The sequence below is a fragment of the Hippichthys cyanospilos genome, chromosome 9 (assembly GCF_059441005.1).
Source record: "Hippichthys cyanospilos isolate Australia breed blue-spotted pipefish chromosome 9, RoL_Hcya_1.0, whole genome shotgun sequence".
NCBI lineage: Eukaryota > Metazoa > Chordata > Actinopteri > Syngnathiformes > Syngnathidae > Hippichthys > Hippichthys cyanospilos.
The window spans coordinates 16,819,896-17,767,334 of NC_142377.1; the positions used below are offsets into that span (position 1 = coordinate 16,819,896).

The window sequence follows — 947,439 nt, forward strand, 5'->3', positions numbered from 1 at the left end:
TCTGTCCTTGTCTAAGACAAATCATAACGACTAATGATAACCTAATAACCTATGGTGGCTGGCCAATAAAGTTCAGCGCCAACTTAACTAATTATTCATTCCTGCCCCCTGTCTAGATGTTGAACATTCCGAAGCTGATTGGCTGTTGCCGCGCGACGAAAGTTAATTTTTTTTTAACTTGTCACGTCAGGCGTTAACTACGTGCCGCGCAGCATTTCTTGTCGCTCCATCGCGGCCTGTCGCGTGAACTTCTGACAATACAAAACTGTCGGCTTTTACGCCTCGATGTCGTTTGGTGTGAACACAGCATTACACTGGCGCATCGTTCGCTGACTACTCACAATGTCGGAAATCTGAAACGCACTTAACCTGCAACAAATAACCTACTGATATGAACACGGTAAACAGTGGGACAGTGTATATGCGACTATGATCCGAAACTGGCTGTACCGAAAACTGGGTTTAAATACATACACACACACACACACACACACACACACACACACACACACACACACTAATTGACGATGTGCAACAGCTGGGAAAGAAAATAGGCAGGAGAAGCGGACTGCTGGCAGATAAACGCAGACAGGTGGACCAAATCAAAACTAACGCGGGGTGACATTAGATGAACAGAAACAGGAAGTATGCAAACCGAAAGGAACATAACCCAATACGCAAACCAACACTAACAGCATGACAGCTGTAGTTTTCACATTGTTGCTAAACTGTAGGTGGAAAAATTTGACCTTAAAATGAAGGTTGCGTCCTATAAACAGGTGCATCGTAGATTTAGGCAATTACGGTAATTGGAAAAATACGCTTGTTGTGAGAAGGCCAGTCTGCTTCAATATAAACGGTACCATAACAAGTAATGTATATATGACACAAAAGCTTTTATTTTGAAGTTCCTCAAGGAAGCACGGTATATTGACAACGGTCAACTTGATGATATTTTCCAAAACAACGCAATGTGATGTGGGTAACCAGTTGACTGCAGTTGAGGCATTGCGCATCCCTGATTTACTATTTCTGATCAATCCAGTGGAAAAGCAATTCATTTTTGAGTGCTCACCTGCTCCCTGCTTTTCCGAATTTTTTATCAGACAAAACCTACTGTTAACGGAGAAAATCGCAGTCATCATGTGAGAACATCGACCTCACCATACTTTTCACGTCAGCTGCCTTTGATCATCATAATGCCGGCGATGTTATTGAGGCTGTCGTTGTCATTAATAAAAACTAATGTTGTTTTGGGTGCAGGTCCACAACCTGTGCCGTCATTTAATATGCGCAGTCTGAAGACTAATTACATTCATTTATTCTCACTGTCGTGAACGACTCATTGATGGAGTTCAATTTCATCCTTCATTATGGTTACCACTGGAATTGCAACTCCTGCGGGAAATAACTTTACTCGCGCAGTCCTTTAGCAGCCCTAAACACTGGCAGGAAATTAAAGAAAAAGTGACCTTGGACCCGATTTCCTCAGAGAGTTTTTGGTTAAAAATATCCCCACGAAATCGGGGTTGAGATACACAGCTCTTTATTCAGATGTTGAAAAAAAAAGTTTGTTAATAGAAGTGGAGAAAAACCACACTTTTGGAGAGCTCTATGCTTACTAAGGCGCCATCTGGCAAAATTGTTATAATAGGTGAACATCTGGGTTGAGTGTCTTATTAGCTAAAACGATGTCTGATGATGATAAAGTTTGTCCGTTGCTATAAATTACTTTGCATCCAAGGGTATAAAATGTAATCGCATATTCATTTTGGTCCTGTGTATTCATCACAATTGTCAAATGTCCGTAATGCCTCCTTTGACAAAATTGTCACAGCAAGAATTTTTTTTAAACTTTGTTTTAAATTTATCATATGATTATTTTAATTCATTATATTTTTTAGTAGGTCCTGCGTCACTAGAAGCGATGACTCATTATTTTCACCCCAACTTTGCCGTCGTCATTTGTGTTTCAACGTCACGTTTGACCTTTTCCCTGAAGTCAATACACATCCTGCAAGGTTAATAATTTAATGGTGGGCCATAAGTGTCCACAGAGATTCTTCACCATTCAATCATTTGGAAGTGGTTAGTTCATTTTGAAGTTTAAGGAATCAGCACCCCTGACGACAAGATTAGTTTAGTCAACAATGAGTCACAGCGTCAAATAAAAGATATGAAAATTAATCCTTTCAGTATATGTGGCCGGCTCTGACAAAAGTGTTCTCGTGTGTCAAAAATATTCATATTGAGTTGTTCATATTTTCAAATTCTGCACTAAATTAACTTTAAAATGAAATGTAATACGCAGAGGTGTCAAAGTTTTGACAGCAATTTGAATGTTTCTCTGTTGAAATCCCCACTTTTGAGAAAAACACATTTAAAGTCTGGCCACATCTTTCAAAGTTCTGTCGCAATCAGTACCTTATGAAAAAGATATTGACCTCAACTTTTCAGAAAATGTTGAAAGCACACCACAAAGTCAAGTTTAATCGAAAATACGGACACTTGAGAATTTAAGGATTAGTTTGACCTCTAAATAGGTGAAATTGGGCATGAAATTAAGATTTGGCCTCAACTTCTAAACAACTTTTACTCTCCCAAAGTTAGCTTGTTTTATTATTGCTTTGCTTGTGTGTGTGTGCTTGTTTTTTATTAGTCATATTACCCATATGGCTCAACGTAATACAAAATAAACACCTTAAGTCACTTCGGATGCCAACCAAATCTCACTGAACTTTTCATCTTCAAGGTTAATATATTAACATTAGATTTCATTTTCATGCCATTTTAAGACAGCGTAAAGTGGACTTGTCACTGACATGCATGGTTGCGTAAACATTATTTGCATGATATCACATGTAAGACATTTCAAAACCTTTCCAATAATGCCATGATAGAATAGATTAGAGCTTAACTATATTTGTGAGGATCAGCCAGCGGTTCTCAAAGTGGGGTCCGCGGACCCCGGGGCCCCGTGGCGTGACTGCAGGGAGTCCATGAAATAGTTTGGGTGTTTTGGAACTGATTGGCTTAGTCTTTGCTTTATGTCGCCGCCTATGGTCGATATTGTGCGTTTTGTGGTGGGGAAGGACGCTTGGGAGCGGTTGCTGTCGGTGCGCATGCGTTGTTCTTTGTCTTTGTGAGATCTGGCCCACAAGTGCCCGAGTTGTGTTTTCTTTGTGGGGGTGTTGTCATTTATGCTAGTATGCCCCAAATTAGTCATTTGTTGGTCCAATTTGTGACTGTACTGTTGATAAGATGCTAGCTAATGTTGGTTTTTATTTTCAACATGTCATATAGTGTTGGCTTGTGTGTTTTTAGCTCGTTAGCATTTTCCTTTGGGCAAAGGTAGCGTAGGCCAGTGCATCTCAATTATATTATGTTTTATTTTTTTTGCGTTGTTTTGTGTCCGTAACATTTGCACTTGGAAAATTTGCTTTCTAAAAGGCGTCCCTGATGCCAAAATAATTGAGAACCCCTGGAATAAGCGGTTCAAATGATGGATTACATTCGCCTGTGTCCTGATCCTTTGACAACAACATTTTAAACAATATGTAGGTCAGGCTTCTGTTTAATTGTGTGCTAGAGGGGAACATTGGTATCTTTTTTACTTTTATTACTTGCTGTGTGCATATACATCTATATAAAGAAATGTCATTGGAGGTAAAAATCTCCATCTTTTTGGGAGATACTGGAAAGCACTAGTTAGCTTGCGAACAAAGCACATTACCCTTTTCTACTAATCCCTTATTTCCATAAACTTTGACAAGTTTCACTTTTTTGACCAGGAGAGGAAAATAGAGACCTAAAACAAGGCAGTTGGGGAGAAATCTCAATTGTTATTTTGTCCACGCAATCGATGCGACCAGCAAATGTCCTTCCTCACTATAAAAGAACTCAAGGTGCGATCTCGTTTTTGCTATGTGCAACACAAAAACACAACAAAGTGTGAATTTTAATTTTTCGCTGGCGGATTTCAAGGAGTATAATAACTCCATTTGAACAGAAATAATGGTAGGACATCAATCTGTCCATTAGGAGCACTTTAAGGGGAACCTTTATGATTAGTGTGGCACGCTGTTTCTTTCACACTTGACACTGCTTTGATGGCACTGTAATAAAGCTGTCCCATGTTAAAATGAGCAACATTGCTATGGCAGCTTAAATTTCATTATATAACATAAAGATTTTTTTACACTTTGAGCGCCATTGATGTGAAAAGACCAAAGGAAACGTTTTTAAAAAAATGAATAAATAAAACACTATAGTCAGAATGCTTGAAATGGCTTGCAGAATCTCATTAAAAATGCTGTTACTTAAAGAGTCAACAAGCAGCACAAAGCAAATATTAATCACATATAAAACATATTTAACTTATGATGAGTTTCAGAAATAGCCTAAAAAAAAAAAGATTTCACCTACGTATCTGTTGAATCCACTGGCGTGCTCTCCTAATTGAATATTAATAAATGACTCCATCATGCTTCACCTTGTTCTCTCAAGGTCTTTCTTGTTATTATTCCGCTCTAATTTTCTCATCACTTGGCAAATACCCATGTTTATTCCCCTCATCTAGCAATAGACCCACAGCCTCGAAATGCAGAGACCTCGCGTGGAGCTGCCAGTCACCATTTTGACCTTGATCGTGATATTGCACCAACAGCCTTTTCGAACAATTCATGATAATTTGCTCGGGTGTCAAAATGAGATGACCTAAATTTGGATTTAGATGCTGGAATCCCAACAAGCATAGTATATTATTTGGATAATAATGAGTTTAGCATATATTAACGCAAATGAATCTGCTCTTCAATAGCCATTCATATTATAATCACAGCCTAGTGTCACATGTTGCCGGGATTTGGTTTGTCGACACGCGTTGATCCCGAGTAATTACTGAAAGAGGCGCCGGTCAGATGGCGCCGAAGCACAGCACTAATGTCAAACGACACAAATACATGTCTCGCAAACGCGCGTGCACACCTTCGCTTTAATGTGCAGGCAACGTTTGTTGATTGGCTATTCTTCAAATGATAGTCTTTTGCGACAAGAAAAAAAATAAAAAATTAAAAAAGCCGGCCCGCAGACAAAAGCATCATCAGTGGGTGCGAGCGAGCATCGGTCTATTTGTGGAGCGGCAAGGAATAATGTGGCCCACTTCCACATTAACCTTCTGTTTTGTAGCTTGGCATAATCAGCCGCAATACAGATGGTGCGCTGGGCACACTGTCATTTGAAACTTTTTCAAGAGATGAGCCCAAAACAGAGGCATGCCGTGACCTACATGCACTTGTCTCACTCGGAATTAACAGATGCTGTAGGTATAAGCATAGCGTTTTAAAAAAAAAAAAATAAAAGACTCTGAAAATACAATGTAATGATAAGTAGAGAAATTGCATGTAATGGCCGAATGAAGGGGAAAAAAAAAACAATCATGTGGAGTGATGTGGAATAATGAACATGAAGAGCTGAATATGTTTGAATTGGTCAATAGTTGTAGAAAGAGATGAATATGTAACTATAAATGTGTTTGTTTGTTTTTTGCCTTGAGACCATTTTATGAGTTTTTCAAACTGAATATTACATGAAATGGCATGAATCATCCGAACATGGTGAAGTTGGAAAAGTTTGGATCAGTTAAGTAATGTTTAGGAAGGAGTGAATAATGTAGCATATCCCAATGTCCTCCTAAATCCAACCCTATATATTTTTGTCCGCTGTTGTGTCCATTTCCTCAGCAAGACTGCACCCAAGATATCGTCAAAAAGAGCAGGGTGTCCTCTATTGAACACATCAGGACTGAGTAGGGAAGTTTAAATGAGTTGAAAGATAAAAATCAACAACAAATGTCCACGCCAATGGACGCAAATTAATAGACTGTGTCTCAGGAGATTAATAAGGCTGATATTGTATCATACCATCGATAATAGCTTTAACGTTAGCGGCGAGCAGCTAGCAACATCAAATAAGTTAAAAGTCATAGGCCGTAAACAAATGTCCACTATATTGGACACAAATGAATACGCTGGTTCTTTGGAGTTTAACCCTTGTGCATTTTCTGCACACTGCACACTCCTGGTTGTGTTACCCGGGTGAAATTTCAGCTCCCTTGTGTCTTCTCTCAATGCTTTCCTTTTGATGTGAAATGACTTTGGTAGAAAAAAATAACTCCACAAGGTTCAAATATAATGGCATTGTATTTCACAACACCCATTGCCATCGATTAGCAAGTGCTTCAATGTTAGCAGCTAGCACCAGCGAGCACTTCTAGATGCTAACAGCATTAGCGGCTAGCAGCATTCAATGAGTCAAAAAAAAATAATAGACCAAAAACAAGTGTCTACAATTGAACACAAATGATTAGGATGGGTCTTAGACTGATTTAGGCCTTGTCTACATGTAACCGGCTAATTTAAATTAGCATAGACTCCCTCTCGTCGTCATTGTTTGTTTATTTAAAAAAAGTCGCGTTGATATGAAACCGCATAGTGCGGGCTCAAATTCGTGTACAAGCATGCCAAGATTCGAGGAAGCAGTAATGTCGCAAATTCCGTCCGATCAGAAAGAACGACGGATTTTGCAGCATAATAATCCGCTCTCTTTTGTAGTGGTGTGTAAAGTGATCCCCTCCTATTTGCCAGTACCCATAATATTGCCTTCAAATTGGATAGAGGACTTTCCAGATCTCCATTTGTTCCATTTGGACTCAAATACAGCTGCTTGGTTGACTGACAGGTTGATTGTGAACTTCTCAGCTGTCGTTCCCTTTTACCTCAACTCAGCCGCGTTGCCGCACGACGCGCCGACATGTGACGATTGCCTCATGTCCCAATTCATGATGCGGAAACGCGTGCTCTATAAATTTATTGTAGCCATTTGATAAAATGAACATGAACAGGAAGTGAGACATCCTATTTTGGATCTCACATTTTGACCCATTTTTGAACATTTATAGTTCAAACACGGACTGTACAAACTCAAGTTCTGGAATAACGAGCGTGAAGAAGATCTTTCAAAATACATGGTGGAGCGTCAAAATTTGTGTTTCATATTTCCTTTGCGTCATTGTGTGAAATGCTGAATAACTTAATTCATGTGAATTAATAGTCATGACATGAAGACTATGATAATATTCTGTAATACATGTATATATCCAGCACCTAGTGGTGATAAAAAACATTTTGATGTTTTTATGTATTGCGCCAAGTCCATTGAAGTGATATTATTGAAAATTAGAAAATCATCAAGACATTGATCATGCGCTAGTTCAAATATTCTGACTTTTTGATAAAGGGAAAGGCCCACAAGGCATTGCAAAATCCGACGATTCGCCGTGACAATTTGAAATACATTATTTCACATTCCAATTAATTTGCTCTTAATTGGACAGAAAATTGTTCTGTTCCTGTCACTGCATTAGCAGGCGTTAAATTAGATTTGAGGATACCTGCAGAGACACCGAAGTGCCTTCACTCACTTCCATTTAAGAACCGCTGCTCTGAAGCCGCACTTGTCGCGTACTCTGCCCTCAAAAATGTTTTTAACCAGAATTCTGACAGAATGTATGCCAAGAATTTTCGACAGCCATTATAAATGTTCACATCATTTAATCCAATTGCATCCCATAATTGCAACACAACAGCAGCCAATAGGAGCTTCCAGAAGCTTTTGAGCAACAAACAAGCGTTATTATCAATAAAATGGATGTCAATACATGAATTAGTATTTAAGGGAAGCTGCGTATAAAATTCACTGTGGGCAGCGATGGCGGTGTCTGGTTATCTCATTTTGACACGCATATCCCAGTGCTTTTCCCTTGAGCTGATTTGGAGTTGAGGGAAACCTCAGCTTGAAGCGGTTTCAACCTTTTCCAATAAATGAGTGAGACGATTAGACGATTCGGTCTTCTACGTCGGAGATACTGAAATGGAGGTAGACGTTCCCCTTGGGGTACGTAAAGGCACTACTGGGAGTATGTGAATTTTTAACAGGGTTTTCGTAGGCATCATCAAATCTAATGTATGCTTTCTAAAGGAAGAGTAAAGGTGTTTTCTTTCTGACTAATCTGTAAAATTTTCACAATTATCGTGCATCAGAAAAAAAACATGACAAAATAAAGGTGTATTTTTTTTTCCAAATAAGTTATTAGAACACAATTTAGCAAGAAGCCATTTAATGGTCCAATTAATTTGCTCTTAATTTGAAAAGAAATGTACTCTTGCAGTCCTGGCATTAAAAAGCAATACATTAGATATGCTAATACCTTCAGAAACCCTATTAAAATCTCCTGTACCCCCTGAAGTGCCTTCACGTACCCCCAGGGGTACCACTGCTCGGTTTCAAGGACTCAGCCGTCGTTTGGAAGTGGAAGTGAATTCATCGCTTTTTTTTTTTTTTTTTATTTTGCCGTATCATACAATTGCATTCCTACATCAGGGGACCAAACCACATATAAGTCAAACATACTAAACCTACCTAAGCTTGGGGACTATTAAATGCTATGATCTGTTGATTCCATCCAATTTAGTCGAAGTACTTCAACTCAGTTATTGCCACTGACGACTAAAGACGTCAGAGAGTATTTTTTACTGGGCCATTCACTGCCATCGAAAGCTATAAAAGTCAAAATTGCAATTTAACTAGTCTGGCGGTGAATGAGTTAAAAGGCTGTTCATGCTTGAAAACCTTCCAGGGTTGTGAATTAAAGCAATTCTGCAAAGAAGAGTGGGCCAAAATATCTCCACGGAGATGTCAAAGAGTCATTGCCAACTTCATTTTAGTCGTTGCCGTTGAAGGTGGCGAGTATCATGTAAATCTGTCATCTTTGAATCACTTGCCGTGCGGCATTTCTATTGGAGAATCAAGATTGAAATAAGCGGTGCTAAAACATGTGCTAAAATGATAAAAATGGGAATATTTCGGAGGAAGGTTGATTTTTTTTCAATCCTTTGCCATTTATGGCTTTATATGGTAGTTTGAGTATGAGTGACTTGCATTATGGTTATGGAGGGGGAGATTTCTCCCCCGTTAACGTTGAGAACACCACCATAGGTCCACGAGGAAAAAAAAAACGTTACAGTCAGGTAGAATTATCCGATAAGCGGATGATTGATGCGTGGTGCTCCCAGCAGGCGGATGCAAGCAATAGACACATTGGTGGAAGGCTGGGCCAGCTGGATTCAATTCATAGGTGCACCACAAACACTTTTATTATTAATGCCTCTGTTGTTGCTAAGAGTGAAGCAATCTGCTTGATGCTCCTCTTCTTATCCATGCACTGAATACCACATGCGCGCCGGTCCAATAAGCTAAGCACCAATTGTCATTTTCTCTACAAAGCAACAGTAAAAGCGCAATTCCTTCCAAGTAAAAGAACGTGGAAAAAAAAAAAGGATCAAACAATGGTGGCAACGCGAAGGTCAGGTTGTAACGGGAGATAAACTCAGCAAAGATGTACCGTCAAAGACTTTTTGGCAGAGCTACACACAAGCGCTGGATGACTTTGAGGGCACGAGGTGAGGTTAATGATGTGACTGCACAGCAAGAGGCAGAAGCATTAGCAACCATGAAAACAACTGCCCAAATTGGCCTGTGATAGCTTGCGCCGTATCCTCACCCGAGTTGCGGTAATAATTGGCAATAATCACATGTGATTTAAGGTCATTTGAGTGTATTTATTTCAGATATGTTCAGAGATGTTTTCTGCTCCAAGCCTTTCAGTGTGAGGTATGCAATTCCTCCTTTATTTTTTAGTTATTTTCAAGATTGGCGTGTTCAAATATTTTCCTCTGAGGGCCATATTCAGGAAAATGTAAAGGCGCGAGGGCCCATTTCATATTTTGGGACTTTTATTGAACATGTTAAGCAGTGTTGTACCTATACTGCTACAACTAGTATGGTATAATCTACGGCATTAAGATGGTGGTATTATCTGCATGGACAAACAAGATTTGCAATGGGAAAGTTGAGGGAGGCCTTAAGACACAGAACAACTTTAATGGTTGCACCAACTAATTGATTTGTCGCTCTTTCATCTTAGCTTAATTACCCCTGGGTGTCCGAGGATTTTTCACTAGCCTGGCCTTATTATAACCCTACTTGGACTGACTTTGAATGGGTCATAGCATCGTCAAATATAAATATGTATTTACTTTCAACCCCTCAAAATGTTCAGTGGCATCAGCCCTATTCATACAAATTTCATATATATATATATATATATATATATATATGGGGGGGCTGCAAAAAAATGTTAAAATGTGACATTAGTAAAAGTAACTACACAATATCTTTATATATTTATGAAATTGAAATAGGAATATTTATTATGTCATAGTAGGAGTCCAGGCTAAGCTAATCATCGAAGTCATTGAAAGACTTGCAAATGTCATAAGTTGGCCAATCGCGCCATAAGATGGTTTTGGGGTGTCAACACAGAAATTTCAATTGCGCCCCATTTGCATTGAAAGGCTTAATGCAAAATTCGGGGGAAATGCATGATAAAACATCAGTTTTTCAATATGTCCAAAATTGACAATATTTCCAATTTTGGATGGCAGTAAATGAGCCCGACATAGGTTAAATTTGACACCTATAAGGTAAAGCTCTCGACCTTCCATTTGCAAGCATTTAGAAGGCACGGCAGAGTGGCATTTTGAAAGTCTTCATGTTTTGACAATTTATGGAATATTATACCTCCTAGTCTTTTTTTTTTTTTTTTTTGGATGCTTTTCCTTTTCAACGACATCAAAAAGCCCCCCCCCAGGAGTTAAGGACACTTTGGAGGCAGATGTGAAAGTAGAAAAGGTCATTTAGAAATTGACTTACAACAACGTCATTGGTTACCTGTGCTACTCTCAAGTCGCATCTTGGCCACCCCTGTATTATTCCGTGATAAATTCATCTTCCTCCGGCTCTTGATGAACCCAAAGTTATTAATACCAACCAAAAGTAAAAGTAGGACAACTTCTGAGCGATGTCCATTGTGTTCCGGCGATAATAGAGCGCAGTCATTTGGCTTGTTCACAGTTAGGTACTGAGTCACTTATATTTTATGACTGTTCTGGGACACTTGAATTGTACTTTTGTCGTTTGGGAGCTTGCTGGAGTGAAACTATTCACATTAAGACTCAGTCCATTGTGTAATATTGTATTTCACACAACATGAAATAATGTCGCTGAATTCAACATTTTGTACGTAGTGAAACCAAATCATATCCTCAGCTTCCCTTTAGTGCCACTTAAAACAGATGTCTTGGAAATTGAAGCCAGGAAACAGAGGAGGCACAGCTCGCAGACAACCCGGCCGTGTGTGTCAAATCAATACAGTATCAAGTGCTTAATCCATCGGAGGAACAAACTGAATGTCACCATCCACGACAGGAACGTGCAGCGGAGCCGAGCTGCTGATGTGCCGCCGATTTCATGCTACATTAACACCGGCGCAATTAGATGCTCTGCGATCAACTAATATGATTTACGGTCAATGTTTTGTAATCACCATTGGTTAAAATAGCTCTATAATCAGGAACTAAACAAAAGCCACTACAATGGTAACAATATTGTTCTAGCTTTTTATTTTTACCAATGGTAACTGCAGTTTTAGAGTGGAGTGCTGTCCTGCCTGTAATTTATTTTACTTGAAAAGGCATGATTGAAAAAACTCAAAATGGGAGCTGTTTTTTAACGGTGATTTTGATACATTCAAGCCGCTCTCTTGAGGGACCTACCATTTCACTACCTATTATTCAGGCTCAAAATATTACTTTGCCATCTTCGTGTTGACATGGCAGCCTTTGTGGAACATGGTGGCCATGCGGTAACAATCCACAATTTCATCCAATGTTGCATGGCATTCATTGGTGACCAAATCTGTCCTTAATTAGCATTGGCAACATGCTAATAATTGTCGAATGAGTGAAGTAGATGCCAAAATTTTCTTCTTTCTATGCACTCCTAAAAGTTTTAACAAATCATTTTGATGAACGAATTCGATCCCAAAGGCATGTTTTTTTTATATATATTTTTTTCAAGAATCCAGACATTCACTCCCAGGTACTTCTTCCTATTTTTTTCATTTATTTAAGTGTTTTACTAAAGCAGTGCTTCTGAATTATTTTTTGCTTTCCCGTAGGAAAGAGAAAATGTTTGGTCTCATCTCTTGAATGTATATGCAGCCTAAAAACATATTCCTTGTGTAAAGTGCCATTTTATATACCTGATATAAAAATAATTTCTTCATATAATAGTGCTACTGTTAGCAAGTAGCATCATAAAATGGATGGATGGATGGTATTGGCAGGAAATCGAACAGCACAAGCCATTTTTTTGTGTTGCACCTTGTTTTTTTTTGTGCCATTTTTATCAAAGTAATCAATATTAATCACTTGACTAATACATTACTTTCACAATTATTATTAATGAATTATTTTGGAAAATGAGTTATCAAAATCAATTACTTTAGGTACTAAAGTAACCATGTTGCTGTGGTTGCAATAAATGTATTTATTTAAAAAAACGTACTGAAAAGTGTAGCAGTGATCTGTAAGCTGTACAAATGAAGCCTGTGTTAGTTAATTGCCTACTACTGATGATTTTTTTTTTATTTTGGACTGAAAATGACATCCTAGTTGCTCGGTGCTCAACTGCGATGTCAATTTATTTGACAGCAAAAGGAAAAACTGCCACCTCAGTGATTCTATTTTCTTTTACCAATCACAGCCAACCCGTTAGGTGAGGTAATGGTGTCAAGCTGAGAAGTGATATGCTGTTACCTGAACCCCGAGCAATCGTGATGTCATTTTCAGTTCACAGCAAGTGGCAAAATGGCCGCCACCAGACAAACATAAAAATAGGTGGATTTTGCAGCTTATGTCTTATTCCAATGAAAGATTTATTAATCGCAGATGCGTGTTTAGACAAGTAGGGCTGCATAGAATATTTTATCGTGGGGGAAATAAACATTTTGGGTTGCCTTCCCATTTGAGGGTTGCCACAATTCACGACTGCAAGCCTTTGGGGAAGCCTTTATCAGACAGCTTTAATTACTTGCAACTCATCAGTGGTTTCTTAACAGCTGGTGTCTCATTACCAAGCATTTGTTTGACAGAAATTGTCATTATTATGCCTGCATTAATACAAGCCCATTTGTTGCCTGCGTCATACGCAATTATTTCAAAAGTGTGATCTTTTTTGAGTTGACGTTTTAAATGTTTTATTCCTCTCACAAGGCATCAAACTATTTTACACTTTCTTTCTTTAATGCCATCATGTGGCAAAACCTGCCCAAGAACGTGAAACAAAGCCCTTCAACCGTATGGTTTTCTTACACCTCAAGTAACTCGGGGTAAAAGAAAAGGGGTGGGTGTTGAACTTTTTCACTGAAAAAAGCTGAAACAAACATATCCCCCCGTGGGTGTGATGCCCCGGTTTGTGTGCTTGGAACAAGCCGCTAGCGGAAGATTATGAAAGGCTCTGCCTTCCCCTTACAGCAAATCAAAAAACTAACTAGCCTCAAGCATTCCAAGGAGCTGTCAGATTGATGCACTAGTCCGAGAGAATAAAAATGATCAGAGTGGATTATTTTCTGACCACTGCAAGTTCCCAAAAAAACAAAAAGAAGCCTCCTTTTTTTTTACCCCATAATATTACAGGCTGGGAGAAAGTGCCCCAGAAGTATCAGATGCAGCACCCTTTGTGCTTGTGTGTGTGTGTGTGTGTGTAGGTGGGCGTGCGTGTGTGTGTGTGCTCGCATCTCTGACAGATTATAAAGCAAGGATTTAGGCCACGTTTGTTTTCTGGGTTGTACCTTAAAGCCACCTGTTTGTCTAAAACACAATCTGGTGATTAAAGTCAACTTTTTGAAGCTTTTAACCATGCTAGAGTGGTGATTTTTTTCCCCTCACCCCAAAAACCCCCAAAGTGTTATTTTCCTTCTGTCATGCATTCCATTCTTATTCTCACACCGACCCCGCCCGAGCAGGAAAACGCGATTTCCGAATCTTCCATAGGAGCTACTGTTGCTATCCCAAAAACGCGTGATGCAAATACAGCTCGGCACCACAATATAATAAAAAAATAAATATTCCCTATTTTACAGCGATATTACCAAAAATGTTTAGTGCAATCACAATTTAGTAAAGGCCATACGATCCAAAATGCATATCTGGACTGTGTTGCGTTTGTAGATTCGTGTGGCTGCAGTCAGAGACAGTCACTCGCTCAGCTTACTTTGGCTTGCGGTACTCATCGCTTCTTTCAGGCAGGAAAGAGTAAAATGTCCCAGGCAGTATCAATGTATTTTTTTTTTTTTTTATTTAAGCTTGTTGGCCCATAAGTGCAATGAGACATGCAGAGATGCACTGCCTGCCAAGCCAATGTATTATCATAAAACATCCAAACATTATGAAAAAGACAGCCCATCCATTTTCTATTGTCACTTAATCTCACAAGGGTCGCAGGCTTGCTGGTGTTTATCCCAGCTGACTTCGGCTCTAGGTGGGAGACACCCTGAATTGGTTGCCAGCCAATTGCAGGGCATACAGAAACGAATAACCATCCGCACAACTGAGGACAATTTGGTATGTCCGATACATCTTCCATCATAGTATTTGGAAAAATATACATAATGGCACTTATTACGAGATGTTCGGTTGTTTTGTATTTGAGTAATTTAGCCGTACATAATGGCCCGTCTGTCTTTTTTGTGAGCTTGGCATTTACTTCCATTAACCGCTCATTTTAGTTAAAGAAGCCCGTTTTGCACTTTGATCCTGTCATAATTTCCACCGCATCTATTTTCATCCACTTACCATATTGAAATGTAAATGACTGAATGGCCAGTATTCCGTTCCCAGCAATTTACATCTTTTCAACCGACAATTCACAAAACTGTGGCAATAGAGAAAATATCCCAAATCATCATTCAGGCCATTCACAATGTTTTCCCAACCTCTCCGCCTCGGTCAAATGAGGTGGAAGGGTTTGATTACGCTTCCTGTTTTGCCTCTTTGGTGATGTCATGATGAAACGCTATTATCAGTCTGTTATTATTTCTGTAATTATTGGTGTTTTTTTCTGGGTTGGAAACCCGGCGCATGATTTTTAAAAGTAAGACAGAGTATTTGGTGCTAATTATAATATACTCCGAGCAGAATGTCTGCAGCCTAGTTGCCTTGCTGTTGGAGTGTTTTTCAGTCATATGCATTTGTTCATCTATTTTTGGAGCATCTCTTACCTCTGAAGCACAAGTATCAGTCCATGGTCTGTCTTATCAAATGGGCAGATGTGTTCCACTGAGAGAGAGCACTTCACCAACTCCATTCTCAAACGGGGACTTAGAAAAAAAAATAAAATAAAAAAATTAATTTAAAAATCAGAACGTGAAATTGTCTCGCAGCTCCAGATGACATATTTGATAGTCGAAAGTGAAAGATTTAATTTGGCGTAATTTCATATTATCTGTCAGGCACAGACAACAAATTTGGCGTGGCGTGTTGATCGTCTCACGCGGCAAGATTGAAAGTGACTTTATCTTCAGTGTGAAAGGGATTAAATGACAATTACGCTACATGGAGTACAACAATTAAATCAATTTGTATGCATGGGGGACTTTTGACATGATGAGTCCTTCAAATCCCAATCGTCACTTGACATCTTGATGTCTTTTTGCGATATAATTTACATGAATGTCACATTTGCTCTGAAGCCAATTTATTCAACTACACCACTCTCAGCTATGCCCACAAAATAGGTACCCTATTTTCAGACTGTAAACTGCATCGGTACAAAAGCTAGAAAAATTGAGCAAAAAAAATAAATATACTATTTGTCAGGGATAAACTGCACTGGACTATAAGATGCAGGTCATGACATCAGATATTTCGTTTTAATAGTTTATTTCGTTGTAATTTTATATCTTTTTTTTTTCATTGTATTTTTTTTTTTTTAATTGCCCGCTTACAGCAAAAGTGTCAACATATAAACACATTGCACATTCATATATACAATCAGACATATTTTGTATAAATATACTGTGTGTAATATAATTAATAATAGGGTCACATAAGGGTCCCCAAACCTTTTTGCCCCATGAGCTACTTTTCCAGCAGCCATTTTATTAAAGATCTGATACTGGATGTGATTTGAAAGCAAACATAAATAATTATTTATTTTATAATAGGGACCGTATACATGTGACAATAATTCTCTACAATCTACAGTCAACCGTAATCGACCCCTGTCTTATGGGTACGGTATACAAACTTACTGTATGAGCACAAGTATTCTTGTGGTGCCAAAGACTGAAATTCCATTAGTCTGCAGAGAGGATTTCCACCAAGGAGCAGCATAATTACATACTTAGGGGCGCTCTTAGCTTTGTTTTTCAATGCAAAAATTAAGAAGCGGAATAGGCATGATCATGCATAATGATCGCAAATAAGAGACTCCTGCTACACTGTCATCGAGCTGAATAAGTGTGCCGCATGACAAAAGGTTACTTCAACCTCAACTCAATATTTAATGGTAACCTTTTTTTTATGAACTTTGATTTACTCCTCCAAAGACCATTAGTTCACTGTTTGTTAAATCAGATAAATGTCTACTATGAATCATACAATCCTGCCATAAATAACATCTAAACCGACAGTCATTTTGCCTATACAGTGTATAAATGTTGTCATATTCTATAAAACATTATCATGACCTTTCTGACAGGAGAATTATTTACAAAAGAGTGGCAAATATAGAGATGAATACCGGCTTCCTGGATGTAACTTAACCAATCACGAACTTGTAATTAGCCATCATTATGGGGACATGTCTGAATAACCAAGGCAGCTTCATTTCCTGCCGAGTCACAATCAGTCATCACGGCCTGACTGATGATAGGGAGGAACTCCCGAGTCATCAACTAAACCCTCTCAAGGTGATGGATTTACTTCCCGCACAGGTGTGTTGCTGCTGGTTTTGACCTTCGGCTATTTCTGCTCACGGATTCTCATACGCGCCGAAATTTCATCATTTTTCCGCCATCAGTCAGCGAAGGGGCATTTGGTGTGAAAACAGAGCTGGAGGGCTTATGCGCTACGGGGTGGTGAGAAACTTCCCGCGGTCACTCTTGATCTGTTCGGAAAGCGAGCCGGGCCTGCTTCTGCTGAAAGTAGGGCTTCATTCAATAAGACCTCATGCGGCCGTAAACTCGAAGATGTCAATCGCCACACACGACCTTCTCCTCTGACAGGTGAGGGGAAATAAAGAAGCAAGACATCGATTGTTCACGTGTAGGAGAAGGCATTGGATTTGTGGACAAAGACACCCCGGGGCATGCCGAGGAAAGATGTTGAGAGAAGGTCTCTTGAATGCTTCTATGACTTTTGAAAGTGTGCACGTGGACTTGCGTATGTATGTATGTGTTGTGCATGTACTGTATGTGCAGTTATTTTGATGAATGTGAACTGATGGATGGTGTAGCCCCCAAAGCTAGCCCCCGCTTCCTCTCGAGTACGCCTGTCATGGCTGAATCTCTGTTAAGCCACCTTTCAGTTTTTTTTCCTGCGAGGACACAGAACATATACTGTGCGTTTTTAGACTGTGCGTTTATGTGCAAATGCTGTATATATCAAATCAAATCGTCGCTGATGCCGATACCAAGCACCGATACCGTTAATACTTTTAATACATTAAATGCCAAGCCCCCCCCCAAAAAAGACAGCTATATAATCCATTTTCATAGAGAAAATTCAAGAGGTTCTCAATTTTATCTATCTATCTATCTATCTATCTATCTATCTATCTCTCTATCTATCTCTCTATCTCTCTATCTCTATCTCTATCTCTATTTCTATCTCTATTTCTATCTCTATCTATCTATCTATCTATCTATCACACGTCAAACTTTTATCCTAGATCTTATTCATAATATACGTTTTTTTAATATATTTAATACTTTATTGTTAAAAGTCTTTTTGAATACAGCCATTGAGTCACATCATTTCAACTCTATTTCATTGCTGTTCTGCAAAATGATAGATACACATATTTTTTACTGGTGGACTGTCTCCTGGTGGCTAGAAAAAAAGGCACTTGAACCGCTTGAACTTGAACTATCAAATCATGAGAAAAAAGTTGTGGCTTCTAGTCCGAAAAATACTAATATATATATATATATATATATATATATATATATATATACACATATATATACACATATAACTTGTGCAGTTTCACCATTCAAAAAAGGCACACACGCTACGTCCAAGTATGTCATACAAATGGATTGTATCTGTGTCTGCTCCGTGACCATAATCAGACTCATGCGACTTGCAGCCAGGTCGTCGTTTACATTTCAGCTCTGATAGACGCCACTAATCTCTCAGTTGCTTGCCACATTTCCCAGGGGACCAGTGACAAGGTGGAGGTGGGAGGTGTACAGGGCCGCAGCGCCTTTGAATTGAATTGAACAAGCTTTCGGCATGGCTTCATTTAATCAAATTGTCGTGGCAGCAACTTCAATTCTCCTATGAAGGGAAATAACCGGTTGTGTTAATTTGTGGAAAATGTGCAGAGTGAAAAGTCATCATGGAACAGCAGTGGCATTCACAGTTATGGCCCATGTGTCTCCCTCTATGCAAATTACTGTACATACATTTACATGTCACTCCAGCGTAATGGTGATTACAATTCAAGCACCACAAGTGGTAAAGCCAACTCTATTCATAACTCTAATGTGGCACATGACTTCTACAGGAAATGCTGTCATGGTGAATTCCACCCCTCTAATTGGACAGAAGCCCAGGTATGAGGTCAAGTTAGATCATAAATTAGAGGTGTCTGATCAACAGATTACTGTAATTTTGGATTAATTAATTACATAAAGCATTACCTTTTTTAATCATGTTAATCTCTAAATTTGTTCTCTCTGTATACTGATGAGAACAGTTTTTATTAAACAGGTTCCTTGTGCTTGTTAGCAGTTGCAAACTAAAGGTCTATTGTGTTCAGCATAACCTGGTAGTAGTGATGAAAAAATAAAGTTTCATCAAGCACTTCATCATTTTAATTTTTTTTTTTTACTCCTCTAGATGGTGCTCATGATAAAGGCTTGTGCAGTGGAAATGTATTAAATTTCCACATTTTTAAGTCAAGGGTGCCATCTACTGGTTTAAAAAATGACCACAAGTGCTTCATGAAGCTTCATCTATCCATCACTACCTGATAGGCTCTTATTGTGAGTGAGAAGGCAAGTTCAGGAACAGGTGGTGAGAAAATAGAAGCATGTTAGAGTTGATGGTCGGATGAAAGGTAAATTTACCTTAAAAAAAAAAAAAAAAAAAAAAGAAATCCCAAAGGCACCTTTCAACAAAACTACTGTGATATGTATTTTTTGTGACAGGGATCTTGCTTACCACAGAAGTGGCTGAAGTTCAGCCTACTTCATCAATGCAAAGCACCCAACTGCAACTGTAGCCACAGCTAATGATAGCAACAAAGACGCTAACGTTGAAAGCCGTAGCAAAGATCTTTGCCAAACTAAACTGGAGTCTGAGACAAAAAGAAAGGACAATACTTTAATTCATGTTATCTTATTAAATGAAAAAAGTAAACACAGCTGAAAGTAAAAGGTAGACTGCACATGTAAAATAAATGCCTGACGCCACATTTTTTATGTTGGATACGAATCATTTCATCTGCCTCAATAACACATTATATCTCAATTTGGAAAATTTCTGGTTGAGTTTTTACCTCAGAAACTTTTGTTGGAATAAAATGAAATAATTAGATGAATGGACGGTACCACTCAGTACTTTCAGCGTGATAGCATTTTATTAAGCAAACAATGACACAGTTCACTGTTTGAAATACATTCGGGTCACTTATACAAAACAATGATGGACAAGTGCAATCATCTTATGTCATCCATTTGTCAACAAGCCACTTCAAGTCTGTTTAGCTCATTGTACATATTAGCGCTTTAATCGGAATCTTTGGTCAGTTGATCAGTTCAATTTAACATCTGAATGGAACTGGTTTGACACCATCACATTAGCTAATATGTTCAATAGCTTACGTGACAACGACGCCTGATTTTGACCTTTTTTATGCTAATCTAAATGGAAACGCTTGTTGACTTTGTGCAAACGGATAAGACGTTTCCCCATCAATGCTTGCAAACTGCAATCAAATCCCTGTCGTGACCTACGGAAGTCACACGCCGAGTGGGTACAGGTAAACATTTGAATACTGCATTTGGCATCATGGAAGTCCATGCAACACATTTCGTTCTTTGAATGAGCTATAAGGCGCTGAGATGACTGCAACAGGTTCACTTGTCTGCTTTGCATTTTCTGTAAGGCTGTCCTCAGTATTCACACTCAAGGCTCTATGTTATTTCAGTTTTTATTAAGTCTGGCACGGTAAAAAAAAAAAAAAAAAATGCGCCGTTGTGGGTGTGAGCACAGCTGACTGAGTTTAAAAAAAATACTATTATATATTTAGTAAATTCATTTCTAGCGTAATTCCCAGTATTCGATGTACAGAAATGTCATGTTTTTGGTTATTGAATTATGATTTGCCCTACCAGACATGTCTGTGGACCGCGGAATTTGGTTGCCTGAACCATGATCAAATCTACCAAACTTGTCTTTGTGAGATTATACTATATTATATTATATACTAGATTATATTATATTATAAGTGTAAGGTTTAGTTGATTTTCTGCCACCAAATTGCCAAATCCATTGGACGTATGGCTATGAAAACACCATTGGTATGCAAAAATGACCACAATGGCAAAAATAAGCTTGCACCTGCATGAAAATCAAACAGTGCCCATTTTTCATCTATGATTATAGAGCCTTAAGTGTAAAGACAGGTTTAGGCTACATAAGAATAATAAGCAGCAAAAGAATAGGAAATATCTGAGATGGAAAAATATTAGATTATTATTTTTAGAAATACTGAGTTAAAAAGTCATAACCCTGTGATTTTCCTTTTTTTTTACTTTTAATTTGTATTCTGTTATATATGTATATAATATATAATTTATTTTCAAATAACAATTTCTTCTTTCTGAGAAACAAACCTTGCAGAAATGCTCAGTTACAACGATACCGCACTTCCGAACAAAGAACACAGATTTAACTGGTCATGGAAATTAACACCAACATGTCTTGTTTTTTTTTTTTTTTGGTTTTCAACAACAATATTACATCACACATGAGGCAAAGCTTCAATTGGCTGGCTTAATGGATGCAGATACATCCACCCAGCCCCTCGTGTCCATGAGCAAGTGACAGAAGTAATACACTCAGGAAAAAAAGTGTACCAGCTCAAGTGGTTAAATGGAATGACGTCCTATAAAAAGCTTTAGAAAGTAACCTATTGGGTTGTGAAGGGTTGCATTGAATGAAATAATAGCCGGATGGGACATATTGTACCTCTAAGGCAGTGGTTCTCAAACTTTTTTCAATGTTATTTTCCTTTTTTTTTCTGCCAGATAACCCCCAACTGTTAGATTTTTGCGACAAACGAAATGTTTCTATAAAACTAAAGGCTTACATATTACAAAGGAGTTTACACAATTTGGCAATGAGTTCCTTCATGTTCCAATTAATTTGCTCTTAATTTGACAAAAAAAAAATGCTGCTGTCAAGGAATGAAAAATGATTAAATTCGATCCTGTTATAGCTGTTAAAATTTCATGTATCCCCATTTGAGAACCTCTGCTTCATCTCTTGTGCAGTATTTTGGGCAATCCTTGGATCTTCAAATCAAAGGCAATTTACATCTAACAGAAAGCATTGAAAGAAGACACGAGGAAGATAAAATTTCACCCACATGGTGACATATCAAGTTTGAAATGGCACAACTTAGTTATCACGCTTGCAGGAAAATGACATTCCTGGGCTCAAATACTGCGAGTGGAATTTGGATGAATCTGTCCCAAAAATGGACACAATACAGCACGTGGTTAAATGACACAAATGGACTCCAAATTTTTTGATACGCAATGAAGAGAACGGACTGACGAAGTGGCAACCAGTACATCCAGTAACGCATGGTGGGGGTCAGGGGGTTGAGGGTCAGGGAGCCCGGTGTTATTAATGTAATCCGTTAGGTGTGAATGGAGACATCCTGTCCAGGCTGATAACAGCCTCGCAATCCTCCAAGTCACACACCGAGTCGGTGGCGTTGTCGTTGTTGACGGTAAGCTGTGAGATCCTGTCAAAAGTGTCCTCACATTCCACCACGTTTGGGATCATGTTGACATAAGCGTTGGCGATCTCCTTGTGGAACATGGTGTCCTGGTTGTAGGACACCAGTTCGTTGCTGATGTTAACCGTTTCCACGGGCGTGCTGGAGCAAAAGTAGCGACAGCCCAGTAAGCTGGCGAAGGCTTTCCTGAACTCTGCGTTGAATGCGTAAATGATGGGGTTCAAAGACGAGTTGGTCCAGCCGAACCAGACGAACACGTCGAAGGTGGTCTCGCTGACGCAAGGCAGGCCCGCGTCCGCGTCTGTGGGCGGCTTTTCGCAGAAGGGGACCATGCAGTTGAGGACGAAGAAGGGCATCCAGCAACACACAAAAACGCCCATAATCACCGAGAGGGTCTTGAACACTTTGGTTTCCCTCTTGATGGAGGTCTTTAAAGTATTGTGGTGTTGGCACTCGAATCTGTTGCTTCTGCAACTTTGCGCGTGCTCCGCCGCTCTCTCCAGTGAAGCTATCCTCCTAATTTGGATTTGCGCGATCCGGTAAATTCGAGTGTAAGTCACAATCATAATCGCCACGGGGATGTAGAAACTAATCAAAGAGGAGGAGATGGCGTATTCTCGGCTCAGGCTGGAGTCACAGTTGTCCTCCATGTGGCGAGCCAGGGAGGCGTTGCTTGTCCCGGCCGCGTCGTCCCCGCCGGCTTTGTGCCAGTTGAGCTGGACCGGTATGAATGAAATGAGCACCGACAGCGTCCAAGTGATGCTTATCATGACGAACGCCACCCTCTGGGTCATTTTCCTCTCGTAGCGGAAGGGACTGGAGATGGCCCAGTATCTGTCCACGCTGATAATGCAAAGGTTGAGAATAGAGGCGGTGGAGCACATAATGTCAAAAGCCACCCAGATGTTACAGAAAGCACCAAACGGCCAGTAGCCCGCCACCTCCGCCACAGCCTTCCACGGCATCACCAGCACGGCCACGAACAGATCCGACAGCGCCAGGGAGACTATGAAGATGTTGGTCACTTTGCTCCGCAGGTGCCGCGAGCGCAGCACCGCGGAGCACACCAAAATGTTCCCCAAGAGGGTCCACAAGATGAGGAGGAAGAGCAAACATCCCGTCACCGCGCGTAAAACCACGCCGTCCCTCTCGCCGTCGCCGGTCGCCTCGGACTCGGTGCCGTTGCGCATGAGCTCCTTTAGCGGCACGGGCGCGGTGTCGGTCCCCTGCACCGACGACAGATACTTAGCTGGCTTCTCCATGCGCCTCTTCAAGCGGCGCCGCAGCGTGCGCTCTCACCGCATCGTGGCGAATGGGACCGGCGTTCAAAGTGTGCGCCGGGCGCGCGGCTGAGCGCCTGCAACTCTGCACGCACCATGTGGCGGCGGCTCGCCGCAACACACTGCGCGAGAGGTGAGAGGAGGGACTCCCACAGTCAGTGCGTCCAACTCCCCACTGTCAGGTGCATCACGCCTCTTTTGGGCGTTGTGATACGCACTGCGTTAGAGAAAGGCTGTGAGGGGAATGAAGCCTGCGACGTTTCCAAGGGATTCCTCGGAAAATGCCTTGGTCCTATAAATAACAAAAGAACTGTCCGTGGTGTCGAATTTGACATTGCTCTTGCGTTTCATTTTGATGTGCATCCTCAGAGGCTCATTAGTTGGAGTTGGAGGTGGAGTCCTTTCGTATATTCAGCATTAATTGCTGCCTTTCGCACTACGGGGGTCAGCGAGCCAAAATGTTCAAAGAGCCATATTGAACCGAAAAAACAGATCTCGCAAATGTTTTTAAAGCCTTATAATGAAATTAATACATACTGTAAGTTTCTATAATAGCTATATTAGCCTGCTATCAAACTAAGTATAGGCTACAATAACCCTCGTGCAGGATTTTGACCGTTTTTTTGGTCATTTTCTACCACGATATTCTCACAGTGTGGAAGGAATGGCACACTCCTGTTAGTGCGATAATAAGTAATCATGCCATGTTGAACTCTGACATGTTGTCACCATCTGGGTCAATTTCAGCTCCCTGCTGTCTTCTTTCAATTTGTTCCCTTTATTGTGAAATGCCTTTGTCAATATCAGAAGATTGGACAAAATACCAAACAAGAGTCCACGAGTCTTCATTATTGAATATTTATTTATTTTACCAAGCGCATAGAGATAATGACACAACATGTGACTATTCTGCTGTGCAATGCTGCTTTAACTTTTATTTCAATATTAATATATTATGTTTCATTGCATTGATAAAATTATAGAAATACATTGAAGTGATCAGATTTTTTGTCATTGTTTTGTGCATTCGAAAAAACATAAAATGGAATGTCATCCCTCTCGCCCGACAAACAAAACACAATAACGTATGATATACCTTGTGTCATTCCAAATACACGCTGACAAAAAACTGAAATTGCTGCTTTTTTTAAAAAAAATATTAATTTATTTTGCAACGGCCACCTGCTGTCGAAATTTTATATTTATCTCACAAGTTTTTATAGCATTGGAAAACTTTAAGAATGTTTTTGTCATGCTAAACCATATTAAAACAAAGAAATATACATTTCAGCCCATCATTATGCTATAATGTTAAGTTTTTGGTAAGAGCTCCAGGGAGCCACTAGGGCGGCGCTAAATAGCCACAGGCAAAGCCATCGGCCTACTAGGTGTGAGCAATATTCAACATATTTTCGCCTAATGCAATGTTTACATTCGTTCAGAGGGCGTCTCATATTTTGGAATCCAAATAGGAAAAAAAATCAAGGCGGTGTTTTGCTCTAGCATTTTAAAAACTATAAATCAATGCATACGTCACAGCCAAAAAGGCACTCTCCAAAGTACTTTGTAGGAAAAGTTTCCAAAAGTTATAAGGTGACCTTGAGGTACTTTTATATCCACCTTGGAGGAGGGAGGTGTGAGCCATGGGCCTAGGAGCAATCAATTTACTTTTTGCCAATATTTTATTGAAACACAGACCTTGGTGCTAGTTGGTTCTCTAACGCAGAGGTTGTCAAATGGGGATACGTGACAATTTAACAGATTTTCTGTAGTTACAACTGATTTCGTGCTTTTTAATGCGTAGCAGGAACTGTCCATTTTCCATGTCAAATTGAGAGCAAATGAAGTGACTTCATATGATATCACTTTTTTTTATGCGCAGAAATAAGCGGCTCTAGAAAATGGATGGATGGACTATTATAAAAGACTTTTTACAAACATAACTTTCTTTTCAAACTGATAGCAAATGAACTGGAACGTGAACCAACTTTTTGCTCAATTCTGTTACGGTGATGACTTTTCTACGACATGCTGAGAACCAAATCGATGATGTTACGTGATCTGTCTCATGAAATTACTGATTTAAATACACTATAAGATAACACTCATCCAAAAATCCCTTTGCGCTGATTAAGGTGTGCTAAAAACATATTTCCCAGTGCGTACAGCATTTTAAAAATGGCTGCTACAGCTGTGTACCACTGCACGGTTCATTAAATACAGAATGTTAAACCCCCCCACAGTTCACACACACAAAAAAAATGATTTTGAAGCCCAATAGCAGCCTATTTTTCCAGGCATTCTTGATGGCAGGTAAACATCTCATTACAGGGGTGCACAAAAGATGGCCATCCACAGCACCACCAGCTAAAACATTTTGTATTTTTAGAATATGCTCAGACATGTTTGGCGCCTAAATAAAATTCCCTAAAAGATCCCCTCCTTGCAAATATTTCCAGTCAGTCCACCCCACTTAGCTGTGCCATCAGCACCACCCGTCCTTTGTGTGAAGTGTTACGCACTGCGTTAGAGCGAGGACGCCTGCAACATTTCCAGGGTGTCTCACACTCCAACCACTTCATTTTATTGCCAGAGGCTTTTTTTTCCACTTGTGGTGACTGTCTAACCCCTTCAGCATGTATCACCTTTTGCACACAGCCCTGCAGTGACAGCAGCGGTAGTAGAGAGCAGGGTTGCCAAAGGTAAATAATAAATAACAAACAATAGAATGGGGTGGATAGGATACATTCGGCAATGGTGAGAACATTCAGGAAAAGAGCACACGTCAGTGATTCCTAATCGTTAATGTGGCGTGTAAGAATATTAGGTGTGTCACAGGAAATTATTCGGTTTAATTTATTTGGTATGCATTAATGCTCTTGACGGGAACGGTTCAAGTACGTAGCTGTGAACACTGAGTTAAATCTCAGTCATTGTCATTAGTTTAAGACTAGAACTGAATTAGTATTTTCATAAAATATAAGATTAATTGGAAGGGATTTATTACATCATTTCTTTAGTATCGGTATATGTTGTTCAAGAGGTGTCTTGGGTTGTAAGCAAAATCAAAAATGTATAATGGACCTAGCAAATGGCTAGGCTTCAGTAGAGGTTTCATTTTTCATTTTAAATCGTTACAGTAATATTGTTTTTGTAACATTTCTTTTGCATTACTATTTTGACACTTTCAGTACTTCCCCTTCTCACAAAAAGATGGTTGAATATTTTTATTTTTTTAAACGCAAATTGTGAAATGGCCCAATTCGTTGGCGTTGACGGAAACGAGTAGGCCACTGGACGCGAGGTGCATTCACAAGCATTTGGATATTTCAAAGTCGGGCATAAATTACTTATTTGTAATATGATCTCATGAAGATGTGTTTGATAATTTATTCATATTATAACTAGATATTACTCACTTGCGAATTTCCCTGGCAGTAGTCGAAAAAGGGTGGTTTTTCCACTTAAAGCGCTGCCCGTAAGGATTGGGTAATAGAAAGCAAGAGACCTCGAGAACTGTCCATGGTGTTGAAAATGACTTTGACCTTATACTGTGCTATGAAAGCCACACGTGAGAGAGGTTTTATTTATTTATTTTTGCTTGCGCCATACCTGCAAGTGAGTCACACGTTGACTCTCACAGTACAGCGATGACGCCATCATAGTATGCGTGCGTCTGCGCCACCTTACTGGCTCGGTCAAGTCACTGCTATTTTTAGACCCGTCCGCGTGCTTGTCAAATCGGTCTGACACTCCGTCATAATAATCCCCCGAACGCCCAATGCCGAATTCTCTGGAGTAACCTAATCTCGGTTGTCAGTCAAGAGGCAGCTGGTACAACACATTCGTGTGAAACGTTTAAAACCTGCTGTTTGGGTTTTCAAGTAGCTTCTAAGTCATTTAGTTTATATTCTTTTCCGTTTTTATTGTATACTGTAAACGTTGTAAAGTCTTGTGTTTAAAATGTCCGATTTTTTTTTAATTGCGGTTGAGCGTATTTGATGGCGCTTCGTACAATCGTGAGTAAGTGGCGACATCGTGTGGCGACTTTAACTACAAAGTGAGAAATGTGTGCAAATTTTATGCGACCCCTTTTATTTTTAACCGGCAAAACTGATTGAAAAAAATGGAGCATTGGAATGGTTGGTGATCAGTTAAAAAAAAAAAAAAAACGTTAAAAAAAAACGTATTACGGCCTATACAAAACTATTATTTCGCCCCTGTGGCCCGATCACGGTCGCAGGTTACAACAAAATTGTACTGTATTGTATTTTCTTCAGCATCGTACAAATTAGTAAATAAAACCTAAACTCGCTTTTAACATTTTTGAGGGCGGGTAAATATGATTTATTCCTTCTTGTCTGTGATAAATATGGAAATATTTCATTCAAAGCAAAAAAAGTAAAATGGGACATCAGAAGTGTACATTTTGTACATTCCATTGTACATTTATTTTTTTTGTAAATATGTATGCGGATCACTTATTTTTGACCAGCTACTGTGCGTTTATCTTCTGATTAGAGCAAACAGTCATGTCACATGAAAATGGCGTCCAAAATATGGCGGAAACGAGTCACACGACACTTGTTGACACACACACAAATGGAACACTTGAGAAGCGTTGTAGGAACAAACACTATTATTTATTTTGTTACTACTGTACAAAAAAATTCATTTGAGCACCAGTTTGTGTGATTTTTACAAAAAAAGAATCTGCCTCAATGTTGAAATGATGATTTTGATGATGTTTATAATGTTTATGTTGGCACTTGATGATATCAGAGGAGATGAAATGAGATGATAGCACCTGAGTGAGAACTCTGACTGGACATCAATTAATTAATTACTTAATTAATTAATCTACTGCTGTATACACATTCCGAATCCCTGTCTATTAAGGCACTGAACATCATCAGTGAGTAAATAAACAGGTGATCACCATATGCAAAAAAAATGAACACAATTGTAATTGGAACCGCCGACTGCTTTGAAGACAAATTATGCAATATAAATGCAGACATTCAGCTACTGCCCTTCAAAAGAAAAGTAAATGAACATTTGTTGTGACACTTTGTGTTCCAGCAGCATGCTGCATAGTCATTTTAAACGTATTAAAATTTTGGACTAGGAAAACAGTCACAAGGATTCTATAATATTTCACCTGGCAAGCAGTGGTGAGGACATGAATTGTTTCATTCGATTTGCTTTATATTAGTTAGAAATTTCACCCTTGATACATTTGAATGCAACTTACAGAATTTAAAGGAAAAAAAAAGAATGAAAATAGTGTTATGATGGAACATTTTGAAAACTATAGTTTCTGTTGTAGTTCTGTTAAGTTTTCTCTCATCAGGTGTCTCTGTTTCAATATATGCAGGGCGTTAAAAACATGACAATTTGGTAAGCCAATGAAATAACAAATTCATGCACAGTTGAAAACATTAGTGTACAGCATACATTTTTGATGAAAATCAGGTGACAACAACAAGCTGGAAAGCAGATTTGGACTTGCCACAAAAAAAAAAAATCAAGGAGAAAACAAACTGTTTTGTCATGGGTAAAGTGCATATGGAACACATCTTGAACACGTTTTAAGGACTCATGAAATGTCAAACGTTTTGGAACAACCTGCATATGGTACTGAGTTGATTTCGTCTTAGTTCCACAAATATATGGAACTTGAACCATAATGAGAACATCATCCATAAATAATATGCCTATTTCAAATGCATCTCAACTACGGGTCAAAGCATGAACATTTGCACATGTGTGTAGAAAATAAGACCATCTCGAGAATACAATCAGGCGCACCTACTGCATTGTGACAAGAGAACAAAACACGAGCCCACTTGTAAATTATTTAAAACTATTTAAAAACTGCACATTATGCAAAGTCATTCTACAAGTGGCACAGGTTAATATGGTGGAATTGTTCATCCTTAGGAATATATATTTTGTTTGTCGCCACGACTTACTTTCAAGTCTGGTGAATGTGTCAAGCATGCAGGAAAACACGCTCAGCATCGAAGAGTGGCGAGTATTATTGTGCATTGTCAAACTTCTGCTTCGTCAGACGCGGCGGAAGACCTCGAACAGAGAAGCGACCGAGTGCATGCGGTAGAAAAGGTTCAAAGGAACCGCAAAATTGAGAATTGTAGTCCATATGCTGAAACCAAAGGCCTCCTGTTCCAACCCGTTTTCGTACTGTGGCCTACAGCCAAAGGCGGGAAGGATCCATAACTGGGAAAAAACAACAACAATTTCTTTAGTGTTCATCTCACATAATCACACAAATAATCAAGACGTTTTTTGGGAGTGGGGTCAGCCCATGTTCTTTATTGAGCATATTTGTGTCCACTGTGGACGTTTGTTTTCGGTCTATATCTTTTGACTTTTGTGAGTGCTACTATCTGCTAACTGCTAGCATTTAGTGTTGCTAGCCGCTGCTAATCGCGTCGAAGGCGCCGCTAATCACTGGCAGCAGGTGTCTTATAATACAATGCCAGTATATTTACCTCCTGAGACCAAGCTTAATCATTTGCGTCCACTATAGTGGACATTTGTTTTTGGTCTTTAGTTTTTGACTCATTGAGTTCTGCTAGCTGCTAAAGCTGCAAGCATCTACTGTTGCTAGCCGGTGCTAGCACTGCTAGCCACTAACATTGAAGTCGGCGTTAATCGCCGGCAACAGGAGATGTATTATACAGTGTCAGAATATTTAACTTCCTAAAACCCAGCGTAATCATTTGTGTCAACTATAGCGGACATATGTTTCTGTTCCACTGCCGTGGACATTAGATACCCTACTAAGGCCTAGCATGTTCAGAAGAGGACATTCTAGCTTTTCCAAGGATGTCTCATATGTTTAAGTGCATATGCGTTAACTTTTCTCTCTTGCTGAGACTAAATAGACACAAGAAAATAGGTTCTGTCTCAGGAGGATGTACCTCACCAAATTTAGAACAATCAAGATTGTTTGTGTTAAACCTAAAACAGCATACAGTGTAAACACTGACTGGTAAAAAGTAAAAGAACTGCACACACAAAAATTGTCCTTTTGTTAAACTCAAGGGCTGGTTTAACCCTGTGGTATTAGATTACTAATTATGGACTTTTCTTTGATTATTTTTATCTTTTTTAATGAAATCATAAAAGAATCAATGGGGAAAAACACTAGGGAGCTGAAATTTAAAGCAAATGATTAAAACACAAAATTTCAAAACGCAACGATTCTGACATTTCTTTGTGATTGCTGCTGGACGTGCGAGATTTTGTGTACATAAATAATCATTGTCCAAATTTTGAACCATATAAAACCATTATAATTATAATTTTTGAGGTGCATTTTAATAGGATTCATGACTGATTTGACTGCGATTTTTACAACTTCATTACGTGTCGATAAAACTATATCAGCAAACAGAAAATTCTTTGACTTGTGTTTCACCTCAGGACAGTAGGTGGCGGTAGAGACCAGTTAATGGCTATGTCTTAGTGTCATCATCACGTCGCAGACTACACTGACAGATCATACAATTGTTCTTTTTTTTGGATTAATAAATTCAACCAACATGTATGGATAGAACTGATGCCAGTGAACAACTTGAGTGGTATTCATAAGTAACTAGTTATTACGCCTTAAAAAGCATTCACAAAATTAGGGGAAAAAATGCAATGTGTATAGTTTGCAAAGTGTGTGCACAAGGGTTAAAGGAACAGTAAGGCATATCTATAGTTTACCACTGAGCTGGGTAACAAAGAAACCCTTTCACTGAGAGACATGCTAGATAGGGAAACTGATATCTTGGCTCTAACAGATACCATCAAAATTCACCATAAGCGTGCTGACTCATTTATTCTTCCAGAACGTGATTCACTTTGTAGAGTAAAAAATGTCGGTTCATATGGACCAATTGCTTACAGTGGAGATATTTGTTACTATTTGGCAGAGTGAGCTGGTTGCCCTCACATTTTTGTACGTGTAGTGAACGCCTGCATTTTTGTTGGTAGATATTGCCAAATTCGCATATTTCCTAGAAGAAAAGAAAACCTGATTTTGCTGTTGTGTAATGAGATCACGACACTAAACGTATTCATTTTTCGCAAATGTTTGATTTGAGAAACAGTTGGGTTAAAGGCAAGCCAAATTGGTTGAACAATGGACCGATCTACATCTCGGATCAATTTGGCCCAATTTTATGGGTTGTTTTGTGCAAAGTAACGCAGAAAGTTGGATCAAATTTACCTTTGTAGTGGATTTTTTTTTTTTAATTCCCTACTTTATTATTTGCTCGATTATGGAACGGCGTATGCTCAGGGAAGTGAACAGAATAAGAATTTCATTGTGTAGTATTACAATGCATATGACAATAAAACTCTTGAAACTTGATCGATAATTTTTGCCCCAAATTAGGTTATTTTTTTACCCAAGAGTTTCATTGTTATTTTCTTTGATATCTAACACCCAACGTTTCCATCTTATATTTTGATGCTATTGGAACAAACCAGAAAGTTGGCTCAAATTGACCCATGTTCAAATTGAATCTTGTATTAGATTCTTCCACTACTTTTCCATAAATGAGTCTAACCAAAATATACAGTCATTTTATTTGTCTTATTATTACTATTTTTTTATTTTTTATTTTTACCTTCCTTAAATTGGGTTATTTTGGACCTAGTTTTTAGAGTGTAGTGTTTAAGCCAAACCTTTTGTGAAGGAACCAGTCATTTTTTTCCATTGAGAAGAAAATTGTTTCATGGTCAAAGTGACATCGAACTGCTGGCAGGTCTGAAATACTTACCGAGATGTTGCACATAATCAAGAAGACGGCGATATTCTTCAGGATCTGCCTCTTGATATTTGGAGCGTGTCCCGCTTGGTTTCCAAAAGGCTTTGGCACATCCGACAATTTGTAGACCTTGGCGCTCTCTTCCTGCTCGTTCTCCATGGCGACACAAGCCCTGTCGGGTGTGTCATAGGCTCGATTGAAGATCCCGTTATAAGGCGGAGCCAAAGAGGAAGTCACTGAGAAAATTTCAGGCGATGACACCAATTCGGGGTCACCTCGCCCCGCGTCGTCTTGCCGACGGTAGAGCGATTCTACGATGAAGAGGTTCTGGATGCACTTCTCTAATACAACAAGCAGAGAATAGACCAAATTGGTCCAACGATATGGAGGACTGCCATTGGCTCCCAGCACGGCTACTATACTGCACCAGGACATGAACCAGGAGCCAATAGATGATCCAAAAAGTAGCTCGGTGTCCAGCTGTCTTGAAGGGTTCTTTGAGGTGTCCGGTGCCAAGTGATCTGCTCGGTATATGAGCAAACCTGAAGCGCAGGCCGAGCACATAAACACCAGCATGATGATGCCATAGATGTAGAACATGGAAATGGCGGACCGCCGCGTTTGAACCGAACCCTCCATGTGCGTTATGTAAACCACCAGAATCCCGATGGTACTGGCGAAGGCGACTAGACCCAGAACGGGGCCCAGGGTCAAACTTCTCGTTTTAGTGGCTAGCCGTTTCTGATTTGAAGAGAGGTCAATGGTCCGTCCGATGTTCTTCCACATGACGAAGAGCATGGCGGAGACGAAGATGTGGTATTCGATGTTGAAGGGATAGAGATAGTATAGGCTGCTGGAGAACATGGAGCAAGTGCTGGTGGTGCAGTTACACAGAGGCTCCGTGTGAACTAAAAAGTCAAATACATAGAATGCGTCAAAAAAAACAATAATAAATAACTAATTACCGATATTTATCACTCCCGCAGTTATTTAGGATCGTCACACTTCTGGTAGTGTAATAACTAGGTGTTCATGCCATGTTGAAATTGAATATGCCATCACCATCTGGGTGAAATTTCAGCTACTTAGTTACCTAGAGTAGCCAACATTAACATTTGGATTCGAGCTACTTAGTAGCTCACCGAGGACAGCATCGGTTTAAAATCTCTCCTCAACGTCTGTGTGATAGCAGTCGATTTTTATCCTAGACTGTCCTTTTATCTGTGTAAATAAATAAATAAAAATGTTTTCCAGACTTTTACTGATCTCTATTATCCTATAATTAAAAAAAATCCACAACAGTAACTTTTTACCTTTAATTCACTAATTACTATTTTTTTCCTTTGGAGCTTCTTCCAGTGGCAATAATATTGATATAATAATGCAGTAATTCCCCTTAAATGTTTGAGTTGACTGCTATCTTTGAAACAAACGGAGAACGAGTAAAGCGAGGCACTCCGAATAGAATCATTGTATTTGTAGTTTTTTTGTGTGGCACAGCCTTCTGAAGTTTAGTGTCAGTAAAAGCGACTGATGTCCTCGCATTACGACAAACCTACCATTCTACTAGCTGTAAATCGATGTTTCATCTGAAAAGTTTTTTGGAAGTTTGAAAAGTTCCGTAGTCTCGCTTTAACATCAACGCTACCCTCTCAAGATCCTCTTCCCAAACTCAGCCATGTGTCCCCACCTACCCGGGACCCCCCTCCCCTTCCCCCTCCCCCTCCGAGGGTCACCACTACAGCCCCGCGCCCTTTAATTAAAAAGCGAACAACAGTCAGCCGGATATGAAGAGGAGTAGCTAAACCCTACAACCTTCGGCTTAGATGTATCAGTTACTGTAATTGCAGCACCCTTGGGAGCGAGCGGCCTGGGATAAAGCCGTGTGAGGTCAAGCGGGGGGGGTTGACAAGGAGGGTGGCGGTAGCCGAAGTGTGCAGAGGGAGCTAGCAAGGCAGCGCGTCTCCTGAAACTTAATCAAGAGACTTTGGACATGGGCTGGCCAGCTCACCTCACCTGCCTCACCTGACATCCATCGAGGCGCGCTCTCAATTGAACTATTGTACTGTTCATCCACGCAGAGGCCCAAAAAATCCAGCCTTACCTATGGTGAGGTTTCCATAGCCCAGAGCAGAGAGTCTTCTCTTATAATTGTTCAGGAAGTGCTCGGCTTCTGACATGACACCATTGGACCACAGGAGGAGGTTGGTGAAGACCGCGTGGATTACGCCGAATCTGAGGAATGAAAGCGACGAAAACAAAGTTGGAGGATAAGACGATTTTGTATTTGAGTTAGATCGTTTTAACTAACATACGCTATAATTCACACACCTCTCTAATGTTTCAAAACTCTTGATGACATCCTTGATGTGAAACCAGAGAAAGTGCACCTAATAAGAACAACGTAAAGACGTCTCAGGTGGGGGGGCTGACAAAATATTAAAACTATTCAAGTCATTTTTAGCGCAGTTACAGAACACCAAAAAAAACGCTCTTATTCAAGCGTCACACAAATTCACGTGGATTAATGAGAACCGTTTGGTTAAGTGACAAAATTATCCTCAGAAGACCCAGCCTTTTCATTCGTGTCCACTGCTGTGTCCACTTTGTCTCAGCAAAGACAGTAACTGTAACTGAATCCCGCCCAAACATATGAGACATCATTCGAAATGTCCACCACAGAGCACACCAGGATTTAGAGTCTAACTCCAATCGGTCAAAATATATAGAACAAAATCAAATGTCCATTACAGTGGACACAAATGAACAGGCTGGGTCTCGAGGATTTCACCTCAAAAATAAAAGTGTCCTTCCAACTCACCTGTGCTATGGTGTGACTTGCATGGATGACAGGATACACACCAAGAATAGCTGACACACAAGATTGATAGCCAACAAAATATCCAATTCGGAACACATCCATTATCATTGAGAGGAGTGCAAGAAGAGTCAAACCACCTGTGGGAGACATCAAGTCAGTTTCTCATTACATATACAATCAGATTTAGATTAAGCTGTAACCCGTATAACGCTGTAAAAAAGCATTTGCAGTTTTTTGAAAGTTGTCCGTTATTCTTTAAAGGTATACAGGTTTAGGTATAACGTACCTATACAATTTAAATAGATAATAATCTCTTTTATAGACAGCACGTAGAGTGGGGGACGCAAAACCTTTTCCCTTTGATAGGGTGGGGGGGTTTGGCAAAATATAATTGAGAAGCACTGGATTAGATTGAGACTCTTTGAACATTCATATGCATATATTTAAAGATATGCTAGTGCAGTGGGAAATTATTACATTTCCCCTGCCAGTTTGAACCAGGACTACCATCCAGAGAAGGAAAAAAATATAAGTGCTTCATGAAGCTTCATTTATCCATCACATGACTGTACCCCTGAAGGTACTGGAAGGCACTTCAGTAGGTATGTGACATTTTAACAGGGTTTTTGCAGGGATTTGCACATTAATTTTAATGTGTTTTTAATGCCATGGCAGGTCATGATGCCATAATGTCATACATTACGGCTGACTGTTTTCCTATTTGTTTTTTTTCTTTTTTTAGAGTAAATGTGTTATCAAATTTAGGGACCAAAAAAAAAAAAACATTTGAGAAGATTTCAAACACCTGACCTTGCTGAGGATAATCCCTTTCAGTAGTGTAAGTAAATGAAGCTTCGTGAAGCACTTGTAATTTATTTAACTTCTCTTGATGGCAATTTTGGTTAAAAGAGGCAGTGGAAATGTAATACTTGCCACTGCACTGGCATATATTTTTAAACCAGGAGCACCATCAAGAGGAGTAAAAAATAATCACAAGTGCTTCATGAAGCTTCATTTGCCCATCATTACTTTCCAGCGTAGGCATTTCCTGTTGCCAAACTCACCTCTTATCCAGCATGTGGTGGCATGGACGTCCTTCTCAGTGCGCATATTCTTGTGCCTGCTCCTCACCAGCATGTACCAAAGCATCCAGACGAGCTGGAGGATCATGAGACAGGTGACGAAGGACAACAGGTGCTCTTCCTTGACAGAGGGGCTGTGGTGGGCCAGGGCCAGCATGAGCGCCGCTCCAATCAGCAGCATATTGGTGCCGTATTGTCCACTCATGACCTCCGCGTTCTTCCTCGGGTAATCTTCGGCCAAATTCAGTTTCAGCTTGGTCCAAATCTTTTTTTCGTTGTCCGAGCTGGACGATGACGAGGAGCTGTTGCAGTATTTGTTCAGACACATGACATCCAAGCTGTTGTGCTCCACCATGGTGGGAGACATGGCTCTATATAATCTAGCAATATAATTGAATACAAATACTTTGTTATAAGAATTTTCAGGTATTTTTACTTCATTGTTTATATCCCTGGCAACTTTCACTTTGACTCCAATACATTTTCAAAGTGAAATGTATACTTGAATATGAACGTAATCTTTACACCTTGTTACAAAATCCGAAGAAATTGGTTGGTTTAATTAATACTTTTAAGCAAGCAGAAGAATAATCCCATCTGTCCTGAGTGAGACATACAATATAAAGGGATGGAATTTGAGATGGAAGAACTTAATGCCTGTTTTGTTGCTCACACGATATTTCCAACAGATGAGGACTAAGAAAAATAGTTAAAATTGGCTTGTTTAGGTCCTAAGTTAAATTAAGGGCTAACTTAGCTTATTAACCTACAGCTAAGATACATAAGCAAATTGTAATTAAAATTGTCTTTTTTTTGTACTTTAACATCCACTTAGAATGCAAAAGTATTTTTGTGATCAGAAAATGTCAGCTGATAATATTTTTACGACAGTGAATTCCTACAAAACGACCTAAACTTTTACAAAAAAGATTTCCTGCTGAAATGCGAGTACTTTTAACTAGAGTATCAGTTTCAGATACTTTATACAGGACAGCCGGTACCATTTCAAAAATGCTCGTTCAGCCATTTCAGAAAAGTAGATTATCTCCTCGCGTGGCACAAAAAGTCTTTAGATTGTCCTGTTGTCCAACCCTGGTCGCAAACACGTAATTATCCACAACGGAGAATGTGATGTGACGCGATGTCCACATCCAGATATTCATAGCATTGCTCCTCCCGAATGCGCTGCACTCTTCCCATGGGGCGATCGGGTATTAGACGGTGGCATCAGAACGAGATCCAGAAACGTCGTCGAGCTTCGGTTGCGCACGAGTCTGTGATGGATGGTGGTGGTGGTAGGTAGCGAGGATTTCAAGATGGGGGGGGAGGAGGGGTCTAAGGATCATATAGACTGATTCAAAGTGGGTTAGACTAGTTCTAGTGGATGTCCGAGGGGAAAAGGTATGGGAGTGGTGGGGGGGTGAATTGATTGAACAAAAGGGGGTGTCGCTGAGAAGTGATTAGTGGTTGTGTTTTGATGTTTGTGTGGTTTACTAAAACACAGGAGACATAAAACATGAGCTGTGTTAATAGGCCATTGCGCATAAAGCCAAGAGCCATTTTTTAACCTTGGCGTGACCCCCAATTAAAAAGAGCATAACCAGGTAATAAAAAGATTGATTACTTAATCATTAACAATTGTCAACCTCAAAGGGAAAGACTCCATCCTATTATTGTCAGCTAACTTTAATGAGCCACTGTGTCTGAACATGATGACATTTTCAAATGATTAGATTAACTCGTTTGTACTCAAGCTTTCAAGTACATCTCGCAGGATTTAATAGAAAACAAAGATTGTGCGATACCAAAAAAGGTAGTTAAAGCTGATGGCAAAAAACAATGGTCAGGGCTCTATCTATCTATCTATCTATATATATATATAATGTTTTTTTCTTCCTCAAGATGGCAGTCTTGGTTCAAAGAGACAGGAAATTTTGATTCATTTTCATTTCACGAGCACTGTCAAACCAAAAGCACACTTTTTAGGAGTGAAAAAAATGATACCACAAGTGCTTCATGAAGCTTCATTTTTCCTGCACTGGTATGTAACGTGTATGTGCGTTTGGTCATTTTCAGTACTCCACAAATTGTAATTGTAATAGCCAAATTTTCACTCATCGTTTCTGTGGTCTCACAGGAAATAAAAAAGTTGATTATGATGTGTGTACTCTTCGACATATCGTAGCACAGATAAATTCATCACAATAATAATACAACAATATTCACAATTTTGAGCGAATTGTAACTTACTGAATGAGGAACGGTAGTTCCTATTTTGATGGTGGCATTATTTATTAATTTTTTTACAAATACCAAAAATAGAACAGGTTTATGAAAGGAACCAAAACAATGGAGTATTCACGATTATTAAAACCAACGTCATGTTTATTAAACAATGTTGGTGATACTCAGACACATCTTGAAACACGTGTTTGCTCCTCTATTCAGTGTATAGTATACAGTATAGCTTCAACATTTAAAAAAAAAAAAAGTATTCAAAACATCATGGTCACGTGGAATGGAACGAATCAAAAATGGAATCCATCAAGTTGAAAAGTCCATCTTTTCTTCACCAAGGTGCATTGCTGGGATGCAAAAAACAGTTATCGATGAAAAACATAATTATTATTGAATACACTGGCATTATATATGAGTATTATAATCACACTAAGATGTCAAATCTGAACACAACCTCGGTTAAAATAGAAAAAATGGAAATCCATAGCAATAAAATGTCAACCGATGAGTCAAGAAGGTTAGAAACAAACAATTCATACCTGTCATGTTCATCCAAGCATAGAAATGAGCATGACCACACCCATAAATTGCAGGAAGAGGATGAGTGGAGTGAAGAAGGACCACACTGGCCATAGAGCGATGTTAAAACTGCAAGAGAAAGTTCAACACGTTGCAAGATAAAAGACAAATTGCTGTCTATTTGGCTTATTTTGTAAAATAAATAAATAGAACAAATGGACAGGGGAGCACATAATTTTTCTGTCTTTCTCAATGTCCTTCACATACACAGCGCTAGCACATTGTCTCTTGTACCACATTTAAGTGTGCTTTAAGCCACGGCCTATTTTGGAGCCGCTTTTCAGGGGAAAAAAAACGCTCAGCTCAGACTCGGTTGTTGTCATGGGTAAAAGTTGGGTAGGGTGTGCAAAATGCACTTAGTGAAGCATGCATCCCTGCAAATGGAGACTGAACGAATGTGGACTTACACAGAACTTTTTCTCTATCGCTTTTAGACAGTTTGAAATAAGATGCAATCTAGGTTGACAAAATTCCTATCATGAAGGCAATGCGTTTCATGTCACTGTTTTGAGAGAAATACCTGCATGATGCAGCAATAAATGCAGCAGTGGTGATGGGAGGGATTGCAGGGTACTCCTGGTCATAGTGCACAATTCCTTTGAACCACTCTAGGTACACAATACAAAACATGGCCAGGCAAAGGCAAATCCCAAGGAGGAGAAGGCCCACATTAAACCACCAACTGAAAACACAGTTAAAAAAAAAAAAAAAAAGAAAGAATTTCAGCCTTGATGGATTCCTCGCTGACATTTTAGTAGTTCATTCACCTCTTGATGTCATCATTCGCAGTGATGTTGTGAAAGAAATCCACGTAATAGGTGACACCGATAGCTGTCACAACCCAGAAAATGGAGTGCTTGTTAATTCGAGGGAGAGGCTTAATATCATCTCCTGAACCTGAAATACAAAAAAAATATATTGTTTGTAAAGAGTGTACACGTCTCAAGATTTTTCTTCTTCAGAAATGTTGCATTTCTTGACCCCAGCCCTAATCCACCACAAAAGCTTTTCCATGAAGACCCTTTAAAAAATCCACACATTTTCAGTGAACACTTTCTTCCAGTTTTTTTTTTACTGCTGGGGAAGTACTTATCTCCAGCTTGACACTGATTGACTGAGTTAAACATATCATGGGCAGCTGCTGACTGCTAAAGACCTGAGGAGGCTGATCCACTCTGCACAAAAAGAACTCAGTGACCTTGAAAGGAAGCCGGGCTCCAGATTTAGGGAAAGTGATTCCTTTTGGCTCGTCTCCTGTACAAGTCTTGCATACTATGCTCGTGCGTTTTGTGAGAAGAACCACTTGATAGGTGAAGACTGTTATAAAAGATGATATTGGGACTGATCAAATCTACATGTTTACATCAGGGCGTTTGAAATTGGGCCACTAAATTTCCCATTAAATTACTTGCAGGGATGGAAATGATTTACTAGTGTACAAGGTAACTAATGCCAATTCCGTGTATGCTGGCCTGATAAAAAAATAAATAAAAATTGAGCATCTCCACGCTTTCATTGAAAGGCAGAATAGAAAGTGATGTCGTTGGTATGGTTACAGAGTTGATAGTGATCGCAACTTCGCGCAATCGAAACAATGAAGAATTGCTGGACTTCAGCCAGTGATGGTCTCTCAAAGGCAATTGTTGTTCATATATTGTGGTTTTGTGAGATGTCTCATGTGCTGTGGCAAAGTTGGTTAAAAACTGTGTGCAAAGGTACAACACACCAGGCTTAACACGTACGTAGCCTTTTACTATACACAGATAATTACACTTCGATCATGGCACACTTTAGGAACCAAATAACGCATAAACAGTACACAGTTAGCTGCAAAGACGCACACAAAAATGAGACAGATGTAGCGAGAATCTTTACCTAAATTAAATGTTTTCACTTACACTTCTCGTCTTCGTCGAGCGACGAGGGTCTTGTCTGCATGAGTAACTCAGCATTTTTTTGGAATCTGTTTCTCAAAGTCGCAAATTCACTGTCATTCAACATTATGAAAAGCTTTCTTTCAAAGGGGAAGGGGAAACTAACTTCCGGTAGCTTGCGTCGCGTATTATGACGTCATTTAAATCGACCGTTGTAGTTTTTAGTGAGGAAGTTATTTCATCGTGGAAACGAGCAAACAAGCTAAAATGTGTTTTAAAATGTTTTATTGTCAACACCGCGGTTAAAAGAAAGTGTCCGGTAAATGTGCAAAACAACACAAAAGCATGTTATCCATCAACAATTTAAAATACTTTAGATTGTAAAATCATTTGAACAGTACACTTTCAAAATTCGTAGCATCCCTCAATGTTGCAGAACTGTGCTTCGTATTTAGTTCAGTTCTATAAAGCTTGAATAAATGTCGTTTCATGTTGCTGGGACAAAGCTGACTCTTCTCTTGGGTTTGGCCTATCTCATTTTAAGTTCTGTATGGGGATAAGTTATTTGAATTCCCAGCTTGGGTGAAAACCAAATACTGTATAGAAAAGAAAACCTTCATTGTCATTGTTTAGCTGATATCTAAATATGAAAAATTGATTAAAGAAACATTGTGGAGTATGCACGAATCATTATCTAGTCATGGGTGTGGAAATCATGGACTTGAAGGTCGACCCGTGGAAAATGTCAGAGAAACATAAAAATCATATCAGATTCAAGCTTTGTTTTGAAACACTAAGGTACGGCCAACATTAAGTGATACTCTAACCCATGTACCACTCAACAGCAGGACAGAAAATACTACTGGCAAACTTTAGTAACAACTCCCCTAATACCCTAAGTAAGCAATATACAATTTCAGATAAGCAGAACAATGAATGAGTGTTAGACCTAGTGGGATTAGCAAAGCTTCATAAAGCGTATTTCCTGTGTGTGTTTCTGTACAAGCGTGTGCACGCAAGTGTGAAGGCTGCTCATTCAAGCAGTGGAAAATCAGACCGCATCAAAAAATTCACCTAAGGCTTCCACCATCTTCTATGGAGCTTCTGTGTCGCCGGCCAAGTGAACCTCGTTGCGGATGCCGAGGAATGTGCATTAACTTCGTCCCGTGAGAGTCAAATTTACCTCAGGTGCACCTCTCTCATTTCCCTTCCCCCACAGCAACATCCAATCCTACAGATAAGGTGCCAGTTCCCAGCCCCAGCCTTGGAATGTTGAGCAAAACAGCCAACATTTGTCATTTTTGTATAAACGACATGTGTTGACACTGGCCTTTGGAATCAGTACAAAACTACTAAAAATGGCAAATAGATTTATTGTCATGATCTTATATGTAGGAAAAATGGAAGAGGGAAAAATGGCGGCAATCTTGACACAAAATCTGAGTGCCATAAAGGTGGAATGTGCAAGTTTAATGTATTAGTCTAACTCTTTCTTTCAGAACTTTAAACTTGGGATTGTGATTGATCTTCTTATTGAAAATTGCGAGAAGCTCCTCCTTTGCCTTGAAATTCTCATCACCAGTGACTGAGAGGTAGGCAGCCAGAACCTGCAAAAAGGGAATCACTTCTTTTATTTGATGCCAAACAGTTTTCTCAAAAAATAAGAACAAATTGTAGCCAAAAGTTATATCAAGATCAATAGTTTACCTTCTTCCTGAGTTTCTTCACTGGCAATTCCTGGTCAGGTGAGTTTTTCAATACTGCTTTGATAGTTTCTTTCCATTTGAAATTGCCTATGAGGTGTTCAAAAATATTCATCAACCACTTAGCGTTACAGTTGTGCAAGCAATACAGAACTTAAATTACAAACGGTGTAGTTCTAGCAGCATTTGCAATAGTTGAAAACCTTTGACAGGTGTTACATGATCTGCACCAAAATACACCAAGAAATACCACTTCAAATGCAGTTCAAAAGTTCCTTAGATTAGAAACGAATGGCATAGCAGGGACAACCTCTGATATACTGTAGGCGCAATTATTCCTTCAACTAAATAACTTGTAACTATGTAGCATGTTAATGTCAGTATTGACCAACCTTTGGCAACCGATAGATCCTCACTCTGCTCAGATGCAGCAATCTCTGCTGTTTTTTCAGCTGGAAGAAATCAGACGAGCACTTAGATTAAATTTTTAAGTAATGACTAAAATGTGCAATTACTGCACCCAACATGTTTCTCTTTATCCATGTCCACAAATATCAAATGTTCATTGGACTTGTGGATGACTTACTTTTGAGTTTCTTTTTGGAGATTTGTTCACAAACCCCATTTTGATCTTTGCTTCCATCTTCTTCACAATCCCGTAATCTTTTTCTGTCCTTTTTTTTCTTTTTGTCTACCCGCTCTTCCTCGACAACTGCCATTTCTGTCTTTTTCGATTTCCTTTTGGCTACCTGCTCGTCCTCGACGACTGCCGCTTCTCTCTTTTTGGATTTTCTTTTAATTTTCCCATTTTCCTGTTGATGCGCTTCTTTGCCCTCTTGTTCTTTTTGCTTCTTTTTCTTCTTCCCCGTGTCCACATGGCCATTCTGTTTTCCTTTGGTATTACCATCCACTTTTACTTCAGTTGGCGTCTGTTTTGCTTCTTTTTTCGCCCGGGGTACATCAGGGGGCTGTCAGATTATAATAAAGTCATTCTTTTTTATTAGAAATAGGTTCAAAATAAATTGCACTGGATTACATGTAAGAAACCCGAGCAAGTAACACATGCCTTCATTGCATCTTGTTTCTCAAATAAAACAAATGTGTGTACTTATAGTTGTTCACATTAAATGAGAATGTATCAGGGTAGCGACCAAACATTTACTGTTACTTACAACGTCTGATGTGGAACTTATGATGCTCCATACATCGTCAAGCACACTTGAGTTGGTCACCTTGAGGCTGTTTTTCATCCAATTCTAAATGGAACATTTTATTGGTCATGGACAAAACACTCAAAAGGAAATAACAATTTAAATTTAAGCACCCACTTCAAACTTGAGTTTCTTTCTTGGAACGTTTTCACATGCGCTGAGTTTTTGGAGGACAGATTTCACATTTGCACTCATTCCAGGTTTGTTCAGGGCCTGATTGATTTGCTTCAGGAATAAAATGATCATATTCGAATAAAATTATTCTCTTCAAATGTCACAATGTAATAGTTTGATTGACTTTTACCTCAATCCATTGTTGCTGTTTCACGTCCCCTTTGTTCGCTTTGGCCTCGTAACCTTTACCACCATACTTCTGGTCTTCGCTGATGCATTTGGTGTGTTTTTTGTAGTCGTCGCCGCTTTAAAACAAGATTTTTTTTTATAAGAGAGTGCATGTTTGGAATAGAGAAAAAGGGGTTACGAAAGTTTTACCAGAAATCTTTTCCGCAGTCAATACAAGACAGAACCTGGCAACCTCGGCACATGGTTACGTGCTTATCCACTTGATTTTTTTTTAGGGATTCGCCACAAGCGTTGCATGTGAAGAACACCATGCTGAATGAATGCTCTGTCCACTTAAACGTGGATTATACGGAGTACGGCGTTGCCTCTGCCTCGCCGGAGAAGCCTGTTGAGAAGCTGGAGCTTCTTTTCCAGCACAGGTAAGAACCGATAGAAAATGTTATCCAAAAACAAACTATAGCAATCCACTTGATTAAAAACAAATGTCAAGTTACACAAAAACCAGGTGGGGCGATTTAAAAAGAATTATAGGCAACGATATCCTCGCCCCGTTCAATCAAAGTAGATGTCTACAGTTAACTTCAATAAGGGGTTTGAAAACACGTTCCAGCACTAGAATTTAAGATTGCGCCGCTTTAAATCTTCCGAAAGTGTACGCGTAATGCCAAAGAAAGTTCCGGGATGTCGGACCCCCCCCCCCCTTTTTTTTTTTCTCTTAACTTTAAGGCATTGCCGGTGTCGTCTATAAAAAATACATTGTAATGTGGACAATTATATCGCTGTCCACCAAAATGATAAATTTGATCTTTATCAAAAACGGCGAAATGAAAACTACCAGGAAGTGAGGCGACAGCGCGTCGGGGCAATACATCATACCTAAAAATAATCAAATTTACAGTTTGTTGATCCGAGTACAGCGGTAGCGAGCTAGCATCACCTTGTATTTTCATTATTGACAGATAACATTGCAAGTGTGTTAAAATTTGCAGGTTTGTTAGCAAAGCTCCTAGTTAGCATGCTAGCTATCCGTCGATTTATTTATGCGTAATTGCAAGGCGACGAAGCGAAGCGCCGTTTGTGTCGGATGTCAACGCAACAGGCCAATGCATTGAGGTTTGTATTCGAATTTCACAAATCACAAACATATTTATTGCCTGTCGTTGACTTAATGTATGCTCTCTTCACTTCCACTAGCTTTATGTCTGACTGCTGCTACGGTTGAGTGAGCAATGGACACACTATCCAGCCACAGCTCTTACCTGCTGCAGCAGCTCCAGGAGCAGAGGATTCAGGGAATGCTCTGTGACTGCATGTTGGTGGTCAAAGGGGTCTGCTTCAAAGCCCACAAAAATGTACTGGCTGCGTTCAGCTCGTATTTCAGGTATGTGTGCCTATGTAATGACATAGGCATCAACAAATTATTTGGGCAAGGAATTTGTATGTTAGTCATGCCAATGTATCCAAGTGTAAAGTTTGCAAAAGAGCAGTAGTATCGAAGTTCACTTTTTCACTCGTCTGTGTGTGTTCAATCGCACTTACACCGCATAGAATTTGCTGTAACGAAGACCGTTACTGCAGAGCAAAAAATGAGAGCCAGGGGCAACGTCTGTGATCATTGTGCAACGGATTATTTGAAGAATATGCAGATTTTTAGCAGAAAAAAACCCAAAGATTTATTGAACTGTTAATAAAAAAAAACTTAAAAAATAAAACAGCATTTGTTTCCTCCCACTGTATTTCAAGAGGTGTCAGTTATACGCGGATTTTCACCATTAACTTGTTCAGTTTGGTACATATCCCCTGCAAATGGCAAGGATCAACAGTAAATTTATTATAAGCAAGGGAAGAAGTGAATTTAATTTCACAGAATGTATTGCATCGTGCACTGTATTGTTAACTCGTTTCCAGTGCCTCAAATTGGCAATTGAATGTGATTGTTGTGTTGTTTATGTCGGGAGCAACGGTCTCAGCAGCAAGACTAATCACGCTATTATGAAGCAACACGCTGCCAGGAACAACTTCAAAATAAATGTACCAAGCTATTTGTGTCAATATATTATTTGTTAAACTAAGGTTTATTTTGAAGTTGTCCTTCTCATTGTGTTTGTGGTTGTTGTGTCTTACTGTAACGGAGTGCATTAGCTTTACCTATGTTTTTCTGATATGTACACTAATAAGCGGGTATCTAGGGCAAGAAAAAAATCCTCAAGTCTTTTTTTTTTTTTTTAACCAATGTACTCAAATTACTCAAGCACGTTTCAGCCTTAGCCTGAGCTTTTTGCTTATTCAGGTGAGCTTTTGGTCTATTGTTATTTTTGTAAATGTGAAAAATTTAGGTGGAAAATTTCTAAAATCCTTTGCATGCTTGATCTCTACAGAACTTTGTTCCAGAATTCTCCCAGTCAAAAAAATGAAGTGTTCAACCTGGTTATCCAAGATGTCAGTGGCATTGGTCAAGTATTAGACTACATGTACACCTCCCATCTTGACATCAACCAAGATAATGTGCAAGCGCTCCTCGACATTGCTCAATATTTGCAAGTTCCCAACGTCCTAAGCATGTGCAATACCTTCCTGAAGCCTTGCCCCCCGGCGGTGGAAATCCCGGCGTTTTCTCTCCCAGGCATGCTGACTTCAGAGCACGACTGTCTCTTAGGAAGCAGCCTGCCAAGTGATGTTGACCTCCACTGTCCCGCTGAAGTCCCCAGACCAGGCTTTATGGAGCAAAGCAAAAGAATGCCTATGTCTAACAGCGGCTCAAGTGACTCAGGGAGCAACACTCAGGCACATGGAGAAAAACAGTTAGTCCATGGTTACAAGCTCCGTAATTTCTACAGTAAGCAGTACTTCAAACAAAGTGCAATTCAGGCCTCGAATCAGGGTTCAGGACCTTCAGTTTTGGTGGAGGACTCACAACAGTGTCAGCTCGGGCTCAGCCAGGCAAGCAACCCCTCACATTTATGCTCAGGAAACGCAGTTCAGCCCGGTTCTTTGGCGGCTGACAAGAGCCAGGTGTCTGCACTGACACCCTCGGATAGTTTAAACGCCCCAATCTCTGACCATGCAGACGCCATGCTCAGTGCGCCCGTGCGTCCAAAGAAGACAGTCTACCTAAAGAAGTACAACTACCTACGTTCTCGAAAGGCGTTAGAGAAGATGTTTGCTGAATCTGTCAGCGAGCCCATCCTAGCCTGTCCCAAAGACGCTCACCAAGAAGATCCTGCTGTCCGGATTGGGGCTCAGGAAACTCCGGTTGAAAATCTTGTGACTGTCAGAGAAGATGCGCCTAAAACGCCATCGGATCCCGAAATTCCCAGAACCTTACCCACAAACCAAGCGGCGCAAGAACTTCAGACTGCGCCGGAACCACCACAGCAAACAGTGCACAAATATTCCTGCGATCTATGCGGGAAAATCTTCAAGAGCCCCAGCAACTTGGAAATGCACAAACGCTCACATACAGGTTCGTCATTTTCTCCAATCAATCGGCTTTACCATGTTGTAATATCAGTTTTAGTCTTACCGTGACTCTGTTTTTGGATGCTACAGGTGAGAAGCCTTTTGAGTGCAACATTTGTGGGAAGAAATTCTCCCAGGTATGATCAATCATCGGAAGGGCAAATTGCATTGGGATTTTTTTTCATTGTTTTGCTGTTTGTTCCCAGGCTGGAAATTTACAGACACACTTGCGACGGCATTCTGGAGAGAAACCCTACATCTGTGAGTTATGTGGTAAAAGGTAAATACCTCACCCCAAAGTATTTTTTGCCATATCTTGTTTTGCATATATATTTTTGCTGATGAAATACACTATTGAACAATAGTAGTAGTTGTTCGCTTTTGCGTCAGGGTGAGCGATAGTTGCTGTTGCTTCTATCTCTGTTTCCGTAACCATTTGGGGTTTAAGGCGATTGGGTGGTTGGCCCAATGCGCCTGAAGCCTGGTCGCTGCAGACCGAAGTCCTAAGAGGTCTAAGGTTGGCTCCACCTAAACACTTACAGCACCTAGTGCTCCCAACTACTAACCAGCCCCGACCATGCTTTGCTTCCAAGATTAGAACATTCTCAGGGTAGTATGGCTTTACGTGCCCACTATTAAACACTAGTAAGCTGGATTTCAGTATTAAAATTAGAGCTGCAATGATTAAACAAGTATGAAAGTATTAACCATTTTGGATAATCGATGCATCTTTTGCAGATCCATTTTCATTTAAACTTGTCCAAACTCCAGCAATGTCAGTATTGTGATGTGCAGGGTTTATTTTTCTGGTACGGTTTATTTGCTTGCATAATATGACTCAAACAGTCATATCAAATAACTAGGACAATGTACTATACCTCCCCCCTAGCTTCACTGCATCCGGAGATGTCCACCGTCACAAAGTGGTGCACACAGGAGAAAAGCCACACCTGTGCGATATATGCGGTCGTGGTAGGTTACGTCTTCAAACGTTACCAATTGTACACTAGCAATATTGTCGGATTTTGCTTCTGATTTCTTCACGTATACATTTGTCTTCATTGAAGTTTGCCGTTCATGTTTTAAAGGATTCAACAATTTGAGCAATCTCAAAGAACACAAGAGGACACACGTGACAGACAAGACGTTTACTTGTGACCAGTGTGGAAAATCCTTCAACACACACAGGAAACTTTTGAAGCATAAAGCCTTCCATGGTGACAAAAAACCTCACAGCTGTGACACTTGTGGTAAGTTTGAAAGCGTTATTGCGGAACAAGGATAGTCTGCAAATGGACCCAAAGCTCATGAAAATGAAAATGAAGCGTCATGAAGCACTTGTGATATGTTTTACTCCCCTATTTGGTGCTCTTAGTTTATTCCTTACTTATTCAGCGCACTCAGCCCCGCTCAAGCATGTAATGAGGGACTTCCAGAGTTAAAGACAAGATATTTTGCACCTTGTCAGCTCAATAAACTACAGCTTTTCAGTCACGAGTTAGATATTTTACATTAGAAAATGTTTCATGGACAATTCCTACAATTGACTTCTGATCAACGTCATGAAGGTGCCGTGGCTGCCACACGGTTAGAGGCGGGGTTTCAGTGAACAATCACACACATTTCCTGGTTAGAAATCAAGCCACCATAAAAACTTGTATTTCGTTTAAAAAAAAAAAAAAGTTTCCAATGCGACAGAGGTATGATTCCATCATTTATATCTATATACTGTATTTAATTATGGAAAGGTTAGAATTAAAATTCATTGCAGTAGTTGATTATTAAATTTCATGTGTCTCTTTGAACCTTGCGCGCCATCTGGAGCAGTATTTTTTTTTTTTTTTTTTCAAAATCACAACTGCTTCATGAAACTTAATTTGTCCATCAATACCTAAAGCCAAATATCAAATAAATGCTCAGATTTCAATACTGTCATGGATCTGTATCATAAATGTGTTCCACCTCCACAGGGAAATGCTTCATTGGCTCAGGGGACTTGCAGCGTCACATTCGTTCTCACACTGGAGAAAAACCCTACCTCTGCAACACCTGTGGAAAAAGCTTCACCCGCTCAGCCATGTTGAGGAAACACAGTAATATGCACTGCAAGGGTGCACCAACTGATGGCGCCATTGCAGACAACCCTGACCGGTCGGGCAGCTCAGATGCAGACAAAAATGTCTGCCAAAATAATGCCGCAAGTGAGCAGGCTTTTTCTGCTATGATGCCTCACGCAGGACCTGAAAAGCCTTCGCCGCCTAACCCTTCAGCACCAACGCCCCAGCCTGATACTGCACCTCTGAGTATCCATCTTAGCCCAGCATCTACTCCAACCTCGCTTCCAGAACTCCGCTCCCTTGTGCCGCATCAACTCCTCACTTCTTCCCACCAGGACAGGAGCATGGCGCTACCTGGCACGGGTCACATGAAGCTGTTCAAACCGCATGTCTCTCAAGAGGTTGAATATGGGCCCTATGTGGCAAATGGACCTATGGGAGGTGAGATGGGTAGAGGTCTGTTAGACAAGCCTTACCTGCCTGGTCAAGACAATTACTGCCCATCTCGGTCCAATAGTAGCTTATACAGGTCCAGTGAAGGCAATTTTATCTTAAGTGTAACCCTTTGAGGCCTATCAATGAAAACTTTCCAGAATGAGAATGAAATGGATCAATACATAACTCTTCAAAAACAAAAGGCACTCTTCTTGTGAAGTGTGGCCAAAGATCTTCAGGTGGTATCCTTAATTGTTTAGTCATATAGTTAAAAAAAAAAAAAAAAACGTTCATTTCCTATGTTGTTGTTTTTTTTCTTTAATCAATATTAACTATACATACAACTTATTTACTCACAGAGGAGATAGGAAGTTTCAATGTATTCACCTGCTGTTATTATTTATTTACATCTAAATGATTCTTCTTTAGTTGTCATACCTACAGTATCTTTGAAATTATCAAAGTTTCTACAAAGGCAGAATCGATGTTTGTACTGTGTGTGCCCTGTGATTGACTGGTGAGTCCCAGTTTCTAAGCGGTACCTGCCTTTTGCCTGATCAACTTAAGTTATGACAACCCAAATGAGGACTAGCTCTATAACATGGATATTGGTGTATTCATTAATGTGATTAATGCTTATTCAATAGAGCGGTCTTATTTAGCTACAGAATAAATGTTTTGATGGCAATATTTCAAAGCTACCTGGATGTCTTACTAGTGTTTTTTTATTTGTGAAAAATTAAAATGAAAAAAGGCACGGGGAATGTAACAAACGATAATATTTCTGTGGTTGGTGGTTTATTTTTTGCTAAACATCTGATTCATTGTAAATCATAATACCAAACCAACTACAATTGACTCATCTATACATCATAAAAAAAGATATATATATATATATATATATATATATATATATATATATATATATATATATATATATATATATATATATATATATATATATATATATATAAGAAATTAAGATTGTCACACAACATAAAAACACTGGTATTTTTAATTATATGCTAAAAGCAACGTCACTTTACACGACGTCCATACGAGGACATTTTCGGCACTTGCTTGCATTTTTGCGTTAATATTATTGTTTTCACTTTAACGTCACATTCTTTCGGGTCGGGTGACTGAAAGTAAACTGAAAAACGAAGCGTTTTTGTTTGAGGTTATGTCGACAGAGCAAGCTACCGCGCATGCTCAGTGCCATAGGAAACCGGAAGTTGAAAGCTGAAAACAAATGTATTTCGTGCATCATTTTTGAGGGTAAGTAATGTTTTTTTGTAAGATGCAACTTGACGCAGCACTTTTACATAAACTAAAGTTGATATTTCTGAGCCGCGAGCACATATTAATGTTAATACACTTCATTTACCTAATTTACAGTTCGTTTTAAATCTTCTGTTTTATATCTTCTGTTGAGGGCTTTCGGTTTTCATGTCAAACCCACTTGATAAGATTACTGGTAGCTGTTAATTATTATGAAGACACTATAGACTAATATCGTCCTTGCAATATCACTCATTTATCCAATGGTGCAAGCACTACCTTGTTTGTTATATTCTGGGCTCTTAATATTGAATCTCTGACTTGATTGTGACATCCCTGTTAATATTGATTGTCTGATTTTTTTTTCCATCATCAGCCCATTGATTGCAGAATAACACGTCTTTGTATTCAGATGTGCTCATCTCGTCCAATTTATATGGTAACGTTTACATTCATTTTCAAATAATTATTACAAATGCATGTAGCATTGTAATGTTCTAATGATGAACGATTCTGGATTTCATCTTTTCTTCCAGTGACACATCATCAAAACACTAAATAACAGTGTTGGGTTTGGCTCCCTGCCCCAATTGGATCAACTTTTCAAATATTGCATCTTGCATTTCATCCATCATCGGTGTGGACAAAATGAGTCAAACTAAAGAGCTCTCCGAATTTCAGCGTGGTTCTGTAATAGGATGCCACCTTTGCAACAAGACAGTTGATGAAATTGCTTCCCTCCTGAATATTCCCGAATCAACTGTAAATGAAGTTATTGCAAAGTGGAAGCTTTCAGGACCGTCAACAACTCAGCCAAGAAGTGGTAAACGAACTAAAGTTGCACAGACTCAGTAGTGTCATGTGTAAGGGTTGGCATGCCTTGCTTTTGTAAACCATTAAAGGGTCCCAGACCTCTATTGTAAACCGTTAAAGGGTCCCAGACATCTTCTGGCATCAGTAGAAAAAAAAAAAAAAAACTACATTGAGACTTTAATTTCATGTTTTCATTCATGAGCAGCCTTATGTAACACAGCAAAGCACATTTGCTTCTCAACACAAATGAGCACTTCGATTCCAAAAGAGATTTGTTGAAAATGTAGAATCTAATCATTTTCAATGGCACTTTGTCTGCTTAAAAGCAGTCCCATAAATGCTGGCCAATCAATGCAAATGCATCCATATTTGTCTGTTTGTACACAAAATCTTGCGATTTTCATGTGTTGCAAAAAAATCGAACAGTTTTTTTTCAAATAAAACAGTTTTTGTGCTGCCAAAAAGGCCAAGGGGGGTGAGTACACATTTGTGTTGAGCAAATCGCCTATGACCTTAAATATTGCTTGCTTGAGTGTATTAGCCGCCTGTGAGCTGTGTGCCATCACATCGTGTATCTTAATTTGATTTGTATTCGTGAAGTCTTAATATCTGTTAGCGGTAGTGGCTATGAAAAAAAATAAAGGCACAATCAATTTAAGTACATGACTTTGTGTTTTGTCATTGGAAACCATGGTTCTCTTTTTTGTTTTTTATTAATGCACTACTTCCTGGGAAATGTTTTCTTTCACCTAAGTACTAGAGATATCCAGATTGTTTTTTTGTTTTGTTTAGGGTTTTTTTGGCATTCAAATCTGAGTTACCTGATTTTGAGGGTCTGCCGATACCGGTCCGGATTCAATATCTCGGCGATGTATTAAGTACAGACAAAAGTATTTTCCAAATTGTTTTATAACTTAAAAAAAAATGTTTGTGAAACAATGGTTTAACCCAAGTAGCCTAAACATTTAAATATCCCATACTGATTGTGTTTAAATCTGCCGTTTACTGCATGTAAATAGATATTTGACGGGAAGAAGCAGAATCTTTAAAAAATGGAGTGAATTTTGTCTCCTTGTCACTTCCTCCTTCCCTCTGTTGCGCTCTGTCGTCGCCTCATTCTCTCTTTTCGCATCAGGCTACAGTTAATCCCGATTATGTACGCCGTCTAACTGGTGCAGGGCGAGACCAGCGCCAGTGGCTCTTTTACCCAGAAACATTTTCAAAGTGCATCTTTTGTTTCCGGATCTTATCATATTTCGTTGCTATCACGGCCGCATGCGGAAAGATTTCATTAACAGTTGAGTGTGACATATGCTCACGAATCATTTTTCCATGTGATTATTGTGTTTTTACTCCTTTTAAATGTGTATTATTGCAGCGTTTTTACTCTTGATTGGCTTCGCTCTAAATGGTCAACATCAGAGGGTATGGACAAGATTTGGCAGCAGTTCCAGCTGAGCCGTAATTGCTGCGGGGTTGTGGAGTGTTGCGTTGTTGGATGAGATGGATAAGTGGCTGACCCAGTCCCTCTACTATAATTCCTCAGCGAGTCTCGATATAAAATAGGCTTAGGCAGAAGAGAATAATGGCGATTGTTTTGGATACTGCTGCTCTACTGTGTTACTCAGCTCTCATTGTTTCTGTTCAGCGATCAACACATTGAGCTCCAGTTGAGCCTTATTGATGGAAAACGCAGATGGATTGTTGTTATTGTAACAGAGATACACACATTTTCGTAAACGTTGTGCAATTTCATCAATGATTAGGATTATGGCACATTGGTGTGTCAATTTTGCATTTTGCACATATGTTCTCTGCAGATGGTAAATAAATAAACATGAGGCACATCTGTTATAACAGCCTCTGCAATTCTTGTTTAGGGTAGTTAGACTGATATTATTGTCCTGTTTTATTATGTATCCTATTTTAGGACCGACAAGAGGCTTTTTAACACTTCGCAATTTTTGCTGTTACTCGCAATTTGAACAACTAGTTAGCCAACATCCTTTAATGGATTGATTTCAATCTTAGATATTTTTTCCAGTTTTGCTTAAAAACCTTGACTTTTTAATTTAACAGCACAATAAAATTTTTGTAAATATAAATCTATTCTATCGATTGCAGGTGTGCTTTTTTTCACCCAACTACACTCAAATCTATGCAAAACATTTTTGGATGGGGAAAAAAAAGACTTAAAACAACATTTGTAGTGGTATTTCCAGGCATATTTTAGTCAGCAACTCCCGAACATGAATTGCGTTATGAAGGACAATACGCAGACATCTAAGCAATTAGAGGTATACAATGTTTTGTAAAAAAAAAAAAAAGTCACTAACGCAATTGAACAATTCATTGCTTCAAATTCCAATCAATTTGTTCTTAATTTGAAAAGAAAATGACCTGTAAAAAGGATTATATTTTATATTTTTGATACTCGCAAAAACCCTGTTACACTCTCATGTATCCACTCTATCTTTTCAATTTGCTTATTTAAATTGTATTGAAATTTTGAATCAGTCTACGTTTATTTTTTTTCAGTCATTCCGTACAATTATAATTATAATTGATTTTAATTGAAGCAAAAAAAAATATTGATTGAATTGAAGAAGGTTTGATCTATTAAGGACATTTATAAATGTTGGCAAACTTGAAATTCATAGTGTGAGCAAAAAATAGCTATTGATAGCTTGTGCATAGCTTGCATAAGTGCCACAACTAAGTAGTTAGTAACCATTGTAAAACATGCCTTGTGCAAAACCCCGATTTCGCGATTTAGCTAATTTCCTAATTGTCTGTTGCTAAAATGATGAATAAATCTAATTAATCCAGATTATTCCACAGTCTTAGTCTTCGGTATTGAGAGCACAAAAATAGTGTTTGTACATATCAAATATGTTAATTTTGCTGGATTACATTTCTATAGATCCACAGGAATTGTTTTCACGTGTGTTTATATCTCAAGCACATTCTAAGCAAAAGGATGCCATATAGTCTTCTTCATTGGTCCCTGTGCACATTCATTTAATGGTGAATGCAGGAGCCAATCAGATGTAATGACTCTCTGATGCTTAGACAGTCCCCCAGGCAGTGTTTGTGTGTATGTGTGCATGAGTGTGTGCACAAGATAGAGAAGGCAAGCGAGAGAATGGAGTGATGAACAGAAATGAAACTAGAACGATGGTGGATATGTGGTCAAATTAGCAGTGCTGTCAGAATGCTTTGTACTCGGCGTCGTAGAACTGGATCGGACGCTGCGTTTTCCCCACTTTGGTTTTACTCGCACATGCACATTTAAGAACAAAAATATGTTTTTGAAATTCAGTATTTTGAATTTATTATTTTTTATTACCACCTTCCAGACTCAAAAGATTCCCAAAAGAGTGTACGATTAAAAAGCAAGAAAGTACTGAATGTTTATTCATAGCTTCAAATTATTCCACACTATATTTACTGTGTTTATTGTTTATATCACATGTAGCCTATTTTAGCCTCTATTTTATTGTTACTTCAGTTTACAGAGGTTCTCAACCTTTTTTTGGTGATGTGCCCCCTGTAAAATATGTTTTCAGCCTAGTACCCCTTAACAGGTGCAAAGGATTTTGGGGTTAAAAAAACAAACAAAAAAAATTAAAACATGCCATCTGTGTCAGATTTATTAAACCTAAGACTCTTGCATTTGTATTGGTCCACAAAAAAAAATCAACCTTAAGTGTCCTTGTTAGGATCATGGAAAAAAAATCTGTTATCAAAAATAAATAACTTAATAATTAATCAATATTTTTCCTAAAAAATAATCCGCATAAAGTGCCAAACCTATTCCCAAAAAGAAATAATTATAAATCAATATTTGTCCACAGAAAAACATGAAACAAAAAGCATCTTATTTGGGGATTACAGTAGACATGTTCACACAAAAAAAATGTTTGACTCAATTTTTAATATATATTCGTACACATAATAAATATTCAACTGAACGTGTCCTCTTTTGAGATCATAGTAGAGATCTGTTCACAAAAATAAATCATTAACTTGACCAATAACGAGGTGGCATGTGACAAATTGGGTGAAACCATTCTAGTATCTGGCTTTTTAAAATACATAATGATATTGAATTCCTTTGTTTATGAACCTATATTTTCCCGAAATATTCAATTGATTCAATAATTATTTTGAAAAGGTTTTTGCAATTTTATATCTGTTTTTGTACTTTTGTAATGTAATCAAATTATTCTGTATAGTGGCTATCACCGGTGATTATATTTGGTGGTGAAAATAATTTACTATTAAAATACTTCCAATACATCAATATATTCTCATACAATTTTCAATTTTTGAAAACATACCTATTGTGTATAGTTCTGTCATTTAATCGAGATGATCGTCTCAAGAACACGACAATAAGCCAAAGAGGGAGACTCGGTTTCTTTCGGCTGGACTCGGAATCCGAGCCGAAAGTCCCCCCGCCCCAACCGATTGAACCCTCCTATCATTTATTGCTTTGAGTCTCCGTTTTCTGTTTGTTTACATCCAATCAAGCGAGTAGGACGAGGAAGTGCTGCCAGAATGGACACTGCAAATCAGGTCAGTAAATAGCAGCATGCCTGGGACGCGCACATTTTGGAGCGTAATTGCCTGCTGAATTAAACATGGTAATGAAACCCAAAAGACCCATATAGCCTACTTCTTTTGTGTATTTTTGCAGCTTGCATCTTTGGGGAGCTTCCAGGTGCTTAAATTACCTCTGGGATTTATCCGTGTTTTGGAATGGGTGAGTTGGAATATTTAGTTTTGTCTCCGTGTGCTAACTTAATTAAACATGGTTGAGTTACATCATTTGGATTAAATGCGACGCGAGGACGTTTAATTACGTCTCGTCGCATTTTTCAGTCGAACCTTAATTTTTCAATCGCTAATGAGCGCAACATTAATTGGCGATATCGATTAAATTAGCCATACAATACACTGCGGTCGTGAAGCGTGGCTCGATTTTTTGTTTTTCCAAGCAAGAATTGATACCTTGGGGGGCGGGGGTTACCATTCAATTTCGGGCTCCATTCGTGCGTAATTTGGATGCGCCACGCCAGCGCGTTGCACTGGGCCACAAAACATGCAGCATGACGTGAAGGAAGCAATGACATGAAAGTGATGAAAACACAAATATCGGAGTATGTTGCTTGGTTTTACAGTGATGTGAAGCGAACCTCTTTGTGTGCAAGTCTGTTTTTATTTTAAGCTTTCGGATTTATAGATACACACTATCTTCCAAAGGTCTATTCCTGTTTGCAATGTTCTCCATCATGCAACAGTCAGTTTTATTCATAATGAATTTTGCATTAATCACATTTTTTTTACTTCTCTAGATTGTGCTCCTGGGTTAAAGATAAAGGCGAGTGCAATGGAAATGTATTGAATTGCAGCATCTTTTAAGCAATAATTTTATATAGGACACAGGTGTCAAATTCAAGGCCAGGTAGCCAAATTTGGCCCGCCACATCATTTTATGTGGCCCGCAAAATGCTAATTGTGATTTCAGGATTCTGACTAAATCCTCCGCTAAAGTTTATATAGATGCGCATTGTCATTAGTGTCAAAAATTTCTAGCAGATGAGCCAGAAATAAAACGGATGTTACATTATCTATAGTTTAATAACTCAGACATGGATAGCACAGCACTGTTTTATTTATTTATTTATTCAATTGAAAATTGCTTTGCCACGGTTAGGGTGTACATGATTGAGAAAAGGTCAAAAGGCCACTGCTCTCGAACGCCAGTCATTTCTCATTGCACTTTGTTTTTGAATAGGCCATGTAAACAAAGTAAATGTCACAAAGCAGAAGCACACGTTTGTGAGTTAGATAGTTTACGTGACTTCAGGCAAGAAGATCTTTTATTTCCTGGGTGACTGACCGCTATCTCGCTTGGCTAATAATGTGCAACCTTTAATTGTACATCTGATGGACTATCCGGACACTGAAAGTATGTTCCAGAAAGTTTGTTGCATCTTCATTTAAAATTGGAGGTCATTAGCTGTCATATCTGCAAAGAATGCTGATGATGTGTGTGCATGTTGTGTGTGTTTGGCACACAATCTCTGCCTGGCATATTCTGTTCCAAACAGCTGTAAGGTCCGCTTCTCTCCACCATAGACTAACTCATGCAGAAGCTGTCCTTTGAGATGTGCCCAAGCACTTCACTGCATGTGTGTGTGTCACTGTGTGTGTGCGCGCAAGAGTGATGGAATGAGAAAAGCTGCAAAATCGTACAGTTGAATGAACACATGATGCTAATGATATACATTTGCTTATGCATTGAAGCGTCATCATAGCTGCAACATCTCACACACATTTGCAGGAAGTGTATCTTGCGTGACAACGGGGCAACTTGTACCGAAGCAAAATTCAAGTGAATAAAGTCGCAAACAATGAGTTTATCCTTAATTATTTATATATCATTTCTCAAGTGTAAAACGGAGCTGACACAGAATCACAATAATATCATAGTTTGGACCTACCGTCTTTGTCTTAATATGGCATTCTAGGGGCACTGTTATCCTCCCAAGACCCGGCCTGTTCATTTGTGTCCAATGTTGTGTCCATTTTGTCTGAGCAAGACTACAAAGTGAATTCAGAATGTCCTCTACTCAACACACTAGAACTTAGTAGAGTAGCTCCAATGTGTCAAAAGATAGAGACGTAAAACAATGGAACAATGGAACAAATTAAGGGGTTGGGTATCAGGGGAAGTTCAAATGTCAAATATGTTGGTACCAAAAAACCTCATACTGTATAATAAGAAATCAAATCGCCATTGGTAACATTTCATCATTTATATGCATACATTTAACTGTGGAAAGTTTAAAATCTCATGATATGGGCTAGCACTGTCATTGCTTTTAAAAAAAAAAAAATAGAATGACTGGTCCTCACCGGAAAAACCGTTCTGCTTAATCTTGATAAAATGTCCTGTTGTAATTAAGACTAAGCAAAAACATATCAGGCGCCTCAAAGTCCAGGTGATGGAGACGGACCCCTGCCGAATTCGCCACGAGAAGCTACGGACATTAGAAGGCCATCAAAGAAGACGAGTGAAACAAAATCTTAATGGAGATTTTTATGCTTGTGGGCAGCGGAGCCATGCAGAGAGAGAGACTGAAATGAGTTAGTAGGCTAGATGAATCTGGGCTATGCAGGACAAAAAGCACTCCCCGTGCTTGAAGGGATTAGCTTCCACTAAATGAATCCTGAATTTGTTTTTTGACGCTGCTGCTGGGAAAAGATAAGACAAGCGTTTGCCTGTGTGCTGCCGTTAATAAATTGGTTAGAATTTAGGACTTTGTGTCATTTTAATTGGAAAGTTGTATGTCAAATGATCTATCACATACATTCAAACTGCAAGACAATACGGTAGCTCCAACATGGTCCATGTCATGGAAGTCAGGAAAAAGGGGAGATGTTTGTTTTTCATTTCTGTACTTTTTCCGGCTGTTCCAGTGCTCTTTTTTTTTTCTCGCTACGGTTTGCTCCCCGAGGAGCCCAACTGGGAGAGGCAGATAAACAGGCACGGTGCAAGGCTTAGCAGCCACCCTCCCGCTACAATGCCACACTCCCCTGTTCAAAGGCCCCTGCCTGAAATGAGAGGCGCTAAACCCGACTGATAAATCACGGCAAGATGAGACAGCTGCAGGAGGGTGGAGGTGGCTGCTTTACAGAGGGAAAGAGATAATCATCAGGGCTTGTTTGTAACACTTAGAGCGTTTCTTCTTCTCCTCCTCTGGCCACTTGGCTTTTCCCAGCTGGTAATTTGAATCTGGCGTGTCATAGCTGGAAATACAATATGTAGTAGCAGTGTGTGAGTCAATTTAAAACACTGGTTCTCAAATGAGTTTTTTGAAAACACTGCCATTGCTCCAAAAATGAAAGTGCATCAAAACCAGTGATTTCATGATTTTTCGGCATAACGAAGGTCCTAAGTAATCATGTAAATTATTCCACTTTTAAAAGTTTTGGGGAAAAAAAATCCCAATTTTGTCTTCGTTTCTTGATAGAAAAACAATATTTTTTTCTGATGAAAACAGCATGAAACAGCAAAAAATGACAAACATTGTTTGTATTGTAATTGTAAAATCTGATGATTGAAAAGTTTTGATGTGTTGATAGCACAATAACAAGTTTGTTATTATGCCTTCTAAAAAGGTGTGTGTACGTGTGTCCATATTGAAATTATTATCAGTGAACTACAACTATATTTGGTCCGCCAATAAAGCTCAGAAACTACTAAGCCATTATTTTGTTGTGTACAATTGTGAGACAATATAACATGAACTTGGTTTCCTCATCATAAAATAGCTCGCGACAAAAAATATTCTGGCACCGCTGTTCTAGGTCTTTAAAAAAACATGTCCTCCACTTAGAAAAATGAGTGGGATTGGCGCAGTACCATTTTTTTCCAGCAGAGGACGCGCACTCTACTATATTTCCACACCACTACAAATTCATATGCGTGAGAAGTGAATCTACAATTTCAGGACAAATTTACAGCATACACATAAAACATGAGGCTAAATTATCCACCAGGATTGCAAAAACAATCTATTTAAGGTTTTATTCTGATATTGGCTCTTTGGGAAATAACACATTTAGCAAGCAACCACAGACCACACTAAATATCCCCCTCTCTCTCTTAGCTATTTGCCATATTTGCCCTTGCAACATGTGGTGGCTACTCTGGGCAGCTGCGGGTTAGTGTGGACTGTATGGAGAAGGCCAGCAGCAACCTCAGCATTCCCATCGACTTTGCTTATCCTTTCAGGTGAGACACGTTCATCTTCATCTTTGACTTATTAGGTGCCAATCATTGTCAGCCCATTTTTTTCTCCCGAAAATCTGAAAAAAAAAGAAAAAAAAGTCAAGGAAAAAATATAAATACGTACCCAGGATTAAATGCCTCGATTCTTTGGGAACAAAAGTGCGTCCTTGGTATTGAATGAGTTAAAATGCATTTTTGACTTGTATAGCTGTCCAGTTTAAATGAATCTTTGAGGTCTGTAGTCATCAATGGGAGTGAATAATTTTAACATCTTTATTCAGTTTATAATTAATTTACAAAGTTAATTATTTCTCTTTTACAATAAATACCTTTAAAAACATTTTTCCACTTGCTGCCAACTGAAAACGACGTGCTGAGGATTGATTGGTTGTTCTGAGCACTTTGTGCATATGTTGTCATTTTCATTCAAATGCAAGTGGCAAAATATGATTCTTAATCGAACATGATAATTTTGTAACTGAGTTAATTAGGGACAAAATATTGAGATTTACTGGTGAAAATGGCTAAATACTTTTAGTATTAGTTTAAATCCAAATCGTACATTGCTTTCTAAAGCAGTGATTGTTAAAGTGGACTACAACTCCCTCTGGTGGCACATGACAGAACAGCAAAAAGTACGGTTCACTTGTATTTCACATTTTTAAACAAATATGTTGGCAATTTTTTTCTATTTAACTTATATGTGCAAAACATTTTAATGCAGTAATTGTTTGAATACAGTTTTCTTTTTTTATATTTAAATGTGTTAATTTGCAAATGTTGTTTGAATATGATGATTGCGTCTATTTCGCATTAGGTTGAACCAGATATCGTTTGAAGCCCCAATGTGTGCGGGCATGAGGAGGGAGCGCCTCTTTCTTATCGGCGACTTTTCATCCTCCGCCGAATTCTTCGTCACAATTGCAGTCTTTGCCTTCCTCTACTCCCTTGTTGCCACCGTTGTCTACATCTTCTTCTATAACAAATATCACGAAAATAACCGAGGACCACTGATTGTAAGTATCATTAGTTGTGTAAATGTAAAGGTACCATTTGATTGGTTGTTTTTCCAGTTGTTATTATTATTGTTTTGTTTACATTAAGCTTGCTTCCTAAAAATGTTTATGTCTTTTGTGTTTGGGCGTCCTTCAGGATTTTATTGTGACCGTTGTGTTCTCCTTCATGTGGCTGGTCAGCTCCTCTGCTTGGGCCAAAGCTCTGTCTGATGTCAAACTAGCTACTGATCCAGATGAGGTTCAGCTCCTGATAGCTGCCTGTAAGGATCAGACAAATAAATGTGGATCTGTGCAGGATCCACGCTGGTCTGGACTCAACACTTCAGTGGTAAGTAATAAACTTAGCGGAAATGACCAAAAACTGCTGATGGGAAAATGAAGCTTCATGAAACACATGTGGTATTTTTTTTTACTCCTTTAGATGGTGCTCTTTGTTTACAGATAAATGCTAGGGCTGTGGGAATGTATTAAACTTCCCTTGCCTCTTTGAACCAAGACTGCCATCTAGAGGAGATAAAAATATCTCAACTGCTTTATGAAGCTTCATTTGTGTATCGGTACCAAAAGGTCTACCAAATAAATAAATACTGTAAATCTCATTCCCTCCAGGTTTTTGGGTTCCTCAACTTCGTTCTGTGGGCGGGAAACATCTGGTTTGTCTTCAAGGAGACTGGTTGGCACAAGGGTGCTGCCAGGTTTGTGGGCGGGGCTTCTGAGAAGCAAAGCGGTACCTTTACTCAGCAGCCTTATAACCAGGGTAGCTTTGATCAATCAGGAGGCTACAGCACTCAGGGAGACTTGGGCCAGCCGTCTGAGTATAGTCAAGTTGGAGGACCCTCCTCTTACACCAATCAAATGTAATTTGTAGTGATGCACAAATGAAGCTTCCAAAGCACTAGTGATTTTTTTTTTACTCTTCTAGATGACACTTTGGGTTCAAGAGGCAGGGAAATATAATGCGTTTGCACTTCACTCCCATTTATCATTAAACCAAGAGTACCACCAAGAGGACTAAAAAAAATGTCATAAGTGCAATATAAAGCTTCATTTTCCCATCACTAGTAATTTGCCTTTTTATACCTCGAGTGGTACTTCAATATGGCAACGGTGAGTGGCAGAAGAAAAAAATCAGAGAAGACTTTGATGAGTTTGCACCCAATCAAGCCGAGTTTTGTCAGGTATGTTTTTTTTTGTTGTTGTTGTCCTTCTTGGTTCTTTTTGTGTTTTGTTTATGTTGGGTGGGGATTCGGGGTGAATGCAATATGTCATTTGGATGTTGTGTATTTGTTTGGTAATGTTTTTTTTTAACATGTGGATGTTTTGTGTATTTGTATACTGTTTTCCAAAATTTGCAAATGATGTTGACTTTGCGCACGATACTGTATTTCTATGGAGTTTACCAATGTATATTTTATTTATTTATTTTTAACTTAAGCCAGACAGCATGACATGGTATCTCGACTTTATGTTAAAGTATGTCTACAGTTTTTAACCTAACTAAATACATTTTAAAGAGAAAGTCAACTCCGAAATCCAAACATGAAATTCTGGTGTTTGTGAAATTTAAATTAAGCAACAAAAATGCTCTTTTTATGCATTTTAGGGGGTGGCCATTTTCCCATTTGCAGCTTGGTTTACAAGCATCACATGACTAAGCGTGAGTTGTGATTGGTCATTAAGCTCTTAGCAACTATAATGCAATTCACGGGGGGTTCACGTTCCACAAACTAAATCTTAATCTGAATGCTGCATTTTGACTAGTAGGGATACATAGGACATACTATTGTAAATAAAACGTTGTCGGACTTACTCTTTAATAACGCGTCTATGGTTATGTGACTCCATTAAAAAGCTGAGGCGATGTAGGTCATTTTGTTTTGAGCATGTCGAGGATCGTTTCCCTTATTTGTTCATAAGTGGGTGCTCTTGCAACAATTACTGTGAATGTTGTCTATGCTTGTCAGACTTGTTAAAAGAAATACTCAGTAGGGTTTAGCTCTTAGGTATTAAAGCCCAGCCAAAAAAAAAAAAAAGCATTGGTTTCATCACATTGACAAAAAGTTGCTAACTTTTTATTCTAAACAGACAATCAATGAAATGTTTTATATTTTTAAAAAGTGATCATTGAAGTGACTTCATTTGATGCTTGGTGCAAGGATTATGACAAGTGCAACTCTATTGTTGACCCAACTGTACATGCATGTGGTAATAAAATGATTAGTAATGCCCATCTGTGTACTCCAGTTTTGTTGTTGCCATTTCCCAAAAATTTATGCAGAAGTCATGATGTTCCTCTCAGTTCTGATCAGTGAAAGCTGGGATGTGAAGCCAACTGTAAGCATGTCCACTCAATTTCATCGTGCTATTTTGTGTTGACCGATTGTATGTTCAAGCAGGAAGGCCTTAAATGCCCCTCTGCCACATTCAGGTACTTCTTCAAGTCTTCTTAGAAAATGTAACTTTACACAATTAAAAATAACATATGGTACTTTTCACATTTATTCAAAAACACCCCCGCCCTAAAAAGAATACAAAATTGGTTCATTTTCAAAATGAAACTGAGTCTTCATTCGGCGCTCTCAGAAGGACTCTGTTGATTGTTTTCATCTGTGTCTAATTTCTCATCATCTAGGGAGTGAGATCAAAATTATTAGAAAAAACTCAAAACAGGTTGACAGATAATGATGAAATTCTTTGATTAATTAATGTTCTAAATGACTTACTTTCAAGGGTCTGCTGTAGTTCCTGTATGGTACTAAGTAGAACATGAAACTGTTTCTTCCGTAACTCCAACTGAAATCAGACGACATACATTTATTTCCATGACATTCAAATAACACAGAAAAATTAAAAAATATATAGAAAATTAGAGGAGCATATTACTTTTGCATCCACGTTCTCCTTGATGTTAGACAACTGCTGGAGTTCTTTGTCAAGTGCCTCCAACTGCCTACAAGCAAACAATATACAATTTGGAAATATAACATTGAAGAAAATGGTGAGTAATAAAGTAAAACAAAGAGGAACCTTGAGACCTCAGCCTAATAAGGCTCAAATTAAGTGTTGTCATTAGTACAGTAAATACAAGGCGTGATGAACTCACTTGAGTGTTTCGTGACGATTTGGGTGATTCTGTATAACCTTTGCAAGCGCATCATATTCTGTAAGAAGAACATACCACAAAAATGTTATATAGCACCAAACATTTTTATATAATAAAAACCTAATCTGTTTAAATAAATAACAGATTTTTAACAATCAGTTTTTTTAACCAATTTTGAGAACAAGTATGTCAATATTCTTACCTTGACGGTTCTTCCTTACTCTCTTTGCTCTCTGGATTTCCTTTTTGCATTCTGCTATTTTCTCGTGTGCAGAAGTTATATTTTGCTCTGTCAAGAGGAGACAAAAGGGATGCTTGGACTATTGTCTTTCTGTTTTGACACCCAAAGTACGGATAGTGAAAATGGCCTTCAGACATACTCAAAGGAAATAACATGAAAAAACTAATCACCTATATTAGAGTAGATTTTGCCATAATTCTCCATTTCCCTCAGATTCATATCATAGACCATCAGAGTCTTTCCCAAGGAGAATTCACATTGGGCCAATGTCCCAAGCATCCTCTGGTACTGTGTGAAGCTGAAAAATTGTAAAACACACGTCTTCCTTACATTGAAAGCTTGAGATTAACAGATGTTTCGATGCATGCCTGCGCAACAGCATTTATTCGAGCAGGCCATGCATGAAATCCAACAGATAAACACTAAGAGTCAAAACATCAATCTGGCGGGTTTACTTGCCTTTCTTCAGGGGTCCCAGGTGAGTTGCACCACTTGGTGAAGGTTTTAAGCAACAAATTGATTCTCCGATCATCGCCAGCTCCATCGCCGTCGATCAGCAGTCGCTTTCGAATGACTTCGTCTGGAAAACAACCAGAAGACGGTTACGTAGCTCGCAGCTAACACTGCTAAAAGAAAGGGACTGCAGCCTTTTGCGTGTGGAATATCTGTGACTCCGTAAGCGTTATTGGGTGAAAACATATTTTTCTTTCAGAGGTTCGACACAACCCGATTGGATTTTAGCAGACGAACTTAAAAATAATCAGATAAAAACAGTAGCTACCATCTGTGACGGACCCCATGCCTTCGTCAGTATTCTTCTTCTACCGCTTGACCAGGAGCGGAGTGAGCAGGCCAAATGTTGTGGGTTTACTGCCCTCTACTGGACAATAAGCAGATAAAAGTCATTTATGAACTGTATTTAAACAACGCAATACTAACACACACACAAAAAAATAAATTACTGTACTGTATTGCATGCGAGCCCATTACAAACTGTATGTGAATTTTCTAGGTACAGCCCATAGAATTTAGTCAGGTAATCTTTACACTAAATTAGAAATACAAATACCCGTATGAGGTAAAAGTATTTATCAGCACTTGCACTTAAGTGTAAAAATGATTATCGAATTGAAATGCATTTGAAAAAGTATTTGGTAAAACTTATATTCAATTTTAATTGAAACATTAAGTGGACTTTTTCCTCCTGCATTTTAGACTAGTGGTAATATTACAACTGTGTAGATTGGAAATATTTTTAAAATGTAATACATTTCTACCGGAAAAAAACGGCTTCGTTTTTGATCAGCACTTGGGCCTACTACGATTTTGATGGCACATGAGTAATGTATTTTTTTGGGTACTTGTCAAATATTGGAGAACCTATCCATCTCTCCCTCTCTCGCCTTATCTATCTATATATTGAAGTATATTTTCAAAATGATCCTGCTCTATTTGTGTGAATTGTGAATATTGCAACATTAGAATGAATTGATGAATATATGTCGTAATTCCTGCTTTTCGCCGGACAATTGTTTCTCAGCATTTGTGTTTTTTTTTCTTTTTGTTTTGAACTGCGCAATACATCTGGTGTCATTCATATAAGTATTTAGGTAAACTTTTACATCTTAAATGAATCGTTAACTACATCTTTTCTTCTTGTATATTGGAATACTGGTAGTGTTCAAGCTGTGGAGGATATAAAAATGTCTTTAAAGGTTCAAATTTTTAACATTTATAGCAAAAAAACGCTTCTTTTATTGAACACTACTTTGGCATAGTATTGTTTTTATGATCATGACGGTGGCACTATTTGTTGCTTTAAATGGTACTTGTAAAAGAGTGAAGAGTGCGACTATCTGTGTTTACAAGTGGAGGGAGTAAAAGTACGAAATATATAGTCAGAAAAATCAGGTAAACAACTGGTACTTGTATTTTATACCACATTACCTCTGGAAATTATTGTCTGAACTTTTTGGTGTCAATTTCTGTTTGCACAGAGCCCTAATGAGCCTTTTGCGTCCTCAACACCGTATTTCCCAAAAACTTGCTCAAAACAAAGAAACGCAGAACAAACTGTGCGTGAGCTTTTTGCAGGGGCGCGCTCCCCCTCGGGCGTCCAGGCGGGGGACCCACCCAGCCAGCGGAACCGACCCACGGCCGCTGCTGCTGCTTTTGCCCGAGTGTCGCTGTGCTCTCGGTGCTCTGCGGAGGACACAGTTGATAGATGGAAGATGGCGACCGTTTGGAGGCTGCTCAGGACACGCCGGAGCTGATACCCGGGGACGAACGGACCTTTAAAACACAGTCACGGAAGAGCACGTCTTAAACGGCGGTACTGTCGACGCTTTCGCGGTAGAAAGGGCTGAAAGTGACAGCGTCATCCGCAAGAAAGCCCGACTAGAAGACGAGAAGCTAATTAGCGCATAGATTCTGTTGATGCTAACGTTAGCGCAGATTATCAGCGGTACACAAGGAAGTCAGCATCGGTTTACTCGTGTCACTCAGACTGTTGAAGTGTCGGAACGTTGCACCATGAAGCGATTTGAAGGTTTATATGAATTTGGTGGTTGTGTCTCGAATGAAAACGCTGTCTTAGTCATCGCTATCCAAACAGGGTTAGCCAAGATGCTAGTGTTAGCCAGCACTAGTTAGCATAACACTCAGCGGTACGAGCGTTAAAACACATGATTGGAAAGACATTGTCAAAATGCTGCTTTTCTAACGTCCACAGCAGTCGCAGATCGCGTTAGCCTCATTTGCCAACACCAACGAGGTGTTCCGTTATGATGCGATGGCAAAGGTGGTGTGTTGTTGCTAACGAAATAGTGGGATAGAAGTGAGTGGGAAGAAGGGTGAGTGGGCAGCTTGGTCAAGGGTATCACTGTCTCAAACAACGAGAACAATTAAAATCTGCACATGTCCAAAGGTAGCTCAGAAAAGTGTTACAAAGTTTGATTTAGTTCCTGTCATTGGGTTTATTTGAATATACTGTTAGTCTTTACATCTTGGTTGCGGTAAAGAGGTTAATATAGGAGACCTGATTGATTACCAGTACTCACCTTAATAATGGTACTGCAAAATGCAGCATATATACTGCACGGACCGTAAAGAATTAACGTGGACACAATCCAACGCAACAATTTGGAGATGAAACACACAAATTGCTTTAATTGACACTTTTTAAGAGACCAAATCGCATGAGGCACAAGTCATAAATCAAATTTTCAGCTTTTAACGCTCAATTAAAGGTTGAGTCTGGAACAGGTACACAACAGCAGATGTCGGATTTAAACCCTGGTGATGCTCACTTTTGACTTCAAATGAAATGCGTGTTCATTCTGATTCAAACTGAATGTTCTCTGATGGGTTTGTTTGGATTTTTCAGCCTAACTATAGCTCGCTTCACTGACAGTGACACCTCTTCGGATTTTACTTTGAGGGTTGAACCATTGCAAATGGAACAGCACACTTGAAATGAACTTATCCTTTTTTTATCTGCTCCTTGTAGATCTCAATGAGGGTAAATAATACATTACTGACAATGGAACAGCTGAGCAGCCAATTGTCCAATTACTTTTGGTGTCCCGCACAAACATGCTAATTGCTTTAAAGTCTACTGTGTTCACCTAATGTTGATGTTATCATTCAAATTAAATCTCAACATCTCCAATTGTTTAATTTCAAATCTAGTGTAGTGGTGTTTAGAGTGAGACAGTTGAAACATTGATGTCCTGAACCCTAATTTTATGTACCTGATTTTACATTACACCTTATACCTTTTGAATCCCTGTGGGTACTAAGTATTTCTCTTTTATTGAACATCACGCTCATATATCCCCATCTTGTCTCCCCTTACCAACAGACCATAATGTCCCAAACGACCAACCATGATGATGGATACTTTGTTGCCATGGACACAGAGGACAACGGCGCCGACCCTGCTGGAATAAGAGAGGCCCTTGAAGCAAAGATGAGGTCTTATCAGGAAGAAGGGAACATGGATGCTTGTGCCAAAGGTGGAGGGAGAACCATGATGGAGCTGCCAGAGGAAGTCCTTGAATATATTCTGTCCTTTCTGTCACCATACCAGGAGCACAAAACAGCTGCACTTGTATGCAAGCAATGGTATCGCCTCATTAAAGGTAAGTGTTTTTTTTTTTATTTGAATAATGCAGCCTACAAGGAAGGCTACTTAAATGTTAAGAGGTCTCCTGTTGCCAATTTTTTTTCAACTTAGGTGTCGCTTATCAGTGCTATCATGGTTTCATGAGAGCTATCCAGGAGGGAAACATTCAGTGGGAAAGCCGGACATACCCTTATCCAGGAACTCCAATCACTCAGCGCTTTTCACACAGTCAGTATACTTACAGCTGTGCTTTCATGGCAGATTAATGGATCAAATATTCTGTGTTAAATGAAACTAATAAAACTCCTAAACTACTATTTGTAATATATGGCATTTTAAACTTACTGCATCTAAAATTTGCTATACAGTGCTACAATTGATAAGGAAAAAAATCTGCTCCAGAATAGGATTTGTCTGGATTTTAATTTGGAATTAGTGGATATTGAATGTGTTCCATGTATTTACTGCTGTACAAGAGCAAAGAGTTTCATTATAAATCTTAAAATAGTAAACGCTTGGCACAGGACTAGAAAATATTGAAACTCCACATTGATTTTTGAATGTGAGTCACTGAGTTCTCTGAATTACTGTAACTTGTATTTTATTTATCAGAAATTGTCCAAATACTTGGAATTTCATTTCCTCATCAATAAATATTCTCAATTTTCTTTCGTCCTCCGTGGGAACAGCTTTGTGTTGAATCAAAGTAAAACATTTGCATTTACTTTGAAAACAATGACCAACATTGTTTCTATTCCTTGACATGTTATAGAACAAATCTGTAACTGAATGGTACTTCATCTGTTTTCTCCACTGTTAATTTGAAGAAAAAGTTGAATGAAGAAATAGAAACAAAAGCATTTTGAAAATCTAATCTAAATCATTGACAGATTAATCGATTACTAACCCTTTACTGGGCACAGGAACCGCTTTCGGTAGTCTAAAAAGGCAAAATGTCCGAAAGCATCCGTAACACTCATTGCTTAAATTGTAACGTACCCATAAGTGTTGTTTAGGACTTAAAAATTAAAAAAGAAAAACTTGTGCCCAATAAAGGCTGTTGTTGCCTATTTAGACTATCGGCCCAAAGTGGCCGCTCTGCCCAGTAAAGGGTTAAGTAATTCAATGCCGATATTTTCACACATTCCTCTAACCCAATATTGAAAAAATACTGTAAATACCTGGGATTGTATGAATACATATTTGGAATTGATTGAGTTAAATCACTTTTTTCATAGCTCTCCTTGTTGAGTTTTCACGTTTGAGTTTTGATTAAAAGAAATATAGTGGGCATTATGTGACATTTTCTCTGTTGTCAAATACAAAGTTCAAATGATAAAATGTTAAAACACATTTCAGGTCTTCTTTGCTTCTATTTCTCTTTCAACTTTTCTTCAATATCCGCTTTTCTTGCAGGTGCGTGTTATTATGACTCAAACCAGTCCATGTATGTGTTTGGGGGTTGCACTCAGAGTAGCTGTAATGCTGCCTTTAATGATTTATGGAGACTGGACCTCAACAGCAAGGAGTGGATTCGACCTCTCGCTTCAGGTAGTACTTCCTATGGATTTAAAAAAAAAAAAAAAAAGTTCCTTGAAAGGCGAGGCCTATAGCAGTGTCAAAATAAAACAGGGCACTTGAGAGAAATGCTGTTTTCTATTACCATGAACACATTTGATCACATGCTTAACCAAGAGTGTTCGGTTTAGGATTCAGGACATACTGTATTTTTCTTCTGCTGAGTGGAAACAAAACAAGTGATGCTGCCGTTTTTGCAATGGTATTCATTCACACACATGAAGCAATTGGTCACCATCACAGATAGTCTTTGTGACAAACATCAGCGTTTGCCTGCCCATTTTTGCCTGTGGCTCATAAGGGTGACTAAAGTATTACTTTGAGCTATGTAAACAGCAAGGAAAAGAAAATGGTTTCATGCGTTTTTTTTCTTCCCTAAGTATTTATACATGATTATAATTGCTGAACACCCATTCTGAATAACTTGTTGTGCTGCCCTTTTTGGTAAACTGTTAACTTCATGTGGATCCACAAACCAAATTGGAATAGAAGTTTATTCAAAGTTCTTTTCTCCAGGCTCCTATCCATCTCCTAAAGCTGGAGCAACTCTGGTGATGCATAAAGATCTCTTAGTATTGTTTGGAGGCTGGACCAGACCTAGTCCTTATCCACTGCACCAACCAGAGCGATTTTTCGATGAAATCCATACCTACTCACCTTCAAAGAACTGGTGAGCTGGAAGAAATGGACTGCTTGAAAAGTGTTGCATTTGTCCTATTTACAGCGCAATGAAATGTTTTTGTCCTAGGTGGAACTGCATCGTGACGACACAAGGACCGCCACCCATGGCTGGCCACTCTTCATCTGTTATTGGAAATATCATGGTGGTTTTTGGAGGCTCATTAGGAGCACGGCAAATGTACGTTTCTGTTCTTGGATTTGTTTTCGCATTGTACAATACAGAGCATATATTATACATGTTTCCACCTCATTGAAGGCCTAACATTTGTTTGTTGTCATCAGGAGTAATGAGGTGTGGGTTTTGGATCTGGAACAGTGGTCCTGGTCCAAACCAGCCATATCTGGCCCGTGTCCACACCCGCGTGGTGGCCAGTCACAGGTAGCTATCTCAATAGTTTTTTTTTTTTTTTTAAGGCAGTACTTTATTGATTTATTGAAATTAATATTGTTGGCAATGCTAATTATTTTTGAATTCCTGTTTTCCTGACAGATTGTGATTGATGGTCACACGCTGCTCATCTTGGGAGGTTGTGGAGGCCCAAATGCTGTAAGTGTATTTGAGTTGCAGTTTGGCCACCTGTCAACATTTCCATCCACAAACTATCCGCACAAGTACAAGAAAATTGTTAATTCAATAGCTCAATTTACTGTACAATACTGATGAAAAAAATGGCATGCGGGTTACATTGTGGTTGTTTGCAACCTTTTACGGACTGTGTGCTACCTTTTGTGTTAAAGCTCCTCAAGGATGCCTGGCTGCTTCATATAGAGGCACCCACGTGGAGGTGGCAGCAGCTGCAGGTGGAAAATGAGGACCACGGTGCCCCAGAGCTTTGGTGCCACCCAGCTTGCAGAGTAATCCTTGCTAATCAACTTTTAAATTTATACAACGTTACGCTGCTATGCCACGATTCATTGACTACCTTCCTTGACTACCTGTCCCAACATTAATATTCAAGAATCCACCCCTAAACATTCATCTAATGAGTTTTTACAGTATGCGGTAACTTCTGTAATGCCCTAATGTGAGAAATGTGCAATTATCCACCTTGTAGAATATTAGGCGGGCGGGGTCACAGAAATGCTAAATAAACCATTTGTAATGTGTCCTGTTCATCTCTCCCAAGGTGGGCCAGTGTGTGGTGGTCTTCTCACAGGCTCCTTCTGGCCGCGCGCCACTCAGCCCAAGTCTTAACTCTCGGCCCTCCCCCATAAGTGCCATACCCGCCCCTCTGGGCCCAGAACCGCCTTCCTTGCGCTCTCAGTCTCCCGTGCGGAGCGGGGCGGCCGGCGTCGTTCTGGGCGCAGTTGAAGAGGCTCCATGCGTCAATGGCCGTTGGGGCACACTTAGGCCCCGACCTTCAGGCCGAGGAAGTGCCAGAGACGGCAGCCCATCATCTTCCCAGCAGCCGTCTCCTTTACAATGTCCCGACAGCCCACCTCTGGCTCCGCATCCGCCGTTACTGAACGGTTCCTCTCCTTCGCCGCGGACAAGTCCAGCACAAGCTTCATCCCCGCCCCTACGCGCACATCCGCCTGCCTCTACAGACTACAACTGGGAGGCGGCACACCATCCGGAAGTGCCCAGTACTAACGGCCTGCACACCCCACCTGCCGGTTCTCCGCGCACTCCACCAGGAGCGGTTTCCCCAGCTGCCTTACGGCGAGGCCTGGAGGCAGTTAAAAACACATCTTCCTCATCTTTACCGTCTTCGTTATCATCGCCTACCCTTCAAACGCAAGGAGTATCTTCTGGAGGAGGAAGCAGTGGGGCTGGAGCGGCTCCCGCTGGAACTCCTCCGTCTTCCTCCTCTAGCCCCCCACAGGCTGCGGGAGCAGACGGACACGCTATCCCCCCGATTGCGCGGCGCCTCGGCCATCATCCTCCCCAGAGTCTGAACGTAGGTAAACCTTTGTATCAGTCGGTCTGTATCAATTGCAAGCCAATGCAGATGTACGTTTTGGATGTGTCCCGCGCCAAAACTGCGGGCATCGTGGCCTGGAGAGTTTATGGAAACGGGACCCCCCCTGCAGTTACGGGACCCCCGGAGACCAGCCTCCACACTGTGGTGCAGGGCAGGGGGGAGCTTATTATCTTTGGAGGCCTCATGGACAAGAAACAGAATGTGAAGTACTACCCTAAGACAAACGCCTTGTACTTTGTTCGTGCAAAGAGGTAATAATGGAACTCAATGCCAGGGTTGGGATTGGGATTGACCACACAAGGGAACTGACACGTAAGGCCTTTTTCTGTAGGAAGTATTATTGGGCAATCTATTAGATGTTCTACTTCAAATTTCTCCCTCCTGGCTCCTGCAAAATGAATTGTCTTAGCCGCCCTTTGATTAAAAACGTGTCTGTAGAGGCGTCGTTTTTGACCATTGATCCCACATAACATTAGCACCTATTAGGCTCATCTGCCAGGCCATAACATTTCCGCTCCTGTCTTCAGAACTCTTATTGAGGGATGCCGTTGACAGACATGTGACTACCTTGCTTTTGGTATCGTTCTTTAAGCCTGCAATGTTTACATTGAAAACTGTATGTATGTACAGTATGTACGTATGTGTGTGTATGTATGCGCGTGTTTATGCACGGTGGTGGTTAAAGATTATGAGAGATGTGGCACTATACTATAAATATAGTAAATCAATAAAGGCCTCCACGTCTCCTCTCGTGTGCTTGATGTACATACAGTCCCATCTAAACATTTTGATCTTTCACTAAATCCTATAGCCTCAGTTATATTGTATGGTTTTTACTTTCTTTTTTTTTTTTTAAGAGGTGAAAAAGCCGTCTTCACTTTTTAGGACACATCAGCTGACTGGGTAAGAGGCAAGGTACAGCCATGATTGGTTGCCAACCAATTATGGCATTTTTAACAGTTTGATTTTAATCAATTAAAAATGAGTGCTTAATATTGATTGTTTTCATACATCTGATTTTCTTTTTTAAAAAAGCGTGACAGCTTTTTTTTATATTACAAATTTCATACACAAGGCAACTCAATGTTCAAAATAGTACAACAAACTACGCATTACAGTCCCTTGATCAGGCGTTCAGGTTATGTTGTCATGAGCAGTGTGCAAATACTGCATCAGCATGTCTGGTGAATTTGTATCTATGTGAAAATACGTCCTTTAGCGAGTCTGGAAAATACATACTGCTAAGCAAACATAGCTGTATGTAGTGGTTATGGAGTACTGTATTTTACTTTTTTCTGTGTTTTTGCAGAGAAAAATGCAAAAGGAAAATAAAAAGTTCCCATAGTTTTGATTTCTGAATTTTATCCCAGAAAATAATTTCGACCCTTGATAAGATTGTTTACCCAATGACCTTGAGTCAGCACCAATGCCGCCCTCATTCCCCCGAGCCCCTCTCGGTACTCCCCCCTCTTTGACCGGTAACCTTTTACCCACAGAGCTCCCACTGGGGAGACCGTGCGAGACGCTTGATTGGTGGAAATTCGTAGACTGGTGAGGTGGCAGAGTGGGCAGCGTTCCTATTGGCTGTAGCTGGAGCGATGGGCGGTGTCACTGACAATGAACGCGTTCCAGACACATGTTTACTTTGAGAGAGGAGAAGAATGGAAGTGGACAAAATTCTGCAACGCTCTGCCAAGTGATACTGAAGGCAGCGTTGCGAAGAGGAGCGCTTTGTCATGTGAGTGTCATCCATTCATTTGTTTGTTTGCCAGTTTGAATGACTTTGCGTGCATCATCACTGTTTTGTTTGCCTGATGTTTAGTGTCATTTCGTGCTTAAAACGGACTCAAAAAAGTTGTCGAGCAGATTACCTCGTATGACTTTCCAATTCAAACATTACAACTTTCTATGTAATATGCAACAATGAAGAATTTAGTGAATTCAGAGGCGTTTGTTTGCTTATTTGAATGACTGACCACATCAGCAAAATTATCGCCAGTTTGTTTTATTCAATGCTCAAATGGACTAGAAATTACTTTGGACTCATTTTTTAAAACAATACGGTTAAATATGCATGCATGCAACTAATGCACGACTTTCCATTCTGAATAAGAAAAAAAAACAAGCTGCGTTGAATCATTTAATCCACAAGTGTCGTATTCAGGAAACTATTTAAATTCACATTCAAACTTCAGGTTTCTAGATCCTCTATAGAAAATCGTGTCTGTGTTGCATGTTTAAATATGACATAAATATTACAAAAATTACAAATTGTCTTCGACTGTGATAATAATGAATTCATGTTAGCATTTTAGTCACCAAACTCCGAAGAACAATGAATGGAATCGTTGGGCAAGCCCTTTTATTTTCAGTAACGTTAGATGTTTCCGTCGATTTATTGTGCGTATGTAATAACAGGTTGACGTAAATATGCCTTTGTACCAAATCTCAGATATAACTTCCCTCTGAAGAAAACTGCAAGCTTTAAATTTGACATTAAATGCAAAGTTTGTTTTCTTTTGTTGCAGATGATGCCTCCAGAGATCGAAGATGTTTGCACAGCATATTGGTATGTGACATCCAGACATGCAAAACATGTTGATCTTCCTGACTTCCACGTTCCACTCAAGCGGCTTCCTGACGAAGACTGATATCTCAAAGTGCAAAGTTTGATAGTCTCCTCTGAGACATGACAAGTGCCCTCTTGCTGATTTCCTAATAAAAACATAGTAGCGTTTCCACATTATGGCGTCCACGGTGTCACCTGTGCCTCATGCCATTTTCGCCCCCTCGCCGCCCCCTTCACTGGACTTCGCCATGGGTGCCCTGGCCTGTTGCGCAGCCTGTGTCTTCACCAACCCTTTAGAAGTGGTGAAAACCCGACTTCAGCTTCAGGGAGAGTTGCGTGCACGGGGCACCTACCAGAGGCACTACCGCGGGGTCCTTCAGGCCCTGTGGGTGGTGGGCCGCACAGACGGGCTGCGGGGTCTTCAGAAGGGACTTTCCGTCGGCTTGATCTATCAAGGGGTGATGAACGGCGTGAGGCTGGGCTGCTATTCCTACTGCGAAGCTCTGGGTATTACATCATACCATGGAGGAAGTATCGTATCAGGGGCGGCAGCCGGGGCGCTTGGAGCATTCATTGCCTCTCCTGCCTATCTGGTGAGTTTAGAAACTTTCTTTCCCCTTTGGACTACTGTACAAGATGTTGGTCACTGTGTTGCTGTGCTGCCGTGTTGTAATGTGACCCCAAGAGGTAACCAAATCCTAACCTGATGGGATTATACTGTATACTCGTCTTCAGACGTTTCACAGACGCAACAGCAGCAACAACATGTTAATTAACAGCCAAAGGTCATGTTAGTTAGATGAAAAAAAAAAGTTTATTAGACAAATAACTACATAGCTCACTAATAATGAGTCATCATCATTAAATTGGCCCCAAAGGAGTTATTTTTTTTTACCCTGAAATAATATTTTAATAAAAACACACTATAAACAAACAAAAGAAAAACAAAAGACATCCAAGTACTGACTCTTAGGGGATCCCATGGCCATTTGCCCATATTTAACAAAATTTTGCATTTCCTCCAAGTAGAACTTGATTTATTTTTTAGTGAACATAGCTGATCTTCATGCAGCTACAGTCCTAACTGAATTGGCTAGAATCCGTCTTGATCCTCAAAAGGATAAGCCATTTAAAAAAACTGCATGGATGGGTGGAGAAAACACTTCTCAGTACAATTGTGTCAAGATTCCAAACTTGTAAGATGATTTGTCTTCAAAGGCAAAGAGGATGGATGTATGATGCTGCGGGCTTCAGGGTACTCTCCGTTCAAACTAATCGTACTTCCTTCACAGATTATGTCATACTGTTTATTAAGGAACAGAAAAGAGAAGCTCATCCACAGTAGCGAATAAATATGATAGACCAAAATAGGTCAAACCCTCTGAATGAAGATTATGTGTGACAGAAGCAAAGGCCGACAAAAAAAAGTAATTAAAGGAAGTGAATACTCTTAATCAGCATAACTGTTGAGACATGAATACATTCTATTGTCCTACATCTATGTTTTTCCAACAACATGAACATTTTCAGCAAATGAATGTGCATGTTACAAAAACACATTTATGGAATTACAGAGCATGTTGTTTACATGCCCGACTTGCCGGCCATCAGGCACTGTATTTGCCCTGTCATGGAAAGACAATACTCTGATGACATGTTGCAATATCCAGGTTGCTACACATATATACAGTATGTAGGCTACTTTATATATAGCCTGCACGTTGCTTAACCCTCCCACTGACCCGGTATACATTACGAGATTTCTCGAGCATATGTAATGTAAACCAAACAGAATTTGTCTCTGACATTATCCATACTGTGACTGTCAAAGTCTACTCACCCCTGCTCGAATGGTAATTATTTTTGTGATACAAAAAATAAACGACAAGATCAATCATTTAAAAAAAATGTTCAAGATTCAAGATTTTTATTGTCATGCATAGTAATACAACACAATGAAATTCTTATTCTGCTCACTTACCTGAGCAGACTACATTCCACATTCGAGCATATAATAAATTAGTAGATGGAGTGAAAGAAACTGTGAATGAGGATAAATATGAGGATAATAGTGCAAAATACTACGACATAGTGCAAAATATTATGGATTTAGCAGCTTTCCTGCACTGTGCAGGATTTGTAAGGTGCGTGTGTGCATGCAATAAAGTGACTGGTGATGAGGCAAATTAGTGAAAAGCCATTGGACTTCATTTTCATTTTTTAATTGATTAGGGGCACTTTATACTGTGTGTTAACACCCTTTCAACATGAGTTTCATTGTTTAGCGTCAATTCAGAACATAACCATAAAGGTTTTAAGGAGGGTACTATACAATCGTGCAACTGGATTATAAATAAAGATTTAGTTGAATTGTACACATTGTAAGGAAAACATTTCAAGATGATTTTAAGTGGAACTTAAAATTGATCAACAAGTGTGACCAGCCCCAAAATTCGTGATCATGCAAAGTCTTTATTTTGAAATTTGCAAAATATGACGATGCAATTTTCATTTGAATTTGTTTATGAAAGTGATTTTTAAGGCTGATATTTTCTGTTTCTTTTATAGGTCAAGACGCATCTGCAGGCTCAAACGGTGGAAGCGATAGCAGTGGGCCATCAGCATAACCATCTGGTACGACCAACATAAACAAGCATCTGCTTCCACTGTTTCAATAAACAGGTTTACATGGAGCCTCCGTCAGTTGCTCGCTGTATGGGATTTGCATGTCCTTTCACCCACATCCCAAAATATGATTCTTATTCCAACTGGACTCGAAATTGACCATTGGTGTAACTGTGAGAATTAGAGGCTGATATGTGCATCTTTATCACCTATTGTGATTTTTTTCTTCTTCTTTCGTGCCAGGGAGTATCTGATGCCTTTGTTACCATCTTTAGAAAAGAGGGTTTAATTGGACTGTGGAGGGGTGTGAACGGGGCCGTGCCTCGCGTCATGGTTGGTTCAGCTGCCCAACTGGCAACCTTCACCTCGGCCAAGGAGGGGGTGTTGCATTCCCAGGTACAGATATTCATAAACAGCTGCCGTTTTTGGATGCACATGATTGTGCAGCGGCTGCAGACCTTTTGCATTTTGCCCTCGCAGTGGTTTAGTCCGGGAGCCAACTGGCTTGTGGCGTTGATCGCGGCCAGCATCAGCGGGGTTGCTGTGGCGATAACCATGACACCCTTTGATGTCATTAGTACGCGGCTCTACAACCAGCCAGTGGATGACTGTCACAGGGTGCGTTTAAGGTTTGACATTTGCAGTGGAACCTCTCAAGTTTGAATACAAGCCAATTTCAGATGGCGGCGTTCCTCCATTTTTTGAATTATTTGATTTCTGTTGCTATTTTTTTCTGTAGAAAGTCAATTCCAGTTCTCATTATCATGTATTTACTTCACAATCAGAATGTTGAGTTCAATTTGTAACATGAATTGCACACGTGTTAACCCCTATACCGTATGATTAAACTAACATAGAACTAACATTAATGCTAACAAATGTTAGCTGGAAGCTTGCGATCGTTCTTAAATCAAAGCGCAAGTCATCCCAAACATTTTTGCGACAATTGGTTCTATGCACCCCCTCTTGTCTAAACATGGCATTCTGATCAATAGTGATTTAAGTATCAGAGTCCACTCATTTTTATTCATCTTTGGGGGCGGCCATTTTGCCATTTGCTCGCAACATCCCAGTTGCTCAGGGCTCAGGTCACCAGCCTGGCCGTGAATGGTCATGACAACAGGAAGCAAGAGGCAAAATGGCCGTTTCCTGAGATGGGAATAGAGCTTCATTTCCCTTCTACGGCCATTGTTCATTTTTCTTTTACATTGCTGGTGTCCTTGTGGCGACATCACAAAATATCTAAAGAATTAGTCAAATTCATAGATAGCAAGGGAGGTTCCACCTAATGCACATAGATTCTGTTTAAGCATAATCCTGAATGTTGTTTTTTTTTTCCTCTCAATCCTCCTCTTAGGGACGCCTCTACAGTGGGTTTTTAGATTGTATGCTGAAGGTGTGCCAAGCCGAAGGCCTGCTCGGTCTGTACAAAGGCATGGGCCCTGTGTTTCTGCGCTTGGCTCCGCACACAGTTCTCAGCATGCTATTCTGGGATCTGATGAGGCAACAAGCTGTAAAAAACAGGCAGGGCTGAATTCACCCAAACTGCAATTATTACGATATTGTCCAAACTACTGTAAAGGAGAACAACTGTAGGAAGGATTAACAAAAGACTGCTTGACCAACGAGGAACAAATGCTGCTCAGAGAGGAACCTCTTATCAAATGTTTGAAGTGGGTTTGTGGCCATTGTAAATGTTAATAGTATCCCGGAATCAACACAAGAAAGTAGATGATTTAAAACCCCTGTCAATTGAAATCAGAAAGGTGTTTCTAAGTGACTACATGTTTGAAGATTGTTTCAAGACTCGTTTCATTATTTATTACACATTAATCTATAACAATGTTTCCTAAAATATATATCATTAAATCTGTTGATAAACATATTCTGTGAACCTGTCATTCAAACTATTTTTTTTTTTACCAAAAGTCACAATTTGTTAAAAAAAATATATAGTGTAACAAAATAAACAAATGTGTTTAATACAACACTCGTCCAAATGGTAGTAGCACAAACACATATGACAAAAAATAATATCCTCATAACTTTACTTGCTGCATGAAATGTAATCTGTAAACTAAAATGGAAACGTTTTTTTTGTTTTGTTTAATTTAAAGTTGTTCACTCCTTCTATGCACAGGTATTATGTATCAGGCTGTCATGTGACGAGTGAATATCTGCATATACTGTAATGGACAACTATTGACATGCATTGCGAGGAAAATTTTGATTTTATTCGAATTTTTAAATTTATTCAGCCAATTAATTGGTGATCGTATGGGTTTTTTTTCTGCCAAAATTTGGTATAGGGCTAAAAACAATCCATAACGCTAGGGCCATTGTAAAAATGTGTCTTTACCACAAAATCTGGACAGATTGGAAATATCTTTGGGTTCAAGTAGTTTTTTTTTTGTTTTTTTTCCAAAAGCACATTCAAAATCCAAAGGGCTTAAGGACATTTTATCTTGTTTATTCTCAAAATAAAAATGATTTCCCTATTAACTGATGTTTTACTTGAACTGCACAAGTTTGCAATGTAGTTTGATGATATTTTCAATAGATAATGTAATATTATTTGTGGAGGCCTTGTAACAACTGTATATAGTACATAAATTAATAACATTTCTCAAATCATGTTTCTTTGTTGATAATTGTTTGCACATTCTATAATAAAAACATTTAATGTGACAAAGTCCGGGTCTGCCTGACTGCTCACTCACTATTCAGGGGATTTATTTGAGGGGATTTTCAGCCTCTTTCCTCAACCAGTGATTACATTGACAATCACAGTTAAATCACTTTTGACCTTTGGAACTCAGTGTCAGTAGTATTCATACAAATCAGCAACCACCGGGGATATCCACTTAATCTTTAGCCAGAGGCTTGGCTTACAGGAATCTACCATAAACAGCGCTAGAATTTGTCATGCTAATGTACTTGTTGCAGTAATACGGAAACACACCCAAAAAAAAATGTTTTTTCCTTTTTTTTGGATCCTGGAGATCCTTCCTATTGAATCGAATCCACTTGACTGCTTTTTCCAAGGTGAGTTGATACTATGGACTTGTGGGTAAATTATTACACTCAAAGTTGCATTTGTAATGTATACTGTTGTTGCTGTGTGTGTTTTAAGGCGTCGTCGCAGCATGTGGAATATCAGTGCTATGCAGCCTGATGAGAGTCTACTATTTCACTCAAATGTGCTGGTGAGGTTTTGCAATGGAAAAAAAGTCATTATGGTCCAGCAGGGATGTCCAAACTACTGACTTGGGTCGTCTGTCTTTAGCAGCCTGCGGCATATGTTTAATTCAAGAATCAACTGCCACGTGCGGCCCAAATCACAGCCTGCATTGTACTACTTACTTTCTACACTGGGTGGCAAGGTAGGAGAACGGATGAGGGAATATGTTTCATCTTCACGTCCTTTGCAGCATTAGTCATTCTATAATTAATTAAACGCGATGATTCACGTCTTGAGTGATAACGGAAAGGAAAGATAAAAAAAAATAGGGACGCGTACAGTGACTTTCAGCACGTGACCTCATCACAAGTCAAACGTTTCGAAACATCCTATAATTGTTTTAATCCTGCATTGTAAATCGGCATTATATAGATAAATGTTCGTTGGCTTATTCTGGAGAAGGAAATATTAACAAAAACAGAATTGGTTTTATAATTTAGATTCTGCAAAATAGGCACGTTCCGCTCACACTTTAAGAACAGGTGGGTTAAAAAATGGACCCAACTTTCTGTTTTTTGTTTTTTCAATACAAAACAACTTTTTTGTGCCAAACAAACTATGAATTTTGGTTAAATTGACCCAAATATTGAGTTGGTCCTTTTTTTTTTTTTTTTTAACCCAATTGAGTTATTGTTAAACACGACAGTTTTAGACTGTAAATAACAGCTTTACATATTTCTGTTTTGTTTTAAATAATGCTTCAGGACATGAAATGACTTTCACTTTATAGCTGCACATTTTCAAGATCTTAACCTATTAAACAGTTTGAGATTTGATTTTAAGGTGTCTCCAAATTTTGACAGAAAGTGTAAATGAATACATATTAAGGAAAACGCCCAAGTGGCCCTTGGAGAAAAAAAAGGTTTGGGCACCCCTGCTGTACGTGGTCTGGTGCAACAAAGTTATATTCTTCCACATCTTTCTGAGCAGTGATTCAGAAACAAAGAGCAAAGAGAAGACACTGTCATCACAAAGTCCACATAATTGGAAATCATTAGTCCACTTCTGGGTCTTGACTTTCATCCTGTCTTTGGTTGGCCCGCGCGTTTCTTCTCTGATCGTTCTGGAATTTTCCCTGCGAGCCATTTTTGCCTGGATATCAGCACGAATGGTGAGTTGAGTCAGAAAAAAACACAAACTGTATACCCAATTTAGCCTGATCTCTACCACGCTTAATTTATTTCGTTTTCAGGATGCTGGTGGCAGAGGCCAAGGACTGATCCTCATCCAGAGCCACTTCTCTCTGGGTTGCAGTATCACCTGTACCCTGTACTTTCTCCATCAGGGAGCGCCGCACAGCTCTCTCAGCTTGTTCCTGGCAGCCTCCTTCAGTTGGGCCCTGGCAGGCTTTTGCACTTCTCTGTGGAGTCACGTGGCCCGACTCTATACATTACACAGTACAGAGCGCTACTGTGGGAGGTGCATCACCCTCCTGTCCTCGGGACACAGCCTGCTGGGCTTTCTGCAAAGACTAGTTGTCTTGATCTTTGCTGTGGCAGTGGTAGCCTCCTTTGCCACAGTTTATGATCACTTCCTGTCCCAGAAAGAGGCGCTCAAGTTTTGGACTCCCCTCACGCTTTGTTACACAATGCTTGTGGTTTATAATCAAGGTGGGCATTGATTGAAGAAGGGGTTTTACTTTTAGAACAGTGTTTTCAAAGTTATGGGGTCCAGAGAAGATTTGATTATTGATTTATTTTTGCATGGAGACCCTCAAATTAAATAATGACTTGCTAACATAATCTGTTACTGTTATTGATTACATACTTCAGTATATTATGTAATTGATTACTTTAGTCCCCAATTAATTTAGTACCAGACATTTTCAAACACTTCTCCATGCTGTATTTCAGACTGTTTTAATAGATAGCAACTTTCCTTCATTAACTTTCAAATACCCGACAATTTGCGAAAGCCTAAAGTCGCATATCATTTCACCCAGAGGATCAACAACGTCAGATGAGCGCTGAGGCCCTGTTGCACACTGTCATCTTGCGTCTGGGTGCCCTGCTGGTGCTGATGCTGACAATGGGAAACTGGTCTGACGTCCTACACGTCCTCGTCAGTTTCCTGGGAGAAGCCGTTTGCCTTCTGTTTTCTCAAGATCTGCTGCAGCTTGTGCTGAAGGTTGGTGCGAAAACGCTTTCATTCGTGTGCTACCAACTACTGTAATTTATGCTAAGTGTGGGTAAAGCCGAAATTATGACGTACACAAAGATGTGGACAAAGGGCTGAATGTAATAGTCAATTTATTGATAAATGGATCATTATGAATTGCGTAGAATTGATTTTGGAAGTGATCAAGGAATTAGGTGCTGTTGATCGCCAAAGAAAACCAATACTGTGATGTTTTCCCATTGAATTCAAGAAAATGTAGCCGAATCCATGATATGGACATCTATTTATTTTATAGGATGAAGAGGACACCAACATGATCAAATATGGACAAAGTTCCAGTTACAGAAAAAAAGACTTTACAAGTAACACATCGTCAAAAAACAGCTGATAAATGAAGTCCATTTCCAAAATAACTCATTAATGTTTGATATAAATTAAAAGACTTTGTGACAATATTAGTGGTAGTTTCTGATTTATATGTGATTCTTTTTTTTAACAAAAAGTAGACTTACTATTTCAGTGTTGTTGTTGTTGTTTTTTTTGTCGTTTACATCAAAGGATATTCAAAACAACCCTCCATTTTGTTACGTGTGTATCCTCATCGGGATAATGTGTGAGCCCAACTGACTTTTTGCAACAAATCGTTTACATCTTGAATTACTCTCAAGGCAATGGCAGGGTATATATAGACAAAAACTCACAGCTGGAAAATTTAGTGTTTGTGTGAAAGTGTGTGAAACCCAGAGAAAAAGAAAGTTACACTGTATTTGCTTCAACGTCAGTACATTTGTCCAAAAGCTTTTCACAATTTTAGCCAAGTGTACTGGGACAGTGTGTGTATTATTCCCTATTATCTATTCTAAATGTATTTAATAATTAATTAACTAAACGATCTGCTGTAACGGACTGCCTCATTTCCCTGGCAACAGTCACATAAGATGACTCCCAGCACTTATTTTTCTTCACGGAGCTGCTGGATCAAAATACCTAACCCAGCCTTGGATAATAGGAACCCAATCCACTCAAACTCCATAAAGCTACCCAGAAAGTGAGTTTGGAAAATAACTTAGCATTTTTTAGTGTGTAGATGATCAAATTATCAAATTGAAAAAATACAGTGTAATGGAGAAGAGCAGAAAAATGATGTAAGTAAATACTATAAAGATGCTGGAAAATCCCAGTGGATGTGCCAAAAGGCAGCATAAGGATGTGTCTCTATAGTGTAAATAATTTCACATACTTTATAACACTACTGTTCATAAAAAAGTGGAGGTGTGGTTTGCACAAGAATTGCCTTTTTTTTAACAGTATGTCCATATGAGATAGCTTTGCTCAAAATAGTGAACCTTTATTTTTTTTTCCTTCAGTGGCATTGTAAGATAGCATCAGTGAGCAAAATTGAAAAATACTTTAAAAAGAGATCAATCCAACAATAAATATGAATCCATGTTTTCATGGTGGATGCTTGATTGCCTCTATCTGGCATAGCTTTTAACTTCCGCGTGTCCCTGGATGAGATAAGTTATAAAAATTGATGGACAGACAAGTACGTCATATTTTCCCGAAGACCGTCGGTTTACCTTTTACGGTTAGAAGGGAAGTGATGTTGCCAGCAAAAGAGAGAAAGAGGCGTGCATGGACAAGAGTACAGGTAGGAAGTAGACAAGGAGTGGCCCTCTGTGGATATAGCCACCCTATTCAGAGTAAAGTCCAAGAAAAATAGAGAAGAAACGCAGACGAAAGAAGCGAACAGAAACCGACATCACTTCACCATTTAGGTAATGAGCGCCGACTTTTTTTTTTTTTTAAATAACTCAAGTACAGTGTGTCTGAAATGACATTGTTTACTAGTGGCAGCCCTTGGTAACTATAGATCCAAAAAGCAAGATTTAGCTCAGTATTATCAGTATACCGGTATAACTATACCTTATTATCTACGGTAACACAGAACAATGATTAAATTGTGAAAGTATTATTGTGTATGTTTTTTATTCAAGCAACTGAGTGAACATGACTGATTGACTGGTCAGAAGTAACAAAGTACAAATACTTTATTACTGTACTGAAGTGGTATCTGTCTAAATGAGTGCTTGTTTAGTCAACCCCTCTTAGATAATTGGAAAAATGAAATGGTCAAAAATAGCATTATGATATATTGCCACAATTGGCTGCGACTCGGGTCTCACTTTACCAATGTTTATATGATTCTCTTTAAATACATATTAGTCATTTAGAAACAAATCCCTGAATTTTATAAAAGGGGATTTTTTTTTGTTTTGTTTTCAGGAAAAAAAAATTGTGCAACTTCATCAAAATCAGTGCTATAAATAAGTGAGAGTGAAAATTCATTTTCACAGTGCATATCTGCTTTCAGTCTTTACATTTTTAATTTTGCTTACAGCATATGCGTCTTTATTGCTATGTAAATGCAAGGGTGAGTTCATTTGACACCTATGTACAATTATTAAAATTTGAACTGAAATAATAAAAAAACATAAAATCAAAGCAAGAGTCAAAAACTCCTCACCCTCACTAATAACATGTCTAATCTGTTATGCTTGTTTTTTTTTTTTTAAACAAACATGTTCATGCATTAGAGTGACCACTCTGACATTCAATAATCAAGAAATGCAGTGCAATTAAAAGAATGGAAATGGAAAAAAAAGAGGCCAAAAGATGAAGTTTAATCAATTTGAATAATTCTAGATTTCCCTAATAGGTCAATTTGACCTGAATTATAATCATTTGTGTTTTAATAGGGTTTATTCAGAATGACATTTCCTTCAGTAATTTGAACTCCAGTTGCTAAATAACTAAGCTGACCATGAATGACTTTTTCCATAGCCATGGCGTCGAAAGATTCAAGCAGAAAAGTGTCCTCTGTTTTCATCACCTTGGCAACTCCTCAGCAAAGCAAGGCCAAGCAACAAAGTGTGAGCAAAAAAGGCTGGGTGCACGCAGGGCCTTCCCGAAGGAGCTCAGGATCTCATAGCTCAGCAACGGAGGAGCTTTCCCAGGGGTCCTCAAAGTCTGAAATCCGAGCGTCGGTCCAGTCGGAAAAGAACGTGGAAATGCTGTCGGAAAAATACAACAGGGGTAATCGATGACTGCTTATTTCTGGACTTGCTGTTACTTACTAAACACTTGGACTTGCAGATTAGGATTCACTAAAGCAAATAACAAATACATAAATAAACTTGTTGTGTTCTGATGGTGACACTGGTCACATGTTTGAATAGTAAAAGGCCCTCCCCAAACTGTTCCCATTAAGTCTGAAGCAAGAAATAGGTGAAAATGATTAAATGAAGAAACTGGGGTGTCTAATTGATTAATTTATTGTTGGAAAAACGATTGTATTTTACCTTTCAGATTCAACAGATGTCTTTTCACATCCTCCTCTTCCTTCTCCTCCTCCTTCACCTCCTCTTCCTCCTCCTCCTTCTGAGGTGCATTCATACAGTCCAGATCCTCTTCCTATGCCGACACCTCCTCCTACCCAGAAACTTATCTCGCGCCCTCCAAATTCATCACAACAGCCACCGTATAACAATAAGGTAAAAATGAATAAAATGTCAGTATGCATAGAGTTCAAGTAATTTCCCAACATTTATAAACATTGAATTTGGTTCAGAAAGCCTTTTCTCCAAGACAATTAATGTAAACAGTTGATTATTTTGCAAAAAAAAAAACAACATTCCATGTCATTCATAATCACATTACATGAGAAATTACCTGTTCTATCAAAACAGCTATAACATGTTGCAACACGGGTTGACACTGACATACAATTAAAAAAAATGCGTATATATAAAATGCAGTTTAATGTTGACATGTGTTTCCTATGCAAGGTGGTAAAACAAGCTCCATCTTGTGGGACAGAAGCAAACAAAAAAACAAACGGGATCCAGCAAGACAATCCAAGTGAAAACCGAGGTAACGTTTTCCTGACCAGAGTTAACATCTCAGGCATTGATGATGCATACATTGTAACCTCTCCTTAATTTGCATGCAACTCAGGCTTGTGTGGATTCTGCCGGAAGCCCGTGCTTCTTTCTGAAGCAGCGGTTAGTGCTTTGAAGAGGATTTACCATCAAGGGTGCTTCACGTGCAGCACTTGTAGTTGCTCTCTGGCTGGAAAAACATTCTATGACAAAGATGAAGTCCTTGAATGTGAAAACTGCTATGAGGTAATAAGGTGCAAAATAAAAATTGATTTTTTTTTATATAACTATAACAACATATGAAAATCTAATGTGTTACAGGGTAATATTTAATCAATTGTTTGATAACTAATCGAATTTCTAATTTTCTAGATTTACTTTTTATAGTCAATGAATCATTGATATACCATTTTACAATGTGTATTCTTCAAACGCCCAGAAATTCAGCTTCTCAATAGTAAATATGATCCATTCTTTGGAGTTCTCGATGAAAGCAGACTGATCATCTTTAAAATGACTTAAACTAAATCGTTTGCTTTTACTTTGGTCAACAATGATCCACATTTTTGACTACTTTCTAACATGTAACAGACCAAACCAGTTGCTGAATCACAATTAATTTGTGTCTATTTGAAATAATGACATGTTTAAAAAAAAACATGTAAATTTAAACACATGCTTTAATCACATTAATTGATTAATGGATAAAACGATCAACAAATTATTCATTTATCAAACGTAACCCTTGAATGCAGACCTCCGTTGCTTGGCCTCCATAATTTCAAATGTCTCTCTTTTGTAAACTTTTCAACACAAATTCATTTTATTATGCTTTGCATAAGAAGTACATTGTTGTGAGAAGTGTTTGGGAATAGCTGCTTTCAAACCGAAGAGGCCAAATTCGAAAGTGAAAATCATAACTTTGGAGATGAATTTAAATAATATACATGAACTTGTAAAAGTAACCCAGTTCTATTCACTTCCCGTGGCAGTGTTGCATTACAGAGAGGAATCACCAGCACAGAGACTGTCAAAAATGGACGTTTGTAGAATTTTACTTGAAAAAGGTGGCTCAGAAAAACAAACTTGCTCAAGTCAATGTCTATGACAAGCTTCGTAGATAGTAAAATAGTTGTTAAAAATTGGATTAATGGTCATTAATTGTGTAAAATGTTGTGACTAAATAGTTTTAAAAATATACTCTTATTTTACAGAACAGCCTGCAACGTTGCTGGTCATGCGGCGAAAAGATAAGAGAGCGACTCGTTCGGGCACTTCAGAGAACGTATCATCCGACTTGTTTCATCTGCGAAACATGCAAAGAGCCCCTCCAAGATTTCATCCAGGCAGACTCTGGAGAGGTCTACTGTCATCTTGACTACTGCAGGTATGAGTCATGACAATTACGGACAGAGACTGTAGGTTTGCGATACTCTGTTCAGGTTTCCTTTTGATTTCTGTGTATGAAGGAAGTTTGCCAAGACATGCAGTGCCTGCCACAAACTAATTATGGCCAGTGACGGGAGTTTTCCAGGACACATTGAAAGTGAGGGACGCATCTTCCACACAGAGTGCTACAGATGTGAGGTATGGGCATGGTCATATTATAAAGTTCATATAAACACATGTTTCATGCTGGAATTAATTCTGATTTTTCCTACAGAATTGTAACTTTCGGTTCTCACTGGAGAAAGAGGTGCTTGGCTGCTATTCTGTGAATGGCAAAAGGCTTTGCCTCACTTGCAGTCAACAACATCAAGGAACGACAGGATAATAGCTCTTTTCTCTAAATTATGACACATGCGACATACATTTGAATGTAATGATTTAAATGTTTACGTTGTTTAGTACCCAGCCTCTGTTTGTGAGTGAATGTGAGTCATAGAGTAACGATGGATACAATATTTTGCCTTGAAAAAAAATAATCAAAATACAGCGATTGGGTTTTAATTTACTTGTTTATTTGTTGTTTATTGTTTGAACAGGAAGTATGTAATTACTATGTAATAAAACATGTATTCACTTGTCATTTAATTAACCAGACAGGAAACTACTGTGACTCACATCCGATTGCAAAAACAATAATAATGTACTTGGACATTTAACAGCTATATACAGTATGTTAAACATTTCAAATAATTTGACATTGTAAAGTTTCTGTATGAGTGCAGGGTAATCATGTAGAATCATGTCTGAATTTGTTGTCTTGGTGTCCAGATGAGTTGTATTTGAAATCATATATAATCTAATCAAGTCGGTACTGACTGTGGCGAATTTTGTTTACAAATATAAATATCATTCACATGTGGTAGTTGTGTGAGTCTGATTTTTTTTTTTTTGGTGGATTCCATGCTTGTGTATAGAACAGTTTTCAGTGCATCTTCAAAGATCAGTAAAAATCGTCTAAAATGGCTGATAGAGATGGGAGTCTTTTTTAAGAGAAATGTTCGCTGGATAATTTGAATTGCGTACCAAAGTTAAATTGAGAACAAACGTGTGTGGAGTTATGGTTGGGGGGCGGAGGGGTACTAGCAGAGCCCGAGCAAGGACCACCACTGACGAGTCAATAGCAACAGTTGGCGGAATCCCTCGGTCCCTCCCTAGAGGCGCGCGCAGCCCGTGCACGCGCAGCTCGCACCCCGACGCGCGCTCCCGTGCCTGACTCGAGGAAGCGTCGGCTAACCACCAGAGCGGCGGGCGAGCAGGCCCGCGTCTCCTCGGCATTAAAACGTCGTCGTTCATTTTGTTCTGACGGACCTTTTGGCCGGCTGGATTTTCACACGCTAAAACACGATCATATGTGTGTGAAGGGGGAAAGCAACGCGCAAGATGGTTCGGGAAACCAGACACCTTTGGGTGGGAAATTTACCCGAACACGTCCGAGAGGAAAAGATTGTGGAGCATTTTAAACGGTAGGTTACGCAAGAGGGGATTCTGTGGTGGCGGGGCAGCGCGCCATGTACAACACTTAGCCGTCGCTGGCTAGCCCACCGTCGATGCTAACGCTGCTAACGTGTTAATTTGAAGCGGAGTCCCTTTTTAAAGTACTATTCGCGTTGTACTCCACAACGACGAGATTTCTAAGGGGATCTCGTATGAAACGGACGCATTCTAGCGCCGTTGCTGACGATATTTGCCCAACTAGCTAACTTTTGCTAACATCGAGAAGCAAGTCGCTAGCTACCAAGCTACCACCCAGCCAACCATTTTGTGGAAAGTCAATACGTTTTAATGATCGTTAAAAGATTCGTAGTTGCACACGTTTAACGGACACATACATATCAAATCGCATTAGACTTGTATGTAACAAATACAGGTTTTATGCGGGTGCGGTTTTGCCGTGCAAATTTACAAAACTCTCCAGCACGAAATTGTGAAGAAAAAAAAAAACAGGCAGGCGACCGGGCCCGTCTTCAAATATTAGCTAGTTGTTGGCTCGCTGAAGCGCACTTCATCAACGTCACGGTGTAGCTCTTACTTATCGTTTATGCAGCCGGCCTAAAACGAGAACTATTCGATTTTAATTGTTATGCTTGAGAGGTAGGAAGAGGGTAAAGCAACATGTCGTTATAGTGTGGAGAGAAGGGCCACTCGAGGAACTCTTATAAAACGCGTCTGCAAGAAAACAAACATGCCTGTCTTAGGAGCAGCCACTGCAACTAATTTGTTATAGTGTTAATGATTGCATTACACCCCATATGGTTGCAATGCATATTCTGCTTCCGATTATGCTTGAATACTTTGTGTATCAGATGGTTTGCTTTTCCCCCAGTTTTGGTAATATTTACATTGTTGCGTTTGCAAAAAAAAAAAAAAAAAAAAAAGAGTAGGTCTCTTATCTTGAGTTAATCCATCTCATTTGATTTCATCCATTTTCTCAGGTATGGACGTGTGGAGAGTGTTAAGGTCCTTCGGAAGCGGGGGTCAGAGGGTGGTGTTGCAGCCTTTGTGGATTTTGTGGATATCAAAAGTGCTCAAAAGGCTCACAATGCTGTCAACAAAATGGGAGACAGGGACCTTCGGACTGACTACAATGAACCGGGGTCAGTCCCAAGTGCCGTGCGGGGCCTTGATGACAGCTCCCCCTCGAGCAGTCGAGACGTTGCAGGATTCTCTAGGGGAACAGTTGGACCTGTGTTTGGACCCCCAGTGTCCCTTCACACCAGAGAGGGACGTTATGAACGGAGAATAGATGGGTAAGTGGACATGGTCACCAATCTGTGGAAATCTCGGTATGAGATAGGTGTAACGCCTAATCGCATAGTTGGGTTTATTTTAAAGGGATGTTTGCCTCGTGAGGGTTTCACAAAGGTAATCTAGGAATCGTTCCACTTTTCATCATAATTGACTTGCCATGCCCATGGGATTAAGTAAATTAACTACATGTTATGATTTCTTAAGGTAACATTAATACAAGGTCTTTTTATGGATATTACACCCGAAAGGAATATCCTGGCGAGTTTTGGATTTATTTCATGGAAATAACCCCTTCCTGGGAGCTTTGGATGATCTAAAGCCATTTTCTCCAGGACATGGATCTAAGTTTTTGTTTTGATTCAAAATGGAAAACTGGAAATTAATCGGTGCCATGGTGGATTCACAGGTATTGTGTATTTTATCATAACCTTTTTCGGGACTACCTCCATCTGGTTATCCTTTTGTCTATCTTGGCAACTGCTGATAGCTGGATTACAATTTTTTCCTCCCCAACCATTTTTGAATTCGCGGATACAGCCTCCTCTGAGCCTGGACCTTAATCATTACACAATACAAGGCCAATGTTTTTGTGATTTTTTTTTTTTTTTCCCCTTTTTCTTTTTTCTTCCCAAGCCAATTTTAGCCCAAGCTGAATTAGTGTAGCTACATTTCCCATGAAAGATGGAAGCTATACCAAGAAGACTTCACAAACATGCAGTGGATCCCATCTGCTATCCAGGAGAGTTTCTGGAGAAATTTCTGAAGATGCCAGAAGACCGCACCATTGGACATACACTCCTGGACGTATGCATTGGATGTACTCACTTGAATCCTAGAATGGATTGGTGTAGCTGCCATTCAGTTGGATTACTTATGTGTGGATGTAGCTGTGCGAGATTGCCTGATCTGCACTTAAAAGAAATCCAAAGACAACATAAGACAGCCAGCAGGCACATCGGATGCCAACCATGGAGTCTGGAATTATGCGATATCCGACAAGTGGGATTATATAGCTAATTATTACGGAGTAGAATTTTCCACAAAGTAGATTCCCTTTTACTTATGTAACGCTCACAAAATCCAAGGAATACGTTTTTGACTCCTTTAAAGAAGAAGTGTTGGAAAATACTTTTTGGTTAGATGATCCCTTTGGATGTTTTGTTAAGGCGACATTGGACCTGGCTGATTTGCCCTGAATTCATCATCTTTATTTATTTTTTTATTTTTTTTTTGAAGAGATTTATGTTCCCATGTCTTTTTTTTTCCTGCGCCACATACTCAGAAATCCTTTAATTTTGTTGTTTAATTTTTCCTTTTTCCTCCCCTCATCCTGTGAAGGAAATTCGATTGCCTAACGGTGGATTATCTGCTGGCCTCATGCTCCACAGTAATTGAAGAGTACTTGCAGTCTGATCGAAGTGAGCCGTTTCAGGCACATTAAAATAACAGATTTTTTTTTCTGTTGATTTTTCGTTCCGGCTCTCACGTTCTGCCCAACTAGGTTTTATTTGGATTAGTTACAGTAACATCTTTCCAAAAAGGTTGGTATTTCTATGTACTTTGTGTCAAATTCCCATGTTTGTTATCACTGCATCACTTTTGGATTAACATTCGTTGCACCTTACAAGAAAAATTATTCTGTAAATGAAATAAACTATGTTTATGTATTGTTATTTTAAACATTCACTACGCTGATAGCCCACTCGCCTTACATTTGAGCGTTTCAAATTCATGCTTAGGCCCGCCTATGTGAAACATGCATGTTCTCACGCTGCGTGTGTTGGTTTTGTACAGCTTCTTCCCCACATTCCAAAAATATGCTGCGATTGACCGTCAGCCAGTCCAGGCCTTATCCTACTTTCTCACCCAAAGTATCTGGGAAAGACTCTTTTTCTCACCCACTTTAACTAATTTGCAGGTTTCGCACATAACTGATTAGCTGCATCATCAATAGCTCACTGAAAGACTTTTAAAATTTTGAATCTGAGGGTTAGCCCCATACCATTCATTTCTGTGTCATGCAACGTGATAGTGTTGAACTAGGTCAAACGTTACACTGTCCCTGAAAATAGTTTGTGTGACACCGACATTGAATGACTTATATTTTCAAGACATTACTTATCCAGATTCAAGGCATTGTAATATTGGCATCTATCTGTTTCATATATTGCCTGTGGTCATTACGGCCATTGGGGAGCTGTAGTCTCATCCAGATTTTGGGCTGTTTGTTATATAGTCACAAAAAAAAAACCTATCCATTACATGCTCACAATTAAACCTTTCAACAATCTAGAGTCTTTAAGAGAGGCCTGCGTATGCCGAAAAACCAACACAAGCACAGTTAGCACATGACCCTCCACACAGGCAGGCTAGAGACTGAATTTCAACCCATTTACCTCAGACTGAATGAGATTGACAAACTGCTTGGGCACAGTCCTTCTCTGTTGCAGTACAATAAAAAGCACAACTGGAGATTTTATTATGACATGATACCATCTAGAAGAATTATTTAGTATTATCAGGTTAAGTATGTACAATTTGGACAAAAATGTCTTTGGCTGCCGACAGTATGCATAATAGAACGAAAAGCTGCCCATTAGGAATGGTATTGACCCATTTATCTTCTTTGTCCGTTTGTCATTTTGCAGTAGCTCAGAAACTCGCGACCGTGCGTATGACCACAGCCCATATGGACACCATGAGCGCAGTGGAACTTTTGACAGACAGCGGCACTACAATGCGGACTATTACAGGGACCGCTCTTTGTTTGCTGCTGCCGGTCCAGGGAGCAGCGCCATCACCGGAACCTTTGAGACATCGGACGCTCATTTTGACTCTAGAATTCGAGACCCTTTCTCCCTTGCGGCTGCAACGCGTCGCGACCTCTACAGAGATGACAGAGGACGGCGTGTTGATAGAACGTACCATCACCGCCGGAGCCGATCATCCCATTCCTCACAGTCTCGACACCCTTCCCCGCAGCGGACGACTGGACAGACGTCCAAAACTGCTCATTCCCCGAAACGAACTCTCCTCTCACCTGGAAGAGGTCCACGATCTCAATCCCGCAGTAGATCTTCAAGCTCTGATTCCGTGAGCAGCACCAGCAGTACAGGCAGTGGCAGGTGGGACCATTTTTGGGGAGGGAATGATGCTATGTTAATAAATTATCTGTAAATAATGCCATAATATAGCAGCCAGACTAGCGTATGTCTCATAATGTACTGTTTTGATTACAGCGACTCCAACAGCAGCTCAAGTGATGGCTCACGAGCGCGTTCTGTTCAGTCGTCAGCTGCACATGCACCACCTCAGTCATCAATGGTCCTTGACACGGATGAGCCACGTAGAAGCTTTGGGATTAAAGTGCAAAACCTACCAGTGCGGTCGACAGGTGAGCAACGTCCCTGAATTTGAAATTTCATAAAATTGAATGAGCTTAAACTACACTTTTATATGATATATATAAATTATATTTTTATGCATACTTACAAAATGTAATTATTTCCTCTGCAGATACAAGCTTAAAAGACGGACTATTCCATGAGTTCAAGAAACATGGTAAAGTGACCTCCGTGCAGATCCATGGGGCATCAGAAGACCGCTACGGTCTGGTGTTCTTTAGACAGCAAGAGGATCAAGAGAAAGCTCTTAGTGTTCCTAAAGGAAAACTATTTTTTGGCATGCTGATTGAAGTTACAGCGTGGAATGGTCCAGGTAAGTGATAATGCCTAAAATCTTAACGCTTTTTGTTTAAATGAATAATTGTATATTTTTGCAATTTGTTGACTTTGCATTTCATAAACTATTTTGAAACAAACACTAAAGCAAAATTGTTTTATGTTTAAAGGACCCCAGAATTTTTGGAAATAATTGACTCTCACCTTAAAATGATTAGAATTATATTTTTTATAGTTTAATATGCCTATTACATGATATTTTATTTTTTCCACTGTGTAATATGTGCATATACATTATTTTTGGCACATTGGCGATTTAATTTCTGATTAAATATGAGTTTTATAGTCCCGATATTTCTTACCAGGAATTAAAGCGCCTTGTTTGCAGAGATAGTGCCTCTTTCTGTGTGGCTGCCTTTCCCCCTTCATGATGTAGCACAATGCCGGCGGGCCACGCAACATGCATTCATCCATCATCTAGACTGCTCATCCTCACGAGGCTCGCGACTGATGGAGTATTCCAACAGCATGAATACGGGGCCAAACAGGCATTTTACTGACATTAAAAATCAAAACAGCTCACCGCTCTCACGAACATGCATTCCCCCTATCAAATCAATCCCCTTGGGAACCCAGTACTCATCGCAATAGTTATGCCCACGGGTGAATTATTTACTACTGATGCTAAATGTCCAGCTGTGTGCTCCCAAACACACCTGTTGTCGACTCAAGCATTTCTACAGTAAAACGCTGTAGCTAATAAATGAAACATTGCCATTGACTTGGCTGACTGTGCAAAATCTCTCCTCCTCAGCTCCCGAACCAAAACAAAACTAAAAGGCACGGATAAGTTTGGCTTGTATTTTCTCTTGCACAGGCGGTGCGAGGTGGTGTAGGAGAGTTACGAATTGCTCTGCAATTTTCTTCTGCATTGGTGTGGCCAGTACAAGAACACGGAATAGGCAAACACTTAGAAATGCATAAATGAAGAAAAGTAATACTTTGGGATTGTTTAGGGTGAGAAATCGACATAGCAACATTGTCAAATGTTATGTCCCCTTTAAATGCAAACTATGATCTCAAATCATGCAAATATCCAGCACTGAGTATACGGCGTACATTTAAGCATGCCCAGTTAAGCATGCCTCGACAGTGTTTTGTAGTACCTTTGTACTATATTTTTGTATGCTAACATTTTTTTTATTAGGACTGATTCAAATGTCAATGGGCTCAGCTTCTACTTTAAAGGGACAGTGTGTCAGATTTAGTGTTTTTCATTGAAAAGGAATAAATTAAATGATTGTAAATTTCAAAAACTTTCAAATGAATGTGTTCTTAATAACCAAGAATATGTTTTAAATATAATCATAGGTCTAGTTATCATTAAATCATATTACATGAGGAGTGGCACTTCTCCGGAAGCAGCCATGTTTGTTATAGCTAAGGACAATGGTAAATGCAGCACCTGCAGCACTTTCTGCTGGCTGTAGTGAAAAACGGTCTAAATCTTACACACGATCCCTTTAAGGTATTAATTATTATTTTGCAGTTAAGAGACAAGCTTGGTCACTTGCGGTGCTCCTGACTGTTCATGCCTGCTTAACATCAAACCAAACTTAAGGAAATTGTGATTGGATAAAATTGCAAGACTTTGCATTCTTTATGGACAAAATTGCAAGACTTTTATTTATTTATTTGCAATCACTGCAATGCAAATTCCTGGAGGGCCTGTGTAATGTAAAAATGTAACCATGGGGGGAAATGCTCAATCGCAAGAAACAGGCATATGGCAGCTAGTCAGTCTGTGGTTAGTGCGGCTAGCCAAGGTAGCAGTCAACAGTGAAACTGCACAAACAGATGGGACTCAAATGGACACCACCAAAATAAGAAAATTCAATAGAGGGGTTTGCATAATCTGAACATAGCCTATCCACCATTGGTTTTTCTAAAGTAATAAAATATGTAATGCTCGGGGAATTTTGGCTTCATCATCCACAACAAATGTTGAAAACCTGTTGTTGTTCATTACGGAATACATCCGTAAATTCTTCATCACAAAGGCTTCTACTCCCTGTGTTATTTTCTTTGTCTTGAGTTTGGCTGGATTGTTGATTGACTCATGCATGCAATTCTGGCTGTATTTTTCCTTGGCTGGCATGGTTATCAGTTACGGGTTCAAACAACTAAGAGATTTCCAGCGGTCTAGAAGACGTCTGCTCCATTGTGTTTCTGCCTCGACATTGTGCATGCGCCTACTGCCTTGACAATGTGTGTGTCTTTGCTGTGGGTGCGTTTGATGACTAAAACAGCACGTCCCTGTGGGTGTAAAAGCGGCAGTTGGAGCTGGAGGAGATTGCAACGTCACATGTAACTCATTAAACGCACCCCAGCACACGTTGTTGTCAACAGGCAGAGAGCAGCAAAAATGAACTGCTCATTTACTGTACAGTGTATAAGATTTAATCATTTAAGACTTAAGTAAATATGTGTACTACAGTAGTTTCACGCCCGAGGAGGGCCCGTGGCAAGTGCATTTGTAGTTACCTACTCTGTCTGGCATGCAAGAAACTCTCACAGCGTGTCACCGCAATAAAGTATAGCTTTTTTCCCCACCTAAAAAATCAGCGAAAGACCAAGGGCGAGAAAATCGAAGCGCAAAGTAGCGAGGGATCTCTGTATATAGTTTAAATATAATTAATGTTCAAAAATGCTTCTAACAGCACCTGTTTAGTGCAAGACATTTGTCCATAGGTTAGAATTCTGTTCTGATGCTAAAAAGTCATACCATGATTTGCCATAACAACAGCACATTTCTTTTTTTAGAAACAGAGAGTGAGAATGAATTCAGACCCCTGGATGGTAGGATAGATGAATTCCACCCAAAAGCCACCAGGACATTATTTATTGGTAACCTTGAGAAGACAACCAGCCGTGAACAACTTTTTGAAATTTTTCAACGCTTTGGAGAAATTGTTGTAAGATACCATCGAACTGTGAACATTTGTCCTAACCGTTATTTATTGGCCATTAAAATGTGTTTTTGTTCCCCACAAGGACATTGACATCAAGAAAATAAATGGAGTTCCTCAATATGCATTTGTACAGTATTCTGATATTGCCAGTGTTTGCAAAGCCATTAAAAAGATGGACGGCGAGTATCTTGGCAGTAACAGACTAAAGGTAATATACAACGACTTTTATTTTTGTTTGTCAATCAAATGTTTACTTCTTTGTAATAAGCTATATCTTTTTTTTTTTATATAAGCTTGGTTTTGGGAAAAGTATGCCCACAGCATGTGTCTGGCTTGATGGGTTGACATCCAATATCACAGAGCAATACCTCACACGTCATTTTTGTCGCTATGGACATGTTGTCAAGGTAAGACTATGCGTGTTTCTCTTTTTTTTTTTTTCTTCCACATCTAAATAGCTGAGGCATTTTTTCCTGCTGTGTTTTTTAGGTTTTATTTGACAGAATGAAAGGCATGGCCCTAATCTTCTACAACAATACGGATTTTGCTCAAACCGCTGTGAGAGAGACCAAGGGTTGGAAGATTAGCGGTAGCAAAATAAAGGTGACTTTAGTTGTTGAATGTCGCGCTTTTAAATCATAAAATAGATCTAAATGTAAAATGATCTGATCATCTGTTTATAATAGGTGGACTTTGCAAGCCAAGAGAGTCAGCTGGCATTCTTTAGAGCTATGCAGACATCTGGTCAAGACATTCGAGAGCTTTATGAAATTCCTCCTGAACGACGGTAAATTTGTCTATGTTGTTAATTGCATACCTTGTAATATTTAATGTACTTCATCTGAGTTCAGTTATTAACAACAAATTAATATACCGCTATATTGAATGTATCTGGTTTAGGTCCTCTGTTAATGTGACTTCCTTTTATTCCCTATTCATGCAACAGGGAGGATCGGAGGCCATTGTACCATGAATTTACAACAGAGAGGGCTTACTATGAAACTCTACGGACATCTGGCCTTTATACAGACGATGCCCGCAGAGAGTATGCAGCTCGCAGTAGGGAGCGTTTCCCTGAATTGGAACATTTTCAGGGAGAACATTATGACCCACGTTACCATGAAGATCCACGAGACTACAGGGACTATAGAGACCCCTTTGAGCAAGATATTAGAAAATACACATATATTCAAAGAGAACGAGAACGTTTTGAGGCTGATCGAAACAGATGGAGCCCCTCACATCATCGAAGGCCTATTACCCCTGCCGTGTCACCATCACCGTCTGAGCGAGTGCCTAGAGAATCAGAGCGAAGAATTTATAGCCAGTCTTCAGAAAGAAGTGGTAGCGTAAGCTCACTCTCACCCCCGCACTTTGACAAAAATGAAAAGTCTTTGCTAGAACATCCCTCAAAGAGTGACAAGGGCGAAAAGAGCAGCCAACCTGATAGAGTGGTAGCATCAGAGAAAACCAAGCGCACCAAACGGAAAGAAAAAGGTGATAAAGCAGAGAGAGTGAAATCAAGAAAAATGGGACAATCTCCATCCAATACACTCCCAGACACAGACCTTGATACCACTGTGGCAGTGGGCCCTGGAAAAGGAAAAGGAGGTGAACAAGATGCCCAGGATAGACAGAAATATAAGGGAGATAATGACTCTAATACTGGAAATCAATTTTCAACTGCTCACCACGATCCAGTGAAAAGCGAAAGGTCTGAAGTGGGAAAAGTTGATAATTCAGATATGGATGGAAAAAATCGACTCATTAAGCATATTAAAGCAGAGACCGGAAATGATGTTAAAGACTCATCAGTCGATTCAGACCGCCTTGTTGCAAGAAAAAGGCGCTTTGCTGATTCAAGTGGAAGGGCTAGTCATCAAAAGCGAAGCAGGCTCGAGGAAGAGAATTGTAATCAATCGCAAGACACTAATGCAAATACCCAATATGGGAAAGAGCTAGACTCTGATAAACACAAAGATGCCCAACGCAGAGATTCAAGGTTTAAAAGTGGAACTCCGAAGGATGCTCAAGGGGACATTAAACTACTACGAGTAAAATCTGAGACATCGGACCCTTCTGAATCGAAACGGCCCCAAGCCCACACTCCGGCCCGAAGATTTTCACATGAGGCAAATGCAGACCAAGGCTCTTCAAGAGAACAGGAACATGGTGCAAATTTCAGATTTTGTGGTCAGGCACCTGAAACGGCCAAAAGCATGAAAATTAAGGAAGAACATGTTGATATTGACCTGTCTCAGAGTTACCGCAAACAAATGGAGCAGAATAGACGGTTGCATCAGCAGCAACATCGAGAGTCTGACAAACCGGGCAAACCTGACAAGCCAGGAAGTCCACAAGAAAGTGAAAGTGATGATTTGGAACACCGCAGTCTTGTGCACGAAGTCGGAAAACCACCTGAGGATGTCACAGATAATTTCCCCTCTCACAAACAAAAGAAACTTGACCATTTTGACACTGATGGAATTAAGAGAGAGCGTGTCTATAGGAGTTTCAGACATAAAAGTGAAGATCCTGAATGGAACAACACATCCTCTCCAGGACACCAGTTTTCCCACCACACAGAAGAAGACTTTGATCATCCTCACAAAGATGTCAAAAATGAAAAAGTTAACCCCGATTTGGAATTGCTTGTCAAAAGGACTCAAAATACACCTATAAACAAATCCAACACACTTAATACTGAAGAGGATCAGCAAAAGCGATGGGAGGGCAGAGTAAAGCGAAACATGCTACCTGACGTGAACCTTTCGAGAAATCTGAACAAAAATGTTCACAACCGCAAACGTATGGAATATGGTGTTTGGCATGATATAGAGCCAGGGGAGGTAAGATCAGACTCTGAAGAGGATCGAGAAGCTAAACCCCGTTCTCCAGTGGCATCTACTTCAAAGTCTTTTTCAGAGAGGCCAAGGGGTGAGAGATTTTCAGACCCCAAAACAGCACACCTTGAAAGAAATAAATTCTACTCTTTCGCACTTGACCAGACAATCACACCAGATACCAAGGCTCTCCTTGAGCGGGCAAAATCCCTCTCATCCTCCAGAGAAGATAACTGGTCCTTCTTAGATTATGATTCTCACTTTGCAAATTTCCGTAACCGGAAAGATACTGAAAAGATAGAATCAACGCCACGGCCTACGCCCTCTTGGTACATGAAAAAGAAAAAGATCAGAAGTGGATCAGAAGATAAACTTGATGATCGAAAAGAGGAGCCAAAGCCAGAAGAACAAGAACGAAGAGAGTTGTTTGCCTCCCGCTTCCTTCACAGCCCTGTTTTTGAATTGGACTCTAGACGACTTCAGCATCTAGAACGAAAACATGAAGAAGCGGAGCAAGCTCAAAATCTGCAAAGTAATCAGCAGGGAACTGTAGATGGTGAATTTGACTCAGGTCCAGTGGTTCTTTTCCATAGTCGTTTTTTGGAACTTACAAGACTGCAACAACAAAAGATTAAAACGGAACCGCAAGAAATTATAGCTGAGATAAAAGTTGAACAAGCATTAACGGAGGAACCACAAATGTTGCAATCGCCTGAAACTAAAGAAACTGTCACTGAGCCAGAAATAAAGCCCATCAGTCCTGCTGAAGCAGTAGTGCCTGAACCCAGGGTCACACCACCTATCTCAGTGTTAAAAGACCTTCCTCTTGTGGAACAGACATTCGAATTACCTATTGAGACATCTCCTCCTCTGGTTCTCATGAAACAAGAAAAAGAAATTGAACATGCGCCCGTACAGCATACGCCAACCGAGACCATCATCAAGCCACAGGAGTTATCTTTCAAACAAGAACCTGATTATTCAGAGGTCAACTATAAACTTTCTCCTTCTGAAGTTAAAATGGAAGATGTTCCAGAACATGCCAAACCTGGTGTTGAAGAGCCAAGTAGCTGCAACTTGCATGAGTCTGTCAATAGTTCAGAACCCGTCGTTGATTTTGTGGCAACACAGACTGAAGTCCCCCAAGCCATTAATTCCTCACTCCCTGCTCATGAAGAGTGTATCGTGAAGAAAGAGCTATACTGTGCAGTTTCAGAACCCGAGGAAGAAAAACCACCAAAAATTAGTAAAGAGTCTAGCGATGACACCAACACTGAGGGGCATATCGCCAGTAAGGATTGCAAAACAAAAGAACTGAAAACTAAAAAGAGCAAACCATCCCTGGCTGAAGTTGTCTCAACTGTTGTGCCTCCATCAGCCCCTGAAAAACCAGCCACGAGAAAGAGTGAGCGCATTGACAAAGAAAAACTGAAACGTGGATCCTCTCCAAGAGCTGAATTTAAGGCTACAGGCAAGTCTCCCCTTCATGGCTCAGATGCTGATATTTCCGAGCAGAGCATATCATCAGGCAGAGCAAGACGTAGAAATGTAAAATCTGTCTATGCAACTCCAGTTGAAGATGAAGTGCCTTGTCGTACAGCAAAGGATATTCAAGAGTCCCCACGTTCTGCAAGAAAACGTGTCACGGATAAGGATCCTGCTCAGGCACAGAGCGCTGAGCAAGATTTACCCCCTCCCACTCCTCCAGCTAAACGTGGCCGACCACCTAAAAATCGCAAGCAGGGCGAAGACCCTTCAGCGGTTAAAATGGAAAAAATAAAAGTGGACATCAAAGATGCTGTTCCAAATGAACCTGAAAGTTGTGAAAGAATTCAGAGAAATTTGAAGGGAAAATCCTCCCCTACTGCCACAAAAGCTTCAACAAGTCAGTTGTCTACAGGTCAACCATGTGGAGCAACAAAGAAATTGGAAAAATCAGAGTTGACTGAGGGCAATAATCAGGAAATAAACTGTGCTGATGAAAGTGCCTTGACTGTGCTCGACACATGTAAAAAAGCGCCATCGCCTCAAGTTGACCAAAAGAAAGAGGAAAAAGACAGACCCAAAAGAGAAATTGTCAAAGACAACGATGCTGGAAACGAAAAGATTAATGAAGGTAAACCAAATGGCAAAGAGGAAGAGCCCCCTGTGTTGGAAGAGAAAAGCACCACAGAAAAAGAAAAGCCTGTTAAAGGAAAAAACAAGTCACCAAGGACTCCTAAGTCTCCTGTGCTCAAGAACCTAAAGATCAGGCTTAATGTCAAAGAGGTGAAAGATCATGTCTCAAAGTGCACCAGCAGAGGTAACAATGAAGACAGTGAATCTTCTTCAGAAAAAAAGGAGCCTCTTGAAATTTCTAAAAGTTTAAGCTCACACGAGATGGAATTAGAGCAGGCAGTGGAGAACATCGCCAAACTCACAGATCCGGCTTTTCCAAGAGAACCTCAAGTTTCAACTGGCCCAATCACAGACTTGAAAAGTTTCTCCGATGAAGAAAAACCTAACCCAGCTAGTGAAACAGAACTCATTGCCGCTATCGACTCCATTACTGCTGAGGATGGACCCATCTCTCTATCCCAAGCACACACTATTGGGGTTGATATTAGTTCAGAACCAGAAATGCAAGACTCAGTTCAGCCCGCCAAGGAAGAGGAACCTGAAATGAATACTGTTAATGTCCAAGAGCAGCCTGTCATTCCTGCAACACCAAGAAAGGGCAACAAGGGAAGACCTAAGACCCCTAAACATCTGAAAGGCCAAAAGCAAGCTAGGAAAGATTCAAAAGATCCTTCACCAAGTGAAGAAACATCAGCTCTTGTAGTTCAGAACACAGGCGCCGATGTAAAAATTGTCTCAGACATTGTTCCATCAGCGGCTACGGCTGCCGTTATCACCCCTACGACATGGAAGCCAGAACCCGAGCCTTCGGCTATTACGGCACCTGATGTGAAAGAGTCAGAATCACCTCCTGAAGAGCAGATTCAACATATAAAAACAGTTTACCCCCAGTCCAAAAGTCCTGTGGGCCCAAAGCCGCAATCACCTTCCCTGTCACCACTAGCATGCAGACCAAACATTAAACCCGTTCAAAACAGTAGAGTGCCCGTCTCTCCACCTGATTGGCTTCGTCATTCTGTAGATACAGCGGCTCCTTCTTTACCAGCCTTGTCGTCGGCACCCAAAGAAAACCAACCTTCACCTGACTCTGAAAATATGGATGCTGACCGTGGCTCAAGTGATCTGAGACAGATTCTCTTGAAACACAAAACCATTTCTCTGCCTGGGAGCAGTTATGTACCTACTAATCTCCCCACAGTCCAAGATCAAATACTTGCTGAGCGTAACACCACTTTAGCAGTTGTGCCAAATAAAGCACCACTGCCAGACTGCAGGGTGACATCTCAGTCTATTCGAACACCAGCTACTCAACCATCTCCTGAGACCAAGTCTGTCATCTCTGTCATCGCATCCACTGCATTGCACTCCTCTGTTATTAGTCGTGTGTGCATCCCTCCTGAGCATGATGATAAAGTAAGCCTAAGTATCAGTAATCAGGGTGCGGACATGACTCTACCTAAACACAGCTACAGGCCCAGCAAAGACGATACTGGGCCCTACCATGGAGCGCCCATTGGTGATGAAGGGGGAAGTGCTACACGCTTCATTGTTGAAAGTTCAACTCTTGGTACAGGATCTTGCCCAGGTCTGAGGGTAAATACATCTGAAGGAGTGGTGGTACTCAGCCACTCTGGCCAAAAAACAGAGGGACCCCAGCGGATAAGTGCGAAAATAAGTCAAATTCCACAAGCGACAGCAGGTGACATGGAATCTCAGCAACTGGTATCCATGCCTCAAATGAAACAAGAACTGTACAGTCATCCACAGTCAGGCCTTCAAAAAGGGTCTTTCCAGACAGATCATGGTCATTCTGGTAAAACTCAATCAGCTTTTTCTTCTAATAAACAAGAAGGCACAGTTTTGGAGAAAATGGATCCTGCTTACCACTCTGGCTCGCAAGGAGTAGTTAAGCGTCTTGCGCAGGGAGTTGGCAATCAAAGTATGAGCTCAATGTACCATCAGGAGTACCTTCCGTCAAAACATCAGAAGAAATTAGACAGTGCGGAGTCACATAGTACAGATGGTTCTAAGGCACAATGGGCCTCTGCCATAAGTCCCGCGATAAGTCCACATTTGCCATCTCCTCCCGGAAATCACGTAGGCTTCGTCACGACAGCTGGTGACAGAACTCCTTCGCATCTCAGCGGCAACAAACAAGAACCACGATCCCCACGCAAGTCAAATCATCCACATTCTCCGTTTACGAAGGTGTCCTCGCCCATTGGGTCGTCATCACCTAAAGGCATACCGGTGATGCTACCAACTGGCCTCCCTGCCATGCAACAATTTATAACTGGCGTGCATCATCCAGAGCAGTCCGTTATCATGCCGCCTCACAGTGTGCCTGGAGGTTTGGGCCGAATGTCACCGCACCCTGCTACCCAGTCGATTCCAGTGGGACATCTCGTCCAGGGAGACGTTCGCGTCAATACACCTCCACTCTCCGTGATGAGCTATGGGATGCATAGTGAGTCTCTTACGTCTCCCTGGTCTGGTCCCATGCAGCAACGGCCGACTTCACCCCAGACTGTTGCCAGGGACAAGGTTCTCAAGGTGAACCCAAGTGCTCTGAGGAGTCATGACATAGACCAAGAAGATTCGAGACGCTTCCACCAGCAAGGACGACAACCTGCCGCCCAGTTGAAAGCAGAAGCCATGCAGTCAGATCCCCGGGGCGGTTACAGAAGCGGTGTGCCAATCGAAGCGTATATGGCGCCGCGGGATATGCGTGCTGCGCTCCTACACCAACAAGGAGAGCGGTCGTCGGCAGACCCTCATTCAGGGCACCTTCAAGAGACTCATCCGCCCACCTCTGCCGCTTCCAGTTTACCGATGTCTTTGTCTCCAAGGGCACACATTCTGCCTAAAGGTGTTTCAGAGAAAGATATAGCAAAGCCCTTGGAAGCTAAAAGGCCCCACTCCCCTCTTTCTAAAGATGGATTAATGGGGATACGGCAGTCGGGACCCACAATATCATCTCCTCAGAGAGCTCCGCTCATGCCGCCGGGATTAAGCGGCACCTTCCCAGAGTACTCTCAGATGTACTCAAACCCAAGAGGTGTCCATTCCCAGATGCCAGACACAACGCATATCGTGCCCGATGGGAAGATTGCACAGCCTATTAATATGGTGCAGTTGCTCACGGTAAGAGAAATCACATCACAAAAAGTCGTTTTGAAACCACCGAGTTATTGTTAAACACGTTTTGTCTTTCTCCCAACCCCATGCCTTAAAACCTTTACAGAAATATCCGATCGTTTGGCAAGGTCTACTTGCACTAAAAAACGACACGGCTGCGGTCCAGTTGCATTTTGTGTGCGGCAACAAGGCTCTGGCTCATCGATCGCTGCCCCTCCAGGAAGGCGGCGCCTTCCTCAGAATCGTCCAGAGGATGCGACTGGAGGCATCTCAGTTGGAGAGCGTAGCCCGAAGAATGACAGTACGTGCTCACGTCCTTCGTGCCATTTGACTGGCTTATCATTTCCTTATGCTCCTGTTTGTGTTGTTACAGGGGGAGTGTGACTTCTGTCTTCTGCTTGCTTTGCCTTGTGGACGAGATCAAGATGACGTTCTAAACCAGACACAAGCGCTTAAGTCCGCCTTTATAAACTATTTGCAGACAAAGTTGGCGGCTGGTATTATTAATATCCCAAATCCTGGTTCCAATCAGGTAATTTATTTACTTACTTGTCTGATTACTTAGTAAATTATTTATAACTGTTATTGTGTGTTGTTAACTGAATGTGTTGTTGGTTTCATTTGTATTGGCTTCATTGGGAACACATGTTTTTAAACTTTGTTTTAAAAACAACAAGAGTTGCTGTAAGCAAGGTTGCCTGTCCCTCCTTTAACCAGTTCAGATTGTTTTCTGCATACACTCTATACCATATATATAGTTTGTGTCAGTGTACGCAGGGGCAGATTTTTTCTATTCTTAGTTGTCATTTATGATTATTTTCATTTGAGTAACCAGTTTGTGTCTTTGGTTATTTCCCCCAGCCGGCCTACGTGCTGCAGATTTTCCCACCATGTGAATTTTCCGAGAGCCACTTATCTCAGCTGGCCCCCGACCTTCTCAACAGGATCTCCAGTATCTCTCCTCACCTCATGATTGTCATCACCTCTGTGTGACCTTCACTGCCCGAAGGACTCTGTTTCATGAGGGGATGGAAGCGACACAGACGAGCCTCAGGAAACCAGAGGAATTACTTTTTTTTTTTTTTTTTTCTCGTCACTTTTAACCTCCAACCCTTTTGTCATTCTATGTCTGGTCTTTTTGTCCTTCTCAATAGAACTCAGGGATGGACCAAACCAGAATCATGTCTCTCGCTCTATTTGTTTTTTTTTTCCTGAACCATTTCTGCTGTATCTCTATTTATTGGAGTTTGACTTTTCTGTGAAGAAACAAAAATCAGGATGCTTGATGGACAAGAATGAATGACTGACCAGATGGCCTTTGTTTTTGACACCCCCACCTTCACCCACAGCAAGTTTCATGGATGTCTAAAAAAAAATACGACATTTCATTGTGTAATTTTAAATATGTATAGACTGCCTCTACTGTTCTATCTTGAAGAGGAGGACTAATAAAACAGACACCCCTGCAGAGGACCACAGATTTTAATTCCACAAGTTTGGTTCATCCCTCCCCCACTACTGAAACAGTTTACACCTCTGGCACCTACATTTGCATTGATCAAGCAACAGTTTTCTTTGGACGTTTTGGAATATGGGACATTGTAAATATTTTAAATATTTAAAATACTTTGACAATGGAACTTGGAAAACCTGGCAGAGACTTGAACTCTGGGATTGTACCAGAACACAGTATGGAAATAGATGGGTATTCTTGATTTCTTTTTTTTTTTCTCTTGGGTGTAAATACTTGTAACACAAGAAGGTTGGCAGACTCTACTGTGGAGTCTGCTGATGGCACTTCATATTTTGTAATTCAAATTAAAAAAAAAAAAATACAGAAATCTTGGAATTTTAAAGGATATTCCTTTCATTTTTATGGTAATTGGATGATTATTGTTTTGAAAGGAGATAAGCCAAAAACATCTATTTCTGGCTCATGTTTAAATCTTTGCTGAATCTATATATATATAATCAGATGTATAATTCGTTGGTCCCATTTTAGGTTAAATTAATTTAAATTTGGTTCTACAGCATGCTGAATAATGATGGTTAACCTTTTTTTTTTTTTTTTTTTTTTACTAAATAACAAAATGTTCATGTTCAATTTTTTTCACATGCTTTCTTCATTTGTAATTTATGACTTTGGCAAAATACCACTAAAAAAAAGGTAATTATGTTCAGTAAGCTATTCAATTTCATAATCCAAAAACCATCTTCCCCAATATCAGAATCGTTCAATCCTAACCAAGCATCACCAGCCAGTCATCTATACACTTTGTATAAAAAAATGATTTCTTACGAGAGAAATTATTTACTTAACACATCATAACTTGGTAATAATTCTTATGAGCACAAATCTTTCTAATAGAGATAAATAATCTTTTTTTCTACAGTATTTATTTCCAAAATGTTCGAAAGAAACCAGCACACAAATGGAGTTGCAAAGTTTAATAAGTCAGATAATGTTGGCACAGCGCTCTGTCTGAAGTCTTCTTTTATAGGATCAACAAAACTAACCAAAATGAAAAGAGGGTTAACATAAGTTGGGGCTATTATTTGCATGAGTGCAGGCACATTGTACACAGTGAGGCCATTGTGTGGAAAACACAAAATGAGGTGTGTCTCCAGTCACCCCAATACAATTGCCTTCCTATCTTAAAACCTCTGAAGCGAAACTGATACAGTATGTATGACATCCACCGAGTTTCTTCACAATATCCCCAAGTTTTTGTCAATAGTGCGAATATTACATGCTAGTGTTTTAAATCCACGCTAGAGCCAAACAACGCCACAAGCTGGTCTTCATACTGGGAGATGTTCCTCTTCATGATCTCCTTACAAGGGCCCAACAAACGCTCAAACGCCTGGATGTCAATCACTGCAACAGACGGTGAATTCATGTGAGTGCATTTTGATCCATGTGTGTGTCAATTCCACATTTGTCATAGCGATGCATACGATAAACAAATCAAAACCTAATTTGACTGTTTAATTTCACTTAAATGATGTTCCCGCTAGCGTAATACCGGAACTAAGACTCAGATATGGTAGGACATGTAATTCTACCAGTCTAATGTTGCATTTCCAATGTGACAATGTAGGACAGTAAGGTAAAAGACAACAATAGCTGCAGGGACATAGCAAAAAATTTTGGATAATAGTGAGTACATTGACTTTTTTTGCACTGTCAATCAAGGTAGCATTTAGCATGCGCTTAAGTAGTGGCGCCACCACTGGTCACCAGATTGATGAGTGATTCAAGTTGTTCTAAATAGTTCCTGGTGAGGATTAATTGTATTTTAGATCTTCAGTAAAATTGCAGTGTTTTGGTCTTTAATTTTGGAAAATCTGCTCACTCCCAGGTACATAACATGAAAACAGCAAATCTGTGATTTTTGCCTGACGTTACCAAGGTTAGTTGTTTTGTTGAATTACCAGCTGTGAAAAAGGTAGTGAACGTCACTGGGTAAACGTTACAAAATAACGTAAAGAGGTCACTTTTTGGGTGAAAAAAAAAAAAATTACCTAAACACTTGGTTTCTCCAACAGCGTAAACAGATGCCGCGCGAGGTTTGTTGGTGACGAGCGCCAGCTCCCCAAAGTATTGACCTCGAGAGCAACGAGCGACCTCGACCTCTGCATCGTCCTGCTGGCCTGCCTTGGTCTGTTACCAAACAAGTTGTGACAAACACAGACTGTGTCATACTTAAATGACTATTAACGCTAGAAGACGAGGTGCTAATTCATTTCCTTTTTTTAAAGGGAGTAAACCCAAAGGTTTTCTCTCCAAAAATGTGCTCTATGTCCCACTAGTCAACATGATATTCTGATCAATATTGTGTTCATGGAATATTTATTAAGCAGCATTCCCTCTTCATGTCGACTGAAAATGATATCACAGTTGTTTAGAGCTTTAGTAACAACCAATCATGGCTCAGCTTGTAACTATCACTTGACCTATGAAGAAAACAAGTGAGGGACGATTGGTGGTTATTTGATTGGTGGAGCCCTGAGCAATTGGTTGATTTTGATTTTGCTGCTTTATTTAAAATTCCATAAACACAATATGATCTGAGAGCGGTTTTGACACTTTTGGGAGCACATGGCGCAATTGAACAGAGAACTTGGGGTTGACGTCCTTTTTAACCCTTGTGGCATTGTTACAAACTATGGAAATTCCTTGGATTTATTTTTTTTTGATGATATAAAAGAATAAATGGAAGTGTTTTACTAGGGAGCTGACATTTCTAGTAAATGATTAAAACATGTAAAATTTCCAAATCGGACACTTCTATGTGATTGCAGCTGGACGTGCATGATTGTGTGTACAAAAATAATCATTGTCCAAATTTTGGACCATATAAAACCATTATAATTACAATTTTTGAAATGCATTTGAATAGGATTTATGACATTGATTTTACTGCGATTTTTGCAACATCCCGTTGATCGGCGGTCAAACTATGTCAGCAAACATAAAATTCTTTGTTGACTCGTGTTTCACCTCAAGACAGTAGGTGGCGATAGAGACCAGTTAACCTACATATGTATGGTTAGAACTGATGCCACTGAACAATGAGTGGTTGAAGGAAAAAAATGTCCGTAAATAACTCTAATTATTTCGCCTTTGAAAGCATTTGCAAAATTAGGAGAAGAAAACATGAAAAATAGAAAATTTTGAGTGCAGTAACAACAGTATGCCTCTCATACGGTATCATCAGCCTTACTTTGCTTTTGATCATGATCCTCACTTGTCCGGATTCCACGATGTAGAAACAGTCAGCCGAGTCTCCCTGCAGCCATGTAAACGGCGCTATTTTTTTACTTCATGCAAATTGACTGCCATTCACATCATAAGCGTATGTTACCTGCGCTATAATACGTTCACCGTCTCTGAAGCATCGCGCTCCTACAACATCCACAATCTTCATCCTCTCCGAGAGCTGTTGGAAAAGAAAAACATCAGCACCCGAAATCGTGCAAGTCATTGTTCAATCCAAATTTCCAAAAAAATGTCGGCAAAGTAAAACTTTATCGTGAATTATGTCATTGGATTAAATCAACCATATGAGTGAGGGCAGCTTTTCAATGACCACTCACACAGTAGGACAGCTCAAACATCTATAGAAATATTCAACGCACCAAACTGCAATTCATGAGCATATTCTAGGCTATTTGGAAGCTTTTTATCATTCATTTGATGAACCGAAATCAGAATAGCCGCATGTCAACACAGGCGACACACATTTTACCAAAAAATGAAACCAAAAAGAGAAGGTTGTATAGACTTGTTTTTCAAGATCAAATTTAGCATAATCTAAATTAATAACGCAATAACCAGTCACCAGACTCACTCGTGAATTTGTTAGAGATAGTTCCGGGTGAAAACTAATTGCATGTTTCACTTTCAGAGAAAGGATGATGTCCGTTTTTTATTTTGAATACTTAGTCACCAGGGGAAAGTTTAAACCCTTAAAGGGACAGTGTGTAAGATTTAGACCATTTTTCATTACGGACAACAGGAGGTGCTGCAGGTGCTGTATTGACCATTGTCCTTAGCTATAACAAACATGGCCGCCTGGAGAAATGCCACCCCCCGTGTAATATCGTTTAATGATAACTAGAGCTATGATTATATTTAAAACATTCTCTTGGCCATTAAGAACACACGTTTTTGAAATTTACAATCATTTAATTTATTCCTTGTGAATTTATTCCTTTAATTTATTCCTAACGAATCTGACACACTGTCCCTTTAAGGACCATAAATGTATTCCATTATAAATTATACATACATTATAAATTATAATGAAAGTATTTATGAGGATTACTTTCAACACATTTCAATAACTTACTGTCTAATTCAATCAAGTTTTTTTTAAAAATATTTTTATGCTGTTATGTGCCCTAGTGAGGATTAGCAGATATAGAAAATGGATGGATGGATGCTGTTATGTATTATTTCCCCCAAAACGTTTCTAAGTTGAATAATTGAGACGGTTACGTTAGATTTTAATGCATTTTTCATTTTTTTGAGCAGTTACGGTGTTTTTAAACAATGCACCCTATAGCCCCTGGTTCCTATTATTGGACTGGAATTATCGAAAATATATCCACAAACAAACCTCCAGAGACTTTAGAAGAGGAACGGATTCAACGAAGGCCTCATACATCCTCCTTTTCTTGGCGTTATTTTTCACAATCAGCCTGTGGAAGGTGGCTCGGTCCTGCAAGAGCACCAATCGCGGCGTTTGAGTCTTCCTTCCGCTCGATCAAATCAGCGCGCCCATGCTGTAAAAGCTCACCAGGCCCCATAGGGCGCCTTCCTGCGTTGCCACGATGGTGGCGGCTCGCGGCGTGTTGTACATGAGAGCCAGCTCGCCAAAACTGCCCTTGTTGTCGTACTTTCCCACACGCACGCTCACCCCGTCCTTCGCCACCAGAATATCATAAGCGCCCCTGAGAGGGGACAAAACTTTGTTGGGGACCTCTTTTTGCCAGCTCCTCAGCGTACGCAAAGCACTCACCTCTCTATGACGTAGAAATTATCTCCATCATCTCCTTGGTCTATGATGTGCTCCTGAGGTTTGACCCGCACCTCGAACATGCCATCCAAAACCTCGGAGAACTGATCCTACAAGGACGGGACATCTGTTAGCAAGCTGGCCGCTTTCCCTAATAATCACTTGTATTTTTTTTAGCATATTAAGTCATTTTTGCACCTTCATCATTTTGTTGAAAGGATTTGGGAGGCCATAAGAGCGGAAGCGGGGCACAATTTTTGTTCTAACTAGGGCCCTCGGATCACTATTTTTTTTTTCTTTAAGACTGGTGCTATTTTATTTTTTTTTTGGGGGGGGGGTGCAAAAAAGATGCCCACCAATTAATTGGCCAATTAAAAAAAAAAAAAAAACTACACTGAATACAAAAACATTTTTTAGGGCAGGCTTGGTTAAGTGTAAATTAATTTATCATTAAAAAAAATACAGTTCCCAGAATGCATTGCAATGCATTTCATTAATGAAGGTAAAAGGTAATGAATATTTGTTATATGTGTTTGTATTACCAGTAAAGAATGTGCGCCATACACTGACTAACACATTTGTTTGTTGCGTTATATTTCTATTTTCATATTTTATTTTGACTTTAGGTTAAGTGTACAGTGACATCCAGGTGAAATCCTTGAACGTGAATTAAAAATTATGATTTTTCTTTGCTTTGAATGACAGGTTCACAGAATGTGCTAATCAAATCAGGATATTTATTTCGTGATACAAGGTGTATAATAAATAATGGCAACAGTGTTGTTTGTGCACCACTGTTGCAAGGGCTCATGTAAAGGTAAAAAAAATTAAATCTGCAAATATCATCCGGTTATTGAAAGGCCATAATGGGAGTAGTTTCAAAACAGCTGATAACCTCTGATGCGCTCTATATAAAGGTCAAACATGTCTTATCACACGCGTGTGCACCTGCTCCAGTGTTTTAAAGAGCAAAATATCCTTGCAGGCGTCCTGAAGCCTCCGGCGCTGCTCATCCGTCTTGGGGTGCACGACTCGAGGCTCGGCGTCGTCGTCGTCGTCGTCGTCGGGGTTGTAGGCCTCTGCACAAACTGCATCGGCTCACGTGTCAAACTCACCAAAAATGACCGTTGTGAAAATGACATGTACCGGGAAGTAATGCTTCAAAAGAGGATTGCATGCAAGAAAGGCCGGAATTGAATCCTGACCTCAGAATTGTGGGCTTGAAACCAGAGGTGTTCAAATTTAGAAAAATCGAAGCCTGCAAGGCAAGGGCCACTAAGAATTGTTTTTGTTTGTTTTTTCTTCATTTATCAAGCAATCCTCTCATTTGCATATTGTTTTTTTTTAATACTGCATATTACTGTGTTATTGGAAAACTGTGGAGTGTATTTTGGGATGTGACCATTGAACCTTCATTTACTTTTGATTAATTTCTTTAGCACTTAGCTAAAGTCTCATTGTAGTAGTTTTGCCAGTGCAACTTCCAAGTCAACAGTTTAACCAATGGTCGGATGCCACATTTGGCAGAGGTGGACTAAGACATTTAATCTGAGTAGGATACGAGGAGACACATTTTAGAGGGCTTTTAAAGAAGAAAACAAGGAGCCATGTTGCACACTTGTCATCTTGACCTCAAAATCGAAATCAATACTTCCATAGTATCTTTTTTGTCTCCCTTTGTTTGATAGTTTATTTTAGTGAACATAACACATTCTACATAATTCATATACAATCATAAATACGTAAATAAAATTGCAGATACTGGGTACTGTACGTAAAATTTACACCCCAAATTTACCCCAAATTTTGTACATTGTTATTAAATTTAGACATATATATTTTTTAATAATATATTGTTTTAACTCTTTTTGAGCACAGCCATTGATGAACATCTTTTCAGTTCTATTTCATAGTTTTTCCACTTCTTCACACATTAGCTTTCTGGTGTCGAGCAAAAACAAAACAAAAACAACCCACAGATAAGCCGCACCGGACTACAAGCCGCAGGGCTCAAATCCTGAGGAAAAAGTTGCGGTTTATAGTCCGAAAAATACAGTAATTTGGTTTGCTTATTTGCATTTTCGCAAAAGCTTTACAACATTTAAAACAAATTTAGTAGGAGCAAATATTTTCGCGGGCCTTGTAATAATGAACAGAGGGCTGCCAATGGTCCCCATGTCATAGTTTGTACACCCCTGTCCTAAAAACTATACACTATGCTGCACAGGCTTACAGTATATCAAATAAATTCAAAATTGTTACAGACCTGACACTCTGCGGTTGTATTTTCCAGTGGTGGATTCTGTAGACATAATTGCACATTTACTAGCATATCTTGACAAGACACACAAATTTATCGCAACTACACTAAGTAGTTTTATACTCACTAACGGGCTTCTCCTCCTCCTGTTCTTCTCTGTCATTGCGCTCACTCTCATTAGAGTTTGTTGCAAAAGTGACCCCTTTGCGCTCCGCTCTGCCACCCCGCTCCTTAGCTGGCACGTCATTCCTTCGGTTCTCCAAAATTTGCGTAAAATACCGCACGGCAAATGCCACCAAATCTGGCGGCCTGTTGCGAAGAACTTGCACCGTGTACCCCTGGAGCAGCTCCTTCAAACCGGCAGGGATCTCAGAATTGCTCATCTTTAAATCAGGCTTTCTCACAAGGTTCCGGTGCGTAGTAGATCCCTTTTTTACCGTTCATGTGAACACATTTTGAAACACAAGCAGACTCCACCCTGTTGCATCCGTCACATTCGCTTTATTGATTTCTTTATTGAACCCAGTCCGTTGGAAAGTATCGACCTAAACTTTTCCCTATTACGTGTAATGAAAGCCTGTCCATTGAACACATCACAGTGAAACCAATGAAAGGACACGGGAAAAGGACTTTTCATACTGCAAGTAAACTATACATGCTGGAAGTCCCTTTCAAGGTATATTTTATTATTTGCACATTCTACACGGGCACATTCATGTACATGTCACTCAATCTCAGTGGAAGTCCTTTCTGAAGCAACGAGTATTGCTGAAACTGATGCAAACGTGTCAACTCACAGTATAAAAACAAATGTACCTTTTCCCTGATATGTTCACATAAGGCAGAGGTAAGGCACAAAATGTCCAGCTCACTCCATTACTGCCTCTTATTACACACAACAAAAGAGAATAAACTTTTAAAAACAGGAGCGAGAATCTTTGAGAACTGTATTTCCTCATATAGTGGCAAGACGCAGTTATTTACTCAACTGCAGAGAGGACCAGGCATCCATTAACGAGTAAGGCATTTATTTAATATTCTTAAATACATTTTCCTGATCAACAATGGATAATGTTAATAAGTCTTTTTTTTTTTAAATGGTGGGGGAAATCTTTTTTGGAGCGTTCCGAACTCCTGTTTGAATGACAGTGTTGTATTTAAGCGCATAATGCTACCGACGGGGAGCTGTGGCATAGTGTGTGTGTGTGTGTGTGTGTGTGTGTGTGGGTGTTAGCAAGCTGTTTTACATTCAACAGCTACAGGATTGTAATTCAATTTTGTCTTGCCAAAAACAAGATTTCTGATATCGCAACTAGATTTCCTCCTATCAACAATTGCCTTTTCTATGTACAATTGTTTTCCCCGTATTATCAAATGCAATTTAAAGTTTTTGAATGCGTTACAGGAAGAGTTTTTTTTCCCAAAGTAAGAGCACATTGATTGGAACATGAAGATGATTGAAAACTACAGTTATAGATAACAACTGGATTTATAACCAGTGAAATTGGTGTTGTAAATTAACAAAAGTGATTCACTAGATTCTGACACTTGAATTGTAGCCGTAAGTAAAGACAACCGCCATACACATTAATGTATTTACAAATACTGGTCTCGTTTCTTGAAACAGCCTCTGCTGGTTACAGTCAAGTTGTGTTACCACAATGCTTCAAAGGCGTGATTTGCCACAAAAAATATATTTTTAAGCGTTACAACTATTTCATGATATCTTTAAATAATGTTCATTAAAATATGATATTTTTATATTCTGTATATAAATCAAATCACATTGGATCTTAACACAAAATAAAATAACTTTGCCAATCCGGACGCACCCAAGAATGTGACGCAAAGACAGAAAAAAAAAAACAAAACTCAATATAACATCTGATGGTCTAGGGTACAATACAGTGACCTCATTGACAATCACATAGCGGCAGCAAGGAGGTTTACTGTATGTTCTTTGGTAGGTGTTAGTGTTTTTTTTTTAGCGACTTTTTTTGTGCTCGTGTCTCAGATCCAAATGAATTACAGCTGCAACTCCTTTTCCCAAAAAGGAAAAACTGACATTAATTGAAACACTATTTGAGGAAATACAATTTGCACCAAATCCTACCGCCACACATTTTCATACACAATCAAGTAGAGAATTGGAAATCAGTTAAATGATAAAGTCCGAGTGTGTGTTATTTGATAGTACAATTCCGTCACAGGTTGGGAGCGAGCCAGTTCAGGAATTTCATGGCAAGTTCGAATCCCAAGAAGCAAGCCTGAGGACACAAACAAACATTAAGCTCCATTAGGATGACCCAGATTCTCCGTCACGCTAAGTATGCTGTTGTTGTGGAATACTTGTCAGTTGTATGCCTCCATTTGCATACTTGGTAATATAATAAATAAAGCTGCTTTGCCTTAAGCTAAAAGCTAAAACTATTAGTCATATTAAAAGTGATACTAGTAATCTATCCCTTTCAGGAGCTAAATGAGTCAAAAAATTGTGTGTTTGTTAACAAATCAAGCAGCGAAATCCATCCATAATAAATGACCAATCGCGTGTCGGCTTGCGGATGTCTCATTACCGAACTAGGGAAAGAGGTGAGCTGTGTCATTATTTGAGCCCCGAGCAACTGCGATCTCATTTTCAGTTGACAGCGAGTGACAAAATGGCTGCCCCGAGATGGATAAAAACTGGAGAATTTTGACGCTTAAATAATATTCCACAAACACAATATTAATGAAAATGCTGTGTTTAGACTAGTGGAGGAGGTGCATAGAACATACCATTCTCAAGAAAAAATGGGAATTGCCTTCCCCTTTAAAACAAATCTTTTAAATGCACATGTTTTTAACACAAAAAGTTACAATGCAAATACTTAGGTAAATCATAGTATAATACTAATGAATATGCAAAAACTATACATATACTCACAGCGTTTGCGGGAAAAGCTCGCAGCATGACAGCGGTGAATCCTTTATATAAAGAGGCAATGCCTTCCTCTCTGATTAGCTCACGCAGAACATCTCGAAAGCCATTGGGATATGTTCCCTCAGGAGCTACGGTGATTAAAACAATCAGATGATTAGTCTATTTTTTGCATCGAAAGTAGATTATTTATTGAGTAAAGAAGAAAATGGGCAATATCGAATGAATGGCAAATTCAAAGTGGAAAAAAAAACAGAAGCATGTCAAATTTAACCTACCACATAAATGCGAAGCACCCAGTTGCGACTACAGCCACAGCTAACGAAAGCAACAAAGCTGCTAATGTTTGCCAAAACTAAGTTTAAAACATCCAGTGTCTAAGCAAGTCTACGATGAACAAGATGGATGATGTTTTTTTTTTTTTTTTTTTTTCTAGTTATTTTGAAATTCACAAAAACAGCTTCATCCTTCCTGATGTTTGGAAACTAAATGTTGCGGCCAGCACTTGGGGCGAGTCTCAAATACAGCGCAAAGCAAATAGTTATAACTGCATCCGTTACAATAAAATAATTTAAGAAAAAAAGACTGAATTCACTTTTTTGTTATCATTTTTATCTTTTGCTCTGCCACAATAATAAAACGAAACTGACAATCAACCTCTGATGTTTTTTTCCATAATTTTTAGATCAAAATGAGATTAATTAATCCCGGCACGATTAAATCTCATTTTTCAAAATATCTTGACCGCAATAATCTAACATCACAATTCCAATATAAAACACAAATAGACATTTTTCTAGGCTAGTTAGAGACGTTTACTTGTTTAAAAAAAAAGCTGGCCACGTTTGCGTCAGTTTAGTCCCATATCTTGCATTCATTTATTTTATTACTTGACTTGAAGCCAATTTTTGCCGACCCATTCGAAGCCATCTCTTTTCAACGGTTAAGTAGGTAGAAAGACACCTGTTTGGAAGCGGGACTTGAGCACGTCAGGCGGAATGGCCACGGCCCAGTTAAATATTCCCGCCATCCCTCCGGCGAACAGCACGCTGGGAACGCTGAGCTCGTCGTGACTGGGCGGGCGGAAGGGAAAGCAGGTTTGGCTCCCGTCTTATTTATATCAAAGAGCGTACGTTCAGGCCGTCCGGAGTTCCCACCTCTTTCCCGCCGGCGTGAGGAGATTCTTCAACCACTCGTACGACATGAAGTACATGCCGCTTGCGGGAACGTCTGAATCCCAGCGCACATAAGGAACCCGAACGGTGAGGCGCCGGTAGCGGGTAATCGCCGGGCAAAATGGAAGCGGTACCTCGCATGAGAGTGAGCATGGTGCCCTTGTAGATTCCCCTGATGCCCGACTCCTTATAGAGCTGTTTGACGCAGTCCATCGGCCCGGCGTACTTCACGGTCCCGGATGAAGCCTGGATCTACACACACGTGCACGCATGATCATATTCGCCGACTTGGTTTTAGTCTTCATTCGAACCTGTCGTTCCATTTGAGGCCGAATGATTTTGGGAAATCTACCTTGTGATAAGTGATTGCAATTTAATATGGGATTATTTAAGACCATTTGACAGAATTTGGGTTAAGATTACATTCATTGTTAATTTTTTATTTTTTTTTTTAATTTATATAGTGTCGTTTTTCTGTCGTTTTTTGACTGACTATGGTCAGTCAAAATCTGTGAATTTGGCTGTCAGGTTCTCTTTTTTTGAAAATGGCTAGCATTAAGAGTTAACAGCTTTTCTATTTAATTTTAAATATTATTTTTTATTGCATTAAAAACAAATCAGCAAAATCACTTTGTGACAATATGTAAGATTTAGACCGTTTTTCATTAAAAATTAATAAATTATAAATTTCAAAAACGTGCATATAAATGTGTTCTTAACGACCAAGTGTTTGTTTTAAGTATAATCGTAGGTCTAGTTATCATTAAATTATATTTCATGGGGGGTGGCACTCCTCCAGAGGTTGCCATGTCTGTTATAGCTACGGACAGCCAGAGGAGGAGTGTGTATTGCTGTATTTACCGTAATGCCCCTAAAGCTCAAACGAGTGCATGCGAATAACTACAACTACTCCCTTTACAAACTAGAAATTGTTTAACATCACTTTAATTCAGTTAACTCTTTCACAAAATTACCTTCAGTTATATATTAATGTGTAATATAGTGCTTGTCAATGATTTCCCATTATAATCAACAATAATTTAACATGGTAAGAAACGTAAATATCAATATGATACACTACATTTCTACACACTCCTTGTAAACAATTTGAAACAGACACTTTACTGCTAAACTGTTTTGCGAACAGGCACATTGGTGACCCCTGATCCGAAAGTGGATTTTCACCTAACTATGGTTTACTGAACAATAAGGGAGAACAAAAGACATTAGCTAACCTGCAGTAGACATTTGATTCGCTCTCCAGGAGTCATGATGGCTGTGGTGAAGACGCCGGACAACATGCCTGCAGCAAACAGCTGTGGATACCTGGAAGGCGGAGGCAAAAATGATCGCCTTCATTCTTGGCAACTAGGAACTTGAGGTACAGCGACGACCTACGTGAGGATATCAGTGGGGCTCTTCTGCTGCAGTTTCTTGCCCAAACCAAAGCCGAAAAAACAGACGGCAAACATGGGTGTGACTCCAATAATGGGGGCTGCCATACCTTTGTACAGCCCCTTTACGCCCTGCAAAGATAAAGTGGTGTTATCATTATGCAGCAACTTACGGTGGATGATGTTTCCTATAACAGTGGGCCCAATTGTAATAGATGCTAGGCACATTATAATACATGCACAACCTTCTTCAACATTTGGCAAAATGTTTCCAAGCAACCTCCACCTGAGTCGTTGAACGTCAATTACGGTATTTGACCTCAGGACAAAATTGCATGACCTCACCTCTTTAGCTAAGGTCTTTTTGAAGCAATCAATAGTCCCCGCATACAAGAGGCTCTCTCCTGGTTTGGGCTTTGGCTGAGTCTGCAGACGCACCTGAGGAGAACATTTTGGACCAAAACAAGAAAAATCTTGCCTTAAAGGGGGAATTCCACTTGCATTTTGAGTGACAGGGCATGTACAAAATATTGGAGGATGGACGGTGCCACGCAGAGATGAGCACACGTGAATGTGGGTCAAAGTACTGTGTGTACTGGACTGTAATGCAGTACACTCGCCACAATTTCTTAGCAGCGTGGACATCTGCAGCAAAATAAAAGCGTTGTTTCGAACCCCGCAGCTGCCTTTGAATGGGAACCAAGGAATTAATGTTTTGTCACAATAACAGATGGCTTACTTTAATAGTGTCGAGGGGGTGACCCGCAAAAACGAGGCAGACGCCACCGAAACCTCCAGCGAAGAAGTTCTTCGTTGGGCTGATTGGCTGCGGCTGTTTTGACATTGTGACTTTCCGCTTTGGAAGGAAAAAAATAATCAAGGACTGTTATAATGTATTGCTACGGATACATGCATTGAAACAAAAGATAATAAATCCACTCACCTGGTCTGCCGCAGCTACGAGAGGAATTATTGCAAGTGAGCCGTGTAACCGCTGGACCTTTCACCTACATATAGACCCGGTAGGATTTGACTGCAACACACGGAAAGTGAGGTACGTTGTCATTTGTTGTCCGACTTTTTTTTCCCCTTGAGATCGTAAATTTGACTCAAATATTATAATATCGTATTACAATGGTTACAATTAATTTCATGCAGATGTATTACTCTAAAATTATTTAATAGATTTTATGTGGCGTTTTTCAAAGCTAATATGTTTATGGTCTAAGTCAATGGTTCTCAATATTTTTTCAGTAATGCACCCCTTGTGAAATATCATTACAGCCAAGTACCCCTTAACTAGTGCAAAGCATTTTTGGGTCTGGTTTATTAAAATGCGGACCCTTTCAAACTTCATTTGTATTGGTCCACAAAATAAATAAATGTATAAAAACAACAATTTTGTCCTTTGGAGCATAGAAGAAATCTGTTATCAAATATAAAAATTATTAATTATGAAATATTTGTCCACAAAAATCTAAATATAAAGTGTCGGACCTAAATAATTATAAATACATTTTTGTCCACAGGAAACTATTAAACAGAAAGCGACCTATTTGGGGGTTACAGAAGAGATCTGTTCACAAAAATAAATCATGTACTTAATTATTAATAAATATTTGTCCATAAAAATAAGATAAAATGTCAGACCTAATCTAAAAAATAAATCATTTTAAATATATCTTTGTCCACAGAAAAATATTCAACTTAAATGTCCTCTTTTGGGATCATAGTAGAGATGTGTTCACAAAAAAATATATAACTTGACAGGTAACGAGAGGTGGCACACGAAAAGTTGGGTCCAACCATTCTAGTGTGGGACAGAATCTGCCTTTTTACAATAATGAAATTGAATAACCTACTGATCATAAGTTTGTTTCAAAATCTCGAGTACCCCCTGAAGTTCCTTCAAATACCCCCAGGGGTACTAGTACCCCCATTTGAGAACCACTGGTCTAAGTCAGTGGTTCTCAACCTATTTTCAACTATACCACCCGCTGTGAAAGATATTTTTTCATTAAAGTACAACCCTAACCAGCTTAAAAAAAAAAAAAAATCTTAAAACATAATCCTGCGTCAACCTTGTTTGATTTATTAAACTTTCAAACTACATTTGTTGTGGTATCAGAACGTAGCATCATCTGTTTTATTTCTGGTTCATTCGCTGGAAAATTGCATCTCTGATGCCAATGCACATAAGTATACAACTTCACAAGAAAAAGAATTAAATTGCTATTAATTTGTAAAGAAAAACAAAACTACATGAGAATTCTTCAGGACATGTACTTTCAATACCTTCAAAGTATTACTATGTAGATTCATTAAACACAAAGTTACTGTTCAGACTTTACATCTAATTTCCAAAAATAATTGTTTTATTTAATTCTGTAATACCTTGAGATGATGAAAGTTATCTTTCTTTTGCTGTAAACTACAATCGTTAAAGATTTAACAAAAAATCATTATGTATGTCACTGCTGTCATTCAATTTAATTTATGATATTCACTTTTTGAATTGAACTGCCAAAATACTTTTATCACACCTTGTGTTGATATATGTTCAAGAAACATGACTATCCCAGCAAATTCCCTTTTAAAAATAACTTTATTAAAGTCTCTTAGCATGTCATTTTAGTTAAGGGGGAGATGTTCATCTCTCTCAACCTGGCTGTAAACAAACACACAACTGATGAAAAGATATTAGAACACAATACAAAAATATCAGATATTACTTCAGGATTTTAACTTTTTTTTTTTAACCGATATGTTTCCAAAGAAACCATGTCACAAACTGATATATTAACTTGTAATGAGAGAGGACGTCACAATGACAACACAATGTGAATAAATCAAGGACATTTGTTAAATTATTAATAAGATGAATTTCAGTAGATAGTAAATGGACACAGCAGCGTTTGCTCACCACAACAACTGCAGAACATCAGCTAAAGCTACAAAGCGCTATTGTGGATTAAAATGCTCAATTTTGATAAGATATGAAGTCACTGTCCCTAATGCTTAAGGAGCTTTGTATGGGTCAGCGCATAAGACGTTATTTTGCTCAAAGCTTATGTGTCGGGAACAGTCAACCCTGTTTATCTTGTTCTACTTTACGTGTTTGATTAAGTAATGAAGTGCCTGGGGGATGGGTGGAGTAAAGTATGTCAAGTTGGTTTTACTAGAACAATTTCTCTCTCTTTTTTTTTTATAAGGAAAATACAGCTCTGCGCACAAACACTATACTTACATGGCACTATTGCAGTTGATTGAGTGCATTTGCATTAGCGTATGTTCTACACCCTTCCTGTTCCTTGAATAGAAGAAAACTATGCGTTTAATGAGGCTCATTATTGCTTAGGATTCAAACAGCATGCTGTTTTGGCCTTTACGTTTTAGGTTATGCCCTCGCTGGTTTTGTGCAATTGTCATGTTTTACCCTCATTCAATCATCAAAACACATCATTCTCAAATGAAAGTTATGAATTCTACCACACCCCATGCATGCTGCAGCAGTGGACAACAAGTCCAAGGAAACACTGGCATATAAGTGATTGCATCCCTCAGAATTCAGAGATTCACCTTTCCCAACCGCACCTCCCTGTAGTGGCCTACAGTGTGTGTGTGATGCGCATGATATGGATGGGGGCCCGAGAAAGCAGTATTTTCAATTTGCGGCATGCTAGGACAATGTGAATTTTTTTTCCCCTGGTGGCACCCCTTGTGATTCTGCTATGGTGGGTTAGTATTGACTAGTTGATCTGCGGGAACTCCTTGTAGATCTGCTGCACGATAAGCTTATCCATCTGTTTGGCTGTGGCGCTCCCTTCATCTTCCCCGGGGTCTTCCTCCTCCCTGAGAATCCTCTGCAGCGCCCCCTGGAGGTCAGAGAGGCGGTGCTGGTGCTCCAGGTAATCCGTCGAGCGCATGATGGAGTGCATGAGGGAGAGGTACTCCATGCGGAGCTTTGGGTGGAGATAGTGAGGAAGAAGAAAAGTAGGGGAAAGTATTTAGGCGACAATTTTCACAGAAAACTCTTTCTTGGATGCAGAAAATGAACAAATGCTACCAGGCTTTTCTGATGCAAAAATGAAGCCATTATTTATTTATTTATTTAGTATACATTTTGAATCCTAATAAAGTCCAGTGAAATATATAGTATGGATTGACTCTCACATGATCACCAAACATGGAAAATATGTAACCAATTACATTTTTTTATGTGGCAATTTACGCTAAATAATGAGTAAAGTGTTTTATCATTGAAAAGATATCTATAAAATTATTATAAAATAAATAAAATAAAATGTATGATGTATAATATATATTATCATTTATATATATATATATATATATATATATATATATATATATATATATTATTTATATAATGTTTTATTATTTTATCTACTTATAAATTATTTTAATCAGGAACTTATTGTTATTTATTTTAAAAGTCTGAGTATGTAACATTTTGATAGTGAGGGTTCGTGGAGCCATCAGTGCTTATATATAATCATTAGGACTGTGATTAAGATCAGAGTGAAACATACAGTGTCTATTTTGATGAAAATTGATACCAAATTAAATAATAAGTAACCACACTGACAAACAGGACCCGTCCCCTCAAAATTGTATCTATTCATATAACATGAAAATTGTCTAAAATATGATGAGTTTATGGCACAAACAGGCCAGTAACTATCAGTGTTATTAAGCATCTCTCCCAGCTCACCTTGTCTCCGGGTGAAAGGTCAGAGATTTGCCGCACCGCGATGTCAATCATCACCATCATGTCGGTGCGGTAAAAAATGTCAGCGGTCTCTCGATTGGCGAAGACATCCTGCAGGAACTTGAGCACGGCGTGAGGCGCGGGCGGCATGTGCTTGAACATACACACGGGGTCGTCTGCGGAGGAGCGAACATACAATGGTGGTTTTGCTTAAATCAGGAGTACAGATGCCAGTGCAAGAATAAGTCACCTCCTCGATTGAGGAGAAGCAGCACTTTTTCGGTCAGGATCTTGACGTTCTTCTTCCTCAGCTGCTGCATGATGACGTTGTTGCTCGGCGCTGCGCGATAACCGAGAATTGAGTCGGCGTGAGCGCGATTTCGCTGCTCGGTTCATATATTGATCAGAAAGCCGTATTTGGGTGGGAAATTTTTGAACTCGTTTAGAACTGTCGACCTCAGGGGTATGCGATTTCACTTTAATGACTAGCATTTGCAGGGCCGTAGAAATGCAGAACCTCATCGGCAAATATGCACAATGTCGGTGGTTGACCTGTGTGATGCAAGTTGAAGGCCAGCAGTAGGTTAAGGAAGAGGTCAGGCAGCTGCTCCGTAGGGTCAGAGGGGTGTCCGTCCTCCACCACATCCAGCAGGAAGCGAACAAAGTCGCCATTCAAGTGTTCTGAATGCGGGGAGGGAGGGAGGTCAAAATGAGAGTCAGTATTTTGCATATTGCAAGACTGTCACACATCAGCAGTGGCCGGATGCCCCTGAGACAATCGTAAAGTACTTTGGCACACGTGGTTGGATTTGCGTCAACGTTTCGGGATTAGCAAAAATATTTGGAACTGGGTGTTGCCTGGACTATTATGAGTGAAAACTAGGGCGCAATAAAACAGGATTTAGTTATTGTTAGGATTATATTTATTTCATTTTCTGGAAGGAAGCTGTAAAATGTGTACGTATAAGGCGCAGTCAAAAGTTGTCATATGAACATAGTAAAACAGCAAATAGAAGGAAAATGTTAGCTATATCATTCCATTCATATCTTAAAGAAGTAGGAATCTGAAACTCCATATTTGAAATTACATGAACATTAACATTTTTTTTTGTTGCAATTTTTGGGCCATAATTCCAAAAGGCTCATCAGTTACCACTGTACTCACTAGTTTACAATTCATTGTTTATTATTCATGGCTTGATCCTAGAAAATTATTTCGCAACCCTTAACCAGCGCAAAACATTTTTGAATGGAGAAAAACAAAAAAACTTTGAAAAAACATTGTTGGTAGTGTTTTAGGTGTATTTTAGTCAGCAACTCGAAAGAATAGCTCTCAGCTGCTGCTGCTGTACGTCCGTATAAAACTTGACAAAATAAAGGCGTACAACATTTTTGCAATCAGTCACATAACACAATTGAGCAATAAGTTTATGTTCTAATTGATTTTCTCTTCATTTGAAAAGAAAATCACAATATTCTTGTTACTGCAGGATCATTGTCACTAACGATAATGCATATCCATACAAAACAAAATAAATACATTCAATCTTTTGCAATTTAAAAGCTGACAAACTGTCAGAAGAGGACGCCAATATACAGTATGTTAAAAGGAACAGAGATTTAAAACTGTATATATGATTCTGGACCAAATTAAAGGGTTTGATTCCACCTTTTGTCAATTTCGTTGTTGTGTGGCATTAACTGAACAGACAAAATTCAAAATTGTGAACATTAGCTGGGTAGTGTGTAGTAATATTTGACTGTTTTTTTTTTTGTGATTTAGTATTGTTGCTGTGGTTATTTATGTTTTTTTAATACCTTCTTGGAAAAGACTTGTCTTCTCACTGCTCTATTTTATTCTGACTTGGCCAACACTTGAATTTGTACTTATTTCTTTTGATTATTGAATGCAATAAATACATTTAATGGCCCCACCATTTGAAAACCACCGGACTACAGAAAAGTAGGTTGCATACTTACAGCGTCACACTTCTCATTAACAAAAGTCTTACCGTAGTGATGATATGGCACCTGTTCCCCCATTGAGAAAATCATAGTAAGTACCAACGCTGTATAACACATCTTCTGGTGCTCTGAGCAATGCAAAACAAACAGACGACACATTAGTAAAAAAATAAAAATAAAATGTGTATACATCAGCTGACTAGAGGAATAATCCTCCACCCACCTTGTGTGTCAGTCTGTAAGTCCCTGGCCAGCTCCATGGGAAGGATGGAGTTGAGGAGGGTGGAGATGAGAGAAGCATCTAGGCTGCACATGGCACCAAACACTTTGAGCAGCAGTAACCGCAAAGACACGCGAAGCTCCTGCATGGTCACGTAACAGCAACAATGAACCAAGAGTGTATTTATAGCTTTACCGCGAAGAATGATTTTTGACTCGTTTTGAAGACGTTACTCTTACCATCTGATAATAAGATACAAGGGAGAGCACATTCTCATAGTCGCTGACCTTGCACATCCTCTTACACACCTCAGGATCTGCATCAGTCTGAACAACAACAAAAAAAAATATTTGATTTGTACAAGCAATAATTCACATCGCTTCTCTCCCTTCCCTCTGTAATCGGTTCACTGGATGAGTTCCCTGAACGCACCAGATGATCTTTGGGCGCTTTCAAAAATCGTCTGAGCATCCCAGCTTGATTGTGGGTTTTAGTCAGCAGCAAAATGCCAACCAAAAAGATTTGGCAGGCCGTCAAGTTGATTGAGTCACTCTTTAATAACACAGTGGGATCTGTAAACTGGCCTGTCTGATCCCATCAGACATGTCTGGTATTTCAAGCAGGATCTGGATGCGTGTCCTGTGTGTGGATTATACATTCATCTGACTGAATCGCTTTCATTACACCGGACAGGGAATAATAGTTGTATCAAAACTGCAGTTTGCCAGGAGAGCACCGGATCCACATGGAAACTTAGTTAAGAAAAAATCCAGGAAAGATTAAAAAAAAACACTAGAAGACCATTTTAGCTTGTTCAAAATTGCCTATTTGAATTTTAATTATTCAAATGTATCTGGATGTGGTTTTGAACCAGATATATTTTTTTTAGTTACACATGATAAAATGTCAATTGCCTCTGACGTTCGAAGTTCACTACAAAACTAAATATAAAACAAAGAATTGCACAAAATGGTTTTAAATGATACACAAACGTATTGCTCTGCAATTAGGCTCACCTATTGCTAACACACATTACAAACCGCCATAGACGGATTCACTGTCTAGCCACAATGTCACAAAAATTATAACCCATTAGTCAAGTTATTTTCTTAAAGAGACAGTGTGAAAGTTTAAGTGGGATGTTTCTCCGCCATCTTTGGACTACGGATACCCTAAAGAAAAAACTTTGAGAACATTATCATGCTTTAAAATACAAGTAGTTGCATTATCATAGTTCATCATTAGATGGCACTAAATTCCACACATGGTCTCTTTAACAAAAGCAGCGTAAACGTATGCAAACAGGGTATACAATAATATTCATAGTTTTATCCTCTGAAACGCTGTCTATTTATTTGTGCACACTGGTACAGTGGACATTTGTTTTTGGTCTGTGTCTTTTGACCCATTAAAAAGTGATGGAAGTTCATTTGTGAAGAGTAAACTGTGAACAGTCATATATAATGGCATTCATGTGTCTTACCAGTATCTTGAGGAGCTCTTCAAGGTAGCATGCAATGAGGGCGTGGTCTTCGTGGAGTGCCCAGCTGCGCTGCTGGGAGTCATCACAGTGGCGAGCCAGATCACCAAAAATGACTTCAAGCCGCTGCTCGTCGTGACACAGTTGACCACGCGGCAGCGCGGCACCCAAATCCTGCAAAGATATCACGGGGAGTCATATTGTTTGTCGCTGTGTTGTAACCCTTGAAGCAACATAGTTGAACACAAACATTGGAGCAACACATGTAGACAGATTATATGACAATACTCAAAGGCGTGTATTCTTTATCATCTGCAAAGAACGACTAATAGTTCTGTTATTTGCTGTGCAATAGTGACACTCTCTTTTACGTATATGGACACGTATTATTCAAAGCCGCAAAAAAGTGTGTTTAATTATGTCATGACTGTATGATTTTTTTCTTGCAAAATAAATGAGACAAATACATCATTTTAAATAATGTCTTTCAAAGTAAATATCATCTTAATGAATTTAGATGCTGTCAGATGTCACTTGATCCCGTTGTAATGTGTTGTGCTTATGCTTACATTTTGTTCCCTTGGAACCGCAAGTGACAAATTCTCGAGCCTTGGTGGAGGTCAAAAGGCTCATGTATCAAGTTTGACACAGCAAAGCTTGCAGGAAACAAGTTACTGACATGATAAATGCCATCCCACGTACACACACACATACTTTCTCACAGCTAAAAGCAGCTTGAGCTGAAATTCTAAACGGCCGCCGAGTTCTCTTTTGAGTGTACGAGGCGCCGTGGCACGGAGCGCACGTGACGCAAAGAAAACAAGTCTAACCTTGCTCTCCACCAGGGACAGGAGGACCCGCTCCAGGGCGGAGGAAGAATGAGGCAGGCTGGTCTGGAGGTGGCCCACCACCACTCCGACGGCGACCCGCGACAGCTCGTAACTTAAGCCCGTGTTCTTCCGCACCAGCTCGATCAGTTCGGCTCCGACGGTCGGGGAAACCGGTTCAGTGGAAGCGGGGCTCTCGGGTCGGCTGTCGGCGACGGACGGCGGGGCGACTGGCCACTCGCTGTCCGGATGCTCCTCTTCTTGGGCGGGGGGCTGCGGGGCCGGGCTCTTCTTGGGTGGTGCCGACTGAGCGGGGGACTCTGAAGATGCCGCGGCGGGCCTGACGCGTGACGGTACGGGTGGAGGTGGGGTGCTGGAAACGCTTGGCAGGCTGACGTCCGAGGACACCGCGGACTCTAGCGAGGTGCTGCTGATTGTGAGGGAGGGGACGGGGGACGGAGGGAGGGAGGACAATCTGGAAGGGATGTCCGGCTCTGCAAAAAAGGAGAGCGGGAGCTACAGTTAGACAAATGAACCCACCTAAAAAAAAAAAAAAATCAAGATCATTATTGGGGGTGTGCCAAAAATTCGATGCCCAAAAGAATCAATAATCTCATTGACTGATGCACAATACACTAAAAATGTAACAAAATCCATTTTAGATTAAAAAAAAAAAATTCTAATCAGCTTCCATTTAAATACATCAGACATGCAATGACAAGGAAGAAACAACATCATGATGTGCTGCAGAGCCCAACTTCAACACAAAATACATGAACCCCAATGCAATAGTATGCTTTTATTTTGAAGTTTGCTTAATGGTTGCACCTCTATAAACACTAAAGCATTCAAATAAAACTAATGAAAGCTAACTATTTAAAATGACATTAACAAAAACAAATGCCAAAATAAAATAAAAACTAATCATTACAGTAATAATATCCTAAATGATTATAAACATAATTTTTGTCTTTTATTTATTTAATTTTTTTAGCAGAGCCTTGTATGATTATCAGGGTCACAGAGGTTTTATACCAACATCCACTGACCTGGACGCCGGCTGTTACGTTGTTTTTCTGGTGGGGGCGGTGTGATTGGAGCCGCACGGCGAGGCTGCGGGGGCACCTGGATGAAGGGATGCAAAGCCATGGGGGATCAACGCCGAGTAACGTCAGAAGTGAAATTTAAAAAAAAAATTGAAAACACTAGTTTAGGTGTAAAAACATGGCTTTGTGCCATAAAACAAGACAAAACGGCAACAGCACCTGATAAAAGCCCGGCTCCCCATGCATGTTGTCCATGCTTCCTGATAATGGGACGCCTCCCTGTCGTCCGTAGTCTCGATTAAGGCCATTGGGCAGCGGAGGAGTTTGGCTGAGAGAAATTTCGCTGTTGGATGCCGGGAGGCCTTGTGAGTGTCCTGATATGCTCCGCCGTGCAAGCGTCTCCTTTCTGTGATGGATCAGCTTTCTAGAACAGAAGAATCAAGTCCTCATTCACCGTTTAGAAAATATTGCAAATAGATAGTTAGGACATATTGCAATAACATATTTGTCGGATTTTTATTTTTTAATTTTATTATGTAATAATAAAAATATAATGTAATACCTTAATGACGTTATTAATTACATTATTATTATATTTTTATTTTTATGTTCTTTTTTTACAGCATTTATACGGATTACAGCTTAGTCTAAAACAGAAAAAAGTAACCAAGCGCATCAAAGTGTCCGAAGTTAAACAAAATGATGAAAATTCTAATTTTATTGCAATTACACATTTTTTATGGGAAAGGGTATAGAAAGGTAAAAAAACTATGCTTCTTTTGTTTCATGAAAAAGGGTAGATAAGGAAAGTAAAAAACAAACAAACAAAAAAAAGTTTTTTCAGAATGTTTGAAATTAGCTGGCAGTTTCTCATTTTTAAATGGCTGGTATTAAATAACTGCTTTTCTTGGGTCTCTTTTTTTAATCATTATCACCTTGCATTGGACAGGGGTGTGTAGACTTTTTAAAGCCAGATTTACTCATTTGATTTACTCATTTAACAGTTAAATATGTTAAACGGTGCCTGCGTGGAGGACTTAAGGGTCAACCTTGGAATGAACTACTGTATTTCAATTCACATTATTACATATTAGACAATTACTTTTGGAATAAGCAAATTGACAGGACAAGCACTATTTGCTTTTAAGTCTTCCAAAAGTATACATTTTTTTATGTGATGTCAAGGCATTGTCATCATTAGGCATAGCTATTATTGAAGTTCTCAATGAGCATTTCTCCTCACTGGAGGACATCCCGCTGTTCCAGATTGTATTTGCCTCCATTCTTTAAGGCAACATTGTGGATGCCTTCGATGGCTCTGTCGATGGACTGCAACACTTCGTCCTGCTCTGGGGCCTGGCGGACAGAAGGAAAAATGAAAAAAAAGAGAAAATGAGGATCTGTAGGAATGAAATATTTACTCATGCTTGCATAAAACTTTCAAGACAACCGAGCAAATTTCTCCCCTATGGCTGTGTACTGTGTGTGCGTGTGTTTGAGATGTGAGGAAGAAGAAACTGGGTCAGTTAGCTAACAAAAAGCAGCCTTTCAGCCAGTGTCACACATGCTCAGCAAGACTCCAAATTGGAGCTCAGTGAAGCTCCGCAACCAATGTGGAGGGAGCATTCATTCCTGAGTGGCGCAGGTCACATGCCGGGACAAGTTCACTGATGAGTGCATCCCTGGAAGAACGCGCTTGTGAGAGGGACTCACTGTATGGAAAACATGCCATTTCCAAGAAAGAGGCTAGTCAGATGTGATCTACAGATGAATTGAGAAATTAAAAAATATGACAGTCAGACATTTTAGTCATTGTCCTCGTTAGATTTTCAAGTGACTTGGGGTGCCAGTTAATTATAGGGTACAGAGAGGCCAATAACTATTCACACTCGTTCCAAGCAAAAATTTAAAGGCTTCAAAAAAATCGAATATGCTTGTTTCTGGAATTCCGGCCATTTCCTATAGTCACATGCTAATCCAGTGCTGTACATTTCTTAAAGGGATAGTCAAATTATTTAGCCATTTTCTGTAGAAAAGATTTTTTTTTGCCATTAATTAATTTGATAATCAAAATATTTTTCATGCATAGCTCAAACCTTTAAAAATACATTTCTTATAATTGCTGTCAATTGGAAATGACCACCTGTGCTCAAAGCTCAGGTAATGGCCCAATTGCAATGTGCCTGTTGGTCTTGTGACAGTCAACAAGTGGTGAAAATCATTTCTTCATCAAAATAATGATATGTAAAAGAATAACTTTTTGCTGCCAAAATGAGTAGTCTTAGAAGTTAATGAATGGACCATCCCAATTATTAAACTTATGTGCAGAAAACATTTGCATTGAATCTCTTTATAAACTTTTAGGGGTTTATTTACATACGCTTTTACTGCATTTTTAAAAAGGATATTTTTAGTTTCCTATATTAAGGTGAAGTATTCAAAAGATGTCAGGAATGCACAAAATTCTAAGCATCAACTACACATCAATTTGTTTGGCCAAAAATCAAAACTATAGAACTGATCTAACTTCACGGTATTTTTATTTGATGTCTACTCCTGAGAAGAAACTGCTTAATAATTCATTTTTGTATATCTTTGTTTGACTTTTCTAATTCATAATCATCGTTGTAGGACATACATCCTTAATTCTAATATGCAGTATATTCATGCAGTATTTTCCCCTTCTACCATAGATTACCTTTAGAGTACATATTAACCACTGGAATCTATACGACAAATGCCTATGACACAGTTTTGCAGTGGAGTTTATTAATAGAGATTTATAATAATCGTGATTTTCCTGCGCATATGTGACGACAAACGCTTTGAAACTAGTCCTGATGCATTACCGCCCCTCCCATGAGCGATCCATCGGCATCTGTCTCTCATTCACCTCATTTCTCCAGGGTGGGACGTGGTGTTTACCTGAATCTTTTCAATGTATGAGGAGGGAATGTAGCCGGTCTCCCCCGAGCTGCTGCGTGAGCCCAGCCACCAGTGTTTGTTGCTCCTTTCCAGGATTAGGAAGCTCTCTCCGGCCGCGAAGTGCAGTGAGTTGGGCTCCGCCGATCGGAAGGCATACAAGGACCGGTACATGTTGTCGATCAGCACTTGGATGCAACAAAAGGAACCCGATCAGTATTGAAAAATGTCGCGGGGTGATAAAGAGTCCCTGCACAGGGGAAAAGTGACCTTTTGGGGGTGTTTTTAAAGGGGCTTCGAAGGAGGCATGGCCCCGGCGGATCCCTGCTGTCTGTCTATTTACAATGCAGCTCAGATCTGATCACCTGACAAGGCGGTTATAGTTCAACGTCGCTAGGGGCGCTCTAGAGAACAGTAACGCCCCTAGTCTTATTAATCAAATGCAGAGCCATTCGTCTTTTTGGTTGTTTAAATTCTGGGCATGAGAAGTGGTACGGCATATATCTGTCAATGCGTATCTTTATAAGTTTATAAAATAAAAGTATTTATATATTTTTTACTTGAATAACCTTTATTTTTAAAACGCGTGATCGATGAAAGGGATGTGGGCGATTTGTTCGTCTTACGGTGATACCGGAAAAGACCTGCGGTGTCGCACTGATTGTCGTCCCCCCCATTGTTATCAACATGGCCGGTGCGGTCTGTGCCAAAATCTTCCTTCAGAGATCATCACCAAGGTTAATCTTGTCCACCAGAAAAACGCCGACTTTCCTCAGGTACGTCTTCCAGTCTATTTATTTAAACGATTTCGTTCATATTTTAAGGTACACGCGAAGTGGTATTATTTTACACGGGGTCATTTTGTAATCCTCCGCGGGAACTGGTCAAGTTATGAAACTCGTCGACTTTATTTTTTTTTTCCCCTCACATGATTTATTACTGGCGATTAAAGGATACCATTTTTTTAAATTGTAGTAATTAAATTACATACATAACTGAGGTCCATTTATTTTATTGTTTTGGGTATGCCGTATCTGATATTAATTAATTTTGCTGTGTTAAATTAATGCATGTATAAGTTACGTGTAGTAAGATTGATGATAATTCACTTATTCCAGAACGGAGTATGTCTGGACTGTAGTCTGTTAAATTAATTTGTCTCTGGATCCATCTAATGGACATCAAAGTAATGACAGTCCGTGAGCACTTAATTTAAGGTCTGCACTCTGGCAATGGTTTCTTTAAGAAGTCAGAATAGTAACCTGATTTTTATCATGCTAGTACAATTGATAAGTGCATTCAACAAGACATGACCACGTTTGTCACCGCGTTTCTTGCAGTCCGTGTCTGTCCCGGGCGCACCGTTTGGGCCCAGGCGATGATGAGTTATATCAGCGTACCACAGTGTCAGTTATGAAGAAGGATCCAGGAAGTGGCGTCATGATCCTCAGCTACAGCTCCCAAGGATTCAACATCAATGGCAACAAAGTGTTTGGTCCCTGCGCAGTGCTCCCTCCTTCCATCCTGCAGTGGAAGGTGGATAAAAATCACATGATTCTTCATTGAGGACACGTTCTTAACAGTTTTGAAAATATTGAATACTTTGCAGGTTGGGAGTTCTAAAGATATCACAGAAGAAAGTGTTTCACTTTTCCATATGATTGTACCACAAATAGGTAACAATTCAAGTTGATCAGGTAACATTAAGTGCTCCAATGATGCTGTACATCATGTGTCCTATTTTACTTTTGTAGAAATTCTCGTCCTTGGCACGGGGGCGCGACTCGAACGTATTCATCCTTCAGTTCTGGCTCTTCTAAGGAGCAAAGGCATTGCTGTAGAGGTGCAAGACACGGTAAAGCCCACCCACCACAGCAGTGTTAGTGTTGTAGGTTAGGGGTGCACAATATTGAACAAACACGCTACATGGTTGATTAATATTAGTGTCGCTGTTAACATTGATTCCAAATTACTATATTCCTATCTAATTCAATCAATATTTGTTGTTCGTGTGGCAAAATAAGCAGGTTCAATGTATTCTGAGCTTACATAGACAATGTAGCATTCATTATCGCATAGAAACCTATATCATATATTTAAGTGGATTAAAAAAAAGCACTTCTATTTTAGTTTGTAAAGAGGATAATCAGTTTAAGGAATGGATGTGCTGTTGTACTGTCGAATTTACTTTTTCATTTGTAGAATCTTACTCTATTCTTTCACTGAACACAAAAACATGTTAAATAAAATAATCACACAGTTCCTGTGATTGTCACAATAAATGGGCCACAATTTGCATTTAAGCCTGTTAAGTTTATTCACCTAACATATTTTTTTTTACCAAAACACTTTACATGAAGTTGCTTGTCATAAATAAATCTAGTTTGTCTAATCTAGTTAATTCCTTTTAAATCTCAGAATGTCCACAGAACTCTAATCGTGCTTTACTTTTAACATTGTTGTGCTGTTGTTGTTGTTTTTTGTAATTTAGATATCTTTTTTGTTTTCTTCAGCCAAATGCATGTGCTACCTTCAACTTCCTGATAAGTGAAAACAGGGTAGCAGCTGCTGGTCTGATCCCTCCGTCCCCCAGCACAGCATTGGAGGTGCAGCAGGAGTAGCTTACCTCGTGCGAAGCACATTTCAAGACTCTTTCCAGATGATGCCGATTCATGAATAATCTTCGGCATGTGTCGTACTTCAGCAACAATGCTCTCAAAGGAAAACTCATCCCAGACGAAACTTGATGAACTGACCTGTCGCTGCTTGAAAAATTCACTTGAAATCGGTTGAACATTTGCAAGACACCACTAATGGCATTTTGTGTGACTTTCTGCCTTTTATGTATCTAAATTAAATATTTAAACATTTTATGTGTGTGGAAAATGACCTAGTGGGTTGTTTATGGCTTTATAATGACTTACAAATAACAGACACACACAAAGTTGGCTTTATTTGTACTTCAAAGGTTATTCCAATCAATCCTTTAGTCATTCTGCACTCCACTATATTTCTCTATATACTAAAACATCCAGTTTCTGTCCAGACATAAACTAAGTACTGTATTTGCTTGTTTTGGTGTTTCCTCTGTCTTTGCACATTTTGTGTTGTGCTACAATGATGACCAAGTGTGCATTTTTATTTATTTATTTTTATTTTTTTTAAATCCTAGGTTTAGTACATATTTCAAGACCTGGCTGCAAACCCTTTAAAGACTCTTTATTTGGACTTGGTAGCTGGTTGGCAGCTAATCATCTGTTGTTGGACTTATTACAATTAAGTGAACTTGGTGTCATGTTTTAGTTCAACATCTTTTTAGTTTAACACTGTTTATGCTAAACGTCTAATCATTAAAAGGATACTAAATTTATTCAGGCATTTTCAGAAGTAAACTATTAATGGTTGATGATGAAATTCACAAGCAATGTAAAGAACATTTCTGATAACGTTTTCTATTTAGTATTGATAGATACATTGAAAATTGTAGGGGGTGGCAACCGCGGTCCATAATTAGTAGTTTAGTAGGGGTGGCACTTACACACCTGTAAAATCCCCTATGGGACAGCAAGTGGTATATTTTTTTAAAGATATGTATATGGAAAATAGTAATCAAATTATTCTGAGGCCAATTATTAATTTCTTCTGAAAAGTATTCCTTGAAATTGAATAGTGAGAATTTATCATTCCTGCTGGCCAAATAGTGAGTGTAGTAGCCCTTGGAAATAGTACCAGAAACCCCTGAATTCTGCTTGGTCAAAGGCCTTAACCTAAAAAAAAAAAAAAAGATAAAAAGTGCATAGAACATTCCACCTCAGTCCATAGTGTAGACTGTCCTTGACTTGTTTAAGCCTCTTACAGGTTGCAGAGCAGCGCCACTGAGTGTGTGAAGCACATGACATAATTCAAAGGCTTTGTCCTCGTCACACATAAGCTGTGGCACAATCTATTAATCCTCTGCATTCATCTCATATCATTGCCAGTCAGCGTGCTGGGCCCAAGTCATCATGGAGGCCTGTTAAATCCCTTTTTGTGCCCCCTTGGCTGTAGAAGTGAATGCTTACATGGTGCTGCAAGCCAAGTCCGAATCTAGCGTTACGGCTTTACGGCTTCTCATCTCCCGCCCAGGCAAATAGATTTAGCCATTTTGTACATTTTATACAGTAATTTTCCGTCTCTGACCACATGAAACCTTTCCTACCAAGAGAAAATAATAATAATAAAAAGGATATCTCCTCTCATACTGTCTCAGTACAGTCTCAATACTGCCCTGGATATTTTTGCAAACTCTGTTCTTGTCTTATCGCTATAGCTTCAATACAAGTCCAAGTATTTATTTAGTATTTTTATTTTTTCAAGATATTATAAATCCTGTCAACGTTTACATTATAAATTGGCAATTTCAAACTTTCTAAAGGTTCGGATGAAGCTTTTTTTGCTGCATTTCATAAAACTGGAAAGTAGGTGTAACGCGATTGTGATCTTGTAGCCAATAACCGATGATCAATCTGTTCAGTGGTGAATCAATGCTTTTAATTTAAAAATGTGTTTATTTACAGTACTGTCAATTTCCACTATTCCCATGGGACAGGCTAGCCATACATAGTTCAAATTTGCCCAATTAAATACATTGATGCCCATTGACATGCACTGTGGAAAAATAATAACAAGCGTATCTTAGAAAATCCTTTAAATACATATGTATGATGATAAACATCCAGTACATGAAAAATGGGGCAAAAAATAAAAAACATCTTTCTCTAAGTATGCCTATCTATCTATCTATCTATCTATGAAGGTCCTAGTCTTCATCCGAGCTGCGTGACTGATGCCTGTGTGAGGTGAAGCAGAGGTTGGTGCCCATGATGCGACGGTACATGTCCTTAATGTCCTCACACTCGCTCTCAAAGTGGTTGGTTTCGTCGTACGAGCGGGAAACAAAAATCTGGGCGAGGTAAAAAAAAAATGGTCATCACGTGCTCTCTTCTTTTACCAAGAGGATGCTTTTTGTACCTGACTCTTGTTTCCGTCATCATTTGGAACAAGCAGGCTCTTGACTGAAACAAACCTGGAGTTAAATCAAATATATTGAGACTGTAATTCACATCAATGACTTTTATCTCATTGACTAACATTGAGGGCTATAGACGTCATACATCAATTTTCACTGGGCTTGCAGTGTAAGTTTACATATTTAAGATTCCAAATTTTCCCAAACCATGGAGAGCCGCAACATAAGCATGAAAGAGCGGCATTTGGGTCCGGAGCCGATCATTTGGTGGACATTTTGCATATCAGTGACATGAATTGTGACCCACTTTTGCATGATGGGCTCCAGGAGGTCCAGGCCTGGCTGCACTTCTTTCTCCGGTTGCCTGCTTTCTGCAGCTGTGCTCACCGTGGCAACGTAAAACCCATCCGAGGCTACGTTGTGCGCGCATGACACCACAGATATGAAGATGTCTGTATAAACGAACACACATACGCAGGCAACGATGAGGTACAATGGCTAACTGAAGCACATGTCATTTTAGGAAGCCAACACACCGGACTTCCTGCCGAGTTGTGTTTGTGGGATAATAATCTGGCACGATTTAGCTTCTTGTGTGTTTTTAATGGGATGATTTAATAGACAGATGACCCTGATGACTCGCCCCACTTTCCTCACTCGATTGGGAACGTAGCTGGGGTCACAGATGAGCTGTTTACACTGGAACGACTGGAGAACAAGAAGTCAAGAAATCACAGCGCGCCCCACTGGGCAATTCCAAACCGAGGCACGCTTGCCTTTCCTTCAGATTTCACGGCTGTCACTTTGCCGTTGTCTACCACGATTTCATCCACCATTCGGTGAAGCAGGAATGTTCCTCCGTACTCTGCACTCAATCTGAAGCGTATTTTCATACATGCATTTGTGTCACCCGAAGGTCATGTATGGACAAAAGTATGAGGACAATACCTACTCATCATGCCTGTATCTGAGGAATTTGTGTGTCCTCTGTTCAGTAGAACAGTTGGCATTGGTTCACAATTCCTTTTCCAGGCTATTCCAAAGATGTTGTTAATGTGTCCCAATAGTTTTGTCCATGCCATGAAAGCTCATTTCAAAGTGTTACCTTGCAAATCCTTGCGGTAGTTCTGCCAGTCCAAACACGGGGTAAAGGTACGGGCTGGATTTGTGGCGAGCCAGCGACTCAGCATACAATCTGATCCGCTCGATAGTCTCCACACAAGGCTGGTCTAAATAGCTACACAAGGAGAGATTTGATTTGAAGAAAATCTTTGATTCGCCACCTGTGACCAAACCTTTTGTTGCTGTGCAAAGCGATGGCGTGGCCTATGAATTCTACAGCATCCAGTCCCAGGTCAAAGTGAGAGAAGAGATCCCGGGTTGTGGTTAGATCAGGGTCCACATCCTGATGTGTGCGAGGTTTTCTTACGTCGAAGTTCTGGGCGAAAAGCAACAACTTCCTGAACCGCCTCTTGTCAAACATGCCCATCAAATCTGAAAAAATATTTTGAAGGCATTTTATGCCAATTGCACATACTGTAGTTACCACAAGCTATTGTAACAAACCCCCCAGTCTTAAAAATGCATTAAAGAATTGTTAAGAATGTTAGAAATACATGTTTACACCTAATAAGTTCTCAAGCAATGCCTCGATGAGTAGTCGGGAAGTCGGGGTCCTTTTATTCCGACTTTGCAACTTGTTTGTGTCCGCTTTTCTTATTCGGAAGTCAAAGGACTCGACTTTCCATTTTTCAGGATTGCAGCATATGACAAGAGCAAACTCTCTGCTCTCAGTTTGAAAACAGATCCAATAAATGGCATCTCTTTTACTTAAAACATAGAAGAAGAAGAAATATACATGATTAATAAAACCCATCAGTAGCTATCGAGGACAAAATTGGATTTCCTTGATACGGGCCCTTTAAAATACAAAACAGTGTCAAGAGATAGCATTCACTCCCATCAAATCGATCCCTTTGGGAAACCAGTATTCTTGACAACAGTTCTGCTTGCGGGTAAATTGTTTACTACAAATGTTGATTGTTCAGCCGTGTGGTTCCGAACACACATCGCCGTGATGTCACTTGAGCATTTTCTCCAGTAAAACGTTGTAACTAATAAATGGAGTGTTTTTACTCTTCTACGGGTGATACAAGGCTTGGTATCATCATTAAGTCTCTCACATTTCATGTTTACCTGCTCAAGCGGGGCTGGTGCGGAGATAGCAGGATAGGCAAGGAATGTTTTGAAATGCATCAATGAAGGGAAATAAAAGTTTCCTGACCTGAAGTGTGCGTGTCTTCCTCAGTGGCGGGGACCTTGTGCAGTTTTCCCGCTTTGTAAACATAGTTCCCTTCTACCACTCTGAAGTCCAGGTAGCGAGTCACGTTTGTAAGCACCAACATTTTCACCAAGTCACCTAATGCAACCACACATACAGCATGAAATGATGACACGAAACAGAAACAGCCAAAAATTATTTTCTCTATTACGACAACCCCTGACTATTGGCAAGGAAGAACTTGGGAATAAGATCAACGTTCCATTCTTTTCCACGATCACAGGATGTGACAGGAACAGGAACTTGGAACCTCCTGTACAGCTGAAAAGAGAATTTGACAGATAACATAAATAATGTAACAAATACATGTGCTCGTGTTTGGATGAGCACACCTCCTCTAGGGGAGAGATGGACGCACTCTCTCCTCCGCAGTGGGAGTTCCTATCAATGTGAAGGACCTTTTTGCCATTTAGTGTCATCAAACCCGAAAGGACACATTCCTGCAGGGGACAGATAGGGACAGATGAATGACAAAAATTCGTCAAAATAACAAATTCCTTGACTTCACCTCTTCTTACTTGCAGCTCAAGACGTATACGCTGATCCACATTATATACCTATACTGACCTCATATGTTTTTATATTTAACAAAAAAAAGTCCTTACCTTAAGCCCAGTTCCAAGCACTATAACGTCATACTCCTGCATCTCAACAGTCCCTCGCTTTTCTAAATGAATGTTGCGAGGATGATCAGTGTCAGTAATTGCTTTGCAGTAATCCTCTTATAATTGGCACATCGGTGTGAATTTCTAAGTGTGTGTTTAGATATGCTTCATAATTATTCATCAACATTTTTACGTTATGTTATGTTATGTTATGTTATGTTATGTTATGTTATGTTATGTTATGTTATGTTATGTTATGTTATGTTATGTTATGTTATGTTATAGGCTTGATGCTTGTCCCCAGTTGTAAAATTCTGCAAAATCTGCTGTGCTCTCCTGATCATTAGTGATGTAATACCTGCACAAACTGACATCGGTACGTACCAAGGAAAAAAAGGCGTATTTTTTAATGTCGAGAATCTTCACAAGGTTTACATCACGGTACTTTACTCCATTATTTCTGTGAGCTCTGACCGCTAGATGGCGATAATGCATTTGATTGGTCCTTTATAACTGCCGTCAATAAAACAAGAAGAAGTAGGGAAATGATGTCATTGGTAGTTAAAGTTTGTTACATTCGGTTGTTTTCTTCGTGATCGTAATTTTCTATTAGTCTTCAAAATGTCTTCGTCGGCGGCGGTAAGTTGTTCTCATATAAATTGTGATTATCTTTATTTATTGATTGTGGTCGATCAACATGCAAGACAAATCATTGTATGACGCAAACAAGTGTAATAATAAATATTGCTGGCGTTGGGACAAAACATCATAAGTCGCACAATTTAGGAAATTGATTATATTTTGATTGATTATATTTCCTATGCTATTGGATCAGTTTTCATATTTACAAATCAATGATCTAAATAGCTTGCTGTTTTTGATGATTCAACGTTAGTGATTGAACAAATATGCTGATTTTGGAATTGCCTATGAAGTGACTATTTTAAAGGTACAATACAGCGCCAGTTTTGTCTCATGCCGTTTTCATTGTAGCTGTCCTTAGAAGCGTGGGAGCTTATTCAACAGCCCAGCTTTGGTTTAGTTAGTCAGGAAAATCAGCTATGAGTCATCGCTTTTGAAAAAGTATTTAACATTTAATAGCTTTGTAACACCTTCTACATATGGGACAACACTAATGACTGGATGAAGCAGGGGCAGTTAAGTTAGAGGACTAAATGTTGCAGAGGGCACACATTTGTCCTCACAAAAATTTAGCTATAATGTTTATAACATGAAAAATACTCGAATTGCAGCAAATATTTAGTTCCGTCTTACAAATTCCTATGTGTATGTTAGACAAACATTTGTTTTCTGTGAAAAGGCTTTTTGGGTCATCTTTTTGAGATGGTTAGATGGATATTTGAGCGGTGTTGACGTTTTTTTTTCTTTTTCAGTTCACAGGTAAAGACTCACACAAGCGCGTAAGGAGTGAGACCAAACCCGGGTTCCTGCAGCGATTAAGTGACACTGCGGGAGGAACGCTTGTTGGCGTTGGACTATTCTTCCTCTCCATATATATTCTCTTCACTAATGAGGTATTTGTGTTTGTTGTTTGTTTTGTGTTTGTTTGTTTGTACATTTGTGTAAAAATTCAAATGATCACGCTCAGGATGTAACCCAAAGTCAGTTGGGCTCATCTGCAATCCTGATGAAGACAAGAAAGAGGAAATATATGGATGTGTTAATTGTAATAAACAAAATGTTGTTTCTCCCTCAGGGACGGGCTGTGCAGACTGCAGCTTCCCTGGATGAAGGACTGGCTCAGGTGGTGTCACTCGATGCTTTGGCCAGCCTGGACCCACAAAATGAAAACAGCTTGGTTCATCTGTCTGCGCCGCTGCGTACCGCTAAGGTAAAGTTGACTTTGTCACTCTTTTATGCCAATGATTCAAATACAAGACACGTACCTCTCGTGTGCAAACCCTGTCCTCGAGGGCCGCTATCCTGAATGTTTTTGATAGTTCTGTCCTCCAAGACACCTGATTCAAATGATCAGGATCATTATCAGGTCTCTGCTGAGCTTGCTCTTGTGGTAAGTGGAAAAATATAAATAACCCGACACAGTTTTGCTTAAATTCAGTACATTTGTCTTTAATCCCTTTAAGCGGTTTGAAAATATTTTTTAGGTAAACTATGCTTAAATTGCATTTAACATGTAGGCTTAAGGGCATAACTTTTGTTTTCATTTTCTTATTTTACATGACACTTGTAATTGTGTCTTCAAAGTCACTTACAGACGACGCTTTAACAAAAGAGTAAATCCGAGAGTGGAGCTTCCTGTTAGCTTCCAAATGTGTATTTATGTTTGCATGCACAGAGTTTACATGACCCCAACTACAGAGTAGAAGTACAAGCTGTAAAGTTGAAAAGGCAAGTGGAGATGTATCAGTGGGTGGAGTACCGGGAGAGCAAGTGAGTCTTCCGATGTCAACGTCTTTGGCATACATGAGACCTCGACGTTGATTGTCTGAGTTATCTAAGTAAATGTTCTTGCATTATGCATTTCAGGGATAACACAGTGGACGGCAATACGGTAACCGAGACCACGTACACCTACAGTAAGTAGCTGGAAATGCGGTTAAGTGACGTTACAGAATGAGCTCATCAACAAATTTCATGGTCTATATTTAAGGATACAGTGTTATGGTACGGAGGTATACGACAGTAATAATAACGACACCAATTGTATATAACTGCTATAAAGGGTTAGAATACATAGAGGTAAAATAATTGGCTAATATCTGCTGTTTGGCATCTTATTTCTGGCCCTTATAGACAAAATATGAACTTATTACTGCTGAAAATGACTTCATAAGTTTAGTAAGTCAGAATTGATTCTGCCAGAAAACACATAAGAAGTCGACAAACTTAATGAATACAGATAACAGATGGATATTAAAAAATCTGCCATATTCTGTGATTTTATTTATTTATTTACTCACAAGCTCGCTGTGGTGCTGCAAAAAAAGAAACACTCTCCATGTACTTTTGCACCTTTCCTTTCCTTAGACACTGAGTGGAAAGCAGAGGTGGTCAGCAGTCGCCATTTTGATCGAGAAATTGGTCATCAGAACCCAAGGTGCTTGATTCTTCTCATATAATCCATATCAGAAGAGATGTTTCATCTAATCTTTGCTTTTCAGTGCCATGCCCGTTGAAAGTGTTACAGTCGTAACTCCTCAAGTCCAAGTTGGCCCATTCACTCTGTCTCGTGGTAATCACTCAAAACCGAGTGGCATCGACACACTTCTGAAAAAAAAAAAAATGCTCACATGGTTTAATGACCCATTCCCATGTGTTCTTCCCCAGGACTGGTGGAAAAGATTAATAACTTCCGGACACTGAGCCTTGGACATATGACTGTTTCTGAGTCGGACCCTTTCCTCGCCATCAAGGACGATTATTTCTATCACACTCTGAAGCCAAATAGGCCAGAGGTGAGTGCTCCGGTGACATCATCTTGAAAATGCTGCTCACGTACTCATTAATTCCATTTTTACTTCACGAGGTCGGAGATATCCGAGTCCGATTCTCCTTCGCGGGACTCAGCGGTGAAACTGTGAGTTCTGAACACGAGGAATGAGATTTTAGGGTCATTTCTTTTGATTATTCCTATGTGCTCTGACCGAACTCCAAATAAGGACTGCACAATTAATAGAATTTTAATCGCGATCACGATATCGGCTGCCACGATTAGTTAAGATGATCCTCTGCGATATTACCATTTAAAAAGCCTGCTACCTTACATGTCAAATCAAGCACTTTGTCATCCAACCAGGGAGAAATGTTTCACAGATGTTTGCATGACAAATGCCTCTGCAATTCTCACCCTAATATATTATTTACCCGTCTGAAATGGCATTGTTTCTCACCTAATTCCTAATACAGTGCTAGCTGTCAATTGAAACCCATTTTGAAAAATACAATAAAAAAAGGAATGAATTCAGTCTGAAATGACCGAAAATGACATTTTGACTGCTAATTGATTAAAATTTGCTTGAAAGTAAATAATGTGCTTGGTTCTACGTAGCCATTTCCATCGGTTTGCCCTCAGCAAGTAAGTTAGCAGTGTTGCCCTTTGTGCCAAGTTTTTGCCATGTCTCGAGTGAATTTGTTTAAATTATTTACTTTATTTATTTTAGTTTATTATTATTATTTGTAAGTATCAAGCCTTGTTTATATACTGCTTGTTTATAAAAAGGGCAATAAAAATTGTCATGTTTGACCAAACATGATGAACGTATATACGGGTATATTTATTTGTCTGTGTGTGTTTTTCAGGTCAGCATTGTGGCCAAGCAGAGTGGAGAGCTTCTGTTGCCCTTCAAAACCAAGTCAGGAGATGTTCTAGAGATCTTGTACCTGGAGGAGCTCTCAGCTGAGGTTTGTTGATTTTTTTTTTTTTTTTAAAGCATGTCAAAGGTAATGTCTGACTTTTACCCATTATGTGATCTACAGGAAGTGTTTGAGAGGGAGCACAAATATAATAGCATGAAGACGTGGGGAATCCGAGCTGCGGGTTGGGCCCTCATGTTTCTCGCCATTCAGCTGGCCACGCGCATCGTCTACACACTGGGTAAACTCTCGCTCACGTGATACCCCACGATCCCTTCAAATGCAAACGTGAATACAATTTGGATTTTTCACAATCATAAAAGAAAGAAAAATGATTAATGTACCAACACACAGCTTAAAAGATTTATCACACGTTGCGTATTTAAATACAAGCCATACTACGTTTTAAAAACATTGCTAATGCTAGCGATACAGTACTATACAAGGCCATTGATATGCTAACAAGAAATTAGCATTGAGTCTGGATGTGCTAAATCAAAACCGATCATTAATTTGATAATCAGTTGTCGATTTATCCATTGCAAGCCTAAAAATGATCGTATTTAGTCCTAATCTAGCCCTATAATACTTATCCACATCTCATAAACCAGTGCTTCTCAACCAGTATTAAAAAAAAAAAAGTGTGTATTTTAATAACATATATGCTGTTCTGGGTAAGATTTTCCTGCGAATATTTCCTGTGGTTATGACTTTACTGTCTTTAGCATATATTAGTGGTAAGACCTTAGTGTGTCATGATTTAAGGACAAATGTGTTTCTGTGTTTTCAAAGGCTATTTTAAATAATTTTTTGTTCTGTCTTCAGAAAAGTTGGTCACTGATTATAGCGTAGCCCTTTCTTTGTATGGTTGATGTATTTCTTCATTTGTGTGCCCTCAGTGGACTGGGTTCCTATCTTGCGAGACCTGGTTTCTGTGGGGCTGAAGATCTTCGCCCTGTGCGTGTCCTCCTCGCTCTCACTCCTCACCATCGCAGCCGGGTGGTTCTTTAACAGACCCCTGATGGCGGTCGCTCTGGGAGCCTTGGCCGTCCTTCCCGTGCTCCTAGCACGCTCCCAACTCCCAGCCAAAAAGCGTTTGTGACCAAGAAACTGGATGTGATGTTTATCGGAGCAGCAAGGTATGCAGGTGTTTGAAAAATGAGACTCCAAAAGCATGCTGAAATCTGCAATTTAGCCAAACATTGACATGTGCAGTATGTAAGAACATTGATCGATTTGCACTGTTACTGTTGCTAATGTAGCCCACCATCGGGAAATTCACTGTTGTGGGGACTCTTTTATTTTTAAATGCTCTTTTTCATTTTTCCATACAGCACTGATGTTTAAATGTTTCTGCAAATGTTGTCTTTCTTTAGACCAAAAGGGTTGGTACATACACGTGCTTTTTTTCCACTATGCTGTGTTGGGTTCTACTTGAAGCTTAATAAATCAACCTTAACACTTCAAATCAATGGCCTGATGCAAGATTCTTACAAAGTAATTTATTACACAAAACACTAAGTTGCCATTTGCATGTTAACAAAATTGAGTTTCCAGTCTTATATGGCGCACGTCGTCACGATGCACACAGGGATTCGTCAATGGAGCGCACCCAACGTAGGCTGACTTTGCATGTGCATTCGCTTGTTGAAGTCACAGTGATCAGGTACTTTTAACCCTAGTTGACTGTGGAAACATTCGTGGCGTCAGCAGGCAGTTGACTGGTTGGCAGGTTTGCTGACTTCTCATGACACTGCATGCTGATACCGGAGCTTTCATTATGGCCGATAGATGTTTTAGTACAAGAAAAATATCCAATAGTGACAGAAACTACTTCAGCTTAAAACAAACAAAAATAAACAAATAAAAGTGTTGCACCTTTTGTAAAATCTGGTGAGAACAGTCTTTTGCGTGGATGTTTTGGGGGGAGGGGAAGGGGATTTTGACCCTCTGCTTCTTATTTCCCGCCAAAGAGGAAGCAGTCCCATGCCGCCTGTTTTTACAGGAGGGTGCATTTATTTCTCTTCTTTCCCCGCCGGGCCTGTAGCGCCGCCCTTGTGGCCATCTCAAATACTTCCCTCACGCCATCCTTTGTTTTGGCTGAGCACTCCATGTATCCAAAGGCACTGATCCTGTTGGCCATGTCTCGTCCATCTTCCTGCTTCACAGGTTCCTGGAGAGAGGGGACACGTGGGTTGTCTTAGATTAATCACGGAGAACAGAATTTTCCACTAGCTTGCAAAATCAACCCCGTTGGAAGTATTTTGCATGCGTTCACCTGCTTCATTTTGGCAAGCTCCCTGCGGGTGTGCTCATCATTGCGCAGGTCCTTTTTGTTTCCCACCAGGATAATGGGGACGTTGGGGCAGAAGTGTTTCACCTCTGGAGTCCACTTCTCCGGAATGTTCTCTGAAAATGACAAGATGCGATCACAGGGCAAGACGGAGGAGCTCAACCGGCGGTTCTTGGACTCCCGAGAGGCTTACCGAGACTGTCGGGACTGTCGATGGAGAAGCACATAAGTATGACATCGGTGTCTGGATAGGAGAGCGGGCGCAGTCGGTCGTAGTCTTCTTGACCTGCTGTGTCCCACAGTGCTAACTCCACCTGCCAAAACAATCCCGAGTTTACCGTGCATTTTGGGCGTTTTTGAACTCCCGGTGATGGTACGAGAAGATAAAATAAAAAATATCGGAAACCTTGAAGGCAGAGGAGAGAAAATGGCACCATACCTGTTTGCAATCTACTTCGATGTCCGCCACGTAGTTTTCAAACACAGTGGGCACGTAGACCTCGGGAAACTGGTCCTTGCTGAACACAATCAGCAGGCAGGTCTTACCACATGCGCCATCTCCCACTATAACCAGCTTTTTCCTGATTGCCGCCATAGCTGCAGGTCAGAGGAAGGGGAACAGATTAAGAAAAAGTAATGTGAATGTCTTGTGCATTCTTGATGAGAAACTTTTCCAGGGATTGGAAATCAGGTTCGGTAACATTTTTAACTTAAATGGGAAAAAAACACTATAATTTTCATTTTTACAAGCTAGAAAAAATATGCACATATAGTATTGCCAAAACAAGGTGCTGCCAAAATATAGAAAAATATTTTGGGTACTACTGTATACAGTACACAACATGGCAACATAGCCTGAAACAGAGTTAAGTAAACATAGATGTTTGAATCGGGGGTGTCGAATCCAGCCCGCAAGGAGATTGAATCCGGCTCACAATAAGATTTTGTGAAGTGTTTAAAAAACAAATAAAGAATAGGACCGAACCTTTTAGTTGGCTGTCTATAATCAATGCAAAAATTCTTACTTTCTCAAGCAATGCCCCAATGTGCACTGCAACTTACAAGCGGAAGTAACCAGTTGCCACCCTAGTGCAAAATAGCTTACCGATCGCTTGAGTGACAGAAGGTTAACATTAGGATCTAGCTTTGTCATGCTACTGCTCGTGCAGATAAAATCCTTCAATTGCACTGAAGAGTTTCACAATGGGCGGGGGTGGCCATCTGGGCCATAACCGGATATTTGGTTTTGATCCGTATTTGATCCCCTTTACGTGATATTTTGCACTATATTATTAGCCCCATTGTTTTTGTTGTTTTATTGCTATCTATTTATTTGCTCATGGAGTGTAGTCTGCTGCTCGGGAAGTGAACATATTAAGAATTTCATTGTGTGGTATAATAATACTATTCATATGACAATAAAACTCTTGAATCTAGAAGTCTTGTATACATTCCAATCATTCTTGTATTATTTACAGCTCTTAGTTGTATTTACAGCTCAGCAATTAGCACACTGGCGCATCCAAATTTGGCGTGATACCAGGAGTTCAACTTTTGCTGTCATGTATGTCATTACGTGGGTGCCACCCAGTGTCCAAAATGAGATACTACAGCACCGGTTTAATTCCGTTTAATTGTCTTTGCACTTCACTGAACACCTTGATAGTTAGTTGTACAATCACATTCTTTGATTGGAGCATTTTTCTTTCACTGCATATTTGTTTCACCCATCCATCCCCCCAGACTTGCTGGTGCCTATCCCAGCTCACTTTGGGCAGTAGGTGGGGTGATAACTGGTTGCCAGCCAATCGCGGGGCACAAAGAGACAAACGACCATTAATGCAGCCAATTACACCTAAGGACAATTTAGTATGTCCAATACATCTGCCATGCATGTTTTTGGAGTGTGAGAGGAAGCCCACGCGGGCTCAGGGAGAACATACAACTCCATAAGGGAAGGCCGGAGCGAGGTGGATTATTTTACTTATTATTTTTCAACAACATTTACAGTCGACTACAACGAAATATGATTGTAGATGTGCACATGAATAAGCGGCGAGGAGTTCTTTGCAACCTCAACTGACAACCCCACTTATATTTTGCTACTCATCACTATCCAAAGCTCGCAGTCTCTCTGTGCTGATGTGACATCCATGACACAAATTACTACTTTCCTATCAGTTTAAGCTTTGACTGCAAAAGAGCACAAAAAATGTCGCAAATTGGTGATTTTTTTCAGCTAAAGCTGTATATTGGTGATGATGACAGGATCTGACTTTAGTTCCCACGTGCATTTTGGATTGTGAAAGAACATGTGACACGATCTGTCATTTTTATTGGCCATAAAGTGTTACGCAATGCCATACTGAATTGTTCAGTGATGTTGGAATGGTTTTAGGAAGAACTTGGGTTCACTGGAACATGATGATGATACCAAGAATCTTCAAGATACACTGAGAGACGAATCTAAAACCCCAATCGGCAGGTTTAACTAGGTACTATCGGCAAGATCCAACACCGCTACTTTTTTAATTACACTGTAATAAACGCATTTTCCGTTTGTGTTAAATCGGACTGAAATCACCTTATATCCTCATTTCCGTTACTTCGCCTCCCCGGTATCGTATATTGAGAAACTGAAGCAGGTATTCGTCCCTAAACCACATTTTCTGGCAATACCGATGTCATGTAAGGGAATGATTTAAAGGATTTAGATTGCGTTGAGCTGCTATTCGGGATTCGGGCAGGCCCGACTAGATTTAAGGAGGAAGTTGTTGTTATGTTTACTAAAAGATCGAAGCCAGCGCCTGAAGAGTTAGCCAGATTTAAAACACATAGACTTACAATACATTGTTAAAAACGCGAGACGAGGAGCAAAGTTAAAAAAAAATAATGTTCCCGCAAAAGTTTGCCAAAAACGGAAAAGTCAAAACTACTTTGTCCGGTACACGAGCGGCTAGCTGGCTAGTTAGCTCGCCGCTTGGCTTAGCGTAACGGAAGCCAATGCGAAATAACGGGTCCGTTAGCTTTCCGGCTAGCATTAGCCGAGTAACGGATAGAAAACGTAACTTTTCCAAACATCGCCGAACGAAGGCCTGGTATTACGTCAATCTGAAAAGGAAAAAAAAACCAACGTCGACTGTTTTGCAGCCGGGACGTGCTTACCTGGTGACTGAATTCAAATGAATTCCAAGTTGTGCTTTGTTGGCCTCTATCGCCGAGTGCGCTGCTGGAGGATGAAGAGAAGGGGAAGTGAGGTGAGGCGGCGGGGAGGAGAGGGCACACGACACTACGGTCAGCCAACACAAAATCGGGATTCCAGAAATTTCAACTTGCTCTCACAATATTTGTCAAGTGGCCTTTTGCTTTGCGTTGAATTAATTAGTTTTTTTTTTTCGTCTTGTGTTTTTAAAACGCTTAAAAATGATTGGAAAGAAATGACAATTGGTTAATGAGATCATCCTTTCTATGTTTTAAACGGGAAGTCAAATTTTAAAAAAATCTTGACAAAAAACGTGTTCAATCTTTCCCGCTTGTCTAATAATTAATAGTCTATTGCGTTTTTGGAAAATGCATCCAAAAATTACAGTAGTGACGTCACAGTTGCTCAGATAACGACCATTCACGGCTCACCTTTCAACTGTCGCACGACCAAGCTCAGACGAGTGAACTATTTGCATTTTTTATTTTTATTTTTTGCAATGGTACTTCAAACCAAAAAAAATGTCAACCACTGGTTTAACTATTGCATGCCAGGATTAATTCATTGTATGAGTGAGAAGCCTTAAGGAAGTTTTATTTTCATATGAAGTGTAATTTCACAGCTACCACTTTTATACAGTAGTGAGGTGCGCTCACAGTGTCAGTGCATGAAGTACGGAACCCCGGAAGTCTAGTGACTGTTCCCCTGGCCCTGGGTGTTATGTAGTCATCTTGGTAGGATATTTGCAGGTAAACAAGGATTACGGGCAAAAATGAATTCACCTGAATCACTTTAATGAAAAGCACACAATAAAACACGTGCAAACTGGACGTGTTGGATATTATCAATCAATGTTTATAGTTTGAATAAGGGTTTAATATTTGATAGAATTTCAGGCAAATTGATGCACTTTATATGTTTTGTTGCTTATTCTTTGCTGTAAACTGTGTACATTTCTACATTTTTATTTTATTCTTAAGGATACAGTATTATGCAGAGCTCCACTTATAACAATATTACAGACTGATGAAATCATATTGTAGTAGTCAGAGGAGAGTTGGGGGTGATTATTTTTACTTGATTGAGCAATTTTTCACTGATTTTTATCTACGGTGTCTGTTTACTTTATTTCATACAGAAGCGATGCATTTAAGTGAAAAAGGCTTGTGGAAATTGCATTGTTGTGCAATTATGTAGTTGGACCTACATATTTTTGGTTCCTGACATTAACACTTCACAATTGTAATTTTTAGTGTTTTGTAGTTTTTCCTGTGTGAGGTGAGAACTAATCTTGTTGAAATGCGCTGACACCAACATTGGTTAGGCTGCCAGCCAGCTGGTGACGCTCCAAAAACTTGTCTTGTGATTCAAGAGCGACTTCGCCTCTGTCAATTCCCTCCTGGCACAGAAACATTTTTGTCACTTGGCGATAGGGTTAGTGATGTGATTGCTTTGCCAAAAGACGTTTTGAATAGTGTGGAATGGTTTGTTTATTTTTTTCCCTTTAGAGTGGCATATGATTTAAAATAGCATAGTCTATCATTTTCAACCATTGAGCCTTACTTGTACGCTTGGACTTGTTTTCCTTCTATTTTTAGATCCTGCTTTTAGTGCTGACCTCTGTGCTATATTAGCTGACACAATGATTGCAATGTTTTGCAAGATGATTATTTAGTTGTGCCGTGTGAGGTGATTTAAATGGTCTGAGCTGACACAGGTCATGAGCTTGTTCACAGCTGGTGAAGCAGTGTGCTCAATCATAACTAATCCTGATAAGAGGCTTTCTCAGAACTGCTCAGTTTTACCACTTGGAAAGCTAACACAAACACGGCAGCAGCGGTTTCCTCACACTTAGCTGCAGTGCAACAGCGGGGGTGGAAAAAAAAAGTATGTGCATCATGGATGCTCACTTCCAGGAAATCCCAAGGCATGTGAGCCTCATTTTGTATGAAGTGATGCCCACATGATGACTTTGTTATTTGTTTGCTAAAAATTTCAGGAATTGGAACGGCAGTTTCAAGAAACTATTTTAAGTCACGTTTCACTTTTTAGATAGTTGGGAGTCCCAAATATTCTTCCCGACATATATTAGATTAATTTCATTATTCATTTATTAGACTAGTTTCTATTTTTTTGTCGAAGACTATCAGGCATCACGAAGAGTTTCAAAATTTGGTGATTCGACATAGGAAAGCAAACGTCATATGGTTGCGTTAAACTAGTAACTAACAAGGATTTTGGTGTCATTGTTAATTTTGGGTAGTTTTGGACTAGAATGTGTATCAGGTGGTGGAATATGTTTGTTAAACTCCCACTGTATCGATTGCAAAAGCATCACAATTAAATTGTGACCTGTTATAAATCTCAGCCCTCAATGAAGTATACCCTGGTAGCGCATTTCTATTAATGATAGATCGATTATCGGCTCGACTGATTATCAACGCCGATATTTGGAATTTTGAAGTGTTGGCATCAACCGATGAGGGATAACTTTAAAATTAGGACCCTATTTGGCTAATGGCTACTAATAATTGTTTAAAAAAAAAACATTAATTGGGCCATCCCTAATTTCCATGTACTGAATATTCTTTTTTTTTTTTTTTTACATTTTGACAAAAATCCTGGTGTTGTATTTAGAAAGAGCTAGAATTTCCAGGGTCCAATGTCAAAACTATACATAGTTGAGATATGTGTTAACTTCAAAATGTAAAGGAAAAAAAGCTCTGAGCAAGAAAAGCCTTTTGTGTGAGCAATCTATTTTTAAGGTGAACTACGTTTTTCTCAAGACTGCTTACACAAGGAATGCGGTACCTCCTTTATTTCCTTGTCAAAAAAAGCAAAAGACAAACATCATAAAGTATATTGTATTTTAGACTCATTCCAGTCACAGAACTCCACAGGTAAGCGAACCAAAGAGTTCTACAGTGTTTCACGTAGTGTAATCTTTTTGCCATTGGCGGCCAGAACATTAATCTTGACAAACGAAATAAGATTGCCGATGATGAAAACAGAAGCCATGAATGTCGTACTGAAACAAGATCATCAACAGTAGTATGACACGTTTTCTACAATTTACAATAGTCTCTCAAGTGCTGCTGCTAAGGTTTTCAGATGAAGTGACCTCACCCACATCCCAGTCCCAGCACGGTGGGACCCTCATATGTGGAAAGGGTAATCGTGCAAGTATTCCAGGAGAGGCTTCGGGAGGGGAAGCTGGTCTGGGCAGTTTGTATGTCTGTTGATGGTGAGGCGTGCCAGGTGCTGCAAGCGAGGGAAGGTTTCCGGCCTGTGAAGGGGGCGGAGCAGCTTCAGAATCACGCCACTGTCCTTGCCGTGGTGGGACTGCACGTGATTGGCTTTAATTGCGGCGAGGCCATTGTCCTCGGTGGATGTCGCCGCATGTCCTGAGCCAATGTAGCGCTGGATGAGACTGACGACGTCGGGGAAGGACTGCAAGTGAGGCAGGTCCGGACTGAGGGTATCCAGCCAGAAAGAACCTTTCTTGTACTGTATTCGGACGCTCGTCGGTCCACAGTGGGTCATGACGGACAGCGCCACCATGTACTGAGGGTGACTGCTGTCCCGCACCAGGAACGTGCCTTCAGACTTTGCCAGGAGTTTGTCCCGAGCCTGACTCGCTGAGATGGAACCCCAGTACCAGCCTGCCATGACAAGACAGCATTTAAAAGTAGGCACCTGACCAAGATCACAACATGATTTAAAAAAAAAAAAAACACAGCATTGGCTCTCAGAATCGTTTTAAAAAACCCTTTAAAGCTATTTCAGAGAGATAATGACTCAACTATCATACTAATAGATTTTAGATAATTGATTAAATGTTCCAAGACTTAAATTGTCCAAATCTTCACAATTTCAGCACCTCACCAATATTCTTTTATTTCTGTAAACCTCCATATAAGCAGACTTATTATCTTTGAATTGAATCAAAATAAAACATTTGTTTTTACTTTGGAGAAACACATCAACATTTAGCCCAAATTAATTAGTTAAACTCGTATTTCAAATCATCCCTCCTCAATGAAATGCCATCAACCTATTCCTCTTCCTCAAAAAACAAACCTTAAACAAAACAACTCTAGTTTTACATATATCGGAAAAAAAGGTTGTTGTTTTTTTGGTTCACATTTTAAGTGAAAGGAAAATATGTGTAATTGTTCTGAACGCCTCTTCCAGGAAGTAGTTGAACTTGATTTGAGGTGACAGCCACAAAAAATGAAGACAAAAATTATTGTGTCACGGGAAAGTACGTGTCCCTCTCCTACAGTAATTTTACATCAACTTAAGAAGGAATAAACAAGAACTGACTGTACATTACAAGTACGATGTATGTAAGATACAGAAAGTCACCCCCCCAATTCACTTCTAAACAGTGAGTAAATGTTCTATTGTTTTTTGTTTCTATTGTTTTATTCTTTTGTTTTAATTCTTAAAGGAGAAACAACACCTTCACTTTAGTCAATCAAGTTAGTCCACATTTACTTTTCTCCCCACAGCAATTCATTAGCCTTGCAAGGCATGTTACTTAAAATATTAGCTGTACACTAAATGAATGTTTTATAAATCCAAGCTGCAAAGGCTTAAGGTACCTGAGGTTTGTAAATACTGGAAGGTGGTGGCGATGCAGGACAGATCCTCATCTTGATCGCAGGGGGGCTGGGGTGAATGCGGGGACCAAGGACCAGGGTCCACATGATGAGTCGTTGTCACAGCCGGGGCAACCATGACTGACACCTACCTACATATTATCAATTAAAGTGCCTTGAGAGATCATTGATTCAAAAAAACATTTTTTTTTTTAATCTCGGCCAATTAGCGGTAACAGGAGCGATTAAAAGCTCTTTTCTAATGCAATTAACTTGTACATTCTGTTTTTTTTCATATATTTTTGTGGTCCCGTTCATTTTCACTGACGTAAAATATGCGCGTTCGCTCAACACAGTTAAAAAACAATTCCGTGTTAATAACAATAACTGTACGTGAAGATATTGATATATTAAATTCACCTTTCGAATGACACACAATGTAACACAGACGGCACACAAAGATGATAACCACATAAGAATATAATCACAAACACCCACGTCTCTCAATAATAACATCGCTTAACCATCACTATTTTGTTGAAGACGAATAGTAAACAGCTTCAAAATATGTTCGTAGGTAAAATCTCACCTTTGATCGCGAATAATCATAAAGACTGAAGACAAAAATCAAGTGAAACAGCTCGTAAACTCGGATCCAGAGAACAAGTGAGTTCGCGTTCGACTGGCGGAGGTTCCCGGAATCTTGTTTGCCAGAAAGGTTTTGTATTTCAGTACAGCTGACAGGAGCCTTACCGTAACGCTGCTCTATATACACTTCCTGCGCGCTTCAAAATAAAATGTTAGGTTATTCCAATTGTGCCATCGGACTGGCCACGGCGCCGGATCGGAAAGGAAATGCTCATTCAGCACATTTCTTTGAAATGATTACTTCATCAGCAAGCTCTGTAGAAATTCATAGAAAAGAAGGAATAAACACGCGCACCATTAGAAACTTTATTAGGAAAAAAAAAACCCTACTATGTATAGGGATTTTATTGGAAAATAAACATGCATGGTAGGTAGAGAGGACATTATGAAGTCGGTGTGTCAAACTCATTTTAGCTCTCGGAGGACAAGCTACAGTATTTTCATTTGGGCTAAACTGGTAAAATCATGGTATATAACTTAAAAACTAGTCCTGTATTAATGTCAATTTTATGAAGATTTTTTTCTATGTGCGCCTGCCTAGTCCCAATTCCTATGAAATAGTTGCTGTTGACTTCAAATTTATTGTTGAGAAAAACACAAAGAGGAAGAAAGTAAAATAAATTCTGTTTTGGTCTCCTCTATATACACCAATCTAACATTATTCCTTGAATTGCATGAAATGAATGGACACGTTCTATTATGTTTTTTGTTTTCCATTTTTTCATAAAAGAAATATTTAAAAGTGGAAGGAAAATGCCCCAAACAAAATGCGTGGTTGCACAAGTTATTTTCAAGGAGTTCAGTGAAGTACTAAAAAAATTAAACAGATTAAATTTTGTTTTGTATCTAGTAAGGCATTGTAACACCAGATTGAATAAGATTTTTTTTTATATGTAAACAAATCACATGTAGTATGACATTTGATCAGAAATAAACCATGGCATTTTTCTTTTTAAAAGGTGCTTTTTCAAAAAAAAAAGAAAATTAAAAAGATCATTATAGGAAGTGTAAGGCATGTATTATGTGTATTATTTTCAGTAGGTCATAAATCGGCTGGTTGCCACTAATCCAGTGAACGCTTCAATCAGTTCCCAACCATGGTGCCATTATAGTTTCTGGGTAGAGTCTTCCTGGAATGTATACACACACACACACACACACACACACACACACACACACACGGAACGACCTAAAAAACCTTGGGGCAAATTAGTCGTAAAATCTCAATTTACTCATTCCACTTTAAGTAGTTAGATGCAAAATAGGATAAGGAACATACTTTATTGTAGAGAATGTCCGTGTAACTGAAACAAATGCATACACTGTGTTCGACCATGGACACCTGATTAAAATAATATAAAAATCGGTCATACAACAACCAGCTCAAAGCTTGAACATCGCATACTCGGAATCGGCGATGAAGACAGCCAAGAGTGCCTGCCCTCTTCAAGTGTGAAATAAAATGATCAGGTTTCAAGTCACCGGAAATCTGCTCTACCCCCCATTAGAAAATTGTTCCAATTGTGTATATTAATGAGGAAATAAAGCAGTCCATAATATTGTGCTTTCTGAAAACAAAGTTATGACATAACTCAAATGAATTTAAAATGATTTAATTTTGAGTCTCTCTGGGGTGCACACCATCATGTAGAGGCAGCATTACACATACAGCTCATCTCAAATCATCAGTACAGCACTCATATTAGTCATTCTTTGCCGATGATTAAAAATATACAGGTGTAATTCTCTTTGTTTTATGCTTTTGAATTACAGTGAACTTCAAGTGGGAGTGCTTGGCTGTTTTACATTCAGAAAATGTGACTTTTTTTTTAACTAAAACAGAGCGTTCATTACAAGGTTATGCTTTGCTCTGTATCAGTATTTTATCTGGGGTAAAAAATTAAGTAAGTACAATCTCAATTTAACTCAATTGAGGAATATCCCATTTGTGCGGTCGTGTTGTGTTTTTAAATTTCCTCGCCATTCTCTCCTGCGCCTTTGAGAAGGCGTTTGTTGCCCCGCTTGCCGCCTGGTCCGCGTGGCTTTGCGAACGCTTGCTTCAAGGCGTGTTCCATCGGGTGGACCTCTTCGTACAGGAAGTCTTCTGTCAGGCTGTCGCCGCTATCTATTTCCATCTGTACACACACAATAACATCAGCCGTTTCTCATTCATTTGATATATTTTGACCTCACGTAATAAAATCAAACAGCATATGGAAATAAGGAAATAATGAAACGCTGTACCTTTTTGGTCACTTCAAGCTGATAATCTTTTTCCACCTCCTCCAAGAGTCTGTTCTTGCAGCTGGAGTACAACATCCGCTCCTTGATACTACAAGTGTACCCAGGCATGGAATATATAAACACTGGAAGAGATATCAATTTGAAGCATACATTACAATATGTTGTTAAATGCCCAATCTTTCGTTGCAATAACATGATTTTGAGATGTATGTATTTAATACATTTTTTCCCCCAAGTTTCTTAAATATATTTTCATGGCATGCATCAAAACTACTTGTTCGAGTTTGATCAAAATGTATTATGATGAAGATCTGTTGAATTCTCACTGACATGCTAACGATTTTGAGAAAGAAAATGGCTTTTGCAGGGAAACTATGATGGTAAGCGATTTATTTGAATTGTTCGGAGAAATGACGCTGCTTGGCAAATTTCGATCCCGGAAATGTACCAAAGAAAATAATAAAATCTTTGCATCATGCTGGGAGAAGTGTCAAATATTTGTCGCTGTTTTGTAGCCGAATAAAGTATGCCAAAATTGAGCGTCAACATTATTTTGGACGCAGAATGTGTCTCTTGGGTTAAAATATTACACTGCAACAGTCTTGATCCCATGAACCCTGCACAATAGGTTCTATAATATTTAGTTCATGTCCATTCAACAAAGGAATTTCAAGTACTGGGCTTTTCACATATAGTCCAGCAGCAAACAATATGAATCTATCAGAAAAAAATATCCATTACGGTTCTATGAAATGAAGGCATATTCCAAATATTGTTCACATATTATCAGAATTCCTCAGCTGTAGATTTTCTTCTAGTTTACTAACATGGTGTACATAATTTTGTGTTCGTTAAATGATATTTTACAAGTTTGCAGATTTAAAAAAAATGCAGTATGACGCAATAAATAATAAGGACTCTTATTAGCTAAGTCACTAAAAAGACCTTCTCGGCATTTCTTGTGTAAAAGTGAGGTAAAAAAAAAGCGAGAGCTACGTACTGACCCAGTGCCTCCTGAGTGCGGCCCTGGTGCGAATGTTTGTAGATGAAGAAGTGGTATCTGGGCGAATCCGTGGGGATTCTGTGCGGAAGCTCCCGCGTCTCTGTCGGTTTGGTGTGAACCAGCTCGATGGTCTCTTTCTCCACATCCAACCTCTACAAGGTGACACAAGCGAGCTTTGCTCAGTGGTAAAAGCCAGGCACACGGCAGGCACTTTTTCTGCATATTTTAGCTGACCAGCTGTATGTAGTTGATGCGTTTCTGTTTCAGCTGCTGCAGAGCTCGCTTGGCCTCTTCTTGCAAAGGGAACGCGAGACCCTGGGAGACTCTTTTGTCGATACCGAATTCCACAGGAACCTAACCCCAAGGCAACCATATAACAACTCATGTCAGCTCACCACTGGATAACATGATTTTTAAGAGAATGTAGAGAACAATCAAATAGGTTTTGTACTTCCTTCTACGTACTCTTGAACATATAAATTGTACTAAATTATTATGTATATATTTCTTCGGATTTTTAACAGATCCATTTTTAATTATAGTGTCAAACTGCTGGGACGTATTTCTCTTAATTAAATACAACAAGTACGACGTATGAACTCTTACGCACCCTTGCACGTGGAATCCCAATTCGTCTACGCTCATCCTGTGGACAGTAAAAAAGAAAAGAAAAAAAAATGCGAGTGTAGCTCAAAATTCAAAACGCGCACAACATAAAAAAATGCAAACTTACCCATACAACTTTATCCTGCTGAGAAAACATACATACTGATTTATTTGCATTCCCTCTTCCAATTCAAAGCAACGCCACCCCTTTCCAACTTCACCTCCGTGACTCGAATTCGTTGTAGTTCCTGTTCTGCTGCTGTGAGAGGTGCTGGAGAACAGCAGGAGGTCATGTGACGCAGGTACCCTTGGAAGCATACGTCATCCTGCCGATGCATAAGTTACTTGAGCGAGGGGCCGTCAGCTAACTTTTTTTTTTTTTAAATGAGCCAACCTCAACTGTGCCGAACAGCTCATCTTTGATGTGACCTCCTCCGAATTCTTTCTTCAATGTGGCACGCGTGGCAGCGTACACCATCTTCTGTCTGACCTGCACAGCAAATCAAGTATTTGTTAAAGAATTTATGTTGAGCTCAATGTGAGTAGTTCATTCTTAATGCAGTCATTATCGCCAGTTTATTTGGCTTTTTTTATGAGCTTTAATATTGTGAGTTTTTATACAGTATAGATTTTTAAAAATTATAACACACCGTACCTACAATATCGTTAGAATTTTTTGCTATGATGATATCGTGACGTTTTTTACATTATATCCATATTTGGTAGTGATGGAAAATTGACGCTTCAAGATGTTGAACAGAGTGCGCCATCTATTGGAGTAAAAAAAGTACAATTCCTCCATTCAGCATCTTGAAGCTTCATTCTCTGTTTATATTGAGTTACTTGAATACTCTCCTAATAAACTAATTAGACAGTTGTTTTGTATTTCAGTGATAAAAAAAAAGCCTGTGTCCACTGTTCAAGAAGCGACGGCCCCCTGTGTCAACTTTCTTTTTGTTTTTGCTACAGTCTCCATTTTAGAAATGGGCCTTAAAGGTTTGCTGACAAGAACAGCAAATCCCGGTGAAATATGTATAGCTTATGCTTAGGCATTCATTCCCTGTCACCGTTCCCGTGCCTGTTTGTTCAATGTCATACGCTGTACAAATATTTTCTACTGTGGCCAACAGTATTGATGGGCGGGCGTAAATTTTAACACGGGCAGAACTTTGGATATGCCTACTTTAAGGAATGTTAAATGGTGACAATTTGTATTTACAGCAATGGAGGGCCAAATAGGTACTACTTTTCAAAACAGGAACAAAATTATCTTCTCAGATTGATGTTTATGATATTTGTAAGTCAACAAAATGAGGCCTGAGGCAACAAACGTGACACGGCTTCGCCGCACAAGCTTGTTTTGGTTAAAGAGTTGCTGGACTGTAGTAAGAATTACAGGGGGCTAGAAGGTCCAACAGACATGATACTGGACAGATGGACTTCCAGACTACACTGACATTTGAAATTATCCGCAAAAAAATTCTGTGCTGATTTCAAATGTCACAGCAGAACGTTATGAAACAATTAAGGCAGGAAGCATCTGTTGCAGCATTGTCATTATATCCTCCATTGTGCTGATTTGTGACTGAGTTCCCCAAGCAAAACAATTTTGCACGTGTGAGTCATATGTCAATTCTATTTGGTAATTGTCTTCATCTTATGGTTTCTTTCTGCCCACTGTACTTGGACCCGAGAGATAGGGTATTCGCGATGCATCCTCGGGACGCACCGGTGACTGGTCGGGTGACCAGGCGATGAAGATCCACTCGTATCCCAAAGCATTCTGGGAATCCAGGCGGTAAAGGATATAGCACGGTTCCTGTGGCGTGAGCAGAGGTAACAGGAAGTGATCGTAGTCCTTGTCCCAGCTTTGCGCTGGCTGCCCGCACGACTCCAGCACCAACTCTTCTGCCGACAAAAATCAAATATCAATTCGTTCACTTCCGTCCACGTTGCCAAATGGAATCCAACTGACATACTGTATATATTCGTCATGTATGGTTTTAGGCATGATGACAACAGATCAACGTGGATGACGGTTGCCACCGAGTCACTCTTCTACTTGTTTCTTTTCACAAGCTGCTTGTTTTATTTGTTCGCGATGCTAAAAATGGCTAATAATATGAAGAACTCTGCTTTGAAAACATTTGGTAGTGAATTAGTTCACGCTAACATATGATGGAAAACAACAATGGCCGCAAAGGAAATTGGTGTTGACATTATAAATGTTTAACTTCACTGCCAGCCCAGTCAGTGGCAGTCAATGAGTTATAGGGGATGCCAAGTAAAAAGTGTCTTAACTGTAATACTTCTATATGTTCTATGCACTCCATTAATTCAAAATTGGCATCTCTGATTAATATTGCATTGTGGGTTATGAATCACTGCGATTGGCTGGCAACCAGTTCGTGGTGTCCCCCATTTACTGCCTGATGACAGCGGGGATGGGCACCAGCAAGCCTGTGACCCTAGTGAGGATAATTAGCGATAGAAAATGGCTGGATGGACTATGAATCAAGCAGCAAAATCCAACAGTTTTGATCAGTCTTAATTATGGGTCATTTTGCCACTTGCAGCCAACAAAACAAAATTACGGTTGCTAAGGAATCAGGAACCAACCAATCAAATCCAAGCACGGCCTGTTTTTTCGAATTTGGTCATGTGATATCAAGAAATTGCTCATTACTTGAGCAACTAACAAGTCATTTTCACTGGACAGCATGAGTGGCAAAATGGTTGACGCCTGAGAGAGAAAAATATAGGTAGATTCCACTTTTAAAATTCATCAGAATTGCATTTTTATACAAGTGGGGGGAACTAAGAAATAATTTGACTTAACGTCCCTTTTAACTCATCTAATGTGTCGAAATCCCAAGATGTCTCTTCTAAATAAACACGGCTTGCTTACCATTTTGGATGACAATCTTCATTATTCTGATGGCGCCTCCCCTTGCTTGGGCCAGGAAGTCTTTAAGCTCCGTTGTTGCTAAAGTCATGTTAAAAAAAATAAATATCAATGTAGCAAATTGTCCAATATTTATTCACAATATGTTATGCTTTTTGCTTTGACTTGCAAGTAATGACAAATTATGAGTGAGTCTCAGGTTTTCTGCTGCGCCAATGAAGTTAAAACACAAATAAAAGTGGAATGTTTTAGTGGAAATGCAACAAATTGGTTTCCATTTATAACATTGCTGTATCCAATTGCTGGTTCATATTATCTTTGGGAAGTTTTAGATTTAATCTGCAAGACTCATAAAAGCAAAAGGCACAAAGAGAGAGTTTAAAACATAAAAATGTATCTATTTAGCATTAGTTTGGGCAAAGCTGGTGACAGACACCACGTGAACCTGAAACGCCACAGCCACAACATTTGATCTAGGTCAAAGTCACACTGCCCTTCATGAAACCTCTCAAAAAAATTATGTAATTTAACGAGGAAAAAAAAAAGATCAAATCAACAACAGCCACTGCAATCCCTAAATTTCAAATCAATGACTTTGGTTCAGAAAACTAGATGTGTAGATGTGTTATGTGTCACCATAGTGACGAAAACACAACACTCCCATAAATAATGAATAATCAGGTGAGAAAGGTGAGAGAGGTGTGCTTCAGGCCAACCAACCTTCTGCGCTCCTGTTACCAAATCCCATAACATTTATTCTGTGTATACACAAAACCCTAAACATTATTTTTTAAACGCTTGTTAAATTAATCCAATCTATTCTATCCAAAACAGGTAGACAATCACACTTCTAGGTGATCTTAATAATTTAAGAAAATGATCATGAAAGCATCTCCTAAAATAGGGCTGTTCATTGCTTCCCCATTTAATGAGTACACCATAGAATAAATCACTTTGTTGGAAACAAATGTAATAAAGCATACATACCATTAATCCCAGTTTGGTGTGACATGTTTTGGCAGTCAATTTCATGGAAGGAGCAACTCCAGATCCGTCTCGTCCCGTTCGGCTCTGCAGGAAGTCGACACGTCCGCTGATGGCAGAAAGACGGACCCACGCGCACGGAGTGACACCAACTCAGGAAGGGGACGCTGGAGATTCTTCACACCTGAAATGCAATCTGCGGAACTGGGCGGAGGAGTAATAATGTGCCTGTCAGTGGATATGGCAGCCTGAACACTGATCTAAAACACCCCCGGTGGATCACTGACCACAATTTTGAAGATCTACTGACCTGGCTTGGAGATCCACAGGTGTGCCCAGGTGTTGTTCTAGTGAAGCTGGCCTGTCAGGATATTTTAGTGCTCCTCCATAAGCGGTGTCATCTCAAATTCCAACTCACGGAAATGTGACTCCGGGCAAGAATCTGACCATTTCAGCATTGTTCCCTGGACCAAGGAAAGTGGCTTGAGGGTGGGGGGGGGGGGGGGGGGGGGGGGGTGCATTTAGTGTAGATTATGTAATTTCCCAAATCAACACACTGTATACACAAACATAGGTACAGCCTTCGAAGAAAGAGTGCAAAGAGGTACTGCAACCCAAGCAGGTTTTAGCATTTTAGCATTTTCATTCAAGAATTCTATATGAATTAGCGCAATGAGCTAGTTCACATCTTTGGGTGCACACACACACAAACGTGTGGAGTAGTGAGGATACCAGTGACAGGATCGTGTATTATTCATTTAGGGGTGAGTACATAACCCAAGCATTCATACATTTTTTATATGAACAACCTACCACCCCGACTCACACGCACACACATACATACTACACTAACATAAAAAGATAAAAGCTAATCAGATATGCTTAAACCTTTCACTACTGATTAAATTTATGGCGTACGTTACTCGTTTATAAAGTCTATGATACTTGAAAAATTTGTTTAAAAAATTCCCACTTCTATTTCCACCAAGAAGTACCACTGGGACTGTATATTCCCAGAGACGAAAAAATGTGTCAGAGAAGGAAAAAATGATCACAAAACACCTACAATACATAGTAATCTGTGTCATTTAAAGTAACACACATATCAATACATTTCCATAGAATATGATTGTTAATTCACAAGGAAATGTACAACACAACCTACCTTATTTACAGTCGGCCCAGTACTGGCTTGTTGTGTATGAAAAAGTTGCTAAATGCCACTCGAATCTGTAGATAAGTGTGTAACGAACCACTGGGTTACCATTTCATGTTATTGCTACCATTCCTATACTCAGTGCAATTTTTTTTTTTTTTAAAAAGCTGTGGGACGCATTGTCCCAAAGGGAGTTAAAAGGTTAAACCTCCTATCCCACGAAGAGCGAACATTTTTGACCGTGGCGAAGATAGCATATCTAAAGCAATCAAGAGATTAAAAACAAAAACAAAACAACAAACTGCAATTAAAATCTGTAATTAATTAAGGTATTTATTTTCCCAAAAACACATCAATTTTTCATGTGATTTACTCTATTATTTCCATATATTTACCGATTTGAGTTAAATGAAATAAAATTCTTGTCTTTCTTTGGGAAATTTTAAATGAAGCACTAATGATTATTTCAGTATTTTAACCGTTGTCTGAGGGAGAATTAATACAGTCTTCAAATAATACCACAAGATTATCACAAAGTAAAAAGGAAACATTTATTTTTTACAATAAAAATTCAAGTATTGAAATGAGTAAGCACTGGTAAAAGTGTAAATACCATGTTTTAAGAGAATACAAAAATAACAACAAACAGATGTTGACGTTTCAACGAAAATAAAAAATACTTCTTTTGTAAAACATCATATAACACTGTGTACAAAATTTTGGCCAACAATGGTCTGAGGTTAAATGGTTAAGAGGAAGACTTACTAAATTAAATCTATAGGTTGATGTAAAATACAAATGAAATCTTTACTGCTCGTCAATACCCGGGAGCCAAAATACCTGTAGAGGGGCGAGAAAAAAAGGCTAGTATTAGTAGGAATCTGAATCACAATACAGGTACAGTGTATAGACAAATGTAGATTGCTATGGATAATAGGAGTTGAATAAACTTGTCGAATTTACCACTGTCAAATGAGGCTTCAATCCTGAACTCAGTAAATTTCCTACTCACATATTTTGCCATTAAAAGGTCAACCCCAAATGTTTAATTTTACAACTCAGTTTCCGAAAGTCACATGCCGAAACCCAGAAAACAGGCGAGCCATGATTGGTGGTACCCCAAGCAACCGTGACGTCATTTTCAGTCGACAGCAAGTCGCAAAATGTCCACCCGACATTGAAAAAAACCAGTGGGATTTTGCTGCCAAATTGATATTGCGCAACCACAACATTTATCCCAATGCCATATTAAGACGAATGTACGGCCGTACAGAAAGACATTTTGAGAGCCGACTTTTCCATATGTCAAGTTAGCACGTGTGCATTAGGTCTAATAATGCATTATGTATCATCTTACCATGTTGGTGCATGCAGTGGCAAACGTCATGTATCTCGGGTTAAACTGTACGGTATTGATGGGGCCTGGATGTTTCCCGTCCAGCACAGCAACCTTCATCGCGTTCTCCGTGCACCAAACGTGGACATTCCCGTCCTCTGAGCCTGAAAGGGGAATTGAAGATGTTTTGAATCACATGGAAAATCTTGAAGAAGAAAAAAAAAAAGATATACAATTTAAAAAAATAAATAAAAATAAAAGTGTTTACCAATCATGACAAACTGAGAGTCAGGTGTGAAACATGCTTCCAAGTTTAAGCCGCTGCTGTTGTTGTAGCCCTTGAAATGGATAATGTTACGCAAGTTCAACTGGAATACAGTGATTTATAGGTACTGGCAAGATTCTTAGCAGGTGTTGGACGCGCTTACAGAAAACCTATGCATCATGTTGCCAGTGAAAGCGTTGAGGATGCAGATGGTCCCTCCATTGGTTGAGATGAGAATTTGTTTGCCATCATTACTGAACTTCAGTCCCGTCCAATCACATATGCGATTCAGCCTCATTTCAAAGGATTTGAATGGACCCTTTTCACAAAAACAAGTCAAACAAAATCAGCTGTATATTTTTGATGATGTCATGAGCTTTGGATGAAATCCACACGTGTTGAATGAAAGCATCTTTAACACAAATTTCTTCATATTCACTTTCCTGAATGCTTTCCTCATTCCTGTTTTGTGCTGGTAAATGATATAATATTTATGTAAAACAAAGGTTGGTTTATTCTTTATTTTGATATTTTGGTATACTGATCACTAGAATTGAAGACAGAAGACTAGTTATTACATTAGGTAGTTTAAACATGTGTGATAAGGTGGACCATTAATTTCAATTGACAAAAACATTTCACACCCATCATTCTTCTTCATGTATGTCAGCTTTTATAGATTGAAGGCCCGGCAGTTATTCACATTTAATGCATCGACTGACTTTATTTCTGACTGAGTTTGAAATTTCCGACTACATTTGAGTGCACAACATAATTAGCGGCTAGCACTTAACACTGTGGTCTTGTGCTGTATCATAGTTCATTTACAGCACAATTGATTAGTGGTTTCTTAGCGTTATTAATCAGCGGTTGAATGTAAATTCTTTAAGGACATTTTAGAAATTTTGTATTAATAGTGGTATTTGCTCATGGTTGTCATATTGTCACAATATAACAGCAAAGCAAACAAAACAATCTTGGCCATGCTAAAGCCATCAGATACATGTACAGTTAAAGTTAACGGTACAACAGGCAATACTTGCTAACAGAATTTAGGACATGCTATACACACCCGTATTGAACGTACCTTGGTAAAAGCGCGGACATCATACAGTTTAATGGACTGTGAATCCACCCCTGCAGCAAAGATGAGCCCTTCTGGGTCAAAGGAACAAATAGGTCTTTCGAGGGGCTCAGTCTGACCCTGGAACACAAAAACAAAGTTTTGCAATATATAGTCTGAAAGTTGACACCATAATTTATTCCCTTGGATAATTGTATAAATAAATCAATTTTCTACAGCATTACTTTCTCAGTCACGTGAGCTGAAACTCATTCCTGGCAACTTTGGGTGAGAAGTAGGATACACACTGGACACGGTATGGTTCAAAGCATTTTCAACTGGAGTCTGCTTTCTTACGACTCACCTGAACGTTTTCAGTGCGCAGATCCCAGATGCGAATTGTCTTATCCAGTGAACTGGAGATGAACATTTTCTCCACTGGCGACATTGAGAGAGCAGTAACTCTATGAAGCAATTACAGAAGACGAAAGCAAGACAAAGAACACTCAAATACTGAAATGAGAACACTTGGGACAAATGTGACATTAAATCAGCATCAGACTTCTATTTATGTGTGGGGCATTCATTTACCTAGCAGTGTGACCGGAGAAGTATTTGATGAACTTGCCATCAACCAGTGACAGATACCGTATTGAATCTACAAGTAAAAACAAAAAAACGTTTACTAGACATGTGCAGTTTTCCACAAAAGATCATTTAATATTGGTCTTAATATCGGTTTAATTTGAGAGTGGAATGATGCGGTGTGACAGTGGGATTACAATTCGAGTCTGTTAGAGAGGGTATGATGCTTTTTTGTCATTTTACACACATTTGAATCAACCTGTTAGTACTATAAATGTGCCAATTCCTTCTGCAATAAAATATCATTACATGTGTATAGACATAGTGGTTCAGTGGGGAGAGTTGATCCAAAATACGTGTGATTTAAATTACAAAAGGCGCCAGAGTGAATTTCTAAATCAATGTGTCAATGTATTGGGTTCCACAATCTAGTGCAGTCAGTCATAGTTAAATCGATCCACATTTCTTTATGAAGAGTGCTGATTTATTTACCATCCACCTTGTTGGAACTGTAGATGACGTTTTGGCAATCTCCATTTGTGTAACGGATCAAGTCTGCTCCATACTTCTTGCTGTACACCGTATTAACAGGCCTGAGAGGAGATCATTGCAAAGTTAAACATTTACAAAAATGCACATGGATAAATATGACATTAATTGTGTCTACTTGCTCAGTCTAACGAGCAATCGAATGTTTTATCTTTTTATTGGCTGCTAAATTGACGAGAGAAATAACATTCCAATGCATACTTACTTTCCTTGGGTGATATCGTACAAAACAATGGTGTCGTCGTTGCTGCTTGATATTGCACTCTCACCATTCAAACTGTAGACTAAACAATTGACTTTATCCGAATTTTCTCGGTATGTTCTCGCAACCTGGAAACTCCTTAACAACCTATCCGTGATTTTCATGTTTGCGCACACGCTAAGCAAACCCTATTACACATACAGGACACAAACCTAAAATGTACAGCATAAAACCAAAATGTTGTCTAATCCCCTAAAAATATTATACCATCAATGGATGTCGCATATCATGCTGCGGTGGAATAAAAACATTTGGTTTTACTACGACCAACCAAGCACCCCCCCCCCCCCCCCCCCCCCACTTTATTTGGATTAAAACGTCACTCAGTCAAGCGGGTTCTGTCGGTGACAAAAAAAAAATGTAGTGAACGATAAACAGACTGCTACTACATAGTCCTAAAACGAGCGCGTCTCTATAGACGGAAATTACATCACCTACCGGAAACTAAATCCTTTCTAAATGTTTTGAGGATTTAAAAAACAACACTTTTTTTTTCAAGTGGAACCGTATTCATGAGATAGTATGCTGTAACGGAGGAAATTTGTAGTAATGTGATGAATACCAAGCATTAAATAATTTTTGTGGCGGTATTTTAGTTATTTTTATTACTTTTTTTTTTTAACCTGGAACAACTGCGTTTCCACAAGCACACCGGAAGTATTTAGGTGAGACACTCACATGGGTCACATCTTCTCTACAAGTTAAATTGATCATTTTAACTCAGTACTACGATGAACCGCTGTACGAGAAATGTGGTCACCTGTGACTGGAACTTCTTTCTCCGAGCTCTCAAAAAACCACAGACAAAGTGCCACCAGTGTTCGGAAGCGACTCTTCCTCGCCCGAGACGGGGTCATACCACGGCCGCCAAAGAATCCCCAGATACTGGGAAAGGCGAGAAACCTCCGCTCCGAGCTATTGACTTGGCTCGAGAGCTCCGATTAGAGAACTCCAGTACCCGGGCTGCGGAGCCTCCTTTGTCCGCTCAACAGAAGAGGATTAGGAATTTAAAAAGTTGCAGCCTGCAGCTTCAAAATGTTCATCCCAACGTGCTGGCCAAGCACCTGAGCCGTAGCGTGCTGTACCAGGACCAGCATGTGGTCGTCATCAACAAACCGTATGGAATTCCCGTCAGAGGTAAAACGAACCCTGCTTTGAGATACGAGCCACGTTTTAGCTTATACTAGAGCAATGTCTTGATTTACGAATGAGCACTCCATAAGCACTCCATAAACGTCAATTCGCCAACGAATAGGTTTACAAAAACTACAACAACAACAAAAACACAAATATGGTTCGGACGTTTAATGAATTGCCGACGTTCTGTCCATTTGTCTTTTCAAGAGTCCCCCGGGGAGACGTCCATCTCCTCTGTGCTTCCTGTCCTCTCCAAAATAATGGATGGTATGAAGGTTAGGTCCAAAAATCAGTTGTTTCCTTGTCTGGGCCTGGAGAAGGAAATGACAGGTGCTCTCCTCCTGGCAAGGACCGAAGAAGCAACGGAGCATGTACTGGAACTCAACGGAAATAATCAAGTACAGAAAAAATACTGGTGAGTTTTCCTATTCTGGTTAAATGTGCTTTGACAATAATACCTTAGTTCAAATTGTAATTGAACTCTGATTTGTCCCATTTATTTACTCTCTTCTTATTGGTCGCAATAATGTAATCACTGAGAGGTTTTGGTGTATGGAATAGGGAGGGGAATGGCACAAATGAACCAAATTGTGTCCTTAGGGCTGTCACAGTGGGTGTGCCGGTGCCATCTGAAGGCATGATTGACATTCCCATCATAGAAAGAGAAATCACCGGTCCTCAGCCTCACTACAAGGTATACCTCTTGACTTCCTGTTTTAATGTTATTTAAAGCTTACCCGTGGTGCTGAGAAGAGCAGAGAAGAAAATTAAATACATTTTATAAAAGAAAAAAAACTTAATCCAAACACGTGTTTCACTATTTGTATTAAAGCAAAGTCAGAATAGCTGGGAGAACCTATTTGTTTAGGTGATGTGCACAGCCATATCAGCCAAAAGGGGGGCGGAGTTATGACACCATGCCAGTGCCTTGCTCTCTATCCTATAATCTTTACATCAAAGGCATTTCACATCGAAAAAGGGAGCTGAAATTTCACCCAGATGTTGACAACGTCAACATAAAAGTACAATATGATACAACCTCATAAGTTATAACACTACCAGGAGTCTTCCTTCCCTATGCTAAAATTGTGTGACAAAGATCTGGAAGAAAATGACCCAAAAATGGTCAAAATACTGCACAAGGCTTAATCTAGCACTTTTTTTTTAAACATTGCAGATGGCTTTAAGCCCCGTTTACAGAATGAACGACACCGGCAGTGGACTAACTAAAGTTCGAGCCAATCGCCAATCCCATCCAGCCGTCACAAGGTACAAAGTACTTGACAGCAGATCCGGATGTAGCCTTGTGGAACTGCAGCCTCTAACTGGTGAGGAGGATTGGATCAAACTACATGATGTTTTTAATACATTTGCTGCTGTAGACATGAAAAATCTGTTTAAACAGGACTGGCAGTGAATGACTATTGGGATCCCTAGGGGGTAAAATAAATAACGTGTCTGTTTCCACAGGAGTGAAGCACCAAATAAGGGTCCATATGGCATTTGCCTTGGCCTGCCTAATTTTAGGTGACCACAAATATTCTCACTGGAACAAACTGGCACCACAGGTACCATTTGTAAAAATGATTCTTATCAGGGTATCCCAAACATTTTTGTTGCCTTATCAAAATACCACCTTGAAAAAGAAGAAGCTAAATCAGGTCGTATTTGTACACTCACTTGTAAACGCTAACATTTTGACCTGCAGAAATTACCAGAGCGGGTACTGGGAAAGCTCGGCCTCGAACAGAGCAAGAGCCGACATCTTCCGCTTCACTTGCACTCCCGCCAGCTGATGCTGCCCAAAGTCGGTCAAGGCACCATCAGCGTACGCTGCCCCATGCCGAAGTTCTTCACGCAAACACTGAATCGACTGAATTTAACTTTTCCTCAGGAAAAAGATTAAACGGCTATTTTGTGAATGTTAGCATGACAATTTAGATACTTTGTACATACACTGTGATTGAATAAACTTGTAAATTTGTGTGGTTGGTTTTAGTAAGCAGAATAATGAAACAACAAATGCAGCGGCCGACTCCCAAAGCAAGGACTGTCCTCGTATTTATTCCTCTGTACAGCAAGATCTCAAACGACCGAGTCTCTCAATCAATCACGACCTTTGACCTGAGAAAGTTTCTCGTCTCTTGAAAGACCTCCGCATAGCACTTTAACTCGCGACAACTTCGATCAAACACTTTGAAAACAGGCACAAGGTCATCTTTGTACATATCAAAACAATACAAAAAAAAAGGTGAGCAGTGGTCCCTGCAAGGAGGTTGGCATGGTAAAAAAAAAAGTATGAGGCTAAACAAGAATAAACGGTTAAATACCCTCATCTTGAAAATACTTGAAACCAGAAGTTTCCATTTCCCCCATTGTACAGTCTTACATTCCTGACAGACCGTGGATTAAAGTCTGAAAACTTTAAAAAGGATCATTTCTCTTGTTGAGGGTTTCAACGACTCTATCATTGGGATCCCCATTTGATTGTTGAGATTTATTGAGCCAAGCGGAGGGCAGCGGAGTCAACAATCAGAGACGGAATCGTACAATCTTCTTCTGGCTCCACGTCTTTTCAACTCTCGGAAGCGGCGCCGATCATTTCCTGGATTTCTCGGACCACCAGGATGCGCTCCAGCGTTTGCTCCACCTGCTTACTGGAGAGGGGCTGAGACGAGTACCACATGGGACTGTTCGGGGCCACGACGGTCTCCGGGGTCATGTAGTACGCGTCGTTACGACCTTTCACGCTTTGAGGGCTGGAAATGGGTAAAAGGGAGTCGGTATAAAATAAGAAATATTATTCAGGTCCAACTCACCATTTGAAAAGATAAAAGTCGTAAAGTTTGATCGGACAGCGAAGTGGATTCTCTGGATCCTCTATCTGCTCGTCGTGTAAGTCATCATGTCCTGTAAAAACAGTAAAGTCACAAAAACATTGAAAATCAACGTCCTGTTTTTCCAATTAAGGGGCAAACCGAGCACCTTTTAGTGAACTTTGCCCCTTGAGAAGGCGGATAGTAGTTGCTTTGTCCTTCGTATTGGTGGGGTTCTTCCTGGTGTGCCTTAAGACCTTCGAGAAGGCCACCTTTAGGTGTTGCTCAGGTGTTAGCAGACGAAAACACCTGTGACGAAAATTTCAAGATATTAAGACTCGACACTCAGCAGATTGGAGCCTTGTCGTCAACAGCACGAACCTGAGTGATAGATTCTCCCATATATAAAATTATGAAGCATATGTTCGCAAAAACATTTGTGAGCAGGTTGGGGAATGCTACTGTATTTCATCTATCCATCAGGATAAAGCAGTTATATGGGGGTGGTGTTTGTTCCCTTTATTCATGTAATATTGAATAACTGTAGACATATGTTGATAATTTTGTATAATTTCATTTTATTTTATTATTTTAACAAGTCAAGTTTGTCACCTTTGTAAAGTTAAATACAAAAAAAAAACGTCAAATGTTCTGCCTGCATTTATTTTTAATGCCGTAAAAGTTCAGGCACCAGAAAATATTGAAGATTTTTTTTTTTTTAACTAAATGGGCTGATTACAAAGTTACCTGAATTTTATTTTTCTAGGACACGGCTCATGACGGTAAGACAATAATGACAGTTACTGTCAAAATTAGTAACACCACCAATAAAGGCAACTATTAGAGATGCACTGCTAATTTATTGAAGCGGATGACTCAGCTAGAGCCTCTAAACGCAGAGGCCACAATATGAGGAAATGTGCAAAGAAAAAAACAACTCACTTTGTGTTAAAGTACATCAGAGTTGTCAACAAAGTCCAAGGCGAGTGTGCACCAAGTTGTTTACATTCCCACAGCATCTCCTCTGTCACATGACTCGGGATGACGTAACCTTGCAAGAAAACACAAAAAATAATTCCCAGAGTCCTAAATAAACAAATAAAGACGCTGAGATTGTGGATGATGGGATGTGCTTTTTTTTTTTTTTACCTAGAGGATGGACACTGGGCTTCCAACCAGTCAGGATTTTCTGTAAACTCTCACAGAATCGAGTGTAGTATGGGTCAGAGAAAATATCATCCACACGCCCATTTTCAAAGAGATACTGTGCAAAATAAAAAAGATTAAGAGACAATCTCATACAGTATTTTATCACCACGACGGAGCACAAGGATAACCAACCTTTTGTATACATAAGAAGACATAATAAAGAACATCTGGAGCGAATTGTTCCTCGTCGGTTCCTCGGGCCTCCTGCGTCATCAGGGAAAGACCAAGATTCAGCTCCGCTACAGCGCTGGAGATCAAGTCTTCTTGAAAACGTAGCGGCTGGCGACCTGCAAACAAAGAGTTGAGCAATTGTTCTTGCCCAATTTCTTTTTCCAAGATCTACCAACTCACTAGCTGGAGCTTTCTCTGTTTTGACTTACGTCCAATGGGTGCAAGCTTTGTATTGTCCTGCTTGCTCAGCTCGGCATTTTTCCTCTTCACCCAAAGGCGCCACACCTCCAGACCTTCTTCTGGCTTCAGAGAGACAGGAACTAAAATTTCTGTAGAGGGTTGAGCATTGCCCTCATTTTCTCCTTGTTCCTGGACAAAACAAAACAATGATTTTGATTTTGTTGGTAATAATTACAAAGAATAACTTTCATTCACTAATTATTAAGCTTGATACTAAACATACTTGGCAGTAACACAGAAAAGACCAAAACACTGCACAATAAATGTCAACCTATATTAAGTTAAGAGCATTACTTTTTCATAGTTGATGTTAAGCTGACTGATTAACCAATACATTAACTTTTTTTTTCCAACTGTCAAAAAGCAGTGTGCTCCTTCAAAAAAGTGAAGTGCAGGCAGTGGAAGGAAGCGGAGGACTATAAGCAAGTTTTTTTTTGGGTGACATTAAAAGTTCACTTTGTGAAAAAAAATGTACAGTATATTATTGCTAGACTACTGCAAGAGTATTTGCTGAATGCATTTAACAAAATCAAATCATAGCACATTTTAAGCAACGCTTAAAAAAGAATAATTTGAAGCACCACTGCTAGTTTTCTCTTATTTGAGTATGGCATCCATGTTGTTAATGCCAAAACATGCAATGGCTAATTAACTGAATTCAAGCTGAACGGTCATTGCAGATACACAGTCTCATTTTTAAGGCATTGGTCCTCGCGGAGGCTGACGATACCAGTCAATAATACTTGAGGTAAAAAAATTTTTTAAAAAAAGACATTGAGCAAGTCCTCTTCTGCAGTAGTTGGCCATATGTGATAGTCCATCACATCGGTAAGTCAGAAAAAAAAAACACCTTTGTTCAAATGTTTTACCACTATACATTCTGAAAATGTATACAGCAAAAGTACCAGTTATTGATACCTTGCATTGGTGGCCACAAAAAAATAACCTTAATACTGTACTTTAACTGGTATGGATCTGACAGAAAGTGCTAATGAACATCCCTAGAAAACTTTACGAATTGACTTGTTGGTTCAATCACTAAAGACCACTCAAGTAGTGGGTCCTACATATGGTTCCAATATTATCTGCCTTCAATGTTTGATGGAGTTTTAACATTCAAGTAATGTCAAATATTCTTGACACACCATCAATAGTCTGCGGGGAGGCATTTTCACGCAGCTAAAAATTCCAATCACAGCTGAGTAGAAAGTACGTATTTTACAGTGCACAAACTACTATCATGATACTAAACATCTTTCCCTCTATTCAATTTTTATACTTGCTACCTCATTCAATCATAGGGCACATAAAGAGATAGGCATAAATTCACATTCACACAGTCACTGAGTGGGAATTATAATTAACACTGCTATATGAAAGGTTCTCAAACATTATCAGTTAGACATCATGTAAAAGCAATAATAGTGAATTTGCTTTGCTATTAGATCTCAACAGATTGTGCAGCTATACATAATAAAGTAAATTTAACGCCTATGTTGGGAATAAGAAGTACAGAAACAGCTCTAACCTGAAGATGGAGTTGTTCATTTCCACTATCTTGGCTCTGTTGCTGAGCGGGGTCCCATATGTGCACCGACTGCGTTGTATTGTAAGTCCCCCCGACAGTTTGGACAGCAACCGGGATGTGAATGTTTCCATTCATGAACTGGGCGGGAAACAGCGTCTGTACTATTTCTTCCGGCGTTCCGCTCGACACAGTCTGTACTTCTGCAGACCTTGCCGACGAAGCGGCCTTGCCATTGGTGGCGGCGAGCTGCACCGTGTTGTACGTCTCCTGGGGTATAGCGATGTGGGTCACACCCTGCTGCTGAGCGGTGGAGTACACGGGGATGGTCCAGGTTTCTCCCGTGGGCCCTGTAATGGTCCCTGTGGCACTGTACAGCTGAGTGCTGTCAACTGTGAGCAAATCTGGCCTTAGGGAAACGTAGTTTTGCTGCTGCCCTTGAGGAATGGCGATGACGGTGGCCACTTGCTGCCCCTGAGGGACGGCGTAGGACACTGTCAAGGGGGCGTCAACCTTGCGCTTCTTGGCTGGTGGTAGAACAGATGAGACGGTACCGGGCCGCCTCTCAGTCTCCCTGGGAGAGTTCTGTTGCTGCGGAGGCGATATGGCTTCGATGGTCTGGATGTGGATCTGCTGTCCGTCTGGTAATTGTATCTGTTGTCCATCTTGTATCTGGATGTGCTGCCCTCCCATGAGTTGAATCTGTTGTCCGCCCGGGAGCTGGATGTGTTGGCCACTCGGTAGCTGGATTTGCTGCCCATCCGGCAGCTGAATCTGCTGTCCGCTCTGCAGTTGAATCTGCTGTCCATCTTGCAGTTGGATCTGCTGTCCATCCTGCAGTTGGATCTGCTGTCCGTCCTGCAGTTGGATCTGCTGTCCGTCCTGTATCTGAATCTGTTGCCCACCTTGGAGTTGAATGTGCTGACCGCCCGGCAGCTGAATCTGCTGTCCACCTTGGAGCTGAATCTGTTGGCCGGCCTCCAGTTGAATATGCTGGCCGTCCGCTAGTTGTATCTGCTGTGCTCCTTGCAGCTGGATTTGGTGACCACTTGCCAACTGAATCTGTTGCTCTCCACTTACAGCTGCAACAAGCTGTGCTTGAATCTGTTGACATTGAACATTTTTAACAATAAATCAGAATGTCATCATGTAAGCTGTACAGTGGAACTTAAAAAAAAAAGAGCAGCTAAGGCTAAACGTGCTATGTTGTTTATATATGGCTTTTGGTGTGAAGCCATCACATGAGACAATGATGAAACTGAGCTTTATTCTGTTGCAGGAAAGTTGTCATTGTTGCAACATCAGTAACCAGAACTGAATGTAAATGCAATGTCAGCTATATTTAATCTTAATGTGAAAAGATTTGCTGTCCTGGCCACAAACTTCAATCACTTTGCACATTTGTCACAATGTCAAGTGTTCATGACGAGTCGACAATATATTGCGAATTTTTCATCACTTATCTTATCATTTATCACAGGTATAGCAGATAACGATTATGGCAATTTGCAAGACGTTAACTCCTATCATCAAGCCTCTCTCTGCACTTAATCGCATTTGTCCTTCATGCATCATCAAATGATGAGTAAATCTGTTTTCATTAGCATTTATTATTAAATTGGTAACATCTTTCTACACTTGTTCGGCAATGGATAACAAAAACATTCCTCAAAATTTGGCTATGAAATTAGTAAATGTTTTAACATTAAGATTTGCATTATAGTCAATGGGATTTTTTTCCAAACAGATTAACACTTTGAGCTCTAAGATTCCACAGCACTTGATTTTACTATGGTACCTGCTGCTGCTGCTCCTCTGTGAGTTCTTCCTGCGGTACTAGTTGCGAAGTTGAAATTCCTTGTAGGTCCTGTTGAGTGGACGTCGCCATCTGCAGGACCGGCTGTTCCTGGATCTGGACCTGGCACGGTTGAAGAAAATAAAAGGTCAACAAGCCAGACGGTCACAAAACACTGCTACAAATTACACATGCACGAAATAAACAAACTTTTCATTTTCACTTCACATTCATTTTTCTTTGTGTCTGTTGTATCATTTTTATAATGTAAAATTTGTGCCTGGCCTAAATAAAGTTTGTGAAACACTGCTATATGGGATTATTCAAGAGAACTCTGCTTTTTACCCAGCTCCAAGAAATACAAACCTTAATAATTGCTGGAAAAACAAGACTCTATATGTTGTTCGGTGCTAATTTATTGTCCTTTGAACAAAAAATGCCAAACTTGTATTATTGTGAGCAACTATGCACTTTTCTCTGCAATTTCTGTTTGAGGTACTTTTTGAGTCACAAAGTAAATTCACTTTATTTATAGTATACAATGAATAATAACAGAAGCGTAAAGACCTGCACTTGAAGCTGCTGCTCCGGTTCTGAATGCATGGAAAGCTGAGGTGAAATCTCTGCTGAGGTCAGTTGTACCTATCATGAGCAGTGGAAAATGTAAATAGAAGACGCTGGATTCAATTCCACTAATGATCGAAGTCAAAAAAGACTTTTCTTACTGGACAAGCCAGCTCAAGGAGGGATCCGGCAACCTCTGTGCTGTCAGTATAGATGCAGTTGTTGGTCTGCTCCTGAAAGACCATAGCTGCTGTGGTGGTGGTAGTTGTGGTGGTCTCCTCACCCTGCTGACTGAACTCCCCCTTGGAGAGGGACTCCAGGAACTCCTTCATCCTGTGCTGGGGTACAGTTCGAGCCTTCTGCCGCACGTATTCATCAAATGATACAACACCAGCCTCCTGCTCGTTCATTGTCCCTTGACCTGGAAAACAATCAGAGGAGGGGATCTTTTTAGCATCAAGCATTACAATGAAAGAGCAAGAGTGCAGATGTATTTAGAGGTGTTGATGCTTGCAATTTGCATCAAACACAGGTAAAATAGGAATGTAACTATTCCCTGTGATGTCACTCTGAACATCCATGATATCTTACATCTTTTGTCACTTCCAACATGTATTTCATGAATTCTGTCAACTACAAATGTCTCAACTGTGTGATGTTTTACACATTTATATTGTTTGATCAGTCACAAAAAGCTTTTTTAGAGGACCAAATTAAACTACTCATTACGTGACTATCATTTGCATCTTTGGCTCTTGACCATCATTTTATATAAATCTGGACAGTTTGTCAGTTTAGAATTCTTCCTGAAGAGACCAGCTGTTTAGAAAAACAGATCTTGATTTAAAAAACTTAAGAACGTTTGAAATTCGATTTCGAAAGAAAAGTCACAACGCAAATATAGACGTTTCTGCTTCAAGACGATGGACAAATATTGGTACAGTTTCACTGCTATTAGTCATAACTTTTAAGACATTTGTCACAAAAAAATGAACTTGTATAGCTTGAATAGTCTCTTTAAAACCGGACTGATAATGCTGACTTTGTGTAAATAAGTTTACTTTGTCAATTTTACGCACATAAAATGCCAAATAATTCTATAATTGAATGGCAACATACAGTGCAAATGTATTGTATGTCGTGGTTGTCGTCTTTGAACACATATTGATTTGCCAAATTTATACAAAACACCCGCAACCAGTTTGTACGTATTTTTAATTGACTATTAACTGTTAAAAAATGCATAAAATGGCACCAAGTACATGCTAATTTGAGCTCATGTACCAAACCAAATGTACATAAGCTAAGCTAACTGTTAGCAAGATAGCATCGTACAGCTAGCCGAACTACATATCCTCAGCCCGTATCCTTACCTCGGGTGATAAGTATGTTTGATATCACCAAACATAGTCGCGTAGGGTGAAAATTCGAAAACTAAACCACACGGGTCGTCACTTTGTAACGCAACGAACCTCCAATTTTACATCAGACAACACGACGCTAGCTAATGCTAACATTCGGATCCTGTCATGCTACCTTAAATAAAACCAAATCGTCTCCTTTCCGCCAAGGCACGCTTTTTAAAACTAAAAAGCCGATAATCGTTGAGCAGCTACCATCAGCATGCCATCCACTCCGTCGCACCGTCCATGCAGCGGCAGGCGGCTGCAATTTCGCCAACAACGCTACGATTACTTTGCAACAACTTCCCAGCAGCTGCGGCGAGAAAGCAGGCAGGCGAGGTCTCTGACGTCTGCCTCTTGTTTTGCAAGAAGAAATTTAGGCGGCTTTGTCGATAAACGAGGGAACCGGGTTCCAGAAGGGGGGGGAAAAAAACGTATTGATCCACAAGCATAAATAAAGACTGTTTACGACAAAACATGCAACATTGTTGTTTATCCAAATGCGATTACATATTCGACAGAAATAAAGGCCCCGATGTTTAAATTATGTCCCGAAAGTCATAAGCAGCATTAAAGAATCCAAAATAATGAAGCATATATTATTACAAGCATGTCTGTTATCAGTATAACTGCTTTGGTTTAATGTTGACGTTTTTATATTTCCGTAAAGCAACAGGATCAATTACAATGCAGCTATATTGATGGGGAACTGCACAGCATCATACAGACCTGTTTCTAAAATTTGTCAGAAGACACTTAAAAAAAATACAACCCTACCACGCAAGTCGGCAATATTTTGTTTGTAACGAGTCAAATATTCATAAAGCTGTTATATCGTGTGTCCTGAAACTGTGAACATCTAAATAAATTATGGTAATACATAATAAATCAGACACGTTACAGTGCAAATACGGAACGTATAAAACACGGAATTATGAACCAAAACATGAAGTGTAACACAATATAGAGTATTTTTTAATAGAGTATTTACAAAAATGTTGTACATCTAAATCAAAGGTATCAATTGGAAATGCAAAAAAAAAAAAAAAACTCAAGTGCACCGATTGTTGACTGAAGATGTATAATAAACTTATTTCTAGACTGTTTGACAAAGTGGAAGGCATGTCTCTTTAACAGCATGTAACCTAGCCAGTCCCCCTTAAAGAGCCCAACGTGTGCTGCGGAGGGCGTCCCCTTGATAGCGCCTCTTCATGCTGCCTCTCCGCTCCTCTTAAGGTGGACCGAGATAGATGCGCCTTCTGCATTGACCCTTTGCATCCAGACTGGGCAGCAAATAGTTAATTCTTGTCCCAGTGCTTTTCTGATAGCTTCTCTGCAAATGCTGGTGGTGTTTTGACACTGGGTCTCCATACACAATTTATATGTTATTTCAACAGTGCAATAGTTCTTCAAAAAACATGAATGGTTTTATGTATTTTATCATTTAATTCTACTCTAAAGCAGTAGTTTTATGTACAAGCCAACTATATAAAAACACTATGTATGGTGTCATTTTTAGAGTTGCTGCATTTCTCCTCGTATGTTTGTGTGGTTGCCTGTGCACTTTACTTCATGTGACTCTGTGCTTCCGTAAGAATCTTAATCTAATCCTTTTGGGAAGGATTTACCTGACCATAACTGTTGTAGACAGTGGCAGGTGGGGCATGCAGGACCTCTTTAAAAATTTGATTAACTTTCAAAAGTTTTCTTTTTTAAAATCTTTATCTGAATTCATGAGCTTCAGGAAGGCACCCATGCATTTGTGCCACGAAAGTTTTGTATTTATTGTTGGGTTTTCTTAGCAGCTGACCCATTATGGGACATTGCCAAGTAAGCAGCCGGTGCCGTAATAAGAATAGGATGCCAGCTTGAAGGCATGATGTTATGGTCCAAAGTGTTGAAAGCTCACTGGGCTGCTTCACTTCATCGGGCACCTATGGACCAGATGTATTTGATGCATTAAGAGAAGACATAAAGATTCACAGGTATTTTATTGAAAGAGTAAAAGTGCAAGTAGATTGTTTTAGTCATGTTTGGTCACGTAAATAGATTCAAATATTTTAGTGTGCTTGCATGCAGAGTTTTAAAACTATTGTAGCCGATAATTAAAAATAGCCTGTGGTAGTACAGTAATTCAGTGTTGCGCTTAAGAGCAGTACATGGTTTAAAGGTACAAGGAACAAAAAATTGTACGGTACCTTTTTAAATATGAATTACAAATTGTATTGGAATAACTAAAGCAGCTTTTGTAGAGCAGAAAGCCATGAAAAAATATCATGATTTGTCTGTGCAGTGTTGAATTTGTAAAAATCAAGTGGATTAGAAGAATGGGTCTTCTGTACTGACCAGTACGAAAGGTTCTGTTTTTGGAGACTTATTTTTGTCTGCTTAATGATTGTGGTTTTAAATGCTGTAAAAATGTATCTTGAACACGTTAGAATTATCTTCATAACAGATGTATTGCATAAAATGTTGCAATTTTGTTGATATGCATTACTCAAAATGTTTGTCATCTTTCTTCATTCTATAGGTTTGGGATTCAACTGGAGAAAAATATGGAGTGTTCCTATCTGCTCCTTCTTATTCTGGCATTGTGTCACCCTTCACTTGGAAGCTTTTCAGATTCACACAGCGATTCAGTTGGAAGGACTCAAAGCACAGAGATCACCATCCATCCAGTCAGTGAAGTCATCAGACGGAACGGCAGCGTCCAGGGTGCTGTAAATAGATTGGAGAGTGCAATCCACCCTATTACAGAGAAAACCAGAGGGCAAAAAGTCTTGACATCAACTGGAGCCTCAACTATTACGCTTCCTCACTCACTGACTGGAGCAGCAAATACAAATTTTTCAGTTACAATACTCAATCATTCTAGCGTAAAGTCACAGGACACTCTCTTGGATGGTAGACGAGCAAGAGTTGATAATCACGCTCAAACAGGTAACTGATCATTGGGTCGAAATCTCTACTAGGTGCTTTGGAGATTTCCCCCCAAAGTTTATATTTTTCCATTGAACTTCTTTGTATCAGTGGTACAACGCTGTTAGAAATGAATGATGTGTAAGCTCCCACTCATTTGTTTTGCATAAATTAACTGCTATGTCTATGGAAAGATAGCTTGTTATCTGTTAGCTGGGCTTTGCGAATGGCAACGTAAGATGGCTGCCAGTGGCTTTACTTCTCTATTCCATTCATGTAAAAGTCTGTGCCTGAAATGGTTCAAAAACGGGTGCATTTTGCTGCTTGATTAATATTCGAAAAACGCAACAGTAATGAGATTGTCGTGTGGGTCAAAAAGGGGAAAAAAAGGAAATGTTTTTACTTGATTTACCCTTTAATAAACAAATAAAATAAGTAAGACTTATCCTTTCTCCCTCACAGGTGTGAACCACCTTGCCGAAACTCACATGTTTCCCTCGGTGACCAATTTGTCAGGATCTGGACGAGCCTGCATTCAAAGTCCTTGTGTTGTTTTTACCAATTCTAATGGCACCAACCTGCTGTGGGACGACATGAGGCGCACACTGGCGTTCGCCTGGGAAATCCATGTCTTCGGCTCGGCCAGTCTCTTCATTTTGATGGCGTCCGTGGCCATTTTAGGAATAGCCGGTGCTTCCACGCTCCCTTATCCCCACTGTGGTGCTCTGATGCTAGCGAACAGCGCCCTGATTGCAAGTGGGATTCTGCGGGCCCTCCACCTGCTACTGGATCCTTACGGCACTCGCCAGATCGTGTCGCACACAACGCTGGCAGCGCTGCAGAACATTCCCATGCAGCTGTTCCTATGGGCTCAGGTCACTCTCACACTTGTCACTCCCAGGAGGTTCAAATTATTCCTCTTCCCAGTCGTGTTACAACAGCCTCAGGTTGTCATGGGGCTGGTCGTATCACACAGCACTGTTTTGCTGGCAGCAGACTTATTTTTCATTGCTTTTTTTCCACTCTTTCCTCTTTTGCTACAGACTATGTCACTCTGTTGGGGGCTTCCCTTTTGCCTTGAAATACTCATGAAGTCACTTTGCCATTCAAATATGTTCCTAAGGTCATCGCGTTCTCCTGGGGTTCACTTGCAAAGGATTGAGAGGTGTGCCAAGCGAATCACGGCGGTGTGTGCCTGCCTTGGCATTATGTGCTGCAACCTTCAGATTTGTAGCCTCCTCTGGCTCTATGGCCTGATGGGCAACTGGAGGCGCTTTGGATGGTTCTGGTGGCTCAGCCAATTTTGGGCCAGAATTCTCGAGTTAGCTTGGGGTTCCTCATTGCTGGTCTTGGGATCCTGGATCTTCTGGATGCCTGCCAAGAGGCGGAGCAAGCGTGAGGTGTCTAAAAGAAGGGACAAGACCACAAGTTTGTGGGACAAGGTCTTGGCTTGTGTCCGACAGGAGCAACTCAAAAGAACTGAGAAGAAATGGAGGAGGCTGATGCCAAATAACCTGGCAAAGGGAAACTTCTCACCAGCAAGTTTCAGCAATAACGTGATGTCTCCATATGACGATCAACCATCTGTCATTGTATCAGAATACAAGCACGATCCTTCTGGCAATAACAGCTATGACTCGCAGGCCACACTCATGTGGCAAAGAGTTGGTGAGCGAGAATGCATTCTTTCACTTATAGAATTTGACACGAGGCCCCCATCGCCCATTAACCTGAGGCGCGGCGCTGATGGCGCTCTTCATCACGGACAGCTTTTGGCCGGGAGCCTGTTCACACCTCCTCCTCCCTCCTGGACGCATTCCGATGGAGAGAATGGCACGGCAACATTCCCCCCAGCTTATGTTGGCTACGGCTGGATGATGGATACCGAATCCATCCCTGCATCCCTCGACCACTTTCAAGCTAAAGAATCAACGGAGTCAAACAATGTAGCCAACGATCACTTTTATAACGTGGAGTCACCAAAAAGTTATCAGGAGGAACTTAGTTCAAAGCTGTCATCATCGCCACATCAGAACGAGTGGTCTGATGAAGATGTCACAGACCTTTAACTTTTTTGTGTGTAAAATATGCAATATTTCCGAGTACATTTTGCACACTCAGAAGATTTTGTTTATTAATCAAATATTATGGACTTGCATTCCCTTGAGTTCATTGTCAATTTAAATTATTTGCTGATCTGAACAAGACAATTGCGTTTGTCTACTGTACAGGAAATGACACAACTGAATTATATAGGGTCAAATATGTGAGTGAAATATATTAGTCATCCAAATTTAAAAAACATCAACCTGCTGTATGTTGGAAGTTCTATGAAAGAAGCCTCACTGGGAAAAAAATGTTGTGAGTACAAATTGCATTTCATTTTGTAAATGAAACTGTAGTCCAGTTTGTTTTGACAAAGACATTTGCAGTAATTAGATGTGATATTTGTATTTATTAATTACCATAGTCAAAATGAATATGAATCCTACTCAATGTGATGCTGTAAATAGAATGCGTTGTAAACGATTTCAAAAACACGTGAAATTTACACATATATTTTCATTCATCTTCATAATATTTTAAATTTTGCAACGTGTTTAAAATGTACTGCCAAATGGAACGATGACTTACAACTTATGAGTCATTGCAACAGCTGTAATTTAGCGTATGTAAAGGTGTTTTATTTTGTTTTTTGATTTTTTACTGAATTGAATACTTTCAATAAAATGCATTATAAGAACTCTCTTTTGACTTGAGAACCATTTTAAATTTACAGAATTATATTATTAAGAAAGTAAAATAAAACTCATGATCAATTTTCTTCCGTGATAATCCTCATTTGGGTTTTAAGCAACGTTGGTGTGAAATGGTGGCTAGGGTCGCCATGACAATGCGTTGTCCCATTCTGGCCACACCCACATCGAGGGGCAGATTTTGGTACCTGCAACTCCTTTTTTTTTTTTTTTTTTAATCATTTTTACATGGATGCAGTGTTCTCAAACCTCAGGATAATCTGCCACTAATAAGAATAATCTTAGTTTATCCATCCATCAATCCATTTTGTAGAGCTGCTTATACCCTGCTAACCATTCGTGCAATTTGGTCTGTCCAATACACCTGCCAGGCTTGTTTTTGGAGTGTGGGAGGACAACAGAGTACCTGGAGTGAGCCCACACAGGCTTGGGGACAACATGCAAACTCCGAACAGGAAGGCCGGAGTTTAAGTGCTTATTAAAGTTTTTATCACACTGCATTTGTGTGTATATAAGGGACATTACTGACCTTAAGCAAAGGATTACTGATGCCATTGCCACAATTGATGAGGCTATGCTACAGTGAACATGGCAAAAAATCCAGTACCGTCTTGATGTGCTTTATGCAACTAATGGTGCATTAGTTAAGTGTATTAAAAGAGGTAAAAAAAAAAAAAAAGACTCTAATAAACGCTGAATACAATAGAACAAATCTGAATAAAATATCTAATCAATTGCATTTTGAATACATTTTTGAAATGGTAAAGATACTTTATGGACACCCTGTATATCATTTTCAGTTAATCTGTGGCTCATCCAGCCTTACTCCAGCCATATTATGGATTTCGTTATGCTCCACAATTCCTTTTGGAATTACCATTCATCACCTACTACAAAACCTCCATCAACCACCACTACCACCATAGAGGCAGTGTTGACCACAGAAGTCCCCACTCATCATGAAAAGATGCCTATTTCCTCCTCAAAGCCACAAATTCATAATCTTCAATCACAATCTCTCCAGTCATTCCCACTGAGGCTGCCAGATGGACAAATTCAAAATGATTCCGAACACACCCTTTACCCCGGTGCTGATCAGATTCCCTTTTTGAATTCCTCTGGGAAATCTTTCTATCATCATCAAAAGCCGTTTTACTACCCACACACTCTTATCTGCCGGTATACGATGCCTTTGCACAGAATTTCAGATCCTTTCGTCAATCATCCTTCATACTCTGTCCTTGTCAAGCAGGAGCATTAGCCCAACTGCCACGCCATGCGTGTCCTTTGTCATCCAAGGTCACACCTAAGGGAAGCTGAGGACTAATGGTTATCCAGGAGCGCAGCTAGGAGTGGGGAATTTACTATCTGTCAATGTTTAATAACAAAACAACAATTTCCATGACTTGGAATTAAGGGGTGGTTGTTACATCTACTGTCTGAATCTATCCTACTTTTTGTGGTCCTGTATGTCCGCAATCGTGAGTTTGTGTCCTCTTAGTTAATGTGATAGCCAGGTTATTTTCGCTCATTAGCAATTAGGATAAGCACAAATGTTTTCATGAGCATACATGAGTTATTTTTCCTCCAACAAGTTAAACTTTGTTCAAGTTACATTTTTTATTGAACTGCCTCGAAATTGTATTATTATTATAGCCTACAACTCAATTTTTTGAAAATAGGACTTGGCATGGCAGACATGTCATAAATGCAAATTTTAAACTTAGATTTATTTATTTTGCAAACGTCTTAGGCGTTAGTTTTTTCTGTTAAATGTTTTTACTTTTACCCACGTATTATTATTTTCGGGTGGTATTCGAATGCAAGACTGAAAACATGTAGTGCGTTGCGCGTTTCAAGCGTTGTGTGTTTTGACTGCGAGCACGCTATATGACGTCATCGTGGGAGTGTTCCTCCATCGGGAGAGATGAACGGTCACCAACACAATCCTCTCAGCGCCCATGTAAGTTGACGCCGACATAACCGCCGACTTTGTGAATTACTTTCTATGTGAAATCCGATTCCGTGTACCGCCGGTCAACCGGTGCGAGGGACGAAGCCGCCTATGCTTGTTTGGGCTGTTGTCGATGGGTCCGTTTGCCCGGAGCTAGTTAGCTGCAGTAGTAGCTAGCTGGGGAGCTAGCCAGCATGCTAAGCGACGGGCTGATTGGCCAACCAGGCGCACAGTGGGCGCCTGTTTTAGTGGCCCAGCTAGTCGGGGTGGGGCGAGGTTTGTTTACTTTTGGGTCAAAACGGAAACCGAATCCTCTCTCAAGTGTGCCCTAACAAGTAAATGCAGTATTTAAGTTGATAACAGTGATTGTCCGCTGTATTGAGTGCCAAGGCCAATGTCTGCAACACATCCGGAATATAATTGGACATGCCGGTAAGTTTGACACGTAACAATTTAAACTTGTAGTTTGTTTAGCACATTATGCTGCACCGCGTACAAAACTTCAAATAGCGTCGACAAAAAAAGAACCAACCACGTTAATACACCTTTATTATCCAGATCAGAAAACTCTGTACTTGTGAACCTACTGTCGGTAGAATGAATGCGTGCACTGACATTGTCTCACAGCAATGACAATGACTATCCTGGAGTGAAATTTCTCCACGTGATGATTAAACGAGCGTAATGCACGTTCGGGGAGATCAAATTATGCTAAAAGGTCCATTTGCTGCTTCGTGAAAGTACCACACGCCGAATGACCCCGATGTGTCTTGACGTGAAGTAATGGAACGCTGCTGCATCGGTGCGCGCCGTGCAATAAAATCAACACCCTCCGGCGAAGCAAGTTAGCCTGCCTTGCTAAAGTGTCTCGAGAGAAGATGATCCGACCAAAAACAGGCACAGCAATGCACACATCGTTTAACTGCCACAATGGTTGACTGCACAGTCACGTGCATTAACTACTTATGTGTTCTCTTTTAAACAGGTATTGTTAACAATGGAAAAGGGAGGCAGGCCTACGAGGTCTAGCTAACAAGCAGCTTGTTTCATCCTCTTCTTAACTCTAACCCCTTGAGCCCAGGCGATTTGCGGTCAAACAGTCGTTTGTTTGTATCGGGCTTATTTGTCAGGTAGGCACCATATGTGTTTATGACGACATCTTCCCATTTTCAAGACTGGATATGCCTGTAACTTATTAATGAGCTCCTATTTACCCACAATGTCTTCTAGGAATGCATTTGCAAGAATTGAATTGCATTAAACATTTAACTGTATTGACATCTTGGCCTATAGACTGCTGTAATTTAATATTAGGCAAGCCTGCAGTGCTCCCAAAAGGGGTCATCCCTTCATTAATTAACGTGTGTGTAATTACTAGGGAAGGGCTTTGGGTGTCAGTGCTGTGAGAATTTAAACCGTCCTTCTATTTTGCCAAAACAGTACAGTTTATTTTTGTTTGCTCGGCTGCTGGCTCACGTGTAAGGGAGTGCTGTCCTTTGTGTGTCCTTGTCATCATGCACCTGATGAGTACACGTCAAACGTTTGCTTTACCTTTCTGTTCTGGTTTAAATAAACAACCTTTGTACGAAAGTTCAACTTTGACAAGAGCCTTTCACTTTGTCATTAGCATCCTATATTTCCTGGAAATGGCTTTGAGCACAAAATTCATACCCTAATGAGTGTTTTCTGAGGGTTTTTCTTTTCCTTTCAAAATCTTGCAGCATGTCATCTTTCTAAACATTAATGGAGACAGCTGACTAAAAAGAAGGCGCCATTCTGTCAGATTTTCATTTGGAGGATTCCACCCAGAGGAGGTGGTGCTGGACATTTGCTTGGAATTTTAATCCTTGTACCCTGTCTGGTGATCCACATATTACTTGCTGATGACAAAATCTGAAGGTATGTTCATTTTGGTTTTCTCTACTTAGGTTCTAATTGCTTAATGGACGGTTACTGTTTGTACTTTCAGAAGAGCTCCATTATCCACCCGAACACAATTTATACAAATATTTCACTCTAATGGATTGGCTCCAAATTTCTGCAACAATTACACAAGAATACAAATTGTCTCTCGCCTGCTTAATGGGTCTGAATTCTAAGTAAAAGCTTAAATGCTCCACAACACGCACAACACCCTGATGGTGTGACCTTGGAGCGTTGCAATGTGCAAAGAGAGATAGGCGAATGTTGGCTGACCCATTTCAGCAAGATCACTTTGCCCTGAGCTTAAGAGACGGACGCTGCTGTAATTTCATTGCCCTTGGCGGTTATTTGCTCCAAGCATACGAGGAATGTTTGCTTCCAATGTGTTTTTTTTTTTTTTCATTGTGCACAAACACACCATAGCAGGCGCATTGATGAAATGACTCCTTATAACTTCGGTTTTCAGTATTTATCTCCTTAGAATAGTTGAAAAAAAATTGTCTGTAGGTGTGAATCTTGTTTTCAAAGGACTCACAAAAACTTGACATTTAACCAGGGGTGTTTAGACTTTTCGCGTGTGTGTGTGTGCATCAGTGGCGGTCCGTGCATTTTACACTTAGGCCTTCAGTGATGTCCTACCTTATGGAATTATATTTGTGCCACAATTGCGAGCGAGCCATGATAAGAGTTTGAGCGAGCAGCGATGGATTTTGAGCGCAGAAAAACTTTTCGCTCGCTCAAAATCTCTCCTTGCTCGCTCACGATAGCCCTCCCTTGCTCAAAATCTCGCTCTCCGCTCGCTCGAGTTGTGTACTCTGCGCGCTCAGTGTTGCACACACAATACAAATGTGCCACAAATCCAGTCAATCAGAGCTTGTAAAAGTACATCGATTGACTGCTTGGTCTCTAGTTAGATTGCTTGTTGTGTTCATCCGGAAAGCGCAAACGAGATCGCGTCACACTTATATCAGGTGGACTTATAGACTTACAGTATATCATTAAAGTACAAAGACTATCAAGGTAGTTCTATCAAATAAAGATGCAAGAAGTGTGTCGAGCTAATCTTTTGATGCTTGTTAAACCGAGCTCTTGGTCACGTGAAGTCATCCGTGATGGCAATCTATCTTTTTGAATAGGTGTTCCAAAAAGCCACAAAGCAATTTTAGAATAAGCACTTGATCACGCTACTGACTCATGGAATCATTTTGATCGTGCATGTAATAAAGCATACTGTAGGTTCTGGACTCAGATAGGGCTGTTTCCCTTCGTGGCAAGGAGACGTCATGCTTTCAATTGTAATTTTCTAAATGCTGCTCAAAATGGGAACATAAAAACGTGAACACCTGCTGTCTAATCTTTTCAAGTGAATGTTGTGCTGCTGAATGCACAATGAAACAGGGTCATGTCCTACATGAGCAACACGGTATGCATGCGTTGTGCGTGTTATTATTATATGAAAAAGAAAAACAAGTCATGCTAGTGCTGTTTCAAACAAAAGGACATAGCTGCAAATGAAGGCTTGTGTGCATCTTTACTGGCCTTACAGCAGTGATATTTGACAGCCCCCCCCCTCCCACACATACACACACACACACACACACACACACACACACAAACACTTGGATGTCACTAGTTGCACACTGGCACTTCCTTCAAGCGTTTTTTTTCCAGCTTGCATTCGTGCCCCTATTTGTTGTCATGACATATTAGAAGTGTGACGGGTAATGCAAGCTACATAAATGCTGTGCATCCGTTTCATTTTCTAATGACTGTGATTCATAAGGCGGTACAATTCCAGGATCATAATGCACATCCTTAAATAATGGCCATCGGTAATAGATGGTGCAATTACACAATTAATTGCTGGGTGTGTTTTCCACAGTTGACGCCTCCTTTTCAGTGAGTATCGGGTAGACGTCATTACTGTAATACACACAGCATGCGTCACAGAGATGGCATCTGTAAAGCTTAAGATGACACTGTTGCATACTTTTGTATAACACGCAGATCGTTAAATGGTGCAAGTGTTACTAAAGTTGTACTCGTGAGTGTGCTAGTTATTTTTTTTTCTTTTTTTGTCCTTAGCCAGTCCTGTTTTGTGAGTTAGAAGACAAGAGGTTGGGCTGATGGTAAGTGATTGGGTCCTTATTACTCTTTTGTTGCAGGAATCCCAATTATTTATTCGCAAAAAAATTTGATTGGCCCTTTGACTACAACTCATTGCAGATTTTGAGCTAGAAATGAGGTGAAGGGGGAAGAGGCCGGTAGCAATCCATGGTTATTGAATCAGCTTCTCATTTTCAATTTAGGATTTATTTGACATCTTTTCACAATTTTTGTTTTCTATTTGTTTATGTCATCCACATAAATCACTTGAATAATTTCTGAAATGGAAGCTTTCCTCTCTGACAGAAAATATTTAAGAGTTGGGGCGAACCTGGTCATATGCCAGATTTCCACATTTCAGAAACTGTTCTCAACTTATATATTTTATTTTAAGTACTTTTTGTTGGTTTTAGCCAGTTGGTGTCACCAGTCATGCCACATATATTTCATGACTATTGACATTGTCAAAACAAGAGTCACAGTCTTTTATATAATCGCTATAGTTTCAAGAAACAAAACGGATGTCTGTGCACCAACAGTTTATGTTGCTCACTGCTTTAAATTCTGCTTCTTCTGTTAAACACTCACTTCTGCATGTTATAATTCATTTTTTTCTTATCATTGTTTTTGTGGTAGACAAGCATGTCATTGAGCCACGCCACAGATGCATGCCCACTCAGAAAGTTCAACTGAGCGCCGTCCAACCGACCTCACACAGGGGAGGGGTGGGGGGCCTCAAAGCCATCTAGCTAGCCCTGTGCACCCCCCCTCCCCTCCCGAGTAGACCTGGAGGCCTCAGATGGATCAGGGTTGTGGTGAGCTGTGTCCAGAGGAAGCGGATTCAGGAGGCCGGGTGGAGCTGGAGGGCGGTCGCAGGGCATCGGAGTCGGAGCATGGTTTATCCAAAATAACCCATAACGCCCTGGAGAACATGGGAGCACTGGGTCACGGCCTGAAGCAGCTTTTCCAGCCACAGCGCAGACGCTCGTCCGTGTCACCGCATGACACCGCTGCTTCCTGCGCAAGCGCCACCGTTTCGGAGCCCGCCGACGCCGTCCCGGAAGGCGGGGACGCTCGAGTGTCCTCGGCCCTCTCCTTGGATTCTGACGGCCCCGCCGCTTCCGCCCCTCCCGCAGCTCTGAGCCGCGTCCTGCAGCAGATCCGCGGGGCGCCGCCAATGATGAAGCGAGGCACCAGCCTGCAGAGCCGCCGGAGCAAGGGCGGGGCCACCGGGGAAGCCCCGCAGAAAGGCAGCCCCCAGATTCACCGGCGCAGCACCCACGAGGCCCTGCTGCAGGCTGGGCGCCCTCGCTCCTCCTCCACCACCGACACGCCCAGCAGCCCCGCCCTGCAGGACATGCTGCTTACATCCGGCTACCATTCCACCGAGGAACCCGACAAGGTTAGTGGCCACAATTCCAATCAAGGCAATAAACGGCGGAATTTGGTTGAATCTGGGAGGCGCTGTAATTGAAGGCCGAAACGATCAAACATTCTGAAATTTGAATAATGTAGAAATAAACAGGTAAAAAAAAGTCGAGTATGACAGATGTTCTTAAATTTTGGAACATTTTCCACTTAAAAAGAAGATACTCATCCAAAATGGCACTTCTATGATCACAAATGCAATGTATCAATGTCAATGCAAGGACTTCACCTAACAATTTAATTGTTATATTAATTTTTTATTAATATTATATTAATTTTTGTTATATATATTTTTCAAATTGACTACAAAAGAAGTTGTGATTTGTAACAAGTTAGAAAATCAGCAAAAAGAAAAGCGTTTTACTCATTGTTACTCATTCATTGCCTTTGACTACTTTTACTGGGGTCTGCAGTGAAGGGCATAGGTTACCACTGCTATTTATAGTCAAACAAGCACTAGCAGTGCACTTTCAATCCCTGTAATTAACACAAACGGTATCAAAACAAGCACATTCATTCACAAGCTGCCATAACTGATGGCCAGGCATTTACCAGCTAGCGCTACATTTTAATTGGCAGATTCCCTTGTTAATCATCAGGCCGGGCCCCATCATGTTTGGGTGAGAGATGTGTCTCTTTGCAGTTATTTGAACGGAATAGCAGAAACACAAAAAGCCACAAAAAGGCCGACAGAGAGTTTGCCAGCAGTAATGCGTCATGCATTACTCTACCACATTCCTCTTCTTTTGTTGTTTTATTCAATAGTGTGTTCATACTGTGTTACTATTTACATAGCTGACAGAGCTATCATGCTTGCGCACCTGTGCTAGAAACAAAAAGCTAAATCAGGCTTACTGTTCCAGTAAGTCACATTTATTGTTGTACAGGCTTCCCGTGCCCTCATTTTTACTTACTAGAAAGAGGCCTTTCAATTAAACTTATGTGTGAGAAATTGCCCATCAACACAAGAATTATTGTGTACTAATCTGGAGCATTTTCTCCATCCTCTCTCTACAGCCGGATCGCTACGATGGATCGGCTCCCGCCGCCTCACCCAACGCCGTCTCCTACGGCGCGGATGGTTACGACGCGGTCGACAGCACGCCGGACCCTCAGCGCACCAAGCAGGCCATTGCACAGCTCCAGCAGAAGATCCTCAAACTCACCGAACAAATCAAAATCGAGCAGACGGCGCGCGACGACAATGTGGCCGAGTACCTAAAGCTGGCCAACAACGCCGACAAGCTGCAGAGCGTGCGAATCAAACAGGTGTTTGAGAAGAAGAACCAGAAGTCCTCTCAGACAATCCAACATCTGCAGAAGAAGCTGGAGAACTACCACCGCAAGCTTCGCGAGGTGGAGCACAACGGCATCCCGCGTCAGCCCAAAGACGTCCTGCGAGACATGCACCAGGGCCTCAAAGATGTCGGTGCCAAGGTGCGTGGAAGTCAAATATTGAAGGGGCCATCACATGATATTTAAATACTTTAAATACCACAGTGTAATATGTGTATATGAATTCTGTTTGGCACATCGGCAAATTAAATTATTATTAAATGTGCGCTTTATGGTACCGAGCTTTCTAACCAGGAAGTAAAATGCCTCGTTTGCTCTTAGCCGTAGCTCGTAGCTGCCGCGTTCTCTTGCCGCTCAATGACCGCTCGTCCTCGCGAGGCTCACGGCTGATAAAGACTACTCTCAACAGCGTGAAAAACAGGGCCAAAACGGGCGTTTTCCTGACATTAAAATTCAAAGCTCCTGGTTTGACCATTTTGTGAAATGTTCTGGAAACGGCCTCAACTATTTGTTATTGTTTGTATGAGATTATGTTTGCATTTGCTGAAATAGACAACTGCCTTTGCCCACTAAGAAAAACTATTACTCAATTGTAGAGCCTGTAGTTCAGTTGCTAACCAATATAGAAAATGGATAAAAAAGTAAAATTGTAGCGTTGGACTAACTTTCCACCCTCACAGGTGACGGGCGGCCTCTCCAGCATTTCCCAAGCCACTCACTCGGCGGCCGGAGCCGTGGTGTCCAAGCCGAGAGAATTTGCTTTTCTCATCCGCAACAAGTTCGGAAGCGCCGACAACATCGCCGCCCTCAAAGATTCACTGGACGAGACGCCGGGCGACGAGGGGGTCGGCCCCGGGGGCGTGAGAACCCTCGCCGCTGGCCACCTGCAGTCAAGTCCGAAGTACGGCAGCGAGGACGACTGTTCCAGCGCCACGTCGGGCTCCGCCGGGGCCAACAGTAACACCGGAGGCCCCGGGGGGCCCCCTAGCTCCAGGGGGAACACACTCGATCCTTCACAGGCGTCGGGATTGGACGCTATACTCCACGAGATCCAAGAGCTGCGGGACAACCAAGGTCGCCTGGAAGAGTCCTTTGACAATTTAAAGTCGCACTATCAACGCGACTACACTATGATCATGGAAGCCCTACAAGAGGAGCGATTCAGGTAACAACACCGCCGCAATCTCACGCTGAGCGCGAGGCAAAATGTTGCGCTGCAAATTCCGCTCTCTCCTTAACTGCCATTGATGGCTATGGCCGTCAGATACACCTTTCCTGGGCTGGTGGTTAAAGGGCCCGTATTGTGGAAATTAACCACGTCATGTTAATTTCTCAACCTAAACACCCCTGAAGTGTTATTTCCCGTCTGAGGCATTTTGAAGGATTCCTTGCTTACTCTGCGCTCTCAGCACCGCTCCCGCCCGAGCAGATAAAAATAACTTGCGAGACGCGTCATGACAATAGAAGGCCTTTGTACAGCCCGGCCAAGAGTAAATACATGCTTGTTTTTCCTCCAGGGTTGGCTAGCAGAGATTTTTGCTCCGAGTTGGCCAAGTAAACGGCAACATTTCGTTTATAAGTTACAGTTTTAGTGTAGAAAATATCCAAGTGGCGAAAATGTGCGTTTGGGAGCAAATGGACGGACAATCCACGTTTGTATGTCGTAAATACTTCACGGAACCGTTGTTACGAGGTGTGGTTACGAGGAGACTGATACAATAGGAGGAACGGGTCTTACTTTGTGTGCTCACTTGACACGTCTTTTGCTTTGTTGACGGCAGTTCGTGTCAAAAGTCAGTAGAAGGCCTGATTTTGCCTTCTTCATCGATTCCAAAATTTAGATTAGAATTACGTTGGCAGTCAATGAGCTAATAGAAACACTGGTGCCCGTGCTACCGTACAGGTGCGAGCGCTTGGAGGAGCAGCTCAACGATCTAACTGAGCTGCACCAGAATGAAATCCTCAACTTGAAACAAGAACTGGCCAGCATGGAGGAGAAGATCGCCTACCAATCCAACGAACGTGCCAGAGACATTCAGGTAAGCGATACTGGCCGCACCCTTGATAAACACACGGCGGGCGTGACGTACTCTTATTGTGTTAGTTGACCAACAATGAGTGGGAGGGTTGATGCCGAGACTCTGAGGTCATCTACCGGAAAAGCGCGACGCATCAAATGATGTCACAATAACTTGGAATTCACATCAGTTCTTAAAGGGGAAATCAACCCAAAATGTTTTATGCGCCCCCACTATTCTTAACAGGGCATTCTGTCGACGAAATTCTGACTTTGGTCCTGGGATATTTGCAAGCTGAGCTGTGATTGGTTGTTACCTGAGCCCTGAGCAGCCGTGATGTCATTTCAGTCGATAGCAAGTAGCAAAACGGCCGCCCCTCTGACAGAAAAAAACGGGTGGCTTTTGCTACTTAACTTATGTTCCATGGACACAATATTAATCATAATACTGTGTTTGAATCAGTGGGATTGGCGTGAACATAGTGTAAAGTCATTTTTTTTACAATATCAAATGTTTCCCAACCTTATGAGCCAAGACATATAATTATAATCAGAAAAAAAAAATCGAATAAATATAATTTTAAAAAACTAAATCTCACATGAACCGCAGTGAAACCAAGCCCTGCTTTTTAAACATGCAGGCGCCAATGCGACAGTTGAGAGTGAGGATAGAGACTCAAAGTTGACAAAAATAATACCTGGCCTTTACATGCGTGTTATTTTAATTTGGGCTACAACTAGGCATCAGCCAATGTTAGATTTTAATGGTATGACACCCATGAGCAAAGATATCACGCTATCAGAATTACAGCTTTTTTTTTTCCATTGAACACTTTTTTAAAAAAAAAGGAATATTTGGTACGTTAAAATGTGTACCATATTTAGTACAAACGAGTAAATACATACATTAACATTCATGTATTTAATTGTGCTTAGCAAGTCACAGTACCCTCATCACTGATATTTTTAAGACAATTTTTATTATATTCAGAGGCGACTTTGTTGAGTCAACTCTTCAAGCACTAGTGATACCTCACCCAACTACGTTTCCGTGAATATCCACTGTGGGGCACACTTGAAAAAAATGCTTTTAGCATTCACACAATCAATTTGGTAATATCGTTGCTCCCCTAGTTGTAATTGGTGTCCCATGCAGCCGTTTTCAATGTAACATAATCCAGGAGGCGCTGGAGGCCTGCCAGACGCGCATCTCCAAGATGGAGCTTCAGCTGCAGCAACAGCAGCAGCAGGTGGTTCAGCTGGAGGGTCTGGAGAACGCCACGGCGCGGACGCTCCTGGGCAAGCTGATCAATGTGCTGCTGGCCGTCATGGCCGTGCTGCTGGTTTTTGTGTCCACGGTGGCCAACTGCGTGGTGCCGCTGATGAAGACGCGCGGGCGCACCATCTCCACGCTCCTGCTGGTGGTCCTGGCGGCCTTCCTTTGGAGGCACTGGTACGCTTTCTCCGAATACCTGCACCGCTTCCTGCTGCACCCCAGATGACGCGACGGCACGCCGGGCTCCGAGCTCTCCCGCTTTCCGCTCGTGGCTTCATCGCCCGAGAGGGACCCCCGGGCTCGCCGTCTTTGGTGCAATCGTGGCTTTGAGAGAACCGCACACTTTATTTCTCTCTCCTGAGTCACTTTGTTTACACGTGGAACACTCGACACCGTCGCCCCACACCAGACATCCTCTTTATTTCTTTTAACGGGATTTCCCCAGATCATTGAAGGGATATTTATTTGTTTTTAAAAGTCATCTGTGACACCGTGATTAATTTTTAACCCCTTTTACCCTATCCGCCTGCTTTCTTTCTTTGGTTGAAAAAAAAAAAAAAAGCTTTTGTGACCAACTCTTCCTCACTGAAAAACTGAGCGTTTGCACAGCAGCACTGGCTCAAAACGATCATCATGGCTTCGTATGACGTGTGCAAGTCAGATGGAAGTTTCACTGCTGAAGATGATCGATGAACTCAACTAACATACTTGAAGAGCACACCACGTGTTCAAAGACTCAGTGCTTCCGTACTGTTCCCATTAGTGACAATGAAATAGCCCAGACTTTTTTTTTTTTTTAAAAGATCAATAAATTCCCTCTTTTAAAAGGCGTAATTCAAAATCGTGTCGTTCACAATTATTTTGCAGCGGCGTAGATGTACAAAACAACTTCAAGTGCTCAAAACAAGTTTTTCCTGCTGTAATTGTACACTTGATTGCTGGAGCAACCAAACACATACCTACCGGTAAGTCCAAAAACCTGGTCAAGTTGTGGAAGATTTCTCAAGTCGCGATCAAGAATGGCACCGATGATCTTCTGGATCACAGAACAATGGAAGGATGCAGAAGCGTCTAAAATCTAATTTCAGGACAGTTTAGTATTTTTCTCAATATTTCTAGGTATATCCTGAAATTTAAAAAAATGTCCAATGCTACAAGTACAACCAAATTGCAATCTGACAATTTTAAACATTGTGTCCAATTGTGCAGATAACACAAACAGAAGTGTAAACTTTTTGCTTCTAATGAAACATTCACCGTTGCTATGAAGAAAAAAAATGTACTTGGTTTTGCTTTGACTGTCTGAGGCTTGACAAATCATTTGCCACCCGTTTTTTGGAACCCTTAACTTTTTAGACTAGCTTTCAGCCAGGCTGACTCATATCGCATCCTCTACAGCAGTGGTCCCCAATCTTTTTAAATCACCATTTATATTGCGGTGCTGGCTGATCGAAAAACCACATCGTCCTTATCACTATGAATGTAATATAAACGGCGGCCAGAGGCGGCGCCAAAAAAACATTAAGCACAAAGATATGAACTGTTAAAACTAAATCATCTCCAAAACATTATTTCAGGTGCAGCCCACGCGGAACGGTACCAGTTGATCCATGGACCGGTACCGGACCGCGGACACTGATCTACAGGGTACTCTTGGTTTAAAAAAAAAAAAAGTGCAGCAAATGTATCAAATTTCCAGATTTAAACCAGGAGTGCCATCTAAGTCAAAAAGGTCAAGTGCTTCATTTGTCGACTTTCCAAAGCACATATAAAACAAATCAACTCCGGAATCATGAATTAAGAGAGGGTAAAAAAAAAAAAAAAAAAAAAATAGCCGCCATGTGCCCTTTGGGTTATTTAAGATAAAGACCTTTGAAGAGGTCCAGTGATTACACAGTGGTCAAGAGGTACAAAAAGTTAGGCATTTTTATTGACAAATAAAATTGTAGAAAAATAATTTCACTCTGTATTCTTCTTCCTTCTCGCAGCAGTTTTTGGCAACGCTTTGTCTGCTTTACCCTTCGCCTCTTTGGGTTTCGCGTTCATCTTTTCGGTTTCCTTGGGTTTTGCTTTGGTTCTTACACTTGCTTCCTTGCTGTTCTCATTTGCTGCTTTTTTTGCTTGGGGTTTCTTTGCTTTCGGCATGGGGGGAGATTCCGCTTTCTTGGGCTTCTTGGGAGGCTTTGTAGCCTTAGTAGAGGCAAAAAAAAGATTATTGCAAGTATATTCTACTTCTCATATGGCATATAGCTAAAAGAATAACAAATAATGACTATGAAAATGAGCAAAGCTTGCCAATTTGACATCAATTTCTTTGGGCCACAAGATGACTGTACAGCCCTTATTTGCAATCAGGAGGCATGTTATTATTTCTACACTTGTAGGGCAGGACGTTTAACCCTTTCACTACTGAAACGTTTTTTTCCTCGAAAAAAAATAACTTTTCTTCTTACCCACTGCCATTTTCTGAAAAGCGGTGGGAAGCATTGTCCCAATGGGAGTGAAAGAGTTAAGCTCTGCAGCTTCTTTAATGTTTTAACCCTTGCGCAGTATTTTATTTTCTTCCACATAATTCTTGCAGTATAGCCAAGGGACGGCGTATTTCCGGTCATGCCATGTTGAACTGATGTGACCATCTGGGTGAAATTTCAGCTCCTAGCGTTCTTTCAAATGCTTTTTCTGATGTGAAATGCATTTGATATAAAGGGATCAAAGGACTGGACAAAATGCTGCACGATGGTTAAAACGCCGATGTATTAATTGTGTTTACATGGCAACTTTGGGGAGAATACAAACAAAAATACTTAATCGAGATTTATGTAGACATGTAGCAATAATTGTAAACTTAATTTACTTCTCACCTCTTTCTTGGGTGGTTTTTCTTGTTTATCTGCAGTAGTTCCCTTTGTGCCACCTTACAAGATAGATAAATTAATTCGATATTGCAACCGTTCCATCGCTGATTAGTATGACTTACCAGCTTTCTTTGGTGGTTTTACTTCATCTGCAGTTTTTGTTCTGGCACCTTAAAGCAAAACAAGAAAAGTCCTACATAGGTTCCTGAGATATTATGCTTGACTTACCAGCTTTCTTTGGTGGTTTTACTTGTTCGTCTGAAGCGGTTCTCTTTTTGCCACCTTACAACAAAAACAAAAAGGTTATTTTTCATGGTAACAGTTTCAAGAGAGCTGACGAGTTTGACTCTTACCAGCTTTACTCTTCTTTGGCGCTTCCTTTGCGGTGGTTTTTTGCACATTGGGCTCCTCGTTCTCAGTCTTCGCTTTGGGTTCTTTACGCTTTGGTGCAAGCTTGACACAAAATGTTACCTAATTTCACTTGATGTCCAAAATTATTCATGACACCTCTTAGTTCAACTCTGCCAGGAACATAGGGCGAGCCTGAAATTTCACATTTGGCCACTAGATGGCAGAAAATACAAGCCTGTGCTCAACTAAAGTTCTGTATTCCGTTATTTGCGGTAGAGTATTTCAACATTTGGATCATTTTGTCAACTGTGTGCAATGAGCTATTTAGACCGTAAAATTCGTGCTTAGGCGCAATTAAAAAGTTGAGAAAGACCGCTCGTGACCGTACCCGAAATTTGCCAAGCATGCCCGTAGTAACGACGGAGTTGGCAGGCCGAACCAAAGTGCCGTCCTCCAGGCCTTTCTTGAGGGCTCTGCGGATGTAGTACTTAAGACGGATGCCGTCCACGGAGGGGTACTTGCGCTTGATGAAGTTCTGGATGGCCTGCTTGGACACTCCTTGTCTGGAGTCAAGTTCTTTGAGAGCCTGTACCACCATGATGCTCGTGCCCGGATGCGGGGTTATTTTACGCAGACTCACCGAGACTAGTCAAGAAAAAGGAAACGTTAGCATCAATCCTCGACTGCCGACGAACCCACCCAAGAAACTCTTTTTTTTTTTTTTTTTTTTACCGGACTTCCTCTCCACTTTTCTGGGGATTGGCACGTCGCTGTTGGGTTCCACTTTATTAAGATCAAATGTTCGCCTTGTAGGAAGCATAGTTGTACAAGTCAAAAAGAAATAAAAGACGACCTATTTAAAGCAGCCATTCGTTCAAACGGTGAGCAGCTCTGACTTTTGACCCGAGAGGCAACAGGTGAATCGTCATCTCACAAGCTGCAGACAATTAACAATCAGGATTAAAAAAAAAAAAAAAAAAAATCACAAATCTGGTCTCTCCGTGCCAACCGGCCCCAACGAAAAGCTAATGAATATTGTATCAAATCCTGTACGGGTTTACCCTAAAAAAAGGGGGTTCCTTTCTCTCACCTACTTTTTTGTTGCAAGAATTTAACATTAGGCATATTTCAGGCCCACGTGATCCCAAAATCACGAACTCAAAATGAAAATATGTAAGCGTTCTCAGCTCTCTAGTGTGAACGTAGCTGTTCACGTATCCTATTCAACTGTTGAGGTAAATATGCAATGCAAAAGCTATAACAGAGCCAATGTTTTAACCATATTTTATCTTCTGCATGATAGAAAATTAATATATTAACCAACCGTTGTCATTTCTATCTGATTCAGAATGTTGCTAATTGTTTAGTCACAACAAACTAACAAACACAACCATTGTGTTGTTGAGGAAAATGTCTTTTTATTGATGTGACATAAAGATATTTGACATTCTTTGAACACGCTGTTAAACCATGCATCAGCAGTGTGTTTGACAATGACAAATGGCAGAATAAAGCGAGTTAAAGTGCTCTTATTTCTCTTATTTTACATGTTCCACATGGATAAATCTAAAATATACAGTATGAAGAAAAATAGATTTGAACAGTGTTTTCGCAATCTGTTGCTCAAACTACCTTCTGACCTGTTCTGCATTCTTTGTATATGTCCTCGCAGCAAACACAAATTTGTCCATGGCACAAATCTGACATGGCATAATCTGCAAAAACTTGCGGGGAAAAAAAAACAAAAAAAACGCCAACAATTTCTCTGCATGGACGGATGTGTTTCAAGTGTTAGAACGTTGTTCTCACCAAAGCGCTTCCTGCAGAAATGCAAAGAAACTATTTGTAAGTGGCCTTGTTTCCTACGTGTTTATTGTTTTTATGCCTTTTGTTAAATCCTGTATCGGTTGCTGCAAACGTCCGCCGCCGACGGTCACCTGCTGACACTGGCTGCTATTAAGGGGAGCAAAGCTGCGGGCAGACGACTGCAGAGTCGCGAAGCCGAACCGCACTCCATCGCATTTTCCTGCGGAGCGCATCGAACATGACGTCAGCGTTATTAGACCTAACGTGAGGGCCGCGTGGACCATGCGTTCGAGTCCTACCTCGGGGTGGAAAGGGTGACACGATTCCGGCTTCTTTCGGTCCTTCTGAAACTTCAGTCTATCGCACTTGAGGGATTCGTTATGTTCAGCGCGGTCAAGGTGACGATGCGTTGGAGTTGTGAAATGAATCAAATGACATGAAATCAAATGGGAAAGGATATACATGATCTCAATGGGATCCATGGTTACTGGCGGAGCGTTGCCGCAGTCGCACTTGTTGTCCACGACAACCATGAAAAGATTGCTGCTGGGAATCTGCTGGATGACAAAGGATCTGCAACATGCCGAGACATGACATCACTCAGCAAATACTGTAAAAGCAACCGCAGAGGTACGGTGGTGTATCATCTCCGCTCTTTTTTATGACGGTGAAGACATTTGGTACCTGACACAGCCATCACATTCAATGTTTCCGGTGGTTTCTTTAATAGTGCGCTCTGAGACAAAGGCGGGGTATTCTGTGTCACATGGCACCATTGTAGTCTTACCCCGGGGTCTCTGAGCTGCAAACAACCCAACATCAGAGGAATTCAATTGTAATGTAAGCATTTAAGCGATTCCTATTTGAACACAATTCAAGGCCATACCGCTAACACTGGTCCGACCAACCTTTTCAGTTTGTCACACCGCACAGGGTTTGCTCACAAACTTTCTAGAGGTACAGCATGACCATATTTGACTTTATATGATGTACAGGTTGATAGTGACTCAAGATACGGTATTTGCTAAATTTTTTTAGCTATAAAAGTGCAGCTTACTGAGAAATTGTTACAGTATTCGCTTACGCTATCTCAATTTGTCAATATTATTTTTCCTGCAGTTGGCTAAGGTACACATGCCAAAAGAAGCAGCACAATGCCCATAAAGTAGACATTTGCAATAGTGTAGAAACGCCTGGCATCATACGCTTGTTCAAATATATGTATTGCCTTTTTGCCTGTAGCTGATTAAGGTAAGCAAATTAGGGGTGCCAAATTGTGGCCCGAGCGTACAGGCTTGTGACAATAAATCTCCTTTTGTTACCTTTGACTGAAAGGTCAACGTTCCACCAGCTGTACAGGTTAAATTCTAGCAGAAAACTGAAAACAACACAAATGGTACCATTAGAGTTGAACATAATTAACATACATAAAAACACAGCTATGTACATATGGTTTGGGTTACGAACGATGCATACGGCACTGAGCGTACGTTAAGCCCTACTGTATGTGGTATTTTGGTCCTTGATGATACAGAAGAGTGCCACCATACAGTATACCGCATGTGGTATTGTGTTATCTTTTCATTTCAAAGCAAGCCTGGTTCATCTTACAACATACAAATATGTTGCGGCATTACTCGGTGTTCCGGCTGTGAATCCTTTGCTAATCGAAAAAATAATAATAACTCATGCTTACATAACGAGTTCAGTCAGGAGCCACTTGACAACAGTGAAAGGCTGCAAAAGAGAAAGATGAGGATACTCGACTAGTACTGAATGCATAGCTGCTCTAAAAGCATTGTTTATTCTCCACTTACATCTGACAAAGTGCGCGCATTATCACTGCTCCCAGCGTACTCTCTGCAGACGGCCTGGTAGTCGTAAAGTGTAATCCTGCAGCAATAAATGTGAGATTACAGTGGCATCGCAGCCTTTATTATACTTGACTGAATCAAACGCATTAGCTATGACTGTGGGTCATGTTAGGTAAGGTGTGAGACCTTTTGAAGGAGCCCATTTGAAGCAGTTTGTTCATGACGGCGCCTTCCACCTCACCAAAGAAGAGCCCTGTCTGGGAGACCAGCTTCATTAAAAAACTGACACACATGAAGTAACTACTACTATTACATGTTAATAGTACAGAAATAGGGAATTTAACAGGTACTGAAGCAAGCTTCCGTACAACATAGAGCAAAACATAAAGCGTTCCCTTGTTTTTGACGGTTAATGGGAACGGAAAACCCCCACGAAACGTGAAATCCGCAAAGTCGGAGCGAAGTAGGAAGTTTTAACGCATGAGTGTGTGCGTACCAGAATTTTTAAAATATGAAAAGGACTTATACTTTCCATATTTGAGACAAAGGTCACTGCAGATAAACTAAGTCTTTAATTATTAAAGTGCAGTATTATGAAACCTTATACAGTAGCTGTACTGTTATCCTTTCCCGTTTCCATACTTTGGCCATTGTTGGAGAACACGCAAGGGCCGGAGCTGCCGGCTCTCGGATGTCAATCTAGCCTTGAGCCTGTAAGCTAACATCAACCAATGAGGGCAGGAATTGTCCTGCCCTCATCCATCGATGTCGCACCGGGAGCCAATCGCATGTCGCCCTGTGGGATGTCACATTCAAACGACTTCATTTCCAGTGCAAGCAAACATGCCTATGCTCAAATAGTACCTGCGATGGCTCCTCCGTGACAAGAATGAAGCCGTTGTTGTCAATGAGATAGCAGTTGACGTCCTGGCAACGAGACCTTTTCAGCAAACTGAAATGGCTTCAAAAATAGTATATCATAACGGTGTGATTCTACCTACCTCACTGTCACAGCTAATGCTGCATTTTCCATCCAGAGCTGTACACTGACAACACAAGAAAGATTTTCGAGTACATTCACACATAATTAGTACAGTGAGTCCCAAACGCCGTCATTGAAAATGATAATCAGTTGTGAGGCCAGAAACCGTCTATGTTACTTGAACCGGTTCAAGTAACATAGACGGTTCAGTGGCATGCCATGCGGTTTTTAAGTTGAAAATGACAGATGCTGTAGTTTCATTACCTGTCTACAGGCAGTCCAAAACTTCCTCTGAAAGAACTCGAGCTTCATCTGAAGCCCCACAGCTGAATGCAAAAATAAAATTCAAAACAATCAAACAAACAAAAACTGGCGCCACATATTGAAAAATAATAGTTCATGTGAAGTTAACGATTAGGGGGAAAACTTAAGATCACCTGCAACAATTGGTGATTTTCTGTCATCAAGGAGCTGGATTGCTGTGCTTGCCAAAACAACACTTTTATTCTCCAAAGCTGGCAGGGAAATGAGAGAGAATATATTAAAATTACTATCCTAGCCCCCACCACCGCCAAATTCAGTAAGCAAGGTTTTGTTTTATACATCCTGGCCTTTCCAATGATTGTCTCATGTGTTTGGTTAGGATGCAATTCCCTTTCCTTGACACTAGGGTACGCCAAAACCCGGGTAAAAGTTCAATATAATTACCGGTATTAATCTATTATCTTAACCGCGTATCCTCCCCCCAATTATTTCTAGTATTAACTCTAAAAAAAAAAAAAAAAAAAGTGTCGAGTTACAATTTAAACTTAATACAAACAAACTGGTAGCAGAGGAGAATGAATAAAAAATATTTTTAAAAAAAGTACTTGCCCAGGCAGAGTGACAACACTTACAATTATTAAAAAATAAATTTCTCTGGGTGTTATTTATTGTAGAGTATATGCAGTTCAAATACCAATGTACTTAATGTAACTCTTTGCAAGTGACTAATGTAAGCAATAAAAAAATCTTGATGAACTATCAAACTATGTGAAAACTAAAATAACATGAGACAACACTTGACTATTTAAAAAGTCCAGACAAAATCAACTATGGGTAAAAGAACCTCTTTCAAGTGGAAAAGTAGCACGTTTACAATAAATTCACAACAGCCAGGAATGCCAAACAGCTAACATAGGATGAATTTGAAAGCAATGCTCCTAAATAAGCGTGTGAACATATAAAAATTACTCAAACTATCTGGTTCGACAATTAAGAGAGGTGACGTTGGTCTTTAATTTGTGTGACATCCTGTTAAAGGCAATTAAAATTGAACTTCTTGTAAGCGTATGTGAAACGCCAATGGGGTGGGAAAAATAGTCTTGCCTAGGGCGCCACATTGGCTCGGATCGACCCCCGTATATATGTTGGAAAATGGTACAACAATCTATAAGCGATATGGGGAGTGTAGTGTGGCAAGCTGTAGCTTCTTTCCGTTTGCGTGGAGCCTACCTGTGCTGAAGGGGATGGAGTAAACAAATGTGCCTGGGACCTGCTCTGCCGCTCTCTTGTACCACAGAGGAAAGTGATCTGCATTAAACACGCCCTCCTTGTCCTCCGCCGTCAGGAAATCTCTGTAGATGCACACACACAACTGAGTGGAGGATGACATTTATCAAGAGCAATCAGCGCCTGGCCTCATGTTGCAAACAGTGACAAGTGTAGGACTGAGCAGTGACACTTACTGATTGGAGAGCTGATCTGCAGCCACAAACAGGTTGGTTCTTGACAGGCCGGTGCGCGTGCCCAGGAAGGCAATCTCCACTCCTTTGTCGGAGTTCCTGGTAGTATTTTTTGCAAAGGCACGGCGTCACAAACTCACAATTCATTTATCATATTACCTGCTGATTACGCATAGATTGCAGAGGCGCAGGGAGTTGAACACAAGCACACAAACTAATGAGATCCATTTAGAGAGCTAGCTTGTGTCATTGAAGATTGACATTGCATTTAAACCCATTTAGGCAAATAACAAAGTGAAAATTACCTTTGAAAATGCAGAATAATTGTACAGGCATACCTAGTGAATTGCATTTATAAAGTCTAATCAGTTTGATTAGTGAATATGTATAAAGAAGATTTTTTGTTTGATTTTATAGTCCAGTGGCTCTCTAGAAGGTGAAAAAAAGGTTTATCGTGTCTTTTGAGTTTGAAACACTATTCTAACTTTTGGACACTTTTCCTGTGATGCATCAATCTGTAATGGTTCCCGTTACAATTAATTCCTTTATGAAAGCCACAATACAGGCTGTTTTTTTTCAATATTTTCTTTCAACCAACACAATTCACAAATCAGGTTTTTGCAAACCATGCTGAAGAACTAATCATTTGAATCAGGAGTGTTGGTTGAAGGGGAACATCAAAAACAGGCTGGATTGTGGCTCTCGAGGACCGTACTTGGCCACCCTGGATTTAGAGCGTCCAACATACCTAGTATGCATGTTTTTGGAATGTGGTAAGAAACTGACATGCCCAGAGAAAGACAGGCACGAGGAGAACATGCAGACTCCATGCTGGAAGGCCGGAGCGAAAATCAAACCCACAAACTGTGAGGCAAACCTACCAACCAACCTTCCACCGTGCCATCCCCATAATGAATCTTATTTGGTCAAAAATCTGGGGAATTCTGCACAGCTTAATGAAGCCACTAATATGGAATACCTCCAGCGACATAACATAACAAAGGACAAGCACATGCACAATTGCAGTTAACCGATGCAACGTCTAACCTAAAGCATATTATAAGAAAATGTCGTAAAGTACAACTTTTATCATAAATTAAAATATTTTGGACAGGATCAGTTAAAATTGAGATTTTTATTACAATATTTTAATACCTTAGGATCATTTTTTTCCCTATGAGGATCAGCATTATAAAAAAGTATCACAAGGTTGAAAAGCACCATATCACTAAAAGTACATTCACCATTTTACTCATACTAATTGTCATATATACATAAACACAGCAGCATGTGTATGATGCAACTTGGCATCATCAAGCTGTAAAAATCTGTCATCTGTACGACAACATATGCTATTCCAAAACCTGTATGTACCTTACGGCCTTCGTGGTGCCATCACAGATGTGCAAGTTCACGTTTCCCAAAATGCCCGGGGCAAAAATATCCCTCCATCCAAGCACAGATGTAGCAACCTGGTCACAATCTGGATGGACGGCCTTTCTTTCCTTCCATTCAAGCATGCCTGTATATTTCCGACTGAACAATTCTTACTCTGACTTGTTGAGAGCCAGTCCAGTCCAGTAGGCCTCGAGTGGAGCAGTGACAACAGCGTCAAATAACACTTCCTTGATCAGCTCCCGGTCACCTGCAAAAGCAGTTTGGTATAAATGTAGCTTTAACTGACATATCAGTGGTTTATAACGCCAATCGAGTCCATTTTTTTTTACACTTGAGGTTCGGCCTGCGACCCGTCATGAAGAGTTTGATAGCTTGAATCTGAGTGAGGTGCCGATGTTCATGCTGCTCCTCAGTGTTGCAGTACGTCCTTCAGTTCAAAACGGAGATACAATGTTACATCACAGCCCTCGACATACCTCGTGAACAAAGACGCATAACCTACATAACGCATGGATGACCGCTTCCCTAAACCATGCATTACATTACCATTCATCTGCCAGGGCGACATCTGGCTGTTCCAGATCACGGAGCCCTGAAAAACAAAAGTCAGTCACGCTTCGGCTGTGTTAGTCCTGCTTAACTTAAACAATAGAAATTAATAACGCTTGGTTTGAAATGACAGCCAAACATAATTTAACAATATAACAATATGCTTACTGTTGTGGTTAAGAGTTGCATTGTATCCTGAGTATAGGAGCCAGATTAACTGTGATCAACCAGACTCTGTGATTAATTCTTTAATCGCATTTTTTAAACTCTTAACTTTATCGTTTGAGTATGCCGATTAGATCGTTTTTTTTTTTTTTTTGTCCTTAAATTTTTGGGGGTTGGAAAACAAAGGTCAATCACACCTGAAATTGACACTGATTGGCTTTCAGTGTGTTTGGCGAAATTTGATACGCTCCTATAGTGGGTGGGAAGTCAGAAGGAAGATGTGAAAATGGAGGAGTATGTGAAAATGATCTTTCCGTTGAATGGTAAATTTAACTTTTAAAAAAAAATTCTGACAGCACTTTTGATAAGAACAGAGCGATAGGCATTATTTGAAAGATGTTTAGCCTACCACATAAATGAAAACCATCCAACAGCGACTGCAGTCACAACTAATATGACAAAAAAGACATTGATGGAGCGAGCCATAGCAAAGTTCTTTGCAAAAGTAAACTCGAGAACACCTGCGTTTTCCACAAGTCTCTGATGGACAGGATGGATGAACTTTCATTTTGATGGTAATTTCTAATTACATGGCGATTGACAAAAGAAAACCGAACCAATACTCCGGATGGGCGAAACTAAAAGTTGAAGCCAGCACTTGGGAATACTGTGGTTTCAAATATAGCAGAAGATAAATGGTCTCAACTGCATCTGTTCAGTCCTATAAAACTCTAAACTATAACTAAAATAGTAAACATTATTATCTTGTCATGTAAGACATTTCTGACCTTTTTCAACTGACACGTTTCCTCTGAAGAAAAACTTGCCATGGCCTCTTGAGAGGGCTACTCCAACGCTGCCAGAAAAAAAACACACATGCATTTTTCTAAGTCCATTAAGTGAGTGAGTGACATTAGAGCTTAAATGTAGTCATTATAGATTAACCTGAATGGAGTCCCTTTGATATCAGTGTAGTAATAGTCATTGTGCATCTTCAACACACGCCTCTGGAAAAAACAATCCAAGTCAAGATTCATTCAGGAAGACCTTATATCCTCCAATGTGGAATGGCTCATAATTGATCTGCATGCTCACCCCTCTATCCACTGTCTTCTTCACCTCCATGGAGAAGGTCCCCGTCCTCCTGTTCACCATGGCGTTGCGCAGCTAAAAGATAAAGCACACAGCGCGGCACACTGAGAAACGTTTTTGGCGCAATAACCGATGGCCTTTTTTTCGTCTGTATATCCAAAAGCTCTCATACAATGTCGTCTTTGTCCTCCCATTCCACCTCAGAGAGATCCACGCTGCTGTAGTTGGGCTTTCTTCTCTTCTGACCCTCCTGATACTGCACACAGAACCACAACGAACACAATTAATAATCAAATTCTAGTACGACAATGACAGATAATTTCACAAGGTTGGAATGCATTGAGGTGTAGCATTATTGTCAAAAGCTTACATACACATGATAAAATGTTTTTCGTGAATTAGCCGGTGAATTGAAGACTGATGTCTATGTACAGTAATGAAAGTCAGATACAGGTCTTGTGCTGGGTAATTATTGAACACATCATCTGTGAAATTAACACTGTCAGGTAAATTCAAAATAATTAATACGACTGATAGGGAATTCGCGGCTAAATGACTCTATGTGAATGTGTTAAATGGTGCATGTCAAATCCTGTGACTTAACATCATCCGTCAGTACAACACAAGAAACAACCAGTCAATGACAACAATCACAGCACAGTTTGGAGCCACAAAGAGACAAGAAGAAGAGCAGGGACAAACACGTACACAAACACAAAGTTGCACAGAGAGGAATAGCACTAACACTGGCACACACAGGTCCACTAGCAAAGCCATAGCTCCTGAGGGCCCATTGGCCCATGGGGCCAGCGGCTGTGGTCTCTGCCAGTGAGTGTTAAGTTACCTCTGGAAACCTCAGGCCAGCCAGCCCTATGAGTGGCCTTTATCCCTGCATGCATACATCAAAGGAAAAGGTGGGGATTACAGATTATACATGCTCATTTAGCCTCCTGAACACATTACACATTTGTCTCTGTGCACCTTGCCTATGGTATACAAGAACAAAGAGAGTCAAATCAGGCAAACCTGCGACGTGGCTATGGAAACAACCATACTTACCAAAGGCCTCAGGTCCGGATGAGTCAGGATGTAGCCATTGTTTGTGATGGCAAATGCGTACCCGTGGATCCCTAACTGGAGCCAAGATGACATATGATTAATAATCCATTTTTGACGAGGATTTGAATCCATTCGCTTGAGTGGACCTTTGTACCATATGTTTGGGAATGAGCTTCATCAGCTCCTGTAGAGGGATGTCTGTTCCGACGACCCCCAGCAGGATACCTTGATTTTTCTGCATGAGAGCATTCAATTCATGCACATGTTTGAATTTAGCAAGGAAAGACAGATACATAAACTACAAACACTCACCGTCTCATTCTTAGTACTGAAAACAGGCATAGCCACTGTGGTCATCAGACTTGGCCCCGCTTTGTCATTTAACTGGAAAAAAACAAAACAAAAGGAGCTTGTTGACAATCAACTGAGAAGATTAAGTGAAGGGCTGCAACCAACGATTGTTTTCTTAATCGATTCATCTGATGATTATTTCCTTCATTGATTAATTTCTTTATTCAACAGGAAATCATTTCATATTGGCAGTGCAAAGTAAGGAAATTCTTACTATTTTGGTCAAAAATGTCAAAAAATGTGAAAATGTTGAAAAATGATAGTGTACTTATTGTATTACTGTGAGATTGTTTTCATCAGGTCAAATAAAATGTTTAGGATTTTTTTTTTTGAAGGTGAAATCAACCTCAAAATGTTACAACAATATGTTGTTCTATGCAACAGTATTACGAATCATACCACCACAATCAAACCCACCTGTTTTTAAACCATCTCCGGGAGCGACCTTTTCCCCACTTGCTTTTGACTGAAAATGACATCACATCTGCTTGGAAATATCATACTACCAAACTGAAAAAGCAGGTGAGCCATGATTGGTCATTACCTGAACCCTGAAAAAATGTGATGTCATTTTCAGAGGACACCAAGTGGCAAAAACGACCACCCCCTGGGATGGGTTAAAACAGGTGGATTTTGCTCCTTATTTCATATTCAACAAATACAATATTAATCAGCATGCCACGTTAAGACTAGTGGGGGCACATTGACTGCCGTTCTAACACAAATAGCAGCCGGTCAATATCCATAAAGGGGTGTGAATCCAGATCTCCAAATGTTAAGAGCTTGGCAGAGAGCTGTATCATTCTACTTGTAGTTTTTTTTCACTCTGTAAAGTACACCGCTTAAAATTTTATAGGGGTTCTCCAGAGTGCCATAGTAGCCGCAGAGCCCACAAATAAGCAGACAATACTGGCTATGAGGAGAACACATAAAATCTCACTGCACTGAGGCAAAGAAAATAGATTTAGCACAAGCTGTTTAATTGCGGGCTTCAAGAGATGTTAAGACGAATCACCACGTTCAAGACATGAGAAACAGGCAAACAACTAGGACGGAATGAAGGCTGGCAAAAAAAAACAAAAAACTTAGCATACACCAAGCAGCTTGCTTCTGAGCTGTTAGCGTGTACTGCTTATTTGTGCATGTGCATTGGCATGAAGCAAACGGGCTGTAAATTGCACTATGGACCAGCTTTTGTGACAAAATGAAGAATGGTGTGCCCAAAGATTCATCACTCCACTCACTGGAAGGGGAAACTAGGATCCTCTGGTCTACACACAACACACATGCACACACACGACTCTTCTCCAATGTCAGTTTTATTATGGGCTTTAGCAGATAAAATGCAATGGTCCACAGAATGATGAATGGTCTGTCCAAGGCAGAGATAAAGGAGCATACGTATTCCACTTTCCCAACCCCTACCTGCATGTGTGTGTGTGTGTGTGTGTGTGTGTGTGTATGTTCTCCATGCTCAAATACGGTATGTGTAAGTGGAGTAAACACTTATCTGGTGCTCTAACCGCTGATGGGAAACTTTCAAAATAATATCAAAAAACGTATGTTTACAAAGTTTGGGAACAAAAAGTTATTCCAAAGTTGTTTTGTACAATTAGTTATTTAATCTTTATCATGTCTGTTTCAGGTTTAATTCTATGGCCTTTTCCTTACTCTTTTAGTAATTTGTAGAAGTAAACAGTTAAATAAATGAACAAGAACACTTCATTTGGTTGTATCTGATGATAAGAATTTTATGTTTACCTTGTATGCTTGGGAAAGCTGTTGAAAGAGAAAGAACACAGATAGTGTTTAATGAACGAGAGTTTGCACATTTTACACTGACTGAAATGTGCATCAAACGGGAATTCTGCACAACTTGATATGGTAGAAATATGGCTAGTAATATGGAATCCCTCCAGCTACTTAACATAACAAAGCACAAACACATGCACAATCTGTTAAGCGATTTGACATCTAACCTAAAGTATATAATAAGAAATTGTTGTAAAGTACAATGATTATCATAAATTAAAATATTTTTGACAGGATCTGTTAAAATTGAGATTATTATTACAATATTATTATTATTTTCCCATAAGGATCAGCATTATAAAAAAGCATCAAAAAGTTTGAAAAGCACCATATTAGTAAAAGTCCATTTATCAGTTTATTCATATTAATTTTGAATATTTGTTTACTTGATAGCAATATCAGCACTAAAAGTGTGAGTACATTTTGCTCAATTTTTAAGTAAGCTGGTAGTAGAATTTTACCAGTAATCTGGTAGTAGAAACATATCATTTAAATGTACCGTATTACTGTGGCTGCAAATTGTTATCCTACATTTATTGGGTAGGTGAATGGAGAGATAGTTGTAAAAAAAAAAAAGCACTATACATGGGAAAGCCTTTTTTTGTGAACAATATAGTGCACACTGAGCCAAGCGAACAAAAATTTGAGAGCTGCACTTACTGCACTGTCCACGTATGCCTCAGTCCACACAGTGTCATGTTCATGATCAATAACTTTGGGCCGACTCATGACATGCAGATACCTCATCACGTTCTCTTGCACATCTGCTAATGTGGAAATCTGACTGAAGTATCCTGAAATTAAAAAAATATACAGACAACCAATTGCAAAAACCTTTCTGATATCCCTAATACATAACAATACTGGCTACAAAAGTCAGATGCACACGCGCATGCACACACACACACACACACAAAATGACTGTGGTGACCAGAGGTTGTCGAGAAGTGGGAACCATCAGCGATGCTCAGCCAGAAGGGAAACACTTGGACAGGATGAGGGATTAGAGCAGATTGACCTCTGACCCCCCCAAGTGCCCCTTCATTGCGTCTTGGCAGAACGAGTCATCAGAGCGAGAGGACGTATAAATGCGCACGCACACACACTCGCGCACGCTCCTGCGCGCACACACATGCACATTTATGGTGAAAGCTAGCAGTTATCCATCTTTTCTATACTGAATTCATCCTTCCATAAAACTGACCGAAGCTTCACATAAAACTGCAGAAGTGTCTGGTCCAACTTTTGTGGGTAAGTGTTTATTAGGAAGTCAAACCTTTGTTAGCGCACGCCATCCATTTCAAGTTATCGGCAAACGCAGACTCCCGTCCAATCAGGTAGGGGAATATACGCACCTGGGCACAAGAAACAGCGTGATCAAAAGTTTTGTAGATGAACTGATTAAAATGATGTGAAAATTGTTGTAATCCCTTTCTCATTTTAATCTTTATAACTGTACAACTACTGTACTGATTTCTATCTTTCAAAAATCATTCCTTTTTTTAAATGAAGCTGCAAATTTGTTCATTCGGCACGTTATGCAGTTGAAAGCCTTTTTTGTTCTCAGGCACTGAGCATGAGGGCACGTTCCACTCTCCTTTAAAAGCACACTGTGTGACATTGCCAATGTATGCACGGCTCATTGGTCCCAGATGCTTTGCTAAGCATAAAGCTTATAGAAAACCGAATAGTCGCAGAATAAAAAGCCCTCAGGGTGTGTAAAGGGGGGGTGGGATAGCCGGAATACACTGCCCCAAACTACACTGCATGCTGCCAAACACTGCCAACACACATATGCTCGACAGGAATGAAGAAAAGCCCTCGAGCTGCTGTTTTTATTGCTCTGTGAATCGCAGAGCAAACAATTTCATTTCATTAAAACCAATGTGGAATTCAAGCAAAACTGTTTGTAGAGAACGGTGACCTGAGCATTTGAAAATGAGCTATGCTGCCCTTGAAAGCAGTTAATTTTCCATATTTTATTCCTCAAGGGAATAACACTGCACTCTAATGCACCAGCACGTTGAAAAACACCATATTGATTTGGATTACACTTGAGAGTTATGAATGAAATTGATGTTAAAAACCAATTCCCCAGATGTCAAAAGTTGAGCTTCAGTTGGCATGTCGTATTAAAAAGTACACTCATATTTGCTGGAAGAAATTTGCCGAGCATAGGCGAGTCTAGCCCATTCTTAGGGGTGTTGAAGCACCTCGAAAGAGAATCCAAGTACACTCAAAATATTTTAGATCTTTTTTTTCTATTGTGTTAATTTTAACAAGTAAGAAAATTATAGAAAAAAAAACACACAGTACTTGGTTGAATGATAATAGTTTGACCACAAAAATACAGTGCACCCCTTTTTGCTTCCTAGGATTCCCTCTGTCCTTGATTAGTGTGTGGGAAAGAAGTTTATGCAATGCGCAAGTGATACTAAGAGAGCCGTACACACACAGGATTATGGGTCATAAATAGTTAAAACTGCTTCAGTATTCACTAACTCAATTTGCTTCTCAAAAAAGCTTTTCAAGAAATGCTGGTTGACTTCGGAAACATGCATTCTGTTAATGTGTATGTTGGGGAGAAGTTGAATCAAAATGAGTTGTCTCCAAGAAATTATAGTTATTAAATTCTTGGATTTAACAATTAACATCCTATTCTGCTTATCGTGCAAAACCCATCCCACCCGTTGTTGCACAATAAAACCTCTGAATATATGAAAAAATGGATACCACAAATCAGATTCCATGTGGGGCCGATGTGCGAATGGTTTCACCTTTCTTTCTGGCCAGTTGTACTTCTCGAAAACATCATCATACATTTCGGTTGCCCCGTCTGTGACAAGCATTATGGCCTGGTTGCACACACTTCCATGGCCAGTCTGATTGAACTGCAGTAAATTAAAAAAAAAAAAAAAACATCAGTTAGTTACACATGAAACAAACAGAGCCAGCCAACATCGCACTGTAAATGTTGTTGCGGTGGCAGCTGCGGAGACATCAGTCAATAAAATACAGCTAATGTGCTAGTTAATAGACCTGAGGCGTGTGCTGCTCTTAATTCTGAATTCTGTGGAAGACGCACTGCAGTAATTAAGTAGCTTATTGACCTGTAACTGTGGAGAGGCCACACAAGCTGAGCGCTGCAGAAATGACACTACTATACAATTGTATATGAGTCCAAATGCAATTATTGCATTGTACTAAAACGAATAAACAACATTAGTGCATGACCTGCTTGTTAGGAAAGAAGTCAAACGGGAGGAAACATTTCACGTACTAGATAAAACTTGACTGAAATGTGGTAGTCATTGTAGCAGAAAATATTATCAGTGTCAAGTCAATATAGAATAGTGATGTAAACTATACAGTATATGACGGCTGATTGTGTAATCTTCCTTGCAATCAAGTGCAAATGTATCATGAGTTATGCCTTCAGTCTACATACACATTCTACATACAATGTGCCCAATTTTTAGGAAATAAGAACATTGCATATACTGTACTGGACAAGCATTTGTCAAATCTATACCCCTGTAAAAGCTGTGTTAAGTGCTGTTTTAGTTTTTTTTTCTTTAATCAATGTTCAGTACATACAGTTAATGCGGTTACAAATGTATAAGGGCAGTAAAATAATGTAAAGCTATACAGTAAATGCTACTAACAACTAACAGTGTGATCAGTTACTGATGCAATCAATAACACGACAGTTACGGAATTGCTTTTCATCAATCCTTAAATTTACTTGCTAGAGGTCAATTCACTCACTTTGCCAACAACAATACAGTTTACAACAGTAATTTAACATCTCTCCATATGCTGCAGTGCAGATCTACACCATTGAAAACTACAACCCTAAGAATATACTGTGTATATAGCTAAACCATTACCTCTCTGACAGAGATGATCAAAATTAGCATCATTATATTTGGAGTGGAGTTTCTCCAGTATTGTATTTCATTTAATCAACTCAATTGTGAGCAGTTTAATTATATTACAATAATTTACACAGGAAAACTAGGTTTAAATGGTGGAACATTGTACCCAAAGCTTCTCTGCAAATGCCAAGTTCATGTTGCTGTTGCAATGACAGATGAACTCTACCAAACACAAATGTCCTTACTTTATGTGCTATGTTTATTATACACTCTCACTCACCTGGAGTCTGATGTTTCTACTAAAGCATCAACATTGAGCATTGCAGCCGTTGTGTGCTGCCCACCCGATTATCATATTCATTGCACAACTCTAATTAATCTGACAAATGCGGCGGTAAAGACCGCACTGCTCCAGCCTCACTAGAACAGGCCTGAAAAAGGCGAGATAATAAAGCACATGGCGTGGCTCCTGCCCTTATCTGCTTTGTCTTCCAATCAGGCTCGATATGAATCATTGCCATTAATTAGAGCCATTAATCACATTTCACAATAGATGAGTCTGTGCTTGGGGATAGGACTGGCGTGTTTCAACACACCTTGCCTGATGCACTCATACACTGGTTTGCAATAAAAAATTTACATTGTATAAACAGTTTAGGATCGCTTTCAGGGAGATCAGTCAACAACAACAAAAAGTATGGACGGCATAGAGGAAGCTATACATTATACTGCAGGCGTGGGGGACTCAATTTTCTCAATGGAAAAAGACATCATCTGAAACTAAATGTAAAATTTGAGTTGAGTTGTTTAATTACATTGCAGGCTAGATCAAATGCTCTCAGTCACAACCTATATGTTGTTTGGTTTTCAAGTAAAAACACAAAAAGATTTTGTTCACCATTTGCAATGAAATACTTTTTACATTCACCTTTTAACTTAGTAATAAGTACACTAACATGATCCTAATTAAAGTAACATTAGTAGTGGATTGATGCATCTTAGAACTCACATCACTGAGGATTGTGAACGCTTCAGTCAATGCCTGCCCCAGAAGTCCGATCCCTTTGGCAAACAGCTTGTCCAGATGCTCACGAAAATGCTGCCAGAAAATAAAAAACCAAACGGTTTAAAGCATATTTCAACTATTATATAATCATAACTTTGTGTGGAACTCACATCTTTATTGGTTCTGTCTGCCCGCACCAGAGTGCTATTCAAACAAGGCTCCACATAGTGAATGTTTTGGTTGTACTGTGAAGACACAAACTCAATCAAGCCATGTAAAAAAAAAAAAAAATACATTGTATTGTATGTGGTGTGACTTACTGCAATAATGTTAAAGAAGTCATCATCTCCAAGTGTGTCTAAAATTGAGGAGACAGTTTGTCTGGCGATAGTCAGTCTCAATCCTTTCATGCTTCCACTGACATCCACCAAGATTACAACATCTTTAGGAGACGTTGCAGCCTGGATGTACCTGTGAGGTGGGTGTGAGTTACGAAGAAAATCTGATATTTAAATAGAATCAACACGGTTGGGTTTGATGGTGAAGAAACGTGAAAACGTACCACTTCCGATTCCTGCAGTCAAAGCCTATAACTCCGTTTTCATCTGGATGCCACTTCACCCCTCAAGAAATAAAGATCATTCGTTTTGATTAAACAATTGCTATAAAGTAGGTCGCTGAGAAACACTGGTTGTTATTAAAGATTGGCATTGGCCATTATTGTATGTTTAAATACAAATGTGTTCTTCTATTAAACATTCAGAGCTGTATTCTATTTTTACTTTGTCTGTATTGTTTTGATCCAATAGTGCTGTGAAGCAACTACACGTTTCACATCATTGATGTCTGATAACTTTGGATCTGGCAGCCCACCGCCTCTCGGTGTGCCCGCAGAGCCTGAATGGCAAATGATAATTAATTACACTCAGTATGCGCACACCCTCTCTGATGGTCTGTAAAATTACAACATTACCCAAATTACCCTTTTAGCCATTTGATGTCATTTATTCTGATGCTTCTCTTGCACTGAAAGCTGATGGCTCCCTTGAGACCAACCCACACCAAACAAAACACACACAGACACACATACTCAGAACCACACACAACTCACCAGGGTACTGCCTGAAGAAACCCTTTGCGCTACCAAAGTACTGCCAAATGAGAGTGGGATCTCTTTCAAAATTGTCCACAAACACTTTGTTGAGGGCTTCGGACCAGTAGACCCCGTTCATTATGTCGGGATCTGAGGAGATGAAGGAAGTGGGAAAAGAATCGCGTAAATGAAATGGTGCTGAAACTAATCATCCTGCTCACAGAAACAAGCGCACGTTTGACCTTTGTCTTTTATTCACACCCCTTGGAGGGCAAACAAAGCCAGTGTCTAAACCATGGCCGCCCTTCCTCCTGTGGACAAGCTGGCAGTAGTCTCCCTTTGTGCAGTGAACACAAGACTTATGAGGAGTCCATTCCAACCAAACAAAAGCAGCTCAAGAATTACGCTTCTCTTTATGCCCCCGACTTGGTATCGATCCCCCTGTCGTCAACGTGAGTTAGCCTCAGCCATTTTTCACATCAACCACTTATTTCCTCCCTTTTATTTCATCAGCTCAACGTAAAACACTTATTTTTGGCTCACCTTTGTTGTACATGTTGGTGGGCACTTGCACTACGCTGAGGCTGAGGTTGACTGAAAGATTGTTGAAGTGGTCATTTGGTTCCAAGATAAATTCTCCTCCCAGCTCCACATTGTTGCCCTCGTTGTCCACTTCGTTGATCAAAACAGCGTTGAAGTACTCGTACTGACAGACAAAGTTTGGGAACGTGAGGAATGTTAACACTTATGGGTGTGACCAACTTTTGAACTCTAAGCTAAGGAGGCATAGCCATGAACATGACACTGCATCACATCTTGTTCACCTTGATAAAAGCAGGGATTCTCAAATATGGGAGTGAGAGCCCTGAGGGGCATGTAAAGGAACTACAGGGGACACATGAGATTTTACCACACTGCGTTTTTCTTTTTAAATCAAGAGCAAATTAATTGGAACATGAAGCAACTTACTGCTAGAGTGTATTAAAAGTGACTTCTTTGCTAAATGTGTTTGTTGACAAATGTTGTGAGCCTTTACAATATTGGTATAAGTTTTATACAGACACACATTTCCCACAGCCGCAAATAACAAGCACAAACAAAGCCACTAAAAACAAGAACAAACTTAAAAAAAACCTGAGAATATAAACATGATAAGAAAACAGAAAAAGACATTTGCACAATCTAATGCGGCGGTTCGCACATGGGGTTACAAGTAAACATGGGGGTATGTGATATTTCAAGAGAGTTTCTGCGGGTATCAGCAGATTGAATTTAATGCTTTTGTGACAGGAAGTGTAACTTTTCTTTTCAATTCAATAGAAAATTAGTTGGAACATGAAGAAAGGTATTCCTAGCGTGTGACTCAAACAAAACGTTGTAAGTTTTATCCAGACAAAAAATAGATGAGCCAGAACTAAAACAGATGATGTTACACAATTTATCATCTGGAGCTTCCTAGAAAGACTGTGACAGATGTAGTTCCAAAGTTTAAGAAATCAAACTTGGATTGCACCAGTTAGGGGATACTGGACTGAACAAATATTTTACAGGGTGCACATCACTAAAAAAAATTTGAGAACATGGAAAGGATTTATACTTTACATAAAGTATTTTGAGGTCAGGTCACATGATGCACTTGGGTGCGATTGATATTAAAATAAAGAAAAGAGAAAAGGAATCCCTTGTGGAGAATCTAAGAAATCTAATTCTAGTCCTAACATGGCGTTGTCATCGAAATACGACAAGCAGTGAAAGGTCTTGCTTCCCTAAAGGGAAACGGTTAGTCAGTCCTGCCCTTCAGCGGCTGCTACTTCAGAAGAAAGACGACCCCTTCTTGCCTGAATGGCCTTTTTGTGGCCTCCCGTACGATTGTGGATGGAGGGAACGGAGGAAAAGATGGCTGATGGAGTCTGAGGCTTCACACTCAGGGGAGGCGGTGCGGGCATCGCCATCAAGCAGCTCGTGACAGCTCATACCACGCCTGAGCGGCTCTCTGACGAGCTGCGGTGGGGAGGAAGGGAGAGCGGGGGGGCTTTCTGCAGAGGAATAGTGCATCCTCAGCAGAGCTGCTGTATAGAGGCCCGTTAAGTGTGAGGGTTATTACTGTATAGCAGGCCGTGGGACACTGCCGCTATGCTACGCTGACTTTTACACCACTGCAGTCAACTGTAGGCCTCACTGCGGAGAGCTTGCTCTCCAGCACAGCGTATCAGGCCCTGCTGCATTGTCTGGTTACACACCAGGTTTACAGTATCTCAGAGACATTCACATAGATCCTTAGCCTTCAAACACATGTACGTTAATAGTAATTACATTTTATATTTTATAGTAGTGTATTGTTGCCCGATAAAATGATTGAGATTTTGACACCACACAAACAAGATGAAGTTCTCATTAAAAAAATGGATTTTAGAAAACGGAACTCAAGTGAATAAGATGCTCATATTATCCTTAAATATCAGTAAAAGTAAAAAAAATATATATCCATCCATGTGATGAGACCAAAGTAGAAAGTCCTTATGATATTTTTTTTAACAATGATTTAACAAAGCGAGAAACAGATATGTAAAAAAAAAATGTAAAAAAAGCTTGCAAAGAATTGAGAAAAATCAGCCATTAATGGTCATCTGCAAATGTTGAATTGAAGCAACAGTATTTTTCTCAATCGAATAATTTTAATTTGTATTATCTTGTTTTCTGAAAACATACAAAAACAACAATTATGCTTTTAGGCATACAATTATGCAACAGTTTTTCTATATTAATAGGATTCCCTTATGTTACCAGAGTGTTCTTTTTTTTAAAACAGCAGCAGATTACTCATATAGACCTTGGGGTTATCATGGTCACCACGGGAACCTTGTTGGTGACCTCTGTTCTTACATTATGTATCATTATGCGAGCCTGTTTATATCCCAAGGTTTTTTTCTGAAGCAGTAAAGACAAAAATGATGCTAATAAACCTGCTGATGTAGCACTGAAAACAAATGATAAGCGACATCAGCCCTGATGCGTGCTCCCTTGAACTGCTGAATCCTCTTGAGGTCAATGCAAAAATCTCAAGCGTCCTGACTTGCAGCAGCTGAGATAAGAAGGCCCACTTATCTCGCTGCGGTCAGTGAAATGGGCCGTGAAAAATGTACAGTGTCAGAGAAAGCGAGGGTGTCTAAATGATGGCACAAGGACCATGTCATGACATCATATCATTAATACACATTGATATTATATTGGTTTTGTTTTTTAAGCCCTATAAAATAAATTACGCTGTCATTTACATGCTTTGCACCTGTATACAATGAGTCTATTACAATATTTTCAATTTCCACAGCCACTAAAAACAAGCACCTATTATTAAAAAAAAAAAACAAAAAACAAAAAACCAACAAGAATATAAACATGATCGGAAAACAGAATAACACACTTGCACAATCTAATGCTGCATTTCTCAAATGAGGTAGGAGTACCTGTGGGTGTACAGTAAGTGTGATTTTAATAAGGTTTCAGCAGGTATCAGCAAATCTAATTTTATGCTGTGATAGGGGGAGTGTGTTTTATTTTCAAATGTAAGAGCAAATTAATTGGAGTAAGAAGCAACATGACTAAATTGTGAACTCTTTGCAAAAAGTTGCATGCCTTTATATTTTTATTCTATTTTATTTTATTTTTTTACGGGTGCATATCATCTTAGTGATATAATTTTCTGACGGATGAGTACAAAAAAAACCCAGATATCACAATGCAGTTTCTGGAGTTGCTAAACAAAATATGCCGTGAGAAATTGCTGCAAATGTAATTCTAAAGTTAAATAAATCACACAGATCGCACTCTGGCAGAGCACTCTGTTTTAAGCTCCGTTTTTTCATCAAATAATGGTTAAGAAGTACTTAGCTGAAAACTATTTCACATGTTGAGAACTGCAGATATATTGAGATCCAAATCAAAAGCTACAGTAGGAATTCTGCCCCCTACCCACTCCAAAGTTTGATTGATTGAACAATAGGTATACCTTGTTGCTATTGCACCTAATGATGATGATTATTTATCTTTATGAAGGCAGAGTTAGTTGTTGCAAATCTTGTAGCAACATATGTTAAATATAGTTAACTGGAACATTAAATGTCAATAGACAAGTGTTCCCTACAACTCCAGCTATAAATTCCACTGTGGCAAAATGTAATTCAATGAGGGAGGTGTGAATGTGAGAGCTGCTTATCTGCGACTGTGACTGTGAGAAAAGCGCAGAAGCAGGAAGGAACAAGGCAACTGAAACGTATTCAAATCTTGTAAACGGTTCTATTAACTTTCAAGTACTGTGGTTATTTCAGTGTTTTGTTGCTCGAGTGGCTTTCCAATCTGGAGGCATGTATGTGAAACAACGCTCACGGAGAAAGAGTTTCATTTATCTTTGTCCTTTGGACAGAGAGAAAGAGATGGGGAGGGGGAGAGAGAATGAAACAGAAAGGCAGGGGGTCTAATAAACGACAAAAATACTGCATTCCCTCTGCAGAGACTAAGGAAGCTCAATGCAGCTTGAAATTCCGCAATGGGAGCCACTATAATGTCCTGGACACAATCAACTGTATAAACCCTGTGGACTAAGGAAAATTGTAAAATATCGGATTCCTCTGATTCCTCTAACCATAAATCTGAATCTACCATCAGTTTTACATCATTTTATAGACATGAAAATTGATCGTCCTTGAATTACGAAAATGTGACATCATGAAGCCGCAGCCTTCAACAAGCATACATGATGTATAAATGCCTACAACCAAGGACAACGCCAACTCAATTAACGACCTATAGCGCCTTTTACCTTGCCACCATCTCAAATCCACCTCATGGCCACATAATCATTCTCGGTCACTCAGTGCTAATAACATGTCTTTTTGTTTTATTGGTTTGCATTTTGTGCAGGGGAAAAAAAAATCATCTCACCTGCAGATCCGGATTCTCTTTGTGTTGATGATGCGCCTCTTCGGAAGCCTCCACCAGCCTCTGCACAAAAAGGGACAACTTGTGTCAAAAATAAAAATGAAAATACAGTACTTAAAAGTATGTTTGCTTATATACTGTATGTATTTTTTTTCTTGGAGCCAAAATACCAGTGACTATAATGCTGGCTAATATCTTTGTTGAATCAAACATCCTAGCTCTATAAAAGGGGAACTCACCCCCAAAGTTGTTGTTTTTCTTTTTTTTAACAATAAATGTTTATGAAGCCCAACTAATCGAAATACGAAATTCAGATGAGTAGTCGTTTGTAGCAAATTAAGTAGCAAATTTCACCCATTTTAATTAATCTCCGGAGTGGCCATTTTACCACTTGTATTGACAAAAGACATCACAGTTGTTCAGGTCATGACCAATCACAGCTCAGCTTGCGAACATCACACAACCAAACTCAGAAAGCAGGTGAGCGTCATCGGTTGTTACCCAAGCAACTGTGATGCCATTTTGAATCAACGGCAATTCGCAAAATTTTATTATTGCTAAGTTCTCAGTATCACTAAAATATTGCCTGTGCATTATCACAGTCCTGTTGTAAGAATGTTGTGTGACGAGCACCTCACATATAGCTATAAAAGACAAACCATTCTCAACCACTAGGACCCTACATAAAAATTCTTTTTTTAAACAAAACCTATTCATAAATTTATTGATTTTACTTGAAGCAAACACCTAAGCTGCTAATAAATATCACAGTGGCACAATAACAGTCGTCCTGTTAAATTGGTTTCTTCTGGACGGCCGCAGGGTTTCCCAAGAGTTGGTGTTTGCACTTCACGTTGTCACCCCGGTGTCCAGTAATATATGGGTACCAATTTCCCAAACAGTTTATCCCTTAGTGCGAAAAGTGGCCCACGGCAGCGGAGAAGCTCTGGGCAGTGATTGATGGGGGGGGAGTCGGGTGCAGGATTTCACGTGGCGCACCGAGCAGCAGTCACCTCTATAATAACTCCCCTCGACAAATGTGCTTGGCTCTGTGTTTTCAGAAAAATGCAGCGAGCAGGTAATTAACATCCATCACATGTGTCAAAATAACTGCTACATTAACACAATTCAGGCACGCATTCAATTGACCTCATTGGGAAATTTCACATTTCAGCAGTTGGTGTAAAGGCAGCCAAATTATGAAAAATTCACATTACAGGACTTAATTTTTACTATTAACATTACTTTTCTCTTTAGTTTACAAACTACACTCATTTTTTTCCCTCATTACACAAACGTTGCTTTCAAACTTTTGAAATACCTCCCATATGTTGAAACATCCCAGAAACTCATGTTCAGCAAATGAAGGCACCTGCTCAGAGTGTAATTTACAAAAAAAATTGTGGCAATGGGAGCCTGAGATAAACATTATCATGTACCGACAGCCTCTTCCGAAGCGTCTGTGCAGACAGGCTGCTGCAGCTCGGGCCTCTGATAACGTTGAACACGGGACATCAATCTCCTTTTTCAATTTTGAAATCACTCTCGTCATGTACTGAAATAAGTGACAGCAGCACCACATCCCCTCCAACAACGCCCAGAGGAGTTTACTTACACATCTGTAGACGGGGTCAGGTGTTTGCAGTATTTTGAAGGTCTTCCTGCTTGTATAAGGGAGGAGTGATACACGCTGACAACTGTTATTTCTGTGCTACATTAGGAAAGGAATGGAAGATTTAGCTCTCCAATGCAATAAGCAATTCAATGGAGGCAGTTTTATAAGGGACACGCGTTACAGTGATTTAGTCTGTTTGGTTTAGCGCTTGCTGCTCAGCAGTTTGTTTGTCAAACGTTTTATTAAAGGCACTGAGGGCTGCAGCTATCGAGAATTGTTGGTATTGGGATAGTCTACAGATTCAAGTATTTGGATAAAAATAAAACACATATTTTTTTTGTTCGATGAAAAAACAAACTAAAAGGACAAAAATAACACATTTCTGCATAAGGATGATCATTTTTTAAATACGTTTTTGATTAACATTTTTTTTTTTTTTACTTAAATTTAAACTGCTTAGCAGCACACTACTTTTTTCCTCATCCGTCTTTGAATCTCTCCCTATTAAATTTGGTCTGAGACAAATATAAACGGTCTGAAACAGCAAATTTCAGTCAGCGTGGTTTGTTAAAAACTGATCAGTAGGAACTGGAACCGTGTGAGGCTGTCACCATTAAAGTGTGCAGTCATTTACGTCTATTATGCCAGCCTATATGAGGCATGTTAGAAGAATTGTATATATGTTTTCCCATATTTGTTTTTAGTAACATGTATACTGGCGGACATGGATGTTTTCTGTCGGTTTGTAAAGAACATGTGAGGAGACAACAAGTCTCCTACAGCTGTATGAAGAAAGCAGGCACCTTAACCCGACAAAGGGCAGAACAGCATAGGGTCGGTCTTTATCTTCCTGGGAAACAAGATAGCAGCATGGACTTGTACTACAACCCCCATAATCACAAACTGTTTATGGTTTTGCCATATGTCTCCCACAACCCTTAAGGGCATCAGTGGCTTTGTAGCTAGGGCCAACCCAACATAATAAATGAAGAGGGAATGACCAGAGAACTGTACACATATCTGTCCGCTATCCTCGTGAGTAAAAAAAGTCCAAGCCCTTTGTCTTCCTTCTTGTTTGTTGCTTATAAAATGTTCTATGATGCCACTATCTTGATACACAAGTTTAATGTGACTTCTTCATTGGCCTGCTTGTCTATATAATTCATATTTATAATTATGAAATAATCATTTTAGATAGATGCATTGAAATTTTCTGATTGGCATCCAGGTTTTGGGAACCACAAGGAAGGGGATAAAGGAGACAAAAAATTGAGTATTTAAAGTCGCTCATCTTGTGACACCGCCTGTTATTTATTCCAGAGAGAAAACGGGTAGTCTATTTACAGAGCGACGCTTATCAGTTCAAGTGTTTGACACATGCAGCGACTCTACGAGGCATGGCTTTTCCATTTAAAGAAACAAACTTTTGTGTTTTCCTGGAATAACTCCACTTACCCTGGTGGCTTCTGCTTTTTTGCGGAACATTTCCTCCATTTTCACCGCCAGGTTTTTCACCAGCTTCACACCGTCGATTTCTTCCACTCTGACTGATTTCTCTGGTGGTTTGTATTTCTGGAAACAAACAGGCAGCATACTAACTTAATACTTAGCCATTTGTATCAGTAAAAAGTTTATATTTTGCCTCTAACTTATATAGGGCTGCAACTAGAGACTAATAATCACTTAATACTATAATGGAATTTTAAAAAGTTTAAATATTCAGTTGTTCATTTAGAAACAGGACATTGTTTCCAATTGAACATGCAAAAAAGTTAAACCTGCTTATGTAGCAAACTGCAGAAAAGATCATATATACTGCTGGGAGGCCAAAATTCTGAGGATTTGGGCAATTTTGAATTAAACCTTTTCTCAAAATGATTAAATGAGTATTAGGAACGATTTTTTTTTTTTTTAATGAATTTGATCATTTGCTGCCGATTGAATGGTGCATCTTGTTGATGATCACTAAATGATTTATGTACAAGTAATACATTTATTTTTATTTTTTTCAATTGCACAGTACAATGCACACAGGGCTTATGTAACTACCAATTATAGCTCAGGTTTCAAACACCACATGACTATAATATTAGTCAAAATGTGTTTTTAAATGATCGTACATGAAAAATAGTTATCAAAGTAGTTATAGACAAAATAATTTTTTACTGCTAAATAAATAAATAAATGCTAAATAAATGTTTTATCTCTTTAACGCTTCCTTTAACGCCACACAGTCCACATATTTAAACTAGTTAAAAAGATGACCAATTAGGCCAGTGAAGAAAAAAAATTAATCTGTATATGAATATTATTTATATATGTGCAGCATGGCATTTCTCTGTCACAGCAGCATCCTGGGAAATTCTTAGGCAAGGATTAAAGGCCACCATATGCTGTTAGACAAAATGCAAGAAGCTGCTCTAACATGATAAGATCCACAGAGCGACATAAGATGATTGATTCTCTTTATCTGTTTGCCGTCATTGGCTTCACAGACTGCTTCCTTTCGTTTGATTGGATGGAGACCGCCAAGTTGGGTGGCCGGGGAGGGGCAGGGCTGTGTCCGAAAGGCTATGCATGGTAAGAGTGTAGTTGAAATGAGTCAGGGAGAGGAGAAAGATAATAACGTGTCAAGCCTGGACGATTCTGGATAATGAACTACAGCCCAAATAAAGCTGATTGCGCCGGATCCACTGAACCTCCCTGCCACATCTTAGAGGAATATAACATTACATAATCCCTCACCTGACAGGCCCATATATACACACACACAGACACACACCTCCAATAATACTATCAAAAGATAAACACAGCCGCAGCTGCTTGTAGCTCATTCAAACACTGCGGATTAGGCGCACACAAAAACACACACTAGTACACGAGGCGACAAATTACCTACTGAAAGGAGGAGTGTCGGCTCGCAGTGGAGCAGAACAGTTCATTTCACGCCTGTCCTCCTCGCCTCAGCACCCAGTGTACCCCCGCCGCACACACAGCCGTGCCTCCTCCCGTCATCAAGATGAGATTAAGCGTCATCAATCAACAATCAGCGCTGATTATGATTATTGATGAAAACAACGGCAAGTGCCATCGCGAGCTCCGGCAGCTGGGAAGACCCATCACAGTGTTCCCCCTCTTTCTGAGATCTTAGTGAAAGCACACACTTCACCATAGAAGCATCTAATGATCAGCCTTAATGACCAGCGCCTAACGATCCTTTCACTTTCCTCACAGCTTGCTGCTTTGTGCTGACTGGCTCCAGACACGCCTCCATGAGCAGAGCGCAAAGTGCTTACATCCACACAAAAGAAGGGAAAAAAAATCTGCAGGGCATATATGTTCATCTAATATTCTTAAAACTGCATATTTGTTCTTCTCACCTCAGGGCAAGGTGGGCCCTGGTTCTGAGCCTGGAGTCGCTTTCTAAATGCTGTCTGTATGCTCTCGCCGTATCTACGTGGATTCACTCTAGTCGTTCCGCCATCCTCCCACATTCCGGGACAGGCAGCGGAGATTCGAGAATTAATCCTGCCACTGCCTTTGGCTGAGGAAGAGGAGGCCTCTGAGCTGGAGTTGCTCCCGGGACGTGGTACTGTGATGGCCCACAGTTCCTAAAAGAATGAAGCAAAGTGAGGATGCCTGGACATTGGACAGATGAAAAGTAAAAAAAAAACACAAAAAAAAACTGAACATCACGTCACAACTGAAGCCCATTGTTAATACTAAAGTTACACTTTTCTCGAGGACAAATATACTTACATACATGTATATCAATAACTGTATGAGACACTGTACATCACTATACAGCTAACTACAGTACTTTTTTTTCTTCGAGAAAAAATATTTTCAGGTAATGGCAAAAATATGACAGAATAAAACAAAAACGGATGAAAGCTATTAAGAACTGGGCTTTTTAAAAACAAAATATTTTCTATATTTTTTTTCGCGAAAACCCAATTAATTGAAGTACACAACTTTAATGGTCTTTTGATATGATGTCGAAAAATAATTAACATTTTTTCAATTAAAAACCAACCTACAGTACACACCTTGACAAAAGTCGCGTATTTCTTTTCTCATTTAACCATTCGACAGACATTTTCAAGTTAGCATTTAACCTAGTAACAGCGATATGTTCGCTCGGAAAAAAAGCAATAGACCAGAGGAAAAGGTAAAAAAAAAAAAGACAAATTATATTTAAACAGTATGTTTAAATTCAAGTCTATGCCACAATAGTCAATTTTATTTCACTAAATTACCTCTTAATCGTGATTCAAACGAACGATGTCATAGTCACGAAAATGCTTCTAAAAAGGGGGCGGGGAAACGTAATTCTACTATGCATTGTGGGACTTGTAGTATCAATGCGCGTGTCGTCGTCAAGCCAGGCCAGAATTAATTTTCTTCTTAAAAAAAAGAAGTGTGTCTCGAGCAGAGAGAGAAATAAGTGCCTGGAGGGAAAGTCAACTATGAATTTACTTGAAAAGTGAACATTGGATGATGTCAGACTCACACATATTGAAAAAAATAACTTTTTTTTTCAGTGCATGGTTAAAGTATTGTCACAATCAATTTAAGCTAATGCGGAAAAAAAATATAAACTCAAGGCTTCCTAAAATGCTTGCACAATGTTTTGTTTTTTTCTAACAAGTTGTGGAGCAGCTGATCTTGTATTTATTGTATTAATTTTCCACGTATAATTCTTTCAGTATCTACTCGAGCCTCTTCAACCAATTCCAACTCAAAGAGTCAAATCTGTCAGCCTCAGTTCGAGACTGGCATTCATCACAAGTTACGTAGTGCGGACAAGTGGTCATAAATCGTTATTGCATCTACCGCACGGGCCTTTGTTGAATTGCTGCTCAATTCGTCTTATCAACCTTCCACCTTGCACATTATCAGCCTCAACCCCACACATGTTGTTCAATCTGCCTCCCTGTCACATCCATATCCAAGAGGTTGAGTCTTTTGACTCCAGGGAGTTCATGGGAGGGATGAGGACAGGAGGGATGTGGAATCAGGGCCGTGGTTAATGGGCCATAGCAAGAGCACGAAATACACAGACACACTCACGCACAAACACACGCACACACACGCGTGCGCGCACTCTGAGAATATCAGGAAGCATCGGAGATGGAAATCAGCATGACAGTATTCAACTGTGCCACTGCATGCGCAGCAGACAAAAGAGAGAGAGAGAAAAAAAAAGTGATACAAATACCTTTTGCAGCAGCTGAGATCCAGAATATTTAGCAGAAATTGATTTAATTTCTCCACCAAAAGCTGATGCCCACAATTTCACACTGAGAGAAATGAAACAAAATAGAATCAAAAAGTGCTACAAAAAATTTCCCCCCTCCCACCACCGACCCATTGCACTAAATATTGTTGTACATTCCCCAGTCTTACTTCACCCATAAGGCCTATATCATATACTGGGCATGCTAAATATACTGTATTTGCTCGGTTAAATTGAGAACATTAGCTTTAACATATAACCACCTACGGATTATACCTGTGTTTGTTACCTGTGTGTTGTTTATACATTTTGTTTTTTTGTCTTAACTTAGTGCTTATTTTTGCGACATTCGTGTGGACATCAAAGTAAGAATTTCATTGTACGGGGAAATTTGCCCATGACATCAACTTTGATTTGGACTTGATTGGAATGTAATGCAGTGCGAACTATCATTTTTAACAAACCACTGCCGGTTAGAATAAATGATTCAATGATGCATGCAAGAATCTAAATCAGAATTAAAACAATATTTATAACGAATATATTTTGTCATGAATTGTAACAAATCCCTCATTTTTTTGTTAAAAAAATTATTGCGTCGTAGATTTAAAATCTTTTTACTATTATTAAACTACTGCAAGTATTACATTGACTTTTAAAAAGCGCTATTTTTTAAGTCTGCAGGAATATTGATGTTCAACTCACACCATAACGTTTTCTCTATATGACAGAAGTTAAACTGACTTCAAATAATAGAGTTCGATTAAAAAAAAAAACTCCAGAAAGAAATAATTGCCAAAATGAAATTAAACTATGGTAAACAACTGCTTTCCGTTTGGATGAAAAAAAAATCATATTAATTTTTGTGTGCGACTAATGTGAATAACCTGCGCGGGAGGAAAACAATAGTGATTCTGAATTACTAACATTATTGAAGAAAAACAATCTTTTTTTCTCTTTGCGTGATCCCCTCATGCATGCACGATTTAGTTAATTTCAACAATTTATTCGACATTAAGAGAATCCGCGTATTGAACGTTTTACTCAATAATATTTGTTTTAGTCCACCTCAAAATGCGGCCCAGTCGCTCTGTTAAAATTCTTCTCCAAGTCACGTGACCAGATGCATACTCATAAAATCCCTCCGCGATGTACTCTTGTCTATTTTTTTTTTTCTCTGATGTCAATTTCTCCCGCCAAAAACGCTTGTCACTCACACGGACAGAGGGATCCCCTGCTGGGATGCCGTCACCTCCGCTAGAAGCACGCTGAAGCCCGCCAGGATGCACAGAGGCAGGCTGAGGATGCTGCACGTGCGCTGAAGGAGCATCATGTTCGGCCCCAAAAGTGATCCCGGAACCAGCGAGGGGAGGGGTGGGGTTTGATCCTGCACCCCGGTGAGGCGTCTTCTTTTTAGGCTACCGTAGTCTTTCTGTGATAGCACACTTCCTTCTTCCAGCCATTCCTCATCGTGGATGAGAGAGCGAGCGAGAGAGCGAGAGAGAGAGAGAGAGAGAAGAGAGAGAAACAGAGAGAGAGAGACAGAGAGAGAGAGAGAGAGAGAGAGAGAGAGAGAGCGAGAGCGCATGAAGTGTATTTTTAGGATAAACGACTGGCATTTAAATGCAATGTGTAAGCCACTGTAACAATATGCACCATACTTAAATCCACCCCCCAATGTTCTGAAAAGCTAATCTATCTATCCATCTATTTTCTATAGCCGCTTATCCTCACTAGGCTTGCAGGCTTGCTGGTGTCTATCCCAGCTGATTTGGGCAGTAGGCGGGGAACACCCTCAACCAGCTAATTGCAGGGCACACAGGGACCATTCATCCACCCAATCACACCTAAGGACAATTTAGAGCGTCCAATACATCATGCATGCTTTTTTGGAATGAGGGATGAAGAACCCACACAGGCACGGGGAGAACATGCAAATCCACACAGGAAGGCCTGAGCGAGCTGAAATTGAACTCGGGACTATGTGAGGCGGACGTCCTTAGCACTGCTCCACCATGCCGCCCTATGCTAATCCTCACAAGGCAAAAAAAAAAAAAAAGTTAAGTAAAGCTGTAATTAAAATACACAGAGGTTAAATAATTATAACGTGTTTGGTTGAAGATGAAATACAAGTATTTCAAACTGAAAAGTGAAATCCAAGTAGTAATTCTTTTTTCACATACTGCACCCCTGACTTTTTGGAAACTGAGAGCTACTTGATATAACAAAAAAAATGGCTTATAGTTAATAGTTAAATTATAGTTAAAATGAATGACAATCCTACATTGGAATATGTTAATAAATATGATGTATTTGAGCGATCATGCAGGCACATCTTTTGAAGAGCAGTAAAGTGATGAAATGGAATTTTCTTTATTCCTTGAATGAGTTACCTCACCTAAATGGAGCTTTGATGTCCTTAGCCAGCAACGGCGGTGAAAAAGTCAATTGTATTAAATACGTTATTAATGCACGCTTACTCACTCACTCCCAGAATATGTCAAGTGAGCGCTTGATACAAATCGTGCATATTCCCAAGCATGAGTAACATTCAATTTTTTTGGCACATGACCAGTGACCCCAACCACCACCGGCACCAGCACCACAAGCAGCCGTGTTTCAACCTGAAGCTTTTATTAGTTTAGTAATTGCGTCGTCCATCAAAGTTGTGAGGAGCCCCGAACTGTCTGCAATGTGGCGATAAGGCGCTTGGATCGTTGTGACCTCACAATGCTGACTGCTCCGATGCTTTAATTAAGTGTCCAATAAAGCAGTTGTGTGCCATGAAACTGAAGGGAGTCCTTAACTCAAACCTGCCCAAGTGTCCTTGAGCAAGTCCCTTTTCAGTCGTACAATCCATTGTAGCGGCTCATAGAAAAAAAATGACACCCCGGGGCGATTTATTAAAACGGTGCGACAAACTGATTGAATTGCTTTTATACGCAACATATTTTATTTATTTGCGTAATGTGAATGCTGGGAAGACTGCGCTCTTTGAAATTGAAAGGTGTCGTCGGGACTTAACACTGTCCATCACTGGGACATGAACTCTCAACCTGAACGGTTGTAATCTCCGTCTTGACTTGATTGGACGTAAACCTCTTAGAAGGTTAAACATGGGACACCTCTGGTCGTGATAAATCCTGAGGGTTTAGCCTTCCCCTCTCACAATGGAGAGGAGGCGAAGGAAGGGGATTCATTCATAGTAGACCACCTCCGGAAAAGAATAGAAATCGTTGTCATCGTCATACACCAAAATAGGGCTCCGAGGTTGGAGTTGAACCCTCGAATCTGTAAGCAATAAATAAGCACCAGGGATGGAGATCATTGGCTGTCTCACAATTCGATTCGATTTTTGCTTCAATCTTTCGATTGGCGAAGAATCGTCATGATCCTCTCCAGTCTGTTTTGCAAGACAGAATGACAAATGGAGACATCAATGGCTCCTTTTTTTCAGATTCAGATCCACAAAAAAAAAAATTAGCGCATAAATGGACCTTTTTTATCCCTGATTTGGAAATGTCCAACTTCATTTGAAGGCACCAACAGATTTAGCGGCTCATGCTAACACTGGAGACTTGTGCCATATCATAAAATGACAGCATACTTAACTAGCGGTTTCTTAGCGTCCCCAACTCATTCAATGCCAGGGATGTATTTTGAAGTCTTTTTTTAAAAGTTTTTTAAAATCCCAAACACTTACTGTAAGTATTAAATCAATACATAATTACATTAAGGATATGAATTTCCAGATACTTAAGTATCTGGGATTGAATGTCTAGACTCTTAAAACAACGTGAACGTATGTCCCTGGCATTGAATGAGTTAATCAATCAGTCATTCAATATGATTTTTTTAATGGCTTGTGATGGCAATAAAAACAAGTCACAAGGAGGAGTAACGCCAGCTGCTAACAACCATTCCGATAGGCTTCAAAATAAAAACTTGCATTCAGTTGATGTCCATGTATTATTTGGTGTGTTTATTTTGAAATAAGGTTTGTTGTATTTTTTTTATATTTATAAAATTGTTTTTGAACGTTTTAAGGGTGATGAAATGTAGTAAATGAGAGTCTTCATTTTTGTGTAAATAGTTTTTTTTTGGCACACCTCTAAAAACACTATAACACAAGAAAATATGCAGAGCAAATACATGTTCATGGATTAATGCCCTTGTTTAAAGTTTTTTTCCTTTTAATTATTTTTTAAAACTATTATTTTCAAATTGTTATGTTCATTCAATTTATTTTCGAGTTGGAGTTATGCACAGACCTGTTTCACCTTAAATGTTGAGGTAATCTGTACATTAAATGTTGTGTGAAAAATATCAACTTTGTTTGACTTTTATTTTGACACTACTATTTGTTGTTCAATTCTTCACAGGCTTCAATGACTAAACAGCCTTTCGGCATTAACAGCCACAACATCTGAAACCAGTCAGCCCCCTCAACATTCGATCTTAGAATAGCCCCCGATCAATCTGACGCGATAAAAGACACAAGTTATATATTTTAAAGGTGGCCTACACAAGACTCGACATTCATTGTTGCATCGAAACGCTGCTGTCTTTTCACACCTGCTTAGTGTGGCTTCCCGTAAGGCGTTATCCAATGTGATTGCTCAATCAAGCAAAAGGTGAGGGTTCACGGATGATCATTTGGGGGGGATTAATCCTTGTTAAATCCAGTTGGCGAGGATTTACTTGGACTCCAGGCATGTAATCTTTGCACTCTCTCCCGAGCACTCCGATATTGAACATCAAGAGGACCCGGAAGCTCTGCGTCCATGCACCACTCGTTTTTCGCCCCCAATTCCTCCCTCTACTTGGGGCCGCACGGGGAGCCCCCGCTGTCACGCACAGGCTTCGTATTGCTCTCGGTGGTGATGGCCCTTTTCACCGGGCCGGCCATCGTTCTCAACGCTACAGTGATCATTGTGTCCCTCATGCACAAGCAGCTGAGGCAACCGCTCAACTACGCTCTGGTGAACATGGCTGTGGCAGACCTGGGCACAGCCATGACCGGGGGGGTTCTGTCTGTAGTCAACAACGCCCAGGGGTACTTCTCCCTGGGAAGAACAGGCTGCGTGATGGAGGGCTTTGCCGTGTCCTTGTTTGGTGAGTGAACGCGCAAACATGAGTTGCTTTTCAAACACTGCAAGTTACAGCATTTAACTTTTCCAGGCATCGCATCGATGTGCACGGTGGCCCTCATCGCCGTGGAGAGGATGTTTGTCATATGTAAACCTTTGGGGCGCATGACATTCCAAAACAAGCACGCATTGGGGGGCATCGCCCTGTCCTGGCTGTGGTCCCTCACGTGGAACGTGCCGCCCCTTCTGGGCTGGGGCAGGTACGAGCTGGAGGGCGTCGGGACGTCCTGCGCGCCCGACTGGCACAGCAGAGATCCTCGCCATGTGTCCTACATCCTGGTTTATTTCGCTGTGTGTTTTGCGCTTCCTTTCGCCGTCATCTTGATATCCTACACGAAATTAATGTGGACGTTGCATCAGGTGGGCTTTTACGCAAAAGTGTGGTAATGCCAAATAACGCAAGCCTAATATTAGGTTGCAACACTTGTCTAAACACGCCTGTATTTTTCTGGCTCTTTTGTCAATAAGATCGTTGAGGGAGTCAATAATCATCTCCATTTTGGAATACAGTCAATTACTGCATTAATCTCATGCAACAAGTCAAACAACACACACATACAATTTAGGCACTGGGTTGGAAGAAATAGAAGGGACTGGGTCGAACAAACTTTTTTTTTTAACTAGGAGAGTGTCACTTTCATATGCGGTGTTTCGAAAAAAAAAAAACCCGACTTTATATTTAATAGATTTCTCTAGCTCACTTAAAAGGACATATAACAACCCCAAATCCCTCCAAAAAAATCTCTAGAATTTGGGGGAAGTCAGGGTTCAATTTGGGAGTGCTTAAGTGCCCCCTAAATGGGCTATAACCATTCACGGACCTGAAAGTTAGAATGTTAACTTAAAATGGAATCTTTTCCTCAAGAAGTGCAGGGCTGCTGTGGTCATGTTTTTACAGTGAGAGTCGATTTTGTTAGGACATATTCACCAGTAATGTGTTTTTATTTTGTCTATAATTAATTTTATTACAGCCATTTTTTTCCACACAATTTGTTGTGACTAAATTGGTCAGTTACTATGACGTCCAGTACAACATTAAAAAAAAATCTTGCCATTTCTCTCCTCCCGACCTATGTTAGGTATCAAATTTGGCTTGCGTGGAAGGCGGTGCAGTGGCGAAGGCGGAGATGAGCGTGGCGTCCATGGTCGTCGTCATGGTCCTGACCTTCTTGTTAAGTTGGATGCCTTATGCAGGCCTGTCCATGCTGGTGGTCTACAACCCGGAGGTGGAGATTAACCCACTGGTGGCTACAGTGCCCGTTTACTTGGCCAAAAGCAGCACCGTGTACAATCCCATCATCTACATCTACTGCAACAAACAGGTGATGAAAAAGCATTTACTGGACATTTGTTTTACATTTTGGGTTCTGCGCGGAAGACAAGAAGATTTACTGTCTTCTGCCCTCTAGCGGCCAACGACTGACAAACAGACGCTTTCGTGGTAAACAAAAGTAAATCTTATGACATATTTCTTTTTGTTTGTTTTTAGTTCCGTAAGTACGCAGTGCCTTTCCTGCTGTGTGGCAAGGAGCCGTGGCAAGAAGATGAGGCGTCAGAGACGGCTACCATGGTGGAGATGGCATCCAACAAAGTGTCACCAGCCTGAAACCTCTAAACAAGCACTTACCTGTATCCATAGCTTTTTATCTGTCAAAACATGCAAAGCATCTATAAAAAAGATCTCTACAGCTGTGCACAGTAGTAGTAAGTAGAACAGTACAGTAGTAAGTCGTAGACTTATGGCGCACTTAAACACAATGATATTTAGTGTGTAATTTGAGCAATGTTTAGTATTGTTTACTATTTTTTGTAGTGTCTGGGCCGGATTGGTAAAACTTAAAAACAATTACTGTCACTTGTTTATGTATATTTTGGGAGAAAAAAAAAGATCTGTCCATAAAATAGATATCTTGTATATACGTATATAATAAATACATATTTTGTACATATATTACACAAAAGTGTAAGCAACAAATAAATGAAATAATTCATTTGTTTAAAAAAATGAATGGAATATAGCACACACACCACACCACTATCGCGTGTTAATTGGCACATTGTCACTGTGTGTGTTCCCTCCCTTGTTTTCTTTTTGTCATATCTAAAATTCCAAGAAAAAGAATCATAATTCAGCATGTTTATTCAATGATGCTCAATAGAAAATAAATAACATAATCGATTAAAATAAAGACATGGCTCAAATCAAAAGAAAAATACCCCAAAATGCATTGTTACAAAACCCAATTTGTTATATATTAAAGCATTTTGCTACGAAGAGATTGCGGCTAACCAAAAAGAAACACTTCAACAGAGCAAATATCAAGACTTTCAAGTATAGAACATTACCATGGGTCTTTTCAATGTTTTATACATATTTTACATCTTCTATTTAAATACAGCTTTAAGAACATTAATAAAAGTAATTATATTTATAACCATATGAAGAAAAGTGATAGAAACGGTACGTTTCTCTGTAAACTGGAATTTTATCAATTTTCTTGTTTTCCCAGCAGAGCAAGCACGCACCTTTGAAAATATTCTTTTGATTCTCTTTCATTCCCAGCATTGTAAGATGAGGTGTGAATGACAAATATAGATTCCACTAAACCATACACACGTTCACAAAAAAGTACAAAATTGTCTCACCTAAATACACAAATGAGTTTAGAAAAAGGAGAAACAAAAGCACAATACAATTACTTGTGCAAAGACAAACAGCTATGTGCTAATATTTAAGACTCAACCAAGTTACTATTTTACTCTTTTTCAGGAATCCCTGACTTGAGGTAAAAGTTCTTTTCATCTTTAGATTAACTCAATGCTTAAAAGTGTTTACAAAAGAATGCATATTTTCAGTTGATCAATTGCTACGAATAGTACAATGTGCCAGTTATGTGCATTCCTTTTGTCATCCGCAAAAGGACAAGAACACATTTCTCTTTTTTTTTTTTTTTGACGCACAAACATTTCAAAGAGCCCTTTCAATGTGCACAGAAAATCGAACATTTACATTGTCATGACGGTTAAATTAGCGTACAGCACGCACACGCCGACGGACCAAACATCTACAACGGATGGATCACATGAATCCTAAATGTTCCTAATTAAACTCTTCATTGTAAAGCCTATTTTAGTTAGCACGGCATCCTGGAAATCAAGTTAGCTTGTGTTCATTGGCCATCCAGTTTCAGCCTCACGTCACATTATTAGATACACGCGGATCCATTGTTAACCCTGTTTACGACTCCTCTGTGGGACACTGTGACGCACAGATACATTGAGACGATGATATGTTGTCACCTTTGTCAAACGAGGTATACTCGACGCCACACAGGCAGAATTGGGGCGGGGGGGTCTTTTAGTATTGCTCAGTCCCTCAACAGACCACTTCCCATCCACTTCGCCAAGTCGTGCCATCCGAAAGTGAATGCAGCCCTCACACACACTCAAGATGACGTTTCACAGTAAGCCTTAGAGGACCCATCTATCATCACCGGAACCCCAGCACCAGCTTTGATAGATAATCATTTAGACCTCCATTATTTTTGCCCTGCCATCCATCTTTTTGTCTTCCTTCAGCAGCAAAAAGGCATTTTAATCGGGAGCAACCCTAATAAGGTTTTGAAGAACAAAGAATAAAGCAGCATCGATTTTGTTATAAATAAAGATGCAAACAAATGCATTTATTGCACCTGTGTAGTGTGCCAGCACGGGGGGGTTCACGGGGCTTTATGAGTATCTCACTTGTGCTAAGAAATCAGAACTGTGCAGTTAAAGTTGGTCACAAAAGCAAATCCTCTTTAATTTGTGACCAAAGGCAAAATAAAAAAAAAAGATGAAATAAAGGCTATGTATAAGCACAAAACGAAGGAGGCAAATGGTACCTAATTAAATGGGTGTCTGATTCGATAGCATATTGCTGATCACTGAAATCATACACAATTACAAAATATAGAATATCTCTTTACAAAGTGTCCCGTTATTTATAATACAATTTACAGAACCTCAGCTAGGAAATATTAACCAGGCTATTCTAGAATTTGAAATAACCTGCCTACTAGTGCATTTATCACAAATGCTTTTTAGTCGCTTTGAAAGTATGAATTCCTGCATATTCTGTTTGTCGCAACTCTGCGGCACTACTACTGTTACTGTACGTACCACGGGACCAAAGGATGAAATCAGCCTAAAGGAGGGGTCGAGGTGGGTGGAGATATGCCTTTCCATGCTTGCATTGAATACTTGCATGATATGCCGAACCTTTAAAAAAGTGACTGAGGTAATGACATCGTACATCTGATTGTCATCACCCTAACACACCAGCCCACAAGGGCATGGCACGTCCTCGCCACTTATCCTGGATGGTCTCTGCCCGGACCTCCAGGTCAAGCCCTTTGACGGGAAGGTCAGTCCGGCCCTTTGGAGTTCCGCAGGGCTCCGCGCTATGTGACGTCCTTTTGTTGGCAGGGAGAGAAGTTTCCTTTCCAAAAGCACGGGACTTGAGTGTGTCTCTCTTCTCTATGCCTTTCCCTTCAGTGTGAAGGCACTTTTTTTGGTCAGAGCCTACGAATACAATTAGTCTTGTATTTTCACTGATAGTAGTCTGTCAAGGTTCCTTTTCTGCTATAAAGTTGTGATGCAAATCATCTCGTCGGCCAGGTCCTCTTCATAGGGAGCCCTGGGTTCTGCCTCGGGTTCGTCGTCACTGTAGCTGGCCGCCGGGTCGGGCAGTTCAAAGCCCCCCGTGGTCAGAATAGGGAACACGTTGAGCCCGTCCATAACCGGCGCCATGCCGCCGTTCAGTAGGTGGCTGGCCGCGCTCTCCATCTCGTCGATCGTCATCTCGCAGGCGTCCGCTATTTCGTGCTTGGTGGCGGCAACGAACTTGGGGTCCTTGGCGTACCTCCCGAGTCCCTCTGATATCAATACCTGCTCAAAAACAATGTCGGGACAAGAAAAGTTTATTTGAGATTTGGTTTTGAAAAACAAACATCTGAATGCTCAGGACTCAGCTTGCAAACGTCACATGATCGAGTGAGCCACGATGGACGTTACCTCATCTCTTAAGCTCATGTATACTCCTATACGCATCTAATACGCGTACGTCACTGCAGCACATGGTTTGCCTTTATACTCCCACAAAGCCGCGGGCTGATATTTGATTCTGTTGGTGAGTTAACTATGAGCAAAATTATCTCTGTGTTATGATATCACTGTAAATTACAGCTCTATTTTTTCCCCATTGAACACAGTCTAATTTATTTTTAAACAAAATATTGAATATTTGGTAAGAAGTGTGCACCGTGTTTAGTACAATAGTGTAACTCTAATTCACTATAAGAAGGTATAGCTCAACACAAACGCACCGCTTCAACAAGGCTGGTCGCGCTTCCTCGCTTCTGATGATACTGGCTGTGGTACTCGGGCGGCACCTGCAGGTGAATGGGCGAATACGTCCTCTGGGTGAACTCGGGGTCGTCAGAGTACCAGGAACTCTTGCGCACCGATACATGGCTGCTGGCGGTGCTATCCCTGTGTGGGTGGTCCACGCGAATGAGTGGGGTGTAATACGGCGACTGGTCTTTACTAGCCGGGGTGGCAGGGGGCGTGGCCCAGGAGCGGGTGGAGCGTGTCGGTGAAAGGCGGTGGGCTCTGCTGGAGTCCAAGCCTGCTACAGCCATGACCTGACAAGAAGCGCATCAAATGTCAATTCTTACAGCAGCGTTGGCCATGCGGAGTCAGATTGCAGTGTGACAAATTCTCAGAAAGAACTGCAACCATTACGAGGCAAGTTACCTGGTGCTGCATAAGGTGCAGTGGTAGTGCAGTACGTTGATGCGGAAGCTCATCTTGGCTACTCTGCCTGCGCAGACACTCAAAGTTGAAAGATGGCCTCCTGTGACCTGTGAAAGACGTCGGCTAGTGAGTGACCTTATGCGAGCACTTTAAACATTGTCAATACTCAATTCAAAGAAAAACAACTCTGAAATATTTTACTTAAAACATATTGTAACATAATTAAACAGCTTAAGCAATTGTGAATCTTTTAGTATGCATGACTGGGAGGGAGCATAATACAGAAACAAATGAAGACAACTAAAGGCACCAGTTTATTGGAGAAATGTACAGTATACAATATACAGTATATAATATACAGTAAGCCAACCTAGGAAGAAGGCTCAATACCATGCAAACCTTCAGGTGTGGCAGGGAGCAAACGTCTTTTTGGTGACCTCCTTGAGTCGCGGTAGAGGGGCTGCTCATCGTCGTCATAGTAACTATCAGGATGATGGTAACCTTTGGGAGTCTCATACTCAGCATCACTGTTCTGGTACCTTGCAACAAATTATACACTCAATTAATGTAAATTGTATTATGTTACAAAATGAGTGAACATAACTGGGTAATTGAGTAAGAATGCAGTGTTTGCGTTAGGTCTCATTATAATTTGTTGGCCTACCTGTCACCTGAGAGCATGCTATCATCTTCATAAAACTCCTCTCCGCTGAAATACTCGCCAGATAAACGATCGTCATCCACCTCCTCCTCTCTGCGGATGGTGGGGTGGCGTCTATCCCCACCATTGGACCTGAAGGGAAATTAGGGTGCACGCTTTAGAGTTGGTAGCAATACCAAGCTTGTGCCATGCACTGCCATGCATGCAGAAAGTTATGTTTCTAAAATCTCATTTAAGTGTGAAACTGAGCCAGCCAGCGGGAATTTGGACTTGAAGAGCTTTGGTGCATACTAAAACAATGTAAGCGAACTTACTGACAAAAAATAAATCTGATGATCTTAAAAAAGAAGCAGTGGCCACAAGTGGAGAGCATTAAACACTTCTTTGTGACAAAGTAAGCCACATGCAGAAAAAAACAGAGCTTTGGTTGGCAATATGCTGGCCACGTGTAAACATTATTCCCCCGTTACCTCACATAATTGACACTCGTGAATTTTAAAAGCTAAGCAAATGTCTGACCAGCATATCACGCTTTTGCCGTGTTTAGAGGGGATACAGCAAAAGAAATAACAGGGTAATAAACCCTTTCTTTGCTTGTTACTACTGGTGCCAAACCTGGAAACCAACATACCTAACATAGGTCTCATAGTAGCGCCTTCTGTCCAAGACGGCAGAGGTGTGGCCGAGAGAAAGCATTTTAGTTAGGGAGGAGAAAGGGAAAGAACACAGAGAGAAAAGGCAGGAAAGAGTCATATACTGTATATCATACAGTTGCTTACTGTATATCATACAGTATATGGAACGTATACAACATTCTAATTTTTACAAATGAGGAAGAAAGAGCATGATGATGGAAATTTACTCCAGAATGCTAGGCAATACCATTTTTTGTTTGCAATTCCTTATAAGAAAATCTTTTGGGACAACAGGACAGGAATTAAATTGTCCCACACACTTAACAGGTGCAAGACAAAAAAAAACGGGGCAAATTTTGGAGCAGCTGAACAAACTGAACACTGATGGTTCACAAGTGAAATGAAATGTCAGTGCCGTAGCATGTTTGTGATGTACGAGGGAATGAATGAAGGTTTGCGAAATGGAAAAAGCTTGATAAGAAGTTGGATTCTGCCCGAATGCCTGAAGACAAATACAGTACAGTCACCCGGCCTTTTTTGCTGCAGAATTCACTCCATCTCACTTGCAGTGGATCAGAATGAAGGGAAACATTTACTTTAATGACTGTACGATGAATAAAAAGCTGACTCAAAGTCTGTCGTTAATTGACTCTCTCAAGTGAAGCTATGACAGTTACTTACGGCTTACCCTCAGATAGCAACCTCTGCTCTTATATATATTGTGCCTGAACTAGTCAGGAATAATACACTTTTCTTCTTAAATAGCACTGGAAGATTTTGGTATTAAAAAAAACAACAACAAGCTTTAATAATTAAACCAATAAATACATTTAAAAAAACAGAAAAAATGTTACAAAGGCCACTCCTAAGGTCCTATTCACATACTCCCTTCAAAATTCTAGTCCCCCATCAGAATAGACATGCTCCCCACAGAGAAAAAAAAGGGATGATTTTTTTCCCCCTCCTCATAATAATTAATGACATAATGTCGACATTTGACCATCTTTGTAATGTAGTGAAAAAACTACTGCAAAACTATATATGTAACATTTCATTTGTTACTTCATCAGAAGATATGAATACGTTATTCACATTGTTTAGACATGGACAATTGGCACGTTCAAGATTTTTAAAAATAAAGAGATTAAATGATTAAGTTCTTTAATGAATAAACAATAAATAATTTATCTGATTAATCTTTTTTTTTAACTCACCTAAATATGTCTGAGATGTCCCTCAACATAATTTTGTGGCAGATGAAGAGATTGAAATACAACAGGAAAAAAGTAAAAAAGTAAAGTAAAGTAAAGTAAAATCATCCTGTCCATCGCTTACTTGCTATGTGTTCTCAGGTTTAATTTGGCAAAAAGTTTTGCTATGGCCTGATACATTAGCGTCTTTGTTGCTATTGTTAGCAGTATCTGCTTTGCATTTATGCATTTGGCTAAACTTGAACTCCTTCTGTGGTAAGCAAGTTCCCACTCACAAAGAATGCATATCATTCAACCATTACCATCAAGGCATTTTTTCAAAATTACATTTACCATTCGTTGAACCGATAACTGTTTTATGCTCTTATATTTTTACATCATCCTTCTACTCCTGAACTTGCCCTCCCACTCACAACAAGTCCACTTCAGGTTGTGATTGAACTTTGATGACTCAAGCCTAAAAAGCCCATCATAAAGAAAGCATTTAATTCGATTAAGAATTAGATTAACAAAAAACTTTAACTACAGTATGTAGTTAATTGATCAGAATTAATCTGTTAATATAACACCTCTAGTTATAACTACCCAAATTAAATCTACTATATACTAATAAGCAAAATAGCCGCATAATCTAATTATACAATCATTTTAAAAGAGTGAATCAGTGCCTTCCGGCTGTCATTAAAAAGGGGGAGTGATGCACATCTTCAAATAACCATCCGATGATAGGAACATTACAACACAACAAGTGCACAAATGGAGGCGGCAGAAAGGATGCATGTGTTGGTACCTTTGAGCTTGCGGGGTCCGGGACTTCTCATAGTCATAATAGGAGCCGCGATGACCCGGGTAGCCATTGGGAGGGGCGTGTTCATAATAGCGATGGTGCCCCCCGTTGGGTAAACTGGACTTGTTGGCATTGTTGAGGTTGATGTTGGTGGATTTCGGAGACTTGCCGTAGGAGTTGTTGTGGTGGCGGTGATGGTGATGGTGGTGGTGGTGGTGATGGTGACGGTGATTGCCGTGGGACATTGCGTTGGCGCGGGAAAGCCGGCCCACCGGTTGCTCCATGTGAGCGTAGTGCGGGGGCGGCTGCACCTGGAGAGGCCGCTGCGTGGCGTTGGTCTGGTGGCCGTTGGATCGCCGATGACCTCCGTTCATTAGGTGGTTGCCAAACAGTCCGCCGTTACGCTGTCAACAAATACGCACAATGACACTTCCAAGAATTTTATTACTTAATGCAAACAAATGAGTGTTTGATGTTAAGTCTGTTATCAGAATTGATAGGAGCAAAAGAGAAAGCTGACTTATGGATGGATGGTTCATGCTGTCAAAATGAATGTTTTGTTCTTCAATTAGAAATGGAACAAAATAAAGAACATCTAAAAAGAGAGCCAAGCATAAAATAAATGGGTACAACTACACTGGCTTTTTATAAAAGTATCATCAATCGTGGATTGATTGAGCTGTATGTTAGCATGGCAACTTCTATTCATATAGTGAAAGTGATGTGATGAGTTTGCATGCTCTTCCCGTGCCCGTGTGGGTTTTTCGGGTGCGCCGGTTTCCTCCCACATTCCCAAAAACATGGACGGTGGGAATATCGGACACTCCAAATTGCTCTTAGGCATATTTGTAAGTGTGAATGTTGTTTGTCTATGTGTGCCCAGCAATTGGCTGGAAACCAGTTCAGCAATTGGCTGGAAACCAGGTATCCCCCGCCTACTGCCCGAAGACAGCTGAGATAGGCTCCAGCAGGCCTGCAAAGCTAGTGAGGATAAACAGCTAAGAAAATGGATGGATGGATGTGATGTGCAGCGCGACAAACATCATTCCTTTCAGGTAAAATCAAATCAGTTACCCTATATATTTCCTCATCTTCCTCTGGTATAAAGTCTACGAGTTCATCATCTTGCAGGTCACATGATATCGCTCGGCGAATTTCTGGCCCAATATCATGGAGTGTGCGGAGGCCAGCCTGTAACCATGACAATAAAAGGGCTAAGCGCTGCTGCGGAGTACTTTGTCTCACAGCAAATAAATAAGAAAAAAAAAACTGACGTCTTACAGCCACAACACCTCACACGCACACACATCTGCTCAAGCTTGACACCTGACGCTGACAGTGCAGACAAACATGCACAGACAGACAGATGTCCTTAACGTGCTTCAATTGATTTGTAGTTATAAAAATTCTGGTATTCTGTCCTGTCTGACAGTGCAGTGCAATTATTTAGTCATCTAAATAAACTATGATGTTTATTTACGAATCAATGGCCTGAAAGCTTTTCTATTTACCTGATGTTGGCACATGACAGTGACAGTGAGTATAGCCATACACTTACCACCCATGTCATTAGGTACACCGGCACAATCTACTAAATGTAATTTAGGGGGGGAAACGTTAACTTATCATGCAATTGTCACTAAGTGAACGGAAGCAGTTCAAAGTATCTAAAAATATCTTTAAAAATACTGGAGCTCTTATAAATTGTATAAAATATCATTGTAAGCAACCATAACAAAAAACCCTCACAGTATAGAAATATGAAACTACAACCATAAATCACTAAGAAAATTCATTTGTCTCAATAGGCAGCCATTTTGCACAGTACAGTCGCCGGACTGTACATGGGAAAGACACGAAAAAAAATCACAACCTGCATTTCAGCATTACTATTCATCAAGGGGTTGTATGGAATGTCACTGGATTGCACAAGTGTACCTAAAGTTGTGGCTTTGGGGTGTATGCTGGGCATTTGTGTGGAACAGAAAACAAGCCTTGGAGGAGAATTTTATGAGCTGATGGGTGAATTGTGTTGCACAGAAATCACGTGAGACGATGGTACACGCTTAACATCAGGATGGGTCACGTTAAAAGAAACAGGGACACAAATTACATCTGACTGCCACGTAAGTAACAGAACATAGCCATACTGTACAGCAAGATGACATCCTGCTGGATTTCAAATCATAACATTAGCACACGACGATATCTGAATGAATGCACATAAACACATTATAAACACAACAATAAAGCACCTTGAAAATGTTTTCACACGGACACCAGTCTGGCTTTGCTCACACATTGAGTCCCAACTGGACCTGGGAGATACTCACCTGCAGTGCGATGGCCGTGCTGTTCTGGGAGGGGTGTGCACCCACCAGGCCTTCCTCTTTACGTTTCTTGAATTTCCTAAAGTAGTCCTGTATCAGGAAGGTGGCATAGAACTTCCCCACGGTTACCTCATCATCTAGGTGAACAGACCACACAAATGCTTCCTGTGTCAGCTGGTAAGCACACACAAAACCACGTGTGTATGGAGGGACGGAGACAAAAAGACTCTTCCCCTTGTTTGTTATTTGGACTTCGACCCACAGGCCTGCAGACCCATGTTTTAAGACTAATTGATTGACACCAGTCATGATGGTGCCTACATCTCCATCAAAAGAAATTTATATTGAGGGAAAAAAGAGACAATGCACTATATACAGTGTGATTAAACTTGAGCATGTTTGTGGATGTGTGCAGCTAAAGATCTGTTAAAAAGCCAAGACGTTTCTTGTACGATAGAAAAACTCACTTACTTTTTGTAAATATTATTTAGAAAAAAGAATAAAACTTGCTTTTTTGGGACAGGTGAATATCGATACAAGCTATTGATATCAGGTGTTGGATACTTGTTTAAGCTGTTGGATACTAAGGTTGCTGATACTAGCAAACAATAACTACGCTGTAAAAAATTTGTGCCGTTAAATTTACTTGAAAACAAAAGAGAGTTTATTTACAAAAAAATATAATACTAAATGTTACAAGGACTTTTTAGTAAATTAAAAAAAAATCTTTTATTAAAAAAAAACAATTACATAGAGGTGAGGAAAGAGCCCACAAACGTCAGGTAGGTTGGAAAAGTTTTTTTTGCTTAAATTAACATGTAGAAAAATGTACTCAAAATCTCTCCATGTAAAATGTACTCAGAATTTCTAAGTGAAAAAGCCTTACTATTTTTTTCAAGGGAGAAAAAATATAATAATTCCCAATTTTTTCAGTATTAAGTGAAAAAAGTAAGAGTGAAAATATCAATTCCTCATAAGCAGTAAGTAGAGCTATAATGGCGAACTACAATTTAGATGAATATAACTTTCCAAAAGGTAGTCAGAACAAAAAAATTATACTGCTATCGTAAGACATTTCACTTATTTTTGAAAGTGTTTCTAACGTTGAAAAAGTACTCCAATTAATATTTTAGTTTATATTGGCGCGCAAGAAAAAGTATGAGAATCATTGCGAAGCAGGGGTCTGGATCACTTTAAGCAAGCAGGCTGGGGACAGAGATCAGAGAGAGTGAGCGCGCGAGAGAGGCAACTCTAGTTCCATGCCACCACCCTAAAACAGAACTGCTTCAGAATATTCTGAAGTGCTTCAGAGATTTGGACACACATAGATATATACAGTAAGAGAATGAGGAGAAACAGATGAGAGAAACAGAGGGAGACACAAAAAAAGTCAGCAATCCCGATTGTCTAAGTCTGACATCAGCAGCCTCCGTCAGGATCCGAGACAGGAGAAGAGTGCTTTGAAAGTATGTGGACAGCAAACACACTGCAACCAGGAAAAGATGAGCGGCAACGACATGATACAAGAACAATTAGAGATGTGACTTTCATGAATAAACCAAGCTTTTAAATGGTTTTTCGCTGTGAATGATGGGACTCCAGTCTTTGTAGAGAGCCGTTCATCCAGCAAAGTGTACAATGTGTGTTAAGTGTTCTGTACTAAAGCAGTGATTCTCGACCTTTTTTCAGTGCTGTGAATAATCTTTTCAGCCAAGTACCCCTTAACCAGTGCAAAGCATTTTTGGCTTAAAAAAAAAAAAAACAAAAAAAAAAAACAATCTAAAGTGTCCTCTTTTGGATCATAGAAGAAATCCGTCATCAAAAAGAAATAACTTAATTATTAATACATAATTTTCCACAAAAAATAATCAATATAAAGTGTCAGATCTGTTCTCTGTATCATTAATGCAGTGCTTCTCAGTTTTTGCCAAGCCCCCCTAGGAAAGAGAAAACCTTTGATGCCCCCCCCAATTCGAGCGCTCATTAAAATTATTATCTAGAAAAAATGTACAGTGGTACCTCGGTACTCGACCGCCTCTATACTCGACCAAATCGGTGCTCGACCAAAAAATTCAAGTAGATAATGCATCGGACCTCAAACAGATTTTCGGTGCTCGACTAGCCGAGCCTAGCCGAGCCGAGCCGAGCCGAGCCGACCCGAACGCGCTCCTCGGCCCTTCTCGGCCAGCGGGTAAGCGCCAATTCAACTCAGACCGCCAGCGGAGTAAGACGTTTGTTCGAGTATTTCTTCCCGGATTTAAACTTTTTCGTGTTGCTCTAGCCCTTAATAATGGGTCCAAAGAAAGACAGTGATAAGGGGAAGGCAAAGAGGAAAACAATGAGGACCACTATTGAACCGAAGAAGGAAATTATAGCAAAATATGAACGCGGTGTACCTCGCGTCGCAGTTAGCTAGCGTCATCATGGAAGGAGTAACTCCCTCCCGTCCTCTCCACATCCATTCCTGTATGCCATCAACCACTCTCCAAAACGTAAGTAAATTATACAAAATGGTTTATAATGCTTTATTTATCTTTATCTTTATCATGTACTGCTTGTGCACATTTACTTGTGCACACATACTTTCCATTATTTCTTATGGGAAAATTGCTTTCGGTGTTCGAACAAATCGGTGCTCGACCACCACCTCAGAACGGATTATGGTCGAGTACCGAGGTACCACTGTATAAGTATACCGAAACCTGTATCCGTTTTAACATTAACAGAAGAAAAAAGCAAAGTAAATCAACTCTAACAACTGTTTATAATTTTTTACAGCATTTATACAGATTACAACTTAGTCTAAAACTGAAAAAAAAACAAAAAACAAGTGCATGAACTTGCCTGAAACATAAAAAAAAAGAACATTCTAATTTTATTGCAATTATACTACGCATGATGAAAATAAAGCCTTTTGGCTGGGGCATCTCGCGCACCCCCAGGGGGACCCACCCCACTATTTGAGAAGCACAACACAAATGCCTGTGTTTATTTTAGGAGTAAAATATTGTTGTTTCAAAACAAACAAATTAAAAAAAAACATCAAAGAGCCAGTCTTTTGAACGTCTCTTTTTTAAGTGAATGATTTGTGAATGAACGGCTCACTTTGATGCGTCAGAAGTCCCATCACTATGAACACTGTGAGAAAAGCTGTGTGCAGGCATGTGCACACATAATCATTAAATGGTGATCAAGCACCTGCTTTTATACTAATGCGATTTTAAAAAAATGATTTAATGATTTACAGTTTGTAGACTTCTTATAGTCACTCTGGCGTCCCTTTATGCCCTTTGGTAAAATTAGTATTATTGAATGATTTCATTCACAAAATGCAGTATTTAATTCCAATGCATGAACGTGTTTTGTAATGGAATAATTTGATGCTTGAGCATCTGCTCCTAAAATTGTCTGTGCACATGCTTGTACATGAAAAGTAATTAAAGAGTCGCTGCAAGCATGTAAGGTGTGTGTGACTGACCACCAGCAGGTGGCACCACTTGATCCAGCAGCTTCATGCTGGTTCTCTTCCAGATTTTCTTGATGACAGCTCGAAGCTCCTCATTGGCCTGCTCTAGATTACCTGCGGCACAATGACACCCCATTTCTTGAGACATGAGCTCAGGGTGCAAATCAACATCATCTAGTCCTTCATATTTGGCCATTTATTGATGAGGTCTTAATTTTCACCTTCAGTTTTTATCTTGAGGGCTGTTCGCACCAGTGCAAAAAGAGTAGCATTAAACATGACCGTGCCATCACTGTTGAGAGGCATATTCATAGCCACCAGTCTCTAAAATGGGAAGCAAAGGCAAGAGATTTAACGTTAAGGCTATATATTAAAATGCATCAAAATTAAACTGTCACAACATTCGGTACACCTGCTTAAGTGTATCATTTTTATGCAAAATATGAACCACAAATTATGTTTATATAAAGTAAATGACACTTTAGCTTTCATTGACACAGGAAAAAATATATTAATTTGACCAACAACACAGATGTGTTTGAAATATGTTCCCTCAATGTTCTTAAAAAAAGTTCTCAGTAACAAAATAATGAATATATCAATAAACTGGTAGTTTTCTGACAGGCATATCTTTTCTTATTCCCAACTTGGTGGACTGGTCATTATTGGCAAACAAATGGGTGGATTGAGTTATATCAGGTGTACCAACTGTTATGGCCTTTCTGAAGAGAGACACTAAAAAGAGAAGTAAAAGGAGACCTTGCAAGCCACTCGATGAGGACACAGTTTACCAAAGCCAAGTGGAGGCTGGATTCGTCGAAGAAGTGTCACCACATCAAGATGTTTAATTCTGCCCCTGGATGAACAGAAAAAACAGAATAAACCATAGAGAAAAGTAGTTGCAAACAAACACGAAGGCAATATTATGAATGGAAGTCATACTTGGCCTCGGGGTCGTACTCTGACCAAATTCTCTTAAACTCATCCAGATGGTGTGGACCGAGAATAGACCAATCTCGTGTCAAATAGTCAAAGTTGTCCATAATGACAGCCACAAACAAATTGATAATCTGGTGGACGACAAAATACGTCCAAAATGAAATGCAGAAAAGGATTCTTCAATACAAAATGAGAAGGTGCATCTAGACTGCCGTGCATTAAAATATGAAATGCGTGAACGCGGTCTTAAAAACGTATAGTACTGTATGTACCAAAAAGGCGCAGAGCATATAGAAGGTGATGAAGTAAACAATTGCAAATCCACTGCCGCATGTCATCTCCTCCCCGGGGTTGTAGTCGGATTCGGGGTCACACAGCTTTCCCGGCATGCAGGCCAACATGATCTCTTGCCACGCCTCCCCAGTGGCACATCTGGGAAATCAAAATCAACAACATGCATTTAAGATTTGAAAATATTTTGATTTTTAATGTCTAAATGTTGATCAAATCTTAAGTACCTGAACAAAAGCAGCACAGCCTGAGGGAAGGTCTGGAAGTTATTGTTTCTGTTGATGTGGGTACCATCCACCATTGCAATTTTCCCAAAGACCTTACATACACATTTTTGGGGTCCATTAGTGTGAGAAGGGAAAAAAAATGTTGGTGGTATCATCTTATGGTACCAACCTGCATCCCAATGACAGCATAGATGAAGAACAGCATAGCTATCAGAAGAGCGACATATGGCAGAGCCTAGAAAAAATAAAAGGAATAACAGAAAATAAATAAATAAAACAAGAAGGCACATAGGCATTGAAAAGCCTACAGAATAAAAAATAACTTTTTTGAACTACTGAAATGTTTGCATATGTTAATTATAGGGTTTCTGCATGAATGTGATGATTTCAATCTTTTAAAATTTCACATGGCCGCTTAAGTAGCTTCATGCACGTTCACTGATCTAATAACCATTTTATATGTGGTTGTACTTTACGACGAAAATATGCAATTCCATGCCAAATCTCCATCATCAAATCACTGAACTCTTTTTCGTGAAAAAAAAAGGAGTAAAACTCTCTAAGACCTCACCTGGAAGGATTTGATGAAGGTCCAAAGAAGAGTGCGGATGCCCTCCCCTCTGCTGAGCAGCTTGACGAGCCGCATGACTCGGAAGAGACGGAAGAAGGTGATAGAGATGCGAGCGCTGTCCTCAGTGTTCTGCGAAGATAATGTTTCAAGTCAGAGACAGGCGTAACTGCAGCAGAGGACGCGGAATCCCTGCCTGTGCAGGGCGGGATGAGAAGTTGTGACTCGGGTGCAAAAACATAAGGGCTGGAAGAGCAACACTGCATGTTGATATAATAATTAAAATAGACCTCATAGTACCCATTGGGTAATCATTGACTATGTAGCTGATGGAGCTACTGCATTTTCTGCAATATAAGGTGCACTTTCAATGAATTTTAAAACCGTTTTCATATAAAGGGCACACCGCATTATCAGGTGCACAGAATAGAAGCTACAGGAGTGGCTGGGGTTGCATTATGCATCCTCTAGAGGGGTCGGCAACCTTTAACGGTCGAAGAGCCATTTTGACCCGATCTCTAGAGACAGACAACTTCAGGAGCCGCAAACACTTTATTACAGCGGACAGAATGATGGGAGTTAGCAGGCAGAGGAGTTGCTTACGGCAGCATTAGTTTCATTAAAAGAAGCAAGCAGACCGAACCAACGTCTGAATCCATCAGTGTTCACAAATCTTTTAAAAAAATTCAAGATTGGAGCATACATATGATAATGTATACTATATACTTATAAGCAATATTGTTAGCTTTTGAGGAAATTGAAGACTTTTAAGTACGCCTTATAGTGTGGAAAACACGGTACATGGAAACAAAGACAGATAGGTTACAATATGTTTCACTTCATGAAAGTGTGGTGAAACGTATTGGTTTTGGTAGAAAACAGTGGAACTTCAGCCCATATGTTTCTGTTGGCCCGGGTCCAAAGCACTTTCTGCAGCGGTATCACTGCAGTGACCTACAAGAAGAGGAAGCAAGGAGGCAGGCATGCTAGAGAAAACCTTGCCATACTTGACAGGACTCGTCCGCACAAGCATGGCACCCTCACTCCAGAGTCACTTCATGCAGAGTCACAGTGGGACCAACCCAAAAACGGGTCGGCCAGGAGGTTGCTAGGTCAGAACTGAGTGACCTTATACCGGGGAAAAGGGGGAAGGGGGTCATCCATGAGTAACTACACCACATAAGTGCGAGGCAGAAACCATGTAAGATGTGTCAACTCTACAAACGTGAGAAGCTGATACATGAAACCAGCTGCCGCCTTACGAGGGGGTCACGCGGCGCCACGTTTGAGTAACACACGCACCTTATAGGAATAACTATTTACATTATAAAGAAATAATTCTAGGTGGTACATGAGCAAAACAAACATGAGATGAGGTCTAAATACAATAAATGAAACCTTAGAATGAAAATAGAATTAAGAAGATAAAAGCAAGAAACAAACAATGTAAAGACCCTAAGAAGAGGGGGTTGGAGTTGTAGCATCTTACCCCCAGCTCATCCACCTGAGGAGTCTCTGTTGGCTTTAAAATCAAAGACCTGTATTAATGACTTATTCGGAGCCTTAATGTCTCACACATTTACCTAATAAACACTTACACATGTACACAATAATTAAATACTGCTATGTAGGACAGAGACAGAACAGAGTCACCACTGGCCTCGCACATGGCGTGTTAACTGACAAAATTTAGCAGCTAAGGACAGACAACATTCTGCATGAACTATGAAAGTTTGGAACATCACAGGTTAAGATTTTATGTGGACTTGAACAAGAGCGAGTAACAATGACAAACGACATGGGGATCACTTAGAACCGTGAGACAGTACACAACTTTATCACCCCGCGAGAATGACTACAACTGTAGTAGGACTCCCATCAGCTGAGATGTCAAGATCCAGGACTAGTATCAACTAAACTGTGATTTTTACTGAATTCGTAGACCTATGAAGCACCGTTCACCGGCCATCACGTGAAACATATTGCAATCCGGTTGGATTCAATACAAGAGCTGTGTTAGTAATTCCACCTTTACAAAGATTATGCCGGGTTTGATTCACACTGTCTTAGATGTGTTATGTCGAAATGCAATGTTCTCCCACAAATTCATTATCTTTGTAATGGCAAATACTCCCTGAGTGGTTGTCATTATTATTTAGCAGGTGTGCCTAATGTTTTGGCCAAAGAATATGCTGTAGAACAGGACTGTATACAAATCTGTATACATCTTAAATGGAATTTGTTGTGAAGATGAAAATCTTTTGCCACATCAAAGAAAGTCTATTGTTATAGATAGTCATTATACACAGTAACACTCACAGGACAAACACACACTTGCATATGCAGTTCATGCCGTACAAAGGAAGTATTCGGCAAACGCTAGTTCACTCACTCCGGGTGCAAAATAAAAACATCAACAAAAACGGTGAGCTTGAACCGAACGAAGGCCTCGAATCAAACGGAGCAACTAAATCAATAAGTGAGCAGCAAAAACACCCTCCAGACAGACATGGCATCATTCAAATCCTGCAGTACTGGAATTCAAATCTGCGTGAGGAGCACGGAAAATTTTAATAGTTTAGCCTGAGGAGGTTCTTTAGGTAATCCTGGCCACGACATTCATTTAGCATGCATCCAGCATCACCGCATTGCACACATGCTAGGGCTGAACAATTTGAAAAAAAATATGCTATTTATATAGGAGTTAATAACTAATAGCATTAAACGAGTCATCGGTTAATTTGAGTATCTCAGTTAAAAAACAAACAAAAAAACCCCACCTTGCCTCAGATACCAATTTATCTGTGTAAACATCAGAAAAATGTGTTAAGTTAATTGCAACAATTGTTAATGCTCTGCATGTCAGTGATACATGTTGGAAATTTGATGAGAAGGCCAACTCCAAAATAAGCCCTATTTTATCTCAAATGAACACAAACACCTTGGCATGCTTTTTACTAAAATTGTTCCCAGCAGCATGTCATGGCTTGACCTGTCTCTCTACAGCAGCTGTTGTCCTACTAAGATAAAAACAACAGTACATTGTCCTCAAATCACAAATTCAGGGCGCTAACAAACAAATTCATTATGCTGACATTGACAGTGACATTGTTGCCATTGTATACTGGTGGCTTGGGCTTCATTTTAGCTACGTCTAGCATAATTTATCCGTGAGTAACCAGCGCTCAAAGTGCTACATAAAAGTTGCAGTGATACACCAGAAACAGTTGCCTTCCCTACTGATCACGTTTGAACAAACTATGAACTCAAATGTGATGTTTAAACTGGTGATTTTGTCTCATAGACCAAAATCTATGTGGAAGGGTTTGTCTAAAATGTAATGTTTCTATAAAAAAAATTGCTACTAATACAGTTTTAATTTAAGTTAAAAAAAAGTTGAACATTAAAAATTGATAAAAGCTGGTCATTCATTGTCATGTGGAAATATGTTGTTTGGTCTTTTGTGTTTATAGTTGTTTTACAAAGGCAAAAAATACATAAATAAAACATTATCCAAATACTTATTTGATTTGAACCATTCAGTAAGATATCCAAATACCAAAAATACTTGATAGCTGCAGCTCTAATATTTAATATGCAATACTCAAGTAAAGTCAAATCTATTCACCGTCCTTAATCACAGAAAAGTCACAGAATTCACAAGTTCACAATGACAGCCCCTGAACTTAGCTCAAAGAAGGGCAAAGAAAAACACTACCGGAGAAAGGTTTAAAGACACCTTCACATTCAAATGGTCTCAAACACACCAAGAAATTCAAGGTATCAACTCTTGAAAATGCACAGCTGTGACCCGAAAGTCATTCTAGGTCATACTGTATCATCCACATCATAAAGCTACCAGAGAAAACACAGATGTACAAAGAGATCATCTTGGCAAAGGGTGCCTACTTCAAAGAATCTAAAATTTAAAATACATTAGGTGGAAAAAAATGAAGGTGTTTCCAAACATTACACCTGCAATGTATACTGTATACAAAATTTAAAAAGAAAAAAAAACTACCAGCAAACCATAATTACTGCGTTACATAAATGTTGATTTTGATTCAATTAATTGTCCAGCCCTAACGCACATGCAATGAGGAGCGGTCAACTCATAGCAATGCAGCAAACTCATGCACGTGCCCTGCAGCGAGTCTACCATGAAGCTGGGGAAGAGATCTCGGGACAGGGAGGACAAACTGGATTGAATTTGGGAAAGGAAGGGCGCAGATAAAGGGTGGGCGAGTGAGAAGCTGCCGATGCGTTCATGCACCTGACTGGGGTGGGTCTACACACCTGCGCTACACATGAGTTCCATTGTGAGCTTTAAGAGCTCACTACAGGAAGACAGAACAAAACACATACAATCACTCAGAGACACAAACACAAGATCAGCAAAGAACCTCAAACTCAGCGTTTTTCCATCTCAAGTCACCCACCCCAATCTTACCTGTGAAGAAATGCTCTACAACGTTATTGGTGCATTCAGCTGTAGCTTGGCTAACTTTGGTTTAGTTTACTGTAACACCAAAACAATACCTCACCAACCACCAGTGTACATTAGGTACACATGCATCAATCTAATAAGATCCAAGACTGTGTGAACAATTCTGGAATATACATGTATATGCAAAATTTTTGATAAAGCATTGGATCCCATTACATAGTGCGGTTGCACCTAACAGATCTTAACTTTACGTAGGATAAACATTCTGCTTAATCGGGGCCATTCTGTCTGGAGGTCATATTTGAAGGATGTGGCGGGGAGAGGGAAGGAAGGAGAAAGGAAGGACAAACGACACAAAAACAAAACAAATAAAACTGACCGGAGGGGAATGGAGTGGGTGGCCAAGGGCCAGCTGGGAAAGGCAGGACATGGAAATGATGTTAGCTAATGATGTTAGCTGACGCTTCCCAGCATGCATTTGGAGAGGTCACAAACATCAAAAAGTCATGGCTAGAATGCACAGCAACAGGCAATTAGTGAATACATACAGTGGGCACTGGTAAGTCAACCAGAACATTTATTTTTTTCATTTTTTTTTCATAATTATAAATATGGCAACGCTGTGATACAGAAATGAAAATTATTTAATTAAAACTACATTAAAATTAGGGCTGGGAAAAAAGTTAACCAAATCGGGCAAGTCGACTTCAGAAAAATAGACTAAAATATCTGCCGGACCCTTGTTTGCACCAACGTGTTCTAGACGGACTTATCTTACATACAGATGTACGCAGCACAAGTTAGGGATCATATCCAATTAAAAGAGAATGGCAAAAATACAGTGATGCTGTTACAACGTGAAGAAGGCTCAGTTTTAGGTGTTTAAATTTTAACCAGTAGGACGCAGTCAAGCACAAAATGTGCTGAGTCTACTCATCAAGACGATGATGATGAAGAAGAAGAACAGGAAGTTATCCATCCATCCATTTCCTAGTCACTTATTCCTGGTACCTATCCCAACTGACTTTGGGCAGTAGGCGGAGGACACCTAGAACTGGTTGATCCAGCCAATTGCAGGGCACACAGAGACAAACAACCATTCATGCACCCGATCACATTCAACCTAAAAAAAGGGGCGGGAGGGTGATTACTTGATTATTCTTTGGAATAATTGATTTTTAAAATGGTTCAATAGTGACAGCAGAAAGTCAATAATAAATACGTAAGATAAAAAGCTACTGTAATATAAGTCATTGTTCCTCAAAGGATTAAAAAAAAAAAAGAACAAATTGTCCATCCAGCCACTAGAAGTTAAAATGTTTGATGAATGTAATATGTTTAACTACCAAGAGTCTACAGTATACATTTTGAAACCTCATTACCATTGAAATCAGCCATGACTACACGATGCAATATGATTCAGCCACACACACGCACACGCAGAACAATAACCGCATGCAATGCGAGCTACAGACAATATTCAATGGAAAATTGTCTCACAGGAACAATTAAAAAAGCCCTTGTGAAATCAAGGTCATATTTAAGCACTGGAGAAATACAACACACTTGCTTACTAAGGTACAATGGACACACAATAAACTCATTTACTATACATGCATAACTATAAGTCACCAAAACCTGAAATAATTCTTTGTACACGCATGCAAACACTCACAATGACAGAACATGACATGAAATAAATCTCTGAAAAAAAAAAAAAATAGCACTGCAGCTCAGAAAAGAGCACTCAGGGGGGGTTGGGGGTAGTGGGTTGGTGGGGTTAGGGCTAGGGTGCTCTTTCCAAACCTAAATTGACTATTGGGCCCTAAAAATCCAAACCTCTTCTGTTGGTTTTTGTTAAGTTTAAAATGCACAAAAAAGTAACAATTTGTTTATTTTCAGTGTAAGTACAAAGTCTAGAATGGGATATTGTGAAAATTGTCGAGAAATGAGACAAACATGAGCTATTATGTCAAATATGAACATTTTGTATTACCAGAAGAAATAATAGTCCTGAGAAAAAATACAAACACTAAATACATATACATTCAAAATGTAATTATAAAATATTCTCTTTACTATAATGAAATTAACTTTATTATATTATTCAGTGTATGGCAGCTTGAATATTTCTATAGTGTAAGTACAGTGTTTCTATTACATAAAGTAAAATGTAGTCTTGATATACATTCATTAAAGTTGGTTGTTAATTCTCTTAACAGGAAACATTATTTTCTCAAAAACACAAGTTTTGATATAGAAAATATTATTTTATTTGATAACAGTATGATTTTTTTTTTTTAATCATCGTGAGACTGACTTTAAGTGTGTGACCTAACAACAATAATTTTTAGGTGATATTCTACATAGCATAGTTGGCCAACAGTTAAGAACTCTTAACATTTAGACTGTTTTTTTTTGTATTTCCTAAATTAAAAACTTGCTTTAAATATATCCACCCTGTGAGGGGGTCCTGACGATAAAGTTGTCCTTAACAAAAGGGTACACACAAACAATATTGTTATTCATTGTCATACTTGCCTCTACAAGTTTCTATGGAAACAAAATGAACAAGAGTAAGAATTAGACAAGTGTGCTAAAGAAAGCATTAACCAAAACACGGGTCATAAGTTCACTGAAAAAGGCGGTATCATCACTTTAGGTCATCATTCAGCCAGCACATTTGGAGAATCAAGAGTACAGCAGCAAAAAGCAAACAAGGAATAACTTTTAAAAAAAAGGACCGTCAAACTGAAGCTTTACATAATATGCCTTTTTGAAAATCATTGAAGGTTAAATTCAGTGCAGAAAGGGGGATGAGCATGGCGTGCAACTACCTAAGTAAAGCAATTGGATTATGGATTTGCATTGGTATTTTTAATTTAATTCAATTTAATTTAGTGCACAATTCCCTGAGAAAAATCAATGGGCCTCAAAGCTTTGCGATATACAGGAAATGTGGATACACTTCTTGTAAAGCTACAGTTTGATGTGACAGACAGAATAAAATCATACTTACATTTACTTCAGTGATAGCAATATCGACGACGCTACCAACGACAATTAAGGCATCAAATGTGTTCCAAGCATCAGCGAAATAGTGCTGTAGTCAATGCACAACATGAAGATGGAAGGGAGGGAGAAATGAGTGGCGGAGAGGAACATGTCAAATGATCAGATGGTAGGAAAAGATGAGTTGAAAAAACAGAAACAGAAAAAAGAGAAGCATTAGGCAGAATCCAAAACAAGGTGGAAGCGCTGACGGACTGAGCCGCACCGGCAGATAACAGGAAGACATCAGAAGAGTCCAAAGAGCAACGGGAGCCAGGACAAATCTCCGACATTACTTACGTCAATCTCACTGAGAACAATGTCTACTATGCTGCCAATCACAACCAGGGCGTCGAACACATTCCAAGCATCTCCGAAATAGCCCTGAGTGAGGTTGAGCGAGTGGTTGCCCGGTTGGGTGTCAGGCCAAATACAACAAGTCTTCAATTGACCTCACAGTCACACATTCAAAATCATATGTATATTTAACTCATGCATAACAGCAGGGGTTGAACCATTTAGTCTTTTCTAAGCCTTATTACCGTTTAAACTAATCTAACCCGCTGGTTGAATATAAACACAATGGGGCTCTGAGGTCTGCAGACACAGGTCCATTAGGAGTGGAGCAAAGATATAAAATTATACAAGGAGAAGTGGCACTTAAAAACCGTATATTGAATAAAATAGCATTTTTTCCCTCCATTTCAATAGGTGTCAATTATATGCTGATTTTCACTTTTCACGATCCAGCCTGACATCTATTCACTGCGAATACCAGGGATCAACAGCAAATATATTGTTTATAAATGTTTCTTTTATGGTTCAAAGAAAGTTAGTAACATCAGGACATGATATCCTGTCGTACGATTACTAGTAATTGAATCAGTGTCATATTTAACACATTTATTTTACATTTATGTTGTACTATGTGTTTTATTTATTTTTTAAACCAACAGTGTCTTTAGGTTGTTTGTACAGTAGAGAGATGTAGGTCAATTCTTTGCACAACTTAGTTGCATTGCTTGGCTCATCATTGCCTGTAAATATTGGGTTTTGCTTTGTTTTGAATGATCTATGAATCTTATCAACAAATTTTATGATGAATGTTTAGGGATATACGGGTCTGGAACGGATTCATGTGCAGTAAATGATGACGCGACTGTTAATTGTATACGACTGTCGTAAATGGTTAGAGAACATAAAGGTAAAAAAGGAAAAATAATCGGCAAAAATCAGCCATTTAGCGATTATTTTTGGGTGATGTTTGAAAAGTGGCGTTCAGGCGATTAAATGGTCAGGCTCTACTGTTTTCCCGTAATACTTTTTGAAATGGTTTTTAACTTCCGACTTCATCACATTATAATGTAAAAAAACAAACAAAAAAAGTCATTCAACCCCTGCTATACAGTGAGTTGTTGTCTGGGCAAAAGTAGTATTGATATTACATGCATGCAAATACTGAGGCCACTGCACCCCACACACAACCATTTCTTACTAGCATCCTGTCCTTCTTGGCAACAAAGAGCTGATGGCCAGACAAGGTAAAAAAAACAATGTATTCATACTCATTATGAAAAAAATATGTTTATGTCTTTAGATTGTTTATGTCCTAGTTCCTTTATGATGCGAAAAGTGTGGCGTCAAGCAAAGACATTTGTGGGCTGACTCACCCTGGGTTTAAAAGCAATGAGCTTGAGAACCATTTCCACAGTGAAAACAGCTGTGAAGACCATGTTGAGGATGTCCATGACATAGTTAAACAGTGCCGACTGGCCGTAGTGCTGCGGGAGGCACAGAAAAAACGTTTTATTGGAAGGCCTGAAAATGACTTGCACATCATTAGATTTTAGACCGACTTCCAAATATTCCATGTAGTCCGAAGTTGTTAAAGTGCATATTTAAATTGTGAGCAAATTTCTCAAGAGTCCTGACTAAAACTGAATCATTTTTGTAGTCATAAAGTACATTACTGTATATGGATATATGTGATGTATTGTGTTCCTGTTTAGTCCAGTATTTTAAAATGTCTTACCTGTACAGCCAAGCAAAGTGTGTTTAGCATGATGAGCACAAACATGATGTACTCAAAGCCCGTGGAGTTGACCACATACCAGAACTTGTACTGGTATGGGTTCTTGGGGATGTACCTCCTCAGAGGACGGGCCTTCAGGGCATACTCCACACACTGACGCTGCACAAAAACCCAAAATCAACAACTTGAGTTTCAGTCATTATAATCTTGGAGTAAGAAGCACTGCTCCTCTCTGACCTGGTTCTTGTCAAGTTCACAGTTTTTGTACTCCTTCTCTCCTTGCTCTTGAAACGTGACGATCACAAAACCGACAAAGATGTTCATCATGAAGAAAGCGATGATGATGATGTAGATGATGAAGAAAATGGAAATCTCCACGCGGTAATTGTAAATGGGCCCGAGGTTCTCCCTGTTGGAGTCGATTGCCTTGTATAGCAACCTGAGATCAGAAGGCGTAAAATATTTCTTAAGTACAATTATCATAATCACAAATACATCCATCCATCCATCCATCCATTTTCTAGAGCCGCTTATCCTCATACACCCCAATCACAATTCAGTATGTCCAATACACCCGCTATGCATGTTTCTGGAGTGTGGGAGCAAGCCGGAGTCCATGAAGAGAACCTATGCGGGCTCTGTGAGGACAAGCAAACTTTTGACTGGTACCACTTTAGCAGTTAGAAGTTCAGCGACTAATCAAAAACATGGGTGTCCAAACCCGGTCCTCAAGGGCCGCTATCCTGCATGTTTTTTATATTTCCGTCTTCCGCACCACCTGATTTTAACGATCAGGATCATTATCAGGCTTCTGCTAACGTTACTGATAAGATGATCATTAGAATCAGGTGTTGTGGAAGACGGAAATATAAGAAAAATGCAGGTGTTAGAGGTTGAAAACTTCAAAAATATGCTGGGTAGTGCTGCTCGAGGACATCCCTGGTCTAAAATGACTGCTTTTGGTGGCAAGGAACTATGTTGATATATCTGGAAGAGCTTCAATCAAACATGCCATTGTCCTATCTAATAAAAAATGAATATTTTGCTACCATATTTTAGCATCTAAATATATGTCATTACATGAACCCGGCCCGTGGCTCAGAAACAGTTGGGTACTGCTGTATTGTGCTGAAAAAATAGCAATGGCATCATATCATAGTATCACTATATTTATTCCACCTAGCATTACAGAGAATCTATATTGTTTTCAGTATGTTTTCTTTCCTTCTGCTATGTGACATTTATTTCTGAATTCCAACCCTTTTGTTTGCAAGCAGTGTTCATATGGTCTAAATGTCAATCATTATCCACAACACTACCGTTTAGTCATGATGTCACCCAGTGTTTCGACAGGTCGCTCATTACGCGCGGCAGTAAAACTGTCAAAGAGTGAATGTGAAAAGTCTCACGCTGGCCAGCCTTCAAAGGTCGACACAGTGAACAGAGCCATCATGGCCATAAGAACGTTGTCAAAGTTGAAATCGCTGTTGTGCCACACTCGTTTGTGGATGGTGGGCTGGTTCACGTCGCCGTCCTTATACAGGATGTACGTGCCTCTGAAATTGCAAACAAATCACAGGGCTTCAGATGTGAACTCGATAGGATAAATCGACGCGCTGGGACAAGATGATGGGAAAACTAACTTGCACTCCTCCGGGCTCGATTTGGCTTCATCTGTACAGCGATAAAACTTTCCCTGTGAAGAAAAACAACAGATTTTGCACCCTTAAACCTCTTCCAGTTCTAACTTCCTTTCGTCAGCCCAGCGCAGACCTTGAAGAGCTGAACCCCTATACAGGCAAACATGAACTGTAGAAGAGTGGTGACAATCATGATGTTGCCGATGGTTCTGATGGCCACAAACACACACTGCACCACGTGCTGTTGGAAAAAGAAATACACATATTCAGACACACAACTGCATCCAGGGAGACAGATGAGCACTAGCATCCATTCCGTACTTTCAGGCCTTTGGCGCGATTGATGGCTCTCAAGGGTCTCAGGACACGAAGGACCCTGAGAATCTTCACCACTGAGATGGCAGACGACCTGTATTAAGAAGACACATGACCATTTCTTAGATTTTGAAAAGGTACGATGAGAGAGCTTTAAATATGTGGAAGACAGATAGATCAACAGCTAACTGTTGGATAGCTAGCTAAATAGGCAAACAGGCAAATATTTTTTTGAATTCACATTCAACACAAGAAAATACAAATTAAAAAATAACACAACATTAAAAAGGAAACATTTTTGACGTGTGGGGTTTATTTTTTCAGCAATTACTAGATTGGTAAAATTGGATTGGTAGTTGGAAGTTATGGGAACAGTCAAAAACGATTTTAATGTATTCATACTCACTGTATGCCAAAGGAGACTAAAGACACTCCCACAACTAACAAGTCGAGAAGGTTGAAGTAATTTCTGCAGAAAGCTCCTTTATGGAGAAAAGCTCCGTATGTCGTCATCTGAGGGGCAGGCACATGATATTAGGGAAGCAAGTGACGAAAGACAACACACTACAAACACAGTCAGATTTCAACATACACACCTTATACACTATCACACACACATTCTCCCTTTCAGACAGACCACCACACATTGTATCACTCATCCAGACATAAAGTACACATACTGTAGGCATGGGCCGATATTAGAATCTGAATGTGTGATAACACAATTTTAGTTTTCAACAAAATACTGAATATTGGGTACAAATTGTTACCATGTTTAGTACAAGTGACTAACTAATTCGATAATTGAATACATAAACAGTCTTCTTGTTTTTAAAATGTTTTTAGCAGTCACAATTACCCGTTACTGGTAAGCTATTTTTAAGACAAAAAAGACCTGCTCCTTATGCTTCATGCATGCCAAAAAGGCTGACTTTGAATATTAATACCTGTAAGACTTAATAATATACAGAACGTTCTTTTGACTAGCATTAGCATACATTTGTATTTTTGTTGAAAAACGAGCACTTAGGTGTGCCTATTGAAGCCTGTGAAGTGGCGTTTTGAGAGCCATCCTGTAAGATCCAGAAAAGGCATGGAGGGCGTACTAAGCGACATAACTTGATTCCGATTTGTAAAGCTTCATCCAAACATCTGCTGGAAGTTGCCAACATCATCAATATTTAGCAGATTTATTGGTTTAGAGGAGCAAATGTTTCATGTCTTTCAGCATGCTGCTAATTAAATTATTTTCAAAGATGGGGCTTGTTGGGTCAACTGTGCATGCAGTCAATCATATTCTGCTCCGTTTAAACGCCCTCTTTGTTAAAAAAAAGCAAAAAAAAAGAAAAGTGCTTTTTACCGGTAGACAGTAAACCGTCAACCCGGTTATCGACCGATGCCTAAGTATACATAGTACAAACATGTTAAATAGGAACAACATACAGTCTACTGTATTATGCTCACTTATAATAACCTACCCATTTTGCAAAACACAAACACACTTTTTCACACTCTTGTAATTCACTCTGAGGGTGGCGATCTGATAGTGGTGAAAAAAGGGGACTAAAATCTACCATCGCCACCCCCGCGGCCCCTATTGACATGAATGTAGTAGTAAGTCATTCATTTCTCAATCTCCTATGGCAATAAAACATGCATTTTGTTGCCATTGCATCAGCAATATAGTTACTCTCTACAAGAAATCCAGTCATAGAGATTGGAAAGTGAACATGAACTTACTGTCACATTCATGCGGACCGTCCCCTTAAAGCCCATTCTATCATGTTCTTTAATAACACCCAATGAAGGGAAGGCGGCTCCCAGTTTGAAAACAGGCAGAGAAGAAAAACCAGCCAAAATGACTCTATCATCAAATCATAAAAGTGAAGGATTAACTCTCAGAGTGCATGTAAACGGTGGAGTCCCCACGCAGCGAGACGCCAAGTGCTAACGGAGAGCGTTGGGGAATTTGACAAATAGCGGTGGCCTGATTTGTATCTAAACGGCTGCAGAGACGAGTCCATCTTTCAATGCACTCAGCCCGGGTAAGCATAATGAGCCATGCTGGAACATGGCTGATTTTGCCCCCTCTTTTATGCATCTGTGAAGCAGTCTATACTAGGGGTTGAACCACTTCAGAATTTTTGAAGAAGACATTCCAGATTTTTGGAAGAAGATGATTGATTAATCGATGATGTCATCCGTACATATGAGTGAGCTTTTGCTTCCAAGCACAGGCTCGCTCACTCACTTTTCAACCCTTGTTGTTCATCCAACCGAGCCTTCATGGCCTCGCGGACAGTTGGAAATTTTAAAACTGTAGCATCAGTTTATGAACACAACTGCATGGCTGCCGGTCACTACAGTGAATAATATCAGAACTGTACAAAATCTTTAAAAAATTAAAGGAGAAAATGTTTTGCCATAATGTATTGTAGCATCCTGCAATTGTGTTACATGGATTGTTGAAAGTTCCAACTCTCGGTGAGACTATGAAGGTATTTGAGTGTGGTTTGTGATTCGATGTCACTCGGGCAAATGGGAGGTGGAAGAAGATCTTGTCATGTGCCTGTGGGATGAAGGCCGGTGGAAAACACTAGTTGTAGACCACAATACATTTTTCCTTTCAACCTCTGGATCTGGTTGCCATGCAGGTGGTCTACAAATTGCTTATCATGGTACTTATTGAGTTTTTGGGATATTTGATATTAAATGTGATTTTTGCTGCAAAAATACAGGCGCAATGTTCATCGAATTGGAATCAGGGCAAGAAGATCAAATTTGTCAAGGAAAAGACAGATTGTCATTGTCATGAATCATCAGAGTTGATATCTGTGTTTGTACTGAACAATTTATAAACGGTAACCTTTTACCATTGCTAGGCAGATGTTTGAATTGTACGAATGTTTGCATGAAAGTAGGGATGGGACGAGATTTCGCACGGAGAGACCTTGCAAGATTAGAATGCAACAAGATTTCTTGTTCATACACAGCACGAGATCGAATTTTGTTTTTGGGGGGGGCAATGGAATACACAGAGAGAATGTGCTTTCAGGCAATGACAGTAAAACACACTGCCAAACGTTTTGAGAAGGCAAGTCCATGCTTCAAAATAAAGTTCAGCATACCAAACAATGTGTAGATACCAATGCCTTATTAAATGAATAAATTAGCCACAAGTTAGCAGTGCTTGAGTGCCCTCGCGGAGCAGTCGGATGCTGACATCAAAAAAATAGAAGCAATAGAAGCAGCCATACGGTAGAAATACTATAAATAATTTTCAAGTCATCCCTTACAAATATTTTAAATGACCATTTCTCATGGAGTCAATCTTGTGAGACATCACGTCTCATGCAATTTGTGTCTCGTCCCATCCCTACTAGGGATCGTAGTTGTTTATGAGCCACTCGTGCCATGTTATATCTGTTTCAGTGATTAGGGCAATAGAGAAATAGATGAAACCTGTTGATTTCAACGAGACGGCCGCGTTAATGGCAAAATGCGGTTTAAGTTAAATGACTTCAAGTCATTCAACCCCTAGTCTGTACGGGAGGCATGAAGTTAGCTTTGACTGGAGTTGACTTTGCGTTTGAGCATCCATCCCCAGCTCCTGCCAAAAAGAATACTGGTAAACACCTCTGACTCAACTTCAGCCAATGCTTCAAAAATGTCTGAGCAGCTTGTCAAGATTGGTTGCATTTCAAACATTGGACATCTGCAATCCTTTTTAACGCATCATTTTTTTCCAGCCATGATGTGACACCCATGGTAGTAAAATGTAATGTTTGATGTAATGTTTCCTTCCCCCAAGTTCTCTCTTGCGTTTGTGTTACTGATGTGAAAGTAACCAGTCCAATCTCTGCGATTTAGTTCTATCTTTAAAAGAGGTGCCATGAAGCAAAAAAGTAAATAAGAGAAAGGAAACAATCAAGCCAGGTTGTACTGAGTGGCGGGTGACACACAAGGAGAGAATGCAGCAAGGCTCTCGTTGTCACTTAAGGGGTTACCTTCAATATGATCTCAAATGTAAACATACTAGTGAAGACATAATCTGCATAGCCTAGGACCTGGAAGGCAACCACATGTGTGCAGGGTTATTGGGTGGGTGGTTAGTACAGCACAAACAGGGGACACAGGACATTTACCTTCAAAACGATCTCAACAGTAAAGATAGCCGTGAAAGCATAGTCAAAGTAACCAAGTATCTGCAAAAAGCAACGTAGATGTTTAACAAAGACAGTTCATTGTGCAGATTTACACATCATTAAAAAACAAGTTCAATTGGTTATTTTTTAAAGTTGTAAATTTGGAAGGATATTTGTATATTTTCGTTAAAAGACTAGACGGCTTCTTGTATGCAGTGTCATAACTAAAATCGACTGGAGTAGTTCTAATTACTACAGTGGAACCTCTAAAGAAAATTTGGAATATGACCAAAATTCTGAGAAAATAAAACAAACTTAGAACTCAAAACTGCTGTTGTTCATGTTTAACAAACATCAAAGAATTACATCTGAAAATGCTTTCCGTTTATTCTTTGGGGAGGGATTTTTGGCAGCACTTACCTTATTTATTTTTTTTAATATTAGTTGCTCCATAAAAGTCTCACCAGTCAAAAAATGCACCACGAAGAAGAAAAAAAAATATGAGCCACTATCGTGCATCAGCTGCATTTCTGTATTTGAACTTGATTTGAACTTAAGAGGTTCCACTGTAGATTTAATAATTACTGCAGCACAAACATAGACTATATGGGCAAAACCATTGAGACAGACCTCTAAATTAATTTGAAATGCGTGGTTATGGACAAGCATAATGTCCTTGCCAGACATCTTTGTCATGTAGTCTAAATAACCATAAATATTTCTTTACAGTCTTGTGCCACGTCCTTGTTTGGGGCATGGTCGAAAACTTTTTTTTTTTTCTCCTACCAATCCTCCTGTAACTTTCAGATTATCTATCTATCTATCTATCTATCTATCTATCTATCTATCTATCTATCTATCTATCTATCTATCTATCTATCTATCTATCTATCTATCTATCTATCTATCTATCTATCTATCTATCTATCTATCTATCTATCTATCTATCTATCTATCTATCTATCTATCTATCTATCTATCTATCTATCTATCTAGTAGTGTTAACCCCTGTTTTCAAGGCAAACATCAAATGTGGGGTAAATTAATCATATAAGGGCTTTACCCCGTAGTTCCTGCTTAATTGTAAATCTTCATTTTGTTTTTATGAGTGGGAACCATCTGGAAAGGTTCCCTTTCTGTTTCCTGCAGTGAACCTCAATCTTCATAAAGACATGTTTTTTTTCTTTTTTGAAGATCTTTTCATGCACTTAGAATAGTAGGAAAAGGGTCCCAATGCTTTTGTCCATATAGAGTCATCAACCTTGCACAGTACTTTGAATAGAACACAAAGACATTTCAGCGTATCTGCTGTTTTACCTGTAAGAATAATCTTACCTTTTAAAAAAGGATGATCCACACAACTACAGTACATATACCAATTTAATCAGAACATTAAATATACATTATTATTATTATTATTATTCATTGATTTATTTTTTTAAATTCAGATGTATTTATAATTAGCAGCAATCAGATTATTTATTCAAGTATTCTATAAATGAAGCCGGTTTAGGACCAAACCTCTTAAAAGGTTTCAAAATTTATTTCATTTCAAATCATTTTCTTTTCAAATTTTAGGTGTTCTACTAATTTTGCTACATACTGTATATTTAGTTAAATTTCCAAAAATGATTATCTCATTAAGTATGTGTTATATTTATAAATCAATGCCTTTTACACTTAGTAAAACCTCAACTACATTAAATCATAAGGGACACTTTTCAGAGGCACGGGGTCATACCACCTTTCACAGGACAGCAGTAAAATGTGATTAGGGCTGGGCAATTAATGAAAACTGAGAACTGTGATTTTACTTTGGCTTATCGTGATCATAAAAACATGATAATCAAATGAAAATGAGAACATTTATGTGTCAAACGGTGAAGTGTGTGCGTACTGTAAAAGGAACTACAACATGTACTTTGTTTTGGAAATGCTGCCAGTTTATTGCCATTGTCTAGCTAGCAAAAGTTAGCATTTGACATTACGGGAAGGATTCAATTTCAAATAAGGAATATTTACAAATGCTGTGGTAACAATGCTCACGTGGCATTTATTCAAACTAATCTGTGAAAAACGGGTCATATTCATAAAATTCATTACTGTCTTCTAATCTTTTTTTCTATGTAAGTGTATTCATGAAATTAACTCTGAGGTTACTTTAACACTCGCAGGGCTTAATGCTCAATTCCAGTATTTTTTTTTTTTTTGTGAATACCAATTTTTTTCATGAGGTCCTTCACATTTCCAAAGAAATACGACCTGTGTGCGCCCTGTTTTAAAAACTAAACAAGCCCAAACTGTCCCTCGTGCTTATTGAGGACACTGTGACGTCACACACAGTGGGCGTGCTTAAAGTTAGTGTTTTCGTAAGAACCACGATGGATAGCCAAATGGAGTAACTGGTGATTTTCTGAATATTTTCAATGTTACATTTAAGGAGGAAATTGAGGAGGGGAAGGATGCGGTTTTTGGCCGTGTGCCAGCTACATCTCGCTTGTTCGCTCGAAGCAAAGACAGAGCAAGAGAGAGAGAGGGAGATAGAGAAAGAGAATAATACACTTGTGCTCCCTCCATTAATTTGTCACAGCCTCATCTGCTATTGTTTTGGTTTTCACAACCTGCTCCCGCTTTTTTGAGCAGAGAATTGATGTTTGTCGCTTTTTTTTAAATGCGAGTTGGATAAATGTGACCTGGCTGTGAAGACTGAAGCAGCATGACAAACGATTGAATGCGAGTTGGATTCAGGACAACATACTCTAGTGACCTGTGTCGCATTAAAAGATCAGACACAGGTCGCATAGGGAAAAAAAAAAAATCTGAATCATGTCACTTCAGGCTGCAGTGTGAATGTAGCCTCGTCTTCAAAGCAGATCATTTTCTTTGCTATTATTTTAATGTCTTATGATTTAACTTGCTATTAAGTCATTTTCTTGTTCTTTTAAGTCACAGAATATTTAAAGTAGACCTTTAATAGGTGAATAAATACTAATAAATACTAAATTAAGATTAATTCTGGTTTTACTAAGCATGACTTCAGTTTGAAGCATGATGATCAATTTTCCCCAAATTGCCCAGCCCTACGTGCGATTGAATGATTTAATGTGGCGAGACTGGACTTACAATATTGCGAGCGGAGAAGTTTCGGATTGGATCCTCTGCGGCGAGCGAGACGGAGCTGAGCATGATGAACACCAGGATGAGGTTGGTGAAGATGTGGTGATTGATGAGCTTGTGGCAAAACACACGAACTCTGCAACAGATGGCCAATGCATCAACATATGTGCGATAAAAAAAAAGTGATGTTTGTGTGTAGAAGTGTCCCTTACGGGTTAGTGTTGCTGAAGATGAAAAAGGCACTTCCCTCTGGGATCGGAGTGATCTTCTCCTTCTTGACCAAGTCTGAGATGGCCGGTCGAGGTCCTGCTGGAACTTCTGGGTCATCTTCATCTGCAGCGGTGTCATCGTTGTCCTCGTCTTCATCCTAAACGTGCAAAATCTTTAGACTGTAACTTGTGCATTATAATTTTAAAGCCATAGTGTTTAAATGTCACATACCTTCTCATCTTTGTCGTCCTTTTTGTCCCTGAAACACACAGAAACGTCATGCATCCACACGTGTTATGACATAAATGAAGTAAAAAGATGAATTTATTACATTACAAAACATCTCAAATCTTCTTCCACCATTGAAACTCATTGAAATGCAAATAATCGATTCCGCTTACCCCTTAAAAACATTTTTAAAAAAATGTTACAGAGAATAATAGTGCCTTTAAAAATGGACCTGAAAAACATACAGCAGAGACTATTACGGTAATTAGAATGTAAAGAATGAAACAAGTTTTGTTATATTTTTTTCCCGTTTCAATTCAATGGACAATGAGCTGCTCCTTTTTTTTTTAGGAGTGACAATGAACAGCTTGAAACTTCTTCATTAAAGAGTTGTTGTCTCCCAATCTGATGCGTGTTGCAAATTGCGCTAAGTCAAGTTCAATGTCATACAACCATACAGGGCTCAATTGCAAGTGAATTTTGTGATTGATGACTTTTAAAAAGGAGAACACTTAGTTTAGTTTTTATTTATGCGGGCATGTTAATCCGCAGAGATTTATTTATTTATTTTAGCTTTGTATATGTTAAAATGTATTGGGTTTGAGTATGAAATTTCCAAATTTCAACTACAGGTGAAACCCTGGAATGATAAACAGAAGCACATGTTCCTTGCTTCTGATTGAAATAAAACATGTTCAAAAAGAGTGTATGATAGGATTTGATCAAAGTAGGAAGTTCAAAAACGTCTTGTACCATTATTCATTTCAAAATGCAAATAGTCCAGTTTTTACCCTTTCTTATCTCCTTCATCTGTGTTGAGAGACTCCGCATCTGCCAAGTTGTCCACAGCAATGGCCAAGAAGACATTCAGCAGGATGTCTGAGGACATTTTCAGTAAAGGACACTTAAAAGTCCAGTTCTTTGGTCATGTCCAGTAGCTAAATGTAAGTGAACATGAACAAGGATACAGTTTCCACAAATGAAAAGGATGATAAAGTAGAAGCATAAAATCATCCCAGAAGAGGAAGGGCCTCCGTACGCCATGATGCCATCATACATGACAGCATTCCAGTCTTCTCCGGTCAAGATCTGAAGGGGAAAAGTAAATTCATTTAGTCTGAATCATGTCCCAAAGTATTTTTTAAAGATGTTTTTTTTTTTTAATGATCTCTAACTACCTGAAAGACCGTGAGAAGCGCTTGTGGAAAGTTGTCAAATGTGCTCCTCTTGGTTTGGGTCTCATCAAAGTTGAACTTTCCGCCAAACACCTGCATGCCCAGCAGGGAGAAGATGATGATAAAGAGGAAGAGCAGCAGCAGCAAGGAAGCGATGGATTTCATGGAGTTGAGGAGAGAAGCCACCAAATTGCTGAGTGACTGCCAGTGGCTGGGAAAAAGAGAGAGAGAGATAAGCTAAGAAAGAGAAAGAGATAAGCTAAGAAATCAAAATCAATCTATCTAGAATAGAATGGCTTTATTGTCATTGTGCAGCAGGTATACAATCAAATCCGTTCATCCATGCTGTCTTTGTCTTTGAACAGTTCTGTTAAAAATGCACTTCCAATACAGTATTGGAAAAAATGGTTAAAGACAAAGTAATCATTAAAAGTAATGAAGAATTTTTAAATTAAGTAATTAGTAGTGAGATTTACTTTTAAAGGTAACTGTGGAAACATGGTTAGCTGGAATGCTTCCTTGACTGAACATACCATAATCACAAGAGAAAATGCATGTATAGATGTTGCCGTCTTACCGCGTGACCTTGAAAATTCTCAGGAGGCGCACGCAGCGGAACACGGAGATCCCGAGTGGGGACATGATCTCCAGCTCCACCAGGATGGTTTCGGTGATCCCACCACACACCACAAAGCAGTCAAAGCGGTTGAAGAGGGAAACAAAGTAGGCCTGTAGGCCGAGACTGTACATCTTCACCAACATCTCACAGGTGAACAGGGCTAGCAACACCTTGTTGGCCACATCTGGAAGCCACAAATGACCCAAACACAAATGTAGGACTCATTAATGCTGAAAGATTGCTATGACGTAAAGCGCAGAGTTGTGGGTACCCTGCACTTGTGTCAGCCACAAAGGTTGGTTGTAGTGCTCTGATGATATGGTGAGGGTGTTGAGGAAAACCAGGATGATGACCAGCCAATAGAAAGGCACCGATTTGACAGCTAACCGGCACTTCCTGCGGCAGAACCTGTTCCAGCGGCGCCAGCGCCGACTGGAGGAGATGGCAGCAGATGTTTACCGGGTGCTTTTCATTGCTTCAAAATATGGTCGAGTATAATGTATGTTTTGTTGACATTACTGTATAGACATAGTAATTTTCAAATTTGCATTGACAATACATTACTTTCTGGTACTGCTATCTTTGTCATACTATTCAAAATAAAAACATTTACTGTAGATAACAAAAATAACTCTGGGATTTTGCATACAAAGAAAGACACTGACCTGAACTTTGACTTTGAAATTTTTTGACTGAAAGAAAGAAGAATTAGTCAATTTGCGGTGGATGTGAAAGTTTATTATACATCTAGAAAAAAGCAGGAGTATTAACAATCAGGAAGACATTGATTTTAAAGGTCAGGGAGCGACGATTGAATAGTTTTTCTAGAGACCTCCAGAACAAAGCACAACTGCCATTACCATTCAATTCTGAATCTATCGCCTGCAATTTGAATTATGGACCTTATTGTTGTGGGGGTTTTCTGAAGCTGTGATGTAACAGAAGCCTTGTGAATAAGGCTCTTTCACAGTACGTTAGCATCTTTTGTTGGTGAAGGTTTATGGCTTCTGTGCATCAAAATCTCTTCCACAAATTCAAAATGATACTCGCCATTGACTATTCAGTTAGTGCATGGGAAGTTGTGCTGTATTTCTACGGTGTTGCTTGCCTACCAGCTAATGTCAATTCCAGTAACCCTAGTGGAGGATAGAGTAACAACACTTGCAATGCCAGAAGCATTGGTAAAATTGTAATTTTACTGAATGTGAAACTAAATCCTAGTTTTTAATGGAACTATGATTGACAAGTTCCAAGAAGTGACAGATATATACAGTATTCCAATATATATTAACAATAAAAACATGAATTTTAACAGACCAAATGAATTTTTGCTTCCTGACCTTTAATCTGCCCCATTGAAGGTGAGACAACCAATCCAAGTGTAATATGAGATTTATGCAAATGAATTTATGAAATGTGTTGCATACACTCACCACATAGGTCCGCAGCATGGTGTCTTTTCATCCTCCCCGTTTTGGTTCTCTGTGTTCACAGATTCGGTTTCGCTGGCTGGAACGCTCGCTGCAGTTCCAAAGAAAAGAAAGACTCAAATTGAGAATGGAAATGAAGGTGTCTCTGCAGCAATTTCAACACATTATCCACTCATATTCATGTTTATTCATATTGTACAAACAGCGAGGAACAACAAACAAAAAGCATTGGTGCAGATGATTTAAAGAAACCTTAACTTAAACTAAAAACAGCAATTTTGTAATAATATTAAGCACTTTAGTAGTGTAGTTATATGTGAACGCAAACTGTAATTTGCCATCAAAAACAGACCCATAAAAATTGACTGGCACTCAAGGCTTTGCCTTTTCGGGTAACACTTGGCAGTGAAAGAGTTAAATACATAATTCGTAATCTAAAATGTAGTATGTTTTTCTTATGTACAACACTTTACATATAGTAAAATATACCAGGGGCACAGTGTCCACCATTTGAGAGGTGTGATACTGATTGCAAAAAAAAAAAAAAAAAGATAAGTGAGAGAAGGTAAGTGAGAAAAAAGGTAAAAAAAAAAAAAGTAAGAGAGAATATCTAAAATGAGGGCGCTGAAATACCATATTAATAATTACACAAAGCACTATGCGATTCTGGGAAAAGTGAGTAACTAGCTGCCCATGAAGAAAAAGAGGACAGACCTAAAACTCTGAAAAGTCTCTGAAATGCTCTACTCAGAGTGCAGTCTTGATTAGGTGTGAGCCATCTCCGAAAGCATTGAGGTGTGTGTGCATGTGTGTGTGTGTGTCGCCGCTCAGCTTATGCAGACGTGTTGCCTTTGATTCCTTGAGTGGTCGCAAAGCTTTCAGCTCTGGAAATAGTGCTGATTGCTGGAGTAGTGATCTGGGTTTAACCTTGTTTCCTACATTCACATCAGGAGCCTTGAGGAAAAACGGGGCGGTGCTGCTATCAAATCATGTATTTTTATTTACTGTGTATTAGACTCCTTTCATGTAAAAATGATAACTCTTTTTATGTTTCAAAGCTAAACAAAAATTGCAGTGCAGTGCTTACACACAAGGGGTTTAGCACATTCATGATGATTAAGAAATGAGTAGGCATTACATTAGCTTGCACGCACGCACACACACAAATGCACACAAACACACACAGAGCAGTGGTTTATAATGCTCCAGTGAGAAAGCAAGTATTTATTACATAAAATACCATGACTTTTCTGCAAATTAATTGCCATTAAGATGGCAATTCACCAACGTTCCCAGTAGGTAGAGCAGCTAATTGTGTTTTTGTATGCTTGCCAGATGGAGACAAAAGGCAAAATGGCATACTCCTTCAGTCTAATTAAAATGCTTCAACACTACAAAAAAGGTGTGCTGATAAACTACAAAAAATATGGCCAGTTTGGAGATTTTTTTTATTTTACTTACCATATATTCTTTTTAAATTATTCTTTTGAAATGTACCCTCAATTGCGTTTTGCGAGTATAGTGTAGTAAAATGAAATATATACTGTATATTTTTTGCAGTAATTTTGTCTAATCCATTTCATAACTAAATAAATTGTCATTTACAATTTATGCTTTTTAAAACATATTTTTTTACACTTGCTGTAGACTGAAAATGGCATCACGTGCACAAGGCTTAGGCCAAAGTTTTGTCAGTCACAGAAAACAGGTGACCCGAATTTGTCATTACCTGAGCCTTGAGTGTGTGGAAGTGGAAAATGTAGTTTTACATGCAATAAATCATATAGAAAAACCTATTTACTTATTACATTAATTATATACAGTAAATGAAGTTTTTACTACTGAAAATGGCCAAACAGTTTTAGAAGACCTTTGGCTTTTTTGACATGGTAGCAAAGCAGGTCCTACAATTAAACAATGGGCCTCTGTTGTGCAAAAATCAACATTCTGAAGCTTTAAAATGCCAATTCCTCATCAAAAACACCTCAATCGCTCACACATCTCTGAGCATTGTCTCTCAGCACCAGGCCCGCCTCAACGGAGAAAACAACTGGACCTCCATTTTGTGATGACAATAATGGAGAACCGCCCATGCCGACTTAACATACACTCACATTCACCGACCAGTCAGCGGTGAACAGGGAAAATGTCATGAAATGGGCGCGGCAGTCACGCGATGAGAGGCGGGGTTTTACCGAGGCAGGTGTAGCCACCAAAATAACTCAGATTGAATTAAAAATTGTACCAGAGATAACATATCATCGTCTATAATTCTAAGGCTGACTGGATAGGGTAAAATAGGGCGATTCGGACCCATTAAGAAGCACGATTTGTGTGGCTACTTGTTGCCAGGTAGATTCCATTAAGTTCAGCCACAAGTGCCGAATAGACCAATGAAAAAATAGACATACAGTATGGCAGTCAGGCATTCTCTTATACTATGCAGTTCTCCAAATACAGACACACTCTCACAAATAAGCACAAAAAGGAGGGAGAGCACGGGATTTACCATGAGTGTCGGACGACTGGCTGAACCACCCAAACCTTCCTTTCTTCTTCTCAGTAAGGTCAGCCAGAGTCACCCCTTCATGTGCAATGCATGCAAGGCCATGCATTCAGACATAATGGCACAGCAGAGGAACATGGGGTGGGGGAGGTCAGGGAGGAGAATGCACTGCTATCAAAATGGGGTCAGAGCAGACAAGCAACACCGGACAACAACCGTATTCCAAATATCAATAATCCAACAGTGACAAAGAGCAGCCGGAGCCACATGGGGGCTGAGGAGAGCAAAACAAGGAAGAGGTGGTGGTGGTAGAGGTGATGGGGGCGTGCTTACTGTTGGTCACGAGAAGCGCCTGCTGGAGAGGAGATCCTACGCTAACATGCTACACTGCAGATGAATGCATTTACAAAAAACAACATGATAGTTGGGGTCCCGTTTCACTAACACTGAAGGCAAAGACGAGAAGAGTATTTTTGCTCCAAGAGGGTCAAACGCAAATATAAAGACATATATAAGCAAAAGTGGTGGGACACCAGGGCGTTAAACATAATTGAAAGGGTTGGGCTCTTTTTTTACTCTTTACTGGGAGGACATTCTAAAAAATGTTGGAGTATGTCAGAACAGCCTTCGTTGATGTTCAGTGTTGGGAGCTAGGTACTACAGGAATGCAACAACATATTTTAATCACTCAACAACACCATGAGGTATTTAAAGATCCTGTAAAGTGAATGTTATGAATGTATATTTTCAAAATTTGACACACCACAGAGATGAGTTTGGTTAACAACCGTGTTATCTCACCTAGTTAAATCTAGCAAATTTTTGTGAAATATTTAAACTGCCATATACTTGGGAGCATGGAAGTATCAACACAATCTAAAGGGGCAGCAAGTATGTATACATGCAACCAAGAATAACTAGCTGTGTCTAGACTAGCGTTAGTATGCAGCAACTACTATTAAGAAAGGCAGTGTCTGTAACACTGAGCAAACTCTTTTTTTCTTATTTAAGGTCGCTAGCATGGCTGGGAGGTCAGTGTTTCTGCAAAAAAATGGCCACGGCCTAATAAAATAAATAAATAAATCGTGTCTGTATAAAAATGCATGCAACACCACACAATTTTAGCTAAAAGACAGAAAATCTGGACAACTGCAATGATGAAAAAGAGTTTAACGCTACATTCCATCAATGAGTTCTCAAATATCTTAAAACGTACATAATGTATTTTAAAACAAATCGCTGAATTCACTTTACAGGGCCTCTAAGGACAAGCTAATGGATGTGGAACGTATGGTGCTGCCAGGTAGTGCAGCTCAATCAGAATTTAATGGTTTTGCTGAAACAACACAAGGTCAAAGTCATTGAGTGTGTGTTCAATTATGTCAGGGAGTGCAGTTTATGATTTAAAGGAGAATGAGCATAAATTTCAACCACAAGGTGAGTCAGTTGGTGTTCTATGTGTGCTGCTTATATAAAGAGGATTTGGATTAAGAGTTTTTTTTTATATTACTCAAGTACTGTGTTTTTTTTTCTCCTCTCCATTTCTCAGCTGAACCAGCAGTAGTCGCAATGTGTTCCATTTAGAATACATTGTAGGGGAAGCTGAGAAAAGACATTTTTGAAGGGTTTTCTACCTTAAAGGTGCAAATTAAATAGGAATGTGCTTACGGTTGCGTTTACACTCTTCATCTGCCTCATCTTCATTGTCAGGGTCAATATCTTCGGCCTGAGTGATCCAGTCCAGGTAACCCTTCAGGTCCTCCTCCAGCTGCTGCTTCTCACGCAGCTTTTGGAAGTCTCCACGAGCTTTGGCCTTTTCTCTCTCTTTGGAGAACTCGCTAGGTTGGGCAGAATCAGGAGTCCAAGCAAACACATACGACACAAAAGAACAAAAATTGAGTAAAATTGCATTGCATAGAAAGGACCTAACTCCACAGTCCACAAAGAACACGTTTTTTTCACACCAGCACAATGGAAACAAATGAGTCAACACTTCTCCAATGACTCATCGACAATAAGAGGATTTGTTAGTTTAACAGCAAAGCGATTCTTTGTTGCATAATCTCTATTTTGCAATCCCAACCTTTCTAAGATTTATGTGTTTTTCACATCCCAAGCCACTGGAGGGAGATGTACACCTTGGAAAGTGGGCGCAGTATTATATTTAGATCCTTCACTGGTGTATTGGATCCTGCATGCCAACAGCCTCATCATAAAGAGTCAGAAATTTAGGTAGACAGATGGTTTCAAGAGTCATGCAACTGTGGCCTTTAATCTCAATTTATAAAATGTATACTGTGGCCACCTGAGGCCAGAGGCTGCTAATGATGCACAAAAATGAACAGTGGGTAAAATGGGACATCCACTGCTAGTTTGCGAGACTGTTTCTCGAAACGGACTTACAAGATCATAGCAATAATGTCAAAGGATTTTGTTAACTTGCCTTTGCTGGCTGGTCAACATCCCTGCTGTGTTAATTCTACTTTAATAACACAGCACAACCATTTGACACAGCCGGAAAGCAAACTGGGTTTGAGCGAGCTTAGAATCCCAGAGAGGACTGAAAGGCGAGGAATACGATTAATTTGCTCTCTCGAGGGTTGGGTGCTTTTGACTGAAGTGGGAGGGGAAGGACATGCTCACTTTACAGTCCACCCCCCAACCCCCTTCCAAAAAAAAAAAAACAAAGGAATGCAAATATGTGACGCCAACATGGGGCCGAAATGCACCACATGGATAAAAGTATAGGGACACCAGCCTATTAAACAAGAGAAAACGGTATATTTAAAATTCAAATGTAATATAGCAATAGAAATACTCCCATTGATTTTAGTTTGTCAGAGACAACGGTGAGAACATATTAGTCAAATGGTGATCAAGTAGTCTGAAAAGGAGATCTGAATACAAATAGTGGAGCTGCACAAGTAAAAAATAAACACAAGAATATTTCTTAGGCCTCGGAAAAAAATGACTTCTTTTATTGAAACTGAACTTTACTGAACTTAGCTGTGATTGTGTACTGCACCCCAAGTGCCCAATGCAAAAAAGAAGAGGAGCTGCACCATAGTGAAATATACTGTATTGCACAAATTGGAATTCATTATTTAAGTTCAGTATTTAGTATTAAAATGTGTGATCATTATGATTTTCTGAAGTACAATAGTATAGAGTGCTTTTTTTCTTAATAATAGTGACAAAAATAGTTGGACAGTTAAGCATGAGCTTAGCCAAAAATCAACTGATGAGGTGAATTTGTGTACAGCAAAATGTGAATAATAACCAAATATTACATTTAATTTAGGCACATTACATTTCAGTGAAATCTCAAAGTGCTGGAATAGGTTAAAAGAAAAACTTTGTTCGTGTACAACAATGTTAATTAATTTTAAGATTTTAGCACTTAAATACAACTTATGGGTGAGTGTTTATACAATAGCATTTGTAATTGTGCACCTTTCATGCTCATTTTGAGGATAATTGGTGTTTTGCCACAAATTATAATCAAGCAAACAAAAGAACACTGCAAAGCAAATGCCACTGCACACGTTTGTCTCTTACCCACTAAGCACACCTAACACGAGGTTCAGCACAAAAAAGGAGCCGAGTATGATCAGGCTAACAAAATAAATCCAAGGGGTTTCCCATCCTATGGCGTCATTAACCTGAGGGATTCAGAAGTAGCCAGTCAACACAAACAAAGAAAAGCAGAAGGTGCTTACCCGCTCAACACACCCAAAACCAGGTTAAGAACGAAAAAGGAGCCGAAGATCACGAGACTGACAAAGTACACCCATGGAAGCTCAAAGCCCATCGCGTCATTCATCTGGAGGAGCGTGCGCAGAGGAAAGAGACGAGGGGTAAGAAGAAGGAGTGAAAAGGAAACAAGAAAACTTTCAAAAGAGGCACAGCAAAAGTTAGAGGCATTCCTCACACACATTGCGTTTCATTCTAAGACAATTTGTCGAGTGCTCTCAATCATATTGAACCAATCAATCATAAGAGTTGCCTCGGGAGATTATCAGCGCCCTCATCCTCAGGATGTCATACGAGTGATTTGAGCCGACGTTGCTGGAGCCGCGTGAGAGTCAACACGGCAGGTTCGCGAAGGCACTCACCCAGTAGAGCACGTCTGTCCAGCCCTCCATGGTGATGCACTGAAACACCGTCAGCATGGCGAATAAGAAGTTGTCAAAGTTAGTGATGCCGCCATTGGGCCCTTGCCAGCCTTCCCTGCATTCCGTTCCATTGATGGGGCATTGCCGCCCGTGACCTGAGATCGCACATGGAGCAGCATCCTCCTCCGCTATCATGTCTAAGCATAAAAAGGTCACATGAAATAGTAATGATGAAATCAAAAACTGCCTTTCATGAATACATTTTGCCGTTAAATACATAGACACTTATAGAGAGCCACTGCCTAAAGTGCTGAATTGTACAGTAAGTACAAGGCCTTCAAATTGGATGTGGCAAAGTGGAGCAATTTATAAAGATGTCTTACTTATGGGCAGCTTTTAGATGCACAAGCCAATTTTAAAAAACAAAACCTGATGAGAAAGCATTCAGAATCTATTTACAACGCTTCACTTCTACCACAACTTGTCATCTTACAGCCTCATTCCAAATTGTAACAACTTAATATTTTCAATATAATATTTTGAATATAAAATGCACAGAAAATATAAACTCACAATTTACGTCAAACTAACGGGAGCCCTCAGCCAGTTTGTTTTCACACAGCTGGGATGTCGGGAGTCTTGAAAATACTTTTGAGGCCGCCACCATTTGCAAGCTCATCTGGTTCTTCAACCAAACGGTAGAGAAGCCATTCCTTGTCACTTTTTAAAGTCCTTTTTGGACAAAGTAGGGCTTAAAGTCCTTACCGTGAGAAGTCATTATTTCAAGTAGGACTCCTGGCATTGCCTGTTAAAAGCTTTCTTTTTCTTAGGCGGTTGTAGCAGGCTCCTCACCTGTCTCCCGACTGGGCTTTCCCCCCCATCCCAAAGACATCGGTTTATTACTCATTTACCAGTATTTTTGAGTGAAGTTTTGGCTCTCCAATGACCGAAACGAATCCAGAAGAATGTGGCCAGTTTTCAAAATAAAAGGTTTTTCAAAATAAAATAGCTTTAAGACTCGGATAATACATAAGACAGAAATACTTTACATTATTTTGGGTGTGGCCCATGCGCCCTGGTACCAGACCAGAACCGGGCCACGGACCGGCGGTTGGGGACCTCTCCTTTAGTGTGTCCAATACACCTGCAATGCATGCTTTTTGAGTGTGGGAGGAAGTCGGAGTGCCCGGACAGAACCCACGCGGCCTTGGGAAGAACATGCAAGCTTCACACTAGAAGGCCGGAGCCAGCTGGAATTGAACTTGGGTCCCTTAACTGTGAAGCTGACGCATCCACCGAGCTGCCCACATGGTATATAGTTTGTGGTTAAATAGGCATTCAGTATTAGTAATAGTATTAGTACTACATGTTACATACCTGTGCCAGGAAGATAGCAGGTTGCATGCATTTTACCGATGAAAAGCTCCAGGCCAATAATAGCATAGATGATGATGACAAACAAGACCAGGAGGGCAATATGGAGGAGAGGGACCATGGCTTTAATGATGGAGTTCAACACCACTTGTAAACCTAAGAAATAAAGAACAGATTATGTATATAGATTTGAAAAATACAGAGAAAGAACTGGTAATCGCAATGTACCGTAATTATAAACATTTAAGCAACCGACATTGGAACATAAATGTTGCCCCTACACATTTTGACATACAAAAACAAATAAACACAGGCATTCATTTATATCCTTTGAAAAAACATCTACTTCAGTTTACAGATTCAGGTCTTCTTTGTCTTAAAGATTGTACTAAACTGCTCGTTGAAGGAAAAAAAATATTTATTTACAAAGACGGTATTATTGTAAAGATACCGAATACTAATACTTGGGGTTTTCGTTTGCAGCAACACAGTGTTAAGTTTTTTTCAAAAATATTGCAACATTAATTACTTCGTATAGTACTGTATTTCAGTTAATAGACGCAACAGCTCTATCATTTTAGTGCGCTATGATGTGTAAAAAAATAGTCCTCGGGATACAAAGTATGCTGACACCATCTGGACCCATCACTCGATATTTTTCCGAAGAGCTGTGACCATGTTGCAAAAGGATGAAAATCCTTGACATGGCGCATGACTTACTGGGTACCCCTGAGACCAGCCGCAGGGGACGCAGCACACGGAAGGCTCGAAGGGCTTTTACGTCAAATCCGCCAGGTTTACCGCCGTGCCCGTGCATGGATGGGTGGTTCTCCTCTCCCTCACCGTCTGCCTTCTCATCTTTGGTCAGAATCTCCAAGACAACGCTGAAGAGGCTGTCAAGTAAGCACACACAAACAATCTCACACTAAAGTACTGAAAATTTTACATTCATCTGCTGAGTTTTGTGCCAGATTTGTATGGGTTTTGTCAATTATGAGACACAACCAACATTAACACTTTGTTGCTTGCCAATTCAAACGTTTCATTTTACTACTGTTAACGCCACATATTAAGAATGGTTGAAAGTGTTGACTTTTTGTTTTGTTTTTTTTGTTTAACAACCGCCCACAAACCATACTGACATCACCGGGACACAGTTGGGCTATCACTTACCAGGAAAACTTCACATATGGTGAATTCCCTGTGAAGATGTTAATACCACTCTAAGATAAACCATTACATTTTTTAGAATTTAAAAAAGACAAGAAAAAAACAAAAAACAAACAAAAAACAAAGAAAAAAACACACTATTTTTGTGCCTACCTATCTATAAAACAAGGGTGTCAAACTAATTTTTATCGTGGGCCACGTTGTAGTTATAGTTTCTGTCAGAGGGCCGGAATACATCTAAAAATAGTCTAAAAAAGTCAGTCATTACTTAAATTTTAACATACCCCTGAATTTCTCTAAAATCCTGAAAATTTAGGACTTGAAAATAGAAAAACATGTCTAATAAACACCGTTTTCGCTTATTTACATCCTTACCTAGTTTTGAAATCAGAGGCTGGTAAAAACTGTTCAAAAACTAGATCTGGAACAGATTTTTTTTTTTTAAGACAACTTGCAAGTTTAGCTAGAAACTTGAAATCAAATCAGCTTTTGGCAGGCCACATAAAATGATGTGGGGGGCCGGTTCTGGCCCCCAGGCCTTGAGTTTGATACATGTGCTATAAAAGGTATAAACAACTAACCCGGGGTCCAATAATCACTCTATGGATTAGATTAAAGAAGACTGATTTGGAAAGGTATTCTATGTCTGGATCATCCAACAATTCTACAAGACAGAATCTGCAGCATCAGTCCTCCCATAAAAAGTAGAAAAAAAATCATTGATGTATTCAACAAAGTGGCGAACAAGTAGAGAGTGGAGCTGTCTACCAGATGCTCCTATAAGTGTTGACTGCACCTGTGTTCGAGTGAGTCACAATAGTATGATGTTTGTTTTGTTACTCACCCTACCTTTACAAATGGGTGATGAAAGAAACTTGTCAGATCTGCTTTCACAGAAATCTTCCTCCAGATTCTGTTCTTCAATTTTCAATAATATTTCTTCAGAGCAGGATCTCCGTTGAGAGATGTTGTACACCCTGAACTGATTCCCTATTACAGGACACATACTGGGAGGGACTATTCCCAGTCCCCAAGACCCAACACTGGTGCGATGGGCTTAATTCCTTTCGCTAATCAACCTCCCTATGATTTGTACAGATTCCAGGGACCTCAGGGACCACAAAAACTGAAAAACATTCTCGTTTGTGTTCCAACATGATGAAACCAATTGTCTCTGCCGCGTCTTACAGTGAAACTACGAAATATTGTGAATGTGTTTCAAGAATGTGTGCAGTTCATCAATTTGCATTATAGTAGATGAACTGCATGGAGAGGAGTGACCGCTTTGATGGTTGAATAGTTGTTTTCAAATGTTATTAGAGGCAAAGTAAAATTTTGTGATAGCTTAATATGTGAAACTGGTAGATGACTTTAACGCCATCTTCCAAATTCTTGAAATAATTCCTAAACCACTCTTTCCTATGGGCTTTCTTTGAGGCGGCCAGATCCGGTCCTAGAGAGCCACAATTCAGCCTATTTTCCATGTTTGCCTTCAACCAAAAATCAACCGCATCACATTAAAATCTGCACTGTTCAAAACATGGGACAGAGGTAGCGGCTTATAGTCTGAGGAGTCTGAGAACTTTTGTGACAGATCTTGTATACCCCCTTTCTACTACTATTCACGTACGCAGTAATTGTCCCTATTTGTATTACTTTGTGGGAAGCAAATTCACTATAATCCACACTTTGCATAGGAGTTTCACATGACCACAGACTTTGTTAGGAATTGTCACTGTGGTACATAAATCAATGGATTTGCATTTACTGAAAAAGCAATGTAAATCAATTTGAGGAATCGACTTGTTTGAGCTGAGTAATCCATCTCAGTCAAAAATCAGCCGCCGTGGAGGAGATAATTGATTTTTATCTCGACAAAGGTGGAAGAAGCCTGCAGTTGTTCTGAAAGCAACTGCTTTTTTAACCCATTAGTCCTTTAAAACATGTTTGTGCAATTTGGGCAGATGGACACTGATGTTTTGAAATGTTGACATCAAACGCAGGCCTCCTTATTTGTCCGTGTCACCGCCTCCAATGAGTGGCAACGTTTGGCGGCAGAGCGCCCGTCTTCGCTCGTGAGTGCACGGCAGATCAACCTTGCATGGCGCGCACAGACAGAGATGTGACCCAGCTATCCAGTGGACTGTGCATATCAGAGAAGAGGTTGTCACAAGACAAGAGAGCGGACAGAAGATGGAGAGCACAGAAGATTGCAAGATGAAGGATAGCAAAGTGCAAAGGGGTTGGCAAAGAGGGCAGTCTGAGCTGGGGGAAAAAAATGTACGTTTGAGGGGAAATGGAAGTGGCCGCTGATAAAGACAAAGCAATGCATGATGGCAATTTGTGAAAGACAGTAAGTGAGAAGAGAGAAAGCGGAGAAGGGAGGGTGTGTTGGAGGAGAGCTGGAGTATGGAGGGACGGTGAGTCATTCCAGTGGTGGTAAAGCACTGATTTATTCTCTCTGTCTTTTCTGGGTCATACAGTGTGGGCGTATGAGGGTCTCTATTAGCACTGGGCCACTCGGAGCAGAGGCTGAAGCATCTTTAACTTTGGCACAGTCGGCAGCCTCTCTCACTCGACAACTACCACTGTCAAAGTGCAAATCTTAACACCAAACTCGTGAGGCATTGTTGAATCAACAAACACCACTGTTGCTCTAAAGCACAGGTCTCTAACTCCAGTCCTTGAGGGCAGCAAACCTGCATGTTTTTGATGCTGCTCTCTTAAACACACCCGATTCAAACGATTAGGATCCATTTAAAGCTCATGCAGAGCTTAATGATGAGCTAATAATTTGAATCAGGTGTGTCTAAGACAGAAGCATCAAAAACATGCAGGTGTTTCGGAACGTAGATGAAGGTAAATTAAAATGGGGACTCACCCAATCACGACAATGACGAAATCCAGCATGTTCCAACCGTTTCTTACGTAGGCATTTTGATGCATCACCAAGCCGTAAGCGATAATCTTCAGAAAAGTCTCAATTGTGAAAATGATGAGGAAGGCATACTCGACTGTCTCCTGCAAACAAACAAAATAAACACATACAAATATGCCATTGTCAATGTCAACCTTAGAAGGATACTAACCATTTCAGCATGATGCCTGAAAATCTACAGGACTTGGATTTGTAGATTGTATCACACCATCGGTTATCACTTATCTATAATACTACAGTCGTAAAATCATAATGAAGGTAAATATTTGCGTGAAAACATAAATATAAGCCAGGCAAATGATAAACAGTAATAATGTATATATAACTAAACATGTCTTCTTGTGCCGTGTGACTATGTATTACGTGCAGTTTGTAAATAATCTCAAATTTCTTTCTCCTGGGGCAAAAAACCCAATCAATATCAATTACAAAACTTCGCAACTGTCATAGTTATAGCTACCTGGCAAAATGTTGGATAGCTCATTTATTACTCGAAGATTTTATTTGGCCCACACACAATGCCAAATTGGCCAATGAAAAATATCTCTTGCCAGCCAAGCCCACAATAATGTTTGTTTGCAAAACTATGGAAAGAGAATCACATTCTCTATGAAGTATCTGTGACTTGAGTATGTATGGCTGTTGGTGTGTAGAGTGACGTAGGTATCAGCAAATGAGAGTGTAGCATTGGCTTGATGCTAACTGACAAGCTACATGTTGAGTGACTTTGCACGGGTTGTGACCATCAGCAGCTTGTTTCACTTTGTAAATGAATAATAGTTTATTGTGGTTTTCAGTGTTTCAATTAAATACTGCAGTTCAAGATTAAAGCTTATCATCCATATTGCTGCATATCTAAACTATCACTCTGATTAGACTACATGTAAGCTCACCGCACAAAGGTCAAAGAATATTAGCAACATACAGTATATAACATAAAGATAACTAACATATAATGTAGTTGAATTCTGTATGTATCTCTCTGTTAGAGTACGGCTCTCATTAGACTGTACAGACGTACCTAATGAAGTGTCCCATGAGCATTGAAATGCATCTTTAATGGGAGGTAAAAACGAGCCCTCAACAACATGGTACAGCCCCTCCTCATCGTCCCATTTACTCTTCTACCTCTCCATCCGAGATGATCATATGATGAGGATTAATAGTCCATGTATTGCTACACGTTAATTGTTATATGACAGACCAAATTGATGATACGCTGCATTTTCGATAAGGGAATAACTATTCACTCATGACTAGAGTGGACAGGGAATGCATTTAAAAACATATATATATATATATATATATATATATATATATATATATATATATATATATATATATATATATATATATATATATATATATATATATATATATATATATATATATATATATACACACACACACACACACACACACACACACTGTATATATTATTATCAAAGGTTTGCAGGGTGTATTGGCTTGGCAGTCAACCTCCCCACAGAGAATACAAAACAGCCTGGGGCCTAGAATTTGAAGGTCCTACTAAACTGATCTAATTTTAGCAACAAATTGAAAACCTATGTTAATTTTTAGGTTACAAGGAAAAACTTAAAAATAACAGCACACATGTAGAGTGGCCCTGAATTGCTAATCACAAAACCAAATAACAAAGAAAATGGGTAATTGCAAAAAAAAAAAAAAAAAAATCTTCCTTGGTCTTAAAAAATAAAACAAAACGGTGTGACCCCTAGCTATTGGTGTGGATACGCCACAGGTGACTCAGCTGTTTGCCATTGTCAGGGCCTTCCCAGCTGCCACGAAACCAGAAAATGCCCTGCATGCTTTATGCATGACATTGCACACAGGCTGGTATTATTAATATCTGTCACGCTATACACTTCAACATTATTATGATGCTAAGTGACTGGAAATGTCCCTTTTGGGGCCAGAGGCAGTATGAATGCTGTGGCAACCAAACATATTAAGTCTTTAATATCTCACATGGGAAGCCAATACAAAATGCAAACAAAGCACACACACAAAACGTATATTGAAGGCATAATACCGTTTTCTTCCTAAGGGCCTTTTGAATCTGCTGTTATGTGTTCTCAGCGGACGCCACAAAATGCGAGAGCGATGAGTGCTGCGGGGCTCGTTTTCCCAACAGTTTACTGTAGATTACAAGGAGCACTTAGGCCAGAATAAGAGACACGGGCCTCTTTGTTGCTGAAGCAAAAGGTTGAGAAAAGCTTGAGGCACTCATGTCCATGACAGAGCTGTGTTGAGGCCACAAATCCAGCAGTGACGATGCAGCATGATTGGCAGACTGGCAGGGGGTGCTGATTTTTTTTTCCCTTTCCTCAGAGGACTACATACAGCTAAAATGGTGATAAGATAAGCTGTTATATACTGTATATTCTGTTTATTTTGAAAAGCTGTTATAGCAAGTAGTCCAAGTGACACTGATGGCAAAGAACTCTGTTTTAAGCCTTTTTTCATACAAACATGCTTTGTGCTGGTTAGAAATAAAAAAATATTGCACAGGAGCTTCATCACTGATAAAAGGTTGAGAACCATGATGTATGACACGAGAAAAATATAGCGGAATCCTTTTCACATGCACACCAAATGAAGAAGTACAACAAATAATTGATATCCATCCACCCATTCTTACTCTGGTCAAATATAGTGATCGGTTCATATTGGCACTGTAGAGAAGCCTACAGTAATTGTACAATAATTCCGTAGCAAGTGACTGTAAATAGAAATGTGTTAAATAAAATTGCATGTGATAGCCATAACTACTTGGTTAATGAGCAGTAATTTCTTTCATCAACACTGGGATCTGCAGAGAGAAACTGGAAACGTGGAGAGACAGCAAGGGAAAAACAGAAAGCGAGAGGAACGAGGCCTTTGGGGATGACCACAAATATCTCTGAGTCATCTTAGTTTATTTGCGCTCTAGAAAGACATACTCAGATGTGTTAGGCTTTTTAAGCATGATCAGGTATTTGTGAGCTTCACCTCAATTGGCTTATAAAGAAGCTTAAGTACCATCAAGAGAATATACTGTTTTGACATGTACGTTTACATCCTTCAGTGCAGTAAAGTGGGAGATGCTGCTGTAGATAATTTTCTATTTTGCGGCTGCTGAATACGCTCGGTGGGTCGTCGTGCCCACAGGCGCAACTCACACACTTCACACAGCGCAGCTGACCCTATGACAAAGGATGCTAATTGGCTGAACTATGCATTCTGCTACATAACTACACATATGACAGAGCCAGGCGGACAGCACTAATGCATAGCTATTAAGTACGCAGACGGTCCTGTCCGCAGGGCCTTTGAAACAGTGTAGAGGTGATAAAGCTTTAGGAACACTAACAATGGGTGACAAATAAAGAAAAGTGTGTATGTGTATGTGTGTTCTTGGAACACACCAGGGTACCTGTGATGACAAAGACCTTGGGACTGGACACAACGTGGGTAAGCAGTATACAGCACTTGGTGTCACAGGAGACATCGGCAGACCTTGTGATACTTTATTACGGTGGCCATCAAAACAATGAACCGCACAAGTCAGTATTATCTGTACTGTTTAGTAATTAGATACTGAGTCAACATTTTCTTTTTTCGTTGCTGTAGTACATAAAGAAAGCTTTCTAGTGGAAATATTTACGATTTTTTTCTTTAAAGTTTACAAGTTAACCATTATAATAAAGATAACAAAGAGACAAGAATATTATTGATGCACTGTCCAAGATTTGTATAATACATCTCCTCCAAACACATGGTGCAGGTCATCACACAACCACCCGGGTGTTACTATGAGCTCATGTTGGATGAGTACGTGTGGCAGTGAGCCCACAGAGACATGCCGTGCTTCTCACGTAAAATCTTAGTGCATTTTGATCAGAGCATTAAGCAGTCTCAGCATATGAACTAAAAAAAATACAAAATACAAAAGCAACCAATGTGAATGACTTCAGCTGCAGAACCAACAGAGCCAACATACAGAATTGCAACAGATGATGTCATTTTGAATCTGATGCTACACACAGAGAGGAGAAATGGAATCCACAGAGCTTCAATCTACTTCTCTGTATCATTCCCCTATAATCTCTATATCTTCCCGACTGTTGTCTGTCGGGGTCAGTGCTGCCCAGCCACTCCAAGAGGGGTGAAATGAAACTACTTGCTATCAATATCCTATGTGTATTTTGGAATTGAAAATTTGGTGCGGTTCGTAGTATCAAATGTGTGTTTGCAGCCGAACAGAGTGCAGCAAAGGCCCATATTTTTTCTCTTGACGCATGGGGAGTGAGAACATCTCTTATTTGTCATTTGTCAAACTGTATATGAAGAAAAAAAGTCTTTCAAAGATCTGATGACAAAACACACGACAGACTACAAAAAGTTGAGCTAATAAGATAAAAGCCCCTATCCCACTGAGATGCGAACATTTGGAAGTGCTGGCAAACTTATTGAATGTGTGTTCATGTTAGGGATGTATCAAAGTTACAATTGTTCTTAAAGGGTTCTTAAGACAGCCAAAACAAAAAAAACACATTTTGAATTGGGGTCAATGTAATTCATGCAAAATTTTTCGAACAATTTTTCGCGTTCGGTCTGAACGCAGCATTAGTTGTTCTGAAACAGCCTTGTTTTTCGCATTGCAAGAAAGTTGTCCACATTTTGTCCAAAGAAAAGAAATTGTCGTAAGAACATCTTAAGAACAATTGTGACCTTGAATGAACCGTTGGAAAAGTTCTTTGCTTTATGAGTCACAAGGAAATTTTAGCAAAATTTGAAAAAGAAGATTGTTTCGCAACTATTAAGAATATTTTAGAATGTCTTATGAATGTCTTAAAAGGATCCATTAGGCATGTTGTTTTAAACTTTCCACAATCAAATACATGTATATGCATATACATGATGAAGTCATACCTTTGATACAATGGTGAATTAATTTCTTATGAAATATGAGGTTTTTTGGTTATGACATTTCCTTTGAAATGATCGAGCCGCTATTTTCGAGTAGAGTGCATGCATAATTAATGTAATTTGATTAAATGCTGAGTGAAAATCTGTTTCCTATTCATCTTTTAAACTTCAGCTGAGAGTTGCTATAAACAGCTTGAAGGAAGCACTTGTCTTCTTTTTGAAGAACTATTTACCATCTGCCAAACTGCTGTCTTGTTGTGAAATTTGAATTTTTTGCATGCAAGTCAGGTCACCTTGTCTATCACAGTAGTAAATATGAGACACAAAATAACATTACACTAGTTTCCTGGAATCAAATTAATGAAATTATTTAGTATAAGAAAAATAAAGCTAAAGGAGCCAAACGCTTTTTATTTTACCCTTGGTGTTTACCAGTGTGTATAGTAGGACCAACAGTATATGCTTGTAAGTATACAGTATATATGGGGCTTTGTGTAGGGTGAATAAGAGCATATGTGCTACATTTGAGTATGTGAGCACCGTGCATGTGTGAGCTGAAGTGAGAGCTGAGGGGGTGGGCAGGAGTCTGCCAAAGATGTTTTCAAGAGCAGGTCAACTCCTGCATAACCACAATAGCAAGCGAGCCTTTTCCAAATACAAGGATACAAAAAACATTAATTTATTTTAAAATGGTTCAGGAGATATGTTCTAACCTCAGCAACATCCTTATAGCAAAGACTGCCAAAATAGCAAGCTTGGGCACTCATGAATACTCGTAAGGATGTGCGTCTCGTTGACGATAGTTCTCACTTGGAGAGAGTATTTTGCAAATCTAATCATTGAATTTGATAAGTAGGTGAAGAGCAGGCATGGTACAAAATCTATGCTAATACTGCTGATGAATGTTAACGTTTAAAATACCGTCTGGTGTTTTTCAAAATAAACTTTGCTCGCTGCTAGATATCTAGAGCCATTTAAGTCTGTCAAAACCGATAAACATTCGCTAGGTGTCAAAAGGAGAGTAAAAACGGCGTTCTAAACAAGTAAGCCATAAATAAAAACAAATGCAAATGAGTGTTTTATCATCTCGTCTACATCCCCAACCCCCGGTCCGCAGACCCAACTGGTACCGGGCCGCGTGGGCTGCACCCGAAATAATGTTTTGGAGATGATTTAGTTTAACAGTTCATACGTTTGTGCTTGATCTTTGTTTTTTTGGCGCCGCCTCTGGCCGCTGTTGATATTACATACATAGTGAGAAGGATGATGTGCTTTTTAGAGCAGCCAATCGATAAATCAACGGATTATTTTGTCATTTTATTGCTGAATCAGATATTTCAAAATGTTGTAAATTTCATCCCGGCTGAAATTTTGAGCATTTCGACAATATTAGGTCTCTAAAACGAATAATCATTTATCAATAACAATTATAGATTAATCTGGTAAAAGATGTATTGTCTAACAGTCCAATAATTTCCTTTTAAAATACTTCATATGGGAATGATTGTTCTTTGACAAGCGTTGCAAGGGTTACCAGGAGTTGATCCCCAAATATTTTAGTTGCAAGACTTCACAGTCAAGGATTTGTAATAAATAATTAAACACGCTGAAATATTCTTTTTGCTGTCTCTGCTAAGCTTAAGTAAGAGTTTTTTTCTGCCATTCCCTTTTAAGTCGGCCTGTTTGACGTAGTCTCTGCGCACATTAGCATGGTTCCACTGACACTCAGCATCCAAACAAAAGCTGTACAGCTTCAACTCTCGATGCACTCGCTCCTTCCTTTCCCTTCTCTCTCTATACACATGCACACACATTCAAGATAACTAGCGGGGACAGTGGTGGTGTGAGCCACAAATGAGCAGCTATGTTAAGTGACTAACCACATAGTTGAAGCATCATCTCTATGGGAGTCTGCAGACATTGCTGTTCACACCAACCATTAGGTAGCCAACCCTTTCATTTGTCAGCACACACACACACACATTTGGGTAACACGACGCCCCGCCAACACAACACCTCTTGCGGAAACACATGTCATCGACTGCCCAAACAACAAGAGACCCATAGAACGTGTAATGTTTTGAAGATAAACACAGACAAGCTAAGTCCTTGGAAACACTTATGAGAACTTCATAGTATTGTGACTGATCGCTTGTGACAAGAGCATGAGTGATGTGGACGATGTTTCTTGGTGGCCTGTTGTCATTATGAAGCACGACGAGGCTTGCTGGTATGTAGTTACATCAAAAACACTTTGCAGCAATTGCTCATTTGATATGCATGATGTACACAAGATATCTCATTTAAACACATTTAACTCATGCATTCAATTAGGGCTGAAACATATGACAATTTAGCAATACTTAAGTATCAATTCAGTATCAATACTTGCCATTGAAAATGTGTTTTATTTTAATTAAATGTGCAAAATACAAAACCTAAACATCTATTGAAGATGCAATTTTATCACTGCTTTTATTGTGCACACCTTGGCCTCCAAAAGGCAATGTGGTTCATACACGCAACTAAAACAATAAGAATATCCTTAGAGACCAGAAGAAGAAAGCAGTATTTAAACTTCACCAAAAAAAACTTGTTTCTATGAGTAGGATAAATACATACATAGAGTATTTGTGAGTTTATTTAAATCGTCTTTTTGTATACAGTATATAGAATGTCTTCTTGTGTTGAAATATTCATTATATAAAGCTATATACGGCAACATCAACCCTACTCATTTGCCTGTTTTTTAGGGTATGAGCAACACTGGTCTACCTATTAAGTACACATAATTATATACCATAGCCATTATTATTATTACCACTATATACCATAACCTTGATTCTATAAATATGTACACTATTGTTTTAATAAAAAATAAAATAACAAATCAGGTTGGTCATTTTCAGTACAGCAAATTGCACTCACTTCATTATTACACATATAGATTCAATAATGCTTTACATTGTCAAATATAGTATAAATGTGACTTTTTAATTTAAGACTAGTGGCCAAAAAACATTTTGTTACTACTCAGTTTGAAGGACGAGTCATTAAATTGAAAATGTATTGCATAAAATTAAAGTAATGTGAAGAGGAGACTAGAATAGTAACCAAAACGAAAACCACTGCGTGTGCTGGTACGCTGGCTCGAATGAGGACATCTCTGTCTCTGTATGCCTTCGTCCTTTCTGTCCCCAGTAAAAAAAAAAAAAAAAAAAAAAAATAGCTCTGCAGCTCCCTAGTTATGCAATAACAGTGATACGGGCAGAGACTACATGGAACCAGATGCAATGAGCTGGCTGCCTGCCGCTGCTTTACAAAGGATGAGACACATGAATCACATTCGGCATGAAAAGGTCATTGTTTGGCTCAGCTACCTTCGTCAAGAAATGCCTGCGGTGTTGAGTCGCAGATAGATCGGTCAGATATGACCTTATAGCAACGGCGGGAGGGTTGAAGACAATTTCTCTGTCCCCTTGTGAGAAGCAAAGTATGAAGGGGACAGAGTCACGTGAACGAGGGCTTGTGTGTATGTACTTACTGTACAGGGGCTACACTAACCAAACGAAGGAGCACGCATGTGTGTCTATCGTTGCTTAGGTACTTTTACTCACGTGTGACTACTGGTGGCCATGGGACTTCAATCTTTTGCCCTGTGTTCTGCCAGAAGAGGAAGCTACTGTCTATTTATAAAGAGCTGCTACATTTAACCAGGTCGTGCTAACAAGACACGCAGACTTGGCAATGACACTTAGCAGCAGGTCTGTAGTACCTCTATATTACTCTAAAGTACCCAGTAGAGTACATGGACATACAAATTAGGGATGGGCGATGATGATACCAAGGATGATACCAAGTGTCAGAAATGGGCCAATACCTGGCCTAATTTCAAGGCATTGGTAGGTGCGATGCAAGTATCCTCTACTCTTTTGTACCAGGTTTGCCATCACAAATTAAAAGAATAGAAAATTGCCATTAATTTCATGCAGTTTTAGGAGCATCCTTCTTTAAAATTATGTGGGATGTAAAATTATGTTATGTTGATTTTTTTATTTCTTTATTTTTTACAAAAAAAGGATCAGTAGCAGAGTTAAGTAGCTGCATACAAAAAAGGCTCGAACATTTCCAATTACAAATTAAACAATCCTGAAATGGTTTCAAGAGGGCAATTAGGAAAAAACACACCCTATGGCTGAGATGTGGCAATGTTTAAATTGAACTAAATATAAGTCAGTGCATACCTGCTATTATTGAGAGTGTCTGTGATGAACCACAAAAAACATTATATGTTCTAGTAGGATTTTCCTGACTTACTAACCCTAACTAACCCTAACCCTAACCCTACTTTCCTGACTGTTTTTTTTGCTTTTGAACAGAAGCCTGATGGTTTTGTGCAAATGCTGCTGAGTGCTATTTTAAATAGAGATAGACTGATATGTTTTTTTTCAAGTCGCATGCTAATACAGATTACTAGTAGTGAAGAAGGATAATCGATGAAAAACAAGAAAGGGAAAGTATTCCCCCCTCAAAAAAAAACCCCCTCCAACTCCCAACTTTTTGAAATGTCTAATAGAAATATATCTATTAAACAACTTTCAACTTTGCATAATGTTGTTGTTTTTCTTTTTTAGGACAATATATAGTGCGGTTGCCTGGCAACCAGTAAAGTTGGGGGTCCGGTGGCTTCGTGCGCGAGAACGCCCAGGGAAGCGCAGCATGACATTGCCCCAAACACGGTGCACGGACGTGCGATGGCACGAAAATAAAGTTAAGTCAGTTTTATGTCGAACGCACGGGCACCAGTCTACCAAAATAGGGATCAGGATTTTTAATTATAATTGACAGGTCCACAAGTCTACAATAATGAAAAGTTACAGTACACCACATTTTGTCTCAGGTTGTCATGTAATGTGATCCTAGCCTTGTTCATCAGGCCTCCCACCTGCTCCCTCCAGGTTTCATAGCATCTCTCAGTCCACCTGCGAGGCAGCAGAGCAGAACATCTAACCAAACCGCCGCTGCACCTGCTCTCACTGTTCAGCCTCTGCTGCAATATCCCTCGTTTATTATGCGGATCAGTGTTGACACTGCAGAATTAAAATAAAGTCCTGTGCAAGCAAGCCTCATAATGCTGCTGAAATGGGCAAGTCACTACTTACAGTGTGTTTAAAAAGATGCAATACAAGAACAACAAGAGAGGCAAAGTAAAAATTGCGAAAGTGACAAGGATTTGCAAATGAAAACAAAACTTAGATTAACTCTGTCTACATTTGTGAAAAGGAAACAATGAAATAATTATCACTGCCGAACCATCCATCAACTAAGACTGTTTTAATTTTGTGCAATGCTTATTTACCAAGCATTTTAAGTAAACTGAGTTTGACGCCACCTACTGTAGCACAAATTGCAAATGATTTGAACGCAACATATGCACACAAATGGCACATTCACATATTAGCACAATGTTTTGAATGTAATATAGTAAAATGAGTAGAAATCAATATGGTTGTATGTTTTCAAGTAGCATCTGTCACTCACTAAGGGCTAAGATGCTGCTTGCTCAAAGTGTCTTATCTTGTTCTCACGCGTGATGCTCTTGTCTTGGGGTGTATGTTTATCAGTGTGACATTGGTGTCAGCTGACATTCGAGGCTATCAGCCAATAAGATGTTCACAAGATGGTATTTATTCACATGCATTACATGGAAAATAAGTCGTCAGTGAGTAGTCAGTGTAAAGCACTTTGAATACCTAAGGAAGAAAAGCGCTAAATAAGCGAAAGGCAATTTACCATTTACGAGGCGGTTTGCTCAGGGGTCGGCCATTTTGCCATTTGTTGTCGATTGAAAATAAATCAGAGGTTGCTCAGGACTCAGGTGATGACCAATTACGGCTCACATAATGTGTGTTTTTGGTCAAGTGACTTTCGCAAGCTCAAACGTGATCGGTAATTACTTGAGCAACTGCGATGTCATGTTCATTGTTGCTGTTTAGGATGGCTTTTCCAAAATTTCGGCTGGTACTGTATGCATGTAATGTGTCAACAATTTCTGTTTTACATTTATCAGGAGAAAAGTCAACACTTTCATCACATCTGACATTGCTCTGCTGTCAACAACGAGGCCGCCTAACCCATCCACAACCTGACAACATACCGTACATCACGCTTTATGCATTAGGTAATGTCCTTGATGGCCCACTTTCCCCTGAAAGAAGACCAGTGTGTAAACAAACACCTTGAGGTCAACCAGTAGGAGGTCAAAAAGGAGGGAAGCAGCACACCTTGCGTCCCCTAAGTACAACAAAGCCAGTAGTCAATCTTTTTCACAGCAGGTTCGGCTACATAACAGACACAGGGACTCTCTCTCTGGTCCGCAAAGCTGGCAGGTAACCTTCATCTAAGACGCTTTTGCTTTCATTCAAACCATTCAAGAACATTCCAAATGTCTGCAGACAGACCGTATAAGCTTCTTATGCATCACTGAAGACTATAACTAAATTGCGCTGGAGTAAGGGGCGCATTATGAGTGTCGGTCTGCCTTTTGGAAGGTCCACACATGCTCAGTCGTTAAGCTTACCATTACCACACTACCACTTACTGTAGATGCGGTGCAACAAAGGAACCTCCACATTAAAAAACAAAAACACAACCAAAAAACAAAAAAAGAGATAAATGACAACACAAAATGATACAAATAATGCAGAAGTATGAAGCATGTAGTTTAGTTCAACCCTAAATGCTGTTTTAAGCCTGTCACACTATTAAAAGTGGCATTACCATGCTGCCAAAGCGTGAGTCACACGGCAGGTAGGTTGACCACCCCGTGTGAGACAAACACTTGTGTGTTTGTGCGTGTGTGTGTGTGGGTGTGGGTATGTGTGTGTGAAGAGCCTGCCCGCACTTCTCCAAAGGTGAACGTAGTGTGACAAAGTGCCATCAGTGAAGCTGACTAAGCCGCTGCAAGCTAAACCGGGCTGGGTGACTGTTCTCTTTCTCACGCTTCAGTACTCGAAACTCCCGCATTACCAAGTATACAATAACACCGAAAATGTCAACAGGAATTAGAGAAACACTCTTCCGAATGAAGAATTGCTACAACATTGTTAGACTTTTTTTTTTTTAAAGAGGATATACATTAAACACCGGTATTGAATTATCATATTAACAAACATGAGCCCATTTCACACCAATCAGTCCAGGAACTTGGAGTGGGGGGGTTCCTGGTCCGAAGTTTTTGGTCCGTGACCCACGAGTTAGCGTTCATACCGAAGGACAGTGGACAGGGTAGCTCATTCAAATTGGACTGATGGACTTCCATCGGCTATTCAGCTCAGTGTCTAAACATGCGAGTATTTGGAGGGACTAGGCCATCTAACGGTAGTTTGCTTCAAAGAGAAGTAAAAAACGGGCGAAGTCGCCGACGAACGCGTTTGCCGACGCCCGCCTTTGAAAACGAGTTCCTGCAGTGTGGAAGGGGATAAGGACTACTCACCAGGTCGTGGTTTGTGGAGTTGGAATCATCTTCAGGAAAAGGGACATAGACAGCTAAGGCCATACAGTTGGCAAATATAGCAATTAGTATAAAGATATCAAATGGCCTGAAAAAGGAAGTTAAGGAAACATCTTGAAACAAACAAAACACATCACAAGCCATATAGCACAACTGCGAAAGGTATTTTTAAAATACTGTCACAATATGAAAAAAAATACCAAAATGCTTGGTAAAAACAGTTTTTTAAATTTTGTGTCTGTCTAGATTCTCAGTCATCCATGTCATAGTAATCCATGTCATAGTAAACCAGCTTTTTGGGGTATTGGTAACAACCAGTCAATGCCCAGCTTGCGAATGTTACATGACCAAACCCAAAAAAGCTGAGCACATGTGATGTCATTTTCAGTTGACGCCTAGTGTTCCCAAAAGTCTTCATTTTATATGAAAAATAATTTACTTATCAGATTATAGATTAAATGTGTACCCTTTCCTGCTGAAAATGGCTACAAACACACGAATAAATCTGTATTAATTCCAGATACAACATAGACGTGCCTACTTTATTAATCCACACGCAAGGGGCAAACTATGAGAAACAGCTCTCAGGATGACAAAGAGCAACCCCAATTAAACACGACATTGTCCAATTAATACATATTTGTCAATGTCAAACGTAAGGAACAGTGACGTCGGCCTAAATGTACGTATCATGCAATTACTTCCAATCAAGTGTTTAATGAGATTAAAGTTACTTTTCACTCATGGTGCGCACTGTAAAACTAGTAATGAGTAATAAAATGCAAAACATCATATGGTATATAGTACTATAGTACTCACTGAAGCCTCTAAGAAATAACTACAAATTAAACAACCCTAACGTCGAATAAGAGGACCTCTAGTTTTGATCAGTGAAATGCATTATTGGAGTATTACAATTAACATTCATATCTGAGTGACATCATAACATTTTCAAGATGCAAGCGACTACAGTCGCTATTTTGTGTTTGTATCAGCTATAAACAATAATCTTAATAGTTTTTGTAGTCAACAATGTTATCTACATAGCTTTAATAACAGCCAGTTAAAAAAAAAAAAAAACCCAGACAGCAGTATACATCATAATCACACCAGATTGTGTGACTTCAGGAAGTATAAACAATGTACACTATGACTCAAATAAGACTGCCTTTATTTTAGAATTTATTAAAAGTGTATTTTGTTGATTCTAGAAAGACTGTCTTATTATTAACAAACAACAACAGGAACAAAGTTTGTCCTTTAAATCATTATTTGAAACACACCACATCAAGTGGCAAATCCTGGTCTCTATTATAATTTTAAGCAGGGTTCTTGTAACGTTAACGGTTTATATTTGATCCAAATACATTTCTAAAACAGAAAATTTGTATTTGAATATTTAATACTACAAACAAGAAGAACAAAATTAATTTGGAGTCGAGGCATCAGTGCTGGGTTTGACTCCGTTTCCTGTGAGGTGAGGAAGTCAAGCGTGATTTAATGCGTTATAAATCAGAGCAAGCCTATCCTGCCAAGGAAGCCCTGCCTATTCTAAAACTCATGTTTATTAATGAGAGCCATCAATGTTATCAACATAGCTATGTGTGTCTGTGTACGTGTATACTAGTAGGGTGTGAACGTTGCAGCATAAGAATATCCTATATAATGATAACCGAAAAATAAGAAAGTAGTCAGTAAAGGATACTTCCACTCCACCAGGCTGATGCAGGCCCTGCGTATAGGATTGTTGAGGTTGAGGCAGAACAGAGCCCTGGGCGGCCTGCTGTTGGCATTACTGCCCTGTTTCTTGCTTTTGGCATACTGCTGCCGCTTCTTCTGTGCTAACGCACCCACCGGGATGGTCGAACTTGACGGGGCAGGTGGGGCGGACGGAGCGGCCGGCGCCGCAGGAGGTACGGGGACTGGGTTCGGCGCAGGTGCCGGAGCGGGCTCCGAGGCGGGCGTGGAGGACGGAGGCGCTTCTGGGGCTGCTGGGGCCGGGTCTGGGGTAGGCCCGTTGGCGCTCATGGTGTGGGTGTGGCTCTGTGAGGGGCATCCAGCAGCATGGATCTGCCAGTATGGTCTGGGACGCTAGTTGGGGGCAGAATGGTCTGACCAGTGGGCTGGCAAGTCACCAGGGGGAGTGACTCTGGTGCTGCTGGCATAGTTTGCCTCTGAAAAACAAATGAGGAATCATTGGCATACATGATTTTGACAATAAATAACAGAGATGATAATAACAATACGTTCACTGAATTGATTTCTGCGATGATTCAGAGGGTTAAATGAACATTATTGTGATTTTTAAGGATGAAATACAATGACATCTACCACACATGTCCGCAAAGCTCAGAATGTGTCTGCTTGCAACTTGATCAAAATCACCAAAACAATTTACACTACCTGCGTAATATTAGATGCGATTTCAGCCACCAAATTGTGAGATGCACCAGGTATATGTTGAAGGAAACACTCATCGTACGCCGGAATGTCCAGCACAGCGCAGAGAAATTAATGAAATTCCAAGAAAACAAATCGTTGGCACCAAATTTTCCTACTCAAATGCAGCTGCCCTCCCTACAAATATAGCACTTGTTAATTAGCAGGCTGCCACTAAAACAACACCAAAGATTTATTTGGAATTTTCTTTTTCTATGGCCACACATTTTTGTCTTCATTGAGGGTGTTTTTTTACCTTATCATACTCGGTCCTCTTGCTGTTGTGAGGAGTGAGAAGAAGAAAATGTGTCCTGGCCATATTTTACAGTAGGCAAAGTGTTCTTTTTCATGCTAAGAGTTGCCATGACTTAGTGTACAAACTCCATTTCTGTATTATCTGTCCAAAGGACAGTCACACAACTTTCTGGCTTGTCAATAAATACTTGGACATATTTTTGGGAGTTTATTTCTCTTAGCATTATTGCTTTTTTTGCTTACATGTTCTTATAGTTCCATTCCAAAGTTAACAGTGCCTCATTGTCACACCTATTTTTTTTATTTTTCATAACATACGGTAAGTGTAAATACTACTTAACACCCCCCTTGGAACTTGGCAGAACACCAATGTAATGTATACACTTCACTTTTATTTGTATTAAACGTATTTGTAGTAACAATGCAGAAAAAAAAGTGTTGTCAAACCGCATTTTACAAGAATTTCTAATTGATATGCAGACCACAATCTTGTCAGCTGTCAGATCTCTATAAAGTACCTTTCCTCTCAGTTAGTTGCCTGTTTTAAATGCATTTTGTTCAGGTACCCTGGCTTCATCTCACATCTGAAATACATTCATGTTGAATTAATTGATGACACAATATTCTTCCTTTGGTGTGAATGCGTGTGAAACATGGTTTGTTTATAGAGTATGTCAAACGATTCCAGGGTGCCCCTCTCTGTCCCAAAGTCAGCTGAAATAGTCTTCATTCTTTCCACCCTTGACCCAGGTGGGGACAAGTACTACAGAAAATGCATGGATTGATCATTGCTGCTATTATTATCTGCCATTAACACTTTTATTCCATATAAAGTAAGAGCCAGAATTAGATTGCTATTATTCACAATGGTGGTTCCTTCATCCATTGCCATCAGTCGTGGTTCAATAAATTATTAATAGTGTGAGTAGGGTTACTTGACTGATTTAGGAACAATAAATGAAACCTTAGACCATCAGCAGTGAAATATTTGATGCCACTATGTGCACTACTATTATGTACATACTGTATGTTTCACCTTGCACAAAGGCAAATTAGAGTGGCCCCAAGTTACCGCTCACTGACCCTCACAAGTCATGTTTGAGAACCGCTGGGCTAATTAAAACAAAGGAATCAAATGTGGAAATACACAAACATCGGTAAACAGAAACAGACGACAGTGTTCCTCAATCCAAGCAGGAAAAAAATCAGTTTAAGCCACTAAAGGACCCCTCACTTGTGTTAGCAAGTCCTTGAATTGTAAACAGGGCCCAAAAAGGAGCAAGGAAGAGAAAAAGGTCACATTGGAGCGATGCTCTTCTTATTCAATCCAGATAAGCCAGTGGAGCAATCACATGTCATCCATATTGTCATGTCCAATTACACAACTCACAATGGGCATCACATCACCCTTTGTGCGCATGTTGTTTTCATGAAACATACATAAAATAGGAGGCGTCAAAAAAACATGACTTAATACCGACAGCTCGGTGGTACGTTCAAATACAACTGTTAGAATCTGATGAAGCACAGCCACGCGTTTATCCTTGGAACATGACAAGGTAGGACAAATCTTGCATAAAATAAAAATAAATAAAATCACGAAAGTAACGTCGACTAATATGTCTCGCATAAACACACGCGCACTCGAGATGATAATGTGGACTCCACATGACCACAGACAACCTAGCTGAGTGTGTGTATGTCATAAAAAGCCAAAGATATCGCGCCTGGCCACTAAAACAAGATTTATTGTTGATGACATGATGATGAAGCTCATGCACGTCCGCACATACTCGTCGAGAGAAAATTGGCTATCAATAGGAGCTGTCCTCTTTATCGTGGTTACAAAAATACACATACACACACAAACGAGAAAGCACACACACACACCACCATCCTCTGCATGCATATGATAGCAGAAAAGCGCTGCTATGCTAAAGAAGCTACATTCTGACGGGAAGAGAGCTCACCGGACCTTTATATTTTTTGCGTGGTTAAACAGGAGACTTTAGCCGCTCGGTATCGCTGCTCCAACGCTTGGGAGGGCTAGTTGTGTCCTCTTAAAAGACCCTTTGAAATTCATCGGCTCCAGTGGTAAGAAGCAGGACGCGAGAGAGATGCGTTGAGTCTGAGCACTAATGAAGCTCTCCCATGGTGCTAGTGGAGAGCGGCCAACCAAACTGAGCATCCACGTCCTCTGGCAGCCTGTGTTCGTCACAGGCGCTCAGTGCAAACACATCCTCCTCCCACTTTGTCCCGCAACAGCTAAAACGGCCATAAAACCTGACACCGACCCAATACATTAAGTCGTTAAATTAACCAGTCTATGCATGCCAGGAATATTATAGCACCGTTAACCCTGAAGTTTATCCATCTATCTATCTATCTATCTATCTATCTATCTATCTATCTATCTATCTATCTATCTATCTATCTATCTATCTATCTATCTATCTATCTATCTATCTATCCATCTATCCATCTATCCATCTATCTGCACTGTTATAGTGTATTTTCACTATCTATCTATTTGCACTGTTATTGTGTATTTTCACTGTTGGATGGAACCGCTCCTAGTGCGACGATGACTACTGTTACCACTGTTGTCGTTACCCTCCAGATTTTTGTTCTTCCTTCAGCCTACTTTTCCAGCTGTTTGTGTTCCTTTTCTCCAGATTTTGCTATCTGCTGGGATTGCTATATCTATCACAATTGCTATCTTCTGGTGTTGCTACTGTATCAGGCTTTTTGGCTATCACCGGTTTGTCAGTCTCGACCTGGAAAGGATCTTGGACTGTTTTTTCTCCATAACCTCTGGAGGTATGTACCATTGACATTCTGGGACCTTTAATCCAAATTTAGTGCAGATGTTAATTTACACTATTCCTGTTACCTGGTTATGATGTTCCATGTATGCCCTGCCTGCCAGCATCTTACACCCTACTGTGATGTGCTGTCTCGGTTGCTTCTTTGCACAGCCTCCACGTGGGATCCTGTCTCACATGGTAGACCCTGGTCTCTATTGATCTTGTGTTAAGGGCCTGTTCTTGTGCTGCCATAACTACGACCGCTGTGCTATCTTTCAGTCCAGCCTTTTACTTCCACTGGTTTATTTTCTCGGTCTGCCACTCCTTCAATCTGATGGTGGTATATGCCATGCAGGGGCATTACTTTCCATGACTGCTCATCTGGCTCCTTCTCCTTTTTGTTGTCTGAGGCATTCACTGAACAAATCATCTGTTGGAGCCAACATGGAGGACTGTTATTTCCTCCTGGATTGTGTCCCGGATGCTCACCAATCCATAGCCACCCTCTTTCCACTTTGTGTACACCCTCAGGATGCTGGATTTGGGGTGGAGCGCCCTGTGCATTGTAAGGAGTGGCTTGCATATTTTGCAGTGGTCCGGGGATTATGCCATCAGGATATCTGATTACTGGCAAGGCTTTGTTGTTGATGGCCTGGATCTTATTCTTGCCATTCAGCCTACTACTCAGTAGCCGTGGTTGCTCTCCAAGCTGCCTCCTCATAAATGCTATTTGTCTGTGGAATTACAAGGTATCCGTCACAGCACCTTGTGTTGTTTTTATAATTACTCAACTTGAGTTTTATTTAAAATTGTCCAAAATTCTCTGAATTCCAGCCTCTTTGTTTTCATTGTCCATGTCAGCAAACCTTTTAGCTTTGTATTTAATCAAAATGAGAAATTAGCAAACATTTGCTTCTACATTGTAAATAAACAACAAAAAGAACAACAATATTTTTCTCTGATGTTACAGCACAAACCAGTAACTGAATCTTGTTATCAAGACACGATTATTCATATTATCAATTTGACATAATGTCCTGTTTTTATAGTAAAGGGCTAGAAATGAAAAATCAATCAATTAAAAAATTAAACAGATAATAAATTACTGTATTCAAAGGATAACATTTACTTGCAGTCCTATTCTTTTTTAGATTCACTTTTGAATGTAATTATAAAATAAACATTTTATCCACACTTCCATCACCCTATTACAAAAAAACAGGACATGATTAAAAATTACCCAGTGTTTTTCTCTTAACAAACTGACTCACCCTTCATTCTGTGAAAGTTAAAAGAACATTGTCTACCACGGCATGTGATGCACATTGCTAGTAACTCGAATGTAACTGTGATGAAAAAAAAATGACTCAGAGAAGACCTAATGAAACTGCCGTACACAACATGAGAAGTGAAGAACTGACTTTTTGTTGTTTGGTGTCAAAAATGGAAATCAGTAATACATATATCAAAACAGAGATTAACACCACATGATATTTACAAATCTGATACAGTAAAATGTATAAATATACAGTACATTAAAGATGATCCTACCTGTTTAAGTAAAGCAGCTGAGTAGAGATTAACTGTATGTCCTGACTGACAACACGGAGCACAAAACGCACATCGTCTTCCTTTCAGGGTTAGTGAGGGACTCAAACTGAGGGAGGAGTGGAGAACGACTCCTTGACAGTCACTTGACAATCCCGACGTATCAGCTTACCTGTCTGCTCAGGATAAAGGTTTCTTCTTCTAAAATCTTCCTAAATTATTTACCTATGTGCGCAATGTGTTTTTTTTGTGGAATATAATGTGTTCGTATGTACTGCTTTTGAAAGTAGACAATTCAAATATCATAAACTATGATCAACTTAAATTCTGTTTTTCCCTTTGGAAGCACAATTGAATCACCAAACATCTAACTGCTTACAGTGAATCACCAAATATGAAGATACAAAAATTGTCAAAAAAAGACTAACTGTATGATTTATACAGGTTGACGTGAAAGGTAACAAGGTTGTGTTTAGGCCCCAGCAATAATGGATATTGTAAATTTCTCCATATGAGCAGATGATGCTACACTTTACATAAGGAAATTATTATTTGCTTTTTTTCAATGAAATTGTGCATCCACACTAATAAATTGAGAGGAAACATTATGGTTGAATAATCTGGTCCAGAACAATCATTATTTTTGAAATGACAGAAACAGAAATAGAAGAAAGCCATTTTAGAGTTACCTATCACCAATATAGACTCTCCATTAGGATAAAAGTTGGTATTTTAAAGGGTATGTCAACCCAAAAGAGCGTCTTTATAATACTATGTTCTATGTGACCCACCAGTAAAAGCACAAAATGCTGATTAGTATTGTGCTTGGTCATTACCTGAACCCTAAGCAGCTTTGATGAAATTTTCAGTTGACAACTAGTGCCAAAATATCCACTCCCTGAGATGGATAATAATCAATAGATATTGTGGTTGAATTTATTCCACACAATTACAAGATTAATAACAATAAAGTATTAACTTTACAAAGCATAAAACAAGATTCTTGTCACCTCTGTGAAAAACAAAAAGTTAAGCACTATTAATCACATACAAAAAACACAGTAAGTGAATGTTTTTGCTTGTACAGAAGTCCTATTTGCCCTAGGCTGATGACTTCACTACACCAGAAAGAATGATGAAAATTGAGCAATGTCCTAAAACAACTGCAAAACACTATCTGAGATGGTGTTTAACTCTGCACCTCCCTTCTCCTGCAGATGCTCTCAAAGCCCATCTGTAGTCCAGAGGATTACAGCGCAATGCAGTTATTTCCACTTAAAAGGGAGTAAAAACACAGACAGAGGGTTGCGGTGGCCCCCAGGGACTGAGGATGCCATTTGGCTCAGTGTAGCAGTGTCGCCCTGTACACCTCATTTCATCGGCCTCTCCATCAAAATACCAACATACATAACATAGGAAATTACTGTGATCGTAGAAGTGGTACTTCAAATAGATGAGATCAATTTCCCAGTCTTTATTGAGCCAAGGCACATATTTATTTTTTAATCACAAGAAAAAGCTCATAGCACACCGCCAAGTACAAATGTCAAATTTACTCACAAATGAACTTCATCAAAGTGAAATGTGAGCCTGTTTAGTTGATCTATTGGCCATGACTTGTTCTATTGTGACAGGCAACAGGTGGATGAGTTTATTGTACTCTCTGCCATCTTAATGGAAAACACAAATGGTTCTGCCTGTCACTATATATTCCTACATACGTTTGCTGCAAATGAATAATTATATCCAGTCTATTAAGTGAACTCTCACGTCACGATCTCTCACTACACAGTAATGTGCCTTGACACAGCATTGGGAGTCACTCCACTAGAGTAAGCTTCTTGTTTGTGTTTGTTGATCATATAAATGCATTTATTGCGAGAAAGCGTAGTAATATGTTGTTTACACATGCATTTCACAGTGAATAGCTGTTCCCTATTTCTATCACCCTATCACTTATGGCGTACAATTTGACCTTTCTGCAACATTAAACCCATATGAGGTTCTACACATGTGATCCAATTGTTTGGGTGTTTTCATCTCATGCAAATTTTTTTGAAACACTGCGCACTTTCCTGCAAATAATGCTTCTTTATACTTCCTAAAACTCCTTGTCACTGCCGTGTATAAAACCTGGCTATATCGAAGCACATTCCTGCACACTGAGGTGACAAACAGTGGTTTTGCATGTGTGTGTGTTTGTGTGGAATGAGACTGTGTATTGGTGGAGCGGCTTGAAGGAGAGCAGTAGTGATGGAGCCTGAAAGCCCTGCAGCGCAGCTGTTCTCCCAGCGCAACGTCAACTTCACTGCTGAGCTCAGAGCACGCGCTTGGCCGTCATCACTGTGCGTACTCTTCTATCGTCTCAATCTTGCTCTCCATTTGTCGGCACCTGCTTTTGCTCAAAAAGAGTCAGAATTTGTGTACCTTGGTCATTGAGGATATATTACAAACCCCCTGACGAGAACTGAATTCTGCCATTTGAAGAGACAATTAAAACGGAAATGTCTTTCAAAAATTCAGTTCGTTTTAAACTGTTTTTGAAGTGTTAGCTTTTGATTCCCCCTCATACTGTATATATACTGTACAATAATTATAAATCTTTAAACAATTTATATTTTAACACCAGCTGTAGAAACACATACAAAGCAAACAGCACTTGGGAATATACAGTAAATGGCTTATATTGCATTATTACTGAAGCTTAGTTGAGATAGTCTTTGTGTTTGATGATCAAATCTAATCTATTATATCGTGGCAGAATGCCCATTGAATAAGGAGGTGTAAACTATTTAATTATTTAAATTCTGTTAAATGATATTACTTGTAATATATTTTTATCAAGTACAATACAATACTTTGGGGTGCTGGAACTGATTCATGAGAGAGTGAAGTGTTTTGAGTCATCGGTTACAAACCTGAAACACTTCCACATTAAATTACCCCCCCCCCCCCCCCACACACACACACACACACACACACACACACACACGCATGCAAACCTCTACGCTTCCCCTCTTGTGTGTACCTCACCCTGGACCCCAATCATCCAATCAATCAGTGAATGGCTAAATGATAGATAGCGCTGACGATTATTCTGCCTTAAGTCTCCCATGCACTATCAGGAAGACTGGGCTTCTGAGAGACAGCTTTCCTATTGAAGGGCAAGTGCTAAGTCATCATGGTGACTACAGAGCGATTGAAGGGAAATTGAGTGATAAGAGCACGTGAAGTCAGCTCGGGCCTGAAGGAGCAACTGGCATTAAAGAAACACATGCGCTAGTGTGTGGGATTTTAACAGGGGAGGCAAGGCCTTCTCTGAGGCCTAAACGCTGTTAGAAGCACTGACCTACATCCACAATCCGAATTATTATATTCGTTCCATGAATCTGTCATCATTGAATTCCAAAGGTCCATTTTTTTTTAATTGGTCATAGCCATCTTACAATTTCCAGAAAAAAAGCTCGCTTCACACAACTATCCACAAATTATGATTTTGTGCACACGTTTAAGAAAAAAGTATCATGTGCCCCCTTTTCAACTTTGATCACCTACCCCTCCAAAATCTACACGCTCCTGATTACAAGTGATTTGTATATGGACACAAGTACCTGTAAATCTTTCCTTTTCAATTCTGGTATTTTGTCAAGAGTTATATTAAGACATGCTTTCAAATGTGGCTGCTCCGCTCCTCTTTTTCTGCCAGGGATTTAAAAATAGAAGCGCTCGTGCTCTCTGTATGTACTTACCCTCCAGGAAGTGTGCAGCTGCAGGGCTCTACGATTGGCTACAAGTTACCACGTGGTGTCACCTTCGCCGTCGCCTATTGGCTGGCACCTGTGGGCCACTGTGAGGGAAAGCTTTTATGACAGCAGACAGGAGCCCAGAGGAGTTGCTGGGACCTGGGAGAAGGACACAGTCGGTGGGAGCTGGAAAGATGACATAGCGGAGATTGCCCCACCGTCGAGCTCGGAGGTGGCTGCTGCGTGATGCGACCTCTCTCCATGCCACGGCCAACCGGAACATGGCCGGAAAAGAGGAGGGAAAAATGAGCCAAGAACAGGAGAGGGTTAGAAAAAAACACGTCACACATCTTTCAAATAACTCTGCAATCAAGTTATTCTCATTTGAAGATTGCCCTCATTCAAACTGCTATTCGAAATAAAATACTCCGTCGACTTTGCGTTAATATTAATAATATACCATCTATCATAATCAATGAACAGGAAGATACTCAGCTTTAGAAAATGGATGGATTTGAAACATACATACATACATACATACATACATACATACATACATACATACATACATACATACATACATACATACATACATAAAACAAATATCTGCTAGTAAAAAAAAAAAAGACTTTTTTTTTTTTTAATCTATTGACAACTACGGTCATTCTTTAAAATACAGCGCCACTTGGTGTTAAAAGCGCAGAATACATACAGTACATGTAGTCCTGTGGGTCCCAACCTGGATTGAGCCTAGAACTGGGCGGTATGACAGAAACGAATATCACGGTAATAGTATTTTATATATTGATTTCCCCCTTCTTCCCCAATTAAAGTGAAAGACCTGTTTAAAAAATAAAAGAATTTTTCTATATTTTTAACATTTCCCTCTTTCTTTCATAAAATTTTAACTCAACTACGAAAAGCGAAATTAACTGGTCAATATAGTGTGAATGTAGAAAATGAACACCTTTTTAAACACATTTTTTAACGTTGTGCGCTCTCTTTCTCTCTCTCTCTCTCTCTCTCTCGCTCTCTCTCTCTCTCTCTCTTTCTCTCTGTCTCTCTCTCACACACACACGCTCTCTCATACATATATACTGTATTTATAGTCATATGAAAAAGTTTGGGCCCCCTTGATCATTTTCAAGATTTTCCTTTATAAATCATTGGTTCTTCAGATGAGCAATTTCGGTTAAATATCATATAGCAGACAAACACAGTTTATAGGATTTACCGGAAGTGTGCAATAATTACTTAAACAAACGTAGGCAGCCGCATAAATTTGGGCACCCCAACAGAAAAGCTGTGGGATGCATTTTCCTAACGGGAGTGAAAGGGTTAAATACGCTTCATGGTTGGCTTCATCTGTGTATGTAGGTCAAGGGTCAATGAGCTTGCCAATTAATTAATTAATTTTCTCAAATACTACTATGTTTTTGCCATATATATATATATATATATATATATATATATATATATATATATATATATATATATATATATATATATATATATATATATATATATATATATATATATATATATAAATTGCAAAGAACAGCCATCATGAGGTGTTTAAAACAATATTCCACCGTGTAATCATATTTGCAAGGGTCATAATGAGTTGACTGGTCATTTTTTTAAATCACTTTTCATACCACACTCACAATGTCCCCGTCAGGTGATTTTTTTTTTTTTAATTTCAAAACTTTTAAAATGAGTTTCTTCACTCCAGTCCTACTTATTGCTTCATTGTTTTCACTCCACTCCGATTTATGGTTTCATTATGTTGCATAAACGCATATTCATCTTGACAGTCATTTCTAAAAGCTTCTGTAATGATTTACTCTACAGTAGCCTATATTCCTTCTTGCCGTAATACTAACAGCTGATGTTCTGTGCACGATCAAGGTTTATCCTCTTGATGGCACTGTTAATCTTGTGTGAATTTGCGTAACATGCGAAGATTGCACGACAACCATGCACCAGCGCTCTTGCACACATGCCAAGGGATTAGAATTTGGGTTAAGCATTTGTATTTGTCTCTCACGCGACAAAAGACAAAGCTGTTGGAGATAACGCAAATTGTGTTAGCATGGTTTTTGCATTAGTTCAATCCGAAGCACAAATTTAGGTGATTAAAATTACAATTACAATTTAGGATGCTCTCATGTTTTATAACTACTGTACAGTATTTGTACGCTCCAGTTAATAGATGTCTTTCTATGGCCTTTAAGGTGTGGCTGCAAGGAACAACTGAGGAAAGAACACGATGTTCTCATCAGTTTGGCGGGTCGAGAGCATCACTGAGCATTATCATGTTGGACGGAAGGGAAAGCAAGGGTGAGAAAGAGATTAGAACTGTAAAAATAATGTTTTCAATTTCCCTTTTTAGGAGCTTTCTAGCTGCAAATTTCCAAACACTTTGTTTTAACCCAATTTCACATTTTTGTTCACTTTGAGTGTCTCTAAAATGTGTACTTCTGAGTATATTATCCAGCAAACTATAGGTAGCCTTTAGATGCGATTGAACAACAAAAGATGATAAACCAATCTGAATTATACGTTTTGACAGAAAAGCCAAAGTGAATTAGGATCTAAATGTTCAGCCCCTCCTCATCCCCGCCTATATGCACATACACACGCACTGCAGTGACACACCTCTGTCACTCTTTTCCCCCCTATCCAATGAAAAGCGTGCAATGCAATTTTAGCAGTGTACGTCACTCTTTTGCCCCTCCTCTGCGCCTAATGATGCATGCGTGTTAGTGTGTGTGATTTTTGCTTGTGTGTATGTAGTGTGTTCTTGCACATCTATGCGTCTGCATACCTGATAGGATCAATCCAAACTCTCTATTGTCTTTCTGTCTGTCCCTAACGCCATCTCTTGCACACTTTCAGGTTGGGTCACCCTCGCCCGTCCTCATACTTTCACCCGTTTACAAACGAAGGATTGTTGGAGCTCGACATTCTGCCTTCATGGAGGATTACCACAAACCTGACCAACAGACAGTGCAGGCGTTGAGGAACATCGCCCATCGCCTTAGGATCAACTCCATCAAGGCGACGACTGCAGCAGGCACAGGGTGAGTGGACGTGTATAAAACACCTGTATTGTATAAACACAGTTAAAAAAAACTGTTTGCAAACATAATATTTCTCCACAAGCAACAGTCGTACTTATGAATGTATATGCATGCTGTGCACATTAACTGAAGGGCCTGAAAAAGACCTTTGCCTTTGTTCTGCTCCTCTGACATTTTTTCTGTGCCAAATGTGTCGTTTAAAAAAAGAGAAAAAAAAGTAGTAAAGCATTTGCAACGACCAATTTCTTTAAATTAAACATATTTGCATTTGCAGTATTTTGCACAATACATGCTTATGTATGCTTAGTTTTTAGAGCAAACACATAGAATGTTTTTTTGGTTCCATTTTATGTATTAGGCACCACATGCATTTTCATCATTTCATTATTTTTAAACATCATTCTAAGTGAGACTTGAAATGAAGAAAAAATATTTTATTCAATAATACACTCCACAATATGGTTTACATGGCATTCATTGTTAGGGATGAAGGTTAAAAATAAAATAAAAAACTCGACCTTTTATTGCACAGGACACAGAATAATACATTACAACAAAAAGAATCAAGACATAGCTTGTTTTAATTGACCAAATAAAGAATACTTACTGATACTACATATTGGACCTCCCCATCAAGTACTTGAGCAATAATGTACATTTTTTTAAATTAAAAATACTGGTATACATACATTAATTATGCATGACAGTAGTTCGCCAGCCATACGGCGTGGTACACCCCCCGAGACACCATAAGGCGAGATGGTCATCTTTGTGTCAATACAATTAATCTGTTTTAAGTGTTGATGGAACAGTAGTACAGTATTTGAATTCTTCTATCTATTTATTTATTTTTATTCCACATACTAGTCCCCTGAATCAAAATGAATAGTAGGCCTACACTGTGAAAAGATCCTTTTTTTTTTTTAATTCAGTATTAAGTAAATATGAATAGGCACTATTGTTACAGTAGCTCTTCAGCTATGTGATAAATAAGTGTATGTTTTTTTTTTCTTCATTATCATGGTTACCAGATATATATATATATTTTTTGTGAGCATCTTTGGAAGATTTGTGACGATGCCATCGCGTGCTTGTGCACTTGTGACATCTGCATAAAAGCTCCCTCTCCCCGCCTTTCTCCCCCAGACACCCTACATCATGCTGCAGTGTGGCAGAAATCATGTCTGTGCTTTTCTTCCACACTATGAAGTACCGCCCTGAGGATCCACGAAACTACCACAGCGATCGTTTCCTTATGTCCAAGGTGCGAACCTGTTCAAAGGAGGATATGTTTCAAGATAAGACACAGTACTGATTTCCTCATTTTCTCTATGGCAGGTTCAATCTGCACCAGCCTTGTACTCCATGTGGGTTGAGACAGGCTTCCTGAAAGAGAGCGAGTTGTTCAGTATGTGCCAGGTTGATTCTTCACTGGAGGGCCATCTCACCCCTGTAAGAACACACGACATGCTTGGGAAAGCACCTAACCACTCCAATATACAATAAACCCTGTAACACTGTGTTCACGCCGATGTTCAAAAAACAACTTTTTGTGGCATAGGGGAAAAAATTAACCACGCTTTTCACAAATTTTTCATATAAAATTTCATTTAGTACAAATCTGCAGAACAGAAAGTAAAAGTGAACTGAATTAATGTAGTTATTATTGGTATTTTGTTGATAGAATCAAGCGGTCGTGTTCAAATTTATGTTAAATGAGGCAGCACACACTAGTATTTTTTTTTCCATTTTGCCCAAGGAATTCTAGCTAGAAAAGAAAGCCTCATGATGCCACCTCAATGCTTCACTGTTGGTATGGTTTTCTTTTGTTTTCTTTTGATGAGCTTTTATGTTTGCTCCAAACATACTTTTTGAATTATGGCCAATAAGTTCCACATTGCTTTCATCAGACTTTATATCCCCAAATATCCCACATGCAGGAGGGAAAATGTGTCATGGTCCAATGAAAGAGTAAAACACCCCCCAAATGTCAGGGAAGGCCTACCAGAGCAGCAGAATTTTTTCTTTGGGTAAATGAGGGGTACTTTGAATGTTGACTAGTTTGTCAAGACTTCCATTTAACAAGAATTGCTCTGATTTTTTTCTTTTGAACATTTGAACAGGGGTGTGTAGACGCTTTATGTCCATTGTGTTTATGTTCCATTTCAGAAGCAGCAATTTGTGGATGTAACCACTAGCTATTTGGGACAGGGGCTCGGTGTGGCCTGTGGAATGGCGTACACTGGGAAATACTTTGACAAAGCCAGGTAATTCCTCATAATCACGAAGAGTTATTTTCACAAACGGTTTAAATCTACAGATTCAAATTTGTTCAGAAGTGCACACACTAGTTAAATGCCTTAATGAGGTCTAGCGTGTCAGTTCTTCGGAGCAATTTTTAAATTGTCCACACAGTAGATGTGCGCTGTGGCTACATGCTCTGCTCTCCTGATTTTTCTGCTCTAATAATCACAGGCCCAGTAGTTGTATCTCACGTCTCTTCAAAGCAGATTTTCTCTCTGAAAAAAACAAGACATCATGCTTTCAACCGTGGATTTATGCACTGTTAATTGTTCTGATTTGTTACAAACCAATTCCTATAAGAAAAATGATTATTCTTTTTTAACTGCATACAAAGACAATCGTCTAAAGACAATTCCTTTATATTTGACAAAAATGTAAATCAAGTTGGAGGTTGCAGGTGTGATAATTCCACAGCCACACCTTCAGAAGCCTTAGGAGGCGTCTAGCATTCCATGCTTAGCAAGCGGGCTGTCAAATCAGGAATCAATCTAACTGGAAAAGTGTCAGATAGCATTTTCATGCTTGATGCACACAAGCGCACGCACACTAATGGTGTAACTCTTCTCCACTGCAGCTACCGTGTTTACTGCCTCTTGGGGGATGGCGAAATGTCAGAGGGCTCCGTATGGGAAGCCATGTCTTTCGCGTCGTACTACCAGCTTGACAACCTAGTGGCCATTATGGACATCAACCGCCTGAGCCAAAATGACTCTGCGCCTTTGCAGCATCAGGCAGAGAAATACCAGAGACGCTGTGAAGCTTTCGGGTAATTCCATACAAGCCCGGTTAACTGTGTTAAATGGGCTGTCAACTTTAGGCATTTTTTTTTTTTTAAATAAAGCCCAGTATACATGTCAATATGGATGAAAAAAAACATTTTATGAAATGTATAGAAAATGCATGTATGTTATTCATGAGCATCATCAATAAGTTCAATTTTTCACCTCCCTAAAAAAAGTAAAAAACAAGAGGTTATAATTAAAATTTTTAAGGGCCTATGAAAGATTACGCTAATTTAATGAAGTTTCCTAAAATTTATTACATTTCTGGTCCTAACATAAATAATAAAACAACTACTGCAAACATGCACAATAAATACCTTAATTGACTCGCAGGCTAAACTAATGATTATTTTAATAATCGATTAATCTGTTGATAATTAATTTTTCTAATCAATGTTTCATATAACAAGCAAGTTTTCATTTCATCCTTGTATAAAAAAAAAAAAAAAACAGGACATTAATTCAAGTTGACAGTGCAATAAAATAAATTACCTAAGATTCAGTTACTAGCTTTTCTGTAACATCAGAAAAAAACAAAACAAAAATAATAAGCCTGCTTAACACAGCCTACAAAAACAGGAAAATATGTATCGGTAACAGGTGAGAGCTTAGAATTCCAAATATTTGGGCCATTAAAATCAAACTAGGTCTCAAAATGATTAATTGTTTATCAAAAATGGTTATCAATTAATATTAAATGATAATCAATGAGCTGTTTATGAATTTATTAATCCTTGAAGCTGTAATTGACTGTCTTTTTACGCCCCAAATCAGTGATACGTGGGTGGCTTTTGGCTAAAGTTAGATTATAAATACTTGGGTTTCCAAATCAACATTTGGGCCACAGCAGTCATATCTATCCTATGTGCATTAGCTGATGAATTCTTTTAGAACAGAGCAATCCATTTGGGATTGATTACATTTCCTGAGAATGCACTGACCTGAATGAATTAGAATATTCGCAAGCTCATTATTATACATAATTGTTAGCTCATCTGTTAGTTTGCAAAATCATGCAAACTCTATTAAACCATTCCACAGAAATTTGTCTAATAGAATGGGACATGAACCAGAGGGGGGAAAAAAAAACAGACGCGCTTTTTTTTATTGACAGATCAAAATTATGATTATTCGACTGCAATAAAGGTATATGTTTTATGTAGTTCCTGCATGTGTATGAGTCTTAGTATATTTTGGATAACCAAATTCTTCTTTTCAAGTGATATTTGTGTGTATAATGTGTATCTAGATGGCATGCCATTATTGTGGATGGACACAGTGTGGAGGAACTGTGCAAGGCTCTGAGCCACGCACGCCATCAGCCCACTGCTATCATTGCCAAAACCATCAAGGGCAAAGGCATTCCAGGTAATTGTCAGTCACTGAAAATACACTTAAATGCTTTGTCTCTCGCAGCTAATGTGATGATGTTTGGTTGTTGGTGTTTTAAGCCGCTGAAGATAAGATGGGCTGGTACTCCAAAATTCTGCCTAAAGACATGGCCGAGATGGTCATGAAAGATCTGCAGAGTCGGATTATGAGCACCAGTAAGCACCTGTACCCCCCTACTCCTGTCGAAGACTCGCCTCCAGTAAGCCTGAGGAACATCCGTATGGCCAGCGCACCCACTTACAAACCTGGAGAAAAGGTTGCTCACCCTTGCTCAACACATTCAGTGTTTACTCAAAGTTCCAGTTAATCTAACATGTCTTTCTTCCACAGATTGCCACGCGCAAGGCCTATGGGATGGCCATCACCAAATTAGCCCGCTACAACGAACGCATCGTGGCTCTTGATGGAGACACAAATAACTTCACCTACTCTGAGATTTTCAAGAATGAACATCCCAATCGCTTTGTGGAGTGCTACATTGCCCAGCAGAATATGGTAGGCTGTGTTAAGAATCCTCGCTAATAGGAATTCGGTCCTCAATAAATGCCTTTGTGTCCCATCCAGGATTATACATTTTACAGTTGGTCATATGTGATAGTAAATTATATATGAGTTGCCAGCCAATTATTTAGGGAAGGACCTAAATTATAGGATATTATGATTACTGTTCACGACTCCAATGATCACATTCTCCCCTTGAGATGGGTCATTATTATCTTACTCATAATATTATTATGAGATTGATCACTTGGAAGAAACAGCCATTTAAGTGTTGGCACTGTTGTGTCTTCAACTGCAGCTGACTCTAATCTAGGTCAGGCGTTTGTATGATGCTAAGCAGTCACGGCAAGTGAAATATTAATTAGTGGGGTGGGTGAAGCCATCTGGCTGATGGAAAGGCAAAGGTTGAAGGGCAGATTCAGTAAGATGTAGTAACCATTAAATAATCACCAATAATATTTTGTATCTGATTAATTGCGTTAGGAAAAAAAATATATGTATAAAATCTCCCAAAATGTATACATGAATACATAGTATAATATTTAAAAAAAAATGTGTTCATTTTTTATGTATATTCATACAAAGTTGACTATAAGTGGTGTGCATCGTTTTCCTTTTGTAGGTCAGTGTTGCCATGGGATGTACGGCCCGTGACAGGAACGTTGTGTTTGCCAGCACCCTGGCATCCTTTTTCACACGCGCCTACGACCAGCTCCGCTTGGCTGCCATATCAGATAGCAACATTAATCTATGTGGCTCCCACTGCGGCGTGTCCACTGGTTAGTAAGACAAGAACCCTGATCAACCTTTATTTCCCTCACGCTGAGCACCCCTCTCCTGTTTTTTTATTTTTATTTTTTTTATGAGACTTCACTTCTTGTAGTTTTCTCCTATGTCCTCTAATCCTGTCTTTTCCTCACCAATACTCCACTTGTCCTCACTTCTCCCTTCTTCTTTGCCCTGGAAGTCTACTGCAAGGAACCTTGTGTTCCTCTTTTAGCACAGGTACACCTCAAGCATGCCACGTCCAAAATGTCTCCTGCATGCATCTTCTTCAACTGCCCAGATTATGACGTGTAACCATCATCAGCCATATTGAAACTATCATACAGCTAAATGTATATATTACAGGAGAGGAGTGGCCCTCCTTGATGGGATTGGAGGACATCGCTATGTTCAGGGCACTCCCTAGAACTACCATCTTTTATCCCAGTGATGGAGTGTCTACAGAGAAGGCTGTGGAACTGGCTGCATCCACCAAGGTAAAACAAATGTGCTTCACATAAAAACGGGTGATTTTTGGAGGGAAACCTGACTGTCCTTTTGTTTCGCTTCACACAGGGTGTTTGCTATATCCGAACCAGTCGCCAAGACAATGCCATCATCTACAACAGTAATGAAGATTTCCATGTTGGACAGGCTAAGGTAGGCTTATCTCCCCTGCGGTGGATGTGCCTATTTTATAGGTTTACTCCAAAATACTGTATGTTCCTCTTTTGCTAGGTGGTGTACCAGAACAAAGATGATCAGGTTACTGTGGTGGCTGCTGGAGTGATTCTGCATGAGGCTCTGGCAGCGGCTGAACACCTAAAGAAAGGTACTGTCAAACAAGCACTTGAAGTCAATACGGGTTTCTATTTAACTTAAATTAGCATCTCTTATAAGAGATGTGCCCGATGTGTCAACCATCTAATATAGAGTGACCAAGTAGTCCAATGTTCAATTGTCAGCAATGGCCATTTTGTCTGTGCTGAAAGTGTGAATGTGAATGGTTTATTTGTCTGTGGCCAAGTCAGGATTCACAAATGCCATATTGTTGTTACCCACATTGACATACCATCACCTTGCAGCCCTATGCAATGCAATGTGACATTTAATTTGAATTTTTTGAATAACTTTGCAGTACATTCAAATAACATAGTCCTGTCAAAAAATGTTTATCCCACATTGGTTCCACTCTGAAAAGTAACTAGTTATTTAAGTGATGTTAACAAAAAAGCATTCTGACCAACTAATTTAACTAACAATATGTAAGCTAAACTTTGCATCTGGTATCTGTGACTCGAAAAAAAATCCTGCTTCTCCATTCTTGTTGTTGCAGAGAGGATATATGTGCGTGTGATTGACCCGTTCACAATCAAACCTCTTGATGCCAAGACCATCATTGATCACACGCGTGCCACCAGGGGAAGAATCCTTATTGTGGAGGACCATTACAACGAAGGTTGGAAATGTTTCTTCGCTTTTGCATATTGCATGACAGCAAGCAGGCTTTCAGCAAAAAGGCATCTCTCGGCCTGTGCAGCTGGGGCACTTTTGCTTTGCACCGCATCATCATGTGTGTTGCTGTGGCACGTTTCCATTGGCTTGGAGAAAAAGGACACAATGCCGTGGAATTTGCTTATTGGCTGGCTGTATTGCGCCCTCATTGCAGGCAAGGTATCATGGAGCTTTTGTTAAATGTGGAAGTCAACTAGGCAGTGCGCTGTCACATTACTTTAGCTGAGCATGTGCCCATGGGGTACTTTGTGACCTAGATAGCACAGGCAGCCATGCTCTCTGTCCACCAAGGCAGTGGGGATGGGGGATGTTGCAGACTTGACTGGACAATACATACTAGCTTTTCTATTCATTTCACATGTAAGCCAACTAGACCACAATTGAATATTTAGTCATTATCATTGCTGGCCAGTGAAAAGCATGCATTGCAAATGTTTGGATTTTGAATTACAACATTCTGAGATATATTTGAAACATGCAATACTTAAGATTTTTTTTTTTTCTCGATTTGAAAATCCAAATGAAAATTATGGTTCCTCTTAATATGGTGTTCCTCATGTGCATGTTCTATTGCTTGCTATATATTATTATTTTTAATTGACCGAATATTGTTACATGACAGTCAGTTGTATTTTTTTAATATTCAGTTCTAACTTTGAAACAAAAGATTTTTTTTAATTAAATTATTTGTATCCCATCCTCCATTTTAATAATAATGATGGAATACAATTAATTAAAAACAAACTTGCCATTTTTAGAGTCTCCTGAAAAGTGATTATTTTGGACATATGAGGATTCTGCCCGACACCAGCAATATAGAAATGTTTTTATTTTACTGAGATTTCTTTTTTTTATTATTATTTAGAGATTAGTTAGTTTGATAAATGTATAAGAAATAAATAACTAGATTATTTTCAAATAAACACACAAATTAATGACATTTTATAAACAGGATTTCTCATAATGTGAATGTTGCATGTGTGTTTCCATCGCTCCTCTCTGCTCTGGAGTGACAACGTGACTTTGCCTGACATTTTTTTGATGTGATATCTTGTTATGTCCCAGGTGGCCTGGGAGAGGCCGTGTGCTCTGCCGTCGTCAACGAGACCGGCTTCAACCTTCACCGTTTGGCCGTGTCCCACGCACCGCATAGTGGAAAACCACATGAGCTCCTCAAGATTTACGGCATCGACCGTGACGCAATCGCCCAGGCCGTACGCAAGATGCTCAGCACCTCCACCAATGCCAAATAAATACCCTCCCTTGCCCGACCCATTTTCTCACCAAATTGATCAACGCTCAAGTGAGTCACATGACACCCAGCTCCTTTTCTCCTTTTCTTCACTGTGAGTTCCCGTAAGTGTTTCAAGTATTGTGATGTTGTGATTTTTCAAAGTAGAATTACACTTTTGCTCATCTTTTATGCACCTATCACGTGACGTACAAACAAGTCCACACACGCAACGTATCCCTTCTTGTCCAAATGTGGCCATCGAAAACACACACTTTTTACATGTTCAACGAGAGTACATTGTGATGGTTCCATGTGGTTTTGCAATGCTTTTTCAGTCACGTCATGAAGGTGGCGATGTTTTTATATATTGTTCCAAATGTGGCTCGTACAATAGGGTGGGTGGTTACTGGTTAGTAGTAAAGTAGTTGTCATGACAACAGTGTCAGAAAGAAACTAGGTGAGTTGTTTTGTCTAGAAGTTAGTGGAGAAAAAAAACAAAAAACAAATGTAGATTGGTTTAAACGTGCACAGGTCACACACCCCTAAATGATACAAATGTTGGCGTCTTCAACTCAACGTTGTGTATTGTTGTTGTCACCTACCATTCGCTCGACAACTGTACACCTGGACCACACTAACATTATGTAGTACAAAATGAGGTGGCATCCTTTTTATGAGGTGGGGGACTCCTTTGTGCTGATGCAGAAGTTTGATTGTGACTGTGTACTGTAGTTAGTTAAGTCTGACATGTAACCTAAGAACAGTTACTTGAAGTTTTGTAAGTACACCATTATTTCATGTAATAAAGACCTCTACATTTGAATCTTGTAGTTTGTATGTGTTTGATGATCTGGAGAATACAAAAAGTAAAACTGTCATAGGAAAATAAACAATGTTCTTATAAAATAAAACCCTGAAAAAGTCGAAATGATTCGCCTTTGATTCAAAGGCTAATTTTACTTTGAATTATTTCTTCTTTTTATATCTCTGGTGAATCCCAATTCAAATGTTCTGGTTGAACGAATCCATGACCTGGACGGCAGAGAACCTTCACGAAACCTATAAATTAACAACTGTCAGTCCATAAATAGCAAGACTGCGAGTTAAATTGCGTGGCATAAAATTAAATCAAAGTTAAAATATGGATCCTAAAATATTTAATATGTCAAAAACAGAGGTTTTATAGATTAGTTTTATACACTCAATAATATTCTTGAAACGAACATCCAAATGTCCGATTGAGTCAACAAATTTATCGTGTGCGAAAGAGTAAGCTAATAACATCCTCAAAATGATTAAAGCCAAAGCCAAATACGGTTGCAGTTTTCATATTCCGCCTGTAGATAGCAGCACTGCATTTAATTCAACGCATGAGTCGGGTTCATTTTGTCAGAGCCTGCGCAATGGATTTGGTACTTGTAGTTTATTTGCCAAGTGAAGCGTACAGGCTAATGTGAGAATTAAACTACATTTCCCTCGCCACTCATTTGAATGTCGTACAGGGGCATTTTTTTCCACTACTCGATTATCTTCAACTCAAGTTTGTCTGTCAGCTTCAAAAATAGAGCAACCCAAACAAAGTCACCAAGGATGGAACTATTGTCGACTAGCGTGCGCCTTCGCAATGTGTAACGAAGCGAATAAAGCGCACGGAAGCTAAGCGAATTCCAACAATGCGCTTCAAAGAGAGAGGGCAGTGATTTCAAGTCCCGTTCTCTTTTCTTCGCTGCTCCGGCTAGCCAGGGCTGGGTCCCGTTACTGCTTGGGAACCCGCGGTTCGCCAACATTTCCATGGCTGATCAGGAATATCCCGAAGCGGTACTGGTGACCGAGGCCGGGCCGCAGTGGCTCCAAGTCGAGGTGGAGCGACTCTCCCGGGAGCTGCGAGAAACCACGCAGGAAAAGATCCAGGCGGCGGAATATGGACTGGCGGTTCTGGAGGAGAAACAACAGCTCAAACAGCGATTTGATGAGTTGGAAACCGAGTATGAAGCGGTCCGACAGGAGCTGGATCAGCTCAAAGAGGTACGATAAGGTCACCCGTCAAGCATTAAATGGCATGCCACTTAAAACATCTCATATGTGGCCAAGACGTTACGTCAAAGCTTGCTGAGAAAAGCCTGGCTTTGTCTTGAATTATTGAGGTTTTGCTTCTATTATTCATTTCACGCACGGCTAAACCTGCGGTCCCTGGAGATGAAATATAAGAGCTCAGCAGTGTAAAAACAACAGCCTTTCGAAAGATATAAAAGATGCTCTTTTTCGATGACATAAAATTATATTTATTGTTGCTGTCGTTGCAGCAATGTCAGCACACTTTAGCTTACTTACTGAGCTGATACTATTGTGCAGCTATTGGAGCTAAATAACTAAAATGAAACTAAAAACATAGACACTCTGTTACCACTTTTTCAAACTTCGTGGGTTATTTAAACTTGCCATTGTCTTACAATTGTGATTAAAACGTGTTCTGTTTGGTTTTAATCAAATATTGTTTAAAAAAAAAAATCCAAATGGTTTACATGGGTTCTATTTCACTTTCTTGGGAGTTACTTCCATACTGGTCATATCAGTATTGACATATTTAGTATCCGAGTATAAATGTTTGACACCATTTATTTAGTCCGATACCAGTATAAGTAAACACAGCCATCTATATTTCTTTTCTGGACAATTCGGAGATTTCAATGACCTTAACGTGCATGTTTTTGGAATGTGGGCGGAATTCGGATAGCCTGGAGAAAACACACCCAAGCATGGGGGGTGACATGTAAACTCCAAGCATAGTCCAGAGCCGATATTGCAATTCTGAACCTCAGAACTACCTTGTCACTTTTTGAGCATTATTTATAATGGCGAGAATGTTTTTTTTTAATCTCATAACACTCTCATTAGTATCATTTGATTCGGAAAGGGTTATGACTAATCATCATACCTGAATTACATGTTTAATATTTGCTCAAAGTATAATAGTGTGTGCCAGTGTAATTTCTTCATTATCAAATGAGAAGTGTGTCTTGTCACGTCTGGTCTTGTTCTTGGTATGCAATGCTGCCTTCTTTCATGACTGCCTATGTGGCAAACTAGAAATGTAGAGAATATCACACTATACTGAAAGACAGCCGTACAACTTGAGTGCAGACACAGTGCAAATTCCTCCTCCAATGCATTTGTACAACTCCCACATCCTGCACAAATCCAGATACCTCCCCACCCCCATCCACTTCCCTTTGCAGGGGATGCTGTATTTTCTGTTTAGGGTTATGACACAGTGTTTCGCAAACAAAATATTGAATGTGAAACAAATGCAATGCTGACCTTTTCTCAAAAGTACGTTGATGGTAGGTAATGGTCATCTGTATGAAACCTTTTGTGGAGTTAATCACAGTCAGTTGACTCAGTATTATCTAATTCTTCAGAAGGTCTCATGATGATGACCTACTTCCTTCTTGAGCAAGAATGCCATCAGAGCTGGAGCTCTGACCAGCCTGTTGCACAAATGACTGGTTAGATTTAAAAAAAAAAAAGTCTGACAGTTTTGTTCCATTTTTTGGGGGTAAAAGGTTATTCATATTAATGCTCGGTATATTTGCAATTCTGGTTTGTTGCCGTTTTAATGACTACTGCAAATAAATAATACTGCTTCATAAGGCTACTTGAAATAATGGATGCATTTGTGTGACCCTCATATTTGTTACTATTTTTATCTGTCTTTCCTTTCTACAGGCCTTTGGGCAAGCACACTCAACCCACAGGAAGGTGGCAGCAGACGGAGAAAGCAGGGAGGAATCGTTGATCTTGGAGTCAGCCAGTAAAGAAGCGCAGTACCAGCAGAAAATCCTGGAGCTGCAAAATGACCTTCGCCAGGCCAAAGTCTCAATTGCCAGTGTGCAAGCTGAGAATGAGCGCCTGTCACTCATCACTCTGGAAATGAGAGAGGTGACTGACATGAAAAGTAAAATGTGTTTAGTCAAATTTAGGATAAAATAGATTGATGGAAACATAAGTATTGCAAAAATCTTTAAATATACCTGTAGTAGCCACCCAAAGTTTATCCTTTGATGCCTACTGAATTGAGATAGGGATTATGCTGAGTTCCTGCATGATGTCATCATGTTTTGCATGAGTCATATTTTTCCATGAAAATTTGCCCATGTGAGTGCAGATCAACTGTGTTTCAATATGCTTATTGTAAATCCCTTATATTTCATCTTTTTTCTGCACTTTACCCATTGAGTAGACTTCCAACCAAGTTGAGCTGCAGCGCAGTCAACTGCGGGATGACATTCGGGAGTATAAAGTGCGTGAGGCCCGTCTACTGCAGGACTACAGTGAACTGGAAGAGGAGAACATTTCTCTGCAGAAACAAGTGTCTACACTAAGACAGAACCAGGTGCAAAAAAGTGGTTTTCAATGTGGTGAATTAAAAAAACAAACATGAAAACCTTACACATCTATTTTTATATCCTTTCAGGTGGAATTCGAAGGCCTCAAGTACGAGATCCGCCGTCTGGAGGAGGACTCCCAGTGCCTAAACAGCCAGCTGGAGGATGCCATGCGGCTGAGGGAGATAGCCGAGCGCCAGCTAACTGAGGCCTTAGAGACAATTAAAACTGAACGTGAGCAGAAAGCCACCTTACGCAAGGAGCTCTCACACTACGTGACCATCGGCGGCTCCGTGTACAACGGCTCGTTCAATATCTCCTTCGACAACCTTAAACTCCACGATGAACCCTCCGCTATCTCTGATCTGGACAACGATGATCTGATCCGTGGTTTTGAGAATGGCTTGATCAAGGCAGGTGAAGGTGACAAAGACAACGACTCAGCGGCAGGCCAGAGAGGAGATTCTTTCAAGCCAGCGCCGAGCCTGGTGGATGACCTGCTGAGCGAGCTCAACATTTCTGAGATCCAGAAACTGAAACAACAGCTTGGACAGGTAGGAGGTCCATTAAATAGTTGTGTCTTTTGTGTAGCTTGTTAAGCTTGGGCTGTCAATTTTGTTTCTAACTTTATTCTATAGATCACGTTACGCTACTGAAACAGCACATATTTGTGTCTTAGGTGGAAAGGGAAAAAATGGCCCTCATCAACACTCTGCAGGAGAACCAGAAGCAGCTTGAACAGGCCTACGGGACAGTGTCCGAGCAAAAGGAGACTGTCAACCGACTCACTGAGAACCTGAGCGCCATGAGGAAGCTTCAGGCCAGCAAGGAGCGTCAGTCCGCCCTCGACGGTGAAAAAGATCGTGACAGCCACGAAGACGGAGATTACTACGAGCTAGACATCAACGGGCCAGAGATTCTGAAGTGTAAATACACCGTGGCTGTTTCTGAAGCTGGCGAGTTGAGGCAGGAGTTAAAGACACTTAGGGCACAGTACGAGAATTGTCGAACCCAGTACGAAGAAGAACGAGCACGGCTTGAGAGTGACCTCCATGAGCTCCGATCGAAGTTAGCTTCTCTTGAGAAGATGAGCCAAGCAGATAAAATGGAGATGGCCCGCCTGGAGAAGGAGCTTCGTCTGGTTAGCGAAACTGCAGGAGAATCACTCGGCAGCCTCAATGTGGCCCAAGATGAGCTCATAGCATTTAGCGAGGAGCTGGCTAATCTCTACAACCACGTCTGCATGTGCAACAATGAGACCCCCAATCGCGTTATGTTGGACTACTACAAAGAGGGCAAAGCATTGGTGAGGCGTGGGCAAGAAGCAAAGGCACACTCCACATCCGTACTTCTCACTAATGGACTCATTCCCGAGAATGACCCCAAAAACGCGGACTCCCCCGAAACCGTCGTCGTCTCAGCCCCTGAACCCCGCCCGGAGCCCATGAACATCTACAATCTAGTCGCCATCATTCGAGACCAGATCCGCCACCTGCAGCAAGCGGTGGACCGGACCACCGAGCTGTCCCGCCAGAGGCTGGCCAACCTGGAGCTGAGCACTGTGGCAGATAAAGATAAAGAGGCTTGTATGGAGGAGATCCTCAAATTGAAGTCTCTGCTGAGCACCAAGAGAGAACAGATAGCCACGCTCAGAGCTGTGCTCAAAGCCAACAAACAGGTCAGTGGCTCACACCAAATCTATTTCAGCTCACTAGACATGTGTATGAGCGATACAGTTTAACTTTCTCATGCAGGATTTTTAAGATTTATTTCAACATTTATTCATTGAGATAAACACTTCTTATTAGCTGTCCTTGTGAACAAATTATCAAATTAATTGCAATCAAATAATTAAATACAGCTAAATTCTTGGAGACAAATGTGCTGTACTTGATTACAAAAAAGTTTAAAGGCAATACAATATTATGTTAGATTGTGTTCACTATATTGACTTGTTTAATAGTGATCTGCATAAAACATTTATTTCTAGACGGCTGAGGTTGCACTGGCCAACCTAAAAAGCAAATATGATAGTGAGAAGGCCATGGTGACTGAAACCATGATGAAGCTCCGCAATGAACTCAAGGCTTTGAAAGAAGATGCCGCCACTTTCTCCTCTCTCAGAGCCATGTTTGCTTCACGGTACAGTGACAACCTTTATTTTTAATCTGTCTGTCTTTATTGGAGCGCTAATTCTAACAAAAACAATAACAATTGAACAAAGGCACAAAGCATTGTGGGAACTGTCTGGTGCAATAGCTATCCGGCCATCTGGAAACTACATTTGGTTAATGGTAGGAGCATGAGGTTGTACTCGCTAAATGGCACCCCCTACTGTTGACTCCCGTCAGGTGCGACGAGTACGTGACCCAGCTTGACGACATGCAGAGGCAACTGGCAGCTGCCGAGGACGAGAAGAAGACGTTGAACTCTTTGTTACGCATGGCCATCCAGCAGAAACTGGCCCTCACCCAGCGTCTGGAGGACCTCGAGTTTGACCATGAGCAGGCGCGTCGCAATACTGCATCTTTGGCGGCGGGAAAGGGCAAAACTAAGGGCAAAGGATCCCCGTCCAGTCATCATGTAAGTGCTAACAATTCTACTAGGCTGGTACTTTTGTGTATGCTTTAGCTTTTGATTCCTTTGTTTTCAAAAAGTTAAGTGCATGGGGCATTCAATTAATTTTATTTTATTCTTTTTTTATCTTGTTTTATAATACATTATTAAATTCTTCCAAAAATTCTGCCTTTAAAGAAATAGTTTACATTATTTCCTTCTTCAACATTTCAACAGTTCAAACTATATCTATCTATCTATCTATCTATCTATCTATCTATCTATCTATCTATCTATCTATCTATCTATCTATCTATCTATCTATCTATCTATCTATCTATCTATCTATCTATCTATCTATCTATCTATCTATCTATCTATCTATCTATCTATCAAATCTTAGTAAAGTCTGCATTGCATCGTTGCACGCGCTGCACATATTAACTTTTCTGACTGTTGTGTCACAGACCAGCCATCAACCAGCAATGAATGAAACACAAACGTTCTCTTTGTTTTTGTCCACAGTAAATCTCTCAAGTGTCCTTGAGGAGTCTGATCAGTGTGAAGTTTCCAGACACCTGTGCCCAGCTCATACACAACAAGGGCCTTGTTTTAAAGTGCCAAAACTGTTTTGTAAAACTGTTACACGACACATCAGCAGTGTCTGCAGTCCTTTAGTTTTCCAAGCACGGACGGCCTTTTGATGAATAACATTGGAAGAACAACGTTCATTAATTCTGAAATTATTTGCTGTGTGTGTGTGTGTGTCACCCAGACTGAGCACTTTGCATTTTACATGTTGCCGCTTCATTTCTAAAAATATTTTTTTCACTTTTCTAATATTGTGAAATGTTTTTACAAAAAGTGCATTTTTAATCTACCAGACTCGTCATTTTTAAGTTACTCACCAACTTTTGTTATTTGTATTTATTTTATATCGAGGCATCACCTCACGGGAAACCTAAATTTTCAAGAAATTGCGTGAAAAATGAAACATGACAATTGCTGTTACTTCACAGGCACAAAGATAATACTGTATTTCCAGTATAATAATGAACTAGATGATTTAGAGAAAGAATATTTCTGAGGCACAGCAAATTATCCTTGTTGTCAGGAAAAAAGAGTATTAAATGCAAACTTTAAATTATTTAAAGCTGTCTAAGTTAAGGTCAGATGTTTATAGTATTCATGGCTTTTATTCACAAAAGAGAGTATATCATACATTTTTGTTATTATGTATAGGACTTTTCTTGAAAAAGCTTGTCTTCAGTGCCATTTTGTGTGATGATGTAAGTGCAATTTCTGACATTGGATTACTCCTACCCTTGGACCTACCAAGTGAAAATGTTACACAGTGTTTGTCACTTTTTCCGACTCAAGTCATTCAGTATTTCTTTATAAATACAGTTATTGTTCAATTGTGTTGAACAGAGTCGAATGGTTAAAAAAGAAAACACAAAACTTGGGGTAAAACACTTGCAAAAATCATGACTGCAGAACTGTCAGTGCTAACAGTTTTTGACTTGTAAACAAATAAAATGATCTAACTCCCATGGTTCTGGTTTTCTGTTTAGTTACATATCTATTTGGCGAATTGAAGAGGAGAATTGGTGAGGGTAAGAAATGTTCAAACATTACAAATGATAATAATACGATCCATTTATGGGATAAATTCACGCCGGTTTCAATATTAATTATAACTACGCAATCTAATAGGATTTAGAGTGAGAGTTGTATCACATTTCTAGTTCATTCTCAGAAATTTAACCTTTTTTTTTAGTGCCAAAAATTATGTACGTCTACAGTGTAGTGTAAAAGAAATAAAATGCATTGATGTTCATTCAATTCAGCATTAAAATGTTGGTAGGGCATTTTGATAGAGGTCTAGTCAAATGGATCACAGGAGATATCTAATACACAGAGGGCGCATTTATATTTTACTCAAGCTTGTTCGAGTGTAAAAAAAAAGTGAAATCTTTCATGACGAATATTTTATTTGTTTCTGTATAGTTCAATTTCGATGTACAATTTACTTTTTGCTCTTTTGGTCAAAATTTCAATCATCACAAAACGACAAAAACATTAACTTCCGTTTCCGCTGGCGGCGCAGATTCTATGACGTCAAGGGGCGTGTCTTGAGAAAGGGCAGAAGGGACTCCAACATGGGAGGTTCGTTTCTTTCGTTGACTGGAAAAATAGTCATTTATCATCTTACCTTTTCTTTTATGCTTTAATACATGAACTCTTAGTTTCTAATGTTAAGAATGTACTCAACGCGATTCACTGTTTAGTTGTTAAAGGCAGTTCTTAAGAGATAAACACTGTTTAGACGTCCCAAAAGTTTTTTTTTTTTTCAAGGATGTTGTATTTGCTGCGGACAGTAGCCAACTCATTTGGACATCTGTAATATGTCTCTTCGACTTTTAATTCCATCTTTCTTCGAATGCAACTTGGATCTTATTACAATAACATATATATGTATTTTTGAAGATGCCATTTGTTTGAATGAGACTCCCGTGTGTATGGGCAGACAGTTTCCATGACCAGCTGACAGAGGATGGCCCCTTCCTCAGAACAGAGAGGAGACTGGACACGGAGTTGGTGGACAAAATCATCCTGCAGCTCAACAGAATCTACCCGCAAATACTCACAGACAAGGAGGCCACAAAGGCAAGTGGTACATGGACACGTTACACACAAGCATTCACTAAGTCCGATGCATGGTTTTTGTCAGATCCAAGGAAACGTTGAAATACTCACACAGCTGGATGATTTTAAGATTCAAATATGGTGTGGGTGCACTTCAGCAAGTATGAGGGATTATTAGTATGATTGTTGCATTAACTTGTAAGCAGCTTAGGTTGTCATCCGGTTGTGGAACCAGAGACGGACGCTTATTTTACCAAGGAAATTGCAAAATTGTAGTCCCTTACAATTTGAGGCGATTTCATAACAAATTTTTGTCACAGCCATTATATTCATTTCTCATTGCGAGAAGTGTAATGAATGATATGGCAAAACTTATGGTTGGTAAGTACCTTGGTTGGTAAGCTCATATTTGTTTTGTTGTAAAAGGAACATTGTTAACCATATCTGAAAATATAATATAAACTGGTTAAATTTTGTCCATTCACAATCCAGTATCTTATTTTTTAGAAGCCACTAACTATTCTCGTATCAGTGTGAACTATAAAAACACTAATAATGACATCACTGCAAAAGCTCTGTTTAAAACTACTGTAGCTGCTCATCAAAAACGGGAAAGAAATTATGTTGTTTGAATGCTCTTAAATGTGGATAAAAAACTCCAATAATGATTAAGCTAAATGAATATTGCATGAATCAAAATTGTACTGAAATATTTTGTTATTTTTTCAGATGAATTGCAATTTTTTAACGACAACTGTATTGGACATACAATCGTATTGTGCCTGTGCTTCAATTAATGTAAGTGAAAAGTTAAACATCATCTGCACTTCAGAAGCAAAAACTGTCCTGCACTAAAAAATATATTGGAATGTGCTAGTAAAAATATGCAGTAAATAAAAAGCGAAAAAAAATCAGTTGTACTAATTTTTTAGGTTGGGTTAAATACGCTGCACAGCCACAAGCTTTATACTTTTGTGTCCAGTTGTATTGAATCGCTGCATTATTATTATTATTGTTAGTAGTAATAGTAGTCAATATTTCGTCATTTTGCTTTATTTTTCACCTTTTGGACAACACTTTGTTACATTTGCTGAAGTTAGAGTTTCAGTGGAGTTTTTTTCTGGAGCATTTAGAATGAATATAAAAATAATAGTTTTAGGATATTTTTGAGTTTTGTTGACTGGTTCAGTATTTACTTTATTAAGAACCTTTCCGTCACCCTCACTGGCGGAACATATTGCAAGGTACGGCGTAAATGGAGGAAGATTGTTTTTAATGAAAGAAAGGGTGCTTGCCAAATACTATGTTCTGGTACTAATGTGAGTGACCCATGAAAAAAAAAAGTGCATCCTTGACAATTACTCTTGCATTTAATTTGATTATTAGAATTTTTAGGTTGGCTAACTCATAGTTCGGCATTTGTGTTCCACTCCAGTTTCGCAACTTGGATGTGCCCACTTGCGTCCGACTAGGAGAACTCCTGATGCACCTGCAGACAAAAGGCGAAGAAGCATGCAGGGAATTTTACAGGGCTCTTCACCTGCATGTTGAGGATGTCTATTACAGCTTGCCAACACGGCTCCGCCTCCGAGGTTAGCCAGTATAATAGTTCTTCTGTCATATAGTAGCCATGCACCCTTTGTTATGCCAATTGAAGAATGCATAAATAATAACATGCATTTCAGATGGGCCTTCAAAGTCAAAACACAATCTCTTTGTTGGCGCTGACATCCACATGAGTCCAAATTGTTGACAATCAGTCACCATCATAAAACCTTTATTATTTAGCGACAATATTTCAAGAAATAAATGTGTGAAATAAATGAATGTGTTGGTTCTACAGTATTCTGCAGTATAGTAGAGTATACGTACAGTACAGTACAGTATCGTTTACGTACCCAAAATCTAAATAATCACTTTTGTTTCCAGGTTCTGTTGATCCTCTCACATATCCTCGTGCCTACAAAGAAAGACATGTAATGAATGACAAAGGTACGAGAAATACAATGTATACTGTAAATGTTGACATGTTATACATGTAAAGATTTGCATGCTATTACACTGTATATGGAATCATTGTTTGAATTCAGCAATTCCGCTCAAACGTTCCTCTTTCCAGGCCCCCTGTTTTTCTTAGGCTGCTTCAGCGTTGCTGTTGGAATGGCATTAGTCTATTACTATGGTGGTAAGGAACTGTTTTTTGTATGTCATGCTTATGAACTCAGGAGGATTCATTCGGTTTAAAAAAAATGACGCCTGAGTTTTCATGTGGGTTCAAGTGTCACCATAGAGGCTGTCCTTGTTCTGTAGAAGCCAAATTCACTGGAGGAAGCAGGGCCCTTGGGATGGCAGCTTTGGGCTTGAAAAGAAAAGCTCATGAGATTCTTGTATGGTACACAGAAGAAAGCCTCATGAAGTAAGGATCGACTGAGCCTGAGTGGTCAAGGGCTTCATCACATTTTCATTTGAACCAAAGCACAGCACCATACTTTGCCTTTCAAATAGTCACTAAGAATTTTTTTTGTTTTGTTTTTATGCATTTGTATTTATTACTCTCGAGGTCCAAACTAAGAATGATGGGGAACATTTGGCTCTACGCTACATATTGATATCTATAATTAGAGGTAAGTAATTTTTAAACAAACAGGGAAGTTCTAAATACTATTCAGCCTCTCTTTAGTGAGTTATAGCCTTTAAATTTACAAACTCTATGAATGCAATAATCACTCGTTTTCACGGACGCTGCATTTCGATTTAGGTTTCCCAAGTACAAAGTGCTGGATGAATTATTTTGACGTCAGTCAAAAAGAATTGAGTGTACTGAAGTACACGAACAAATTGGTGGTTTGTCGCCCTCGTGTGGTTCAGAGTGCAAAAGCAAAGGCAACTTTTTTTCAGGAAGAGTAAGAAAAATAAAAATGAAGAAAAATACGTCAATTTATTAATTGCTCCATCCATTAATCAGATAACGCAATATAGGCTTATTTCGATATGTTAAAATTGTATTCATGTTGCACTTTAATCCGGCGAGTAGTTGTCACGTGATTGTCCTAACCAATCACATTCCAACTTTTGTGCGCGATGCATTCTGGGTTCCAATCTTTAAATTAAATATATGAAAAAAATGCTAAAATAAAAACATTCAATGAATACCGTTTAAAAGGTACAGTATTTACATATTTATTTTGTTATCGCAATCTCGAAGCTAATAATTTTCGAATTGTTGCTACCGTAAGTGACACATCGCGAGCTTGTTTCCCAGTATAAGACGTCATGATTTTTCGTTGTTTGGTGTGTTGTATGAAAGGAGAGAAGGTTAGCACTCCCCTTGACAAGGATGGAAATGGCCCCTGTGGCCTGCAACACATATACGGTTAAGGCACTGCCACCTACTTTGTGGCATCTCTAACCAAGTTTTTTTTTTTCTTATTTTGATTGTGTTCATCGCCAAGATGCACTATAATGGTTGATTTGGGCATTTAATCAAAATTTAGGCACACTTTTAAGGTTTTCGATTTTGCCTTCATGTAAGCACAAAATCTCAATGATGGAACTATTAAGCTTGATTGTGTTGGGGATTTTTGTTAATATTTTGTCATTTTACTCGGCTACAAACATATAGTCCACTGTTTGCCTTTAAAATGTACTTAATGTTTATAAATAACCCGTCCAATTATTGGTGGACTATTTCTGACATTAACTGGACATTTCTATACTTGAGTGCCTTCCGCCAATTGTAAATTAGCCTAAAAAAAACCAGACAACCTTTAAAGATTTATTACCCAATGAAACAGAAAATATGTAATATTGATGAGGTGGAACTCAGACGACTTGTAAATAGCTAAATCAAAAAGTCAAACAAAGACTTAGCCTTTTTTGAACTGATGATGATATTGATATAATGGTGCTTTGTGAAAAGTAGTTCTATTACATCCATAATTTAGTCCTTGGCTTTTTCTGTGTGTAGTTGTTTATGTTTTTATTCTGAGTGATATTTGCGGATATCCTGAGTTTTATGTGTCTTGTCTGCTCTCATCTCTCTTTTTTTTTTTTTTTTTGGTCCTGTTCAGATGCCTTAAATGAAACATGTGCCACTTTGGGTTAAGATACTAACAATGTATATTCTGACAATAAAAAAACATGACACGATTTCTTTGTTTTGATCATACTTTTAATTTAAAATAGTCGTCACAGTGTGTATTGCGGCATGTAGTAAAATCTAAAAGAGATTTAGTCCATAGAAAGCACTATAAAACATATAGTTGAAAACAAATAAACACTTAAAAGGTTTTAACTAAGATATGCATTTTCAGCCTAAGTACACAGTAGTGGTCGCATAGCACATATTGTGTATAGTAAAATGAGCTTCATTTCTTGGTTGATGCTTAAAAGCTTGTACATGGAATACTATTTTTCACGATATTAAAGCTTTCGATTCATGTTAAGTGTAACATGTCAAGTGTAACATTCGTTCAGTTTTTCGAGTAATGCAGGAAGGCAAAACTTGTTTTAAGGAATTATGGGTACAGTAAAATGGTATCATTCTTGAAATTAAAACTTAAAAATAAAAACATCCAGTGCCAAAAAGTATTGCTAAAAATATATTTGTATGATACGGCAGTTATTTTGTCACAGTAACCTGAGCATGATATTAAAGAAAAAAAATGTCAAAATAAAAACGCCACATTCACAAAACCCAATACTGACCACAGTTTAGAAAAGTAACAAAGTCATTGCAAGGTGGATTGTGTTCACCTGACCGAGTCATTTGATCCTCGGTGCACATTTGCTCTCCTCGAGCCTGCGAGGTCAAATTCCAGGACAAAAGCATCTGTGTGTGCATTCGCCAGACAGTTTTGCAGGCAGAGTAAATAAGTTGTCCGTCAGTGTAAACGCATTTTGGAGTAATTCCACCGGGCAGATAGACCATCCTGGTCACTGTTTGAGGTCGTTGTTGGGCCGCTGGACACCGAAGGCTGTGATGAAAACGTTGACCACGACGATGATAAAAACAAAGGCTGTGGTCATGTTCTCCATGATGTTCAACCTGTAGTGCATGCGTTCATCATTCAGGTTCCACTTAACTGCAAGAGATAGGAATCGTGGCATTAATCTCAGCTGGGCTGTCTCTGTCCACTAGGGGGCAGTAGAAAGCTGCCTACCAGATAAGCAGCAGTAACGTTACATGTATTAACTCGGTGTTTCCCTTTTGATTAATAATTAGCTTGGCCTTCTTACTTTTTAGATAAGTAAATGGTGTCACTTTTAAAACTTGCTGCTTTACGCATGAGCACATTCTGACGATATACAGGCAGTTCTTTCCTGATGTGGCTCTAAAATTAGCAGCTTTGCACTATAGCATGCATGCACTGTGAGGATAAGATAAGGACACAATTTGACAGGCTAGGGAAGGAAACAACAGTCAGAAACTACACTGAGGGGCCCAACTGAGAAACTAATCACTTGGCGAGGAAAATAATTTATCGTGTGCTTCATTCATAGTGTTCATTCAATTACTTAGTTCATTTTCTTTATCAGACACTTTCAATAATATCTGTCTCGGATGGATTTGAAAGAGGCTCTTTGTGAAATCAGCCAAGTGGTGTGTCAGGTTACCTCTAGGTGAAACTATAGAAGGTTCTTTAACATGAGCCACTTGTAGTGAAAGTAAAAAAAAAAAAAAAAACACGAGAAAACAACCACAATCCTACCAATGAAAATGAGCATAACTCCCACTAAGATTTGCAGGGTGAGCGAGACGCTGATGAGAATGATGAGCGGTGTGTAGAAAGAGAAGGACGGGCCTTGCTCCAGCACGGCCTTCAGCTGTGAGGCGTTAGCCATGAGCAGCGCTACATCCAGCATGCTCTGTGCTACACTTTTCTTGTTGGCATAATGGTTCATGTTCATGGGTCTCCTTGGCCTCATCTGGTGGTCGTGCAGGGGAACCTGGAACAACAACACAAGCATAAGCACAGCTCTAGTCCCAAATACAGCAGAAGATAAATGGTTACAACAGCATCTGTTAAAGGCTGTTAAAGACCATAAATAACAGGAGCCACTTTTTGTTGTTGTATAGCAATATTTTTATATGCTGCAATAACAGTGTATAACAATTAAAAAATGGTTGAGGGGTTTTCTGAGAAACCATGGAAGAGATTACAAATTTAAGTACAGATATAATTAATTAATCACTCTTTTTTTATCTCTTAAAACACTAATATCTATCTATCTATCTATCTATCTATCTATCTATCTATCTATCTATCTATCTATCTATCTATCTATCTATCTATCTATCTATCTATCTATCTATCTATCTATCTATCTATCTATCTATCTATCTATCTATCTATCTATCTATCTATCTATCTATCTATCTATCTACCTGTCTGTCTGTCTGTCTGTCTTCTTTTCACCTCTGAAGCCCTTTGAGACTTAAAACACATACAGTAAATACTAAATCCTAACTAAGAAGTAAAGTACTTTACACTTTCACTTCTTTATAGGGGAATTTGAGGATTTGTGTTTTTTTTGCATGATGGAATTTCCCAAAAGATCCATCAGCATGTGTGTTTATTGGCACAAAGGATGAGGCTTAGTAGAAGAAACCATTTCTTAGTGCCTTACAGTTGGAACTAAATTGTTTCCTTCTGTTGGTCTTTAAAATGAAAAATGCCTCCTTACTGATAGTAAAAATAATAATAATAATAATAAAAATAAAATATAATCATACAGGTCTTGCTATAGATCGAGATTGTGTAATGGTCCCATGGCAAACTACTGTATATGAGAAATAATTAATCTCGCTATCACAGACAATATTTCTTCTCTTCAGGTATTATTGTAGGTAATTTTAACGATTTCAGAAGAAGTGGCCTAAAGATATTCCATTTCACTGGAGTAAGATCACATTGGTAATGTAGCGCACTTTGGTGCTCTTAGAGTCTAGCCCAAAGTATTCCCATTGGTCAAGAACTTGTAGAATTATTATGTTTTTTTTTGTCTTCCATTTATCTGCAGTCATGTGATCATTTCCTAGTGTGCTGAGCTTGACAGCTGTTTGTCCCTTCCGCTATCTTTGGGTCGAAATGACCTTGCACTGTATCCTAGCACATCACAAATCGGGTTGAATAGCTGAACATTGCAACAGCACACCGCCTGTAGATTAGTTAGAAAAAGTCGACACATGGCTGTAAAAATGCCAGGTCTTTTTGGAATAAACTGATAAGGCCAACATAAATGATTTAAAAAAAATCCACTGTTAATGTTAGCTATAACCTGCATAACTAAAACAAAAAAAAAGTTGAATAAGGCGTGTAAAAAAACTACAATAACTGTTAATGTAGTTTCACAAATGAACAAAGCCTCTTAACTGAATTTAGCTGTGTTTTTAAAACAAACAAACCACATTGAAAGTATTCATGTTGAAACACAACTGTTACCATTTAAAGTGCCTCTGATCAACTCCAAATAAAGTTCAGATGTTCCAGTAGGCTTTCTCTGACATTTTTGTGCCTTTCCTAGCAGATGCCTGAAGATTTAGAGCTAACACTGGCTGATATTTGGAATTGTTCTTAATAACCTTTATGTTTACTCAAGAATTTTGGAGGTACGCCCATTTCATGGTAATGCCACTCGTGTCCCATATTTTCATGAAGATGAGAAGATGGTGTAACAGTAATAGAATTCTTAATGAATAATAATAATATGCCTAACCCAAACCAAAACTTTAAGAAATGTACCTGTCACAACAGATCAACAGACATACCGAACGGCACTTTGAAAGCAGTATATTCAAGCATTGCGCAACAACGTTAAACCCGCTGTGTGTTTCTTGGTGGGGAAACCCTCATGGAAAGTGCTTAGTAGCTGAAACCAAAACTTGAAACACTGTCATGATCCACAAGGTCGCAGTTCTGCTTTCATTGCAAAGGTCAAATCGTCTCATAAAAGCTATATAAAAGCACGTCCTTTTTTTAGACTTGAGCAGTTTCTTTTAAAACAAAATGGCCTCCTCATAGAGACAGTGAGATGAAGCCAAAGGTGAATCACACACGGCACTGAATACACTCGCATGCTCAGCCTTGTTGAAATAACAGCAGATGCAAATCCAAAGTGGTATTAGGCCCACTTTGACTGGAATGGGTTGGTCATTCCAGCCAGGAAGAGGCCATGCACAGACTTCCTTGTTTTGTATGCCCATATTTTTACATAAGAGGAAGCCCTGACCACTGGCAACAGGACAAGTTCTGCCTAGATGAGTTGTCAAGGTCTCATCTGCAGCGAGCACACAGCAGCAGTTCAACAAGGGCCTGCCTTGTGCTACAACTGACAACTCTAAATTGTGGACCAGAGTGCCACAATCATGACACGATTTCCTTTTCACTTCCCTCTCTCCTTAATCTTCTTTGCCCTTTTTTTTTCTCTCCGGCTGTTGAATTTGGAGAAAGCCTTTCCCAAGAATTTGGACTGGGTTCTTCCTGTGGGCCTATAAAACCTCTGGAACGTTACGCGGGAAACGGCTCCCATAAATGTCAATTAGAAGTTCTGTGCTTTCTTTGTTCTTCTGTGGTATGGCAGAATGAAGATTACATATTTCATAAATTAGTTAATACAATTCACTGCTGTCATATTTATGTGTTCTTCAACAATGGATGCTTCAAACTGTTATTAAATATTAACCACTTTTACTACTACGATTATCATTATTATTCTTATCATTATTATTTTAGCCACTCCCAAATACAATAGAACCACAACAGCCTATCTAGAGCAAGATTTTCAGGAGAATGATGTCTCAAAGTTACACACTGAGGACGTTATGCAATGGGAAATTCAGCGAGTCGTGGGAGATAACAAAACAGCTATAAATAAAATGCGATGTTGGCCGAACGGTAAATTGAAAAACAAGCCTTTGTCCTGGCTGTTCAATACTACATGACTACTGACTATGAGGGGAGATGAGTAATTAGAGAACAAAACGTACACAGCGGTGTGTGTTTGTTTTTCATTTCCACAGTTCATTTTTTTTTTTTTACATGTACAGTATGACAGCTAAGAATGTCGCCATGAGTATCACTCCTCTTCACACCTGTCAAAGAGTGAGTAGTTTTTCTTTATTTACTTTGCCTGTACAATACTAATATTTATTGGTTTGGGTTCTATCCATTTTTAGTGCTGTCTTAAAGTGACGGATATGTGAACACAAAGACTGCAGCAACACATGTTGACAGATATACTGCCACCTGGCATCCAGTTTGCACACACCTGAAAGAGCTAAAATTAATCAGAATATCCATCCATCCATTTCCGAACCGTTTATCCTCACAAGGTTTGCAGGCCTGCTGGTGCCTATCCCAGCTGACTATGGGCAGTAGGCAGGGGACACTCTGAACTGGTTTCCAGCCAATTTCAGGGCACACATAGGCGAACAAGCACTGACACATTGAATCACACCTAAGGACAATTTAGTACAATTTAGTATGTCCAATACACCTGCCATGCATGATTTTGGAGTGTGGGGGAAAGCTGAAGTGCTCGGAGAGAACCCACATGGGCTTGGGGAGAGCATGCAAACTCCACACAGGAAGCCCAGAGCCAGCTGGAACTTGAATCCCTGAGATGGATGTGCTAACCAGAATGTAAATAGTCTTCTTAATGTTTAAATAGGGGCGGAGCATACCGTTCACATATGCACTAGATTGCAGAAGTTTTCAGATTTACATAGCTAAATAAATAAGGAATTGACTACTTTTTTTTTTTTTTTTTTTTACTGGCACACACATCTTAACTGCATATATAGGTATTTATGCACTTAGAATAAATACATACAAATGACAATATTTTTTTTCATGTTATTTTGTGGAGCCACAAACTGCGGGTAGTGGATCCCTACTCGAAAAGCCGGCTCTTTTGTGTCGCCATGACCAGCAAATGGATGACATCAGAGCAATCTGATTGGATGCTTCAAATTCCAGTCAGTAAAAATGACATCATTATTTCATCACTAACTTGTTGCCCATTAAGAAACAAAAATGTTAGACTCTACCTTTTCAATTGGCTTAAAAGATACAATTCTAATTTCCTACATAATGGTCGTTGTGATTTTACGCTGTTAATTGGCAATTTTTACTTAATGCAAAATGACAATTTTCAAATCCCTGGCAAGTTTTCAACTAGTCCTTTTGAGATGTAATTTGTACGTGTGTATTTTGTATGTACTGTGATCATCCAAAAGGTTTTTTTTTTTTTGGCTCTGACTTAACTAAAAACACTTTACTGTATACAGTACACTACTACCTTAAAAAAACTTCCCAGTGCTTCACATTGCTGAAAATATTTATAGGGATTTTTTTTCCATTCCATCATCCGAATGCTGTCATACGCTCAAGCGAACTCCTCTCCTTACTTTACGTTTGTCGTGAAACGGAAACTAATCAGAACCGGGTCTTTTGCTCCGTCAAATGTTGACCTTAAGTAAATTGTGGGCAAAACCTGGCAAGATTCAACCAAGAAGGACAATTTCTTTTCAACCTGTGCGGAGCCTCACTGGTTTAGCCCCTACAGTGGCTAAACCCATCACAAGTAGCCTATAATAAGGGGGGGTTCGGTCCGTTCTAATGGTACCGCCTTACCTCAGCCTCGCCGTTCCGTTCCGCCTCGCCGTTCATCTCCAAGTCATCTGTTGCCATCTTCGAAAACGATCGGTCTTCCTAGCACTAGGATTAATCCAGGAATGTTGAAACTGGCGCGGTGGTCGAGCGAGTGAGGGGACACGGTTACGGTCAGTGGAATTACAACCCTGCCGTGACGTCACACGGGGGGGAAGTAAAGCCAACACTCCCGCCCCTACACCGGCAGACCCGCGGCACCACCGGACGAGTACACCCACTAGTTTCGTTGTTATGATGAGGCTTCCCTCCTCTTTTTCCTCGCCACACTCGGAATAAGTGATGCAAAAATAAAATGCAAAAATAACAAATATTCCAATTAGGGAAAGTCAGTCAAACCAGTGATGAACTTGACTTGCTTTCCCGCAACGTTGGCAACCAAAATACAATGCTTTACTGCCATCTAGTGCACATTAATGGGTGTTGCAGCCCGGCTGTCGCTAATGCGGATGCTGCAAAATGTTTTAATAAATATTGGTACATATCAATGGCAAAACTAAGTGGCGGATGTGCTTACCACTAATGCGCAACGCTGCTAGAAAATACAATACAATACGTTCTAGCGTTGGCAGAATGTATTCCATAAACGTGTCTTACAGAAGTGGTCGCATAGCACAAATAGTATACAATAAAATAAGGAGTTTCATTTCTTGGTTGATGCCTAAAAGTCTGTAATTAGAATGCTATTTTTCACAATATTAGAGTTTTAGATTTATGTAAAGTGTAACATGTCGAGTGTAACATTTGTTCAGTTTTTCGGGTGAGACATGCAGGAAGACAAAACTTGTTTTAAGGAATCATGGGATGTAAAGTAAGATGGTATCATTCATGAAATTAAAACTTAAAAAAAATCAGTGGCAAAAAGTATTGCTGAAAACATTGTTATGATAAGGCAGTTGTTTAGTCGCAATAACCTGAGCATAACGTTAAAAAAAAAAAGTAATTGAGTAATTCCACCAGGCAGTTAGACCATCCTGGTCACTCTTTGAGGTCGTTGATGGGCCGCTGGACACCGAAGGCTGTGATGAAAACGTTGACCACGACGATGATAAAAACAAAGGTTGTGGTAATGTTCTCCATGATGTTCAACCTGTAGTGCTTGCTTTCATCATCCATGTTCCACTTAACTGCAAGAGAAAGGAACCGTAGCATTAATCTCAGTTGGGCTGTCTCTGTCCACTAGGGGACAGTAGAAAACTGCCTACCAGTTAACCAGTAACGTTACATTTATTAACTCGGTGTTTCCCTTTTGATTAATAGTTAGCTTGGCCTTACTTGCTGGCATTACTTGATTTTTTTTTTAAATGAGACACTTTCAATAATCTCTGTATCGAATGTATTTGAAAGAGGCTCTTTGTGAAATCAGCCAAATGGTGTGTCAGGTTACATCTAGCTGAAAATATAGAAGGTTCTCTAATAGATACTTGTAGTGAAAGTAAAGAAAAAAAATAACGAGAAAACAACCACAATTCTACCAAGGAAAATGAGCATAATTCCCACGAAGATTTGCAGGGTGAGAGAGACGCTGATGAGAGTGATGATCGATGTGTAGAAGGAGAAGTTTGGGCCTTGCTCCAGCACTGCCTTTAGCTGCGAGGCATTAGCCATGAGTAGCGCTACATCCAGCATGCTCTGTGCTACGCTTTTCTTCCTGGCATAATGATTCATGTTCATGGGTCTCTTTGGCATCATCTGGTGGTCGTGCAGTGGAACCTGGAACAACAACACCATAAACACGAGGACCCTATACAATCAAATTGTTCCACTCTAACTGCAACATTAATGTAGCAAGGTATAGCAAAGCTCTTTGCCAAATTAAATTTGAGAACACAAGTCTGCGACAGCCAAAATGGAAGGTGCAACTCAAGTTTAGCCTACTGCATAAATGCAAAGCACCCAACTGTGATTGCAGCCACTGTTAAAAATAGCAACAAAAACGCTAATGTAGCAAGCTATAGTAATGCTCTTTGTAAAAGTAAACTAGAAAACACACTTCATTTCTGCAAATCTGCAATGTATTGAACAGATGTTCCATTTTAATGTTTTTTTCCCCTAATTATTTTGTCATTGACAAAAGAAAACAATCGCTCCTCCTGACAGCCAAAACTAAAGGTTGAAACCAGCTCTGGGGACTAGTCCCAAATACAGCAGAAGATAAATGGTTACAACAGCATCTGTTAAAGGCTGTTAAAGACCATAAATAACAGATGCCACTTTTTGTTGTTGTATAACAATCTTTTTATCTGCTACAATAACAGTGTATAAAAATTAAAAAAAATGGTTGAGGGTTTTTCTGAGAAACCTTGGAAGAGATTAAACATTTAAGTACAAATATAATTATTTAATCACTTTTTTAGCTCTTAAAACACTCCTATCTATCTATCTATCTATCTATCTATCTATCTATCTATCTATCTATCTATCTATCTATCTATCTATCTATCTATCTATCTATCTATCTATCTATCTATCTATCTATCTATCTATCTATCTATCTATCTATCTATTCACATACTGTGCACATTGTAAACAAACTAATGAATCTCTCCAAATATCACTTGATTAGTTTGATGTTACTAATATTTTGTTGTGTCTATCATGAACTTGAATGATTTGGGTTTAATGGAAACTATTCTCACTTCTCAACTCAATATTCAGCTTTCCAAGGTGCCATTGAAATACTATGTGACTTCAAAAACATAAATACTAAATCCCAACTAAGAAGTAAAGTACTGTACACTTTCATTTCCTTATAGGGGAATTCGAGTATTTTTTCTTTTTTTTTGCATGATGGAATTTCCCAAAAGATCCATCAGCATGTGTGTTTATTGGCACAAAGGATGGGTTTTAGTAGACAAAACTAGTAATATAACAAAACTGGTATTATAACTTATAATATATAATATAATAAAATTGAAGAAGGGGTGTAACAACAACAACAACTGATAATGTAGTTTCACAAGTGAGCACAGCCTCTCAATTGAATGTAACTGTGGGTTTAAAATGAACAAATCACATTCAAAGTACTCATGTTAAAACACAACCGTTACCATTTAAAGTTCCCCGATCAACTCTAGATAAAGTTTTGATGTTCCAGTAGGCTTTCTCTGACATTTTTGTGCCTTTTCAGCAGATGTCTGAAGGTTTAGTGCTAACACTGGCTGATATTTGGAATTGTTGTTAATTCACTCTATGTTTACTCAGGCTGAATAAAAATAACCCAAAGAATTCTACAGATGGATTGGGGGGGAAAACAAAACAAAACCTCAAACTCCCCTAACCCTAACCCTTATACCACGCTTTGCTGAAGAGTTGTTTTTGTTGCCAATACTTGCTTGATGTTGCAAATGACATGTTGCAATTTTGGAGGTACGCCCATTTCATGGTAAAGCCACTCCTGTCCTATATGTTCATGATGATAAGAATACGGTGTTACTTGACTTACAATGTCATGTCTTATTTCACACAATAGAATTCTTAATAATCAATAATAATATTATGCCTAATCCAAACCAAAACTTTTAGAAATGTAGCTGTCACAACAGATCGACAGACATACCAAAGGACCCTTTAAAAGCGGCTCCCATAAATGTCAATTAGAAGTTCTCTGCTTTCTTTGTTATTCTGTATTCTGTGGTATGGCAGAACGGCAATGACATATTTCATAAATTAGTTCATAAATTCACTGCTGTCATATTTATGTGCTCTTCAACAACGAATGCTTCAAGCAGTTATCAAATATGAACCACTTTTACTACTATTATTATCATTATTCTTACTATCACCATTATTATTTTAGCAACCCCCAAATACAGTAAAACCACTACAGTATATCCAGATCAAGATTTTCAGGAGAATGATTTCCCAAAGTTACATGCTGATTATGTAATAGGAAATACAGCATGTTGTGAGAGATAACAAAATAGTGATAAATAAAATGTGACAATGGCCATAAGGTAAATGGCCAAAAAGAAAAACACGCCTTTGTCCCAGCGGCTTAACACAGTATAAAAACTGAGGATGGCAGACCCCACTTTGAAAACTACTTATTTTACATGACCAGCAATGCATATGCATGAGATCAGAGCTATCTGATTGGACGCTTCAATTTCCAGTCAGTAAAAATGACATCATTATTTCATCACAACAAGAAAATTGACATCGTTATTTCATCAGTAACTTGTTGCCCATTACCAGACAAAAATGTTAGACTGTACCTTTGCAATTTGCTTAAAAGATACAATTCTACATCATGATCTTTTTGATTTCATGCTGTTAATTGGCAATTTTTACTTAATACAAAATGATAATTTGCAAATCCCTTGCAAGTTTTCAGCTAGTCCTTCTGAAATTTAATTTGTTCGTGTGTATTGCATGTACTGTGTTCATCCCCCAAAAATTTGTTTTGGCTCTAACTTAACGAAAAACACTATACTGTGTACAGTACACTACTGCCTAAAAAATACGTCCCAGTGCTTCACATTGTTTCATTTTTTTTATAGGGATTTTTTTTCAATTCCATCATCCGAATGCTGTCAGACGCTCAAAAGAACTCCGCTCCTTACTTTACGCTCGTCGTGAAACGGAAACTACGGAAACTAATCAGAACCGGGTTTTTTGCTCGCTCAAGTGTAGGCCTGAAGTAAACACTGTGCGGAGCCCCAATGATTTATCCCCTACAGTGGCTAAACCCATCACAAGTAGCCTATAATAAGGGGGGTTCAGTCCGTTATAATGGTACCGCTTTACCTCAGCCTCGCCGTTCCGGTCCGCCTCGCCGTTCCGGTCCACCTCGCCGTTCGGGTCCACCTTGCCGCTCCGGTTCGCCTCGCCGTTCATTTCCAAGTTATCGATTGCCATAACCATAACGATCGGTCTTCGGAATCAGGATTAATTCAGGAATGTTGAAACTGGCGGGGTGGTCGAGCGTGTGGGGGCACGCGGTTACGGTCCGTGGAATTACAACCCTGTCGTGACGTCACAAGTGGGCGATAGTAAAGCCAACACTCCCGCCCCTTCACCGACTTACCCGCGGCAACACCGGGCGAGTACACCCACTGGTTTCGTTGTCATGATGAGGCTTCCCTCCTCTTTTTCCTCGCCACGCTCGGAACAAGTGATGCGAAAATAAGATGCAAAAATAACAAATATTTCAACAAGGGAAAGTAAAAGTGATGAAATTGACTTGCTTACCGGGTAAATTAAAATCACAGTGCCTCAATCAATTACTTTGCTAATTTAGTAGTACTTTAACAGTACATAAGTCATCAACTAGGCTACTTTAGTAAATTACCTAAAGTAATTGGTTACTTTAGTACTTAGTTCCCCAATGTATGACTTTAGCACTTGATTCCTTTAGCAACAGCCATTTTTAGATCCTCATTTGGCTAAACACATGAAAAAAATGAAAATGATGTTTGTACTATTAAAACATGTCTTTGGGGTTGAATGAATTTTAATTATAAACGAATTATTATTAAAAGTAAATTGACTGGTCATTAAGAAGTTTTCAAGCTGCTTGCAGATTTTCTGTGTACATGGGATGAATACTCAGGGTAATGGCATTAAAAGTTGCCATACCTGGTTTTCGTTTTTATTTTTTATTTTATTTTTTTTATTCTTTTCTTGGGTTTTTAGCCCAACACTAGGCAAAGTAGCCCTACCATACTGCACGTTATTATTGATAAAAATCTAGTTTTAGGATTGTCTCGTCTTGTGCACCTGCACTTTGTTATTGTACATGTAAAACACAGAGGATAGTGAGAAACGCAATTTCGATTCCTTCGTATGTTAAGCACATGTGAAGACATTGACAATAATATTGACTTTGAATTTGAAAAGACTCATGGCATGGTGTTTTAACCTTTCCACAGTGAAATATATGCATAAAAATTACATTTGGCATATTGGTGATGTAATTTTTTTTAAATTATATATGAGGTATGGTACCGACTGTAGTGTTATGTCTAACTAGGAAGTGAACCATCTTGTTGACTGAAGCCATACCTCTCACTTTGTGGCTGCCTCACCTCCACCTTGACATCGTTCAATGAAACATCCATCCATAGCACCAGAGACAATGTCATTGAAGGAGCCAAAACAGGTATTTTACAGACATTAAAATGCAAAACAGCAGGAGGAGGCCACATTCACTAGGAGTTATTCCTCCTATCAAATCTGTTCCTTGAGAAACCAGTAGTCATATCAAGGGTTCCTCCAGCAGGTGATTTATTTTTTCACAAAACACAAATAAAACGTTTGTATAATGTCAGCATGTAACTCTTGCAAGGGTGGGACAAGGGCTTGCTATCTCATCAGGCCTCTCGTATGTCACGTTTATCTGCTTGGGCAGGTGGTGTCGTGCTAGCAGGAATGCTTAGAAATGCATCAATGATGGGAAATAACAGTTTTGGGGTGTTTAGGGTGAGAAATCAAAATGGACGCATGGTTCCAATTTTCCAAAAAGTCGAACTCCCATAATACGGTCCCTTTAAAAGAAAGGGAAAAAAACTCCACACGTTTTCCACGTGGGTGGTGCCATTGACTGGCACACGCCACAGAAAGAGAGAGAGAGTAGTTTCCTTGCTTTCCCAAACACTTTCCGCTGCTCGAGGTGACAGTATAACACTTGGTTATTTTGAGGGAGCTGCCTAAAACCGGATTGGATGCGCTACAGTTGGGGCGTGGGCCTTTTTTTGTCGCGAAATTATCTACATTCGCACATCCATTGTGGAGACACGATAGCCTGGGATGCGTCGTGTGGGGAGGGGGTTGGAGGTGTGCCGCAGTGAGCATAATCTGATAAGCGCTTCTGTTCTATCCTCGCTCCTGCACTGCGCACTCGGATGTCACTCGTGGGGGAAAAGTGCGAGTGTGGCCGGGGGAGGGAAGAAGCGAGTTCGTGCTATATCCATCCGGATGCCGGCTGTTTATTTACGGGCGTGTCGCTGAGCATGGCATCTGCGCACTTTGCTCATCCCGTGATATACGGGGGGATTAACACGTCCTAAACATCCAGTCTGGACCTTTTTCTGCTTATTTGTATTTTCTTTTCATTTTTGGTAGGTGCAATGGCATCACGTGGATTGATGCGTGCTATGCATTCGCAACAAGGTGCACGCTGAGCTAAACTTGCACGGAGTAGAGCGGGCACGATCCCAGTTTTTGGGAGGGAGGAAATGCTTCGGATCCTAAACAACCCCGAGGTCGTACATTGGGACCTTCCGAACTGCGTCACTGCATGCAAGTGCGGCTGCAGGTAGGCGAGCCACCACCGGAGAGGACCGCTCCTCATCCGTATCCTCCGCACACAATGTCGACCGACTAACACACGTCAGCCGGGATGCATGCGGCCGAGGATTCGAACAAAGATCCGCCACTCGGATCGACGTTTTCCTCGGCGCCCGATTTGGACTCTGACATTAACGCCAATGCATTCAGGCCCATTTACGAGAATGGTGCTGATGACAATGTCAACGTCCAGAACACAGCCCTGCGAGGGGCCAGCGACCCCAGCGCCTACCCCTCCATGGACTACCGCGGGCTCGTCCGCCAGAGGTTCATTCGGCGGAGTTTGTGGGTGTCGGACTCCGAGGAGCAGCCGCTGGACACGGCGGAATGTGTCACCAGCAGCCCGGCGCTCAACATCGACCTACGCTCCATCGTCGGCCGGACACGCTGCCGGACTTTGCACGCCACGCGCTTGGGTCACCAGGAGAAGTCGAGATCGGAGAGTCAGGTGGACGTAAAGGGCGACAGCGGGAGCGCGGGGAGCAGCGAGGAGAAACGTGACGCGTGCCACAGCGAGGCCAAGGGAGAGGGCGTGTCATGTGACGTCACCGGCAAAGCAGGAAGTGATGAGAACGAAGAGGAGCCGGGCATGAAGGCCGTGTCCACCTCACCTGGGGGCCGCTTCCTCAAGTTCGACATTGAGTTGGGGAGGGGGTCCTTTAAGACGGTCTACAAGGGTCTCGACACAGATACTTGGGTCGAAGTGGCATGGTGCGAATTGCAGGTGGGTTTAATGAAGCACGTGACGTCACACATCCCATCATTTTGTTTGACCGGAATAAGATCCTGTATAGGCAACAAAAAGTTCTGCCACTACGAAAAGGCAAGGCAGTAATTTCAATAAGTTAACTAAATTGTGACAATGTTGAAAAATGAAGTGTCAAAGTTTAAAAAAAAATGCTGAGCCTTATTGAAACCACGAACCAATAAAAAAAAATCAGATGACTGCGTTCATGATGATGGAATAGGTGACCTTTTCGTCTCGGATTAAATGGTCCTTTTGGGAAACATTTCAGTATATTATGGCCTTTAGAAAATTTGTTCATAAAGACATGCTATACATGTGAGAATAATTGTCAACAATCTACCTTCAATTAGAGAAAAGCAGTATATTTGTCTTTGACCAGGGGTGTGGTGGCCAACAGGATTTTCAGGAGGTTCCCGAATGTCCAGTTCATTTTCGGGCTGGTCAAATTCCTGTTTTTGATTCCTTGGTTTTGTATGCTACACATGGAACTGTGCTGTCAAATTTCAGAGAGAAATATGCACCAATAAGCTCAAATGGGCCACAATTGTGATCCGTTCACCAAGGGGACATTTTAGAGTGGCATCACTTGCTCAAAAATGACAGCAAACATGGAAGATTGTTCGCAAGAATAGCAGCAATCATTTCATTTTTGCCCAGTTTATTTGTTATGGGGGAATATTTGAAGTTTTAAAGTGCTCATTCTGTGTGTGTTTTTAAGAGTTTACAAAGATGGCGGCCACTTGCCGTGTTGCTCATGAATAGTTCCCAAAAGTGGGTTCCCAATGCATACAACTCAAAGAGTCATTTGGTTACCACAGTATGCAGAACATTTTGAGTGAATGGACTCATTGGAAAGTCAAATTTCCTAAGCATTTTGGAAAATGTCATCCTGTCAAAGCGTGATGAAACGGTGCTTCCTTTCAAACTTTGTAAAAGATAGGGCTTTACAATGAGTTTGACTCCATTTTTGTTGCTCAAAGAAATGGGGGGATGTAACTTAAAAACTTGAACTATATTATGAAATGGATGCATATACCTTTATAACTTTAAATTATTGCATGTTTTGTTTATGAGCAATACCCCCAACATGACATGCGTATTCTTGGGGGCAAAAGTAAACTAGTTACTTAATAATAGTAAATGTAAATTGGAATGTCACTAATCTGTTTACTGTATGATATAATCTAATGATCAGTTTAAATGCCATCCATGTGGTGTGCAGATTAACCTAGATCTCAACTGCCTTTTCACAATTTAAAAACTCCAAGTGAATACACTTTCAATCTTAAAAATAACCATCTGACTAAATATGTACTGTGACTACGTCAAATAATTGTCCTGGTTTTAGATAGAACACACCGTGGTGCAGGTGCAGTGGACCATGAAGTCAAAACTGAGTCAGCACTTTAGCTCAATTTTATGGTCTTGTAATTCACAATAAATTCTCCTAATGGTTATACCACCGTGACTTAGGCTCACACCGACTGTCAATGTCAATGTATTGATTCACTAAGGTTCTCAGAGAATTATATACTCATATAGAGGATTAACATGAAGTGTCATTGGATATGTAGTATGATTCAAATGAAATGGGGTAAAGTGACATGGTGAGAACTGAATATGATAACAGTAGATAGTGGATATAAAACGTCTACACACTTATGCTCAAATGTCAGATTTCTGGGATATAAAAAAAGGAGACCAAGGTAAAGAATTTCAAAAGTGTTTGCCATTATAAGTGTGACATTTAACCTGCACAACTCATTTGAATTATTATTACTTTTCAAGAGGGAAAACGTTTGAACTTTTTGTTCATGATTTCCAAAAGGAGGTTTTGCAAAACACAAAATCATACAGTGAAGAATGCAGATGACAACATCATGTTTCGGGTGTAATTTTTGTTTTCAGTGTTAGCAATATTAGTTCAGTTAGCCGCTCCAAAATGTCACCTTGCAATTTAGTACCTTATAGGGAAAGAAAGGTAAATATTTTAGCCATATCGAGAATGAGAATAACAAAGGCTTGCGCAAATAGCATGAGTATGCAGACCAGCTCATTCATCATAAAGTCACAGGTATAAACGATAATAAAAAATGTATTCTTAATTCTAACAGAAGTGCTTTTGGTTAAATTGGTAGTATCCTACGAGTATCTAACCAATTACGTATTTCACAACTGCAGTTAGATTTTTATCTCTGTTGTTCTCTGTTATTTATGCATGTGTGTTTGTGTGTGTGTGTTTTTTGTCATGAAACCTAGCAATACTATCTTTTCGATCAATCGGCCGACCGTGATCAACACATTGAGCAATCCTATAGTATGTACCCTCACAAACAGTTCAATAGTATAACTCCACCTATTATAAAAAAGTGAAATAATGAAGGTAAGCGGCTATATAAAATGGATGGATGGATGGATGGGTGAATGAAATAAAAAAGAAATACATCCAAATCAATTTTTATTATTAAAACGGTTACGGATTCTTCTGCAGAATGCTTAAATCTAAAGTATTTCCTGCCATCTGTCAAATGGGAGAAAAAAAAACCCTAATAACAGCACTACAAAGGGCGGGGGTGGACATTTGTTGGCTATGCAACAGAAAAGACATGTTCAAGTATAGCCGTGCGTGCTTGAGTGTATTTATGTTGTCTGCGCAGCTTCTTAGGGGAGATCTAGTGATGATTCAACCCTTGTGTGCCTTGAGACCTGCAGGCCTTGCCCTTTCCAGCTTCCTTGCCTACGCACCTCTCTCACAGCAAGACACGCTCGCCTAGCTGTTGTATAAGTCACAGGCAGCATGAGACAGCAGAAAAAGGTGCCCAACTTATAACAGTGTGCAGGCTCACATGAATCAGGTTCTTCAATGGGCTGGCTGCTGAATGCCTTAAATAAAAAAACAAAAAACAAATGGCGAAGAAGATGAATGAAACAAATGAAGAAACGATTTCATAAAATCCCAGCACCTTCTTGATCGCTCTCTTTTGCCGCTCGTTATTTGATTGATCAGCCTGCGCTGAATGCTAAACAAGTTTTATGTACCCTCAAGTGTTGCAACCGTCGCTGAGGGAGTAAATCCTGCTGATGCAGCTCTCTGCAGCAAAAGGGGTGGCGGGAAAGAGTGGCTTCAGGAGATAATATGTAGAAATATGCATATTTGTCCACTGCTGTACAAAAACATTAACAGCCGATTATCATTGTTGCATTTTCCGGATACTGTATATAGATACAGAGCAAAGGAATCTGAGAATTCAGTAAAAAGAACGGTCTTATTATAGCAATGCTTCAGTGATGATTTGCAACACAGTGACCTTGAGGTTAACAAATTAGCATCACAGTTTTGACTTTCATATGTAAGAGATAGATGGCTATAGTGGCAAGTACGCATGCATTTTTGTCTGTTTTCGTTCAGGTATCAGTCGGACAAACACAAGGTCATCAGCATTTGAAAACTTAAACTTGGAATTTAATAATATATTTGTTGTGAATGCCCCTTACACTCCATTCACACACTGCATACATCGAAAGTATAGTCAGAATTGTATAGGATCGTGCTTCTCATTTTTTTTAAGTATTGCCACAAAAAAAGTCTTATCACACTGCCCAAGGGGGGCTCACACACTTTTTGAGAGATGGTATAGTCTGAGTCTATTTCAGTACATGAAAAGTGAACTATTATGTACAAATATAACACACATTGAGGGATTGAAGAAAGTTCATGCTTGCCAAAAGCACTTTAGATTTCATTCAAAGTGTTCCATTTCCGAGCAACATGAGTGTATCTGCACCGTCTATCCTGCCACAAAAATGATGACATTTTAACATAATTTCTGAGCAAGTAAATTTACAGGATTCAGACATTCATTTTTGAATAATTAAAATAACATGCTCAATTTTGAGTGCTTATAAAGCCCTATAAATCCAATAAAATCCTCTTTAGTTCTGAAAACAAACTCATTGGGAACAAGCCTTGAAAATGTGTAAAGAGAGGTGCAGTGCAGACGTAATCCGAGATGCCTGAGACTACACGATGCTCAGGTCACGTTGGCTTACTGAAATCCGACACCTGGGCATCAATGCACACAAAGCACAGGATAACAATGTGTGTGTTACAAAGCAGCCTCATAATTCAGTTGAGCGGTGCACAATTTAGAAAGCAAAGACGTCATGCCTGTTTGTTATATGCTGACTCAAGCCCCAAGGAAATGAATGTTCATTTACCGCTTATACAATAATCAGGCAGGCCACAGCATATATACTTTTAATCACATGTGTATTTTATTTCAAATCCATAAGCCATTATGTGCGTAAAAGGAACAAAAACATCAAATTTGCATCTTTCCTTTATTTGCATGTGGGTTGATCTCAAGGTCCAACATGTAACGTTATGTCGTTGCGTCTGAAAATATGGGCCCGATGTGTACACTGTTGTTTTTATACAACACAGAAAAAGAAATGGACTGAAAAGAACCCTTATGTTTTCTCCTACACCACAAACGTGTTCACTCTCAACATGAGCCGCAGGCGGTTTAGTTTCCTTCAGAAGTTACTCAATCAGTTTTTTAAGTGCCATGTTTTTACCTATTCAATGTTGAAACCATCCTCCAGTACCACCCCAACAAATCCCGTGAATACCGATTGGAAAATCAGGTGAATTAAACTAGTAATTGTCCCCTTGAATACTCCAAAGGAGCGGAAACTGTCCAAGATGGAGAGACAGAGGTTCAAGGAGGAGGCAGAGATGTTGAAGGCTCTCCAGCACCCCAATATTGTGAGATTTTATGACTTCTGGGAGTCGCCGTTGAAAGGAAAGAAGTGCATAGTTCTGGTGACAGAGCTCATGACCTCAGGGACACTGAAAACGTGAGTGAAAATGTTCCACTATGATGTTTACTGGCTTAGCTCAGCTCCAGCCTTTCACCGTGGTTGTGTTGAAAATTTCCTACAGGTATTTGAAGCGCTTCAAGGTGATGAAACCCAAAGTTCTTCGGAGCTGGTGCAGGCAGATTCTGAAGGGCCTCCACTTCCTCCACACCAGGACGCCTCCGATTATCCACAGAGACCTCAAGTGTGACAACATCTTCATCACAGGCCCCACAGGCTCCGTCAAGATAGGCGATCTGGGCTTAGCAACTCTCAAGAGGGCTTCTTTCGCTAAAAGTGTTATTGGTGAGCCACACCTTATTGAATTGTGATCAATAGGATCTGATCAATATGGATTTTTTCAGGCCAATTGTGATGTATTAGCCAGGAAAAAAAATCCCATATCCAATAGTCGGCGGGTAATTTATATATTTATATAACGATGACTGAAACAATTTTGTTTTCGTCTTCGTAATTTTAGGCAGAACTCTACACTGTTTCTCAAATGGACATTGCTGTTGAAAACTAATATTTTCATCAATAATTCAAAACTAATCTCCACGACATAAGCCTGCTTTTGTGAAAACTAATCACATTTACTGCCAACCCCTGCTCTTCACTGAGAATAGCTTCCGGGCCGTGAATGATGAAACTGCGCATATAATTATAATTGACACCTATTTAAACATATTTTGAGAAAACACAGCCATTTTATTCATTATAATTTTCAAAATTAATTTACAGTTATATCCACATCTATTATTGTTATTATTATTTTAAATTATTTAAATTGGCTCGCCAATTAGTCTGTTGTATCTGAAATGATTACCGTAGTGTCTTTAATCCATGTGCAGTATTTTGACTATTTTTGGGTAAGTTTTCTTCCACATTATTCTCACAGTATTTTAGCCAAGTGATGGCACACTCCAGGTAATGTGATAACAAACTGGTTGAACAAACACATGTTGAACCTTGACATCTTGTTGCCGTTTGGGTGAAATTTCAGCTCCCTAGCGTCTCCTTTCAATGTTTTTTCTTAGATGTGAAATGGCTTTGATGTAAAGCTCAAAGAATTGGACAAAATGCCGCACAAGGATTAGATTTGTTTTTTAGCAGTATTATTGCTCCATTTTTTATTCACAATGAATTTGTTTTAATGGTCCAGGCACACCAGAGTTCATGGCCCCGGAGATGTACGAGGAGCACTATGATGAGGCTGTGGACGTCTACGCCTTCGGCATGTGCATGCTGGAGATGGCTACATCAGAATATCCTTACTCTGAATGTCAAAATGCTGCACAAATCTACCGCAAAGTCACCAGCGTGAGTTTCAACTCAGCTTTATTAAATTAGAAACGGTTGTGATATTTCTTATAAAGTCCCTATCATCATGCTGAAAAAAAGGTTTATTTTTTGTATTTGTCTGTATGTTGCCTTTCCCTAACGTGCTTTGTTTAGTTTGGCAAATAGCTTTCAACACAGCACTGCAGCTATTATCGTTCGCCAAACTAGTCTGCTAACCTATTGCTAATGTACAATGGGAAAATAAACGCCATGTGCAGAATGCTGGAAATTCGGTTTGCAATCACACTCATTTATTTTGCCATATTATTATGCCATCTAAAAATAACTACATTTTTTGAACTCTGGTTTTACATGGTTTGTTATTGTCTTTTGATAATGCTACCTTAGTTAATTTGTGTAATTCTATCGCTAGCTTCACTTACTTTTTCCCCCTCTATGCCACAGGGTGTAAAACCTGCCAGCTACAGCAAAGTAAGTGACCCAGAAATTAAGGAAATAATTGGAGAGTGCATCTGCCATAGAAGGGAGGAAAGGTGAGTAGGTGACAAAAGTCATACATGCAGGTCGGGCTGACCTATAACTTTAACATTGTTGTTGTGTGCCTGCTTCTGTGTTATGACGTCAACACCAGTATTTGTCTGTGACACAGTTGGTGTTTGTGTGCTGTGCGTCATTCAGTGACCTCCACTAAGTAGCTGTTGTTTTGATCCCTTTCTGCAGGTACTCCATCAAGGATCTTCTGAACCACGCCTTCTTTGCAGAGGATACAGGTGTTAGGGTGGAGCTCAATGAAGAAGATGATGGGAAAAAATCCTCCATCGCTTTGAAGCTGTGGGTCGAGGATCCGAAAAAGTTGAAGGGGAAGTACAAGGATACTGGCGCAATTGAGTTCACTTTTAATTTGGCGAATGAGGACCCAGAAGTTGTTGCGCAAGAAATGGTACGCAAGATACTTGTTGGTTAAACACGCTGTTTTTTTTTTTTTGCGATAACTACATTGTAGAGGTACAGTCCCAGCAAAAAAATGTATGTTTATTTGAAACACCTCGTCCAGTTGTCTGTTCAGTCTAGACTTTGAGTCATATTGAATCCTTTCCCAAGTGAGTTTATATGGAGATACGCTTGGGATACCGGCACAATCTAGTGAGTGCTATGCCTCCCGTTGTGGTGCAGTGCAGTTCTATGCAACACAGCAGAACAGTGGCTATTTTCAAAATAAGAGCAAATGAATTGGAACATGAAGCAACCTATTCCCAATATGTGATAGAGTGACGTTTTAGCAAAACTTTGTTGGTATTTATTTTGTTAAGTTTTATATAATGTAGTTGCATATTGTCAGTGTCATAGTGGCGTGTCATTATTGCAATTACTTCACGATATAAGAAAGGCATAATCAGTTCCACACATTAAAATTCTTAACTATTTTACCCATTAAAAAATCAAATTGTCTGCTTACTATATATATATATATATATATATATATATATATATATATATATATATATATATATATATATATATATATATATATATATATATATATATATATATATATATATATATATATATATATTGTATTTACCATGAGCATCTCCCAATTGTCTCATAGGTGGAGTCTGGCTTTTTCCTGGACTGCGATGTGAAGGTTGTTGGGAAGTCAATCCGGGACCGTGTGGCTCTGATCAAATGGAGACGGGAGCGCACTTTCTCACCGGGAAACGGCGAGGCGTCTGTGAAAACGCAACAAAACCTCCTACAGGTTCCAGGACAACAAGGCACCATGTTGGCTACAACCGAGTATGACGACCAGGAGGTGGAGCAGCAGACCTTGATATGTACAGTCCTCATCACTACACCTGCCACATGTAAGAACGTGCAAATGAAACAACCCGTCAAAACTCCAATTAGTCATGAACACGTCATCACTCGTGCAGTGAATTTAAAGTAAAATATGACTCCATTGTCTCCGCCTTTCAGCATCCATTCATGACACTCTCTTACAGCAGACAGCGGGGTGAATCCCGCCACGCAATTGGATGATCTCAGCAACCAGCAAAATGGCTCCTACCAGTCGCTGCCTGAGACCATCGGCGCGGTTCAGTCAGTCTACAGTCCTCCTGCGCAGCTGGAGCCTCCGATGCAGCATGGGACCTACCAGCAAGCCACAGCACAGGCCTCGCAGGACCAATACGTACAAGAATCTACGCAGTTACATCAGGGAGCCTACCAGCAAACGACAGGTCAGCTGCATGCGGGGACCTACCAACAACCTGCTGCACAATTGCATCTTGGGCCAGATGAGGCTCAAACAGTAAGTTTATGCAAAACATTTTTTTCTTCCTACGATTGTTTGGATGTGGGGAGCTTGCCAATGTGGAGTAAACATTTTTGACTCATTTGGCTGTACTTGCAAGTATGTTTCCATGTATTTACAAGTACTTTCAATACAAGTGCTAAACGGGCAAGCATTTTTTACTATAATACTACATACTCATTTACCAGTCCAAAACTTTTACTCCACATTGGCGGCTCCACAATTCCATTGTTTTTGCATTTTATAATAACGCATTTTCATGTCTTTTCTGGGAATGATGTCTGATCAGCGTCACCATAGTGATCCCTTTGAAATTCGTCACATCACCACTAGGGGCGCTGATTGTCCCAGACGTGGAAGTGCCTCCCAGGTTGACATGTTGCAGTGCAGGACTCACTCCAGAGTGTGTTTGTCCTGCTCGTATACCAGAGACAGCTTATTTTCTACCCGTTCCCAAAGCTTGTCTTTAACATCTGCCCTCCTGTCCCCTCATCAGTTTTGCCATCGTGAATCAGCGTGTCGTTACGCTTCACCTATTCGCCCCTCAGAGCAACGACTCAGCGTCCCTCACCGCCACTGTAGAGCGTGCACGTCTCTCCACCGGCTGGACAGGAGCAAGAGAAGAGGTTCTGTGGGACAGGCCCATGTTCATTCTTTGCCCGCGTCAGTCTCAAAACCTCCCTCCTCCGTGTCCTCTCTACTGTTGACATCATCAAAATGTCCCTCCCCATCATTGATTTTGCCACCTTCAAATGCTGATCCTTGCAAGAACCCACTTGAGGGTGGACATCTCAGCCTTCTTAACCACTGTCTCAAACACATCGTCAGCCGCAGAACAAGTTCGCCTACTCTTTCAGAGATCGGCACTTGCCTCCGTGCATCCCCAGTGTTTGAGCATGTAGACAAGGGTCAGAGTAATAAAGTCCCACTTTTCTCTTTTAACCTCGGTCTGGAAAAAAGCCTCCACTTATCAAGATGTAGCAGCAAAGGCAGAGCAGATGCACCGGTATGTTAGAGAAGGAATCTGTAGAGCAAATACTGCTACTGCGGCAGCCTGCTGCATTTTTCATGATCCCGCAAGCTGCTTCTGTCTGTAAGCATCTCCATAGAAATGTAATACAAGCAGCCTTTGCTCCTGCTTATCCAAAATGAAGTCTTCATTATAGTCGTGGGTGTGCGATGCTTCACAAAATTATACGCGAGCCCACTGAGTCATGCCGCTGCAATTCCCCTGTTCCATCCAGCTTCCCACTTGGATTCTTGCCCAAAAAGATATACTGTAAAGCACCACCTCTCGCCTGCTTCAGCACACAGAGCATTTTGACCTTGAGCTTGAGTTAGCACTCGCTATACAAACACATTTGCGTAACTCGCGATTCATTGTGTAGTTAACGTGGGCTGTTCGTTTGTTTCTGACAGACTGTTTCTGCTCCATCGACGCCAGCCCCTCTTACGCAGCACAGTAGACAGACAGCACAGAGCTTCCCTGCTGCAACGCCCATCGTTCAGACACAGCTGACAGCTCAACCAGGCCAGGACCAGGTACTTGGATATGTACCACTAAAACAGGATATTAATACAAAATAATGACAACATTTACTTGACCACATTGCTGTACATAACATATATATGGGTTTGGTTTTTTTACAGCTAATGTAGGCCCAAATACCGTAAAACTTGGACAATAAGCCGTATCGGTATATAAGCCGCAGGTAGGGCTGTGCGGTTATTTCCAAAATAATAATCACAATTATATTGGTCAATATTAAAATTACGATCATCTTTTAGTCAACAGCAAGTAGAAAATGTGCGTGTAATGTACGTGAAAAAATGTAGGAGACAAAATATTAAAGGGATACTAACCTTATTTTGAAAAGATGTTCGATTGTGTTTCAAAATATGTTCAAACCTACATGGAAACACATTTGATTGCGTTGTATTTAAATGTCGTATATCCAAAAATACATTGACTCTACCTGCAAGCTAAATGCTAAAATCTGGCAAACAACCACTCACAGTTCGGCATGCAAATGTCCGAAGATCAATTCCAGAAAACAGGTGAGCCTTGATTGGAGGTTACCTGATCCTTGAGCCCCTGTGAAAATCAGTCATCAGATAGTGGAATAAAGTGTTTTTGAATTATTTGTTGTACACGAAAAATGATTTTGTTAATTTTTTTATTGCTTTTACTTTTTACTACTTTTAATGCTGGAAATGGGTTCAACTAATAAAGTCAATATCGCTTTAATTTGTAGTAAGCGCCACATTTGATTGTCTTCCCTAGCAATTATCTGCAGACCAGACGGCAACTCACCTCAGTCCCCCCGACTTATCTAGCGGTTTTTCGCAGTCAGCCACCAGGGCACCCTCTCCTCTGCTACCCCTCCACATCAGCACGCAGGTGTGTAGTAGGAAGTTGATGTTAACTGTTGTGCGAGGGTAAATGTGTTTGACACATGCAGCCGGCATGCCTGAATATTGTTTCGTAATGAACGGGCGACTTTGTTCATTGTTCATCATTTTCCCCTTTTCTTTCCCAGTTTCCCACACCATATTGTGTTCAAGCAGGGGGCCTCAAGCCCCTGCCTATCTCCCCGACTCCCTTAGCTAGCCCTTACCACTCACCCTCACCCCACCCCGCCATCATTCCCCTGACTACTCATTCTGCTTTTGGCTCCTTGCAGTCAGCACCTCAGCAGGTGCCCAGTGCTGCACCTCCCGGCACGTTTTTTGCCATGACCATGCCATTTGCAGTGCCCCAGCAGCATATTGGCCCTGCTACATCCTTCCATTACTCCCCTTCCTTACCTCTCTCCCAGGTACAACCCACCCCATACCCCGTCCCCCACCCTGAGCAAGAACTGGCTGAACAGGTGAATATTTGACTTGAAGTTCTAACTGTGATGGTTGGGTGATTGGAAATGAGGTGGATAAATGGTACTTTGCCCTGTCTGCAATGCATGCACACGTCATGCATTTGGGCTTTTACAAGCTATTTGCCTGATCTGTTCATCAATTCCCCAAATGTGCTTTTTTTCCCCCCTAGGTGCAAACAAACACTCCAAAGGGAAATTTAGAAGATGCTCAACTTTTGGCCCCCGTTCAAACGGTTCCTGCTATTCAGATTCCAATCTGGGGAAGCGGAACAGATATAGAAACTGTTGCAGCCGGCACGGACTTGATTGCCTCTAAATTTCACACCTCAGCACCACCCTCAAATGCAGCGGATGTCGAAACCCAAACCCCGGCACAAACTGCAGCTTCAATCCAGCCAAAAACCCAAGCAGCAGGCCAAATACCATCTCATTCTGCTGCGTCAGTTTCGTTTCATTCTCCAGCTGCAGCTTTAGCCCCAGTCGAAGCTACAATTTCCATATCAGCTTCACCAAAAGTCTCATCTACAGCCTTAGAGGAGTGCTCGGTATCAGGACAAACCCACATCTCTGTACCAGGGTCGGTCTCAGTACCAAGCTCTGTCCCGCTACCATCTCAGCCTGCTACTCCTGCTCCCGCTTCTGTGCCAGCTCCAGTTTTGCAGGCCGCTGGAGTCCAGGCAGCAGTTTCAATGACATCTGAATGTATAAGCCAGCCGACAACTTGTCAGACTTCTTGCACCTCACAACAAGAGCCCTTCACAGAGGTATGGCAGACAGCAGACTGTGCATTTCTGAGAGGAAAGTATGCAATATAATAATTTTGGCTAAAGGAGGGTCTAAAAATGGATGCTACTAAATGAGTTGATAAGAGCACCTGCAAATACATAAAAAAACAAATGATAAAGACAGGGGTTGCTTGGTGGTCTGCCTCAAATGCGGAGGTTGTGGATTCGATTTGGTTAAGAAAATGGATGGAGGGATGGATAATATAGACAGTAAAATAAATAATAAAGAAATATTGAATAAACAAGTGTGCCGTTTTTAAATGAATTTTTCTACACTTTCTCTCATCAGGACGTGTTTCAGGAAAAACTGGTATCATTGCCCATCTATGCCTATGACAGGTGAGTGTGAAGTTTTTTGAAAGCAAATCTTTGATTCTGGATGTGAACTAAAAATGGTCATTATTGTTGGACCTTAAATAGTATCTGTAGTGCTGAGAAGGAAATATATACGGTTTAGCGGGAGAATTGGCATGTGTTTAATCTGTTTTAATCTGCATCTGTTTAATTCACGACTCAGTTTTTATTGCCATCACATCACGTATCTACCAACATGAAAATGAAAAATTCATATTCAAGGATGCTAAGAAGCCACTTATCCATAATGCTATCGATGTCTGAGATGGCACAAGTTTCCCACATTGTCACTCTGTGGTGCATTCCAATGCAGTGAGAAACTCAGACAAGTCAAAAAGTCTGATCTATGCATTCATGTTAACAGTGCAAATGTGTAAAAAATTGGGGCTCTCTCAAGCTATAAAATCAGACGTATATCGAGAATACTGGGGGTGTGATTACGAAATTGATGTTTTACTAAATGATGCCGTTAACTTAATTACAACAAATGGTCCATCAAGTTATTTAAATTCACAATACCTAATCAATTAACAAGGCTTCCATCTTCTGTTTTTGCATCTCAGCTCTTCAAGGTACACTTAAACATGAATGTTTTTCCCATTTCTCTCAGTCCCTACTCTGATGTTGCGTCTGGTAAAGAAGCAAGTGATGGGTATGACAGCTTGGCCAGTGGAGGGAAGGGGGAAGGAAAACACAGAAAACATCACCGCAAGTCCACTCGCACGCGATCTCGGCAAGAAAAGATGAGCAAACCCAAACTGAGCATGCTAAACGTAAGACATAGTGTTCACCTTATACCAAAGCGCCACTTTCCTAAAACCGTATTCTTGTTTGCAATGTTTTGTCTCTGCCCCTACAGGTTTGCAACACGGGTGACAAAATGGTCGAATGTCAGCTGGAGACTCACAATCACAAAATGGTGACGTTTAAGTTTGATCTGGACGGTGACGCTCCGGAAGAAATTGCCACTTACATGGTTTGTTCAGCCCTTACCTTTTGATGTTCATGTTCTTTTTTTATCTATCGTAGTTGTGTGATTGAAAACATGTGGCGTTGATAAACTTTAGGTGGAGAATGGATTTATCCTTCCTTTAGAAAAGGAGATCTTCATTGACCAGTTAAAAGACATTGTGGATAAAGCTGAAGACATGTTGAATAATGACACAGCAGGGGAGAGGGTATCTACTTTGAGTTGTAGCCCTCAACAAGGCCAGACCTCTGATGGGCAAGCGGGAGAGGTAAGGACATAGTTTTCTCCCAAATAAATGATTAATATGGCAAATACGCTGTATGGACACAAGTATGAACTTTTCTATACATTTTGAATTGTGTGCAGAAATTAACTTGCAGAAGAACCCCCTAACCAAAGCACAAAGGAAAAAACAAAAAGACTTAAATTGAAGTGTTGTTGCATATGTCTGACTTAAATTAATTAAAATTTGGAACAACAGTTGTAGTAATATCTAATAACAAAGTAAAGCCATACAGTGTTTAGCAGAGGAGTCACACAATTTAGCAAAAACGTGTTCCATGTTGCAATTAATTTGCCCTTTGAAAAAAAAGTATTGTTTTTGCTATGGCATTGCAAAGCATTAAATTTGATATGCTAAATCCTACAGTAATTCTGGTTAATATCTCACATACCTCCTGAATTACATTTACCAATAGGTAGTGGTACTCATTCCGCCATTTTAGAACTGCCAAACTAGTACAGAGATTGTGAGCCAGGTCTTTTGTTGGGTACAGTGTCACTCACCTCTGACCTCAAACATTTTTCAATTTTCCAAAGAATTGCTACAACAGCTACTAGAGTCTTGGTGTTTAAGCTCTCATACCTGCAAAGTGGGGATTGACACCATATTTCCCTCCTTGCAATGCTTTTGTCCATATTCTGAATCAAGATTTAGTCAAAGCAAACTTGCATCCATTACGGTTGTCTTTTTTTATTACAGAGTCAACAGTGTGGAGCATCCCAGCCTGTCTACCAGCAAAATGGTAAAGTACTTCATTCCTCGCATCATCTTGATAATTCTATTATTAATTTCCACCCGCATGTGTATTGCAGTCCTACACACAGGAAAGCGATGGTTCATAATCTGTCCTGTGGAGGAGAGCCCCTATTCCAGCCAGGAGCCAACATCTGACGGGACAACGTCACAGTCTCCGAGCAGTTCGGCCAACACGCAACTGCCTGGCAGGCCTTCGACATCACGAGGTGACTCTTCAACTTTTTTTATTTAATTACATTGCGATTCATGGCAGCTGAATGAAAACAATGAGGCATTGTTTCGTTTTCTGTAGCCGAGGAGGGCTCATCCTCTACGATGTCTGGTGGAAGTGGAGGCTTCATGCATGACGTGTATGGATTCTGTAGCCCCCCGGTGACGTCCAACACAGACCCTCTCCTCTTGGCCAATCTGTCTCCACCCGTGTCTGCCCCCCCGGCTCTTCAATCGGTACCATCAATGGAGACGATCAGCAGCGTGCATCAAGCCCAGCCAGCCAGAGCCCAAACATTACCACCATCATCTCCACAAACATTTCAAACGGACGATCCGCAAGGCTCCCCTGTGGCCGCCACCTCCCCTGTTAACTCCACATTACATATGGCAGAAGTCACCTGTCCTGTTTCTGTGGCGGAGGAAATCCCCTGCTGTCCCCTGGTCATGCCCTTATCTCTGGATGTGAGCAGCTCACCGGGCGGGTCCCCTCTCACTCCTCTTCCACCCCAGGAGCCCGGGTCGGCCAAAGAGTCTCTGTCTCTCACGTATGCCGCCGCCACCCGCGGCGAGCGCCCGCAACAGCCCGTGGTACTCCACCAGCCGTTCTCCAGTGTGGGCGCAGCCAAGGTGTCGTCACTGCCCCAGAGCCCGGCACCGACTCAACACGTGGCCCCGGGCGAATCGGACGGTGAAGGACGACTGGGTCGTGCGGGCTTTGTGGACAGCACCATAAAAACGCTTGATGAGAAACTTAGGAACTTGCTCTACCAGGAATATGCTCCCATGTATCCATCGGGAAGCACAGCGGAGACACCAGGTTCTGGCACGGAGTATATCCAGTCACCTCCTGGGCCAGACAGTGCTACTGGTGGGTCAGGAAACAGTACACCAGGTCCAATGGAGGAGAGTCGCTACAGGGCAGGAGAACAACTGGTAAGTTCGGCAAACATCATTTAACATTGTCATTTTTGTTCAATACAAATCTTGTGTCCATATTCAGCATTAAAGTTATACCTATATCGCCGGCGTCGGGCCAAAACCTCATAAGTCACATTTGAGTGAATTTCTTATTTTCTCCAAAAAGCTATGCTATCTGTGGGTGTTATTTCTACAAATTATTTCAAAATATTGAAAATTACTCAACCTCTTCCAAACTTGCTATTTTTGCCATCTCCTGAAAAGTCATTTTGGAGGTACGAGGATTCTGCCCGATGTCAGTAAATTCATGTTTGTTCTAAGAAAACTGTTGGATGTGCTTGCTTTATTCCAATGTCTCTTCCACCTACAACTTTATGAAACATAATATATATCATTGTGATTACTTACTAACTAACTAACTAACTAACTAACTAACTAACTAACTAACTAACTAACTAACTAAGTAACACCTTTCCAATTTCAGCTCTCAGGCACAAGGCAGTACAAAAAAATCCTCAACTTTACAACACATATTTGCTAAATCACTTGTTGCTAGGCAGAGCTCATAGGGCTCAATTCTAGCTGGCCCATTGGCCAGTTTGTTTTAATTTTTTTCTTCAACTTGTATATTACAATTTAGGGATCAAAAACACAATTGGTACTCTGATTTAAAGTACGTACACCTAATCTTTGATCATTTTACATTCAAAGATTTTACTCAAGGAAATATTTGTTACAAGCTTTGTAGAAAATTGTACAAGCAGAAGTAGGGAAATGTGATTAATTAGATTAAATTAATTTTAAAGCTTGACAGTACTAGTGTACACACAATATAAGTTGCTTAAGATCTGTTGAAATGTACAGTAGCCATTAGGGATGGGACAAGACACAAATTCCATGAGAATAGTATCCATTTTTCAAAATGTTTTCTTTTTACTGAGCAAGAAAAGAAAATAATCAAGCCATCTTGCAATTGGATACAAAATCTAGTGTACAAACGTAAACAAAAATGGAGACAACTGTCTTTCTTTTCTGCCAATATATATCCATCCTTTTCCTTCAACTGATGACAGGTGATTTGAAAGTAATCAGAGCATCCTGTCTTTCTCCTGTAGCGCTGGAGCCATTGAGTATTTTTGTATTCAGATAAAGAATAAAATAAAAAATATATATATTATAATCTTCATGTATTCTTTTGACAATCAACATTTCTTTATTTTACGTAAATATAAACTGAGATTTTAGAAAACTTTTTCACCATAGATAATGATTAATGAAACCAAACGACAACCACAGAACACATTTGAGTCAGCCTGGTTTGTTCAAAAGTGATCAGTACGAACAGCAACTGTCAGGCTGTCAGCGAGTAATTTGCATCTTCCTTTGAAGTGTAATCAGACTGCTCTTGCCAGACGATATAGCGCTGCTGGCTAGCAGCTAATTTATGGTAGATGTTGTAATAAACGCTAGCAACGGGCACTGTACAATACATCAAGCGGTTCTTTCAGTGCCCTAAATTTGCGATCGAACGTGATTTCAGAACGCGTTTGTGTTATTGGATGGTAACATTTATTTTGAAGTTCTCACCACAGTTGGCGCCATTTACTGTCAAGCATTAACGGGCGAGCGCATTCTCCTGTGTACCCTCATGTCAAAAACAGCAGGTAAACGAAACTGCTGTGAGAAATCTTGTGGCGTTCAAATCTCGTCCCATCCCTAGTAACGATAGTGCTTTTTTTAATCGAAACAGCAAACGCTCATGACTGTTACTGTTTTGTCCGTCATCTCCTTTAGCCTCAAATTCCTGAGAGAATGGATAGTTTGAGCACTCTGAGTGACTCAGCTGTGTGTGGTATGTACTGTACTGTCTTAAATCATCACCTTTAATTTTCTAACATTGTGCCTAATTGTTCATGCATCCCTCAATTCTTTTGTATTTATATGTGTGAAAATTATCTTCAGCATCCCATTCCAAAAGGCATGTGTCTCACTCTGTCTCCTGCTCTGGGGCAAGAGGCCGTTTTAAGGTGTGTTTGATGGGGAAATTAAAACGTCTCTTCTGCACAGCTGCGCACACTCACGTTCCTCTCTTTTCTCAGATCATCTCTGTTCCTCCTGAAGTGGCCAACAAGCGTGATGTGAAGCAGAGGAGCTGGTGCAGCGTTGCCTCGCCTGCACATCCCGCAGGCTGCAACGTTCCTCCCGAGGCCATGACTCCCTCCACCACCATCGGCCGCTTCTCCGTGGTCAGCGCCGAGGACGACATCACGCAGAGGACGCGTTCCAGTCGCTACTCTGCCCCGCCCGACTTCTACCTGGATACGCATTCCTCAGTGGCTACCCAGAGCTCCTTGCCTCATACCCTCACCTCAGCCTCCGTCCCCGTTGACATCACTGTCCACGCTCGCTTCCTCTCTTCCGACTCGGGGGCCGAGAGCAGCCCTGCCAAATTGGCCCCTGCCACTCCCAGTCAACACACTCGCTCAGAGCGCCGGGGAAGTGACCTGATGAAGAGGGCGGTGGCCTTCCTCAGACGTTCGGGACGCAGCGGCAGTGTGCAGAGCTCGGATTCTCCCAGCAGGCGTGGAGGCGTGCACGGGTCGGCCTACGCCAGCAGCGATAACGACTCGGAGATGGAGGACTCAGATATGAAGAGGGAACTACAGACGCTCCGGGAGAAGTGAGCAATATAACGTTTGGGTGTAATTGATTACAATCCAGTAACACCGCAACACTCAGTAGAGAGCTAATTTATTATCAAATTATTACTAAAACATTTTGATGATCTTTTCCAAACCTAATTTAATTTAAAATTGTTCTCAACAATATATGTTCTCCTACTCTACTTTTCTTATCAGTTTGGAAGAATTTGGAAAAAAAAAAAAATCTTTTTTTCTGACAGTACGCTCCAAAATCTGAACTCTTTTAATGCCAGCAATGTTGAATAAAAGAGCTGCCAGCTAATTTCAAGCATTTTGGCTGACTTTCTTGCTCCAATTCCTTTAGACATTTGAGGGAGATCTCAGAGCTGCAGGCCCATCAGAGAGGCGAAGTGGAGCTGCTCTATCTCAGACTCGGCAAAGTTCCTCCCTCCGGCCTGACGTACTCGCACGTTGCGCCGCCTACAGGTCGGAGAAAAAGATCCGGCAGGCACAGACTGAAACCTGGCAAGCTCCTCAGTCCTTTGGTGCAGCAATTTCGACATGTCACGAATAAATCTGGTGATTCCAGCAGACCCCGTGAGTATCAATGGATTCCATGTACAGTATTCTTAAAATATAATTCCCAGAACTACCTTCCTGTCTAAATATTTTTTCATTTCTGATTATTGTTATACTTATTTGTGCAGTAAAATGTAGATGCAATATAATTACAAATGAAAACAATAGTCATCACGTTGTGTAAGAAGGGTACCGCCTTGACGTGTGTGTTATTGTTAGCTGTCCCAGGAACAGGCGAGGCAACTGTAAGTCTAAACGGCTCTCCGGCCAAGGCATCCGTCGCCGCTCAGGGCCGGGAGCCGTCCCGTCCGAGTAACATTCCCAGCTCCACCTCGGAACCAGTCCAGACCCAGCAGCCCTGCTCCCTTAAAGGCTCCTTGTCCTCTGATAACATTTATTCCGGGCTCTATGGTGGAGACGGCACGAGCGCACAAGCTCCACCAGGACAAGGTAAGCCAACAAAGCAACACGATACTGTATTGTACCTTGGACTTACATTATAACTGATTTGTGGCTTTTATTTGAGAGAATTTTAACATGTGTTCTTTTTACTCTGGTGTCTTCTCCCCTTTTTTGACTATATTCCCATCCAGGCTGGGCTAATTACCCTCAACCAACCGAGAGAGTGACTTATAAATCCAGTAGCAAGCCCAGAGCTCGATTTCTCAGTGGGCCTGTGCCTTTATCTATCTGTTTGTATCTCTTCTCTTGCTGCTCTGCTTCCCTTATTTTGCGTCTTTCTCTGTGGTTACACGCATCACTGTCTTTACTTTTTCTTCACCAAACACAGCCTGTACTCTTTTTGCTTGTTTGCTTTTGACATTTTGCTTCATTTTCTGCGTTTTGGCCTGTTTATTCAAACGGCTTACAGAGTGGACACATTAATGCATTGACAATAGGACGTAATGCTATGATTGATTAAGAGATAATTTTGACGGGTTTGGCAGTGAATAAGTTACGTCACTGACTTTCGTTAACTGCTATAGAAGTAAAAAAAAAACAATTTAATTGAGCTGGAAGTAAATGAGATAATTGGGTAATCGCATTAATATGTTCTTAAATGAAATAGAAAAAAAAAAAAGAGAGGACACTTTTGATGTGCGTCTTAAGTTTGGATAAACTCAATATTATTTTCTCATATGCACTGGCAGAGCCAGAGTGGAGGCCAGGGGTGCAATGCCACCCCCGGAATATGCTTGGACCCCCAAATGCCACTCCAGATAACTGACATGTCACATTCGTTCAAGCTTCTCAGGCACCTCTATGCAGTTAAATGTATGTTAGCGCCCTCTAACGAGATTCTGAAGATTACTTCCTTAGCATGTCAACTAGCTGTAAAAAATAATTCATAACATCCACTGTGGTCCATTTTCCCTGACATGTTTTTCGGATGAACTTTAGTACCATTGTGTGTCTGTACGACGTAACAATAGCATATGTTTTATGTTACTTTCAAATGACTTGCCATTGAATGTTCAAATTTGAGGTGTCATATCCTCAAATTGTTTACAAATTCCATTGAATATGAAATTGGGTGTTAACTGTCAATGTTTGCGTGTTTCCAAATTTTTGATACATTTGGGCACCCCATGGCCCCCCTCCAATAACAAAAGTCTGGCTCCGTCAATGCTCGCATGAAGTCTCAATGCACCCGTCAAGATTTCTACAAGTTGAAACACTCACTTGACCACATGCTGGGTACACATGTTCCTCTAATAAGGTCCAATCCATGAACCGCTTCAGACGTTCTGCTGCTGCTACTCATGTATGGGTTGCTTCTATGTAAGGTGGGCAACGCATGACATAATCCCTCTCAGTTTGACATCCCTGTTCAACTACAATGTAATGTTAAACGATGAACATCGGGACATTGAGTTCGAATGCTTAGTGCTGTAAGTTTCCAGGGATGCCGTGACATCATTTACATTGGAGTTCATGGTTACAAACATCAACATTAATTTTTAATCTTCTCGATGAGGACTTGTATTGTATCTCATCAGATTGCATTTGTGGTCAGTGAGTGTTGCTAAGTCAGACACATTGTATTTACAACAAGTAATATCAAGCATGAATATTCATATATCTGTATTTTTTCCTCTGCTCCTTAAATCGCGCTTTGCTGCTGCGCTCATTTCAGGAGGCTGAAAATTTCGCTTCTTATTCAAGCTTTTTTTTTTCCTTGTCTGAGCAGCTCTGTCAATGTATCTTGTTGTCACGTGCATTATTTTTTCTTAAAGGTGTCTGAGACATGTTTTGTCAACTGGTGCTCAAATGTTGTATCAAGTTTTATAAACTCTGTTTTGTCTCTTAGGGTCAACATTGAAGCGGTTGTGTCTTGGCAAAGAGCGAGGCAACAGTATGTAGTACATTTATGTATGTAAATGACCAACATTGTATTGTGTACACCAGTCGTTCCCAACTTTTGGTCCTCGGTACCCATATTACATCAGAATAAAATTTCACAACGTACCACCTAGCAAATATATCACAAAACGTACAATATACGGTTTAAAAATTTGAATGCAAAACTATTATTCTGTAGGGCAAATGTAAAAATTAGAAGGTACAATTCAACTGTATCATATACCAGCTAGTTGAAGAACATTTGTTGTGTCTGTCACAATATGTTGCGCACAAAGATGGATGCAACCCCAATATAAGACATACACACAATCTTACAAACATGTTCTCCCTAACGCTTTTTAACAGTCACAAGTTACTTGCAAATGCTTGCTATTCATAGGCCAACTCAGTCCCTGTCCCCAACTTATAGATGCTATCGACTGTATATGTGTCTCCAATGGACTTTGGCACGCAAGAGTGAAATAAAACTAATGATTTTTCATAAATTAAGTGAAAGAGTATCCTGGTTGAGAATCACTGGTGTAAAATACTGTCATCCTCATGGGAGAATTTTGCCATTTGTGCATGTTATTGACTTTTGCCAGGACCCGGTGCTGGGCCAGGTGCTGTTCCATCCCAGCAGCCGTCCACCGGTGCCACACCCCCCCCTCACCAGTCGGTGATAGGGCTGGCACAAGCTCAAGCCAATAACAGCAACAACAAATCAGGAAACTACGGTTCCTCCATCAATACCACTGAAGTCAGCCTGTCAGAAGATCTGCAAGGGCTAATGGACGACTGGACGCAGGAGGTTCTTATTGTTTCTCACAGGCCGCGTACAAGTTCCCTACGCATTGGGAGGCAGCAGCCTTTGGATCAGGTGATTGCCTCGAGTCAGGTTGCAAGTACCTCAGAGGTGAGGGTGTCTCATGTTTATATTACAGAAGAACACAACTGAACTTTCAAATCCTTTCCATGGGCCATGAGCCATTATTGTGTCATTTGATGATCCGGTAAAGGGGTGGGTATCACACCTTTATTAAAAAAAAAAAAAAAAAAAAAAAGGGTTGCACAGTGGAAGATTGGTTAGCACGTCCGCTGCAGTTTAGATGCCCCAGATTCAATTCCAGCTTGCTTTGCATGTTCTCCCCATGCCTGTGTGGGTTTCCTTCAGGCACTCCGGCTTCCTCCTGCATTCCAAAAATATGCAAGGAAGGTATAATGATGAAATATCATAATATGTTCTTTATGGAAAATGAGCAGAAATGTGGAAGAAAAGAAATCCTAAAAAGAACAAAAAATTAGTCAAGTTTTCATTTAGATGAACAATGTGAAAAAAGTATATTCCTTAGAAGGTCTTTGGGCACTATTTAGCAACCCCAATGGAACTCAAAAATAGAAACCTTTTAAACGCTATTAAAACAAACACAATTTTTACCCTCCAAGAGAGAAATGGGCAAACTGAATGCACTGATGGTAATTTTAAGTGGCAGCATTACTATTCACTTCTAAATGGCAGATATAGCTTATTTGCACTTCTAAAGGGTCTTATACGGCCCTGCACAACATGGGCAGAAGCAATCAAATATAATTCCTCTATATAAAAATGTCATGCTTCTGCTTAAGAAGCGCTCGCTTGGTCTTAAGTCTCGTACTAATAAAATGTTGCAGCCTTGCCGGTGCCCATCCCTGACCGAATTTCTTATCCAACCATCAAGGTATCATCATGGATGATCCCAGGCGTAAAAAGCGTCCACCTTCCCCCGTCATGGCCTGATAGCGCCGGCGTGGCGATGATCAACATGTACTCCGCGGGATCCGTTTGTCAGCTTCTCTCGCCCACCGCAATGCGAGCTTCTTCCTCTCCTTTCTCTCTCAACCAATCACCCGGGGTGCCCCTCGCCCTTCCTTCTGGAATCTTTGCCTTTCCCGGCACTCCCCCAAGCCAGAATGCTTCCATCTTGTGCGCGTCCACCCATTCGCCAGACCCCAAAGCAAGAACTCTTTAATCTGAAGACGTGTCTTCCAAGTCTTGTACCAAAAAGCAATGTCATCGTAGATTTAGTACATCTGTATATAGTGTATTTAACCGGCACGTATGTTACCTTTGGAATCCTCATTTGCATACCTCATGTCCTTACCATGCCATATTATCATTGAGCGCAGAGCCGTGGTAGATTCTGAAGTCGTCTTTCAAATGCTGATTCACATCATATGTAAACGGTATGACTTCAGCATTCAATGGAGATAAAGATTTGCGTCGCTCACGTCACCTGACAGACAAACTACAGTGTGTAATATAGGAACTCTTGTTAGTGTGTACATAGGTTGTGTGTTTGTACAGTTCACAGCGGGTGATGCTTAGATTGTTGCTGCAGCTACTTTGTGGATCTCAGCGCAACTCTTCAGCAGTCAGCAGCATCATTAGACGCCACTGTGAAAACCCCTGGACCAGATGAGTGCTGTCAGTCCAATGATACATTTCTTTTTAAACCCCCGCATTGATACAATGCTTCTAGCACAAGCGCCAAGAATAACAAGAGATTGGAGGGAACTTTAAATGCAGATGAAAACCACCTGTGAGTGTGCCTTGTATTTTATTTTGTGAAGATGAGCATTTAGGTTTGAAGCAGCCATGAATTATTCTCAATGTATCCTTCAATTAGGTGGTAAGAATCATCAAAAAGAAAAAATGTGGACTCAAATGCTGTCAGCTTCACACATTGCAGGTCATAAAATATAACCGGTTATAAAAAATTAAAAAAAACCTCACCTAGGGATAAACAATGTGCTTAAATCTATCCTGCAGTTTTTTTCACACCACTTTCTGACTTGTTTAAGATTTTAGCATTGACATTCTCAGTGTGAGTGAAAAAAAATGTGTTTCACAGAGAGCTCAAATCATGAACAGAACCCCGAATGTCCTTAATCTCTTCTAACCTGTAGCTTTACATATTGTTGCCTTTAGGGAGTTTTTAAGCGATACTGTGACTGGTGTTGAAGGCAGAAGGTACAACGAGAATGTGAATTACTGAAAAGCCTGTAAGACCCATGTCATTATTTGTACAATGCATTTTTTTTTTTTTAAGTGTAATCGAAGCTGTCAGATGTCATTCTAAGCACTCTGCAAATGTTGTGCCATCCCTTTCTCTCTTTGAAATTTTTTCAACTCCAGACACATTTAATTTGAACGCTGCTTCATCTGGCCTGATATATTCAGTATCAGAAAAAATGCAAATGATACGCTTTTTGAAATTGGAGATGATTTGAAACAGATTTCATATCATAATATTTATTTTCTATTTCTCTGTAAAACATGTTGTGCTTCATTAAGTACCCGCCCTTGTCATTGTTTATGCTTGTAATTTATGAATGCTTTGGCTTGCTGCGTCCCCAAATTGGTGACGAACGCCACTGAATACAAGGAAGTGAAATAAAAATGGTACTGTAAATATACAGTATAGTGCTCAACATATCGGCCTTCACAAGATCCAGCAGATGCAGTCCAGTCCAATTCAGTCCATCATCTACGTTGAATTAACTCTTGGGTGTCTGTGTTAGTTGGTGGTTTCTAAATGTATTATTTTGGTAGTTGCATTTGGTAGGCTTGCATAAAAATGACACAATTTCATTATTTAGTAACCATATTTAGATTAATGGATTATCTTTGCAATAACACTCATAATAACAATAATAACAATGTCATTTTGAAGGAGAATAAGAATGTAAATATATGTTATTGTTCATCTAAAAAGATAAATACATGACCGTCAAATTTGTTGTTTAAAACACGAAAGATGAGCAAAACTACGGGAAATGAAACAATAAAAAGGAAAATCTTTTTTGGAACTCTTTTGAAGAGTGTTATTAAAATGGACATAACTAAATCTATAGCAAAATGTACTTTCTTTGCTTGCCTCAATATTGTATCATTGGGTAGACTGTGAAAGATTCCCAAAAGTGAAGATTGCACAATAGGTCAATGATATCCAGTCCAGGAACTATATCACTTACATTTGCACTTACAAAGATAATAATACTCGGTTTGGATTGATCCTGCGGTAATAATTTAACAAGTTGTTTTTTGCTGTGGAGCAAAGCAGAACTGTTTTTAACAGCTTTTCTTCTATTATTTTGGTTATTCTATTAAAAAAAAAAAACTATAAGACTCAACTTTTAAAATGTCTCAAAATCAAAACTTAAATATTGCTATATATTGCAAAGACTTTGATTTGGATCTCATTTAATTTAGAAGTTAGTCATAATGTTTTTTGAATTGTAAGGGGGGGGTATTTAAACTCCACCAGAGAGAAAGAGGAGTTTGCCCTTTAGTTTGACATTATGTACACATCAATGCTGCCAACCTCATATTGCTGTTTGTGTATAAAAAGCAACTTTGGATGCCCTGGCCTCACTGATTGGTGCCACCATGGAGAGAACCGTGTTGCACCTCAGCATCTTTGGGCTACTTTTGGCTTTTGGTACCACGCAACCCAAGGTAGGATGATTGATCACACACAGTCCATCGCAATCACACATTTTAGAAATAAAATCTGGCATTTGATTTGATAATAATTTTTCCATTGAAAAATACTGTGAAATGTAATCATCTTTTTAGAATACAGTATACACTTTGATGTCTACAAGACAGGAAGTCGTTGCTTCCGCCTTTACAGAGTGAAAACATTGACACATTGACCACTCGTGTTTTTGCACAATCATTTGATCTTTGCTCAGCTTACTAACAGACCAACAAGCCCTTTTATTTTTACCCCAACTGTTTGCGCAGGAGGACTGGGAGATCTACAGCTTTCACATCAACTCCACCGTGACCAGTCGTTACGCCACCACCGTTATCACCAGTCGTGTGGCCAACCGTAAAGACGAGGCCCAAGAAATAGTGTTCGACGTGAAGATTCCCAAGAATGCCTTCATCAGCAAATTCAGAATGTGGGTGCTGTGAGCAACTATAACAAGGATCATGTTGATATGTGAGCCCTTATATGATGGCAGTGAATCAAACTGAACTCACCTCACAACAACTAGTGGTTTCGCAATGGATAGATCTTCAAAAAAATGAAGTTTCCTTTTACTAAATATCACTACCAGGTGAACATGAGAGCTGCACAATAGGTCTTTAAAATAACCACGTTAATTGGTCTCAAATTCTGCTGGCTTACGGCCAATAAATGATGGGAAAGACCAGAGAAGGGCGAACAAAAAGCACCAGTGTAGAACAGAATAGAATAGAATAGAATAGAATAGAATAGAATGCCACTTTTGTCATTGTACAGCAGGTATGCAACAAATTGGGAGTGCTGCTCCAACTGGTGCGTAATAAATGAATATGAACCGAAAATAGAATAACAGAGACGATTAATGTTACAATACTTATGAGCATATGTTCTATATTCTCTGCGAAGAGCGGCTATTATTACTGCAGTTTACCGTGGAGCGGAAAACATCTCGATGTGCAGCATATACTGCCCCCGGGTGGTCATCGCACACACACCGGAAGTAGCGGTATAAGATCCGGTGACCTGAAACAAATGCCAAAACTATTTGTCTTTGTATCTTATAATAGCATGTTTTTATAAAAATAAATTATTATAGAGTGCGTTTGGAAATTTAACAATACACACTTGTTGGACAATATACATTTTTTGTTGTTGTTTTGGTTATAGTAGACTGGAGTGAATTGATGGCAATTTCATTTGTTTTTTTGTGTTGTGAAAGGTAAACAGTAGATAGGGAGCAAACAAACATGCTACTATAAAACTATAAACAGATTTTGCTTACGTGTTGTTGTTTTTTTTTAATAAACTTGCACAGATTAGTTCCGTTTAGTTCAGTGAAATAAGACTTATTTTTAATTTTTTTGTTGTAACATGTGTTGGTCAATTTCCTGTACGTTTAAACAAAATTCCCCAGCCATTAGGAAGGATAAAGAATATTGATGATCTCGTCTATATTTACCTTTCTATATTTACCAAATTTCACTAACCTAGAGTAAAACCTGAGTCCATTTGAAGACACAGACCTTAAATAAATGTTGAATTTGGATCAACTACAAATATGCATTAAAAAGTCAGCAAATATACAATGCAATAATAATAATAAATTCAATTTATGGATGAGTGAATGTTCTTGAACCTTTGTTGACGGTCCCTAGGTTTATGGATGACCAGGTGTATGATGGTGTCGTGAAGGCTAAGGAAGCGGCTGAGAAGCAGTACAGTGATGCAGTTTCTCGTGGTGAAAGTGCTGGCATCGTCAGGTACTACACACCATCCATCCATCCATCCATCCATCCATCCATCCATCCATCCATCCATCCATCCCGCCTAACCCTTTTTAGCATGTATGTTCAACATTACAGAAGATGAGCGATTGGCTGCTACAATTTGTGTTTGTATACCTTCCATAGCTCCGCTGGGAGGACTTTCGAGGAGTTCAAGACCTCAGTAACCGTGGCAGCTCTTAAAAAGGTGACCTTTGAACTGACATACGAGGAACTACTCAAACGTACGCTCGGCAGGTACGAGGTGCGGATCCACGCTCGGCCCATGCAGCCTGTCAAGGATTTCAAGGTGTGCGTGTCCTCTTGTCTGCGTTTGCTCAACAACCCGCAATCTCACTCCGGCAATATAACATCTTCTTCCCAAATTTCAGGTTGATGTATACATACAAGAAAATGCAGGAATCAGTTTCATCGATGTTAAAGGAGGACTTACCACCGGCACGCTGGCTAATGCGATCACCAAAACACACATAGATAAACAGGTAAAACATGAGGCAATGAAACATAGCATTTTGCATGTAATGCCAGTTCCATTTTTTTCCCCTCATCTTAAAGGGACAGTGTGTAACATTTAGACCGTTTTTCATTAAAAAGGATTAAATTAAATGATTGTAAATTTCAAAAACTTGCAAATGAATGTCTTAATGACCAACAACAGTATGTTTTAAATATAATCATAGGTCTAGTTATCATTAAGTTATCTTACATGGGGGGTTGCACTTCTCAGGAGGCGGCCATGTTTGTTATAGCTACGAACAATAGTTGATAAAGTAGGAGTTGGTCACACTTTTTCTCCTCCACCCCTTTGTTTCTGTCTTGCTCTGACTTGTTGAAAGGCTGTTTTTATAATGAAAGTCATTTTCAAAGTCAGTCCTTATCTGTTACTCTATACTCATAATTTTCCTTTATCGATTGTTGCATGGAACTTTTGCAGGCCTGGGTTTATTTCTACCCCACGGTGGACCAACAGAAAACATGTGACAGCTGTGGAGAGGAGGGTATGAATGGAGATCTGGTCATACTTTATGATGTCAACAGGGGCAGGTCACTAGGCGACATCAAGGTAAAAGGAATCTTCAATAAATTATACTGAATAATCTCCAGACAGTTCATGTCCAGTTCAGGTCAATCCTTACAAACAAATGTTTCCTCATAATCAATGTTTCAGTGAGGTTTTTGATTTAGCAATATGGGATACTATAGCTTTTTTGTTGCATCTGTACTGTCATTTTTGTACAATGGTTGTATCACATACTTCATGAGATTTGTATTTTTTTTACTTTTTTTATCACCAGACATCAAGTGGATATTTTGTCCATCACTTTGCTCCATCTGAACTTGCCCGTATTCCAAAAAATATTGTCTTTGTTATTGATAAAAGTGGTTCCATGAGTGGCACCAAAATGGACCAGGTACAGAGATTTGAGTTTTGCATGATGTTTTATTTTTTATTGTAATTACAGAACAAAAATATCTTATTTCATGACTGTAATAGTCTGCAATGGTTTTTTTTTTTTTTTTATCAGACCCGCACAGCACTAATCCATATCCTGAATGACTTGGCGGAGGATGACTTCTTTGGTCTCATTACTTTTGATCACAACGTGTTTAACTGGACTCCAGAACTTGTTCAGGCCAATTCACGAAACGTGAAAAGGGCCAAAGAATTTGCACAATACATTGAAGCGGAGGGAGGTAGGTTACAATTTATTTTTAATTACCGGTAGTTATATTTTGGCCAGTGTGGCCGTTTGTTATGGAAAGTGTCTTTTTTTTCCCCTCTAGGCACAAATATCAATGAAGCGTTGTTGGATGGATCACATCTACTGAACGAGAACCCCAGGAAAGGTTCAGCTTCTATCCTCATACTCCTCACTGATGGAGAACCAAGCTCAGGTTCAAACACACCCACATATGCACACATACACATTCACTTATACACCCTTTCCCATACATATATGGAATCAATAAATTATATTGACAGGCTGAGTTACATTATGTCTATCTGTTTGTCAATTTAAATAATGGACATTTGAGCACAATTGGTTCTGTAATCAGATAAGAAGAAGAGTGTTAAAGGGTCCTGGTCAGTGAACAAATAGCAATAATCTGCATATAATTGACATCCGTCATGGATGCACTGGAAAATCAAATTCATCGACCAACAAAATGATTGAAAAATGGGGATACATGTATTTCTTCAATAGGTCTGTTCACAGATAAGTGTGTGAACATGTCAATTCACAGGAAAAGCAAATAGTATTGCAGCTAGCTGTAAAACTCTTTTTGTGTGTGTGGGAGAGATTGTATTAGCCTGCCCCCCAGTGGCCAAGTTGCCCAAACCACGGGGAGCTGCAATTATTGAATCAATGAGCTAGATTAGAACCATTTGACAAGAGGTTTCCTTGTAGCATATTATAGCTTCATTGACATTGCAAATTGTTTGAATTATACTTTGTTTGAAGATAACAGTTTTGACCTGACTGCTCCAACTGCAGGTGTGACCAATCTGGAAGAAATATCCTCAAATGTGATGAAGGCCATTCAAGGCAAATTCCCTCTCTATTGTCTTGGTTTTGGTTTTGATGTCAACTTCAAATTCCTCGAGAAGCTGTCCTTGCTGAACAATGGTGTTGCGCGGCGTATTTATGAAGACGCTGATGCCGATTTGCAGCTGAAGGTACATTTTGGAAATTGCATCCTTTTTATTTTTTTGTAGGATGAACAGTACAACAAAGTTGACATGGCAGGTTTGCTCACTTACTAGTTGGTTTGATCGATCATATGATGTTGACAGTAAGTGTCTCTTTTTAACAGGGATTCTACGACGAGGTGGCCAATCCTCTTTTGACAGACGTGGTGATGATTTATAACAGTGGGAGCAATCTGACCCGGACCAACTTCAGCCAGTATTACAACGGTTCTGAGATTGTGGTGGCCGGTCAGATCGATGACAACAATATTGACACTTTTCTCCCAAGCGTTGTGGCCATTTCGGTGAGCGTCAGCTGTGTTCTTTTTTTTTTTACTTGCAACTTGTACGCTAAATTGCTTTTTTCCTGTACAGAGTAATGCAAGTATCGTTTTCTCTGGGAATAACAGCACCGCAAGGTCTACAGATGACAACATCCAAAGAGTTTGGGCCTACTTGACTGTCAAACAACTCCTGGAGAAAGAGTCAGTACATAGTACATTGTTTTAATCATCATTAGAAGTCATCTGAGCCATGTTTAGTGTGGTCCTCCAACTAGGACCTGTTTGCCATGGGTGATCCAGAAGAATAAAGCTCTAGGGAGTTTAGCGCCTTGTGGTGACTGCGAGGATTCTGCAGGAACTATAGTGCAGTCCTATATATAGACTTCGATTTTGTTTTATTGTTGTTTCAAAATATTCAAATTCCCAGGTTGCAGTGTTCAGGAGATGAGAAGGAGAAAAGGAAGAATGAAGCCTTGACGCTGTCACTCAAGTACAACTTTGTGACCCCACTCACATCAATGGTGGTCACCAAGCCAACAAAGGAAAAAACGGAGGTGCTAAACAAACCCAGCGAAAAGCGTCCTCCGTCTCATGATAGGCCCGTACATGGACACAGCGGTTACTGGGTTGGATCTATGCCACGGGGGGGCTCCAGACTTTCTGCCAGTGAGTATTGTTCGCGTGAATTAAACAGCAAACTGCAGTGCAACATATTTAACAAATTGGCTTTTCTCTTTATAGAGCGACGCAGGCCTGTTTCAGGTAAATCACTCCTATGTCCCTTTGCTTACTTCACAACCACTTGGCAGATATTCTTGGATAAAAAGAGACTTTAAGGTGTTGATTAGACTGCCAGTTTAAAATTACCGTCAAACTAAGCATACAAGGAGCGGTACATGTGCATAGAAAGAGAAACACTACCACCACGAGCCGATTGCAAACCAATAAAGAGAAATGGCATTGACAATGTAAGTTTGAACACAAATGGTGTGGCAACACACACAGGCATAATATAACAATACTCAATGCAATATTTTCTCTTTGAATGACCAGTTTTCATTTTTTTGACAGGGTCGCCGTTTTTCGGAGGTATGTACAGTAAATAAGAAATCTACAGGTACAATCTTGTGTATTGAAATTCCATATTACAAAGTCGTAACACTATGTAAGCGTGAATTTGACTGCTGTTTTTATTTGTGTGATTCCAAAATACAAAGGTACTGTATTTAAAATCATTTGAAGGCAAGTCACTGAAGCGATTAGTAAAAATGTGTGTGCGTTTTTGTTGTTGTTGTTGTTTTGGGCAACCTACCTGGTATGTCATCAAAAACAGTGCACAGAACAAATATTGTGACTTGTTCAACATTTGATGTACAGACGACTATAAAAATATAGGCCCGGCATTCTCCATGTTTTGATTAATTTTTCATTTCTATCTTTTGATTTGATTTTTTTTGTTTTTCTGGCAGGTCGTCCAAATTTTCATGGTAGGTTGTTACAGCAAATGCTTGCTTAATTCAAGAACATCACAAGACTTATACGAAACACTTCAGGCAGTCTATGGAGCGAGACTCTACAGTCGTGCGTTCTGTCAACGTTGTTTAGTCACAGAGCAAAACACAGCGCCTTTGAATGGTAATGTTAATCAGTCTATGTTTGATATAATAGGGATTTAGATTGCTACCCAAAACAGCAGTTAATGTCTAAATAAAATGAAGACTGAATTCCCTTGTTCCTTACTTATACAAGCATTAACAGTGACCTCCTCCAAATTCCACAAGCAGTTTTACTGTCCTTTCCTTCTCAGGAGATAAAACAGATGTAAGAAATTGATACACAATATAGGATTGACTTGTCTTTTCTTGATTTCCAGGTGTCCTGGCACCTTATGGGCCCATTTTGCCTTTTGGACCCTTTGGGCCCAAAGGCACAGCTACTCAAAGTAAGCAGCAAGAGGTCACTTGGTTTATTGAGCCATGGTATGAACAAAGGTCATCAGAATATGCTGTTCTCAAAGTCAATACCCCTTCTGTGTTGAAGATGACTACACATACACAGTTATACTTTTATATTGGATCAGATTGAGTAAAGAACTTGTATATCATTGTATGTGTATTTTCATTTGATCTGTATTAGGTTTTTTTCTACCTTTACATCAAACTTACCATTTCGGCTCCGTTAAATACCTGGTAGACGTAATGGTAATTGTAGGTATTTGACTGATGCAATTGAGGCATTAATGTTATGCTTGCATATCTCATTCTATTTTTTCTGCTTTTACAGCTGATGACCCTTACACTCGACTTTTGCTGCCAGCTACAAATAAATCTCGCCCACTGTGTTATGATATCCCTGCAACCGGTCAACTTCGACTCCTTCACCTCCCCAGTGAAGGTCAGTCCTACATGCACGCTTCCATTTATTGATTTGGGTCAATCAACCACACCTGCAATTTCTCTTTCCCTCAATTTTTGGGGGTGAAGGAAAACTCGGTAACAGCATTACTTAAGGAGGTGATTTTAGTATTTTTATAAAGCTGTCACGCAGTCCAATAAAACCGCTAGAATCAATGATCAGATTTTAGAAATCAAACTTCATTTGTCTAATTTGTTCCTCCACAAAATAATATTATACAGCTCTCGTTAGTAAGTGGGACTCGCTAAATTATCGTAACGTAACTTGTTACATATAAAGGTAAGACCAAGCATTTTTCATTTTTGAATAAGACGGATCAACAAAACAACAAAATTAGCAATCAACTGTACCATATTTTAAATTTTTATGTGTGGTCCGAGTCATTAGTTTTTTGAACAGTTGTAGAACTGATATAATCATAATGTAAAGCTTTGAAAACATATTTTCCAATGAAAGTAAAAATTTAAATATAGTCTGCACCTCGATTTCAAATTTATATGTTTATATCCTGCTTCAGAGAAATCAGAGCGTCACCAGTTTGGAACCTTACTACGCGCCTTCTTTCTCCCCTATTGAGGAGATTTAGTGTAAACATCATTTTTACATACAGGCCTATTTAATAAATGCCAATGTTCAAAGCATTTCAATGTTTTTTTTCAATAAGTTCTTCTGCTCTAGGGCTTTCTGTGAATGGCACACTGGATGGAACAAGAGGCTTCAAAGAGATAGTTGTCCACCGCAATCCTAAAATCGTTATTGCTGTTGGTCTCGGTGGTGTCTCCACTTTTGATGGACAAAGAGGACAGATGTTATCATGGCATACTGGAGAGAAGATCACGCCTGCTGGAAGGTAATTTTGCATTGAAATGGTTGTTTGACGTGGTCAAGGGGCCGCCTCTTGCATAAGCAGTCTACTGTGATACTCATAATCAGGCCAATTTTTTTTTCTTCACTTCCTTCCGATTAAATTCATTAATTTTCTGATGTCTCTGAAATATTATCCAAAGTGATTATTTTTTTTTTTAACAATAGCAAAAAAATTTCCAGATAAAAGTGTTATTTAAGTTCACACCATTTAGCACTTACTAAGAGTCAACGTTGTATTTGCACCTGATGTTTGATATTAATTCAAAAAACAAACGGCTTTTCTATAGTGTGAAAGTGATTCAACGGGACAATGAAGTTGATATCACAGTTGGAGAAACACGCCTGGTTATCTTGCTTCATGACATCCCGAGAGGAGAATTCCTCTGGCCAGTTTTAAGACAGCACTCTTCGGACAATAATGCTGAAGGAATTTTAGGTGAGTTTTTCTTTTATATATGCGTAAATATTGTGGATGGAAGTGGTTTAAAAACTTTACAAACCCTTGTTCAAATGCCAGGTTACATCCTTTCAATTTTTTTTTTTCACCATTCATACAGTGGTGTGCTGTGAGGGCCTTCTAGGTCCATTAGGAAGGCCTAAACATCAAAAGCAAATACTTGCCTTGAAAACTTTGTAAACATTTGCAAAATATTGTACAATATAAACACTATACCAGCATTGTTTTGTCTTAATTTAATAGTGTGTGAGTTGCCTGCATAGCCCACAATCATTTGTGGGTTATTATTATTATTGTTATTATTATTATTATTATTATTATTATTATTTTTTTGTCCAATCACATTTTATCTTCTGTTTCCAGTACCTACATAAAAATCAATAGCACCTTCAGACTCAGGTTTCTAGGCTCTTTTTTTTTTCAAGGATTTGAACCAATCAGATTCCATCTGACAATTTCCGGGGCCTTGTTGAAGGCAGGGGTAGAGGTCAGCACTTTTGCATCCTCTGATTTGTTCAGAGCAACTAACATTGCTGGAAGCGAGGAACAAATGACCAGACATGACAGCCATACCCAACTATACATTACTGTCAATACATTTTCAAGGTGAAATTTTCCCAAAAGCAAAAGAAAACGTTGACAGGGTGAGAAAAACTCAGACAACACTATAAAAATCTTTACATAACCTAAACTATAAAGACCTATAAAAATCTACATGCTTCTGCTTGGAAAACTTGATAATGTCAGTAGAAAACTATTTAAATATGTGAAATTAGTTGGGGTTGATAAGCAGAAGGCAAGCGTTGTGCTACCTCTAAATTCTCAAGTGTGAATGTGATTGCCTATTTTTTGATACTTACATGTAGGTCAGGTTTTCCTTTACAATTGAATAACATTTATTGGCTCACCTTTTCAGCACAAAAGCCAGTAGTTTATGAAGAAATGCACCAACGTCCTTCAAAACTGAAAATCAACGGCCAGGAAATTGCTGTTACCAGGTACCTTATTTATACATGGGATCTTTTTTTTTTTCCATTAATTAATAATAGTTATATATTTTTTACACCATTGTTTAGAGCAAGTAAATCTTGATTTATTTATTTATTTATTTATTTATTTTTATGCAGATCCCAGGCAGTTGACTACAGATCTTACCCAGCTACGCTTGTGCCCTGCTGGCTCATTTCTGCTGAGTCGGCACGGCAATCACCGCTCAGTGATTTCACGCTCCTCTCGACTTAATGATGATTCAGTTAACCAAAAGTACCCGAGTGAAAAACATATTCCTCATGTCATAAAGAATAAATGGTTACCAAACAAGAGTAGGATTTATGCTATTCCGTGAGGAGTTTGTTTTTGAAAACAATTCCAAGCTCTATTTGTAAAGGTTTTGTCAAAAGTATGTTAACCCAGCCTTAAAAATAAATCAATCACTCAACTCTTTTTTTGTTGTGCTGCGATTTGCATGTGGCTCCATGATAGTGAGTGAGCTAGTGATTCATTTATACATATTCATCCTTTTGATGAAGATAACGTACTATAATGATGATTATAACCCTATAACCTGCCTGTTTACCTGCCCTCCTCTTGTCGTCCAATCAGCTTCCCCTGCCTTTCGTCTCCCTCCAGCTGTTACGCGATCTCTCGTTAGGTGTGAAGTTTATTTATGTCCCCAGTTTGCATTGAGTTCTTGTCGGGTCATTGCTTGCTTCTCTGTCCTTTCTGTCATGCTGCTGCCTTGCCGTTTCCTGCGAGTTTACTTTAGTTCCTGGTTCTTTGTTCATTTTTCTGTTACTAGTATTTCCTGCCTTGTTTTAATTATTGAACCTTCATTTTATGAGGTAGTTTCTCTCAGTAGTTTCTCTCAGTTTTCCTGCATTTTTTGGTCTACCTCCACTCCACACACAGACCAGACCAGAACACACACTATAAAAAGAAAAACGACAAATATATGCCCCCCCCCCCACTCTTGTTTTTCCGCAACTAATTAATCTTTGCTCGGCCGTCTGGCGGACCAACAAGACTCTTTTTTTCCCCCCAAAAAATGTATGTTTACGTTGACTGGGAGATCTACAGCTTTCACATCAACTCCACAGTGACCAGTCGTTACGCCGCCACCGTCATCACCAGTCGTGTGGTCAATCGTAACGATGATTCGCAAGAAATAGAGTTCGAATCCCCAAGAATGGCTTCATCTGCAAATTAAGAATGTGGGTGCAATGAACAACTCAACATTGTTTTAATATATGTAAAACACACAACACATAAGCATATATTTGAGATCATGAGATCTTTAATGGCAGTGAATTGAACTACACCCCTAACAATTTTTGAAGACGGAGAAGAAATCTTCCATAAACAGGTTTGCATTTTTGAGTTTAGTATAGCACCTTAGCAGTTGTTACAACTCTAAAATAAAAGCAATCTAGGTAAGAGATTTCCAACGGTACGATGAAGGTCTTTGCTCCTCTGTCTTGGAGGAGCAATGAATAAATCAATAAGACAATCGATTGTGTTTATAATGGTTTGCCAAGCGCAAAATAAACTTATACATTTACAGATAAAAAGAGGCGCGATATACAGGGAGGGAGAGGGAGATGGAAGGAATTTTTCCTACAGGTGAAAAAAGAATTGTCATCCAATTTTATTTCTTTGAACCAAAGCAAATCCTTTAATCTCATGACCAATTTCAAGTCTCTGGATAAAAAAGTAACTGAGTCATAAATCATCTATAACAAATAATACATAATGAATTGACTGGGAGGCACATTTCCTTTAGCCATATTTGAACATTTTGCACAATTCTGTCAGTAGTAAAGTGCTTCTGGGCAAGATTCCTGGCAGCAGAGTTGCGCAATAGGTCAATGATATCCAGCACATGAGCTGATCCACTCTCTTTACAAAGATAATGTTTTGGTTGGGTCTATCAGAGTGTTAAAGGTTGACCAAATGGTTCATTATTTGAGTTGTCGCCTGCAGTACAGTGGTTCACACTGTTTAAAACCGAGTTCTTATTATATTTTGGTAACTATTTAAAACACTTATCATACATACATTTCAAATTGAGCTTACTTTTTTGATATTTGTGAATTATATATTATATATTTGTTTGTATTATGGGAACTCTTTTTGGAACGTCATTTTGTTTTTCAGCTAGTCGTAATTTACGCATTGTATGTGGGGGCGAGCATATTTAAACTTGACCAGAAAGAAAGAGGAGTTTGCCCTTTAGCTTGACATTATGTACACATCAATGCCGCCTGCCTCATATCTATGTTTGCGTATAAAAGGCAAGTTTTGATACGCTGGCTCCACTCTGGATTTGCGGCGCCATGGAGAAAACTGCGCTGCGACTCAGCATCCTCTGGCTTCTTTTGGCTTTTGGCACGGCACAACCAAAGGTAGGATGATTGACGACGCACAGACCAGTGCGAGGACACACGCTCTAAAAAGAAAATGAGAACAAAGTCAATTTTCTAGACAAAAATCTGTCAGCTGGTTCGACAATTTATTTTCTGTAAATATGGTAAAATGTAGTCATCTTTCTGGAATAGCCTGCAGACAGAAATGCTAAATATCCTATGTACTTTGGTGTCTACTAGACATAAGGTCAGCTGACACAGAGTGAAAAAGAAAAATAAATTAAGGCGTTTTCCCTGAGACCAATGAGATCATGTCCGTCACTTGTTTTTCCACAACCAATTGATCTTTGCTCTGCTGTTTTTTTTTCTCCCCTACTGTTTGTTCAGGATGACTGGGAGATCTACAGCTTTCACATCAACTCCACCGTGACCAGCCGTTACGCAACCACCGTCATCACTAGCCGTGTGGTCAATCGTAAAGATGACTCCCAAGAAATAGAGTTCCACGTCCGGATCCCCAAGAATGCCTTTATCAGCAAATTCAGAATGTGGGTGCCATGAACAACTATCACATGGTTGTAATGTATGTAAAACAGGCAAAGACTGAGCATCAATGAGCATCAATTTTAGATCATGTGAGCCTTCTTTGGAGGCAGTGTACTGAAATGAGCTGAACTCGCCTCACATATTTTGCAGACGAAGAAGACATCTTCCCAAATTAGATTGCAAGTTGCCAGTTTAATGCTGCACATGAATGAATAGCACTTGTTACAACTCTTTAAGTAAAAAATTTGACAATGCAAGCACTAGAGCAGCATATAATGACAGATAAAATTACTATGTCATTTGTTTTTTTTTGTCTTTCTTTTTAAACAATGACTAATTTTACTGCAGTTCAGAAAGAAGTTGCGCCCATTTTCATGTACACAGTACGTCAGTAGAACGTCAGTATGCGTTATACTGCCCCCAGGTGGTTACTGTGCAAATTCCAGAAGCACAAGTTCCTTTGAATAGAAGCAAATGCCAAAACCGTTTAATTCCTTACAGTCGATTATAGTTTTTGTTGCTCTTTTATTTCTGAGAGACAGACATTGATTTCTGGCGGTTTTATTTATTTTTAGTGCGGCAGGATCGTTGGTAGCAAAAAACAAACCATATAAATCCATATAAACCATATATTACCATATAAATGAGTATGTGGGATTTTAATATGGTTTATGCTGGTGTCAGCAAAACCATTTTCTTTTTCATTCAATAATGGGAACATAATTTTTTTCTTTCAAAAAAAGAGCAAATCAATTGGAATGTGACCAATTCAAAAGAAAGACAGCAATGATTAAAATGTAAACGAATGAAACACATCAAGAAAGGAATCACGCACATTGAACATTTCTTGGCACTCCCCAGGTTTATGGACGGCCAGGTGTATGATGGCGTCGTGAAGGCTAAAGAAGCGGCTCAGCAGCAGTACAGTGAGGCCGTGTCCCGCGGGGAAAGTGCTGGCATCGTCAGGTACTGTACAGGAATATTAAGAATAAAAATTAATATGTGCAGTCAGCAGGAATACACTCTTAAAACTACTATGTTAAAAGTAATCCAGACTGACTGACTAACCCAGTGCTGGGTCAGAAAGGGATAGAACTTGTGATAAATTCTTTACTCTCTGCCCAATGCATTGGGTTGAGGATTTGACTGAGTACTTTGAGTCAAGATTTTGATCCGACAAAAGGTACGATTAAAACTACCCGTAAGTGGGTTTATTACCAATAACCCTATCTGTTCCAAACCCCTAGCCAGTGGTTGTGGTGATGCTCAACATTATAGAAGATGAGTAATTGGCTTCTACAATTGATGTTCTTTCACAGTTCAGTCGGAAGGACTCTTGAGGAGTTTAAGACCTCAGTGACCGTAGCCGCTCTTAAAAAGGTGACCTTTGAACTGACGTACGAAGAACTTCTCAAACGCACGCTCGGCAAGTACGAGCTGCAGATCCACGCTCGGCCCATGCAGCCTGTCAAAGACTTCAAGGTGCGTGTTTTCTCTTGACTGCTCAGCGACCCGCAATTTCGGTCTGACGTCATCCTCCCAAATTTCAGGTGGATGTGTACATACAAGAAAATGCAGGAATCAGTTTCATCGACGTTAAAGGAGGACTTAGCACCGGTGCTCTGGCGAATGCTATCACCAAAACGCACACAGATAAACAGGTAAAACATGGTGAACACAAATCAAGCAAGTAAACAAACAAACAAACAAAAATAACAAAACGGCATTTTCCACTTAATAACATTTCCGTCGTATTTTCTAATCTAAAGCCTCATACTGAGATACGAGTGCTTTGAGTCTTGAGATTTTTGAGTTATGAGCTAGCATTTGAGTCATACATTTACATGAAGCGAAATTTATTTTGCCGCTAGGTGGCGGTAACGTTTCATGTTGATGAAGCAGTTGTTGGTCACAGGTAGATATCTTTTTCTCTCCCCTGCTCAATCCCATGTGTCCTGCTCTGATTCATTGAAAAACAGCTGGAAAGATACTGGAATAAGTCTAATACCATTTTCTCTTTAAATCCTATCTGTAAAGGAAGACAAATAATGGTAATGACTGTTTGACTTTAAATTGAAAACAGAATGATGTACTTATGTATATCAATTGGAATAAATTCTATCTCATCCAGATAAATGGAGTAGATTATATGTGGATAATTCTCAATATAAAAGTGAGAATGCTGTTTTTAGATTCAGTCTCTACCTGTTCCTTTAAACCCAAAATTTTCCTCTGCTGATTGTTGCATGGAATTTTTGCAGGCCTGGGTTTATTTCTATCCGACAGTGGACCAACAGAAAACGTGTGACAGTTGTGGAGAAGATGGTATGAATGGAGATCTGGTCGTACTTTATGATGTCAACAGAGGTAGATCACTGGGGGATATCAAGGTAAAACCGACCTTCAATAAACTGTACTGAATAGTCTCCAGACAGTTCATGACGAATGACTGTGGAGTTTTTTTTATAATCCATTTTTTGGAGGTGCTGATTCAGTTTTGCATCTATTATGGTTGCAGTCAGTGTTTTTATTCAGCTTTTGTATAAAATCTGTAGTTTATTTTCTTTGCATTGCGGTTGTCACATAATCCATGAGATTATTTTTCATTTTCGCTCATCCCACCAGACATCAAGTGGATATTTTGTCCATCATTTTGCTCCATCAGAACTTCCCCGTATCCCAAAGAATGTTGTCTTTGTCATTGATAAAAGTGGTTCCATGCGTGGCAAGAAAATAGAACAGGTAGAGATATTTGAATGATGATTTATCTTTGGATGAATCTGCTTAACCAACATTGTAATAGTGTGAAATGATTGTTCTCAGACCCGCACGGCATTAATCCATATTCTGAATGACCTGGCGGAGGATGACTTCTTTGGTCTCATCATTTTTGATAGCGTTGTGTCTTACTGGAAGCATGAACTTGTTCAGGCCAATTCAAAAAATGTGAAAAGCGCCAAAGAATTTGCAAACAACATTAGAGAACATGGAGGTAGTTTCAAGTTTACTTGAAGTCATTCTGTGGTAATTGTGACCATTTACAATAAAATAACGTTGTGTTGATATTGTTTTCCCTCTTTCAGGCACAAATATCAATGAAGCGTTGTTGGATGGATCACGTATGCTGAATGAGAACCCTAGGAAAGGTTCAGCTTCTATCCTCATACTCCTCACTGATGGAGACCCAACCTCAGGTTCACAAACTCATATGCGCACACACACATTCACGTATACACACACTTTTACATACATACTGTATATGGAATAGGTAAAATATGTAATGGGCAGGCTAATGAGTAACATCTACAGTATTTTATCACTTTAGTGACAGTTGAGCACAAATGGTGCTGCACCACCTGTAGACAGACACTATAAAAGAAGAATGCCGTCAGCTATTTACGCAGGGTAGGGATAAGGGATATAGGAACAATCCGTGTAAACTTGATGTTCTTTATAGAAACACTGAGGGACAAACACGTCATTAATAAAACATATTGTGTAGTTGGATAAAACTAAAATAAATGCGTTCCATCAAAAAGAACACCGCTGCCCATGATTAAACCCTAAAAACCATAAAAACCCTAAAAATTACCACAAATACATCATTCAAATGTGACTTTGTGGGTGCCAAACCTTAAGTATGCAGCCCTTTACTAACAGGAATTTGTTCTTTGGCCATGGAAAAAAAAACAGTCCAGCTTTCCTGCACTTAAGTCCTTTAAGCCCCTATTACTGAAAGGGGGAAGTTTGTTGGCTTGTGATCTTGATGGATCACAAACGTTCGCCAGCCATTCACCAGATGAGGGGCATAATTTCCTTGAGACAGAAGCAGTGCAAGATAACATCAGGCAAATGTTTACAACATTGGAGGAACTCTGAGGAGACCAAAAGAGCCGCTACCTTTGCTGACACTTGACAACATTCAACCCTCTATGTTTAGGGGCTTTACAATAGTTGGGAAACTCTTTGCTTGTGTCTGCATGATTGTACAATACTGCCCCCTGTGGTCAAGTAGCCCAAACCAGTGAGAGCTGCAATGAATTAATCATATTGAGCAAACGCTATTATTTCTTTTTGTTCAATTTTATTTTCTTGTTAATTTGTTTTTATCAGCTCCGTTCAGAGTGATAGCTTCATTGACATTTCAAATGGTTTTATTTATACTTTGTTTGAAGAAAATAGTTTTCACGTGGCTGCCTTTACTGCAGGTGTGACCAATCTGGAAGAAATATACTCAAATGTGATGGAAGCCATTCAAGACAAATTCCCTCTCTATTGTCTTGGCTTTGGTTTTGATGTCAACTTTAATTTCCTCGAGAAACTGTCCTTGCAGAACAATGGGGTTGCGCGGCGTATTTATGCTGACGCTGATGCCGATTTGCAGCTGAAGGTAAATTTTAGATATTGCATCCCTATTAATAATTTTCCTGAGAAATTTTGTTGTGTGAGAGGTAAATGCCAGGACAGCTCATCAAAGATGACACGGAATTTTTGCAAAGTTACTAGTTGGTTTGATTGATCAAATGATGGGGACAGTGAGTGTCTCTTTTTAACAGGGATTCTACGACGAGGTGGCCAATCCTCTTTTGACAGACGTGGTGATGATTTATAACGGTGGGAGCAATCTGACCCGGACCAACTTCAGCCAGTATTACAACGGTTCTGAGATTGTGGTGGCCGGTCAGATCAGCGACAACAACATTGACACTTTCGTCCCAAGCGTTGTGGCCATTTCGGTGAGCGTCCTTCTTCACTGCGCATCAGCTGTGTTTTTTTTTTTGTTGTGTGTCTTGTACTCTGCATTGCTTTTTTTTTCTCTGCAGAGGAATGCAAGTATCATTTTCTCTGAAAATAACAGCACCACAAAGTCTACAGATGACAACATCCAAAGAGTTTGGGCCTACCTGACTGTCAAGCAACTCCTGAAGAAAGAGTCAGTACATAGTAATATTTTTTTATAGGGCTCTGATGAAACCAAAGAAATAAATCTTTATTTGTTTTGCTTTATAAATCTTTATCACAAAGTCCTATGTCTCCAAATATGAAAACCATTCAAGGGCACTTAAATTATAGATTAAACCTTTTGGCTGCTGGGAAATGAAAGTCGAGACTTTAAGAAGGTTATATGGACACTTCTGTCAAAAAAATTGTGTATTTGTCAATAACTCAACTAATCTACGTGTGACATAAACAGGCTTGCTTTTGTTAGTGGCTAAAGCAGCCACACCGGTTGAGTTTGTGAGGCATGCTGGGGGATGTAGTGTTTGGAGCGTCAGCCATTTTGGGATGGCTTTTGAAATGGAATGTAGCGTCCTTCCACTCCGTCCCCGTGTGATGCCACGATACAAATTACAGCATTCACTCATTTGACGAAAAACATACAATTACTAGTCAAGTATTAACTCATGTTCATCACATGTTGTCAGGATGTATTTTGACCTCACATGATCCGTTAGCTTAACCACGTTTGGTTAATGTTAAAAGGGAGCACAGGTCACCAAAAGGTCAGTGACCGGGTCAATGCATAGCATTGCCAATGCCTATTCAAAAATGAGAACGGTGTGCTCAGTGTTGAATTGTGACTCCAGATAAAACCAAAGTAATTTAAATTTATTGAAAGAATCTTTCGTCGGCGTGTGACAAGTTGAACATACCCCACCAAACCCAAACGTTTAAATGGCAGCCGCTAACATGAACTTTGGCAGTAAAGTGAGAAAAAATGTAGAAGTAATTAACACTTAACGAGTTCTCTTCAAATTTAGCAGCGCAATTTTTGTTTACAAAAAGCCTATTTAATGAAATAATCAAAATTTAAAGGTGTGATTAATGTGATTTAAAATCATTTTCCAATATCTTGTGAGGACCTTTTCATTATACCATAATATTAGACTCTTTCTACCGTTTCAATGACAGGTTGCAGTATTCAGGAGACGAGAAGGAGAAAATGAAGAATGAAACCTTGAGGCTGTCACTCAAGTACAACTTTGTGACCCCGCTCACATCCATGGTGGTCACCAAGCCAACAAAGGAGAAGACGGAGGTGCTGCACAAACCCAGCGAAGGGGGTCCTCCGCCTCCCGATAGGCCCGATTATGTACTGACAAGCCGCGGGGTTGGGTCTGCGCCACGGGGCAGCGCTAGAACCAGATCCCAGGCACGTCTTGGATCATCTTACAGTGAGTAATGGTGTGAATTAAACAGCAAACTTCAATGCAACACATTCAACAAACTGTCTTCCTTCTTTTCAGCGCTGAGCAGTCCTCTTTCAGGTAAAGAGGCGGAGTTTATTCAGTGACTGATAGCGTCGGATATTTGCGTCAATTATAACAATGCGCATCTGTGTAAAACATAAAATAAAGACAAAAGCAAACAATAAATCAAATAATTTTACAATCTAAAACATACAGGCATACAGGATTTTGCAGAGTGACTATAACACAATTTAGCAATTTGTTCCAAATAATTGGCTATTAATTTGAAAAGAAATAGTAAATGGAGTACACTTGTATAGCGCTTTTATCAACATCACAGAACCGATCCCCACTTCCCTCCCAGCTTAGCTGGCCATTTTTTTTTTTTTTTATTAGGACAGGTCCTATTCTACCACAGTGGGGCTTTGAATCTGAGTAACAAATCGTCTATTTGTTGTTCAACAAAAACCCTGAGATAAAAGCGCTGTACGATGGCAGTCATTCACTTCATTCAACAAGCAGCAAACCGACATATAATATTTGTAAACAGTATTTGAAATGAAGTGGCTTAAAGAGGTTCATTGCCATCCCAGATTGAGGTTTCCTGTATAACTAACATAAAACCAACAGCGTTTTATGTTGTTTACTGAAAGACCACATTGCCTCTATTAGCTTATTGCTAACCCAGAATGGTGGTGCTGTAACCCTCCAAGAAATGGATATAGCGGTAGCAATGCACATACACATAATAAGAATATACTCATATACTTTATCCTCTGAAAATGAAGAGTTCTGTAATAATAACATTTCCAAATTGTGGCATTATTCAATTGTCTTGTTTTATTGTTTCTTTTTGACAGGTTCAAGGATTTTCAGAGGTACATAACGTACAGTGAACGCATGAATTCAACTACCGTTTTTGTTTGTGTGATTCCAAATAACTCTGTTTCTTAAAAACAAATGTTTCACGAGGTCATTGAAAGGATGAGTAAAATTATGTTTGTTTCTCTGTGTGGCAGGGATGGGCGGTTCATTTGGTATGTCACTCTGATTTCTTCAACATTTTTCAAAAAGTTATCACTGTTGAAAGATAGGGCTTAGCATATGATACTCACCAGGTATTCCCCATTTTTTACTGATGGTGATTAAGTTCACGCAACATATTGTGTATTTTTTTGTTTTAATTAACTAAATGAATCACCGCTGTAATCAGTTATTTAAAAACAAATGTTTCACAATCTCTTTGAAGAAATGAATAAAATTGCGTTTGGATTTTTGTTGCAAGCATGGGCAATATACCTGTTATGTCACTCATGTGAGGTTCAAGGAACGCATTAATTCAACTGCTAGTTTATTTTGTGTGATTCCAATTTACTCGGTGACTTAAAACTTTTTGTTTCTTTGTGTGGCAGGAATGGGCATTGCACCAGGTATGTCACTCATTTGACTTCTTCAACATTTTTCCTCATTTTTTACTGACAGTGATTAAGTTCTCACAACATGTTTTGTATTATTGTTTTTAAATCAACTAATTGACCTTTTGTTTTTCTGACCATGACAGATTTTCATGGTAAGATATCACCACAAACGATTGCAGAAACTTTTGTATGTAGCTGCTGTACATTACCCAACATTTACATCGACATAACAAAGTATGGCATTGAGTCCTTAAATAATCAGTCAATAAGTAGTAACGGTTTGATTATACACAATTACTGGAAATAACACATTACCACCATCACTGGATGTTGAGTATGAAGTATGAATTGGCATTAACACAACATCCAGGTGGCCAAAAAACCCACGCACCATGTCTATGTTTATATTTAGGCAACCAAAACGGTCCTTTTTTTGGTCTTCTTTTTTTAAAACCTGATAATAATTGTTCTTGCCTCTTGTGGTACCACGTTACAAGCATGAATTAAATTCTCCTCTATTGTTGTTGTAAACAAACCCCACCTTTTGTTAGTATGGCATATTTATTCTAATATTTATTATGAATGAGCAGACAATTAGATTTATATAAATTAGTGTGTGTCTTATTTTTCTGCATGGTGAACCTCATTTTAGATTCTATTATGGTTGTGATCGATTCTAAGCTTGATTGTTGATTCCCAGGTGTCCTAGCACCACAGGGCATACCGGACATGATGTACGACATCTCACATGTAATGAGGCCAGGTAAGCGACATGAGGCCACTTGGTGTCAACAATTGCCATCAGAAAATTGCGTTTTGATGTTAAGACTTCTTCCAGGTAGAAGATGAATAAGCTTCCATACAACCTTGTTTTTTTTTTAAAGGATAATCGGATCAAGTGTGCAATAAGCTCTAAATCATTTCATGTGTATTTGCAGGTAGAATTCCCGTGATGAAGGTCTTACCTACCCTTTCCTCATCCATAAATATTTTGTTGCCAGCATTAAATCCTGGTAAAATGTGCTTATAATTGATTTAATTTTATGAATTGAATGATTTTAAATGATATTTGCTCTTCTGATTGTGTCTCATTGTCTTGACAGTCATTGAACCTCAAATCCGTTTTATGCGCCCAGTTGAGAACCAGTCTCTTCCACTTTGTTTTGATATCCCTGCAAATAGTCAACTTCGACTCTTTCACCTCCCTAGTGCAGGTCAGTCCTACATGCACTCTAGAACTCTAGCGTAGAACAACTCTATTTTAGAACAAAAACTTGTATTCTAGTCTCTTACTTCCACCTGCAGCTCATGATCATTGTTTGGTATTAAGTTGCTGGTCATTTCTTCTGCACTAGGACTTTCTGTGAATGGCGCACTGGATGGAACAAGAGGCTTCAAAAGGATAGTTGTCCACCACAATCCTAATATGTTTATTACTGTTGACATTGATGGTGTCTCCGTTTCTGATGGGCAAATGAAACAGAAATTAAGATGGCAGGAGGGAGAGGAGACCATGCCTGCTGGAAGGTGAATTTGCATTAAAATGGTTGTTTGATGCTCTCAAGGGGCCACTTGTTTCAGTATTGACTCACCCTCACGCTTAATGCTTGTGCAGTATTTTGATCTTTTTTGAGTCATTCTCACTGTGTTTTAGCCAATGCATGTCACACTCCTAGTGTGTGTGTGTGTGTAATAACTCTGATAACTAAGAGTCATGCCATTTTGAACATTGACATGTTGTCACCATCTGGGTAAAATTTCAGCTCCCTAACACCTTCCTTCAATGCTTTCCCTTTAATGTCAAACGCTTTTGATGTAAATGATTGGACAAAATACTGCACACGAGGTAAACAGATGAAACAATAATAATAAATAGGCCAAATTAAACAATTATTAACTTTCTTCTGACTGAATTCAGTAATTCTCACATGCCTCTGAAATTTTCTCCACTTTTTTTTTTTTTTAACTCTTGACTGACAATAGTAAAATGTTAGTGTGGCTGAAAGTGCTATGTAAGTACAGTCGTTTATTAGGCCTTTCCTACGATTATTCCTGATAGTAAACATTGAATTTGCATTTGATGTTTAGATATTAATTACTGACTGAGATAACAAATTGCTTTTCCTTAGTGCAACAGTGATTAAACGGGACGAGGAAGTTGATATCACAGTTGGAGAAACACGCCTGATCGTCTTGCTTCATGGGACCACAGGCGAAAAATTCCTCTGGCCAGTTTTAAGACAGCGCGCTTCAGACAATAATGCTGAAGGGATTTTAGGTGAGTTTTGTTCCTTGGATTATGCATGTGTATTGTGGGTACTGTATTTAAAAAAAAAAAAAAAAAATCTTACGCACCTTTTGTTCAACTGTCAGGTTAAACTATTTTCAAACTTTTTTTCACCAATCATGTGGCCTAATAAAATTTTCAGGCTATTGCTGGAAAGCATGAATAAATAAATAAATAAATAAATAAATAATTGTAAAAAAAAAAAAAAAGGCCTACTTGTAAATCTGAAATTATTTTAAGAGAAAGTGAAGAGTGGCAGCTGTGTGCTGCCTCCCATTTCACTTGAGTTTCAATATGATTGCTTTTTTTTTTGGCACACCCATGTACTAATTATTAACAGAGAGTTACTACTTGTAAAACCACATTCTCCATGTTGTTTATCTTTGTTTACACTCTCAAGAGTAAACAATCTGCAAAGATGTTGGCCTGTGTCTGCGTTGTCCTATAACTAATAGTTTTTATTGTCTTGTCTCCTTTTCAGCACAAAAGCCAGCAGTTTATGAGGAAGCGCACCAACATACTACAAAACTGAAAATCAAAGACCAGGAAGTTATTGTTGCCAGGTAACCTTTTGTTTTATTTATTTGGGATCTTTTTTTTATGCTCTTACAGTCAATGTGTAAGCAAACAACGTTTTCTCTTCTACGTAGATCCTCGTTTGCCGACTACAGTTTTTCCCCAGCTGTGCCCGTGCCCTGCTGGCTCATGTCTGCTGAAGCAGCACTACAATCACAGCTCAGTAATTTCACTCTCCACTCGATTTAATGACGATTCATCTCATCCCATGTACAGATGAGTGAAAAACACTTTTGTCACGTCATGAAGAATAAACGGTTACCTAAAAGTGACCTAATGCTCTTTTTTTTTTAAAAACAAAACAAAAAACATTAGCATTCATCACTTTGCTTGAAAAAAAAGTATGATATTGTTTGAAAATATCAAAAAATACATTGTCAACCCAAATCTAATGTTTCAAAGATTCAAATAAGTCCTTTGTAGGTGTAAACAAAAAATCAGCCAAAATGAACAACTAACCGCAACCAGCCACACTGCATGAAGCTGAACTTTAGTCAAAAAAAGTCAGACATTTGTGTTTAGTTTCAATTGGAATGGAACAACGGCAAACATGAACGTGAACTTGAAATTGCCAAAGGGTGTTCTTTTAATTATGCATCATTAAAAGAAGAATCAAAATGGCATGCAATGCAGACAGGTGCATAAATTATGTTTTTGATATGTGGATGGAAGCAAAACAACCTGAGACAACACACGATACAAATTCCACACAGGAAAACCAGACTACTGTATATATATATATATATATATATATATATATATATATATATATATATATATATATGCATGCATGGGAATATTAATATAATGGGGGGAGGAGAGAGAGAGAGAGAGAGAGAGAGAGAGAGAGAGAGAGAGAGAGAGAGAGATGAAGTTTGTGGTTAAGTGGCAGATACGAACAATGTGGGGCAGTGTCGCATTTGTGGAACATGAATTATGCATCTTGCTTTCCACTGAAAATGACATCACAGTGGCTGAAGGTTAAGATAAGGATCTTTGCTCACACACTCACACACACAAAATGCTACACTATAAATGTCATCTGACAAATCCCTCAACAGGTGAGCTGTGACTGCTTGTTGCCTCAGCCTTGAGCAACTGTAATAGAAAGCAGCAAAATGGTTGCCCCCTGAGAGGAATTTTGCAGAAACGCAAAATTAACCAGAACGTCGTATTTAGCTTACTTGAGACACAGAAACACATTTACATTATGAGAATTTTTGACTTCAGTACACCTTTAAGGGCACCATGACAGTAATTAGGAAGCATACTATCATGTTAGTGTTTTATCTAGTTTCTATTTCTTTTTGATTGGTCTGCAACATATTCAAACAGTGACTGGTACCAAAGTCTGCATCCCTACAGGTGAGCAACTGTAAATTGCTGCCCACGTAATTGTGGCATTATGTTCAACATAATGTGCTCCAACCGGTCCTGAGTCATATTTCCTGAGGGTTTGTCTGGTGCGCAACTAGTTTTTCAACTACTTTTAATGCTGAAATGCCACGACTATCGACTTGTTGCCAAAATGTAAAAGAGTTGCTTTTTAAGTTAAAGCTGGAGTTGTGCTATGATTCATAAATGGGGACTTTGAACTACCTGTCCTTACGTTGTTTAAAAAAAAAAGGAGAGAGAGGGTGTGGTGAATTCTCTCGGTTTTTTTCCCCTCCCGTGACTTACATGTGAGGCATTTGAATTCACTCCTCGGAATGGATTATATGACATTTATTCAAAAAGGTAAATCAACTTTTTATTATTATTTTTATCGTTATTACTGCTCATCAACTTTTACACTTAAACTAAGATTTAAAATGCTTTGTGAACCACTGGTGATTGAACAACTTCAGTTGGTATATATATATATATATATATATATATATATATATATATATATATATATATATATATATATATATATTAACTGATGTGCAAGATAGAGCAAATTCCTCAGCAGCCATTTTTTGTGACCCTTTTCCCCAGATTGACATGACACCAACCAAATGATGATTGTTTTGACTCTACGCCAGCTGGCTGTTAATCTCTAACCTCAAGTCACACAGTGGAACCTGACACTCCCAGCACAATCGCATGAACAAAAATGCTTGAGACTCTTCACACTGACTCAATGGAAATATGTTTCTTTTTCTTTGGCCCGTTTGTTGTTTTTTACTGGCTTTTTATAAGCCTGTCAACGGTTGGGTGGGAAATGACGTCTCCGAAGTCACATGTTCACAGGTAAGGCACCTTAAAACAGCATTTTGATTTCCTGTCACCTATCAGGGATGTTGTAGATTTGTACTTAAATGCATTATAAACGTTATTTAATTAAATGTTCTTGGTTCTAGCACCACAAACAACAAACATCACAAAACGAAGGGTTAAAAAGGTGTTTGAATGAGTTTCGTTGTGATTACAGCGTGTGAAAGTGGTCTTTTACCTGTATTAATTAATTCACTAACATTGATAGCTATAGGCCTCACTAATCCATTTTTACTGGGCTGTCAGTGAATAAATGAACTCATTCACAGCCTTTGACTATATTGGTCAACAATCCCTTTTAAATGGTCTGGCAGTGACCTATTTATAAGAAATGTTTGTAGTCAGTTCTTTGTGTATTTTCTGCATTCATAATGTTGTGAGTGGTACGTACTGTTTTTATGCGGCGGACACAAGTTTGATTGCTGGACGCTTGAAAGCGAAAAGTGGGTAGCAAAAATATTCTAAACAAATAAAAATAAAAAGACTTCAAATAAAAATGACTTTAGAAGAGTAAAAGTAAATGGAATGCAGTCTGTCAAAATAGTAGCCTTCTGAACATTAAAAATGGCCTCTAAAATATAATATACAGTATGTATTATATACAATTTAATATATAATATAAAATATACTGAAAAATGGCAGTAAACTAAACTTGCATTATTTTAAGTAAGAGAAAAACAAATAACAAAAAAGAATGCAAGCTCAAAATTGATGGGGGTCCTCAGACTTCTTTTGTGATGTATCAGTAAAGGCTTGGGTTTGAAAGAATGCTTGAGTGATGTCTGCCATCTAACGGAGAAAACTCTTACTACACCTTTCAACTGCCCAACACAAATATTTTTTCGTTCGTCATCTATTTAGGGTCTCACTGAGTGCACTGCGTCACCTGAGATGCCGCTCGGCATCCTGGAGAGCAATGCCGCCGACGTCAAGACGGTGACGCCTAAAGTGGAGCTCTGCTGCAAAGCAAACGCTCCACTGTGTCTACTAATAGACGCTGAACTCATCATCCACGTGGGTGAAGACGTAGACCAAAAGCTTCTCTCAAGTGACACTAAGGAGGATGCAGAGGTGGCCATATTTTCAGCAGGTGGCCATCACCTTCGTCGCAGACAATAACAATTTTGTAAAGTGTTTTATAGTAGTATGGTGACCATGAAGCAAAAATATATTTGAACACGAATAGTGGCACAACTCGTGTAGACAGACAATGTAACAAAACTTTCATGCATGTATTCTTAATTCTCTGTGAAGGAAGAATCTTTATTTCTGTGATTGTACAATATTGGTAGTTTTGTTTATTACTGTTGTTTTAAATGACGACAGTTGTTATGTTGTTCTCTACACTGCGCAGCAGCATCTGTGACGTTATGTTACAAAACGCCACCGACATTTCCGGCATGCCTGAGAGTGGAATTCAAAGTCATTCCTACAAGGCTTGATGCAAGGAAAGAAGCAAAGGTCAAATATGATTACATGATTGATTTTGTAAAAATGCAATAATAATATGTCCACTAATATGTAACTTATTTGACTTTTCCCTTATTTATGACTGCGTAGATGTCTTTGGTGATTTCTAATCCAGTCGGGGTTTCCTTCAGCAGTATAGTGTATGTTTATCCTTCAAAAGCGCTGCATCTCATCGGGGAAGTTGTGGCTCCTTCTCTTCATGAAGGTATCATTTTCAACGACATGTTGAACTGGTAGTTATAAAGGTCATGGCCGCTATATGACATTAGCAATTCTGTCTATCTGCAGTGTGCTCTCAAAATTTGCCCAAACCCATCAAAGAGTGTCACGGTGAGTGAGTCTACATATTGCAATATGTACAGTACTATGTGAAATATTTGCATTATGAGGAAAATAAACAAAAGCACTCCTTCTTCTAGTGCCTACAGTCAATGCTGTAATCAACCAAACAATGAAGCAAGTAGAGCTGATGTTTGCTGGAAGGAGCAACTTATGCATCCAGTATGAAGCGGATGGAAGGTGCCAGGTCTGTGTTGCAAAACAGATTGCTTGTTCGACATATTGCCATAACTTATGGATGGATTGATGGATGGACAAACAGACAGATGGATGGAAATCCCGCCTTACTATCCCTCATTAGTATACATATATTTTAAAGGACCTTACTGTACATGCCCCTCCTCCCAAATGCTTATTAGATATTGTCGTTAAAGGAAACAAAACATGTTAATGTTTTTTTTTTATTCCTTGAAAATGAAACCCAAACCCTAGAGCCTATTCCCCTTTTATTTCATGGGGTAGGAGGGCCTGCTTTACACAAGTTTCATTTCTTATTTGATGTCTCTTTCTAGGGTTGGGAGAGTAAAACCGTCCCACTGCACGCAGTGACCCCCTGCTTGTGTCTCCAGGTATTTTCATTTCAAACATGTCCAGGCCTGGTACATTGATTTGTGGCAATTTATACGTGTGAATAATGGATTTGTTTACAGGTTTGGGATGATGACACGCCAAGACGCTCTCAGAGCTGCCCCTTCAAAAATATTGGTATGTGAAAATCCAATGCGGCCTCCAATCTGATTGCATAAAAAACCCCAACTTGCTTCCCATAGTAAATAGTGGTAACAAAACTAAATATCAGCTTTTCAATGACATGCAAGTATAATAATAAGTTAAGTGCTGTTTATTAATTTTGGACATCCCCATTAGGGTTCCTTGAGAAAAACATTTGGCAGAACCTGAGCGCCTCTGTGGGCTACGGTCAAATGAACAACAAGGCCCAAATGCTGCTGTGGAACTTGTCTGCCCCCTGTAGGCTAGCAGGGGAAGTGTGGCCCTGCCAGTGGATTTCAGGTGATAATTGCAAGGAGATTGAGGGCTTTCGACAACATTTGGATAATGCAACATGGGAGCAAAACAGCAAAAAGCAATGGGTGAGAAAACAAAACAAAACATATTATCTTACATTATTGGCATACCCTCATGTTTTTTATTTTGTGTTTATGCGATTGTATGTACAACACTACTTTTACATCATGAATATAGAACGAATGATACACAGCAAGTTTGGCGGTAACCACACCGTGCACTTGACTAATATTAATTGTGTCCCTGCAGGTGAGAGTGGGTGCCTTTGAAGACATCAACCTGCAGTTGTCACCGTGTGTGATGGTAAAAAAAAAAAAAAAAAAAACGTTCTCAAGCATTCTCACTACTTTTTTTCCCCATCAAATTATTGTATGTTTATCGACATTATATTTGCTTTGGATATTGTCTTGCTGTCACTTTTTGTTTTGCTTACACGTTTTTATTTAGTTGTAATTTGTTTTTATTACAAAAACAAATGTTTTTGTTTCAATCTGTTTTAGATTTAGCATTAATATTTAAGGGTAGGAATCTTTCACTGTCTTACTGATTTATGATTTTCGGTGCACGATTTGATTCTACTGTTTTTTTACAATAAACGTTTATCGGTTCCAAAATGATTTACAAATGTTTTTGGCTGTAGAATCAGCAAAGACTCATGATCTACTTCAGTCTGCTTTGTGATACATAGTGACAAAACTGTCATTCTATTTTTACGTTTAAGTTTTGAATTGTAAGGGAAGCATCCTAAAAAAAAAAAAAAAAAAAAAAAAAAAAAACCCAGCATAGAGACCACAACTGCTACTCTTTTTTATTTTGATTCGTTCAACCACTAGCATGGAAGACGGAAGCCTTGTTATTTATTTAGCCATTGTAAACGGCTCTACAAAGAAGCAATATCTATTGCTAAACCTCAGAGACTTGATGGACTATTATTGTAATTAAGTAAAATATCAAAGTAATTTCACCCCGTTAATTCTTCTTGACGTATGCCAGCTTTTATAGTATGATAGAAAGTCAAAATTCTTGAGATATTGGCAACTATTAAAGCTTAATGCATATACAGTATGGACGTTTTTTTTGTTTTAGTTTGAATTGTCCGACTGCATTTGAATGCACCAGGTATCACCGATCAGCTACATTCAGCAATATTTAACACACCTCTCTTGGTTTTATTTATTTATTTTTAAATGTACATGTAGTATTTGTTGAGTGCAAGATAAAACAAAAGTTACGATTGTGTACAAAAGTAAAGTAACCTTAGACGTACAATAATGTCAAAATATATTTTTATCATCAATAAAAATGTTTCAATCTTAGTTTTAGTCAGCAAGTTGTTAGTTTTTGTTAACTATAATAACTTTGATATTCATACACAGGTGCATTTAAGGAAGGGGAACCTCTACCTGGGACCTTTCTGCTTTCATCGCAGTAAGTTTTCATGCATTAAAGATAAATGCTGTATGCAATTTAAACTTTTACAACGCTGAGGTTTCTTGTTTTGATTGTTGTCATTGCAGCAGCCAGGTGGCGCTGGAATCTGCTTGCCGTGGCTGTTTTGTTCGTGATTACTTTGACAGCATTCATCTTGTATCTTCTCCATGGCTTTGTCAAGAGTAGGTTCAAGCCATGCAAGATCTTTTACGGGGTGGATTGATTATTATTTTTGATTATGATTCATCTTATTCTATAGAGTAAGCGTTCATTTCTCTTTTAAAAAATGAAACTACCCTGATGACTATTTTTTTTTTTTTAAGTTGGCACAAAAGGTCATGTAGTCCTGCTGAGTCCGCCAGATGTGCACGACGCCGTTTCGGAGGTTTGTGGTCTGGGATGCCTGCTGAGGAATCAAGGCTTCAGCGTGTCTGTGGACCAGTGGAGCAGGATGGAGCAATGCAAGCTGGGGCCCCTTCCGTGGCTTCATTCCCAGCTGCTGCACGTGAAGAACTTGGGAGGCCGCACGGTGCTCATCCTGACTCGCAAAGCTTTGGGGCTGGCGCATGAGTGGAGTAGTTTGCAAGGGGAGGCGCTCCAGGCGGGTAGAGCAGACGTGAATGCGCCTGAGTCTCCATACTTGGATGTTTTCATGGCCTCGTTGTGTCTCATCCACTGGGACAAGCAGCAAGGCAGAAATGGAGAACGTTTTCTCCTGGTCACATTTGAACACGACATTGTGCAAAACCCTGGTAACTTGCCAGAGCCATTCCAGGGTCTTCGTTTGTTTCTTCTTCCCTCCCAAATGAAAACTTTCTTGTGTGAGCTTGCTGGAGGACGAAAAGGTAAGGCAGGAAGTGGAAGGACAAAAGCCATTTGGAATTGGGCAACTTTGGACAGATGGAAATTAAAGACTAAAGATGCAACATATTGTCAAGGAACAATGCCAGTACAGTGTAAATATTCTGGGATTTAGACGTGTCGCTCTGTGACAATAGAGCAGATGTAATGCAATTAAAATATGACTGAAACAAAAATGGTTTCCCCCCCAATAATTCCATACATTTTCTATAGGCGCTTATCCTCACAGGTCGCAAGTTTGCTGGTGCCTATTCCAGCAGACTACGGACAGTAGGCAGGGACAGGCATTTATCAATCACAGTTGACATAATAATTTATACAACAAACCAATTAGAAAGGAATTTAAACTGTTTCATTTTACGTCGCATCATAATAGATTCTAGTATGATGCGATGTAAAATGAAACAGTTTAAATTGATTCATCTTCTAGTAACTAGAACGAAGTATTTTCTGCTTTGAAGTTCCAGGTTGAGAAATTATGGGAATGTAAATCAGACCATAATTAGCCTTAGACGGCCTGTTCCTAATGTGGGACAGCAAATTATGTTGTGGAAATTGATTTTCAGTTTTGAAAACAAACAAAAAAAAAAAGTGTGCGGATTGACTCATGATTACATTTGTTGCAAATAGTTCCTGGTCTGTATTTCCTGTTTAGCAAACTTGCCATGCCCGTTTTTAATTTTGAAAATCTGTTCACGTCACATCAAGTCATGTAAGGAAGTGAATGAAGATAGCAATGTGCGTTGACAGAAAGAAAGTCACTTTTATTTGATGGATATAAACAAGCTGGCCAACACTCAATAGTAATATTCGGTTACAGCACATACAATAGCAAACCAGGGCACAGAGGACAGCCTCCTAGCTCAAAAACGGGAACATCACAGAGGATCCATGCTTCTGGCAACACTCTCTCCCCGATTCTTCATTTGTAGGTTCTCCCTTAAATAAATTCTTTTACATCACTTTTTCTCTTATGTATTTTAGCACACGCACCTACACACACACACACTTGTTGCCATAAAAATAATAAATACCCAATCGCCCACCCACACAGTCTTTTCTGAGTAACATTTACACCAGCAACCCCCAAAACATGCTGCACTCTCACAAAACTGAACAGGCTGTGGACTAAGGACTGGGGCGGGGGGTGGGGGCACAGTGAGACGCACGTCACTCTCAAACACCGACATCACACCGCCACGATGCAAGAGTGAGGAATGACGCTCCACGTTCACACAAGTAATCATTCAGCATGCTGGACACTCACATTGAACTTGCACCTATATGTCAGTACTGTACAGCTCAGAACATTGACTTTTACAAATAGTACAGCCTCCAACTGGCATCTGCCACAAGAAACCTTGACAAAAATAAAGCAAACGATGCAAAAATGAATAGAAAAACAATAAAATGTTTCTGGCATTAGTCACAGTGATTTGTTCAATATAAGGTTTTTGTACAGTAAGAAAAACAAAGTCAAGATGTTTTTAGGCTCCGAATTCCCCCGTTGCACGAGTCATTGTTTGACATCACGGCGGAGGCATCTGGCTGCATAGAGAACAGCACGCCATCTTTCCTTCCATCACCACTCACATTGGCACATAATGTTACAAATAAAATCAAATCAGCACAAATGGGCACGTTTGAAATGCAAATGATATATTTCACGGTAGGAGAACCCCCTACTTCAAGTATTCAGTGGATAAGGACCTGAAAAGGGAGGGGAGGGTTCACACTCAGCCCTCCTGATGGTAAAGTGAGAGGATTTCAGTTATTGATTGAATTTTCCTTTTCTTTTTTTTTTTTTGCTCCTCTGTTTGCATTGTCGTCCCTTATAAAACGCAACCTTATCATGATATATTTTTTTTTCTGTTATTGTAAACACAAACACAATCTGGAGACTCTTTGTGACAGGTGATGGAAGCTTCCCGTGGGAAGCTGATGATGGAAGATTGGAAAAATACATTTATATTTATATATTTATATACACACCAACCAACACTTGGTCAATACAGAGGAGATACCATGTAAAGGGTGTGGGAGGGGGGAGGAGTTTAGTAACAGTCTAATTCCGATTCCACTAAACTGTAACATCATGTCATATGTCAACACTTGCATGTACGAGACGACATCACATGATAAATCACAAGAAAGGAAATGCTGACACACATGTTCATAGTGATATTCTCACTCACAAGTGCAAGTTCCAAATGGGTGGCACAAATCATTGCTTCAATGGAAGTCACTGTAGTCCTCTTTTTTTTTTTTTGATTTGTAGTGTGAACACATGGTCCGAGTCGGAGGTTTTCAAAGTGTGGAATAGTGAGCCTCCTTCAAGTGAACATGATTGCATTCGTGGCATTTTTTATACTGTATGTCTATCATCTAGCTGCAACAAACACAAAAGTAGGAGGGAACATTTCTGCCATTTTTGTGTGGTTGCTGGAAAAAATGATCCCCTAAAGAAGGTTGCCGTGAAGAAAAAAATGCTGTACTTGCTAAAACTGTCAGTATGACGCCCCAGGAAAAACAACCAATCAACGAAGGTCTAGTTGATGAGTCCCAATTATTTGTTCTTATGAGCAGACTTAAATGAAACAGAAGCAACGTGACAATTTTTGTTTTACTTGCGAGCTAAGCAAATCATTTGTTCTATAGCCTTGTTTGGTAGGGCGCCGTCAATAATAATAATAATAAATAAATAAATACATAGATAATTAAACCCCCCAAATCCCACAAAAAGTAGCTACTTTTCAGTAATTTGAGGTTTTACCAAAGATATATTGTAGACTCAGTGGTAGATTATATCGATCATTGTTTTTGTGGTTGCTATACTGTTCTTTTAGGCATGAAGCTGTACAGGAAATTAAACTTTTACAGTCAACTCAATTTTTTTCCACATTGCTAGTGAAATTATGTGTCACTATTTAAGCTATCATTTAACATCATGTAGAATACGGTGCTGAAATGAATCCCTTGAAGTTGTCTTTTCTCACACTTTGAAAATCTCTTAACAAAGGAAGGAATGTAAAAAGATAAAAGGAATGTGATATTGTTTTTTACAAAGTTTCACACGGCATTTCCGCTCCATTTTTTTTGTTTGTTTGCACTTTGTATTTTCAAACATGGAATGTTCACCTCCACTCAGGTTTTTTCTCCAGATGCATAAAAACACTTAACATACCTGCCAACCACCATCCATTTAGAAAAAAATAACCATAAAGAGAAACTATTTCTTTTTTAAATCTTGTCAGTTTGAAATAATGTCTGACCACACATAGACACTCTCTATAGATTCTCGCTATGTATAATATGTATATTTATTATACTTGTGTACATCTTATTTATATATATATATATATATATATATATATATATATATATATATATATATATATATATATATATATATATATATATATATATATATATATATATATATATACTGTATATATATATATATATTTTTTTTTTTTTTTGAAGGAGGCCACCTTTGTGAGAGGGAGTGAAACAGGTCACTACATTTGGGGATGTGGCCCAGACTACGAGTGGAAGAGACGGGTTCAAGGGTGATTGAGGGTTGAAACTCTAAATACATCTTTACTACAGGATGCCTCTTCCTAATTCTTGTACATTTGTGTAGGATTCGCTAGTCTCTTTGGGGGTTCAACAATTAATCACAAAGTGCCCCTGGTGACATATATACAAAATTGTCTACTGCTAAAGTTTATGTAGCCTACTCAGCTGTAGAAGAAGCTAAAGACTACCTTGACTAACTGACCATTTCTATTAAGCACCCAAAACAGGAGCACCATGAGTTAAAAAAAAAAATCCTGCAACAAGACGAGGTGTGTAGGTGCATAGTCTCTTTTCATAATCTGGCAGATTTTTGTCACTTTCTGGGCCACTCTAACCGGGTGGTGTAATTACACTTTGAGTCGATAAATTAATTCATGCAACACTAACGTCTGCATAGATTGATTTTCTTTTTCACTTTGATGGATTGAAATGAGGTAATATGAAGATGATGGCAAACTCAAGCCAAAACAAGCTGGAGGGCCCTCATGTTCATTTCAAGGCACCTCTTCCAAAAGTGGCCACCGAAGTCTCCATGGGTGGCACGCTGGATTCTTCACGTTGAACATGAGATCCTCTTTGAAGGTGACACCAGTACAAAGGTACAAAAGAGGTCCGTGCGTGTTATCTCCGGGCTCATAGTCGCTATGATGTGGATTTAGATGTCAGCGTGGGGGCAGTGAAGATGAAGACATGACAGGGGCAGCCATCTGAGAAGAGGAGTCAGTCCGGCTTGAGGGAAGCAGACAGCAAAGGCGGCCATGACCTTGAAGCAACCACAAGACGGAAGAATGGAAGGAAGAATATGGGGCTTTGTCCAGGTGGAGAACAGTCTTACAATCTCCTGAGGAGGCCTTGTGTCCAGCGGGTGGCAAGCAAGGTGAAGGTGTATGTGAGGAAGAGCAGAGGCGCGGCGTTTTTCCTTAGCCGCTCCGTGCCCTTAATGAACTGTATTTCTGTGCTGGGGAATCTAAGAAGGTCTGCTCCAAGGTCACCTACAGGCACAATAGGCATAACAGGACCATATGAGCTCCAGTTAAAGAGCTTTATGAATGATAGTAATGCTTGGTGTTGACTGACACTGTCAGTGAGTCTTTCCCAACCCTTGCTAAACACTGAAAGAAGATCTCAATTTACTCACAACTACACTAGGTGAGAAATCCGGGGTTCAGTTCAGTTGTATGAATGACAACAGTTGAAAAAAAAGCTGTAGATATGAATATAGGAATACACAGCAAAACGTTCTCACACTGATGCTAAGCTAAAGTCTATGCTTTTTACCTCATATTAGTTTTGATTTGTCATTTTCCCCTGCTAACATTGCCGGCACTTTTTTGCTTACATAGCTTTGATGAAAAAGCTGCCCCTGCCAGAATGGACACTACATTGTTGTATTTTTCAGATGCATGAGGTTAGCGGTATGGCTCCACCAACTAAATGTTTGATTCCACCCACACAAGTCTAAACACTTTCCATTACTTTTTAAATTTTTTTTTAGCTATTTCCTTATCGGCGTCAATGTTGAGCTGCCTTATTATTTTTTTTACACTTCTTGAACCGTCGTTGACCACCCCAACAGAAATACGGTAAGAACCTCAATCATCTAGGAAGTGCGCTATCTGCTGGGGAAATGTGGTACTGCATGCATCCAAGTCATTTCGACGTGAAGGACATCTTTTGACCATAACATTTGAACCCATTTTCACGGCTTCTTGAGATATCCACTATTCAACCAGAATGGTTAAAAATGACACTTTGCATCATGTTCAGTGTGCAGAGCATTTGGACCCCCGTAAACATGGAACTGCGCTCTGCTTTCTCTAGTCTCCTGTTCTTCTGTTAATCAATGAGAAGAGAACAGTGGATGTCGAAAGCATAGCGCAAATCTGTCTGTTGATGGTGGCCAATTCAAACATATCATTTTGTTGTTTTGAGCGAACTTGACACTAGAATGTCAGTCTAGTGTAATTAATTTGAGTTTGTTCACAAGTTGACTGTAGATTCTGCGAATGTTTTCCAAGTGTAAATGTCTATGCAATCCTGCCACACAGAAGATTGATGAACATAACTCTGATCACCGGTAAATAAACAAACAAACAAAAAATTGAAATAACATATTTTGCCACATCTGATTATCTCTCATTGTACACTCATTTGCTGTGGCACAGAGGTTGGGAATAAGTGATACAGTCAAAAGACCGGTAAAGCATTTGGGAAAAAAAAAGTGAACATTCTTACTGATAACTTACCCGCTCGGCTGTCAGACTCCCTGCGCTTGACTTGCACACCTCAGGTCACGCATGCCCCCCCCCAAAACAAACAAACAAACAAACAAACAACAACAGCAAAATAAATAAATGAATAAAAAAATCCATAGTTCTTTTGCTGAGTAAGGTAAAAAATGTTTTGTCAGTGTCCTGGTAGTTCAACATCGTCATCTGGCTGCTTTTCCCCTAGTAGTGGCTGAGTCATCTGAACAAAAAAAAAAGATGTACTCAGTCAACAATGAAACAGCGGCCAATAGTGGAACTATTTAAAATTGATCTTACCCCTCAAAATAACTTTTGAACTTTGGTTGTCATAGCAACAATTATGCCCATATGCCTTCCTCGTCATCCTGTTGTTGGAAGCGTCGATGGGGGAAAACAAAAGTTAAAAAAACAATAACTGTTAGTTTCATTGTGTATCCTGAAGCGCATGACGGCGCCATAGCATTTGTGGAGACATTGGTGATTTATATCAAAATAATTTTCTCATTTCAGGAATATGTACGAAACTGATAGTCATTGAGGAATTTGAATCAAGAAAACATGTCCAATTTGATAGAAAGTCTAACATCTCTGTATGTCGGGAAGGAACCGTGTTTAGTCCGGGTAATCAATGGGAGTTATAAAGTAATCAATTACCCTTGGTACTCAAGTGCTTAATTAATCAATCAGTAGTACTTAAGTATCTGATGCATTTAAGTACTTGTAATACTTTAGTATCTAAAGTAATCAATTACTATTCCTAGTATTTTTTTTATTTGATTTTATTTATTTATGGATTTATTGTTTAATCACTTCAGTACTTAAGTACTTAATGTATTGTGTGGTCATGTGTGTAATGTAAATCAATTACTTTGAAACTTAAGTAATTACGCAAGTAAGGGATTAAGGAACTTAATAAAGTAAGTGATTACTGAATACCAGAGGTGTCAATTACTTGTGTTTAGTTTGTTTGTGTTTTTTGCTATTTGTGGCTATGACTAACCCTGCATAAAAGGAAGTTAAACGCATTGATATAAGCACCTAAGAGCGTGAGGGACTTCTCACCTGGTCCGGGGAAGGACGGTGCCCAGCATGTGGGGGTCCTCGGCCAGGACCGCCACGATGATGAGGCGAAGGGTGGCGCGGATGCTGCCCATGGTGTTGGGGTTGAGGATGCTGAGGATGTTGCGGATGCTGAGGGTGCTGAGGATGTTGCGGATGCCCCGGGTGCCCCGGGTGCGGGTGCTGAGGGTGAGGCCCCTGTTGGAGCGGGCCATGTGGGTGCTGGGGGTGAGGGTGCTGCGGTGGGAGATGACCGTGCGGATGCTGCGGCGGATGCTGGAGGTGCGGATGTTGGGGCTGCGGGGGACGCGGGTGCTGCGAGTGCTGGGGGGGCGGCTGAGGGTGTTGCTGCGGGTGCTGCGGATGTTGCCCGTGAGGGTACTGGAGCTGCGGCTGCTGGGGGTGAGGGTGCTGCGGGGCAGCCTGCGGGTGCTGCATGTGAGGGGCGTGCGCATACGGGACCTGCTGGGCGTGGGCTGGGTGGGCGTACTGGGTCTGAGGTTGCGGCTGAGGGTGCGGGGCCTGGGGCTGCGGATGGTGCGGGCCGTGTGGATGATATTGTTCGTCTTCGTAGTTGTCAGCAATCAACTTCATTCTGCTTTGAGTCTACAGGACGGGAAGGCAAATCACAAGGGTGGGATTATCCTCTTGGATTATTTAGCGGATTCATCATTCAAATTGTGTGTTGTAATACGAACGTGCTGTTTAAGTTGGTGCATTAGTTTGTCCCGCTCCCGCTTCAAGGACATCACCTCTTCTTGGGTCTTCTTCTTGTTGGAGGCAGACAGTTCCAGTAGTGCAATGTTAGCGTCTTTTTCACTGATCGCAGCTAGCAGGGCTTGTTGTCTGGAAAAGGTTCACATAATGTAATCAATTACCCATTTGGACAACATTATGATAGCGGTGTGGCAGCGAGAGGTGTGGCTTCAGCCAACGAGATGTTTCACTTCCTGGTTAGAAATGTCTGTAGCAAAAACACTCATTTTTCATGAAATATAAATTGCTAATGTGCCAAATGTAAGATTTCATCATTGTACTTGCATATATTTAACTGTGAATTTTAAAAATCTCACAACATAGGCCCTTTAAATAGGGAACATGCAAATGCAGCGCAAGGCATGAGCAAAAAACTTTGAGGCAGACTTGCTAAACACTAATACACCGCAGCGTCGGATTTCAAATTAATCCTCAACATAATGAATAATAAAATTCAAATTAATCTGCTCTTATGCAGTGACTTTCTGGTGCCTCTGTGGGTTGCCTGGCAACTAAGTATGTTCTCAGGAAATTTTTATGCTGGGGAAATGAATGCTGACAGAGCAGCGCTGTGAAGCTACAAAGCAAAATGTGGCGCAGCAGATCTTCTCTACCGTCGCTATTTTTCTGTCAAACACCATCCGCATTCAGAGAACACATTCTTCTAAACAGTGATATGAGCAAGGTCGCTTTGAGTTCAAATTCTCAAAACGAATCCCCCAACAGACTCAACAAAAGGAACGCGGGGTGATGCGCCACTCACTTCATCTCGAGAATCTCCTCCAGCTGTTTCCTGCGTTCTTGCCTCATGTTGGTGAGGTGGCTGTCCCGCTCTTGCAGGGACTGCTGCGTGGACGAGAGACGCTGCTTGGTGGAATCCAGTTCTTGCCTCGTCCTCTCAAGTGTGTTCATCAGGTCCTCCAGCTGTGTGACGTACAGGAAGAGTACGTCGTGTGCAATGGAGCATAGCAGTGTGTGGTGTGTAATTTAAAAGCAGGGGTTATCAGCTTTGGCCAGTAATGGGACATTGTGATTTCCTAGGAAAGTTAAGGAAGCGATCATTTGAAAGTGTAATAACTTGCTGATATTTATCTGACTAAGATTTGTTTAAAATTTATTGAAAACAGAGGCGCAACAATTAATCAACAACTAATCGATTGTCATATTTATTGATATTTTTTGATAATCAATCAACGGTTTGGTTGCCTTTTTAAATTTAAAATTGTCAAATTTTCACAAAATTTCAAACTGGTGTTGACATGTTCTCCCCGTGGATGGTACTTTTTGCCTTTAAATATTTCCTACTCAACAAACAGCTGAAAATTCCAGCACTGACTTTGATTCTCCTTTCCCGCATTACACCAAGCAAGAATATTTTGCAATTAGAGCTTTCAAAAATTAATTCATTAGTTAAAGACTAATCAATTATCAAATTATTCAACAACTTTTATGATAATCAAACTAACTTTTAATTTAGAATGATCAAACGCCCAAAATTCAGCCTCTCAACATCAATTAGTCCTTTGACGAATTTGTATGTTTAGCTTTTGTGCCTAATCAATACATGACATGTAGTTTTACTTTGGAAAAATGATGATCGAAAAAGGGACTGAATATTAAAAAAAAAAAAAAACAACGTCCATCCATCATCTGCAAAGTTGTTTTTTCACTAAACAATACAAAATCATGGCAGCCTAAAAACACACACACATACGCACCTTGGAGTGGTGTCCAGTCTCCAAGGAGCTGTCCTTCCGTGCATCCTGCCCCAAGCCTTTCTTGTCCCCTTGGGGTCCCAGTTTGATGTTTGTGCCTTTCTTGGTCGGGTCTTTGCCTCCTTGTCTGGAAAAGCACATGTGGTTAACAGCAAACCAATCACTTCCACTTCATTAAAATAACTACTTAGCTGCCAAGAAAAACATTCTCGAGGCATTTGATGAAAGGTAAGTAGATTTGGGAGGAGTGCTTGAGATACTCACTCACGAAACACAACCAAACAACACTTCCAAGTAGTGTCTTGGAGGATTAGTCCATTTGGAATCATATTAGTTTCTGAATGGTAGCAAGTCATGAAAGCACACGCCACGCAACGCTTGATGGCTTCATGTTAGCAATGGGAAGAGACTCACAAGTCGGGGCGCCCGAGTTAGTGCGGGGCTTAGGTGGAAGTGGGGGGTAAGAACGTTACCTACCTGGGCGCTAAACTGCAGACGGGGGAAGGGAATGGTAGAAGAGGGACGACAGGACAAGTGGGAAACACATTGGAAGCAGTAAAAGAAATTAAACAAAAATGGAAAACAAGACATTAGACCAAGAACATTAATGAACACACTCAAGTCATGTTTCCACCCAGCAGTAACAATTCTCACTTTTACAGTGCAGCTGGATCTCGCCCACTATTGGCTAGAGATAGACCGATACGTTTTTTTTTAGGACCAGTAACGATTATTAGTAGTTCAGGGGAATGATAGAATGATATTTGGACACAATATTCATTATTATCTTATAAAGCTAAATGAAACATCAAATGAATAATTCCCTGAAATAAGTGCAGTTATAACCCTTTCATGGGTTTACAAAGAAATTCTCATTGACAAAAAAATTTAAAAATGCACTTCCTGGATATTCGAAATACAAAAAAAAAAAAAACCCTGTCAATTAAAAAAAAGAACATAAACGTAACCTTTGAAAAAACTAACAAGAAATGTTTGAACAAGGGCTGCTTTTAGAAAATTCGCATCATGCTGGGAATCATACTTAAACCCCCCCCCCCCCCCCCCCCCCGGCTAAAAACACCCTCTAGGGGTTCTTTTTATGCATTACATGTGTATGCAAACTACCGGTATAATGAAGTGTTTAATGGGTCGTTCTCTTTCAAGCAAATAGCTCAAATTCAAAACAAGTTAGCGTGCCAAACAGATACGGGGACAATTTAAAGGGTAGCAATTTTTGACCATCATAGATTTTGTCAAAACAGAATATTTGTCAAAACAAAAAAAACCAAAAACAAATATTGGAGTAATAATCGGCCCGGTGGGTCATCGGTCTATCTCTACTATTGACCAATCACTGGACAGCAGTGGCACAGGCTCCACGGTTGAGTACCACCATTGCCCTGGGCAATCCACATTTCCCACAATGGAAACTCAAACGCGTGAACTAAGCCGTACTGCTCGGTAGAAAAGTTCATCGTCAAACACGTGGGAAGCCGTCACGACGTCTGTGAGAGCGTCGCATCTGCGATCGCGTGATGCACTTTCGCTTGGGGAAACCACTGTGTGCATCTGCTGCCAAGGGAAGCAGACATGCAATCAGACAGCAAAGATCAGGCTGGGGAAACGAAAGGAGGAACTCAGAAAGAGAGCAAAACTAGGAGAAAGAACCAGTTGGGGTGCAGGGTTGGTCGGACCCGACGTTTGAGGAACGGGAGTTGAATCTGGACCGCGCCTACAAGAACCTCCCACCTAGGATGAAGCAAGTGAAGCAGCAGCCCCTTTGCATGCAGGCCACTGGGCCATGGATTTCCCTTGTATCTGCTAGGGCAAGTTCAGCAGGGAAGGAGCAAGTAGGAAGCACTTAGAGAAGAGGGCGGGTGATGTTTCTTGGGTGGCACGAGGGTGGAGTAAGGGGGCCCAGGAGTGAACAGATGGGTGGGCGGGCACATGCATACCAAAAACCAACAGAAAGACACAACACATGTACGCGTGTGTGTGCTTGCATGTTAAAACACAAAACACTGAAAAACAATATTTCTGCAAAACAACTGGAAAGTAGATAGAAATCATATCAAGATGAAAACACAGACAGGACAGTTACTAGTCCATGTGTATAGTTGAATTTTGTTTTGATAAGATAAAGCATGTGGTAGGGCCGCATGATATGGCCAAAAATTAAAATCTTGATTTTTCACCGGTCATTCTGAATGATTACAATTTTAATTGAAGCAATAAATCCAACAAGCAATTATTTAATTGTTTAATTCATGAAAACATAAATAATGTCGAAAATATGAAGGCAACAATATTGCGAACTGATTCTGAATCAGTCATTTTCATCGTGCATGCATTACTTAAATTTTAATTACTGATTCTTTCACGAGTCCAGGCATACAATCCTAGGTATTTAATTAATTCTTTTCAAGTGTTGGGCACTGAATGAGTTAAGTCATTAGGAAATATTTTAAACATGTCTTGTACACTTGTCCAGCATTCTGCCACTTTTCCAAAGCACCGTTAACACAAATTATTGAAATTTCAAATCTTAGATTTTTAAGATGGAAAAATCAGTTGAATAAATCGGATTTATCGCCCAGGCCCAATTTGAACAGAACTGAACCAAGTGTGATTTTTTTTTTTTTGTACTTTACTCAGTCAGATGACTCATTTTATTCTAAAAGTATATGTTGATTACAGTCTGAATAAATAAGTGACAAAAGTATTGGGACATCTGGCTATTACGCATGCAGAAAGTGGAGTCTACCTTCATGAGTTGTAATCCATCTCAGAGGTGCTTGAAGGTCAAGTACTTGCACACCAAGTACATGTTCTCCTTTTCACCTATGTTTTATTTTATTAATGGTCCATTGTGTTTAAAATATACATTTAACTTTAACAATACTTTTAGTAATGTGTTGTTTTTGTCAGGTAGACAAGCAATTTTAACTCAGGAGTAATTTTAGTAATGTACTGTTATTGTTATGTATTTTATTATTATTCTTTTAGAGTGACATTTAGCATCTGTCTAATGGCTGAAGATGAGATCTTTTGGACTTTGGGCTAGTTTACAGAAATGTTTATTATTATGTACCATCCCTATTTATAATAACATTAACATTTTTTAACCAGTTATTCACAAAACTCTCCAGAATTAATCAATTAATCACATTCTCAACAACTATTTATTTTCTTTGAAGCTTGTCTAAAATGTTGTGGTAAAACACGAATCAAGATTGATGCGGAAACGACGGGTCAGTGAGTGAATTCATGAACGAACCTTTGCACATATTGTGACTAATAAAAGCATCAAACTGTCCGTTAAATGATTAAATGTTCGCGAGATACTCGCCACATTTTTTTTGTTCATTTTCATATAGTGCATGCAAAAAAAAAAACATGCATGAAAAAAAACCTAAATAAAGATTCACTGACCAATTTATTTTATGGTTTGAATGCGAAACAAATAAATGAGCCGTCTCAAGCAGTCCAAAATCAATCCAAGGCAGCAAAGCAAGCAGATTGTAAGAAAAAAAAAAACGCAGAGATATTTGCGTCATGTGACCACTAGCGTCGCCCTGACGCAAGCACCCGCGAATCGTTCCACAGACCGCGACGCCGAGCTGGAGTGCCGGGGCAGAGCACTCACTTGCCCAGGAAGTCCCACACCATGCCCCCTATCTGCTGGGGGGCAGCGGACATCGGGGGAAGCGGGTCAAGGGGGGCTCTGCCACCAGGACGAGGAGTTGGGCGAGGGAGGGAGTGAGGGGGGCTGTGTTGGGATGGGGGCGGAGGATTTTGGGCAACGCAACATTGCAAGAAATACAAAAGGACAATATTTGGATGGTGGTTAAGGGTAGAAAATGGAGGGAATCAATAGTGGAAAGGCGGTGAAGAAAGAGGGAGGTGTGGAGATAGAAAAGGGAGCAGGACAGAAAAGTGGGTAAAAGGTGGCAAAAAAAGAAAACTCAATTAATCAAATGTCTCTAGTAAATCAATGCAGAAACAAGAGGAATCCTTTATTCTCTTGCAGTCCAATAAATTAGCCTGGTTTCAAAAACAACACCTACAGTGATAAAACATTTTGCTGCTTCTAATTATGGACCACCAATTAACCCTTCAACACCTCTACACAGTATATAAAATTATGATTGGATTCACAGTGAAATGTGCGACATTGTCACATAATGTGACACAAACTGCGAGGCAAATTGCTAAACTACTGTATGCAGCGCTTCACAAAGCCTTTGACAGCACCTGAACTTCCAAAGGCCAATATATTGTCCTGAAACTCAGCCGATTCATTTGCGTCCATTGTTTTGTTCACTTTGTCCCAGCACGACAACAAAGTTAATCGCATCACAAGTGAACACGGGACATCACTGAAAAGCCAGGGTGTCCTCGAAAGAGCACGCTAGGACTTAGAAGAGGCCTGAATGATTCAATTGATATCTGTTCTTACTTTCTCCTGAAACAGCAAATGCGGTTCAATGTTGGAATCACTCATAATGGATTCCTTGCATCATTAATCTACTAGATCAGTGGTTCTCGAATGGGCATAAGTATTCCTGGTGGAACATAAGGGCACTTATGTATGTGAGATTTGGATAAGGTTTCTGCTGGTATCAGCAAAGCTAATTCAATCATTTTTAACCGTTGTGTGGTTTTTTTTGGTCCAATCCTTCGATTTTTACGTCAAAAACTTTTCACATCAAAGGGAAAGCAATGAAAGACACTTATTTCACCCAGATGGTGACGTCATGTCAAAATTCAACATGGCACGACCAAGTGTTTGTCCAAAAAATGGACACAGAACTGCGCAAAGGTTAATGCTCTGACAGGAACAGTACATTTCCTTTTCAAATTAAGATGAATGTAATGCCAATATAAAAATGACCTTTTTTTTTTTAACGGAACCATTGTGTGTTTATTTAACGCAACTCAGGAAACAAAATATAAGTTGTTTCCTTCAAGCTTGTTTTCTTGTGTCTTGCCATCACCCAGAATTGTCTCCTGCAGCCCAAAATCCCCTTCACCTCGCTTGCCTTCACCTCTTCTTCTATTGCCCACTGCTGCTTTACCGTTGTAGAGGAAGAAAAAATCATTTGAAGTATGTATTGCCAAGGCACTGTAAGTTCCTGTGAAGCAAATTTGGGTGGTTTTTTACTTCCCAACTTGTGCTAAACAAACACACAATAGAAGTAAAAGGTTTGTTTTCAAGTTTATAATTTCCAATCGTAAACGAGAAACAGGAGATGGTTCATGTTTCCTTTCAATGGGAAACAGCTACACTGCCTCCTTGTGGGCGGAGGAGGAATGGGCCTTTAGACACATCTGAAAATTTACATTTATGGGTCTATAAAACACTTGTGAAAATCACCAATGTTTTTAATATGTGAATAATGTTGACACATTATTTGCTGTGCAGATGTTGATTTTGATTATATTGAGTTATTTCAACCCAGGGTTGGTTTCATTATATTGACCCCACAGATTGACTTGAAGATTGAACTGTGTTGGGCTAAAGAACTGAAGCTAGTCTCAATTTTGTGTACTATCCTTAGCACATGCAGACCGAGGCTGGAAGTATGTAAAAGCTGTGCCACATATAAAATGCAAATTTTAAAACAGGGAGAACTTGCACCTTCTTAGAAAAAAGCCAGTATTGAAAAAGATACCATTTTTAACAACAGCTATGCTAATAACCCATTTTTTGTTAGCGTTAACTCATTAATGTGGGTTGTTGAATTCAAATATTGACCTGGATCAATATGCTGTGTCAAATCCTGAACCTTGTTATAAGTAACTCAGCATTGACTCAATTAGTTTTGCACCCAGATATGGGTTTGCTATTTAATCCAGAATTGATTACTTTTGCCTGAGCAGTTTTAAGAATGGAAATTAAAAATTCGAACACGATATGCCCCTGCGTCACGAGTACACAACAGCTTACCTTTCCAACTCGGCGATCTTCTTGTCTTTGTCATTCTTCTCAGTCTCGACCTCCCGCAGGATGTCCAGTAGCCTCTCCACCTCCGTCTGCGCTTTGCTGGCCTCATCCTTGTAGTAGCCCACCTCCTTCTCCAGCAGCTTCACTCGGTCCACGTAATCCGGGTTCCCTCTCGAGCCCGACTGATGCTCCACTTCGTGGGCTTTCTGCATCCCGCAAAATAAAAACACACACAGACACAAAGGTGGACTCGGTTAACTGTGTGACGTCGGGACAATTTCTCCTCATTTATCTCTGCCTGAAAAAAAGTTGCCGAGTAAATAACACGAGGGTATCATTAGTGGTGCTGGCCCATTAACCTAAATGGAGCAATAAACTAGCACACTTTAACGTCCATATGAGACTCCCAGTCACTTGACACACACACATAAACACTGGAGTGAGTTTGGGTATTCATCAGCACACAAATACAAACAAAGCCGCATGACTCTTTACAGTACACGGGACGGGAACAGCCACATGTCAACACAGGTTATGCACAACCGCAGCCCCCACCAAACCACTGCCCGTGAAAGCCGACCACGCTTGAGGCCTCACTCAGCTAACCACACTGACACAGTTCAGAAGCTTGGCAACACGGAGTGACAACATGCAACAAAGTCCACCGCGTCATGCAAACCCAAGTAAACTTTATCGTCTTTGCAGCGGCTGCTTGCAGCAACACATGAGGCATGAGGAATAAAACTGCATTATATAGAAGGCCTGAATTCATTTGAAAAACAACATAAAACAGAGTTGTTTCATGTTGGCTTTTTTATTATTTTGTTTATTTGCTTAAGATAAATTCTATTATGTCACCCTTATGCTTATGACAGTTACACAGGGGGTATAAAAAGTCTACACACCCTTGTTCAAATTCAAGGTGGTTGTGATATAACATATGAGGCTAAGAAACGTTTTCCATTATTTACTTATAACCTGTAATTTACCAGATAATTTGTTTAGGAAAATCAATAATACATTCAAACACATGTGAAATGGAAATCAAAACACACCTGCTATCTTTCAAGGCGGTGGTTCCTTTGTGTAAAAATGTGAACTCCCTTGAATCTTTCGGTCACAGCACTCTACCACCTCACTCATGCATTGATAATTTTCTCAAAAATATACTGTAATGCAATATTGTTAAAAAGATCATGTTGTTTATTAGTTTCGTTACTACAATTTGGAGTGTCCAATAAATTTCCCATGCGTGTTTTGTGGGAGGAAATCGGAGTACCTAAAGAAAACAAATAAGGGCATAGGGAGAACGTGCAAACTCCACACAGGAAGGTCTGAGCCGGAATCGAACGCAGGACCGAGGAGGATGTGCTAGCCAACCTTCCACCGTGCCGCCCTAGTATTTATTTTGTTCCCTTAATTTGAAATTTTTATATTTAATCATTGTCAATTGTCTATTTAAACATAAATACTTAGGAAGTAATTTTAAGGGAATATACAAAAATATCATGAATCAGTAGTAAATATTAGTGAAGTAAATATGCCTGTCTTTATTACATGTACTCATAACAGAAGACACTAAATAAATCATCTTTAAACAGACTTTTAAACTTCAAATATCAAGGACAATACACAGAACACAAATAACTTCAAATACCAAGAACAAAACACAGAACATGAATCATATTCAAAAGCAATAATAGAGGTTTTGGCTCTCTCAGTCACCTGAGTTTCAATGAAACACTTGCGTTGTCACGTGACTATTGCGATTTTGTAGCAGCTGTGCCATGGGTTATTGATCTGGAAAAATAAATTATTGCATGTTTCCATATACTGCCCTGCAATATGAGACATCCCCTAGGAATACGTGTACCCCGGTTCAGGAAACACTGTAACTCTGATCATCCGCCCAAAATTTCATTTGTATACCACAAAAGCCTCACATTCGGACAAGGAAGTGTAAACCTTTTATATCATTTTTTTAAAGTCAAAAATGTTCTACACAAACCAACCTCGAGCGAGCAAATCAGCTATTTAATAAAATGTCTACATGAACGCATTTACTGGATGTTAAATGCGGGCAAACCAACAGGTGGCACGTACATTTCTAACCATATGGCCACTGAAGATATTCCGTAAGATTTTCAAAAGTGCTTGAACTACGTAGGTGCAGACCCACATGAAGCCTATCCGAGATATTTTCAGCCAACAGGGATACCCTTGATACCGAGCAATTATATTGGGAAATGTAGACAAACAATAACACACTCATATTCACACCAAAAGATCATTTAGAATGTTCAGTGAACCAAAAACACAATTCTGAATGCAGTAGGAATCGGGCACATAACCATGGTTAGAACATCATTGGCCAAATACCATTATTGTCTACGTCACACAGTAGTTCAACCTTTAAGGAAAACAAAATCATCCAAAAAACAAAACGCAATTTTTAAACACACGTTAGTATTGATATTGTACGAAAAACATTAATAAGATGTGTGAATGAATAAACAAAAGGAAAAATCTAGTAAAAATACCAATGTTTTTCTAAAAATGGTGGTGTTTCTTGTTTTCCAAAAATGCGGCCAATGACATGCGGAATCAACACAGAATTGACTGAGCACGCATTTGAACCCATAACCTCAAAAGTGTTAGAGGTACAAACTAGTCTTGAATAAAAAACAGAAACCAGTCTTGAAAAAAAATATTGCACATGCATATACCTATAGAGCTGCCCTAAAAAGGCTTGTTAACTCTTGAAAAACAAGTGAACTTCATGGATTGTCTTACCTCTTATTCCTCATGTACTGCATTACGTTGTTAACGAATGAGTGACTTGGACCCACCCGGCAAAGTATTAAATGCTATCCTATCAAAAATGTGTTCAACATGTATTGAGTGTTTTTTTTTTAACATAAACCTACAGAGGCCCTATGCTGCCAAAGTATGAGAATAAAATATTATTTGATAATCTGTTCCCTCAGTTTAAAACAGTGCAGTTTAGTAAATTGAGGGTACAGATTAATAAACAGAAAGTACAGATGAATAATTTGAGGGAACAGTTTAGTAACTTGAGGATGTAGTTTAGTTAATTGAGGGCGCAGATGAGTTATTTGAGGGTACAGGCTATCAAAGTGAGTGTGCAGATGAATAAAGTGAGGGAACAGATTAGTAAATTGAGGAAACCAATGAAAAAAATTAGGGTACAGATTTGTAAACAGACGATACAGATTAGTGAAGGGTACATATTACATATAGTACATATTAGTAAACTGAGGGTAGAGATGAATAATTTGAGGGAACCGATTAGTAAACTGTTTTACATTTTAGTTAACTGATGGGACAAATGAGTTAATTGAGGCAACAGGATAGTAAAGTGAGTGTACAGATTAGTAATTTGAGCGTACGGATGAATCATTTCAGGGAACAGATTAGTAAATTGAGGGTATAGTTTAGTAAAATGAGAGCGCAGATTAGTTAATTGAGGGTACGGGCTATGAAAGTGAGTCCAGGTTAATTGAGTGATCAAACAGATTAGTAAATTGAGGGTACAGATGAAGAAAGTGAGGGAACAGGTCTTTGTGAATTGAGAGTACAGATTAGTAAAGTGAGGGAAAAGATGAGTAAATTGAGGGTACAGATGAGTAAAGTGAGGGTGGAAATGAGTAAAATCGGAGTAGTTTAGTAAATAGAGGGTGCAGATCAATAAACTGAGGGTGCAGATTAGTAAAGTGAGGGTACATATTAGAGAATATTTTATTTTCTCATACCCTGGCCCCAAGGAGCGCAATACAAACCAGAATCGGCACTGATGTGATAAGCACAAACACGGCCCAATGTGAAGATTCTTTAGTACGATGTACATTGCAATGATGGACATGCATCTGGGTGAGGTGGGGGAAGGGGGAGGGGTTGAAGCAGCGACACGTATGCCGAGAGGGCCAACAAGAGCACCGCGGGGTCATATCCCAAAGTCTTTCAGCGTCCTCATGCTTTCCGTGTCGTGTCTCAACGAGAAGAACTTACAGGATTGTTCATGTGACTGAAAAGCTGCTCAGCTTGCTACGTTGCAGGAGGAGCGGGCGAGGGCGAGGAGGGGTAGTCGGGGATGGGAGAGTACATGTTAGGAGTCAGTGTGAGGCAGGAGACAACTGCAGCACTTTGTTATTCGCGGTTACATCTGAACACAGCGCGGACAAATGCAGAGGAACAGACGAGGGGACAGTGGGGGAGGCGGAGGGAATGTAGCAATGCTGTCATTTACGACGGCCGCACTTTTTTTTAAAAAAAAACTCTGTAAAGTGAATTCAAAGTTTTTGTTCTATATTATCGATTTTTTTTGCAGTTATATAACTCTTGCTACACCGTGAAAATGGATCTTCTGTTTGAATAGATGTAATGGCAGCTTCGGGGAGCCTAATTGTCACAGTGGAGGGATATTTTCCGCACAGTTTAAAAGAATGGATATTTTCATGGCGTGAACCTGTAGTTTTATATAGGAATCAAAAATATGTTGGAGGAAGCGGCAGTCGTTTTTCCGTGCCGTCGTAAATAATCCATCGGATTTATACAGTGGTGTTTGAGTAACAGTTGACAATTGAGTGGGACGTGGATTCAACGCATTCAGCTGATATACCCCAAGCATGAGAGAGGTTTTGTTTTGGTTTGTTTTTTGAAGCCTCTTTTAATCTAATTGGAGCGTTTTCGAATTACTTATTCAAAAGGGCAGCTAACAACTTTCTTCTGTGTCAAATCTAGAAGACATTTGTGTTCAACTCACAGGAACTTTACTGTTAACATCACAGTAGACAGTTAAAAATAGTGTGAACTGAAAATACAGATGCATCTCAATGAATCAGAAAGAAAGAAAAGACGCCGAAACATGTCAGGTTAGAACCTCTTAGAAAGTTTGAGATTTTAAAGTTTTGTTACTTTCAAATTTTAAAGTTTTTAAGTCTTACTACTGTCTGATAAAGAAGAAAACAACGGAATTAGAAAATTGTTAGAAAAATTGTTAGAAAATTGTTAGAAAAATGCCAGTTTTTTTCATAAACAAGATTCTATGTTTCTTTAAAAAATTCATGTACTTCAAGATTTCATTCATTGTAATTTTGCCAATTGCTCATAGTCAATTAAAACCCCTCAATTCAACATCAAGAACATTCCTTAAGAAATAATCAAAAGGACTTTTAATACATGAATATATAAGAAATCGGCTTTCAGAGGAGAATTTGCCCACATTCATTTAATTATTATATATTATTGTTCACTGTGTTAATATAACTGCTAAAAAATAAACATGTCTCTTACATTTTAATTTATCGACCTGTAAATATGAAACGAAGAGAAAAGGCTATCTACTAAACATTGCAACAGCTGAAACCTTTTTGCGAAAACAGCACAGACAATCCTATCACACTGAGATGCACACGTACCTTTTGTAATTGCGTCTCCAACTTACTGCACTCCTCTTTTTTCTGCTCAATGGCGATCTCCAGGGACTTGAGCTTGGAATCCTTTTTGAGGCCGGAAGATGCCAGAGAAGAGGCATGCTCCTTGAGGTCGATGAGGCTGGACTAAAGGCGCGTAAACGGAACGTCAGAGCGCTGGGATGAAACGACGCAACAGGAAATGCGAGCAAGTGCTTCACATACCTCTTTTTCAGTTAATTCTATCTGCAGGCTGTTGACTTTCTCTTTGAGATCCTTGTTCTCCTTCTTGTAGGCGTCTACTTCCTCCAGACGTTCTCTGTCTTCTCGTTCTCGTTGGTCCTTCAGACGCTCTATGATTCTCTCCTGGTGACACAAAACATTACATAGAATAAACAATTGTCCACCCGACTGAAACTTCATCATTTTAGTTTTTTACAATCGCATTTGCTTCTTTGTAAGACCTCAATAACTGACTTCGTAAAGTAAGTCAATTTGCTGTTTAAAAAAATCATAAAAAGAAAGCTTTTCAAGGGAATTTGCGTAATGCAGGAAGAGACGTTTCAGCAATGATGTGGTGTAGCAATGTGACAGAAAATTGGACCCACAGATTTCACATTTTGAACAATGGTCAAGGCATACTAAAATTATTTAGCCATTTACATCAGTTAAACGTTGATATGATTTTTTTCATTTCTTTGTTATTATACCGATAATTCATTTGACTATTAAATATTTTTTTACGGACGATTAATATCTTTATGCCCTTATCCCACTGAGCAGTGAGCCAAGTTTGCATTCTTGTCAAGGTTCATTCGGCATGCAAATATATGCAGAAGGGTTTTAAAAAAAAAACGTTCAAAACATGGTTAAAAAAAATCATGCAAACAAACATACGGTGTTTATTTTCCAGTTAATTTGATCAACTAATTCTACGAGACTAAACTCACCACTGCACTGAACAACAACTGAATCTCATCACTGCAGTCAGAACCGCAACAAACTGCAGTGTGATGACCTTTCTGAAAACAGTTCATGACGGATCATTAATGTGGTATCTTCATGGATCGGACCTTGACAATGCAGAAAGTGGAAGAAACAATTTTTGCTTCTAAAACCATACTATCTTGAAAACGTTTTGAGGAGAAATTTTCAAAAATAAATGAGTTGTATCCTTTCCTATTTAGATGCTCCAATCCATTAGTAGTAGCGGCCCCAATTTTATTTCACACCTCCCTTCTTTTTTTTCACTGGTCTTGCGGGCTGACTTGAACGCCATTTTTTAGTATATGCAGTCCCACTGGAAAAATGGATGGTGGCCTCAAGCGGTCCCTGGGCCATAGCCTGGACACCACTGCTATTAGGGCTCGAATTCTTTACCTTCTCTGACAGCGCCTCCTCCAGGGTGGCCAGGGCAGTGTCGGTATTGGTGGAATCGGTCTGCAGAGACTTGACCCGGTCCTTCAGATTGCTTAGCTGCTTGTCTTTGTCCCGCAGTTGCTCCTGCAGGTTCTCAATCTGGAGCAGGAGGACAATAAATCAAGGCACTAATAACAAGGATATTAACACTAACACCAAATCATTGCAGCAGGAGGTGCTACCTTGTAAAGTCACCACAGACCAAGAAACAAACAAAAGATGTGAAGAGGAGTGTGAGCAGAAGAGAAGAAAACAACAGAGGACACATGAGAGGGTCAGGCTGAGAGAAAGTGTATCACTGGAAATATTTATAGCACACACACGCATGCACACACCCACACACATACACACACTGGAGTCAGTGAGGTAGAAATATGTCCGAGCTTTTCTTTTCTATGGACGTTTCCTCCATCCTCACTCCTGTGAGTTGACACTGAAAAATGTAATTTCAGATGGTAATCCAGGATACGTGAAATGGAAGGAATATGAACTGAAACTCAAACCGGACATTCACAAATCCATCTATGTCATTCAAGTCATGCATTTTACTATCTGTGAGTATAACACATTAGTGTTATTAGTATATAGGCAGCAAAATATAGTATGTGGTTTTATTTGCATGTATACGTAATATTTATTAGGCACACATGTGAAAATTTGGTTGAATTAAATCTTTTTTTTTTTTTTAATACCACTCTTTTCTGCCGCATTATAGATTAAACATATATGGTAGAGAATGTCTCTTCGCATCACCTTAATTTTTCATACACGGCCCCCATATATATATATATATATATATATATATATATATATATATATATATATATATATATATATATATATATATATATATATAAATACTGTAAATAAAACTAACATAAACCACAAGGTAGTGCACATACTCAAATATGTACTGTAACCTCATGGCAAAGTCACAAACTGTTAAGCCCGTCATATGATTACCTTCTTCTGTAGGACATTGATTTTTCTTTCTTTGACCTCTAGCATGTCCTTCATGTCCCTGATTTCTCCGGCGAGCGTGCCTTTCTCTTCCGTCAGATCCTGCAGCTGCTTGGTTTTCTTGTTGAGGAAGGACTCTTTCTCCTCCAAACGCAAGCGGAGTGCATCCACCTGAAGACAGAGCAAAAATCAAACAGGTCAGGTCATTTGAAATACTGAGTGGATAGTAAATATACAGGAAAGTCTCACGGTTGCAACATTAGGGACACTTTTGCACTCTAATCACATCAAACATGGAACTGTATCAGATATTTTGCCTTCAACTCATTCCTGACATCCCCGTAAAAAGTAATATACTAATCCCTTGTTTTTGGTGGTTAATGGGGACCGAAAATCATCCCTACCCAATGATCTTCTAACCGTAGTATGGAGGTAATGCAGTCTCTTTTGGGGCACAAAATGTTTTTTTTTTAACACATAGAGTGCTTTCAGTGAAGCTGAAACTTCTCAATTCACGCTGCAGGACTGAGTGCGCTACCCTTCTGCCCATTTCTGCATGCCAGGTCACTCTGCATTCTGCAAACACTCCTTGCCCCCCCCCACTCATTTTTGCATGACAGGTCATCTCTGTTGTATCTGCCCAAGCCCCACTCTTCCCCTCATTTACGGTAAATTCTGCAGGTTTGGCAGACATATGTCCCAGTGGATAAAAAAAGTGGATACAAATCCCAGTGGAGATAAAAAGTCGACACAAACCTCTTCAAATGCCAGGCTTTTCTGGCATTAAAAAGTAACAGAAAGATAACTTATTTAAAAACTATTTCTGCCATTAATATGACCTTTAACCTGGACTACTCAATTAAATTAAAAAAAAAAAAGAACTCTTGGGGGAAGAGGGAAAAAAATCAAATAAAATCATGTTTCATGGTTTCATTGAGACCATAACATTTTGGGGATTTTTGTTTATTTTTTTCAACAGCTGAGAGACGTTGTTTGCCTTAGGTACATGGCAAGCCAATGTTATTTTGCTTCTGATAGAAATGTTTGTTTTTTTTAATCTTGTTGCTCTACTTTGACTACAGGTATTATTTTACCTCTGTTTGCAGGATGGCCGCCCGTTGCTCTTTGGCAGTGAGAGACTCTTTGAGTACTTCAATGTGCTGTTTGCAGTCCGAATTCTGGTTGTTGAGGGTTTCCAACTTTGTCTGCAGAGCCAGCAGTTCAGACTCCTTCTTGGACAACTCCTGTTTGAGTTGGTCAATCTGCAGACACGCACATGCGCCTCACAATGCTCAAGCTACCAAGTACAGCTTTGACGCTATTTTCATCAACACAAGTTGCTATCATTAAAAATGCATTTGGGACCGACTCCCCCCTGCATTCATCATGTATTATACATCATCCCTATTCATGATGGATGAAAAAAGTCTAAAAATAGCTTAACAAAACTGTGGACTGGTCTAAGCCTGGTCCACTAAAACAAGGAGCATCGGGTAAACAGAAAGTCAATGCTCCAGGGACACGGATGGAGAGAGAAGTGCACAAGTTACCATATTAAGGGGCACAAATTTCACATGGTTGTGAGATTGCAGCGATGTATACTAAATTTGTTTGATAGGTTTGATTCGATTTTCCTTTGCATAGCCCGATATCGATTTATAAAATGATTAATCAAACCCTTACGTATCATTGAGTTTACAGTGTGTTTTTGCCACTTTATTTACACAGCAAATGAGAAATTGTGACTGAATTTGGCTTAGTTCTTAATGCATATAATTGTATTTTTTTTTTATTATTGCACCAACTTAGAGCAGGAAGTCTCTACTATTTGCAGCATTACTTTTCTGAGAATGTCTTCCATGTGAGTAAAATTGGTACTGTGTGAAATCTTTAACTAAACTAAAAATCAAAGTCAATTGTGAATTAAATCAAATAGGTCCCTTGTGAATATAATCCGGTCAATTTTGGAAACAAAATTTATGCCCTGCCCTAACAGTTAGAACTCAATGAAATTGATTTGGGATTTGGTGGTTAAATGGTAAATAGAAATATGCAAACACGGATTTGAGAGGAGTCCAGTAAAGCAGGGATTCTCAAATGGGGGTGCTTGAAGGAGTTATGTTAGATTTTGGCAGGGTTTCTGAAGGTATCAACAAATCTAATTTAATGCTTTTAACAGGAACAGTACAATTTTTCTCTGCAAATTAAGACCAAATTAAAGCTTTTTGTTTTATCTCTAGTGGAGTATTTTGACCATTTTTGGGTCATTTTCTTCCACATCATTCTTGAAGTATTTTAGCCAAGGGATGGCACATCCGGTAGTTTGAAAACTAAGTGGTCGTGAATGTTGAAATTTGACATGTTGTCACCCTCTGGGGGAAATTTCAGCTACCTGCTGTATTGAAATGCCCTTGATGTAAAAATCAAAGGATTTTACCACATACTGCACAAGGGTAAATTCAAAAAATGTGATGATTAGAAGGTACTTTGTTGAGAAAATATTTCAAAAGAAGAAAGGTTAAGGACCACAGCATTACTGCATGCACTGGTCTCAAATTAAAAAAAAAAAAAAAACCCAGCACCTTCAAGATGACTGCCAACAAGCCAGTTTGCTGATGGTGCTAAATGCTAAACGCCTTATGCAGTATTCGCTGCTCTAGATGGCTCAATCAAGTGGAGACAATGTTGAGCTGACAGATTTCAAGTTATGACGCCTACCTTGGTCTTCATAAACTTGGAGTGGTTCTTGTAGACCTCCATCTGCTTGATCTCCTCCTCACGGTCCTCCGTGTTCAGCAAGCCGTTTGCCTTCAACAGTTGGATCTCATCCTCCAGGTCGCGGATGTTGCGCTCCAGGGAGGCAATTTTGGTGTCCTGCGCACAGACGTGCAGACCCACTTCAGAATACAAGCTGGCATGCTTCACAAGTTGCGGGTAAAACAAATTAGAACTCAAGTCCACAAAGGAGATTATAGAGCGAAGATGACACAAAAAGAAGGGGTGAGAAAAGGAGCCGGATCGCGATGAGAGGAAAGCCGAAGTTACGTGGACTGCATCCGAGCGGCCGCATCTGTCAGAGATCTGAGGAGCTGGCTCGGCGGCTACGGCGCAGAGGACTAATCACCATTGGGAAATGTTGCGCAAACATTCAGCGCAGGCAGACTGGAGAGAAATGTGCCGCTGAATAAGGAAGAAAAGTAACACGCTGCAGATTTGGCTGCTTGCAGTTTCCAGGCTCGGGCCTGCGTCTGTGAGTGCACCTCAGCTTTTTGAATAAATAATACAACGTAACGTCAGCCGTGGTCCGTCGCCCCTCTCACGCAACCTTTTGGTCACTTCCTTTCATGCAAGTGCCTCCGAACTTACAAACTTGGTCCAGGGCTCATCCCTACAGTAATCCTCACTCCCGTGAGCATGGCGCATACAGCTCACCTCAGATGAACGTCCCTCAACTAAGATTGCCGCAAAAGACGCGAGAGCTCGTACCTTCAAGAGCGAGGGATTCTATTCCGTCCGCGTGTCATCACCGGCGCATCCATTTGCTCACTAAATGTTTTCCCTGGCTCCCTTCGGCTTTGTCTGCTTGCATGCTGGCCTCTCACTGTCATAAACAACCACACCTGTTTCCATGGCAGCAGCAGGCAGGCTATACGCCGCGCACGCTCTCGGCTAAGCGAGGAGGAGAGGGCGTCGGGGAGAAGGGGAGGGAGGGTTATTGGCGCTTCCATCAGCATCACGGCACTGGAGAGGCAGCGGGAGAGGTAAGAGGAGGGGAGCGGCGCGGGGGTCTTCCTGCACAGGAGGCGGGTCTTCCCCTAATCGACGAGGATAGCAACATTTGCATACCACGTGACGCCCGTCGAAAGCGGAGGGGTGGGGCGGGGGTTCGGCCGTGTCTGCTCGGCGATGATGTCATGATTTATTTTGAGGAAGTGATGTCAGGCCTCTGCAGTGAGGCTGCTGGCGTCTACGGAGATTCGGTCGCGGCGTGGCCTCAATTTCTTGGCTTGTCAGATCCGGTCATATCACAGCAGATCTTTTTGCTTTCGGACTGCTTTGGACATATTTCCGTGATGCGGCTGCACTGTGCCACAATGATAGATTTATGTCGAGCGTTATCAAATTTGTGGGTGTGGTCAATAAGGATGCCTCAGGAAAGTATTTAGCTTGCTTGTTTCTCAGTGCCCCTAAATGTTGCGCTGACATGCTTTATCCATCCATCCATTCGCTATAGCAGTTACGCCCCACCAGTGTGCCAAGGGAAATAATCCACTTGCACTTGATTGATGCATTTACTAGTGCAGGCAGAACAATGAATTGCTCCTCCACTAGATTACAATTAACCTGTGCATTCACTTTTAGTCAAATTTTTATTTGGTGGCGGTCTTCCATCATGAGTTCTAAACCAAAAGGGACAACCATATTGTGTGATTTACAAAATTACTAGTTCGCACTTGTGATCACTGTATTTTTGTTTAGATTGCAGTCTTCTGCAAGAATGACATTTAAAAGGGGTTATTGAATTTTCATGTTGACAGCTGGTTTGGAGCAGACACACACACGAAGCCAGAAAGATGCACGCACACACACACACACGTTTATCACAAAATTGTATTCATCACACAGTTGTATTGCAATATGATGACTCAGCCCAGTATCACAATAACAACAATAGATTTCCATGAAACCACATCAGTGTGAGCCTGTGTTTGGACAGTAAACAATACACATGACATTAGGCCTTTATATGTCAATGAATTCAATATAGAATGCTTCGTGATGATTTTTGATCTGTTCTTCTGTATCCTAGTATGATTCTTTGTTTACACCCTGTTCATTATTTGCTTTTGTGGCATGTGATTGTCAGGTTGTAAATTGCACTTACTTTCATCTCTATAATGGTTTGCAGGGCCTTCGTTTTGCTTGGATCCTGGTGTAGCTGATTTCTTCGATGCAGCTCCTTCGGGAAGCAAACACACCACTTACTGTGAGAGCGTATACAGGTGGATGAACACCAATATTTGATGCAGCAAAATCCATGTTTAACTCAAAATGCACGGTTGGGGTTAGGATAGCTCCTATGTATCCCGCCAAGCTCTTACATGGGCATGCTTAATCAATAAGTATTGGTTGTTTTGATTGATTATACTGTCATGATAATAAAAAAATATATTTTTAAAATTATAGTAATTTTTCTATTTCTCTCAATTTGGGTGACAAGAGAGCTGGCATTTATTCCAGTATTCACATTTATGGACGATAACTAGTCTTTAGTGGACCTAATATTTTTCTTTATGGAATGTGGTTACCAACCTCAGAACTGTCAGGCAGACATAATACCACGTTTGCAATCTGCTGATTATTAATTAGGTTTATTTTACTATTATAATAATGACCGTATAAATACTTACGCTTTCGTGTGGGTAATGTACTCGTTGAAGGTTCGCTACATTTTAGTTTTAAAAAGCTAAGCTTTAAAATGATAGTATCTCTCTATGCAAGCGGATTTAAAAACAAGACAAAAACTAGGACTGTATCGGTGTAGTTGCTCGACCTAGTGGACAATTTATTGAATTACATACAGAGGTTTCAATGTCATGATTTAAATGTGGATGGTAAGAGTGGTAAACAAATATTTTGTATAGTACATAACATAATTATTAATTATTTTCGGTGTCCGGCAAAATTGCCACATGTCTAAATTACTACTTTTTAAGGATTTTTTAAATATACGGTCTTGTTGTTGGTATTATACCAATAGTTAACCACTGTTTTACATCATTCATTTTACCACATTCTATTTTAAAGATCTAAGTCACAAGATATGATAAAAAAAAAAGGATGAGCTGAGGATGATTATTTGTTTTAAAGTTAGATAGTTGATTTATAGCTTACCTCTCTCAGATGGATGTTTTCCTTCTCCTTCTGGTCCAGAATGACCTCCAAATGTCCAAGCTGGGCCTCAGCCTCAGCAATGCGCCTGTTCCTCTCCTGTTCCTCCTCCTCGGACACCCTGCCGGGCCCCGAGGGCAGCCCTTTGCTCTGCAGCATCTCCAGCAGCTTCTTGATGGACTCGTCTCGGGCTCCCAGCGTCTGCTTCTGGGTCTCGATCCTCAGTTCCATCTCCTCCAGGGTTTTCCTCAACAGGAAGAGCTCCTTGGCCTGCCGGTCGTGCTCAGCCTGCAGCCGGCGGAAGTTCTCCTCGGTCAGCTCGATGGTGGTGAAGTGCTCGGCGCCGGAGCGATTGCCGCTCTCCTGCTGCAGCAAGTGGTTGAGGTCTCGTTGCGTGCGCAGCTCATCCTGGAGTGCCTGGATGGTCATCTGGAGATGCTGATGAGGTTCAGACACACACAGGGTCATGTGGTGGAAAACGTACAAGGTCTTTGAAGGTAGTTCAACAAAAGGGAGGGTGACACGCACTTCTGAAATGTTGGAGAGAATGTTTTAAGTAGAAACAACTGTGGGTGGAGAAAAATGAGGAGCATATCTTACCTTGTTTACAAGCTAATGCTGTGATCAAGGATGTCAACATAGAAAGAAGTCTTACTTTGGAAAGCGTGTGACAGAGGATTAATTAACATAAGAAGCCATGATGGAATTCCAAAAGAATATGGAATGTATATATTCCTATCAAACCAGAATCCATGCGCTGATGTTCCCCTGTTTACTCAATATAAATGTTGTTAATAATTATATTTATCAAAATCAAAAGAGGCCACTACATGGTGTGTCAGGCAAGGATATGTTCACACTGACAAAGTGAGTCTCCACACTCACTTCACTTCCAGTTATTAGAAAGACTACTATTGGATCAAAATATGAGGAAAACACTGCATTTACACCAGACACAACATTAAGTGCACTTGTGCTATCTCATCACATGCAATCAAAAACGATATTTTGGAAAGGTTTATTCTGATTTCGAATGATGTCAGAGAGGTATCGATTCAACAATAATATGATTGTGTCATAATATGATTGTGGTAAAGACTTGTTTCCTTTAATCTGACGACCTTTGCTATATGAGTGACAAGATACACATTTTAATTCATTGTTATGCATTGCACTTCTACACCACTACAATAAGACCCCAATAATACACAGGTACTGAGACCTTCCTAAATTATGAGGTGTAGGATCTGTTTGTCCCAAAATGTTGACAAAACAGTATCTGTGCCATCAGTTTTAGTCACTAGAAAACACAAGATTTTTCTTTGATAGAAAATTTTCGTCCAACCAAAAATTTAACACTCTAAAACACTCGTTGGGACTAACCCAACATTTTGGCTTCTTCACGTTATTTTACCTTTAATAGGTTTTGTAAGAACAAACAAACAGGTACAATAAATAAAAAAATACATAAATAAGGGGTGGTTATCAGGCATCTTATGACCTACTGTATATTAGTTTATTTAGGTTATCTTACTTTTAAAATGTGTAGCATAGACGAATAAATAAGGAATGATTTTCAGCCTTCTTTTGACCCATTCCATTTTTTTAAACCCATTACAGAACAAATTCAGTGTGAATAGTTCAGAATGCATCAGTCTTAAAATTCGGCAGTGAATTTAAAATGTGGGGCTTCAAAACATCAAACATCCAGCCGGTAAATTAAAACCGGTATGATGTTGTAGTCTGTCAGCGCCCTCTACTGGTAGAAAGCTCATACAGTTTTTCACTTCCAAGAAGCCATCTTTGCAAAGCCATAATGAATTCAACTACGAGGTAAAAAAAAAAAAAACACACACACACAGTTAGAAAATTTGATAGTATTAGTGTCAGCCAGAGTACGGAGGACTGAAAGTGCCAAAACTCAATAAATAAATATACCATTCAATAATTAAATAAAAGTGTCATAAAATAATAAAAAGTTTTTACGGTGGACAGCTTTCTGGTATTTTGTCTGACTTTAGCAATATAGTTGAAACTCTGGTGGCACAGATATACCTCCACAGTAGTCATGGGGACCTGTGAGTTGTGGTGCTACAAGGGGGACACACATTTGGAGTGAAATAACAACCACGGTGTCATTTTCATAATCTATTGGACCATATTTCAGGGCAGCATGACTCAAATGGTAGAGGTAGCCGTCAGGGGAATCATTTCAGTTTTTTCTCGGGGTCACGTAAGGAGGAAAGGTGTAAAGGGATTGCCAGGTTTCTGCAAATACACATCACACTGAAGGTGACTCTATGTTGTGCACGCCACATTTGGTGCAAACATAGGGACAAACCTTTGTTCTCCTGGCATCCAGCAGCTGCACAGCATGGGCAGAATGAACAGGAAAAAAAAAAACACAAATGTATGGTAAAATAGTCAGTGTCAGAGCGTGACGTAACAGAGACGGGTGAGCAACAAAAACCGGTCCAGGAAAAAGAAGCCGCTTGACAGTTGGCCAGCTTTTCATGATATCCAGATTTTTAATTGCGAGAGTCCTTCAGACAAAATAAAAGTTTATTGACCTTTCTGGAGAGGGATGAATGTAAAGTCACAAATATTCATATATTATCTCATTAAAAATGACCATATTAAATGTGAAACATTGCAGCACATAACTCAAAAATGTGTTGTGATATTAAAAGTGCATTTTTCACATTATATTTTCGATTGCTGCTGCTGCTACTCTTCCTCACCGGAGTTGCCAATTTCACATCTACTGATGATCCCATCTGATTTGGATTAGTTGCTATAAGGGCACATAAAGACAAATCGCTCCTACAAAAAGTACCATTATTAAATGCACCTAAGAGCTGTCATATACAGTACTTAACAGAGCAACAAAACAAGAATGAACTTAACAGTCACAAACTGATGAGAGCTGATAGTATTTTTTTAGCATTCTATCTTTGTATTTTAGCACTTGTTGCAGATATTCTCATTACAGCAAAATATTTTGCAAATATCATACCTTGAGTCAGGATAAATTTTTATGTCAAGGGCAATTACGGTATGCAAATTGATATGACTATACATCGACAAATAAGGTCATGTGGTACCTCCAAGCTGCTGGACAAATTTCTCAAGGACACACTCTACTGTACACAGTTTAATTATTCATTTATTTTAATGTGTTGCTACAATTTGGCAGTAGGCGACTGGATTTTTGTTCATATTTATGGTACTTATAATAGATCATGTGTTTTGTTATTTCATCTCTGTCCTTGTCAGTTAAATTCAGGTTAGCGCTGCTGTAAAGTCAAATTGATTGTCTTCAGTCTTTGCCCTCATCAGCGCTTCTATTTAGATTAAGTAATCTGTGACTGTTGATTATTTTGTTGATTAATTTTTGAAGCAGAATACAGGAAACGCGTTAAATTTTCCATATCTTTGGTAAAAACAAGATTTTATTTCAAATTGAAAGTGAAAGGTTCAGTTGCTGCTTTGATCCATAACATCAGAAAAAAGAACCAAAATGTTACATTTTTTTCGAAGTAAATTCATATGTTTTCATTTTGATTTAACACAAAGATAATAAATCTGCTTACTTGTAGGACTAAAGAAATAGAATATTTACTGGTGAGAGACACGATTTAGACTTTTTTTTTAATTAAACTCGGTCTCAATATGATTAACGCATTACCAAGAATGTTATTGATTAATTTTATATTGAATTAACTCTAATCGAATCAATTAATCATGTAATTAATTTAATTGGCACAACTCAAAAATAATAAATGTATTAATATATCAGTACACTACAGTAAATCTGTGAAGATGACAATCTTTGTGAAAACAGAGCCTCAATCCAGCTCTTGCGTTGTATTTCGTTAGATGGTCCAGGTATCGGTAATGAATTATCCTCTGAAAGTAGTATATTAAGTTTTTAATCACCAACACGACACAGAAATGTCATTCCAAGCAGGAAATGCTCAGGCAGTCCGTCTTTCAGACCGCTAGAGGGCAGTGTTTCTTCTGGCATCAGCTTGAAAAGTTCCTGCTGAGTGCGAGGCTGCAGCCATGTACCACAATTGTAGTCATATTGTGACTCATATGGTCATTATCCATAGCCTCCATTTCATGTAATTTTCAATTTCAATCTTGTCACCGACACCATGGTGATTTCAGCAAGTAACAATGAGGAAAAACAACACAATAATGACACAGCTCAATCAAAATATCTATATATAATCAATTTTGATTGGCCAATCATTGATGACAATAACCTGGTCCATCTCCCCCCTCAGCATGTCATCTTAGTATCTCAGCTTCCTCTTCATCTCATGTTCTGCCCTGATCAATAGCCTTCCGTCTTGGAGTTAAAGTGCTTAGTGCAGTCAATGAGGCCATTTGCATAATTGCACTGTGGCTGAAAAAGACTGCGACCCACCCATCAATAACAGGAGTGTACCACTTCCTGTGAGTCAGGCAAGACTCATCTGATATTGTCGTGGTCACCCTGACCGCGAGAAAGAGAAAAACACCTCCTGCTATCTGCTTGAGCGGTACATCGGGGAAAATGAGATGCTGCGACAATTTAATGCCACCTCAATTGCTAACGTCACGCCAGTTCACTGAACGTCTTCATTCCACATACACAAGCATATAGTGGGTTCATTTTGAGAGTATTTACATTGCTAAATACTGCTCAAGACAAATATCATAAGAGGGTCTGACATCATTGTAAAATCACATTTCTAGGGCCTATATAATGCATTTGAAGCTTTTCACAGTTAAATATATACATATAAATGATGGAATTTTTACCGCATTGGAAGTTCACTTTCTTATCGAATTTGATTTGTTTTTTTTGGGTGGCTGGAAGTGAAACAGAGGAGCTGGTCATATTTTTACTTTCGCTTTCATTCAGGAGCCGGGAAAGAGAGATTTAGCACCGGGTGTTTGGGAGCACACGGCTGGACACTCAACGGTTGTCGTAAATAATTCACTCATTTGCGGATATGTTGTTATGAGTAGTGGTTTCCCGAGGGGAACAGTTTGATAGGCTGAACGGGTGTTGCTGTGTGCCCTCTCTTAACACATCTGAACTCCAGTTGATTTCAATGTGCAAAAACGCCTGATTTTGGCTTCTTCATTCACTCCGACTCTTACTGCCATTACTACAAGGCTAGCTTTGTTGTTGTTGTTGTTTTATCGTGTCCGTCGGCTTTAGAACGACATCATGAAAGGGGCATGGCGGCCATACCGTGAGAGGCGGGCTTCCAGTGAAATCCAGCCGCCAAAAAAACTCATAATTCATAAGAAATTGATTTTCCAATGAGACAAGTGTAAGGGAGGTTTAAAATCCCATGATATGGGCCCTTTAAAGTTACAAATGACTTGTGATATAGTATGACCCTATTCAGAAAGAAAGAACTGGAAAGAGAACCCAAACCCAAATTCCAAACCCTCTCTTGCACTCCCCCTTTTAAAATAAATAAATACATAAATAAATAAATAATTACTATTACTACTTTTGCATTTACGTGGTGTGGCAACACTTTTGATTGTGTGATGTCAACTTGCAGCATATTTTGTCATTGTAGCTGTTTTCATCATGGTGCACTTATTTTATTATTTTGTATTTATTTTCTGCTCTATGTTTGTGCCTGTGTATATTTTGTGATTATACTTTTAGCAACCATTTTGGTATTAGCGTTTTTTTGTTTGCAGATCTTTTAATGAAAACGGGGTTATTTGCATGTGTTTGTGTTCTAAGTTTGCTTTCCGTTCATTTTTGTGATTTTGTGTATATATTTTTTTCTTAATTTCCTAATGTATATGCATTTTTTTTGTTTTACAGTTTTTGTTGTATTATTTTGTTTGTCTCAATTTTGTGCTACATGACATAGCATTCATTTATCCAGGGTGTAGAACTGATATTTGAATAACAGCTGAGAGATCGCAGCTTTTAAGAGTGGAGATAATGCCTTAATTTTTATTTCGTAAGCTTGTGAACTGTGAACAAATTGTTGGGCTGCAAAGTTGCAGTCATGACTCTTCAAGTGGTTAACAAAGATGGCCGCACTAAGTAGGTTACCCAGGTGGCACTTACAAACATGAACTCAATTGTAGGAGTGTGTACGTGTCAGTAAGCGTGGGCGGGTGCATCGCTCATGCGGAGCTAAACAGCTGAGTCACCGCTCACTAAATTCCTCATCTCTGTGCTGTAAATCAACTCAAAGAAATTTGAGATGCTGTAACTTTTAAGTTCAAATGGGGAAATTAAATCTTTATCATCGGATTTTAGAGGCATATGCCGAGAATATTTGGCTTTATTAGCCATAGCTCAAAACTCCCCCTCGCTATTTTACTGAAACGTAATTTCACATTTTTATCACCATATTGAAAACGTTTTTTGTCAAAACAACCTTCCTTATCACTCAGCCTCACAATGAATTTGAAACACGCTGCCAAAAAGATTCAACAGGTCTTTTGATGACGGCCATGATGAAGCTTAATGCACTTTAAAAGTGCATCATTGATTCAAATAACAGTTAGTGCGCACCATTATGAATGTCCACCGCTGTGACCCAAGACCTCAGGAGGACACTGTGATGGTCTCCAATGACCCATTCTTGTCTGTAAATACTGGACAGCAATGTTGCCTGTACCCTTAAACACATGCTCTTCATATTAATTTTGCACCATAATCCACAACAGGATGTGTAATTATAGGTAGTGCTGAACGGTTAATTAAATTCAAATCAACGCCTACGGTCTTTTAAAGGGCTTGGTCAAAAAATACAGTGTGTGTCTACCGCATGACACACACACACACACACACACACACACACACGACGAACTGTATGTAGCGCAGCCTCCATTTTGGGGCTCGTGTTGATAAGGGCCAAGTGTGTGAGCGTCACTGCTGGTCGTGACTCAGTCAGACGTAACTGGCTCCAGCTCCCATCTTTGCCGCCAGCAGATTGTGGCCAGATTCAGCAGCTCAGGAAAATGTGCTGAAGTCAAACAGTCCGACGACTCGCACACATTAGTCCTGTTTGGACGCTGTAAACACGGGCGCTTATTCCCTCACCTTATTAAGCAGATGAATGATGCGCAATATTTGCTCAAGCTCACAGATGCCCCAGGCACCTGCTGTGAGAAGTGCTAGGCCAGTTATTATGTCGCTGCTCACTTTCTTCTTTTAATCACCTTCTTCAAAGGAGTCATTTGAACAGTAAATTCGCAAAAATGGAACATGTTAAGGGACTTACTAAACTAGGTTTCTACTTTACAGTTAATAGGAGAAGCTTTATGTAAAAATAAAAATCCTTAGCATTCTATACAGGTATAATAACACTGTATATATGTGAAAAATGAGAGCAGGGGTAAAGTTCATTCAGTTATTATATAAGTTTTTTCCTAACTAAGTGTTCTTACTTGTTCACATAGTCATTTTCAATACCAAATATTGTTATTAGGCTTGCAGTTCAGTTGTGCTTAGGCCAGCTATATACTGACGTTTGTTTACATCTATGGTTTATTTAAACTGTGGTATTCATGAAATACACTGGTGGGTCTCAACTTTTTTCAATTATATATTCTGAGTGATTTTTTCTCTTTCAGCCAAGTACCTGAAAACTAGTGTGAATCATTTCTGGATGAACAAAAAAGACTTAAACAGTGATTTGCTATCCACGTCTGATGTATTAAACTTTGGAAACAGAATTGTTGCTGTATTGCTAGGTGTGTTTTATTCAGCAACTTCGGAGGATAGATATGTGTAACAGCATCTGTTTTATTTCTGGCTCATATGCCAGAAAATTGTGTCACTCCTCACAAAGCATTTTTATGGAATTTTTTTATTAAGTTGAAGATAAGGATGATTCCACATTTTCACACCTCCTATTTGAAAACTTTTTTTTTTTTCCCCCAGCTTGGAGATTTTCATATTTTGGCATTAATTGGCCAAATCTTCTTAACACCACCTTGCAGGAAACTTGAATGTTGCTAACAGCGTGACAGCTATTGTTGATTTTTGCCAGTGTTTTTTTTTTTTTTTTTCAAAAAGCGTTTGTGAAGTCCCCAAAGTTGCTAAATATCACATTGACGTTGCTAAATTGGTAACAATGCTGACACAAATCACATCTCTTGCTCGCTACTAGCCTTTTAGTAGCACCCACATGAAATACAAGCAGAACTTTTCAAAATAAAAGCCCCATAAATTAGACTTTACTTTGAATTTATGGTCACTGTGTGAGCCTTTCAGCGACTATGGCCGGGCTATACTTTGCTTAGCATCGCCTTAAATGACTGTAATATAAGGCCATTGTGGCGTTACGGAAACTATGAATTTGCACAATTCTCATTATTGTTTAACTAGCCAGCTTTTCTGTAGATGGGGTCTGCCCAAGCGTGCGCATTTAAAGAGTCCAGAAATCAAGATAGAAAAGAGCAATTATGGCAGCCAGGCACGTCTGCCTGTGAACATAATTGAGTGCCGTATTCCAGATAAGGCTGAGTGCAAGAAATGGTCTGCATCCAGCAAGAAGTACAACACGCGCATAATATTCTGCCGCACGTAATATATGCGACCAAGTTATACATATGTAAAAGGATTCGCACTGCGTGTTTAATAGTGCCGAACAATAGTAGACGTACATAGAATGAAAGAATGAAAATCCCTGTGGCTCTTGTCGGGGGATCTGCAGCAGGTGAAACCATCAAAGTGTGAACGAGAAAGGAAAGCTCCACTGTAACACGCGGTCTCATTCAACTCCAGGGAAGTCACAGAAGCAGACGCAACAGACGTTTTGGTTTGAAATGGAATGCGAGGTCTACAAAATCCAGCTTTGACACTAAAGGGAAAAACTGCGTTCGCTGCTTTGGCGGATCGTCAAATCGACGAGAATAATAAAGATAACGCCGGAATGCGCTGTAGTATTCAAACAAGCAAAACGCCAACCTAGTACATAAGCTAACACACTTCTGGCTACGTTTTTATTAGCAATTTGCATAATGAGATGAAGATGACAAGCTAGAAAATGAGCTTGACTCAAGGCGGACTGGAAATTGGAAGCTACATTATGTTCGGTCTGTAATGACTTTACTTATTTTAGAAACAAGTATATGAGGCTATAACCAAATAAAAGACATCTGCGCTTTGGGGGATTTTATGCATTTAGTAAAAGCTAAACTTTCTGCAAAGGCTGCATGAATGGAGGCGGACAGATGATCAGAGGAATTAAAAGACAGGAAGCTTTTTACTGTCTTGTGTCTCAGAGCGAGGTGCCCACTCTTGTCAAAAGTTGATTTAACTGGGCCATGGCAACACCCCCGCACGGAGGATAGCCAACAAAAGCCACTATGCCCACTTACTTCAATAAACAGTTTGCCTTCATTAAGATAAGAAAACATGGCTACTGCGAAAGAGGGAACGTTGAGTTTGTTCCTCGATGTATCAATTATGTTTGTCACCTTTGTTGTCTTTTTTTTTCTGCGGTTATGTATTTGTTACCTTTTAGGGCTTCAGTTTGGCACAGAAGTAATGAGCATAGCCAAAGCTGACGCTTCTCTAATAAAATTTCGACGAAGCTGCCTTCCCAGGTCTACTTTTTTTCAGATTAAGTTTCTGAGTCCAGTTTTTCCAAGTGTAGGTTCTGAGTGTTGTTATTCAGGTCTAGTTTCCAATGCTCACTGTAGTCATGTTGAGTTTTTGTGTCTAAAGAATTTCTATTTTACTTGTTTTGTGTGCCGTCTGCGTTTGGATCCAAATTCTGCTCAGCACATGACAGGTTGGTACAAGCGTCATCATTTCTGCTCTTGGTATATTATGGATTACATGGAAGTCCAAATTTAGCTTTGGTGTGGTTCTACAACATGATGGACAGAATAAAGGTCTAGAGGAAGAGGTGCAGTGTAATTAACAAAACGAAAAATGGTCCCACGTTAGAGTAATACAGTGCTACATTTTTTTTAATGTTCTAGTTTGTGATCATAAAATTGCAACATGAGAGCGGCTGATACTAGCATCGACATTTATACCTTGAAATAAAGATGGCACAAAGGTCCAGTAGCAATACCTACAGTATATTAAGTTGTTGTTTGTTTTTTTTAGGGGGGGTAATACATTATGTCACGAAAACAGGATGCGCACATGAGCTGCGTAGTCAGGCCCACGTAGTCATGCACACATCTTATCCTCTTTCCAGAAAGGTCTCCGAAACAGCAAACATGATAAAAAGACAAAAGACCACCACGGACCTCCCCCTGCACTAAATGTTAGAAGGCAAGCAGGTGCGTCTCACCTGGTTTTCCTCGTGAGTGACTCTCATCTGCTCCTTGAGGATGGACGTCCGCGCCGCCTCCTCCTTCCTCATGATGCGCTCCTTCTTGAGCTCGGGGCTCCAGAAGCTCTTGATGCTGTTGGTGGAGGAGCCCAGCTTACTGTCCTTCAGGTCCAGCTCCCTGCGCAGCATCTCGTTCTCCCTCTGTATATCCCTGAACTGGGCCTGCATCTCCAGCAGTTCCCCCCCACTGCTCCGCACCGCCTGCCTGAGCAGGGCGGAGGGCACCCCCTGATGGTGGTGGTGGTGGTGGGCGTGCAGCATGGAGATGGAGCCCAGGTCACTGTAAGACAGAAGGTCAGCATGGGGCAGTCCCACCGAAGCGATGTTGGGACTACTGCCCATGGCTGTGACGCGGCCCCCGTACATGGCCCGGCTGGTGGCCCGACCCAGAGTGGTGGTGCCTTTGGGGTACGTGGCCGTGGAGCCCACGGCCTCGTGGTCGCTCAGGTACATGGGCCCCGAAGTGGCGTAGGCAGCGTTGAGAGACTGGATGTTCTCCATGGAGAGCGTCTTGCCCCCCGCGCCGCTCCCGCCCCCGCTGTTGGCCCTCCGATGGCCCAGTCTCGGGGACCGAGGCAGGCGCGGGGAGCGTGCGGGGCTGCTCTCTAAGTGACCAACAGCTCTGGCACTGCCGTACATGTCCCGTGAGTCGGCCGCGCGGCCACCAGGGGGGTCCTTAACGGGGGCGCGCTGCGATGATACTGCACAGGTTGGCTGAACCGCGCATGGGGGGGACTTTATCTACGGCCTTGGGAGTCGGAGCGCGTCAAAGTCGGAGGGAACGTTGAGCCGGAGGCTGCAAGAAGAATGTGACAGCACTTTGGGTTTGTCGAGGCAACAACGAACAAATGGCAAAAGACAACCTGAAATAAAGACTTGGGGGGGGGGGGGACTGTGTTAAAGTGCATTTAGTCTACTCAAGTGTTTCACAATCCAGGGACCACGAGCAGTATCTTGAGGGTCACCAGTGTTATATCATATTCTTAAAAGGCCTAGCAAAATATATAACCGATGTAAACAGGGCTAACTAGGAGAAGAAAAATGAATTAATTTAAGGTGAAACTGAATATATAGTTGAATTGTTGACTATTTTTTGGTTTCGTGAGGATGATACCAGACACTTTTGTTAAGCAATCATGGTACATTAAGATCCAATAGAAGAGCTGTATCAAAATAGTTTTCAAAGACATTCGGAATTGGCTACATCTCACTAAGAACATTTAAAATAAATTCCCAGCTACATGGGTCCCAAATGATGCTATTTTTTAAGGCATTGCTATAATAATTTCAAAAGATTGTGCTCTTTCCATTTAGATGAAAATTATTAATGCTTATGCTTGTGCAGAGTTTTGCACAAGGGCCCAGTAAAACCACAATGCTAATCATTAATACGATGTCTCCATAAAAATGTTAATTTTATTTGTATTGGCCGGATTTTTGTGCTGGATCCCGTGAGATTATGAAGGTGTGCGCAATGTAGTGCCCCGTGACTGTATGCAAAGAGGCATCACGCTGGATTTCCTCTGGCCGACATTTATCAAAATCCACTTAAAGCTCCTGATACAGACACAAGAGCTTTACAAGCGTCAGTACACCAGATAATTAATGGACAAACTGAAGCCCTGGATGCAATAATATCTTTTATCACACAACCGTCTGCGGCGATCATAGCCACTCAGCAGTTAATAAACGCACAAGATGTTTGTTTTGCTTTCCTAATAAGTCACCAGCAAAGTATGCAGTTGACCTATTCAGCAGTTTGCAGGTGAGAGCTTGTTCAGGGAGCACAGATGTCGCACACATCCAAGGGTGATTCAAAGCGTATCGATCCCGCGACTCCGATGGTAAATGTCTCGCCGATCAGCTTCTCTTCGCACGCCGATGTTTAAATGTAGGCTTTACAAAAAAAGCGCTCGATCAAAGTGAAAGCCTAGCAGAACATTGTGTGATTTTGTGGGAGAACAGGGAGCAGTAACACATACGCCAGGCTATAGGAAATACCATGTTCGACCACTAGTATAGTAAAGCTATTGTTAATTGGGCAATTCTTTTCTTATTTTCTTCATAGGGAGCGTAGGCACAATTGCACATGGCATTTCATTAGGTACACCTCATCCACAATTTACAGAGCTGCAACTGAGAAGCCAACATAAGCAATACTTATCTGTGATTGGAAATCAAAATTGTATCTATAGGTCACGGTTCTAGTTTGCAGGGGTGCACAACTACTCTGAATCACAGTGGAGCTGTCACCTTTCAGAATAATAGAAACGGCTCACACTTGAGTGGTCATTGTAGTTCTATACCGCTACAAACTACAACTACAATAAAAACAACCAATCAGAGAAAGAAGGCGTAAACCAACAAGGTGCCATTTGGCATGAACACGTGTGCAAGGAGCCTTGCTGAAATTATGGCAGAATAGCAACCATTTCCAGCAGATGTAAGATTTAGACCGTTTTTCATTACGGACAGCAGGAGGTGTGGCAGGTGCTGCATTTACCCTTGTTTGTAGCTATAACAACCATGGCCGCCTCCGGAGAAGTGTCACCTCCCATGTAATATAATTTAATGCTAACTAGACCTATGATTATCTTTAAAACATACTGTTGGTCATTAAAAACACATTCATTTGCAAGTTTTTTAAATTTATAATAATTTAATGTATTCCTTTCTTTAAAAAAATCTTACACACTGTCCCTTTAAGGAAATCATTTTTCACGTGCAATTAATACCTGTAGACTGAAAATGACATTCTGAAAACTCTGTAACAGACAATCACAGCTCATCTTATGACCACATGACCAAATCCAGAAACCAGGTGTGCTGTGATTGGTTGTTTTCTGAGCCTTGCGGACGTAATGTCATTTTCAGTTGACGCACAGGATGAAAATGTGTTTAAATGCCTTTAAAAGAAGTGTTTGGAATTAGTATTAATCAAAATGTGATGCATTTTTTTTTTTTTTAAATACCCAACATATCCTAGTATCATACCTAGTACAAAAAAAAGTAGTCCTTCATCTAGCGGTGATCAATACTGGACCAAATGTGAGGAACATGCCAGATAAATGGACTGAAGCTTCCGACAGATTACGGTACTTTCGTTCCGGTGGCACTTGCTGCTCTGGCCCAGTTGCCATGGTGATGACGTTTGGGCTAACAGAGATTAAGCACCTCGGTCACCGGACCTCGTTTACCTAAGGCGACGGGGGGGAAAAGACGATGTGATGAAAGAGTCCTAATTCACGCATGACATTGCATTATTGTTGTTGTTTTTTTTTGGGGGGGGGAAGACGGAGAAGATCACATCAGGTCTCCAATGTAGAAAATATTTGCACGCTCATGTCTGAGCAGAAGAGGTCAGACAGGACACTTCTTTCCAAAATTCATTTAGCATACTGAAGTTAGAAAGTTCAAATTCATTTTTCGAAAAAGGCTAATTGTGCGTGTGTTCGTTTGAGTCCCGCTGTGATGCAGCTGTAAATTAAATTGCAATTTACCGCACTTGAAGCCTGCACAACAAGCGCCTCTTATCTTCACTGGTCAGCTTTCAACAGCTAAAAACAAATTGGCGGCGCAGACACAAAGTGTCTCTACCTTGAATGAACTACAAGTGCCTTGGCAGAAAAAGTCAGCCTCATAACGTCTGCTGTCATTAAGTGTTATTGAAATCAATTAATTTCCAGGCCTGTGAATGCCATTTCATTGTCTGTTCCCTAAATGTCCTTGCTCGACTACGGGGAAAATGAACAATTATTTGATCAATGAAATTGCATTACTGCATTACGCTTTGTGAGCATTTTGCTCTAAACGTTCTGAACTCCATTTCAGCGCTGCCAAATTCACATAAGTGTTTAGTTGAAATTTTTGCAAAATGCGTTTCCTTAGTTTTAGTGTGTACTGTATTATTTGGGCTATCCTTGCTTGTACTTTGCAATGATGTACATTTGCATCGGATATGCAGGGATATGTGCACTTGGATCCTCAAGTGGATTCAAAACATTTAACCATAATAATGTCACCAGATAGGAAAGGCAGTTATTATATTTGTTCACATTGCTCAAACATTCAATTGTAGGAGTGGCTGAAGTTTCCTGGTGGAAGCATACAGGCTTTAACAAATGCAAATTTGAATGTCTGTATTTTTTGCTTCCATTTTGAAATGCACTCACTCCAGCATTCTACAGGTAATCAATTCCATATGACTCAATGATAGATGAGAACACCTTTTGACAAGTCAAGTTAGGGCCACGGGAGGAATCATCTCAAGCAATTAAGTGAGCATTGAAGCGGAGAGGACACAGATGACGTGCTACAAAGATTTCACCGCTGAGTGCCTGTGACTTTTTGGATGAAGGTGGGCCCCATCCTGACATTTCGCCACATCCATTGTGTTCAAATCAAACAGCGGCGAGCAGGGAGGGGAGACAAGTGGTCGAAAGGAGACGACGGCGCTCTCCTTTTGAGGTCAGAGCCTCAGTGTCTCAGGCAGACAAAGAAGGACATTTTTCTAAAAATAGCCCTCAATATGGGTTGATAGGAGTCATTTCACACGAGAAGAAGCACCAATCCCTTGGAGTGTGCTGCATGCAGCCCCCTCATCACGTATTCTACTACTGAGCCTCAACGCCCCGAATGTATCCCACTCAGAGAGGAAAAAAGGGTCAAACGGAGAGAATTGACTGTTACAAACGCGTTCAGGTGAGATCTCTCTCAGTGAGGCTTTAACTATTCACATATTGATTAAATTATCTGAATGTTGCACCAAGTAAATTACATGTGATGCAGCATAAGGAGCACGGAACCGCTGACAGCTCATTGGGCCTCCATGTTTGATGGCCCCGGCGTGGTCACGCGCCGAGCCCCTGAACATTATGACTCCAAAGAAGCGCTAAATAAAAGATTTATTCGGTAACACCATCGCTGCAGCGTTGTTTGAATGGGACGCAAACGGTTCGCTATCTCGTGATCAATGACCGGTTGGGTACGAGCAGAGGTCTCCTATGACCCGCTCGCAAGCGTACTCAAGAGAATCACAAAAGGACACGTCACGGACGGTGCAAGTGATTTCGACACAAACGATTACGGTGAGATTAATGCAGAGAAACACGCTCACCTCCTCGGATGTCTATTCCTCTCTTGTGCTGCTATACGGACGGCATCCCTTCGCCTCCATTCAGCCTAGCAGCCTCCCTCAGCATCCTGCGCTTTCATTGGCCCTCATCTGCACGCCAGCATCATCATCGTCACTACCGCAAGTGGCAGCTGCATGCGCGGCGGGAGGAGGGAGTGTGTGTCAATGTGTATGTGTGTTTACGTACTCCGACGTCATCTTGGGTCTTAATTAAACAAGAGAAGTTTAACATATGGCATGTCACAATCGCGTAAGAGGCGCAAGACAGATAGAGGTTAATTCTGCCCTAAATTTAGTCTTAAGGCAGCACCTATTTTTATGCTGTTCAGTATACTATGCGCCGCCCCATCATGCCGTTGAAAGATGGCTAATGGAATACGTAGTATCTCCATACAGTACTACTAAGACATTGACGCTGCTAATCCCGGTGAAGGAGGAGGGATTTCTAAACGTGCTCCGCCTGTCGAATCACACACGGAATAAAAATGAGTAGGTTTAGCGATCTCACTAATATACATACCGTTCATGCCCTAAGGGATATTATTTCAGCAGGAAATTATAAAATTTTGTCAATATTGAATTCCATAACTAAATTATTTCTTACATACAATTAATACTCTAAAATCCCGTTTCGTCTACTTGCTTTTGACTCAAAGTGATGTCACATGCTCAAGGCTCAGGTAACAACCAATCACAGCTATGCTTGTGAATGTCATATGGTCAACCCCCCTCAAAAAAAAAAAAACGGATGAGCTGTGATTTGTCGCTACCTGTGCCAAGAGCACATGTGACGTTAATTTCATGACAAATAATGTAGTTATAAAATAAACTATAAACGAAATGTATCTATGTATAATTTCAGTAGCACTTTAAGTTTTGGTCAGAAGTGAAAAAAAAAAAAAAGAGACAAAACACCCTTAATTTGGATCACTCCTATCTATCAAAAGACATCACTTTACTATCCATTATTTTCGTCCTATACTGTCTACCAAAGTCTGTGTGCGTTGCCCGCTTAAGCTGCAGCACTTCTTGACCCTGTTCGGACAACCAGAATAAAATTGATGAATGGGCTACATATGTACAGTAAACACCATTCTTTTTTTTATTCGCAGCGAGGCATTTATTTATGTAGTTGGACACACTTGGCAATACATTGGTTCGCAGCATTTATAGGACCATGGGCCACTATTGAACAAATCACACATAGAACTGGAGCATGTCCTTCACAAGCGTTAACTAAAAGGTCCCCATGGCTTCCCGCCTACCAAATTACAGAGACCTTGTCCCACGTTGCATCCTAAACACTGATGCTGAGTGTGCTTGACAGGGCCCAAAGGACAAGCATCAGCAACTCTGAGTCGTGAGCTGCAAAAATATTCACACACACACACACAAACAGTGCCTCTCATGCACGCTTGTGTTACTTTTAGTTATATTCATGCACTGAAGCAGCACACTTGTCTCATCACTACGCACGACAGAGGGCAAAGGTCATACAGAGCACTGTAGTAGCCTATTCACCTACAGTCTATGAGACGAATCAAGCCTGATGATTACTGAAAAGTGGCTGGAATTGTCATTTTTTTCCTTGTCATTTTCTGCGCATGCCAACAAGTTAAATATTGTGACATGAAACAAAAATCATTGTATTTTTATTTGAAGAAAGTGTAGAAATGTACGTTCTTGACTCCCTGGGATTGGCTATAGTAACCCCAATGAACAAATTAGCAAAATAGAAGAATAAATGATTTGAATTATATTTTAATATAATAATAATTACGGTATATTGTTAAATTTGTTGTTTAATCATTCAAGGCAACATCTTTTAAAAGACTGTATTTAATATGGGATTGATGAAAAAGTCTAAATGACTTCATGAGCGGTCAGCCTGCAGTTTCTCTCTCTCTCTCACACACACACACACACACACACACACACGCACGCGCGCACACATTCTGGTCTGATGGTTCTCGGAAATGATGTGCGTTATGATCACTTTTTTGCTCTCTGCTGACCTCCGGTGGTGTGACTCAAGTCAACATCCAATTCAGTGAAACGAGTCCCTGTCAAAAACATTTCATCTGGTATTTTATTGACTTCCCTGTAAAGGCTTAATTCAGAAAACATTATGGCAATGATCAGGTTCAAAATGAGTCATTGTATAGCAGGCCGTACATTTAAAATGCTTTTAGCCCTATCGAAACCGAGTGACAAATAAAGATGAGTAGCCCTCGCTTTCTTCTAATAATTGATGTCACACTTCCCATCACGAGTGGATGAGTCACACGGCCTGTGAGATCATACCTGGTGGAAAGGATGGGTTAACACTGCAGGATTGAGGGCTGGGGGGGGTATACTTCCAGTCTTCCGCTGTGGTTTTGCGGGAAACAAATGACGCTGGTGGTTACAGTTGACAGTTTGTCCTTAATCGAAGGGACATTCAGGTCAAGATGGAGGGGCCCTCAGATGACAAAAGAACTGATCTCCAAAAGGCAGCGTGGGTAGCCAATTACCATTTTCAATGACATTTGGATGAGTTTTTTTTAAGTCTGCTGCTGCACTAATCTCTGATGGCCCATATCAATTAATAGGAAGGTTTTGGAGTTGTTCAACCTGCGTGTCATCATTATTCGATACAAGAATACATCATTCTTGCCTCAATGTTTTACACATGCGTTGGATCAGACAGATATTCGATTATTAATTACACCAGTTGTTAGTTGCAGCCTTATCACAGTGTCGATGTCAATCATTGGTTCAAATGTTGAATTTCAAGTGGTGGGAAGGGAAGTCTGAGATATGAGGTGGGTCTCTAAGGGTGATCCAAATGACAGATGCAGATGATAGTGATGTGAGCCTTAAATGGAAGCGACCGCTGGGTGGTGAAGAGCAGGTGCGGCCCACAGAGGTGCATTGATATTTAAAGGGCAGCAGAGAGACAGACTGAATAGCTTTCGGCATGATGGCACATATGAACCAACAAAGGTGCCATCACAATTATTAATAAAAGCTTTCTTTTTGAAGTGCAAAGATATAAATTCTTACCAGGTACGACATCAGTTTAAAAAAATGACTTGAGCCAAACGTTTAGTGACATTTTCCCTCCTGAGGTCTAGTTCTTCCCTTGAGACATCTTTGGACTGCCAAATGTCTCCATGAGCCTGAGGCTCACCCGCACCGATTGGAACCGCTCTGTGAAAAAGTGGGAGTGAAACCAGATGAGGGCAGCCTTCCTCTGCAAATTCTTTTAACGGAGCAGAGAGGAGACACAAGGTGGCAAATTTAACTTTTCTGTTCACTCTGGTGGGAATATCATGAGTGATGTTCTGCTGGTGAAATCCGCTACCTCAAATCTTAGTTTTAAGAAAACACTGCCCCTGTAGGAAAATAATCAATAAGAGGTGTGCAGTGATGAATTCAGATCTGTATTTAATTGATATAATTCATCTTTTTTAATCTTAATTGTTTTGAGAAAAAGCCCTCAACCATTTTTTTAAGATGAATTGTGTTCTTGTGGCAGATCAAAAGATTGATATACAACAACATGAACAACAAAAAACAGTAGCTTTCCTCATTTATTTTCTTTTACAGACTTTAACAAATACAAATGTAACCATTTACCTTCCGCTGTATTTAAAACCCAGTCCCAGGTGCTGGCTGTAACATTTGATTTCAATAATTAGGAGGTATAGTGCTGTTTTTCTTTTTTTTTTTGTCAATTACAAAACAAATACATTTAAAACAAAACACCATCCATTATGTCTGTCGTAGACTTGCTCAAACGCGGAGTGTTCTCGAGTTCATTTTGGCAAAGAGGTTTGCTTTTTCTCACTACATTAGCGTCTTTGTTGTTATCATTAGCTCTGGCTGCAGTCCTAGCTGAGTGCTTCGCATTTATGTAGTGGGCTAAATATTCTCTGTTCCCATAGTATGCAAACTCTTTCCTTCAAAGAATGCATATCACTCTTCCTTTAACAAAAGTGCCATCTGGGCATTTTTTTAAGTGAAAATGACCATTCATCAGACTGACAACTCACATGCTCTTCCCTTTTTATGTCTTCCTTCTGCTCCTGAATTTGCACTTCCACCCACAAAAGGTTATCCCAAACAAAATGAAAGCCAATCAGTGTCTACTTCTGGGTGTGATTTAACTTTGTTTTCCAGTCAACAACTAAATTACAAGAAACCTGATTCATAAAAACAGTTCCAATCCGCTATACTGTAGAGATTAAGAATGAAGATTAATGTGAACAAAAATGCTTTAATTATGACTGTGAGAAATTGCTCGCAATTAATCTGTTAATCTGACACTTCCAAAGGCATTACTACTTTATTCTTTAATACGCTACGGCAGATCTGACAATTTGGTGGTTGAAAGTAGATATACCTTTGGAACAAAGACCTGGAAACTTTGACGAAGGCAATAAGATGACGCAGAGACCTATGTACAAGACAACATTATATTCCTTTGATTTTTATTCTTTTTCTCTGTTTGGAAATTGCAGGGTCAATACTTTCATTGAATCACATTACTGGACATGATGCACCAAAATGTACTAATCAATTTATCATTTTACAGGAATACACTGAATAGAGCACAAGGTTTCACAATGGATACACGACTGACGTTTTTCCCCATTGCAATTACAACAGTGAACGATATTTTCCGGATGTTTTATTTGCTTTTTTTTTATTTTTATTTTTTGCCCTGCATCTTCCCAAAAATCTGATCACACACGAGATCATAACCACTGAATGCTCCTGATTGTGGGACACTATCGGCAACCGTTGCCACGGAGGTTCTAAAATACAATAGGGATAGAATCTCAACACGTATACGTGACCAGAATTTGTGTTCCGTTTTTATTCCACTGTTGTAAACAGTCAGTACAAGTTAGCCACATAGACTATGCATAAGCAATTATCATAATCATCTTCCTTGTTACTGTTAATAAATGTTGTTTTATACAGAAAAGTTGGCAGCAAATACGGCATGGGGATGCACATGACAGCCGTACTGGAAACAAAAGCTGTACAGTCGAACGAACGTGTATTTACAGTTAGAACGAGAATGGCTGCGCTAAAATCTGTTGAGTCTGACGTGCCTCACTTCAAGCGGATCTCGGAGGCACTGTGACTGAACTTCCGCGTGTCTGCTTCTCTTGGAGCAGCGACCACTACCAGCCAGGCTTGTGCTTTCAACGTAAAAAGACATGCCCTGATTTGTGAGTGACTGGCTGAACTTGTACTCATCTTCTGCTCACCGGCTTTAGTGAAATCATGCCAGGCTTTAGTCATTCAGGTATAACCGAGCATATAAGATCTAAATCATGCACCTTTCCCACCATGAAGGCTTGGCTGCTGAGTGATTTAACTCATTCACTGCCACCGACGGCAAAAGACGCCGAAAACCCATTTTCACCGGGCTGGAAGTGAAGGAGTTAATCAAAGGTGAATGATATCTAAAGAAGCATTCCGTTCACACCCCGCAGGGTTATAGTAACACCCAAATATGTACACAGTAAAATTGACACAAATGAAGTGCTGACCATGTGTCGTGTCACGGGTTCAGAACAGCACGGACGGTCACTGCAAGCCCAAGTCAGGCAAAACGCTCGAAGAACTAACAAACAGCCAAGGAAGCAGCCAAGCAAACCCATGATACCAAGCGACATGATGGTGGACATTCAAAAAACGGACAGTAGACACAGTTTACCCTTTGGCAACAAGTCCCCTGTGGAGGGCGGTGACAGCTCAAGAAACATGCAACAAAGAAAACAAAACAACTCTAGTTCAATAGTCAGATTCACACAGTAAAAACACCTTTATCTCTATCTTATCGGGAATCCTGTTGTTGTTTCGCTGTGACGTCACTATTGGGTTCAAAATGAGTCTTTGCATAGAACATTTGAATTGCTCATCGACACTTTGAGTGTGCGCGCGCGCTCGCGGGGAATAAAGGCAGTGGGCCCAGCTTGTTCGGGATCGCTGATGACTGTAACCGTAGAGCAGAAAGGAACTCTGGGATGGCGATTGTGTGCGTCTGTATGTGTTCCTACCACTCTGCATGCTCTTATGCAACTGCACCTAACACACATGCACGTCTGGTACGATGATTGTAAACCGTTCGACAAACTGTACAACGAGAAGCATTGGATAGTTCCCCATCGCTAACGTACACAACATTTATACCATTGTGCTATTTACCATTATCTGCATGCTATTGCTTTTTTTTTTTTAAAGTCACCAAGCAAATTATTCGATGTGAGAAAACGGACAGTTAACCAAATAAAAAGCTTCAAATATGAAGTCGAACCAAATAAAACAACAAGGTAAAAATGTTATTCCGTAAATACACAAATGACAAATTTACATAATGACATCTTGAAAGATTATGTACATACAGTAGTATACAGCTGCGTACAAATTAATGCGTCATGATATGGACATCTGAAAACATACGAGGTATATAAGTAAAAAAAAAAAAAAAAAGTTCATAATAAGGCTCGTCCAATCAGTGAATATGAGGCAAATTGAAAAGGAATAAATGATGAGACACGAAAGCTCCACGCAGACAATAACGATGGCTTTGTGATGGCAAGATATTGAGCCACGCCCACTCTTCCATTTGGTCCTCTCATCTGTGTGAATCTCACACTTATGGGCACACTGGCAGTATTTTCTTTCCCTAACATAACAAAATAATAAAGCCAATGACTAGTGGCTGTTGGAAAGTACATATATGGATTTCTTTTTCATTTTTTTTTTATACATATATATACTTTGTGCGTGCATGTACACATTTACACAACGCATTCTGTTGAGACACGGAAAAGAAAATGAGAAGAAGTAAGAACACATTCAAAGACAGGGTTACGTTCCCATTCTGGAATGTATGTAGAGATTGAAGAAACCGAGTACTCGGGTTTGTTAGTAGAGTCGTCTGTAGGTGATTTTTTTTTTTTTTTTTTACCAGAAAAACCTATGACAAGCTTTCAGAATCAGCATCAGTGATAAATCAAATATCCTTGCCAGAAGTGTAATCATCAGACATGCAGAACATCCAGCAGAGGGCGCACTAATCCTTTCCAGCATCACTGTGCCTTGAACTTTCCTTGTCGTTCTCTGGAGGCTTTCTAAGGAGGAGAAGAAGCGGAACAGTCCTGCTTTACCCTCTCTCCTCCTCCTCATGGTCATTACCGCCCTCCTGGAATGAAGACAAATACATCTTGAAGATTAGTAGCCAAATAGGATGAAATTTACCTGTCGAAAAAGCCAAACCAAAGGAAGGGCTCGTGTAAAAGCTAAATCATGCGACCAGAGCATTCAGATCCCCTGACACGGAACAAATCAATCCGAACGAAACCAATCAATGAGTTTAAATCACATCTCTGCCGGCCAACTCGCATGCAGCAGCCAACGGCAGGCCTGAAGGTGTTTGCAGTAATCCACTGGGACGATGAGCTGCTAGGCCTCAAAGAAGTACAGAGTCGGGTTTATCTTCACATTCTCCTAATGAATCCTCAGACCGGCCGCAGACTCCATTTGACGCACTTGTCAGCGCAGCATTTGTGGCAGCTAAATGGAAGAAGCTCTCAACTCCACTCTGTAGGAGTCCCAGCAGGTGCTTGGACACAAGCTAAAATCAAATGAATTCTAATTCGCTTTACTCGCTCCTCAGTGGCTTTGCGCCATTGAGCAGAATTAGTCCATTAGTTCATTGCAGCATGTAATGAGGACCGCTACCCATGAGTCATGAATATGTGAGCCTGCGCGTGCTCTTGTTCCCGCGCGTCTTTGCGTGTGTGACATTAAATCCAAGCCGCAATTAGCTTTCTCGGGCTAATTTTAACCCTGTTTGCCTGGCCTAGATTATTGGAAGTGTGTGGAGTCACAAGGTGAACCACCTCAGCATTCAGCTAATGTCCTCTTGATTTGAAAGCAGAAAGTTGAAAACCTAATGAACTTGAAATTACTCATCAGACTGCGAGGCAACAAAACTACAGAAATCAATAGACCTTTTGATAGTGTTTGCAAACATCAGGCAGGTGGCAGAATGATAACAAAACTGGCCGTGTTTGGTACAATACCAAAGACACATTTCTGTTTGTTTATTGATTTATTTTAGTTTTTGAGCGATTTTTAGTCATTTATAGTGGAAGTCCAGTCAAAAATGTTATTTATATTATGTTTAATGCACATGCACTTCTGGTTAACTCATTCAATCCCCAAAACCTTTTTATGCATCTTTATATTGTATACATCTTTACAGAGCTCATATTCAATCCCAGGCAATATAAGAGTTTTTTTTTTCCCTTTTCCTATATTATGCTAAAGAAAGGGCTGAAAAAAGTTGGCAAAAAATGAGTTAATATCGCCTTTGTGGATTATGAACTATGCAATACAATCCTCTCGTTATTTACATATTTCAGGTGTCGGCCATTTTGCCCACTGCTGGAGGGGGGTCATATTAGTATTATTGTAAAGGCCATTTTTGACTTGACTTCCTTTTTAACAAAACACAGCGGCTAGTCCGGTAGCTAACATTAGCTCTACAGCATGTGTTTCACTGTCAACATTGCACACCTGTGCCATTAGAATGGGCAACAAAAAAGGCAAATGATTAGCCAGTCCCTCAATGATCATAAGTCAAATCTGAATTTCTGTTTTGACCAACACTCCATCTCTGCTTCAAAGCAATTCATTTCAAGTAACGTCTTCTTTTTAACGGACACTTCACACAATCAAACTATGCCGCTAGAAGAAATCATCATTGAAAATAACTCCAAAAAGCATGCCTCCTCGCATAAAAATGTGAAAAACAAAAATCAGTGAATACTAGTTGTATTCACAGGCGCTGAACTGCAAGTAAGTCCATCGTGCAACATAGTTGTGTCTTTTCATATGTTTACAGCAATTACCTTCAAACTTTAAGACGACAAAATTCAAAATGTATGAAGAAACTATTATTTACTTGACAGCTTCTTTTTTTTACCGTTTTCCCCCATAATCTTACAACCACGTGAAAAAAAAATCCACAAGTGTTATAACTGCTTTTACTTACCTTTGGTGCAGCATTTCTTCAATTCTATGGTATCCACTTGATTTTCAGTTCTCGCTTATCAATCAGCTCCACTTCAATCACATGCACGCCTGGGGATTTCAGTGCTGACAAGGCTCTCCTTTGATTCTCACTCTGTTCAGTAATTTGATGTAAAGGCATCCAAGATCAGTCCCAACGTACAAAGTATTCCATGAGTCATCATTTAGAGTACCTTCAGTCGTCAGCAGACTATGCTAAACTACTCTCACCAGCCCAAACATTAGTCACGCCTGTCCAAAATATGATATTTATAATTGGAGTTGCAGCAATATAATGCTGTTTTTATATTCATTTACTTATTATTATCGTTATTCTTATTTCTAGCAATGGTCTTAATATTCCAACACCTTTTTTTGTGTCCTTAAAAGAACCCGAATGATCAACAATTTAATTCATGGTTGCATTTGTTTTTGTGATGCAAATACCTAAAGTGGATTATTGTCTTAGTTCTGGACAGTGACTCAATGCTTGATGGAGCAAGTGACAGTGTGTTTATCTCCAGAGAAAAAGAAAACAAGACACGTACTGATGCTCCTAAGTTCCCACTCTTTCGCACAATATCTTCTGTGATGGTAAAATGTAATAAATGTAGCTTCATAGGTTTTTCTGGTACAAAGCCTTTCATTTTGCATTGTGACGTGTAGACCCTGAAACAAAAGCCACATTTTCTTTGATTAGATTTGAAAAACAATACAGTGATTGTAGGAATATTACAAAACATCTAAATCAAGGGTGTCAAACTCATTTTGGCTTGTGGGGGGCATACAAGTAAATCTAAGTGGGCCGGTCCAATAAAATCACGGTATATATTTATATAACTTTAAAACAACAGCTTCATATTTATTCTTCTTCTTTATACTGTCCAAACTATTAATCATAAAACATTTCAAGAGTTTCATTTATTGAAATAAATCAGCTCATTTTTATACTTTAGCAAATCATTAAACCCGTTCACGGACCAGAAGCGGCCCGTGGGCCATATGTTTGATAACCCTGATCTAAATTGTACTTATTAATTATTAATTTCTGTTGATAAGTGGGTTGCCATTTGCTGCTTCACATCCTATAATACACCCATGCATTTTGTCTTCAGTAAAAAGTGTCTCGTCTCGGTTTTCACTCACCCTCTCCTCTTCAATTCAAAAGAATGAAGTGAATTTCTTTCCAAGGCCAGACAAAGCTGCAAGAATAAGTAAAACATCATGAAAAAAAGATCAACACATAATTGTAACTCATTCGGTGCACAATTCACTCCACGACACGCGTAGCGAAACTGAAAGCTTTCGTAAAATATTTATCAGCGATCGTACCGTCTCCCAGTTTTCCCGCCTGCTCTGCTGCACCTCCTTGCAGAATTTTGGTCAGAACATTTTCCCCTTCAGCAGGTGTCTGCCCGGCTGCAGCACTGCCAATACCACCGGCTTTGCTACCGATCCCAACTGGAGCAGCTTTCGAGCCTGCAGACAGATGTAAAAATATAGCAACCATATATATACATTTTTTTTTTCCCCCCTGAGACTTACCAATGCCTGTTAGAGGAGGAGGGGTTGTTTTACTAGTCTGAGGGATGGTTGGGACTGCCATGGTGGGCTTGATTCCTGTGGAGCTAGCTGGCGGTGTGGTATCCATTTTTACCTGGAATATAAATAGCAATAACTACAATGACGCAACGTAGATCTCACCGTACACCAGCAACATAGGAAAGTAGTAGAACAAAATTTTCTCCATCCTACAATTTTATTTTCATTGTTGCTTGGGAGCAATTACTAATAAGTAGATCTTGATCTATTTTGACTATACTGCATTTAGTTTCCACATACTGCACAGGTATTGTTTTGCAACATTCAGAAGTCAGATCTACGTTCGAAGATTCTTGGTAAGATTTTTGTCTATCTCTTGAAGTTAAGCCTAAAGCGCTTTACAATCATATGTTCTTTTGAGCTCCACTAGACAAAACATTGTTTTCTAAATAATAATAAGTTCTAGGAATGTTGCTTGGTTAATAAGCAATAAACTCCAACATTTTCATCCGTTTCAAAGGGTGGCCATTTGCTGTCAGCTGAAAAGGACAGCATAGGAACTAAGGCTCAATTTGTAAGTATCACATGACCCAACCCAACCCAATTTTTTTGTTTGTTTAAAAAAACCATGATCAACTGTCATGTTATTTTTAGTCATTTTGATGCTTAAATCATATTACACACAGCTAGTGTGTGGAAGCAATTCTGAATTTGGAGAAAATGCATGGCTTTTCCCAGAGGTGCCTGCAGTCCAATCCTCTCCCACCCCCCATCTGAAGGTGTCACCCCAAATTTTCGTCCCAGCACGTCAATGTCACAAACTCGATATTAATCAGAATGGCATATTTAGACTAATGGGAGCGCATAGAACTTATTATTGGAGAAAAGAAAAATTACTTGACTTCCCCTTTTATTTGGGTTAGCACTCATAAGTCAAGCTCCACTTTTAAAGCCGCATTGAATCACAGTACATTGTCTTTAACCAGAACCATCGTATTATAGTCTGTTAACTAACCGCAGTAGTTGTTGCCTGTCCAGCTGCAGATCCTCCTCCGGATGGGCGTCCCTGTGTCTGTGCCTGGCTTGGCTTGGGCTGCTGCTGCTGCTGCGGTGGTCCAGATCCTGCACTAGTTGTTGGCTGGCTGCTAGGAGTGGCTTGACTGTGCTGCTGCGGCTGCTGCTGTTGCGCGCCTAGCTGCTGCTGCTGGGCTTGCTGAGTACCATCAAGTGCTTCAGAGCCTGGATGTCTCCCCGACTGGATCTGACCACTTGAACGTTGTTGCCCAGCATGGCCCTGCTGCTGCGTCTTCGAACCGGCAGCTGAAGGGTCCTGCCTTCTTGTGCGTTCTCCTGGTTGTCTCTGGCTCCGTCCCCCTGTGCCGTGATGATGTCCGGCAGCCGAGTCACGGGAGAAGTCTCCTGAGTTTCGGGGGCTTCCTTGGGCAGAACGGGAGTCTGGGCCGCCCCGCCTCTGGGCAGAGGAAGTGCTCCTGCCATCGGATCGTCCCGAACCGTCTTTGGGGTGTGTCCTAGTAGAACGGGAGGACCTGGGATCTTCCGAGGTGTGACGAGAAGAGGTATGCCTCCCAGAGCTGTTGCCATGATACCGTTGATCCCGTGACGACGCCGAGGAGGAATGACGTTGATGATTGTCGTCCTGGGGACCGTACTCCTCCGGTGGTTCATCATAGTCATGGTAGGTGTGCTTTGTGCGCCTACCTGAAGATGACTGGTTTCCACCTCTGTGATGCCTCGAACGTTCTGAACGGGCTTCCCGAGGCTTTTCAAACCAATCAGTCTCCTCTTGGCCCAAATGATAGGCTTTTATAAAACCAGAAAAAAACATGATCAGTCAGTAGTTTTCCTTGCCAAGTGCAGTGTCGATAGAAGCCATGCGGTGAAATAAACTCCACTTTGTACAGTCATGCACATTTTAGAAGCCAGTGAAAAGAGAGAGCACCAACACAAAAAGCATGCAGAACAGAAACGTATAAAATAGCTTCTTTCATCAGAGGAGGCATTCCAGAAATCATAGAAGACAAAAATGGATGTCAATAGCGACGGCGTTCTTCACTTGGCAGCACTTGAAAGGTGGAGCAAACATGCAAGACAGCACAAAGGAATCAGCACCAGTTACCTTCACTGTCAGAAACAGCACAGTGCATGTCGTCTACAAGGTAAGGGTCATCTGGTTTATACACATGACTCCTCGGAAGATCCTTCTTGTGGTGGTCTTGCACGTCTGGAAGCGAATGACTTGACCCATACTGGTTCCTCACGTCATGCACATTTGACACAGCAGAGCTCCGCCCAATGCCGACAGGTTTCCCGACTGGACTGATTGGACTCTCTTCCTCTGAATTCTGATTGCGTATGGGTGGCCTTCCACTGCGGCTGCTTCTCTGAGAACGTTCCATGGCATCCCTCTCATAGGATTTACTTCTGTGACCTGAGGCATCTCGGGATGATATCTTATCCATGCCATATCCGGTAGACCTGGACCTACCAGAACCATACATGCGATCTTCTTCCTCAAGACCCTCGCGACTGGTACCATAATATTTTTGCTGGTCATAAGTGTTCTTTTTCATCCCGTATGTCATTTCGTCCTGCTTTTTGGACCTGGACACCACAGTGCAACTGCCTCCCGTTGAGGTTGTCATCGTGTAGGATGCCAAGTCTGCCTCCACATCTCGAGCTTCTTCAATAGGAGAAAATTTTGATATTTTCTGCTCCATTCCCTGTTTCCTGTGCTTACTACGTTTAGAAGAGACTACGGCAGGGGCAAGATTTTTAGGTGAGCCTTTGTGACTACTGGAGTTGCTCCGTGATGTGTGTTTATAGTCATCGTAATAATAAGATCCTCCACTAACTGTGGTGCTAGTACGGCTGTCCACTGTACTCTGGTAACCCATTGTGCCGGTGGGTCTTCCATATGCATCCACTGGCTCATCTTCAGGTCTACCATAGGTGCCGCCACGTCCAGGGCCATTCTCACTACGGTATCTCCCACCAACCGGATGACCGAGGGCATCGGTTGGTTGACTGGTGTTGTCCTTTGTCAACTCGCTGATGTCATCAATCATTACGTAATTCCTTGGGATGTTCTGCTCTAAATTAGAGGTGTAATGTTCATCGGAAACATAAGCGGATGTTGGGCTGTCACCAGAGTGTGCAAGGCCAGGCTCAGAGGGACGATATTGCCCATACGCATTGCTGTAGGCTGAGCCATACGTGGTATCTGCAGCTGAAGTGGCCACTGAGACTGCGGGGTTGCTGATAACCTCATAGTTGGTGGGAAGTTTCTGCTCAAGATCAGCCAAAGAAGTTTGTCTTGGTCTTTGGTGTACTGTGAGAATATCTGCTTGGGTTGGGTAAGACAGTCCAGGTTGGTAGGAGCTGTGGCTGGGATAAGGAAGGCTTTGGCCTGGCATAGGCTGGCCTGGTGGATGGAAAGCCTGGTGACCATGCTGATGCATGCCAAGGTCTGTTTGGTAAGAGGGTTGGCTATACATCCGGGAGGAATATGATCCCTGGTTCTGGTAACCAGGGCCAGGAGGGGGGTGGGGCTGAAACGTCCCTGGTTGGGGAGCAGAGGACGAAGGGTACTGAGGTGGTTGGAAACCAATCTGATGATAAGAGGCGCCTGGCTGCTGTGTCGATGGCTGATTTTGAGGGTAAGGATAAGTCATATAAGCGGAAGCTGAGGAATACTGGGAAGTTGCATTGAGATCATTAGTAAACTGACTCAGTGGTGCAGTGCTGGGCCTTGTCAGCAAACCGTTAGCATCATAGGTTGCCGGTGCAGTTCCCATCCTGAGGTTGTTGAGCTCGCTGTCTGACATGTAGTCCCGAGCGTCACCCATACAGCGTAAGTAAGCCAACTCTCTCCTCTCCCGCTCCTTCACCATGGTCTCCTTGCGTTGAGTAATGCCTAATTCCAAGTAACGTAATTTGGCGTCGATCTCCTTCTCTTCTTCCTCCAGTTCAGCTTGCTGCTTCCTGAGCTTTGATGACTCCTGTTCCACAGCTTTCAATTCACTCAGCAAGCCTGCCTTGGTGACTCCTTGCGCAGGTCTAGGCAAAACCCTTGGAGGTGTGCCTGGAGAACTGTACATTTGTGCTGGAGTAACTATGGGGAGCGGAGTCTCTTCTGGAGGGGGGCTGGGAAGAGTCCTCTTTACCTTCCTCATCACAGCATTCTGCTGCTGCTGCTGCAGGGAGGCCATCTGCTCGGAGAGGCAGAGACACATCAGCAGAATGAACTATAAACAGAATGTGTTTATGTAAATTAGGCTCATTAATGTACCTCAGTATACACGAAAGGTCTGCATACTCTAATTTAAGAACTATGTTGACTGATATAGAGTCAAATGAAGTACTTAATTTTAATTGACCTACATGCAAAGCTGGAGAAATATTTACATCAGAATTTTAAACAGCATATTTTGATGTTGGTATAATAATTGCAAGTGACATTCTGATATTGTGTGTCTGTCAAAAAGACAAGTGTGACATGTTGGTAGAATTTTACAAAATCCACAATCATTACTGTCAGATTGTTTGACCTATGCTAACTCACTATAATGGAGCTCTATTATAGTTTTCACATCATTTTCAGACAAAGATTAAATTAGAATTTTTTACCATAGAGTAAATTATTAAAAGACAAATCTATGCAGTTGACAAGTTTATCATATTTCACAAATTATTAACCTTGGCAGGCAGTCAAATTTAGACAACATTATTACAAAATAATATTACAAAATACAAAATTACAATATGTCTATTACTTACAATTTAGTTGTAATAGGTAGATCCATGATGATCATTAAAAAGTCACAACTTGTGCACAGTATTTGAAATCTGGATCATTTTCAAAGCAATTTTAGTTTCCTGTTCAAGGCTGGAGTAGGAAAGGTAAGCATAACAATAATGTATCCATATTGTGTGTCCTTCTGGCAACTCTTAAGCATTTTCATAGCCAGATAGAGAGAGGGAGAGTGAGAGAGGGAGGGAGAGAGAGAGAGGCAGAGAGTGAGAGAGAGAGAGAGAGAGAGAAAGACAAAGCGAGAGAGAGAGAGAGAGAGAGAGAGAGAGAGAGAGAGAGAGAGAGAGAGAGGGAGGGAAGAGAAAAAGAGGGTGGCGATACCAAGTAAGGAAAAGTAGAGAAAGGCTTATGGTGAAAGTGTTACTGGGACGCCATATAAACTCTTTTCAAAACATTTTTGCTCTATTGCTTAATTCAGTGAATCTCAGGCAATGGCTATGAGGCGTACATTACTTAGTGTTTTATATGGCAGTAGCACAATTTAAATTTTTCTTTAATTTATGAGGGATAGCTATTGATCATAACATTAGATATGCCTACATGTGATAAGAGCCACTGTAAATTCAAACCAAGATTTATTCATTTTGTTTTGTAAAAAAAGTAAAACAGCATATGAGAGCAGTTCTTCTCAAATAGTGGCGTGGGCCCCCTGGGGTGGATGATCCCAGGGAAAATACTTTTTTTTTTGTCTCGTGAAGTTTAATTGCAATAAGATTTTTTTTGTTTTGTTTCAGCTATTTTGATGCACTTGGTTAATTCTTTTCTGTTTTAGACTAAGCTGTAACCCATATAAAAGCTGTAAAAAAAAACTTGTTGAAAGTTGATTTATACATATATTTTTTCTTTTGTTAACGTTAAAAAGAATACAGGTTTAGGTATACTTATACAATTTTTATAGATAATAAACTTGTAAGCGCATCAAGTGTGGGGGGCGGGAAAAGTTTCTTTATTCCTGGGGAGGCTTGGCAAAATATAATTGAGAAGCACTGCCCTAATGAAACCAAAAACAATAAATACAATGGTGTTTCTTACCTGACTGTTGGATACAGCTTGCTGATGATATGGAGAGAATCTGTTCTTGGCGGGGTCCTCTGACGTGGGACTGAGAGGCTTTGGATCAGACATGGAACGCTGCACACTTTTTATGGGTCTCGGTAGTGACTGGTGGCGTTGCGGCGATTCAGCAGTGAAAGCCTTTTGCTGGGGTGTCACATGGGCTTTGTTAAGCTTCTCTTGTGAGGCGAAAGTTGTCTCCAACATACGATGAGGAGACAAAGGAGACACTGGGGAGTACAAAACCTGAGGAGATTTGGGGGCCTGGCGGGGAGATTCATTTGGTTGCTGCTGATAACCGATTTCCAGCGGGTCGGGCTTTCGCCTCTCAAATTTAGCTATTCCAAGTCTCTGAGAGTTTGTGTCAGAGTTTGCACCAACTATGTGCAGACTTGTAGAATATGGACTAATTGTTGTAGGGACGCTGAGTTGAGGAGCAACAACACCTTGAGACTGTGACTCAGGTTCAGTCTGACAAGCCAGACTTTCACCCTTGTGGGTCCTTTCAGGGGCTGCTATGTAATGCAACAGGTCAACCTTTGAACTTTCTGCCATAGTGATATGAATAGCTGGCGAGACCCTACCTAGTTGGTCAGACTCCGTTTGGCACGAGGAGTCATTTGATGTTTGAATTGCGATACTAGCGGAAACCGCTCTAGAGGACCCATCCGATTTAGTCTCGCCACTGGATTCGGAGTGCTTTGATATCCGTGAGCGACGGCGCCTGACTGGCTGCTGGTCCCAGTCTGCTTGGTCCTCTTCATCTGTCTGCACGCTGCAGTCTGCAATACGTCTTGTTCTTCTACGCCGGTTTATGAATCGGTCCTCTCCATCTTCATCGTCAGTTTGCATGCAACTGTCTGATATTTTCTTTCCAGAATCATCCTCTGTGCTGTCTCTGAGACGGGGCATAGAATTTTGCTTCTTCATAATCTTGGACTCGGCTGGTTTGTCAGAGCTTCTCAAAGACATTTCAGACACAGAACTATGAATAGGTCTAGCAGCCACCACAGCTTGGACCACCTGTCCATCTTGCCAGAACTGAACAGTTTGCCCATCTTGTTGAAGGACCCTTCCGCTCTGATCACAAATAAGGAACCCTTGAGGAGGCCCACCTCCAACCACCACCCCTTGTATGGCACCCTGGGCAGATGTCGCGGCAGCGGCTGCTGATGCCGCGGCCGCCTCTGCGGCTGCAGCAGCCGCTGCTGCCTCCACTGCTGCTGTCTTTTGTCTTTTCTGCTCCTCCAGCTGCAGTTGAAGTTGCTGTTGCAGGGACTGGATTTGGTCAAGCTGCATTCTCTGCTGAGCCAGTTGCTCTCTTTGCATAATAAGCTGAGTCTCGCGCTCAGCTTGTTGTTGTTGGAGAACCTGTTGCTTTATGGTCTGCAATTCTTGAATTTCACGCTGAACAATTAGTTGTTCTTTTTCTCTGTGTCGCTGAAGCTCCATACGATCTCGCTCAAGCTCCTCATGAAGGCGCAGCTGCCTAAGTTTTTCTAATTCCACACGTTCTCGCTCTAGCTGCAGCATGTGCTCCTGTTGCTGACTGAATCTGTCATCTTCCTTACCTTTGGGAGCATCAATAGGAGATATATTTGAATTTGGAGCAGTAACACTTGGGGTGACATTACCCTGTGTCAAAACTGGAGGTTGCGGTTGACTGACGGATGGAGCTTGAGGATGAGTTTGTATTAGTGATAAAGGTTCAGTTTGAGCAGGTAGTTGCTGCGGCTGCATCTGGACTTGTGCTGGTTGGACTGTTGGAGGCTGCCCTTGACCTTGAGAGATGGACATCATCTGTGACGTATGTTGAGTCTGATCTGTAGTGGTTTGCATCCCAGCTCCTAACACATTTTTTGCTGCGCTGGCTTGGGGTGGTGGGACAATTGGGGCTGCGGATAAAGATTTTCCAAGATACACGGGAGTATCATGTTGTGAGGTGCTTAGAGTTGGTATACTGCCAGAGGTTATGGTTGAAGCAGGGTACTGGTTTGAAGAAGGATATGAATATGTTCCTTGTGCGGCCAGTGGAGTTCTGGGACTCGTTTGAGGCAGCCTGGTAAGACTAGCTAATGGTACAGCGGTTACACCTGCAGGATATGGCCTATAAATGCCTCTCGGCATGGGATGCAAAACAGGGCCTGGCTGAGTAGTAATTGGCAAGGTAGAGGCGATTGGCGTGTTTATGGTAGAATATATCATGCCATCACCTGCTCTTAAAGCAGCAGGATACAAGGCACGGATACTTGCTTGTCTAGCATTTATTAGGTTGGTTAGGGTTTGACCATTTGTCAAGGGTCTTCCATCTGGGCCATACATCAGACTTGCCCTCATTGATGCTAAACTTTGATGGAGATTTAGCCTACCTAAATGTGAACCTCTTCCAACCCCATAAGGTATTAGTTCAGGATTATTTCCATACCGTGTTGAAAACTGATCTACTGTGTTAAGAGCGGCACACATCTGATTAATTTCTCTTGCAGTGGTTGCGCTGAATTGGGCTAGATTGGAATCCTGAGGTCCCGTTAACTCCTTTGACCAATAGTCAGAATTGATATTTGACAATGAGCCGTAACGCCGAATGGGTAGTGAAGGGCCTGCCATATCTCCTTGGTGACGCAAGTCTGTGTATGAACCATACTGAGCTCCCATGCCGAGGTACCCACTATCGTAAGCCTGACTCGTATTACTGAGATCTACTGCCATGCCCCCCTTAATATTACTCTGGTAGTGACCAGCATCAGGCATGGCGGGCAGATTAGTATCAGACATAGAGGGCTGTAGTCTTCCTGATTGAATAATTGGTGTTTGGTACGGTTTATGTCCCTCAGTTACGCCCTGTGTAGCCTGACATTGTTGCTGTTGATTGATATTGTAATGCAGAGAGTGGGTGGGAGGTGGTGGCTTTGACGTCTCAGTGGTAGGTTTTTTATCTGGTGATACTGTGGTGGGCTTCTGAGTGAAGGATCCTGCACAGGAACCGGCAAATGGCAAATTGTATACAACATCGCAACAAGCAACTTGGTTCTCAGGTTTGATTTGTCCAGTTAAATCCAAAACTTGAGGTGAGGGAGGAGGATCTTCTTTCTTGACTAACTGAGTCACTGCTGCTGCCTGTGATGTTTTAGTCTCATCAATCTGAACCATCATAACATGGGGCTTACCCGTGGATAGGTTCATTACAGTTGGCTTATTTTGTAGCTCGAGAGCAACTCCACCATAGATTTCATGCGGAGCATTGCAAACAGGTTGGGAGGCCAGTGGGGCTACTCTTGCAGTAACTATAGGCTGGGCGCTGGATGTCTGACTAACGACGACATCCTTTTTCATCACAAGCGGAGGGATTTGATTAGCTAAATTGTAACGAGCAAAAGAAGAATGCTGCTGATGTTGCTGGAGCTGCTGCTCAAGAATTTGTTGCTGCTGCAAGAGCTTTTGTTGTTGTAATTGCAACTGCTGCTGTTGTATACCTAAGTTCTCAAGGCAGGCATCGATTTTGGGAATAGACGGATCTGAAACTGGCGTCTTACTCTGAGATAAACACACCGCCGAGCCCACTCCTTGCCCCAAATCTACACGGTTTTGCAACGGATCTCCATAGACAATTGGCTGTTTGGGTTGAGAGATGAACATTGTGCCTGCAACTGTCACACTTACTGTTGTTGGCGTTGATACAGACACATGTGGCTGTTCTTGTGCATTCAGGTTCATGATAAGTGGTTGCACTGCTGTGTGCCGAACAGATGGCTGTTCTGCTCCCAAAGAGTACTTCCTTGAGTCAGAAGCTAAGGATGTCAGATCCATCCCTTGATCTGTCATTATGATTGGGGCAGATCTCATTGGGGCTCTAAGATCCACAATATTACTTGGGTGGGTTTGGCTTTGGACCATGACCACAGATGCGCCTGAAATATTTGAGATTTTACATAGAGATATATTATCCAAAGAATGGGAGCCACGATTCTGTGTGCTACTACCAACATTTTGAGTCATTTGAGAGGAATGTTTTGGGGGCTGTTGGGATGAATGTGTTTGTGGTGAAGTTGGAGGACTTGCTGAAGTATGCTGGGAGCTATACAGGGTTTTATAGCTAGCCTGTGTGGGCGACGATAAAGGGGAAGTGGATGAATTTACAGTTACAGGTTTGGCAGGATTAGAAGTTGTAGATCCAAGCGTTATTACCATTACAGGGGAATCCTGAGAGGACTGTTGTCGCACAAGCCGTGGCGAATTAGACCTTTGAGCTCCATGGGCAGCTCCAGTTGATGATGTCCCACCAGGCAGTGTTGGCAACTGCCTGCCGCCAGTTCCTGTGGGACGCACAGGGGTTGTATGTGTTGGGCTTTGTACAGGAGAAGTAGTGGGTGAGCCTTGTGGGCTGGGCCCTTTGAAAAGGGAGAAAACTTTGTAGGTTAAAGAGGACGATGTAGAGTCGGGTGATGTCTGTACTGGTCGATGGGGGGCCGCACCAGCTGCATTTCGATTTGTACCAGTGTGACTAGCTTGCATTTTGGTTGTGGCAATTCCACCAACAACACCTTCAATTTTGGCACTCTGTGACACCATCCTATTTTGAGTTTCTTTCGAAAGATGTTGTGCTGCATGAATTCCTGGAATTCGCGGGTCATTTCCAGTTGTGGAGAAGGACAAAGGTGCTGAAATCTGGGTTGGGCTTAAAACAGGGGTTAAGGCAGAACCTGTTTGAAGATTTGTTTTGTCAGGAAGTGAATGCTTTTGCTGCGTAACATTTTTTCCATGTTTCTGAAGTTGTTGGGCTTTCTTCATCATCTCCTCGTAGACTTCCTCAGCACTTTTTAGTGTTTTATCAGCAGAAGACATAGATTGTGTCTTGTCTGTTGGAGAGTATAGTGATGTAAAAGTCGGAAGGTTATATTCATTCCCCGATTTGTAGAGCTTGCCACCTATTATCTCAAAGCCTTCTGCTTCAGAGTCCATTGAGGGTGAGTATTCGGAGCATGATGACCTGTGGAGCTCTTCCATCTCTGCGGCCTGTCTCAGTTCCTCAGTTGGTGACGCATCCTCAATGGGAGAAAGATTACTGGGGGGTGTCTTGGATCTTTCCCGGCGTCTCTGAGCTCGTAGTTCCTCCTTATCCCTCTTTGTTTTTCGAGCAGTGCTTCGAATTCTTTGTTGCTCAAGATCTCTCATTTGCTCTTGTTCTCTTAACAGCTCTTCTTCCTCTCTGAGCTCATCCTCCTCTGAGGAGTCCTCAATTGTGGGCAGCAATGGCCCATGTGAGCGATGTCTAGCTTTCCTTTGCTGTTTTGCTTCCTCTAGTCTTGCTCTTCGACTAGGGCTGCTGTCACTGTCATCTTCCATGGATGACACTGATGTTGGTGATGTTCCTGAAGTGTAGCTAGGAGTGGTAGCAGGTAGAGTGGAAGAATATTCATCTTTAGACCTCTCTTCTGGAGAACCAGTCAGACTCTCCATCTCTAGTTCTGGTTCTCGTAGGTCATGCTCAGCACTGAGTTCCATGTCTCTGTTATAACTGTTGGTGTTATTTAATTCAATTGTCTTAAAACGGCGAAGACCACCCGCCATAACAAGATCTTCCTCTTCTTCTGCCTTATACACACCTGTTGATTCTTTGGCCGTATCCTCAAAACTGCTGGAATGGTGAGAGAGCCGTCGTCTCTCTTTGTTGAACTCCCCGCTCGTTTTATGTCCCTTTTTAGTCTTCTGGTCCCCGTATTCCTCCAACTCATCTTCATCGGCACTCATCTCCATAATTTGCCTCCTCATGAACTCTTCATCTGTTAAATCTTTATGTGACTTTTTTTGTCTTATTGGTAATGGCGAGAGACCACTTTCACTGCTGTCTTCCACATAATCATGGCGAAGCTTACAGCTGAGCTCATCATCCGACTCATCTCTTGCTGCATCGTCATCTGGACTAATGTCCCGTCCCTGTCCAACAGACAATGAATGAGGTCTATGTTTCTGGTCTAATGCAGTTTCTGACTCCAATAGAGGCTTCATTGATGTCTCTAACTTAGTGATTTCGGATGAAATGGGCACACCCCTCTCATTGAGCTTGACGGCATCTTCATGAATCTGACCAATAATCTCCCCTTGATAGCTAGAGATTCCATCTGAGGAGTATCCCGTGTCACTTAAACTCTGTGTACTTGATTTGATGCAATCCTAAAATAAAGAAACAGAGAGTCAGAAGCAATGCAGCACATTTGCAAAATTCATTACAAGCAGTGGTACATGGCTTTTATGCCATTATTTCATCAAACTTCCCATCATTAAAGATTTTAGCAGATCTCAGTAAGGAATAAAATGCAGAGTACACAATACGGATTGTGTTTCTAATATAAAAATATTAATGCATTTTAGTGGTATTGCAGTACATCAAATAGAACAACTGTATTCAAGTAGTAACACTTTAAGATCAAATCAACCAAAATGCTGCACACATCAAATCCATTCTACATACAGTGCAGTAATCCCTCATTTTTCACGGTTGATGGGGACCGTAAACCCCCTGTGAAAAGTGAAATCCGTGAAGTCCCCCCCCGACTACATATAGCCAAAGGCAGGGAAAGGAGAAGGGATACGAGTATAAGGTATAAGCTATATTAATTTGAGATTTAAGTAAATATGTGTACTGCAGTAGTTCAACGTCTGAGGAGTGCCATGTGCATTTACAGTTAACTCGTCTGTCTGGCATGCAGGGAACCTTCACAGCACATCTCTCCGCAATATAGCTTTTTTTTCCATGAAAAAAAAGCCATGATGCACTGAGGGCATGATAGGTGAGGCGCGAAGTAACGAGGGATCACTGCATATATTCCCACAGTAATGTTCAATAGTTCTCATCGGTTTGATCGGGCTGTCAATATCATTTCATTTGTGGTAGAATAAAAGGTTTTGGTTGATTTTTCCTTTCAGTGTCGCATACAAACAAATAATCAATTCAAACATATTTTTCATATAAACAGACTTTTAAACAAACACCCACAGAAAAAATGCCATTCCATTTCATGCTTGATTAAGAACATGGTGCATTTTGCAATGGTGCAATGCTCTTATGCATTCTTCAAGATGTTGAAGAATAATGATCATGCTTCGAATGCCAAAAATACGAGTGCAATTTTTACAGTGTTACACTTGACACAAAATGTTCCAGAAAACAATAAGGAATAGAAACAAAAAATGGGAAATTAAACAAAAAATACAATTTAATTTCCACTGAACATAATGCTTATATTGCTGAACATTAAAATAATAAAGATGGTGATTATGATAAACAAATTCATCAAAAAACAACATAAATAAATAAACACAAAATACATTACAAAAACGTCTGATAATTAATAAAATATAACAGCAACAATAACATGACAGGACAAATCATGAGTGGAGTTGTCCAAAAAAGATTCATCATAATGGTGTAAATGAGAGGACTTTGATTGAGAAATAGGTACAAAAAGTCTACACGCCCCTTGTTCAAATGTGAGATTTTGTGATTAAAAAAATTTGACTAAAATAAATCAGATGAAAAAAAAAGATAAATAACATGAGCTATTGCCTGTGCAACTCAACAGGGGAAAAACATTTTGGAGAGAGTAGGTAAAAATAAAAAACTGAGATATTGTAGTTGCAAAAGTATGTACACACTCTGATTACTGGGGTTGTAGGTGTGTTGACTGATTTGATTGAATTAATGATTGATTGGTTGATTGAATGAAAGATAGAATGAAAGAGTGTAAAAAATGTAAATTAGAGTCCATGCATTTACAGAACTTATTCGGTGATGAATGTTGATTGATAACAATAACGGTGGGGCAAATACCCGCGAGTGTACATATGAAGGTGTAGATGATGAAATTGATGGATACAAGCAACTAAACGAAACAAAGAAAATATTCAAAATGATCAATTGCATGAGTGAAGCAAAGACGAGATTCAAGCAGCTCACTTCTCGGTGTCTTGACTTCTGCGCAGCTTCTGCTATCTTCAAGTCTTTTGTTGAAGTGACAGTCTCGGACAAGGCTTTCTTTGGTGAGGCGTTGACATCCTCCTTTAGAGATTTAGTTGTGACTTTTGTCTTTTCCTGGCCCGGTGTCTGTTTGCGTACCTGAGATGTACCTGTGGGTTTAGACTGGGTGGGTGTTGCCTTTGATGACGTGGGAGAGGACTTGGAAGAATTGAGAGCCGCTTTGGGAGTTGATGCAACCTTAGCACTAGATAAAGGACCCTTAACCTGAGCAGAGGGCTGAACAGATCCCTTTGTCAGACTTTGCCCTTTAGCCTGGCTCTGGCCTTTTGCTTGGTTACCAGACTGAGCAGGACCCTTACTTTGAGCAAGGCCTTTATTTGGAGATTGTCCTTTACTCTGGACTAGGGGTTGTGTTGGGCCCTTGGTTTGAGAAACTGATTGAGAGGAACCCTTTACTGAAGCAACAGAGTGGGCAGAGCCCTTGACTGGAGGGGAAGCTGGGCATATCCCCTTGGTTTGAGGGGAATGCTCAGCCTTTTTAATAGGAGAGACAGGACCACTTACTTGAGGACCTAGTGGTTTCTGTTGCTGCTGGGAACCTAGAGGCCTTGACCCTGACCGCTGATCAGACTCTTTCTGCTGAGGTGATTGCTGATTAGATGCTGCAGGAGACACGGTGGAGCCCACGGATTGTGTGACGGGGCCTGGAATATCTCCCAAACTTCCGGACAGAGCCCTCTGTGTCTGGCAGTTCAAGCAGAGCCATTCTTTTATCTAAAATGCAAAAGACAACAGAAATTAGGCATACTTTAAGAATCTCAAGTTACATAATTTGTATACGATAAGCGGCTCTAGAAAATGGATGGATGGAAGCTTTTTTATACAGTTCTTTTGAACTTATACAATATGGAGCACGCAGCATCTGCTATCAACAAGACTACAATTTGTCCTCTGTTATTTGCACTGAACAATATCCTTATATGTAAATGTAAATACTGACACTATTGAAACACTAGTAGAAAAACCTTCAGAGACAGCAAATTGAACACAGACTAGATATCAGGTCCGTGCGGCAGATCGATGAAGCGGCTCAATGAAATGGGATGGTTGTATTACAGGTTATGAAAGATGAAATGAGAGGCGGCAGCACCATGTTTGTAACCCTGCGCTTCGTTTCTAAAAGGATCATCTTTGCCTGAGGTCTGAAGAGGCAGTCTGTCAAGACTTGCATAACAACGCTAACAAACCACAACAACGCATTTAATTATACAGAGGGTTGATGAGTCCAACAAATTGTCAGTATTTAGCAAATTTTTAAATGACACTGTTGCAGTAAATTTAATTAGGATAATTGCATTCTCAAATACTGTACTGTGACATTTTCCTCACATGAAAACAAACTGGTATCAAGTGTTGTATTCAATTAACTTTGGAAAATGAAGACAAAATAACATGACAAAAAACAAAAAGAATGAGACTCCTTGGACCCACCAGCAATACGGTCTTTTTGGTAATTCAATTCCCCTAAAAACAGAAGTCTGTTACGATGAAAAAAAACAGACATGGATTATTTTTCTATTGCTTGGTCATTTAATGGAGATCAGACACCAAAGACATCATTGACTTTGTTGTAAGACTTTGCTCTGGAGAGCCATTGGCTGTAAAGTACCTGTATGTGAAGATGAAAGGTCCTGCATATGAAAGCTGTAATAAAAGTTCTGAGTTAATGTGTGTGTCCAACTGTTGAATCAAAGAAATATTGTCTGGTTCCCTTACTGTCACATGTCTTTTGTTTTATGTGGTTCCAGTGTAAATATTCTGATGACATTTATAATGTGCTAAATATGTTATATGCTATAGTATAATTTCTAGACCATGTTAGGAGAACTCAGTGATTTGTTTCTTTATACATAATGCATTTGAAGATAATTGCTAAAAATGTGCAAAGACTGAGAATTGTTTAGTACACAAAGGTACAGTGTTAAGCCATGTTTTAAATGGCTAAGCTATGTTTGAATGGTTAACTCCCTCTGACGTCTCTTTGTCATGCCACACACCAACACAACTTTGAACGAAATCTGTGGGCCAAGAGAAGCCGCAGTTAGCATTCAAGTTAGCTGGTGGCTATCATCTGTTAACGCACTGGGTTACCCAATGGTATATATACGAGACACGGGAGGCCTTAACTGAATATTCTTTGCCTCAGCTAAGACCATAGTGTGATGATGAAACAACTGACAGGCCAAACAGACACATTTGCTTTGTTTTCTTTTCTCTCAAGTACTCCACTGAGAAGCTATATATAAACAGGTGCACTCTCAGAACGAGCCATCTGTGCCTGTACTTTCACGCGTTTTAAAAAAAAAATGCGGTGGAGAAATGCTGGTGAGCCACTATTGCTTTGAGATCCACATATGATTAGTTATTACATAAAGATACAGTAGGTCATTCGTTTGATGAGCCACTCTTTTCTAAAACCACACCCCCTTTCAGCTTTCTCTCATTATCAAACCTGGTTTTATAATGAAGAAATGTCTTGAAATGCTGTAGAAATGTTTCATTTAGGAATCAATATGACCCAAAAGCTATTGATGCTATTGTGATGGGTCCATTACATACACCCAATGATGTAATCTTCCCAGAAAAACTCACTTTCGACACCTAACCTTTTATAGGTTGTGGGGCATTAAGTCGAGTTAATTTAATTAAAATACTATGACACAAAAGCATACATCTTCCTGAGAAGCCAAATCTTGTCTTTGCTGCTGAATCAGCAAAATGTGAAGCGGCGATATGAGAAGGCCAAACTGAGAGTGGCAAATTATTCATGTGGAGTGCTTTAGCTGGTATGGAGGTGCCGGAATATGGGCTGCGCTTCCCACCTCTTCCCACACTGTGTGCAGAAAATCAAGCTGGTATATAGTAGGAGTTGTTTTGCTTATAACCATCTAAGAACAGACCAAATAACTCACTATGATGTTCCCTAAGTAAACTGCAGCACCGTTGCAGCACTCTTGCAGCACATGCGGTGGTTATAAACTCCAGTTAAAGCTTCGAAATTACGAAATGGTTTAATACATCACTTAGCGACATTACCAGTAGTGCACATGACTTTTAGCATGTGTGCAAATGGGTGTGATCTTACTGTGTGTGTGTGTTTGTGAGTGTGTGTGTAGGGGGGCAGGGGGGGTTGTGTCAGAAGCAGCAGCCTGTTAGTGAGATCATCCTGTTAGTGAAATGGTAACCTCGTTAAATGGCAGGAGGTTAACTCGTCTTCTCACTGAAGAGTGCACTTCACCTTGGCTCTCAAATGGAACTCAGATGCGGCTGACAAGACTACACACTAATCTGTCCGTTAAATTTGGAGCCTGTAGTGCCCATTCCTATCCAATAAAACATCAGCTAGGGTTCTTCACTGAGAGCATCAATCTAACACTTGTCTCTACTTAGCTAACTGAAGCTCCAGAACATTATAATACAGGGTGACCAGAAATCTCGTTTAGAGCCTTGTGTCCCAAGTCCTGTAGAAATTTACCAGCCCCATATTTTTGTCGTGACTTTACATAGCATTAGCTGAAGTGATAACAAAACCACCAGTCAATAGATTGACTAATGATTGAAATTGTTATAAACAGTTCCTGATGAGAATTAAATGTGTTTTCCCAGGTTTTATTTTTGAAAATCTGGTCACCCTATTTTAATAGTATGCTGTACACGTAATGTAGCTTATAAATATCAGTGAACCTTTCAAAGGCAAATGTGTCAATCTGAAACTGGCTGATCTACATATTGTTCAGATTTTGTAATCAAAGACAAATAATCAGTTCCAGGTTCACACTGTCAGCATTAAACAAACCTTTATTATTAACTTTTCAGGCATACTCTATGAGGTGGTGACTCAAGCTATGTGCCAATATAGCGTGCTGTGAAAGATTTGCATTGACCAATACAATTATATGTTGTAATTCTGTAAAGCTGCAATCTTTAATATACTGAAGATCCCCTGTATTGTCTGGGATATCGTATCGTATTGTATTGTATCCCTTGTATTTTTTTCCACAGTCATATGTCTCCGCTGCAGCTAATACACCATATACTGTACCCAGAAAATGAGCTCAAACGCTGTAGGCAGATGCAGGCCAAGCCTAATTTATGACTAGAATTGTAAAAAAGAGCAGCATTTATTCTGTGGAGGCATTGTGATGCAATAGCAAATGCAAATTCAGTTGCAGGCTTTCTGAAATTCAGTTGACAAAGCAGAACGTGGTTGCTGGCACGGTGAGACAAAGTAGAATCTGAACCACCACTAAAGAGGCAATGTTCCATCCAGGTGGCTTACAGCCGGAAAAGCTGCCCTTTTATTGTGAAAATAATGAGAGCCTGAACACTGCAGGTTACCACAAGGAAAAGGTCAGAGAGATTGATCCCATTTCAACAGATTGATCCCAGCTCCCAGTGGATTCCGCTGAGACACTATGGCCCATACGCTGTCTTTGCATATGTGCTACCAGAGGGCAACCATGTAATTAGGTGCACAAATGCATTATGAGTTGTCTGCACGTCAGTTCAGTTCCATATTCATCAACATTATGTAATGCAGCACACTTTGAGAACCATGGAGGAAATTTATAACGAGCATTTTGTGTTTCAGAACAATGAGCAACCGACAATAGTTTTACAAACGAAACAATAAATCCACAAGAGTTTTCTATGAGCTAATTGACTTGTCCACGGAAGCTTATTATATCATTATTTGGAATCATCCTATAAATGTCAAATGGTTTAGACGCAAAGCACAAACAACCCAGTAGAAAGTAAAGGCGACATAATGTTTGCAAATCAAGCTACCCTCACAAGTCCTAGTGTGCTCAGAAAAGAACAACGATGTCTCATGTGCTTGAATTGGATGCAATTAACTTTGCTGTCTTGCTGAGACAAAACAGGCACAACAGTGGACACAAATTAATATGCCGGGTCTCAGGACGACATACATACACTGAAAAAGGAAAACATGAGCTTAATTTAAAAATATTGAAGTAATCCGTCACAATCAATATTCAGGCTTCGAATGACATCAATTGAATATTTCTAAATTGATCGAAGCCTGATGATTGGCTGTGACGGACTACTTTAATATTATTAAAATCGTGTTTTCTTATTTCATTGAATATCTATAAATCATAAGTCTTTTGTTCAGCCATTTGTCTGACTGCAGAAAAGAACAGTAATTAAACCACAAAACCTGCTGAGGGAGCATGGAACGCTTTTACAATTCCTGCCCATGGAGGGTGCCAGAGAGTGAAAAATTCCATTAGGAGATGTGAAGCCCTGTGGGAGCACACACACCCACACGGTAACATAAAAGCACAGTGAGGAATAACAAACTCATGGGTGCCTGAGCCAGATTTGAGCATCCTGCTAAATATTCCACTTGGGAGAGCGCTTCATTCATTTATTAATTCTTCCCCTTTTCCATAGGCAGGACTTATATTCCGACTGAGCCATTTTACAGCCATAGCACACATACAGTAATAAAAACACCGGGTAGACAATACAAGCGTATAGGCCCTAAAAACGTGCAGGCAGACAAAACCTCAGTGTTGCCCTCCTACTGTGACTCAAGTTACAGCAGGAGTCTGACCCCCCTGGGTCGGCTTTCTGCCAGTAACCAGACTGCAAACTGTGAGCAAGAAATGTCAGCTGTCATTTAAACGGACTTGCACACCTCAGTAAGAATGAACATTTTACCTGCTCACAACAAGAGCTGCATAAGAAAATTTCTCCGCACTGGCAAAAACCCATTTGCTGGCGTTTTTTTGGTTTCACATCAGTGAAACTTGACATTTAAAATATTCACGGGTCACAAAGAAATTAAAAAATTAAATTATAGAACAATAATGGAGTCATCACATAGCAGAAGTGAAAAATACTATGATACCAACAACTATGCAAACAAATATTTTGTTAGTTTTATTAAAGCTGAAGGATGCTCATCAGCTACACTATTAGGTAAACCTCCAGACTCTAATCCACAATGATGATAATTCATATTCCATTAACACAATGTTAATTGTGATGCTGTATTTTGAATGTTGGGGGTGCATAGAGCATAATGTAAATACATGTTTTATGCCCCCGCCCCCGTAAGAATGCCGACAATGGTTCAATTTTTCACAAATCTCCATCCTCATATTCTCATTTAAATACTTGCCAATTTTTTTAAAACACTTAAATTTGGCAGGCATTCTAAAGCTAATGATAATAGCACTCAAAAAAGGATGTTAGCAACTTTCATAGTAGCTGCAACTCAAAATAATTCTACAATTTTGCGTTTGAAAAAAAAAATGATGAGGTGTGAGGCATGCCACACAGGAGATCATAAATAATTGAAAAAGGGAAGGTCAGGAGAGCAGGAAGTCAGAACTATCCCCATCAACATGGGCACGTTTCCCAAGGCAGGTGTTGTGAGGGTCTGCTTGGATAAACCTCGGGTGAGAGTGAAAATACGCTTGGCCCAGTCAGCATATAAGCAGTCGATACTACAAGGAGGGTACATAATAAGCCTGGGAACACAACAAACAAGAGTGGAGCAGATAAAGTTGCAATCTAGCAGAAAATCAAATACTGCTTTAGATTTTCAGTTCAATCCTGCGATATTTTGCAGAGCAGTCAAGCGTGAGAAACCCTCCCTGAGCCCTTTAAATCATTGTAAAGGCATGAAGTGCAGTGTGAATGAACAGCGGTTTACGACTAGCAAGTGCGCAGTGTGAAGCGTGAGCGAGCACATGTCACAGGAGTGTGCCAGCCTGTGCCACGCCACGCCGCAGCTGTGACAGGTCGGTCAGAGTCAGCAGGTATATAGGTCAATCCCCCGCGACTCCTTCAATGGGGACACGTGCTCAGGCCTGTGGATTAGAGCGGAAATGAAGGATCATCCACAGAGCGGGCGGAACTCAAACCCAGTCACACTCACTTCTACGCAGTGTGGTCAGGCTCATTAGAGGTGAATATGAAATAATAGAGAGTAGTACATTTATTCATGTCTACGCTATTTGTCTTCAGAATGAACAACAAGTGCCTCATTGTTGCAAGCAGCCCAGTCAGGGTCATAAAAGGGAAGTCGAGCCAAAAATTTCCTTTACGATAATACTGTATGTTCTATGGGATCCAACTAGTCCAAATAGCATATTGTTATTAATAATACATGTGAAGAATGTGAATTAAGCAGCAAAATGCACCCGTTTAAATCCAGCTCAGGAGGCATCCATTTTGCCACTTGCTGCCGACTGAAAACAACATTACAGTCAGTCTTGGCTCAGCCTGCAAACATCTCAAGACTAAACTTAGAAAACAGGTGCTGGAGTATGGAATTGGATTCCTGTAAAGGTACATTTTTTTTTGTGTGTGATTGTTCTTTTGTACAGCATAGTATTCTGAACGCAAGTGTCTCATTGATCACGCAGTCACATTTCATGAGTCATTCTCTGCTCTTCACCTTTGCAGCTTTAATTAGCATTCGAGCTAAATGGCAACGCGATAAGAGAATGTGGGTGAAAAAACGAGGCATATGCACCCGTCAATAATTGTGTCGTTTGTTAGTGGCATCAGCGCATGGGTAGTTCTTACTCTCCCGTGGCGGCGCAATAAGATGAAAGCCTCAACAAAAAACCTCTATCTGCTTATCTCGTTTTGAAAATGTTATTAAGGCTCCAAACCAATCGTGCTGGGCAGATGCGTCCAAACAGGCGTGCCCTGGCACATGTGTGTGTCCCCAGGACACATTAATCAGCCTGTCTTTTGTATCCTTGGTTTATATTAGACGAGCTAAAACTAAATTCCAGCTAACACTAGACATGTGCTCTCGTTCATATTCATTTGTAGCTTGCAATTAGCACTGTGTTAGCTGACTCATTCTTTGTTGCAACAACAATGCATTTGGGCACTAATTTGAGGTGTTCAAGTGAGATTGGATTCTTGTTGACCTCTGCATGCATTTGAGAACAATTGCATGGTTATGGTTTGATAAAAGCACTTAGAAAAGGTGTGCTTTCTCAGGTTTCTTGTTGCACAAATGCAAAAAAAAATCATTGCCAAGGTTATGCTGATTATATAATATGATTCTTCTTATCCACTTTGGAGACCAATTGTACAGTCGCAGTCTTATTGCAACTTGTTGAACTAGTGTGGTTATCGCAGTGCAGTACTTTCATCATAAAATTTTAGAATTAGTGGACTATATGGATTATTTGACCCACAAAAAAAGGGTTGTTTTCGATAATACAAACAGAAAATTTGGTTGCATTCTTAAGAAACAGCCCAAACAGTTTTGTTAGTCCCTTTTTGACCCTAATTGGGTTCATTTTGACACAATTGTTGTTAGAGTATTGACAGGTGCTATTCCCTATCCCCTAAGAGAGAAAAACACAAGCAGACCCACAATTGCCTAATACACTGTCTGCAAATATTGAGTGGACGTTTAAAACAAGTAAACAAAGTCGAAAATGGCTTTGAGACTAACTCAGTATCCTGCTCAAACACGCAAGCAACAGTGGCTCCATTTAAGTACATTGCACTTGCTTGCGGCAGTGAACTTAGCAGACAGTGAAGCTGAAGTGTTTCCGCTACATGGAGGCAGTGGATTGGCCAACGCTAGCCGGGCAAAATGTCCTCATCTAACTTTTGCCTGCCATGTTATTGTTGTCAGTCCGCAGCTCAGAGCGATGGTCTGCCCCTCGCTAACTGATCTGGTCAGCTGCCCGACAGCTGCAGCACAGAGAGATTAGCAAGGGGTTAAATGTAATATGTGAGCGATCAGTGAGCTTTATCTTTTTCATTTTGTCTGTCAATCTCCTGACCCTTCCATCAGAGATCCCCCGCTGTCTGGCTATCCGCTGACATACAACCACATACCTCCATTTTATAATCCCAAATTTGTGTCGCCTGCCTCTTAGTGTTTGCAACCTCCAAGCTACGAGCACAGAGAACCCTTAAAATGAACCCCCCTTCCTGCCTAATGCTCGCATTAGGGAGCAGTTGCTTGCCTGGGGTGCTGCAGGGAGGAGGGAGCGGGTACACCCATCAGGCGGGTGAAATGATGTGTTGAGACAGGAGGACCCAGTAGCAGGGGTGGGAGGAGGGCTCCAGCCCACCTCCGTAGCTCTGACAGCGAGAATAGACGTGGTGCTGCCAGGGCCCCCCGGAGCATCGCTAAAATTCGTTAGCATTGCCACCAGGCCTTGAAGATGATGGGTTCTGAAAAGGTGATTAAGCCAATGCCGAGGTCCCTTGTAGGACTCGCCGAGACCCATTCACTCATAAGGTAAGAGAAAGATGGCAGAGGCATAAAACACCACTGCAAAGGATGGGGAAGGGATTGGTAATTTAAGTTCTATGCGCTTCTCGGATAGTCATTCATCAAAAGAGATGCTAGTGCAGCCAAAACTGGAAACAGGTGGAGGCTGGCTTCAGAGACATCTTGTGAAAAATGAACTGCATGCTGCACAGGGGCTAAGCAGAATCGGGCCCATAAAAATGCATTTGCTGTGTCAAAACGTGCTACTTATGCATTTTACATTGTTTATCAATTTCCTTTCACCCTCAAGTATATAAGAAGGCAAAAAATAAAGATGACACTAGCCCTTAGAACCGATCAAATTATTTATTGTTTTTGTGATCATGATTATGAAGATGCTTATTATTATTATTATTATTATTATTATTATTATTATTATTATTATTATTATTATTGTTGTTGTTGTTGTTGTTGTTGTTACGATGGTCTTGTATTTCAGACTATTTTCAGACATCTGAATTTATCCTCAAAATTATATTTTTATTTTCAGAATGCTCCCTTTATTTTAAAAGTTTTCAATTTACAATCAAAATATTCACATTATGTTCAGAATTCTCTGTTTCAGAACTCTCACTATATTTTCAAAATCCTTACTATATTCTCGTAATTATAATAAATGATTCTGACTTTAAAGTGAGACAATGACTATGCATGACTAAAATGAAAATTCTGTGAATATAGTTGGCATTTTAAAAACAAAGACAGAGTGCAAATTTTAAGAATAAACTAAAAATTAAGTCGGAGTTCTCCCTTTAAAGTAAGAATAACAAAAACAGTCAGAATTCTGAGAGGGTCAAAATTCTGAGATAAAAGTGAGACTCTTACGGATCTTTTTTCCTTTCTCTCTATTCTCTTCTGTATATTATAGGATGTTAACTGCCCTACTATTATTATTATTAGTAATAGTAGTAATATTACTATTAGCAGCAGTAGTAGCTTTGAACATGAACTTCGATTTGGATGCTGAATGCCAAGATTCCTGAAATGGGAGTGATGGTTATCCAAGCTATCAAACCAGTGTGCCATCTTTGCTGCCACGTAATCTCAACAGGAAGCAGTCAGTCACCGTTGGATATCACATCATGCCATTTCCTGTCTACAGCCCACACTGACTTCTAACATTAAGTTACCTGCGGATTAAACATAACATGCAAAATTTTTGAATTATCTGTTTAATCTGAAATACAAGAATTATGTTCAACTTTTGTGTTGCAATTCCAGTTTGCTCTACCCCAACATATTTAAGACTTTGTATTAGTGTAATCACACAACAAGACACACTATTCTCAAATGGCAATTATTTGTGTAGGTGGAGCATTACAATGTTGTGTAGGGGGGTTAAGCTCGATACTCGAGGGGATCGCGCCGCTCCCTCAACACAGATTAGAAAGACTTTGCTATTAGCTCCTTCATCCAAAATCCCCCCCCCCCCCCCACCCCCACCCCCATCACACAACTCACACACATACACATGCATTATACTCCCTGTGTCTGCTTTTATCTATTTACAAATCACCTCCTGTAACGTTATCACATTATGTGCAGGGGTTTTAAAATGCTCTTCCTGCTGTTGTTGCAAAAGGAAAAAAAAAAAATCACGGCACACACTGGAACAAGAGAGCTAAGCATCCATGTTGCAATGTCAACAGAGAGCAATCCAGCCGCAAGTAATTGCCAACTCAATCAATGTCATCTGAAAGTAGTCTTCAAGTAAGGAATGCAATTGGAGGGAGAAGAGTGCTGACAAGAAGAGGATGTGAGTGCGTGTGCATGTGTCAACATTTGAGGGGGACGAAGAGGAAAACAACTACAGCATCACAAAAGGTAATACAGTTCCAGGAAAAAGTTTTTTTTCTCATCACTACATCACTGTAAAGTAATGTGCGAATCGGACAAAACAGTATAGTATAGAAATGCCAATTTAAACATTTTTGATGGGAAAAACTATGTGGAAATACAATTGAATATATTTGTAGGCTGACTACTAAAAGTGAAAAAACAAAACAACATCATTTTTCAGTCACGTAACCCCTAACTTGTGCAAAGCTTTTTTGAATGGGAAAAAAAAAACAAATACTCTGCCAACCGTGTCTGATTTGGAACTCTGAGAGCAATTGTATATTCAGGCGCATTTTATTCAGCAACTCCAGAAGATATATAAAGTAACATCAACTTTTTTTTAAAACTGGGTTGTCAACTGGAAAACCATGTCACTAATGACAATGCATATCCAAATAAAACTTAACAAAAAAGGCACTTAACATGTTGCAAAGAAGTCACTGTAACACATTTTAGATATACGTTTTTCGTGTTCCAATTTGTTTGCTCTTAATATGAAAAGAAAAAAAATATTGTTTCTGCCAAATCATTTAGACGCATTATATTGGGTTTGTTGTAACCCTGTTAAAATCTCTCGTACCCCCTGAAGTGCCTTCACGCACACACGTTTGAGAACTGCTGCAATACATACTGTAATCCTAATATGTTCAAAGAATGAGTAACTCAACCTTAATTCAACATTATTATGGTTTCATTATTGTTGCAATGCATATATTCAGTTCGGCAATTCCATGGGGTATTGACTTGCACGTGCACATGCCTTGTTGTTAAATTGTCGTATTTATAAATCAAAATCTGGCAGCCGGTCTTCACAAACATGCTAAGCTAGACTTTTCCCAAAAATGGAGACGCGCCTATTTTTACGCTGAGCTCACAGGTGCCTGCCTCTAAAAATAGGTATGCGATATACAGTAACACATATGCATGTGAGGTTTTCTGCGGATTAATAAATCTTTCAAATATGGGAGTAAACACAGGAATATATGATAAGATTGAGGCAGATCAAATGACAAAATAATGAAATCATGATCACTTTATTTGCTGTGTAAAATGAGGCCACTTTGTTTTACTGTTAATAAAAGAATTGCTATAGTCTTGTTTCAAAATGTACTGATCCTTCTCATGTTGTGCTTCATGTAAACATGAATTCAGACTGTAGGTATTTTTCAAATGCATGCAGCTTCTTCAATTACCCAAGCGGACGCGCTCTGTGTGTGCACACCGGCTTGCATAACAAGCAGCACAAAGGGATCTAGAAGTATTAAAAGGCGTCAAGCAGTTGACCGGGAACGAATGACTGTTTGAATGCCGGCTAGTGTACAATCGTCACTTTGGGAGCAGCCAGGCTGGACACAGCAGGCTTGGATGCATGATGCCGCCAGCCATCTGGCTTTGGAAGGAACTCCTGAGGGAGACGAAGGCCAGTGCCAACCTTCAGAAAACACTTCCAGCATTTTTGAGAACTAAAGTGACATGTTCATCAATACGCCGTGCCTATGTGAGAGTGGATGCTGCGTTCCTGCTTTGCTAATGTATTCACCATATATATAACGTGTGTATACACTATACTGTGTGGACAAGGCCACTGGCGTCTGCGGATATTTGTAATGATGAATTGTGCAAGGGCTAAAAGGATTACTTTTGCTATAGTAGAGGGTTTGGAACAAACAAATCATTAGCTGTGAAAACAGTGTCAGTTGTCAGACAAATGTTAATGGCCGCAAAATAAATGTTGTGATTGAAGGGTACATTTTCTTCCACGCAATGTTTCACATGCAATTTTTCTTTACATTTCATCAAGTGGTAAACATTAATCGTTTTACAGCCTTCCGAGTTCCAGGCAAACAAAATGAGCTGAGATGTAGTTATTGCAGATGGTGTTCCATATGATAAAACACCTTTGTGCATATAATTGCTTTGTCATTGCCGAGCCTATTAACGATACTGTAAGGGAGCTCTTGAGTGAACTCGATTTATAAGATTAAAATAAGGAAGGACCACAACAACTGAATGTCAAAAGTATTAGTTTACTATGCTATTATACACAGTCTCATTTTTGTGAACATGACAGTGAGTCATGAAAGGCAATGGTTTTCGAATAGGTGTTTGAGTAGTTCTTGAAGTTTGTGAAGGCACTTCACTTTTTTTTATCAAAATGTATTTTGTGCTTATTAGTACTGGGGAGAAAACATATTTTACAAGGGGTACATTATTGAAGAAAACTTTAAGAACCGCAGCTTTAGCACGAAAAAAAATCTATGACTCCATGGCGACTAGTCTAGTGTGTAGTTTTCCATTCATAAGATGGGATAGATACCAGCTACTAGTGACCTTGAACACGATAAGCTTTATAGAAAATGGGAGGCTAGATAAATCTCCAATGTGCTGTCAGAGTGAACAAATATGTATTTGATGTGAACATATAATAGGACAGAGCAAATTGCTGGCATCAGACACAATGCTCATACCTCCAAATTCGCCACTTATCAGGAGACCCCCAAAATGGCAGGTCTGATCAACTATTAGTTAATTATAACTTAGTAAGCGATTTTCAAACTTTAGATCGGTCGGTATTTGTAAGAACAACGCCCTTACATGTGGACTGACCAATAGTATACATTTTTGAAAAGATGATATTCACCAAAATGTGACTTATGAAGTTTGGCCCAATGCCAGCGAAATATAAGTACTTAAAAGAGTAAATAAAGGCTTTTAGTCAATCTATTCACTACTATTAACAGCTATAGACATACAAGATCCATTTTAATTGGGCTGGCAGTGAATGAGTTAATCTTTTACACTGCTTATCCTCGTTACGGTTGGTGTGCTGGTATGCAATCAGATTTCTTTATTTTCTTAATTTATAAATGTCGGCATAGAAAACAGGCAAACTTATATTTTCATCTCGTGCTTGTGCGCATACCCAAACATATTGACCTTATGTGGCATGAGAAATCAAACAGCTCTCTCGCTGCTCCACACTGCATGAACTATTTATAATATTCTATCTCATTGAATAATTGATAGCTATGTTTCTCTACACACATTCTAACGCCCTGTGAAAAATTCCATATTTTTACTAATGATATTTTAAGTGCCTCTGACTCCGGGTCTAAATCTTAAAAAGCAATGACTACATCATATCTCCGCACAAATATGGACAAATAAAGATATAACACAACAGTCAGGTCAACTTGAACATGATAAATGATGTCAACCCAGCACACACATTTCCATACATCTATATTCAAGAAGAAGCCAAAGTTTAGCATCCGCTTTGCTGTATATGCTCTACTCTCTTCCTGTGAGTGATGAAGATGCATGTACTGTAGAGCACGGTGAACTCCAGGGAAAAGAAAAACGAGACAAGGTTGCTCTTAATCTCTTTGAGAGGCGTAATGGAGGAAGAGAGACTACCAATACAAGGACATCTCATATATGAGCAGCACATGACTTTGGGCACTAATTGATGAGAAATATTTTGCAACGCAACAAAATTGGCGTCCACGTGCTCATTATCTCAGATTTTTGCTCGCCTCTCTCCATTTATCACCTTGATCGCTTCTCTCCTCCTCCGCTCATTTTCACACAGGCGCTGGCACCCATTGTCTTGTCACAGATTGGGAGGGAGATGAATTGAAGATGAAGATGAATTAATACATGTTGTGACTTGTGAAGTAATTCTATTTGCATCAATATTTATATGGTACTAAAATCAGTGTTACTGTACTATACGTTCATTAAAATGACATTTTCCAGACACAGAAGAGTTAAGTTTTCAGAGTTTGGAAGAGGATGAGAACTGTGTGGAACAGACTGTGGAAATCAAGCTGGAATCCAAATACAAAACCTCATCATATTCACACTCAGGAATATCCTACCTGCCAATTTGCTTGGAACAGACACAAAACATGTTCACGGCTCTGTAAAATAATACACCTTTTTGTGCAATGAGCTTTGGAATGTAGCAAATGGAGCAGAAAAAGAATCCACATAATAACAGAGTACAAGTCATCTAAAAGTTTGGTAGATTGTTAGCTCCATAAACAGTGAAGCATGAAAGGCACGTCTTCAAAAACAAACCATCTCACTGTTTCCATAGCAATCTATGAATGGCCTGTACTGGAGCTCGTGACAACCAGACACTAAGAAAGACAAGTTGTGCCCATGAAAAAAAAACAATGCCTCGCAGAATGCCTGTGATTATTTCTGTCATTCAGTTGGAGGTCATTTGCATAATTAGACTTGTTCAATTGCAGCTCTGGAAGTCTATGCATATCTCGCGTCTTTTACCAGTTGGAAAAAAAAAAATTACATAGGCAAAATGGGAGGATAACCTCCCAATTCAATTGTCAATTGTGCACAGTGCCATGTTAAACCGAAAGGGAAAAAAAAGTTCCAATAGTTGTATGGTCAAAACATCACATTCTGAATAATATTGCAATACTGTTTCTATCCATTTCTGGGGCCTCAGTTAATGACCAATCACAGTTCAGCTTGCAAACATCACTTACAAAACTGAGAAAGCTGAGATGTGATTGGTGATTACCTAGCGTTTGAGCAACTATGGCGTGACAAGTTTAGCAAACCTCTGAAATGGATAAAACAGGGGGTTTTACTGCTTAATTTAGATTCACCAAAGACTAAAGCAAATTTTTTAATTGACCTCCCTGCAAAAAGTCGACCCAGTGTTTTAATCTATTGCTCATTAAATGTTTTACTAGAGAAATTTGATAGCCTATGTCAAAAAAATAATGAATTACGGCATGGTGTTTGCCTGCAAAAATGCATGTAAGAGGTACAAAGTCTCATTTTTCTGTTTTGAATCAGTCACAAGAGTGAACATTTGTCAAGGAAAAAATGGAGATTGTGGCTTTGAGGTATCAGCAATGCTGATCTCATTAGAGGCAATCCAGAAATCTTGAGTTTGTTGTGAACACTTCATTGAAGGTTTGATGCAGTGCTTAAAATATTTCTTTTATACATTGCATATCTCCATTCTGAATGTTTACATTTGTATTTTAATTTAGCATTCATGTGACACAAATATAAAAATAAATATTTTATACTGAACCACAGTTAATTCAGTTGATTGATCCTAACTTGACAAACACCGTCTTACCTTGAGGCTAATGTTAAGGAAAGTCATTGCTGTTTTAGCTGAAGTAAGCCGTCAACTACTCTGGGTCATTAAGCCAAACAGTCACCGTTTTATTTCAGCTTGTCTTCACACACAGTTAGGCAATGAGAGATGTTTGACTTGTGTAGGGCTCATATATGTTTATGATGGCATCGGCGTGTCTTGTTTTTATCCTTGCATCCAGTTTTCTTGATCATTTGTCTGATTTTTAGCCCTCATCCCAGCACATCACATCACATAATTATTTTGGAGCATCATCTACTAATTAGAATTTTAATTTGTCATATATATGAATATATATACACATACCGTACATAGATATATACGCATATGTTTAAATATACTGTATAAATTTTGGCAAACGACCCTATGATGGGGCATGAAAAGATCCGAAACAAAATGAGGTGAAAAGAAGCGATTGATGTCATTTTACTGTACCTGAAGCCAAACACTTCATCATCCGCACAACAATTTTGACATTTTCTCAATGATAACAGGCGGCCACAAATTCGTAACTACAAGACCCTCCGGGCAATATTACGACAATGCTGACGCAGCATATTTCACAGTAGCTTATTGCTAGATCATGAAACAGCAAAAATAAACAGCGTGCAGTTCATGGCTCTAAACAGGCCATATTCGGATCTTACCTCGACTAGGTGTGGAGTGGGGTTGAATCCGCACATGTTGCAAACTTTGGAGTGGCACTGGGTACAGGTGTTATAGTTAGGTTGTTCATTTGCGTTGCCTATGTTAAGAATAGTCTTGCAAAGAGGACAACAAGCTTTGGGTTTAGCGGAATCTGGAGGAGCGCGTTGCTGCGAAAGTGGCGTTCGAGACCCTTGCTGGGCAGATGGAGGTCCTGAGTGCTTAGGTGTCCCAGGTCCTGGACCATGAGATCCACTTGGTTTGGGGGCCTGTTTTGGGGGTGGTTGTTGGGCTTGAGTCGTCTCAGATATAAGTGTACTGGCTTGGTTGAGGAGAGAAGCACCAAAGCCAAATAATTTCCCAAATGTCTGCTCGGGCGGTGGGGGCTGCCGTGAAGGAGAGCTGCCTGCGCTGCGTGTCTGGTCCTGGCGAGGGTGGTGGGGTTGGTGGGCGGGGGAGTTACGGGACAAATCGGGTTGGGACGGGGCTTTGGCCATGCCAGGAAGAGGCACTGCCCCTGGAGGCAACTTTGTCTGTTGCTGACTTGGTCCAGCTGGACCCGTCTGCTTGGAAGGGCCCGAAGCCGGATGTGTCTGTCCTGGCCGAGTCTGAGGCATCGTCTGTGTTTGAGGGGTGGGCTGAGAAGAAGTATCGGGTTTAGGTTCTGGTTTGGCAGCATGAGAAGGAGAGTTGATCTGTTGTTGACTCTTCGAACGTGGCGTGGTCATATCCATCCCCAAGGCTCTCTGCATCTGGCAGTTCAGGCATAGCCACTCCTGCACCTGAAATCAACACACGCAAAATATTACAGTAAATGCCAAGCAAATATATCAAATGTGCTGTGTTTTGTTGATGATAATCACTCTGTTTTTCAACCATCAATCCGTTTGCTATAGCTGCTTACCATTCGCTCAAATTTAGACTATAAACATATAATCTCAGAATATACTTATTATATTGTAAAATGCAAACTGTATCTATTCCAAATAGCATTATGAGTGAAGTAAAGAAAATAAGACATCTTTTTTTAAATCTGTTTATATGATGTGCAATATAATAAGGTTTCTTCTCAAGCCTTCATCCAATGCTTGCAGGGGCAGGCTTCAACCCTCTTTGAATCGGGAACATTTGTAAGGAAGAGCATTACACTAAATCATGAGTGATGTAAAGTATCTAATTGAGTAAGGATTTTAGATGCCTTTTGCCTCCGGGTGGTAATTTATTGGCAAACAGTGCTTAGCCAGAAACAAACATGTAGGACATACTTTGACAAGCTAAATGATTTCTGGGCTGTCTCAACGGAACTGTGGCGGAACCGGATTTTGTCATCTTCCTGATGCCTTTTCTATTTCTCCTCTCTTTCAATATTTTGTTTCACGACGTGTTGCCTTCCTCATTAAAATCCTCCCACCCATTCTGTTCTTGTTTTCTTCTGCTGTGGTCATTTCCCTCGGATCTTTGCTGCAGAAACTTCTCATTTTTTGCTTGGTTCCGTGGAGGAACATAATAAGGTGAGAGTAAGAAGCCCTCCTCTGCCTGATGGCACATGGCCACGTAATAATTGGCATCTTGGTGGCTTGACAGCTGCATCATTATTGTAGCTGCCTTGGATTTATGGGTCAGTACATATTGTATTCCTTTATCAGATAGGAGACCGTATTTAGTTATGTCAGTGGGTGTTCAAAAACCCAGAGAGTTGAATCACGCTTATCCGTTTGCCTTCTGCTTTAAATTCAGAATTTCTATGTATTGTGTCGAGAGCCGTATGAAAGCTTAATTCATCGTAAATATTGTCAGTGAAAGTTTGAGTCAGAAGCTCAAGAGACAACAAAAGTGCCTCTATCGTTCTTCTAAAATGGAGAGTCAAGTCACAATTTTTTTTTTACAATAATGTGTTCTGTGCAGCGCCACTAGACTAAACATGGTATTCTGATTACTACTTTGTTCATAGAATATGAAATAAACCGCAAACTCCACCTGATTTTATCCATCTCAGGGACTGGCCAAATGACATCACAGTTGTTCAGTCTTCAGTTAAAGACCAGTCATGATTCAGCTTGAGTGTCCGATATGCAAACCTACCATGCATGTTTTTGGGAATGTGGGGGGAAATCGGAGTAACCGGAGAACACCCACACAGGGATGTTGGATAAAACAGAAAAAATGGCTGGTACCATAAACATCATTATAGACAAAGCTAAAAATGGCAAAATAAGTGGACTCTCCCTTTAAATGCCACAATTCAGTAGTTAGTAGGACAACCTATTTTAAACATGCCTCATAACCCACCCATCCAGTGCTCTCACTTTCATTATTTAGCTTTTCATATTTTCAAATGACTCAAATTAATTTGATCTTTTGCCCAGCCCTACTTTCAGCCGACAGTAAAGAGCAAAAGGGCCACCCCCTGAGATGAACAAAAACAGGTGGATTGAACTACTTAATTCATATTCTACAAACACAATATTAATCAGAATTCTCTGTTTATACTAGGGAGGACACATGCCAAGGTCAAATTTGGGGAAGAGGGATTCACATTTGCACATTGCACATTGCAATGTAAAGAAAATGGATGATTTGATTCACTTTTAACTTTTCAAGGTAATTTTCCCCCAAATGTGCAAATGTGAATCCCTGTTCCCCCAAATTTGACCTTGGCACTCAGGAGAGCTACTGGCTCTGATGCCTCATGATGTGGTGATGAACAGAAACATCAGAGCTCTCCAGACTGTTTCTCTAAATAATGTACCTCGTCTATTTTTGACACCAAGTTTGACAGGGCAATCGAGCATTGCAGTGAGATTCATTAGCCTCGCTCGTGTTTTACATGTCAGACTCAGCCATTCAACTAGTGACTGCTGCTGTTTCCTACTGTTTGGAATTAGTTGCCCATTTGGAGTTCTACTAGCAATCTGAGATAAACATGTGGTTCCTTAGAACAACAACACAAATATGATATGAAAATGCTGGGACTAACTCTCAATCTGCCACGCTTTTCTAATCATCAGGAAATGCAATTCTTCCTGACTACTCCTAGAAACTCTGAATTGACTAAAATGATGGCATTTGGCACGCTTGGGAGTGGCAATGTGTCAGATGCCCTAATCACTTAAGCTGACACAAAGTAAGGCTAACATAATGAAGTCAATTGAAAAAAGGGGAATCAGGCTGAAAGAGCCAGGTGAAGAAAGTTGCGCCTCTCGGACTGTGAAGTAATATGATATGAGTGTAACATTTTAAATGCAAATGAGAACTGGCATGTTACAGTCATTCTTACTCTGTCATTCAGTAGGTCAGCACAGACAGAGTAAGTCACACGCACAGCAGCATCTGAGCCCCTGTCTGGTTTCCTGCCAGTTCTTAATACAAAGAGTGATGAGGTCACAGTTCTCTGTCAGTCAACAGTAAAACTGTGAAGTCTGGGAAGCAATGTGGACAGAATGTGGAGCAACAAAGTATCATCCAATCAGACACTCACAAGTAGAAAATCCTCTTTTTGTCAGTGTTATTGTTTCTATTTTTCCTTTCCAAATTACAGTTGGGATAATCAAATAAGTTAAGCTCATTGGGGGGTGAAAAAAATCAAGCTGGAAAAAAAGAATGCCGCTACAGGGACTATTTATCACTTTCATCGTGGCTCTGCCTTCCTCTCTGCCTCATCTCTCCATTTCATTTCTCTCTGCACCCCCCTTGTTATGAGGCAATCATGTGGATCTTTATGAAATCTGATCTCTATCAGTGAAAAAAACGAGCACTCTGCACACAACGGCTCTCTGTCCTCCTTCGCTGTCTCTTCTCTTTCACAAATGTCTGTCTTTTCACTTGGCCATCGATATTTCTCGACAATATTTACATTTCTCCCATAGCTTCAGCGTCATCCTCCATATATATATATATGTATATATATATATATATATATATATATATATATATATATATATATATATATATATATATATATATATATATATATATATATATCAGAATCAAAATACTTGTAATTCAACAGCAAGTCCCTCTCAAATTGGGCCAAAACATTGATTTTCTGTTGCTTCTACACTCCCTGTCTGTGTTAATCTCTACTTTTCTGCATAACTAAACAGTCTTGATTTATGTGTGAAAATGAGGGGGGGGGGGTTGTTATACAGCATGCGTAGTAATGAAATGACTCAGGTGTGCTGGAGTCTTGAAGGGACAGCGGGGGGCAAGGTTTTTCTCAGCATACTAGAGAGGTGGTTTATGGGATTAATTTTGTGCGGTATGCACACCTGTGAAATATAGCCTAATTGTGGAAAAAGGGGGAAAAAAATACTTGCTATGTTTACATAATTTTCCTCTGCTGAATTTAGCATGATGGCATACATAAAATACTTATGTAGATAATGCATATGCAATGCAGAAAAAAAAAAGATTAAAACAAAGGAAATGTTTAACGCATGCAACAAGGAATACAGCTTATCAAACACTTATTGTGTGAGAGCCCCATCTAAAATGATTGTAGTATGAAGAAAATTTAAATTTAGTGAGTTAGACAATAATTAAACCAGTGTCCCAGATTTACTTACTGGCACTTCTCCTTAGAACATATTTCAGTATATGCAAAATTCAGACAGTAGCGTCTCAGATGGATTCTTGACCTAGTTCACACTGTTTGTCCACTTAAAGCTGCAGCTTGACATTATAGGCAAATGTGTTGCTGCTTAGCGCTGACATTTACAATGTAGCAATGAATAACATGGTCATCAATTGAGAAAATGTACACTTTGAAGCATATTTTTCTCACTTGCCATGAAATGATTCTCATTAAATCAATTTGGAACAGAGAATCATACTTAAATTATCTTTCAGTTTTAAAGATATCGTTGCAACAGAAAGAATAACAGCCAGCGGAACAAGTAGATGTGAAACTTAACATTTTGGCACACATAATTCTCAAGACAGAATAACATTGGTTCTCATTGTGAACTGAAGATGTGTGAAGTTAAAATTTTTAATGGATTTGAGTAAATTAGGTGCCCAGCTACCTTGAAGCACAGTAGACTCAATTAAATAACATCTCTGAAATGCTTCATCACCATAACCAATTCCTTCGAAGTCACACAGATTCATGTAAATAAACAAAATTAAAAAAATAGCACACCTCATCGCTCACCTGACCCATTTTATACACTACACAATAACTTATATTAAGCAATGGGCGCAACAATTCATGCATAAGATCTATAATATTGTGGTTCTGGTATTTTCAGAAGTTGGGTAAAAGCAGAGATGTCCACATACATCTCGGTGACAAGTACGGTTTTCTGTCATGAAGAACAGAAGCTTTTTATGGTTGTGTTAACCATTTTGCTGCCTGTTTGCGGTGTCCTTGTCTCTTGTCATTTACAAATATGTACATATTTTACAGATGAGTCATGCCACATTACACAAAGCCGCACAAAAAAAAAAAAAAAACATGAACGAACTTTGAAGGATGTCCAACATCCAGCCAACCTCCATTTTGAGTTTCTCTTTCCCATGGAAGATTGTTTTTCAATGCATTTCAACAATAAGACGGGACTGGTAGCATTTGTTAAAACTGTTCCACAGCTTGTGGGATTATTGCTTAAGAGAACGTCTACAAAAACAGACAGTTCAAGACAACCTTCAAACGGATGCATTAAAAAGTAATGACTGCATGAATTGTTCAAAGCATCTTATGAATCAATTTTACAGAAAGCCTGGGAGAAAGCATGACATTGTTTTAAGGGTGTCCGTCTACTATCGTTTTTTTAAGTGTTGATAGATGAAAGAACCATGTCAATGTAGATTTGTATGCATAGTAGGAAGACTCAATGCTTAGATGTATGATGATACAATTGTTATTCTGTCACCTTTAGTCTTTCACACAATTTATACTGTGGTTCACTCTGTTTTTCCTCTGTGGAAACTTAGAAACCAGCGACCATTGAAAGGTAGGAGCTATTAATAGAAAGTGGACCAATTATGAAGCACATGTTCCCCTGTATTATAGTGGGGTGAACATTGTCATTGGGGAGCTTCTGCACTACTTTCTCTCTGAGCTTTGGTTTTCGATTGTTTTTCCGCTATCTCATTACTTCTGAGCTCAAGATTATGCATCCTGCCTGAAATAATGACCAAGTCCCTTCTACTCTGAATGCATCATCTTCCTCATAAATGTGTGCATAAATACAGGTACATACATATAAGAATACTGTAAATGTGTCTATGACTCACACATTCACCTTCGTGTTATCTACGCAGTAAGCCGTCATTATGCACAGTGGAGTCTGCAGGCACATCATTGGAATTGTGACTAACAGACCTGAGAGTGTCTGTGGTCTACTCTAATTTAAATGTCTCTAGATTGCTTATCAGCAGTGCCGTCTCCCCTTGCTCTAACTGGCCATGTTCACTGAAGTGATGGTTTAAATAAAGAGGACATTTTGTTCCTGGAAAATGAGAAAAATGATTGTTCCTCTATTTCTTCCTGATTAATGAGAATGGTGTTTTCATTATATGATAGTTGATGTGTTGATGAATATGAAAGAAAGTGCTCGTATCTTTTTCATCACAAGATGGAAAAAGCCGCTGGGTCTAGAATATCTACATATGGAATGTCCCTTGGTTACCGGCACTGTAATTGGTAGTGCGATCTTTCGGTATATTTAAGGGAGATCCTCTTCAGCTCAGGTTGGGCACTCCGTGTCGCTGTAGTCTAAAACACCTTCAGTAAGTATCTAGTGACTTTAGAAAATCTGAAAACTTCTGACCCCATCCTCAATTGCTGGAAACTAATGCATCAGAAAACTTCATCTATTAAGTATATTTTAAGTGAGGTTTAGTGTTATCCTTGTGATTGAGTGTCTTTACATTACGCAACTCATCACTTATTATTTTACATGTCAAACGAGCGTAAACAAAAAATAAAAATCCACTGCAAAATGTGGAAGAGCGCCACTCTTAACTTTGGCAATACTTTACAATGCATATAATCCTGCTGGACAAAGGCCACAAATCCATAGTAGAGTGTAGTAGGAGGTGTCGTTTTACTGCTTTGGATGGAAGTCTGCTTATGTCTGGTTTGTTTTGAAATGTAAATGTTGCAAGTATCTAATGAGGTACAGTGAGTTCTCAAGAAAATATTGTTGTTTTGCGTGATGCCGTTCATTTTAGTGGTTCCAAGTGCTAATGTTTCACTTCAGAGGTAATTCCTTCCTGAATCTGTTGGTCAAACTTGTAATAGAGTGAAGGTCAATCTTTAAAGACAAATGGATGGCTATTCCAGAAAACCTGATTTCATTTTGACGTTCAAATGAATTCAACTACAGAATTTGTTTCAGTTTTTTAGCATTAATCAGTGAGTATCTGACCATGATCAATTTCATTAACAAATGATACGGCTACTAGGATATGTTACTGTGAGGGAAAAGTCAAATCCATTCTAAATAGGTTAGGGTGGTAAATCTTCAGATCTCCAGAGATGTTCACTCTGTGTTGCTCTCTCAGCATCTGACAAGCTCACTAAGGCTGAGCCATAACATCCACCTCCGCAGTCCTCTTTGCTGCCACCTTCTCCTCCTCTGCCTGCCATGAGCTATTCTTTACTGTCTCCCTCAGCTGAGCTCCACACATTTCTGTTCAACTACTGCACACTGTCAACCCCTACACTTACTTATACAACAAAAGCACACAGAGTGCAACCAACCTCCACCATGGCTTAGACATTTGTCACCTGCAAAATCAATGTGTGAACAAATGACAGCTTCAGACTGTGCACACACATAGCATAGTTAAAAACAGATAATATTTAGGTTCTACTTCTAGGGATTGGGTAATTTATATTACTGTAATAATGAATTGATTTTATCTCAATCTTCCCTGGAAGAATACCTAAACATAATTTTTACTAGGCAATTTACCTGTACTACAGTCGGCAGTTTGGAATAATAATAATTATTATAATAGCGATGATAATACTGTACAGTGTTCTCTCATTTTTTGTGGTTCGTGCAGACTGGAAAAACCCCACAATAAGTGAACTCCACCAAGGAGGATTAGTAGCATTAGCGTGTAGAGAATTGTTTTTCTGTTGAATGATCAATTAACCTTAAAAAATGTCTTGGCAACACCTTTGATGAAGGTACAGTGTTATAAATTCTTTATAAGCTTGCTTACCACATAAACAGCTCAAGTTTAGCTTAACACATAAAGTTAAAGCACCTAACTGCGACTGCAGCCAGAGCGAGAACTCTGATAACGTGTTTGGTCAAGTCTGTGACGGACAGAATGGACAGTGTTTTGTTCTGTCTTTTCTAATTATTTGGCGAATGACAGAAGAAAACTGAGCCATTCTTCCTGATGGTTGAAACTAAAGCATGCAGCCAGCATTTGGGAATAGTTTCAAATACAGCAGAAGCTAAGTAAATGGTTACAACTGCATCTGTTAAAGAAAACAAACGGTTGGCGAGAAAGGTCCAGATGGCTTTTTGCAAGGATGAAGTGAGCCCAAAGAGTCATTTGTGACATTTGTGTATTTAAAAAAAATGAAAGTGCCACTGATCGGCCAAAAATGCAAACACAGTTGCTAAGAGGAAAGTTGTAAAAGCAAAGCAGCAACATCACACCACGCATCTGGCGCATTTTTCTCATTTCAATTCTATATTTGATTTAAATTGAAATTAAAAATGATTTATCAATGAAAGTGAAAGTAAAAAAAATGTTCAGAGTGCTTTGGTATCAAAACCTGTGGAGGAAGTTACAGAAATACAAATGAAACCCCAAAGAATATGTCCTCACATTTTTGTAATCACATTCATTCAAAGCTGCACATTTGAATTGTAGCCATTACAATTGCTTACTGTACATCTACATTTAGAAAGCTCAACCTTTCACACCTCGCTCCAAGTATTAATTCAACCTGCAGCTGCTCTACAAGCCTTCAGGTCAGCTTAAGTGATGGTGCATCTTGGCTGCAATTTTCAAAATGAATCACTGAAGATGATGTGAAGCTTAGAGACAGATGACACAGCCAAACTTGACTCATAGTTACAGTGAAGCGTAGCCTAATTCAAATTAGGCAAGTCATTTATTTTCGGAAGACGGCAGAAGTCTTTCTCCTCTACCTGTTGACAGAAATGGTGCTCAAGATGTGTTTCGATGATGGGGAGCTGCTTGGGAGCTGTTCAAGAGGGCTATAAAAAAGCTTTATTTGGTCAAAGCTCAGGGCATCATTTGGATGCTCATTAGCGTCTATCAAAAAGTATATTGTTAGCAATTCCGAGTATCTATGTATGTACTGTATCCAGTACATCCTAAGAACCGAGATGTACGATACCACTCAAAAGTTTGGAAACACCTTAAATTCACATGGTCAGCTGAAGCTATTAACCCTTGATAATGCACAGCTGTGAACTATAAGTCATCCCACATAATAAAGCGTCAATAATTATGAATTTAGTTGAAATTTAGCCAAATTAACTGTAGACAAAATATTATTGTTTTACTGCTGAAAATGGCTCTAAAACTATCATATATATTTCATCCACTTGACATTTTGGACAATGCTATGCTTCCACATGAAAAAAAAAAACATGTAAAGATGCACATCAATATCTTAGAAATAGTCTTCCCAGAAGAGTAGAAGCTGTAAAATGGTGACAACTCCCCGTGTTCTTCAATTTTCACTTATAGAGGCATAAAGGTTATTTTTGTCCTTTAAAAGAACATGACTGATGTCATTTTTCACATGTGACACCATCTGGTCTGAATGTAGAGTTGTGATACATCTGGGAGGGAAACGAACCAACATCTTGAAAAAAATGAAGGATACTGTATTTGGATCAGCTATGACTGATGCATCTGACAATGTGCTGAGCAGTAAAAAAAAAACCTGATGTATTTACAGTTGCCTATATATTGTATATGTACCATAATTGGGAACATATGATGTAAAATTGAGCAAAAACGACATCCGTCAAAATATATAAATCATTGAAATTGCTTGCGTCATACCGCGAGATAACAGGATGACAAGATGATTATATTTAATTATTTTAATGAAAGATTTTAATGCTTTTTTTTCTTCATGGTCATAGTGGTACTACAGGTATGTGTGTATGCTGGAATCCACAGTGTACCTCAGTGAAGCGCAGCAAGCATTCTTACTAAAATTACAAAATATTTCTGTTTCTATTAGTCACTCAAAGTCTGTGAAAAATCAACAACATACCAAATGTATGCTCTTTCCCCATTTTAAAACTAACTAGATGGCTGGATAATAGAATATGTGGCAATAGTAAGGCAATGCAATAAAAAAAAAAATGTCAACGAAGTTCTGTCATTTTTGCTAGGCTATTTTGAATCTGAATGACTGCGCTGGAAATATATTTCACAGACTGACAGTCTATTGTTTCATTCTATTACAGCCTTCTACTCCAAGGATGTCATGTGCATTTCCTACCTCAGTGAGGTGAGGGTTTGGGTTGAAGCCACACTGATTGCACACCATGGAGCGACACAGTGTGCAGGTGTTGAAGCTTGGCCTGTCATCACCATTGCCAGTCAGGTCGGCCGTTTTACAGACAGGGCACAGCTTGCTGCTGGGCATGGGCGCTATTTGAGGCACAGAATAAGGAGAGGTAGGGATGCTGCCTCGGTCCGGAGATACCGAAGGGGACCTCCCAGTCCGGCTGCTGCCCACATCCACATGCAGGTTCTTCCTGGACACGTGGCCGTGTCCCTGCTCCCCGTAGGATGGGGCAGACTGTGGTGTGTCATGGGAGGCCAGCCTGTCCCCTGTTCCATGACTGCTGTGGACTACTGGTTTAGGACCCGTTTCTGCTGCAGTTGGCCTGAAAGAGAACATACACGGATCAGATCACTTAGCAAGTCACTGTCAATCATTACCATAGCAACCATTTCAAATGAGGAGGGAAGAAATACGAATGCAAGAAGGATTAATCAGTGAAAAGAACATATCGTTGTTGCATTTAGGATAATGCATTTAGATAAATTGTTTCAATATCACAATTCCATTTTAAAATGCACGGCACATAAAGTGATGCTTACACACTGTGGCAAGAACATTTGTTTAGTACACTTCCAATGAGCACTTGTTTAAATCACAGTGCCACTGCTTCTTCAAAAAATGTCTTAACAATATTATTCCATATTCAGCCCCACTACTTGAAACATAGCGTTATGATTAATATTGTGTTCGTGGCATATGAATTTTGAAGCAAAAGCCACCCGTTATGATCCATCTCTGAGGGCAGCCATTTTGTAACTAGCTGTCAACATACAATGACATCACAGTTATTCAAGGGTCTCAAATTGAGCAGCTCAACTGGCAAATGTCTCATGACCAAATTCAGAAAACACGTGAGCTGTGATTGGTCATCACCTGAGCCTTGAGTAACCATGATGTCATCCTGAGTTGACTGCAAGTGACAAAGTTTGGGCTCCCTGAGACAAAAACGGGTGGATTTCAAAACCACAATGTTAACCAAAGAGCCATGTTTAAACTAGTAAGGATGCATGAAACACATTGTTGTGAAACAAATGATTGACTTGGCATCAAGACAAAAAACAAAAAGGTTTTTAATCATTTCTTGTTTTGGATCATTTCTGACTCATAGTACCTTCTTCCATAATGTAGCATGCAGCAGTCAGGCCAATAACAAGAGTTTTGCTTCGCTATATCACAATGAGTTCCATTTCTAGTTCTATAGGTAACATAAAAATATTCTCATTGTTGTCACTGGTAACCTGTGTTTTCCCTGTTAACCTGTGTTAGCCTAGCAACAAAAAAAAGAGAAAAAAAAAGCCAAAGAATAATCCAAAGATGCTTTTTATTAGTTGTGTAATAAGATTTGCAGGTTAACTGTTTGACCTCTGAATTTCAGATGCTTTACTGTACTTGTTAACAGCATGACACTACAGTGGGATACGATTTCAAAATGTTATATTGCCTCTATTGGTCCCATACAACATTTTGGTGCTCGCTTGAACTCTTTGAACCTGTTTCACCGCAGGGATGTATTTCAGTGCAACAAACGGAACATAAAAGACAACAGTGACGCAATGTCAATGTTTGTTGACTTTCTCAATCTGGCCTTCAGGCATTAACGGAATTCTCAAACAAGTATGGAAGAATTTGCTTGTCATAACAACTTAACCATAAAATTGTCATGGCCGTCATCTTCAAAGACATCCTCAGCATCAGTTCAGCCTCCGTGGTCAGAGTGGAGATAAAGGCAGGAATAAAGGAATTAAAATGGAGCGTGTTAGCCACTGTGAGTCACTGTCACTGACTTGGGCCGCTGCACAACTGGAACTCTTTACAAACCATCACTGCTCAGTTACATTTCAAAGTGACAGGGTGACCACCACTCTTGCCTATGCTCTAAGCTAAACTGGACTGGAGGAAAAAACTCAAATTCATGACCATGCAAATATTGTGAGGGAAAATGTCACCAAGTCTTTACAGTGTATGTGTTTGGTGATAGTCCCGGTTCCTTAATCCTTAGACAAGTAAAAAAAAAAAAAAAAAACATTGCCACTTTTGGAACAGCCAGTTACACACACATAAAATGATGCCCCCAACTTTAATGTCTTTCCGTGAGTGGACTGCAAAGGCACTTGAACAGTAAAAATGAAAAAGGTATAAATGGAGGGAAGCTATGAAAAGATTTCTTCCATCCATCAGCAAATGAGAACCCACAGAGGAAAACATTCCATTTTATGTCTATAGTTTTATGTCCATGGTTTGACAAATAGCTTCATCACAAAGTGCTTACTGAGAGGTTTGTAAACTGCCACTCTTGTAACGGGAGCCGTTAATGAAATGTTCTATTATTGTCTGGAAGCAGACGGAGACCTCTATGCACAGTCTCGCTCAGGTGACAATCATTTATTTTATACTTCACACACCTTCATACATCTGGTATTCTGGATGGGAACAATGATAACACGTTTACAAGTTGTTTCATAAAGTGGTCAAAACCAAGCCAGCATTCCGCAGTGAGTGAAAACAATGATATAGACCACTCAAAAGCCTCAAAAGTGTTTAATGAAAGACTAATGCATTTTTGGGGGTTGAATGCATTAGAAATTTTCTACCGAGATTTACATCCTCACATTCACATACTATATTATGTGATGCTTGTGTTGCAAAAGAATCATTATTACTTTGAAAGGATGAAAAAAAGTCACTATTACAGGTTGCCATCAGATAGACAATACAAAGGGCACTTCTAGGTTCAGACCATTAGCAGAGCTCAGCCCTTAATCCAAGGCCAAAAGTAATGTTCACAACAATAAGAATATTTTTTTCAAGATGTTGCTATTATAGTGTTTAATAATCATGGATATGATTTGAATACAATGAACCTCCTTAGGGTGGAGTAATAAGCGCGGAGTCTCATTCATGACTATTGCAGGAATCCTCAATTTTGGAGATCATTTTGAAATTACAACCACACTTGGGCAATTTCAAACCATTTAACATTCATCCATCTATTTTCCTAACCGCTTGTCAACATTTTCCTAACCGCTTGTCAACACAAGGGATACAGTCTTGAATATTTTCTAAATTGCTTTATATAAAGCCTTTATTTACCATACAGATTCAACAAAAGATTCAAGTTAGCACTTGCTAGCCTTGACAATATGCTAACTTAGAAATTTCTTAGCAGATAACTGCTATCAAACTCGCTACCTAAGCCAAAGAGAACAACTTTACGTAGCAGTGAAACTTTCACATCCACTTTTCAGCACCACAAATTGAATTACCTGTTAAATTAGACTACAAAGTGTTGTACCATCTTGCAATAAAAATGCATTTTAAACGCAATGCTACTTTTCCTATCATCTTTCCAGATTGATGCTGATGTGAAATCTAGGCCAAACAGTCATAGCAATAACAGTACATATTGAAATTGAGTTTCCAAATTCACTTTTACATTTTTCTTCACAGTGGAGTAGTATATGAGGTGTCTGTAAATTCCCAAACTGTCACACACCAAAGATAAATTTCAAATCTAGCACTTCAAGTTTCCCACTACAATGTGGGCCAGACCATCAACAGAAGCTCTTAGCATCTGTCAGGTGCCAACACCATGGCAGAGGAAGTGTTTTAAAGTCCAGGGGGAATACTTCCAAGGGGAAAACCTGTCGTTTACAGTTTGGATTTGAAATAGATCATTTGTGCCACCAGTCTTGTAACTTTTCTGACTCACGTTACAAAGGATGTAATAAATTTCTGGCAAACAATTATGCCATTTTTAATGACATCATGTGACATTGATTAGATTTTTTTTAATTGTTAATGCTCTGACACCCCCAAGATGGTTGGAAGTATGATGTCGCATCTGCTCATACAATTTCTCAGCACTGTTTAGTCAAAATAGTAACATTTGGCAGTGGACTCAGCTTTGGCGAAAGCACAGTTTCAGTAACTATATGAGCAGAACCATCTGCAAGCTAAAGTTAGGCAACACATTTGGAAGAACGTGTTCTAAGCACAAAATATTTCTTTGAAATGAAAGCATGCTTCCAAACTTGTGTTTTGAAAGTATGACATAATGTTTTTGACCTCATTGCCATACATCTACTCTTTGTCCCTATATTGTCATGAATAATAACTGCTTTTGCATTACTTCTATGAGTTGTGCCAGCCATTTAGCTTGAGGACAATGTTATCATTATGTGAGTTAAATTAAATATGAGGCCACGCTGTTTGAAGATTACGTCTTGGAAAATGCCCACATCCATAAATGCTGCTCTAACCTTACTAACATTGCTTTTCGTCATTGAAGTAATTTACATTACTTAAGGGCACCCCAATAATTTTTCAATGCATTCAGTACACAAATGCATCAAATATACAGCGTATTAATGCACAGAGTGAATATGGGCAAGAAATAAAGGTGAGAGTGTGAACATTTGCTAGACTCTAGGCATTGAGCGCCACAGTCAATGGCTGTTTGCGAGACTGTCTAAGCAATGAGCACCACAGTCATTGACTGTACTCTTGTAATTTGATGGATGGATGGATGGATGGATGGATGGATGGATCTACGTGCAAATATAAAACTGCAATTAAAATATATGATATCAGCAAAACTAATTGATAACAGTTGATAACTCCTAAAAAGTAATTGCAAAAAGTCAGCACTGTAGCCTAACGCATGATAGTGCAGTCTCTCATGCCTGTTTCCCCCCCCAAACCAATACACATGCGCAGAGCTCCAAACATCATTAAAGGCATATAGTTTCCGTTGCACCTTAATATTATGATACACCTCACTGAGTGGACTCCAACACATCTCAATGTAAAAGATGCAACTGTGTGATAGCGGTCTTGTTGGTGTGTGTTGTGTAATATCAGATTTTGTAAGCAAGGGTTATCCCTGCTACTCACCACACAAACTAGATTACTGTGTATGGTTAAACATGAAAAACAATTGATAAGCTTAAGAATTACCGTGCAGGCATAACTTCGTTTTTCCTAACCGATTCCCTCTGGATGCATAATGATTTGGAGTGTGATCTGATAGATTAGGCAGCCTTGGCATGTGCTCAACAATGATGCTGTCAGACTTGTACATTTGTCATCTTACACAGCAGTGACACAAGGATCCAGACGTTGCCTCACCAGGAGAGCTAGAGTTCTCGGAATGACTTTGACATTTAATGAAAAATATGCTGATGTGTGTACGGGAAATGAACGAAATTGAAATGGAGCATCGCCGCCGAGATCACCTGCACAAATGTCGCTCGTTCATTCATGATACTAGCGAAGCCCGAGGAAAGGGGCGTAGAAATACCCGTATGAACGACGTGCTCTATTTACGTTGTATATATCGTTGTTCATATCCTAAGAGCTATTATGCTAACACGATAGCGATGGCCGGTAAGCATGTTGTTTGGAGGAAGGAAAAAATAAAAACTGCGAATTGTGTTGACAAGGATATTGAAATAAATAATTAAGCACCCATTCAAGTCTATCTCCACACGCAGTCGCTCAGTGCTACATCTCCAGTGTACGTCTCCACGCAAGCTACCCCACGCCGCTCGCCGCGTAACCTCCCTCGTTTCCGGCCACACTTTTTCCTCGCTGTATCGGCTACCTGTTAATCCCCGGGCCAGGTCCAGTGCCGCTTCCCCCGGCAGGCGCTCCATTGCTCGGCTTGATGAGCTGTCCAGAGTCCGGTGGTGCTGAAATGGAAGCCGGAGCACCCGCAGCGGGGACGGTGCATGGGCCGCCTTGTCCCGCCTGTCCCTCCCCTTCCATGCTCGCCTCGTTCCCCATCGTCGCGGGAAAGGTTCGGAGGGAGAGAAAAGATGTCGTAGACGGTTCTTCGGCCGCGGAAGAACTCGTATAAAAGTCAGTGGTGGTGCTCCCCTTCCGCCATCATCGCCTACAATTCAGCATCCCGCACGGAGCACGCGCGCTGGGCGACAGGGCGCGGGAGCGCGCTGACGCAATGGGTGGGAACGTGAGTGCCTCGTACGTGCGCGTTCACGACACAGGCTTATTTTAGGCCACACGCAAATAGCTCTTGAGCTCTTGCTGGCACATGACCGGAGTCCACCGAGACCTCCGCGAGTCAAGAGCACTCCTTTACACCCATTGTTTGTTCTTGAATACAAATGCTTTATGTCAAGCATGTATTTCTATCACGGACCGAATCATACAGTAGTTGCGGTTTCCTTCTGATGTCCCTTTTACTTCGAAACCACGTAGACTGAAAATATAATCGACTTGATGGCGTTTTCTAATTAGAAGTAAAGCGCACAAACGTGATTGTTTTGTTTGTTTCTGTTGATAAAAAATAATGCAACAGGTGAAAATAATTTGCTTTATACGTATACGACACGTATATTAGCAACCAAAAAAATATTTTCATTCTATATCTTTGTTGTTTTTATGCTGATTATTATCACAAGATAGTGATGTAATAGTATATAGCATCAATCTGGTTTGCACACACACACACATGCACATCTGTTCCACTGAACCATCACGCACGGGTTTCAACTTTACAGCTGCCTGAGAGCCATTATCCAAGATTATTGTGTTAGTGCTCAAATATGATGGGGCAAAACCTCGAAGGGTTAGCAAAAGTAGCATTACTAAGCAATAAAACAAAATTAAGTCAGTATAAAACTTGGAATTTCAATACAAACTACGTTTCTGTTACTTGCCCATATATTAGAAAATAAAAACAAAGGCGCTAAAACGATTATCAATAATGGGAAATATACAGCTGGTGGTCCGCACAAAACACCACAAGGGCATTTAATCAATTTCTTAAAATGGATAAAAATCCAGAGGAACGGTTTTAGAGGAATTTAACAAGTGCCCCAACATTTTTAACATAAACAATACTATTACCGATCATTGCAGGTCACCTGTGACCCTGGGATATGCGCTATAGAAAAGAGATTTTTTTTTAAGTCCAAATATCAGTCAACAGTAACTGAGTGTTACAAAAAATCTGGAGATCAATGCACTGTTTGAATTGACTTTATTGCAGTATGAAATGACAAGCACAACGACAATCATACTTGAGCTCAGGAAGTTCCTGCTGCACATGAGAACATATAAATATGTACATTACATTATTCACGCATACACACATGCAAATGAATTATTACTACACTGAAATGTCTTTTACATACAAAAATTACAAGAGGTTATTTAAGTTTTACAGAAAATTGAGAAACGGATACAAGTCCGAAATGTTTCAATAAAAAGGGTAACCTATTTTATTAAAACGGAAGGAATGCAATTTTTTAAATATATGATTTGCTGGGAAGTACAGCATTTTGCGAGGAGGTGTGAGGGGGCGGGGGCCGGACACCAAATTATGCTGCCCATGATTCACTAAGTGTCCAAAACCATTAAAAAAATTGCGTGACCATAAATCTTTCAAGGTTACTTTTCTTGTTTCCATATTTACAAATTGTAAATGTACGTATATAATTTCACTGAAAAAGGTATGACATTTATACACTCATGCTTTTAAAAACCGAGCAAACAATTTGGTCTGTTTCATGATGAGGAAAAGGCTGGGACGGAAATGCCACAATGAAATGGCAAAAGGATGACGTTCATGAGCGTGACAATTTCTGCTCAACCATGATGATCACGACTGATCCTTAGCAAGACGTTACTTTACCAAGAGGAAAAGACCACTTAAAATTACTGCCGTTTGGCCTTGTAAGGTCGGGAGCGTTTTCTGCGATCGGGCTTCCTCTGTTTGTGCAGGCGGCCGATACTCACTCCCTGGCGACGACGCACCGAAATGTTCTGCTCCACAAGGCTGGCTAGCATCCCTGCAGTGATCGACCAAATTAGAATTACAGTACACAGCAGAATGCAGCGATGGAAATCATGCAGATTTTAGTATGCAAATTCATTGCAAAAGATCACTTGCGCTGTTACATTTGGCTATGCAATACGGTAAGACAAGTTAGTGTTGCACCGTTCGCATATGAAGCTCTAATTTGGATGACAAGCGCTACAGCTACAAATATGCGCTGACTTTAATATTTTCAACTGACAATGCAAGGTCTGTCAAATGTTAGGAATTGGAAGGAAAGAAAGACTCATATGAGCCAACATTGGACAAGAGCAAGGACAATATTTACCTTCTTGAGCCAGCATTGATATAAAGGTACAAATAAACTCATCATAATTATGAGTCCTCCTCTGATCGTCAATCTGCAGAAAGGAAGACAAACATTTGGATGAAAATCCAATACAAACTGCCAGCCAAATTACACGAGGGTGGTTGTGAGTATATTAAACCCACTTTGTATTTCTTTCTTTTTTCTACTTCCTCCTTCAGATGCACTTCATAATTTGCAATGTCCGCCTCTACGCACTTGAGCAGTGCAAGCAACTCCTGCAATTCACAGAATAACTTCTTAACGATGTTACCCCGCTCTACACGCATGACAGAAATGGTCATTTTTGGACTTACTTTGGGTGAGTACTTATCCCCTGGGGGCTTGCTGTCTGCTGCAGGCTCGATAGCCTCAAGTTTTTCCTTGCTAGGTTTCACATCATCTCCATCTTTGTGCTTCTCTTCCTCTTCTCCTTCTTTCTTGACCTCCACAGATGGTGCCTTGTCCGTGTCCTTCATTATTTCCTTCTCTGCTTGATCTTTGTCCTTTATCTTCTCATAACTGCAAGGCGGCTTAACGGTATCTGCAGCCAAATCTGCTATAGGGGTAAAAAAAAAAGAAGCTATTTTCCATTATCCATTATCTTAATGAAGGAATATAAGGACTTTTGTGATATAAACAAGGTATTTTAAATTTTAGGATAGGTATTTTTACGTGAGTTGGAGAGTTTACAGGTCACATTCGCAGTGTAAAATGTTTTGAAATAATTTCTCTTGGGTCTTATTCTTCTATATTGCAAAACCCTGGCCTTTGGACTGTGGAATGTAACGTTTTTATACAATCATGGAGTTGATGCTGTTGCATCATATTCCTTGCAAAATAACAGGGATAACAAAATGTGCCTTTTAGATATGGTGTAAGAGTGAACCTGATTTAGAATGCAAACCAGAGTGAGCATCATGGATGCTTACCAGATGGTGGAAGAGAATAGATGACTCCATCCTCCAGTAGATGCAGCAGAGCCACACTGACAGACGGCCCAAGTTCTCTTACAGCGCGATTATGTCGAGAGTCTAGCCTAAGCAACTCGTCTTCTCCGAACAGCACGCGAGACAGATGGGATGCTACGGGACTAGACGGACGTGTGGCGGCCTGTGAGCGTGCGGGTGAGCGGAGCGGCGAGTTGAAGGCGCTGCCAATCTCCGAGGCTGTGTCGGTGCTCTCGTTGCTGGGTGTGGGTGAGGGCTGTGAAGCGGATGTGATGCAAATGCCGCCAGTCCGACCTTCGGTACGCACAGAGAGTGGCGTGTTGAGGGCATCTTTTTTTTGGGCCTCCTTTTTCAGTTTCTCAGCCAAGACACTGAGAGCAATCTGGCTTTCCATTCCAGTTACAGCCCTTCCTGTTCGTGATCGCAGACTTGCCTTTCGTCGAAACCTTGAAAAGAACACGTAAAAGTAAAATAATGTTATAAATACTTTAAATCAAGGCGCTAAAGTAGTCACCCTCGTGGTCTGGAAGAAGAAAAAGAAGACAGCACCAGTCAACTGACCTTGTTGATGCCCCCGCAGATGCTGTGACTTCTTCCTCCTCATCCTCATAATCATCTTCATCCTCAGAAAAGGCAGGCCGTGCAGGTCCCAGCACTCGAGAACGTCCAACACCAGCAGCAAGATCCTCCTCTTCCTGTCAGTTAGATTATCTTCATTTACCAAAATAGTTTGCAGTAGAAAATAAAAATAAATAAATTACGCACACACACACACACGCAAACGCTCGTGGATTTTCTGGCCCAAATTCAGCTCAAATGCAAACAAAGATGGGGAAAAGAAATACTCTTTCTGAACATTTTCCAGAAGTCGGCAAAATCCGAAGCTGTTTATAACAAAAAATGCTTACCAATTGTTGCTTTTTTATATCATACAAAACTGTTGTGGTTCCATACTGGCAAAAAACGAGTGCATTAAAGATTCAAGACCCTTGACGCACCCCTCACCTGCATTGGGGACTTGGCATAGTTATGATTGTCGAGGAAGGCAGGCAAACGTTGAACGATAGGGTTTGTGACTTGCTGTGAACTTCCTCCGGGGGCTTTTCCTGTGGCTTTAGTGTTTCCTGAAGGGACGGGAGCAGCTTTAGATTTCCCTCCTGACTCATCAACAGACTCTATAAAGGAGACAGGATTTAATTTAAAATACATCTTTTTGGTAACCACAAAACTATCCAAAAGAATTAAAGAATAAGCACCAGAGGGCGCTTGATCAGCCCCTTGGGATGGTACTGGCGTAGCGTCTGCTTTCTTGATTGAATTGGTGCTGCTGTCAGGCGTGGAAGAATCCTGCTGTTTCTTGTCATGGACAAGCTCAGGTTGGGTGAGTCGGATCATCTGCAGACACAATAAATTCATTATTTCCTTAATTAAAACATGTGTTTGAATATATCTCAGAGGAGTTCGTGAGCAATTTTCAAGTAGAATTATTAATAGTCATCTTAGCAGCTCATGGTTGCAGTGGCAAACTGAGATAATTGACATTGCCGATGTCGGTTAAGATCAGCAGTAAATGAATGCTTTGCAGATTGGGATCAATCTCATCCCATTTGAGGCCTCTACAATATATATTACAAAATAAAAGTTACCAAAAAGTGATGGAGGAAAACTTATGTTATCAGTATATACATATGTCTTCTGTGGATCACAGTAGATCTCAATTTTTGACCCACAGTTTAATTAAAAATGTGTTTTCTCTATAAATAAACATAAAAATGTATAGCTTTAGGTTATTTGAAAACTAGAAATTGTCCTAAAGCTTCAATGTGAGTGTGAATGGTAGTTTCAACAAAAGACTAAATTAATACAAAGACATACTGTAATTTAATAACATTTTATAATAATTTACAATGAATATCTTTTATTGATATAAAATTTAAATATGTAAAGAGTACACTTTATCTGTGTTTTCTTCCATGCCCTACTTAAATTTATTTCAGGACAGTGTCTCTGAAGGTGTATTAACATGTTCGCCATGACTTGGGGATGTTCTTTGAAGCTCGTTAACAAAATGCTCCCATACTGCTGACCTAAATGAGCTTTGGCGGAGACTGGTGGAATGGCTTTTCAATTTCAGGGTTATTAGCCATACTAGCTACTTGTCTGTAACTTCCTCTCAACTGGTTAGCAATTTTGCTCCTTCTGATCATATGGGATGAATTACAGAGGATTACTGAGAAAATTTTGGCTTGCAGTTTTTTTAAATAACCAAGGTGTTACAGTAAGAAAATATAGATTTTTATTTATATTATAAAATGGTGTATGGATGAGATTATAACGTACAGTATGTGTAGTATGGATTTATGTGATCAAATAAAATGTATAGGACATACTAAATTGTTCTTAGGTGTGATTGGTTGTGTGTGTGTGTATATTATATATATATATATATATATATATATATATATATATGTTAATTTAATTAATTTGCTCTTAATTTGAAAAGGAAACTAAATAAGATTAACTAATCGCATGTGCCCGCTGGAGTGCCATCAGCCAAAACGGCCATTTGAGAATTGATGTCTTAGAGAATCACTATTGATTTGGATTCCAAATATTCATTTGGTACCTTCTGTAGCCCTTCCAAAATAGTTTGTCGATTCTTCTTTAAAATCTCCAGTTTAGACTCGTACTTCATCCTACGGTCTGGCACCACTGCCATCAAGTTGAAGCGGATGTCATGATATGGCTCACTGAGAACGAGAGGAGCAGAAGCGCTCACAGTGAAGCCAGAGAGACGTTATGAGGAATGAGTGGTTCAACACTCACCCAGCAGTGGCCAGACCAATCCTCTCCATGATAACACGCCGAGCTTTATCCGTCCATTCCTCCTCCTCTCCCCATGGCCCTAAAAGAATACAGCAAACAACAGTGTTCGTTTTTGTTGACGTCGTTCCAAGAGCCATATTTCTACAACACGTGTACTGGAAGCATCTCTTACCATGGTCAATAGGGTAGGCCTTGAGGCCATCAAGTTCAAAAAGGCGATCTTTAATGGGGACGTAGCTCACAAAGTGGAAGGCCTCCATAGTTCGAACAGCACTAATCCCATTCTGTTTCTCTGGCAGGTGCCGGGGCTCCGGTCTCCAGAAAAAAAACAGAGGTAGCATAATCATGAGAAAATAAAGGGTTCCAACATATGATCATTTGCAAAAAAATGTAATGGTGCCATACCTGGCATGGCTGTTATGTGCTCTTGCCAGCTCAGGGGCATTTCCAATGGCATAACCTTTACTCTGCAAAATACATACATGCCATTTTGGACTTGCGATTACCAACATTCTTGTAACAAGGATTTCACCAATTCCTTAGATGAGTCTTGTAGGTAAAGGAGATATAAAGGGACTAGTTAGAGCTTTCACCGACACATATTTGGCCTTCCCGAATGCTACAACACTTTCATTTTTAACAGTTATGATGTTGGAACAAGTAAGGAAATTGCATTCTTTAAAAATTCAGTATTTGAGGATGACACATAGTAAATAAAGCTTTTACCTAAAAAGTTGTCCTCTAGGAGACCCAGTTTAGAACAAAATCTGATCATTTTGATTATCAAAAGGACTGGTTTTACAGTTTCACAAAACAAAAGTAAAGAAGTTTGTTACTTAAGTTATTCTCAGAAAACTTGCCTCTGGGCTGAATCCTTTTGTGAAAGCTTTCATGCGACTCAGGGTGGTGCCAAGCTCGACACCACTGCAATTCAAAAGCACACTCAGCAAGGCATGAGTGGCACATGAATTTGGGATCAGCTAAAGAGAAACATGAGACTACGTAAACATTCAAAACTACTTATGTCATCGTGAATGTGGTGTTTTTGAGGTCCATGATCCATTTACCTGATGTGCAAAGAACATATCATTAACAATTTCCTCATCGATGACAGAGGTTTCATCCACCAGAGTATTAACTTTCCTCCTGGATCGACGCTCCTCAATCCATTTGAACAAAAAGATGAAGCCATAGACTGGGCTGGAAAAAATATTAAGCATTCCTTAAGGTAACAGAATTTTAGGGTTCACGAGATGTGTCAGAGAAATTCCAGGACTGGTGTCACTAAAGCTATATTTCAAATTGAAACAAAAAAAACAATGAGTTTTTCCCTGCAACGTGGGCAGATGAATAACCACCAAGTCTACAAAGTGATTATGCAGGATTTCTTCATTTAATGTGAGAGATGAAATTGCAGCAGGACAACTTGTGGTTACTTTTCCATGACAAAGTGCCTCATCTGACATTCCCTGGCCAAGCAGAACGTCACTGTGCAGAGCAACTTCCCTCCCCATTAGATGAGGGTCCACATAATTGTCTTTGTCCTAAGCTCAAGGAGGTCATCCTGGACCCATTTTAAACATGTGGATGACATTTAGATGCATTAGATGGATGCAGCGGATCCAGGAAGAATCCTTCTAGGAGTGCATAAAGTCATGCAGAGCAGGTTGGTAATGTGTTTTAAGACTCCGAGGGGATTGTTTTGAATGTATCTTTTGTATCACCAGTATTGAAACAATTCTGATGCACGTCATAAAAAAGGAAAATAGCATTGCATTTGGGTGTAACATAATGCAAATTTTGCTCAACGTACTGATTGTCCTGCACCACTTACAGAATACGTACCTTTGACACTTGCTTTGAAGGTCATATATTTCCTCGACTTGTACGCCTTTAACACCTGCAAGAAACGTGAAAGACGTTCTCATTCAATCCATTTCCCAGTACGAAATTGGATAGTTTTGCCCCAGTATTGTGTATTTATTTAATTCCATAAATAATAAAACTTGAACTACTCACCAAAATCTTCTACTAGCAAAGTGAACAATCCTAATAAAGAGGGAAAGGGTGAATTGAGAAGTCCATAACAAAGTCAAAAAGATGACACTCAATGAGTACGCTGATGATGACTGAGCAAGAGCAAACTCGATTGCTCCCCAACCGCATGACAAATAAACGGCACACAATAAAATATATATGACCGATATATTGATGGCTCCGCAGCATCATGCAAATGGAAAGGAGTCGCTTGGATGAATAATAAAAGCTAGCTCTCGTAACGCTACAGTGAAAAAACTCACCTGGGTCGCTCTCAAGCTCCAGCCACCCTTTGTTCATGTTTGCGTTTGCACTCAGTGCACACTATCATTTAAGCGATTTTATCGTCCATGTCCTGTGGCGAAAGGGAGGCAATCTTATACGTGCCTATGGCTCCATCACACAAGTACGAGCTCAAGATAAAAACACAAAGACAAGAATCGGCCGCCTACAATTTACGTCATCAACAATCGACGGACTGTCGCACACTAAAACAATTATTACCTCATTATTCTTGAAATAGAAAAGACAGAATAAGCAAAATACTGTTGCAGTAATTACAAAAGGTTCTGGTTCGTTCAATAAATATAGCAAGTACGAAGAAGGGAATCCTTGAATATCATTCAGGCAATTGAGTTTACTACTGGAACATTCCTTCGTTGGGTGCAACACTCGGAGGAAATACACTGTAACACCGGGGGAAAAAAATGGAAATGAGAAGAAACGTTTATCGGTTTATTTTCACAATTGTTCTTTCAATGAATTGATCGTTTGCTGTGTGCATTAACATCGACAATTCCAGAAGCGTCCAGCACATATGCTTCCACGGTATGTTGCTAAAATATACAATGATTAAGATAGTTAGCGCATTGGGCTAGCCCAAAATGTTAGCATCTTAGTAATTTCGAATATCGTTAGCAGCCCGAGCGCGAATAGTACAAATAAACTCTCACCGTCACATAAAAAAAGCAAATATCGTTCGTTAAGGAAATTTGATTTGCTGCTAAATCGAGTTGTGCTATTTTACTGATTAAATGAACACGAATATTTGGGGGCGGGGGTTGGCAATTGGATTGTTTTATAACTCGCTAGCGTATTGGTGTGTTGCTTGAGGTTGGTAACAATAGTACAGTATTTGCGTTATACTCGCAGTAGTTGGAACATGTAGGTGCGACTGGGTAGTTGTCCTTCAGCTTCAGTTTCATGACCTCGATTGTTATGCATCTCTTATTCAAATGGATCTTGGAAAAGGGATTCACTTATCAATTATTAGTTAATTCAACTATTATCAATATGACCATTCTTGAGCTAAATATTTAAATGTTATGGTATTGCAGTAGTGTTATGATTCAGATTTAGAAATTAGTTGTAATTTAGAGAAAATGTTAAATAATGATGCCACACCACATGTCCAAAGATATTTTATTTTCTAAAATCATGTTTTGAAATCTGAAGTCACATAGACCCGTTAACAAAGCAATTCTGTCTTTGATTTTTCAAAGCGTTCTTTTTTTTTTAAGTTTTGTTGTGTATTTCTTGATTGAGCAACTACAGTGTGTCAGTCAAGTATTCACAGCCTCATCCCAAAATGAAGCAAATTATTATCTTCCCCTCAAACTAATGTATTAAAAATAATAATAGTAAAAACCCAGGACAACACATGTCCTTTTTCAGATCCCTTTCAGAAAAGTTCAATTTTCTTCCAAACACGACAGCTTGCATTCACGCCAAAGAGTTCAATATTTGCGTCATCAGATGCAGGCAAGCTATAATATGCCATTTACTAAGGAGTACCTTCCGTCTGGCAACTCTACAACACTGGCCCGTTTGATGGAGTGCTGCAGAGATAATTGTCATCCTTTATTTTTTAGCTTCATGATAAACGTTATGAATACCTAAGTCAATATGATTGTTTTAACAAACTGGCAACAATTTCAAAAACACATTTTCACGTTCCATTGTGAGCTGTTGTGTCTAAAGGTGTGAGGACAAAAGGAACGAATGCCATATCCAATGAATGTTAATTGTCTCTTATTTGAAGTCCGTGTGTATGCGTGTGTGTTTTTTAGGATACCTAATGAAGGTGTGCAGGTAATATTTTGAGAGCCCAGCAAGACGCCATGTCTGAAGAGGCAATTTCAGAAAGTGACTTGGAGGGTAGCTTTAACAGTGAAGAGGAATATCAAGAAAATGATGACGAGGAAGACAACGACAATTTGGAGGACGAAGAGGAGGATGAGGATGATGATGAGGAGGATGAAAATTCGGGAGATGATGAAGATGACAGTTCAGGTGAGTGTTTCAATTTCTCATCATGATCTCATGGTTAGCATGAATGGAAGCCAATTACCTTATTTATTGATGCACATAACACATAAACGATAAACAGATACTGCTTAAATCAGACCCAGTCAATATAAAACTGAATATTCTTCTTTTCTAAGAAAAAGCACAAGAAAGTCGGGACTCCACCTCAGCCACTTCTGGAGATCCTTCCTCTGAGCCACCTTCACGTCCTGAATCCCAGACATCCTCCAGGGCGCCCTCCAGACCAACCTCTTGCTCTCAACCTCCGAGCAGCCCTGGCAAATCTAATCAGAGCAAGACAACTTCCAGCAAATCAAAAAAACATAAAACGTCTAAACTAACCAAATCCTCTAAGCTGTCAAAACGATGCAAACCCTCCAAGCCTGCCAAGCCTGCACACTTGAGGAAAAATATCAGGTGTGTATTTGTTTTATTTCTTCCTTTCAAGTACAGCTTGACACGGTATTGAATGATAACATATGTCACACTGCAATAGCTGAACCAAAAGATTACAAAGAACCCTTTGTAACTCGTGTTTACTATGCATATGACAATAAAACTCTTGAATCTTCGAGTGATTAACTCAAAATGCCTTTACATACAGTAGATATGAATGCTTTACCTGTTTTTTGAACCTCATTTAAGATGACCTAAATATTACAAACCATTCTCCATATCACACAGTTTCCATAATGTGCATTATTATTTGACCCCGATAGAAAGCTATTGAACGAGGACCAGCTGGAGGCTGGAACCAAGGCTGCTCAACAGGAAGAGATGGAGAGGCGGAAGCGTCTGGAGCAACAGAGAAAAGACTTTCCTACCCCCGCTCCAACTTTCTTAGAGTCGCAACTAGGTTCATGGTTATTTTCTTGTCATCATTATTTTTGGAGCACATAAATTTGACTTATTTTCTGTCATTCCAACAGTGGACCCAACTTCCATTTTAGGACAGGTATCTCACTTGGTCCCCGGCCTCCTTGGCAAGCAGGATGTGATCTGCTTGGACAGCAGTGGGGACGAAGAAGAAAAAATCGAACCTAAACTCCCTGAGCTAGCTATTAGAGATGGTAATTGAGATTATAGTTTGCGATGCTTTATGGTAGTGTTTGTGTGTGTGTTTCATTTTAGGAAATAGCACACCTCAGATAGACCAATTGAATGGTGTCAAGAAAACAATGAGATAAATAGAATTTAATGACACTGTCTACAACAGAATAAACATGTCCCTGGCCACTGTATGTTGAAATATGGTATATGTGGCTCGCCCTCATGCTCTGTTTATTGATGGGACAGATATAATTGAACTGAGCTCCGGGGACGAAGATGCCCTGCAGATAAGCAGCGAGTCGGCTGATGAGGACGACGGTAGCCCTGCCGGCACAGAGGAGAGCAGTGGAGCGCACATCAATGATGCTCTGAACTTGCCTGATGCCCAGGGCCGCGTGATGGTTAATATCAACCACCCTGCGGAGGAAAAAGACATTTATCTCGCACCCCAGCTGGCCAGGGCTGTCAAACCTCACCAGGTATATTCACGTGCGCTTTATTCGTCAGGCTCCAAAACCCTCGATGCCTTTCCTCTTAAGTGTGCCTGTGTGACATTTTTTCAATTCATCTTTTCCCCAGATTGGTGGTATCAGGTTTCTGTATGATAACCTGATTGAGTCTCTGGATCGTTACAAGAGCAGCAGTGGTTTTGGTTGCATCCTCGCTCACAGCATGGGGCTTGGCAAGACACTGCAAGTCATTTCCTTCATTGACATCCTGCTGCGAAATACTGAGGCTCACACTGTCTTGGCCATTGTTCCCGTGAGTCATCAGAGTATATGTAGAGTATATATTTTCTTTGTGGTGTTTATCTTTACATTTCCTTGACCTGCTCCGTAGTCCTCCACAATATTTTGTTGTCTGCATGGGTCAGGGGTGGGGTAATCTGGTCCTCGGGCTGCTATTGTGCATCTTTTAGATGTTTCGTTCTCAACACACCTGATTCAAATAATTAGCTCATAAGCAAGCTCTTCGCCAGCCATGATAATGATCCTGATTATTTGAATCAGATGAGTTGAGGGTCAGAAACATCTAAAACATGCATGATAGTGGGCCCTCGAGGACCGGAATTGCCCATCCCTGGCATGAATTGAGTTGTCTCACCTGCTGATGCATAACACTTCTCTTATGTCCCCAAGTGCATACAATGCCTTGCGAACGTCTCTGCCCCTCTTTTGAACTTTTGTTATATTCAGGTTTCAAACACAAAGATATATATATATATATATATATATAAAAAAAAAAAGTTCTGTTTTTTTGATGAATCAACACCAAGTAGGACTGTCAAGAGGTTGACTAAAATGTATACAATTTTTGGAATTGCATCCAAAAATGTCATTCCAGTTCATGATTTTGTCCCACTTAATGTTAATTAAAAAATTAATTTTAGAAAAACATTAAATTTGATTTCTTCCTGTTTGAAGCCTGGAATGTGTCAAACAGTCAAAGAGTTCAAAGGGGGTACTTTCGCAAGGTACCACATTTTTCTTACTTTCATAATAGTAAAACATTGCTTGACTTGTTATTGCTCAAATTCATCTCTCGTCTTTTTGTTGTCCTCGTTTTAGGTGAACACATTACAGAACTGGCTGGCAGAGTTCAACCTGTGGCTCCCACCACAGGAAACACTTTCCCCTGACACTGACCCCACTTTGTTTACCGGACGCACTTTCAAAGTTCAAATTCTAAACGATGAGCACAAGTAAGTTGATCGCCGCAGTGCACATAAATTGTCCCGCACTTGATGTTTAAAGTCTTGATCAATTTGCATGTTTACTTAACAGAACCACAATAGCCCGGGCCAAAGTGGTCGAAGACTGGAGCCAAAATGGAGGCGTGTTGCTCATGGGCTATGAGATGTACCGCCTCCTAACAATGAAGAAAAGTTTTGTTACGGGCAAAAAGAAAAAATCGAAGAAGCCTATGGGGCCTGTAATAATTGATCTAGATGAGGAAGATAGACAACAAGAACTTATGAAAGGCAAGCAGAACTCCTCAGTATACAAAAAAGTACCATCAATGCACACTGAATATATAAGTGCAAATGAATCCACTCTTTCAACATTTTTTTTCTTTTTTTAGGCATTGAAAAGTCAATTCTACGACCCGGTCCGGATGTCGTGATCTGTGACGAGGGTCATCGCATCAAGAATTATCATGCCAGCACGTCGCAGGCTCTGAAGAATATCCGTTCGAGGCGAAGAGTAGTCCTGACAGGTTACCCATTGCAAAACAATCTCATTGAATACTGGTGCATGGTGGACTTTGTTAGGCCTGACTTCTTAGGTACGCGCCAGGAGTTTAGTAACATGTTTGAGCGCCCCATTCTAAATGGGCAATGTATGGACAGCACTCCTCAAGATGTTCGCTTGATGCGTTACCGTAGCCATGTCTTGCACAGCCTGTTGGAGGGCTTTGTTCAAAGGTGAGCGGAGTTCCTCTTCTGTTTTTGAAGAAAACTTGTTACTGCACGCATTTTCATTCTTGTGATTTTTTTTTTTTTTCTTTTCTGTCTCATAGACGCGGCCATGATGTTCTACAACACCAGCTCCCTTTCAAGATGGAGCATGTGATCTTGGTGAGGCTATCTCCAATACAGAAAGCACTCTACACTGAGTTTATGAATCGCTTCAGAGAGGCAGGAAACAACGGTTGGCTTGGTCTAAACCCCCTGAAGGCCTTTTGTGTGTGTTGCAAGGTAAGACCCAAGTTTTTCCAAATGGAACATGCAAGATTCAATTCTACGCCTGGCAACGATAAAAATGTTTTGCATCTTCACACTAGATCTGGAATCATCCAGACGTGCTTTATGAAGCTCTACAGAAAGAGAATCAGGCCAACGAGCCAGATCTGGACCTTGATGACATTGCTGGTGGCCCCAAAGGCAAAGTCTCGGACTCCAGCAACAGCAAAACCAATAACATTCCGCCGCTGCTCAATCCCTCCCAGGATCGAAGCAATCAAGTCATCACTTATGAATGGGTATGACACAACCCTCAAAACCATTCCATGTTTTAGTGAATGCTTTAAAAAATGCCCACTCATCATTTGCAGGTTCTCCTTTATTTATTTAACCAATTTCTGTCACAGGCAAAGGAAATCATGTCAAACTACCAGACAGGACTTTTGGAACACTCTGCCAAAATGGTGCTTCTCTTTCATTTGATCGACGAGAGCGTCAAAAGAGGAGACAAGATTTTGGTCTTCAGGTAAGTCTTCTGCATCAAATGAAAATCCATGATGAAGCAGGTTATAGAAATGACGTGACGATGTGTTTCATTAAATCCACTTTCTCCTGTAAAATTTGAAATGGATGTGTTAATGCTACTAAATGTCTTCAAAATGTCACTAAAAAAACAAATATTGCACAATAAGATTCCCTTTCAATATGCATTACCAGTAAATGACTTGGAAACACCTTCAAATTCAGCTGGTGTTGCATTATTAAGAAATCAGGAAACGCATTAAGAGGTTGAGAAATTCAAGCTGTTAAACCCATGCAAAAGGTGCTTACTTACAAGAAACATTTTTTTTAACATTTCTAACCAAATAATTAATTCAGGGTTTCTTTATAATATCAAGTTATAATGTATCAATCTGCAAAAAAAAAAATATATATATATATATATATATATATATATATAGAAAAAACACTGAATTACAAGGTGTTTCCAAACTTTTGACGGACTGTTCATATTGTGATCTTTTAGTTAGTATATACATCATGTAATGTATTCCTAAAATAATGGCCCACACTCACCTCTCCACTATCTCCTCCTGCATTGCCAGTCAAAGCTTGTCCACCCTAACAGTCATTGAGGACTTCTTATCAAAGAGAGCCATTCCATCTCAAGATACCGCTGCTGAGTCTCAGAACCCCAGCTGGGTTCGCAATCTCAATTATTATAGTAAGTTCTGTGCCATTATAACATATTGTACTGTTTAAACATTCTATTGTGATTCATATAATTACCACTAAATGAAGAAGAATTTGAGGAAAAAATGTGTTTGTGTTAGGACTGGACGGGAGTACATCTTCCTCAGAAAGAGAGCGCCTAATCAATCAGTTTAACGACCCAGAGAACACCAAATCGTTGCTCTTCCTGCTGTCAACCAGGTGTGTGTCACAGTTCTTCCTGCATCATTTCCTTCGACTTCCTCCTTCCCCTCCACCCAAGGACAGACACTGAAACCTGTTCCTTTTTGTACCAAATTGTGTCCTCCTGATAGGGCGGGTTGCCTGGGAGTGAATTTAATCGGTGCCAACCGTGTTGTTGTGTTCGATGCCTCCTGGAATCCGTGTCACGACGCTCAAGCGGTGTGCCGAGTTTACCGCTATGGTCAGAAGAAACCCTGCTTCATTTACCGCCTGGTTTGTGATTTCACCTTGGAGAAGAAGATCTATGATAGACAGGTCTCCAAACAGGGCATGTCTGGTAAGAAACTGAAATAGTTTTCCATGCTAGCTAATAACAGGTTCAGACACAGACTTCACGGCTTGATGCTATGATTGCAGACCGCGTAGTGGATGACCTGAACCCGGCACTGAACTTTACACGAAAGGAAGTGGAGTCACTGTTGCATTTGGTTGAGGAGGAACCTGAAGCTAGCAAGATCAATCTGAAGGCTTTAGAAGATGAACCTGTCATATTTGCAGCTTGTCAGCTTTACCCACACCTCATCACTAAAGTACAATGACTATTCTATTTTTGTGCAGCGAATATACGCTATCAGTATTTGTTTGATATATTTAGACAATGTCTTTCTCTCCATTTGTTTGTACAGCAACCTTTCCAACATGAATCTCTGTTGGTGGACCGGAAGGAATCCAAACTGACCAAAGCGGAGAAGAAAGCAGCCAAAAAAAGCTACGAGGATGAAAAACGAGCGTCCGTGCCCTACTCTCGACCCTCCTATGCTCCTTATTATCCAAGCAGCAACCACGCGCTTGCGAACATACCGGCATTCAGTCAACGTGGCTGGTGAGTTTCAGGTCAATCTGTTATCGGCTCTAATGCCATCTCACCAGCAGTTGAGAAAAATGGCGGTTAGCCTTGCTGTGCAGGGTGCAGTCATAGTCGGCTGTTCAGCTCATTTGTGCAAATCTTTCTTATTTCCAGGCGGCCGATGGTCCGACCCGACGACAAGCCGATAGCGAGTGTCAGGCCTATCCAGTCGACCCCGATCCCCATGATGCCTCGCCAGGTGGTCATGGGCATGGCAGGTGGAAGCTCTCCTAGCAGTTTACCAGTCAATTTCCTGCAGAAGGCTGGCGTTTACGTTCAGCGGATTGTCACCACAACTGGTACTGTGTCTGTTTTTTTCAAATAATGTCCAATTCAGATTTTTTCATTATCACATTCCTCCAAGTAGAAGTCGATTTCGCTGACAAGTTGAGCCCCCCCCTTCTCTCTTTTTTGGGGGGGCTAATTTTACAAAAGCGCGATTATAGATCTACCTCTGACTTTAGTGGTTACGTAGATCATGGCTGTCCAATTGATTCAAATTACTAATTGAATCAAATGTGTGTGCGTGTGTGTAAAGTCACAAATTTTGAACATTCCTTCTCACCACCATGCCAGCTGAACTATGCTATACAAATTTGGTGTGCGAGTGCAGTAACATCAGTCCATGTGATAAAACGATCAGCGAAAAGCTTCAAGGCACATATTTTCCCGTTACCTCTTTCAATTGAGTTATTCTATTTATCTTTATGTCCCTAATTAACATATGTATTTTCTTGTTCTGTGTCTGTAAAACTACAGACATTTTCATTCCAGGAGCCAACAGCACAACAGATGTCCAAGCTCGAATTCGTGCTGGCGAGAGCATCCATGTTATCAGAGGATCGAAAGGTGCCTTCAAGTTCATTTTGTATTCATTATACGTATACAGAGTCTATCATTGGGCGTTTTCCTGTCCGCAGGTACTTACATTAGGACGAATGATGGAAGGATTTTTGCAATTAGATCTGGAAAAATCAGTAGACCAACTGCCGGGGCTGCCGCTGTTTCAAGAGGTACAAATGCATTGTGATTTATTGTTGTAATTAAACATCTGGTTCCAGCTGTCATAATTCTGAATAGAGAAAGCCGAGCTGAGTTGTTTTTGCGCCCTTGGCTGAATAATATAGCTTCATATTGTCAGACTGTAATACATTTTCCCTCATGTTTACTGATGGGATTGTTATTTTGCAAAATGTAGCCTTTGTAATGCACCATGGCCACAGTAATGCATGGCGGTGGCTGCATCATGCTTTGGCCTTATGTTTTTCCCCTGGAATTGGAGCTTTAAGATGGAGGGCCTTATAAATGAACATTTCCAAAGTCAATTTGGTGCCCATACCTTCAGCATAACAATGATCCTAAGTATACTTCCTTATCAACTCAATAAACCTTAAAAAAAAAAAAAAAAATACTAATGTGGGGTGACGGAAAGAGGGCTGTGCACACTAGATGCCTTTGCAATCTGATACTTGGAGCTTTGTCCCATCATCTTATTATGATGCACATTTGCTGTTGCAAGGATTTATTTGGGTATAAAGTGTTAATTACATTTTGAAATCAGAAGTCTTAAAAAAAAAAAAAAAAACTTTGCCCAAAAACTTTTGAGTTGGGGTTCTCATATCTCAATTTATTATATATCTATCGTTTGTCCTCACAGGGGCGGCGGGCTTGCCGGTGTCCACATATCTATTCTAAACGATGGTTTTTAATGGATTCCATGTCCTTTCCTTCTACAGATAGCCAGCGTTCTGTGATCCATCCACTTCATAATGGTTGCGCCTCCCCCGCGGAGCAACGGCAGCACTCGCCGGACGTAGAGCAGCAGTCGTCCTCTCCTTTGAGCTCCGAGATTCTCCGCGAGCTCAGCCACTTCGCGGCATCCACAAGTGATGGCGCCGGCGCGGCAGGTCACGACCTCTCCTCCCCATTGGATGCGTCTGTCCCATCAACGGGAGATCGAGGCAGTATGATTCCAGACCTCCGCCCACCGCTTGACGACGACTTCCTGAGTTCGGGTTTAGATTCGCAAGGGGTGAAACGGAAGCATGGCGAAAGTCAAAGCGGCGCAGCCAAACGGACTTCGGTACCGTCGCATTTCCCCGGATTGCCCCTGAACTCCAGTGGGCTCAGTTTTCCACCAGTGGGTCTGAACTCTTCCTCGCTGTTGGGCAGCCTGGGGCACATGACGCACCCTCTTCTAATGGGTTCAAGCGGTGGGGCTTCGTACCTTCAGACACCAGGACAAACACTGGCAGACCTACAGACCATGTTTTCTTCCGTACCAGGGAACGGACAACTTACACCCCCTTCCTCGTCTGCTTTATCCAGCGCCCTCTCCTCATCCTCCAACACTATTCCCATATCTTCGCCGTCATCGTCCGCGGCAACTTGCTCACTGGCATCGGCTTCTCTGTCGCCATACTTGATGAGCCCCAATGTGGCAGGCCTGCTTTCGTCAGGTTTCCCCATCAACTACAACCAGTCTTTGCTCCCTGAGCCCAGGATGTTCCCCGGGCCTCTTCTGTCGGCGACAGCAGGTTTTCCCCCAGCAAACCGGGCTTCGAGTACGTCCGGCTTCCTCTCCCATTTCAGCAATCCCACATCCAGCTTGTTGGGAGCGGCTCTCACACAACCGGACAGGTATCAGAGTGCAGAGAACGGAGGCGATAGTTCAGATGATGATGTCATAGAAGTGACGGGACACTGAAGACACAAACGTGGCCTATTGGACACACAGATTAATCATGGCTAGAACGGCAATGGGATGGGATTTGACTCATGGTCCTGCTAAGATTAGTTCAGATGAACTGTCATTTAAATATTGATCTTTTTTTTTTTTTTTCACCATTCAAATTTAAATAGTTATTGTGTCCCCTGTCCCAGCAGTAACACAGAACAACACCTTTAAAAATACTAAGTCTAATCTTATTGCTGAAAAAGAAACTGCCTTTCATGTTGACTTTGCTGTGAAATGGAGAAAGTGTTCGTAGCAGCACCCACTAGCTGAATTTCCTGCAGATTTTATTCCACACCACCCAAAATTCATCAAACCTACTGTGGCCAAAGCCTAGACTTCACAAAAATATTCCAAAACTGAAATATTTGAGTTTGCAGGAAAGTGTAGCATCCCATATTGAAAAGAGATTATGGTTCCATTTTGTTATGGGTTTGAGAGAGGTCACTTTTTTCACCTCTTTCAACACTCAAATGAATGTATCTCAACTTACCCTCAGTAACACACTCTGTGGTACGTCATTTAGCCTTAAATAACACAGAGGTCTTGAGCGTTTCCATTTTAACCTGGTACGTGGTTATTATTATTGTTTTTACCATTGTGATAACAAATGTGAACCTGCTCGTTTCTCAATACAAGAATCAATCGAGTCAACGCAGCACTCAGCCACTCATTTGACATTCACAGATGCAGAAAGCATTAAGGTCACTCAATCACAACATTATCACTCACGCCCACCCACCAGACGGTGACAGAGCCGGCCGGGCCAGGTGGCGCTGTGAGTTTTGCCAGCCAACTAAGTTGCGATGGCCTCCTGTGTACGTAGTTTCTGTCAGTTGCGTGTCGGTCTCTGCTGCTCTCTAGCCTTGTCTTTTATGTTGTGATGACACCGCTCCGGTGTTTAGATTTAGAACTGTTTGCAAACCGGTTGACTCAGTGGTCTTATTAGACGTTAGACAAAAGAAAAACAAGAGGAGAGCATGAGACTAAACAACATGACCTGTAAAGATAGTTTTTACGGTAGACTGGCGGGAGACATTTTTTCGGGGCAGTATGGGTTTTCTTCAACCTGTCTTGGAATCTTGTAAAGCGGCTCTAAAATGTGGATTATGGAAAAGATGCAGATCCCATGTCTATATTTGTACTCCTGTTAGAATTTGAAGTTGGATATCATTATGTTCAAATCTGTCTAGTATGATCATTTTTATGGATTAAATATTTAATTTTTTTTTACTTTTATAATTTCATAATGTACTCTATGGTAATCTCCCTCATTTCAGTGTTTGTAGTGTCTGAAATGTATTTATTTTTTGTTATGTTCATTTAGATGGCTGACCCAAGCCACGTAGACTAAAGCTGAAAATGTGTTATCAATGTTCTTTTACAAATAAAACATTGTTCTATTGTGTGAAATTTCAATGTGCTTTTTAATAAATAACACAGCTCGATAATTTTCATCAATCATGAAATTTAAAAACAGGATGACATCTGACAAGTCATTTTTGGCCTTTGAGCCTCATTAAATGCCTGTGAATACTTAACAAATACTGTTCCCCATATAAACATATCTGGTCTCGTATACAAAACAATCCTTGCATAATTGTCAGTAACAACTTTGTTATGAATCCGTATTGAAGACCACAAGTACCAACAAAGTGTACTTAAGTAAAAGTACAGATACTTTGTGGGGGAAAAAAAGGCTGGTTATAAGTGGAAAAACATTCTTAAGTAAAAATAAAAATATACACAGACATACTTAAGTAAAAGGAATATTCAATATCATCAATATTATTACTGCTTGATCTTAGTGCCGCATTTGACACTATTGATCATCATATTCTTATAGAACGTCTTAGATCATGTGTTGGTATCTCGGGATCAGCACTTTCTTGGTTCAGATCTTACATCCTGGGAAGGACGCATAGTGTCTCTTATGGCGACGCAATCTCTGAGTCTTTCTCCGTCTCATGTGGTGTCCCGCAGGGGTCAGTACTTGGCCCCTTACTGTTCAACATCTACATGATTCCTCTCGGCGATATTATACGTAAACATGCTATTAGTTTTCATTGCTATGCTGATGATACCCAACTCTATATGCCCTTAGAAATAACGGATCCGTGCAAGTGCAGTAAACTGGAGGCTTGCCTCGCCGAGATTAAACAATGGATGTCTTCCAATTTTCTGCTTCTCAACCCTAATAAAACTGAGATGTTATTTATTGGCCCTGCTCATCATCAGCACCTGCTTAAGAATACCACGCTGAACCTAGAAAACTGTATTATTTCCCAAAGTAGTTCTGCAAAAAATCTCGGCGTGATATTTGACTCAACTCTCTCCTTTCGAACACATATTAATAACATGACAAGAACGGCGTTTTTTCACCTCCGCAATATAGCTAAAATTCGCCCTATTCTTTCTCTTAGCGATGCAGAAACATTAATTCATGCATTTGTTACGTCGCGCCTAGACTATTGCAACATTTTGTTTTCCGGCCTTCCCATGTCTCACATTAAAAGCCTGCAGTGTGTACAGAATGCAGCGGCGAGACTATTGACAAGGACGAGAAAGTTTGATCATATTACTCCGATTCTAGCTGACCTGCATTGGCTTCCAATACACGTGAGATGTGATTTTAAGGTGCTGTTAATTACTTATAAAATTTTACACGGTTTAGCTCCTTCCTATCTCGTCGACTTAGTATCACCTTATGTTCCGTCCCGACAACTTCGATCACAAAATGCCGGTTTGCTATCGACCCCACGGGCTAAAAAGAAGTCTGCGGGATCAAGGGCATTTTCCATTCGCGCGCCAGTACTATGGAATGCCCTACCTATGGAAGTTCGCGCAGCCACCTCGGTAGAAATCTTTAAATCCCGACTAAAAACACATCTATACTCAAAAGCATTTAGTTAAATTAGCCTGTCTGCAGCCTTCTTCTTTTTTCCTGGGGGCTAGCTAGATGGTGAGGGTTGACTTGACCGCCTCCATTGGGTCCTGCGCTGGTCGACCATCACGGGTTACGAGTCTAGCCGTCTGCGGTCCACCTGGCTGGAATGCGGGATGGTTCCTGCCCAATGGCTTTGCCTGCTGTCAAGACATCACTGCACTATATAGCACAATATGTTTTCTGTAATTTATATTGTTTCTGTGTTCGGTACATGCAGCATCCACTTCAACCTGTGGGCCTGGAAGGGGGCTCCTCCCACCTGTGGTCCCTTCTGGAGGTTTCTGATTTTCCCCAAATTGGGGTTTTTGAGTTTTTCCTTCCCCTTCTGGGAGCTTTGACAGGGGATGCTGTTGTGTACCTTACATTGAAAAGATGTCTCTGTATGACCTCTTTTCATTCTGTGAAGCCCTTTGAGACTTCGGTGATTTAGGGCTATATAAATAAAATTTGATTGATTGATTGATTGATTAAGTAAAAACGTTTTTGCTATCAAATATATATAACACAAATTAAGATTGACATAAGGAATCAAATGTCATTTTTAACCAAAGATTGCTAGTGCTGGATAAGGCTTTTATGTTGTCAAAAATTGTTCCCATAGTTTTGCTCAAATAATACCAATAAATACCATTAACAAAGCTTTGAATTTGGGCTTCATTACTTCCCCATCACTGATCAAGACTGGAAGCGTTTCTTTGCCACATAGGCACTGGTAACTTGATTCATGATGATTAGGGCAGAGAATATGGGACCGAGTACCACCAGGTACCAAGTAGTGTTACTGACCGACGTGGTGAACCACACTGACGTCAGTCCAAGGAGCAGACTAACGCTGCCAAGCAGGTAGGTGACCAGCCCTGACGCCGCGTGGTACCTCTTGAGCTTAGCCAACGACCAGCCTTTGGCCAGAGAGTGGTAGACGAGGAGCAAAGCGGCCAGCGACTGGACCGCCACCGTGCACACCGTGATCACGCCCAGTAGACCATGCCAGGAGGTGAAGTGAGGCTTGTCGTGCAGGTGTTTGTTGTAAAAGATGGCTGCCAGGCCGAGCACAGCGCAGGTCACGCAGGCGCACTGCAACATCCAGTGCACACGACCTTTCACCTTGTGGGAAAACTTCCTCAAAGGGGAGCCGTGGGGTGAGAAGAGGAGAATGGCTTCTGTCATGAAGAAGGAGAACTGATGAAAAGGAAAATAATAATCAGCTCTGCAATCATCGTTGAACTCAACGGTCACATCATTAGGTATACCTGCCCAATAAAAGCCAATGAAAGGTTCTAGTGCATAGTCGCTTGTACCTTTACTTGTCACCATCACATGACCAAACACAGGAAACAGTTGAGTCCTGATTGGTCGTTACCTGTGATGTCATTTTTATACTGTGATCACGTAGGAGCTGCCATTAAAATGGAGTAAAATAATAAACATGTTTGATGTTAGTATCTTGTCTGATCCTCTGACCTTTACATCAAAGGCATTTTACATCAATGAGAAAGCATTGACAGAAAGCATTAGGAAGCTGAAATTTCACCCAGGTGGGGAAATTGGCACCACTTAGTTATCACACGTTAAAGAACGTACCACCCATTGGCTAAAATACTGCAAGAATGATGAGAATGAAAATGCCCAAAAAATGATCAAAATCCTGCACAAGGATTAAATGGATACATCACTAAAAGGAAAATAAAACGGAGCTGTTTGTAACAAACACAAAGACAGGTGCGCCAAATCCACATTGACCAATCACATAATGTAACCGTGTCACGTGTTCCAAGTTGTATTTGGAAACCAACCTAACCCACTTACTGCTAATGTCATAAGGAAAGGATGCCAGGAGAACCAACCTGTAAGAAATTACACCAAATAGTCATGCACACGTTTATTAATATATTAAAAAAAAGAAGGCGTGAGGCCATAATAAATGTCTCACTCACTTGAACCAGGTCGAGCCAGAACAGCGACGAAGCCCGTGATGGTTATGCCGAGAAAGTGTGTCAGCACTGTGGAAGATACTCGGGCGAAAGCGAACAATCGAGGTTCTGCTTCTGTCTCTTTGCTTTGGGTCATGTTCGACAAAATGCTCAATTCACACACTCCACGCTTAGTCCCAAAAAAGAAGAAAAAAACCGGAATCAAAGTAATTCCGAAGAAAAGCCACGTGAACGAAAGCATGAAGAAGCTTATTCAAGCAAAGATTCATGACCGAACGACGATCACATTGCAACCGGTGTGATGAGTGTTAGATAAACTATGATTGTGATGTGTTGGCAACGCTCTGCCGGTCAGGAAGACCATTTCCAGTAACTTCAATTTCCGGTTACTTCCTGTTTGCGTCACTTTGAAAGTGTACCAGAAACTTCCGGTTCCATTTTTCACAATAATGACCGCGAGTTATCTCTATCTATCTATCTATCTATCTATCTATCTATCTATCTATCTATCTATCTATCTATCTATCTATCTATCTATCTATCTATCTATCTATCTATCTATCTATCTATCTATCTATCTATCTATCTATCTATCTATCTATCTATCTATCTATCTATCTATCTATCTATCTATCTATCTATCTCAAATGGTGTTATGGGATTCATATGGTTGACACATACACATTCTTTGTACAATTCTCCATGCTTTTGTGGGGTTTCTTTCTTCCACACTCTCAAATCATGTTTTAATTTTTCATCAGTCTTTATTTAATCAGTTAAAAGACCAATTTTGACGGAACAGGAAGCTCATAGCAGTGACTATTAGCATGTTTATCAACACCCTGTTTCCCATGTGCAAGTTTTATCGAATTATTGTATTAATTTATTGAATTTCATGACGGATAGGCTGCCTTCATGAAATATCAATAAAATTTCACCCCAGTGCCTGTAGGGTACTGCATGTTAGACTGGATGTACAGACTAATAGCACCCATTCCACAATCAACAACTCAATGGGCCATCATTGGTCACTTGTTATCTGGTTATTGTGCTCCAATTACTTCCAAATAAGCTTGTGACTGTGCACCGCCTGCGCACGCACACACACACACACACACACACACACACACACATACACACACACACACACTTGTAGACGGTCAACAGATCGCAATGTGGTGTGCAACTGGTCTTCTTTCCAACTATCCAACTTTACTCCTTAAACTTGTGTACATAATTTCTCTCTGCAAAGCGGTAATGTATAAATACTCTAACACTAACTCTTATAGACAGTATCTACAACAAGTCACTAGAACGAGAATAATATATATATATATATATATATATATATATATATATATATATATATATATATATATATATATATATATATATATATATATATATATATATATATATATATATATATATATATATATATATATATATATATATATATATATATATATATGTGTGTGTGTGTGTGTGTGTGTGTGTGTGTGTGTGTGTGTGTGTGTGTGTGTATGCACTTGGTTCTTTCCTCCATATTGTCGCCTTGAGGGTTTTTTCCTCTCAGAGTGATGTCCAAATAGGGCAAAATTAAATATTTAACACATTTATCATCTTTTCCTCCAGAAACTAAAATCTGTGCAATTGCTATTTAAAATATGATCGTGATTATTATGGGCTACATTTATATAGACTTTTTACGAACTGATAGCTGCAGATCATAAGTAGCACACGAGAAAACGCTGTGTGTTTTCTACTGGGATTTCCGACAGAGGGGATTCCTCTCTACATTGGATGCTGGACAACCATACAGGATTAGAAAGTAATCCCATATATTCGTATTGTGCATGCGCAAAGTGAGGTGAGTGAGTCTCGGAAAGAGACCATCTGCCGCGAAACTCATCGGCAAATTGCCCTCAGTCACCGCGTCTCTTCTTCCCTTTAAACCTCAAGGAATGAATTGCTCAACTAATCAAGGTATTATTGCTTTTATTTCATCCGTCAGAGGAGGTTGTTCTTGTGTGTTTCGCTGTCATTTTATTACGGTCTTAATCCGGGTTGTTAAACCACAGAGCGTTTGCAACCCAAACGCGATTTGACAGTACAGGGCATTCTAAACTTTTTTTTTTTTTTTTAACATGTATCAGGCTTTTAAACGTTTATCTTGTGCATGAAGAAAATGGGGTAGGAATACAATGTTCTCTTGTCGGCTGGTCTAAAAGCACCGTGCAGTGACCCAGTTGGCACTATAGTTCAGGTTGTTCATATGCAACTCACAATTCAGCTCCACCGCTAAACTATGCCACGGTTTCACAACGTTGTACATCAGATTAAGTAAAAAGTTGGACAATACAGGCAGTCGCAGTAGCAAAATGTGCACATTTTGCAAGATTTTAAAGAGAACATGTTTGACATGTTCTCTTTAAAATCTTGTCATTTATGTACTTGTTTATGAATAGAAAGAATAAAATCGAATAGAACACCTATTGTCACTGTAGCCTATAGCTGTTCTACAATGAAATGGTCAATTATGAAGGGATTCATTTCTTTTCAGTTCAGTCAGTCAACAAAAACCATTTGAGACAGAAATAATGTATGAAACGAAAATAAATTACTGTGTTGTAATTAAATTGCTTACATACAGCATACCAATTAAATACTACAAATACAAAATGGGTGCTATAGCAAACATTTTTTACCTATAAAATGAATAGTCACACTTGTGCAAATAAAAGGCGTAACATTGGTACTGAAAACATATAATTTGTGGAACCAATCAATGACATGTATCATTCTCCAAATTATGACATTTGCAGTCAATCACCAATTTTGCAAGAAATTCGCCAAACATCGCCAAACAATGAGCAAGAATAACAGGTAAATGCAAAGTCTAATAATTCTAGTTCATTTCAATAAATACTATAAAGGAATGCCACGAATAGATCTTTTGTTGACTTATTATTTGAATTGAAGCAAGCCTTAAATGATGGTTTTGTAATTGCAACTTATTTTGAAAAATAAGATCATATGTGATACATTGGCGGTTTGCTAACAGATTTTTTTTTAAGTATTTGTATTACTCTTCAACAAAAGCAGAGAATAACCATCATCTCTGGAAAGGAATGTCTGAAAATAATGTTTGTTTTTTCTGAACAAAAATGAAATGTACAATGACAACACTCATGTAGCATTTCTGAATCTTCTGTAATGGTATCCCTTAAATCCTTAAGATGAGAGTGTTTTTTTTGTTTGTTTGTGAAGTGATGCTTGTTTTTTGACCTGATTTTCTGGTGTTTTGTCCCAAACGTTGAACACATGCTGGTTGTCCAGTAAGTATTGAGCGTCACGTTTGGCTTGTACAGGATTATCCTCATCATCTTGTCCCACTTTTTTGATGTTTTCACATGAATCCCGATATCAGATAACACAAATTAATCTCTTGCTGTTGCGTGCGCGAAGCTCATGAACGACAAATGTTTCAACCGCACTGTGCTGTCACTGCAGTAAAAGCAAATGTTTCAGAGTGGAAGTGTTTTGATTCGTGCATTTAAGCGCGCACTCTAGCGTGAACTTGTGTATGATTTCAAGCAGTTGCTTTGTTTCCTCTCCTCAGGGCTGGTGGTGACCCGCGCTTCTCGGCAGTAGCCCACATGAAGCTGGCAAGGCATCCAAGGCAAAACCTTGTACTTTTTCCACCCAAATGAACACATGAACGTGACATACTGAACTACACTCAAGGAGTCCTCAAATACTGATGCGGTCTCAGTGGTGGATAGCGAACCGCAAAAGCTTACGGACAGCTTACTTGACATGTCCGTGATTGGGTCCCGGGCAGGATGTCCAAATGTGAGTTGATTGAGCTGAAGGACCTTAGTGTAAATGATCCCATTGAACTGGCGGCCCCTGGGCCACGCAACCCTCCGAGTCAGGCTAGTCGGTTCCACGTCGTCCGCCTGGTTGGGGACACTGTCAGCATCGAGGCTCCGTCCGGAGAAGCCGGTGTGGGTCATGACTTCCAGCCGTATGGTCACACCCACCTCACCTGGTGTGACCTGTGTGGAGAATTCATCTGGGGTCTTTATAAGCAGCCGCTGCGTTGTACTAGTGAGTACTTTGCCTATAGTGTAAACATTCAAAAATACATTGATAAAGGAAAAGTTAGGGCAAAACATTTCCATACATCATACTATATGTACCCCACGCGGCATTCTGACAAACACTTTGAGGGCTATTGATGTGAAAGAACGTCAACAGAGCACCACTGATGTCAATTGACGTCAACTCCATTTTTTTCATAATAATATATGGAGAAAATGTTTGGGAAAATAAAAAAAATGACACTAACTATGCTCAGACAGAATGGTTAAAATTGGCTCGCATTTTCTCCTTGTTTACAAATGACTAGCATGTGCCAAGCATCGAAAGGGATCATTGTGCATTTGTGGAATAAGAATTAAGCAGAAAAAAACACTCATGTTAATCTACCTCATTAAGCGGCCATCAGTTCCTCAGTTAACAACCAATCATGGCTCACCTTTCTGTTTTCGAGGTCTGATTTGGATTCGCAAACTCACGCTAGGCGATTTCATTTTCACTTGACAGGAAGTGGCAAAATTCTCGCCCCTTAGCGATAGATAAAAAATGGGTGTATTTCACTTCTTAATTCTTAATACACAAATGGAATAATATATCGTAGGCTCATAAGTCACGTTTTGGTCAATTTCATACATTTTCTTTCAAAACAGGAACTAGTGGTCGTTCCACATGTGTGGTTGTTAGTTTTACTGACCAGTTTAAAGTATTGTCAATAATCTCTGATCTCTTTCACATTGCTAATGCCCAAAAAGATTAAATAAATTTGCCATTGTTAAGGTCTTGAAAGGGGAGAGTTTTAGATTTGAGAATACAACCCCAAACCAGTGAATAAACTACTGTAGTTTAGAAACCAAGTGGGGTCACATAGTGCATAATCAACCCCACCTTTCAATTATGTTTAACTTGAATATCTCAATATCTCTAACTGTATATTATCATCAAACATGTTAGCCGGAATAACAGTATTCATGAAAATTGTCATCTGTCCACTCTGCAGTCTGCCGTGTCCGAGTTTTAGTTAGTAAACGAGCATCACCGTTTTTGGACCTGCTGTGGTATAAATGAAGCATGTTGTTACAATAATCAAATCTACTTGTTTTTCGACATAAACCAACAAGACGATATTAGGGTTGGGGATGGGGGGGGGGGGGAAATTATGTGATGAACAAATAGAAATAATTGAATTTGTTCAAGTTTTACACTGGTGATAATTTCTTCTTCTAGTTTTAGTCAGCATTGGATCAGCAGCACTTAAAATCTGTTAGAGAGGTTAGATAGAGCATCTTGAAACTAAATCATTGATTATGATAATCACAAAAAGCAAGCATTATTTTTGCATAACCGACATGAGACTTTTTTTTGTTTTTTTTCAAAATTATGCAAGTAAAAAGCGTTGTCATAGCTTGAAAAATATATAATTAAATACTGCACAGTTAATAAAGCTTGAAACGTGAGAGTGCATGAAAACAAACAAGCACAAATCATCAAAATTCATTATTTTTGTAGTTAAATTGAAGCCATTTACAAATTTTACATTTTCATCTTATACTAAAATTTTGTTGACGTAAAGCACACTTATTCATATATAAGCACAACATCCTATGAGGTTGGTGTGTCAATAGTTGTGCACTGGAGGCAATGACCTATAAAGCACAGAAGCACTAAATCGGCACCAAACTAGGCAGGATGACGGGCCTGTTTGTCAGCCAATGTTGAGTCATCATGTTCCTGCAAATTGGAGCTGTGTTGAGGATGACGATAATGAAGCATCATGTGTGAGCTGTTTTGGAGCATGTAAAAACGTTTTTTTTTGTTTTTTTTTATCGTATAATATGAAGCATTAGGATTCCACAGCCAAAGTTGTCTTATCAGTCAAATGCAGGATGCTTGTTTTGTTACAATTCCTCAAACCAGTAGGAAGATCTGTCAGGGATGCCATCACCATGTTACCCTGGAAACAAATCCCCAAGCATTTTACTGACACCCCTGCGTGAGCCAAAATGTGAAAAAATGGAATTTCATTATGTCAAAACACACACTCTCTCTACAGATTGCAGCTACACTTGCCATCACAGATGTCGAACGCTAATCCAGCTGGACTGCAGCGCGGACAGAAGTTTACCAGCGAGGCAGGTGGATTTCTCAGTCGACTCCGTTGAGACTGACACAAATGTGGTGAGGAGCAAACTCTCAGTCAAACTTTTAGTTGCATTCTGTTTAAGTCAAATCAGTTATACTACATCGTTTCTGTGTATGTCACTGGAGATAAAAACACTGTCACAACGGTTCTGATTCTGTCATCAAAATAGAAACTAATCTGAGGAGATGTCTGTTGGACAGCCAAAGTGCCACAGAAATACACAGCACCACTTTGAAAGGTGTCTCATATCTTATTTATGTACATAAGAATGGAAGAATATTACTGTAGAACCTATTTTCTGAGTGCTGCATTGCAGTTTTTTATATATATATATATATATATATATATATATATATATATATATATATATATATATATATGTACTATACTATACTATATACTTTATTTATTTTGTAGCAGCCATTTTGAGATCCTTATTGTAACCTTAGAAAAAATAAAATAAAGAACTACTTGGGATTGAATTTGGGGATGTAAAAAATGTAAAACTATTTATTAGTTATTGAATTAGCTAAAAGTGGGAAAAGGTGAAAATGAGCGATCTTGGTTAGATATTGTTTGTATCACAAAATCTGCCATTTAAAAAAAAATGCGTGTGGATTTTTTTAAACCCCCTGTGAAACCATGATAGTAAACATAGTGTTCAAATGACATTTTCAGCCAAATATTATTCTCTTGTTAATACAGCCACTGTAATTGATCATTAGATGAGATTGTGCAGGTGTCCCACTCCAATGTTGAGTATGCATAAATTAGTTGGTTGAAGATCTCTTTTTGAATTAATACATTCATTATCAGAAGCTCGCAATCACTCTCCTCCCACACAATGGACAATCACATGCTGTTTAACACGCTGTTTTTATGGTGGCTTTTTTACGGCCGGGGCGGAGCAAATGTAAATGTGCTCTCCAAATAAGACAGAGAAAAAAAAACGCTGAGCGCATCATACCATAGTTGGTATCATCCCGCTTTTTTATTCGGTTTTGCACATGAATCCTTGAGATGACTTCAGGAAGCAGGGACGCATTCAATGACTCTCGAGCAGAGTTGTATTTTACAGCGTGTGATTCTTTCAGTCACTGGCTCAAAAGGGAACTGGTGAGCTATGTGTTGTTATTGTCTTTGTTTCTTTCTACAGCCAAAACAAACATTCTCAAAAATCTCATTTGTTCCCGAAACTCAAAAATCCAAAGACACATTTTGTGTTTTTACTAAACTGGAGCTGCTGGTTTCTTTTTAGGATGAGCAGACAGACTGGCACAAACAGGAGTTAAGTCTTGGCGAAGTTCAACAGAAGGTGAAGGAGTACAACGCTCAGATTAACAGCAATCTCTACATGGTGGTGGTGAGATCATTTGCCTTCTTTTTCTCAGGGCATCTTTCTGTTTGATGGGACCCCCAACTGCTAAACTAGGCAATGTGCTAGAAAAATAACAGTAGCTCTATAACCTTTACAGATTGATTAAATGTGGCCTTCTCTCAAATTTTGAATATATTAGCATTTGAGAACTTCCTGAACAGTACATTTCCAAGAATGTCCACTTCTGCGCTTTTGTGTGACTCTTTCGTTTTCTCTGTATCTGATGCAACTTGCTGATGACACTGTGTGTCATTCTAAAATCAGTGGCCACTTCCCCCTGACTGTGAACAAGATTGTAGATTTTGAGTCGATTGAGTCAATTTTACCCAAATTTGGGTTCACCCAGCAAATTGGATTGAAGACTGGTGTGCTTGCTGTAAATAATCCAGCATTTGCTCTGTATCGTTTTAGATGAAGCACAGGGTTAACTATTTCATCCAATTAGGTTTACTTCTAACCGAGCATGAAAGGAAAATTTGGTTTTGCACCACCAATGACTCTAACTCATCTTTCCCATTCTCAGAATAAAGACGGCTCCTACACTGGTTTCATTAAAGTCCACTTTCAGCTAGTCCGTCCGATCACCCTGCCTCCTCCCCAGAGCACAACGCAGGAGGAGCACGAGTACGGCCGGCGGCTGACGCGACGGACATCCTTCTACCTCCCCAAAGATGCTGCAAAGCACCTGCATATAAGCTCCCAAACGCGGGTACGAGAAGTCATCCAGGCCCTGCTCCATAAGTTTACAGTTGTGGACAACCCAGCCAAGTTTGCCCTGTTTGAGCGCGCTGACAGACAGAATCAAGGTAAGATCTTTGAATCGGAACAAGCAATGCTTGACTACAAGCTAACATTTGCTGTACTCTCTTGTTCCACTAGTGTCTATGCGGAAACTGAGCGACGATGAGCATCCCCTCCGTCTGCGCTTGTGTGCAGGACCAAGTGAAAAAGTCTTAAGTCTGGTCCTCAGAGAGAACGAGACCAGCGACGTTAATGTAAGGTCATTTGGGTCAGGGTTTTTCTTAGCTCAAATTGAAGCAGAGATGCCACCACTCTGACTATTCACATAGGTTTGCATGCTGTGCCTGCTACTGGCTGAAAAACCTTTGTTTTACAGTGGTGCCTTGCTATATTTTTATTTGTTTTTTTTAGATAGGAGCTGTTCGTTGACTGTTTTTGACTTGTGTAAAACCAGAAACTAAGAAAATCACCTTGCCTCACTTCAACATAGCAGCACTTTGGTGAATTGTGAACATTTTTTCAAAAAAGAGGTAGCAAGGTTTTTAGAGTGGAAGCGAAAATTCATGATAATTTGTTCTATGTAGTCCCACTAGTCTGGTCAGGGCATTGGGACTAATACAGCATTTGTGGAATGCAGCAAAATCCACCTGTTTTTTAATCCTTCTCAAAGGGAAGCCATTTTGTCTCTTGCTATCGACTGAAAAGGACATGACATTTGCTCGGAGCTCAGATAACAACCAATCGTGTCTCTGTTTGTGACCATCACATGACCTAACTGAGAAAACCGGGGTCATGATTGGTTGCTACCCGAACAACTGTCACTTCAGTTTCAGGCAACAGCCAGTGACAAAATTACACCTGAGAGCAAAAAAACACAAGTGGATTTTGCATCTTAATTCATTATCCACAAACGCAATATTAATCAAAATGACATATGCAGACTAGTCGTGGTGCATGGAACATATTATTGAAAAAAACATGTTGGGTTGATTTCCCCTTTAATGCTACTGCCAGTTACCAGACTAATTAAAGTAATTTGTGTTTAGCATGTATTCATGACAAATGCCAGTTAAATGGTGACGCTAACAACATAACAATGTAAAACACATAACAACCGATAATTGGACACAAATGGTGGAGCAGAACATTGAGACATTCAATGCACTTGTACTGGGTTATGTCTGTTTTCTTTTGAGGGAAGAGGTGAGAAATAGCTGAGATGTCTGTAATGTATAGACGTCCATGTGCAATATATCCGACTGTCTGACTTATACTGCCCTCAGGTGGAAAAGACAGGCAGTAGCACAAGAACAATTGCATTCCTGGAAAATGAAACAAAAATGTTTTGATTGTGTTATTGTACGTTTTGTATTTTAGAGTTAATGTCTCTATGACGGTCACTGTAAATGCAACAGTATTATCCTACAGGTGCATATAAACCATTCAACTGTGTCTACATGTCTGACAAGACTATAGGGTCTGTATTTCTCAAAAACAAAAAAACAAACACAAAAAAAAACCCACTTCAGTACGATACAAATTTCAAAGTCGATTTGATTCTGTCCAAATCAGCAGTTATACAATTCGAAATGGCACATCTCTGTTCAAGTGAGTTTAAAGGAATGGATTTGCCAGCACTGTAATTCTTCAAAGACAAAACTATTTGTCTAAAAGGGAATTCAAGATGTATCTCGACGTATTATTCCCTTCAAAGATGAATCTCTCTCTTTAAAAGAGACTTCATGAAGTATTTAAATATTTATTAGAGGGAATATTAGATTCCGTTTGATTCTACTTCATGCCCTTAAGTTTATTAAGTCAAAACCCATTATCAGATTCAAACTGCTTTTTGTGACAACTGTATTTTTGTGTTCTCCCTCACAGTGGGATGCATTCAGTTTTCCTGAACTGTGCAACTTCCTGCGTATCCTACAGCGCGAGGAAGAGGAACACGTTCGACAGATAGTGAGACGCTACGCTCGCACCAGGGACATGATGATACAGGCCATGGAGAGGATTACTGCTCCTGCTTGATAGTTGGGGAAGGGGGCATTCAAAAACAAAGGGAAATCCATCTGGCTTTTTTTAATAAAGTTTACTAAAAGTGCAGCGACACTGAATATTAATAAGATCTGTTGTTTCTTTGTCACACACGCTAGTGTGAATAATATAAATGGATTAGAAGTTGTTTTTTTTTTAATAATAATGCTGCTTTGTTTAGATCTAAGGTGAGTTTAAATTTTAAACTGTGCTTTTAAACTTTAGAAGCGCAGTTGCTCTGTATATATTATCTCGTAGTTTTCTTTAGGTTTTATACAACATTCCGCACAATTCGGCACTTTAGAGTACTTGTGGAAATGTATGTGTGTGTGTTTGTACTGTAGTCAAATTATCTAATAAATTAATGATTTTATCTAAACTGTTCTTTTGGGTATTATTAGCAAGCTGTGTGGTAGTTACGAGTTTGTGTGTTATGTATAACGTAACTCAATATGTTGTAATAATATGTATGTTTTTTATGAAAAAATTTGAAGTATATATTCCACATTGTATACACGGCCTGATTACCAGATAAAAATAGTGTGAGTGGCTGTCCAGTACTTTTTAATATTTCATTCCTGTATACTACATGTGGAGCACTTTACCTCCTGTCCTACAGGGGGAAACACGTTTTTATAGGGCAACTTCACCAGCGGTCAAAGCGTAGAAGCACGCCCAATAGCTTTTCTCGCTAGCTACCTCTTTTGCTAAGTTTAGTACAGCTCGTAAATTTGGAGAGTCTTTAAGTCGAGTTCGTGAAGAAAACATCAACGTTTCAAAAAGATCAAAAGCCGCGCTCGGTATGTTGTCGACAAAACTGAATTTCACAGCTGCCATCTCTTCTAAACGTAGCTTTTGACGGCGTCATTCTGTAAACCACTTAAATGCAAGCTGACCTGAGAAATGTCATACGGTGGACTCGCTGTTCTATAGGTTTGTTATTAAGTAGAAAATGTGTCGTGTTGTTATATTTTTAATAACTTCGGACAAACTACTGTCAGTTATTTTAGTCAAACCGAACTAGCCTAATTAGCATCACCTTTGCTGCTGTAACTCGGCAAATGTTTTTGAGCTTTCCTCGTCACACCCACATGGTCAATTTACTGTAGGATTTTGTTCATGCAAGTGCTCGAGGTGGGGTTTTGGGTCTCTTTTTTTTAGGCTTAGTATTTGAGGATTTGAGATTGAAGACTACAAGTAAACAATGCTTGATTTAATTCTGGATTTTGTATTTTTAATCGCCATTTCCTTGTTTGTCAGTGCAAAATAACTAGTGTTTTAGAGTCATTTCCCTTTGATTCGCCACTTTTGATTTATGAAATGGCGATTGAGGGTGAGGTCTTCACTCACACCCGATAGATCCTTGTATAACTTGGATGTCTTATTTTCCCAGATATCCCAGTCATTGGTGTCACATTCAACTGATAAGAGTAACGCCCAAGTAAATTATGTGCTGCAGTTGAAGATGGGTGGTAGTGGCTCCAAATCCAAAGGATTTTGGCCTTTCTCTGGCTCTAGCAGTGGCGACGACCAAGCCAAAGATGGAAATGAGCAAACACTTGCGAGAGCACGAAGTTTTCCAGGCGCAACGCCGTTTGTGTTTACAAGGCGAAGGTAAGTGGCTCCTCTGCAGCATTGTGTCTCAGAGGTACTGTGCTCTTGTTCGACATATGCCCGTGTGCCACAAAAACTCAGCATTGAGCCTGGATGGGACTATATTGACAGCTTGTTCTTGCCTTTATTCAGGAAACATTCTCACACATACTTGGGGTCCATGCCAGCTGGTGAAGTTTGCAATGAGCAAACTGGGGTCAGGGTTAGCTTAAGCCTTGACGCTTTTCACTGTACAAATTTGCACAATTTAACTGGCCTTAAATGTTTGCAGCCCTTCCTTTAGAAACCAGTATCTTTAGATTGTTATTTGCAAACCTTTGGTTGTTCACTGAGCCACTGGTCTTTTTATGAAGGAAAAAAAAATAATTACTGGTAGATAATTTTCTTTTCAATACTCACCATGTTTGCTTCATCCCAATCACCAGTTATTTGAACTGCAAACACGGCTTTTAATGAAAACCGAAAACACCATACAAGGGTTACGTACCTACATATTAGGAAACAACAATGATTGCTCCTTTTGGGTGCAGTATATTCTAAAATTCTAAACTATTTCGTTATAAATGACAGGCACAGCGGCAATCTTTTGTGAGTCAAAGATGCTATAAACTAGAGAACCAGAAATTCCACTTTTGCTCAGCCACTTGTATAAAATTACACATCTAGACAAACGTGTTTTAAATGACAAAGGATTACATATAAATTTACAGAAAATCAAACATACGGTTCAATAGAATTATTATTTTAAAGTCCAAACTAATGAAAAATGCATAGGCCAAAAGGATGCCACACTTTCACAATAGCTACAGCTGTAACAAAGTGCTTTACAGAGCATATAACAAAAAATCATTCAACAAAAATACAACACAACTTCCCCTGCCTTTTTGTGTAAAGCAGTTATAGGTGACTGAAGACAGATTCATGGTCTTTGTTCACTGACAGATCAGACATGTCAAAATCACAGCAATCATGACATCACACACATCTGCTACAAGCTAAGTTTGAAATGAAACCAAAATCCGTTGATGAGTTTCAGAAACGCATATAGCTAAAAAAAGAGTATTTCAACTCTCCTATCTCGTTCAGATAGACTGCTAAGTGAAAATTATGACTGAAACAATACTGAGTATAACGAGACACATTTATTCATGCGGAATTTGCTCTGGGGTCACTGTATGAATTAAAGTAAGAAAAACAGCACTGTCCAGGATAGCCGAGAGCACTAAACCCCTGCCAATAATGCCAGGTCAACCCAGACTGAAAGTCAAATTTATTTAGGTGATTGAAAAAGACTATTTTAGCCACATTTTTCATTCTAACATAGAATTTCTAACGTTATTCGAAAGGGGTCAATTAAGAGGATATTAGTTCATTAATGACATCTGAAAACCAGACTTCCCTGAGTCTGTTTGTCCTATCCCCACTTTATATGGTTATATATTTTTAATAAAAGAAAGGAAAGCTCCAGACCTCCAGCTTTCCTGATCTTGGGCTCAGGGGGATCATTTTCCTCGCGTAGGCTGTCCGGGGGTGAAACAACTACTTTGCATCCACCTGCATTCCATATGAATAACGGGAACACGCAAAGCCTTTAAATCTGCTCATTTTAACAACCTCACAGAAGATTCGTTCTTGTGGTCATCTTGCTTCTCTTTCTCTCGCCGCAGCTCTTTATTCTTGGACGAAGACGGCGACCTGGCCCACGAGTTCTACGAAGAGACTATTGTGACAAAAAATGGCCGAAAAAAAGCCAAACTGAGGAGGATTTACAAAAACTTGACGCCTCAGGTGAGGAAGTTGTACGATGAAATTCGTAATGGCATTTGACAATAAGAAACGGGTCTATGTTAAGTCCACGTAGAACTGGCATTTTGTGATTCTGTATATGATCATTTGAAAAACTGGGTCCCAGAGTAAAACCATTTAAAAATGCTGCCTTTGCATTTTTGGATGTACAACACATGCATAGTTCTACCGCCTCCACAACAATGACAAAACACTGTGTTGGATCTGGGCTTTTGTTCCAAAGCAGAAGTTCTACCTTGTTGACAGCCCCACACAAATGCGACCTCTCTTGCTTGTTTCAAATTCCCCACCATTGTTATACAGTGCTTGTTAAAACTTTGGAAACACACAACATTTACAGTATTGCCTAGTGGTATCAAAACTGAACATTTTATGAAAGGGAAAGTCATCTCCTGGTTTTGTTTAGCTAGACAGCAGACTTCAGTTGGGACCAGCATCAATGGGGAAATCAACCCAAAAGTCATGTGGTGTTTGGAAGCTGAGCTTTGATTAGTCTTTCCTTGAACTCTGAGCAGTGGTTATTTTTAGTCTAGAGCACAAGGCAAAATGGCCACCCCATGAGATGGATAACAAAAAAGATCAGATTTTGTTACTTAATTCATATTCCACAATCACAAAGATTGTAATGGTTTAATCTGTTCAATTTGTTGTTTGATGGATTTTTTTTTTGTTTGTTTTTTGTATGCTATTCTCATATGGTAGTGCACTGTAAAAAATATTGGTGGACGTGGCGCCCTGTAAGAACAGCCATGGCGTCTGCCAATAGTAATTGGAGATCTTAATTGAAATGGTGTACAGTATATACTGTATACAAATAGAAAATACTGCGATATAACTAGAAATAGCAAATGGTCCCTTGCAATAGTTTGACCATGTCACATGAGCCGAGTGCATCTCTTGAATCATTGCTGGTTACGGCCAAGTCGTTTGCACTATGTAAAGATTGCACACACACAGACTCTTTGTCTCCTGCAGGGAATCATCAAGCTGGACCTCCCGTGCATCCATGTAGATTTTCCCGTCGTCCTTTGTGAAGTTTGACGATGTCCGCGAAGCTTGTCTCGACAAACACGCTGTGTCAGCTCCGTCCCGCGGTCTTCTCCCTGCAACCTGGAGACCAGAAACTTTCCGACCACATACCACACATCTCTTGATATATTCAAAGTCCATCTGTGGTCAAGATGATGTCATGTGAGCCGAGCCTCTGCATGGGATCTGTTGTTAGCGACGCTATATAGATCAACTATGGGAGAGAGATGTAAAATGGTGCCAAGGTGGGAAAACATACTCGGTTTACATGGTGTGCGTATGCATGTACGTGTGTTGTTGCAGACATGGGATGTGTTCGAATTCTGAATTGATTGCTGCAGATTATTTTCAGGTATGGATCACTGAACGCTGTAAGGGGATTATTACCAACTCCTCCCCACGTTGTATTATCTTCAGAAGGAAAGTAGTTGCACACAGGCATTTTTTCTTCTTTCCTTTTGTTTTTAACTTTGCTATGCATGGGAAAAGGATCAGATGATTGCTTGCAGTAATGAAGGGTGTTGACAATCAGTAGCCCTCCAATTAAACTGAATTGCTTCAATGATTTTGGCTAGATGTCACAGTAGTTACATCATTAGCAGAGACGTCTACCGTGAGATCTGAGCGTTTGCTTTGCTGCTTCTGCATTTGATATCTCACATTTAATTTATTATAACGTTTCCTTTTTTTAAATACACTTTCAAATGTCTCACTGTGTCGTGGCCTTTTTTTATTAGACGATTGTTTCGCATAGTTTACAGGACATCCGGTTCAAATGGATCATTGGTGACATTTTCAATTCCTATTTAGAATGTTGATAAATATATACATTGTGCAACTTAAAAGGTGAACTTTAATTTTGCTCTAGTACAGGGGTCACCAACCTTTTTGAAAGTGAGAGCTTCTTCTGCGGTACTGAGTAATACGAAGGGCTACCAGTTTATGTGAAGATGCCGATCATTAACTGTACCTAAATTTTATGTTGTTGACCTCCAGTGATAACTAAAAACCTAATACACCTCCAAAGTAAATTACTAGTTCGAGGGATTTTCTAGTGGGCGGGGTTGAGTGCATGCCAGAGTAGGAGACGAATCTGTGAATGTCATTAATGTTGTCTTCATGGGAAAATGCTTTCTGCAAAGCTCCTCAATATTGTTATCTTAAAAGGATAAAGAGATGAGTACGTGCTGTGCTCAAATCAATCCCATGTTATTGCGTTTTCAAAATGATTCAATAACTTGGTAGTCTTTATCCTGTGAGCATGATCTGCATAGATAGAACTTTTGCAATTAGTGCATTGTGTTTAGGTCCACCGTACTGGTTATGACTAAGTATTCTGTGGCTCCGTAATGTCATGAAAATTATATACTGTAAATTGGAAGTTGCACTCGACAGACTTAACAGTTATTTTAGTCAACGTGGAAGCACTGGTCATGATGTGCACATGGTCATGATGTGCACAATCACAAGTGTAATTTTCATGGTGTCATAATCATGGGATTAGGAAAATGCTTTGGTAAATTGACGCCTTTAGTAAACAGACATATCAAAAGTCAATCAAGAGGTGGAGTCTACAGGTTATTTAAACGAGGCAAAGGTGCATCACAACTCAGTGAGTGGAATTCACTCATCTCGTCAACAAAGACGAATACACATCGTTTTTAATAAGAAACCACTCAGAGAACTTCACGACTATCGCAATTGCCCCGATTTTGAAACGAGAAGGTAAGTCGCAGTATTGTACTTTGGGGTCATCTTAAAATCACACATTTGGACTTTTCATTCATTAAGCCAAAAACTCATGTTTTATTCATATTTGTCTCATCATTGTATACCCTCTAAATTTAAATAAATAATACGAAAGTTTTTTGTGATTTTCCTTCGCAATAAGCTTAAAATATAATAGCTAGTGTGCGTATCGCATAGTAGGAACCATTTAAGAACTGCTGTTGTTTTCCGGTACCGGAAGTTAGAGGACAGTCGTGGTTGTGGAACCGACCACTGGCTTTACTTGTAATGGGGGGGGACATGTCACGGTGCCATTTATTTACTAAGTATTCATTTATCTGAGAGGGAAGATGTTTTATCAGAAGTATCTTTTAGTGTTCACACAAACGAAGTTTTATCGTCTGGAATTGAAAGGAAGGGTTATTTCTTTTTTTTTTTTTTTTTAATCTGTGTGGACACCCCCTACACTTTTAAGATCGAATATTTCATCTGTTAATGAGCAACGTTGTTCCCGTCATCTCCCCTGCTGCGGTCTCCGTTTCTGAGTCCAAAGTGTGATTTTACTTTTTATGACCAGTATGTACTGAAGTATTATGACGGCTGTATTTCTCATGGCAGGTCCGTGGAAAAGTCATTTATCTATTGGTGAGTAGAAGGAACTTGGACGGGAAAAAGAGAACGCTATTCATTGAGCTAACTCAGCACATTTTGAAGATTCCGCTTTTCGGTACTCGATTAATTTAAAACTGCTGACAAAATAAATGTGAATGTAGTATATATTGGACTCGAAAGGGTTTATTTGTTTGTTATTTTGAGTTCACCGTTCAAATCCTAAACTTCAGTAAGTCTCAAACGCGAAGGATGCGTTCGTGGACTGCGGATGATTAACCTTTGTCATTTACGTAAAATCAAGACACATTCTTTTTGGATCAAAAAATACTTTCATTAATATATTAAATTGAACAACTTCGCGATACTTCAATATTGTATGTCAAATCAGTGCTCATTAAAAATACATACCTCGCAATTCGCGGAGAATAGGAACTGGCGAAAATCCGCGAATATTTAATCTTTCAATAAATAGTTAACTTTCTTTATAATGATATAAACAAACTCCATCATTCCAAAACACCCACTTACTATGAATAGTATTTTGCTGCAACAGAAATTAAAACATGTTTTGTTTATAGTATAAATTAAAATGTTTTCCATAAAGAGCCAACAGTAGGAATCATTGTTACATAACTGATGTGTTCTTTTTGGCAGAGTCACAAAAGAAAAGGTGAGAATTGGCCATGGAGGCTGTCTGGCTGCACTGCCTGATCCTGATTGTGACAACAACATGGACGGGTGTATGTGCGACACTTGCAAAGCAAACAAGATGGCCTTTATACTCCCAGACACCAGTTCTCCTGGTGTGGAATGCCCCCACGCAGGACTGCGCCCCGAGGCATGGTGTCACTTTACCTTTGGACCAGTTTGACATTGTGGCCTCGCCCAACGAGGGCTTTGTCCGACAAAACCTGACCATATTCTACAAGGAGCGCCTCGGCCTTTACCCTTATTTCGAGCATGATGGCACTGCAGTTAACGGGGGCCTTCCACAGCTTGCCAGCCTGGCTGAACACTATGAAAAGATGCCAGAAGGCGTGCAGAAATACATACGGGAACCAGGGGCTAAAGGTTTGGCTGTTATTGACTGGGAAGAGTGGCGCCCACTTTGGATCAGGAACTGGGATTCGAAAGACATCTATCGAAGTAAATCCCGGGAACTGGTGCTCAAGAAGAACCCAACCTGGAGCCAGGAGCATGCTGCAAAAGTGGCCCAGCAGGAGTTTGAGCTGTCCGCTCGTAAATTCATGCTGGAGACGCTGAAACTTGCAAAGAATATGAGGCCCCATCAACTGTGGGGCTTCTACTTGTTTCCAGATTGCTACAACCACGACTACAGGAACGGCTTGAAGAACTACACGGGTCGCTGCCCTTCTCTGGAGATGGACCGTAACGACCAGCTCAACTGGCTCTGGATGGAGTGCGCGGCGCTTTTCCCTTCCATATACATGGCACCCGTGCTGCGCTCCACACGTTACGGGCGTCTCTTCGTGCGCAACAGGGTGAAGGAGGCCATGCGCCTGGCTTCTGTAGGTGACGGATTGGCACGCCCGGTTTTTGTCTACACCCGACCTACGTACAGCAATCAGATGGTTCTCCTCACTGAGGTCAGTTGGAGTTTGTTTCATCACAGTCACAAGTACATAAGGATCACATGTCTGTCAGATGCGCACCATCATAAAATATTTGTTATCACTGTCATCTCAGATTTCTGAATTTATTTAGCTTTAACTCGTTCAATCCCAAAGACTTATGTATGTCTTTACAGAGTCTTTTTTTATTATTATTATGAATTAGTATTTTCTCGAATACTAGGGTAAATGAGTCCTAAAATGGCTGTTATTGAAGTCAGAATTCTTAGAGTGAGACTGATTTCTAAGAATTCTGACTTTTTTTTTTTTTTTTATCTTTGGAGTGACAATTCTAAATTTAAAATTTTGAGACTAAAGTAAGTATTCTAACAACATAATTTGGAGGAAAAAATGTCTAAAATTGAGAATCCTGCCAACTTTTTTTCCTCAAAAACACTTCCCTATATGCCTACCTGCGACCCTAATGAACACAAGAAACATTTTCTGATAGATATATTTTTTTTAATAACATGTTATTTAAGTTGTTTTCCATATTCTACAACTTCTACGGCAGTTGAATTTTGAGATTCCATAGTTTTCGCACCACACGTCTGCTAGCCCAGGTATTAGATTCATCTTGGCCCACGTGTGACCTGTGTGTGGCCTTGTTTTATAGACAGATCTGGTGTCCACCATCGGCGAGAGCGTTGCACTGGGGGCGGCCGGAGTCATCTTCTGGGGAGACTCGTCCTACTCGAGCGAGAGCAGCTGCTCGGCCCTGAAAGACTACCTCAACGGAGGTCTCGGCCGCTACCTGCTCAACGTGTCCACTGCGGCGGAGCGGTGCAGTCGGGCCCGGTGCAACCTGCGCGGCCGCTGCCTGCGCAGTCGGCCGGACGAAGACGTTTTCTTACATCTCAGCCCGTCCACGCACAGCATCACTCGACAGGACGGACGCTTAAAGGTGAGCGGCAAGCCCGGCCCGGCCGAGCTGGCTCTTTTCCGTCAACACTTCCAGTGCCAGTGCTACACAGGCTACCAGGGCGAGGCCTGTTCTCTGAGAGCCAAAGGGCAGAATAAAGCCCCTTCTGTTCTAGGAGCATGGTCATTTTCCCTTTTACTCCCGTTTGTGCTCCTCAATCTCTTACAGTGAGTAAATGAAGAAACTTACACCATTCACTTCTTGTGCCAAACAAACAAATAAAAAAAAAAAAAAAACAATAGCAGGGCTGGGAGACATGAATTTGTGTCAAGTTCCCGTTCAGTAATTATACGTATTAGCAGTGATAAGTGGCCGCCATCTTTGTGGAATTTTTCTAAAACATGGAATGAGAATTTTAAATACTTCTATTGTATCTAGAAATGGGGTGAGATTTTTTTTTTTTTTTTGGGGGGGGGGGGGTACACACAAGAATGTGCTGCTTGTTATTGCTCTGCATGACAACAAAGTCGAGTTTGGGCAAGTGAAAGGTTTTGGACCGTGACGCTAGTTTTGACATGTTGATCGGAATTTGGGCCTACCCTGAAACTTTTGTTGGTGTTTTTTTATCTGAAACTTGTCCGCCAGTTGCAGAAGTGGTTCCCTGAAAAAAGACAAAACGGAAGAAGTGAGGCGAATGCTGTGACGTAACAAAAGATATACCATTTTACTCGAATTTGAAGTTGCTTTTCAATCAGACTTTCGATAGGCAATATAATATAAAAGCATTCCTCCAAAATGCCTTTTATCCTACACAAAAGGCTCAATATCACCAGAATGCCTCATTCAATTAGAAAATTCTTTTTGCATTGTACTCAGCTTGAAAGGGGCAGTTTTTTTTTGTTTTTTGGGTGGGGGGGTTCTACATCGCCAATAATGCTGCTGAATGGGTTTACACATTTTACATGCGTGGTCTTATTTTTTGTTCACAGTCCTAGCAATTTTCAAATGGATTCACGTGAATGTGAGTCAAACTCTAGAAGCTCTTTTAATGCCGCATTCTCCAGTCATTTGTTTTGCAAAATTAATACATTTCTCCTAGGCTGCATGCCCCATGTGGTCCTTGACCTCCAGATGGTGATACACTCTTGTCTCACCTTATGTGCTTGTGAGACTGACTTTAGTTTTATTTCTTAATATTGGAAATTTGGGTGGACATATTATAAATTATAATAGTACTTTTTAGATGTTCTATTGTGCAAACATTTACATTTGTTGCCTAATTATTTTGACTTTGTCTAAAATCTGAACATCTGTCTAAAATCTGGCTACAAAGCATGCAAATTCCTTTCCATTTGTCTGCAATACTTAAAGATTATTTTCAACAGTTCAGATAACACATCTGCAGTTTCATTTGGTCCTGTACGGAAACTTGAACCCCCTAGCCTGTACTCCCACCCCCATCTCTTCTAATCCAACTTATTTTCCTGCTACAGCCAATCTTTCTAATATTTCGCGAATGCTGTTTTTAATTCTGCCTAAAAGAAACATGGGAAGAATGATGTAACAAAAACGACTGTATACAATATGTTCTTTTTATTAATCCATAACAATGTGGCTGGACCTTAACTGTTTTATTTTAGTGTGATGTTGCAGTCTATTGACGTTTTTAATGCAGTCTTCATCTCATCCTTCTATTGGTTTACAGTAACCTAATGCCTTTCAGTTTTTTTTGTAGAAAAATTACATGAGTATTTTGAGGAGGCATCTTCTCGCCTTGCTTTAATGAAAAAAAGTCTAGATTTTTTTTTAAACGTGTATTATTGACTTTAAATTGCAGTATAGGTATTATTCGAGCCCAATTTCGTTTTTAAGTGCTTGCACGTTGTTTCCTGCCTGAATTCCTGCTAAAGCAGGTGTGACGACAGTGACTACTGAAGCTTCATCATTTAACACACAGTATATTTGTTAAGTAATCGTTAGCTGGCGCTACATGAATAGTTTGTGTACTGTATACTTTAGGTTCTGTATTTATTCTTGATGCCATTGGGAAAACGAGTAAATGTGTTGGCAGTAAAAGGAATATCACAAATGTTATTCAACAGAATGTTTACAATGATGCAAACTTTCCGGAATTCTGCACTTTAACACGTTTTCTGTTGAGCAAAAGGCTGCTGCGTTGAGGTTATACAGGGATGACGAACGGTGCATTGTTGTATGATCTTTTTCATTTATTTACTTTGTTTACGGAGTTTTTTTTTTTTTTTGCGAGGTCTGTTTTGCTCAAACTTGTTGATGTTATAGTTTGAAACCAAACTAGGAAAAAATATTTCTTGTTTTAATTCGGTATCTGACTATTTAATGTTCTCATTTTATTAGGTACTTTTTTTTTACATTAAAAGCATTTGAATGTGAATTTGAACGTGTGCAGTATTTTTCTTCTACGTCTGCTTCATTTCTGAACTATATATATATATATATATATATATATATATATATATATATATATATATTTAGAATATAAGCGTGCATTTTTTACGATCAAATAGGCATATACAGTACAAAGATTACTCATTACGTAACATTTAAATTGATGAATACCATACGCTACGTAATGCAAAGGAAATTACGTATCCACTGCGGTTTGTTATGTGCAGCACGTAATGCAGTCCGTCAAGCAACAAGATTTAAACGCCAGTAATTATAATTTGACTAGGACTCTAGAGCTATTTTACATTTATCGCCGTTCGTCCATGACAACAGGTATAGCAAATTATTTTGGTCATTTGCAAAGCAAATTAGTTTGCATGACCTAGTTTGTAACGTTCTGAAGTACACATCGAGAGTCGACTTGGTGCAATAATTTTTCTTTAGGGCTACTGTATTGCATGGACTACTAAGCTAACCAACGTCAAGCCTCTTAAAAACAGCTTGCAAAAACCCGAGCGCTTTGAGTATGGAGACAAGACAACAATGAGGGCAACGCTGTCTTTTCTTTTGTGAGTGTCCTGCAGTGTCTTTCTTGTTACGGTATGTTTTCCTCTGTTTCAACTAATTCATCGTCAAGCATCCCACTGAGACGCATAGCATACTTAGCCAATATTATAGCTTTCCTCTACCTGAGGCTGGGGCGGGTTGTGTCATTTTTTTCTAACGTTATTGTTGTGGTTGTAGTTTTCAATAGTGTCGAAATATACTGCATACATAATGCTAGGGAATTCCCTGACCATTTGTCCAGGTGATACACCGCCCAATGCCTATTGACCATAATCTGAAGCGCACCATTCTCCTATTCAATATGATCAGAAATTCTTGAATGTCAACATTCCTTCGTAATGTGTCCTGGATAACATTAGTTATTTGCTTAAAATTGTATACATGCTTTGCAGTTCAGACACATTGAAAACAATAGGTATGCATGAGACCCATGGGCTTTTTTCCAGGTCGTTCATCCCACAAAATGAATTTCCTGCGCAATCGTATGATGGTTCTGGGCATGGTGCTGTTGGCTACCTTACTGCTGTACCTGCTGCTGCCCTCCATGCGTAATGGCAGCATGGAGCCATCCCTCACCGCGCAAAGACTCGGACTTCTGGCCACATCCCCGCCTCCGCTTCCTAACATCAATGTGTCAGTACGCACAGGACAGCTACCCGGGGACCCTCCGCTCTTTTTTCGTGAAGCTCTGCCCATTGACGGAGCTGGACGACAGATACTGCCCAGGTGATCTGATGCTACTATCTTTTTAACACCCAATTAGAACCTCAATTATTAAAGTGAGGTGAGAAATGCAATGGTATAGTATCTCATTGCAGGTTACAAGTGGTGCTTCTTCATGGCCAGGCCTTCACATCCAAAACATGGGAAGAGCTTGGCACCATGGCCCTTCTTGCAACTAATGGATATCAGGCCTTAGCCATGGACCTGCCAGGTACAATTCTACTCCAAAAGTCAAGTGGCTTATTGTGTGGCTGTACATGCTTAATTTAATTGCAATGGCATTAATCTAATTTCCAAAAAACAGCATTACAGCAGACTTTTCCAATATGTGTATTTAGGATACTATGAATAATTTGATAACTAACTTATTTATTATATGCATTTATTACCTTTAAAAACATTTTACCACTTGCAATTGACGGATAATGACATCACATGGATTTAGGTTAACCAATCACGGCTTAACTTGTGAATGTCACAATACCGAACGCAGAAAACACGTGAGACGTGATTGGTCATCAGCTAAGCTTTGAGTACATGTGATGTGATTTTCAGTCAACAGTAAGAGGACAAAAAGTGGTTTTGAAGTTATGAATTGTATATTAAGTCATCGATGTCTACTATTGCCGCAAGTAAACATCAAAGATCCCCTTCTACTGGGCTTATTACCATTGAGCACTATATAAATCAAAAGTCAAGTCTAACAATGATGGCAGGGAATGAAATAAAAACGGTTTACCAGTATTTAAAATTTACATTCTTCAAAGTACAACTTAGTGCAACTTATGTCCAAATAATAACTTTGCACAACTTAGTGCAACTTATGTCCAAATAATAACTTTGCAGATCTTGGTATGTTCTCAGCCACCTATATGATGTGGATGATACTTAATGATTTGGAATAATTTTTGCTTCAGTTACTAGTTTAAATTCCTCGACCTCTTTATGTGTATGAGACCATTTGAGTTTGATAATGTTTCAAAACCCTTGGATAAGCGGCTCTAGAAAATGGATGGATGAAAGTTATTGTGAATCTCACAGCATTGTGCAGTGTGCCCTCCAGTGGTTTAAAATAAGAACACTTATTTCAAGTATATGTGCGTAATCTTTATTAATACCTTTTTTTTTCTAGGTTATGGCAAGTCGCCCGACTCTGAGGCTCTGAAGACGGATCAGAGTCGAGTTGACCTGCTTTCCAGGTTCATGGAATCCCTGGGTGTGAGGGCAGCAGTGCTTGTGAGCCCTTCTATGAGTGGACATTACTCCATTCCATTCCTCATGAAAAATAGCGCACAACTACGAGGCTTTGTTCCCATAGCGCCCGTCGGTACTCGCAGTTACACGCCACAACAATATCAGAATATCCAGGTGAGGAATTTCGCCACTACACGATAATCCAATTGGAGCCAATTACAAATTCTGCCATAACAAAGATTACGATACGTACTTTTTTACGATACGTACTGTATTTTGACTCTGTAATGCGCTCTTCAGACACCCACCCTCATTGTGTTTGGGGCCCTCGACACTAATCTGGGTGCCCAGTCCCACAAGAACCTGGCCCAGCTTCCTCATCACGCCGTGCTCAAGTTGGATGGAGCTCGCCATGCGTGCTACATGGACAAGCCCGGAACCTTTCACCAAGGCCTGATCGACTTTCTCGGTAAGCTGAAGTGAGACGTGCCGCAACAAAGATGGACATAGGAAGAAATGAGGGTGGGCTTGAGTTTCCCAGGTTTGAGTTTTATGAGCTTGCTTTGACAAAAGAGTATTACAAAATGTTATTATTGTCATTTGACAATAATTACATGATAAATGATATGAATACAACTAAAGTAAAGCAAAATAAGATTTCTGACTATATATAATTTATTCATCATGATGAAACGATGTGTGCAATAAGCCCTGAACTGTACAGTCATGTGATGCAGTATTTCGCTTTGCATGAAATAAGTACAGTATTGAGTTTGCATTAGTGTTGCCATTTTTGTAGGTGACATGGGAGTTGATTGCTGTAAATTTTGCAAGATGTAGCAGCAGCAGGTGCATGCGCCCCGCGAAAAACTAGTGCTCACTTTTCATTTCAGCCATTCCAACTGAGCGCAAGAGATAAAAAATAAAGCAAAATGTTCTTTGTGATGGAAAATGTCAGGAAGTTCATGTTTAAAGACATGTTTATGTACGTGACAATAAAGTAACATCTAATATATAGTATATGCTGTGAGTTTGGACATTTTTTTCCAGAAACACACTTTGGTTACCCGGGGGATTCCAATCGCTGACTTCCTCCCAGGTGTTCTTTTTTTTTCCTGTTTCACTACAAGTAATATTGACATTTATGTGGGTGAGCCTGGAGTTGTACTTTTGCAACAGACTGGATAAAAAATTGACAGGAATTTTCCACTCAAAACAGTGCCAGCTAACTACCCCTCCTGTCATTCTGCTGGTCAGCAAACTGGAATGTGGAGTTATTTATGGATGGTATGTCACTCTACTATACTTAAATAAGGAAAACAAAATACTTTGAGACGGCTCCAACTTGAGCAGATATGCTGAATGAACCATTTTCAAATTATGTCATAAATCTGGTTAAGGTGAGCTGCATCAGCAGTGCTTTAAATGTCACACAGTGTACTGTAGTAGATTTGACTCAACGTTAGTCAACTGCAGTGTAATGGTACACTGTTTTTATGGTGGGTGCTGATCTTGCAAAGGAGATTTTGATGTCTTCTCCAGGTGCAGTGAAAATAAAATAAAGTGCTTTCAAAAATCCAGATGGACACATTGCGACCTTGGATTAACATTAAGCATGGCTGTAGTAAGTAGGAAAAGTCTCTAGCGTTTAGGGAAGTTCAGACGAAAGATGTACTGTTGTTTATAGAACCGGAATTATGGTAAAACATCTAGTGAGAAGTGGGCTATGACTTCAAAGTAAAAGTATGTACAAAAACCTCTAACTTTACTGCAGGAGCTGTAGAGACAATACTCAATGTTCAACTGTACTAATAACCACCTAAAAACAGCTACTTACCGCTTCAAGTAAAACTATAATGGCCAATATCACAATACAGCAATAGTGCTGCCAGGATTTATTTTCAAAAAATGAGGTCATGTGACTGTAGTGTTGTGCATAGTTTGAACATTAACACTGCATTTGAAATTACTTTAGAACGAAAAAAAAACACTGGAAAAAAAAGATTCAATTTTTTTGCACATAGACATTAAAAATATAAAATTACTTAAAAACATTGGAACAAAAAGTTCGTAAAAATGAAATGTACATTTATTGTACTGTGCAAAATTTGAATCTTATGTTTACAAATGGAATTTAAAAAATGTACAATGCAGTATTTGAAAATGCACTGAACTGGGTTAAAAAAAAAAAAAGTTAAAACTGGATGTATGCAAAACTACATGTTACCATCCCAAATTTTGCAAACAAAAAAACAATTTCAGGCAGTGAAGTTTTTGCTTTTACAATTCCATATCAAAACCATAATGACATTTTTTGTATCTTAGACAGAATGTAACACAGTATTTTATGCATTAGAACCAAAAAAATGATCAGTAAAATGATCATCAGCGTCTTTTATTTTGAAGTAAACTTCCGTCCGCTTTTACCGTAATGCTGACACGAAACCTGACAATTTGATTTGTTTTTCTGGAAAGCGGCGCGGCGGTGAATTGACAGCGAGACAGCCCGTTGAGTATCGGACTTCACCCCCAAACATCTATATTATAAAAAATATAGTTTCTATAAAATCTATCTGGAAGTAATTTGAGTCGGATATACACGGCCTGACAATTACGCGACAGACTGATTTAGCTCGAGCCAGCTGGCACCTTCCACACATTGTACGTCTTGTCAGAACGTCAACATGCTACCTGACAAAGACGACGGGCCGGGGAGAACAGGTGGACAGGTGACCTCCGAGGACGAAGACCCTTCCGTCAGTCTGTTCAGGGAGTATCTCCGTCTCAGGACGGTCCATCCAGAGCCTGACTATGGTGAGTTATCAACTTGATTGATCAACTGACACGTGGATAGTGTCAGACAAAAGCATTACCGTACATATCAGATAGTCAGACGATTGATTGGGTCCATCAGAGACCCAATATAAGATCAACATCGATAAGGCTTGCTAATAATAGAGATAAGTTTGCACCATGTTTAAACAGATGTACGAATTGTCAGGTTGTTGTTGTTGTTTTCATTTGTATACGTGAAAACAACTTGAGAATAGCCGTCCAAAACATTTCACTTCTTTGACACCAGTTACTGTTTTCCCAGGGCTTTTGGTATGAAACGTCTAGATAAAAATAAAAATAAATAAAAAAAATTCAGAGTAACTAAGGCTAGATTTCACAGAAAAAAAATGCAAGGTGAATTCATAAAATGTGAGTAGCAACGAGACAGGCATTCATTTGTTTACATAAACAAGTTGTTAGTTTTTAAACAAACAAACAAAACACTTTGTTGTTCTTTCTAATGTCTCAATTGTAGATAGTGCGCTGCAGTTTCTGGACAGATTGGCAAGGGAACTTGGACTGCCCATCAAGAAGATTGAGGTGTGTTCTTACGACGGCACATTCTAACACGATTAGAAAATTAGTTTTGCTATGTTAAATTTGCCACTATAGAATGGAAACAATTCAGGGCTATACAAATAAAATTTGATTGATTGATTGATTCTCTTGACAGGTTTATCCAGGCAAAGTCGTGTCCATCATAACCTGGGAAGGGAGCAATCCCAACTTGAAATCCGTTTTATTAAATTCCCACACAGATGTTGTTCCTGTTTTCCAGGTAGAGTACAACCCCCAATCTTAGTTGAATATACTGTGGGTGAATGTTTTTGTACCCCGTGATCGGCTGCGATAGGCTCCAGCTCACCCGCAACATTAATGAGGACAAGCACTATAAAATGAACGCATGGAACACATCTTGCGCAGTACTTTTTTCTAGACATCTATCCAAATACAGATCTGTCATCCTCCTCTCCAGGAGCACTGGAAGTACGACGCCTTCGGTGCTTTCAAAGATGCAGAAGGCAACATTTACGGCCGTGGTTCGCAGGATATGAAATGTGTGACAATACAGTGGGTATAAAAAGCCTGGACACCTCTCCTGCACAATACAATGAAAAAATCACTCTTCCGACTTCCTCTTCAGACTTGTCTTGTCTGTCCAGGTACATTCAGGCTGTGAGACGACTGAAGGCCCAGGGGCAGAGATTTTTGCGCACTGTGCACTTAACATTTGTCCCTGGTAAGTGATACCGTGACGTGACGTCTTTCCTCTGATTTTGTTGAAACTTCCGTTAGATCTCTGAGAACATCGAGGGCATGATTGAATCTGCTCAAATGATACTCTCGCTTGTGGGGAATTTTGAATGGTTTCTGACCTTTTCTAATGGTTTGAACGAGTAAAAGATGAGACAAAAGGAAGTGTCAAGAACTCTGCCACAATCAAAGGATAATTTAAAAAAAAAACGATTTATGTATAGTAGTTTTCTTTAGGATACACATATAAGGCACATCATGCATTTGTAACATAAACTTGAAATAAGAAAGACCTCAGAGTAGAAAACAGTGCGCTACTGTACCAGTGCAATATCTACTGTGGATGTCCATATTTCTACCAGGAAAAACAAATTGGTTGCTTTTGAGGCCCCCAAATTGGTGATTAATACATTCACTGCCATTTTAAATTGTTTGAATTAAAAAAAAAAAAAAACGCCTGGTGCTGGGACCCTAATAACTACATGATTAAATTCATAAATTAAAATTTTTGTCATGTAGATGAAGAAGTTGGAGGTGAGAAAGGCATGGAAACGTTTGTGAGGCATCCTGAGTTCCAGAAATTAAACATTGGCTTTGCCCTGGATGAAGGTAAATGGATGACGCATCAAGTTAACAAGCGCAAGCTTAAACTCTTGACAGTACTCAGTTACTTATTTGAAATGAATAAATTACCGTAATGTTCCACGATGGTGCTGAATTTTGTCATGTTGACTGCTGCCATATCTTCTGTCGAGGGACCTTTGATCTTTCATACGTTTATCTATCCTTGTTACAATTTTGGTCTTTGATCCCAGTGAGTTGTTACTATTATTGTGAGATAGTTTCATCACTGTTTGTGCTGTCAGTCTTGGCACAAACATATTGAATATGTTAAATGTAATGCTATGCAGTAATGTAGTTTATTAAGAGAATGTTATGCAACACCTGTGACACATTTTTTCATTCTAACACGCTTCTCCTTATGTACCATTAAAATACTTTATTAACTGATTATTTGGACACGTTTTTAGTATGTATTGTATGATACAATTAAAGCAGCATATTTGCCTTAAGCTTCATAAGCAATTTCGGTCCCCCATAAAGCTGAATGCCTTCCTCACAAATGGATTTGAATACAAGTAATGTAATAATCGTTAAAAAAAAGAAAAGAAAAGCTTTATCACTTTTATTCTTAGCCCTTAGGTCATTTTCATTATCTGTTATTGCTTTTCTTATTGTTAGCTAATTTAAAAATGATATGATGTGATGTGATGATGATAACATCCATCTTTATTGTAATTAAAAACAGGCCAAGAAAAGGAATTTTATTCATCCCAAATGCGTGTTGTTTTTGGATCAGGAATACATGTGCAATATTTAAATACGTAGAACAAAGTTGCACACAAATGACTTGGATGGATTGCAGTTATGAGATAAGCATATTCTGATACGCTGCGGAAGTGCTTGGTCCAGTTGTATTGATTGTACACTACTGGTTCATAGTAGGGATGAGCGAGTATTCTTTATAGTTTTAATGAAAACAACAAACGGTTTTATGGTATCGGTACTCAAGATGGTAGCCGATATTAGTATCGGCCACGGACTTAGAACGGTTTTATGATCATGAACTAAAAGTGACAATTTATAAGGATGGATTAATTTCATGGGCATTTAAGAAAAAGGCTATATTGGAATATGTAGGTGTTTCTTTAAAACATCCTTTTTTGTAAGGGCGTGTATGAAGTGCTACTGGTAACAAGAGTTGAATAGTCTGAAAAAAGTGGTATCAAACATCCCTAATTTATAGTTTTTACGCCATATTTTCTCTCTAGGTTTGGCCAACCCTGGTAACGCCTTCACGGTTTTTTACGGCGAAAGGAATCCCTGGTGTGAGTACACAATTCAGCCATTTCATCTCAAATGAATCATTTCAAGGTGTTCAAGTTGATGTTAAATCAAAACAGTGTGTGGGACACTTTCCAGGGATTACCATCCACTGTCCAGGAAGTCCGGGTCACGGCTCGAGATTTGTGGAGAACACGGCGGCTGAGAAGCTGGTGAGCTTCTGAGTTGTGAGTTCATGTTTGTTTAAACCCTCGTGCACAACGCCGATCCTTTGTGTTTTAACAGCGCCATATCATCAACTCTTTCCTGGGATTTAGAGAGAAGGAGAAACACAGGTAAGCGTGGAAGAACTTTTAAAAGTCTGTTTTTGTTTACTTGTTGTTTCTCCACTCTTCATTTGCACTATGCTGTTAATGTGGAGGGATATGTTTTAGAGCTGAAATGGATGATATGGTGAGATCATATCTATAAAAAAATAAATACATTTTAGTTGCTTTTTTTTAATTGTATAAAATGATAGATAGCATGCAGTGACTTAGGTGTCTTTAGAATTACTGTGGCTTGGGCAGTTTATTGCTTTCATTTGCAGCAAAATTTAAGATAGAAGCACGAGAAGATGGCAGCAAACTCAACTCAATTCACAACACACGCAGTTTGGAAGGCAGTGCAAAAATTCTTTACCCAAAGAGGCTTCAAGCTGTTTATTTCCACTCCCAGTTGAAGTCCAAACTTTAACTCAAACTAAACGATCGCAAAGACGAACAGTCACACTCACAAACATACCTAAGGACAATTTAAAGTGTCCGATTTACCTAGCATGCATGTTTTTAAAGCTAACAAATCAAAACGACACGGGCATGCCGGCAAATGGCACCAAAGGATGTTGTTAATCTTCAAGCAACAAATATTGAGCCCAAACAGTGAAGCAACACATGTAGACAGACAATATCCCATTAACGGGATTACATTCCACAATTTATAATTCAATCGACTAATATTGCTGCAGCTTACTTAGCCAGTGGTGAAACTCTTATTTATGTATGTCTGTATTGTTTACCTGGTGGTCACGATACACGCATAAGACAAGTAGGTGAGCAGTGATATAGCGAGGGAACACCGTACTTCAGTGGTCCTAAATGAAAATAGTTTGTGTGTTGTTTTGTACGTACGTCAATTTCAGGCTAAACACCAGCCAGTGTTTCACGCTCGGTGATGTCACCACAGTGAATATGACCATGGTGAAAGGGGGTGTGGCCTACAATGTCATTCCAGCTGAAATGGATGTCAGCTTTGACCTGAGGATCCCGCCAACAGTAAATCTACAGGTGAGTACGTATGAACATGATGGTGGATGTGTGTGATTCCTCCACTTCAAATGTTGTTTTTTATCATATCAGGAGTTTGAGGAGGTGATCCAGGACTGGTGTAAAGAAGCAGGCGATGATGTCACGTATGACTTTGCTCAGGTTAGCAATGTGCCTTGCTTGGGTTCTTTACTGATGCTTTATCTTAAAAGCTCATTTGGCTGCCATTCTTTTATGCAGAAACATATGAACCAGACCATTACTTCCACACAAGACACTGATCCCTGGTGGAGTACCTTTAGTCAAGCCTGCAAACAAATGTGAGTTTGCCTGACTCATCGTTTATACACACACAATGTATGTACATATGAACAGCAGACACACTCTTATACTCCTTTCAAATTACGTACTCATGTTAATGTCAGGCAAGATCAGCACTTTTAAAGGTCCAGCTATGCAATTTTAATTACTTGAAGGTTCCTCCTTGCCTGAGACCTTTTATCTGATCATTAATCTTAGAAAACACGCTGAGATATATATTTATTTAGTCTTATATGTCTGGACTAGGTGACAATGGTGAGTAGATTTAAACTTGACTTCAGATTCATTCAATATTTATTCATTCATTTATTTATTTATCCCAAAAGGGAAATTCAATAGCCACACCGTGACAGTTTTGCCAAAAATTGCTAAAGTTTATATACAGTTGGGGGGACATCTGTCTTACGTTTCAATTTGATTCATGGGTCTGTTCTCTTCAGAATTGATTTTCAATTTGAAACAGATTTTCGATTAAAATTGATTTGATTGACACTGATTTCTGCATCAATCTATATTCATCCATCCGTTATCTGTAGCCGCTTAACCTAACAAGGGTCACTGGCTTTCTGGTACCTATCCCAGTTGGCTTGGGTAGTGGGCGGGGGACACCCTGAACTGGTTGCCTGCCAATTACAGGGTACACAGAGACGAATAACCTTTTTTTTTTTTTTTTGGGGGGGGGGGGGTCACACCATTCATATGCAGCATTTAGGCACCCTTATGACCTTCAAAATTGACCCATGCTATTATGTCTTGAAAATGTCATGCTGCAGGGATATGACCCTACAGAAGGAGATTTTTCCCGCTGCCACTGACAGTCGTTTCATTCGAGCTGTGAGTATTTATTTACCCTCTTTCTGTGACTGTTCTCTACCTTTGTTTATTATTAGTTGTGCCATTTTTTTGTTGACCTGTCGAATGCCCTTTTAGGTGGGTATTCCTGCCATTGGCTTCTCCCCGATGAATCACACACCCATCCTACTGCACGACCACAATGAATTTCTGAATGAACGCATCTTCCTGAAAGGGATCGACGTATATGAGAAGCTCATCCCAGCTCTCGCCAACGTACCTGCCACTCCAGATGAAGCCTAAGTGCTCTTTTTTTTAAAAATAATATTACCAAAGAAGAAGAATCTCATATGTATGACAAAACCACAAATTATGGCCAGGCAACACTGATTGTTTTCATGATTCTCAGGTTCTAAGTTTGATTTAATAATGAAAAATAGGACATTCTAGTCTTAAAAGACGCATTTCCATGGAGATTCGGTTGTCTGACTGGAGTAATGTACTCATTTGACTAATTGACTGTTAAGATTACCGTGGATAATTGAAAAGTACTTGAATGAACTACCTTGAATTTAAATTAGTATTTCATCACTAGAATTTTATTTTATGAATTGCATTTTAATAAATATATTTGATCACTATAGTCAAGTTTCCATCTTTCATTTTTACAATGAAATGACCTTGAAGCGAGTTTTCCAAACGGCCTTCATGTTTAACCAGTCAGCCATCTGCTTCAAGGGCAGGTAATAAGTCAGTAATATTTAGCAAAAGTCACGTGCTACATTATTACCAACATCTTAATGTGCTCCCGGAATTTGTTATCTGTGCAATCCTGTTTTTGAGAGTGTTAAATTTGTTGCATTGATCTTACCGTTTCCCCCCCCTAATCTTTTTAGATAAAATGTATTCATTTTATTAATTTTCTTAATAATTACTGTTTGCTCATTCGTATTTTTCAATAATTTCATTCAGTAATCGTTTAAAATGTTAATTTCAAATGGACAGTAATATAAGGCAGCAATCTATTTTAGTCCTCAGTTTTCACCGTGTGAAGTTTAATTGCACATTCACGACACCAGGTGGTGCAATAGCGCTATCATCGTCAAAGTCCGTGCTTTTTAGCAGTTTAGTTGGACAAAAATGCTTTAGTTTTAAAGAGGACTGACATTTTCTTTACAGGCGTTTTTTAATGTACAATACTTACTTCTGTACACCCTGCAAAAGTTATTATTTGTTTTTTCTTTTGTTAATGTGAAAAAGTATACAATTTTATGCATACTTATACATTTTTCATCGATAACGATCTTATAAATAGTCATCACAACGAGTGGAGCATGGCATGTTTTCTCTTTCCTTGGAGGGGTTGGGGGGCGGCTTTGCAAAAAAAAACCACACAAACAAGAGAAGCACTGGCCTGATAATTGAAAAAAATGGGAATTAACTAAAAAAAAAAATATTTAATTAGATATAATAAGGTATGGAAAATAAGTTGAATCATTGTATTTATGAATAATATTGAAAAATAAAGAGTCAAGACCAAACATTTCTGTATGACCATTACAGTCCCACTAGTTTAAACAGTTTTGTGATAAATACTCTATGGAATATGAATTGGACAAAAAAAAAAACTGCATCCATTTTCATCCCTTTTAGGGGGTGGTTTGGCTCGGCTTGTGAAGGTCACCTGACCACCTTTGAGTGGTATTCATCCAGTTTTTGGAAAATGAATTCTCACTATTGCGGGTTTGAGGTGAGTTTGAGGTGCCATAAGTGATTGTGAACCCTCCACATATTTTATTTGCAAGACTGTTTACATGACAGGCGTGTTCACATTCACAGTTCAGCTCCCTTTGGAGCTCTCGTCCAATTAACTGTGTTTGCCTCTCCAAGGGGAACTGGCAGGAGGGCTGCGCAGTCAGTAATTAGTCTTGGCTCTCCCCAGGACATGACAGCTGTACTCGCACATGGGGGAGCCGCCAGGGACGTACGTGACTTAAAGCTGAACCCACATCTGCCCTCCCCGAGCGGGCAAAAGATAGTGGCGGTTATCGGCTTTACGATGAAAAGTCAATTTGATGGTAAAACACACCTGTTAACAACAGAGATCACTAAGCTTTTTGAAATTGAGCTACTTCTTGGGCATTACCAATTTCATACACACTTCAGAAATATTAGCAAGCTCAATTTACCATTTTTTTTAGCTAATTCATTCTCATTGACATCTATAGATGTCAAAGATACATATTAAAGTAATAGTCCACTCATTTCAGCCATTTTCAGCAGTACAATTCCTTTAAATTTAATTAAATGACACTTTTTTATGTATAGTTTATACTGTATCTTTTAAAACCCATTTTCCTGTTGCTGCTGACTGAAAATGACATCACCTATACTCAAGTTTTGGGTAACGACCAATCCTGGCTCACCTGTTACCAGACTTAAGCACATTGTGTTTGTAAAAGTATCCATTGTAATAATTTAGTCATCAAATAACAGATTCATATCTAGTCCGCTTAAAAAGGATTTTTGACTTAAATAGCTATCAATCGCATGGAGCTCTGTTTTTCACTGGCAGCCCAGTATAAATCGATCTTTGATGCGTATAGCCATCAACGGCAGTGAAAGAGTTAATTACAGACAAAATAATATGTTTTTAATGCTGAAAAAAAGAAATAAGGGAACCATCCCTTTAATTGTGCCAGCAGAGATAGTTATTCAGTTCTGTATGTGTGTGTGTGTGTGTTTTGTGCGTGCGTGCGTGTTTTTCCTGATGAGGCATCACTCACTCACCTCTTATTCCAGTCATCTCAGGTAAAGCTCAAGTCACATCAGGTCAACACAGCTTTGTCCAGTATGGCTGTGAAGTCAAATCAAATTTAAATGTGTTCATAACAAATTTACCTTGTTTTGAAAGCAGAGGCCGGCAAAAACGTTCAATGATGTATATAAAAGGTTGCAGCAGTGGTTAGCATGTCTGCCTCACAGTTCAGGGACCCGAATTCAAATCCAGCTGGCTCCGGCCTTCCTGTGTGGAGTTTGCATGTTCTCCCCGAGCCCGTTTGGGTTCTCTCAGGGCACTTTGACTTCCTTGCACACTTCAAAAACATGCATGGCAGGTGAATTGGACATACTAAATTGTGATTGGGTGCGTGAATGGTTGTTCGTCTCTGTGTGCCCTGCGATTGGCTGGCAACCAGTCCAGAGTGTTTCCCGCCTACTGCCCCAAGCCAGCTGGGATAGGTACCAGCAAGCCTGTGATCCTTGTGAGGATAAGCGGCTCTAGAAAATGGTTGGAGGGATATAAATATTTTTTGAATTTCTCACTTTTTTTTGTAATTATACAGTAGCTGGCTGTAATTTTACAACTGTGCTCAAGGGATGAAAATAATCAAACGAAATATATTCTAATGAAAAATTTAGAGGATAATAATAAAAAACTTTTTTTTTTCTGTATCTGAAGGAGCATGCACACTAAATCTTCCAACTGAGTGGCATTTCTTTCCACTGTGAACACCTGCAGTGCAACAACACCAGCAATACTTATTGAAATGTCATGCATTGACTGCATTTACTCATTGACGACCACTGACGGCTATAGACGTCAAAGATCCATTTACTGCCCTTGGCACCTAAAATAGTCCAAATCCATTTTAACTTAGATGTATTCGCCAGTATGCAGGAATGAATCTCAAATCCACTGTTCAAAAAAAAATAACAAAATTGAAGGCAGATATTTGGGATCTTTAATAGTGAAATTACATTTGTGTATCAAATGCAATAAAGGCTGCCAGCAGCGTATGCAGATAAGCCGAAAGCAGAATTGTGCTGTGTTACATCACAGCTGGGACTTGGGGGAGTATTTCTTTTGTGCACCTAAAAGATTTGAAGACTATTACCAATGGGGCTGAAAATGTTCCTGTAATAAAGTGCAAGCCCATGTAAATGTTCTCGCTTGGCTTCCTTTTTTAATGTAGTATTTGATCACTTATTTCCCTTCATTTCTCTTGCTCATACAAAGAAGAAAATGTAAAATGTCTGGCCAATACTCTAAAGTGTTACATCATAGCGAGGTCTTGCAGGCTTATTTCCACGCTCTGTTTGTGCTGATTCTGCATGGTTAGAGAGATCCCAGCCTCTGCACCGCAATACTTCACGCATATAATAATCAGGCGGCCGAACCTCTGTCAGGCCAGCGATTGCGAGCGTCTAATCTATATTCATGAAGACTGTACAGACTTATATTTTTTTCTACAGAAAATTAATGAATACAAGCAATGTGAAAATGGGCATTTTTCTATTTTTTTTTCTTAACCCCTAGGCCGTCAAAAATTGTGATGAATATGCTTTGAATTATTGAACACCATCATACCAGTTATTGAATATAGGATGTAATTGACCAAAGATGGTTATATTAAATAAACTGCCTTCTCTGTGTTGAAGATTTACAGAAGTAATAATTCAAATAGTTGTTTTCAGTCCCAAATAGTCCCAATAACCCCAAATAGCTCTTATGTACAAATTGGGCAGGGATACAGTATAGACCAAAAGTTTAGACACACTTTCTTATTCAATTTTTTAAAGTAATAATAGCCACTCGTTTTTCTTCAGTTAGCCGATTGGTTCTTGCCTGATGAATTTTAACAGTCACCCAATAGGACTGTTGGCATCAACCTGACTTCTGTGCAACACTTCTGCACAACACAACTGATGGACGCAACTGATGGTCCCTCCCACGTTTCACTTTAACCAACCAATGGAATAAAAGGACAGACTGATGTCGACGTCAATGGGGACCATCATGTAAAACGTGATTGGCAACACATACAGTCAATTTCCTAATAAAGTTTAAAGTTACCTCAGCCATCCGATTCTGAAGGTTTCAATCCGACCATCCCAGCAATGAAGCGGAAGTCTGATCAGAAAATGATCAACAGATTGCTACTAAATAAATAGAATAAACGTGATACAATATCATGGAGGATCAAATATAAGAATTTAGGTTGAAAAAATAGGTCAGTACTTCAGATTGTGCTGAGCGCAGCAAAGAAGGCCTTGCTGGCCCTGACATTCCAGCACTTGAAATTGATCTCAACGAGTTTAGCACAATAGTGAACGTATTGCTCAGTTTTTCCCTTTCTGACAGTGTCCATCACAAATGCGCTTTGTTATATTCCTGCAAAGGAAGGGCTTCTTTTCTAACGCGGGTCTTCCATAGGAGCCGATCGTAGACGTGGGAAGCAAAATCCCGCAATACTTTTGTTGCGTTCACTGACTTCTGACACCCAGCATCTCCTTGCAGGTCTCATATAGAAAAAAAAAGCTCAATTTATGCAAACCCCACGTGGCCCTGTAGTTATAAATAAAGCTTCAACTTGATGCTTCGCTGTTGCCTGGTAAACGTGAACGCGCTTTCGTCCATCCACTGAGGAGAGTGTCGTGGACGCGCCGGCCTGTGTGCGCGTGTGTGCGCGTATTGGAATAGGAGGAGGTGGCGGTGTGTATGTGGGAGCGGGAGCAAAGACTCTGCAGTGTCTTGGCAGCTGCATTATACTGTAGTGCATCTCCCACCGCCCGTGATGCCTTCACGGCCAAAGGCTTCCTCCTCCCCCGCGTCCACTCGCGAAGACGCGGAGATGAACTCGGCCGCTAACTGAGCCGGACGCCGGTCAGCTCGACGGCTCGGACCTTCTCCCATCCTCCTTCCTTCCTTGCTTGCGCCCTTCCTTCCTTCTCGTTCTTCCAGTCGTCAAGCCGCACATTTGAATGGAAGATGGCGAAGTGCGGGAGGTGTTTCAGCGACGTCCGCTTGGTATCTCTGCAGATCATCTTGATGCTCGTTGGCGCGGCGTGGCCTGGTTCCGAGGGGCTCACCTTCCCGCAGCAGTACACGTAAGTGCATGCCGCTTCATAGTGGAGCAACTTCACGGACACAAAACACAAGCCTGGCGGTGTAATTAGGATGTTATGTAATGTGTTCTGCTGGTGATTATTGCGGGAACGTGCGTGAGTGCGGAGAGATCCTGCTTTGCTTTTCTTATGCTTATCTGCTTTCAGATAAGCAGAAACACTTTCATTGCGTTTCTATATTTATACAACTGTGGTTCAAGACACTTGTATAATCATTTGCATTTCAGGGCATGGAGTTTCACGCCATTCATCTTAACAGGCAAAGTTATGGACTTTTTTTTTTTTTTAATTATCACTATTTTGGGGGGTATTGGGTTACTTTTACCCAAGCTTGACCCAGCAAATTCTGGATAAGATTTGGGCATGCTGAAGAGCTAAAGGTGATTGCCATTTTGACACTTTTGTTGTATATTGTGCTTTAATAAGTGGTTGAACACGATGACTTGATTACTCAGTGGTTAACACCACCCTTAAATGGATGTTGGTTGAAATCCAGTCAGGATGGGCAGTTGCATCAGTAAGGGCATATAAAAAAAAGCATATTGGAAAGTTCTGCGAGAACTTCTGCTGGGTTGCTTCATATTTAATTCTCGCAATGCTAACAGAAAGTACCAGAAGGCTGCATATTCTCAGCTGAACAATTTAATCGATGCCAGAAATATTGGGACACTGCCAATGAAAGCCTTTTTTGTGCTAGATTGTGAAAGAAAGTTTGATCTGTCCAACATCTGGTCTTAATCTTATCCTGCCTCGGCCACCCACCTACTATGAGGGGAGGGGGCACTCTGTCGGCCACATGTGACAATGTGTGACTCCACAGTCCGAACTGTCTAATAATAAGTCCTTTAGCTATACGCAGTTGCACTCATAAGTTTAAACACCCCTGGGCAGAGCTATATACAGTAGAGACCACTCCCCAAAATTCAAGAAAACTTTGCCATTTATGATTTTTCTGCCATTTTTACATGCATACAGTATTCTTAGATGCATCATACTCTGCCATAAATAATATATATTTCCTGCATATTTAAAACAAATATATTTATTTAAGTTACTTTTGATTGTACATAGCATGATTTAAAAAGGGCCATATCATGAGGGATCAAGATTTTGGAGCTTTTAACCATGTTACAATGTTGATTTCTTACCCAAACCCCGCCCAAAATGTTATTTCCCTTTATTAATGCATTTCTATGAATTCCTTGCTTATTCTGCGCTCTCAGCACCGGTCCTGCCCGAGCAGATAAACATGACTTGTGAGAGGCAGCATGACAATACCAAGCCCTTGTGCAAGAGTGACCGAGCGCCGACCTTATGCACGTCTTTTAATTTCGTGTTGGTTCCAGAGTGGAGGACAAGAGATTTTGCACTGAGGCGGCCAAGTAAACCTTAACATTTCATTAATCGGTTACAACGTTTTACGTAGAAAATCCGGAAGTGGTGAAAATGTGTATTTGGGAGCACACAACACAATCAACATCAGTAATAAATAATTCATCCACGGGCGGAAAGGTGTATAGGAATACTGGCTTCCCACGGGACCGATTTAATACAAGAAACGGCTCTTAGTGAACGCGGTCTCTTGACACTGTTTTGCGACTTAATGTAAGTAAAAAGACTATTTTGGTCCTTTGTTCACTAGTCTCGTAGTCTCCAGGGCTCCGTGATCCTTGTGAGGATAACCAGCCAACATGATGAATGCCTCGTGACCGGCCGGAATTGAAAAACGTCACGAAGGGGATGTGGCAGGCGCAGCTTCAGTAAACAAGACGTTTCACTTTCTGGTTAGAATATCGGTCCCATAAAACTTGTATTTAATAGGAAATTAAACTGTCAGTGTGTTAAACATAATTTATATGCATTTTTTTTACTGCGGAAAGTGAAAAAAAATACCATGATTATAAGTCCTTAGACGTGTCCTTGAGCAAGATGCTGAAGCCCTAATTGTTCCTGTTGCTGCTTCATCAGTACGTTAATGACTAGTTAGTGTAAAGCGCTTTGAGTACTAAAGGTAGAAAAGTGCTATATAAGTGAAAGTCCATTTACCATTTACTCCATCTGGGAAATGAATGTACTTATAACAATCACTATTTACATACCCACCAGGGTAGGGTGAAATATTTTACATATTAGAGGAATACAATACATCCATCCATATTTTTTTTACTGTTGTCCTCATCAGGGTGAGATGAACTTATCCCAGTTAATTTTGGGCCTGTTCTTAAAATAGCTCCATCAGATGCAATTCTTAAAAAGAAAAAAAAAAAAACACTTATCAGTGAGCTGCATTTAACTTTTTTTTGTTACAATTCTTTGGTATTATAGTGGAGCTTGATCTTTTTTTTTTTGGGCATCCATCTGGTAGGTCGCATTAACCTGCACCTAAGAAATACCCCCAACTGCTATCATCTTGAATGTGACAACGTAATGGTGCTGGAAAACCCTGACAATGGCCCTTAAAAGCACTTGCAAAAGCTCCAAATATGACCCTAGAAAATCCAATGTGTGTTCCTACGTAGTAAGCAATATGGCTCAAGTGCAAGTGTTTTCCTTCCATCTTCACATCAATGCTGTGCTTTGAACTTGTAACCTTTTACCTCTCAGTAGTCCACTACAGCTGGTCCCACCCCCCACACCCCCAACCCAGCGCTTTGCAATCAGGCCCTTCTGAGAGAGAAAAGCCAGATGGTCCACTCATCATCCGACCAGTCACAGGAGGAGAGCAGCGTATATCTGTAATTGCAGCTTTTGAGCAAGGCTTGAGCATGTTGATTTTATGATCAATTGAATTATTTCAATTCAGCGCACTTCTTGTTTCCTCCTCTTCTCCATCGTCATGAGCGCTGATTTTTCTGCCGAGTGCTTGGAAATAGATTACATGGCACTCTAGCCTTGATCTCTCCGCGCTTGTAAGCTCGACGAAGCAGAGTGGCCGCGCTAAAGAACGACATCCATTTCCAATTAAGAATGGATGCAGAAGCAAAGAGGATTAGTCCTCCTTGTGAAATCCACCTCCTGTTCTGAAACCACGCCCCATCAGCTGTCATCTGTCCATCAAATATCAGAACTATGGCTTGCGAAAATGGCTAGTACTTTGTCCAGTCCTGTTGTATCTTTTTTTTCCCGTCATGTTTGAGTTGGGACAATACTTATTAATACCACTTTTAGCCTTCGGAGGCCAAAATTTATTCCATTCAAATTTTTTACACCACGATAGCGAGGCGCTTTCAAACAAGCCAGTCTCATTCTTTTGTGTTTCTTTGATGATACACACACTTGTGACTGACAATGAGGCACTCTATAGCAGTCATGTCAGCTCAAAGCCTTAGTCCGCATGCTGGCTCTCAAATCAAACTTTTTAATGAACCCCGCATCCCTTTGCTATTCTGCCTTTCTCTGCATCATGTGCATGCACTTGGGGCTGACAACGAGGCACTCTAACGCAGCCATGCCAGCTCAAATCCCTGTTCAAGATGCCGGCTCTCAAGTCAGACAACGAGGCACTCTAAAGCAGTCGTGCTAGCGGACTGCTCGAAAGAAAGACATCCTGAGCACTAAAGTTCTCAGCTTTTGCACATGCTTTTCAGCAGTTGTCTTCAAACATTGATAATGTCTTGACTTTACAGGACCTTTATTGTATTTCCTGGGTGACTCATAAAAACATCAACAACCTTTCTCTATTGGTCCGTTAAGATTACAATATCCGAGTCTTCTTTTTCAGCCTGACACATTTAAGGCTCGGAGACATTCATTCACCTCGGAAAAAAGTGGAAGAAGTACAAATCGTTGCACTGGAGTCCGATAATTAGCTCCGGTGAAAAATTACAGCACCCGAAGGGACAGAAATGGACGTTGGATTTCTTACACTGCAGAATCGACAACGATGCGGTAACGATTTACATGAGAGCAGAGCTCTACTTAATTAATGAATCATTAGACAGTGATTAGTTCATCAATATCTGGCAATCGAACGCTGACTTTGCGCTTCATCATTTATTCCTCATTAACGCTGAAGCAGCTGCACTGAACGGTAACCACTCTTTTATTTATTCATGATTACACGAACATGAGTCACTCTTTTTGTAAAAACCCCTCACTCCCCTCTACCGCCACCACCACTATGTAATTGATTGTTGTTATCCAATTCTTAACCTTTAAGCAGTTGTCCCCACTGCGGACAACGCAACACAGCTCGTACTGTCACAGCTCCTTGTATCATAAAAACATTCTGTATTTGTTATTACTTATTACCTGATGCAGGATGCAATCACAAAAAAAAATCGAAGAAAACTTTCGTCAAACAAAACAAAAACAGATTAAAATGGGTGCAAACAAAAGAATGCATAAATATTAAAGGAAAAACACAGGAAAAAGGGATGATGCAAATGCCACAATTTAAAGTCAGAAACCTGAAATAAAGTGCAGCTGTTCTAGTAAGCCTTTTCTGATGTTTTTGTAGAATGCCTCTCAGCACAAGGTCGTGGTTTGCAGATAGATTGAACGGCATTATCAGAGCACACAAAGGAACCTCATAACTGTGAGGGAAGAGAAACATTGTACTAAGATGGAACAATTTTGAAAACATTTGCTATCATAGAAAAAAACGCATGAAAACGTCCTGCCAATTTGTGTTCAAACAGCTGTCATTGAGCCTGTCATTTCTTTCCTTTGTTTCTTTCTTTTTTTTGCTGCATTCTAAAAATAAATAATCAGGCAGTGAAGGCACATTAACCGAGCCGTTTTTTTTTTTTTTTTCCCCTCTGGTGAACGAATTATATTTTGTGATCCAAGCCCTTTTCAATTCACCCTCAGTTGGTTTTCAAATTGCGTGACACTTGCGGGGGCTAATGCATTTTCATGTTGACATTCAAGTAAAGAGATATTTTGATATGCGTCTCTAATTTTAGAGGGACTGATGCGCTTGGATGCTTATTTGTTAAATAATGCCTTACGTAAAAGTCTTTCTTTTTAAAATAGCGTTTGTGTTGGCAGGCCTCCATTATCACACACAGTCCACTCGCTGTTCTCTCACAGCCACTAGTGAACTAATCACTGTTGTTATCATAACACCCTGCTCCTGCAAAAATGGCATTTTGCAACCAAAAGGAGCGGCAAGTAGAAGAATGTGAAAACGTGGCAGATGTCCACTGTTACTGGGGGATGTATTTGTACATTACATTTGTATTTGTCTGGTTGAACAATACAAATGAAAAAGTCTCATTTTCAAGTTTACTGACATTGATGATCACACGCATGTTCAGAAAAAATGATTTAAACGTGATTATGAGCAGCAACTAACATTCTATACTGTAAGACAGATTTTGATTTAGAAATATTGCCTTTTTAACTACTCAGTTGCTGCATGTAGTCCAACACAAGCGTGAGTGAACACAAAAGTCATTATGGCATATAAAACAGCATGTTTTCACAAATGAAATGAAATTTTGCAGATTAATTTTGCAAGAAGGAACTTGCTTTTCGATTTTAACCGCCAATTATATTTTATTGTATGCTTTTGGTAATACAGTATCACTTAAGGTGCATTATGGTAATTATTTTTTGTACCACGTGATTCAATAGGAGAATAGTGAGTGCTGTATCAATCTGACCGCTGTAATTCCTGTTTATCAAAACTCCGCACAGAGTCAAGTTAGAACCGATGTTGGTAATTTCGCAGACGAGCGCTCGTTAGGAATCTGAGAGTGGGAGAACTGCACCGCTGTGGGAGCGGTCACAGCCTACTTCAATCATAGCCAATATTAGTGGCTCCCTTCGTTCCCTTTGAATTAGTTGCACATTAGAGTCCAGACTTGCAGAACGCGGAGAGGATTCAAATGCATTCAACGGGGGTGTGTAAACTTTTGGGCTGTCAATATTGCATCTTTTTAAAATTGATTATCCATTATTCCATCGAATAATCATGTAAATGCCCCCTCATTCCATTTTTAATACTCTTTTAAGGTTTAATGTGAATTGTTTTTTTACTCTACTAAGGTTAAACGTGCGTTGAAGTGAGTGCATTTGAATTTTTAGACACCAAAACAATTGCCAAGGCTAATCAGCAACCATAATTAACATGCTCTCCATTAGCATTTAAGGTCAACAAACACAAATTCACAAACACCAAATTCACAAATTCCATATATAAGGCGCACCGGATTTTAAGGCGCACCCCCTATTAATGACATATTTTAAAACTTTTTCAATCACAATATAATAATACGCAAAGTAATAACAATAATAACTCATATAATAACTCTAAACTCTCAATAGAATACTAACTCAATGTCAATATGAGCAACCTTGTTCAACTGTAAACACACAAAAGAAACAAGTAAAGCTTACTTTATCACTTCATTCCCCAATCCCAATCTCAATATTGATCCATTTATAAGGCACACCTGATTATAAGGCGCACCATCAGCTTTTAAAAAAAAAAAAAACAAGGCTTTTAGGTGAGCCTTATAGTGCGGAAAATACGGTACGTTTCATCTGTAATAGTGTCACTTACAGGCGATACATCAAAAATACTCCATGAGTAAACTTCAGAGTGAAGCTACCTGGTCAACGACTTCCTCTTCTTTATCTTCTTATTTTTCTTTGTCGGATATTTTTCACTGATCCATTTTTAAAGTCAAATAACCCAACTTGGTCAACTTTTTGGCAGCCGTAGTAAGTTTATGAGCATTCATCCTTAGTTTGGGTCTGTACTCTATTTAGTGGCATTCTGCTTCTTATGATAAATTATGGCATCGCGAAAACATCAAATGTTATACTGGCAAAGACTGGATTATGAGTAGCATAACAAAGCAAACTTTTGTGCATGCACAGGTAATAGAGTTCTAAGCTTGGAGCGGAAACTGTGCGTTGTAGTCAGGCTGTGATGTTTATCCGCAGGATAATGCACTGGGCGAGGCGCATCGAGCAGGAGATCGACAGAGTCTTTCAGCACATCAGTGGAGCTCAGCAGCTGAAAGGGGTGAGTCTCATCCTCCAGCCCTCCTTTCCTTTTATATTCACCTCTTACTCTTTCAGGATACATTAAGACGTGCACAGAGCAGTGTGCAAAAGAAGTGCCAATCAGAAGTGCACATCACGTGGACAGCAACCTTTTAGACTTTATTTCCATCAGATGTTCTTATAAATGATAAACATCCATTAATAGAATCATAGAATAATGTTTCACTTTGCTTGAACAGAGAAACCTTTGTAAAAAGCTTTAAAAGCCTCTGCTGTTTTAAAAATGCACTATTTTTGATCAATTTTGCATAGATGTTTTTCCAAAGGAAAGACAAGTGAGAAAGGGCGAAACTTCCGTCTAGTCATGCATCATAAATCATAAAATATCTGGTTTAGGAACCATAAAATGTCAAGACTATCACATTTTTGGTTGTGACTGTTTTTTTAACATGACTTTAACATGAAGTGATGATATGGCCGACTAAATGTATTGGGACACCACCGTAGCTTTACCGTGTGATCTCTCACATTATAAAATTCCTTTAAAATTTTAAAAAGTGGGATATCTTTCTGCGTATAAAAATCTTAAAAAATCTTATTAATATTTTATTTATTTATAATGTCATTATAACATTCTTCTATTGTCAATGAACCACAAACACAGAGATTTAAAAAAAAAAAAGAGAATCCATTTCTAAAATCTTTTAGGGCTCTGCAAGTGGGAGGACTGCACCGCTGTGGGAGTGGTCACAGCCCATATCAATCATAACCAATAAAAGTGTCCCCTTTCATTCCCTTTGAATTAGTTGCACAACAGAGCCTAGGCTAATCGAAGCACATTTGCACTGTGAAGGGAGGATTCATGTGCACACCCCTGGGGTAGGTAGCTTTAAGGCTGTCCCGATAGCATCTTTTTCAAATTGATTATCTACTATTCCATTGAATAATCTTCCCTCCTATATTTTAAATACTCTCCTGAGGATGAGTGAGAGTCGTTGGTTTTGTTTTTTTGAAAAATGGCTGAATTTATACAACAAAGAGATTGATTTACTCACCGGTACTTTATTTTTAATTTCATAAATCATCCACGGGCTTTTTATTCTTTATATTATTATTTTCAGACTATGTTATTATAACTAAGCCAAAAACAAATGTATTTTTTTTTTCATAATACCCCATTAAAATCAAATGAAACGAACGAATGAAAAATACATAGAGATTAATCAATGCGTTTCAAAAGAACGTCAAAAATACTGCAGGACTCTTAATCATGTAAGCACTCAGAGGTTTTGATTAAAGAATGGAGCCGGCCTTGAGTGTCCCGAGTGAGCCGTGGTTTGCCCAACACCGTTTGAGAGAAAACATGATAATCCATGTTTTTCTGCCTTTGATTGCATCCGGCCTTAAATTCCGACACGTTATAATTTGATATGTTATTCTCGTCAACAGCCTTTGTGGAGCCTTCTTTTGGAATATTAAGTGTGTTGTAAAGAGACCAAAATACCGAAAAAAAAAAGCAAAACAGGCATTGATGTTATCCGCTGATGCCTAATGATTGCTCATCCCATGTTGCTGTCGATCTCCTGAAATAAGCGTTGCAGGAAGAAAAGCCAAACACGCTGCCATGCAATTTGGATTTTCACCGCGCGCATGACATCTTTCAGCGATGAAAGACTAAGCCCGTAGTTGCTGCCTGAATAAGAAGAATATGATTATTAAATTAGATGAAACATTGTTTTCGGCCAGGCTGGAAGAGGCTGCCGATCTGGCAACATGGAGCACAGATCATGTGAGTGGGGGGCAAAGGAGGCGTGCTCGGGGAAGATGTGTGTGAGCGTGGGCGCATGTCCTTTCTGTTTGTGTCACAGCGAGCAGATGGTCAGCCTGCAGCCTGCACCAAAGCCTGGATGCAAGATGCACTTGCTCATTGCAACCACATTAGTTCTTTTGTGCTCATCCTGATGATGGAGGAGGTTTAAGAAACAGCATAGCTTCTATGAGCTCCTGTATTCTATTACCCAGCTAATGACAAACTCCGATAAACAGCCATATAGCTTTGCCTTCAAAAGGTCCACTTAGCTCAATGCTAACTAACAACGCAAGCGCTAACAAATAGAGTAAATGTGGTGACGTTAAAACCCATTCAAAAAAACGATTTCAACACAAACGGTGCAGCAACACACGCAGACATATAAGTAGTAAATATCATCAGCATATATTCTTTATCCTCTGAAAAAAAAAGACTTTTAATTGCACCGATTCATGTATTTTTCACAGCTCTTTATTTGCTCAAATTTAATGACTAGGGACGAACTTTTGGCCACCAAAGATTTTGGGTCCAGAAGGAAAAGGGCAAAAAATGCCTTTACAGCCAAAACACTGTTAAATCTGAAACAACACATCCAATAATATCTTCTTAGACAAATCTGATTTTCGTAGTCATGCCAACGCCGTGTTGCGAAGGCCAACTTCAAAAGAAACACACCAAATAATACATTGACCTCAATGCAAAAGCCATAGTAAGTTTTTGTTTGATGATGACCTTCACAAAGGTTGTGGCAAAGCCTGCTAGCTGGAGTCCTTACAACTCTGATTTTATTGCCCTCACATCACAGAGCGGGCCAAGATCAATCCACCGCCAACATCACCACACCTCCAGTAAAAGAAATCATACTCAATCACTGATTAAGGACGCCAAAAAAAAAAAAAAAAACGCCAGTTACGGTGTGAATGCATGGAACGGCACAGTTCTCCAGCGTTGGCGCTAGCTGCTAACAATGTATGCAGTGCACGTGGTGCATTCAAATGTTGTACAATTCAAACTCAGAAAATAATGTCACGTTAATATAATAATAATAATAATAATAATAATTCATAATTTTTACGTTAAATAGTTCTACCTAGATACGATCCTGTAGAATTAGCTAACTGATGCTAGCATTGATTCGCTGGTTATTTTTCTTAAAATGCATACATGGTATATTCATATCAAAGGCTCTAGTAGATTGCCAAAAGTCAACATTCGCTACGGGGTAATTCATTATATGCTTAACACAGGTCATGTAAGTCTTAGTATTCACATTGTTAACATCACTGTTATGAATACCAAGGTAGCCGAGTCAAACAGCTGAACATAATGTCGAAATAGCAATCTTTAATAGATCTGTAAGAATGTATGAATGAATGAAAAGCAGCAACTCCCCCCATGTGCCCATTGAATTTAAACTATAAAGAAGCTTTGTGATGCAAATGCTCAAAGCTTTAATATTAAAGACGACGTGTTTATAAATAATAGAATATACTATGTGTCAATGTGGCGCTAATCCTATCCTGTGAAATTGCTTTGTAGATATACAATGAAGAAAGAAGACGCTTTAGTCTGGTGAAGAATCAACCTCGAAAGATTGTGGAGAAAGTAGCTTCAGATATTGAGAAACTTCTGGCGAAGAAGCGCAAAGCTCTTGAAGTAAGTCTATCTAACTGACATTTTGTATGGTTTTTTTACAAAATACCATTTTATATATATAAAAAAATGCTATTTTGAACTTCAGATTTCGTTGTATTTTGATACATTAAAATCATTTTTGTATGTTTCCACAGAGATTAGCCAGTGAGGCTGAACGGCTCCAGCTAGAGCATCACTGGCAAGATGGCATCAAGGTATATTGAATAACATACTAGCGGTGTCAGAATGACTGATTATTTGCAATTACAGTCAAAGTTAAAGAGTTATGTTTCTAATCGGGGTAATCAAATTTTTAATCTCTTAATTTTGTTTTCTGTATGATGATCAGATTCCTTTTAATGCATCAGGCTTCTTGTGATTGAGTTATTGGAGGTTGGAAAAAAAATGCCAATCACACCCTGAGCCACTGATTGGCTGTTATTGTGTTTGGCATAACCACATTGGCTCCTGTTTTGGGAGGGAGGGCAAGTTTAGAAGCAGAAGGAAGTCATGAAAATGGACGAGCATTTAAGAGTTATAGGTCTGATAAATGGTGAATTTAAATTAAAAAAAAAAAACACCCCAATGGCACCTTTATAAAAGTAGTGTGTACATTGTTTGTAAAAGTTTACCACAGAAGCAGCTGAGGTTTAGCCTACTACATAAATGCAAAGCACCCATAGCAGCAGAGACATAGCTCTTTGCCAAACTAACTTGAAAAAAATGCGCGTGTTTGAGTATGTCAACTAAAGAGATGGACGATGTTTTACTTTAATGTTTAATGTTTCATTCCTGATATATCCAAATTGGAAGTTTTTCTCTGAAGTTTTGTATGAGATTAATATGAGATTAATTAAATCAATTCAATTGCAGCGCTTAATTAAGTTACATTTTTAAATCTTGTGACAGCACTATAATATATGCTATGTTTTCTGCATATTCATTTTTATGCATTCCTCCATATGGTAGTGCATTGTTTGTCCAAAAATATTACCCCCCCCCCCCCCCCCCTCCAAACTTTGGGGTATTTTTGTCCTGTTTTGTTTGGGGATGAGGGGTCACTTGAGTGCGAGCAAAAGCCACACACACGCCTCGGGCCACAAGTTGCATGAATAATGGTTTTCTATTTGACTAAACAAATCAATGTCACAGCTCATAAGTACATTTGTGACAAAAAATAGAACCAAAACATATTACTGGTTGTTATTTTAGTAATGCGTTGTGAGCTTTTCCTAATGTCATGCAGCCCTTAGCCCGATGAAAGTTGACGAATAATGCATAAAATGTGAAGGTAGTGCAACAAAACTTGCTTCTTTGACTTAGAATTATTCTTATCCGTTTTGGCTCCTGTTGCCTCGAGCCATTACACTTAAAACCTTCCGTGTAGATCATTTTTGCAGAATCTATTCATGTACATTGTCTTTTATGTGTGCCTGACACTCTGCTGCTAAAAAGCTCAGAAATAAACCAAAACCATCTGAGATCCCAAAATAGAACCATATCAGCGTCTGAGAAGATGCCATGCTTACTCTAAAGTATGTTAGGGCTCAGAAAAAAAAAAAATGACACTAGCAGATGGCAATGCTTTGGCTGAGTCTGATTCATCATGTGCGGCATTAAACAGCAAACATGATCCGAAACATTTTCTTGTAAAGCCTTTTATCGCAAAGATTTATGTTTGTCTGTTTATTTAAATGTTATAATACTGTAATTCTTTCATCGCATTTTAAATTGTATTTGTGTTTGGAATACGTGTTTAATGTGTACTGCATATACTCTGTGTTGCTAGGAGCTGGACATGGCTTATTATGACTCAAAAGCAGAGTTGGATCATGTAAGTAATTGTGCACTGCATATGTATGTACTGTACAGTATTACACAAAATTGAAGTTGATTGAAGTTTGCAGTGTTTTAAGGTGACTTTAAGTCAATATTGTATAATGATTTGAGGGATTTGTCAGTCGCCCTTTTTAAATAATCTTGGTTGAAGTGAGTGAATACACTCATCTATACATATGAATTTTAAATAGCAACAAAATGTGCCTATGCTAACGTTAGCAATCGCAATTAGTGTTAGTGCACTAGCAACTACCACGTAAGTTCAACAAACACTAATCACCATTTAGCTAACACATATTATGTACATTACGCATGTAATTGTGCCCTTGAAGTCACCTACAAGTGATGCTTGACCACTATTCCATGGTACACTTCAATGGAGCTACCTGGGAGCTACTATGAGGTCAATCATTTCCTGTTCTTCTTCTTTGTCTTCTTCCTCTTGACAAGCAGACTGCTGACTGACCCTACTGGTCAGAATTTGAGAGCCTATAGAATTTTTTTTTAATAGCGGGTTATATCCTGTATTAACACAGCACCGGTGCTTTTGAGGAAGTTATTTCTTTTGTTTGAGGAAGCCCCATGTGCTACAATGTCTTTATTTAATGTTTGCTAACAATTAATTCAGTAAGTGTTTTTACATCAGCACACAAATAGCATCAGAAATTCTGCGATTTGGTTGTGCACCAAATCAAGCATTGGCCTAAACTACAAATATCTCCTGTTTTTTGTGTGTGTGTGTGTGTGTGTGGGGGGGGGGTCTTTCTCCCTTGCTGCCATTGCAACATTACGAACATCTGCAAGAAAGGTCCAATTAGAAAACAGTGGCGCAAGCATGATTCCAGGGGAGCTCCAAGACGGATATTAATGGTCGAGCAATTTTTTAAGTTGACTTACCCGACCTGGTCAATGTTTTTTTTTTTTTTAAACCAAGCTGACTTGAGTCCCTCTTGGTGGTGTTGGAACTTTAAGAATGGTTGTGGCTGGAGCACATTGCAGTTTATAATTTATTTTTTCCTTTTTTTTAAAAAAATTACAACAGTATTCCATGGATGGGGAGAGTGAAGTGGATAATCCTTCTCACATCAAATTGGAGTTTGTGTATGACCCCAATTTCAAAAACGATGTCAACTACTCCTACACAGCTGTTCAGATCCCCACAGACATTTACAAAGGAGGCAAGTGGAGTTGACATTCTGGTGGTTAGAGTTGCGCATCTGTTGTCTTCCAACGTGTGGTGTGGCTCTCCCATTAGCTCCGGTCATTCTCAATGAGCTGAACTGGACGCAGGCGCTGGAGAAAGTGTTCATGGAGAACAGTCAAGAGGATCCTTCACTGCTGTGGCAAGCGTTTGGCAGCGCCACCGGGGTGACGCGCTATTACCCTGGTAGATCCTCAACTTGCAATCAGCAGGACAAGATCACTTGTGTAATATAGTAGGCCATTCATGCTTTGCTTTTATTGTTTGTTTGCAGCATCCCCGTGGAAAGCCCCTGATAAAATTGATCTGTATGATGTCAGGAGGAGACCCTGGTAAATGAACTCGGGCGCTAAAAACATTCAAAGCAGCTTTAATTCATCTTCATACTTGATTCTCTTCCACCACAGGTACATCCAGGGTGCTTCCTCTCCAAAAGACATGGTCATTCTTGTCGACGTGTAAGTTATGCATACTAATCTAAAAATTGGCACCTCAAGTTGAAGTCGCGGCGAGCCCGCTTGTATCGGAAATTATATTTTCCCTTTGAAATCAATAGAAATTCCACTGATCATTTCAAAACAAAAAAATAGAAAGATGTTTTCAAACGGGCAAATTCAGTCGCGGATACTTTAATTTATTAAAACACCATAATAACAAAATTATCAGTAAATAGATAATCCTTCTGTAATATTACTGATTTTCCTTAGCATATTTATTACATTGTCTGCCTGCATGTGTTGCTGCACTATTTTTATTTAAATATCCATTGCTTATTATAGCATTGCATAATGTTAAATAAATGTTACCCAGTTTATGCTGTTTCCTATTATACATTACCATTTTGCTAGCAGGCTTTACATAACATTTATGTAACTATGTCATCTAATTTGACAGTAAAATTCAGAGTGACATCATCAGTAAACTAATTGTATCTTGCTTATATTTTTTTCCCACTGTTAGTCTCACTCGTCCTAATGTTCCAAAAACCTGCATTTCTGGTTCATTGAAGATTCTGAATTGCCCATAGATGAGAATTTTTTTTTTCAGCCTCTTCAAAAAAACTAACTAGCCTATTTTGACAAGGTAAGAGGTAGAAAGCCACATGTTTTCATGTAGGCCATATTTGTAAGTAGGAAGCCTTCAGAAAAGTAAATACCCCAGTAAAGTACACCCACCCCCCCACCCCCCATCCCCACACAAACACAAAAATCCCTACATACATAACAAAGCTTATGCAGTTCCTACCACTCATGTTTTTATGGATTTGGTCATGTGATGAGCCCTCATGTTTTTCTCAGGAGCGGCAGTGTCAGTGGCCTCACCCTTAAGCTGATCAAGGCGTCCGTGATGGAGATGCTGGACACTTTGTCTGATGATGACTACGTCAACGTGGCCCGGGTTAGTGTCTGTTTATCATTGGGATCATTACAAGGGCCTTTTTCTTTTGACCATTTATGCCGACTATGCTGCTGTTTTCAGTTCAGCGAGAAGGCCGAGGCAGTGGTTCCTTGCTTCAAACATCTGGTCCAGGCCAACGTGCGCAACAAGAAGATCTTTAAAGAAGCAGTTCAGCAGATGCAGGCTAAAGGCACCACAGACTACAAGTCTGGATTTCATTTTGCCTTCAATCAGCTTTTAAATGCAAGTGACATCCTCTTTACTGTCTTGCCACCATATTGTGATAAAATGGTAACGTTACTTTTAATCTGAAAACAAATTGAAAACGTGTGATATTTTTTCGTGTAAGACAATTGATTTTAATTTTTTTTATTGTTAGCAACCTCAATGCATCATGTATTATCAAATAAGGCCAGACCGATTAATACGTTTGCGGCTTTAATCAGACTATTAGAGCGCTTTGAAAATCTGCAAACATTGGGTGTTTTTTGACAGTTTTTTTGTTACACATTAACAAATTGAAACATAAGAAAATGATGACCTTCATCATCCACTAAAAAAGAAAAAAAGGGCCAGCAGGAGGTGCTGCATTTCCTATTGTCCTTAGCTATAACAGACATGGCAGCCTCCAGAGATGTGCCATCCCCCATGTAATATCATTTAATGATAACTAGACCTATGATTGTATTTAAAATATACTCTTGGTCGTTAAAAACACATTTATTTGCAAAGTTTATAAATTTATAATCATTTAATTTATTCCTTTTTAATAAATAACGGTCTAAATCGTATGCATTGTCCTTTTAAAGGAGCAATACGCATTATTTTACTATTAAAATACAGTTTTGAATACATTGTCTGATAAATTAGTTATCACCTGTTAAAACATAATTTTATGGATTGTCAAAATGAGCTACACTAATGCAGTAAGGCCATATTATAGTGAATAATGCTATGCTTGTTTGAAAACTCATGAATTAAAATACATTCAAATGAAAAATAATACATCATTGACTGTAAGCGTTACAAACCAAGGACCCCCTGTAATTTTTGCTCATAAAAATCCCACAGTAAATCTACCACACTTTTTTGGATCACATCCCAACAGTTGACATTCACTGCTTCATATATTTCAGGCTAGGCATTATCACAAATGTTTTCAAAAATGTCAAGTGTGCTGGCGTCGGTTTTTATTGACGACATTTACGGTTATCTACTGGTCTGGCGTATGTATTTTTTTTCTTTAAAAATCATTAGCAAAAAACAAAAGAAAAAACCCCCCAACACATTTCTTTCCTGAATTCACAGTTTGTTATCTATCCAGTTAGTGTAAATGTTTGTGCATGTTTTTACATTTTCATTCAGAAAACAAATGTCCCTCGGGCCAACTGCAATAAAATCATCATGCTTTTCACGGATGGAGGCGAAGACCGAGCTCAGGACGTCTTCATGCAGTACAACTGGCCCAACAAAACGGTTGCTTGCTTTTCTTGATTGTTTCTTCGTCACACTGTAGATTCCAAAACTCTATAATGTACACTTTTTTTTTTCCGCGCAAAGGTTCGAGTTTTCACCTTTTCTGTGGGCCAGCACAACTACGACGTCACGCCCTTGCAGTGGATCGCATGTACAAATAAAGGTGAGCACCCCTGCTTTATTTCTATGTTGAGTTAAATGTGATTATCCAAAGCATCTCTTCCGCATTTTGTCATCAGGTTACTATTTTGAGATCCGGTCCCTCTGTGCTATAAGGATTAACACGCAGGTGGGTCCCCCGAACACACCCAGCTTCCCGCACACACATCTCCCATCTACTCGTGTTTTGTGTTCCAAACCTGCTGCCACTCAGCTGAAAGCAATTTGTTTGTGTTCCGCCAGGAGTATCTGGACGTATTAGGACGTCCCATGGTTCTTGCAGGCGACGAGGCCAAGCAGGTCCAATGGACCAATGTTTATCAGGATGCTTTGGTGAGGAAATCACAATTTGCAATGATAAATGAGAACAGTCCATGGGATAAATTGTCCCATTGGGCCCTTCAAACGTCGACCAAATGGACGATATTTACTTTTTATAAATAATGTTCTCCTCCCATTTACGCATATATTTATACAATAACCTTGTATCTTTAAATATTTATCATGAAATATTTTTCATAAGCTTTCTGTGCACCTATCATTCAAAACAAACAAATCATAAAATGCGTGGTGCAACATGTTTATGGTGAAAATTTGCATACGTAACCGGCATCTATTGAAATGCATTGGAAGGAAACAAATGCTATTTTATTTAGTTAATTGTTTATTTATTAATAGTGGAACTTCTAGATACGATTTTAATCTAGTTCGGAGTGCGGTTTGTATCCTGAATTCATCCTGAAGTCATTTTATGTTTTATTCTTTGTGGGCTTTTGTCTTGGTCTTTGCAGGGTCTCGGGATGGTAGTAACTGGGACTTTGCCCGTATTTAATCTCACCATGAATGGAAAACTACAGGTATTACAATTGTAATTTGACAAAAGTCAGTCTATTTTCCACACAGAGACCTATATTAAGATTATGTATCACTGATGTAATCATGCAAAAAGAAACCAATTGTGTTTTTGTGATGGAAAATTATGCGGCTTTATAACAAATGTGGTCGGCCTGATTTCAGAACCAGCTGATTTTAGGCGTCATGGGAGTGGACGTGCATCTAGACGAAATCAAGCGCCTGACGCCACAGTACAGTGTATGAGAATTTTAGTTCTATTTTACTTCTACAATTTTATTCATCCTGTTTATTTTTGGATTTTTAAAATTTCCTTTTGCACTGGCCTTAACATTCTTTTTTCCCTCATCAGCTCGGTGCCAATGGTTACATATATGCAATTGACCCGAATGGATATCTCCTGCTTCATCCCAATCTGCTGCCTAAGGTGATGTAAAACCCATAAAATGATTTTAAAATACTCCATTGAGCAGGATGATTAAAGCGTTGGCACTTTTTTATATTCTACATTTAAACATGTGCCTCATGTGTCTCAGCTGGTGCACCTCCCTGAACCTGTGACCCTGGACTTCTTGGATGCCGAAGTGGAAGACAGCAATAAAGAAGAGGTGAGCACTTAGTCCACCAAAAAGACTTTTACGTTCTTTGCCCTTGTTCAACTTATGTTTTAAGTTGTTTCTGTCCCAGCTAACGGCATGGTTGGCCTCCAGATGACCCGAGCCTTCTGCGCGCTACATGACAATTTTTGTGCTCCATGTTTGTGTTTTTGTGTCGTAGATCCGGAGACAGATGATTGATGGACGAGCGGGTGACATGCAGATCAAAACTCTTATCAAGTCAGTTGATGAGGTAAGTGAAATATTTTGTCAACAAAATAAGCACTTTATTCTGACTATACAGTACACATTTGAAGCACTGATTCATTCAAACTAATAGCTCAAATAATCTTTTCATATTGAACTGAATAGAAATGCTAATAAATGCTAATCAGTTCCAGCTCCTTATGAGAATTTGTTTGGAAACACCCTCTTAATTATGTTTTTTTTTTTTTCATTATATTTTGTTGGTCATCGGTCGTCGTCTATGAATTCCTTTAATGTGTTGGATGTTTTTTCTTTTTTTTTCTCCTTTAATAATGTTGTTATTTTGATGTTGCTTTTTCTGACCTGCCAGAACCTGTATATGGAAAGTGCCCATCGGATTATTCTGATATATTTACATGAAAATGTTCATTAATAGCTTCTAAAAATCACTACATTACAAATAGGCCCAGTGCTGATCCTTTTTATGTGTCCACCACTGGCCACCTAGGGGCAGTATAGGACAGACGAACATAGAAATATTTAATTGAGGCGTTAATCCAGTGTTGGATGCGACAGCAGTCAATCATATTGTGATGGGGTGTTTTCTGCCTAGAACTCTAGACTTCACAACTCCGCTCTCATCTCATCAGTATAGCACTAATATTAGTTGTTCTACGAAGAGTATAAAGAATAAAGTATAATCGTGCTTTCCAGAGATTTAAAAAATTTTCCCGATGCAGCTGCACAACAGAGTGTTAGTTCATTTATTCTCCACTATTGTGTTCCGTTCTCAAGTCAAAGCAAAAAAAAAAAAAAAAAAAAAAGATCCATTGACGGCCCCAATCTCAAGGCACCACTGTATAACCTGAGCAGAGTGGTCACACATTTCTGAGGCTTTTAGTTCAAAACTTGGCTCCAGTCTTTGTGTGGAATCCGCATGCTGTCCCCTTGTTTGGGTTTTTCTCCAATAATTCCTCTCATGTTTCAAAAGCAAAGTTCATTGAGGACTCTAAATTGTCCCTAAGTAAATGTAAGTGCGAATGATCGTACCCTGATTGTCTGGCAACTACTACAGGTTGTTCTCCACCTCACAACAACTTCAGCCTATACACATGTTTACATAGTTTTACCATACAGGAAATAGCATTTTTCTTCTTTTTTTGTAGCAATACATTGATGAGGTGTACAGAAGTTACACCTGGACACCTGTCAATGGTACAGATTACAGGTAAGTTTGCTTAATATACCTTGTGAATTTCCAAATTCAAATTTGCCCCGTTTGTCCACACTAACTCATAGTCTGGGGCTGGTACTACCTCCCTACAATGAGTACTACATTCAGGCAGACCTCAGTGATGTGATGGTTCAGCTTCAGTGTAAGTACCCCAAGGGCAACACCTTATAAGGTTGCAATTCAAAAATTTTATTGCACAGATAAAAAGTAACACTTTATGTGGTGCAGACATGCAGTCATTGCTGCCAAGCTCCTTTGAATCTTCAGGACACGTCTTTCTTGCTCCAAGGTGACATCTTCTTTCTCCTTTTGCCTTTATCCAAAGTAAGAGATAATGACTTCATCTATCCTCTATGCAGGGAATATTGCAAGCGTCTCCAGCTTTCGGACAACAATACACAGTTTCTGCAGAACTTTCTCTCTCTCATGCTGGAAATTTCTCCTGAATCAGATGAATGTACGTTGCAGTAACATTAGTCGCTGTGGAAGAGACAACAATGTTATTTTTTGTCCCGCCCAAATTCTAGGTGACAAAGGGCTCATACACAATCTTATACTGGATTCCAGGATTATTGGGCAGCTGGCTTCACGTGTGTGGAAGAACAAGGATCTCAATTCGTGAGTTGTTGCGCTTGTTGCATACTAACCAAGGTGTGTGACCATCTTGTTTAATTAAGACATGGTGTGCTTCAGGTACGGCTTCCTGGCGGTGTTTGCATCCACTGATGGAGGCATCACACGAGTGTTTCCCAACTTGTGAGTTAAACAAAATTCCGAATAATGTAACAAAAAAAATCTTATACTGTTGTCTTTTTATTGTATAAAGAGCTGCCGAGTTATGGGATGAGGATCCCGAACCCTTCAATTCAAACTACTACCGAAGGAGCCTCGACAACAAAGGTTACATGTTCAGAGCTCCGACAAGAGAATGTAAGAGCGTTTATAGATTACCTCAATTATATACACACCCGTAAAAATAAATATAGCCACGAACAAAACACTTTTCCAGTTAATCACAAATGCCCAAAGTGTTAGATAAGCAACATTTTTAACTATAAACTGAGATTTTGGACAACTCTCATTTTTGGTCAACAAAAGGAAGTGGCGTCAGATCTCTGACACCCCCGAGGCAGCCAAGGACAAGATGTCGCGTGATTTATCATGACGAAATTTCTCCTCCCATTCGTAGTATTCATCCATTAATTGTATAAAAAGGGCCTAGTTCTGGGTTGAAGCCAACTGAACTGGGTGCCTTTCTGTCTGTCGCCCCCTAGTGGGCAAATATTCATTTGTCAAACGTCATGAAGTCAAGCTGTGGCACCGAGCTCATTGAATCATAAAAATAAATACATCATCATTTACTTATGTCTGCTTTTTTGTGGCGCATTGAGGATTTCCATTCATTGAAATATTTCAAATAATCCTCTTGCATTTCGGTTTTACATTATGAACATGACCTATTGGCTTGATTAAATATCTTGTTAAAGCTTGTGTCATTGTTTCCAAACAGCTTTGGAGGAAATGTTAGGTCCAGAAAATGGCACGGTTGGAATCCTGGTGAGTTCAGCTGTGGAGGTTAATATCGGAGGCAAACTTCTCAAACCTGCAGGTAAAAAAAAAGCAACATGAGTTTTTCCAAAGGCTGTTTTCTTCTACCCATTTGTTGCGCCCCTTTGACTTCTCTGGCATGTTGTGTTTTTTAGTGGTGGGAGTAAAGCTGGATCTGGAAGCATGGGTGGACAAGTTCAAAATCCTGGCCAGCAACGTGTCAGACAGCCGACCAGGCTCACACAAGGTACATTCAAAACATAACACTCAAACAGAACTGACTTATCACTACCCCTGGATTGTCTTATCAAACATTTGGTCACACAGTGCGGCCCTTCCAGAAGCTGTGAGATGGACTGTGAGGTCAACACTGACGTAAGCCGCGGCAAAACTTGAGTGAAGCGTCCCATCATTTGTTTGTCATTACATAATGGACGATATGTCTGTTGTCTTCAGGACCTCCTTTGCTATCTCATTGATGATGGCGGCTTCCTGGTTATGTCCAATCAGAGAGATCATTGGAAAAAGGTCAGTTTCTCGCTCTAACAGGTACGAAGGGACATTATTGCAAAAGCACACAAAAAGAGATTAGCACTGTAAAGGCCTAAGTCCGGTTGTGAAAATTTAATAACTGTAAACTTACTGGAAGACAGTGATTATTTAAATTTGCTATTAGTACCACTAGTGATAGATGGGCTTTATTTTATTGCTGTGCTAAAGAATCACTGCCTATAAAGGGCAGTTCAATTGTGTTTAACTTTTAAGTTTAATGCACAGTAGTTGCATTAATTTGAACAACTATTTGTTTTTCAACATATTTGGCAGGAGTGCTTGATGGATCAATTGCGATCAACTGGTCGATTACAAAGATAGTGTTTGTTGGTAGATCGCATGACATCAGCTAAACTTGCAAATAAAAAAAGGTGCAAACAGCAGGGCTAAAGTATATTATAAATTTCACTCAAAACACTTCTGTTATTATTAGGATGAAGAATTTTTATTGTAGTCGCTAGATGATGTTTTGGATGATGCAATTAAGGAACAAAATATGTCTCATTTTTGATGACCACTCAGGCCTACAACGATAAAGTATTTTAATGTTGGTCATAGTGGCGCTACTTGAATAGTTGAGCGTTTTTTTTTTTTCCCTGTTCGTTCCTGTCAATGCAGTAACACTGTATGGTCCAAGGATGGCAGCAAATGATCACGAAATGACTGATTTTAGTCAGACTTTGAATGCCTGTTTACTTTTGTTTTTTAATGTATTGCAATCTTGCGTTGCACATTCGCCACTTTTATCCAATGAATATGGTTGTTGCGTAATGCTCGTAACTCATAAGGTAACCATAATACCTCCTACCTTTAGCTTATTCCATGTTAGTAAAAAGAAATATGTGTGTGCCACAAACAATCAACAATGAGATCTATAAGGAAATATTAATGAATTATTTGCAATGACTTCCAATGTTAACATAATAGTTCTTCAGAAAACGCAAAAGTAATAGACAGTATGTCCATGTATATGCATTCCGAAACCCAAAATGTCAATGCATCGCTCCCTTATGGTTGTGTCATTGATATTGAACAAGATCTGCCATCTGTCAGAGCCCACGTGCTAGAAAGGCCCTGTGTGATGGTTCTTGATGGTGACATGTTGTCATTGCAGTACTTGGCCATTAATATGAGCCAACCTCAAGAGGACAGTTTTCCAGCTCGGAATGAAGCAATTTTCATGGTCTTGTTTTGCTTTTCTCCCAGATTGGACTATTTTTTGGAGAGGTGGACCCATACTTGATGCACGCCCTGTATAACAACTCCATCTTCAACCGCCGCCAGACTTTTCACTTCCAGTCAGCATGCGAGCCAATTAGCAGCAGCCACACTGGGGCGGCACCCAGGCGTTTTTTTGTGGTAAGGCCAAGCCTTATCTCTGCTTCTTTCATGAGGAGCTTCATTCAAAACAACAATTCAAAAAATATATCCATATCCTAATAATGTATTATATAAAACTTTGTCTTAAAAACTCACGTGACATATTTTTGTGGACCCGCTGTAAAGCCCCAAAATGCCACAAGATGCCGCCAAAGCTCTATTGAAGAGGAAAGTGCCAAGCGAGTTCAGTCCTCAGAGGCTGGTATCCTGCATGTTTGCAATGTTTCACTCTTCAACACACCTGAGTCTAATGATTAGGTCATCATCAATATCCGCAGGAGCTTGATAACAATCCTAATCATTTGATCTGGTGTGTTGAAGAGAGAAACTTAAAGAACATGCAGAATACTGGCCTTCGAGGACTGGAGTTTGACACCTAAGTTTAGCCTGTAAGCTAATCATCTAGGAGCCATTAATTTAAGAGAAAGTCATATTAAAGTGTTATGGAATCATAGTTTGAGATTTATTTAAACAATTTGTGTTGAGAAACTAGCATTTTTATATTGATAAGTACCATATTTCTATTTACATTAAGGCTAACGCTCCCTGTTTTATTGTCCTTTAAAGCTATATCCTTTAAAGCCCCTTGAACTGTTATCAACATACTGTAAAATGCTCTCAACATACTGCATTATCATGTTCGCAAACTAAAAAATTACATAACACACTCTCGCTCACATACGCACAATAAAACAACACGGCATATGGAGAATGTATTGAAAATCCTGACACAGACACGCAAGAACACACTTAACCTCTTGACATGTTCTGCAGCCATCCATTGCCGACATCCTCAGCTTGGCTTGGTGGACATCCACGGTGGCCTGGTGAGACTTTTTTTTCTTTTTCAATTTAATATGTCTTTGGAAGTCCTCAAAGTGTTCTGTAATTTTGACATACTGCACTTGACATCAACTGACACGCCAGCATTCAGCTTACCCTTTAAAGCAATCACAACCGTCCCGAGACTTCAGTGCATGAAACTTTAAAGGCGTCAGCTGCCTCTAATGTGTCTCCGTCTGACTCAGCTATTTTTAGCTCATCGTATAAAATTCTAGAGGATTTTTTTTCTTTTTTAACAAGGTATAATGTGATATCGTCTTCAGGTCTTTGATCCAACAGCTATTGTATGGGCTGGCACACATCAGCTGGCTCCAACAAGGTTTGTGTTTATTTTTTCCTCAATCCGATTGCCAAGACGTTTTTCAATTATTTGTATATGTAATAATAGATGTTTTTACACTCAACATAGGTACACATGCTAACCCTATCCAGAATTAGAAACATATTTGTTGTATATTTAAATCCTAAACACAGTTAATGAAAATTGAGCACCAGCAGAATTGCTGCATTAAAAATGGGAATATTGTTCTCATTTTAAATGATATATATAAAATTATGTGTTTTCACAAAGCCACGTTTATCTTGTACAGATTTCTACAAAAAAACCTCATTAAGGTCTCTACTTTCAATTCCTAGCACCCAAAAGATTCAAATTGTAAAAAAGTAAGACAAAGTGAATGAAAAAAAGGAAGTAGATATTGTGCACAACATCACTATTATTCATAAAACATTAGCATTAATAGTAATCATAAAACAATACAAGTTTTTAATTGATGATTATTTCATTTAATTCAGCTCATTTTTATACTTTAAAAAAACAATCTCTCAGGCCTGAATAATCCCATTTGTAGACCAGGACCGGCCCGCGGGCCTTATGTTTGACACCACTGGTTTAGACAAACCTTTAATCAGAATAATGCTGTTAAAAAAAGGAGTTAACAGCTGTTCAAAGTTTTTTTTATTTTGCTTTTTCCTTGTGTCAATGTTAAAAAGGATACAGTTTCAGGGGTACTTATACAATTTTTATAGATAATAATATTTATGGTCAGTGTGGCAAGTGGGGGGAGGGATGTTTTCTCTTTTCCTGGGGGTCTTTGCAAAATATAATTGAGAACACTGCCCGAATTTTATTTATTCTCGGCGCATTAGGGTGAGGAGATTTATTTACTGCATGTGCGCACGTGAATGAAGAGTCAGCATTAAAGAAATTGTAGTACCTTAGCGGTAGAAATGAGCATGACGTTAAACATGTTTTCCTTCCAGATGACATCTTCACCGAAGGCTTCGAGATCAAGACGAGCAGCTGTGTGACCATCCAAAGTCAATTCTACTTCACCAACACCACCAACTCGTACAACATGCTCCAAGATTGTGGCAACTGCTCGCGGTGAGTTTTTCTCCACCTCACTGCAACGTTTGCTCCATATCTACACACGCTACATCCAAGTGTCTCTCTATGTTGGAATGTCTCAGGCTGTTCCACGCCAAGAGGATAGAAAACACCAACCTCCTCTTTGTGGTCGCAGAGACGCTCCCCTGCAGCTCCTGTGAGATAGAGAGACTGAGCCAAGTCAAGACCGAGTGTATCCTTTCTGGCGCGTACGCACGCATACGCGCATTAAAGTTAGCATCGGTCTCCTCAACTAACAACGTTCAGTCCAGGAGGAGAATCCTTGCGAGGTACTGAGCAACGCACGATATCGGAGAGGTCCGACAACCTGCCTTGACTTCAGTGCCTTAGTGAGTAGGAAATACAACACAAAAACATCAAGTGCACCGGCTCTGTTTATAATTTGCGAATGTTCTAAGATATATTAGATGTCCTTTTTTGGACTTTTGGACGGCAATTTCAATAGAACCACTTTCTATTGCCTTGCCTTCATTTGCTGCTTGTTTGTGGGTCTTGTTGCCTTCACTAAATGCAAAGCAAGCTGCCAAATCAATTATTTTTTAAGATGGTACATTTTATTCGTACATAATGTTTGAGCTAATCTGTTTAATACAAGCTAAAGGTCTACACTTCAATTGCATCTTTTAAAGTACTGGAAACATTCCAATTTCAAGGGTCTCAACTAGAGATGACCTAAAGCCTCATAAAACACTTGTAATCTTTTTGACTTCATTATAGGGTACTCTTGGTTTGAAGATGCAGTGGAAATATCATAGATTTCATTTGTTAGAGTGGCATAGCAAGTCCGCCAACAATGCGGAGGTTGTGGGTTCGATTCCAACTCTGAACCTCCTTTGTGGAGTTTGCATGGCCTCTCATGGGTTTTCTCTGGGTACTCTGGTTTCCTCACACATTCGCCAAAACATGCATGGTATATTGGTCACCCCAAATTGCCCTTAGGTGTGTTTTTGTGTGTGTGAATAGTTGATTGTCTATGTGTGCCCTGTAATTGTCTGGCAACCTATTCAGGGTGTACCTCACCTCCTGCCCATAGACTGCTGCAGCGCACTCATGACCCTTGTGAAGACTAGCGGTTAAGATAATGGATGGATGGATGCTCTAATGTTTATTTTATAAACTAAGAGAACCATCTAAAAGAGTAAAATATTCATGAACCATTTATATATAAGGTGCATTGGTTGAGGTGAATCATGGAACACGGGCTGGATCGTGCTAATCTACCATTCCGAAATGTTTAAATAATAAAAAAAAAACACGGGATTTGAGGGTATTTCCAAATGTTTGAGTGTCACTGTACATCATAAAAACTCATTGGAATCAAGAGTGTGTGTATAACGTTATTTATATATCTTCATTGCAGGAAAATACTTCCGAGTGTGGACGGGCACATTTTGTGCAGCCCCACCTTTGGGTCCTTCTCGTCTTTCAGCTCATTCTGCCTTTTTTTCACCACTGACACGTGCTCCCATTCACTTCCATGTCATCTGGAGGTCAGGTAGCCAATGCAAGTGTCTCTTCTTCTGGATTTTTTAATTTTTTTGTGGCTCACTATTCAGTTGAAATATTCCTTTAAGACGCAACAAACAAGCACTTGACTGGAACGCTTGTCGATTTTTGGGCCAAACGAAGTGATGCGTTTTTTTTTTTTTTTTTTTTGGGGGGGGGGGGGGGGTGCAGCATTTCACAGACGACATTTCACGGAAATTGATGCTGTCCTGACGACGTAAAGAGTTCTTCATGCTTCACCGCAGTGAATGAGTTCTGTCTCAAAAGCTGATGTCATGATGGAAAAGAGATTCGACGGTTGAAAATGGATACATTTCAACAAGACTGTATAGTTCAATTCCCACAAAACAGCACACTTTTTTTGCGGCCTTTTCTTTCACATTAAAAGTACAGATTTTATCCCTGGTCGCATAATGACCTGTTTACAACTCGGTGACAAAATTTTGCAACGCTAGCATTTTGAAGAAAACAAGTGCTTTTTGTCATGGGACCACACGTATCAGTGACCAAATATTTTGTGACTAAATGTCTGAGATGTTCTTGCAGCGCTTCCATTCAGAAAAATAAGAAGCAAACGGCATTCGGCAAAGTCCAGACAATTAATATCATGGCCATTCATATGGATTCAAAGAAATAGAAATAATGCAGTGTTGAGTGCACTAATGCTGTGATCATTTGTGATTCGTTTTTAATACACAATCCAGTTAGATTTAAGTGGTTGATTAATTTACATGTTTGTAAACAATTTATAACAAAGCAACAAGCCTTTGAATGAATTGAATATTCCAAATGTTACTACCATTTTACGCTGTTCCACACGGGTGAAATGTTGCATTTACGTTTGCTTCTTGTATTGGGAATGTAGCTTCTGAGCAGCTTTCTGTGTTCTCGGTATGTTATTATCAGTATTTGACACTTTTTGTCACTGTGGCATGGCATTCCGTGATGACAGCAAGATCTATTTGACGCATATAGGTCACAAGCAAGTTTGGTCCAAAAGTCGAATAAATGACAACGTTGAAGTAAAAGCCAGCCAAGTATCACAGAAATGTCACGACCCATTAGAAAATAACATTTCTATTTCATTCCACTAGATGTTGCTGATGTTCTGATCGGCTTGCACAACATTTCGTCATGCGCTGCCTGCCATACAACATTTGGAGGGTTCAAGTTGCAAAAGAGAATTTGCATGAACTCATTCGATCCCAAATACGTTTTTCCCCTGGTACCGACCCTAACCCTATGACTGGTAAATTAAGTATTAAGTACTAAAATAATTACTTTAGGTAAGGACGTACTAAATTAACCATTAATTTAGGTACTAAGCATGATAGATTACTTTAGTTGTCATAATCTAAAAATAGACATTCAATCCATATTGTTGTGTGTCAAATATTTGGAAAGAAGGTCCAAAAATATTTGGTGGATTAACTAATCTATTAATTACCTAAAATAATTATTTTAGTACCCTTAATACCTAAAGTAAATATATTTTGTTTTCAAATATTTGGAAAGAATTTCTAAAATTATCTGGTAAATTAAGTAATCAATAACTTAATTACCTTGCTTAATTGCTTTAGTACTATAGTACTTAATGTAATCAATTATTTCAATACTCTTAGTATTTAAAGTGATTGATTACTTGAACTAATTGATTACTCCAGTTCTTTAGTTCCTAAAGTAATCTATTACTCGAGTACTCTTCACATCAAGAGTAATCCATTACTATAGTACCTCATTACTTAATTGCCCACTAAACAAACTGATTAATTATCAAGAGTAATTGATTACTATACTAAAGTACCCATTCACCTAATTACTCAAAGTAATTCATACTTTAGAATGCAATTCATGTATTGATAATAAAGCTGCCATTGTTGGACCCTGCTTAGCCAAAGGGACAAAAAATGGACAAAGAATTGACAAGTACGAGGGATTGAATGTCTCGTCTTTAGGTAAAAAGCACAAAAGTAATGGATTACTTTGGCACTAAATTTACTAAAGTAGCAAAGTAAATGATTACCTGAAGGACTCAAGTGATTGATTAATGTATAAAGTAAATGATTACTTGAGTACATAATGCGTTTTTAGCAGCCATTTTTAGACACCTCCTTTGCTAAACATATGAAAAAAACAAATGGAAAAACATCTAAATACGTAACTGGAAATGTAACTTTGGGATTGAAAGAGTTAAAGAGTAGCATAGAAGAGCAAAATGTTTCTGGAGATGCGCTCTTCCATGCGGTCTGGTCGGGACTTGAATCGAAGCACAGACTTTGTCCTTTTTCCTCCATTTTTCCCGACCGTTTTTTATCTTTCGTGCCACCGAGGACTGAAACCAGTTTCAAGTCACTTTGCGTCCTCATCCTACTGTTGTGCATCTTTGCTGTCCCCCAGCATGGTCGGGTGAGGTTTGCCAGGTACATTGCTTTAAAAATCATAATAATAACTTGGATCCCGCGTCTTGGAATTTAGGTCTCAAAACAACACTGCTGTATATTGAGCAAAAGTCTTGAGAAGCCACAAAATCTAACATTCAGTGTTGTATTTTTTGTTTTCGATGACCAGTATTTATTTGCATGATGTTTGGAACCCTTGGAAGAAAATTTGGTGTACATAGTTGAATGGAGAAGAAACATTCCTCTCGGGCACATCTTGTGGAAATGAACGAGGAACAAAGTTTGACTTCAGTGAAGCCTCTAACATTTTTATGTACTTCTTTCTTTATCCATTTTGCAAGTTTGAAGCACAAACGCTGCAGGTTGGAAACAAACTGCCCGATGACACGTTCATTTAAGAAGAAAAGTAACCTAAAAAAAAAAAAAAAAAAAAAAACTAAAGGCATGTTTGGGATCTTCTTAATGAATTTCTTCATGAAATTGATGTATTAGTTGCTTAATCTAATTTACAGTCTAACTGCTTATTGCTTACAATCTATCTGCTTGTATATATTTGATCTGTATGTATTTGTATATTTAAGGCAGAACGTTCTGAATGTCTACTAACGCTTACTGCGCAGCAAAAGATTCACAAAAAGATCCCGTGATAGAAATGACAATAAATTGACAGTTTATGCGTAGGAAAGAATGTTTCAATGTTTTTGCACTATTTTTGCTCTTTTTTTGGCTAACATTGTCGTCGAGTTGGGATGCTTTTTTCCGCTCTTTGTGCCAGCCGCTCATCATGCCACCTCATTTTTGTACGCAAAACAGTCTGCCGAATTCAGCGAGCTTAACTTTTCAAACGTTTTGTCAGCCACCTTACAAATGGATATTTCAGTGTTTATATCTTTGGTGAATAAATGCTCTTGATATTTTTCATTTTTCAGCCATGCCTCATTCTTGTTCCAACCAGTGATTGCAAATTTTATGTTTGGAATGTTGAACGCCTTTATTGTACAACAAAATTGGGAAAAATTGCAGTACACTTCTGTTGGGTTAGTGCTTCATTTGTGCTTACTCATCAAATTTTATACTTAAGCAGGGGGAAAAAAAAAACACCTTATGATAAGTAGTAGTATTTTAAGCCTTAACTACATGGTTGTTTAAACAAATGCCTTATTATCGTTTTGTTTTTTGTTTTTTTTTTGGGGGAGGAGGGGGTCACCTTACTTTACATGTTTTTTTCCGAGGGAAAAAATACTTCACAAAGTTGGTTCTTTTTTTTGTTTTTTTTAACAGCCCCTACGTGGTCATTAAAAACGTTAACAGCCTCACGTCATGTTCATTAAAAAACTTTAAGGAAAATGTTGTTTTTCGAATATTAGTACAGTACTAGTACTACTATAATAATAATAATAATAATAATAATATTAATAACAATAATAATAATAATCAACCGTTCTTTCCATGGTCTTTGATCTTTAAAAAATCACAGTACTTTTTATATGCGATTTTTCTTTTTCTGAAAGAACACCTTACTTTATATGGTCTCTTTTTATCGGAGGGGGTCATTATACATGGGGGGGTACAATACCTTTTTTTTCCAAGTCTTATTATACATGGGGTTTTAACAAGTCACTATACATGGTGGGTTTTTTTGGGTTTTGTTTATTTTTTTTTGGGGGGGGGCTTTATATACAGTTTTTTTTCTTTAGAAAAACGCATTACTGCACAATTGTCTTTTTCTAACAGCCTCACGATACATGCTTGTTCCAAAAAAATCCATACTTTTTTTTCATGCAAAAGGGTTTTTTTTTCCAAGGGGGAAAAAAAAAACACTTTTTTGTTTGTTTGTTTTTTTGATGGGAAAAAACAGCATTACTGTACATGTTTTTTGTTTTTTAATGCTTTGACATGGTTTGGGTCCCGTGCTCCACTTTGTTTATCCCTGCAGGAGGTCACTGCTTTGTGAAGTCAAGGGTTTAAAACAACAAAAATGTGGGTGTGGTGGACCAGACTGGAAATCCATCAGGCAAGTAACTTGCGCATTTGCTCACAGTGCCCCTCAGTAAAGACACCAAGGAGAAACTTGAGTCTGACTGCGAACATACTGCACAAACTTCTACACTGGAGGTTCTGGCTTCACTGCAATAAAATCACTTGCTGTCATGAATCTGCCTCTGATGACTGATACCATCCATCCAGGGATACCAAGTCATTCTATATCCAATGTTCCATAAATGACTTCCAACTGGCTCTTATAATGGAGTCTGACCAAGTGGATTGAATAAAAAAAATAAAGAACTTTAATATTAGTCTTTTAAAGCCACAATATGTATTTGCAAACATGATCAGTTGTAAATGAACTTAACCAATAATAACGGCAAAATCTCAATAGCTAAGTGGCAGATAGACCAGTAAAAAGATGTATACATTTCAGTAGCTTCCGCAGAGAAAAAAAAACAGCATATGGGGTTTAATCCAAACAATTCAATAGAGGTTTTTTTTCTTTATCTTTAAATATCTGCCTGCTATCTGCTGCATGTGCCAGTAACAGCATGAACAAGGGTGCGTATCACTTGATGCCTCGAGATTCTCGAGTGAACAGGTGCCTTATTAAGTGGAGGGCGCAGTTCAAAGGGCAGCCCTCATTTGTCACCATGTCAGTTAAACATGCTCCCCAAAGAGGAAGTGCATGGTGGGGTCTGCTCACTATGTCTCTCGGCCTGCTGTCAATCCGAGCATGTGTTGCACCCTTGGAACGACAACAGCACTCAATCTTGTCAAACCCGCTTGCCATAAATATTCAGTCGAAACAAAGAATGTATGATATAAATCAATTTTCAGGGAACAGGTTTTTATGAACTAATACCTATGCAAGAGCATTATGCAATTTGACTTTATTTACTTTTTAACTTTAATCAGTCCACCTCAACTATAAAATATAATCCTAATCTGAATCAGTACATTGTAAAACCACTGCTTGCATATGGCAAAATATTTCTTGAATACATCCATACTGAGAAGTTGGTGATTTTATTTTTGAGTTATGGACAAAAATTCCAATTTTTCCCAAAAATGTCCAGTCATACAAAAACAATAAGGACAATCAACGTTCACGTTGGAATTTACTCTTGTTGGAATCATTGTTTGAGGTGAATATCATTTTCCTGAGGTACACGGTTGCTCCAAATGTTTGAAATATGAGTGAAGACACTTTTGTCATAACTAGGGATTTCAACTTGGCAACATATAAAATGCTGTAACTGTAATTGTAAGTTATTTAGCTACCGCTATGTATTATATATTATTTTAAACGGAATTTGGTGTATAAATAGAATAAAGTTTATCAATATCATTTTTGTAGACAAACGCATCGGAGATGGATAGTTTGAAACACAAATACAAGCGAAAAGAAATCCGAATTCTTCAGACGGGCAAAATAGATTTATTTAATGTACATCTACAGAATATTATGAGAGTTTTCCAATGAAAGATCATATTTTATGATTCTCATTTTACTCTCTCACTGAGCTTTTTTTCATCTTATTCTTCAGCATCCTTTGCCTGCGATGCGAACACAGAAAAAAAGGCCGCATTAGTTTAAGGTCACACAAGCACTTTTCTTTTCCTGAATATATTACTCACTTTTCCAATTTCCCGACTTTTGGCCCTCAGCTTGTTGACCTGCGACTCTGCAATGTCTGCGCGCTCCTGAGCCTCCTCCAGTTCGTGTTGAACCTTCCTCAGTCTGGACATGTGAGTGTTTGCCTGCTCCTCCTGTGCGGCAGGCAGTTCAACAGCTGAGTTAACATCAGAAATGTTCTGGTGTCATCTCTTAACAATGCAGTGGAATACTGTATGTGGCCACAATAATAGGATTACTGCCGGCAGACTGATGCTAACTTTATGACAGTCATCTGCGGAGGCTTTCCCATCATGCTTTGCTTCCAATACAAATAAATAGGCAGGCTGGAAAATGTTGCTTATCTGCCAGATTGTCTTGATTACGCCATGCTTGCTTATGCTTTTGTTTTACTGCCCCTGTCATCTCATTGATCATTAGTTGAAAAAATATTCCATTATTATAGGCATTTCAGAACGTTTAGCTTTTTTCAAAAAGCTTTTATTTTCTCTGTGGCGGGTGCGGAGCGGTGTAGCAATGTAGCGTTTCTGATGTAGGTTCAATTGCTGACTATTACAATTTTGATACTTACAGCCTCTTCTGACTGCCTTTTGTAGGCCTTGACCTTCAGTTGCAGCTTGTCAACCAAATCCTGAAGCCTGGTGACATTTTTCTTGTCCTCCTCAGTCTGATGGTAGAGATGTCAGCCACTTATACTTTTTCGCACAGCTTTCAGGTAACTTTTGGCGTGATTGAGAAGATTGACATCTACCTGGTAGGAGAGCTCTTTTACTCTTCTCTCATATTTCCGGACGCCTTTGATTGCATCTGATCCACGCCTCTGCTCCGATTCTAGCTCCGCCTCAAGCTCGCGCACCTGAAACAAAATGGAGGTTAAACACAATCTGCATTATGATTGTCCTTCAGCAGCCTGGAAATGAGTGTGATGAGATCTTTACCCGAGCCTCCAGTTTCTGGAGTTGCTTTTTGCCTCCTTTCATGGCCAGGTTCTCAGCCTCGTCCAGGCGGTGCTGCAGGTCTTTGACCGTCACCTCCAGGTTCTTCTTCATCCTCTCCAAATGAGCGCTGGTGTCCTGCTCCTTCTTCAGCTCCTCGGCCATCATGGCCGCCTACAGCAATTGCGGGCTCAACCTTAGATTTATACTCCTGGTGAACGAGCGTGTGTTAAAACTCACATCAGTGATGGCCTTCTTGGCCTTGTCTTCAGCATTTCTTGATTCCTGCACGGCGTCCTCGACTTCACTCTGAATCTGGACAAGGTCAGCCTCCAGCTTCTTCTTGGTGTTGATCAGGCTGGTGTTCTAATTGAAATGAACCGAACACTTACGTTCAAAGTTTTACCCGAACATTTTAACTCTGAGAATCACACGTGAAGATTACCTGAGAGTGCAGAAGTCCAACACGCTCACTGGCATCAACTAGCTCAGCTTCAGCCACTTTGCGGCTTCTCTCCGTCTGCTCCAGGGCGGCTCGTAGCTCCTCGATCTCAGCCATCATCAAGTTGTTCCTGCGCTCCACCATGGCAACCTGCTCCTTCATGTCCTCTTGACTTCTTATGGCTTCATCAAGATGAAGCTGGGCATCCTACGTGACAAAACACAATCAGAACTTTCTTCCTTTCATGCTACTTTTCAAGCGTCTGCACCTTGAGTTGCCCCTGGACGTTCCTAAGCTGTTTTTGGGCTTCGGCTGCCTGGCGGTTGGCGTGGCTGAGCTGAATCTCCATCTCATTCAGGTCACCTTCCATCTTCTTCTTGATTCTCAAGGCATCGTTCCTGCTCCTGACCTCAGCATCCAGGGTGCTCTGCATGGATTCGATGATGCGCTGACTGTTCCTTTTGATCTGCTCCATCTCCTCGTCCTTCTCCGCAAGCTTTCTGTCGATCTCGCCTTTGACTTGGGTCAGTTCGAGTTGAACGCGAAGTATCTTGGACTCCTCGTGCTCCAGAGTAGCCTGTGGACAAGGAGGACTTTGGTTAAGTAACGCTCACGATAAATCTTAGACATTGAGGTAAATCCAAATTGTATGATTTAAAATTATACTGTATGAGTCAATTTTACCTCTGCTTCTTCCAGGGCTGTTTGAATTTCACATTTCTCACTTTCAACTGTCTTCTTTCCTTTCTCAAGCTCATGGATCGTCTTTCCACTTTCTCCAATTTGCTCGCTCAGGTCAGAAATCTCCTCTGTAAGAACATAACAACAGTTGACAGTTTTAGAGGGTTGGTCTTGGGAAGACAAAGTACGGGGACTTACGTTGCAGGTTCTTGTTCTCCCTTTTCAGGGTCTCCAGATGATCCAGAGCTTCTTCATAGGAGTTTTTCAGTTTGAACATCTCAGTACTGAGTGAGCGGGACTCCTTCAGAGCTCCCTCCAGTTCGGCCTGGCTCTCTTCGTATTTCTGTTTCCACTCAGCTAGAACCTGAACACGTCAAAACAAAAAAAGTACGCTCAGTAACATCAACTTAACAATTGACATTTGATGCCTTAATAACGCAAAACATACCTTGTCAAAGTTCCTCTGCTTCTTGTCAAGGTTGGCAGCCAGAGCGTTGGCTCGCTCCACATCGATCATCAGATCTTCCACTTCACCCTGCAGCCTCTGCTTGGTCTTTTCCAGAGAGGCACACTTTGAGTTCACTGCCTCGATGGACTCCTCTGCGTCCTGAAGACGCTGGGCAAGCTTCTTCCTGCAAAGACGCATCCATTGGTTTTAATCCTTGATTTCATTTTCTTTGCCAATTCCCCATCTTACTTGGCCTCCTCGAGCTCCTCGGTGCGCTGGATAGCGTCCGTCTCATATTTGGTTCTCCACTGAGCCACCTCACTGTTGGCCTTTGACATGGCCCTCTGTAGCTCTGCTTTGGCCTCCTGCTCCTCCTCATATTGCTCTCGGAGAAGGTCGCAGTCGTGTCGGGAGGACTGAACGGCGTGGGCCAGGGCGTTCTTGGCCTGCCACCCAGAAAAAGACGATGTTGAATATTCTATGCTAATTGTCTGGTCTTTTTTTTAACCTTTATTTTCTTACCTTCATTTCCTCCTCAATGTGCCTCTTGAGCTCTTCAATTTGTTGCGTGTAGCCCTGCTTCCCTCTTGTGAGCTGGGACACCAGGGCTTCTTTTTCTTCCAGCTGGCGTGCAAATTCACCTGATACAAAATGCTATGTTCGAGACCTCAAAAAGCTTCATTTAGCTTAGCTTCACTTATCTTGATTTAGTATACAGTAGTTCAGTTGATCGTAGCTTCATATAGCTTATCTTCATTTTTAGTTTTAGTTTTTTCAAGTTTAAGTTAGCTTAAACCATTTTTTGTGTGATTACGTGACGAATAAAGAAAAAAAGGATACTCTTGTGTGGCAAGGGGAAGCCTACCGTTCTCAGTTTGAAGTCTTGCTTTTTGGGCACTCGTGTCATTTAGTTGACGGACATTTTCATCATTCTTGGATTTAAGTTCACTCAGTTGATCTTCTAATGTCCTGCACATCTTTTCAAGATTAGCCTGGTGGAAGAACACGTTTTTCAGCACAGGATCATAATTGTTTTTTTTTTCTTCGCTCTCTCTTCTTGGTTGAAACTAAATAAAATGCTCTCACCTTTGATTTGGCAATGCTTTCCATATTGCAGCTGAGGTCATCAATCTCCATTTTGTATTCACTCTTCTCCTTTTCCAGCTTCTGTTTGACCCGCTGAAGGTTATCGATCTGCTCGCCAAGCTCAGCCACACTGTCAGCCTGTTTCTTGCGGAGGGCGGCGGCGGTGGCCTCGTGCTGCAGGGTGGACTCCTCGAGATCACGACGCAGCTTCTGGAACTCGGCCTCACGCTTTTTGTTCATCTCAATCTGAGCAGAGGTGGCTCCGCCGGCTTCTTCGAGTCGCTCGCTGATCTCTTCAAGTTCCCTGGAGAGATCAGACCTCTGCTTCTCCACCTTGGCGCGAGCGGCCCGCTCGGCTTCGATCTCCTCCTCAAGCTCCTCAATACGGGCCTGTAAGATATACATATGAGAAACTATTCCCTGAAGCTATTCCCTAAATGTATTTATACAATGATTCTTGTCAACAAATACCTGAAGTTCCTTTATCTTTTTCTGTAATTGGACTCCGAGAGTTTGCTCATCTTCAATCTTACTCAACAATTGGCTGACCTCAAAGTCCTTCCTGTAAGAGGTCATTAGTATCAATACAGCACGTCATTAGATGAATACTCTGAATACATCCATATACGTACTTCTTGAATTTCTCATCAGACTGCTGCTTGTCATTCTCAAGATCCATTATGGATTCCTGAGCCAGCTTCAGATCTCCTTCCAGCTTCCTTTTAGCTCTTTCAAGATCCATACGGAGCTTCTTTTCTTGCTCCAGCGATCCTTCAAGCTAGGCAGGAAGACAGTAAATGTGCTTAATAATAAGTCCCTATCGCATTTCACGATGATGTGGGACACTCACATCATCCACTTGCTGCTCCAGCTTGGATCTGGCTTTTGTCAGAGAGTTGACTTTGTCTTCTTCTGCCTGAAGGTCATCAAGGGTCTGCTGATGGGCCTCTTGGAGGGCTTTCTTCTCCTTGGTCAATTTGGCAATGGTCTCATCTTGAGAAGTCATCTCCTCAGTCAAGTTTTTGACCTAGACAAGGGTGCATACATTTGGGTGAAATAATTTTCTGAAGGACAGCTGAGTTATTAAAAATGTATATAATAAATAAATAGTGTATAACCTTGTTCTCGGTGGCATGTTTCTCCTTCTCAACTTTAGCCAGGGTAAGCTCCAAGTCATCGATGTCTTTCTTCAACTCAGAGCACTCGTCCTCCAGCTTCCTCTTCTTGGCTGTCAGCTCAGCGTTGATTTCCTCTTCGTCCTCCAGCCTCTCACTTGTCTCTTTGACTTTGGCCTCAAGCTGAATTTTGGCTTTGATGAGCCCCTCACACCTTTCCTCTGCATCAGCAAGGGTTTCACCATCCTTGGAGTCACAATGACATATAAATTTAGAAGATAGTTCATTCAAAAGAAAATATGCTGAAAAAAAAAACTTTCTGTTAAACATACAGACTGAATCTGCAACTGCAAGTCATTTTTCTCCTGCAGGAGAGAAACCATCTTCTCCTCCAGTTCCTTCTTCTTGGCCAAAGCCTTTACAAGATCCTCCTTGGTTTTTTCAAAGTCCTCTTTCATTTGAGCCATCTCTTTTTCTGTCTCTGCACTTTTGAGCAGAGGCTTGATCTTGAAGTACAACTTCATCCATGGCCAGTGTTTGACATTCATGAATGAACGTACATTGTACTGAATGGAGTAGATGGCCTCCCTGACAAAAACGTACCAAATGTTGAGTTAAAAGTGTCATCTTTTTCTTGTTTGATGGAAAACAGGAGAAAAATATGAACAGACACTGTACCTCCTCTCCATCATCTTGACAAACTCCCGTCTCATCACATAACCTCTGCAGAGAGCCTGAGTCATTGTGACCAGCTCGGCCAGTTTCTCATCTCTCATCTCCTCCAGTGTACCCAGCAGGCCAGCTTTGAAGAACACCTGAAAGTCATGACATTGACTGATACAACTGCCGTTTACAGCCATTATTGAATCTACCTTGGTATGGCCAAACTTGTACTGTGTGTGATCCACATCGATGGAGCTCAAAAGTTTCTCTGAGGCCTTCTTATTATCAATGAACTGACCCTCAGGGATGACGCTGGCGTTTAACACTTTGTATCTGAAAAAAAAAAAAAACATTTCATTGACTGTTTTGATGAACGTGTCAATTGGAGCATTTGAATGTGCTACCTCTGCTTGAAGTCACCATAGAGGATTCTGCTTGGGAAACCTTTCCTACAGATTCTGATGCCCTCCAGCACACCATTACAGCGCAGCTGGTGGATGACCAGGAAGTTCTCCATCAGACCTAATATTTAACGTTAGGAATAGATGTTCAATATTTATTAATAAATAAATAAATATATAAATAAATAAATAATATATATATATATATATATATATATATATATATATATATATATATATATATTATATATATTATAGTATTATAGCATATATAATAGGAAAACCTGCTGCAAATGTGACGAATCCAAATACTGTAGTAATAATGGTAATAATAATAATAAATAACATCCAATGAGTAGCAATCATAAATGAAGTGTAAAAAAGTAGACAAAGAGTTGTGATGTAACACAACAAAATAGATAAGTCATACCTGGCGTCTTGGATTCGTTAGGAATCAGGCAGCGCACAAAATGAGGATGTGTGCTCCTCAAGTTTGTCATCAGTTTGCCCAGATTCTCCTGAGAAGACATCACATAGATACAATGTACATGCAATGAAATTTGTACAGAATTTTGCTTGGCTGTCTTACCCTGAACAAAGCAGACACAGTTTGGAAGGAGCCACCCTTCTTCTTGCCACCCTTCTTTCCACCTGCACCCTCAGCTGTTGGCAGAATCATAATCTAATCAGAAAAAACATTTTCAGTCAGTTCTATAATAGATTTTCGTAGATCCTACCTTCTGCTGAGGCATGGGATGCATACAGGAAGGACAGGAGCTTGGTAGAGGATTTCTGGTAGAGCTGAACAACCGAGTCATTCAAGGGGTCCTTGTTCTTGTCCAGCCAGCCAACGATGTTGTAGTCCACCGTGCCGGCGTAGTGCACCAAGGAGAAGTGGGCCTCAGCCTTGCCTTTGGTTGGCTTTGGCTTCTCAAAGGACTTGTTCTTACCAAGATGCTGGTCATACAGCTTGTTCTTGAAGGTTGTGTCTGAAGCCTTGGGGAACATGCACTCCTCTTCAAGGATGGAGAAGATGCCCATTGGCTGGAATGACATTTGGGCTTTGATTATTGTACCAACATGTTTGTTTCTGAGTGGAGATGGTTTATTCCGGTACCTTCTCAATAAGCTCAATGCAGGCGGCCAAGTCCATGCCGAAGTCAATGAACTCCCATTCGATGCCTTCTTTCTTGTACTCCTCTTGCTCCAGGACAAACATGTGGTGGTTGAAAAACTGTTGCAGTTTCTCATTGGTGAAGTTGATGCACAGCTGCTCCAAGCTGTTGAACTGAAACATTAAGATAAAATAATCAACAACCTTAAAGCCTGAAAGTGTCATGGTTTGTTGGGTTGTGGGTTTATTTTGAGGGGTTCTGTTTCTGTTTACGTTTATAGTTCCGGTTTCTGCCCCTGTCGCGTCTGCCTGCGTTAGTTTTGATTTAGTCCACCTGTCTGTTACCTGCGCCTCGTGTCCTCCAATCTGCTCCCTTTGCCTGTTGTCCCTGCCCAGCTGCCATGTGTTAGTTTGATTAGTTTGTGAATGTATTTAAGCCTAGTGTCTGTTACAGCCCGTGTCGGATCATTGTCTCTGTCGTGTCAGGTCATTGTCGTCTTGTAGTCCCGTCTCGTCTCGCCCATCAGTTTCGTGTATTCCTGCCAGCCTGCCCGTAGTGTTTGTTTTCCGTTTTTCCAGCTTGCCTGCGCCCTTAGTTTTTGCCGTCCTGTTTTTCCCGCTTTTTGTTCCCGTTCGTTGTATTAATAAACATGGATTTCATCAACCCCCTGTCCCGACGCTCCCCTGCTTTTGGGTCCTCCGCAACCACGCCGGCGTTCACACCCGCCGTGCACCCCCGTGACAGAAAGTGGAATTTGGAATGAACTTTGGATTCATTATTCTGGATATGAACTCACATCAAAGATTTCAAAACCAGCAATATCCAAGACACCAATGAAGAAACTTCTGGGCTGCTTGGTGTCCAGCATCTCATTGATTCTGACCACCATCCACAAAAACATTTTCTCATAGACTGATTTGCAGAGGGCGGAGACAGAGTTGTTCACCTGTTGACACGAATCAACATTATTTTATGGGTTTCAAGAAAAAAATGTATTCAACTCCCAAGAGTACTTCATACCTGAGGCACTGTCTGACCCTTTGTCACAAACTCGTTTCCAACTTTGACCCTTGGGTAGCACAGGGCCTTCAGGAGGTCAGCGGAGTTCAGACCCATGAGGTAGGAGATTTTATCAGCAACTGAAATGAAAATACATTATGCACATGCGTGACTGGACAAGGACAGACAGAAAAAAGGCAATTGTCACTTCATATGTAATCCAAGCAATCTGCGCCTCACCCTCGGTGCCATCCGGCTCTGCTTGCTCTTCGCGCTGCTTCTGCTTGAACTTCATATTTCCGTGTTGCATCACAGCTCCGGTCAGCTTGTACATGCTGACCTTCTCTTCCGCAGTAAAGCCCAGGATGTCAATGGCGGTCTGTTAAACAAAATAGTATAAATGCCAAATGGGTCCAACAAACTGAAGTGAATGTGACCGCCATCTTACGTACGTCCGTGGCAATGAACTCTTCGACATCATTGATGCTCTTGACAGTAATTTCACCCTGGCTGATCATGGGATAGTCGTAAGGGTTGGTGGTGATGAGCAGAGCCTCTGCAAGAACACAATATGGGCTCAATTCTTATTACAGGCTATAATACACCAATTTTCCAGGGTCCAAACATCGACGTACCAAGCAACTCGGGTTTGTGGCCCGTCATGAGCTGATAGAAGATGTGGTAGCTCCTCTCAGCAGACAGCTGGAAGGTCACACGAGACTTCTCCAGCAGGTCTGTAGATCAACACGCGTCGATGTTAGAAATGCCCCAAAAGCAAATTGGGCAATTATTTTGTCTTACATGTTTCAATATCTGCAGAAGCCAGCTTTCCCGTGGTGCCAAAGTGGATTCTAATGAATTTACCCTATATCAGACGAAGCACTGACTAGTTGAAAATCTTCGGCAATCATTGTGTGAGAAGACGCGAAAACACTTACAAAGCGGGATGAGTTGTCATTCCTCACAGTTTTGGCGTTCCCATAAGCCTCTAGCAGAGGGTTTGCTGCGATGATTTGATCCTCCAGCGACCCCTCCGAGGAAATAAATCAAAGCAAAAAAAGTCAAATAATGTGGAACTGTCCATTAAATTAAAATATTTAAGAAGCAGAAGAGCAGGCATAAATTAAGCGCCATAATAGATACTCCTTTGTAAATGTTTTGTATCCATCGCTACCTGCATTTTTCCAGCAGAATGCTCTTGCTTCTTTCCTCCAGGCACTGCGATTGTCGCAAAGTACTGGATGACACGTTTGGTGTTAACGGTCTTTCCTGCACCGGATTCTCCGCTGAGAGGCAAAAGAACAAAGAATTACCAATCACTTTCTTTTATGTTTAAAAAAGCATCAGCTTGAATCAATAGTGCTGCAATATATGGTATAAAACAGGCAAACATACGTGATGAGAACGGACTGATTTTCCCTGTCTGTAAAAAAAAAAAAAAATTGAAAATGTGTTGAATAAATGCACAAAATGCTAAATATATATATATATATATATATATATATATATATATATATATATATATATATATATATATATATATATATATATATATATATATATATATATATATAAACGGTACCTTGGAGCATAAACTGATAGGCATTATCAGAAATGGAAAAGATGTGGGGAGGAGCCTCAATTCTCTTTTTGCCTCGGTATCCTGCGACAACCCCTGAATCATACACCGGGAGCCACTTGTAGGGATTTACAGTGACGCAGAATAGCCCAGAATAGGTCTAAAAAAAGATACAATAAGTTAAAAAAAAAATGTCCAATTTAACCAAATAGTTCAAATATCTCTTTTTAAACAGAACTCACGTAGATCATCCATGCTGCATAGCGCTCTTTGAGGTTATACAGCACAGCGGGCTCACTGAGGTGGGTCATCATGGCCATGTCCTCAATTTTGTCAAACTTGGGTGGATTCATGGGGAAGATTTCATCCTCCTTAACAGTGAGTGTCTGGTCCAGAAATACACAAGTGAAACAGCTACATTTTAATCAGTTATTAAGTAGTCCGTACTTCTCATTATTTAAAGCAAAATCCATTTGTCCACCTGTCCTGACCTTTAACCCCATCCAACACCTACAGAATGCGAAACCCGGCTTTCTTTAGAGACATAAATCTCAACAAACACACTTCTACAAGTGTAATGGTCACATGTTCTAGTACTTTGGTCAAACACGTGTTGTCTTTATGTCAACATGAATGATATTTTCACAGTTTTACTCTTTTTTTTTTTTTTTTGGCAGGGTGGCTGTTCTCACCTTCCCACACTTTGTTTCCACGGTGGCTTTACCACCCTCTCGCTTCAAAAGTTTGCCCTTGAGGTACATCTCGGAGGGCTCGCTCACAAAGTAAGCTGTTTTGGCGTCAAAGGGAGTGTTTTGGGCTTCGATTCGCTCCCTTTCTGGCTTGCGGAGGTAAACGGCCGCCGGACCAAAACACTCCATTTCTGCGTCGGTGCTCATGATGATGCTTTACTGCGAGTAGGAAGAAACCAGACAGGTGACATGTGTTAGGATGATGTAGTAATTCTCTCTAATGGAAAGCTGATGGAATCACACAAATATAGATGAATGGCTTTGTGTTGTGATCCTTGTTTGCCCAAAAGATTTTGAATAAAGCGAACTGCGAATCTTGCCACACAATCAACTCACTCTGACATGATGACTTCTGTAAATAACAGAGACAACTTACTCTCTTCCCTCCCTCAGCAGAAAGCGAATGACGCTTGAGGATTCTGAAAGACGGAGCAAAGCAAACGCAATCGGTTAATGAAAGGAATTCCTAATAAATGAAGGAGCTTGCGATCCTTGCGAATCTTGTCCAAGTTGTGCGGAGGCGTCGTGATGTCTGGCAGAGCATAATCATGCCCTGCATTGTTTTCTAAGCTGCCGGCTTGCCGCACTCTAATATAAGACCGAGAGCCACTCACCTTGACTGGTCGCCTGTCACTCCTTGAGGGCGACCGTCCAGCCTTCTTATATAGAGTTGGGCCTTTAATGACTTGCTTTTTTTGGTCATGTTCATTTACGCCTATTGTCTGCTATCGTCTCTCATCGCTGATCGATTGCCGATCAGAAACGACGTTCCCCATCACCCGGATCCTTAAACTGAAATTAGAAAAGGCATCGATGGGAACATAGCAAAAAAAAGTGTAGTTTGTATGACAGCAATGATAATTGTTCATTTAGCTCTATAAAGGGAATACGTTGCTGTCAGCGGCAGATTAAATGGGCTTGTGGGCTCGCTCAGACATTCAAATAATTCCATTTGATGAATTAGTTTTAAATAGAAACTATTAGAACCCTACAAGCCATAGTAAATAGAAAGTACACGACAGATGTTGTAAATTTCATTCAAGGGCATACGGCTGCCATGTAGAGGAACAAATAAATACACAATTTGATGAAAGCAGGACTTTTAAAGCTGCATTTTTCAAGCTGCATGTAAATACTTTTGTGGCAGGCCTGTTGTGTTACTGCAGTTCCAACATTGTTTGGATCTTTACAATAATCTCTCTAATGCACCTTGGCACGGAGGAGCATCCAACTTTAGCCGCAGAGAAGCGCTCATATGTCACTGGTATTCCGTTACAGAAGCCTCGCAAGTCTTTCCTGTGACAAAGGAACAAAATGAAGAACTTGTGAAAACAATGATACGGGGCCACGGCCAGCACACTCGGCCGGGGCTTGGCCTGATCAAATCCCGAAGTTAATGGGATTTGTTGGAAGACAAAGGAGAATGTAACAACGCTCGTATTAATAGCAGCGTATCCGGTCAAGGGATTACAGGATGCGTGATTAACCCTTGTGCCGTATTTTGGCCGATCCTTTGATCTTTACATCAAAGGCATTTCACATCAAAGGGAAAGCATTGAAAGAACACGCTCGGGAGCTGAGATTTCACAAAGATGGTGATATTTCAACATGGCGCGATTACTTAGTTATGACTCTACCAGGAGTGTGCCATGCCTTGCAAGAATGCTGTGGAGAAAAATGACCCTAAAGGGTCAAAATACTGCACAGGGTTCAAGAAGGACATTCTTCCAACACTGCATACAGCAACAAAGCCCACAGGGGAGAATCTACGTGTGTCCAAAATTATCACTTTTTCAGACGACTCCAACCATTAGTGTTGCATCATCAAAAAGAACAAGCCATTTTAAGACCGGTCAATATGTAGTTTGTAAAAATGTGATTGACCAATGGTATAGAATTTTGAAAATCTATCAAATTCATCAAACGGTGTGACTGATGAGGTTTCTCACACAATGCCGATATATCATAGTGAAACTCCATATAATCATGTCCATTAAAATGCATTGGGAGAAAACAAAGGTATGCGTTATAATAGAGGTCAATTATATGTGGATTTTCACTGTTCACAGGCGAGGCCATTGAAATTAATGACACCAAAAAGACATTAATTTTTATCATATATGTTCCTGTTACTAGTCTATGATTGATTTATGTTGCAGTATGTATTTTTTTAACAAGCTACCTTTAGGTTGTGTGCAAACAGGAGACATCCAGATCAGTTCTTTGCACAACTTCCTTGCACACAACAAAATTCATGATATATTTCTATTTAGGGAAACAAGGTATAGATTGTGTAGTAAAAAATACCTTGGTGTTACTTGTCTGCAACTATTATACATGGTTAGAGAAGTGGTGTGATGTCACCGGAACTGGAGTTTTGTTTACAACTGTTAAGTGCAGTGCACTTTTATCAGTCTGACAGTTATGGACTTCAACCACACAAAAATGCTAGTTGACGCATCTTAAAATCCGTTTGGGACAAGCAACTTGACGCCTCCTCTTTCCCATTTCATTACCCTGTTAAGTAGTGACCGCACCAAGAGGTGTTACTGCAGCAGGCAGTAGGTGCTATTTTTTTTTTTTTTTTATGACACCCCCTGCAATTCTTGTCTTGTGATTTGATGTAAAAGCAAACACAAATGTGCATGTTGAATTTGGGGCTTTTTTCTTCTCTGTTAGTTCTGAGATCAACATTTTTACGTACATTTTCAGTGTCATTTTGCTCACATTTTTTAACACCTTCTATTTCTTCATTCATTCTTCATTGAACACTTTGGCATTTATTCTCCTTGTCCATATTTCTGTCATTTTATGTCATTTTTTTTTCTTGACAGTTGACAAGCTATGTTTGTCATTTGACCTCTGTCAATGTTCAAGACTTGTTAGGAGAGCACGATCAAGTTTCCATCAGTTGTCTGCTTGAGTAAATGACTTTTGACACGCAGTCTCCAATAAAAGGCTAAATGCACTCGTCTGCACACACATCCAGGCTCACTTGTTTTTCTTGTGGTTTTTTTTTTTGGGAGGGGTGGGGGGGGGGGGGTGCTATTCTAAGCTGGTTGGCAAATGTCCCAAAGCTTTAACATTATCACCTCATTTGCCCATTCACACAATGATTAATGCAGTATATTACAGTATAGCCATGAATGGAAAGAAACAGCTCTTTCACAAACTAATGATGCCCTATTATATGAATGGTAGTTTTGAAAAAATGTTTTAAAACACACATTAATAATACTAGTGGGCATTGCAGTATTTTTTAAGCCAAATTGCAGCATGCTGTAATATTTAAAGGAAAAGTGCAAGATATTTTGACACTTTTGATACTATCAAAATCAAATAATCCTTTGCTGGCATAACAACCAATTTAATAGCAGATGATTTAGGAAATATTACCCAATTTCGGTAATTAAATTACTCATGCTTGGGGATAAGTAATGTAAGTAAATAGTCATAAATAATAAATGAACATGCTTTCTAACTAGCATTGATTCTTAAATGTTGTTTCAAACGTAATACATAAAGTATAATGATGTGGCAAACAACTATGTAACCATCAAAATCTTTTATGCATAATTTCATCTACAGCCTAAAATAATATGTAATACTAACAGGCTGCTTCAATTAAACTTCAATCATTGTACTTAAAAAGTTCACTTTTTTTTTTTTTTCTGTGACATAATTATTCTATTATAGTGATTGGTCGATTTTCCCATCCAGTATTTTGGGCTATTTTATCTAACACAACCTTTAAGTTATTTTTTGGGGGGCATTATTTCAGTTTTTAATATCTTCTGATATCAATATAAAAAAATAACTAAACTTAAGTGTAAACAACCGAGTAAGCTAAGTAATCATGGCTTATTTTTCACAAAAGATCAAGATATGCGTATTTTTGAGTATAATTCCTTCTACTATTTTAAACGCTGTTTAAAACAGTTAAGCGCGCATCCCCATTGTCTGATGCGGAATCTGCAGCCAACAGGTGACTAGTTTCACATCTCCTAGATTTTCAAACAAGGCACTTGGGTCGTCCCTGGGGTGCCAGTTTATTTTTAACCTCTTCCTCTAAATGGTCTCGTTGCACTGTGTTTGCTGACAGATGAAGTGAAGACAAGGCCGCGCTCGCAGCTTGACCTTCTCCCAAGTTGAGCGTTTGTTCCCCATACGTGGCAAGGAGGGGATCGTGTTCAACGACATTTGGTAGTTTGCATTCTTTCCTTCTTGAAAGATGACACGCAAGTGACAAAGATGGGCTGAGGGGGCTTTGGGGCTGAAGGCTACGGGCTTCACACCCGACAAAATAGGCCAATATGTTAAATAAAAATGTGACACTTGATCTGCTTCGCTGCCCGGGGGTGCTTATATGGAGGAAATACAAATATAGATGTCTCCTCAGCAATGCTCCCGGCCTTGAGCTCTCATCGCCGAGCTCAGACATTTGTTCCCGTCTCGGCTCTTTTTGTGGACGCCGCCTTGGTTATGGGACGCGCGTCGAGGATCTCGTTTCATAAAAGGGCTTACGCTAAGACGGCAGCCCTGCCTCAGAAGTTATATATGTAATTGTAAACATCTCCATTCTTCGTGACCTACATGGCCAACTTCGATGAGGGGATGTCCGTTTATAGCTCTGTGTGAAACAACGAAAGAAGAAGGAATGCTCGAGTTTGAAATAATAAAGTATACACATGTATGTGTCTGTATATACTGTATATTATATGTACTGTATACTTATCGACAGTATACATGCAAATGTATGGTATATACAGTATATATATATATATATATATATATATATATATATATATATATATATATATATATATATATATATATATATATATATATATACTGTGCATTATTTAAAAGTCTCTGAGACTCAAATTTAGTTTTTGTACTTTTATTTTCATTTCTGAGCAAAAAAATGGCTCATAATAAATCAATTTGGAATAGTTGGGGATTCTCATTTCATTGTTGCAAACCCGCAACGTCTACCTGGAAAGGGTTAAGGCAAACACACCTGTTATCTCGTTTGAATGTGTCAAAAGCAGATTTAAAAAAAAAGGGATCTAAGAGTAAGCTATGTGCCTGACAATTTGCACAGTTTTTTCCACAATTTTATTTTAGTCGCGCTAGAGATTCATATTAACCAAATTGACAGTAAGATTGTTTGAAAAAGTATCAAGAGACTGCCTATTATCAATTTAACAAGTAGGTATTTGTACGTTATTCGCTAATGGGTCTATTTTGATCACATGACCTTGACCGGCACGAAGAAAAACTGTCAGGTCACTTGACTGTCACTAACATTAACGCCACGCGCGCCAAGATTTACAGCTGCCTTAACCTGGACGTCTTTCACATGATAACAGGCAACACTTGAGCCTCGGGTTATTTTGGAGGCTTGATGCGTACTCCTGACACTTTGACACAGAATATATCACCTATAACTCCGTCGCTCATTTACCTGATCTGATGCATAGAGTTAAATGAGCGGCATGCTCGATCTGTTGCTACGCTTACAACTGTTATTTATAATTTAATATTCAAGGCGCATTGTCGATCTGGAGATTCGCCAGTACGAACAGTCTCATATTACAGTTACAACTAATTAAAATTTTAAAAGCGTCGCCCCCAAGAAACACAAGCAAAACAAAGGTGATTAAATTGCTGGTAGATTTATTTAGTTACACACTGGACAAAAAGATCATATTGTATGATTTCTTGCAGTGTTATTATTGTGACGGATGATCATTCTTCAGCATCCTTTCCCTTTGAAGCAACACAGAAAAGACCATGAGACATTGACGAGTCGAAGTCATACAACGACGACGTATGAAGCTCTGGGAAATGAAAGCGACGTACCCTGGCAAAGTCGCGGCTCTTGGCCCTCAGCTTGTTGACCTGCGACTCGGCAATGTCGGCTCGCTCCTGAGCCTCCTCCATCTCATGTTGGACCTTCCTGTACCTGGTCAGGTGGGCGTTGGCCTGCTCCTCCTACACAGATTTTACAGGCCCGTATAAATCTTGGGTGGACAAAACGCTCAGTTCCTAGTCATTTCACTGTTCACATTTGAAAGAAAATACAAAGTCAATTCATCTCGATTGTTGATTATTTCTTGTCACCAGAAATGTGAAAAAATGAGCTGTATGCTGTGACTAAAGTATGTGTATGGATTTTTTTTTTTTTTATTAAAAAAATGGTTAATTCAATGTAAATAGTAAACCAGCAATTTTGTGGTAGATAAGAAAATGAAAACATTACTTGTACTGTATATTTATTATGCTTTATTGCAAAAGGAAATGTGCTAAGTAAAATACGGATCCATTTAGTATACCTACAAAAGTATGTGTATGGATTCTTTATGGATTCATTGCAAATAATAAACTGGAACAATTAGACATTTATGTTTATGCATTTGGGAATACATATAAAATATTTTTTATTTCGTGCTGAATTGCAAATGATTTATTGTTATTATTATTAACATTATAAGTAGTACATATTTATTTTCAATAGAAATATGCCAAATAAAATCTTTTATGAATCCAGTTATTGTAACTACAAGTATCTGTAAGTATGTGTATGGATTTTTTAAATTTAATAATTGGTCTATTTATTGCAAATAATAAAGTGGCAATTTTTGTTGAGTAATTTTATACATGTTCAGATCAATTTCAACAAATATTTGTTTTCATTTGTGGTCAGTTAAAATATAAAAAAAAATAAAATATGCTGTACATTTAACATGTATTTTATATATTTGGTTGATTATAATTTCACAGAATATAAATTTAATAATCAATTTCCTCCTGAGAGCCATCCTATTCATTCGTGTCCACTGACTGACTGGAGCTTCTCCATTAAGTCCTTGTGTGCTCAGAAGAGGACATCCTGGCCTTTCCAATGATGTTTCATGTGCTTGCTGTCTTCCTGAGACAAAATGGACTTAAAGGTGGACACAATTGAACGGGTTGGCTCTCAGAAATATATCGGGTACCATCCATCCATACATCCACCACTTGGGGCACGGGTTTGATTGCGCCTACCCCAACATGAAGCCAATCACAGAGGAACTTGCAGACAAACGTATCTTTTGGAATCTTTGATGAAACTACCGTAAGTGAACCTTGAGGAAAAACGTTTAACCCACCCCCTTGGGCTAACACTTTTTCTCCAGCACTTACAGAGTCCTCGCATTGCCTCTTGTAGGCCTTGACTTTCAGCTGCAGCTTGTCCACCAGATCCTGAAGTCTTGCAATGTTCTTCTTATCCTCTTCAGTCTGAAGGGAGCACACAAGGATATGCGTTTAGTGTCTAAATGTAACAAACTTAACGTACTAATAAACAGCACCCATGTGGTTATTTATAGTGATTTTATTTTTGGTTATGGTTTATAGGGCCTTGTGACATGGAGGTGTTTTATGCCCTCTAGAGGTGTAAAACATGTTCTACATCCAGTCAGTTGTACAGTACAGTAGATCATTACCTGATAAGTCAGCTCTTTCACTCGCCGTTCGTACTTGCGGACACCTTTGATAGCTTCGGCACCTCTTTTCTGTTCAGCCTCCACCTCTGATTCCAGCTCCCTCACCTTCAGTATAAAAAGATCCAAAGTGGGCAACAATTTTGAGATCACGTCACGTGTTTGTTTGATATGGTTTTAAAAGCTTAAAAACATTCAGAGATCCAAACACGGTAATCAATCAATGTAATTAATTTATTTTAATCTCACCTAAACTTTTCTTTTTCTCCAAAAACCTTTTTTTTGTTTTAATTTAGGTACATTGTATTATTGTACCAGATCAAAATATTTATACATGACAGCATAAAAGTGGCTGAAGTTTAATTTGGCAAAGAGCTTTGCTAGGTCTCGCTAAATTAGCCTCTATGTTGCTATAGTTAGCTGTGCCTGCAGTCGTAGCTTGGTACTTTGCATTTATGAGGTAGGCTAAACTTAAGCTCTTTATGGAAAGCAAGCTCCTTCTTACAAAGAATGCATATCACTCTACCTTTATCAAAGCGCGGTTAGTGTTTTTTTTTTTTAAAGCTAAATTGACCATTTATGGGACCGGCAACTCTTCTCCTTCTGCCCTCCCACCCTTTAAAGGAGCCTATCAGCAGTTGAAGTCGAACACGACAGCCAACCAGTGTCCACTTCAGGGTGAGATTGACTTTTGTTGGCCAGTCAAACACAAGGAACCCAATGCATAAAAAGATCTATTCAGCATAAAGTAGTAAATTAGAGATTAAAAATTATATTCATGTGAATAAAACAATATTTTTTTAAAACTAATCAAATACTAACACAAATACAACCCAAAAATGTACAGAAAATAATGTATGTAAAATGTAAAATCTGTATTTTAATATATGTGCTTTTTAAGAGGAAAGCGACATGGGAGGAGCATATGCAAATGAGTTTAGCCTTCTGGCTGTGATTTATCAAACCAGATACATTGCACCAGCTGATTTTTGCTTCTTTAAATAGCGCGTCTGAAAGTGCAAAGCAGCATGTTATGTGGTGCCGGCGCAGTGCAGGGGAATGAGAACCGGCGAGCAGAACTCTGCTTGTGTAAATCATGTTTAAATGTTAACAAAAACGATCATCAATTCAGCGACGGAATTTCGCGATACTGAATGCTCAAAGGACTAACTCGGAGCCCGACATAACTCCCTGATAATGATGGCAAAATGTTTTGATCTTAGTCCTTTCAAGTCAACCTACCCGAGCCTCGAGTTTTTGGAGCTGTTTCTTGCCCCCCTTGAGAGCCAGGGTCTCAGCCTCGTCCAAACGGTGCTGCAGGTCTTTGACTGTCACTTCCAGGTTCTTTTTCATCCTCTCCAAATGAGAGCTGGTGTCCTGCTCCTTCTTCAGCTCCTCTGCCATCATGGCAGCCTTCACACGGAGGAGTCGTGTCAAGGAGAGCAATATGCAAATGAGCAACAACATTCCAATTGGGGAGATTTACAGGTATTCAGTATTGGATGAAAACATAAAGACTTGAGGAGCCGTATATTCAATTTGAGTGTAGGTTTAAGGCGATCTGCGTCCATTTTTACAGGCAAATAAAGTCTGTGCCTTATGTCACGAATGAAATCGCAGCAAGGTGACTCACATCAGTGATGGCCTTCTTTGCCTTTTCTTCTGCATTCCTCGCTTCCTGGACGCAGTCCTCCACTTCACCCTGAACTTGAACAAGGTCTGCCTCCAACTTCCTTTTAGTGTTTATAAGATTTGTATTCTGGATGAAAAGGAGCAAACAATATCAGGCTTGCAAACACAACATAAAAATGTTCCTATTTCAATAATAAGGATGATAGTGTAGTCGGTACCTGCGAGTGGAGCAGCGTCACGCGCTCGCTGGCATCAGTCAGCTCCTGTTCAGCCACTTTGCGGCTTCTGTCCGTCTGTTCCAGAGTCACTCGCAGCTCCTCGATCTCAGCCAGCATCAGGTTGTTCCTGCGCTCCACCATGGCGACCTGTTCCTTCATGTCTGCGTGAGCCCTCAGAGCCTCGTCCAGATGCAGCTGAGCGTCCTGGATTCCAGACGATCAATTTTTTGTTGAAAAATCAACCTTTTTAGAGACACTACCATACTCAAAGCTATCTTGTAAGCGTAAAATCGACAGTTATATGGAAATAGACCGACCTCACTCAGAATCAGAAAAGCCTTCTCTGCAGCACAATCGGAAGGACTGACCAACCTTTACAGCACCAATTCTAATCATAATTTATTTGTTACATGATAATGTCTTAATTTATTCTCTTCTTTCCTGTCTTATCTCTTGGCTAATTAACTTTTAGGATGTGTATGTGGATTTGTTGTTGTTGTTTTGTCTAATCACATTTCAGCCTCTTTGTGTTGCCATGTTGATTGAATTTGTCCAGGGGCCTTCAGAATCAGAAGTGCTAGCCTCCTATATTCAACTACATGAGCAATGTGACTGCTTCTGTAATCGATTCGATTTCAAATTTGAGCTTGACTTTAATGACATCAGCATATTTCTGACCTGATTGGTTTGGCAGAGATGAAAGTTGTTACAGCAAACTTCCACCCAATTTATTTGCTGTTTTATGTTTAATTAAATGTTGATTAAGCACTGTAGGCAGTTTTTTTTTTTTTTTTTTAATGCGGGTTGGCCAGGGTGTGACACACTATCTCACTGGAGGACGGGCAAGGCTAGCCATGCATGCATGCGTGTATGCATCATTCTTTGTCATAACTCAGACAAAAAAATCAGAGGGGTGAATGAAAAAGGAGAGACTTGGACTGTGTGTACCTTGAGTTGTCCCTGGACATTCCTCAGCTGTTTCTGGGCCTCAGCTGCCTGTCGGTTGGCATGGCTCAGTTGAATCTCCATCTCGTTCAGGTCTCCCTCCATCTTCTTCTTGATTCTCAGGGCATCGTTCCTGCTCCTGATTTCAGCATCCAAAGTGGTCTGCATGGCTTCAATCACGCGCTGACTGTTCCTCTTGATCTGCTCCATCTCCTCGTCCTTCTCCGCAAGCTTTCTGTCGATCTCGCTCTTGACTTGGGTGAGCTCCAGCTGAATACGAATGATCTTAGATTCTTCGTGCTCCAGTGTGGCCTGTGACGGTTGAAGAAATTGTTTACCGCATTCGAGATTTAACATGAGGCTCAAGACTGGCATGTCGTTTTGAGTACCTCTGCTTCCTCAAGAGCTGTTTGGATTTCGGCTCTTTCGCTCTCCGCGAGCTTTTTGCCTTTTTCCAACTCATGAATCGTCTTTGATGACTCTCCAATCTGCTCAGTCAAATCAGTAATTTCCTCTGTTGGGAAAATGAAGAGCAATATTTCAACAAATCCATTGCCTATGCATTTTGTCAAAAGCAAAGTCTTATACACTCCAATAAATGGACTTTGGATATTCATCACTTCTGAAAGAACGTTTTACGTTGCAGATTCTTGTTTTCTCTCTTCAGGGTCTCCAAGTGGTCCAAAGATTCTTCATAGGAGTTCTTCAGTTTGAACATCTCAGTACTGAGAGAGCGGGCCTCCTTCAGAGCTCCCTCCAACTCAGCCTGGCTCTCCTCATATTTCTGCTTCCACTCAGCCAGGATCTAAATGCATCAAAATCCAAGAGGTGCCTTCAGTCACCTCATGTTGAAATAACAAACTGCCAAATGTTCTATACAAAATATGAGAGGACCTTGTCAAAGTTCCTTTGCTTCTTGTCAAGGGTGGCAGCAACAGCATTAGCTCTCTCCACGTCAATCATCAGATCTTCCACTTCGCCAAGCAGCCTCTGCTTGGTCTTTTCCAGAGAGGCACACTTTGAGTTAACAGCCTCGATGGACTCCTCAGCATCCTGGAGACGCTGGGCAAGCTTTTTCCTGTTGAAAGCGTTTCATACAAAAGTGTCATCATGTAAGTACTTATGCTGTGGTTTTCATGACTTACTTGGCCTCCTCCAGCTCCTCAGTGCGCTGAATAGCATCCGTCTCATATTTGGTTCTCCACTGAGCAACCTCACTGTTGGCCTTGGACATGGCTCGCTGCAGCTCAGCTTTGGCCTCCATTTCCTCCTCGTACTGCTCGCGAAGAAGGTCGCAGTCGTGACGGGAGGACTGAACAGCGTGGGCCAGGGCGTTCTTGGACTTTTAAAAACATAAGCAGGATAATCATGACCAAGGAATACGCAAGACTCTATGAGAAGTTCAAGACTACAGTGCCACAACGTACCTTTGTTTCTTCCTCAAGGGCTCTTTTCAGCTCTTCTAACTGATGAATGTAAGCCTGCTTGCCTCTGGTAAGCTGGGAAACAAGAGATTCCTTTTCCTCCAATTGACGACCAATTTCCCCTGAAAGAAAAAAAAGTGCGACCACTTATATAACTTTGGAAGGCTGATTTATTTTTTATTTTTCATGTTATAGTTCTGGTTGCCTTTTTTTTTTTAATATGGAGGAAAATACCCTGTCAATGTTATTTCAATATTTAAACATAGAATATGTTTGAAAATAAATGGTTAATAAAAAAGTATTGTTTGCCCGGATAACATCTTTGTACATCTTAGTATTTTTCAGACAACTTTATGATGCGGATGATGCTTTATAACCTACGGCTCCTAATTCGCAGATGCGTATTTTGAAAAGTTGAATTGACGAGTTTGAAGGCGTTTGCAAATTTTTCACTGATAACGTTTGTGTGATTAAACTTTTTAAACTGTTTTTTTTTTTTTGCTGTAACACCAGACCAATTTGGACTCACCGTTTTCAGTCGTCAGTCTTGCTCTTTGAACATTGATGTCATTAAATTGTCGCAGATGCTCTTCATGCTTGCACTTGAATTCACTGAGTTGATCTTCCAGGGAACGGCACATTTTCTCCAGGTTGCCCTGAAGAATAATAAGGCAACCAAACAGTTGTACAGTTAAGTACACTGCGGAAATGATGAACAAGGATTTAGTCTCACGCTTAGCTGTAAGTGAACTTTACTTTGGACTTTGCAATGGCCTCCATGTTGCTGCTGAGGTCGTCAATCTCCATCTTGTATTCGCTCTTCTCCTTCTCCAGCTTCTGTTTGACCCGCTGAAGGTTATCGATCTGCTCGCCAAGCTCAGCCACGCTGTCAGCCTGTTTCTTGCGGAGAGCGGCGGCGGTGGCCTCGTGCTGCAGGGTGGACTCCTCCAGGTCACGCCGCAGCTTCTGGAACTCGGCCTCGCGCTTCTTGTTCATCTCGATCTGGACCGAAGTGGCCCCGCCGGCCTCTTCAAGACGCTCGCTGATCTCTTCAAGTTCCCTGGCGAGATCAGACCTTTGCTTCTCCACCTTGGCGCGAGCGGCCCGCTCGGCTTCAATCTCCTCCTCGAGCTCCTCAATGCGGGCCTGTGATCGGATTTAATACATGGTTGTGTGTGAATCACTAATTAATCAACAAATCCAATGCTACATTTCACTTTACCTGCAGTTCTTTTATTTTCTTATGAAGCTGAATACCGATTGATTGCTCATCCTCGATCTTGCCCAGAAGCTGGCTCATCTCAAAGTCCCTCCTAAGTAGGTAATATATTTTTATGATTAGACCAAACACAATATGAAAGATGAAGTCAACTGAACAATGATTTTCACATACTTTTTGATTTTCTCATCAGACTGCTGCTTGTCATTTTCCAGATCCATGATGGTCTCATGAGCCAGCTTCAGGTCGCCTTCCAGCTTCCTCTTGGATCGCTCAAGATCCATGCGGAGCTTCTTTTCTTGCTCCAGGGAGCCTTCAAGCTAGCGAATATGTTGTGTAAAAATGTGTTTGAAGGAATTCTTTTACACTCTATGTAAAATGTGCATTGAAACATTCTCAAGTCTCACATCGTCCACTTGCTGCTCCAGCTTGGCCTTGGCTTTTGTCAGAGTATTGACTTTGTCTTCCTCTGCTTGAAGGTCATCAAGGGTCTGCTGGTGGGCCTCTTGGAGGGCTTTCTTCTCCTTGGATAACTTGGCAATAGACTCATCTTGGGAAGCCATCTCCTCAACGAGGTTTTTGACCTATATCACCACGGTTTGTTGGGTTATAGTTATTTGCAAATAGCAGTATCTCCATTTGAGATGAAATATACACCGACCTTGTTCTCGGTGGCGTGCTTTTCCTTCTCAACTTTGGCCAGGGTTAGCTCTAAGTCATCAATGTCTTTCTTCAACTCAGAGCACTCGTCCTCCAGCTTCCTCTTCTTTGCCGTCAGCTCAGCGTTCACCTCCTCTTCATCCTCCAGCCTCTCGGAAGCCTCTTTGACTTTGGCCTCGAGCTGGATTTTGGCTTTGATGAGACCTTCACACCTTTCTTCTGCATCAGCGAGGGTTTCTCCCTCCTGCAGTCACCATGAAATAAAAAGTCAACAGTCTTCATAGTTATATTGTATTATCACGTTCATGCCGATTTCACGTACAGACTGAATTTGCAGCTGCAAGTCATTCTTCTCCTGCAGGAGAGAAACCATCTTCTCCTCCAGTTCCTTCTTCTTGGCCAAGGCCTTTGCGAGATCCTCTTTGGTTTTCTCAAAGTCCTCCTTCATTTGGGCCATCTCCTTTTCCGTCTCGGCGCTCTTGAGCAGAGGCTTAATCTTGAAGTACAACTTCATCCATGGCCAGTGTTTGACATTCATGAATGAGCGGATGTTATACTGGATGGAGTAAATGGATTCTCTACCATCGAAGAAAAAAAAAGTGGTTAAATTGGGGTGATGAATGAACTGGACTTTGATGTTACAGTGTTGTGTTGAAATGTTGTAATGTGCAAACCAATCAACGTCTTAGCTCATCCATACTTCTAAAATATTCAATTAAGTAGGCAGCATCATATACCTCCTCTCCATCATCTTAACGAACTCGCGTCTCATGACGTAGCCTCTGCATAGAGCCTGAGTCATAGTCACCAGTTCAACCAATTTCTCATCTCTCATCTCCTCCAAGGTACCCAGCAGTCCAGCCTTGAAGAACACCTGTTGAGTGGCAAAGAGATTCAGTTGTAAACCATCTCAAGATACAAAAACTACCATCATACCACAAAGTTCCTCAAAGTGAGCATAGCTCACCTTGGTATGGCCAAACTTGTACTGTGAGTGATCAACATTGATGGATCCCAGGAGTTTCTCTGAGGCCTTCTTGTTGTCGATGAAATGTCCCTCTGGGATGACGCTAGCATTCAATACTTTGTATCTGAAAAAAAAAATGTAGTACGGAGGATTTTCATAAGAGATTCATTGAAAGTGGTTTGGTCCACCAAGCTACCTTTGCTTGAAGTCACCATAGAGGATTCTGCTGGGGAAACCTTTCCTGCAGATCCTGATGCCCTCCAGTACACCGTTACAACGCAGCTGATGGATGACCAGGTGATTCTCCATCAGACCTTAAACAATAAACGTCTTTGATATGAAGGACACCACACAAGTGCGTCTGAGTTGAGTAATGGCAGAAGTTGAGACGCACCTGGTGTTTTTGTCTCATTTGGAATTAAACAGCGCACAAAATGAGGGTGAGTGCTCCTTAAATTGGTCATCAACTTTCCTAAATTTTCCTGAAATTGGGGGAAAGCATTTGCTTTGTAATATAAGTGGATAAAACATTTTCCTTTTATAGAACAACTTACTCTAAAGAGAGCCGAGACAGTCTGAAATGAACCTCCCTTCTTCTTGCCACCTTTCTTTGCACCTTTTGCATCTGTAAGGGATTTCAACTTTGATATTATGCATTTCTTAATTCTGACAAACAGTTGCACGTGCCAATACAACCGTTTGACTTTTCTATTTGAGAAATCGTACCATCTGTACGTACCATCTGATGAATGCGATAAAAAGAGCAAAGCCAAGAGCTTCATCGAGGACTTCTGGTAGAGCTGAACGACCGAGTCATTCAGGGGGTCCTTGTTCTTGTCCAGCCAGCCGTTGACATTGTAGTCGACAGTGCCGGCATAGTGAATGAGGGCAAAGTGGGCCTCGGCTTTGCCTTTGGTTGGCTTTGGCTTCTGGAAGGGGGCGCTTTTGCCAAGATGCTGGTCATACAGCTTGTTCTTGAAGGTTGTGTCTGAAGCCTTGGGGAACATGCACTCCTCTTCAAGGATGGAGAAGATGCCCATTGGCTGGAATGACATTTGGGCTTTGATTATTGTACCAACCTGTTTGTTTCTGAGTGGAGATGGTTTATTCGAGTACCTTCTCAATAAGCTCAATGCAGGCGGCCAAGTCCATGCCGAAGTCAATGAACTCCCATTCGATGCCTTCTTTCTTGTACTCCTCTTGCTCCAGGACAAACATGTGGTGGTTGAAAAACTGTTGCAGTTTCTCATTGGTGAAGTTGATGCACAGCTGCTCCAAGCTGTTGAACTTTCAAGGAGATTCAAGACAAAGTTTTATTTTTCACTGCTAGTGTGAGTATGCGGTAACATGTGCTTATGCGGTGTTAACTTACATCAAAAATTTCAAATCCAGCAATATCCAGCACACCAATGAAAAAGTTACGGGGCTGCTTAGTATCAAGCATCTCATTGATTCTGACCACCATCCACAAGAACATCTTCTCGTAGACAGCTTTGCTGAGAGCCATAACAGCATTGTGAACCTACAAGTCAAGAAACGACGGTATAAAGGCCGTTTGGAATCACTCCTTGAACGCGTAGCACACATCTCAAAAGTACCTGAGGCACAGTTTGACCTTTAACAACCATTTCGTTGCCGACTTTGACTCTTGGGTAACACAAAGCCTTGAGCATATCAGCCGAGTTGAGGCCCATGAGGTAGGCGATTTTATCGGCCACTAACGAAAACAGACAGCACAAAAGATTATCATATCATGTGCCAAGATCTGCTGGTAAAATTAGGGTACATGCCACAGGCTCCAGACTATGCAAAGACCTGTCTGCTGAGAAAGATCAACATCAACATCCCTTCATACACAATGTAACTGGAGAACATAACAGGAATGGATAAAAGGTCTTAACATACAGTAGCAGTCAAATTTCTGAACACGGCCTTCTACGCACTTCATAATGATGGCTATAAAAGTCTACACATGCACAAGAAAAATGTGTCTAAGAGTTACCCTCAGTGCCATCAGGCTCAGCTTGCTCTTCTCGCTGTTTCTGCTTGAACTTCATATTTCCATGATGCATTACAGCTCCGGTTAGCTTGTAAATGCTCACTTTCTCTTCTGCAGTAAAGCCCAGGATATCAATGGCGGTCTGCAGCACAAACAACAAAACATGTTAGTTATCTCTGTTGTGAGTTCTAAAATGCATATGTGATCTCTTTGATCCCTCGAAATGGAGTCGCTGCTCTTATTGTGGACGGCTATAAAATTACACATGGTGTCATTGATGTCGGGATTTTAAAATATTTATAGTACTCACGTCAGTGGCGACAAATTCTTCCACATCATTGATGCTCTTGACACTAATTTCACCCTGACTTATCATGGGATAGTCGTAAGGGTTAGTGGTGATGAGCAGCGCCTCTGAAAAATATTTGTACGTGATTCAGAATGAGTCTGTTGCAATGGTTAAAGTAAAGAATGTTCAGAGGTTCAAGTGGCACAAACCTAGCAGCTCAGGTTTATGGCCTGTTGTGAGTTGGTAGAAGATGTGGTAACTCCTCTCAGCGGACAGCTGGAAAGTCACTCGAGACTTCTCAAGCAGGTCTGCGTAAAAAAAGAAGGAATAAAGTCAGTTGAAAATAGTTCAGTGCAGTAATCTAACAATTTGGAGGGCAGATGAAAGAACCTTACATGTTTCAATATCTGCCGAAGCCAACTTTCCAGTTGTTCCAAAATGGATCCTGATAAATTTACCCTACAAAGAATGTCGGTAGAATTTAACAAGAGGAATACTATACCATTGCAAAACAGAAATATTGAGCATGGAAACACTTACAAAACGGGATGAGTTGTCATTCCTCACAGTTTTGGCATTACCATAAGCCTCCAGCAGGGGATTTGCTGCGATGATTTGATCCTCCAGTGACCCCTAAAAATCAGACACGAATTAAACTTTTACTATTACTGTTACTCCACACTGTTAACACATAGATAGATAGATGGATAGATAGCCAGACAGACAGATAGATAAATGTATTACCTGCATTTTACTACTAGATTGCTCTTGCTTTTTTCCTGAAGACACTGCAATTGTTGCAAAGTACTGGATGACACGTTTGGTGTTTACAGTCTTTCCTGCGCCGGATTCTCCGCTGTAATAGAACCAATGTTAAGCTATAATTATACATGCACGTCAGATAGTGAACGAAACTAAAAAGATGCAATTGATGAATGCATTTGGGCCTAGTCTAAAACCTGCAGGAACGATCAATGCTAATGTTGCCAATGGCGTTCTTTTATTGCTGGTAGCATTAAGCTAGCCTATCTCAACATAACGTAGTTTGTTTCAAATACGAAATATTTAATGCGCATTATTTTACATTTAGTTTGACAGTCAATTTCAACAGGGAATGTCATTTATAAGCTTGAAAGCACTTTTTTGATGTAATGTATGTATTTTTACTGGTTTACATTACTGGTTATTGGTTGAGTTGGACTCAGTTAACTTTTAACATAAGTGTTTGTATCTCAAGTTTGCACCTGCAAGTCAAAGCAGAAATGTCAGGGAAATGATGGCTCCTATCTCAAAAAACTCATAAATTGGGTCCTTTGTGCCTCAAGGCCGCAATGTTTATCAAAAAGAAGTAATAAAATCCACCTACGTAATCAGAATTGACTGGTTCTCCCGATCTGTTGAAAGAAGGAAGTTTCACAGATTAATTAATTTCTGAATAACAGTATTGTTACATTTCATTTAGTTGTAAAATAGTCTGCTTCTTGTAAGAACATGATTCTGTTATATGTTTCTATTCATCAGAAATGTCCATCATTTCAATTTTTTTGACACAAACATTTACCATCGTATGAGTCTTTTATTAACCAGTCCTAGACATTTGAAAATTGCCGGATAAATTGCCAATGTTAAATATGTTACTTTTTTTTTTTCAGCTTGTCAAAGAAATGTTTGACGCATGCAAGGATTCTGTTTGATAGAGGATAGTTTTCATAGCTTCAGTAGAGGATGCTAAATGATACCTTGGAGCATGAACTGATAGGCGTTGTCAGAGATGGAGAAGATGTGGGGTGGGGCCTCAATCCTCTTTTTGCCTCTGTATCCTGAGACGACAACTGTGTCATACACCGGGAGCCACTTGTAGGGGTTGACGGTGACACAGAACAGCCCGGAGTAGGTCTGTTGAGAGAGAAGGGATTATTACCAACACACATCCGTCAACAGGTCGGGGGTGACAAATACTTTCGACTCACGTAGATCATCCATGCTGCATAGCGCTCTTTGAGGTTATACAGCACAGCAGGCTCACTGAGGTGGGTCATCATGGCCATGTCCTCAATTTTGTCAAACTTGGGTGGATTCATTGGGAAGATGTCATCATCTTTGACAGTGATATTCTGCCACCAAACAGGAAAGGAAAACGCATGAATGAAAGACATACGAGGATATGAAAAAGGTAAAGTTTAGTTTGAGTCAACCGGCTTTTTACCTTCCCGCCCTTGATTTCCACCGTAGCTTTGCCCCCCTCCTTTTTCAGCAGTTTGCCCTTCACATACATCTCAGTGGGTTCAGCCACAAAGTAAGCTGTTTTGGCATCAAAGGGAGTGTTTTGAGCCTCGAGCCTCTCTCGTTCTGGCTTGCGGAGGTAGATGGCCGCCGAGCCGAAACACTCCATTTCTGGGTCCCCGCTCATGGTGCCTCTGAGGAAAAAATACAAAGGGATGACTTGCTGAGAAAAAGAGTTACTTAAATGGCAAATAATTGCCAACGCACCTTTATCCTGCAGTGATGCAGCTGCTGTGTACTATAGATAGTAAAGTACTGTAACAGAACAAAGAAGATAAAGTTGCAAACCTCAGGCAAAATCCTTTGGAAGAGAATAATACAACACTCACCTTGGTTGGCAGCCTATCAGTCCAAACCTTTGGAGACGCCCGAGCGTCGGACTTTTATACTGTTATCTGTGGCCACCAAGGAGGAGCAGCCCTCCAGTTTAGGTCAATGAGCTTGTCTTGTAAGAATGGTATCAGATGGCCTCCCCAACTCATCATCGCACCAGTTGTGATGATGATGTGGGGAAGCCATCTGAAAGAAAAACAAAACTACGCATTCCTGTCCTGAAAAGATATGCGGGCGTGTGAACAAACTTTTCGCTGATAATCATATTTTGCATGTTTCGGTTGAACAATTAGTTATTTTACATAACTTTGACGTTTGAAATACCATGGAATTTACAGTAAGTGGAAATGCAAAGGGCCTATTATTGCATCGCTTGAAATCATTACGTATTAACAGCAGAGCATTTCCATTGTTCACATTGCATTGTTCATTGTGGCCGACAAATGAAAGCGCTATCTCATCAAGCAGACATTTGGCAGTGACATTGTTTCAGACATCTCTTGTGCAGAGCAGCCAAGAGCTTGGTTGAGGCTAATTTAAGATACCATTATGGTACATTATGCTGTTGTGCTTTCTCTCCAAAAGAAAGATGACACCAAAAAGGCTTCACAAATATTTCCATGCGCTGCGATTAGGTTGCAATAAAATTTGATATTCTATACGTCTGGATTTTCTATACGGTCTTATTGGGATTTAACGCAAATAGCGTTCACAATTCACAAATGCCCGAGAGGTTACTCTTCCAATTGTTTATAAATTCATTGAAGGCTTCTGCTAATTGCGCGCCAGCTGTATTTCAGCACCACAGACCCTGCAGGAAAAGTGTCCAGTCTGGGAAGCTTCCTATTCTGGGTTCAGGTTATTCACTTTGCGTCGCTGTCCTAACATCTTTAGGAGCAGAATTTTAGAAGTGGTAGGAAAGGGAGGAAAATGTTTTCTGTGTATCTTAATCAGCACAATAAGTGCATAGACTTAGACAGTTCTTTGGGGAAGATACAAGGCATGAAAAAAGGTAAGTTGCAGTTTTTTTTTACAATCAGTGATTCATGATTAGGGAAAGATGTACAGCTTGAACAAAAATATGTTGAATATTTATGGTTGCATTTTGACTCACTTTTTATATCAAAGTATGTTTTTTTTTCTTAACTATATTTAATTATGAGTACTAATATTATTAAAGCTATGCAGCTTTAATAGCCACTATTCCTTGTGGATAGTGAAAAAAAGTGATGTGAAAGGGTGTGAAATAAAATTTTAAATTTTCTTTGAAAGAATTAGTCTGTGCGTGCTTTTTGGGTAATTTCTTTTTTTATGGGGGCGTGGTTTCAAGTTTTTCAAGTACCCAAAGAACAGAACCAACTGTAGTATGTCACTCAAACACAATTGCAATTACACATTTACTTTTCCTTTCTAATCTTTTTTTTTTTTTTCAAAACAGGGATGGAATTCTCACCATTATGTGGTAAGAATGTTTACCTTTTTGTAGTTATAGTGATAATGCTCAATGACATAAACCAATAAGCCTCACAGGTCAGATAAATGCTGTAATCTTCTTCCTTTAATAATATTACAAAAGCAAAAAAATCTAAACAACAGAAATATACACAAAATATAAAAGTCAGTCATTTATTTTGAACAATACATGCGTGTTTTTCAATTGACAAGTACTGGTATAACAAAACTAGCCTTCCCCACACGCTAAACAAAACACACATCACTAGGTTGTAATTATTTTACTAGTGTACTATATCTGATTCTACCATTTGTCAAAGCCGACATCTTTACCACAACACATACTGGCGGCACAGTTCATTGGGCATCTGCAAAGTTCACAGCAGACTTTACAAGCACTGCGGTTTGCAGTGGGAAGCAACATAGGGAAGGATTAGAACAAACTGATTCATCTGATCTGAATTTAAGTGTCACTAAAAAATAAAACAAAGTAGCAGATTCTCAACTTTTGGTTATCGACAGAGGTTCTTTTTGTTTTTTTTTTAAGAATAAAAAATTATCTGTAAAGTACAGTTAACCTGTACTTTATCTGTACAACGTAAAGAGCATTCAAAGTACACATAGTAAGCTATAAAAATAGATACCTCGGACTTTAAGCAGTTTAGTAGTCATTACATTGGTGCCTTGAGTTATGAGTTGAATTTGTTACGTGGCTACAAAACATCTTTCCTCATTGAAACGGATGGAAATGCCATAAGCCGTTACAGCCCCTCTGACAAAACAAACCCCAAAAAAGAACCAACAACAAAAGTGTTTGTAATGTGTTTTAAACACCTAAGCAACATACAATAATAACAATGGAATTCAATAGAATGTAAAGAAAAAAGCTGTTTTTGTTACATTTATTGCTTTATTTCAATGGACATGGAGTTGCTCCTTCTGGTGCTATAGGGATATACGGTCCAAACCTGGTCTTAGTTCTTAGTGCTTCATTAGTCCTTCTTTGAACAAGACAAAGAATATATGCCTGCAAGTATGCTTAGATTCAGCGTGGGGTTGAGGACCCAAATGCAAGGAAGCAGGTAAAACCTGCAGGAGTGACTGAACAAAATTTTGTATCAAAAGCAAAATACAAATAAGGGTACACTAAATAGACAACTGGATGTGACAGTGAAAGTGATCTGACAAATACTGACAGATAGTAGATAACACATACAAAAAAATACAAATACAAAAAAAAAGTCAAGACAACAAGAAACACCCGGACAAGAAACCAGTGGCTGAAGGAGGTGATTGGACAGCACAAGGGAGCAGGCTGATAAACACGAGGAATCGAAATACTCGATAAAAAGGACAAGACACAAACCACAAGAAAGCGTGAAACAAAGTCAAATACAAATCTAAACAAAAGCAGATCATGACAAGGTTTTGTCATATTATCTGTCTAGGTGTGTTGCGCCACCACATGTGTTCGAAGAGTCATCTCTTAAAAGGGGCAAGACACCACAGCTACAATGATATGGATAGCTCACCTGTTGTATTCCTCATTATGCGTTAGCATGAAGTCAGCCAGACAGTTTTAACTACAAAATGTGTGATTTTCTTTGTTTTGATAAGTTTGATGCCAGACATTGAGTTGGACTGTCAATAAGCAGCTTGAAAACCAGTTCAGTGTCACAATATAGCACTCAGATCTAAAATTTCTGCTTATAAGTCAAAGAAAAAAACAAAAAACTCAAGTCACTCTTATCTCAAGGCACCACTGTATATGAGTAATAGCATATGTGCAAAACTGAATTTCAATTTCAAAGCTTGCACAGGTCCAGCAAGAAGTACAGTACAGTAATCCTAATTAGCAAATGGATATCCACACATCTGTCAGGTGTGTTGCTCCGTCTCACTTTTCTTCCGAACAAGGTATTGCAGGATTGACTGCAGCCGCTCTTAATGACCAGGCTAAAAACGAAATACAAAATGCAAATACATGATCCAACAGCCCTTAAAATGTTATAGGGTTAGCATTGTAAAAACGACCGTACAGTAGCAAGTGTGACTGCTCAAGACACAGTCGGACTGAGTGTTAAGGTGCTATGTTATGGCGCCGCAGCATTTCGATAACAGAAGCTGGTAACCTAAGAAGTGTGTTTGCATTCTGCCATTTGACGCCTCTGTGGTGTTTATAAAGATGCCACTGACCCTTCAACTAAAAGTCCTACGCACAGTTTGCTGAGAAAGATGAGCGGTGACTGACAGCGAACCAAAGCATCTGTTAGCGTAATCATTAAAAGGCGTTTTTTTCTGAATGAATTCAATTGACCGACTTGTTTGATGAAACGGTCTTAAGGGCAATCTGTGTTATTTTAAACAAGCCAGTCGCACTATGAGGCCAGTTGTCATCTAAATCAAGGAGCAGCCTTCAAAGTATCAAGTAAGACCACACCTCCTCACCCCTTAAGCTCCCGTCTTTTCACACACTAATCCTAAGAGAGCCGCCGCAAGATAGACATCCAGCTGGGGTCCGTATCCAACTACAAACTTGTTTAAATCATAAGATATTCTGTAACGTGAAGAACGAGTTGAAAACTTGGATCGTCAGGCGTGCTTACTCTTTCTAATCATTCAAAAGTGTCTCAAAGATTACCCAATGAAATCAAGCATAAGGATAAAAATTCAAAATTGATGGGGCAAATTATTCAATCCTGCGGAACAGTTGGGTCACACAAACCCAGAAGCACACTCCCAAAATAATCTGAACGAAAGTCTTTAAAAAGGCTGTTCCCACTGGAATGTTGCTCACCTCTCACCTTGGCGAGTTTTACTTAACGCAGTTGTTGCTCCTTGACAAATAAAGAAACTGTCAGGCGAAGTTCAAAAGGCCATAAAAACACAATAAGCCTCTTGGGCATGCGGCTTTGGCTTGGGCATCAACACTGGCCTGGTGCTATATTTGTGTTTTGCCCTAATAAGACGCAAGATTTCAGAGTGGGTATCGTGTGACACATATTTATTGGAGACAGAAGCTCAGTATATCTTGTGGGTAACCCCTTTAGAATTTCTTCTTGTTTTTCACTGCTGTAAGTTGATCCGTTTTCCAATGGCAGCGGTCCCTAGTGTGTCTCGCACCATTTTCAATTGTGCTGGCTGAGTGCCACATTCTTAAAAAACCCAAGGCTTATTAAAACCGTCTTTTCCTATTCCGAGTGCAAAATGCAAGGAATGAGACGATGCAAAATGTAAACTAAAAAAGAAAAGCGGGTTTCCAGGAATCCCAACTGAAAAGCATCACTCGGTTAGATTCATTTCGGGATCATCCGCAACAGCCTTGTGCGTCCCTTAAGAGGTAGAAACGAGAATAGCTGCTGGCACGGCGGTGAGAATGAATCCCTTGGCAATCCTCCCCTTTCTTCAAAGCTCTATGGCACTGTTTCATTTTTAATCATTTCTGACTTGTATGGACTCTGAAACAGTATATGGGTGAGATTTTATAGCTCCCCCAAAGCATACCAAGGGACCGCTGCTGTGCCAGGGAGCATTAAACAGAGCTATCTGTCACACCTTTGGCCTGTCTGCACCTGCTCACTTAACATTAAGCAGAATCTACACACACTCCATATTCATGTCGTTGAGCTGTAGATACAGCAAGTTTTCACCAGCAATATTCCACTTACATGCATTGTAGTTTCATGTCAAAAGTGAATCATTTCATGCTTTAAATCATTGCTTCCTCTCAACAAGACAACTGCAACCAAAGCTTGAGCAAAATACGTAATTCATTATAGAGGTATCATATAATTATATGTTACAAGTAGTTACATCCTATGAGATGAACCCAAAGGCTGTCATGGATCCAACAAGGAGGACATATAAATATTTCTTATGGCAGCAAGATGTAAGAACTACTTCTCAAGTAGCATGCCAAGCAACATGACCAAATAGAGCAAGGTGCATGTGATGGCATCCCATCCTACTGTATAAAAGGCAGCGTAAGAATCTGTCCGTGACAGACGTCCATCGAAGGTAGGTTGCTTAAAGGCTTAAGCTACGGTCATTGTGTTACAAAACTCTGGTAAAACCTCCAGTTACCATTTGTGTCCCGTAAATAATTCTGTTAAGTGGAAAAGAATAAATAAGGGCTTAAGATACAAGGTTTTGAATAAACGACTGAAACAAATCCATTTGACAAAGTATTATAAAGGTGGATTATATTTTGTTATAAGGCTCTGTGAGCCTCACTCTTCTTCTTTTTTTTTTTTTCCAGTCTGCTCTGAAGCCTCCCAGATTTTCTTCATACGTGGTGGTGTCCTCCAAGGTAAATTAATCAAACATTTAGAGTATAAGGTAACCTCTTTACTATTACAATGTTTTAAAATGGCTTTCAGCTATGTTTCACTACAAGTGCTGTGATGTAATGTGTTTAGACTTTATAAGATCCTTGCTGTGTTACTTCCATGAAATAACTCATTGTTGAGCATCAACAAAGTATATGACCCATGCAACTACTGTGTTGACAAAAAAAGACCGACTGTGTGATTATTTTGTTTCGTCGCTTATAGTAAAAGGTCATCATGAGCGATCCGGAAATGGAGTGTTTTGGCCCGGCGGCCGTTTACCTCCGGAAGCCAGAACGTGAGCGTATTGAAGCTCAAAACACGCCCTTTGATGCCAAAACCGCCTACTTTGTGTCTGAACCCGCTGAGATGTACCTCAAGGGCAAACTGGTGAAGAAAGAGGGTGGCAAAGCTACCGTGGAGACGCTCAATGGCAAGGTGAGCGTAAAAGAACAGAAAAGGCAAAAGTGTTTGAATCTGCTCTGAGAGAATATTTATCCATGTCAGCAAAGGAAAATCATTCCCTCCAAAATGTTGTCAAATTCAGGCACACAGCTTCGTTAATTTCCATGGCATTTGTGTCTCTCTGGCAGAGTATCACTGTAAAGGAGGATGAAATCTTCCCCATGAATCCACCCAAGTTCGACAAGATTGAGGACATGGCCATGATGACCCACCTCAGCGAGCCCTCTGTGCTGTATAACCTCAAAGAGCGTTACGCAGCATGGATGATCTACGTGAGTTCCGTTCTCAAGGGACAATGGTGTTTGTTGCTTTGACAGTCATTTTGAACATATTACATGGTTTTGCAGACCTATTCCGGGCTGTTCTGCGTCACTGTGAACCCCTACAAGTGGCTCCCAGTGTACGACGCAGTTGTCGTATCAGGATACAGAGGCAAAAAGAGGATTGAGGCTCCACCCCACATCTTCTCCATCTCTGACAACGCTTATCAGTTCATGCTTCAAGGTGCTTCAAAATGAAACTTCTTTTGGATAATTTACTGATAATACAGTTAATGTCTAGAGACTTTTTTTCAAAATAAACCTGTGTAAGTTTTGACCATGTCTCGGGCAATTAACTTAACTCTCACCTCTCTAAAAAGCACAAGTCATTATTACTTGAAGAGTTCAATACAGAAACTACACAAACTGTCGTTCACCTTTTTCTGCATCTTTACAGATAAGGAAAACCAGTCCATCCTGATTACGTAAGTGCAAATTGTACATATGTAATTGCATGCAAACTGCTGATATACTCTTGTCATTTTGAATGAAATTCTCTTGAATCCCTCTTGTAACCCAGTGGAGAATCCGGTGCAGGAAAGACTGTGAACACCAAGCGTGTCATCCAGTACTTTGCGACAATCGCAGTGGCTGGAGGAAAGAAACAAGAGCAAACTGCTGGCAAAATGCAGGTGAGGAATGACATTTGTTTCCTATGAAACTTGACACGTGCATTTAGAAGCAGTCTCTTCATATTTTGTGGGTGACCGGGAAATGTGATTTCTTCTCTAGGGTTCACTGGAAGATCAAATCATTGCAGCTAACCCCTTGCTGGAAGCCTATGGTAATGCCAAGACTGTGAGGAATGACAATTCATCACGTTTTGTAAGTTGTTTTTTATTACCCTTGCTGAATATTTATTCTATATAAAAGAAATGTGAAAACCTGATTGAAGAAAATGTGACTTGGCTTCCGCATAGGGTAAATTCATCAGGATTCATTTCGGATCCACTGGCAAGCTGGCTTCAGCTGATATTGAAACATGTAAGTTACGTTATTGAAAACTCACGCTCCACTATCACCTTCATGTGGTGTGGTGAATAAGTTTAGTTTTCTTCATGAATCTATACAGATCTGCTGGAGAAGTCTCGTGTGACCTTCCAGCTGTCTGCTGAGAGGAGCTACCACATCTTCTATCAGCTCATGACTGGCCACAAGCCCGATCTTGTTGGTGCGGAGTAGTGGACAATATTTGCACTTGTCTGCCATTAAGACTATTCCTGCATCCAAATATATACTAATATACATGCTTATTACAGAGGCCCTTCTGATCACCACAAATCCATATGACTTCCCAATGGTCAGTCAAGGTGAAATCACTGTCAAGAGCATTGATGACGTTGAGGAATTTGTCGCAACTGACGTAAGTGTAACTGTTCAGGCATCTGAATTCAGAGTCAGAGTCACAGAACTAGATTGAGTTCCAATTCACACATTCAGTAACTTGAGTGTGAAATAGCATTCTTTTGGATCGTTTGAAAATATTGAGAGTTTGTACCCTAATTGTATGTAATTACTTGCAGACTGCCATTGACATTCTGGGATTCAACGCAGAGGAAAAGATAGCTATGTACAAGCTGACTGGTGCAGTCATGCATCATGGCAACATGAAGTTCAAGCAGAAGCAAAGAGAGGAGCAGGCTGAGCCTGATGGCACTGAGGGTAAGGAAACCGAAGATATTCAAAGGAAATTTCTAGAATGGGTTTCTTTAATATACTTTTTAATTTATTATTGTTTTTCACTTTTAGTGGCAGATAAAATCGCCTACCTCATGGGTCTGAACTCTGCTGACTTGCTCAAAGCTCTGTGCTATCCCAGAGTGAAGGTCGGGAATGAATACGTGACAAAGGGCCAGACCGTGCCACAGGTATGAGTGAGCGAGAAACACTCACACAGAAGCGTTCATTAACAACGTCACATTCATATCCTGTCCTTATAAATTCAGGTTAACAACGCTGTCTCCGCTCTGAGCAAATCTGTCTATGAGAAGATGTTCTTGTGGATGGTGATCAGAATCAATGAGATGCTGGACACCAAGCAGCCCAGAAGCTTCTTCATTGGTGTCTTGGATATTGCTGGTTTTGAAATTTTTGATGTGAGTCCGTATACAGACTGTCCATACGCATTCCACTTTAAGGCTGTTGTTGATTTGTTTTTGTTTTTTCATAATGTTTCAGTTCAACAGCTTGGAGCAGCTGTGCATCAACTTCACCAATGAGAAACTGCAACAGTTTTTCAACCACCACATGTTTGTCCTGGAGCAAGAGGAGTACAAGAAAGAAGGCATCGAATGGGAGTTCATCGACTTCGGCATGGACTTGGCCGCCTGCATTGAGCTTATTGAGAAGGTACTCAAATAAACCATTTCCACTCAGAAACAAACATGTTGGTACAATAATCAAAGCCCAAATGTCATTCCAGCCAATGGGCATCTTCTCCATCCTTGAAGAGGAGTGCATGTTCCCCAAGGCTTCAGACACAACCTTCAAGAACAAGCTGTATGACCAGCATCTTGGCAAAAGCGCCCCCTTCCAGAAGCCAAAGCCTGCCAAAGGCAAAGCCGAGGCCCACTTTGCCCTGGTTCACTACGCTGGCACTGTTGACTACAATGTCAACGGCTGGCTGGACAAGAACAAGGACCCCCTGAATGACACTGTGGTCCAGCTCTACCAGAAGTCTGCCGTGAAGCTTTTGGCTCACCTCTACGCCGCACACGCCGGGGCTGAAGGTAAATGCCATCAACCTTTATATGTTGTGTTTCTGGCTTTTCACCATAAAACTGGGAGACTTGCAAGGATTCTAAAAAGTCAGAAAAAGGCCGCAAAGATATTATACATGTAATGTTCACATTTACAGCTGATACCGGTGGCAAAAAGGGCAAGAAGAAGGGTGGCTCCTTCCAGACTGTGTCTGCTCTGTTCAGAGTAAGAGTCACTCCAAATAAATATGTTCACCAAAAATATGACTCCCTCTAGTCATGCATCCAAACAATCTTTTTCACATTTCAGGAGAATTTGGGCAAACTGATGACCAACTTGAGAAGCACTCACCCTCATTTCGTGCGTTGCTTGATTCCAAATGAGTCCAAGACTCCAGGTACAGTATCATTAGAATCATATTAGGACTACATGTACAGTCCAATAAGTCCAAACTCATTGGTTCGCCTCTTTTTCAAGGTTTGATGGAGAACTTCCTGGTTATCCACCAGCTGAGGTGTAATGGTGTGCTGGAGGGTATCAGAATTTGCAGAAAGGGATTCCCCAGCAGAATCCTCTATGGTGACTTCAAGCAGAGGTAAAAAAACAAAAACAAAAAAACAAACATCAGACAGAATTCGTGTGACTTAACCACTAGAAATAATCATCAACTTCCCTCAAATCAGATACAAAGTACTGAACGCCAGTGTGATTCCTGAGGGACAGTTCATTGACAACAAAAAGGCTTCAGAGAAACTCTTGGGCTCTATTGATGTTGACCAGACTCAGTACAAGTTTGGACACACCAAGGTAATTAGTTCATCTGGGCTGAAAGCCAACCTGTCGATACAGTACTCCAACAAATCCTTGACTGCGTGGCCACTGTCTTCCAGGTGTTCTTCAAAGCCGGTCTGCTGGGTACACTTGAGGAGATGCGAGATGAAAAACTTGCAATCCTGGTGACCATGACACAGGCTCTCTGCAGAGGCTACGTCATGAGGAAGGAGTTTGTTAAGATGATGGAGAGGAGGTACACAGGATTATTTACAAACTCAGTAACTATGTAAATGACATTATTCTATCTCAATTCTGTTTATTTGTGTTTGTTTGCTGTTTTCAGAGAGGCAATCTACTCCATCCAGTACAACATCCGCTCATTCACGAATGTCAAACACTGGCCATGGATGAAGCTGTACTTCAAGATTAAGCCTCTTCTGAAGAGCGCCGAAGCTGAAAAGGAGATGGCCAACATGAAAGAGGAATTTGAAAAGACCAAGGAGGATCTCTCAAAGGCCTTGGCCAAGAAGAAGGAACTTGAGGAGAAGATGGTTTCTCTCCTGCAGGAGAAGAACGACTTGCAGCTGCAGATTCAGTCTGTACGTTAAACAGGAAATGATTAATTAATGCATTTGATTGATAATGAATTATTTGCTAAAATTATATCATTGTGACTCCAGGATGGTGAAACCCTTGCTGATGCAGAGGAAAGGTGTGAGGGTCTCATCAAAGCCAAAATCCAGCTTGAGGCCAAAGTCAAAGAGGCTTCTGAGAGGCTGGAGGATGAGGAAGAAGTCAACGCTGAGCTGACAGCGAAGAAGAGGAAGCTGGAGGACGAGTGTTCCGAGTTGAAGAAAGACATTGATGACTTGGAGCTTACCCTGGCTAAAGTTGAGAAGGAGAAGCATGCCACCGAGAACAAGGTTCGCTCTTTGCAATCTTTTGCACTTAACAACTCATTCAAAACATACAATTAACTTAACTTGAATTAATTTGTGCAGGTCAAAAACCTGACTGAGGAGATGGCCACTCTCGACGAGTCCATTGCCAAATTGACCAAGGAGAAGAAAGCCCTCCAAGAGGCCCATCAGCAGACCCTGGATGACCTTCAGGCTGAGGAAGACAAAGTCAACACTCTGACAAAGGCCAAGACCAAGCTGGAGCAGCAAGTGGATGACGTATGTCATGACAGATTCCCTCCCCATGAAACATTATTGAATAAAGACAATAACAATAATAACAAAATACTGATAAATGATAAAATATTGATAAATAATGACTCATTACAGCTTGAAGGCTCCCTGGAGCAAGAAAAGAAGCTCCGCATGGACCTTGAGCGATCCAAGAGAAAGCTGGAGGGAGATCTGAAGCTTGCCCATGAAACCATCATGGATCTGGAAAATGACAAGCAGCAATCTGATGAGAAAATCAAGAAGTAAGATGACTCTCAACTCTATTTTGGATTACTTTGTATGTCAGGGAATATCATTGGATGATGCATGACATTGCTCTTCAGATTTACAGTTGCTTTTGTGCTTCACCTCCTTTGGGAATTAAAATGCATCCTTCCTGCATTGTCACACAGGAAGGACTTTGAATCAAGCCAGCTTCTTGGCAAGATTGAGGATGAACAATCTCTCAGTGCTCAGCATCAGAAGAAGATCAAGGAACTTCAGGTTGGTTCATGGATGGTGAACTCACCATTGTGGTAGCAACCCCGACTTAACCCTAACCCAATGCGCTACTTATCATTTCAACAAAAAACAGGCCCGTATTGAGGAGCTTGAGGAGGAGATTGAAGCCGAGCGCGCGGCCCGCGCCAAGGTGGAGAAGCAAAGGTCTGATCTCTCCAGGGAACTTGAGGAGATCAGCGAGCGTCTTGAAGAGGCCGGCGGAGCCACCGCTGTCCAAATCGAGATGAACAAGAAGCGCGAGTCCGAGTTCCAGAAGCTGCGTCGTGACCTGGAGGAGTCCACCCTGCAGCACGAGGCCACCGCCGCCGCCCTCCGCAAGAAACAGGCTGACAGCGTGGCTGAGCTTGGCGAGCAGATCGATAACCTTCAGCGGGTCAAACAGAAGCTGGAGAAGGAGAAGAGCGAATACAAGATGGAGATTGACGACCTCAGCAGCAACATGGAGAATATCTCCAAAGCTAAGGTTAACCACATGGGCAGCTTTGTCAACATACATGAACTTTTTTTTTAAGCTTAGCAATGACTCATCAATTTCCAATGTGTCCTATAAAATCTTATTTCAGACTAATCTGGAGAAGATGTGCCGTACACTGGAGGATCAACTGAGCGAGCTGAAGTCTAAGAACGATGAACATGTTAGACAGCTCAATGACATTGGTGTCCATAAGGCAAGACTGCAAACAGAACATGGTGAGGGACAACTCCGATATTTATGTCTATTCCAGCATTTGCTTAAAAGAAGTCAGGTGGAGATGAACACCAAATTTGTTCGCATTAGGTGAAATTAGTCGCCAGCTGGAGGAGAAAGAGGCTCTCATCTCTCAGCTCACAAGGAGCAAGCAGGCTCACATCCAGCAGATTGAAGAGCTCAAGAGGCACGTTGAGGAGGAAGTCAAAGTATGTCATCGTTTAGATAAAAGGTTTTCTTGGAAAACTGCACTTTCTGAGTTTTCTAATATTTGATAAAAATGTCTTATTGTTAAAAGTCCAAGAACGCCCTGGCCCACGCTGTCCAGTCCTCCCGTCACGACTGTGACCTGCTCCGAGAGCAGTATGAGGAGGAGCTGGAAGCCAAGGCAGAGCTCCAGAGGGCATTGTCCAAGGCCAACAGTGAGGTTGCTCAGTGGAGAACCAAATATGAGACTGATGCTATTCAGCGCACTGAGGAACTCGAGGAGGCCAAGTAAGTCATGAAAATCATGCCATTATTCACAGATGTAGTTTCATTAAGCCCATTGTGTATAAAACCCTTTCAACAGGAAGAAGCTTGCTCAGCGTCTCCAGGATGCTGAGGAGTCCATCGAGGCAGTGAACGCAAAATGCGCCTCTTTGGAAAAGACCAAACAGAGACTTCATTGTGAAGTGGAAGATCTCATGATTGATGTGGAGAGAGCCAATGCTCTGGCTGCCAGCCTTGACAAGAAGCAGAGGAACTTTGACAAGGTCCGTTAAGATTATTTCTGGCACAGTTTAAAGACATGACTAACAATGTGTCTTAAATGTTTTAGGTTCTTGCTGAGTGGAAGCAGAAGTTTGAAGAGAGCCAGGCTGAACTGGAAGGAGCTCAGAAGGAGGCCCGCTCTCTCAGCACTGAGATGTTCAAGATGAAGAACTCATATGAGGAAGCTCTGGACCATCTGGAGACCCTGAAGAGGGAGAACAAGAATCTGCAACGTAAGCCAAAATATTGTCCTGAATTATTACATTACTTATTTCAAAATTTCTAATCTATTGTGTACTGGGCAGCAAAGGGACATTTTTACAGAAATGTCAACATATAGAATTAATTACAGTCCTCGATTATAATGTTTTATTACAGAGGAGATCTCTGACCTGACTGAACAAATTGGCCAGAGTGGAAAGACCATTCACGAACTGGAGAAAGGCAAAAAGATCGTGGAAACCGAGAAGTCTGAGCTGCAGTCCTCTCTTGAAGAGGCAGAGGTATGATCTAGGGAAATGATGATGTCACCAATCCAACTCCAAAATATGCAGGAACAACAGCAAAAACTCGCTTTGTTTGATTGTTCTTGTCAAGGCCACACTTGAGCATGAGGAGTCCAAGATTCTTCGCGTTCAGCTTGAGCTGACCCAAGTCAAGGGTGAGATTGACAGAAAGCTTGCGGAGAAGGATGAGGAGATGGAACAGATCAAGAGGAACAGTCAGCGTGTGATCGAGTCCATGCAGACCACCCTGGATGCCGAGGTCAGGAGCAGGAATGATGCCCTGAGACTCAAGAAGAAGATGGAGGGAGACCTGAACGAGATGGAGATTCAGCTGAGCCATGCCAACCGCCAGGCAGCTGAGGCCCAGAAGCAGCTGAGGAACGTCCAGGGACAGCTCAAGGTACAGCAGTACAAGCTTTTTGATTCATCGTTATGAAGTCTTCCACCCAGACTGAACTTGTTCTTTTCATCTTCATTTAGGATGCTCAACTGCACCTTGATGACGCACTGAGAGGTCAGGATGAAATGAGGGAGCAGGTTGCCATGGTGGAGCGCAGGAACAACCTGATGCTGGCTGAGATTGAGGAGCTGAGAGCTTCTCTGGAGCAGACAGAGAGAAGCCGCAAAGTGGCTGAAGCTGAGCTGGTTGACGCCAGTGAGCGTGTGACACTTCTGCACTCTCAGGTTAATATATAAGACAACATCCAAACATTGAGGAAGTAAAATAGCTGGATACCGAATCTTACGTGACTTAACCTCTTTATTCAGAACACCAGCTTGATCAACACCAAGAAGAAGCTGGAAGCTGACCTTGTCCAAGTCCAGGGTGAAGTTGAGGATGCTGTGCAGGAATCGAGAAATGCTGATGAAAAGGCCAAGAAGGCCATCACTGATGTGAGTCACCTCATTGGAAAAGAATGACATTTTTGAATCTACGATATTTAAGGTTTTACTTCAGAACGCAAGACAAAGAGATAATCTGCTTAAACGTTTTTGTTGCTGTTGGAAACTGAACAGCAAAAGAAGCGAATTTATTTCTTCTCTATTTCACAACATTTTAGGCTGCTATGATGGCAGAGGAGCTGAAGAAAGAGCAGGACACCAGTGCTCATTTGGAGAGGATGAAGAAGAACCTGGAGGTGACCGTCAAAGACCTGCAGCACCGCCTGGATGAAGCTGAAAGCCTGGCCATGAAGGGTGGCAAGAAGCAGCTCCAGAAACTGGAGGCTCGGGTAGGTCATCCGGAAGAACAAAACAATTTCTCGTCCTCTTCTGTGAGATTTGTGGTTTGACAAGATCAAATTAATTTCACCAAAAGGTCCGTGAATTGGAGAGTGAGGTTGATGCCGAGCAAAGGCGTGGCGCTGAGGCTGTCAAGGGCGTGCGCAAATATGAGAGGAGAGTTAAGGAGCTGACCTATCAGGTACGTTCAAACATCAAATGATCCACATCCCTCGATGTGACCTTCAGATCACATGAAGTGGCAAAAGAGCGGTTTTAAAATTACTTTTGTAAATTCAAATAGACTGAGGAGGACAAGAAGAACGTCCACAGACTCCAGGATCTGGTTGACAAGCTTCAGCTGAAGGTTAAGGTCTACAAGAGGCAGTCAGAGGAGGCTGTAAGTATCCCTGATTCTCTCATCATATTTCCTCATGAATCATCTTGCAACGTTATAACCAAACTGTGTCTTCTGGTACAGGAGGAGCAGGCCAACTCTCACCTGACCAGGTACAGGAAGGTTCAGCATGAGATGGAGGAGGCTCAGGAGAGAGCCGACATTGCTGAGTCCCAGGTCAACAAGCTGAGGGCCAAGAGCCGTGAAATGGTCAAGGTAATTACAAACGGTCTTAAACGTCACACTGCTTAACGTGAGTGCATCTCAAAATCTAACCGCTTGAATTTTCTCTCTACCGTCACGCAGAGCAAGGACGCTGAGGAGTGAACAGGGAATCGGCCTGAAGCATCAAGATCATATAATATGACTTTCTTGTTGAACATGCTGTGACTCTGTCAATAAAAGATAGCTTACACCAACTTACTCTTTTTATTTCTTTACACTTCCAACAATATGAGGACTTAAGATACCAACTATGCAAATATTTGACCACTTTACTGTACTTTACTTCTTATAGTCTCCCAAATATACAAATGATCCCTTATCTACTTTAGACTATGTCACGAGTCACAAAGGTACTACTTGAAGCAAGGAAAGGGATCATTACAAAATATTTAATATTTACCATATGGAATGCATTCATTCGCATCGTCAAAATCTCAGTTTGAGCGCCACAGTCATGGAGTCTTGGAATACATCGCTTTTCTCCCCTTCAGAGTACTCCTGAACTGGAGTGACAATAATTGGTGATGGCTTCTCCACGACTTTACACAGTGTATCAACAGGGACTGACCCAAATAGTTCAACAAATTAGATGCAGGAGTAACAACAGTATTATTCAGCACCGGAGAAAACTGTTATTTTAGCCACCAAAACCAAACAATAACAGCCAGAAAGAAGTGGCCTTGGTATTTCAAAACAGAGGTGGCAATGAGTCACAATAGAGACAAGTCAAAACCATGTCACAAACTTTACCTAAATTTACAACAAGCCCTGGAGTCAGTGTTGCAAAAAGCAAATGAAGTTGGATCCTCTGTGAAATTCAAGCAAGTCGAGTCAAGTTAATTTAGCCACTTTGCAGGACATGTTCTAACAGGAGTTTACTGTCCTAATCTTCTCAATTAAATGCAAAACCAAAATGAAGCTTTGATGAAATAGCTCATCTACTCATTTCTGTCCTTTTTATACAGACAGATCAAGTTTAATACAATAGCATGTTTCTCGTCTCTTTGAATTGCAAAGTTAACATTCTCTTTCGCCTAAATGGATCAAAAACAAATTCTTGAAAAAACAAAGGTGATATACTTCTAAGTGGCCCCTTGCGGAACTGGCTTCTGCGCTAAAATTCATGTAAACTGCCAAGACTTGTCATCTAAAATATAGCGACTAATAAGTCAAATTTAATCGATTATTTCATGTTACGTTAGGCATATCCAAAAACCTAGAATTTGTCATTTCAGACTGAAACGACTCAAGAGGTGTGTCTTGAGTCCCTCAGCTTCAGTTAGGGCGACATATCAGTGACTACATAAAATTTGCATTTTAGTTGTTCATGAGGTACCCATGATGGAATGTGTTTCCTGTTCGATCCATTCAGACTTAGGAAATAAATATGTACACAAGTACAATCAAGCAACAACACCATGAGCAGCCTACTGTAGTTAGCATCATTAACATGAAACTTGGAATACATTTTACGGCCATTTATTTGTATTTGATTGTTTTACTTCGTGAAAACGTACATCACACAAAAACAGAAATGACGCCTATCTAAGTGAACTTCAAAAATGAATCAGTTGAATCCTTGAAGCCAAAGAAAGTTGAAAATTAAACTACTGGTATATAGTGTTGAGACTTGATAGTGTACAACCATTAAATTATTTTAACAAGCCTCAAAAACTGATTGACTAAATATATATATATATATATATATATATATATATATATATATATATATATATATATATATATATATATATATATATATATATATATATATATTTAACCTTTCTGTGCTCTTTGTGACGTAACTCGCCCATTCACTCTATTTTAAACTAATGCTTTGAGGCCATCTAGTGGCAAGGTGAAAGTCATATCTACAAATAAAGTCTAATAGAAAATAATGCTTTGAGGCCACCTAGTGGCAGGGCACACTATTAGGAAAGCAGTTCAACGTAAGACAATTGGTTTACTGCAGTGGTTCTGAATTTGGTGCACAGTACTAGTACCCCTGAGGGTACTTGAAGGAACTTCAAGGGGTACTCGAGATTTTAAATCAAACAAACAAACAAACTTGCAAAAATCCTTAAAAAATAATTATTGAATTCATTCATTTTTTCAGGAAAATATAAGTTCATAAAACAAATTTTATGTTCAGTGTTTTTCAATTTTATAATTGTAAAAAGCCAGATTCTCCCCTATATTGTACTTCATTTTTTGTGGACAAATATTTATTCATAATTATTTCTTTTTGAGAACAGTTCTGACGCTTTATATTGATTATATATTGATTATATATATATATATATATATATATATATATATATATATATATATATATATATATATATATATATATATATATATATATATATATATATATATATATTTTATGTATTTATTTTATTTTTTTGTGGAAAACATTTATTAATGATTAAGTTATTTCTTTTTGAAAAAAAATTGCGGACCACTGCAAATGAAATTTGAAAGGGTCTAAAGTTTAACAAATCAGACACTGATGGCTGATATTTTTTTCTCTCTCTTTTAACGCCAAAATGTTTTGCACTGGTTAAAGGGTGCTTGACTGAAAAGATATTTCACAGGGAATTTATGTATTTATTTATTTTCAGTTCAACGGAGGTCAGCATTGCATCGCCCGCAGGCTGTTGCTCTCGGCACTGCATAAATAATTATTTGCACATGTAGATTACTGGCTTTAGTTTTAAGTATGATCAGACAATTCAGTTGATACCGCATTTGGTTCATAGACTTTTTTTTCGAGTCAGTCAGGGAGGGATCATCCAACCATCGCAGCTCTGCATGCGCATTACGATCGTAGCCGAAGGGAATTGGTGCAGTGTAAACAAACCGACTGCGGTAGCAAGTACTGTGGCATAACTGTGAGAACTGTGAGCACTCGCTTTCAGATAAGTAGAGAATTTGCCATCAGAATGCCAATTTAATCCGTCAAATGGACCTCGCAGCTGACGATTCGTTAAACAAACCTCGACTGCCGCGATGACCGACAAGGAGGCTGACGACAGCATCAGCACCGGCACCGCGTCCAGCAGCGCGCACTCGCGGCTCGGCCGGCCGCCCGGTGAGCGCCTCCCCGGCCCGAAGACCAGCGTGTGCTCCCGCTCATACTTCGTGGTGGTGATGGTGTTCTTCCACGTCTACATCATCAATGTGATCGCCCTCCTCTTATACGTGCACTACAGTAGCGGACAGGAGGACGCCAGGCCGGGTCCTCCTCGCGATGCTCCGAGCAGCGCCAAGCAGAACCCGCAGTCACCGCGTCTGCCTTCGAAGGCACCGATGCGACGTGACATTTTTCTCCCACGCATGGAGGGCATCCGAGTGAGTACTCGGCGCTGAACTATGATGCGTCACGGGTATTATTTACCCCGTCATGATATTGCATCGCACAAAAGATAATCACCTCCATTTATCTCCCAGGTGGGACATGTTCAAAAGGTGTCATTAGTGCCTGGGAAAGTCCACGAAATGAGAACTTTGAGTATGAAACCTCTTCTTTTTGGTAAGCGCACTTTCAAATTAAAAGAGCTGTACCAACAAAGTATGTCACAAAAATAATAACGTTCATGGTAGAAACTAGCATGTATTTATTCAACGGTATGCAAAGGCACTATTTCTGAAAACAAGAAATGAATTTGGGGAGGGGGGTTGTTATCAAAATAAGATTGCTGACTTCCACAAAAGCTGAACCGTCCTGATTTGCATAAGCTTTTTTAAATTTGCTAATGATTGTATTTTCTATTGATGAGTCGTACTTGTAATTCTATTTTGAAAAATGTGAGCTTCTCATCAAAATCAAAGCGCGTGTATTAAGCTTGCTCAATCGACTGTGAGGATTTATAAAGATAGGTATTTATTCTGCTGAGATAATGAAAGCATCACTGGCGCAAGTAATTCGGGTGGAAGTATAATTAGATGGGATTCGAGACAGAGCTTTGAGGTATGCCACAGCTGGAGGTTGTTTTTGTTGTCAATTGATCATCATTCAAAATGTAATTTTGTTTTACAATCCAGTTCATGTTTCTTTTCCTTGGAAACTGTTCCAAATACCAGTCAAAAGTTTGGAAATACTACCTTCAAATTGGTCTCAAACAGGTTGTCAAAAAATTCAAATGATCAACTCTTGAAAAGGCACAGCTGTGAAGTAAAAGACGCTACCGAGCATTTGACTGCTATTGTATTTATGTTTGTATTTGCAGTTGTTCTGCATTCTATACTCAAACTTTATTGAGCAACACCACATTACCAAAAATATTTTTTTCTACAAAGAATTCTTGCAATGTAATTGTTCCCTTCATATAAATCAAGCTCCCTATGCACATCTGACCCAATTTAGGCTTCATGCTCCCAAGATGAAGTGCAGATGACATAAGTGCATCTGTGGGAGGAACAGAAGCAGCAATGCATGAGCAAAATTGTCAAGTGGGTCAGTTGTCCTGGAGCAAAAGATGGTCCAGTGCATCTTTAGTTAGATTATTCTGTACAGTGGAACCTCCAAAGTGGAATGTCTCAGAAGTGGCACAATTTCTAGTTCAAAGTAAATATTCTGTGAGGAAAAAAAGGTAAGAAAGCTCAAAATAAAGATATAAGCATGTTTTTGGGGGAGCTCCCATCACGTGTTTCATTGTGCAGAGATCCCTGACTTCTTATCAGAGGATGAGTGTCGCATTGTGGTGCAGCTGGCACAGCTAAAGGGTCTAATGGAAAGCCAATTGATGGTGCAAGATGGCCAGGAGGAGCTGGCCAAGGAGCTCAACCTCAGCCCAGAGGAGATCTTCAACCTTCTCGATATCAACCAGGATGGACAGCTGCAGCTCCATGAGGTGTATGTCACTGATTGGCGCATGAATGCGAAACACTACAGAGCGTTTTATTACAGACTTAACAAAGTCATCCTGCTTTTTGCTTTTGACAGATATTGACTCATTCTCGAGTGAGGGATGGTATTTGGCTCACACCAGAGAATTTGCAAGAGATCTATGCCGGGCTCAATGCAGACAAAGATGGAAATGGTAGGAAGTCATTCTTTAAACATTTAAATGCACCTGTCCAACTGTTAAAGGTTTCAGTATTTCTTGTACAACTACAGTACATGAGCATCTTTGTTGATATCATTCTAGCTATGTACTTTCCATTTATGTGGTAGGCTATACTCGAGCTGCTTATCTGGTAAGCAAGTTCCTTCCCAAAAACAATGCATATTAATTTACCTTTATCAAAGCATAGTGCCGTTGGGAAGTTTGTATACAGTTCAATTTAACATTAATTGGACCTACAACTCTTACATGTTATCCGTTTTCAAATCAGGAGCCTATTAAGTTATGCCAAATATAATGACAGCCAATCAGTGTCCACTTCAGGGGAGATTGATATATGCTTTACAAAGACTTACAACTCAAACACAGGAAGTCCGGTGCATAAAAACTAATCTCATCAGCATACATAAACAGTAAAGTCAGAGATAAAACAATTGAATAACACAATTTAAAAACCAAACAAACATCACTTCAACAATGTTTGCAATATTTATGAGCATCTCTCATTAAGACACAATGGGAAAAACAAAAACATCGACTTATTCGCGATGTTGTTAGGGACAATCTCTTTCTATTGGTTTCTCAATCTTTCAAATTTTTTATCGTGTTTTAATGATCCATTTGTCTATTAGTGAGTGTGTTAACTCACTCATTGGCAGCCTAGTTAAAAAATTGATCCATGTCTATAGTCATCAGTGTCAGTGAATGAGTTAATGGTGTCACATTTCATTTTGTTTAACAGTCCTTTCAGGTTCAATTGAGGTTCACTTGATTATATTGGAATCCATGATTCTTTATAACATTATTTTTTAACAAACACATGTTTTTGTTTTGTTTTTTAGATAAAAGCTAAAAGATTAATTAAAAAGATAGAAAAATGATACCAAAAGAGAAAAGCAAGTTGCGCAAAATGTCCTCAAGCATATATCTGGACACTTGCATTCAGAAAATTAGACGGGCTCAAATTACACTCATATGTGAATATTCTAATGGATTTTGGGTTTATCCTCAAATTTCCCCTGGAAGCAAAATATCTATAAACATATAAATATGTGATTTTTCATAGTGCAGTGAGAGTAAATTTAAATGCAATGCTCAGTGTGATGCAGTGATGCTTTCCACCACTACCTAAGATATTGTTAAACTAAGTGACTAAAATATAGGTCTAAAATGAGGTGTGTATTTAATATGCTGAAGGTTTGCTGAGTTTAGAAGAGTTCAGGCTCCTGAGTGCCGACGCCTTCCAGCGCTTTCTGCTGCAAAAGGGAGTAAAGAGAAGTCAGCTAGTGAGAAACAGCAGGCACACTTGGCTATACCAGGAAAAAGGAACCCATCAGGTCCTTCAAGATATTAAGACCAGGTGAGGAAAAAATGCATTATGATCCTCCAGTTATGAAATCTATTTTGACAGGGACATGTTTGAAAATAATTCAAATGTCCAATGTCTTTTTTAATGTCCAAGGGTGACTCGCCTCACACGTCTGCCAACCACATTGGTGGACCTGAGTGAGCCGCTGCAAGTGGTGCGCTATGAAGAGGGCGGGCATTACCACGCCCATCACGACAGCGGGCCTTTCTACCCAGAAACAGCCTGCACTCACACTCGTCTCGCGGCCAACGCCTCCACCCCTTTTGAGACGTCCTGCAGGTAAGCCCACTGTACTAATGTCCATTTGTGTCCATCGGAAGCGTCCTTTTTGTATTTTTTGTATTTCGTGTCCTCTACACTTGTCTGCTCAATGTGTGTTTGAACCATCTGCGTGCGTGTTGTTTTAAAACCTGTGTGTTGCACACTCAGGTACATCACTGTTCTCTTCTACCTGAACTCTGTTGAGGGGGGCGGGGAGACCGCATTCCCCGTGGCAGACAACAGGACCTTTGATGAAGTGGTGCGTAATGTCTGTAGGTCAGCAATTGTGAATGCAGAGTTGTGTAAAGCATATGTCTTTCATGTTGCCGTTAGCTTGCGTGTTTGTCAGTTAATGTATTTTATGTGACGAAGTTTGGGGAAAAACTCAACATGGCTAATAAGGGGCTGCTTTTCCTCTTTTAAGTCTCTCATCCAGAATGATGTCGATCTCATGGACACCAGGAGGAATTGCGACAAGAGTAACCTAAGGGTGAAACCTACCAAAGGGAAAGCTGTTTTCTGGTACAACTACCTTTCTGATGGAAGAGGTACTCAGTCATAAAATATAAATGTGCTCAAGCGGCCGTGCCGCTAAATTCTAACACTACAGTATGTATATTAAAGGTGGATTACAGATGTTACAAGTTTCTTTTTAAACGACATCTTCGAACTTTACCCGTGAAACACTGAGGAAACGCCTTGATCACGTGTAGGACTGGGAAAAAAATTTGGAGCAAGTCGGACAAGTTGCCTTTGAAAATAGGTTAACTAAAAATATCCACCTCAAAACGTCACTAGAGCCATATTTGTGCCACCCTTTTCTACGTAGACCTTTCTTTCAGACGTAAGCAGTGTTGCAATGGTGGCAAGGGAGAAAACCTCCTCTAAAAAAAACAGGGGATATCACAAGATTTTAGATAATTTCCAGAAAAAAAAATCATGCAAAGACCATCTTGACATGCAGCTCCATTGCTAGTCTTAGTGCTCTGCCTAGTTGATTGCGCATTGTGCCATTTTCAGTTGATTGAAAGTGGCAAAATGACCACCGCTGGAGATGGATAAAAAAGTGGATTTTCCTGCTTAATCCATAGTAAATCCAATATTATTATAGGGGTGTGCATAGAACATAGTATTGTAAATTGTTTCCTTACTTTAGCTACATGAGAGGAGAAAACTATGATCAAAATCTATATGAAAAAAGATTTTAAAAAATGACAAAAGTGATATATTTTCCCCCTGCAGGATGGGTTGGAGAGCAGGATGAATATGCGCTACACGGAGGCTGTGTGGTCACCCACGGCACTAAGTGGGTCGCCAATAAATGGATCAATATTGATCCAGATTACCAGCGTCAGGCTCGCTACGAGCAGCTGGTGTCCCATCAGCCAGAGGATGAGGATGATGAAGATCTGACATTGAATTCCAATATTCATCAAGAATTGTAGCTCAGAATGCAACCCCTGCCCACTCTGTCATGCACACACCACGTTTGGGGAACGCCAGATGTATTCAGGGAATGAGGTCACGGTGGTATTATGCAACTTCAAAGGCACTTTTGTCGAATTTTGCTTGATATCGTTATTCTGTTATTTATTTAACTAATTGTGTATCGTTAGTCTTCCCGTTTTAGGAATGTTGCACTAAAAAGGCATCCAAAGGAGCTGTAAAATCTCTTTGCATGAAATAGCTATCCATGTTTTACTGTTGTTATACAGTTGCACTTGACTGAGATTGCTAAAAAATCATTTTAAATCAACTTTGTACTGCAGCAACGACCAAAAAAAAGACATACTAATGTTTGACGCATGTTGCCTTGTATTTGATCTTCCAATCCTTGATTTTTTATTCAAATATGTTCAGATCTTCTATTTTAGCCTTTGTTTTTAATAAACGGATGTATGTATTTTCCATGTGTAATAAAATTAAATCAAGCTTTTGTGTTTTACTGTAACACCATTATCACATGAAACCATTGACGTAAAATTGCGGGCCCCAGTGTTTATCGACCACTAGAGTGAGTGAATCACATCACTGAGTGCTAGGGCTGAAGCATCTGGACCAGTTACAGTGTATGACAACAAAGAACTACTTCATAAAGAGATTCTAAAATCAACAGACTAAATATTATACTGTACATGTGTTCACTCAGTTGTTATAAGGTCTTTCCCACCTTGAGAAGCGATTGTCCTGATTGCATCAGTTTGTTACAGCTTGGTGTTGCTGCCCATCACCTAGAACAAAAGCTCACATGAGGCCATTGGCCTAGAAAAAGCAACATCCCCTCAAATGGCACTTTCAAAATCATACTTACTGTTGGTAAGTCACATCTGCGATGATTTAGACAGTAGAGCACAGCATCGTGGACAGAGGCAAAGAGATGTCTCTTTGTGATTGAGTCAGAAAAGAAGTGACCAAGCTCCAGCTGTTGGACCACAGAAGCTGAAGAGGAGATCAGTTGACAGGTAAAGTGGCAGTCCGGTGAATTATCAAACTCGATTAGTGATATGTTTTACACTTACCCTGACAACCTGCCAAGTAAACGTCAATATCAATCTCACTGAAGTTTTGGAATATCTGTCAACATAAAAAAATACCCCAATCAGGAATGTTGGTGAGGGATAGCTGAAAATATCTATTGACAACAGTAATGGGGCAGCTGGATAATTATTGTGTATCAGGGCCGCTAAGTGGTCAATATTGACCATTACTAATTTGACTTTCATTTTATTTTCAAACCTACATTTTTCATAGTCTTAACAGCCACAGTATCGATGAAGTTAGCCGTGGAGAGGTCAAGAATAATCGAATGGATGTCCCAAGTCCATTTGCCTAGAGACCCGAGAGAGACGCGTTCCAGATCACGACTCAGGTTGTCCTCACTGCTGGATCCCAAAGTGGTGGCGTCTCCATCCATCTGCTCAGACGTCCATCCTAAACTACTGCTGTCGGGATCTCCTCCTTTCAAATACTCCCATCGATAGTGACCATCTGTTGTCGTGGGTTTTACAAAGACTGTGTCATTTTCTCTGTCAATCCAGTTCCCTTCATTCATTTCAGTGCCCTCCTTAGTCGTGCTTGTGTCTTTCCAGGTTTTAGCATCCTCCTCCACTGAAAACACTGCTGTCTGGTCAGCAAGCTTCTATGGAGTGGGTGGAAAGATACATTCTGTTCAATGAGATTTGAGTTATCAATTCATGCAACGTAACTGGTATGTTAAAACAACAATACATGTTTCTTGGCTTGTCTTTTTGCCCGTCTCTCTTCTCTCTTTTGCCTACGTTTTTCTTTGGTCTCTTGTCTCTTTTTGTAGACAATCATTTCATTGATGTCCAGTCCACTCTAAAACCACAAGGAAGAAAGAAATAATACAAAGCTTCTAGGAAAACTAAATTTTATGTTTATTATTAGTCAAGACTGGCAAAAAACAAAAAAAGCAAACCTTTCCTTTCAGGGCCTCTAGGTACAATTCAGCATTAGCAAAATATATTGTAGCAGAAGAGCGAAATATTGTAATACCCGGAATTTCTCTTGCCTGCATGACATACAAACATGAATTGCATATTTTAATACAAGTACAGCAAGGCATTGGTTTGTGTCTTTTCTACCTCTTTGTGAGTTTCTATATCCACATACAGCTCTGAACCGTCAATGTTTCCCAGAAGAGAGTATACTGGTCTGAAAATGGTAGAAATAAAACACATTTAAAAGTCACAACAACAGCTACACCGACGTAAGATAAAGAGAGCCAAAACAAGTATTATTTTCACAATTATGTCTTAAGAAGAAGAAGAGAATACAGAATTGGCTCCATTAGAGGAGTTATAATATTACCATGCAGGTATTGCTTAAGTGAGTAGGTCTCAAATGGGGAAATGACACAGCATTCTGTTTTATCTTTTTCCTCAAAATGCTTTGTGCTGGTTAAGGGGTGCTACGATGGAAAATTACAATTGAAAAAAAAGTATGTAATTGAAAAACTAGTTAAGAACCATTGGCCTAAGTGACTTTAGCCGTTCACTGCATTGCAGGAAAAAAAAAAAAAGTCAGTCTTACAGCTGGGTCCTGAAGATGACAGTAAGGAGTGCAAACATAATGGCAGCAGCGAGGCCCAGATCCAGGTTGAAGAGCAGAGTGGACACCCACGTGAACAACCACAACACCTGCGGGGCAAAAATTAGAAAGATCGTCCACGTTCAAGTCACAGAAAATTCTGTCCAAACTGCTGTCGTCCTCTCACCAAATCAGTCTTGTTGCTCCTCCATAGAATAACAATGTCTGAATATTGTTTGAACATACCCTTCAAATTCACAAAGACAATTGATGCAAGAACTGCCTAAAACACATGTTTAAAATAAGATTTGGACATTGAAATATCAAATAAGATGATTAAAAGCAACTACTTGTATACAAAACCTTTGGTAGTTCCTGGAAAAGTGGGCCCAGTTTCAGGATTGTCACCAAGACAATTATAGCTGATGCAATTCCAGCCATCTGCAAGCGCACCAGAAAATAGGATTGGTATTTGTATGCAACATAAATAGGCCATAACATAACTGGAGATATAAAGAAATAAAATTGTAGTTACCTGTAACTATTAGAACTTACGTGACGAAAAGCACATACAAACATAGATCATAAGATGCACACTCGCTGTTTCATTGTGGCTTGATTATACCAAAACAAATAAAATATTTGCTATAAGGCATGTTTATATTTTTACTCACTTGTGTTTTTCCACCGGAGCTCTCCTGAACGAGACTCCGAGACATGGATGCACACACAGCGTAGCATTGGAAGAATCCCCCAAATGTATTGCTGAGGCCTAGAGCTACCAGCTCCTGTAGCAGTGTGAAATCAACAAAGGCAATAGGCAATTTATATGTGTTCTTAAAATTCTTCAAACAACTAGTAAGAGTCTCTTGCACCTGGTTGCTGTCGACTTTGTATCCATGCTTCAGTGCAAATGTTTTTCCAAGAGAAATTGAAATGGCGTAGGCCACAAGAGCCAGTGCAAATGCATCGCCAATAACTTCATTAAAAATACTTCCGTCTGGTACAACTGGAGAACTTAAGCTGGAGAACAAAAGAAAATAAGGAAGAAGTGAGTCGGTAAGAACGAAGCATGATGCCCACAAAAATTGATAACTGAAATTATGAGGCTTACCCACTCGGGATTTCTCCGACAACTGCAATACTGTAATTTCTATTTAAGTGACCATAGTTTGATATCAGCGTTGCTGCCATAATCTGCAAACATAGACACTGTTTTTAATATTAATATAAACACTGTGAAAAGTAAGATTACGATATCCAGCAGGATTTATAATCCTCAACCAAATAAATCATATACTAAAAGGGCAGTTAATTATTAATTGTTGAGAAAAAATTGCTGTCAAGCGCATAAAAATATAGAGGTCCTCTACTGCTGACTTTGCATGTTTGCTTTGCCACTGCAAGGCTGCACAATCAGCGCAAACCTAAACCGCTGATGTGCCAACATGAACACAGTGTGTCCTCGTGTCAACTGACTGTGATGAGCTCCACTGGGATGGGGACGGGCAGCCTTGGGCTCAGGAAGGAGTTGAGCTCCTTTGCCGTAATCAGCAACGCCAGGGATACGAGGCTGACAACCAGAGTGGGGAAACGCGTCTGTGGCAGCAAGAGGCAAATATCCTTTAGAGTCTAAATGATGGGAGGGAAAGATTAATGATTAGTCTGTTTTTCCAACCTCGGTAAATTATTTTTTTTAAATACGGGCAGGGGTTATTCGATACAATAATTGATAGGGTCAATTGTTATAAAAAAAAAAAAATAATAATCATGACAGCAAGAATTTATATGCGCATCACCAATAAGCTAAGACTTGCTCTATTGCTTGTATATCTATGGTCAATAACTCAAGCTGGCAAGTGTACCAGGTAGTGAGTAGGAAGACGTTGTGAACCAGTTCATCAAAGAAAATTATACAGACAAGTCTGTGCAATCCTGCAATTTTTTTGGTGCTACATTTTAACAATTTACACGTTAGATTACTTTTTTCATTTTGATTCCTGTTTTCTCCTTTGATATTTCAAATTATAAACAGGGTGATTAAAAAAAACTCTATACTGTTGCATTGTTGTTGCATTTTGTTGGAAAATAACAAGAACCTCATTAAATGGCAAATTTAATATTGGCTAGGTTAGCAAAAAACTTGTAATTTCAATTTAAGTATTAATCTACAATTCAGGAAATAATAATTAAAAACACTAAATTGAAGGTGTTTCCAAATTTTGGGCTGATACTATGTATTTTTTTTCCTTGCAATTGATATTTCAAAATACAGTATTTGGCTGATACTGTGTATTTTTTTTTCTTACAATTGATAAAAAAGAATATGAGGCTCCGATCAATAAATAATTAAACTTCTACATGCATAAATTAATATACTGAAATTGAAATTGAGTGGAAACCGAACTTTTCGATGTGAAACGGCAAAGTCTCATGATTCTTTCAAATTACTTCATCAATCAAAGCAGTAACTTACATAGACCAGTGATAACGGCCCATCAAAGCGTGCAGGTGACACCCCAAAGAAGTACTTCAGTTGGGCCACCACAGCATGGACTGCAGCGGCTGTTGTGTACGCTCGCACCAGAGGTTCAGACAAGTACGTTCCTACGAAACCGAATTTGACCAAACCCAGCACAACCTGAGCACAAACATACAATATATGCATAAGAGGTTCGACCGTAAAAGAGAACATTCTGTTTCCATACCTGAATAATTCCTCCCAGAAAAGTAGTAGCAGCTGCCACCTGCACCCTGTACGAGTCGCGGGCAGCTATGTCCACTTCTGTCGTGACATTGGTCCCATTCATTTTCAGGAAAACAACATCTGGAGCAAGTCTCTCCGTAACACTGCCCACCATGATGCTAAGCACAGCAAATGTACCTGTACAGCAAGAAAATGCTATGTCAAGATGTACCGGCAATTATAGCAAGTACTTTTTCTACTCACCGATTGAAATATGACGTGACGTTCCGAAAAAGAAGTAAATCAATGCTGGATAAAAAGAAGTGTAGAGTCCATAAACAGGAGGAAGAGAGGCCAATAAGGCATATGCCATACCTGGGGTCGAAAATGTTGCTTTTATAGCATTCAAATAAAACACAGTAAGAGCCCAAAATGATAAGTATAAACTAATATCCAACCTTGTGGCAGATGCATTATTCCGACACTGATGCCGGAGATGAGATCTGCCATGCCTGAATCCCAGAATGAGTATTTGGGCAGCCAGTATAACACAGGAAAAGTGCTCAAAACACTTTGTTTAAATTTGGGACCTGAACACCTGCAATTTAAACCTTATTTAAGTATGATAAAGAGTCTAGGCATATTTAATAAACAATACAGTAGATTGAAACTACATTTAAAAAAAAAGTAAAATAATTAAATTTGTCTTACCTAATGGAATCTTTGAGCTGGTTGATTACAGATGGTTGAGTGGCCTCATATGGTTTTCTCTGTGCTAATTCCTCAAGGGCTTCCTCATTCAGTACTTCTCTTTCAATTTGATATTTATTATATCTGCAATTGGAGTCCATTTGGCCTTAAACGTGTGAGGTTGGTTTATTGAAAACGTAATACTTTATCACCTAAACGGTTAGCTGTAACTCTGAAACTGCGTTTCATTGCTATCTATATATGCACCTCAGGTTACCTAATGGTTAACTCTGGCCAGGATGTTGTGGAAAGAAAAGGAAATGGCCAACTTGCTTTTACACTGACATAAACAAAGGATGTGATTATGTTTGTAAAGGAAAAAATATTAACTTACCGCACGTTTTAATGGATGTTCGCATCTGTTTATCCCGCTTGTTTTCCGTTCAGTAGCGAAAGTGAGGCTAATGAACCATGTAATGTAATCTTTAATGGTAAACTATTTGTAGACTGCGGTTGCTTTTAATGTACAACACCATGAACCCTTGTTTTACCCTGTTTTATCCTGCATATGAAAATCTCTTCCGGAATACCCTATGAAAAACAAAGATTAAATAAATAAATAAAAACAACATTGACGCACTTTCCACAATATATTATGTGCTTCATAAAAGTTTTAAAATATTATTGTGCAAGGTCTGTTTTCATATATGATTGCATACAAAGAACTAGGTCTTTAATAAAGTGCAACCATGAAATTTGAGACCCGCCTATGAGCTTTTCAGTACAGCCATTCCAGAGCACAGCACAGGAGGCAAACAAACTCCAAATGTGAACAAATGATTCTAAACGGGATTAAATATATGCTCAAATTGAATTAAGAATACCATATTATATAAAGTAACATTTTAGAATGGTAATCTACTCCGACCAAACAAACTATAACCTTTAACAAATCTGGGCCACCAAAACACTGTCTATTTTGGGGTCATTAGCGCAGAGGCGCAGGGCAGTGGAGGGGGGCGCATATCTTTGACTCTTGCAATGACTCAGTCACTCTTTCGGATGATTGCAATAACACATGTTGTCTGATAAAACAAACAAGATATTTGATGTTCTTCTGAGATGGCAGGAAGCGACGGAAGCTGACCGATTTGGTAAGGCTTTATTTCTTTTTACATGCTGATTGAGCAGTGTGTGAAGTTGAGATGCATGTTTTCTAGTCCAGTTCAAAAAACTGCCAACTGAAGCATGTATTTGAGTATCAAAAGCCATTCCATTGTAAGAATTGTTCTGAAATCAAATTATGAATCATGATAGTGCCTTACTCAGAACTTACAATGAAAGCATTCCCAAAGCTGATTTTTGGTTTGATATAGCGCAACCAAACTTACAAACTTTCAGAAGCATGAAGCTGCCCATGTGGAGAAAACATTTTCTTGGCTGGCAAACTCGTATTTTTACGTTTGAACATATGTGCATCTGAACATAATTAAAAGCTAAAAACATTGCAATTTTTCCCATATTGCCTTGGGGTATTGATTTGCACAAGGGCATTTCCTGTGAAATCATGGCCAAAACAAAATACAGGCATAAAAAAAAAATACTAAGAAACAATGTTTACTTCATTTTTGAAAGTATTGGTATTATCTAAGCCGAGTGATAAAACTAAATTATATCTCTTTTTTTATTTTTAATTTTTACTTTCGCATACATATCAGTATCCTGTGGCATTATGGGAAAAAATGCTACATTTTTAGCATTTAGCTTGAAAATATGTTTGAATGTACTTTCGAGTGTGTTTGAATATATTTGCAAGTACATTCAAACTTATTTTTAAGTTCAAAAACAATTCAAGTCAATTCGAATGCGCTCCATGCTTTTATGTTGAACTGCCAATGTGGAGTAAACAGTGTAGTAAATTTTTCACGGGCAAACTAATTTGACCATTCTTGCAGTTACGTTCCAAAATATGTGTATCCTAAATGCTAAAAACAGTACTGTATTCTTTCCAATAATACCATAGGGTATTGACTTGCACATGTGCAAGTTCAAAAACCAATATTTTATACAAATATGTTCAAGAAACATTATTCATGAGCAATTATTTAATAGTTTTACAATATGCACTATTTATATGGTAAAAAAAAAAATGTATTCTCTTGTATTCTATTCTGTTTCAGTGAGGACCCCTTGCTAGACATCCTATTTTCCTGTGTATACATTTTTCACACTTCATCCGTGAAGCAAAAATGGATTTCACAGTCAAACATGGACAAGTTCTGCTTGAACAGTTACGGAAGATGAGGGAAACTGAGCACCTGACGGATGTAGTGCTGGTTGCTGAGGGCGTAAGCTTTCCCTGTCATCGCCTTGTCCTGTCTGCCTTCAGCCCATATTTCCGTGTGATGTTTACATGCGGCCTCCGTGAGTGCAACAGCAGAGAAATACTCTTGCAAGACACCCCTGCAGAGAGTTTAGCTCTCCTCCTCAACTACATGTACAGCTCAGATCTTCCTCTCACCAACAAAAACGTGCAAGGACTTTCAATTACAGCGTTTCTCCTGCAGATGGATGAGGTCTTTACTCAATGTCAGCAGCACATGACCGAGAACATGGATGCCTCCAACTGCCTCGGTGTGTTTTACTTTGCTCGAGATCTTGGTGCGGAGGACCTCGCCGATAAAGCTCAGCGCTTTTTCAGGCAGCATTTTGTCCAGGTGTGCCAGAACGAAGAGGTTTTAGATCTCGAGGCCCATCAACTGGGGAATTTGATCAGTTCGGACGACCTCAATATTTCAAGAGAGGAAACCATTTTAGATGTGGTTCTTCGCTGGGCCAAACACAGTTTTCTGATGGAAGGAGAAGTACGCAGCAAGCACCTCCCTGAGCTTCTCAGAAAGGTTCGCCTACCGCTGATTAACCCGGACTATTTAAAAGAGACAATGAAGAGGAATGCAGCCTTGTTGGCTGACGCTGAATGTGTGGAGATAATGAGGCAGGCTTTGGAGGTTGTCGAGATGCACCCTTCTGCCGTACCGCGCAAACTAAAGTTGCGGTACGGGATGGAAACCACAGATTTGCTGCTGTGTATCGGTAATGATGGCAGTGGCATTCGCTCAAGATTTGGCAACTACAGTGAACGCAGCTTTTGTTACGCCCCCGCAACTGGTCGAACTTACTATATCACTTCGCCTAGATATGGAGATGCTCTAGGCTATGTATGTGCTGGGGTTGTAACTGAAGACAATAACATTATCGTGTCAGGAGAGGCTGGGCCCCGAAGAATGTCCCGACAAAAGGAAATGGATGTAGAGCTCTACAGGTGAGAAGGATAATAGATAGTGTCATAAGGTTGTTCCATGCCATGTCATCCGGTGGGTTTCACCGTACAGATTTTGATTTTAGCAAATCTTGGCGTTGAATTAACATCTGTATTTAAGTGATCTAATTAATCTACTACAATCTTGGCTTCGGTCAATTATGTATTTTGCTAATCAAACTGAAAGATTGTAACAAACAGCGGTTGTAACCATTTATCTTCTGCTGTATTTGAGACTAGTTTTAAGGTTTGGCTGCAACATTTATTTTCAACCATCAAAAGGAACGATGCTGTTTTCTTCACCAAATAAATAGGTAATAACTACAATAAAACATTGTCCATCTTGTGCAATACATATTTACTCAAAAGTGGGGCGTTCTCAAGTTTAGTTTGGTAAAGAGTTTTGCTTTGGCTCACTATATTAGCATCTTTGTTGCTATCATTAGCTGTGTTGCAACTGGGTACTTTGCATTTATGTGATAGGCTAAACTTGAACTCTTTCTGTGCTAAGAAAACTCCTTATACCTTATATGCTTTTAGCTTGATCAAAGGAGCTCTTGGGCGGTATTACACCTTGCGACCCTTGTGGGAATAAGCAGCTAGAGAAAATGGATGAATGGATTTGTTGCAGTATTATGATTAACATGTACAGCCAGTTACATTAAAATCAATGTTTTTGGGGTGATGATTTGGCATGGAATAACACAATACAATAACTATTCAGGGCATGCCAACTTATTGTGATTTGGTTTTGCCAGGTACAAAGTGGAAGCCCAAGGCAGTTGGGAACGGCTGACATCAGCAGAGTACCGTGACTCTTATGGGCTTGGCTCCTTGGGTGATACCTTGTATCTGATTGGTGGGCTGATGAAACTAAAGAACCAGCTTCTCATCACTAACTGCGTAGAACGATGGTCTCTTCAGGGAGGACCTTGGCGCAGTGCAGCGCCTCTACCAATGCCGTTGGCTTATCACAGCGTGGTCAGGCTGAAGGATCGCCTGTATGTCATTGGTGGTAGAACTCCCCAGGTAAAAAAAAAACTAAACTAAACAGAACTTTAACACAATAGACCCTTGGAACTGTTTTTTCTTGTAAGGCCTCTGAATCTGTCCTGCTTTGCCCCACTCTTGACCATGCAGGCATTTCGAATGGATGATGAGCCAGACCGTCTTAGCAACCGCCTTCTTGAGTATGACCCAAACATAAATAAATGGACAGAGCTGGGTCCAATGAAGTATTCAAAATACAGATGCAGTGTTGTTGTGGTCAATGGGGAAATATTTGCAATGGGTAAGATTTCCAATATGGTTGATCGTGTTTTTTCTCAGAAAGGCGCAATTGTGTTGTTGCTTCTGTAGGAGGTATTGGCTGTGAGGGTGTGGACCGAGGACAGTCACGGCGCTGTCTTGATGTGGTGGAGATCTACAACCCAGACGGGGATTTTTGGAGGGACGGACCTTCTCTACCTTATCCTCAACTTTCACTGCGCACCAATGCCTCAAATGCTGGTGTGGTGGGAGGAAAGATTTTCGTGTGCGGGTATTACAAAGGAGCAGGTGAGATTACTTTTTCCACATACGGCGTTTGTCAGAAAAGTTCCAGGGCTGGTATCATAAAAGAGTTTCAACATTAGCTATCTAACAATGAGCTGTGTCCTCATTAGGAAGGGAAAATAAAAGTAAACAAACAAACGATTACAATGATTGAGTCAGAATGCTTGAAATTGGTTGCCAGGTTCTTTTTTTTTCTACATGGTTGGCATGAAAAGACTTAAAAACGTGCACAATAATAATGTAATTTTCTGTTTTATAACTTCCAGATCGTCATGATGATATAACAAAGGACATCTTTCAACTCGATACTTGGGAGAATCGATGGACGGTTGTTGCTCGGAGAGCTCTGATGCATGACAACTATGATGTTTGCTTAGTGGCAAGTCTGAATCCAAGAGGACTCATATCTCCACCTGCCGACTTAGTGGGGTAAAAAAAAAGCTGAAAGTCAACTTGGATGTTGTGAATGAAATTAATAGGTAAGTATTTAGGAAATTTTACATGCACCTGCACTGAAAATGTTCTTTAGATGAACAGCTTTAAGAAAATTCCTTATAAGGGGAAAAAAAATCATTTTAATATTTCCTATGAATGAAATTGCTAGCTTTGAGTGTATATACGTTTATTTCCTTTTACCCATCTTCCATTTGCAAATGCTTAAGCAGTTTAAGGTGACAGAGAATTTTATTCCTGCATAATTTAGGCAATTCCTCAACCTTTTGTCCACCATCTAAGTCTGTAATACAGTGAAAAATGCTTGCAACTTTACTCACATTTTATTTTTGTAATAAACATGCACCTTATCTACATCACCAATTGTGTGTAAATAATAATTGTTTCTTGCATACACAAGAACAAAAAGGTATACTAATAAAACAGAACTGTCAAAGTTAGAGGGATAAACTTGACTTATTTTGTGATTTCCAGCAGTAAAAAAACAAATCATTTTTCCATATTTTCAATATATTTTGTTCTTATGTTTCACAGACAATTAATACCTTAAAAAAGCATTTTTCAATTTGCAGTTGACTGAAAATGGCATCATATGTGCTTGCTCAGAGCTCAGGTAAAAAGCTCACAAATGTCACATGACCAAAACGGGTGTGATGGGTTGTTACCTCAGTTCTGAGCATGTGATATCATTTGCATCAACAGCAAGGGGCAATTTGTATTTTTAAATGTATTAATTCTACAAGAAAATAAAAAAGTTGTCAAATTAATTATTGACAAAATATTACCCTTTTACTGCTGTAAATGGCTAAATAAGTAAAGTATATTTTGTAAAGGTATTACAGAACATAAACTGTTGTTGATCTTCAGCAGAAATAATAATACCAATTATAAATCACTTTTTTCACCATAACTTTTAGAATACACATACATATATACAGTATGTGTGTGTGTGATGATACATTTTCAACCGACAAACCAACAGCAAAAACACAAAAAAGTTCAAAATTCAAACGTAAGAAGAGAAACTACACTTGTTCCTTGGTTCTTAACAGAAAATAAATTAATAATAAATGCAATTATGACAATGTTTTGCTTATGGCATTAATTGAACATTCTCATCCCGATAACTAAATAACTATAATCTTTCTTTTGCCAAATAAATTTCTACAAACGTGCATCCAACACCTAATCCATTTCAAACAGCTGCCAGAGTGCATCAGGACTGGACTCAATCACCACAATATCTGGAATGGTTTTGACATTTTTGGAGCTCTCTGGACTGCTACTCTCTTGAGACCAGCAACTGAGAGGTGTGATGAAACATCCTGCACTTTGACTAGATTTGCCTTTTGTGTTTGTCTCGATCGAACTCTCTGGCCCGCGACCGCTTACTTTGCTCAAGCCAGGAGACTCCTCAAGAGGCCTCGAAACGTTTTGCTGTTTGTTGCAGTCGACGAGAGGTTGACTGTTTTCATTCGCAATGGTACGCTTAGATCTCTGGCGGACCAGAGGTCTCCTTCTGCATCTACTATTATATTTCTTCTTTTTCATTCTTGCATCACAGTCAAGAGCAGAAACTTGACTGTAGGGTGCATCAGGTACTGTTTGGACCTCTTTGTCCTCTCCCGGTGTTGTCTGCATGGCTTTGTCAGTGACTTTAATAGGACAGAGTTTACCTGCGTGCTTTGAAACTAAAGCATTGAGCAGCTGCAAGGCCTCCTCGAGCATTCTTTCTTGCTTCGAACTGGCTTTTTCTTGCTCCTGTCTCAGAGATCCCACATCACTTTGCGTATTTGCGGCAAGCTCCATGCTGCTGTCTGCATTCTGACAGAAATCAAACAAAGAGCAATATCAGCTCATGTAATACGATGTTTAAAAAAAAAAAAAAGTCACCTTTTGAACCTGCTCTGACAATTCTATCATCATCTTTTTCTGAGAGTTCACTGTGTCCAGTAAAGTGTTAAACCGCTGTGAAATGTCACTCTGGATATTGCTCATATCTTGCACTGAGAGGGTGAGAAGTATAACCGAGTGAGAGAATTAAAACAATTTGATCTTTAAAGTCATGCCAAAGCCAAACAGAACGCGAACAAGTGTTAGAGATGTTGTGTGAGCTGTTTATCAGAGAGCCAACGGCCCCATCTGCTGGTCAATAATACTTGTTTGCGTTTTGAGTTCACATTTACAAAAAAAACTTGAGGTCACATACATGTTGAAGACAAATCGCTTAACTTTTGGAGGACGGTTTGGCATACAGATGTGTTTTCTTCTATGTTTGCAACAAGTTGCTGGATCTGAAAGATAGCGTTTATTTTTTCACATGAAGAATTAAAAACATATTGGAAATCATTTGCTTACTTTGGTTAGGGTTTCGCGAATTTGAGGGCATTCTTTTGCAAACAGATCACTGAAAAAAGGAAATAAAACATGCCAAGGGATGGATTTTGATCACATCACAATGGTGAATTAAAATAAACATATCTTAAAGTAGAATAAACAAAGATGGTGCTCTACCTGTTACTTTTTTCTTTTGCTTTTTGCTTTGCTTCTTCAAATGCATCCATAACTGTTTGACTGTCCTTTGGGTCTCCAAACAAGAGAGGCTTTGACTGATAACGGCTTGAAACCTTCGGGTCACTACACTAGAAGGAAGAAAATTACAAGTACATTTAATATGTAATCTTAAAGTTATGTTCTCATTTCCTCAAAGCATTAAACAAGAATGTTTTAACCAAAATAATAATCTTAAACTGAGTCAAATGGCTTGTAATGAAACAAAAGGGACATAAGTCACTGTGATCCTGCATTGGGCAATCAGAGCAAGCAAGGCCTCTCGGCAGAAGTGCTGACTTCTATTAACACAAATTCCCTTATTTAGTCGGTGGAATTGTATTTACATATCTTGAACTGTCATGAGAACAGACAGTTCACATTATGTGGTGTTTCCCTTGGCTGAACTTGCATTTACTGAAATCACCATACCTCTTGTGAACTTTGCAGGGAGTTTCTGGATGACAAACTCATATCCTGGGAAAGGCTTTGAGAATGTTCTCGCCAAAACTGGGACCCAAAGAAAAACTGAGAATCTGTGAAGTTGGTTGCTGCATTTCTGTTAGTGATACAATCATATTAAAGACGTTATCTACCCAGTGTAGGAAGGTTGTTCAAATATTTTAAGGTGACCTTTAGGCATTTCAAGTGAGCCAGTAGAACAATAATTTCAGCATGCACTGCTAGACTGTACGAAATTAATTAAATTGTTCTCTAAATAACAAACTAACAAACAACAAGAAAAGAAGCTAGTTTATCACCTGCATCCTATTGATTGTGTGTTCAGCATTTCTTTTATATTCGCCGTGTGATTCATTTCTTAAACTGCTCCTAAAGACAAATTATGACATGTTATTAGCATTAGCTTAGCACGTATTAATCAGTCCAGAGACGGTTTACAGGTATCATCAAAATAGCATTCTCTTGTCATGTTAATTTTATACTTTTGCTTACACACTTGATAGAAAAATCTAAAATGTACTCGCAGTTAGCCTATTTGTACGAAAAAAGCGATAAAGACATTTAAATCTGCCGCCCAAGGAACGTCACGGAAAGAAGTTGAGGTACATTCAGGGGCCCTCAGAGGAAAAATAATTATGCTCGTTCATCCGAACGTTGATTTATCCAGTCTTTTCGAGAGTAGCTAGAAAGCAAACAAACAAAAAATACAACAAAATACGTCAATGCAGTATTCTACAAATCAGCAAAACACCCGTTAAGGAAAAAAATATCATAATCATGAAAAATATTGAAACAATGAGGAACTTGTGTACACGTGAACTTATTTCTATGACAAATATGACACTTTATAATTGATCAACCATGACTGAGAACTCCGTTTTTTTGTTTGATTTTTTTTTAACGCTGTCGTCTACTGTGGCATAAAAATAGACTTGCAAACCTTTATTATGAAAGTTTTAACGGATGGTGACACTCGGTTCAGTAACCGACTTTCAAACTCTTATTGTGAAAGGTCTTCACGGATGTTGAGAGATGAATAAAGCCAGAAGCAAGGTGCTGCCTTTGATGGCAGACCTAACTCCGGAGGTGTGTCGAGTCGTTGACAAATCTCTATTTTCCCGAACAGATGTCATCCAACGTCGAATGAATCACGCCTGGAGTTTGATCCCGGTCAGATTCTTTACTTTCGCTGGTGAGTGAACACCCCCCTCGCTTGATTTTTTTAGCAAGTCGCAGTTGATCTGTTTGTATTCGGTTACTATCAATGGACATCCACATGAGACTGCGGTCACTAAAACGCATTTGGTGTATTTTAGTTGCGTTCAATTAGCACAGATAAGATCGGCCTGCACTGAATGATGAACGAAAATGCGAATTTAAACGAGGAAATTATCGACTGAGTTATGTTCCCTCAACAAAGTGTTTCTCAATCTTTTTACAGCTAATTGGCCCGTATTTTATGATCGAAATATCTCGCAGTATACAGACGAACATAAATATTACGTAAAGTACTATATTCCTAGAATAAAGACAATTTCGTCCAAATTTGCCAACTCGATGTGAGATTTGGGGTTGTTAAACGAAACACAAAGCTGTGCTCGCAAGAAACATAACTTGATATATAAATGGCAACAGGTGGAAATAACTCCATAAACTCCACTGTATAGTTTAGTAGGTCCTTTTGCCATCTAGTGAAAAGGCATTTAAGCATTCTGACTTCACCGCATAGCTGATTTTTTTTTTTTTTTTAATCAGTCTAATGACATATTTTGCATTGATAATTTTTTTTTCCACACTGGCTGTTCCTGCAAAGTAAAATTTGGGATCATTTCACATTCAAAATTGTTAGCTAACCCTACACTTAAGTTAAATAAGGCTATATGGCTTACTGTCCAAATTAGAACAATATGTCATCTATTTACACTGAGGGAGCACAGCATCTGATGCACTAGTTGACCTTTTGACCAAATGAAACTAAGTAAAGTACACTGAAATAAATAGACTTTCACTTATATCACATTTTTCTACCTGAGGTATTCAAAGCGCTCTACACTGTCTACTAATGTGCCTACTGATAACGCAGCATCAGTAACAACTGGTAAATCAGTGCCTAACTCAAGGACACTTTGGTAACAATGTTTGGGGGATAGAACCCACAGCCTCTTGGCTGGGAGACGACCACTCCACCACTGAGAAATGCCACCCCAAAAAAGGGCATTCGTAAATGACCAGCTGATGGCCTCAATTGACACTGAGCTACTTTTCTCAAGGCACACATACTGTACATTAAACGTCATAAATACTACAGTGTAGAATGATGACATAGTAAACATGAGGCATTAAAATATACTGAGGATAACAAAATATTTAGTCACTGCTTCACTGATATGACCTATTTAGAGGCAGCCCTAATCGTACCAATCCCTCCTATAAACAAGGGACAACTGCATCAAGCTGACCTAGATAGATGAGCAAGGTGACAAAAATGTTTTTTCAAATATGAACGGGAAATTGAATGTGTCACACAAACATGCCATGAGAACACAGTGATCCAAATTTAATTTTTTTGAAAATAATTCATGACAAATGTACAGTATGTCTTAATCGAACAATGCCAGTTTAATATAGTGACAGACATAACTGTTAAATGTTATTGCGTTAATTTCTGCGGCTAACTTGCATTGCATTTCTTGTATATTTTATATAAATACCAAAGCTGGACTTTCCGTTGGTACTGATGGACGCCAGTTTTGCAGATAAAATGCCAAATGACAACAAGCATTTAAAAAATAAAGGCCTAAGCCTGACGCAACGGTAGATTTGATCCTTCTTCAAAGAAACTGTAAACCACTGAATCTTCCAATCTTCCGAGAAATGTTTAAACTGCTAAATACAAATATAAAATTTTGACTGTGTTCTTACTTCCATGCTTTCAAGCATGCTTCACTGCTTCTATGGTTTCAAGCATGTCCAAATAGACAGAAAAATTACCTACGTACACCCAAGGATAACTGGCTAGGTGCTGCAGTTACAGTTCAAAGAGAACGTGTCAATTATGGATTGCACTGAGCAACATCACAGGAATTACTTTGGTCTCTTTGATATTGTTGATTGTTGCTGAGAAGTCAAATGTTTGTGCAGTGCTTCAGAGTCACTGTTTCATGAAGGGAAATGCAAAGAAGTGATATCATTAAACATCACAGTGACAATCTCACTCTGATTGGCTCTTAAACAGGAAATGCCAGTTATACATTCAGAAATTCCCCCATAAACACATGATATATTAAACTAAGCTCAGCAAAACCATCCTTTTTATTTTTTTATTCCGGAATATGGGACAGATGACCTGTGCTCACATGTGAATTCTGTTTTATGTAACCCTGAATATAAATGGCCTTTGGAAAAAAATGAATGAGAATGAAGGATGCCTGAATCACAACAATGTGTGTGCTCTCAAATGGACGTGATTGTTTATTGTAGTCTAGTGCTGAGGGCATACAGTGAACAAATGTAAAGCATACATGCTGATTTGCCACACGCTAGTCTTTGTGGTGTGTGTTTAGTGTTTTTTTTTTTTTTTTTTGCCTTATAAGCATGTCTAACTTCTTTGAATGAATTTGCGTGTTTAAAGTTAAGATTGTATGATTTTTGTTTTTTTTGCTTTAGGCTAAGCTGTAGAGAGTACGGTTTGGATTTTTTGTAAGTTTATTTTTAAAGTTTATTTTTTCTTTAATTTTTTGGGGGGGAGTGAGTTGGGTGACGGTAATCCGGTTGATATTTGAAAGGAATCCTACGCAACATCTAAAAATAAAAAATAAAAAAAACAAGAAAAGCTAAACACTCGTTGATGTTGATTGATTTTTCAAGACGTTTACTGAGCTAAAACCTCTTTGATTTTTTTCTTCCTTTTATTTAAGGGGATCAAACATGGCTCTGTCATTCCTTTTGGTCTTAGCAGCAACAGTGATTCTTATCAGACCGGAGACGCCTGTAATCAAGGTAGAAAATTAACCAGTTCGATGCAGCTTTGGCCAAGTTTCTCACAATGTTGTCTGTCCACAGGCTTTCCATCATAAATCTCTTGAGTGCTGCAGTGAGAAACAGAAGACAAACAGCTCGTGTTCAAACGACACTCGATGTGAACCAGGTACCATGTCTGCTTGTAGCAGCCAACAGATGTGTAGGCATGTGCTTTGGAGTTTCTGTTCTAGCCTTACCACTTTTTAAAAAAAAGGCTAAAAAGGAAGAATTGATCACATAATTATTGGCTTCACATAAGCTGTTATGCATCTTTTTTTTTTTTTTGCATTTAAGCCATTATGGTGAAAAATAATTCAAAGTGCTATCAACAAAGATAAGATAAGAAGCTATCAAAATGCAATGAATGCTAAACATGGAATGGTGCTTTTTTTTTTTAGTTAGTTTGTTCAAGCTCAGCCCATGTTATCACAACATGAAAGGTGTCCTGGCTGGCCCATCAGTTTTACAGACCACAAAGTAGGTCATTCAGTGTTGCTATGGCAATGGCAGCTAACATGATTCTCCTTGTTGGAAGACAGTGGTCAGGATCATCTGATTGATATTCAGCATGTATTTTAATGTCCGCGTTGTTGTGTTGATGAGATTTTTATGGGGAAACGTCACCACATCATATTATTTCTTTAGGATGCTTCTTCCGTTTCCTCGAGAGTAGCAACACTGTTTGCATATTGTGTGAGCCTTCTGCCGTAGACTCTGAGAACGTAACAATCTGCACCTACAGTAAGCAATTTGGAGTATTTATCTCATCGTTAGATCAGTAAAAATATGGAATTGTGTTGTTTAATTTACTTGTCTTCTACATTAGATTACACTATGGACAGGAGAAATCATACAACAGTCACAACTGTAATGCCTAAAATTGGTGAGTTATACTTGAATTCAGTGCGTCTTAATCTTTTTTTGTAATTTTTCAATACCTATTGTAAAATATTTACTTGCCCAACTAACCCATCTGACCAGTACAAAACATTTTAGAATAAAAATTTGGGATAAACTTTGAAACTGTTTCTGCAGTGTATCTCTAGGTGAATTTAATTAGGCAACTCTACAAGATAGAATATGCAACATCTGTTTTTTGGCTAATCTACTGTAAAATTGTATCACGAATAACAATGCGCATTTGAATTAAACTTGACAAAATGAAGGCATTTAATTTTATACACAATTTAGCAATACATTTCTTCATGTTCTATTTCATTTGCTCTTAGTTTGAAAATAAATGTACCATTTACTAGGGTTAGTATAATTAATGCAGCATTATCATAACTATTTTAAATTAGAAAAAAGAATGCCTGGATTAAAGCGACATTTCTTCAGAACCTTTTTCAACTGCCTGTCATCTGGCTACTTTTTCTGGTGATAGAAGTTTTACTGGAGTGGGCAAAACTTTAGCTACAAATACAAGTACTTTTTTTTTCTTTTTTAAGGCAACAAAATGTATAGTAGGAATCGACTGCAGCCCAATTATTGTGCTTTCATCCGTTGTCTGCGAGCAGGAGGCGCAGGTGTGGCTGCCTCGCTACTATTTGGAACGCTGTTGATCAGCCTGTTCTTGATCCTCTCTGTCGCTTCCTTCTTCTACCTCAAACGCTCCCATCGACTCCCAAATATCTTCTACCGCCGCAACAAGGGTAAGCACGTTCGCACTCCCACAGCCGCACTTTGTTTGCCTTATTCAAAATGAGTCCGCTCTCACTTTTGCCAATGATACCCAAACCCCTAAATTCTTGTTTAACTTTGTTTAATGGGGAAAATTGTGCAATAATGTTTTATGTACCATAAGCCGAGGCCACATGAATTGATCTTTCTCTCTGTTCTCTTCCAGCCTTTATATTCCAACCAAGTGAAACGGTAAGTGTGTTTCGTTTATCTAAACTTAATTCGGCTTTACGTGTCACCTTATCAAGGTTTTATTCTTCTAGGCTGTCATGATTCCTTCCTCGACAGGTAATCTAACCGTTTTCTCAACAAACAGGTTCTGCCGTAATGACCATCGAGACTTGTCGCGGCTTGTTGCAAATACTTAGTAATTGTTCTTTTCCCGTTTGAAGCGAGGAAGCAACGATACGTCAGACGGGAGCGTCCGTCTGCGGCGTCAAATAGCAACATCAAAGCCAGTGCAGCCACCACCAGGGTCTACAACGTCTAGGAGAAATGAGCCAAGGAACCACGTGAGAGTACATCGAAATATGTCACGTTTTGACTTCACAGAAGCCAAATTTGAACCGCGGGGGTTTTTATTCCATGTTGCCTCGGGACGAAATAGGGTCCATTGTCACACTCATGTGAAATGAGGCGTGTTCAAAATGTGGTAATGTCATTGGTCAGGTTATACTCTAACTCCTACTTTTTTTGTCACACTTGAATTTTTATTTGTAAACAAGCTTATTTAAGTGATTGATTACTGCACTGACACGTGTGTATGAGCTAGTATTTAAGAAAGCCTTTTTTGGGAACAACTATTACGATCATTCATCAACGATATATCGGTTACATTTTTAATGATTGCAGTGAGACCAATCTAACGAAAATGACAAATTGGATTTGTGTCGATTTATCAGTTTGAGTGCTCATGCTCAGTGATGTCTGGGATGTTTTTGTTTTTTTGTTTTGGTATGTAGACAAAGGTTTGCATTTCTTTGCTGTTTTTCTATTTATAATTTGTATCCAATCAGCCAAAGTGAATGTATTCCCATTGTACAAGCCACACATCACAATTCGTTGGGTAAAAGTTTGAATTTTTAGCTGGAAATCAAACAGGAAAGTGGCAAAAGGTGATGTGATAAGAAGGCACAATTGATGGTGAGATCATCTACAAATAATCCCATCTTCCAGATCAGGTCATACTCTTTTTCATTCCAACATTCAAAATGTAGAATTCTTTCAAAAGCTTAAATTATCTGTGCCCACCAAAATGTTGCAAAACTGAGGAATTTTAGTTTTAAAACGTGATTACTGCAATTCCCCAAATAAAAGATGCATTCAATTTCTCAAAAGGCCCAAAGAATTGATGCGTCCTATAAATGGTAATATAGAAATTATATTTTTTGTTTTGTTTTTTTTATTTGAAACCATTCGAGGAAGATTGATCGGTCAGCTTTATAAGCCAAATTTCGATGTGCAGATGTGCATTATCATAACTGTACAAGATAGAAGGCAGATGTGAGTTGGCTGTTAGCAGCCAGGGCCTGTTGCAGTTAACAGCAGCTAGAGATAGTTGAGGTTGACCACTTACAATGTGGGAAATCTGAAACACACTAAACTCAACCTGCAACAAAATAACTTACGGATATGAATACAAGAAAATAGGAAGGAAGATGAGATTTATTCAGTTTCGCTATAATTTTTTAAATTGTTGCCAAAGTGTTCTTTCGTGTTTTACATAGTAGCATAAAAAATACCGGAATTTGACCCCAAAATTTAGGGTCCGTCTTATACACAGGTGTGTTTTGTATTTGGGGAATTACGGTAATTGCTTTTTTGCTGCTTTCTTGGTGTTTTGCAAATATTAAGATGCGCATCAAGTTAAAGAAAAAAAAACTCGATGTAGGAAAAAGCTAGATGTAGGATAACAAGATATCGTTGCACTTTACATGCAAATGTCAGCCCAGCTTTTTTTTTTTTTTTTTTTTTACTGAAATGTTTCAGGAGAAGATAACTTTAAAGTGAAATTTAACTGTCAAAACAGCTGGAGATGCTCTTCAATATTTATTCCAGCATGTACTTATTTGAATAATGTTATTATTCACTTAAAAGACTGTGCCATGAAAGCTTTAAATGTTGAATTGATAGTTCATACATATGTGGCCTTTTACTATATGCACCATTTTCAAACCAAGGCTGCTCTCCAAAGTTTACTTGGACACATTATATTTTGACTTAAATCTCTAAACAAGAAGCGATCATGACTTTCCATGTTGCCTCATGTGTTTGATATCTGTTAGCGCAATACATACATGTTGTTTTTTACAAATGATTTATTGTTTTGTATTTGTGACCTAATGAAGACAGTCGTGGTGAAAAGATGAATGTTTGCGAGGAATAAAGCACCTTCCAAGAAGACTTGCCTTTGTCCAATTACTTGTTTTTTGTTTACTGTTGGTATTGAAAATGAGTGATTTATTTCATTTTTTGCACTTTTTTTCTCACTGATTTTTACGGTCAGAATATATATATATATATATATATATATAATATATATATATATATATATATATATATATATATATATAAAATAAAAATAAAATCTATCTCCTGGGTCTAGCGTCACAAACAATGCAAATAGCTGCATGTTTGCGTTTGCGCCTACAAGTGAAAACTTTTTGGCTCATCATGTAAATAGTGAAGTATAATGTTGTTTTTCCAATGTCATAGCATGCTCATATGATTGAGGGTAGTGAAATGTTACACCTCTGGGCTTCGAGGGCAGGACATGTTCACTAGCAGCAGCTCCATGTGACTGTACTATTTATAAAGCGCGGTACAAGGTGCCAAGCTGACATATGTGAGGTCGCCAGACAACAGGACGTTTTCCTGCAGGAGACTTCAGACTGGAACGTTTGTCCTTGTCTTCTTGCAGGTATGCGGCCTCATATAATGTTGGTAAATTGAATCAGATGAATATAAATGTCTATCAGGAAATGATGAATGCTAAAGAATTAAAGCCCTCCTGCCTTTAAAATAAGTATAGTAATTCTTTAACATGCTTTAATTAGACTACAGTATTGGCAAATGTCACTAACAGAAAATTAACATTTATCCATCTGATTGTGCAGTCACGTGACTTTATTTTGTAATATGATATCGACCATTGACATTGACCTCACTTCACATGGAGGTTGGTAATTTTCTTATTCCGAATATTGTGTTTTCCAAAAAGTACATTTTTCACCCAATAACTGGCAATTCATTTGCAATATGGCTGGCTTTCTCTCACATGTTTTTTTTTCATCATTGCAATGGCATATTCAACATTGTACATTTGCATCAATCAGCTCATTCAGTTCGCCTTTAGAACAATACAACTTGTCCAAACTTCCTACTGACCACAAATTAAACATTTTCACAAAGACCCACAAAAAAGTCATGTTTATGCCCAATGACACATTACAAAAAAAAAAGTCTAAGTCTCTGTTGGAAATTAAGCATTTTCCTCTCATAAAATTCTCTATCCATTCTTGTATTGTTCCTGTTACATATGTAAAATGTTCTTTTTTCAATTCACCTTGGAAATGATGACAAAATTAAATTTAAATGCCAAACAAAAATTCCACATTCACTCCCAAAGATGCATTTGGAAAAACATTCATTACACTGAATATCATTTTACAGTAGTTGCAAAATGACTACGGTTATATTTTGACCCTACTGATGTACCTATTGTTGCATCTAGAATAAGCTCCCCATTTGCACTATAAAGATTCTTTAAAATCTTTCAATATAGTCTCGAAATGAGTGCTGTACACAAGTGCTCTATATTTAGCCCAAACATGTCGCTTCCCATACAGTTGAAAGCTATCAAGGATACAAGAGGACAAATGGGCAACATAACCACTCGCACACTGACCTTCATGTTGCCATTTCTACTCCCAGGAAAGCATGTGAGGTGCCGGAATGGATGATTTGGATCACAGCATGCGTATTGCAGAGGAGGAGTGGTCCAGCTTCTACCGGGAGAGCGAGGAATGCAGCGTGCCGCAACCTCGGCTCGCCTGCCCCGAGGGCCTCTGTTATCCTGACCCCTTGACAACCACCCTGTCCCTGGAGGGTTCAGATGAAAATATTACAGATTGTCTTCAAAGGGATCTCATTCATGGTGCCATAGGAACACAAAAAGGGGATACAGCTGAGGGTGATAAGGCCCAAATATATGATAATACAGGAAGTTGGCATTTTAGAAAGGAGGTGCCCGAGCCAGAGGAGAGCAAGAAGAGGAACGTAGAAACTCGAGAAGTCGTAGTCAATGATGTCGCTAGGTCAACGTCCTCTGAGCGCGAGACGATCGTGAGATGTCAGGCTGAGGATGACAACAATGTTCCTCGGAGAGAGGAGAAAGAGCGCTGGTTTGTCACGCTGTCGCTGAATGACAATCCGTCACCGCGCCGAGCCTGTGCAACTGCAAGGAAAAAAAAAACTCAACTACAAAAAAGCCCGTGCAGGCCTAGGCGGGAGCATCCACAAGATCAAAGTGAGAAAAAAGAACAGGTAAGGAAGAAGGTTTCTAGTGACATAGTGCAAAGTCAAGGTAAGGAAATAGCGAATGATGATGTAGTGCAAAGACTCCTTCAGGGTGATGATATAAAGCAAAATCGGGAGGAAGGAACAAACAAAGAAGATATGAAGCAAAACAACCAAGAAGAAAAAGTGTATGATGGTGATATAATGAAAAATGAGAGCGGTGGAACGCTGCGCGATGGTGAAATGATGAAGCATGACAGTAAAGATGCAACCTTGCATGATAACAGAGAAGAATTCTTTCAAAATCTTAGAGGAGAAACCATGCATGATGTAATGCAAAACAGTAGAGAAGGAACGTTAGATGAAGATGATGAGATGTGGCAAGACAAAATAGAAAGAACCCTGAATGGCGGTCAAAACAATAGCAAAGGAACCTTACCAGAGATTGGTACCATGCAAAATGATACTGAAGGAAACCCGCAAATTGACAATACGATGAAAGACAAGAACCAAGGCAATGAAGTCTTTCATTTGGAGAGGGTGGATTCAGATGTGTTTGAGGACAGTGTTGAGTTCTTTCCACTTCACAGTTCTGGTTCTGAAATCTACCTGTCAGCTCAGGATCTCTTTGAGGAGGACTTAACAGAAAACCAACCAATGGAGTGTCCAGCTGGCTCCTTTTTTTCATCATTATCACATAGTTGTGATCCAAATCTGGGTTCTGATGCTGAGAACTTGCAAGACAGAGAATCAGATCCCAACTGTGATGATTCTCCTTCATTTTCAGTTGAGAGCGACATCCAACAGATAGTTGATCTACCCAGAGATCAAACAGAACCTCACCAAACGTCATGTGGCGGTGACGCTCCTCGGTCAGTTCCTGATGTCATCGTCACCCCCGTGTCCGACGATCCTGAAGCGTTCGCCAAGGCTGCGGGCGGCACGCCGTGTATCTACGCCATCTCGGCCTTCTGGGATGAAATGGAAAAATTAACCATCAATGACATTTTACAACTAAGGATGGGTAGAAGTCCGCCTCTCACAGAGATGTCTGACCTCCTATCACAAAGCAGCTCCCTTGTGGACCCCGAGGAGCACCATTTGACCGATGGCGGCCTCACCGATGTGTCCGACGCTGCTGACTCAGACTACTTCACGCAGCCAGATGACTCCAAGGCTGACAGATCCAGCTGGGATTTTTCAGTTTGCGACTTTGAAGAAGACTATTGGCAATATTTGGGCATTAGTAGGAACCCCAGTCCTGATCTGAGCTGCAAAACCCAGAAGGAGGACGAAGAGGAGGAGGAGGAGGTGGGGGGGACCAGGAGCCAGACCCCAGTACCGGTTGAGGACTCGGCAAAACTAAACCCAATGACCAGAGGGATGACGAAAAACAAAAGTTTGCAGAATGTCCGAGCTCTCAACACAGATGATTCATTTTTGCACTCACATTTACATGATGATAAGCAATTCATTGCAGACCGTTTGAGATTAATAACACCCACACAAGGAGATGCTCTGGAATCTTTCCCAGCATCCATTACCACAGAAGAAACAGCATACAGGAACGTTATTTGTGTGTATGATCCCAAAGGCATCTCATTGGCTCCAGGCTGTGACGACACGTTTTTCACATGTGAGCATAAAACGTTATTAGCGAATCAGAGTCTCAAATGGAAACCCATCCCGATCTTCTCCTGCTCGCATCCGACCGTGAGAGAACTCGCCCTCCCCGAATGGAATTATCCGATTTTAAGTGCGGACTCCTTTGATGAGGACATCATTTCGCCCGTCGGAATGGTCTCGCATGCTCTCTGGGTGGCTGAATCTCGACGTGGGAAAAGCTTACTGCCATTGGCGAAAATCCGCTTCCAAGACAAAGGCAGCATCTGGTGCAGAAGGTCTAACCCGTGGGAGCTCCCAGCCCAAAGTGAGGAGGGCAGTATCATCGATCTCACAATGGGCGGAGTCTCACTCCCAGCACCTGAGCAGCAGAGGATTGTGGGAACAATAAAACCAGGTAATCATGACAGCCGGGAAAACAAATGTAGCAAAATGTGAATAATGAATGTTTGCTCTAGTGCGAGGTGGCGTCTTGTCTATGCTGCAGCAATCTGACATTTGTTTGGCCTGCATCGCGTTTGCCTCCTGGGTACTGACGACATCAGATCGACAGTCTGCTGATGCCTGGAAAGCAGGTGGGAAGATTTCAACGATTTACTATTTGCATCACCCGCCCAATCTAATGAGGGTTGTATCAAAACATGTGGTTAGGAAAAAAGCAATACTGCTCTTTTGATTGTAAAATGGATTCAAAATAGTGCTGTTGTACACCACTGCACGTTAGTAATGCTGGGTGTGCGTCTATCATCTTTCTTTCAGGTAATTAAAAAAAAGCAATTATAGTCATTTTGAAAAAATGTTTGAAGATGATCAATCCAACTCACTGATGATGCAGCATCACAATGAGCATCACTCAAAATGATACTATATTTAGTCATTTTTAGTAGAAAAAGTTTGATTTGGGCTATGTTTGAGAAACACCTTCAAAAACATCTTGGAGTAGTTGATGATATCACATATGCTCAGAAAACAGCCAATCAGACTCACCTATATTCTGGGCTTGGTCAAGACATTCGCAAGCTGATCTGTGATTGGTTGTGACAAAATCTGTTTTTAAAGGTATCAATTCAACATAAAAAAAGTTTTGTTCAAAAAGAAGAGGGGGCAAAATATTAAATTTTTTCACTGAAAATGGCCAAATAAGCATTGATACACCTTTTCATCCAGAATGAATAGGTTTGGATTTTTTTCTGTTAATGAAAATGTCCTTTAGAAACCAGTCTGAAACGAAGTGAAATACATTTAGAAAAAAGGCAGAAATCAGGGAAAGACCCAAATATTTTGTCATAGTCCTCTCCATCACAATTCTATGCAATAATATAATCAAATGTGCACTCTTTTCTAGCTCTGCTAGCAAATGTGAGCGCGCTATCAGCGATCCAGTACCTGCGACAGATCAAGTGAAGATGGAAGAATCCTCCACATGACAATATCTAATGTAGTTACACTAAAATCTCATTTGTCTTTTATGCTAGGGTCCATCAATAAAATATATTCCAGTGATTGTGCAATCATAATAGTGTGACAGACTTTCAAACGTGATGTATTTATTTATATATATATATATATATATATATATATATATATATATATATATGTATATATATATTCACATATACATATACTGTATATGTGTGTGTGTGTGTTGTTAGTTTTTATGTCAAGCAATGTGGCTCTATCAAAGACGGATTGAACGACGGAAGCCTGAAAGTCTAAAAGATAGCATATATATGGTAAAGTAAGCATATATTTTTGAAAAATAAAAGGAAACAAATGTAATGGGACTCAGTGTTAAATATTGCTACCACTTACCTTGAAATGGCAGGAGCAGCAAGAGGCAAGACAGTTTCAGAGCATCAAAACAACAAATCATTCAAACGGACATTAAGGACTATTTAGTGTCTATAACAGAGGAATTACGTAGAAGCAAGTTGAGAAGCTTCATTGAGACGAAATTACAACTTTGCCATCGACTCGGTACCAAGGAACTATGCCGAAAGAGTTGAGGAGCTTCATTTAGACTTACTGACACTTGCGTTCTTGTGACATTGTGGTGCCAAGGAACTATGTTGAATTGAGCTGAGAATTTCATTTTAGTCATGATTCTTCACCCTCAACTTGTGACATCTTGGTGCCAAGGAACCTTGATGAAATGAGTTGAAGGGAACAATTTAGTGATCGGCAATTCGATCTAATCGGAATGTGCCTGTGAAAGGTCTTCATTGGACACACAACTGTTTTCATTTTCACATCAAAGCAGTTCAGAACATAAGGTGTCACTGCAGAGTATTTATTGAAATAAATATGCAATGGACACACTTTATAGGGTACACATAAATAGGAAATTTCAAGGCAGTCTTTTGTTACTGTCAAGATTTAGTTTGCCTCCAATTGTATCAAATAGATGAAAATGCACAAATCCAGGAAAAGTTCTTATTCCAATTCTTAATAGCATCAATGATCATGTTATATAGTGTTATAGCTTAAGGTTTCCTGCTTAAACAAGGGTTACATCTACAACTAATGTTACTCATTCATATAGAATATTGTGAACATTTAATATTAACAGGCTCAAAAAGGAGTGAATAAAGCTTAGGTCATACTGTGAAAAGATATCTTGATATATAAAACTTTAGGATTTAGACAAATATTTCGCATAATTAGAGAGTAAAACCAACCTCTACTATTTGTTTAAAGTCTAAATAAGACGATGCCACTTGCTATTCTAGTTTTGAGTCATGCTCGGTCGTTAACACTCATCCAAACACTGGTTTCAATGCAATTCTGTACAAGGAATCATCATTTACACAGGACACTATATTTTCAGGTCACGCTAAAGTCTGTTTCCAAATCTGGTAAGGGCTGTGTTTTAGCAAAGTTGCGTTGCATATGAAACTGTCAAACAGTTAAGTTGGTAAAAGTCCATCACTTTTGAAATCTCACGCGTTTGCGCGAGACTGTTCATAAAACAAGTATAAATTCTTGTGAAAACTTAACCCAGACTTTAGCAGGCCTGTCAAGTGCTGAAGAAGGAATGCGCATATCGATACACAAAGGTGTTGTAAAATATATGAAAACAAAGACACACAAATACTCTCTTACAGTATTCTACTGGGTGTTAAGTACAGGCTTAATAATGAATGCGCCAGTCAATCTCACGATGGCTTGTCACCTTCCTTCTTCAGGCGGCTGTGTAAAAACAGAAAAGAATGAGTGTGAATCAAGTGCTGTACGGTGGTACGTACTTTGATTTCTGGACTTGTATTCACGTATTCAGTACTGCAATGCCCTCATGGGGGCAAGGCTGTGCCGTGATTAAATCATTCAATCACATATATACATTTAAAATTTTGGGGGGGGCGGTCCAGACCTTCAATCCAAAGTACTTCTATTTGCTTTTATTATTTTTAAAACATTTCAAGTGTTTGGCTAAAATTGGGGCTAAAAATGACTGATACTAAATATACTATGATTACTATAGGAAATTATGTATTTAAAGTAACAGATTACTTTATAGCCTCAATCATTATGGCAGTCCTTCGAAAATAGTGGGGGGTTTTAGACTAACCGGTTATAAATGCTGTAAAATAGTTTAGTTGATTAAAGTTGTTTCAATCTTCAATCGAGCCATCGACAAGAGTTTTCCGTGCGTCCAAGTCCTCACCTGTAGTAATCTTCCTGGCTTGGCAGGGGGCCTCCATGCAGGTGATGCCCGTGCAGCCACTGCTGCTCCATGGCCATCCTCTGCAGCTCGGCCGACTGTACGTGCATGGCCTGGAGCTGGTGCGCGGCCGACATCTGAGGGATCGGACCCTGGAGCTCACGAGGATAGGCGGCCCCTATGGAGGGTACGAAAACGGAAGTGCTCAATGTTGTGCAATCAACTAAAGTTTCAACTTTTTTTTTCTCTGTATTGTTTTTTGATTCATTCATTTTTTCTGAAGATTGTATGGAATTCATTGATTGACTCCATCTTGAAGAAATGGAAGGCTGTGCGTACAAATAAGTGCCAAAATAAAGAATAAAAATAAAGAAGGCTAACCTGTTAACTCGTTATATCAGAAAAGCACCTTCTTCAGAATGGTTTACTATTAAATGGGCTTTTGAATCATCACCCATATTTAGATTATACATAAACCAATGTTCTTTTCAGAGTTTGATAAAACAGATTATTAGTAAAGGAGACCCAGGGTTAGCAGAATCTCAAATAAGATCAATTGAAATTTTAAATAAATTGTTAATTGCCAATTTTATCGGCCATCTGATTTTTACAAACGGTCGATGCTCTCCATCAAAATGCCAAATATCACCAGCGATAATAAACCTGCTGATAAGCATTTTATCCCTAATATAAATATTTCAACAAAATAATGGACAATGGAAAAAAATAAAATTGTTAATGGGCCATTAAGACTGTTAGTGTGATCCAGAAGACATACCAAACAAAGGGTGGCGCAGCATCTCATGGTCATGTGGAAGATCAGCCAGCAAAGGGTTGGGGATTGGGCCTCCAGGGAAGGGGAAACGGGCCAGACGCGGTCCATTAGCCAGCGGGTCCACCAGAGGATGAGGGCTTGAACCTGTGAGCGCGAACATGACACCGCTTGGTATACGACATGAGTCTATGGTGCTTTTTAGTGATGGATTGCCTGAGCTGAACTAAAAACAATGAGAAAAATTTGTTGTTTGGGTTTGCAAAAAGTGCTTAGCGGTCAAAAACTCACCTTGGCCGAGGGGGTCCTGCTGGTGCAGGTGGAGGTGCGAGTGGATGTGCGAGTGTTGGTGATGATGCGGCGTCACGTTGAGCATCTGCAGCCTGGCGGCGGGATCCGGCGCCACCGAAGCCATCCTCTCGGCGTGCAGCCGCTCGGCGGTGAGGCGCTCGGCGTAGCTCAGCTCCGGGCGCAGCTGTGTGCCGGCCAGAACCATCCTCTCCCGTTCCAGATGGTTGAGCCCCGGGTGAAAGGGTGCGAAGTGGTGAGGCGGCCCCGGGATGTGCGGCAGAGCCAGGGCCCCGTGCCTGACATAGTGCTCCATGGGGTTGGCTGAAGGGTGCAGGGTTTCTAGGTCAGGGGGCTTGACCTCAAAGCCCGGCTTCATCCTCTCGCGGAGCTCTCTCTCTCTGAGGTTCCTCAGCTCGCGCTCTCTCAGGCTGGGCTCTGCGCTGTACAGGCCGGGCATGTGGTAGGCCAGCATGGGGTCGCCGGGATTCAGGGACACGTAGAAGGGGTGGTTGCGGTTGGTGGGCGACATGACATGGGGTCTGGCGTATTCGCTCAGGGTGCGGAGGGCCGGTGTGTCTGGCCCGATGTAGGGCGGCACCGCAGCCACAGTGGTGGGCGGCTGCTCATACACGGGGCGCCCGTGAGCGGCCACCTGAGCCTCGCTCATGCGACTGTCATGGGAGGAGCTTGATGCTCGCTGTCGACAAAGACATCGGAACAATAAAAACTTCCTGTTTTGTGTGACAGAAATAGGTCCCGAAAGTACACAGCCTATGAGTAAGTAAAGGCACGAATGCTGATTCAAATCCTGTACTCTAGAATACACTTGTATGCCAAGAATACAATATATATACACACACCTGCTTAGATTACTTGGCAGAAGATTCAAGACTCAATTTACATTCAAGATTTAACATTTTGTCCGTTATTATTTTTTTGACATTACAACAGGGGAAGAAAAAAAAAATCTAAGATTTTTTTGGGACGGTTGAAAATGCTTTAGGGTAATTGTTGGTCCTTTTTGTTTCTGTTCGATATACAAGAAATTCAGCATAAATTGGCATCCGCCAATTAATTGTCTGGTCAATGAATGCTAAAACTGTCTTGACTAATGACATAAATGGGGAATATCTTACGTCTCTAAATCTGACGTCGTTTTATAGTGTTTTACTTACAGCGTTTCTGTCTGCCTCCCGTTCTCGTTCCCGATCCTTCTCCCGTTCTCGCTCCTGCCGAGCGCTGAGCTCCGCCTCTCTCCGAGACTTCTCAAGAGCCTCCTCCCTTTTCTTGGCCAGCTTGGAGGAGGGGAGCGGAGTGAAGAACAGGTCTGTCCGAGCACAGGAGTTGTAGCCGCGATCCAAGTGCTTGATGAACCTGAAATTAAACACACAGACGCATCCGTTAGTATGGGCGGGTTTTCTTTAGGTTGTACAAAATTGATGCTCTGTGCATTCGGCAGCCATTTTGCCATTTGCTGTCAATCAATCACAGCTCAACTGCTAAAGTTTGATCATGTGACACACAAAAGCTGAGCTGTGATTGGCTGCTAAGATTTTTTTTGTCTTTAGCCAGTTGCAAAATGGCTGTGACTTGAGATGGATAAAAGCGGGTTGCTTTTGCTGCTTAATTCATATTCCACAAACACAATATTATTTATCAGAATACCATGAGTAGTCTAGAGGGTTTGCATAGATCATAATGTATGATTTACAAATGAAAATTACAATAAAAAAGGGAGCATACAATGTTCAGCCACATATTATGGATTGTGAAGAATTCGAAGACGCACCGTGCAGACTGGCTGGCGTGGCTCGCCATGTTGATGACGGTCGGCTCTGGCGAAGGGCTGCGAGGTGGAGATGGCGGGCTCTCGGCTTCCTCTATCTCATCCAGTGGCTCCTCCTTGATTTGAACTTGAGGCGCTCCCAACGTGGCGCTCGGCGATGGTCTCAGTCCGACAGGAGGGAAGGACGGCTGCAAGCTGGGGACGGGGCCAACAGAGGCCGACGCGGCGGAGGGGAAAGACTGCGATGCTGCGCCAGATGCATGAGGGGAACCGGTACTCTTTCCAGGGTGAGCGTGCGCCTGAGAAATCACCGGAAGCTGGCCGGCAATGGCCTGAACGGCCAAAGGCTGGGGCATGAGCTGAAGAGGTGGAGGGAGCGCGCCTGGAGGATGCTGATTGGGCAGAGAGTTGAGAGGTTTTAGAGCAGGTGGAGGAGGAAGGTTGGAGGGCATCTGGGGGAAGGGTGAAGCAGGCTGGTGCGGTATCGGTTTGTGGGAACTTTGAATCGGGGTGGTGGGAGGAGGCTTGATTTGGGGGCCGGGAAGAGGAGGCTGGGGAAGCTGCGACTCCCTAAAGAAGGGTGGGGGTCTCTGGGCTTGTGGCATCTGGGAGGGCACCGAGCTGAGAGCAGGAGGCACCTGAAATGCAGACGAGAGAGGAGATTCCTGTCCCGCTGCGGGTGGAAGTGGTGTTGCTCCACAGAGAGAATGGGGGGCGGGCTGCGGGCGGCCGCTCGGCCCCAAATTGGCAGCGGACTCAGCGGCGGCTGGCTGAGGCGGGTCTGGAGATGGAGGGTGCGGACTATTAGGCAGCCCAGAAGCAGGAGCGCTTTGTGGTGGAATGATAGCTGGGCCCTGAGAGGGAGGGGCCTGTGGCACGGCCACCTCGGCCTGGATGGCCGGCGGGGCTACGGGCTCCGGGGGGGCGGCGCTCGGCTGGGCAGAGGAGTCGGAGTCGCTCTCATTGCCCTGCTGAGGGCTGGGAATGCTGGGAGAAGAGCTGCGGTTGTCCTGATCGATGTCTTTGGTGTCGCTGCTGCCGTCGTCCTGAGCGCTGCGGCTTTCTGAAGAGCTTTCCTCCTCCACCTCGGCCTCCACCTCGGAACGGGAGTCCTGCGGCTCCTGAAATTGATGTTTGACATTGACACACAGCTAACCCGGGTTCAAGGTTTCCGTCTGTTTGCTGCTCACCTGAGTCTTCGGCCTTTTGGGTTTGACCTTTTCAGGCTCGTTCAGCTCCTGAGGAGGACTCTCCCTGACCCGTTTTGTTGTCTTTGGTGTGGCTGCCTCTTCTTTCACCTTCTGGAGAACAAATTGAGTAGTCCTATCAGTTATGGAACCATGTCTAAGCTAGAATCATATCATTCTATGACTGTGACAAAAATTCCCAAATTTATGTAAATCTGAACATTACTCACCTCGTGTTATAAAATGAACATTGAATTTTGGTCTAATCTTTCATGAGCGAGTTTCACTAGCTTTTGAACAATTCTAATTTGTAACAGTTTTGTATTGAATACAAAATTGTATATTCAATAAGGTTATATATGATTTAGTTTTTACTTTTATTAACGACAATTATTTTGATTTTTGAGTGGGTTTGTGAAGTTTTTTTCATTATTTTTCAAATGCTTTCTTTGTTGTTATTTTATTTATACATTTCAGTAATGGTTACTGTTTATGTTAATATATGAACATAAAAAGTGCCATAAACACCTGAGCTCAAAATCAGTATCTATCTGGCTGTGTTGTCACCTGGTTAAACACGAACTAATATTAGGATACGCAAATGCATATTGATTTTATTTTCTGAGAAGAACAACTGATATTAATGCTATACTGACAAGACAGAGATGTGCTGCTCTCCTGTCCCATATCTAAATGTATATCTCACACTGCCCCCAGGTGGCCAATGCACACCATAATGAGAAGTGCTATGTGTTTTGAAAGGCATAATTATTTTTTTATTTTTGAAGCGACTGGAACAGATTAGTTCCATTTCATTTTGTTTTAAACAGGGAAGCTGATTGGACATACACGTGTTATTAAGTTACAAGTGTGGTCAATGGTCAAATCACATGTGAGGGAGCCCTTGTTTACGTTTCAGTGGCATGCCTACTTTTTCATTGTTGCAGTCTGAGACTGTGTTTACCTTATTATTCTTCTTTGTAGAGTCATTCTTACTATCTGTGGTAGATGCTCTAGTCCCAGTCTGGGAATTCTGGGCCGCGGACTGCTGCTCTTCACGAGTGGGAGAGCCAGTGAGTCTCCTGTGGCCGCTTCTCAAAGATGACAACGGCTGCATTCGGCAAAAAAAAAAAAAAAAAAAGAAATCTCAGGTTAAATGACTAAATAAGCTACATTTAATGTCCTGTTGTGTTCATGTTTTGTTTATGTCGAGAGAATGTCATGCTTACAGGTGCTCTACTTCGACGGGTCCTCATGCCATGTTTGCTGTTCCCCTCCTCTTCTCCTTTCACAGATTTAAACATGAATGACGCGCCTGAAGATTTCTGTGCCGCCGGCAGACAGCCGTGCTTGTTTTCATACGTGCGGCAGGTTGTACATAGCAAAGGGTTATATCTTCCTCCTTGGTGCCAATCCTTAGAACCTGTTTAAGATAAATACAAGCTTAAAAGCCGCTAATGTAAATAAACACCGCGCGCTATCCAAACATGAGCCATACGCACGTGTTGTACCGCAGTGGCTGCAGCTTTTAACTTCCTGCTCGCTATCTTCGCTGTCAAGTTCGTCCTCGCTGGCTGAACTCGCATCCACTGCGGAAGAACAGCAACAGTATGAGACGAATTCCAACTTTTACATGGATGGAGAAAGAAGGCGGCAGCAACCACGCTTACCGGAGTAATTTCGAGACGGGGCGCTCACGGGAGCGGCGGCAGAGCGAGTCTTTGCCTTTCGAGACGACGGCTGCCTGCGCTGTTGTCGATAAGCTCGCGTTCCTGCAGCCTCGGGAGTTTTTTTCCAGTGATAATAGAATGTGATCAGCTCTCCCTAGTGATTCAAATATCATTTTTGTTAAGTCTGGATGCTAGAAGATCTGCCTTACTGAAATTATGTTACACTTTATGGAGTTTTCTTGAAACAGGAATGTTCACTTACAGTCTTCTTGCTGGGCAGGAATTCTTTTCGAATTCGAAAGAAATTCTTTCCATACTGTCTGAGGCCTTTAATAAATCGTTTCTGAAAAAGAGATCGGCATATAGAAATGACTTTGTAAATATTATTTATTTAAAAAAGAAATCTGCAACTTCATTGCTGATTTAAAAAGTGTCTCTTAGAAATAATACATCTTAGTAAGTCACATAATACCATCTTTTTAACTCAAAAAATAATACATCTATTAAGCCATTTTCAGCAGTAAAAACATAATATTCTGTCTATATTTGACTACTACATCGTTTTTTCACGTACAATTAATGTCCATAGACAAACACATTGTTACTTGCTGTCAACTGAGAGTAAAATCACACGTGCTCTAGGCTCAGGTAACAACCAACCACAGCATACCTGGATTCTTGGTTTGGTCACATGACATTCACAAGCTGAGCCACGATTGGTTATCTGAGCATGTGTGAGTACATACGATGTGACCAGCAAGTGGCAAAATGTGTTTTTAAAGCTATTCAAGGTGCATGAAAAATATTTTCGTTCTTTACTAAAAAAAAAAAAAAAGATTAATTTTAACTGTTGGAAATGGCTACGATCAATAACCCTCTCATCCAAAAGACATATTTATACATCTTTTCAAAATCCATAACTCATTCTCAGGTTAAAAAACAAAAACAAAAAGAAAATCAGAATAGTAAAATAAAATAAAACACTTTTTTTTAAAGCTGGATGAAATTGAATGAATTAAATTTCCTAAATGTATGAAAAGACATGTATGAGCAAAGTATAGTAGCTGCAACCCACCACATCATCCTCAGACCAGCACTTCTCAATAAGCCTTGGCAGAGGCTTCTTCACCAAACGCTGGAGAGCTTTTGCAGCATCATAATGACTTGCATGCAACTACAAGGGAGAAGCAGTCATGAGATGTAAGTCATCTTTTAGGAGTACATGATGATAATGAGAACTAATGTTAACTTCGCTACCATGTTGAGAGCGTTGAGCGTTGTATCGTCACGAGAAGCAGCCAAACATCCGTCCTCTGTGGATCCTCCATCACACATTCCTGCAAACGCTGCCATGCTCCTTAGCAAAACAAATAAGACATTTTTTTGTTCATTTGGGCTTCCAAAAAACAAATGTTTTTTGTTTTCATCACAATGGATTGGACTAAGTCTTATTTGCAGGAAGTAATAACTCTAGGATGGGCCTCGGGACTGCTGAAGTTCATCTAAGTAAGTCCATCCTAATCAATAGCATCCGTGACACTGACCTGGCAGCTCTCAGGTACATGAGAAGGTCACAATCATTGACGCCAGGCGCCCACATAAGCTCCTCACTCTCTGTTTGAGAATGAGAAGCTGGTATAGGCCTTGGCTGCAGCTCAGGAAGCTTTGCCTGCGACACATAATTGAATTGAATTTATTGAACATTTGCCACGTTTCAGGTTTTAAAAATATATTTTATCAGTATCAAAATCAGAAAAACAATTGTGAAGTGGAACAAAATTCTATATTACAAAGGTTTTACAAATAAAAACCTGAAAAATAGTATATTTGAAAATATTCACACTTTAATCGAACAATACTCAGTAGAACCACCTTACCTCACATTATACTAAATGCAATTAATCGTTCTGTCCTAAATTCCTAATAAAATACAGTATGTGGTGTCACTTTTACGTTTTAAAGTGTCCCCTGCATCCCTCTATTTTTCTGTATATGGCCCCCAAATAAACAAGTTTGGACACCCCTGCATTTACAGTATATGGAATTATTCCTGGCAACTTTAACTTACCTGATGACTTGGTCCAACTCTTATCTCGCCTTGAGTGCTGTTCAAGCTCCTAGAAGACATATAAAAAGGTGAAAGTCAACCAAAACGTTTATTTCTACAAAACCCAAAGAGAAATCACGGGAATTGATTATCTCGGCTTCATCTATGTGCTCGGTGATCACCGCTCTCGTCAAAACGCTATGCCCCGCCCACACGACGCTCTCAGCCAATGGGAACCGCGCCCCGCTGAGGTTTCCTGACATTCGGCCAGGCGTAACCTGACGCCAGCAGCCGCGAAGGCCTGTCAATCAATCACGCCCGCACACGGGCTGTTAATTCTCGCACTGGGGCTGTAGTCACCATTACACGAACAGTGTCTTGCATGGTGTGTGCGCTTCCAAACGCGACGTCGGCCCTCAAGCCTAAGTCCAGCGGCCGCTCGATATCGCTTATCGACGTTAGCCCGCACTTAACATGTCATCTGAATGTGTAATTACAGTCCAAGCGCAAATGGCGTTTTAACAGCAGAGTCCGTCAACGTCTCCACAAACAACATAAAACGCCACACCAGACGACCGACGTGAGCTAACTGCTCTATATCGCCGTTTGTATCACGTTATAGGGTCAAAAAAAAACGGCTGGCTAGCTGCTAGGCACCGTGACATTAGCGCCCGGGCTGTTATTTTGGCTAGCTCGTTAGCCACAACTTCGTGACTGCTGACACGCCGAGCGCTCCGTGCAAAGTGGACGCGAGCGACCGCAAACCCCGAAGCGAATCCAGTCCACATCAAAGCAAAGCATGCACGGGAGTTGGAAAAGAAGCAAGTTATTTACCTCCGCGGGTTGAACAGGTCGTCCATGTCGACGGGTGTTTGGCTGTGGCTTGTTGACACTACGCAGCTCAGCGGGGCGACAGCCGCGCACACACACACACACATGCACTCACACGCACATACACACTAACTATGCCAATCCCCTATTACATGGCTATTCAAAATGGAGGCGCTGTAGTAGCGAAGGGAGTCTGTTTTTTCTTCTCTCCGGTGCAATGACCTCAGCAGCCACACAGCGCAGTCTTCAAACTTGGCGAGTGCATACAAACTGAGCATGTGCGTGCAGCCTTGCTCGCATTATTTATGTGACATGAGCCATCTGCAGAATCTGTTGTTGGACATTGATAATCCCTCAGACGCTATTCGATCTACTGCAGTTGACAATCTGAATGAGGCATATTTGTGTTTATCATAACATAGAAATTATTTTGTAAATAGTGGAGGCGAGTTCGACGCTAACATGGTGAAGCAACGTTTATGGAATGGGCTGCCAACAGAAGTGAACTAATTTGTGTGTCATTAGGTTATGCAGGGCTCTGTTTACAATTTGGAATTATCTATTAGCAACTATTCTCTAGCTACCAAACAAGCCCTAAAAATGAATCCCACTATTGCTGATATATTTGCTTTCATGTAATATGTAATAAGTTGATTGCCTCATATGGCACATGAATGAAAGTCAAGTGAGCACAACAAACGCACAAGACGTTGCCATTAGGGCTTTTATTGACTTGATATACCAAGACCAGCCATTCTTGGAACTACAGTAGTTCATAGTCACTGTGAACCCATTTTAATTTTAATTTACTTAAAATTAAAACACAATTTTATTTTCAATGTTTCAGTTTAGGTGATGACATTTTTCAATTTTCTGTTTCAGGCATAGTTTTACTCTGCCAATGGGTGTCTGAAGTTTTTCCCCGCAAAACAAGCTTCGTCTCCCAGCTCCTCTTCAATTCTATAATACAAATACTTGTGGTTAGTTTCTAAAACATTATTAGTGCATTTGCGCAAGACACAGAACCAGCAAAATGCAAGCATGGAAAATCAGTGAGCTGTGACAACACTCTCCTGTTTGCATGCATGCCAATTAGTTCTTATTTGTGTAACGCATGAACACACCAGACATTACATAACATGTCGTCTTTGAGAGGTGCTCTGCAAAGATGACATACAAAACAGAGAGAATGTTGAATTTCCACTTAAGAGATTTTAAACAATACATTCAAATAAATTCATTAAATCAAATAAATAGTTAACCCAAAATGATTCAGAAATTGGCTACAATTTCAGTCAAAGCAAATTTGTGTATGGGTATTTTTCAGATGTCACGTAAACGTAAACCCCTGCAGAGACTAATAGAAAGTGTTGCATCAGTTTGCAGATTCTTTTTCAGAAATTTTGTGGATTATGGTATAGGATAGATGTTTGCCTAAGACTCACCTGAGAATCTGATTATATTTGGCCAAGCGCTCAGAGCGACAAGGTGCTCCAGTCTTAATCTGAAATTGTAAAGAAAATGTGTCGTGTTGGAGTATTGTGTTTGTTCCTAACATATATTTTGACTATTCATTGCTCCTGGTACGTCTACCTGTCCAGTGCACAGGCCGACCACCAAATCGGCGATGAAGGTGTCCTCGGTCTCTCCAGAACGATGGCTCACCATCACTCCCCAGCCGCTCTCCTGAGCCATTTTGCACCTGAAAAAACAGGAACAGATCATTTGTCGTCTCCATATGAGACAGCCTAACAAATTGTTACTTATACATAACCCTAACCCGACGAATTACATAAAAATTGACATCAACTCACGCTTGCATAGATTCCGTTACGGTGCCAATCTGGTTGACCTTTAGCAGCAGACAGTTGCAGGCCTTCTCCTCCACAGCCTTGCAGATGCGAGCCGGGTTGGTCACGGTGAGATCGTCTCCCACAACCTGGATGTCCGTGCTGGCGGTGAAGTCGCTCCACGCGGCCCAGTCATCTTGGTCAAATGGATCCTCGATGGACACGACTGCGAATTGAGAAATACGCATAGAGATAATGGATGGATGAATACATTGGTTAACAGTTTACACTCAATCTATATATGAAACAATTACGAAAAACAATGCTTTGTCTCGAAAGAAAGTGCTTAGCTTTAAGCTAACAATGAAGCCCCCAGCATTTATGTGGCAGGCAGTGGTAGAATACTTGAAGCAATGCATAATTGAACACAAACAAAACATGTAAACAAACATAAGAATATTTACATGTATATATTCTTTATCCCCTGCAAAACACAACTCGTAACTAAAGCTTACTGAGTCCCTAACAGGAGTTGTGAAACTCTTCCTCATGTGGCTAAGTAATGCATTGGAGTGGCTGCTGCGATGAAATGATCAAGATGCACAAAAAAAAAAATAATTGAAAGGTTATGGGGTCCTTTTGAAAAATTTATAAAACAATTACAACCCTTTTTAGCCAAATGACGACCTCATATTCAGAATACTACTCCTAAAACGCGTGCTTGTTGAATACCGTGTAAACAAACAGTGTTAAGAGGAGGTGACCTGGATAATTCTTCACAAAGCCCTTGTAGAGGTTAGCCAGCTCCTCAGGGGTGATGTAGCGAGACGGATCATCGGGAGACTTGAAGTCCAGGTCATATTTTCCCTCACGGTAGAATTCAGAAGCTGCAACATCCATGCCAATCACGACCTCATCTGTGTATCCTGCTTTGGCGATGGCCTCCTTTATCAACTCCAGTGCTGAGGGTGTTAAATATTCAATGAAATAAATAAATATATCTACAGTATATTAGATAGAGGCTGCAAGCACAGTTACCTTCCTGGTTCTCTAGGATGTTTGGAGCAAAGCCACCTTCATCGCCTACATTGGTCGCGTCTTGGCCATATTTCTTCTTGATAACATTTTTGAGGTTGTGGTAGACCTCAGCTCCAATGCGCATGGCGTCCCTGAAGGTGCTAGCGCCAACCGGAAGGATCATGAATTCCTGCATGGCAAGCTTGTTGCCTGCATGGGAGCCGCCATTGATCACATTGAAGGCCTGATGGCAGTAAGGAATAAAGGCTGTATAGAAGCATTCTAATGGTAATAAGACATTTGCCATTCGTTAGTGTGGCTAGGTGTCAGTCAAAGTGAAGGTAATTTGGACAATTATGCCCACCTTCTAATTAATTAATCTATTTGAAATCTCACCGGCACAGGCAAGATGACCTTGGGGTTTCCTGCAAGGTCAGCAATGTGACGATATAGAGGGACTCCTTTCTCTGCTGCACCCGCCTTGCACACAGCCAACGACACACCCAGAATGGCGTTGGCACCGAATTTAGCTGATAAACAGAGAGAGAAAAAAAAAATCACAAACTGTGACAGTAAATGAGAAAACATTACATACAGTACATACAATACTTACAGTAACCATTGTAATAGTAATGGATGCAATATTACTTTTATTTGCTGATGAAAAAAAGTTTGGTATTCTTTAAAAAAAAAGACTATTCTAACATTGTTACTTATGAACTGTGTAGCTGAGCAAAGCCAACTATTTTAGAGATGTGAAGTAAAAATAAACAACAGCTATATGTACTTGCACAAGTGTGCCCACCCTGTTATAAATGGGCATGTGGTTGTGTTCAGAATAATCAATCACGTTCAATCTCACTTTAAGTCGCCATACTGCCCCCAAACAAATTTCAGCTGTAAGCATTTCCCGAGTTTTTGTTTGTTTGTATGTTTGTATCCTAGCAGAAGCCTGAAGGGATGGTGCCAATCCTGCCTGCTATTTTTAAACTTTTTATTATTTCATCCTACACCAGTTCATTTGTGTGTTGACTGACATTTGACATCAGTTTAAATGTGATTGGGTAAATCCCAACACTGCCACATTCCAGTTATAGGAGAGTGTGAAAACTTGTGCAACCACATTATTTCAATCGTTTATTTGTGCTTCCTCTCTTGAGAGGAATGTTTTTTGTTTTGTTTTGACTTGTACAGGGCATACACTAAGTCACATTAATGGTAAATTTATTTTTAATTATGTATTTTGGTCTCAGTTTTCTATCTATCTATCTATCTATCTATCTATCTATCTACAATGAAAACGAAAAAAAAAGAAACAAGCTCTACAGGGTAAGACATGACTAAATAAAAAATAATTAACTGTGACATTAGGGGAAAACATCTTTTAGAGACGATTGGCACATACATTTGTTCTCTGTGCCATCCATGCTGATCATCAGCTGGTCTATTTTGTCTTGCTCAACCACAGATATATCCTGAAAAGGAGTGAATGAAGAACACATTAATACCAGTCAAGTGAGGTACCAATGAAACGTTAAGCAACCTGATTCAATGCATGAATAACAAATTTCTCACTTGGTCAACAAGTGCATGTGCAATAGATGAGTTTATGTGCTCGACTGCCTGTGAGACACCTGTGGGAAGAAAGTCAATATCAAATCTTTGCAAACAATACAGCCTAACAAACTAGTATGACTTACTTTCTTGGTGATATTTCAAAGTCAGAAACGACTATGCTATTATGCATTCTTGCGAATGATACATTTGCTCACCAATGTTTTGTTATATAAATATCAAAATTGCATTGCCAATACGCAGTAAGACGGGCCACAGTAGTGGCAATAATACTTTGTTCGTTGCTTTGTTTTGTGAAAGCTGTGGTTGATTTGGACGGCTGTGTAGACAAAATCAATAAACTTGGCTCAAATTGTAAAATAAAGTGATGTTCTTCATATCACATTGATTTGCAAACTCAATCCACTGTTTTGATGTCATTCAATTATTGATTTTATATTCAATTGACTCGTCTTTTTTGAGCTTGAGTGTGGTTCGTGAGTTTTATGTGACCTTTGTGAAATATGTAAATCTGAAGCCCTTTGTTCTGTGTTCCATTCCACGTGCATAAACGTTTGCCCTTAATGAGGGAAATTACTGTAATTAGACTGACTCTTGAAGTGGGATAAGTACAAAGTAGAGGTGCGCTAGAGCGTCCTCTAGTGGCTCATCGGAGAATAGATCATCAAATATTTTAGCAATACACTTGATTTTTTCCACTGTACACAAAAAACGCAAACCTTTTCCAAGGTAGCGTGATTTGTCGTTATCCCGTAGCTCCAAAGCTTCATAGATTCCAGTGGATGCACCGCTTGGTACAGCTGCTCTGAACAAGCCTGAGAATATCCAAGACAGGAACGATGAAAATCTAAACGTAAACATCAAATAATAATCATCTCCTTACCTTTAGCGGTGTAAAGGTCAACCTCCACTGTGGGGTTCCCACGGGAGTCAAATATCTCTCGAGCATGAATCTTGAGAATGGACATGATGGGGCTCTTTGAGATGGAAGAGAAAGGGGAGTAAAATAAATGTTGTGTGTTAACAAACCATACAGTAATATAGTAATATAGTCAGATAAAATTCTATTTATTTCTATAGAAAATCATGTGGAACTCACCTTTTTTTGTTTACTCTTCCCTGCGAGAGGCTTGCACTCAAAATTACCTTGACCTAGCTTTAAGCTTCACATGCTGCTTCTCTCCAAATTGGATTAGATGGCCTCATCTCATCAATCACGTGACAGTTCAAGTGCACCGGCTGCAATTGTTTTAGCAAAAGTAGAACGCAGAGTAGTTTGAAGAACATCAACTGTTTTTCTGGAATAAAAGTGAATCCTTTGAGTTCAAGCAAGACTTCCAGGAAGAACGTGGTGCTGTAAATTATTTTCCCAAGAGACAGTATTTGGGCCTACAGTACAGTATAAACAATCCAGTGCATTATTTTGCTGGTTTACTGCGCTGTGGCTTTCTCAAAATGTACTTTCAACTTTTCTTCCAGTCGCCGAAGTTTAGGCAGGGTTTGAATTAACACGTCTGCTAACGATAATGGGAAATATCGTTAAACGTGCTATAATACAATTACTTGTCTTTTTTTGTTTGTTTGGTGTTTGCGTCACAGACGTAAATGTCTGATTTTATTTGTTTATTTTCTTGTTAACCAAAATACATTCGGACGTCCACCAAATCTTTATATTTTTCTTTATTTGCAAAAAAAAAAAAAAACATACAAAGGAATGTGTTAACTAATATGGATTTCGAACATTTAACCAAATAACTTCATGCAGTATCGGTTGACATATTTTCACCTTGTGTTTTGAGAAATGATGTTTTGTTACGGAATTAATGCAATAGAGAAAAAAATGTATTTGTATATTTTGTCCAGTAGGGGGCAGCAGCCTCTACCTGTCGTCGACATATGACGGAAATGACGAACAAACGCAGAACCGGAAACGTTTAGTTAAGAATTTGAATGAACGTGCGACAAATGTTGTGGAATTGAGAGTGGTTTAAATTGTATGATTATCTTTTACTAGTTTGGATAATATAATGTCAGGGATACCTCCAGATTCATGGCAGCCTCCCAATGTTATGCTGGAGACAACGTATGTTTTCATTCATACAATTACGCTAACGCGTTAGCTTGCTGTGGCGTGTGCCATGTGTTCTGCATTCTGTTGTAATTCATTATATTTGCACTCTTTACAAGTCTTACTTGTTAAGTTAATTTACTTTGTCTTGCATAAAAGTAATGCATGCTAAATTACATTGCACCGCAGGATGGGTACAATTGTGTTGGAACTCTACTGGAGACATGCACCAAAGACCTGCAAAAACTTTGCTGAGCTGGCTAGAAGAGGATACTACAATAACACGAAGTTCCATAGGATAATTGAGAACTTCATGGTGCAGGGCGGCGACCCAACAGGAACAGGTTGGTTCAACTCAGTATAGCAATGCCTGTCTGGTATCTCTCCAACCATTGCCAAATGTTCATGCATCTTGATGTTTAAATGAAGCATCTAAAAAAAAATGTAATCACAGTTGTATTGATATTTTTTTTGTTCTAGGTCGGGGGGGTGCCTCAATATATGGGAAGCAGTTTGAAGATGAGCTCCACCCAGAGCTTAAATTCACTGGTAAGCAGCACTTGGATCGATGAAGCCTTGTGAAACTTTTGAGGTGTTTCATTTGGAAAAAGTCAGTGCCTCAAAACCTTAGGAAGTAGCCACACTAGTGGCATCTGGTGATCAGCTGGAGTCTTGACCGCCACAATCCTCAAAATGATTCACTTATATTGGAATTTTATAAGTGATATTAGAACATAGTAACACGGATATAGTCAAGCTTACCTTTATGTTTGTCTGACCAGCCAAGGCTACTTTCGAGTAGTCAATTTGTGAGCAGTTCTTAACTGTTTTTGAAAGATTTTTCGATTGTGGTCTCTCAACAAGACAAACAAAAATGGGAAAAATAAATAAGGATTTGCACACAAAATTACAATCAACATTAATTGTTCTCCTTTGGGATCATAGTAAAATTTTAGTCTGTTTCACTGACATGTTTGCATGATTTAATAACTATTTTAGAAGTATTTTTGCATGGATGCTAATTTTAAAATATATGTTAAAATCTGATGTATCCTTGGAGTGCCTTCACATATGCCCAGAGTATGTGTAACCCCATTGGAAAATTAAAAAAAAAAAAAGTTTTGGTCGAGCATTTGACATTGCCTTTCACCAGTTGCAGCGTAACACAGTGCCAAATATTTTATTCAGTTACAGTATGTAATTTCTGGTGTCTCAATTCCGTGCATTAAGACAGGTTACGGTTGCGCTAAGTCCATGGTTCTCAACCTTTTTTTTTTTTTTTTTACTGATGTACCACCCTGCGAAATATTTTTTCAGCCAAGTACCCCTTATCCAGTGCAAAACATTTTTGGGTTAAAAAAAAAAAAAACAACCATCAGTGTATGATTTATTAAACTTTAGACCCTTTCAAATTTCGTTAGTATTGGTCCACAAAAAAATAATCGACTTGAAGTGTCCTCTTTTTGATCATAGAAGAAATCTGTTTTCGAAAAGAAATAACTTAATTATGAATACATATTTTTCCACAAGAATAATCGATATAAATTGTTCTAGAAAATAATAATAAATAAATATTTGTCTACAGAAAAATATTCAACATAATGCGCCGTGTTTTGGGATTAAAGTAGACATCTGGTCACAAATATACATCATTAACTTAATTTTTAATCTATATTATATCTATATGTGACCTGTTCTCAAAAAGAAAGAATTACCAATAAATATTTGTCCACAGAAAAATATTCAATTTTAATTGTCCTCTTTTGGGATCGTAGTAAAGATATGTTCACACAAATAAATCAGTACCTTGACAGATAACGAGGTGGCACATGACAAGTTGGGTCCAACCATTCTAGTATGTGTTTTATGAACTTATATTTTCCTTAAACAATTCATTTAAATAATGTTTTTCAAAGGATTTTTGCATGTTTGTTTTATTTAAAATCTCGAGTACCCCCTGAAGTTCCTTCAAGTACCCTCAGGGGTACTAGTACCCCTATTTGAGAACCACTGCTCTATGGAGTGGACTTTGACATCATCAGCACAGCTTTCCATCTTTTTTTTTTTTTCTTCCCCCATTAGGTGCTGGTATAATTGCTATGGCCAATGCTGGACCAAATTCAAATGGAAGTCAGTTTTTCCTCACGCTCAAGCCCACTCAGTGGTTGGATGGAAAGCACAGCATTTTTGGAAGAGTGCACCAAGGGATGGGAGTGCTGAATCGGATCGGGCTGGTGGAAACCAAAGGGCAAGATCGACCTGTTGACGATGTCAAGATAATCTCCGCGTCTGTGTCCGGTTAATTTTTTTTGTTTGTTTGTTTTTATATAAATACTTCATAACAAATTCCCTGTTTTCAATTCATTTTGTTTTATAACATTGACATGTAAATGTCTTTGAAGATCTACAACTTTACTAATATTTTTGACACAAATAGCCTGATTTTTAATACTAATAGTGAGCTAACACGTTAACTGACAATTGTAAATACACCGCTAAAACACACCAACTACAAATGTAATGTCTTTATCCAAATAAATCACACTTAATGGGACCACTTCAGTCAGTAAGCTGTAATTGTGACTACATTTCCCAAGTGAGAAGCACTCATTACTTACTGTATGTACACTATCTGTTGAGTCTGGTACCTTTGACCCATTGTCAGAGTTGCAGGTGAAGTGGTCCGTTCCTTTTTTTTTTTCGTTTGTTTTTGCCAACCTTGCGTGACTGGAATGTGTCAGAACTTCCTAAGTGAAGGAGGCATTGACGCTCCTGACCCGCCAGCAAATGTTTAAACTTACACTTGAATAGAATTGAATTACACCACACCTACTTAATCGGATGAAGCCATGTGGACAGGAAAAGTTTACACTCCCCTCTTCCAATGCCAGGTTTTTGGGTTATTTCAAAAGAAAACCATGGTGGGTGTATTAGACACTCAAAATGTCTGTGTGTATGGTTGGTTGTCCCCGTGTGCCCTGCAATTGGCTGGCAACCAATTCAGAGTGTCCCCCGCTCTGTTTTTTCTTCTCCTTCTACCATCTTATAAATGGGATGGGGCAATGTTCGGAATTCAAGAATGATCAAATGCCCAGACATGGGTTTGAATGTGATTGGTTAATTTTGAACAACTCCATCCCATTTGCAAGGCTTTGCACAGATTTATGCAATTACATTGTCTAATTTTTATGTCTTACCATGATTTTTTTTTAAACTAATGGTGTAGAAAGTTATATAACAATTTAACTTGATTTTAATTTTTATACATCACATTGAACCTGGTATCTAAACAGGAGCAAATACACTTTTTATAGTCTACATGAGTCTCATCAGGAGCATTTCCAATTTTTTTACAATACTGTCCTGTACTACTTTATGAAATGTTTGCGCACTTAACCCAGAAATCATGAAAATAGAATACCTGGATAGACACTTGAGCATTCATTCAGTATCCAGGTTAAGTTCCACGTACAATTGCACTCTTTGTCTCCAGTGGTAAGCGCTACTAGCAGGAAGTTACAGACCAAAAGTGCACAACAGCATGCGACTAGTAGGATATACACACACACATATATAAAGTTTTACTGGTTAACATTGTGCTTCAATAGTAGATGTAGTGGGGGGTGTTGTAATACAGTTCTACTCGATCACCCTACTCATTCTGCCAGAGTGCTTTATTGTCTTACGGGTTAACTTAAAACACAGTGTACAACTTGTACAAGGGTACCGAGGATATTGAATAAATGCTCAAATAGCTTTCCAGCAACTTCCTCTCACATTCAAGAATAATTTTATATGGCTTGCACAACCGAGGCGCTGTTTGTACCTAAGTACGGGCCGAGCCACCACTTTGACTGCTCCCTGCTGTGTGGATTCTTTTCCGTAGCAACAGCTTCCAAGACCCACGGCTGCATTTGGAGTCTTCTCACCCCCAAAGTGACTGACAATAAACAACAGTCCATTTTCCTGATGCAGAAAAAAGTCAAACTTTCAATGTAAAAATAAAGGAGAGAATGCTCATTTGATTGGAAACTTCTTTTATAGCAAAGTAGAAAATGTGCATATGCGTGAACTTAGTCTGCTTGTTTCGTAATGTGCTTAGGCATGCTGTTTGACTCGCATTCTACAAAAGTGCAGGCAGCATGTGAAAGGTGCCAAAAGGGAAATGAAGCGGAAATGTCCAAACTGGCGCTGTGACACCCAGCAGTGTGCACGTGGTCAGATGAGAGACGGCCTTAACTAACTAGATGTTGTAGGGAACTAAGCCAAGTGTTGCTACACCCCCTATGGTTCCAAAAAACTGGGAGTTAGTAGGAAAGAGTGAGGTTCTGTTAAGGACAAGTTCATCTCCAAAATGGTGGGGCTGCACTGAAAATGCACACAGAACACACATTCAGACAGTATTCAAAACAAACACGCCAATACCTCGCATTCAAACCTGCAAAAGATTCAACTTGAAACAGGGATGGTGAAATCTAGGGTGGTAAAATAACCGAACAGAGTGGCGTGTGTGCAGAAACTGTGCAATCGAGACAAAAACATGAAGTTAGTTTAAAAACAGCACCTTAATCAGTGTACAGTACACACATACTGATTTCTAACATCTACACCCCGAGTGGGTTCTTACGGCCCTTATAGTGTGCGATGTACTCGAGAGAACCAGCACCACAGCAACCCACACAACCAATCTCCATCGACAAAACGCCACACTCCTCCCACAATCCTGATGTCTGCTGTGGTACCAACACTGACCTGTGAGAGGCAGTATGGTGCCACGGGGCATCCAGACTGCCTGAAAATACAAAGAAGAAATAGTAGTAGTAGTAGTAGTAGTAGTAGTAGTAGTAGTAGTAGTGGTAGTTGTAGTAGTAGAAGAACTTGGAATGCTATACTAACTGTTAGTTTATCTGATTACTACAATGTGGTTGCAAACTCTTCTGCTTTTCATTTTAACAATTCTAGTTTACCTGTCACATTATACAACGCTGTACATGCCCGTGTCTGCCATCTTTGAGGTTGATGCATTGGTTTAGTTCAGTGCTTACAAAGGGTATGGATACTTTTTACTCTGGACAGATACCCAGTCCATATGTCTGTGTTTGTATGATGTAATGCTTAGCAAAGTTGGAAAACGCATTACGTACTATACAAACGGTACGTGTTCCTATTTTCAATGTTTACATTTTAATTCAGTACCGTGACACAGATACTGTATCATGCAATTGTTGCTGTGGGATTACACTAAACAAGGATACATGTTAAAAATGTAGGATCCTTTAATAACTCGGATGGCAGCTAGCATACACCATGCTAGCCAGTAACGGCAAATACGTACTGTTTATTTTTTGCAAAGCCCCCTTAGAAAAGAGAAAACCTTTTGCTCCCCCCATTGCCTGTGCCAATTATAAATAAGATTTTTATCTATCAAAATTGTATATCTGAAACTGGATCATTTTTAACATTAACCAAAGGAAAAAGCAAGATAAATCATCTTTCAAAATCTGTTAACCACTTTTTTTTTTAAAGCGTTAATGCAGGTTACAGGTTATTCTAAAACAGAATATAATTAGCAAGTGCATCAAAAGCCTAAAATAACAATACAAAAGGAAGCCAATCCTTATATTTTTGCACTGACATTTCACATGGCAAAAACAAAGCCTTTTCCTGGATTCATTCGCACCCCCCCTGGCATCGCTTTGCCCCCCCAGGGGGGCCCACCCCACTGTTTGAGAGGGACTGAGCTAAAGTAATCCAAGCTGTCAACTATTCTAGGCCTATTTCCACTGCCTTTGCATAAAGTAAGGCAATGAGAGATGTTTGAATTGTGTAGAGATCGTAGTTGTTGATGACAGCCACTTTGTCATCATGTCATGTCTTTGCCACTGCATCCAAAGTTTCTCTAAACATTTTAGCACTCTTCTGAGCTCATCAAAGTAAACTGGAAAATTGACGACAAAACAGGCACTGCCTGATCAGGGTATTACAGGAGCAACGAACACAAAATGGTTTACTAGTGTTTTCATTTCAAGCTGAGCCTATTCTCCCGATCATCACCTCCGATCTGGCAGTCAAACGAACACTCAACACGTACTTCTTGATACTTTGCGTTCGGCCACAGCTTGAGCTTTGTGTCGGGTTTGCTATCTTAAATGTTGAATTGGATTAACTTTTCAGGGAAGAGAAATTTTGATTGAAAGAACAGAAAATGCTCCAATTTAGTCAGGTTATCGGTATGTGTGTACCCCACATTGCATGACACAAGGTTGCGTCAGTGTCTTTGGTAAAGCTACCGATAATTTGCACTACTAAGGTATAACACAGAGATCAGACGATCCAAACGACATTCTTCCCATAAAATTGTTGCGACTGGAATGACTGACGGCAGTCGTAACATTAACACTCATAACAGTGGTAAAATATATGTAATAAAGTTACTATATTATTGTATACTTCAATCATAAATGTCAAAACACCAAAACGTTACCTTAGTAAAGAATGAGGAAGGCATAAGAGAATCCCCACAAGTCTTATTTTTATACCAGTAACGCAAAAGTAAAAAGAAGCTAGGCACTATTGCAAACACGGAGTTAATCCTTTGGTGCTATTTGAACTGAGACATAGCGAGGTACAGAAGTGTTGCACAATATGTCCGCGTCCACATTTCAACTTTGACTGTGTGACTTCAGAGTCTATTTTTCCCAAGATTTCTGGTCCCGTTCCCAATTGTGTAACCTTTGGGGTGACTAATGCTCAAATGGCTGTCCATCAAGAAGTGTGAGCATTTATACTACAACCTTAATATCCACCTTAAGGCTCATACACTCGTATGCTAATTTTCCTAACTAGTAAGACGTGCTCGTAACCTTTTTCCACTACTGTATGACATTTTTGCATACCAGTATGACATCTGCATATTACTAGTGAGGCAAAACTGTGCATTAGTTGATAAGTGTGTGCTACTTGTATGACTAGTGACATTGTGTTAAAATGTAGCATTTCACTAGTGGTACCAGAAGCACACATGCCAACGGTTTTTCTCTGGGCTGGAGTGGCACTCATATTTAGCTCTGGGGTTTCATGACGTAAATCAGCCTACTTTAGTTCACAAGGTTTTAATAAAGATCCAAATTACAACTGAATGTGCTAACATGATCATGATCAGTCTTTATTTGAACAAATTGAAGAACATAAAAAGTTAAAATTGGGGAAAAAGGGACCAATGGAGAAGTACACGGGACCTGGGATAAGACAGTTTACACGTAACAAGGTTAATTTATCAAATGATGATAAGCTAGCAAAAGTTAGGCAGCTAACAAGGTCTTTGCTATTATTTGAAACTAGTTCACACACTTCTGGGGCAAAATTAACGCTAAGGTCCCAGTCGCCACACAGCAGCATGCATGTTGAAGAACGTCACACAAAACACTGAACAAAATACTGTGGTGAAAACCAACTATATCGAACGCTAACAATGTGTCTGCATGCACATGTATTAGATCGGCAGTACTTACTGGCCACTGCGTCCCACGTCCCACTACGCATGTGTGAACTAAGCATCTCACGCAAGAACACTGCAGTATACAAATGCTCGGAAATTAGTCAAAAGTTAAGACACTTGTTAGCATAGTTCTCTTCAAGAATAAATCACATTATGGTATTAGTAGTTTCTGTGCCATCAGGCGTTTTATATCATGCTTTGTTGCAGTTAAAATTAACGCGTTCTATTACTAGCTCGGTATATTGAAACTACCTGCACTTTCCCTACGATGTGGAAATGTAGCTGCAACCAGATGGCAATAGCATGGCTAGATCTACCAAAGGCACTTTGTTTGATAAGTTCAAAACGGACCCGTGGGTCGTGATAATGCCCCCGAGGAGATTTCCCCCGGTGCTCCATATTAGCCACCCCGGCGTTGATTTTGCCTCACTGAGAACATGTAATTGCCCTACTAGTATGCCAAAGTAGTTCAACTAGTGTGTTGACATACAGTCGTGAGGAAAAGCATTACTAGTAAACTACAAAACACGCTTCGATTTTTAATAAGGATCGACAAAAGTGTCGTAGGAACCTTGCAAATCTTACGAAACATTAACTGTCACACAATTGTAAAAAGAAGGTAAACACTAATAGTGTGTAACAGAGCTAATCCTTTGGTGTTTTCGGAACTGAGGTCTCGTTGAGTATGTTGAATTCCTATGCATTACTTATGTTGGCTGTTCCGCTATTATTTTTTTTCAACCTCAGAAGCCTAGCTTTACCCCAATTTTGGTCCCTTGTCCATTGTCCAACCTTGGGGTTGACCTAGACCATAGTTACACATTACAGTGAAGAAATAATAAATGGAACTCCTCCTCTAACTTCAACGTAGTTTGTTGGCCCAAGCCGCCAAAAGATGGCACAAAATTAATATTTTGATATTAGACATGGCTTTGGCGTGAGCGCAAAATCAGGTTGGTAAGTTTTTCAGCAACTACAGGAGGATTGGTTCATTCCCAAAGAAATCTTTGAATCCCAAACTGCAAATAGGCAGAGGTTCTACTGTGCTGTAGTGTAATAAGAGCACTTTTGATTTGTAAAAACGTGGGTCTTCTCTATACCCATATACTGCATAGAATAGATACTAATAGGTAACATAATTTTAGTAAACAGCCTGATATCATATATATACTGTGCGCACAGTACTTGCATTGAGAACGGCATTCAAAGAATGCTTTTATCGAATGTTACTGTTTTTGCCATCATCGTGTACGTTCAGTGCAATGCGAAGCGTCGCCATTTCCTTTGCCATCATTGGGAGATCGTCTGCACATTGGATGCTTGTCTTCAGACGCTAGGGGCACACAGGATGTGACATTTTGTTAAGGACTGACAATGTAAGGCGATAGCGGCTCGCCGAAGGACGGACCTGCCAGAGAGTCCCCTTTCCTTTGGCCACCTTGCAGACCATGGTGAAGGGAATCATAAACAATGATGACAAAGCAAGGAACCAGCCAATCCAATAGGCCCACCAAGGATATACATAGGTGTTGTTAAACTTGAGCGGTGTGTATTTCAACAATAAGAACACGAGTGTTCCCTGTAAACGCAAAGAAACGATACATGAGATAGGATGAGATAATCGCAAAAAAATGCGATGTGTGCTTTGGCTTACTTACGCTGCATATAACAGGTGTGACATAGAGCCAACAGTACTTAATCAGTGACGCAGGTTTGGAGCCAATCATATCCTCGATGTTGTCACTGAAGCGGTCAGCACCTAAAAAGATAAATAGTTTGAGTGTGCTGCACGTTTATTATCTTGTATGTCTGCCGTGAGCTTGGAGAACTGCGTCCATTTGGTGCAGCAACGATTCAGACTATTCATGAAATAAGTCATCACAAAGAAAACGGTCTTTCATGCAGTCCAGAGTTCATTAAGATTCTTTGATTTTGTCTTCCATGCTTCCTCTTTCTCTCCCCCTGAGACGTGGTCTGGAGCACCTTGATTTTCTTTCTTTTGAAAAATTTAGATATAGTAATGGATGTATGCATTGGAGCGCAATCCTTCGGCAAAATTTGACCCCTTTTGGTCAGAGCCTCTGACCAACCGTAAAAGGGGTCACTCAGAGGTCAGAGGTGGCTAATACAGTAGAACTCTTCAACAAAAACATCATATTGGCAGCCAGAAATTTTAAACACCGCGCAGCTTCCACGCGGAACAGATTTTCCGCAAAGAGCATCTCTCCGGAATTTCTTCACGAGCCGAAAGCATGGCGGACGAACTATTGCTCATTGAAGTTTGCCGGTACATACACCTTTATGATTATTATTCTTCTGAAAAGGAATAGCGGGTGCATCATGTGACAATGCGACAAGATTTTTGTCCTTGCAAAAATTGACTCAAGTGGGCTTTACCAAGCTGTGAACGTGAGAATGCTTTTTTCAGCAGTTTTGTTTGGCACCAAAACAATATTTCAGAAGCCACTGGGAAAATTTTTTGTCATGTTTTGCTCAACAGATGAATTAGAAATATATTTGAGGGGTCCGTAATGTCAACTTGTAGTGAAGCCACAAGACTTTTGTCAGTCCCTGCATGATCCAAAGGATGCTCTATTTTAAATATGGCTGTTCATAGTTGAAATAGTGTAATAGATCCTTTGCTTATTTTTAGCAGACATCATGTTCATCATGTGCATGTATATAAGAGAAATAAAAATACGATCGCCCACACCTTGGAAAACTGTATTATATAATAATACTTAAAATAATGGTATTGCATGATGTAATGATGATAATGAATAAATATATAATAAAAGATTGCTTGAAGATTTCTGTCCATTGTTATGGAAGTTATTATTGATGTGTTTTGAAGCAAATGAGTGTAATACTAAGCTGCAACCAGCCTTGTTTATTTCAAGCAGACATCATGTTCATCATGTCTATGTATATAAGAGAAATAAAAATATGATAGCCCACACCTTGGAAAAATGTGTTATGTAATATTACCGGTACTTAAAATAACAATATTGTCCAATGTAATGATGACAATGAATAATTATGATTGTTATGGTGTTTATTACTGATATGTTTTGAAGAAAAAATAGTATTAAACAGCTGCATTCAGCCTCGTATATTTTAGCCAACGCATTAATATATCAACTTTGCTATTAGTTACATAGTATTTTTTTGTCTTCTGAATATTATTGATATTTTTAACACAACAACTTGGCTGCTGCTTGGAAGGAAAAGTAATTTATTCTATTTTGGTTTGTGGCTCTCTAACTTGAGAAAATGTGGAGAAAGTGGATTGCTGTAAATACCTAGCGGATTCACAGTACACATAACAGGGATATTAGATTTAATAGTGGTGTCCCGATACAACCCTTTCTATTCCAGATACGATACCGATATTGCAGCCGAGAGTACTGTCCAATACCGACATTGTTCTAATATGATAACAGCAGCAATGATACATACATGATTTATTCAATTATTGTTTTGTTTTTTTGAATAAAATCTTAGAATGTGTGAAACTGAGACTGTATGAAGTAACAGGACGCAATTAGCCTTAATAGTGTCTTACCATAAATCCATCCAATAACCACTGACTGGAAGACTGCCATCAAAAGAAGAGTGGGACCACTGCAGACATAGTGATCAAAAATCTGCAGAATGTATGAGCCGGCCTACAATTGAAAGAAAGTTTATCATAAAGCCATTCCTAATGGTTGGAAATAATCTTTCAGGCAATTATTTTTTTTCCCTTTAATAATAGCAAACTGTGCTGTTATACAGCATTTCACTAGAAAGGTTTTTTGGAACAAGGGACAGCGCATAAGGATTGTGCGTTTGAGGAATGAGCAACACTGCTAAATGTGTGGGTAGAGCCCACCAAAATGTGCCAAAAATCATCAGGTGGGTATTCAATCCTGTGCCAGCCCAGTCACGTTTTGCTGAGGGATGGCATCCCATACCGAAATAAGGCGCTTTAATTGGGTGGGACAAACGTGTTGATACTCGAGTGACATAAAAACTCAGCAGGGTTGCGCTACATCTGCCACTTGAAGCCCAAAACAAAATCCCAGCAACTATGTAATTGCTATGGATTTTGTTACTTGGCACACATAAACAGAGAAAGACAACCAATGGCACGCAAATTGTCCCACAATGGGAATTGAACCCATGCTACTGCCCCAAAGTCAGATGTGCCGACCAAAACATCACCAGTGAATAATTTGTCATATTAAAGGGTCAAAATAACTGATGGAAATAATGTTTAGATCTGCAATATTGTTGTATTGTTGACCACTTAAGTAGTCTATTGCATTATTACCTGTGACACCAACAAATTGCCAAAGAGATAGCAAAAAGCAGAGATTAGCAACAAAATAAGTTCTCTGCGGTATCCTTTTTGGATCTGGGAAGGGTAGATATCCGTGATAGAGGTCATGATGCTTTCAAGTCCAGCAAACTAAGACATGATAAATGGACACGCGGTTAGCCAAATTGAAAATGTCTGAATATACTGTTTCCTTGCCAAAGTCACAGAGGTTTCAACTGACCTGACCGTCGATTCCTAACAGGATGATCATGGTAAAGAAACACACAGACCAGACTTGAGGCCATGGCAGGAGGCTCACTGCTTGCGGGTACACGATGAAGACAAGACCTGGACCTGCAGTCAAGAAAGCACGAGGTTGAAACTGAGGCTGCCACTCTTGTACTGTATTTGTCATGCTTCTTTGGTGAGGTCATACCTGACTCAGCTACCAAGGAGATGTCCACACCCTGTTTTTGGGACATGTAGCCCAGAACTGAGAAAATAGCAAAGCCGCTAACAAAGCTGGTCCCACTGTTCAGCAAGCAAAGACAGAAAGAGTCTCTGGAAATCAGAAAAAGTATAGATTTATTTAACATTGTGTTGTATCACTTTATGGCCAGGAAAACATATTAGGGAAACTCAAAATGTGTATCACTGACAAATAATATAATTGCATTGTACCGATCGGATTAAAACTATGCCTATTATTGTGCGAGAGTTAGCGGCTGCTCACTGCACACTTTGTGGTGGGTGTTGTAAGAGAAAACAAATTTTGTGCCCAAAACAGATTCATGTTCAACTTCCCTACTACGGTTAAGGGACCACTGGTCATGGGAAAGAAGGGTAGACAAGGTTTTATTCAACAAATTGTATACACTTCATTAATGTAAGTACAATGTTCGTCGAGGTGGGGAGCAAATCCCACTTGGTGGAATTTCTTATCTTCTTTTGAAAATTCTTTTCTGGTCTCCATTAACCGTAAAAAATCATGAGAACACCGGCCTTGACTTAGTTTAGAGCGTCACCAGCTGATCATAGGATCAACTGATCATGCAAACATGGTGATCTCAAACCCTGTTTATACTAATTTGCATATTTACATGTAAGCATGGAAGGGAATCAACTACTCCCATGAATTGAGCTGTTGCATCAACATTTTTTAGCACGTGTTTTAGTATGAAGCCATCAAGTTTTTGGACTGTGAAGCCACCAAGTCTTTGGACTGCTACTGCTACTCTACTCTACTCTACTCTACTCTACTCTACTCTACTCTACTCTACTCTACTCTTCTCAGCACTTTAAAGCAGTCATTGCTGCATACAAAGAGCTGTACATTGCGGTGTATTTGGACATTCAATAAGAAACAGTGGAAACTGTAAGTTAAAAGGGACAATACATAATAAATAAACAGAAATGATATAAAGTAAAAACAGAAAATAAAAACAAAACAAAATACAATGCAGCAGTGCTGTATCTCATGCTTGGTCATAAGCCAAAGAATAAAAATGTGTCTTTAGATGAGTTTTAAAGTAGGACCGGGAATGAGTTTGTCTGACGTTCGAAGGGAAGGGCTGGCCACGGAAAAGGCTTAATCCCTTCTGAGGCTCTTCTTAGACCTTGGCACCTCCATTAGCATCTGGTCCGCAGACCTGAGGCCGCGGGCAGGTATGTGGGGGTGGAGGACTTCAACGAGGTAAGGTGGATCCAGACCATTTAACAGTTTGTAAAGAAATAGAAGTATCTAGGATTGGCGCCAGAATTTGAGTTACAGTATGTGCACCAGTCAGGAGGCAAGCAGCAGTATTTTGGACCAAGTGGAGTAGCTTGAGGGAGAACTGGCTGATTCCAAACTAAAGTGAATTACAGTAATCCAGCCGAGACGGAACAAAGGCATGGATCACTGTTTCGAAGCGCTGTCGGGAAAGGAGGGGATTTCCCTTGGCCTTTGTTTCACACAATTACATTGGATATTACGCTCACTTTTAAGCGCACTTGAAGCCACATTGGCCTTGCATTTAAAACAGGTGCAGAGATGTTTGAGGCCGTACATGACAAGTTTATGACACATTCATTGCCATTAAGGATTACAGACATCAAAGATTTACTTTAACTGGGCCATCAGGGAATGAGCTAATATGTACCGTAGGATTTGTGAATGGTTTCAACGTGGAAAATGCTACTCGTGAAACAAATCCTTTGCTTTTGATGAATTTTTGTTTCGCGAGAAAAGGCGGTCTACTAGGAAGCGTGGCTTTATTTGAATCAAAATGGTGCTCGTCGCCGTTTCGGCTTCAAATCCTTAAACGATGTCACGTAAAATGTAAAATTCTCACCTGTAGCAATTATTGTTGTATTTGTTGTAGCTCCCAAGTGTGGTAAGACACCCCAAGCATATAGCGTAGGAATAGAATATCTGCGTTCCAGCATCCATCCACACCTATCCCATGTAGATCAGCATTTATAAACCAAATCAGGAGCAGCCTTTCTTCATGTGAATGCGACAAATGTATTTAGTACCTGTGGATCAGCCAGCCGTGCGGGATTGGGATACAGATAGTACTTGATGCCGTGCATGGCACCGGGAAGACTCATTCCTCTTACAAGTAACACCGCTAACATGGCGAAGGGGAATGTTGCTGTGAAGTAGGTAGCCTAAATAGATGAATGAAGGTACATACAGTAAGTATTAAAAAAAACAACAACAACACTTGATGCAAGTTGATACCCGGGTTTCAATGGCAAGGTGTTAAGTATCAAGGACTAACAGGGTGGCGACAGAGCCTTTTTTCAGATCTCGTCTGCCAGTGTTTACCGCATATGTGCCCGCTGTTGTTGATATAGTCCAGTCCAGACAGTGAATGAGCAGCTCCAGTGTCTGCCATTCTTGTTTTGACAAGTATCAGCACGAACAAACTGTCCTCAAAGCACACTGATACATTATCGAAAACAGATTCCATCCAACAATCCCTTTGGCACACAAAATGTAGTTTTCTGGAGGTGAAGCATTGCCAATTAGACATAGTTGGAACTCATCGGGTTGAGAACTGCAGTTCAAGTTACGTGGGAGCCAAGCCCCCAACCGAGCGCAACTTTGCCTCAATAACACAGCCCAGACAAAGGTGAAAAAAAGTCACATAAGGTTGTTATGAGAGGGAGTGCAAAACGGTGTATCCATAAAAAAAAAAACACATTTTGCTACTCAACGGTTTATACTTTGGATGGTGATAAACTCATCCAAGGTCTTTTTTTCCTCCGCATTTGAAATAATATCCACTCTGCTTAAAGCGTACACCTTATGTGTCTTGCCAGCTCTGGTTTGCTTATGGCTCCTTTAGGATACTGGTGCTGTTTGAAAAAAAAAAAAAAAAAAGAATCCATAGCACATGTTATTATTTCCAAAAGCACAATAGTTAAAGATGGGCGGGTGAAAGAAGTCATGCAGAGATGACCTCCTAAAGCTGAAATAAAAATCATGTGAGCGACCAGAACATCAAAGTCATTATATTCAGCCGTGCACATAAATCCTGCGCAACAGATACGAGGAGGAGTACCTGAATTTTGGCTAACATTTAGAAAATAGCCATACAATTAATTTTGTCAACGTGAGTGAAGAGCACATGGGGCTGCACAGAAGAGAGTCCAGAATGAAGCCGTATAAGCAGCAGGGGACGATTCCGAGGTTAACCGGGATTCGCTACACGTGGACCATAACTCCTTGACCGCCCGTGGCGAGCATACAGTACATACCTGCTGTCTCTGGCTATACACGTTTCATATCGTCAGGTTACTAAGTTGTTTTCCTCGCTCAAAAAAAAAAAGGCAGTGGAAAATTAATCTCTGGTGTCAAATATAAGGCACATATCCGACCAGCTGCATCACTACATGCTTTTCAGAGAAAACAGAAAATTGTGGGGGTTTTTTTGTTTTTTTTTGTGAATTTATAACCATGATCAAACTCTATTTTTTACCAAAATCGCTTAACAAAAAATTGTACAAAAGTTTTAAAATTTAAAAATACTATGTCACAATTCTCCAAGACTTTTGATTTCAAGCTTAATTTGTGTCAATGTTATCTTTAACTCCTGCCCAGTTCGGTTGGATCTTTGACATCTATTTTTTTTATTAGATGCATTGTGTATGGTTGCATACAACAACAAAGAAGTGTCTTGAAACCATTTATCTGCTGGCTACAACCTTTAGTTTTCGGAAGGAATGGTGTTTTTGCCAAATTAGAAATGAAAATTAATATAAAATGTTGTCTATCCTGTCGGTTGCAAACACAAGTGTTCTAATAATTAGATTAGATTAGATTAGATTAGATTAGATGAGAAAAGAGGTTTGGTTTGGTTCGCTAGTAAATAAATACCCACAACAGTAGTCCATCAGGTTACGTCAGGGTGTAATTGGCCTTTTTTTCCAACCCCTAAACGAAGAAGCCCAATGCATAAAACCAAATCTTATCATAATTAAAGAAATAGAGAATAGCAATAGCGAAAACATAGTCCGAGATTAAAAAGTTGATTCATGCAATTACACAAAATAAGATTTAGCTATGACTGTAATTAATTGATCCCATTTAATCTGATACTGTGACAACCCTAATTTATATGAATTACTATCATAAATGAGATGATCTGTGTAGACATGAGATGCACAAGATCCTATTATTTCCAATGCATGATCATAAGAGTAATCTCCGACCCAAGGCCAGCCTTGTAAATTCTGTACTACAACAACTTTATCTTAGAACGCAATAATTAACTACATTACATAGTTCTTAAAAGGAAAATTCGGAACCACTAGAAAGTCAACCATCTTATCGAGAAGATTGCGGTCAACATTGGAGGCAGCGTTGTAAAAACACCAGGGATTGAATGTCCAACTCAATATTTGCAGTGTTCTGTCTTGCTTACCTTCCCAGTGGATCGCACCCCCTTCCAGACACAAAAGTAGCAGATGATCCAAGCAAGAAGAAGGCACAAAGAAAGCTCCCATTGGACGTTTCCCAAGATCTCAATGCCAGGGGATATATTTAGCACACGTCGTCTGTAAGCACCAATGAAGAATTAGAGGGCACAGGATTTTTTATTAGCAATAATAAAAAAATAAAATCTCATAAAACTACTACGTTGGTGTGAAGCCACGCGAATCTCACTAGGGCTAACGTTTATGCTTCTTGCACATTCACGCCATGTTTATAGCCTCTTCTTTGTCAGTTCATTTGGTCCGGCCATGTTTTACAATAATAGCAGTCCGAAGTAATGATATGGATTCCATGAAGGATCCATGACTCTTGTGATTTTATTCCTTAAATCTAGCTGCCCAGTTTTACGAGATTTTGAATGCATTTTCAAGAAATGTCATAAAAAAAAAAAAAAACCTGTACTTACCGCCAAAACTCTACCACAGATGATGAGATATTCATATTGGAAGTCCAATTGGAACTGTAGTTGCTCAATATGACACAAGAGTCTGGAACAATACATACACAATACATTGTTAGACAGGCCTTTTATTTGTGTCAGCACTATAACACAATGAAACATTGCAGATTAAGGCGTTTGCAAAAAAAAAAAAAAATTCGATTCACATATGATCAGTTCCTCATGTAATGCAATTGTGAATCAATTTAAAACATCCCAAAATCAATATTATAAAAAAAAATCTTAAAACAAATTTCGCAAATTCAAATGAAACTAATTCAAGGTCTTGTTCCCCATCGACAGGCGGATCGATGCAGCGTCTTCTCTAATGCGGACTTTGTACCGGTCTGTTGCGGTAAAGAAAGAGCTGAGCCGAAAGCTCTCTATTTACCGGTCGATCTACGTTTCTGCCCTCACCTATGGTCACGAGCTATGGATTGTGAATGAAAAAACGAGATCCCGATACAAGCGGCCGAAATAAGTTTCCTTCCCAGGTTGTCCGGGCTCTCCCTTAGAGATAGGGTGAGAAGCTTGGTCAGTGTGGAGCCGCTGCTCCTCCGCATTGATAGAAGCCGGTTGAGGTGGTTGGGGCATCTGTTTAGGATGCTACTCCCTGTTGAGGTGGGAGGAAGGAGGACCCATTGGACACGCTGGAGAGACTATGTCTCTCTGCTGGCCTGGGGGCGCCTGGGGATCCTGGGAAGAGGGAAGTCTGGGCATCCCTGCTGAGGCCGTTGCCCCTGCGACCCGACCCCGGAAGGGATGGGTGGACAGACTTGCTTCAGTATAACAACATTGGTGTTGTGACGTCACCGCGCAGCCCATTGGGGAAGTCAAACTTGTGCAACAAGGCACAAAATCAAAGATGGGGGAAAATAACCGGCCCTAAGCTTTTTGATTTACACTTACCACTTGCCACAGCTTTACTATGAGACTAAAGGAAAAGTCGCCAGTGCCTTGAGCAAAAGGAGCCCTAAAGTGACGCTTGGACATCGTGAGCAACGCAGTCTTGTCGAGATTTGCAAACTCATGTGATGCTTGAAAGCAACACGGCTGTGAATGTGAATGCAGTGTTTTACTCCGTTGCTAACAAATAGAGATTGACAGATCTGGTGATTGTGACTGATAATGCTCCCAATGTGCTTGCAGGTACATAGATTCACAACCTGGCACATGTTTCATGCTTTGTCCATGCTCTCAATTTAGCTGCTCATTTGAATAGATTTCTTTTCATATCTTATTTTTCATAAACATGCTGAGGAATATTAAGCATTTTCATTTGTGCAACAGTTTTTCAAATATTTTGGCTTGCAATTTCCTGTGAAATGACGATGGAACTTGCTCTATCATTTTTATTATACATATGCACTTCATTTTTGTTTCATTTTATTTTATGCCATAAAAGCTATACGATTTATAGCTAGCTTTAAAGAGTAGCAGGTGCCCACATGGTGTCTTATGGGAAAAGGTATGTTCCTTATGAATCAAAACTTAATAAATATAAAAAAAAAGACTGTCTATTTTTTTATTCTGCCTTGCAAAACAGATTGTAGTATAATGATTCTTTGAACATCTAACGATTGAAGCATTTTTAATTCAATCAAATCGAATCATTTTGAATCAAAAATCGTTTTAGTTTGAAAATCAACTCTGAACTGAATCATTTACCCCAAAATCGTAATTTTATAGCGACAGTCGAAGATTCCCACCCCAATGCAGATATCCCTGCCTTAAAATAGTTCATTTCAGTACCTGTGTTCCAAGTGTTATCACATGTTGCCCATGGCATCTCTTTGGAGAAAGAAGAGAAAAGGTAAAGAAACGCCCAGGCTAAAATGACCATGTAGCTTATGCATCCATAGAAAAGGATGAGTTGACCGGCGTATCCAATGCCTGAAAATAACAGTGCGTTACAACAATTCCTTGAGTGATTTTACCTAATGTGCTTTGGAGAGGACTTACCTTCAAACAAGGGGCAGATCTTCCTCCAGCACATGATTCCCCCTTGACTGGTATACTGGCCCAAAGCTGTCTCCAGAACAAACAGAGGGATACCGCAGGTCCCAAGGAACAGGATATATGGAATGAAGAATGCTCCTGCAAGCCAAGGTGCAAAAGATCAGCCAGAGAACATGTATTTTTATGATAGGAATAGCATGATTTCAATAATTATGACAACATTCCATTTAGCTGCTTTTTAGGGTCACAATTTGTGAACTTGCAAGTATTATGCCTCTTTGATTTTTGGCAGATACTTTTCTCATGAGGAATGTCCATGTCCCAGCCGACGCATCGTGTTTAAAAACTTATTTTTTTGTAGAAAATTTGGGAAAACCAGAATTGTATAACCTCAGGGGTTGACAGTGAGGTCAGAAATTCCATCATCACCACTGGTCATTTCCAAGCCAGCTGCGGGATTTAATTCATCCAGTATGTCCTTAGTCTGGTTATGGTGAGACGCGTGATAACCGCTTGTCCATATTTTTATGTTTTCAGTGGGTTCTTTTTTTCATCTAAGGGAAAAGGGGTGTCTGAAAATGTCATATTAATATAAATTATTATGAGAAGTGTCAGATTAACCTTCATTTTGATCAATTAATATCAGTCATATTTTTGTTATTTTTTATTTGCATTAATATGATTTTTAATCTTCTAAATTTATGCTCTCTGAATGCCGATTGCATCCTTTGTATGCATAGAGGTTCTTGCATTTGAGTTGTTGAGGGTTTGAAAATGAAGGCAATTCACTCCTTGAAATTGACACTGATTAGCTGTCATAATATTTGACATGATCTGATAGGCTCAAGTTGTGGGTGGGAGGGCAGAAGAAAGACATGAAAATGTAAGCGCATGTGATGGTTGTTGAATGGTAGCTCTAAGTCTAAAAAAAAAAAAAATCACACACACTGATGATACCTTTCATAATGTGAATAGAGAACCACATTTTTTGTAAGAAGTTGCTTCATTATCAAAGAAGCAGATCAAGTTTAGTCTATCACATAAATGCAAAGCATTCACTTGTGACTGCAGCCACAGCTAATGATACCAACAAAGGTGCAAACTCATTATTTGGCGATGGATGAAAGAGCACCAGCACAGCACAATTTCTCCTGCGGGTTGAAACTAAAGGTTGCGGCCAGAACTTGAGACTAGGCTCCAATACAGTAGAAATTGTTAAATGTGCACATGTTAAAGAAAATAAATGAATGACGCCATTTTTTTGTGGTTGTGCATCAATCTTTTGATCTTCCACAATGACACATCCATCCATTTTCTTCACCACTTGTCCTCACAAGGGTTGCGGACATGCTCGTGCCTATCTGAGCTGTCTTTGAGTAGGAGGTGTGGCACACTGAACTGGCTGCCAACCACTCAGCACAATAACACAAAGTATCTAAAATGACAAAACCTCAAGGTATTGGTTTTTCTCGGAATGTTTTAGGTGCGATTTGAAGTAGTTCATGTAATTACAAACCATAAATCATCTCAACGTTTTAGATTGATTGACAGCGCTAATTATTATTGAGCTGTCACAAGCAAATCTTTTCCAAAATTGTTATCCTTTGGATTACTGCATCCCATGTACAGAATTACTTAAAATCGCAACACCCTTATTTTTTGACCAATTTTGTGGTTGACATAGCCGAGTTAGCTGATAATGCGCCCCAGTCCTAATATATATATATATATATATATATATATATATATATATATATATATATATATATATATATATATATATATATATATATAAATACAGATATATAACTATTTAAACATTGTGTGTTTGCATGGCCACAGAGAGCCAAGTCTTATCAAATTGATGCACATTGAAACGCAATGGGAAACCCTTTAATACCCCCAAATTCTGCTCAAAATGCAAAAATACAAAAAAAACGAAAACAAAAAGTAAATACATGGAACGGAAATTGAGTCAATAAATTGGCTGCATCAGCATGTAAGAGTTTCACTGTAATACAATAGATTTTTTTTCTGTCTCTTACTTGGTCGCTTCACATTTTTTCAGCATTTTTCATTTGTTGTTTGTATCATTTATCGCCTGCGGGGCATTTTCTCATAAGAAAATCAGGTGATGCTAAAAAAAAAAAAATGTTACAACAACTTGGAAGAGCAAAAGCGAGAGGAAAGTATGTTTGTTATGGTCGTAAGTTATCTTAATTTGCCTCCTGCTCAGACTTGATTTCCTTGCTTCATAATTAAATGATTGCACTTTATCTGTTCATCTGCACAGGTGTCAAATTATTTCTCAATAATTTACTGGAAAGGTGGCTGTTTCCACGTAAGGAACAATTAAAAGCGTTTGTGAAAGAAAAGCACGATGTTTTTAAGAGCCTCACCTACGGACATAAAAGCTGAATGGGCTGTCAAGACCAAAAAAAAAAAAAAAAAAGTTTCGAGCAGCTGTTAGATGAGGTTTTGCGTGGGTGTGTAAACACATTTACTTCTCACATTTAGCAGGATCCCAAATCCAAGGCTTTTATATGAGATAAAAACTGAGCGTGTTCAGCCAAGAATGTGACTTCGACACGTGCAGCACGTTATTTTCACAGTCTTTTACAAGCTGTCACAGCCATTTGCATCAAATGTGAAGCAGAGAAGATTAGTATTGCAGGGGATAGCTTCCAGGGACTTGGCAAAGGCTGCAGTTTACTTTTACTCACACAATGCTCCGCTGACAAAAGAGCGAATTTATTTGAAAGCGTGATGAAGTTTCCACAGATAAAAAAAGACACATAAAAAAAATCTTACGCTCCTTACATCACAAGTGCTCCTTACATCACAAATAAATAAAACGCCGCAGGCAAAACAAAGGTTATAGTTTTAAATGCAGAGCAAAAAGCCGGACAGACGGCGTTACACGTGTATCTAGGCGCTATGTGGCAACGATAAAAAATACCATTAAAACAAACAAACAAATAAACAAACAATTAATCTTACCACCGCCGTTCTTGTAGCATAAGTATGGAAACCGCCAAACGTTTCCAAGTCCAATAATCGCACCGGCCACTGACAGGATGAACTCGCTTTTGGTGGCCCACTTGCCACGCTCCTTGAGTCTTTGTGGCGACGTCTTTGTGGAGACGTAGCACAGTCTTCCAAGCGAGTCTGCCATGCCGCTTGCTTGTGGAGTGCTGGGGGGAAACTGCAATTGACTCTTGGCTCGAGGTTAGACTGGATGGGGAACTGTCTCATAACGGAGCTATGTAATAGATGTATGGCGGTTTGGCCGCAAGGGGGACCTCTACAAAGGTGAGACGAGACAAAACTCAGATTGCGACTGGAAATACACGTCAAGCGCGCGGGTGCGTGCCACAACACATGTCAAGGTTATCGCGGAAGAACGAGACCGAGAATGGAAACAGATTGATTGAGGACTCGAATGTTGTGTTTAGAATGATAATAAAATGACCTATTTTTAGTGCTATAAATACCATCATTAATACATTTCATTGGCTGAAAAATGCTTTCTCCGTTTTCCCTGACGTAAAAATAATGCTTGCCTGCTTTTAAATTCACATTTGGCTCATTTACCAAACTCTCTTATTAGTCTTTATTCAAATATTATTATTATTTCTATTATTTTCATGCAATGATGTTTGAGTAACCCTCGAGAAAAGCTTGCTAGAGCGACCGAAGCGATGATTTGAAAATAAATAAATACATTGAGCTATGTTTTTTTTCCCCCTCATGTTTATTGCAGCGCGTTTACGGCAGTTGTGTGGCTGTACGGCATATAGATATAACAGCGGCGTGCATTTTACGCAAAATGCTTTTTCAAATGACACAAACCCTAATTATGTATCCCGAAAGTGACGTCATCTAGCGCCTTTCTATTGGTCGCCGCTTGTTGTCATCCATAATGGGAAACGTGTGGTCTTCTTTTTGATTCATGAGCAAGTCCTTCAAACGTGGTACAACCGCGCTTGCAAAAAAAACAAAAAAAAAACCTGTCATTTAAAATAAATTGAGCATCTTTGTGTTGTAACATACAACCCAGCATTCGTGTGAACGTGAGAGAAAGCGGCGGAGCTACTGTGATTCATTGACTTTGTAATGCCTGTAGTGAAACGCGGTGTGTGAGATACTTCATAAGGGGGAAGAACACCACCCATCCCCCCGAAAATCCAGGCCAGTGCAGCACCGAGAATTAAGAAGCCATTTATATAGGCATTATATAGAGTATAGCCGAACAATATCTTCATATAAACGTATGTATATTTTATTTAAATACATATTTTATATATACATATTTTATATATACATATTTATATATATATATATATATATATATATATATATATATATATATATATATATATATATATATATATATATATATAAACATATAAACATATGTAAACACACACACACACACACACACATCCTCTGCTCTCACTCCAACTACTTCCATGTCCTCTTTCACTACATGAACCTTCTGTTTTGATTTTTCTCCCTGTAACCTACTCAAACAAATCACAATGTCATCTGCAAACATCATAGTCCATGGAGATTCTTGTCTAACTTTGTCAGTCTGTCTATCACCAGAGCAAACAAGAAGAAACATATATTTAAGTAACATTGTCACACGGCTCGGTGGAGCGATGGTTAGCACGTCCGACTCACGGTTCAGGCCCCCGAGTTCAAATCCACCTCGCTACAGCCTTTCTGCGTAGAGTTTGCATGTTCTCCCCGAGCCCGCTTGGGTTCTTTCCGGGCATTCCGGCTTCCTCCCACACTCCAAAAAACATGCATGTCTGGTGGTGTATTGCACATACTGAATTATCCTTAGGTGTGGTTGGGTGCGTGATTGTTTGTCTCTATGTACCCTGCAATTGGCCGACAACCAGTCCAGGGTGTCCCCCAACTATTGTCCGAAGTCATCTGGGATAGGCACCAGCAAGCCTGTGACCCTTGTGAGGATTAGCGGCTCTAGAAAACGGATGGATGCCTTTTTTTTAACCTTTCTTTAAAGACAGTATGATTCACATTATTTTAAGAGCTATTCCATAATCATACCATAAATTAACACCTTTAACAAAGACACACATTAGCTTTTTGTTGGTTCTTGTCTTGGATTTGGATTATAACATCTCTCTCTTATATTGAATAGGATTCCAACTCACAGGGTCTCCAAATGCTTCATAAGTAAAATAAATGATATAATTATTATTGTAATAAAAAAAACTGTTCTTGTCTTTACTTGACAATATTGTTAATAATAATAATAATAATAATGTATTGATGGTATAATAAGTGCAATGGGGCAGACAAACTTGCCCAACATCAAATCTTTATTTCCAGCAAATGTTTTAAAGTAACATTTTAACATTCTTAACTGTCAGATAAGTGTACAAAGAGGTGAATCACTGGATAACACAAAAGTCAAATAAATCTACTCACCCGTTGATGATATGATGGAGGCAGAACATTTCAAAATTAGGAGTGTTAGCTTAACGAGAGTGAACATTTTTCAAATGTTTTGTCATACAAGTGTAAAAAGAAGTTAACCACCGTTTAGTAATGCTGACAAGCAATACATTGTGTACTCACCCTTAACTGCGATGAGTTACGACAAGGTGCATGGCGCAGTGATGAACAATCAGAGCGAGGCTGCTGAGAAGTGAGCCTCTTCAGATTAAGACAGCATGTTTAGTTTTATTATTGACGCTTGAGCAACGGGGACAAAGGGTATATTGCTTTGTTACATTGTTCTGTAATGACTTCATAAAATACCCGGCAGAAAAGACAAAGAAGCCTCATCACGCCTCACAGATTTTGTTCAACTTCCAAAGGCACATTTTGCTCAGGCTTGGGCGTGACCACTGTCGGATTCAGAAAAAAAAAAGATGTTTGTGTGCTATGTAATAAAAAGAAGACGAATATTCCTCAGTGCCTCTAAGGACAAAACCATGTCAGCTGTCCAATTTTTTGACAGAATATGAATGGCAGTCATGGGCACTCACAGGAAGGTAAAGATGAAGATTACATGTACAAATCATATTTTGGATAAATCGCCGTGTGGAAATAATTTATGACCTACTTGTCCTTGTTTCCTACATGAACATTGTACAACCGTCACATTTCAAGTAATGGAAGAGCAGTAATATGTAGCATGATTATGAAAACATTGTAATCAATACCAAACCTTTTGGACTGTAAAGCTCAATTCCGGTGAAGTTGTGTAAAATGGGACTGAAATACAATACAATCATTTGCAAATTCTTTTCAACCCATATGCAATTCAATATACATAGACGATATATTTCATGGTCTAACACAAGGGGCGTCAAACTCATTTTTGTCAGGGGCCACATAGGAGTGATAGTTTCTGTCAGAGGGCCGATATGACTGATTTTAAGTGTGTTTGTCGGACAAAAATTGTCCAAAAGAGAGATTGGGAATAATAAAAAAAAAAAAAGCTTTTTTTTTTTTCCACCCAAAAATTTCAAAAGCTGAAGACAACTTTCAAGTTTGGTATTTTAGAAAGAAATTTGAAGTTCAATCAGCTTTCGCGGGCCACATAAAATGATGTGGAGGGTTGGATCTGGCCCCCGGGCCTTGAGTTTGACACCTGTGGGAACATCATGAGTTTTCTGGTAACTATTCACTTGTTTTGAATTTGACAGGTTACATTTCACACATCATCCCAACTTCACTGGAATCGGCGGTTGTACAATAAAGTTGTTTATTTGGCTTTTTTTTTCCTTCTTTCAAACAATAAGTATCAATGTGTAAAATAACTTACAAAAAGTTAGGGATATTTAGTTTTGGGTGAAATTTCAGGTTGAATCTCAAATGAACCCTTTACAGTCAACTTAATATGAGCTTCTCGATTCCTATTTTTGCAGTCCAGCTGATCAAGTTAGTTCTTGGCAAAATTCACAACCAGCATTTTTAAAAACGATACTTTTCATATTTTAAAGTCCATGCATTCGACCACACTACAGTTTCTGATAATCAATTGTTAAAATCGCATCTTGGTCAAAGGAAGTCCGAATGTTAATGGCATTTATTGGCCCGTCTATGGATCAAACACCTGTTGTGAAGTTTGTTGCACAGGAACTTGAAGTTGAATACAAAAGAATCAACACTGAACAGTTGGCTATGCACATTCAAAAGCCAAGAGATCGTCAAATTAAATCCTGTAAAAGTTAGAATGTATTTAGGATAATCATGAAATTTCATCCAAAAGTAGAACACCTTTACCATTTTGCCTTTAGTGCATCTCTATTTGTATGACTTCGGAAAGTCATTCTCACCTGGAAGTTCAAGACCCGTACATTCAACAGCACATGATATTTACACTTGACGCCTCATAATTTTTTCATCCAAAATACACACATTTCATGAAAATGTTATTCTTACAATACATTTCAAAAATGCTTTTAGGAGTCACGCTGTAATTGTGCCTTTCATTGGATTTGTTTTTTACCGCCTTACATGATTGGCCAAGTGTTTGGACTGGCAAGTCATTGCAACGCTTGGCAACCTCTAAATCAACGATTTTTTTTCTTGTGTGCACATGTTTTAGTACTTTCAAACTTTGCAGGTGAAAGCAAATGACACCAAAAATATTTGGTACCTATGTATATGTAAATGAGTATGTAATAATTGGACAGGAGCGGTTTCTAACAACATGGCCGTAACCATACATTTACTTCAAGCGGACAGACAAACAAAGACAAAACGTAAATGTGAAAATCAAATAACAGCACATTTTATGAAGAACTCTGTAACATGAGATTACTTGTATTGCTGAGGGAAGCAAGAGAAATTAACACTATGTTCAGTCAGTAAACATTATTTCAAAGGTTGACAGATATGGGGAATTTGTCTTGGCTTTATGATTATAATCAAAACATGTACATTTGAGTGATTCGTATGAAAAAAAAGCTATGTTAGCATCATGTTTGAACAATGGACCATATGCACGTTAACAATGAGAATTTCCCGCGGAAATCTAAGTTGATGATCTCCACGTGTTTCAAGCTACTGAGATGTTACAGGGGCGGAGCTACGTGGTGGCCAAAAATGGCCACCCCTCATTGCTTTCTGGCCACCACACATCTAAGTGCAAATTTGGACATCTGTGACTTGATTGCTATTTTCACACGGATGTGGTGTTCTAAAACCCCGTGATAGTCTGTCAATAATTATTCCTAGTGATTATATATGTAAAGAATAAGTTTACGTTTTATCTTAATACAAACTTTTAAATAATTTGTCCTCTGTAAAGAATATTTGACTGTTCCAGTTAATTTCAGTCAAATCATTGTATTCACACCATGGAAAGCAAAGAAATGTGAATGAAGTGGGGCGCATGTATGGCCACTCTGCCCACCCTACCAAAAGATTTCTGGGTACGCCTCTAACAATGTAATATGTAATATCGAATAGTTTGGTGGTGGTGCTTTTCAAGGTAGAAATAAAAAAAATGTAACATTTTGTAGACGAAGGGCTAGCCTCTCCAGCAAACTCTGGTGTGGGACGTTTATGCAGGTGGAAAAAGAATTTCACCATCCAATTAAAGTTTGTACAAGTAATTCCTGTATTGTATTGTTGGAGGACAATACTTTGTATTGTCCGCCAATGTGATGATACAAGTAAAAAGCATTGAGCAAATTGTTTTGGAGTAAACAATTTACTTGTTTTGTCGTGCCAATTAACATTGTTGGCATAAATGTCAATAATTTATATCTTAAACTTGTTCCGACTTAAATAATCATTTTAGTCATCCTAAAATATACAAGTTGTGTGTTTTTCTTTCAGTACAGCGAGTACATTCTGACGAGTTTGATGGTGTTGTTGCTATTGCTAGCGTGCAAACGTGGAAGCATTGGGTCCATTTCACCACCTTTTTTGGTACCAAAAGTCTGAATTGATATATGAAAATAAGTGTATGAAGGGATTAAAATTCCAACCATCCGATACGGTTGATGCAAATTGTGCAAATTGTTGCACCCTGACAGAACAAATTGGCAGTGCTGATGTGCTGGATAAATGAAACGATTTTTTAGGGAGTTTAGCCTGTTCTCACAAGAATTTTGTTATTTGTCAAGTGCAAGTGAAGTGGGAGAAGTCACATTTTGTATAATATTTGGGGGAACCCGAATATTTCTTTTCATCCCATAAACATAAAACAGGCAAAATCTAGTGCTCTTCTTACAATAGTGCACAATCTTGTGGGGCATACATAAGTAAAACATAATCTAAATTCTTATGAGAACATTGATGCAGCCCTCCCTGTGCCCACACCCAACAGAGGAAAATATTCCCGCCTCCTTGTTGGCATAATGACAAATGAAAATGATTTAAGTGAAACATAACTATTCAAATGCAGTAACCACTAAGTAATAAATGGAGACATATTAAGAGAACGCTGGTCTAGTGGCACAAGAACGTAAAACCACACAGCTTGCCAAAGCTTCTTTCAAAAGATAATGCTTTCATACTTGCACCTCCATTTCAACTCCACCGCTTCCCTTGTAGTCGTTGGCAGCAGGAGCCAGAGATTTGCTGGGGTTCAGTGGGTATTGCTCAGGTTGCTTGGCCGTGTCGCGGGGCGGGTTTTCTGGACGACAGAGCTGCTTGAGATTCTGTGAAGACGTGCCGCCCAGAAACAAAAGTACACAGGTAGTGTCAGGACAAACAAAAGCAGAGAATCGGATATCACGTGGAGTCGGGCTTCTTCGGAATTACATTACAAATTGGATAAGAACAGATTACCTTGCGCCAACGTATAAATAAAACAACATTCCATAAATCTGCAAAGATGTGTGATTGTTGTGTTGGTAATTCCACAGATTGATAAATCAAAGTGAAGTCATCTCACCCTAACCTTGTAGAATGCCGTTGTTTAGTGTGGGGTTTGAGGAGAGGTGGGGTTTGAGTTTGACGGTTTGTGGGTATTTTGTTAAGAAGTCCTTATTCAACTGGCAGATGGTAAGAAAAGACCTCGGAGCAGAATTGTTACCGCCTATGCATTTCTTATTTAATAATAAATTAATCTTTGATGAGCCTCCTCGAATTTTGCATAATAAATGATTGGTCTTTATCAAAGGACCTGATTAATGCCGTGAATGAGTGTGGAGTTCGAGACGGGAAGAAATTATAGATTGAACACAATGTTTTGTCACACCACTTGCCTGTAGGCATGTTACAAATTCCTAAGCAGCTCTCACCTGCAACTTCTCATGTTTAAAAGTCATTAGCCAAGGGTCTCCGGCTGCCTTTGACAGGCATGGTGCCAATTGCCTGCCAGGATTTGGTCTTTACAGCTACAGTTACAAAATGTTCATAATTTGGTGTTGGATTTTCACCATATTTCCTGCTATGTTTCTTCAGTCTCTCTACATTCATGGCGTGAGATGGAAGCATTACGGTGCATAAGGTGCATTACGGTTTGGCCCAAATTCGGTGGCAGTATGCTCCCTTCTTTGCCACATACTTGTGTTTCCCACGTTCTGTCAAGGCTCTCTCTATTTATGAAACACGACTGCAGGTAGCTTTCCAGTTTATTGAGCACACTCAAGATTCGGCCTCAGCACAGTGGGCACGCACATCTGCTGTAAGATCACTTTAGCTTTCTTACAACTAATTAACTGATCCGTCTTTTTTTCCATTACATGCAATAGAGCCAAAATACCAAAATCCCAGAAGGTATAATGACAACATACAAACGCCACGCAGGAAGGGTGGATCTGAAATCCGAAGCCCGTGCCGACTACTCGCTATTCACACTGGCCTTGCTGAACACAAACACCAGCGTCCAATAAGGTCACGACCGCTAGGGGGCGTATACAGTATGCATGTTATCTTGATTTTTTGGCCTGCATTATACAAACCCTGGCAAAAATGATAGAATCACCAGTTTCTGAGAAAAAAAAATGAAAAAGATCTCAGAGCGTGGCACAAAACTCATTTTAAATGGAAACCTTCAGGCTTTAAGAAACACTAAAAGAAAAAAAAAAGGGTGTTGTAATCAGTAAAAGTTACTTTTTCATACCAAACAGAAGGAAGAAAAATATGGAATGGAAACGACAAAAGAAAACTTAACACACCACTTGTACTTTGTGGCACCACCTCTGGCTTTTGTATACAGCCAGCAATTTCAGAGGCATGGACTTATTGAGTCACAGACATTACTCTTCAATCTGACTCCAACTTTCTCTAATTGCTTTTGCCGGATTAGCTTTGCAGGTTGGAGACTTGTCTTGGACTATTTTCTTCAACTTCCCCCACAGATTTTCAATTGGACTGTGATCTGGACTACTTGGAGGCCATGACATTGACCTGATGTGTCTTCTGTCGAGGAATGTTTTCAAAATATGGGCTCTAAGATAAGATGACAATCATGGAAAAAAAAAAAAAGCATTTCATCACCCCAAACACCCTTTCAATTGATAGGGTAAGAAAATTGCCCAAAATGTCAATATAAATGTGTGCATTTTTTTTTTTTAAGATGTATTGAGAACTGACTCCCTAGTGCCTTTAGCAGGCATGTAGCCACATATCATCAATCTCGTCTCTTACAGTTCAGTCACAAACCTTTACTCCAGTTTGTTCCTATTTGTCCCTCATTTGTTTTGCTGTACATTTCCTGTTTTCCAGATGCTTTGATGGCTTCCTTGGTCTACCAGTATGCTTGCTTCTAACAACCTTCCTGTGCAGTATGGCTGGCGAATCCAGTTGTTGCATGGGGTTTGAATTCCAGATCCACCCTTCCTGCGTTTGCATGCTCTCATTTAGTTTTAATCTATTCTAAAAATGTATAAATGATATAGAATCCAACAAACAACACTAATCTTTAGAATAATCAGTCAATGTAGAATTTACAATCACCATGTTGGATAAAATCCTGCCAGCACAGCAGATTTTGGAACCAGGCAATTAATACTGTCAGCTTTTTCACTCACGTTTTTTAAAAGAATGAAATACAACCAGTCGTATTTTCATTCCATCTCGGAAAGAACTCTTCAAAAAGTATGCAATGCTAATAACGAGTGCATGTTAGAGACGCCAAAAAGAATCAAGTGCATGAAGTTAGAATAATTCAATGGAATTTTTTTGGGTGAACTATTTTTCTAGTAACCCATTTCAGTTCTGGCGCTTTGTTTTGTTTCTGGCGCTGTGCAACAGTGGGACCAGGACAGTGCATGTTCTTGGGTTTAGTAGCCAAGCTGGGCCACAAAAGAACTGGTGGAGCTTTAATCATTCCTGTGTCACTTGCCAAACCAGAGGAGTGTGGGGTCATTTTTGGCCAGCTTGCATGTTGCCAAGGCATCCACTGTGTGCTGCTCATCTCAAGCTAACATTGGCAATGGCAAGCTTGTCATGAGTAAGGATGCATGCTTGTTGAGGCAGTGATTTCCAACGAGTGTGCCACGAATGTGTCATGAGAAAATGATCCAAACTCACTTAACCTGCACCACCCCAAAAAACTATTTCATACTAAAAACATATTTTTGTTCATTAACCTTTGCCAGAGACACGCAGGGACACGTAGAATAATTTAATGCTCAGTTACTAGATGGCAGAAGGTGCAATTACACTGCTTATCTACCTCTTGCCACTTAACCAACAGAAGAGCAGCTTTGTTTCACTAAGATGGCCCAAAGTACAAGGTAAAGTAGTGAGAAGCTTGAAACCAGATGAACATAATTTGATTAGAAAGTACCAAGTACTGTACATCTGTCCCTATTTATTTCGAGGCTCTCTCAACTGTTTGGCCATTATTGGACAAATATGAGGACTTTTAAATTGGATTTCTCATTTGAAATCCAAATTTGAGTTGAAATGCTACCAAATACATACTGTACCTGCCACACCGTGCCTTTCATCTGAGTCACTTTAAAAAGGATCCACAGAGGCACCAGCAAAACGCAGAAGAGTCCCAGGCACCAACCCAAAGCATAGGCCCAGGTTGGATAGACGTAGGTTTTGTTGAATTTGAGAGGTTTGTACCTCACCAAGGAAAAGACGAAGGTACCCTAGCAAGTAACAAAACAAAACAGTTAAAACTTTAACACATTCAGCATGGTTTCAGCATCCCTGCAGTCAGGATTAGTAGGACTTCAGTAGAGTGGCACAGGGCTGGAAAATTTCCTGTAAATTTTTTTAGAAACATTTGGGATGATAAGCAAAGGAAAGGTAAAAATAACGAGTCAGCCTTTGCAAACAGCTTTCCATTGTGATCCATGGAGTAGGTGTTGAAAATTCAGAAAGGTAGAGGCAAGCACTGGAACACTTGGGATCAACGGTCCCGAGCAATAGCGATTATGGTACTGTTTCACATTTAAGTTTTGTAATCGTAGCCCAATAGTGATTGTCCTACAAACCGGAACTTTATCATCCTAGAAAAGGAAGTTTGAAATTTTCAAAATTAAAAAAAAAAAAAAAAAAAAATGTGTGTATGTATATATATATATATATATATATATATATATATATATATATATATATATATATATATATATATATATATATATATATATATATATATATATATATATATATATATTAGTAAAATCACTGTGTAGGGAGTGAACAATAAAAATCTGTCCTCTCGCATCTTGTACCTCTAATGTGATTTTTAAGAAACCACAGTGCCTGAGGAAAATTGGCCAATCAGAGACAGGAGATGAGACTGATTAGGTGTCAATCATTCTCATACACTCACAGGACCAATCCTGTGGCTTTGCGTTTCTACGTTGATACCTATTAAACTTGGTCGAGTAATACTCCATTATAGAGAATTCATCCTCGTAACGTAGCAACAGTGTCTTTTTGCATAGCATGTCTCACGCATGTCGGGATTATTGGATTTAGTCTACATTCATAACTTGCGAGCAGTTACAAAACTTGAAACGTTCCCCTTTAACTACTGTGCTTCAGTGATGAATAGACTTTACGTTTTGAGACTTTATGTTTGACATTTTGGACCCCTTGCCCATACATTTATGGGAATATAATTTTGTGGGATTATTTTCAATCCAACGTTACACAATTTCATGCTGGGCACCAAATTCTTTGCTGGTTAGCCTTTATCGTACATCTGGATTTTCAACAATTACCACAATGTAGCACAAATAGAGTACAACAAGAGTCACGTGATTCTTACCCACTTACAGTTGACAGTACGAATATGTTTCTCAGTGTTCTCTTTGTTCCCTTCATCCTAACCCACCTGGCACTGACACCAGCACCTTTCTCAAATTCCTCACGTCACAATGTTTAAATCCTTAATTTCTTCTCATGCACCTCTTCTTTGTTCCTCTTCTCATGTCATTTCAAGCATGTCATTTCAAGCTTGAGAGAAGAACAACAACAAGATGAAGCTTTGTGAGAAAACTCCAGACACATAGATAACAAGAATTGGATTTGTGAGCGTGACAAGGTGTTTGCCATACATTAATTCTTTCTTGTTTTAAAAGAGAAGACACACACCTCCCACATGATTCCACTCACCAGACAAACAGCAGGGGTAATGTAAAGCCAGCAAATCTTCATTACTGGCCATGGACGATAGCCAATCATCTCTTCAATGTTGTCATAGAGACGATCTGCACCTGTTTATAGGATAGAAAATGAGGTATTTTACCAGAAAAAATTGGAAGACTTTACATTAAAGTACACATATTTAAGGCTTTATAAAATGCTATTTTTAAAGTGAGAGGTGACATCTGCCCGCAAGAAATGAGAAATGTACTAGTTTGCATGTATATTTTTACTAATTGAACTCACCCAATATAACCACAACACAGGAAAAAAAATCTAACATTATACCATACTACAGTAAACAGCCAAAATCTTGAAAAAAACAAACAAAAAAAAAAACATTGCCACACAATGGAGAACTTTGTTATCTTGTTAAAGGCAAACTTTAGAAACAGCTCTAATCTCAGATTTCATTAAGTGTACTCAGCTAAGCGGCAGATGAGTGTGTTTGTGTTATTTTGCATCTAACAAAATAAATTTCAGCTCCAAGACTTAAACCCCTCTTGAGTTTTTAACAAATCCCTGTTAACAAAAGGGCAGGACAAAGTATGAATGAGTGTCAAATAAAGAGCGCTAAGTCCTCCTTGGAATCTAATGGCCCCTCGAGCTTGGATAAGCTTAACCAGGAGTGATGGCAAGAACAAAAGGGGACAAAATATTTGGCAGATGAAGAACGTAAGACCCGCGGGACTGTGATACTTGGACAGAAGCCTACACCAAATTGTCGAGGTCACCATACATTAAATGAATGCGTGCATTAATAAGGTCTTCCCCTTCCAGTCATGAGTTACTAAACCCTTTATTTGAAATGCACTGTCATTGCATTGAAAGCACCGCAAGCAAAATGAGTGAATGTTTGAAAACATTTTCCAAATCAAATGAAGTTGATCAGTTTGAACAATTTAATGGCTCGTTTTTGTGAATGAATTGCTTCAATACGGGACTTTGAATTTCAGTGAAATTGTACGCGAATGAAATATTAACCCTCACTTTTACTCGTACTATGCATTTGATGTAGTTTCATATTTGTACCAAAAATAATTGTAAGCATATATTTTATGACGTTTAAACTAAATCTCATCCAAATCATGAATCTGATTCAATGAGCTGCATTGCTCAATGACCTCCGGTAGAGGGCAGCAGACGCATTCAAATTAAGGTAAATCAAGCTCTCAACTCTATCGCATCACCCCCCGGAGCTCCAAAGTAAATATAAAACAGTAAAGGGCCTTTGGCTAAAGGTTTAGAATATTTAATTCAATCTGAATACAAATACTGATGTGAGTGTGCATTTGTGGGCATCCCCATCAAACCAATCAGCGCCGTTGAACAAAGTCAACCCATTACAGACCATTCCGTGTCGATTAAGACACGTTTAACGAGGTGTTTTGTTGTAAACGTTTAATTTGTTAAGAGAAAAGCATGGATACAGCCAGAAAAATCTTTCAACACCCCTTTTCATAAAACGAAGGGTTCCGAGTTTTCACGCTTTTGTCTCCCTTTTTTTGCGGCAGCATCGGCCCATCTGTTGCTCTGATCAGCTTGTCGCCAATGTAGTTGACAGAACGTTTATACAAGAGCCTGTACTTTTCCGATCCAAACTGACTGGCTGTGGACCTTTTTTTTTGGAGGGGGGCAGCCTAAGCCCAAAAATAACAGCTCACACTAAAACTGCCTGTGCCTCGAGTAAGCAAGCCATAGCCTTTTACATATTATATATTAATGTCATTCCAAAGCAATTAGTTACATTCTAATATTGCTGTATTTGAAATATGGATTTGGCATTCTAAATGTACTGTAGCTCATTGCACCCAATACACATTCAGTGGAATGACCTTAAAATAAATATAAGAAAACCTACATGCTCAAAATGATCCCAAAATAAAAATTTTTGTTCCCATGAACTTGTAAATGATATCTCGATTGCTGGAAATATCAAATAAAAACATTTAATAAAACCAAATGAACTTCATTCATGTTATCCACTGCTTCAATTCATATTATAAATTTAAAGGGTTTAGGAGCATTTTGGGGTCTACATATTACAATGCATTGTAACACATGTTACTGTCATTTGTAGCAAATAAAATATTGCTCGATTTTGTGTGTAATGCCTTACAATACTAAAACTAAAAACTAATTCATTACAGTAATTACATTACTTTTGTATTGCTTTACTCCCAACACTAGCAAGAGCGAACAAATTTGCCTAATCCCTCAGACCAGGGTTTTCAAAGGCAGGCTAGGGGAGAACATACAAACTCCACACTGTAATGCCGGAGCACGCTGGATTTGAACTTGGGTCTCTGAATTGTGAGGCGGATGCTAACCACTCCTTCACCGTGCTGCCCAGGTTGTATTCCAAAAAGGTATATTTAGTACTACTGTAAGCCAATGTAACTTAAAGCACAGTTTGAACATTAACACTTCACTTAGCACTGTGAAAAATAAAACGCAATTTAAAATAGATGACTCACTTGAAATGTTCACACAAAAGTTAAAAACGGTACCTTAATTAATGTTTGAAACCTGACTGTTGGGATGTGCTCAAATAACAAAGAGAGATTTCCAATTCGGTTTTGCAGCCTAAACTGAATTACAGATATCGGCAACATTCATTAATCTCGGACAAACGATGCAAACTTTGCCACTCATTATGTTTATGGGATTTCCTCACTACAGATATCTACAGTGGCACTGATACAGATTATAAAGGATTTTTTACTCCAGTTTGAGATATCTACAACACAATATTGACTAGTCATAACTTATTATCTATCGCTACATCTCAATAACTTTGTCTTATTAAAACTTGAATTAAAATATGTGAAAAGTGACATTTAGTGGGATGAAATAAAGATAACTTTAATTCACATAGATATATCTGTACACATGAATGACAAACCTGACGACATTTGTCCAACGTGAAATGACGCTGCAGATATTTGAAAATGCAGTTGTGTGTATGAAGAATGCAGTTATGGGTATCTGAACTGCTCTTTTTGACATTCCAACACAAAATGATTGATATTTGCTGCACATATCCAGACGGTCAACCTGTTTTTAAACACTGACATGAGTGATTCTTTTGCTAGTCACTAGAGGGACCTGGCATTCAACTAACCATCCATTTTATTAACCGCTTGTCCTCACAAGAGGTCACAGGCTTTTTGGTGCCTATCCCAGCTCTCTCCGAGCAACGGGCGGGGTTCATCCTGAGCTGACTGCCAGCCAATTGCAGGGCACATATAGACAGACGTACAACCATTGATGCTCACAAGCACACCTAAGGGCAATTTGAATTGTCCAATGTACCTACCATGCATATTTTTGGGGAATCTGAAAGGAAAGCCTAACTAGAGAGGCCGCTGCCAGAATCGAACCCACGACCTCCACATGTGAGGCGGACGCGCCAACCAGTCCCCCACCGTATTACCCAACATTGTGTTGGTGCTGCCACAATTTCTGTACAATTGCTTTGATTTGGTTATGTTCTATTATTTGCTTGATTGTGTTAGGATGGTTCTAACTTAATTTGAAGTTTCGATACTGTGAGACCTGTTGGATATGTTTGCATTTCATGAATATCAATTCCCATCCTCCATTGACATCACAGACATCAAAATGTATGACTGACAGCCACAGGCACCTACCATATATCCATCCAATCGCTATGGACTGACACACCGAAAGGAGGAGAAGGTTGTTCCCACTACAGACGTAATGGTCAAAAAGCTGAAGGAAATATAAGCCCCCCTGGAAGAAGACAATGTTGAGTGTACATTTACAGTCATTAAACCCGATCTGCAAACAACACGATAAGGAAAGAGCCGCGCTCTCACCTCAGTGACGAGAAGAAGACCAAGAAAGAAGCAAACGGAGCAGAGACAAAGCAGCAGCAGCTCCCGCCGATAAGCCCTCCGGAAAACAGTCGGGAACATATCTGTCACGGAGGTCATAAGGCACTCCAAGCTCACAAACTACCAAAGGAAAGGCACGTCAACACAAGGCAGAAACCCACCGGAGGTTCCATTAGAACATTTTCAACTGACCTGTGTATCAGCACCCAGCAGGATGACCATGACAAAGAAGCATATGGCCCACAACTGAGGTAGAGGCATCATTGCAACTGCCCTGGGATACGCTATGAAAGCCAGGCCAGGTCCTGTATTTATACACATTAAAGTTACAGTATGTAAGTGCAACCCAAGCAAGAGTTCAGTTATCATAGGAAAAAAAAATAGGATTAGATACATTGTCCATCTTGGTGAAATGATTGAAAATGTCAGCAATTGTTGAAATGCATTTGGCGTTACTATGGTCCAGCGTATGCTCTGTATGAATGAGAAATAATCACGAGTTATACTTGGATTCTTACCGGAAGCAGCCACTTCAGATATTGGCAGTCCTTGTTCGTAAGACATGAATCCCAAAACCGAAAAGATAGCAAAGCCCGCCACAAAGCTTGAGCCGCCATTCACCAAACATAGAACAAATGTGTCCCTAAAGGAAAAAAAAGGGAAATTATTTGTATAGCACATTTCTTGTACAAGACCATTCAAAGTGCTTTCTGTAAAACATAAAACGTGTTGTGGAAAGATAAACAAAATATTAAGACACTGAATTTCCATCTGTTCATTTTTCCATTTATCTTTATCAGGAGCGGAATCAGTTCATGTTTTGTGCCCACCAGACAGCAAACTCAGCTTGTGCAGGAACAGTAAGAGGGAGGGAAAAAAAATGAATAGCAGGTCCCTCCATGTTCAGAGTTATGAACCTTCTTCATACATTTCATATATAGCATAAAGGTCAAGTGTGGATCAACCCAAACATCTTGAACAAATTTCCCAATGCAGGGTTATGAAGGGAACAGAAGCAGTTTAAACCGCATTCTTGAGCAGCTGTATTTTGAAGAGCGTTGACCTTGAACGGTCACATCCGGTCTTTTTATAAACAACACAGAACATAGACCTTCACGCGCTAGGAATAAAAATATTTTTGAAGCACAAAACGCTCAACAGAAAGACATTGGTGGCTCAAGACAGGAAACGAGCTGAGAACTTACTTGTAACAGTTATTATTAAACTCGTTGTAGCTGCCAAGCGCTGTCAAACTTCCCTGACAAATCCCAAACGAGAACAGGACTTGCGCGCCCGCATCCATCCAAACCTGAGCGTCAGAAAATGAAATCTTAGCTATCCTTGATTATACAGTTGAAAAATGATGTGTAAATTCAAAAATCATAGAGGATTTATCCTATGCGGGTGATCGGGCTATCCCGTCATGGTACTTGCTTGATTTAGGTATTTATTAGTTTATTTATTTGTTTTAGGTTGGCACTTTATTACTTACTTGAGGGTCCACCAACCTTGTCGGATCAGGATAGAGGTAGAAAACTAGGCCGTCCATGGCGCCGGGTAAAGTGAGTCCACGAGCCAACAGAACGACCAACATTACATAAGGGAAAGTGGCTGTAAAGTAAACTACCTGTCGACAAGAGACGCGTGAGGGTTAATGCTGGTAAAATACATTTGAATCGCTATATCTAATAAAATAAGGATCAAGGCTAAACTGCGCTCAAGGCAAAACCTTGCGCGGTAATAATCCATTTGTTTGTACAGAGCATAACTAGGCCACAGTTGATTGCAGCACACTGTATGAGGATTACCACTCTGCCTTTGCAGCTATGCCCTTTTTGTCAGCTTTCTGATCTGAATGTAATCACGTGGCTTCTTCTGAAACTCATATGGGTGCATGTGTGTACAAAAATAAAGAGTGTTACCTTTCCAGTGGATCTCACTCCTTTCCAAACACAGAAGTAGCACAGAATCCAAGCCAACAAGAGACACAAGGCCAGCTCCCACCTCAGGCTTCCGATCTCTTCTATCCCCGTGGATATACCCAGAACTCGTCTCCTTGTAACACAGGCATCACAAATCCACAGTCAGACATGTGACATGTCATGTTCTGTACCTTAGGTCCAGACAAATAATCCTTTTTTTTCGAAGGGAATAACGACTGCTTTGTTCGGGACTACAACATGCGAAAGTAGACCTCCGGCCAACCTGTCAACAAAAGTGAAAAATCACACACGTGGATTTGCAGTTATTTGAGTAACAGGTTGTTAATGCCGCTAAATATGGGAACGTTCACATTTCCATCTATTCAAGAAAAATACTGGTTATCATCACTGTCTGCTTACATTTAAATCATCTTTCTACAGGCTTAACAAGCACTACCAGTATTTGTTACTATTTTACCTCTGCTATGACACAACAAGGGTATGGAAACAGAACATTCAAAGGGGGATTCCCACAATGCCCCAAAAGGCGAAAAAAACTTCCCTGTAAGAATCCCTCAGTAAAAATAAAAAGCCTGCCATGATGGGTTTTTTCCAAGACATTATCATGACAGCATTATCATATCAGGGTTTTTTTTCTATATCGAACATTTGTATGCATGAAATAGTGACTGGTGCTGTCACAGGATTTTAAAAAAGAGCGTGAATAATTCAGATCTGTAACTAATTAATCTAAATGTAATTTTAATTTCCTTAACAGGTGCCTTCGGAATCATTTAGCTTGAGTTTGTATTCGAGACGACTCCCAAGTGCTGGCTGCAACCTTCAGTTTCTATCCATCAGAAGGAATGGTGCTGTTTTATTTTGTCAATCACCAAATAATGATATAATAACATTAAAATAACACATCACCAATCCCGTCCATTGCAGACTTGCTTAAATGCAAGAACACCTTGCGTTTGGCAAAGAGCTTTGCTATGGCTCGCTACATTATCATCTATGTTGCTATTGCTAGCTGCTGCTGTAGTCGCAAATGCGCGCTTTGTATTTATGTGGTAGATTAAACTTGAGCTGCTTCTGTGGTTTGGAAACACTTTGTTAGAAAGAGGAATCGAGCCCAGATTTCACACAATGTACGATTGGTGACTAAATTGAGACGAGATCATTACTTCTATTTTTAGATTTTAATTTTGTATTTTTATTGTTACTTGTGAGATCTTTGTAATGGCTCAGCAATTGCTGTTTTCCTATGGATCGATTATTTACTCTTCTAAATGAAACCTCAAATTAATAAATACATTTCATAGGATGCACTTACACTAAGGTGTTTATATAAAAGTATAGTGATTTAAGGCAATTTGGTATCTCTCCATCACCAGATTTCTACATCTCAGAGATCTTGCGTTAGAGATTAAAAAAAAAAAATAGACTTGTTATGCTGGTCTTGCTGTCAAAACTGACACTCAAACTAGTTATAGTGATGGTCATCAATCTCTTTAAGTGCCTATCAGATATACTGAATGTTTGTAGAACCAATAGCGTATAAACAAGCATTGAAATAGTAGAAAAAGAACACAGAATAGGCTAGCTCTTAACCAGTTCGTGGTACACACGCTAGCATCAGCGCTACTTAGCCATTGACCTTCTACATATCTGACTGAAACATTGGCCCAAACAATTTAAATGATTTTCGCACGGCGTTCAGCAAGGTCAAAGGAAAGGTAATAAAGTAGCGCAAATGACCGTTGAATACCAACACGCACATATATGACAATTTAATGAGATTGGAAAAAAAAATCATCATGTGATGGATCAATCAATATACTATAAATAAATATGAATTGATCCTTAAATTTCCAAATAGCCAACAGAGAAAATGTGGTGTAATACCTATTTTTAGTCAGCGTGTATATGGTGAAGGGCAACGTCACGCTCACAAAATGTCAACTGTATCAGAGGCTTCTCAATGACATTTTTGACATTCCATTGTCTTTTTTTTACCTTGTCTCACGTTCCACTCAGTACACGAATACAAGATACTGAAGCGTTGACAGGAAGATGGATGATTCGTTTCTCTAATAACCAGCAGACAACATAGTTTAACTTCAACACAAGAGGGCTGTCTTAAGAAGTTTCAAAAATTTGTTGATTATTAGACAAAATTTTGCTTGTTAAAATGCAGTCCTGCTTCACTTTTATGGGTGCTAACATACATCATTTTTGTAGATACTGCTCTCCCGATGCTGTCACATTAGTCCAAACGACTAATTGGAATGACAGTATCTCACCAGTAGGCCTTTTAGAAATACTCCATATTTGATTGTAGTCTTAAAAGCGGAATTGCTACTATAAAAATTCACCTTTGAGTTTGATTTTTTTTTTTTTGTAATGAGTGACCAACTATTTCACAGTTTTGAGTAATGTACTCATGTGGTGTTAGGTTTTACACAGCAGAAAGTTGACTTGTTATGTTGCAAAGCTCAAACACAACCAAGGTTGCAACACTTTTCCTGACCCTGGATTGCTATTTGCACAAGTGTGTGGTATTTTGGTGTCCAGCACTGAGTGCATAGGTGGGAGGCGAGGTTACATTCGGGAGGGAGGGACATTCTTTTGAAATGAAACAGCCAAAGCAAGGTCCCATATTCTGCTCGACAATAAGCTTCTCCTTGTCTTCATGGTTCTGCATTATGGACACTGATCTCGCAATCAGCTCCTGGCACACTGCACTTGGCTTTGGTCAATATAAGATTGCTCCTCCGACAAAAAGATTTGCCGGTATTAGAGTTATGAGAGGATGCTCATTTTTCAGAGCGAAACAATGCAACACTTGTATTTCCACTACTGCTAGTCTTTCTCCTAGATGTTAAAAAACAATAATGTAATCATTCTGTTTTACTCAGTTGCGTTCAAAATGACAACTGAAAGTTTCTTGAAAATGAACTATCCTGACCTACCATAAATCTTTGTATCAATTGCTCTAACATTGGAAATCTGACTGCGTAGCAACAAGTTAACAAGTCCCCAAGAATGCAGAGTTCCGCAAAGCCAATCCTTCATTTGGTCTTTATATCACCAATGGGGTTTTACTTTTTAATCGATAGATAATAAATTACTTTTTAAATGTTATTCTTAATCAGATGGCAGACTCCCTTTCTGAATATTCTGCATAGTGCGCTCCCGTTTCAGATGTCAGCGTTATCTTAAGCAGGATGTTGTCGACCAAACGGACTATAATGTGTCTCTTGTCAGTTGATGATATTCTGCTCTTACAAAATAGTTGAGGCTAAATCAGAATATTAGCAAGTTGTTCCAAGAATCAACCAAAAAAGACATTTCAAACAGTTGAGATATAACAATCAATTAAAACTAATTTTTTGTTTTCAAAATTGTGGTTCCATAAAAATATTGCACTCTTTTTACCCCATGAACAGCACTTTATAATCTAGTACTGTAAAGGCTGTTTTAAAATACTATTTAAATATGGTTGAGTTGAATACCGTATTTCTCCGAGTGGAAGTAGACCTCGCCCCCTCCACCCCTGTTTTTTTAAACTTCATTTTTTGTCAATTTTACAAAACCATGATTATAAGTCTACCGCCGACTTTAGTGGTTATGTGCAGTAGATCATTGCTGTGTGTTATTAAAATGCCAAAATTACGGTACTTTTAGACGCATTTCTTCATCGTGTATCGAATAATATACTGTTGTGTTTATGGGGGGGGGGGGGGGGGGGGGGCTGAAAGAGAAAAGTCACACCGTCTTTTCTTTTTCATAACACGTCAATGTCCGCCACAGAATAATCTGCGCATAATAATCTTGACAACAAAGAGGCAATTAGTCGACGCTTGACAAAAGAGCATTTTTTGCGATGTTCTTTGCAAATGCTCTAAAATGGATGCATACTATATCGAAATCGAGGTATGTATAATCAGAGTAAAGCCTTGAAATGATATTACTTATTTCACAGATATATGGAAAAAAAATGGTCTGTTTTGAGTTATGCGGTTATAAATTGACCTCCCTAATATGCGGGTTGAAAATGAGGAAAAAAGAAACTAGTTGTACTCGGAAAAATACGGTAACAGTCAAAGTTATTGCCGAGACCTAATTTTACAGGCGGACTCTAATTTTAGACCACTTAGGCTGATCGTTTGCCTCTTTTTAATGGCTACTATTGTAATGACCTGTTCCCAGGTCTGTGTCACCTTTGTACGTTTGGTTGCAAATTTTTATTTTGTCAAGGATCATCATATGATATTCTAGTAGGAGTCCATGTACCGGTAATTTAATCAAGTAATAAAATCTATCAAAATGTAATCAGTAGTAATAGTATTGATTTTGAAAAGTCCCAACCTGATTAAATTACTACGACCTGAATGCAACACACCAAAGATTTTAAAAATTAGATGAAGGCTTCCAGGGAAATTGACCTTTCTATGTGGGGAAAAAAAAAAGAGTTTTGGCAAACACTTTTGCATTATATTGCTCATTAAAAATTGCTGTTAGTTTTTTCTTCCAGTTAAGCTGTTTACCAGTGAAGTCAAAAAATGACAGAATATCATGTGCTGGTGATGACAACACACATATTTCAAAGTATACTTACTCCCAGAATTCTGTTGCAGGGGTTGTTGCATTTGCAGCTGCTGTCCAATTGGATGACGCATTTTTTTTGTCGAATTCAACACAATGTTCTAAGGAAACAATTTGATGACTGTTTGAGCAATACATTAGACACAAAGACAATTTTGTCAAAGTTTGTGTCTACCTGTGTTCCATGTGTTCCTGCAGCTGGCCCACGGAACCTCAGCGCTGAAAGATGAGAAGAGATAGAAGAAAGCCCAGGCCTGGATGACGATGTATGACACGGCAGCATAGGCAATCACTACCTGGGTTGCATAACCGATCCCTGACGAGACAAGATCAGTCAGTATATGGCCGAAAGAAGCGGTTGAATTTCAACTTTAAATGCCACGCTGTTTTCTCTCTTGATGTACCATCTGTTACGCACTTGCCCATGTTAACGGAATGCCACAAGGTTAAAGTTCAGAACCTTTCCTGGCACATGAGAAGGCGCTTTCAGAGAAACAAACCACTTAATACGTCACAGAGGAATAGGGTTTCACTTGGCCTTCAGTCGCATGGACCACTACTTTCTATGGTCACTGAAGTAGTAGATATCAACAAGTTTCATAAAAAGACCCATAGGATGTGACTCTCAAATACATTAGTCCTTAATATGCCCTTCTTCCTGCCTGACACTGTGAGCATTACAGTATGCGTAAAACCGTTAGTGAATTTACGGCTGTGTGACATGTTTCTTTGTCAGTGTGCGCATGTACAAAGTGCTGTTTGGACACTATCCATCATGCACCATCTTGGTGCTGTAAATAACCTCCTAGAATCACATGTCACAAGCTGAAACCAGCGTCCAACAAGTGCACTATTTATGAGGGCGAACATCATCTAAAAACAGGGACCAGCTAGTTTAGTTATTTCCATAATCTTGTCAAGTATTAATAGCCCATTAAAACTTTCATGTGTTCAGTTGGAAGGAATGAACTTGGGCAGTCAGCCACAGATGGAAAAGTCAAAGGAGTGTTGACAGACTTGCACATTGTCGGCTTGTTGAGAATAGAAAAAAAAAAAAAATACTAATGCGCCGTTGCCAAGACCAACAGCCTACTCTTTGCCCACTATTGTTTGATAAGCCACTTCCCATGTGAAATTCAAACAATGGAATTGTTGGTTGAAGTCTTCAGACAAGACAGGATGCCCAATAAATGCATCAGCAAATGCACTCACTATGCCGCAATAAATAACTAAATGATATTGAATAATCAGCTGATTTTGGCCCACTTTTTTTCTATTGTGTTTAAACACATCAACAGCCAAAACACAGATATATTTTGGTGGCATTTGGCTGTGTCGTTTTTGCATCATCCCATTAAACCCCAAAGGTACACAAACAAGCAGCGCTCTCATCCCTAGCACGGGTAATGATTCCTTGGAGAGAAGGACAGAAGCAACTGAACATCTTTTTTTTATGTGTAGCCGTCTCCCCTCGGTGGACTGAACGTTCCACTCCGCTCCACAGCACCCAGCAGAAGCAGCGTTCTGGAGGTGCACTTCAGCCCAATGAGGGACTTTTGTTCAAAGGGGTCAAAAAAGGGTTGCTTTGAATGCCTGCCGTTTTAACAGCAGTGACTTAGTTGTAACCTTTTCTTGCTGCCCTCTGTCTCCTGGCCAACAGCTACATGCTGAGAAGTAAATGCACGAGACTGTCCTTCACCGTCGTTGTCAATTGTTAGCATGTCTTGCACTGACTGAAGCGTTCAATGTGGTGTGATGTTCACAGTTGCCGGCAGTATTATTTTAAAGTAAAAAAAAAACAACCACACTTAACAGAGGCTGATGGTGCTTTTGTAAAGATAATTCGTTTTCCAGTAGCAACGTCATCAAATTTGTGGAGGGATTTAAATGCAGAGGTGAATGAAAGTAAAATAAATACACTAGAATTTAAAAACCAACATCACTTACAGTTATTTGAAACACTTTTTTTGGTATCTGAACAGCTATTATACTGCCCCCACTGGCCAAGTCCCACATGAAAGAAGGTCTTCGAGTATACCTATTAAATGCGGTGCAATATTACTGCTGTTTTCTTTACTAAAAGATTTATTTCTCATTTTTGGTTTTGAACAAATGTCACATCCATTCATTTCAATGGGGAACTTTGAGATGCTGAGTGTTTTGAGTTTTTTGCATCTTTCTCATATGTATACAGTTCTTCCACTCAATCTACTACGTGATATGCTCAGAATGTAAGTCTATTCATTTATTAGTGTTCATTATTCCTGCCCTTATGCACGATTACTGTTACTTTTTCGCGTTTTATTGCCTACTTTATGATTTGCTCGATTATGGAATGTAGTCTGCTCCGGGAAGTGAACAGAATAAAAATGTCAATTACTATGCATGACAATAAAACTTGAGTTATGAGCAGTTACAGTATTATTTTGCACTGTGTTGTATAATGTTTTATACAATAACTAAAGAACATTGAAAATAAAATGTGGCATATCATTATCTTGATATAAAATGGCCTATATCATGACAGAAGTTTTTTTTTTCCATATCACTCAGATAACTGCGATTAAGGGGATTTTGGAAGCTAAAACATGAAACCACTGTTGTTTTCATACAGTGTTAGACAGCCACTCATTTTATGGAACCTAGCTGAGCAATCAAAAACATCCAAAGTGCATGAGCAATGTTTTTAGTCAGCATCACCCCCCTTGTGTTCATCTACGACATTTCGAGAATTTTTTTGTTCTCATATTTTGAGTGTGACTGTTCAGTTACTGCAACTAGCGTGAGGCCAAAGAAAGTTTCATCATGATAAAGAAGACAAGAAACACCATAGAAATAAGGAAAGAAATAATCATATCATACTTCGAAAATGGTGTATTATGCACCTGAACACAATTTACAATTGGAAATATTACTTAAGTTTCAGTTTTGAGCTGACATTTTGGACTGGATTATGAATGAATAATATCACTGTTAAGTATGGTCTAAATACCACACATAGTATAAAGAACTAAATAACGGATACTGTACACACACCAGTGCATTGCAATAAGAACAAAAACTAAACCCTCTGGTACAGCAGCGACCCAAATACATTTTTATTTCATTGCATGTAATACGCGATGAAAATGTACATGAAATTATTAAGGTTACAGTCATACATTAAACTAGCAACGCAACAGCAAGTTCTCCTAGGTTGAATTTTAGGTGGGGACGAATCACTTGTCATTCAAGACTCCCCCATCCTGGTGTCGATTTTCCCAGCAAGCAGGCCAGGGTGTAGAACCATTCACACCACTTCCATATGTTGTAACCGAAATACGCCCGCACTTCTTCTATGTCGTCGTAGGAGAAAAACTAGTCTGCATCTGCGCTGCCTTCCACCATGTTTCCAGTAACGTAGAACTAAAATGTCTGAAGCCATCTTTAGCGCAATGTGTCTTCTTTCTTCTTTTTGCTGTTATTGCAACGTGCACAGGTCGGCCGAAAAAACTACTGTATTACTAAATTGTTATTATTGTAGGATAAACAAGTTGAAAAGGGTTTAAAATGTTGTCAGTATGACTCCATAATCTGATTAAGCCGTTCAAATTTTTCTCCTAACATTAGCACCAGTCTTATATAATAGTGTTTTTATTTATAGTATCTGACTTTATCATCATGTTTTTCCTCATAATTTTATGATCCTATATATTTCCATTCTGTTCATAATGTTCCTTCACACTCAATCATAACTGTGATGTAGGTCAATTATAAAAAGATAGCTCGATGGCCAAAGATCAATCTACTTATCGATTTCAGTTTTGATAAGGGGACAAGGACAAGGAGGGCTGCCCACATTCCTCACCAGGGATGGGATGACATCTCGTGCAATGAGCTCTCAGAGATAAGAACACGAGATTTCTGGTCCTGAAACCTGTGCTATTGAGTTTTCATATGTTGTTTTGTATTTTATTTTTGTTTTGTGGGCATGCTGAAGTCTTCTCCCTGCCCATAGTCAAAGCAATGTGAGCTTTGAATGAATGTGACACTACATGGCGTGTTTCCCATTTGCTTGGGGCAAAGTACTAAAACCACATACTTTCATAGCAGAAACGGAGGTCAGGCCTGGGAGATTTAATAGCTTTGTGGTCATCAAGTAACACACTTCATTGATAAATAAATGGCACATAAAAAGAACAGCAAATAAAATTGAAGAATCACTTCTCATTCCAATGTGTCGTCCAATGGTGACATCAAAATAAATGTGTGAAAAACTTGAAGAAATGAAAAAAAAAAAGTTCTATGTTCACGTTTTATGAAATGAGATTATCTTTGTGAGGTTCATCTATGTAGATTGAATTTAGTTTAGGCAAACAATTGTATGTTATGCTTCCAAAGTTTGACGTGACCTCTGATTTCCTGTGTATGGCCACCACTTTGTATTTCTATTTGCCTTTAGTTTCAACCATTTGCATACGGCCTCCCTGGTGAGGGACTTCAGTTTCAAGTGCCACACGGTACAAGTAAAGTGCTATTGTTGTTTGTAACTGGCGGGATATTTCGGTGCGACATACACATGACTTAAAATTCTCCTTCGACAGAAACAGAGACAGAATGCCTCGCGTGAATTTGTGCAAAAAACAATGGCCCCTGCTGTGTAAGACGAGTTCAACGTATAAATGCATGGAACTTGACACCGACAAGGCTGGAGCGAATTATAGTATTAAAATGCGCAGTGTGAACGGCATCTGGTATGGTCAGTCATGCGGTTTTCTCAGGTTTTGATGTTCATCTGGAAGAAGGGACAGGTGTTGGTTATGCGCGGTCATTTTCTCACACAATGGGGCTCTTTGAGTCGGGAGTCGTTTTTGAAGGGTTCTCAGGTCACTGAACACTTCTAATCCATGAATGGGAGGTTTTTTTCGTTGTTTGGTTTCGCTTTTGTTTTAGCTCCATTCCATCGGCTTTCCCAGTTTAGAAAAGCTCAAGCCCAATTTTTAATTTTTGATTTGATGTGCATTTTATTTGTTTGTTTGTGTGTTTTTTGACCTTTCGACGAGTGAATGTTGATAATGTAACTGGGATCGTTTTAAAAGTTGGATACGGATTATGGATATATTTTTGCACTAGTCTCTGTTTAATTCCCAGCTAAAAGCTATACATTCACTCAAGAAAAGAGGCATAATTTGGGGGATTGCAGAAATGAGCGGGCAGCTATAGGACCGTGTTGAACACCTGCTAAATTATGTAAGTTTGCGTTTAAAAATTCAGCATGTCTGACAATACTAACCTTCAAACAAAGGGCAGAAGTGCCTCCAGCATGTAATGCATCCCTGAGATGTATATTGGCCCATGGCTGTCTCCAGAAGAAACATTGGGATACCGCAGGCCAGGAGAAACAGAACATACGGAACCAGAAATGCCCCTGGGAGGGAAAAACACAAATCTCAGCATATTTTTTCCAAACATTTTTTGATTGTTTGGGTGTTACGCTTGATCTTAACCCAACTTCAGGGCGGTGCTTGACTTGGGCGACCTCCTTATCGTTCAGATCGATATTATGACTAACTGCATCTGTTCAACGCGTTGCAGGAAACAGGAAATGAGAAAGCTCGACGAGAAAAAGCTCACCTCCCCCATTTTTGTAGCACAAGTAGGGAAACCTCCAGAGATTTCCCAAGCCCACCAGGGTCCCTGCCACAGCCAGCAGGAACTCCAACTTGTTTGCCCACTTGCCGCGGTCCAGCAGCTGAGTCTTCTTCGCGAGACTGTTGCCTTGACCGGCCGTTTCACGGCTGCTTCCTTTCAGGAATTCCCTTGGCATATTCGAAAGAAGATTAATTACAAATGGGGTGCAATCTGATCTCAAACATCCGCCTCAGTTCTTAAGGATAAGGATGGTGTGGCAAGGCGAAGAAACCACACATTGCTGTGCTAGTGTGGATCTTTACTCTTCGCGTGCCATCACAAAACTGATACAACACTGTCCAAAACAGCAAAGACAAAGCCAACAGGATCAAAGCATCAAAGTTTCATTACAACATACCTACTGGCTGAGAGACATGGTCCTAGTGCCCACCACAATGGACAAATATTTATATGCAAGACAAAATGACTCAGCTGGCTATTTTTTGGCACCGCTCGGGTCTCTTTGTTAATTTATTGCTTGAACTTGAGCTTGCCCTATTAGCAGTAATGGAAAGTTTCCACCAGCAACAAGTGTTTTTCCCAAAGCCGTGGCAACCGTTACAGCAAAAGCAACATCCTAGATTTAAAAGTCAAACGTGTAGCGGTGCGGAGTTCAGGGAAAGGAGACTGGGTACTTACCCCTCCATCACAAAGCCCCCTCCCCCGAGAGTTGCTTACAGCAACAACAAAGTGATCAGTATTCCTCTCGGATGGATGCACCACAGGCTCTCTATACAAACAAAAAGTCATGAGCGGAGCCAGAGTGAGAATCAAAGCTGCGATGGTTCCTCTCTCTGAGCCACTTCGTTGCCAGACGCTGCGCTCCACACCATGCGGCTGCACTTGAAAAAGTGTTTGGCTCTGACAAAGGTTCAAGGTATACACCACTTCCCTCCTGTATTTTTCCACTGAGACGGGAGCAGCTCGAGTCACTGAGATTAGCACAGTTGCTAACAACTAAACCAAATCAGCTGAGCCGTCTCTGTTATGTCAGTGGCTGTAAACAGGCTGCATTTATCTGCCAACTGGGAATTTGCTGGGTTGAGCCCTAAATTGTGAGAAAAGAAAATAATGGCAATAGCCCGGTCACTATGCAAACATCCTGCATGGCAAATAACACCGCAGATCTTTATCATCGTTTGATGTACGGCACATCCCTTCAGTTCATGGGATTTATTTGAGCGACATTGTCCCTATCGATCAAGATTTTATTTTTCCCAACTTTTCATTCATTAATCATGAACTATGTTATCTTAACGCTCGCAGCCTCCGCGGTCTTTTTATAACCTACTACTTGCTTCCTCTTTTCCGCTTTTATGGTCATGAACTTTTCCCCTCAACTGAGGTGCTTTGTCATTTGTCTTATCTTGCTCTGAACTACCGCTAAACACTTGTATTTAGGTAAGAGTATAATATGCACGTTAATACTCAGAAGTCCTGTACCTTAAATTTGCCAAGTTTAGAAAGTAGCATGTGACATTTAATTACTTTAAGAACAAAAACACATGGGTATATTTAAAATTGTACAGGTGTACTGTAGTTAACTTAAATCAGTGGTTCTTAACTTTTTTTCAGTGATGTATCCCCTGCGAAATCTATTTTTCAGCCAAGTGCTCCTCAAGCAGTGCAAAGCGTTTTTTGGGTAAAAAAATAAAATAATAATACAATCAGTGTCTGTTTTATTCAACTTTAGACCCTTTCAAACTTCATTTGTATTGGTCCACAAAAAACGAATCAACCTTAGAGATGCGTTCATAAAAATAAATCATGAACATGACAGGTAACGAGAGGTGGCATGCCATCACAAAACTCATACAACAAAGTCCAAAACGCAATGAGAGACATGGTCCTAGTGTCCGCCACAAACTTATATTTTCCACGATTGATTAATTCAAGAATCATTTTTAAAGGATTTTTGCATGTTTGTTTTTTTTTATTTAAAATCTTGAGTACCCGCTGAAGTTCCTTCAAGTACCCTCAGGGATACTAGTACCCCAATTTGAGAACCACTGTGAGAACACTGTGATACTACCAGATTAAAATAAGTCTTAACTATTGATTTGTTAGTTCAACTAACAAATCTGCAATAGTTGTTTGCAGCTAAATACGGTTTGTCCATTTTTGGTTTATACTTTTCACAATAAAATATGACTTAAGTGTTGTCAACCATTACTTTTGTAGACATGAATAATTATAGATGCACTGTCGTTGCGAACGAGAATTTATTAAACCCCTTTTAGAGTTTAATGTTTTTGTTGGGATTGTGAAAACTGAGCACTTAGTTCCTGTCTTTGTATTTGAGTGATTATGGTCAGGACAAGTGTCAGCCAGCAAAGAAATATGGAGCGGAAGTGTATTCAACTACTTTCCTTGTTGCCAAAACTGTGCAACAGCTGAGCTTTGAGCCCGGCTAAATTAAGAGAAGGGTATTGATCGACTATTTTGGTCCCAATGAGGACACATGCACATGTAAGACACTGTGGACATTCCTGCCTCTTTTTTTTTTTCCCCTTTAGTTGTGGCATTTTTACACACATGCTGTACAATACACTTGTTCAAATCAAATTCCCTATAGGTGTGTTCACAAAACAAGCTCCATTTGTGAAATAGAGACACTGTTTAGAACACAAGCCTGTGACAAATCTGTTTGTAATGCAAACTCCACTTAGTAACTGGAAATTTCAGATTATGATATTTACCACAAACTGGGATAGGCTGCAGCTCTTCATGGTATAGACAATGAATGGACATTTGCAGCTATTGTTCTTTTCGGACAATACTGAATAGAGGCCAATAAAAGAAGCGGGTTCAATTAAACTGAATTGGACAAAGCTTTTCTGGCTTCACAGTTTGCTTGAACCCTTGCCTGAGCAGTCATTTGACAAAATGGCACAATGATGAAAGGGTGGGGCTAGGATGGTAGCAGGGATGTGTCTTGAACCTGACATTCTCAGCGGTGGCAAAAATAACCCCAATAACCCCACTGATTCAACTGCTTAGTATCGTTTTGAAAATACATTAAAAGTAAAAGACTTTGACATAAACTGAAATACAAAAGTGAAAATACATTTTCTCTGTTATTTCTGAAACCGATTTTTAGTCCCAAGCATAGTGTTCCATGGGAAGTGATCCAATTTCACTTCATCAGAAATGTTTCTTCACCACAAATAATGTAACATGCCAGCGATAAATAGTTACAAGGAAAACAATGAAATTGTCATATGGGGGCATGGTAAGTGGGTAGGAGGAAGGAGGAAGGACCCAAATGATGCAGGGAAAACTGAGAAGTGCGTGCCTAAGATTTAATAAAGAAATGATGCCGGAAAGAACAGGGAGCAAAACTGGTCAAATTAGGAAAAAAAACCTCTCAACTAAAATCAACTCATGGGGAACAGCGATGGGTAGAATGGGAAATATGCAGAACAAGGATGACAGCGACATATAACAGTGAGGTCAAGACAATGACCCATCAAATAACTGAAACAAAACTGGGGCTTAGATACAAGAAGAATCATTTGGAAACTCGCAACTGCTGGACGGGAACAAGGAGGCAGGGGAAACTGATTGGATGAAACACGGGGGCCGGAACAGGGGGACAACAGGTGGAACAAATCATACTCAGTGGACCGACACAGGGAAAACATGGTACAACCCAAAACAGAAGTGAACAGAAACCCCACAAAAACCCGAAAACTCACTACATCAACAAAAAAAACAGACATGACAGAAATGCTCTTCCACGAGATGTCACAAAGTACATAATTAACCTTGGTGAAATGTATGTTTGGTGACAGGCTGTCAGATTTTTTTTCCATCTAATGTATATTAGTGCTTTGGGTTGGACCACTAAATATTACTTTATATTGTAATTCAGTAATAAATCATTCAACGATAACAGAAAAAAACAAAAAAAAAACTTACCTGTATGTGTGCTTTAAGATTATGGAGATTTTTTTAGTCATCGAAAGCTGATGAACTTTGGACTGGCACAAAAAACAATGCATTTGCAACAAAGCATGGATGAGGAATATTTTGCTTGCTCAAATCTGTTGCGTAGTTTTTAATAACGCCTGGTTCACGTTCCTCCATATTGTTGTTGTCCCAGTTTTTGTCCTCCTTAAGACTCTGCAAATTCTCAACCAATAAGAGACTTATTTTGAAAAATTAAGAGAATACAAGTCAAAATGTTAGAAAATCAAATGCTCAAGTAAAAATAACGTTCAAAAAAAAAAAAAAAAAAAGAATTGTTAGCACTTGATTACTTTCCATCACTGTCCATCCGACAGGACATCAGAGTAAAAGGTTCATAGTGTCACAGCGTGACCAGACACTGAAGGCCATCTTGGACGTGTCCATTTTCTGCTGACACAAACACACCTGTTCAAGTACACAAATGGTTCTTCCGGCTCTACAAGGTGACACACGCATACACACTCACTGACTCACTTGGATGATTCAACATGTTGTCACAGCTGCTAATTGTGCCTTGTTTCTTACTCTTCACTGTGGGCAGCCGCCGCCTACAGATCAGGGCTGAGCAAAAATGTAATACCAATATGTATCAGTATCACATTAAACTAATACTCTCTTGCATGTGTCTGTTACATTGTATGAACATTGAACCAAGGTGAAGTAACTATCAAAAATACGCTTTTGGTGTAGCGTCAACAAGTAAGCATTCGCTGTTGGGGTGTTTTTGCATTACACTTTGTTACAATCAATACAAAAGTGGTCATTATTTGTTTTATTTATTTTAAATGAATTAAAAAAATCATTAAGCACTCAAATGAAATACTTTTATTTTTTTTTCAGCCATATTGCTAAGCCTGCTAAGCACATGTTTAAAAGGGTGTTTGTTTAATTGCCGTATTGAGCAGTTTAATTGAATTTTTCATAGATGCATTGACTTCTTATTCACGGTTAAGGATTACGTGTTCAAATTAAAACACCTAAACTTTGTTTTTTCTTGAGATGGGGGTTCATTTTATTTATTTTAGTAAAACAAAGAAAAAATCTTTATACAGTATAGCAATATCTACCAATCATCATCAGTCCTTTTTGGGGGAAGGAGGTCAGTGACCTTTTCTTGACTCTCTCTGATCCTCATACTGCAACTGAAAAAATAGGGGGAAACGAGAAAGCTGTTTGAGAACGCCCATTCAAGAGACCATAAAACAAGGGACATGTATAAGCAAAGGAGATATTCCTGGCATATAAACCCAAAGAACCCCAGGCCCATGCTCGCTCTGTACAATAAAAGAGTTTACAGTCACATTGGCAAACACTAATGCATGATTGAAAGGCTGTTCCACTTTAAATTTCAGCCACTAGGAAACTATACACGTTTGTTAGTAGTTATTTTGCTTTAAGGGGTGTTCTTTTCACAGAGCCGCCATATTACCCTGCTCAAGGCACAAAAATCACAAAGAGCAACTTTTCTCAGCTGCTAGACTAAATGATGGATGATTCTGCACATGCGCACGTTGCAACGAGCCAGTTTGGCTGGCTGTCCTCGGTGTTTCCTCTGAAAACAATAAATAGACCAAAGCAAACGAAGCATTTCATGTCCAACTGTGATCTGGTGTGATTGTACAAACATTAACATCCAATACAAAATGTCGGAAACTGGTTTGTTTGCATTTCAGAGCTAAAATAAGTGCTTGTTTGCTCCAAGAAACAGATCTTGAGAGATTCATAAAAAAAACTTAAGTCGGAGCAAATTTGACACGGTTTAATGCACAATATGATATTTTCATGGCATCGTTTTTATATTGGAATTACATTGACTTGTACATCTTGGACAAATCCACACGCTATAAATGATAATAGTCCCCAAGTATCAGGCTCACTGTGTTCTGAGATGATCAATTGAGAAGAGAGCAGAGATATAAAAGTCATCTGCATGCGGAATGATTTAAGAGGGCGAAAATCACCCGAATGTCCATTTTGACAGTCCAACAAATGAAGCAAAGGGGGCTTCTAATGGCTATATCAGACCATCACCTGTGGACAGACACATTCAACGAACACTTGAAGAAACGTTTTTCTTTTTTTTTCTTTTTTTTTTTAAATTTTCAAACTGAGACAAAACATAAAGAACCTTTTCCCTAGTGCACTGCAATTTCATCTGTCTGTGTTGCATTTGCTTCATGTGCCCCTCTCCCACTTTCCAAGTTTGACATGCTTAAGCATATTTGGCACTCATTCAATGGGGACAGTAACCCCGTAATCAGAAATCAGAAATTAGAATCATATATGTGTATATACACACACACGCACGCACACATATGATCGTGAGGTTTTGGTGTTTAGCGTGCATGACACAAAATGGTCACAATGATGAAATTGCGCTCAGGCTAATGACAGGCTGTTTGGCGCAAACCATGTTAGTATATGTCTTTATGTCTGCGTCTCTTGGATGCTGACTTCACATTTCGACCAGTTTCATGTCGGAAAAGTACTTGAAACACAAAATAAAAAGGCAAAACTAGCAGTGACATTCTTCCATAGTTTAGCTGATGAAGAATCAGGTTGGCACAATGACCTTAAAAAGGAAGTCAAGTCAATATTTTCATTGCAATTTTGTGGAAGCAGTCCCAGTAGTTTAAACAAAGTATTCTGGATTAGTATTTTGTTTGTGGAATATGAATTAAGAAGCAAACTCCGCTCACTATGATCTATCTCAGGGCGGTCGTTTTGCTGCTTTTAGATCTACAAAAAGGCTGTGGGTTTTGCTGCTAAATTCATATTTTACAAATGCAATATTAATCAGAATGGCCTGTTTAGATTAGTAGGGGCGCATTGAATATATTATTGTCAAGACCATTTTTATTTGACTCCCCCTTTAAGCCGCAACTCAATAATGCTACAGTATGCTAACTAATCTACAATGTAAGGCAGTGATTCCCAACCAGCGTGCCTTGAGAGCTTATCAGTTTGTATTAAAATGATGTATTTTTTACTTACCACTGATGTATAATGACAGGGAATACAATCAATGCTCTTTCACTAGGTAGCAGGAAGGACACGATTGAAATCTATTTTCAGTTTTTGGGATATTTTTCCAATGTAAAACATTTGCGCCTTGGCTCTATAAAGGTTGGGAAACATTAATGAAAGGGACCCGTTGTCATTCATGAAAAAGTTATTGGATTTAGACCATCAAGTCAGTTCAACTCATTGGCTTTTGTTAAGCGTCGTAGCAAGTTCATCATAAAATATATTTTTCTGAAATTAATTTACAAAATATAGTTTTGAGATGAACACACAGATTTACATTTTTAGAGTTGCTACCCAAAAAAAGAAACGGACTTGTGGTATGTCACGTTAGGAGAAGCAACTTCTAGGAGTCCACGCTAGCTGTCGTCCAATAATCCAAGCATATCTTTTCTTGTTTACGCTTCCACAAACACAAGACGACCAGACACATTCAGTCTCCAAGCGAATCAGCTTTCAAAATCAACAATACAGGAATGAGTAAATCCCCCAATGTCAAACCGTCACCTTTTTTCTTTTTGTTTTTAACAACAGGCTAACCCTGTAAACAGCAGTGGATACGTTTCCCCCAGCATGCATATGAAAGGCACGGTGAGAAAACTGTAATGGATTTCAAGATAATACAATTTCAGGTTTAAACGGTAAACACAGAACAAGCCCTTTTGCTTGAACAACCCGCTTGATAAATTGAGTTTGAGGAACTTCGCGAGGAGAGTTGTTATCTTGCCCTTCAGATAACACAAGCAGAAGCCATTGTGACCGCAGGGCCCCCGGGTGTGGGATGCCTGTAGCATAAACACCCAAGACCGAGACTATGACTGTGAAGTGACAGGCTTTGACGGCGTCAGCTGTCATCGGGAGAGTCATTCTGTGAGATCGCGTGCATGCGCTTCAACTAATTCACATAGGCGCTGGATTAAAGGAGATGGAGTTGCGCGCGGGGGTGTGGGGGGGGTGCTACATTATGCACACACTGACATCATGGATAACGTTTTGAGAACACAAACACTTCCTGATTTCGCTCAAGGCCAAAGATGAATTCAGGCAAAGGTTAACTACAGTGCAGGGTTTCCACAAATATTTTCAGGTAAAGACCCACGTTACAAATACCCGTCCAGCGACATGTAAGAATACATAATGTAGTGGCAGAATGTCAGCGTATACAGGTACAGTGGTGCCTTGAGATACAACAAGTGAACCAGCACTTCTTTACAGCGTATCCTCTATAAAGAACAACAATTTTGAATTTTAACATTACAGACTACTGAGTTTCGACCAGCTCCATGGATAGCCTTACATCTATCTGTATTGTAATGCCCCCAGGTGGCCAGGGTGCAGTCACCAGGAGTAGCAGCAAAATGTTCACCAAATTAAAGCAAAACAATAAAAATTTTACATTAATGGGCGTGTGTTAAATAAAAGTACGATACATATTGCTGTTTTTCTTATGAAATACCATAAGGCTGGAACAATAAAGGCATACTAATTTGACAAATCTCAAGGCACTACTGCAGTGGACAATTGATTAATGACAAAAACCTGATTGCCAAAAATAAACTTTGGAAACCCTGACCAAGATTATGGCACTGTAAATGACTGTTTAAGCACATCATTATACCATAAAAAAAATCATAAAGGCTGAAATGTGAACATAAAAACATGGGACTCAAGACTGACAAGTAGATAAATAGATAATATGGATTTATAGATTACTAGATTACAAGAATCAGTCTTAACACATTAGTCTACTTCGACTAAGAACTCAATTACTGCAAATGTAAACGTCTTTCCAATGGATTATGTTAAACAGTCCCAAGTGAGACTAGTTGGCTTTTAAAAACAAAAACGCTAATTGTAACTTTTAGGTTTTTTAAGGCTTCTGTGTTGGGAGTGAAATTGGTACAACATGTTCTAATAAACATATAAGTAGACAAGTATGGATGGTCTTAAATCAGGGGACTGTCAAAGACTGGAAAAAATAGAAAAGAACAAAAAGAGGCTAAGTGCAGTACAACTTTCCACAAAAATTTCTCTGTGCTTAAACAACACAGTACTGATGGCTTGTGTCATAACATAATTCTTTTTTTTAATTGACCTTTAGAATTCTAAAAACAAAACCAACTATAAAAATATGAAAATAATGAATGATACAATGTCTAGTGGAACCTCCAAAGTTGAATGCTCTAAAGGTGGTAGACCTATAACTTAGATTTCCAGCAAAATTTAGACTCTGAATTCGAATGTCACGTGACATCAAGAAAGTCTTATTCAACACACCTCATAAGAACTCAGTGACCATCTATAGATTTGATTTGAAAAATTCTAGACATCCCCATAATTGCTGCTTCAAAATGTAGTAAAAAAAAAAAAAAAAAGCACTAACTTGGTGCATTAAAAAAAAAGAACCATCAAATTAAGAAGTGGATTTTCAGATCATTTCAATGTGATTAATTAATAATTAATAATTTAATTGGATAATTTCAGAGTTGGATACCCTAAACTATTAATGACTGTCAAGAAGATTTTTTTTTAAGTTTTTTTAAATACAACAAAATAATTCGTTAGCTTAGCTGACTTCACATTTAGCACACAGAAATGTACTGTCAGATACAGAATGTGCTTGCTTATTAATTGCCTACTCGTGATTAACATTAGCCTCATGCTAATCGCATAGTCACGTAAGACGCGCATACGTTGTTCTTAAAAAAAAAAAAAATCATTAGATGCTGTTGTGAGTTCATTTATTAGCTTTAGGTTCCATTTTCCCCCAGACCAATGCCCATGGTCATGTGTTAACAGGTTTGCGCCACTGTGTGGTGGTGTGAGGTAGTACCATTAAATGGCATACACAGGTTTAACAAACACATTTCATGCGTGTGACAGATACTTTTAAGGTTTTATAAAATCGATATTGGGTACGGGGGGGGGCGGGGTGTTACTTCTCTTCTTCTTCTTTTTTTGTTTTTAGTAATATAATTCAGAACACTTTCAGATGAATTGTACTTCTTAAAAGTCACACTAATAGCAGAAAAACATTTCAAAACGATTTACTGGGGTCTCATTGAGTATATTATACATACTTAGAATTTGAACAGGTGCGTGTAGAATTTAAAAAGTGTTTTGGTCACATACCAGATTGTTTTCGACTTTTGAGGTTCCACTCGGCGATTTGTCCTGAGCCAAAATAGCATCAACAAGACTGATTATGAAGTGTTTCTATTAGGGTGGGGGGTTATGAGGGTGAAGGGCTTGGGCATGTGTTCTCTGCAAAACAAGATGCATCAGTAGGTCAGGTAGCATCTAATCAGCCACATTTTCAGTAAAATTGTTTTAAATCGATCATTTCTGGCTGAAATGATTGGAAAATACCTTCTCTAAACTGTTAAATTTCCACCATTGAGACAGAACATTACAACGCTACTTAGCGTACCTAACAATACAGTATATGGCCAAAACCGAGGGTAGGTCACTTGCATGGCCGCTTGTCTGCGCGTAATCTGTATGTACATGTAGCAGCAAACATTTCCATTCATCATTCCAATATGGAGCTTGATGGATGGATGAGGTGAAATGTGCATTTTTTCCCAACATTGTGATTAATCTTTAAAAAGATAGATTAATTTCTCTTTCAAGTTTGCCTCCCTTTACTTTTCTTATCATTTCTAAAGCCCTATTTGATTTTTACAATTGGCAACTTTGATTTCAATAGATCCATTTGTTTTTTTTACATTTTTGGCACTTAAAATAAAGTCTTCTTTGTTAACATAGAATCACACATGGATCAATCATAAATAAAACTTTGGTCCCCAGATTAACTGGATGACAGAAAAAAATGCTGGTTGTCACATTAAACATACTAGTAATACACTTTATATACCGAGAGTCCTAATAAATAATGTAATAAATAAATAAATATTCCACCAAACTGTGGATAACAGTGATCACATTACAAAAATGATACTTTTCATACCTGATGGTGGGCATTGTAGAATGAGACTATTTTCAGAGAAGCTAATAGGATTAATGCCACTCTGTGAGGTTAACGAAGGATACGGTCCAGCTAACATTTGAAGAACCACAAATGCCTGCTATGAAATACAGAATGTGACCTTTTTCATGAAAAAGAAACCTGTGGTTCAAGGTGGAGTGGGTGTTGAAATAAACAGCGCCCTCACTTGGGTTTGAAAGTGCATTACGATTGGTTGCGGATGGAGGCTTGATGGAGGGTGATGTGCTACTTGGGAGAGGGACGAGGCTCGCCGGATTCATTTGTGCTACTTGTCCCTTCAGCTTAGTTCAACACTTCAAAAGCAACCCCTCAACCTCAGTTGGTTCTTTCGTTTTTGATTGTGAAGACTCTCCCTAAACACTGTGCAAACTGCTCTACTGGCATATATGAATACAGTAAATAGCAACCTTCCTTCCACTGGCCACGAGGTACGACCGCTAAAATGTCTTCAAAATAAATGGTCGGCTACACCTTGTTATGTGTTTTTTACTCCTAGGAAGAAGTGGGAAGCTGTCGTGTGGCTATGCTAGCTGGGAAAGTTCATGAACGCAACAATAGAGGGGAAATGTTTTGGGGGGGGGTCATAATTAAGCTACACAATGGAAATGGCTGTTTCCACTTTACACAGATGCCTCCGTTCTCATCGCTCAGCATGTTGTCAACATGCTCATCGGTTAAAAAAATCTAGCAAACAGTATTCGCACTTGTAAGTGAAATCCCGGAGAGAACGTCACAACACGGCTAATAAATAACAGCATAAATGGCAAAATTCTCCCGTAGAGGTTCCCTTTCATACACAAAGATACGGTAGTGTTTATCATCTGGTACCTGCAACTGTCTGAGTCAGCCCCACAGTCAAAACGGACGGATGACAGTGAAGGGTCCAGTGTGCTAAAATGAGGATGAGCCTTTCATGTGTCGTCATGTCTGCTCCTCATGGTCACCGTGGTTTACAGAGGCAGGTCTGTGCTGTTGTGGCGAGTCTTTCTGGAAGTTCCATCATCCCTGGGCAGAGCTTTTTGCAGGTTGGACATGGCCGCCGTCTTCTTCAGGTCGATGACGGCGTAGCATTCGCTGCGCCGGGGTGCCTGCGGGCCGCACTTTTGGGGCGGCAAGCGCTGGTGCGGCTGTCCGCCGCCTCCACCGAGAGCTTGGCAGGGAGTTTCTCCCTCAAGGTCCACCTGGATATAGTTGAGCTGCCGCGACGGAGGCATGTGCCCGTGCTCGCAGACTCCGACCCCTGACCTCGAGCGTCTGCGGAAATCAAAGTTAAATATGCGCCCCCCTCTGTCGGGCTGACACGGGCGCGGATGCGGCGGGCAGCTGTGTCGCATTCTGGGCGGCTGCACCTGTTCCGTGTTGACGTAGTTCTGCAGCGCATCTCTGTGGATGCCCCGCCCGTCCGAGTGGTACCCGTTGGTCGTCTCCGGGCCTTCCGAGAATTCGTACTCGTCGAAGTCTTCCTCTTCCTCTTCGTATTCCTCCTCGTCGGCCTCGTCGTCATCTTCTTCCTGCTCGTCGTCGCGCTGCAGGGCGCTGTACTCCCACACGGGAGGGAGCGAGGGCAGGTTCTCGTAGTTGAGCAAGGCCGTCCGACGGTGAGCTCCCACGGGCCTCTCGCAGCCGTAGCCCTGCGGGGGGAGCGAGGCCGGGCCGTGTGAGTGCAGCAGGGCGTGGGAGTGACTGTCCCCGGTGCTGCTGCTGCTGCTGGAGCCCACCGATTGGGACACGCTGCTGGGACTCAGCCGCTGCTTGCGGCCGCTCCTCAGGCCGTTGATATTCTCGTAGGTGAGCTCGGCGCCCGGGCAGCTGTCCGGGTGCTCGTGGCACGGGTGCCGGTGCGGGTGGTGATGGAAATGGTGATAGGGGAGCGAGTTGCACATGTGCGCGGCGGGCTCGTCCCCGTCCGTCTCCGAGCCTGTTGCTCCCTCTACTGGCTGAAGGCTGTGGGGCCCGTGAGCGAGACGCTCCCTCTCCCGCTCTCGCTCCCTTTGCAGTAAATGGCGCTGGGCTGGAGTGGGGCCCAGCATGAATTTGACCTCCTGCGACGATGGCTGAAGGAAAACCTGGGAATCCTGATGCTCCTCCAGAGGACAGCACCGCAAGTTTGACTGCGTGTTCCCCTGGCCGCCGCCTCGTGCCGTTTCGGTGAAAGTGCTGGGTCGTACCTCGGGTAGGGTGTGCACGCAGTGACGCATGGCGAGATCCCCCTCCATGCTAACGGTGTTCACGTAAGTGTGGGTCTGGTAAGAAACAAAACGGAGTTGAAATCGGACTCAGACGGGCTGTGAAATGCTTTGTGTAAATCCTAACCTGGTCTTCCATGGCCATCAGATTGTGTCCATGATCCTCAGCAAGGGAAGGTTGGGAGGAATCCCCTCTTATCGGATAACCAGGGTATCCATTAGGAAAAGTTGGCACAGGGAAGGATGGAGCTGCAATACACATAATTGGGACACTTTTATTTTGAAATTGCAAAAGCGATATCATGTGTCAGACTAATTGTGATCGACTACCGTACTTCCCCAAATATAGGATGCACTTTGTTCCCCCACAAACGAAGGCCAAAAGTATGGGTGCGTCCTATAGACAGTACAAACAGAAGCTTAAATATTAGATTTTTTTTTTAAACATTTGAGGAGGATTCTTTCAGTGGGCCACATAAGCTGAGTTATGATGTACTGTACAGATGCCCATTTCTGTATCTGACATATTCTAACTTACGATAACGGGATGAGTTAGACTAAAGCAGTGCTTCTCAAACAGTGGGACGGGCCCCCCAAGATGACGCCAGGGGAGGCGCGACTGATCTCAGGTAATAAGATTTGTTTTTGTAATTGCAATAAAATAAGGATTGGCTTCTTTTTTTTTTTTTTTTATTTCAGATACTTTGATGCACTTGTTTTTTTCCCCTCAATTTTAGACTAACCTACAACCTTAATAAATGTTGCAAAAAATAGTTAACAGTTGTTGAAAGTTTTTTTTTTTCCCCTTATGTCAATGTTAAAAAGGATACAGTTTGGGTATACTTATTCAATGGTTATAGATAATAATCTTATTTATGGTCTCCGTGGAAAGATGGCACAACTTTGTCGCAGCTTGGCATTTTATTACGCGACAAGAGCCAAGTGCAGCACATCAGACAAATGGTTCGCGCAGTTACCCTCCAGTTTTGAGATTAAGGCATGGGTACTCTAATTTCCTTCAACATTAAAAACAACAACCTTGGTTAAAGACAACACCAAAGTCCCTTTAGGTATCAATGTAAGTGATTGTCTTCATGTTCCCTGCAATTACTATTGAGAATTGGACTGGTAAGAGGGGACTTGGGTGGCATTTCTAAATGATTGGGTCTACGGTGAGACAGGACTGTGTAGCGCATCTGGTGGTTAATTTAAAAAAAAAAGGCTGAAACTTCTTGCGTCAACAAATTTTTGGGTTATGCATTTAACACAAAGCCCAAAGAAATGGGTTCTTGCATGTGTTAATGTTTTGACGCAACATTTTGACCCAAAATATTCCCCTTGAGGGGTCATTCCCCATCTGAAACATAATTAAGTTCTTTTTGAACCAAATGTTTTCAGAGTGAATATGATGTTACAGCTTGGCGTTTATCTCCAGTTAAATGATTTTGCAAATAGGTCGACTGTATCAAGTAAACTAAACTGAACTTTGTCAAAGTTTTTGGCACATACTGTATGCCTTGCAGTCAGAGATTCTGGGTAAAAATCTAGACTTTCTTTCTGGAGTTGGCGTATTCTCCATTTGATTATTCTGGAAAAGGCCTCTTCCTCCCACATTTCAAAAACACGCATTTTGGCTTTAGCGTAGACTTTAAAATGGTTCATTCTAAAAAGCTGGATTAAAAATAAACATAAATGGGGTCCAATCGGCACCACCCAAAAAGTTGAGAAAAACAAGTAACTCACAACCCAATGTTTTGGTTTGGTTTGTACAAAACATTACAATTTGAAGGGATTTTCAACAAAACCGAGAGATGTTAGCCATCTCAACTTTTTGGGTCAAATGAGCAACCCAGAGAGGCTCCTTTTTCAGTCAATTTGTGTTACTTTAGACCAAACTGTTTTTAGAGTAGTTTCACAGTTTTGCTGCAAAACAACATAAGAAAACTACTTTGTTCTGTGTGTGTGTGTGTGTGTGTGTGTGTGTGTGTGTGTGTGTGTGTGTGTGTGTGTGTGTGTGTGTGTGTGTGTGTGTGTGTGTGTGTGCTTTTGCGTGCGTGCGTATGACTGACTGCTGGGCGTCTGTGGCGCGCGAGACATCTCCATCTCTGACGTGTGGCCGCTGCGAGACATCATCATCGACTCCTCCACCACATTGATGCTATTGCATTGCATCAGCTCTTGGAGCAGGTTGAAGATCTCCTCAGCCCGAGAGCACTTGAAGGCAAATATTCCTAACCGGGGGAACATGACGACAGCACGATTACACAGGAAAACCATTCAGATTAGTACCTCACAGTTTATTTTCAGAAGTTGCCAGTTCAATCGGATCAATGATATACATGAGGAAAAACACTTCAGCTTTTTTCTTTTTAAACCAACCATTCAATGCCTTTTTAAGGCTCAGTGAGAACCCTGTGTTAGAGAAAAGCCCAATAGTTCAAATAGAAAACAATGCGCGTTACTCACCCTGTCCCGTCTGACAACGGCGCCCGCTCTCAAATGAAAACAGGTTGGAGTCGTAGCCGTAGCGCCGCAAGCAAAGGTATGGCCACCTGATGGCGTCCCGTTTGCGCGTGTGAAGAATGAGCTCGGTCTGAGTAAGCTCCATGATACCTGAGCCCAGCTCGTTGCCTTCATCGTCCACATTGATGACCTAAAAATCACATGATATGATTTCATCATACCAAGCGATATTCATTGCAGGCATAATATTGTGAATTGCTTGATAATGAACACCCACTGTTCGTGGGGCATGTTGCAAATAGCAAGAAATTTGTACTTTTCAACATTTTTTAAACATGTGCTGCACATTTTGTGCCAAGCTAACCCTTTTTGTACAATTTATAATATTTTGATCAAGACATGTTTTGGCAGACAGACTGCACATTGTGACATCATACATGATGTGATCTGATGTGATCAGTAAACTTTGGCAGTTAGACTCACTGTTGAATCATCTCCTGCATCAAAAAAATGATTTTTATTAGAACGTATTGTCACTGCCTTAAATTATATTTTACATAGAAAAGGTACTGGAGGTATCCTACTAGGTATTATTGAGTATTCAAAGGGTGAATACTCATGTTTGATTTAACATTAAGCGACAGAGCACGAACCTTAAACTTGGTGAGGCGGTTGTCTCGGATGGAGTCCCTGTACAGACAGCTCCAACAGCTCCCCATGGCTTCAGCGGGCCAGCTGAAACCTGCCACACATAACCCATGCAACATCAGCCACATATAACCATCCATGTACCATAAACTTTTCATTCAACAAGCTAATCTTACTCAGTCCAGGCCATCGGTGTGAACGGATGTGCGCTTCAGTCCCAGGATCTTTTGTTGGGCCTCATCGTTGCCACCAGCCACTTGATTTGTTGGATGGACATCTTCAGTAGAAGCTTCTTTCCCCTGAGAGTGTAAAGAATACATGATGTATGTACAGCTAGCAATAATAGACATGTATCTTTTAAGACATTTTTACTTATTACACAAAAACAAATAAAATACTTAGCAACACCCACGAATCACAAGACAAAACACGGAGGAGGACAAATGAGTGATACGGGACACGAGGGCTTTATAGTCGACTGAGTGAGCTCCAGGTCAGTTGTCAAATGCAGTTAATGGCTTGTGTATTGTTATTTACACTCTCTTCCATGTTCCTCAATAAAGTCACATCCTGATTGGCTAGGGGAGTCACGACTCTGTATTCTTTAGATTTCCCCACAAACAGGAAGAATGCTGGTTGTAAGTATGTAACCCGTTTAATATTTGCGATTGTCAACCCTGTCTCGTTTCAGACACAATTATGGTGACAAGTGCACTTTAGTTAAGGAAACTCACACCACAGAATCTTATTATCAAAGATGCTTAATACGTTTTAAACAGCATACTCAATCCTTGAGTAACCATCGTGACTGATACAAAGATTTTACATGACTAATACTTTTCATGCACAAAATCCCCTCTTCACTCCCAAAAAAACAATTACACAATTTAAAAGGAAGAACTACATATTTCAATATAGCATATTCCTTAAAGTTTTGTGATGGCACTTTTGCCCACCTTGACTGCTTCCCCTCACAAGGGTCTAGGGCCTGCCTGAGACTATCCCAGCTGTGTTTAAGCTGCTTTAAGTTATTTTTAACCTAGCCTAAAATTCATGATAGAGAAAGAGAGTGAAAGAGCAAAATAGTAAATGTAAGATGAACGATATGTCTGGCGGGTATGTATTCAAAGCTAAACTAATGATAACATTACAGTTAAATTTTTGCTCGATATTGCTGTCATTTATGTGAAAATATATCAAGTGTGGCTTACAAGGGTTTAAATATGCAAGCTCAAATCAGAGTGTGTCAGTAAATGATCCTGTATGGCTTACTTGGAACAGGATGTGACAAATTTGGCATTTGTTATTTCTTTTTGTATCATTAGTCCTTCCACTTAAGAAGGGCTGACTCAGTTCTTGACTCAGCATCTAAAGTAAATGACTACAAACGTGTTGAGGCATCAACTTTAGCGGAAAGTAGGCGTTCAGATCTTAAAATCTCCACTGTGCAATTACACGAATTTACAATAGCATATGTATGCTCGTCACTATGTTATGTGAGCCTGTCGAGAGACACAATGCTGCACCTATGTGACAACATCAAGTAAAACTCAGTCACATCTGCCCTGGTGGTGGTCACGCTGCAGACTCTCCCCGCCGTATGTGCTCCTCGGCCCGGTCAGCGACACGCATGCACCTCGCCGCAGTGTGAGCGCTCCGGACCGGGCCTCCACATCTGACTGGAGCTGGAATCCACACACACGTTCACACTCGAATCTGCGCGCTAGCCTACGTTACAGACTTGTCTCTCGGCCAGAGCCTCGATGGGATTTCCCCTGCATCCATCCGTCCATGCATCCACGGGAGCGCTAAAACTACAGGCAGCTTGCTCCATTAGCCCCCGCCGAGCTCCCAAAGCACGCCGCCCGTCTCGCTAAACGGTGCAATGAGCGGCTGTGCGAGGCTACAATAGCACCTAGCAGCGCGCAAGTGGAGAAACGGCGCTCCGCTACTCACATGTCTGCCGCCGATCATTTGCTCTTGCCGACGCCGAGCGCGCGTGGATGCGGCGGGCAGGTGTCGGCGGCGTATCTAGCGGCCGGCGGGGATGCAAAGCTCGCCTCGCGGAGACGTAGAGCAGAGATGCGATGAAAGCCGTAATAATGTTGTTATTTTTTTTTTTTATCTCCCCCCCACCCCCCTCCCACCCCCCTTCTCTCTCGCTAGCTCATCCCCCCCTTATGACGCCCCCAACTGCTGCAGCACGGGCCTCTGGCTGGCTGTGTGACATTTGGCGAGCAACCGGGGGTCAAAGTTGACAGGCAGACAACGAGGTTGAGGAAGCCGTCAAGACGGTAAAGAGGCTGGAGTTCCGCGGAGGTACGGAAAGGTGTGCCCGGCTGGCGGGGCGGGAGGAGGAGCCACGCAGCCAGCTGCTGTCCGCTGTTGCCACTGAAAATAGTCCTTCTAAAAAGTCCACTCGCCGTTTACAAACTTTTTACATCAAGCAACACTACGTAACAAAAAGCGGTAGTGTTTATCAATATACACTTTAGAGAAAATCATTTTAAATCATTTTCAAACTAATAATAATAAAAAAAAAAACTTACACGTGCTTACACTCACACTGTTTTATAAGTTTGGTCATGTGACATTGGCAAGCTGAGCCGTGATTGGTCATTACCTGTGCTCTAAGCACCTGTGATGCCATTTTCAATTCGCAGAAAATTGAAAAATGCCCCAACCATCCACCTAAAAATAGGTGGAGTTTGCTGCTTAATCCATATTCCACTGGCACAATATTAATCAGTGTTTAGACTCCTGCATCACGATACATCACTTTAAATAGAATTTTCGACTTGACTTGCGCTTCAATAAAGTCTCAATATTATGAGAAAAAAACACGAGACTAAAGTTGCCGTAACGGAGGAAGAACGCCGCTCCCAGGTTTTTCAGAAATAAAGACATGTCATGATAAAAACGAATGTGTCTAAAGTGAGACAAATACAAAAAGTATGATTAGAATAATTTCGCTTAGTTAATGGCTTTTTTAAAGCCATTAGAAAATATTTTTAAAAATTGCCCATATGCCAAGTAAGCTCATGTGATGTACATATACTGTACATAAATAATATTATTTTAAAGAAATGCAGTAATAACATATTTTGATAGAATGTCAGTATTTATTAAATTGTGCATCATGATAATACCCCGTGCAATGCACCAATAAAATAGCATTCTATTGCATGCTGTTTCTGGTGTGTGCGTCTCGGCCAATAGGGGGCAGTAGCCACAATACATAGAGACACAAAGTTTTTTTTTAATGCAGTCCTTCTCAAATAATGAGTCAGGCCCACCTGTAAGGGCGCGAGGCGATTCCAGGGGGTCGCGGATGACCCCAGGGAAAAGGCTTGGTGTTTGCCACGTGAAGTGTTAATTGCAATAAATTAAGGATTGACATCTTTTTTTCAGACTAACTTAATTGAAAGCTTTGTAAACGCTTTAAAAACTGTTGTTGAATGTTGATTTTTTTTCTTTAGTTAATTTTTTAAAAGGATACAGTTTTAGGTATACAGTACGTTGACATTTTTTATAGATAATAATCTTCTTTAAAGTCAGCGCGACGACTGGGGGCGCACAATGTTTTCTGTTTTCCGGAGGGGGTTTGGAAAAAAAAGCAATAGAAATGCTTTGTTATGATGGTACAGCAGTGGTCAGGGCTACGTTACAGTATTGGGCTTCAGCCTTTCAAGATGATGAAGAAATATGCCTTTTTGGGTGTATTGTATGCTCTTACATGCATACTGTTGAGTCAAATAAATATTTTTCTCTGCGGTCTGGCTAATATTTTTGCCAAGTACAAATAATGCCCAAGAGCTCATATACTACAATTTATTTTTCTGTAGTGTGTATGTGTTTTGTGTATTCTCAATACATGGGAATAAGTAACCAAAACTGTAAAAATCGAAGTTAATGGACCTTTATTCCTCATACTCAACTGTTCTCAATATTGCTGTAAGTTTCAAATGATTGTCGTTTACTTATGATTTTTTTTTTTTTACTTTGTGAAGCACCAAAGGATTACATAGCATTTCAGACAGTAGTATATACATAAGGATTACTGGAATTTAATGATTCATCCTGCACATCGAGTACGTTAAATGAGAACCCTTCTCAGGCCACTTGATAGGTTCACTGATGTCTACATTGGTTCCTATTTGTATATTTGGATATTGTCTGCACACAATGTAATCAATTATACTCTGACAATGCTGAGCTAAAACGGTTTTGCATAATTTCTCATCACACTTTGAAATTTTTAACATGAGAAAAGAGAAATCACTTAAAAAGTCTGAGTTATAGTTACTCACAAGTATGAATAAATTACACAAACTCAAATTATTGAGGTTAGTGTAACTTTTTGTAAATGTTTTAGTTTACTCTAGTCAATCTATTTAATCATTTGGAACATGCGGTTCTATAGTGTATGAAATAAATCTAAGGCGGAAAATAAGCAGGCGAACCAAACCTGGGCGATCGCTCTTGACCATTTTGCTGATCTTTGCTATCTGAGTTGTGAATGGATAAAACGCATGACAAAACCGGAAGAAAAGAAAACATGACCAAACCGGAAGCACGTATATTTTGCGTCAAGACCTGAGTGTTCATCTTTGTAGGGAGTGACTTGGAGACAGTTACGATAAGGCTGCCCTGCCCAATCAAGACATTCATGCCACGACAAACAGCCTGGCGCTTGTTATACAATTGTGCTTGGAATTAAGCAACATAACTGTAACGATTTGCAAAAGATCGAGCAACACAAAGCGACAGGTAAGGGAATCCTGACTAAAACTTTGCCTGTGACTAAATGAACCTTGACACACAGCTCTCGAGGACGGAAGAATGCATTTGGGGACCAAAAAAGCGCGTACAATTTATGTAACGCAATTAGTGTGCAGCTTATATCCCATTATCTAATCGCGCTTTTATTTGAGTTCTTTAACGTTGTTTTCGTAAAATTTGACGGCTGTGTTTGACTGTGTGCAGGTGCAACTCCAGTCTGGCGTATCAGTAGTAGCTCTGTTGATTGTAACGTGATAGGTAAACTATAAAATAAAGGCGTAAGGTCAAACCGATTTTCTTTGTGTTTGTCTCGTACTTTATTTTCTATTATTATTGTTTGATTTTATTATGACTTAGTATTACTGAACTTGGGTTAGGTTTCGAACTCCGCCGGGAACCGAGGACCACCACCTGCATATGTCAGGATAGTTTTCTTTTAAAGTCCAGCAGAGGGCAGCATTCGCTTCAAAACTCATTTTTCACTTAAGATGAGGGTTCCTAGATGGGAAAATAGTGCAATTATGTCTTTATATAAACCCAGTTTTGTTGTTTTTAGAATGTGGCTACCCATGATTGGATTGACCGCTCTGCCCCACCTCGGGGGGCTTTATGGTGGTTACATCACTAGAACCCAGGTGAAGACCTGGTACCCCACCCTTCAAAAACCATCATGGAGACCCCCGAATGCAGCGTTTCCCGTGGTGTGGACCTGTCTGTATACAGGAATGGGGTGAGGATCAATCGCCAGCATCTCTTTACAATAGAACTTCCGAATTCGAATGAAGAAAAGATTATAATTGCCAATCATGAATGCTGCACTATCGCTACGGGAAATTCTAACTATTTTTGTTGGGTTTCAAAAATGCCTCAAGAAGCCAGCACATCACTACTTTTCTCGGTTTGAAGATCCACAAAATAAATTCCACATAGCACATAGATGAGGAGTTCAAAAAATTAATCAATGAGTGAATTAAAAAATGAGGAGTCATAAAAATGGAGTTCACTATACACTGGATTTTTTTTTTCTCTCCAACTGGAATTCCGCTTTTACAGGTACGGCTCATATCTGGTCTGGAAAGAACTTGGAGGATTCACTGAGGATGCGGTGGTACCACTGGGACTTTATGGGATGCAGCTGGCACTCAACTGGGCCTGGACACCCATTTTCTTTGGTGCACATAAGCTCAAATTGGTAAGATCATCACACCCATGTGATCGTTTTTAAATTATTATTATGATTATTGCTGTCTAACCCTTTACAACTTTTGTCAGGCCTTCATGGAGATTGTGCTTTTAACCGGGACAGTCGGCGCCACCATGTGGTCCTGGTATCCCATCAGTCGGACAGCCACTCTACTCATGGTGCCCTACCTGGCTTGGCTGTGTCTGGCCACCTCCCTCAGCTACCGCATATGGAGAGACAACCCAGAGAAAAAGGAAGAGTAGGAATAAAAAAATCAGGAATCGTTCGCGTGAGCCATGAGCAAACAGCAGCCGCATATCATTAAGTGTTCTTTTTCTATGAAATACATTTTTATTTGCACTAAACTAAGTTTCTGAGCTCAAACCCTGGAATAGCTTGTTGATGATCAGAAAAACACTTTTGAATTGCTTTTTTTTTTTTTTACCAACAGCCTTTTTGTTAACCAACAGCCTTTTTGTTAACCAACAGCCTTTTTTTTTTTTTTTTTACAGTTCTCTACAGCATAATATTTTGCTTCATAACTTCCGAGTGTAATCATATAAATATGAGTCTGCTTCTTGTATTCACTTTTAATGGACTTGCTCAATTCCTCCAAATGATGAGCAAATATCAAAAAGACAATGCTGAAATGTAATAAGGAACATATCAATGTTTTGTGTGTTAAAAAAAAAGCGTGAATCTATACTTTTGTATGAACAACTCTGCATTAATGAACAATAAAATGAATCATGATGATGATCATAAGCATTCAAACAATTGTCCTCACATCATGATTATTCTTAAGTTTACTTGTAGGGCAAAGACAAAACAAATTAGAAATGAATGCGTCTTAAAAATGTATAGCATTGCTGTTTGTTACATCCCATAAATCAATTTTACTTCTGAACTAGCTCCAACATTAATGCAACACTGACTGTAAAATGTGTGTGATTTCTTTCAAATCTTTTGTTAAACAATACATATGTAGGGATTTCAAAATCTAGATGTTTTGTGAAAACAACCACCAGCCTACATAGCAATCATAATCTTTATTTATAAACAAAATTAAGTGCATAAAATGTTATTTTTCAGGAGTTTTCTCTGGAACATCCTCTGATGACTTAGAAGAAAACTTCTCTGTTAACGTTTTCCACAAACTTTTTTTTTCGTCATCTGACTGCTGCCCACTACCTAAAGAATGGAGGTAAACAAGGAGAAAATCATATGTTAATGTGAGCAGCTCAAGTGAAGAAGTAATGACTGCAAAGAGCCCTTACCTGACCACATTAATTTACACTCTTCTGCGGTGACTCCAGTGAAGCTTGTGTCTCTCACACGAGGAAACTGAAAACAAAGAAACCATAATTTTGCTTTTTGTTGACGTCACAATAAGATAATTAATGATCACAATTAACACAATTTTAAGCTGTACATTTCTGAAACTGGATAAAACCATAATATTTGGAAAGCATTTAAAACATTTTTTTTGCAGATTTAGCATAATAAAGATTGTGAATTTCAGTCATTGGCCTTATATAAAATCCTCTTTTGAGGTGTGTTAATATAACAATATCTTTATTATCTTGGTTGTGATTTGCAGGAGTGTCAATTGAATTGCACGGATCATTTTGTTCTTTCATGCAGCCAAAATCCAAATACTGTATAAGGAATACATCAATGTACAACAAAGTATAATTGGAAAGTTGACACGAGATTTAAAGCACCCAAGATGAGATTTTTCTTTGTATGTCTCTTGATATTTACTTACTCGCTGTTTGTATGTGTTTGCATTAATTCTTGCCAGACTTTCGTAAGTCTGATCGCATTTCTCTGTGTCTGAGATCTGGAAACAACAAACAAACAAAACGTGAAATCATGAAGCCTTTCACTCAATAATAGTTATTTTAAGTAGTAAAACATCAAATTATTACAGACAAAAATAATCAGGAGGAAAAAATGTAAATACTGTAGAGTAAAAAGCAATGCAGTTCATTCATACTGAGCATATATATATATATATATATTATAGTAGTGGTTAAGGGCGGGCAAGGTCGACCAATGTTTCCAAGTTAGCTTAGCTTCGTGCTACGTAAGACCAATGCCGAATGGCCGGTGTTTCCTTACCTGTGTGTTTTCGCCTTCGCGGAATGCGGCTGCCACTCGCTGCCGAAGAAACGTTCCCAAGTCTCTCCCTTTCTTGCTCTCGTCGCGGGGCCATTCCTCGCACAGCTTGAGGAAGCGACGATAGCGAGTGGCAGACATCGTCACGCGTACGTGCGACTGGATAACGACGCGAGACGAAATCGTTGGAGACTCATCGCTCGCCGTAGCGAACGAATGACCGCACTACTTCCGGTTTGCGCAGCCTCGTTGCTAAAATCGTCTCACCCAGCGCGGATATTACCATCATGAGCGGAGTAGGGGGTAAAAAGAGGTCGTCAAGCGTGACAGATTGGATTAGTACGGCATGTAAATTTGCAACGGATAGGAATGACTTCAGGAGGTGAGTTAAAGTAGATCATTTATTTATATTTTGAACGTGTCTTCTAGCCTTTTTTTGCTAGCTTTAGCATCCCGTTAAACATCTGAGATTTGTCCTTCCCTCCGGGTCTCTAATGGTCAACATGAAATTAGTTTTCAAAAGTCGTTTATTACAATTAAGGTAACCACCAAATAACAATTTGATGTACATCATTAAGGATTTATGTTTCAGATATTGACCTTGCGGTAGAAGAACGTTTGATTCTTCTGCATGTCACTAGGTGTCGCTGACGAGCATTGATGTTTTGTAAATGTACTGTAGCTGTTGTCAGACCAGAGGTTTTACTTGACATGTTTTGGCGTTTAACTTCCGCTTTCTTCCAGGCCAGGTAAAACCTCTTTAAAATGTTAAGTTTTTAAGGTTATTTTATTTCTAAATTAATATTGTTATGTTTTATACTGGGACAAAAAGAAAACGATTTATAACTAAACTATAGTCAGAATGAAGGTCGATCAAGTAACAGTTGTAGTTAGAAAATCAAACACGTTTTGCTTTTGTAAACATTGTCAGACAACAGTCATCAGTAAACTCAAGGTAATGTCATTGTTTTAATGATTTATTGCCTTACGGTTATTTATTGCTAATGAGCTTTGTGTTTTTTAATATATTTCTTAAATGTTTTGTTTTTTGCAAGAAGTACTACTGTGGTTCCATATATATATGTGTGTGTGTATGTATACTGTAGGCTATATATGTTTTACCACAAATGATCAAAATTCTCCCCCTCTAACAACCTATGTAAATTATTACTTTGGCATCATAGTTTTCTTCTTTTTTTTCCCCCCCAGGAATCTTCTGGTCAATCTGGGCCTGTTTGCAGCCGGAGTTTGGGTTGCAAGAAATCTCTCCGATTTTGACTTGATGGCTCCTCAGCCTGTCACGTAGCCCTGTCATATCCTGGACATGGTGAGATTTGAATTTTTACTGAAGTTGCCATTTCCTGAGACATATAGTCATTTGTATTTTTTTTTTTTTAGGTGTCTTGGACTACGAAACATGAATCACAGGATGTAAAAATATTTTTGTTTATCCTTGTTTGAAATGTTTCACCTCTTTAATAACTCAGTTGTGTTTTTAATTTAATTTTTTCTCTTCATTCTTTTCATCATTCACAGACTTGAGAACATAGTCTGCTCTCGTCTAGATTAAGTACCACAACTGTGCCGAACCCATAACCTACAAATTGCATTTGTCAAGCTATGCACACCTCGGAGCTCTTTGTTGCTGCGTCTCGAAAATGTTTATCCACTGGAAGGAAATCTCTCTCTGTCCTTCAGAGTCTAGATCTGGCTGCTCACCTCTCAGCTGTTGATTTGGCTTTGAAACCAGCTTTGTTGTACGACGCCAACAGTGCCAGCGCAGAGCAGGTGCATCGATATTTGCGTTTGTGTCAGTCATCTCAACTCTTGTCGGACTCCCTTGTCACCTTGGACCTAAGTGGTAACAGTCTCATCGTTAACCCAGTTGCGACATGTTCCAATCTGGAGAAGATGCTTAACAATGGCGGCCCAACCGTGGTCGACGTCTGCTGCTCGCTGGAAAAGCCCGCCATCGTCGAGCCGGTCAGAGCAGGGATAAAGAGCATTGCAAAATATCTCCTTTTGCTTCTAAGAGGGTTTGATGCGGCAAAGGATGTGGACAAAGGCATTTCTGTGACAGAGGTTTCAGATGAGTGGAACCTGAGTGCCGTCTTCGGTCTGCTACTGGGTTACCCTGCCATCTACTGGTTCGACCAGACCAAGAGTTTTGAAAACTGCCTCGCCATGACGCCCTTGACGGTGACCACGGCATCGGCAACGTGGCCGACGGGTGCCGCCGACCATAAATGTTGCCTGTACTCATTCAGCATCCCAGCCGTCCTACAGAACGAGACACGGTCTTGCCTGGAGGAGTGGAAACTTGGCCTTCGAGAAAGATTCCAGCAGCAAAATATCCTAAAAGAGCTCACTGTTTGTCAGTCTGCAGTCACTCTACCGTCAGTCTGTTTGTGACATGATATCATCTGTATGCATGACTCCATTAAATTGTTTGAGCAGCTTTTTTTTTTACTTGTTTATTAATGCAGCATGACTCGTTTTACAACCATATTTAAAGTAATACATGATCATTAGAAGTAATACGATCCCAGGTTGAAGTCAACTTTAGAAAATAAAGATAAGTATGGAAGTAAATAAGTGTATGAGGTAAAATTTTACATGCCGTCTGATACCATTTAAATTATTTACACATTTTCCATCCGCCCATTATCGTAACCACTTATCCTCACAAAGGTCGAAAGTGTGCTGGAGGCTCTCTCAGCTGTCTTCGAGCAGTAGGCGGGGTACACACTACGCTGGTTGCCAGCTGACCACAGATCCATGCATTTTAAATAAAAAAAAAAAAGTCATTCAATTCTACTAAATTTGTAATATATATATATAAAAAAAAATACTGCCAAAAGTTCTAACAAATACATTGTTTTTATTTTGCACACCATATGAGGGAGCCCTTGTATCAGTGTAATCAAGTACCAAAGTGATAAATTGCATTAAATAATTCAGTAGTAATTACTTTAGGTACAACGTAATCTGAAGTATTAAAATTAGGTACTATGAAAAAAAAAGTAATCAATTGCCTTAGACATTAAGTTAACAAAGTTAATAGAATGTATTACTTTTAACATTCTTGCTTATAACTTCTACAATGCAAAGAGACCGTTCACATTCTTTCATATTATTGAAAATTTATAGTTAAAATTACATTGTAACAACCTACATTACAGGATTCTGATTAACGCATCATGATAAACGTTTTGTAGTGCATTTTAGTGGGCAGTGTCATTAAATAGGTTTGCATTATTGTAGAGACGTTTTACTGTATACAGTACTGCCATTTGAGGTAAGCCAAGGCATGTGATATTGCAGCATTGTGGATACTCACCGGCCACATTACTGAGATCCAATACAAAAGCCACATCAATAATTCTGCCATTAAAGTCTATAGATCTCCATCAGGGAGGCATTCGTATAAACTGATTAAAAAGAAAGAATGCATTTCTAAATTGAACAGAATATTATTGCCTATACAAGACAGATTTTTTTTTTTAAACTAGTGATTGAATTGGATCTCGTAGATTGTGCGTGATGCTGGATCCTGGTGATGCAGGGAGAGAAGTAGAGGTAGTTTTTCACTTTGAAGTCTGTATGTTTTATGACACTTCCATCAGAGAGGTTGAATGACTGAAAGCACTTCCCCGCAGCGACCTCTCACTTTCAGCTGGGCCAAATGGTCTGCTCTCGTTGGCCCAATGTTCACAATGGCGACCGGTATTTTTCTTTCGCTGGCTGCCAATAAAAATCTGTACCCTGAGTAAACCTGTGGAAACCCACAGATAAGCACATTCACAAATTGGACACATTCGGAAGTGAGGAAGTGAATCGAGCTTTTGGAAGGATCGAAACGTCTCCAACAGCGACATCTGGTGGCTATATGTAAAATGTCACGTTCATACAGAACCGTGTTGCCAACTCCCCAGTAGGGAAAGAAGCAAGAAAAGAATATAAAAAGTAAGAAAAAAAATCCTTAATTTGACCTCCATTGTTCTATATTATAATATCAGATTAAATTACATGATTGTTATGTAGTTTGGATTTCTTTTTTATGAGCTGCTATGTGTCTTTAAACTTTTTGTGATGGGTTTGGTTATGCAGTATTTTTTGAATTGAAAAAAAATTGCTTTGGAAAATATTCTCTCACAAGGGACCAATGTGGCCAGAATGAAAAGCTAAGTCTCGGGCACCTCAACAGCCAATCAGGCGAAGACATGGGAAATTACTATTTTACACATGGAGTAGCCTACAGTATCTATTTAGGTTGGATATATTTTTGTTATTTATTTTGATAAAGTGAATAAGTGAGTTGTCTCAGGAGATTAGAGAGAAAATTCCCAACAAAAGGTAAAGGCTATGAGTATCTCCTAGCAAGATTCATTGGACAATTTAGGTCACGTGTACAATTATCAGAGAGAAGCTTACCTGTAGCGACGTCCCAATGACGAGCACTGCGTCGGACTCTGCTAATTTGTTGTGCACAAACTGCACTGTGTCTTTCTTCACTGTATCGCCAAAGAAGGTAACCTCAGGCTTCAGTATCCCTCCACAGATCTCACATGCGGGAACCCTGAAATGGAGAGCCAGTTCATCCTCTAGGAAGACATCCCCGTCTGGAGCCACAGCCCCGGCCTGAGCCCTCCATTCTGGGTTGAGCTCTACGAAACGCGTCTGGAGCTCCTCTCTCGTTGAGATACTGCCACAGCCTAAACACATCACCCTGAGGATAGAAACACTTTAAATCAACACAGTTGACCAGATTATTAATGGCAATTTTAATGGTCTTATGTGAAGAAAAAAAAGACTATCACGTACACCTTTTAAAAGAATTCAAAGACACACATTATCATTATTTTGGTCACCTGTGGGCACATCCGTGGAGCTCAGTGAGTCTTTTTTGTCCTGCCTTTGAATGGAGAGCATCCACATTTTGAGTGACCAGCCAGTGCAGCTTGCCCAGCCCTTCCCAATGCTGCAGAGCCCTGTGAGCCGCGTTGGGCTGATGTGAGGAGAATTGCGGCCACCCCAGAAAGTTCCTCGCCCAGTAACGCTGACGTGACTTGGCGCTGCGTACGAACTCGACATGCTGCATGGGACGTCGGTCGGTGCGGGCGTACAGGCCCACGCCTTCCGAGCGGTAATCCGGGATACCCGACTCTGTGGAGAGACCAGCGCCGCTGATGGCAAACAGCCGTGTGGCTCGGGAGACAAAGTCCTGGAGCAGCTGCAGGGACTCTGTGTTTATAGAGCCGCAGTCAGGGACGAACATCCCAACGGGGGCTGAGGATACTCTCCTCAAAGACGCTGTGTGCAGTGTTGAAACTCTGCATGGCAATCTCATCTGCATCAGATTGTGCATATCAAAAAAATATATTATCTTTCAGTATACTCATTAGCCAGCCAATTAAATTAGCAGATATTACCACTTTTAAATTTGGCAAAAATCGGACGACTTCTCAAAACTCATTACAACATGAAAAAAAGCAAAACATTCTTGCCAATGTTTCTGATGTGAGGTAATAAAATAAGTATTCATTTCACATTTACCACAGGCACATAAATTGTGCTTACTGATCCGTTTTTGCTGTTACGTTTGGTGTCAACGCACTGTATGTTACTTAAGCACGTGGTTTCATCGAAACCATAAATTACATAACTTGAATACATTGTACAAGCGTACCACATAATCAAAGTTACCTTAAAATTCACATGTTGCACACACCTGCAATAAGATCTAAGTACTCAACGCGGTTTAGCTTCGCTACAGCAAATCGAACGAATTTAAAGAAACAGGCACAACAAACTACATTACCTTAAGACGAATGTGAAGTGTTTGGAACGACTCAGACGGAGAGTGTTTGGGACTTATTATATCAGCCACCTCAGGCAAAAAAAATAACAGTAAACTCGGAACCATTCTCGCGTGACATTGAAGTACACCGGAAGTAAATCGGAAGCAACCGTAAACACCGTACAGTGTCTTCTGGGACATGTAGTCACATAGTCGAACGTTTGCTTACAACACGATTTAATGTTTTACCTTAAAATGCAACCAAATAATATGCAAGTGAAGAAAAGGTATTATTGAAAATATTGATAAACTGTACAAATCATGCACAAACAATCATGTATGTAATTCATTATAAAAATGAAAAAAGAAGCTATAAAAAGATGTATTACCATATACTTATCCAGATTGTAAAAATAAAATAGAAATGGTCTTGAGGACGAAAAATTTTATATACTCGATATAATACTCGAAACTGTGAGTTAGATGTGCTAACCACAGTAAATGGTGACATTATTACGTCACCACAATGTAAACAATAACAATTAATAAATCACATAAAGGCTTTCACTGACATATTCAATAAAGACATAATATAATATTAGATATATACAGTATATTAGATTGATGCTCAGTGTCCATCAGGCTGCACTGCACACATCCTGACTGCATAACTGCAAGATGTTCCCTGGAAAGAAAATAAAAGCATGTGCTTGTATTAGTATTCGGTCATGTTCATGGGATGTGTGTTTGACTTTATTTCTACCAGATTGGGTGCAGTTGAAAGCAGCTTCCACGCGATTGTAAAACTCCTCTCCCAGGATGGAGCGGCCATCCATGTGGCTCGTGCGGACAAAACATCTTGTTGCGTCTTTAAACAGCAGATCACTTTCACCATAGCGGCGGGATTCAAACAGCTTAAACTGAGAGCTTGGATTGGCTGCCAGAGTTTCCTGGACGTTTGAAAGTTATACATTGGATACATTTAGACCCTTTTCCCCCTTCACAAATATGGTGTAAAACATAGCATCAATCAAAATTGAGATATCATGTATTTAGTTATCTTCATAAACGCATACTGTTTGATACAGTGCTTGAGCAAGTGTTCCTAATAGTGAGGTTGTAGCTCTACTTGTACTTGAATGTCGGTGTCCGTATACTCACTTGAGACTTCATGAGGAAATCGTAGATACGTGTCGCGTGCACCGGTCGAGACATAACTGTGTTGGGCGGGATGATTCCCAGATTACAGCTCTCCCATTCAGACAACGAGGCTCGACGGCCATCGCCACACAGCAGCTCAAAGTCTGACGATATCCACCCTTCTGCCCAACCGGAGGAAGTCAAACCTGATCAAGTAAAAATGTCAGAAAACATTGGAGCAGAGCTAATGTCTGAAGTAACTAACTCAGAGGTGCAACTAATAATTTACAACTAATCGATAATCAAATGAATCCATTCATCTCAAATTGTCCAAATGCTCAGAGTTTCAGCTTCTCAATATCAGTATAACATAACAATATCATAAGTAAATATTTTTATTTTGTGCAATGAGATCTCACGAGATTTCTTATCCCTGCACAGCATGAGATCTTTTTTCTTTAGGATGTTTATTTGGCAATGGACTACACAGAAGAATGCACAGCTTGTTACGGCGCTGAAAGTAATAAAGACCACCAAACGTATGGACACAAATGCTTGTATTTGATCACAAAGGCTATTAATGTTTTTTTGAAGTATGTCGAAACAATGACTTTGAGTTTATGCTGCACAGCATATTGCTGCGGGAGGGTCACATGTCACTTCATACAAAGAACCAACATTGTTCTGAAATCTGATTTAATCGTCAATTCTGGGCACTGAAAAATTGGAGTTAATCACGATGACATTTTATTTGTATTTATTTGAATTGTAAGGCGCTTGTTGCCGGCGTTTAGCGCAGCCGCTAGCATAAACTAGGCATTATTACACATTATATTTTAGTCAACCTGTAACTCATGATGTAATTGATCATCTTACTGAGAATATTGTCGTGAAGATTATGCTGCTCAAGGAAGGCCACATCACCATAGCTTTTGCTACGAGGATCTCCAACCAGACACCTACGATCAGAAAACGGCCCATTAAAACCTGTTGATTCCCACAGGAAATTGCTACACATATATTTTGGAAAAATGGTTCCATGTTTCTCCAAATGCACGTAGAATGACTAACTCAAAAACTCATGGAAATGAAAGCCACTAAATATCCGTCACTACCTCAGCGCCCCCATGTTGCCATAGTAACGCTCATTGTGGTTGTCAGCGCAGCGTTTGGTTGTAGCCTCCCCCGTACCTCCCAGACACACTTTACACAGATTCCCCTGTGAGCCAGGAAGACATCCTTTCCAAAACACATCGCTGTATACTACAACAACAGAAAGGGCAGAATTAAAAGTTAAACATGATGCGCAAATCAGCAAAACCGATCACACAGCACCTTGGTTTGGATCACAGGACGCACTGCTGCTGTTGTACTCCCGGCTGAGCGTGTGCTCGTGTGGCAGCAGCCACCCAGCAGGGCTGTACATGTGACCGTGACAGGAGCGACGGCCTGCAAGGTTGCCCATGGTGACGCTCTTGCTTGACCGCTTTGAAACTGCCACGCCGACAACTGATGGCAACACTAACCGGAGAAACAAGCAAGGTTTTTGTCTGAAAGATGCCCAGCCTTCTTCAATCCGGTCATGCTATTTGTTGATCTTACCTTGTGTGTTTCGATCAGTTGCCATACATTCTCCATCTAAAGAAAACGTGCCTACAATTATTCTCGTAAGTGCGAAAGGATCAGAGGAATCAATGTATGTTTGTGAATTGAAAACATGTTCATTTAGGTTCAAGATGGTTTAAGATCGTACTTTTTGCATAATACTCAGTTACTACTGGTAGGAGGCCACATTTTTCTGCAAGGAATACATGGGTTGCATCAAGAGATACGGCATCCACCTCATCTCTCTGTAAATCGAATACATTCAATGAACTTTACATAACAGGGAACATATCATAGACTGTCAGATTAACCGATTAATTGGAATAATTCATTACAATCGCTTCATCAATGCAATTAAACTTTGCACCATCATATTGAGGATATATGTAATTTCTTCATTGTTGTAATGTGAAGAAATGTGCTGTATTTCACTACTTACAAAAAATGACCAGTGTATTGGTGAACATAAAGTGTCCTCTTTTGGATCATAGGATATGTTATTAAAATGAAATAACGTGATGATTAATATATATTTATCCACACAAAATAATCAGAATAATGCGCCAGACCTGTTCTCAAAAAGAAATAATTATAGATAAATATTTATCCACAAAAAAAAAAAAAAATAAATATATATATATATATATATATATATATATATATATATATATATATATATATATATATATATATATATATACAGTATATATATATATAAATATAAAGCGTACTTTTTTGGGATTACAGTAGTAATCTGTTCCCAATAAATCAATAATTTAGAAATAAATATTTGTCCAAAAAATAATCAACATAGTAGAGATCTGTTGATAAAAAAATAAACCATTAACTTAATTACTTATAAATATTTGTCCACAAAAAATAATCAACATAAAGTGTCAGGCCTGTTCTAAAAAAAAAAAACAAAACTATGAATAAGTATTTGTCCACAGAAAAATATTCAACTTAAAAGTCTCCTTTTTTGAGATCATAGTAGAGATCTGTACACAAAAATAAATAATAAACTTGACAGGTAACGAGAGGTGGCACGTGACAAGTTGGGTCGAACCATTCTAGTATGAGGGAGAATCTGGGTTTTTAAAATAATGAAATTGAATAACCTCCTGAACATAAAATTTGTTTTATGAACTTATTTTCCTGAAACATTTAATTCAATAATTATTTTGAAGGGATTTTTGCATGTTTGTTTCTTATATTTAAAATCTCGAGTACCCCCTGTATTCCCTTCAATTACCCCGACGGGTACCCGTACCCCTATTTGAGAACCACTGATAACAATAGTGAGTAGAAACCAGACTGAAAACTGTCCAAATAGTGATGAATCTTATTTATTGATGGATCTGTTACCTAAAATTCCCTTAAATATCTTGAACATGAATTTCATTAGAGCTCACCTTAATTTTCTCCACACAGACCTGCATGGAGTCTGCTCTAATGCACACGAGTGGGTCTGATTCTATACTCAGAGCCCACTGCTCACATTTTATCTGCTCCGCATGGCTGATGCAGCACCACCGCACAACACTATCCTCTAGCAAGCTTCCTGCACACAAACATACGTACAAAACGCGGAGTCAGACAAGTCACACAGAAATTCAATGAAGCAAACAACCTCAAGTACCTTCATGACCAAGATCTTTGAGCAGTCCTATATAACCTAATCCCAACACCTGACTGACGTCCACACCATCTGGCAGAGCCGCAAGTTTGGCTGTGGCATCTTTGAAAAGAAGATCTTTTTCCCCAAAAGAGATTGAATTGAACAGTTGGAAGCGATGTCTCTCTCGTCCTTGATGGCCAAACAGCATCTAAGTAAGAGATTATAAAATCACGTTAGTGTCAACTACATCTGGATTCATTTCGCAACAACGAAGAATTTTTCACACACAACCCCATAAACTATGCTAATTCGCCACTTACTGTATAAATGACAAAACAAGGATTTAATGCATTTCATGGGATACATGTACACTACCTGTAGTGTATGGAGAAATTTGTGAGCCACCTTGCGAAAGCTCAGGCGAGTGACCACGGCCGATCCTGGACCGCGACCCAGATGACATGTGCTGTAGTGGCTGAGTGGAGCTTGGGTGCCATCTGTGCACAGTAATCTCAGGGTCTCCCTTTCACTGTCTGACAGAAAAAGAGATGACAAAAACTCTTTTCTTCCAAAAATAATACTTAAAAGGGAAGTCGAGTGAAAATATTTGTTAAAATTATAATCTATCATAATCTTGGCATTCTGATTAATAATGTGTGTGATAAATAAATTAGGCAGTGAAATCCACCTGGTTTTAATCCATCTCAGTAGACGGCCATTTTGTCACTTGTTGCTAAACTGAAAGGCTAGGGGGGGTGATGCCGGGGGGGGGGGGGGGGGGGGGGGGGGGCAGATGACCGTTGTTTTTGTCTTGTGAAGTGTAATTCCAATAAAATAAGATTTTTTTTCTGTTTTAGACTAAGGTGTAACCAAAATGTAAAAAATAAACAGTTGTTAAAAGTTGATTTATATTGCTTTTTTTTCTTTTGTTAATGTTAAAAGGATGCGGGTTTCGGTATATTATTTATAGATAATAATCTGAATCTGGGGCGGGGGTTTAGGGAACACAAAAAGTTTTCTCTTTCCTAGGGGGGACTTGGCAAAATATAATTGAGAAGCACTGCTGTTGTACAGTATTGTTAAAAAAGATCTTGCATGACTTCACCTTAAAGTAACACCTACTTTCAATAGTTTCAAGAGCTAAATGGTCCAGGAATGCAACATCCCCAGCACCACTCTTGAGACATCTGTGGCACAGAAAAAAAAAAAGTGTTGTACACATTTGTCTTCCTATCTGTCTTTTTACATTCTATGCATGCCAAAATTCAAAAGGCTAAGCCTTAATGATTGTGACCTGAGGGCACCATGGCTGTTGTAGAAGGGTTCGCTGTGAGACGTCTCACAGTGCATGTTCTTTTGGCGCACGTAAGACTTCTGCCCTTGGCACAAAGCACACAGATGTGGCGCCACGGCCGCAGATCCGGGAACACAGCTGGCATTGAAGAACCTGCTAACATCTGCTTGTGTAGGAAAAAAATACAACTGTTGTCTTGAGCTACTGGAAAGGACTAAGGTGTTTGTGATTATGAAACAAGACCCTCTGGTTTTCACGAGAGTTTGCAACCTCAGATTAAAATCGTGTTCATCACCCTGTGTTAGAGACCTCTCCTTTGACCAGCTGAAGTAGTTGCGGGAAAGCAGGAACCCAAGTGGAAGATTCCACCCGGCCGTCCATCGGAGGCCGCTGTGACAGCTCGTGAGACCCCGCAGGGACCTTATGCTCAAGCTGCTGTTTCTCACCACAGCCACAGACAAAACACAGGATCCTGCGGGCCACAAGATATCAAGACGAGATCAAACGGTTGCACCATCAGCGCATGTCAGAAAATGTAGCACAAACATACCATCGCTGTATATCTCCTTGGCAACAGGAACGAGGCCGAATTGCTTTACGGCAGAGTAAACATGTCCCGCGTCTAGTGTTACTATGTCTGCATGATTAGTCTGAAAGCACAATTCAAAAGTTGGTTCAGTGTTCCCCCAGTAGTCTAAACACAACATTCTAATGAATGAGATGGGTAAAAACAGGTGGATTTTGATGCTTAATTTATGCAATCGAAGTTTTTGGGTTCTCTTCACCTTTCAAACAGAATTTGAATTATTTTAAACGTGTCGCAATGTTTTACAAGTTCTGGCAGTGATGGCTTACCGAGACTTTGTTGATGCAGTCAGTCAGGCTGGATGCACGGATGCAAGAAATTCTGGCAAAAGCAGGGGCTATAGGAAACACAGCCATTAAGGCTTTCGCCATCTCTGCACACTTCTTCTGTTCGGGATCAGACACTGTGCACCATCGCATCTTCTTAGCTAATATGCAAGGAAGACTTTTTGACTGTTGTGAGCAAAACACTTTCAAAATCTTTATCGTTGCCAGCCATAACAGGATTTCGAAAATTGAATGAAAACCAGCCATCCATCCTATGTTGAGTAAACAACAGTATAGACAACACTTACTTGAGGCACAGTTGACAAATACGAAACTCAACAAGAAGACATAAATCCCTTTCATTGTGTCCTATGGCAAGTTGCTGTGCATAAGACTTCTTCCAAAACCCCAAATCTTGAGTGTCCTGCATCGCATGCCCGAAGCATTAGAACCACAAAAGACACAGGGTGTAACAGAGAAACACAAACAAAACTCTGCAACATCAGCCCCAGGGTAAATTTTGAAAGGGCTTTTTTTCCACACAAATGGAAACATTTAGCAACGGTGGGAAACAAGTCAACACCCATTTCGAAGCTTTGAGAGAATAGCTGAGAACGCTTTATATTAATGTGCCTCAATCTTCTGAAGTTGTTGAGAATGACATTGCTTGCTCAGCTTGTAAGAATGTTTACCAATTTAACAGTGGGAGTTCTAATAAACACTCAAAACCTTACACACATTGGTTAGGCAAGACTGCTTGAAGGGCATTCTGCTAATCTGCTCCCACATTCATTTCTCCTCCAAAATATGAATACAGATTGAAAATCAAGGTAGTATCTGATGTACAGTAGTTTCACAAATATCTTCTCGTTTAAAAAGGTTTCGATGATGATGACTCATTCACTGCCATTGACGGCTATACTGCAGACGTCACACATGTTTTTTACTGAAGCACTTGCACCACAAGAGTGCAAAAGTAGAAATAGAAGTTATTAAAAAAAAAAAGACTCAACTCATTCTTTCTTAATCTCTTTACTTCAGTATTTGTATGACACCGTTTGTAAACGCTTCTCAGTACCAGACAAAAAGGTGACATATTTAGCAAATCCAGATCAGAGCTTTGTTCATGTTAAAAAAAATCAAATATATGTTGAACTATTTTCCAATGCGCTGATACTACAATATCAGGAGCTGAACATTAAATTGATAAAATCCCTGAGATTCCTTCAGAGTGACCCCCCCACCCAACAAACAGATGTACACAGTGCACTGTTAAAGAAATATGACAATGTATTGATCTAATACAACAAGTTAGGACGTTATGTAAAATGGAAATTAAAAAGGGTATGATTTGGCAAATTATCTTCAACCACTATTACTATAGATGATGGAATCCCTATATTGCTCGCAAGTGAATATTGATAAACATTGTTCTGAAATTGTTAGACTAGGCGACGTTCACTTGTTTTCGATTAACCCGTTCGCCAATGGAATGTTCCAAAGAGGTGTTCTTTGAGCATCAACTTTTCTTGTCTTTTATTGCCCATGTCCCAATTATGCAAATATTTGCACAAAAACTATAAAAATGATCATTTTAAAAATTATATACGTATCTTGCCTTTGTACACTATTTCCAATGAATATAGGTTGAAGATAATTTGTCAATCATTCTTACATTTACATCTGCGCTTGGCGACAAAGAGAAGAAAACCCTGAGCAGTCGAGAACAGCTTGTAAATGTTGGAGCCTTTCTGCATGTAAACGCATTGTCAGCCTTCGCGATGCCAGTTCACGGGACAGTTTCTCGATGCGCTCCTCAAGCTTTCAACACACAAATCATCAACTGAGAGGAATGTTTGGTCATTTTTGTCTCCAACCAACAAATCTTGCTTACCTCCTTCACCTGCTGACAAACTGCATGGTTATCAATTTCCGCATCTTTTCCACTGGTCTGCAACCAACTCTGCAAGATGTCTTTCACTTTCTGCCAGAGCCTGAGCAGCCCAAAAAATAAACTCAAGTAAACAACCAAGTAGAAAAAACAAACAAACAAACAGGAAAGCAAGAAAAATGTTGTTTTTGTACATGTGCTCACCTGAGCTGCTTCCTGTCATCCTGGAAGTTCCTCATGTCCTGCTGGATGCTCTTTAGATCCCTCATCAGCGATGAAGTTGTATCATTTGACAAGTCTAATAATAATAGTTTTTTTTTCAAGATTTATTGGAGCCAGAGAATGGAAAGTTAATGTAGATATACCTGAAGGTGTTGATGCAAAATTGAATGCCGTTGGTGGGCTGAAATTGTTACCACATCCCATCTTGGACATAAACCAAAAATTAATTAGTAACCTGGACCTGGAATCACCTGATTAACGTATCAAAGTCTAAATGATGATTATTACCTCATTTTCTGTGCTCATAAAAGCGGTGGGTGGCAAAAGCAGCTCACATGATGTTTGAGGCAGGTCCAGGGTGGAGACTGGCGTTTGCTGGGGTAACACATGATGCACGACTTCATTTTGACGTGTGGTGTTGAAAGGGATGGAAGGCTGAGGGAGGGAGGGGGATGACTGTGCAAAATCTGTCTGTTGTGAAGAAATGCGCTGCCAGAGTTGTTGGCCTGCTCCAGCAGATGCTTGGCAGCTGAAAAAAAGAAGCAGAAGTATTCTTTTTACTGCCCTGATGTTTAAAAGGAAAGTAAATATTAAAAAAAAAAAAAAAGTATGTAAAGTAGTAAACACATAATGATAACAACCTAATATATGATTCCTTTCACAATTTCAAAATCATGTTGCTATATAAACATGAAATGCTCCAGATGGTATAGAACCAGAAAAATGAATTATGCCCTACCCATCATACGGTAATGTTTTCAGCGAGGGCTGAAGCAGTTCTTCGCAGCGCCGAGGCTGGCGTCGCATTAAGGGACGAATTCTTGAGGGGGAAAGGCAACACGATATTATAATTTTGGCATACTCCATGAACTGTTAAGGGCTGCAATGCACTCACAGCTCAATGTCAAAGTCTCCTGAGTCAGATGGAGAATCAGCTTTCAAATCAGTATAACAGACCGCCAGCGTCTTTTTTAGTGGTTTGCAAAGAGCTTGCTGCTTCCACCTCTCGGCATAACACTTCACCACCCTCTGAATATGGAGACTTTGCTGCAGGAAAAAAAAACAAAAACAGACTGATTAAAAGGGACACATTAAGCTGACGAAAGTAAACCTGAAGATAAACGTACTAGTTTTTCATCTCTCTGCTTTCCAGGTTCAGGCAGACTCTTGATGGTATTCATAGCTTCACTGCATGTCACAGCCGCACCCTGTGACTCCTCTTTGTCCACCGGTGCTGCTTCCAACGCCTCTGTCTTTGTTCTGCGCCCCTCTTTGCTCCACAGCCTCCATGCATGCATCACCTGCAGCAGGATTAAAAAAACAAAAAACATATGAACAAATCAAGCTGTCAATGCAGTAGGAAAGTAAAAAAAAAAAAAAATCATGTTTAGATGAGGAAGGTGATACCTTGGCTTGAAGAGTGAGGGCCCAATGCCAGAGTGCTTGCTCTGTCTGCTCAGACACCTTGACCTTGAACTGGAACTGTTGGCATGAAGAAAAGCTAAACTAAATGTATACGTGTGTTTGTGTGTGTGTGTGTAATATGAATGCGCTGTTGATATTGGTGTTTGAAAAGCAAACCTTTCTCCTCCAGAGTAAGAAGTAGGTCCGGTACAACGTCAATCTCCGCAACAGGATTCCTTGTTGTTTCATCACCTGTGTCATCACCATATTGTCAAGTGGATTGGATTGGGTTTTTTATTCTAATAGGTGCAAGTAGGTAGGGAATCTAGTACCTTGTATTTGATGCATATACGGTGATGCTCGTTCCATGCTTTCAGCACTTTACTCAGCAATTTTGTGTTATAATGTTTCCTGGCTTTTTCTGCGAGTATTTGTTCCCTCTCCAGCTTGACTAGAGATGGAACAAGAGTGTGCACTTTGTCAGAAGAATACTTTCAATAGACTGTCATTATTTTTTTTAAGTGTTGTATTTTAAGTTTGTGTGATCACTACTTGAATCACGCCTTAAATCAGTATTGTGCCACAGACCTTGACCTTTGTTGTTGGATTTTCAATTTAATGATTGCTACCAACCAAATCTGTGTGTGTGCCATACTTACCTTGATTTGAAGAAACCTGAGCTCTGTTTAGTGCTATCCTCTTCTGATGGCTGTCAGACACCTCACACTTTGTTTCTTCTCTCTCCTGGAAAAGCAGATTTAGAGCATAGAAAGTCAACTAAGTGTCTTAGTAGCCACAAAGTTTATCCTTAAAGCACACAAAGCCCACATTCAGACGCAGGAGTTCGTTCACCTGAGGAGCTTCCAACGCCTCCGCCTTCATCCGGCGCTGTTCACTGACACACATTTTCCATCCAAACAGCACCTGTGATGGAGTCCCCAAAAGAACATGAAGACAACAATCCTGCTGCATCCTGCAGTTTGGTTCAGTGGAAGAAAGGATTAAGTGGGTATATGAGACCTTGGCTTGAAGAGTAAGAGCCCAATGCCAGAGTGCACGCTCTGTCGGTTCATAAGTTTTCAGTCTGTACTGCAGCTGTTGACAGAGATCAAAAAAAACAAAAAAACAAACAAAACGCTTTTTGTATAGAGCTCTTGCTTTTGATCTCACTCTGCATTGCCTTGTCGGATTCATTATGTTATTTGTATATTGCATGTACCTTCCATCCCACAAAGCTGTGCTTGACAACTTTGCTCTCATGACATTGCTCAATTTTTCCCCTCTGAACAAACTGAAACAAAGAAAAACTATGGTTACACACGCTTCCATACACCACAAATATACCACTCAGCTAAATCATTGGAGTTGTTAAAAAAACAGAAACTGTTCTTATTACACTATGCAATTAAAGCTTGTTAACAAGTGTAAAGGGAAAGTACCTGTTTCCACCTATCCAAAGCCCATCTCATGCAGTGAAGATCATCTTCACAACAAATTTGTTGCTCATTGGTCCTGATATACAAAAATGAATCCTTTCCAATCAGTTTTCTTTTAATCATAAGAAGAACTTATTTGTTCACTGATGATATTTTTAAATGACAGGTAATAGTATACATAAATAATGTATAAGTGTAGTGCATTCAATCATAAATCCATCCATTCATCATTTGGCTCATCGTATCATGAACACACAAACCCAAATTTTGCCTCACCTGGCCTGTAATCCAACACTGCTATCCTCCTGCTGTGCCATTGAGATGTGAAGCCTTTGCTGGTGTTGATCTTTTGATGCCGGCTGCTTCTCTTTCTCCTCTGCCCTCTGCTGCTCCATCCGCTGCCTCCATCGAGCCCAAACTCTCTGCATGAGGCTTTGCTCTTCATGAAGAATGGCCTGAGGAAAATAATTGCTTGACATCACTGTGATCACGCAAAAAAGCTCAGTAAGTGTTGGCAGATCACTTGGTTAAAATAGAATGACAACATACTATTCGCAGAAGCAGCATTTCATCCTTGTGTTTGGCTGACCTTTCTCGCCAGGTGCACAACACCCAAGTGCACAGACGTTGCCTGAGGACAAAGTGGCATTTTTTTTTTTTTTTTTATCAATGAACTGAGAATGTTAAAAGTGAAAAAATGGGAAATATACTCAAGTTGTTGTTTTAAAGTTATAGAAAAATACAGTACACCATGATTTTATTGGTCAGGCCCACTTGGGAATAGATTTGCCTCCATGCGACCCGCACGCTTAAATGAGTTTGACACCCCTGCTGAATTGTGCAGTGGTTCTCAAATGGTCTACCTTCCAGAGGAAAAATATTCTTCCCTATCATCAAGTTGAGGGCCACATTTTTAAACCATTCAAATTTATTTCACAGAAAAATTGCACAGTGTAAGTTCATTCTATTTTAATACGTTTTACTGTGACATTTGTTAGTATCTGTTGTTGGTTTTTGCTAACGTCTTGTAAATGCTGTTTGACCCTTCGACTTACTTTGTCTTGTTTACTTCACAATTTTTGATACTCCAAACATTTCTGGAGGGTCCCATCGATTTTTAGCATTGTGAGTCCCGGGGACCCGACAGTTCTCAGAGGTAAAATGAACATTGTACTCACTTATTATATTCATCTGCCTTGTGTTTCCTGTTTTTCTTCACTCTTTTCTGTTGAATATATTCACACCACGACTTGAAGTAATGAGCCAAACAGTGCTCGGCAAACCAAATATCAGCTCGCCACTCCAGCTCCTGCATGAAAGCATACCATCAGTTATCAGCATCAAAGTGAGTAATTTGAGGCTATCACACTGTCTTTGAAATGTAACCCGACTGCCCTCCCCATGCGATATGGTGCACTTGAGCGCTGCTAGCTAGTGGCTAACTTAATGATGGCAACAGGCACTGTACAATACATTTCTGCCTAAATAAATACATTTTTATCACCCTGAATTAGGAATTTAGATTACTTGGTAAGGTTTATTCTGAAGTTTTGACCACTGTCATGTAGAACATTGACAAGTAAAATTTCCCGTATACTCCATATCAAAAAAGACCAAAAGAAAATAGATCTCATGCTGTGCATGTACAAGAATTCTTGTGGTAAACTACTGTAATCTCGCAAGATCTTGTCGTACAAAATATCGTCCCATCCCAAGTATATATTCATCTTTCAAACAACCAATCATGGCTCACCTGATTTCTGGGTTTGGTCGTACAAAGTAAGCCATGATTGGTAGTTACCTGAGCCCTGAGTATATGTGATGTCATTTTCAGATGACAGCAAATGGCAAAATGTGTTTCGGTATTAATTGTACATGAAAAAAAAAAGATTATAAACAAAATGTTAAAATTTTACTGCTGAAAATGGCTAAACATGGTTAGAATTCATTTTAATACCTCCATATGACTTTGCTGCGTAAGCTTTCGCCTCCAGTGTTCAAAAGCCCTACTCGACAGGCACGTCCTGTAAAGGGAGGCAATAAAAACATAAAATAAACAAGCAGCCAGCCAAAAGTGCATTCAAAATATATTTACAGAAAATACATATGAAAAGAGATCAATGAAAAACACCTGTAATTTGTCAGCGCAATATCTGTCAGGGCTTGGAGACGTCTGTCTTCAGCCTCCTCCAGTCGGTCTTTCCATAGCTTCCAATGCTTAATTATGACCTATGTAAAAAATTGCAGTGTCAAAGTAACATATTCATTTATGTCATTTAATTAGTCATAGTTGATCTTTTTTTTTTTCCTGTATGCTGATTGGATTTGTTTTCATGTATCGGGTTTGTTGTATTTGAGTTGTTGGATGTTGGAAAACTATGGTCAATGGCACCCTGAAGAGGACAACTTTTGGCAGTCATCGTGTTTGGAAAAAAAAAAAATTCAGAAGCAGACAGAAGACGTGAAAATGTACACCATGACTCCGGAGCTCACATGGCCAAGTTGAGGTACGCGACAGGAAAGTTAGGGCCTTAAAGCATTGTATTTTTCCAAATTATTATGGCAAAGACCTCAAAAGTTTCACAAAGCTTCAACAACCTATCTATGAGCGTTCCGCCTGATGGTCGAAATGAAAAGTTTTAACCAGCACATGGGACTAGTCTCAAATGCGAGAAAAAGTAAATGATTACAAGAAAATAAATCATGGAAGCCATTTTTGTTGTTGTATAGCGATCTGCTACAATAATAAAATGCATTAATAGATGTCTAAGTCTAGTCCCAGAGGGCCAGTATCCTGCATGTTTTCTGGTTTTCTCTGCCCAATACACCTGATTCAAATGCTTGTTAGAAAGCTCTGTAGGAGCTTGAAAATGACCCTAAATATTTGAATCAGGTGTGTTTTTCTTGAGATGGTTAGAAAACATGGAGGATATACTAGCCCTTGAGGACTGGAGCTTGACACCTATGCATTAAACGGAAAAAATAAAACCCAGGTACAAAGTTTTTCTCTGAAATTTTGGGTGATATTAAAAAGGGATTATTTAAACAATTACAGATTCGACTTCATCTAATTTATTTTAACTCTCATGACAACACTAGTAAAATTAAAAAAATACAACATGTATATAAGTCAGTGGCGTTAAGTCACACTCAATCTCATTAACTTACAGTCCGGTTATGATGCTGAAGGGCTGTATTTTTGTTCAGCTGTTTAGCTCTATTCTGTGACACGATTAGAGAAAGCCCCTGAAATACAGTACGCTGCAAACAGAATACACGGTCATCGGTACAGTACATATTATTACTAACATTACAATCGCTTCATTCTCTTGATCTGACCTTCAGGCGGAGTTGGTGGTGTTGACATGCCATCTGGCTTCTTTCTGCTTTTTCTTTGCGCCACGTCAAATCTGCCGATGAGCTCAATAATTCCAAAGTACTGGCTGGTTGGAGCTGGCCATGAAAGAAAATGCAAATTTTAAAAAAGTATGCATACCCTCCAGTCTAGCAGAACTCTGCACTGAGATACCTGACTCACCAGATGTCCACTGGCCTGCAAATGTTCCTCTTTGCTCTGCCATTTTTTTTTGCGATGCCACTCACTTTTCCAAACTCGCCAGCTCACGCTTATTAAGTGAAGACGGGCGACGTACTGAGGGGTAGCTAAATGACAGAATGAGGGAATGTTGAATGGCAAATCTTTTAAAAAAAAAATCTGCACAAGATGTTTTCTTAATAACCTTTAATGTGTTTCTTTTGCTGGCGAAAAGAGACAAAACTTTGCCACTCCTGCAATGATTTATTTTCTACTTTGTTGCTGAAGTGAACAGATATTTTGGATTCTTCCTCCATCTGTGAAGAAGCAGGTAAGTGCCGATCATTTCATTGAAGAAAATATTTTTACAGAGTATAGTAGAGCTTATCCAATTTAAAAAAATATTTTTTTAGTTATTTCATGCTGAGAAATAGTTAATATTTACCTTGGCCTGTATATTCACAGCCTCGTTCTTCAAGGTTAGGTCCTCCATCGTGTTAAATTTGTTCCGATGCTGTTGAAGCCTCAACTGCCACAAACACCACGTTGACCTGAGTTAAATAAAAATGTGTTATTAAAAGTGAATCCACACAAAACAGTGGATCTGTAAATTAACTTTCACAAACCGCAGTCTTGTGCGCCTGTGTTGCTCTCGAGCTGATTGTAGTGCTTTACTTTTCAGTCGACGTGTTTGGATGAAACGCCCCCACTTGTCCCAAATCTGACGCATTCGCCACCTGTTGGCTGGGAAACACCAACAAAGTGGTAACATTTGAGAATGTTTAATATTGGAAGATTTATCACCTGAATGTAGAGGTATCAAATACCGTATATACTGAATGCGTGGGCTTTTTGGATTTTGCTCTTCTTTTCCACTTGCAATGACATGAATTCTTGCCAGCTTCGAAATGTCAGATAGAGCAAGCGATACCTTCAAAAAAGACATGTTGTGAGAAGATCTGGTTGATTTATACATTTAAACTTAATAATACTAGACTTATGGTGCCTCGGTTAGCACGCCCGTCTCACAGTTCAGGAACCCCAGTTCAAATCCACCTCGCTTAAGCCTTCATGTGTGGAGTTTGCATGTACTCCCCAAGCCCCGCTTGAATTCTCTCCAGCCACTACGGCTTCCTCCCATGGGAGTTGTATTGGAAATACTAAAATGTCCTTAGGTCTTAGGTTAGGTTTAGGTGTTATGGTTGTTCGTCTCTGTGTGCCCTGCAAATGGCCAGCAACCAGTTCACGGTGTCCCCTACCATCTGCCCGAATTAGGCTGGGATAGGCACCAGTAAGGCTGCGACCCTAAGCGGTTCTAGAAAAATGATGGATGGATGGCCCAAGGACTGACCTGTAATGACATTCTGCACGTACTGAAAGCCGCCACTCCCTCCCAGAAGTCCACCATTCCTCTTTCCATCCATCAAAGATTTTTCTCAGTAACACTCTCTCATAATGACATCTGTAAATTAAAAACACAGGAGTGCAGAAATTACGTGATTCAAGAATGGTCAGAATTTATTGCCGCTGACATGCATCTTGGATTATTATTAATGGTACTTTGCTTTATGAAGAAGGCTTCGACCAAAGATGTTCCGTCTCCATATTTTTAGAAACTTTCTTGATAAGTATCTGCGAGATTAAAGACGTTTAGACAGACACTAGAAAACAATGAAATACAGTCAGCGAAATTAAATAATTTGTAATAACAAAGAATGTGCACCTTATTCTCAGCTCCTTAAAACTTCCGCATTTGTCACAACTGTATCCAATTGTTTGGGGAATAAAACTGCTTTGAACTACATTCTCTTTCGTATCATCACTAAATCTGACGCAGTGTAAATTGCAGCTTTGAAATCGCGATTGTTTTTCCATTACTGCGAATAATCTACTCCACAATACTTTTAAATTCACGGTACGGCGTTTGAAATGATACAATCAAAACACAAACAGAAGAAAATTGTGTGGTCATTGTATCAAAGTTTGTCCATTAACTTACACTTAAGAATCACCGCGCGTTTGTTTTTCCGTGTCACGTGACAATTGAACGAGGGCCTGGGGTTTGTTTAATTTACTGCTCGTCAGCAGCAATGTTTTGGTTTTGACTGATATTGAAACGCCAAACTGTCGGCCTGTGAGCCAAGTTTACAAATCGAGCACATCCCAAAGCTTAGATTAGCTGTCCAAATATATGCCTTACCACAAATCAAGCGTTTGCATAAATTGTGGCAACAGCTTCTCAACATATTTTTGTTTTTTCTTCTTCTATCGCTTGTATTTAATTGTAGTCAAATTATTTCTGGAGTAACATTTTACTCCTTCATAGATATTAAACGTATCGGACTATTTCAAATTCTACATAGGCGCGCGGGGCACTGCGTCAGGTTTCCGAGGACCTTCTTAAAGCGGCGTTCAGAGAAAATTTGCTACTACGACTCAGGAAAGAAAGAACGTGTAGACAAGTATTTCAGATTACTGTAGGAGAATATTCCAACCGTGTAGTATTTCATGTGACCCTAGTACAGCCCGTTTTCTAAATTCACTGTATCCGGTTGGCGAGTGGTAAATTTGGTTGGGTGGGCATTACCCCATTCCCCAGCTACTTAGCTGGCTAGTTAGCCGAACTGGCTAGAATAGCTAACTAGCTCTAGCTGACGTACGTGAACTTCAGGTCAGCCACTTTCAAATTCAGCCGTCATACCGGGTAAGTTATTTTTCTGTGAATTTGGAACATATCGGGCAGCTGTTTTTTATATTCTGCATCTTTTTATATAACAAGTTATGTTACAGAAAAGACTACCGGGCTCTGGGAAAAAAATGAGCCGCATTAATGTGTGTTATATTTATTTGAAGTTTTATTAACTACCAATGCAGGTTACGGAGCGGTTTTATCAATTTGCAAAATTGCGATTGTTTGCTCCCGCTGATAAATCTCTCGGGTGTAATCAATTAACTCGTTAATTGGATAGTGTCGTTCGATGGATTTCAGCGGCTCATACGATAGGACAGGCTTTCTTTTACGATCGTCTGGTCTTTTTCTACCGTTTTCACGTCATTATTTTTGCATCCGATGTTGATCATCAAACCATCAAGTTTACTGCTTTAAGGCAAGTTCGTATGACACCCTACATTGTAAAGGATCACTCCATAGTGCTGGGATAGGAAAGGCGACTTCGTTAAACAGAAGTAAGTTTAAATCCCATGATAAAATGACGCATTAATTCTTAAATCAAAAATGTGTTACAATATGCAGACCTGACGTGGTCCAGTTTCTTGGTACCACAAACTTCTCAGCAGCATTCTGTAGTAATTTATGGCTGTTCCATTGTGTGTTTGATTTTTTTTTTTTTTTCCCCCAGCAGCAGCTGCAAATACCTATCTAATTTATGTGGAAGTAGTGTGTAAAGTAGCCTTTTTGTCCCTTCTTTGGACTTAAGATCTTTGATTCTATAAATGTTCTTCAGGTGTTAATGAGTACTTTTGGTCAGAGCTTTCAAGTGGATTTTGTGATTCAGTCGGTCAACACATCAAGATTTCTGACTTGATTTGTGGCTCTGAACCAATGCACTAGGTCTAGTATTTTTGCAAACATCATTTTTTTGTTTTGTTTTTTAATGTTGGACTCTGACTGACCTTTGACATTTCAGTAATAAGGTGCAATACAATGACCCCCCATTATTTTGTCAATTTGTTTCAATAGAGCTGCAGATTCACTATTTCCCAAATATCCATAATTTTATTTATTTATTTATTTTTTAACCCAGCGGAGTATTTACACAAAGCTGTGTTTCTGCCATGGACGGTGACGCTTGTGTTGAGGAGAACAACAAAGGTGATGCTGTTGTGGACCAAGTTAAGAAAGAACCAGCAGCCACAAGTCCACATAGATATACCAAGGTAATGGAGAGGAACATATTTTTTCATTTTGGTTAATGTGCTCGTATGTGGATCTTGTTTAATTTGTGTTTGTGAATATTTAGGAGGAGCTTCTTGTAATTAGGGAGCTACCAATCTCCAATGAAAGGCCAGAATGTCTTTCAGTGAAATATGACAGGTATGAATGGATTGCCTACATCAGCTACCCTACAACAGTTATATATATATACACACGTATATATGTATGTCTGTCTGTCTGTCTCAGCGGTATATTCTCTGTCAACTGTAGTGACAATATGAACAATCTCCTTCACATCGTCATTATCGTAGGATGATACACAGCCCCCATAATCAGTCCAAGCCCAAGCCACGTCAGTAAACAAATATCTCTGAATAGGAAGACATGGGATGCACATACTTAGCTTTATGTAAGGCAAGGAAAAACTATTGCATAGAGCTTGTTCCTACTGTTGTTCCTGCATTTTTTTCTCGCCACATAGCAAGAGGGTGATTCCCTATTGCTTCTTGATTATCTTATTTGTTCGCCATAAATTGCGCTACATTCACGTGCAGTTTTCATACATCATGTCACTTAAAGAATGACTGAAAATGTTGACATTAGTCAACACCCTCAAAATTCTTTTGCAATAAAATTGAATTTCAAGTGTAAACTCCGTTATCATGGGCGTGTGTGTGTGTGTGTGTGTGTGTGTGTGTGTGTATTTATATAATTATATATTTAAATATATGTACTGTAAGTCTCAGTCAAGGATTACAAAATCTAATTTAACATGTCTTAAATACAGTGACGGCATCTGGGACCCTGAGAAGTGGCACGCCTCACAGTATCCCACCTCAGGGCGTAATTCTCCAATGGAAGGTTTTAAGAAGGAACATTTGGAGGATCGAGTTCCACTGAAAAGAAGAATCCCAGGTACTTTACCGGGGCCTCAGTATATTCTCAGGACAGATGGTCAAATCGTAGAAGTAAAAGTAACTTTAACAGTCATGAAGAGTTGGTGAAAACCAAAATCAAGTGAGAAACTCCACGCCATTTCACTCTGGTAAATAATATATTAAGGTGAGAAAAAGCAAGACGCTTATGACATGTAAACATTTGTAAAACATTGCCTCCTGGTGGTAGGATGACAGTGCTTGATTTGACGTGTAGAATTACGCTGCAATTTCGCTGAGTGTTTCTGCACTCTGCTGTACTCTGCATCTGCACACCCACACCCACTGCGAGCGTCTGCAGTCCACCGTGATGCTCTGTACAGCATCACTTATTCCTTGGGAAGTCAAACTACGCATGCACGGGGATCATCAACTGGTTGAGTTTGGGGGGGGGGGGGGGGGGGGGTGTCTAACCTTCTGGAAACCAACCAAGCTCCGTTTGTGGAAGTTTTGCTTGGATAACACTTCATTGCATACGCCTGAAATGGGCTTCTTGGGTCTCCGAAGGCGACTCTACACGAGTCTCATTCACTGTGAAGCAGTGAATGTCATGCTAAAACAGCGCGTCGTCAAATCTTCTTTTTTTTTTTTTTTTTTTTCTCACGCTACTCTCGCACTCTCCCAACTCTCTTGCGGACACTTCAATCAAACATGCTAACTCCTAACTCCCTTTTTCCTGTTAATGAAATTGGTTAGGCTTGTCAATTTTGTACGCTGTGTTGTGTGCAATTTACAATCTATTTGGAATAAAGTAATTGTGTTAAATTTTCTTCAGATCCTCGCGAGAGGTTAAAGGAGGACGATTTGGATGTAATACTGAGCCCGCAGCGTCGCAGCTTTGGAGGTGGATGCCAAGGCAATGCTGCACCTGCACCCCACTCCTCCCGACCAATCAGCCCACTTGAAAATAAGGAGAATGAGACTCTCCGCTTAGGAGGGACGCGACGAATCGGAAGCGGTCGTATCATTGCCGCCCGAGCCTTTGAAAGAGAAGCCCGCCTAGAGAAGGAAAGGGAGCGGGATGTCAGAGACTTTAAAGACAAAAGATTCAGGGTTGGTTCTGAGTGTTTGTTCAAAATCAAGCTCATTTACCTGTAGGGTGTTTTTTATTTATTTATTTTTTGAGTGCAGACGTTTTTCCAAGTGTTTTGCTAAAGGAAAGTTAAAAAAAAAGTAGTTATTTTTATGTACTAAAGTAATCAACTACTTAAACAATTTCAGGGACTGAAGTAATCGATTACTTTGTTAAACTAAGCAATTACTGAAGGAATGAATATTTGATTGAGAAGTATCAGCCTTTTTTTAAACACTTTTAGCCAAACACTTGAAACAATTTTGAATAAAATGTACATTCAAAAGAATATAATACACACAGTAGCAGCTGGAATTGAATGTCTTTGGGAATTAATATGTTAAATGCATTGATGATAAATTGCAATGTAGACAACAAATAATTTGCCCTTTCTAGTACACAGAAAAATAACCTTGGTTGTCTCATCAAGTGTATTTGCTCATGTGTTGATCCTTGGCCTTTTTTTTTTTTTTTTTCCAGAGAGATTTTGGAGATAAGCGTGTGTTTAGTGAACGGAGAAGAAATGACTCTTATGCAGAAGAGGAGCCAGAATGGTTCTCCGGAGGTCCCACAAGCCAGTCTGAGACGATTGAGCTCATTGGATTTGACGATAAAATATTGGAAGATGATCGGCGCAAGTCCAGACGCTCAAGGAAGAGGACAGAGTCTGTGAAAGAAGGTAGAAAACATGTCTTTCAATACTCACTAGCTGACAGTTGATAGTTATGATTAGAATTTTGCATGTTTATTCAAATCCGTAGAATGTAATGGGCAGCCAGAGGAGCAAAATGCGACTTTGCGGGCTTCAGCTGATCAGGAGGTTCCTCACCCCGACGTGTTGCCCGAGCAGTCCACTGGAGATTTTGACTTCAATGAATTTTTCAATCTGGAGAAGACCATGCCAGGCTTGGCGTCTGTAAGTACTGGGATGCACAGAGGTGTTTTGATGGCAAGTGGTGTGGATATCACAATTGGGGTGTCACTTTCTTGCCATAATACTATTGTTGTATTCAAATCAAAGCTTGATGTTTTCATATCACCTCAATTACACTTTTTTTCCTCTATGGGCTCAAAGTGTCTATCCATTATAAATAGTATGTGACACTAAACATCTCTCGTAAATACCTTTAACTGCTGTGACTTAATCTGAGGTGGTGGTTGCTTCAACACTGAATGTTGCTGTCTTGTTTTACTAAAGATTGTTGCATGAGATTCAAAAATACATTCTCTTTTCCAAATTTATGCCCATCATGACAGCTACATCTCATTTGCAAGCTGACCAAATACTGTAGTTCTTAGTGTTCAGCCAAAGTGGGGGAAGTTTGAGGGGTGTTTTTGAGTTGTTTTTTATGTATTGGATAAATGTCTTCAGGCACATTTTGTGCTAAATGAATCAAATGACGATGGAAAGCGGCCTAAATGTAAGTGCCACTTTAGCCCTCATATCCGTTGTGTCTGTTTGTGTCTTGCGGTTTGCCGCCGTCACAGTCTCTGTTTTGTCTTTTTAGATGATAGAGGATGTTTTAGGGGAAGGGCCTGTAACAGCAAGCCGCTTCAGTCAGTGGTTCTCCAGCAACTTGAGTCCTTCAGGCAGCCACTCCAGCAGTTTGAGGTCCACTCCGCATGAAGAACTGGAAAAACTAGCAGGTTAAATCTTCTTGTCTTGTGTGTTTTTATTTTCCCCCAGCATATGCTGAAGTCAGGTTTATGATATATATATTCATTCTTTTTTCCTTCTCCGAAGGGCTTGAAGTCCTTGGCACATCCTCTGGTCAAGGTGCTGCCCAATTCTTTACACCCATTCAGTCATCAGATTCCAAGGAGAAGGTTGACATCCTAGAGTTGTTGCACAAGGCCAAAGTCGACCTGAAGCCTCTTCTCTCCACCCTTTCCCTTAACAAGGCTCGCCTACGGGAAAACAGTGAGGAGCACAAACACTTGTACCATATTAAATAATATTAATAATACCCTGTATACTTAAGTCTTTCACTACCATTGGTGACTATAGAAGTCATTTTTAATTGGTTTGGCAGTCAATAAGTTAAGTGAATTTCTTTTCACTTCAAGTGTTTGATAATGTAGTCATACCACCTAGCCTAACTTTGTCAAGGTACCAAAGTCTTGAGGGTTTTTTTTTTGTAGCAAATCTTTCCAATGATTTCAGTTGCCTGTATTGTATATTGGAAAAGTTTTGACTTGCATTATCCCAACCCTAGCTCACTCTGGAGCGGTACTGTCCCTGGAAGAGGTGGAGGGAGGAATGAAGGGCATGAAACTGGCCTCAGACCCACAAGTGCAAAAGGTAGCGCCTCCACGAAGCGGAAACGGGACACCCTTCATGGCTGAGCACTTAGAAGAGGCTTTAACGGGCGGTCCCAGTGCTCGGCCACGTTCGCGCGATACAGACATGTCAGCCTTTAATAAACTAGTCAGCAGCATGAAGGCAAGTGGAACTCTGCCAACTCATCCTAAAACCAACTCAAACAATGTAAGTATATCTCAAATGTTTGTATTAAGCTACCAAGTAGCAACCTAATGAATGGTTCACTTTTAGAGGGATGGCTGAACATTGTGTGGAAAGAGCTTGACAAGTGATGGGCATAAATTTTCTTCCAACTATTTATGGCGTGAACTGTGAACATAGCCCTTCTGCTTTATGTAAGTGAAGCTTGAGCTGATGTTGATACTACAAAAAAGTGAGCGCACAATTGAGGAAATTGCTAAGTAATTAATGCTTTTCAGACATATGACAAAACCCTTATTTATGCTAATATTTGTCAAACTCCAAAAACCTCTACCTCAAGCTTCACATTGCATGATGCTCATTGGCATTGGCTTTTATGAGGAAACGAGGCTTCTGTTGTGCATTCACAAATTCATTCTCCTTGTGTGTAAATTCAGCAATCTTCAGACCAGTCTGTGGTGGCATTAACTGAAGTTCCGATGCCACCTCAGCAACCGAAGAACATATTCCAGGTATTTGAGATGGCAGAGAGTGGCCATACATGTAGCCAGCATTCGATTATCTGAAAACTTAACTGTAATGTTTCTATGCTGATAAAAATCTAGCCCACAAGGGAATATTTTTTCTTCTTCAAATCTGTCAATTTATTCTGCAACAGGAGCTCTTAGGTGGACCTGCTCGTAGTCGCTCCCCAGTGCTACTTGGCAACCTTTTGGGCAACTCTGAGATCTCGGCTCCTCCCAGCTCCCTACATAGCCTCTTGCACAAAGGTCCCTCACCACCTCTCTTCCCTCAAAGGTCACCCTCACCAGATTACTTCAACAGCCGCTTGCAGCATCCAGCAGGTAATGATAAATAAAGGTTCTAACATCCTGGTTGTTACAGGTATAGTCCACTAAAGCCGTTTTCCGCAGTAAATTTTGTCTAAATTATTTTAATGTACATTTATTTAAAAACAACTTTTGCCACTTGCTCTCAACTGAAAATGAAATCACGTGTGCAGAAGGCTCAAGTAACTAATAATGACACAGCTCAGCTTGTGAGCATCATATAACCAACAGGTGAACGGTGATTGGTCATTACGCAAGCCTCAAGCTTTGCTCTAATGGCAATATTTTAATATGTATATATCTGTGTGTGTATATATGTGCATGTTTCCTCTTTCCTATTATGTACCGTACATTTATCAGAAAGTACAGTTAATGGCTTCAGCAGCTCCTTAAGAGGTATACTCATAACAAGTGTTGTGGGTAATCCTTCCCCTCTCATGTTATCTCAAGGCTTTCCTGTTGGTGCTCAGACTATGATGCCTGCACACTATGCCGACATGCACCGGTCTATCAGCCCTGCATCTGCAGCTCAGCATCAGGTAGCAAGACTTTTTTTTTTTTTTTTTTTTTCTCCCTATGTTACATTGAGTTCGATTTGTTTAATGGGTGAAGTTGCTGAACATATTCTCCCTAAGTCTTTCTTTTGAGAACTGAAAGAAATTATAGATTAGTGATCCATTGGGCTTGTTTTACTTTTTCCCAGATGAGGACACTGTCAATGCCAGTGAATCATTCAGATCTCGAAGCACTTGCATTTCAACAGGATCTTGCACTGCATGCCCACCATCAGTTCCCATCTGGCTACAATCGACTGCCACAGGACAAGTCTTTTCGGAACCGGTGAGTGATATTCCTCAATTAGCTTATGAACTAACAATACAGCGTAGTGGGCCAACTTGATGTGAAGTGAGCTCCAACTGCTTACTAAATGCTGTGTGCTTGTTTCAGTCCTCAGCGCGTTAACCGCTCCCCTGGCCCCCAACCTGCCGGAAGACACTCACCGAACAATGCTGTCACAAGTATGGTAAGCGTCAGATTCATCCCCCTGGCCCCAAAATGTTGTCTCGTTGAAGCAAAAGAAGTCTTTTTTTTTTTTTTTTTTTTTTTTTTTTTTTTTTTTTTTTCTTCTTGCAACAGTTGTCTCCGTCATTTACACCTACATCAGTTATCCGTAAAATGTATGCAACAAAAGAGAAAAGCAAAGATGATCAATCAAGTCGACCAGAGACCAAAGAGGAGGCTGCCGCGCACTCTCAAGATGGTACAGAGCCTTGATTTGACTTAAAAGCCTGAATTAAAGATGACTAAATTTAGACATTCCTCTTATAATTGCAGAGAACAATGCCCCCAGTTCACACCTTGAAGCATTTGAAGGAAATGGTGCACAGTCTAGTGCAGTTAAGTTCTCTCAGACCTTGTCAAGCAAAGACCAGGAGCGACTTAAGCCGCTTTCTACTGGACACCATGCACCTTCTACGGCACCGCCAGGACCACCCTCATCTTTCCCGCGTTCCATCTACCCGGTCCCACTGCTATCCCATGTACCAATGGTACGTCCGCCTCCTCAGCTCCACCCCAATGTGGTTCAACGAATGCTAGCTCAGGGAATCGAGCCCCAGCAGCTTGCCCCGGCACTGGTCCAAGCAGGTAAAGGTTCGCCCACAACATACCTTTATTGCTTAATATGAATTAAACCAGTCTGAATATTGTCATTGTCAGGTATATACCCACCACATGTTGATCTAGCGCAGCTTCAAGGCTTACCCCCTACAATACTTGGCCAGACCCTGTACCCTCTTAGTGCAGCAGGAGGTCATCCGCTTCTACCTCCCAGAGCCAGCACTCAGATGCAGCTGGCGGTGATGCAGCAGCAACTTCAGCAGCAGAGGCAATGTGAGTTAAAATCGAACGTTGTGGCCATTTCGATACGTTTGAAATGAAAGAGGCTCTCTTATATGTACTTTATCAGGAGTTGAATACCGATAATTCCTTCCTAGGTATTCCCAGAAATAAGTGTTGGCAAATTTGACCTCAGCTCTAGGTGCTGTTTTTTATTTTTTTTCAGTAAAATGTTTATGTGAAAAGGTTGTAACTTAAATGGCCAACAATAAAGGGATACTGTACAAGTTACTTTGTGTAATTTTGCTCCTTTTGAGTCTTAAGAGTTAACTTTGTCCTCCGCTTGCAGTACATCAGGGCATCCCAGGCCCACAGTCTCAGAGTCAAGGATCACATCGGACAAATGGCTCCCAGCGACACACAAGTCCCCCTCCAGGTCTGGCCAAGTGGTTTGGATCAGATGTGTTGGATCAGCAGCTCCCTTCCATGCCATCCAAGGTCATAAGTGTAGATGAGTTGGAGTTCCGGCCCTAAGGAACTTAACGCTGAGGTGGACTGTGAATTATGTTTCCCGCGTTCTCTCTCTCTGATCGATAACATTTAAATGTGAACTTTAAGTTGAAGCCACAACAAACACTTGGACAGTCTTTTTTGACTAACCTTGAAATTAAAGCTCTTACAGAAAAGTAAGCAGGGCAACCGAGATGTGTTATTGCAGATTTTTTTTCCCCCTCCTCCCACATTCACTTTTTGTTTTATCCTTTTTTGTATTGGACTAGTAGTAAATTTGGGAGTAAGTTATGTATATTCACGACTGTACAGATGATGGGAACTTAACGTAGTCCCGCTGTAAATAGCAATGTTTTTTTTTTCTAGGTCGAGGGGAGGTGAAACTGAAGTTTAAATGCTGATAGACTGTCACTAAGAGCTAGTAGCACTCCTTGTAGACTTTCGTTGTCCTTGTGAACTGCACTGAGAGCTACTGCAAATGATGAATGGGGAGGTTTGCTGTTTACTTCCCTCGCCGGTGGCTCAGTCCCATAGATGTGGTGAGCAGGATCATTTCAAGACTACTCCAAGGGACTGCTGGTTGTGCCTTCTGTGTATTTGTTTTTTTCTTTTGTAACTGTATTCTCTCCCATCCAAACTGCCACATGAGGAGGCAGTCTCGCAATTTCTGGAGGTGTCAGGATTCAGTTTTTTGTGCTGTTAAATTATAAAGCACAGATAGAATTGATAAATAAAAATTGTGACTAACACTTTGGAATACTTGCTTACTTTTTCTCCGATTTTTCTGTGGAGGTATTGTTTGAATAATTTTGACGTGTTCAACTATTTTATGCATGACTCAAATTATTTGACTTTTTGACAAATCCAGCTATGTCAAAGTGAAATAGTGTCACATTTTGGGGGTGCAATTGGCATTAATACAAAATTATTTCATCCAGCTCAATAGTATTCAGTAGCAAATGTACTGTTGTGGTCGTTTTTGGACATTTCTTCTTTGAGCAAACATCAAACCGTGCAGAGATTAGCTCCGAATAACAAATGAATTACTGTGGGTGGCCATTTAGCCACTTGATTTCCTTTTAAAAAGGGTACCACAGTTGCATAGGTAATGAACAATCACAGCTCAGTTTACGTGTCACGTGACCAAAATCAGAAAACAGGCGACGCCTATGATCCCCCAATTGACAGCAATGGTGGATTTTGCTTTATACATATAACAAATGCAGTCCTGTATTAATCCGAATGCAGTGTTAAAACTTCCTAGGGGCACACAGAAAAGTGTGAACATTTTTTTTTTTTTTTAAATGGGATGAAACAGTTTAATAATTGAAGCATTGTCTCGCTACTGAACGTGTTTTATTTATTCGTTGGCTTCAATAGATTTGACAGATGACCGCTGAATCGTGACGTCGTAACGCGTCACCTGAAGCCGAAAATCCCGACTATGCCATTCAGGGCGGCATGTTGATTGTCGAGCTGAAAAGGCTTTGAGGTCGACGCTTGCTGGGGGGGAGGGGTCTGTCACACAAACAGGAAGAGGAGACCTGCGCATTAATATCTGCCCATTGTGATTAAAGAGACCCCCGGAGCGCTTCTCGTTTTCCTTACTCGTTGGCTTTAGCGACTAAAAACACAAACGCGCGCGTCATAGAGCCTGCTTGATTAAAAACTAAATAAATACAAGCGACCCCCACCCATCGAGAAACTCGGGTCAAAGTGCACAGGAAGCTGGGGGGCTGCCATCTTTAGCCCGCTGCTAATGCTAGCGTTTAAACGTTAGATGCTACAACGACGCGGAGGATCGCTTGGTTCGGGGGGGATTTAGTAGCTATCTGTCCTCCGCGGCTCCAGTGCAAAATTGCACAGTCCGTTTTTTCTCCTCGGACCGCTGGATGCATTCGGCATGGAGAAGTTAGCGGAGCCGTCTTGGACTTCTTCGTACACCTACCAGGTGAGCAAGCACAGTGCGGAGATGCTACACAACCTCGACGTCCAGAGGAAAGATGGAGGCAGGTTCTGCGACGTGATCCTGCGCGTCGGCGAGGAGAGCTTCCCCGCGCACAAAGCGGTGCTGGCGGCGTGCAGCGAGTACTTCGAATCGGTGTTTGGCCGTCAACCGGAGGACGGCGACGCCAGGGAGCTGGAGATGCACACCATCAGCCCCAAAGTTTTCAAAGACATCTTAGACTTCGCGTATACGTCGAGGATTGTGGTGCGGCTCGAGTGCTTCCCGGAGTTGATGACAGCTGCCAAGTTTCTGCTGATGCGCTCCATCATCGAGATCTGCCAGGAGGTCATCAAACAATCTAACGTGCAGATCCTCGTCCCGTCCTCCCGGGGAGCGAACGCCAGTCTTTTCCAGGCCACCGGATCGGCTGAGCTGGGCTACCCGATGGCCCAGCAGCAGGATTTGGTGAACGGGACGGCGCTGGTCGGCTTTGCTAACAATGGACATCAGGTGGATGGGAGCGAAGCCGCAGCAGCAGCCGCCGTGCTCCTGGAGGACGCCGCCGAGGGATCCATGCCCGTCCTGCAGCCCGCCGACGGGCTGCCAGTGTCCCCCGAAACGACGACTTTACACCACGACGCCGTTTCCAAGAGGGGCAGGGGGCGACCCAAGAAGACCGGCGGCCCGGAGGAGCCCTTGCACTTCAATCACACCGCGCAGAAAAACATCGTGCTTTTCCCATGCGGCGCTTGCGGCAAAGCCTTTACGGAAGCCTCCCGCTTGAAGAACCACGAAGCTCAACACGGAGCCAACGTCGGAGGCCGTTCGACGCCGGCCGGCTTACAGGCTCTGATGGGCCAGGAGGACGACGCGCAGTTCCACGGGGGGCTTACGCTTGACAACGGCCGGAAGCGCGAGAGGACCAGACGGCACGTCGGCTGTGACATCTGCGGCAAGGTGTTCCGCGACGTCTACCACCTGAATCGACACAAATTGTCCCACTCCGGGGAGAAGCCGTACGCGTGTCACGTGTGCGGTCTGCGCTTCAAACGCAAAGACAGAATGTCCTATCATGTGCGTTCCCACGACGGCTCCGTGGGCAAACCCTACGTTTGCCAAAGTTGTGGCAAAGGCTTTTCCAGGTGAGTTCGACTTCCACCAGTTTCGTTGATGTCAGCTCGTTTCTTGGCCTGCATGTAAACGTTCACACAAATGTGTGCAGGGACAGGCCATGCATTTGGCGCTTGGGGCCTCATTGGGAATTTAATCTACCTCACAATACCACACAACTTTATTTCACATTGATGGTAACTAGGGATGTTCACACTACTTTTTTCAGACCCATTACAGTACTGTACTCAACTCTTTAAATATCACCGATACCACTAGTACTTTTGATTCATAAAATTTCCTAAAGCATAACAATATCCAAAAGAAATAACAATAAATCCAATTTTAGCATTTTAAGATTACATAAAGTTATTGGCCATTTCTATTATCATTTTCTATTTTTATACATGTCAAAATCAGTGCTGGTCAACACTTGACAAGAAGGCACAACCATCAAGTACAGATTTTTCTCCCCTGGCGAATGTCATGGCTAAAATCCTGAGAATATACAGCAGATTCACATGAATGACAACAAACAAAACCCAACACAGAAGAGCTGTTGCAGAGCTTGTCAAAATGACTAATCAGGGCAGCATCTTCATGAAATATGTGTATTGTTTCTGACTCCTTTGCTGGAAAATGGTTTCAGGAACAAAATAAAGACATACAACATTTTGCAAAAAAAAAAAGTCACACTTTAGTAATGAGTTGTTTCTTATTGCAATTAGTTTGCTCTTAATTCGAAAAGAAAAATATTGTGACCTTGTCATAACATTGCATTAAGTCAGATTTGTTGATAGTAAAAATGTATTTTACTAGAAAGTTTAATAATACTGAAACTGTACTTGTGACATTGTCCCTTTGCTAATGCAGTCGACTGGGTCTCCATAATTTTCCCGTCCCTCAGCTAAATCAACAGGTTACGGACAAATGCTTCATTTTATTTGCTAATTTGTTTAATCAAACACTGTGTGCCTTTGCCATTTAAAGGATACGCCCCACCAACCCTTCTGAATTGGACTAATGTGTATCGTTCTGTTGTTCTTGTTTCAATCTTTGGATGGTAAACACAGAAAAACAAAGTGGGGATCTTGAACTTTAGATTAGCCCTTTAGCGAGCAGAACAAGGTCATTTGTTTGTCCATTTGTATGCTTCACACTGCCCTGATCTTAATACTGATCATGTATTTCTGTGCCTTCTCTTTCGACTGTGTTCAATGACCACACTTGGTGTCTCCTGATTCTAATCTGCAAATAAAGTGGAGCACCCGTCTGGAAATGTCTCATCGGCTGATACAAAATATACAAAGGATGAAATTTACTTACTCTCACAGCAATGTTGGTGATTACATTTATTCAAGTGTGTAAATTGATCAAGATTTGTTAGTCAAACCTTGCTGTGTCAAATTTTGCGTTAACAAAATGGTCAAATGCTGGCTTTGTTGACTTTTGAAGGATAGATAATGCTCGTATCGTGGCCCAAGAAACACAAAAATAACGTTTATTTTTTTGATCCTCCAGACCAGATCACCTGAACGGACATATCAAACAGGTCCATACAACCGAGAGACCCCACAAGTGCCAGGTGATATTAAGAATACATCAACTAGTGTAGATTCGAATGACTCGATAGTTTTGGAGCTGTTAAATTGACATTTTTTGTTTGGTCTGTTCCAGATTTGTAATGCCTCTTTTGCTACAAGAGATCGCCTCAGGTCACACCTTGCATGTCATGAGGACAAAATTCCCTGCAAAGTATGCGGCAAGTTCCTTCGAGCAGCCTACATGACGGACCACCTGAAGAAACATAGCGAAGGAACACACAACTACTGCGGCATTTGCAACAAAGGTAAGTTTTCTCATGCACATCTGTAAGCTGCTTGTTTCAATTAGTTGCATGTAGGACTGAGCAATCAATCTTAATTTAATCAAGATTTCAATTCTGGCATCCTACATTTAAATAACATAATAAATGAGTGGAAGTTAGGATGACTACAGTTATTCTACGCATTTGACGCCACCCACCAAACCCAAAAATAAAAGAAGCAAAGACATCGCAATACAATCTGAAAGTTCCTTGGAGAAAACTGCCTGAAAAGAGCCACAGTTGTGGCGTCCTTGTGTCCACTGACACCCGCTGCCTTGCAGTGCCGTGTTGTTGCATGTTGTTAACCCTGGTGTGCCTGGATTACCGTAATCGATGTCACCGTTCTGCATTCTACTGGACTGGTAAGAGTGCATTTGTGTTTGCATTTAAAAAAAAACTAGAAAGTTTTCACTCTGAACTCCGTACTGTCCATTCGATGGTGCCTTGCTCATCTTGGGTGCTGATGGACCACCCACCTCTGGCTGCGGCTTCCTTGTTTGTGTTCGCGGAAGCCCGGGGTTACTAACCATTTTTGACATATATTTGCCCAGGTTTTGTAGATTCTGCGCTATTGTGCGCTGAAACCAATGGTGAATTGCACGATAGTTGTATTCTCTCTTTCCCTCTCACTCTCTTGCTCACTTGATCTCTATCTCGTTCGCTCTCTAGCTTGGCTTGGTATAGGCTTGCAAAGTATGGTCTCTTGACACACCTTTGTGAGTGTCCTTCAAAATTTCGGTATTACCGTAGTTCATCCTTTAATGCATATAAATCTCCTACACTGTGTCCTTAAGAATTTTTTATTATTGTATTTAAGGTTTTAGGTTAGCCCAGCAAGACTTGTGAAAATCAAGATCCATATGCACTTCATTATCATCACACCTGTACAGATACAGGGCAACAGAATTGACTTAACTGGTCTGAGAAACATTGACTAACATGGTATACAGGACAACAATGCCAGTCGGGATGAGCCACAAGAGTAGCTCTCCGAGATCTTTGAAGAGAAAAAAAAAACCCAAGGTTGAGAAACGAGAGAAAAAAAAACGACTCTTGGGACGTGTCCCAAAGAGAGCACAGCATAAGGCTGGAAAGAAATCTCTGCACATGCGCAAAAAAAACACACACACAAAAAAACAATACCACACAACTCAAACAACCAACAGATAGCTGGGGGAAGGCAGTGGTGGGTGTGGGGGGTCATGACGCCGGCCCGTTGTGGGCCACCAGGTTTCAGTGCTTCCCCCAGCAGATCAGCAGTCCATAGCATGAGACTCTAAATGGGGCTTCAATTAGCCAAATTATGAATATCTTCGGGGCGAGACGGCAACTTCTCCACAATGACAGCTGTTTTGCACGAGGGCTCAAAACTGCATTCAGGTGCGGTTGAGCTCACTTGTCACAAAAGTCAGAGTGTTGCTCGCTTATCCAACCTTCAGGAAGACCAGCATCTTCTTTTCCAATTCGGCCATGCCCGCCTGGGAAATTATGCGATTAGTCACGGACCCACCGACTCAGATAAGGAAGGTACCTGTTAACAAGATTCCTATATTGTAGATGTCCATGCGTCCTGTGCAGATGAGATTAATAGACACATCATCATCATCATCGGCGGGTAATCCAGCTGAAAATGTCCTAGAAGGGCAGGAAGGCTCCTCTTGCCTGCTCTTCTCATTGAGAAAAATGTGTCAGTAGAGTCCAGAGCCCAGCTGAACAACTCCATGGTTAAGATTTAGGAAGGTGAATATTTCAGGAGGCTATAATAGTTTGAGACAGCGGACAGTACAGGGCAAAGTTAGCAAAGCAGGAAGATAAGGGGTAGGAGCGGAGCAGAGCAAAAAGTGTCCGCCTCTGCCCAGAGCGGAGCTAACTTCACGCTTTCTATGTGCTGATTAGGTCAATTTTTATGCATCGGGCGTTTGCACGTGAGTTGTTGGGTGTTGGAAAACAAAGGTCAAGCACACCCTGGAGTGGAAACCGACTGGTTGTGTGTTTGGCGTAACCTGATAGGCTGCTATTCTGAGTGGAAGGGCAAGTTTCAGGAGCGGAAGGAAAATGTGAGAATGCAATACAATGCGAGATCTCTCAATCTGATGGGTGGTAAATTTTACTTTTAAAATGCCCTGAGAGCACTTAAAGATGTTGTGATGTGCATTCTTAGAAGAGTAAGAAGGAGCTTGCTTACCATAGAAACATCTCACTTTTAGCCTACCACATAAATGCAAAGCACACAGCTGCGACTAAGCCACAGTCAACAAGAATAACATAGATATGAATGTAGCGAGCTTTAGCAAAGCTTTTTGCCTGGCTAAACTGGAGAACACCCTGCTTTTGAGCAAATTTGTGACGGACAGGATGGATGGAGATTTATTTTAATGCATTTTCTAATGATTTGGTGATTGACAAATGAAACCAGCACCATTCTTTCTGATGGTTGAAACTAGTTGGCTGCCAGCACCAGGGACTAGTCTCGAATACGGCAGAAGATAAATGCTTACAACTGCATCTGTTAGTCTGTTAAAGAAAATAAATGACCGAAGCCAGTTTTTGTTGATGTGTATCAATCTTATGTGCTTCTTTTACATCAAGCTCATAGTTTTCAGACTACCACGTTGTAACTGAAATGCTTGTCTTAAGGGTTGTATTTAAATGAAAGGCATGTCGAGACTATTAGGAAAATATGCAGTTGGACATTGAAATGTCACTAACGGCAAATTCTGTGAAACCTGTTTTCCAAGAAAAGTTTGCATTTTTGAACAAAATTGGCTAAAAATAAAATACCAATCACTATTGGTATTGCGGTCAAACCAATCCAGATGTTCTGGAGCTCAGTCGAGGCCTCGGGTTTGCAAACGACCACCTTGTCTGTGCTCTTCCCGGTCGCAGGTTTCTCCACTGCCTCCTACCTTAAGGTGCATACAAAGACACACCATGGCTCGTCACTGCCACCTTCTGCTTCGTTGCACACCTTCCCTGAGCCAAGCGGGGAACTGCAGATGCACAACGGCGCCCCTTACCACATGGGACGTCAGTGCTCAGTGGAAGGCAAGCAGTCGCCGGGCCAATCCCCAAACACCCATGTCACTGGCTTTCAAACTGGCTGTATTGTTTATTTATTTATTTATTTATTTTTAAATCAAATTTGCTGCCACACCATCGTGTTTTGCTTAAAACACAGGCGCTACATCAGCCAATGCTGCTCGACCCTTGTCACCCACTGTGTGTGTGTGTGTTGATCTGTGCTACATTATTTTGATTGGTCAAAGACCAAATTGAGCAGCTTTTTTTCTGTATGTACTCAATCAGTTCCTGTTGATAGAATCAGCAGTTCTTTGCACCTTGTTTTGGACATGGCTTATTAATAATAACCATGTGGAGAGTTTGGCTGTCTCTGTGTGTCCAGCATGGCCATGGCTGCATATGATTTGTTGCTTGGTTGGCCCATTACCTGCTTGTCCACAAGGCACGGTGGTGCATGTTTTGTGACGTTGTGGTCTCCCTTAGCCCTGGTTTCATTGGACTATGGCATAGCCTTCAGAATGGGACTGGTGAGGCAAAATGTGTCAAAATAAAATGTTAACATAGCCCTTTGACAATCAAGCTGAATGAGGAAAAACAAACATGAAAAAGTTGGTGAGCACATATAGTATTTAATGTAGGACTGCAACTGACAATTATCTAAATTGATGAATCTAGTAATTTGTTGATCAACCGTTTAATCAGATTTTTTTTTAAGTTTTAATTTTTATCTTTTTAGTCAAAAACATGACAGTTGGGTTTCCCGCCTGATTCCTTATACAGGTGTTAATTGAGACCCATTTTGAAAAGTTCAATTGGCAAAAAAAATTAAATAAATATGGTTTGAAATGACCGAAAATGACATTTTGACTGCTAATTGATTAAGGTTTGCTTAAAAAGTAAATAATGCGCTTGTTTATAAGTAGGCTACATTTTTTTTCATTGGTTTGCATTTAGCAAGTAAGGTAGCTGTGTTGCCCTGTGTGCCAAGTAACTGATAAATAACTGATTCTTCTCTGATGAAAATTCCGCTCGTGATTGGGAATCATAAGCATTGGTTTATTTAAAAAAAAATCATAATTCATAAAATATCCAGAGAGCTAAATACACATCAGCAAATTAAATAAGCATTGCCAGAGGGCTTGCGCTTGTTTGTTTTGATTGCGAGGTTCAGGCAGGTGGATTTTATCATTTGGGAATGGAAGTGATGCGCAAACCTAAGAAGGAATCAAAAAACTTGCCCTTAGCCACGCTTCCGGAAAATATATTTATGTATTTTTTTTATTCATTGACATCTTATGAATGATTGTTTGCGGCTGCATCATTAAATGAGCAGGTCCACTAGCATGCTGCTGGCACGTGCATGTTCAGTATGGGTTGATACTGTCACTGTGACATCCCAGGTATGGCAAGTCTATTGCAGACTGGTTCATGGTTGATTAATGATCCCCATTTTGTGGAATGGGCTATGGACTGGCTCAGATTTCTTTCTTTCTTTCTTTTTATTTTTTTGTGTTCGTTTTTCAGCACTTCAGATGGTAATTCTGTCTCTGTGGTTTCTACTGGCGTGTTATGTCTGTTCTTCCTCTCCCCGGATGGGTGGATTTTGTAGACACCGGTCGGCAGCTGGTACTCTCCTCGCCCGATGCGGGCTCTCGCTTTCATGGGCTTTCTGGACATCAAGTTCTCCCCCAGCCCGGCCCTCCAGCCTTGGGCCCGCAGCCTGAGCTGCTTGTAGGGAAGCCAGGCGGAACTCCGTATTTCTGGGAGTGTCGCTCTGGCGGGGTGCCCGCTTTCCCCATCCACGGGCCTCCTGCAGGTCAGTACAGTCCAGCAGGTGGTGGGTGCATGACGCCAAACTACAATCATGGCTTGGTGGGCGCAGCTGAACTTTATTCTCGCTAAGAAACAGACTTTTTGTGTTTAACTTTATTTATAAGTACGAAAAGCAAAGCATTAGAGTATTTTGCCGGCAAAATTACCCACAGCCTCTCACTTTACTGTCTTTGTTGTCTTGTAATATTCCTCTGTTGGCCTGGGCAATCTGCTTCTCTTTTTGCCAGCCATGCCATGTTGTTTGTAGTCCATTTAAAAATCCACACTCACTGCCACTGACAAGTATACCTTTCAACTCCAACTGCGACAAACATTTTGTTGTTTGTTTTCGCTCATTTTAAGCAATTATTGCAATATAAAAATCAAGAAACACATTACAAGTGAGGTAGAAACCCACCACGGGCTTATCAAAAGCCCCACCCAAAGAAAAGCAAAATTAAATCAATAAAAGTAATACCGTTAATGCAGTCTAAGCATCAACAAACATATGTTCTAAATAAAAATGCAGTCAGGTGACAGAACATTGAAAGAATAAATCAGTCATGCCTCACCAACGCCAAATCTCTCTCCCATCAAAGCTTCTTTGAGTTTAATTCTATACCGTAATGAAGTCAGTTAATAAAAATTAATTTATCTTCCATGATTTGATTCCATGATGTCCGAATAATAATTGTCCTAGAGTTGTATGATACTAGGTACAACTTCTTATGTCCGGTTGAAAAGCAATTAGCCCTGAGTTACAAATGTAAACACCTTGTGGCAAGTCCGATCCCATGCACTTCAGTTTAAAAATAAATGTACATACAATAGATGAAAAATATTACAATCAAAAATAGCCATCTTCGAAAAAGGACATTCATAAAACGCTTATGATGCAGTAGATGTGGGCGAACTTTAACCCCTTACAATATTACAATCAATAAAATATGGGTACAACAAACAATATTGTGCAAACTACCAGCTTTTTGTTACTGTTGTTAAATAAAGGATTGAAGAAGTCCGAATCAAACTTGTTGTCGGCTTTCTGAAAGGAGAGTCTATATGAATGAGATGTACAATTAATTCCCTTTAAAATGATATATGATACATTGAGGTTGCTCAACAATTGGCTGGCACAGGACTTGAAATGTTTCCAAGTTAAAATCCCTAGTTTTGAGAAAAACTCATTTAAAGTTTTGTCATATTCATTATCTTCTAATGCTTTATTTTCATACCGTTCAATTACAATTTGAAAAAATTCCCAAATTACATCTCTGGTGAAAAATTTGCTTTTCATCAATAACACATAACAAATCACTGCAATACAAGGCTGGTTTTGTGAAAACAAATCACAAAGTCATTGAACACATCCTGTGGATTCGGATATTGCCTAAGTGCTCTAAAATGGCTTGCAGGGAATCTGCTTACCGTATGTGATGACTCAAACTTTTTCCTTTTAGGAACACTTGGAGTCTGAGCTTTTCTATTGCAGCGAGTTATTCTGTGTATGTGTGAGGCTCAATCGCCAGGTGTGCACCCGCATATGTTTGAGTCTGTGGCATTACAGTCATTTGTCAGGACTTTCCCTGTTCAGTTGCATTGGGCGGCCCACCTTTTCAATTTGTATGGACCAGCCTAGGCATGCACTTTAGTGGCTCGTTCGATGCAACTGTTGCCAAAGAAAATGTATTATCAACCTACTGTCTTGTTGTGAAACACAAGTTAACAAAGAATTATTTTTTTTGCTGACATAGTGTGACCCCCGCTCAACAGTTGTAACATTAATGGTTTTACATGGTCCAAAATTTGGACAATCATTATTTTTGTACATAAAATCCCGCATGTCCGGCTGCAATCGCATAGAAATGTCAGAATCGTTGTATTTTGAAATTGTACATGTTTTAATCATCTGCTGGAAATTTCAGCTACCCAGTGTTTTTTTTTGGAAGGAATTTCCATAATTTGTAACATAATGCCACAATGGTTAAGCAAGTTATGCACAAGCAATAAATTTTACGTTAATACTTTTTTAAATCAGTATTTGTTATTTTTGTCAGAATATTCTCTAGTGAACAAACCTTTAAATAGATGTTTATTTGGTTTATTTTTTTCCATTAAAATCAATTCATGTCCATTAACATTGAGGTAACAAATTTTTTTGGGGCTCGAAACGTGCGTTTTCTTTTCTTGAAGCCACTTGTCATAATTGCCGCTTCCTCTCTACTTCAGACGGGCAGGAAAACGGCGAAAAGTGTCCTCACCTGGAGTCGGAAGAATCGGATCCTTCATTTGGGGAACTTTCCAACTGCGACGAAATGAAATCCCCAGCCAAATCGGACAGGCCGGAGCTGGAGCTTCCCTCGCTGGCCTGCAACGGAACCCCGGCGGGGGCCCTGGGCTCTCCGGAGGCTCCCAAAGCCAAGACGGACCCTGAGAAGAAATTCAACTGCGGCATCTGCGGTCAGGCCTTCCGCACAAAGTCCTACCTCAGGAAACACCAGCACAGAGTACACAAAACCCCCAGGGCCCCCGCGGGCTCCGGTTTGAGCGAGCTGGCCCCCTTCTCGCCCCAGCAGAGCATGTCCCTGCTGGAGTCTTTCGGCTTCCAGATAGTCCAATCGGCCTTCGCCTCCTCGCTGGTGGACGCGGACGCCGGTCAGAGCGGGATGGACTTCGGAGGGAAGTGACACTGGCGCCCGTCGCTCCGCGTTTGACGATAACTTTGCCTCAAGACTACTTCTCTTGCTTAATGTGTATATTTTTGCCAGACTGCCATATGATTCCTACTTTTTCTACTTTTTCAGAATATGGAAAGTGCGTACGTGGCGTTGTAATTATCTTACTGACGTGAAGGCGATCTCCTCTTTGTATTGTTCGAGAGACTTTGGGTTGTTTGGATTGCGCTTTCTTAGCTGCACGTGTTTTTGGACAAATCAACGGATGCACCCGACTCGCCCGCTAACTCCTCTGAAACCGTCTTGGCCTTCAGAGCGGTGGGCGACGCTTAGCCGTCTATTTATTTCGCTCTGCGTTTCCCAACGGGGGGGTTGTTTAATCAATCGCAGATTCAGGATTTGGAATCTGCCCCATGCAAGCTAACATTGCTGTTCGCCTTTGCTTAAGTTACAAAAAAAAATAAATAAATAAGCAGAGCACCGACAGAAGCGAAAGTTACAAGGCACTTTTTAGTTTGCGTTTAAATCCCAGCTTCTTTTGCTTAAACAAATCAAGATTGATGTTGTAGTTTTTTGTTGTTGTTGGGTTTTTTTAGTGGCTGAAATGACAAAGGATGCAATGGTATCTTCGAACTGAGGGTCATCAACATGCACAAACATGACCAAGTGAAATGCTGAAATACGCCATGAGCCCCTTGGCAATTTACGTTCCTCAACAACGTTCCCAAAATCTTTTGTGTTCCATCCTTGCGTGTTCACTGAACGAGGACCAAGGTCAGGTAGATTATCGTTATATATTTTAAGAAATGTAGATTCTATTTTATTAACTTATTTATGCCGTTGCTTTTGAGTGTTGTTTCTTTTGTGCGCGTAAATGTTTTTGATTTATTTCTCATTTGTCCATGCTGGTAAGTTATGTTTTAGGAGATGTGAGATCGTGCGTATGGGATCTGGACCAATCACAAACAAGTGAGCAGTCTTCTGTTTTCATATGTAACATTCCTCTGAAACGAGATGTTTCTCCTGTATCGTCTGACGAAATCTTGCTGAAGAATCTTGCAGGCAAATTTGAACAAGCTCCTGCTCAGACGGAAAGGACGAACATTTCACCTTTTGAACAATTTTTTTTCCGTGCGCATGTTCCATCTCTCTTTTGATTAGAAAGTGACTGTTTCTATATTATTTATGATTATATAGTGAATTGTAACAAGTGTATATACCATCCATATGCACATTCTATAAATATATATATAAATATTGAAGCAACCGATGAGGGTTGTTACTGGTGGACCTGTACATAAACAGATTGTTTTGGTTTTGTCCGTTGTCCTGTAGTGCTAGAAGCTTGTTAAGTTATCTTCATGACATCTTTGGCTGAGTGTCAATCAACTAAGTGCCGGCTCATCGTTAGCCGCGCCGCGCTTTTTATTTGTTCTTTTCTTGTGGTCCGCTCTGCCATTGAAGGCTTGTGTTGTTATCTGAGGATAAAGTGAATTTCCTTCACTCACGTTGGTACTTAAGTGTAAAAGGTGTTGTTTTTCTTTAGCCCTAAACGTTTGGCTTTCTTCTTTCGGTCTGTTGCAAAGTGCCTTCCACATTCTGATTGTGCACAGCAGTGGATATAAAAGGTTGTCTTTTGGAACTTAGTTTTATTTTTTACAAACCACACAGAAAATGTACATGATCTCTATCTGGTATTCCTATATTGTCATGTAAAACAAAACCCGCATATAAAAAAGCTTTTAAAACATGCGCTCTACATGTTTTGTTATAACGTCTTTGGACTTATTTCAGTACAAGCAGCATACTTTTCTACAGTATAAATCTTTGTTTTTGTACTCTGTTATTGTGTCTCTTGTTGCTAAAGAGGCGAGGATCCAATAAATTGCAATGGAAAAGCCCTTGGCATATCTGCCCTTCTTATTGATTATTTTTTTCTATAATCCCCCATAGTACATATATATATATATATATATATATATATATATATATATATATATATATATATGTGCGTGTGTGTGCGTGCATGCAAGTGTGTGTAAGTAAACAAAGACAAATAAATGAAAAAAAAAAAAAGTAAAACTGGAGATATAATGTGGTATTTTACCAATACTGGTACCTTTATTACAAGTGAAATTTGTAAAGTGCAACATAATAAAAGTCCATGAGTATTTTGTGTCAAACTGCAATTGCCTTATGACCCACTTCTTTTATATGGGCATAGAGTAATACCTAAAAAGATGCATTTAAAGTATTTAAAATAAACCCTTAAAGTTCATGTAAGGATTCAACTGATGAAAACAACAGTAAAGGACATTTTTACTGTGACATTTTTGTCAGTTTTGTAGCTGGTAAATGTAGGTGCAGTTTGTTGTGTTTATATGCACTCTTGTTTTTCATTTATTTAATTGATAAACATGTTTTTTTGTTATTATTTTGTTAGTTTTCATTTCCTATCGCAACCATGCTCTTGACACACGCATAAGAAATTTGAATAGGTTATAAAACACCACTAGGTGACAGTATCACTTCTTTTGAGATTCGGATAGCTGCTCCTTTTGGACAGTGAACACATTTCGCCCACATTTCTGTTTCAGGGGCATAAAAACACAAGTAACACAACATATTTTATTGGCATTAAAAAAACAAACACATGAGATAAATAAACATATTTAAAATAATGTGTGCAAACAAAAGCTGAGCTCTAGTCATCTTTATAATGAATGCTACGAGTGCAAATTCATTACAGTTGGGGTGGTGCATGCAGCCTGCACTACATCATCATGCAATTTGACTTAATTTGTTCCAAAAGTTACTTATTTACTAGGAATAAAGTACCTTTGTTCATTTATCCAGGCTAGTAACATATCGACAAGCTGAGTTCAACTAGAGAGCAGAGGATACATTTGACCTGTTCCTGTTTACGCAAGAGAAACATTTTCAATTATACAAGCCCAGATTTTCCTCTGATGTAACTTTGTGAGTAAAGTGAGACAAGATCATCATTAGTTCAGTATACAGAAAGTACATTTGAGATTTTTTTGGGGGGTGGCACGGTGGTGGACTGGTTGGGACAGCTGCCTCACATGCGGAGACTGTAGGTTCAATTCAGGCTTTGGCATTCTTGTGTGGTTTGCATGTTCTCCCCGTGCCTTTTCTCTGAGTACTCTTGTTTCTTCTCACATTCCCAAAAGTATACATGATAAGGTATGTCAGACACTCCAAATTGCTCTTAGGTATGTTTGTGAGCGTGAATGGCCGTTTGTCTCTGTGTGCCCTGCGATTGGCTGGCAACCAGTTCAGGGAGTGCGCCACCTACTGCCCAAAGACAGCTGGAATAGGCCCCGGTAAGCCCGTGACCCTTGTGAGGACAAGCGATTAAAAAAATGTGCCATAAAAATGTTCCCATGTAAAATCTGTGCGTTGGGATCATCAAATTTGTTTACATACACACACAAATATATATTTCTGCTTAGTCAGCTCAACACAGAATATTTGTGGAATTTGAACCATGTATCAAAGTGCACATCAGTGAAAATACATAAAAAAGTTCTATCAGGTTGGTTGCAGCGACAGCAGGATTCTACAAGGCAGTGGAAGCGCACTCTTGGCCCAACTGATACTGAATGGGACTGCTGTGCACTGCCTCCTTGTTTTTGAAGTTGAGCTTGTGAAATTCGCCGGTGATGGCCGATAACGACATGCCCTGCGTCTCCGGCAGGATCAGGCCGACGTATAGTGCAGAGAGCAGACACACTGTCGCGAAAGGCACAAAACAATACTGGCGCATCGCACTCTGCAAAATAAAATACAATAAGAATGATATGACTAAGAATACAATAGCGCTTTCAAAAAATCAATCTTGTCATTCGTAAAGCATCAAGTCATTTTAAAATTCTGTCTATGCATTGTCTATACTGCTTATATTCAGGGTAATAAGTTAATTTTAAGATAAATCATTCATAAAGAATTGAAAAATATGTTTTTTTACAATACTGTATAAACTTCAACATTACAACTGAAACTATGATGGTGAGAAGTAAAAGAACAAAAATAAGGCTGAAAACTTCAATTACAAAGAAATGAAACAATCACTGACTAACGTGAAAATTAAAAGATTAAATATTTAAGATTTAAATAAATGCAATTTATTTAAATGGGAAAAAAAGAAAAATAATGTGTTCAAAAATGCTTCTGAATTGCATGGTATTATTAAAGGTCTGGTAACATTTCTATTGTACTGTATTGTACGATGAATACTGAGACACATGCACCCACCACGAGAAATGGAAAGAGCATTCCCACAATAAAGAGATTGAGCCACATCATCGAGCCGGCGATCATGTAGGCAGCCGGCCGAGCGGTTTGATTGAAGATCTCCGTGGGCAGAACACCGGTCACACCGGCTGCAAAGTGGACATTTACTGTATGTTTACGAGGTTCACATTAATTGCATATGTGGCATCTGACAAAACTCGACATTTATACATAACATGAATCAAAACAGTCATGGCATATGTGCATCATTAATCATCTTAATGGAATTGAAAGATTAAATTTAGTATACAGTATACTGTATGCATGAGTGGCCTTTACATTTCATGTTTACATCACTACTAGGGAAATTCCACTGACCTGGTCCCATGCCGAAGCTGAGGATATAGGTGAAGATACAGGCCATGCTCAGGTAAGACATCCAGGGTATTAAGTGCTGTTGCGATATCACAGAATGCTCAGTAAAAGTACAGAAACTACTGAAAGATGGCATTACCTCCAGTTTGGCTTGGATGGTTTACACTTCTGCACAAGTCATCTACAGTGGATTAAAAAAAAGTCTACACACCCCATTAATTTGATCTATAGTTTAGATCTGTATAGTATAGATCTGTAGTATGCAAATAATTTCCCCCCCAAGAGGTTAAGTAAATTTAAACAACCATAACCATAATAACCATAATCGTGTGTACGCCCTTTTTTAGCTGCAGTCAGAGCTATTCCGTCAGACCCAATTTCCTACACGCGTTTGGCATGTCAAGGGTTTTTGAAGCTAAAGTTGAACTTTTTGGCCATAATTCCGAATAGTATATGCGTCCCAAACGCGCACCATATTTTAAAAGGGGTACACTGTGTTTATATACTGCAACGCAAACCTGAAATTTGAAATGGAAGGTGAGTACCTCAAAAGACAAAGCAATGGTGAAGACAACAGCCCAGACGGTCATGAGAATGAAACCTCCCATCAGCATGAACCTCCGACCTTTGCGCTCGATCAGCAGGTTCTGAAATTATGTCATATCAGGAGTACAATTTCCCCTCTCCTGGAGCTAAATACACAACGGTTCTCAGTGTGATGCTGTTCAGTTGAACAGTTAACTGCCAAGTACAAACACAACTGTGAGGAGAAGTTCGTATAGTCAAAGTTTAGACAGCCCCTTCTTCAGCGGAGCTGTTATGTAAGCGACTTACACACATGATGCAGGCTGTAAATTCGCACGTGCCCGTGCCGATTGTGACATACTGGATTTGGTCAGTTGATATTCCAGCCTCTTTAAAAACATAAGAGGCGTAGAAGTAGATCTGGAAGGCATACAAAAAAAGAACTTTTAAAAGAGAACGAGGTCTTTAGATTTTTGCAGCTGGAGAAGCTCCATATATACAATTACTTCTGTAAAAAAAAAAAAAAAAAAAAAGACTAATACTGTGAGACTGAATTGCAAACAAAGGGTTCATGCCTTCCAAAGTTGATTACATAATTCCGTTAATAATCCCACCTATAAATCCATCAAGCATGCAGATAAACTGGAGGCAACTCGTGGCCAAGGAATTTAAATTCACAAGCAGTAACTTAAGCTACACCTGTACAAGTTAATGAGCTCCAACTCTAGATGAAATTCAGGACACCTAGTCTTGATTGACACTACCAGCAGAGTTATTCGTTGTGTTATACTCTGAGCTGTTCTCATAATGTGATTCTGTCATGTTGCAAAAGTTAACAAAAATACGCAAAACTCTAATGCCATAGAAATCTTTCAGTGGGTATTTCAACCCAAATACTCATTACAAGTTTTCTACAAAGGAATGTACACAAGCTAAATGTCGCTGCTATTTACAAAAGCTAGCTATGTGAAGATAGTGCATTGCCCAAAGCTTAGATTTACACTTCTTACTATAGTCCTGTTTGTTGCAAACAGTGCTTAGTGGAACACAGAATATTCACTGGTGTTTCCCCATTTTTAAGAACGTCTATCAACTATTTTGTGACCCAAACAGAGTGAAATGAAGCCCACCTAGAGTCTGCCTCAGCATGCATTCACATATTGCCTCAATAAATGTTTAGACTGAAAATATGAGGGCAATTGATAACACCTCTTGCTCTCGCTCAATCACCTGAAATGAATGACGTTTCCTTGTGTTGAATGGCACCAAGCTGCCATTCAAATCTTTATGCATCTTCGCGAGCATCCATTTTTAATTTGGAAATGCAAAACCCGTCAGCGGATCTTCTCAAATTTCCAATCAACTTGCCACATAGCTTGTAAGGATACCGTGGCCACAACATCTGATCCAGTGCGTTGGTGTCAGTGACACCGCTATCCCAGCCTGAGTGCACTGACATACGTAAAGGTCGTACCGAGTCGTTGCCACACAGCTGCATGGCGCTGCTGATGACCATGACGGTGATGAGCTGCCATCGCACAGAGCGGTCACGGAAAAGCTCCCAAGGCCGACTGGGTCTCATGCCTCTGGTTTCGGCTTGTTCCTGCAAGATCTCAGCCAGTTCGCTGCTCTGGACCTCGCAGCCACGTAGCCGGCGAAGAGCTGAGAAGGAGCAAGATGTTTTGCAATAGGCAATGTTCAACCCCTGGGGGAAATTTTGATCAAAAGAAAGCATACCCAAAAAACAGGCTAAAATATGGCATGGATTGTCAAAACATGACGACTTTCATTATGCCACACTCCCATCCCTCCTAAATGCTTGAAAAAAGGAGGTTGAGAAGAAAAAGCCCGATAGGTGTCAAATTTAGCCTATGTCGAGCTCATTACTGCCATTCAAAATGGGACTACTGTAATGTCAATTTTGGACGTATTGAGAACTCCATGTTTTATAATGCATTTTCCTCGGTTTTTCATTAATCCTTTCAATGGCAACTCCCAACCGAGGCGCAATAGAAATTTTTGTGTTGACACTCCATAACCACCGGGTGGCGCTAGTAGCCAACTTATTACATTTGCAAGACTTTTAATTACTTCAGTGATTGGCTTAGCATGGACTCCCATAACGCAAAAGACGTAATACTCTAATTATGACATAATAAATGTTCCTATTTCCATTTCAGAAACATATACAGTAAATATACAGCGTAGTTACTTTTGCCATTATCACATTTTTTAAATGTTTGTACATAAAGCTGGCGTACGTCCCCCCCAAAATTATATATGTACGGATATGGCTGGTGCCACTTAACATTTTGAGGAGTTGACAGTAAATCCGTATTCATATTTGATGATGTTATGACCCCTCTAATGTCAGCCCAAGTTGGGTGATATTAAGGCCAAGCTAGTGAATAATCCCCAGACATCCAGTGGTTAAACAGATGTCTGATGAAAATTACGTGGGAAGCCTAACCTTAAAACGTTTCGCTGTAGCTAAAATGCGTACAATGTGGTCTTTGTGTGCGTACTGTACTCACCATTGATGCAGGCCTCCTTGTCCCCCCTGTCAATAAGTAAGTATCTGGGGCTTTCCGGGAACCAAGGTAGGGTAAGGAGCTGAATCAAGCCAGGAATGGCGTTACTGGCAAGAAGATACTGCCAGCACCACTCACTGCCCAAAATCTCTCTAGAAGTCAGAGTGTTGGTATCATTATATGATTTATTCCATTACTCCTAACATTCATTTTTTTATCGAGCTTAAGGCAGAAATGATAACCACAAGATCTTCATCTTTCATTCTTTTAAACTCAAACGTTCTGCTTTCTGTACATTGATTAGATCAGTTTTATGTATCTGCATGCATCTTGCGCTTGAGTTGACGGGGGTTGGAAAACAAAAATCAATCACACCCTCAAGTAGACCCTGATTGGCTGTCATTGTTTTTAATGTGATAGGCTCCTGTTGTCAGTGGGTGTGCAAGTTGTAGATGGAAGACATGAAAATGGGAGAGCAATTGTCAGTCTGAGGGATGGTAAATTTAACTTAAATAAAACATATGCCTCTACGTTACCTTCATAAAGGTGATTTGCATAATTAGTATAAAAGAGCTTTCTTATGACAAAGACAGCTCAATTTTAGCCTACCACATAAATGCAAAACGCCCAGCAGCCACTGCCAACCACAGCTAACAATAGCAACAAAGACACAAATGTAGCGAGCCGTAACCAAGTTCTTTGTCAAACTAAACTCTAGTTTTTTATTGTTAGTTCCAAATTATTTTGTGACTGATGAAAGAAAACAGCTCAATTTCTCACAAATGGTCATAACTAAAGATTATAGCCAGCAATTAGGACAAGTCTCAAATACAGCAGAAGGCAAATTGTTACAACTGCAAAAGTTTTAAAGAAAATAAATAACAGGAGCCACTTTTTTCTATTTCTGCATATAATCCTCACCTGAGTCCCACCACTTGTCCTAACACGACTCCAAAGGCTGTAAAAACAGCCGAGGACAAGGACACAGCTCCTCTGAGATGCTTTGGTGCGCTTTCTCCAAAATACATTGGTTGCACGTTCATGCTAATTCCTGTCGGACAGAAGGAAACCAGTGGATTATCATAGTTATCTTATTGTAAGTGACAAGACACTAAGTAACATACCTGCATTTATTCCAATAAGGACACGTGACAGGATGATCATTTCAACAGACTTGGCGGCTCGACTTATCAGAGCCATGAGGGCACCGCTCAGCAGGAAAATGTTGTTAAGCAGCAAGCATTTTTTCCTTGCAGAAGGAAAGATGAAGATTTGTTAACTGATACCATCAAACAAAATTAAGGAGGAGAATCCAAAAAAGAAGCAGCTCCAAGTGATTGATTTCTGATGAAGACAGTACTGAGGTTGTGTGCTCGTTACCTCCCGTAGCGAATGGACATGGGCCCTGCGATGATAGCCCCCAAAAGGCCACCTAACGAGAAGATGGAGACAATGATGGTCCACACCAGAGTCACCTGGTAGTTCTCCAGCTGGATGGCCCAGCGCTCCGTGAAGGTCTCGTTGATGAAGGTCTGGATGTACTGTAAGAAGAAGAAGATGCCATAGTCTATTTCTCTTTTTTTTTCCTTCAAAGAAAACACTGCTTTGCTTTAAATCTACGAGAGAGTCCTTTTTTAAGGGCGCTATGAAAACTAAAGAAGAAAAAGAAACATGGCATGGCATTTTGCTTTCAAGGGCCACCAAAAAAATAGCTTGAAACATCCAAATTAATGATTGACTCTGGAGGCAATAACAAAAAAAACTAATCTAAATGACGCATTTGAGTGACTAAAGTGACCCAGGTATTCCTTGAACAGCATCTTTGTTGTGGTTATACTCCGTAGTATTTTAGTCTTTAGATTGCGTCATAGTATGTAACCAGAAATAGCTCTCATTGTGATGCAGAGCAAATCACAACACCAATCATGCCTGTCGTTCATACTGTGAACAAACAAATACAAAGCCCTTGCTGAGTGCGTTTTTTTTTTAACTAAAGAGAAAAGAAACTCACAGTAGTGGGTGCATTCATGATGGCCAGGTTGTATCCATACTGAAGTGTTCCTCCAATGGCTGCGGAAGAAACCATTAGAACCAGAGTCCAGGAACTACTCTGTAATCAGACACACAGTCGCTTTCATATTTTATATATTTTGCAGGAAAGTTGATGCACACGCACGTACACACGCGCGCACTCGCATTTGCACGTTGCATGAGTAAGGTTAGTACCATTAATAAAATAGTTGAGAGAATAATACTTTATATTAAGTTTGTCAAAACTTACAGAACAAATCGTGCACTTTAAAACATTTCTTCCGCAACTATTGTCTATTCTAATACTGTACGGTATAATTAATGCAACAAAATCAAACAATACAGTTTGTAAAGGAAAACTGATAGTTGTTCATTTACCTTTTGTTGTCCATCGTGCGACATCTTGGTCAAAGCGTTCGCCGGTAAATCGGATCGGTTCCGGCAGGTCCAACTCCGAGCATCAGGTACCTACCGGAGCTTTTTCTTCTATCAGCGGTGACGTCATACTCATGGGCGGTTAACTCGTGAGAGCAGAGGCTCTGCGGGTTATTACAGAAGCTCTAAACCGGCTCTAGTCATTTACTTTGGGCCGACGAATTGGAGCAGTATGATCCAAAGAATTAAATTGTTTTAATTGAAAGTATTTTTTGTCAAGGGTCCACCAAAAATGATTAAATTAAGAAAAATAATAACTTGAAGTTGATTTATACGTGGACTCTTTTGCATTTGCATTTCAAACAGTCCTTTCGCATCCATTCATCCATCCATTGCGAATGTTTTTTTTCCTATAGTAAATTCCATCCTAAATCTGCATGTCCAATTTATTCCAGTAGATGTCGCTGTTTTTCTTTCTCTCTCTTTAAACACTTTACTTACAGAGGCAAGTGATGATTACATTTTCAAATTCAAATTCTTAAGATGTAATTCTGGAGAAATGAACTGTATTGCTTCATTCCATATATGTTTGAATCACTAATGGCTTTAAATTGCGATGATGAATGAAGGCATAGTCGACTAAAACACAATCGGACATGCAGGCTCACTTAAAACCAGTACTGTATTTCATTATTTGCTTTTGTTAAAAAATTGTCAAAGATTTTAGTGTTTTAGTCCGTCCGTAGACATACGTTTAAGTTTTCATTGGTTAATATTTATTATCGTTTTTGTTTTGGGGTGGTTTCTTCTCTCAATGTTTTATTTCATAGGATGTGTGTTCAACTTTTGTTAGGAATTTAAATTTTAACAAAAGGGAGCCATATTGCTTCATATGCTACCTAGCTGGAAAAAAAAGGTATTTCCACGCCTATTTTTATAATTAATTTTATAACAAGTTACAGAGCTGTATTATTTAGTACATAATTACGAGACAATACATAAATTATACAAAATAATGACGTCTTCGGTGCGGGAAAGGGCGTTGCTAACACGAACAAAGTAGAGCAAACAAAAATGTTACATACAAGGTGTGACCAATAAGGTGCCGCCCGCTTAATGTATTCGCCTCTGATTGGTCCAGCTCTGAGGGTCTTCCCCTGGTTTCCTCAATTGAACACGCTTAGGTTTCAAGGTCCTGCACTAGTAAAGTTCCACGTTTATTTTTCCACGAAGAATTTCCTCGCGTGATATTTTTTTTTGCTGAAGAGTGTGTGTTAATTCTTTGAGCGCACATCATCTCTATAAATGTGGATTTGCGGGAAACGAAGTGCACCTTCTAGGAACCCAATTCGCTCAACCTGGCCGACAAATTGCATTAGTTGAGACCACAGGTGGTCGGTCACCATGACTCGGATATTATGGGATGCGATTTTCCTCATAAGCGGTGAGTAACTTATTTACAATTATTTACATCAATAACTTCAAAGAAATCAAGTGGATCTCATTACTGTGAAAAGAAAAGAAAAGAAAAAAAAAAAAATATATATATATATATATATATATATATATATATATATATATATATATATATATATATATATATATATATATAAATGCACCTTAATTGACTATTTAAGCACCCACAGGGGAATGTTTTGGTCTAACCTGACAAATAAAGCAACCTAATTATGAGAAACACCCACCATTTTCACAGTTAAATTAATACATGTTGTTTTAATCTCTGAGTCAGATAGTATTGTCTATGTCTATGTAACGGTTTAGTTGAGAAGTCGTGTGAGGCACTGGTGTATTTTTAGTGCTTCAGTTTCATCCCTTTAGCAGATGCTTGACCCTGTTTGTTGTATTGATGGGCTCGACTATTCTCATTGAATAAAGTATCCTATTACACTGAATGCAAGGTCTCCAGAGCATAAAAGTGCTTTCATAGCCAGTTTTTCGACAAAAAGAATAGGATATGTGTCACCTGTTTTCCCATGTGTGGGTATGTTAGTTTGTTCTGGGTCAGACAGAATATGCTCTCATGTGTATTAGTAATGCAAACTTTTTATATTCATTTAGATACTTCTAGTATGCCTATTGTACTTGATGATGATTTTTTATTTAACTGTGAAAAGGTGATAAAAAGATGGTTCCATTGCATTCCAACATGGATTTGTTGTGATTCTGTGGGGTTTTTTCATATCTGTATGTGCGCTGTTTCTTTCCCAAAGGTTCACTGTTCACAATAGGAGCAGTGCAAAGCACCTCATCAATGCTTGAAGGTGACATTACCGTCACGGCTAAGGCTACTTTCAACACCTTAGAAAGCCGCCACACAGCCACCTCAATGACTGCCAGTAAGTCTGTTACAAGATGGAGAGATCATTAACAAGTTCTTATTGGGCCAACGTTTGTCATCGACAAAATTTACTTCTTACTTTATTTACTTTTTTAAAATATTGACATTTCTCTTTTGCACAGTATTGCACTACCACTTCCTATTTGACTTTTTCCTGTGGCTTTTTGTGTTGCCACCGCATCCGCACGTCGGTGATAACGATAATGATTTTAAGTTCGGTCGTTGAGCAAGAAGCTGGGAAGGAAAAGTCACAGTGTGACTGAACTATGAAATCTTAGCTTAAATAAATAAATCAAGAATTAAAAAAAAAAAATCTGTGTGGGATGCTGTTAAAACTGACAAGGAGCATTTAGCACAATAAAAAAAGACCACTTTTTTTGCAGATATTTTTCAACTTGTTTTTTTTTCCCCTCTTTACAGGTTCAAATTTCTTATTTGGAAAAAAGCCAAGTCAGTCAAACACGGGCATCTCCAGCCCGACCATGGCGGCGTTGTCCGCTTACGCCTCAGCCAGCAACTCCGAAGTGACTGCTCGCCTCATTACAACAACCCCTACTGCAGCAGTGACTGCTTCCACAGCCACGTCTCACATCCCACCGGTGAAAAGTACGTTTCAGAAGCGTCTTGAGCTTGCATTTCAATTCAGATGTCTGGTCTTCCCTGAAGCATGCGCTCAATATAAAAAGTCTACACACCCATGTTCAAATTCCAAGGTTTTAATCTTGAATTGATCAAAATTCAAAAGAAAATTTTAAGACATTTAAAAACAAAGTAGCAAAATTAAAAGTAGTTTACGATGTTTACTAAATACTTACAGTGCAAGAATATAATTTTGAAAAACATGCTCTAAAAAATCCTAATATCTCGTGTGGGGGCGAAAGCATAGTTTTTAACCTTTTAAAAGCACGTACACTCCGGGCTGACATCAGTTCTAATGGTAGCTTTGCATTTCAGTGTAGAACAACAGCGAAAGAACTACTGATGGACAGTATTTATTGTATTCAAAACATAAGCCATTCCAAACTAATAGCAAAACAACTGACAATAATTGCGAAACATTGTATTTATTTTGCAACACCAAATAAGTTTTGTTTACTTCAAACCTTTGTTAAAAACAACCAAAAAAATTGTATCAAACAATTACCACAACCCATTATATTAGTAAGCAAACGATGCACACGGATAGGAATAATTAAAAAAAACATTGGGTGGTGGGGGGTTTTGTGTGTGTGTGTGTGTGTGTGTGTGTGTGTGTTGGGGGGCTGGCCTGGCACCTTATCAATCTCATACAATGTTTTCCCAGGCTACATTTGTGTACAAGTACCAGGCAGATGTTTTCCATTTAAATTATAAGTTAGTTAGTTATGTACGTTAAATGCTAGCTAAAATAAAACCAAAACATGCTTTAAATTTTCCTAGACTTTCACCAAAAAAAAAAAAAAAAAACTGTAAAAGACCAGTAGCATAGTTTTAAAATTTATTATACATCTGACAGGAATCCAGTCTAAAATCTTAACAACATAGATCACATGAATGGTGGAAAAAGTTTCAAAATGATTTATTTTGGTGTCCTTTTATACATCCCAAAATTCTGGCATTAGAACAGGAGTGTGTGGATTTTTTTTTTTTAATTTTCCCCTGTAGGCAGACAATGTGTCACACGCTGACAGTTAATTGATCTTCTTAGCCTCTCGGTGCATCGCAATTATGGGGCAATAATCTGAGCTGTTTTTTCAAGACAAAAGCCACTGCAAGATGATCCGGGTAGCACCTCGCTCGGCCCAGAGGCTGATGGATCCTGTCCCAGTGTGCCTCTTTTTGCTCTGCGAAAGCGTTACGGGAGAGCAGAGGGGCGGGGAGGCCGACGGCGACACAAAACGTCGGGCTTTCATGGAGCCCGACAGCACAAGACAATGCATGTCGGCTGCGCTCCAGTCTCCGTTCGGCGTCGCAATGGAATGGAAGCGTGTTAGTAAAACTCACCCTAGCCTTAATGCGACACTGCCGCATCTGTTGGGCCGCCGGTTGGAACACTGACTTGAGTCTGAGTCAGCTATGTCGGAATTTGTCGGACTGTATGGCTAACTTGTCAAAAAATGTCAACCTTTCGCCCTTGCCGGGGCGTTCACGTAATCGGACGTCTTTGTCCCATTGTTTGGGTGAAAAACGAAGCTCCCGTTTGTGGCGGCCAGCCTCTCCACGCCTCTCGTGCGGCTTGTTTTTTGTTGTCCGTCACTTGTCTTCGCATTATTTGTTCCTCCCAGCTAGTGTGGAGGATCCAAGGAAACCCGCACAGAACTGGGGACAAAAGGTTTCTGTCACACAGTGGGTGGCGTGGGTGTCAGCTTTAAGATTTAGAACAGGGAGTACAATGCTTCAGGCCACGGTCTCTTCAGGCTTATTAGGCTATTTTTGCATTCATGATAGTCACCTGTGTCCCTGACTGTTGCCGGTCAAGGCACAATTAGAAGCACTGATTCCATTTGTGGCGGCTCAGTCAATAGCACGTCCGCCTCAAAGTCAAAGGGACGTGAGTTCAAATCCAGCTGGCTCCGGCCTTCCTGTGTGGAGTTTGCAGGTTCTCTCCGGGCGCTCCGGTTTCCTCTCACACACCAAAAACATGCATGGCAGGTGAATTGGACCCAGTAAATTGTCCTTAGGTGTGATTGGGTGTGTGAATGGTTGTTCATCTCTGTGTGCCCTGCAAATGACTGGCAACCAGTTCAAGGTGTCCCCCCGCGATTTGCATGAATCCAGCTGGGTGAGGCACCAGCAAGCCTGCAACCCTTGTGAGGATCAGCAGCTCTAGAAAATGGATGGATGGATTTTGTTTGTAGTTCACTTGTATCACAGACATTGTGTGTGTGTGCGTGTTTGTGTGTGTGGTTTAATCATCTGCCAGAGTTTGTGGCGGCAGCTGTTCGCTCTCATTTCGATGACTGCCCGGACTCCCATCGTCACTTCTGTTTCCACGGAACATGTCGCTTCCTGATATTGGAGGAGACACCTGCATGCATGTGAGTAGATTCGAATAAATTGATGTCAGATGCAAAAAAATCATAAGAAAGATACCATCCACCCGTTCCTCCATTATCTACCACTTATCAGAGATCTGGTTGAGTTGCAGCGGAAAGCCCATACTTCCCTCTCCCCAGTTAGGTTGTCCAGCTTCTCCGGGAAGATCCGCAGGCCAGCTGAGAGACATAGTTTCTCCGGCATGTCCTGGGTGGTCCCTGGAAACAGGGAGGCTCCACTCTGAGGCCTCACCCTATCTTTAAGAAAGAGCTCGCACTTCCTGTTTCAGAATCCCATTTTGGCTGTTTGTGTCTAGGAATCAAGTTCTTTCTGTCACATCCCACAGCTTGTGACCATAGATGAGGGCAGGAACATAGATTGATTGGTAAACAGAGCTTCCCTTTCGGGCTCAGCTCCTTCTTCACCACGACAGATTGGTACAGAAGATACCATTCATCCTCTGAACATTCAAGTCAAAAACAATAGTTTGTAAAGTGTGGAATCTGAGACAGATCAGACATTTGCCAACCAAACATAATTTGATCATCCAGCATCTGACCTTCGGTTAAACATAGCAAGTAGTCTAAAGAAATTGAGGTAGAACGAGAGGAAATGGGTTTTACTGTGAGCAGAAAAACCCATTTCCTCTCGTTCTACCTCAATTTCTTTAGACTACTTGCTATGTTTAACCATTTTGAGTCGAATGCATTTATGAATCTGAGCTACTTTATTTTTTAAATGTGTATTGCAGGCCATAAAAGGTACTAACTGCAGTCCGTCCTTCCTTCATTCTACAGTTGCCATGCCGGCTTTGTTGGAATGAGGTGTGAGCATGCAGACCTGCTGGCTGTTGTGGCCACCAACCACCGTCCGCAGACGGTCGCAACCGTGCTGGTGTTGTGTGTGATTGGCTGCGTCCTCATCATAGTGGTGTGCACGCTGTTGAAGTAAGCTATGTGGAAGCCTCACCGTCTTAAAAAACACACAAACACACACGTTTGTACAGTTGGACTTGTGCGATCATCAATTGGCATAATGAAGTTCATAGCTCCTAAACTTAACCATCAGAAATGATGCCGAAGCCTAACACTCACCTAAATCTCAACCCTAACCCGATTAAAATCTATATTAAAGTCCTTACTTCTCCAAAATGTCATCACTCGAAAGCGGTTCTCACAAGTATAGCCGTACAGGAACACACACACACACACACACTCAAATAGTGGATATACTGATTATGCTCATTTTCTTTTCTTGCTCCAGTTGCTGGTGGAGGCAAGAATGCCATAAGCGGAGACACGCTCATCACTTCATCCCAGAAAAGTCGATTTACACGCAGGCGCACCGAGCACCATGCTATCCTTCTGAGAGCGGTAACTCAAGTTCTCTTACGTCTTCTTTATGTTTACATCTTCACAGGACCATCATTGGGTAATGACGTTAACAGTTGGTATTAGTGCTGTCAAGAGATTAGGAAGAATGGTGCTCTACAGTATGTACAAAAATTATAATGCTGTACCAAAGAGAGGATTTTGTATAGTAGTTTTACATGTTTTGCATTTCGTATCATGTAAAGGTCTCAAAAATAAGTCCCAGGTCTGTTATTGTTGTGTTCAGTTCTCTCAAAAATTCCAAATCTTTTATCATATGCGATACAATAATCATGTAAGTGAACGTGTTTGTCTGCCTTCCAGTCGTGTGAGAGGACAACAACGTGGATCCTCATCCTGGTGCTTCCTTCAACTGTCAGGTCTTAAGACTGCCACCAAAGCGTTACGAGCAAAGACCCTGTGACAGAAGCGGGACTGGAATGAAATAAGGTAGGACGTTCTTTCCCATGGCTTTCGATTGACTTCCTTCAAGGCAGCAATTCAAGAATTCCCTTTTGTGCTTGCGTGGAAATAAACGCTCAAACGTTTGGAGTTGTGAGGACAAAGCGGCTGCCAAACCCTCAAAACAGTTTTTTGACGAGAAGTCTTCTACAAGGACCTGAATCATCCTGTGTGGATTTGGAGGGGGGGAAAAAAAAAAAAACAGAGAGGCTACAGGACCATCCTAATTGATTGAATTATACCTCCCAATTCCTATTTATGTCTTTTATTAACTTTATGCACTTTTCAGAAGTCCAAGCACAGATGATGCTGACGCTTTAAACTACGTTTTAGTGTCTTTCATTTTTAAAAGAGGAAACACAGTTCACATGACAGAATGGGGAATTGATGGAAAGAATGGATGAAGACCCTCGATAGAATGCGTTGCTTCCCATGTGATCCATCTGAGGGTAAAATTGTGTCATTTTTGTATGGTTCCTGAGCTGCATTTTTTTCATCAATAGTTTCAACTTGAAAAGGTAGAGAAATCCAAAACACACCACGTTCACACTCATTGGGTGGCGCTGATTTTATGGTACCTTTAATTCAATGGCACTTTTCTGCATTATTGCAGATACTTCCTAAAGTCTGCACTTTATTATTATGGTGCACTTATTTAATTGAATTCTATACTTGTGTGGTGTGTTTTGGCTTGTCTCTTAATTTGATGCTTTTAAAGAGATGTAAAAAAAAAAAAAAATCACCTCCAAATTCAGTTAAAGGATTACAAAATACTGAAAGTTATACTGACACTAATGATGAAAAAACATTTTCGATGTGGCAGCTTCCATCACGAAATCAATGTTTTGGTATGGAAACGCCAAACGAGAGACAGAGGATGATATGTTTGTTTCTGTTTACGGGCATCTGATGTTTGCAGAGTGTTTTGTTTGTTAAGTCTTCTGTTGTGTGCAATAATGATGCGTGAGATCATGTATGTCAATGTTGACAATTTCTATGCATTATCAATTTTGACGTGTGTCACAACTGTGGTGTCTCGCTTTGTTACCTGTATTTGTTTTCAAATGAAGAATTAAATGGCAAACGTCTGATTTTTTTTTTTTCAAGATTTTTCAGAAAATCTTATTAACTGTCAGCCATGAACGTTCCAAGGTTTTTTTGTGCGTGCTCTCAACTCCTGTTTTGTGTAGAGTGGAAAAAATGCTGCAACCGAAGGAGTTGTGCCTTTGTTTACGTAGCTCGCTTTCTCGCAGCAAACATTGTCCTTTAGATTGCAAACTGAATGCTGCCAAGTAAAAATCTCCATTGCTTCAATTGCATCAAGATAGAATCAGTTGACATTTCTATACATAGTCATCTTTTCCAAACAACAACAACAACACACACACACCTTATTTTTTTGGGGAAAAACACTTCACAGGATTTCTTTTTTTCAGGGAATAAAAACTAAACAACTAAAAACCACTGAAGATAAAATAGTGTTTTCCGGTTAAAAAAAAAAAAGCTCTACTGCTGTATGCATGGTATTTTGTGAGGAAAATAAAAACTTCTTGGTGATTTTTTTCATTACAGTACATGTTATTTTGGTGGTTTGATAAAATACCTTTCTAGACTGTCTTTTTTTCTGAAAATACCTTCCCCCCACCATATTTGGTCATCAAAACAAACAAACAAACAAAAAAAAAAACAAGAACTTTACTGTGCATGGTCATTGCACCTATTTTTTGGTAGGGGCAGTTAAAATACTAAACATGGTCGTTCCACCCACCCACTGTATTTGGTCATTAAGAAAAAACAACACAACAAAAAACGCCATAGCAGCCCCCCACCAAAATTTCTTACTACACATTGTTGTCGTTGTTTTTCCCCCAATCATGTAATTGCTATTGTTTTACAATAATTAGGGCACAAACCAAACTCATGCATGTTGTATTGACATTCCCTCTTATAGCAAAGCGCGTCCCTTTTTACGCTCATGCGGTTTCCCCCTCTTTTTAGAATCCAATTATGCCACAATTGGATCACCGCAGAGCCTTTTAGAGCCGTCTGGCTGAGCTTCTGAAGAAGCTTTGGATTAAGCATCTCTTCCTCAGTGTGCTACAATATCGCTTAACATACAAATGTCAAGAGGTGAAATGACAGGTGAAAAAAAATTAAGGTGAAGCGCAGACTGCGTTGCTCACTACATTTTAGCACTCGGCGTTGAGGGTGGTTGTCGTGAACCCTAACGCATCTTCCTTGACCTTCTTAAATCTGATCTTGGGACTTGTGTAAATCCCTCTTCCCTATAAGAGGCTCTGCTTTGAAATGCACAGCCGCTCTGGTCTTTTCCCAGTGATTCCTCTTTGGGTTTGATCCTCCCAGTCCAACACTCGCGCTATCTGCCTTGGACCAGATGGCTTCAAATAAAGAGTATTTTCAAAGCTCGTAGGGTTAAGAAACTGCCTCGCTCTCACTGCTAAGTTCAAAGCTCATTAGCTGCAGTGCAACCGAGGTAGAGTGTCATGATTATAAAAAAATACATGTAGATCAAAGTATGAATAAGAAAGAGCATTTTGAAAGCAGCTAAATTCAACCCGGGCCGTGCAGTGACTCAACGTTGCTCATGCCGTAATTCCTACTTGTAAATAGTTTGAATTAAAAATGATTTTTCTTTGTCTTTGTTGAGGTATGGTAACATGGGGACTTTTATTAAAATGACTGTCAGTAAATGACTTAATATTAGCAATCTGCTATGAGCTTCATCGATTATTCTATACTTGGTTTTCCTACAGTAATTGGGGCTTCTCATATTCCAACATGCATTGCATGTTTAAAGACTCAAAATTGTTAATGTTTCTGGGGGGTTATTGCACATTATGATTCAGTGTGTACTATCTCTTCAACTAACAGCATTTTTTTGCCCTTGTGAAACCTTTTGAGATTCCCCTTGACTGACTTGTTGCACAAACAAAATTATCCAGAATAACGTCAAAGTATGACCATTATATCTTATTGACATGCAGAATGTACAACGTAGTAAAGAAAAAAAAAATCATAACGAGCATTCATCCATGTGCTGCCTGAGTCGTGCAGGCAACTCATCCAACGATGACAGACGATGCTCTTTTGGAACATCACGTCGGTCCGATTGATTTGTTCGTTCTAAAAGAAAGCCGTGGATTCCAGCCGAGCGGGAAGCCAGGTAATCGTTGACGTAATGGTCCCCGACGTGAACGACGGCGGTAGGGGGCGCGCCGCACTTTTGCAGGGCCTGCTCAAAGATGGCCGCGTGGGGCTTCTCCACACCTGCTGCCTCAGATGTCAGCAGAAAGTCAAAGTGAGAAAGCAGCCCACAATTGCGTAAGATGGCTTCTAGGCGCTTGTCAAAGTTGGAAACCACTCCAAGTTGAAGTCCGAGTGAGGAGCAGCTCTCCAGAGCGGACTTTGAGTCTGGAAATACCTAAAATATAAATACATTACTCAAACTACTACTGTAAAATTTCGGGATACACACAATAACCTTTACATGTGAACTTAATTTGACCAAATAACGTTTTTTGCACATTTATTTTTCTCACATGAATCAATGTTCACAGCACTTGACAACCATTGTGAAGCCTTGCAAGTGTACATCTAGCCTGCTGACACAAAATAAGACATTTTTACCTCCCAGTTCTCTGCATTGGCGAAGTCACGGTAGAGGTTGAGAGCCATTGTACTTAGCAGGGCCGGGTCACGCACTCTGCACTGAGCGAAAGTAACCTTCACAAGGGCTGTCCACCATGACTGTCCGTCCAGGCCCTGGGCGATGCCGTAGTTTGGGAATCGGCTGGAATGATGTCGATACGCCTGGTGAAAAGCGGCGTCCACTTCTGCAGGTATGAGGCTCAGACCCATTCGTCTGGCCTCGGCGCAGTACAGCTCACCTACCGAGGAGCGCACCCTCAGCAGAGTGTCTTTCACGTCCCACAGCACCCATCGCAGCGGAGCGCACATCGCACCTACCGGGGGATGACACAAGACAACTTTAATTTCCTCTAAATGTTTAGTCACAATGCAAATCCTGCATCCTAACAACACTTTTCTTGACAGTCCTACATAGTTGCTAAAAGCTGATGTTTTCTGCCATGACGTCTTAAAATGTCCAAATGAAAATGAAGGATAAGGGAATACATTGTTTCCAGAGGAATTCTTTAGTCTAGACAGTGACTAATGGGAAGAGAATGGTGGTATGAAAACTGAATCACGGAACTGGGCAAAGTGGGCAACTATTCCAGGGCCCGAAATTCTGAATGTGTCTGTTATCTAGCAGCAATTCAATTAAACTTGAGCGTGGGAACACTCAGTGCCATTCTAAGTACACATTCTGAAGTGACATCTCGATTTTAAATATATTACGGCATTCTAATGCAACTGAAATAAAACCAATCTGTAAGAAACCATAATTTATCAATACAATAATACTACGGATTTGATTGTGGGTGTCACTGAGTCACGCTGCCCCCCGCTGGCCAAACAGAAACATTACAATTCATACTTCAAAAATGTTTATCCAAGAAAGGTAAACTGAACAAAGCTAAAACAAAAATGCAAAAACATCAACGATTAAAAGCAAGTTTAATTTTGAAGTTTCGAACCCAGACTAGATTGCCGGTAATACTATTAAGAACAGAAAGCCGAGTTCACTATTCTCCCAATCACAATCTTCGTCGTCACATATTCGTCGTACTGTTTTGTTGTGGCTGGTTGGTGGACAATTTGTCTTTTCTGTCCACTCGATATGAATTTCAAAACAAATTCATGGATGACTTACTGTTTTAATATATCTCGAAACGTCTGATGTAACAACTTTTAGCGATGAACGTTTTAGGTTTTCCCCAGGTAGGTTAACGAATCTGCCAATCCCGTTACGAAGCATGTAATTCTCTATCGTCTTGGCTGCAAGTTGTAGTTATAAACCAGTAATACAGTAATTTTGTTCCAAAACAGGATACGTGCACGTTGTTACAATAAAGCGTGAATATAGTAGTACATAGTGTACCAAATAACACCAAGCATAGACAACTTGAACATGTTCTTGGTTGGATAGTGGTGCTATCTTTCTGGTTAGCGGTCGGCGACCTGAACCATAACAAGGTCACAAATGTCTTACGGGGTTTATGGTGTTCAAACATGATCAATACCTTACCTGAGTGCGGTCTGTTGCTGTTAATGTTGCGTAAACACGTAGACTAAAGCCAGATATCGCGAGAACATGTGGGAAAACATGTATTACCGTGAAGGTTAACATCCGATACTGCAGGTGGCGCTGTGGTAAACATCATCTCTCGCTGACGCCATTGTAATGGCGCATGTGTTGTGATTCACTGCGCTGCGCACACGAGTACGTTTAGTCCTCTTAAACAAGACATATTTCTTCAAGCTAAACAATGGCAACTCCTGCTGCTCGTCTTCTCCGAAAGTTTGAGGGTTTGTTTTGCGTCTACAAGCCTGCTGGAGTATCGTGGAAACTCGTGAGGCACGACATCGAGACAAAGCTCCTTAAAGGTCAGACATCCTCAGTGTCTCACTTTCCGAAATAATACACACATAAGACATACACTCAAAATTATTTGATGATATCTATGTGCATATATTCCAGGTTTAGATGCTGCGCCATCTCTGCCTATTCCTATGCAGACCAGGTTTTTGGCACCGCCAGGCGGTGACAACCGTGACACCCTGACTTGCCCGGCACTGACAGCGGTCTGCGTCCCGGTTCTGTCCAAACACCCGTTAGGTGTGTGAATATAATGCATCCCAGCCTTACATTCACCCATCTCATATTCCCCATTGCAGCTCCGATTTTGTACATCCGCATATTTATCTCGCCATAGTTTGAGCGCAAAGAGAACTTAAACCAATCTATTGTTTCAGTGACTGGGCCTGAATTCCAACATATTCGAGTTGGTGTTGGACATCGATTGGATACGTTTTCCTCTGGTGTAATGGGTACGATCTCATTTACATTCATATATACACTTATATGAATCCTTGATTTGATTTTAACATTTGCTTTCACCTCAGTCATTGGTGTTGGGGATGGAAACAAGGCTCTGAATGACCTCCTCCACACCAGAGTCACAAGGGTAATTTCAACCACCACTTCAGTGGTGTCATCTGCACGCAATTCTTAGAAGTTGAAAAGTACTTGCTTTGTCTTTCAGGACTACACATTGGAGGGTGAATTCGGGACTGCTACACATGATTTCTCACACACGGGACGGGTGGTGGAAAGATCTACTTATGGTATGGCTTTTGTGGCAAGAGCTTCACGATAACCACTGTCAAAGTCAGGATTATGAATGTCAGCAACATTGGACTGCATGTTTTGTACCAAATATGTTGAATGGCATGTTTCTTTTGGATAATTAGTTATCTTAAACGCATTTGACATGTTGATTTTATTCTCTAATAAGAAAACTCAAAGATATGTATCTGAATTACCATCCTTAACTCTAGCTTTACTGTATTGAGGTAGTGATTCTTTTGTTAACCGTTAGAGGGAGTCTATGTATCACTTATGGTGCATGTACCGCACTGACTCGACTAGTTTAGTACTGCAGTTCAATATGGAATTAAAAAAAAAAAAAAAAAGATGACCCCGTTAGGCAAATCTTTGCTGCTGAATTCGAATGTTTTCAAGATCTGAATAATCAAAGGTTTTCGGGGCTTCAAATTTAAACACTTTTAAAACAAATTGCTCATAAACATAAAGGACATGCATCTCAGACAAACGTGCTTTCTTTAAAGGGATTTGATCATATTTACATAAACAACATAAACAACATGTTCATATTTACATAAACAACACTGCATGCTCAAAATATATCTACCTGGTAAAGGCCTGAATGGCCGGATGAAGAATTAGTCATTGGGAGAAATAAAATTTCAAACAATTCTTGCATTTCCTGGTAATTATGAACACAAATAGGAAACATGCCGATGTAAAAAAAAAAAAAAAAGTGTTTTTTATAGACGTAAATAACGTAATGTTAACAATGTTTTTCTTTTTTTTTTTTGTTACCTGTTTCCCAATTATGCTCGGTAGTCCATAATAAACCACATTATGACCCACCAGAAATATTATCAGCCTTTGATGATCTTTATTAATCGTGGCAGCCAATATCCTGATCGCGATTAACTCGATTAATTGCGTTGAGTGTGACTTTTGAAGAGAGAAAAAAAAACCACAGGAACAATCTCTTTAACAGTCTTGACCAGTCATCATTAAATGCTCCTTGTTTGTTCAACAGATCATATCACGCAAGATAAGCTTGAAAGAGTTTTGGCAATGCTGCAGGGAGCAAATCAAAAGGCCTTGTTAACGTATGTCTAGTTTTGCTTTTTCCGCGTACACGCCTCAAAATCTATTAACGCCTGCGATTGTTTCTCTTTCCCAGATATGCCAACGTAGACATGCGTTCCCAAGAAGCCTACGAGATGGCGGTGGAAGGTCGACTCGGTCCAGACGGGAAGTCCCCGCCTATTTTGACGGCCCTGCGCTGCGTTCGCTTCCAACCTCCCAGTTTCACTTTAGGTAAACCGTCAGCTAAAGCACTCAAACACATGCCGTTACGTCGTCGTCACTCATTGGCCTCGTTTCTTCTTCTCAGAGGTGCAATGCCTGAACGAAACCCAGAAATACCTTCGCAAAGTGGTGCACGAGATAGGGTTGGAAATGCGCAGCACGGCCGCGTGCAAAGGAGTTCGGCGCACGAGAGACGGCACCTTCACGCTGCAGGACGCCCTCGTCCGCCACCAGTGGACACCTGCCGAGATCGCGCGCGCGGTTCGAGAGAACCGCGCCGCTTCCACAAAAAGACTGCCCAGTAGATCAAGGATTGTGAACACAAATGACGGAAGCAAACCACACGCACAAGTTAAGGAAAGCGAAGACCACATTAGTCCAACATGAGCCCAAATAAGAGCAGTTATAAATTGTTAGAGCAGGCATGGCAACATTTGCCTGTGACAATCGCTTCCTTGCATTCCTCGCATTGCTGTCATGCTCGTCATACCTACAGGGGACATTTTGTTCAAAGTGAGTACTGCACAGTCCTGGCTTGCCAGTCAAAAAGTCTGAAATGAGCAAGAAGCCCTTTGTCAGCTGAAGCTTTATACAGCAGTTTCCCAACAGATGAAAGGTCATTAAAAAACACAAAACTTTAATTGAGATTTTTTTTTTTTAATGGTAATACTTTTACAATTTCACTTAAGCAAACCAATTCATGACAATATTGGATTTATTTCTTTGTCACAAATCTTGGGAATAGTTTTAATTTTTTACCATCACTGTGTTTTTACGTATTAGACGGCCGTTTAATTTTTTGTTCTCCAAGACTTGAAAAACAACCATTGATTTAGCTTTTGCCAGAGCCGCAAAAATCCTGTCTAACTACGATGGATTTCAAGTCATAAGTTACATTACATTTTTCATGAAAGCGCTTGTATTGGGATTTCATGAGTTTGCAAGTATACCTAAATAATGTGGCCTAACAAATGCATTCAATATCTTAATACGCATGTATATTTTCTAAAAGCTTCATAAATAATTTCTCAGATGCACCATGATAACAAATTGCAGTACTACGGCACTTCTCTGTTCAACAACATCCCGCTTTCTTTTTTGGAACTTCTTTGTGTAACGCCAGGGCTTCATCTCTTCTCTCATCTGTATGACTCAACAATCTGGCAATAACAAGAGGCACAGTGACGCACACGCTGAATATTAAGACATACTTAGTACGTACGTACATACGAGAAAGATAATTACCTGGCAACCGCTTCCAAAGACTGAATCACGTTGTCACCGGAGACGGCGCTGCACTCCATGAAGCCCATGTTTAAGTTCTATTCAAAGATGGGGACAAATGTATTTTCTTTTCCGGAGGCAGGAGAAGCGATGATGAAGGCCGCAAACCTTTGCAACATTCTGGCCCTCTTCAGTTGTAACGCGACGCTCGGCGTGATCGCTTTTATTTCCAATAAGTAAAACAGGAACGTTTTCCATGGCCCCTTCCTGGAAACCGCAAGTCGGATACATGGTGAATAGAGTTGTGATTGACAAGGGAGTAAACGGGTCGTTCTGCAACATTTCAAATATCCCGCATAGAGAGAACCGGTTAAACAAAAGCTTCAGGACTTGCCTGAATGCATCTTGCCCAGTAGTGGACTTCGGTGAGGCTTTTAGAGGAAGTGATGTCGTACATCAGGAGAAACGCATGCGCTCTATGAAACACCTGACTGGTGATGCTGCGAAATCTTTCAAAGCCAAAAGAATAAAAAAAAAAAAATCAGGTGAAATTACATTGCAAATTCCCATTATGTACTCCCCTCAAAATTGAGTAAAAAAAAAAAAAAAACAGTCCAACTGGACTGATGACAAAAAGGCAGAAGATGACTGTTGTTTTAAGGTCTGATGACTTGCTTGCCAAATTCCCAGAAAAATTACAGCGCCTTATTCCCTGGAAAATGTAATCTTGCGATCCCTGTGATTACACAAAATGACCACAAATAAGACTCCTGCTAGGAAAGTTACAAACCTTGAGATTTGTGGCTGGAAACAGTGTTTGAGGCATTTAACGGATCTGAAATTTCAAAGTCCAAATATCTAACATTAAACCTCCTCAAAAGTTGGTTGTGTTTAATTGAAAAAAAAAAAACTTTGTTCGCAGAAAAAAATAATTTAAAGTTTCACATCTTGTTTGAGTGTTATATCATTCTTAAATTTGAGGTCAAGTTAACAACTAAAAATGCCACTTGCTGTTGAATGAAAAATGTCATTAGAGATCCTAATGCTGCATTCGAGGAAGTTAGGAAGTCGGATTGATCCCATTTGGAATGTCACAGTTCCGACGTCAAAGTATTTGAGGCAAAGGTAAATAAACAACAAGAGTGGCGGATAATAAAGTGTTATTTTGGTTCATTCCAACACATTTGACCTGCAGCAAATCATAATCATTTCCTTTATTGATATGAATAAAGAAATCCTTAAACTTGAAAGCATTTCATACGTTTCACTGAATAACTTCATGCAGGGCTAAAACAGCAAATTATCTTTTAACAGTCAGTACAAATCACATGTTATGCGAAGATATCTGGAATAACTAAATTAATGTCATAATAAATGTTTATCCATCCATCCATTTTCTATTGCCGTGCATCCTCACCAGGGTCGCAGGCCTGCTGGTGCCTATCAAAGCTGTCATCGGGGAGTAGGCGGGGAACACCCTAGACTGGTTGCCAGCCAATCCCAGAATTCTTTTTATAATCTTGTTTATAAACCATAAAACCACGAAACCAGTTAGCGAAACCATATAAACTTTATAACCATGTTTTTCCATTCCCCGTATGTCAACATGGGGCTCGCCGTAGTCGAGTGGCGTCAGTCGGGAGTCGTCGTCTTCTTTTTTTTTTCTCTCAATTTAGCAACGGACCTCCCAATACAAGGGTGTGTTCAAGTGCACTTTTCCTAAAAAGTCAAAAGCTCTGACTTCCCACCTTTCTCAAATGCAGCACCGTGACTCAGGTACTGACTATCACGGCTCACTTGTTCTCTGACTTTTGCAAGCCTATGAGCACCGCGATGTCATTTTCGGTTGACGTTAAGAGGCAAAATGGTCACCCACTGAGGTGAAGTAAATACATGGATTTTACTCAATACATATTCCATAAATGTAATCATAATTGTTACCTTTCTTGACCTGCTGTGTCCCACAGCTGGAGCGCCACAGCTTTGCCGTCCACCACCACAGTCCACAAGCATGTATCGATGCCTTCAAAATACGTTTGCGTGACATGACTCGAATTTTTTTTTTTTTTAATTATACTTGCGAAGGTAATAATAGGATTTTACCAGCAGAGGCAGGCAAATCTGGAAAAAATTTCCCATTTTGAGCTCGTTTCATGAAAGAGGTCTTGCCCACGTTGCTGTCTCCAATCATGACCACGTTGTAGCGCTTTGCTTTCGAGTCCGCCGCTTTACCTGTCAACATATTATTGAAATTAAACGTATTCAATTACACGCCCAAATATTTGGAATACCTAACAGTATTTTTGGAATAATATGCTAAACTGGAAACGCCTGGTAATTTTGTGGCCATTGTTGGTGTGTTCTTACCTAAAGAAACTTGACCCTGGTGGACTCTATCTTGATGGGCTCGCGACGCCATTACTTCATCAGTCTTGTTTCTGTAAAAAATTGGGAATATAAACATTTTTTTTTCCCAATGGAGTTGTGTAGTACATAGTAGTGAAAATGAAATGTTATTCATAAGACTCTTACCTTACAGGATTTAAAATATTAGATGATTGTTTATCACCTTTCAACCCCTGAAAATAAGATAGAGCGGTTCTGTTATTTGCACTATTTTTTTGACAAATCGAAACTCAAAAAGAAAACAAGCCTAACGTCTTTGGATTAGGGTAACAATGCAGTACGGTACAATATGGTAAAACACCATAAAACGCATGGACACTTACCCTGTACTGGAATACAGTATAGTTGTCAAAAGTTTGAAAACACCGTGTAAATCAGTTAGTCATGATTTTCAAAAATCCTGAATTGTAGACTAAAAATTGTTTGAAGGTCCTTTAAAAATCCGAGAAAAACCCTCAGTTTTTTTTAATATACTTAATATTTTGTATTATACTGTAATATACTTTCCTAATTAGCAAACTGATCCAATCACATTGAACAATTAAATGTGCAATTCCATGTTTTGTCCCTTACCTGCGATTCTGCGAGCACTTGAACGTCGTCATCCGCTTGTTTGATTGTGGCCCTTGTTAAACTGCTCTCAGTTTGTTCTTGCACCACGTGGTCCTCTTCATTTTGATCAACGGGACTTTGTTGTACTCTGGACTTCCTGTGAGATCCCAGTTTCCGTCTTCTTCCTCCAAGGTCGAATTCAGGATGATGCTCCGAAGTTTGAGTTTCTCCTCCTGTCCGATGAGTGACAGCCGCGCTTGGAGGGTCGCTAGTGTTTTCTTGTTTGATTGTATCAAAGCCCGAGCTCTCAGGGATCAATTTTGGGGCTTGGCTTTGACAAGCGGGATCTGTCGGAACGTTTTGTACGGCGGCTGTTCCCGACACCTCATTTCTGGAATCCAACCTCAGCTCCAAGTCCCCCTTTGACTTGGCTCCTAGGCTTCTGCGCGTCGAAGCCATCTTTCTTTTTCTATTTTTTGAATCCAAACTAGGACTCGCCAACTTTTGATCAAGATCACTTTCAGTCCTCGTGGCTTGTATCGTCGATCGTTCGTCTATTTGCTGATGACGCTGTTGTTGAGATTCACTATCTTCACCACTTCTATTTGAAAGCAGCTGTTTGTTTTTACGCTCTGCGTTCGCAGTCGCGGAGGCCGGAACGTAATCGGGTTCCGATTTCTCCGATCGGGTCGCCGCGTCTCCGCCATTTCCCTTCACATCTTTTGCATCGTGGGAGGGTATCTGCTCTGAAACGACGGTCGTGACAACGTTGCTGGCTGGGCTTGCGTTGCTTTCTGCGGTATTGTTGTGAAGTGTCCAGTCAGCCTCAACCTTGAATTCCTGCTCTTCATACAGTGATTGGACGCCTTCATTTTGTAATGCTTTCATCCGTGGAACATTCTCCGACTCTTGTACTTCCAAGCTTGATGTAGGGTAAACAATCGTGTCTGGGACGACATCATTTTTGCCTGAGTTTGGAGGATTGCAGTCTTGCTCTTGAATCACCTGGCCTTTTACAAGTCCAACTTCTACTTTTTCAGGGGATTTGAAAATTGCTTCAATCTCCTCATGTGATGCTTGTTCCCCTGCTACGGCTCGCACAGCAAACTGTGTTACTTCTGTCATTAATTCCTTGAGGGGTTCAGAGTCCACAGAAGCTTCCAATTGCGTGATTCCAAGAGAGCCGGGCTCAGATGCGGAGTCATCGATAAGTTTGTTCTCCAAATGTGGAGTACTGTGGCCTTCAGAAGTGACAAAAGGCTCACGCTGTTCCTCCATTTCCTCTTTTGGTAAAGAGATTTGAGTTTGTGTCTGGCTGCATTCAATGTCGGCTTCTTTGTTGAGCTCAATTTTTTGAGTCGGTTCCACCTCAGCTGTTGTAAAGCTCATGTCTTTAGATTTTGGGAGATCCTCTTTATCTCTGCTGTTGCCTGCAGCATCCTCTGTAGAGTCGCTGTCAGTCTCAGGAGCAAAGTCCTGAGTAACTTTATAACGCCGACTAGACCCCAGTTTTCTCCTGTTCCGAGCTGGGCTCACAAACTTCCGGTCTTTGTTTTGGTCCATTTTGAACGATTTAAGCTCCTTTTTATAAAAGTCTGAATCCTGAGAGTCTGTGACATGAGAAACACTAACATGCTCATCAGGATGTCCATCTATAGATGCTTGTGCTTTTGGTAAAGAAATTGTGGCTTTAGCTATACTGCACTCCGTTTCTGTGTCGTTGTGTTGCAGTGTTGCATTAGGTACCTCTACACCTACAGGTGGTCCACTCACCATATAATCAGCATGTACGTTTTCATTCGGTGGCAAAGTCTCGATTTCTTCCTTTGCTTTTGTTTTGGATTCAACGATTGGAAGCTGTTCCTCATCTGTCATCTCCCAAGAACTTAACAGCTTAGTCACCAGTGGGGGTTCTGTTATGTTTGATTCATCTTGGGGAACGTCTAAATTGTCCATTTCTTTTAGCTCTGGCTTTTCCATCTCAGCTGTTTCTGGTGTAAATGCCACTTCTTCAATTTCTCCAGGATGACAGTGATCATCTTTTATTTCTGTGGAAGCACCATCGTTAGCGTCATCGAATGTTTCGGCAGCAAAAACCTTTATTTGGCTTCTTCTGTTGCGTCGACTAGATCCCAGTTTTCTCCTGTTCACTGGGTGGCTGAAGCACTCTTTTTGTTCATCAGTCTTGTCCTCAATTTGGGAGTTAAAGACATCAGATGTGCCTTGACCTTCATTTTCATGTTCCTGAGTTTGTGTGGTGTTTGTTTTTTCTCTGTTGATCCTTGTCTCTTTGTCTCTTAATCCTGTATCAAGAGTGCTTTTTATGCTTAACACGGACAATTGCTTTTCCAAAATGTCATGAACAAAGGTTACAATATTTTCATCAACATCAACTGTAGAACCACCTAAGTCTTTTGTTTGGTCGGATTCCAAAGCCTCTTCTTCCTCAATTGAATAATTTTCTGGATGTTCAGCTTGTCCGACTTGAGAAAAGCCAAAGTGCTCACGCCCATCTGTGGCCATTTCTGCTTTTGGTGAAGAACTAGTGGCCATCGCTGCACTGAAATCAATTTCTGCAATTTCTTCAAAAGTGCTTTTGGGCACACTAATTTCATCCTGTGACGTTTCATTGTTCTCTTCCGCTTGTGTTTTGGCTTCATCAATCGGAAGGACCGATTGTAGTGTCTCCCCGCAATTTGATAGCCGAGTTTGAAGTTGGGATACAGTTGAGTTTGGGTGTAAATTTTCTGAAAAGGTGTCTAAATCATCTATTTCTTTCACCTCTTCCTTTGATTCGGCATTTAAATGGTCACCCTGCAACAATGACTGTGGCGGGTTTTTATTTGTATCTTCCTCTTCTGGATTAAAAGAAGTATGTTGTAATGACATTGCACTGAAATGTGACCGGTCAGGTTGTTGTTGTGTAACTGACCAACATTCACCTGTTATCTCCTGTTTGTAGCGAACAACATTCATTTTACATTCTCCCTCTTGGGCATCAAGATCCAAATGCAATTTTTCACTTTCGGAACGATTGCCTTCCGCATCAAAATCGAGGTAACTAGGGTTCAAAGTTTCCAAAGAATGCCCAGGATTGTAGGCTGAATACAAATGTGCCCCATACATTGAATCATCTTCTACTTCACTAAGCTCTTGCGCCGCAGGTATTTGTGGCTGAAGTTTTTCTGTATACACATTTTGCTCAACTTCCTTTTTAGGTTCGTGGTATGACTCAATAGCAGACTGCTCGGAATGGTGTCCTTTACTTAGCCTGTGCGAGCCAAGCTTTCTCCTGCTAGATTCATGCTCTGATGAAAGCAACCGATAGGTTTCTGAAAGGGTATGGCCGTCATCAGATAATACACTCAAAGATTGGCCACTCTCTTCTGGTTGTGCTACAGGTGGCTGTTCAGCTTCACTTAAATCTTCTGGCATTTCAACTTGTGCTGCCACCCTGCGACGAGAGCCAAGCCTCCTTTTCCCAGGCATTGTTCCCCCCTACACGTTTTAATCCAAGTACAGTGAAAAGTCATTAATACATGTCAACTACTTGATTGCATTATAGTCACATATTTTTCACTATTTAGTTCTAGGATTAAAAATATGTAAATAAAAATGAAAAAATGCCATGCCTTGTACAAATTTACTGTAAATGCGCTTACCCTGTTGAGTGTCAACAGCAAGTCAGCTTTTGCAGTACAACAGCAGTCGCAACAGGAGAGGAAGTTAAGTCACCCGTGAGTGGGTTGGTCTTTTACAGCTATTGACTGAAGCTTCCTGTGTGTGGCTTACACTTGTATCAAGATCATTGTTTCTTGTGTTGTACAGGACTTAAATATAAACAACTCCAAATTAAACAACAGAATCTGACTTAGGAAAAACATTTATTGACGAAACCATTTACCTTCATCAGCAAAGTTGTCAAAGCTCAAATAGCAAAAGGGAAAATGTTTTGAAAATTATGCGACAAATTAAAATAGTTGCAGATGCTGCTTTAAGTAAGACACAGTTGTGTCTGTGTTCTATCTGATGAACATTAGAAAAAAAAAAATTAAACCACATGAAAATCAAAACCTGAAAGACACCAGAACAATCATGCTGAACGAATCAAAATAGAGTGAAGTGTCCTTGTAGACTGACTGTAATGACAGGGTTACTCGGACAACCCGAACACCACCTTAAGTTGCTAAGTAACATCTAAAAAAAAGGGAAGAAAAAAAAAAGGGAAAAAAAAAAAGCCTGACTATAAAAATTGGAGTTCCCATACAACAGATAAGCCATTCTGTGATGTCCTCATTTCCTGTCATTAGAACGAGAGCGGCTGTAGAGGAAAGAGCACAAACAATGGAACGATGTAGCAGTAAGTCAAATTTCAGCGAGGGAAGATAACAAATAATGTATGTCAGTTACCTCCTTGACCGGGAGAATGATCTTGAGCGCCTACGGGTCTTCTCTCTGGAAATAGACCGATATCTGCGCCTGTCTCGAGAAAGAGACCTGAAGAGGAAAAGAACGCTTAATAAATAATTCATGAGTACATAATGGAAAGATTGGGGGGGATTCATGCTCACATACCTGCTACGACTGCGGCTTAGGCTTCTCCTCCGAGGAGAAGATCTAGAATGCAGGTGAAATCGGAGGGAAAATATTTTTAGCAGGATTTAAGTCTTTGGGTACTATGTCGTAGGATCATCTTCACGGAACTTGCCCAAAGGGCTCAAAATTATTTTATTTTTGGTCGAATGCTTAAAAAAAAGAAAAAAAAAAAAAAAACTAATGACGATGACCATTGACAAAATCAATGGTCAACTTTGAAGCTCACTTTGGGTTGGGGGGATTCTATAGTGCTTAAAAGCTCGATGCATATTTATGGAATAGTCTTGAGAGTCAGCGGGTTTGTTATTGTATTGCGCGTGTAAAAATATGACATTCTGTATGAGTAAAAATGTAAAAATTACAGTACAAAACTAAAAAAAGGTTTGTGTGTCCAGTTTAAGCTGTTTGCTGGTTCTAATCAGGCACTGCAGCAAACCGAAAAGGTATTGATGAAATGTTACGTCACGTCCGAATTTCAGAGGAGAGTTGTACTAGAGGTTAAATTATATTTGCATAGAAGAGAAAAAGAACCAAAAGTTCACAGCCATCCTAAATGGCCAGTTTTTGAGCCATGACACCTAACATGCACACCAGCAATTATTGCCGTCAATGAAAAGAAACACTTGACCAGAAGGCCTTTGTAAAATTTGGTGCTCTGCTGGGAGTCTTTGAAATCTTCAAGCTACACAACTGCCAAGTGTAACATGTGAGTTTTGAAATAGGAAAAACTCATAACATCTATAAAGAGCATGATAAAAGCAACTTACTATTTGGGGGGAGGGGGGAGTTTGGACAAGAAAGAATTGGCGCACGGTAGCCCTGGCGAGGGAGGTGAAATTGCAGAGAGGATCTGCCGCATGCTGCAAAAGTTGCCGATAAGAAGTTGCTTGTTTGTTGGCTGCAGGCGCAGTTGTGGAGTTTCCCTGTCTTTAGGGGGGGGGTGGGATGTAAGCCAATGGCCGTTCCCGTTGATACAGCGGCGAATAGTACGAGTAAACAAGGCGATTGGTTGATAACGTGAGGTGGGCCGCTGTTGATTGGTTTAAGGTTGGAGCAGAGGAGAGGATGCTGTAAACTGCATGCTCAGGAACCAAAAGCTTGGTGGAACCTGATGACTGGCGCTGCGCCTGGGTCATGTGACAAAACCAGCCAAGCAGATCGCTGGTCAGCAGTCACATGATGCTGAAAGAGGACTAGTTGACTGACTCAGATGGTGAGAAGCGTTGTGGTGACTCTGCAACGGGGTTCAGTTTATTAATAGTTGGAAAACTGAACTCGGCAAAACAAAATTTAACTATAACCGACAGAAATGTATTCTAATATATTCTATGAATAGGTGTATGATTTATGAGAGCAGTTCTTAGTCATGTATTTTTACAAAACGAAAAATGTTCATGTTAGGAGCAGGTAAAAGCTGCTGGTGGTCTAATTTGGCACTGGCAAATATATTGTAAATAAGATTTGCGTGAGGCAAACATTGTGAACAATCACAAAGCTTTTGTTGTCAACAAGTTATCATTAAGAGTTTCCAAATCGGTCTGCGTCTCAAGATATGGGGAAATCAGCCGTGTGTACCGAAATGACACAACTTATCATGAAGTAAGATTTTCCAAATAAGTTTGGGTCTCAAGGTGTGGGGAAATCAGCCACGTGTACTGCAAATGACACAGTGAAGTACACGGCTTTAAGAACTTACCTGCGCCGAACTGGGGAGCGGCGCCTGCCCTCATCCCTCGGGTATCGATTCCAGGACGGAGGAGGACCGCGGCTTCGAGAGCGTTTTTCCCCGGTGGATAGCTCAACACGGACTTGACATCCACACATTGATCTTACGGAAAACAAATTCAAATTTTACAGCTTGTATGATTGCAAACGCTGATGACAGACAAATACAAAGGACACAGGTTACCTTCCATCCAGTTCTCTCACTGCATCAGAAGCATCTCTTGGATCTTCAAATTCTACAAACGCAAAGCCTGGTGGATTCCTGGCAACCCAGACACTTCTTAAAGGACCAAAGTAGCTAAAGGCCGATTCCAACTCTGCTTTATTGCCATTGTTTCCAAGATTCCCAACGTAAACTTTGCAGTCCAGGGGACAGTCTCTGTTGTAAGAAGGGTCTGACAGGAAAGAGAGATAAAATGAAGAATGTTTCCTCAAAAAGGTTGCAGGCAATGTACAATCTAGTCAGAATGGTATAATGTTGTATTGCCAAGGAAGAGCTAGAGTTGAAGGATTAAATGCAATATAATCTCTGTGAAAAAAAAAACGTTTTTTTTATGAATAGCTGCTGTTAAAATGCTCAGTTTGGAAAAGCACAGCGGAAAGGAGCAGAGGGGGAAATGGGGAGGGGAAGGGGGAGCAAGCAAGCATAGTCATCATCACTGTAAGTAAACCCTGATTGCAATTTTTGGTGAGTTTTATGTCTCATAAAATCTTGAGGTGTTTAACACTCTTTTTGTCTTGCGATGCTATTAATTAAAAAAAATAAAAACTTGCTGCAGTCACGTGTAAGTTGGGAACTCTAACAATATGTCTGCAAATGTATGATTAATAAATATGAGTGTTTCATGTAAAGCAGCCAAAGCCATCTGATGGGTGTTGCACATGTAAAATAAAATTGTTCGCTTCAATTGGCCACAGGCTAAATTCAAAGAATTTTAAGTGTTTTTATGAAACATGAAATGATTGCTGCTCAACATTACTTGTTATTTAATCAACCAGATGGCAACATTTATAATGCGTGTATTTTATAAACTGATATAATCTTACTTTCCTGACACTTAAGCATGTATTATTTTACTGTTGGGAGAGTGCAAAGTTATAGTTTCCATATAAGCTGTGTAAACTGCAGCCATTTATCGATGTAGTTGTGTTTAAAGTTCAGCCAACATGTTTTGGCGGTGGAGCATTAACAAGGTGATCTGTTTCTTTATTGTTATAGTCTGCATGTTTGTTGGTTTGATTTTTTACTGATGTACAGAACTTAAGCTTTTTTTTTTTTTTTTTTTAACAGGGGTGGGGCAGGGGATTAGATTGTTTTACATGACTGCTTAGCCCAAGTAGGAACTCTTCTTACCTCCCATTTTAGAAAGTCCAAGTCTACTGATGAAATACCTGGAACAAAAGAAAGTTAGGGAAAGGTCATATGACGTAACTCTAAACTTAATGCATTGTACAAGTATTTACGTATCTAGGAGTGAGACAAAGCAGCACTTTCACACTTTGCAAATTCAGTCGCAATGTTTTAAGAGTGGATTCCTGTGTGGAGGTGGCATGGATCATTGCTCATGGCCGGTTTTTGCCATTTTTCTCCTCCATAGGTTTGTAGAACGATGTGGATCTAAAGTATGTTGAAGTTTTACGTCAATTTCAACGTGTAACTTAAACATTAACGGCAGCATAATCTGGCTTTAAATGGGTTCGGATAAGAAAGTCTGGTTAAGATTGTAAGACTACTGGTTTAATTAATGCAAATAAGTAGAGTATTTGAAGCATAGTTGTTAAAGGCACGGTTTTTGGACGCCGCACTCGGAATACACGAATGGAACGCGGCAATGCTGTCGAGCTGACGCACGCTAGCAACATGTAGCACGCCCGTTATCAAAATCAGCTTCAAAGTAAACGTCAGAGTCACCAAACGTCTTGTAATATGAACACTGGGACGCCAAGTTACACAAATTCGACACTCGCAATATTCTCAACAACAAAAAAGGCACCTGATGAGAAAAAAAGCAAATTCTGCTCCCCATCCCCCATCTGGTTAAACACGCGAAAACGCACACGAGTAGCGCTTAGCATCGCAACGGTCAATCCGACACTTTGCAAAGGCCTCTTGTGTTTGGACCGACTTAAATGGACCCCGCAGTCGAGGACAAAAAGTGTATTTTTCCCCTAAAACGCTATTTTAAATTGAACTTACCAGTACTGATGCCTTTGCGCGACTGAAACGGCTCCCGTCGAGTTCGATCCGAACACGCAACTAGCTATACTAGCTTAACTTGTTGTCAGCGCCGGCAGGATAAGCCTGCGTCAAATGATACGTTCTTATTCGCTAAGTTAGAGGCGGTAAGGAAAACAGCGCCCTCTATTGCAGTGGAAAATACTGTCGCGTTTATTTTCATGTAGCGTTCCACTTGAAAAACGAAAAAGATATTCATCAATTTATGAATATGAAGATATTATGCAAAGTTAAACGAATATACGCACAGTACATATAGGTTATATATCATTTGGGTTTACGGATTACTGAATTTCAGTGAAGTTTATATTTTCATTTGTTGTGTGTTTTTATATTTTAAACAAACAACAATAATATACAGAGTATAACAATAAACGCTGTTTGTTTGATAGTACATAACTTAGAACATCAGGATTTTTTAACCTTATTCCTTACATAATTAGATGTTTTTCTATAAGTAGTCAGCAATTGTACTGGTCCAGCTTATTGCTTTTTGTCTGGGTCAATGAAATTTGAAAGGATTATTTAACTTAATTGTGATGACCGTGTGCAACTTAATTCACTTGCGTTCAAGCAAGTAAATTTATTATTGGTATCACAGTTTATAACTAACCCAAATAATATGACCCATGAAAGGCTATTTAACGTTTGTATTAACTTACCATGCATGTTTTTGGAATTTTGAAATGGAAAGGAAACTAGAGTAGGCTACTCAGAGAAAACTCACATAAGCACAAAGAGACAATATTAACTTCACCCAGGAAGGTCCGAGCACAGGTTTGTCCCGCCAGAATTGCAATTGTTTGAACCAAAATGTACCGCTTTGAGAACTGTGAACATTATGGAATTAATCAATTGTGAACGTTGTTGCCATTATTTATTCAGTATAATAAGAGGTCATCTCACTGAAATAAACACACTTTTCCAAATTTGACAAACGCATATATACATTTGAACTTGAGTGTGCAATCCTGCCAAGAAGTATTAAACTAGTCATCGAGTACAGCCTTTAGTGCACAAACAATTTGCTGTGGTTTGTTTATTACTCAGAAGGGAAAATCACTAAATCATTGTGCCGGTTATTGCTCAACAGGAGACGACTCGCCAAACATGCGCCTTGTACTTATAAGCTGCATGTACATGCCCAGTACATAGTTTAGTTCCATGCTCTTGTGTTCATGTAAGGAAAAGATGTTTGGACGAAGCCTGGGTTGTGCAAAACAAGGAGGAGCCTGCTTCAAAAATGAACATGATGACACAGTAAAGATGAATGATATTGTGTTGCTCTTTTTTGGGACCACATTATTACTTGCACACTGTGTATTGTTTGAGATGATCACTGAGCGGCACCACACCCGTGTGTGTTTATATAAGGCTCCAACTGTCATTGTGAGCGTCTAACCTTGTTATGATTAATTTACTTACTCATACTGTGCATCTCAACCAACTTCTAATTAGGAAGGCATGGTGAATGGATGAATTAGCTTCTTGGCAGCTTTTCCTGTCCGCATTGCCAGACGATTTGAATATACTGTAGCTTACATTTTGTGTATTGAAGATGTTTTTTTGTTCCTCACATTTAGCTGGAGGACAAGTTTTTTTATTTTTTTGTAGGAAAAAACTATTGAATACAGAGGAACACCCCGAAAAACTCTTCTTTCACTATGATAAACTATTCTTATTACATTATAATCAATGCATCCTTTGTTAACATTTTGACCTTTCAATCTCATTTCAAACACACACATGCACACGCAAACACACACACACACACATGAACGTTCACCCATGCGCTTGCACATATACACACAGTTTGTATATATATATATATATATATATATATATATATATATATATATATATATATATATATATATATATATATATATATATATATATATATATATATATATATATATATATATATATATATATATATATATATATATATATATATATATATATATATATATATATATATATATATATATACACACACACAGTATATTTATATCTGTGTATGTGTGTGTGTATGTATGTATAATGTACTGTATATATATATTTCTCTGCTTCTAATCAGCCACAGTATAAAGGTTTAGGGATTGACAGAAGCACACAGATTACACCATGTACGTAACACGGAGAGCTGCAACACAAAGAGCATTATGTGGCTGAGGTTATTTTAGTTTCAGTGCTTGTAGGAGGACACATGCTTCTAAGTTAGAAATGTGTGTTCTCCTACAAGCAGTGATTCCCAGCCCCTTGTGTTTTCTGCTATTAAATGAAGGGTTGAGCTCTGTTTGTTTATTCTGTATTCCCAGCAGCCTTGCACCACTGTTGTGAATGAGATGTCTTTTCTCTTGCATCCACTCAGGGTAGTGTTTTTCAGTCCGATTAGTACAGCACATTCTGTTCTGTTTCACTTCCTGATGACTGTGCAGGCTGTATCCCTGAATGAACTCACCCGCGTGCTTCTGGTTACACCGAGACACAAGACAGACGGATTCCCGCAACTGCTGTCAGGTTTTTTTTTTTTTAACTTTTACTTTTATGGCATTTAGATAGGGCGAAGATGGACTGGCTGTTGACAAAAGATAAACTAGTTATGTAAGAAATAGCAAATATACATACTTTTCGTGAAGAGCCTTTTACATGGATAGATTAAAAATTGTCAAGTAAAACACACCAAATGCTGAAAAAAAAAGATAAAGATTTAAAGACACATGGCATTAGTAACACAAATTACAAATTTATATTTTAAAAATCATTGCACCACCAGGGATAATATATTGAAATAAAATATTGGTCAAACGTTTTTTCATCTAAAAATGTGCAAAATTTCAGATTTTAAGTCTGCGACTATGAATAAATATTGATGGAATTAAATTAAACTATAATAATGTGAATGAAAAAAAATCTTTATAATTTGGATTCTTTACATGCCCTTTTTCCCAGATAACAGACTTACACGTGTTGAGTAGCTTGATTTCATTGACCTCTTTATCAGTTACAGACTTTGAATTTCAAAGTGTTTCCAAACGTTTGAGTAATGCAGTACATCTTTGACTGTCAAAAAATAGCTAATATTTTGACCGTTTAGCTAAAAAGTCTGATGATTTTTGGCCATAACAAATCCAAGATGTTGAGGATGGAAAAAGCAGTGGTCTCACATCGTGTGTCAGTACAAACATTTATCCCAGCATTTCAGGTCAGATGAGGTCAGTGCGATTTCCACGTAAGCATCGCGAGGCGGAGAACATGCCGCCACAATGTGCTCACCAGCCTCTGAGAAAAACAACTCGGTGAGTACTAGCACATCTAAGCCTATCTTATCAATAGCTTGAAGGCGACGCTGCATGAAGGGCTGTTTGTGTTCTTTGGTTGCAGCTGAATTATTGGTGAATTATTTTTGCCCCGTCGAATAAAATTTTCCAAGTGCAAGCGAGAGACAGTCTTTGTCCTGGCGCCTCGCTATATTACTCATCCGGGTGACAACCTCCCAGTGGACTTACGGAATCAAACTCACTTGTGTTATATCACCTTTGTCATAACACCATGTACCTTTCCATTGCTGTCTGGACGGGTGCCAACAATGCGGTTAGACATCTCTCGGCTCTCGACATCTATACCATATTGGCATACAACATGGAGAACATTCTGAGAGCTTTAATTCAACCAAATTAAAAAAAGCAATTTGGGATCACAAGACTTTGTTTTTAGGCAAGTAAAGAAAATAATATGCGGCGGTGATTAGTCATGGCACCTGGTGTTAAGTTTTTTTTTTTTTCTTTATTGCTGAATCAATATATACTTATTTGTGCTGCACTGTCCATATTTGAACGTGTACATTTTTTGCGGGCTCTGGTCTGAAGGAGTTTTCTTTAAGATTTGAAAAAAAAGGTTGTGGTTTATGTTCTAAAAGGCAAGCTAAGTCAAGAGTATTTATAGTATATGAATATCTAACAGAAAATGTTAGTACACAGTATCATTTTCGCTTTCAATTATAAACTCAAAAGCCCAAATACACATTTCCACTTAATTATGAATGATCAACTTGTTTGAATATTTGACAATCAACATTTTTAACCTAAATTTATACTCTGCTTAACAGCACATTACTTTCCTAAATCTCTCCTCATAAATATTGCTCGGAGACAAATTTGCAGGCAAAACAGTGCATCTGAGTCAGCATATTTTCTTGACATGTGATCAATAGCAATGGCAAATGTGTCAGGGTGTCACCATCAAAGTGTGTAATGTCAATTATGTCTACATGGAGCACGTGAGTACTGCTAGCTCGCGGCTTTTATTTGTTTTTACGTCGGATGCAGCTATCATGAAGCCTGAGCCGCCGATAAACACTGGCAAAAGGAACTGTATGTCAATATCAGCGTAATTAGCGCCCTGAATTGGCAATTAAGCTGGATTTTGGAACAACATTGTGTTTTTGTATCGAGAGTGGGAAACAACAGTAGTAGAAGAAAGTGTACCAAGGCTTTTGTATCATATACAATATTGTTTGATAAACTAAGGTTTATTTTGATAGTTGAACTTCTCATCTTTCAAAGTGCATTTGAAAGTGTACATGCGCTAAAATTGGAGTTGATTCCTCCTTTAATTAGTTACCAGTGCTGGCATTTCCCTTTTAAGAGCATTTTCTTCGCGCTTTAATCTTTGACTGCAAACAACACCACAAATAGTGTACATGAGAAAAACAAAAGCCACATTTCATTTTAACTTATAGTGTAAGATTGTCAGTTATTGGATAGATGATCATTCAAAGGTTGGAAGGAAATTCCCTCCTATTGGAGAAAACATTTTTCACTCTAATGACTCGCTGCACAGGTTTGTTCAAATCACTTTTCTGGCTATGATGAAATGAAATGACGCAAGAAAGTGGTAGAACACTTAAAATGTTGCATTAGAGACATTTGCAATAATAGTTCTCATGGAGTTGGGGACATGGAATATTTTGTGTAATAATCATTCTAAATAATTTTTAAAGACCCTGAGAAAGGCTACTATCACCATTTCTAATCAACAGTTAAAACAGTTTAAAAACAATGTTTTTTGCACTTTTTTGGGGGGGGGGTTCCACAATTTACAGAAATACTAAAAGAGTAAACACAACACTCCAAACACCATGTGTTACAGTTCCTTTCCACCCTTTGTTATTTCCAAACAAAAGACAATCATTAACAACATTTTTGACATGCAGTTCCTGAATGTTTCCTTGTGAACAATGACAACCTGTGCAAGGCATGCATGAGTAGTCTCTACCCAAAACAACAATGGTGGACAACAGGCATGCTTGCTTATTAAGCAACTGTCACACATTACTTGATGAAGGCAAATTCCAGTCTAAGGTTGGACACAAAAGGACAAGCAGTTAGTGTGAAAGTGTTGGATGCGGTACATTTTACATTTTACAGTTAGGGACATTCGATACCACATTTTCCCCAGACTGATACTCGTATAAGCAATTGACTCTTAACTAGTCACTAATACCGATACCCAGTACTGACACCACTAATACTTTGGATTAGGGATCACACAAATCCTCAAATAATTTCAGTACTTTTTTTTTCTTGCCCCAGTTACCTCCTTACTAGTGCATACATTAAAAAAATATGTCAAGCAAATCACAGCAACAATTGTTCATTTGTTAATGCTCTGCATGAGTGTAAAATATGCCAGAAAAGCAGTGAGCAGTCCAAATTCATAATCAATCTTTGTTTGAATAAAGGACACGAATGCCTTGGCATGCTTTTATTTTGAAGAGTTTCAGTAGCGTGTTAAGGCATAACAGCTTGGCTAGTCTCTCTACTGCAACTGTTGCTCCTGACTCCCAATACATACAATTGTTCTGAAATTACATTCACGCCAATTGAGGGTGCTAACAAACAACACTGACCTTTGGCACCCGTTGCCAGTGTTTACCGTGGCTTGGGCTCCATTAAAGCTGTGTCGAGCAGAATTTAGCTGCTAGCAGAATTTAGCAGCGAGAACATGCAAGCTCCATGTGGGAGAGCCGGAGCCAGAGGCGACTCCACGGCCCCCGCACTGTGAGTTGGACATGCTACCTGCTAAACTGTCTTCTACTATGCTGCCACCTTCATATTCCAGTGGAGCTTTTTAAAAAAAAAGAAATAAAGAAATTCTAAGGACAAACAGTCAAAACCACATGCAAAATTAATACACTCGAAAGGAACATGGAATACACACTTAGACTGAACTAACAAGGTGGTAAATAGATAACTGCACCTGGAATCAGAGCTTGTTAAGTCGCTCATTAGGGCACTGCCTTTAAAGGCACACATCAGCATGCAAATACTACAGTTTGTGTACGCGTGTTTGTGCGTGCGTGCGTTTGTGTGTGTGTGTGGGTGTGGGTGCGACTTGGGTGAAATTACTGTACAAGTATAATGTATTGCTTTGTATCACGATCACATCAGAGCTTTTATTTGGGCAAGCGCTATGATGGGGAGAAGTAGATGATTTACCCTGTTTGTTTTATTGCATAATTCATAGCTCAAGGCCCGGGAGGCAGATCTTGTCCGTCACATGATTTTATGTGGTCTAAGAAAGTAATTAAAGAGCTGAATATCTTTCTTCACAGTTTCACGCTAAATGGATGCAAATGGGCACACACACACACACATATATATATATATATATATATATATATATATATATATATATATATATATATATATATATATATATATATATATATATATATATATATATGTTTTGCAAGCCAATCATGAACCAATCATGCACTCAATCACACCTAAGGGCAATTTAATATGTCCAATACACGTGCCACGCATGTTTTTATAGTATGTAAAACTAAACAATGTTCAACTAAAATAAATATGATATCACAATTGCTCAGGGAGCACCTTGCATCTCGTGGCAGAACTCAGAAAATAGGTTAAATATTAATGTGTGCTTGAAAAGTGAAATAAAATGTACTGTACTTGAAAAGTAAAAAAAATAGAACTGAATTGGTTTGACATTCAAGTATCATATGTTTTGAAGACAAAGCACCACGATCAACTGCAGTAGGTTCTGAATGTTTGCTTTGGTGTCCGGTCTCCTTTATGATTATGGGGCAGACCCCAAGTCCCAGCTCGTGGGTCAGCAGACCTCCGTTTGACTCCTCCAGCAACATAAAATATAATTTATTTTAATTATGCCGATTTTTTTAATCAAAAAAAAGTTATATTTGAATCCGACAGCTAAAACCTAACTTTCTACATCTACCCGCTTCAAAGCGGCGCTCGTACGCCCATCGGTCGCGCGCCAACAGCAAGCCGCCCCGCAGCGCTCCTTCTCCGGCTACCGATAGCTCCCCCGGACGCTACGGTGTCAATCGTCACGGTGGTGTTGACGATCCGAGCCGTCAGCTGACGGAGGGTGGGAGGAGAACAGCGTGCAACGGAACAGCCTGTTCCCGGCAGACCAAGCTCGGCACAGAACGGGTTACAGGTCAGTGTGTCTATTTGGAACACAGTGTTCTCATCAGCAGCGGCGGCGGCGGTGCAGCCACAGTACAGCCGGAACATTGTGTTACTTTGTGGCTCCTTTCCAAGACCTGCCCTAAATTCATAGCAAACGCCCTCCTGCCGCTCTACTCTTTCTCTCCTTGTGCCCTCCCTCCCCTCTGCGCATTTTCCGCCTCTCTACATCCTCCCCGTGCATTTGTACTTGGGCACTCCATGCGGCCGGTGCGTTTGTGGCGTTTGGAGCCCAACACTGGACGCCGATCCGCCGAGCGAGCCGGAACATCTCGTACCCAGGACGTGACGCGCAGCGCGCCCTAATCATCCTAGCAGGAACCGGCGCACTTCAATACACTTTTACCTGCTGGATATTTATTTTCAAAAGGAACACAAGAAAATGTGAGTCATATCATTTGCTCTGCCATGACTTGATTGGAGTGTGTGTGTGTGTGTGTGTGTGTGTGTGTATATATATATATATATATATATATATATATATATATATATATATATATATATATATATATATATATATATATATATATATATATATATATATATATATATATATATATATATATATATATATATATATATATATATAATTTTTTTTTTTTTTTTCACTGATGCTGCTGATATGTTGAGTGAGAAGTTGGATGCGCGGAGGATGTAACTTGTGAGGGCATTTGAGGTCGCTGGTGGGACCCACTATGCTGTGAAAAAATATGATAAAACGATTCTGTCTAAAACAAATGTTTTTCGTTTAAAAAAAAAAATCTAAAACAAACTAGTGCATGGTGTAAATGTTAAGTCGTAAGAGCCGAGAACTAGAACGTGCGTTTACATTGGAATAACATGATGCAAATGGTCATACATGAAAGTCTGGGTCATTTTGTGGAATCATCAGAACCTTGGGTGTATTTTAAAGAGAAGCATTAAAAAAAACGAAGCTGCAACAAAAAACAAGTACAAATAGTCTTCATTAAAATGTCCTTTTCCATGTAGACTTTATACTGTTATATAGAGAATCCTCTTGAAAGCATGTCCGGGTATATAATAACCACAACAAAAATTCAAAAACATTGTAAAACATTTTCAATGACTTAAAAAAAAAGAATGTAAAGGAAATAGAGGAACTCCTACGCGATACTATCTATGAGTGTAATTTGTGCTTTGCACCAAATTAAGGGTTAGGGTTACACTTTTATTGAAATAAAAAATAATCATTGATAAAACATAGTGTGCTGATTTATTTCCTCTAGAATTCTACACGTGTGATCATAAATAGTGCCACATTCCATCGTAGGGTTCAAATTGAGGTCTTCACATCCTTTTCATTTATTCGGTTCTTTTTAGGAGGCACCACATTTCGGTACATGGAAAATTACAGCGCCATAGTTGTTGTCACAAGGTAGCACCCGTTTGCTCATGAATGTGATCGATGCATTGAAGGAGATGCAATGGCGTGGAAGATGACTCACAAGTAACAGGTTTCATAAGAGGGGGGTCTGAGATTGGTGAACATCATCAGGCTACACCGGTGAGGAACTGTGAATAGAAAAGGAACATTGTGTTCAGACACGCGTACACACGTCACCTCACGTACAGTATGTATCATTTGAGGACACTCCATTGACTTGCATTTATTTCATGGAGACTTACCTTACCTTTAATTCATACAATCCCAAAGCTATTGATGCATCTTTTCAGATTCCAGACCTTCATTTCCAGGTGCATATATTTTTTTAGCGTTGGGTTTAAAGAGAGTCCGAAAATGGCGTTAACTAAATGAGTTCATTGTTTTGTACAAGCAGCAGTAGTACTGTTGGCTTATATGAGTCAGACGTTTGGAAACCCCCTTAATTTAAATGGACTCAAAAAACATTAAGAGATAAAGAAATTCAATCTTCCACTTACTGTCGGCTGAAAATAATATCACATGTGCTCAAGGTTAAGGTAACCAATCACAGCTCAACTTGTAAAGGTCACATGACCAAAACCAAAAAACAGATGATCCATGATTGGCCATTCTTTGAGCCTTGTACACATGTGATGACATTTTCAGTTGACAGCGTGTAGAAAAAATGGTTTTTAAAAGTACAAACATTAAAAACAATCCGGTCATTGAATCAATTGTAGACAAAATATTAACTTTTTACTGATCAGAAATGGGGGCATACATTTTATAGCCAAAGTGTACACACTAGCGTCAGACCAATGTACATTTTTTCAGGCTGGTGTCGATTTTTGACAGAGAAAAATACAGATTACGTTTAATCAGCCAAATATGTTCAAAATGTATCATGAATAACACAGTACAGTATTTGTTTACTTCTGATGTATTTCAATAGATGGCATTCTTAAGCAGATTTTCACTATTTATGAAAAAAATAGTTTACAGAATACATTGTTTGGTGCAATGAGGTTATATGGACATTCATTCTTGGCATGTGTTACTCGGAGTTTAATGGTTTTTGTATTAAACCATTTAGACTTAATAAATAAGGCGCTATGTATTTCATGATATATATTTTTTTAATTAACCCACTGACTTTAGATTGTGTGTCGAGTGATATCCAGGTTGCCTCTTTGCGCACCATCCAAAGCATTGCTCAATGTATGTAAAAAATGTGTCTGTTTAGAATATTTACACAAAATAAACTTACAATATCAACAAACCCCATGGTATATATTTATATATTTAAGGAGACAAGGTTATGGTATGTATTCATGTGTAATAAATGATGACGCCAATGCTACATATATACAACTGCTGTAAACAGTTAAGACTTAAAATTTCAAATAATAAGCAAATATCTGCAATTTGGCCAGGTATTTTTGGCAAATGTTTGAAGGTACATAATCAGCCGGCCGATTAATCGCGCCCACTAACACACTGTGGACATTTAATCAAAGAAATTCAGAGTTAGGAATTTCAACTGTCAAGCTACATTGAAAGAAATGGGATTTAATTGAAATGTTTGATCACCTTGTCAGCAAACCTAACCCCTGCCAGTAAACAGGAGGACACGCCGTAACCATCTTGTGTTTCTCCTCGAGGCTATTTTGTTCCTTCCCTTGGTTGAACTCATGTGATCTAAGCACACAATGTTCTTCCAGGCTCTCCTGACAATCAAAGTAGTTGCGAATTTACTTAACGACGACTATGATTCGCATAACCCTTTCACGTGCAAAGTGATTTGATTGCTTTTTAAAGCCAGTCCATCATGACCTTAAGAGGATGAACGCTAACTTTCCTACTGGAAAGAAATCTGAAATTGAATACAGTCTGAGAACTGTCATAACGGGTAATAAAATACATTGTGTAAGGAAGAGGGCAGAGAGAAGCCTGGCAACTAGATGCGTCATCCTTTTTTAACGTTTTTAAGTGCTCAAAGGTAATTGGTTATGAAATGTAAATATGTACTTCCCCATTTGGTGACAAATGTGCCGAGCGAGGATCGCTGCTGGTGCTCACGTTGCAGCGCACATTCCGTTCTCCGTATCTCATTACTGATGTTGACGTTCACCCTGGTTGCACTTGCTGCAGTCAGTACTGACGTCGCAATAGCTTCCATTTTTTGTATGGAACTGGTCACACTTATGTCATCGCTGGTAGACAGGATAAAAAGCCGACGAGGAAGCAGGAGTCACTTGTGGAGATCTGAGCTTTGGTGTCCTTCAAATTATCTCCATCAATGTCCTTTATTGGGGTCTGAAAAAAAAAGGTTGCCTGAAACTTAAACGGACATCTTTTCGGCCATCACAATGACAACTGCTTGATTTAGTCAGTTTTTCAGATTTTTTTTTTTCCAGCTCCTTTTGATTCATTATAGTACTGCTCTGTAAAATCTCTTGATATACCAAAAAACAAAAAAAGACAATGATGTTCAATTGATAATCAAATTAATCCATTAAAAAAATCACTTAGAGTCCTAAAATAAAAAAAAATCCACAGAATACTTAATTTTTCCTTCATGAAAGAAGGTTGTGAACATTTATGCAAACATATGCTCTAAATTTGGAATACGATTATTACGAACCTACTCAGTAATCGAATAATAAATGTTCATTTTTACATCGTTTTTATTTCAATTTGAGAAAATGTCCTATTTTTGAATCAACTAAAAACAGTTTTTTTTTTTTAACCGATCCCATCAATTACTCGACAATATAATCAATATAATCAGTTATTTAAAAAAAACATGTTGCAGCTCAATTCTGAATTTACTCATGTGTGAAATGAAATTTGATTCTGGTAAAGATGATTTACTTAGAGAAATTTTGAACGAGACATAAACAAATCTTAATTTTAGGACTACGCAAGTTGAATAGGCGAGACGCAAGTCCACAAAAAGTGGTTGGAAATCAAATGTACGGACTTTAATTCTGCTTCGATAGAGCAGTTTGTGATTTCTTTTTCACAGCTCAAGATTCAAATCTACAGAAAATGCAAATAGATGGCGAAGTGAGTGAAATTCAGTCTCGCGGATGCATTCGCTTCTAAAAGCTGACCTTGAAGTTACACAGCTTTATGACTCTGGCCAAAAGAATGTGCATACACATTTCTTTGAAAGCGTGCATATTTTTAGTTCTGACTTTGTGTCCACACACAGTTGTATGCGTTTTGCCTCAACCACAATGCACTCGTGAATCTCGTTTCCAGCCAGTTCCAAATGACATGAGCCATCAGAATTTTATCCCATTTAGCTTATCAACGCATTTCATTGGGACTCCTAGGACACATTTTTGTATGATTGCAAACAAACCCGTGACACGGCCAAGAACTTCATAAGGACGAATGGCTGTTTTAGTGGCAATTTTGGCAAAATGGTCTGAAATTGAACATGCCTTGAACTATAGGATAGAGTAAGATAAGGATTCTGTTTCAACACTGTACTCATGGTTTTGAACTCAAACTTGAAAATAATGCTGAACTCCAAAGCAAGCCATCTTATTGTTTACGTCTAGTATTCATATAATGAGAATCATAATAACGTCACGTATATAGTTCATTATACACTGTATAATGGTATAAATTAGGCGTGTCAAGTTAACATATTAATGATGATCAATTATTACAGTTGTAGTTACAGCATTACTTTTTAAAACAAATGAATGAAAAAACTGCAAGAGTTTTTCTCAGAATTAGTTTTAGGTGGGATTAAAAAGCGATGAATTTGACCAAATTAAGATCTGTCATTTTTTTTTATTTATTGACATCACTAATGTAAAGATAACAAAAATGAAAATAGATCAATACATTTTAAAACACCCACACACAAAGAGATAAAATGAAGTCTAATTAAAAATAAAGACAACACCACAAACATACAGTTGTATAGTTTGGAGCCAGGGCCATCCGTGATTCAAAAGTAAAATCTTAAAAACCATACTAAAGCAGACTTGAAGCCAATAATTTGATGCTAAAATTGGGATGATATGATGTCATGACTGTCATCGATCATTTGATGTCATGAGAAGCCCAGCAGCTGCTGCATTCTGAACCAGCTGGACATGAGAGTGTGATTTTTGACTAAGGCTGTAGAGGAGTGAGTTGCACTAATTTAATCTTGACAAAATTAAGACATGGTATGTATTGATAAAAAAAAAAAAAAAATGGCTAGGGTGTAATCTGACAGGATAACTTCATGAATATATTGTTTGATGGTGAAATCAGAAGTTTCTGTGTAGTTCTATTGAACCAAGGCTGAAATTAATGACGTGAGTGGTAGACGATTTGGTGTCATCTAGAAACTGTCACAACGCCATTCTTCAGCAGCGTCTAATGATTGCTTGGCAGGGAGGAAGCATACGTACAAAGAAAACAAAGTATATTTTGGCCTAAACATGAACCTTGTGGTACACCACATGCAAGTAATGAGGTGGGTGAACAGCATAGTTGCTTATTTTTGCTATTATGCAGATTCTTTCATGTGTTAAATAAATACAGTGATATCAGAAATGGCTCTCTCTAAAACTCTGACTGTAAAACGGACATAATTAAACGAAAGGTGGGCTATTTGCCCATTGGTCCAAATGCAGCCAAAAGTTGTAACATGATACAATTTTTGCTTTGCAGCCTTCGCAAGTGTCTTTGAACCGATGTGTGATGTAATACAAACAATGAAAAGCAATTATTGCGCATTTGGGTTATGGGAAGCTGATACGGATGAGAGATTTCAAAGCACAGTTTGACAAATTTGATTAGCTGATTAACGCATTAGCTTATTAACACAAGGTTTTCATTTGAACTATCCTCCAGTGTGACTGTGATGCCCACAAGCAAACATGACGACTGATCAGGATCTTCCGAAGGACGGGCCAGTCACAGCTGCTGTGTTTGCTGCAAAGGGCACTGATGTAACGCCTAAAAACGACCAAGGAATTGTCAAGGTATTATTGTCAAATTTTCTAGTTGAAGCTTGTCTCCAGACTCTTTTCTGGCACATGGCAAAGGCTTTGCCAACATAATTATTATTATTTTTTTGTCTTCCTATGTTAAGATTGTCAAGCGTCATGGGCATGATGGCGAGAGTCCAATGATTGGGGACAGAGTGACAATCCATTACACTGGAAGTCTCCTCACTGGGAAGAAATTTGACTGTAGCCGAGATCGCAAGAGGGCTTTTTCTTTCCATGTTGGAAAGGGTAGGTGACTCATCCCTCTTTATTCTTCTTGGACAATATGCAAATTGAACACTTGATTTTTAACTCGCTGTGATGAACACGTTGATGTATGGTAGTCTTGTGAATGTACGTCTGTCGTTGCCATGGTGACGAGGGATGAGCGTAATGATGTGTTATGTAACGATCCTTTCATTTACATGCAACTTCATCTCCTAAAGCAGTGATTCTCAAACCTTTCAATAATGTAACCCGTGATATAGCTATTTTTAGAAGTGCAATGCATTTTTGGATTAAAAAAAAAAACTTGAAACAGTGCTATGCCACCCATGTCAGATTTATTCAACGTATTTTATTCAGCAACTTCAGAAGATATATTATGTAATGTCATGTGATAAAGGCACTCAACACTTTGCAAAGGAGTCACTAAAACACAATTTAGCAATACCTTGCTTCATGTTCCAATTCATTTGCTCTTAATTTGAAAAAAAATGTAGCGTTCCTAGTACGGTACAAAAAAAAGCATTCATTTAAATTCAGCATGATTGTGATGATCCCTGCAGAAACCCTATTAAAATCTCGCATATCCTCTGAAGTGCTTTCTTGTACCCCTATTTGAGAAGGGCATAAGTGTCCGCAGGGGGTGTTCCTCTCTTTAATAAAAGGTTAGATAAGTATCTCAACACACGAGGTATGATACAAACCAAGGACGGCTTATACTGAAGCAGAATGATTTCGTTCAGTTGATTTGGATTATGATTCAGGCCTTTTGCTTCTAACAGCTAGTTGTCATAATTAGTTATCATATTTCACGGACTATTAGACACACTAGCATATAAGCCAGTGCAGCGAAAATTGAGCACAAAAAAAAGTCACGAATAAGCCGCGGGTCGTAACGTCACATATTTACGTAGAACGATGGTATATGGCGTTTTTTAAATGTATTTAAAAAAAATTTTTTAATCGCCTGCTTACAGCAACATCCTAGCTTCAATAGACTGAACATGATCAACACTAACATATTTACAGAAAATGCATGGATGAATGGATATTTTCAGCATAATGCCAACAGAATACTGCTACTGAGTAAAATAGCAGTTCACACTCAAAATCAATACTATACCATAGCATTCTTCTGTCCCCCTTTCCTTAATGGATTATTTTTTGTGAACATATCAACACTGCACATAATTCATCTATACAATCATATATATTTGTATCAAATTTACATATCACACACTTTTATACAATATTATATTCAACGTACTGTATTTATATTTTAAACCCCATTTTAAGCACATCGTTTCATTTCTATTTCTTAGATGACACATTGAACAGATACACACATTTGCTTTACCAGTGGATGGTCTCCTAGCGGCTAGCAAAAAAATAAAAAATAAAAAAACTGCAGATAAGCTGCACTAAACTATAAGCCACAGGGCTCAATTCATGAGAAAAAAGTTGCAGCTTATAAACCGAAAAAATGCAGTAGTTGCCTTTTTTAACAAATGACACCCTGTGGTCTGGCCACATCTTCTCGTTAAAAAATGAGCCTGTTTCGAAACGCCGAGTAACTGAATGCTTCCTTTCAGTATTTTCTTCTGAATCATTTCTCCGTGGTAACAGCGAGCGATGAATCAACTTTTTAGTATTTGTTTTACTTTCCCTGTCTCCACACAGGACAAGTCCTCAAAGCGTGGGATATTGGCGTGTTATCGATGCAAAGAGGAGAGGTGTGCACATTGCTGTGTAAGCCGGAGTATGCTTTCGGCTCTGCTGGAAATCCAGACAAAATTCCCCCCAACTCATCAGTGCTTTTTGAGGTAAATATGGAAAGTCTCAATTGAATATGAAATATTAAATAGAGCGTGAATTCCGCTCAGTGACCGGATATATTGCTGAAATTCAAAATAGTTAACAAATGAATATTCTCTTCGCTCTGTTTCAGTTTTCTTGTCTAATGCCCAGTTGTTGGCAAATTCTATTACGAGTGTGTCTTATAAACCAACTCAGCCTATTAATTTGTGTCCACTATTGTGTCAATAATTGTCTCAGCAAGACAGCATCCCACCCGAACAAAAGACGTCACTGGAGAGGCCGTGATGTCCTCTACCGCACACATTATACTTAGTAGCATAGCTCAAATGTGGCAAAAGATTTAGACAGGTGTCCACTTCTCTGGACACAAATGAATGGGCTGTGTCTCAGGATGATATTGACAGTATGAGAAATGTTTTTTTTTTTTTTTTAAATGCATACTCCTCCTTTGATTGCATTTTGAAGAATATTTAAAAAGAAATAATAGATTGTCTTAACAGTCAGTATACTTGCCTATCACCAAATGTTCTTTTGTGGAAACTCCTACATGTTTTTAGTTATGTATTTTTGCCTCCCACACCAAATGTCCCCTTGCACACTACTGCATTTTCTGTGTCTCAAATTGCACCTCTCATACCAGAATTGATAAAAAAAAAAAAAGAAGGTGAAAACCAACTCTAAAGAGTGTTTGTTGTTATTCAAACAGATAGAACTGCTCAAGTTCGATTTAGGTGAAACACTCACAGATGATGGCGGGATCGTACGAAGAATAAAGGTCAAAGGGGATAGCTACTTGAATCCCAATGATGGCGCAGTCGTACATGGTAATCCCTTCATGGATAATTACTCATTTGCCATCCGGTATTATTGTGATTATATTACAAACTGGAAACCTGTGCTGTGTCACTCTCCAGTGCATCTGCAGGGAAGCTGTGACGGTCGACTGTTTGACATCAGGGACGTCAGCTTTGTTGTCAGTGAGTCAGAGGATAAAGGTGTTCCTCTGGGAGTGGACCGTGCCATGGACAAGATGCAGAAAGGAGAATGCTGTATACTCTACTTAACGCAAAAGTAAATCCACACTATTTTAAAGAAAAACTTAGATAGCCATTTTCTGGAGTAAAAATAGACAACGTTTGGTCTATAATTTGATAACGACTTTGTTTCAATTCATCTACAGTAAATTGAATTTTATGTATACAGTCAGATATAAGTGCTGAAAGCTAAAGTAACAACCAATCACAGCTCAGCTTGTGAACGTCACATGACCGAACACAGGTGACCCATGATTGGTCGTTACTTGAGCCTTGAGCACTTGTGATGCCAATTTTAGTCGCCCGCAAGCGGGAACATGATTTTAAAAGATTCCAGTTATCAGTTATCTGTGTTGTATAAATCCCCTTCTGGGCATCGTTTATAGCATTTATTTTTAAGGCTTTTAAACACGCACAAAAATAATACAAACCCTGATAACTGCTGATTTTTATCACCGTTAATATTTATCATGTGCTACTGTCAAGTCATAGTAACAGTTTGATCCAATTTTTTGTACAATATGCATACATGCATGTGTTTGTGTATCACAGCTGTGAGTTATTACATCAGCACAAATGGAGTTTCCCACCCTGGAGAGTAAACATCTAATCTTAATATGGGTTTTCCCCCAATTTGACATTTCACCATGAAGGAAGTTCACAGTCAACTCAGTTTGTTTTGTTTTTTCTTCTTCCAATTGCAGGTATGGCTTTGGACGCAAAGGAAAACCAGAATTTAAAATTGGGCCAGACAAAGAAATTGTATATGAGGTTACCCTGAAGGACTTTAAAAGGGTAAGCACGAGCCAAGATGTCTTTCACCCCCAAATTAAGATGTTTTAGGTTCAATTTAAAGACAATTTTATGACACGTGTATTGTATCTTCTCACCCAAGGCGAAAGAGTCCTGGGAAATGGACTTGCACGAAAAGCTGAGTCTGGCCATAGAAGTCAAGCATAAAGGAAATCAGTATTATAAGGTACAACGTCAACCCTTTTCCATGGATTATTGTCTGTTTGTGTCAACTGGGCTAAAATATTTGTTTTGTTGTTTAGGGAGGCCACTACTATCATGCTGTCATCCAGTACCAGCGCATTGTTTCCTGGCTTGAGATGGAGTTTGGTAATGGCTTGGAACAGCAGAAGCGGATTAATGACTTTCTGTTGTCAGCCTACCTCAATTTAGCTTTGTGTTTCCTGCGCATTCAAGATTTTTCTTTGGTAGTGGAAAACTGCAACAAGGTGTGTTACAGTGAGACTGCATTTCAATTGGTGTTTGTAATTCATATGTAGGCGTCCATAAGTAGTCACCCTGCGCGTTGTTGTTTTTGTCTCTGTATCCAAGGTGATCGATCTTGACGCCAGCAACGAGAAAGCTTTGTATCGCCGTGGTGAGGCCCGTCTCCTCCGAAATGAGTTCAGCCTGGCCTTGGCGGATTTTCAACACGTGGTGCAAGTCAATCCGGCGAATCGAGCAGCTCGCAGTCAGATTTGCACCTGCCAAAGCAAGATGAAGGAATATTATGAGCTGGACAAGAAGATTTATGCAAACATGTTCCAGAAATTCGCAGAACGCGATACCAAGGTCTGTAAATGAATTCTTTTTTTCAGTACAGTTGTAACTTACATGTTACTCTGCTATCAGATATTTGCACAGTCTAATGAGATGATAATGCTCAGTGTTGACTGGACAAAGTCATTACTATCGAAGAAATCATTGCGGCGATGTTACAAAATTGAAACTGCCTTTGGCCGTGGTTGGATGATGCTTTCTTCCAGTTTATACTGACCTCTAGTGTTCATATTTTTTATTTGGAATGTTCCTTCTGGAAAATGAAGACGCTTCCTTAACAAGTGTGAAGAATTTATTTGGTTGTTATTCATTAATTTTTTTTTTAATTTTAATAATATGCAGATAATTGTGTTTTTTTCCACATCAAAGGTAAAGGTATTAATTGTACTTGAGAAATGTATATATCAAATGAATTATTTACACACGATTATTTTTTAAGGCTGAACATGGCTTCATATATTTAAAAGGTGACACAAGTGCATTATTTTTTACAATCTAAACATTTGCTGACAGTTTTGTCAAAAATACTCCACAAAGATCAAGAGCAAAAGGATTTTTTAGGGGGTGGCTTCCATATACAAATTACTGACTGTATATCATACTTCCTATTTTGTTGGGGAGTCTGAGCAGGGGGACACTAAAACCAGCACTAACCCCCCCCCCCCCCCCCCCCCCCCCCCCACCCACACACACACACACACGCACATACAAGAAGGTCACATTCATTACGTAAGCAATGTGGCATTGATTTGAAACGGAAGTCAATGCAGCTCTGCTTACCTTTGACATAAAACAGTGTGGAATGCGCATGTTTTTGCATGATAATACCTTGCCTGTCTCTCATTCCATAAACGAAGGAAGACTCAACAAAAACACGCTTTGCACGATTATTATTGTGTAAAATTAATCAGCGCGTTATCTGATGTGATGGAAACAGGATGGGAGGACAAAGAGGAGGCGGGACGAGAGTATGAGGAGGAACATGAACGATGAACTTGGGATTAAACGGCGCCGGAGTCAAGAGTGCCTGTCATGCCAGTGACGTCTGTGAGGATGTCAAAGAAAAAGACTTCTTCAGACAGGGAGCAAAGGGACTTGGCAAGCTCCAATCCAAACTCCATATTCCCATTCCAAAGCAGAGTTCACATTTCTCCGTGAGTGGTTAAGCATTCGTTATCTCCATTTTACGTGGCTTCTAAGATAAGATGAGGAGCGCATCCAAACGTGGCTTTCCAGAGTCGGATTGCACATGTCGCCGTTTGCTGTTTTGGACTCAGAGTTGTCTCTAAAGTGCAATTTGTTCTTTGGATAACATCTGGAAGTAATGTGTGTAAAGATGGCTTTAAACAAAACACAACAATTTCTGGAAAATTCACTGAGAAAAACCAATGCACTATTTACGGCTCGTTGAAAAGGTTGAAAAATGCATTGTCGCCATCTGGTTTCAAAAACAGCTAATACTCATAGAAAATAAGCACAAATCACAGATGCCAAAAAGATATGATTTTTTTTTCGCGATCACTGCATACAGTATGTGGTCTCAAGTAGGGTGTAACAACAAAAAAAAGTTTTGTTTAAAAAAATGCGACTGCATTATATCAAATTGTTCCACTCTTGAAATATATGCATCAAATCGTATATTATTGATGTCTTTGTTGGAAATGCCACATTTCTAGTCTTTACATTTATATATACATAAATATCGACTTGACTCATAATCACACTGAATCGTATCAAATTGTTTCTCTTCAAAATCAAACCGTCAAGTAGTATCGCACCCCACGTAGCCAGATTTATATCGAATTATCTCTTACTGCAGAGACGTGCAACCTTAGTCATGACCGTGAACAGTTTAAATACTCGAGTCAAAAAGTGGCAAAACATTAGGGTGGATTCATTTTCATGGGAATAGCGAACGAACAAAATAATTATTGATGACGTCTATCGAAAACTACTGAAGATTGACTTGTGAATAGCATTCATTAAAAAAAAAAAAAAGATTGTTGAATAAAATAAATACTCCTGTCCCAAAGTGACTAAGGATTAAATTTAGGATTGTAGGGTTGAATTTGCACTCTTATTTATAAAGTCACTATAAAACACAGTAGATTCCTTCCTCCCCTCCAATTTTGCAGTACTCATATAAACACCTCAACATTTTTATTTTAAGTTTTCAGCGTTAAAAAAATCACAAATTTAGCATGGATATGACTCATTAAATGTATACGTTAAGCATAGTATTCATCTTCTCCCTTTAATGCATAAAAAAAGCTGTTGAATGGGGACTAGTCTGTTGCACTTATGGGACTGACAAAAAGAGGTCATGATAAGACTTTGAAGCATTGACTACATTTGAAACTGGTGGCAGCTTTGACAATTCAACACTGAAGTTAATCTTGCCCTTATAGGTAATGTATGTATGACAACAATCTGTGGCCACAAAAGAGGATTTCCTAAGCATGCCCATTGGCTACAATGATAATGTGCATACTGGCCTGAGCTTTTTTCAGGACAGTTTTTTTTTTTTTTAGTTATGTAATGTGAAACTTGCAGCACCATCAAATGGTAGTTTGACATCTCAAATAACATGACAAATACCAACAGAGTAAGTACTGTCTTTTAAAGTAGACATTTCATCTTAAAAATGACAAATGTAAGTAGATGAGGGACAGTAATGAAGCCATTTCTGATAATAAGATCGCATCAAAATGGAATGATTTAGTGTAATCTTCATGGAACAAGTGCTCCTTTATGGATCTCGCTTTTTTTATTTTAATTTTTTTTAATCGCGTGAATGTTAATAGCAGACAGTGATGCACTTTGGTCGGATGATCTTCTGACTAAATGTCTGGATAACCACCAGACAATAATCTTGAGATGTTTTATAAATATTGGTATGTTGATAATTTAAAATTTTGTCTGTCTTAAATACTGTATGTCGCAAATCGCTGTGTGAGTGGTAATATTCATTCATTTCTAAATGTAAATGTATCGCTATGGCTGTAATCATTTTGTACAGTTAATGTGAGCATGAAATACCTTTCTATTATAAAGGCTCATTCTGACTCTGATTTGATGTATTTCCACAACATACTCCAAAAATGTGAGTGATATGCAAAAAAAGAATTATTCAATTACAGCAGGGTGGTAGCCAGAAATGTTTCAGTGGTGTGACAAGAGTAACATCTCCTTGAGCGTTCGTCCCGCACCTTTATTAGACAATCCACAGCAAAACATATTAAAGTTTGTGTTCACACCCACTGTGCATTTATTTTAGTTAATATTAAAGTATTAACTATTAAAATATGAAGTTAATAGACAAAAAAAATCAACAAAAAAAACACCAATTCAGGGTGTCCGCCGCCTACTGCCTGAAGTCAGCTGGGATAGGCGCCAGCAAGCCTGCGACTCGTGTGAGGGTAAGCAGCTTTGGAAAATGGATGGCTGGATACACAAAAAACTTGTGGCAGATTATCAAGAGGTCTAAGAATACTCCATCTGAGTGACAATGGCAGAAAAATCAAAGGATTTAAAAAAAAAAAAAAAACTTGGTGTGGGGGCTGGCCGGGGGGGCATAGAGTGACAAAGTGTGGTATTGGCCACCCCAGTAGCTCGGCCCTTGAAACAACAACAAAAAAAGCACTCTCCCAATTGGTTCAGAACGGAAGCTACGGGTTTTTTTTTCTCCACAATGTTTACATGTAAACATCACACTTGTTTCATATTCGAATCTGGCATTAATGAAAAAAAATACCTAGGCAGAAATGATGTAAGGTACCATTCATGTGAGTGTTGTTTGTTTTTTTATTTGTATTTTTTTGCACTTCCGAAAAGAATGAATAAACATTTACATTCATAAAATTGTGTCTTTTATTTCTTTGAGTTCTGGCCATGTATTGCAGTCTATTTCAATTATAGTAGAACTATAAACACCATCCATCCATCCAGCACGGAGAGAACATGCAAACTCCACACAGGGAGGTCGGAGCGAGCTGGAATTCAACTCGGGACTCTGACCTGTGAGGCTAACCACTCTTCCACCGTGCCGCGTGACCTTCATAATGTGGAACTATAATGAAAACCAAACAACTGACGAAAAAAGACAGTTTGAAGATGTCTGACAGAAAAGTGCTAAAAATTTTCAGTATATGCAGTAGAAAAAGAATGGAACATCTGGACTATATTTTAAGTGGTTGCAACAGTGAATTGGCTCTTATTTGGCATGACTTTAAATAAATTATAAGGAATGTGCACATTTGAATGAGCTAATTTGCTGAAGTTGTTTATTTTTGCTTCTCTGGATTTTTTTTTTTCTTCAGCTGTATGTGATACGTATGTACATGCAGTATGTGTAAAATATAAGCAAATGATAACAGCAAAACGAGGATCAATGATATTAATGGCCAACGAGACTTCACAGTGGGTACCTTTATTTCAAATTATTAAAATGAATACAATTCAAGACAACATTTGTCGTCATACATTGTGAAGATGAGTAACACTGTCAGTTAAATGCACCAATTCATACAATATCTGACGCAAATCAAATTATGTACTGTACTTCATTCCAGCACTGATACATCCATTTTATATCACAGCACTGTAGAGTGCTACAAAAATCACACATAGCACATTTGATCGCATGAGTAATGACAAATTAACAAATTACAAGCAAATCATTAAGATACTTTTATCTTAAAAAAAGAATAACAAGACTGTAACAATACCGAAATTATCGGTGTTGGGAGGGTTACTTTTAAAACGTATTCTGATACAGTTAATTATTATCTGCAAAACAAGACAAAATGTAACCAGTAAGATAATCCCAGTTCCCTAAGATTATTAAGTCAATTGAATTTATGCTAACAAAGACAAAATAAATCAAATATTAATACATTTTTTTTGACATATTGGTTTGGTGTTTTCTGTCTTATTTTTAGTTTACAATTTGGGAGGAAGACGAAGGACCCAGGGTTCAAACCAGGAACTTCCCGATTGTAAGACAGACATGCTCACTACTCGTCGTTGTATTGCCTAGCAAAGTAAAAGTGCTTTTCAAACCTAACGACAAAATCCAGTATGTAGTGCTGTATAAAGAGTGAAAAAAAGACCAATTAAGCTTATGAAGGCACCTTTTGCATAATCACTAAGCGACCTTATTCCTGCATGAAAACTGCAATCCTTTAAAATAACCCCCCGTTTTTTTTATTTTTTTTTATTTTTATCAAATGTACATGTACGCTGATTAAATCTTTTTTTCTCTGTATTTGTAGCATAACACAGCATCTTCTTCTTTCTTCTTTAAAACAAACAAACAAACAAACATCCTAATTACGTAACACTGTTATACGCATTTCATCGTTTCTCAAGTCTGCTATTGATACAGTTTAATTAATTAATAAAAAAGAAAAAAAACATATATATATATAATCCATTTAATGGTTACACGTATATCCTCTCTGATAACCAAAAGAAGTGATGGTGGACCATGTGCAATTTGGACAGTAGCTGGGGCCCTTCAGTGTTTGGACCATATGTATTGTATAAAAGATGATACAATATTTTTAAAAAAGGTGATAGTTTCCATATGGAAACATTGAATATCCAAGCATTGAATTTGGTAATTGGGGCATCATAAATCCCACTACATCATTAGCTTATTACTTTATAGCAGTTACGCTTTGAGTTTTGTTTACTTCAAGGATAGACCAAGTCGAGTTCCATGATATTTTGGACCGATGTTGAAAAATGTACAAATGGGGCATTTGCAAAAGGATCCAATAAAGGATTGGCCTTGTGTGCCATTCTCTGACCCGTCATTTTACTGTAGAAAATAAAATGTACCTTTGTACTCAGAAGGAAAATGTAGATGGTTTATTAAAAAAAAAAAAACTGCTTTAAAATGTTTTTGTTTCACTGGTTGAGTTAAAGCAAAGTTAAAACAGCTCTTGACCGTATGGGCAATATGAGTCCGTTTTTCTCCAAATTTTCTGGTCAACATTGATGGATTAATGGACCTTTCGTCAATATTGACTGTAAAATGGACAGATTGCCTGTGAGTCATCAAAATGTGAGCCAAAAAATAACGTGCATCGAATGGGGATTAATGGAAGGAAACAGTCCGGAAACAAGGCCGCGTTACATCCATGGGTATTATGGCGTCTCGGCAAATAATTCTATTGAGCTGTTTTAAGCTTGGTTTAATACAATCAGCGAAACAAAAAACACATTAGGATGTGTTTTTTATGAAGGATGCACCAACTTGTCAGCCGGTTTTTGGTCGAAAATAGCAGAAAAATCAATTAAAAATAAAATTAAAACTGAAACAATCGATCAGAAAACCGATGGTGTGTTGAAACAAAAACCAGCTCGCGGGCTGGTTGAATTTCACCTGAGTATACATGGACGGCAATGCAATAGATGTAAGCTGGACTTTATATTGTTGGCTTGGTAACAAAGTTAGTGGAATGTCTAGCTTGATTCCTTGCAACTTTGTTTTTATTTCTGGCCCATCAATGAGTGGCCAGAATCAACACATCAAAAAAAAAATCAAACCACTGCACTGTCATGTATGATAGTCTTAGCACTAGCCTATAACTACATGCTGTGCCTGTGGTGCATTCGAAACGCAGGACATTGAAATATTTTGGCTCCTGTATTCCAATCTAGTCAATAAATCATTTGAATGATAAAGCTGCATTTTTCTATATACATTATAAAATTAGCAAGTTAAAATATGTCCCCTTTAGACATCCATTAAAATATTGAAAACGAAGACAAAGCAGTTTCTTTTTAATTTTCATCAATCATTTACAGACCTATGCAAGTCGCTGCTTGTGATGTGAAGTCTGTTGTGGAACTCGATTGGCTGCTGTGAGGTGATGTGCGAAAAATATGTATATTTTTTTTCCCCCCAGTTTTTCAGTTTTTGTCATTTCGGTGCATCCCTGGTTTTTATTGATGAACCATATAAACATTTTCCTTCTGAGAACCTGACTTTGAAGGTGTAAATAAATTAGTGCAGACGGATAACTCATAGCCAACAAGCCTATTTTTGGGTAATAATTTAAAAAGTTAAGGCACTTTATAGAATTTGAAAAAGGCTTTCTTGGCTCACTTGGGCGAGTTGCGCACAAGGTCGATTTGTCAGGACTTGTGTTTTATTCCACTTTCGAGGTCGTATAGTACCACCTATTTAGTCAACCTCGTAAATTTGACCTTAAATAATGTATTTTTTGATAGAATAAAAATGAGTTTGTGATTATCGGAACACAATCAAGTTCTGTGCTGTTGCGCTGAGAAGCTAAGCAGAAGTTTCAAAAAGGTTCAAAGTAACACATATCATTTGTAACATTGTGATTGCTTTTGTCAATGTTACAACCTTCCCTTTTTGATTTCCCTTCTTGTAAACCATCAAATATTGGAAGATAGGAATGGACAAAGAATGAGGCATGAACTCCATGACTGGTTATTTTCTAACCTGGTACAGCTGGCTTTGAAAGGAGAAAACCAGGTCAGGAACGTCTGTTTTGGTGTAAAGATATTTAAAGTTTTATGCTGTGCCTCACAGTGTTTATTGGACTTGCTCGATGTTTTCACAGCATGTCTCTTTTGTGCGTCAAGTTTTGCAGTTCAAGTACTTTCTTGTCTGTTTTGGCCGATGGAAGATTTTCAGACGGAGTGCAAAGAATGGTGAACCGCTAGAACAAAAACAATAAGTGGGGACAGAATTTATGTTAGGTCTCAAGACCATTAGAATGAATACGAATCAAATCAAAATTTCACCTGACGAAGAGTTCCCGGAGTGGTAATCAGGTTGTACACCATCCAAAAAGGAACGTTGAGTGTGGACGACAGAGTGAACCACCAGCCCAAAGCATAACCCCACCATGGATACTCCATGGTATTGTTGAACTTCAGGGGTTTGTGTTTGACCAAGGAGAAGAGAAATGTTCCCTGGGGGGGAAAAAAAAAGACGAAAAATCAGTGAGCAGAGCACTTATTTCATTCAGGATGTGGTGGCCTGGTAGCGGTTGCTGCCTCAAACTTTATTATCAACTAAATACTGCACAAAAAAATTCATAAAAGACATTGTAACCATTCATGATTCTTAATCTTTCCCTTGTCATTCGCACATTAAGCTAACTTAAGCTAAGTAACACATTAAGCAACTGTTGGTCAGCAAACTTGAACTCCATTTCATTTTCTTAAATTATTAATCTATTCGTACCCACATGAGATTGATTTAAGGAAACAAAAGTGTTAATAGCAAGAATTCTATAAAAAGATCAAGTCTAGATCAATTCTAGATCAAGTCTAGATTCAATATCAACTATGATGTAAACATTGGGCATGTCTGGGGCAAAAGAATGGCTTATATCGAGCGATTTTGTCAAATTGTAATTTTTACACATGCACTTCTGTCAAGGAAAAAGACTATACCAATTCAGGGAACAGAAATCCACATGAAAATTGTGAAATTTTAAAATCAGTGCGCAAAATAGGGCTACAATCTTATTCCATATTAATATTAGATGAACAAACAAAAGATGCATTTGGTCATCTATTTTTTTGTTTAATCCACGAAATATATGAATAAGATGTAAAAAAAAATATGGACATTGATTCTGTTATTATTATTATTAAAAAAGAATACAAAACCAAAAACTGAATCAAAATCAAGATAGCATTTCAAGAGAAAAAAAAACAATCTTCTCTTTATTGGATGTGGGTAAGAAATACATTTATAATTATTTTTGTTATAAGGGCAACATAACTTTCATCAAAATGTTCATCAAAATGTGGAAGCAATTTGTGTTACATGGGAATATTGTATTTGAGCGTGTTCTGTTAAAAATTGTGTTTTTCTTTTATACATTAGAAATGATGGTCAACCACAATGGCTGCTGACTGAATACTGTGACTGTTTTCATCTGGAGCCATTCTTTTCAACCCGCATAGCAAGAGCTGCTTGTCAAAACTTGTAGAACCTGCCAGAGGTTGCCAGACTATTTCCATCCACTATCTTAAAATCAAGGTCGGCGGAATGAGAGTAAAGTTAATCTTCAACGGAGTAAACCATGATACTGTTTTGGAACTGGGGTCAGACTGAATGCTTACTCACCATGCAGATGACTGGGGTGACAAATTTCAAGCAGTGTTTAATCAGTGGTAAAGGCCTGTATCCAATCATGTCCTCGATGTTATCATAGAAACGATCTGCACCTGTAGTCACGTGGGAAAACAACGCTGAGGAAGTTTGAACGAACAGCGCGGGAGCCATTCAAATGTCAAATCTACCGACCGTAAGCCCATCCAACGCACACAGACTGAAGTATGGCAAAGAGAAGCAGCGTCATCCCGCTGCAGGCGTAATAGTCGAACAACTGAAAGATGTACAATCCTCCCTACGTGCATGACAGGAGGCACCTTTAGAATCAAAGTCAATCTTAAAAAAGGGAGTTTAGTTGTGCCTTACTTCAGTGACCATCACGAGGCCGATGAAGAAACAGAAAACACTGATGAGAAGAAGAAGTAGTTTGCGTCGATGGCCAACATGGAAGAAGGAAGGTTTCAGGTCACAAATGCCGGTTGCAAGAGCTTCCAGGCCTACAAACTGAAGCAGAGATATTTTTGTGACATTTGCATACACTTTACTGATTTTAATTTACTTGGATTTATTGCTTTTCTAACTTTTCACTTTATCATGTTATTTACAAAGACCGAAAACAATTTAACACTCCATTGTTGAGGAAGAGTCTTCAAGAATTTTTCGCCAATTATTTTTTTCTTTTCTGCTTTTTCTAGGTTGTGGTTGAAACATTGCCTCGTGACACCTCTTAGATTTCCACTTTGTATCTGCCCGTCCTCACAATTCAAGAGCTTGACAGCTTACTTTCGCGCCAGTGATAGAAAGTTAGCTAGCTAGCTAGTCAGCTATGCCGGCATCCTGAAAATGCATCTTCACTCACAATATCGATAGCCCGCTTGCGTGGCCCCTTAAGACCGTCTTGGTGTCAGCTGTGAGAGTATGCATGCCACGCAGATAGCGGAGGGGGGTAGGGGGTCTGATGTGAAAGCTAACATGTAGAAAGGTCTTCATGCTTGCGTGGTCACTTCAGAGCATTGTTGTTGGTCAGGAGTGCACAGATGTCATACAGTCAGAAAACATGTGACAAACCAGAAAAATTCACAACCTCACTGTCCAATCCAAGCAGGATGATCATGATGAAGAAGAAAATGGCCCATATCTGCGGAGCCGGCATCATGGCTACGGCTCGAGGGTACGCGATGAAGGCTAGGCCAGGACCTGTTGCGAGATAGCATTCCTTTTTGAGTGTTTGTCGTTACGCGTGTTTTGGTCGAATTCCCTTTCAGGGACCATTTCTGATATTTTACCTGATTCTGCTACTTTGGAAATGTCTGTATTCTGCTCATAAGCCATGAATCCTAGAACTGAGAAGATGGCAAACCCGGCCACAAAACTGGTCCCGCTGTTCAGTAGGCACAAGTAGACGCAGTCTCTAAAAAGAGAAGGAACAAAATACATGTTGAACTTTGCTACTGAAGTCATTTTTAGGGGCATGAAATCCTGTCCTCATGTTATCATTTCTAAATGATATGTTTTTGTGTATTGCATTTATATCCCAGGGGGAAACAGTGGGTTTATTTCATGTGCAGACGACTGTGGCAGTTTTATTTGGATTAAAAACAGCACGGTACTGGGAATATCAATATGAGCCAAAATGAGTATTTCTAATACAAACATTGACAATTTAATTTTGGGGAAGAAACATCCACTTGGTGGTCCAAAGACTGCATTCGTGTGAAATTGCACTATTGTCTGCCATTCTGATTTTTAATTTGAATTTTGGGGGGCTTAGTTAATTTGGTTCGGTTTAGACCACAAGTTTTTCCTGGTCTTAAGAAGAACCTGCCTGTGGTCCATCAGCTTATCAGCTCCTGACACTCCAAGCTGTGTCACGACTTTGTGACTAGTCTTATTTCTCCTTTTTGCTCAAAACTGCTTAGCTCTGATGGCGTTCTTTTCTTTCTTTACCCTCAACAAACATTCGTTGCTTTCCCGTCACAGCAAGCGCCTACCCCCACTCCCACAAAAACAAAAGGGCTATTCAAACTGAACTACTCTTGATAGGACGTGAAAACAAACCACGATTGTGTTAATTTCCTAAAATGAGTGTGTCAAATTGATGTTACTGGTATTTTGGTATTGTATTCTATGCTGTGGCTTCTCTGCTTGTTGTTTTTGGCTGTTTTCTGACTTTCTGAATTGCTATCATTTTCCTTTTTGTCGGTTTCCTCTGTGGCTTTGTGCTGCTTCTGGAGTCAGTCAACTTTGCAAAGTGGGTCATGTTCTGTATACAGTAGTCTACTCTTTTTCTTTGGCTGGATTTGTTCCTGAAACAAAACAGTGGTGTAGGTCTGTGCAATGCTTACCAAAATGGGACTCTGTTTATGTATAAGGCTTAAAAAAAACATTTGCAGCAGTAGTATGAGGGATTGACCTTCAGACCCTCAAGTAAATTTTGTTACAACTGGCCTCAGTCGTTTCCTTAACAGCACATTAGAATGCCTGAAAAAGTTACACGAGAGGAGTTATTGTTATCACTATACCAGTAGAATGTTTGATCACACCATTGTAGCGTTGCCATTAGCAATTCTTTTTAACAATTGAGCAGTATTTTGACAAGATTTGAGTCATTTTCTTACAAATCATTCTTGCAATATTTTCGCCGAGGGATGGCACACTCCTGGTAGTAGGCTAAAATCGATTATTCTTATTATTCTATCAAATGATCATGTCATCACCCCCTACACTCATTTTTTAAAATATAATCTACTAAATTTGAACATGAATTGATTTTTTTTACGATGTACAAAGGTTGAAGGTGAGTTGAAGTGAATAGATGCGACTACTCATTATCTGCCTATGCTGACTGGTTTACAAGTGATATTAGCATTAGCATGTTAGCAATTTCCATTTAAGGTAGAAAATACACTAACTACTATTTACTGTGGTTGACATGTGTAAAGTAGATATGAAATTACATTACATTTGTAATAAACTTGACAGTGGAGCTTCCTGTTTTTCTTTTTCTTCTTGGCATTCAGACTGGACACATTTTGTACTTGACTGCCACCTACTGGTTAAAATTTGACGACCTAAAATCAAGCAATAGTAAATTGTTTGAAGTGACAGGTCATTTATTACAGCCCTAGTGCTTTTTGAGAAGTGCTTTCCTTTAGGAAATCTAACTCCATGTGCTAAAGTTGTTTTTAAAGAATGCGACTTACTACCGACTTATTAAGTGTTTTTAAGCACCCAAATAGCATCAGCCATTCAGCTACTGTGTGAAAAGACAAGCAATGGTGCCGTATGTCAAGACGGTTTTTGATTTCGGCAGCGCTTTGAAGCAGATATTTTTAGTCGACCTATTTTCAAGGTCGACTTACCCGACTTGGTCACCACTTACTTGTAACAGTTATTGTTGTACTTGTTATAACTGCCAAGCGCCATCAAACAGCCGATGCAGATAGCATAGGAATAAAATATCTGCGTGCCAGCGTCCATCCAGACCTGCGAGACAAGATATGAGAAGCAAACATTTATTGTCAGCGTAAAATGCTTCATGTTTACTTGGCAACGTGTGACTGGAATCTTTTTTTTTTTTTAAATAATGTCCTCATCAAACTTTTCCTTATAAACAGTGAAAACAAACACCGTTTTTTTCATGGGAGCCCAGGAGGAAAAAAAAATGAGGAGAATTGTTTCAACGATAGTGAAATTTTTAACAAGTGATTCAAAATTCTCGCCAGCATGGAATGAATTATTAAAGTGAAAACTATCATTGAGTGTCTTTTCTTCAGGTAATCCGCTAGTCCGCACAACCATTACAAGAAATGCGAACGTACGGATTCAAAATTCCAAATGTGTACCTAAATGTAAAATACAGACATACCCAAAGTAACATTAGGTTCATTCACTGGAGAGACTTGAAAGACTTCTGGTTGATGATTAAGTATAAAATATTAGAAAGTTCATGTCGGTGATGGTGTGATCTTGGCTTGGTGCTTGTTTGTGAAACACGTACAAAAGTCTAACTTGAAGAGATCCGCAGCAATCCTCACCTGACCTTACTTGAATTCAACTTTTTTTTTTTCTCTCATACTCCCTCACCACTTGTAGGCTTATCCGAAACTCTGAATTTCAATCTTACGATGAGATTTAAAAAAAAAAAAAAAAAAAAAAAACATCTGTGGCAATGTCAATGTTCACATAGACAACAAAAATCATTCATGAGTCATTCGGTGAAAGTGACCATGGTAAAATGTAAAAAATCTAGCAGTCACAGCAAGTTAGATCAACGGAAGAGCCCTAATACTTTTTCCTGTTGAGCTGCTTTATTACATTTGGTGTTAGAGTCTTATTTTCTTGTGTTCCATACTCATGTCCTGCTTGTTTTTATTAAAACGCAAACAACATTTTTTTTCATCCTTTTTGACAACCTTCCGCTGAGGGCGCTGGAGCCTATCCCAGCTGACTTTGGGCAGTAGGTGGGCTACGTTTACTTACTGGTGATGACATGTCACATATGTAACAAATCAGTCTGGGACATCCAAACGCAACTATAGTCAACTTGAGTGAGTACAGTCGCTTTCGCGTGCTTTTCCACGTAGTTATCGATCGTTGAATGCACTTTTTTCCCCTCAAAACCTTGTTCATAACAGTGATGATCAGTAGGCACACATAACTCATTGTCACACACTGAGAATTCTCCAGCAGAAAGCTGAGTTTGTTATGGTTTGATTTCCCATTTTTCTTTGACACAGAAGCAGGAAGTAGTTGTGGTTCCAAAATGACGTGAATGCGAACAGGATGAACTCCTTTTTAATTGATATGTCGTACGAATCGCTATGACAACTATGTGATTAACATAGCTCAACAAATGGCTTTATGGATTTAAAAAAAAAAAAAAAATGGGGGTCCGGATGCAACCTATATAAAATCAGGATATTACAATGGGGCTGGCAAAATCCATCAGGACTAGAATACAAGGCTAAAAATCAGGACTATCTGCTTAACCTTGTTTTGTTTCATGCTTTCCCATTTCCCTTTTTTGTCTTATTTATTAGTCTTTTCTTGCTTGCTAGGTTAGTGTTTACAACTATTCTCTTTAGCCCGGGCCCAAGTGTCAAACTATCAACTCTCTTAGGCCACGGGGTCGACTATTTCAAAATTCACTTGCAGCTTTGTCATTAAGGGTTACTGTGTCTTGATGTTTGACGTCACATGAAGTTAAATGGGTTGAGAAGCTCATACCTGCGGATCAGCGAGGCGAGATGGTTCGGGGTAGAGGTAAAACTTAATGCCATCTATGGCTCCCGGCAGGGTCAGTCCACGGACAAGCAGCACGGCCAACATCACGTATGGAAATGTGGCAGTGAAGTACACAACCTGTCAGACCAAATTGGATTTAATATTGTCTGGAATGCAAATTTTGTATTTTTACCGAAGGTTACCCAAATCAATAAAAAACAAAACTAGATGTTCACCTATGACAATGTAGATCGACAGTGGCTAGGTTTGAATATTTATACACCATCTTGAATGAGAACTTTTTGCAATTAAGGAAGGAGAACCAGATCACATGATGCAAACACATGTTGAAAGTGAAAGTAATCACCACAGTTCTGATACATTATTTTGCCCAAGCTCGCTGGCAGGAAGATAAATAGAAAACATATATTACGTGCGCAACAAACAAGCAGTACGTACCTTTCCTGTGGACTTCACTCCTTTCCATACGCAAAAGTAACATATGATCCAAGACAAAAGTAGACACAGAGCCAACTCCCATCGCAGACCGCCCAGCTCGTTGACACTTCCCGTCACATTCAGTACTCTTCTCCTGTACAACGCATATTTATTTACCATTAGGCGCTTCCCCAGCTTCTTCTTCTTTTCATCGAACATTTGAACTTACTCCCAAAACTCTCTCACGGGCGATGTTGCGTTTTCTGCCACGGTCCAGTTGAGAATACGTCTTTGACTGAACTCCACACACGTCCCTGTTACAAAAACAGTCAGCATACTCTCGGTTAACCTTAAGTACAGTATATGTAAGCAAAGAGACAAAAAATATTTAAACATTTTGCTATAACATGAAAACACCTACATTTTTGCACATCTTTTCATAAAAATGTCAACATCACTTTCAAGAGTTTTTGGTGTCATCTATAGGCTTTGACTTAGAAGAAAAAATGGGAACACTTTCAAAGGCCACCAAGCATTTATCTGATATAATCTTCATATAATCAATATCAATTTCAGTGTAAAATCTCTTGTTTGAAATGGAGAAATGATTTAAAAGGCACCTGATCATGAGAGTGATTTAAATGGAAGTGCTCGGTTGAATTGTTTAGTTTATTAAAAAAAAAAAAAACCTTGAAAAAGATATATATTCCCCCCATTTTTTAAAAATATACCTGTGTTCCAGCTGTTTCTGCAGCTTGCCCATGGAAGCTCAGAGCTGAAGGAAGAGAAGAGATACAAGAATGCCCATGCCAATATGATGATGTAATAGATGCTGGAGTATAAAACTACCACCTGACTTCCATAACCCATTCCTAAGAGAAAGGACAGACAGAGAAAATGTTGATATTCCAGATTGACATTCAATTCCATAATTGCAGAAAAATACTGAAAAATGCAATTGGGCTTTAGGTTTTGCTTGGATTGTACTATTCTACCTTTAAAAGCAATTTTAACGAGAGTGGCTCACAGCAACAATAAACATGTTAAATGAATACTATCCAAAATAGAATGGCATTTTTCCCCTCACAGATCTTACATTGGGTCTTATTTTGTGCAGTTGTCCAGTAACATTGTGAGTGAATATTTACCTCCGAAGAGGGGACAGATTTGCTTCCAGCAGGTAATGGCACCCTGTTTAGTGTACTGGCCCAGAGCTGTCTCCAGCAGAAAAAGAGGGATGCCACACGTAAAAAGGAAGAGTACATAAGGGATAAAAAACACCCCTGGTGGGAAAAAAAAAGACATTTCAATATATTTTCAATTAAAACAAACTGGATAAATGACAGCATTTGTTTTCTCAACTCACCGCCTCCATTTTTGTAGCACAGGTAAGGAAAGCGCCACACATTTCCAAGTCCGATGATTTGTCCAGCAACTGCAAGGAGGAACTCCATTTTGTTGGACCACTGTCCTCTGGCCTCAATGATGGGTCCAGGTGAGGCGGTTTCCTGCCTTGCCTTGAACTTGGCCTCTGGGTCAATCTGCTTTTCCATGGCACTGCAAAATGATGACCCATGGTTAAGATTAGCAGAAGAATGGAACTACTCACTTTGCATTCATAAATCAATGGGAAATATAACACCTACATGCGACAAAAGAATCCCCATGATATTCTTGGATCTGTTTTTCTTGTAAACTTTACATTTTAATTGAACGAGTGGGAGCGAGCAGAGTTCATCAGTGGATTGGACATTTAAAACCAACAAACTATCCAAGTTTACAAACTGAGAATGTGCAGACTTTGGGAATCCAAAACCAGCCAAAGATGCTGGTCAAGCAGGTTAGAGAAGAACAAATAAATCAGAAAATAAGCAACTGACAGAACAGGACCTTGCCGCATGACAGTAGGAGTGTTATAAATACACTGAAGTACAGTGGGAGAAGTGGAGGCAGCTGAGCATGAGCAGAGGAAACTCGAGGGACTGCGGATGATGGCAAACGGCAGCTGACACATGGAAGCAAAAAGAGTCCAGGAGCTTCCAGGAAAATGACACAAAGAGGCTAAAATGAAACAACAATTAGAACGTTACGTAACGAACTGCACCTATTTACACATATCAAATTTGATGAAAGGAAAGGTTAAGAAACTAGAACCTGAATTTCATTCTGCACCTGCAAATTAGATACATTCAGGGCCCAACTTTGTCATGCGACGATGATGCTCTTAGCTCGCACTTTAACAGAAAAGCACCAGTATAGTTTTTCAAGAGGCACTTAGCTTTTTTTTGGAAGGTGGTTTTGATACTTGCTTTCGGAGAATAAGGATTTCTGTTGGATGATGGAAAAGGAACTTTTCACACTGTGAACACAATGACCGCAGTCTTGCTGCAGTGGGTCACCGGGGGGTCAAAACCGCTTGGCAACAGAGGGACTTTCTCCTCAATGTTGCTTTTGTCAAGCTACTTTGGCTTTAGTGTGGGAGGGTGGCAAATTATCTCGCAAATATGTGCGCAACTAGACAACAGTGACATCATAAACCACAATAGTGAGATCAACGGTGGACTAATAAAGAATACGTGACATCGACGCATTTTGATCTAACTACATCTGCTCAAGGATGGCTCGGTTATGACTCCTAATACTGCCGTTGGAAATGAAACTATCATTTCAATAAAATGAAAGAGCTAAACCCACTAGGGATGGGACACAAATCACATGAGACACGAGATTGAGTCCGTGAGAATTAGAGGAGACTGGCAAAATTCATAATGTAAAATAATGCCCATCATAAATGTTCAGTTTTCAAAGGTTTTTTTTCTTTTTCTTTTAATCGAGCAGACCTCAAGAATATTAACAATTTAGAATTCAACTGGAAACATAAACACTCATTTGTGTTACAGGCTGATTTTTCAGCTGCAGCTAAGCTAGTTTGATAAAATGTACACAGCTTGTGTTCACTGTGGTGGTTGTCTTTTTTTTTAGTTGCGGTTTACAAACCATCTTTGTCTGATTTGCCAATATTTTATCATTGATTTGGAAACCCAACAATATCGCCACACTGGTGAATGGTGACAAAAAAAAATAAGCGTATCCTCTATTACTCCTTTAGGGCTCCTTATGAAATGTGTTTTGGTATTTGGATTTTTGACATTTTTTTGTCTTTGTTTGGTGAGATTATTGACAGCTCACCCCCAATACTTCTTTTTATTCCAATGAGACAAAGTAACATCAGACCCACAGAAGACACCTTTGACTTACCAAGTGCAAAAGTGATCAGTAGCAACAACAACTCTTGTCAGGTTGTCAGCATCAAAGTGTACTACATCTATTAAACTGCGTCTGAAAAGTAATTTGATTGCTCCGGGGGGGGGCACTACTCAAGCTGATTTATCCTAGAGGCTAAAAACTGGCAACAGGCGCCATACAATATAACATCATGTGTAATTTAGTCGGTTTTTAGATCCCTGAATTGCCAATTGATCAGAGCAATGCCTTCTTGTTTGTATCAGCAGTTGTGACTTGCAACTCATGGAAGGAACAGTTGGTCAGGAGGCTGAAATTCGGAGACTTTGGGCAGTTTTAGGTCTCTAAATGATTATTAAATTCTTAAATCTACAGTTTTTTCGATTATTCTGTTAATTAATTGCAATTGGCTGGCAACCAGTTCATATTACAAACCTTAACTATGCTTTTATAATACTTATTGGCCTTTTATCGACTCCATGCAAATTTTGTAATTTTGGCAACCTAATACATGCATTAAATGGAATGATTATTCGTTTGGGTTATAGTAAGGTCAAAAGTTAATGCATGGTCCATCCTCAACTCCACTAGACTGTTGTTTATTTATTAGAAGGTGTAGTTATGAAATATCAAGGCAGTAGAGGCAAAGTCATTGTTATTGTGTTAATATTTGTTTTAATCAACAGGCAACACAGTGACCTTGTGGCTAGCACATTGGTGTCACAGTCCTGATATTGAAGGTTAGAATCCAGGCTTTGGCCACCCTGTATTTGTGGGGGTTTTCTTCCGCATTGAGAAACGTTCATGTAATATTCAGTGGGTTACATTAGCTACAATAATAAGTGAAATTTGTAATGGTCGGTATTCTTATCATTTCTTATACATTTTTTTATTATATTAATTAAATAATTTTTCATTTACCTTGTTTTTTGCTTACTATGCTATTATTCTATCTTTTTTTTACTATATTGTGTCTAGAATTACATTGTTTTTTTCATTTATTATACTTATTATACAGTATGTCTTTATTTTTTCTTTCATGAGATTTTTTTTTATTATGTTCCATGGCAGTAAAAACCCTCACCACATATTTCATACACTTATCTCAGTAAGGCATGAACATTTTCTCACATTTCTCTCCATTTAAACACTCGGAAAATTCTGTGAGAGACCATGAAAGATGAACGGCATTACAGTGACGGAACAAGCATAAGAAATCTCTCCTCAGGTTCAACCATATGCAAGAAATCCTGCATGGTGAGTTCGCATGTTAATTGTTAAATCGTACTCACTTGTAAACCATTCACTTTTGAAATGTTGTTAACAATTTCTTTGAAACCAAGTGCACGTCATCATTTTTACCTGACCATTAAAATTTTGTCCAGTTGCTAGCTACTGAAGATGATTCCACTGCACTCAAAACCCCCCCACATAAAATGTTAATTGTTTAAATCCTTACTGTTAAACTGTGACTATGTTAAAGTAGTGCTTCTAGTGTACATTTTTTAAACATTTACCTCATGGGTCCTTAGAGTGGATTAGCCTGACTTGAACTTTCTTGTCTTTAACTCTTTCCATACAAACTATATGCTTATGGATATTAAATCCCTCTTTCATCACACAGCATATTTTCTTTAACTGCTACATGTGGAAATTTATTCTTTTTTGTATGGTCGTTTGTCTTTCTTATGGCCCGCACTTTAACAATGTTCTGTTTGATTGTAGGCCATTATTTGCGGAAATACAGGCAGACTTTTATTTGTGCAGAAGCACATCTTTTGTGTGCTGATCCATGTAAACCTGTATCATTAACTCATCACTGCTCCCTTGAAAGAACAAAACAAGAACAAGTTCACAAAACTGTCACATCTGGCCACCGCAGATGTCGCAATATCGAAGCGCACATCACAGCACGTCACAGGCCACACTTTGCTGCAGCTGTTATCCGAAAAGACAGCTTGAAAACAACATTCTCAGAGCAAGCTTTTGAATCTGCCCCCTATGCTGCAGACACTTGGCGAGGCAACTCCCCACCAAGCAGACCCTAAAAAGGACACCACAAACACTGAGATGAAAGATGAGGTTCTCTCTTTCCAGCCGTCATTTTCTTCAGTTCACATTCACGGGGATCGCGTAGAAAACCCATTTTTGGTATTGTGTTGTATCATATGCGCATAATCTCTAGTATTTTATGTCTACTTCCAACAAAGTGACTTGAAAGTCTATGATGAATGAACACTAACTTAAAATGTAATGTCATAATTACAGATAAAGTTTGTGCAAGAAATGTGTTGAAGTGGAAAAAAAACTGTGAAAATTCATAAAAAAATCAATGTAGAAGACTGTTCTGTTCTTTTCTCAGTCCCATGATCGAAAATTTCCAACATTATTCACAGTTAATCTCCTTTGTCAACAACTATTTTCTGCAAAGTTTGTGACAGATATTTACATTGTCATAATCTTTTTTTTTCATTCAGTTTTTCCAATGAGTTGACGAACAACTTATATAAAAATGTCTGTATGATAGTCATTACAATATGACTCTCGCCTCTCATGGTCAAAGATAATCAACTTCGCGTGCTGCTAACTAAGTGGGTGCATGAACAAACTTTATTGTATTTATGAGAAATGAAATCGAATACTGTCATTGATAGGATTTTTTATTAGCAGAGTCAGTGGATGAAGGCCAGATACATGATGCTGATGCAACCTGTTATTTTCCTCTGAGGCTGTGCATCATCAGTGCATATGTTTGTTTCAAAAAGCCTTGCCAAAAAGTATTACAATGTTTTGAGGCAAAAAAAAAAAACATACTCGTGGTTCTACTGAATAACCACCAGGAATAGCGGACCTAAGTGACTCACAATTCCTACAAACAAGTAGGTGTCATGGTCAATAGGTGATAAATGACTTTATCACAAGACTCAACATGGTCTTAAGACTTGTCAGAATGACGTTCAACAAAGCATGCAATTCTGTCAACAACCCGGGTCTATTTTGATTGACTCACAAACCAAACTTCATGAACTTGGCAGAGCCTGGAATACCTTTTTATTTTTACAAGCCTGGCACAACTGGGGGGCATAATGATCCTGATTCTTGCTGACTGCCAAATCACACTCACTATGCGCAGTTGAACAGCTGATGATCACCTTAAGAATAGTATCCCTAGATCACATTAAAACTTGGCCTAGTAAAAACATCTTTCCATTTTATTGCTGTATTTATTTTTTCATTAACACAACTATTTCTACTGTACACCCCCCCCCCCCCCCCCCCCCTACCGTTTGGCTACACTCCTTGAGTTTATGCAACAGAGTACTCTAATGCATTCCCTAAAGAATGCACTGGCTGAGATGTTATTCTAAACAAATGAAATAACCACTCCCGCTACTGCTGGGTAGCCAGTAACCTTTGGCCTACATAATGTGGCAACAAGCGCCAAGAATAAGTGCACAAGCGCACAAAATCCCAGCTGCTTCTTGAAACGCTTTTCTTCCTCTCCCCAAAACATGAAAGCTCTCACACACATTCACAGCCATTGTGCATTCACATCATTCGTAGAGGGGGAACGCGTGTAGGCTGAATGAAAAGGCATAAATAGTACCTGAGAACGGCGCTCGCAACGTCAGCAGTCTGCGGTCGCGTGTGGCACTTCATTCATCCTGTGGTGGCCCTCATCTAACTGCAAGTAGGTGTAGCTGTGATAAGGGCAAGCCCGCGGGGTGAGCGTTGCACATGTGATAAAGAGAGAAAGCGCGATGGACTGGTCGGGAGACAAGAGGAGGCGAGGGTGAGGGTGGGAGGAGGAGGGGGTGAGAAAAGGGTGAGTGAGGTGGGGGGTGGTGGTTGAGTTTCAGAGCTTGAAAATAAAGGCGGGATCTATTCAACAAGGCCGTTCGGTTAAACAAAGGAGCGGCTTAGCCGAACTTTCTAACCAATTTGGCAGAGTCTATGTATTGGTTCGTCTTTGCATTTTCAGTTGGAAATCAACAATAAAAACAAGGAAGGCAAAGTGTTTCGTCATTGAAGATAATAGTGTAACCGATGGATTGTGTGTGTGTGTGTGTGTGTGTGTGTGTGTGTGTGTGTGTGTGTGTGTGTGTAACCGCTTGATTGTAGGGAGGTGTAGGGAGGTAGAGTGATGTCGTCAGAGCGATGACTCTCTCTCTCCTCCCCTGCCTCACGCCCAGCTCGACCGGGCTCTTGCATTGGACAGTCCTATTGGCCGGGGCCTCTCTGTTGATGGCATAGACAACGGAACTTCACAGAATACGGGTTCGAGGGTGCCCCCTTGTCTCGATTAATGACGCCATTATTACTTGTCGGGCCTTCGCGACGTCCTGCCCGATTCAAGGAATATGTGCGTGGGGGTGACTGTTCTATGTTTTGAGCAAGTTTCCATCGTTTTTAGTACCCATTGTCACACTCACACGCACACATCCATACGACTGAGTGTTTTTTTTACAAACAAAAAGTTAAATCCTGTTTGTTATGAAGAGTATCTTTGTTGTGTATGCTTGAACTGTTTTTATTTTATTTGTGTATCTATGTGTTTATTTATTTTTTTTGGGGGGGGTCGTCAATAAACGGGTGTCGGCTGTTCCGCTCCCAAAGGAGTATACATGTTCTGCGTTTTCTTCACAGGGCACGGAGAGCTTTTGGACACCTCACGCACGCTCACGCCACATTTTTTCTTCTTCTTTGGGACGGTCTAAATCCCTTTAAAGAAAAATCTGAATATCTCTTCAAATTGGCTTGAATTTTTCTCACGATTTGGTTGCTGGGTTTGTTCGTAACATGTCAGAATGTCAACAAAAATGTTGAGCATTGTTTTCCAAAGTGGAAGTAGATGTTTGCAAATGTCATTCTTTGATTAGATAGTTTGTCATTTATCTGATGTCAGGTAAGGACAGGCCGATTTTGATGCATTGTCAAATTGCTGAATCTCCTCCATCCGTCCATCCTTCCGTCTGTCCATCCATCCATCCATGCATTATTCTCACGGGTGTGCTGGAGGCTCTCCCATCTGTTTTTGGGCAGTAAGTGTGGTACACCCTGAACTGCTTGCCAGGCAATCATTGGGAGGTGGACGTGCTAACCAGTCTGCTATCAGTCTGCAATATTGCTAAATTTCAGCTAATTTGAATTATTTTTATTTGTTTTTTTGTGAGGTTAAAAGACAGGGAATTATTGGGACAAACATCATTGGTAAGTAGAACACACAAATTTCCCCCATTCACTTTCAGATCTGTATTTTTCTTTATTTATGTAACGGCTTCTACCCACAAGCCATCCAGATTCTCAACAAATCCCTCATGAGCTAATCTACCTCAGACACAAAAAATATCTTGCACTAATATTCACACTACATGATATTCTGCACTAATGTACATTATTAGCACCATTGTCTCTGTTTGCTATTTATGCCTATTTATTTTTTTATTGCTCGATTATGAAATGTCTGCAGCTCGAGGAAGTGAACAGAATAAGAATTTCATTGTGTGGTACAACTATACAATACACATGACAATAAATCTCTTGAATCTTGAAATGTGTTAGGGGAATTAATTACAAAAATAAAACACAATTTCTATCCTTCAGTGAACGTGTTTTGCCTTTTTGGGGAAAATTTGAAAGAAAGAAAAACTGTATACTAAAGTAAGTGTGAATAGAGGGTTAGGGATCAACGTTTTGGTTTAGTTTTGAGAGAGTGAGGCAAGCTTCCCCATATCTCTGATGATTATGTATACGTGCTGCGGGAGGGCGGGCCCCAACTGGCGACTTGCTTGTTGTTTGTGCTGCTAAGTCACGTGATGGCATAACATTGAGACACAGGGGTGGGGGTGCAAAGTGTGCTGGCTGGGCAGTGAGACAGCAACATCAAGCATATACGTGAAATTTAAACTACCGTAACAAACTCATGGCGCTACTATTGATTTGATGTTGCTTTGTAAACTATATTATCAATTATGGGTGTGAAAAAAGTGGGTGTGAGGGCAGGCTCGGAAAGAAAACATGAAAATGTAAGAGCATATTAGAGTTGTTGGCCCAATGAATGGTAAATTCCACTCTTAAAATGTCCTGACAACACCTTGGATAAACGTAGATTTGCATTCTTTAAAAGGAGCTTTAAAAATGGCTGATGGCCATTACTTATAGGGTTCTAAAAGCACCATATAGATTCAATTCATATTCCATTTTAGGATGTCACTGTATGTTGCAATATTTAACATTAAGTCTACTGTACACTTTTTCTTGACCAATTTAAAACGCCCTTGTGAAATCCTCTTTTTGTCTTTGTTAATCTTCAACAAGGAGAGGCAATGAACCGTTTGAACCCTTTAATTTTTAGAATTATTCACTATTTGAAAACCTTGCTGCTTATTGTGAAGTGAATCGAGATACTGAGTGCTACCATATGTATACAGAGGGCTCATATTGCAGGCATACACTCATGTAAAATGATGAAATGACGTCTTGTATGCCGAATGATCCAAAAGTCAGTCATCTTGTATCTCAAGGCACCACTGTATTTTATTTATTAAACAGTACATTGCACAGAGTACAGTACATTCCTCATTCCTGCAGCTATTGCCACCCTGACAAGCAGCCAGGTCTAATTAACCTGCCAGGCCTGTACTGTATTGTCTTTGTTTTGTGTGGTCATTTGTAGTCAGTTGTTTTGCTGTTCGCGAAAGCGTTTTTATTGCATGGCACTCATCAGATAAAATAACGTTTTTTTTTCTTCCCGTTTTTTCTCTTCTACTCGCTGCTGCCTCTACAGGTCAGTCTCGGCACAATGACAGGGTCACAAATTATGTTTTCAAGTCAAAGATGCATTTGTTGTGATCAGGCCACATGTGATAATACTGTAATGTTCAAACAGAATAATGGAACAAAATAATTATACAAACTAAAATAAAATGTAATTTCCAATTTGATGTGAATAAAAATAAACTTAAATAAAAAAAATGAACCCAAAGCAAATATACCAGGATCTGAGCAAAGGTTTCTTTTCAAACAGAACTACAAGAATGAAAGAAAATAAATACAGTATATCAGCAGTACAGTTGTAACGGTTCATACTTTGAGTGTGTGCCATCGTAGTAATGGTTTATAAAGTCTCAAGGCGATTAGATAGGGTTTTGCGCTCCCTTGTGGAATCATAAGGAATTTCAGCGAGAAAAAGAAGCTGCTTTGAGAACAGTCAGCGTTTCTATGGTGAGGTCCTCACTGACCGCTCACCATGTGGGAAATCTGAATTACACTCAATGCGCAATAAACATATAACTTAGGGATGTGAACAGAAGAAAATATGAAGTTTATTCTGTTTTGCTATAGTTTTTTACATTGTTGCCAACGTATTGGTGCATCTTATACACCGTAACATGGAAAATACCAGAACTCGACCCCTAAATTAAGGGTACCAAATAAACAAGCATGAGGTACTTAAAGAAAGAACTAAAATGAACGTACAGCAATAAATAGGTAAGATGCTCGACCCCCAGCCAAAAATCCGAAACCTCTAAAACACAGAACAAAACATGACCACGAGATGGAAGCCAAGAGCTGATAAACAACACACCCATCCCTCCTACCCTTTCTTTGAGCGTTCTAAATAGTTCTGAAGAGCACACAACCCAAAAACCGAGTGACTCAATTCCCCTAATCAGCCTCAAGTGTCCATATGCGCAACAGACGCCTTTTAAACGGATGGTAACAGGAACCTATCCCCTGTCCATTATAGGGTAGGGTAAATTAAATGGAAATAACAACTACATGACTGTATAAACACGGGATATGAACAAAAGGAGATAATAACAATGAAAGATGAAACTGTTAATATGGTGTGACATATGAAATGAAAAAAGAAATTATACACTGTGAAATAGGAAATGAAAATTGAACACAAGTGGAGTCAAAATCCTTAAAATACCAACTAAAGGCAACATAAAAATGTTCTCCCTGTTATTTATTTAGCTGCAATGAGTTTGTTTTGGGCGTGTGCTTTTTAAAATGACATCTGCTCTATTTTTGGCATGCCACCTGGGGACAAAACAGTATTTTTCGGTGTATAGCACCAGATCGTCTTTGCCATGTCAAGCCTTCTTGCGTTCCGTCTTGCGCTAGTCACCTGGATTCCGACCCTGACTACCTGAACGTAGTGATGGGTAAATGAGGCCTCCTGGACACTGTGTTGGCACTGTATTTCTTCAATTGGAGACCTGAAGGATCTTACTTGGATAGCACCCAACGTGCTTGTATGCCATTCACAGTAGTACTACAGTATTTGTATTTTAATGAAGTTTAACATATCTTTGAAGTATTCAGTCAGTAAATAGAATAAACATGTGTTGAAGTTGTGAAAATGTGTGTTTGGGGAGAACATGGCCATATACAACCAGCAAGCGACGGCGTGGTGAACCTTAATCAATGCAAGATTTGCCATAAAATTAAAAGTGAAAGTTGGCACTATTTCCAAAATTGCACCCGGATGGAGAGGCTATAGCTGTAAGCGTATGTTAGCTTTGTTGTATAGAAATTACTGTAACCGTGTGTATCAGAAGATATGTGTTTGATGCTGTGCCAAAGAGTTTTTTTGGAGGATCTTCATGAGCTCTGTGATTGGGATATTGTTGAGTGCAAAAGTACTGCGCTCTAAACAATATATCATTTCCATATTATCTGACAGGTTGTGTACTTCACGGCCTCATTTCCATACGTGATGTTGGTTGTTCTGCTTGTCTGTGGACTGACGTTGCCTGGGGCCATGGATGGCATCAAGTTTTACCTCTACCCAGAGCCATCTCGCCTCGCTGATCCGCAGGTATGAGTTTCTGAACCCATTTAACTTCATATGACATTAATCATCAAGACACAGGAACCCATACTGACAAAACTAAATTTGATTGGGTGATGCATGTGGAATGATTTTGTCGTTGGCTATTAATGATCACAAACACATTCATCTTCACACACTTAAAATTTATTAATGAATTCCTCCAGTGGCGTGAATGCTCTTCTAGATGGTGCTTTTTGAATTTTTCCAATTCTCACTGCCTTGAGATAATGTTCTGTGACCACGCAGCTACACACAAGCACGTACAATTGGCGTGCTGCCCCGTTCAATAATTTATTTCATGTTAGACAGCATTTTGAATCACTTGTCAAATTGACAACATCTTAACCGTATTTTTCAGTTGATCAATTTTCTTTCCTCTTGCTGAGCTCCTGCAGAACAACCAGAGCTCATTCTGTCTTTAAAGATGGAGTACACAGCTTTGAAGCCTTATTCTGCTCTATGTGGAAGAAGGTCCCGATCTATCAAAAATAATTCCTCCTCTTTTTCTGTCTTGGCCGCACATCCACAACGGGGCGATGCCGCCTAACCCCTATGTGTGACCTTAACTGGTTCCCACTAGATGTGTGCCAGGGTGCAGATAGACAGGAAGGCGTAGAGCAAGGAAAGTACACAGCAACATGACGGACTAACTCAGGTCCTCAAGCTTATCACATAGAGACCTAATTTAACAATGATGAGGATAACAAAGATAGAAAACGTGTCCTTTTTGAACACCATTTTTGAATGTTTGCCTCTCGTCTTTCACAATGTCCTTGCCTTGCAGGTCGGATGGACGCTGGCACATAGATATTTTATTCTTATGCTGTCATATATATGTGTGTGTGTGTGTGTGTGTGTGTTATTGAAGCATTGTGTAATACATAAGCAGTGAGCCCCAACAGTATGTAAACACAAAGTGGTCAAACCACATACAGTCATATCCTGTTACCCCAAGGACAAAGCCACACATTATTAGAGAGTTTGAAGAAAGTCAGGGAATACACACAAAGTCTACAATAATTCCTCATTGCGTGTTGTCATATATGTAGTAAAATAGCCCAAGAGAATGATTTACCTACTCAACACATAACAGCCACCATAGAACGCAAACAGAATAGGGACAAATCAACACATTATCCGATTAACCCAAGGACAAACAAAATGGAGGATTGAATATGTTGTCAAAATATCCACAAACATTGCATCAGCGTTTAACACTCCCTACGCCTGAAGGTATTCCATTGTCAAGAAACCTAATTTGTATATTTAGGCATCATGGAGTATATTACTTTCCAGTCGTTTGCACCGTATCCCAGTCGTTAAGGTGACCAGACGTGCCTTTCACCCAGGTATTGTCTTTGCAACTGGGCTTTTGTCTGCATTCCATGTGGTAGTTTTGTATGCACGGCTAATTGTATTTTGTACACGCCATTTTACATAAATGCTGGAAGTTTTTTTCTCATTGATTAATTCAATTTGCTTGAAGGAAGTTTTTTCATTGATAAATTCAAGCATGCATGAGTTTTGCCAAATCAGCTCTGATTCTTCTTTATTTGATTTGTACAGAATAGAAAATCGGTCGACTTTAATTACCTGGGAACACAAAGGTGAGGTGGGTCACACCTACTCATTTGCCTCTAAATTTGTCAGATACTTTGCAGAATTAAAGCAGACGAACAAGGTTACGGTGCTGCGGGAGAGGTACGTGAGCAATCAGTGTAAACATCTGGGGATTGTATTGCTGTACATGGGCAAAGTGTGTCTGGCATGAAGTGAATTTGTGGATCCTTCTTATCTGGAAGGGTTCTTTCTACTGAAATTCATGGTCAAGGTGGGTCACGTCTTTTAATTTGACTAAGGAGGTATCACATAAATTAGACTTTACACAATCGGGATTTTTGCGGACGATCACGATAAGCGACTTTAAAAATAACCATTGAAACGAGATGTGGATATATGTCTACCTTAATAACCTGTGTACTGATTAACAACAAAATGTTTTGTTGTAGGCCGCTGGTTGATGTGCTCAGACTTGTCCTAACTTAAGGCCAAAATGGAGCCGATAGAAACGAAGACTTGGAATGACAGACCCAGAACAGAAGTTTCACCCAAAGGCCAGCAGAGAGAGCAGTGGTCCAGAAAAATGGAATTCCTCTTGGCTACGGTTGGAAATATTGTTGGCCTGGGAAATATCTGGAGATTCCCTTACCTTTGTTATAAAAATGGAGGAGGTAAATAGTAGCCGCAGCTGGTTTGAATTCAAGAGGAAAGATTGATGAATTTCTGTTGGAAAGTCTTATGTATTACTTGATTTCGAGTTTGAAAAATGTTTTGGCGTCCAACCAAGTAACTTCATTTTTAAATTAATATTTATATCAGTTGCGCTTGTTGCTGAATGAATATGATTTTTTTTACTTCACTTTTGCGTCAACTTTAAAAGAAAAAAGGTGGACTGAGCCCTGTATTTGAACAAATTTACATTTTTAAACGTCTAGCAAATATAGTCGCGTGAAACCTTGACTGTCTTTCTCTTAAGAAAAGCCACAAACTTATAGACGTCATTTTTGTTTGACAGGAGTCTTCCTTGTACCATATTTGTTGTTTTTCTGTACCTGTGGCATCCCACTCTTCTTGCTGGAGACATCATTGGGCCAGTACACCAGGCAGGGGGGATTGACATGCTGGAGAAAAGTCTGTCCTCTTTTTGAAGGTCAATTGATCTAAATCGTTATTGTCAATCTCGTCGTCACTACTCAGTCATGCGATGCGCAATATACTGCGATGTACGTTTGTGAAGCCCATCAAATGTGCTCTCATTTCATTGACATTAGCACGATTTTCCGATTTGATGGTATCACCCGACCCCTCGCACACACAGGCTTGGGGTATGCCAGCCAGCTGGTTCTTTTCTACCTTGGCATATATTACATCATCATTCTGGCATGGGCATTTCGCTACTTGTTCTCATCCTTCTCATCTGAGCTCCCCTGGGTCACATGTCTCAACAGCTGGAACACAGGTATCGAGACCTGGTTCTCTAAAACAAACACTCATTTCCATTGTCCTAATTTGACTTTCTTATTGGTTCACCTCACAAATAAAGACAAGTGTTTTGAGTTCAGACACAATCAAACACTGCAAGAGTTTGAGAATGGCACATCATCAGTTGAAGAGTACTGGGTGTAAGTATAACATCATATGTGGCTCAAGTGCATCTTTTGGTGGATATTTCTGATTGATCGCTGGACCAGGAGGGGAATTTTGGGACTTTCAAGCGGAATTGAACAAGTGGGAAACATTCGATGGGACTTGGCCCTCTGTCTTCTACTTTCCTGGATAGTATGCGTCTTCTGTATTTGGAATGGCGTGAAGTCCACTGGGAAGGTAAGGTGTATATATATATATATATATATATATATATATATATATATATATATATATATATATATATATATATATATATATATATATGCTGGAAATTCCTGGGTTTCAATCTAGGTGGTCTACTTCACTGCCACATTCCCATACGTCATGCTTTTGGTGTTGCTTGTCCGTGGTCTGACATTACCGGGAGCCAAAGACGGAATCAAGTTCTACCTCTACCCAGACGTAACCCGGCTCAGCGATCCAATGGTACTATGCCGTTGCGCTTCTGGCTATGCTTGCTTAAACAGTGAATATGCCTCTGATAGGTTTGGCTGGATGCTGGCAGTCAGATCCTCTTCTCCTATGGAATCACCCTTGGGATTCTGACGTCTTTGGGCAGCTACAACAAGTACAGAAACAACTGCTGCAGGTACTGTGTATGTGTTACATTGACATGAGGAAGACATCATACTGTCATAGGTCAGATGAATAGAGAAAGTGATGTCAAATTTATTTGTATACATTCAATTGGATGTAACTCAGTCAGTGGCATTGGCATCTATAGATGTCAAAAATCAATTTTTTACTGGGCTATTAGGGAATGAGTGGGAAGTTGGAAAGTTAGCAGTATTGTGAATGATTGGTTAGTGCAGCCGTCTCACAAAGTTTGTTGGTTTGTATATGGTCTTTACTGGTGATCAATCCAGTTTATCACCTTTGCCTCCACTCAACTAAGATAGACTGCAGCACTCCCATGATCATAATGAGGATAAGCAGTCACAAAACAGAGGAATGAATGGATTCTTTGAAAAAAAAAACATGCACAACAACACACCAGATGATCATGAACAATTGAATAGAAAAAAATGAAATAGCATTATTAACAACACTTACTTTAAGTAAAATATGGCTTTGATGCGTTTGCAGCTAAGATTCCAAATTTGACCACGGTTGCATGTATTTTTGCAATAGCATTTGACCAATTTGGTTGCCTTTATCCAACAGAGACTGTATTTACCTGTGCCTCCTGAACGGGTTGACCAGCTTTGTAGCCGGTTTTGCTATTTTTTCTGTGCTTGGCTTTATGGCTGAGGAGCACGGTGTGGACATATCCATGGTGGCCGAATCAGGTAGGGAAGCTTGGCAATGCATTTAGAATGGAAGCGTATTAGTTGTTAAGCGACAGATGTTTGAATTTTGTTCAGGTCCGGGTCTGGCATTCATCGCTTACCCTCGCGCTGTTGCTCTGATACCTCTTCCTCAACTATGGGCCGTTTGCTTCTTTTTCATGATCATCCTTTTAGGATTAGACAGCGAGGTAAGATAAGATGAGAAAAGAAACAATTAATTCAGTTGAAATAAAATGTACCGGTAAAATAACACTAAATCTTTACTCTACATAGTTTGTGAATGTTGAGGCACTGGTCGCAAACACAGTTGACGCTTTCCCTTCCATCTTTGGAAATAAATGTCAACGTAGACTCCTTCTTATTGGAGTTTCTGTTGCAAGCTTGTTTGCAGGCCTTTTTATGATTACAGAGGTGAGGATTCAATCTTAATGCAATACAGTGGGGGGCAGAAGGCGAAATAAATGACATGATTGCAACATTTGTGCCCTATTTGCAGGGAGGCCTCTATGTTTTCCAGTTGTTTGACAATTACGCCTGCAGCGGGATGACTCTTCTCTTTTTTGCCGTTTTCGAGTCTGTCTGCATCGGGTGGTTTTATGGTTCGGACTCTTAATTTGGCTTCAGTCAAAATGATCATTAGCTGGAATCGCGTAGGCAAATTTCTGATCAAACAATGCTAATTCATTGACTTGCTTTTTTGAAGGGGCAGATCGTCTTTGTGAAAACATAAAGGACATGACTGGCCATCCTCCATGGCCATTTATGAAATACTGTTGGCAGTACCTGACACCAGCTATTTGCACTGTAAGTATTAGAAAATAGTTTTTTAATTGCTCACAGGCTCCTTTCGCTCAGCATTCCATCATCAAAGAGAGACAATTATTAATTTTCAACACTTTACATTTGTCAATAATTTATAGAAATAACACAAATGCATGTGACCTAACCAACAGTATAGATTTTTGAAAACATGTTAAATTGAACAAAAAGTGACCTGTGAGTTTCTGGCGATATCACACAGCTACTTTTAAAACCAAAAATTTGTCCCATGTAATTGCATTATGTAATTTATTTCCAGCATTCTATATTGCACAATTACACAAGTAAAATTGTTTCCATTCACACTTTGTTTCATATATTTCCTACACTGGTTTCTTTTAGTGCACTTTGGTATTTACTTGGGTGAAATACACACCACTCAAACTCAACAACACTTATGAGTACCCGTGGTGGGGCTATGCAATCGGGGGAGCCCTCTCCCTATCCACACCGATCCTGGTGCTGTTGAAGATGCTCTATGCTGTCAGTGTCACTCCTGGAACTCTGAGACAGGTAAGACATGTTGCTGGAAAATATTCAGACAAAATGGAGATGATATTCTTGTAGAAGGTAAAGTGGAAGAAGCTGAGTTTTTTCGTCCCCTCTTTATGGTATTGTCCCTGCTTTGCGACAGAAACAACTGTCATGACCCTAGGGTGTTGCCTGTACTTGTGTTGTTTTGTCTCCATCTGCAATCTGTACATAGTTTTCTTTTTTCTTTCTTCTTTATTTTTTATCCCTGCAGAGACTGAAGTTTCTGTGTACACCAGCAAACGACTTCTTTTGTCCTGCATTGAGGAATGCTCTGAATCAAGAGGAGTGTCAAACGTTTGTGCACGCTAAATGATAGAAAACCATCCCCACAGAGAGACAACAGTGCACAGAGAGGATGCCTATAAATGTTATAAAGACTTTTTTTTTATCAACATGTAATGCTCATTTGACTACTGTGACTCACTATTAGTTCAAGCTAATTAGTGCAGGAATTTCCGGACGGTACAGTCCTGCGGGCACCAGGTAGCCCCTGAGCATCACGACTCGCCCGCAGGTCTGTTTTGCAAATAGCTTACAAGTGGTTGAACATTGTGATATTCTGGGAATTTTAACAAGAATTATGCATATACATACTACATTTAAATGACATACTACACTCCATTGACATATTTACAACAGCTGTTAGCGATAACTGGTAGCCCTTGTTTTGCTCAGAACCAAAGAATTAGCTCTCGGTTTCAAAAGGATTAGTGACCCCGGGTCCACATTATGAATATTTGAAGGTATCTGTCTTCTTGCTCCTCAAATGCTACCTCAACAACCTGGCTGGCATCATAGTAGGCTATGTCAAATAATGATTTTGGAAATTAAGTAAGTATTCAACACAGTTCTGCCTCTTTATTCAGTCCAAAGCATTGTGACATTATGCTTAACACCATATCTGCCTTTGCCATATTATTAATCGCCGCAATGATAGTAAAAGTACCAAGGTGCCTACTATTTTGTTTCTGTATGTTGAATTGAAGTAACAGGCCTTTTCTTGCTTGTTGAATTCACTGCTTTTTTCGCTTTTGTTTTCTGAAGGCGTTAAACAATAACTGTGATGTAATGCTGTCAATAAATTCTAGGCATTCTAAATATTATAACTGTATTTATCTGTTGTATCTATTATATCTATTGTTACGTTTGCACTTATCTGATCTGAGTGAATCCCATTTTTACCATTATTGACAATCTCTTAGCATATATGTTTATTTTTTTCTGAAATTCCCTAACAGCAACGCTTGTAATTCTTCAAGGTGTTAATTCCCCTAAAAAACATAAAAAAACCAACCAAAAAAAACAACCAACATTTGGATCCTGTGAAACAAGTTTTACTTATAAAGTTATGCAAAGCATATCAGGTAATGATAGTCGTAATTCAGACACACAGTTGATTTATTTGTAACACACTTCAATTAAAGTTGTGATTGGGTTAGGCGTAGTCATTGATTGATCTGTCATTACCTTTCCAAGAAATTACATTATCAAGAAATGATCACCATGTTTCTCCAAAAATTTTTTCCCCTCTTTTCGCTCCTCAAAGGTTCTCATCTCCTATGTAGATGGGATCGCTGGTGGGATGCGCTATCAGGTAAATAGGGGCGCAAGGAGCGAAAACTTAAGTTAGCAGGAAGCAGATAGAGAAATGAGATTTGGCCAATAATACATTAAACAAATATGCCAAACAGCCACCATTTAAACATGTCATTCCTTCACCTTGCTCTCCAGTAATGGCTGATGCTGATTCCAAACTTTTACATACTTGTAAAGTGGTGGGCAGAAATTAAGGTCCATTAGTGGACTCTCGTTGGTGTCGTAAAGTTCTTTCAAGTTTGTGTGCCTCACAGTGTTCAAGTGAAGTGCTTGATGTTTTCACAACAGGACATCCGCTTGTTCAAGAACTTCGTTGTCCAATTTGGGTGAAGGAAGATCTTTAGATGGAGTGCAAAGGATGGCAAACCGCTAAAAAAAAAGAATTTACAATTACTTTCAAAACATTTTGTGGGGATACAATCGTGTTAAGGGATTAGGTGAAGATGATTAGCATTAATACAAATCAAGTCCAAATTTTACCTGACGAAGAGTCCCAGGAGTGTTAATCAGGTTGTACGTCATCAAAAATGGAACGTTGAGCGTGGACGAGAGGATGAACCACCAGCCCAGAGCGTAACCCCACCACGGATACTCCACGGTATTGTTGAACTTCAGAGGTTTGTATTTGACCAAGGAGAAGATGAACGTTGCCTGAAAACCGTGATCGAAAGAAACACTAGCGAGACCGTCTGATGGTTGAGGACGCCATTTGAAATCTCACCTCTTTCACTTTTATTTTTTATTTTTCTGCATTCAGTCATAGTAATGTGACTTTATTTGACTCCAATACATTTCTTCACAACTCACTGAAGTTTACACAGATTTTGTTAGGGATTGCTTTGTTCCAAACAGCATGCAGTTTGATACTCGCTGTCATATTTAACCGATCAGTGGAGCACAGTATGTCTGCCCGCCTATAGATTAAAACAACCAAAGTCAGTTGAAACCACCTGTGCCACATATTAGACCTGGATTCACCGGGTTAAAAGCCTGATGTACTTTCTGTCACCAAATTGTAAGGTGCACTCTGGGGGCATGTAACAGAATACACCTTCCGGGTGTGCCAAATTCTTAAAGCTGGTAAACTAAACCTGTCCTGACACAAAAATAAAACAAAACAAAACAAAAAAAACACCAGCTTTTGTGCTGCATGCACATCATTATGTTTACAATAAAAGGGCTCTGAAAGTTAATTTACCGTGCAGATTACTGGAGTGACATATTTCAGGAGGTGTTTAATCAGTGGTAAAGGCCTGTACCCAATCATATCCTTGATGTTGTCATAGAAACGATCTGCTCCTGTGGTCACATTGTGAAATACATGAGGAGGAAGACTGAATGGAAGTGCAGTAGCAACTCAAATGAGAATTCTACTCACCGTAAGCCCATCCAATACACACAGACTGAAGTATGGCAAAGAGAAGAAGAGCCGTCCCACTGCAGGAATAATAGTCAAACAACTGAAAGATGTACAATCCTCCCTGTAAGTGTGACAAGGAGGCACCTTTGAATTGAACAAATCTAAGGAAAAGTCAAACACAGAAATGAAGTTTGATTCCACCTTACTTCAGTGACCATTGTAAGTCCGACGCAGAAACAGAAAACAGTGATGAGGAGAAGAAGTAGTTTGCGTCTATTTCCAACGTAGAAGATGGAAGGTCTCAGGTCACAAATGCCGGTTGCAAGAGCTTCCATCAATACAAACTTTGGGAGAAATATTTACATTGCGTCTTAATTTGAATAGGTTTTGTTGATTTCATTATAGTTGGTTATATTACAAACAATAGAAAAGTCAACAACCTCACTGTCCAATCCAAGCAGGATGATCATGACGAAAAAGCAAATGGCCCAAATCTGTGGAAACGGCATCATGGCCACGGCTCGAGGGTAAGCGATGAAGGCCAGGCCGGGACCTATGACAAGAAAACAGTCTTTTATTTTTTCTGGTTTGTCATGCTTTGATTGCAATCCCTCTCAGGTAACAATTTTGAGACCTTTTACCTGCTTCCGCTACTTTGGAAATGTCTGTGTTCTGCTCATAAGCCATGAATCCTAGAACTGAGAAGATGGCAAAGCCAGCCACAAAACTGGTCCCAGTGTTCAGGAGGGACAAATATATGCAATCTCTAAAATAATAACAATAATAATACAAATAAATCAATCATAAAATACATATAATACATATAAAAATGCATACAAATGCATAGAGGCCATACAAAAGTTCTATAGAGGGTTTATGTCAACCTACTTGTAACAGTTATTGTTGTACTTGTTAAAACTGCCAAGTGGCATCAAACAGCCGATGCAGACAGCATAGGAATAAAATATCTGTGTGCCAGCATCCATCCAGACCTGCAAGACAAAGACATCATGAAAGACGTGACAGGCAACAATGATATTAAAATGAGAGGATTGCAGCCCTAGAAGACTGGAATTCGAGACCTGCGTTATAAATAAAAAGCCTGTTCCAAGTCTTATCTAGTCTGTGCCAGTTCCTGGGTTCGTTCGTCCATTGTGATATGTAGCTTACTCGCTTTGTTATTATGAGTTACTGTGTCTTCATGTTGCACATCATACGAAGTTAAATGAGTTCCGAGACTCATACCTGCGGATCAGCCAGGCGAGACGGTTCTGGGTAGAGGTAAAACTTGATGCCGTCTATGGCCCCTGGCAGCGTCAGTCCACGGACGAGCAGCACAACCAACATCACGTATGGAAATGTGGCCGTGAAATACACAACCTGAAAGACCAAATGGAAATGCATACTCTTTAGAGTGCATTCTGTCTGTGCCCCACATTATCTCAATCGCAGAGTTCCTCCAAAAAATCTTTAGCAGGGTAGCGACAAACATTAATCGAAAAGCAAGGCCTTGATTGGCATTGAAACAAATTAATCTTTTAAAAAATATTGAAAGAAATGTTGCATTTTGAAGTAGGATGTTACATTTGTAAAGTTGCAATAGTAACTTTAGTAACCAACAATAGTAACCAACAAAACAGGATTCTTAAAAGTTAATTTGCGACATTTATGTAATTACAGCACTTATGGATGACCTATGTCTTCTATTTAATTTGAATTCAATTTTAAAGCACCCTTCAACCATTAAAAACAAACGTTTCTCAATGACAAATAACTCATGAGTTCCAATAACAATATTTAATATTTGTACACCTTCGATTGCACAATATTTGGCAGAAGGGAAGAAAAAAAAACAGATGAGTTGAATGTGAGCGCAATCAAAAGATTGAGTTGTGACACTCTTGTTGCCAAATGAGCCGGCACCTGTCGATCGCTTGTGTGTAACAAGCAAGCAAAGTACTGTAATTTACCTTTCCTGTGGACTTCACTCCTTTCCACACGCAAAAGTAACAGATGATCCAAGACAAAAGAAGGAACAGAGCCAACTCCCATCGAACGCCGCCCATCTCATGAGCACCTGCTGTTAAATGCAGTACTCTTCTCCTGTGGGTTGCATTGCCATTAACATCAGGAGCTTCTTAGCTTCTTTTTGTACTTTATGATTCATTTGAACTTACTCCCAGAACTCCCTCACAGGCAATGTTGCATTTTCTGGCACAGTCCAGTTATAAACCTGTGTTTGATTGGACTCCACACACCTATCTGTTAAGAACGCAGTCAGCAAACAGTGCATAGACTCAATAAATTCCATGTATCGTACAGTAGCTTCATAAAAGTTGTGTGCACAAGAGCTGAGACAAGTTACTCATATTGGCAAAGTGCATTTATTTATTAGGGTTAGGGTTAGGGTTGGGGCTAGGGTTAACCTTAACCCTAAGCCGGCTGATGGGACAGGGTTAAACCTAACCCTAACTGCAGAGAAGATCGTGTCTTTTTAAACACATACACATACATATTTCTAAAATAAATGGGTCAGTATCACTATTAAGTGCTTTGGGTATCTCCATCAAAATCAGTCTTTATCAAAACGTAGCAGATAATCGAAACTTTGTGGTTTTAATATTAGTACCAGAGTTCTAAAGCAATTCCTTATTTTATATCAATCAGACAATCAGATTCTTTACACAGTTTATTAAATTTGCTGTGGTATAACTTGTGTGTGTGTCGGTGTGTGTGTATATACTGTACCTGTGTTCCAGTAGTTTCTGCAGCTCGCCCATGGGAGCGGCGAGCTGAAGGAAGAAAAGAGGTACAGCATTGCCCATGCCAAGATGATGATGTAATAGATGCTGAAGTATAAAACTACAACCAAAGTTCCATAACCAATCCCTAAAAGATTTGAAAAAAAAAAAGATAACACGTTAATATCTAAATCTCAAAATCACATTTTCACCCTTCCCAGACGTGACATTATACATTCAAAAAAATATGATCTACAGTATAAAACCTGTCAAATGTTGAATCTTGTGGCTTATGTCAATGAGCCAGGTCATGTCAATGATGGCAAAAACGCAGTGCTGATACATTAAACTCTAAACTACAGATTATTTTGCTTATTTATTAGTAAGCCGGGAAAGTTTGGGAAGATGCGGTTTAGTTTGACAGGTGTTGTGTAAACCCGCAGCAAGCGTTTACATTGGAGCAATTTCAAATCTGTGTTGAATGTGTGCTTTTGGGCATTTACAAAAAGAGAATATCTTCCTGTAAATCTGTTTTATAAACTTGTAATCCATTTGAAGAAGATATACTTAAGTGATTGACCAAAAATATGATCACACTTTTCAAATAATAAAGTGCAATGTTCTTAATTGTGGATATTGAGGGTGTAGCAATGACTCATGACTCAGAGCAATAAACTTCTAATATGCAAATACACGAAAATATGTTTTTGGGGGATCTGATATTTCTGACATAGTTCTTCAAACAAGAGCGATTTATCCTCCCAATAAAGCTCAAGAACTGTTCAAATACCCTTGTCTGTCCATGGTTTAAATCCTTTTTCTGATTTGCCAAGTCTAAATTCTTAATTAAACTGCAACAGATTTAAAATGTCACCAGTATATCTGTGAACAATTTTCCAGACTAATATTTTGTTTTTTACAAAATGATTCACTGAAGACTTAAATTCTGACGAATTTGTAAAGCAACAGATAATGAAATAATACCTCTCAAAAATGATTTTTTTTTCGTCAGTTTTTATTTTTAAATTAGGACTGATTACTTTATATTAGTCAAGCCAAGTTAGCTCAGCAGTTCATTTTTACCTTCGAAGATGGGACAGATTTGTTTCCAGCAGGTTATGGCACCCTGTTTAGTGTATTGGCCCAGAGCGATCTCCAGCAGAAATAAAGGGATGCCACACGTAAAGAGGAAGACGACATAAGGAATAAGGAAAACTCCTGGTGCAAAGAAAAATAGATGCATACATTATTATACCATATATAAGGTATAACAACTTTTTTCCTTAACAACCCCCCCTTTCACTAGTTCACATTTGACTATGTTGTGCACATATACGCAGCCAACAAAGAGGCACTTGAAAGCAACCAGTCTGAAGTCACATGGTCCACATGATTTCTCCAACTCACCGCCTCCATTTTTATAGCACAGGTAAGGGAACCTCCACACATTTCCAAGTCCAATGATTTCTCCAGCAACAGCAAGAAGAAATTCCCATTTGTTGGACCACTGTCCTCTGGCAACAATGAAGGTTCTAGGCGAGGGACGTTCCTTGAGCTTCACCTCTGGCTCATGTATCTTTTTCATGGTACTGCAACAATAGAACCTACAGTTTAAATTGGCAGAAGCATCTCTTTAAATTGCAGTTCAGGAAATCCATTCCTCCATCCCTCCATCCCTCCATCCATCCATCCATATTTCAAAACAGCTTATTCTCACAGTTGCCGCGTAGGTGCTGGAGTCTACCCCAGCTGTCTTTACCTACCATGCAGCTTTTTTGGAATGTGACAGGAAATAGAAGTACTCAGAGAAACCCCATGTAGGCAAGGGGAGAAAATCTAAACTCCACAGAGCAAGGGAACTTTAACTACAAAACCTCTCACTTTTTTGTCTTAACCTAATATTTCATACTTATTACATTATTATTGTTATTATTATTATTATTATTATTATTATTATTATTATTATTAGTAGTAGTAGAAGTACTTATTATTCTTACAACATTTGTGTGGACAGCAAAGTAAGAATTTTGACTTTTATTTGCCCATTTATTCTGTTCTGCCCATCAGCAGACCGGGCATACCTGAGTGACTGACTGAGCGACCTTCCTTAGCCATCAATAATGTACTTTAATTCAGGTATAACTACCGGTAATTGTATAGCAACAAAAATACTCACTTTTACCAAGAATTAGCGACACTGTACCTGGTTGTCACCCACAACACTGGCCCCACGTGACAGATTTAGATTTAGCCTCGCTTCATTCGCTATTGCCACATTGATTACAAAGAAAAAAGTTTCTTTTACATCACCCTTCCATAAGGCGGAGTTGTTGTCTGGACCTGAGCAATGTGAAGATCAAATGCTGCAGGGAAAAGCACGGCCTTATCAGACATTCAACATATTAGATGTGCTCCTCCCTTTCTTACAAAAACAGTCTATCATTATCCCTGCTTTGCATAATCACTACAAGTGTAGACGGGTATTGAAAACTGGTTCCAGTTGGTAACCGGTTCCGATTGTTTCAATTTGTTAATTTTGGAGTAATCAAATAATTTAGTTTAATTTCAAATATAAATGCTTTTAAATGTAGCTCTTTACCTCATACCTATAATTTTTTAAGGCTTTTTGAAATCAACTTCATATCTGTGTGTGGTCTTGTAATTTTCAAAATGAAAGGGCAGTCATGACTATTTTCACACGTGGACATCCATGAATTTAATAATGGGATTTTTTTTCTTCCTTGTTATTGAACTGCCAAAGATGATAAAATGTTAAGGAATTGATCAACTAATCAAACTTTTTTAATCAACTGATCAAATTGATCAACATATAGTGATAGGCATTCTTTGTTAGGAGCTTGATTACCGCTGACACATCTTAAACCTTAAACCTGCCTAACTCAAAACCAGACCAATGTTCTCCACATATCTGTGTTTGAATAATATTAATTCAAAGGCAAAATAAGTAATGTCATTTACAAGGTTTAAAACAATTATATATACCTATAATGCAATATTTTATACATCTGTTTTAGTGTTTGCACTTTCAAACGCACTTTTGTCAAGTGCCGCCTTATTGCCTCTTTGCTGTCAACAATAAGGCTGCGTGGATCATTTTCTGGTGGACTTTGACCCATTATGAAAAGGAAAACACGGCTTGCCTTGTCCATTCAAGACAAAAATGCGAGAGCAGTGTCATGTGGATGTCAGCATGTGGGAAGAGAAACACACCAAAGTGTAGCAAACGATCAGCAAAGCATTTTTGGAGACCTGAGGGGTCAGATGATGACTCTCCGTATCCGACAAGGATGAAATGACGAGTAGGAAGAAGAGGATGTCCGGGATTTAAATGGGAAGAACTATTTGGCGTGTCAGATAGTGATGATGACTTTTATGGCATATTCAGTTGTGTCAAAAAATAAAGCATTGAGACTTCAAATCGTTTTATTGTTGCAACATTAGTTTCAGCATTTAGTAACTACCGTATTTTCCGCACTTTAAGGCACACCTAAAAGCCTAAATTTTTTTAAAAAGCTGATGGTACGCCTCATAATCCGGGGCGCCTTATATATGGATCAATATTGAGATTGGTATTCATAGATGGGGAATGAACTGAGAAAGTAAGCTTTCCTGTTTCTTTCGTGTGTTTACAGTTGAACAAGGTTGGTGATATTGACATTGAGTTATTATGCTATTGAGAGTTTAGCATTATTATTTTGAGTTATTGTTATTACTTTGAGTATTACTAAATTGTGATTGCACTGGAGGAAAAGTTCCCTGACATAAATGTTGCACTACATGTTATACCTTGCTGTCAAATGATTAACTGTCACGGAAATACTAATTAAATAAAACATAAGACCGTTGTTTATTCATTTTGGGAGTGAAAGCTGGTTTGTAATCTACTAATAAAGTTTGACAGCTTCTACAGTTGCGCCTTATAATGCGGTGCGTCTTATATATGAAAAAAGGTTTTAAAATATGTCATTAATTGGGGGTGCGCCTTATAATCCGGTGCGTCTTATAATGCAGAACATACGGTACTAAAGTCAGGGGTTTGTCAAATTCAACCAAAATTGAAGTAAAAAAGCGGGGGGTCAACTTGTACATGGAAAAATATGGCAGTCTACCTTCCCTGGACGAGATTGCAAGCTCTTCTAACCTGAGCAGAATGAGGAACATTATCAGAGACATAAATCGTGATAGTCACCAAGCTTTCAAACTCTTGCACTCAGGTCAAGGAGCTCAATAAGATGGAAAAATGCACTTTGAGACAGCATTCTCCCCGGAACTAGTGCCATTGTGAATAACAATATAACACACTGAATGTAGTAATTTCCAACAATGGTGGACGGGTGCCCAGGGTGGTGACGAATGATGGTTGAGCAAAGTTTTGTAAAATAATCTGCAGATTTGAAAGACAAATTGATCATTATTACTGACCTTTTCACTCAGCAGAGTTGTCACCTGGACTCGAGCAGCGTGAAGAACAAAGACCGCTGGGAAAAGCGTTGCTTCATCGGACTGTGTGGAAGTGCACTTTCGCTTGTGACAACATAATATATTTCATCACCTGTTAACATCAGTACAGCTATGGATATTAGTTATAAACTGGTTCTTGTCGCGAACCGGTTTTAAGTGTTTTAATTTCCTAGTGTTGTTTGCCACTTTTAAACACTTATCTTGTTGACAGTTACAATCTTAAAGAAAAGTGAATGCTGATCCATTTGCATATCCTCCCTTTTCCATTTTGTTAAGAGAACACTCGAGGCCAAGGCAGGGATAGGTGCATGTTACCATCCCCAAAACTAGAAATGGGTCCCTCAGCACATTTGGCAAGTTGAGACTCTTTTGGTGAAGTTAGCCTAATGAGTTTATTTGAGTGGTGGTGTTTGCTGTTTAGAACTTATTTTGAATATTCAAAGAAACTATATAAAGCTGTGGTATACATGTCGATTTTTTTTTTCTTATCCCTCTTTTCCATCAGAATCTTAGAGAGGTTTTTTTTTTTCATAAGTAAGCACATGAGTAAACCATGGCAAGCAACTGGAGCAGCAACTAGCACAGTAAGTTCAGACAAGTCATCACCGCCTTGAGCAGCCATCCTCATTAATGCCGTTGATGCTAATCAAACTTAGGTCGCCTGTCAGTCTGCTGGTAACACCATTGCTTGCACAAGCTAGGGCCGTAGCAATTCATGAAGGCCTTAAGGCAAACGGAGCCAATCCACTTTTACAGTCACAGTCTCCCAAAACCATCCCTTCTGTCAATCTTTACTTAATCATGTGTAATATCATTTTATAAAACAACAAATATAATATTGGCACATGGAGATTGCCTTTTCCTCCTGATTGTGTGTCTGTGTGTTTTTTTTTTCATTTTCTTTGTATACAAGAACAGTATTGTATGTTCAAATTGTGCAGAATGGTAATCTACCTTTCGCTCTCTCTCTCTCTCTCTCTCATATATATATATATATATATATATATATATATATATATATATATATATATATATATATATATATATATATATATATATATATATATATATATATATATATATTGTATTTGTCAGCTTCGGACAACCTGGTGAGTGTGTGTTCCTGCTATACTATCAGTTATCAGTTCATACAGTGGCTTCTATTTTGTTCTCCAAGAACATAATGGTCATACACAGACCAGCTCATCCTGTAGTCAGATCACGGTGTCTCTGTTCGCTCCTTCCCCCGACAACTTTTCCAATCATGATTCAAACCCTTTACGGCAATATTCAAACTTTGCGGTCAGTGTGCGTGCGTATGACTGCGAGTCGCACCGCTCTCATATGTCACAACATCCGTCACCGCATGTGTCACTAAAATGCTGGTCTGCTATTGATCGGTGTCACGGCATCACTTTAATGCTGGTCCGCTCTTTGTGGGTTTAACGGTGTTACTAACATGCTGTTCTGCTATTGGTTGGCGTCACACTGTCACTAAGATGCCGAAATGCTAAAGACTTACAATATCGTATTTATTGTGCATTTAATTGCTTAATTCAAACTTTAGCTGGTTACCCATTGGTCCCAAGGTTGCTCGTGATGTTAAAGGGAGAAGTAAAAAGATGATTGGCATGGAAACAAAGCTGGGGATAATCAAGAAATACAAAGAAGGCTGAACTAGGCTAGGCCACCCTCACTAAGGATTATGGCTGTAAGTAGCTCAACAACGTCACTCAAAGATAAATAAAATTTAATTTTTCCTTGATACATTATCTTTTTATTCATGATGTTATTGAAATGTATACTGTAGATGTACAGTATCGTATATATAAGAAGCACTTACATTGGACATAAGATCATAAAGAGCTTACAAGTTGTTTGTATGCCTCACAGTATTCAAAAGAAGTGTTCGATGTTTTCACAACATGACTGATTGTTCAAGAACTTCTTTCTCCAATTTGGGAGAGGGAAGATCTTCAGATGGAGTGCAAAGGATGGCAACTCGCTGGCAAAAAAGAATGTTGAATAGTTACAATTTTAAAACATTTTGTGGGGATTAAATCCTTCTAAGCATTGAGTAAAGATGATGATCGTTACTACAAATCAAATCCAAAGTTTACCTGAAAAAGAGTACCAGGGGTGTTAATCAGGTTGTACGTCATCCAAAAAGGAACGTTGAGTGTGGAAGAGAGGATGAGCCACCAGCCCAGAGCATAACCCCACCATGGATACTCCATGGTGTTGTTGAACTTCAAAGGTTTGTATTTGACCAAGGAGAAGATGAACGTTGCCTAATAAACATGATTGAATGAAACACTAGTGGGACCGTATGATGGTTGAGGACAGCCTTGAATATTTACTTACTGTGCAGATGATTGGAGTGACGTATTTCAGGAGGTGTTTAATCAGTGGTAAAGGCCTGTACCCAATCATGTCCTTGATGTTGTCATAGAAACGATCTGCTCCTGTGGTCACATTTTGAAATACATGAGGAGGAAAACTGAGTGCAAGTGCAGTAGCCACTCAAATGAGAATTCTACTCACCATAAGCCCATCCAACGCACACAGACTGAAGTATGGCAAAGAGAAGAAGAGCCATCCCACTGCAGGCATAATAGTCAAACAACTGAAAGATGTATAATCCTCCCTGTAAGTGTGACAAGGACGCACCTTTGAATTGAACAAATCTAAGAAAAAGTCAAACGCTGAAATGAGGCTTGATTCCACCTTACTTCAGTGACCATTGTTAGGCCGATGAAGAAACAGAGAACAGTGATGAGGAGAAGAAGCACTTTGCGTCTATGGCCAACGTAGAAGATGGAAGGTTTCAGGTCACAGATGCCGGTTGCCACAGCTTCCATGTATATAAACTGAATGAGATACATTTATATTATATGTCAATTTGAATAGGTTTTGTTGATTTCATTACAGTTGGCTTATGAGGAAAACAATAGAAAAGTCAACAACCTCACTGTCCAATCCAAGCAGGAGGATCGTGACGAAAAAGCAAATGGCCCAAATCTGTGGAAACGGCATCATGGCCACGGCTCGAGGATAAGCGATGAAGGCCAGGCTAGGACCTGTGACAAGAAAACAGTCCTATTTTTCGAGTGTGTCATCCTGTAATCCCTCACAGGAACCATTTGTGACATTTTACCTGCTTCCACTACTTTGGATATGTCTATGTTCTGCTCATAAGCCATGAATCCTAGAACCGAGAATATGGCAAAGCCGGCCACAAAACTGGTCATGGTGTTCAGGAGGCACAAATATATGCAATCTCTGAAAAGGAATAAATAATAAATGATTATTGTTAGGAGCATGCCCTAATAGTGTCAGACATGTACTGTATACAAATGTGTAGGGGCCATATAATCAATGCAATTTTGGTTTTCTGTATGTCTTTGAACTCAGCTTGTTGTAGCTTCCTTCAAGTGACACGAGATTCTTTTGTTCCTAAATCAGCAGCAAGTCTATCATACAAGAAATATACAGTGTTGTTGTTCCCTTTAATTTTAGCTCTGTACTTTAGAGAAACATGTCTGTGGTAGTATAATCACTGACTTAATCGCATATTTAGGTGTATTTCATATTGACACAGCAGGTTTTATGTTAACTTACTTGTAACAGTTATTGTTGTACTTGTTATAACTGCCAAGCGGCATCAAACAGCCGATGCCGACAGCATAGGAATAAAATATCTGTGTGCCAGCGTCCATCCAGACCTGCAAGACAAGGACATCAAGTCGCTAGAGGCAAACATCATCTTTGTAATCATTGTTAGGTTAGGCCTTTTTGGCACATGTGATCAGGTGAGTGACTTGAGCTTAGACATGATGTTGCAGTGACCTTTCCTTGCTCTTCATCTTCCTGTCCCTCTACACCCTGGCACATATAATTTAGTTTAAACTGGTTAAGACCCTAAGGTCATACATAGTCACAGAGGTTTGGAATAGTTCCCCTCTTTGCTTGTGGGCAGCCAAGATTAAACATGAGTTGTCAACTAGTAGTCCGGCCATCACGTTCTTGCTCAAAACCAGTTTGACATAATTTCAATCAATCAATCATTCAATTGATCAATCAACCAATCAAAATTAGAAAAAAGTGCAACCAATTTCCTGCACTACATAAAACCTGGTCTCCTTGCCAGTATTCGACTCATTGTCTCGCGTTCCCTCGCCAAGCTTTCCAGTATGTTCCCTCGCCTGCATGCTCATGCCTTGACCCTGCCTGTCCCTAACCACTTGCCTGCCTGCTGACCATTCTCATCTGCTTGTGTCTTGACCCAGCTTGTCCTCTTGGATTCGTTCTTCCATCATATGTAGTTTACTAGCTTTGTCATTGTGTGTCTTGATGTTTCACATCATATGAAGTTAAATGCGTTCAGAGACAAACCTGCGGATCAGCCAGGCGAGATGGTTCTGGGTAGAGGTAAAACTTGATGCCATCCATGGCCCCGGGCAACGTCAGTCCACGGACAAGCAACACAACCAACATCAAGTATGGAAATGTTGCCGTTATGTACACAACCTGTCAGACCAAATTGAAGTACACATTCTATCGAGTGCTGTTTCTCTGTGCTAAACATGATCCCAAAGTTCAAACACCATTCGCAAATCACTTTTGGCAAAGCATTGAATACATGAATCCAAAACTAAAGAGGCCTTTTTTTTTTTACAAAAATGTTAATGTGATATGTAGGATGTTATGATTGTAAAGTTACAATATCAGTATCAAATGTCAATCATGAGCCTAGAACCAACAAAACAAAAGATTGAGTTCTTTTTTGTTGCTAAGCAAACTGACACTTGTAGCTAGATTGTGTGCAGCAAGCAAGCAAACCTATTACAGTCATCTACCTTTCCTGTAGATTTGACTCCTTTCCACACGCAAAAGTAACAGATGATCCAAGACAAAAGAAGGAACAGAGCTAACTCCCATCGAACACCGCCAATCTCATGAGCATCTGCTGTTAGCTGCAGTACTCTTCTCCTGTTGGTTGCATTGCCATTAGCATCAGGAATTTTCTTAGCTTCTTTTTTGTTTTGTTTTGTTTTGTTTTGATGAAGCATTTGAACTTACTCCCAGAACTCCTTCACAGGCAATGTTGCATTTTCTGGCACAGACCAGTTGAGACCACGTGTTTGATTGAGCTCCACACACGTCTCTGTGCACAGACTCATTAAACTCCATCTACAGTACATTTATGAAAGTTGCTCACACATACAGTAATTGATTTACATATCATCCCAAATAAGGCAGCTTGGTGAAAGAGTGGTTAGCTCGTGCCCTTCACAGTTCAGAGTCCTGAGTTCAATTCCAGCTCGCTCCTGCCATCTTGTGTGGAGTTTGCATGCTCTCCTTGAGCTTGCGTGGGTTCTCTCCGAGCACTCTGGCTTCCTCCTACACTTAAAAAACATGCATGCCAGGTGTCTTGGACACTCACAATTGTCCTTGAGTGTGATTGGGTGCATGAATGGTTGTTCGTCTCCCTGTGCCCTGCAATTGGCTGCCAACCAGTTCAGGGTGTCCCTTGCCTACTGCCTGAAAACAGCTGGGAACTTTGAGTTATTAAAGAAAAACACAGCGGAACTTACAATGAATTACATTTGAATTATTCGCTGATGTTTGGATGACATGATGACCTGTCTACCTGACATGAGGTGAGGAGCAGCATAGTATACATAATGTCCAGCTGTATTGGCATATGCTATGGCAGTATTGTACGTCGGTCTGGCTTCTGCTTAATATTTTGCTAAAGGGTCATATCATGGTGTTTTCCACTTTTGTGGCTTTGTCATTTGTATAACTTTTTTGTGAAAGCACGTTCAAGACAAAAAACTCAAGGTCATTCAGTGGGACATTCTGTGGAGACTTCAAACTTCTGTGGCTAGCTAGCTTTTTGGATTAACTCCTTAAAACTCCTTTAGCAAAAGATGCATTACAATCTCAACCCTAAACTCATTAAAACCTCTACTCCAAAAGCAAGTGCTTGACGTTCAAAATGAGGTCTGAACATGTGAGGACCGGCCAATGTCGGTATAAATTGAAACACACGTATGTGTACATACCTGTGTTCCAGCTGTTTCTGCAGTTTGTCCAAGGGAGCTGAGAGCTGAAGGAAGAAAACAGGTACAGCAATGCCCAGGCCAATATGATGATGTAATAGATGCTGAAGTATAAAACTACAACCAGAGTTCCATAACCAATCCCTAACAGATTTGAGGAAAAAAATATAACATGTTAATGTGTAAATTCAAAAATCACATTTCTACTCTTGTTTCCAAACATGACATGGCACATACAGCATAAACACTGTAAAAATAGCAATTCCTGTTATGATTCAAATTAAAGATGGCAGATATGTGGCGCTGATCTTTTAAAGTGAAACACTAAACTGCAGTTTATTTATTTTATTAATAAGTATCCCTTCCTCCATACCAACAACCTGATTTTGCTGAAAATGGAATGAGACAAATGCATGTTTGCAAAAGAACAGATATCACAACATGTCATAGCAATCCACGACCGTCCCGAACTTAACGTGTAGTTGAGAGCAATAAAGAGACAGTTGCATCAGAATCAACATTTTAAGAACTACCATTCAATGCAGTAAAGCCATAATTAATGAACATCTCTCAAAATTGATTGAAGTATTATTTTTGACAACTTTTGTATTCAGTATGGATACTTTATATCAGTGTCACAGAATGCTGTAGCCCGGGAGTGCATTTTTACCTTCAAAGAGGGGACAGATTCGCTTCCAGCCAGTAACGGCACCCTGTTTCGTGTACTGGCCGAGAGCGATCTCTACCACAAACAGAGGGATGCCACATGTAAAGAGGAAGACTGCATAAGGGATAAAGAACACTCCTGGCGGAAAGAAACATGGATGCATATATTATTATCCAGTATATAAAATCCAAAAAACAATTTAACGTTTTTTCTTTCTTAACACTCCCCTTTCACTTGTTCACTTTTCACTACGTCATACACATAAACACAGTCAACGAGACACTTGAAAGTGACCACGCCAGCCTGTAGTCACATGGTCCACACGGTTTCTTTGTTGATGATTCTCCTGTTCTCTCTAACTCACCGCCTCCATTTTTATAGCACAGGTAAGGAAACCGCCACACATTTCCAAGTCCGATGATTTCTCCTGCAACAGCAAGAAGAAACTCCCTTTTGTTGGACCATTGTCCTCTGGCCACAGTGATGGTTCTCGGTGAGGCACGTTCCTTGAGCTTCACCTCTGGGTCATATGTCTTCTTTATGGCACTGCAACAATAGAACCTGCAGTTTAGCAGAAGTATGGACCTCTTTGACTTGTTGTTCCATGTCATGAGGAAAATCATCCATCCATCCATCCATCCATCCATCCATCCATCCATTATAAATGCTTATTGGTACAAAGTCTGCAGGCATGCTTGTACTAAGTAATCTGAAGGGTTACCACACTTCTGAAATGACTAATTTGGACAAAGCATCTGTCATAATGTTATTCTTATAGGTTAATTAATTTTATACCCATTTATTTGAGGACATTGATTATGTTAATATTTTTTCACAATAATTAGTAACCGCTGTAGGAAATATGTAACTCAATATGTAATCCATTTTCTATAGCTGCTCAACCTCACTAGGGTCCACATCCACAATCATACCTAATGCATGTTTTTGGAATGAGGAAGGAGACCTGAGTGCTTGAAGAAGACCCACGCAAGCATGAGGAGAACATGCAAACTACACATGAAGGCCGAAGAACACTGAAATTGAACCTGGGACCTCTGAACTGTGAGGCAAATGTGCCAAAATGTCATCCGCCACCTTTAATATCATGCAATAAAAATGTAATATAAGTACAATAAAGCTCTAGAAACTCACAATGTTCTATCACTTGGAAGCCATTCGCAAAAGAAGCCTGTGAGCTACTCATCTGATCCTTGGGGGCTACCTGATGTATGCGTGCACCACATTGGTGACCCCTGATTTAGAGCGTTCAATTGAACTACCATGCATGTGTTTGGAACATGGGAACAAAATGGAATACCTGAAGAAAAAACAAACAGGCACTGAGAGAAAATGTGTCCCTTAGTGACAGACTTAAAGACCTTCCTTCAACAAGATTGTACATTGGTTTATGTGTAACCCATAGTACCACAACAGAAATACTCGCTTTTACCTTGAAATTCCTACACCGTATATGGTTCTCACCCACACTGATGCGACGGGCAAAAACAATGATGTGAAACATGACCCACCCTTTGTTATACTGCTTCAAAAATTACGAGGAAACACTGTACAAAAAAATGTTCTTTTACATTACCTCTCCATTAGGCGTGATAGTCGTCAGGATTTGAGCTGTGTGAAGATCAGAAGCTATGGGAAAAGGCACTGCCTGATATTTGCCTGATCAGACATCAACATATGGAGTTGCTCCTCCCATTGTTCCAAAACCATATGTCATTATCCCTCCTTAACATAATTACTACAATTACTGAATTAAAAACCGGTCCTTGTTGAGAAATTTTTCTCATTGTTTAACTTCGTTGAGATCATTTGATGATGTTGGAATAAGGTTCACTTGGTTGGCATCATTGGTTGATTAATGAATAATGAAAGAAATTGCCAACAGGTCACCCAACAGGTCAGGACATGGGACCACCTCCCTTCGGTAGACCGACTAATAAAAAAGATCTGTAGTGTTGCTGACGCGATGAATGTGTGTGTGCATGCGTGTGTTTATCTCGGCTCATACATGAACATGCAGGAATCTTTCACCAAGGTATGAAAACACACTATTCAAATGGCTCCGCAAATAAAGTCAAAATTAAATGTGAAAGACAACAACATCGACTGAGTCATGGCATTATATAACGGCAATTTAGCTGTAAAGAACCTCCAGTGGTAAATTTTCACAATTATAAAGCGAGCGCTGTGTGTGAAGACATGAATTAGTGTGAGTGAAGTACTGTATATTCCAGAGTACAGTGGTGCACACATGTTTGAAATGGAGTGTTAAGTAAAATTAAATGAATTAAGGATATGTGGCTATTGAAAATGGATGACTGGATGGATGGATGGAAGGAAGGAAGATAAACAACTGCTGCATGTGAACTCTGCCTCACCGTCGGTACCATCTCCAGTTTGGTCGACGTGCAACAGCAAGTATGCGGGGACAACTTAAGCCATCGAGAGAGAATCTCTCACTGTCTCTCCACTACAGTCAGTGTACATGAATGGCCATTCAAAAGAATCTTCTATTGCGACGAATTGGTGTTACTTCTGGTACCCATTAGTCATTCTTAAATGTTACAAAAAATGTTCCTTAATTTTGGGACACAATAATATAAATTTTGCTGGTGGCCTAAGGAACGTGTTACATGCCTAAAAGTCTGGGAGGCCTGAGAAGGTATGCAGAGCAGTTGTCATTAAAATATGCACACACGCTAACCAAACTCTCAGGTTGGCTAAATAAATAAGATGTGGCAAAACCACAAATAATTATATTTACCAGTGGCGGTCCGTGACTTTCACATGTACGCCTTCAGTGATGTCAAACTCTAATAAATAACCCTCATTCGCACATGTACGCATTACTCAGGGTATTTTCCGGAGCATTTAAATGTCAATAAACCAACACCAGCAATTAAAACTTGTCTTTATATGTAATGCTGTCAAAACTTAAAAAAATGAATATGAATTTAAAATAAATATCCACAAAATTTTATGAAGTCTAATTTACAAATCGCATTTCAATAAAAGAAGAACAGTATTTTATTTCGTTACTTTTAATTGAATATGAAAGAAATAAAACAACACAAACATTAAAAATGAAACAATAAATAAAGAAAATGCTATCACTCACCAAAAACAAAAACGGCGGTCACAATCCATCAGTCTTTTCAAAATCTCCCAATTTTTCTTCCTCTTCCTCTTCATCATGGAGTTCTCTCTTTCCCTTCCCACTAACAAGTACAGTGTATCCACTCGAGTGTCCCCGACTCGAGTTTTTAAAAGCAGTGTAGCGCATTGAGGAGCTCTTTTAACCTTCAAACTGAGATGTGCAATACTGTATATCCACTCGGGTACCCCAAATGTTTTTAAAAACACTGTAGCTCATGTGTCCAGCCGTGCTTTGGTGTCTCGTTGCTGCCTTGGTTAAACAATTGAAGTTTGCAAATCCAGTGTAGCTCCAAACACTAAATCAATCCTTTGCAAACAAAGGACATTCCCAGCAGAACTATTTGCCAAGGTTAGCTCACGCCCCTAGTAGCCCAGTCAACCAGCCAGAAAAATGTCGAAGTCCAGCTCACGCCCCTATTCGCCCAGTCAGAAAAAAAGCAAAGGCTCCAGTTGGAAAGGGATAAGCATGTGAGAGTTGTCCTTACATTTAACTTAATAAAAAAGGAACTTTGATCAAATTTGATGTCTTATACATCATGGATGTGCAAGACGTAAAATGATTATATATACTTGCTCATCTTTAACATCGGAAATATCGACTTTTGTCAAGTCCTGCCAGTTTGCCTGTTTATGGTTGCATTGAGCATAAAAAGGAAAAAAAAAATACACTACAACTATGTGGTTTCATGCTATACATGTGACAATAATTCGACAATCTTCACAAATGAAACATCCACTGCCTTTGTTTTACCATCACCAAACTCACATGTTACGTTGGCACTGAACTGGGGTGCACCAATACTCGAGATCGACTTGTAGTCAAATAATACAGCATGTCCTCTCACAATGTGATGCCACTTTTATTTCGGTTTATTCACACTAACATGCTCCGTTGGTTTTTTAACTATGTAACTATGTAAAATATGCTGAAATTATTGTGCTTGCATTGGAATCCACCCACAGCATTTTATGGTTCAAGACACAAATCCCTCCCCTGTCAAAAAGGTTCTTCCCATCACAGAACAATAACCAACTGAGATACTGGTGATGCTGGCCGCTCCTCAGTGAAACCCAATGCAGGCTACCTATATGGAAAGAAACACTGGTATCTGCTTTAACAGGACTTTTCACTCGTGACCACACTCCTGCTGCTCAAGGTAAACTCTCCTTAAACCACATTTTCCTTAGCTAATTATTATTTTTTTGTTTACAAAAATATAAATTATTTGACATATTCGATTCACTTAACCCTTGAATAGATGGACTATAACTTACATCAGGATTTTTTAAGTATTTTTAAGACTAAAGATCTATTCAAATGAGAAAGAATGTGTCCACTTGAGTGACCATTGTCCCAGAAAGTATTAACGCTGTGTTTGCCGAGTTGTACTTGTATTACTGTCTATGATTATCATATATAATGTAACCTAATTTAAATTTTTTAAAATTTCAATATTCTTATTTATTTAACGTTAAATAAAATGTTTCAGTTTGTGACTTGAAGGATAGATAAAAGGAAGAACTGTTTAATTTGACTAAAACGTTGTTTATATATATATATATATATATATATATATATATATATATGTATAGAACAAAACTACAAGTAAATACAGTACTAGCAACAATTTGACATCTTAAACCAAACTCAATATGGATTACTATAATCAACAGTACTTACATTTAGTAACAGACACAGAGACCACATTATTAAAATGAGCAAACACCCAAACCAAATTCTCAGTGCAGCTAAATAAACAAGATGCTCAATCCGCAAATAATGTTATTTACTATTGTACTGTATGTAATTAGGGTATTTAAACAGTATGACACTTTTCATTTTATTTATTTAAACACTATATGAATGGTTTCTTTGAGTCTAACTTTTCCATTATCATCATTGTATGCCTTCATTGATTGGCTGTGAGATATCCCTTGTCTGTACTGCCTTTTCTATTTAAGGTTCCTTGCTCTAGAGGCAATACTGAACCCCTCTGATATATGTTGGTATGTTCAGATTAGCCCTAAGTAAAGGTACTAATGGAGCCCACACAATTGAACACATGGAATGAGGGTACCAAAGTCAAAGCTGCATCCAAAGGCCAGCAGAGAGAGCAGTGGTCCAGTAAAATTGAATACATCTTCGCTATGGCAGGAAATATCATCGGCCTGGGAAATGTCTGGCGATTTCCATACCTTTGCTACAAAAATGGAGGAGGTAAAAAGTACTTCAGTTGGTTTGAATGTTAACAATGGTTTTTTGTTGTTGATTTTAGTTCTGTTCTGCAATGTTTTTGTGCACATTTATGGATTTGTTTTTTGTTAAACCCACTGACAATTCTTTGAATAAAAATTGATAGCAGCCATTATTGCTTATGTAGGTGTTGCTAAATCCCTGAGTATATTGATAAACAAAAAGGAAAAACAAAAGCTGGGGAGTTGTACATTGTGTCAAAGTTCAGCATTCCTACATCTTACAAAAACTTTGAACAGGACATTGAAGGTCACTTTCGCAGCCTTCAAAAAGCCACAAACTCAAAGATGTTCCTTTTGTTTCAAAGGAGTCTTCCTCTTACCATATTTGCTGTTCTTCTGCACCTGTGGCATGCCCCTCTTTTTGCTGGAAACATCGTTGGGCCAGTATACCAGACAGGGTGGAATTACATGCTGGAGAAAAGTCTGTCCTCTTTTTGAAGGTCTGTCCGTACTCTCCTACCTTCTGACCACTGTTGCTCCCTTTATCAAGTGAAATAAGTCAATAGTAAACAATTATACCTACAATTCGTTGGCAAACAAAGGGAGACAAGAGAAAGATGCTATTGAAGTATTGATTTTGATTTTGAACTGCTATTTAACTAAGAGATATCCATCCATTTTCTATAAATATGTCGGGACTAATATATATATATATATATATATATATATATATATATATATATATATATATATATATATATATATATATACAGTATATATGTTGGGATGCTGTGTTATAAAGAAAAAAACAGAAAAGTGATATTTCATGTTTTAACAGAAACATGTTTTTGTATTTTGCAAACATGCAGGCTTAGGGTATGGCAGCCAGCTGGTGGTTTTCTACATCGGGATATATTACATTATCATTTTAGCTTGGGCCTTTCGCTACCTGTTTTCATCCTTCTCATCCGAGCTCCCCTGGGCCAGCTGTCATAACAGCTGGAACACAGGTATGGAGACAAGATTTTCCCATAACTGATATGTACTTTGTCTAATTTAACTTGCTTGTATTTTCTTATTGGAAACAAAGACAATTGTTTCGAATCCAGCCACAATCAATCTTTGCAAGAATTTGAAAATGGCACATCTTCAGTTTTAGAGTTTTGGGAGTAAGTATAATGTTGTATGGGGTATTTATGTGTGGGTTTTGTTCCTGTTTCTGATCGGATCTATTGCGCAGGAGGAGGATTTTGCAGCTATCAAGTGGAATTGAACACGTTGGAAACATTCGTTGGGACTTGGCCCTTTGTCTTCTTCTTGCCTGGGTATTGTGTGTCTTGTGTATTTGGAATGGAGTCAAATTCACAGGAAAGGTAAAAATATTAATATGCTTGTAGGTAACAATACATCCATTTAACTGACGCATGAAAGTGTCTGCCCTAAGAGCTAGCTACAGTACACTGATGAGCGCTGCACTTGTTTACATAATGGCCACACATCAACACAAGGTCATTTTTAGAAGTTGTTCGTCATTTTTATGAATATAATCAATGAAATATTTGTATTCTCAAAATTCCAAATATACTTTTGAATTCACGTTTGAATGTTATCTTTTATTCAACTTGCATTGATTTTTTTTTGCCCTTAAACATCATCTCTGGTCGGCGGATGAGCGTATATAATTTTGAGAACAGTTTTTAAGCCCTTCCTGGTTTCATTTAGGTGGTCCCATTCACTGCCACGTTTCCATATGTCATGCTCTTGGTGTTACTTGTTCGTGGTTTAACGTTACCAGGAGCCAAAGAAGGAATCAAGTTCTACCTTTACCCAGATGCTTCCCGGCTTGGAGATCCATTGGTACCATCATGTTGCTATTTATACAAACAAATTCTCAGTGAGGGATTTGCAGTCTTTTTAAGTTAGATACTTCTTTGGCAGGTTTGGCTGGATGCTGGCAGTCAGATCCTCTACTCCTATGCAATTTCCTTTGGTGTTTTGACATCTTCAAGCAGCTGTAACAAATACAACAACAACTGCTTCAGGTGTGCATAATGCTAAAGTGGTTAAAAAAATCATTGCTTTGACAAATTTGAAAATTGATTTTCTTGTATTTCCCAACAGGGACTGCATTTTTTTGTGCTTGCTGAACGTCTCGACCAGCTTTGTTGCCGGTTTTGCTATTTTTTCCGTGCTTGGCTTTATGGCCAAGGAGCAAGGTGTGGACATTTCCATGGTGGCTGAATCAGGTATAGATGCTTGACAATACATTCAGAATTGAAGCTTATCAACTGTGTCAGGACAATAACTGCCTTGTTTTGTTTTTTTGGTCTTTGCAGGTCCAGGTCTCGCTTTCATAGCTTATCCTCGCGCTGTGGCTCTGATGCCTCTTCCTCAGCTTTGGGCCATTTGCTTCTTTGCCATGATTATCTTTTTAGGATTAGACAGCCAGGCAAGACTCGTTTAGTCCAGAAACAATCTGAGCACTTGAGATTTAATATAACATTGAAATGACCAACAACGATTTGTGTCCTTGCCGTAGTTTATCTATCTGGAGGCACTGATCACCAACATTGTTGACGCATTCCCATCCATTTTTAGAAGTAAATGTGAACGAAAGCTCCTTGTTCTTGCTATCAGTGTTGCAAGCTTCTTTGCAGGACTACTATTGGTTACAGAGGTTAGCAAGCCTCGTTTGCATTGGTTTGCATTGGGTGACGCGATGGCAACGTTGTCATTTTCTTTTTACTGCAGGGAGGCCTCTACGTTTTCCAGCTGTTTGATCATTACTCCTGCAGCGGGATGACTATTCTTTTTTTTGTCATTCTCGAGTCCGTCTGCATCGGATGGGTTTATGGTATGCGCTTTTGATTTGGTTGCATTCACAAAAAAAGTAGCTGTATTCACATGGGGGTTTTGCAAATTTTTGAAGATAACAATCCTAATGAACGGCATATGTTCTGAAGGCGCAGATCGTCTGTGTGATAACATCAATGATATGATTGGCTATCATCCGTGGCCTTTTATGAAATACTGTTGGCGGTATCTGACACCAGCTATTTGCACTGTAAGTATCAGAAATTTCTTTATAGACAAGTTCTACCAAATAGAACTGAAGTGAATCTGGAACCCGATTAAACAATACCAACCATTATTGTAACGAAGTATTGTCACATGTAAACCACAAAACCACACAGTGAAATACTTACTCTGTTCACCTCAGCAAACAGAGAACGGCAACCACGGTGGGCGCCGCCATGCTAAACATCTCTTAAAGTGTATTAATTTGCAAAAAAACAAAACAGTCTCATTGCCGACATAGTTAGGTAAAACAACATGATGGCAACAATAACAAAGAACAAAATATATTCTAAATTACAATGACATAAATTGAGACATTCTGGTTCTTTCTTGGTTTGATATCCCATTTACTGGTTTCTTTTAGTGCACTTTGGTATTTACTTTGGTCAAATACACACCATTGAAGTTCAACAACACTTATGAATACCCGTGGTGGGGCTATGCTATCGGAGGAGTCCTTGCTCTGTCGTCACCACTCATGGTACTGTTGTGGATGTTCTATGCTGTCATTCTCACTCCAGGTACTCTAAGACAGGTAAGTAGGTAAATATATATCATGTATTTGCGTGTACCATGTAGTATACCCATGTGAAGTTTTCTATAGTTTTCCGCAAATGCTGTGTAATTACGCAATCAATAGGTGCTGTGGCATTCTGTTTGTTGAGCATTTTTGAGCAATATAGCGCAGACATAAATGTTTCTTTGATCTCGACAGAGGCTGAAGGTTCTATGTACACCAGCAAAAGATTTACCCTGTGCTGCATTGAGGGAATCGTTGAATCAAGAGGAGATTCAGACATTTACATGATGTCAAATGACAGAGATTATTTCATCTATGAGAGCTTGGGGGATCCCTAACCTAAATGTGGCACCATAGACACTGTAGTGATCAACATGGAACACCAATTTTGACCACTTTTTGAAAAGGAAGTTTCAAATAAAGACTTAAAAAAAACCCAATATGTGTCAAATTTGAATCTTCATTGTAAAGTCTTTGAACCACATTTTTGCAATTTAATGTTGTTCTTAAATCTTCAATGGAGAAAACATAGAATTTTGAGGTTGATTTCTTCATTCATTATTCATACATTTAAACCCCATCAAAATACAGAATAAATTCACGTGTATGGTAGTTTCTCAGTTTTTAAATACAGTATACTCATATGTGATGTAACTGTAAGAGAGGAAATCAAATTTGAAATTGATTCAAACTAGTTTGTCACTGTAAACCAATCATCTAGCTGTATGAACATATCAATTAAAAACTGCATTAAAATATCCTCCAAAATTAAACCATCTGAAAATGAATGTGTACTAATACAAAATTGAAAATGTTATGTTAATTGTCATCCAGAGATCATTTAACACCTTAAAGATTTACGATGTTGAAATAATGGAATGAGAACAAGCAAAAAACCACTAGAGGGTGCTATTTCATACTAATCCAAATACTGTATCCGAGATGATCATACAGTTAATTTTGTTGTTGCAATCAACACACACACGCACACAAACACACACGCACGCACGCACAGGCGGTGCTCCTATACAAAAATAATACCATACATGGATATTGTAGTACAATAGAAATAGAAAACACAATAATAAAACCATGTTATATATGGTTGAATCAACACGGTAATAGTAATATTGATCAGATAAAAACTGTTAAAGAACATCATTAAAATAAATAGTGAGTCATCCAAGCATATACAGTATGTACTGTACTTTATCTGCTTGATATTTCAGTTTTGGCCCCTTGGAAGAGCTGTAGTACTAATGTTCATCATCCTGCTTGGTCTACAGCAGATAGGCAACCTCCTTCCTTAACAGCTGCATTCATACACGTTTTTGATAGCACTTTCCTACATCACAAATAATCAGCTCATCAGCTAGCTCCGATCATTTGTATTAGGTGTGTTACAGAAGGAGGACATTGAATAGAGGCAGGATAGCGGCTCTCTTGGATCGGAGTTGCCTACCCCTGGTATACAGCAACAAGACACGACATATGGTGTAAAAAAATAGCACAAAACACTGTAGACACAGACACTCTTAATTAATTTTATATGATCACCTGGAATTTAAAGTTTAGAGTTGGGGCACAACCTCAATTGATCACCTGATCATCATAACACTGACACACAATGACAAACATCCAATAACACTGCGCAAATATATATATATATATATATATATATATATATATATATATATATATATATATATATATATATACATATATATATATATATATATATATATATATATATATATACTGTATATTCTCACAAGGGCCGCAGGCCTGCAGGTGCCTGTCCCAGCTGCTATGGGCAGTAGACAGGAGACACCCTTAATTGGTTGCCAAGCAATCGCAGGGCACAGAGGGACGAACGCACACAATCACACCCAACCCTAACCCCAACCCTGACCCCAACTCTAACCCTAACCCGAACCCTAACCCACTACACCGGCCATGCAAGTTTTTGGAGTGTGGGAGGAAGCTGGAGTCCACGGAGAAAACCCACGCTGGCTCGGAAAAAACATGCAATATCCACACAGGAAGGCCGAAATGAGGTGGTTTTGAACTCATTTCCCTGAACTGTGAGGCGGACGTGCTAACCACTGCCCCACTGAGCTGCCCCAAATGGGAGAAATGCGTATCAACGGGCTGCATGCCGGGAGAAGTAGAGGAAGTATTATAGGTGAATTTGTCTGGGCCATGGGATTAGAGCACAGATCCTGTCAGGATTTAAAGAGGATCTGTCAAGACTAGCCAGAGAGAAAGTGTTTGCTTATTTAACGTTTATATCAGTGCGACACAGTGACCTACAAAGCAATTTAAATTGCCGTCATAGCCTTATCGTAGAAGGAAAAAATGGAACAGTCTTATATATATATATATATATATATATATATATATATATATATATATATATATATATATATATATGTGTGAGTTAACAAGTTTCAAATCTGATTGAATGACCATGTCGTGTTGGGTCCCTCAGGGCTCAATCTTTGACACCTTTTGTTCTATCTGGCTGAAATTCTTGAAAAAGTCAATGTAAGCTATAATGGCAAGACAGATGACACACAGCTATATTTGTCAGTTTTCCCCAAATAAATGCGACCCAGAATATCTTTCAGCGAAAACAAAACAACAACAAAAATGACATAATTGTTTTTGGATATTAAAAAAAGAGGTTAACTCTTAGTAGGCACTTTAAGTCACTGTCTTCAAAAACCAAAAACTTGACTTTTAGAAATATCTCATCAATCAACAACTCCACTTCATTGGGAATTCCACAGCCCAGTTTCTAACCAGAAAGAGATCCGAACACAACACTGCCCCCGGCCAGTTAGAGAAAAAATTTTAACATTCTGCTGTCGGCCTATAAATCTCGAAACAGGGCCTGAATACATTAAAGCAATATGCCACTGAATGTTGATTTTTTTTGTAATTCTTTAAGGCAGTATGTACAAACATTAATAGTGAATATATAAATGACATCCGATTCCCTGAAAAAAGTACAAGCAGAGCGACACCATCTTGAACATAATCATTGTGGCGTATTACATTTGTAACGCTGTTTATTTTTTACTTGTTTCCTGGTCTTTTTTTTTTTTTTGCTAAAAAAAACCTCACATAACATTGTCAAGTACTGTCATAATTTATATAACCACCAACATTTCTGTGCGCATATACAGCATAGTCGGCATTCAATAGATTTTATTACTTTGTACTGAAGTACTGTGCCATCATGATACATGGCTCATTGAGGAAATTTCAGGTCAGTTATGTGACGCCTCATCTTGACCTACTGAAAGCTTATGTCCACTTTCCGTTTGCCGTTGGTACTCTACATCCTGCCACACTTTACATCCGTCCAAGTGTGCTCACCACTCGCATTGCTGTGAAGTGGCCGGCTAATCTCAATTAAGTGTTGTGACTTAACGTGTGACTTCTCACCTGCTGCAAGCTTATGAGCAGCTCAAAGCTTGTCCATCAATCTCATTTACAGCTCAGGTAGTGTCAACTGATGGCCCAATTACTCAAATCATTACTATAATGTACGCACATATCTATGCATGTATGTATACATATACTGTATGGAAGTATGCATGTGTGTACAATATATGTACAGTGGCTACCGGATTGAGCCATTTACTATGTATGTATGCTTACCATGTAAGCACGGTGCTTGCAAAATTTATTAAACTACTTGTCGAAGAGACCATCCAATCAAAGATAAATATTCTAATAAAGGCTTAATATTTAATATATTTTAAAGTTTTGATATATGTGAGCTTCAAACTGATTCGCACTATGTGATATTTTGCACTATCTTCCTCATATGTATACAGTCTTTTCACTCAATTTACTCCGTAATTTGCTCAGAATATAAATCTGTTCATTTATTAGTGGTTCATTATTACTGACCTCATTGCGCTAGTAGTGTGTTTTTGTTTGTTTGTTTTTGTTTTATTGCCTACCTTATTATTTGCTCAATTATGGAATCTAGTCTGCTTGGGGAAGTGAACAGAATAAGAATGTCATTGTGTGGTAGTACTATGCATATGACAAAAAAAACCTCTTGAATCTAAATGAGGAATATCATAGTGAATATCAATTTATGATGACTCACCGGGTCCAAATTTACCGAAGCATGGCATTAAATCATTAAGGGCTTTTTATTTAAGAATATAAATGATGTCAATCGGATTATGACTGAGTCATAAATTGAAAATGATTTAGGTAAGGCCGTCAGTGTATAATGCCAATTATATCACGTTACTGTAAGTTACAACAATGCATTTAGCCACACAGGAGATCAATATATAGTTTTCCTATATAGTTCAAACATTTCACAATAGTTATTTTGCTTCTTGCGAATGAATGATCGGGAATGATAGACGCTATATAAACTTGCTCTGACCTAGCTGGAGCTGCCTAGCCAGTGCTGCTAAACACTGTAACAGTGTTGCTTACTCACCCTGATTTCCATAATGGTGAATAAGGTAGACCTAAACTAATCACCTTTTATTTATTATTTGCAATTCAGCAGGTTGCATAGCAGGTTGCATAGAATATAACTCATAAATTACTTCCAATATAGTTTTTACACTGGAGTTTGTATTACACTACATATTACGGCATCATGTACAGTGTGATGCTGCAGTGAAATGATTACATTCATACAATGATGGGAATTTTTCTTCTGAACCAGACCAAGCTATTGTACATCTGTTTTTGAGTTGCAAATGCGGTTTCAATATAATTCCCGTAAACAACTTTGACATCTGGCTTAGCAAAATTATTGGAGCACACCTTTGTTAGAAACTGCAATGTCCGCTGCAGTTTGTGCCTGTTCCTGACAACTGCCTGGAATGCCTTGTCTGGGTAGCCTACTCCAGCGTAAAACAAAAGCACCCCACTACACCACTCTCAATTGTCTCTAGCCCTGACGTCCACCTCCACCTGCACGTGCCCCATTTAACCTTTGCCTCTTCAAAGGGCTCTGCACTACCTTGCTCTTTGTCGTCATAGGCAAGCGGATATCTTTGACCTGTGACCTGCTATGCAGCTACTGTAATCACTTTTGAAGGCTACGCCAATTAAGACGGACAGAAGTCACCTCTAATGTGTGCACAGACGGCCATCAACGCACAGACACCCTACTAAACGCCTCGCAATTGCGTACAAGGTGTGAATCCAATTTGAGAGGATTGAAGATTAGCTAGGCTTGCTCGTGACAATTTCTGGACCCTAAGCAGATGAACGCAAGCTCCTTGCTCTGAAAATCCCGCTTGTAGGTATTGTCATACCTAATGACAGATGGCTTCCTGGTTGTATGAGTGGCTGCTAAATGTATTTTATGCAGTAATAAATCACTTGATCAAAAGAGCTAACTAACGTGATGGGACACATTGAAATGGAAAGTCAAGTAAAAGAATTTGCATTCAACTTGCAACTGACCAGTAGTGTGATCACCATGGATACTATAGTTAACAGAAACTAATAAAATAACTAAAAATAAAGTTGAAAAAACACTTAAAATATGAAACCAACCGAAAAATAAAACTTAGTTTTATACAAACTAAAACAAACTAAAAATGCATTAAAAAGAAACAAAAGATGAAAACAGAAGAAAAAAATGAATACACAAACCACAGATGACCATAGGTGAGGGTAGGAATGTAGATAGAACTTTTTACTACAACCAGTACAGAGACGCTGCGCCGCTTCGCCTGATGATCTCCCATTCCATTTCACCCTCACTGAACAAGACCACAAGATACTTGAACTCCTCCACTTGGGACAAAACCTTCAACTAACCCGGCCCAGAGAGGGCTTCCTACCCTTTTCTGACTCAGGGCCATGCTGTCAGATTTGGAGATGCTGATATTCATCACAGCCACTTTACACTCTGCTGCAAACAAAGTAATTTTAAGAGATCACGGCCTGAAGAAACAAACAGCACCACATCATCCACAAAAAGCAGCGATGCAATGCTGAGAACCCCAAATCGCACAACATTAACGCTTCGGTAACACTTAAAAAAATATGTCCATTAAAGTAATGAACAAAATCAGTGATAAAGAGCCTTGGAGTTCAGCTTTCATGGGTAACAACATTTACCGCTTATGTCCTCAGCTAGCAGACAAAACCTGTGCGTTTGATACAGGGAGGAAAATTTTCAGTCATTCCTCTTTTGACAAATATGAAAAGAACATGTGAATGTAGCGCACATTTTTGTCAACAAGCAAGCTTGTCGAGAAGCAATAGCATGGTGACGAGACAAACTACAGGAACAATGCAAGTTTTATGTAGTAGTTTTCTCCTTGTCTTTAATAAAGATAAGCATGATCGTCCCCTGTCTTCCTAGTCTCATGATATTTGTTTGTTTACTGAAGCGGCTTGGACTGGCTGTATGGGTTATGTGTCGTTCTTGTGAAGGGGATTGTTTATGTTGTCACATTACAGTTGGCAGAGAATTTACCTCTGACTTCCTTGAACTAATTAAACTTGTGTCCATAACTGCGCAAATCATAACTGATGGAATGATACAACTTTTTGAGGAAGCGGGCTGGCTGTGTGCACACACAGACTCTGCGCTGCCAATATGGGAACGACACTAAGAAGGACACTGTGGAAGTCTTTATTGAAAGAAAGTGTGTGTACCGATAGATAGATAGATAGATAGATAGATAGATAGATAGATAGATAGATAGATAGATAGATAGATAGATAGATAGATAGATAGATAGATAGATAGATAGATAGATAGATAGATAGATAGATAGATAGATAGATAGATAGATAGATGCATTTGACACTGTCAATGACAAAATTCGTCAGCTCTCCAAGTGTATCAGTGAGTGAGTGAGGCCCACATCATGTGCAGTCAAAAATAAAGAGGTTACAATCTGAGACATATGGGACATTTCGTTGAAGCAGCTCGCGTATTACAGCCAATTAAATATGCGCTAAGCCTTCCCATGTGACATTACTCAGCCAATAAATGCTGCATCCTTAACAAATAACCGTCACAAGTGAAAATGCTGGCAGGCTAGTTCCTTTGAGAAACCGTTTTTTTTTTTCGAATTTAAAAAATGATATATGTATATGTGCATATTTGTGCATTTCATATTTTAATTAAAACCTTTGCAGAATCATCAAATAAAGCTTCAGTTGAATACATTGTTTAAATTAAAGGTTGCGATGTAATAAAGTGGTTATCAACTGTCGGTTTGGGAGGCTGGTTGACTACTTTTGCAAGTCACTTTATGAGTCACTTTGTTCTTAATTTAGCAAACCCAGACTTCACACAAAATAAACTAAAATGGGATGATGTTTTTCTGCAGAGTTTTTCAATGTAAAAAATTGCACGTGCCTCAGCTCAATAAAAGTTGGGCAACATAGTCGTAGACCCATAAGTGGATTAACCTGATCACACTTCCTCTTCAAGTCACTGTGAGACGGCCACAGTGTCTGCTGACGCCAAGCTTGTGGAAGTGATAAACTGTAATTATCACAGGAAGCTCAAGCTTTTCTATGACCTTTTTTTGAATCCCTTTTATGTTGATTCCCAGGTATTTGACATGTATTACAATGCAATAATACTAACATTCTTGTGTATGTCTAGGATTTATGTTATCTTCAAAAATATAATAATTAAATAATATATAATTACAGTTCATAAATGTGTTTAAAATAATAACAGTACCATTTTAGAAAGAGGTTATTGAATTATTCAATATGTCATGTGAAAAGATAAATATTTTAATGAGCCATTGGCTCCTATTAGATTGGGCGACTGTACATAATGTTTTGTCCTGAATATCCACATAGATTACTCTACGCGTTGTATATAGCAGATTTAAATGCATCAATTAATATTTATCACACACAAACATAGGGAAAGTAGAGATTACGCATTTCAGATTATGCGAAGAACCATGTAGTGAAAGTGACATATGGCATCCATATTATGAGTCAATGTTGGCAAGAAGGTCACCCCACCACACATTCATTTCCTTGAAGACATTATCAACACCTTATCATCTTGTTTTTGCAACTGAGTTCGAGTTACTCAATTTTGAGCTTCGGCCGATACCGAGTCCTGATTACATACCATGATTATTTATTAAGGGCAGTAAAAAATGTGTGTCCCAATTTATTTATTTTTTTCAAAAATGTATAACACCTTTTATCATCCATACATTAATTTTCTGCAGCCGCTTATCCTCCTAAATATTGCATGCTTGCTGGTGCCTATCCCAGTTGATTTCGGATACCCTGAACTGGTTGCAAGCTCATTGCAGAAAGTTTAATCAAGTAGCCTAAAAATTGTAAAGGTTCTGCCTTTGGCTGTTTATGTCCACTGGTTTCCAGCTATATTGCCATGTTGCATTCAGTACATGTGGTTTGACAAAGACACAATGAACAAAGAAAACATGAACAACAAATAACAAAACAGACTCAAATCCAGAACATGAAAGGAAAAACAAAACCCCAATGCATGAAAGAAACCTAAAATCATGAAGAATACCCTAAAACAAATGTTCAATTTGCACTATATCTGAGACAAGGCACATGTTAAGTCAGTACATATATCATATATTAAATTTTGATCAATTTACAAACATGCTGTCAAAATGAAAAAAAAAAAAAGAACATGAAGTTGCTGGAACAGCTTGTGAAATGATAGCAGGTATTTTTTTTTAAACCACCCAGTATAATTCTTTACACATTCATACAATGTACTTCTCTTTGTACTTGACATTACTGTGCTTGCAAATAAAACGTTGAACCTGTAAAAATAAAGCATTTGATGGGAGGAATAAACTTTTCATTTTAAAGCTTAAGTGGGTCAGGTTGCAGCCAACCCTTTGCGAGCTCTACATTGAGCTTCACGATTAGTAGCCCGATCTCGCACGTTAAGCCTGACTGAGAAAATTAATTACCTGCAGACATTCACTCACAACTATTTGCTTTAAAAAAATTATCATATGAATTGCATGACAACTAATAATGAGCCATGAACACTTTTGACTGATCCACTTATTATTGTGATTGTTGTTTGCTGCACAAGCTCAGGCAGAATTTTGGTTATACGTGTATGAGGTGGATCAGCAATACATCTTGCAGTGTTAAAAGCTTTGATCATGCATAGTAATTATAAAAGGACTCAATTAAATGGCATGT

At 39.7% G+C, this 947,439-nt stretch overlaps 86 protein-coding genes, 5 long non-coding RNA genes and 1 other non-coding gene across 167 annotated transcripts; 46 read left to right on the forward strand and 46 right to left on the reverse strand.

The window, feature by feature from the left end:
* Window positions 1–19,805: 19,805 nt before the first annotated feature.
* drd5a (dopamine receptor D5a) lies at window positions 19,806–23,606 on the reverse strand. Its single transcript, XM_088424615.1, has one exon. It carries the CDS (start codon window positions 23,478–23,480, stop codon window positions 22,104–22,106), a length of 1,377 nt encoding a protein of 458 aa, XP_088280741.1. The 5' UTR covers window positions 23,481–23,606; the 3' UTR covers window positions 19,806–22,103.
* Window positions 23,607–28,593: 4,987 nt separating this feature from the next.
* On the reverse strand, window positions 28,594–36,557 carry otop1 (otopetrin 1). Its single transcript, XM_088423895.1, has 6 exons — window positions 36,173–36,557; window positions 35,109–35,245; window positions 34,619–34,677; window positions 34,392–34,522; window positions 32,300–33,195; window positions 28,594–29,738 (listed from the first exon to the last, which is right to left on the reverse strand). The coding sequence occupies exons 1-6, from the start codon at window positions 36,555–36,557 to the stop codon at window positions 29,568–29,570; spliced, it is 1,779 nt and encodes a 592-aa protein (XP_088280021.1). The 3' UTR covers window positions 28,594–29,567.
* Window positions 36,558–38,547: 1,990 nt separating this feature from the next.
* On the reverse strand, window positions 38,548–41,061 carry tmem128 (transmembrane protein 128). Its single transcript, XM_088423841.1, has 5 exons — window positions 40,906–41,061; window positions 39,775–39,904; window positions 39,528–39,689; window positions 38,968–39,076; window positions 38,548–38,775 (listed from the first exon to the last, which is right to left on the reverse strand). The coding sequence occupies exons 1-4, from the start codon at window positions 41,006–41,008 to the stop codon at window positions 38,977–38,979; spliced, it is 495 nt and encodes a 164-aa protein (XP_088279967.1). The 5' UTR covers window positions 41,009–41,061; the 3' UTR covers window positions 38,548–38,775; window positions 38,968–38,976.
* Window positions 41,062–41,149: 88 nt separating this feature from the next.
* On the reverse strand, window positions 41,150–44,749 carry lyar (Ly1 antibody reactive homolog (mouse)). Its single transcript, XM_088423602.1, has 8 exons — window positions 44,288–44,749; window positions 44,100–44,214; window positions 43,913–44,020; window positions 43,757–43,840; window positions 43,171–43,552; window positions 42,977–43,036; window positions 42,589–42,674; window positions 41,150–42,488 (listed from the first exon to the last, which is right to left on the reverse strand). The coding sequence occupies exons 1-8, from the start codon at window positions 44,407–44,409 to the stop codon at window positions 42,351–42,353; spliced, it is 1,095 nt and encodes a 364-aa protein (XP_088279728.1). The 5' UTR covers window positions 44,410–44,749; the 3' UTR covers window positions 41,150–42,350.
* Window positions 44,750–44,882: 133 nt separating this feature from the next.
* zbtb49 (zinc finger and BTB domain containing 49) lies at window positions 44,883–50,750 on the forward strand. The gene is made up of 8 exons (XM_088422431.1): window positions 44,883–45,211; window positions 45,293–45,479; window positions 46,477–47,561; window positions 47,648–47,694; window positions 47,764–47,837; window positions 48,447–48,529; window positions 48,646–48,807; window positions 49,528–50,750. Exons 2-8 carry the CDS (start codon window positions 45,328–45,330, stop codon window positions 50,181–50,183), a joined length of 2,259 nt encoding a protein of 752 aa, XP_088278557.1. The 5' UTR covers window positions 44,883–45,211; window positions 45,293–45,327; the 3' UTR covers window positions 50,184–50,750.
* Window positions 50,751–51,226: 476 nt separating this feature from the next.
* Window positions 51,227–52,806, forward strand: LOC148419175 (uncharacterized). The gene is made up of 3 exons (XR_015866638.1): window positions 51,227–51,327; window positions 51,707–51,769; window positions 51,867–52,806. It is a non-coding gene; the product is annotated as an uncharacterized LOC148419175 (long non-coding RNA).
* Window positions 52,807–56,691: 3,885 nt separating this feature from the next.
* On the forward strand, window positions 56,692–64,195 carry LOC148419176 (synaptoporin-like). The gene is made up of 6 exons (XM_088423184.1): window positions 56,692–56,724; window positions 56,846–56,911; window positions 60,828–60,952; window positions 61,767–61,965; window positions 62,102–62,293; window positions 62,575–64,195. The coding sequence occupies exons 1-6, from the start codon at window positions 56,707–56,709 to the stop codon at window positions 62,824–62,826; spliced, it is 852 nt and encodes a 283-aa protein (XP_088279310.1). The 5' UTR covers window positions 56,692–56,706; the 3' UTR covers window positions 62,827–64,195.
* A 255-nt stretch (window positions 64,196–64,450) lies between these two features.
* On the reverse strand, window positions 64,451–67,595 carry thoc7 (THO complex 7). Of its 3 annotated transcripts, none has more exons than XM_088423181.1 (9): window positions 67,443–67,595; window positions 66,091–66,189; window positions 65,769–65,889; window positions 65,480–65,607; window positions 65,271–65,357; window positions 65,069–65,126; window positions 64,849–64,915; window positions 64,689–64,758; window positions 64,451–64,593 (listed from the first exon to the last, which is right to left on the reverse strand). In XM_088423181.1, exons 2-9 carry the CDS (start codon window positions 66,107–66,109, stop codon window positions 64,532–64,534), a joined length of 612 nt encoding a protein of 203 aa, XP_088279307.1. In that variant the 5' UTR covers window positions 66,110–66,189; window positions 67,443–67,595; the 3' UTR covers window positions 64,451–64,531. The 3 variants fall into 3 exon arrangements, with proteins under 3 accessions (XP_088279307.1, XP_088279309.1, XP_088279308.1); XM_088423183.1 differs by having other exon boundaries at window positions 66,091–66,186; window positions 67,257–67,538; XM_088423182.1 differs by having other exon boundaries at window positions 67,257–67,538.
* fbxo42 (F-box protein 42) lies at window positions 67,394–74,365 on the forward strand. The gene is made up of 10 exons (XM_088423180.1): window positions 67,394–67,641; window positions 69,172–69,451; window positions 69,547–69,663; window positions 70,852–70,986; window positions 71,530–71,683; window positions 71,762–71,872; window positions 71,977–72,073; window positions 72,185–72,241; window positions 72,433–72,549; window positions 72,822–74,365. Exons 2-10 carry the CDS (start codon window positions 69,178–69,180, stop codon window positions 73,872–73,874), a joined length of 2,115 nt encoding a protein of 704 aa, XP_088279306.1. The 5' UTR covers window positions 67,394–67,641; window positions 69,172–69,177; the 3' UTR covers window positions 73,875–74,365.
* Window positions 74,366–75,164: 799 nt separating this feature from the next.
* On the forward strand, window positions 75,165–80,698 carry slc25a34 (solute carrier family 25 member 34). Its single transcript, XM_088423569.1, has 6 exons — window positions 75,165–75,357; window positions 76,148–76,781; window positions 78,757–78,822; window positions 79,057–79,209; window positions 79,294–79,431; window positions 80,171–80,698. The coding sequence occupies exons 2-6, from the start codon at window positions 76,365–76,367 to the stop codon at window positions 80,345–80,347; spliced, it is 951 nt and encodes a 316-aa protein (XP_088279695.1). The 5' UTR covers window positions 75,165–75,357; window positions 76,148–76,364; the 3' UTR covers window positions 80,348–80,698.
* A 961-nt stretch (window positions 80,699–81,659) lies between these two features.
* On the forward strand, window positions 81,660–84,625 carry tmem82 (transmembrane protein 82). 3 transcript variants are annotated; one of them, XM_088422449.1, is made up of 6 exons: window positions 81,660–81,858; window positions 81,947–82,019; window positions 82,100–82,196; window positions 83,340–83,664; window positions 83,997–84,181; window positions 84,468–84,625. In XM_088422449.1, the coding sequence occupies exons 1-6, from the start codon at window positions 81,786–81,788 to the stop codon at window positions 84,558–84,560; spliced, it is 846 nt and encodes a 281-aa protein (XP_088278575.1). In that variant the 5' UTR covers window positions 81,660–81,785; the 3' UTR covers window positions 84,561–84,625. The 3 variants fall into 3 exon arrangements, with proteins under 3 accessions (XP_088278575.1, XP_088278576.1, XP_088278574.1); XM_088422450.1 differs by having other exon boundaries at window positions 82,103–82,196; XM_088422448.1 differs by lacking the exon at window positions 82,100–82,196 and adding an exon at window positions 82,985–83,165 and having other exon boundaries at window positions 83,247–83,664.
* Window positions 84,626–85,809: 1,184 nt separating this feature from the next.
* On the forward strand, window positions 85,810–90,420 carry fblim1 (filamin binding LIM protein 1). The gene is made up of 8 exons (XM_088422446.1): window positions 85,810–85,950; window positions 87,017–87,268; window positions 87,542–87,726; window positions 88,021–88,105; window positions 88,190–88,359; window positions 89,328–89,500; window positions 89,583–89,700; window positions 89,777–90,420. The coding sequence occupies exons 2-8, from the start codon at window positions 87,019–87,021 to the stop codon at window positions 89,885–89,887; spliced, it is 1,092 nt and encodes a 363-aa protein (XP_088278572.1). The 5' UTR covers window positions 85,810–85,950; window positions 87,017–87,018; the 3' UTR covers window positions 89,888–90,420.
* Window positions 90,421–90,835: 415 nt separating this feature from the next.
* LOC148419182 (msx2-interacting protein) lies at window positions 90,836–108,271 on the forward strand. The gene is made up of 14 exons (XM_088422740.1): window positions 90,836–91,025; window positions 91,995–92,309; window positions 94,959–95,435; window positions 95,550–95,704; window positions 95,827–96,027; window positions 98,814–98,965; window positions 99,045–99,170; window positions 99,256–99,369; window positions 99,452–99,565; window positions 99,649–99,749; window positions 99,909–107,067; window positions 107,168–107,362; window positions 107,435–107,593; window positions 107,923–108,271. Exons 1-14 carry the CDS (start codon window positions 90,943–90,945, stop codon window positions 108,052–108,054), a joined length of 9,483 nt encoding a protein of 3,160 aa, XP_088278866.1. The 5' UTR covers window positions 90,836–90,942; the 3' UTR covers window positions 108,055–108,271.
* Window positions 108,272–109,501: 1,230 nt separating this feature from the next.
* On the reverse strand, window positions 109,502–116,323 carry LOC148419183 (cAMP-dependent protein kinase type II-alpha regulatory subunit-like). Its single transcript, XM_088422741.1, has 10 exons — window positions 115,973–116,323; window positions 115,852–115,887; window positions 114,534–114,673; window positions 113,589–113,695; window positions 113,367–113,520; window positions 113,187–113,288; window positions 111,930–112,004; window positions 111,789–111,854; window positions 110,587–110,725; window positions 109,502–109,939 (listed from the first exon to the last, which is right to left on the reverse strand). The coding sequence occupies exons 1-10, from the start codon at window positions 116,226–116,228 to the stop codon at window positions 109,815–109,817; spliced, it is 1,200 nt and encodes a 399-aa protein (XP_088278867.1). The 5' UTR covers window positions 116,229–116,323; the 3' UTR covers window positions 109,502–109,814.
* Window positions 116,324–116,330: 7 nt separating this feature from the next.
* slc25a20 (solute carrier family 25 member 20) lies at window positions 116,331–122,433 on the reverse strand. The gene is made up of 10 exons (XM_088422742.1): window positions 122,278–122,433; window positions 122,074–122,190; window positions 121,680–121,772; window positions 121,339–121,466; window positions 121,176–121,266; window positions 120,075–120,192; window positions 119,923–119,995; window positions 119,729–119,838; window positions 118,772–118,896; window positions 116,331–118,112 (listed from the first exon to the last, which is right to left on the reverse strand). The coding sequence occupies exons 2-10, from the start codon at window positions 122,176–122,178 to the stop codon at window positions 118,050–118,052; spliced, it is 906 nt and encodes a 301-aa protein (XP_088278868.1). The 5' UTR covers window positions 122,179–122,190; window positions 122,278–122,433; the 3' UTR covers window positions 116,331–118,049.
* Window positions 122,434–123,410: 977 nt separating this feature from the next.
* On the reverse strand, window positions 123,411–135,858 carry nckipsd (NCK interacting protein with SH3 domain). The gene is made up of 13 exons (XM_088423140.1): window positions 134,527–135,858; window positions 132,845–132,957; window positions 131,821–132,025; window positions 131,605–131,680; window positions 130,559–131,049; window positions 129,732–129,902; window positions 128,488–128,574; window positions 128,252–128,390; window positions 128,076–128,156; window positions 126,616–126,744; window positions 126,314–126,403; window positions 126,067–126,239; window positions 123,411–125,296 (listed from the first exon to the last, which is right to left on the reverse strand). Exons 1-13 carry the CDS (start codon window positions 134,695–134,697, stop codon window positions 125,084–125,086), a joined length of 2,139 nt encoding a protein of 712 aa, XP_088279266.1. The 5' UTR covers window positions 134,698–135,858; the 3' UTR covers window positions 123,411–125,083.
* Window positions 134,812–137,588, forward strand: ndufaf3 (NADH:ubiquinone oxidoreductase complex assembly factor). Its single transcript, XM_088423147.1, has 5 exons — window positions 134,812–135,299; window positions 135,864–136,059; window positions 136,133–136,199; window positions 136,278–136,378; window positions 137,037–137,588. Exons 1-5 carry the CDS (start codon window positions 135,211–135,213, stop codon window positions 137,142–137,144), a joined length of 561 nt encoding a protein of 186 aa, XP_088279273.1. The 5' UTR covers window positions 134,812–135,210; the 3' UTR covers window positions 137,145–137,588.
* Window positions 137,589–139,031: 1,443 nt separating this feature from the next.
* LOC148419187 (rab GDP dissociation inhibitor alpha-like) lies at window positions 139,032–142,885 on the reverse strand. Of its 3 annotated transcripts, none has more exons than XM_088423141.1 (12): window positions 142,862–142,879; window positions 142,478–142,539; window positions 142,205–142,312; window positions 142,037–142,133; window positions 141,816–141,950; window positions 140,827–141,025; window positions 140,637–140,768; window positions 140,308–140,407; window positions 140,068–140,239; window positions 139,839–139,983; window positions 139,534–139,588; window positions 139,032–139,465 (listed from the first exon to the last, which is right to left on the reverse strand). In XM_088423141.1, exons 2-12 carry the CDS (start codon window positions 142,517–142,519, stop codon window positions 139,322–139,324), a joined length of 1,329 nt encoding a protein of 442 aa, XP_088279267.1. In that variant the 5' UTR covers window positions 142,520–142,539; window positions 142,862–142,879; the 3' UTR covers window positions 139,032–139,321. The 3 variants fall into 3 exon arrangements, with proteins under 3 accessions (XP_088279267.1, XP_088279268.1, XP_088279269.1); XM_088423143.1 differs by having other exon boundaries at window positions 139,318–139,465; window positions 139,534–139,577; window positions 142,862–142,885; XM_088423142.1 differs by lacking the exons at window positions 141,816–141,950; window positions 142,037–142,133; window positions 142,205–142,312; window positions 142,478–142,539; window positions 142,862–142,879 and adding an exon at window positions 141,158–141,809.
* A 118-nt stretch (window positions 142,886–143,003) lies between these two features.
* On the forward strand, window positions 143,004–148,280 carry tmem43 (transmembrane protein 43). The gene is made up of 12 exons (XM_088423144.1): window positions 143,004–143,116; window positions 143,872–144,012; window positions 144,195–144,329; window positions 144,795–144,889; window positions 144,986–145,035; window positions 145,487–145,556; window positions 145,621–145,691; window positions 145,787–145,914; window positions 145,986–146,036; window positions 146,759–146,860; window positions 146,936–147,053; window positions 147,712–148,280. The coding sequence occupies exons 1-12, from the start codon at window positions 143,099–143,101 to the stop codon at window positions 147,912–147,914; spliced, it is 1,182 nt and encodes a 393-aa protein (XP_088279270.1). The 5' UTR covers window positions 143,004–143,098; the 3' UTR covers window positions 147,915–148,280.
* Window positions 148,281–148,294: 14 nt separating this feature from the next.
* LOC148419189 (rho-related GTP-binding protein RhoA-B) lies at window positions 148,295–152,376 on the reverse strand. Its single transcript, XM_088423146.1, has 5 exons — window positions 152,271–152,376; window positions 149,545–149,702; window positions 149,299–149,419; window positions 149,091–149,221; window positions 148,295–148,985 (listed from the first exon to the last, which is right to left on the reverse strand). The coding sequence occupies exons 2-5, from the start codon at window positions 149,698–149,700 to the stop codon at window positions 148,812–148,814; spliced, it is 582 nt and encodes a 193-aa protein (XP_088279272.1). The 5' UTR covers window positions 149,701–149,702; window positions 152,271–152,376; the 3' UTR covers window positions 148,295–148,811.
* Window positions 152,377–155,110: 2,734 nt separating this feature from the next.
* On the reverse strand, window positions 155,111–157,682 carry cishb (cytokine inducible SH2-containing protein b). Its single transcript, XM_088423145.1, has 3 exons — window positions 157,501–157,682; window positions 156,915–157,063; window positions 155,111–155,969 (listed from the first exon to the last, which is right to left on the reverse strand). Exons 2-3 carry the CDS (start codon window positions 157,048–157,050, stop codon window positions 155,464–155,466), a joined length of 642 nt encoding a protein of 213 aa, XP_088279271.1. The 5' UTR covers window positions 157,051–157,063; window positions 157,501–157,682; the 3' UTR covers window positions 155,111–155,463.
* Window positions 157,683–159,156: 1,474 nt separating this feature from the next.
* twf2b (twinfilin actin-binding protein 2b) lies at window positions 159,157–165,778 on the reverse strand. 2 transcript variants are annotated; one of them, XM_088423912.1, is made up of 12 exons: window positions 165,612–165,778; window positions 165,305–165,505; window positions 164,321–164,398; window positions 163,142–163,320; window positions 161,807–161,902; window positions 161,634–161,738; window positions 161,540–161,554; window positions 161,417–161,452; window positions 161,041–161,160; window positions 160,808–160,958; window positions 159,804–159,925; window positions 159,157–159,694 (listed from the first exon to the last, which is right to left on the reverse strand). In XM_088423912.1, the coding sequence occupies exons 2-12, from the start codon at window positions 165,327–165,329 to the stop codon at window positions 159,527–159,529; spliced, it is 1,095 nt and encodes a 364-aa protein (XP_088280038.1). In that variant the 5' UTR covers window positions 165,330–165,505; window positions 165,612–165,778; the 3' UTR covers window positions 159,157–159,526. The 2 variants fall into 2 exon arrangements, with proteins under 2 accessions (XP_088280038.1, XP_088280037.1); XM_088423911.1 differs by having other exon boundaries at window positions 161,540–161,557.
* Window positions 165,779–166,597: 819 nt separating this feature from the next.
* On the reverse strand, window positions 166,598–170,787 carry LOC148419192 (WD repeat-containing protein 82-like). The gene is made up of 9 exons (XM_088423913.1): window positions 170,461–170,787; window positions 170,199–170,299; window positions 169,713–169,779; window positions 169,486–169,585; window positions 169,146–169,262; window positions 168,222–168,377; window positions 168,062–168,131; window positions 167,815–167,957; window positions 166,598–167,297 (listed from the first exon to the last, which is right to left on the reverse strand). Exons 1-9 carry the CDS (start codon window positions 170,619–170,621, stop codon window positions 167,265–167,267), a joined length of 948 nt encoding a protein of 315 aa, XP_088280039.1. The 5' UTR covers window positions 170,622–170,787; the 3' UTR covers window positions 166,598–167,264.
* Window positions 170,788–171,043: 256 nt separating this feature from the next.
* rpusd4 (RNA pseudouridine synthase D4) lies at window positions 171,044–173,638 on the forward strand. The gene is made up of 6 exons (XM_088424248.1): window positions 171,044–171,654; window positions 171,862–172,069; window positions 172,255–172,348; window positions 172,832–172,982; window positions 173,125–173,222; window positions 173,363–173,638. The coding sequence occupies exons 1-6, from the start codon at window positions 171,249–171,251 to the stop codon at window positions 173,558–173,560; spliced, it is 1,155 nt and encodes a 384-aa protein (XP_088280374.1). The 5' UTR covers window positions 171,044–171,248; the 3' UTR covers window positions 173,561–173,638.
* Window positions 173,639–173,690: 52 nt separating this feature from the next.
* On the reverse strand, window positions 173,691–181,740 carry LOC148419194 (transcriptional regulator QRICH1-like). 3 transcript variants are annotated; one of them, XM_088424247.1, is made up of 12 exons: window positions 181,591–181,740; window positions 180,136–180,395; window positions 179,978–180,052; window positions 179,414–179,533; window positions 177,619–178,719; window positions 176,060–176,219; window positions 175,812–175,966; window positions 175,620–175,734; window positions 175,413–175,521; window positions 174,640–174,779; window positions 174,474–174,564; window positions 173,691–174,413 (listed from the first exon to the last, which is right to left on the reverse strand). In XM_088424247.1, exons 2-12 carry the CDS (start codon window positions 180,382–180,384, stop codon window positions 174,230–174,232), a joined length of 2,499 nt encoding a protein of 832 aa, XP_088280373.1. In that variant the 5' UTR covers window positions 180,385–180,395; window positions 181,591–181,740; the 3' UTR covers window positions 173,691–174,229. The 3 variants fall into 3 exon arrangements, with proteins under 3 accessions (XP_088280373.1, XP_088280370.1, XP_088280371.1); XM_088424244.1 differs by having other exon boundaries at window positions 181,511–181,721; XM_088424245.1 differs by lacking the exon at window positions 181,591–181,740 and adding an exon at window positions 181,348–181,501.
* A 1,298-nt stretch (window positions 181,741–183,038) lies between these two features.
* Window positions 183,039–187,044, forward strand: LOC148419195 (proline-rich transmembrane protein 3). The gene is made up of 3 exons (XM_088423835.1): window positions 183,039–183,362; window positions 183,908–184,317; window positions 184,759–187,044. Exons 1-3 carry the CDS (start codon window positions 183,262–183,264, stop codon window positions 186,363–186,365), a joined length of 2,118 nt encoding a protein of 705 aa, XP_088279961.1. The 5' UTR covers window positions 183,039–183,261; the 3' UTR covers window positions 186,366–187,044.
* A 1,916-nt stretch (window positions 187,045–188,960) lies between these two features.
* Window positions 188,961–199,893, forward strand: tmcc1b (transmembrane and coiled-coil domain family 1b). Of its 5 annotated transcripts, none has more exons than XM_088424060.1 (9): window positions 188,962–189,015; window positions 189,992–190,136; window positions 190,728–190,905; window positions 193,015–193,058; window positions 193,672–194,437; window positions 195,481–195,900; window positions 196,440–196,924; window positions 197,663–197,798; window positions 198,958–199,893. In XM_088424060.1, the coding sequence occupies exons 5-9, from the start codon at window positions 193,835–193,837 to the stop codon at window positions 199,276–199,278; spliced, it is 1,965 nt and encodes a 654-aa protein (XP_088280186.1). In that variant the 5' UTR covers window positions 188,962–189,015; window positions 189,992–190,136; window positions 190,728–190,905; window positions 193,015–193,058; window positions 193,672–193,834; the 3' UTR covers window positions 199,279–199,893. The 5 variants fall into 5 exon arrangements, with proteins under 5 accessions (XP_088280188.1, XP_088280186.1, XP_088280191.1 ...); XM_088424065.1 differs by having other exon boundaries at window positions 194,172–194,437; XM_088424061.1 differs by lacking the exon at window positions 188,962–189,015 and adding an exon at window positions 189,118–189,438.
* A 1,118-nt stretch (window positions 199,894–201,011) lies between these two features.
* h1m (linker histone H1M) lies at window positions 201,012–203,126 on the reverse strand. Its single transcript, XM_088422798.1, has 7 exons — window positions 202,991–203,126; window positions 202,647–202,903; window positions 202,261–202,360; window positions 202,136–202,189; window positions 202,030–202,077; window positions 201,914–201,966; window positions 201,012–201,242 (listed from the first exon to the last, which is right to left on the reverse strand). Exons 1-7 carry the CDS (start codon window positions 203,076–203,078, stop codon window positions 201,012–201,014), a joined length of 831 nt encoding a protein of 276 aa, XP_088278924.1. The 5' UTR covers window positions 203,079–203,126.
* A 525-nt stretch (window positions 203,127–203,651) lies between these two features.
* Window positions 203,652–234,210, reverse strand: cacna2d3 (calcium channel, voltage dependent, alpha2/delta subunit 3). 2 transcript variants are annotated; one of them, XM_088423677.1, is made up of 39 exons: window positions 233,994–234,208; window positions 232,759–232,840; window positions 230,918–231,148; window positions 228,993–229,109; window positions 225,926–225,985; window positions 221,531–221,693; window positions 221,006–221,137; window positions 220,457–220,517; window positions 220,215–220,365; window positions 220,065–220,139; window positions 219,898–219,987; window positions 217,788–217,901; window positions 216,287–216,365; window positions 215,671–215,804; window positions 214,960–214,977; window positions 213,160–213,231; window positions 213,002–213,082; window positions 212,848–212,922; window positions 211,961–212,044; window positions 211,792–211,863; window positions 211,642–211,703; window positions 211,485–211,552; window positions 210,529–210,574; window positions 210,312–210,409; window positions 210,136–210,229; window positions 208,588–208,683; window positions 208,355–208,476; window positions 207,298–207,375; window positions 207,125–207,186; window positions 206,880–206,924; window positions 206,743–206,805; window positions 206,065–206,135; window positions 205,882–205,957; window positions 205,761–205,801; window positions 205,387–205,442; window positions 204,749–204,866; window positions 204,520–204,637; window positions 204,364–204,441; window positions 203,652–204,284 (listed from the first exon to the last, which is right to left on the reverse strand). In XM_088423677.1, exons 1-39 carry the CDS (start codon window positions 234,107–234,109, stop codon window positions 204,192–204,194), a joined length of 3,492 nt encoding a protein of 1,163 aa, XP_088279803.1. In that variant the 5' UTR covers window positions 234,110–234,208; the 3' UTR covers window positions 203,652–204,191. The 2 variants fall into 2 exon arrangements, 1 of the variants encoding a protein (XP_088279803.1); XR_015866612.1 differs by lacking the exons at window positions 203,652–204,284; window positions 204,364–204,441; window positions 204,520–204,637; window positions 204,749–204,866; window positions 205,387–205,442 and having other exon boundaries at window positions 206,065–206,131; window positions 233,994–234,210.
* A 2,990-nt stretch (window positions 234,211–237,200) lies between these two features.
* Window positions 237,201–239,925, forward strand: parapinopsinb (parapinopsin b). Its single transcript, XM_088423628.1, has 4 exons — window positions 237,201–237,891; window positions 237,958–238,286; window positions 239,006–239,248; window positions 239,416–239,925. The coding sequence occupies exons 1-4, from the start codon at window positions 237,561–237,563 to the stop codon at window positions 239,530–239,532; spliced, it is 1,020 nt and encodes a 339-aa protein (XP_088279754.1). The 5' UTR covers window positions 237,201–237,560; the 3' UTR covers window positions 239,533–239,925.
* Window positions 239,926–240,048: 123 nt separating this feature from the next.
* On the reverse strand, window positions 240,049–308,900 carry cacna1da (calcium voltage-gated channel subunit alpha1 Da). Of its 9 annotated transcripts, XM_088424333.1 has the most exons (49): window positions 306,464–306,642; window positions 303,500–303,968; window positions 301,777–301,882; window positions 289,293–289,432; window positions 285,962–286,134; window positions 285,245–285,397; window positions 283,868–284,064; window positions 283,472–283,575; window positions 281,421–281,590; window positions 279,756–279,830; window positions 277,250–277,337; window positions 276,482–276,508; window positions 276,088–276,248; window positions 275,775–276,000; window positions 275,201–275,408; window positions 274,991–275,111; window positions 274,814–274,901; window positions 274,026–274,053; window positions 273,797–273,951; window positions 273,591–273,720; window positions 270,468–270,527; window positions 270,330–270,389; window positions 266,729–266,835; window positions 266,329–266,416; window positions 266,141–266,248; window positions 266,011–266,063; window positions 265,777–265,923; window positions 264,605–264,806; window positions 264,368–264,526; window positions 264,006–264,116; window positions 262,304–262,387; window positions 256,327–256,359; window positions 254,841–254,969; window positions 254,439–254,504; window positions 254,270–254,361; window positions 254,024–254,183; window positions 253,755–253,882; window positions 253,572–253,668; window positions 253,034–253,136; window positions 252,825–252,926; window positions 249,350–249,483; window positions 248,091–248,207; window positions 247,020–247,420; window positions 245,015–245,041; window positions 244,387–244,515; window positions 244,122–244,261; window positions 243,723–243,829; window positions 243,293–243,610; window positions 240,049–242,855 (listed from the first exon to the last, which is right to left on the reverse strand). In XM_088424333.1, exons 2-49 carry the CDS (start codon window positions 303,820–303,822, stop codon window positions 242,550–242,552), a joined length of 6,441 nt encoding a protein of 2,146 aa, XP_088280459.1. In that variant the 5' UTR covers window positions 303,823–303,968; window positions 306,464–306,642; the 3' UTR covers window positions 240,049–242,549. The 9 variants fall into 9 exon arrangements, with proteins under 9 accessions (XP_088280459.1, XP_088280452.1, XP_088280454.1 ...); XM_088424326.1 differs by lacking the exons at window positions 256,327–256,359; window positions 270,468–270,527; window positions 279,756–279,830; window positions 306,464–306,642 and adding an exon at window positions 308,847–308,900 and having other exon boundaries at window positions 244,113–244,261; XM_088424328.1 differs by lacking the exons at window positions 256,327–256,359; window positions 270,468–270,527; window positions 279,756–279,830 and having other exon boundaries at window positions 244,113–244,261; window positions 245,015–245,038.
* Window positions 308,901–310,306: 1,406 nt separating this feature from the next.
* On the reverse strand, window positions 310,307–312,582 carry LOC148419201 (uncharacterized). Its single transcript, XR_015866615.1, has 2 exons — window positions 312,455–312,582; window positions 310,307–311,235 (listed from the first exon to the last, which is right to left on the reverse strand). It is a non-coding gene; the product is annotated as an uncharacterized LOC148419201 (long non-coding RNA).
* Window positions 312,583–315,342: 2,760 nt separating this feature from the next.
* On the forward strand, window positions 315,343–324,988 carry tkta (transketolase a). Its single transcript, XM_088423883.1, has 14 exons — window positions 315,343–315,672; window positions 316,819–316,936; window positions 317,011–317,124; window positions 317,842–317,939; window positions 318,551–318,742; window positions 320,008–320,126; window positions 320,210–320,406; window positions 320,481–320,645; window positions 321,274–321,430; window positions 321,783–321,913; window positions 321,993–322,076; window positions 322,155–322,248; window positions 322,753–322,875; window positions 323,997–324,988. Exons 1-14 carry the CDS (start codon window positions 315,566–315,568, stop codon window positions 324,182–324,184), a joined length of 1,887 nt encoding a protein of 628 aa, XP_088280009.1. The 5' UTR covers window positions 315,343–315,565; the 3' UTR covers window positions 324,185–324,988.
* A 689-nt stretch (window positions 324,989–325,677) lies between these two features.
* bicd2b (BICD cargo adaptor 2b) lies at window positions 325,678–332,560 on the forward strand. Its single transcript, XM_088424309.1, has 8 exons — window positions 325,678–326,190; window positions 327,892–328,104; window positions 328,406–328,558; window positions 328,640–329,104; window positions 329,230–330,228; window positions 330,541–330,692; window positions 330,902–331,133; window positions 331,632–332,560. Exons 1-8 carry the CDS (start codon window positions 325,957–325,959, stop codon window positions 331,632–331,634), a joined length of 2,451 nt encoding a protein of 816 aa, XP_088280435.1. The 5' UTR covers window positions 325,678–325,956; the 3' UTR covers window positions 331,635–332,560.
* A 675-nt stretch (window positions 332,561–333,235) lies between these two features.
* On the forward strand, window positions 333,236–337,904 carry card19 (caspase recruitment domain family, member 19). 5 transcript variants are annotated; one of them, XM_088424509.1, is made up of 7 exons: window positions 333,240–333,275; window positions 333,637–333,776; window positions 334,485–334,553; window positions 335,191–335,347; window positions 335,685–335,747; window positions 335,875–335,940; window positions 336,066–337,904. In XM_088424509.1, the coding sequence occupies exons 1-7, from the start codon at window positions 333,269–333,271 to the stop codon at window positions 336,173–336,175; spliced, it is 612 nt and encodes a 203-aa protein (XP_088280635.1). In that variant the 5' UTR covers window positions 333,240–333,268; the 3' UTR covers window positions 336,176–337,904. The 5 variants fall into 5 exon arrangements, with proteins under 5 accessions (XP_088280637.1, XP_088280635.1, XP_088280633.1 ...); XM_088424507.1 differs by having other exon boundaries at window positions 333,252–333,275; window positions 333,597–333,776; XM_088424508.1 differs by lacking the exon at window positions 333,240–333,275 and adding an exon at window positions 333,300–333,509 and having other exon boundaries at window positions 333,597–333,776.
* On the forward strand, window positions 337,049–337,176 carry LOC148419205 (U6atac minor spliceosomal RNA). Its single transcript, XR_015866784.1, has one exon. It is a non-coding gene; the product is annotated as a U6atac minor spliceosomal RNA (small nuclear RNA).
* A 14-nt stretch (window positions 337,905–337,918) lies between the features above and the next one.
* On the reverse strand, window positions 337,919–344,575 carry LOC148419206 (ninjurin-1-like). Its single transcript, XM_088424512.1, has 3 exons — window positions 344,393–344,575; window positions 339,467–339,704; window positions 337,919–338,839 (listed from the first exon to the last, which is right to left on the reverse strand). Exons 1-3 carry the CDS (start codon window positions 344,447–344,449, stop codon window positions 338,691–338,693), a joined length of 444 nt encoding a protein of 147 aa, XP_088280638.1. The 5' UTR covers window positions 344,450–344,575; the 3' UTR covers window positions 337,919–338,690.
* Window positions 344,576–345,025: 450 nt separating this feature from the next.
* LOC148419207 (ninjurin-1-like) lies at window positions 345,026–349,336 on the reverse strand. The gene is made up of 3 exons (XM_088423956.1): window positions 349,178–349,336; window positions 345,904–346,141; window positions 345,026–345,555 (listed from the first exon to the last, which is right to left on the reverse strand). Exons 1-3 carry the CDS (start codon window positions 349,292–349,294, stop codon window positions 345,407–345,409), a joined length of 504 nt encoding a protein of 167 aa, XP_088280082.1. The 5' UTR covers window positions 349,295–349,336; the 3' UTR covers window positions 345,026–345,406.
* A 1,715-nt stretch (window positions 349,337–351,051) lies between these two features.
* wnk2 (WNK lysine deficient protein kinase 2) lies at window positions 351,052–377,135 on the forward strand. 10 transcript variants are annotated; one of them, XM_088423396.1, is made up of 29 exons: window positions 351,052–352,442; window positions 357,154–357,326; window positions 357,412–357,632; window positions 358,492–358,649; window positions 359,076–359,164; window positions 359,352–359,571; window positions 360,241–360,496; window positions 360,635–360,942; window positions 361,235–361,951; window positions 362,365–362,487; window positions 363,230–363,346; window positions 363,486–363,818; window positions 363,992–364,585; window positions 364,896–364,945; window positions 365,571–365,733; window positions 365,820–365,936; window positions 366,028–366,198; window positions 366,913–366,955; window positions 367,026–367,175; window positions 367,262–368,115; window positions 369,895–369,952; window positions 370,063–370,127; window positions 370,200–370,780; window positions 371,107–371,339; window positions 371,541–371,771; window positions 371,915–372,013; window positions 373,633–373,677; window positions 374,270–374,580; window positions 375,383–377,135. In XM_088423396.1, exons 1-29 carry the CDS (start codon window positions 351,771–351,773, stop codon window positions 375,671–375,673), a joined length of 7,443 nt encoding a protein of 2,480 aa, XP_088279522.1. In that variant the 5' UTR covers window positions 351,052–351,770; the 3' UTR covers window positions 375,674–377,135. The 10 variants fall into 10 exon arrangements, with proteins under 10 accessions (XP_088279522.1, XP_088279515.1, XP_088279518.1 ...); XM_088423389.1 differs by lacking the exon at window positions 361,235–361,951 and having other exon boundaries at window positions 351,054–352,442; XM_088423387.1 differs by lacking the exon at window positions 361,235–361,951 and having other exon boundaries at window positions 351,756–352,442; window positions 374,270–374,544.
* An 882-nt stretch (window positions 377,136–378,017) lies between these two features.
* LOC148419209 (inter-alpha-trypsin inhibitor heavy chain H3-like) lies at window positions 378,018–388,123 on the forward strand. Its single transcript, XM_088422866.1, has 22 exons — window positions 378,018–378,162; window positions 378,454–378,614; window positions 379,837–379,941; window positions 380,092–380,254; window positions 380,337–380,447; window positions 380,900–381,028; window positions 381,261–381,377; window positions 381,492–381,660; window positions 381,751–381,861; window positions 382,464–382,645; window positions 382,783–382,962; window positions 383,033–383,142; window positions 383,369–383,607; window positions 383,683–383,703; window positions 384,013–384,030; window positions 384,411–384,428; window positions 384,815–384,883; window positions 385,225–385,335; window positions 386,035–386,206; window positions 386,511–386,659; window positions 387,597–387,678; window positions 387,808–388,123. The coding sequence occupies exons 1-22, from the start codon at window positions 378,094–378,096 to the stop codon at window positions 387,920–387,922; spliced, it is 2,601 nt and encodes an 866-aa protein (XP_088278992.1). The 5' UTR covers window positions 378,018–378,093; the 3' UTR covers window positions 387,923–388,123.
* A 1,828-nt stretch (window positions 388,124–389,951) lies between these two features.
* LOC148419210 (inter-alpha-trypsin inhibitor heavy chain H3-like) lies at window positions 389,952–401,332 on the forward strand. 7 transcript variants are annotated; one of them, XM_088422864.1, is made up of 25 exons: window positions 389,971–390,081; window positions 390,430–390,590; window positions 391,450–391,554; window positions 391,908–392,070; window positions 392,139–392,249; window positions 392,850–392,978; window positions 393,214–393,330; window positions 393,412–393,580; window positions 393,672–393,782; window positions 394,797–394,978; window positions 395,145–395,324; window positions 395,412–395,521; window positions 396,502–396,764; window positions 396,837–396,857; window positions 397,640–397,657; window positions 397,799–397,816; window positions 398,192–398,209; window positions 398,341–398,349; window positions 398,898–398,960; window positions 399,136–399,210; window positions 399,301–399,411; window positions 399,553–399,724; window positions 400,327–400,475; window positions 400,966–401,047; window positions 401,135–401,332. In XM_088422864.1, exons 1-25 carry the CDS (start codon window positions 390,013–390,015, stop codon window positions 401,247–401,249), a joined length of 2,721 nt encoding a protein of 906 aa, XP_088278990.1. In that variant the 5' UTR covers window positions 389,971–390,012; the 3' UTR covers window positions 401,250–401,332. The 7 variants fall into 7 exon arrangements, with proteins under 7 accessions (XP_088278991.1, XP_088278990.1, XP_088278985.1 ...); XM_088422865.1 differs by having other exon boundaries at window positions 389,952–390,081; window positions 395,145–395,521; XM_088422859.1 differs by lacking the exon at window positions 398,341–398,349 and having other exon boundaries at window positions 395,145–395,521.
* Window positions 401,333–401,897: 565 nt separating this feature from the next.
* On the forward strand, window positions 401,898–408,750 carry il17rc (interleukin 17 receptor C). 3 transcript variants are annotated; one of them, XM_088422357.1, is made up of 14 exons: window positions 401,898–402,797; window positions 403,041–403,295; window positions 404,181–404,409; window positions 404,677–404,780; window positions 404,880–404,994; window positions 405,078–405,119; window positions 405,209–405,315; window positions 405,641–405,697; window positions 405,779–405,833; window positions 405,996–406,219; window positions 406,404–406,457; window positions 407,531–407,582; window positions 407,672–407,767; window positions 407,909–408,750. In XM_088422357.1, the coding sequence occupies exons 2-14, from the start codon at window positions 403,194–403,196 to the stop codon at window positions 408,559–408,561; spliced, it is 1,890 nt and encodes a 629-aa protein (XP_088278483.1). In that variant the 5' UTR covers window positions 401,898–402,797; window positions 403,041–403,193; the 3' UTR covers window positions 408,562–408,750. The 3 variants fall into 3 exon arrangements, with proteins under 3 accessions (XP_088278483.1, XP_088278481.1, XP_088278484.1); XM_088422355.1 differs by having other exon boundaries at window positions 404,674–404,780; window positions 407,909–408,749; XM_088422358.1 differs by lacking the exons at window positions 401,898–402,797; window positions 403,041–403,295 and having other exon boundaries at window positions 404,370–404,390; window positions 404,674–404,780; window positions 407,909–408,747.
* Window positions 408,751–411,908: 3,158 nt separating this feature from the next.
* erc2 (ELKS/RAB6-interacting/CAST family member 2) lies at window positions 411,909–453,040 on the reverse strand. 9 transcript variants are annotated; one of them, XM_088423549.1, is made up of 22 exons: window positions 452,911–453,040; window positions 448,159–448,590; window positions 447,753–448,074; window positions 439,796–439,819; window positions 437,458–437,892; window positions 436,448–436,522; window positions 434,281–434,436; window positions 432,657–432,824; window positions 431,566–431,733; window positions 430,564–430,701; window positions 429,409–429,549; window positions 429,190–429,330; window positions 427,781–427,816; window positions 423,755–423,957; window positions 421,451–421,573; window positions 417,808–417,931; window positions 416,853–417,013; window positions 416,032–416,179; window positions 415,337–415,939; window positions 414,572–414,639; window positions 414,272–414,494; window positions 411,909–413,017 (listed from the first exon to the last, which is right to left on the reverse strand). In XM_088423549.1, exons 2-20 carry the CDS (start codon window positions 448,431–448,433, stop codon window positions 414,613–414,615), a joined length of 3,468 nt encoding a protein of 1,155 aa, XP_088279675.1. In that variant the 5' UTR covers window positions 448,434–448,590; window positions 452,911–453,040; the 3' UTR covers window positions 411,909–413,017; window positions 414,272–414,494; window positions 414,572–414,612. The 9 variants fall into 9 exon arrangements, with proteins under 9 accessions (XP_088279675.1, XP_088279670.1, XP_088279677.1 ...); XM_088423544.1 differs by having other exon boundaries at window positions 411,909–412,788; window positions 412,861–413,017; window positions 447,753–448,590; XM_088423551.1 differs by lacking the exon at window positions 448,159–448,590.
* On the forward strand, window positions 435,505–439,038 carry LOC148419213 (uncharacterized). The gene is made up of 2 exons (XR_015866607.1): window positions 435,505–436,565; window positions 437,497–439,038. It is a non-coding gene; the product is annotated as an uncharacterized LOC148419213 (long non-coding RNA).
* Window positions 453,041–457,374: 4,334 nt separating the features above from the next.
* bsnb (bassoon (presynaptic cytomatrix protein) b) lies at window positions 457,375–510,806 on the reverse strand. The gene is made up of 13 exons (XM_088423225.1): window positions 510,523–510,806; window positions 504,852–505,242; window positions 494,392–495,171; window positions 477,390–478,184; window positions 469,415–475,606; window positions 465,689–467,783; window positions 464,567–465,372; window positions 463,555–463,666; window positions 463,342–463,488; window positions 463,156–463,211; window positions 462,558–462,678; window positions 461,993–462,124; window positions 457,375–460,135 (listed from the first exon to the last, which is right to left on the reverse strand). The coding sequence occupies exons 1-10, from the start codon at window positions 510,702–510,704 to the stop codon at window positions 463,171–463,173; spliced, it is 11,541 nt and encodes a 3,846-aa protein (XP_088279351.1). The 5' UTR covers window positions 510,705–510,806; the 3' UTR covers window positions 457,375–460,135; window positions 461,993–462,124; window positions 462,558–462,678; window positions 463,156–463,170.
* Window positions 510,807–511,906: 1,100 nt separating this feature from the next.
* bap1 (BRCA1 associated deubiquitinase 1) lies at window positions 511,907–519,320 on the reverse strand. The gene is made up of 17 exons (XM_088424645.1): window positions 519,144–519,320; window positions 518,863–518,892; window positions 518,689–518,743; window positions 517,911–518,043; window positions 517,704–517,823; window positions 517,249–517,310; window positions 517,016–517,158; window positions 516,844–516,922; window positions 516,644–516,767; window positions 515,274–515,412; window positions 515,023–515,192; window positions 514,579–514,712; window positions 514,000–514,463; window positions 513,385–513,626; window positions 513,214–513,306; window positions 513,050–513,122; window positions 511,907–512,734 (listed from the first exon to the last, which is right to left on the reverse strand). The coding sequence occupies exons 1-17, from the start codon at window positions 519,178–519,180 to the stop codon at window positions 512,601–512,603; spliced, it is 2,232 nt and encodes a 743-aa protein (XP_088280771.1). The 5' UTR covers window positions 519,181–519,320; the 3' UTR covers window positions 511,907–512,600.
* Window positions 519,321–519,566: 246 nt separating this feature from the next.
* Window positions 519,567–531,390, forward strand: rad54l2 (RAD54 like 2). Of its 2 annotated transcripts, none has more exons than XM_088423307.1 (22): window positions 519,567–519,708; window positions 520,950–521,172; window positions 521,325–521,604; window positions 521,907–522,043; window positions 522,117–522,257; window positions 522,484–522,716; window positions 522,817–522,999; window positions 523,806–523,939; window positions 524,022–524,218; window positions 524,320–524,662; window positions 524,758–524,935; window positions 525,022–525,219; window positions 525,328–525,446; window positions 526,027–526,145; window positions 526,255–526,354; window positions 526,468–526,673; window positions 526,754–526,926; window positions 527,023–527,219; window positions 527,358–527,542; window positions 528,003–528,092; window positions 528,164–528,256; window positions 528,980–531,390. In XM_088423307.1, exons 2-22 carry the CDS (start codon window positions 521,001–521,003, stop codon window positions 529,948–529,950), a joined length of 4,449 nt encoding a protein of 1,482 aa, XP_088279433.1. In that variant the 5' UTR covers window positions 519,567–519,708; window positions 520,950–521,000; the 3' UTR covers window positions 529,951–531,390. The 2 variants fall into 2 exon arrangements, with proteins under 2 accessions (XP_088279433.1, XP_088279434.1); XM_088423308.1 differs by having other exon boundaries at window positions 522,138–522,257.
* cyb561d2 (cytochrome b561 family, member D2) lies at window positions 528,749–535,234 on the reverse strand. The gene is made up of 3 exons (XM_088423309.1): window positions 534,859–535,234; window positions 534,731–534,768; window positions 528,749–534,103 (listed from the first exon to the last, which is right to left on the reverse strand). Exons 1-3 carry the CDS (start codon window positions 535,094–535,096, stop codon window positions 533,600–533,602), a joined length of 780 nt encoding a protein of 259 aa, XP_088279435.1. The 5' UTR covers window positions 535,097–535,234; the 3' UTR covers window positions 528,749–533,599.
* Window positions 535,235–536,028: 794 nt separating this feature from the next.
* rassf1 (Ras association domain family member 1) lies at window positions 536,029–545,637 on the forward strand. 5 transcript variants are annotated; one of them, XM_088424631.1, is made up of 8 exons: window positions 536,597–536,841; window positions 537,681–537,741; window positions 538,478–538,968; window positions 541,010–541,134; window positions 542,358–542,462; window positions 543,001–543,283; window positions 543,357–543,472; window positions 545,103–545,637. In XM_088424631.1, exons 3-8 carry the CDS (start codon window positions 538,701–538,703, stop codon window positions 545,250–545,252), a joined length of 1,047 nt encoding a protein of 348 aa, XP_088280757.1. In that variant the 5' UTR covers window positions 536,597–536,841; window positions 537,681–537,741; window positions 538,478–538,700; the 3' UTR covers window positions 545,253–545,637. The 5 variants fall into 5 exon arrangements, with proteins under 5 accessions (XP_088280758.1, XP_088280761.1, XP_088280757.1 ...); XM_088424632.1 differs by lacking the exons at window positions 536,597–536,841; window positions 537,681–537,741 and adding an exon at window positions 536,029–536,109; XM_088424635.1 differs by lacking the exon at window positions 537,681–537,741 and having other exon boundaries at window positions 536,587–536,841; window positions 543,079–543,283.
* Window positions 545,638–545,925: 288 nt separating this feature from the next.
* Window positions 545,926–550,416, forward strand: tusc2b (tumor suppressor 2, mitochondrial calcium regulator b). The gene is made up of 4 exons (XM_088423668.1): window positions 545,926–546,058; window positions 546,652–546,872; window positions 548,540–548,660; window positions 549,654–550,416. The coding sequence occupies exons 2-4, from the start codon at window positions 546,724–546,726 to the stop codon at window positions 549,717–549,719; spliced, it is 336 nt and encodes a 111-aa protein (XP_088279794.1). The 5' UTR covers window positions 545,926–546,058; window positions 546,652–546,723; the 3' UTR covers window positions 549,720–550,416.
* A 917-nt stretch (window positions 550,417–551,333) lies between these two features.
* On the forward strand, window positions 551,334–556,953 carry LOC148419220 (hyaluronidase-2-like). Its single transcript, XM_088424005.1, has 4 exons — window positions 551,334–551,432; window positions 552,054–552,080; window positions 552,702–553,654; window positions 554,295–556,953. The coding sequence occupies exons 3-4, from the start codon at window positions 552,731–552,733 to the stop codon at window positions 554,769–554,771; spliced, it is 1,401 nt and encodes a 466-aa protein (XP_088280131.1). The 5' UTR covers window positions 551,334–551,432; window positions 552,054–552,080; window positions 552,702–552,730; the 3' UTR covers window positions 554,772–556,953.
* LOC148419221 (uncharacterized) lies at window positions 555,011–564,289 on the reverse strand. The gene is made up of 2 exons (XR_015866644.1): window positions 564,234–564,289; window positions 555,011–555,201 (listed from the first exon to the last, which is right to left on the reverse strand). It is a non-coding gene; the product is annotated as an uncharacterized LOC148419221 (long non-coding RNA).
* Window positions 557,209–560,471, forward strand: abhd14a (abhydrolase domain containing 14A). Of its 4 annotated transcripts, XM_088423638.1 has the most exons (6): window positions 557,233–557,300; window positions 557,412–557,567; window positions 557,981–558,260; window positions 558,353–558,468; window positions 559,390–559,625; window positions 559,752–560,471. In XM_088423638.1, the coding sequence occupies exons 3-6, from the start codon at window positions 557,998–558,000 to the stop codon at window positions 559,932–559,934; spliced, it is 798 nt and encodes a 265-aa protein (XP_088279764.1). In that variant the 5' UTR covers window positions 557,233–557,300; window positions 557,412–557,567; window positions 557,981–557,997; the 3' UTR covers window positions 559,935–560,471. The 4 variants fall into 4 exon arrangements, with proteins under 4 accessions (XP_088279763.1, XP_088279765.1, XP_088279762.1 ...); XM_088423637.1 differs by having other exon boundaries at window positions 557,209–557,567; XM_088423639.1 differs by having other exon boundaries at window positions 557,209–557,536.
* Window positions 561,897–568,445, forward strand: LOC148419223 (aminoacylase-1A-like). The gene is made up of 14 exons (XM_088424006.1): window positions 561,897–562,265; window positions 562,762–562,826; window positions 562,960–563,064; window positions 563,263–563,357; window positions 563,450–563,526; window positions 564,060–564,149; window positions 565,373–565,429; window positions 565,524–565,597; window positions 565,671–565,720; window positions 566,566–566,710; window positions 566,783–566,851; window positions 566,930–567,009; window positions 567,784–567,844; window positions 567,941–568,445. Exons 1-14 carry the CDS (start codon window positions 562,136–562,138, stop codon window positions 568,103–568,105), a joined length of 1,263 nt encoding a protein of 420 aa, XP_088280132.1. The 5' UTR covers window positions 561,897–562,135; the 3' UTR covers window positions 568,106–568,445.
* A 4,826-nt stretch (window positions 568,446–573,271) lies between these two features.
* On the forward strand, window positions 573,272–603,643 carry cacna2d2b (calcium voltage-gated channel auxiliary subunit alpha2delta 2b). Of its 2 annotated transcripts, XM_088423311.1 has the most exons (39): window positions 573,273–573,467; window positions 573,624–573,691; window positions 580,607–580,688; window positions 584,019–584,135; window positions 584,270–584,329; window positions 585,904–585,948; window positions 586,996–587,131; window positions 587,209–587,340; window positions 587,429–587,486; window positions 587,562–587,612; window positions 588,453–588,552; window positions 588,634–588,795; window positions 589,918–590,028; window positions 590,113–590,191; window positions 590,268–590,317; window positions 590,431–590,520; window positions 590,979–591,044; window positions 591,205–591,279; window positions 591,392–591,466; window positions 591,576–591,647; window positions 591,817–591,888; window positions 593,009–593,070; window positions 593,142–593,218; window positions 593,305–593,365; window positions 593,436–593,533; window positions 593,604–593,694; window positions 593,770–593,832; window positions 593,903–594,006; window positions 594,587–594,685; window positions 594,780–594,871; window positions 594,952–594,999; window positions 595,081–595,152; window positions 596,383–596,535; window positions 597,331–597,383; window positions 597,663–597,718; window positions 598,663–598,786; window positions 598,873–598,982; window positions 599,057–599,139; window positions 600,171–603,643. In XM_088423311.1, exons 2-39 carry the CDS (start codon window positions 573,633–573,635, stop codon window positions 600,264–600,266), a joined length of 3,234 nt encoding a protein of 1,077 aa, XP_088279437.1. In that variant the 5' UTR covers window positions 573,273–573,467; window positions 573,624–573,632; the 3' UTR covers window positions 600,267–603,643. The 2 variants fall into 2 exon arrangements, with proteins under 2 accessions (XP_088279436.1, XP_088279437.1); XM_088423310.1 differs by having other exon boundaries at window positions 573,272–573,691.
* Window positions 603,644–606,122: 2,479 nt separating this feature from the next.
* Window positions 606,123–616,977, reverse strand: LOC148419225 (myosin heavy chain, fast skeletal muscle). Its single transcript, XM_088422744.1, has 40 exons — window positions 616,933–616,977; window positions 616,500–616,715; window positions 616,050–616,193; window positions 615,811–615,967; window positions 615,624–615,651; window positions 615,403–615,514; window positions 615,167–615,259; window positions 615,030–615,093; window positions 614,864–614,962; window positions 614,681–614,784; window positions 614,469–614,607; window positions 614,250–614,368; window positions 614,026–614,175; window positions 613,232–613,402; window positions 612,852–613,158; window positions 612,704–612,777; window positions 612,545–612,632; window positions 612,118–612,235; window positions 611,923–612,046; window positions 611,729–611,865; window positions 611,383–611,638; window positions 611,054–611,296; window positions 610,786–610,962; window positions 610,568–610,713; window positions 610,407–610,497; window positions 609,936–610,325; window positions 609,715–609,841; window positions 609,372–609,490; window positions 609,099–609,295; window positions 608,850–609,033; window positions 608,600–608,765; window positions 608,405–608,529; window positions 607,989–608,297; window positions 607,724–607,927; window positions 607,519–607,644; window positions 607,282–607,452; window positions 607,095–607,199; window positions 606,915–607,010; window positions 606,346–606,477; window positions 606,123–606,264 (listed from the first exon to the last, which is right to left on the reverse strand). The coding sequence occupies exons 2-40, from the start codon at window positions 616,701–616,703 to the stop codon at window positions 606,244–606,246; spliced, it is 5,817 nt and encodes a 1,938-aa protein (XP_088278870.1). The 5' UTR covers window positions 616,704–616,715; window positions 616,933–616,977; the 3' UTR covers window positions 606,123–606,243.
* A 5,241-nt stretch (window positions 616,978–622,218) lies between these two features.
* LOC148419226 (myosin heavy chain, fast skeletal muscle-like) lies at window positions 622,219–636,029 on the reverse strand. The gene is made up of 41 exons (XM_088422745.1): window positions 636,009–636,029; window positions 635,887–635,934; window positions 635,603–635,813; window positions 635,367–635,510; window positions 635,136–635,292; window positions 634,763–634,790; window positions 634,141–634,252; window positions 633,937–634,029; window positions 633,792–633,855; window positions 633,606–633,704; window positions 633,418–633,521; window positions 633,111–633,249; window positions 632,707–632,825; window positions 632,481–632,630; window positions 632,225–632,395; window positions 631,848–632,151; window positions 631,663–631,733; window positions 631,503–631,590; window positions 631,305–631,422; window positions 631,109–631,232; window positions 630,879–631,015; window positions 630,464–630,719; window positions 630,143–630,385; window positions 629,889–630,065; window positions 629,656–629,801; window positions 629,485–629,575; window positions 629,019–629,408; window positions 628,792–628,918; window positions 628,266–628,384; window positions 627,984–628,180; window positions 627,733–627,916; window positions 627,478–627,643; window positions 627,228–627,352; window positions 626,842–627,150; window positions 625,894–626,097; window positions 625,677–625,802; window positions 625,286–625,456; window positions 624,047–624,151; window positions 623,745–623,840; window positions 622,422–622,553; window positions 622,219–622,328 (listed from the first exon to the last, which is right to left on the reverse strand). The coding sequence occupies exons 3-41, from the start codon at window positions 635,804–635,806 to the stop codon at window positions 622,308–622,310; spliced, it is 5,811 nt and encodes a 1,936-aa protein (XP_088278871.1). The 5' UTR covers window positions 635,807–635,813; window positions 635,887–635,934; window positions 636,009–636,029; the 3' UTR covers window positions 622,219–622,307.
* Window positions 636,030–637,735: 1,706 nt separating this feature from the next.
* slc26a6l1 (solute carrier family 26 member 6, like 1) lies at window positions 637,736–665,536 on the reverse strand. The gene is made up of 19 exons (XM_088423032.1): window positions 665,429–665,536; window positions 665,235–665,345; window positions 664,993–665,168; window positions 664,761–664,925; window positions 663,764–663,916; window positions 663,399–663,481; window positions 663,160–663,307; window positions 662,959–663,072; window positions 662,648–662,725; window positions 662,472–662,567; window positions 662,288–662,394; window positions 661,840–661,909; window positions 661,674–661,766; window positions 661,463–661,573; window positions 660,975–661,373; window positions 660,754–660,808; window positions 660,546–660,673; window positions 660,405–660,465; window positions 637,736–639,420 (listed from the first exon to the last, which is right to left on the reverse strand). The coding sequence occupies exons 1-18, from the start codon at window positions 665,478–665,480 to the stop codon at window positions 660,439–660,441; spliced, it is 2,166 nt and encodes a 721-aa protein (XP_088279158.1). The 5' UTR covers window positions 665,481–665,536; the 3' UTR covers window positions 637,736–639,420; window positions 660,405–660,438.
* On the forward strand, window positions 641,721–651,729 carry LOC148419228 (myosin heavy chain, fast skeletal muscle-like). The gene is made up of 40 exons (XM_088424216.1): window positions 641,721–641,773; window positions 642,018–642,230; window positions 642,386–642,529; window positions 642,605–642,761; window positions 642,975–643,002; window positions 643,098–643,209; window positions 643,310–643,402; window positions 643,498–643,561; window positions 643,650–643,748; window positions 643,837–643,940; window positions 644,101–644,239; window positions 644,327–644,445; window positions 644,524–644,673; window positions 644,756–644,926; window positions 645,000–645,306; window positions 645,435–645,502; window positions 645,587–645,674; window positions 645,755–645,872; window positions 645,961–646,084; window positions 646,168–646,304; window positions 646,395–646,650; window positions 646,732–646,974; window positions 647,053–647,229; window positions 647,341–647,486; window positions 647,637–647,727; window positions 647,819–648,208; window positions 648,309–648,435; window positions 648,524–648,642; window positions 648,732–648,928; window positions 649,005–649,188; window positions 649,254–649,419; window positions 649,565–649,689; window positions 649,784–650,092; window positions 650,173–650,376; window positions 650,461–650,586; window positions 650,754–650,924; window positions 651,011–651,115; window positions 651,218–651,313; window positions 651,395–651,526; window positions 651,617–651,729. Exons 2-40 carry the CDS (start codon window positions 642,030–642,032, stop codon window positions 651,635–651,637), a joined length of 5,808 nt encoding a protein of 1,935 aa, XP_088280342.1. The 5' UTR covers window positions 641,721–641,773; window positions 642,018–642,029; the 3' UTR covers window positions 651,638–651,729.
* p4htmb (prolyl 4-hydroxylase, transmembrane b) lies at window positions 654,288–660,166 on the forward strand. The gene is made up of 9 exons (XM_088424637.1): window positions 654,288–654,889; window positions 654,989–655,070; window positions 656,201–656,391; window positions 656,484–656,580; window positions 657,802–657,964; window positions 658,067–658,252; window positions 658,403–658,493; window positions 658,659–658,782; window positions 659,477–660,166. Exons 1-9 carry the CDS (start codon window positions 654,548–654,550, stop codon window positions 659,677–659,679), a joined length of 1,479 nt encoding a protein of 492 aa, XP_088280763.1. The 5' UTR covers window positions 654,288–654,547; the 3' UTR covers window positions 659,680–660,166.
* A 1,149-nt stretch (window positions 665,537–666,685) lies between the features above and the next one.
* kbtbd12 (kelch repeat and BTB (POZ) domain containing 12) lies at window positions 666,686–671,332 on the forward strand. Its single transcript, XM_088423033.1, has 6 exons — window positions 666,686–666,814; window positions 667,841–668,982; window positions 669,738–670,008; window positions 670,120–670,270; window positions 670,339–670,536; window positions 670,800–671,332. The coding sequence occupies exons 2-6, from the start codon at window positions 667,910–667,912 to the stop codon at window positions 670,964–670,966; spliced, it is 1,860 nt and encodes a 619-aa protein (XP_088279159.1). The 5' UTR covers window positions 666,686–666,814; window positions 667,841–667,909; the 3' UTR covers window positions 670,967–671,332.
* iho1 (interactor of HORMAD1 1) lies at window positions 671,115–686,690 on the reverse strand. Of its 4 annotated transcripts, XM_088423034.1 has the most exons (11): window positions 685,273–686,690; window positions 684,826–685,187; window positions 683,606–684,154; window positions 678,043–678,086; window positions 674,298–674,367; window positions 673,969–674,095; window positions 673,501–673,628; window positions 673,345–673,393; window positions 673,196–673,280; window positions 672,880–672,992; window positions 671,115–672,810 (listed from the first exon to the last, which is right to left on the reverse strand). In XM_088423034.1, the coding sequence occupies exons 5-11, from the start codon at window positions 674,351–674,353 to the stop codon at window positions 672,172–672,174; spliced, it is 1,197 nt and encodes a 398-aa protein (XP_088279160.1). In that variant the 5' UTR covers window positions 674,354–674,367; window positions 678,043–678,086; window positions 683,606–684,154; window positions 684,826–685,187; window positions 685,273–686,690; the 3' UTR covers window positions 671,115–672,171. The 4 variants fall into 4 exon arrangements, with proteins under 4 accessions (XP_088279160.1, XP_088279162.1, XP_088279163.1 ...); XM_088423036.1 differs by lacking the exons at window positions 678,043–678,086; window positions 684,826–685,187; window positions 685,273–686,690 and having other exon boundaries at window positions 683,606–683,626; XM_088423037.1 differs by lacking the exons at window positions 678,043–678,086; window positions 683,606–684,154; window positions 684,826–685,187; window positions 685,273–686,690 and adding an exon at window positions 674,558–674,633.
* On the forward strand, window positions 675,046–680,341 carry c9h1orf159 (chromosome 9 C1orf159 homolog). The gene is made up of 9 exons (XM_088423039.1): window positions 675,046–675,190; window positions 677,916–677,997; window positions 678,061–678,145; window positions 678,664–678,759; window positions 678,845–678,901; window positions 679,536–679,670; window positions 679,865–679,890; window positions 679,962–679,986; window positions 680,091–680,341. Exons 2-9 carry the CDS (start codon window positions 677,926–677,928, stop codon window positions 680,186–680,188), a joined length of 594 nt encoding a protein of 197 aa, XP_088279165.1. The 5' UTR covers window positions 675,046–675,190; window positions 677,916–677,925; the 3' UTR covers window positions 680,189–680,341.
* Window positions 683,646–687,342, forward strand: perm1b (PPARGC1 and ESRR induced regulator, muscle 1b). The gene is made up of 3 exons (XM_088423031.1): window positions 683,646–686,236; window positions 686,298–686,414; window positions 687,185–687,342. The coding sequence occupies exons 1-3, from the start codon at window positions 683,653–683,655 to the stop codon at window positions 687,241–687,243; spliced, it is 2,760 nt and encodes a 919-aa protein (XP_088279157.1). The 5' UTR covers window positions 683,646–683,652; the 3' UTR covers window positions 687,244–687,342.
* Window positions 687,343–688,113: 771 nt separating this feature from the next.
* rereb (arginine-glutamic acid dipeptide (RE) repeats b) lies at window positions 688,114–698,318 on the reverse strand. 2 transcript variants are annotated; one of them, XM_088423946.1, is made up of 18 exons: window positions 698,088–698,317; window positions 697,275–697,323; window positions 696,751–696,875; window positions 696,464–696,563; window positions 696,282–696,380; window positions 695,469–695,549; window positions 695,207–695,360; window positions 695,039–695,125; window positions 694,766–694,959; window positions 694,501–694,647; window positions 693,540–693,650; window positions 692,988–693,470; window positions 692,353–692,741; window positions 691,739–691,937; window positions 690,564–691,260; window positions 690,279–690,419; window positions 689,504–689,678; window positions 688,114–689,028 (listed from the first exon to the last, which is right to left on the reverse strand). In XM_088423946.1, the coding sequence occupies exons 1-18, from the start codon at window positions 698,189–698,191 to the stop codon at window positions 688,995–688,997; spliced, it is 3,369 nt and encodes a 1,122-aa protein (XP_088280072.1). In that variant the 5' UTR covers window positions 698,192–698,317; the 3' UTR covers window positions 688,114–688,994. The 2 variants fall into 2 exon arrangements, with proteins under 2 accessions (XP_088280072.1, XP_088280071.1); XM_088423945.1 differs by having other exon boundaries at window positions 692,353–693,470; window positions 698,088–698,318.
* Window positions 698,319–698,794: 476 nt separating this feature from the next.
* eno1b (enolase 1b, (alpha)) lies at window positions 698,795–704,097 on the reverse strand. The gene is made up of 12 exons (XM_088422464.1): window positions 703,566–704,097; window positions 703,350–703,443; window positions 703,186–703,281; window positions 702,467–702,525; window positions 702,297–702,366; window positions 701,288–701,421; window positions 700,913–701,135; window positions 700,639–700,836; window positions 699,899–700,100; window positions 699,678–699,786; window positions 699,530–699,588; window positions 698,795–699,044 (listed from the first exon to the last, which is right to left on the reverse strand). The coding sequence occupies exons 2-12, from the start codon at window positions 703,432–703,434 to the stop codon at window positions 698,975–698,977; spliced, it is 1,305 nt and encodes a 434-aa protein (XP_088278590.1). The 5' UTR covers window positions 703,435–703,443; window positions 703,566–704,097; the 3' UTR covers window positions 698,795–698,974.
* Window positions 704,098–704,361: 264 nt separating this feature from the next.
* ppil1 (peptidylprolyl isomerase (cyclophilin)-like 1) lies at window positions 704,362–708,554 on the forward strand. Its single transcript, XM_088422465.1, has 4 exons — window positions 704,362–704,549; window positions 704,724–704,878; window positions 705,015–705,083; window positions 706,617–708,554. The coding sequence occupies exons 1-4, from the start codon at window positions 704,494–704,496 to the stop codon at window positions 706,835–706,837; spliced, it is 501 nt and encodes a 166-aa protein (XP_088278591.1). The 5' UTR covers window positions 704,362–704,493; the 3' UTR covers window positions 706,838–708,554.
* Window positions 708,555–709,328: 774 nt separating this feature from the next.
* LOC148419237 (sodium- and chloride-dependent GABA transporter 2-like) lies at window positions 709,329–727,007 on the reverse strand. The gene is made up of 14 exons (XM_088422461.1): window positions 726,718–727,007; window positions 723,721–723,855; window positions 723,511–723,651; window positions 721,726–721,807; window positions 721,249–721,381; window positions 718,853–718,987; window positions 718,669–718,772; window positions 716,772–716,896; window positions 716,577–716,689; window positions 716,348–716,485; window positions 715,598–715,700; window positions 713,691–713,791; window positions 713,441–713,611; window positions 709,329–713,365 (listed from the first exon to the last, which is right to left on the reverse strand). The coding sequence occupies exons 1-14, from the start codon at window positions 726,890–726,892 to the stop codon at window positions 713,249–713,251; spliced, it is 1,773 nt and encodes a 590-aa protein (XP_088278587.1). The 5' UTR covers window positions 726,893–727,007; the 3' UTR covers window positions 709,329–713,248.
* A 2,046-nt stretch (window positions 727,008–729,053) lies between these two features.
* LOC148419238 (sodium- and chloride-dependent GABA transporter 2-like) lies at window positions 729,054–755,267 on the reverse strand. Of its 2 annotated transcripts, none has more exons than XM_088422463.1 (15): window positions 754,979–755,001; window positions 754,283–754,467; window positions 753,942–754,076; window positions 748,845–748,985; window positions 748,683–748,770; window positions 744,059–744,191; window positions 743,629–743,763; window positions 743,342–743,445; window positions 742,655–742,779; window positions 742,329–742,441; window positions 742,119–742,256; window positions 741,930–742,032; window positions 738,247–738,347; window positions 736,599–736,769; window positions 729,054–733,376 (listed from the first exon to the last, which is right to left on the reverse strand). In XM_088422463.1, the coding sequence occupies exons 1-15, from the start codon at window positions 754,984–754,986 to the stop codon at window positions 733,227–733,229; spliced, it is 1,830 nt and encodes a 609-aa protein (XP_088278589.1). In that variant the 5' UTR covers window positions 754,987–755,001; the 3' UTR covers window positions 729,054–733,226. The 2 variants fall into 2 exon arrangements, 1 of the variants encoding a protein (XP_088278589.1); XR_015866518.1 differs by lacking the exon at window positions 729,054–733,376 and adding an exon at window positions 737,966–738,087 and having other exon boundaries at window positions 736,630–736,769; window positions 754,979–755,267.
* Window positions 755,268–760,055: 4,788 nt separating this feature from the next.
* On the reverse strand, window positions 760,056–772,740 carry frs3 (fibroblast growth factor receptor substrate 3). Its single transcript, XM_088422460.1, has 7 exons — window positions 772,598–772,740; window positions 770,818–770,940; window positions 770,647–770,735; window positions 769,997–770,183; window positions 769,600–769,761; window positions 767,658–767,779; window positions 760,056–767,587 (listed from the first exon to the last, which is right to left on the reverse strand). Exons 3-7 carry the CDS (start codon window positions 770,710–770,712, stop codon window positions 766,295–766,297), a joined length of 1,830 nt encoding a protein of 609 aa, XP_088278586.1. The 5' UTR covers window positions 770,713–770,735; window positions 770,818–770,940; window positions 772,598–772,740; the 3' UTR covers window positions 760,056–766,294.
* A 2,503-nt stretch (window positions 772,741–775,243) lies between these two features.
* Window positions 775,244–777,371, forward strand: tspo (translocator protein). The gene is made up of 4 exons (XM_088423220.1): window positions 775,244–775,411; window positions 775,980–776,153; window positions 776,477–776,615; window positions 776,696–777,371. The coding sequence occupies exons 2-4, from the start codon at window positions 775,981–775,983 to the stop codon at window positions 776,867–776,869; spliced, it is 486 nt and encodes a 161-aa protein (XP_088279346.1). The 5' UTR covers window positions 775,244–775,411; window position 775,980; the 3' UTR covers window positions 776,870–777,371.
* A 269-nt stretch (window positions 777,372–777,640) lies between these two features.
* On the reverse strand, window positions 777,641–778,939 carry uqcc2 (ubiquinol-cytochrome c reductase complex assembly factor 2). The gene is made up of 4 exons (XM_088423221.1): window positions 778,731–778,939; window positions 778,375–778,449; window positions 777,884–777,950; window positions 777,641–777,797 (listed from the first exon to the last, which is right to left on the reverse strand). Exons 1-4 carry the CDS (start codon window positions 778,866–778,868, stop codon window positions 777,688–777,690), a joined length of 390 nt encoding a protein of 129 aa, XP_088279347.1. The 5' UTR covers window positions 778,869–778,939; the 3' UTR covers window positions 777,641–777,687.
* Window position 778,940: 1 nt separating this feature from the next.
* On the forward strand, window positions 778,941–780,155 carry tomm6 (translocase of outer mitochondrial membrane 6 homolog (yeast)). Its single transcript, XM_088423222.1, has 3 exons — window positions 778,941–779,109; window positions 779,937–780,054; window positions 780,126–780,155. Exons 1-2 carry the CDS (start codon window positions 779,015–779,017, stop codon window positions 780,031–780,033), a joined length of 192 nt encoding a protein of 63 aa, XP_088279348.1. The 5' UTR covers window positions 778,941–779,014; the 3' UTR covers window positions 780,034–780,054; window positions 780,126–780,155.
* A 192-nt stretch (window positions 780,156–780,347) lies between these two features.
* On the forward strand, window positions 780,348–781,185 carry c9h1orf74 (chromosome 9 C1orf74 homolog). The gene has a single exon (XM_088423219.1). It carries the CDS (start codon window positions 780,348–780,350, stop codon window positions 781,137–781,139), a length of 792 nt encoding a protein of 263 aa, XP_088279345.1. The 3' UTR covers window positions 781,140–781,185.
* sirt4 (sirtuin 4) lies at window positions 780,689–784,679 on the reverse strand. The gene is made up of 4 exons (XM_088423218.1): window positions 784,549–784,679; window positions 783,599–784,077; window positions 783,162–783,456; window positions 780,689–782,502 (listed from the first exon to the last, which is right to left on the reverse strand). The coding sequence occupies exons 1-4, from the start codon at window positions 784,651–784,653 to the stop codon at window positions 782,350–782,352; spliced, it is 1,032 nt and encodes a 343-aa protein (XP_088279344.1). The 5' UTR covers window positions 784,654–784,679; the 3' UTR covers window positions 780,689–782,349.
* Window positions 784,680–784,828: 149 nt separating this feature from the next.
* sxph (saxiphilin) lies at window positions 784,829–791,170 on the reverse strand. The gene is made up of 16 exons (XM_088423217.1): window positions 791,040–791,170; window positions 790,735–790,834; window positions 790,480–790,656; window positions 790,185–790,347; window positions 790,013–790,077; window positions 789,266–789,423; window positions 788,912–789,098; window positions 788,685–788,833; window positions 787,421–787,517; window positions 787,270–787,305; window positions 787,003–787,188; window positions 786,783–786,930; window positions 786,544–786,626; window positions 785,689–785,873; window positions 785,291–785,477; window positions 784,829–785,212 (listed from the first exon to the last, which is right to left on the reverse strand). The coding sequence occupies exons 1-16, from the start codon at window positions 791,139–791,141 to the stop codon at window positions 785,166–785,168; spliced, it is 2,070 nt and encodes a 689-aa protein (XP_088279343.1). The 5' UTR covers window positions 791,142–791,170; the 3' UTR covers window positions 784,829–785,165.
* An 882-nt stretch (window positions 791,171–792,052) lies between these two features.
* sfi1 (SFI1 centrin binding protein) lies at window positions 792,053–801,616 on the reverse strand. Of its 2 annotated transcripts, XM_088423486.1 has the most exons (31): window positions 801,248–801,616; window positions 801,085–801,156; window positions 800,876–800,986; window positions 800,352–800,455; window positions 800,151–800,268; window positions 799,970–800,075; window positions 799,730–799,841; window positions 799,528–799,652; window positions 799,329–799,442; window positions 799,158–799,250; window positions 798,121–798,218; window positions 797,947–798,013; window positions 797,168–797,298; window positions 796,539–796,620; window positions 796,266–796,444; window positions 795,993–796,065; window positions 795,773–795,844; window positions 795,574–795,648; window positions 795,406–795,477; window positions 795,213–795,297; window positions 794,886–795,004; window positions 794,731–794,805; window positions 794,557–794,631; window positions 794,277–794,450; window positions 794,045–794,196; window positions 793,889–793,969; window positions 793,438–793,678; window positions 793,293–793,353; window positions 793,132–793,225; window positions 792,931–793,030; window positions 792,053–792,857 (listed from the first exon to the last, which is right to left on the reverse strand). In XM_088423486.1, the coding sequence occupies exons 1-31, from the start codon at window positions 801,397–801,399 to the stop codon at window positions 792,714–792,716; spliced, it is 3,357 nt and encodes a 1,118-aa protein (XP_088279612.1). In that variant the 5' UTR covers window positions 801,400–801,616; the 3' UTR covers window positions 792,053–792,713. The 2 variants fall into 2 exon arrangements, with proteins under 2 accessions (XP_088279612.1, XP_088279611.1); XM_088423485.1 differs by lacking the exon at window positions 801,085–801,156 and having other exon boundaries at window positions 801,524–801,574.
* Window positions 801,617–801,923: 307 nt separating this feature from the next.
* Window positions 801,924–811,818, forward strand: eif4enif1 (eukaryotic translation initiation factor 4E nuclear import factor 1). 3 transcript variants are annotated; one of them, XM_088424460.1, is made up of 20 exons: window positions 801,924–802,228; window positions 803,289–803,421; window positions 803,505–803,578; window positions 804,207–804,334; window positions 805,130–805,407; window positions 805,907–806,105; window positions 806,188–806,342; window positions 806,935–807,073; window positions 807,171–807,347; window positions 807,643–807,914; window positions 808,328–808,402; window positions 808,549–808,735; window positions 809,171–809,259; window positions 809,424–809,560; window positions 809,669–809,744; window positions 809,858–809,981; window positions 810,056–810,367; window positions 810,440–810,613; window positions 810,909–811,109; window positions 811,436–811,818. In XM_088424460.1, exons 2-19 carry the CDS (start codon window positions 803,320–803,322, stop codon window positions 811,091–811,093), a joined length of 2,883 nt encoding a protein of 960 aa, XP_088280586.1. In that variant the 5' UTR covers window positions 801,924–802,228; window positions 803,289–803,319; the 3' UTR covers window positions 811,094–811,109; window positions 811,436–811,818. The 3 variants fall into 3 exon arrangements, with proteins under 3 accessions (XP_088280586.1, XP_088280584.1, XP_088280585.1); XM_088424458.1 differs by having other exon boundaries at window positions 810,909–811,818; XM_088424459.1 differs by lacking the exon at window positions 801,924–802,228 and adding an exon at window positions 802,544–802,710 and having other exon boundaries at window positions 810,909–811,818.
* Window positions 811,819–812,607: 789 nt separating this feature from the next.
* patz1 (POZ/BTB and AT hook containing zinc finger 1) lies at window positions 812,608–825,345 on the forward strand. Of its 2 annotated transcripts, XM_088424302.1 has the most exons (6): window positions 812,608–814,159; window positions 815,649–815,712; window positions 815,805–815,976; window positions 818,881–819,039; window positions 820,625–820,831; window positions 823,057–825,345. In XM_088424302.1, the coding sequence occupies exons 1-6, from the start codon at window positions 812,973–812,975 to the stop codon at window positions 823,512–823,514; spliced, it is 2,247 nt and encodes a 748-aa protein (XP_088280428.1). In that variant the 5' UTR covers window positions 812,608–812,972; the 3' UTR covers window positions 823,515–825,345. The 2 variants fall into 2 exon arrangements, with proteins under 2 accessions (XP_088280428.1, XP_088280429.1); XM_088424303.1 differs by lacking the exons at window positions 818,881–819,039; window positions 820,625–820,831.
* Window positions 825,346–826,116: 771 nt separating this feature from the next.
* slc2a11a (solute carrier family 2 member 11a) lies at window positions 826,117–833,684 on the reverse strand. Of its 2 annotated transcripts, none has more exons than XM_088423437.1 (12): window positions 833,600–833,684; window positions 833,202–833,300; window positions 832,571–832,731; window positions 832,315–832,439; window positions 832,112–832,241; window positions 831,194–831,342; window positions 830,134–830,321; window positions 828,969–829,079; window positions 828,680–828,781; window positions 828,138–828,213; window positions 827,781–827,908; window positions 826,117–827,298 (listed from the first exon to the last, which is right to left on the reverse strand). In XM_088423437.1, the coding sequence occupies exons 1-12, from the start codon at window positions 833,621–833,623 to the stop codon at window positions 827,086–827,088; spliced, it is 1,506 nt and encodes a 501-aa protein (XP_088279563.1). In that variant the 5' UTR covers window positions 833,624–833,684; the 3' UTR covers window positions 826,117–827,085. The 2 variants fall into 2 exon arrangements, with proteins under 2 accessions (XP_088279563.1, XP_088279564.1); XM_088423438.1 differs by having other exon boundaries at window positions 833,202–833,295; window positions 833,600–833,642.
* Window positions 833,685–834,780: 1,096 nt separating this feature from the next.
* tgfa (transforming growth factor, alpha) lies at window positions 834,781–841,886 on the forward strand. The gene is made up of 7 exons (XM_088423025.1): window positions 834,781–835,040; window positions 835,828–835,953; window positions 836,376–836,561; window positions 838,858–838,972; window positions 839,768–839,917; window positions 840,234–840,343; window positions 840,665–841,886. Exons 1-7 carry the CDS (start codon window positions 835,001–835,003, stop codon window positions 840,670–840,672), a joined length of 735 nt encoding a protein of 244 aa, XP_088279151.1. The 5' UTR covers window positions 834,781–835,000; the 3' UTR covers window positions 840,673–841,886.
* Window positions 841,052–846,051, reverse strand: hdhd3 (haloacid dehalogenase-like hydrolase domain containing 3). The gene is made up of 3 exons (XM_088423024.1): window positions 845,973–846,051; window positions 844,451–844,785; window positions 841,052–844,244 (listed from the first exon to the last, which is right to left on the reverse strand). The coding sequence occupies exons 2-3, from the start codon at window positions 844,778–844,780 to the stop codon at window positions 843,837–843,839; spliced, it is 738 nt and encodes a 245-aa protein (XP_088279150.1). The 5' UTR covers window positions 844,781–844,785; window positions 845,973–846,051; the 3' UTR covers window positions 841,052–843,836.
* On the forward strand, window positions 845,516–848,995 carry trub2 (TruB pseudouridine (psi) synthase family member 2). The gene is made up of 9 exons (XM_088423022.1): window positions 845,516–845,665; window positions 846,207–846,331; window positions 846,426–846,563; window positions 846,701–846,775; window positions 846,851–846,912; window positions 846,991–847,072; window positions 848,080–848,152; window positions 848,227–848,363; window positions 848,440–848,995. The coding sequence occupies exons 2-9, from the start codon at window positions 846,214–846,216 to the stop codon at window positions 848,739–848,741; spliced, it is 987 nt and encodes a 328-aa protein (XP_088279148.1). The 5' UTR covers window positions 845,516–845,665; window positions 846,207–846,213; the 3' UTR covers window positions 848,742–848,995.
* rab44 (RAB44, member RAS oncogene family) lies at window positions 848,170–856,225 on the reverse strand. 3 transcript variants are annotated; one of them, XM_088423020.1, is made up of 10 exons: window positions 856,199–856,225; window positions 852,558–856,034; window positions 852,111–852,157; window positions 851,946–852,016; window positions 851,682–851,810; window positions 851,520–851,601; window positions 849,973–850,087; window positions 849,747–849,845; window positions 849,600–849,676; window positions 848,170–849,514 (listed from the first exon to the last, which is right to left on the reverse strand). In XM_088423020.1, the coding sequence occupies exons 2-10, from the start codon at window positions 856,023–856,025 to the stop codon at window positions 849,430–849,432; spliced, it is 4,173 nt and encodes a 1,390-aa protein (XP_088279146.1). In that variant the 5' UTR covers window positions 856,026–856,034; window positions 856,199–856,225; the 3' UTR covers window positions 848,170–849,429. The 3 variants fall into 3 exon arrangements, 2 of the variants coding, with proteins under 2 accessions (XP_088279146.1, XP_088279147.1); XR_015866580.1 differs by lacking the exons at window positions 848,170–849,514; window positions 849,600–849,676 and having other exon boundaries at window positions 849,803–849,845; window positions 849,973–850,314; XM_088423021.1 differs by lacking the exons at window positions 848,170–849,514; window positions 849,600–849,676 and having other exon boundaries at window positions 849,682–850,314.
* A 178-nt stretch (window positions 856,226–856,403) lies between these two features.
* On the reverse strand, window positions 856,404–861,187 carry srsf3a (serine and arginine rich splicing factor 3a). Its single transcript, XM_088424471.1, has 7 exons — window positions 861,055–861,187; window positions 860,212–860,249; window positions 859,042–859,252; window positions 858,829–858,960; window positions 857,112–857,153; window positions 856,947–857,033; window positions 856,404–856,857 (listed from the first exon to the last, which is right to left on the reverse strand). The coding sequence occupies exons 2-7, from the start codon at window positions 860,216–860,218 to the stop codon at window positions 856,830–856,832; spliced, it is 507 nt and encodes a 168-aa protein (XP_088280597.1). The 5' UTR covers window positions 860,219–860,249; window positions 861,055–861,187; the 3' UTR covers window positions 856,404–856,829.
* A 7,418-nt stretch (window positions 861,188–868,605) lies between these two features.
* fkbp5 (FKBP prolyl isomerase 5) lies at window positions 868,606–883,513 on the forward strand. The gene is made up of 11 exons (XM_088423339.1): window positions 868,606–869,000; window positions 874,867–874,997; window positions 875,108–875,252; window positions 876,909–877,051; window positions 877,753–877,870; window positions 877,961–878,117; window positions 878,785–878,875; window positions 878,976–879,059; window positions 879,136–879,321; window positions 879,425–879,664; window positions 880,590–883,513. Exons 2-11 carry the CDS (start codon window positions 874,893–874,895, stop codon window positions 880,692–880,694), a joined length of 1,374 nt encoding a protein of 457 aa, XP_088279465.1. The 5' UTR covers window positions 868,606–869,000; window positions 874,867–874,892; the 3' UTR covers window positions 880,695–883,513.
* Window positions 869,592–873,078, reverse strand: LOC148419256 (uncharacterized). The gene is made up of 2 exons (XR_015866590.1): window positions 871,591–873,078; window positions 869,592–870,149 (listed from the first exon to the last, which is right to left on the reverse strand). It is a non-coding gene; the product is annotated as an uncharacterized LOC148419256 (long non-coding RNA).
* Window positions 883,514–884,065: 552 nt separating the features above from the next.
* Window positions 884,066–901,439, reverse strand: LOC148419257 (sodium- and chloride-dependent GABA transporter 2-like). 2 transcript variants are annotated; one of them, XM_088423337.1, is made up of 15 exons: window positions 901,279–901,439; window positions 895,795–895,985; window positions 895,577–895,711; window positions 895,160–895,300; window positions 894,658–894,742; window positions 894,450–894,582; window positions 893,994–894,128; window positions 892,147–892,250; window positions 890,051–890,175; window positions 889,849–889,961; window positions 889,131–889,268; window positions 888,957–889,059; window positions 888,777–888,877; window positions 887,438–887,608; window positions 884,066–887,352 (listed from the first exon to the last, which is right to left on the reverse strand). In XM_088423337.1, the coding sequence occupies exons 1-15, from the start codon at window positions 901,329–901,331 to the stop codon at window positions 887,248–887,250; spliced, it is 1,833 nt and encodes a 610-aa protein (XP_088279463.1). In that variant the 5' UTR covers window positions 901,332–901,439; the 3' UTR covers window positions 884,066–887,247. The 2 variants fall into 2 exon arrangements, with proteins under 2 accessions (XP_088279463.1, XP_088279464.1); XM_088423338.1 differs by lacking the exons at window positions 895,795–895,985; window positions 901,279–901,439 and having other exon boundaries at window positions 895,160–895,203; window positions 895,281–895,300; window positions 895,577–895,706.
* Window positions 901,440–908,657: 7,218 nt separating this feature from the next.
* LOC148419258 (sodium- and chloride-dependent GABA transporter 2-like) lies at window positions 908,658–913,400 on the forward strand. Of its 2 annotated transcripts, XM_088422552.1 has the most exons (14): window positions 908,658–908,747; window positions 909,092–909,226; window positions 909,395–909,535; window positions 909,620–909,698; window positions 909,768–909,900; window positions 910,015–910,149; window positions 910,209–910,312; window positions 910,888–911,012; window positions 911,088–911,200; window positions 911,286–911,423; window positions 911,509–911,611; window positions 911,716–911,816; window positions 912,174–912,344; window positions 912,577–913,400. In XM_088422552.1, the coding sequence occupies exons 1-14, from the start codon at window positions 908,660–908,662 to the stop codon at window positions 912,676–912,678; spliced, it is 1,668 nt and encodes a 555-aa protein (XP_088278678.1). In that variant the 5' UTR covers window positions 908,658–908,659; the 3' UTR covers window positions 912,679–913,400. The 2 variants fall into 2 exon arrangements, with proteins under 2 accessions (XP_088278678.1, XP_088278677.1); XM_088422551.1 differs by having other exon boundaries at window positions 909,395–909,698.
* Window positions 913,401–913,751: 351 nt separating this feature from the next.
* LOC148419259 (sodium- and chloride-dependent GABA transporter 2-like) lies at window positions 913,752–920,377 on the reverse strand. Its single transcript, XM_088422432.1, has 15 exons — window positions 920,368–920,377; window positions 919,470–919,666; window positions 919,146–919,280; window positions 918,070–918,210; window positions 917,499–917,583; window positions 917,292–917,424; window positions 916,567–916,701; window positions 916,210–916,313; window positions 915,963–916,087; window positions 915,762–915,874; window positions 915,528–915,665; window positions 915,340–915,442; window positions 915,160–915,260; window positions 914,442–914,612; window positions 913,752–914,330 (listed from the first exon to the last, which is right to left on the reverse strand). Coding segments are annotated over exons 1-15 (1,773 nt in total). The 5' UTR covers window positions 920,370–920,377; the 3' UTR covers window positions 913,752–914,240.
* A 4,054-nt stretch (window positions 920,378–924,431) lies between these two features.
* LOC148419260 (sodium- and chloride-dependent GABA transporter 2-like) lies at window positions 924,432–930,881 on the reverse strand. Its single transcript, XM_088422799.1, has 15 exons — window positions 930,874–930,881; window positions 929,644–929,825; window positions 929,283–929,417; window positions 928,616–928,756; window positions 927,627–927,711; window positions 927,404–927,536; window positions 926,940–927,074; window positions 926,166–926,269; window positions 925,702–925,826; window positions 925,512–925,624; window positions 925,277–925,414; window positions 925,089–925,191; window positions 924,909–925,009; window positions 924,665–924,835; window positions 924,432–924,549 (listed from the first exon to the last, which is right to left on the reverse strand). The coding sequence occupies exons 1-15, from the start codon at window positions 930,879–930,881 to the stop codon at window positions 924,463–924,465; spliced, it is 1,761 nt and encodes a 586-aa protein (XP_088278925.1). The 3' UTR covers window positions 924,432–924,462.
* Window positions 930,882–933,470: 2,589 nt separating this feature from the next.
* LOC148419261 (sodium- and chloride-dependent GABA transporter 2-like) lies at window positions 933,471–938,615 on the forward strand. Of its 2 annotated transcripts, none has more exons than XM_088424380.1 (15): window positions 933,471–933,610; window positions 934,471–934,671; window positions 935,015–935,149; window positions 935,519–935,659; window positions 935,740–935,818; window positions 935,890–936,022; window positions 936,372–936,506; window positions 936,588–936,691; window positions 936,771–936,895; window positions 936,986–937,098; window positions 937,189–937,326; window positions 937,401–937,503; window positions 937,613–937,713; window positions 938,092–938,262; window positions 938,443–938,615. In XM_088424380.1, exons 2-15 carry the CDS (start codon window positions 934,494–934,496, stop codon window positions 938,533–938,535), a joined length of 1,749 nt encoding a protein of 582 aa, XP_088280506.1. In that variant the 5' UTR covers window positions 933,471–933,610; window positions 934,471–934,493; the 3' UTR covers window positions 938,536–938,615. The 2 variants fall into 2 exon arrangements, with proteins under 2 accessions (XP_088280506.1, XP_088280505.1); XM_088424379.1 differs by having other exon boundaries at window positions 938,092–938,248.
* Window positions 938,616–947,439: the final 8,824 nt, after the last annotated feature.

Coding starts and splice junctions, on each gene's coding strand:
- LOC148419220 (XM_088424005.1), top strand. CDS start 552,731: ATGGAGGCTGTCTGGCTGCACTGCCTGATCCTGATTGTGACAACAACA. Junction 553,655..554,294: donor AGATGGTTCTCCTCACTGAG/GTCAGTTGGAGT, acceptor CTTGTTTTATAG/ACAGATCTGGTGTCCACCAT.
- LOC148419194 (XM_088424247.1), bottom strand. CDS start 180,384: ATGAACGAGCAGGAGGCTGGTGTTGTATCATTTGATGAATACGTGCGG. Junction 178,720..179,413: donor CAGAGGAGCAGCAGCAGCAG/GTACCATAGTAA, acceptor CAATGTCAACAG/ATTCAAGCACAGCTTGTTGC. Junction 174,780..175,412: donor CTGATGTACTTTAACACAAA/GTGAGTTGTTTT, acceptor TTTTCGTCACAG/GTGTTTTCGTCTGCTAACAC.
- bap1 (XM_088424645.1), bottom strand. CDS start 519,180: ATGAACAAAGGGTGGCTGGAGCTTGAGAGCGACCCAG. Junction 518,044..518,688: donor CTTCAAAGCAAGTGTCAAAG/GTACGTATTCTG, acceptor TATTTTTTCCAG/CCCAGTCTATGGCTTCATCT. Junction 517,311..517,703: donor CAAAAGGATTCAGCCCAGAG/GCAAGTTTTCTG, acceptor TGTATTTTGCAG/AGTAAAGGTTATGCCATTGG.
- LOC148419176 (XM_088423184.1), top strand. Junction 56,912..60,827: donor TTATCCGTGTTTTGGAATGG/GTGAGTTGGAAT, acceptor TCTCTCTCTTAG/CTATTTGCCATATTTGCCCT. Junction 62,294..62,574: donor CTGGACTCAACACTTCAGTG/GTAAGTAATAAA, acceptor CATTCCCTCCAG/GTTTTTGGGTTCCTCAACTT.
- abhd14a (XM_088423636.1), top strand. Junction 558,469..559,389: donor CTTAGCCATGGACCTGCCAG/GTACAATTCTAC, acceptor TTTTTTTTCTAG/GTTATGGCAAGTCGCCCGAC. Junction 559,626..559,751: donor AACAATATCAGAATATCCAG/GTGAGGAATTTC, acceptor TGCGCTCTTCAG/ACACCCACCCTCATTGTGTT.
- tmcc1b (XM_088424062.1), top strand. CDS start 193,835: ATGGATCAGGGTTGTGGTGAGCTGTGTCCAGAGGAAGCGGATTCAGGA. Junction 195,901..196,439: donor TCAAAGATGTCGGTGCCAAG/GTGCGTGGAAGT, acceptor CCACCCTCACAG/GTGACGGGCGGCCTCTCCAG. Junction 196,925..197,662: donor CTACAAGAGGAGCGATTCAG/GTAACAACACCG, acceptor GCTACCGTACAG/GTGCGAGCGCTTGGAGGAGC.
- ppil1 (XM_088422465.1), top strand. CDS start 704,494: ATGTCAGGGATACCTCCAGATTCATGGCAGCCTCCCAATGTTATGCTG. Junction 704,550..704,723: donor AATGTTATGCTGGAGACAAC/GTATGTTTTCAT, acceptor ATTGCACCGCAG/GATGGGTACAATTGTGTTGG. Junction 704,879..705,014: donor CGGCGACCCAACAGGAACAG/GTTGGTTCAACT, acceptor TTTTTGTTCTAG/GTCGGGGGGGTGCCTCAATA.
- c9h1orf159 (XM_088423039.1), top strand. CDS start 677,926: ATGGCTCTGTCATTCCTTTTGGTCTTAGCAGCAACAGTGATTCTTATC. Junction 677,998..678,060: donor CGGAGACGCCTGTAATCAAG/GTAGAAAATTAA, acceptor GTCTGTCCACAG/GCTTTCCATCATAAATCTCT. Junction 679,891..679,961: donor TATTCCAACCAAGTGAAACG/GTAAGTGTGTTT, acceptor TTATTCTTCTAG/GCTGTCATGATTCCTTCCTC.
- tgfa (XM_088423025.1), top strand. CDS start 835,001: ATGACTCGGATATTATGGGATGCGATTTTCCTCATAAGCG. Junction 835,954..836,375: donor AGCCACCTCAATGACTGCCA/GTAAGTCTGTTA, acceptor CCCTCTTTACAG/GTTCAAATTTCTTATTTGGA. Junction 838,973..839,767: donor GAGGAGACACCTGCATGCAT/GTGAGTAGATTC, acceptor TTCATTCTACAG/TTGCCATGCCGGCTTTGTTG.
- trub2 (XM_088423022.1), top strand. CDS start 846,214: ATGGCAACTCCTGCTGCTCGTCTTCTCCGAAAGTTTGAGGGTTTGTTT. Junction 847,073..848,079: donor GGTGGAAAGATCTACTTATG/GTATGGCTTTTG, acceptor TTTGTTCAACAG/ATCATATCACGCAAGATAAG. Junction 848,364..848,439: donor ACCTCCCAGTTTCACTTTAG/GTAAACCGTCAG, acceptor TCTTCTTCTCAG/AGGTGCAATGCCTGAACGAA.
- LOC148419237 (XM_088422461.1), bottom strand. CDS start 726,892: ATGGCAGACTCGCTTGGAAGACTGTGCTACGTCTCCACAAAGACGTCG. Junction 721,382..721,725: donor TCTGTGGTAGAGTTTTGGCG/GTAAGTACAGGT, acceptor TGGTGCTTACAG/ACGACGTGTGCTAAATATAT. Junction 715,701..716,347: donor GCAATTTGTTGGTGTCACAG/GTAATAATGCAA, acceptor TTTCAATTGTAG/GCCGGCTCATACATTCTGCA.
- zbtb49 (XM_088422431.1), top strand. CDS start 45,328: ATGGACACACTATCCAGCCACAGCTCTTACCTGCTGCAGCAGCTCCAG. Junction 48,530..48,645: donor GTGCGATATATGCGGTCGTG/GTAGGTTACGTC, acceptor CATGTTTTAAAG/GATTCAACAATTTGAGCAAT. Junction 48,808..49,527: donor TCACAGCTGTGACACTTGTG/GTAAGTTTGAAA, acceptor CCACCTCCACAG/GGAAATGCTTCATTGGCTCA.
- tmem43 (XM_088423144.1), top strand. Junction 145,036..145,486: donor CGAGACCACGTACACCTACA/GTAAGTAGCTGG, acceptor TCCTTTCCTTAG/ACACTGAGTGGAAAGCAGAG. Junction 145,915..145,985: donor TGAAGCCAAATAGGCCAGAG/GTGAGTGCTCCG, acceptor TTACTTCACGAG/GTCGGAGATATCCGAGTCCG.
- eno1b (XM_088422464.1), bottom strand. CDS start 703,434: ATGTCCATTCTCAAGATTCATGCTCGAGAGATATTTGACTCCCGTGGG. Junction 703,282..703,349: donor TGACCTTTACACCGCTAAAG/GTAAGGAGATGA, acceptor GGATATTCTCAG/GCTTGTTCAGAGCAGCTGTA. Junction 701,422..702,296: donor GGATGGCACAGAGAACAAAT/GTATGTGCCAAT, acceptor TCTGTTTATCAG/CTAAATTCGGTGCCAACGCC.
- LOC148419258 (XM_088422551.1), top strand. CDS start 908,660: ATGGAATTCCTCTTGGCTACGGTTGGAAATATTGTTGGCCTGGGAAAT. Junction 909,699..909,767: donor TCAGTTGAAGAGTACTGGGT/GTAAGTATAACA, acceptor TCGCTGGACCAG/GAGGGGAATTTTGGGACTTT. Junction 909,901..910,014: donor GCGTGAAGTCCACTGGGAAG/GTAAGGTGTATA, acceptor GTTTCAATCTAG/GTGGTCTACTTCACTGCCAC.
- LOC148419261 (XM_088424379.1), top strand. CDS start 934,494: ATGGAGCCCACACAATTGAACACATGGAATGAGGGTACCAAAGTCAAA. Junction 937,099..937,188: donor TTTTAGGATTAGACAGCCAG/GCAAGACTCGTT, acceptor TCCTTGCCGTAG/TTTATCTATCTGGAGGCACT. Junction 937,327..937,400: donor GACTACTATTGGTTACAGAG/GTTAGCAAGCCT, acceptor TTTTTACTGCAG/GGAGGCCTCTACGTTTTCCA.
- parapinopsinb (XM_088423628.1), top strand. CDS start 237,561: ATGCACCACTCGTTTTTCGCCCCCAATTCCTCCCTCTACTTGGGGCCG. Junction 237,892..237,957: donor CTTTGCCGTGTCCTTGTTTG/GTGAGTGAACGC, acceptor TAACTTTTCCAG/GCATCGCATCGATGTGCACG. Junction 239,249..239,415: donor ACATCTACTGCAACAAACAG/GTGATGAAAAAG, acceptor GTTTGTTTTTAG/TTCCGTAAGTACGCAGTGCC.
- slc26a6l1 (XM_088423032.1), bottom strand. CDS start 665,480: ATGGCAGATCTCATCTCCGGCATCAGTGTCGGAATAATGCATCTGCCA. Junction 663,917..664,760: donor GGCCGTTATCACTGGTCTAT/GTAAGTTACTGC, acceptor CCCATCATTTAG/ACTCTAAAGGATATTTGCCT. Junction 663,482..663,763: donor TCCCAGTGGAGCTCATCACA/GTCAGTTGACAC, acceptor CTATGTTTGCAG/ATTATGGCAGCAACGCTGAT.
- lyar (XM_088423602.1), bottom strand. CDS start 44,409: ATGGTGTTCTTCACATGCAACGCTTGTGGCGAATCCCTAAAAAAAAAT. Junction 44,215..44,287: donor GACTGCGGAAAAGATTTCTG/GTAAAACTTTCG, acceptor CTTGTTTTAAAG/CGGCGACGACTACAAAAAAC. Junction 43,841..43,912: donor GAAAGAAACTCAAGTTTGAA/GTGGGTGCTTAA, acceptor TGTTCCATTTAG/AATTGGATGAAAAACAGCCT.
- iho1 (XM_088423034.1), bottom strand. CDS start 674,353: ATGAATCACACGGCGAATATAAAAGAAATGCTGAACACACAATCAATA. Junction 673,394..673,500: donor GCAAAAGAAAAAAGTAACAG/GTAGAGCACCAT, acceptor TCCTTTTTTCAG/TGATCTGTTTGCAAAAGAAT. Junction 672,811..672,879: donor TGTCAGAGCAGGTTCAAAAG/GTGACTTTTTTT, acceptor GATTTCTGTCAG/AATGCAGACAGCAGCATGGA.
- LOC148419225 (XM_088422744.1), bottom strand. CDS start 616,703: ATGAGCACCGACGCAGAAATGGAGTGTTTTGGTCCGGCGGCCGTTTAC. Junction 610,963..611,053: donor AACATGCCACCGAGAACAAG/GTTATACACTAT, acceptor ACCCTTGTCTAG/GTCAAAAACTTGACTGAGGA. Junction 609,491..609,714: donor AAGACTTCAAACTGAGAACG/GTAGGCTTCCCC, acceptor ATTTTGTATCAG/GTGAATTTGCACGCCAGCTG.
- fkbp5 (XM_088423339.1), top strand. CDS start 874,893: ATGACGACTGATCAGGATCTTCCGAAGGACGGGCCAGTCACAGCTGCT. Junction 878,876..878,975: donor CCCTGAAGGACTTTAAAAGG/GTAAGCACGAGC, acceptor TTCTCACCCAAG/GCGAAAGAGTCCTGGGAAAT. Junction 879,665..880,589: donor TCGCAGAACGCGATACCAAG/GTCTGTAAATGA, acceptor TGATGGAAACAG/GATGGGAGGACAAAGAGGAG.
- fblim1 (XM_088422446.1), top strand. CDS start 87,019: ATGGCGTCGAAAGATTCAAGCAGAAAAGTGTCCTCTGTTTTCATCACC. Junction 87,727..88,020: donor AGCCACCGTATAACAATAAG/GTAAAAATGAAT, acceptor TTCCTATGCAAG/GTGGTAAAACAAGCTCCATC. Junction 89,701..89,776: donor CAGAGTGCTACAGATGTGAG/GTATGGGCATGG, acceptor TTTTTCCTACAG/AATTGTAACTTTCGGTTCTC.
- slc25a20 (XM_088422742.1), bottom strand. CDS start 122,178: ATGTCAAAACAGCCGCAGCCAATCAGCCCAACGAAGAACTTCTTCGCT. Junction 119,839..119,922: donor CTCACGCCGGCGGGAAAGAG/GTGGGAACTCCG, acceptor CCGCCCGCCCAG/TCACGACGAGCTCAGCGTTC. Junction 118,113..118,771: donor GAGCTTTTCCCGCAAACGCT/GTGAGTATATGT, acceptor TTGTGTCCTCAG/GCTTGCTTCTTGGGATTCGA.
- LOC148419187 (XM_088423141.1), bottom strand. CDS start 142,519: ATGCAGGAGTATGACGTTATAGTGCTTGGAACTGGGCTTAAG. Junction 140,769..140,826: donor GCTTTGCACAGCAACAAAAG/GTTTGGTCACAG, acceptor CTCCTTGTGTAG/CTATTTAGACCAGCCTTGTG. Junction 139,984..140,067: donor ACAACTCGGCAGGAAGTCCG/GTGTGTTGGCTT, acceptor TCGTTTATACAG/ACATCTTCATATCTGTGGTG.
- LOC148419195 (XM_088423835.1), top strand. CDS start 183,262: ATGGTCCAAAGTGTTGAAAGCTCACTGGGCTGCTTCACTTCATCGGGC. Junction 183,363..183,907: donor GAAGACATAAAGATTCACAG/GTATTTTATTGA, acceptor TTCATTCTATAG/GTTTGGGATTCAACTGGAGA. Junction 184,318..184,758: donor TGATAATCACGCTCAAACAG/GTAACTGATCAT, acceptor TCTCCCTCACAG/GTGTGAACCACCTTGCCGAA.
- cacna1da (XM_088424333.1), bottom strand. CDS start 303,822: ATGAGCGCCAACGGGCCTACCCCAGACCCGGCCCCAGCAGCCCCAGAA. Junction 275,409..275,774: donor AGAATTTTCAAGGTCACGCG/GTAAGACGGCAA, acceptor TCTTTTTCCCAG/CCACTGGCAGTCACTCAGCA. Junction 253,883..254,023: donor ATATGCTCTGCGCCTTTTTG/GTACATACAGTA, acceptor GTCGTCCACCAG/ATTATCAATTTGTTTGTGGC.
- tusc2b (XM_088423668.1), top strand. CDS start 546,724: ATGGGTGGTAGTGGCTCCAAATCCAAAGGATTTTGGCCTTTCTCTGGC. Junction 546,873..548,539: donor TTTGTGTTTACAAGGCGAAG/GTAAGTGGCTCC, acceptor CTCTCGCCGCAG/CTCTTTATTCTTGGACGAAG. Junction 548,661..549,653: donor ACAAAAACTTGACGCCTCAG/GTGAGGAAGTTG, acceptor TGTCTCCTGCAG/GGAATCATCAAGCTGGACCT.
- rad54l2 (XM_088423307.1), top strand. CDS start 521,001: ATGTCTGAAGAGGCAATTTCAGAAAGTGACTTGGAGGGTAGCTTTAAC. Junction 522,044..522,116: donor TTTCTTAGAGTCGCAACTAG/GTTCATGGTTAT, acceptor TCATTCCAACAG/TGGACCCAACTTCCATTTTA. Junction 526,927..527,022: donor ACCCACACCTCATCACTAAA/GTACAATGACTA, acceptor TTGTTTGTACAG/CAACCTTTCCAACATGAATC.
- thoc7 (XM_088423181.1), bottom strand. Junction 65,358..65,479: donor CAAAATCTACTCTAATATAG/GTGATTAGTTTT, acceptor TCCTCTTGACAG/AGCAAAATATAACTTCTGCA. Junction 64,759..64,848: donor AGGAGAACGTGGATGCAAAA/GTAATATGCTCC, acceptor GTCTGATTTCAG/TTGGAGTTACGGAAGAAACA.
- p4htmb (XM_088424637.1), top strand. CDS start 654,548: ATGACCGACAAGGAGGCTGACGACAGCATCAGCACCGGCACCGCGTCC. Junction 656,392..656,483: donor GACAGCTGCAGCTCCATGAG/GTGTATGTCACT, acceptor TGCTTTTGACAG/ATATTGACTCATTCTCGAGT. Junction 658,783..659,476: donor CTACCTTTCTGATGGAAGAG/GTACTCAGTCAT, acceptor TTCCCCCTGCAG/GATGGGTTGGAGAGCAGGAT.
- card19 (XM_088424507.1), top strand. CDS start 333,612: ATGAGACTCCCGTGTGTATGGGCAGACAGTTTCCATGACCAGCTGACA. Junction 333,777..334,484: donor CAGACAAGGAGGCCACAAAG/GCAAGTGGTACA, acceptor TTATTTTTTCAG/ATGAATTGCAATTTTTTAAC. Junction 335,748..335,874: donor ACATGTAATGAATGACAAAG/GTACGAGAAATA, acceptor TCCTCTTTCCAG/GCCCCCTGTTTTTCTTAGGC.
- hdhd3 (XM_088423024.1), bottom strand. CDS start 844,780: ATGTGCGCTCCGCTGCGATGGGTGCTGTGGGACGTGAAAGACACTCTG. Junction 844,245..844,450: donor CCAATGCAGAGAACTGGGAG/GTAAAAATGTCT, acceptor TTTATATTTTAG/GTATTTCCAGACTCAAAGTC.
- slc2a11a (XM_088423437.1), bottom strand. CDS start 833,623: ATGTCGCACGATGGACAACAAAAG. Junction 833,301..833,599: donor CGCACGATGGACAACAAAAG/GTAAATGAACAA, acceptor GTCTGATTACAG/AGTAGTTCCTGGACTCTGGT. Junction 830,322..831,193: donor CAAGGAGGCCTGCATCAATG/GTGAGTACAGTA, acceptor GCTCCTTCTCAG/CTCTTCGCCGGCTACGTGGC.
- bsnb (XM_088423225.1), bottom strand. CDS start 510,704: ATGGGGAACGAGGCGAGCATGGAAGGGGAGGGACAGGCGGGACAAGGC. Junction 475,607..477,389: donor AGAAGTCAAGACACCGAGAA/GTGAGCTGCTTG, acceptor TCTTTATTTTAG/GATTGCATCAAATCAAGTAC. Junction 465,373..465,688: donor TGCTGTTTCTGACAGTGAAG/GTAACTGGTGCT, acceptor GTTTTATAAAAG/CCTATCATTTGGGCCAAGAG.
- tspo (XM_088423220.1), top strand. CDS start 775,981: ATGTGGCTACCCATGATTGGATTGACCGCTCTGCCCCACCTCGGGGGG. Junction 776,154..776,476: donor TGTCTGTATACAGGAATGGG/GTGAGGATCAAT, acceptor CCGCTTTTACAG/GTACGGCTCATATCTGGTCT. Junction 776,616..776,695: donor GTGCACATAAGCTCAAATTG/GTAAGATCATCA, acceptor AACTTTTGTCAG/GCCTTCATGGAGATTGTGCT.
- rereb (XM_088423945.1), bottom strand. CDS start 698,191: ATGTGTGTGTGTGTGTGCGCGGCTGTCGCCCCGCTGAGCTGCGTAGTG. Junction 697,324..698,087: donor GACCTGTTCAACCCGCGGAG/GTAAATAACTTG, acceptor TATGTCTTCTAG/GAGCTTGAACAGCACTCAAG. Junction 691,938..692,352: donor CACGCCAGCCAGTCTGCACG/GTGCGTCTTCGA, acceptor GTTTAATTTCAG/GTTCATCAAGCACTTGGATC.
- fbxo42 (XM_088423180.1), top strand. CDS start 69,178: ATGTCCCAAACGACCAACCATGATGATGGATACTTTGTTGCCATGGAC. Junction 71,873..71,976: donor TCATTAGGAGCACGGCAAAT/GTACGTTTCTGT, acceptor TGTTGTCATCAG/GAGTAATGAGGTGTGGGTTT. Junction 72,242..72,432: donor GTTGTGGAGGCCCAAATGCT/GTAAGTGTATTT, acceptor TTTGTGTTAAAG/CTCCTCAAGGATGCCTGGCT.
- cacna2d3 (XM_088423677.1), bottom strand. CDS start 234,109: ATGATGCTCCTTCAGCGCACGTGCAGCATCCTCAGCCTGCCTCTGTGC. Junction 232,841..233,993: donor CAGGGGATCCCTCTGTCCGT/GTGAGTGACAAG, acceptor CATTTCTCTCAG/TGTGAAATTGTGGGCATCAG. Junction 206,806..206,879: donor GCATTAGCTGTGACAGTGAG/GTAGGTAGAATC, acceptor TCTCGTTGCCAG/GACGTCAACTGCTATCTCAT.
- tmem128 (XM_088423841.1), bottom strand. CDS start 41,008: ATGTTGAATGACAGTGAATTTGCGACTTTGAGAAACAGATTCCAAAAA. Junction 39,905..40,905: donor GCTCGACGAAGACGAGAAGT/GTAAGTGAAAAC, acceptor TTTGTATTTCAG/GTTCAGGAGATGATATTAAG. Junction 39,690..39,774: donor GCGAATGATGACATCAAGAG/GTGAATGAACTA, acceptor CTGTGTTTTCAG/TTGGTGGTTTAATGTGGGCC.
- sirt4 (XM_088423218.1), bottom strand. CDS start 784,653: ATGGTTCCGAGTTTACTGTTATTTTTTTTGCCTGAGGTGGCTGATATA. Junction 783,457..783,598: donor CTCCACGGATGTGCCCACAG/GTGACCAAAATA, acceptor TTCTATCCTCAG/GGTGATGTGTTTAGGCTGTG. Junction 782,503..783,161: donor TCATTGGGACGTCGCTACAG/GTAAGCTTCTCT, acceptor GGGTTTCCACAG/GTTTACTCAGGGTACAGATT.
- LOC148419192 (XM_088423913.1), bottom strand. CDS start 170,621: ATGAAAATCACGGATAGGTTGTTAAGGAGTTTCCAGGTTGCGAGAACA. Junction 169,780..170,198: donor CAGTTCCAACAAGGTGGATG/GTAAATAAATCA, acceptor TTTTACTTGTAG/ATTCAATACGGTATCTGTCA. Junction 167,298..167,814: donor CCACTGCATGCACCAACATG/GTAAGATGATAC, acceptor GCCCCTCTACAG/GTATTTTGGCTCCCGGGTAT.
- nckipsd (XM_088423140.1), bottom strand. CDS start 134,697: ATGTACCGGTCCTTGTATGCCTTCCGATCGGCGGAGCCCAACTCACTG. Junction 131,681..131,820: donor GGGAGCCGGGCTTTTATCAG/GTGCTGTTGCCG, acceptor CCCTTCATCCAG/GTGCCCCCGCAGCCTCGCCG. Junction 126,240..126,313: donor GCTTCTCCTCAATCGAGGAG/GTGACTTATTCT, acceptor GCTCCTCCGCAG/ACGACCCCGTGTGTATGTTC.
- tomm6 (XM_088423222.1), top strand. CDS start 779,015: ATGAGCGGAGTAGGGGGTAAAAAGAGGTCGTCAAGCGTGACAGATTGG. Junction 779,110..779,936: donor GATAGGAATGACTTCAGGAG/GTGAGTTAAAGT, acceptor TTTCCCCCCCAG/GAATCTTCTGGTCAATCTGG.
- erc2 (XM_088423544.1), bottom strand. CDS start 448,433: ATGTACGGCAGTGCCAGAGCTGTTGGTCACTTAGAGAGCAGCCCCGCA. Junction 434,437..436,447: donor AAACCATTATAGAGATGAAA/GTAAGTGCAATT, acceptor GTCTGTGCGCAG/GACACCAAAATTGCCTCCCT. Junction 415,940..416,031: donor TGCACCAACTTAAACAGCAC/GTTCGTATTACA, acceptor CCCGTCCTGTAG/ACTCAAAGCAGAATGAAGTT.
- uqcc2 (XM_088423221.1), bottom strand. CDS start 778,868: ATGTCTGCCACTCGCTATCGTCGCTTCCTCAAGCTGTGCGAGGAATGG. Junction 778,450..778,730: donor GCGAAGGCGAAAACACACAG/GTAAGGAAACAC, acceptor TGTTGTTTCCAG/ATCTCAGACACAGAGAAATG. Junction 777,798..777,883: donor GTGTAAATTAATGTGGTCAG/GTAAGGGCTCTT, acceptor TCCATTCTTTAG/GTAGTGGGCAGCAGTCAGAT.
- LOC148419206 (XM_088424512.1), bottom strand. CDS start 344,449: ATGGCAACAGATGACTTGGAGATGAACGGCGAGGCGGAACGGAACGGC. Junction 339,705..344,392: donor AACGGAACGGCGAGGCTGAG/GTAAGGCGGTAC, acceptor TTGTTGTTCCAG/GTTCCCCTGCACGACCACCA. Junction 338,840..339,466: donor AGTTATGCTCATTTTCATTG/GTAGGATTGTGG, acceptor TATCTCTTGCAG/TTAAGTGGAACCTGAATGAT.
- LOC148419228 (XM_088424216.1), top strand. CDS start 642,030: ATGAGCGATCCGGAAATGGAGTGTTTTGGCCCGGCGGCCGTTTACCTC. Junction 644,674..644,755: donor CTGGTTTTGAAATTTTTGAT/GTGAGTCCGTAT, acceptor ATAATGTTTCAG/TTCAACAGCTTGGAGCAGCT. Junction 650,587..650,753: donor CCAAGAAGGCCATCACTGAT/GTGAGTCACCTC, acceptor ACAACATTTTAG/GCTGCTATGATGGCAGAGGA.
- wnk2 (XM_088423396.1), top strand. CDS start 351,771: ATGCATGCGGCCGAGGATTCGAACAAAGATCCGCCACTCGGATCGACG. Junction 357,327..357,411: donor ACCTCAGGGACACTGAAAAC/GTGAGTGAAAAT, acceptor AATTTCCTACAG/GTATTTGAAGCGCTTCAAGG. Junction 369,953..370,062: donor GAGTGACTCAGCTGTGTGTG/GTATGTACTGTA, acceptor AATTATCTTCAG/CATCCCATTCCAAAAGGCAT.
- LOC148419183 (XM_088422741.1), bottom strand. CDS start 116,228: ATGAGCAATTCTGAGATCCCTGCCGGTTTGAAGGAGCTGCTCCAGGGG. Junction 115,888..115,972: donor GGAGGAGGAGAAGCCCGTTA/GTGAGTATAAAA, acceptor TTATGTCTACAG/AATCCACCACTGGAAAATAC. Junction 113,521..113,588: donor AATTTCTACGTCATAGAGAG/GTGAGTGCTTTG, acceptor GTCCCCTCTCAG/GGGCGCTTATGATATTCTGG.
- il17rc (XM_088422355.1), top strand. CDS start 403,194: ATGTTTCTTTTTCTTTGGCCCGTTTGTTGTTTTTTACTGGCTTTTTAT. Junction 405,316..405,640: donor AAGCGGATGGAAGGTGCCAG/GTCTGTGTTGCA, acceptor GTCTCTTTCTAG/GGTTGGGAGAGTAAAACCGT. Junction 407,768..407,908: donor TCTCCATGGCTTTGTCAAGA/GTAGGTTCAAGC, acceptor TTTTTTTTTAAG/TTGGCACAAAAGGTCATGTA.
- LOC148419209 (XM_088422866.1), top strand. CDS start 378,094: ATGGAGAGAACCGTGTTGCACCTCAGCATCTTTGGGCTACTTTTGGCT. Junction 378,615..379,836: donor TTCATCAGCAAATTCAGAAT/GTGGGTGCTGTG, acceptor GACGGTCCCTAG/GTTTATGGATGACCAGGTGT. Junction 379,942..380,091: donor GAAAGTGCTGGCATCGTCAG/GTACTACACACC, acceptor TACCTTCCATAG/CTCCGCTGGGAGGACTTTCG.
- rpusd4 (XM_088424248.1), top strand. CDS start 171,249: ATGAACCGCTGTACGAGAAATGTGGTCACCTGTGACTGGAACTTCTTT. Junction 172,983..173,124: donor GGAACTGCAGCCTCTAACTG/GTGAGGAGGATT, acceptor CTGTTTCCACAG/GAGTGAAGCACCAAATAAGG. Junction 173,223..173,362: donor GGAACAAACTGGCACCACAG/GTACCATTTGTA, acceptor TTTGACCTGCAG/AAATTACCAGAGCGGGTACT.
- tkta (XM_088423883.1), top strand. CDS start 315,566: ATGGAGGATTACCACAAACCTGACCAACAGACAGTGCAGGCGTTGAGG. Junction 318,743..320,007: donor AGACGCTGTGAAGCTTTCGG/GTAATTCCATAC, acceptor ATGTGTATCTAG/ATGGCATGCCATTATTGTGG. Junction 320,646..321,273: donor ACATTGCCCAGCAGAATATG/GTAGGCTGTGTT, acceptor TTCCTTTTGTAG/GTCAGTGTTGCCATGGGATG.
- c9h1orf74 (XM_088423219.1), top strand. CDS start 780,348: ATGCACACCTCGGAGCTCTTTGTTGCTGCGTCTCGAAAATGTTTATCC.
- h1m (XM_088422798.1), bottom strand. CDS start 203,078: ATGCTTCCTACAAGGCGAACATTTGATCTTAATAAAGTGGAACCCAAC. Junction 202,190..202,260: donor GCCAAAGAAGAGTAAAGCTG/GTAAGAGTCAAA, acceptor TTTTGTTGTAAG/GTGGCAAAAAGAGAACCGCT. Junction 201,967..202,029: donor AAAACCACCAAAGAAAGCTG/GTAAGTCATACT, acceptor CTATCTTGTAAG/GTGGCACAAAGGGAACTACT.
- LOC148419238 (XM_088422463.1), bottom strand. Junction 742,780..743,341: donor TTTAATAATAACTGTTACAA/GTAAGTTCTCAG, acceptor TTTTTCCTTTAG/GGACACATTTGTTCTATGTT. Junction 742,033..742,118: donor GTCTTCTTCTCGTCACTGAG/GTGAGAGCGCGG, acceptor GTCTTCTTCCAG/GGGGGCTTATATTTCCTTCA.
- cacna2d2b (XM_088423310.1), top strand. CDS start 573,573: ATGGCGAAGTGCGGGAGGTGTTTCAGCGACGTCCGCTTGGTATCTCTG. Junction 588,796..589,917: donor CCTTCAATCAGCTTTTAAAT/GCAAGTGACATC, acceptor ATTTTCATTCAG/AAAACAAATGTCCCTCGGGC. Junction 590,192..590,267: donor GATCGCATGTACAAATAAAG/GTGAGCACCCCT, acceptor TTTTGTCATCAG/GTTACTATTTTGAGATCCGG.
- frs3 (XM_088422460.1), bottom strand. CDS start 770,712: ATGGGGAGCTGTTGGAGCTGTCTGTACAGGGACTCCATCCGAGACAAC. Junction 767,780..769,599: donor CGCGCCACAGACGCCCAGCA/GTCAGTCATACG, acceptor TGTGTATTGCAG/CTCCATCCTTCCCTGTGCCA. Junction 767,588..767,657: donor TGATGGCCATGGAAGACCAG/GTTAGGATTTAC, acceptor GTTTCTTACCAG/ACCCACACTTACGTGAACAC.
- eif4enif1 (XM_088424458.1), top strand. CDS start 803,320: ATGGACGGTGACGCTTGTGTTGAGGAGAACAACAAAGGTGATGCTGTT. Junction 806,106..806,187: donor GACAGAGTCTGTGAAAGAAG/GTAGAAAACATG, acceptor TCAAATCCGTAG/AATGTAATGGGCAGCCAGAG. Junction 809,561..809,668: donor GACAAGTCTTTTCGGAACCG/GTGAGTGATATT, acceptor TGCTTGTTTCAG/TCCTCAGCGCGTTAACCGCT.
- sfi1 (XM_088423486.1), bottom strand. CDS start 801,399: ATGGAAAAACAATCGCGATTTCAAAGCTGCAATTTACACTGCGTCAGA. Junction 801,157..801,247: donor TTTAAGGAGCTGAGAATAAG/GTGCACATTCTT, acceptor TTAATCTCGCAG/ATACTTATCAAGAAAGTTTC. Junction 799,251..799,328: donor ACCACCAACTCCGCCTGAAG/GTCAGATCAAGA, acceptor TTCTGTTTGCAG/CGTACTGTATTTCAGGGGCT.
- slc25a34 (XM_088423569.1), top strand. CDS start 76,365: ATGGCGTCCACGGTGTCACCTGTGCCTCATGCCATTTTCGCCCCCTCG. Junction 78,823..79,056: donor GCCATCAGCATAACCATCTG/GTACGACCAACA, acceptor CTTTCGTGCCAG/GGAGTATCTGATGCCTTTGT. Junction 79,210..79,293: donor AGGGGGTGTTGCATTCCCAG/GTACAGATATTC, acceptor TTGCCCTCGCAG/TGGTTTAGTCCGGGAGCCAA.
- otop1 (XM_088423895.1), bottom strand. CDS start 36,557: ATGTCTCCCACCATGGTGGAGCACAACAGCTTGGATGTCATGTGTCTG. Junction 33,196..34,391: donor CTATGGAAACCTCACCATAG/GTAAGGCTGGAT, acceptor TTGACTTTTTAG/TTCACACGGAGCCTCTGTGT. Junction 29,739..32,299: donor TGATTATGTGCAACATCTCG/GTAAGTATTTCA, acceptor GTTTTTTCCCAG/TTATGGATCCTTCCCGCCTT.
- srsf3a (XM_088424471.1), bottom strand. Junction 858,961..859,041: donor GTGAGAGAACTGGATGGAAG/GTAACCTGTGTC, acceptor GTTTTCCGTAAG/ATCAATGTGTGGATGTCAAG. Junction 857,034..857,111: donor CTAAGCCGCAGTCGTAGCAG/GTATGTGAGCAT, acceptor TTTCCTCTTCAG/GTCTCTTTCTCGAGACAGGC.
- LOC148419257 (XM_088423337.1), bottom strand. CDS start 901,331: ATGAAGTGCCACACGCGACCGCAGACTGCTGACGTTGCGAGCGCCGTT. Junction 895,986..901,278: donor GTTGCGAGCGCCGTTCTCAG/GTACTATTTATG, acceptor ATCATTTTGCAG/TGCCATGGAAAAGCAGATTG. Junction 889,269..889,848: donor TGCTTGGATTGGACAGTGAG/GTTGTGAATTTT, acceptor TCTCTGCTTCAG/TTTGTAGGCCTGGAAGCTCT.
- LOC148419260 (XM_088422799.1), bottom strand. Junction 927,537..927,626: donor CCTGTGAAGGAGTTCTGGGA/GTAAGTTCAAAT, acceptor TGCAACCAACAG/GAGAAGAGTACTGCAGCTAA. Junction 924,836..924,908: donor TCACTCCAATCATCTGCACA/GTAAGTAAATAT, acceptor CATGTTTATTAG/GCAACGTTCATCTTCTCCTT.
- ndufaf3 (XM_088423147.1), top strand. CDS start 135,211: ATGGCCGGTGCGGTCTGTGCCAAAATCTTCCTTCAGAGATCATCACCA. Junction 136,060..136,132: donor CTTCCATCCTGCAGTGGAAG/GTGGATAAAAAT, acceptor AATACTTTGCAG/GTTGGGAGTTCTAAAGATAT. Junction 136,379..137,036: donor CTGTAGAGGTGCAAGACACG/GTAAAGCCCACC, acceptor TGTTTTCTTCAG/CCAAATGCATGTGCTACCTT.
- rab44 (XM_088423020.1), bottom strand. CDS start 856,025: ATGCCTGGGAAAAGGAGGCTTGGCTCTCGTCGCAGGGTGGCAGCACAA. Junction 852,158..852,557: donor AAGTGCTCGCAGAATCGCAG/GTAAGGGACAAA, acceptor TCTTATTTTCAG/GGGTTGAAAGGTGATAAACA. Junction 850,088..851,519: donor GACACAGCAGGTCAAGAAAG/GTAACAATTATG, acceptor TGGCTTTGAAAG/ATTTCGCAGCATCACCAGTC.
- LOC148419226 (XM_088422745.1), bottom strand. CDS start 635,806: ATGAGCGGGGACCCAGAAATGGAGTGTTTCGGCTCGGCGGCCATCTAC. Junction 633,522..633,605: donor CCATAAACCTGAGCTGCTAG/GTTTGTGCCACT, acceptor AATATTTTTCAG/AGGCGCTGCTCATCACCACT. Junction 625,803..625,893: donor TGACGCTGCTCCACTCGCAG/GTACCGACTACA, acceptor CTTTTCATCCAG/AATACAAATCTTATAAACAC.
- twf2b (XM_088423911.1), bottom strand. CDS start 165,329: ATGTCACACCAAACTGGGATTAATG. Junction 164,399..165,304: donor ACACCAAACTGGGATTAATG/GTATGTATGCTT, acceptor ACATGACTTTAG/CAACAACGGAGCTTAAAGAC. Junction 160,959..161,040: donor GCATCAACTACATACAGCTG/GTCAGCTAAAAT, acceptor GTCACCTTGTAG/AGGTTGGATGTGGAGAAAGA.
- LOC148419182 (XM_088422740.1), top strand. CDS start 90,943: ATGGTTCGGGAAACCAGACACCTTTGGGTGGGAAATTTACCCGAACAC. Junction 99,370..99,451: donor GCTATGGACATGTTGTCAAG/GTAAGACTATGC, acceptor TGTGTTTTTTAG/GTTTTATTTGACAGAATGAA. Junction 99,750..99,908: donor GAAATTCCTCCTGAACGACG/GTAAATTTGTCT, acceptor TTCATGCAACAG/GGAGGATCGGAGGCCATTGT.
- bicd2b (XM_088424309.1), top strand. CDS start 325,957: ATGGCTGATCAGGAATATCCCGAAGCGGTACTGGTGACCGAGGCCGGG. Junction 326,191..327,891: donor AGCTGGATCAGCTCAAAGAG/GTACGATAAGGT, acceptor TCCTTTCTACAG/GCCTTTGGGCAAGCACACTC. Junction 328,105..328,405: donor TCACTCTGGAAATGAGAGAG/GTGACTGACATG, acceptor CCCATTGAGTAG/ACTTCCAACCAAGTTGAGCT.
- LOC148419207 (XM_088423956.1), bottom strand. CDS start 349,294: ATGGTTATGGCAATCGATAACTTGGAAATGAACGGCGAGGCGAACCGG. Junction 346,142..349,177: donor ACCGGAACGGCGAGGCTGAG/GTAAAGCGGTAC, acceptor TTGTTGTTCCAG/GTTCCACTGCACGACCACCA. Junction 345,556..345,903: donor AATTATGCTCATTTTCCTTG/GTAGAATTGTGG, acceptor TTTCTCTTGCAG/TTAAGTGGAACATGGATGAT.
- LOC148419223 (XM_088424006.1), top strand. CDS start 562,136: ATGCTACCTGACAAAGACGACGGGCCGGGGAGAACAGGTGGACAGGTG. Junction 565,598..565,670: donor ACACGGCGGCTGAGAAGCTG/GTGAGCTTCTGA, acceptor GTGTTTTAACAG/CGCCATATCATCAACTCTTT. Junction 567,010..567,783: donor AGTCAAGCCTGCAAACAAAT/GTGAGTTTGCCT, acceptor GTCATGCTGCAG/GGATATGACCCTACAGAAGG.
- tmem82 (XM_088422448.1), top strand. CDS start 81,786: ATGTTTTTTCCTTTTTTTTGGATCCTGGAGATCCTTCCTATTGAATCG. Junction 82,020..82,984: donor TATTTCACTCAAATGTGCTG/GTGAGGTTTTGC, acceptor CTTTCTGAGCAG/TGATTCAGAAACAAAGAGCA. Junction 83,665..83,996: donor GCTTGTGGTTTATAATCAAG/GTGGGCATTGAT, acceptor CATTTCACCCAG/AGGATCAACAACGTCAGATG.
- sxph (XM_088423217.1), bottom strand. CDS start 791,141: ATGGCGAAAGCCTTAATGGCTGTGTTTCCTATAGCCCCTGCTTTTGCC. Junction 790,657..790,734: donor CAAGGAGATATACAGCGATG/GTATGTTTGTGC, acceptor TGTGGCCCGCAG/GATCCTGTGTTTTGTCTGTG. Junction 786,627..786,782: donor GGCAACATGGGGGCGCTGAG/GTAGTGACGGAT, acceptor TTCTGATCGTAG/GTGTCTGGTTGGAGATCCTC.
- kbtbd12 (XM_088423033.1), top strand. CDS start 667,910: ATGGATTTCACAGTCAAACATGGACAAGTTCTGCTTGAACAGTTACGG. Junction 668,983..669,737: donor ATGGATGTAGAGCTCTACAG/GTGAGAAGGATA, acceptor TGGTTTTGCCAG/GTACAAAGTGGAAGCCCAAG. Junction 670,537..670,799: donor CGGGTATTACAAAGGAGCAG/GTGAGATTACTT, acceptor TATAACTTCCAG/ATCGTCATGATGATATAACA.
- cishb (XM_088423145.1), bottom strand. CDS start 157,050: ATGGTTGCCCCGGCTGTGACAACGACTCATCATGTGGACCCTGGTCCT. Junction 155,970..156,914: donor CCAGTATTTACAAACCTCAG/GTACCTTAAGCC, acceptor TTGTCATGGCAG/GCTGGTACTGGGGTTCCATC.
- perm1b (XM_088423031.1), top strand. CDS start 683,653: ATGGATGATTTGGATCACAGCATGCGTATTGCAGAGGAGGAGTGGTCC. Junction 686,237..686,297: donor TGTGGGAACAATAAAACCAG/GTAATCATGACA, acceptor TGTTTGCTCTAG/TGCGAGGTGGCGTCTTGTCT. Junction 686,415..687,184: donor TGCTGATGCCTGGAAAGCAG/GTGGGAAGATTT, acceptor ACTCTTTTCTAG/CTCTGCTAGCAAATGTGAGC.
- LOC148419189 (XM_088423146.1), bottom strand. CDS start 149,700: ATGGCGGCAATCAGGAAAAAGCTGGTTATAGTGGGAGATGGCGCATGT. Junction 149,420..149,544: donor TCGAAGTAGATTGCAAACAG/GTATGGTGCCAT, acceptor TTGTTTTGGCAG/GTGGAGTTAGCACTGTGGGA. Junction 148,986..149,090: donor AGCTTGCCAAAATGAAGCAG/GTGAACGCATGC, acceptor CCCTCTCTCCAG/GAACCTGTGAAGCAGGAAGA.
- cyb561d2 (XM_088423309.1), bottom strand. CDS start 535,096: ATGCTTTCGTTCACGTGGCTTTTCTTCGGAATTACTTTGATTCCGGTT. Junction 534,769..534,858: donor TCTGGCTCGACCTGGTTCAA/GTGAGTGAGACA, acceptor AATTTCTTACAG/GTTGGTTCTCCTGGCATCCT. Junction 534,104..534,730: donor CTTTCCTTATGACATTAGCA/GTAAGTGGGTTA, acceptor CCTTTTCATCAG/TTCTCCTTCTTCATGACAGA.
- LOC148419210 (XM_088422865.1), top strand. CDS start 390,013: ATGGAGAAAACTGCGCTGCGACTCAGCATCCTCTGGCTTCTTTTGGCT. Junction 392,250..392,849: donor AAACGCACACAGATAAACAG/GTAAAACATGGT, acceptor GAATTTTTGCAG/GCCTGGGTTTATTTCTATCC. Junction 399,725..400,326: donor GAGACCATGCCTGCTGGAAG/GTGAATTTGCAT, acceptor GCTTTTCCTTAG/TGCAACAGTGATTAAACGGG.
- drd5a (XM_088424615.1), bottom strand. CDS start 23,480: ATGGAGAAGCCAGCTAAGTATCTGTCGTCGGTGCAGGGGACCGACACC.
- rassf1 (XM_088424632.1), top strand. CDS start 538,701: ATGTCCAAATGTGAGTTGATTGAGCTGAAGGACCTTAGTGTAAATGAT. Junction 538,969..541,009: donor GCAGCCGCTGCGTTGTACTA/GTGAGTACTTTG, acceptor CTCTCTCTACAG/ATTGCAGCTACACTTGCCAT. Junction 541,135..542,357: donor TTGAGACTGACACAAATGTG/GTGAGGAGCAAA, acceptor GTTTCTTTTTAG/GATGAGCAGACAGACTGGCA.
- patz1 (XM_088424302.1), top strand. CDS start 812,973: ATGGAGAAGTTAGCGGAGCCGTCTTGGACTTCTTCGTACACCTACCAG. Junction 815,713..815,804: donor AGAGACCCCACAAGTGCCAG/GTGATATTAAGA, acceptor GGTCTGTTCCAG/ATTTGTAATGCCTCTTTTGC. Junction 819,040..820,624: donor ACGTCAGTGCTCAGTGGAAG/GCAAGCAGTCGC, acceptor TGGATTTTGTAG/ACACCGGTCGGCAGCTGGTA.
- LOC148419259 (XM_088422432.1), bottom strand. Junction 916,088..916,209: donor TACAACAATAACTGTTACAA/GTAGGTTGACAT, acceptor TTATTATTTTAG/AGATTGCATATATTTGTCCC. Junction 914,331..914,441: donor CTCCTGGGACTCTTCGTCAG/GTAAAATTTGGA, acceptor CTTTTTTTTTAG/CGGTTTGCCATCCTTTGCAC.